The sequence below is a fragment of the Pristis pectinata genome, chromosome 18 (genome assembly GCF_009764475.1).
Source record: "Pristis pectinata isolate sPriPec2 chromosome 18, sPriPec2.1.pri, whole genome shotgun sequence".
Classification (NCBI taxonomy): domain Eukaryota; kingdom Metazoa; phylum Chordata; class Chondrichthyes; order Rhinopristiformes; family Pristidae; genus Pristis; species Pristis pectinata.
In genome coordinates this window covers 17,657,637-18,716,675 of record NC_067422.1, presented here as the reverse complement: position 1 = coordinate 18,716,675, position 1,059,039 = coordinate 17,657,637, and the positions used below count along the sequence as shown (strand labels likewise).

Genomic DNA, 1,059,039 nt, shown 5'->3' with positions numbered 1-1,059,039 from the left:
TTGCATGCCTGTGAAGCGCTTTGATGAGGTACGATAGAATGAAAATTAGAAACAGCTCACGAACCTGCAGAACAAAACTCCTGGACTGTGCATTTTAGTCTTAGCAGCTCTGGCATCTGACAGTAGCTGGTAAATGAACTCACTAAGTGCACGAACTAAATTCACTAATAACGACATTTAAAAGACATTTGGATAAGTACATGGATAGGAGGTGCTTAGAGGAATATGGACCAAATGGGACAAGCTAAGTGGGCACCATGGTTGGTATGGATGAATTGGGCCAAAGGGCCTGTTTCCATGCTGTATTACTCTATGCTGCTCAACCCACTGAGTTCCTGCAACAGATTGATTGTTGCTCTGTGCAAAGTGAGTCCAATGGTCAACACCATCGTAGAGTCAGAGCCATACAGCATGGAAACAGGCCCTTCAGACCACTGAATCCACGCCGACCACCAAACCTCCATTTCCACGCATCCTGTGCGGAACCCTTTTTTAAATTTCTTCCCACATCCCCACAATCGTCCCAAGAACCTACCACTCACCCAAATACTAGGGGCAATTTACAGTGGCCATCACGTCTTTGGGATGTGGGAGGGAACAGGAGCACTCGCATGAATCCCACACAGTCACAGGGAAAACATGCAAACTCCACACTGACAGGGCTGGAGGTCAGGATCGAACCTGGTCACTGGAGCAGTGAGGCAGCAGCTGTACTAACTGCACTGCTGTGTGGACCTAATCTTCTGACAACTGAACAGTGTATGAGAATGCATGACAGGTAATCAGCTCCTTTTCTCATGAAAATGTTTAATTATCAAGAGGAAATCCAATTCGGCCAATTACTGTACTATGGGCCTACTCTTGATCATCATCACAATGGTGGAAGGGCTTGTTGACAGTGCTTAGGACTATTTGCTCCAGACCTTGTTACAACTGCTGAAAATGTGAATAAAGTCCAGAGGTGCAGTGAGTCACTGCTTTAGCATTAGCCATGGTTCAAGGAGAACAAGGAAAGTTTAAATCTTTAGAATTAGGGGAAATCTCTCTACTGGCTATAATCATAACTAACACAAGGGAAAATATTTTTGGTTACTGAAGGCCAATCCTTTGCATATTGCTTCAGGAGCTCCTCAGGGCAGTGTCCCAGGCCCAGTCACGTTCAACTGCGTCATCAGTGGTACTAACCCCATCTGCTGAGCAGAAGTGAGGATGTTAGCTGATGATTGCACAATATTCAGTTTCATTCACATGATGAGAAAACTTAAATAAAAGATGCAAATACAGGAAATACTCAGAGCTCGATGAGCATCTGTGGAGAGTGAAATAGAATGGACAGTTTGTTTCACTCTCTGCAGATACCAAACCTGCAATAATTATCCATGGGAAGGATAGGGCAGCAGACACGAGAACATGTGTTTGATTATGTGGATCAACAGAAGATTGATCGGATCATGCTGCACCCAGCCCAGACTCACTGTCCATAGTCCTCACCCACTTGGATCTTTTCCTGATGCAGAGGTTCAAGTTAGTTTCACTCTATGTCCAAGAGATGCTGTCAAAGGCCAATGAAATGTTTATAAGTGTTTCTGATAGTTAGATATTCTGTATTAGATTTTGCCAACATCATTACAAAGCACCTAAAATGATCTTTACAGTATCCAATCTAATGTAAACCCTTTGCCCAGAGTAGGGGTGGGCTATTGCACAGATTTAGGTTGGACATTAAGAAATAGATTATTTGCATTTAATTACATTGCTATTCCTTCATCATCACTGGATCTAAGTCCTCAAGCTCCCTCCCCAATAGGATTACCTTCATCAGTTCGGCTACAGCAGGTCAAGGAGGCAGCTCAACCACCTTCTCAAGTACAATACATACAAAAGCTTGCCAATAAAATCCAGACCAAAAACTAAAGTATATAAAAGCAAACGTTAAATAATTAGCATGTTTTATTTCCATAGCCTTGCCCAATTAATGGGTTATGAATGTGTGTGAAAAGTACTTCGCCACAATCTTTTGGATCTCAGCCAGGATCTTATATGCTTTGGAGGGCTTTTTACTTTTTAGTTGGTCGTTTAGATCTTTTCATCCTTTTGCCAGGCTGGTGCAGTGGTGAGGTTGTGGCAGATAGTGTGCTGGGTGTGGGTATTCAGATACTGGGGAGGGAGTTGCCAGATGGAATTTCAACCAACCTATTCTAATAATGTCAATGCTGCACGAAAACTTAAGCATTGATCAGTCATTAGAAAGCTTGACTGACTTGTATGCTGTATCACAAAACAAAGAGAATTCTATGCTATGCAGTATAGAAAGAAAACTGGAATGAACTAGTTCCAGTTTAAACAGAAACTAAGTTTGTATTTGTTTTCAGATTCAACCTGAGTTCTTGAGAATGTCTCCTCCCTCTCTGATGAGTGTGTTATAATTGAAAAGGATTTGGCCACTCCAACTTAGTTCATGGTTGATGGGCCTCTAGAAAACTATGGGTTATGAGGCAATCACATCAGAGATATCAACAACTTAAATTTCCACAATCCCATTAATAAATAACTATCTAAGAGGCTTCACTATAATGGAAAGGGCATGCAAGGCAGTCAGTACGGAGAAAAGAACTTGCATTTATGATTTAAGAATGCTACAAAGTTCTCAATTGCAATATATGGAAAATAACAATTTGTGTTTAGCAAGGTTTCATAAACAGCAATGTTAAATTGACCGGATAATCTTGCTTTTAAGGTTATTGGCTGAGGGATAAATGTAGGAAAGGCCATTAGAAGAACTCAATAGTTTTCATTTGAGTAATTTTTTTATATCTCCCTTTGACAGGTAAGACAGGACTCATCAGAAAATCAGTGCCTTTGAACGTGCAGAACTTGCTCAGCATGTCAACCTGTTTTTTTGAGAAGAATTTGGGGACATGACTGTGACCGTAGTTTTGGAATGGAAGACAAATAATAAGGCAGACAGGTTTCAGAATGCAAGGCCCAGCTAGATGACAAACAGTTCAGCCATGATGGATGAAAAATGCTGACAAAGGATCCCAAAGGTTTGAGAAAAGATAGCAATCTTTGTAAGAAACAAAAATCTCAAATAAAACTTAAGGTATAAAATATTATTTGAACATGCACTTTTAGCAAGGTTTAAATATACACTAACACACCACCAGGTTCATGAACAGCTACTTTCCTACAACCATCAGGTTCTTGAACCTACCTACACAACCCTAACCCTACCTCAGCATCGGAAAACTACAAACCACCTCTTGCACTACGATGGACTTGTCTTCAATTATGTCTTTGTTTTTTGCACTAAGGTCTCGCATTTGCAAAGTCTTTTTTTTACACTGTATGGTATAATTTTATGTATAATTTATATTCTGTGTGTTGTCTGTACCTACGTGCCTGTTATGCTGCTCCAAGTTTTTCATTGTAATGTACCTCACCATAGTTATGCATATGACAATAAACTCAACTTCACTTGATTTGTTGCTGAATATATAATACCACTGATATGGTATAATATGGATTTATATTTAAAACTGCAACCTATTTTGTAAGAAGGAGACAGAGATTATTTCCAACCCACCAATAATGATGAAGAAACAAATTTTAAATCACTTACAGCTATTTTATACAGCTTTAAGTGTCTCAAGACAGTAATCTGGAACTGTTTGTAATTGCAAAGTGATTGGCCTGTTGTAGGAATAATCAACATGGCTTTGTCAAGGGCAGGTCCTGCCTTACGAGCCTGATTGAATTTTTTGAGGATGTGACTAAACACATCGAGGAAGGGAGAGGAGTAGATGTAGTGTATATGGATTTCAGCAAGGCATTTGATAAGGTACCCCATGCAAGGCTTATTGAGGAAGTAAGGAGGCATGGGATCCAAGGGGACATTGCTTTGTGGATCCAGAACTGGCTGGCCCGCAGAAGTCAAAGAGTAGTTGTTGACACGTCATATTCTGCATAGAGGTCGGTGACCAGTGATGTACCTCAGGGATCTGTTCTGGGACCCTTACTCTTTGTGATTTTTATAAACGACCTGGATGAGGAAGTGGAGGGATGGGTTAGTAAGTTTGCAGATGACACAAAGGTTGGAGGTGTTGTGGATAGTATGGAGGGCTGTCAGAGGTTACAGCGGGACATAGATAGGATGCAAAGCTGGGCTGAGAAGTGGCAGATGGAGTTCAACCCAGATAAGTGTGAAGTGGTTCATTTTGGTAGGTCAAATATGATGGCAGAGTATAGTATTAATGGTAGGACTCTTGGCAGTGTGGAGGATCAGAGGGATCTTGGGGTCCGAGTCCATAGGACGGTCAAAGCAGCTGCACAGGTTGACTCTGTAGTTAAGAAGGCATATGGTGTATTGTCCTTCATCAATCGTGGAATTGAATTTAGGAGCCGAGAGGTAATGTTGCATCTATATAGGACCCTGGTCAGACCCCACTTGGAGTACTGTGCTCAGTTCTGGTCGCCTCACTACAGGAAGGATGTGGAAGCCATAGAAGGGGTGCAGAGGAGATTTACAAGGATGCTGCCTGGATTGGGGAGCATGCCTTATGAAAACAGGTTGAGGGAATTCAGCCTTTTCTCTTTGGAGCGACAGAGGATGAGGGGGGACCTGACAGAGGTTTATAAGATGATGAGAGGCATTGATCATGTAGATAGTCAGAGGCTTTTCCCCAGGGCTGAAATGGTTGCCACAAGAGGACACAGGTTTAATGTGCTGGGGAGTAGATAGAGAGGAGATGTCAGGGGTAAGTTTTTTTTACTCAGAGTGGTGAGTGCGTGGAATGGGCTGCTGGCAACGGTGGTGGAGGCGGATACAATAAGGTCTTTTAAGAGACTTTTGGATAGGTACATGGAGCTGAGGGCTATGGGTAAGCCTAGTAATTTCTAGGGTAGGGACATGTTCGGCACAGCTTTCTGGGCTGAAGGGCCTGAATTGTGCTGTAGGTTTTCTATGTTTCTATGTATAGGAGAGAAAACTGAGTAGGAGATAAGTTATTTTTTAAAAAAAAGTTATATTTTAGGAAATTTGGGGACTAAGTCATGACAGAGCTTGAACACCCACAAATGATCTGCAGAATATTAAAAAAAATTCTAATAACATGTCATGATTGTGCTGGGTTCAGATGGTTCAAGTGGCTTATTATCTATTTTGAAATTGGATAGTATTTAAAGTGAGAGCAGGACTTATTAAAATTAAACTAAACAGAACATTGATTCACCCCAATATATGTCCAAATGATTCCCAATGTGGTCTGGTTTCAAATTTTGTTCAGTAAACACTACTATGAAGCACCTTAGGTCACTTCACTATGTTAGAGCTGCAATTTAAATGCAAGTTATGGTTGTAAAGTGTCAATTGACCTGTTAATGGAAGTCTGAAGTTACAGGCAACATCCTGTCTGAAAGCATTACACACTCCTCTGATAAATCTGTGACATCACAGGACAATATTTGGAATAGGCAATTTACTTGTGTTACTGTATATTGTTATAAGTAAGTTTATTGTGGCATTGTATATTGTTATAAAGCATTGCTTTTGTTTGTCATTCCCTTGAAAATATTAAATAATTGCTGGTGATCAAATTACAAATGCTGAGATTATCAACAGAAAAATAAAATGCATACATTGTAATAAGTAAAATAATTTGCAGTAAAACAAGGTTGCCATTTTTCACTTCAGTGATTATGTCTATTATGTCTATGTGTCTCCATTCCCCAGGAAATACATGCTGTATTGAGACACCAAAGAACTAACAGTGCTGCTCTACTGTACCAGGGATATCATCCAATATTCAAAGGAAATCTTTATGGAAAAATAATTCCGTTCATTATGCAAACCATATTCATTGTTTTAATTAAAGGTTTGAATAACACCCTTCAGAGTCCTCAGAATTAACAAGTGGCAGTTTTGAAGGGATCTGGAAATCAGTTCACGTATCCATCTGCAAATGCAAGGACAGATTCTGGTAATAACAAGTCTCAATGTACACGGCCTCTTTTAATGGGTAGCTTGCTGACAAGAATATTGTTCAATAGGGTTAGTTGCCAATTAGAGGTGCATAATATATACCCTGTATCTGCATAAATCGTTTGATATTTTTAGTTCACAGATGTAGCCTCCATAACTTACCTGTATAAATACATTGTATTTATACATTGGCAAAGTGTTCATTCATCAGAAGGATGGTCAGAGAACATACATACAAGCAGTTCTGTGCAAAAACAGCTCAAGTGTGATCATTTTTAACATTAAAATTACCAGTAATTCCATTCTTTTATTACATTTCTGGCTTTTCTCTTTCACATCACTTTCTATAATATATTGGAATAATGCAGTTTAGTCTCTGATTACTACAGCAGGATTCTAGACAAGTCTTCCAACTAAAATAAAACTATTGTTACTTGAATCTCTATGATTCTGTTTGATTTTCAGTGATGCTGTGGGTCAGAAAGATATGCACATTTGTTCAAAGATGAAAAGCTACTTGGAACTCTGCTATTTAGAACTCTGAATCAATTTGCATTCAACCCATTTGATTTACAATGGTTACAGGTGATTCTAATCTGGATGCCACACAGATGAAGTCACAGAGGATTTTAAAGCTATTGCCAGAGTGGGAACAACTATAGGTCATCAAAGTACAAACATAATGGATGAACAAGACTTGGTGAGTTAAATAGGGCATCAAAGTTTCAAGTGAACACAAGTACATGTGGGGGTGGAAATGGAAGGCTGCCCAGGAACTGGAATAATTTGTTACCCCCAAAAGACTTTCAATAGCAGGTGAGCTGAGCAGGGATGGGGACAGGCATCAAAGTGTTGCAACAGACATCTGAATCAGAAGTTAAGATTTTTTTTTAGAAGCAACATATGCTGTGAATAAAGGGTAACCAATAGGTGCACTAAGATTTCCAGAGGGCAATCAATAAGGTGTCACATCAAAGGTTATTGTGGGAAATAAATGTCATGGTCAAGGAGGCAACAGATTGGTGTGGATTAGATGATTGGGAGTCCAACAGCAAACAGTCATAAAATGGGTCTTTTTCTGGTTGGCAAGATGTAACAAATGACTTGTCACAGTGACCTGTGCTGGGGCCTCAACGTTTTACAATTTGTATAAATAACTTGGAGGAAGATATGATTGATGACAAAGATAGGTCAGAAAGCATGTTGTCAATAGGACACAAGGAGGCTATCAAGGGATTAAGAGAGGTTAAGTGAATGGGTGAAGATCTGGCAAATTGTGTATAATGTGAGAAATTCCAATATTGCCCATTTTAGCAGGAAAATTAAAAAAGCATATGGTGTAAATGATGAGCGACTGCAAAGTTCCAAGATGCAGAGAGATCTGCGTGTCCTGCTGCATGATTTGTGAAAGGCTAGTGAGCAAATACAGCAAGTAACTAGGAAAGATAATCAAATTCAATACAAAGGAGGGAGGTTATCCTTCAGTATATAGGGCATTGATGTGACCTCAATTGGACTATTGTACACAAAACTTGTCTCCTTATTTAAGTAAGGATGTTAATGCATTGGAACCAGCTCAGAGAAGGTTGTTTATGATAAGCTGTTCTGAGACTCAAAATGGTGTCCATTTGCTCCGTAGACTAGTACCTGAATTCTAACCATTTTCTTCATTGAGCTGCACAGTTACTCCAACACTGCTGTTAACCTGGGTTGTAAAGTGAAGTTAAAAACCTCAAGGAAATACAATGCCTTTGTGGCTTCTTCAGTTACCAGCCTTGTTTAAATGTAGTCTTAAAGTACAGTTCTCCCAGATGATGTTTCTTCATGACAATGAAAATTTAAAGGAAAAGAATATAAATAGTAGATTCTCCTATCTTAGACAGGAGCTCAGACAACAGAATCTACAGCTTTTAATCAAGAACATTAGGAAACTTACTTGACACAAAGATGACATCGCTGCTTTTCTACAAATGTTTTACAATAATATTGAGAAACAGAGGGAGTTAAATACTGATGAGATCTTTTATTTTAAAAATAACTGCAGAAACAATATTTTGAACACATTCAAATGTAATATGAAAATAGGTATATTTAATGCCCAGGTGGCAAAATTCATTTTCAAGATAGTGAGATTCTGGATATTGGTTGTTCTGTTAATAATGAAAAAGATCTAGATTACTCAGCTAGTACTGCAGGCTGGTTGCACTTTCAGATCAAAAGTCATCCGTCTAAAAAAAAAGATAATGGCTTTTAGAACTTATTAAAAATGTGCAGTAACAAGAAAACAAAATCAATAGTGGCATCTCTGAAATAAAGTTTTGGAACACAGATGAAACAAGCAATTTATAAACTCTCCCCTATTTGAAATTCATTTTTTAATACTATACATTAATCACTTTTTCTTTTAACAGACTCAGAAAAAAATGACAATTGGAAATATAGCCAGAAGGAGGAGGATTTCAAAATTTCGCTTTGGCCTCATAAGTGTTCTGCAAATAAGTAAACATTGTGCTTCATAATGAGATTCTAAACCCTGCCAGAAGGATTTAATTAACCCACAAAACTTGATATTTTTCATTATCTGATTTTTTTTAAAGATTCTATCAAAAGTATAGGAGACCGTTCTCACCTCGTCTTCATCCTCATCCTCTGACATCGATTCCTAGCAGATAAAACAAAATTTAGTTTTGAAATAAGAATAGCAAGCAGCTTTTCCTAAGCACTTTATGTACTTCCAGCATCATTTTCCACTTTTATATTCAATGCCTTATGCCAATAAAGAAAAATATCTTGTTTGATTTCTTAACTACCTTACCTACCTGTCCTGTTACTGTCAGGGATGTGTGGTCCTGCACTCCCTCCATTCTTCTGCAATTTTCCATATCGTACCATTCTTAGAAAATTACCTTACATTCTTTGCTCTCAACAAATGAATGACCCCACACTGGTATGAATTGAATTCTATTTGCAATTGTATCATGTCATCATACAAATTATTATGGCCAAGTTACAAAATTTAACAATCTCTACCTCTTATGTCACCTGCTGCTGGATCCTTTTTCAACACTGTCAGTTCAGTTCCGTTCCGTTCAGGCTACCAGAAATATTGATCCATGATGCCCATCTCCAGAAGCTGGGTTTGGCCATGATATATGCTATAGAGCATGGAAATGGCCCTTTGGACCACTAAGTCCATGTCGACCACTGAGCACCCATTTACAATGGCCAATTCATTTACCAATCTGCATGTCTTTGGGGTGTGGGAGGAAACCAGAGCATGCGAGGGAAGCCTGCACAGTCACAGTGAAGCATGCAAACTCCACACAGACAACACTGGAAGACAGAACTTAACACAGGTTACCGGAGTTTTGATGCAGCTGCTTCTCTAGCAGTGCCACTTTGCCACCCATCTGCTAGTTCGGAGAGCAATAAAAATGAGGCACAGCCTCAAGCTACGTTATCTGTGTGCTTTCTTGTTCCACAGTAAAAATATTGCTGCAAATATGTCTTTTATACAGTTTGAACCCTTAAAATTCGGCAACATTCAAACTTAATAGGAGGTTGGTTTAAGATACACTGGTACAAACAGAATTTAAAATTTGCCAACGAGGTAGGAGGTTTGACTGAAATTTGAAATTTGTGATTGACTTAGCAGATCATCACTCCCAATGTGCCAGGGATAAGCCCATGAATTGTAACTGTTTTGTTTTACATTCAACATATTTTATCTACAGAATTGCAGAAGTAAAGCAGAACAAATGGTAGGAAAGTGTTCTACCTCTTGTAACTGTGACAATTAATTAGAAAAGTCTGCTTTTCAGGTTTGATACCGGTCTAAACATGGCTACACACTTTCACTATCTACAGAAAGTTAATATTCATAACCATATTTGGGCATATATTTAAAATTTTTCACTATTAACAAGGACACTATCATATAGGTTTTAGCTTTAATGGAGAGTTTAAGGTGAAGATGACAGCAATACAAGGGATAAGAACTGGCTGCGTTTTTCCATTAACCAATGAATATTCAAATGTTGAAGCACCAAAACCTGTCAAAACAAATCATGATATCATAAACTTATCACCTAGCTTAACTTTGCCTTTCCACATTAGAATTAAAAGCCTGATCATTACCTGGCAATTAATTGCTGTACAGCCATTTAAAAGATGCAAAAGGATCACTTTTAGGGGTGATCCTGCTTGGTTAGCACTTGAATGTCTATGAAATCATAGTGGAAGTATTCATCAAGCAGAACCATTCAAGATTTTTATGGGTAAGTTTATAGAGATTAGTACTATCATTTTCAAAAGTGAAAACATATCTGTTACAATACACAAGAAGTGTTGGAGGAACTCAGCAGGTCAGGCAGCATCTATGGGGGAAAACAAACAGTCGATGTTTTGGGCCAAGACCCTTCATCAGGACTGGAAAGGAAGAGGGCAGAAGCCAGAATAAGAAGGTGGAGGGAGGGGGAGGAGCACACACAGGCAGGGTATAGGCGAGTGGAGGTGAGAAGGGGATGGTAGGTGGGTGGGGGAGAAGATGTAAAAAGCTGAGAGGTGGTAGGTAGAAGAGGCAAAAGGGATGAAGAATAAGGAATCCAGTAGGAGAGGGCAGTGGACCATGGAATAAAGGATGGAGGAGAGGAGATGGGCAGGTCATCTTACCTTGGTGTCATCCATTTTTTCCAACTCAAATCTGTCTTTTTCTTGTTCAATAGTTTCAAAGAATAGTCTCTCAGCTTTTGCAATTTTGTATTCAATAGTATCCTCCTCATCTTCAACTTGCTGTTCCACCACCTTTTCTTGCTCTGATTTAGCACGTTCTTTTGCCCGCATCTCACGTTGGCGTGCTTCTAGAATCTTCTCCCGTTTTGTCTCCCTTTCAAACATCTAAAAATTCAACAGAATAACTTGTATAAAAATTTCTGGCTGGTACTGCCTTAGGGTAAATTGCAGGACTTGCAAGCAACCTGCAGGAAATCCAAGTCTTTTTGTAACATTTTGATGATTCCGATTGAAAGGTTTAAATTTGTATATTAAACTGCAGTAACACAAGATCATAATTAGATTGAATAAAGTAACACTTCATAAAAACTGCAGTCAATTGGTAACTCACTACCTGAACGGAAATGATATTCCCATTAAGATTACTGTCACAGTAATATTAAAATAACTTGAGCACATCTCAAAGGTGTTTGCACTCCAGGGTTAGAATGAAATTTCATTCAAAATCCCCAAGTCAAATGGCAGGCTCAGAACTTAGACTCAAAAAGTCCCACCAGGGGGTGGGTAGATAGGTAGGTAGGTAGATAAGTAATAACTTTGATTGGAACTATGGTGCCATTTCTTGATAGAATTGAAGGATAGGTCGAGTCCCTACTTCTTGACATTCTGGAGAAGGCAATCCAAAGCAGTGTGAGAGCAAGCTAACCATGCAAATAGAAACATTAGGGAGGAGCTGTTGGGAAATACTTGAAGTTTCACAGAAAAACAGAAGGAGATGTAATTACATTCATAAAGACTTTGGATTTTGAAAATTGCTATGTGCTTTACACTTTAATGGCAAGAGCTAATGACATTGGTGTTATTTTCCTACAAAATCCATTCCAATGTACTTATTAGCAGGATTTGGTAACATTAGGCATGGAAAGGGCAATCCTCATGCAGCACTTACATTGAACACTGCACAAATTTAGTGTTAGTTAAGATCCAAGGCTGAGATGGAGAGGTGGATGAATGGTTGAAGTTTCCACATACCTTGCATTGCTTGAAACTAATAGATACTTCTCAACAATATAATATCTATAAATACTGGAGAAATGGAATTCAAAGTGTTTAGTGGAACACATGAACATTAAGAAACAGTATTTCACACTTTTCCTCTGATGGAATATTCTATTGGATGTAAAAATAAATGATTTTTTTATTCTCCAGATTATCAAATTTTGAAGTGGATTGGGATTAAACCTATACACAGCATTCTAACTGTAGTCAGCTCAGTCATAACAGTATTGGACAATACTAAAATTTATTTGATTATGAACTAATTAACCTTAATTTGGAAATATTATTCAGACATCAAAATGGATAATGAAAAGCTCCAATAATAGGATTAACCCATTACTGGCCAACTCATGCTCCTCCCCCTCCCCCACCCTTTTATTCTGGCTTCTGCCCTCTTTCTTTCCAGTCCTGATGAAGGTCCAAATTGTTCATTTCCCTCCATTGATGCTGCCTGACCTGCTGAGTTCCTCCAGCATTTTGTGTGTGTTGCAATAGAACTGGTAACTGAGAATCTCATATGTATGATATTTTGGCATTTTGACTTGGTATTTCATACATATGCAATAAGCAAAACTTCAAGTAACCACAAATTTTGTTGTACTGATTTGACATAATTATCTACAGTTTCACTTATCTTTAGATCTGAAGCATACTCTTCTGCGTGGCTGTTTTACTTATTTTTTTTATTGCAAGCTGACTGCAGAAGTAGAGGTAATACTGACAAAAATAGAACACTTACTGCATTTGCAATTGCCTTTTCCTGTTTCAGGTAAGCATAGAAACTGGGTGAAAACTCGAGCAAGGTTGTTTCACCCTGGTGAGAACCACATGCAAGGAATTGTCCATTGTCTTGGATACGCAAACTGTATAGAGCGTCATCGCACACCTAATTGGGTTGGGAGAGGTTGGGGTTGGATGAGAGAAATATGGGAAAGAAATGTATGTAGGAAGAATGTCAAAATTTGGCAATTTGACTACAAAACACTTCACAATATAATGGGGAAAACAGATCGTTCCTTTTAACCAGCAACACATTTCAGTTTGAATAAAGCATTCTGGTTTGTATTATAAGAGTGCAGAAGAAAAATTACTCTGTTCACAAATTACAGATTTCAATTAAACTTGTAACCTTGATGGTAAATTTTAATTTACACCTTACTCATCGCAGTACTTTAACAAAAAAAACACCACTTTTTTCCCCACAAGCTGATGCCTTTTCTGTCAAGGCCAGCATGTAATTTGCTCTTCAGGTAGTACTGGGGAGTGGCATTCTTGAATCAGTACAGTCTTTGTAGTTCAGGTTCTCCCCAGCATTGTCAGTAAGGAGTACCAGACATTTCATCCAGTGATGAAGGGTTAGGGTTAGGGCCATGTATTTTCAAGTCAATTTGGTGTGCAATTTGGAAGGGAGTACAGAGCTCCAATTATCCCAACTTTGTTCTCCCAGGTGATTAGAGGTCATGAGTTTGGGAAGTGCTATCGACAATGAAAAATACAAGACAGTGAGCCAAATTGGGGCTCTTTTATTGAATCTCAAACAGTATAACATTAACAGGCATTGACAGAATTGGTGAACAGTTAACCAGCTCATTTTCTGAACCAGAAAATAGTTAAACTGCAGGGTGAACAGATGCAAAAGTAAATATCTTCAAAGTAAGAAGATATTAAACAGTTGTGAAGTCATAGTTGCATGAGGATCCATCATTAAAAGATGTCCTTGGGGCCTGAAGTTGCTGTTTGTATAAACTGCAAAACAAAATAATCCTTTTGAGTTCACTGAAGTTGAAATGAAATTTAACATTATGGTGTTCACCAAAAAGAATCGTTTCCTTGTGGCGGAATGCAATGCAAATTGCTTGGCCAGGAACACAAGAAAAACCCTTGACTTGAATGTCACTAAATCCATTCAGCTCAGATTCGCCACCAGCATGTCTCACCTCCCCAACCAATATGTAGAGCCAATACTACTACTTAAATACGAAGATCTGAATTAGGAGTAGGATCAATAAGATCATGGATGATCTGAATGCAACCTCAACTGTGCATTCCCACCTACTTATCGTAACCTTTCACTCCGCCACTTATCACAAATCTTCCCCAAAGACAATTCTTCTTTCAGCAGCTTTTGAGGAAAAGAGCTCCAAAGACTGAGGAACTCTTTTGCCTCATCTGTCTTAAATGGGCAAAATCCTATTCAGAAACAGTGACTAGTTCTAGATCCTTTCATAAGAGGAAATATTTTCTCCATATCCTTCCTTTAAAGAACTCTGAGGATTTTGCATGTTTCACTTGGTTTGAACCTTGTATATTTTTTCATCTTAATTTAAGTCTCAACTGTGAATAAAATATTTTATTATTTCAGATACTTGTGTGTTTAGGTTTCTTTGACTGAAATTCTTGAGCTCTGGAATTTTTGCATTCCATGGCATTTCCCATTAGTTGCAATTTATGAATTTTTGCTGAACAAAACATTTTCCGGGAATGCAACCCTTCCTTAGATTGAGGAATATGTGTACCTTAACACTGAGTGTTGCTTCACTGTGCTTAAATGACAAATCCCAGGCATCAATAGTACCATCCATTTTGCTTGTGAAGAAGACAGTCGGCCTTACAGGGCTCCAACAACCATCTGTCAGGTTAGACATATGATATCTGAAACAAAATAATAGCGGATGAAGTTTGACCAGTTCTTTTTAAAGAAGCCTGCAACCTTTCTCCTCAATTCCACTGAAGTTCCATCCAACTGGCTGCAATTAGAACAAGACCTGAATTCTGTGCATCTTGGTCCTCTCTGGCTACTTCCAGGGGCTTTGTTTGCATTGGACCTTTTTCTTACCCCAAACAAGACTATGAGAATAGATGTGACTATGGGATAGTATTCTCTTTCTACAGCAAATTTCACATTTCCAACCTGGTGGAAAGGTTGGTTTGCTAAAGGGGAACCTGATGTGGAACTGATCAATGAAAATGGGGCTTGGCTTTGGTTCTAGGGTTGTGTCTTGCTGAACCCTTGTAGATCTGAAAAAAAGTTTTCATGCCATAATAGAAGCATCCGTTGGAATTTTGTCCTCCTGAACTTGTCATCCTCCAGCAATATGACAGACTCGTCAAGCAGATGAGAATGATAGGAGTCATCTTTCATTTTAGATAGGTTTCCAAATTCTGTAATTTCAGCATGGTCAATGTCAGATGTTGCAGACAAGTATATTCTGCAGATTATGCAAAGATCAATAAACCACATATTTACATTCAATTTTTAAATGGATAATCCTTGACAACGAGTCAGTAGCTTCTATCCCACTGTTATAAGACTATTGAATGGTCCCCTTATGTTTCTTAATACAAAAGGTAACTGCCATCCTGCTTAAAAGCACTTCAACAGCAGTTGGGTTTAATTTTTGAACATGTACAAATTCCTGGTTAACATTCATGCAAATTTTCCCCAAGGGAATGGAAATGAATAGCTCACAATCATACTAACACACCCTCTGCATTTAACCTGGAGTCACCTTACAGGACTGAAGTGAAAATATCATAGTTATATTCCAAAATAAAAATTTTATAGTTATAGCCCTTCAATGCTGAAATACGGCATTTTAAATTGAGGCGGTGATAAATAAAACACACTTGGTCAGTACACTAGAGCACTAATACTGCACCTCTAAGATCTAGTTTAAAATGCTGTCCAACAGATAGGTCATTTTATGTTCAACCCTATTGATTATTTCTACCAGTTTCTCACTTAACTGTATTAAAATGGGAAATAAACATCACATCAGGTTGTGCAGAGGAACTTTCTATTGTTGTTGGCTTAGCATTTAAAGGTTTTAAATTTATGTCTAATTTAAAATAATGTCCAATTTCTTGTGAGATTAAGGAGTACAAGGACTGTGAAAAAAATAGTTTCCCTCCCCAATTTAGGCATAAAGGCCTCAACAGGTGGATTTTGTTAGAAAAGGAAATTACCATAGTTAAACAATAAACACTTTACAGTAGCAAGTGTCAATTATCCCCTTGGTATTTTAATTCCACTCACTTCTCAAACAACTCAAAAGTAGTCTCAGATGCAATCAATTGTGTGAAAGCAACATGATATTCCGTGTTGTTGCTGTAACTGAATATCAGTGGGATACAGGTCAAAATGACCAAGAACCATGTAACATTGCCATGTCCTTGTCTTCTTTTTAGTGCAGCTCTCAATTCATGCAAATTTATACCGAATACAATGCTAGTTATACAGAAGTGTAATTTAGACCTCACAGAATCAGGCAATTTTCATTCAAAGTATGAATACATTCACTGTGCCACAAAACAGTTGCAAATATTTGTTTGCAATATGAAAAAAAGTTAAATGTGACTAAGCTGACAGGAAACTTAAATGTCAGTGCACTAATGTTTAATTCAATCTCTTTGCTAACATGGTTAGATTGTTATAAAGCTCTTAAATACAGCATGAATTTTCATGTTTCATGTTTGTCGAGTTATTATTTCACATGCATGTTTTCTTGCAATATAGGTAGTTGGAATATGTACATGGTAACACTACAAAGAACACAGCGCATCACCTGTACATAAGGTTCTGGAATGAAATTTAATGCAGTATTTAATGGCCTTACATGAAATCCTACTCCTGTCTTCTGTGGTTAAACTGGCTCACAGCAAATTTAGCCACAACTCACAAAAAGTGACACATGACAACAATAAAAAGAGAACATGGATTTGTGTTATGCACTGACAACCTGAGGTCATTGCTAAATATTTTACATCCAGTAGAGTCAGGTCTCCTTTGTTAACAGAGATTTCTCCAAATATTATTAATTTTCTCCCTTATTTTGTTTCTAAAAGTTTCTCCACCATTGATGCTAAATTGATTTCTAAGTAGTCTGATGTGTTTATACCCACTTCAATCATATTTGCCATTCACCAGTCCACTGGAAAACCCTCTGTGTCCTCCATCCAGGGAGAATTTCACATTTATGACAAGTCCTTTTGTAATTTACATCTTCGCTTCCCTTAGCTACCAAGGAAGCATCCCATCTGGATCAAGTGACTTACTTTTTTTATGCATAGATAATCTTTCTATTACCTCCTACTTATCAAATTTTCACTTCATTGTTTTTAACTAAGATTTATATATTGATGGCATCCTTTACTTTGCCATGATTCACAAGGCCTTATGTCCAAATAACCTAAGTTCCATGCAGGAATTCGGCAATTCAGACCTGGTATCTGCTTTTCCATGTTTGGAGATAATAGTCAAATTGATATACAAAACTCGAGAACACAAGATAAAATTCGAGCAAGAGTCAGTTACCAGGCCCCTCAATCCTCTCCCACCATTCAATATAATCAGTGGAGAATGAAGAGGTAGAATATACCAAAGCAGCAGCCCCAGAGAATGTCACTCATAAACTTGGTTGGAACTGTTCTGGGTATTGTGCAAAGGATGGAAAACAGTATTGAAGAGTGACATGTAAAACGGTTGATCAGAACGCTAGAAGGTGACAATATATTCAAGGACTTTGGGAAATAAAATGATATTGAAGATAGAATGGCATTTAGTGATAAATATAACCCCTTGTCTAATCCCAGTTAGCACATTTAAATTTGTACATGACAAAGATTTGAGAATGGCTTCTACAAACTACTTAGCGTTTTGCTGCAAACACAAAGGGGTAAGGGGGATGATTTTCAATCACCTGCTTGATTTTTCTTCCACTTACCAAAACTTTGAACTGTCCTTAAGCTTTGCTTTCAATGTGGTTTAATTACGGAATACCTTGGAGCCATTACTGAGATCCACACTCTTTGCGAATTGAGATTTTACACCACAGTGAGCAATTTGAACATGCTGTTGAATACTATGGTAACTTTTATTTGGTGAGATATTGTTCCATAAATGGCAAGGCTTGAAAGCAGTAAACTGACACCATGGGAATGGAGGCAAACAGCCTGGGCGTGGCAATTAACACTCTAATGAGTGCATTCTGCAGCTTTCAAAATATCTACCTTCTCTGTTCTAAGTATGAAATGGTGTTAATTTTTGTAATATGCCAAGATTTATCAGATGTGACATAGTTGCTCCAATTTCACTCCCTTTGTGGGAAGATAAGGCTTTACTGTGAACTCTGTTAAAATTTAAAATTATTTATAATTTATGATTTACCTTGAACTGCCACGAACATACTATTGGATGACCACTATCGTGCATACATGTTAATAGGTCCTACTGAATTCCAGCGAAGTCTAATAACATTTATGCTTGGGCAAAATGTGTTGACAATGGAATTATAAATAAAAACAAATCTTATTATTTGATTTTCCAAATCCAGTAAATATATCAATTGACATTGATGTTAAATCACCAGCTAAAAGTTTTCATTTTATGGAATAGAACAGAAAATACTGGAAGTACTCCAGAGGTCAGGCAGTATCTGTGCATAAAGGAATAAGTTAACTCAGACTTGAAGAGTTATTTCCAGCATTTTCTTCTTTTATTTCAAATTTCCAACAGTTATGTTTGGATTCTCTTTTTCACTTCTTCATTGTTGACTTTCTGATATGCTAAGAGGAAAGGTACTGAATACCTACTGAATGTTACTTTTCAGGCAAGCATAAGTGATAAATTGAAATAGTGGGGTGCTTTTCTTCATTTTTTTTTAATCTTAATACAACCAATCAAATTCTCTGATGAAAGGTCATCAACTTGAAACAGTAATGTTGTTTTTCCTCTATCTCTCTCCATAGATGCTATCTGAGTATTTTCACTATTTTCTGTTTTTTTTTCTGATTTCCAGTATCTGTACGTTTTTTGGTTTACAACCCTTTTTCAAATATTTAAATAAAGGAAAAGAAACTGGGCAGGTGACTTTTGATTTTATTTACTGTGAGGTAATTCATTGAAAGCTAATTACCTTGAGGGCCTCAATGTTGCCTACAGTTCTTCAAATAGTCAACTATCAAAGTATGCAATCATAAGGCAGAGCATTAAATGAAAATCAGACATTTCTCTACAGAAAGGAACATACAGTAATTCCTAGTGTGTAAGCTATTTTACGAGAATGTACATAAAAATCTAAGATATAAAATATAAAAATGGTTAGGCAGAAAATAACATTCATGTGGTTAAGAAAACAAATCAATGTACAGCTGGATGAAATATGAAAATATTCATAATGGACCACTGAATATATTATTGCTGCTTCACAATCTTTCCTTAAAAATTATGTTGCATCATTATTCAGTGTTAGTAACTTCTGGCAGACAAGCAATATTTTACCTGATTATTGGCAGAACTAAAATTAAATTAGATACTATATTTTCTGATTTTTTAAAAAAATTTCATCTCTCCCAGAAAAAGGCTTCTTTTAGCCACAGCAATACACATTGGGCAAGAAATGTAGTTGAGGCCAAAGATTAGATTAGCCAGGATCTTACTGAATGTTTCGTACAGCTGTAGCATGATGTCCTAACTCTTATACTCAGTGCTTCAACTGATGAAGATAAGCATGCCATACGCCTTTCTCACCACCCTGTCTACCTGTGCTGCCAATTTCAGGGAACTATGTACCTGTATCACAGGGTCTTTCTGTTCAACACACTCCCCAGAGCACTGCCATTCACTGTGTATGTCTGGTTTCACTTCCAAAAATATGCACTTCGCATTTGTCCAAGTTAAATTATATCTGCCATTCTCTTGCCCACTTTTCCATCTGATCTAGATCCTGTTATAACCTTAGACAACCTTCTTCACTGTCCACTATACCACCAATTTTGGTGTCATCTACAATCTTCCTAATCATGCCACCTACAGACTTGTCCAAATCATTAACATCTATAACAAACAACCCAGCACCAATCCCTACAGCACACCACCGGTCACAGACCTCCAAATTTGAAAAACAACCCTCCACCACCACCCTCTGTCTCCTTTTGAATCCAATTGGTTAGCTCACCCTGGATTCCATGCGTTGAAACCTTCCGAGCTAGCCTACCATTAGAGACTTTGTCAAACGTCTTGCTAAAGTCCATGTAAATGCAAAGAAATCCTGTCCCTCAGAATCCCTTCCAATAACTACAACCACAGATGTAAGGCTCAACAGTCTGTAGCTGCAAAGCTTATCCCTGCTGCATCTCTTAAATATAGGGACATTAGTTATCCTGCAGTTATCTGATACCTCATGTTGAAAGCAATCTCTGCTCCAAAAGACAGTCAAAGCAGTTCATTAGCACCCTCTGATGGTTAGTTTTTCAACATTATGACCGTACAGCATCAGATTTATGCTTAGTAGGCAGAAGTTAAAATAAAACTCCAAAACTTTCTCGGTCTCAATCACTTCTTTTCATCTCAGTCAGTGAGACACTTGACATAGCCACCTTCAACATCACAGACTGGAAGACTTAATTACTTAAATTTGCTGATATTTAAAAATATGTGTATTTTTCATGACATAGAAAATCTTCCCTTGAAATTCCACAATTAAAAATCCTTACCAAATATTTTGAATTCTAATAATAATAATGAAAAAATGAATAATAATTATATGCCATGTGGGTTATTTGCTCAACTGAAAAAAATCCTAAAATGTTATATTAGATACTTCAAATATAACAGATCAAATCTGGTTATGTAAGATGTTGTGAGTGTAAGGCTCCACTTTAGTATGGAGTGGTGTGGCTGTAATAAACTATTAAAAATAAAAATCCAATTAAAGCTCAAAGATCTCCCATGTAAATTCCCCTTCTCACTGCATAATTATAACAAAAGGTGAAAGCTAATTATTTATTGCCAAGGAAGATTTTGCATTGTAATATATACAATGATATTAGAGTGGTGTAAAGCTATCCATATATCATGATGAAGCTGGAACTTTGTTGGACGATCAGCAGAAACCCCACAAAACAGCTGCATACACCATTAACCAGGGATTCCATCAATTTTCTGCTGAAGTTAGATAGGTGCACAATGTATTTGAGAACAGAAGGATTATATCATGGTATGAACAATGTGTAGCGACTCACCGTCCGGTCAGGCAAACCGGCTCGGCAGTCGGGTCGCGCGGCGTCGGAGCGATGAGGCCCAAGATGGCGGCGGGCCTCATCTTTCCCGAGCGACGGGGAGAACCCGCGCGCGGGAAAGACTTGATGACGTAGTACTTACGTCATTGCCGGTTGCATTGGGCGGGAACAGCCTCCCTTAAAAGGCCCGCGCAAGGTGGGAAAATAAACCAGTTCTTGTTTGACAATCCTTCGACAAGCGTCTTGTTTTACTTCACGGTAGCAACCGCTACATTGGTGACCCCGACGGTCCAAATGGATTTTGGACCCCGCGCAATGAATGACAACGCAGCAGCCAACGCAGTGGCCCTCAAGCTGCCCGCCTTTTGGACACTTCGGCCCAGCGTCTGGTTTGACCAGGCTGAAGCGCAATTCCACCTTTGGCAGATCACCTCCGACTCCACGAAGTACGACCATGTGGTTAGCTCTCTGGACCAAGAGACAGCCGCCCAGGTCGGGGACTTCATCCAGTCGCCTCCGGAGGAAGATAAGTACCCGGCTTTCAAAGACCTTTTGATTCGGACCTTCGGCCTCTCCTGTAGTGAGCGCGCCGCCCGCCTGCTTCATCTGGACGGCCTGGGGGACAGATCTCCATCCGCCCTCATGAATGAGATGCTGGCATTGGCCGAGGGACACAAGCCATGCCTGATGTTCGAACAGGCCTTCCTCGAACAGCTCCCTGATGACATCCACCTGTTGTTAGCTGACGCCGACTTCAGCAACCCCCGCGAGGTAGCCGCCCGGGCAGATGTCCTGTGGAAGGCCAAACGCGAGAGTGGTTTGTCCGTCGGCCAAATCACCAGGCCGCGAGCCCAACGCCCGCCTCGCCCAGTCCCAGCAACCGAGCAGCCACACCCCAGGAACACAGACGACGACACGGGTGACCAGCTGTGTTTCTACCATCAGAGGTGGGGTGCGGAGGCCCATCGATGCCGCCCACCCTGCAGGTTTCAGGGAAACGCCAGGGCCAGCCGCCGCTGATGGCTACGGCGGCTGGCCGTCGACAGAGCCTCCTATTCGTTCAGGACAAGAAATCTGGATGGCGTTTCCTCGTTGATACTGGAGCGGAGGTCAGTATTTTGCCCCCGACCAGCTGCGACACTCGTAACAGGCCACCAGGTCCGGTACTCAATGCCGCCAACGGTACAACGATACGGTCTTTCGGCACCCGTACACTTCAATTACAATTCGGCGGCAGCCGTTTTACCTGGACCTTTACCCTTGCCACCGTCGCCCGACCACTCCTAGGAGCCGATTTCCTCCGGGCCCACAACCTGTTAGTCGACCTGTGAGGGAAGCGGTTAGTCCACTCTAGCACTTTCCAGACCTATCCCCTGGGAGAAATCAGCCTACCAGCCCTGCACCTGGACTCCATTTCCCTTTCTGGCGACGAGTTCACCAAGCTCCTAGCCGAATTCCCATCAATTTTGGCACCTTCGTTTACAAATTTTAGGCCTAAACACAGGGTACGACACCGCATCATTACTACAGGGCCACCCCTTCATGCCCGAGCACGACGATTACCTCCAGACAAGCTCCGCCTGGCAAAGGAAGAGTTCCATCGCATGGAGGAGCTGGGGATTGTTCGCAGGTCAGACAGCCCCTGGGCCTCCCCCCTGCACATGGTCCCCAAAGCCACCGGAGGGTGGAGGCCCTGCGGTGACTACCGCAGGCTGAATGACGCCACCACCCCGGACCGCTATCCCATCCCTCACATCCAGGACTTCGCAGCGAACTTACATGGGGCCCACATCTTTTCCAAAGTGGACCTCGTTTGGGGATACCACCAAATCCCGGTCCATCCGGATGACGTCCCCAAAACTGCGATGATCACCCCATTCGGCCTGTTTGAATTCCTTTGAATGCCGTTCGGCCTTAAGAACGCCGCGCAGACCTTCCAGCGGCTGATGGACGCGGTAGGCCGAGACCTGGACTTCGTGTTCATTTACTTAGATGACATACTGATCGCCAGCCGTAACCGCCAAGAACACCTTTCCCACCTCCGCCAGCTATATTCCCGTCTCCGCGATTTCGGCCTCACGATCAACCCGTCCAAGTGCCAATTCGGACTTGACTCTATCGATTTCCTCGGCCACAAAATCACCAGCGACGGGGCAACACACCTACCCGCCAAGGTAGACGCTATCCGCCATTTTGCCAGCCCCGACACGGTCAAAGACCTACAGGAATTCTTTGGGATGGTCAACTTTTACCATCGGTTCATCCCTGCGGCAGCCCGTATCATGCGCCCTCTGTTCTCACTGATGGCTGGTAAGGGCAAGGACATCACCTGGACTGACGAGGCTGCGGCTGCCTTCATTAGGGCCAAAGACGCCCTGGCAGACGCCACGATGCTTGTACACCCTAGGACAGACGTCCCAACCGCCCTCACGGTGGACGCGTCCAACACCGCGGTGGGTGGGGTACTGGAACAGCTAATCGAAGGCCGTTGGCAACCCTTGGCATTTTTCAGCAAGCACCTTAGACCACTCGAACTGAAATAGAGCGCTTTTGATCTGGAACTTCTAGCGCTGTATCTGGCGGTCCGGTATTTCCGATACTTTCTAGAAGGCAGACCTTTCACCGATCATAAGCCTTTGTCCTTTGCCTTCTCCAAAGTCTCCGATCCCTGGTCAGCTCGTCAGCAGAGGCATTTATCCTACATTTCCGAATTCACAACAGACATCCAACATGTCTCTGGAAAGGATAATGTCGTTGCTGATGCACTTTCCAGACCGACCATCCACAACCTATCCTTGGGTGTCAACTACGCGGCCCTAGCTGACGCACAGCAAGCCGACGACGAGCTGCCCGGCTACAGAACCGCAGTCTCGGGCCTGCAGCTCCGAGATTTCTTGGTTGGTCCAGGTCAGCAGACCCTACTTTGCAACATCGCAACAGGTCAGCCCCGCCCTATAGTCCCTGCAGCCTGGCGGAGACGCGTTTTTGAGTCAGTACATGGGTTGGCGCACCCTTCCATCAGATCAACTGTCCGACTGGTCGCCAGCAAGTTTGTCTGACATGGCCTGCGCAAACAAGTCAGTGAGTGGGCCAGGACTTGTCCGCACTGCCAGACATCGAAAATCCAACGACACACCAAAATCCCGCCGCAGCAGTTCGAGCCTACCCGTAGGAGGTTCGACCATATACACGTCGACCTCGTGGGCCCTCTGCCGGTTTCAAGAGGAGCCCGGTACCTCCTTACCATCGTGGACCGGTTCACGAGGTGGCCAGAGGCAACCCCCTGACTGACATCATGACTGATTCCTGCGCCCGGGCGCTGCTCACAACTTGGGTCTCACATTTTGGTGTTCCGGCCCACATCACTTCAGACAGAGGCACCCAATTCACTTCCAGTCTCTGGGCTGCATTAACGAACCTGCTAGGGACACAGCTGCACACCACCACGGCCTACCATCCTCAATCAAACGGGTTGGTGGAACGTTTTCACCGCCATCTGAAATCAGCCTTGATGGCCCGCCTCAAGGATCCTAACTGGGTTGACGACCTGCCTTGGGTCCTGCTCGGCATACGCACTGCCCCCAAAGAAGACCTCCGCGCTTCATCAGCTGAGCTGGTGTACGGGGTGCCCCTAGTTGTCCCAGGGGATTTCATACCTGCCTTTCGAGACCAAGGGGAACAACCCCCAGCAGTTCTACAAAGACTGCGCGAGAAGCTTGGCAACTTGGCCCCGATTCCCACCTCACGGCACAGTCAAGCCCCATCCTGCCAGCCCAAAAAACTACGAGACTGTAAGTTTGTTTTCGTTCGCAGGGGCATGCCTCGGGCGCCGTTGCAACGACCATATGAGGGACCGTTCCGAGTCATAAGGAATAATGGATCCACCTTTATTTTGGACGTTGGAGGCAGGGAACAGGTTTTCACGACGGACCGCCTCAAACCGGCCCATTTAGATCTGCAACAACCAGTCGAGGTTTCAACGCCGCGACGCAGAGGCCGGCCCCCTAAGCGGCGGCTGGCACAGCCCGCAGACCTTAGGGACTGTATCGCCGGTTCTGGGGGGGGGGGGGGGGGGGTTGTGTAGCGACTCACCGTCCGGTTAGGTGAACCGGCTTGGCAGTCGGGTCGCTCGGCGTCGGAGCGATAAGGCCCAAGATGGCGGCGGGCCTCGTCTTTCCCGAGCGATGGGGAGAACCCGCACACGGGAAAGACTTGATGACGTAGTACTTACGTCATTGCCGGTCGCATTGGGCGGGAACAGCCTCCCTTAAAAGGCCCACGCAAGGTGGGAAAATAAACCAGTTCTTGTTTGACAATCCTTCAACTAGCGTCTTGTTTTACTTCACGGTAGCAACTGCTATAAATGCATAATTTTGATGCTTTGAATCTGAAGATCCTTGCTCCACAGTAGGTTCAGGTAAATAAATTAACACTATTCAAACTAAATGAAGAAAAATGTTCTGAAATTGAAGTAACTAATCAAAAAATGACACAAAAATGTATTAGCATTTTCTAAACAAAAGGAATAATTGTTTAATTATCAAATTATAAATAATTTGAAAGATGTGAAATAGAATATTATGATGTATTGACTGTACTTGCATCATTTATTTAGTGTAAATATTCTTATGTGATGTGCATCAGGATTTTTTTGTATAAAGCACTTATGTAGCTATCTAATAAAAAGATTTCTGTAATATTATGGTTTTTAAATTCTGTTTCTGTGTTGGGCAGAAGTGCGAGCTTATTTTGCCAAGAACGTGAAAGAGGCTACATCATGAAACATATGGTTAGGGCAAAACAGAAGACTGTGCTGTAAAGATGTTAAGTTGAGCTTAAGTTCATTTTAGATGTGTAGAGTTGGTGAAATGATGAATAAAAAAATGTTTTTAAATGTGAGGACAGGAAACAGGAGGAATCAATAGGCCACTAGCAAGGTTGGTGTTGGTGAAGAAGGTAGAAGTTGAAAATCTAAGAGAAGTAAAAGATTCAGGAAGAAAATAGAAGGAACCTTGGGTCACCATTGAGCTTGATGGTGATAGCAATGGTGTTAAGCAGCATAACTGCAGATGTTTGAAATCCGAAATAAAACCAGAAAATACAAGAAACACTCAGCAGGCCAGGCAGCATCTGTGGAGAGAGAAACAATTAAGGTTTCAGATTTGAGCCCCTTTGTCAGAGCTGGGAAAGAGAGAGAATAATTTAGTTTTCAGTGGCAGAGAAGGTAGGGGAGGGGTCAGAATAAAGACAATGGGAAAATTTCTGATTGGATGCAACCAGATGAATCATTGCAGCAGTTAGAAGCATATTATATTTCTTTGTCCATGTAATGTGTCCTTAATAGCAAGGTTACGGAACATGCCCAGCAGGCTAGATTACAGTGCAGAAGAATAAAAACTGAGCCAAACAGATGACAGGCAGAAATGGCCAAATCTGATACAGACTGAAAGAAAGAGCAAGTTATCTGAAGCTGGAGATTTCAATTTTGAGGAATTCCTAGATTCAATGGAGACCCGAAACAACCACATAAGGATATCTGGCAGACTGATGGAATTCTCTATCCCTCTGAGCCATGAATGCTGATTCCTTTAGTACTTTCAAGTATATTCAGACTAGGATTAAGACAGTGAATTGTGAAGTTTGCTTTGTTTCATTTGATAAGGCTTAAATGTGGTGACTAAAGAGAATAAACCTTGAATCCCTGAATGGTTAAATAACTCACAACAAACTACCCAAAAATTTTAAATTCCACATAGCAGTTTCAAAGTTACCGATGTTGAAAGCCTCATTTGTACAGTCGAGGGCTTGAAAGTTCAGTGAGAAATGATCTAATGGGCCACGGCTCCATAATTTCAATCACATTTCACATGCGCTAATTCCCTTGGAATAGCAAGTACATTACCAATATTATTTTAAAATTAGTAACATACATCGTGAAGATATCAATATCTTTGCATTATCTGCTGTGCAAATACCTTTGAGGGAGATACGTTTTCAATTTACCTTTTACTTTTATTCCATAATAAGTGTTTTACTCACTTAGTCCACATGATGGATGATTCCCTGATCTCTTCAGACCAAATTCTGGCTGTCCAGTCCCCAACCGTCAGAAAGTTCTTTGGGTAGAAAGGATTTCTCTGCACAGCATAGACAGGGCCATGATGACCAGCGAATGTGGTCACTATCTTCTCAGCTGGCAATTTTCCCTTTCGATTCCCTAATATTACGGCACCTTGTTCAGTCCCTACCATAAACTTTGTTGGCTACAGAGACAAAACACAATTATAGAACACAATAACACAAACGAGGATTTAGTTCAGAGAACAGAAAGCAAGTGTTTTTAATTAATTTTAAAGATCTCGCTAAGTGATAAAATAACAGTACAATGATCATGCAGCAGGGTGTTGAATTCAAGTCATCTTCAGAATATTCGTGAAATTGAAAAATTTGAATTAAACAACTCAAGCAGAAAGGCAAAATGGAAATTTAGTCCTACTCAATACACAAATTCAATTTCAAATTAAGAGTTGTAAACTTTAGTACTTTTTCTTATTAGCTGAATTTCACTCTATTATAGATTGTAGTGTAACTTTTATTCATTGGAAACATCTAAATGACATTTCAAATGCAAATTGTGCTGTGGGTCAGCAAACAGAATAACTCCCAAAAGTCAAACTAATCCTATTTCAGAACACACAGAAATGTTTTCATTCACAGCACCAGACAGGATGATTAACTATCCTTCCACCAGTCAGATTTGAGGAAACCATACTTGTCATTCATTAATAGAAGTAGAAACCTTATAGTTCTGATATTCCTCCATCACACTGAAGAACCCGCATAAACACTGTGTGAATGAATTGATAACGTTTCCAAAAGCCAAAACAATATGTTCATTTTGCTGCCCATCTCCTGCCTTCCGAATCGGATTTATTGTTTTTTTTTTAAGCGAATTTCTCCCATACAGTCACTACTGTCAACCATTCATCTTCAGCTTGAAAAAGGACAAGTTGGCTCCGAGATCCTACCTAACTTCCACTTGTGGAAAGAAAGAGTTGAACATGCTCATTCAAAATGCACAGGAATAGGGATAATACGACACAAACATTTTATATTTGTTTTCTTTTCTGAGCCCTCCAGTGTTAAACCTCATTCCCCAAGTAGCTTTTGCTAGCCACATGAAGCAACAACATAAAAGTATTTCATGAGGTACATGGAAAAACATGTCTATGGAACCCAGTAGCTTCCTTTCCTTCTCCTATCTTTACAAAGCTCTTACCTTTGTTTCAATATTCCAAATTTTCACTCAAACTGAGTAGCATAATTCCTTCATTGCTAGTAAAATATGTTCCACTGTAACATGCTTCATGTCAAAATACCTATGCAGTAAATAACTAATTACCATTGTGGTTTCAAACTCCAGTGAAACACCTCCGTATGCAATATCCGGGTTATCTTTTTTTTGTTACATCCAAGATGAGTCTTTCCACTGGTTCACTCATCTTCCTGATATCCCACCACAGTACCTGTAGCATAAACCATACTGTTACAATCCTGGTCTTACCATTGGCTGATGTACTTGGCCATGAATAAACCATGTTTTTGATTTGTAGCAAAATTTTGTCACAAAATCTATCTTCCAGTAAGAAAACGTACAGTTAATAATATAGATAGAAAGGCATTGCACTTATAAACCTCTTCTTAAAATCTTAGTAGCTCCCAATTGCTTCACAACCAATAAAGTACTTCTGAAATGTACTTTCTTTTGTAATGGACAAAAAAAGATGTCAGCTAGTTTATGCACATCAATGCTCCAAAAACAATGGGAATCAGAATCAAGTTTATTATTACTGACTTACATGTCGTGAAATGAACTGATAACTGTTTTGGGTGGTGTTGGTTGAGGCATACGTATTGATCAGAAGATTCGTAGAGCTGTGTTGCTCTATTTCAAATTTTACCTAGGATCTTTTACATCCAGTTGAGAGGTTCTGTTATTTCAGCTCATGAAGTGATAACCACAAGACCAAATGGCAATGAAGAGAGGTTTATAACAAATTCCTGTCAGTACTGTGCATTTACAATTAACACATTTCAAAAGAGAAAAATGTACTCAAATCAGTCATGTATTTCAAAGCTCAGTTGATCAAGGATACTCAATGCCAAAACTGGTATACTGTAGAGATGAATCCATGCTACACAACAGTTTGCATTTAATAAAGCAAAATTTGTTAGTAATTGGAAATTATACATTTTCTATTTTGACTAACCAGGTTCTGCATTAATAAATTCCAGCTCATAGGCAGCTTTAGCCAATATGCTGAAGCCATGTGGTTTATGCTGATTAGTTATACCTATTTTAGACTCTGAATTTTGTTCTCATTTTTTCTCTTTCTCCTTTTTACTTATCAGTTTTACTGTCATTTTGAGCTGGCTTCTCTCTTGTTTCCTCCTTCCAAATACACCTTACTCTCTTGAAGTATATTGCCCATTTTATTAGTTTGAAGTACTTCTTGTCTATCCTTTCAGCTAAGATCTTGGTCTCAGGCTGGTTCAGGCGCAGTCCTTCCCACAAGTAAAGGTCCTTCCTCTCCCAGTGTTGGTGTCAATGCGCCATGCTCTGGAAGCTATTCTTCCCACCTTGATCTTTTAGTTACACATGCAATTTGCTGATCTCCTTCCTTATGGTAATTCTTAGGACAAATCCTGCTGCCTCCTGGTTTGTAATTTAGCCCTAATGTCTTGATATTAGGCTCCCCTCCCTTTCCTTTTCTAGGTCATTGGTTCTCGCTTTCCAGAATTAACTGCAGGACCAGTCCTTCTGCAATCTGAATTGAACATTGCTAAAAATAATTAATTACTTAATGTACAATTTTATTTTTATTTTCACCTCGTTGTGCAATTACCTGTCCATCAGTAGAAGTAGAAAAACAATCCGTTCCTGTTTTAGACTGTAACCAAATGATTTTGTACACTGGATCTCGATGTCCAAGTTCAACTGCAGGCATTTCAACTGCCTGACCTCCTTTCCGTGTATCCCAGTACCCTACATAGTGGGAGTAAAATGTGGATCTTTGCAATAGTGCTGACACTTTCATGTTGAAGTATTCTCTGATATTTTTATGATAGCTTTGTGAAGATATCTTGTGTTTGGTCAATTATTTTCCTTTTTAAAAATGTTACAGTTATTACACAGTTCTTTACCCTGGCCTGCTCAGTCTTCAGTGAAAATGATTTGTCATCTGTGAAAACAATGTGCACATAGTATTCTGAAACAAAAAAAATTAACTTAGAATTGACAGGTCATTTTATTCAATTCCATGTGACATTTCCAAATAACTGGTAATTCCACATTTCTGCTCTCTAGCTGTTTTAATAGAAATACAAACATTTTAAAAGAAAACTTCTCATATCAGACTGCTTTTTTTCCCCTGAAGTTACCACCCAGAGTTATAATTTTGTTTTACAATGGCCTTGCCCAAACAATTCTGTGAAAAAGCTCTTGTGTGATCTCTACATTGTTAAATGGAGTGATCTTAAGCTACTTATGTATAGGGAACATTATAGTAAATGCCTATTAGGAATAATCTATAGCTCACACTTCCCAATTCAGTAAATGCATGCTATTAAGAGAATGACTGTGGTCAATTGAGGGAACCTACTGAGAGGATTCCTGTCTTATATAAGGAATGGAGCAGAGATAGCCCATACATTCCTCAAACCTGTTCTAATGTTCAATATGATCACGGCTAAGCTTCTCTGTTGAGTCCACTAACCTACTTTGATCAAATCCAGCCCTCTGGATTCCAAAGGATTTCAAAGATTCATGAAATGAAGTAATTTCTTCTCACCTCATTCATTAATGATCAACCTCTTACCCTGAGATTATCATTACTAGTTTTAGTTCTTGGCTCCCATGGCAGGAAAAACAGTAATTCAGCAACTACTCTGTCAATCCCTCTCAGTACTTTTTTGTTTTTAATGAGGTCATCTCTCATTCTTCTAAACCCCAGATTGGTTTCCTCCATATCTTGGTTTAGATTTATCATTCAGTTTTTAGCAATTATGTCTGTATATTTCTGGTCACTTTTGACTAATCCTTTACTGTTTGATTGCAGATTATTATTGCTAATTTGATAACAACTCCTCATGGCTCCTATTCCATGTTTTTATTACTCTAATGTAATTAAGAAGAGAATATTTGTTTTTAAGAACACAAGCTCTTGTCAGTTCATGAAATGCCACAAATATTAAAACACAAGGGATCACTCAGTGATACCTGGCCTGGCTTTTCCATTATGTCACACCGTTTCCAAACATAATTAATGCAAATTTGCTTTAAAAATTTTGATTTTCTAGATGGGAACAGAAAGTTTCATTTTACTATTTGTAAATTACTTAATTTCTATTAATTGTTGAAATTTCAATATTAGAGCTTTGGCAACAGAACTCATTCACTGACCAATCTGTCCACTGTAACAACCTCCAGCCAGAATGTGTGAATCTTTGGGGTTATATTCCAGACAAACAAGAGGAGATACTGGTTTTATTGCCAGTTCATGCTTATTTGGATTTTCTGTGGAAGGAAAAAAAGTATTAACATTAGAATTGGTACTAATAATGTGTCATCACCTGTGTTTAACAGGAGCATAAGGCAGCATATATCACACATTTCTCAAGTAAACTACAGAATTCTACACAAGTATATTTTTCATTCAGGATTATTTGTGGACACAGCTTAGCACATCATGGAAACCAGCCTCCACTCCATGGACTCTGTCTACACTTCTTGCTGCCTCGGTAAAGCAGCCAGCATAATCAACGACCCACCCACCCCAGACGTTCTCTCTTCTCCTGAAAGCACGTACCACCAGGCTCAAGGACAGCTTCTATCCCGCTGTTATAAGACTATTGAACAGTTCCCTAGTACAATAAAATGGACTCTTGACTTCAAAATCTACCTCGTTATGACCTTGCACCTTGTTCTCTACCTACACTGCACTCTCTCTTTAACTGTAACACCTTATTGTGCACTCTGTTATTGTTTTACCTTGTACCACCTCAATGCACTGTTGTAATGAATCGATCTGTATGAATGGTATGCAAGACTGGTTTTTCACTGTACCCCGGTATATGTGACAATAATAAACCAATTTATCTGGATATTTGCACAAAGGGTAAAACAAAAAACAATAGTTGCATCATTATAAGCCACATTTACTTACTTATGAGATAAATTACAGAACAGCAAAGATGAACCCTTAGGAGAAAGTTCCCTACACACCAGGAGTGCCATAGTATTCAGAAACTAAAATAGGCAAAGGGATAGAAAAGCAAACTTGGCATAATTTGAAACCTGAGACAGGTATATCACCTTCACATAAATGTTGTATTTCTTTTGCCCGAGGTGACAAGTTATGGACCACGTTTTTAATAACTTGCTGTTCATTCTCAATACGACTTCTATTCTGGCAATTTCACACTGCAAAATTAATAACTTTCTAGGCACCAAAGGCATCAAGAAGTGTAGGAGAGTAAGAGAGAGAGTATTGAGATATAGGTCAGCCTTGATCAAATTGAATTTTGGAGCAGGTTCATAGGGCCGAATGACCTTCTCTTATTCCTATTTTTTCCATGTCTATGTTTCTATACTGTAATTTTATACACGGTTAATCAATAAAACAGACTGCTCAGCAATAAGTCAATGAAAAGACAACATATATTAAATGTCAAGTTGCTATTACCATTTGACTTTACAGACAGCAGCAATGTGATCATTCAAAACATGGAGTTTTTTGTATTGTGAATGAGTAGAAAATGTTTTTTTATTGCATCAGTGCTTCAGTTATTTAGCACTAAGCATTTCTGATAGAAGAAGAACTACCAAGCATATGGATAAATGGAATTTGGTTAGGGGAGCAACTTATTTCTGATTAGCAGACCTAAAGGCAGTATAGCTGTTCCTACTCATTCAAGCCTCATTTGATATGATCCACCGATACCATCTTCTTAGATGTCCTTTGCATTCAATTTTTCTGCCTCGGTGCTTTATCCATTTTAGACTGAAATTACCTCCTTAAAATTTGCAAGCTCCATCAGGGGTGTGTTTTTCCCCCTCAGATGACCAGAGGTATTTTCCTTTCAAACAGGAGACTGGATAGACAGGAGATAGGTTATTAACATGCAAAGTTGGACTGTCGCTGAATTAGATAGAACAGATTTTTCTTTTCATAATTTCAGAAGTTTGTAGCTTTGGGCCATTTGTAGCTTTTTGATTCAAGAAATACAAAAAACACAATATGGCGAGTTTGCTCATGTTGCAAGGTAGGTGTTTAAGGTAACTCTAACTCTCTGTTATACATGCTCCCTCATTTTTTGTGTGTGAAGTGGATAATATTGCTATAAAGTTCCAAATGCTCTTCATTGAGATTGTATTCCATAAAAAAAATTACAACAATGACTGTTCTACTGCATATGAATGTCAATTGAGTTACCCATGTCCCAGATGTACGAGTCAGGATTCATATTATCACCAGCTTTTTGAAACTCCAGACAACAGTAAGAAATTGCCAGTTTCTTCCCTTGATCTGGATGCCATGAGAGATGGGATACTGTCCGTTTAATTTCATTAGGGTCACTAACAAATGAAACAACAAAGGAATGTTTTCTTCATTACACAAATTTCTGAACAAAATCAATCTATTTCTAAAGCAGTTTGCTCTCAAGACAATTAACCTGAAAAAGTATAATAATAATAAAATAAACACAATTGGTCTGAAACTTAGTTATTTGACGAATTTGCAAATTTTTAGACATATTGATATACACAACTCATTTATACGTTTCACTGGAAATACTTTCAACGCCAATTTATGTCCATCAGCACCTTTTGTCCTCAGAGTTATAAAATTGTCATCTACAAAATGGATATACCTGTGGGGCAAGAATTACGCTGATGGCATTTGGTGAAAATATGTGTGCACTGAACATCTGGCAGAAATATGCAGAGGAGGCAGTTTATGCGTTGAATCTGCATCCCCGAGGGATCTGATAACTGTGCTCCTATTCCAGAGCTCTAAATTCCAGCTAACAATGTGTTTTAACTTCACACAGCTGAACATGTTCAGCATTGTGAAATAATGACTCACCATTGCTACTTTAAGAATGATCAACTGCTTATAGATTGGTTGCAAGCTGATCTCTTCTAGCTGTTGGTGTGAATCTACAAATGTCTGGCACTTTCCACCGTTGCTTCAAGTTCAAGAGGAACTGGTGTGAAGAACACTTTGCTGACTTCAATGTTCTACAGAAACCAATCGTTTCCAGCCACAGGTGCATTATTAATCATTCCCCTTAGGGCAGTATAATTGGGGAAATGAATATGCTTAAGATGCAGAGTGGGAGAAGGGTACTCAATGAGGGGCCACATCTGCCCAGAGTGTTTTGGGAGAATTTTCCTGTGCGAACCTCAGTAAGAAACAATGAGTGAGACATTTGCACTTCAATAAGGATGTCCCTGCTGAAAACATCCATTATGGCCTCAAAAGATAATTTCAGACAAGCGCAAGAACCTTGTTGCCAAAAATTGTCATACTAACCATGGTAATGACCTTACTTTCCAGGCTGGAGCTGGAGATAATTAAGACATCTTGCAGTATATTACATTAAAGTATTATATTATAGTATTACAGCAAAGTGGTGACATGAATAATTGACTTGTTACTTTTAATTTTTATATGCGTCAGGGAGAGGGAAGATATTCCTGTTAAATCTAGAACCAGTCACATAATTGCTAATAAGTCACACTAGTTACTTCCAAAAACAAACTTTCAGTAAAGAGTAGATGATTAGATGGAGGGTGAATACAAATTGTATTGGTTAAAAATGTTATTTTCATTTTTTCTTTACATTCAGAACAACAAAGAGCTATGGGTAAGCTTAGTAAATCCTTCCTGAAATTTTACTTTCTCAGTATACTTACACATATTTAGAAATTGCAAAGAATAATCATGTTCCTTTTTATCAAAATCATCTAATGAGAGATGCGTAGAATTCCTAAAATGAAGGCATTACCTGAAAACATTTATGGTTTTTGCAGAAGGTGGTTCATCAGTTCTTCCCACAGATTCCTCATTATCTTCAAAGTACTCCTCATAAATATTGATAGCATTATTCTGTTTAATGCAGTGCTCCATTAACTGTAAAAAACAAAAGAATACAGAGCTAAGCAATATTTGATGCATGTAACATTTAATTCTTGGAGGACAAGCACAGTGACAGGTACTCAAATCCCCCCTTGCTTTTTGTTAGCTTTTCAAAAGCTAGGGGACAGGGCAGGCTGCTATCAGTTTATAACCGATCAATTCTATTGGATATATTAATATTGCATGATGAAAGCTTCAAAAACAATCCCTACAGAACTAACTTAAGCTTTCAAAAAATTGCATTGGGCAACTGAATAACTTAATGGCCTAGACTGTACTTGATCTGTGTCAACCTTTGTGCTTGCTCCCAAGCTAGTCATGCAGTGAAATATCCTCCAGGCCTCTATGCCACGTCTGTCCCATGAGGTGGAGCACTCAGTGAGTGGCAGTGATACCCAAAGCTCCACCCAAGGACCAGCTCGCTACAATCATAGGCCTTTTTAACTATCTTAAATGACTCTGATGATCAGAGGCACTTGAAGGTAATTTAAATATATTTAATTATTAAAACAATTAAAATCATTGAAAAAATAAACTTAAAATATTACATTTACATAGAAACAATACTATGTTATAGAAATGAATTAAGATCATTAAGGTTAAGTAATAAAATATAAAAAAAAACACAAACATTTATCACTTCAATTCAGGTCAGTAGTCCAATTTAAATGGAACCACACTCCATGCACCACCCATGACTGTTGTATTGGCTGATGTAAAGCTAAAGGACTGCTCCAACCCTATGAAATGAATGGAGCCAGAGTCCACACACCAGCCATGACAGGTTACTCTGCCCCTGGATTCAAATCTGAGTCCAGCAGTAGAGTGGATAGTCAGATGGGCTGGCTTCAGACCTCCAGCTCATTCCCGACTTCTGTGTTGCAATGTGCAAGAGTGGAAGTCTGGAACGAGCTGGCTTACTACTTCAACTAGTTATCCTGCAGTGGCTGGCAAGCAGCACAATACAGACCAATTATATCAAGCCTTTTCATTTGTTTGTTTAATGGTTTTCTTGGCCTCCCTGAAGCCTCTCTGTATCCTTCTCACATTGCCACTCAGCTTTGTATCATCACCAATCTTGGATATATTGAAACAGATCACTTATTAATCATGCTAAGATAGTTTCATTTTTGAATATTTTATTGTACTGAATTAGATTCCAAATAAAAAGCAAATTAGGGAAGAAAGTAATTCCTGCAGTTGGGCTGGGGTGGGGGAGGGGAGGTGATCCAGTGCAGAATTGGAGTGCATAGACATTTTCCAACCCCTAAAAGCATTCATTTCCACAGTACAGTTTGAAGCAACTCCATTTTGACTGATATCCTGAACCTGCACCTACTACCAGCTGTAACTATCCACACGATTTTTTGTTACTCTGCTCAGCTAGTAATCCTTTTTGCAAATCTCCACCATACAAAGGATGGATTTTTACATTCCAAATGACTGCTGCCTCTGAGTGAGTCTGAATTTTCTGTTTCCCTCTAGATGTCATGAAAGAATTATAGCAGGAGATCCCATCACTACTAACCAAATACCTGTGCTTTCAACTTGCCAAATTCCAATCTGCATTGGCTGAAAATTGGATCTTATATTACCACAAAAGACAAAAAGTCTTTTAAGGGTCTGTATCTTTACACTTGGATTTATTGAAGAAAAGTTAAGAACTAGATTCTGTGGTTGAAGCATCTGAAGAGAAATTAAAAATTTACAATAGAATATAGTTTATAGCATATGGATGTGCGAGGAAGATTTTGCTCATCACATTTTTTCAAAGGTACCCAAGATAGTCTCTAATGGATGCCCAGAGAACATTACACCTCAGTTTGTCAACAGTGCTTTAGTAATAAAGCAAAGATCAAAATTTATTTATAGATACTAAAGGCTCATCCATATTCCATTGGTTTAAGGCTCAACACATTGGATATGAATTTTCTGGGGGTGGGGGGAGAAGAATGAATGAAATTGCATATGTGCAAATTGAACAGCAACTTTAAGGAAGGAACAGATAACCTATGAATTACAAAGCATTGCAAGTTGCTACCAGATCTTGCTGTGCCATTGGCTTGATAAAAGTCACATCCTGTGCTTAAGTGATCAACGATTTTCATAAAGGGTACGTATTTAACATAAGCTTGTCACACAGCTAAATCTAATAATTAACAGTACAAGTAACTGTCATAATTGCTAATGATTCTCTTCCAATAACGCAAGAAAGAATTTAAAAGCTAAAAGTACATGAACAATCTAAATCATGAGCCACATTGTGTCAGGAAACATCTAACACGTAAAGTGGCTATTGGATCTGATTACTGTGATCTGTGCTGGTTCTATTGTAAGAATATTATATGTTGAAATATTTGGAGTGCCTAGAAAGCACTATTTTGTACTGACATCTCCTTTTAATATTACTTACACCACCCAGCTGCATTAGTGTGTAGACATAATTTTCATCCTTTTCCACTTTCTTGCGGTAACGCATGGTATGTTCCAGATCATTTGGGTTTATATCTTTAGGCCAGCCACCCTCCACGTGGTTAATCCCTCGAACCTCTGTTGCAATATGTTCTGTGTTTACCTTAAAATGGATAGAAAGAAAGACTAAGAATACTGGTCAAAAGCATCAAATTAGTTAATTTGAAAAAGCATAACTGAGGGAACTGGATAGTCATCTGGTACCATCACAAAGACCTCACCCATATGTTGGACACAAGAGTTATTTTGTGGAGGAGAACACAATCTCACAAAGCACTAAGCCATTCTTTGGCTTCTTTGTTTTCCCAACATTTCAAAAATAAAATTTAATGTAAGCTACTACTGAAGCAATTAGAGAGGTAATATTAGAGTAATCAATAAATGTTGCCATCAAATTAGATATTGAAGGTTTGCTTCCAATTAAAACAGTAAAAATTCAGGAATTTGGATATAAAGTAAATTATTGAAGATATATCTGTGAACAATAAGTGAGATAAAACAATTACTGAGGCAAGATAACAGGTTTATAATAAGAGAAATTTAAGTGTAGATACAATACTTTAAAACTATTATGTTTTTGAAAAAAATCATTTGCTATCGTCGATGAATCAGTGACAAGAGGCCATATATTTCAAATTGTCATTTAGATAGTAAGTGGAGAGGTTGAGAAATTTATGTAAAGAGCTAATAAAGCACATACATTTTTTTTTGCAAAGGGAGTACTCTACAAGAAGACTACAACTTCTTGTCTTCCAAATTCAGCTCATCCAAAGAAATGCTATTTATATCTCATCGCAAACAAAGGAACATTCTTCTAACAAAATCATCTTACTTCAATCCTGGTTCACCTGTTTGTTACATTATAACTTATTACCCTTTAATTTAAAACTCTTCATAGCTTTGCCCTCTTCTGTAATTTCTTCCCACCATCTAACCATCACTTTCTACTGAATACTCCATTCTTTACACTCAGCCTTTTGTACACCTAGTGCTCTCTTTGCCTCAGCAATGGCAGACATGTTGTTAATGCATTTGTGGAGCTCTCTGCAATTCTCCCTTGTTCTTTCTGATTCTTCTTAAACACATTTCCCAAAAAGCCTTTAGTTACCCTATCTTAATTTCTTTGTTCTTAGTTCAGCATTTACTTTCTTTCCTCATGTGTCTTCAAAACACTTTGAGAATGTTTTCCTGTTGAGGGTATAAATTACAAACTGTTGTATTTATATTATATCCTCAACAAGAAAATGGTTGCAACTCTGAAAGAATTTAAAGAAAGCTGGTAATCATGCATTTGACATAAAGGTAGAAGTTGTCTTCATAACAATGCTTTTATTTAACATTCCCAAAAAAGCCGAAATTGTTCAACTAAGTCTAAGACAGATGTTTAAATTAAAGACTAATACTGAAGGTTTTTCTTATGAAATAGAATGCAAAGATACTGACTGGTATTAATCTTCATCAAAAGAAAAGTTATGCAATCTGCTTACTCAGCAATCAGCATATTTGGCTAGCTAGTGACACTTCTATGGGGGTGGGGAAGGGCCTAACTTTGTGAAATGTTTTCTAATAATGCCAACATTTTATAGCTTATCTTCTGTTCCACATAAAGTACACTGATTAGCTCACTATATAGATGTGTGTGCAATATGCAATCATTGGTTGGATGCAACCCTTAAACACAAGTAGCAGCTAATAGATGAAAATACTGAGAAATTTTGTGATTTGCCTCTTCCCACACATTAGGTGAAGAGTGCAGAAAGCAGTTTCCCTTGTAAAATATCGGGGACGTTATATCGACTTAAAAATTAAAGATGCTGCAACATTCAATTCTACCTCGTGTTCCGACATGTCTTTTGAAACCTGTACAAACACATCAACTGGATTTTTCTCAATGAAATTTTCAGCTAATGTTGGATCTGGAACAATATCAACATGTAGCTCTGTAGGGCGATCGGAAAAGTTGCATTGTCGGCCAAATTCACTTCGTATTTTGGTATAAACGTATACAATCTCCATGATGGCTGAAAGAAATCAAGGTAACATGTTACTCTAATGATTTATTAATTTAACTGTTTGTACTGTGATCACTTAGTAAAACAAACATCAGGAGTGAAAAGTAGAATGCCTTGAAGGTTTATTTTTAAAAAGAATTTCAACTTTAATCATTTTTGTAAAATTAAAACCGATTCCTTCAGCTCTAAGTATTTCTATTTCTTGTTATTCACTGGTGAAAAAAAGCATTGCAAATTAAATTTGAATCATTATTCCAAATGCTCTTATTGTTCATTTTTATTGTGATCAACTACATCTCTCACTGTGTGGGTTTCCTCCGGGTGCTCCGGTTTCCTCCCATATTCCAAAAACATACAGGTTAGGAAGTTGTGGGCATGCAGTGTGATGGATGTGGTTTACATGGATTTTAGTAAGGCGTTTGATAAGGTTCCTCATGGTAGGCTTCTTCAGAAGGTCAGAGGCCGAGGGATCCAAGGAAGCTTGGCTGTGTGGATTAGGAATTGGCTTGCATGTAGAAAGCAGAGGGTTGTGGTGGAGGGAGTGCCCTCGGATTGGAAGGCAGTGACTAGTGGTGTCCCGCAGGAATCGGTTCTGGGACCTCTACTTTTTGTGATATTTATAGATGACTTAGATGAGGGGGTGGAGGGCTGGGTTAGTAAGTTTGCGGACGACACTAAGATAGGCGGTGTTGTGGATAGTGTGGAGGGCTGTCGGAGCTTACAGAGGGATATTGATAGGATGCAGAGCTGGGCTGACAAGTGGCAGATGGAGTTCAATCCGGAGAAGTGTGAGGTGGTACACTTTGGAAGGACAAACTCCAGGGCAGAGTACAGGGTAAACGGCAAGGTTCTTGGCAGTGTGGAGGAGCAGAGGGATCTGGGGGTTCATATTCACAGTTCGTTGAAAGTTGCCTCACAGGTGGAAAGAGCAGTTAAGAAGGCCAATGGGATGTTGGCTTTCATAAGTCGCGGGATTGAGTTTAAGAGCCGCGAGGTTATGATGCAGCTTTACAAAACTCTAGTTAGGCCACACTTAGAGTACTGTGTTCAGTTCTGGTCGCCTCATTATAGGAAGGATGTGGAGGCGTTGGAGAGGGTGCAGAGGAGATTTACCAGGATGCTGCCTGGATTGGAGAGTATTGAATATGAGGAGAGGCTTAAGGTGCTAGGGCTTTATTCACTGGAAAGGAGGAGGATGAGAGGAGACATGATAGAGGTATATAAAATATTGAGAGGAATAGATAGAGTAGACAGTCAGCGCCTCCTTCCCAGGGCACCAATGCTCAAGAGGAGAGGTCATAGCTTTAAGGTTATGGGTGGGAGGTTCAGGGGAGATGTCAGGGGGAGGTTTTTCACCCAGAGTGGTTGGTGCATGGAATGCACTGCCTGGGGTGGTGGTGGAGGCAGATACATTGAACAGGTTCAAGATCTTGTTGGATAGGCATATGGAGGAACGTGAGATAGAGGGATATGCGGGAGGAAGGGGTTAGGTAGTATGAGGGTGGTCTGATGGACGGCACGACACGGTGGGCCGAAGGGCCTGTTTTGTGCTGTATGGTTCTATGGTTCTATGTTGGCACCAGAAGCGTGGCGACACTTGTGGGCTGCCCCCTCTTATTATTTATATTATTCATTATCTGCTGTCAGGACCACTATTCACTCATATAAGATTTCACATCATCTATAACCTGGTGTGCACCCTTTTCTATTCAACAGTCAGGAGGGATAGAAATAGAGCTTCCTTCTCCGACTTTCTGAAAACAGTCACTTCTCATAGGATCTTTACCTACCAAATGTAGACCCTATTCTTTTAAAAAGGAGTTTTGTATTCTTTGATATTTACTTGGATGTGAATAGATTGGAACATCAGAATAGTCCATTGGGTATCACAGGAAATCATCATCTCACAAGAGGATTAAATATTAACAGTTGCTCATTAGTGCTCTTCCTAAGACTGACTATCACAACTGTAATGAAGTTTAGGATGTTGATTTACAGCTTTAAAGGATACAATTTAGAGTTAACTCATTATATGTTGAATGCAATAGTAGAAAAACACATTAAAAATGTCTCACAGAAAGGCCAAAATCCATTTTAATACTTATCACAATGAAGTAAAATGCTTTTGTTTGTCCAATGAAGAAATTGAGACTGTTTCTAGACATTGGAATTGAAAGACTGATCTTTCACACCTGCAAACATTTCACAATTTATTTTCTACAGAATTGGATGAAGAAAAAGGCTTAAGGCGTATTCTGAGTTGTACTCTCAGTCACAATCTATGACTGATAACAAATATATTCAGCCTTTATTTTTCAGAGTATGCCTGGGTTAAACATACACGTGAAACACAACAGATCATTGCATGTGCTCCATTTACCTTGAGACAGACAAGAGTCCATGGTATCAAAGGGATTTGTTGAAAAGGTAGTGGCTGATCACTACGAGAAAGTTAAATCAATTATCCCTCATTTCCTCAATAATACGTGTGTCACAAAATTATATCTGCATTTCTTGCAGCTTTCCTGCCCTCATTGATTAGATGGTTCACCAATGAATTACCAAATTATCATCAGCTTAAAATTAAAAGCCCCCTTTACAAATATGATTTTCAATTTTGATGCCTCAACAGTTTGGTTGAAACAAATTCAAAATAAACATTCTGAAAATTTTATATCAAATTCGTTTTAAAAAATCAGTTAAAAATAACACTTGGCATATTTTAAAATATAAGAAATAGAGTGGGGTTTCCATTTGGGGTACGAGATGTGAAATAGGTTAGGATTCTTGAAGTGTAGTTATTGCTGGAATTTCTGCTCAACTCATTTGCATAATTAAATGAAAAAACTGACATGATTCAGCACATTCAGGTAATGCTTTTGACCACAATATTTTTTTGCTCACGTTAAAAATTATCTTAAAGAGTGGTAACCTAAACAATTTCATTCAGCTTCTATCCACCATCTGTAATCTGATCAAATTCAAAAGCATAACTCTACTAAGGTTATTTCACTAGTTTAACCCACCTTGGTATCAAAATTCAAAATATTCAATGGTCTGAAAGATCTTAAAAAACTAAACTGAACAAATACAGACTTGCCTTCACATCCGGCAATTTCGGCACCTGACCTAAGGCCATTACTGGCTAGATCAAAAATGGCAAAATGTTTCCAATAAAACTTGATTATGGGATTTTTGCACAAGCCCCAAAATATTTGTTTTGTTTGATGTAAAGAAAGTGATAAACAAATCTAACAACAAACTGGAAGAACTCAGCAGGTTGAGCAGCATCTGTGGCAGGGAAAGAAACTGTCGATGTTTCAGGTCGAGACCGTGCATCAGGACCAAGAGTGGAGAAGGGAGATAGCCAGTATCAAGAAGGGAGGGGGAGTGGTGGTACAGGGGCTAAGGGTGGTAGGTGGACCGGGGGAGGGAGGTGGTGGACGGGGGGGGGGGGGGGGGGGGGGGGGGGGGGGGAAAATGGAGGACGGGACGGGGTGAAGGACGGGGGGGGGGGGACGGGACGGGGTGAAGGACGGGGGGGGGGGGGGCAGGTGGGGTGAAGGACGGGGGGGGGGCAGGTGGGGTGGAGTTGGGAGACGCAGGCAGGTGGGTGACAAGTGGAGGCAGACAAAAGCAAAGGCAGATGGAACAGCAGGGGGATGGAGGGAAGAGGGTGAAGGTGGAGACAACTGCTGGAGGGTGATGAGCAGCAACACCAAGGCGACCAGCACTTGGGGAAGTAAGGCCGGTGAGGAACAAACGTAGAAGGACAGAACGACCTCGGACGGAATTTAACGTTCCTCTCCCCGGGGAGGTGATGAATCCCGACAGGACCACTCCAGGTGACTATCAGCAAGGCCCGAAGCCGCGGGCTGTCCACTGAAGCTCCCCCCGTTCCCGGGGAAGGGGAGGGGGTGGGGTTGTAGGACCCAGAGTCCCATTGGACCCAGCCTGATGCAGCAGAAACCACCGCCTCCGGGCCCGATTCTGCCCGCCTGCTGAGCCGCGACCTCCCCGGTCTCCCTGGCTCCCTACCTGGGGGTGGGCAGCCCTTCTCGGCGGTGACAGGCAACTCCGGCTCCGGTAGTTTACCGTTTCCTAGCAACGAGCTCCTACGCGCAGGCGTCTAGACTCCAGGAACCACGTGTTGCCAGAGGCCGTCCTGGATAGGAGCGGCCGGGGTCCGGGACAGCCCGGGACCTGGGTCAGGAGCGGCCCGGGGCCCGGGACAGCCTGCCAGGATCCCCACTGTCGTGTCCCCCCTAGTTCCCCCCAGCTCGGGCCGACTGTTGGCAGTAGCAGTGCGAGGATAATCCACCGTGGCCAAAATAACAAGGGGCTTTTTCTTTTCTGGAACTTGCAGATCAAGGAGGTAAGAGATGGAGAAGATATTCCAAAAATGGGACCTAGGCATTGAAAAGATTAGCCACCAATGGCAATAGAATTAAATTTGCGGATTAAGTTAAATCTCCTGGAAGTTAGGAGTGCAGTTATCAGACACCAGGATAGGGGGCGAAATTGGGAACAGTAATTTGGAGTGCTGAGCCTTCTGGAATTTATCATTCTCTGGGCCAATGATGTGAAACAATCCGTAAGTGCTTGTAATGACCCCTTACTTCTAGAGAGTCTAAACAATGACGTTTAAGCAGCACCACTGCTGGGTTCCCCATCATTAACTTCCAGGTGAGCAGGAGGATTTTGGCGGCAAGTTTACCAATATGTGAGAAATGGCCCTGGACCAGTACACACATACTGTGGAGGCTTGCTTCTTGCACTGGAGCTCACCTCCTGGGTTCACAAAACAATTTCAACATCAGGAATGTAATAGAATTCTCTCCACTTGCCTGTTCGGTTCCAACAACTGTCAAGGATCTCAACATCTTGAGGTCAAATCTGCTATATGATTGGTACTTCATTTACCATCGACTTCCTCCATCACTGGTATATTCTGGATACAGCAGGCACCATCTACAAAATTTACTGCAGTTTCTCATTTTAGATCTTCTATGTTCAATTCTCTCTCAGGTGTTCAAATACACTTTCGTCTCTCCCCATCAGCTCTGAATGCCACACCAAATCATGCACTATTCTGATCATCTTTTATTTCACCTGAAAACTCAGCCATGGCCTCGGTTTAAATAACATCACACTACCAAAGCAGCCCAGAAGGTGGAGAGTTCCTTCCAAGATGACACTTTATGCCACCTTGAGTATTAACTCAAATCTCTGGATGAGAACTTAAACCCACAATCTTCTGACTCAGGGCTGACATCAACAATTATCAACTGCACCTGTGAATTATTTCTCTAAGTTAGAACACTAGAAGGAGGAAAAAAAGAGAATGATTGCATTGTCTAATTAGTTCTATTTATAAACCCTGTGCAAGTGGTAGATGAAACAAAGTGAAGTGTTAAGCCTATCTTAAAGTGTTTCTTGTGTATCTTGGTGTTTTAATATTGTTGCTGCAATGGAATATAGTTTGAAATATTGTCAAAAGAAATACAACATTTTAACATGGCATGAGGTCAAGGATGATGATGATCATTTAAGTGAAAAAATGGTGTTAATTGCAAATATGCTGAAATGTTTAAACCTGCAGACTGAAGGTCAGGGCACAAATTTTGACTGTGGCATTATATCAACAGTAGATAGTCTAGGACAGGCAAGTATATTAAATGTAACAGGAACATGATAGCAAAGTAAATTAAAGGGATAATACTGATTGAGGGGGATTGGAAGGGTTGAAATGTTCAAAGGATCATGTCAGTGGAACAAATGACATGTGGTGCAATGCTGGACAATTCATGTGAGGGTCCCATTCAAGTAACAGCTCAGTCTGCAAGAAGATAAACACGGATGATAAGGAATAGTTCAATGTACAAAAGAAACAGGGATAGTAACACAACTGTAAAATGTATTGCTAAAAATTACAAGGTGGAAGGTAGCTGAAGAGACAGTTATTACCATTCAAGGTCAAAACAAAAAAGCATTATAAGTATGGGGCCAGAGAGAAAGCAGGATGACTAAAAGAGAATCTGTAGTCAGCAAACCATAGCAAGAGGAAAAGAGACTCTGCCACAGTCATTCAGAGGGCAGGTCTCCATAGTTTTGCAGAGTAGACTGTAACAATAGACTTTATGTATTGCATTTTTTTTAACCGAATGCAACCATCAGTTATGCTTTAAACCAATATAGCTGTAGTTGACATGAAATAGGTGCGAGGAACTTGTATTAAGTAATTCACAGTTTTGAATTATGTTTACTTTAGATTTGTCTTTAAATGTTTTAATTTTATTTTTAATAATCTAAACTTTTTAATTGGTTGATTTTTTAAAGAAAGATTTTTAAATATCAAAGACATTCAACAAATATTTATTGGTCTCGACTGAATTGACAGACTACCAAGCAGATGCATAGCTTGCAGTCATGCTTTTTAACTATCTCATAGACATTGCTTATTCTGCCATCCCTTTTACCTTTGGCTAGCAATGTGGTGGTATTACATTGAACAAGGCTCTCCCCTCACTCGAGATCAACCTGGCACTTACTACCAAAGTTGACACTGATGGACTTGCTAATGATGTGTGTCTATTTTGTATGCAGCAAGTGTGGTTGTTGCATTGTTAATATTTATTAAAAAAAAGTTCTAGCCCAAGGTAATGTAAAGTAGTAGGTACTTTATCACATTTTATTAATGTACCAATCAAATGACTCAAATACTTCATGAAGAAAGTAATTGGCAATTTTCCCTTTAAGTAACCTGGTAACTTTCCAATGATCCAAATTATGTTTTCAGCAAACTTCAAATATAATTTTAAAATGAGAATATTCATGTCTTCTTTAAAAAGTATCTTTGAGCCAATGAGGTCTTGATTTTAACAGAACATATTTCCATATTTAACAAATGCATTGAAATTCTGAAGGTAAGGAAGGGTGGTGCGTGATGATGCAAGAACAAATTTCTCCAGTTCTGAGCCTCCTTTCATCACATATGTGCAAAAACTGTGCTAAAGAGCTTCAAGACTGTGTCAGAATATCAACAGACCTTCCACTCCAGTTTCTGGGAAGAAACATAATGAGAAAAATAATTCTTTTTACATCAATCTATATTATTAGGTAGAAATTCTTAATTTGCTCCATCATTGCTGCCAGTGGATAAAAAAATAATTACATGAGAGATAACAACTAGATCCTTTCTGAAGATTTAGTACAACTTAAAGTGAATCTACACACACTATGCTTGATCTTCGCCAAAAGGCTGAGAAGCAAATCTATATTGAGAAACTATTTCAATGGTGCAAATTTCAATTGAAACTTGTCCATTAACAATTTGAAACCTAAAATAATGAAGGTATCGTTATTGAAAATTAATGATTTATTGTGTATATTTGTTCTTATTCAGAAACAGTGGTATTTTGCAGGGAAATGAAAAAAAATCCTAATGCAATACCTTAACAACAATGGTGACCCAGTTAAATAGATTTACAAAAGGTTGCCATTTTAAAAAGATCCTGAAATGAAGTTGATTACACAATGTAAATGAGAATATCACATCATAGTTAAATATTGCTCAGTGCCAATAGCCATTGAAACTCATTAAAAACATTTGCAATTTTCATAAGAACTTTGCTTCTACCCAAAAGCTGAATGGAGTGAATACATATTTAATACTCAATAGCAAACTGATTCCTGAAGCCAGATTTAATCCACAAATGAATAGTAGTCTTGTCAAATGAATATTAATGAAATCTGACAAGTTGAATAATTTTGTTTTGGTATCATTTTAAAGTTTCTTTGACAATGAGGTTGTCTGTGTTTTGCACTTTTTTAATCTTCAATTTCACTGGAAATAACAGCAGAACAAATGTGTTATTTCATAACAAAAACTTCTTAGTTTTAGCTTGTTTTTCCAATCTAAGTGGTAGAACTGATGCCTCAAAGTGTTAGTCTGTAAGAATTAATTTCATACTGAAACAGTTTATGAAATACATTAACTTGCATCATATAGTCAAACAGTACAAAATTCAACTGAAGCAACAAATTGCAAATGCTGGAAATCTGAAACAAAAACAGAAAATACCAGAAATGTTCAGCATCCTGCCCCTAACCTGCTGAGTTTTTTTTTCCGGCATTTTCTGCTCTTATTTCAGAATACAACATTTAAAATGTATTGTATTTTGTGCTCATAGCAAGTGATATGGCTTCACGTGACGAAAAATCATACAGCAGTCTGGTTTTGCATGATGATTTTATCAGTTAAACAGTGGTTCACAAGAAAAACATGCTTTGTCTATTCCAAATGCACAGTACAAAATTCCTTGATAGCATTTGAAAAAAATTCCATTAATTTGTGCTTAGTAGATAATGCTGAAAATCTCACTGTATCTCAGTATTATGGAATACAGAGACAAAACCAAATGGGAGCAAAGAAGAAAGTTTGAGGAATTGTGCTTAAAGGCAGAATAAAAAGATAAAATTAATTCCACTCCACAATGAGATAAGTCAGATTTTTAGCTCTTGATATTATACAATATTCATCAGTGCAAATAAAGAAGCTGATGATATCCATTAGCCATTTAACTATCTAAATTAATGTTAGCTTCAAGGTTCTTCATTTTAACCAGTCTTCCATTATTTTTAATTCAGTGAAACAATTATTCAAACGCATTCAACCAAGACTGTTTTTACACTGCAGTTGTGTATTTGGCACAATACAGAATTTCATGCATCAGAATTAATTGCTTCTAACATTAAAATTATATAACAAAAAAAATTAATAAGGCATTCAATTCAAATGTGACAAATTTATAGTTTATGGCCAAGCACTATCCAGTCTGAACCTATCAATACAGATAACCACAACTGTAGTTTGAGTCTGGGGAGCTTTGTTGGGAAATATCATATTAGATGTCTTCATTTTAACCTTTTGACTGACCTCACCATGTTTTACTCTTGGTTTTATTTGGGAATTCCTTTTATGAAGAATCAATGACGATTAGAAAAGGTTACAACTATTTCTGACACAAGTTAAAAAAAGACATGAAATGAACTGCTGCTTAAAACAATCACTTAATTCCAACTGACAATCTTAAATTCACTAACTATTGCAGGGTATAAAATAACATGATTAAAGAGTGCTGTAAAATATTTCTGAACTCAGTAATTCAAAGCAAGATTTATCATACTTAATTCCACAATTGTTATTTGTTGGCTCAACTCAAAGCAGTTTGGATTACAAGTGTGACGACATAACATTTGCTCTGGAACATATGTGCAAGAGTCATGTTAATCAGACACACAACTATTGTAAAGAACTGCTTGTAAAATAATCCCTTAGCAATGTTGATAAGGATTTAATAAGGGTGGATTTTGAGTAAACAAATTACATCCAATATAGTTTGGGTCAAGTATATAAAGCATTTTAATCTTCAGCTCTTCTTTTAATTGAAACCAATGCATGCAACGTGGTAACTTAAGAAAATGTCTGCTCCAATTATTATACAATTCAGCAGACCACTTTGTTTTGCTGAGTAACGATAAAGGCCCAGATCTGCAGTCAGCAGAAGCTAAAAGCAGCCATTGGTGGCCTTGAAAAAACTGCCCAATTTGGGCAATCCTCCATGCAAAAATATTGAGGGAAAAAAAGCTACATGCTCTGTGGCATACACTCCAGTATTCTCAAATGCAATCGCTTGGAGCAAACAAAATAGACTGAACTGACAAAAGTAGATACAGTAAGTGATTAGCAAGGCAAATGGTTTACTGACATTTATTGTAAAGGGGTTGGAGTACAGAAGAAAAGGTTTCATAGATTGTACAGGGCTTTGTTGAGACAGAACTAGAATAGTGTTGTTTTATTCTCTCTACCCAAGGAAGGACATATTTGCCTTGGAGTTAGTACGGCAGAGAATCACTGGACTGATTGCTGGAATGAGGATATCATCCCATGAATACAGACTGAGCATGAACAGCTCATTCTTCTACACGGCAATCAATATGACAGCTAAGCTTATCACAGCATTCAAAATTCAGAGAAGGATTACCAGGGTGGATGTTGAAAAGCTGTTTTGTCTAGCTAGAGAGTTTAAAACCATGTGGAATATTCCCAGGATAAGATGTCAACCACTTAAACCGAGATTTGAAATTTCCTTACCAGAAGTTTGTAAATCTTTCAAATTCTTTCATTGAATACATTCCAAGGCCGAGACGGATAAATATTTGAATACTCTTTAATGAGGTGAAGCCAAAGAGCAAGGAGAATATGAAGCATTGGGCACAATATGAGCTCTTTGTTGGTATGCAAAGTGGTGACAGAGGCAATGAGCGTCAACTCCATCTTATCAAGGAGCGCAGACCAACAGTGAAAGAATTAAATGATTTAACATAAGTTGCTTGGGTTTAACAGTTAAGTGAAATTTACAAGTTATGTTACTTTATGTTACCTTAATGTTACTGATGCAATGACCTGCAAAAAACTAAATTCAACTGGTTATACAATTCAGCTGTTATTGGTGATGGACCTAAGGGGTTCTAAAAATCTTTTAATGTTACTGTGTAGGTATTAAGTATAAAAGTTAGTTAGAACACCCAAACAGCGTTTTTCCCCTTAACAACAAAGGACAAACTTAAATATGTATTTGCCATGCATGTGTAGAGCAAGTCATTTCCTTTAGAAAAGTCATATGTGCTCACAAGGATTACTAACCAAGTATAAAGTATCAGTCAGCTGATGAAAGTCAGTGTCCAATGAGTCATTGGAATGAAGAAAGGCAGGTGTTGCCTTGGCCACCAGCATGTTTGAAAGATGTATGGGACAGCTGCTGTGCCTCTGACAGGCACCTTTGAACAGTTGAGTGTTTCCAGCTGATGGTCACAAAAGCCATCCACTTGGGTCAAGATCATAGGATGTAATGTTCCACCTCTCACTCAGGGCACTTTGATTGACTAATACTTAATTGCAGCAACAAATGGGCACACAGATGGGGGAGAATGAACGTTATTTTTTCTGATGTTTAGATTCCACACAAACTATTATTTTGAGACCTGATTATTGACTTAATGTTGTTCTTTACTCAGTCTAATGCCATTTAAATGTTACAAATATTTACAAAATAGTGAAAATCCAATTAATTCAATTTTCACTTAGAATTTTGCAATCAGTGTATCAAGTCTTGCATTGAATATTTTCTATATCAAACTTCACTGCCATGGGAAAGAGGAGATGGGGGATGGGGAGAAGGAGCTAGAGACTGGGAAGAAAGGGATGGCGGTTGGGAGAAGTGGAGACAGAAGGAAGGTGGCATCTTGCCACCCACTGTCCAAATATAGGAGCCACTGGCTGTTCTCCAGCAGCCCTGTCCATAACAGCCTTTGCTTCCTCAGACTGTCCATGAACCAAAGGCTATCATGTTAGATTCATCTATGTTTGCTGGATCAAGGGTCAGTCATGCCAGCAAGGGAAGGCTGTAACAAGTGCAACACACTGGTGCAATATTTGACACATATACAGATGAAGACTGTATTGTCTCACTTAGAACTGTGACTTCAACTCCCCAATTCTTCTTTACTTTTTAGGTGCAGACATCACAACTGTATCTTTCCTTTTGGTTACTTCAGTGGGCAATCTTTGTTCCCTAACATTCACCCTGATGGAAGCTGCATCCAGTTTGACGTGTCATATAAAATCCAAGCATTGTGAATATTTCTCCACTAATCTGCACTGAATTTAGAAAATGCATTTGAACAGATCATCACATTTAATCAAAGAAGTTTCTTCCTGATGTGATATGTGACAGGTTCATGTTTTAATGCCTTCAAATGGGTTCCATAAATGATTCCAAGCATTTTAGGGAATCAGCGATACTATTAAATGTGATGGATCTCTATTTGCTGTGCCGGAGACTGTCAAAACTGGTGAACTCAGAAACTATTAGGAATATGATTTCCATGAGCTGCTAAATGCTGTCTTCCAGACACATTTGATAATGTGGCACATGCATGGCTGCTTGACTGAAGTGATCCACATTCATCAAATCTGTGTTTCATGGTTAGTTTCACATCAAGACAGTGTGGGACTTGTATCATGATTGAAAGTCCTCCCTTACATATCATAGAGGTGGCCAACTGAATCATTACCGACATTCACATGACCTCCTCTCATGTCAAAAGAAAGCCACTGCTCATGCCCTCTCTTGGATGGGTTAAAGCACCTCTTGGTCAGTTCTACGGCCACGATGCCTGATATTTTTCCATAGTTCTATGCACTAGGTTTATAAAGTCTATGAAACATATACAATTCTGGCTCATAAAACAAAAAGGCATTAAGTAGTTCCAGGATATGTGGCAGGGTGCTGAAAAAAATCAAGAAAATAACATTTATGTGAACATAGAACAGTACAGCACAGAATAGGCCCTTTGGCCCACAATGTTGTGCCGACATAGCTAATCCCTCCTACCTACAGAATGCCCATATCCCTCTACTTTCCTCTCATTCATGTGCCCATCCAAACCTTGAATAAAATGCGTAATTCATTTAAATCTGTAAAATATAAACCTGGCACATATATGTAAAAAGCTTAAATATAGTTTTAAACTAACAAACCATTTAAGACCCGAATCCTGAGCCATTACGAGATCGTCTTTTTAAATTAGTAATCATTTAAAAATCTGTTACCCCGAGCCTCTCTTTGTTATTTTCTGAGACTTTCTTCCATAAAAAACTTCTTCCAGAATCTTCATTAATTATACATGATTGGAACACAGGATGTTTGCATTTCCTCAGACCTGTTGTAAAATCTAAAGTTATCTGAACTTTGCAAGTGGTAGGCAATCAGCCCAAGTTCATGCAGCCTTTGTGAAGCTCCTGTTAGTTTCAGTGGCAGCCACTTTAGCAGTGAAGTTAATGATGGGGCTTTGATCAATTACAACTACTTTGAAATTTCTGCATTGCATTTACAAAAATTCTGAAGTTGCTGTCATTTTCACGGTATAATGACAGTGAATGCATCTAGCATCACTGTTGCTTTTGCTGCCAAATCCATTCTGCTTCTCTAAAATGGAGATAAAACTTGAAAGGGATCTAAAGCCAGTTACTATTCCACAATAAGCATATTAGTTAATACATTTTGGTGAAACATTGTCAAATTATTTTATAGAAAGAAACTAATACAAATTATTTTTTTTTATAAATTTTAAATCTGGAATCTGAATTTAGCTCCTTTATTAGAAAGAAATCATTCTATTGCTGTTCCAGCAAATTCACAATATGATTATATAATTAGAAAATATACATTACAAACAGTGCCAGTGTCAATTATATCCCTCAGAACTGACTAGTGTGGGAATTTGGTAGTAACATTTCAAGTATAAAATGGCATTAACTAATTAAATTTACTGAAGAAAATCTGTGGCAGAGTCAGCCCTAAAAGAAACCACTTGTTGAGAGTTTTTATTTGTTTAAAAGAAGTTCTATTTTTCTTATTCCTCTTGCTCCGTATGATTTCATTCAAGACTCATTTGCCAATCGCACCTCCTTTGACTGGAAAGATGCGAGATTCCTTGCCACTGTCTATTCCATGATCAGCCAATCTTATGCTGCAAGTGGCCAAAAAAAGCCAAACCCACAATTGATGGTGATCAGGTTAGATTAGTTTTGTTTTCTTGGAAATGCAGTGTTTGATTGCATCTTCTTAATTCTACTCTGCACCCTGGTCAAGAATAAAATAAATCACAGTCTCAACAGTGTTCTGCAGTCAATCATGTGATTGAAACCCTAGAATTAAACTATGATGTAGACAACTTTGATATTCAGTTCAAACTGACATTTTAAAAAAAAAGTATGTCTACAAGGCACTCCTTATATCAGAAGCTAATTGAAACTCAATTCAAATTTATCATCCAAGCACATATCTGCTGTGCACGTGTCTCCAATAATGGAATGTAAAAAAATCATGCAATATTTTCAGAAGTAAAATCACAAATATTCAGAGTAGCAGTCATTTTGAACACCATTTCTGAAAAATGTTAATAGATCGCCAGCATCAATCTTCAACAGTTCTTTACCGCTCTCATCAAACTTCATTGAATTGGAAAGTTTTGGCCAGAGCACTTTTTTTTAGTACAGTAAGGCTTTGGACTATTGTTAAGAAATCTTGAACTCTGCTATGAAGGCCAGCAGAAATGTTAAACAGGAAATATATTTCCGTAAATTCTGGTAGGTTCTTCGCTCACTGCAAGGTAGGTTGCTCTCATACTGGGGGTGTACTGGAAGGGAGACAAAAATAATCTGTAAGGAAACCTTTCATTTCAATATTTTGATAAACATTCCAGCTTTAAAAATATGCAAAGTAATGTGATCTTTGATGAACAAGTTTTGGCATGAGTCTACAGAGGTACAGAGACACAAGCAATATAAGGTAATAACAAGTATGTTTTGAATTCAGGGATCACAGAATACAGTTAAAAGACTGCTTAGCAGTCAGATTATAGAACATTCTGGGTTATTGGGTAGAATCGTTTACAACAACAAAGAATTTCACTAATACAGGTTGAATGAAAAATCATGTTTTGCAACAATTTGATTGTGGTTTGCTGTATATGGAATGGCATTAAAAGTTGGCTGCAGAAATGCTGAAAAGAAAATGGGATAGGAGTGATGAATAAATATCAGCAGGGTTTGCTCCAGTAATGACAATATGATTTTCTCCAGGGTAAATATTCAACAGTTCTTTCTGATACCACATCTAGGCCACTATGTAGGTATAACTGATGCAACCCACAGCATGCAATTTTGAGATAGGAGCTGTACTTCTGAAAGTATTGCAATACACAGTTGTCCAATGTATTTAATCGTTTCATATAACAAATGATCTAAAAAAGTGAGCTGCCTGAAAAAGTCTGTTCAAAATATAAAATGGACAAGTAATTAGGCAATTATCTGTAAAGAAAAGCAACCTGTTACTACTTGATGTGCAGTCTTATTTTAAGTGGTGACATTGGGTTCTAAAAACACGATGAGCATAAATGGGTAATTGATGGTCAACATAGGCTCTGTGGGCCACAGGGCCTTTTCCTGTGCTGTATCTCTCCATGATTCTGCATCACTTTTCAATTCCATTATTTTTGTGCTCATTACTACATGCCATTCTTTATCTTCCTTAAATTTTATGGGTTGTTTAATATGAAATAATCTGTGATATATACTGCCACTTTTATTAATGGTTGGACTGAAGGCACCTTTAGAACACGTCAACAAGTCTTGAACTCATTTCCCTCCGTATCCAAAAGAGAGGCAGGATCTAACAAAGCTTTCTATAAAGTTTTCAACCTAGTTGAAACAAAATTCTAATGGGAAGCTCTCAGAAATGCTGAATTCTTCAGAATGTGTATTTGAATCAGTTCTAGTTTAAGTTGCAAGTTGTTTATAAACTGTGAAAATAATTGAAGATTTCTTCAAATATGTGAAAAGGAATATAATCTGGCATGGCTCAAAGATAATCCTTATTACAGGTCTTGGAATGAAATGACTCAGGTAGTCAGAAGGAAGGCTGAGGGTTTGGGTGTAAAAACAGGAAGGTAGAAAATAGGCCTGAATTAAAACAATGAAGGAACACATTCAGTGTCTTGTAACCATATGTCTGGACACACATTCCAGGGCCGAAAACAGGTAAAGTTCAGGGCCAAGTGATGGTTTTCTTTGAGTTGCGTGAGATGGGGTTTGGATGACTTCTGACATGTTTACACATGATTGTTTAAGTGTACTACAAACAGACTTTTCCCATTCCTATTTCCTGTCTTTATTTTAGCCTTTCATCACCTGCAGTTTTATTTTAAAACCTCTTGTCTACAGTTATTTTCTGTCAATCCCCCGAGGATTTATTTCAAAATTTCTAATGATGCCGTCATTGCTTACTTTGGTTAAAAAAAAGTAGATTAATTATTTAAAAACTTCCTCTGTACCATTTAAACTTCATCCTAAGTAACCAATAAAAAATTCTACAAGCAGCTGTGGAATGTGAAATACAAATTATTACTCAGGATGCTAAAATGAAGCGTTAGTGCTCCTGCAACTGAAACTGCATATCTGCCAATAAAATCCTATTAGGATGTTGTAGTCCTGTCTCTTAAGAGAATTGCTCGAGTAATAACTGAACACTTATGGTTTTGAGAACAATTGACCAAAAGATGTTAAAATTATGTATTTGTGCTGCATCTGAAGTAGAGCAGTGTTCATATTTACCCTTCTAAAGCTACGGCTGGCCGGATAGGAATATTGTCAGTTTAAATAACTTTTTGAAAACCTAGAAAGACAATTAATTGCTGTGAAATGTCAACAGATAAGATGGACTATAGCAACAATATATCATTATGCCAAAACAAAACTGAATAAGTTTCTCTTGTAAATGAGGCTTGTCTGAACAAGGAATGAAAATAAAACTTCTGGTGATCCCAAGCCAAATACAAGTTAGCATGCTGAATCCAAACCTCTTGCTTTTCCTTACTTAATGGTTTAGATAATAAGTTTATCTTTAAATTATCAATGGAGAAAAACATGACATGAGATTAATTTTAAAGATATCTAATGACCACTGGATGGATGTGAAACAAAATATGATAAAACACAAATGCTGAAAACTTACTGTTTTACATCATTCATAATTCAGCTCCAAAATTCAGTCAAAGAAAATGAAATATTGGTATTACATCCAGTATTAGTATAACAGAACTAGTAAGAGAATGCAACTTTAATTTGATCGCATGGAATATTTCTCAATCATAAGTTAGCGGTGGCAAAAAAACATCAAAGCAGTAATTTACCATCGAGAAAATTCTGTTGTTGAATTCAAAATTATACTATAAATAAAAAAACTTTCAAATAGGCAAATGGAAACTTGGAATAGAGAACAATGACTGGGAAATGGTGTAGGTGAATAAGTAAATAAGTAATCACCAGCAAGTTCAATAAATGATATCACAAATAAAGATATTTCTCAAATTCAGAGGCACAATGAGGAAATGGATTCATAGCCACACATTAATATTTTCCCCTCCTCAAAGGGTTCAGAAAGATATTTAATGAACTCAGGGCTGATGTGACTTTACCACATGCTCAACCAGGTGAACACTCAGTCTATAAATCCCACCAATCTAATTGTGCCCTGTAATCCCATTTATATCCCTGATATTGGTATCCAGAGAGTATTCCAATGGCTTTAACAAAGTATTTCTCACTTACAAATAAAAGTAGTTCAACAACAAACATCTTGGTTAATCTTTGCTCATTGAAACTAACATGAAATTCTGCAAAGTACTTGACTCCATAATTGGGAGAAGCACCAATGGCAATTTTTGACAATACATCACAATGCATCAACACAATTCTGCTGTTCACTGGCAGAAGAACTGCTCATCAAAGGTTCCTTTGATGGTATGTGTTGAACTTTTCACAACAATTTTTTTTGTCATGGGCTGTGTTTATCAGACACAAACAAACATTTAAATAAAGCATCTAACATTTTCAATATGAGGGATAACTCAAAGTTAAATGTAAAAAGAGCCAATGACAAACACTAATTTCATTGGCATTAATTATGATCCTGAACTTTTAAACTAAAATCTCTTCAAAATTTGTAAATCTGTTTTACCATAAAATATACTTAATCATGTAATCTTCTTTATCATGTCTGTCTGTGTGTGCTGCTCTTCTCCCCTTTTCCAATGAGAGTCAAATAAGTTAAATAAAGTAAAAGAAAAATGTTGTCATTATCTTTGCTGAAAATACCTAAAAGTTTACTAAACCTTGCCATTAGAAACACTGTCCTAATTGTTCTGTGATAAAGTTACAAGTTACCAAATAAAAGGAATGCAAACATATCTTAGAAAGAAAATGAGAGCGATTTCCCTCTCTACTTTTTACTCTGGGATTGGGACTGGTCCCAATAGATCCCCAGAACATTTCATCTGAGTATTCTCCTTTTATGTTTGATCATGTGGCATCTGAAGGTTTGCAACCAGGTCCAATTTCTACAAATGGATACCAATAAGAAGGAAAACTAGGAAACTTGGTGTTCTGCAGTTAAAGGTAAAGACTTCAAGTTATCGTGCTCCTCCAACATCACCTCTTACCCCCCCCCCCCCACCCCTTCCCATCACCTCACAAATATCCTGCTTGAATGATGATCAAACCTGAGAATTCTGAAATCAGTATTCTTTGAAATATTTTATCTAGTGTATTGACACTACTTGAGTTAGAAAGCCTGAAAGATGGAGTTACTTTAGCTCACTATATTTCACTTTCCCACTGCCCCTTGCACCCCCACTTCTATCAGAGATGGAGAGAAGGATATCCTGAATGAAGGGGCATTACGTTCAGCCACACTGTCAACCAATGCTCATATCATATTCAGCTCCACACACCTGAAGTAAATCCACTTTGAGATGTGCTATTTTCACTACTATTACTTTTCAGATAAGCTCACAGAATGTCTTCAGTATTTTTGTTGCCAAATAGATCATAATTATTTGAAATTATGGACAACAAAGACAAAATTGCATAATACTATTTGCTCAAACTTATACCAGAGAATGGAAACAATTCAAAAAGAAAGTGAGAAAGAGAAGTGGAATCACAACAAGCATCATCAAAATGAGTTTGTCTCAGATGCCCGACATACCGAAGGTGGAGGTGAATTTCTTCCTATCAGTGGAACATTTTCAAATCGAGGATTTCCACCAAATAACACAGTGTTATTCCTATGTAGGAGAAAAGAAATTAATTGTGGTTCTAACCAATCTGCATGACAAATAGCATCACATTTTGAGAGGGGTTTGGTTTCACTGAACTGTTAATAAACTTCGAATCATATGATAAGCCCCACAATCCTCACTACACTAGTCACATAGAAAATGTAATAGGATAAACTTTAGTGATTATACTTTTCATGAAGCTACTTAATTCTTTTTTAGACATTTAATTTCTGGCATTATTCAAAGACACAGACAGTGCTGTATTTAGTTACATGAGATGTCTTACTTTGATGGAGCATAATCTACCCTGTTCTGACCTTGCACCTTATCGTCTACCTGCACTGCACCTTCTCTGTAGCTATTACACTTTATTCTGCATTCTGTTATTTTATCTTGTACTACCTCGATGCACTGTGTAATGAATTGATCTGAATGAACAGTATGCAATAAAAGATTTTCACTGCACCTCAGTACATGTGACAATAATAAACCAATTCTAATTCCAGGATGCATATAGTTCAACAATACATTTCATTGCAAAAGCTCATCTATCACCACCTTTTTGTCTAACTCAATCTTCTTTGGAAATTATATTGAACAGTAGTCCAGAAATAAAATATATGTTAGGTAATCTGCTCGTTGATGGCACAACACTGCAACTTGCAGTAAAGGTATAAAATCTGAAGCATATAAACCAGGTAATATAACTATAGTTTACAATAATTGATGTACACTGATTACTTACATGTACTCAGGTGCAGGTGCTGTAGTGGGTGGTTGAGTGGCAGTTGTGTTTGCGGGTGGTTGGAGGCTGGTCTGACTCCCCATACTACTGTTGAAACTACAGAAACTGTGTATCTGTCTTCGGGTTGGGTTATGGGTTGCTATGCGACGAGCTTGTGGATTAAAAGGGTCTGCTTCATCCATGTCATCATAATCTCGATCTCTGGACAACAAAGCAGCTAATGTTAGGACAGCAGTCAAACAAAACAAAAAATGCTGTGCTCTCCTTATTATCTCAAAATACAGATTTTTACAGGCAACTACAATATCTACACAAATTCATATGTACTATATATGGACTGATGAAAATAATTTTCCAACAGCAGCACATTTAGGATCCTAATTGTCATTCTTCATGTGAAATGAATTGGAATTCAGACATCTGTTAGCTGCTCCTTAACACATTAATCTAATTCCACATTAATCAAATTTCAATGGATTTTCTAATATGAAGCAACTGCATATTACATATTCCAAGCTTTTCTTAAATGCTGGTATGGTCTTTATCCTATTTATTAACTCCATTGATTCCTCAGCCTCAGAACCTTCTGTGTCAAGCAAGGTTTTCACCTGCTGTCATAAATCTTACATTCAATCTTATATCTATGTTCCTTGGCTCTAGCACTCTCAGTCACTGGAAACAGTATGCCCCTATTGCCTCATTCAGTTCCTTGTAATTTCAAATAGCTTCAGGAAATCACCCCCTAATTGCCCCTCTAAAGAAGATTTGCACTGTGACAATAATCCCTGGGTCAATTTTAAATTTTCGCCACTTGCCTGATTGCAATGTGATTACAGCCACGGGATATGGCACAGATCAAGGCACAGAATCCAGCTGCAGCAAGGAGAGAAAACAATAAAAGGTAGAGTAACCCTTCAACACCATCGTAGCATACACCATTCAGGGCATCCAGATAGTCCTTTATAAAAACAAACAGAAAAATAAATTAGATCCAACAATTTGCGATTATTTAGGACAGCTACATAACTGAACAGTTGATTTACTCCCATGGTCCGCTCTTCCATACCCACCCACCACTCCCCGTCCTACGGTACCATTCCCTGCTACACCTGTCTGTTCACCTCTTCCCACCATCCAGGGACCCAAACTATCATTCCAGGTAAGGCAGCAATTCACCCGCACTTCTTTCAATCTAGTTCACTGTTTTTGGTGTTCATAATATGGCCTCTTCTATATTTGAGAAAGCAAATGCAAATTGGATGATCGCTTTGCAGAGCACCTGTACTCAGTCTACAGGAGTGACCCTGAACTTCTGCTCACCAGCCATTTTAATTACGATCCCAATCCCACTCTGACCTCTCTCTCTGTGACCTCCTGCACTGTTACAATGAGGCCCAGGGTAAACTCGAGGAACAACACTGTATCTTTCATATTACAGCTTGCAGAACTCGATACTGAATTATCTGACTTTGGATAACTTGCTTTTTCTTTCTATTTGTATTGGGAGGGGCCATGTGTGCTTGTCATTCCTATCTCTTTTTTTCTTTCATTTGCATATTCTAGTCTGCTCAGCACATCCCAGTAGTCGAGACTATACAACATCACCCAGACTTTACAACATTAGCAACACATTACACAAAGGAGTTCAACTGTCCATTTTATGGCAACATCATTTCACCCTATACAGACCTTCCCTTTGTTCCAACCACTGCCTTCCCCAACCTTCGCTGCTACTTAAACTAACCTGCTTTCTCCTTTCTCAGTTCTGATAAAGGGTCTTCGACCTGAAATGCTAACCATTTCTACAGACTCTGCTCGACTGGCTGAGTTCATCCATGTATAAATTAGCTTTCATTGTAATGTTACCCGGACAGTAAAACATAAAGGGCTGATATAAACTGAAGTCAATAGAAAGGAAACAAATCAGGCTATGTATAATAGAAAACCTAACCATTGCTCTCCATTACCTACAGCTGGAACATTTAAAATCAGATGGCCTGTCTATAATTTTACTGTTGAAGTGTCATCCTGTATATTACGTACATTGCTGCCATGGGTTTGGTCAATAAATGCTTTCATTAACAAAATGGCAAAAGTGACAATTTTTGCGTCTGGCAACCTATCAAGGCATTCTTGCCCATAGTAAAAGACAGTAAATAGTGTAAATAAAAGCACACATCATATTAAACAAGGAAAGGTATTACTTTCCTTCATTAACGTTTACCTTGTGCAGTCCTCGGCAGTCGAGCATTGCTGTGAGTTGATGCAAATTGGATTCAGATGTATTTAGTAGCTGCTGTATGCCAATAATGTCCTTCTGTCAAAAAAGGATGAAATAGTTTATCTTTTAAAAAAACAAAGCAGTTTCCGTCATAAAAATGTTGGTGCGAAATTGCTTGTTGGAGTCAGTGGTTCCATCAGATGGCATTATATCAGTTACCACACTCAGTCACAGGACTCCACAGGTCAGTTCTGCCATTAGAGAACCTATGACTTTTATGGTCATTTTAGGCCTGTGGTAATGAAAGAGAAAGGTGGGTTTTCAAATGATTTTATTGGTTTTAATTATTTAGGGAATTTTTATTGTTTTTTATTAACCTTATTTTTCTTTTAAATGCTCCTGGATGTCAAAGGTAACTTAAAATTGTTAAAATTAGTGACAGCTATGCCAGAAGACAAATCTGCACCCCAATTTTCAGCTGGCATGCTGGTTAGGAGCTTTCAGGGATGCTCATGGCCCAGTCACTGCTAATACCTCTTCTCCCAATTCAAAAGTGTGGAGGACCAGTGAGATTGGCTCTTCACATCCAGCCCACATGAGCACAGGGGACTGCAGGCATGGGCCAAGTCCAGCAAGATCTGGTCCTATCTCTTAGGTCAGGAACAACGTAGTATAACCTTTTGTTTAATGGCAATCTCTGATTTAAGAGGGATGGTAAGAGGGCAAACTCAAACAATGGAGCTCAGGCAAATGAGTGAAGGGAAAGATATGATTTGGATGAAAATAGAAAATGCTGGAAATACTCAGCAGGTCAGACACTGTATATGGAGAGAAAAACACAGTTGACATTTCAGGTGCATGAAACTAGAGAGGTCAAGGAGGATTAATGTTATAGAAGATGTCATTTTTGACTTTGTTTTAGGCTGTTATATCACAGCAGAAGGGTTAAAATTCTATTTAAATGACTTGAACCACGAGCTGCTGTGAAGTTGGATATTGATATTGGAGGTGACAAAACACTTTAGGACACATTAACAACAATCAGACTGTTAAAGACATTGCAAAGAAAAGATATAGCTCCCACCTCTGCCATAGGGAATAGTGGTATTGCAACATGCATCAATCCTTGGATTTGCAGCTGCATGTTTGTTAGGGAGCGCTGGAAACTTGACAGAGTCTACAAAAAGGGAAAGAAAGAATGTACTCTGACTCAAATATTACATTCTAATGAAAATTCATAACTCAGTGATTTCATTTTTCATGTGAACTTTACCACATGGAAGAGAGACTCTTAGCCCATTGCACATGTACCAGCTTCCAGAAAGAACTAACTACTCAGCCCCATTCCTCATTTTTCCAAATAAAAGGAAGTATTATATTAAGAACTCAATTTGCATTAGTTTAGTAGGAAGTCAGAACTCAATTAAATCGCACCATATCTGAAACCCATTTTAAAAAAATTGTACAATTTACATCACCTTCTCAGCCTACATCGACATAACAGAATATATACCTTTCGGAATGGGTTACGCGTGCTGCGGCCACAATACAGATAATAATGCACAATGTCTGTAACAGAAGCAAACAAACATAAATTAGAAGGGTTTCTAGCTATCAATGTGAAGAACCAGTACGTGCACAACTATTTTGAAATCAATTTCCTGAAAGGAGGTAGACAAAAATATGAAAACGTGAGTATCCACTTGACTGTGAATCTTCTGGATCCCATTTTTTTAAGCAAAGAGAAGTGAATTGCTCTGTGTCAACTATATTGCTCTTCAATTGGAATTTTGTTTCTTCCATAATACACAGGTAGGTGGGGTGATCAGACACTAGGTTAGCACAAGTTTGTCATGTGATTCATGTGAATTGTGACAGGTACAGGGTGGACATGTTTATTACAAACAATTATTTGTTTGCACAAATTACAACGCCTTGCTACAGCTGTTGTTTCCTGACATGGGAAGTATATATTGTGCGATGATGAAAGCTCCACAAGTGTGTGAGAAAGGCAAATGCACTTTACCTGTCAATAACTGTAGGAAATCAAAATGAAATTTCATTTTTTTCAGAAAAGGAGGGAATTTTTATTAGCTAGGTCATTCACATGAAAGTTCATTGACCATAAAACTCTGTTTTTCTCTCCACAGATACTGAGTATTTACAGAATTTTGGACTAAGTGAAAGCATTTTGTTAAAGGATACAAAACAGAGAGAAGGGGTAAATGGATTTTCTTTGAATGGGCTGGAGAAATGTGTACACTCATATTTCTAATGATTAGCCTATTACTCTTCAACTATTTTATTGATCAGCTGGACTTGGAGACAAGGACACATTATCAATATGAATTTGGAAAAGGACTATGTGCAACCTGAGGGAGTACTCAGTACACCAGCTGATGAACAATAGATGAATTTTGATTTGGGGAGGGAATAAGGAGGCACATATATACTGCAGAGATTTTAAAAAATGTTTACAAGTAGAAGGATAAGCTGATAAGGTTATCGAAAATGTGTAATCCTGGCTTTTGCACAATATTTTTGAGGAACAGTAAAAGCAGTTACTAAATTCATACAAATCATTGAGATGGTCATTGCTAAAATCTATTGCCTTTCTGGGCACCTTACATTGGGGAAATGCCATGATCAAGATATATTGGGATGATTCCAGGATGAGGTGGCCATAGTTTCAAAGAGAAACTGGAAGTCATTTCAATGGAACAGGACCCACCAAGATCCTCCAGCAGTTTGTTTTTTGCTTGAGAAAGAGCAAACACCAAATTATTAAAATTGCAAAGCTTAGAAAAAAGTGAATTGTTGACAAAAAGGCATAAATTTAAGGCTGCTCCCCAAAAGGAGGAATAATTATATACAGAACACAGGTTGTCCATACATGACTGAAGAAACGGGACTTGGAAAAAATATTTGAAAAAGAAAAACACAAGAAACTGGGAATGAATACAGAAATTGGAACTTCTATCCATTAAATCCAAAGATCTGGCAAAGTTGGGCCAAATGAACCTCCTGTGCTATTTTTTGTTATTATTCTCTGCACATGTATTATGAAATCCTCAGCTCGGACATTAACCAGTGATGAAAAATTATTATTTACTATTCAAGATCACATAAAAGTGACTTGCCATTAAAGTAAAGGGATAGCAAGGCCATTAGCCCATCGAACAGTATTATTAATATCACTTGCCAGTTTTGGGGAAAAGGAGGAAGAATCATTTTTATATAATACAATTACCAAAGTTTTAAAAAGTGCTGATTTACCTGAGCTAATTTTATTCTGGGTCATATTCATGATGAATTTATCTGGAGCCACGCAGAAATCGCTGATCCCCTGAAACATAAGGAAGTGAAACAATCTGCAATTTAAAATAAAATTCTATAAATGTGTCAGAAAAAAAAGCAAGGAAGAAAGAAATAAATCAAGGAACTACGGTGGAGCCTTCATTTTCTTTTGTTTGCCTGATGGAATATTTATATGTTGAGCTTGAAGTATATAAGCCATTGTGTGTCTTTTTTTTGGAATGGGACCTTACCTCAAAGATATTGCCATCAAATTTGTACAGGATGTGATAATGTGTTTAATTGAATTCCCCTTTTCCATTAATTGGTCAAATTACCGTTTCCTGTTTGAATCCTATTTAGAACTGCTCATGTCCTTGAAGGCAGATGAAATCCAGGGAACTGTGCTATAGGTCTAAAATTAATTCTTTGTTTCAGATGTTTTTGTTGCTGGCTTTATTCCATTTGTCATTGTTGCTGAAATTGACATCATGATGGTACTGGACCTAAAAAGATTCCTTGAAATCAAGTTGGAAACCAGAGCTTAAAATGTCTCAATGAATAGGTGGGTGTGGGTTGCTGATGATTTGCACAATCCTTCAATGTGTTTCAAGGTCACAACAGATGCAAGGAGAGTTGGTGTTCAACACCATTGGGAGCCACTGATTTAGGATTGACTTTAAGGTTCCAGTGAGCGCCTACACAGCCAAGTTCAGCTATGCATCAATAAATTTTGTATGGCGGATGCTTTTATCACATCCAGTAAATCTGCCTCCACACTCTACCATTTAATACGACATATCAAAAATGCCAAGATTTGGTGCATTTCACGTACAATTTACAGGAGACCAAACAGGAATCAGGATGAAAATGAATGTTCTTTTTATGCTCTTTGAATTTACTCTGATCTTTTTCTGCCAACAACCCTTATCCAACAAAACTGCTATTTTTTTAGTGAACTCTTCAACATTATAACTAGATTGATCTGTTATCAGCCAAAAAAGGAATGAGTTGAACATTCCATTTCAGCCAAAAGAAGTGTGTTCAGACTAAAATTAAATTCATATTCATCAGTGTCTTATATTTATTTGTATTTTGGTTTCACGGAAGTCACAGGTGATCAGGGCAAATGAATAGTATCTGGTTTGCAGCGACTGTAAGATTTTGATGGTCAAATTCTTTCGGGAATGAAATCAAAGTCTAGCAATCATTCTTCCATCATTTACTTAACAATCCACCTGGGAAAGTGAATGGAAAAGTTTTATTCATGAATTATTATACTGGAAATTCAAAAGAACATTAAAAAATTTATTAATTGGTACTCATGGTCCAATTTAAGTAATCATTATTAATATACATTGTGCTTCAAAATCAGTATCTGAAAGAAACTATTCTCAGGACAACACACTTTTGGGATTGCTATCGATGTTGGGACCATTTCCTATGATGCTTGTGTGGATAAGGCAGAACTGGCAAGATGACCCATAAACATGTATGAGTGGAAAGTGGATCAAGATGATTGAAGCTTCAAAATCAGCAAATCTATGCCCAATATGTGTACTCTGAGCAAGATGCCAAAGAGAATGCGGATGCAGAACACACAAGTCACATTTGTCCACTATTAGAAAATATTTCAGCAACACACAGAATGAAGATCTCTTTGGCATCAAACAATGTCAAAGAAAATTTATGCAATACATTACACAATGGAAGGACATAATGCTCAATTCAGAAAGAACAGCCAGGTGTATACAAGATGGCACTTTTAAAAATAACATCCCACTACATTCCACAGTATTCAAAGATTAAGTTAAAGAAAGATGCATTAGGACAAGTGCCCAAATGCTTTTTCCAAAGATGAAGCATTTAAATGGTGAAATAAATGAAGGGGGATGGAGTGGTTACCCAGTTTGGGGACGCAATTCCAGAGTTTTGGCCCAAAATGACAGAAGGGGCAGTCCCTAACAGTGGTGCAGAAAAAGTGATGGATTCACAAGAAACCATTGTTAAGAAGCATCATACGAGCCACTTATTTCCATGAGGAAGTTGTTCAAGTTCCACTTGTAATGTTCTTAGAGGTGGTCAATATTCAAAAAATTTAGAAAGAGGACCAGCTGATTAAAAAGCAGTTAATAAAGACAGGGCAAAAGCTAATATCATGCAGAAAAATAACCTATGAAAAGATTTTGACAGGCAAATAAAGTGAATAGTGCAGTGATAAAGTGGATGAACATGTTGAATTTGGCACATTCCTTCAAGTGCATACATGGAACTTATTCTCTGGGGATCAAATGTTTTTACTGACTTCAGAAATCTTGGACTTCACTTATTCAACTTGAATCTGTCAAAAATCAAGTGTAGACCAAATTTTTTACAACAAATTACTGACAGCAGCATTACCAGATCTTCCAGAAACCAACCAGTTCATATTTTGTTTAATTTGACCCCCCTCCAAGAAGTAAACCTCAGGTAATATATTCATGAATTAAATTAACATTTGAAATTATTTAATATTTCATTCTCCTGTGGTTTAGTCTAAGCATACAGGAAATAACCACATTTTTAAATATCCTGTGCATGGTATACTTTATTTGAATTACATATCCAAAATTGAAATTGCTTGTGTAAACATTTATCCAGGGAATCCTTCTTCAACAGGAGTGGGAAAGAGCAGATGAAGAAGAGAAAAGGGAAGGAAAGGAGGGAAAGAATGAATAGGAGTGAAGGAGAAGTAACATTTAAAGATCCTATGTTTTGGAATCCTGCCACAAGCAATACCAGTCCACACAAATCTTATATGCCATGTCAAAAAAAGTTCCATTGTAACATAATTATGGCAGAAAAATATGGCCATTTCTAAAAAGTTGCAAAGGATCAATCAGATAGAGGTTGGTCTAAATCAATTTTCATTTCAATCAGAATAAACAGAGCTCACGTCAACAGACCACTCAAGGCAACAGAAGTTTAGAAAGAAAATGGATTGTTTAATAAAAACAAGCTTAAGGAAGCAATGAAATGAAGTGATTCATCCACCGTTTAATGTGCAAGCCAGTAGGGCCTGCGCACTTTAAAACAATACTATCGCACAATTGTCCAGTTAGGAGAAATTGAGGGCCCCCCAGATCAAGAGGGGACAGCTGAAACATCAGTCAAGTCATAAGACCTAGATGAAACACAAGGTGGATTCAATCTGTTGACTTTAGCCACAGGCAGTAATCTGTTTATCAGGTTTAGCAGGGCCATACAAGCTGACAGGGCTGGAGACAGGAAATGGAATAAATTAAGGAAATCATTTCATTGTTTACACTAGAAGATGTACAAAATAGATGTGAAAATCTAATAGATCTCTGAGCAAACTAACCATATAATCACTCCTATTACTACTCAAACACATTTATTTCACTTTTTTTTAAACGTTACATGTACTTACCTCGCAACAGAAACATTCTGCATTTGGCATTAATGAAGTGCACAAATATTGCACCATATTCAGCTTTAAGTAGAATTTAGATGGAAGAAACACTATAATTTGTACAAATTGAAAAATATTGTTGTACAATGTATAACCACCTCTAAATTACCTCTTTAATCTACACATTTCGAATCTTAAGTACCTGACCTCAGAAGGCGTTTGCAACTACATAATAAAATGTTCTAGGCACAAGCTGAAAACAAAATCTTGAAAATTATTGCGAACGTCAAAGCTTCATTTACTGTCAAATGACTAATTGTTGGTGAGTTACAACAAATAAGACTGAGAACATCTGAAGGAAATATCATGCAGTCCGTTACTCATACTTTGCCTTTGCTTTACAATGGAAATTGCTTAAGTTAATTTTTTTCTGGGGTTGGGGATACAAATGTTTTCCAAACATCACTGGTATTTCTATCCCACTAAAATTCACCTTACTTCAATGGAAATAGACTGAATACAAATAAATTTGAATTATCCAGCACTCTTGGGATTTTGGTGATGCTGGACTAGTAGATTTTCCAGACTATTACATTTCACTCCTATTAATACTCAAACACACTTATTTCACATTTTTACATGTTACACTGCAACTATAATATATTTTCCAATGACCCAGTATGGTTAAAGGGAGCATGAAATATACATGCACTCCCACACCTTGGCTCTGGCCACAAACCTACCATGTTCCGGATCCCAACACCGGCCCTGCCTCCCACTCTACACACCTGGCTCCACCTGCGTACCCAGCTTGCACTCTGGACCCCTGGCTCATATTCTGGACAAATGAATGCAGCTGATACCAGACCATCAAGATTTCCAAACAATCAGATGCCAGATTATTGGAGTTTTATTGGCTACATATATTAAAATTGATAGTTCCAAACAACTTTTTAACTGCACCTACACAGTTTATCAATTTGTTTCTGTTAAGTTCTCAGACTCTTGACATTCAATTCAATCTCCCTACTCCTCCCACCTGTTCAATCCTTCTTCCCTGTTCTTAGGGTCACCTTTATCTCTTTGAAAATGAATGCACTGCCAGGGGTAGTAGTGGATGCAAATACAACAGAGGAGTTTAAGAAGCTCTTAGACAGGCACATGAATGTGCAGAGAATGGAAGGATATGGATATTGAGTAAACAGAAGGGATTACTTTAGTTTTGCATTTAATTACTAGTTTAATTAATTCAGCACAACACCTTGGGCCGAAGGGCCTTTTCCTGTGCTGTACTGTTTTGTGTTCTAATCCACTTTCAGTATTATTGTGTGACTTCTTTGTAGAGACCTATGCTGATTCCTTCCCTTTCCACAGGATCTTCAAGCTTAACAAAACTGATGAAGGACAAGCTCAGAAACCTTGACAAAGTAAACAATGCATGAATGCTTAAGCTCTTAATTTCTAAACATTATTTAGTCATACTTCGCGAGTATAAATTGTTGATAGATAAATTGCAAAAGGAATTGTATTCCACACAGAAAACAAGATCATTCTCTCACTTACCACAGCTGCAGCAGTATCCAGACCAGCGATCCCCAGCTGAGGATTAGAATCAAGACACCAAGGACAATCATTCTGGAAATATAAAATGTAAATGTTATGAATAACATATAGAACAATGTCATTGCTACAGATTTAGCTTTTTGATGTTACTGGACAAATTAACAATTGAAGTGAGTTTACTTGTAATAAATATGTAATATAATTGGTATTCAGCTAGCTTATTTACTGAAAATGTAGCTTGAGTGGGTACCATGGGAATTAAGTCATTTTATGTTCATTAATCTGGATTTATTGTAATTCAATTATTATCCACATAGGCCTCCAAACCCTTTTCAAAATGAAAAATAACAAAGCCCAGAGATTTTTAGAATGACAAAACAAAAACAGAAAATGCTGGAAATACAGATGTGGTCTGACCTGCATTTTCTGTTTTTGTTTTAGATTTCCAGCACCTGCAGATTTTTTGATTTTCACTTTTTTTTAAAAAGAATGCCTTTATTTACAGTTCAAGTATACAAAGTCTAAATTCATTCCCTTAATAAAAAATAGCCTGAGCAGAAGATTCTTAATTTAATGTCCAAAGCATCTTTACTTAATAGAAAATTTAAACATCCTCATCCCTTCCAATTTAAGTCTTAAATAGGGGCTGTTTAGAAAAGTTTTGTATAACTTAAACACCTGAAGTACAATATCTTTTAAACTATTATACTGGGAATAGTTTTAATGTTGATCCAACTGGTTGGTCCCAGAATAAAAACATCTTCATGTCACATTTTCCACTAAAGATTAAACACCAGAATACCACAAGCAAGGTATGAGAAAGGCAACCATATTACTCATGATCCAAGCACACATTTCTTCTTTTTGTATTCACAATTAAATCTCACCTATCAGAAATTCAGTAAATAACACTTTGTTACCGGTATATAAAAAAGTATTTTTCTGAGATATAGAAAGGAAGCATTTTAGAAAGCCAGATATCAGAAAGCAATTTCTCTAGGTGGTTAATCATCAGCTTTAATTGTGCTAATAGACATGAATCACTTAACTAGAGAACTTGTTTGAGAAAAACCTCATATTTTGTACCTAATTTTGACTGAAAGCCTCAAATGAACTCTTGTTAATTTATTAAATCAGTATTGGAATATCAAATGACTGAAGTTTAGGATGCTGCATTGAAATTTCTGCTCACACCCTAGTGCCAGCATGTAAGACAGCATCTTCACTGGCAAGTGTGATCAACTTCACTTATGTACATAAGAGTAATCCTACCTTTGAAATATTTGCTTAGTGTTGGTGAATGAAACTGTATTCCAGGCATTGGCAAGGGTGAGAGGCAGAGTTCACTGCCCTGTAAAGAAACTCAACTGTTCAATGGACAAATATCAAAGGCAAAGAAAACAGGGGTGCACTGTTGCATTTATATTGCTTTCAGCAGAACTGTAATGAACTGTGGAAGAGGCCAGTGCAATAGAAGCCTCCTTGTGATGTTGTCCTTGATCTGTTTATTTTTTTCACCAAAAATTATGCATCATTAAAAATTGATTGGCAGCAGTAAGATTAATGTTCTAAGAACACTCATGGCATAATTACCTGATAGATCCCATCATGGAGTCTGCATTTAGCAAATTTTAAGCTAAAATAAAAATGTGACGTAATTGAACCAGTCCCATGTATTAAATAGCCTAGGAGAAAGGGGCAGGTCCAATAACAGTTCACAAGATTCTTCTAAAAGGGATCAGGAGAAGGTCAAGCTCTTTACGTTTACAAGCATTGATGGTGAAAGAACTGTGCATTTGCCATGGTAATTTGAAAGCATCTTTAGTGGCCTGTCAGAAGCAGCAATAAGTTATGAGCCTGGGTTTCTCATTTGCCCCTAAGAGCTGTAGAACGTACAGAACAGGAGATTGACAAGATTGACATTTTCTTTAAAAACATGAAAGAGTAATAAACTTGAGGTCTAAAAGCTTTACACAAAAATGGTAATGTTTTAAATGTGTTTGACGAGCATTAGCCTGCTGTCACAATAGAGTGCTCCTTCCCAGGTGGCACTAAATTAGCCAGCTGAAGCTTTTCACACATAATTCTCCCCCAGCCACATGGCTCTGCTATGTAACATCAGAGGGACTTTTCCAGCAGCTGAAATTTATTAAAAAGCTATTTGATGTTAGTTTTCCTGTACACACAACTACCCTAAATTTCTTTTCCCAACAATTTCTTTAATTTTAAATCGTGGTTCACAATATTTGCAATTTGTCAATACTGTTCATTCCCTTCAGCCTGCAAAATATATTGTCAAATTCAAATCTTTGTCAAATTCAAATTTTTACGCTATGTTCAAATTAATAATTCTTGACGTCAAATTATCTTAAAAAAGGTTCGACTTTTAAATTCTGAAAATGTTGATCAGATAGATCTTGTGGTAAAGGAAGACTTTAAAAATTGCTTTTAAGTTATTACAACTGCCCTGGTCACCTCGAATTGGAAGTCTTATGTTAAAGATTGGGATGTGAGAGGAGAGAGGGGAAAGAAAGAGAAAGGGAAGAAATTTAATTTTGCCCAACAATCAGAATCAAATTTAATGAGTAATTATTTCAAAGCTAATTTAAATTAATAATTTTATGCTATACTTTTTATTTGTTTCAAGAGGCTGGAGCTTGAGATCTAAAGTCTGCCAGGTAAGCAGATCACAGAGGAACACACAATTCTTGCCAAGAAATGTTTTTAGCACAACGTGCAACTTTTAACTAATTTTGTGCTTCCATTATTTTCAAATGAGAAAATTTATTACAAATATAATTTAAACTGACTACAAATACATTTTAAATTGATTGTAAACTTAAACTGTAATACAATACTTCCTGTTACATTAATTTACTAAAATATTGCTAATTACATTATATAATAGCAGCAATGGGACAGAAAATCAATAACCATTACTGAATGGAATCTGGGTGAGAATATATCCTGAAGTGCAACCCATCTTTAACAATTGCCATTATGTTGGAAATGGGAATGAAGAGCAGAGGGTGCTTTTTATAACAACTCCTTTGCTCCACAACTTAACTTCTCAACTGGACAAACATGAGGTAATTTGCTAGCAAATATTTCAGTTTCATTGTCACGTGGATTGTAGAGAGAGATGGCCAACTCCATTAGTTCCAGAATCTGCACCAAAATGAACTCTAAAATATTTTGGCAGGCAAACAAGGGTTACCTGTGCTGCAATTACCAAAACCCATTTTAATGATGGCAAGGAAATAAGGTCAATTTTAAGCTTCCAAAATCTTCAAGCAAATTAACAATTATAAAGTAACTTATCTTGATTAGGTCATAACCAAAACATTACATGTTTTATTCCTACCTATTATGCCGATTGAACAGCTTTACACTTTCCATCATGTCCTGTTTTTCAGATTTCCAGCAACCCTTCTCATTCTATTTATTCAAAGCTGGTTCTGGCTAGGGACAATGTCCCAGATTCTCCATTTTAATAAAGATGCTAAATGGAGTTACATTTACAGAACATAGAACATACGGTTTCCAAAAAAAATAAAAAGACAGACTTGTTTCAACATTCCTTTCAGGTTGTCCCAAAAACACTTTGCAGTCAGTGAACTACTTTGAAGTCAGTCATTTGTAATGCCAGAAATGGAGATAATTTGCACACTGCAAGGTCCCCAAAACAGCACACTAATAATGCCCAGATAATCACTGCAAATATAAAAAGTAAAAGGACACTTCATACTAGACTTTAGTGTCCTATTTTTGGTTTTACATATAATGCTGATATGAAAACCGGCAAAGCTTATAAAGGAGTCTGAAAGGGTAATTTGTGAAAAATGATGCTCCAATCACATAACCTGCTTCACTGGATGAATGGAAATACATTTCCCTGGGTTTTACCCCCATCAATTGTCCCCTTGATTTCCAGTATTTCTATATTTCTCTTTTCGTTTCTTATTGTAATAAGCTTTAGGTGGAAGCAAAACTATCTTACCATAAATACACCATAGCACTTCATGACATAATTAAATAAAAAATTCCATTACAAACTACTTTCTGCAACATTTTGCTCTGACAACAGAGATGCTTTTTAAAGTATTAATATCGAAGATTGTCTAACCTTTTAAACTAGCTTTCAGTGATAGAATAATTTGATATACCTGACGTAAATCTGTGTAGGAATTGCACCCATGAAGACTGCATTGCAGTCAATTGTAATGCCTCACTGCCCAGAAACATTGGTTAACTGATTAAGATTGCACTAGGACTCAAACTCCAACACTTGCTCGAGCATGTGGCTCAAAGATTTATTTTTGAGGATCAAAGAAAACAGATGCTTTAACATACATTTTTTGGCTCATTCCAACTCCAAGAGATTACCATCTCTGTACCATAGGCACCCTCTAAATCTGGGTGAGATTACAGTTGAGAAACAAAACAGAAGCTTCTCCATTTTTGAAATGGAGGTCTTGACAAGAAAGTATCAATATTATCCTGCTTCAAAACTGAAGTGCACTTTTTGAATAAAAGAAACCCTTCCACAAAAACTGGAAAGTTCCTTCATCTGCATCATTCATTTCCAATACAAATTACATGATGTAACATTTTGCCCTGATGAGATAGATTCTAAAATATGATACTCACAGTGTGAGAAGCCACCTGGATCGTTGGCCAGACCCAGAAATGCTGCCAGCAAATAACCAAGTCAACAATTAGGAGCAGAAGATATGACAGCCACCTGTAATGATAGTTAAGGATAAACACATCAAATACATAAAAGGTAAAAATGCTGCAAGTAAAAATCCTAAAAAGCCTCTGACAGTCTTTCAAATTCTTAAAAATTATTTAGGGAATGTGCAAGATACCAGTCCCTGTGCTGCTTAAGGACTTAATTTGCCAATCTGAAGAGACTGAGACATGGAGCACCAACTTTATGTCCATTCCAAACTCAAGTATCTCCAACAAATCGGAGCTACTTCACAGAGTAAATTTAGCAAAGCTCTAACTTTAATCATACTGCATGGATAACAATGGACTAGATGACCATGGGGACACTATATATCTTTAGATGCAACCTCCAGGAGAAATTGTCCACATTGTTTTGCAAGATAATGCATCCCCAAATATTTCAACAAGTCAATTCTAAATTAGAGATAACTTTCACTAATAATCTGTCTCACAATATGGATTTTTGTGAATTTAACATTTGTTCCATCCACTTCAACCAGACTCCTGCCATATCAATTATTCAACCAGGCTATAAGCACCGCCAGAATTCAGCAACTAGGCAACGTCACTCAACATACAAACTTGGAATCTTGATCCTCAACCAAGTCACCTTGTGTACCATACCATGTGAATTGACCACCACCAGTTCCTCCCCAAAATACTTAAACAATACCACCAAACTTCCCCTCTGCTCACTGAAATTACATTACACAATTAGCTATGGCAGCTTTCCACATCAGTAACATATACCAAAGTCTGGAAGGAGAAATTTAGTAAGAGGAAATGACTAAAATGGATTTCACAACCACCATAAGCAAAGACACCTGGGTGGGTCTCCGATTTCCACCAAAGTGATAATGAACCCATGCTGCTTTTTCTCCCCCAAGCAAAATGTCACAAGAATACTGGATTTTTAAAAATAGTTTCAATAAAGAGTTACTCCAAAATTTTAAGATTGCTCTAAAACTTCTGCAGGTTCACTAGTGTCCTGCAGGGAGAAAAGTGTTCTCCTTCCTCCTACCCTAATATTCTGTCATGTGGCTCTGTATCAAATTTTTATTGATGAGACTCCTGTTACTGCCTTGAAATGTTTTGCTACATTAGAAGTTGTTATATAAACCAAGGCATTCCAGTTCCAAACCAACCTGCTTGACTCTTAAATGAAGTGGCCTAGCAATTACCTTGCATTACAGCAAGTGCATGATTGGATGCATGCTTGAAAAAGAAAAAAATGCAAGGTCAAGTGAAAAGAATAGTGACTGGGGTGAACTGTATGGCTCGTTCAAAGCTAACATATGCATGATAGACTAAATGTCCTCTTATTCTATATTGTAGTCATTGAGTTTATTGTCATGTGCACAAGTACAGTACAATGAAAAACTTGCTTACATCCGCATCATAGAAACGTCAGTACAAACAACACACAGAATGTAAACTGCACATAATTCTTTGTGTTGTCTGCACCCATGTGCCTATGATACTGCTGCAAGCAAGAATTGTAAAATTCTATGTTGAAAGATTCCACGAAATGCCTTCTAAAGATGGTTCACCATCCTCACCATCTCTGGCCCATACAGCATCATATGAGGAAAGGAACAGAAAAAGAATCTTATTACTCACTCTTTCTGCAGGGAAGTTAGAGAAGTGCAACAACTACAGAACTGTGACATTGACAGTAATCAATGACCTAAATATCAATTAGGGTAATGTTTGAGTAAAGGGAAAGGAGAAAGAGACATTTCTGAAATGTGTTCAGGATAACTTCTTTGGCTATTATGTCCTCAATCCTTCTCGAAAGGAGGCATTGCTAGCTCTGGTGTTAGTGAACCGAGGTGAGCCAAGTTGACCAAATGTCTGTGGAGAACACTTGAGCAAAAGTGACTATATCATGAAGCGGAGATCAAATTGTTCCTTGCTCTGCTCCATTACTGAAGCTAAAAGGGGGCTCGTTTCAATTGGATGAGAGGGAATCTAGATAGTGTTTTTAGGGATCCCAAGGTTGACTGGAAAGTAGTGTGAAACCACAGGCAATCTTTAAGGAGACAACATTTTATGTATAGGCTGGGTACAGGGAAGGAGAACCAAAGCCAGGGAGACAGAGAAAATGAACAAAACAAAAAAAATTAGGGCATATGATGCACATCAGATGAATTCAACAGCAAAGTACAATAAGTAGAGAGGGGGAGTGAAGAGGAAAATAAGACTGGCAAAAAAAGACTATGATAATAGAACTGAAAATAAGATAAAACTGATGTAGGGCCTTTAATCTGATACATTAACTCTGTATCTCTTTCCACAGATGCTGCCCTGCTTGCTGAGCCTTTTCTGCTTGTGTACAAAAATAGAATGGTAGTTGACTCAAATGGGAACACTAAAATCTGTTACCCAGGCATGTAAATAGTTAAGCCAGTGGTAAGACATGGAGGTGGAGCTATTAGGTAAAGGCCAGAATATTTATTTAGTACTTTATATTGGTGCTTACAAATGGGATATTGACAAAAACATCAGAAGAGATGGAGATTGAGGAATGAGCGGATAAAGTAAAAATATTTACAGTATGTACTAGAAAATGTCAAGTTTAGAATGGATAAGCCACATGGTCCGAATGATTTGAATCTCAGGTTGCAAAGGAAAGTTGGGCTGGAGATAGTGGAGTCTTCCCTTGATTGGGGTGGGGAGGGGGGTGGAGCCACAGGATTAGGAAATGGTAAAAGTGACATGCTTGTTTAAGAAATGGAGTAAGAACATTCGTTGTACAGGCAGTCCCCAGGTTACCACAAGGTCCGTTCCCGAGAACAGTTCACAAGTCAGAAATGACAAAAACAGTGTGTGGGAGAGGATCACAGAAACAGCTGTGACGGGAGAGCAAACAGACACAGGAAGGGCAGCCATCAGTTGGCCTCATTGACACAGAGGATGAGCAAGTGAGTCTGCTCAGCGCTCCAGCCCCCAATTGTTGCGGCTTGAGATGGCAAGAGGCAATCGTGCAATTCTAAAGGATCTGCAGGAAGACATGGACCTAGATTTGCACAGATCTTTGAAAGGGGTAGGACATATTGAGAAAGTAGTAGAAAATTACATTATATTTTGGATTTCATAAATCGAGGTGTTGATTACAAAAAACAACCAAGTTAGGCCAAACCTTTATAAAGCTCTAGTTATGTCACATCTAGAATTCTACATCCAGTTAGGAAAGATGTGGAAGGCCCTTGAGAGGGTGCAGAGAAATTTACCAGAATGGTTCCAGGGATGAGTGATTTAATTACAAAGTTGGTGTGGAGAAGGTGGTACTATCCTCCTTAGAGGAGGAGATTTGATAAAGGTATGCAAGATTATGGCAGGTTTTAGGCAAGACAAATATTAAAATCACATTAGTTGATGGTACAAGGACTAGGGGATACAGATTTAAGGAAGGTGAATGTAGAAATGATCAAAGATTCCAAAAGGATCTTGGATAGGCACTTACGAGAAATAAACTTGGATAGCTATGGGAATAGTATGAGACCAACAAGAATCCTCCTGGGAGTGCCAGCATGAGACTGAGGGGCTGAACAGCCTCCTCTCGAGCTGTGATGACCCTATGACTATACTAGCTCATGCGAGGGCAAAGTAGACAGATATACTTCATAACTGATTGAAGTGGTCAATAAAAGTATGTTGCTTTACCACAAAATGAAGGAATTGGTTGTTCAAATTGCACTGTTGAAGTTTTGAGGTAAAACTGTCTGGTAGAAAAAGAATGTGAACAACAGGCTATTTGTTTTACATGCTTTACCTCATTTCTAGATTAGCTGATGCAGACAATTGTCTTTATCATCTTTACAGTGAGAAAGTTTCTGTTGTACACTTAGCCCAGAAAATCAATGAGAAACCCAGTCACAGTACTTAAAACCTCATAGATCCAGACATTCCCATATGGTAAGATTAGAAACTATATGTGAAATCTAATAAAACAAATTATTAAATGTAAGATGATATCAACTATTGAACAAGAAGCAACATGATTATTTTTGCTTTAAAGCCATCAGAACCATACCAATAAATCATGTTTCAAGATTCAGAACAAAGCACATTTGTACTTTTAAAGAAATTAAGAAGTGAAATGGTCAGAAAACCAAGACCTATGAATCAACCATGAAATTTTATTCTGCAGCTGGTTGAAAATCTATTATTCTAATTTGCCTTTGCAGCTGCTTGTTAATATGCTTTTCAAACTGTGGTGCTGGACAAAACAGAATAAGGAAGTGATTGTTTAAAAAAATTATGGCTCTTCTCAGCTGTGCCTTTCTATAAAAGCACTAACAAATTTGTGACAAGTGGGTAAGTAAATACTAAAATATAATCTACCATAGAAACCTATTAATGTTAAGACGGTTGAAATAGCAAGGAAAGAAATAACTCCCAATAGACAATGGTATTGGATGCATGGAACACAAAGACACAATCTCAGACAAGTTTCCCTTCAAATTCTATTTGTTTCCCTGCAGGAATCATCATCCACGTAGTTCAAGTCCTTTATTGGATAGTGCGACTCAAATCTGCCACAATATGCTCTGATTACCTAGAAATTAGCTTCTTGTGCTCTGTTATTTTCTCCAATACTTTTTCTTGCAAACACCACCATCTAACTACCCCCCCCCCCCCCCCCCCACCGACCCCAACCTCCTGTCCACCCATCATCTGACTCTCCCATACCAGCCTGCCCTAGTTCTGTGGATCATTCTACTCCTTGGGGTACTGGCTAATTGCTGTGACTGAACACAGCTGACAAGCAGCCATAGAAAAATCAGACTAAAGCCTGAATAGGAGTCAGATTCTCACCACTAATATCACTTATTCATGTTATTGCTCAGGCAAACAGAAAAAACAAATCAAGTGGGAGAAAGAGCAGCTGAATGACACGTAACCATTTTCATTTATATTCTACTCTATTGGCAATTTAACCTTCCCTCACTGCTCCCCCCAGCATGACCTCAATGCATACTTCCACTTCAATAATTCTATTGAGATCTGAATAAAGTTAAGGGTCATCCGAAACGAAAACACTTGGAACTGTTGAGCTAGCATGACATGACTGCTCACGCTATTCGTTTGGCTTCAGTGTGGAATCCAGTTCATTAAATTCTACCCAAACACATTTAGTGTCATAAATCCATTATGTTTAGAGAAGGGTAGCAGAACTTCAAGTTTTTTTTTAAATATATAAATATTTAATTCACAGCTTGTTGAATTAATATCCCAATAATACATGTTCACATATATAATTAAAACAGAAAATGGTGGAAACACTCAGCAGATCAATTTGCATCAGTGGAAGGAGAGAGAGTTATACTTCAGGTCGAAGACCCTTCATCAGTTTGACCCAATCATCAACTCTGTTACTCTTTCCACAGATGCTGCCTGACTTGCCAAGCATTTCCAGTTCTTATTTCATGAACTTCCAGTTCCTCAGTGGATTCAAATCTAGATATCGGACTGGAATCCGCAAATTGGTCAGATTGCTTCTTAAATCATGAACAAATTAACAAGTTCCGCAAACACGAAAATGATTATTCCACACATTCAGAGCCATGCTATATTTAATCTGTTGTAAATTACTACCGCTGAAGGTATACTCTGCAGCTCAGTTTGGTACAAAAGAGATTTCCATTCTATTCCTTGCAGATTTCCTTAATAGCACAAATGGCAGTTATCCATATGGCATTCTATTCGACTGTATTTCATGTCCATATTTAATTCAAGAACAACTTGTATATGGGAGGCATCAGTGTGGTGAAATAAGCATGCAATTGGATCTTATGAATTGACGTCGACTATCAGTGGAGATTATTTAAAAGATCAGAGAGTTGCATGGATACGATGTAGATGGCCAGCTTAAATAGAAAGTATCAATGCGGCATAGTCACCACTGTTTAAACTACAAAAAAAAATGTCCTTGTCTCCAGGGAACGAGAACAATACCAATACCCAAAGCACTGAACCATGAGCTTTCATTTGAAAGATCAAGCACCTAATACTGTCACTTAACCTGAAATAACAGAGATTCATAAAAGATAATTTCAGTAAGTTTTCTTGTTAATTCCTACCTGTAATATTCAAAGTAGCCAATTTTCATCGGCCGTTTCTGCCACATTCAAATTGATGTCATTCATGTTGGGAGGCCAGAGAGCTGTGAGATAATTGCATCTGCCAAATGCTGCAAGAGCGTCAGTGAATAAATAAACTCCATCTTTTGTGTGAAGATCTCATCAAGCCTTGCTATATGGTTGCTTCAGATCAACTTTCATATTCTTAATTGTCCCAGATACCTAAAGAGAAAATCAGTTGTAGTTATAAGAAATTTTTAAAAAACATTCTCCAGCAAATTATTCTAATAAATCCCTGCAATTGCATTTTCAACCTAATTTGTTTCATTGAATGTGGAAACATGGTGTGGACTTAAACATGGTGGAGAGGGCAGCTTTTGGGTTAAATTCATTCACCAATAGATGGGATAAGGGTATTCTCGTTGATGGACTTTTAATGCCAATCAAAATTGGAACACTTTCATCTCGGGTCACAATGAATATGGGTCACATAGATCTGCCTCACAAAGAAATTAATCAAGCAGCAAATGGATAGAGAAGGCTGATATTTGCAGCCAAGATGCATTCCCTTACACTTTTGCATTGGAAATTTAAAATGGCTATCAAAAGCAACCTAAATGAAATTTCTTGAACAAACTACTGTCACAAACCAGCAACAAAAGAAACACACTGAGCATGATTCAGTGTTAAAAACTATTTTATTAATCACTACTTATGATAATACGTAAAATAAAAGTAAAAATGTTAGTATGTTAGAATTCAAAAATGTTAAACCTTGAACGTTAACCCCAAAACTAAACTCTTCGTGTGTGTGTGTGTGTGGCAAAGTCCAAAACTCCCAGTTCTGGAATGGTTCTTAAAGTTCAGTTCCGCAAGCCATAAGGTGAAACATGAGCAAGGGCTTCTTCAACAACCACCGTTGTCTGAAGATAAGACGTAGATGTAGAAAAACATAGAGAGAGTAAATACGAAATCCAAATGTTCCACGATGGAACCCCAGCGACACTTCAGTGTTTACTCGGTAGTGACTTCCTCACCCCGAAAAGCGTCCGAATCGTGGTCGTCCACACACAAATACCTGTTTCCTTCTCCAGGTCAGCAACAAAGTGAACTCCACTGGATTACTTCCAACTTTTCCATACATGGATTTCAGTGGCAGATGCAGTTATTGTTTCTCATCCATCGATAGAGAAAACTAGCAGGCTGGTGTCTCTCTCCCTTCTCTCTCTCTCTCTCCTTCTTCTTCTGCTAACTTCTTTAACAACTTCATTACGTCCTTTATCTTCTATTGACGTAAGCACGCCCCACACACACATACACACACACTCTCTATCTTAAAGGGACTTTCACTGAGTCCGTAACACTACATAACTTAGATCTCTGGAGCAGAAACTGTTAGCATGTCAGCCAGAAACAGATATTATGAAAGATGACCAAAAGTTTGAAGAAATAGGTGGATTTTCTCAAAAAAGCCAAAAAAGGAGCAAAATGGAGAGTCAGTGTGATTGAAGAAGGGTATTCCAGACTGTGATGCCTCGGGATACATATACAACATGAGCAATACATATAGCTGCCGAAGAATGCTGCTGCTTCAAAAATGGATGCTGCATTAATAGGAGAGAAGGGGAGCAGTGCTACAAGGGTCTCAGTGGAACCTGAACCTTAACAGGCTGGTGGAGAACATTATTGCAAAAGCATGTACTTTGTCTACGGTGACCCTCCAGGGCTAGAGTCAGGGACATCTGGCAGGAGGCCAGCAAATGGAGTTAGCAAAAGCTGCTCATTCTCTAAGTAAAAAAGTAATTTTTCAGATCAGTGAGAATTAAGAATTATAGTGAAGATTAAAACTGGAGAGTGCACTATTATTACTGTCATTTAGAGAGTTTTACACTGGAACCACGTTTCTAATGCTGGTGAAAATCCCACCAAAAAGTTAAGGGTCAGTATTTCACTGAGAAACATGAAATGACAATTTTATCTACTCCTATTTTCAACGGCTGTTTTTTTTTCCAGCATTGCAAGAATGGATTTCTCAGCCATCGAGTTGGATCCACCTCTTATTGTAAGGTTAACTACAGAGTGGGACTCCTGCCAACTTACACTCCACTGCTAATCTCCCAGGAACTTCATTATTTAAAAGAGATGTAGGGATGTATTTGGAGCAATAATACTGCTTCTGATCATTTTAATGTTTTTGCATTGGTTGGAAAACATTTAAAACTCAAAACTATTACACCTCAACATTTTGTAAACAATTAAACATCACAAAATTTTATACAGCTGTGGTTGACAGTGGCTAAAATGTCTTGACAGTGCAGTGACCTCAGGATGCCAACAAACAGAAGGGCTGCCAGATTCTCTAATGCACTAGTGCAGGACCCCTTGGCAGGAACAAATATGAGCTGGTTTAGGACATAAAGCTCTCTAATATGGTCGTTCATGCCCTATGTGGCCAAGTGAGAGAACCAGAAACTACTAAATTCCACCATTCTTAAAACTACATTAGGAACCATTTGGGAGAAGTTTCTCTGACATGCATCATTTATCATACCTGTAAGTAACAGTCCACATAAAATAATCATCCTGGCTCATAGGCATGATGACTGGCATGGTGTCACCTAGTGACAGTGCCATGGCAAGTTCTCAATATACAGCATTCATACATTGAATAAAGTGACTGGCATGCATAACATTAACAGAATGAAAGTATGTTCTGTTGGATGCTTTAAGCAAATGGTCAATGGATTCATGACAAATGCTTGCTTGAGGAAGCTAGTATGTGGAATAGATCTCCTCCTGTCCTCCCTGGAAGGATATGAGTTATACAGACTTCCCGACAACAGCTTCCGAGGGTAGGGGAGCTTTCCAAGTAACTGTTGTATGAGAAAAATCAAAGGAAATCCTTCTGGCACTATCTACCCAAGGAGCAAATGCATGGAGCTACAATCTGACTTAGCCATTTCCCAGGTCCTCATCCTTTTCTTCACAGCACAAGTTATTTCCATCCCAATAACAAGTGGCATTCCAGAGAAGAATTCAACACATTATTATAAAGTCCTTTCCAATGAAAATGAATTATTTTCCCAAAACGTCTTATATGGTAATGTTTTAAAAATAAGTCTATAATAGTTGGATTCCATCAGGTTAGCAAATCACATTTCAAGTAACTTTAAAAAAATTTTAAAGTATGAAAACTGCCTGAAAAATATCTGTGAATGGGGTACAATTATCTAATAAAAAAAACAATTTATCACTTGAACCTTCATTTTCCACTAAGACAGTTTGCAGAATTACAAAATGTTTCATTTTCACAAATAACATTTTTTTTTAGCAAAGCAGGGATCATATCAATTTTTAAGGAATTTAAACTGGAACCAATTCACCTTGGTCACAAAGTTCCCTAAACATCCACATTTCAGTTTTATACAGAGATTTAAAAATAAGCCTTTAATTCTAGCATACTTAGGTAAAATGCCTTTCACATGAACAAGGACTTGTCTCAGATTTGATCTTTCTGAAATGCTAACTTTCAATGAATTTGTTTAATCATTTTTGAATTTAATAATTGAGATTTTTTTCCCGCAGATTGCTGTGAATTTCCTTATTCATATTTTTTAGAGAAAACATATTTAATTAGCTTCAAATATTTCAACCAAAAATTCTGAGAAGCTCTCATTACTTCACTTTAAAATATATTTTATTATTTACATTTGAATAGTTCCATACATCCAGATGTCCTTATGACACAGCAGGCCATTCAGCCCATCGCATCTATGCTGGCTCACAAAGCAATCCCATTCCCCCACTAGTTTTTCCCGTAACCTATCTTCCCCACATTCCCATCAACTCCTATCAGATTCTATCAATCCCCTACACACTACTAGCCAACTAGCCTACCAACCCAAACCTCTTTAGAAACCCATGCAGTCATAGAGAACTCCCATGCACACAGGATTGAACCCGGATCACTGGACCTGTGTGCCATTTAAAAACTTAATATTTGATCTATTCTGAAATGTGTCTCTCTTGGTACAGTTTTAATTCTATAATGTACCCAATAAAGCCCAAGGGGTCAGTGGATTTGCACATTAAACCCTTTTTGCACAATGAAGAATATTTGGAGTGATTTTCATGGGTCAACTGGAACAGCAAAGGCCAACATAGAATCACAAAAAAAGACATTATGGTACATATAATACACATTGCATTTCACATAACCACTTCTGCTAGTTTGACACATCAGGCTAAGAGATTTAACTAGATTACAAATTTGTGACTTAATGAAGTGCATTCCACAAACAACATTTTTAATTCAAGCAACTGTGACTGAGTGAAGGACATTGCACAAACGAGATACTAAGTTTTTTTTTGTAAGGGAACAACAGAACAAAGGCAAAGAGAGGAAGTTGACCAATGCTGTAGAATCATGAGGTTTGGGGTGACAATGCTCTGGCGAGGTTTTAAACTCCAGTTTGACTAGTTGAGTGGCAGCAGTTCATAGCCAGCACAATCTGGCCCAAGGTGATTTACTGCTTCTATTGCAGCAATCTTCTCATGGGCATTGTAATTAGATAATCCTACAGGCAAAGTGACTTGGTTAATACAGGTTTCACATAGGTTTTTTAAAAAAATATCTTAGTTGATACAAAACCTGGTAAGCACAAGCCCATTCAAAGGATGCAGGTTTGTCATGATATGATGTTACCAGTCGGACTCCAAATTAGTCTTTTCTACAAGTGAGAGTGTTCAAAAGCCACAGAACAACTGTGTTATTGGTCACAATGAGGTCAGAGAGAAGGGGTGTGTGACTTGGGGCAGGGATGTTGAGAATGAATACAGAGACCACATCACCCTAACTACCTGTCTAAACATATGTTTAATAGCACCCTTAAAATGCACAGCAACAAGTCAATGGAATCCACTTATACATATTTACTGATAATTATTGAACCAAATTCTTTTTCTTGTTCAAAAATTGCAAAGAACTTATTTTTACTTTCAATCTATCCACTTTGCACAAGTGTTATCAAGAGCCTTTATGGAAATGTCAGGGATTATCCATTTAATCAATTTATTACAAGGACTGGGAATGGGCTATTGGACAGTAAAGATTAGTGCAAAAATAACATTGGGATACTTTACACTAAAATTCAAAATTGAATCTTAGCTAGGTCACTGACCTAAAGGGTTAGTGTTGCTTCACCCTCCACAGATATTGCTTGAGCTTCTGAGTATTTCCAGCATTATCTGTTTTCATAACATTCTGACTGTATTCCTGAATACTTGTGTTCCACAACTCACTACATCTCCAGTCAAGCTAATAATACTCAGGTATGCAAAATCCAGTCTGGCTAATCAATACCCAATCATCAATCTCAATCAGCAAAATGATGGAAGGTGCCATCAACTGTACTTTCAAGTTGCACCAATCAAAACCATGCTTATTGATGCTTTGATTAGGACTTGCTAGGCTCCTCTCAGATCCAGATTTTGTTAAAACATTCCTCCTAATGTCGACAAAAGAACTGAATTCCAAAGGTGAGGCGAGAAAGAAAGACGGAAGTAGCATTTGACAGACTATGACATCGAGGAGTTCTGAGAAAATTGAAGTCAACGAGAGTCAAGGGAAAGGTTTTGAGCAGCTGGAGTCATATTATACACAATGGATGCTGTTAATGGTTGTTGGAGGTCAATCATTTCAGTCCAAGGTCATCGTTGCAGAGGTTCCCCAGGGCATTTCTCCGGAACAAGCCAGCTTCAGCTCCTTCATCAATCAATGGTCCTGCTCCTTTTATAAGATCAAAAGTGGGGATGTTCATTGATGATTGCACATTGCTATTTTATGGAAAAGCAATAGATGGTGACCTTGTCAGGGAAGCCCACATCCTTCGGGGAATTAAGAGAACAGGATCACATGTGTAAAGAATTTTGCATGCACACAAAAACACAAAAAGTAGAGTTGTGTTGTGTAAAAGTGAGACGTTAGTGGGAGAAAAGAAAGAGCACAGAAGCAAGTTGAATGAATGGTTCCATTCTCCCCCTCCATGGTAGATGAGTACAGAAGGAGAAAGGAACCATTATTCAATAATTAGCTGGTGCCATTTTCCAGATGACAAACCAATTCAAAAATAGCTTCAAGATAAATTGGGAGTCTGTTTATAATTATTGTGGCTCACATTTTACTTTACATTTGAAAGCTTAAAAGTAGTTCTCCATGAAATATTATTGATCCGGATTTTTATGACATTGCGTCCAATCACCTCTTGCCCGAAGTTAAATGACACAAATTCTGAATGCTGGGGAATCTTGGAAAGGTGGGGCTTCACGTCTAGACTCAATAGGGATCCAAGGACAGAGCTTATTGTAGCAAATGGCACCAAATAATGGAAGGTTTAGGATTTCAGTGCTCGACTCTGTACATGTAAAAGTACTCTGGTCTTGCTACTATCCAAACAGAAATTGGAACTGTTAACGTTTACGAAGGGAACTGCTGGAATTTACCAGCAAAGTACAGGTCATTATACTTAGAAGTCTTATTTTGATAAAGTCACATTATTATACAGATACATAAAAACAATTAAAATACTGCAATGCACATTGTCTAGAAAAACAGCAATCTTCAAAAAGAACAAAATACACTTTATTTGGCTATATTCTGGTTACTATTAAAGACAGGTCTAAAAACCCGTATTTGTTCATCTTGGGGTTGGGAAATTAAAATCTGCAAGTATAGATAAAGTCCATGCTATAAGCAAAATAATAATAGCAATAATAATAGCAGTCAAAAGTATTAGTAAATCCATTACAATACTTAGACGAAAGAAAATTGGCACTAGATAATTCCAGTATGTGTAAAACTAGTCATCTTACCAGGCCATCTATTCCAGCAAGTGTATGGTTTGCATTGTAGATGGAGGTTGTCAGCTGGTATACACCATCACTGGTTTCACTGTTTCCATAGAAGCCAATCCCAATGGCAGCACTGAAAAGAAAAGTACTCTTGAAACAAAAGAAATACTAACAATCTGAAATTGACAATATTCTGTGTTAAGATAGAATGTTGTTATTCAAGAAATACATTTAAAGAGCAATCACTTTCTGTTGATCAAGAATTATTCGAGAAATTTGGCAAAACCTATTATTAAAATGGGTTAGAATGTTGTTAATGCCATCCTTACTATTTCCCAGTTTTTCAGCCCACAATGAAACTTGGAAAGGAGGGTATTGCTTCAGACCTCACTATTAAAATTTGCTGGATTTAAGAACTTTGATTATTTTGGCTGTGCCTAATTTTGAAACACATGAAACATTTTTCTAGAAATGGAGAGCATTCACTTTGTTTCAACTAAGGTAACGGTACATCTCTTGTTTCCAGGTACAGTCTCTCAGTGAAGTCCTGAACCTTGAGCAACATTCACAGATGAGCTCCTGCTTCATGAAACTCACACTCAATGACTGAGTGAATTCACCAGTATGCTGGCGACATCAGAACAGAATGCCAGCATGAGTAAATCCTGTGCAGGTGCATTGGAACACATTGACAACTGCTCACTCACTCACCCACCCAATATCACTTGTCAGTGTGTAGTGGCCTGTGACAGGAATGCTAGCAAGCATCATCAGTGTTACTATATTACTACTTAAACAAGTGAATACTCTTCAACGATGCAATGCTGTATCTTTTGTAAATACATGTGCATGTGTTGCTGCAAAAAAATTGTTTTGCTACTCTATAAAACCCACACTTTCCATCCTTGCTGTGCACCCACTCTGTGCTGGCAACAATTTAGAAAGTATTCAAAAAGATAGTCACTCTAGAACAAATCTGAAAATTCTTCTTGTTGGATCTCATGAAGGGAGAACCTCTAGTTTACACCTAATTGAATATTTACGTGCTTTCACCAGGCTGAACTATAAACTCAGTTTCTTTCTTTACATGTCCTGCCCTAAATATTTTCAGTCCTTTATGTTTCAGAAATTCAGAACCTCAGTATTTTACTTTTGCATGTGAAAATATTGGCACATGTACAACAACATACTGGAAGTCAATTGAAACACGAATATGAAGGACTAGAGACCATTTTGATCCAGCTGGGTGACCCACAGTTCAAGAACGCTGCTCAAGCCTCTGAGTATATTCTCCAAATTTGTATTTCAATTTGCTTAAGCAACACATAACAATGCAACCAACCTCTGAAGCTTCTACCATAATGTCATGACATCTTTCTTGTAACAGGGGAACCAAACAGGAAACATTTATTGCTGTGACAATGTGTAAAAGCATAAACTTTCCTCATTTCAAAGTAACGGCACACAGTTGCAGTCTTATTGGAACCATATCAAAGTAGTTTCTGTTGCAGTACAGAAGGCAAGGGTGCATATGATCCAGAATACAAGTTCAGGGAAGTTTGCATAAGCTGATGGTCCAAGGCTTGAAGGAATTTGAAGCAGGTCAACTTGAAATTCATTGCAAGAGGGACTATGGATGTCAATAATAACCAGAATTATAGAACACAACACTATAGTCTTCAACTTTCTACTGTTGCTGAAAGCCTTCAACATTCCTCCCATCCCTTTGTTGCCAATGTCTGCAGCTCTGCCCACGCCAATCAACTGGCCAATACCACAACCATCTGTCCAGATTTACTTGTCATGTCCTCCGTGCAATCCTTTTCCAAAATCATCTCTCCAACCACCTGCTTTCCACCCTGGCAATTCTCAACTTACTTCCACAGCAATCTCCACTCTGTACAATGATAGTGGTTAATGAGGAGAAACTGCTTTTCCCAGAGGGTAGTGAATCTGTGGAACTCTCTGCCCAGGGAAGCAGTAGAGGCTACCTCATTAAATATATTTAAGATACAGTTAGATAGATTTTTGCACAGTAGGGGAATTAAGGGTCATGGGGAAAAGGCAGGTAGGTGGATCTGAGTCCACGGCCGGATCAGCCATGATCTTATTGAATGACGGAGCAGGCTCGATGGGCCAGATGGTCTACTCCTGCTCCTATTTCTTACTGACGGTCTCACAGATTTAAGTAGGCATTTTTGTGGTTGGTTATGCAATTTGTGGAAATGAACTGATTGCACTTTACTCTGAAAGGATACTGTTAGGCTTCCAAAATGCCAAAAAAGGGGAACTTGGTGAATAAGAGTGATATATCCGTTCTTTCAAGCACTCATTTTCAAATCCCTCACTAGCCTCATTGCTCACGATCTCTGTAATGCCCTCCAGCTCTACAACTTCTGACTCCTTCTACATTCCCTTATTGAATTGACTCATCATTGGTAAACATGCCAATTGCCAAATTTCCTTCAATGTTTATACCTCTCTACATTCTTTTAGATGCTCCACATATACAGTCTCTTTAACCAAATTTTTGCTCATCTGTCCTAATATCTCACTGTGGGTTCCTGCCAAATGTTGTTCTATAACAAATTTGTGGAAAAACCTTACACTACATAGATTATTAAGATACTTCTGCTTGCTTTATCACCCAAGCATAAATGAGCCTGAGCTCGAGGACCTCGAAAGGAGGCCTCTGTCTATTGGTGAACAGATCAGTCATACTGTTTTCCCCACTCACTGCTTTGTTCTTGCATACTTTATTCTACCAAATGGGATAGAGAAAATGGGGCTGGAGATTGCAAAGTACACAGCTTAAAAAATACGAGCCTGTAATTGATTTTACTTCCAAAAGATAAATAAAAGAAAATACAAACAAGGCAATTCCATTTCACCAATAGTCTGAGGAAGGGTTGCAAAAACAGCTTCTAGAACTAGTCCTGTAGTATAAGTAATACATAATTACAACACACAAAATACATCATATAGCACTTTCAGGCTAATTAGATATTAATGCAAGCTATCTTTAAACAGAAAACTAAGAAAGAAAGCAAAAGAAAATTTCAGTTCTCAAATTTATTCCAACTTGCATTGCTTTAGTCATTCAACGTATCCAAATGAAGGATGAGCAAACAGTCTGAAATCCGACAGTTTTCAGATCCACCAGATTCGGTTACAAGTTCTAGTCATCAGTTCAGGATACTACAAATGTTCTATATTGATTTCACTGCACATCAGCCATTTAAATAGCACATCAGTGCAATTAATACAATCTATGTTTTTTTTGTAACTAATACATGGATGGGCCATGGCCAATATTTATGGTCCAGGCCTTAGCAGTCTTTGAGAAAGTGATGAGCAACTTTTCTTGAACTGTTGCAATTTTACTGTGAAGGTACTCCATAGAAACTGTTGGTAGGGAGTTCTGAGATTTTGGCCCAGACACCACAAAGAATGCATTTTATGTTCAAGTCAGAACAGTGGGCAACTTGAAGGTGGTTGTGCTCCCACATCTCTGCTGTCCTTACCCACCACCATTCTGTTCTTACCTTATGGATTGTACTTCTGCTAATCAATATCATACCACCAAGAAAGTGCATAAAAAACTTTCCTTGGTATCTGACATTATTCTCTTCACTAAACACAAATGGCCCCCTTAAAAAAATGTTTATTTCAGTGTGCTCATTCCTTATCCACAACTGAACAAAAAGCGCACGGTATCAAAGGTGAAAAATAAAGAAAATGCTGGATATCTGAAATAAAAACAGAAAAAGTTGGAAAGACTGCTAACATTTCAAATTGAAGATGTGACAAAGGGTCTTTGACTTGAAACACTGACTGTTTCACACTCTGCAGATGCTGCCTGACCTGGTTCAGTGTTTTCACCATTTTCTGTTTTTACTTCAGCACCAAATTGGCCACCTCATAACAAGAATAACAGTAGCTGTTGTTAGTCCAACAATGTGAAACACTGGTAGGAAACATATTTTATCCACAACCTTGTTTTGTCTCATTGCACAAGAGTTCTCTTTTCAGTAACAGTTTTGTCTCAAAAGATCAAACCCAATAGCCTCAAAAATAAGAGCAAAGATCACAAAGCCCAATTGTCTTGCATTCTTTGATTGCAAAGCAGATAAGATGCCTACTTCATGCTGCCTGCTGATTTAAATTATTTGGTGATGAGTCAGCGCCAGGGTGAGGGACTAGACTGAGCCTGGCCCTAGGATCCAAACCCCTAATCAAGCCTGGCCTTATTTAGACCCGAGTCCAGATCCAGTTGCGATCCAGGGGATTTGTACTGGTGGGTCAGGTGTCATAAAGTGGATAAGGCACTGGCACATACAGGTCTGATATTGTTTAATACTGGAATATTGAATTCGTGAGTACAGGTCCCTGTGCCCTATCATAACACAAATACATTTCTGATGAGTACAGGTCACAGTTGCTACAATTATGACGGGTGACAAGATTGAGTTACCATCCCTGCCCTGGCATCCCACTCATTTTTTACTTTTGTTAAAGACAGTCACATGTACATAACCTTGAGCAATTCCCAGTTAAAGATGATGGTGTGAAGGAGTGTTTTTTTTGAGGGTGGACTGATTTCTTGTGGGCAGGAAGGGGTGGCTGACTTAGCTGTCATGGGGAAGTGATAAATGTTTGTCTTCTGACTGGGTAAACAGCTATCTTTCTGAGAAAGCCTAACTGTTACACATCTTGTTTTAAATGATCTGTAGTATACCTTTAGCATTTACCTCTGAATGCAATGTCCTGTGAGGATTGCGATGCTTTTTAAAAAATGGTTTTGCATTCTATTGTCTTTTCTCCCCCCCCCCCACTTATTTAATATCATTTCATATTAGCCTTACATCTGTGGTAGGAAAGTTACTAGAGGGGGTTCTGAAGGATAAGATATGCAAGCATTTGGAAAGACAGGCATTGATTAGGGATAGTCAGCACAGCTTTATGCGTGGGAGATCATGCTTCACAAATTTGATTATATTTTTTGAAGAAGTAACCAAGAAGGTCAATAAGGGCAGGGAGGTAGACACAGTCTATATAGACAATAAGGCCTTTGATAAGGTTTCACATGGTAGGTTGCTATGGCAAGTTAGATCGCACGGGATCCAGGGAGAGGTAGCTAATTGTATACACAATTGGCTTGATAGTAGAAGGTAGAGGGTGATGGTGGAAGGTTGTTTTTCAGACTGGAGGCCCGTGACTAGTGGTGTTCCCCTGGGGCCAGTGCTTGGCCCATTGCTATTTGTCATCTACATCAATGATTTGGATGAGAATGTACAAGGCACGATTAGTAAGTTTGCAGATGACACTAAAATAGGTGGTGTCGTTGACAGTGAAGATGGTTATCAGGGTTTATAGAGGGATCTTGATCAGCTGGGTAAGTGGGCCGAGGAACGGCAAATGGATTTTCATTCAAATAAGTGTCAGGTGTTGCATTTTGGGAAAACAAATCAGGGTTGGACATTCACGCTCAACAGTAACGCCCTGGGCAGTGTTGTGGAACAGAGGGATCTAGGAGTACAAGTACATGGTTCCCTGAAAGTGGCATCGCAGGTTTAACAGGGTGGTGAAGAAAGCTTTTAGCACGCTGGCCTTCCTCAGTCAGGGCACTGAGTATAGAAGCTGGGATGTTATGTTGCAGCTGTATAAGAGACGCTGGTGAGGCTGCATTTGGTATCATGTGTTCCATTTTGGTCATCGTGCTATAGGAAAGGTGTCATTAAGTTGGGAAGAGTGCAGAGAAGATTTACAAGAACGTGGTCAAGACTCAAGGGACTGAGTTATGGAGACAGGTTGAGCAGACTGGGACAGTTTTCATTGGAGTGTAGGAGAATGAGGGGTGATCTTACAGAGGTGTATAAGATCATGAGGGGGATAGATAGGGCAATGTGTACAGTTGTTTTCCCCAGGGTTGGGGAATCAAGAACTAGAGGTCATAGGTTTAAGGTGAGAGGGGAGAGGTTTAACAGGAACCTGAAGAGCAACTTTTTCCACCCAGAGGGTTGTATGGAATGAGCTGCCAGAGGAAGTGGTTGAAGCAGGTATATTAACAATATTTAAGAGATACTTAGCCAGGTAGATGGATGGGAAAGATTTAGAGGGATATGGGCCAAACATGGGCAAAGGGATTACCTTAGATGGGAATATTGGTTAGCATGGACCAGTTGGGCCAAAGGGCCCATTTCCGTGCTCTATGACTCCATGACTCCATGCATGTCCTACTGAGTTCCTCCAGCTTTTTGTGTGTTGCTGCAGGAAACAGCTTGGCCCATTGAGGCTGTGCTGCTCCTGGGTCTTCTGTTATACAATGGGGCTTGTTGTGTCTCTGCCCAATATAAGTAATATGCACATTTCATAAGTTGCATTCTTAAAGCAAAATACATAGTTGATATTATGAAATATATTGCTAATGTAAAAAGTTAATGTAAAAAATCCTCATTTTCCAGTTACATCTTCGGGGCTTAGTTTTAGTTTAATGGTTAATACTAAACCAAAAGTTATGCCGAACCAGTATGATATCTGGCGCAATTCATCACATAAATGCCCACTAGGTTATTTTGGAAACTTAAGGGAATGTTCCACCCAAAGACTAGTTCTACTGGACCCAATTATTCTTGCCCTGTGCTGCTCTATTCTGCAATTGTTATTTGTAAAAGGGATGTAAACTTCTAGAACTAATCGATTTCACGTACAACAGAATTATTTCTAATCGTTGGCTATCCACTTAAAGGCAATATACTTGTAGCCGCAGATAATCCTGCAGGTTGACCTGAAGTGTCAATTACAGAATGCACAGAGATTGTTCCAATTAACTATGTGATAGTAACTCCTCGAGTCAATGCAGGTAAAGTTGCTAGACAATCACAACAACTTCTGTGACGGCAACTGATACAGAAAATACTGCTCCAGTTAACCTTCAACAGGAAATGTTTGGTGTTTTGATCCAGAAGGAAGAGAACACAATCAAACTGAATAAATTATGGGGTGATGCATAGGGCTTCTGCTCTTTAGTTATAAGAGATGGATGTGTCTGGTTGGAAAATAATAGAACAAGCATGACAAGTCACTGAATTCCAGCAGTTAGTCAATGGTGGAAGAGTTCAAGTCTAAATTTTATTTTATCTGCCATTAACAAAAATTTATTAAAGAAAAAGAAACATTTGTAAATAGCACCTTCAATTTAGCAAAAACAGCCAAAAGTACAGTGTCAAAGAAAATAAACTCTAGCAGAGTTATAGCAGATAACCGAAAACCTACCTCATTGGTCAAATGTTAAGGAGAATCTTAAAGTGGCTGAGGGGTGGTATGCTTGGTGGGGAATTCCAAAGCTGAGAGCCATGGCAGATGAAGACATGGCCAGCACTGGCTAAGCAATTAACCTCAGGGATGCTAAACCAGAAGAATGAAGGAGTACAGACATTATAAAGGGTTAACAACTGGAGAAGTGTTCTATGGAAGGGCGAGTTCATGGAAGGGCTCATAAACAAGATCGAGAGTTTTAAAATAGTGGCATTGCTTAAACAGAAACTGGTGCTGGTCACCAAGGACCTTGCGCCAATAAGACTTGGAGTGAGTTGGAGCACAGTATGGTTCCGGATGGAGAGTAGCAAGAGGGAAACCAGCTAGGAATACATTAGAATTGTCAAGCTTAGAGATTACAAAGTCATGGGTGAGGGTTTCAGCAGCAAAAGAACTGAAGCGGGGTTGGGGGGGGGGGAAGGGTTGGGCCATGTTATGGAGGTGGAACTAGGCAATATTAATGATGGCATGGACATGAGATTTCAAATCTAAAGGCCGCAGATATGACATCAGGATTGCAAATAATCTGGTTCCATTTCAAAGAGCTGCAGCTGGAAAGATGGAGCAAGCAGTATAGGGATGGGGTTTATGGACAGGTAATGGGGTTTATGACAGTAATCACCTTTATCTTCCTATAATTCAATTGGAGGAATTTGCTTCTCACTCAACATTAGGTGAGCAGTCTGAGGATTTAGAGATACCATACCCACAGAATGAGGCAACTTCATCTATATGAAGATATCCTATTTCGTCAGAGATTTTTGCAAATAATTAGCATATTCAAATACAGCTGCTTAATGTATATTCTAGGGTGCAATATACATTAAAACTCCAATAATCCAGCAAGCCTGAGACTTGGGTGGATTTTCCAGACAATTGGATGTTCCACCTACTATCCAAACACAGTCTTAATTCACTTATTTTTCACTGCTACGTTGTAGTATAAGAAACTTTTCAATGAACCCAATAAGTTGAATGGAAGGATTGGTAACGAGGCCCCAGTGAGTTCAGAAGGAGCATGGGAAACTGGCCCCAGTGAGTTTAAAGAAGCACAGGAAAACAAGCTTTAGAATGGCAAACAGGACCTGGTGAGCCAGATGCTGAACCATCAAGATTTGCAAGGAATGGAATAACAAATTGTCACAGATTACTGTTTAAAGATCTGATGGGAAAATAATCAAATAGGCCATCTTTTCCTCATAGCCAGTGATTACAGTGCTGCGAAAACTACCACAGAAAAATCTGCCAAGAGATAAGTTCTGCCGTAGTCCAGAAATGGCTTCCAACAACATTTTCAGGGTAGAGATGGGTGTAAATAAAACAATATAAATGATACAGCATTGCACTCTGAGCATTTGGCAGGAAGAATTAGCTGTATTTTGCCAGACTGGTGAAAATTAAAGATCGTTTTAACACAAAAGGGGAAATGCAACTGAATATTACAGCACTGAACTCTCTTTACAAAATACTATTTTATATGGTTTGTTCCTCTCAAGAACTGAAATTCCTCAGTTATTTTGAACATTAAATATGATTTCTAAATGTTACATCAAGATGGGCTTCTGAATGAATCCTTCAGAGAAGTTTGGAACAGATCTTCTCAATGCTGCTAAAGAGAATGTTGCATGAACATATTATTAAACTGCCATGGAGTTTGATGGACAGGATAGTAATTGCAACTCCATTACTTCTTGAAAGCTGGCAAAATGTGTCCCGCATTCATGTGAGCACTCACGAAAGGGATTATAGTGTCAAAATAAATGGCATCAATAGGGTGCTTTCAACATTTTGCAGTTAGGTAATCAAGATAACGCTACGGCCTTTAGTTCTCCATGTAATTTAGTTACTGCGCAGGATGCAGAATAAAAAATACATCTTTAGAATCAAGCAACATTGTATTCTTTCATTTCCAAGTGCAGTTACCCCAGAATATTACAATCTGTCAGTGGAATGTAGTGAAGCTGAGTACCACAGCAGGAAATACTTAAAATTCACTCCAAATCCCTGCTGCATCCACATCTGTGCTAATTATGTTTGGTGTCTCACAACAACCAGATTTCATTCAGGGTTGCTCTTTGAAAATCAGAAGTAGCATCATTTTTATGACAAAGGCAGTTTCGGATTACTGATTACACCACTCTTTGCTATCAATGTCTTCAGCAACTTCTACTCATCCAACCTTCCAATCCCACTAATGACCTGCCCAACACCCATCATCCTCACCCCACCTTACCCTGACCACCACACCGAATGCCTAAACAAACCCCCCTTTCCCCATCAACTGCCTTATCATCTGATCAACACTCACTCCTCATCACCTTCACCCATTCCCTAACCTGCCCTCATTCCTGTCATCCTCTCCCTGATGCAATAATCTCTACCCACCGGACAACCATTGCTGATCATCTACTCCAGTCTGTGAACCACCACATGCATATGGCTACACCTGACCTCGCCCCTCCCCGAGCAATCCTCGCCACAACCTCCACTGACTGCATTTGTGCAGATCACAATACCTTGGGGCTTCATGTGCAGTAGAATATTCCACTTGCAAGAGGTGGTAGTACAGTGGTCAACTGACTGGACTCACAATGGAGGGGTCTGGATCCATTAGTTTAGAAGGCTCTATAAAAAGCGATAAAGACTAGCAAATCCAATACCTTCCCTCTTTTGTTTTAGAAAGTAAAAGTTAATCTTAACAATGGAAGAAAAATTCAAGAGATTTCAGTACCAATTCTGCTAGGGATGATCAGAACTTAATTATTAGCAGCAAAAACCTATTAATTATTTTTATATTGGAGCTAAAATCTGACCTGTGCAGTATAGAAATGAATTACCTGTACTCCAAAAGGATAAATAGATTAGGAAAGGATGGAAAAAACTGGTTCATGAACAAAATTTTGTTACTGCCACACCATCGAGTCAAAAAAAAGGAAAACTACTGATTATGCATAAGTCACAAGATAAAGTTAGGTTTGGCTGTACACTGAGGCAGTATAATCATGAGAATTCCAAATTCCATGAAAATTCAATTTATTAATACAGTATTATTAACCCTGAAATTTTTCCAATAAGGATTTGGAGATGATGCGCTCTTTGTTCATGAGCACAAAGTATTTTACAACCATTTAATTAAATTTAAAGCAAAATGACTAGGCGCTAAACAAAATCTTGTGCCCATTAAATACTTACTGCTGACCTGACTAATCTACTGACTAAAATAAAAATACTTTCAGGCAATAGAACCATGTTGGACAGTGTTTAACCTTAAAGTTCAGTGTCTAAAATGCATCATGAAGTGCCAGAATATGGAAAAAAAAAGCAGCCATCAGATGCCATCCAACTTTTAATGAGTTCTCAGGCAGGGCTGGCGATGAAGATACTGCAGTTTCATCTATGCATCCCAGGTTAGGGGAGAACAAAGGTCAGAAAGCCCACCCCTAATTAATTATCCTTGCTTGGAAGTGAACATCTGGCATGGTCAAATGATATTTTGGTACAATGCCCCACAAATTATCTTGCCTGTCAGTACAAAGTAAAATAATGTGATAGAATGGTCATTCAGGGAACTGACATGATCCAGTGAATTGTACCTCCATCAAACATTGCCTTGAAGACAGGAGAGAAGCAATTAACAATCATCTCTCAAGTCACTTTAACTACATTCCGTAGAAGTCTTTTCCAATGCAGACCAAACAACCGACCTTCCATGAGACACTGTGTAACCCCCATCACAAAGCAACTCTAATATTTGGCTCCAAATCATACAAATTAAGAGAAAAAGAAAATGGGCCCACACACATAAAGTGCTCAGAAATAAACAGAAAGCTACATGATCTAAAACTGAAATAGTTACTTTACTGAAGTATTTAAGATTTGATAGAATTTAAATTTGTGAAGGGATTTAATTGAAAAAGGAAAAAAAACTTTGGTCCCCTTAAATTCCAGGAATCTTCTAATCTCTGTTTTGAATGAACTCCACAGCCCTCTGGGGTAAAGAATTCCAAAGCTCCATCTTCCTCTGAGTTTAGAAGAATGAGACCTCCTCTGATTCTTCTAAACTCTCGAGAACACAGTTCCACTAACTCAGTCTCTCCTCACGTAACAAACCCACCATCCCTGGAACTAGTCCAGTAAATCTTTGCTGCATTCTTGCTATGGCAAGTATATCCTTTCTTAGGTAAGGAAACCAAAATTATTCACAGTACTCAAGGTGCAGTGTCACCAAAGCACTGTACATTTGCAGCAAAACTTCCTTAATCCTGTTCTAAAACCCTCTTGTCATAAAGACTAAGATACAAGAGAGTTAAGAGGGACATCAGGCACAGCTTCTTCATGCAAAGGGTGTTTAGAATGAGCTGCCAGAAATAGTGGTTGAGGCTGGCACATCAGCAATATTTAGAAGCCATTGAGATAAATACATGGATAGGAGAGGTTTAGAGGGCTATGGACCAAATCCAGGCAGATGGGACTAGCTCGTTGGGCAACACAGTCAGCATGGATGAGTTGGGCTGAAAGGGTCTGTTTCTATACTGCATGACTCCATACCATCTGCCCTCCCAATCACCACTGAATCTGTACGCTGGCCTTCACTGACTTGTGTACAAGCACACTCTAGTCCCTTTGAACATTAACACCAGCCAATCTCTCACCATTTAATAACACTATGCTTTTCTTTTGTAATCACTAAAGTAAATGGCCTCACATTTTTCCACATTATATTCTGCCATGTTCTCGCCCACTCACCCAGCTTGATCACGTCCCCTTGAGCCTCTTTACATCCTCCTCCGGACTCACAATTGTCAGCAAATATGCAAATATGACATTTGGCCAAATTGTTGATATAGACCATGTGTAGATGAGAGATTGGCTAGCGTTAATGTTCAAAGTGACTCAAGTGTTTCAGTAAAGGCCAGCGTACAGATTCAGTGGTGATTGGATTGAAGAAGGTAAAACTCTGGCTCCCTTAAATTCCAGGAATCTACTAATCTCTTTTTTGAATGAACTCCACAGCCCTCTTGGGTAAAGAATTCCAAACCTTCATCTCCCTCTGAATCTGTGTTTACAAGAGCAGGTCACAGGTTGGACATGTTGTAATGAGCGATTCAGCTCGTAACACCCAAAGCCCTTCCACCATCTAAAAGGTACCAGCCAAGAGCTTGATGGAATACTCTCCAAATGTTAGGATGAATGTAGCTCCAGCAACTCCCAAGCTTAATACCATCCCAGACAAAGGAGCCCACTTGATTAGCATCACGTCAACCACCCTAAACATTTACGTCCTCCACCACCATGAACTGTGGCTGCACTGTCTACCATCTATAAAATGCACTGCAGTTACACACCTTGAGCTACTTCAACAGTACCTCCCAAATTCACAACCTCTACTATCAAGGACAAGGACAGCGGTTCTCGGAACACCACCACTTGCAGATTCCCCTTTAAAATATATCACCGCTCCCAAATCCCATGACTCACTACTCAACAGCACTGATGCAGTACCTTCAACAAAAGCACTGGAGCAATTCAAGGAGGCAGTTCACCACCATCTTCTCTAGAACAATTAGAGAAGAGCAATATATGCTGGCCTTCCTAGCAATACACAGATCCCAAAAAGTGAATAAATAATACAAGCAAAATAATGACAAACAGTGCACAATTGTGAGAAAGAAAACCTATAACTAAACATTTAACAAGTACCATTCACTAGAAGCACATGAAAACTGACAAGTTACTCTGAACCTGAAAACTTTCAAGACAAATAGAATGTGTCATCCTCTATAATGGGCTACTGATTACGGTGATCAATGTCAACATGCTGGAAAAAACTGGCTTCAAAGATTTGAGAAGCATTGAAAAGTGTATTACAAACACAGGAATGTATGAAATAGGCAGAGCTGATCTTCTGGACCCTCGAGCCTGTTCTGTTGTTGAATAAGATCAAGGCTGAGCTTTTATTGGCCTCAAGTCCATTTTTCTGCCTCTTTCCCAAAACCTTCTACTCCCCCATTGACCAAAATTGTCTTCCTTAGTCCTGAATATATCCAGCAAATAAGCCCCTACAGCTCTGGGGCAGAGAATTCCAAAGATTCAGAAAAAAATTCCTTCCCGGCATCTGGCATGTGCAGATAATTGATCTCAGCTAAACGGTAAAGGGTGCTACACATTGCCTCAACTTTCTTGGGACAGACGAAAGGACTTCAGCCTGGGTCCTCATTTCTGATCAATATCTAATGACTTCTGCTGGACACTATGCATGTGTGATCGTTGATATCAAAAAAATGAATTGAATTATCATTATGTTATTCACCACAGAAAAACCTACTCTGCTTCAGAAATTCACATGCACATTCTAATGGCCGTCACTGGATTACAATTAAGAATAGCAATTTACTTGCCCTACTGACCAGGAGATTGTTTATCAATATGCCAACTGCAGAGATTAGATTGATCAATACCAAAATTAAAACCTGGAATCCAGAGTACATTTATCCACAGACAGTCTAACAAACTAGTTTAAATAGACATAGACAAACTTGAACCACTAGTTTCAACATAACCGAGTTTGGCTTTACTCACATACATTCAAAAACCAATGCCAAATGCTAAGTTCGATATCATTTTACATCTTGCTGAATAAATTTAATCACTGCAAAATTTGTAGATGGAGCTCAACAGATGGCAAAAAGAGGAAATTGCACATGATACAATAGCCCACAGGACAACATCCACAAATATTTTCAACTTCCAAATCTCCACTTACCAGCAGATAAGACCAGCAGTCACAGCTGTCCACGTGACACAGCAGGAATGTGGCTTCTTGGTTTCTTCATCATTGGTTGGCTTGCAGCAGCAGATGCATAACAAGTAAATCAAAATGAAAATCAAATTGAGGCCCAAGCAGACAGCAGCAACCACAGCCAAAAAGATCAGTACCTGAGGGAACAACAAAAAGATAAAACAAAAAAAAGGCTCAAGATTTGCACACAACTTGAATCACAGCCACCAATATTACTTGTGTATTTAATTGATAAATGCAGAAATTCAGACTGTAAGACATATTAACAGGACACATTACTGTAGATCATTTAGCCCATTGACATTGCGCCAATAAGCTTACCTATTCTACTCATGGTGGATGCTGTAAACAACTTGGAAGTCCTACTGCATATTCTGATTAAGTGTCTTAACTTTCCAAAGTAGTAGTCTGCCATAAAGTGATTATTAGATTACAAGGAATCTGGGAATACTGTACCATCGAGGACATCTTCAAGAGGCGGCGCCTCAAGGCGGCGCCATCCATCATTAAGGACCCTCACCATCCACCACTTAGTGTTGCTACCATTGGGGAGGAGGTACAGGAGCCTGAAGACCCACAGTCAATGTTTTAGGAACAGTTTCTTCCCCTCCACCATCAGATTTCTGAGTGGTCTATGAACACTACCTCATTATCCCTCTTTTTGCATTATTTATTTATTTTTGTGACTTATAGTAATTTTTATGTCTTGCACTGTGCTGCTGCTACAAAACAACAAATTTCGTGACAAATGTCAGTGATAATAAACCTGATTCTGAAATTCAGAAGATTCAATGAAGCAAAAGTTTTAGAAACTGAGAGAACGTCAAGGCCAATCATTAAGAACGTGCCTTTTGCTTGGAGACATTGGAATTTCATCCCAAATAATTCAGGTTTAAAATCACAACCAATTTCACCTACCAATTTGTTCTGCCTCAAAGTTATTTGTTTCTTATGTCCTTTGCACCTGTATGGTTATTTAAATCTCAAAATTGCTTAACATTTTGAAAACAAGTATCATTTAATATACACCCTTTTTAAACTGTTGAAACAGTAACAATTGAAATGAAAGACTAATTCATTAGTGAATTAGTCATGCCATTTTTAAATTTCTACCAATGTTTCTACAAATAAAATATTCCATCTAAACTATACCATTGCCCACCGCATGTGGCGAAAGGTTTCTCAGAACCTTTCTCTCTGTAATCTTTTCACTTTTCCACTGTCTTCATGCCCATTTAATACTTTTATTCAGAAGCGGAAGTATTTACAGATGGAAGAAGCTCAGTTCAAAGAAAAGGCAGCACTATACAGAGGACAATATTTTGGTGAAAAACATCTTAATAGGAAACGGAAGGGCTATCTTGGCCAAACTGATAACTTTCCAGCTGATACCAAAAATAACCTTAGATAATGCTTGGCAGTTGGCCTGGTATCCAATCTGTCCTGTCTACAAAATTTGTAACACTCACTCCATTGATTGCCTCCACTAATTTGGTTGTTGAGTTGCTCTCCCTATCGCCCAATTCACTAACTTTTGCCATATCCTTTATTAAATCTATTCAATACCAAATTAACGTTGCAACTTGGTTATCTGGTGGAACAAATAAATATAGCAGGCAACTTCCAGTTTAAACAGATATTGCTCATTCTTACAACTATTTGAACCAATGCCCAAAATGACGATTGAATTTGAAAATTATATCCTGTTTTTACCTGGCCCAGAGGGGATAAAGGAAATTCATGGCAACACTCTCATTTCCTTTCAACAATGCAAGCACATCATATCACACGATAACCTTTTAACTTCCAGGAATATCACCCAAGTTGTTCTGTCGTCTTATCAACAATAGCTTTTCCATCTCCATGTCAGTGCTAGACTTCAATTGACAATATATACAATTGAAAGATGGAGGGGGAGGGGAGAGACGGTGATGAGGAAAAGTAAAAACAGAGCCACTAAGACGAACTCTGAACAGTAAGCCCTATAAATGCTGCAATATTTAGTGAATTTTTAGAATCTAAGCCTATTCTAGCTCAATTTTTCATGATTTGCATCCTTGTTACTCATTAATCATCAAAACAAGGCCAAAAAAATGCAGGAGGCAACACAAACCACTGTTGCCTTCCTCAACTTTACCAAAGCCTTTGACTGTCGCAATTTGGAAACACTGTGGAACAATTTGTTCACTTGTCTCAATTTTACATGTGCAAGCCATGATATTACCCAATGGGTCTATAACAGAATTATTCTCCGTGAAGACTGGTGTCAAATAAGATGTCGTTGCTTAACAATTTCAGTAGTCGAACAGCAGTGTGCAGATGATCCTAACCCTAACCTCCTGCCCCATCTATGGTAAAGTCTGTAGTTCCCACATTAGCCTTAATAGTCACCTGAAAACCCACAAAACAGCAATGTAAGCAAGTCATCCTCAGTCTCAAGGAAATGCCCAAGAAGAAGAACTGGCAACTTTACACGTTTCAAGCAAGGTAACAGAGAGCAGTCTGAAGACATATTTGGTGCTTCAAACAAAAATGTCAAAAGTCTGACCTTGCAAATCAGACTTCCGTCCCAATTAGGGTGATGCTCATGGGTGATAAACCTTACGTTTCAGAACAGGCTTAGATTGACCAGATTTACTGCACAAATAATATATTTTTATAAATAATTGTTCTAGACATATGTTCGTACATAGAGTACAGAAGCGCTGTATGGTCACTCAAATATTACTATATGCCAAGATTAGGAAGAGTCTGTATGGACAAACCAGGAGACTATGACACTTTACTACACTGATTCACAGTACCATTTTCAGATCACTGTTGTGTCAGCATATTATGGAATGGCATTTCATAGAAGTTGCATGCAACCAAATGGAAAATTCATTGCACAAAATCAATGTGTAGTAAAGAACTTGAGAAATGCCTTTGGCCTTTGTAAAATATTAATTGTGACCTTGTTTCCATTTTTCAAATTGCTAGTTTGTTTACTACCTCAACTAGGCCTTTTACTTTCTCTTTTCACTTTCCATATCACTAGTAAGCAATACCATAAACAATTTTCATTAACAATCTAAAATCCAGAATACATTTAGATGCTGAACAGCTTCAGAAAATCTAAAGTTTTAGTGATCTAACATTTAATTTTATTTAAAAAATGCCTTGTACATTATTTTTCACAATTTATAAAGCATTATGGAACTGCTTTGTTTGTTCTACTTCTTATCTATAATAATGGACTTGGTGCAATGAATAATACATTTCCATTCCATCACACTTTTCTTTTGTGAAGCTCCATTCTAGCATGTTGAAGCAATGTGATTTGGAGACAGTGCTACAAACCAGCGTAATAAAATCCCACAATCTTTTGATTAAGATTGATGCTGCATACAACTTACTTGTGCCATAGTAAAAGGATATTGATCCATCACAACAGAAAGAGTTTTCACCTAATTTTGTGTTAATTATGACTTTCAGCCAAGGTATTGAGTGCTTTATGAACATAAGATTGAGGTGATTTTTAAAGCAGTTCAAATAAAACTTAAACATAATTTTAGCCAAGGACAACAAAAAGAGCAGTCCCAGAGCAAAAATAACAAAAAAAAATATGTTTGTGCACCATCAGCAATATTAGCACTCAGATAGAAAACAGCCACCTGTCACATCTAACCATTGGTTATCTATCACAGAAGACTATGGGAGAACTGAGGGGTGGCCTTATTGAGGTGTATCAATTCATGAGGGATGAATGTACACAGGCTTTTTTCCCCAGGGAAAGGGAATCAAAAACTTGAGGGCATAGGTTTAAGGTGAGAGAGGAAATATTTAAAAAGGACCTGGGGTAGCTTCCTCACGCAAAGGGTGGTGTGTACATGGAACGAGCTGCCAGGGAGGCAGCTACAATATTGGTATTGGTTTATTATTGTCATTTGTACCCAGGTACAGTGAAAAACTTGTCTTGCATACTGTTCGTACAGATTAATTCATCACACAATACAGGGTAGAAACAATAACAGAATACAGAGTAAAGTCTCACAGCTACAGAGGAAGTGCAGTGCAGGTAGACAATAAGGTACAAGGTCATAACAAGGTAGATTGTGAGGTCAAGAGTCCATCTCATCGTGTAAGGGAACGATTAAATAGTCTTTTAACAGCAGGATAGAAGCTGTCCTTGAGCCTGGTGGTATGTGCCCTCAGGCTCCTGTATCTTCTGCCTGATGGGAGAGGGGAGAAGTGAGAAAGTCCCAGGTGGGTGTGGTCTTTGATTATGCTGGCTGCTTCACCAAGACAGTGAGAGGTATAGACTGAGTTCATGGAGGGAAGGCTGGTTTCTGTGATGTGCTGGGCTGTGTCCACAACTCTCTGCAGTTTCTTGCAGTCCCAGGCAGAGCAGTTGCTATACCAAGCCATGATGCATCCACATTTAAAAGACACTTGGACAGGTACATGGATGGAAAGGTTTAGAGGGATATGGGCCACACACAGGCAAATGGGACTAGCTCAGATGGGCACTTTGATTGGCATGGACATTGGGCTGAAGGATCGGATTCTGTGCTCTGTTACTCTATGACCCTCTGACTCCAAACACAAACCCAGAACTCAAAAACAAGTCTCAAAACTGAACAGTGACATCACTGCACCACTGTATCCCTGACCTGCTCATGGTAGCTAGTGGTGGATAAATATTCCATACCTCTGCTTTTATAAACCCAAAGCTTAGCAAATTATTTAGAAAAATACAAATCTGAACGTGCACACTATACAGAATAGTATGTGCTGCTTCTAAATACAATGTTTAATGTACCCAAAATAAATGGACTGGAAATCACTGTAATACTAAGCAGATTTCTTAGCAATTTTAAAATATTCAAAACTATTCAACTAATAATCCTTACCTGACCTGACATTCTGATTGCTCTCTACAAGTTGAAAGCTTTGAATTGCACTGAATGAAAATTTAATTTTTTTTTTACGTGCTCCTAAAATACTGAGAAACTTAAAAATAGATCACTTCCTTTCAGTTGCTGCCTGCAACACCTGGAACCAGAATTCTCTCCCTTCCTCTTCATGTGGCTGCAGATAAGTCCCTGGATCCTGCTTTGTTTTATTGGAAGGAAGTCGGGGAGGGGGTTGTAGGGGAGGGTAGACGGTGAAGTGGCTGGGAAAGAGAGAGAGAGGAAACGATGAGATGTTTTATATCCTTTTAAATTTGAGGAAACGAAACAAAATAGTTTCAAATTAACTCACTCTATTTTAACCATTTGAAAATAAAGGAGCCTCCCATAATGTCTTTGGGTACAATTCCATTATTTCCTAGAATGTCCTGATAATCTCTGTGTGAGGTGACACAGAGTGCATTTATCAAGAAAAAACATTGTTGTCACACAGAGCTTCACTCATGCCTTTGCCTCATCCAATGATCATGATATTCCCAATATTCTTGTACATGTTTACTTGCTACTATATTTAGGCATGGAATGCTTCTTGATTCAGAACTGGTCTGTTTTGATGAAAGGTATTCAACCTGTTACATTAACTCAGGTATTTCTTTCTTCATATTCCAGCATTCATTTTTGGTTCAGATTTCCAGCAAATGCACTTTTATTTCATATTTATAGCATTACATTTTGTTTCGTCTTTCCTGTTCTCATTTATCTCCTCCTACTTATGTCCCCTCCAGACAGATAGAAGAAATCTTCTCCACGCTCCCTCAGTCAATACCACTACCATGTGTGACATTCAGTTTCTCTTGGTCTCCATCCTAAACCAAGCATTCTTGTTGTCCTCTCCACTCATCCCTGCAACTCAAAACATATTTGATTTCTAACAAGAAATCATCAACTTTAACACAGTTGCTTCCCAGCCTGTTGAGCATTTCCAGGATCTTCTGATTTAATCTACAGGACAATCACAATTTGTATAAACAATTGTAATGCATTAAATCCAACTGTAACTGACAACCCAAGGTCAAAGAGCAGTGAAAGCCTTTTTTTAAATAATTGAAGAGTCTAATCAGTTGTAATGAAAAAACAATAATTTAGGTTGTCATTATACAAGCAGTCCAAGACTACCAAAATATCCTTCAGCTGTGTCCAGGATAAATCAGATGTTTAGATCACCTTTCTCTTAATAAAGCCACAGATGAGCAGGAGGATGGATTTACACCAAAGGAAAACTTTGTTTTCCAAGGTATTTAAGCAAATAATCAAACAATACATAGAATTTTGCATGCTGTTCTATCCAAATTAAGTTACTTTAACATCTGGGGTTAGAGAAAAGGCCCATTGAAGAAACAAATGGTTCTTCATCAGGACTCAGTATTTGTGCTAATTTAATCTGTCCACACACATAGCCTGCAGCTACCTCTCCTTGATTTTTCCCATCCTCACCCACACACTGTTCTATTGCCTTCCTCTGCGACACAGTGAGTTACAATTGTTTAATATTTCATCTTCCAGGGTTGGCCAGCTTCTCCACAGGACAGTATTAACACAAAGAATTAAACAAAGGTTCCTGCACAGCAATGTTAATAAATTATTTTTTCATATGTGCAACTCCTCCCTGGTATAGTCAAAAATATATTCATAAAGCACCTTCATGAGCTCATTATAGCCAATACAGCACTTTTGAAGTATAATCACTCTTACAATTTAGAAAAAAACAATATCTAACTTGTCTGAGCAAACTTCGATAAATATCATGATCATTATGAGTAGAAAATCTGGTTTTATTTGATATTTGAGAAATTAATATTGGCCTGGATATCAGAGATAATGTCTCTGTAATTTCTCAAAAGGTATTGTGGACTCTATTGTGTCCGACTGATTCAGCCTCTGTTTAACAACTCATCTGAGAGATGGCATTTCTGACAGTCCAACACAGTCTCCATATTACATTATAGTTTCAGCCCTAGGCATTTATGCAGAAGTCTATGTAATGGGACTTGAAGCCTCAACCTTTTTTATCAAAAGGCAGAAATGCTATCTATAATCATATCGAAATTGACATCAGGTTGCACTTTACAAGTCAACAGAGACAGAATATACTTCTGCAATAATAGTGATCATTCCACTTCAACAATAAATGATTCAGGCCTTGTGCTGTTATGTTATATTAAATTCAATGTTCAAAACCCTAAATATCCTTAACAAGAGGCAAGTCTCAAAAGGAATGTATGCCTGCGCGGATGCATGGAATGCAAGAAGATTTTATCAAGGATTACATATTGTTAAGCCTGATCAGCAGTATTCACAAACATATCCTGGATGTGCATTGCTTCAACTAAGGCCAACTGCAAGCATGTTTTAAGGTTTACTAAAACTGCACAGGAATTCCAGTCAAAAAATTAGTATAGTACCTCATTCCTATCCAGTCAGTCTATCTTAATCTTTTCACTGTGTTCTGTTTGGGTTCAACTAGAACCACTCAGCCCCATATTAAAACCTCCAAATATGGACAAAAAAAATTATGAATTCCAAAAAATGACTTGTGACAGTCCTTTGCATTGCAGCAGAACTGACCAAGTGAGATATTGAGGAGCCTTCATAAAGTTGAAGTCAATGGTTATCAGTAGGAACACTCTCCAATGGCTGAAGTCACAACTTGTATAAAGGATCATGGCTGTACTTATTAGAAGACAAGCATCTCAGACCCGAAGTATAATTGCAGGGGTATCTCAGGTCAGTGTCCTTGTCAATCCCTCTTCAATGACCTTTCCTGCATCATATGATCCCTTCCATATCCAGGGATTCTACTGCTATCACCTGCCAAGTTCCTCTCCACATCTGACTTAAAAATATCAGCAATATACCACCATGACAGAGTCAAAATCCTGGAACTTGTTACCCATTGGCACTGAGAGATTATTGTTTTTAAATATTTACTTCTCGATTTTTAAATTTAGCCTTTTAAATTTAATTAAATCATAAACCATTCGTAAGTGTCCCCAATCAGCAAAAAAAAGTCAAATGGGCCTTTGACAGTTCATGCTGGTCCTTGGGAACACATTAACCACTAAAAGTTAGTGCGGCTAAGTGGCAAGCACAGTTGGTGATTTATATCAAAATTCATCCCAATAATGCTTCCTCTTTTCCCCAAAACATTTCTAAAATACTAGTGTTTAATAAATAATGCATAATATTAATGGAAAAGCATTGTCACAAAGATGACAGAACAGCTGTTTCTTTGGCAGTATTACAACTCATTTTATAATCTTGAATCCTGAAGAACTTCTTAAAAACCACCAACTTTAGAGCCATTCTAAGCTATACGAAAATATGTAACACTGACTAATAGAAAAAGTTTTAAGTAAAACAGCATTTGGCAATAATTTGCAGCATCACAGATGAGGGATGACCTAAAATGCAGATAAATCTGAACTACTTCCATCCCCCAACTTGACAGGAAGTCAAAATCTATTGTTAGCTTTTTTCAATACCTCTTAAAATTGATTGAAGATTCTTGTTTAAGAGATAGAAAAAGAATCTTCTCCATCCACACCTCTCCAACAACCCCCAAATCCATTTGTCAAATTGAAATGCAGCCAACCATTTATACCACAACACATTTGTAACTAGTTAAGATATGCAGTTTTTCAACTACACTGCCAAATACCCCATTGAAAACATGTGCACAGGAGAAAGTTAGATTACTTGAGTCAGAGCATTTCACTAAAGAAACTTTGCAGCTGAGCAATGAAATCTAACAACACAAGGAATGACCAGAACTCTGAGCTATCTTTCAGTTAAGTATCAAAAATTCAGTTATTTAATTACTCTGTCAATTCACATCAATCACAGCTGAGATTCCAGGTTACTCAGATAAAAGGAGAAATTTTGAAAAGGACTGGCGAAGCTACCAGTGGAAATGAGGAGTTCTCATGATATAAAATGCAATGCCCAAAAGAATAATTTATCAAAAATTAAACAGTCCTTTCAAAGAGCTAGCCCATATAGATGGATTAAGTGGTCTCTTTAATGTTACACTATTGCACGATTTTAACCATATTCTGATCCTCAAGGGAAACTTGTTATATCAAAATCTTATTTCCTTTCATTTGCAAACTGCAGGCATCACACACATTCCTATTTCAAAAGTTTAAATTGTGCAGGTATAAGAAAGAAAAGTACTGAAACAAGAGCTTCCAACCTCATTTAAAACTCCTTTTACACTATATTGTGAAGCCTGTTACTGACATTAACATTCTTCATTCCCTTGCTGGGCACAAGAAAATTTTTTCCAGAATGCCGAAACTAAACAAAGCCAAAAAACTATTAGCAACCATCTGCACAGAAATGACACATTGAAACAAAACTATAATAGATTGACTCTTTTTATAACCTGTGTCCTGTGGATCCCCTGCACTGGATCCCAGAAAGCCAACTATGAATATAAAGCTTATGGACTACTACCAAATCTTTGAATCAAGATAAATGACAGAATGACAAAGTGAAAGTGAATGCCTCACATTCCAAAGCAATTCCAATGATTTGATCAGCTTCATACCATCTCAGCATCCTCTTCAAGCAAACAATAAACCCAGAGTTGGTGGTCCGAATGCAACTATTGTGTCAACAGTGAAAGAAGGCCTTGCCATTCACTGGAATGAGAAAAGATGTTGGTGGACAGTGTCTGGAAACTGGGCTGAGGCAAACTACACTCTCCTAAAACTGTTCTTCCTGCTTCTGGTCACTTTTCCATGAACATTTATGGTATCAGTCATCAGGCCAAAGGTTTTGTATGAAAATATATAATCAAGGTACAAAGACATCAAAAATAAATTTCAAGTCTGGGAACTTGAAAACTCATTGGCAGGGAAGAGGGAGGAAAGGGAGGGAAGAGAGTTGTGGACAAAGGTAGTGTGAGGCACAGAGAAGATTCAATCTCATTTCATTAAAGAAGGATTCTGCGCAGCCCCAAGATCCAGAGTGCGTCATCTCAATTTACAGCAGCAGGAAGTGCATTATTTAGATAAGATATCTTTGTTAGTCACATGTACATCGAACACACAGTGAAATACATCTTTTGCGTAGAATGTGCTGGGGGCAACCCGCAAGTGTCGCCACGCTTCCGGCGCCAACATCGCATGCCCACAACCTCCTAACCCATATGTCTTTGGAACGTGGGAGGAAACCAGAGCACCCGGAGGAATCCCACGTAGACACGGGGACAACATACAAAGTCCTTACAGACAGTGGCCAGAATTGAACCCGGGTCAGTGGCACTGTAATAGCGTTACACTAACTGCGACACTACCATGCCTGCCATCAAAATGGTGTGCTCTTTCATCCACTGAATGGTATTCCCTGCCAAGGTTTATGGCAAGGAAAATCTTCAGAATCCTGTCATAATTATATTCAAAAGATAAAACAACTATTGTACATTAATCTCAAGGCCTCATTCTCAAATTGCATTCCCAAAAGACAAGCATGTCTTCCCCTGTGTCCCTTACAGTGTTGCACTAATTATCAGTGGGGTTGCAGCTCCATGGTAGGGCATGCGCCATTCCTGGCATCTCCAATCACACTGCTAAATATTAATACAATTGTTAAAACGACCTCTTCGGTACACAAATACACAGAAGTGGACAGCAAAACCCTGCTTATGTCAACAGCAATCTAATGTTCACAATATATTTCCAGAAGTGCTTTGCTCCTCCATTCTAATGAAAAATGGCTGCAGACCATGAATCTAAGCAACATTGCTTCAAATGAATTCAATTCAGCTATCATACTGGAACACTGTACTTACGCTTCCACTTTTCAGCATAGCTCGCATGTGGAAACTTCCTTGAACTCTTTGAAAATTCACCAAAGAATATGAAATCCAGCTCAGTGAAATGAGAAAGCTCCTAGCATGACCACTGACCTGTACCTTCTGACCACAATTGTTCTGAATTTCTATTCTTATTCGATCTAACCCAGCACTTAAATTCCTCTGCTTCTACACTTCACGATCCCCTTAGGGTCTCAACCTGAAACATCAACTGTCTATTTCCCTCCACAGATGCTGCCTTACCCACTGAGTTCCTCCAGCAGTTTGTTTTTTGCTCTTATCATCACTTGCTTTGTTTTTGCCTGAGGGCTCCATCACAAAGACACATTCTGATCGCTTCTTCATATCCTTTATTATCTGTTGGAGTTTATTCTAGAGTTATGGAATTATATGGATATAGAAAGCATTAATTAAAATGAAAACTGATCTTCAGAAATAAATCCTGTTTGCAATTCAACTTCCACTGATAATCAAAACCAGGCCATCAAAACCAATGTCAGGAGTGAGACATTCTGGGACTGTACCATTGTAATGGCACAGGGGAAGACAATAGATGTACGTTCAGGTTAAATGGTGCTCACTGAAATCTCCACGATGAGGCCAGGGAAGCTATTAAGTGGTCATCTCCTATAATACATTGTTAAACACATTGTTGAAGGCATATCCATGCCACTTAATGCATTGTTCAGGATATGTCTGTTTTGTTACTTAATATTTTGGCTGTTTGTATATTCAGGGAGCCATCCCCCAACAGTAACAAAGAGGTTTATTTTGGGTGTCTGTAGTTTGTGGTCAGAAGTTCTCAGACTAGCCCCAGTATTTGAATATTCAAAGAAATTCTGCCGGTTGAGACGTGCTCCCATTGTAAATGTGTTATTCTGCAAAAGTTACCTGTCTACATTCAAAATGTTAAAGTTAAGTAGGTAATTATAGCCATTGAAACTGTAGTTAATTGTTTATTGATGTCTTCACCTTTAAAAAGTATAAAACATCACTGTGGTGTTGACTGTGGGCAGAAGAGAAATAATTCCTCCAGATCTGCTGTGTTGAATTAAGACTTTTTACATCTCTCAGCTAGAGCCTCCATGTAACTCAGGTCAGCACTCATTACAGCATCCATAATACCACTACAATCCCCCCAAACTTTTCATAAAGTCTCTATCTCATAAAGTCGCCACTCATGGAGAATCTCCCTATTCCCAACTCCCTCACAAATTCTCTATTACCCTCCCCTTTTCATCAGACACCCATTGTGGACCTTCCAAAACAGTTTCTCGCAGGTTTACAATATCAATTATTCCACTTGCTCCACTGTTTGGGCACATGCTACTATTGTCTGTGTTGTGACTGACTAAACTGAGCCACACAGAAGCTGTAACTGGAAGATATACAATCCTCTATTCAACACAGCAGATCTTCTGGAGAGAATCTAGTTCTCCTCTCTTCACACATTGTTTTATACTTTTTGAACACAAAGACAATAATAAATGATTAACTGCAGTTTCAATGGTTATAATCACCTACTTAACTTTAACATTTTGAAATATAGACAGGTAACTTTGCAGAATTACATATTTACAAATGGTAGCACATCCCAACAAGCAGAATGTCTGAATATTCAGATAGTGGTGGCTGGTCCAAAAGATTCTGAGCACAAATTCCAGACACCTAGAATATACCTCTTTTGTTTCAGTGTTAGGGGATGGCTCCCTGAATATACAAGCCAGAATATTAAGTGACAGAATAGACCTGTCCTGGACTGCACATCAAGCGGCAGGGATATGCCTTTACCAATGTATTAATACAGGAGATGGCCACTTAATGCCTTCCCTGATCTCATTCTGAAGTTTTCAACGAACACCAATTAACATGAACATGTCTATTGTCTTCCCCTGCATAGTTTCAATGGTACAGAATCAGAATGTCCCACACCCAATGATTGATTTCAACAGCCTTCAGCTATCAGTTGAAGTTAAATTGTGAACTGGTTTTATTTCCTGAAGACTGGTTCTTATTTTAATTAATATACACTATCCATAATTTCACAACTCCAGAATAATCCCTAACAGCCTGGATTCACGCCTACCTATTCGAACACAAAGTAACAAATTCTTCTCTTCCCATCCCAACAGGTCACCTCTCAACTCCTTAAGGATCTTTGTATGATTCCCTTCTTCTCATTTATGTAACACCAAAAGGAAATATTTCAGATTTCAAAATGTTCACTATAATCTTCCCACCAGCAATCACCTAACTGTTCTTTTGCCAGTCAAATAGATATCAATAGTAGTAGCACAACTGCAGTATGATTAATTTAAGTAAAAGCACCCCAAAACATTCACCTGAAAAGAAAAATGATTGCTATTGATACTCTTGGTCACTGATATCATGACAATGAAAAAAGGGAGTGGCAGCATATGATAAATACTGCGCTTAGCAACTTCTCCAGCCCCAAATCATTTTATTTGTCAATGAAAGTACCGTGGATGGCTTTGATAGCAGGATACCCCCAAAAATGTTAACATGTTACGAGCACTCAAAATGTTGATTTTTCAATGCCTAGATTGCTCCATAACATTCATCAGATTGAAATTATTTGATGTGGGCAAGAATGCAACAGTAATTTGCCCGCTCTGTCTGAACTCATTCAGTTGTACAAGCATTCATCCTTGAAAAGGACAGCAAATCGGTGCAGCAGGTAGAGCTGCTGCCCCATGACTCCAATGACCCAGGACTCTGTGTGGAGTTTTCACATTCTCCTGTGACCTCGAGTTTCCTTCAGGTGCTGCAGTTTCCTGCACATCCAAAAATGTGGAAGTTGGTAGGTTAATTGGCCACTGTAAATCGCCGTGTGTGTGTGTGTGTGTGTGTACACAAATGGTAGAATCTGGAGGAAGTTGACGGCAACGTGGGAGAATAAAGGGTAAAGTAGGATGAGTGTAAAAATGGGTGTTTGATGGTCAGCACAGACTTGGTAGGCTGAAGGGTCTGTTTCCATGCTGTATCCCCGTGAAAATGGAGACAACTGTAGTGTGTAGATTTCAAGATTATTTTTAAAAAAACAGATATCTTGGTAATTTGAACTATTCCACACACACTAATAACACATTTCCCATTCAAAACAAAGACATTCGCAGACATACAATTACTCTGCAAGGTTACTTCCTCACAACTTCCCAAGGGGCCCTTTTAACTGCAATAAGTGGTTCTGCAACTACAGCAATACAAGTATTTATGAGCATATTTGAATCCAATTATTTTAATGATAATACACTGGACTGAATTGTGTTCACTGATGACACATCTAATCAGATATTGTCTAGCAATATCGAATCTTAATGTGGAATGGCATAAATGTGGAATGACATTCAAGAAAAATTTCTGGGACACATTATCATCAAAGAAGCATACAAAACCAGAGGCCTACTTGCGTTCAGTATTCATTCTACCTACTGGATGCTTTGAGTGCAGAGGATTTACTCATTGTCCTCAACAGCTAAAAAATTAAATCCACATGGGTTGGGATTGCAGGCAGAAGTCTGGGCAATGTGCCAAGCCCAGCCTCAGGAAAATAAAGTCCCTTGAAGATCTTGCAATATTAACTTTTGTACCACCCAAAACACTTGCTAAACCTGAAAGTGTAAAAACTGCAGATGCTGAAAATCAGAAATAAACACCATATGTGGAAAGAAAAAGAGTTAATGTTTCAGATTGAAGATCCTTCATTAGAATTTGTCCAGCACTGTTCCAAGAAAAAAAATGGAATTTGCTCCATGGGAATTCCTAGTAACAAAAAAACCTGCTAAAAATGTTCACCCACCTAAAATAGAAACTAATTACCTGAAGCAATAGGTCAGACTAGCAGTGAGAGAGATAAAGGGAAAATGACTAAGACAATTTCAGTTCAGGGAAGTACATATTTGATTTTCATATGGATATACAAATTAGCAGGAGACCACACAAGCCCTCAACTCTGCACTGCCATTAACTAAGATCTTGGCTCATCTACCTGCAAGTTCAACTCTGGACTCCCTTCAACCTGCAGTAACCTGTCTTTGTGTTATTGGCAAACCTTTGGGGCTTTCATCCGAGTCAATATGCTACTCCTACAACATGAGGTTTCATTTTCTGCAATAAGGTTTGACGTGGCACCCTGTCAAATGCTTTCTGGAAATCTTAGCACACCTCTTTTATCCAAAGCACACATCACTTCTTCAAAAAAATTCCAATAAATTAGCCAAACATGACTTCCCTTTAGTAAGGCCTCCTCTTGATTTTAGATCCCCTCTTGATTTTAGGCATTTACTGCAAGGTAGGATGTGCATTGAACCAGTAATTTTGCATTATGGAGAGTTGCGCATAATATGCTCAATAGTTAAAGCTCCCGTTTCAAATAATCTTGCTTCAATTGCCCTCGTTTCCTCCCCATTTTTGATCTGCTGTTATTCAATTGCAGATCAGTTGGAATCACAAATGATTTTATCTACCCTTTGCATCAAGAACAGTTGTCTAGATGTCACCATTTCAGACATAGCTTTTTAAGCCTTGTGAATCAGTTGTCCTTTTTAGAGTCCCTGATCTAAAGAAGACAACAAAATATTATAGTTATTTTAATCAGTTCATCATATAAACTTATTGTTTACTCACCTGGGAGTTCCCTAGGCCAAGCACACATCTAGCCCCCTTACCACCATGAATGTTCCTGATGCAGACAACGAGAAACCACATTCAGACCAATTGACAAATATTTCCTTCCACAAAGCAATAAGTAACCTTTGCATATTCTATCCTCCCCTCCACACTCCCAAAGCTGAAGGGAATAAAAAGCACTGACCTTGATTCAGCTGTCAGCAATGCATTGACAATGATCACTGCTAATCTGGAAAAAAATTATCCACAAAGTATTTTTTTTTAAAAAGACTTTCCCCTTTACCAACATTGATAGTCAGTTCAATTGCCCTCTGGCAGCCAACAATGCTGATTACATCAAGTTGGCTGAGCTTCCAATTGCATTGAAGAATTCTTAAAAATAGAAGTAAAAAATAGTTTTCTAACTAAACATTTCAGTACTTCTTGGAGAAACAAAGAAAACAACAACTACAAGATTAAGTAGAAACTGAAATATATTTTAAAAGTTTTTAATGACATTTTAAAAATTGTTGTAATTTGAATATTTATCTGAAGGAACTACAATGCATACATAGAAGAAAAGCTTTTTAGGGCCAGAGAGATTGCTAAGCAGTACTTTTATTTTTTTATCCATTTTTCAGAATCAGGGTATCCTTGTTTGTTAAAAATTATTCCCCATCCCTAATTACCTCCAAGAGAGTGGTGAGCCACTACCTTGAACTGCTCTACTCCTCCTGGTTAAAGTATTTCCACAGTGTTGTTGGGTATGCAGTTCCAGGACTTAGAGCCAGTAACAAACAAAAGTGGGTGATATATTTCCAATTCAGGAACTTGAACAACTTGGTAGGGAACAGATAGATGTTGGTGTTCCCATATCTTGCTGTCATCCGACGATAGAGGTGATGGATTTGTGGGCTACTGCCTGAGTAACCTTTACAAGTGACTGCAAGCCATTTTACAGCTGCGACACACTGCAGCCTCAAAAAATTCACTTACTCCTCTTGCAACAAGATGAAACACTTTGAGCATATTTTACAACATTAATATTTTATAATGCATAACAGTCCTATCAATTCTCTTGCTTCTGGAAATAATATAGCAAAAGGCAAAAGAAAAGCACAACATATGTAGCAGCAAGGAATCACCAATAACAACAGAGAACTGGTTCTATACTCTCTGAAATTTAGAAGAATCTGATTGAAACAAGATCCAAAATGGACAGGTTAGATGTTGAGAGAATGTTTCCCCACAGTGAATGAATCTAGAACCAATCAAGCGCTGTCATGGGATAAAAGGACATCCACATTAGATTGAGACTAAAAGAAATTTGTTCTCTCAAATCTTGTTATTGGGCATTGAACCATTTGGCGTATTCCAGAATGAGAAAGACAGAGTTTCAGACAGCAGGGAAATCAAGTTCTATTCATTAGGTTGTATATTTCTGGATTATGATATCTTACACCACAATGAATATTGCTGTCAGTTTCATGCTCCATTGACAGCAAACACTGGGAGTTTCATCATTACAAGTGCAAAATCCATACCATTAGTCCATCAATATGTTACAGAAGTGGTGGACTTAATTTACATTCCAATATTCTGTACTGCAATACTCAATTGCTGTGACATACTGAGGATTTGTGCTTTGTAGCATTGCTGAGGGAGAGTGCTGATTACTTGGTAAAACTCAGGCAAATGAAATCTAGTTAATTATTTCTTCTGTAGGATCAAGAGTTGATTTGAAATGATTAAATAGGCAGGATTATTTTTGCCTCCAATTTCTGAGCAGTTTTAATTTTAACATTTTTGATAAGGTTACACTAAAATTTATTCACAATGTGCCACTGAAATAAGTTTCTGTGGGATCAATGTACAATAACTTTGTCTACTTAAAGCAAAAAATATCATTAAATATTAATCCTTATTAAACAATTTTCTCTTTATTTTTGTGAAGAAGTATTCTGTTCTTTTCCTGCCAGTTAAGTTCTGTCTCAAATTACTTCGTATCATTGTGAAAGTCATCTCCTTGGTTGAAAGGTACACCTCAAGGATGCATGCTTAGCCCAATGACCTGCTCTACTCTACATTCATGACTGTGTGGCTAAGATCAGCTCAAATGCCATCTATAAATTCACAGATGACACCACTGTTGTTGGTAAAATCTCAAATGGCGATGAGGAGGCATACAGGAGTGAGATTGATCAGCTGGTTGAGTGGTGTCGCAACAACAACCACGCACTCAACATCAGCAAAACCAAGGAATTGATTGTGGACTTCAAGAAGGGGAAGTCAAGAGAACACACACCAGTCCTCATTGAGGGGTCAGTAGTGAAAAGGATGAGCAGCTTCAAGGTCCTAGGCATCAACATCTTGGAGGATCTACCCTGGGCCCAACACATTCATGCAATCACAAAGAAGGCACACCAGTGGCTCTACTTTGTTGAGAGTTTGAGGAGATTTGGTATGTCACCAAAGTCTCTTGCAAATTTCTATAGCTGTACGGTGGAGAGCATTCTGACTGGTTGCATCACCCCCTGGTATGGAGGCTCCAATCTGCAGGATCACAAGAGACTGCAAAGGTTGTAGACTCAGCCAGCGCCATCACGGGCACAACCCTCTCCACCATGAAGGACATCTTCAAGAGGCCATGCCTCAAGAGGGGGCATCCATCACTAAGGAACCTCACACCCGGGACATGCCCTCTTCTCGTTACTACCATCAGGGAGGAGGTACAGGAGCCTGAAGACCCATACTCAATGATTTAGGAACAGCTTCTTCCCCTCTGTCAGATTTCTGAACGGTCCATGAACACTACCTCATTGTATATTTTGTTTTGCACTATTTATTTTGTAATTTATAGTCATTTTTAATGTCTTTACACTGTACTGCCGACACAAAACAACCAATTTCACGTCATAAGTCAGAGATAATAAACCCTATTCTGAGAAATCGAGTGAATTTAGCATTACAAGATGTGCAAGAGAGTACATTTAAATCACTCATGATATAGCTGGAGGTCACATCAGTAATTATGATAAAGTTCCCCTCAAAAGCTTAGTAAAACCATAATGACCAGTGTGTGAAACCTCCACAGCTGGAGCTGATCTTGAGGAGTGAACACACGACTTTTATTTAACTTTATGCTGAACAGAATGGTGCAAAGTAAAGCATTCTGATCCACTTTCCTCCCTTCCTATGATGAACCAATCAGAAACCATCTGCTATGAAGACCACATCTGGCAATGTAGTTCAGGCTCAAGCACTAACTCGAGCATATACCTCTCATGGCACAGGTTAGTTACACCCCAGATCCATTAGTTATCTTCTACTGCAGCTATTTCAATTGGCATTTTCCATGGTTGTCAGCAATGCGATAGTTCATTTTCGGAAGTCTATACACATGATCATATGATCTATGATCACATGACAAAGTGCACAAAATGAACTGCCTTGCTTAGCTGGAAAAGGTTGTATTGTGAACTCCAAAAATGCCTTTTGTCAATCATACTCTGAGCCTTTATTTGGTAGCAACTCCCTCACCTCATAATGAAGAGTCCACTCTCAAGAAACTTTAGCACACAATCTCAGCAGACTTCGAGTGCAATACTGAGGAATGCGCTGTTGGAAGTGCTGCCTTTTCAATGAGCTTCTACCCTGACTTCCCTTAAACACGACTGTGAATGACTCAACAATACAATATGATAAAAGGAAACCACAGGACATTTATTTCATTGCTGTATGTGGAGACAAACTGCGAGATTCACTGCGATATTTTCTGTGTAAAACAACAGTGACAGCACTTCAAAAGTACTTAATTAACTGTGACATTCTTTGTGACATCCCAGAATAATGAAAGTCCTTGCATAAATACAATTTATGTTAGGACTTTCATAATTCTGGGATGCCACAAAACTTCACAGTTAATTAAGTACTTTTGAAATGCTATCACTGTTGTTTTAAGGACTAACAATAACGATATTTAAAAGACACTTGGACAGGTACATGGATAGGAAAGGTTTAGAGGGATATGTGCAAATGTAGGCAAATGGGACTAGCTCAGATAGACATCTTGTTCAGCATGGACGAGTTGGTCCAAAGGGCCTGTTTCTATGCTGTATTACTCTATTACTCTTTGACTTGAATTCATTTCTTACTGGTCATCAGAGGCAATTTTCTCAGCCTGCCAACTGATGTTGACCCAGGTTGTGATCCCTGTTCCTCTGAACAAACACTTGCTGAATTCTGAAGGCCATTCTCATTCTTCTAGACAATCCTGGAGTCACATGGTGGGATTTCAAGTGGCGGCAAAGCTTCAAATGTTGTGACTGAGTGACATGAGTGGATTGGAGTATGCTGTCCTGACAAAACACCTCTAAAAGTCTTTGGCAGCTGGCAAAGCCCCACCCCAGCTTTGCTGGTGGTTAAAACTATCAGCATTTTCAATGCTTCTGAAATAGCTTCAAACTGATATCCATAAGTAATGTTTAAATGTTTATCTCATTTGATTAAAAAAATATTAATTAAGTACGACTTAAAAAACACATAATTGGAAAATAAACAGTTAATTGAAAAAAAATCCAAGCTAACATATTTTTCCCTTTCATTTACCTCAGCCTTCAACCCCAATTCAGATGAATGGCTTGCTGGTCTTATGCCAGGTCTGGACTGGCACAGAATCCAGGAACATGTCCCTCAGCTTAATTGCTGAGAAATCTGAGCAAGATCCTACCTGAGCATAGACAGCCAGTTAAGTTTGAGATCTCTTCATTTACATGGGAGCCCTGAAACCTACACTGAGGGATGTTGGTACTCTTGTCCTGTCAAAATATGAGCCAGTATCAGGATGTTTCCCCAAAACAGGAGCAATCGCAGCTGCTTTTCCCCTTACTCCTATTTACACTGTGATATATTGTATAACAAGAGTATTCTTTTTAAAGAAAATCCATTGTTGTTATTCTCAATAAAACTATATTGGGAAGTAGTGCAATCAGAATAAATCATTTATTAAAGATTTGGTTTTAAATCTATTTAACTTTCTGCAGGTTTTACAACAAAGGGAACTCTCAGGAATTGTGAAAAAAAACAAGAATATGTTTTGTGTTTTGAACCAAAAGGAATTCAGAGCAGAAGTTTCTTCCAGCCACTTTTAAAATGTACAAAGTTCATTTCAAGCCACATGAACACCACTTACAAAAGATTAAGCCATCAACTAGCAGAGACAAAAATATCACAAGACTTCCAGTCATGCAGTGGATAATAACTCAACCTCAAATATAAAAGCCCATTTTAAGGCTTCTAACTCAATGAAGGATACAACTGTAATCAGAGCCTAAATGCAAATTTCCAGTATTGAACGAAAGAAGTGTGCACAGAAAATCGTGCCCCAACCTTGCATCTTCTGTCTCAAAGCACTTCATGAACTATTTCGAAATGCAGTCATGCCTTTAAAAGCAAACATCAGGGTACCACCATAATCTTATATAGGAATGTAAGAAACAGGAGGCAGTCCCTCATGCCTCTTGTATCATTCAAAAAGATCGTGGCTGATCCTGTGCCTCAAATCCATATTGCCACTTGATTACCATATTCTCCGATTCATTTAGTGCCTAAAATTATCTCACTTTCGTCCTTGCACATATTCCATGACTCAGCAGTAACACTCCTCTGAGGTACAGAATTCAAAAAAGATTATTACTAAGTCATCTCATTACTAAATGGTCGAAACTCTAGATTGATAACGTGCCCTTGATCCTCTGAACCTACTAGCCTGCAATGATGCTGCAAGTTTTTCACTGTACCTGTAACCTCACTGTACTTGTTGACATGACAATAAACTTGACTTGACTCTCCAGTTGGAGTAAATAGCTTCGCAGAATCTTGTATAGCTTGATGAGATCATCACTCATTCTTCTAAACTCTCGTGAATTTATCCAAAACTTCCTCAATCCCTCTTCATAGGATAATCCCTTCTTTGCAAGAATCAATCAGATAAAACCTATGCTGCATTGAAGTATATCCTTCACTAGATACGGTGAACAAAAGTGAGAGTTCTTACTGAAGACTTGCATCATTTGAGCAAGGATTTCTTTTTTCCCCCTGTACATCAACTTGCCTTCTTAAATATTTGATGTACCACATGCTTTCAGTCATGGAATCATTCATGGAGTCTCATACTCATGAGTCCCCTGATCCCTTTATATTGTGACATTTTTTTAATCCACTTAAATAATAATTTTTCTTCCAAAGTGGAAACCTCACATTTTCACCACATTATACAACATAAGATAAGATAAGCTATCTTTATTAGTCACATGTAAATCGAAACACACAGAGAAATGCACCCTTTTGCATAGAGTGTCCTGGGAGCAGCCCACAAGTGTCGCCACGCTTCTGGCACCAACATAGCATGCCCACAACTTCCCACCCTGTACGTCTTTGGAATGTGGGAGGAAACTGGAGCACCTGGAGGAAACCCATGCAGACATGAGGAGAACGTACGAACTCCGAACTCCTTACAGACAGTGGCCGGAATTGAACCTGGGTCGCAGGTGCTATAATAGCGTTACACTAACTGCTACACTACCGTGCCTGCCCTACACTACTGTGCCTGCCAAAAAGACTATGCAAATTCCACACATTCCAGCATAGGTCAGGATTGAACCCAGGTCACCACAGCTTTGAGACAGCAGCTCTACTAGCTGCACCACTGTGCTACATCTACCAACTTCTTGCTCATTCACCTACCCTATCCAAATCCCATTGCGGGTTTTATGCGTCTTCTTCACAACTTGATAACCCACCTATCGTAAGCAAATTTGGTGACAGTACTCTCATTTGGACTGAATATAACTTGTGAATAGTTGAGGCGCCAGCAGTGATCCCTCTGATATCCCACCAGCTGCTAAGTGCCAATCTGAATATGAACCATTTATCCCAAGTCTGTTTTTGGTTGGTTAGCCAATCCCCTAGCTGTGCCTCATTTGCTCCAAGTATCCTGTTATCACATTATTAATGATGGATACCAGCATTTTGTCAACAGTAGATGTCAGGCTAGCTGGCCTGGAGACCAAATATATCAGTGAACCAGATTACTGTAAAAATCCATCTGGTCTTTCCCTAATCTGGTCTTTACTCCAGATCCACCAATGTGTTTAACTGCCCTCCGAAATAACCATCAAAAGCAAATCATAGGACAATTATGCATTAAGTGGCAGTGTTATCATTGCTACCTTCCAGTACATTAGTACTGTTACAGATACTTGTGAAATTATAACATTATCTCTGCAATTATCTCTCTTCCAAACCTGGATTGCAAGCTAATGGACCCAGGGATTCAATTAGTTTTAGCCCTCTTAATTTCTCAACTCATTTCTCTCCAATGACATCAATCATATTAAATTCCTCAATATCATTAGATCCTTACTTCCAAAATGTTATATTTACTGCATCCTTTGCAGAAACGTACAATTTTTTTGTTTTATGCTTCATCCAATTCTTTGTTCCTGATAGTTTTCTGCCATTGTCTTTCTAGATCCAGATATCTTTACTACTCTTAAGTAGTTGCATAAACCTCAATTTTATTTTACACTTACAATTTAAATTATTCATCTATCTGCTTTTTTCTGTAATTTCTTGTTAATTTATTGCTTTTTCTAAAACTCTTGTGACTTAAAAATCTTCTTGGCAATATTATAAGCCTCTTATTCTAATACCACCCTTGTAACATTCTTATTTAGCCAAGGATGGATCATTTTTCTTGTGGAGATTTTATATCTCAATGGAATGTACACTTATTGAGAATTTTGAAACATTTGAATACTTGCCATCGTTCACCTCAAAATTAATGACAGGTTATTTTGTTTCCATTGACATTGCTGCAACAGAAAACTCAATTTCCTTGAAATAGCATGGAGCATTTCAGGTAAATGTGACACTTACTCAATATTGCCCAAAATGACACCTTTATTTATTTTGTACTGTTAAAAATACCCAAAAGATTTAGAGAAAAATGGAATGCACATAGGGAATGTTCGCAAAGTTGTAATGTGACTGAACAAGTATCCAAAGTCCAGGAATATTGATCCAGAGGTTCGATTTCAAAAACCATGACAGCAGCAGGATCAAAAGCTGGTATATATGGAGAACTTAAAACCACCAGATTAGTGCAAAACCCCATCTGACTCACTGATGTGTCATCTTTACCTAGTCTGACCTTTCCTCCAGATTCACCAATGTATTTAACTACTCTCTGAAATAGCTTATGAAGCAAATCAAAGGACAATTAGGCAGACAATAAATGCCCACATCTGGCAATCATTTTAAACAATAAAATAGTAGCTTTGGAAAGACTATGCCCTTAAGCCTGTTTCTCCATTCAAGAAGGTCACTGCCAAATTGATCTGTCACCTTAACTCCACTTTCCTGCTCAATCCCTATCGCCCTTGATTTACCTTGAATATATTCAGCCTCAACAGCTTTGTAAAAATTTCCAAAGATTCACAATCCTCTGAGAGAAGGTGGTGGCTCCTCATTTCTAAATGGGCATCTGCTTACTCTGAAACTCTGCCTCCCCCGTTCTGAATTCTCCCACATGGTAAACAGCATCTCCTCTGTCAAGTCTCCTCAAAATCTTATATTTTCAATTAATAATCTATCATCCTTCTCAACAATAATTAAAATCCAGCCTGTTCATCCTTTCACTTTAAGACATCCCCTTTATCCCAAGAATCAACTTAGTGAACCTTCCCTGACCAGCCTCCAATGCAATTATATCCTTCCTTAAATAAGGAGACTAGATCTGTAATCAGTATTCCAGTTGTGGACGCACAAGACCTACCCACTCTTATTCTCCACTCTCTTTGCAGTAAAGACCAACATTCAATTTGTCTTCCTAATTACTTGCTCTATATGCTTGGAAACTTTCTGTTCTTTAAGTATGAGGACACATGGGCCCCTCTATACAGCAGCATTCTGTGCTCTCTCTCCATTTAAACAATATTCTGCTTCTCCATTCTTCCTACCAAACACTTCACATTTCCACGCGTTACACTTCATCTGTTAATTCCCTTCCCATTACTTAGTTAACCTGTCTGTATACTCTTTGTGTCCTCCTCACAACTTGCTTTCCCACCTATCTTTGTATCAGCAGCAAGTATGGCTACAGTGCATTAGGTGCCTTCATCTAAGTAATTAATTACCAACTTCAAAAAGAAACATTTATCCCAGCTCTGTTTTTTGTTGGTTAACCAATCCTCTCTATTCTACTTGTATGTTAACCCGTTGCTGTGAGTTCTTAAATTTGATATCTTTTATGCAGCATCTTACTGAATGCCTTTTGTAAGTCTAAATACATTACATCTACTCATTCCCCTTTATCCATCATGCACATTATGTTCTCAAAAATAGAATAAATTTGTCAAATGATTCCCCTTTCATAAAAATCACTTCAACTCTCCTTAAATACTACTTTCTAAATGTCCTCCTTCTAATTCCAAAATAATGGATTCACCATTTTCATAATGAACATCTCAGACTAACCGGGCTATAATTTCTTGCTCTTCATTTCTCTCCTTTCTTATATGAAGCTCTTGCTCCTATATTCTTGTGTTCACAGTCTTGGGAACTTTCAAAAATCATGACCAATGCTTCTACTAATTGTACAGCCATTTCTTTTAAGATCCTAGGACGAGGGGCATCAGTTCCTTGACAGTCTTTGGTCCCTTTATTTTGCTTAATAACTTTTCTGTAGTAATAGTATTGATTTAATCCCTCCCTTTTGCCTCCAGATTTTCTATTATTTAAATGGCTTTTAGTGCAACACACAAAATGCAGGAGGAACTCAGTAGGTCAGGCAGCATCTATGGAGGGAAACGGACAGTCAAAGTTTCAGGTCAAGACCCTTCTTGTGTTTTTCATCTAGATTACAACATCTGCAGTCTTTTGTTTCTCTACCCTTCTTTTAGTGCCTTCTACCGTGAAAAATATCTCTAGAATTTTCTCATTTCTCATCATTAGTTCCCACCTCTTGTCCTACAGTGAATCTTAGCTACTATACCTTTTTATACATTTGTAGAAGCTCTGTATTGCTTGTTTACTCTCAATTTTCTCTAACTTAAGCCATTCTTTATTTCTAAAAAAATTCCAATCTTCTGGTCTACCACTAATCTCTGCAACATTCTTTGTCTTCTTATTCAATTTAACATCATTCTTAACTTCCTTTTAAGCCAAGAGTGAATCTCTATAGTAAAATCTTTATTTCTCAATGCAGTACATCTTAGAGAATTCTAAATTATTACACATGACCAAATCTAAAATAGCTTGTTCCCTTGTTGCAAGGGAAATTGCTTACCAGTGCAGTATAATCACAAATTGGTCACGTTATTACCAGTGCACTGCACCAGACCACATCCACCTCTGCCTGATTGATCAAACAGCATATTATCTGAAGCAATGATAGAGTCCAGGAAACTTGGTCTTGATTACAGTTAATGACTCAGCATGAACAGCACTCTGAGATAGAGAATTCCAAAGTTTCACAAACATGATAAATTTCTGACTCGCCTAAAAGAGAAACAAAGTCATAGCAGCTACCCTCTGAAGTCTCCACAGCAATCAACAGAAAAATCAATTAAATCTACTCTTATTCTACTGAACTCCTGAGAGGATAGACACATTCTGTGCAATCATTCCTCACGTCAACTTTTTCATAATAGTGTACAATCTTGCAAACGTTCACTTCACCAATTCTAAAGTAAATAGATTTTTAAAATATCACATTATATAAGGATGAACATCTTATAGCTTATTCTATTTATTTTCTTCTCCATGCCACCTTTCCACAAGCTGAAGAATTTCTTAAGACGTCACCCTGTCAGCTACTACCTCAATGGATTGAATGTACTACTGTCAGCATCACTTGGCCCTTTAATCTCGTTAATAAAAATTGTAAAGCTTCTATTAATCACTGGATTATTTCCTTCAACACTGGAATATTTTCCTCAACACTGAACAAGCTCTATCACATCTCATATCACAGCACAACAACTGGCACATCACATAATATTCAAAATAAAATTCTTTTGCAGAAACCTTAGCCTCCATGCCAATCATATCACAATAGATACATTCTTGTCAAAATTGACATACATAATTACTCTAACTGCTGTGAAGCTATTTAAAAACCTCAGCAAACAAACCACCCATCACTTTATCAAACAAAACCCAGCAATGAATTAACTCAGGCCATGCGCAAGTCCAGGAAAATTCTTGTCTCTTTGGGATCAACCTTGTAAAGGGGTCTTTGAAGTTGAATATGAATTTTACAGCCAAAGTCAGATGATGCCAAAGATGATCGTTGCTGTTCTTTTTCAAAAGCAGTCTCTCAGGATCAAGGATGATTTGCTTCCACTTGGGTTTTGACAGTTCTGGAATGGCTAATGAGGTCATTGTAGGAGCTATATTCTCTTCCACACATGGGGCAGGTGGGTGGGTAGTTTCTGAGGTGTTGCGTTACGTCCATTGCCTATGCAAGACTTCTGTCTACTCCTGATACATGGCCTTGAGGGTCTCAATACCGTCCTGAATAGCCCTTCTCCACATTGAATGGACATGGACCAGATTCCCAGGAGTCAGTAGGAATGTTGCATTTCATCACGGAAGCTTTGAGCACACCCTTGAATCTTTTCCTCTGAACACCAGGTACACTCTTCCCACAGAAGACTGCCTAATTTGGGAGTCTGGTTCTTCCCTTGACAAATTACATAGAGAACAGCCTTGTCATAACAAATCAGAGGGACCAACACAAGCCCGGTAGTGCAGGCACGGTAGTGTAGCGGTTAGCATAATGCTTTACAGCACCAGCGGTTCGGGTTCAAATCTGGCCACTGTCTGTAAGGAGTTTGTACGTTCTCCCCATGTCTGCGTGGGTTTCCTCCGGGTGTTCCGGTTTCCTCCCACATTCCAAAGATGTACAGGTTCGGAAGTTGCGGGCATGCTACGTTGGTGCCGGAAGTGTGGCGACACTTGCAGGCTGCTCCCAGAACATTCTATGCAAAAAAGATGCATTTCACTGTGTGTTTCGATGTACATGTGACAAATAAAGAAATCTTATCTTATTTTACAAGGCATCAAGACAACATCCCCAGTACAAGCAAATGCACCTGTTAGATTTCATCATCATTCGAGTGAGGAACCACAAAGACGTTCACAAGACTCATGCCACAATAGGCACCAGTGATTGCTGGAATGACTACTGCCTAATCCCCTCTATTATCCCTATCAATCTGGCCCTAAAACATGAGCAACAGAAGACCTGCCACAGTAAGATCAATGTCAAAGCTCTCAAGGACCTCACAACAGTAGCTCTTCTCAGACAACCAGTTAACTTCCAGCCTACGAGAGCCACAAAGTGTCCATACATTATGGCCTGGCATGAGGTCTACTGTAATTGGAACTACAAAGATACTCTTGGCTTCTCCATCAAAAAATCCAGGACTGGTTCGATAAGAATGACCAAGATTTTAAGAAGTTAGTTAACTGCAAACCTAGGCTATTCTGGGATTGGAAGCTTCACCTTTATTCAAGGGAAAAGACACAGCTTCAGTGGCACCTGGAGGCAGAAATCCATAGAAAACCCATGACCCAAAGAACAGATAGTGAATGGAGAAAGCGCAGGATGACATGCTGACGGCCGTGAGATGCCTGTTTTCTTCAGCACTGTTAAAGTCATCTTAAAACCAGTCACCCAAGTCCACCACAATGAAAGCTTTTTCTTCATACTACACCTCACTGGCAATTCTCTGTGCTGGATTTCTCCAACACTGAAAACATCAGCAACTACTATAAATCAGCAATGGGCATTTTCCAAAAGCATAACAAATGTTAGGGTGTCAGGAAGAGAGTGCCAGGGACCCGGGTTCAATTCCCGCCACTGTCTGTAGCGAGTTTAAACGTTCTCCCCGTGTCTGTGTTGGTTTCCTCCGGGTGTTCTGGTTTCTTCCCACATTCCAAAGACATACGGGTTAGGAAGTTGTGGGCATGCTATGTTGTCGCTGGAAGCGTGACGACACTTGCGGTCTGCCCCCAGAACACTCTATGCAAAAGATGCATTTCACTGTGTGTTTCGATGTACATGTGACTAATCTTATCTTAGAACACCTACTATAAGCAGATATGACTGACCTGTGGTAAAAATGCAAATACTAAATTGATGTTGGGGAGTATTGGGAAGTATTAGGGATTATTCTGGAGTTAAGAAATTATGGATAACAGATATTAATTAAAATGAGAACCAGTCTTCAGGAAATACAACCAGTTCACAACTTAACTTCAACTGATATCTGAAGGCCATTGAAACCAATCATTGGGTGTGGGACATTCTGATTCTGTACCCTTGAAACTATGCAGGGAAAGACAATAGACATGTTCATGTTAATTGGTGTTCATTGAAAACTTCAGAATGAGATCAGGGAAGGTATTAAGTGGCCATCGGCTGTATTAACACATCATTAACAGAGTATCTGGCCACTTAATGTGCAGGACAGGTCTGGTTTATCACTTAATATTCTGGCTAATTATATATTCAGGGAGCCATCACTCAACATCGTAACAAAAGAGGTATACTTTGGGTGTCTGGAGTTTGTGCTCAAAAGCTTTCAGACCAGCCACCAGTATAAGAATATACAAAGAGGTTCTGCTCGAGGGATGTGCTACCATTGTAAATATGTAATTCTGTAAAGTTACCTGTCTATATTCAAAATGTTAAAGTGGGTGATTATAGCCATTGAAACTGTAGTTAAGGGTTATTGGTGTCCTTGTGTTCAAAAAGTATAAAACATTGTGTGAGGAGAGGAGAACGAGATTCTCTCCAGAAGATCTGCTGTGTTAAATGAAGACTTTGATATCACCAGCTTCAGTGTCTCTCCAGTGACTTAGTCAGTCATAAAAGGAAGCTTAAAATTATTCATGGTATTGACATCATGAAGCCCTCTTTGGGCATGGCAGTGGGTTCAATGTCAATGTGTGTCACATTTTAAACATATTACCTTTTGCTTCAATAATTTAGTGTGCTACAGCAATAAGCAAATCCTTCAGCCTGGATTTTCATGAGCCACCCAGTCTCGTTGTTTTTATTCACCAACATCCAAAACTGATCAGCTCTTTACCCAGAAGGTTGGTCCTGGTGGATGAGACCATCCTGGGGCCAAGCAGCAAAGCCTTGAACATCAGCAGGGCCTTAAATGATGTTATCAGGCGACGTGGGTGGGCCAGAACAAGCCTTTAACCCATGAAACTTTTTAGTAAACAAAATCCCACCCCAGCTTCACCATCTGTAATCAACCAATCTGCTGGAGGAACTCAGCAGGTCGAGCAGTATGTGGGGGAGGAAAGGAAGATTTGATGTTTTTGGTCAAAACACTGCATCATGCCACGTCCTGCTGAACCAACACACACAAAATGCTGCAGGAAGTCAGCAGTTCAGGCAGTATCTATGGAGGGAAATAAACAGTCGACATTTCAGGTTGAGACCCTTCATCAGGTGCTGGGTCCTGGTCCTGATGAAGGATCTTGACTCAAAACATCGACGGTTTATTTCCCTCCATAGATGCTTCTGACCTGCTGAGTTCCTCCAACATTTTGTGTGCATTGCTCCAGATTCCAGCATCTGCAGAATCTCTTGTGTCTCCATGTCCTGCTGAGTTCCTCCAGCAGATTGTTTGTTGTTCCAGATTTCAGCATCTGCAGTCTCTTGTGTTACCATCTGTCAAACCTGATAAGGTTCTTTCAATCCTTCTGAATGGGACATTCAGAAACACATAACCAGTAAAATGAAGTAAACAATTAAAATGTAAACGCATAAAATAAAACCATTTAAACAATGAAACATTAAAGTTAAAAAAGATATATAACTTAGCCTTCTCTTTATCTTGATCCTTAGCAGCCCTACAATTCCTATTCAAGTGAATGAGCTGTCAGATACTGCGCCAGGTTTATCCTGGCACACGATCTGAGAGTCAATTCCCCTGTGCAAGTGCTGGGAAATTCCATCAAGTTCCTGCTCCACTATTGGACTCCATGTGGGCTGCAACTATGAAATGGCCAGCAGAGATCGACCAGCAAGATTGAAATTTCTTCATTTGCAAGGAAGTCCCAAACCTGTCAGCACGCAGAGGGGTAAATGCCACCAATGCAGTTGCTACTCGTTTATTTATTTTAAAAAAAACAGTATTGCAATATATTTCAAGTTTTTACATTAGTGCTCCTTGTAAAACAACATTTTAAGTATCTATCATAATAGTTTTGGTTACAAATATCACAAGACACTTTGTTGTATTAATCTTTATGAAAACAACTTGATAGTTTAGGCAGATACAGTCTTACAGTTTAAAGTCACGACACTGGGAACAAGACTGACCACTTGAGACACAAGAGGTTCTGCGGACGCTGGAATCTGGAGCTACACACACACAAACTGCTGGAGGAACTCAGCAAGTCAGGCAGCATCTATGGAGGGAAATAAACCGATGTTTCGAGTCGAGGCCGACTGTTTATTTCCCTCCATAGATGCTGCCTGACCTGCTGAGTTCCTCCAGCAGTTTGTGTGTACTGACCCCTCCAATCTGTGTCCGAAGCAGAGGCCAAATGGTCAATTTCCACGACACATATGTTAGCTCCGTACTGTGTGTTGAGTCTGGGATTTTCTTAGCTTCCTGGCTTTATATCAACTATTCATCACACATTTGCTTGAGTAAGATGACATGGAACTAAGATCTAAAGAAAGAGGCTCTCATTGTCACCACTGTAAGGCATCAAATTCCTCCATATGTTTTTATTCTTTCAATTCAGCTGACACTTTTAAATTTTTACTTGCACTACATTTAAACAGCTGCTTAGAAACCTTGCAGCAAAATGAAAGTTCACTGTGGCTCTTCTGGACAAAGACTTGTGCTTTACAGACAGGACAGAGATGGACAGGTCCGTAGCAGGAAAGAGAACTATAGTCTGCAAGTGACTGAAGGGGAAACAAACAATACCAAAGTGGGGTTGAGAGGAGTGAGTCAGTTGGTGACAGGACAAGGGGAGGTGGGGTCAGGGTACCAGGATAGAGAGGAGCTGGGGGAGGAACTGGTAGAAAGACGAAAGGAGGGTCAGGGATTGAGCCAAATCGGGAAGAGTGCTCAGGGGAAGGGACTCATTTGAGGAAGAGGGGATGTTGGCAGTTCAAGGATTCAGGAAAAGTAAGGTTTGGAGAAAGAGGGTTTAAGCAATGTGCGGGGCTGGGGAAGGCTGCCTAGGAAGGGAAAAGAGCAGGTGGGGTGGGTGGGGAGGACGAGGTTGGGGTGGGGTGGGGGAGACGAGGTTGGGGTGGGGTGGGGGAGACGGGGTTGGGGTGGGGTGGGGGAGACGGGGTTGGGGTGGGGTGGGGGGGACAAGGTTGGGGTGGGGTGGATCGGGGTGACGTTGGGGTGGGGTGGATCGGGGTGACGTTGGGGTGGGGTGGGTCGGGGGTGACGTTGGGGTGGGGTGGGTCGGGGGGGACGTTGGGGTGGGGTGGGTCGGGGGGGACGTTGGGGTGGGGTGGGTCGGGGGGGACGTTGGGGTGGGGTGGGTCGGGGGGAACGTTGGGGTGGGGTGGGGTGGGATGAGGTTCGGGTAGGGTGGGAGTGAAGAGGTTGGGGTGGGTCGGAGAGATGAGGTTGTGGTGGGGTGGGATGGGGACGAGGTTGAGGGTCGGGATGTTGGGGGTAGGGGATGAGGCTGAGGGTGAGGGGACAAGGTTGGGTGCAGGCGACGAGGGTTGGGTGCTGTGGTGGCACACGTGAGGAGTGTGGTATGGGGAGGAGGAGGATGAGGGGGCACGGGGGAGGAAGAGGAAGAGGAGGAGGAGGGGGCAGGGGGGAGGAGGAGGAAGAGGAGGAGGAGGGAAGAAGGGGGGCACGGGGGGAGGAGGAGGGAGGGAAGGGGGGCACGGGGGGAGGAGGAGGGAGGGAAGGGGGGCACGGGGGGAGGAGGAGGGGGAGGAGGGGGCACGGGGGGAGGAGGAGGGGGAGGAGGGGACACGGGGGGAGGAGGAGGGGGAGGAGGGGACACGGGGGGAGGAGGAGGGGGAGGAGGGGACGGGCACGGGGGGAGGAGGAGGAGGCACGGGGGGAGGAGGAGGAGGAGGAGGAGGGGGAGGAGGAGGGGGGCACGGGGGGAGGAGGAGGAGGAGGGAGGAGGAGGACGGGCACGGGGGGAGGAGGAGGGCAGGAGGAGGAGGAGGTGGCGTGGGGGGTGTAGAAAGCGGCTGGGATGGGTGTAGGGAGTGGAGAGCGAGCTCGGGTAAGGGGGTGAGTGGAGGGGTCCCGGAAGGGCCAGGGGTGAGTGTGGAGCTGCCGGGCGCCCTGCTGACCTGCTGATAGTTTTCATCCTGCGGACTGAAGGTGTTGTCCACCGGCTGGAAGCGGAGGTTAACGTGCGGGAAATTGTGCAACCAGTAAGTCCACCAAGGAGCGATGTAGTCGAACCGGGAAGCCATGCCTGCGAGCGGCGAGAGCGGATGGTCTTGGAGCGGACGGCCAGCAGACACCCGCCCTGCGAGCGGAGGCACAGCCCCGGAGCAGCCACCAGCCCCCAGCCCCGAGCGGCGGCTCTCAACCAGCGCCAGCGAACGCGTGACGCGCGTCCCCGGCGGCGGCAGCTACAGCTGCTCCCGCGCGCCCCCGGCAGAGCCCGCCGCTCCAGCGCGTCCCCGCCGTTCCTCTGCTCCTCCCGCGCGTCCCCGACAGCGCCCGCTGCTCCCGCGCGCCCCCGCGTCCAAAGCGCAAGAAGCACTGGGGAGCATCGCCCAACCCCGAGGCTACGCTTTGATTTAAGTTTATTTTCAAATAAGCCTTTGTACAAGTAATGTCCCTGTATAAATCAAAGAGGAGTTTGTCAAATCAAACGAAAAGCTACTTTAAAAAGCAGGCAACAAAAAGAATAAATTGGCTAACGCATTCATTCTCATAGAAAACATCGAAAATAGGGTCCAGAGTGGAACGCTTAGCCCTACTCCACCATTACCCTGTCTTTTCATTCAGTACCCTGTCTTGCACTGAGGAATATATCCATCTCCTCCTTGAAGATGTTTAATGACTTGGTCTCCCAGTTGGTTTCTGTGGCAAAGAATTCCACCGGTGAAGAAAAATCTCCTCAATTCTAAGTGGCAGTGTCTGTTTCCTGAGGCTGTAACTCTGGATCTGCACTCTCCAGCTGTCAGGGACATCCTCCTAGCATCCAGTTTGTAAAGTCCTTTTAGAATTTTATGGGTTTCTGTGAGATCCCCCCTCGTTCTTCTAAACTCTAGTGAATATGTGCCCAATTGACCCCATTGCTCTTCATATGTCAGTGCTGACATAACAGGAATCATTCTGGTAAATCTTCGTTGCAAGAGCATCCTTCCTCAGATAAGGAGATCAAAACTCCAGATGGGGTCTCACCAAGGCCTTGAACAGCTGCAATAAGATATCCTCCTGTACTCAAATCATCTTGCAATGAAGGCTAACATACCATTTCTTACCTATATGCTGCACTTGAACGTTTTTCACGTTGGTGCACAAGGACACCAGGTCTCATTGGACCTCCCCTTTTCCAAAGCAATCAGCATTCAGCAACCTTAATGCTGATTGCTTTGGAAAAGTGGAGGTCCAGTGAATAAAGTGAATAACCTTGGATTTATCCATATTAAACTCTACCTGCTGTGCATTTGCCCACTCACCCATCTTGTCTAAACCACATCCAAGCTTCCTTGCATCCTCCACACAGTTCACAGCTTTGTATCATTTGTAGACTTAGAAATGAAAGGTTTAGTTTCCTCATCCTCATTGATAGGTATTGGGAACAGTGTACGCACAAGCACTGATTCCTGCAGCACCCCACCAGTTACTGCCACAGAGAAAAAGACGCTTTTATTCCTACTTTCTGTTTCCTGTCCATCAACCACTGAATCCATAGCCCTGATCCCAGGTGATTTAATTTTGCATGCTAAACACTTAAGTGTGATCTTATCAAAGGCCTTTTAAAAATCTAAATACATTACACACACAGGTTCTCCCTTATCTATTCTACCAGTAGCACCATCAAACAACTGTAGTATATTTGTTGAGCTTGATTTCTCTTTTGTATACCCATGCTGATTTTGTCCAATCCCATTAACGTTTTCCAAGTGCTTCTTTTATAGTAGATTCGAGCATTATCCCCACCACTGGTGTTGGGCTTACTGGTCAGTAATTCCCCATGTTTTTTCTCTTCCTCCTTTTTAAATAATGAGGGTGCATTTGCCACCTTCCCATCTATAGGAACAGCTCCAGAGACTGAAGAATATTGGAAAATGACCATCAATTCATCTGCTATTTCTAGGGCATTTCCCTTGGTATTCTAGGACATAATCAAACTCTGGGGATTGTCAAACTTAAGCCCCATCAATTTCCCTGGAAATATTTTTTTTACTACTAATCTCCATCAGTTCCTCCTCTTCACTGGACCCTTACATATCTGTGTAGTTATTTGTGTCCACTTTTGTGAAGATAGAAGAAAAGTGTGTGTTTAATCATTCTGATATTTATTTGTTCCCAATTATAATTTCCCCTATTTCTTTTTCCCTCTTTGCTCCCATTCCTTCTAAATATTTTAACTAATAAATGAGAGTTTAAAGAAAGTCAATGCAAAACAATCCCACATGGGATGTAGGAGAAGGAGTAGGCATCTGGCCCTTCAAACTTGCTCCACATTTTGTTTTTGGTAAGACCAAGCCTGCACACAATACTTCAGGTGCGATCTCCTGGTCCAAAGCAACGACAACAAGATATCTTTAGTTGTGTGCTCATATTCTCTCATAATAAAGGCAACATACCATTTAGCAACATATTAGCTTTCTGTGACTTGCAAACACCTAGATTCCTTTGAATGTCAACATTTCTAAATCTATTACCATTTAATGCCCTGTATGATTTCTCACCCTTGGTGGCTTCAGGAGAACCTCAGAACCAGTTAATGTCGAGTAGAATCTTGACTCAGAAAACTCAAAGAGTTTGCAGTACCAGCCTGATACACGTCCTCATGAAGGGTCTTGACCTGAAATGTCGACTGTTTATTTCCCTCCATAGATGCTGCCTGACCTGCTGAGTTCCTCCAGCATTTTGTGCGTGTTGACACGTGTCTGATATCTTGAAGAGGATTTCAATCATCAGGCTGGGAAAAAATAGTCCTCGCTTGCAGCTGACCTGTCCCAGTGTGAGGGTGGTCTAATTTTAACAGCCAGGCCACACAGGCATGTCCAAAATCTGGAAGTAAGTTAGCAAAATAAGTATCTAAAGGTAGATCTGATACCCACTCAGATAAATGTGGGAATGAATTTCCAGAGGAGTCAACAGCATGCTTCACTTGTATATTGATTCAAGGGATGTGTAGCTGTTACAATAGAAGCTCAAAATTAACAATATCTGGATGATTGTGTCATACATTACAGCAAATAGGAACAAATTTCATTCCTAACAATACTTAATAGTGATGGGTACAAAAAGCCCCTGGATAATGTTTCCTTGAAACAATTTGTCAATGACAGGAGGCCCGATGAGATGGGTGAATCATATGCACAAACTAACATGTAAGCACGTCATCCCAAGATTTTGAGACTTATTGATGCACAGTGTCTGTTTGAAAGAATTACAAAAACGAACATGCTTGCCCTCATTGGTCGCAGCATTGAGTATAAGAGTCAGGAAATCATGGAGCTATATGGAACTTTGGTTCGGCCGCACTTGGAGTATTATGTGTAATTCGTGTTGCCCCATAACAGGAAGGATGTGGAGGCTTCAGAGAGGATACGGAAGAAGTTTATCAGGGTGCCACCTGGATGAGAGGATATGAGCTAATAAGGAGAGGTTGGATAAATTTGGGTTGTATTCTCTGGAGCATCGGAGGCTGAGGGGAGACCTGCTAGAAGTTTATAAGATTATGAGAGGCATACATAGGGTAGACAATCATCCAGATATTGTTAATTTTCCCAGGGTAGAAATATCAAATACCAGAGGAAATGTATTTAAGGTGAGAGGGGGAAAGTTTAAAGGCAACATGCAGGGCAAGTTTTGTTTTACACAGAGAGCGATAGGTGCCTAGAACGGGCTGCCAGGGGTAGTGGTGGAAGCAAATATGATAGTGGCACTTAAGAGGCTGTGAGATAGACACATGAATATGCAGGGAATAGAGGGTATGGATCATGCACAGGCAGAAGAGAATTAGTTTAATTTGGCATTGTGTTCAGCCCAAACATAGTGGGCCGAAGGGGCTGTTCCTGTGCTATACTGTTCTATTTTCTATGAATAGAGATATAATACCTTTGCCGCCACCTACCAGTGACAATCTGAACTGCAGGACAAAGGATAACAAATACTCTAAACGAAGTATGACTATTTTGTACAAGAAAAATCACAAAGCATATTTATTTATTTTATATTTACTTTGATAAGAGGATTTTAGAAATTCAGCAGCAATTTCTAAATAGCCTGAAGAACACAATTTATTCCCTGTACTTGTCCACATCAATCTATTCCCCAGAAAAATCACAGGTAAAATAATAAATAATTATAGATTATTAGCCTCAAACAAAAACATCCAATGCTGCTGGATTAGGTTTTAATATCAAGAATCTTATTTTTCTTCCCCCTTTTCAAAACTATCATTTTGAAGGATTTCAAACAGGCATAGGTAGTTCAAAGTTTTCTGGATTAAATTTGATAACATTGAAGTGCTGCTTTTAAGGACATCAGTCTTTTAATTGAATCAAAGAACTGTAAAGTGATCTCCAACAACAACTCAGTTGCATAAAACAATTCAACCAGCCAAAGCTTTACAAAAGTCAGACACCAGCACTCTTGATAACAAGAAATTGTTATCGAGGAAGAAGTTGTCATTTACAATCAATCCTTTCTGCATGGTTGAGCCTGAATTCCTAGCATTTTTAAAATCCCCCATTGACAACTACTTGATTCTAATTTTCATTTCTGGACCATTGAATTGTTGAAATTTACAGGACAGAAAGGACAATCCAGCCTGTTAGACCCAGTCTAACTCCTTAAAAGAGCAACCACGCCTGGTTTTTATAAAGCCACACCTTTTGTCTGTATCTCTATTCATGTACTTGTCCAAATTCCTCTGAAAGCTGATGGTACCAACTTCCACCACCTTTCCAAACAATATTGATTCCAAACAACACTGAACCAATAAATTTCTGAACTCCCCTTAAGCTTCTGAATAATTAACTTAATGCACATTTCTTGCTACTGTGCTGTTATGTTAGAGAGTGGAATACTTTGTCAGAAAGAATGGTCAAGGCAGCCTCTGGTTTTTTTCAAGGGAAACATAAGTACTTGAAGTAGCTGTGTGCATGCGTGTGTGTGTGTGCACGCGCACGTGTGGTGGGGGAGGGTGAGGAGCAGATGGTACTTGGCTACAGCACCAAGTCCTAGAAAATGCTGTACCATGGTTGCCAAACCAAAGATAAAATGCAGGTTTGCAAAGATGCTTGGTAATGTGGTTTTAATTTGATTTCTTTTTTGCTATCTGGCAGGATAACTGATTTATTCTCAGCATAATTTTGGGGTGGCAACTATGATCCTTGCCCTCCGATACATTTCAGACCACAATCAACATCCTCTGACTTCCATGGGAAATAAGATCCACAAGAGTTAGCTGTTTGTAAAGCAAGTTTAAAATAAGGCTACGTAAAATTTCAACCAATTAAAATTAGACATGGTTTTACCACCACCCTAAGAGAGACTATGAACAAATTATACCTCAAAAACTTAACAGAATAGTTTCAAATTGCTAGTCTGTAACTATTTCAACGGTTCATGCTGGCTATTTCTAATTGAACACCTGTACCTGGATTTTCCAGGTGTCAAAAGATGCTTGCTGTTGAAAGATGTTCATGAACATTTCAAAGACCCAAATACAACTGGCCTCATCTCTGGCATAACTTTGCATTTGCTGCCATCTACTGGGTACCAAAGGCAACCAGCAAAAAGGTTGGCCAAAAGGCCTCACACCCATTAGATTGAAGAATTCAGCAAAGCAGGGAGCTCGATGTAGTCTGTTTGGCTTTTAGCAAGACTTTTGACAAAGTCCTCTTAAGATAAATTAATCATAAAAAAACGAAGGTAGTCGGAGTCCAAGTGAAAACGATAAATTGAACCAAAACCATGTTCTCAGGAGGTAGTAAGCAAAGTGACTGGTTTTATAATTGGGAGGCTAATTACAGGGAATTCCACAGGATTCAGTGCTTTGGTCTTGCACTTTTTATGACATAAGACTTAAATGTTGGGGTATACTTATAAAACTTGTAGACAAAAAAAAATTCCTCAAGTGGTCAATGTTTGAGTATTGATTGCCAACTGTGAATGATATGACAGAGTGCTCTCTGCTAAAAGAGGTTAGTATTATTAAAGCAGTAGTTAAGCCACAGCTGGAGTGTTATATAGAGTTCTGCACACATTACAGTTAGTGACTAGAAGGGGTAGAAATCTACAAGCACATTGTCATCAGAATTTTAGCAACGAGGAAAGACTGGCTGGATTGGGTTTATTATCAATGGAAAAGCTATGTGGACTCTTAATGTGCACAATATTGAGGGATCTGGTTAAAAGTAGGAGACCCATTTTTCTTCAGCAAACAGAAGTGAAAAATTTGATGCAAGTCGAGGATATTTTGTCCATGCACATTCACTGAAAGAATGACACAAGTAGACATTAGAATTAATAGTTATTACTAGACTGACTGATACTTTCTACATCCTGGGCCACAGATGGACATAGGTTTACACATACACTCAGTCCAAGTTATCCACTGATTTGCTATCTGTGGATTCACGTATTTGCAAGGTCAGCCTAAGGACCAGTCTTGAAATTGCTTTTAATCAAATACCTGTGTAGATGTACACATTGAGGAACCAATCATTGTCTGCAAAAGTATGGTGATCATTTTCCTGATCACTTATGTCAAATGGCTTCTTACTGTGCAAAGCTGTCTTTTGTTTGCAGAGCTTGTACCTTGCCATTTCAAAACCCATCATTTTGTTAGTTTTGTTAATTAAAATATTTAAATACCCCAAATTAAATGTTATTAACACTTACAGGTTTTAGAACGTACTTCTCTACAACTATAATGCTATTTTGCATTGTTATTATTTATACCTTGTACTAATTCAATGTGATGTGATGAAGTGATTTGTATGGACAGCATGCAAAACAGTTTTTCCACTGTACCTCAGTACATGTCACAATAATAAATCAATTTCCATTCTAATACACATCTATTTGGGCATGTATATAGGGAACAAAGAAGAGAGCCTTGGTAGCTACGGGTTTGTTATCTGCAGGAAGTCCATGCCGCCTCTTCACATATTACAAGGACTTCATGTAAAAGGTCACTGAGGGTAACTCACCGACTTTTGTTCAAAATAATGCCACAGTGTCTACCTTCACTCAAGAATGGGAGAGGCTGATTTAATGCCTCAGCCCAAAGCAGTTGCTCAGTACTACACTGGATGTTGGCATAAATTACCACAATCAAGAATTTGGAGTGGGTCTTAAACATCAACATAGTGCAAGTGTTCCATGGCACATCTAAAACCCATTTAAATTCATACTGAACATGAGCAATTAACAAAATACAAAACACCACAGGAGCATTTCACTTTTTTTATTTCAATAAAATCTGAACATTGAAATTACAGCTCTTCACTTGAGTTCTTTGACAGCCAAACCTGGTTTAAAACAAAAACAAGATTAGAAGAATGCAGATATAATAAAAAAAAGTCTTAATACTTCAGAAACATGAAACCATTAATGATTCCTTTGAACAGAAATACATCTGTTTACATTTCCTACTTCAATAGGGAGATTTAAAATTTAGCTAAGTTTCAACTCCAAAGGGACAGTTTCATCCTGGCATGTTTGAATACACCAGGTATTTTTAAAATTGAAAATACCTGACACCGAAATCTATAAAGAAGCAATCACCCTAAATTCCCCTCCAAGCACAAGTAAATTGATCTTTGCACATATACCTCCCAGTCATTCAATGCTATCCAATTAAATAACAAAATCTGAGATAAATTTCATATTCCAAAAGGGTATTGCCATTCTTGCACAGACCAACTTAAACAGCCCCTTTAACTGTGGTGCAGTACAAAATGCATGCAAAGGTACAACTCTTAACTCGATGTACTGCCGTTTATACGACACAATTTTGCTCCAGCACATTATTGTTTCCAAATGTGACAACCAGCTAACCCACCCTTCCAGTTGCCTAATCCACATAGTTTGCAAATTGCTTACCTGGGGGCAGGGACTGTTTGAGTTTTTCAGCCTTTTCTTTATCTGTGATGACTAGTGTGTACAGATATCTACTACACCGTACTTTAAATTTTACATTATCTTTGTTCTTCTTGATTTTCACAGCTACATAAAACAAAATAGGCAAATTATTTAAATAGTTGACAAAATAATCTTCATAGAAACATTACAAATCTGGTGAGAGAGACAAGCATGCATGTACAGACACACAAACGTTTGGCTAGAGAGAAAGGAGAAACCTGCTCAACTGGCAGTTCACATCCATAGTTAAGAAGCAAAACCTGCAGATGCTGGAAATGTGAAATAACAACAAAATTCTAGAGACACTCAGCAGGCCAGGCAGCACCTGTGGAAAGAGAAAGTTTAATGTTTCAGGTCAATAAAACTTCATCAGAATTGAAGAAAACTCACTGACCAAAACATTCACTGTTTCTCTCTTCACAAATGCTGCACGACCTGCTATGGCTCTCCATAATTGTGTTTATATTACAAGAACTGGACAGAAATAACTATTTTAATAGAGAAGAACTTTTCTGTGTAACCAGTTGATAAAATGCCCCCATGAATTATAGGACAAATGAATGGCTTACAAGCCTCAATTTTACTTTCCTGCTCGATACCATAACTCTCAACTCCCCAGTAGTCCAAAAATTGATCTCAACCTTGGTTACATTCAAGTGACTCAACATCAAGAGGCCCCTGTGAAACTGTGGCATTACCTACATTAATCTCACCTCAGTATGAAAACATATCCAGTAATCAATCTGCTGAATCTTTACTGCACTCCCTCAGCTGCAAGTGCGTCATTCCTCAATCATATCTGTATAAAATATTCCAGGAGGAGTCTCACCAGGACCTTTGTGGTAAGACACCTTTACGATTGGACTCAAATCCTCTTGCAAAAAAGGCCAATGTACAAAGGACAACATACCATTCACTTATTCACTTTCCCCAATTCCTTCATTAATGTTCAGATATTACACACGTCCCTTTGAACACCAACACTTTTTGTTGCTTTTCTTTTGTTTTTGGTCACGGTCATAAACCACAAGGAATTAAAACATCTGTATTAAAAACCAACACAATGGTTGTTCACAATTTGCCTCCCAGAACTCCAATTTATTCCAATCTTATGGCACATAAGATTGATACTTTAGATATTTTAGTTGCTACAAAATTCTGATAAAAAAAATTGCATCCAACCTAAAAAGGACTGCCAGTTAATTTCCAACTAATCTTTATATTATGAAATTGCAGCCTACAGAAAAAAAAACAAGCCAAAACATTTCCATTTCTTTCAACCTTAGACAACAATTACAAAAGGATGAATATATCCCACTCAAACTCAGCTGATAGAACATCATTGTATTGATGTGTATAAATTTTACTGATTACAAGAACAGGTTTTTCACCAAGATGTATCTATATGCAAAAATCTGCATGATTTTCACATGTTAAATAAACTCCCGAGTAATATTAAATTCTATAAGCAAAGTTAGTTCCAGGTAGAGTTCTTTGTCCTACTTTATTCCTGGTAGAAGGATATTTCATTCACAACACTCAAGATCTCTCTCATAAGTATCAAATTTATTGACAGAAAGAACATTACTTTAATGTAACTGCCCCAAGTGCAGTTTAACCACATTGGAGATTTCCAGAAATCATATCCAGAGTCCACAATGTTGTAACAAAGGTGGGAAAGCAGGGAGATTTTAAAAATCAAATGCAAATGTAGAGTTTCAACACTGAAATTCCAGTCACTTTTTTTTTCCTTTTACTACCCAAGTAAACTAGCATATCATAGCATTATAGAGGATAGTCAAAAGCAAATCTCAATCCAAGGATAATTACTAAAAGGGGAACAATTGCATTTAATACAAATTGGCTCTACACATTAAACAGGCCATCTACAACAGGAATATTCCAAGAGGCAGTGTGGTCCATGAGACAAGCCACAGTAAAGGAAAAAAATACAATAAACTCTCCAAACACTCAAAGACGAGATACATGATGCAAAAGTATTCCTCCGTTTGCTCAGATAAACCAGTATCAACACTAGTCAGGCTAATAAGGCTACACCAAGTAGGACTAAAATGATTTCCAAAAGTCAGTGCAGTGCTCCAAGACACACAAATGATAATAAAAATAACACACAAATAAGAACAGAAAATGCTGGAAAGCATATCTAGAGAAAAACACTTAATATCACATAGTAACAGGAAAGCCACTTAGTTCACAATTTATAAGACCATAGCTGATTTGTGACCCAACTCCATAGACCTGCCTTCTCTCTACCCCATCAAAATTAAGTTTAAAAGAAAAGCATTCATTTAAAATTGCACCAACTGCCATTTGCAAAGAGAAGAATTCCAAATTTTTACGACACTGTGCGTATAGATTTTTTCATTTCAATCCTAAAAAGATTTAGTTCTAACTTTTCAAAAACTTCACCCCCTTGTTTCACTCCCTAAACAGCAGAATCTCCCCTTATCTTGAAAATTGCTAACTCACTAAATTCCAGGAAATTCAACTCCAGTTTGTGCAATCTTTCCTTGGTATTAAAATTTGAGAATTCAGTTATAGCTCTAACAAATCCAAGTTACATTTTCTCAAAATACTTCTATCCGGCTAGGGTTGTGGTCGCACCCAAGATCCTTCCTGTATTCCACTTGTCACATCCTATTCATCAACCCCATCTTCTGCTGCTTAGCCAATTTCCAAGCCAGGTCAATCTTATGAGGAATGATCTATTCTGGAGGAATTCATAAAGTCTTCATAAGTAACACCTAGACATTCCCCTCAAAAATTCTAAGGACAATGCCCTATTAGAATTAGGAAAGAATCTGAGAACTAGCAGGGGGCACAGTGGTGCAGATAGTAGAGCTGCTGCCTCAGTTCCACCGACCCAGGTTCAATTCATCCGTGCATTTTGTTCTCTCTCATCTGAGAGTTTCCTCTGCATGCTCCGATTTCCTCCCACATCCCAAAAATGTGTGGTAGGTTAACTGGCCACTGTAAATTACTCCAAGTGTGTAGGTGAATGGTAGAATCTGGGGAGAGCTGACGGGAATGTGGGGAGAATAAAATGGCTTCAGGTAGGTGTGTAATAATGGGTGCCTGCTGGTTGGCATGGACTCAGGAATGCTTGAGTGACAAAGAGGAATAATAGTTAAGCAGAGAAACTAATAGCCAAATCTAGACTAGTAAAGGTAATAGCAAAATGTTTATTAGCATCAGATAGCATAAGGGGAGTGAAAAAGGACATTGTGATTAAAATCTTTCCAGAATGGATTGAATCTGTAATATCTTCCAGCTCTGAGGATGGGTCATTAGCCTAAAACGTTAACTCTTCTTTCACAGATACAGCCTTCTCTGCATTCTGTGGTTTTATTTCAGTTTTCTAGCACCTGGAGTACTTTCCTTGTATCCAAATTACGGTATAATGGACAACAACATGTTGGTGTCTAGTATAATATCCAAAACAAAAGCTAATATGCTGATTTGCAAAAATTGTTCCTTCATCCTTGTATCACATTCGTTTCCTAGAATTTAGTTTTGAATCCTACAAATTAATAAATGGTGTTAAATTCACTTACATTTTGCATCCTTTCTTCTTGCTGTTAGCAAGAAATCTTTGATTTCAGCAATCATTTGAGGCTGTTGGAATACAAACAGTAAAATTATTATTGAAGATTTCATAGCAAATGTAAAAAAACACTAGTTACAAAAAAGTACTAAAGATTCAAAGAATTCCAGGAGTCACACTCCTCGTGTGACCCCACATTCCAAATTTTAAAGTCAATCTTATATTTTGATTTCAGACACTAAACAATGAATGAATCAGTGATCTGATACACAAAGCCTGAAAAGTGTAACAATATTGGTCATTCATAAAGATGCATGGTACTATCAAATCAATCAAGAATGGTCCAAAACAATATAGTAAGTTTTGCAGATCTGTGAGAAGCATTGATGTCATTAACATTTTACACATCTTAAACACAAATCACAGAAAAATAATCAATCCAAAAATCAACATCAAACCTTAATGTACAATTAGTACAGATGACTAAAAACTCCATGAAAGAATCTCTCAGATTAGGAGAGACACGAGCTTACATATGATATTGCAGGTCCTTGGTTCAAGGTTGCTGCAAGTATGACTGCCAGTGATGGGATGAGTGCTTCAGAAGAGGTCAATGTTGGTGGAATTTGGAGGGGGAAGGGGAAAGGAAGCTAAGAGGGTGATTACAAGGAAAAACATATGGATGAGAACAGGTGTCAATTTAGGCCACAGAAGGAAGTGGGAAGGGTAATAAGATATCTTAATTAGTCACATGTACATCGAAACACACAGTGAAATGATCTTTTGCGTAGTGTTCTGGGGGCAGCCCACAAGTGTCGCCACGCTTCCGACGCCAACATAGCATGCCCACAACTTCCTAACCCGTACATCTTTGGAATGTGGGAGGAAACCGGAGTACCCAGAGGAAACCCACACAGACATGGAGGATGTAAAAACTCCTTACAGACAGCAGAAGGAATCCAACCCAGGTCTTGGCGCTGTAATAGCATTACGCTAACCACTACACTACCATGCCATGGTTTTGATTGAGTTCAATTTTATGGAGTGTAGATTATGAAAGACCAGTTAGCACTGAATTGAAAATTAGCCCTAGAGCCAACAAAAGCATGAACGAAGATGACAGAGGACTTGTGGCTGGAGCTGAAATAAGTATTGTTATGGAGGTGGGTCTCTGCAAGTAAAGGAATTGGTACACTTTGACCAAATAGCAAAAGTTGGCTATAAGATAAAAACAGTAAATGCTTGAGAACTCATTCAGTTAATTAGAATCTGTGGAAAAAGAAACCAGTTAATGTTTTAGGTCAAGGACCCTTCCTTAGAAGGTTACAAGTCTTCTAGTTCAAGGCTGACCATGGCTCGGAAGGTGGATGGAATTTGTGGCAAATGTTTGCTCTGAATTTACCAAGACTGCAGCTCTGGGATGCATTGCCAGGGAACGTGGTGGAAGTTTAAGAGGCATTTGGATAGGCACATGAACAGTCGGGGAACAGATGGATACAGACCTTGTGCAGGCAGATGAGATTATTGAGATTGACATGATCGGCATAGACATCATGTGCTGAAGGGCCTGTTCCTGTGCTATATTGTTCTGTGTTAATATAAAATGATGTTGGGAAACTGAACCTATTTGCACACGATGTGCACATCACACATTGGCTGGCGAGATTAAGGAAAACCCCAAGGCATTCTACAAGTATGTGAAGAGCAAGAGGATAAGATGCGAAAGAATAGGGCCTATCAAGTGCAGCAGTGGGAAAGTGTGTATGGATCCGGAAGAAATGGCGGAGGTACTTAATAAATAGTTTATGTCAGTATTCACTATGGAAAAAGATCTGGGGGATTGTAGTGGGGACTTGCAGCGGGCTGAAAAGCTTGAGCATGTAGATATTAGGAAAGAGGTGCTGAAACTTTTGGAAAGCATCAAGTTGGATAAGTCACCGGGACCGAATGAAATGTACCCCAGGCTGCTGTGGGAGGCAAGGGAAGAGATTGCGGAGCCTCTGACGATGATCTTTGCATCGTCAATGGAGCTGGGAGAGGTTCTGGAAGATTGGAGGGTTGTGGATGTTGTTCCCTTATTCAAGAAAGGGAGTTGAGATAGCCCAGGGAATTACAGACCACTGAGTCTTACCTCAGTGGTTGGTAAGCTAATGGAGAAGATCCTGAGAGGCAGGATTTATGAACATTTGGAGAGGAATAATATGATTAGGAATAGTCAGCATGGCTTTGTCAAAGGCAGGTCCTGCCTTACAAGCCTGATTGAATTTTTTGAGGATGTGACTAAACACATCAATGAAGGGAGAGCAATAGATGTAGTGTATATGGATTTCAGCAAAGCGTTTGATAAGGTACCCCATGCAAGGCTTATTGAGAAATAAGGAGGCATGGGATCCAAGGGGACATTGCAATGTGGATCCAGAACTGGCTGGCCCACAGAAGGCTGAGTAGTTGTTGACATGTCATATTCTGCGTGGAGGTCGGTGACCAGTGGTGTACGTCAGGGATCTGTACTGAGACCCTTGATCTTTGCGATTTTTATAAACGACCTGGATGAGGAAGTGGAGGGGTAGGTTAGTGAATTTGCAGATGACACGAAGGTTGGGGGTGTTGTGGATATTTTGGAGGGCTGTCAGAGGTTACAGAGGGATATAGATATGATGCAAAGTTGGGCTGAGAAGTGGCAGATGCAGTTCAACCCAGATAAGTGTGAAGTGGTTCATTTTGGTAGGTTAAATATGATGGCAGAATATAGTCTTAATGGTAGGACTCTTTGCAGTGTGGAGGATCAGAGGGATCTTGGGGTCCAAGTCCATAGGACGCTCAAAGCGGCTGCATAGGTTGACTCTGTGGTTAAGGCGGCATATGGTGTATTGGCCTTCATCAATCGGGGAATTGAATTTAGGAGCTGAGAGGTATTGTTGCAGCTATATAGGTCCCTGCCCTGGTCAGACTCCACTTGGAGTACTGTGCTCAGTTCTGGTCGCCTCACTACAGGAAGGATGTGGAAGCCATAGGAAGGGTACAGAGGAGATTTACAAGGATGCTGCCTGGAATGCGGAGCATGCCTTATGAAAGCAGGTTGAAGGAACTCGGCCTTTTCTCCTTGAAGCGACGGAGGATGAGGGGGGACCTGATAGAGGTTTATAAGATGATGCGAGGTATTCATTGGGTAGATAGTCAAAGGCTTTTCCCCAGGGCTGAAATGGTGGCCACAAGAGGACATAGGTTTAAGGTGCTGGGGAGTAGGTATAGAGGAGATGTCAGGGGTAAGTTTTTTTTTACTCAGAGAGTGGTGAGTGTGTGGAATGGGCTGCCGGCAACGGTGGTGGAGGCGGATATGACAGAGTCTTTTAAGAGACTGTTGGATAGGAACATGAAGCTGAGAAAAATAGAGGGCTATGGGTTAGCCTAGTAATTTCTATGGTATGAAAGTTATTTTATGCTTCGTCAAATCGCATCGCTAATCATTTCTGATTTGCTTAGCAAATTTGGCTTGGGCACTCCGTGGCCAAAAGTTCTGCAAAACACATTTACTCAAATGCCAGCAGAAAGCCAAGCCACCAACATTAGCTCACAAAAAAACTGAAAGCACATCACATAAATTTTGGGAATGAGATGACAAATGAAGAGTGCACTTTCACATCAATGCCCTGCACGCCACATCTTCCAGCCTCACTTTTCCATGGCCAGTCGTACATTAGAATTTGCTGAAGTTCCCTTCAATGATCACAGCCTTTTAAGTTATAAAAAAAATAAACACTGAGCTGCAATCATTAGCTCTTGACCAGCTGGATGGGGCCACTGGCGTAGACAGAAGTTAATCAAGGCAGCTCATTCCACAGGCAGGGGTGTGCCCAGCCACACAGTCTGTGCCACCCCCAGCCCACTTTCTGTCACTGTAGTGTGGCTGTTTAGGGAAGAGTTCTTCAGATGTTCAATCACTTCCCAGCAGCCAGCAAGGTAAATACAATGTGGATTCCATCCATCAAGAGGCACACTGGGATAGGGTCTTCACAGGGCAACAACTCAAAAATGCAAGGAGCAGCACCAGTCATTATTTATGGCCTTTGACCTCACTAAAGCCTTTGACTCCATCAATTGGGAGGAACAGCCTCCTCAAATTAAACTGACCACAGAAATACATTTCCATCTTGCGTCTGCTCCACAATGGCATTAAGCCAGGATACCAACTAATGTTGGTGAAGACTGGTGTCAACAAAGCTACATCATTGCCCCAACACTTTTCTCAATCTTTACCTGCAATAAATTTCCTGTGGAAGTGGAGCTAATCTTCCGATCTAATGGGGAAAATGCTTGAACCAACAATGACTGCACACAAGAACCAAGGTCATCCAATCCTCAGTCAAGCTAGAATAAGCAAATGCTTGTATTTACGCACACTCATAGGCCAAGCTCCAAAATATAATTCCCCAAAGCATATGAAAACATAGGCTTTCTCCTCAACATCCACAAGACTAACGTCCTCTGCCAACATGCTCCCACTCCACCAGTCTGCCCAAGTTCTCTGCAAGACTCTGGAAAGCAAACCTCGAGCCACCCCTTGGTGAAGGCAGATGTCAATGAAATACACCACTGCCTTCAATACGGAGTCTACTGGGCAGCAGTAATCCCTACCCTCCTATATGCATCTGAGACCTGGACTACCCACAACAGGCATCATTAAACATCAGAAAAGTACCCTCCAAGCTGCGTCCATAAAATCTTCAAGTTACCAGAAGAATAAGCAAATTTAACATCAATGTCTTGTCCATGCCCAGCAGAGAACCCAGTCACACACAGTCACCTACCTTGGGCAGGTCACATCACCAGACTCTTGAAACAAAGAATACCAGGCAGACAGAGAAACAAGATTCAAAAATACACTTAAAGATTCCTTGAAATACAACAGTTCCAATGACTCCTGGGAATCTCTGCCACAACCACTCTAAGTGGAAAAGAAATATTCAGGCTAGTTTGAACACCACGAGACAAGGAGCACACAAAAGCAGTTATTATAGTAACTGCAATGATAAAAGTAGTAATCGTGGTCAGAGTCATACAGCACAGAAACACAACTTTTGGCCCAACTTGTCCACACTGACCGAGGTGCCTACCTGAGCTGGTCCCATCTGCCTGCATTTGGCCCATAACCCTACCTTTCCTATCCATGTACCTGTCGAAATGTCTTTTAAACATTGTAATTGTACCTGCCTCTACTACTTCTTCTGCCAGCTCACTCCATATACAAAACTGTGTGTAAAAGCTTGCCCCTCAGGTCCCCTATAACTCTTTCCCTTCTCACCTTAAACCTACACCCTTCTAATTTTAATCTCCGCTACTCCGAGAAAAAGACTGCAATCATTCACTTGCCTGCATGCCTCATGATTTCATAAACCTCCATAATGCCACCCCTCGGCTTCCTTCGCTCCAGGGATCAAGATCACTACCTTGTACCCACCCCCGCCTTTCCTCTTTGATGAAAGAAACACTAGGATGCTGGAGGAACTCAGCACAGGGTGGTGGTAGGATGATGCAGGTAAGAGATAGCGATAGGCAGGTGTGGGGGAGGAGGGGAGAGCAGATCCACCGGGGAATGGGTCAAAGGTTGAGAGAGAAAGGAAAAAAGGTAGAGGAAAAAAAGGCCAGGAAAAGGAAGAAGAGAAGCAGCATGGTGGGGGAGGAGGTGTGGGGATTACTTAAAGCAGGATTTCAGGACTAAAGATAGGAAAAGGGGAAGCTTCCCTCTTTTATCCACGTCTCATTGCCCTGCTTTTCCCTCCTACATATCGGGCTTCCCCTCTTCTTATGTTCAGTCCTGAAGAAGGGTCCTGACCCGAAACACTGACCGCCTGCTTTTCTCCAGGATGCTGTCTGGCCTGCTGAGTTCCTCCAGCATCATAGTGCTTTTCATCTAGAATCCAGCATATGCAGTCCTTCGTTTCTCCCTTTAACGTGCGCTCACAGAGCACATCAGGCCATCCTTCACTGACTACAGCCTTGTCATAGCTCAAGTTATATGCAACACATGTAGAACGCATCCAGAGAGAGTGGACTTCACTTTCTGGGCACGTAATCCATGAAACTGTCAGATGCAAATGGGCAATCTAATGATTAAAAGTACGTCCTTTGTAAGAACTTTACTCGACACTCTTAACAACGAGGCGGCGGCCTGAGACGATCTGTTCCACCTGCAGAAGGAAGGCCATGATAGCTGGGGAGGAGTCGCCACTGGGAGACCCAAATGGCGAATTATTTATTTCTTGCGAGGAGAAAAGCGACGCGCTCGGGCCGGGCACTTACCATGGTGGCGGTGGATCCAGCGGCGGGGGGACGGGCCGGGCACTGCGTCTGAAAAATGAGAACAAGCCGGTCACTGAGTTTAAATTACAAACCTCCCGCGGCTGCATCGGCGCCAATACACGGAGCGGCGGGCGGCGGGGGCCGTTGTGCCCTGGCCCAGGCGGCCGATGCCCCGACCCCGCGCCCTGGGAGGGAGGATGGCGACGGATGGAGCTCGCCCTCCGGCCGCCCTACCTGAGGCTCAGCCGCTGCCGACGGAGAGAGAGGGCAGGCCTGCCCTACATCCGGGAATTAACCCAGCGCCCCGACGGGCTCCGCGCGGGGACAAAGCGCGCAACGGCTCGCACAAAACGCGAAACTCGATACGAGGGGAGCAGTGCCTTGCCTGACATTCCAGAGGGAGACACGCAAGAGACACAAAACAAAATTCTGCAGATGGTGGAATCTGGAGCAATACACAAAAAGTGCTGGAGGGACTCAGCAGGTCAGGCAGCATCCATGGAAAGAAATAAACAGTCGACGTTTCGGGCCGAGAGCCTTCATCGGGACTGGGAAGGAAGAGGGCAGAAGAACACAATAAGAAAGTGGGGGAAGAGGGAGGAGCACACGCAGGCAGGTGATAGGCGAGTACAGGTGAGAGGGGGAAGGTAGGTTGGTCAGTGGGGGGGTGGGGGAGAAGGTGTAATAAGCTGAGAGAGACTGCAGGTGCTGGAATCTGGAGCAACAAACAATCTGCCGGAGGAACTCAGCGGGTCCATCAGCATCTGTGGGAGGAAAGGAATCGTCGACATTTTGGGTCGAGACCCTGCATCAGGATCCTGATGGAGACACAAGAGACTGCAGATGCTGGAAATCTGGATCAACGCACAAAAGTGCTGTGTTGCATCAGGATTCTGATGCAGGGTTTCAACCTGAAATGTTGACAGTTCCTTTCCTCCTGCAGATGCTGCTCGACCCGCTGAGTTCATCCAGCAGATTGTTTCTTGCATGTGAACATTCTACATTTCTACATAATTTATATTTTAGAAAACAAACAAGAGTAACAAAAACCTGTATTTATATACTGCAACAAAATAAAACTTGGGAGACGTTATCAAGCTGAATTTGACAACAAGCTCATAGGGCAGACTCTTTGTCAGCTATTAATACCATCAATGGTGGTGCCATTAAAATTGGGACAGAGCATCCCTATTTCTTCCCCTATAATGGAGCATACATCACAGATGAAGAAACCGCTTAGAACACTGCCCTGAATAACTTCTGTACCAGTGTGGGAGGGGTAAGATGATTGGGATCTAACCATCACCTACCATCTTTTTGTGCTAGAATACAAAAGCTGAATACTGCATATTAACAGAAAAAGCTAGAAATGATCAGCAGTGATCATTACTGGAAATACACATGAACTTGACTGCTCAGAAGAATCTTCTTCAAGCCAATGTTTGAGGAATAGACCAGATAGTATCATTAGATCAAATCCCTTGTTTGTGCAGGCTGGAAGGGGGATGAGGAAACACTTCAGATAAGTCAGAATACTTCTCATTGCCAAGATCCACCAGACCTCCCACCCCTCCACTCACAAAAGTCAGCTTGACCGGCTTGGTTTTCAATCAGATGTGCTGAGCTCACAGCTGGTCAACCATCCTCTTTCTCCCAGCTTGGTAAGGAGCCTACTGCTACCACTGGGATTGAGGGTGGTGTCCATTTCCTAGAGCATATTGAGCACTAATCCACAACCCTGGGAATCTTTGCTGGTGGGGGCATGGGTGGCAGTGATTGAGACCAAAAAGTGTAAATTTTGGTAGGATTAGGGGACTCTACTTCTGTGGCTTCTAGCCTGAAAGCACTACTGCAAAGACACTTATCTTCTTGTTACGTACCAGCAACAATAGAAACACACCGAGTCATGTATAAGTGTTAGAAACTATTTTATTAATAACTACTTATGATAAGTAAAAATGTTAGATATTAAACATTAACCCCAAAACTAAATTCAAAGTGTGTGTGTGGCAAATTCCCAAACTCGGAATTTCAGTTCAGCAAGTCATAAAGTGAAACGTGAGCAAAGGCTTTTGCAAAACCACCATCGACTGAAGAGAAAATGTAGAGAGAATATAGAGAGAAATTACAAAATCCACATGTTCCACGATGGAACCCATATGACACCTCAATCACTGATGATCTCCATTGCTTTGTTCCGAAGTATCTGCCACCCCGAAGGCATTCAATACGTGGCCGCCCACAGAAATACCTGTTTCCCTCTACAGGTCAACAACAAAGTGGACTCCAGTTGTTTGCTCCAAAAATCCATACATGGATTGTAGAGACAGACACAGCTATTGTTCTTCATCCATTGTTACGGAGACCAGCAGTCAGTGTCTGTCTCTCTCTCTCTCTCTTCTCCGACTCACTGAGCAAAAGCATCAGCACATTGTAATCTTGCTGTCGTGATGACACCACACACACACACACTCTACTACTCTACTGTCCAGGTGTCTTAAAGGGACGTGCACCAAATAGCAACCTGGCTCGTAACATTCTGCTCAAATCTATTATCTCCTCCCTTCAGCTCGAGAAACCTGGCCAGACAGGATTGATTCAGCCCAGTGGGTTACATGTGAAACTGTCAGAAAGACATGCATTTAAATAGAATAGAATAAAGAATAGTTTTGATGGAAGATCATCAACTCAAATCATTAGCTCTGTTTCTGTCTCCACAGATGCTGCCTGATCTGCTGAATATTTCCAGCATTTCCTGTTTTTATTTCAAATTCTCAGCATTGGCTGAATTGCATTGGGATTAATCATTTTTGTGGCACCTTTCACAACCTTAGAAAGCCACAACATGCTTTGATTGAAAGGGTGTTGTAATATTGTTGAAATGTTTGAAGCTTAGCAGCCACTTTGGGCACAGCAAAATACCACAAATAGTCAAATGATAATGACTAGATAAAGTGTTTTAGTGATGTCGACTAAGGAATAACTATTAGCCAGAAATGTTGGGATAACTCCTTTTTCTAATTTTAAAATAGTTCTTAGAAAGGGACAGATGACGGTCAGTTTAATGACTCGCCCCAATGACTACTCATCCAGTAATACAGCACTCCCTCAGTAATGTAATGGAGATTCAGTCTCAGTTTTGTGCCCATTTCTGTAGTGGATCTTGAACCCCTTGCTTTCTGACTCAGAAACAAGAGTCACATTCAAAATCAAGCAATCTTCTGGGAGTGAATTGGGTGCATTCCCTTGTCTAACCTCTAATAGACTTGGCAGTGAGCAAAATGGGTTTAGGATTTTTAAAGTCTACAACTTGTCCAGCCCCAATCCACATTTTCTTGGGCAAGAACTGCCAGTTTACCCCATTTTAACAGCCTAAGAGGCTGTAGGTTTCATTGATTTTATTGCTTTCCACATTTGTTTTTTTTTAGAAAAGGACTGAGTATACATATGCTTTTCTTTTACTTAAATTGTATAATAACTCAGTGCTCTCAACACTTTCATTCAACATTGTCTTTTATTCCTTGTTTTGCTTTTTACAACATTGATTAAATCATCTAAAAAATTTTACATTAAACTGTTCCTGGGATTAATTTGCACACCATGATTGGCATTCAGTATTTGAAGACATCTTTTTAAAATATAAATAATCTTAAATATTTTGTTGGCAGCATATGTAACAGCACCATAAACACCTCTATATTGGCCACCGTTCTCTGCTACTTAACACTATTAACCATTTGCAGGGATATTGTTTTCACAAGCACAGATACGCAAATTGACCAAGTAGCTATTATTTATGTGGAGCCTGGTCAGTAAAAGCAGGAGGATTCACAAGAGAAGCTGTTATTGTCCTTATTCAGATGCACATGCACAATTGCTACAAAAATAATAAAACTAGCCAATTTTCTCCTCTCCAATCAGCACTGAGACTAACCAGCACTTTAAAAAATATACCTGCTGAGATGAGTTGGTTCAGCAAAATATAAGAAGAATCAGAGAAGCGAAAAATATTTGTTTTAAGGGGTCACAAATCCTAAATAGGGTGTGCTGTATTATATTCTACAGGCATACACCACACAACACAATTATTGTTTTAGATTCAGACATGGAAGACTAGTTTTTATAGAGGAGATAGAGTTTTACTTGCTGTAAATTACACCTTCATTGCAGCATCCTTCCAGCAGAAAACTCAACTGGACACATAAAATTTATAATCCAACACATCAGAAAATATCCTGTTTGTACGTACCATAAAGCACCCACAATTATGTAATTCACTGGGCGATAGTGTCTCTTTTCTGTGGGTTTAATTGTATCACACTATAACCTTTTAAATGTTCAGAATGGAAATACAAAATTAAGGCTCAATTGCTCCTGTGGAGAGGTTAGGGGTGAACGTTTTAGTTGCTGACCTTCTGTCAAAATTAGAATATAATGCTTAAAGCAAAGAACGGTACAGTGGGAAAACATAATTGCACAGGAGAGATAAACAATGACCTGTACAGTGCTAGGTGGAAAGCATGACAGAAATTATATTAGTAGGAACCAATAGGGGGCATGAGGGAAATCAAATAAATACCTTTTAGAGATGAAGAGAAACCATACACTGCCCCTTAGTGACAACATCTTAAAATACACCATTAGCTTCTACACATTCACTGACAACACTCAGCATTTCTCTCTGTCCTGTATCTAATTTGTCAGACTGGTTTTCTGATATTCATCACTGCATGAGCAGAAATTTCCTTGAACTACAAGGCCATTAGCTTCAGTTCCACCACATCCCCCATTTCAGAGTCCATACCTCTTTTGTCTGAACTAAATCATTCACAAACTGACTCCAAGATAAACTTTGAACAACCTATGCACAACATTGGTAAGGCCTGCTTACTAATATAACTGATGCTATATTGTCTGACTCACTTTACTTGAAAAAGCTCGTCACTGCTTAAATAACCTCAGTATTTGACTGCACACAGTTCTCGTTATCCGATGATTTGCTATCTGCACATGCACATATTCTCAAGGTCAGTCCCTCGCAAAGCATTCTGATTTATCTGAAATGTCTCCCTCTTCCAGCCTGCACAAACAAGGGATTTGATCTAATGATACTATGTGGTATATTCCTCAAACATTGGCTTGAAGAAGATTCTTCTGAGCTGTCAAGTTCATGTGTATTTCCAGTAATGATCACTGCTGATCATTTCTAGCTTTTTCTGTTAATATGCAGTATTCAGCTTTTGTATTCTAGCACAAAAAGATGGTAGGTGATGGTTGGATCCCAATCATCTTACCCCTCCCACACCGGTACAGAAGTTATGCAGGGCAGTATTCCAAGCACATCCTTTGGTTTCTTCATCTGTGATGTGCCCACCATTAGATGGGAGAAATAGGGATGCTCAGTGATGACTGCAGAGCGTTTAGCTTCATTTACAACTGCTCAGATAATGCCGCAGTCCATAACCACATTGAGGCATGGGTTGATTTAAGATAAATCATAGTTGTGCCATACAGGTACTAAGCAATGGCCTGTCAATGGCAGTACCATCATCAAAACTTGTGGCTTGCAGAGAAAAGAACTGAATTTGGGGTAATGAATTTTTCACTGGATAAAATTATTGAATGATGACAAAAATTTGAAAATCTGAAAGTCTGAAATACTTGGCTTTTTATTGTTTCGATAAATGGGCTTGGTACTTTGAGGCTTTAAGTTAACATGGGAACAATTGATACAAGAAACTTTAATGGAATAATATTGATACTTACAAGCAGTTGTCAGTTTTGAAATCACAAATCATAGGTGTAGCTATGTAAATAAAGACCATTTTCTATCAGAAAAGCAGCTGTGATGTTGTTGCAGGCAGTCATTTGGCACAAGTGGCCTGAAAAACTGATAAATGTATTTTTTTTAAAAACAAAATATGTACTATAGAGAGGCACAAAAATGTACCTGGTGGCTGATAACAACCATTGATAAGAGGGAAACAATAGATGAATGGACCAGGCTTTTAAACTGCTAGACATTTTAGAGTAAAGACCTTTGAGACCAGAATGATTAAGTAAAAACTCATTAGATCTACAGCTCCAAATTCAGAATGGCTCTTAAATACTGTTGTGATTGAAGTGTTTCGGTGTGTTTATTAATGCATGTTAATATTTTTAGAACATTATAGGGCAGGTGTATCATTATGTTGTGGGTATACTGGATACAGAACAGAGAGCTTTGGTGATATTTATTTTTTTTGTTATCCATGGTAAGTCCATGCCGATATATTTCGCAGACGATGAGCACTGACAGTACTCAAATTCTCTGCTGGTTGTCTGACATTTTCCACTTTCCATAAACTTTTCATCCAAAACTCCACTGCCCAAATCCAAATTTCCACCAGGTTCTGATTATCCTTCATTTAATGTTCCCTCAACTACATTAGCTCTCAGTCCAACCAAGTGTTGATCTAAAATTCTCATCCTGGTTTTCAAATCCCTCCGTCATCATGGTCCTTCCCACAACCTTCCAAGACCTCTGATGCCCTTGAATTCTGCTGTCTTGTCCATCCCCTATTTTGATCGCTCCAGCACTGACAACCACATCTTTTCCCTTTGGATTTTCAATCATAAAACTCTCTATTTCTATATCCTTTAGAGCAGTCCATAAAACCTCTCTCTTTGACAGAAGCTTGGTCAGAGATGTAGATTTTCAGGAGCACACGAAAGGAGGAGAAATACAGTTTAGGACACACCATTTAGGCCTATTATCTCATGGGGCTAAGGTCTCAAAATTTCTTTAGGAACATTCTCATAGTGTCTGAGAACATGTTATAAAGTCATAGGGTCATACAAGCACAGAAACAGGTCTTTTGGCGCCAACTGGTCCGTGCCACCAAAATGCCTAAGCGATAAAACTTACACTATTCAAAACTCAAGTTATTACTGAATAGGTGGAAAGATGGTATTTGTCACAGGTTGGAAAAAAAAACAAAATTACAGGCAACATTGGACATGCAAGACAATTAATGATAGAATAAAAGGTAGACTGGTGTGGACATGTGAACCAATGGTATCAAACAAGCATTAATATCAATGATTTTAAGAGAAATAATGGTTTTGTTTTTCAAGCCAGCAGTGAATTTCATTACAACCATGAAAAAGGTTGGAGAATTGAGGGAAAACAAATATTGTACAATGTGACTCAACATAAGTTGAGGAATAGCACCTCATCTTCCATCTGGGCACGTTGCAGCCTTCCAGATGCATCGCTGAATTCGACAATTCGCATTTGTATCAGAATTGGCCAGTTCTGCTGCACATTATCCATCTGCAACACCAACTCAGTTTTTCTTTGTTAATACTGCCTGATCTGCCAAGCATTTCCAACAGTTCTGACCAGCATATCTGAGCTTTCACACATCATCTTGTTTATATTCTACCCCCCTTCCCTCATTAACCAGATGGCTTCATCAACAGATTATCCCCATGGCAACCCTGATCTCATATTATCAGAGATATTCCCTTTGTCCTCTCCGTCCCGCCACACTTCTCGCTGATTTAAGACTAACTTGTTTTTTTGCTCTTTTCCAGTTCTGATGAAGTGTCTGTGACTTGAAAAATGAACTCTTTCCACAGATGCTGACTGACCCACTGAGTGTTTCCAGCACTTTCTGTTACTGTCATATCAGGTGTTGATTTAGTATTGGTACTACTTATCTTCAAATTGGTGCCATATGAACTTTTCTGTTCACGCGAGATGTTAAACAGTGTCTTGGTTTAATGTCTCCTTCAAAAGATGGCTATAAATTGCTCCATTCCAGTTTTTTTTTGGCATTACAACAGTATTATGAATTGGAAAATGTCACATATTATTGTTGTCCAGTTTCTGTGTGTAAAGCTATGCTAAAACATACATTGTTGGTTAGAGCACAGTATTCCCTAATGACATCTTGCAAGTTTTCAGGCTGTACTACAAGAGGTACACTCTTAAAGGAACATGCCATGATCCAAACAATGCACGGCTTGGTATGGCAACTGCTCTGCCCAGGACCACAAGAAACTGCAGAGAATCGTGGACAGCCCAGCACGTCACGGAAACCAGCCTCCCCTCCATGGACTGCCTATACCTCTCGCTTCCTTGGTGAATCAGCCAGCATAATCAAAGACCCCACCCACCCAGGTCATTCTCTCTTCTCTCCTCTCTCATCAGGCAGAAGATATAGGAGCCCAAGGGCACATACCACCAGGCTCAAGGACAGGTTCTATCCCACTGTGATAAGACTATTGAACAGTTCCCTTAGATGTTGAGATGGACTCTTGACCTCACAAACTACCTTGTTGTGACCTTGCACCTTATTGTCTACCTGCAATGCACTTCCCTGTAGCTGTGACACTTCACTCTGTACTGTTATTTTTTTCAACCTGTACTACCTCAATGCACTCTGTTCTAACTCAAGGTATCTGCACTGTGCAATGAATTGATCTGTACAAACGGTATGCAAGACAAGTTTTTCACTGTACCTCAGTACAAGTGACAATAATAAACCAATTCATTGCCAGCTGCATGAGAGTGTTGCTCCTGAATTAATTAATAGGTGCTACACTGACTGACTGTTCTCACAAGGAACCAGGAGTGGCTGGTGAAGAACAGGGCTTGAAGGAAGAATATTCTTTATGCATGAGGATCCTGGAGATATTCCTGGCAGGTAAACATGAATGCCAACTATAAATGATGGTGATAAGTATAGAAAAGGTAGCATCTGTAAAGAGAAAAATAGAGTTAATGTTTTGAAGATAATGATTATTTGTGGGCACTGATTGCAATAAGTTAAGTTGGAAGAAACAAGTGGATGATACTTCACTTGGGAAGCACTATTTGGGTCCTCAAATGATGGGAAGAGGTAAAAGAGCAGGTGTTGCATGTCCTACAATTCCATGGAAGTGTGCCATGAGAAAGTGATTGCTGAAGGAAGAGCGAAACAAGAGGTTACAAAGGGAATAGTCCCTTCAGAAAGTTGAAAGGGGAGGGAAGAGGAAGATATGTCTGGTGGAAAAAAAATATGGAGAATGATGTATCAAAATGTAGAGGCTGACAGGATGGAAAGTGAGGACAAGCAGAACACTATTCTTGTTCTGGCTGGGAGGAAAACTAGTGAGGCCAGAAGTTCAGGAAATGGAGGAGACATGGCTGAGAGCCTGCAAACTATGGTTGAGGAAAAAGGCAGATATTTCAGAGCACTGGTGTGGAAAGTCTCATCAACAGGACAGATATAATAGAGACAGAAATTGGGAGAATGGAATAAAGTCCTTACAAGAAGCAAGATGGGAGGGGCTGTCAAGGGTGACAGCACAATGATTGTGACTCTGACCTACATGTGCAAGCACTTGAAGCACAAGGTTGTTTTTAAGTTCATAAGACAAAGACAACAAATATAGTTTGATAGGTGGTCCTTTACACAGCACTATTTCTGAGGAAAACAGGGATACTAAAACCTGATTGTTCTATTAGTAAATAAGAAATGTCCTTTTTCAGATCACAAAGTGCAGACCAATTTTGCACCAATAAACACAAGCTGACTAATTGGGAAACCAATGCCAAGGACAGGAAACTCTGGCAAACCATCCGAGAAGGAACAGCAACCCTTGAAGTCAACATGTGCAGAATTAGACGAAAAGGAGAAGAAAACGGAAAGAGAGGCAACAACAACCAAAGCCTGATCTGCCATCTGGAACTACCTGTCCTGAGTGCAGAAGAACTTTCAGAGCCAAGATTGGACTCATAAGCCACTTGAGAGCCCATAAATAGATCAACGGAAGGAAGACCATCATCCTCAACCTCGAGGGATCGCCACGACGATGAAGATTTTCCTCATGGATACTAAAACCCAGAAACTTGTGCAAAATTGTTCTCTTGGTTAATGTAGTTTTAAGCAAAACATCATCATTAGTTTTGGAATCTTGTGTACAGATTTTAGTCCAACATTTCTAATTGTGCATTTTAAAATCTGTACTTGAGTGTCAGGCTGGAATTTGGGCTTTAGTATTGAAGGGTCTTTGACCTGAAAATGTTATTTTCGTTTCTCTTCTCACATGCTGCCTGACCTGCTGAATATTTCTGCTTTTGTTTTGGGCTTCACAGTTTGGCTCTTGTAGTAGCAGGTGTGCTTCTACTATGTATAGCTTAAAGCCACATCAAATTATATATTTACTCACTGAGCTAACAGGACCATCTAATATTCAAGTTTCAAATGTAACCTCAGGTTTTCCCTCATGAAGTGAGGTAACATAAAAGGTAGAAAGTTAGGATATTTTGCTCCCTAGGTAACAGAAACAATTTAAAAATGTTACCCACATGATTATGAACCACCATAGTGGAGCATAATATTTTAAAGCAAAAAACAAACTGCTGGAGGAACTCAGCAGGTCAAGCAGCATCCAAGATGGGGAAAGGAAATGTCGACATTCTGGGTCGAGACCCTGCATTAGGACTTAGAACTTTTAATTTTACATGAAATAGAAACATGATTCTGCAAATGTGATTGTGTCCCGATTAACTCAAATCATAGACAGAGCATCAACCTTTTAAAATCAAAGTGAATTTTGCCTCCAGGCCATTTCAATTTAATTCAAATATTGTTTTCTGTATTTTCTTTTCAAAGTTACAACAATGAAATTATGCAATTGATTTCTCCATTCTTTGCTACACACTTACACATAGGGAAACATTCCATAATGCTCATGTACAATTCATAGTGTACAAAACGACTTGGTTAAACCTCAAGCATTTAAAATTTTGGTCATGAACCATACACCTTTTTAGACAAATCTTTCTAAACTGCCATGGAACCCCCACAAGTTCTAGTCATATTGTTAGAAGTTATGAAACAAATTATGGAGCTCTTGGGCTGGAATTCTTTCAAAAACAGACAACCAATTGTACAGTAGCATCTTAAATTTTCGTGCATGTACAAATAGATGTGCAAGTCCCATGCAACTGAGGTCAGTTGCACTTTGTCCAGTGGCAGAACACTGACATGCTGAAAACAGAAGTGGAATACACTTCATATCAGTCCTCTTTACTTTATACAAAGGCTGGAGAGCCATTCATTTATTTGTTGTCAAATAGGGTTTACTTAATTGTTTGCATTCAAAAGGCACTTTAAATATATAATTTGTTTAATTATTCAGAAATTATTCAAATAGAATAAAATGCCTCAATCCTGGGGCCTGCTCATTGTAGGCCTCAGGTACGGAAGGTCAGCTTGGTTAGCCTTCATTTAATACAGGCAAGTGGGCACCATGGATGGCAAGCTGGAGCAGCAGGCTGGATACAGAATGATCTAGTCCAACAACGTAGCTTGTTTTCTATCAGAATTGTATGAAGGGTTTGAAAATGCAAATTCCATTCCAATATTTTGATGAATGTGTACAGTTATTTCAGATTTATTAATCTCTCAAATTTCACACACCATACTTCAGTATTGCAATAGGCTTCGTACCTCTAAAGGGCTTGAACATAATTCGTCATGATGCCAAGTGTAAGTGCTGGCAAGCAAACTGTTTTTTGTACTTGATTTGCTTCAAAGCTCAGTTTCAATAAGCATTTTCCCCACAACCTTACCACACTACAGAAACCTTGTTTGCACAAATCTTTTAAAACACTCGAAAGGAACACATCATAGCCCTTCAATTTGAACTGAGACTTAACTAGTTATTTCTACATCTGAATACATGAACGTGTGTTCTCCAAATGCCTTTAATGTGGTAGAATGTCCCAAAATGTATTAGTTAATTCAAGCTGGAGTCTGGTCAGTGTTCTAAGCAAACAGCAGCCAGCCTCTATGCAGCTTGGTCCTGCATACAGCAGCATTACAAATGACCAATTTTTTTTTGTAGTGGTGATCATAGAAGCATAAATTTTGACTACAAGGACTATCTCTTGGATTGGAGATTGTAAATGTGATACTGCTATTAAAGAGATCAAAATGATCTCATTGTAATATTGAATCTGGTCTTATGAAAGTTGAAAAGGTATTTCATAACAGGGTTTGTTTTAAATAAAGGAATGCAAGCAAGGTTGTTAAATAGAGTGAGGTGGGGGGGGGTAGTGGTAATGAGAAATAAAGCATTTCGATGCAGTATATCTGGATGGATAGGAGTTAGCTGAAAGAGCAGAAAATATAAGCAAACCATTTTTTAAAATTCAGGTTGGCTTCTATAATCATGGCTTCTGTAGTGGGCACTCAATAGCTGGCAATCTTTGATAATAACAACTAAAAATCCAAATTTGCTGACCTCACTAAAGGAGAAAGCAAATTGCAAGGATGATTCAGAGTCTGCAGAGGGATGTTGTCAGGTTTCTTGAATGGGCAAGCTAATAGATGTGGGGAAATGCAGACCTATTCACTTCCTGAAGAATAATGGAAATTTAAAGTGATGAGAAATTAGTAAATGTTGCTGTGCAGAGGAATCTGGGCATGCAAAGAAACAAAATGAGAAGTACCCCCCCCCCCCCCCCCCACCTCACTCTGCAAGTACTGCAGACAGTTGGGAAGGCAAATGGTATACAATAGAATTGAAATACAAGAGGAAGGAAAGAAGACTGGAGTTACCTTATTGACCTTTGATCTGATTGCAGCTGGAATACTGTGCACTACTTTGGTCTTGGCAAATCAGAGTATTGTGAACCTGGAAGAAAAAAATTACAGATTCTGCAAACTTGATACATTACCCTGGCAAGTGGGAGCTGTACTATTAGGATTGTTGAAATCCAAATCATGCTGGGAATAATGTTCTCAGGAGCTGTCTGACAAAGGAACATAGCAAGAATTTTAAACTAAATAGGATCAAAAATGCAGTGATGCAGCAAATCAAGAGTAAAGACTTAGAGAAAGTATTTGTGGGAATTGATAAACAGACCAAAGGATAACAAGTACACATGTAAGAATAAATAAGTAATTAATTACAAAAATAATACAAATCTAAAACCCAAGGCTTTTTATCTGAACGCACATGGTATTCAAACTAACTGAAAATGGAAATAGACACAAGGTCTGATAAACTTAGAGAAATGGCTGCAGGATGACAGAGATTGGACCAGTATATTGAAGAATAAATGACATTAAGAACAGGAGTCTAAAATATAACAGAGGAGAGATTTTGTTCATGATGCACTTGGCCAAAGGAAAAATGAGCTAGGTTTAAGAAACTAGAATGTAGAATGGTTTGGGTGGAAATAGGCATCCAAGTCAAATTATGGAAGTGGTCTACAGGACCCCTAATAATAATCACATGACCAGACATACTATAAAAAGTGACAGGAGTTTCAGAAAGGTGCAGTCATCATGGGAGAATTAAACAACCAAAAAAAAAATCAAAAGGGAAAAGGCAGCCTATGTGAGTTATTCAAGGATAGTTTTTTAGAACAGCTTTTCCCTGGAGCAACCAGAAAACAGGCTATACTTGACCTTATGCTGGATCATAGAATGGAATTAATGACTTTATCAAAAAGGCATCTGTGTGTAGCATCAATTATAGTGCAATTGAATGTTTCATTCAATTAGAGAGATAATGGATCCAAGATTAACATCTTAAATTTAAACAAGGGCCAATTAGGGAGGGTGTGAAAGCAGAGCTTGCTACAGTGAACTGGCACAATAGGTTCAAGGGGTCAGGTGAATTGAAATGTGGTGGCAGATTGTTACGAACCAGCAACAAAAGAAACACACAGAGTCATGTATGTGTTTAAAACTACTTTATTAATAGCTACTTATGATAGAAAAAAAGTAAAGTTAGAATGTTAGAAGTAAAGTGTTAAATCTTAAACATTGACCCCAAAACTAAATTTGTAGTGTGTGTGGGGCAAACTCCCAAACTCCAAGTCCAGGAATGATCCAAGTTCAGTTCAACAAGCCATAAGGTGAAACATGAGCAAAGGCTTCTTCCACAACCACCATTGACTGAAAGACAAAACGTAGATGTGGAGAGAAAATAGAGAGTAATTACGAAATCCAAATGTTCCATTCTGGAACCCACACGACACCTCAGTGTCTATTCAGCAGCGACTACTCCACCGCATCTGCCTCACCCCAAAAGGCATCCGAATCATGGCCGTCCACACAAATACCCGTTTCCCTCTACATGTTAACGACAAAGTGGACTCCACCAGATTACTCCAAATCCATATGTGGATTGTAGTGACAGGCACAGTTATTGTTTTCTCATCCATCGATAGAGACTAGCAGGCTGGTGTCTCTCTCTTCTGACTGACTGCTCCAAAACGTCATTACGTCCTTTAGCTTCTGTTGTCGTAACCACGCCAACACACACACACACACACCACTATGCTCTACTCTTGAAGGACATTTCACCAATAGTAACCTAGTTTGAAACAAGATATTTAAACAGATCTTTCAAAATACCCAGAATAGAAACATTTCAACAAGAAAGAAACACTTCCAGGTGAGGAAGCACCATCCATGTTTAACAGTTTCAAACTCAGAAAAATAGCATTTAATCAGACAGGTGCAAGTTAGAGGATTTGAGAGAATATTAAAAACAGAAAACACTGACTCGAAGTTTAATGAGGAAGGAAAAAATTGGTATACAAGATAAAGCCAGCCAGAAAAACAAAGCAACAGTTTCTATTGATATTTAGAAAAGCTTTAAACAAGACCCTGACACCCTTGGTTTTCACTCCATCACAATATTCCCTCTCCATATCTTAAAATATGCTTGTTTTCTTACTTTTAGTGTTGATAAAGGGTCCAATGACCTGACACATTGACTCTGTACCTCTTTCCACTTATGCAACTTGATTATCTAAGAGTTTCTGGCATTTTAAGTCTAGAATTCTCTACCCAAGAGAATCATACTAGGTCAGCCAAAAGGCAAGATTGTCCAATCTGCTACTCATACTTGCAATACTACTGCTGCAACTCATTGTTCTTTGCCCCTTGCTATCAATGCCAAATTCTGAATGAAGTTGGCAATCAACTTGTCTGGCAAATCCTGCAGTGCATACATCTACATGTGCTATGGTTCACTAAGCCAATATTCTCGGTGGCACCACACATTTCAGTGGTTAATTGCACAAGATCTGAAGAGAGGAGATTGGGGTTTGGGAATGGTTTGCTTTAATTTTTGTACCAGTAAGCTAAAGCTGTTTTTTTTTGGCAATTAGTTGATTAAGTGAATGTAGTAGGCAAGCAAAGTATGTTTAAATTAAAACAAACAAAATAGTGACAGAAATAAATACCTGCAGGGACCATAACAGTTGACAGGAGTAATTTCACTTGCCACTTTACCAGAGAACACCAGTGAATATGCCAGGTAAACAAGGACAAAGATCAGCCAACCAATGGAGGCACTGGGTCCTTGCAGCAAGAACTTTGAATAGATGTGGTAGTTTCTTATATTACGCCTAAAGGGTGGAGATTATCAACTAAAATCTCCTCTTCCTTTCACACATCACTGCAGGCCATGACACTCTTGCTGAGATGTGTTGACACATCTGCAAGCAAACATGCAAGTTGCTAGCAACAATAGTTGCACCAAACAGCAAGTACAGTAATTAGATTTGAAAGCATTAGCTTCCCCCCCCCCCCCCCCCCCACTTCTGCTCAGAGCACAATACCAATGGTCTGTTGTAGTTTAAAAGCAATAAATATCCCCCACAGGAGATGCTAGATCCTACCACTTTGCTAACCTAAATTGTGCCAGAAACACTTTGCCTTCCAGGGCCTCACTCAGGCATCCTATTATTCATTAGAAGATTTGATTCAAAAGGATGCCATTGTCTGTACCATTGATGCATAGGCCATTGGCATAAAGGCTAGATGACTGACTTCACAAAAGCTAACGTAGATAGGGATTGGCTCAGGAGAAATTCAAAAGATTGATGGTTGACATGCACCTCTACCGAGTCACCCACCTTCCAATCCAGAACACTTAAATGCCAGCATCTTCAGTTATAACTGCTAGGTTTCTTTTATTTCTTATAATCTCAAGGTGAGCTCTCCTGCTCTTCTAGTGCTTGCAAATTTGATGGAAAATAGTGCTTCAGTTGAATCAATATCACAATGCATGAACTACTACCCCACAGCACAAGCTCAATCATGGAGTTGGACTTGAAATGAGAGTACTATGGAAATGAGAACTCTGGCCCATCTCCCACATTGGCCTGTGGATTCAAAATTTGGATCACATCTAAAATAATTGAAAACTACACAAGCTAGCAAACTCTACAGTTCAATATTTAGCCAATTGCTGCCAAATTAACCCTGCTGGAAAGTGCATTTCTAGACATCAGCCAAACTCATCCTGCTCAAATGATGGATGTTTTGTGATGGTTTTTCTCTATCCCTGACATGACTTTTGTTCCAGTAATAGGTAGATAACTGAACTTCAGTTAAGAGTAAAACAATTCACAACACACAAGATAAAGAAACCAATTTGCTGGCAGTTTATTAACTAAAAATATCAGATGAATCAAACTATTGAATGAATCAAACTACACTGATGTTAAGACATGTTAAAATATCAGGTTACGTTTTGTGAAGTCAGTGATAGTACTGTTTGGGTTTTAGTACCAACACATTTCAAAAATAAAACCTTTAAAATAAGATGTCAGTTTATTTACATTCATTTTTACATAGAAAATCATACACAGTGAGCAGTCAATACGTAGACACATACTATGTAATACCTCTGTATTTAAGTATGATTGACAGCATATAGAAGAGAGCACTTCATAACTGCAGTTTTGTTTAACAATTAAGTTTTCTTTAAATATTTGGCACACAATTGGATTAAAATATTACTAGCAAAATAGGTCATGTGCAATTTTTACAAAAAATCACTTTAGTGGTAAATTTCAAATCATTTGTGCATTACATTCTAGGCCCCATTTGTTAACAATGCAAAAACCTTTATTGTATTGTCTATTTGTTTTTCTTCTCAATTTTCCCAAATCAACTAAGTTATTGACAATAAAAGTGTTCTAACAATGTCTCTTCTATCCAACCCCATTGTGTTTATCTGCATCATCAGCAACCGCACCTGGGAGGCCAGCCTGCATATCTACAGTAAAAGAACAGTCCTTTATCCATGCATTAGTATGCTCTGAACAGTACATACTCAAAATATCAAAACCCACAGATAAGTATTTGTTGAATACAGCCAGCATTTGACGTTTCAGATCACCAGCATTTTCTTTTGACTTTACAATTAAAGATTTATGAAAAATGAAATTTAAAAATCAGAAGCCAGCAAAGAAAAACACACAAACACTATTACAACTTTTTTGCTGGGATCCTTTTGATCACAATTTCTTTATCCACAACAAACCACAATATGTACAAGTCACATGTGAAGTTGATAAACCTTTTAAACATTAAATGAAAATTTGTTTCATGTCTGCAGCTGGGATCATGGAACAGAAATTTGCAACTTATGCATAAGATTTTTCTAAAACAATGAAATGCATTTAAGAGGAGGCTAAATTTACACAAAGTATCACAATTAGCACTGCATCAAATAATCTGATCTCAACTCTTGTTAAGAAACAAATTAGTGTTAATATTTGGGAGTTGCCCAACAGAAGAAACAGTTAACCTTCACATTTCCTATTAAGCATGCAGTTAATGCAACTCACCAGCTGTTAGCACAGCTGCCATCTTGAAACTGAGCATTGTCTAACATGCTGATTGAACAAAAAGCATTTATCAAAATTTTACATTGTACCATTCAAAAAACAGGCAAATGACTAGAAAACACACTTGTTTACAAACATTAAAGCAACTACACTGCTGCACAGCTTTCTAGCAACCTGCCTCTTTTATATTCCAACATTCAGAGGACCTCATCCATCACTGTATAAATATTCAATAAAAAGACTATAAAGCAGCATGTTGTGTGCCACCATATCTGACCATTTAATGAAACAAAGAACCTATTCTCAACCAGGATTGCATTCAACTGTAAATAATGAAAGCAGCTGAAAAAACGTACAAGGCATTCTTCAGACTGCTGCTTTTGGAAAACTCAGATTTTGTAGCATGTTATATAGGGCAACAGTTAAATTTCATTGGAGAGCTTTTTGGGATGCAGGTTCCTAAAAAGATTAATTTAACAGATATAAGATTCCACTACATTAAAGTAAGGCAAAACTACTTTTTCATTTATTGCACTACAAGAAGGTTTAGATACTGAAGGTATTAGTGTTATCCAAGACAAATGGTGTTAATTCTCCACCTCAATTTAAATAAGGCATAAGAATACCAAGAAAGGTGGGATTCTCAACTCAAAGCAATGCCAAATTAATAACACTGCAATATATCACAGTGCTTGTCACTAATTAATTGTACGACCAATTTGCATTGTAGATGGGACTTATGATATTGTAATAGGATGATGCTTGCCCTCAGTTACCAGAAATCAGCCAAAACACATGAAAAAGCTGGTCAAAAAGGGCTCCAATTAGAAGGGATACATCATAGGACAGCACTAAGCTTGCAAAAGGATCAGACCTTTGTGACCCTGCATGCTTTCCACCCCCCCCCCCTCCCCCCCCCCCCCCAAGTTAAAACAATGTACCCAAAAGCATTTTTTAAGATCTGCTTCCAACAGTCTATATAAGCAGCCATTGTACCACACCAAACTCAGAAGGTATCATTGGAGCCCAATTTACATATATTAAGTAGAACCCTGCAATCTTCTGGCAGAAGCACTCGCTATGTTTTGTTCCACTTCATAATTACACATCTGGGCCCTGGTGGAACTAGAACAGCTAGTGATGTACCCAAATTTTCAAATGCTACCACTCCTGCATGGGTTCTCAATTGACCCCAATGTTATAAAAGTGCAAAATAAAACTAACACGATTTATTGATATTAGTAATAAACTACTGGTTAGTGGTTCTCTTTTCAGTATGAAATAGTTTGCTTTGATTACAAAGCTTTGATGTCAGCAAATGCTCTTTGGCAATGGAAAATAAAGTGTCTGCATTTTCATTGTTGGGTTATCTGCATTTAAAACTTTGTTTCAAGATAGATGGCTAAATTTAATGCAATGCCTGCAATAATATTTTATAGGTTCCAGATTTGCCATTTAAACGAGACTATATACTGATACTAAAAGTTGCATCTACAATACACTAGACTTTCTACTTGCAAATTCATCAGCAAAATGTATCAGAGGCATAATTTAGATACACATCTTGAAGGTTGCCCACGGTCAGTTTTATTCTACACAAACACAAGAATACTTCACCTTTCATCTCAAAGATTTTGTTTAAAGTATAGTAAAGCGATCAATTGAAACACCCAAAGTCCTAAATGGCAAACATTTTGAAAAACAAATTAAATCTTTAGCCAAATTAGTGTTCTGGCAAAAGGAAGATTTAAAAAATCCTTCAACTTAATTCCATAAAACTGGTGCAGTTGATCTGTTCCTTTGATGCAAAATTTCCTAAATCCCAATGGAATGTGCCAAAACGTGGCTTTAAGAATTACTTAGTGAAAGGTGATGCTTAGAGAGGTGTGAATAATTTTAATGAATTGTGTACAGCCAAACAATGATAGGAAACCCAATTAGTCTCAAAAAGATCAAAAAAAGTTTCAGAACTTATGAATAATACAAACTTTTCATGCAACATCATTGACCTCAGGATGCCACAAAATGTTTCACAAGTTAATGAAGCACTTGGAAAATCTACTCATTGGTGGAATGGATGTTGGACCTATAAGAATGCTTAATAATGGAACACTACAGCAGGTATTATATTGGGATGTTTTAAAAAGAGTTAATCCCTTTTAATGGTAATTGACCCACTTTCATTTAACTAATTTGGCAAAGTAGTCATAAGCCATTATGTTTCTGGATGACAGGTTTCAAAGACAGATTTAATCCAAACACCTCTTGGTTGTGTATCACACAAGTGAATACAGTGAATCTGCTTTGCAAGCAAACAGATATAATTGAACATACAATACAAAGATAAACAAATCCATAGTGAACAAATGTAATGTGGCATGTTTAATGCTCCGATGTTTATTATGGAAAAATTAGGATAATCTTTGATTTGGTAGGAGCTAACAGCTGAAATGTTATTACTGAAGTGTTGAGAGTAGAAAAATAATTACATTATCTTAAAATGTGTAAAACCTGGCATCAAAGATATTGGTGACATGTATCCATCTCTATGCAGGAGCTTGTGTGCACAGACCACAAAAAATCTGTCCAGGAACAACCAAATGAGAGGAAGAAAGAAGGAGCTAACTGAAAATTTGAGAGCACCTTAAACTAAAGACAAGGAGAACTACTGAAACAAAGTACACAAACTCCATCTTTTGGGGCAAGTCATTTTTGATCTCAACATTTACAGTCAACAACTACAATGCGAGATCAATAATGGTATGCAATATCTACAAAAGGTACCACATTACTTGCACCATTTGGGATATGTATTTTACATATTTATTTCTAGTCAACCAAAGCAAGCAATTAGTCATGATGAGTATCTGCACATACTGCTAGTCTATATGGACTGGAGATTTTGGTTACAGCTTCTATTACAGAATGAATTTTGAGTCTGTGGTGTTAAAGTCTAGTGCAATCCTGCCATGCTTCATTAATTCAGCAAATGCTGGGGTCAGGCAAATTCATCTTGCTCTTTAAGTCAATAACACACGGATTTGAAGGCCAATTTTTACACACGGATTTAATCCTCTTCATCCATGAAGGTAATTCCTCACCTTCATTTCCTTCCTCTCTGAAGGCATCTGTGGATTCACCTGTATTTTTCACGCTGTCTGTATTTCCATGACTAAACTCCTTCATAAACTGACTGCATCTCTTCTGTTGTTCCCAGATGCCAAACTTGACACAGAGCCACTACCTTGTGATAAGCAACTCCCAGAACCTGGGCTATATGCAACACCTTTAACAGTACTTGGTAAAACTGTTGTTGATTTTGAGGGATCTTCCACAAACTCTGTCATCACCTTCTGTGAATTTGAACAGTCACCTTCCTTGGCTTCTCCCAAACCAAGATCAGTATTATTTTCCCAGGTATCTTTTTCCATAACACTTAAAATGTCACCAAGCATTGAAGGACCAAGATCAACATGGAAGGACATGATGGATTCAGCATGTTTTAATGGAAACCCACCACTGGAGAGAGATGTGGGAAGGTCTGTGATACTCTCCAAAATCTCTCTCATCTTGATTATTCTATAGATTTTACTTTCAACTACACTAGCAGCCCCATTGACAGGTTTATTTCGATGTCTTCATTTCCAAGCTTTTTTAGGGGGCTTGATGAAAGACTTTTTTGCCAATTGATTAGTAGGCTCACAGTCTTATCATTTAGCTGAGGGAAGAGAGACTGCATTTTTTCACAAAAATAGCGGAATCACTTTGTGTCAGTACATCTTGCTTATCAACACGCGTTACAGACTGAGACCGCTTGCTGCTGCTTCTGAATTTCCGAGAGAGCAAACCTGGTTTAGGGGTTGCTTCGCAGGAGCAGCAGCTGTAGCTCCAACCTTTGCTAGAAAGAAATGATGTGTCTCAAAGACATCACCTCCACGACCCACGTGCATTGTGTGGCGGAAATCACCAAGAGGTGCACTGATCATATCTGCAGTCAAGTCTACACGGGAGCGACGTTTTAGACTGGCTGGAGCTGGCCACTAGCTGTTTCAGGATTGGCATTTTCCAAAATCAAATGATGACAATACAAGTATACCGGAATTCTGGGAGATACCCCCTGGATAAGCAAAAGATTCTGATCTTCAGCTCTCTGCCATAAAAGCCAAATTAGTTCTTCATACAGCCAGAGCCCCACGTTCTTCAGCACAAGAGACTATGTTGAGCCACTAATGTAAAATTTCTGTAACAAAATTACAGCTCATGAAGCATTATTATCCATTGTAGCCATTTCTTCATCAATCTCTGCTTCAGTGTTCCAATGCACCTAAAAAAGAATAAAAATTACTTTTAAAGTCACAATATCTATGGACAGTGTCTTAAACCAGACCATTAAGCTCATTAAGAAACCTTCAAATTGAAAGTAAAAATTGAACTCTCTCATATTTGCTATGCAGTTAAGAAAATGACAAGCAATTTATATACTTGTATAAACAAAATTAACAATCGTTAAAGCCAATGGAAGAGACAGTTCCAACAAAATCTTCTATGAAGCAGAATCATAAATGAGGTTTTGCTAAAATGGTTTTAATTACTGATTAATCCTCAGTTGAATACTATGCCTAATTCTGTTATATTTCAAGAAACACACCAATGTCTTGGAGAGAACAGCTTCACAAATATAGTTACAATGAATGAATTTAGTATTGCAGGGACCAGGAAAGTTCTGATTGTTTGCCATGAAGATGATTAAGGCAAGATTTAAATGAATATTCAAAATGAGAGGTATATTAAGAGGAGAAACTATTCAATCACAAGGTGTTAGTAATCAGAAGACAAATTTATGACAAGAACAGAAACAAGAGATTTCGTTTATGTTGATATCTGGGGCCAAAACAAACAAGCTGCGGAGGAACTCAATGGGTTAGGTGGTATCTGCAGAGGCAAAGGGATAACGCCTGATGCAGGGTCTCGACTCGAAATGTCAACTATCCTTTTTGGTTCTACAGATGCTGCCTGACCCATTGAGTTCCTCCTGCAGCTTGTTTTTGCTCTACAAGAAGAGTAGTGGAGATTAGATACATTTAAAAATATACAGGTTTCATTAGTTTCTCATTTTAAACAAATTAGCAGAACCAAATGTAGGTCCCACAGAACCAAAGCAGAGAAATAGGGAACTGCAAGAGACATTCAAGTAGATGGAACTGTAAGAGTAGGTGGTTTGCATTCAATGAAACTACATTAGGATCTGACAGATCATGGTTTGCAAGCGAGGCCAATTCTCTTTTACATGTTTTCAACATACACTGGGTTAGTACTCTCAGAGCTGACAGGCTAAGTTAGCAATGTCAGTAAGGCCCTGAAAGGCCACAGTTTGAAATGTTTTTTTTAAGTTATAAACAGCAACAGAGACAGAATCAGAAAATAGGCTTGGTATAGCAGAGCAGAACTGACAAAAGGTTTGGGATAGTGCCATTAGACTGATTAGCAAATGTTTGGAGGTTGTTAGTAGATACCCAAACAAGGACGAGTCTAAGAACCTAACCCAGGTTAAAGTCCATCTGGCTACCTGCCAACACCTCAATTCACATATTTCAAACTTCATCTGAAATCACTGATTGATCTGAAGTATTCCTGCCTTGAAATTGACCATAAATGCAGGTAGCCCAGAGCAGATTGAGAAGATGCAGCCAGACCTTTGGAGGTGCAATCTTTTACAAGCCTTAATCAGTTCAACATTCACCATGAGATAATGTAAGCTACTCCAATGCTTATTACACCACATGTTAGAAATCATGTTTCTGTAACAGTTTTGATTTAACAGCAAGCCATCATCAACTGCAAACCAACAAAGTCCTACTATTCTAGTCATGTTATCTACATTGAAATAAACTCAACTCTTCTGTACATTATATATAACATACTTCATGGAAGAACATTACTGTGACTTTGAGATTGTAGCTACCATTCTGCAGCACAACAGTCACCTTCATACTTAATACGATCTTGTACAAGACAGAAAAGCTCATCAAGAATGTGATGGAATATTCTCTGCTTGACGGGGTGTTGGCCCACTCCAGCAACACTCAGGTGGCTTCAATACTAAAAATAAAACAAATAATCTAAAATATTTACTCCCTTCACCACCGGTGGTACTGTTTTACCAAATCCATTACAATAAATGCAAGGTATTAATTGTAGTGCATATAACAGACAGGTATGTCTGGCTCGCATTATGGCGTTTTTGAGTGATACTCTCAAATCAGTAAAGCCCATGGTTATCAAGAGGAAAGCAATCTTAATGGTTTAGGAGCCATACTTTGCATAATACAAGGTGGTTGTGGAAATCAAGCATCCCAGCTCTGGGATATCAGGATAGTATCCTAGGTCCAATCATCTTCTGTTGCTTAATAACCTTCCTTGACATAGGATTAGAATAGTCGATGTATGCAAAATGTTCAATTCCATTCACAACTCAGACAAAGCAGGTTCATGCCTACATGCTGCAAGACCTGGGCAACATTGACATGCACTGATAAGTGGCAAGAACCATTCACTCAACAAAAGGCCAAGCAGTGACCATCTCCCAAAAGGGAGTCTAAACACCTACCCTTGTAATTACAGGTCCCAGGCCATCAATATCCTGGATTGTCACCACTGATATCAAAACTCAAGGATCAGCCACATAAATACAGCAAGTACAAAAGCAGGACAGAGGCCAAGTATCATGTAGTGAACGATGCATCTCCCATGCAAAGCCTTTCCACCACTTAGAGTACAGTTAGGAACATGACAGAGTACTCTCCAATGCCTGGATAAGTGCAGCTCCAACAATACAAGCTTATCATCCAGGGGCAAAAGAAATTAGCCTGCTCAACTTCTGTAAACCCTGAACAATCACAAATGGAAGCTACCGTAAAATATTTGCAAATAATTTGAAGAAAACATCTCTGTGAAGGCAAATTCTGCATGATGAGAGAGGCCACAGTTCTTCAAAGAATACATCTGCCCTCATAGGTGCCAATTTCAGCTTGTTACAAGTTGAATTATTATAATTTAACTGTAGACCATCTAGAGGTACAAGGGCCAAGATGACGATTTTCACTGTCATTTAAATGAATAAGAAACTTTAATTTGGAAGGATAACTTGTTTGAAAGTCAGCTTCTGTAGTTAGGCTTGGATTCTCAACGCCAGATATTAAAACCACTGAATTAGTTCCTGATATTCATTTTGTTTCCTCAATGTTTCAATGCATCTTCTGTTTCATTAATAGGAACCAATGTCCACCATGTTTTCTTTTATCAATCAATGATGCTACACCCCTCTATCCTAAATGTGCAATAGATAATGGACTAGTTTCAGTAATTTACAGCATTTCTTATATTAGTCCAAAAGCTAATTTTACTGCAAAGATTACTGAGTGTTTTTGCACTTTTAATTTGTATTTATAGAAATTACTTGCACAAAATACAGAGAGCACACACTTCATACTTCAAATGAGCCATTTACCCATGAAAACATGCTCAACGTTGAGATGAGAGATTTTACCAAGTTCTTTTTGAAGGAAGGAATTATATATTGCTAGCTTAAAAAATTTGAAAAACCATCAAAAACTCATGACAATGTTATGCAAGAGCTCTTGATAAATGTTTAGCACCATATGCCTCAAGTTTCACAAGAAGTAGATGAACCAAACCTAGGCCCACTCCAACACACATCTTTGTTAGATGATGAAAAACCAAAAGCCATTTTACTGCCTCAAGTAAACTGCTACAGAACAGTTCGTTAGGGCACACACATGCTTTTCACACTGATGATTCCTCTTGTCCCATTATTACCCTGAGGTGCGCCATCATTCAGACTGAGTTCAACCCAAGTCCTCGCTCACTGGTCAGGAGGCCATGAAACAAAAACCCTATGGCTCCTGTTTCTGTACAATGCCATACCAATGAACTTACCAGTATTTGTTGCTCAACTAAACACGATAACAAAAACACTTATCCATTATACTGATGTGTGCAAATTGGCTACTTCAGTTAGCTTGGATTCAAGTTGCATTCCAGAGATGTGGACACCAAAATCTGGAATGACTGAATAGGACTAATGCATTCTCAGTTTATCATTAAGGTGAGATGTTAAATAAAGATTGAGTCACAAAAGATCCTATGACATAATTTTAAAACAGCCATCCCAGCTGTTATTTATTTCCCAATCATCCACTAAAACTACGCTAAATGATTTTAAACAAAATCCTAGCATCTGTGGAAAGAGAAAAAGTTAATGTTTCAGGTCTGGGATTCTTCATCAGAACTAGAGCAGAGAAGAACTTCAAGGTCAGCATTCCTGGATGGGAAGTGGCAGTGAATTCAACATGAATGAAAATATGCAGATACATTTACTGTGTGAGATCTTTGCTCTGCATACTTTAGATGTTACATTTTCAAAAACAGTGATGACTTCTCAAAAGCAGTTTATCAGTTGACTGTAAAGCACTTTAGAATGTCCCAAAGTAATTATTGACTATTTAAATCAGAATCAAAAAGTTTAGAACACAGAAGGCTGCAATTTGGCTGATCTCATCCGTTACCAGCTCCATGCAAGAATAATACAAGTTGCACTGCTCTTTCCCTATAGCCTTGCATTTGCTCCCCCTCTCAAGTTGTTATCTACAATTTGGATGTCACAAGTGAATCTGCCTCTACTACCCTGCCCCCATCCAATTTAGATCCTAAACTCCCACTCAAAAAATTTCCTCATTTCATTTTTGCCAATCATCACCAATCTATGCTCTCCAGTTCCATTGGTTGAAGAGCCAGCAACTTGCTGTTTTTTTTTAAACTTTGGATTGATTTTAAATACCACTCTCAGATCTCTTAACTTATCAAATTCAAGGAGAGCAACACAACTCATCCAGTCTATTTATATAACTAAATCCCTGGAATCTTCTAAGTAAACCTCAATTGAGGAAAAAAAGCAAAAATTTATCAAAGCAGCCTGGTACATCCCAAGGATGACAGGTTCTACGTGAATTTTGTTAAAAACAGAAAATGCTGGAAACTAAGAAGACTGCTGGAACTCTGAAACTTTATCATTTTTGTTTCAGATTGTGCACATGCAGTTTTTATTTTTGTGAATTTTAATTTCCTATTTTCTGGTTTACTAATGAACACATTTCTACAGTTTATAAAGCATTCTTATTTTTGCTGATCAACTTGCACCCAGCTGAACAGTAACCAAATAGTTCCTTTGAACTACTGGTGGCAATTATTTTTATTTTGCAGGATCGTGCATCTGTATATTGCCTTTCCAAATTACATATTCAAAATGTCAATACTGCAATGCAAGTAGGATGATTGTTACAAACTGATAGAATTGTCACCAAATTTCATCTTGTTTCTATAAAAGAATCCTGTAACAATAATGGATAACAATGTGTTAACTGCAGGGTTTACAAGTGAGCCAGTTCTGCCAAAGCAGCAATGAATATATTGTCTCACAACTCAGTGTTCATGAGTAAATGGCTTTATTGAAGTGAGGAATGCACTCAATTTCCAGTCAAATTCAAAGCAAAACTTCGAACCACAAGTTTCCCAAAACCTATATAGAACAGAACGCAGGTTCTCTTGACCCCCACATCTGCGCCAGCCAGGATGTCAATCTAACATCTTGTCCACCCTCACATGGTCCATCTCGCTATTCCCTGCCTATTCATGTGCCCAAATGTTTCCTAAATTTTGCTATCAGATCTGCTTCTACCACTTTCCACATTGCAGACACCAACCACTAATAAAAACTTGCCTCACATCTCCTTTAAACTTTTTCCCTTTCAACTTCAACATATGCCCTCTAGTATTTGACATTTCCACCCTGGGAAAATAAATCTGACCGACAACCAAATCCATGCCTTTCATAAATTTTATATACTTCTATCAGGTCATCCCTCAGCCTCTGATGCTCAAGAGAAAATAATCCAAGTTTGTTCAACCTCTCCTTATAGTTAATACACCCCAATCCAGGCAACATCCTGGCAAACTTCTTCTGCAGCTTCTCCAAAGCCTCCACATCCTTGCTGTAGTGTGGCAACAAGAACTGCACACAATACTCCAAGTGTGGCCTAACCAAAGATTTATACAGCTGCAACATCACTTGCCAACTTTTATATTCAATTCATCAACCAATGAAGGCAAACATGCCTTATGCCTACTTTACCACCCTATCTACTTTTGTTACTGTCACTTTTAGGGACCTATGGAGTTGCACCAAGATCCCTCCACGTATTAATACTCCCAAGGTCCTGCCATTTACTGTATACGTTCCTCTTGCACTTAACCTTCCAATATGCATCTCACACTTGTCCAGATTAAACTTCATCTGCTATTTCTCCACCTGAATTTCTAACTAATCTTTGACAACCTCCTTCACGATTCATAACTCCATCAATTTTCGTATTGTCTGCAAAACTTACTAATCAGACCACCCTACATTTACATCCAAATCATCAATATATTACAAAAGCAGATTACAGCACTGCCACAGTCCTCCAGTCAGAATAACACACCCCTCCACTGCCAATCTCAGTTTATGACAAAGTTAATTCTGGATCCCATTTACTAACTCACCTTGGATCCCATGTGACTTTAACTTCTCCGGACCAGCCTACGGGGGGGGGGGGGGGGAGAGAGAGAAGAGATATCGGCAAATACTTTAGTGAAGTCCATGTAAACAACATCCAATGCCCTACAATCATCTTGTCATCTCCTCAAAAGAGGATCAATTTGAATGACAAGCCCTCCCCGCACAACGCCATGCTGACTATCCCTTACATATCCATGCTTTTCCAATCCTGTCGCGAAGAACGTTCTCCAAAAAAAATTCTCAATCACTTGATGCAAGGATTAAGGACACACGTTAGACACTAGGATGAAATATACTGGAAAATTCTTATTTTCTCTCTACAACACGATGGTATTTTATTCAAATACGGTTATAACTTGCTCCCAAAGCGTTTTCGTATTTACCTTCTGTCATGGCGGCAACTGAATAAGTGATTCAGCGTTAGCAACTTCCAAGCAACTATAACTGAAGGAAACAACTACAAGCTACACTTTCAACTTCCCTAATTATAACACGATAATATTGTGTTTTTTGCTTGCCAACTTCGGATTCATTCTCTTTTGATCCCTTCAGTTTCAACTCCGATTGCAAAACTGCGCCAGACTCAATTTTCCATGGCGAGGTCAGAACTCAACAGCCAAATGAACACACACTGCCGCAATTCTTACCTGCGCGATGGTGGGCGATGATTTCAGTAGACAGATACAAAGACGTATTTGGAAAACTAAAGGAATAAAATAAAGCCGAGTATTGCGGAGAATCGGTTCTAAACTCACCTCTATAATCTAGACAGGGGGCGACAAACTACTGAAATTGTTCTGAAATCGTCCAGCATACGCCTTAACTAATATGAGCCGTGACATCATGCTCGAAGTGCACAGTGCTCGGACTAAACTAAGTTACAAGTACTGCACAACAATCCGAAGTTTTCAAAGACGATCAAACTTTATTAAGTAGTAACCTTCAAAATCCAAGTCAACGGCAATAACATCCCTAAAGATTGTAATTCAGATAATGGTTTTTGCAATAATACCTCGATCCGCCTCGTTTCGTTCCTTCCTCAGGGTTATTTTCGACGAGTAAGAAGCTAACACCAAGCTTCTAGAAAAATGGAATCTTGATTCTAGAAATCGTATTAAATTTCGGCGCTTATAGGGGCTGATTCCCAGGATTTCTTGGCGGGCGACTTCGAGCAGACTTCGTCTGGCAGAATACACAACGATCTGGATAGATGGCGTAGTGCGAGCCAGTTAGAACCTCATCTCCGCCCCTTAACTCTCACATCGAGATCCACGTGGAAAATTACATTCTCAATCAACGTAATGACGAAGTCGTGCAACTAGAACCTATTTCAAAGAATGCAATAAATGTGTTATAGTGTTTCTATGTGTACTTGCAGAGAATGAAACGATTGCAAATCGGAAAGGACCCTAAACCTGTTATTACTCAAGATAGATGTAGAAGGCCCTTTTTTCCTACAGCAACACTTTGGCTCGAAATATGGTGCCCCGAGTACATCTTCTTTAAATCATTTTACGACGAATACTCAAGCCAGATAAAGTCCCCAAAGCCCTCAACTCATTCCTTAACATTTAAGGACTGAAGTTTACTTATACACATCCAGTACTGAAAAGGTGAGGCCAACTCAATCCTATTTGGTGTCCGGCTGTCGATGTCGAACTGTGCGCGCTTGAAAAAATGAAAAGGACTTGTTTAGAACTGTCAATCCTAAATTATAGGAACTATGTTTGGGATCAGGAAAGTTGGAATACTCACAAACTTGCATGTAAATCGACATATTTTGGAGATGGCTTCAAAACCTTCACAGTGTACACTTAAACTGCTCTTCCCTGGCTTTCTGTATGAATACAACGCAACATTATCTCCCTTCAATCTTTTTTCACAGGCAAAAGACCAGTTATGTCGAATGCTCCTTGGAAACGTCTTTTAATGCTAAAATCAGATTTAGAGCTTGCTAACCCCTCCCTCTCTCTAAACCTCGGGATCTAATGTTTATTCTAAGTCTCTGCGTTCCAGCTCTGGTAAACTCAGGTCAGACAGCATCTATTGAAACAAACTGAGTTCACATTTCAGGCGCAAGACCCTGTGAGAAAGTGAATTAGTTTCAGTTGCAGGGGAGGTGGTGGAGGGATGGGTGGATCAAACATTTGGTCTCTAAAAAAAAGAACAAACTGCTGGAGGAACGCAGTAGGTCTGAGTATTCTGGATGAAGGGTCTCGACCCAAAACATAGACCATCCATTTACTTCTACAGATGCTGCTTCACCCACTGAGTTCCTCCAGTAGTTTGCTTTTTGGTCCAGATTCCAGCATCTATAGACTCATGTCCCCATCAAACGTCTGGTCTCCCTCCATAAGAGGGTTTCCCCTTTATTTTACCCATTGCTTCCCCACCTTCTCTGCAACTGAAACTTACTCATGACAAATAATCTCATAGGTGAAACATGAACTATTCCTTTACAGAGGCTGCCAGCCCTGCTGAATGTTTCTAACATTTCCTGTTTTTGTTTCAGATTTCTACAACCTGAGTCAAAATAATACAGCCCAGAAACAGGTCCTTTGGCCCAACTTGTCCATGCCTAACAAGTAGCCCATCTAAGCTAGTCCCATTTGCCCGATTTGGCTGGTAACCACCTAAACCTTTCCTATCCACGTACCCTTCCAAGTGTCTTTTAAATGTTATTGTACCTGCCTCAACCACTTCCTCAGGCAGCTCATCCATATTCGCACCACCCTGAGTGAATTTCTTTACATTTTTGTAATTTTTGCTCAACCATACATGATGCCTAAAACACAATTTAATGAATTACAGAAATGAAGACTATTCTCAAAATATTTCCCAACAGCAAATCACAAAATCGCAAATCAATAAAAACAATAGCTGCTTACCCCATCATTCAGGGCAGAAAAAGCAATTAAAATACAACTAAGTTAATTTGACAAACAAGTTTGCCTAATTGTTTGGTGTAATCATTTCATGAAATTATTCTTCTGAACAACTTAAAGCGATGGACATTCTTGCCTTCTTCAACACACAAGAATTCTGGCCAAAATGCAGACCCAACAGAACATTTAATTTTGTATTCAGTGGAGAATGTTAAATTAACATTCCCCCCCCCCCAAACCCCTTAAAAGTTGATGCAAAATCTGAAATGGAATTTTGTTTTTTTAAAAACATCAAATGGTTATTTCTGCAAGTAAACCAAAATATTTTCCCATACATGATAAAACATAATGGTATTTATTGCCAACATTGTCAGCCAATGAGTTGACTCTCAACACAGTGAACTTAAGTAGATAGTATACTCAGTGACAAGCAGAGGAAACATACAACAGCAATTTCTTCCATTAATAGCAGGGTAACTTCTCCAGCAAATGCAGTGAGTAAGGTAGCCATCTCATATATATCAATCTCAAAAAACCTACAACAGCATCTGGAGAATTCCCAGTCACCTCCACACTGCCTGGCTACAGCATTTTGATCCTTTGCAGCCTTTACAAAAAAATACATTTTAAAATGTTAACTGGACAATACAAAATGGAAATAATACGAGTCTAACCTTAATATTGTTTGAGCCATCATATGAAAATACAAATCAGGAACAGGTGTTGCCCACTTGGCCCTTCATGCCTGCTCTGCCACTTAACAAGATCATGGCTAATCTGAATTTAATCTCAACTCTATATTCCTGTCTACTTATGGTAACCTTTTACCTCTTACTTATCAAGAATCTATCCCTCCCCTGCCCTAAGAATACTCAAAAACTGCTTTCACCACTCAGAGGGAGTTCCAAAGAATTTATGGCCCTCAAAGACAAAAAAAATACCTCAGCTCTGTCTTAAGTGAGTGATCTTTTTATTTAAAAAAGTGACCCTAGTTCAAGATTCCCCTCAAAAGCAGAAACATCTTGGTCAAAATCCTACTGAACATACTTTCAGAATTTTTCTACTTATTGCAGGTAGCAAGGTACAGCTTCGATGAATAATACAAAATATCAAATTCAGACACTGTAGTGATGCAACATATCTGCAAAATTCCACTGACAAAAGTACTAGAATTGCAACAGGCAGTTAAACAAATATGATGAAATTAAAAGCCTTTCACATATCTGAATAGAGTGGCTTTATACACAATTTTGGCTATTTCATCTCATTGCAAAGTCAACTATATATATGAATGTGATGGCAAAAAGGTATACGTGATCTGTAATTAGATATAAAGAAAAGTTTATTCCATACTTGCAGCAACATGCAGGTGAAAAATACAAGTATAAAATGTCAAATACAGGTTGAAACTCTCTGGTCTGGTTTTCTGTGATCTGGCAGCTCCTGTAGTCCAGCACATTTTTATCTGGCACCATTAATTTGCAGAGCAGTCACCAGGGCAAAAAATAGAAGCAGCAGGAAGCCACTTAGTAACTTCATTTTTTGTTTTTTTTCTGATTTTTTTTTGCTTTTTTCAGTTTTTTTTGCTGATTGGGGTGTTGTGCGGTAGATGGGCCAGGCCCATCTTCTGCAGCACCAGGGATAGGTAGAAACACTTGGTGCCCACATACTTGGAGTCCACACACCAACTGATACAGGCCACACACAAAAGGTGGTCATCAGGATGAGGGCTACATTGGATACACTTTTGCCCCCATTCTCAGGGACTTGTGCAGCATGGACCATCAGACTCACTCCATCTTGGACCCCCAGATAAACTGGAGGACATCTCGGGTGATTGCCAAGGCAGAGGAATGAGGAACAGGACCACACCTGCTCCGAGTACAGCAGCCCTGAGAGCATATCACACCTGATGACCAAATTCTTCCCAGTTATTGACAGAGACTGCAATTTCCACAAACCCAATTTGTTTTACCTTCCCAATCCGCTCCCGCCAATTCTTGTTACATGCCTCATTCCCTCCGAACCAGACCCCCAGCACCTTCAGGTAGTCAGACCTGACGGTGAAGGGGGGACGTTGGGTCGGTCAGGCCAGTTTCCAAAGAGCATGGCCTCACTCTTCCTGTAGTTGACTCCAGCCCCCAATGCCAACTCCAGCTGGTTGCAGATGCTGATTAATCTGCAAACTGATCGTGGATCTGAGCAGAAGACAATGACATTGTCCATGTACAGGGAGGTTTTAAACTTGTGTGCCTCCACTATCTGGCAGTATCACCCCTCTTACGCTCTTGACCTTCCTGATGGATTCGGCAAAGGGTTGCATGCAGCACACAAACAAGACGGGAGAGTGGACAACCCTGCCTGACTCCAGACTTGATGGGGAAACTATCTCTCCCACCCATTGATTTAGACTGCCACTACGGATATCTGTGTAGGGCACTGCGGGACAGGGACACTATGGATTCTGTGGGTTTGTTCCCAGAACAAAGTCTAGACCATATGGCAGAACGCCTCATCGCCAGATCTGACCAAACAAGCACAAAGACCTCACTTGGCTGGCAGTGAGAGGTGCCCTCCCAGTCAGAGCCTTCCTCTACAGACGACACATTACCCCCAACGTACGCTGTCCTCAGGCAGCTGCGGTGGGGAAGAAACGGTCACCCACTTCTTTGCAGACTGTAGATTGCTAAGAGGGTATGGAGAAGGATGCAGGGGTCCATGTCTCACCTCGTCCCCAGCAGCTGTGTGACAGAGGACTCTCCGATCCACGGGCTGTTCCTGGGGGACACACACTGAGACAGACATCAAGTGCTGCTGGAAAGTCATCAACTCTGAAGGATGCCCTTTGGTCTGCCTGAAACTTGTTGGTCTTCCAGCACGGTGAGATGTCTGTAGGGGAATGCTGCAGGACTGGCATAGTCCAGGCTGCAGGAGGGACATGCTGAGGGATGCACTGAAGCTCAGTGCAGCCAATGCGAAGGCTCTGTGGGAGAAGGACCACAGTCTGGGCTCCTTCCATTACCACACGTGGAAGGGCTGAGTAGGGTGGGGAAGCCCATCGAACAATGAAAGGGGTATCACCTCAGGGAGCCACATCAGTGGCAATGGTGCGCTGTTTGTATGTTTTTTTTCCCCTCTCCTTACATTTTACACTACTGCTTGTAGCAACCATGAATGTTTTTTGCACCGTGTTCTTCCTTTGTATATAACTTTATTATGAATAAAGTTTATTTTTTAAATAAAAAAAATACTGTGTCTCCCCCCACCCCCATTACAGCAGTTTGGGTAGCAGAAACTCGTGTTTGTGGAATTCACAAGTTTCTACCAAAACAGCTGAGAAATGAATAAAAATTTAGAGAATTTATGTGGAAAAAATAAACAAAATGTATACAGAGGACTGAACTAGTTGACCAAGGATAGGCTGCTAGTTCACAGCAGGAGACCCACTTAAGAGATTTACTTTGGAAACTGACAAGCGTGTTCTCAGGGCAATTTCTGTGGTCCGGCACCAGTGAGGTCCCAAAAGTGCCAGACTAGAGTGTTTCAAACTGTAATTTGTAATCTGCTGGTGGTTTCAAGTGCCACTGCAGATATTACATGGAGACAGCAGAGGTGTATAGAGGATGGAATGGTTAACATATGAAAACCCACAAATTATGCAAAAAACTAAGGATAATGGACTGGGGTAAAGGTCTCAAAAGCATGTTTTTTGACAATTTAGACCAGAACAGTCTCAATACTATGAGCATAATATAACAAAATAGGAGGAGGCCACTTAACCCCAAGTCTGCCCTGCTGTTCAATTATGATCATGGCTGACCTGCCCTAGGCCTCATCTCCTCTTTTGATTAGTTCCCCATAGCCCCTAAATTCCCTTATCTTTCAATAATTTATCTACTTCCACTTCAAATAAGTGGTGCATTAATTAAATAGGATGCTGATGTGAAATAAATTGTGATAATTGATGGAAGGCAAAACTCCCTTCCTATCAAATCTACCCTATTGTTCTTGACACCTCCATTTTCTTTAAATTTGAGAGACTACGCGGCTGTTATTCATTAATGCAACAGCAGAAATTTCTTCTAACTCAATCTTAAATGGTCCAAAGCTGTTGCTTTGGTAAAAGAAACATTCACTAGCCACCTACTTCATTATTGTTCCTGGCAATTAATACAGACTGTATGCCACCTTAAACCCTGACACAAACACACTTTCTTTGGCATCATTGAAACTGCCAAAAGTCACCCTTGCCTGCCTTTAAATTTTAATTTTTGATTATTCTGATTTCCTTCCTGGCATTCTACTGTCTGAATGGAAGTTCATCCAAAATTTTGCTGTCCAAATTCTTACTGGGGACATGTCCCATTCACCCATCATCCTTGTAATTGCTATCCACACTGGCTCCCATTAAACACCTACCTCGCTCTAAAATTTGCATCTTTTTTTCAAATTTCCTCCATGGTCTTGTCCCTAACTCTTCAATCCAATTTATGTGGACAGAAGAGTTATCTGCTCCTCGTTATAACTTTAAACACCACTCGACAATTGACAGCTGACCCTAACCACCAGAATTCCTTCCCTTCAAGATGCTCCTTAATGCCCCCTTTTTGGATTTTTGTCACCTGCCCCAATATCATGCTGAGAACAATGTTTGAGCATGCCGTGAAGCACCTTTGTGTGTTTATGCTACATTAAACATAAATAAATAAATGCAAATTACCCTTGTGTATGGCGGAGAATGAGGAGGTCATAAGTGGAGGGAGTTGTTAGCATATAAACTGGTGATTTGGGGAAGATGAGGTGCTAATGAAAGATATCTTTAAATTTACAGGGACACAAGTGCACAGCAAGTTTGAATGCTACGAGAGATGGGAAAAGATAGCAACCAAGACCAGGGATACAAATGCCAAACAGAATGTTCAAAATGAAGGCAAAAGGATTTATGTGGAATGGAGAAGTGAGAGGGAATTTGTGTAATGGTTATTGAAAGCTTACTTCAATGCCTGATACCATGGTCAGAGAAACCTGCCACAATTTCTCAACCGCATAAACCTTGGAAGAGCAAGAAGAAGAAAAGACAGTAACAATGTCCCCACCTTTATTCTTCACCGATTATGACATTTTTCAGATCTCAAAAGGAACAAATATTTGGGACAATGGAGTTTAAGCCTTTTAGTTGGCTTAGATACTTAATTCTTTCAGTGATCAGGAAATTGTCCATTTAACAGCAATTGTAGATGAAGCACCAAATCATGCAAAGGCAGTTTCATATAATCCTGGAGAACACTAAATTGAAAATCTACTTGAAGTTCATAATTGAAAACAAAATACACTGACCAAAATACCAGGAGACTGAGAAAATTTGAAGTAATACCTGATATCTAATGGCAGAGCTTAAAAAATTTACTTCACTCAACAGACAATATCATGTACAGTTTTTTTTAAGAATCAGCTCTTGATTTCCTTCTCCAGGACTGAAACACTGCCAGATTCTGCACTCTCAGTCATTCCATCTAAAATCTTGATTTGATTCATGGCTTGTGCTGTCCTATTCACTTCAGTTTAGATCACATAATACTAACAAGCCTTGGTCCTTTATCACAGAAAAGACAATGTTGTTGGGAGTATTTATGCATCCACAATTTGATCCCTTAATGCTAAAGGAAGGAAAGACCCAATATCCAGGGATCTGCAAATGGAAAAATTGAAACACACAACAGATTGAGCCCATTTCAGCTGTCATTGAAACAGGAAGAGAATTTATATTTTTTCATCTGCCAATTGAGACTCAATGGAGCTTTTTTTTTAAAAAAAGTAAACATATTCTCAGACAAGTGTTTAAAATCCTTTGTTATTGATGTTACATAATTGTCATTCCAGATCATTAATAACATCATTAAAAATTCTGGTTGCATGTTATCAGAAGAAACAAGTCTGAAGGTTAAAATAACATTTTTGTTCTAAATGATCCCTAAATATAATGTAAAATATTACTATTCCTTTATAGCTCTCAGACTTATCACTTTTAATTCCAAGTGGACTGGTCCACTCTATTCTGTGCTCAAAAACCATAATTGCTCCTGGTTCAATGGCTGATTATCAGCCTTTGCTACTAAAATGGATAACAGTATCAAAAAGGTGACAAGGGCAGAAAAGCCATACATGACATGCTTGATTTCAATCCTTTAATCCTTCTATTGCACACATATTTGGAAAGACAAAAGAAGCAGACTTCCCTATAATACCCTACTATCAGACAAATTGAGTCTCTAAACCTTGCAGGAAGATGATACTTAAGTCTGCACTGATGAGTTGCTATTATCCAAGGAATGACATTGAGGTTAGTTTACATTGAAATATATGGAAATTAGTTTTATTGATCAAACAGCTGCACATGATTTTACCTTTTGCAGAAATAAATCTAATTCAGCACAGTCCATAACACTGAAGCACTCCAAGTGGAGTTACTGTTGCAAAGTAGCAAACAATTCAACAACCCTGATACGAACAAGGAAGTCATGAGGAATACTCTGTCCAGTTCCTTAAGATGAGAAGAATTTGGACTGGGTGCAGAAAAGATTGATCATAATGATTTCAGGGATGAAGGATGTGGATAAGCTGGGGGTCTTTTTCCTAAATCAGGTAGGGGTGTGTGTGTGTGTGTGTGTGTGTGTGTATAACGAGGAGATGTAGGATTAATGTGAAAGGCAAAAGAATCAAAGTAACGTGAGAAATGAGAAAAGCCAGAAAGTGAAGGTAGATTCAATTGCTGCATTCAGAAGGGAGCTAGAAACCTATCAGTAAAAGAGGAATTTGCAGGGTCACGGGAAGAGGGCATGGACTGAGAGCCAGACGAACTCGAGGCCAAATGGCCTTCTTCCCTACTGTAATCGCCTCTACAATTGGCGGTAAGCCTTCAACTACTCAAATCTTAAACTCTAGAATTTCTTTCCCATGCCCTTCTTTCCTTACAAGCTCGCCTTAAAATTAAAATTTATGACCAAGCTTTTGGGCATTCACCTCACTATGTGGCTCAGCATTAATTTATTGTAACAACAATCTTGTGAAGAACAAGACACTTCAAACACGTTAAAAAGGGACAATATAAAATGGAAGTGCTGGTTGTTGTAATCCTGTGCCAGCCTTATTTCCATATTCCTTTGTCCCCTTCTTTCCATCACCTATCTGCTTTTTTCTTTAAAACTACCCACAACATTACAGTCGCTGTAAATTAAACCACCATACAATTTATTTTTAAGTGCTTCATTCGTTTTACTCTCAGCACCAAATAACTATTTAAATAGTTTAAAACATTTATCGCAACGAATTGGACTATTGGCAGTCATAGAAAGAAGTTCAGAATTACATATGTTCATGCAAATAAACAGAAAATTCACATCACATACTGCGATAACAATAGAGAACAGAGGGAGGAAATAACCGATTAGAGGCTATCTTTATTATTCTATTGTAGCTATTCCCATGTAATACATCTTCGAGATGCCCCAATACATTGATGGAAACAAGAAATAGGGGAGCCCCGATGTTAAACCGTTGGGAACAAGCCTATAAAGGTTGCTTCAGGACGTGCCAGTCTCGCTGACACTCGTTGTCCGAAGTGTCCCAAATGGGCAAGGCGTGTCTGAAAGATGAAGATGAGTGAGAGACTCGGGGCTCCGGCTGGAAGCCCGTCGACCTGCACGGGTGCGACTGGCGGTTCGCGCCCCGGGGGGTGGGGACGGGGGCGACCGTTGGCGCTCGAGCTCCGGGGGCCAAGTGACCGTTGGCGCTCGCCGCGCGCGTCCCGGGAGGTAGTGACCGTTGGCGCTCGCCGCGCGCGTCCCGGGAGGGAGTGACCGTTGGCGCTCGCCGCGCGCGTCCCGGGAGGGAGTGACCGTTGGCGCTCGCCGTTCAAGCCCTCGGGGTCGAGCTACCGTGACCGTTGACGCTCGCCGCTCCCAACCGCCTGCCCAGCCCGCCTACACAGTGCTGATCCCCTTCACGAAAGCGGCGAGGATTAAAACTCACTGGGAACCAAGAGAGACACCATCGGAGCAGACAACGCCCGCCGGTTTGAAGCCGCAGAAAGGGTGAACGCCCCAGTAGAACCGGAATAATCGATACAACAATAACCACACGTTATATCTACGTCAACCTGAACGAACCTCTCCACCGATCCTTCAACTCCTTTGTTCAGCCAGTTATTATTATTACTTTCCTCCTCCACTCCTGGTCCTTTTTTCTCTGTTTCTTGCACGTTGACTGAGGGATTGGAATCAGTCCGGGAGTTCACACGTTGTCCAATCGCCGCCCGCGGCGTCATCGCGATTTGCGTCACTCCGAGCCAAGGGCCAATCGCCTGGCGGTAAGTGACAGCCCGCCCACCGCAGCCTGAAGTTTGCAGCACGACCTTTGTGCCTGAGGTGAACGGGGAGAGTGGTCTGTGTTCACGGGGGAAACCGGACCTTTGCTCAGAAACAGATACCGAGCGGGTCAGAACACGAAAGTACAAAGATCTTTGATCTGGCATCTCTTCCCACAGGCACTGCCCGTCCTGCTGAGCGTTCCTAGTATTCTCTGTTGTAGCAGTCAGAGAGTCACACAACACGGAAAACAGGAACCCGAAACGTTCGACTGGCATTTCCCTCCACAGCTGCTGCCTGACCCGCTGAGTTCCTCCAGTATTCTTGTGTGCTGCTACGGAAACAAGCCCTTGGACTTGAATTATTACCATCGATGGTAATCCTTACCCATTACCGTTGACTTTTGTCTTTGATATTCCCACATTTCCGTCAACTCCACCCGTCTACATATCAGGGGCAATTTACAGCGTCCAGTTATCAACCCCAGTGTCTTTGGGATGTGAGGGGAGGACGGAGCACAGGAGGAAACCCACATGGTCACATGGAGATTGTGCAAACTTTGCAAAGACAACATCGGAGATCTAGGTTGAACCAGGTCACTGGAGCTGTGACGGCAGCAGCTCTGTACCTCACGAGACATGCAAATTAATCGGACGTTCAAACACCACTACACCGCCATTCCCTAACATAACACTTACGGGCCTTTTTCTTGAATGAAAGCCAAACCAGACACCATCCACCATCATCTTCCTTTGACTAAAATAGCTTCAGTATTGAAAAAGTTCTCCTTTGACTTTATTCACTTTATCTAAATGAAAGGTGTTTGAAATGAGGACACATCTTTGTCCTTTGCCTATCTCTTTGTGGATATATGGTATATTTTTTGTTCTTGTCCTCTCAGACGATCTCCCTCACCTCTTAATTAACATAGTGCTACCTGACTTGATGCTATTTTTCAGCTCTCGTCTTGAACAGCAACATTTCATCAAGCTTGATGCCTTTTTTTTATCCTTTCCTCTCCCTTCAGTCCATATCAAGTCCTTCCCTTCTTTGACTTCTCCATCTTCTTTTATGAGAGTAATCGAGTGATTGATATCTACTAATAAATCCAGTTAACAATTTCCTTGCTGGGTTATGTACCATAAGACCATTCTTTTTTCTGAAAGGATCATTCCACTTCCTTTCATTCTGTTTCCCACAAAGGACATAGCATTGTCCCAGTTTCTCTGTCACTGACATTGTGGCAATCCATACTATTGTTTTGATCAGTCAAAAGCAAAAAACTGCAGCTGAAATCTGTTTAAAATAGAGCAGAAAAATGCTAGCAATACACAGTAGGTCAGTCAATTGTAACATTAACTTTGTTTTTCTCTCTTTTCATCTCAAAAATGTTGGGAAGAGTAAGGTAGCATGTAATCTTTTATTGTGTCAACGTGGTGAAAAGGAACAATTAGACCTCCAATAGAAAAGCAAAACAAATTGTTGATGCTGGATATTTGAAATAACAAAAGTAATCTCTGATGAGAGAAATAGAGTTAGTGTTTCAGGTTGATGACCTTTGAGTAGAACTAGTAAAGTTAGAAATCAAAAATGTTTTAAATTACGGAGAAGGGGGAAATATGCAGAGAAAGGAATATCCATGATAGGGTGGGGATGAAGAGAGGCTGAATGATGCAAGTGTTGATAGCACTGGTTGAGAGAGGGTGGTGAAGGTTTGTTAATTGCAGCGCATTCGTACAATGAAAATAATGTGTTCTGTATATTACTAATGGATTACCTTTCATACCACATTCTGAGATATTCCATTTGAAGCAGAAGATGAACTAAGTGAAAGAAGGATGTTTTATTTCGATGAATGACAGAAATTTGTATGTTACTCATGGCTATTTTGTTCAATGACAGGCAGGAATACTTTTAAACAAATGTAATTGCGAAAGGGTATGTGCATAGATCCATGGCAGGTTGAGCGGAGAAGCATAAATAATGAAGAGGAAAGAGAAACTTCAATAGTTCTACGAATTTATTAAGCTAAGCCATTGATTTGATCACCTTTAATCAGGATAGTGGTAAATCATAGCGGCTTGACAATTGGGATCAACCTTGTAGGTTAGAAAGCAGAAATTAGTGATACTTCCATGTCCTTATTGAGTGAGGCTAAGGAAGGGTAGAATGAGTTCAGCTTTGATGTCCACTCCATGACTGAATAGTTTGCTCCTTCTCACTGTCAAAGCTCAGACATGAATAATAATCATGTGATCAAGTTACCAATTTCCGTATAACTGCACACAGCAAGGAGTCTAAGCTGAGGTGAAAAAAAAAGTATTGCTGTTGTTGAAAGGATGAGGAAAGAAGATTTGCAAAAAGAAAATTAAACTGTAGCGAGACAGGTAAATAGCAAATCCTTATTCATCGGCAACGTCCTTCATCATTGGTTTAATCTCAATTGAAATCAGTGTGTGAGGAGTTCCCTGGAATGCATTATGCACATTATATTTTAAGGGAGCTGTAGTTCTTGGACAGAAACTGACATGATGATTTTCATTGTGCTCACAAGAACCAATACCAATTGTGTCGATTCAATTTAACACAATTAGCAGATAATTGCATAGCTCAGAGATCTCGGAATCCGGATGTTGTTTCTTGTGTAGGATTTGTTAAGTAGAAATGAAAATAATTAAACTGAGGTTCAATATCATGAATTAGGTAGATATTTAGGTAATATTATGTGCAACTTTTCCAATTACACTCTTAAATTCCAGTTGGTGATACCCTCAGCACAATAGGCATTGAGGTTATGTTGTGTCTAGTTATGATAAACCAATCATTTTAAACTCTATTGCTGATATCACTATCATAGAATAGAGAGGAAGAATCAAAAATATTCACTACAGTTCCCCACATCTTTTTTTTTAGCACATTCCATTTCCAATGATCGATGTGGCATAGTGGTGGATTTGAGATTCAGTTTGAGTTTAAATATTTTATGAAGTTAGACCTTGGAGGAATGTGTAACAGTTTTTACTTATGTGAAACATCAGTGTTTTCAATGTAACATGTAAATGTCAGTTACAGGAAGCACATCCACGTGTGAAAAACATCAACAGGTAGGTTAGAGTACGTTATTAAGTAATTTTTGTTGCTGATGTTTTTCTACAACTCCAATGCACACTTCAAATAATTATCAGGATAGAAGATGACTGTACTATCATCCCAGTATTCCTATTTCTCAGTTATAAGAAACCAGGTCAGATACTCATTTCACATTTTATCTGAAAAATGAGCATTTTGTCTCAGATGGAATGTTTCAATAAATATAATTGAATAAGTGTATGAAATCAACTGAAGTAAAAGAAACAATAAAATTAAGTATATATGCTGCAGTCTATGCCTGAAACCTCTCCTCAATGTTATACTTCATCATTTATGGATAAATGGTGTACAACAATACAGGAGTGGAGTTTAGAAGAAAGGGGAGCTGTTGGGGAAGGGGAAATAATGGAATGTGGAGCATAACAGGCCTGAAATGCAGTTGAGATTATCTTATCTTTGAGATTTCTTTTACCTTTGGAGAATCCCTTTGGTTGAGGTGAGAAAAGGAGGTTTCCCTTCAACCTTAACAATTTTGGCATGGTGTACTATCTGTTTATTTGCACCTTTTTATTGGTATTGAAAAGTTAACTTAATCTTATTCACAGTACAATGTGGAAAGGACAATAAATTAGCAATGAACCAACAATGAACAAATGGTCAAATGTAATCTTAAAAATGTAATTGTGAGAGTTCCATCTAATGTAAACAGTCATTTCTCACTGTTTTGGTTCTCTTACTTGGAAACCTTTTCTTTTGTGGAAATGACATTTTTTATACAGGAAACCAGAAGGTATGTTCTTGGCTTGGCTTTCAATTTTTATTTCATTTTTTTTTCAAGGGTAAGTGAGCATTAAAGACCAGGATGATTCTACATTCAATCCCTGTCTAATAAAGGGAACATTATAGCTGTTGCTACTAGTCTTGAGGCTTGAAAACATCCCTGATTGCTATTGACCACTGCTGGAAAAATGCAAATATAAGGCACTGCATGAATATTAGCTCGTGTCTAATTCACACAAGAGTAGCTCATTAGTAAGACACTGGAGAACTGCCATCACTCATGAGGTTATACCTTGACTTCGGTTAGTGCATTCATTAAAGAAAGAGAAGATATTGATTAGGAAAAATGGATGCTACTCAAACAAGGCTATCTTCATAAATGGTCTTCAGTAAAAGCATTTACTACTTAACCCTTAAAAATAATAATGCTGAAAAATCTGCTGCCATTCTGGATATTACTGAAAAGACTGGATATTACTGAAAATGCTTTAGGCTCTTCTAGCCTGTACAATAAACACTGAATTCATTATCCTACACAGTTGCGCACTTATTCAAATTATTCAATTTTGCACAATCAATGGTCTTGCAATAAGTATTTGGGACTACCTTATCACTCTCTTCTTGATAACAGAATTTCACTGTCGCCCTTAAATGTGCAAAATGCACAATTTTTAACTGCATCCGAAGAAGCGATTAATTCAAATTTTAGATGTAGTCTTTTAGTACCTGCAAGACAAGACTATTAGAGTCAAAATCATACAGCACAGAAACAGGTGCTTTGGCTGATCAAGTTCGCACCAACCATTGGGCACCCGTTTACACTAATCTCATTTTATTTTTCCCATGTTCCCCTTAACTCACCTCAAGATTCTACCACTCAACTCCACACTAGAGCAAATTGGTTGCCAATTAGCCTACCATGTCTTTTGGATGTGGGAGGAAATTGAAGTACCCGAAGGAAACATGTGCAGTCACAGCAAGAATGTGCTAGCTCCATACAGAATGCACCAGAGATCAAGACTGAACCCAGATGTACTAGATGTGCTATTTGTTGCTAGCTCTCCACAATGCAGAATTTGTATGGCATACCACTAATATTTCAGAACTCTTTTAATTTAAATTTGGGGCAAGAATTAACAAACAACTGTAAACCTTGTAAACTTTGTGCATCTTAAGAATAGTTTATGCCATAGGCTTTCCAATTAAAATAGAACAACATCCAATAAGTGACAAGTTGGACTACACCTAGATTCTAGTGGAGTATGACACCAGGCTATAAAGTCTAAGGCATAGCGCATCATTCTTTTGCATTTTAAAATATTTTTTTTAAACCATAAAATCAATCACTAAAAATGATTGGGAACTCCATGCTCATTATGCACTTGCACAGGCCTCCATTTTTATATATTTGCATAAATTAAGCATGGTGGCTGGCTGCTTGCATCAATGACAATGATCAGCATGCTCAGCACGATTGATGACACTGTTGTTAAACTGTAGTATGAATATGTGCTTTGCGGACTGTGTGGTCTTTAAATGGAGGAGCATGCCTTAACCCCTGCTCCATGTTAATTAAAGTACCTGTCCTTGCATGAGCTGCAATCAGGGAGTCCAGCATTGTAGTGAAGGATGGTCCTGAAGTTGTCCATCTCTCAGTTAAGTTGTCCTCCTTTCCTATAGGGGCAAGGATTACAGGAATACCAAACTCTGACTGCCAAACAGCAAGATGCATCACAATCAGCTGATAACCTCCCTGACACGAGGGCAAACTGCCTCAGAGCGTCTCACTGAGATCTGTGTTTTCAAGAACTTCCTCCATGCCAGGATATCACAGAGCTAAGTTTGTATTTCTTGTAACTAATGCATTTTTCCCACATTCACACACAAAGCCTCAGATTCACAATTATTGTGCACATGTTGCATTGTGTGGGCTTTGGAGTATTGATTCCCGACGAAACTGGTCAAGTCCCCTAGGGACATGCTGCACCTCTTTAATGCACAGTTTTGGATGCTGAGTAATTTCAAGGCCACCCACTCTTACCTTAGATATACATTTAGATGTTTTCCCTTCCCTGAATTCCTGCTGCATGACGTATTGTTCTTGTATATTATGTTCACTCAATGACATCATTTTCCCAATCTCTACTACATGTATTTTCTATTTGTGACACAAAAGCCATCTTAACCTGTTCTTTGCTTATGCCTAATACAAATAGTATTCTTTCCAGTTGCAAGTGAAACTTAAAATATATTTGTCGGTAACCCTTTGTCTGTTTGTCAGCTGGTTTTGTATTCATCCAAAATTACAAAGAATATCAACATATCAATGATGGATTCCATCTGAGCCTCACTGAAAATGCAGACATTAGTTTGATACTTTCCACCATCTTATGATATACAGTATTTCTATCCCCTATCCTTTCTCAAAAGTATGATAATACAAGAAAAACTAGACTCAACTATCAATGCATGTCATTTCTCAAAGCAACATTTGAAACTTCAGGCCTAAAATACATCATAATTACCTATTACTATATATTTGATGAATGTAAAATGCACTGAGTGTATTGGGCAAATGTTTCTGTTGACATGAAATTCACAATAAAGTCAGGAAGAGGGGAAACAATGATAAAACTAATGTATTCAAACATCATGAACAAAAGCATAACAGGGAAAAAAAGATCACATAGCATTGAAGTACTGTGTACAGTGAAACACACTTATAAAACCATTATATTGCTGCAGACAGAATAAATTCGGCAAAATGTTAACTATAAGTAGCTTAAACTACTCAAAGAATAGTACAAACATACTGATTCACAAAAGCAAATATAACAGAAAATTCACAAATTTAACTGATAATTAAAAAAAAATAGAGATTTTAAATTCTCATTGTAAAGCAGGTTTTCCATCAACCACCAGAAAATATCACAGTTTGTGAATGATAATAACACTGATCATAAACCAGTTCAGAGATTTGGACTCACTGGCAAAATAGAAAGTTGGACATATGCAAAACATTGAAGCATTTTTTTTTCATACAGCCTTTCTACAGGATGATAGAAGTCAGATTTCCAGCAAGAAGCTGAAATACTATCTGGAAGCACATCCCTTCAGCTTGAACTTACCATAAAGACATATCTGTCATTCATTGCACAAACATAAGGTTGAAGTATGAAGACTCTTGCTACCTCACAATGTTGATTTCTACAGTAAATGTATTTTACTTCATGATTTTAAATCGCATAGGATTAAAAACAATATCATTTCAGAAAATTTAAGAAAATATATAGAAACACTTTTTTTGTACAAAGCTCACAAATATTGTCAAAAAAAGGGACTGACTAATGTTTGCAATTGGCATTTCCCTTTGGCCATCATTTGCATCCAGGGATTTTTTAAAAATTCTGGTTGGTTGCATCATATTTTTAAAACGGATAGCCAGAGAAAAATAAGATTTCATATTATTCTTCAGGTTAGACTGAAATCAAAAGAATAAAAGTAAGAGAGAAAATAGTTTTATTGTTTTTTGTGACAAATGTAGCTGCAAGATGAAAGAATAAATATGAATTTTTATGCACGCCAAGGGCTGAAGAATGAATACTTTCCAATTTGTATACTCAGGGGATGATTTTTAAATGGGATGGCCAATGTAATGTAGCAGTAGCGACTTGAAAATTGCTTTGGGTGACATCCTTTATTCCAGTGTTTCAGTCAGTGTCATCTTGGCAGCAGATTTTATATAATGGACAAAGTATCTACCTGCTTCATGCAGGGAGGCCTAATGTTCCACAAGCTACATAGGGATATGATAGGTATTATAATATACAAATGTAGAGAACAAAGCAACTGGTGGCTGAATTGTTACTGATGGAGGGCATTTTATGAGATCAGTTGAAACTTGTCATGCTTGTTGGAAGGAGAAGAAATTGTTTCGGTCGATGTCAGCAGATGCAAATGAGACCCAGCCTTCAAAATGGCTTGAGACTCAGCAGCAGCAATAATAGGCAGAAGGCAGATATGCCTGCCATTCGGCTCAGTATCCCTTCAGTATTACTTTATCACATCAGCAATTCATGTAACAAAGGCAAAGCAAGGATCTCTTCCACAATAGCATGTAATGCTTTCAGAAGAGAAATACTTTTGCAAGGATTGAGTACTCCCTTTTTAACAGCCAAAGTACAGAATTGTCAGCATTAACTTCTACATAGTCTTTGGAAGAAGGGACAAATTTGTCTTATTGATATTGTATGGAATTAAATTCTCATCTCAGAGGGTAAAAATAAATTTGCCAGCTCACCTTGCCATCTGCTGCCTTTTGTCCTATGAGTTTAACAAATACTCTAACAGATCCCAATATCATCATAATATCTAAAAATAAAAACAGAAGATGCTGGAAATTGTCAGCAGATTGGGCTGCATCTATGGAAAGGGAAACAGAGCTAAAGTTTCAATTCAAAGACCCTTCGAGTATTTCCAGCAATTTCTGTTTTTATTTTAGATTTCCAGCATCTGCATATTTTTTTATTTTCATCATCATAATATCTACTGGATGTTCCAGATTAGCTAAACAATTACAATCTTTTTACCAAATAGTAACTACAAGCCCATTCTTAGTTTGGAATATGTTTTGAAGCACCTGTTTTGAAAGTAATATAGCTAAATGATCAATACAGACAGTCCCCAGGTTACAACAGGATTCTGTTCCTGAGAACTGTTTGTAACCCGAACTGTTTATAAGCTGGAAATGAAGAAAAACAGTATGTGGGAGAGGATCACAGAAACAGCTATGACAGGAGAGCGAACAGACGCGGAAAGTGCGGCTGCTAGCTGGCCTCACTGACTCAGCGAGTGAGCGGGTGGGTCTGCTGAGCGCTTTCAGCTCTGCTCAGCTTGACCCAGCCCCCGATTGTTGTGGCTCAGGGGAGGGAGAGAAGGCACATGAAGATGGCCTGTTCCCACCCAGCAGAAGCTGCCTGCAGCCCTGTAGCAGTCAGCAAATCCATCCCCCTCTCTGCCAAATGCTTATTCATATGTATGGGGGTGTCTGGGTGTCCATTAATTGTGTGTTCGTAACGTGGGGAAAACCTGTGTATCATTTATTATTTATTTGACAAAGGGAAAAGAAAGACAACACACACATTAAAAGGCAACATTTGGTGATTTGACTCTCTGGGAGTCACATGCAAAGTAAATTTTTGATTTGTAAAATCAAACCAGCCTATGTACAATTGTATTCTTCAAATGGTTACCAATGTACTTTCTGTGAGCCTACAGATACAATAATATACTATTGAAAATATTTTATTTACAAAAACACCTTGTTAAATTAGTTGGTTTTGCTGAAATGACATTCGGTGTCACTTCCAGTCTTCCACCATCTCCAGAAAGTACTATTACTGGAATGGTGATGATGTAAATAGATTGATTCAATTCTATACTAATCTTGTACCCCATGATATTCACCAGTGCATATGTTTAGATTTGAACATTCAAGTTGAGGCCTATTCTATGGCAAGATAATATGCAGATTATGAGAAAGGATGTAAGACAAGACACTAGACTAATGCCCTTCCTTCTTTGCAACAGGCATATTTGTATTTATCTAAAATAGCAAATCAAATAAATCAAAGCAAATCAAAGTCATACAACCCAATATCAATCTGAGCTGTTAGCAACTATTATCTGAACTCTGATACTATTGCCTTGAAGTTTCTCCAAGAGTGACATTGTTTTTTCTATGAATACTGCTTTACTTTGTGTGTGTGGATAATATGGGTCAAAGTGCGGGGATGGGGCTGGGGCTGGGGTAAGGTTGGAGGTGGAGGGAGAAAGAGGGAAGCAGGGGACATGTGATTCATGGGCTGCCAATTGTCATTGTGGTTCATCCTCTTGATTTATGACAATATTTACTCTAAAGTAGACAGTTATTTTAATGATTGATGGTGTCTCTTTTAATAAGGTGCTGTAAGAGGAGTACATTAAATATAGAGTTTTTAACTCATGATGTACTTCTAAAACTATTGTAACATGTATTCTTTAGGAGTGTGTCAGCAACTATTCAACCATACCTCTTTTATCTCTCTCTTCGTTCCATTTGTCTTTTCCTGACAATTCCATCTTTCTTTACTTTTAGTTCATTTTACGTACATGAATTTACGTTGAGTTAATTGTTCTAATTTATACTTACCTGGTTTTGGACTCCGTGAATCTCAATGAGGATTCTTCAGTCAGATTAATTGAAATTACTTGCTGTCACAAATTTCCTGAAGTGGATGCTGCGCTGAGAGGGATCTCCAATAACCAAAAGCGGGTGTCAAAAACAGTGGGTGACAGTTAATGTAATGAAGCTTTGCTGCTGATTGCAAAATCTGGGTTTCTTATTGAGGACTCATTTCACAGTTTCCTGCTCTACACAGTTTTTCTGGCCTCTCAAACCTGCAGATGTTTTATGTCTCTCACTTTATCTTTCCTGTGCAAATCTATTGGGTTTTTAAAATCTAAACTCAGCAATACCTAACCTCAACCTCTTAATTTATCTTTTTCTGTTTCTTTGAATCCTTTTCAATTGTGCACTCTAGTCCTTGGCCCTCGAGCAAGACTTCTTGTAACTAAAAATGCAATCATCATTGAAAATAATTTTTTTGATTAATAGTGAAATAAAAATGGTAACAAATGTGTGCGTGTTTAAAAGACTAAGCATGTCTTTCTGTACTTAAATGCTTTGTGGCATCCTCACAAAATCATGACAATTGCAGCATCATAATAACTTAAAAAAATTAACAACATACTCCCTTATAATCTTTAATTATCTTGAAAGAAACATACTGAAGTTAAAATACAATGATAGAGTCTGTGCCAATTATCAAGCACCCATTTACACTAATACTACTTTTCCTCACATCCCCATCAACTACACTGCCTCCCTCCCCAATTCTCCTGCTGCCCAACAACAAAAGTGGCAACTTACACTATCCAATTAATCTACCAACAAACATGTCTTTGGCAAGTGAGGGAAAGCCAGAGCACCCAGGAGAAATCCACATGGTCACAGGGAGAATGTGCATAATCCACAGAGACAGGATCAAAGGTCAAGATCACACATGGGTCTCTGAAGCTATGAGGCAGCAGCACTAATTTAATTTATCCTGAGGCTACATAAATTTTTGTGTTGTAAAGTCTTGTTAAATATCTAGGCTATCGGTCTCACCAGTTATTCACAGATTTATTATTGCATAATCTCCATTAAAAGACAATTATTTTTCAAATATTTGCAGCCTTGAGTCATTTAGTAGCTTTAAGTTTGAAAGATATGAGTTCAAGTCCCACTCCACATACGAACTAATGCAAAGGGTCCAGTGCACTATTGAGGAAGTGCTGAATTGTTGAAGTTACCATTCCTTGGATGAGACATTAAACTGACGCTGGTAAAAGAATCCATGACGTTATTGTGTTGAGAAGCAAGGGAATTCCCGATGGACTGGTCAATAATTATCTTTCAGTCAACATTACTAAAACAGATTATCTGTCATTATCACATTAGATTTTTTGGGGGGGAAATTTCCATGTGTAAATTGACTGATAAATTTTCTACATAACTACTACACTTTGAAAGTATTTTATTGACTGTAAAGAAACTTGGGATGTTTAAAAATGCAATTTTTTTCTCTCTCTCTTTTGTTGATAGAGTTTCAGTCTGGCACCCCCACTATGACTACCTCTTAAATACATTTCAGACACTTCTGTAAAATGACCAGCTTTGGCATTGACTTTGAATGATGTATGGTTCCAAAAATATTTTTAATTCAATTTGTGGACTAATGGTAGCTTTTCTCAATCTGTGCCTTGTATCTTTATTCCACAATGCAGTATTGCAAACAGGAACAGAAAATATCTTTGAATTTTGCAGTAAGGTGATTTGCTATCCAGTTGTACAAAGTACGTATGTTCCATTTCTATTTTATCGATTTGTCTTCAGAAGGAAGGAAAGATCATTTTGCACCAGGATCACATCAAAATGTTTTCCATATATTAAAACCATCAATCTGTTATCCTATATTTTCTTTTAATAATAAACATCAATTTGATACAAATGACTATGTTCTGACCTGAGGACTGCAATTCACCCTCAGGTCACAAAATACCATGCAAGAGAATATTCTCTTGGTAGTTAATGATAATATATATTCCTCTGATATTACAAATCAACTTCAATTTGGATTTGGAAGTGAATAGTTGCTTCTGTGACATCAATCTTGCTTACAAAATAACTACTATGCAAGCTAGCCAATATGGTCATTCTAAGTTGCTGTATAGTGTTTTCCACAAAAGTTTGTGAAGTGGAAAATGAGAAAATAAAATAGGTTTTTAAAAAAATTGATGAGTGAAAGGTCAGAAATATCACTTGGCCACATTACGTCCAATTTTTAAAAGTTCAATGTGTGGCCAATTTAAATTTTTTTGTACCCCAGGGATTCAAGTGTCTTTCCTTTGCTGAATGAATTGCTTTGAATTGAAATTGCTAAGAGCTGCTGAGGTAAAGCAGAATGGTCACTGCCAGTGGCTTCTACAATTACAGGTACTATGGTTACAAGAATGACCCATATCATTCCTATTTTGGTGCTTATAGCTAGAACAATATCCTCATGTGAATAAGTGTTGTTCTTAACGGCAATGCAATGCCCCTATGTTTTATGACTCTACCTTTCTTTACAGTTTGTACAGTGGCCCTACATGGCATTGTCGTTCTTTACATCTAGAGCAAAATAACTATGCAGAAGAAATCAAGAGGAATGGAAAAATTATTATGACTCCTTACAAATAAGTGGGCTTTTCATGAGACTGATTACAGGATTTAACAAACATGTGCCTAAACTATTTTTGATTAACATAATAAGAGAGATTTGTCATTAATTAGTTTGAATTTAATAGTATTTGCAACCATTTCCCAATACTTAAGTTGACTAGCAAACAGCAAATGTCTGTGACTTATGCTATTGGAATGAACCTCATCCTGGTAGCAGTTATTATTGTGGAAGAAAATCTACTGACAACCTTCACCCATTAGCTTCTACAGATAGGATATTTCATAGATATCTCACCTTTAAACCTAAAGACAGATGTCTTGCCTTATTTTTGAGGGAAAACTTTCTGCATTTTGTAAATCTATTTAAAAAAAACACAGACTAACTTTACAAACGCATGGCCAATAATGTCTTGTGATTCATGCAAACATTTTTTTGTCTTCGTGAATTACAACCACAAGTTAACAGACAAAGAAAATGCAGACTTACTTCCATATCTTCAGATTTCATATGAATCTGAAGATTTGTTCAAAAAAATGTTTTAAAAGCAATGATAAAATTATTGACACTATAGTATTAGAAAGCGCAGATAACTAGTTAATTGGGGACTCACATCGTAGCAGTCATGCAGCAGTAATGAAGTAAAAACTCGCCAATCAGAATAGTTGCAAATAGCCAAGAAAGCAACTAAATCCAACCTGTCAGTTTTATATAAAATGGGCACACTGAAATTAACAATAGCCACTAAATTTTTTGACTTGGCAATTGGCTACTATAACATCAGGTTATATTTATCTCTCACATGTATAATCATACATGAGATTTGTACACTTTTCAACCAAACAGAATCTAAGCCCATTGGGGTAGCATGAGTAGTTCTGTGGGTAGCTGTTTGACCCTCCACTTCATTTGCAATTTCTTGAGAGCTCTTTCTCCTTGGGCCATGGCAGGACGTCGCCCTGGATGCTCTTGTAAAGGTTCTTTTCCATTCAACTGTGTTGTATTTCTCTGAATAAAATCTGTGCAAGGCTGCAAACAGCATATTACTGATTGTCTTCCACACAATAACTCTTCAAAACTAACAAACAACATCTTCTTGCATTGTTTAGACAAAAGAAGAAAATCCTGCTAGTGGTGTTCTAGATCCTGGTGCAAGGCTGCTGGCAGGTCGATACAGGGTACCTGGTTGGCTGCTACTGTTGGAGGGATGCTGGGGAGTGGGTGTAAGACTTCTCTTAACTCGGTAGAGGCTGCCTTGTTGAGGAACATGGATGTTGTTGGTTGAATTAGTAGCAGATTGGTGGCTGTGAGCTGGATCACCTGATTCGCTCTCTGTGTAACTGTAGGCTTGAATTCTTGAGATGCCTTTCTGCTGCCGTCTCCATGAGTTGTAATATGTAGGATCACTTATGTAGTGATTAACAAAAGAATGTGTCTTAGTTCTGTTCTGATCGACTTCACAATCACTATCACTGCCCTGTTGAGGAAAAAAGGGTCAAAAAGTTAATGCTTGTTTAAAAAAAAGTTTATCAGATATACAGTACCACTTTTGAAACTCGTTTTGTTTCAGAGGCCACTGCATTTAAGGTATGTAAGAGCAAAAAATATAATGAAGAGTTATAATAATTAGCAATAATTGGTAGCAATAATAAATTTCATGATGTGTTTCTGATGGCAGTAAGTTTTTGACTGTGCTCTGGTGCACTACAGACAAATAGTAAAACTAGGTGTCTGTTGCTTCCATTTGTCTAAAATGTGCCTATGGTGGGTAAAGTTCATGCCTTCACCAACTATATGAAAAATGTCATTCTCCAAATTCTGGTTTTCCTGGTGATATCAAACTGACAAATATTGTGACTTAAAACTAATCTAATCTTATCTATCATTTAGCATAATTTGCAACTCCACTTTTGGAGCAAAATCAGATTCTTCATTTGACTTAATAAAGGAAAATAAGGTATTCTGAAGAAGTCATTACTTTGCTCAGTGCAGAAATGGAAAAAGAAAACAATGGAGGATATCTCTGAGAAACTTGTGGTGAAAACTGTTAGAAACAGTAGAAAACATGTATATGAAAGCAAAGGCAAGATTTTGAAACAATTTGAGGAACCTAAACAACTCTTTCAGGTGAGGCAGAGGTTCACCTGCACCTCAACCAATCTGGTCTACTACATTCATGCTCGCTTTGTGGTCTCCTCTGCATGGGTGAAATCAAGTGTAGACTGAGTGACTATTTTGTGGAGCAACTGTGCTCTGTTCACAACAGTTATCTTAAGCTTCTGGTTGCATATCATTTAACTCTCCATCCCATTCTCACACTCACCTGTCTGTCCTCAGCCTTCTTCATTGCTATGAAGAGGCCAAATGTAAATTAGAAGAACAATATCATATATTCTGCTTGCGTAGTTTACAACCCAATGAATATTGAATTTTGCAATTTCAGGTAATCCACATCCGCGGTGCTCTCCTCCCACACACATCTAGTTTTCTTCTCCCTTTGTTCATCCCTACCGTCTCCTCCCCCCACCTGGTTCTTTCTTCCCATCATCCCTTCCCCAACTGGCTCCACCTATCACCTACCAGCCTCTGTCCCAACCCCTACGTACTCCTACATACCTTCCTATTTCCTCTCAGTTCTCACGCGGGGTCTCAATCAAAACACCTGACTTTCACTTTTTGCCTCCACAGATGCAGCTTGACCCGCTGAGTTCTTCCAGCATTCTGTTTTTGCTTTTAATAGCAACAATGAGTGAGGGATAAATAATGGCCAGGACACTAAACTCTCCTGTTCTTCTTTGAAATAATGCCATGTAACCTTTTGTCATGATGTGAGGGAAATCCTAACTGAGTTTGTGTAAATTTTAACTTCTCAGATTTTTAATTTTAACCAAAGGTTTGTTTGTGAATGTCACCAAATGACTTCAATTAATTATTGCATCACTTTGGTGTCTTGTTTCCAAAGACCAAAAAATGCAGTTCCACAACATTTAAATCAACAGTGTAACATGCACAAAGAGCTGGAGGAACTCAGCAGGTCAGGCAGCATCTATGGAGGGAAATAAACAGTCGACATTTCAGGTTGAGATCCTTCATCAGGATTGGAAAGGAAGAGGGCAGAAACCAGATTAAGAAGGTCGGGGGAGGTGGAGGAGCACACGATGGCAGGTGATAGGCAAGTCCAGTTGAGAGGGGAAAAGTAGGTGGGTGGTGGAGGGGGGAGATGTAAGAAGCTGAGAGGTGATAGGTAGAAGAGGCAAAGGGCTGAGGAAGGAAGAATCCGGTCAGAGAGGGTAGTGGGCCATGGAATAAAGGGAAGGAGGTGGGGAATAGATGGGCATGTTATGAGGGCGGGGGGAGGGGAAAGAGAAGGGGTGAGGGGGCCACAGGCATGAGGGAAGACAAAGGAGGGTTGCCCATCTATTCCCCACCTCCTTCCCTTTATTCCATACTCCACTGCCCTTTCTTACTGGATTCCTCCTTCTTCAGCCCTTTGCCTCTTCTACCTATCACCTCTCAGCTTCTTACATCTTCCCCCCCTCCCCCACCCACCTACCTTCCCCCTCTCACCTGGACTCACCTATGACCTGCCATCGTGTGGTCCTCCACCTCTCCAGACCTTCTTAATCTGGCTTCTGCCCTCTTCCTTTCCAGTCCTGATGAAGGGTCTCAACCTGAAACGTTGACTGTTTATTTCCCTCTATAGATGCTGCCTGATCTACTGAGTTCCTCCAGCACTTTGTGTGTGTTGCTCCAGATTCAAGTATCTTCAGAAGCTCTTGTGTCTTCATAAATCAACAGTGTGATTCTTTGTACAAAATAGATTGCCATCTTATTTTTTATTAAATTCTCAATTCCCCTGGTTTACCTAAATTTCCTCAATGTGAAAACACTGAGAGTAAGATTCTGCAAATGTTTGAAAATTAACAGATGATATTCAGAATGTGAAATGTACAGACTGAACACGTCACTACTGCAGACCTTCCCTGCAACAAAATTAATGCTGGCCAACAAAATAGCTACTGGTGAACAAGAAATCATGGGAGTTTTGCTCATGTCCTAATGCTGTTCATAATTTTACTTTTTTATATAATCGCATCTGCTTTTGTTTACAGTTTTGTAGCAATATTAGGCACCGATGAAATTGCAGTCACGATGTCATTCAACCAATTCGCAAAGCCTGAACTGCAACAGGATATCTAACGTACTCCAATTATTTAATGAATAAGAAGAAAACCAACACATTCCTTTTATACTGTACTATGCTTAACCAAACTGTGTGGTTGGGAATGAAACATTTGGTAACCATTAAATTGTACACATTATCACAGGATACAATAACTGTTTGCATTTTAAATAAAGGAAATGACTGTTGCCTTTTCATAAATCGTAATATAACTTACTTAATAACTCCATTCAAAGACGTTGGCCTGGATCGTGCTCTATTTGACTTGCCACTTGCATGTGCCCCCCATGTTTTTCCTGTGGCAGCACTTACCTTTTGCAGCTCTGTGGAATCAATGGATCTGGAGGCCTGGATGTCACTGCCAAACCAGAAAATGGAGTGGGCAGGGAGAAGGGACAAGGCAACCAGGGCTGTGAAGGCCTCATCCTCAGAATGCTCATACCTGTTAAAGTACTTTTTACTGCATATAACTGTTTCTGATAATCAGGGATATTTTAAACAGTCAAAATAAATTTAAAACCCCAAAAAACTTTAAAATATCCTAAAAACTAGAAATTAATTAAAGATAAAATAAAATAAATAAAATATAGATTACCTAACTATCTTGGCTTTTTCATCAAGGTCAGTGACCCCATTTAAATAGGGCCATGGTGATTAGACAGCAATAGAAATGCTGGCCAGATGCAAGTATGATTCAGCTCAAGTAAACCTACTGGATACTGAAAAGCCTGGATAGAGTGAACGTGGAGAGGATGTTTCCATTAGTAGGAGAGTCTAGGATCCGAGGGCATAGCCTCAGAATAAAGGGATGTCCCTTTAATACTGAGATGAGGCAATATTTCTTCAGCCAAAGGGTGGTGAATTTGTTGACACAGAGGGCTGTGCAGGCCAAGTCATTGGGTGTATTTATGGCAGAGATTGATGGGTTCTTGATTGGTAAAGTGGTTAAAAGTTATGGGGAGAATGGGTTTGAAAAAAAAAATCAGCCATGATTGAATGGCCTAATTCTGCTCCTATATCTTATGGTCTTATGGTCTAATGTCAGTTTGAGGTGAACACATCTTTTACCTAGTGCAAATAACATGTTAACCAGATTGAATGCAATTTTTTTATCAATCACAGAATTTTAGACTTGAAGCCTGTGTATACACTTTTATTGGAACAAATGGACCTGATCTTGCTAACCCTATGCTCTGCACAGAATTGCTACCTGCAGTCCCCACACACTCACACTTACCTTGTCTTGTTTGCATCTGAGAGACCAGCACCAGTGCTCTGCCCCCTAACATCCCAACAGCCTTTAAACATCAGTAAAGCTTGGGGTAGTGCTTTTCTGCTGGAGAAGTAGTATATTACTTAAGTCATTTTTATATATTTCTGATTTAAAAATATTAAAACAGAGTAAATTAATTTATGAAGTATCTTACCTTCCCTTTTATCAAATAAATCTTTGCACTACTTTCACCATTGAAATAAATGGTGTCTCAACAGAACAAGACCAGGCTACCTCACTGTAGTGGAGTCCAGTGGCCAATCAATTTTACAGATTTATTTTTCCAAATCCGTCAGCAATTCCTGGAATCTCACATTTCACAGCATATATGCAGTAGTCCTGGAATTACTTAAGTTCCAACAGCTAAGTGCTGTTATTCCAATGGGAACCACTGGCATTAGCCAAGAAGCTCTGGCCCAAACAATTACTCCTTTGCTCTGTACAATGTTAGCCCATTTACTTCACTTTGCTGTGAACGTCCCAATTCATTGTGGACTTAATGACCTATATATTCAGTAATGTAATGCAATTTTTATGCAGTATATAACTTATTTGTGGTGTAAAATTTATTGCTAAATGAAATTCCAAATTTCTAATGTGCACAGCGCATAGCAAAACGTTAAATTACATATCGGTGTATGCTTGATGTACTCTTGTACTTAAGAATCTGGGTGTGCAGCACTGATGTCAGTCTTTAAACAACACATGTTTGATATGGTTCTTGCCATATTGGACCCTGGCTACATGATGCAGTAATAGTGTGTATTTGGAAATCAGGCTATAACAAAAGGAATAAATTCTGAAAAACTTAAATATAAACAGCAGTTCAGGCAGGCTCCAGGTTGAAAGAAAAAACTAGGCAGTATCTCAGGTTGATGACCTTGACTCTGGAGGTTGTCTGATGCTGCCTGATTTGCTGAGTATTTCCAGCATTTTCTGTTTATATTTGCAACAGAAGGAAAGCAGGCTACATGAGGATCCTTGAATGAACAGGACTTATCTGCAACTTTTCTGGGAATCTGGTGTGGAAGGCTTCTATAACAATGGAACCGATTTCCAGGCATCCTGTATGATAGGTCGACTTTTTTTTAGCATAACCCTGCAGCTGCTCTGATCTTCTCCTCAGGTCTCCAGCTCTGAGCCATAACATTTAATCTGGCAATGGAAAAATGCCTGGTATTTTGCCTTTTTTTTACTCTAAGTAAAAGTTCATAATTTGTACGTTCTCAACAAGACATTTCAGCCCAGAAACTGAATCATGTAGCATAATCCAATTTTAACTTAACTCAGAGTAGATTGTGCTAGAAATAATTTCCTGAAAAAATTGAGCCAGACACTCCTTTGTTCACTATTCACATCAGTGCAGTGATTCCTGTCCTTTTATATGTTTCTCAGACTTGGATCAACCTAAGGCACTCGAGATATTATCAGTGCAGTCTCTGCAAAATCCTCCAAGTTCATTGGAAGGAGAAGCAAATCAATAATAGTGTACTCTCCTAGGCCAAATTCTCCAGCACCAAAGCTCAAATTACACTTATTTGGTTACACTGGGCAGTCCACATCATTTGCACGTTTGAGATCTGATTCTTGAAACAGATATTCTATACCAAGCTTTGCCATAGGAAGAGATTACTATATCATCAGAGGAAAAGATTCAAGGAGGTCCTCAAAATCTCTCAGAAAAAATGCAGCATCCTCTCTGACTCTTGGGAATCCATGGTCCGTGACCACTTAGAATGGAGGAGGATCATTTGGGATGGCACTGAGAGCCTTTAGTCCATGCTTTGGGAGCACCCAGAAGCCCAAAGTAAACAACAGAGGGAACACACCACCGTTCAAACCACCCACCCATTTCAAGCACTCCCTGCTCCATCTGTGGTGAAGTTTACAGATCCCGCAGTACCTCACTAGCCACCTCACACACCACAGAACTGGAGTTAAAGCAAATCATCTCGGTCCCAAGGGAGTGCTAAAGAAAATTCACATTATTGTGCCTAATGTTTCCTTGGTATGAGTCCTCTACCAAATGACAGAATTATTCATATGTTTCCACTTGTCCAGCCACAAATAGGAGTAGAATAGGACTGTTGAAAATACTCTCACTTGCATTGGAGTGGATCATGCTAATTTGTTGCTTGTTATGCTATTTAAAAGGACAGTGACATCAGGAGTCCAGGCTAAATACCATTAGAAATGAATACAGGCTGCTCAAACATAGAAAGTAACAGGGATTTTTTTTTGCAAAACTTGGGTGCTGAGATACTCATTCAATGGGTACCTCAGTAGTTACACCATTGGCAATGCTCTACTACTGGAGGTGTCTTTATGGCAATGGCTGTCCAGTTGGGATGCATCATGGACCTTGGGCAGGAGGCAAAGACTTCATCAATGAACAGCCTTATCCCACAAAAGACCTCAGAGATTCCATATCCTATCTAGACCTCTTTGATGAATAATTCATTTGCAGGCTCAGGTTTTCCAAAGCTGTCATCATTGAGATATATGACATTCTGCAGGAAGACTTCTTCTGTCTGGATGGCCTCTCCGTGGAGGGAAAGGATCCCAGCCAGAGGATCTTTTTAAACAGCCACAATAGATCAATGCAACATTGAAATCACCCAGCCAGCATATTTGTGAAAAATCATTGTGGATCACAAGAAGAATTTCCTCATGGTGAATGCCATGTTTCCAGGAATCACACATGATTCATTCATCCTGAAGGAGTCTATGCCGCCAAACATTTTCAGCAGCTGGCACTGTCTGGCATTTTAAGTTAACATAAAGGTTTGGCAAACAATTTGGAAGGCAAACCAAAATTAAGCTCTATTGCAAGAGGATTTGAATACATGAGTAGAGACGCTTTGCTTTAATAACATAGAGCCCTGGTAAGATGACATTTGAAAAATTGTTTATATGTTTGCTCTCCTTATCTATGGAAGGATATGTGTGCATTGATGGAATGAAACAAAGGTTAACTAGATTCCTGGGATGGCAGGTTCATCATATGAGAGATTAAGCAGACTGGGCCAATAGTTTCTCCAGCTGAAAGGGATCAGAGGTGATTTCAATGAAATGAACAAAATTCTTAATTGTTTGACAGAGTAGATGCATTGATTTCCCTGTGGGGAGTATTGTAGTCTCAATATAATGGGCTGACTTGTCAGGACAAAGGTGAGGAGACAATTTTTCACTCAGAAGGTAATGAACCTTTGGAATTTCCTACCCAAGAGAGTTGTGGAGACTCAATCACTGACAGGTCTTTTAGATATTAAAGGAATAAAGAGATATGGGATTGCTTATGTTTGTGTAATCAACAAACATGGATATGTGGCTCTTTGTTCCATCATCTGCTATTAACAAATCCTATCAATAATTGAGGACCAATAGAGATCTCAGAAGGTCATCACTTACTATATTCTGCCATTTGAAGTACATCCCCATTCTCTGTCTCCTGTCAGCGAATCTCCTTAAATCAATAATTTGCCAAAATTCCATGACCTTCAACTTTAAATAATATTCTCTTACAACAAGTGTTATCGTGTGATTTTTGGAACTCCATAAAGGTATCGTCAGTGGACATTACTCTGGTTATATCCAAATAAAAATCAGTTAGGTTAGTTATGACAAAGCTTACCATTTCCAAATCTATGTTGTGTATTCTGATTGGGTGAAAATTTCAGCCTGTTTAATCACTCCATTCCCAACCATAGACAAGTAAGTTCCCAACTTGTTTTATACTAATTGATCCACAATTCCATGGTTTCCCTCTCTTAACTTTCATGAATAGTGGGGGTAACATCTTCAATTTTCCAACCTGAAGGATCAATTCCTGAACTGAAGAGACCACTGAAAAGGACATAATTAAAGCATTGATACTATTTTTCTTTGAAACATTGAGATGTAAGTTATCTAGTCCTGGGGTTGTGTGTCATATTTTTTTCTTTATTTCATTTGCTAATGTTAATTTTAGTTAGTCCTTGACCCTGATTTAGTTCTGAGATAATATAGTATTGTCTTTATGGTAATTATTTCAGTGAAATATGCTTCTGCTGCCTTTCTTTACTGTGTAAACAAATTTCTACCAATTAAGAGTTACTTTTCTGTTCTGTGGATAATTAACACAAAGTCTAATTACTTCTTATTTCCTGACTCTTTGGGCATGTAACCAGTGTCCTTTGGTGAAGGATTGCATTACCACAAGGACATAGTGCACAGCTATCATTTTACAAAAGCTTTCTACTGAAATCAGATCTCTCTGAACTCTGATGGGTACTTTTGCAAGTCAGCATGTTTGGTTTAAACCAGCAGGTCTTTTCAAAGTGAATAATTGAAGTGATTGTAGTTCTTTTTTTTCACTCTGAACAATATTGCAGTCACAGAAAAACAACGTGATTGCTACATACAGTACATCTACATTTCCTCCTGTTAAGGCCTACTCTCATTTCACCTTAATCTTGTTTACCGATATTCCCTCCCAATCCTGCCATATCCTGACTTTAAAATTCTCCTCCTTGTTTGCAAATGTCTCCATTGTCTCACCCCTCTGTACTTCTATAATGTTCCCTACAATCTACAATCAACTGGAATTTCTGTGCTCTTCCATTTCTTGCCTGTTACTCATTTGCTATTCCTTATTTCATAGGCTTCACCATTGGTGTGCATGCTTTTGGCTGCCCAGACCTTGAAGTCTGGAATTGCCCCCTGAATCTCTCTTTCTCTTTACTGTTCATTCACCCTTTAAGATGCCTTTCAAAATTTGCACTCTGACATATTGTCATTTGTTTGATAATGTTACTATATTGCACCTCAGGGCAATTTATTACATTAATAGTGCTGTGTAAGTGTAATTCTTACTGTTAGTAGTATTTTGCTTCTGCAGTAATGTAATGGATTGAAGCACTTTTTAGTCACCTCATTGAGAACCGATCTGCTGTAAATTTTTCTGTGCAATGATGGTTTTATAATACCATTTATAAAAGTGGTGTTCACCGATTGTTTTGGCCAATATTTGCAGAAGATCTTACTACACTGACTTGGAGTTTTCTCTTGTCAATGTTTTTTTTGGCACAATGCTGAAGATCTACATAGTACATAAATTGTAAATAGTACAGAAAACGAGGAACCTCAACAGTACTTTAAAGATTGTGTGGAAGCAAGTCCAACAAAACTGATTACATCTCTATGCAGAATTAATCACTATTGGAATACAAGTTATATTTATTTACAAGCACTATGGAGGCTTTAAAAATTAGCTGGTTCTTTTGGGGATAAAAGCAATGAAAGGTACATGTTAAAAGCTTAAAATATGGTTTTGTCTCATTTTACTAAAAAATATACACCAGTATATGCAAAAAATAAGCTTTATGAATACCTTAAGTGAAGTTCAGTAATTTAAAATTATTTGTTAATATAGATGGTGAATAGATACAGAGATTAAAAATACTTCTTTGTGATAAACATAGGGACAGGTATCTCTTGCTGCTCTAAAATTGCTGGCTGGCTGTCCCTGGGCCAGGTTACATGACTACATCTCTGTCCCAGACGCAAAGGCTCAAAGCTGTCAGTGTGCTCGGAGTCATCGATGTTTGTGAGCAAAAATGCTTGGGACGAGTCAAAAATTAAAAATGTTGTTAAACTAATAAAATATTAAGCATTTTATATTTAAAACAGTAAAGTGTATTCACACAATAAAAAGCAAATAAAAGCATTTAAAATAATTTAACTAAATAGTAAGAAATTAACATTTAAAAAAAGTACGGGTCAGGTAGCATTTGTGGAAAGAGAAACAGACTTCATTTTTCAAGTCAAAGGCTTTGTCGGAACTGTGAAAGAAAAAAAATCAATTAGTTTTAAGGCACAGAGAAGGTAGAGGAAGTATAGAATGGAATATTCTGATATCGTGAGGCCATGGGGATAAATGAGGACCCAAATAATCTTACCAAGTGAAGCCGTGATTCACCTGCACTTTTTCCAATCTAGTGTACTGTATTCAGTCACAATGTGCCTTCTCAGTGGAGAAACCAGATGCAGAATGAGTGACCACCTTATTGGGCATCTACATTCAGTGTGCGTGGGCAGTCCTGAGCTTCCTGTTGCCTGCCACTTTAATTCTCTGCCCCACTCCCATTCTGATCTGTCTGTAGCCTCCTGCACTTTTATAACAATACTCAATGTAAGCTTGAAGAACAGCACCTCATCTTCTGTCTAGGACCTCCTTTCTTGTGAACCTCCTTTAGACCCTCTCCAATGCTACCACATCCTTTGATATGGGGCCCAAAACTGCTCACAAAACTCCAAATGTGGTCTGACCAATGCCTCATAAAGCCTCAGCGTTACATCCTTGCTTTTATATTCTAGTCCTCTCGAAATGAATGCTAACGGTGCATTTGCCTTCCTAACTACCGACTCAACCAGCAACTCCCTTTGTACCTCTGATTTCTGAAATTGCTCCCCATTTGAAAAATGGTCTATGCCTTTATTTTTTCTACCAAAGTGTATGACCATACACTTCCCTACGCTGTATTCCATCTGCCACTTTTTTGCCCATTCTCCCAACCTGTCCAAGTCCTTCTGCAGACTCCCTGCTTCCTCAACACTACCTGCCCCTCCACCTATCTTTGTATCATCTGCAAACTTGGTCACAAAGCTATCAATTCCGTCATCCAGATCATTAACATATAACGTGAAAAGTAGCAGACCCAACAACGACCCCTGCGGAACACCACTAGTCACTGGCAGGCGACCAGAAAAGGCCCCCTTTATTCCCACTCTTTGCCTTCTGCCAGTCAGCCAATCTTCTATCCATATATCCTATAGACCTATATATTGCACCATTTCACATTCCTTTGTCTGTGTTCTTACTCTCCAACTGCCCTCATTTCATTGCTTTTGTTTAATTTCTCTCTCTCCCACTTCCCATTAACATTGGATGACCTCCGTAACATCACCCCACGGTAACCCTGACCTCACCCTATCAGAGATATTCCCTTTGTTTTATCCATCCCTCCCCCACCTACTCTGTTCCTTGAAACTATGTTGTTTTCTCCTTCCCAGTTCTGCTGAAAGGTCTTTGAACTGAAACATTAACTCTGTTTCTCTTTCCACAGTTGCTGCCAGAACTGCTGAGTGATTCCAGCATTTTCTGTAATAATAACAAAAACTGCTTAACTTTCTATGAGCAGCCAGTTTCTCAAATTCATTTGAATGGGGATTCTTGTGCTTGTGCTGGGCTTAATCTGCCACAAGGTCAGCAGACAGTTGTCTCAGCCTGAGAGCTGTGAAACCTGTGGATGTCTGCACTGTCCCCTTGGACTCCATGATGAGTCTCCTGGAGCATCACGGGGGCAGCAAGGCAGAAAATGCCATCGCTGGTGCAGCTGTTACCAAAGCTAGAAACCTGAACTTCTGGTGGGATACCTGGGTTAGTTCTGGTATAAGTGCTGGCATCTGGCCAGGAGACCTGCTCCAATATTTCAAACAAAATTGAAGAAGAGAATACTGATTAAAACACTTTTCATGGAACTCAGGGAAAAGGAAAAAACTTTTCAAAATATCAGAAATTCTGAGGCAATTGTGTTGGAATCAAAGATTGTGCCAAAAATGGAAAGTCTATGCCCTTGTCTCAAATATACAATATAAATGAAAAAAAATTACCAGACCACTCCTGGTTAACTATTTGCTATAATGACGTACTGATTGAAAAAAAAACATGCATGGTATCAACATGCATCTGCATTGTGCATATTTTTTGCACTTGCAGGCTGCCCCCAGCACATTCTACACAAAAGATCCATTTCACTGTGTGTTTCGATGTACATGTGACCAATAAAGATATCTTATATTGTTGGCCACAGTATGGCAATGGAGCAGAAACGTAAACAGTTATCAAATAGCTAAAAGTTTGAATTAGTGCTTGAACTTAGTTTAAAGGATGTGATAGTACAAGAGAAATGAAATGAGTCCAAGATAGGGTGAATATCAAGGAGTATACAAATAGAATGGCATAATATGAACGGGAACCATAATGTCTTTTGTTGGCATGTAAATAGTAGAAAAGGGAACAGGAAGAAAAAGGGTTAAATGTCTATGGAGGTTAGTTTCTGCTGATAGTAGAATAGGTCATGGTAATGCCACTGAATATCAAAGAGAAGTGATTAGACTCTCCCTTATTGGAAATTGTAATTGTCTGGCACTTTTGTGATGCTAGCATAATTGGCCACATATCAGGCCAAGTCTCAGTGATCTCAAGGTCTTGCTGCATAAAGGTAAAGACTGTTGGAGCTTCTATTCAAAGAAATAGGATTCTCAGCTTTACTCTGACTCCATAACCAGATTAGTCAGGCATGAGAAGCACTACTTGAGGACCTTGGTAGTTGTCTCCACTATGTTGCCAGTAGTACTGTGCCTCTCATTGTAGATCTATTCTGAAGCATTTCCATGAAGAGTCATAGGTTCAGAGGATAACTCAGTCTCCAAGGGATAACCAATTGTGGTGACTAAAATACTGTGAGCATTGTGGACTGTGGCTGTGTGTTGTTCTCTCTGCTTCAGTGCAAGCCATTGAAACTATGGAAACAGATTATGACGTGCAGATGTTACTAAATGTGTACATTTGGCACAATGACAGTTTTTTTACTTCTAGCTGGGGCTTGAAACAACTTTTGACCCACAGCTAATAGTGCTGCCAGCTGAGCTACAATTGGGTGGTGTACCATCTATTAAACCAGCAATGCTTCAAGACTGATATGTCAGAGACGAATAAATAGAATGAACTTGGGATGGCAGTGGGTTGTTACATCAGCATTGGTATCCTAGTTTCCAACATAGCATATGACCTTCGGAAAATTTGGGACAGGATGTTATCTACATGAAAGGCTGTAAGCCCAATTTTCTAAATCATGCAGCTGGTAAAGCATTGGTGAGCTCTTCAAAACTTTTATGTTAAAAGAAACATGAAGAAAATGTTCCTTCTCTTAACAATTAAAGAACAGTGTGTGTATACATGGTGCTTGTCAGATGAGTACAAGACGAGGTTTGACAAGTTTTTGAATGGTCAAATTGCCAAGCAACCTTTTTCTGTTTCTAGCAAACCTGGGGTAAGGTTGGCACGGCTATAATGCCATGAAATGCATTTTTTGCATAGAGTGTTCTGGGGGCAGCCTGCAAGTACAATAAGTATGCAAAATGCAGATGCATGTTGATACCATGTATGTTTTTTTTCAGTCAGTATATCATTTATAGCCATGGGTTTGGACTGAACAGACATACCCAAAATGGTTTTGTCTTTTTTCAAATCTAATCCAAGATACTGATGTATTATAGACTTTAAAAAATCAGTTACTGCAGAACAGGTTAAATTACCTACACCACATATTGTCTCTTAGTTATGCTAGAAGGCGAAATATGCAGTATTCTTGGCACATTTATATAGTTCAATGCGAGCTTGAAAAGTGTGTGTGTATACATAGTTCTTGTCAGATGAGTACAAGACGAGGTTTGTCTGTTTCTCTCCAAACCACTGACTCAAGCCTACTCAGCATTTTACAAACTGCTTTAAATCTATTGCTGTGAAATTGAATGAAAGCTCTGAGTACTGATTCCAAATATACAGAAACCTTTAAAACACATACTTTTCATTAATATTTAAACAGTTGAGAATGATGATGTTTGAGATTGTTCAATAAAGAAAAAAATTGTTTTTTACTTAGACCACACTGATCAAACCACTTCATGTCAGGTTATCATCAGTGCAGTATTATTGGTGTTGGTTTATTATTGTCACTTGTACCGAGGTACAGTGAAAACTTGTCTTACAAACCGATCTTACAGGTCAATTCATTACATAGTGCAGTTACATTAAGTTAGTACAGAGTGCATTGATGTAGTACAGGTAAAAAAAACATTAACAGTACAGAGTGAAGTGTCACAGCTACAGAGAAAGTGCAGTGCAATAAGGTGCAAGGTCACAACAAGGTAGATCGTGAGGTCATGAGGTCATAGTCCATCTCATTGTATAAGGGAACTGTTCAATAGTCTTATCACTGTGGGGTAGAAGCTGTCCTTAAGTCTGGTGGTACCTGCCCTCAGGCTCCTGTATCTTCTAACTGATGGAAGAGGAGAGAAGAGAGAATGTCCCGTGGGTGGGGTCTTTGATTATGCTGGCTGCTACACCAAGACAACAAGAGGTAAAGACAGAGTCCAAGGAGGGGAGACTGGTGTCCATGATGCGCTGGGCTGTGTCCACAACTCTCTGCAGCTTCTTGTGGTCTTGGGCAGAGCAGTTGCCATACCAAGCTGTGATACATCCTGATAGGATGCTTTCTATGGTGCATTGGTAAAAGTTGGTGAGAGTCAAAGGGGACAAACCAAATTTCTTTAGCCTCCTGAGGAAGTAGAGGCGCTGGTGAGCCTTCTTGGCCATGGCATCCACGTGGTTTGTCCAGGACAGGTTGTTGGTGATGTTCACTCCCAGAAACTTGAAGCTGTCAACCCTCTCGACCTCAGCACCATTGATGTAGACAGGTGCATGTACACCGCCCCCTTTCCTGAAGTCAATGACCAGCTCTTTAGTTTTGTTGACATTGAGGGAAAGGTTGTTGTCATGACACCATTCCACTAAGCTCTCTATGTCCTTCCTGTACTCTGACTCAACGCTGTTTGAGATACGGCCTACAACGGTGGTATCATCTGCAAACTTGTAGATGTGCAGAATCTCGCCACACAGTCATGAGTGTATAGGGAGTAGAGTAGAGGGCTGAGGACGCAGCCTTGTGGGGCACCAGTGTTGAGAATAATCGTGCCGGAGGAATTGCTGCCTATCCTCACTGATTGCGGTCTGTTTGTTAGAAAGTCAAGGATCCAGTTACACAGGGAGATGTTGAGTACAATATCAACTATTTTGCCAAAATGTTATTCTATAAAATAATTGACATAACATCACCTTAAAGAGATGAGGACAGAGCTAATTGATTAACTCTACTAGAATACAAAGTTGAGGCTTCAGTTGATTTACAAAAGCCTGTTGTGGCAACCATCCAAGAAGGGACTTCTTCCATAGAAACAAAAGGTAATGTGCCAAAACTTTTTAGGAAATGACATGTAAATGTGACCAAATTTGAGACTTCAGAGTGAACACAGATGTCCCAAGTCTCCTGGCATCTTTACAATTTGGTTTTGCTCACTGTGCTGTGATGTCAGATCCCCCTCATCCTCAGCACCCCCTCACCCCTCCCCTCCCCATTGGAGTTCAGCAGTGAAAAGTGAAATCATTGCATTTCTCCAGCTTTTATGTTGGAGTATCTTCCCGCTAAATCAGAGCCAGAATAGATGGAAGGAAAACAAGTCTATTTATTTCAGTGTAGAGGCAAGGTTGCAAAAGTGTAAGTATATTTATGTTTTTAATTAATGGAGCTTTGTTAAATATTTGCAATTTTTTACTTGTTTAAATTAAATTAATTGATAATTTTTAACTTGATTCATTGATTTCTCATAGTTTTTGAACACCCAGGGACATTCATAGTCCCTGGCATTCCCTGGAGGTGTGACTTGGATAGTTCTCAAAAATTTTTTAAGCTGTTTCATTGGGTTGAGGGCTTGTTCTGGCCCACCATCTGGTGGTATTAGGCAGTATCAAGATAGTTTGGGGCATGAAGTTGAGATAGGTGGATCTGGAATATTTAGCACATATGCACTGACAAGCGGGATGAATATAGACAATTTCCAGCACCAAAAGAAATGCAATGGAAATAATGAGGAGCAAAAAGATCATTTTGATCAACGTTCTTCTTTTGTTTGTTTGTCAAATCAATAAACAAGTTTAAAACTGTCTGTAATGTTCCTCCCCATTCACTGCAACACGTTCACAAAACAAAAAACATAATTTAACAAGAACATCAATGTGATTCACATAAATAGTTCCGTCTCTCATGCACAGTAAAAATGACAAACCTTGCAAGAACAGCTCCCATGACAACAGCACAATATCTTGACATGCTGCAGTCTGCACTGAAGTTAAGCAACTGTGACCAGACAACCTTTCAACATAGCTGATAATGGAATGAGGTAATGAAATAAGTTAAAATGCTTGAGTTCGATTGAGTAATCAGGCTCCCTAAATGAGGTAAGCCAGATTTACGTCATATTTCATAGAACTCATAGCACAGAAATCGGCCATATGATTCAAGACGTTCACAGTTTTAGAATTGAGCTCCAGTGCCTTATACTTTGTGATGTATTCGTATGTGGTTTCCAGATCTCTCTGCTTCCCTAATTAATTTAGACATCCATGCCAGCACTAAATTGAGTCCCTCTGAAAGTCACAAAACTGCTCAAAAGCTAATTGTACAGTTGTGTCAGGGTGGCTTACATTAAGAAAGAAGTGTTAAAATGTGACCTGTGGAGCATGGAATAGATCCCATTGCAGTTGCTGAAAGATTGCTGTACCTTTAGTCATGGAAGAGGTGTCACCCCTTAAAGGCACACTCCTTATGACAGCCAGATAACAGCAACACATAGTATGCCTGTCAAGGAGCAGAGACGGGCTACAGGGGAAGAAGGAGGGAGCGTCAATATTCAGTAAAAGAGACACAGATATTCTTATGTGAGATACATGCTGTGAAGGAGGCTCTATGCACCAGGGAGAAAGAGACCTACCAAATCCACCATCAGAAGAGGCTGGTGACTTGACCTTACAAACTGTCAAAAATATTCCTCTCTCATACAGACAGACCTTGCCGATATACACACCCCAATGCTTGCACATGAATGCTAAATCACAAGAAAATCACAAAATCTGCCTTCTCTTACATCAGCACCACCCTTATCCCACCATTGATATTTTATCTCCTAAATAGAGGAAAAGCTCCAAAGGCAGGATAAGGTAAAGGAAAATTGACATCTTTACCTTTTCCATTCCGGCCAAAACAGAGAGAAAAGATGAGGAATGCCAAGATGGGCAAGAGCTCATTGCTCTTCTGAGGAGTAGTGAAATGACTCCTGACTCACATTTTACACATCTCTCCATCATGAGCAGAGTCCAAAAAGGGGGAGGAGAGGAGAGAACAAATGGGAAGGTCTGTGAAAGGGTGGAAATGAAGAATAATTGTGCAGAAACATGACACTATATTCCTTTGGTTCTGTTGTTCTGATGAGGGTGAAACATGGTGCTTCCACCACTGAGACTTCATTACTTTTTCTCCATTGTGTGGCTTGACATGTTCAATTCATACGATGGTTTGAAATGAACCTCACTTGGAGTTCCAGGAGGGATTTCTCATTGCCAAATGAATATGGACATTACCTTCAAATGCTAGCTCCTTAAATGCATCTGACTATCTATTGTATGCCATTCGTAAGAGTATCATAAGAGCAGTAATAGGCTGGTTGGTCCCTTGAGCCTGCTTTGTCATTCAATAAGATCATGGATGATCCAATCTTGGCCTCAACAACACTTTTCCATTCTCTTCCTATGGTCCCTTGCAGTTCAAATGCCTGTCAATCTCTGCCTTGAATATATTTATTGACTTGTCCATGGCTCTTTGGGGTAGAAAATTCCAGATACACAACCACCATGGGAGAAGAATTTCCTCCTCATCTCCGTCATAAGTGGGTGAACCCTATTTCTGAAAAAATGTCCCTATATGAGAAATCACCTCTCATTTTTATATATTCCAATGAACACCATAAGACCATAAAACCATAAACCATAGGAGCAGAATGAGGACATTTGGCCCAATAAGTCTGCTCTGCCATACAATCGTGGCTGATTTATTTTTCCCTCTCAACCCCATTCTCCTGCCTTCTCCCTGTAACCTTTGATGCCCTTCCGAATCAACCTCTGCTTTAAATATACCCAATGATTTGGCCTCCACAGCCGTCTGTGGTAATGAATTCCACAGATTCACCACCCTCTAGCTGAAGAAATTCCTCCTCATCTCCGTTCTAAAGGGACATCCTTCTATTCTGAGGCTGTGCCCGCTGGTCCTAGATGCTCCCACTACTGCAAACATCCTCTCCACGTCCACTCTATCCAGGCCTTTCAATATTTGGTAGGTTTTAATGAGGTCCCCCCTCATCCTTCTAAACTCCAGCGAGTACAGGCCCAGAGCCATCAAATGCTCCTCATACATTAACCCTTTCATTCCCTGGATCATTCTTGTAAACCTCCTCTGGAACCTCTCCAATGCCAGCACATCCTTCATTAGATATAGGACCCAAAACTGCTAACAATACTCCAAGTGTGATCTGACCAACCCCTCATGAAGCCTCAGTATTACATCTTTGCTTTTATATTCTAGGCCTCTTGAAATGAATGCCAACATTGCATTTGTCTTCCTTACTCTTGACTCAACCTGCAAGTTAACCTTCAGGGAATCCTGCACAAGGACTCCCAAGTCCCTTTGCACCTCCGATTTCTGAATTCACTTCCCGTTTGGAAAATAGTCTATGCCTTTATTTCTTCTACCAAAGTGCATGATTGTACACTTCCCTACGCTGTATTCCATCTGCCATAGTGAAGACTGATGCAAAATAAGTTTGTCCACCATTTCTTTGTTCCCCATTACTACCTCTCCAGCAGCATTTTCCAGCGGTCGGATGTCTAATCTTGGCTCTCTTTTACTCTTTATGTATCTGAAAAAATTTTTGGTATCCCCTTTTATATTACTGGCTAGCTTACATTCATATTTCATCTTTTCTCCCCTTATTTTTTTCGTTGCCTTCTTTTGGTTTTTAAAAGCTTCCCAATCCTCTAGTTTCCCACTAATTTTTTTGCAATATTGTCTGCCCTCTCTTTTGCTTCTTATGTCGTCTTTGACTTCCCTTGTCAGCCACAGTTGCCTCATCCTCCCTTTAGAATGCTTCTTCTTCTCTGGGATGAACTGATCCTGCGTCTTCCGAATTACTCTCAGAAACTCCTGCCATTGCTGCTCTACCACCATCCCTGCTAGGGTCCCCTTCCAATTAACTTTGGCTAGCTCCTCTCTCTTGCCTCTGCAGTTACCTTTACTCAACTTTAATACCAATACATCCAATCTCGGCTTCTCCCTCTCAAACTGCAGGGTGAATTCTATCATATTATGATCAATGCTGCCTAAGGGTTCCTTTACCTCAAGCTCCCAAATCAAATCTTGTTCATTGTACAACACCAAATCTAGAATTGCCGTTTCTACAGTGGGCTCGACCACAAGCTGCTCTAAAAAGCCATCCTGTAGGCATTCTACAAATTCCTTCTCGGGGGATCCAGTACCAAGCTGATTTTCCCAATCTACCTGCATATTGAAATCCCCCATAACCACCGTAACATTGCCCTTTTTACATGCCTTTTCTATCTCCTGTTATAATTTGTACCCCACATCCCGACAACTATTCGGAGGCCTGTATGTAACTCCCATCAGGGTATTTTTACCCTTGCAGTTTCTTAACTCTACCCACAAGGATTCTACATCTTCTGACCCTTCTTAATTTTTACCAACAGAGCCACCTCAGAGCCAAAGCCTGCACAAGTCAAACCTGCTCAAGCTTCTTTTACACATCAACCCCTTATCCCCAGGAATCAACATCATTATCCTGCTCTACATCGTCTCCAATGCAAGCATATCCATCTTTAAATATGGAGATCAAAACTGTACATGGCATTCCAGGTGCAATCATATCAGTGCCCAGTAAAGTTGGATAAGAACTTCTCCACTTTTAAATTCTATTCCCCTTGCAATAAAGCCAACATTTAATTGGCCTTCCTAATTATTTACCTTACCTGCACAGTAATCTTTGTGTTACATGCCTTTGTATCACAATATTTTGTAGTCTTGCCCCATTTAAATAATATTTGGCTGTTTCATTCTTCCTTTCAAAGCAGGGAACCTCACATTTTACTTCATTATACTCCATCTGCCAAATTTTCCCCACCTCACTTCACTCATCCATAATCTCTCTGCAAGCTCTTGTGTCCTTCTCACAACTTGCTAATTCATCTATCATTTATATCTTCAGAAAATTTGTCCGATGTACACTTGATCCCTTCAGCGAAGTCGTTAAACAGATTGTAAGTAGTTGAAGCCACAGCATTGACCTCCTCCTTTCGGTGGGGAGAAGCAATTGGAAAGTGGAAACGCTTTCTGTTGATGAAAATGTCCATGTTATTAATTGTGTCCTAAATGGCACAAGTGCAATCAGTGACTGTCTGCACTCTTGGGAAACCAACAATATTGGCAAATCGCACAGCCCAAGATGCCATCTTTTCTAAATTGAAACCACAAAAATGAAGTCATTCCTTTTTACAAATGAGGGCATTCGGTAACATCCCTCAGTGAGCAGCAAATTGAGAAATATGGTATGGAAGTGGCCAGGAAGTTGGGAGCTATTTTGCTTTCTATGCAGTGAGCAGTGCAAGCATGAGAGCATGTCTGAAATTCTCCCACCAGACGTCACATATCCCAGTGGTGACAACTTTGAAAACCTGGAGCCTCTGAATACACTGGCACAAGATAGGTGTGGATAGAATGTAGTGCTTTGAGAACTGTCTGGGAATAAGTTCTTTACAGATGGAAATTTCTTTGCTTCCTTTCCTGTGATTTCTTATCTTTTTGGAGTGACTGAAACCTTATATAATGAAATGGCTCAGGAGTAGCTCAGTAGCTAAATGTTAGAAATGGATCAGGAGTAGCTCAGTAGCTAAATGTTAGTTGTAGTACAATCCATGGACTTTAGAGAGTATTTGAATATGTCAGTTCTGAGGCTGTCCAATAAAATCTATTGAGGTTTGCAAATTGTCCTTTTAAGTAGTTAAATAACATTATTAAGAGTATTCCTGATTCTACAAATATGTTCTGCGATGGTCATTTTGTCGAGCTTTGAGCTCTGATCTATGTAACTGAGAAATGTCACACACAAATAACATGAACTGCATCTGGAAGCACTGACTCCAACTTTGTGATTGGCTTGATTTCACATGGAAATCATCACTGGTGCAGTCTTCTCCAGGTAAATCAATTTTGGATTGCATAGTGTTTAGTAAGATCACCACTCAATCCAAATTCAAGACTCTATTTTCAGGGACTGTATGGCTTAATTATTCTTCCTATAAAAACTCACACTTATCTACATTTAAGTTCATTTGCCAGTTGCACACCCATTTTGAATGTTTGAACGTAGAACATTACAGCACGGTACAGACCCTTCGGCCCACAATGTTGTGCCGACATTTTATCCTGCTCGAAGATCCATCTAACCCTTCCCTCCCACTTAGCCCTCCATTTCTCTATCATTCATGAGGCTATCAAAGAGCCTCTTAAATGTCTTTGGTGTATCTGCCCCCACAACCTCTGCCGGCAGTGCGTTCCATGCACCCACCACTCTCTGTGTAAAAAACGTACTCCTGACATCCCCCTTATATCTTCCTCCAATTATGCCCCCTCGTGTTAGCCATTGTCACCCTGGAAAAAAGTCTCTGACTGTCACTCGACCTATGCCTCTAATCATCTTGTACACGTCTATCAAGTCACCTCTCATTGTCCTTCTCTCCAAAGAGAAAAGCCCTAGCTCACTCAACCTATCCTCATAAGACATGCTGTCCAATCCAGGCAGCATCCTGGTAAATCTCCTTTGCACCCTCCCTAAAGCTTCTACATCCTTCCTATAATGAGGCGACCAGAACTGAACACAATACTCCAAGTGTGGTCTAACCAGAGTTCTACAGAGTTGCAACATCACCTCGCGGCTATTCAACTCAATACCCCGGCTAATGAAGGCCAACATACCATAGGCCTTCTTAACAACCCCATCGACCTGCACGGCAACCTTCAGGGATCTATGGACGTGGACCCAAAGATCTTTCTGCATTTTGGCGCAGTTCTCTGTATTCACTCCACTCCAAAATTTAATGGTGTGTGCTCAGGCTAATGCTTATTGTTTATGGATTCAGCCTAATATTGATCCTGTAGATGAACTGCTGGCACAAATCAAGTTTAGGTCCAGCAGCTCAATTATTAGTCAGTGGGTAATCATGTAATGCTACAGGTTTTAATAGTGTGGAATAATCGATGGGCCACTTTTGCTTGACTTGGAGGAGTTTGAGAATCACAAGTAATTTGGCAGCAGTTAAGTTAGTGGGTGTGAACTCACTACACAAACCAATCTAAATTGGAAGTTACACTCAAACAGATTACAACGATGTCTAATGTGCAAAGTGAAAATGTAAATGCTTCTGCAGTTGAAAGTACTTTTCTAAGGCTGGAAATTAGCAATCTTTTGAGAGAGATCAATTTATGGCATTGACCTCAGACAATCTGGTGTTATTTCTGATTGCAATCAACAAAATAAATGTGAACGATCTTAAACCAGGAACTGTTTAAGAGAAAACAACAATATTATTCTTGCTGCCTACACAAAATTATATGTGTCACTGTACAATTCTTAGAATTCATCGCCAGAATTTTTTCATTTCAGTGATGAATGCTTTAGATGCTTTTCTTTATTCATTGCTCAGTATGTTTCTCGTTAAGAAAAAAGTTTTCATAGAAGTGGGATGTAATGAATGCTTGTCAGTGTTAGACAACTTTGGCACAAGGCCACTTTCCTGGCAGCATGAAAAATGAAGTTGGTCTATCTTGTAAGACTCATTCAACCATAAAGGTTGACAAAGAAAATCATGGGGAATTTGTATACTTTTTACTGTAGCTACATTACACAAAAGCAGAATTGTGCCTACAATGACAAAAAGATTTAAAATGTAATTTGTAAAACGGTTTAATTATATGTCAATATATCTTAATAATTGTCCAACAGAGAGGTAATGGAGCTCACTGCTGACTTTGAAGAAATCTCCCCAAGATGATCCAGCAACATCTTTGACAAGAACTTTGCTTATTTTGATGCCTACTGCTATCAGGTACCCATTCAAAGGAATTGCAATCATTCAGAAGCTGCAATGCCACACTGCCAGCTGGGAAGTCATTCAAACTAAGAAATTATCAGACTCTGCATACCAGGAAGAAAGGCCGATATATTTAAATTTAATTTTAAAAAAACAAACACAATTCTAGATAAAAACTTAAAAAATACATATGATTAAAGTAGAAGGTGAAATTTCAGCAATAAGCTTTTGAAAAAATGTTGGCCTATGTTTTGCCAAGAGCAGCTTGTAGCCAGCATTTGCTGCTGATGTGCTTATTAGTTTTGTGATTACCTGACTTATATCTGGAAGGCTGAACTTGTGAAGGTCATTTCAAATCTTAAATGGGAACATCCCACATGAACAACCAGTGCCCACAAAATGACTGACAAACCTTTGAGTAACAGCCAAACCACATCCACAGGGTTTTGGAAGATGCCAGATAAAGCTGCTATATCTGACATTGGTCAAAGCTATAGCAACAAATAAGATGCTCTAGGAACACAGCAAGTCAGGCAGCTTCTATGGAGGGAAATGGACAGTATATGTTTTGGGTCGAGACCCTTCATCTGGACGAAGATAAATCCTGATGAAGGGTCTCGACCCAGAATGTTGACTGTCCATTTCCTTCCACAGATGCTCCCTGACCCGCTGAATTCCTCCAGCATCTTGTTCATTGTTATGAATTCCAGCATCTGCAACCTCTTGTGTCTTCATTGGTCTAAGTGTCTAATTTTCATTGCTTTACAATGATAAATCAAATAAACAATAAAAAATTATTAAAAATTTAAAAGGACTTTCAAACAATTGAAAACATTACAGCAAACATAAATAACAAAACCAATGTAATTCAACTAATTTTTACCTTTCATCCTCGCAGGTGTAAAGTCTGCATTCAAATGAATGGGATCATGGGTTATGTGCCTGGTCTAACCAGGCACAGAATCTGACAGCAGACTCCCCAGTGTAAATGCTGGAAAATTCCAGTGAGTTCCTGCCTCTCTGCAGTACAGTGTAGTGACAGATTAATCAGCATAAGTCTGTCATTATGTTTTTCTGTATTTGGATATGCATACACCAAAGTCCCAAGGCTGCTGGTATTTATGCAGGTAAGTGCCAGTATTTTCACGCACTGTTAAGTGCCTTTACCTGCAAGTTCTGGGCCAATACTTAATTACAATACACATATATAAAATTCAAGATTTCCACATTATAATAAAGCTTAGTACACAAATAAGAAATTACTTAGACCTCTTGCACCAAAGCATATTTTCAGGTATTAGTTCATATAGTAGAGAACTAGTTCATATAAAGTAGATAAAAAAGGCCGTAAACATCAATTTCTTTGAAGGAAGCCTGAAACAAGGAAAGCAGCTTTGGGATTATCACACGAAACTATATACACACAAAATCCCTTGCTTAACATTTTGCAGTATAATGATGTGAAGGCCAATCATTTTGCCAGCATTATAACCGCAAACTCTGGGCCTCGATCTGACTGACAATATTTTTCTACCTTTTCTTGATAAAAGCTATGGGTGTGTAGATTAATAGCACTCCAATTCTAATGCATTCCCTCATTGATTTAATGATATAACTGGAAATTCTCATTCTGACATTATTTCTCAAAATATGAATTTAATGAAATGTAAGTTTAATTATCAATTCAGCTTGCTCTTTCAAAATGTTCACTATTTGTATAGTTGATGCATTCACATGTCTTCAAAATTCAGAGCTGCCTCCACGATTGATGGTCATAATTTCTATCTGGTCCTTCAGATGTTTTCTTCTAAAAAAAACTGGCCAGGTTTAAATCTCACTGGAGAATCAACTGTCTGAAACAAAAGTTCAGATTAGCAATGCCCTAAGTTATTTGTATTCACTCAAGTTCTTCCAGCATCTACTCCACAATAAAAAATAATTGGTTTCACAAATTAATGCAAAAACAAGTTCAAGAAATAAACAGCATATCTGTTTTGAGGCCACAAAACATTTCGTTGAAAGGTGTCCATTACTCATGCATAGTAATGGATCTTTCAGATGATAAGAAAGATTGCTAGGTTGAAGGTCACAACCCTTGTCGGTTGTGATCCTATCTGTTATGTATAATGAACTTAAAATTACTGAATATGCACAGGAATTGATAAGTAATTTAGCTCTTGAAAAGTCTACGGCAATAACCTCAAAGGGACAAATAACATCTCTCCCTTAATAGGACAGTAATCCCATTGAAATGTGCCCCAAAGTCTAATAGCTGGTGGAAACTCACCATCAAAGCATACATGTTAAGGATGACTACTCGGATATAGTGTCAATAGTGTCTGGTAGCTCAGAAAAATCAGAAGGAAAATGGGAACATTAAAATAAGCTATACATTTAAGAACAACAAACTCAAGGCCAACTTGAAGGCTGTTATGTTATTCTGCTCTTCAGCCAATGACTTGAAACCAATTAAATTTCTGAACATTTTTGGCATGATATAAATCTATCTAGAGCTAAATTATATTTACATTAGCACTCCAAGATATTCACTGGTCTATTTTAATATGGCTATTGGAACAAACATAGATCCCAGCTGACAAGTGGGAACCTGCAATTAAAGACCAGAACAAATTAATTGAATATACATTATACTACAGCCATTTCTCACCTACCATCTATACTTCAGCTGCGAGACTACAGTTTCCACTGAATAATCCTTTTTCAGCAAATTTTTGCATAGTTATTAACTTGAATACAAACATACCTACATATTTATCTCTGGTCAGTAGCTGCAAACATGCTATATATTCTCACCTGATGTTCATTATTGGGTGATCATTTAGAAGTAATTGAAAATATTGCACCACGCCTTTAAGGTTCAAAAGAAGAAAAATGTCTGGACTTTCAACCCATAAACTGGTTTGTCTGAATTCCATCCTTACAGATACTTAACTTCATTTACCCTTTTGAAAAAAATTGTTAAAATGCATCTGTCCTGCTGAAGGACAGGATCTATTTGCTCTTCTTCATTCTTTAAATATTTTTATCTTCCAGTTATCAATGGAGAGTTCATTATCAATGGGGCTTAGGGTTTTTTTGGACTTTTTTTTACTGAAATGCAAATGCTACATATAATTCCTTTTACACAATGAACAAGTCAATAGCCAAATAACAATCTTAAACTACTTATGGTGCCTAGATTTGATGATTGCTCCTCGTAGACAATGGGTTGACAAAGTAAAATAAATAGGATTAGATTTAGATTGGTTCTTTGTACTGAAACTAAAAATAATGGTAATTTTCAATGTAAGAGATTTCAATGCATATTTTGATGGGTCATATGTTGTTATGTGAGGTCAAGATCTTAATTATCGTGAATCATAAATATCGTATCCTAGAAATTGCACAGCACAATGAAATGCATGTCAAAGTGGCACTACATGGCAACCGCAGAGTGCAATTTAATTTCCTATTATGTTCTCTGGATGCTAGAAAGTGTTGAATGCAGCTGGTGATCACTTCACATTTCAATTCAGTTGCGTGGTGCATTAAAACACAAGTTATGTGATCAAATTTCTAAACCAAGATTTTTTTTCTTTTTTCATACAAACTGATTTGAAAGGGTGCTGTGTGTTTGAAATGACAGTGGAAACATCAAAAGCAGTAGTGAATATTTGATGAATTCTAATAGAGCTGGATTCATTTTTCACAAATTAGACATTACTAAAGGACTCAGATATATGTCTTTGTTGGAATACAATTTAAACTTTTCCTTTGTATCACAGGAGTAGATTTTTTTTTCATTGACAATAAGTCAGCTAAAGATCTACAAATGTCATCTAAATGGAAGGTTATGCCAGATGTACAACATGATCTATTACTTTTATCTATTCACTTTCAGTATACATAATCAAATACAGAGGTTCATTAGAAGGCTTTGGAAAGTTTGCCTTTTTATTTTTTCTCGCTGATTTTCTGCCCGTCTTCCATTTTGAGTATGTCCATGACTTTCTAAGATATGAATTCAAAGGCTCCTTCTGGTACATCATCTTAAGCATATATTATTCACAAGTGAACCTTGAGTACTGCAAAGCTATTTAAATTCCAATGCTGAACAGTAATCAGGAATAGGAACACTGATCAATGTAATAATTCTGCCCTGGGGCATTTAGCTCCATTACACTGTCCTTAGCATTGCTGAGCTGAGATCAACCAACTCAATGCAGAGTGGAGATCAAACCTAATGCTTTCCTAGTTTAACTCACTGTTGTCAAATATGTTGAACCAAAACAGAGTGCAAGAGTCAGGAATTAACTAGCATGGGAATTCAGTGCAGATGATGAAGAAGGTGTCTTCAACATTTGTGGTGCTTCATTTTAGCTTCAGGCAATTATGTTTTTTGTACCATAGTGCCATTTCCCCAGCATTTCTTTTTCACTTCTACACAGGCAGCAAGTGCCTTGTACCTGTTGGACAAGGTTAAAGATTGAGGCTTCTGCATCCTGGGTCCAGATATTTGTCTGATTCAAAGTCATGTCCTTCCATTCCTTCATAAAAGGAGGCCATTTGGCCCTTTGGGTCCAGGCCAATTCTTGAGCAATTTAATCAGCTCTATCCCCCAATTCTTGCCCTGCATCCTGTAAATTATTTTCTTTAATGTTCAAAGGGCTAACTCACTGAATAAATTTATTCAATGAGGTAACGTGAGCATCCTAAGTGTAAGCTGATCAGAACTGTAACACTGAAACTAAACAAAACAGAATTTATAACTTACAAGTACTTATAGATATAGAATGAAGAATAAAGAATGGAAAATAGTGCAAGATGAAAAATGCAAATCAAAATCTAGTTGTTTCTCATCTTAACTTTTTCTCCTTTGCCCTCTTTTTCTTCAGTAAAAAATCAGTAGCTCATGATGAAGATCTGAGACCAAACTCTGATTGCCATTATTTTCAGTGTGGCTGCTAATAGATACAAATCAGCTAGAGGGTCAGTTTAGCAGAACCTCATTCTTCTTCTTACTCAATAGTCTTATTCAGCTGGGTTCAGAAGAAGGTAATTTGATAGATTTTGCCTCTTACTGTCTTGTCACTGCCTCCATTTTCAACTCATCCAAAACCTCCTATCCTAACTCTCTGTGCACTGCTCAGCAAGCCCTGACAACCTACATTGACTCCTGGTTTAGCAATATTTCAGTTTTAACCTTTTCCTTATTTTGGTATTCCACATCGCCACACTCCCCGGCTCCCTTCATTCTCTGTAACTCCTTCAGCTGAACAGCAATCTGAAATCTCTGCACTGTTCTAAGTCCAGATGATACTTGCATAATTATTGATGCAGAGCGCTAGTGTGTTTTAAAAGCTGGCTGTTCCCAGCAACAACATAAGAAGAGGAATCTTCTATTTTGCAGGTCATCATAGGTAGGTTGACATCATAGACACAAGAGACTGCAGATAGGTAGGTTGTCGGGATCAAAGCCCCAGCTGCATTTGAATTCAAATTAATCCGTTGGCAGAAAGTGTTAACTCCAAATCATGATAGTCATGAATTAATAGTTTTATTTAAAGCCAACTACAAAAAATAAACAGACAATTGAGTAGCCAAGAGAAAACAGTACAAACTTTATCTATCTGTGGAGTGAAAAGAGTTCTATTTTAAAATATTACCATTAAAAAGAAAATAGTTGACCACAAATTAAACACATAGCAACATCAAATTAAAGAAAATAACATAACTGAACTATTTAATTCCTAGTTACATGTTGCATACTGCCTCAAACAGGTAATGATGTCAGCTCTAAAGTAATGCCTATCGAAGACAACTAGAATTATGAAATGGTTTCATATAATGTATTCTATATGACTATGGTACCTGACTAGATTTCCAGATGGTATATTCTAAACTACTACGGTGAGTCTTAGGGCTTCTTAAAAGCAAACTCATATTTACTTTTGGTCTATTCAGCCAACAGCAACTGCTTCTGAGTACACAGCAGAATACCTTGAGCATCTAATTTGACCTCTGAAATTTGACAGTGAAGGGGTATAGTGTGCTTTGTAATTCAGCACATGTAAATTTTAATACATTGAGCACATGAATCATTGTTGCATACTTCCAAGAATACTTCAGCAATCTTGGCTAATCTTGGATATCTCAAAGAATCTCAGCATAAAACTGGTGCTTACCTGAGAGTCTGATATTTCAGAGGGTTTCTCAGTTAGGCTGCTGCTCTCTGCTGGGATTAGATCATTGTATTTTGTGCTGATGTCTTCGTCTGAGTAATGGAGGCTACCAGGACTTGGCCGTGGTGGTGATCTGTGGAAATGAGATACCTATGAAAGCCTGTAATAACCCTTGATAATTAAGTGCATGACATTTTTAATCAGTATCAGTTACCCTGTTATGAACATAGAAATGAAAGGAAATACTCTGAAAGCAGGACACACCTCATGTAACACAACTTTGAAAGCACTGAGTTTTGGAATATCACCAAACAAGTTTCAGAAGTCCAGAATCTCTTAATTTCTGTGTGCTTGATTAAAATTTCAATAGAATTAGGACCCTTGAGCCATTCAGATATCACTTGCCACACAAACACAAAACACTTTTTGCAACTCTGCTATGCTGCCGACTATATTGTGATCGACTACATTACATCATCTGCTGTAAAAGACTTTGAGAAAACCCAAGTCTGTGAAGCTGCAACATTAATATATGCATTTCTTTCATCACACTTTCAAAGTGTTCCATTGACACTTATTTATAGTTTACTTCATTCTTAGACAAGCAGAGTGAGAGCTTCCTCAGAGGTAAAGCCAGTGAAGCATTCAGAAGAGGAAGACCCCAAGTTAAATCTGAGGTCTGTCCTGAGTTTATGAACGTCAATTAAAGCAGCAGTATAGGTTTTATAATTGGCCTCTGGACCTCTTATTAGTTCACATAAGCAGTTTGTAATCTTAACTGCTATTCAATGATTCCTGCTGTAATATGTCCTCCCACCATGCTAGGTATGCTGGTATAACATGCTTATAATCACTACTCCAAAGCCTTCCTGAAAAAATGAAACATTTCCACAGACTCCCAGGAATCCCTGGGCCCATGACTGCAAAAAGTGGAGGAGCTTTCAGGACGGCACTGTCAGCATTGAATCCATGTGTCAGGCGCACATGGTGTCCAGTGTAAACAACAGAAGGAGTGCACCACCTCACAGACTATCCATATGCTTGTCCCAGCAGGCACCTCCTGCCCCATCTGTAGTACACATTATGGATCCTACATTGACCTCTTCGGCCACCACAGAACTAGAGTGGAAGCAAGTTATCCTCAATCCTGAGGCACTGCCTATAATGGCATCAAAAATAACCATCTGTGTGAAAAGAAATGATTAAGGCACTCCACAATGAACATTATAAAATAGAAATAAAGTCTAATATAATAATTGCATTGCCTGGTGTGATACTAAATGATAAAGGCTTGGAAGTTCTCATGATTGGTCTCAAATTAGCAGATTTAGTGGTTGCATAGTGCTACGCTACCAATACAGTGCCAATATATTGACAATACAGACAAAAAAAGAGCAGGATTGTCACTCCTTACAACTACCTACTGACCCAGCCAGTTGTACTTTTGCGCAGACATCATGTGAAACAGGCTGTCTGATACCCAGCATGAAGTTGCTACCCAGATACAAGGGTGAAGAATGGTTATATGGGTAAGTTGCCATGGCGATAAGGAGGCTTCTAATTACACTTGAGAGAACTATCAGTACCTGAAGGGAGTAGATAATTTACCAGAAGAGAGAAAAAGGAATGTGAAAAATGGGGAATAGCAAATGTTGAGCCCATCTAATTACTGCACAGAAACAGGCCCTTTGGCCCACCATGACCATGCTAACCATCGAGTACCCATCTATACTAAAAATATTGATTTAAGGCTTTCTCCATCCCTGTGTCCTCACTGCCGGTTGGTTAAATGGTCTTATTTATTCATAAAACAAATACAGCCTCTTGCTTTGATCTTTATCACTGGAAGGGTTATCTAACAACCTGGAGATTTTTATCCCAATCTTGCAGTGAAATTTTTTTTACATCAGAGATAATGCATTTACTGCTATCACGTTTTATTCATAGTATAAAACTCAAAACTCTGATATTCTTCAATGTGTGATCCGAAAAAGCAGATTAGTTATGAAAGATCTCCCTATAAAAGTATTAGACTGTTCCATTCACTCTGTACAATGCTGTATGCAATGTATTTAAGCAACCTCTGCAGCACATGATATAGCCACAAAAGAATGCTGGCTGTGTGGATGGTTATTTGCACTTCCAACAAAATCCTGAGTTCTTGGTAATGCTGTCAATACTAACACAGTGACAACTAATATTTATATCATCAAGTTCGAACCTTCATGTTAGCAAACACGATTGCAACCCAAAGCATTTGAATATTCAGGTGTGGCGTAACAGGCTCTTGGATCAGCACCAACACCAATTGTTTGAAAATGTGTTTTGGTGTTTCATAACAAACTTCCTCTGAATGATTAAACATCTTACTTGAGCAAGATTTTAGTTTTGCTATTCTTGTGGACCCAGTGTGTGCCTAGTGTCAACAGGAGTTCAGCAGGCAGTTGTGGGTTTAAGTCTCTCCCTAAAAATCTATTCTAACATTCCAGTACTGCTGTACGAGGAATCGCTGCACTGGTGGAGTTGTTGTCTTTCATATCAGATATTAAATCAATGCACCACTTGCTTCCAAGGTGGGTGGAAGTGAACTCATGGCACTATTTAGAAGTACTGGGGAAAGCTGCTTTATCAGAATTGTCACATCAATCGTTAAGCTGAAGCCTTTCGGCTCTCTCAGGTGGATGTAGCAAATCCTATGCATTTAATTTGAAAATACAAGGAGAGTTTTCCTCATTATTATCCATTATTTAATTCTTTACCAAGATCATGAAAATATGTTCTTTGATTTATTGTATTGTTGTTTTTTAGAACTATGTAAAAAGTAGTTGCCATGTATCCTTTATGCAGGTGATCAGCATTGAAAATACTTCATTGGCTGTAAAACTCTTGGGGGTGCCTAATGCTGTGAAAGTAACTATGTAAATGCAAGTTTTTCTTCCTTTTTCTCACTAAATCTGCAGTAAGATTTGGAAGCATAAGGCCATTAAATTAGCATGTCATTTCCATTCAACTCCTTCTGTGCACTGGGCTGGAGATAGGAAAATAAATTTGACACATGCCAGATTGTTAACACAAGAGAGAGCCAGGCTGCTATAGAAAGTTCAGAGGGGAAATAAAAAGGAAATAAGAGAAGCAAAAAAACAAATGAAAGAAAGGACTGGTATCATACATAAAAGTGAGTCTAAAAATATTCTGCAGTCATGTGAATGGGGAACAGGCTGTAAGAGGGTATGTGAGATGATGGGCACCAAAAAGAAAACCTCCTCATGGAGGCAGAGAGCAAGGCTGAAGTACTAAATGTGTACCTTACATCAGTCTTCACCAAGGAAAAAGATGCTGTTGAAGTTGCTGCAAAGAAAGATGCAATTGAGATTGTAGACAGGCTCAAAATTGATAAAGAGGTGGTACAAGAAAGGCCATTTGCAATGGCACAGATGGGATGCATTCTAGGTTGCTGAGGGAAGTAAAGGAGGAAATTGCAGAGACCAAGCCAGAATCTTCCAAACGACTGTGGATTCAGGGTGGTGTTTGAGGACTGGGAAATGACCTTGTTCATAAAAGATGCAGGGCTAAATTCAGTATATACAGGCTAGTCAATTTAACCTCAGAGGTGGGGAAAATTCTAGAAACCATAGCTAGGGACAGAATTAGCAATGACTTGGATAGGGCTGGATTGATTAAAGAAAGTCACCATGGAAAATATTACACGTAAAGCTTGATCAACAAACTTGGTAGAGACTTTGATGAAACAATAAAGATGGTTGATGAAGTAAGTGTAGTTGATATATATGGACACCTTATAAAAAAGGTACCACATAATCAGCTTAACATTAAGACTGAAGGCCATGCAATAAAAGTGGCTACAACAGCATGGAAAGAAAATTGACTAAGTAACAGGAAACAAAAAGCAGGGGAGAGTTGATTTTCAGACTAGAGGGAAGAGATAGTGGAGTTCTGCAGGAGTCAGTGCAAGGACCACTGCTCTTCTTAATGTATATTAATGACTTGGACTTGAGTATACAGGACACAATTTCCAAATTTGTAGACACAAAACTTGGAGATGTAGTGTAGTGTTAGGAGAACAATAAACCAAGAAGGTATAAATAGGCTGTTGGAATGGGAAGAAAGGTGGCAGATGAAATTTACTACTGAGAAATGTGAAGAGTTACATATTGGGTGGAAGAGTGAGAAGAGGCAAGATAAACTACAGGGCACAATTTTAGAAGGGGTAAAGAACAAAGAGATTTGTGGTATGCGTGCATAGTTTGTAGAAAGTTGACAGAACAGGTTGAGAGAGTGGTTGAAAAAACATAAGGGAAATTGGCTTTAGGAGTAGAGGTTCAGGGAACAAGAGTAAGGAAGTCACGAGGAACCTTTACAAATCACAGATTCAACAACGAACGCCGAATCCATCTCTGGGCACTGCACTTAGAGAAAGATGCACAGGCTCTAGAGAAGGTGCAGAAGAGACATATTCAAATGATTCCAGGGATGATGCACTTTGGTTGTGTAAATGGATTGGAGAGACTGGGGTTATTCTCTACAGAACAGAAGAGATTTTGAGGGGATTTAATTAGGGTATTTAAAATCATGAATTATAGGCAGAGCAGACAAAAATAAACTGTTTCCATTGGCAGAAGGATCAGAACTAAGGAACAGTGAATGACAGTGATGGGCAAAAGAACCAAAAGTGGCATGAAGAAAAATGCTTTTATGCAGAGAGCGGTTCAGATGTCAATGTCCCTGCCTGGAGGCAGATTCGATTGTTGAATTCAAAAAGGAGCTCAATATAGATCTGAAAGGAATTAATTTGCAGGGCTATGCAGGGAGGGCAGGGGAGTGGGGGTAGCTGGATTGTTCTTACATGGAGTATAGAAGAGAACCAGGAGATCTTAGTCAGAGTTGGGTTTTATGGATAGTCCTAAGGAGGGGAGGGATTTAGAAAGTCAGTGGGGTTAGGGAGGGTAAGTCCCAAGTATGTTCCCAGCAGCTGAAAAGAAAGCATTATTTGGGTACAGGGAACTACTTATATCAGCTAGCTTGGGAATCAAGAAGGGATGCTGGGTGTCTTTAGATTAAATGCAGTGATAAGATAAAATAACATATCTTTATTAGCCACATGTACATCAAAACACACAGTGAAATGCATCTTTTACGTAGTGTTCTGGGGGCAGCCCGCAGGTGTCACCATGCTTCTGGTGCCAACACAGCATGCCCACAACTTCCTAACCCGTACATCTTTGGAATGTGGGAGGAAACCGGAGCACCCGGAGGAAACCCACGCAGACATGGGGAGGACGTACAAACTCCTTACAGACAGCGGCGGGATTGAACCCGAGCCGCTGGTGCTGTACACTAACCACGGACACTACCGTGCCTGCCCTACAAATGAAAGCAAGATATTGGCCAAGATGATCTCAGAAAGGTGTGAAGTGGACTTGGACCGAAAGGCATAGATTGACCAGATTCATGGTGAAAATTGGGAGAGGCTGGGCTTGGTGATAGGGAGGGACATGGATGCAGGAGATGAATGATCTCTATATTTGTGAAAAAAGTTTATGAGATCTTAGCAGGTGGTTGAAGGAGTGGTGAGATATTTAGCAAGTTGGTTGGTAATGTAGTAAAGGAGCCGAGGCTTATTTGCTGATATAATCCAGGGAAGAGGGCCCAAGGATATAGGGTAAATAAACTACATTATTTGCAGGCCTCCCAGTTCAACTGTTCAGTTTGAGTTCATGTTGTCGCAGGAGTGCCCAAGGATAGGCATCCCAGATAACATAATTCATATTCACCAGCAATGCTCTAAAAGTCATCCTGCAGGGTCTCATGCAGAAACTGCTTTGGGATAACAGGGGTGACTGACGACAAGACACGTCCAGTCAAGGATTCTGAGTTACATGAAGCATCCTGGAAAGTGTTATTATCACTCTTGAGAAAATTATTTTCAACAGCAAAACAATGAAAAGAATAATGTTGTGCAATTGAATTTCCAGCTGATAGTGCACTTCTATTATGTGAATTTAATCCCTCAGGTAATAGCTACAGTCGTCAAGTAGAATTTATGAATTTACAAATGACTTTCATGTAGCCTTTTCTTTACACCTCTTGGCATCATTCTGATGAATCATGATAAAACAGAATTAAAACCTACAACATGAATATATTTCTACAGCTTTGGCAAGCTATTTGTTTTTATTTATGTTATGTGGCTGCCAGTCTCATGAACTGCAACAAAATATGTATCATATGCTCTTCCTTTTATTAAAAAAAAGGCTTCAGTTCATATGTTTAAATGCTGGTATGAGCAACTTTTTTCCAGCCACTGGCAGTCCAAGGTAAACTACTCAGATACTATATCTTCTGAAACTGAATTATATTAATAAATACCTCAATTAAAAGCTATATCTGTACCAGACATTTTGGAAAATTTATCATTATATTTTTAGTGGCGCCCTGAAGGTTTGAAAATTTACAGCATTATAGAATTTCAATTTCTCTAACTTTAATCTGCAAATATTCATACCAGTTTTTGATTCGTGTAGGTATTGATTACAGTATTTTCATCAGTGCATACTTATTGTTTTTAACACATTATATATGCTGTCCACTTTATAAGTACTGCACACCATAAATTCATGATGATAATCAATTACAGGATGGTAAAAATGCTGAAATAAACTAGTAAGTGTTGCCTTTGAACATAAGTTGTTATGTTAAACCGAAATTTCTCGCTACTGTTATTGATAAGATCACAATGAGTTAGAAATTTTAAGAACTTAGGAATTTTAGGAAGTTAGGACTTCAGGAATTTTATTTCTGAATGAGAATGAGTTGTGTGTGAATTTGCATGTGTCATCTTAGCTCATTCAGTAGCTGTCTTGTCTCAGAAAGAAAAATAGAAGTGCAGTTTGAACCCACCAACCTAGGATTTAAGCACATAGGAATTGGGTTAACTCTTCAATGCAAGCCTGAGGAAGTGTTATGTTGTCAAGTGCACTGCCCATTAGATGGGACATCAAACTTAAGGTCTATAGCCTGTTTTGTTGGTTCAGGTGGATGTTAAACAATCCTGTTGCACTACTTGCAGAGTTAGGAGTTTTTTTAAAAGCTTCCTGACAATTTTCTTTCCTTCACTACACAGGCCATTTCTAGAACCTTAGTTATCTACATCAATATCTGCATTATTTGCTAATGAAATAGTCTTCCACTAACTCATTCATGGTTCAGGAAATCACATTAAATATTTCTGAGTTATGTAATTGAATGTTACATGAATGTAATTAATTTTCTTTCGTTCATCTGGTGCAATGAATGATCACTGTTCTCTAATAAACTGTGTCAACCTTGGCTCAGTTTCTGGCCAGATCTGAAACTATTCATTTCACTGCAAATTGAGTTTGGGATTGTCTAATGTTCTTCCTCATTATTGCTCATTTTTCCCTACTTATCTGGAAAGTGATATCAATATAAGTATATGAGTCTCCACAATGGGTAATGCAGGGCTTTGAAAAATGAAAATTAATATTTGTTCTGTCCTTCATAACTGTTCAGAATGAAAGAAAGCAGCTGATGATAATTTCCCAAAAGGAGTAAATATCATTCTGTAACAAACTTTACTTCAGTAAGTACTTAACAAATTATTCATCCGAGTCATTTTCCTGGAGAAAATGAAGTAGTTACGATGATCCAAAGGGATACCCACTGCACCTCTCTGATGTGCAGCATGAAGCACTAGTAAAGCAACAAGTTTAGTGATGTTGAAGGAAATGACCTACTATTAAATAATTATTTTAAACTATTTCCTTTCATGGTCTTTGTTAGTGTTTGAGTGATTAGCAGACAGTTCTTTCAATATAAAGGAAACCAAGTACATCACATCCACTGGCAAATGTTGCATGTACTTCAAACACTTTGTCATGTAATCAGCTGTTAGTGAGAGTTGCATTATACTTATTCCTCAATATAGGTTATTGGGACTTTATGTCACTGCTGCTTGGGGTCCTTTGAACAATCTGGCTGCTACATATGTCTACTTTGAAACGACAGATGTGGTTCAGAGAGCAGTATTCTCAGGTTTGAACCGGGGAATTGTGGGTGAAAGACCCATAAAATGCTTTGGGATGTTATGAAGTTGTGAAAGGCACTACGTAAATCAGTCTGTCTCTCTTGGGTGATTTTGAGAAATAAATAGTAAGCTGCGATCCAAAAGTGAAAGAACTGCAGACTGTTGGAAGTCACAGACAGAAAATGAGGTGCTGTTCCTCAAGCTTGCATTGGGACTTGCTATATCAGTGCAGGAAGCCACAGACAGATGGGTCAGTTCAGTCAGAGTGGGAGTGGAGAATTAAAGTAAAAGATCAGGATTGCCCAAGCAGAATGAGCGCATCTGCTCCACATAGCAGTCTCCTAATCGACATTTGGTTCCTTCAATGTAAAGGAGGCCACATTGTTAAAATTGAATGCAGTACACAAGATCGAAAGAAGTGCTCCACTTGGAAAGACTGCTTGGGTCCCTGAAGGCTTCTTTGTTTGTAATTTTAGCCTCTAATTTCTGCCACTAATTCATTTGACTGGACCATAAACTATCCTCATAGTTACACCCTAAGAGAGATAATTCCTTTGTCATATCCATCCCTACTTCCCACCATCTCTGTTTTTCTCTCTTGTGCAGTTCTGAATTAGGGTCTTTAACCTGAAGTGCTAACTCTCTTTCCCCTTCCACAGATGATGCCTGACCTGCTTGAGTGTTTCCAGCATTTTCTGTTTTTATTAACTAAAAATTCATCCACTTGTTAAGAATTTATATTACTTGTAGAACACTGGGAGCCACATTAATAAAGATCGAACAATTTCCATGCTACAAGATCTTTTTAATTTTACAAATGGGGTCTTGAATAGATTTCGTAGAAGGGTTTGGCAATGAGATACAGTGGCTGAAGTGATGCAGGGTTTCAGTGTTGCTCTTGACATGTGGAATCAAAGTCCTCAATACCATCCTGAGAGCTTCTTCTCCACTTGAGTTATCACAGGCTAGGGATTCTCAACAGTCAGTGGGAATGTTGCAGTTTTTCAAGCAGGCATGGAGAACATGCTTGAATTATTTCCTCTTTCTGCCTGGTTATCTCTTCCAGGAAAAGAATCTGGAATAGAACATTTGCTTTGGTAGTCCGATGTCGGGCACATGAACAACATGGCTTGCCCAATGGAACTGACTGAGTGTAACGAGGGCCTCAATGCTGGGCAGGGTGGCCTGATGGAAGACACTGACATTGCTTCACTTATCCATCCAGTGGATCTGGAGGATTTTACAGAAGGTTTGGTGGTGTCTTTCCAGTGCATTGAAATCCCTGGCACAGGCAGTCCCCATGTTGCGTAAGAGGCCCGTTCCTGAGAACTGTCCATAAGCCAATTTCTGCATAAGTAAGAAACGTCCGTTGTCTATAGCTCTCCATGTCATATCGCTCTACGTACACTTGCTATAATTCTCTCATTTCATTGAATAATCACTCAAATACTACCCATACTTGAACTAATGGAATAGATACTGTATCCAGTCACAATTAAATACTTTGAACCATTTTATTATTATTATTACTAGCTTGAACAATGCTTTAAAAATGCATGGGAAAATTTGCATAAAATCATATTTCTCTGAGGTAGGTTAGCCATAACCTGGAGAACCCTTGTAGTCCAAGTTTCAGACACACATAATACAACAATCACTGCTGTTCAGTAGACCATAAGTTAGTGCCAGGTTTGCGGTCTTTATCTTCAAATATTGTTTATCTCAGTTGGCCAAAGGCTGCCACATTGATGGTGAATTTCATCATTAATATCATCCTTCACCAAGATATACGTGAAATATTTTTCAGAGTCTCTCCAGAACTTTTATTGTTAGAGGTCAGTGTATTGTATAGCAGGTTAGGTTGGTAGAGGACATTTTAATCTCATGGATGTTGAGTGCAAAGCCCATCTCCTCATATGCTTCAATGAATGTGTCAACAATGTCTTGGAGCATAGCTTCTGAATGTGTGCAAATGGAATCGTGCCTGCATACTGCAGCTTGATCACTGAAATGGGATGACTTCAGTGTTGGAGTACAGGTTGAACATTTTCAAATAGTCCTGTAGATTAGCTGCACTACAGCAGGAAGCTTGTTGTAGTTGAGTTGTAGCATCATAGCAAGAAATATTGGAAAAAGTGTTGGGGTAATGATATAACCCTGCTTGACAGCAGTCTGCATTGAGATTGGCTCTGTTGTGGCTTGCATTTCTTCATGAGGCAAACTGATAATACTGGCTTCCATACAAGCAAAACCTTCCAATCAGAAGCATTGTTTACATTTTGTTCTTTTTGAAGTCTAACAATCTGTTAGATTATGACAGTCACTTACAAATTTATCCAAGATTGGGTGAAGTAACAATTTACTCAGACTGTGATTGTATTTGGCAGACATCATGTCTATAAGCAAGTTATCTGAAATACGTTCATAATTAAAAAATTTGGATTGATAGCTGTTGATTTTGTTCTTTCAAAAACTAATTAAGTCAATTGTTTAAAATTGAAGCCAAGTTTGAATTCATCTGAAACATTAGAAATAGTTGATAGTGACCCTGGGAAGGAGCTAAGGAGTTCTGAAACTGGCCAGCAAGTAACCTCCGTGTTTTACTTCTGCAGACATAACACAGCCTGATGCAGTTATACAATTTCAACATTCCCAATTTACCAATTCTAATCTGAGCCTTTGAAATTATGACCACACATGTCCATTGAAACCCTAAGTATGAGCTCAACCAATTATCTAGAAATAGTGTGAATAGAGTTAGCAAAGTTGCTGGTCATTTTTATCCAAATACACTTCTAAAATTCCATAACAATTGTTTGGTGATTTGTATGTGAGGAGTTAAATGAACTGAAATATTTTGTTAAAATAGTGGGCTAGAAATTTGTTTACTCAGTTCAAAAAAACAAGTTTTGAGCTGCTGAAAAACAGTGTAAGAAAGCAGGAAAAAACATCTTGTGGTATCTTAATGCCCATCAGGAAATTTATCTCATCATTTTTTTTGGTGGGATTTTCATTCTCCCTGGCACTTATGTCCACCATAGAACTCCTCCAAATGAAATCAACAGGAGCACATCATGCAAAATTAACTTGTAATGAGATTATCAATATTACTGGTCTGAAAAACAACTGTTCTTATTCATTCACACAACACAGGCTTTTTTTGGAAGTGTTCTAGTTAGAGGGCCAAAATAGTTACACTCAGTCTATTAAACTGTGCAGGCCATGTTGTTTACATCCTGACACCAGACTCCCGAAACAGACTCTATTTTGATTTCCATCATGGGAAATGATTATCAGGCAAACAAGGGAAAAGATTCAAGGACATGCTCAAATCTGCCTTGAAAAAATGCAACATCCCCAAGAACCTCGAGGCCATGCACCAGGAGTACACAGAGGCCCTGTGAAAGCAGCAGAAGGTGTCGTCCACTTCACCCGCCTCATCTGTGGAAGATTTTGACATTTCCATAATGGCAGAACCCACTATTCTGGAGTGAAACTAAACCATCCTCAGTCCTGAGGGACTGCTTAAGAAGATTCAAATTGCTTTCTTTCTCCTTTCTGAAATCTGTGACTCCTGTGACTTCAAATAGATGTGCCAGGAACATGATGCTGAAATTGACAATGATGTTCTGTGATTTCTAGATAAATAAGGCAAGTTCAGTTAATTACCTTTTACTTTACCTTTATTTTAATTATTTTAAAATTATTTTCTAATTAATTTTAAAACCATTATTGAGATGATTTTTTAAACAATCTGAATAGCTCATGCCTCTGAATATCAGAGACATTTAAAAGCTGTTCAAGAAGAGGGTGTGAGGTTTCTCCTCCTTTAAAATGCTGTCAGGGTATTCTGGAGGCAGGGTCTGAGCACTACACTGCTTGAGGAGCTTCTCAACAGGAGCTTTACCACACCTCTTGGGTTTAGGGGACGGTTGGGGGCCAGGGCTGGTGGTGGAGGTCAATTTGTTAAACTCTCTGTTTCTGGACCTGACAACTGCAGGCAGGAGGCACAGTGGGCAGGAAGTGAACTTGAACATCTTGCCTTCAATAAATGTCCACAGTTCATAATTCAATTTAAGATCTCACAGACTGATAGATCTAAAGTCTAGATGATCATGTGAGGGTTTGTGACATATCCAGTACATTAAACCAATGTCAATTGTTTCTATGTGAACATTATTGGATACTGAATATATAAAGGTACTCGAGAATTTACAGGGACTGAGGGTTCACGTTTTCTGGCATGCAGCAGCTCACTACACCCCCAAGCACTTGATCCACATTTAAGTGCAGCAGATTTTCTGGTGCCAGCTACCTGAATGAAGCTAACTTCAATGTGGTTGGTGAGGTCCTGCATAGCTTGGGGCTTTCTGATCATAGGTAGCACTTCAAGCCAGGACTTGAACAAGCCCTGCCCAAGCAATGCTTTAACTGCAGATCAAGCCTCACCCCACAAGCCATTGCCAGCTGTTAAACTGTAACACAATTGAATGTTTCTGAATATCTCTAAGTCACAAATATTGAAAAACATTTCAAAACTATTTGAATGGCATGATTAATTTTGAAAAGTTAATATAAATAATCTTAAAACAAATAAAGTCATAAAATGCAAAGATTAATGAATATAAATTGCAATGAATAAGTGTTAAATATCTGTTATTTACCTCTTTACTTCACCTCTGATGAATCTACACCTGCTGTGGGTTCAGTGGACAGACTTTCCAGTATGACTGCCAAGAAATTGCAGGAATCTGGTGTTCTGCCGTTAGATTCACAGGTGGGAAACACCGAAGAGTACCTCTTGGGAAGTTTGGGACTTTTTGAGTAGGAATTCCAAGTCTCCTGACAGTAATGAAGAGAAATGGCTGTAGTTCCATGCAGAACTGCTGGCATTTCTCAGGAAATTCTGGACCACAAAGTCTGTATTGCAAAAGAAGTAAAAGATCTGCAAAAAAAGCTGCAGTTCATCTGGGAATTAATAGCCTGGGTTTTAGACCAAAGTGGAGCTTAGCATTACTAAAAATTGAGATCTGCTTGAAATCTTAAAGGCATGGAAATGTTTTCAATTTTCTATGGTTTCATATAGTGGATGCTTTGTATAAATGAAATTAGCTGTAAGTCTGGATATGTAGGATTTACACCGTAATAATTAACCAGAGGTAATATGCAATCTTTTTGTATACATTTTTATTAAAAGTGTTGGTTTGCATATTTTAAATGCTTAATATCTCTGCTACAACAGTGAATAGAAGTAAATGTGTTTACTTGTACCATACATTGAGATTTAACTACTTATACTCCTAAATAAAATCTAATAAACAAAATCTTAACAAAGCATTAAGAGAAGCCTAATTTTAGTGCAAATATTTTTCCCATCAAATTCTTTGAATGCTGACAAAAAGGCTGTAGTTATAGTAAGACAGTCTTGTTTTCAAGTACTGTGGCATGTTAAAATGCCATGATAGCCAAAAAAGAAAATGTGCCTGTGGTTTGGAGAAAAAAACTCCAAGAGAAAGCTCCTCATTTTAAACACAAAGGTCCTTTCAGATGGAAAGAGTTAGTTGTGAAAGCTTTCAAAAGAGGCTCCAGTTTCACTGCTCTCTAACCAATCATGTAGGTCCCCACCCCTCCCCCATTTTGGCTGCTGTCCAATATCATTTGGCTGGTCTTCTCTGTTAACCACAAATCCTTTTCCCCTCGTTTGTGACACGGCAGAGCTCCATCTTATTTAGTCATCATGCACAAAAAAAAGCAGGCTTTGTCACACACAGTCACAGAGAGGATGAATATGCTTCAGCCCGGGGGCACTCTAATTTTGCTTTGTACAGTCCATTGAATTCTTTGCTTTAATATCTCACTTGATCTACTAACAGCATTGGTATGAGCTAAATTAAAACAGCATCTGAATTTTGACAACAGTAGCACTGGCATCAGACAATAGTCAAATTGCAAATCTTTGATTGTGCAAGTCCTGACAAGGGTAAAGAAACAAAGATTAGTTCAGTTTGTGTTGTTTACCAGCCTGTTTGAAACCATTCAGTTCTGAAGGTCCAGGAAATGGAGGTTTTTATTCCAACCGATATTGTATGTATTATTTCCCACTGAAATATTTTAGACCCACAGTGGTTCAGAGCCCAAGCTCAGTTTGTTGAACTAGATTAAGCAAGGTTCAAAAACACAAAACTAAATTTCCTTTGTTAAAAAAAAGTGTTAGGACAATGAGTTTATACTCAGGCACCCGTCTGTAAATGGAACTAATGACCACTATTCCATGACCTGGGTTAGTCTGGAGCATGTCCACTACATTCATGATTTTATCACATGATTTTATTACATTTCTTCTGTGAGGGGAAAGCACTTTTGCTTGGATGGTCTTGGAACCAGTAACATTGATTAGTCTCAGCAAATTACATTTATACTTTTGGCCTCTGCTGACTTAACTGGGTCCTAGCTGTGAGGTTAAGGTGTTACAACTTTCTGGGCAAGGCAAGGGGCATGTGGTGAAATTAAATCTCATTTTCCTATTATATGCCTGGTAAACCTCAAATCTATCAACCACCTGGAAGATCATCATCTCTGTGAAAAACACACTTTGGTCTGTCCAAAGCTTGTTGGTCTTCCAGTACAACATGATGTCCATAAGGGAATGCTGCCACCTGGCACACTGCAAGCTGCAGGAGTACGTGCTAAGGGTGGACTGAAGCTTGGTGCAGCCAGTGCAAAGGCTTTGTGGGTAGTGACTGCAGTCTAAGGTCCTGCTGTCACTGGAAACTGAGGGGTCAGATCCAGTGCATCAACCCCCTCAAATACTTGAAGGAATAATTGTTCAAAGATGCCACAGGAGTACACAGAATATTTCAATTAGATGACACTACGAATATATTGACTTTACAATACTATGAATGTAAAGATTGGACAACACTATGAATGTAAAGAAAGCCCTGTACTGTTTTGTAATTCTTGTACACATTTTTAAAAAAATAAAGTTTATTTTTGAAATAAAAATATCTATCAACCATCTAGGTACCATCAAGGTGAATGTGAATAAGAATGATATGATGTCTGCTACAATAACCACAAGGTACTACAAACTAGTTTCTTATCTGTTTTTTCTCACAGTTTTCTACACAATTTTCTGCCCTTAAAGCTTGCCCACCTGTGGGACATGCAAAGATATTCTCTCGCTGAAACTCTGGGGATCATTATGGTCGTCCTTTAAGAAGTCATATTCAGAAATAGGATGTGTTGATAGTGGCAGGGAAAGTTTAATCTCATTTATAGCACTCCCTCTAAATGCAGAGATCCCAGAAGAACTTATGAGTCTTGCTAAAATATTTGTGCAAGGATATAATTAGGCTTAGAATTGAAGTCCCTCCTGGTTAACTTGCCTGCCAACATTGACATTCTTTCTCAATCATTAGGAATTGCCTATTAGTGAGCTACAAGCCTGAGGCACTGTACCTCAGCACAGATGGATGCTTCAGGAGAAAACATTTACAATAACAAAATAATACCTTTTGGTGAACTTAGACAGTGAGCTGACTTATCCACTTTCGGTTTCTACTCCTTTGCAACCCTCTTCTGATTATCTCACAAAATTGTATTCTTTTGCCCCACTTCACACTTGCCACTTTGTACTTCCTTTCACCAATCAGGCTTTCTCAGCCTGAGATGAATTGCCACAGTTCACTGTCTTTCCCCATCCTCTGGTTCCTAATATCTTTGAATGTTTAGTGAGAAAAAGCATTTTGCTTTCAAGCCTGCTGACAATGAAAAGAGATGAAAGAAAAAACCTTCTATCATGGTCCAGGAGAAGAATAAACTTTATAACATTAACAGCTCAATGGCGACACAAAAAAAGTAAACAAGCTCAACTATGAATATGTGTAATGGCTGCACTCCAAGGAGCAGTGTGTGATTGTATGTAGATTGTTCATGTAGCAGTCACTGTGACGGACATGCTCAAGGCATTGCAGGCAGCGAGCACATCAGCATCTTGGATCACAAGGTCCCAGAGCCTTCCTCCCAACAATTACGTCAGGCAGGCAGAAAACATGCTTAGTTCAAACATCTTGAATGCAGACAATTGAAGGTAACGTTTCTATTCTAAATTTGTAATTGCAAGACAGTTGGTGGTCTATTTGCAATTCATGAACTCTTGTCCGGATATAATCAGTTAGTCTACAATTCTACAGGAAGTAATACTACAGTTGGAATAATGAACTGGATGCATGCAAATTCAAAACGTGGAAACTGAGGCATGTAGTCAAACATGCATCATAGCCTCAAGATTAAATAACGTCTAGAAGCTTAGATAACAAATTAGGGCTAGAGTACAAACCTCACTAGATGTATATTAAATGCTGGAAACTCTGAGCAGATCAGTCAGCATCTTTAGCAAGAAAGCACAGGAACATTCCAGGTGTGGGTCTTTTGTCAGAGTGCTGACTAATGATCTGGTTAAACAGATTTTGCTACAGTTTCCAGTATTACATGTTTAGTTTCAGATATCCAGCAAGTGTAATAGTTTGTCTTTTGAAAATAAATGTTGGACAAGATTTTGTGAAAAATGTCAACTATTCTAAGTCCAGGATTCCCCTATGACTCCCAAAGTCCCATACATGCTCGCATTGGTATTGGTTTATTATTGTCACTTGTACCGAGGTACAGTGAAAAACTTGTCTTCCATACCGATCGTACAGGTCAATTCATTACACAGTGCAGTTACATTCGGTTAGTACAGAGTGCATTGATGTAGTACAGGTAAAAACAATAACAGTACAGAGTAAAGTGTCACAGCTACAGAGAAAGTGCAGTGCAATAAGGTGCAAGGTCACAACAAGGTAGATCGTGAGGTCAGAGTCCATCTCATCGTACTCATCATTGGTCTTTGCTGGCAATTTCCCGATTGCATTCTATGTAAAACTCCTCATGGAGTCCACAGGGAGTGTAAACTGTGTTACTTTCCAGCTTTATGCTGGAGAAGCTGCTCATTAAATCTGCATCAATAGCCCTGATGAAGAAGCAATTACTCTATTGGAATGAAAGAAAAATAGCTTTCAGAGAGCATTGCAGTATTCCATTGTTTACATTTCAGAATTCAGAGCATTTAGTTAAATGTTTTTAATTGTTCTTAATTGTTTTTAAGTATATGGATATTTTGATATTTAGTAGTTTTTAAGTGCTTGTTCATGTCAGAGGCATTTGACAGCTAGCTCACAAACTGTCAAGATTTTCTTCAGCTGCCTTGTGGGCAGGACTTGTTCTGGCCCCTACATGGGGCAAAGTTTATATATATAGTATTGAATGATTGGGGATAGGCCATTTTGCAGCAAGTTGACACCAGGGGATCCATAAAAGATTTGAACATTCTTTTAGGCCAGTGGCAACCATGGCTCACCACTGGTTGGAAATTTTATCCCATTAAATGCTGGGAAACTGCAAAAATAACTCCAGTGTTTTAAAAAGCTGGCCTTTATTGCAAGGTATGAATGAACAAAAGTAAGGAAATAGTTCTTAGATTGTGCAAGTTTTAATGAGATCCCATTTAGAGAACTGTGTGGCGTTTTGGTTTCTGTGTCAAGGATAGGCTTCATTTGAAATCAGAGCCATGTAGATTAATTAAATCAACTTCAAATTTAGAAGTACGAGAGGTAACCTTTTAGGGCATACAAGATTTTGAGAGGTATTGACAATAAATGCCCAGAGGTAATTTACTTTGGTTTGAGAACAAGGGACATAGTTTCAGCATAAAAGTTCAGGCATTTAACACAAATTGCTGTTTCATGCTAATGGTTAGCTGGTGGTGCTATAGAAGGCTGCTGGCTACCTGCAGTGTGCATGTCAAGACATTCTGGATTTCCTGGCCTGTGCAGCATAATGCATACATACAGAATACATCTGACCTCCCACTCTGCCCCTGGATTTAACACTGAATTCAGATGCATTCTGTAATTTACTGAGCTGAGGAGATGAATACACTCACCCCTGGTCCCTTATGTTAGAATATATACAGCCTGACCCCATTCAAATGGATAGAGTCATCAACCTTCATTAAAAAGTTCAGTGAAAGTCAGTGGCTTTTGATTGCTTGTGAATGTCAGAAATTTGACAGTCAGTTTATATAGGACATGCAACTTAACTAGCTGCCAAAGTTTTCTACATCTGACTCATGGTAGGACATCTTTTTTAACTTCAATTAGTATTAATGTTTCAAATTAACTTGAGGCTGTTAAATGTGTCTTACATACGTCTGCTATTTTTAACAATGTTTTATTGATTATTTATGATTGTTGTATCTTTTTTTCAACTATTTTTAAATGTCTCTGATCATCAGAGGCATTTGGAAATGTGAAAAGGCTCTTACAGCATGAACCATAAAGAAAATGAGTCTTTAACTTCCATCACCTGTGGCCCAGACATCACTTGCAGCACACTCTGTGAATTACTCATAACACTGACTGCAGCACAGTGTTGGAAGTAGCTTGGCTGCAAAAGGTGACTGTGGTCATGGCGTTAATGCTGGGGGAGAGGTGGTTAGTGCAAAGTCCAGATCGGGAGAGGGGAACAGAGGATCTGGTAGTCGATAAGTAAAATGGATTTGGGGGACAGAATCAGCTGTGATCTTATTGAATTGCATTGCAAGCTTGAAGCACCAGACTGCCTACTTCTGCTTCAATTTCATTTGTTCTTATATTCTCAGTAATTGCAGAGGAAGGTACGCCTGCAATACAATAAATGTAGAAGTGGTGAAGAAATAAATTCGAAATAGTGAAATAAAAATTTACCAGCTGAAGAAGTTGTTCATTTAATCTAGCTGTATGAAGGCTAAGGCTCCATGTAGGCAGCTACATGCATAGATGAGCCACCTATCAAAGAACCTGGTTCAATCCTGACTGCGGGTGCTCTCTGTGAGGTGATTGCACGTTCCCCTGTGGATTTCCCACAAAAACGTGCAAGTTGGTTGGTTTATGGGCCATTGTAAATTGCCACTAGTGTGTAAAGAGTGGGATTGTGGAGAGAATAAAAATGGGATTAATGTAGGATTAATCTAAATGGGTGGTTGTTGGTTGGCACAAACTTGGTGGGCCAAAGGGCCTGTTTCCATGCTGTATGACTCTATGACTCTACATGATGAAGTACATATTTAAAGATTGTTTTTAACCAAATCCATTTGAAGGAATTGCCTTTCAATTACTGTATAAACAAATATTAACTGATCAAATAACGGTGTGAAACAGCAGTAAGCTCAAGTATAGACGCTGAAAAGTACAAGGTCTACATTAAATGATTCACAGCACCTTAAGATGTGCAATCTACTGGGGAAACAGATTTTAGGTCAATGGGAATAAAAAAAACTGCATATGATGAAAATCTGAAATAAAGACAGAAAATGCTGGAAACAATCAGGTACATCTGTGGAAAGAGAAAGAGTTAAATGTCAAAGATGGGAAAGAGAGAAAACAAGCCAGTTTATATTAGCAGAGAAGGTGAGGATGGGGGGAGGGATGGATGTGGTTGGGCATTGTAATATGAAGCAATGTGAGTGCAACATTAAGAACTATGTATAAGATGCACTATGACTTTTGATACATGGTCATCCCAGCCACTTCTGTCAGATGAGTTATGACTACCTTCAATAAATAATGTTTTGTTAAAGCTAAGAAGTTCCAATTTCACAATTTTTTTGTGATCTAACTTGGCATTCATGCTATATGTTGCAACAATCTTGTGTACCAAAAATGCCTGGTCCAATTTCCAAAGATCTCTATTGCTTCCCTTGCCAACTTCCAAAACTGTACCAACATACATTCTAACTTCTGCAGAATTTGCAGCCTGCATTGAATCTCTGTAATTGCCAACTTCACAGCCTCAACCCAAGCTCCTGCTACAGACTTCAAAATCCTCATTCTGTCATTTCATCTCCCATGACTTGCACCCAAGTAGATTTTTTACTTTTTACCTTTCCCTCCCCCCATTCTCTGAGCCTTGAAACTTATTTTGATGAAAAGGTCATCAGCTTGAAATATTAAACTCTGTTTCTCACTTCACAGATCCTCCTGACCTGCTGAGCATTTTCAGCTGATTCTGTTTTTGTTTCAAAATCCTCATTCTAATCTTAAAACCAATCCATGGCCTTGCTGCACCCTACCATTGCCGATCTTGGATGCTCAGTGCATTTCTTTTCCCCTCTCTCTGCATCACAATTATTAACAAATTTTTCAGCTTCTATGTTCCTGATTCTGATATTCCCAACTTAAGTATCTTCAACCTGGTTTTCCATCTCAAAAAATTCTCTTCAAAACTCATTCCTTTGACCAAGTCTTTATGAATCCCCAATCTGTGTCCTACTCCCTGTTCAGTGTGCACCAATCCGTCAAATGTTTTCTTACTCAGCAAGATGAACCATGAAGGCCTTTGGTTATGTGAAACCAGCTGGTTCGTGTTTGATGCTTTTGATGATTCAGATTTTTATGCACATAAATTAGAGCTTAAACTAAATGGAAGGAACTGTTTAAATTCCATTTTCTTTTTTCACCAATTAGCCAAATTATAAAACAAAGATTCGAGTGGAAAACATACACTACCACAGATCTATTCAGTTGAATGGCATTCTTGGTAACTCTTAACTCTCCTTATCCAACTCCTGCATCATTGTACAAGACCACCTATCCCACCCTTCTCCACACCGTCCCTCTGTGGTCTACTTCAAGACTGCTGCTGTGATTTTGTTTGTATCCCAGTTGATTGATGCATTCTAAGATGTCATCTCTGGTTCCCTCATTTGCATGCAGAACTCAGAGAACCTATCCACAGAGAGGGCCTAATTTCCATACAACCTCTAAAAATGCCAGATTTACCTCCATAGCACTGTGATTGTTTCTATATTCCCCTCTCAACAGTTCACTTAGACCGAACCAGCCAGTACATAATCAGAGAGTAAAATTCTACAGTTGGTGGAATCATGAAATAAAACAGAAAATGTTGGTAATACTAAACAGGTCAGGAATTTGATTGTTTGCATCTGCTCTCCTCCATGGAAAGTTTTATGCTTCTAAAATTACCAATGTAATTTTTTGGTTTTTTTTAAGATTGAATTCAGCAACTGAGAGACATATAAAGTCAACTTAATCCAATTTGTTAGATATGTAATGATTGTCAGTGATTACCAAATGAACAGTTGCTTTGTCTGAAGCATTTTTTACTTCAATAAACTTGCTTTGACAGTCTCTTGTGGTTCCTAACTGGGGTATAGTTTCATGGGCACTCTTGCTCTTCAATATCTTTCCCAATGCTAAAGCAAGTGTTCACGAGAAGGACCAAAGTTGAACCTGAGGGGGTCACACTTTCACCCCGTTACAGGGCACTGGTTAGTAGAGCCTGGCTACCTGATTTGAACCCAAGGGGGCCTGAGTACTTGTTGGGTTACGGTCGGGTTGAATGCACGTTCTGATAAGATATTTGCCTTCAGAAACAGTTAGCTTTGCTTAGGTACTTTATCCAGGTCAGGATGAGTTAATTAATATTACCATATGTCTGCTCTGTTTCTTAATTGTCCTTGAACAGGTTAATAGTATGTTTGAGATTGCTACATATACAATGGTTGGGTGGGTGTGGAAAGGCATTATGAATTGACCATTAGGTGACTTCCTGCTGGGGTGTAGGCTTGGACCGGTCATGGTTGGGCCACGTTTAGGTTCAACTTTTAATTTTGTACTTGAGCAGACTTCTGCTGGATCATAATTAGGACTGGGTATTTTGATTGACTGATTTGTCCTAATTTTCAATCTCTTAATCCAGAGACTGGAGATGACATGAGGGCAGAGGAACAGGAAGGTATGATGCTCCCCCTTGCTGCTTCAGCTCAGATATGCAGACTGGGATTGAATTTGATATTTTTTCTTGTCTCTGTGGTTCAGTTGCTCTTGGAGAAACTTAATGTATTTCAAGAGCCAAGAATATTCAAGCATGCAACCAGCAGACTTGTCCCATCTTATTTTCAATCATAAAAAATACTGGGCAACCAGCCCTGAAACCAGACTATCCGGTTCAAGATCTGACAGATGGCTATCCCACTGTGGAAGGAAGTTGATAAGGGAAAAATAATCAAGGAAACATTAAACCAAACAATAAATATAACACAAATAGTTTCTGTCAATTCCCTGTGAGAAATTCCATTTTGAAACTAAACCAAACAGTGAAGAGAAACAACTGTTGGACTTGGGCACTGATTACCCAATGCAGTTTTTGTTTAATTGATTCTATGTAGCAACTTTGAACAATATTATTATTTCTCCTCCCAAAATATTACTACGTATTCTGATAGTAACTGGGATTAAAGCGTTTAAGCACCCTTACATTTGTCAAAATATAAAGCCCCCCAACAGCTTTAAGACTGATCGTTGTATCTCTACAATAATATACAGCTCATTACTCAGATGATGATGGCATTGCACATTTATAGTTTTGTTTTTATCATTCTGCTTCTCACCTTTCATAATATGGCCTAAAAGCTCAGTAGAAGGTTCCACACTGTACTAGTTTGTGCTGATGTAAGCTGAGACAGCAATTCGAACCATAGTTACCCTAAGCACCCATTTACTTACAAGGCAAAAAGACATGAGTATGAGCATTGGGACGACAATAACTGACTTGGTTGTTTTTCTCTGATACCTGAATAGCTGGATAAACTATCTTGGCTACTTGGCTAGATTTAGAAGAATTAATGTTATAAGTTTAATGCTTAAATCTTCTTGCTAATTCTAGTGTTTTTAAACACAGTTGAGTGAAAACACATGAAGCATTCCAGGTCTGTGCTATCAGCTGACCTTCATTGGGTTGGCTTTGAAGGCATCACTGAGAAAATCCTCCTGACCCTCTTCTCCGAAGAAAACAGTCCCAGCCTCTCAAATATATTGCAAACATAATCCCTGATCGCAGGAGCCATTCTCATAAATCTTTTCTGGATTGTCTCTCATACCTTCTTAGTATGAGGTGACCAGAATTGAACACAGTACTCCAAATGAGGACAGATCAGTGTGTATTAAGGTTCAGCAGAACTCCCTTACTTATATACTCTATGCCTCTATTGATCATGCCCTGAATTGTGTAATCCTTATTACCTGCACTCTCTACTGCCCTGCCACTTTCAATGACTTGTGTGTCCATCTACCAGATGCCTCTGCTGCTGCATCCCTTTTAGAACAGTATCTTTTATTCTATATTGCATCCTTACCCTTCTACAAAATGGACGACCTCACATTTCTCTGCATTAAACTGCATCAAACTTCACCAGCTGCTTTACAACTTGTTGCAATTTACCACTGTCCTCTTCTCAGTTCATAATACTGCCAAGTTTTGTATTATTTGCAAATTTAGAAACTGTGCTTGTGCCCCCAAGTCTAAGTCATTAATTTAGATGCAAAAAAAACTATGATCCTTGGGTAGTGCCACTATTCACCTTCCTCCTGTTTGAAAAACAACTGTTCACTATGACCCTCTCTTCTCTGCTACTTCACGAACTTTGTATCCGTGCTGTTGATGTTCCATGCATGTCATATGCTTCAACTTTGCTGATAAGCCTGTTATGTGGCACCTAATCAAAAGCTTTCTGGAAGTCAATGCACAAGACATCAACTGCACTACCCTTGTCAACTCTATCTGTTACCACATCAAAAATTCTATCAAATTGGTTAATTAATGCCTCAGTTAATCCATTTTCCTCTATGTGACTGTTAATCCTGTCCTGACTCAATATTTCTGTAAGTTATCCCATCACTCAGGTTAAACTGATTAGCCTAAAGTTACTGAGCTATCCTTCTTCTCTCTTTGAGCAAAGGAATAATAATTGTCATTCTCCAGTTTTCCAGCATCACCCCTGTATTCAAAGAAAACGGAAAGATTATGGTTAGTGGCCCTGCACTTTCCTTGTTCTCCTTTATTCTTTTTGGGAATGTCCCTCAACTATACCTGAATTATCTCTTCCTTAAAGTCAGCTCATTATTCTTCTACAGTTTTGCCTGTCAACTTTTGGTTCCAATTTACCTGGGCCACTCTCACCCCAGTGAAATTGGCCTTCCTCCAATAATTATTTTTACTTTGAATTGTTCCTCCTCCTTTTCAACAGTGGACCTCAAACATATGATGTTATGAGCATTCTTCTAAATGTTCCCCGACTGAAACTTGGTAATCTTGACCAAATCATTCCCGAGCACCAGATCTAGCGATGCCTCCTTTTTTGTTGGACTAGAAACATACTGATCTAGACTACTGTCCTGGACATGTTTTAGAATTCTTCACTCCTTCTGCCCTTAACTATATTACTATTCCTGGATAATTAAAGTTATATTTTTTCCATTTTCACTGACCCCAGTAAAATCCTAATGCTGACCCAATCTAGTATGAACTGTCTTCCTCTTTTCATTTACTTGTTTTGCCTTTAACGTTATTTGTCGGTACACTCTCATGCTTGCCATATAATTGCAATTTTGTAAGACATTTCCCGATGACTGTGGAACATTACTTCAGTATAGTTGTTAGTAATTATACAAGCAGCTAGAAAAGTGATGGAGGCAGTTGGAAGATCCATTATCATCCATTTTGTCTTGCGCCATCATCCCTTTTGTCATTTAGTCTTTCCTGCCTTCCATCCTGACAAAGACCCTCACTTCTGTTCCTTCCTTTACTCTCCCCATTCCAATTAGGCCAAGGATATTAACTCTGTTTCTCTCTCTGCTGACGATGCCTATCCTAAAGGTTTATATCTTTCTCTTTTTTTTTCAAATTTCCACCAGCATCATGCTTGACACCAGAATTTTCATTTGCTGTCATCTGAGACCTCCACAAAACATTTCCCCAAAATATATCTTCATTACAGCATTAGGACATTCCTTAACTGAACATTTTCTAAATCAATAGAATTGTGTGAAATAATGTGCTAGAAACTCCTTCAGTCCCGATTCACACTAGGCTTCCTGCTAATTAAAAATAAATTCAAAATACTGCAGATGCTGTAAATCTAAAATAAACATTTGTGAAGGGAACACCAGAGGTAACATATCAAGCTGATAACCTGAAATGAACCAGTATTTCTATATTACAACTGTCACTATATGTCATGAGTCTGCAATTTACTGCAAAGAGGTTTAAGACATATGAGAGTAATTTTATTTCCTTTTATCTTTTCTCTATGGCTGCTGCCTGACATCGTGAATGTTTTCAGCATTAACTGGTTTTACTCCCTGCTTCTCCATGTGATCTCATTGTTACTTCATATTTGAATGTTAAAGCAATCCAAGGTAGTAAAATCAATCCTTAACATGCTGTCCAAAGTTTAATTTCACAACACGCATCCCTTTGCTTGAAATCAAATATTGTTTTATGGTCAAGTTGTTTCATATGATTTTGGAAATGCTAATCTATTCCAGATTTAGAATCCAAATGCGTGAAAGGCAAAAGGTGTTACTGTTGTAGAATAACTTGTCACACAGAAGAATTTTTTATATAAACTATTTCTCACTGCTCCAACAAAGGCAATACAAGCAAAGCTCTGGTTCCTTGGATATTAGCCAAATTCCAGAAACCTTGCTCAGGTCATGAGGGAGTCAGTCCAAGTTTTTCTGAATGTGCAAGAAGAGGGATTGAGGATAAAGGAAATGATTGATCTGAAGCGTTAACTCAGTTTCTCTCCCCACAGATCATGCCTGAGTATTTCCAACATTTTTTTGGTTTATTTCAGACATCTATCTTCCAAGTACTTTGCATTTATTTTAAAGCAGCAGGGAGCTTTATGTGGACTGAGGACAACTGCAGCTACACTGGGCCAGATCATGCTGATGGCCAGCTGGCAGTTCCACAGGGAACAACCGGCCAGTTGCAGCACATGTCACCGTGTCAGGACGTTCGTGCCTGTGTATTGAAGTGTGGAAGTTCAGAATACACTGGAGGTTAGATTTAATCTCCAGACTCACCATTAAATCCAGGGGCCAGATACACTTCATATCTGTCTACCAAAGTTTATCTTGTGTAGCCTCAAACATTTCAATGAGATTGTCAATTTTTATTGAAAAAGTAAGTTTAGTTAAGCTTTTTGTTTATTTTTCTTTACATTTTTGTAATGTGTGTTTTAATTAATTGACAAGTTTAATGGCTTAATTTAAATTATTGTTAATATTTTAATTATTTTAAGTCAATATCAATGATCAGAAGCCATTTAAAAAACAGTGAAACTGGCCTTTGGCAAAATCAGCTGTCAAAGGCCATCAGGGCAGTGCTGGGGTCAGACTCTCCAGATGTGACACCTAGAGAAGTAGTCACCACTTGCAGCCCACCCTGCTACTGGGAGGACTGTGGAGCTGAGCATCAAAATTGCTGGGAGACACATGATCAGAAAATATTAATGCAGGGGTGAATATAGGTGCCAGGACAGTTTGTGGATGATCTAGCCCATTCTGTCCAGATCCCTTACTGGTGGTCACTTCATAGCAACCAAGAGGACGAACATTGGCTGATTTTCCTCTCCTGCCCAGAGAATTCAAGTCCCTAGCAATACATGATCGACTAACTCAGCACATATCAAGGATCAAATCTGTGACCTTGCTTTGTATGACACTGTTCCACACTGTTCCAACTCCTTTCATTTACAGTTAACCCTCTGGTTGGACCATGACACACAATATTGATAATTGTGTTGAAGAGTCAAGGCAACGGAAAAAAGAAGACGATTTCATAGAAAGCCTTTCACAACTTCAGAATCCAATGAAAGACTTTACATCCTGTGAAGTGTTTTTGAGGTACAGCACAACATAGGAGCTGCACAAGTCTACTTACACTCAGCAGTCTCCTACAAACAGGATTATGAAAGTTACCAGATAATTAGATTTTGGCAATATTGACTGAAGGATAAATATTGTTCAGGTCACGCTCTTCTACATGGGAGCTTTTACATCTACCTGAGTGTGCAAATGGAGCCTGGGTTTAATATCTAATTCAAAATAAGGAAATTCCACCAGTGTAACACTCCCTCAGTGTAGCCTCTGGACCTTTGTTCTCAAGTCTCTGGACTGAGAGTTGAAGCCACCATTTTTCTGACTCAGAAGCGATGAGAGTGCTAACAATTGACCCCAACTGATGTCAGTCGTTCTAACCCTTCCAGCTTTTCCAGGAGCTTCTTGATACTGAAATATCAAGAAGCCTGAAGGAACTGAATGAAATTAAGAAGAAGAGTTCATGGGGAGCATTGTAAGATGATGGCTTGCTGATATTGCCTTCAATTCCATTTTCCTGCCAATTCCCATAACCCTCGATTTACCCAAAAAAATCTCTCAAACACTGTGAAAGAATTCCTCTTTATCTGCACTAAATGTTGACTCCTTATCATTCAAAGCTGCCCCTGAGTTCTGAAACGCCCCCTCCCATCCTCCAACCGGGTGAAATATCCTTGCAGTGACTATCTATTGAGCTTTATCAGAATCTAATCTATTTCAATTAGATCATATCTCATTCTTCCACATTCCAGAGTTTGAAGCTAAACTACTCCATCTTTCTTCATAAATGACCCACTCATCTCAGAAATCAATTCAGTTAACATTCATTGCAATTCCTTTAAGGCATAACCTTCTTTTAATAAGGAGATCAAAACTGAACATTGTTCACTAAAGCCCTGTGCAGATGTATCTAGAGTTCCTTGCTCTCTTCTCCTATCCCCCTTTAATAAATGACAACATTCCATGTGCCTTTTTAATTACTTGCTGCATTTGAATGCTAACTTTCTTGTACTAGTGCACCCAGATCTCTCAGAACAACATTTAATAGTCTTATAAAATTTGATGTAATATCCTGCTCTTCTATTCTTCTTACCAAAGTGGGTAACTTCACATCCCTGCTCATTAAACTCCAACTGCCACCTTTTGTCCACTCTCCTAATCTATCCCTATCTCTTTGCAGACATTTTGCATTCTGCTATTGCTTTTCCCTTTGTACCACCTCAATGTACTTATGTTTGGAGTGATCTGTCTGGATGGCATGCAAAACAAAGCTTTTCACTGTATCTCAGTACATGTGACAATAATAAACCAATTATCAATAAACAAGTTGCAGTTTATTTCCCACCTATTTTTGTTTCATCAGTAAACTTGGCTACATCACACTACATCTCTTCATCTGAGTTATTCACATAGTTTCAAAAACTGAGGCCACAGCATTGATCCCTGAGGCACCGCCGAGACATAGTTTTGCTAACTTGAAGATGAGCCATTTATCCTAATCCTGTTTTGTGTCTGTTAACCCATTGTCTATCTTTACGAAAACATTATCCTGAATTCCATGAGCTTTTATCTTGTGCAGTAACCTTTTAAGTGGCACCTATCAAATGCCTTTTGGAAATCCAAATACATTACACCCACAGGCAATTCATCCTCAAAAGAACAGAAATAAATTTGGTGAACAATTTCCCTTTCATAGAAGTATGTTGCATGTCAATTTATGAACTAGGTGCAGGAGTAGGCTACTTAGACCCTTAAACTTGCTCTGCCATTCGATAAGATTATGGCTGATCTGATTGTATTCTCAACACCACATTTACTCTTACCCAAAACAACCATTCACCCTTTGCTAACGGTTAACTCTGCCTCATTGTGTTCTGCTTTGTGTTCCATTACCAGCTTACTATTGCATTTCAACATTTTCCCAGCTAAGTGATCTACATCTCCTGTTTTTTCTCCACCTTCCTTTCTTGCAGCATCCTGATCCACTGGAATCTTTCCAGAATCAAGGGAATTTTCACAACAACCAGTGCATCCACTATCTTGCAGCCAGTTCTTTTGGAATCCTAGGATGTAGGACAAAAAGGTCCGCTCATCCTCCCGGGGCAGTTGTCAGTCCCTTTTCCCATTAGATTATGTTTTTTTTGTAGAGATTTTAATTGTTTTTAAATTCCTCATTTAGTTTTGCTTCCTAATTACCAACTGTTTTTGAAATGCTTTTAGTACTTTCTACTGTGAAGATAGATATAAAAAACAGAAAAACCAATAATTTGGCACCCACAGGATTTTGGTGGTGTTGGACTAGCAGATATTGGACTATTGGATATTAGTCCTTGTAATTCCTCAACACAACTTAATTCACAATTTAAAAGAAAATTACACAGTGACATAATAAGTTTCCAGTGAACAGGGAGAGTTTGAAGGGAGACGCAAGAGAATGCAGATGCGAGAATCTGGAGCAAAAACCAAACTGCTGGAGGAACTCAGCTGGTTGAGCAGCATCAGTTGGGGGGGCCGGGGGGGGGGGGGAAGGAAATGAGTTGAAAGGGAGCACAGAAAGCATTTCCCTGGTGAATTTAAAGGGGAAACAGGGCTTTGGTGAGTTTAAAGGGAATGTGGGAAATAGGGCTTTGCTGAGTTTGAAGAGATCACGGGAAACTGGACCCTGGTGAGCTTAAAGGGAGTGTAGGAAACAAGACCCTGGTGAGCCAGATGTCAGACCATTGGGATTTCTATCAGTTGGATACTGGATTATCGGAGTTTTACTATAACACCCTTATTCCTCATTATTAATTCTCCTGTCTCAGCTCCAAGGGTCCATGGTTTACTTTTGTATATATTTTCCTCAATCCAATTTTATATTTCTTGCTGGTTTATACTCATATTACAGTTTATTCCTCTTTACCAACTTCATGGTCATCTTATAATGTTTTTTTTTAATTCTCACAATCTACAAGCAAACTATTATGTTTTGCTGCTTTATAACTCTGATCTTTCAGTCCAACACCATCATGAACTTCCTCAGTTTGTCACAGATGGATCATTTTTCCCATGGAGTCTATAATTCACAATGAAATGCATAGTTGTAGAGAATTAAGAAATATTTCTCTTAATATTTGTCACTTGTCATCTGTTGCCATACCTATTAATCTAATTTCCCTATCTAATTTAGCTTACATGCCCCTCATAGCAATGTGTTTGCCTTTATTTAAGTTTAAGACCCTAGGACAAATTTGTCACTCACAAATTGAATGCAGAATTCTGTCAAATTACAAATATTATTCCCCACAGGATCACTTTCTGTGAGATTAGTACATTAATCCTCCCTCATTACACCTGACCAGATCCCAGTTTCCTAGTTAGGCTAACAATATTTTGTTCTTGAAAACTGTCTTGAACACATTCCATGAATTTGCCCTCAAGAATGCAATTGCCAATTTGATTTGTCCAGTGTGGATGAAGATAAGATCCTATTAAGCCACTAGTTTTCTTACAAGCTCCCAATATTTCTCAATTGAAAATCTATCCCACAGTACAGACACTATTATGAGTCTTTTTGACTACCCCAAACGGTGATATCTGCCCCTTATTTCTCTTTTTCTTCACCCAAACTGATTCAACATCCTGATCTCCTGAGCCAATAATACAAATGTCATTCTCTATTGTAAGATGTAGCCACACACCATACCTCACTGCCAACCTCATTTTCATTCTGCCTATCTTTCCAAACTGTCTAGTATGCTGACATATTCTATCGCCACCCTTTGCCACTTGCAACCCTGCATGAAGCAAAACAGTTATTTCTACTTGCATTATTAATTTATCTACCTTGTTGCAATTCTAAAATTGCTTTGTGTAATCAGATATGTCAACCTTAATTCTGTCTTGACATCATTTTCACCTACATTAATACTATTTGCTGCTGTATGCCTACATCTGTATGGTCTTTCTCCTCCTGTCACACTGCTTACTGTTGCTCATAATGTCACTGCACAATTAGTTCATCTTTTCTCTTCTAATTTTCCTGAACTCCCACCCCTTCCACATCCCATCCACTTGCACCTCCAATCATGCACACGCGCGCACACGCATGTACACACAATTTAAATCCTTTTCTAACATCAGATTTGTCATAATAGTAGTTCCAGTCAAATTCAAGTGAAGCCCATCCTATACAACAACACCTTCTTTCCTTGTACTGTTCTGCGTGCCTTTTGAATTGTAACTTCTATTTCTCACATAGATCTTTCAGCCGCACATTTAGCTCTGTAGACCAGATACCAATCTGCATATGGCTTGATTAGTAATTGTGGTTCTGCTTGTTAATGTGTGCCTTAGTTCCTCTATTTCTTCTGCATAACCTGGATCACAACAAATGGATCCCTCCCTACCCACTGCAAGTTCTGCTCCACCCTTAAAGAGCTATCCTTAACCCCAGTACTGGGTAGGCAAAGCAGCTTTCAGAACTCACACCAATAGAGTGATCAGTCCCCTTGACAATCCCACTGCCACATTCCTTTCCTCTCTCTCCTGAATGCTCACGTGCTGTAGTCAGATTGCCCATCCTTCCTACTTCCTTTGTTCTCATCCATTCAGGCAGCAACTTCCTTGTGATTGTTGGCAGGATCAAAGATTGAGGCTCCTGTGTCACTGTATCCTGAGACCCACATCTGCCCGGTTTGTAATCACATTCCATAAGCTTTCTTCTTGGCAAAATTCCCATTTCCATTATGCTTCACCTCACATACTGCTGAATTGCTCATAGTTGCTTTGTCACATCCTAGTGCAACTAGTCTGGTGTTGTGTTAGATAGCCTCTACTCCGCGTAAATGCTATAACATCTGAAAGGTTCTGCCTTTGTCCTAACACAGGCCAAGCCCTGCTCATCCATCACTCCTATTCTCAGTGGCCCATTAAGAAACAAACACATGCCTAGTGATAGCAAATGTGATACCTTTATTCAAGAAGAACCACAAAGATAAATCAGGTAATTACAGGCCTATAACTATTACAAACTGCTAGAGGAACTCAGCAGGTCATGCAGCATCTGTGGAGGTAAAGGGATGACTTGACCTGCTGAGTTCCTTCAGCAGTTTGTTTCTTGCTTCAGATTCCAGCATCTGCAGTCTCCCGTGTCTCCTGCAAGTACAACATTATTGGAAAAAAATTCTGAGGAACAGGATTAATATAGATTTGGAAAGGCAGGGATGGATCAAAGGTAGTCAGCATCTCTTTGTTTGGGGGAGATCCAGTCTGATTACTTTTTGAAGACGTAGCGAAGTCTAAAGATGAGGGCAGTGCAATTCATGCAGTATACATGGACTTCAGTAAGGCCTTTGACCAGGTTCCACATAGGGGGTAGGTTTAAAAGGTTAAAGCCCATGGGTCCAGGGCAAGCTGCCAAAATTGGTTTGGTGATCGGAGGCAGAGAGTGATGGTGGAGGTTTGTTTTTGTGACTGGAAGACGTTAACAAGTATTGGTGCTGAGACCCTTACTGTTTATTATATACATTCATGATTTGGAATGGAATGTAGGAGCTATGATTAGCAAATTCACAGATGACCTGGAAATTGCTGGTGTTGCTGACAGTGATGAGGATAGTTTTAGGCTATACAATAATACTGATGAGTTGGTAAGAGCAATGGTAGATTGAATATAATCCTGATAAGTGTGAGGTTATGTATTTCAGGATAACTAGTAAGGTTGAGATGTACACAATGAATAGTAGGGCCCTAGGGAGTAATGAGAAACAGAGGGACTTTGGTGTACAAATCCAAGGGTCCTTGAAGGTGGCATCACAGGTAGATAAGGTGAAGGCATACAAGATACTTGCTTTCATTAGTTGGTATGTAGAAAAAAAAGAGCAGGGAGGTTATGGTACAACTTTATAAAACATTAGTTAAGCTACAGCTGGAATACTGTATGCAGTTCTGACCATTACACTACTAGAAGGATGAGATTACACTGGAGAGGGTGCAGAGGAGATTCACCAGATGTTGCCTGGGATGAAGAATGACTGGGTTTCTTTTCCTTGGAACAGAGGAGGCTGAGAAGGGAACTAATTGAGGTTTACAAAATTATGAGAGGCACAGATAGAATAATATACTTTCTTCCCATACCAGAAGTATATAAAATCAGAGGGGTTAGGGTAAGGGGTGGGAAGTTCAGAAGGAATCTGAGGAAGAATATTTTAAGCCAGAGTATGATTGGAATCAGGAACATACTGCCTGAGGCGGCACTGGAGGCAGAGACTCTTACAATATTTAACAAGTATTTGGAGGAGCACTTGAAACACTGAAACTTAGAAGGCTACAGCCAGATGCTAGATTAGTACAGATGGGTACTCAATAATTGGTAATGGTTAGGGTGAGCTGAAAGGCCTGTTTCTGTGCTGTATGACTTTATACTGGCTCCTGGTCCACCAAGTAAGAGATGAAGGATAGGTTTTTTTTATATATGTTGAAATCTACTTGTACTCTTGCACTTTCCTGTCTCTATTTCTCCTGGACCTCTGCAATCTACCCAACAGCACCACAAGCTCTATCACTGACAGTTTGTGTATTCTCCTTTTGCCCTACCATTGGCAGATTCCCTACAAACACCAGGAATGTCCTCCATTAAGCTCTCAAAATTTCTACCCCCTCTATCCCCATATAATACTCTTTAAAACCCATCCCTTCAACTAAGCTTTTGATCAGTCTTCCAAATATTATTTTCTGTGGCTTCATTGAGATCTCTATTCCATATTAACTGCACTAAAAATCTGCAATCTATTGTGGTGCTACTTAATTTAGGTAATATTTGGAAACGAACTTGAGAAACATGAATAAAATATTATCAATTTTATTTAGTCGGCTCATGAGCAGGGAAAATAATGAGGGAGAAAGTTGTCTTTAGCTGTGAATGTTGGTTGCAATTGAGTATTGGCTTCTGGAGGTATTCACCTTCGAGCTTTCAGTTTCATCGAAGTTAGTGAAACCAAGGTGAGTACAAGCAGCAGCTAATATTCTCACACACATTTTATGCTCATGACCAAAGGCAAATTTTTCCTCCATATACAAGCAAATTCCCCTAGACTGGATTTGCACACAGTTACGAGATGTAACAAGATTGTTTCCTGCATCACTTGATATGTATATATTTCCTCCATCAATAAAATGAATCACAGTCTCCCATTTTGTTTATTCTGGACCTTTTATTCACCAAGTAAGTATGAGTAGTGTACAGTCTTTCATTATTAAAAGTGATTTTTACCAGATTTATGCCACACAAGTGCATTCAAAAACAGCATCAGGATTTGAGATATCTCCTACCATCTATTTCAATCACCCTTTTTCTTCAACAAGCTGCTTTTACCAACAGAGCAAAGAAAATAAATAGTATCAGCATCATGCCCTTTGCTCCTGCTTTTGCACCAAGTGCCTTTCAAGATGTTTTCATGAGGAACATTTGAGATTTTGACCTCTGTCATAAACTTAAAATGGAACAAGGTAAAAGTTATTTCGACCAGTGTTCTCTCCATCTCCTGAAAGTGCAAACTCTTATTAAGAAGCAATTCCACTCCAGCCTACTTGTGAGTTCCAAAGTTGTCATTCTTGTAGGAACCTGAACAGTTGTTCCAACTGACAATAATCCTTTCTCACGCAGTAGGAGTTAAAGGGTAGCAAACAATCCAATTGATTTTTCTCTCCTTAATCCTTAGGGAGTAAAAGTCAATTGTAGCATTCCCATATTGCTGAAATTTGCTGACTGGAATGGAAATTGAACTGGGGACTTACCTGTCCTGTGTGATAAATACTACTATGGATAAAACCCCCAGTGAAGATGCATATTGCAAAAAAAAATTAAAGTTCATTTAACCACTGGCTGTGTACACTTACTGTATATAACAGTTTAAGAATATCATCTGAAGATTCAATTTTGGAGCCAGAGTAAAAGAGCTAAGCCTGAAGTGGCTGTCACGAAAATCAGTTGAAGGTGGGATGAAAAATAGGAGCAGGTGCCAGGTGGGACACATTGATCGCTCACAGCAAAGTCACCAAGAGCCTCGTACAAGACCAAGTGGAAAGTCTAACCAACTGGAATATTTTGCACAATATATTACACCAGCAAGGAGATTTTATTTCAACCTCCTGTAGCACTTTTTCCTGTTGATTCAGATCCCAGCATGCTACTATAAACAAGATATGTTTTGTAGGTAGAACCACCATCAAAAGGAACTGGAAAGCAAATGTATAGGGTTGCCACCTATCTTTTATTGATCCAATAGAAAGTTTTATTTTACTGAATATTTCATGTAATGTATAGACAACAACTGAAATTTAAGACTTTTTCTTTTGTTTGCATTCCAGTTTTTAAGAGAAAAAATATTTTGATCCATTGCCCTGTTTTAAGAATGTCCAGGTGCTTGAAATTAAATAGGGTTTTTGAAGAGAATTGTGAAATTTGGGGATTGTACAGCCAGTGACTTTGATGAAATTGACTGTGTCCCTTTGCCAATGGTTATGCAGCTCCCACAGCACCTCACACAGAAAAGTAATGTAAGGCACAAGCCGATAGCAACTGAGAGTAAGTCAGTTTACAATTACATCAGGTATAGAACATATAGCTAGTGTGGCTGGCTCTAAGGTTAATGTTGGGATCTAGACTTAGAAGCAGATGGAGTCTGTCTAACAGTCTTGGATCTGAGACAGGACACAATAAATATAAAAGGCAACATGTATAATCTTCAAATAAATAGAAGAACTAATTCAAAACTAATACACACACAATATATAATGCAGTATAACTATTAATCATTCAGAAAGAGCAAGGGAGTCCAGCAAATTAATATAACAGAATCAAAAAAACAACTTTACACTCTAACTAGGAGGCAATGTAACTTGCCAAATAAACTAATACAAAAATCGGATACAAGTTGTAATACAAAAGAAAAGCTATAATGAGAAGGCATAGGCATGACATATGATTCAATAACAGGCAAACATGCAGGAGAGTTGGAAATCTTATAACACAGAGATGGAGAGAAGCGAAAAGAAAGAGGTGTACCCATTGCTGTTGAGATGTGAGCCCAGATAGAGACCGATGTAATGTGCCTTAACACATGCAATTCTCAAGAAAACCTTGAAGCAATCTTTGCTCCCTCATCTTTCCACCAGCCTCATTCTCTGTGCAGTTAGGCCTTGACAGATGTTGCTAATGCAAGTTTTAAACCCATCCCTGAATCTTACTTCTGACAACCATCAAGAAGTTATATTCAGCAGGATATAATACCAATTTTTTTAAATATGATTGTGGCTACCTGTTGTAGATACCATTCTTTCTACAGAAGGAATTCTTCACTGAAAGGCGTCTGTTGTTAAGTTCCAGCGCAGGGAACCGTCCGTTGTCTAAGCTCAAGATTTCTTCATGAGCCAATGTGCCAGCTTTTGTGTTATTTCCTGCAAAATGAAAATAATGACAAAATAAATTTCACTAAACACTGAAGCAAATGCTTGTATCCTGCTTGTGCAGTTAACACAAGCTAGTGTGCTGACAATTAGAACAGATCTTCTGAAGAAAATTTCAGAATATCAATTGCAAGTTCAATTTAAGTTTAATAGCTCCCCACATTTTTGCAAAATTAAGAAAAATATTAATTTCACAAGCATGTTGTTAGGGAATAAAGCTGATTAGTATATTATGTTTTGTGAAACATTTTAAAGGTATGACGAAAACAGTTTTTACAACTTATGGTTTCTTAATGATGGATCAGTACTTTCAGAAATGCCAACGCAGCACACCATGAGAGTATTTGTTCTGGATGGAGGGAAAATATTAAGAAAGATCCCTTTACACAACTGTGCACAAATTCTTTTGAGAGAGTGTCCGAGTGATCATTCAAATCAATTCTGTGGGCCACTCAGATGGTGCATATTTTAACCACTGTAAAAATCTGATAATCTGCTATGTCACTATTTGGAAATCTCGATGGTTCAGCATTTGGCTCACTGAGTGCTGATTCTTGTGCTCCCTTTAACTCATTGGGGCCCTGGATTCCTGCCCATTCGCTGGCGCTCTGCCTGGTGTACTGCCTTCTACTGACCAGGGCCCTGGTTCCTGTGCTCCCCTTCACTCACCGGGGCCTCAGTACCCACTCTCCCTTCAACTCACTGAGGCCCTGGGAGTTTTCCACACTGGGGCCCCAGTTCCTGCACTCTCCTCCACTCACTGGGGCTCTGATTCCCACGCTTTCTTCTGGTTCACCAGGGCCTCGGTTCCTGTGTGTGCTCCCTTTCACTCAGAGGGGCCCCAGTTCCCATCATCCCTTTTCCACTTAGTGCTCTTTGCTGTAGTCCCTTGCCTGGTTGGTTTTCCCATGTTCCCTTTAAACTTAATGGGTTCACTGTAAAATGTATGATTCAACCATATAACATCTTCCTTAAAAAGTGTATTGAAAATGTATTGGAGCATTAATGCAATAACATTTGACAGTCTGGAAAATCTGCTCATCCAGCACTACCAAAGTCCTGAGACAGCTGAGTTAATGGAGTTTCACTGTGTTGAAATTTTTAGTCATGAAAATTTGAAGGTTGTTATTTATAAACAGTCTAATTTTGTTCCTATTGCCACCAAAGAACAACAAGTCAATTCTGACTTCTTTATTTAAAATGCATACAATTACAACTTTTTGTCCTGTGTTCATTAGCACAATTTTCTTGAAATCTTTTTTATCCTTTGTAGGCCCGAGAGACTCAATAGCTCGAAGTACTTGCAGAAATTACTTCAAACATGCATTGTTATAAAATTAAACTTTAATTATTGAAAAAATGCAAATATGCTCCCAACTGTTCCCTACTTGACATTATTTCAATTTACTTCATTTGGCACTTGAAGTGTGCAATGTCCGGGAACCACCAGCGAAGAGCAGCCAGCAAGTTTGGGATTTCTGTCTGTGTGCAGTAGTCTCAAAGCTGGTAGCACAGACGCTGAGAGAAATTGGCAGTTCAGTGCAGAACTGCCTACACTTTCCAGCAAGTTCCAGACATTTCCGAGATATTTCCCCCTTAGAACTATCTGAATAATTTAAGACTTGGGCTTTTTATTATTTTAAAGGAGGGTCTTAAGATAGTAAATAGGTTGAAAAATATAAATCCATAAAGGACTTTAATTTAAATCATGGAAAAGAGAAAGGGGGCACAGATCCAATGACTAAAATATACCTTTTGGATTGACATGAGGTGGCTTTAATACAGAAAGGGACCAACGCTTGGAACTGGCTTCTTGGCAGAGCATTTGATTGAGGTAAAAATCCTGGAATAATTGAGGAAATAACCAGATACAGCAGCTTCAGAATCTTAAGACTGGAAAATCTTTCTTTTGTAAGTTGGGTAAACCCAGAGTGGAGCAATTTTGTGCGTGTTTCTGCATGTACCCGCATCTGTTGGAGAATTCCCCTCATTGTTTGACTCCCCAGCACCTATTTTCCGATGTAAAACTCTCTTAAGTGATGTCAATAGGAGCACAATATGCAAAATTTGTCTGCAGTGTGAGTTTCAACCTCAGTGGTCTGAAAAACAGCAGTCCTTGTTTACTCACAGAAAACTAGGTTTTACTAACGCTGTTTTCATTGAAGCTACATTACTTAAAGAGCCAACACTAATTGCATTCTTTGACCTCACTGAGATCGGGCTTCCTACAATCTCAAATACAATCCTAAATATGTGCTTAAAATACTTTGCCCACTGAAGGTCAAGGTCAGGGTCACAGTCACTCTCAGCTTCCTAGCCACATAATTATTCCAAGTTGCTGTTGCGAAATATCTGCCACATCTCTGTTTACTGTTGGTATTTGGAAGGCCAAGCAACCTCCAGAACAAAGGAGAGAAACTTTCACCTATTTTTCCCTCAGCCCACAGACACAGGAAGAGTAGACATGGCTTCCCCCAGTGCAGATATTCGCAGACTCCGCTCACGTCCTGACGGAAACATCTCTGGCATTCTCCTGCTAGGAGTGATTGGCTGTAACCCTGGAAAACCTCCATGACTTCCTTGCCCTTAGAACATGGCTTCTTATGGGCATTGTTCTTTGTCAACCTATCCAGGTTGCTATGATCCCAGGGAACACTTTCCATCTCCAACCATTGGAGCATCCATTCATTCAGCAGTAACACTTCCCTATGGAGTATTGTAGCACTGTGCTATGCTCTTTAACAGTTGTTTGCAAAAATTGAACCTGCTAAGCAAAATATCGAGAACTTCTACATATCAAATGCATGCAATCTCAGTTCTATGGAGACACAAGAGATTGCAGACACTGGAAGCTGGACCAATAAAGAATCTGCTGGAGGAACTCAATGGGTTTAGCAGCATCTGTGGGGTAAAGAAGTTGTTGAGGTTTCAGGTTGAAAGCCCGCATCAGGGCTGCAAGTTCTACCTCTTTTTGCAATTCTCATAAGTAGTGTTAGAATGACCATCCATGCTAATTTAATACCAAAAATGCATGTGAAGCAATTTCTTGCCTTTTTTTTGGTTAGTTGAATGAAGATGGACCGTATGACATCCCTCATCAACAAGTAGTCTCTGATCTTACTAAGCTCCAGGTTTCAATCCAAAAGTAAAACCCACTTTGCATCGCTGTCATAGTTTACTATGAAGAAGGGATTTCCTGCACTTATTGGTATCACACCAATGTAAGAGCACACCATGAATGTTGCTGCTTCAATAAGTATATTACAGCCAATAAAAATTCAATTGTCCTAAAATACAAGCAAAGCAACATTTTGTCATTGTTCAGTGTGATCTGTTAAACTGATCTGAAGCCATGAGATTCAGATTCATACAAAGGTACAAAAACTGTAAAGCAAAGATACTCAAATGATTGAGATTTTTGTTATTAATGGTCTGATCTTAATTAGATCTCACAATACAATGAAGAGCATTAATTGAATCATTAAAAATACATATGTAATTTTTATGGGTTTTGGAAAATGACCCAGCAGAGAACCAATTAGCTCAAATTATGTAAATCTTAATTCAATTAACTATTTCAGTTCAAAATGACGTCAATAAATGACACTACTTTTGCTTGATTTGACCGGTTAACAAGCTGAGATCCTAGCTTGGCAGAGGAACTGTTATCAGTTTGGCAACAAAAGACATTGAAACTAATAGATGCAAATTCAAGAGTTTCCTTGCTATAATGGGGGTATTAAGGATAAATGTCAACAAGGTTGCTTGAAAGCAAGAGCATGGCAAATTCAAGCAATCACACAGCACAAAGCCTCTTGGGAAGAATAATAAAGGGTATTTTATGAAGAAGATCATGAGCTAAAGGGATCACATAGATTGCCTACACTAAGTTGGAATTCTATCAAACCTTTCTGTATGTCAGTATGCATTGAAGGAAAGAAAGTGTAAATGAAAATCGTCAGTGGTGCTGTGGTATCATTGACGTGCCAGCAACAAGTTAAGTGACATGGGACAGATAGTAAGTGAGTCATCAGGCTGTCCTTCTTACTGACACCGGGGAAGGGATGAAGGTCAGTGATGTGGATTATGTGAAGGTAGAACAAGGAGCAGTGAAAGTAACGCAAAATTCCTACTTCGGCTTTTTCCAGCCCAAACTTGATTGATTGGATCCTGCTAGCAAAGATGCAGGCAGACTGGGAAGAGGTCAAGAGCATGAAGAAACATGTATCATTTTTTGCTTGACAATACTCCTGGTGTTTGGTAATGACCCTGGAAGCCAGCTTCAACTGAAGGTGAATACTACATCTTGGTTCTTCAAAGCACAACCTGCATCTGACAAAGGGTGGGAAGAGTTGAAGAGAGTACAGGAAACAGGTATTGCTGAAGAGGTTGAGTTTTATGATTGGGCTGCTTCATTCATTTGTGAAAGGCAGATAGCATCAAAAAGGATCTGTGGAAATTATAAGATAACAATAAAAAAAGAAGCAAAAAGTAGACATGATCTCTGATTGGTTTGTTTGCTCAGCCAGGAGGAGGACAGATCTTCATATGTCATATACACATCAGTAGACTGAGCTAGACAAAGATCTGGAGGAACACTTAACTACAAATATTCACCTTGCACTGTTTCACTGAAACAAACTTTCATTTGGGACAGTAACAGCTCTGGGCATTTTCCAGAGGACAATAGATAGCTTGATCAAGAGTCTGTCAGGTGTTGCAGGTCACTTAAATGATATTATGGTGTCTGGAAAGACAGAGAAATAACACAAGGAAGGTTTTGAAGGTTCGTTTGATGAGTCCAAGAAGTAGGAATAAGGTTGAGGAAAGATAAGTGCATCTTTGCTGCATCAAATGTAGTATGCCTTAGTTATAAGATTGATAATGAAGGACTTCACCCAGTTGAGGATAAGGTTAAAGCATTGCTGGATACACAAGCTGTGCAAAACAATATTGAAGTGAGCAAGGAAACCTAAAGCTGTATTCCAGCAGTTGAAGTAGATGTTGCTGAATTTAATGGTTCTTGTTCATGATGATGCAGCGTAGCCATTGTGCTACCTTATAATATCACTGATGTAGTTTTGTCACACCATATGGAGAAAGGATATATGTGACTAATTGGTTTTGCATCAGAGTCTTTTTCCAAAACAGAGCAATGTTATTTACAACTGGATATAGAAGGTTAAGTTAGTATCCACACAGCAACAAAATTCTGCATGTACTTTGAAGGCCAGAATTTTATATTTTTCAAATCTCTGCATAGCATTTTTGGTGACTGCAAGGGGATACCTCAGATGGTCTCAGCCAGAGTGCAGAAATGGGGACTCGCATCATTTGCATTTTGTTACATTCTGGAGTACAAGAGAGAATAATATAATCAAAGTGTGGATGTATTGAGTTCGGCTGCTAGTTACCTCCATGTGAGACACCAATATTGGTCTAGATTGTGTTATGGCTGGCATACATGAGCAATACCCCAGTCACAATCCAACAGTTTGTTATTATGATATGATGTGACTCTCTAGTCACTGTATGAGCAAATGCACAGATGGGAAGGTATGAGCTTTGCACTCAGAATCATACTGTTCTTTGGGGAATGCAGAATTGTTGTTCCATTACAAGTTGAGCAGATATTCATGAAGGAACCTGGGTATATCTTGTATCAAACAAGATATTTGTGTCTGACAATGGAAGCCCCTACTTCACTAGTTCTCAATGTGGTGAATTCCTCAGAAGGAATGGAGTTGAGCACATGCACATTTTTCCATACCATCCAAACTTTACTTAGTTTGGTGAAAGGGCTGATCACACATGAATGGTGGACTGAAGGAGATGACAGAAAGGAGAATTGAGACAGAATACACACCATCCAACTACAGGTCAGACATCTTCTGAGTTATTGAGGGACAGGTGTGTCAGAACACTTTCGGGTTTGATGAAGGCAGAGCTCTGAGCTTAACTCTATCCAAAGAAATGATACAGAAGCAACAACATGATATCAGAGTTCATGATTGCCATTTTGAACCAGAAGAGTGATTACTGGAATGACAACTCCTTTTGGGTACAATTACTATATTTAAAAGATATCTATACAGGTACATGGATAGAAAAGGTTTAGTGGGTTATGGGCCAAATGCAGTCAAATGGGACTAGCTTCGGTAGGTAACTTGGTCGGCATGGATGTGTTGTGCCGAAGGGCCTGCTTCTGTGCTGTACTACTCTGTAAACTCTGCAACCAACATAATGGAAGTGGACGCAATTCAAATTGAGATACTCCCATCTACTAGTAACGTTCCAGTACAAATTGAATTGTATGCTTTGCAAGGAGCAAGAAAACCACCAGAGAGATTAAATTGGTAAAGTCAGGACTGTTTTATTGTTAACATAAGATTTTTTTGTCAGTTTTTAATGTGTGCCTTCATCTAGATTTAGGATAAGTGATAAGGGCATGGGGCCCAATGAGTATAACCTATTGTTATCCTGTTCTAAGTAGATGAGAAACACAAATAAAGAGCTTCTAACGTAGAGTATCACATCTTTCATCTGCTGAATCTTGAGTGTTTTTACTTGATGTTTGAATGCATTGAATAGCGCTGTTATTAGAGAAATTAAGGGCATCCAGCATGGAGTGAAGGTTGGAGGAGTTTAATTTTAACATGCACCAGGGAGTGGTGAATAGACAATACAGAGAAGCCACAAGAGACTGCAAATGCTGGAGCTGGTAAACAAACTGCTGGAGGAGCTCAGCAGGTCAGGCAGCGTCTGCGGAGGGCCCAGATGAAGGATCTTGACCTAAAACATCGATTGTTCATTTCCTTCCACAGATGCTGCCTGATCCGCTGAGTTCCTCCAGCAGTTTGTTTTTTACCTCAGTTTAAAGACCACCATAACTAAATGCATGGGCATCACCTAAACATTATTAGACTGAGCACATCAACTGAAACAAAAGCACAGCTGGCCAGCAAAAAGGAATGGCATTTTAAGAGCTCGAAGGTTGCTGTTCAGAATCAAAGGGGAAGCAGACAAATCATGGGGAATGGGGAAATTTCATATAAAAGAAATTGCAATTTGTTTAATATTAATTTTCATGATGTGGGCAAAGCTTGCATTTCTTGCATATCCTTAAATGCCCTTGAGAAAGTTGTGATGAGCCACTTCTTGAGGTACTGCAGACCTTCTCCACTTCCTGTGTCCACAAAAGGAAAACGTTTCACTTCTGTAGGAGCTGCTGACTTGCCTCCACTTACCTTGGTGGCTTCCCCAATCCAGGTGCAAATCCAGGGATTCAAATTACAGAAAGAGATCCCCACCTGTTCCTACCTGCCTTCAATGGACACCTCTGCCACCTAATTACAAAGAACAATGAGGATGGTGGCTAGCCAGAAGATGACAGGATGCTCCACTTTAAGGAGTCCCGAACTAATTCCTGCTTCCTGAGAAAGGATGAAATGTTTTCTTCTCCCAATCAACGTCTACTGATTTCTGCTACAAAGTGTATAAACACAAGAAATGAATATGGTCAGTTGTCATGCTCACTGTTCAATCCCTTGTAAGCACTCCCTTTCTAGCTGTATGTAGGAAAATTAATGCTCATGGAATCATACACTGGGAGCAGAGGAAAGACAACTAAAATTTGGAAGAGGAAAATTAAATCGTGAGGATAGATAACGTCTGTTAGATATCCTTTGAAAGAGAAACACAAAGGAAGCTTGGAAAGATTTAAAGCCTCTGTTAGCTGCCAGCAGAATGGGAAGACTGGTGTATGACATGCTGCTGAGGGATGAAGAAAACTGCGACTTCCCTCCTGACCAAAAATAATCACATGCACTTTCAGCAGTGCACTAATATTTATCTTGAACACGGTTTTTAAATTGCACCTGGAGTTTTATACTGTATCTACTAAAAAGATTTAACCCTTAAAGCTAAAAGAGATTACTATTCAAAATGAACCAGAGTTTTGTGATGCTGCAACTTTTCCTTTCAGAACTGTATTATTTAATTCATCAAAGATAAATACAGATTAATGAAGATATTCCAAGATAACTCCAATTAGATACAACTAGTTCTGTAGTAAAATATGCCCATATTGCACTGCCACAGCTGAGACCATTATTACAAACAGACTTCAGGTGCAGGGCTCTATTGAAAGGATTCTGATAAAGGGTCACTGACCTGAACATTGTCTCAGTTTCTCTCTCCACAGATGCTGCTAGACTGCAGAATGACACTGACATCTCCATTTTGGTTTTCCAGCATCCGCAGTTTTTGCTTTTATTAAAAGAGTCCCCAATTTGAATACATGGAGTCTCCTCAACTTTTTGTTCAAATATACTATGACTTCTATGCTATTCAGCATCTATTCTTGCAACTTTCCATCAATCAATCAATATATAAATGTTTGAGGTAACAATTTCAATGAAATTTACAAATCCTGTGTGGGTGTTTCACATTGAAAAGGAAAGAGCATATATGATCTGCTAATGTTGGCAGTAACTCATCTATCAGACCAAAGTCAATGAACTGAGGCTCATGAGAATATAACCTCAACATCTTGTGTGGCCGTTTCATTGCCAAGTTAGTAACTGATACTTTCAACAGATTTACCTTTTCTTGGGTTTGGATTTTAATTTCATAAAATAATAATTTCTCACTCAATTTACATGCTAAATATTTATTTCATTGGGTTATTCACTAAATTGAAATGGAATCCTCTATACTGAATAGTATTTAAAGTAATGTGAAAATATACAGACTATTTCAGCAAGAAATGCCATGCTTAAAACCTGCAGATTACACATATGATTTTGTTCAATCAGACTAGCATGAAACATATTCCAGATATTACTGTAAAAGCTCACATTGATCCATCAACAAACCATTGTGCTACTCTTATAATTTGAAATAGGAGATAGAAGATAAGGCATAGAACATAAAAGCAAATGGTTAGGTTGGACTGTTTTGTAACACTGATTAGGGTATTGTTTCCAATTCTGGTCAGTAATTTTTTGGAAGGATGTGAAGATCATAGAGTTGGTGCCAGGAAAGACTTACTAGAATAGTTCCAGGGTAGGAGGGTTCACCTGCAAGGTTAGACTGAAGGAGTTCTGGTTGTTCTCTGTCGAGCAAAGAAGGTTTAGAGAAGTGAAAATCAAACAACTGCAAATGTTTACCAACCTGCACATCTTTAACATGTGGGAGGAACTGAAGCACCTAAGGGAACCTTGCACACTCACAGGGAGAATACGTCCTCTTCACAGGAACTCAACCCAGGTATCTGGAGCTGTGACGTAGCAGTGCTAACTGCTGCGCCACTGTGCTATCCTATATTATTGTAATCAACATTCCATGTAGTTATACAGATATACATGTCAAGATGGATTCCATTAGGTAGGGCTGAATGAAATGCTTAGTTGGTGCTGGAACCACAATTGTTAGTTGTAGCATGCAGGTCAATTCATTCTTGGCTTCTGTGCTTGTGTATCGCAATATATCTGAGCTGTGAGTCCACCATTGGACTCAGCATTGAAATCTGAAGTGCAACACAAGTCCAAACTTCATGAGGTGAATGACTGGATGCACTTTATACCCAAACCCTCAGGTTTATGTCAGGATGGTTGGTAGATGTAGTGCAACTTCATTCAAATGAATGAGTTTCACCACCTTTATAAAGACAAGTGCAGGCAAGTGGTTTAGTTTATTTTTAATTAGTTTTCAATTAACTTTAGGTACTTAAATGCACTTTGAAGCCAATGAATTATATTTTCACTCTTTTACATAATTTAAATTCATTTGAACAGTTTTTACATGTCGCTGATCATGAGAGACATCTAAAGTTGTTCAAAGACTTTTGATAGCAGTCAGCTGTTGAAAGACCTTTGTGCACAGGCACAGCCTCAGGGTCTCTTGCCTGAGGCTTAGTTGCTTCCTGCAGACTGCTCCACCTCACGGGGCAGCCACAGCAGCCAGACTTTGAAGATGATTCAACCCGTGGGCCCATACAACATAAGCCAATTTAGAAAGTATTTTATCTGCTATTTAAAATGCAAAGTGTTAAATGGGCAAATGTGACAGTTGCTTTATACAAAGTGAGATTCCACAAACAGCACTATTATTTAGAATAGCACAGGCTCAATTAAAATAACAAAGCTATGAGAAGTTAGAGTTATTTTTAATGTTCAGTGGGGCAAAACATCTTTGCTTATTGTTAATGTATTCATATCAATCAAAATCTGGCAGGCTGATTTTCTTCACTTGAAGTGAAGGGGGCTTTGACAGAGTAAAAAGTGTGAGGATGCTTCAGCTGGTGGGGCGAACAGAACCAGAGGGCAGAGTCTCAGGACCAAGGGACATTTAATAGGACTGAGATGAGAAAGTACCCTTCTCTCAGCTGGTTGTGAACCTTGGAATTCTTGACCCCAGAGAACTGAGGTGTGCAAAGTCATTAAATATATTCAAGGCTGAGGTAAATTGATTTTTGGACTTCAGGGGAATCAAGAGTTATGGGAATTGGGTATAAAACTGGAGCTGAGGACAAAGATCTTATTGAATAGCGGAATGGGCTCCAGAGGCCTTATGGCCTACTGCTGTTCCTATTTCTTGTGTTCTTTGGGAGGTGAATCATCTGGTGTAATATTCAGCTAAAGGTGTCAGAAAGCTTCCAAAATTGATTCCAATTCTGGGCTGATCTCAGAGAATGGCACTACATTTGGTGCTAGAATGGGCAAGAAAATACTCGGATCTACTCCTGTTCACTTCCCAGTGATTCTTGTCAGGCTGTGCAAAGAGACAAAACTAGTATCATGAACGTGAGGGAAATGGTAGGATATGGATATTGTGTAGGCAGAAGTGATTAGTTTAGTTGGGCATTTTATTACTAATGTAATTGGTTCGGCATAACATTGTGGGCTGAAGGGCCTATTCCCGTGCTGTACTGTTCTATGTTCTGTATGTACTAGTATCTCTAACACAGTCAGTGGCCAAACAGCCCACTAACTCTCACTGTTGAGCCTCTCACAAGAAGACGGGCTACTTGGAAGAGGCAGCAGAATGTTGCCAGTTCCCAGAGAATTGCAATCAGAGCCATTATTTATTTTTAAATGGATTATCTAAAGGATTATTTTCCAAATTAAAATATAGTAAAAGCAAAACCACAGTAAATTTTACTTAATCAGACTGCAAACAGATATCTATCAATGGAAGTGGAATTAGCAACAACATAGAAAAGAACACAAATAGAGCTGTGTCACAGAGGTTGGAGAGCTGCTTTTCACCACTAAGTTCAGCTGTACTGTGAGCAGAATCTAAGCATCTGTTTTCAAGAAGTGAAATCAGAGAATTCACTGCTTTCAGTTTTGAAATGAAATCTTCTTGTAAACAAATCCATTGATATTGACTTTTCTTTCAAATGACACAATAAAAAATGATTTGCAAATACAGTGCCAGGAAAATATTTCTCAATTTGAAATCTTAGAGTAAACAATTAGAATATTGTTAGCAAAAGCTGGGCAGAAATAATGTTCTTAACAGCTATCACACATCTGTGGCTTGCTTCCTTGCCTGCTGTTACTTCTTTAATACGAACACTACATCAGGCCCAGATCCTGAACCTCAGCTCCAGCCACAAACCAACCCATGTTCTGGACCCTGGCTCCAGCCACACACCCAGTCCACATTCCAACCCTTGATTCTGACCACACAGCGATGGTCCATCACCTGACATCAGCATCAACAGAACTGTTGTCACAGGAAGATCAATGTCAAAGTTCTCACATTCCCCACAAAGGCAGCTCCTCTCGGAAAGTGCTTCACGGTCAAGATTATTAGAGCCACATAGTATCCATAGTTCGTGGCTGCCCTGAAATCCACCATAGCTGGCACCTGAAAGACACTCTTGGCTTCTCTGCTAAGAAGAACCAGTACTGGTTCAATAAGAATGACAAAAAGCTCATCAACCACAAACATAAGGCTTTGCTAGACTGGAACTTCCACCTTTATTCAAAGAAAAAGAAACAACTCCACAGCACCTGAAGACAGAGGCCAGCAGAAAGTGCTCGACTTAAGGAACAGGTGCTGGAGGGAGAGAGCACAGGAGACCCAGCAACTTACAGGTGGGAGTGCAGAGGAGATTCACCAGGATGTTGCCCGAATTGGAGGACTGTAGTTATGGGGAGAGATTAGAAAGGCCAGTCTTATGTGAAGGAAGCTGAGGGGTGACCTGATAGAAGTATGTAATATTATGAGAGGGTATTTGAGGGGCAAATGTTTTACACAGTGAGTGGCTGATGTCTGGAATGTGCTGCTAGAGGAAGTGGTGAACTCAGATATAATTATAGTGTTAAAGAGTCACTTAGACAGACAAAGAAAAGAAGGATACAGTCCTGATGGAGGCAAATGTGATTAGATTAGATGGGCAAAAAGGTTGGCATGGATGTATAGGGCCAAAGGGTCCATTTCTGTGTTGTACAACTCTATGACTATGACATGTGTAGGTTCTTCTACTCTGTAAAAAAACAACTATAGTCTAAACACCCCCTTGAGAGTCAAGAACTGAGGTGAACTCATCAGGGACGGAGTAGTAGTCATGACCCACTGGACCCACTTTGAAGACCTTCCCCACCATAACTCTGTTCTTGAAATGAGTGTCCTGGACTCTGTCCCACAGCAACTCTGGGAAAAGCAGACCACATCCCATGTCTTGGAGGGCCACATCTTGGCAAAGGCAGATATCAATGAAATTTACCCCCACCTTCAATGCACCAGCACAGCCTTTGTTGAATGGGAAAAAGGATATTTGACAATCAAGACCTCAGACCAGGCACAAAAGTCCTGGGCCAGTGGGTATAGCCCTTCTCTATGTTTCTGAGACCCGGACTATTTACAGGCATCTCAAGACACTGGAAAAATACCACCAACACTGTCTCTGCAAGATCCTCCAAATTCACTGGAAAGAAAACTGAACCAATGTCAGCTTCCTTTCCCAGGCTAACGTCCCCAGCACTGAGGCCCTACTTACTCCCACTTGGCTACAATTGGCTGGTCATGTCATTCACATGCCCAACACCTGACTCATGTAACAGACACTCTATTCCCAGCTCTATCATGGGAAGAGATCACCAGGCAGACAGAGAAAAAGAATCAAAATATGTTCATAGCTTTCTTGAAGAAGTGCAACATTTCCACTGAAACCTGAGATTCTCTCCCCCATGACTGCTCAGTGGGGAGGGGGATTTGTGGATGGTAATGACAACCTTGAGGCAATGCATCAAGAGCACACAGAAGCCCTCACATGCTGCTCCCCTGCTCCATCAGTCATCACCCCCTTCACTGGTGGGAGAATCTGAGATTCCCACATTGACCTCATAAGCTACCTCAGGACGCACAAAACTGGAGTCGAAGTAGTTCTTGATCCCTGACATACTATCTAAGAAGAAGATGATAAACATGAGCCTGTGCCTGAAGACCCATTTTTCCCCACAGCTGGCAATGGGTGACATGATTAAACCTTTGTTGCAGGTGACACAAGCAACAATTCAACGTGAAGTTAATGCTCAGTCTTTTGCTGTGAATGACAAGGGATTCCTCAGCCATAATCTATGCAATGGTCACCTTGTATGTCCCTCAACTTACCTGTGATGGACCATCTCATACCACAGAAATAGAATCACCTGGTTTATAGCTTCCAAACAATTTTTAGTAAAACATCACCATTGTTTAATATAGAGGGGATGCAAAATTACAATAAATTAGAATTAAGCTGGAGGTAAACTGAACTGCAAATTTGATAGACATGTAAGATAATTCACTTTTGGGAACTTAAAGAAACCAGTACAGAGCAGTTTGGGCTGTACCTTACTGATGGCTGATGACAAAATACCTTTGGAAACTGTATGCTAGGTGCCCCAGCAAAGCTATCAGATTCTAGGGAGTTGGACAGATCCCCTGGAAAACTTGTTGGGAAGCTAAATTTATAACCACACAACACTATCAGATGCACATCTTAACAAGGGATCTGCACTTACAGAGAATTACAAACTCACCAGACTAAAAGGAAACAGAAATATAATCAGGCCTATAAACCATTAAAGAATCAGAACTGTTCTTTGCCAAGACCACAGATGTATTATATGTGTACCATGGCAGAGTAACAGGGTGCTGTAAGCACGCACATTCCAGAGTGACAGGTATTCAAGAGCAGCCAAATCACCATAGGTATGGCAATGTAAACTTGCTTCTCTAAAGATTCAATGAATTTTTCTGGTAATTTACCTGAGCCATGGTGATTTTGCCAGTGCTGTATTGATAGTATGAACACAAAGTATTGCTGATGTTAGAGACCTGAAATAAAAGTAGAAAATGCTGGAAATGCTCAGCAGATCTGGCAACATTTGTGGCAATAAAAAGAGCTAATATTGTATGATTTCTCTCACCACAAAGAAAGTTTCACCTGTTGAGTATTCCCAGCACTTACTGTTTTCTTTGGACCATTGGGTTTGGTTGAAGGAATCAAACAAGCATCCTGCTCCTGATAACTTTCCAGGGTTTTGTTTAATGTGTTTCCATAGCAATCAATTAACAGTAGCATGAGAGTCAGATGTGATGACTGCCTGCAGTTGAATAGTCTGTCTATGCTCACTGCAGAGTTTATGCATAAATAATGATTATTTGTGCAAGCTATTAGTTTTTACATAATCAATTGCACAAAGGAAATTGCAGGAAGTGACAAGGAAAAAAATAATGAAAGTAAGAGCAGTCATCTATCCCAATATGCTGATTATTTTACCTGATAGAATTCTCTCAGTGCTGGATTTGCTCTTGAAAATTAATTGAAAAATTCTGAAGCAAAGGTTTTATGCCTTGCCTTTAACACTCAGCATAAGACTAGGGCTGCTCAATATTTTACTTGTAGCCCTGTAATCATAGATCCACATCCCACTTGTCTTCTACTTTATTTTTAAAAAATTCAATCATGTGATATTTTCGAGATGTGACTGACAAATCACATTTCAGAGGTGCCAGGATATGTCTCAAGTTCACACCATGTATTGAGCAGCTGGCTGAAAATAACATTCATGAATACGATTATTTTGTTGACTATTCTACAGGGAAAACAAATATAATTACAGTGCTATTGCTGTTTGACAATGTATTTTTGTCAATACAAAGACTCATTTCCTTCAACCTTAAATAATTTCCTTTAAAATGGATTTCTGTAATCTATCAACCGTCTATTGCCTAAGGTTAAGGCTCATCCCCACGATTATAACATGGAAACTCTCAATTGTTGTGCACAATATGTTATAACTTAGTAGTGGAATGGATGGTGAGATCCCAAACGTAAATCACTCTGTTCTTGAGAATTTGACTGTCTGTCATGGTTAATGGTGTGTATAGATGGTATTGCTGCAAAATGTGTGTTCTTCCTTTCTCGGGGTAAAGGTCTTTTGCTCAAAGTGTTTTAGTCATGCATTAGCCTCAACAGTGCATGTCAGAATCCACAGTGTGTGGGACCCCAGTTAACCTTAATCTAAAGCTCACCCACTTTCAAGAGTGAGAATCCTGACTAATTTTCCTAACCTTAACAGCGAGGTACTAGGGTCACTCGTGGTACCCCTCTTGCCTTGGTTTAAGACCACAGAATGATTTAATCCTTGCTGATTTATGTGCTAAACTCATTCCAATGGTTTAGTGAGTTTACATTTATTGTGTAAACTCACTAAACCATAGGAAAGCCACAATGTAAATGTTAATTGTTGGATACTGATAGATTTCTAATGTCCCATCATCCTTGGCATATTGATACCAGAACAATATTGAAGCCCAATAGCGTTTGATAATTATATATGTAAAGGCTTTACATTCCAAAATTGCACTGTTGTTGTAGGATTCTGTCAGCATTCTGCATTGTTTCAGGTTGGCTCAGTGCCTGGCACAGCTGCAGTACAGAACCCAGCCAAATTGCATCATCCTGGCCACGAGTGTTTAACAAGGCACTTTGGTTGTCATTGAGCAGTGCACTGTAGATTTCCAATCAATGCCTCTTCAATTTTTCAGCCTTAGTAATGACTGTTGATTTACAATTTGACCACAGGGACAAAGGCAGCTAAATGTGATCCTGTATATCCACTATCCAATGTCCAAGTGTCAATGGATAATAACCAGGAATGAAGGTAAAACTTCTGGTTTAACTTGTACTGTCAAACTTTGCATACTAGGGCTAATTGCATTATTGTCCTGGTTTAAATCCATTATCTCAGCTCGAGTGAAGTAAAGCAGCTGGAGATTTTTGGTCCACACAATTTAAGTAATTAATGGAATAAGCTGCTGAGATATCAGGCAAACTTATTTCCACTTGTAATTTCACATTAACATTGACGGTTTATCCAGAGCTACGTATGAGACACAAGGGCTGCCTGACCTGCTGAGTTCCTCCAGCTTTTTGTGTGTGTTGCTCCAGATTTCCAGCATCTGCAGTCTCTCTTGTGTCTCCATTTTACCAGACAAATTCTGTATTCTTAATACTTGAAATTACCAGTAATGACCATTTAAATGAGAGAAATCTGAAGAAATTTATCGTTTCTTTCATGCAAATATTTTGGACAATGGATTTGCTGTTGGATGTGGTGTCACTTTACATGTTTATTGGGAAAAGGATTCCCAGTAATCTTACTGGACAATATCACCTCTTTAATTTACTGGTGTGGATGCCACTTACAATTCGTTTGTGCCTAAACACATTGCAACCAAAATATCAATTCAGTTGCAACCTGAAAAATACCTTTCTGAAGATTTAGCACTTATGTTTTTAAACAGTGGGTTAATTGTAAGTTTATCATCTAAATTAACAAAATCCATGGTAAAATCATGTTATTATTAGGATACTTGGTGTGTGCTGCAGTGATAGGATCCAACAGAATTGTTTTATTGCTCAGGGTTGGAAAGATCAATTTAATCTTAATCCTAATTTTACAAGGATTAAGATTACCATAGAATTCTTGTGTACTTACCAGAATCTGTTTTTTTGGTGTATTTTTTGCTCTGTCCACGAATTATCAGTACAAACACCAGCAGAAGGATAAAGATGAGTCCAACTAAAGCAATAACCACCAGGAACCACCACTCCTCATAAAACGGGGTTGCATTCTGGGCTGAAAAATTTAAAAGAAAGTTCAAGATCATAGTAAATAGCATGCAACAAACAGAAGCATATAAGAGGGTAGGGAGCAAGTTTAAGTAATTTGACTTTGTGAAGTTGCAGAGGTAAAATGCCACCTCTTGTTTTGGGGGCAGTTTTGATAATAGTTGTGCCATTATACTCTGGTTCCCATATTTGAGTTGTATCTCTTATCACCATCTCTGGGATTTCAGAATGAATATAAACAGTTCAGGTAGATTTAGAGATAAAATATGCATGGCTGTCTGTCCAATCGCCTATTGTGTGCATTTTTGTAATTCAAATTACTTTGTTTGCATGATGACAAATTTGCTGCTGATTTGTTTTAAACAGAGGAATAGATTACAGCGTGTGGTCTGTTTGGAAAGATTTTGAATCTTTTACCCCCTATGAGAACCAAATATTTGCTAGTTCTAATGTAATGGCAGGAAAACACACAGAAATAGCCCAACAATCTGCTAATTAGTTCCGATAAAGGATCCCGGACCTGATACATTAACTCTTTTTCTTTCCAGAGATGCTCCCTGACCTGCTGAGTTTATCCAGCATTTTCTGATTTTATTTCAAAATTCCGGTATCTGCAGTTTTAAAAAATTTTCAACATACTGATTAGGGTTTTGGTGGCAGATGAGAGCAAATTTAGTTGTCAGGATAGACAGGAACACAGTAAAAGGAGGGGAAAGACCATTGGTTTAAACTGCATTTACTTCAATGCAAGAGGCTTGACAGGTAAGGCAGATGAACTCAGGGCGTGGATTGGCTCTGGGGACTGGGATATCACAGCCATGACAGAAACATGGCTGAGGGAAGGGCAGGAGTGGCAGCTCAACGCTCCAGGATGCAGATGCAACCATGATAGAGATGCAGGTAAGAGAGGAGGGACAGTTGTCTTCTTGATGAAAGAGGACATATCAACAGTCCTTAGAGAAGGTTTTCTTGGGGGAATCATCCAGTGAGACCATATGGGATTGTATTAAAGGCCCCCTCAATAGTCAGCGGGAATTGGAGGAGCAGATATGTAGAGAGACTGCAGCTAATTGTAAACATAATAGGGTAGTATTAGTGGGAGATGGGCCAACCATAGTTTGAAAGGCTTGGATGGAGTGGAATTTGTGAATTGTGTCCAAGAAAGCTTCCTTGATCTATATACAGAGGAACCAACTGAAGAGGGTATAATACTGGACCTCGTCCTGGGAATGAGGTAGGGCAAGTGGCGGAAGTGTCTGTTGGTGAGCACTTTGGGTCCAGTGTCCATAATTCTATTAGTTTTAAAATAATTATGGAGAAGGATACAGCCAGTTCACAGGTTAAGGTCCTGAACTGGAGCAGAGCAAATTTTGGAGCCATTAGACTGGATCTTGCAGTGGTTGTTTGCAGGGAAAGGAGTGTTTGCCAAGCAGAAGGCCATTAAAAGTGTGATGTCAAGAGTTCAGGGCCTGCATGTTCCCATTAGGGTGAAGGGCAAGGCTGGCAGGTTGAGGGAACACTGGATGATGAAAGATATTGTGGCTCTGGTTAAGAAAAAGAGGGAGGCATACACTGCACAAAAACAATTGGGAACTAGTGAATCTCTTGACGACTACAAGAAGTGTAGGAATACACTTAAGAGAGAAGTTAGGAGGGCAAAAAGAGGAGATGAGAAGGATCTGGCAGGCAAGGTGAAGCAAAATCCCAAGAGATTCTTTAGATATATAAAGGGTAAAAGGGTGGCTAGAGAGAATAGGTCCCCTTAAAGATCATCATCAGTGTGGAACCAAGGGAAATGGGTGAGAGTTTTAATGAATATTTCCTCTTCAGTTTTTACTGTGGAGAAAACCATGGAAGCTAAGGAAATGGGGGAAGTGAGTGGTATTGTCTTGGACCGCATACGAATTAGCAGCGAGGAAGCACTGGAGGCATTAAAGTACATTAAGGTGGATAAATCCCCAGGGCCTGACCTGGTGCATTCTTGGACCTTGCGGGAAGCTGGAGAAGAAATTGCGGCAGCAGTACAGTGCAAGACATAAAGACATAAAAATTACTGTAAGTTACAAACATAAATAAATAGTGCAAAAGAGGAATGATGAGATAGTGTTCATGGGTTCATGGACTGTTCAGGAATCTGATGGTGGAAGGGAAGGAGCTGTTTCTGAAATGTTGAGTGTGGGTACTGGACTACCGGTATTGAATGCCACAGATATAGCTCTCAGCAGACCGTGAATCTCCTGGTTCATCCAGGGCTTCTGGTTTGGGAAAACTTGGTATGTTCTTGATGGCACACATTCATCCATGCATGTCTTGATGAAGTCAGTGACAGCCGTGGCATATTCATTCAGATCCGAAGATGAATTGCTGAATCTGGTCCAGTCCACTGATTCAAAGCAGTCCTGTAAACACACCTCCACCTCCCCTAACCAAACCTTCACAGTCTTCACCACTGGCGCTGCGGTCCTCAGTCTCTGTCTATATGTCAGGAGTAGAAGTACAGCCAGGTGATCGGATTTGCCAAAGTGCGGGCGCGGGATGGTAGTGTAAGCATTCTTAATGGTGGTGTGGCAGTGATTGAGTGTGTTGGCTCCTCTTGTTCCGCAGGTGACATGTTGGTGGTAGTTTGTCAGAGACTTCTTCAAGCTGGCCTGGTTGAAGTCCCCCACAATGATCAGGAATGCATCAGGGTGCGCTGTCTCGTGACTGTTGATCACGGTGCTCAGCTCCTCCAGTGCCAGCTTGACATTTGCCGGGGTGGAATGTACACTGCTACCAGGACGACAGCGGAGAACTCCCTCAGCAGATAAAATGGATGACACTTGACTGCCAGATGTTCCAGGTTGGGATGTTCTAGATCACATGGGATCCAGGGGAAAATAGCGGACTGAATTCATAATTGGCTCAGTGGTAGGAAGCAGAGGGTGATGGTTGAGGGTTGTTTCTCAGACTGGAGGCCTGTGTCTAGTGGTATGGGTCGGTGCTGGGCACTTTGTTGTTTGTAATTTAAATAAATGATTGGATATGAATATATGAGGCATGGTTATTAAGTTTGTGGATGATATTAAAACAGGTAGTGTTGTAGATAGTGTAGAAGGTTATGAATAATTACAGGGGGATCTTGATCTGCTTGGTATGTGGGCTGAGGATTGGCAAATGGCCTTCAATACAGATAAATGCAAGTCATAGAGAAATACAGCATGGATACAGGCCATTCAGCCCAACGAGTCCATGCTGACCATGGTGCCCACCCAGCTAGTCCCAATTTCCTGCATTCAACCCATATCCCTCTAAGTCCCACCCCTCCATGTACTTATCCAAGTGCTTCTTAAATGATATTATTGTACCTGTCTCAACCACTTCCTCTGGCAGCTCGTTCCATGTACTGACCACCCTCTGTGTGAAAAAGTTGCCCCTCAGTTCCCTTTGAAATCTTAAACCTCTCACCCTAAATCTATGCCCCGTAGTTTTGGACTCCCCTATCCTGGGGAAAAGACTGTTACCGTCCACCTTATCTATGCCTCTCACAATTGTAAACATTTCTATAAGGTTGCCCCTCATTCTCCTACGTTCCAAGGAATAAAGACCTAGCCTGGCCAACCTCTCTCTATAACCCAGGCCCTCTAGTCCTGGCAACAAGGGACATCAGGGGCAGCTTCTTCACACAAAGGGCGATGCGTATTTGGAATGAGCTGCCAGAGGTAGTGGTTGTGGCAGGCACATTAACACCGTTTGAAAGCCATCTAGATAAGTACATGGATAGAGGGGGTTTAGAGTGCTGTGGGCCAAATGCAGACAGATGGGACTAGTTCGCTGGGCAACACAGTCGGCATGGACGAGTTGGGCCAAAGGGCTTGTTTCCATGCTGTATGACTCTCTGAGGTGTGGTCTGGGTACAAAGATAAAAAGCATGCAGTGTTAATGAGTGTTGAATAGAAGACAAAAAAGATTGCAGGTGCTGGAATCTGGAACAAAAAACAGGGTGCTGGGAGACCCTAGTGGGTCAAGCAGCATCTGTGGGACAGCTCATGGTTGCACAGTATGAACCTCAGCTGAAGCAAAGGAAAAATTATATCTTAGTGCTAAATACATAATATTTCAGAAAAACTAACTACCAAAGAAATCACGTTGCATTCAAACTCCTTTCCAAAGCCACTTTGCCTTCTAACCTTTCACTTGTCATTCAAAAATCTCCTTAAATATATCAATTTCACTCCACTTAATAGTTTACTGCTCCCTAAATTCTTCTTGCCCCTTCTGCATTATCATTTCTTTCCTGCAAAGTGCTCTATGAAGTAATTGTGTGTCGTTGTTTAAACACAGCTGTGGATACAGCTCAGCACATCACGGAAACTAGTCTCCTCTCTCTACACTTCTTGCTGCCACGATAAAGCAGCCTGCATAATCAAAGACCCCACCGTCCCTGGACATTCCCTCTTCTCCCCCCTCCCATCGGCCAGAACATACAAAAGCCCGAAAGCATGTAACACCAGACTCAAGGATAGCTTCTATCCCTCAGTTAAAAGACTATTGAACGATCCCCTAGAATGATAAGGTGGACTCTAGACCTCACAATCTACCTTGTTATGGCCTTATTACCTGCTTGCACTGCACTTTTTCTGCAACTGTAACACTCTATTTTGGATTCTGTTGTTGTTTTCCCTTGTACCACCTCAATGCAGTGTTGTAATGAAGTGATCTGTATGGACTGCATGAAAAACAAAGTCTTTCGCTGTACCTTGGGACATGTGACAATAATTTTCCAACTTACCAGATGACTTGTTACATATGCTTGGAAAAGTGTTGAGGCAATGATGCAGCCTATTTCACTGAAGTTGGTTCTGTTATAAGCCTGCTGGTTGGTATCATGGCTTGCAAACTGTACTAACTCAATGTAACTGCACTGTGTAATGAATTGACCTGTACGATCGGTATGCAAGACAAGTTTTTCACTGTACCTTGGTACAAATGACAATAATAAACCAATACCAATAACATCCCAGCACCTTTATCAATCTTTCTCGCTACAGTGTTGTACTTCACCTCCAATAAACTTCCAGCAGGAGTGGAACTAATCTTCAGAACTAATGGGAAACTGTTCAATCTAATAATACTAAGGAACAAAGATCATGCAAATCCTTGTAAACAGGTGGAGACACAAGAGAATGCAGTTGCTGGAATCTGGAGCAACAAATCAGGATTGCAGTATGAAGATGATTCTTGTGTGTGTGAGAAACAAAGGACTGTAGATGCTGAAATCAAGATGAATCGTGTGTGTGTGTATGCCTGGAGGCCAAGCTTCAAAGCATCTTCAACTTTCTCACCAAAGCACACAAGAAGATCCACTCAATATCTGCAAGACCAGGAACTTCAATCAGTCTGCCCCGGCTGCACCATCTTGCCCTCCAACAATTAACATTCATGATGAGATCCTGGAAAATGGGTGATGTTGGAGACATTTATTTGGTTCAAATAAAAATAGAAAGGCATCAAAAGGTATGGGTAGAAAGTGGAATTATGGCATTGAGATAGATGATCAGCCATGCACACAATGCATGGCAGATCAGGCTAAAAGAACCAAATGACCTACTTCTGCTCCTATTTTTCTATGTCTCTCACATTTTCATTATGACAGATATTAAGATAACTGGCTTGTAGTTTCCTGCTTTCTGTCTCCCTCCCATTTTTCCATGAGAGACAGAGTAATGAAATTGTGAATAGCTGATTTGAGAAATGCAGATATTTTGCAAGGCTGCAGGAGGTTACAGAGGCAGCCCACCAAAAAACACAGATTAGAGTTTTTTGTGATAATGATCTGAAATCCAAATGTGAATACAAAATGATATATTATCCATCATGAATTAATAACACACTGAGAATCAAAACCTGAGGGTTATAAATGTTATGGCTTCCAGCGATATCCACATTAACAATGAGGTTCCACATTTTAGCCTCTGTTAAAAAGTTTCTCCTTCATTCCTAATTTAATTTATTAGGGATCTGTGGTGATTTATTCAAATAAGTTCATTCAAAATTATAAGTATTATCCAAGTATTACCTGTGCATCTGGAGATGGGAAGTGGGGCAAAAGAACTATAGCATCACTAAGTAAAAAAAGTAATCCCCTTGTTTCCTGGGGTTCAGCTGGATACCAGAATGAATTAGACTATTGTAAAATATGTTAAGTGCGAAGAGAGAAATTTAAGAATCTGAGAAAGGACTTGGATGATACTTCTGAAGCAGGTTCAAGAACAGCTACTTCCCTTCAACCATTCGGCTCTTGAACCAACCTGCACAACCCTAATCACTACCTCAGTACAGCAACACTATGATCTACAATGCACTACACTTTGCACTTTGTTTTTTTTGTTCTAATTGTGTTCTTCCTGGTATAATTTTGTATAATTTATGTTTAATTTACATTTTTCTTGTGAATGTTGTGTCAGACGCAATGTGCCTGTGATGCTGCTGCAAGTAAGTTTTTCATTGCACTAATGCATACATGTACTTGTGCATATGACAATAAACTTGACTTTGACAGCTTGAAGACATGATCAGTAAGGCAAATAAGCAGAGGTAATTGTTATTTAATGCTATTGACAGATTTCCGAAAATAGTTCAGACACTTTACAAATCTGGTTATTTGATCGTGGTGTAAATCTCTCAAGTGGTTAGGGTATACACTGATTACTTTCTAGCCTTGTGAGCAGAGGCCAGCTGTTGCACAGAAGGGAGACCTAGTGCCTCATGCTGCTACGCAGACCAAATGCTCAGTGACGCTATTGCTCAGCCTGCCCCAAGGGAGCAGGGGCAGGAGGGGAGCAGCCAAGCAGAAGTTAAAGATGGGAAGATAATATGATTCGAATATGACAAAGCAAGTCATAAGACAAGCATAGAACGCAGGTCAATGACATTTACAAAACAGAAGGAATCTTTCAGTCCCTAAATGTCTGCGCTGGCTCTTTGTCAGAGCAATCCAATATGAATCCACAGTTTCGAAGTCCCATTATTCACACTTGACAAGCACTTGAGTAATCTGAGTAATATGGTGACCATGTCCCTGTGCACCCTACCCCATAGCCTCTATCCCCACCATTGATATATTGATGTAAGGAGGTTAAATTAAGTCCTTGGCTTTATCTTGTCACAGTTACAGGGGTTGTAATACAACAGCTGCACGTTCATAATAGCAGATGATAAGTTGCCTGGTGAAAGACTACCATTGTTGTAAAACTGAAGCAGTGCACAGGCAGAAGTTCAGAGTGTTGTCTGTCTTACTTGCTCAAAGGGGAGATGCAGGAAGCTTTGTGGTGCAAGGTTTGGGAGTAGCAAGTAGCGCTCACGCATGTTGGGGGTGGAGGGGTTGGTGGCCCGAATCAGCCGAATGACCATGTAAGTGGTTGGAGGGGAGAATTATGGTGGATGCAGTGACCATCTAAGTAGCTGGGCAAGTGGGGGCTTGGAGATCTGCACCACCTGTCTCACAGAATGTAGCAGTTGCTGGGCTGACTGAAGGGCTGTAGAGAAATCAGAGGGTGGGAAGACCGGATTACAGATCAAAGGGAGGTCAATGGTTGGGGTGAAGGAAGATGGGCACAAAGGATAAAAGGTAAGCATGCCCAATGATGGTCACTCCCGTTGTGGGAAGTGCCTCATCATTTTTCTGGAGTGATGCAAAACAATCTGTAAATTATAATCAAAAAACTGCAGATGCTGGAAACCTGAAATTAAAACAGAAAATGGTGGAAACACTCAGTAGGTCAAGCACCATCTGTGGAAAGAGAAGCAGGGCTTCAGGTTGAAGACCTGACAGAAGGATGGTCTTCAATCTGAAATGTTAACTTTGCTTCTTTTTCCACAGGTGCTGCTTGACCTGCAGAGTGTTTCCACATTTTCTGTTTTTACTTTAACCTGTAAATGGCCATTATCGTGGTCGACTCCATGTTGCGTCCACTTTCAGTCCTGCAGTGTTGGAACAAACAGCACTGCAAGACCTAATTTACTGGTCAAGGATCTTAACCTGACAGGAAAGGTGGTGTTCATTTTGTGACTTGGACACAGGCCTATTGGTAGATTTATTGTTTCACCCTCTTGGCTATGCTGTTTTAGATAGACACTGGCAGAAATGTTCTGACAATGGGTCGATCAAGATAATACAGTAACTAAGAAATCCAATGGGGAATTCAGAAAAAAAGCCTCTTTACTCAGAGTGGTGAGAATGTGGAACTTGTTACCACAGGAAGTGGTTGAAGAGATTAGTGTAGAAGTACTTAAGGAGTGGCTGAACAAATATTTGAGTGGGAAGGGAATAGAGGGTGACAGCACTCGACTGAGATGAGGAAAACTGGGAGGTGGCTCGAGTGGAGCATAAACACAGGCGTGGATTTGTTCATCAATGGCCTGTCTCTGCGTTGTACAACATACATATATTAATGGCTGAATAAACAGAACCTCCACTGAGGGGATGATTAACATTTGAGGGCTCGGGTAAGTTCTACACAAAAAATATTAACAATTTCAGAGGTAAGTTCTGTACCTGAAACAGATGGAGAAGGGGAACTTGGTGTTCCATATCCATAATCATTTACCGCTATTACTCGGAAATCATAGCTCACACCTTGTTTCAGGATGTCCATGCTGAAGGTGTATGATGTCACTTCTTTAGGAACATCCTTAATTAGAATATCCCACAGACCTTCATCTGGAAAACATAAAATTAATACTGTTAAAATATTACCTATCTATTTATTTAACCGTGTCCCTGGCCATACTTTAGAGAGAAGATCAATTTTGTAACTTAGGCAATGTATAGGCAAACTTTTCTCTGTTTAGTAGATTTTTGCAATACAATTATCCTTTTTATATTCACCATTAGTTGCAAAAGAAATATATTCTTATATATTCCAAATTCTTCATGGCATGAACACATTTTTACGGTTGAGATTACAGTTGTCACTTGGAATAAGTACTCTTTACACATTTTTTGGAAAGATTGTGGCCAAAAAATTGTTTCTCATCAGCTTCTTTTTCCCCCTTCTTATTTCCCTGTATGCCTTAACTTTATTCTCTTTTGTGCACAACCACTAACTCCTTACAATGAGGACTGACTTACAGTAGCCATTTAACCTGTCAGAATGTCTTAGGGGTGTGAGAGATAACTAAAGCATCTGGAGGAAACCCACACAATCACAGAGAGAATGCACAAACTCTGCACAAAGGAACCTGAGGTCAGGATTGAACCTGGGTCCCAAAAGCTGTGAGGCAGTCGCACTTGTTGCTGCACCTGAGTGTTATAATAGTATCTGAGTTCAAACTACAAAGGTGTGCACTTTGAGGAAGCCTGCAAGATGGCAAATGCTCTTGTCCACACTGTCTGCTCCTCCAATTTAAGGAAGAGCTAGATGAAATCTTTGATCCTGGAGAATGGAGCTTGGGTGAACTCCTTAAAGCAATAGAGAGTCTGCAGAGATCAACAGCAGCGGATCCTGAGGCTGGGAAGCTGAGTGACTGTGCCTTGACCTCCATGGGCAAAGGAGCTCAGGCACACGTGAGCTATTTTTAAGGAGACAGGAAGTCACAGATCTCAGGAAACAAGACCTGTATGTAAATAAGAATGGTTATTTTTCAGACAAGTGAGGATGGAAATCATGTATCAGATAGATTTTGGGATTGCACTATTGCTGATGTCATTTGGGAGAGCTCTATGCTGAAAGCATAATAGAAAACCCTGCTAAAAAATCAATGGTCAAGTTTCCCCGTGGGCTCTAAATACTACTGTAGTCTGGATTCAATCAATTTTCAGCACCACGTCACCCTTTGTTTTGGAGTTGTGCAAAGGATTTTCTAGGTGTATGTGTCAGGTGTAGCTCTTGGCTCTGAGTCAGAACATCAGGGTACAAGTCCCACAGTAAGGAACTAAGCCAAAAATATAGAGTGGCAATCCAGTGCAGCACTGAAGAAAATCAAAACTGCTGGAGACATGACAGTAAACCAAGGTCCTCTCTAACCCCTTGCGAAAATAAAAGATACCATTGTACTATTTTGTAAAAAAAAGCAAGTATGCCATCCTTATGTCCTGGCCAATATCTATTCCTTACGAAACATCAATTAATCAGATTATTACTGCATTGCTGTATGTGGGTGCTTCCTGTGTGTAAACTGATGAATCCTACACAGTGGTGACAACACTTCAGAAGTATTTAATTGTGTGTAAAATGCATTGGGACATCCTGGAAGATGTATATACGTCATTAAAATAATGGAGGGAGGAATCTGGTGTGGATGCATTAGACATTCATATTTTGCCAATAGTAGTTCCTGCCCTTTTGTTTCATCAACTAGCTGTGAAATGGAAAAAAAATGAATGATTGCCATATGCCTTTAAGATCAATCTACACTCTCGCTGGGCAGTTGAAAGCACTAAACGGCAGTCAATTGATGCATTAGAAAACTAATCAACAGAAACAGTTCTTGGTAAAAGACTCCAGAAAATTGTGAAAAAACAAAATTTATGAATCACAAGTCACATAAAAACAAATGGCCCTAACTTTTGAAGAAAGACAGAACAAAAGTTTGTTATTTTCTCATGACCTTTACCACACGTTCACTTGGATAGGAAAACGATGCAAAATCAATACTTTAAGAACTGTTGATTAGTTTCTGTAAGTGTTATGCATCAACCAATAGCCAGAATTGATCCCTGATGTGTGTTGAGGTCTCCAATCTCAGATCTGGCATAGGCAACATGGCTACAGTTGATCTCACTGGATCTTGCCTGGGAAGGAAAAGATACTCCTGGAATCACAGTCCAGAAATCTATCTGGAGGCCCAATGATGCTGTGCTTCTGCTTTGTTCTGTTCTGTAATCCTCTTGTCTTTCTAAGGGCTTGGGGTTGTTCTCTTGCAGCAGAAGAAAATCAGACATTCTGTTTTCTGAGAAGGAGGCCAATTTATTACCATTATTCGGCTGTTTTATGGTCAAGAAGCCACTCAATATTATCATCAGCTCATGTGATGGTGGTGTAGTTGCTCACTAAAATGGGCTAACTATCTGACTCCAAATCTGAAATTCCAAATTTTAACCATGGCTGAAGCATTAATGCTGCTACTTCACTGGCAGAGATGGCAATTGCTGTCTCCAGACTTGTAAGTGAAGAAAGGCCATTTGCGTTCGGTTTAGCCCCTTGCAGCTCCAGATGTGGATACAAAAAACAGACTAACTTATATGCATTTAAACCATCCATATTCTTATCATGCAAACTGATATGAAAGGAAGCACCAAGAAGAAGAGCAGTCTACCTCTTGGCAACGTTTGTCCAAAGTCATAAGAAGCAGCAGACATATTTCTGTGAAAAAAATTATGAACCCAAGGGCTGACGTATTTTTTGAATGTTCAAAACAAAATTAGTCCTGACATTTCCAGAACATTTTAACTTAATATATTTGTAGGGCATGGAAGAAACATTTTGCACAATGTTGATGCCTTAGGCACCCAGATCACATAGTCAAAGGCATTTTTTTGGGAGGGAGCAGAATAAGTGATTCAATCCATCCCAATGAAATGCTTCTTTGCAGTACCAGAGGGTGAAAAGTACAGGGGAGAACTGTGGACTTCAAAATCTCATGGTCTCGATCTTGATGGATTTAATTTCAATAGTTATTGTACAAAATTGTTCTTCATCCTGGGATAATTTTAATTTGTTGGGCAAAAAACTGACAGGACTGGTTTCAGCATGAATTTCACAATTTGCGTGATTTATTTTCCACTGCTATATATAGGTGTGCAATCAGACCCTTGTAACTTCCCAGCTGTTTAAAATTAGCCACATTATTTCTTTGCGATTGAATGTAATCTTGGATGACCAACTAACTTTATTTGGTTGGGACAGTATTGACCTACAAATATAATGAGTCTTCCTTTCCCCTGAGCCCCAACTGACACTTCTCTTGAGTGGCTCACTGGAGGAAATGGTAACATTGGATGAGATATGGGCCAATGGTGATAGCAGGAGTAGAAGAGAACGCTTCAGTGTTGGAGACACAGGAGACTGCAGATACTGGAAATCTGGAGCAACACACAAAGGCACTGGAGGAACTCAGTGGGTCAGGCAGCATCTATGGAGGGAAATGGACAGCTGATGTTTCGGGTTGAGACCCTTCATCTGAACCCTAGTCTCGACCTGAAACACTGGCTGTCCATTTCCCTCCATAAATGCAGTCTGACCCGCTGAGTTCTTCCAGCACGTTTGGGTGTAACTTGGTTGGGTCCTCCACATCCTAACTCAAAGTATAATCATAGCATTCTATAAGGGAGGGCATGTCATGGCGGGGAACAGTGAGTAAACCTGGAATCTCATTGTGTTATGACATGATGTACTTACTGAACTAATAGGGAAGCTTACACCTGCCCAGTCAGGCAGCTCAGGCAATAACATGTAATTACATTATTATTATTTTAAAAACAAAATTAAACAGCTTCGATAAAAATGCCATTCTGCTGGTTTTCTGCTGCTGCAAAAGTACATTTCAACAGGAATCAGCTTTTTTTCTACACATACTTCTACTTGGGTTGACCTGTGATCATTTCCTGTGATAAGTCACTCAACTCTGTGGTGTAGCCCCTCTGTATTCCGTATTGACATAAAGCACTGAATGAACAGAGCTAACAGTGGATACCAAGCAGGAAGGGCTACCTACTTCCCCAAATTATAAAGATCCAGTTCCCACCCTCATGCTGAATGACTGTGGGACAGCATTTTCCCTGCAATGCCAAGGAGCCTTGGTGGTCAACTCAAACGTCCTTTCAAGGCTTGCCAGCAGATGTAGCACTAAAGGATGGTGGATGGGTGGGGAGGTGGTGAGCAGAGACAGCAGCAGCATCGATGGAGCCACAGGGTTCATCTTTTCTTGAGAGTCAATGCCCCCTTGCTTTAATTGTATGCTGCCATCCCAAGTCAGCCACTCAATGTAAACAGCATGCTGCCCAACCTGTAGGAAAGCAATTTCTCACCATCAGCATCAGGAACCTGGCCATGGCACAACATGAGAACCCATTTCATCCTGCTGGCTTTAAACAGCTTCACCAGTACTTAGTAGAACTTATGGTCAGGAACTGGCTTGATCCCAGCATGATGACAGTGCTCTGGTGCATTAAAACCATCATATTGGCAAGGCCAAAGCAAACCTCATCAGTAACAGTGACTAGCCCAATATTCCCAATTTTGTAATTGTATGTGTCCATTTATTATTTTGAAAAGTTAGTCAGCTAAAGAAACAACATCCCAGGATACACAGAATAATGCTCTAATGGTAAATACTTTTTCATATGTTCCTTACACTGCTGGGGCCAGAATAAAAAGATTGTTTAATCCGTCTTGCTTTTAGCCAAATGGTGACTGCTCTGCCCCATGTTGTACTGTGCAAACTTTGGAGGTTTCCAGTATTCAATGTTTTGTTCATCCTGATATAGCTGATTCAAACAGCAGTGAAGTGTATGTATCTCCCTCTGTAACTGGATCCTCAACTTTCACAGTCAGTGCGTATCGGCAGTAACATCTCCTCCTCACTGACAATCAACACAGGCGCACAGCAAGGATGCATGCTTAGCCCACTGCTCTACTCTCTACACTTATGACTGTGTGGCTAGGTACAGCTCAATCGCCATCCATAAATTCGCCAATGACACCACTGTTGTTGGCAGAATCTCAGATGACGATGAAGAGGCGTACAGGAGTGAGGTCGATCGGCTGGATGAGTGGTGTCACAAAAACAACCTCGCACTCAACGTCAGCAAGACCAAGGAATTGATTGTGGACTTCAGGAAGGGAAAGTTGGGAGAACACACACCAGTCCTCATTGAGGGGTTAGTGGTGGAAAGGGTGAGCAGCTTCAAGCTCCTGGGTGTCAACATCTCAGAGGCCCAACACATTGATGCTATTACAAAGAAGGCACACCTGCAGCTCTACTTTGTTAGGAGATTGAGGAGATTTGGTATGTCACCAAAGACTTTTGTAACGGTAGCATAGCGGTTAGTGTAACGTTATTATAGTGCCAGCAATCCGGGTTCAATTCCGGCTGCTGTCTCTAAGGAGTTTGTATGTTCTCCCTGTGTCTGCGTGGCTTTCCTCTGGGTGCTCCGGTTTCCTCCCACATTCCAAAGATGTACGGGTTAGGAGCTTGGGCATGCTATATTGGTGCCGGAAGCATGGTGACACTTGCGGGCTGCCCCCAGAACATTCTACGCAAAAAAGATGCATTTCACTGTGTGTTTCAATGTACCTATGACTAATAAAGAAATCTTATCTTAAATTTCTACAGATGTTTGGATGAGAGCATTCTGACTGGTTATTTCACCGCCTGGTATGGAGGCTCCAATGCACAGGATCAAGAGGCTGCAGAGGTTGTAGGCTCAGCCAGCTCCATCATGGGCACAACCCTCTCCCACTAACGAGAACATCTTTAAGAGGCGGTGCCTCAAGAAGACGGCATCCATCATTAAAGACCCTCACCATCCAGGACATGCCCTCTTCACGTTACTACCATCAGGGAGGAGGTACAGGAGCTTGAAGACCCACACTCAATATTTTAGAAACAGCTTTTTCTCCTCCACCATCAGATTTCTGAACGGTCCATGAACCCATGGATACTACCTCGTTATTCCTCTCTTGCACTATTTATTTATTTTTGTAATTTATAGTCATTTTTATGTCTTTGTGTCTTGCACTGTACTGCAGACATAAAACAACAAATTTCACAACATATGCCAGTGATAATAAATCTGATTCTGCAATGCCTCACTGACCCGAATTTAACTAAAATTTCTTTCTGTATGGCTTGTTGCAGATTAACCTCCATGTATCTTCTCAAAACACATAAATCAAGCAAAGGATAGATACCTCCAGAACAATGAAGTTCAATGGTTTTATTGTGCAAAGAATGCAAAAAATGCTTTCTTTCACAACTGCATCTCCTCCTAGCTCCTGTCACCATTTACTTGTAAGTCAGGTTGTTTGTAACCTGGGGAGTCCCTGTACAGTATTAATTCATCAGAAGCAGGGCAGTGATAAATATATTTGAATATATTTCACAACAAGCATATCATTCAAGTAGCAGCATTTGTAATTTTAAAATGAAACCAGAAATTACAACAGGAGGGTCAGGATCAGCAAGAGGCACTTGCATTGACACAATGGCACACTGGTAAGGACACACAGAAGTCAGAATTGGCAGAGAGATACTTTGGGATGAAGAAGCACAGTTGGCACTAGAACAGCCTTGGGATGGTGTATCAATGAAACAAAATGTCAGTCACCAAGAAAGGGCAACTTCAGAAGGCAGTTTTGCTGGAACATACCACAGTAATCAAAAAATTCACTAAACTATTATTTCTAATTTCATTGCAATAGTTAATACATCAAGTTCACTGGCTAGTGGGTTATCTGTCAAATGCCAAATCCAAGTTCCACTAATAAACTGCTGGAAAAATAATGGGGTGTAAGGTTATTAATTGGGGAGCATGTTCAGGGGATTAATGTGAGCTGCTGATCTCCAGAATTTTTGGGTGAATGACAATGCACTGGGGTTTTCTTCAAATAAACTGCATCTTAACCATTGTTTTAAGTATCTGCTGCATTTGTACATTAATTGCTTATTAAACACATCAAGAGAGGTAATAATTCAGTGATAATATTTTAAATATAATTGAAAAGCAATGACAACCTCTCTCCCCATAATGACAATTTACATGGCTCCTCTAATTCGTGTATGTAGTCATTTTGTTTAGAAAAGATCAGATTTATCATTTTTATGCCTTATATTCCATCTCTTTTTTTTATATTGCTCTTAATTCACTCTTTCAATCTTTGCTTCCCTCTGCTGACTTATTTTCTTTGATAGTAAGTTAGATTTAACCATAAATTATACTCCTTCCCTGTTGTTTCATGTGCTTACCTGTCATTAATTTTCATTATTTAGGGAGACTGATTGTCAGAGGGACATTAACTAATCTACTGTTGCCCATGTTTCTCTGTTATCTGCTAATGTTTCTATTAGGTTATGGCACAAATGTTTATGAGTCAAAGGATGCAGAAAGAAATCTAACTAATGGGGCTTTTCATGAGTTGCCCTCTGCCAACAATGTCTGACAATGAGTCCCATACAGTTGCTTACAGGAAGAGTAAAACTAATTCCACATGCTGCAAAGAAGGCTGAAGCTGTTTCTTCAAAACTGGTATTTCCACATCATGTCCTACTTTCTGAACGCATCACAATGTGCCTTTATCTTTGTTTACAGCAGCTGTGATCTTTGGGCCATATGGCAAGCAGCAAATCAGTTGTACAACAGGAATTTGACAGTTTAATGCTGCTGATGCAACTCCCAACATTTTGACCTTGGTGTCAAAGATATGACCTTCACAGCATTATCAGCTGGACTTCATGATCATGGGAGATCAGAGCACAATTCTTAATGTCCTAAAAGGCAACCTAGAACGTCCCACAATGGATTAAATCTGGAAGGTGTGGCTAATTTTCTTAATTGAGTGATTTGCAGACTCCAGATAGCCCAAAGGCGACAGTGTTGTCCCCACGTGACACACATCCACACAATAAGGATGATCTCAGTCTTTTAAAAGCTTTTTTAAAAAGTGTTTTGTTTCTCTACTTTTTTTTCATCAACCTTCCTAAAGCCATTGATCATTATTGGAAACTTAAGAGCATCGGACCCAAGTAATAATTATGTGATAGCTGATGGTATGTGCAGAAAGCATAATTAGCAAGGCACAGTGGAAAGATATTAATTGGGAACAGCCATTTCAGGAGTGGTGGCAACTGAAACCAAGCCATGAACAAGTGAATAAAAAGGAACACAGAAACAAAATGCAAATTCCTGCAACAAATAGAAATAAAATAATGCAAATGCTGGAAATCTGAAATAAAAACAGTTAATGTTTCAGAACCGACAAACGTTTTTTGATCTGAAGCATTAGCTCTGTTTCTTTTTTCACAGATGCTGTCTAACCTGCTGAGTGTTTTCAGGATTTACCCATTTTACTATAACAATTCTAGCTTACCATGTCCGTCCAAAAGCCACAGAGTTCCAGGTGATAAGACTTGGTGACAGCATAATGCTGCTTTTTTTCAGTGTTGCACAATTGAGGAACAATTTTTTTCACAGTGGAAAAACAGTAACAACCACTTTTGGATCATTTAAATTGACTTGGGAAATTTGACAGGGGACTTTCCAATCTGAATCAATGTTGTGTACCTCAAGTGATATAGCAATGGAATGGCATAGTTCCCCATATGACATTCCTTTCTTTGCATTTTGTGAGAAACTAGACTAAGTTTTCCTGTCAGCAATCTTCATTGGACATTCCTGGGACAACGATGCTTTACTACAACAATGCTGAATGAGGATTCTGCAAAGTGTCACCTTGTTTTGATCCTTTTGGCCCTCATCCAACATATGGCATTGACCCATCCCATCCCATCCATCAAACTTACTGCTGACCCCATGAGGTCCGACTTCAACCAGGATCCTGGTCCTGATCAATGGTAAACATTTCCTTTCTGATTTCTAACCCTTGGGCCCAAGTGTTCCCACACCACCAACCTACCTCTGACTCAGTTACATACCTTCCCCAGATACCTAACCTCAGGCCCAGATCCCGATCATCTGGCTCTCTCCCCAATGACTTCCCTCTCCACCAGACCTAACCTCAGCCTCAGGTGGCACATTTTCCTTTGGCATCAGCCGCTGGTGAAATTTACACTGAATTGGTCATTAGCATTCCACTTAATGCATGTCTAACACATCCATGTTGGAGCATTAGAATTTCTAGACTCGTATCAACGGCTTGAAAGGTGATGTAGGAAGAGTTCCTACTATTCCAAAAAAAGCATGAGATGCAGTGTTCCAGATTCCAAGGGGAACAGCAGTGAGCTGAATGTTTTTAGTGCCACGTTTCTGCATGGATGTATCTTATCCACAACTTGGAAGGTCATCAATTTCCTTTTGACAAACAGCTGCCACTTACATTGGGAACGTCCAAGGAATCGGAGAATGGATCTGTGTAATGTTGATCATTAGTAACAAATCAACAGGAAGATATCAAATTCTGTCACTCTGCATTTTGTTTGCAAACTGCAGCAGACCATCAAGCAAATAAATGCTTTCTTCCTCCTACCAGCTGCCATGATGTCTTCAGTTCGAGGAACTCAATCATGCCAGTCCTCTTTACAACAGAAAAACAAGACTATGTATAATCTTGGAGATGAAAGCATCTTTTACAATCTTGGCTTCTGACATCTGTATGTTTTCCCAGTATAACAGCTGAATTCCATCGCAATGATAAATGTACAACCCCAAGCAATAGAGCATATTATTTGGATTTTGATGACATGTTTTATGTTCCTGCCTCAATCTGTGGGCTTTCAACCACCATGAGCGCAGTCTTATACATTGCACAACTTTAGTCGAGAGGGAGGCTTTTGCAGGGAAGCCTCAGAGACAAACAGGTTTCTATTCTGAGCAAATGCATTATCAAACAAAGCAACTTTCAGCAGATAATGCAGAAGATAACACAGTTAACATTGCTAATCATACCGATGAGACCACACCCAACCCAAGCCTCAGTAAACAGGCTAGAATGGTGTTGACGATGTCCACACACAGTGAAGTTGTATTTCATGGGGAATGTGCATATATAGTGAAAGAATGCCTCCAAGTGGAATAGGAAATGGCATAACCTGCAAACTTAAAGCACTTTCACACAAATAGGAAAAGACTGAATGTGTCTGTCACATACGCTACAGTGACTTGTTAAGATATGGCTAGATGCCCAAAATAAAGGCAGACTACAAAGGCACTGTACCAAACATGCCAGGCTCTTTGGCTCTTTTTCCCCAGATGATTTACCTGATGATTACACTTTTTTGTTTGATTGAATTGGCCTGTATAAGCTGGCTGTGACTGCGTTGGCTGGCACCAGCAACTGGAGTCATGTTGTTCTCCATTTCAGTCTGTAGTGTTACGTTTTAAACTCACTGGGTGATATAGTCGTATTGCACAGAAACAGGCTCTTCTCTCACAATGGCTATGCAGACCATTGAGTAATGATCCCATTTTACAGTACTTGGCTGGTTGCCTTCTATCTCTTGGCAATTCAAGTGCTCGTCTAGATGTGAAAGTGAGGAAACCTGTTTTCATCTCTCCCTCAGACAGAGCATTTCAGATTCCAGTCACCCTCTAAGTGAAAAATTTCCTCCTCAGAACCTCTCAAAACCTCCAATCGCTTATTTTAAATCTTTGCCCTTTGTGTTACACACCTCTGCTATGAGGAAAAGTTTCTTACAATCTACCTGATCCATGCCCCTCATAGCTTTGAATAACTCAGTTAGGTCCCCCAATGAACTATCTCCAAAGGAAACAAACCCAACATATCCAGTCTCTTTTCATAACTGAAACACTGCATGCCAGGCAACATTCTAGTGAATCTCCTTTGCATCCTCTCCAGTGCAATCATGTCCTTCCTATTTTGTGGCAACCAGAACTGCACAAAGTATATCACCTGTGGTCTAACCACAGTTTTATTAAGTTGTACCGTAACCTCCCTGCACTTTTGTGCTATACCCTGGCTAATGATGGCAAGTATCTCACATGCCTTCTTCATCACCTTATCTACCTGTGCTGCCAACTGCAGCAATCCTTGGACTTGTACACCTCTGTTCCTTAATACTCCCTAGGGCTCTACTAATCATTGTTTATGTCCTAGCTTAATTAATTGTCCCAAAATACACCACCTCACATTTACCAGGATTAAATTCCACCTGCCATTGCTCTGTCCATTTTATATTCAACAATATAAGGGCAACGGAGGACATAGCTTTAAGGCGAGAGGTAGGAGATTAAAAGGGGATCTAAGGGGTAAGTTTTTTTTTACATGGAGGGTGGCTGGAACCTGGAACACACTGCCAGAGGAGGTGCTTACATCAGATAAAATTACAATGTTTAAGAGGCATTTAGACAGACACTTAAATATGCAAGGCATAGAAGGAAATGGTGCTAATGCTGGCAAATGGGATTACTGTAGATGGGCAAGAAGATAGGCAAGGATATAGTGGGCCGAAGGGCCCGTTTCTGTTCTGCACAACTCTATGACTCTATATCATCCTGTAGCCCATGCATACCCTTCTCACTATCAACTGTATCACCTTACTCTACTTGACTCATGCAAAAACTGTCCAGATACTCTTAGTTTAAGACCAAAGCCACCCTTTTAGCTGCTGGAGTCCTTTAAATCCTGCAGGAACAAACTTGTTTTTGACCTTCATTTGGTAATCTCTCAATGACTAGCCTATCTATGCCTGTCTTTTTGTGGGCTATGTGGAACAGTCCTTGTTCCAAACATTCTCTGGTACCACTCCCCAGCTCTTTCTCCATTACATCAACAATGTGCGGAACTTGTCAATTTTAACACCTTTGCTATCAACTTTCACTCTGCTTTCAAATACACTTCGACCATTTCTGACACCCCTTTCCCTTTTCTGGATCTCTCTGTCTCTATCTCAGGAGACAATCTATGAACTGGCACTTACTATAAACCCACTGACTCCCACAGCTTACCAGATGACACCTCTTTCCACCCCGCCTCTTGTAAGGATGCCATCCCTTTCTTCCAGTTTGTCCATCTCTGCTACACACGCTCTCAAGATAAGGATTTCTATTCCAAGCCATCTGAAACGTCCTCCTGTTTCATGAAGTATGGGTTCCCCTCTATTGTGGTTGATGGAGCCCTCTCCTCGCATCTAGTCCATTTCCCAGTATTCTGCTCTCACCCACCATCCCTCCAAAAAGAGCAAAGATAGAGTTCCCCAGTCCTCACCTTTCACCCTACTAGCCTCTGCATCCAGCACATCATCCTTTGTCATTTCCGCCAGCTCCAACAGGGTCCCACCACCAGCTGCATCTTCTCCTCCCCATCCTTTTCCACCTTCCAGAGGGACCACCTCTCTGTGGCTCCCTGGTCCGCTCATCCCTTCCCACCAATCCCACCTTGACCCCTGGCACTTTCCTCTGCAACTGCAGGAGATGCAACACTTGTTCTTACACCTAAACAGCCCTTCCAGGTGAGGCAAAGATTCAAATGCACCTCCTCCAACCTCATCCACTGCATTTGGTGCTCCTGATGTGGCCTCCTCTACATCCGTGAGACCAAGTGCAGACTAGGCGACTGGTTTTCAGAGTACCCGTGCTCTGTCTGCAATGGGCACTGTCTCACCCATCCCCCTCTCCTCTTTATACAGACTGTCTTCCTTCTCTACTCTCAGTCCTGATGCAGGGTCTCGATCCAAAAAGTAAATAATTCCCTACTCCCCACAGATGCTGCTTGACCCTCCGAGTTCCTCCAGCAGTTTGTTTTTGCTCCAGATTCCATCATCCTGCAGTCTCACGTGTCTCCACTTGCAATCAATGCCAGAAACACAGAAGTTTAAAAGCTGAGCCCAAAAATTTCATAAAAAATTGAGCCATGGAGTATTGGCAAACTATTCAACTGTGGGAAATGTTGTAGCCAAACCTAATCTTGTTTCACCCTATGTTATCATGGACACACTTAATGACAATGAGTAATCAGAACCATGTTTGATCATTTTCTTTCCAGTTCAAGAACAGTGGGGTTAAAAGTGGGATCTTTACAGTTGCTCTGGTTTAGATCAGCTAACTCGGAACAGAGCAACATTGAACCTAAGTCCTTTCCATTCTTCAAGCCTCTGAGCAGAACATTTATTGACTGAGTCATCAGCTACAGCATCTGGATACATTTCAATTTAATGGAATAGTATTTTCAGATGCATTGAAGTAAAATGTTAACACATGACACAAAATTCCAGAAAAAAAAATGGTCATGTAAAAAGCTGCAAGATTAACTACTTTACTTAACAAGCCCAGCAATGGTCACACCTTGCTACAGCCTGAGGACTGAACACAGTTCTGGTCACCACATTGCACTGGTGAGGACACAGGGGAGAGTTACAAATACATTGCTGGGGTGGAAAACCTTAGCCATCAGCAATGACTGGATAAGTTCAGGGAGTTTCCTTTGGAACTGAGGACCCTGAGAGGAAATCTAATGGAGATGCATAAAATTATGAGGGCACAATATAGAGTAAATGAGGAGCTATTCCCTTTAGCAAACATCATAAATATCAAGGGCATAGATTTAAAATGATTGGTAGAAGGATTAGAAGGGAGATGAGGGAAGAAAGATTTGTTCATCCAGTGAGTGGTGGGTGTCTGGACTCACTGCTTGAAAGGGTAGTAAAGGCAGAAACCCTCATCACCTTAAAACTGTACTTGGATTTGTATTTGAAGAGTTATGACCTTTAGGGCAATGGACCAAGTGCTGGAAGGTGGGATTAAGCGAGACAGCTCATTTTGACCGGGATGGACACGAAGGGCTGATTGGTGCCTTTCTGTGTTGTAAATCTTCAATGATTCAGATCCAGAGGAATGATATCCCTCACTGGAATGTGAAACTATGACTCACGTTTCCCTCTGAACCCAAAACAATCAGGTCAAACAAATACTCCAACTATTGCAGAGCCTGAGGTCAGTCAGCCAGCCGGGATTCAACTCCTGCAACTTCAGATTCATTTACTTTAGTATTGTGCCAAGGGATGCAATAACTCATTCGTTTTCCAAGAAGCAGGGAGTAAGGAAAGCTATTGTGTCATAACATCTACCAACCGTGGAACGCTTTATAATATCAATCAATTTAAGTTTTCACAAACAATAAAGCTCAAAGTTTCATCAACTTTGAATGACCAATTAAAAAAAATAGAACATGTCTCAATAGCAGTTATGGTCAATAAGTCACACCTCAGTGTTCTCTCGACAAGTTAACACATCATTATATTTCTAGAAAGCTTTTCCAGTCTCATTATTCATAGGTAATATAACGAAACAAAAGAAAATTGTTTGCAGTTCAATGTTCACATTCACCTTTTTTCTGGATAGGAGTATCCAAAGAATTCCTCCCTCACCCCCAATACCCTGCCACCAGTACTGTTCCAGTCAGGAGACCACAGTCAGGAGAAATTTCCCTTTGGTTATTTGAAGTAAGTGCACAACATTTTGTGCAAAAAAAAACCCAAACTGCTGGAGGAACTCAGCAGGTCAGGCAGCATCTGTGGAGGCAAAAGGACAGTCGATGTTTTGGGTCAATACCCTTCACCTGGACTGGACCCGCTGGCTTTCTCCAGCAGTTTGCTTTTCGCTCCAGATTCCAGCATCTGTAGTCTCTTGTGTTTGCACAACATTTAGTGTCTGCACAACATTTTTTGTCTGCTATCAACCAATAATGACTTCAATGAAGTGAATCTCAAAGTGAAGGGCAATGTGCAGCTGATTCCAGCTGCTGAAAATGAACCGTACTTGTAAATCAGGTGTGATTAGCCATTACCAGGAAAATGCATGGCAGGATTGGTCAGAGGTTTGGGTTGGAAAAAAACTACTGAAATAGGAATACCGAGACAGACCATCCAGATATTCAACGAAAAGCGACGCCTTTGTCAATTTCTTCAAAGAAAATGACATAGAAGGCAGTTACAATGATTCAATCAACTCTCATCCAGAAAAATCTTTTTGCCCATTTGACAAATTCACTTTCATTTGTTTTTCTTGCTCAAACCCCATATAAATGCTTGGCAATAGTCCACATACAGCTTACATAATTGATAAATAGCAAACATCAGCCACCCTTCCATTCAAGTCCCTTTGAAGACCGAAAACGGTCATGTGGTTAATAATGGGAAGGAAAGTTATATGGCTCCAAGAACTTAACATTGCATTGCAACAAACAATCTGCTGGAGGAACTCAGCAGTTCCAGCAGCATCTGTGGGAGGAAAGGAATTGCTGATGTTTTGAGTTGAAACCCTGCATCAGGACTGATGCAGGTATTTGACCCAAAACATCGATGATTCCTTTCCTCCCACAGATGCTGCTCAACCCATTAAGTTCCCCCAGCAGATTGTTTGTTGCTTCACATTTCAGCATCTGCAGTCTCGTGTCTCTGTATCATTACATTACTAAAGCAGGCAAAAAAGTAGCAAATAGAATTCTATCCAGAGGAGTATAAGACAATACATTTGGGAATAAGAAACAAGGCATCCAGGGATATCTTGCAACAAATGTCCACAGATGCCTGAAGATAATAGGGCAGACAGGCAAAATGATTCACAAGTTGTACAGGATTCTTACCTTCACTAGCCAAGCTGTAGAATATAAGAACACAAAAGTTAAAGTAAAATGGTGTAAAAACTTGACTGGAATATTGTGCACAGTTCTGGTCACCAATTTCTACAAGGATGTGACAGCACTAGAGGGGGTGGAGTAAAGATTCACAAGCTTGTTTCTGTGAGTGAGGAATTTTTAGTTCGGCTGGGGGTTGTTTTCATTGAAGTAACAAAAGCCAAGAAAAGAATTAAAGTGTAAAAAATTATAAGGAGTCCAGAGGGTTTGATGGAAATATTTTGCATTGCAGAAAGCTCAAAAACAGTCACATTGACTTAAGGTAGAAGGTTTAGAAGGGAATTGAGGGAAATGATTTTGTGCCACATTATGTGTACATATTTGGTTATGCTTCATGCATTTAATGTTTGTAGGCATCACTATGAAGAAGGTGTGTTACGTGGCTAACATAGCAGCAATGTATATAGCATGCTTCAGTTTGGAATTAGGGAAGCACAGACAGTTCAGGGGTTATGGAACTGAAGGAGATTACAGAGATAGGGAAGTGTGAAACCATGGTGAAACCACGAAGGGATGTGAAAAAAATCGATGAGAACTTTAAAATTGAGGTTTTGATATACTAGGACTCAAGTACAAGGGTGATCCCAGCAAGCTCTTTTGCACTCCTCATTGAACCCTTGCCCTCTTATTGTGTTGTGTGGCACTGCAAGGTGCTAAATGGGATAGGCTCAGAACAGATCTGGCATCTTAAAACAGGGCATCCATGTGTGGACCATCATCAGTAGCAGAAATGTATGAGACCACACTTTGCAACCTCCTGCTTGGTAGATCCCTCACTCTATCAATAGTATCAACCCTGGTTTCATGAGACCTTGCTGGGAACAGCACACATTGACAGAGCTATGTGATCTCACTACCAAGTGATCAGATCAAGAATCTACAGTCCTGCCATATCTGGTCATGAATGGTGGTGGACACCTAACAGGAGGAGGAGGCTCCAAGAACATCCCCATCCTCAACAACAGTGGGGTCCAGCATGTGAGTGCCGAAGACAAGACTGACATTCAGCCAGAAATGCCATATCCATGATCCAATTAACTTCCTCCTAAGATTCCCACTATTATAGAACCCAATCTCTAGCCTCCACCTAATATCAAAAATGGTTAAGAGCAGCAGATACAGCAGAGACAATGGGACTAGACAATATCCTGGATGTAGTGCTGAAGACCTGTACTCCAGGACTAGCTGAGCCTCAAGCTGAGTTGTTCCAGTGGAACACTGGCATCTATCAGACAATATGGAAAATGGCCAAAGTATGTTCTATTCACAAAAAAAACAGGTCAAATGCAATCTGGCTAATAACCACCCAATCAATTTACTTTCAATCATCAGCAAAGTGATGTCAAGTAGTCATTGACTGTGCTATCAAGAGGCATTTACTCAGCAACAGCCTGCTCACTGATGCCCAGTTTGGGTTTCACCAGGTCCATTTGACTCATTAGAGTTTTTGGTCACTCATGGACTAAAGGGCTAGATGAGAGGTGAGTTTGTCTGCTCTTGACATCAAGGCACTGAGTGTGGCATCAAAGCACTTTGGTAAAACTAAAGTCAATGGGCATCAATGGGAAAACACTCTGAAGGCTAGCATCATAACTCAGACAAGGAAAATGGCCATGCTTGTCAGAGCACAATCATTCCAGCCCAGAATTTAACTACTGGGGTTCTGGATATCCAGCAGTAAATGACTCACCTTCTGACACCACAAAGCCTTTCTGGCATCTTCAAGGCACAAATCATGAGCACGATGGTATGCTCTTCATGTGCCCAGTTAAGTACAGAGCCAATAATTCTCCAATTTTCAAGAAACTCAATACCATCCACATTACTTTACATCAGAGAAGGACAAAGCAGCCCTCTTGATTGGTAGCCCATCAATCTCTATAAATATTTGTTCCATCCACTACCAGTGCAGGAGGCTACAGTGTTAACCATCTGCAAAATGGTTACTCGCTCAGATTACTCAGCAGTACCTCCCAAACCCATGACCTCCAGCAACAAGGAGAACAAGGGCAGCAAATGCATGGGAACACCATCACCTGCAGGTTCCCTTCCAATCACACACTATCCTGAAGTTGACCACCAGTGCATGCACCATATCACAACCATCTTCTTCAAAATCCTATGATGCAAGTTATCAGTGTTAAGTTTTCCAATGCTTGTTTGTTTTTACTAATGCTAATTTCTTTGAGCTACTCAATCATTCTAGACCTGTAGTTCTCCATTATTTCTGTGAGGTTTTCTGTGTCTTCATCTATAAAAACTGATAGGAAGTAATTGTTTAATTTCTTGCACCTTTCCTTATTTCCCAATATAATTTCTGTCTCAGTCAGTCAGGGACTTGTACTAATTTTAGCTTTTTACATGTTTATAGTAGCTTTTATGGCCAATCTTTCTCCTTTTTTTCGCAAGACTACTCTTGTTTTTCATTTTCCTTATCGATGGCTAGGTTCTCCTTTGCTGAATTCTGAATTTTTTTCCATTTGTCTGAGTTATTGATTTTTTGGACATATTATAAACCTTTTTCTTTGATTTGTCTTTAACTCTTACTGATAGCCCTGGCTGGATAATCTCTATTTTTGTCTTAAAATTATATATATTACATGTAAACTATACATTAATTGTTTATATTTTAGACACTGCTTGTTCACTGCCATGCCTTTTCCCAGTTTACTATTGTCAACTCACACCTCATGCCTTCATAACTTGCTTTATTCAGATTTAAGATCCTGATTTCAGATCAAACTAAATGACTTACAACTTTTACATAAAATTCTATCATATTATGATCACTATTCCTTAAAGGCCTCTTAATTACCGGATCATCAATTAACTCTTTCACATCACTGGATCTAAAATAGCCCGTTCCTTCATTAGTTCCACAACATATTAATCTGGAAAGCCATCTGTTTTATACCCCATGAATTCATTCTAATTTGGCTAAACACAGGTTAAAGTCCCCTATGATTTCTGTATCACCTTTGTTACATTCACATCTAATTTCCTGATTAATTCTATGCCTACCATCTGGTGCCTATGTACAACTCCCTCCAATGTTTCCTGTTCCTTGCTGTTTCTTAGCTTCATTCTTAGCTTTATTTGATTTCCTGTACTATGATCCTTCCTCTCTACTGCCTTTAACCCAGTCCTGAACATCAGGGCTACTTCACCCTTTTTTTTGTTTTGCTTATCTCTTCTAAAAAAAATAAGTATTCTGAAAGATTTAGTTCCCATTCCTGTTCACTTCACAACCTTGCCTCTGTTTGTATGCATTTATTTCTAATTATGTTTTTGCTTTACATATTTTTGTGAATGCTACATTCATTCAGATATAGAGCCTTCAATTTTGTCTTTTTACCATTTTTCCTTGCTCTGACTTGAATTAAAGGTAGAATTATACTTGGATTGCACTTTCATTTTCAGACAGACTCCACTCGTCATTATTCATTTTGTACCTTCTATCATTGTTTTGTCCGTTTTCTTTAATTTTCTAAATTTACCTTTACCAGAACCCACCCTTTTCCCCATTCCCTGCAACATTTTAGTTTGAAGTCTTATCTCTGGTTAATCAACTTGCATTATCACTAATCCCAGCCTGATTCAAGTGATGCTTGTCCTAACAGAACATCTCTCTCTTTGCCCTTGCTGGTGCCTGTAACCATAAATTGACATCTATTTCTGCTTTACCATTCTCTGAGCTATGCATTCAACTCTTATTAATCCCATGCCAATTTATACATAGCTCAAGGCATAATCCAGGCATTTTCATCTTTGTGGCTTTGGCTTTTAACTTGGAGCCTTGCTGCTCACATTCTTTCAGCAGGACTTCCTTCTTTGTGTTGTCTCTGTCACTGATTGCTCCATGAACCAAACAACTGGATCTTTCCCCTCCCACTGCAATTTCCTCTCCAGCCCCAAGGAAATGTCCTTAACCCCGGCACTTGGCAGGCAACACAGCTTTCAGGATTACGTCTGCAGCTACAGAGAATAGTATTTATCCTGTTAACTATACTGACGCCTGCTACCACCTCAATCCTTCACTTTGAATAGCTCCCCACACCAGTGGTGTGGCCAATTTGCTCATCCACTCTGCAGTCTCGGTCTCATCCTCACAGAACCTGACAGGGGGTCCACCAGTGTTACCCTCTGGACCTTGACTGCTGCCTCATTTGTTGCCCTTCATCCCAATTGTTTCCATCAATTCCTGCATATGACACAACACCTCACTTGCCTTGTCATGTCTAACTTAAAATCATCTCTTTATTTAATTTAGTAAGTTGAAGTGGAATCAAGAAGTGGATATGACACTGACAAAGTCACTTTGATAAAATCAGAACACACAAAGGGAGGTAAACAGTGAGAGTGTGTAAATCATTCTTTCATTTTAAAGATAAAAAAAACTGTGAGGTGTATGAAAATATGTGAGGCATGCAGTGTGGATGGAGAGAGTGGAATAAACAAGATGCATGTGACTTAGCAGTTCTCCATGCCTCCTAGTGTTTCAATATAATACCAGCACTTCATGCAGTTAAAATAAGAACCCACACATACATTATAATTATACCTACAGCTACACAGGAGGAGGCCATTTGGCTCATTGGTTTCATGCCAGTTCCCAGTGAAGCAATCCCATTGGTCCCATTCCGCCTCTCCTTATTTCCACTTACCCCCTGCAACTTATTCTCTCTCACAGCTGTCCATTAACTCACCTTTGTCATTAACCTACGCTAAGGACAATGTACAGTGGCCGATTAACTGAGCAGCATGTTGTGGGAGGGAACCGGAGCACCCAGAAGAAACCCGCACAGTGACAGGGTGAAAGTGCAAACACCTCATGGACAGCACCCAAGGTTAGGATGAATCCAGGTCCCTGATGCTGTAATGACCTGCTCTGATTAAAGGTCCTCGGACATGAAACATTTACTCAGTTTTTCTTTCCACAGACGATGCCTAAGAAGCTAATTATTTCTTGCATTTTCTGTATTTATTTCATATGTATCAGCAATTACAGAGTGTGTCCTCTTCTGAAATTTGGTTCTATTGAGTATAACTTATGGCCCCAGCCACAGTTCTATGTTTAGTGCGTGACATGGAGGATAAATTTCTATGCACCTTTTAAGGATTTTGTTAAGCAGCACTCAAGGCAATTCTTCCCTATGATGTAAACATACTTGGTCCCAGTCCTAATCTGTGAAGGATTTAAATGGTGAAAAGGTTTTGAAAACTATTTAGGGTGAGTTTTCTCAGCTTGTTTACCATATCTAAAGCAAGAAAAATTATTTAAGTTAATTTATGGGATTTCTGACAAAGTTTAGATTAATGTTGCTCATGGTAAGATTAGATTCAAGATATAAACTCTTTCCATGTCCAGTTATTTTATCAGCATTACGGATCTGTACTTTATTTGTAATATGTTTTTTAAAAATCTTTTTAACATTTGTTTTTGATTGCTCTGTTTAATACTGCCCCAGTGTAATAACAATATTGAAAAATTAAGTGGTAGGGGTAATTTATGTAACTGAAAGATTGAAAAAAAACAACATAGAAACAAGATGGAAACATTCCTGGAAAATTTAATTAAACAAGTACTTAAAAACAGATGTTGGCTTAGTTAGTGCAACACTGTTAACCCTTTAAAAACTTTAATACTCTTTCTATAAAATAAAGAATCTTGCATCCATAAATGTACTTAATATTGAGATTTGTATGTCATTGATAACCTTTTGTTTGATTTTTCTGGATTTATTTAAAACCATTTGCTGTAACACTTTGCCTGGATGCTAAATTGGTCACAAGGAATTAAAATATGGAACTCTGGAAATGTAGAGTAATAAATCTTATACATGTACCTCAATGCTAACTCTTTTAGACATGAAATCAGAAACATTATTTCCGAAATATTTAGTTGCAGATCTCAATCATGTCATTGAGGTGAATGGCTGTAAATGTTTTGATCAGTCATACTTCTCACCTGATGGTCTGGCCTCAATGACATATCGACTGATGGGTGCCTTTCCAGAGTCTCCACTGGACCAATGAATAGTAATGACGGATCCATACCTGTAGATCAATGGCTCACCTGGGGGGCCTGGAGAACCTGAGAGAAAGGAAACACTTGCATGAAGAAACACATTGCATGTAATAATGCCTCTCCCAAACTCCAGACACCCCAAAGAAGTCAAGCATTTTTTTTAAAGTGTGGCCACTGTTACAATGTGGGAAAAAATGTGGCAACCAAGTTATATTTGGTAAGGTCGCATATGTGGCACTGAGCTTGACATTTGTTTTTGAAGGATGTCAGTTGAGTGATAAATGTTGGCTATTCAATTGTACAATTCAACTTATGTTGTGGGTTTTCATATGTCAACTCACTTTCTTTGGGAAAAGGCGACAATAGGACAAAATGAGCAACTTAGGAAGAAAAGCATGTCCTCCTCGAAGCCCACAAAGTTCTCCATCTCTCTTTATATGAAGCTTTGTGATCCAGTTCAGCTTAATCAATTGCGGCAAGATTATTTCAAATATCCTCACAACAGGAAGGATGTGGAAGCCATAGGAAGGGTGCAGAGGAGATTTACAAGGATGTTGCCTGGATTAGGGAGCATGCCTTATGAAAACAGGTTGAGTGAACTTGGCCTTTTCTCCTTGGAACAATGGAGGATGAGGGATGACCTGACAGAGGTGTAGAAGATGATGAGAGGTATTGATCATGTGGATAGTCAGAGGCTTTTTCCCAGGGCTGAAATGGTTGCCACAAGAGGACACAGGTTTAAGGTACTGGGGAGTAGGTATAGACGAGATGTCAGGGGTAAGTTTTTTACTCAGAGAGTGGTGACTGCGTGGAATGGTCTGCTGGCAACGATGGTGGAGGTGGCTACGATAGGGTCTTTTAAGAGACTTTTGGATAGGTACATGGAGCTTAGAAAAATAGAGGGCTATGGGTAAGCTTAGTAATTTCTAAGGTCAGGACATATTTGGCACAGCTTTTTGGGCTGAAGGGCCTGAATTGTGCTGTAGGTTTTCTATGTTTCTAAACAGGTACACTGCAAATCTTGAAGGCAGTGCATTGTTCCTCCTTATTCAGTAAGGCCTCTGCATAAAAGTGAACCGCTCCATTCTACCTCTGCCCTCTGGTCCACTTCCTATCCCTTGTTCCAATTTAGCTAATTTCAATGCAATTGACACATATCCATTAAAGATCCACCTCCACTCATACTTCATCTTAGATGTTCCTCAAAGTTGCAATATTAGATCTATTCCCACTAAATATTATCAATTGGTGGCATTATTTACATGCATGCTGACAACACCAAGATGAACATTTCTGTAGCCAGGCTTATCTGTTCATCAGCTATATATTTATTCAAGTCTTATCATCAAGTTTTGATAAGTTGCTTCTTTCAAATTTGCATTGCAAATAGATTTCCAATAAAATTCTAGACTTTAATCTCTGATTGTATCCACCTCTCTAGCTGCGCTTTTATACTCAGCATCTTTATGTGTTGAGATTCACATTCACAGTTCTTGGAAACTGCTAATTTTCACCTCTCCAACAAATTTAATTCAATACCATCTCACTCCTACAGGTGTTGACACTTCTATGATTTTTCCATTGCCACTTGGACATGATAAATCCAAATTGTTTTCAGAAGCTTCCAAGACTCTAGAAACTTTTAGAAACGTCCGAAACTCCATTGCCAAAATCCTCTCCTTCAGTGTCCTATGCCCTTTCATTAAAGAAAAACCTGAGCTAATTGACCCTCTGAAGGCCATATTTAATGTTTTTGTCCTTCTCAGGAATTCTTTTGATACATGGCAACCATTGTTGCTGTAAACATTGCAAACTCAGGGGATAAACAGCAAATTGCTTTTCACGCTGCTATTTTTCCAGACACAGGGCATCAATTTATAGCTGTTTTTAACAAGGCACTAAAGAAATATATATTATGTTAAGTCACAGGAGTCCCCTTTGAGCAGACTTGCCTGAGGAACTATAAGCTCCAAAAGAAGAATTCAGTTGAGTTTGCTTTATCATTTGGTGTTGAGGTGTCATGGAAAACTGGGCTCATGACAGAAACTGAGCAAGAAATGCTTCATACGTAATGTAACAGATGCAACTGAAAACATTTTAAATGGTAAAAACAAAGGTGAGAAATTTGTTTTTGATCACCAGCATTAAACAGATGTGAGAAGCTGCTGCTTGTATCCACTTCCTGATACTTGGTTCCACCATAATCGATGGAAGGGAATGTCAAGAGGTGAGAATCACTGACAACCAATACCCTCACATCTGTTTATCATTTGCAACCAAGGAGGAATTTCTCCCCCTCAGATTTAGAAAGAAACAGATCTAATTACCTTCCCCTGGTCCAGTGGTGATATTTGCCTCAATTTCTGGTCCATATGTGAAAGTTTTAGCTTTGATTCGGTAAGCATAAGTCACACCGTCTGACAGGTCTTTTATTTTCATCCATCGGGGACTGTTTCCCTTCACATCCACAGTCACAATCTTACTCACACCTGTATAGTGAGAGAATTACTGAAACTGACTCAGCCAGCCAACAACACAGTGAGGACAGCGAACACAGATTTCAGATTAATTATAATAAAAGATGAACAATTAAATTAGGCAAAATCACTTTGAAATAAAAATCAATAAATCTGAAAACAGTGGCATGCAGCATTTTGTGTCATTCTTGTTGATTCTTTTCCCTCTTCTTTTGAAGATGGACTTTTTGATTGGGAGTACCAATGGATAAGGGCGCCCTGTGGAATCCTTGTTAAATGACCATTCATCACAATTAACTCCGCGTTAATATAGAGGTGCAAATCACCCCACTGGATTCCTAAGTCTATCTGTTTACCTCTTTCAATTTTCTCTTTCTTTGTAATTACTGTTTTTATCAGTTTTGTTTACTTCTGCATCTTTTTCTTCTTTCCTTGTTTTTCATACTTAAATGTCTTTAATACCAAGGATTCTGTTTTTCCTATAATATTTCTATTGTTCATTGTTGATGAATTTGCTGCTCTAATTCCCCACAGCAAGACTAAATAGATGTAAAAGACAGCTTGGTAGCGTCTTCAGATATTCATTGATTTTGTTTTCCACAAGGTAGGTTTGTTTTACAGTAACTTAGCTTTCTACATAATTCTGTAGGAGTAAAATAATTCAGTTCAGAATACCTCAAAGCTCCATTAACCTTGGTTCAATTCTAAACTCCAGTCCTGTCTGTCTAGATTTTGCACATTCTCCCTGTGACCACATGGGTTTCCTCTGGGTGCTCTGGGTTCCTCCCGTATCCCAGAACCAGATTGGTAGGTTAATTGGCCACTGTAAATTTCCTCTAGTGTGCAGATGAGTGGTAGAATCTGTGGGGAAATGATGGGAGTGTGGGGAATGTAAAATAGGTTCAGATAGCATTAGTGTAAAAATAGATGTTTGATGGTTGGTACAGACTTGGTGGGCTGAAGGGCCTGTTTCCCCGTTGTATCGATGATTCCATGGGAAGTGAAAACTTTAAATGCTTACCATCAACAGGTGTGCAGGGCTCATAAACTAGTTGATATCCTTCAATTATTCCATTTGGAAATTTTGGTGCTCCCCAGGACACATTCACAGAGGTTGTTGTCAGTTCACTGAATCGGATGTAGCTTGGAGCACTTGGAGCTGTTTGTGGAAAAATGAAACTGCTGATCAGTTATGATCTGTATTCACAATGAGATGCTGGGTAAATGAGACCTTTTAAGATTACACTGTTAGTGTTTAATTTTTAATACTTTCTATTCTTATTTGTGACCCTTCAAGGCACTGCCACATCCCAACAGAAAGTCAAGAATAAGTGCAGCAATCAGGTGAAACACAAGAGAAGCTGGAATGACATTGAGGAGAGGAGGGAAAGGGAAAACACTGAGAATATATGTGCAAATCTTACTTCCTGTTGTTTTGTTTTTGTCCTACATTTGTGCAAATGCAAACTCCATATTTATCACAGAAACTGGCCATGTAAACTTGGCATGCTGCAATTACATTTGCCAGCCAGTATGCAGAGAAACACTTCAGCTTTAATTAACTTATCTTCCCTTCTGTCACTGCAGCAGCTTGGGCACATAATCCAGTCTTACATTGAGGAATTACTGTATATCAAATGGGAGCAAGGAACTGCTTGCTTGGTCAAATATACATATTGAATCCCTTGTACCATAGACATCATTTACCCTCGACCGATGACATAAAACATAGATTATTTTCTCATTGTTATTTTTGAGATCTTGCGATACATAAATTAACTGCTAAACTTCCAACATTACAACAGTTCCTAAAGCATCTCCGTGATATCCCATGATGTGAAAGTTGCAAAGTAAGTGAATTTCTGATTACTTTTAATTTTGTAATTTCTAAAATCTCATTTCTCTGCTTTTCTGGCAAATATTTTCCATAACTACAAAGGATCCTTTAGCCAGCTGGTCTGTATGAACTCTTGCAGTTTGTAGAGAAGAGCAGACACTTCAGAGCACCAGAAGACAAAGAAGATTTGTCTTGAAAAATTATCATTCTGAAACTTTTGCCAGCACTTTATATTATTAAATACCAAGTGAATTTTATTATGTGCCAAATAATATCTGAGACACAGCTAGCTTTTTTCTTGAAAGGGTTGTAGACTCTAAACCACACAACACATGCTCTATCTGCAGAGCAATATCTAAGTAATGATGTACAGATTTTGCCAGTAAAATTCTGAATGCTTTCACTCTGTGGTTTCTTTTGAGCACACCATTATATTTAATAAAAGTGAAAATATAGTGTTGCTGTAGTTTCAATATAATTCAAGCTTCCAATTTCACCTTGACACCAATTATTCAATTAAATAAATATTTGACAGGAAATAAGCACTGCAATAAAGGAGCCCTGAGTTCTCCTCCGTATTCTTTCTCTTGAGTTGGAGAAAGACTTGATATCGACCTATCCACCTCTTTTGCTCACACAACAATGTTGCAGTACATTTCAAAAAAATCTATACTGTAATGGCATGTAGTTTGCAGGACAAACTTCACATACTCTACAAATACATGTTGTCTCACTGTTTTGTGATGAGATTGTGCTGGTTGGCAGTTTGTAGAGAATCACAGGTCTAGATGCACTATGTTTGTGTCAACTCATTGCAGACTTCTTGTCTACTCACTGCAATGTAGAAGTATGGAGAGCACTAATGGTCAGATGTGAGAACATCTGGCCACTCCTTGTGCCCCTAAGCTCTGTAGTAGAGTCATGGGTGGTTCCATAGGGTACTGAATCAAGAGCCGCATACATTTGTACACAGCTCCTTTAACTTTATGCCAGCTGTAGCTGGCACTTCAAGCATGGTCCCATTCATTTTAGTGAGGCCACTGACCTTCATTAAAGAAAAGCAGATGAAGAAAAGTGATAGTTTTTTTTCTTTATCTTGATTAATATCAATGTTTTCAAATAATTTACCTATCAAATATGCCTAAACAAACGTATTATTTATTAAGTCTTATAATTTCTTAAACATTTTTCAACTGTTCTAAATGTCTCTGATTATCATAGGACAAAAGGCAAAAGTGAGGGGTGAATCAGGTTGAGCACGATGTGGCTCACTGTTTACATGGGGCACCAAAGAGGGTGCAACATTCATCATCAAAGGACTAAGAAAGAATGCCATTCACTATGAAGTCTACTTGGTTATTGAAGTTGAACCTATCATTTTTTTCCCCACACAAAGGCCCTTTTTATGAGGTTCACTTCTGCGCCAGGCCTCTGATAAAACCTGTTTTTTATGGTTTGCTTGCTAATAGCAAGCTCATAAAGATACTTTTACAATCGTATTATTATATGGATCTTCAAAGTACCTTCATATAAGACAGAGGTTGACAGTAATATTATACATTATTAATATAACAACCAGAATACCCTGAAAGCTCAGGTTGTGTTTTTCCTGTTGCTGAACAACAAAGATGAGAAATGTCCAAACATTGATCCCTGTTCTGTGTTTACTTAACAGAAACGAAGATGATTTCTAACTTTGGATTCCATTGAGGAGACTGGAATTTCACAGGCTGTGAAAAATGATAGCATGTTGGATGCTACACAACCGTCCAGCGGAGCTCAACATTCTTAGATTCCCTGCATTGACAAAAATGATTTTAGGAAAAACAATTGAGATGCAACAGAAACCATGACAGAGTTGAAGTTGATGAAGGGATTTCTGGCAGTCTGAGTGAAGAGTTCGATTGTTTGTTTTGGCGGATGATGATACTGACATCTGCTCAGAGGTCAATGCAGAAACTTTTCTTAACCTTAAGGACTTGACAACATAAGCTGCAGTGGGTGTAGATGAAAACGTGCCAGAACAGGAAAGTCAGAGAAGACGATTCTGCACTCTGCATTGTGTGTGAATTTGTTGAGTCAAAGTAGAACAAAAATGTGAAAATTTTCTGTGTAGAAATAATGGAGGCTGAATCCTTCTGATATCCACCAAAAAGGCTCACACTTCTTCACAGAAATTACAAAGTTCTGGACATGTGAACGTTTCCTTTAATTGTTATTATAGTCCATCCACTTTTATTAGAAGACACTGCATAACATTCAGGCAAAGAATGGCTGTTACAATGCAGATCAGCCTTCATTATGTTGCTTTTGATACTTCCTGCTTGGAAGAAATTTTCCCCATGTCTAAGTTTGAGAGTTTGTCTCCAGCAGTAAAAAAAAGCTGGTTTATTTCCAGCAAAGAAACTAGATTCTAAATGCTAGGAAATATCTGCTAATATTCACTGGGCACAAGAAAAGAAAAAGTAGACAGGAGCACAAATTTATCTGGCGACTTCAGGAAGACTTCCATTGTTCAATAAATGATAGGCGGAACTACCATGAAGATAAACCTAAAGCTGAATATTGGCTCCTGAGCGATGCTGATTTAAAAACAGAAACTGCTGGAATTACTTACTAGGTCAGGCAGCATCAGCAGAGAAATTTCATCAGTCAGAAGCATTAACTCTTTCTTTCTCCATGGATGCTGCCTAACCTCTAGAGTATTCATGTCCTTCCATTTCACCTCTCCTGCATCTGCAGTATTTTGCTCTCGGTCTATGCTGGAATTTTCTTGATGTTCTTGTAAGGAGTAGCACAAGAGATGGACTCCAATCCTACAACCTTGGATTCAGCATAGGCATAAACTAGTTTATCCAATGAGATGGGAATGCTCGTCTGTATTCAATTGTGGGCCAAAGGGTTAATGCAGGACTACCTCCACCATTTTGATGGGGTCATGGAAATGGGTGATGCTGCACCTGCTGATAATGAGTGGGAGATTCATTACCCAAACAAACTGGGATCTAAAAACATTAGACTTTGATATTTTTTTAAAGTACAAAAGTGGCTGAGAAGGCTGAACAAAATAAGTTTGAAAGAAAATTTTAAAATATTTCTTGTGGTGTGAGGAAATTTACAGCTGCTCCTGGTCTGACAAAAATCACCTCCCCATCCTAATGCTTAAATTTCCAGGGCCCTTCTTCAGCACCATTTCTCTCCTTCTGTGCATCTGCTCCACTGGCATCTTTTATGGAGCTGCTGGATTTCCTGCCTCTTTTAATTGGCAGGATGCTCCAGTGCTGTGGATAAATGCATTCAAAAAATATATGTAATTTACTTGTTAATTAACTCAGGTCCTGGCTGTTTCTGAGCAAGCCATATTCGCTGCTAATAAGATTAGCAAACAGCCATTCCTCCCCTGCTGGATGAGTTGATGACTTCACTGCTTAACACTAATATAATCTTAACTTGTATGTCGATGCTGTTTAATCCTCTGTTAGTGCTTTGTTAGTTCATTACTGTTGCTGTTGTTGTTCACAGCCCAAATGTGTCTGAACCAGTTCTTAAATTTTGCAGTGCTGTACTTGGCTTACTTGTCCTGGGAGCGGTCCAGGGCTTGAATCTGTCACTCAGCAGATTGTGCAATATCAACCAAGAAGCCAACTCCTGGAGTCCAAATTGAAGCACTACCAGATTAATCCTACTTAGTATGTTGCAAATTTTAGTTCCATTTCCAAAAGCTCTGAAATTTTTGGGTGATTTTCACAAAAATATTGCACTTTCAAGTGAGTAAACTTTGTGATTTAAAAGCTTCAGTTTTTGCAGGAACCCTGTACTGTTAGTTTGGCAACAGTCTCAATTGATTGTACAGAGAGATTGCTGTCCTGTGAAGCTGAAGTTTTTGAAGACTGCATGAAAAGGCTAAGGCAGTGTCCTTAGATACAACTCTTCCTTTGCTAAATGAGTTGACTTGGGTACCGGTCCAAGATGCAGGCATACAAACCTCTTTGTTTCCTGTCTATCCTGAGGAATGACTAGATGGTTATTTATCTGGGAGAGTAAGAGGATGATGTTAAGGCCATTCCTGAACAAACCCTTGCCAGGTGAACTTGGCAAGGATCATTGATCAGGAACCACTGCTTATATTTGCACTTTCCCCAATTAGTTAAGATCAGTTAATGTAAGGATTTCAGGTGTGTAGCACTCAGCTCTACTTAAGGAAGGAAGGCAGAGTTTTTATTTCTTTTTCCATGCATGTGTACAGGATTGAATGGTTCCCAGAAAATCCCTGTTCATTGTTTTGGTGAAAAGCAGTCAAATCAAATAAATATAAACAGGATACCTGCAATTTTATACCATTTACTTCAGTAAATTGAATAGGAGCTGCAACTCATTTCAGTGAGAATAATAAGTAACTTTTGCATGAGGACATTTGTTCCGTTATGAACCAGTATTAAGATGCATAAATCATCTTTGTTTAAAAATCAGATTTATAAGGGGTAATTACATTTCCAACTTTCTTCTTCAACTAACTTCCTTCTGTTGTTTGATAATGAGTGCATTTATTTTGTGCAGAGATGCCCTTGAAGTGAACTTAAATGTTGGTCCAGAGTATATTTACCATTTATACTTAAATCTGGTTTGTTTTAACCCAATTTTCCACAGTCCTGGCAATGAGTAAAATTTTCAGTAGTTTTTCACCCAGATTAAGCAAAAATCAACAATGTACTCATGCAATAAATTCTGCCGAAGTTTACCAGGATAATTCCAGGGACAGAGACCACATTTGTGAGGGGGGACTTGAGATACTAAGATTGAGTGCAGAATCTAAAAGATCAAATGGCCATTTTTAAATGGTGACAACTTTTCACAAAATTGATGTGGAATTACTCTTTCTTCCAAAATGTGAGTTGGTGTTGAAGAGTTATTAATTTAAAATTATTACTGTGAGAAAGAAACAAAGTAAGAATAACTTTCTTTGCAGGGTGCATGAAATGTTTTGTCACTTAGGTAGAGATTGCTGCATATTTGAAATGAAAAGGAAGGGTAACACTTAAGCAGCAAATGATGCAAGGATCGCAAGAGAACAGAATGATGGGATTGTTCTCACAAAGAGGTAGTACAGATAGGATGGACTAACCCCTTCCTTTGTGCAGGGAATAATTTTGTTACTGAAAAATGACTTCAGAGACAGGTACAAATAGAAGAAAATAAATCAATGATGACTCGTAAAATTTGTAACTACAAATCCACATTTAAACCTTACAAATAAAAGAAAGATTTGCTTTTACATACTCACTTTCATTACCTCAATATTTTCCAAAAGACCTTTTGGTCAACAAAGTATGTTTGAAGTATAATCACTGCCATAATATAGGAAATTCAGTGGACAATCTGTGGGCAGAAAACTCCTACAAACACGAATGTATTAATTCCTGAGTAATTTGTTCAAGTAATACTGCTTGTGGCATAGATCTTGGTATAACAACCAAACTCTTCTTCAGAAATTGCTATGGGATCTTTACATCCAGCTGAGAGATGTCACCTTGATTCCCTCAGCCCTGTCCTAATGTGTCCACTAAGACATGTGCTCAAGTGTCTGGAATGGGACTTGAATGTACAACCTTTTGGCACAGAAGCAAGAACTTTGCCTGTGAATCTGAAAACCAATTACTTTGGATTGCGGACATAATCTGAACAGTTTAGGTTCTCCGTCAATTAACCAGTGCCTGTGGATCAGTGACCATTAGTAGACCTTTGTACGAGACTTTCAAACTATATTAATTTAAACATAATGTATACTTTAAAACAAAAACATAACATATCCTTTTATCTCCCAGACTATCCTATGAGTATTTCTTCAGCCATTGTACTACTCTCACCTGCCTGTTGTGTCCGACTCCTGATTGGTGTACTTCTAGGACCATCACCAGCAGCATTAAAGGCACTCACACTGATCAGGTAGGTGGTGTACCCGGTAAGGTTCTTCAGTTTAACATTGGTTTCAGGGAGGAAAAGTGTCTTCAATTTTTCTGTCTCATTCTGTCGCTGGAACTCCCAGTAATAAATCTGAAAGAAAACCCATAACTTTCAACTCTTTCAAATAGCTGTCTCCAAAATCATTATCCATGTGGAATTTAAACATTAAATTCAGATGTGTAATATAATAAACTAAACTGAAGATTGCTAAGCTTCCAGCCTGCATTAATATATTCTTGCCACGTGTTGCCTGGTAATCCTTTGAAAGCCGGTTCATATGACCAGTGGCCAGAGGTCAAGTGGACACTACTGTGGCACCCGAGCCTGGTATTTTGGATGGTTGGGAGGGAAGGTAGGGGTAGGGGTCAGTGGAATAACCAGGACTGGCAGTTTGGATGTTGGGGTGAGGGGAAATGAATTGGGACATTTCAATTTGGATGCACTTGAAATGAATACTGAATACTGTAATCCTCTAATCAAGAAAATGTGTGTGTAAGCCAGGGACAAGAGAATGAATGGAAACAACATCTCTGAGTACTTCTGTACTCCGACAGACATGAAACTCCAGATCAAAAAGTCTGAATATTTCACATGAATCACTCACCAAATGGAACACTGAAAACATCTTGTTAAAGAACCCGAGGCAAAATACACCAATGCTCGACTTTCATGAACACATCTTTCAGACATAATTAAATAAGTTCTGGTCATGAGACTTTAATACTTGTAAAAGAGCCAGTGTTTTTCAGCCATCTCACGAGTTATCATTGGATCCTGCACTGACCCTACAATTTAAAATTCTTTGTATTTCTCTTCCAGTGATTGTGAAGGCTGAGGACTGTGATGAACTTTGTAATTTGATTAAATGAGTTTCGAAAGGTGAAGGAATTGTTAGTATTTTGCTTTTTAAATATTCATTACACTATTTTAATGACTTAACCAAAATTCAGACATTTTGAATGTGCATTTACTTCTGGTTTACCTTTGCTGCTTCAGGAAATCTATCCACTGAGTTACTGAGGGATTAAGATCCATGATTTGATTTTCAGACTGTGAGTAACTTGACCTCATTCTCATGAGTGACAGAAGCACTACAATTTTCCTCAGTGGTTTCAGATTAAGGGAAGGAAAAATCACCTCTCATTATTTGTTAAGCACTGTGAAAATAAATTGACAGCATCAATGTGAAGCCTTTGCAACAAAATGACTCAGTGACACTTCCAATGCCTCCAGTAGTGCAATAATGAGGAACTGCTGCACTTCTGGTAAAGTGATGTTTTGGTTTGGGCTATAAGTTGTCTCCGAGTGTTAACTCTGAGGAGAGTGTCCTGATCAGCACAGATCCTGCATTCAACATCACTGAAACAGAATAACTGATCATTTATCTTAATTCTATCTGTGAAAATATTTTCTATGTTACAATATAAGAACATAAGAAATAGGAACAGGTGCAGGCCATTTGGCTCTTCAAACTTGCTCCACATTCAACAAGACTATGGCTGATCTTTTATCTCAAGCACCACATGCCTGCCCTTTGATTTCTCTAATACCCGGAAACCCACCAATCTGTTTTTACTGAGCCTCCACACGCCTCTAGGCTAGAGAATTTCAAAGATTTATTACTCTGAGTGAAGAAACTTTTTATTTCAGACTTAAATGATCTATCTGCTGGTTGGAATTACACCTAGCATATAGGAAGATGGTTGTAGTGGCTGGAGGTTCTTTATGTCAACCACAGGACATCTCTGCAGGAGTTCCTCAGGGTAGTATCCAAGGCTCAACCACCTTCAGCATTTAAAAAGGAACAGAACTAAGGGATGAGAGGAGAAAACATAAAAGATGCCAGAAAAAAGACAATTATTTGGGTGCTTCAGTGGAACAGAGGAGATGGTTAAATGGCAAATGGCAAAGTAAATTCTGCTTGAGATTCTTGGGATCATAATGAGAGAATTCAATGGAATTAAATACTTTGTGAGAGAGAACATGTCAACAACTTGGGCAGTGGAAGATACGGATTTAGAACTAAAAGAATCAAAAATTGGAGAAATGCCCTCATTAATATTATCTGGTTCAGCATGGACATGAGGATTGAAACTATAAACTTCCCATTAGTTTCCTGCTGATTAAGATCACTGAGCTATCAGAACACTATTTGTTCAAACCAATAATCACACCGAACACAACACAAAAAATAAAACTTTCTTTAATCATTCAATTGCTCAAGTTTAAATATTCAACCACTGGAGTCTTTGCTGACCAAAAATTAACCCACTTTATAACATACTCAAAAAGTGAATAAAATTCTGGAGATGCTGAAATCTGTGATATAAACAGAAAGTGCTGGAGATATACCCAGGAGGTTAGGCAGCATCTACGGAAAGAGAGAAGAGTTAATGTTTCAAATCAATGACCTGCCATCAGAACTGAAAGCGTGCAGAGCAGTTTTAACTTGCAAAGAGAGGGAGGAGTGAACAAAAGAAAGGGAATGTCCTGGATAAGGTGGAGACCATGGTTGTCAAGTTGACAATTATTTTCAGTGAAGAGTGAGGGCAGTTAGAGAAAACACAACAACAACAATGCTGACACTGTGAGGAGAACCCAACAGTTACTGGAAATTTGAAATAAAAGAGAATGCTGGAACTACTCAGCAGATCAGGTAGCACCTGTGGAGAGATAAAAATTGAGTTGTATTAAATGACATACTGCACAGTTTGAGTACTTTAAATGTCCTTTGATCAGCTGATGACACCATAATAAGGCAATTTAATAATAACATGGAGACATTTTAAACATATTATTCAATTTATCTAGCAATCCAGTACAATGGCAATTAATTGATTAGTCTGGATGGCCCTCTGTGCAAGATCAATGGATTCCTCAGCCCATGTGGTTCTATATGCATGGTGTTTATAAGATTTTTTTTAATGTATTGCCATTGCCTGAGTATCTTTTCCTCTCTCAGATATGACAGAAGTCAACTGTACCTTATAGCCTTGCATGTCACCATTCTGCGTTTCTGGTGGGGGTGGATCCCAGGTCACATCCAGCTGCGTTGCTGTTGAGCCCTGCACCTGCACGTTTTGGGCTGGTGCAGTGGGAACTAAATGAAAGAAGTAGCATGTTAATAAAAGTACAATATTGTGGTAGAAATTAAAACAAACGGTTATGGGATGGGTTGTAAATATAGTTTAAAGTGTTGCAACCTTCCAAATGATTGAGATAGAAAAACAAAATATGAAATAATCCAAATCAATTTGACACCCTGTTCATGTTATCTCTGTGAAATTAATTGCCCAATTGCTTCTGTCCCAGCCGTGCTCAGTTCTACTTCGGCAACTCCACCCTTGATTCTATGAACAAAACAAAATACCTTCTTCAAAGTCAAGCTGTGATTGAGTAAATCATTTTGTAGATGAACACTAGCAAGGCTGAAGCTATCTTGCTCAATGCCCTTCAGAAGCTTCAGATCCAAGCTGTCTTATGGATGTCAACTTAAATTCAACCTAACAGTGTGCACTTTGGTGCTCTTACCATCAGCCCATCACTAAGTAACCTATTTTCACCTCAAAATATTACCCAAGACTCTGCTCATTCCTGGTGAGGACCTCAGTTTTGGATTTTCCAATGACTTTTTTGGCAGCCTTCTAAAGCCCACACAATCTAACTTCCAAGTAAGTTCAAACTTTTATTCTGCATGTACTATCCTGTACCAAGACCATCCACCTATCAATTGCAAAATTCATTGACTTGTCCCCTGATTTTAAAACTATCATCTGCAATTCTTTCAATGACCTGGCTCCTCCTGCTTGTATGCTCCGACCTGTTGAGCTCTGATGCAGTGTATGTTCCTTCCTGCTTGGTGTGTTCCTCCAAAAGCCATCTTGATACTTTTTTCTAACTCCTTCTCCCCCATATTTGTCCACGTATTCAAATATCTCCTCACCCTGCTTGGGTCCAGCTCCAAATTTGACACGAGTGCTAATGTAGAGGTGCTGCAGAAATTCAAACTATTGTTTTATCCTAAACATTAACAAACTATTGTTAATGTTACTATATTAATCTCAGATAAAATATTTTATTCTAATTCTTGTCCAATAGATGGCCATGTGTCTTACAAGATTTGAGATCATAATCTCACACAAACTCTAGGGGACTATGTTGAATGATGAAAAGATTCTCCATCACGAGGGAGACAAAATAGGAGACAAATTTAACAAATTAACAAGCAACTTAACAAATCTTCCTTGATCTTCAAATATTCAATTAAAAGCACAAGTATTTCCTGAACTATTTTTGCACTATCATAATGCTAACAAAGAGTTTTGTTATTGTGTTTAATGTTCTCTGCCAGATTTTTCTCTAGTGAACTTCCTATTTTGATGTCTTATGTCCTTTCCAAGGTTCATCCTGTTTTTCTCTGAAATCTTACATGCTTTTCTTTGTTATCTATGTTGATTCTTCTATTTTACAGATGCTCATTTGCTTTACACTGATTTCTCTGTTTTCTATTTGTCCTGTACATTTAATACTAGTTTAATATGTTTCTTTCTTTAACAAATGCCTGAATTTAATTTTTTTTTAACCCACTTCTCATTCTGGTAAAGTCTGTTGTCTTAGAATTGCATACTTAGTTCTAAGTCCTTGTTGGCAAATGATCTCAGCTTTCATTATGTACTTGCTTATCTTCCCACAGTTCCATTCCTCCTAAATTACTGATGTCACCCCAAGTACTTTGAAGAATTGCACCAAAGTGATAGGTCTCTCCAGTGGGACCAAGGCACATTAATAAAGTGCCCCCTGGTATCACAGTTACCTGTACAGATTCTATTCCATTTGCACATTCCTGATAATATTGCTTAGTTGAATTCACCTTTTATAAACAGTTTATCCTTCTAATCCAGTCAGATATGTTGCTATCATTTTCCTTAACATTGACAGAGTGGTGACAGTGGATCTATTAGTCAATGATCAGCTGCACCATTCACTCAAAGACGATTCAGGAAATCTAAAACAGATTTGGGTTCAAATCTCATTTGAAAATGTAGAGTGGGCACCAAGAAATAGCTCTCTGTTCATGCAGAGCAGCCAGGTCACAGCTGTACTTTTGGAGGTAGGAGGAGGAAAATGAAGTAACCCAATGAGGTTCCAAATAGAGCCAGTAGCAGTCAAAATGTTTTCTGTAGGTTCTGGTGGAGCATTCCTCTTGCAATTATTAATTGGTTGTAGGCCATTTCAGAAGAAGCTCCAAAGAGACTTGATTATGGATCAACTCTGAACTAAAGGATGGTGTAGGTCATAAACAAGAGATAAAAATACAAAATGGGGCAATGTTGTATTATTCCTCCATAATTATCCATTTCTCAGAAGAATCCAGGAGGGCAGGGATCACTGCTTCTCGGTAGGCTATGAGCCTTGTGCCAGTTTTGAGGTGATCACATTCTCTTTTCCTCAGGCGGCTAAAGGCCATGCTACTGCACTGAAGGCAATGACAAGTTTCAACATCCATCTTCATTGACAGCTTATATGGGAAGCAGTTCAAGTTTTCCATGATCTTCTTGTGGATTTTTATTGTCGGACGACAATGTTGTACAGTGGAGGACTTTAGTGGATGTTAAGCGAGAGGCTCATTCTCTCTTATGTTTCAGCGAAAGAATGCCAGCAAGCTGACAGGATAAGCAAACCGTTATTAGAGTTTTCTCCCAGGCCAATATCCCATCATTAAGGCCCTGATTACACTCATTTGGTTCCGATAAGCAGGCTAAATCTTCCTGTGCCTGATGCCAAATTCTTGAAGCAGACATTCCATCATGACAAGAGATTACCAGGTAGACAGAAGAAATAATTTAAGAACATTTTCAAAATATCCTTGAAAAACTGTAACATTCCAAATGGCTTCTAATAATTTCTGGTCCATGACTGCTTAAGATGGAGAAGGAGTGTTTGGAATTGCATTGAGAACCTCAAGTCCAGATGGTGGAGCTCAGCATAAGCAGCAGAAGGATTGCACCATCTCCCAAACTATCCACCCACCTGCCCCATCAAGCATTTCCTGCCCCACCATGGCAGGGTCTGCAGGTCCCACATTGACCACAGAACCCACAGAACTTGAGTGGGAGCAAGTCTTCCTTGACCTAGAAAGACTCCCTAAGATTATATTGAGGAAACTCTACCTGGATGTTCCTTATCCTGCCGCTTGGCAGCATATATCACAGCAACAGATATTTTGACCCGCGTTTCACTCTCACTGTTGATTTGGTAAAGGTCATCTTGATAATTCAGTAATTTACAATCTGTTTTGGCAATGCATCTTTCAGAGAGGATCTGTGTATTTCATGTAAACAAGACAAGCCATAGCATGCCTCTTCAAGTAAAAACTGTAATGCGATATGCAGAGTCTAAACCAGGAAGCAGAAGTTAGCATATTTAAATCAAATCAATGTAAAATCATGTATAGAAATTGAAAGAGCAAAAAGGCAGAAATAAAGTTGCAAGTAAAAAAGCAAGCAGGAAAGAGAAATAAAAAGAGTCAGAAGGTTAAAGAAAATTCTCCATCAACAATTAACATTTGCAGGAATGTGCACACTAGGACCAGAGGAATTATTTGTTCATCATTAATTCTTAATATGGCAACAAATATTTGCCTACGGTTGAGAAGCAGGAAAAATCGATGATTTCCTGATTTCCATTTTTAAATGGTCATGTGTAAATGAAGAAAATTACTTTTTGATTTATTTTGTAAAAGTGGATGTTGAGAGCCTTGGAATTATTCCTGCCCTCACAATGCAGGCCATGAGTGTTTGTATGAAATCTGTTGCATTTCAATTATAATCAGGATTGAGGAAAGTGGTACAAAATTGATTGGGTGCATGCTCATAGTTATTAAAATATAATAGTTTATGTTATATTGTATCAGTGCATACTAAGTAACCACAGGGATTATTACAATTAAATTTCAAAAGCATCTTAGCCAGTTTGTTCAGGCACAGGCCCACTGCCTGTAATCGGCATTGCAGTCAGCCCATGTTCATTTGCTCCCCCTCCAGATGCAGAGGGCCTAGCTTGCTGATGTGAACCATCCTGGACTCAAGTGGCAAGGCCTGAGCAGCAGTAGGGCCTCAGGTGGCAGGCTATTGGCTTTGACAAACGGCAAACTTCTGTTTCCAGCTTTGTCAGCTGTTGAAAATTTAAGGGTTACAAATATTTTTGAATGTTTATTTTCAAAGAAAATAATTGAAAGCACTTAAACAGTTAAAATGTAAAGCAAAACACAACTTAAAAAAATGAACTTACCTATTTACCTCTTTTCCCCAAAGCCTTACAACTCCCATTTAAATCAATGGAGCCACAGAACTTGCACCAGATCTAACCTGGTCTAGGATAAGGGAGTGAATGTTTCAGTTTAGGGACTGGGGAATCTCAGCAAGACTGAACGTTGCCACTGGTGGCAGGCATCAAGGTATGCCAAGTAAGTCTGTTTGACCATGTGAGTGTGGAAGTCCTTGACTTGCTGACATTTCAACAGGTGAGGGCCTATAGTTGCGTTTAACAGCAAAATCTTGGCTATCAATACGTTAATGTGAAAATTATGTATTAAACATGATTTAACAAATCAAGGCCTTTTACTCTAAATAATGTTGTCACTTGAAGTTATATTTCAAACTGCAATCTACCAGGTAGTCGAACTGGATTGGTTGTGAGAAAACACAGAGTCTGAATTGTGTTTTCAACTGCTTTAAATTTACATAAAGTAAGGTTTTACCCCTAAATGAAACTTGGAATCTGGAGATTATTTTGTCTATTTATCAGGCATCAAAGTATTAAAACAATGGCAGTGTTCTGCCAAATGTTTAGGCTAAATGAGATCTGTAATAACAAGTAGAAATAGGAGAGTTCCCTGGAGCAAACTATTGTACTTCTAATGGAGACTTTTCTGGTTTTTAAGGTCTGTCTATGGCATTGTGCTTACCTGCCTCACCCACAAATACTTCTTGAGGAGGGCTGGTTGGCCCTTCCCCAACTGCATTGTACACGCTCATTCTGATTTCGTAGCGCTTGTGCTTGCTCAGTTCTGTGTGGATTAAGAAAGAAAGTTGTTACAATTAACATAACTATCGAGATATTATGTACAATCAGATATCCTAATTAGTTATTAAGTAAAATGAGAAGATTAGCCTGACTAACTGCTGGTGATATTGTGTGGCTGACGCTTGGTTTCTGGATCGTAGTCTAGGCAGTGACCTGTTGTGGACTCTATTCAGCAGCCACCCACCTCCCCACCACCACCCCACCCCCAGCTCTCCCTCATTCCCAACAGTCTGGACTCATGCATTTCAGAAGTACTCCTTGTCTCCTTTTTCAAAAGCTAATTCTAATCCAGCCCCACTTTCTACCAAGGATTTTCATGAGTTGAGCTCAATTACTGGTATTTCCTGTGGGATTTTGTAAGAGGCCCTCTGGAAAACCAAATGAACTGTATCACAGCAAGCTGAAGTCAGAGATGCTTGATTTGTTCCAAAATCTGTGATGATTGTTACTTTTGAAACTATCCAGATGCTGCCCCAATCTAATTCCTGGTATAGCTTTCCTTTTATTAAGAACATTACTGTAATCTGTGTCAAAGCTCAAAATCAGAAAGCTTAACACATAACCAGATCACATACCATGGCCCCACTTTTTGGGTGGGATGAGAAACTGAGATGGAGTCACAGGTTTACAGAAAATTTTTGTCACCAAAGGAGACTATTCAGCCCATCATATCTGTGTGGGTTGTAAAAGAACTATCCAGCCTATTTGCATCTTGCTGCAATTGGAATGTAGCCCTGCAAGTCGATGATCTTCAAGAGCACATCGAAGTACTTGTTTTTAATGTGATGAGTGTCTCTAAGGCAGTGAGTTCCAGATCCCTGCCAACCTCTGAGTGAAGATTCTTCCTCGTCTTCTCTTTAACTCTTCTCCCAATTATTTCTTAATCTATGGTCCCTAACTTTTGACCCTTCTGCTCAGGGAGAAAGGTCCTTCCTATTTACTTGAATTTAGAATCTCATAATTTTATGCATCTTAATTAAATTTACCCCCAGATTCCACTTTCATCAAAGAAAATAATCCTGGTTCAACTGATTTTACCTCATGGAAAAAAGCTTCTAGTCATGCAACAGCTTTGAAACTTTCCTCTGCACCTTGTCTAGAGCTATGTGGTGACTGGAACTGTAAGTGCCATTCAAGCTGTGGCCTACCGAGTGTGTCCAATTATAGCATAATGCTTTGTTCTTGTATTCTGTTTTGACTGATAAAGGAAAGCATTCCACATGCACTTTAATCATTTTACTGACATGTCCTGCTATCTTTAAGAATCTGTAGACATAACTCCATGGCCCCCCTGTTTCTCCACAGAACTTAACATCTTCCCAGTTAGTGTGTAGCCTCTTGTCTTGTTGCACCTCCTTAAATGCATTACCTCATACTTCTCTGGCTTAAGTTCCATTTGCCATTTTTCTGCCACACTGACCAAACCACCTCTGTTCTCCTGAAGTCAAAATCTTTCCTCTTCACCATCAACACCCTACCTATTTTGCATCATCTGCAAACTTCTTCTTGAGCATGCCTTCTACATTTAGGTGTAGGTCATGAACATTTATTACAAAAAGCCAAGGATTAATTATTGAGCCCTGTGGAACACGACTGGTAATAACCGCCCACTCACACATATGGTCCATAAGCCAAGAGCATTTGCTTCCTGACGCTCAACCAATTTTGGGTCTAGTTTGGCACTCACTTGAATCCTGCAGGCTTTTATTTTTTTGACCAGCTTGCCATGTGAGATATTGCTAAACACTTGCTAAATTCATGTAGACAACATCAAATGCATTGGCCTTATCATCCCTACACATTACATCCTCAAAAATGCAATCAAATTAGGCAGAAGCTGACTACTCTTGCGGTTTAAGTGGATGTTATGTTTTCCAGAAAGGAACAGGAGTTAGGTTCAATTTCTAACAAATGCTGTTTCATAAAAAGAAAATAACTAACTAGTCATCTGTCCTACTGTTAGTAGGACCCTGCTAGGAGCAAACTGGCTGTTGTAGTTATTGGCAACATGGTGGTGCAGAGTAATTGATGCTGGCTCACAGCTCCAAGGATACAGGTTTGATCCTGCCTTCAGGTGCTGTCTGTGTGGAGTTTGTATGTTCTCCCTGTGATTGAATGAGTTTCTGCCAGGCGCTCTGATTTCCTTTCACAACTGCAAGTTGTGCTGGTAGGTTTAATTGTGTATTATAATTTTGTGTAGGTAATGGCAAAATGATCAAGGGGAAGTTGACAGGGCAGAAAAGAGAAAATGAATTTGAGGGAAATGAGATTGCTCTTCTGGGAGCCAGCATGGACCCAATTGTCCAAACAGCCTGCTTGTGTTTCATAATAATTAAGTAATGATAATTTACCCACAAAACAAGTCATGCCAAAAAGGAAGTAATTGTGTCTTTAAGGTACTTTTGCCCACAATGAGACACAGACATAGGATAATCTTTTTATCATGGCCACATCTTGGCACATTTAAAAATATTCCATTCCAAGTTACAGAATCAAAGTAGAAAAAGCAAGCCAATACCTTTATCCTTAATGAATTTCCACAAACTAACCAGCAAGTAATTTAACCACTTTCCCTTTTTCTTCAGTCATTCCATGTTGTGATTTTTTTTAAAGAAACATAGCTTGCCTGGTTATTACACTCATTTCACCCTTATAATGCTGAATAGAAGTTATTATTGTGATTAATATCCTTTGCTATATTTCTCTCCAGTGGCCTTTGTCCAACCTACTTTGATATGTGCCTTCCAAGGTTATTCTGTCTTCTTTCTAAAGGTTTCACATAGCATGTTTTCTATGTCCTATCTGTATTGAATTTCCTAATATTGCATCTTATTTTATTCACCTTTCGTTGATGGAAGCCAGAACTTAATTTTTTTTAAAATCACTCCCCAATCTATTAACATCTTGAAATCTCACACTTAGTTCCTGGTCTTTGCTGGCACAACCTGGCAGATGATCTCAATTTGATCACAGTTCCATTATTCCTAAATTGTTGATGCCACCCTAAGTGTTTTAAGAAGCACATTTAACATCTCGATGTGAGTTCCCCCTAGAGGGGCCATGACATATTGCATCAATCTGTATTCTGGATTTAGCTTTAGGTAGAGATTTTGTCATTGCTCTTCTGCTAACATATTCCTGGTAAAAATGGTTGGTTGAAAAAGGGACTCTTGTCCTGCCAGACTGATCAGAGCATCTATATTCTCCTGCAGTCAAAATCTTCCCTGCTCGTTGTCACCACACTGCCAATTTTTCATAGATTTAGATGAGAAAAGACAGGAGAAGGCCTGAGTGAAGATTAAACACTTGGGGAAGTTAGTTTGTTTCTTTGGTGTTTATCCCATGTAATTAACTATTAATTCATTGTTCACCTATTTAATCCAGTCATACTTAATGCTGTCATTTTCTTTCATTTGAAATTGCTGGTGTGGGGGAAGGAAAAGGTATGTAATTTTATGATGGGCTGTCCGACTCACTCAAAGCCAGTTTCGTGAAACCCAAAACAGATTTAGGCAATAAAAGGCAGTGAATTTAGGGCACTGATGAGCTCTCTGCTACAGTGGAGCAGGAAAGGCCTGTGCTGTGGTTGTAGGGTCGGTGGGGACAAATTGGGATGATCATGTGATAGGGCTGGCAATGGACTCAAATTCATTTGAGGGTCCTGGTACACTAATTCTGTTTCTCCCATTTGTCGCTGAATTTTGCATTGGTGATTGGTTGTAGGAACATGATTTGAACACTTAAGCAGCCTTGCACTTATTTTAGGCTGACAGAATCCCTGATTCATTTAAAAGTCCAACTAAAATATGCTTCTAGTGAGTGTTGGGCATCAATGAGGTGATTTAGGTTCTCCCCAAATCAGCACATTAATATCCAAAACTTACCCTCCACCTTGTGTTCTGAAGAAGGGTCCTGGATGTAAAATGTTAACCGTTTCTCTTTTCACAGATGCTGCCTGACCTGAATTTTCTGTTTTTATTTTACCCATCGCCTAACTTTAGCACCTAATTTTTGACTAGTGGTTGCTCTCTTTGCACACAATGAACAAACAACTGGCTGTTGAAAAGCTAGCCCAGAATATGTAGCAGGTAAACTTGCTTCACTCTTTTCCCCTCCCCAGAGAGCAGCTTTAAATTCCTCTACCTTCAGATTATTCTGGACATATAAGAACTCCACCCTCCACTTTTTTTTTGCCTTAGAATCCACCATTCTGCAGGTTGAAATTATTTCCAGCTTTCATTGCTGGACTAAATTTCCACAATTCCTATATTTTTCATCACACATGCTTCCAATTCTAGCATTTTATTCAAAAGGTTCAAATATTGAAATGGAAGCTTCTTAATTGTGTTCCCTTTTTCAGTTTTATATTGCATTTCATATTTCCCAAATTTATTTTCAGTACTGTTTTAAAATTTTTCAATTTGGTTAGTTGCAGAGTGCACACTGGTCAATCTGGAAACCACAATGATTTAAACCCCATATCTGCTAAGCCATTCAAACAGGACCACCTTGGTGACCCTCAGTGCATGCTGAGTGATGCAAAGTAATCAAGTCAATGGCTGACAAAATTGACACCTTTAGCTACTGTCACTGCCAACTACTGTCAAGCTAATACTAATACTTGACATTTGTTCCAAACAAATTTGTTTATATGGTGTCATTTACAGCGAGAATGGAATGGATTTATTGTATTGAGCTTTGTTTCTTCAGTGTGTACATTTCTACAATCTTGGGTTAGATACTAGTTATTAGATATTGGTAAATAATAAAAAAGTGTTTCCCAGCATACAGCTAGCCACAAAACAGGTAAGAGTCAGTATAACATAGTTCTCCATGTCTGAGGTCAAAAGATTGTGTAAGGTAAAGATTAAGATGGATTAAAATTTGTCAAGTACTGCTTAAAATAGATTAAAAGTTGTCAAGTGCCACTCTAATCCCCTATTAAAATATCTTCCTGCTTGTGCAAGGCAAAATCTCACTTCATCCAGATATCAATGCACATGTGATTGACATTTACCTAATTTTAGCATTATTTCTGCATGCTTGGGGAGAAATAACATGTATCCAAATAACTTAAACCAGGAATGGTCTGGGGCTAACATTTGATGTGTACAGGGTTAGCTGCTGCAGGCAGCAGTGCTGGATTGAAAGAAAAGGACAAATGGGCAAGGCTTCCACTTCAGAATATTAACTTGTGATCTCCACTGGAAGTGCAGATTTTTGAACAAAGGTGAGTCCAGAATCAAACTCAGCCATGACAACCTCACTTTTACATGACATGCTGATAGTCATTGTTAAGTCTCACATATAAATAGTGACCATTTGAGCAAGGTATGGTACCTGTGGAAATGCATTATCAACAAAGAGCAATTGGTTTCAGGCAGGAAGGCAGAAGGATCTGGATGAAGTTTCTCAGATGTTCAGGTTTAATGCTCAGCAATTAATCGTGATCTTTGCAGGATTTAATTGACGCCCTCTAAAGAAATACAAATGTTCATGTCTGGTGATGGATAAACAGATCAGATCAGCAGGGGATTAAGATCTAGTTTGGATTTGTCCTGCAAACTACTAAAAGTTCTTCTGATCTTTTGAGCAACTTGAATTTTTCAAATGAGGCCAAGTTTTTTTAATGGTCCTTTTAATATTTTTTATTCTAATGCACTTCAGTGACAGCATCCTTGTGTTCTCAATTGTGCTTTATGTCCAGAGTCCTCTGAAGTGATACAAGGCAGAAAAGAAGCCAATTTTAAATAGGAATCAAGGCTAATTTTCCTCCTATTCCTGTCCAGGTACAATATGCCTAAGAACCTGTTTAAAAATGAAGATCAAGGATGATAATTAGCCAGAGGTCAGAGTCAATCCTGGTATTCTTACACTCAGTATTGATAACCTAAACCTATTAAAAATATGTTGTTGTTAGGTGAACGACTGCTTACAAATGGTTTCACTCCTTCACATGAGGACACAATATCCTCACAAATACTTTTTGTATAAGGAATCATGCACTACTTTGTTAAAGTAATTTCTTGCTCACGAGAAGTAGAAACTCACTCTGTTTCTTGGTCATCATCCATAACTGACAAGGTATGAAGACAATCTATCCTTTGGCTTGCTTTTGTTCAATTTCATCCATTCCACTGTGAGGTGTGAGAGAATGACATGACAGCTCTATCTGCTGACCAAAAATGAACATGTGCGTAGTCCAGCAACTGCAACATGTGGGTGACTTATGGCCAGTTGATCTAACAACCGCAAGGAATTAAGCCAGTTCTCAGCTAGAAATTTGCACGTGGGGGTGGGGGGGGTGGTGAGTGAAGAAGCACACAAATTATATTCAAGCTTTGTTCAGTGGCCAGTGGTGAGGGTGAATGACTCTTCGCTGATGTCAATTTCTGTGCCATTGACTTAACTGTTCTCACTACAGATGCCAACTGATCTGCTGTTTTGCTTTCAGCATTCCCTTTAATTGTATTTAATATAACTTAGCATTCGGTATGGTAGCATAGCGGTTAGTGCGATGCTATTACAGCGCCAGCGATCGGGGTTCGATTCCCGTCGCTGTCTGTAAGGAGTTTGTGCGTTCTCCTGTGTCTGCGTGGGTTTCCTCCGGGTGCTCCGGTTTCCTCCCACATTCTAAAGATGTACGGGTAGGTTAATTTGGGTTTAAAATGGGCGGCGCGGACTCGTTGGGCCGGAAGGGCCTCTTACCACGCTGTAAATAAAAAAAATATAAAAAAAATTTAAACTATCCCATTGTGACTTAAAAGTTGTGTTGAATTCATTTGTGTGAAGGACCCCAAACCAAAACCCAAATCCAATCATTTTAACTTGTGCAACAGAACCTCAAAATGCACCTTACATCTCCTGCCTATAAAATGCAAAATGGAATTTATAGGCCTTGAAAAAGGCTGGTAATATGATACCAAAGAATGATATTCAAGCATTTGCTGGCCAATTAAACAGGCAAATCTCAACCTGCTCCTTCACAAAACAAGTCCCCGATGACTTTGTAGATAAATGTACCACACAGTGTGAAGCTGAGCCATGAAGATCAGGAGGGTGCGGAGATGCAGTTAGCTAATTTAAGTTGGTTGCATCCCTCACAGTTAGGGAGAGATGATATTTGCCAAGGTTTGTAACCCTCCTCACTATCCATTGTGCTTGTATGCCAGAGTGGAGCATAAGCAAATCATGTGCTGTTTAACTTCAAGCTTCAGGAATATTTATTTGCAGGAGATATTAAATGGTTGCAAGCACTCATGGAACTCTATTCCTGCTTATAGATTCATTGAGTGATACAGCTCCGAAACTAATCCATGCCAACAAGATGCCTATCTACACTAATCCCATTTGCTGTGTATGGCCCATTTCCCTCTGAACCTTCCCTATCTTGGGCCACTGGCATCTGGAAATGAGGAAGGAGAGATAACACAGTGAAACAGTACACATTATAAAAAGAGTAATAAAGTTGACTTACTGTCCAGCTCATATTGTGCTAGTGAAGAATCACTCAGGTTCCGAACATGATACACTGCTACAGGAGATGTGATGCATGAAGATATAGGTTACAACGAACAGTGAATATTAGTAAACACAAACATCACTCATGTAACGTTCATTTAAGTAGCTGCAGGTGTAATTGAATAACACATTAAAAGCACTGTGCTGGTTATTGCCAATTACTCCAGTTATTATTGGAATAATGGCCAGATGTGGTTAAAAGCAAAAAGAAGCAACAGATTAATAGCTACAAAATAATGAGCAACATGATAAACTGGTGTCGATGCTCTAAGCAATGAATCTTTTCAGTAAAAATAATATGCAAAACCAATACAAATTTCTGTTTTTTTGCAGCCATGACTGTCGACTATAAGGTCTACATTAGGTGGTATCTGTAGTAGGGTTTGCAAAATTATAGAATTCAGTTTTATATCAGGGTGTTCAATAAGACTTATTAAGCTGCTCCAGTTCCTCTGTGTATTTCTCAAATCATTTATATATCGTGTTAAAGAAGGTAATATTCAGGTGCAACCATCTCAATTAATACAAAAAACTTACAGTGCAGTTAACTGTACTGAGACACTGACGATCTGAAGAATTTATAAGTTACTAAAGATTTGCTACACAGCACACACGGTTAGGGCAAAAATATTGGACAATTCCAGATTTGAAAAAGCAACAAGAACGTTAGCAGAAGCAAGGCATTGTTATATTCATCATTTTCTCATTTTGGATTAAAGTGGATTGATTTGATTATTTATTCCAACAGTGCAGATTCCATAAATGGGATTATAACATGGATGTCAGAAAGCATTTTTGTGTATTTACCTAAATTGTGGTGTGTAGTCACATTCGTGAGTGCCTTTGAGCACAAATATTGACAAATAACATACTGAAGTATGACTGTAGCAAAACAAGATTTACAATTTTACTTTGAATTCATCAAAGTAAGAATGTTCACTCCTGGGAAATAACTTTTCATGTTGATTTCAATCATGTTGTTAACATCCACTGCATGGATCAGATGAAACAATGCTTCCTTCAATGTTTCTTGTCGTGGTTATATTCCTCTGTACAAGAATGCCAACTTAGTCCTAATTTATGTACACTATTGCACATTTTAACATTGCTTCCCCTTCTTGCTTGTCTTAAACTTTAAGCACACTGGGATGCATTCTCAGTTGTCTCCCCTTATCATTATGGCATTGAAATTAATGTTTAAATTACATTTCTCCATGAGCTAATTCTTTCCTAGAATCTCAAAACTGGCTTCCTTCATTTGTCCTTCTTTCCACACTCTTCATCATTTGAAATCCCAACTTGGGTATCGTCAACTCATTATTTTTTTTGGACTTGTTTATTTTTTCATCCTTCATGATTTCCTATATTAAGAATCTTTTGTTTTCATCAATGCTTCATCAATTTAAAAATACTCGGGCAGCTCTTTTCTTGTCAATACATTCTTACTCAAAACCAGTTGTGTATTTTTTCATTCGCAGAATGTGGATGTCACTGGCAAGACTGCTGAAGCTCACTTCATATTTCAGCCAATAGAATCATGATGGAGGAGGAACCTGTCATCTCTCTGATCTATTTAAAAATCTAATAAACTGCACCTGCTTCTGTAGAATTAGAATGAAAGTGCCAAGCTAAACCTGTGCAAAATCCTGAGTTTTGCTGAACTGTACTCATCCAGGTTAGTGGAGATCTTTCCATCACACTTGAGGAGTCAAGGGATGAGTCTCATTGCAAGATACATGCCCTCCTCTGACCTTCTTTCATGGCCACATTATTAAGTGACTGGTCCATTCAGTTTCTGATCTATAATAACTATCAGGATGTCGATGGTGAAGAGCTCAATGGTCATAATGCCACTGACTGTCAAGAGTAGGTGGTTAGGCTCGCTCTTGTTGCTGGTGATCATAGCATGGCACTAAGTGTCTTAAATATTGCTCACCAAAAACAGCTGATGCCTGAATGTTATCCAGATCTTTCTGTTTTCAGGTACGGGTGGCTTTATTTGCCAAGGAGGAGCTGTTCATGCAACAAGTATTCCTTTGGGAATTCCTTTGATGGTGATGGCTAAGCCTAGGATATTGCCCTGAGGAACTTATTCCATTAGGAAATGGGAAGACATTTCAGTTGAGTTGAGTTGCTGGTAATTAGCAAATCAAGGAAGCTGATAGTTAGGGACTGGATGATGGTATGGAGGCTGTAGATCACAGGGAGGTGGTCAGACTCTTCCTTGTTGGAGCAAAAAAATCACAGCCTAGTTGTTAAGTGGAGTAAATATTATTTTATTGTTCAAAAAAAATAAGAATGGATCAGTACATTGTACACTCAATGAGCAGCCCCAGTTCTGACCATGAAATGGACAGGAAATCATTGATGTAACAGCTAAGGTATTGGGTCTAGAATTATCCTGATGAACATCTAAAGTTGAGATGATGGAGCTCAAACAACCATGATTATTTTCCTTTGTGTTAGGTATGACTCCAAACAATGTTGAGATCCCCCCGACCCCCGCCAATTCCCAATTATATTAGTTTTCCTGATAGTTTACGAATCTTTGTTTCATTTTCAGAATTCATCCAATTTTAATAATATGATTTCATAGGTCAATTTATTCTAAATGTAAACTCAAATCTTAATTACTTCTTTTGAATTTTCAGAACAACTAAAATGCCAATAATCTGAACAGAATTAGAACTGCATCCATGTCTGATGTTCATCACAATGTTCTCTCTTTCATGTTCTATTCTAAATTAACTCTGTGGCTCAAACGACTGGTTTCCAAAAAAACAGAAGCATGATAAAAATCAATTTGAATATTTTGGGATGGCAAGTAATGAACACAAGAGCTGTGTTTCCTGTACAATATAGGTCATCCAACAAGATAATTTTCATTGATTGAAAGATTGCTTAAACTCAGTTAATTTACCAGCCATTACTATCATGATGGAAGAGGAGGAGGAGGAGGTTAATCATCTTGGTTCCACTTAAAATCGGATGTATGCTCCAGGACTGAATGGAATTGTATTTATTGCAAGATGCCATGGTGCTAATTACCCTGGAATGAGCTAGCGAACTGTAACAAACTATATTTGCTTCTGTAGAATTAGAAATGAAAATCCATGCAAACTAATAAAGTAACACCACATTGTATGGAGACAGACAAGTAATCTACATGCCCATATTATTACACTATAAAAACAAAACAGACTTACGTGTAAGTTCAGACCATTTAGCACTGGGACTACCCACATTGCGAAGGGTAAAGCTTCTGTAGTTGTCGTAAACTAGTTCTCGGTATCGAATCCGGTATCCTAAAAGTATTCCATTGATCTTCTCTTCTGCTGGTGGCTTTGCAGAAAGGAAATAGAGTCAGTGATCAATTTCTTTGGCAAGAAGAGGGGACAAGCCACCAAAAGCTCTTGTACTTTGGTGCAGTGCAGCAGCACAAGATAGCCCAGTTTAAATATTATGCTTCATTAATTTCATAAAATATCCTGTGGCTTCGCTTCACAATAAGTCACAGGAATTAACACTCAACTGGCCATGTACTATTGATGGAATCAAACTATATTGTGGAATGGGGGCAGTTTTCCTGAAGTTTCTTTAACTTACCTGCCAACGAATCATTACGGAGGTTGTAGTGTGTGGCGTCACAGACAGAATTTCAGGTGCCTCATCTGGAGCTGCAATATGAGACTTATATCAGCATTACTGTGATAATAATCCCAGATCTATGCAGAAACATTGCCAGTAACACTTCAGATTTTTTTGTAATACACATCTCTTCTGCAGAAAGATTTGAGGTCCATAAAATTACACTGCCCTAGGTCACCATAACATTACCACTATTCCTGTGTGCACCTTTTCTCCTGAAGGCAATGTCTATCACTGCAGCCTCATTTTTTTCAGTGCTGGTCACTTTGTCTAAGCACCCACTCTCTGGATGTGAGGAGAAATAGGGGATGTTGACAGGTGTTACAGATGACCACAATTTTGCCCTATCGCAGCAAATGAGACTAGCTTTGATAGGCATCTTGGTTGGCATGGATGAGTTGGGCCAAAGGGCCTGTTTCTGTGCTGTTTTACTCTATGCCTCTCTCTCTGATGTCTGCATACATGTACCACCAAGCATGCATCACTGGAAGGTGAATCAGAGCTACGTTTGGCTTAATTTCCCATTTTTAATCTCAGGATCGCCAGGACGAACTAACTGCTACTCTAGCTAAGGTAAGCCATCTCAGATGCTGAATGAAACATAGGATCTTCTTGTCCATGTGGTTCAGGTTTTATCAAAAGAGTTACAGGTGGTTTTTATTTTCACCTAAACAAGCCTCACACCAGTCACAACAGTACATCCTGAACTGTGCAAGGGAAGTCCTGACAGCCCCCAATACCACTGAACCCATGGTCACTGTCGAGGACGTAAGATCAGTCTTGCGGAGAGTGAATCCAGGGAAAGCATCTGGCCCAGATGGTGTCCCTGGCCATGTGCTCAGATCTTGTGCTAATCAGCTGGCAGGAGTATTTGCAGACATATTTAACCTCTCCCTGCTTCAATCTCAGGTTCCCACCTGTTTTAAGAAGACCACTATCATCCCGGTACTGAAGAAAGGCAAGGTAAGATGCCTTAATGACTACCGACCAGTGGCTTTGACATCCACCATCATGAAGTGCTTTGAGACACTGGTCATGGCACGCATCAGCACCAGCCTCCCAGACAACCTCGACCCACTGCAATTCACCTACTGCCGTAACAGGTCTACAGCGGACACCATCTCCCTGGCCCTACATTCAGCTCTGGAGCATCTGGACAGTAAAGACACCTACGTTAGACTATTGTTTAATGACTACAGCTCTGCCTTCAATACTATAAATCCAAGCAAAGTCATCACCAAACTCTGAGACCTAGGAGTCAACACCTCCCTTGTAACTGGATCCTTGACTTTCTGACCAACAGACCATAATCAGTGAGGATAGGCAGCAATACCTCCAGCACGATTATTCTCAACACTGGTGCCCCACAGGGCTGCGTCCTCAGCCCCCTACTCTACTCCCTATACACTCATGACTGTGTGGCCAGATTCTGCTCTAACTCCATCTACAAGTTTGCAGATGATACCACCATAGTAGGCCATATCTCAACTAACAATGAGTCGGAGTACAGGAAGGAGATAGAGAGCTTAGTGATATGGTGTCATGACAACAACCTTTCCCTCAATTTCAGCAAAACAAAAGAGCTGGTCATTGACTTCAGGAAAGGGGGCGATGTACGTGTGCCTGTCTACATCAATGGTGCTGAGGTTGAGAGGGTTGAGAGCTTCAAGTTTCTGGGAGACGCCACAGCCAAGAAAGCTCACCAGTGCCTCTACTTCCTCAGGAGGCTAAAGAAATTTGGCATGTCCCCTTTGACACTCATCAACTTTTTATTGATGCACCATAGAAAGCATCCTATCTGGATGCATCATGGCTTGGTATGGCAACTGCTCTGCCCAGGACCACAAGAAACTGCAGAGAGTTGTGGACACAGTCCAGTGCATCACGGAAACCAGCCTCCCCTCCATGGACTCTTGTCTATACCTCTCATTGCCTTGGTGAAGCAGCCAGCATAATCAAAGATCCCACCCACCCAGGTCATTCTCTCTTCTCTCCTCTCCCATCAGGCAGAAGATACAGGAGCCTGAGGGCACATACCACCAGGCTCAAGGACAGGTTCTATCCCACTGTGATAAGACTATTGAACGGTTCCCTTATACATTGAGATAGACTCTTGACCTCACAATCTACTCTGTTGTGACCTTGCACCTTATTGTCTGCTTGCACTGCACTTTCCTGTAGCTGTGACACTTTACTCTATACTCTGTTATTGTTTTTTTTACCTGTACTACCTCAACGCACTCTGTACTAACTCAATGTATCTGCACTGTGTAATGAATTGACCTGTACGAGCGGTATGCAAGACAAGTTGTTCACTGTACCTCGGTACAAGTGACAATAATAAACCAATACCAATACCAATATATATGACCTATTTAACAGAGCTTACTTCATTCATGTTTTGCTGGGTCTTAAATTTAGTAACCTCCAGTGTGGAGATAAAACATTGTTCCTCCTTTCCCTTTTTCTAGTATAGTAACAAAATACCAAACACAGCTAAATTAAACAGAATTTGCACAATGCTTGAGTGAACAATTCCTGTTTCCTATTTCTTTTTTTCTCTTCCTCTTTAGGTTCTTTTGCATGTTACACTGTTCTTTGATTGACAGGATAAGCAGCCAAACTGCTCTCCAGTTTCTGCCAGAAGAGCTGCAAGAATCTGTGCAAGGAGAACAGGATACTGCCTCACCTCTGCTCCCCTGAAAATGGAACTCACACCTCTGATCAGGGACAGTTATCAACATTACCGAAGAAAGAAACTTTGCTTTATCAAATACATTGGGCAATACTAGAACTCCTTTTACAAATGCCTTGATGAAAAAAGTTCACCCCAAATAAATGAAAGAGACTGTCACTTGTCAAATAAATAATAGTAACTGAATATTTGAAATGTGTAGGAAGTTTTAAAAATATTTCATGGTAACACTTATTTGAATCTTGCATCTGATCTTAAATCTTTGAATTCCTCTGCAATTCATTTTTTGGGCCAGATTATGCATTTTTATCACAGTTTACGCAGTCATGGCCTGAAACATTTCCTGCATGAATGCCAAAACACATTTGTATTTCAGTCCAAAGTACTACTAACTTTTCACCCTTTTTCACCCATATTCAAACTGCAGCAGTAAATTCCATTATCTTCTAAAACTGTATCCTACAACTCCACAAGAATTCATATTTTGAAAAAGCATTCTGACTGCATTTTCTAAATAAAGGCTTATGCAGATAACTGCACAGTTAAATACAGCAACAAAGGCTGCTTTTCAATATCTGATTTTGCTCAGCTTGTGCTGGAATGTTAACTATTCAATAACCATGAAAATAAAGTGTTTGAATTATGCCCTTTCACCATTATTGTTGAATACTTCCTCCAGGGAGCAAAATAAAAATGAAATTCAACAAACTGGTCCTAGGAATACTGCAGCACAAGTTTAAATAATGTACTTTGAGCCACAGCTAATGATTCCACTTTGTCAACTGGCTGCACGTTTGCAAATTCTAATCTGGTTAAAAAACAACAAAAGTGGTAAAAAGACCAACTGTGCTTCAACTGAATGTGCTGTGAGAAGTAACAGGAGCAGTAAACAGAGAATGTGGAATCTTACTGATGACCAATTAAACCAAGGTCTTATCCCTATCCAGGGTTGGCAAAGAAGAAAAATAGGATCAAATTTGACTTTTTCATCCAGTGTAATCTAATTTAAATTTAATAAATATGCTTGCTGAGAGTTCGCTCCCTGATCTATCTGTGACTCGTGGAAACAGACCCACCACAAACAAGAGTGCACCAACAAAGATTCCTCCCTATGATGCTAATGATGAGTCATTTGAAACTATTTTCAAATGCATTTCGCTCACTACTATGGGTACCTTATTCCAATGTAACACCGTGTCATTTGCACAATACTTGGAAAAGTAACAGCTTGCCCAATCAAAAAAAACTCTTTATCTTCTTCTTTGTCTGAGATCAGAATAAATTCATCCGTCCCCTGCAGAGGCACTGTGCCAAGAGCATTGAAGTACTTTCATTGTGCTTCCTTCAATGCAGATGTGCATAATTCATGAGCACTGTCTTTCTCATGAGTAAGTCCCCTTCAACCAGAAGGGCTACGGAATATTGTAAAATGATCAACATCAGTAACTGGGGATGCAAATATAATTGTACCAATTGTATAAAAGCTATTTATCACCTTTTTTAAAATCTCTGATCACAGAACACCCTGAAAGAAGGAATACAAGGCACAGATATTATTGCTTGCATTGATCAGTTATGTGGTCAACCTCGTTGCTGCCAGAGGATATAGCTGGCAGTATGGCTGATAACAGGTTTATAGGTTTACCAACAGTTTACAGCTACCTTTTTGCAAGACATGCTACGTAACTACAATAACTTGCATTCATTCTGAACAGGATGACATCTCAAACAGACTTCACGTCAACACAATCAGGTGCAAATCAACATCAATTCTGAGGTGCACTCAGAAAGATTTTTCAAATGTGGGAGGTTGATGTGAGTAGTGGGCCTTTTCAAGGTCAAAACTTATTTCATGACATGAATTTAAATACCTCTGTTGTCCTGGCTAGATTTAAATTTGTACCTTGGATTATTGGCCAAGGTCTCTACAGACTAGTAATTTATCATTACGCCATTGTACCTACACATTTGTGAATGAGACAGTGGGAATAGAGAAGTCCTGCGTGGTTGCAAGATTGAGGGAGTAGCCATGAATACACATGAGATGTTTACAGAGAGGAACAGGTCAAGGGAGGCCAGTTGAATAAGAAAGTGGGAAGGAAGGCAAAATAAATTGAGATGGCAAGTGGTAGCTGAAGTCGTTAAACAGATTTAATGCCAAGTTTAAGGAAGTCCCTGGCTGCAGAGCTCTAATGTAAAGACAGCTAGGAAGTTCAAAAAGTAAAGCTAGATTTTGCAGCTGGGGCTAGGAGGTGTGAGTAAACATTATTTTGGAAACGTGATTGCATTTTCAAGTGAAATGTAGTAACATAGTGTTGCAATGGAGTAGGTAGCAGCACTGTTAAATGAAATACATTTGAAAGTAGCTTCCGATGACTCATCATGGGGGGGGGAGGTGGTGGTGTGGTGTGGGGGGATTTTTGCTGGTGGATTCTTTGTGGATCTGCTGCTCAGACTCACAAGCATGTAAATCAGTGAACTCTGAGCAGGCATACTCATTAAACGTTAAATAGATTACAATAATGGAAGAAATTAAATTTGTTTCCACCTTTCCCACGGACAAACCCAAAAGCTACATTAGACCTTGGATTAATAGATAATTGGTAAAATGCAACATTCTCTGTTCTCTACTGGAATACCATCTTAGATTAAGCATGAGGTGGTATTCAAACAATGTCTGATTCAGAGATTGAGGGAATCTTCTTCAGCACCAGTTGTTGGTGCAGAGGAAACAGAAATTTCAGAGCGCATTCCAGTAAAGGACCTATTTGAAAACATTAAGAATCAGTTGCAATCTGGGGACACTCGATTACTATCCAATACTAACTCAGGAATTACATTCATTTGGCATTTCACTGAAAACATTTCCTTGAATAACCCCCCTTTGAAATAGTTGGACAAAAAAAAATCACCAGAAACATAAAACTCTTTGTATTTCCTGCCCTGACCTTTTGGTTTAACCCGAAACTCACCTGCCTGCAGCGTTGTGACAGAATCAGACTCCTCACTATATTCACTGTCACCAATGTCATTAGTTGCTTTCACACGGAACTTGTAAGAAGTGAAAGGTTTTAGTCTGCAAAACATGACCAGATGTGATGTCACTAGGGTTCGATTAGTTAAATTAAAATTCTTTTGGAGTGACAACAGTAACTATACTTGAAAAATATTGTATTGGTTGTAATATGCTTTGGGAAGTCCTGAAAGGTTTGTGACAAAATGCTATATAAAGCTTTTTTCCCTTCAATAATGAAAACTTCACCCAAAATTTCTTGTCCATAGAAATTGTTAATTATGTATCTTCCCCTTTCAAAAATAATATAAATATAAATTTTGGCTGTCTTACTTGTCAACAGATGTTGATACTCTTTTAGACCTTTTACTTACTTTGTTGCTTTTTTTTGTACATTCTCTGAACAGCATACTTTAATGAAGATCCACGACGTAGATCTTGGTGAGTACTGAACCCACATTGTTTTCTGTGCAAGGATATTCCCAGCTTCTCATTGGCTGAACATTATTTGAAATTCATGGAGTTTGCTGCATGTTAATCTGCTCAGAGCATGATCTACCTTTACACAAACTTGCTTGATTTTTTTTCCAGTTTTGGTCTTAGAAAACTAGTTCTCCCATATTGATAATACTCAACAGCTCAGACTCAATGGGCCAAATGGCCCCTGTCCATGTCATAAGGAAATATGGAAATACATGTATTGTGTCCTGTGCTGACAGTATGAATGTGATTGGCTTACATCTGATTTTGGAATGCAAGAGTTATGAAGGATTTATCACTCATCTCTTTTTTCCCCCACACGTGCCTGATCCTTTTAGTTCTGTTTATATAACTGATGTGGCAATTCAAGTGCTTCTGTTTGTTTTAGTTACAACCAGAAGGGCTTAGTTTCCATTACATATTATTAACCGGCTGACTTCTGCAGGACTGCCACCACCAGCCTCTGTGCATCTAGCTTGGGAACACATTAATCAGGCTTTCCACTCCTAATTCTATTAACTATTATCCACTGAAAGTGTATCCATGTCAACTGGAATGAAAAGATTGTGCTTGGCTCTGCTGCCCCAGATACTTGAATAGACTCCAACTGACTTCTCACTATTCAGAGCCACGAATAACGAGTGGTCACTGCTGAGGTACCAGGTGGTAGCCAGGGGTTGTGGAAGCTGATCAAAATGACTTCTGGGGGAAGGGAGCAGAGAAAGTTGAAAAAAAGAAAAATAGCAACTCAGCCCTTTTATTTATCTTTAGCAACCATTCTGATTATTTTTTAAAATTATCATTTCATATCATGGGTACTTAAAGAAAGTAGCTTTCATGTACTCAAATGTCATATCTACCTTTCAGCTACTCAGTCTGAATCAGACATATTTTTGACTTCTAAGTAATGCTTAATTTAATGCAGTACTGATTAAATCATGATTTGAATGCAAACATAAACATTAAAATAAACAGATTTACACATCAACAATGCATCTTCTTTTCTGTAGTCTGCAAATTTGCTTTTATTTTCAGTCCTGCTATTTGATTTATTTCAAATGTGTCACATATGTCCAGATATATTAAATGCAAACAGCTGGGCAAGGTGCTGATGATTTTGAATCTTTTAAATCTTAACATTTCTTTCTAGTTAAAACCTGTTTAATTTGTATTTTTCTTGTGAATGCTGCTTACGTGATGCTTTGTTCCTGTGATGCTGCTCCAAGTAAGTTTTTCATTGCACTTGTGCATACATGTATTTGTACCTATGACAATAAACTCGACTTTGACTTTAGCTGCTATTGATTCTAATTGTTTTAATCTTTTTCTATCCTTTTCTGTTCCTTATAATAGTAACTGTTCTTCTTATCCTTTCCTTATCCTTATTTTAAAAGTTTATGTAGAAGGAATTTGCTTTGGGTGTTTGTGCTAAGGGAACAATATAATAGCATGTAAGTGTTGAACTCTGCTCCTGATAGCCAGTTCCATTGAACCACTACATGCTTATGCACTTCACTGCATGCTTAGAACATCCAACTAAAGACAAATATTTACTTCTACATAGTTTAGATGTACAAAGTGTTAAGTTGTCTTGGGGAAAGTTACAATGGTAGGGAAATCAACAAGATTGCCAAACAATGACATTTTAAACAAGTTGATTATCCGGTACATTATTTGGTCTCAGATCATGGTTAGAGATAAGGGTGCAATTTGTGTAATGGATTTGGAATGAACCAGCTGCTCTGAAGCAATCTTGCAGCCATGCTTGAAGCCTAACAATTCCTTACATGTCATTGCAGAACCAGGCTGAAAGCTACCATTAATAAGGAAAAGGATTATTCCTTTCAAACCAGAATTTAGAACGGCATTAGGATGCAATAGTAATGAGCAGAATGGAAGGAGAAGTTGAATGTGTGCATCTGTGACTAGAAATATTTAGAGGAGCAGGTCACATTTGTTAATAAGTGTCAGTAATTACAACAAAATAACCCCTGACTGCAGCTTTCCTGATTTAGTCACTTAGGGCAAACCTAGGTTTACATCCATGTCAGGAAGGTGCAACATTAAAAACATTAGTATAATTAACACAACGGGTGATATTTTATGGCTCTCTTCGCGGGTGGTCTGAGGTTAGCACAATAAGTAATGCTGTGCTTAATGTGGTCTGTCCCTAAGATCACGTCTTCCGGGTCTGGTTGTGAGAGAGTGTCTTAAATTGTCCTCATGTAAGGCCAATTAGTCACTAATTGCTGAGGAAGGTCTTGGTAGTTAAAAGTCTGCTGTTTTAAATAGGACGGGTTCTCTTCTCTGTTGCTTGTATTTCTATGCTTGGGAGTTCAAGATAATTTAGGCCTGGAAATTTTCCTGTCGGGAGTGTTTTGGTCAGTTGCTTTCTTACTTTTTCAAGTGGGGCAGATCTTCCAGACGTTTATCCCTGCTGGTAGGATGGTACGATTACTCCCACACAGTTCACTATCTGCTCATGAACTCGGAAGGGGGTTGGGAATAGGTCTGGGGAGGTTATGAGTGCTGATGCAGTAGGGTGGAGGGGGGGAATAGAGTGGAAGAGAATAAAGGAAGGCGAGTGTGGGGTTTGGGAGTTCATGGGAGAGAGGGTGAGGGTGGAGATGGGTGGGTTGAAGAATTGAGGACAACTGGGGGGGTCGTGGGAAAATGTAGGGAGGAAATCGGTGCAATGTAAGGCCAATTAGAAGCTAATTGCTGAGGAAGGTTTCAGTAAGTGTAAAGTTTTTATGAAAAGGGCAGGTTATCAAGATGAGAGAAACCAGCAGATAAAGGAATGACGATGTGTGAGATCTAAAGTTTGGTAGATACATGCAGAATACAGGTACTTCTTTTTATCTGCAGATATGTTTTCCAACAGAAGAAAATTTAACTCCAGCTTCATAAACAAAAACCAAATGATCACTTACCTGTCCACAAGATACGTGATAGACTCATGGCTCACAGAAGCTGAGTGAAGTGACCAGTTTCCATTGGGTAACTCCAGAGTTTGGATGGTGTAGTATCGAACTGGAGACAGCCCATCACTGCCTGGTTCCCAAGACAACAGCACGCTGCGCGACTGTACATCCTGCTGTTGTATGGCAGGTTTGCTGGGAGGTTGTGGGTGAGCTGAGGATGAAATTAAATTGTTGATCAAAAAATATTGTAGCATGGAGGAGCCCCTTCAGCCCATTTTATCTGTGCTGGCTCCTTGAAAGGGATCCCTATCCTCTGCTCTTTTTCCACAGCCTTTCAAATCTCTCCATCGTAGGTTTCTATCAAATTCCCTTTTTAAAGTTATGTTTGTATGTGCTTTCACCACAATTTTAGATGGTGCATTTCAAACCCAAAGAATCCCTCCAAACTTTCATAAATTTGCAGAAATTTTAGGAAATTAAATCAATGAAAAATTCCCTGGGGCATTGGCAGAAGTAAAATCTAATATAATTTTCTTTCAAAGAGTTGGAGACTGAAATATATTTTATCTACTCTGTTGTTTGTACTTTCATGTTCCCATTTGTTTTGAGCTCAGAATAGTTTAGGGCATTGTGTTTTTCTCCATGGAGTGTGCCACTCAGTTGCTGTCTCGTTTTTTGTTAGTTGCTACTTGTTTACCATTAGGGCAGATCTTCAAGATAATAATCCCTGCTGGTAGAATTAATCCTGCATGTTCTACCATCCAGGCAAGAACTTCCCTCGGAAGAGCAATATGCAAATTGAGTTCACATGGAGATGCAAGAGACGGCAGATGCTAGAGTCTGGAGCAACAAACAATTGTTATCCCATTATCAGCTTCCTTACTTATCAGATTACAACCCTGATAGTCTTTGTGTTCCTGCTTGTCACCCTCCAGCAGCTGTCTCCACCTTCTCCCTCCCCATCCTGGCTCCATCTTCCTCTTTCTTTGTCTGCCTCCATCTATCACTCCTCGCAATTCCACCCCTCCCCTGCCTGACTCGATCTGCCCATTATCCTTCAGCACCATGACTCCCCCTAAGTCTGCTAATCACTTCTGGCCTCTGTCTCATCACTCCCCCTCTCCTCTTCATACTGGCTATTTCCCCTCTCCACTCTCAGTCCTGATGCAGGGTTTCGACCTGAAATGTCAACAGTTCCTTTATCCCTCACAGATACTGCTTGACCTGCTGAGTTCCTCCAATGTGACTTCAACTGGAACTTTGAGAACAAAAGATGCTGTCCAACCCATTAGTCTACGACGAATTGAAATTCAATTTAAAGAGTTAGAGTATCAATGTTTTACTTGGGAATCAATAAACCAGCATTAATATTTGTGATATTGTGACCACAAATTAACACATCATCATTTCAATATGTTAGTTCTGCATTAATATAATTAAATAAAGATCTTAACTTTGGTTTGTGAGGCACTTTTGGCTCAACACAATATCTTGCAGCATGGTCATCCCCAACGCTGTCTCCCTGATATCAGAAAGATTGTGGGGAGAGAGTAGGGGGAGATTGGAGGACAGAGTGAAGAAGAGTTGAGAGGAAAATAGAGGGGTATAGGGGAGAGAGTGTCAGGAGAGAGGGTGTCAGGGGAAGGGGTTTGTGCTGAGGAAGTGGGGAGAGAGCTGGGGGATTGGTGAGAGAGTGAAAGAGCTGGCAGAGGTGGCAGGAGAGCCAGGGTGAGAGAATCAGAGGAGAGCATTGGGGTGAGTGTGGGAGAAAGGGGTGTGAACAGGAGACTGGAGAGGGGGAGACAGAAGAAGTGGAGGGGAGTGAGAGAGGATAAAAGATTGGGGGAGCAGCAGAGGGTGCAAGAAAGAAAAAGCCTGGAAAAGTTGGTGGGTGGGTGGGTGGGAGAGAGGAAGGGAGAGGGAGAAAGATATTATGGGAGAGAGAGTGCAATGAACTCCAGCAACTCTTTTGCCCCTTTGTTCCCCTCTCCCCTTGCTCTCTAACATTTCTGTCTCCTTCCCTGTCCATCCCTCACCTGCCCCTCTCTCCCCAACTCCGTCTCTCTCACCTTTCTCCATCTCTTGTTCTCTCCAACTAAAGCGCAACCTGTTTACCCGGCTCTTTGCTCCCTTCCTAATCGATATCCAAACTGATAAAAGGACATATTCTTACTGTGCAATTATAAATGTATTTGACAAGTAGTTATCATTAGCACAGTAAAAAGAATCAGTGCTACCAACAGAACAGAATTAGATTCATCCAGGGGTGTGAGGGTTATGGGACAGCTGGAAGTTAGTGGTAGAGAAAAACTCTTATTTTAAATTATACTGTTGGAAGTTGTTCAGGCAAAACAACTTCCAAAAGTTATTCCAAAAGTTCCACTATTGTATGATTAAAACCTTGATTACCTCATGATTAATTACCTGCATTTTTCTTAAATAGGACAACACCTCTGATTTTAACCAATCATTATGTCATATAAAGGCTACACGTTGTAGATTATAAAGCATAAGTGTTTCTTTCGTGCATTTTGATCTTTGAGGTCTCCAAATTTGTCCTTTTTAAGTTTATATCCAAATTCATATTGTTTAATATGAAATTTATTACAAAATGATAAGAAGGCACATGTTTTGAACCGCAGTAGATTCCAGAGATTGATACTGACAAAGGATTCCACATTTCTTTTCATCACTTGTACAATATAAACCCTTCATTGTATGGCTGGTTCAGAATAGACTTTAAGGACGTGAACCCATTGTAGAAAATATATTCTTTAGAGGCTAGAACTTGGATTTCCTTCTTATTCAGTGCACTAAATCGTTACTGCATTTAGTACAAACACTCAGTCAGGGGATTACTAATAGGATTGTGAAAATGGGAAGACTTACCTTTAAAAATAAATGGTCAGAGTGGTTTATACCTGGACTGCTGCATTAAAATGCAACCGGTGCAGTTCCAGATGGCAGCTGCCTGCTGAGATTACAGCTGAGAATTATGGGAAGAGGGTCACAGCCTTAAAGAACTCTCCACAGCGGCATTAAAGGGTTGCCACCGAGGTGAACATAAATTCACAGGAGGGGAGTAAATCTTTTTTATTTTCAAAAATAAACTTTATTCATAATAAAAAATATACACAAAGGAAGAACACAGTGCAAAATACAAAAGCTTAACATTCATGGTTGTTACATTCAGTAGTGTAAAGTGTAAGGAGAGAAAAAAAAACACACAAACATCGCACTACTGCCACTTATGTGGCTCCTTGGGGTGATACCTCTTTCATTGTTCGAGGGGCTTCCCCACCCTACTCAGCCCCTCCATGTGCGGTAACGGAAGGAGCCTGGACTGTGGTCCTTCCCCACAGAGCCTTAGCATTGGCTGCACCAAGCTTCAGTGCATCCCTCAGCACGTACTCCTGCAGCCTGGACTGTGCCAGTCTGCAGCATTCCCTTACAGACATCTCACCGTGCTGCAAGACCAACAAGTTTCGGGCAGACCAAAGGGCGTCCTTCACCGAGTTGATGACCTTCCAGCAGCACTTGATGTCTGTCTCAGTGTGTGTCCCCGGGAACAGCCCGTAGATCAGAGAGTCCTCCATCACACAGCTGCTGGGGACGAAGCGAGACACGGACCCTTGCATCCTTCTCCACCACCTCTTAGCAAATCTGCAGTCTGCAAAGAGGTGGGTGACTGTTTCTTCCCCACTGCAGGCATCCCGCGGACAGCGTACATTGGGGGTGATATGTCATCTGTAGAGGAAGGCTCTGACTGGGAGGGCACCTCTCACCGCCAGCCAAGTGAGGTCTTTGTGCTTGTTGGTCAGATCTGGCAATGAGGCGTTCTGCCATACGGTTTGGACTGTTTGTTCCGGGAACAAACCCACAGAATCCATAGTGTCCCTGTCCCGCATTCCACGCTGACCACTGCCTGATGGACTTGTGGTCAAAGATGTTTACCTGGAAGAACTCTTCCACAAAGGACAGGTGGTGTGGCAACGTCCAGCTGATTGGGGCGTTGCGTGGTAGAGGGGCCAGGCCTGTCTTCTGCAGCACCAGGGATACATAGAATCTCAGCACGTAGTGACACTTGGTGCTCACGTACTTGGGGTCCACACACCAACTGATACAACCATACACGAAGGTGGTCATCAGGATGAGGGCAACATTGTGTAAACTTTTGCCCCCATTCTCAGGGGATTTGTGCAGCGCGCAGCCACACCATCCCACCCCGAATCCTCCTCACAGATCAAGTCCTGTATTGTGAATGGCCCTGCACCACTTCAAGGTCTTGGTTCACTACTCATGCAGGGATTACAGTTGAACTGCCCTGTGCATGAACTAGAAAACCTGCAATATGCACCGTGAGATCCAGCAATAATATAATATGCACAGCACTGAAAACTCAGGCAGACTCTCGCTGATAATGGCATATTGGGATCATTAATTCACATATCTTTGTCGAGTTGTATGGAGTTTGCTCCTTATCTTACTGAGAGTTAATAACAGTTTGCAGGTTGCACATTTTTGTTTCAATTTCAGCAAAGTAGAAATGCATGCCACACATATTGATGACATCATCATGTGTGCAAATGGCACTCGTAAAACATTCATAAAAACTGCTGTAGTGCAGTTATAGTTTTCCTACTTACCTCTCTTTTCTGTTGTTACCACCAAGGCTTCTGCTGCTTCACCCCACCCTTTACGAGTCTGAGCTGTAATGCGGAAAACGTAACTGCATTCTGGCTTTAGTCCAGTAGCTGTATACTGCCGAGCACTTGGATTCAACACATCCACTGTGGCGGTGTTTGTGCTGCTTGTGTTTAACCGATAAGTCACTTGGTAAGCTGAGAAAAAAGTTGATTAAGTATCAGTTAATGCTAAAACAAACAGTTCCTGTGCTCTGCAACAATCTTCCTAAAATGATACTTACAATCTATAGTTTTCCAACTAGGTCTAAAAGTGAACCCATGGATGATGAAAAGGCAATAATTTTTCCTTCTCTGGATTCAATTTATAATGACGATAATACGGTGGAAATTTGTCTTGTGTTCGAGTATAGAGCAGGCATTTTCATATTGGCCGCTAGCGTATTGCCCCATTCGTTTCATTGACTGCTGCACAAGGCCTATGGGGGGGGGTTACTGAACTAATATTTGTTTTATGTTCGCAATCCTGAGAAATTTCTCTCCAATGTCTCTGCATTCATTTGTATTTGTTGAATTTATAGCATTTTAGTTCTTGCACTCAGTAAAATAATTATGCAATTATAACATTATTTTCATGTGGGCAGCTGAGACTTTGAGAAAATTATTATTTCATATAGATTCATATCAATACTTTCTTGCAGTTTTCTGGAATTGCAAAAGCATTTCATTTGGTCTGTGATACATTTAAAACATGAAAACTAATGTCATACATGTTTATTTGTCCACAGTGTGAGTTAATACAATATGGTTTTATGAATGTTAGTCTTATAGCTGTCATGGTTAGAGGGTTACAATTGTTATATTCAACATAGATATAACTCATGCTGCCCAGCAGTCTTTTAAATAGAATGTATTTTCTTGCAACACACATTCAGATATAGCATACTGCAGCACTTTATGAAGAGAGAAATAAGAGAAAAACATGCCGCTATTATCACATTTCTTTGTTTGGCTTAATGCTATATTTTCTCCACATGTTTTGCACATTGTGAGATAACTAAAGATTTTTGTAATTTTATGTTCTGTCATCACTTTCCCCACCCTACTCTCTTCCTATCATATCTATTAAAAAGGTTATTGCAAGTGTATGCATTACATTTACTCCAAGTTTCAGGAGTTCCATTGTACTTACCTAGGATGATGCCATTAGGTTCTGCTGGAGGCTGCCAAACTAGACGCACAGATGTTGTTCGAACCTCTGGAAACAGAATCCCTACAGGAGGTCCAGGCACTGAGAAATTAAAATGATTACAAAATTATTTTTGAATCTTAATTTTTTCACACGATAGTTGTATTGATTCAGGAGCTCTGATTGTGAATAAGGCTCTGCTTGGGCTATACATTGCCCTTAAAAACCACCTTACAGTCATTTCTTCAATCAGCTCTTTGCCTTGTTGCTAATTTTCTCTGATTTGCTTTCTGCAACCAACAGGAAATAATTAGCTGTCATATTCTTGCACCAGAATAAAATGTCAGGTAACAGGATAAGACTGGTCAATGGATCAATGAACCTGTGCTTTATCCTGTCAGATCAGGGCTTACAAGTAAAATCATGTTGTCTTTTAAGGAGTCACTCCTAACACGAGAAGAGAGAGTAAAATACTTACAATGTGAAATTAATACTTGTTTGAAAAAAGTGTGTAACTAAAATGATACAACTGAATGTAGCAGGCATCAAAAAAAGAGTACTATAAGGCAGTAAAGGATTAAACTACATCTATTAAATTTTCTTCAAAACAACAAATTTCACGTCATATAAGTCAGTGACAACAAACCTGAGGAACAAAGGATGCAGATGCTGGAATTGAGATGAAAAACATTATGATGCTGGAGGAACTCAGCAGGCCAGGCAGCATCCGTGGAGAAAAGCAGGTGGTCCACGATTTGGGTTAGGACCCTTCTTTAGGACTGAAGATTGGAAAAGGGGTAGCCCAATATATAGGAGGGAAAAGCAGAGCAGTATGGGTAGGGTACGGGTTAGGAAGTTGTGGGCTGCCCCCAGAACACTCTACGCAAAAATGCATTTCACTGTGTGTTTCAATGTACACATGACTAATAAAGATATCTTACCTGATTCTGATTCATATCTCTACAACCTAAGTCATATGGTTTTTGATCTAAATGTCACCATGACACCATCCAATAACAGTTAGATCCAGCTACTAGCAACAAAACGCAAATTTAATTACTCCACCGATTCACTTCACACCATTTCTCTGTTAGATCAGTGCTGGCTCTGTCCACATTGCTTTTACAAATCAGATAATGCCCTATATTGATAAACGCATGGACATGAGTCCAATTGTAAAGTGATGGCAATTATAATTTTGTTGACAGCATTAGAAATAAAGGTTCATGTTGTCCCTTGACTTGCATTGCATAAGTTTAAACCTCAGGGGATGGATGTTAAGACAGTAACAGTAATCAAGAAAATTCCATCATCCCTGCCTAGAAATTGCTCCATTTTTGGGTGGCACAACAGCGCTGTGGGTAAGCTGAACATTGTTATTGAAGGTTGCAGGAAGAGCGAGATCTTCATCTTTGGTATTCACAGGAACAGCATTGTTGGGTTTCTTTAACACTACGTTGAAACTGATATTGCTGTATTGCAAATTCTCATAATCTTCAGCATGTGGCACAGGCAGAGTGATCCCTGAAGCCAGATCTCATGAATGTACCACAATGAAAGCAACATTTTCCTAGTCACTGGGGTGAGTTATTACTGAACAAATGGAGGCAACAATGATCGTTGGGGCTGGGAGAGCCCTCTTAGGGAGTCAAAAGGATCTGGATAGGTGTCCACTGGAGGCATGAACTCCATGCAAGGAGACCACAGAGACTTCCCTGGGCTACAGCCAGGCACTTGTGGCAGGAGGTTGCCAGGCAGGTCCCTGTAGGGGGACGAGTGCAGTCTTTGAATGCCCGCACTTTGGAGAAGTCACAACGCAAGCAAATAGGAATTGCCACTGTCCCTGCTCCTGTGGGTTGATATCTCTTTTCCTTGGAGCATGGAACTCAGGTTACTTCACAAATGCAGCAGTAGAGATCTGCAGCCAGGAAGGGTTCTGAGGCTAGGATACTGAAAATGGCCATGTTCCTGACCTCCATGGGTAAAGAAGTCTAGGCACATATGAGGTGGTACAAGATCATAGAGAGGGCAAAGTGTGCAGGTTGGATTTTGGCCCTTTAAATAGCATGGTTTCAGGGGAACTAGGTTAATGAATCCTGGTTATTCTGTGACTAAATAAAAACTTGTTTTCTTCAACCAGTGAGGTTGAAAGTTTTACTGTTAACAAACTTTGAGCATTACACTACTGTTGGCTGTTTACTTCTCTTTTTCGCATGGCAGAAAAAAAGAGAAAATGAAAATTCCACTGACAAGTGAGGAGATGAGTTTCCCAATATCTTTTCTGCAGGTAAATGCAATTTTCATTGGAAGAATTCTGCATTTGTGGAGTTGTGTGAATGAGATCATAGCCCGTGTTTGTCATCAGCAGCCCAGCTGACTGAAAATTTAAAATGGAGTTTATGATCATTTATCTACTTTATTTATCACTGCAAAAATACCAACCATCATCCAGGGTTCTCTCAAGAATAGGTGGGAAGCTTGGCATTCCATCTCCAATTCTGGTAAAAGCAAGGACTTGGATTTCATACAGCACATACTTCCCTAAGTCAACAAGTTGAACAGCATGTGTAGAGTTGCCTTCAATGGTCTTGAACTTCATAGGAGCTTCTAAGTCCTTCTCCTTGTAAAGGACCTACATTCAAACATAGTAAAGTGCACACACAGTATGAGAAGAATTCCAAAAAGAAATATTCCTGTTCATTTTTCATAAAGTGAATGACAGCGTCTTCCATTTTATCGTTTATAAAGCAAACCCAGCATTTTTATCTCTCCCGTGAGAAGGCTATGATAGTATATGAAGGTGTTTGCAGATTTTAAGTTGACTTCATTGTGAAAACAATATTAGTATCATTGTGCCTCGATGGATGAAAATTTCTGTGGTCATCAAGATAAAGTCATGTAGAACAGATAAAAGGATACAACGGTGCAGATTTGAACTCAGCATCAGTAAAATGCAACATGATTGGGTACATGTAAACTCAGACAGTTTCTAAAAAAAAATGTGACTTTGTTCAGACTTCTGTACAGGATATTCCTTTGTTTCTGTCAAAAATGCTCGCAATGTTTGTGGTCTCTCCATTTAATATTGCTGGTTTCTTTCTATGGAATCATGCCCACATGGTTGAGACAATTTACTTTGTTTCACAAGATTCTTGGAGGCAGAATCTAATCATGTCTGCACACCTTTTCTTAATGGAAGGCAAGAGGTTAAAAACAATTTTGCAAGGCTGTCCACATCATTCTAAGGTAACTTGAGAAACATGGAGACATAGAGAGATACAGCACTGAAACAGGCCCTTCAGGACCATCAGCCACCCATTTACACCAATCCTACATTAATCCCACTCTTTTCTTCCCCCACATGCTCATCAGCTCCCCCCAGATTTCATCGCTCACCTACATATTGAGGGCAATTTACAGTGACCAATTAACCTACCAACTCACACATCTTTGGGATGTGGGTGCAAACCACAATACCTGGAGGAAACCCACACAGTCACAGGGAGAATATGCAAACTCCAAACACACAGGTCAGGATTGAATCTGGTCTCTGGTACTGCGAGGAAGTGGCTCTACCAGCTGTGCCATTGATCTCCCAGGAACATTTGATACCATCCAGGGCTCAAAGGATTACCCAGCATCTGGGTTGGAGCCTAAAGCAAGCTGCATGTGCCTCTGAGGAGCTTAACACCTGGTATAGGTCCCTTCCAGGAGACTGGCTGCCCAGCATGGAACAACCATTGGGTGCATTATCAGATCTAATAAGATCTTATTTTATGGTTTGCTCTGGAGCCAGGAGGAGCAAGTGTACTTTGTACTACTCATGAAGGCCACTACCAATTGGGAAACCATGTCCTCTTTCTTCCCTTTCAAACTGGACTATCCCAAAATCCAACTGCCAATAAGCAGAACAGCCTGAAATTGGATGCAGTTCACAAGATGAAGGAGCAGAAGTAGGCCATTCGGCCCATCGAGTCTGCTCCGCCACTTCACCATGAGCTAAACTATTCTCCCATCTAGCCCCAATTCCAGGCCTTTTCCCCATATCCCTTGATACCCTGACTAATTAGATACCTATCAATCTCCACATTAAACACCCCCAATGATCAGGCCTCCACAGCTGTATGTGGCAACAAATTCCATAAATCCATGAGCCTCTGGCTAAAGAAATTTCTCCACATCTCTGTTCTAAATGGGTACCCTCTAATTCTAAGACTGTGCCCTCTTGTCCTGGACTCACCCACCATGGGAAACAACTTAGCCACATCTACTCTGTCCAGTCCTTTCAACATTCGAGATGTTTCTATGAGGTCCCCTCTCATTCTTCTGTACTCCAATGAATACAGCCCAAGGACTGACAAACACTCCTCGTATGTCAGTTGTCATATCAGCTGCTTCAAGAGGCAAATTCAGCAATGGCAGCTTGCCAACATTGAACAAATGGGAATGAAGAAGATTAGAGCTTCCTATAAGTACATCACCTTCAGGAACCTGTAAACAGGCTGCAAACAGTTTTCAGCCCATTTAATCCACAGAGATGGCCTGGTTTGCGGCCAGGGATTTTCTGTCATGGAATGTGGCCATAGCTGGCACTTAAAGTCCATTCATAATTAGTGGTTATCCACTTTGTTGAGCTGCCAAATTATTTATGATGAAGACACCCTCATAATGCTGTTAGATAATTCCAGGATTTAGGCCAGTGATGGAAAAGAGAAGACAAGACAGAAATGTATCCCAGTGAAGCATCTGGCCCCAAAACATCTCAGACCTCTGCCTCACTGAAACTTTCTCTTAGTGATTTGTGTTTATTCCAGAAAAAGATCAAAGAATCAAATCCTTAAATATATTATTACATTTATGCTCTTGTTTGTAAGCCAATTTAAAATGCTTCACTTGTATAAAGCTTTAACAATCAGGATTAATATCAGCTTGCCTTATAGCCAAGGACAAGTCCATTACGGTTCTGTTGCGGAACCTCATTCCACTTGACCAGGATGCTGTTTGAGTTGAGAGCAAGGGAAGAAACGTTTGTTGGTCCTGAGGAAGGCACTAAAAATATAAAGAAAATAATTATACATGGAACAAATATCATTATACAGCCCCAATGCCATCTCAACAATTCTAAAAGCACTGACAGAAGCTACGAAAATATCATTAGCTAAAATCACAATAATGTACTAAACCCAGGCAAGAACAAAAGAAATGCCATAAACGAAGGTTGTTCCCTGAGTTTTCCCATTCCTGCACCCAAATACATTTTGAAGCCTCCTCACTGTCTCTGTTTAATTCCCTCTCCAGTTATCAATTGGGCTTTTTGGAGCCTTTGATTTCATCTTTCCTTCTGAAGAATTCAGCTATCAACAATGCTATATAATATTGTTAAGGGAGAAAGATTGTAATTTCTGAATATATAGTTTGCTGATTTTTGCTTGTTTTCACTTGTTATGCTTGTTATAATCTAGAAGTAACATTCTGGTTCATCTCCTTTCTACTTCATATACTGTATATCAATCATTTCAACCCAACCACCTCCATACTATAAGCCAAAGTCAAAAATATTTACAAGGTCCTGCACTAATTACTAAAAATGTCTGGATATAATGGTGAACTCTGCCCATATTCCTGGAGCCATGACTGGCCTTTGCTTTGCAATCCTCTCCAATTATCAGTTGGGTTTCCTGGAAAATTAATTTCTTTAGAGATTAAATATTTAAAAGGAAAAAATAATATGCAATGCCACAAGTCAATAATAATTTTCCAGTTTTTGCTGAGCCATTGAAACTCATGCTGGTTTGCATCCTGACTCACTTCCACAGCTTTCACCATCCATCTCCATGCTTGCTGTAGACAGGAATTCCAGTCCTGATAGATTTGTAAGACCTGAAAAGCCAGCCCATGGTGTGAGGCAGGTTTGATTATCTGGAGCTGCTACAGTAACACCGATTAAATGACGGGACAGCAGTGTAAGGCAACTTAGAGAAGAAAGAGGGTACAGAGGTCAGAGAACTTTGTATAAGACAAGATCAATTGGGGTTATTTTCTTTAGCATAGAGAAAGCTGAGGGGAGACTTAACAGGGTGAGCGAAAATAATGAAGGGCCTGTACAGAGTGAATAGAAGGCATATATTTCCCAGAGCAGAGATATTAATAACCAGGGATAAAAAATTAGGGAAATATGTAGAAAGGTTCGAGGTAAGCCAAAGAAAATCACACTCACACAAGGGGCGATGAAGGTGAGAAATTCATTCTCTTAAAAGTATGGTGGAAGCAGAAACTCTCATCAGATTTAAAAGGTGCCTTTTAGTGCCAAGAAGTTCATGTGAACATTTTTGGAATCAGGGCAGTGGCAATATTGGGATGATGGTGAATTGGAATCAGGAGACCAGGAATACTCTGTTGATAATGGTGGGTGGGTGGGGTGGGAAGGTGGAGAGTACATTAGAAACTGGGAATGTTTGGGTTGATTATTGGGACACCAGCAATTTTGGATGGGAGGATTGTGGGGAACCAAATTAGGGTGTGGGGGGGGGAAGAGGTGGAGTCCAGGACTCAAGCAATGTGTGGGGTTGGGCTGAAGGGGTGAAAATTAGTGCAGAGTGGGCCAGTGGTTGATGGGATAAGAATGAAGGGAAGTCATTGATTTGCTATAAGGTGTCCCAGACCAACACTGAGCTGGAATAACCTGGTTGTACAGGGATTACCCAGTGAAAGGCCCCCTGGGACAATGTGGTCTAATTTCTTCAGCAGTGCTCCAGAAGTACATTTAAATCACATTAGAGTACAAGGGGGACTTATACCAAGGAGGTTCAGATCCAATTTCTGGAGGGACTTAAAGCAACCTGGAAATTGTTGTCATCATGTTTTACTCAAAGTAAATATTGATTTTCAATTATGCTAAAGATAGTGAGGTGGTGCTGAGCATTGAGCAATTAAATTTTTAGGCACTAAAATACCATAAAGTCAAGGCAATGGACAGAGAGGTTGGGAAGCAAGATCAGCCTAAATATCTCTTTGTCAGCTGAGATGAATAATCTTTTTCTTTGCCATAAGTTTTTATGATTCTATAAAGAACAGAAATGTTGGCTCATTCTCTTCGAGCACTGAGACCACTGTAATATCCATGCTGCTCAAGCCAGAGATCTAACCTGGGGCCTCTTTACTGCACATAGCTCAGCTAATTGCTGGTTTAAACAACCCAACTTTCAGCAAAACTTTGAGTATTTTGAAAGTGAATTTTACTAACACAGATAAGTTTCAGAGAAATTGGGTTGCAGGAAACCTGATAAAACAGGATTCCACTTGCAGAAGAGGACAAAGAGAGAATATTGTCCCTTGACGACCTCTGGTATGTGAGGTGCCCTTTCAAAGTGATAGCTGTTTCTTCCTCCACAAATGATAGACTTCCTCTATTGACAGCTTTCTTTTAAGAAATTTAGGAATTGCAGTTTTTTTTTTGTTTTTGTCTTACAAGATGTGGTCTGGGGAGCAGATTCATAATAGGTGTTACTTAAATAGCAACCATTTGCTTCATCTATTCAATATATTGCAGGCTACATGTGATTTGAGCTGCTCATAGTAAATAACTATTACAGATAAACCTAAAAAAAGGCAAATGGATAATATATTCAGCAGATTCCATGTTTTATTCTTCACAACAAATCATATCTTTCATACATACTTCAAAAATGCTGCCCAGAGAACTTGTATACCTGCTGATAGCGAAGATATAGCACCAATGAAGCAAACATATTTATGAGTAACTGCACACTAATATGTAATTTATATTATCTGAAGCTCTGAAACAGGAGCAGACTTAGTGCCTGCAACAAAATACTGTAAAGATGTCATTAGTGTCCCAGTGAAGGATATTCTACATGGCAGTAATCATTAAAAATGTAACACCATGTATCAACTGTCAACCTTTTAGCACATCAATAATACTGCTTGTTTTATTACTTTGTTGAAATAAAAAAGGCCTCCCTATTGTCCTCAGCTTTATTTGCATCTATAATGAGGTTCATATAAAGGAAAAAGTTGCCATCAGTTCAGCTTTAGATGGAAGAGAACAGGTAGATTTGCAATTGCAGTCAATATTCAACAATGAAGGAATGATTTGATCTTGCCGCATTGCTTATATTAGAAATAAGGAACTGCTTTTAGAATCCATACAATCAATGCTATTGATTTGCTTGGTTCTTGAAATTCATTTAACCATTTGCTGCAAAGGTATCAAAACTGCCGGTAAATGACTAAGAAATTCAATCTGTACAAAAACAAAACAGCGGGGGTGGGGGGGGGGGGGAAAGAGAGGTGAGTGGGGGTAAATATACTTGGGAGGGAGAGAAAGGTTTAGATCAAGAGGGACACCAAGGAAGATTTATAATGACAAGTAACTGCATTGTAAACTTCCCTTGTTTATCAATTATTCATTATATCTTAGGTTGAGGTAATCAGTTAAAAAAACAGTCATATGTATTTGGACATGTTTTCTTAAAAGTCCTTTTGGGACAATTTAAATTTTTCTCATGATTATTTTTTGGAATATTATAAGAACAGCATATGGTGATTTTCAGTTGTGGGGCCAAAGTTAAAGAACCTTTATGAAGGTTTTGGAGAAGGGGTGCTTAAGCTTTAGATTTTAGCAACTTGAATCCTGTTGTTGGCTGAATTGCCTCCAGTGACCAGCTGTGTCTTCTTGTGTCCCCCTCCTCCTGCGGCAGGGGCATTTAAGTGGGTGGTGGCTGGGCACTGAGTCATAAATCATGGAATCATAGAGAGAAACAGCATGGAAAGAGGCCCTTTGGCCCACTGAGTCCATGCCAGCCATCAACCACCCATTTACACTAACCCCTTCTTTTTCTTGTCACCACATTCTTATCACCTGTCCAGATTCTATCACTCACCTACACAATGGGGACAATTTACAGTGGCCAATTAACCTACCAACCCACACTTCTTTGGGATGTGGGAGGAAACCGGAGCACCTGGAGAACTCACAGAGTCACAGGAAGAACGTGCAAACTCCACACAGACAGCACCTGAGGTCAGGATTGAACCTAAGTCTCTGGTGCTGTGAGGCAGTGGCTCTTCCAGCAGTGCCATCTTGAAGGAATGGCAGGGAAAGCTGCAGGGAAGAGAATGAACTGGGAATTTGAGAAAGTCAACTGTTCCAGACCAAAGGCCGAGTGGTCAGATCTATAGGCTCAAGATGGGGCAGTTTTGATACCTTTGCTGCTAATGGTGGGATGATTTTTAAGAAACAAGCAAATTAACAGCATTAATTTTATGGATTCTGAAAAATTTTCCACAGTTCTAACTCTGGCAATACCATTAGTATTAAGAATGAAATTCTGATAGTAAGAATGAAACCCAACAGCTGAATTAGCTGATTTAAAACAATAATTATCTGGGCAACAGGATTGAATGACCTCCAGCACACCCCTGCTCCATTCTGCTTAGCTGCTGGTGAATGTTTCTAGAATGGAGATAGTACTTCCTTCCACCTTTCTGCAACCTAAAATGACCTTTATTATCTCTCTTTTCCAGTTCTGATGAATGGTCTCTGACCTGAAATATTAACTCTGTTCCTCTTTCCACAGATTCTACCTGACCTACTGAGTGTTTCCATCATTTTATGTTTTTATCCAAGATTTCCAGCACATGCAGTTATTTTGATTTTCATTTACTGGAGATGGTGATGGTTACATAGAAGAGTATAGCACAACAACAGGTCCTTCAGCCCACGACATCTGTGCTGACCAGAATGCCAATTCAAATTGCACATCTACCTACACATAGTTTATATCCCTCTATTCCCACGTGTCTGTCTAAATGCCTCTTAAATGTTGCTATTGTATCTGTTTCTTGATACTTCCCTGACAGCACATTCAAGGCACCTACCACTCTCTGTGTAAAAAACTTGCCTCATAAATCTCCTTTAAACTTTCCCCCTCTCACCTTAAATCTATGCCCTCTTGTATTTGACATTTCCACCCAGGGAAAAAGACACTGACCATCAACCCTATCTCTCTGCCTCTCATCATCTTCTATACTTCTATCAGATCGCCCCTCAGCTTTTGACGCACCAGAGAAAACAATCCAAGTTTGTCCAACACCTCCTTATAGTTCATATCCTCTAATCCAGGCAATATCCTAGTGAACCTTTCCTGCACCCTCTCCAAAGCCTTCACATCCTTTCTGTAATGCAGCGACCATAACTGCACACAATACTCAAAAAAATGTAGCCTAACCAAAGTTTTATACAGCTGCAACATGACTATCTACTTGTTTGCTGCTTTCAAGGAGCTATGGGCTTTCACCCCAAGATCTCTCTGTAGATCAATGCTCATAAGGATCCTGCCATTTACTGCATACTTCCCCCTTACATTTGACCTCCCAAAGTGCAGCTCTTCACACTTGTCTGGATTAAACACCATCTGATATTTCTCTGCCCTTATTTCCAGCTGGTCTATATTCTGCTGAATCCTTTGACAAACTTCATCACTATCCTCAACTCCACCAATTTTTGTGTTGTCTGCAAACTTACTAATCAGTCTACCTATACTTTCATCCAAATCATTCATATTATAAATAAGTAAATAAACAACCAATTGAACTATTTATTTATTTATTTGGTTGTTTATACACATTAAAAAACAGAAGTCCCAACACTGATCCTTGCAGAACACCAATGGTCACAGAGCTCCAGTCAGAATAATACCCCTCCACCACCACCCTCTGACTTCCAGGGCTCAGCTAATTTTGAATCCAACCTACCAAGTCATCATGTGCCTAAATCTTCTGGATCAGCATACCACGAGGGACCTTGTTCAAAGCTTTATTAATGTCAATGTACACAAATCCACTGCCCTATGCTCGTCAATCACCTTCGTCACCTCCTCAAAAATCTCAATCAAGTTTGTAAGACACAACCTCCCCCACACAAAGCCATACTGACTATCCATAATAAATCTATGCTTTTCCAGATGTAAGTACATCCTATCCCTCAGAATCTTCTCCAATAATTTCCCTTCCACTGATGTAAAGCTCACCACCCTACAACTTCCCAGTTTGTCTCAGTTGCCCTTCTTAAACAGAAGAATAACACTGGCTATTCTCCAGTCTACTGGGACCTCGCTTGTGGCTAAGGAAGATACAAAGGTCTCTGTCAGGGCCCCAACAATTTCCTCTCTTGCCTCTATCAATAACCTAGGATAGATCCCATCAGGTCCTGGGACTTATCTACCTTAATGCTCTTCAGGAGGCCAAACACCTCTTGATATCAACATGCCCTTGAATATCTGCAAACCCCCTCCCTGATCTCGCTATCCTGCAAGTCCTTCTCCTTTGCGAATACTGATGCGAAGTACTTGTTTAGTACCTTGCCCACTCCCCCCGTTCCAGACATAAATTCCCTCCTTTATCATTGAGTGATCCTACCCTTTCCCTGGTCACCCTCTCATTTTTAATGTAAGTGTACAATATGCGTAGATATAGATAAAGCAGCAGGATTCTCCAGTAAAACTGAAATTAATGAATTGAATGAAGATTGGTTGAATAAACCTCATCAAACACCTTACTGGATCTACATGGAACTTGGGACTCCCAGTTTGTAGACAGAGTACTCAAGAGCAGCAGTTCTAAAGGTTGGGATCAAAGTCTGTGCCAGTACTCCTTAAACTCTGTTCCAAGTTCTGGACTGCAACTTATAAAGGAATGCAAATGCCTCAAGCTGCATATTTGGGATCTAGTCTTGGACAAAGATGGACCTCTTGGCACATATCTGTAATAAATTTAAATTTTACGAGAAGGCAGGGTATCTAAGAACGTTCTGTCAAAACTGTAGTTTCTTGCTACTTGTGCAACTTTCAGCAATCTTGCCATAATGGGAAACGCTGCAGAATTTTCCTGGCTGTAACCTTCACAAACAGTGGCACATATGGCCACTGGAATTGTCAAGCTCCCATAGTTGAGACTTGGAATCAAGTGGATAATTACCTCATTTTGATGTAAGTATTTTGCAGTGGGAGCAAAGTCCTTTTGGCTGATGTTTACCAGTGACCACATAATGATTTCAATTTTGGCTACCAACCATACTGCTGAAAAATTTAATTAACTCTTCATCATTGTCCTGATTAGCAGTTGGCTTCCATGTAAAACGAGTCAGCAACAGTACTACTTTACAACTCCTCATGACTTCATCCAACTGATTTATTACCCAAACTGAGGATTGTCTGTTCAGAGTGGCATTAATTGGCTCTTCTGAATCGCCAGTACCCTGGACAGGCCAGTGTTTAGCAATGCTTGTCCTCTTCTTGATTGCACTTATGCTGCTTTCAACTACTTCTTTAAAATAACATGAAATACAAAGTTATGTTACCTAAAGTGTATAAAGCACTAAATTGCACTTGTAAACTATCACTTCTACCCCTGAAAGATCTTGACTTTATCTGGGCTCAAAGCAAATGGAGTTCCAAGAAAAATGGTTAAATATTAACACTTGCATCTGCTAAGAGGAAAGTAGAAAGATCATAAAGCTACCCTTTGAACTGTTCCTTTATGCCAAAAATCAAACAGAGTTACAGTCAACATAGAAAGTGGGAACTTGCTCACATACCATGATTTTTTTTACCATATACTCTGCATGAATTATGTGGCAATGATTAAAAAGTGGATAAAACTAACTTGTAATTTAAAGTATATTGATTTAAGTACTTCAGTAGTTTTTTTTATATTTTGCTTTTGTCCATATTTGTATCATCTCCATGGATATTAAAATGTTTTGCAGTGACACTGTGAAAAGTAAGGTGGATGATGAGTTGATTTCAGATTTATTTCCTCTATAATTACAGCTTGGTTTTATAGAAGGCAGATGCCTCCTAGTACCTTGTTCAATTGGCTTTCATTCAACTGAGAATCTGCTCAGTGAGTCCCAGAAAGACATCTCACCATGGAGGATGTTAAAGTTCTTATTATTCAAACAACAAAAATACATGCGTACTTCAAGAAAGAGACATGGTATACCTACCAGTACAGGAAACCAATGTCAATATTTCCTTCTTGAATGCAGGGGCAGACCAGAGATCAAGGCTTGGATTTTCCCTATCCATGAGACTCAAAGGCAGAAGCTTCACTTTTAATTTATCATGTTCAAGGCCCAATATTTTGAGACAATAACTAGTTTATACCTGACTCCATCTTAGCTTGACCAAAAGAATTAAACACACTGGTAATAGGACCAGTCCTAAAGAAACTAAGGACCATCTAACTGCTTAATGAGAATTATATTTAATTTAAATATTACTTCCTGCTATAAATCAATGAAATTCAATGATTCCTGCACTGTAAATCTAGATGTAATTCAACACTTAATAACACCACATTATAAGCCTTTTCTTCATGTCTTTTCTTAGAATATGCAATCACTGCTAATGGCTGCAAGCATTAGAAGATCAGCCATTAGGAAATTAAATTTCCAATATCTCTGGCACCATGATAATTCTATATATAGGCTTTAAAGACATAGCTCCAGGTTAAGATTAGCTTTTGATTATATTTTCAGCACTTTCCATGGTTTTTTTTGTATCTTCAATTGAAAATATATGTCATTACAGCATCATAATCAAATAATTAGCAAACTGATGTAGCATCATGTAGGCAACAATAAAATTATAACAGGATTTAAATGTGCTGGTCTTTTGCCAAATTGTAATGCGATTGGTCGCTAAGCTGATGGTGAGCTCCTCTCAAGCTAAACTACCCAAATCCTTACTCTTGCCGTCTCATTCACCCATGACCTCTGTGCTTGAAGATTTTAAAATTCACAGCCTTGTTCTCAAACTGGTCACCATGTCTGTAATCTCCTCCAACTGTCAGATCCTCTTCCGATTTTGGCTAACGGGGGGACTTGCCTTCAGGTACCAAGGTCCTAAGCTCTTGAGATTCCTTCCTTAGACTCCCTTCCTTCAAAGGTGATCCTAGGCCTTTGACCAAACTTTTTATCTTTTGCCCAAATATTTCCTTCTGAGGCTGTGTCAATATTTTATTCAATAATGCTCCAATGAAGCACCTTGGGATGTTTTACAGTGTTAAAGTCCTTATATGAGTTGTTATTGCTACTGCCGTTTTGAGAACAATTTCACCAGGCTCTATGTTTCAGGGCAATTCCTTGTTATTTTGTGGTGCAATCAATGGGTTCAAAATCAGTCTTTGTTTTCCATTGTCCTTAGTCTCGATTTTCCAGACTGGGATTGATCCTTTGGAACATGTAAAAGAAGTACCCCTATTCATATTAATTTCATATATCTCTTGACATAAAAAGACCAATCAGTCCATTAAGTCTGTGCCAGTTCTCAGAGCAAAGTCAACAATCCCATTCCCCCACCCATTTCCCAGTAACTTCTCTCATATGCCCTTCAACTGCACCCTGATTCTCCTACCACATACCCACACTGGGGACAATTAACACTCGCCCAGTTAGCCTGCAAACTGGCAGGGATTTGGGAGGAAACCCACAGGTTCATGGGGAGAAGGTGCACAGATAGCACCAGTGGTCAGAACTGAACCCAGGTCCCTGCAGTGTGAGGCTGCAGCACTGACTGTTGAACCACCTTTTTCTGCAAGTGAGATAATGTTCCTCACCCATGCTCCAACATGGTCAACAGCACCAAGTTTTTCACTATTTTATTTCATAACCCAACTCCGTGGAACTACACTCAGCGAGTTCCACTCTCACCTTACTAGACTTTGCCAAAGTAATTACTTCTCTTGTTGACCAGTCATCATTGCACTGAATCCATTAGAATCCATTCTTGCCCTCTTGGCTTCCATTTCCTGCCATTGGTTCCATCAATCTCCATAAAAATGGAATCAGCATCCACATTTATGTGGATGCATCCATCACTATAGTTTCATCACTTTTATTGGGCCCTTCACTGCCTCTTTGTTGTTAGTTCCCTTGTCCAATATCCAGCTACAGTGTCCTCCAGTTTAACAATGGACAAACCAAAGCTTCAGCATCCGCCAAAATATGTGCCCTCACCCTCTCCTAAAACTACAGACAGTTGCAACAAGAAGTTCTGACTTTACATGCTGAGATGACAGACCAGCTGTTTCCTCTTCTGTGATAAATCAGATAGTGGAACAGGAGATACGGTCCAGTTCACATCTTGTCCCCAACCCTCTCAGCTTCAGTTATTCTGTCTCTCTTCTCTGAAATCCCTCCAAAGATGCAATATTTTACTTCTCTCTCTCCCCTCAAAAAATCCTAATTAACTTTGTATTTAATTTCTTTAATTTCCCCCTCAATCCTTTACTTACTTTTGTGTGCCCCAGTCCTTACCGTTGAAATAATTAGCTGCAGTTCACCACTATTCCAGTGTATCAGTTTCCGACTTCTAGGCTTCACTTATGTCATTCATGGTCCCTTTATCTTCTCTGGCAATGGGGATGAAAAAGAAATCTACAAAAAGCAGCGATGTTGCTACCCAGGATTCATGAAGTGTTCCTGACCTTTCTCCTCCTATGCGTAGCACACTGACATCTTATATTCCTTTCTTTTTCTGCCCTCAGTCCACCTAATGAGCTTCTCAAGGGTCTGCCATTTATTTCAACAGAAATATGAAATGAGAAAAGGCGGTGGTGTCAAAAGACTCATAAATTACACCGAATTCTAGATGTGCAGTGCATGATACAGAAACCAAGCAAAGGTAAAGGAACACAATATTTTAGTTTTGTGTCCAGTCCTTCATTAAGACATAATCATTAAAAATCTGTAAAATAATCAAAGGGCTAGACAGAGCACCCATTGTGGCATTATTGCAATTTAACAAATTGGAAGAAGCATAGGAAATAAGATTAAAATAGGACTAATTATCTGGACTAAATTGCCAGCTGATGTGGTGGATGTTAAATCTCTGTACACTTTCAAGAAGGAACTGAACTGGTTCTTGCCTGGAGCAGAGGTTGCATCATATAGAAAGCAAATGCCTTCATGTAATCTCCTGAATCACCAGAGAAGGTCCAGAAAGAATTGTCTGAACCAGTGACCGCTTTATGGCTCCAAGATTTTTTCTCAGTTTGACTCTCAAGGAGATTACACAGTCAATGGGCTGTGGAGTGGTGAAGTTTGTGGTGGCGGGTGAGGTTGGAGAGGCAGTGGTGAGTGTGGGTTAGACCAGATTGTATTTTCCTTGCATTTGTCAATTGATCATTCATCAATGATCAACAACCTCTGAAACCTATTGTCTCTCTTCTGATGAACCTGTTTTGAACTTTTGATTTTCATTTACCTCTATTTTCATTTACCTAATGAGGAGGAATTTCTTTAGCCAAAGGGTGGTGAATCTGTGGAATTCATTGCCACAGACGGCTGTGGAGGTCAAGTCATTGGGTATATTTAAAGCGGAGTTTGATAGGTTCTTGATTAGTAAGGGCGTCAAAAGTTACGGGGAGAAGGCAGGACAATGAGGTTCAGAGGGAAAAATAAATCAGCAGTGATCGAATGGCAGTGCAGATTCAATGGGCTGAATGGCCTCATTCTGCTCCTGTGTCTTATGGTCTTTTCTCCCCCCAGTTTTGTTTGTTTATTGAATTTGGTTTCATTATTTTAAAATGTTTTTGCCACTAAAAAAAGAATCAAATCATTTCACGTGTGACAGACAGCTCAGGGTGAACAAAATGAGACATTGGGGAAAAGGAAAAGATAATTAACCATGTTACCTCATTAATCAATGGAGGGGTCATTTCCATTATGTTCCCTGCTCTGATCCATCCCAGTTCAGTCAAATTACTGCTCTGAAGGGAAATATTCAGTAAGAGTATTCTGCAATGATCTGATATTGCTAGTTCCATGCTTAAGTTCTTGATAACTGATTTGATGGTTTCAGATAAGAATGAAAGTTGCATGCCCAGTCTCTTTCTCAGTGTAATTCCAAAACAAAACATTAATTTACATTTCAGTATAGTGAGATTGCTATATTTAGAAACAAAACATTTGGCAAATTGGAGTCAATGAAATAAACTTTCAGTAAACTGAACTGGATTGCAAGACCAGCTTGTTTCCCAGCAAAGGCTCGGTTAGTCACCACCCATTGCAGTTACATGCCTTGGCTGCTCTGACAGCATCTCCTGAACCCGTGACCTCTAGTACGAAGAACAAGGGCTTCAGGCGTAAGAGTACAAACCCCACCTCCGTCAGGATCCCTTCCAAGTCAAACATCAACTCGACTTCAAAATAAATTGCCATTCCTTCATCATCATTGGCTGCAAACCCTGGAATTCCCTGGTAACAGCACTGTGGGAAAACCTTCATCAGAAAGACAACAATGGTTCGAGAAGGCAACTCACCACCACTTTCTCAAGAGCAATTAGGGGTGTGTAATGAATACCTGCTTTGCAAGCAACAATGAATCCCAAACAATGAACAAAGAAAAACAACTCTCTTCCTGGTTCTTTGCCATTTATTTCCAACGTATTCTCCTTCTGAATAACTCCCTGCAATTTAAGAACATGCTTACCTTAAATGCTTCAAGTAAGATCAGGCTCAATCCAACCTGCCAGACACACTCACCTCCAACAATCACCTTTACTATTTGCAGCTCTGCATTTCTAATCGATCCCAAGGCCTGGTTGCCACGGTCATCCTGCAAAGCAGAGTGGGTAACGGGTGGCACCACAGCCTCAGACAGCGGATCCTGTGGCCCCACCCTTGAATACCGGATGGTGTTTTGACAGCTTGCTGCGGCCAAATGCCTTTGAACTATATTTAATTATCTCTAATAATCAGAGATATTTAAAAATGGTTCAAATGATTTTGACAATTGTAAAATTTAACAAATATATTAAACTATCAGAAATGAGTTAAAACCAAAGAGTAAACAAAAACAGATGACTCTCCTGCCCTTGGCTTTTTAATTAAGCTTGCCAGCCCCATTCAAATGAATCGAGTCATGCCACATACGTCAGTCATCTGCAGTGTAAAGCTGAGGGGGTAAATGTGAAGTGCATTCAGCCTCAGCACAGGATGTTTGTGCTCTGTCTCTGCACACAGTGGCGAGTTCAATGGTGGAGCAGGAGGTCAATGAGCCGGCACCTGACCTTCGGCTTCTCTCTGACAGTCATGATGCAATACACAGCTGAAATCCCACAGGATTATTACTTCAGATTTTTTGCTCATTTCCCTAATTAGTTTGTACATTTCTCCCACCTTCCTTCCACTGTACAATGGTCTATAGATAACTCCATTAGTGGCATTGATCCTGTATTTCTTTTATCCACATGCCGTGCTCTTTGCTGCAGTATTAATTTTAACTGCTAGCACTAAGTTATCTTTGATAAGTACGGCTTCTCCATCCTCCTTATCTCTTTCCTTCCTGCAGACTATGAAATATTTAGAAAATAATGTTTAATCTGCAGTCCTGACTTTTTTGCAGCCATTTTAGAGCTCTATCATTATATTATGTATTATATAGTAATCCCTATAGTTTATCCTTCCTTTCATAAAATTATTTCCAGTTACCTTGTTTTATTCTGGACAGTGTGTTTCCATTGCCTGAGAACTAATTGTGTTTAAACTGTTCCACAATTAACCCATTGAAAGAACTACAGCTTTGTATTTAAGTGAAAAGACATACAAACTTGACTGAGGTCACTGGTTCATAATGTTCAAGACAACAGGGATAGGACTGCAGTTCCCATTCCCATATCATAACTGAAGAAGCTGACCTTTAGACACGGTTAAATGGTGGCCTCTTTCCTGCAACTCGAGCCATGTTGGGAAGCTGGCCGGGAGGAGTTATAAACTGAGCTGCATTAAGGATTTAAAATGACTGACATGAGTCCCTAATAGAATTAGTGTAGATGAGACTGTGTAGAGTGCGCAAGACCAAAATGCAAAGACTTCAATTATAACCTTTCGTAACCTCAAAAAGCAAGGCTTTTTGGATTAACTGTAGTAACAGACCACAGCAAATGCAGCAACTCTTACCCCATGATGAAATGTAGGATTTCAGAAATCACTTAAAAGGACAAAACAGATCTTCCTTTCCAAACTATTAAATCACCAATGAAGTTTCAATTACTACATTGATGATGCTAACTTTAAAGATTATTACTGAAAATATTATTAAACTACACAAACCTCCACATCTTGAATTAATATTTACAAAGCCGATGTTAAACAAGTTAAATTTCCTACTTTAAATGTTATTGTGAAGCTACCAAGCAAACATTTCCACTTCTCTGCAGAGCTATTTAATGCCACCTTGTGGGACAATTGAATACTGCAAGTTCACAGCGCTATCCAATGAGGATCCTCAACCACTTCAATACATGTTAGAAATCTGGCCATATTGAAACACCCTTCCAATCACTGAAAACATGCAGATTCTGGAAGTCTGAAATGAAAACTGGGGATACTAGAAACATTCAGCAAGTCAGACAGTGGGAAAAAAAACAGGGTTCATCTCAATGGCTTTTCATCAGAACTGTGTTTCATCTAATTCTGGTTAGACCACACTTGGAGTATTGTGTTCAGTTCTGGTCACCTCATTATAAGGATGTGGAAGGTTTAGAGAAGGTGCAGAGGAGATTTACCAGGATGTTGCCTGGATTGGAGAGCATGTCTTATGAAGATAGGTTGAGTGAGTTAGGGCTTTTCTCCTTGGAGAGGAGGAGGATAAGAGATGACTTGATAGAGGTTTACAGGATGATAAGAGGCATAGATCGAGTGGACAGTCAGAGACCTTTTCCCAGGGCGACAATGGCTAACACAATGGGACATAATTTTAAGATGACGGGAGAAAGGTATAAGGAGGATGTCAGGGGTAAGTTTTTTTACACAGAGAGTGGTGGGTGCATGGAATGCACTGCCAGCAGAGGTTGTGGGGGCAGATGAATTAGGGACATTTGAGAGACTCTTAGATAGACACATGAATGATAGAGAAATGGAGGGCTATGTGGGAGGGAAGGGTTAGATAGATCTTAGAGCAGGATAAAATGTCGGCACAGCATTGTGGGCCGAAGGGCCTGTACTGTGCTGTAATGTTCAATGTTCTATGTTAGAGATAAAACAAAGTTTAAGAGGTAGGAAAAAGGGAGGAGAAGGAAAGGTCAGAAGGGTAGAAAGTCAGAGAAGTTAAATGGTATGAGGGTTGATAAAAATGTTTGGAAATTGTACATACATTGTCCTTAAAATTCTACACAGTGAGCAAGGAATTGGAATGTTACCCATTTTATTTCTGACGATGGGATTTTGCAGCTTCTCTGGAGAGAATCAGATATAATATTTCAGGTCCATGGACTATCACCAGTACACGTCCTGATTCACTTTTGATGAAAGCCCAGTCCATTGAAACCTTGGGCCAGATTGTGCTTGCCATCTGCATTATTCCCATGACCCTACTTTTTGCGGCCCTTCAGATCTGATTCTTCTGGAGGCCTGGCTGCTGTTGTTGTACCATGAAGCGCAGTGGGCTGCAGTTGATGGATCCTGAAGACCACCCCATGATTGCCCTGATGGCTCTTTCACAGCTCACAAAACAACAAAAAAAAAGCATAAGTAGACTAGTTGGGGCCTTGTGCCTGTTCCATCATTCAATAAGATCTTGTCTGATCTTTTACCTCAGAGACAGCTTCTGCATTAATCCATCTCCTTTGATTCCCTTCACATGTAAACATCTATCGATCTCTGTTGTAAATATATTCAGCAACTGTGCTTTCACAAGCCTCTGGGGCACAGAGTTCCAAAAATTTACTACCTTCTTGGTGAAGAAATTCCTTCACATCTCTGTCCTGGATGACAGACTCCTTTATTTTGATGCTGTGACCTCTGGTTCTGTACACTCCAGCCAGTGGAAACATCATCTCTGCATCTATACACAAAAAGTGCTGGAGGAACTCAGCAGGTCAGGCAGCATCCGTGGAGGGAAATAAACAGTCGACGTTTCGGGCTGAGACCCTTCGTCAGGACTGGAAAGGAAGAGGGCAGAAGCCAGAATAAGAAGGCGGGGGGGGGGGGATGGGGGGGTGGGGGGGGGGGGGAGAAGCACACGATGGCAGGGGATAGGTGAGTTCAGGTGACAGTCGAGTCCAGGTGAGGGGTGAAGGTAGGTGGGTGGGGGAGGGGGAGAAGAAGGAATCCGGTAGGAGAGGGCAGTGGACCATGGAATAAAGGATGGGGGAGGGGAGGAGAGGAGATGGGCAGGTCATCAGGGTGGGGGAAGGGAGCCATAGAAATAAGGGAAGACAAAGGAATGGGGGGGGGCGGGAAGAAGGGGTGGAGTTACTGGAAGTTAGAGAAATCGATGTTGAGGCCATTAGGTTGGAGACTCCCAAGGTGGAATATGAGGTGTTGTCCTCCAACCTGCACCTGGCCTCAATGTGGCAGTAGAGGAGGCCATGGATGGACATGTCAGTATGGGAATGGGATGTGGAATTGAAGTGGGTCATCTCTGCATCTGCTCTGTTGAGCCCCATAAGAATTTTGTTTATTTCATTGAGATCACCTCTCATTCCTCCAAACACAACATGGAACAGATTGCTTAATCTCTCCTCATACAATAAGCCTGCTATCCAAGCAATCAATCTAATGAATTTTTTCTGCTTTCCCTCACAAAGATATTCTTTCTTAGGGAGGGAGATCAGGCTTACATACAATGTTCCAGATGTAGACCCATCACATTTCAGTATATTTGAAGCAAGGTGTTTCTATTCTTGTGTTCAACTCCTCTTGCAATAAAGACTATTTGCCTTTTTAATTGCTTACTGAATGTGCACTTTAATTTTCAGTGACTTGTGTACAAGGACTCTCTTGGTCCCTCTGGATATCAACACTTCTCAAATCCTCACCATTTAAAAAATACTCCACCTTTGTATTTTTTCCACTGAGGTAGCTGCCCTCACATTTTTCTACATTATTTTTCATCTGCCATGTCTTTGCCCCAATCAGTTAGCAGTTTATATCCTTTCAAAGCCTCTCAACAACCTTCTTACAGCTTTGTATCATCAACTGCTTTGGTATTATACTACACTTAATGCCCTTATCTGTATCGCTGAGCACTGGTGAGACCTGGAGTGCTGTGTTTTGATACCCTTTATCTAAGAAAAGCTGTACTTGCTATAGATGGAGTGCAGCAAAGATTCACTAGACTGGTGGTCCCAGGCCTGTATTCTCTGAAGTTCTGTAGAATGAGAGATCTTATAGAAACTTCCAAAATTCTTCCAGGGTTCAATAGGCTGGATGCAGAGATGATGTTTTCCCTGACTGAGGAGTCTAGAAGCAGGAATCACAATCTCTGAATGAAGGGGAGGCTGTTTAGGACAAAGATGAGGAGACATTTATTCACACATAGGGTGGTGAATGTTTGGAATTCTCCATTCTGGAGGGCCATGGAGACTCAGTTGTTGAGTTCATTCAAGACAGAAATCAATAAAATTCTCCAGGGACTCAGGGGAGATGGGGATATTGCAGGCACTGACATAAAAGATCAGTCATGATCTTGATGAATGGCATAGCAGAGCTGGTTGGCTTACTCCTGCTCCTATACATATGTTCTTATAGAGATTGTGAACAGCTGGAGCCCCAGTACTGAGTGTACAGGGCACTCCACTGGTCACAGAGTCCCTCCCTGGCCCTCACTGCTATCAAACACTTTGGGAATTCTTTTAAACATCTCCATTCTGAGGTGATGGTGCAAATGTTCACTTTTACTCCCTGGCCATCAGCTTTCACTCCAAATATGGATGACGGAGATATAACTTGTTTGTAGACATCACAGTGACTCCCAAAACCCTCTGAATGAGAGGCTTGGTAAAGTCTGCACCCCACCCCCTTGGCCATTCCTTTGAAGGAGCTGGGGATATGCTGAGGATCCCTGGAGACTGCTTGCGGAACCGTGGCCAAGGCAGCTAGTTTGCCAAACACATCGTTATTTATTTTTGTTCTCTTGTGAACTTTCCAACTAAATTTCTTATTATTAAAGCACAGTAAACTTTGACAACCCCTCAAATGGGTCATGCATCCCAGGTTGGAATGACTGAGGTAAACAGACTAGCAGCATGGTCAAAATATCTGGAACTGGAATCTGAAGATTTTGAGCCTGACAGTAGTGATTTTTTCCACTCCCCATGGCACAACATATGTCCATTTTAGAAACAGTCTCCTTTGTAGTGAGTTGCTCAATGCCAAGTTTTGACTATTTGTGGAGAAGCAGATAATTTTCTTCATGCTGTGTTATTTTCTGCCAAGGTGTTTGTAGAATTATCCCTGGCAATCCCTTGACATCAAGGAAGATTTACTTCCACTTTAGATTTGTGACTTCTGAAATGGTTAAAGAAGCCAATGCAGGAACCAGAGACTCTTCCACAGATGGGGAAGATGGAGGGTAGGTGGGTATTTTGTCATGTGATCTGCTCCTTCCATCACTCTGTCCACCTGTCAATCTCTTCCCCTGACAGACTTCAGAATAATGTCTGTTTTGGAAGTCTCGTGCAAACAATGTGGCCTGTCCAATGTAGCCAACTTGGTGTAATCTAGGGCTCAACACTGGGGATATTGACCTGGGAGAGGACACTAACATTGGTTAGTATGTCCTTCCAGTGAATTTATGAAGTCAGCATTGTTGTCACCAGTGCCTTGAGATGCCTGCTGTAAATAATCTAGCTATCAGAAGCGTAGAGGAGGGCAAGGATCACAACTGCCCAGTAGATTATGAATCTGTGCCAGACCTTAAGTTTTGATCTTTAAATATATTTCCCTCAATCAGCCAAAGGCTGCACTGTGCTGGCGTACTCGGGTGGTGGTGAATTTCATCATCGATCTCTGTCTCCTCTCACAACATCTACTTGACATGGACTAGTTCCTTGAATCACATCAGATGACTTAACCTTCAGATTGTTTTAAAATCTATTGACAAATCTGAAGTTCCAGTACTTGAGAAAAAATACTCATTATAATTAAACATTTAGTGTCAACTCAGGTTAACTTAATGAAAATAAATTAACTGAGAAAGTTTTTCTGCAAAGGACTATGTACTTTTTCATGTGACTTTTGTAAAACAAAGGTCTTGTTTAAAATTTAGTGACAGATAAAATTTTCTGCAATGCACACAGTTATTTCATGTAAATGTCACCTAACTTCAAAAATATGTCAGTACATTGTATGTTAAAATTATGACCACTTTTTGAGTGTCAGGTGATATGCTGAGAGGGACCAGTATCCACTGAAAATATTGTCAGTTCCTCATCATGACAGAACTAGGATGTTCCGACTTTAGGAGAGATAAACATAGATCAGACCATAAAAGAAGGTCACTTGGCCCCTTGAGCTTGCTGTGCCTTTTATGGCTGATCTGATTCTAACCTCATTCTGCATTCCTGTCCACCCATTGTAAGCATTCACCCTTTGATCATCAAGAATCTACCTTTGCCTTAAAAATATTCAAAGACGCTGTTTCCACTGTCCTTTGAGGAAAAAAATTCTAAAGGGTCATGACCTTCTGACACAAAAAAATCCTTATTTCTCTCTTATCTGCGTAACCACTTATTTTTAAACAGTGACCTCTTGTTCTAGGTAATCCCACAAGAGGGAAATACCCTCTCCACATCTAGCCTGTTAATACCCTTCAGAATCTTATGTTTCAGTCAAGTCACCTCTCATTTGTCTAAACACTAGTGGATACAAGCCCAACTCATTCCAGGTATGAGTCAAGTATCGAGCAACTGCACCAGTGAATTTATAATTGAAGTTATAATCACAGCATAGGTATCCACATGACAATATAACAAAGCACAAAAATGAAATCTGAAGCAATTAATGTATTAAAAGAAAGTTGGAATCTAGGTCCTTTATCTGCGTTTATTAACTAAAAATTAATTAAATTCAATTTAATTACTTCTTTTTACATTCACTTAATATATTGCTTGTTTTTTTTAAGGTATTTAGTTGTACTTAACGTTGACTCATTTATTTTGGAATCTGATTATTTTAGTTTGGTGTGAATGTAATACGAGCAATAACATACAAAAGCCAACAAACTGCAGATGCTGGAAATCCTCAACCATTTTCTTCTGCTACCAGAACTGTTCGTGGCACCCTTTTTGGTGTTTCAGAATTGGCCTGAACTAATTAATGAGCCAGTCTCATCTTTCTTAAGAACATGAGAAATAGGAGCAAGAATTGGCTATTCGGACCCTTTGACCTGCTCCACTATGGCTGATCTTTTACTTCAGTGGCATTTTCCTGCACTGACCAGATATCCCTCAATTCCCTTATTATCTAAAAAATTACTGATCAATATACAGAGTGACTAAGCCTCTGTAACACTTCTGAGTAGAGAATTTCAATGATTCACAGTCTTCTGAGTGAAGAACTCATCTCTGCCCTGGAAGGTCAACTCTGTAGTTCCAGATACTCCAGCCAGGGTAAACATCAATTCTGTGGCTCTCCTGTAAGCCCCTTATGAATTTTGTACTCTTCTAAACTCTCAAGTGTACAGGCTTAATCGTTCCTCGAAGGACAAACCTTCCTCCCCGGGAATCAATCCTACCATTTAGTGAATGATATGGAAGACAGCCGAGTGTCGGGTTCTGCAGATGATGGGACTGAACACCAGGCCTGCAGCCAGAATAGGGTGAAGAGATGTACCTGGCAGCTTGCTGTTGGCTGGGTTCTGCTACAGATGGCAGATGAAGACCTAGATGCACAAGACCACAAAAATATTCTGAAGGAACTCAGCGGGTCAGGCAGCATCTATGGAGAGAAATAGACAGTTGACATTTTGGGTCGAGACCAGAGTCTGGAAATGTCGACTGTCCATTTCTCTCCATAGATGCTACCTTGACCCACTGAGTTCCTCCAGCTTTTTGGTTATGCTTCCAGGTTCTAACATCTGCAGTCTCTTGTGTCTCCACAGAAATAGTCTGATGGCTATGCTCAGTGAGGTGCTGAGAATATTGGGAAGCCTGTCTTCACTGTACACATATGAGTGTTATTATCAATGTGGCAGCTGGCACACATCACTCCAAAAATGTGTGTGCATGTTATGGTCACTATTGTGGAGCTCTGGGAACATTCTCAGTGCCCAAAATACAGATATTAACAATCTCTATTTCCTCAGGAACATACCTACCACAACACTATTGGTACAACAGCATCACCTGCAGTTACTTAGGTTTTAATTCAGTATTTAATTTTTATGCAATCAGGCAATGATATGACTAATCTATTTGCACGAGTTGCTTACTTATTACTTGCTACATGTATTCAATAACACTGGATCATGTTTGCTTTCTTCGGAATATCTTTATTTTCTTGAAGATTTCTATTTGTTCTACTTGCCTCTGTAGTCCCCTTTCCCTTACTCAGAGTTACACAGCATGGAAACAGGCCCTATGTTTCACCAAGTCCACACTGACCATCATGCAGTCATTTATATCAACCCTATACCAATCCCATTTTATTCTCTCCACATTCCCATTGACTCCCCCCAGATTCGACCACTCATCTACACACTGGCAACAATTGATGGTGGCCAATTAACCTACCAAGCTGCATGTTGTGGGGATGTGGGATGAAACTGGAGTATTCCAAGGAAACTCAAGTGGTCACGGGGAAAATGTACAAACTCCACACATAGAGCAGCAGAGGTCAGGACTAAACCTGGGTCACTGGAACCATTAGGCAATGCTACTAGCTGTGCCACTGTGCCACCATGACATCAATATTATGTATGTAAGAACATATGAAAATAGGAGCAGGAGTAGGCCACTTGGCCCCTCAAGTCCATCTCACCATTCAATATGGCCATTGCCCATTTGTACCAGGCCCAATCTCCTCTTCTGTGCCAGTTCCCCATCGCTCTCAGTTCCTTGATCTTCCAAAAATGTACTTGCTTCCACTTTAAATACTCCCAATGATCTGGCCTTTGTCACCTCAGTGTACAGAATTCAATAAAACAGTGAACACTGGAATTAGACCTCAGAGAGATTTGAATTAACAATCTCTAGTTTATAAGATCAGTGTTTTAAACCACTGTGCTATGTGACCACAAGCTGCCCAGATTCACTCGTACCTGACAAGATTCTTACCTTGAAAGCTTCTCGTCTACATAGCTAAGCTCACAAGTACATACTGCATTACCTCAATGGGGCATTGGAGAGATGGCCATGGGAATTGATACAATGCTCCTTGTTATGCACAAGCTTACCAGATTCTCTCGTACGACCCTTGACCTCTTGACTCCATGGTCCAGAGCCTATGGCATTGAATGCTTGCACTTGCACTCTGTATTCAGTCCACTCCTCTAGATCCTCGATTGTGAATTCCCGCTCGATTCGGTCATGGATAATGTGTGTGAGTGTGGATCCATTTCCATCCGATTTCCCATATTTTATTTTGTATCCAACTGATTCCTGATTACCATTATACTCGGATTCAGGCAATGGCTGGGAAAAAAATAGCAAAGCACTCTGACTGCATCTTCTTTACCCTTTCATTTTAATTGGTCATTTTGCATACGCTTAACTTAACCAAACTAAACTAATTGAGCTTTTTCACAGACCTTTAACCAAATGAACTGCAGCCTTTGTTTTGATGCCCTTAGTATTAATTATAGTAAAAGTTCAGACTCATATTTCCCAATTTTTTCCCCACTATGTTAAAAAAATCTGCCATAGAGATTGGAAATTGAGCAAATTTAAAGACATCAGGTGTAAATTATCACATTAGTTTAATTGACACTGTCAGCATTATTTTTCAACTAATTATACCTGGATTTGTACACAACCACATTCAGCATACAATAAATGGTAAGAATCCTTGGCATTTTCCAGATTGGTGACATACCTTATCCATTTGTTTTTTCTTGTTGATTAAATTAACATTTTGTGGAATGCTATAATCTTACTTCCAGTTTACAAATGTAGTGTTCAGAAAATTAAAGCTGCAGAAAGCTCAGTATGTTAAAAGTTTCAAAATGAAGGTTTAAAACCTTCTAAACCAGTAGTGAATGGAAGGGCATGACAGATTTCCATTAATCCACACAAGAAGTAACTTTGATCTTGATTACAACAGAGTCAGAAAACTGGTGACATGGTCACAGTTATTTTAGTTCCACTACTAAAACCATTTATTTTTTTGTGTGGTGAAACCACTCTGTGGCACAAATAGTGCCATTTGACCAATAGTCAGAAGAAGCCCCAAATGTTCACAGCCAGCTTATTGTAATACCTATCCTTGCTGGTGATGCCAAATAGATACCCAGGTACACAACCTAGCATGATCACACAGAGTGCAGATCTGTATAGCTCTCTTAACCAGGGGTGGGAGAAAATGTTAACTGAAAAAAATAATTGGCCAATGAGAGCACATATATCATTGGCACTCAGCCAATGAGAGTACAGTACATAATTTGATCCTTGGCCAATGACAGCACAATGATCTGTTGGCCAAGGATCAAATTATACAAAATGCAATGATCTGTTTTGTGAAAGGATATTACAATCTAGGCTATTTTAATTAGAGGGTGTACAGGAGGAAGAAGTTTTACCCTTCAATCAGCACTTCACAACACTTCTCATTAGTTTTGGTCTGCACAATAAATCTGTGTCAAGAACAATAAAAAATTACAACAGAAGCCAATGCTGCTTGCCCTGCTGAGTTCCTCCAGCATTTTGTGTGTGTTGCTCCAGATTCCAGCATCTGTAGAATCTCTTGTGTCTTACAAAATTTTCAGTACTGATCGAAGTGCCTCCCATTAACCTAAGTGATGTTATCAGTGCTTAGAGAAAGGGGGACAGGTTGCAAGATAGTGATTTCTATGAAGAACTTATTAAGCATAAAGGGTGACAACCAGGAAAATGTGGGGTGAAAAGAAAGGGCTGAAGATAATCAAAACACTCAAAGATACAAGCTATTTGTATTGAACTGGTAATTGTTGCTCAACCAATGAGAATGCAGTAAGAAATGTTTTTGTTTTACTCGTGCTTCACTTGTTGCAGTTTTGTGAAAGGACTCCTCTTGTGACATTTGAACCCATAATATTTGTGAAAAAGTCAGAAAATTATTATGTGGGTAATGTGTTAGAAGTGTTGAAAAAGAGCATTACTTTGTGTGTCCAGAGTTGGAACAACAACATGTTCATATGCAGACTGACAAAACTGAAATAATAGACTCCCGTTGAAGGAGATCTGGAATTTTGATAAAAGGCGTCACAAAGACTGAAGAGGTGTGGAGCTACTTTCTGAGAATGACCCGGAGCGGTAGTGGAGGTCCCAAGTGAAAAAATTGGTGTTTAACACCATCTCTTGCTGCAAAGAAATGTTCCATGAGAGGAAGAGGCAAGCAAGACTGTTAAAGCCTGGATCTCTTCTTCAAAAAGGAAGAGTCACAATAAGGCCCATCTTCCCAGTAGGATGAGCCACAGCTTGACTTATCCCCAAGCTGTAGCCTCTTCTGCTTTATTTCCTACTGCTGCTCTGTTGTGTTCACGAGGTCATTTTTGTCAGCCTAGTTTGTATTCCTGATTGTCTCATTGCATGTTCACTGCTTAATAAATAATGCTGTAATATCTTATGTTTATCCTGAATGAAGCTCTCATTTATCACTTATAGGTAGAAAATAATGCTGCCAGTAATGCATCTCCATGGCATAATGACCCATTAAGAGCTGCATCAATCAGCACTCTTGTTCCCTGAAATGCTTTCTGAATGCTAAGTGAGGTACCAGTGTACTTGCACCAAAGGTAGACAGGCTTGTGCAAGTTTCTCCCTCTCCATCAAAGGAAAAAGGAGGTTGAGGCAGATGGTGGGGCGTGGGGGTACAATCACTGAAATAAGTTTCATGTAATTCTGCAATATACAAATTCATAGATTTTACAAACACTTAAACATGATAAAGGTAAAAGTTATATCGATGGTTAATCCTGAAATGATTGCCCTCATCTGTTACATACCACCCAACGGAGCCAGAGACTTGTCTCACTTGCTGTGCGCAGGGTCACATTGGCAGGAGCCATGTCAGGCGGTGCCTGGAGGGTTTGAATTTTGCGTGATAACTGACTTGGCGGACTTGTTCCAACAATGTTGACCTGGCGCATGCGAAATCTGTAGAAACACAAAGCTGAAACTGAATGGAAGGCCCCTCTGAATTATTTCAGATATTCAGAGACCTTAATGACAAATTCCATGTGAAATAATTTCAGTGAAGATTAAAATCAGTTTATTTTTATAATAGATGCCCATTTTAAAGTGCCAGCTTTATGTCTAGATGGCATTTTGGTAATTTTCTACAGTGTACTATCTTTGTCCTGGGCACTCTGTGGCTTCAGCAGCTCTGAAATCAGGTTTCTGCCACATTTTTCTGACATTTTCTTCAATTCCATTTTAGTTAATTTGATTTTTAGCCTTTTGTTATTTATCTTTCCCATCTATTCATTGTTTTCTTAAACCATTTGTACACTTTCTGTTCTTTAACTGCCTTTTTATCATCTGACTCAAACATTTGAGAAAAACTTGCAAGGCCAAGGACCCAGTAATGAGTGAAGATCAACACTCCAGGTATCTTAGAGAACCAAAGGACTGCAGATGCTGGAATCTGGATGAAAAACACTATCATGCTGGAGGAACTCAGCAGGCCAGGCAGCATTCACAGCATTTTTCTGTCCACCTATCACTGCTCTGCTTTTCCTTCCTATATACCGGGCTTCCCCTTTTCCTATCTTCAGTCCTGAAGAAGGGTCCTGACCCAAAATGTTGACCGCCTGCTTTTCTCCACAGATGCTGCCTGGCCTGCTGAGTTCCTCCAGCATCATAGTCTTTTTCATTCTAGGTATTTTAGCTTCTACTGCTTGTTTTCTTCATTTAACTTAGTCCAATAATGGAAATTGATCACCAGTTTCCACTTGTGACATATCATCCAGACCCAAAAGGTTATTCGTCCCTTTTAGTGAGATGTTCAGTTTTTATATTTTCAGTTTTTAAGGTAATTAGTTCTTTGACCCTGGTCGTAATTATAGGTTAAATTAGCTGAGGGGTGCATGTACCCTGAACCATATGGAACAGTTTAGAATGCCCAATTTTAGAAGACTAAAGTACTGTTTTAATGGTTGCAAATACATTTTTATTGGTACTTAAGAATCTGAACATATGTATTAAGGTTCCTCTAACCTTAGGCAGATTGGCTGCAGAACCTGGTTAGACATGGTGCATAAAATCACAGTGAAAAAGAGCCAATCTCACTGCAGGAAAATCAAGAAGAACTCATGACTTTTTTGTCCAACTAATAAGTAAATGAATAGATCAACATAAACAGACCTTGCACTTATTTTTACTCAGTTTATTCGTGCATTTATCGTGGGTGCATTATCAACACAAGGGTTGTAGCAGTTCATGGAGAAAGCCCTCAGAAGATCCTTTGGGTAACCACAGATGAGCAATAAATGCAACATCAACAACATTCCCCATGCTGAGAGAAAATGACAAAATTAGTTCCTAAATAGTGAGTCATTTTACTGTAATCTAGGTTTCAGTAAAATCCAGAAATTGATCCACTGATGAAGGAACAGAACACAGACGATACAAAGATTGGTGGCGTAGTGGGTAGTGTAGATTGCCAAAGGATACAGCAGGATATAGATTAGTTGCAGATATGAGCGGAGAAGTGGCAGATAGAGTTTAATCCAGCCAAATGTGAGGTGTTGCTCTTCAGAAGATCAAATGGCAAGACCTTTAACAGTGTTGATGTACAGAGGGATCTTTGGGTCCAAGTCCATAGCTCCCTAAAAGTGGCTGCACAGGTTGACAGGGTGGTTAAAAAAAGCATATGGCATGCTTGCTTTTATTAGTCGAGGCAGTGAGTTCAAGAGTCAAGAAGTTATGTTGCAGCTTCTTAAACTCTGGTTCAGCCGCATCTGGAGTATTGCATTCAGTTCTAGTCGCCCCATTACAGGAAGGATGTGAAGGCTTTGGAGAGGGTGCACAAGAGGTTTACCAGGATGCTGCCTGGATTAGAGGGCATGTGCTATAAGGAGTGGTTGGACAAACTTGGGTTATTTTCTCTGGAGCAGCAGAGGCTGAGGGGATACCTGATAGAAGTTTACAAGATTATCAGAGGTATACACAGAGTAGACAGCCAGTATCTTTTTCCTAAGGTCGAAATGTCTAATACTGGAGGTCATGCATTTAAGGTGAGGGTGGGGACGGGGGGGTGTAAGTTCAAAGGGGATGTGTGTGGAGCAAGTATTGTTTTTAACACAGAGAGTGGTGGGTGGCCTGGAATGTGGTGCCAGGGGTGGTAGTGGAGGCAAATATGACAGAAGCATTTAAAAAGCTCTTACATAGGCACATGAATGCGCAGAGAACAGAGAGTGGAGGGATATGGACATTGTGTAGGCAGAAGGAGCAGTAACCATTGACCACCTGCTTTTCTCCATGGATGCTGCCTGGCCTGCTGAGTTCCTCCAGCATCATCGTGTTTTTCATGCAGGCAGAAGGGACTAGTTTAGTTAGGCATTTAATTAGTGGTTTAATCAGTTTGGCGCAACATGCTGGGCTGATGGGCTTATACCTGTGCTGTACTGTTTTATATTCTATGTTCTTTGAAAAGGAATAAATATTCAAGGCAGGATCATAAGTGAAATGAAGGGAACTTGAAAGAAATGTTGCTGTTCCCATTTTCTCGACGTTAAGGGATGCCTGCTTAGGTGGTGTTGAATTAAATTTAATTTCCCAGAAATTCATCCTTGATTGACAATTCAAAATGTACAATGTATTGTGCTGTGCCTCCAAAATTATCTCCATTGATAATGGAGTTTCTGCAGTGCATTCTGCAGATCCTCCCTATTGCAGTCACAGTGTGTCAGCAGTTGATCAAGTCGCTACTAAGTTTAATGGTAGAGTGCCAATCAAATGGATTGTTTTGCCCTTAGTGGGGTCTAGTTTCACAAATGTTGTTATGAATGCATCTTGTTGCAGGTATAAAGTGGTTGAAGGTTCAGGAGATGAGCTACTTACTGCAAATTACTGGCATCTATTCTGCTTTTGCTGTTATTGCATTGAAATGGTTAACCTAGTAAAGTTTTTAGTCAATGTGAACACAATGATGTTGATGATGGAGAATAAGTATGCTGATGAAGGTCATTCGAAGATGACTTGTTCTCTTCTTGCTGTAAATTGTTTTTGCCTTGGGCTTGGACATCATGAATGTCACATCCTCCCAAGCCTGGATGAATTCCAAATGCTGCTGTGGACTGTCACAGGCTGCTTCATTAATGGAGCTTCTGCAGATGAACATTACGAAACCACCTGGCTAGGGTACTGATGAGGGAAAGTGGCAGTGACACCATGGAGGATGAATCAACTGCTTTTGCTTTAAGTTTACATTGCTTTCATAAAGCTGCTGTAATAAAGGCAGTGAATGGTACCTGTAATGTGTGAATGGATTGAGGTTGGGAACTTCCAGTGAGCGAGCATCAGGTTCATTAACCAGCTGATGAACAAGGTGCCACTCTTCATGCTCCCCTATTACACCAATCTAAGGAAGGAAATCAAAGGTCATATCAGTGGACGCTGCCAAACTGTCAAATATTCTGCTGAATTTCACGCTGTTGAAGAAATATGGAACTGATGCTGCTCACAGTAAATGAGATTAAAAAATCTAAAACACATCAAGGAGGTAGAAAATACTGCTAAAAATATTATTAATCAGTTAATCTCTTCTGCAAATCCCTTTTCCTCTAATGGAAGCATTAACCAAATTATAGTTAAGCATAAACTGACAACTGGATTAAAACAGCAGAGAAATCTTGTTGCATTATGTTCTGCAATATCCTTTCCAGTTCTTTTCACCAGAGTATAGAGCAAACCAGAAGCAATAACTGAACCACATCAAACTCTGTGCTGCCTCTGCTCTCCTTTATATAATATTCTTTGTTGGAATAACGACTTCATTACAACTTACATTTCAGTAACGTTCTCACATAGAAAGATTACACTGCATGGAGGGGAAATCAGCTTAATATCAAAAACAAGCTAAAGAAATTTATTATAATGAGGGATTACCAAAAGTTTGCTTGAAGAGGCAGCTGTTGGTTGGAGAGGCAACAAGATTCAAGGAGTGAATTCCAGAATGTGGAAAGCTAAAGACAGTGTCAGTGTTGGTTACAATGCAGACAAAAGACCACAAGCAAAAAAATGGAGCATCTTGGGAAGATTGTGGGTAGAGGGTGAAAGGTAGTCACAGAGAGCAGCAAGGATATGAAAAAGTTTGGTCCAGAAATTTAATGCAAGACACCAAGAATTGAGGCAGTGCACAAAAGGGATGGTGTGAAATAGAATATGGGAAGCAGAGTTTTTGAAGAACAAAAAGTGACAAAGACATGAAAGTGAAATTCTGCAGGCCTAAAATGAGGGAAAAGGCAGGGGATGTTATGGAGTTTAAAACAAGCAGTTATGGCAATTAAGAAGATAGAATGTCACAGTTCAGCTGGGCATTGTTCAACTAGTTTGATGGAGTCCCTGAAAATGACGGTGTCATTCCTAGGCTGTGATAATGGTTCTAAATAAGAAGTCATCTTGGCCACTTCCTTTCCTCCTAGCAAGGTAAATTCAGTTTATCAATAAAGATGTAAAATGCAATGAATCAGTATCTTAAAATAATTATTCATTGGATTATTCCAGGGATCAGTGACATCATAGTGTACTGCGGTTTACCAACTCTAAAATCTACATGGAAAAATCAAATGCAATTACTTACTGAATTGATTCCTAGAAGGCATTCAAACTGAGTGCAGCAAAGATTACAAATAATTACCCCAGAATTACTTTTGCAAGCTTGAGCTACATTCAGTTTATTAATTAGGTAAATGGATTTTAATATTAGGCAACTAGTCTAATTAAGTTGACACTTTGTCCAACAGGTATGTGTCCAACTTCCTGTAAATGCTCCATTGGATACTACACGAAGTGTCCAATGGAGCATTTATTCTTTTGCATTTTAGTTCCCTTCCTGTTAATTAAACTGTCCACAGACTAGGTCTTTTAACTGGGAATTTCAATGAAAACATAAGGCAAAATTGTAGGTCAAGAGACAAAACACAAACACTGCTGGCTCTGCAAATGAATCAAGGCCCACAAAATCGCTTTGGAATAAACAATATTTCTGGATTTATTTAGTGGTTGCAAAGTCAGAAGCATCTTGGGGTGGATCTAGCTGGGAAATGCTGACATTTACCCCACATATTTGGGGCTTTGGCACAGGCAGGAAAGTCATGGAATTTCCTGTCCAGAACCTGCTGATGGTTCCCTGGCTGTGATCTGACATTGGACTCCACAGCAGGACACAAACTTGCTGACTTCTTCAGCACTTAACACTGAGGAATCTACCTGCTGATCCTGTGCCAGGTGAGCTCAGGCCCTGGAACAGCATGCTTACTGGTTTCAACGTACCATGAATTTCTGCAAGGGAGAAGCAAAAACATTTTTTTCAGTTTTTAAACCGATTCTGTTTGCATTGATGATTTTCGTTATTTAAAAAGTGTTTTTCAGATGTTTTTAAGTAGTTGAATTGTTTCTTTTCTGAATTTTTAAAAAGATTCTTTAATTATGTTTGAATGGTTTTCAAACACTTCTGAATTTCAGGGACATTCAGAAGCATTTGAAGTCCTTGACAACCAACAAAGCCTGAGGGTGTGTCTTTACAGGTGCCAAAGTTTTTTTCAGCCATTTTATGCCTGAGGTTTGTTCTGGCCCACCCATGTGATAGCAATATCCTGCTGCCATCCAAGACCTTGCATTGGAGCCAGACCTTACTTAACAGCAAGTCACCACTGAGAGATCACTAAAAGGTAACTACAAAGCTTTCCCCCATGTTAGCAGTGGTTGAGGTCAAAACCAAAGTCTATCTAGTTGGAAAAAAATGACTATTCTTATTGTCTCAAACTGATAGACAGCAACAGTTTCTTAGTGACCCATTGTAGGTATGACAAAACAGGTAATATATTTTCAGCCTTGACTGAACAATTAACCTTTCTCAGTGTTCACCACCCACGACTGTAATTGCTTATGTGCACTCTACCTGAGCTTCCACCAACCATCGTGAAATGGAGGTTTTACCATCATAGCCAGGTCTAAACTGAAGAGTTACTGAACGAGGGCCAATGTTTGAGATGGCTATGTTTGTAGGGGAGCCAGGTAATTCTGTTGGAAGAAGCACAGAAAATGTGGAAATATTTTAACAGGAACTTTATAAAAAGGAATCATAACATAGCAATGCCATTGCATTATAGATTGACTATCATATGCAGAGATTGAACAATATTGTATACTGCCCTCACAGGCTTTCAGATAGTGATCCTCAAATTTGCTTTTATATTTGGAGGAAAATGATTAAAAATGATCAAAGTTCTAGTCTTATTATGCTTCCTGACAGTTATTTAAATAAATGGTGTGAACCGTGGGAGCTACCACTAACTGACTGTGTTAGCTAACACAGAATGGCTGGCTGGTGCTGGAAGTGGGGGAATATTTCAATCAATTGCTTGACACACTAATAATAACCACAAAAAAGAGCAAAACAACATCTTCTAGGTATACGGACAAATGCAGCAAGGGCACCTCATTATTTTATTCCTATCCCCTTGTTGTAAAGGTTAACATTCGTCATCTTAAATACATGCTCCACCCTGAACCTAACTTTCAGTGATTCACATACAACAAACCCAAATCACTTGGCAGATCCACACTTAAGAAACACCCTGTTTTTCTTATCTTTCTAACAATATGAATAATCTCACTTCTCCCTACAGTCTCTGCCAATTTGTCCACCAACTTAACCTGTTCGTATCCCTTTGCAAATTTTGTGCTGCCTTGTGGCTTCAATTGCCACCAACCTTTGTACCACCAGCAAACTCGGTCCCTTCATCTGAACCGTTAATACAAAGAGCTGAAGGCCGAGGATTGACCTTTGCACACCCCAAAGTATCAACATGCCAACTAAGATTGATTTACTTATCTCTACTTTCTGCTTTCTATCCTTTAAAACATCCTCACTTCATTCTAATTCATTATGCCAACACCATGGCCTCTGACTTTTCATTACAATCTTTTATCTGGCTCCTAATCATGTAGCTTTTGAAAGTACACTCCTTCAATTTTTTTTCCTTCAATTAAGGTTCGATATCAATGATTTATCTTCAGAACTGGATTAAATTCATACCTGGAGGAACCCCTGAGGAAATGGTGGATGAGGAGGTCTGGCCCTGACCCTTAGATGTCATGGCTGCTACCTCAATGGTATATGTAGTAAGAGCAGTCAGTCCAGTGACACGGTAGTCCAGCGTCACGTTTGGCAGGTAGTGTGTGACACGCGTGTTTGTGCGATTGTACTCCTCCCAGGATATGCGGTAGCCTAGGCAGAAATAACAGCACAGATACTTATGTTGCTTATTAAAAATGCTTTGTGATGAACTACTAAAAAAGAGATTTGTTCAACTGTCCTGAGGACAGGAATTAAATATACACTGTTTAGTACGGAGGGATTTTGCATAACATTTCCTCTTGTAAGAATAGGAAAAAACGTAGGACACAACATGTCTGTCACAGTGAAGTAATCTCCCTTTACCAAAATAAAAGAATTTCAGCTTCAGCTTTATTCACAAAACATTTTGAAAGAATTGTTTCTCAAGGGCTTTTAGACTTAATCAGATCAGTCTCAATTTGTTTGGAAGAGCAAACTGATATCAAACTTGTTAAAATGAAAACAAGCAGCTTCCAGCAGAATGGCAAAAAAAATCACACAGAGGATTTTACATGTGTGAAAGAGATTGTGAATGCTAAAAAGGATGAAGCATTTGTAGCTACGTCAACCAGAAATGCCAAATAGACCTCCTCCTGAGATCCTCACTATTACAGAAGCTGGTCTCCAGCCCATTTGATTCACTCCAGGTGATGTAAAGAAATGGTCGAGAGCACTGGATACAGCAAAGGTGAAGGGGCCAGACAACATCCCAACTGTAGTGTTGAAGGCCTGCACTCCAGAAGTGCCTGTACCCCTAGCCAAGCGTTCTAGTGCAGTTACAGTGCTGGCACCTACCAGACAATGTGGAAAATTGCCCAGGTATTCCTGTTCATAAAAAGCCAAACAAATCTAAACTGGCTAATGACTGCCCAAGCACTCTACCCTCAATCATCAGCAAAGTGACAGAAGCTACTGTCGACAGGGCTATCAAGCGACACTTACTCCCTCATAACCCACTCACTGATGCCGAGCTTGGACTTCACCAGGATCACTCAGCTTCAGATCTCATGGATCAAACAGCTGGATTCCAGAGATGAGGTGGGAGTGACTGCCTTAACGTCAAAGTGTGGCATCAAAGAGCCCTGGTAAAATTAAAGTTAATGGACATCAAAGGGGAAACTGTTCAATGGTTGGGTTCATACCTCACTCAAAGAAGTATTATCACTCAATTATCACAGCCCTAGGACATCACCACAGGAGTTCCTCAGGGTAGTGTCCTGGGCCCTATCATTTTCAGTTGCTTCATCAATGACCTTCTTTCCATCATAAGTTCTGAAATGCTGATAGTTGTATAATGCTCAATTCCACTTGCCAGTCCTCAGCAAATGAAGCAGCTCATGCCTGCATACAGTAAGAGCTGGACAACATTTTGATAAGTTTTCATCACCATTGACAGGAAGCTCAATTGGACCAGCAATTTAAATACCATGACAAGAGCAGGTCAGTGGCTGGGTACCCTGTGGTCAGTGACACATCTCCTGTCACCCTAAAGCCTTCCCATTGTCTACAAGGCACATGTCTGGAGCATGGTGGACTTCTAGAAAAGCAAGCTCATCTTGAGATAACTCCTGACCACTTATGGTCAGGTATCTGCTTCAAAAACGACGTCAGGTTAGACCTGCTTTCAATTAATATGTCAGGATTTATTTTTAATTATTTCACTTTTTATAAATGTTCGTGTGTTCTTCACCATTTCAAATGTTTCTTATATTTTATAAAAAATACAAGTTTGAAATATTTATCAGTTTTTGACAAAACATTTGACAGCTTTGACAGCTGGCTAAGCCAAGGGTCTGGCTAGCCTGCAATCAGAGCTTTGTCAGTTATTTTGCAGCAGGCTTGTTCTCCTTTCCCCACATGATATGCTGCAGAAGGCTTTGCTATAGCACCCAATCTTGCTGAGATGGACAGGATGGGCCTCCCTCTACAAGTTCCCACCAGATGGACATTAGCTATGATTCAAATTTCTTTATAGAGGTCAACAGTGAATGTGGATGGCTCATCATTAGCCGCAAACTCTAGGCCATGATGCACTATAATAACAAAACGCACAGATCTCATAACTACGATGACTGAAATGACTATTGTACGCAAGTCGAAATACAAATTCAGTGGCTTGTTAGTCTCCTCAAAAAGCAATTATCACAAGGTAGGTTCTTAATTCTTTTTCCACTATTTAATCCAGTTCTTTGTCTAATGCACCACAGAACTATCCCAAAATCCAATTTTCCGCACATACAACAGTGGGAGCAAAAATATCCATTTATATAATAAAAAATAATCCTAGAATATGATTTTACATTATTGATATGAACACACAATATTACCAATCTTCAAAAGGTCTGACCTGTGAGAATTCCATTCTTCTCATGTGGCTCTCTCCAGCTTACTTTCAAAGAAGTGTCCAGGATCTCCGTGAAACTGAGATGTCCGATTGGACCAGGGTCTGAAGAATGAGCAAATTTAGAGGCTGTTAAAGCTGATCCAGCAGGCACCACATGGTGTAACTGCTTTTTACTGCTGGGACCGTTGAAAAATCATGAGGTAGCATTAGCAGACGAAGAGCTACGCATTAACACAGGGGAGGACTGGTGTTGTATCAATTTCTTCTGGCTTGTATTCTACTGCTTTGGCAATGAAGTTTAACTTTCTATTGCTTTTATTTCTACAGGTTAAACTCTGTCTCTATTTGTTGATTGCATGCTCTACTTTTGTTGGCCAGAAATTCATTCAATGGCATTTGGATGGAAAGTACAATACTGAGCTGCTATTCTGTTACATTTAATTTTAGATTATTTGGCGCAAATTTGTTAACCTTGTTCTGTAGTTTCATGGCTATCTCTTCTAATTTTACTGTCTCCTAATTTTGTTTAGCCAACTTGTGTTGCATTTCAGAGTGCAATTGAATGGTAAACATTCAGAAAAGTAGTGATCCAAATATTAAATTTTGGGGTTTTCCCTTTGTTAGTTTTGTGATCTGTGCCTTCAGGTAATTTCTTATCCACACCCAAGGTTTAACCATGAATCACAAAGTTTTGATCTTAATCAATAACCCATGTGAAGTCATGAATGCATTAGGGTTGATCTGAGCCCTCAATTTTACAAATAAGCCAAAGACTCATCAAGAAAAATATCCCCCATTCAAAGCAGTACTGTTTGCTGTTCATTAAATTGCTGTACAGATTATCCTAAAATTTATTGCTGCTAATTGATTTCATTATTTAGATGGAATAGAGGTACATCTAAAGGGTTTGGAATTGGCTCAGTTTGATATGCCACCTTTTTATATGTTGGCATCATATTTACAAAATAGGGTTACTTTTCCTGTTCTCAGTATCTCTCAGAGTGATTATCAGTGTCTCACAAGTATCCTTACTAATGTGAATATTCTGAGATAAGTACCACTTAACTTGGGGATTTATTTGCCTTAAGCTCTTTCACCTTGTCTGTGCCCTCCAGTTAATTGCTAAAGTGGAACTTTTCCACTGGCAATTGTCAATGGGTTACTCTAAACTGGGAATAAACAAAATAACTCAATTTTCAGTCAGCATAGATGTGATGGACTGAATGGCTTTATTCTTTGCCTTAAATTTCTATAATGTTATAATTTAATTGTCAGTGACATTGCACCTGAATCCAATCCTGTCCACATATAAGAATAGGTTTTCTACTGGTGATCTTTTATCACAATTAGGAACAGGAAATCCTATTATTATGGCTGAGTTTGTTTAATCAGCAGTGTGTAAAATCATAGACACAGCACCTGGTGCAGATTCAATTTCTCATTCAGGAAATTCCTAATCTTACTTGCACAACATCACCAGGCAGAGACCAGAAGAACCCAGGAGCCTCTTATGCATAAAACACCAATACATCTTTAACATTTAAGAGTTTAGAACCTCTCTTGCTCAGTTACAAAGTCATCCATTTTCTGTGACCAACAGCCAAAGTAATCATCTGGTATATATTTACACATGAAGGACTCATGATGCTGACAAGATACTTACAATCTTCATGAGTGCGCACAAGTTTGGGTGGACTCCTGGGGCCATCACCTGGAGTAGTGAAGCACAGCACTGAGGTGTAATATTCTGCAAACTTCTTCAAGCCTCGGATGTAACCAACATGGACCATATCCTGGAAATTTGGCCGAACTGTTACCATGGTAAAGTCTTCAATCTGACCAGGTTCCCAAGCCAACAGCTGAAATGATAATAAAGATATCTGAGGAGAGGTAATGGGAAAGGGGACAAGTTTTATAAGGCACTGCAGCAAACCAACTTATTTTCAGCAACCGCAAGCTACTTTCTTGTTGATTTCTTGTTAACAGCAAGGCAAGCGCAATCAATTTCAGTCTTTAACACCCTCCCGCCGCCCCCCCCCCCCCCCGACAGAGGAAGCTACCTGCTTGTGAATTTTACATAAGGGACTTATTTCAATGCTATTATTGCAGAAATAGACATTTTAATGGGAAGCCAATCTTTGTCTTTTTAAGAAGTATCTTTCCTTATTATCAAGCTCTCAAAGGTACACTCATTTATATATTTATGAAATTACTGTACATTTTCAGCACATCAAAGTTTCATGGCAAAACTACTTGGGCTGCAAGCAATGTAGGTCAAATCATTTAGTCTTGGCTTCTAGGGATTAATTACAGCTTGGGAACCTTTTATATAATTGAGATTATAGTGACCTGACATCAAAATCTGCAATAATTTAAGTTTCCTACAGTCATTTTATAAAGCTCTTTGGAACAAAGAATGAACAGATTTTACTGGTTAAAAAAAATCTCTCATGTATTTTGCGGCAATCCTTGGTCAAGACTTCTCCAGAAAAGGTTGCAAGATGACTCTAGCATTTACAGTAAGATGAAACCACAGGGCTGACTGTCCTTGTGGTTTAGACAGTAATTTCAATGTCCAGTACATTTTAACGCAGGGGCTATTTAAGTTACATGGCTTTAGCGTTAATAGTTTGACCCAGATGTAGCAAGAATTTGGGTTTCTGATTTTGTTATAATTGCCCCAGAGTGTTTTCACTTGGCTTTTCCCCAGGACAACTTTATCACAGCAGGGTGCAATTTTTATTTTATCCTCTCATGAGATGTGGGTGTCAACATTTGACATGCATCTCTAATGGTCCTCAAGAAAACTGTGGTGAGTGCCTCTCTTTAGAAAACGGGACTGGAGAAATGGGCTGGGTGTACATTATAGGGGTAAAGGACTATTTTACCTATTTTTCTCTCACCAGTAATGGAATTTCTCATTACATATGGCCTACTGACTGGTGGGTAGCCTAAAGCCTTACTAGAAACAGTTTCATGTAGTTGAGAACAATGACCTAGGAAGCATCCCTCATTCAGTGACAATATCTGCTTAGCAGGAACAGTGGAAAAGTTAACATTTTTCTTCTGATCAGTTTCAGTTCAGAAGCAGTGTGGGATTGTAATACTTGTAAGCTTTTGGTTACCTGAAAATGACAGAATGCAGAGTTTTAAACAGTCACAGTCAATAGTGGTGGTAAGTGATCAATTTACAGGATTCAAAGACATGCATTTATATAGTTAATGCCCTTGAAAGTTCTCTGACATATTTACTTGCAACTGTGGTGAAAGAATTGATGAGCGTAATTAGTATTTGAATAATTTCTTAAACTAGAAGTTAATCAAATGTTCATCTCTGCAACTGGAAAGAAATGCAGCTCATCAGCTCAACACATGTTTCGTTTTGCCTTTAATCAGTGGGGAGTCAGGTCACACTGATGGCCAAGACATTCCAAGGAGAATTTCCACTTTTACCCTATTACTCTTTTGCCATTAGGAAGCGTTTGCTGTGGTTGTTTACAGTCGTCCTCCTCGTTCATTGTAGAGGTTTACAACAGAGAAGGTGGCTTTTGCAGGGCAGAGTGTCTGCATTGACTCTAACCTAGAAAAGATCCAAAACTAATTCTGTTACCCAAGCCTCTTCTCCAAATCCTTGCTTTAAATATCCATGCAATTTTCCTTGAAAAGAGGTAATGATCTTTCTCTGAAACTTTCCTTTTCCAAAAACACTCCATGCTTCAAAACCCAACCATGTAAAAATCATCTTAAGACCACAAGATATAAGAGCAGAATTAGGCCATTCTGCCCATCAAGTCTGCTCCGCCATTCAATCCTGGCTGATTTATTTTCAACCCCATCCTCCTGCCTTCTCCCCATAATCCTCAACCCCCTTAGCAGTCAAGAACCTATTGATCTCTACCTTAAATCCACCTAATCACTTGGCCTCCACAGCCCTCTGTGGCAATGCATTCCACAGATTAACCACCCACTGGCTGAAGAAAGGACATCCCTTTATTCTGAGGCTGTGCCCTTGGCTCCTAGATTCTCCCATAGGAAACATCCTCTCCAAGTCTACTCTATCCAGGCCTTTCAGTATCCAACCTGTCTTCCAACCAGTCTTCCAACCTGTCCCCCATTAATGAATTTAAATTGAGTACTCCTCAACAGCTATTCCCCAATTTGAGAAAGATCTTTCCCTCTTCATTCAATTAAAACTCTTCATAATTTTCAAAGCCACCATAAAATTTCAATTTTGCCCTATGAAAATAATTTCAATATATGACATATCTCCTTGTAACTATAATTACTCATCTCATTCTATCCTAGTGAATCAGTTTTATGTTGCCTTCATTGACTTTATTCTCCTATCCATAATCTGATGCAAAAAAAAATCAAGGGTTTGCCCTCTAACCAATGTTCAATTGACAGACACCATTACTTTTACAGTGTTCTGCTCTGGTATTTACAGAAACTAAAGTTCTTCTGGTGTTTTTACAAATCTGTCGACTTACATCTTCATAGATTGTGGTCCTCAACCAAGGTATGAACCTTGAGCATCCCTGTTCATACACAATCCCTCAGTACCTTTCCATCAAGTATATATTCCCACGAGACCTCATTTTCCTCGCAAAATACATAAACACATTTAGACTTTTCATCCTTGTATTTGTTACACTTGCTTTTTAAATTTTACTAGGTCACTTCCATTATTTTTAAATAGCACACAACTTGCCTTCAATAAATCTTTGCTGGTTGACCTTGATTAACCATTGTGTTTAAAAGCTTACTAATTTTAACTGAAATAATGGAGTTGAAGAATATCTTTGCTGTTGACATTGGACTATTTAGATAAGCTTATCCTATCTGTTCTTGAACAAGGTTACTGCATTGGCTGGTCTGGTACAAGTAACATACTTAAAATGGATTGGAAAAAACTCCCTCTATGACCTTTATTCTGACTCTATCAGCTGCTGAAGGCACATTCCAATAGGGTCTGCTGACTTATCTGCCTTGACTATTCAACACGTTTGTTTATGTTTACAGAGTTTTAGTAAGAACTTAGGCCTAACACCAAGCTTCCATTTGCCACTGATCCCTATGAGGAAAAATATTTAGTTCAGACACTGGTTCTGAGGTTGAATCTCTGGAATTAAACCAAAACAAACAATGCGACTCCTACAGGAATAAAGATGGCAACAGAATCTTAATAAATGTTACACTGCTCCTTACCAAATTTGCTTTGTACTTTGCTTGACAATTGCTTGTAGTCACCGGCTGTACTGCAGGTTGAGATTGGCTACCATGAAATAAACTATTTATTTTCTTCACAACTAATAATGAGCAAATATTCTTGATACTCTGACATCTTCAATAATTCTATTTGGTGGTTTTGTGAGTCAAGTATTGTGGTGAGACAGTTCCGCATCCTTGATTTTTAAGAATGATATCAGGGAGACTAATTGTTTTGCTAGTTCCAAAGGCATTGGATTGAATTCAGAATTTTACAACAGATCCCAGAATTATTAGCAAACAGAAACTGTAGATTTGTCACCCCAAGTCAATGGTAAAATTTGATGTGGGGAGAAAACTAAAAATGCAAAAGTAATTGTTGGACACAGTGAGAGGATGTGCATTGACATGCAGTAGCGCAGGACCCACCTGGAGCATGCAGTGGATATTAGTCGTAGCTGGAGGAAAAGCTACTCTCAACAAGCCATAAGATCAAATGGATAAATTGGACCATGTTTGGAAATGGGTTTGGGGAGACCACAATGCAATGTTAACTCAGTCCTGTTCACACTTACTATAATGACTTCAGCATTCAGCCAGTGCTAACTGAATTGCCTTGTTAATTTGCCAAAAATCAGATGGAACAAAAGAGAGAAAAGGATCCATAGTTTTTGAAAGCTGCTCTGGAGGTCTTAGTGCAGTGGGTGGAGAAGAGGATCTATGCTCTGCCACCTGTTGGAGGGGGAGAAGAATGCTTAGATGCCCTTCAGCTGTGGAGATCAAACCCCAACAACCTTGATGCAGGGCTACTGAAGTTCAAAGATTGCAGATACAGAACTAAATCAGTGAATGCACCTTCAATGCCAAAACCCACCAGATGGACCACTTATCTCACACACAAAACAATGCACTGTATCCTAGCAAACACTCACATACCAATAATCTCTATCAACCAGAATTCATAAGATCCACGGGGCAGCAAACAATCTGCTGGAGGAAGTCAGAGGGTCAAGCAGCGTCTGTGGGGGGGTGGGGGGGGGGTGGGGGGGGGTAGTGGAAAGTAAGTGTCGATGTTTTGGGTTGAAACCTTGCATCAAGACTCAACAGAATTCCTTTCCCCCCACAGATGTTGCTTAACTCACTGAGTCACTCCAGCAGATTGTTTGTTGCTCCAGATTCTAGTACCTGCAGTCTCTTGTGTCTTCATAAGATCTATTGTATCACAATAGAAATCGCACTAGTCTATCTCATAGTTTGCACTCACTGTTTAACCATGACACAGATTTGATGCTCACCAACATACATTCTTCTCTGACAACAAGATGGTGTGCAACTGAAAGCAGCGTTAGTTAACCAGAGGGGACATGAGCAAGTTTCTCTCCAACATGGAGATGACAGTGCTTGCCATCAATGGAACAAGTGTAAGGGAATCTATGTCCAGCAGCAGAGCTCAGACCAAACCTCATCGTCCTTCTTATGTTCCTCTTCACTCTCATCCCAAATTCATCCTCAGGTGGTGTCAGTATTTACCTCTTACTTCCTTACTCAAATTTAGTGAAACACTCTCCTTTCTACCTTCAGAAAGCCTGAGATTGCAAGTGCCCCAAGTTGGTAGAAGTACAAGAAATGAATGAAGATAAAGACACTCCAATGACTTGGAATCATAGAGTTGTACAGCACAGAAACAGGCCCTTTGGCCCATCACGTCCATGCCAACGCTTTTGCCCATCTACATTAATCCACATTAGGACCCTATCCTTCTATGCCCTGTCCATTTAAATGTCTGTCTAAATGCCTCTTAAACATAGTAAATGTATCTGATTCCACCACCTCCCTCTGGCAGCACATTCTAGATATCAATCACTGGAATTCACATTCCTTCCCTCCAGCTCAGAGAATGCCACTAGCTACCGGACAGACAGAAAGGATAATGCACGCAGCGCTGTGTGGAGGCCAGGATTTTGCATGCATCCTGCTGCAGAGGTTTCAGTGGAGGACATTGAGAGAAAGTCTACCAATGCAGGTTGATAAGTGTGTACAGGTGGAAGTGATGGGCAACTCTCTTAGCATACTTGTATCTTTTTTATCTAATGGCTGCTGTTCCAGCTTCCAGGGCAGTACTGCAGTAGCCACCCTCCTCTGCTTGTTGCTGGGGAAGCTTCGACTTTTGCTTACATCATAGCTCTTGATGCTGATGATCAGGGAGACTCGCAGGGTGTTACAGCATCCCAGCAATCAGTGCTCCAGCAGAATACTGGGATTGATGATGAGCCACCCCAGGGGAGTGTCAGAGGCACCACAGAGCATAGATCTCCAGGCCTCTCTCAAGATGAAGCACTGCCAATCCACCTGAGACCTTGACGTTGCCTGACAGCTAGTCAACTCAGACTGCTGCCTTGCAAATGAGAAAATGGGGCTGAAGCGAGGCCTTCTTGTCATTAACTACTCAAGGACATTTTTCAAGGCTAATCTGCAACATCAGCACCTTCCACCAGCTATATTGTAGCTGCCTGGGAAGTACTGCATGAGAAACAAGGAAATATGTGGGAATGAACAGGAATGATTAGTTGGTGCTTGTGTGATTCTTGGCATGTTTTGATTTATTAATTTGGTTTGGAATGGTTATTTGTTTTTACATTTGCTCTTCAACTGATGGTGGCTGGGAAATTGTGGTTGCATTTACTGGTAGTGCAGCTTCTCAAGTTACACATTGCCTTGCTGGAAAGGGACTATTTCAGATTGCCTCCCACTCTGCCCCCTCCACAGCTGTTTGCCACTTGGCTGTCGACAAAGACTGAACCTTCATCATGGTGTTGTTGTGCCGCTTTCAGGACTCAACACAAGTGCTGCAGAGCTCCAAAGGAGAGGCCAAGGAAGCAGAATTGTCAACGCTCTGCTCCTTGTGTTATACTTTATGGGGGACACCACGCTTGTAATTTTAGTTTTTAATCTATTTATTTTTTCAGGATCTGGCCACCAATAGTGAGGGCAGAGTTGATCTCTCATTCCTAATTACCCTGGAGACTGTGGTGGCGAGCCTGGTCCTCAAACTGCTGCACTGCTTTTGGTGAAGACACTCCATAGTACTGCTGGGGAGGGAGTTCCAGGATTTTGAACCAGTGATGATGAAGGTACGCTTGTATATTTAGTCAAGATGGTATGCAGGCAGCACTGTGTGGAGGGCAAGAATTTACATGCATTCTGCTGCAGAGGTTTCAAAGGAAGACTTCGAGAGGGAGTCTACCAATGCAGTGTGATGGCATTCCTATGCACTTGCTGCCTTTGTCTTTCTTGGCGGTTGAGATTGTAGGCTCAAGAGGTACTGTTGGAGCAGCCTTGGCAAATAACTACAGCGTGTTTTGCTGTTGGTACACACTGCAGCCAATGTGACATCAGGCTGATGTTTCACTGGTCCATGGGTCAGCTTTCCCAATTTATACACCAACCGCCAGATATTTTCTGGGAGAACTTCACAAGGCCAACTGGGCTGCATGTTACTTTGCTCTGTCTGAATTCTGTGCCAGTGTTATTGTTGAGTGTTCCACATAGCTTTATTCTTTTTCTGCTAAGCCATTTCAGAGAGAAATTAAGAATCAATTACATTCCTGGAGTCACATAAAGTCTAGACTGGGTAAGGATGGCAGATTTTCTCCCTTGAAGGGCATTAGTGAGCCAGATGGCTTTTAACAAAAATATAGTAGCTCTGAGATCATCATTGCAAAGACGAGTTTTTTTTTCTAAATTCCATATCGTGAATTGAATTTAAACTTTTCAGCTATTATAGTGGGATCTTAACTCACATTTCTGAATTGCTTGGTCAGGCCTCTGGGTTACTAATCCAGTGAGTTAAGCACTGAACTCCCACCGTACCCCTTGTGTTCCTTGATATGCCTGTTGCGCTTGTGCGTAGATTGTAGAAATTATATTATATTAGATATTATAGATTGTAGGTCACAAATCTGATAGGGCTTTTTGAGGAGGTAGTTAAGAAACTTGATGAAAGCACAGCAGTAGACATGGTTTACATGGACCTTAGCCAACACACCTTGGATCCCTTGTGCCCTAACCTTCTGGACCAGCCTTCCATGCAAGACTTTGACAAAGCCTTGCTAAAGTGCTATACAACTCTATGACTCTGTTATGCAGATGGTACAACAGACTGCTGCAGTATGAAGCCATTATGACTGTTGACAGGATAATAGGCATTTAGTAACACACTATCCTCACACATCAACTGGACAGTGAGGGATTGTAATCCCCTCCAGTAGTGGCATTTCTCCAGCCTGACATGTTGCCCCTGCAAGGCTATATTTATGCAGCCAAAAGTACTCTACATCATTGGGAAGCCTGCAATTTTGCAATCACACAAGATCATTCTGCCTACTGCTTGGCAAGATATATCAAAATACACTGAGCTGTCTTGGAATACAGAGCATCCATGCCCTCCCTTATGCAACGGAGTGTGAGAAACTGAAACGTATTCCAAATATCTCCAGCTGAAATCTCAACAGCCACTAACAAGGCATTTGTCACCCTGTTTTGTAGTTATCGTTGAATCAGAAGCATATTTTCAATGAGGACATTCCTTTGGAAATCCTGGCACCTTTATGCCTTGCTCCTCATTGAGGAAAATCGCTCCCTGACACTTTGGTTCTGTTGAGGGACCCTTACCACCTCCCCTCCTTTGGCAACTTGTCCCACCCTCTGCTCATTCTCACAATCATGTAGCACTGCAACAGGAATGCATTACCAATGTGCACTTGCATGAGGATAATTGGCATGTGCAGAAGTTTGAAGTTGAGGCAAAATCTTTGACCACCTAGCATACCGTTCCCTGTGGATGCTGACAGTCTTGCAGAACTTTGGAAAGTACCAACTCCCCCTTATAGAATTGTCACAACAACCAATTGAAAGCAACCAGCAAGTACATTGTAAATTGTCACTGATCCCTTTAAATTGAGCTGGCAGAGTCCATCCCACTGCTCTGTGCATGGTCAGATGTGCAAAATAAAGAGCGGCATTATCTGGAAGACTGATCTCCAGTTTAGCATTGCTTGTATCAAATCACCATAGCTTCCTCTGCATTCTGCAGTTTGTATTGGCAATGCATACACTAATACTTTTCCCATATGTTGACCAATACAATTCCACTGCAAAGTTAATCCACAGGACTCAAACAACAGCTGATAGATATTGAGATGAATTTTCCAGTTAAAGTGTTTGCCTCCTTTCTTTTGTTTAAAAATTCTTGTCTATGGAATGGAGTTCTTTATATCTCAAATAACCAGTGTCAGAATCAATGCTCTCAGGTGAGGTCAAACTCAGCTTGATATTATTTTTGTATTTGCCACCCTAACTGTCCAAAATCCCCTCTTACTACTGTTCCTTCAAGCTGAACTGGGTCAACTTTCTGCTGGAAATGATGCTCAACAGGAATTGGTCTGAGAATGATTCATAAATAACAGAGAATATGAAAAGTTTACAGACAGCGACGAGTTGCTTCCATCAATCATGGCAAGGTCTTCTGTATATAAGTTGTATCAAATGGGGAACCTGAACAAGACCCACAAACAAAAATGAGTAAAGAAAAATCTTTGATGGCTTGGGTAAGCTTAGATAGCTGTCAAAGTTCTCAAATACATTGCATGAATCTCACATAATTGAAAAATTCACAAGCTATTAAAAATGCTCAAGCTTTTAAAAGTTATTAAGATAAGTTAAAGAACCAATTGTTAAAAGTAACTTTTCCTCTCTATTCTAATGAATGGAGATGCATATTACTTGAGGAACTATGGCAGAATCATGGTCAGTCCCTCAGCTCTCCAACGGTTCAGTTTTGAAAGGCATTTGGAGATTCCCTGGTAAACAGCCATCAGGAAGCTCAAGATTTCCATGCTCACTGTGCATGCATGGGAATCTGGACTTACCACGCTAACTTGGGGAAAGACAGTAGTCATGTGCAGACTTTCCAGCATTTCCCTGAAAAATTTGGGCCACAGGAATAATTTCTTGTTAAAGGAAGAATAATTTAGAGTGAGAAGCTTGGATAAATTTATTGCTCTGAGAGTTCGTGTAATGAGCCCCTTTCCACGTCAACTGAGGATCATCCTGCCTGTCATGATCCAGTAGCATTAAACAAAATGGACCTAGCCAAAGGGAACAGCAAAATAATATGTCATCTGCAGAAATATAATTTACAGAGAATATTCTTGCCTGATGCGCAAGCAATCACTTTTGAAGAATTCAGAAGTCGTTAGAAGTTAGGGAGTAAATGTGGTTTTTGGTCTGAGATTATGATTAATATTACTGAATAAGATGATGAACCATCATATCAACTGGTTCGGTTTTAATTTGCTTCACACAATAGTCACTTTTCTTTACTTAGTGACTATTGTGTGAAGCAAATGAAAATTGAACCAGTTAATATGATGACTCATAATTTTAATCAGTAATATTAATCATAATCTTAGACCAAAAACTACATCTTTCAAAGTTACACTACATTTGTTTTATCCAAGAAAAAAGTGTTTCTCCAAGAGCTTCAGTGAAGCAGCCAGCATGATCGAAGGCTCCACCCACCCAGATCATTCTCTCTTCTCTCCTCTTCCACCATGTCGAAGATACAAGAGCCTGAGGGCACGTACCACCAGACTTGAGGACAGCTTCTATCCCCACTGTGATAAGACTGTTGAACCGTTCCCTTATACGATGAGATGGACTATGACTTCACGATCTACCTTGTTGTGACCTTGCACCTTATTGCACTGCACTTTCTCTGTAGCTGTGACACTTTACACTGTACTGTTATTGTTTTTGCCTGTACTACATCAATGAGCTGTGTACTAACCCAATGTAACTGCACTGTGTAATGAATTGACCTGTACGATCGGTATGCAAGACAAGTTTTTCACTGTATCTCGGTACAAGTGACAATAATAAACCAGTACCAATGCTTTGGATTGAAGCAGCAATACAGAATGCCAAAAATTGTTGTGATGATGGAGCTTGTACCTTGGTTCTCCATACAATAAAATCCAAATCTCAGAAAGGAAGAAGCCAAATGAATAGGAAAGAATTGCACATCTGTCACTGGTAAAGGGTGAGACAGGCTACCTGTTCCATATATGGAGGAGGTGCATGGTGCACCAAGAAATCCAAAGGAGATAAAATACATTAGAGAGAAAATCTCAACCGCAGAAAAGTTGGTGCTTAGATTAATTAGAAACATAGAAAAACTACAGCACAATTCAGGCCCTTCGGCCCACAAAGCTATGCCGAACATGTCCTACCCTAGAAATTACTAGGCTATAGAAACATAGAAAAACTACAGCACAATTGAACTCCCAATCCATTGTAAAATCCACATTGCATCAAATAGGGATTAGAGCACATGTTACAATTCAACTAGTTTTAATTGATTCTACTAATTCTAATTGATTCTAACTAGTTCTATCTTACTTTACATGCTATGCTTTGACTTTATATCAGTATTTACAGCAACAGTGGCAACATTTGCAGCAGCCTAGCTGAAAAGTACAACTGGAACAGGGGAATTGCTCTGAATTGTACACGGAGGAGCTGGACAGACAAAGTTGAAGCATTACAACACCTACACTGGCAGGAGACTGTAACTGTAGGACAAAAAATTTAGTATAGCTGTTTCTGTTACAAATGTGGACAAAAGATGGAAGTTCATGCATGAAAGACTGACAATATATTATTACTTCATCTTCCGTTCAGTGTTCAGGAAGAAAGAGTCTAGAGGCTGAGCAATATTTGGATTGTGACTGTATGTTTATCATTTATTCAGATACAAATCCAGCTAAAAAGCCAGCTGCTTGCCTGACCTGTCAAATGAAAAATGTGCAAAATGATTTTCACGCAAGTAGATTTTCCTCCAGTATTGCATTTCTTCATGATAAAGTAATCTGTAAGTAGGACAGCAATATCACTTCACAAGAAAGGTTAAGTGAATTCAAACAAATGCAGGACATGAGTTAGAACATAAAATAATGATTAAAACCATTGGCTGGGCAGTCACTGTCATAGCAGTTAATGTTTCTGTTTCATTGCGTTCCCAGGCAAGGAGCTAGAGTGGAGATAGTCAGATAAGACAGGATCAACAACAATTGAATCAGCTGAAACATTTGGCAAAGAGAGAAGATAACTTTGGTCATTTATCGTACGGTACGTGTGAACATGTCTCTAGGTTTCACAACTACTAATGTTGCTAGATGGATCAAGAAGCACTGCCTCTTTAGGACAGGATTTCTGCACTGGTTTCTATTTTTAGGTGCAACTGCCAGTATTTTCCCATAAGTGCAGGACACTGTATTAGTCATAGCAAGTTGGAGTACCACACTTTTACCATCCTTCATGTGAAGAAGTGTGTACAACCTTCTCTCCTGAATATCTTGGCTCTGATTTTTTTTAAGGTTATATGCCCTGGACTGGGCAAACAATTATTTAACAGTGAAGATATTTCATTGGATTTATTACAGAGATCTACTCTAAAGATCTATATAGAAAAGAAAGATGGGCATGGAATGGCCTTACAAGTTTATCCAATCTCAGCTCACTCCCATTACAGTGATAACACTGGCAGTGGCCCCAGTGATGTTAACACAACTGTATTATAATTGACATGGCAATGCTACCACTGGAGGTAGACAATCAACAGAAATGTGATTGGTCAAAAATCTAAATCTTGATATCACCACTCAAAAAATATATAATAGAGTTCTCTGTAGCTCTTTTACATCCAATAGGAAATGCAAATCATTAATTCCTAAAGTGCTGGAAAGTCAGTGTACAATCTTACAGTTAGCAAAACAAACAATGTTGTTCACATTTGAACAGTTCTTGAGGCTGTGAGTATTACCTTGTAACCTTGGTTAATTCCATTAATAAATTGAGGACTGGGTGGTGTCCATGTGAATCGAATGGTTGTGGAATTAATGGCTTCAGCATGCACATTTCCTGGAGGCACTGTAGGAACTGGAAAGAACCACAGATAAGTTCAAATTGGTTGCATGAGAAAAGAGAGCAATGGAAAGTAAATGTTGCTTGAAGACTATTCATTTTATCATATGTAAGAACAACTCCTTTATTAGTCACTTCTGATTTGTGTGTAATCCTGTCACAATCAGTGTGCTTCAAATGACATGTTCCTGTACTATATTTGTAAGTTAGAAGTGTTAATAGCTTCTACTGCTATCAAATTTTGCTGAAAGGACAAATTGAGTGGTTTCAATATCAGATAATTGGAATATAAATATTTTATATTTGCTCTTGGATATTGGAGTTGAGAGTGTGGATTGGCATTGCCTTACGTACGCATGTAATGACTTTTCTTCTATAGTGGTGCAAGCAGTCCATGCAATTATCAAGCTGAGCAGATGGAACGTGTTTTTCCTGAAGTCATCGGGGGACAGTATCTCCATCAGGCTATTTTCACATCACAATTCTTTTTCTCCTTGGTGTAAATTATCCACAGAGGACTTCCTTGAGACAATATTCATTAGACTGGGGAAGATTGAACCTGTATCCCGCTATTTTGCATTGCTTTGGCAAGAAATCATGAATCCACTGGCATTGGGAATATAAGATTTAGTTTCGGTTTCCCTGGATTTGTTAGATTTGTTCCTATTCCATACTCTAAGATTTTTTGCCATTGCATGATGTTCTCCATCAAGAAGAGTAAGAAAACATACATTTCTATCCCACCATACTCAGCATTAATCTATGATTACCAGCATTATATGAGAGGTTGATTCTGCCACTTCTCCTGATACCTGACCAATTAACTTACCCTCCCATGAGAAGTGAGTACCCACCCCCTTGCAGGGTCCACTCGGTGACTGTTGGGCTGTAGATTCCCAAACCAGCCCCATTATAGGATGCCACAGCAATCTCATAATTAGTCCAGATGATGAGGTCTTCCAGGAGGAAATTATTAACATCAGAACTGGTGATATTCTTGTACTGGTGCTCTACAGGTAAACCTGCTAAGCAGTACCTATAAAAAGAAGAAAGTTCATCATATATTTTACTAAATATTTGCCTTGGGTACTTTTGAACAGTACATTCATAAGGGAATGCACAGAGAACACCGAATGTCACTGGGAAAAGCCACCCAAATGTAGTTTAAAGATATTTTGGAATAGCAAATGTCAAAACATCCGCAAGAGTTTGGTATTAGCCACATTCTGCTAACTCTTGAAGAAGATTTTTAAGAGAATTAAGACTCAAGACAACATTTGCAAATATGTGAAAGTTTAACTTACAAGCCATTTGAGAATCCAAAGGTAGTAAAGAGAGCTTATGTTGAACACCAGATTAAAGGAACCATCGGGTAATAATACATTTGTAATTCATTTCTACAATATTTTAAAAAGGATAGCATCATTTCCTGTAGTTTTCTGTTTGCTGCAAGTTGCTTTTTACAATGGTAATAAAAAAGCAAACATATATACAAAAACAGAACACCATTATTATCTGATTTAGTTTTCATCCATGAAGGCAGAAGTGCAAAGATTCTGCTTAGAGGTACCTGATAATGTAACCCTTCAGAGCTCCATTCTGTTGGTTTTCTGGGGGTGGCTGCCATTGAATCATGATGGATTGATTTGTTCTTCCACTTGCAATGACATTTTGTGGGGATGCACTTGGCGGTTCTTCAGGTAGTGATAACCTGCAAGAATTTGTTACCATTTACTTATGAATAATGTGAAGATTGAGACAAAATTAATTATTAGAAAACAAAGTTAACACATCTCAAAAAAAGTCATACATCTGACATGATGTGCTGACTCCTCATGACTTCATTATAGTTTAAGAGTATGGTGATTGTAAAATGGTAGCTGATCAATCATAATGTACATGGAATCTTTGAGATTTCCTTTAAACAATTATAATTGTGAAATTTACAGTATAACCACAATTTAACTTTTAAATTAACAGTACAAAGTTGGAGACTATCCTTACCTCTCAGTCTCTCTACTGTACTGACCCTTTCCAACATCATTCACGGCACATATACGGAATTGATAGGACCTGGCTGGAATAAGTCCCCTGACAGTCAGTCCTACAGATTCAGGGTTTACACTCATCAGGTGAACAGTCCAAGGAGAATCTGTAGCAAAAAAGGTAAGCTTCTTTTGAAATGCTTATTTCACTTTAAGGCAACAGGCAAAAACATGATTAACTGAATGCTATAAAATTTTGAAAAATCTGAGAAAATGAGGAGCAAAAATTGGACAAGGGAAAAAAGGACTTGTAAATTTGCTGAGTCAACTAGTTTTCATTATTCTTTTAAAAGTTCCCCTCAACATCAAAGAAGAAGAAGATACTTCAACAGTATCTTCAATATCATAAATATCTCAGTAGACAGTATCTGCAGTAAATTATCAGAAAAGGTGATGAAAGCCTTGGTTGAAAGAATGAGGTTAGAAGACATATTGGTTGCAAAAGGGGTTCTAGCTCATCTTGTTCCATTTGGAATTGCTGATTAGTGTTTGTCAGTACACCAACACTGCTTCAATCACTTTGCCAATTCTCAAACAATACAGATAAAAGTATTTCATGTGCTTTTATTTACCACCTTTTTGTAATCAAGAATGCAACCCCCCTAAAAAATTCTTACTGCAATAATAACAATGCACAAAAGGATAAAGTCCACTTTGCATCTTGTGAATGAGTAATGAGATTACATTTCCAACAACTCCATTTTATTTGCTAATTGGAACTGCAATTAGTCACATCTCAATTCTTAATTGGGCACATGAGGCTGAAGCCTAATTTATTAGGCAATCCTGTTCTGGGAAGGAGAGCCCAAAGTTGAAGGTGACACCACCTAAGATAGAGGGGAAACTGCACAAGAGACTACAGTGAGAGGAACAAAGCGGATAGGATATAAACTGAGAGGAACTGGGAGTGGCAACAACATAAAAGGATGTAGAAGCAAGCAGGAATTTAATTCTGCTCCTTCTGTATTGAGGCTTAGATGAAGCATCAACCCCTAAGTGCAAGATTAGCCCCTGCAGAAGTGTAAATTCCCTTTACCCTGATAGAAATTAGATATGAAAAAAAATCTCACTAATTTGTGCTCTGAGCTGGAGCTCTGTCTACAGTTTGCTTACTTACAGATAAAAGGTTTGAGGAACAAATACAAAGCCTAGAAACATATTGATTACTGGCAGATACAACAATTTAGAGAAACTAAAATATGATGAAGCTAAATAAAAAAATGAATTATAATTTCCTGAAAAATATAACTCTCAAAATTACAAAACTCAATTGTCAAATTACTTGTGCAGGTTATCCCCTCATGCCATTCCAATTTATAGACTTTTTGACAACACTACATCTACAGTTTGGAACCATATTGACTTTAGCAACAACTGAATAGCATTCCAGGAAATAAATGCTGGGTTACTGCACTGAGTCTCCTGGCCTTGCTGCATCAGTACTGATTTCAGTAATCGTTACTAAATTGGCATCAACTCTGGCATCCACAAGTAAAGCATTACAGACCAGTAACCATGAGCACACCAGTATTCACTTCTAGACATAACAGATACATCAGAAATCGGAAAGTTAAATACAAATGGAATTTAAGGATCCTGATGACATAACTAAATCAGTTAAAAAATAGAAAAGAAAGGAAATGCAAAACAAGTCCATAAACATACTCTATAAATAATATTTCAGATGTATATCTTTTGCCAGAACAATTTTAATTTCAGATGTCTACCACCTGCATTTCTGAAGTTTTTATAACCAAGTTTTTATTACGTTATTCCATAATAACCAAGCAATTTACGGACATGTTTTAAAAATCCCACTGTCATTGTGACAGCTGGTTAGACCACCCTTGGAGAGTATGTGCTGTTCTGGTCACCACACTATAAGAAAGATGTGATGGTGCTGGAGAGAGTGTGGAGGAGAAGCCAGGACGTTGCCTGGATTGGAAGACTTTAGCTATGTGGAGAGATTGGCTAGGCTGGGCTTTTCCCTGGAGTGAAGGAAGCTGAGGGGTTACCTGACAGAGGTATATATAATTATAAGAGGCATTGAGAGGGTAGATAGTCAGAATCTTTTTTCCATGGTAGAAGTATGGAAAAACAAGAGGTCATAGGTTTAAGGTGAGAGGAAGAAGTTGTAATGGGGATTTGAGGGGGAAGTCTTTTTACACAGAGAGTGGTTGATATCTGGAACTTGCTGCCAGAGGAGGTGGTGGAGCCAGATACAATCACTACATATAACAGACATTTAGACATGTGCTTAAATAGCCAAGGTCCTTTTTGTGTCTGTTACTATACAGTAGTTCTCACTGCATCTCCCAATTACTCTGAGGCTGAATGTTGGCAGGCTGTTAACTTTTTCTGCTGATGATCACTCCACATTATATTCACCCATTCCCATAACCAAACATCTGCACTTCAGTGCTTATTTACTAGCTATGAAAACTCAAAAAATAAAAATGGGGTACACCCAACATGCTTTATCCACTGCTCATTACATTATTATAGCTCATGGCAGTGACAAAAGCTCTTCCACCCCATCTGATTTGATAGCTGAGATCTGTTAGGGTTTTTGTATTGATATCAAAATCTTGTCCTCCTCCTGGGCATTTATTTCTTCTCTAGCTGGCTTCCTCTTCTGCAACTCTTTGTGCTCTGCTGAGCATATTTCTTGTTCTTCTACTGTGGCCTTGTTTGTCTCCTATGGGTACATTTGTTGATGTCTGTCATTCAGCACTGATGAGATACATCATTTTATAGATGAGTCTTTTGCCAATCTGCTTATGGTGCTGGGTTATCACAGTATATTTGTTTGTCTGAATGTCCAAATGACCACGTGTGAACCTGATGATATGCTCTACCAGCAACCATCAGTGCTTCCAGCACGGAGATGAACAAAACCTGAAAAGCAATGATTGGAAATTCTGTCTAATAGTTCTCTTTCTAATCCAAGCTAAATATCACATTCTCACCACAGGCCCCGACTATATGAGCTGTTAGGCAGCATTCAAACATTGATTTTCTTTCTTTATTCACAACATTATCAAGGGATGGAAAGTCATTAACTGTTTCTCTCTGTACCGGTTCAATCCGACCACCTCCTGCACTCCTGTTTTCAATTTAAGGTATCGGGGAGCATTTTCCAGAAATGAACAGAAAGACTTTTGATCTGCCACAATACAGAATCCACAGCAAATATTTAAAGTGATGATTTTGAAGTAGTTCCATAACAGTATGCCAAAAAATTTTTTTTATCGTATTATCTTGTAATTTGTATTGAATCGCAGTATCTGAACTATAGCTCAGGTGCTCACAGGTGGTATAACTTATCTTCTAACAGAAGTCCCAATTTGACATTAACTTATTGTAAGAATGACATTTTAAGAGTACTAAATAATATTGCATTTATATTGCTCTTTTGATGCAGAAATGTTGGGGAAATATTTCATAAAGCAAAAGAGCAGAATGATCCAAATGAAAGGCAGAGGAGGTTTGGAGCTGTATGACCTGATCCACTTTTGGATAAATGTATGCAAGCAAACCCAGGGTTTTTGATTTAGCACAGTTGCTGAATTCTTTATTTTTTCAAGTCAATTTTTGGGATGTAAGCGATATTGCCTATTCCTAATTGCCCTTGAGTTGATGATTGTGAGCTGCAGTCCTGTACCACTGGCGTCCTTTGGGATGAAGGTGCTTTCAAATGTTGTTGGATAAAGAGTTCCAGGATTTTGACCCAATAATGAAGAAGCAGCTGTATAATTCCAAGTTAGGAGATGGAGGGGAACCTGCAGGCAGTGGTATTTCCGTGCTCCTGCTGTTCTTGCCTTTCTTGGCAGTAAAGATCACAGGTTTGGGAGGTACTGTTGGAGTAAATAAATGAAATACATTTTGGAGATGGCGCACTCTGCAGCCACACTGCAGGTGATGGAGGTATTGAATGTTTAGGATGGTGGATAGAGAACCAATCAAGTGGCTGCTTTCTCCTGGTTGGTATGGAACACCTTGAATGTTCTTGGAATTGTACTCATTCAGGCAGGTAGTGAGCATTCGATCATGCTCCTGATTTGTACTATTTAGATGGTGGAAAGGCTTTGGGCTGCAGAGGACACTTTGCCATAGGACACCCAGCCTCTGACCTGCTTTCATAGCTAGGTCATTTATGTTAATTAACTATTTCATGGTATCACATGGAGAAAATTGAATGAATCAAAGTCTTCACTAATGATGGGGATGTCAAGAGAAAGCCAAGTTCAGTCATCCACTCGGCACTACTGGTTACCAGAATTGTTCACTCCTTACATGCTGAACCCCACCATCATTGAGGATGGGGATGTTTGTGAAGCATCCTCCTCCCATTGGCTGTTTAATTGTCCACCACATCCATGACTGGAGGTGGCAGCATTCTAGATCTTTGATCGGATCTGTTGGTTGTGGGAGTGCTTAGCTCTATCTATTGCATGTTTCTTTTGCTGCTGGGCACACATGCTGTCCTGTGTTCAACTTCACCAGCCGGGCACCCCCTTTTCAGCCAGGCCTGGTGCTGCTCCTGATGTTCCCTTCTACATTTCTCATTAACCGAGGGCTGATCTCCTAGCTTGTTGTAATGGTAGAATGAGGGACATCCCAGGCCATGTAGTTACAGATCGTGGAGTGGAACATTTCTACTGCCTGTTGATAGCCCACATTTATGCATACTTGCCCAGTTGTGAGCTGCCAGATCTGTTCAGCACTATTACAACACAGCATCATACAATGGAAGGGGTCCTTGATGAAATGATGAAATTTTGTCTCCTCAAGGACTACGTGAAATTCACTTGAATACATTCCTTCATGGTCAGGTACACCTGAGAATGAAGTAAAGTAGGTTTATCCTTTATGTTGGTTCATTCACTACTTGCAACAGACCTAGTGTATCAGCTAAGTCCTCCAGGACTATGCCAGCTCAGTCAGTGGTGCTGCTCTTGGTGATGCATTTTGAACATGGACAGCCAGAGGATGTGCTGTCACCCTGCTACTTTCAGTGGTTCTTCAACATGAGGAGCATTGATTCATCAGCAGAGGGAGGACGGTGGGTAGTAATCACCATGTTTCATTGCCTATGTTTAATCTGATGTTGTGAGACTTCATGGGGACTGGGGTCAATGCTGAAGACTGGTTGCACTGAATACTGCTGTATGCCAACCTTGGGTAGGTTTACCCACTGGTAGGACATGGTGTACCCAGGGATTACAATGGAGGAGTACACCGTGTTGTCCATAATGATTCTCTGAGAACAACTATGTCAGGTGCTCCTTAAATGCTCTGTGAGGCATCTCTCCCAATTTATACGCCATTCCCCAGATGTTCCGAAGCAGCACTTTACAAGACTGACTGGACTGACAGCAATTTTACTGTGTCTGAATCTGATTCTAGTTTGATGTTGGATTGAGACTGTCTTCTGTCTTGATGTAGCAGTTATGATAAAAGCTACTCTTTTACAATTCCACTGTTTCTACAGCAGGATTTAATCTAGCATCTCTGGATTGTTAGTACAGGCCTCTCTCTGGGCTTCTAGTCCAGTAACTTAAACATTGTACACAGTACGCTGAATGAAATTCTGAGATACTTTTGTGAATCTCTTCATGTTTCTATGGAAATTGTAAATGAAAGGCTTTAATTAAAACAAATTTTTGACCAGACAATTGCAAATTACTTTGCAAAAGAATCAGTTTACTTGTCTGCATTATACTTCAAAAAGTTTGAATTTAATAACATCTATTTAGCCTCAAGAGATTGACAAAAGGCAAACTCAATGACACAACAAAAATAATTTAGATGAGTATTTTATGTTTACACTGGTATAACCATTTATGGCTTTCCCAAGGCAAAATTTATATCAGCAAAAGTCAACAGATATCTCTTCAAAGGCACTCCCTCAGGAACAAGAATGACTTGCTTTCACTCTGATTTTGTGGGTTACGGGGGTGGCTAGTGAAGCCAATGTGGAAACCACAGTATCCCCCACAGATGAGGAAGGAGGTGGTGGATAGAGTGGATGGGCAGGCAGTTTGTTAGGTGATGCGCTCCATCCACCACTTGTGTGGAGCATCTGAATGCTCCTGTTGCATGGTCTCATGGTTTTTAATACCATCCAAAATGCTCCTCATCTACTTTGAGCGATCATGGGCTGGAGGTTCCTCGGAGTCAGTGGGCGTGTTGCATTTCTTTGATTCTTTGAACACAATTTTGAATCTTCTTCTGCAGAGGCAGACACTGACAATGAAATTCACTACTGCCTTCAATGCACCAGCACAGCCTTTGGTCAAATGAGGAAACGGGTATTTGAAGATCAAGACAGACCTGGCACAAAACTCATGGTCTACTGGGCAGCAGTGATCCCTGCCATTCTATATGCTCCTGAGATCTGAAGTAGCTACAACAGGCATCTAAGCAAGGCACTAGAAAAATACCAACAATGCTGTTTCTGCAAAATCCTCCAAGTGAACCAATGTCAGCTTCCTCTTCGGAGGCTTCGTGGGTTTCACTTCGGAAGACGTCGGGACTTCGGAGCAGATAAGTTTTTTCTTTTTTTTTAATAGGGTTTTCATTATAAGGGTTAAATTTTATAAGCTTCTTTTTTAAGTTGTTTTATAAGTTTTTAATTGGGAATAGTGAGGGCTGGACTGCGCAGGCGCGTGACGTCGGCAGGTAAGGCGCGGGCAGTTTAAAAAGCGGGTAGAAAAAATCTTCGGAGGCTTCGTGGGTTTCACTTCGGAAGACGTCGGAACTTCGGAGCAGGTAAGGTTTTTCTTTTTTTTTTAATAGGGTTTTTATTATACGGGTTAAATTTTATGAGGTTCTTTTTAAAGTTGCTTTATAAGTTTTTAGTCGGGAATAGTGACGGCTGGACTGCGCAGGCGCGTGACGTCGGCAGGTAAGGCACAGGCAGTTTAGAAAGCAAACTGCCATATCCAGCGGGCAGCGTTGAAGCGGGCAGCTGAGTGAGAGGGAGCAGAGTGGTTGGGCTTTGGCTTCAGGGGCTTAGGCGTAAAGGGGCGAGGCAGGTGAGTAGCTAGTAGGTAGGTTATCTGTTATAAATTTTTAAGTAGAAAAACTAGGGGGAGAAAAGAATTAGTTCAGATGGAGGAATGGTGGTGTGCTGCAGCTGCTTGATGTGGGAGCTCGTGGACCATGCTAAGGTCCACGATGGCCATGTCTGCAGTAAGTGCTTGAAGCTGGAGGAACTTCGGCTCACAATCGATGAGCTGGAGTTGCAGCTTCAAACACTGTGCAGCATCAGGGAGGGGGAGAGTTTTGTAGATACTGTACATAACGAGACGGTCACCACCCTTACAGCAGGTACTACTGGAGACCAGGAAGTCAATAGAATGGTGACTGTCGGGGAGGGAAAAGGAAAAAGAAAACTAACAGGCAGATAGAGCAGAGGACCCCGGAGGCTGTTCCCCTCAATAATAGGTTTTCCGCTTTGGAAGCTGTTGAAGGAGATGACCTGTCGGGGCCTAGCAGCAGTAGCCAGGTCTATGGCACTGGGACCAGTCCTGCTGCTCAGAAGGGAAAGGAGGAGAAGAGGAAGGCAGTAGTGATAGGGGACTCAATAGTCAGGGAAACAGATAGGAGGTTCTGTGGCAGTGAGCATGAATCCCGGATTGTATGTTGCCTCCCAGGTGCTAGGGTCTGGGATGTCACTGATCGGGTCCACAAGATTCTAGAGCGGGAGGGAGAACAGCCAGAAGTCGTGGTTCATGTCGGTACCAACGACATAGGTGGGAAGAGGCATGAGGTCCTGAAAAGTGAGTTTAGTGAGCTAGGCAGAAGGCTGAAGAACAGGATCTCGAGGGTAGCGATCTCGGGATTGCTGCCAGTGCCACACGATAGTGAAGGTAGGAATAGGAGGAGATGGCAAATAAATGCATGGCTGAGAAGTTGGTGCAGGAGGGAAGGTTTTAGATTTTTGGATCATTGGGATCTCTTCTGGGGAAGGTGGGACCTGTACAGAGAGGACGGGTTACACCCGAACCTGAGGGGGGCCAATATCCTTGCGGCCAGGTTTGCTAGGGTGGTTCAGGAGGGTTTAAATTAGATTGCGATGGGGAAGGGAACCAGAGGATTAGGTCACAGGAAGAAGGGGATGGGGAAAAGTCAGATCTGACAGGTAGAGAGGCTTTGAGGAAGGAGAAGCAGGGTACAGGCTATAAAAGTAGTAAGGTGGATGGGCTAAAGTGCATTTACTTAAATGCGAGAAGCATCAGGAATAAGGGAGATGAACTGAGAACTTGGATAAGTACATGGGACTATGATATTGTGGCTATTACAGAGACATGGCTGACATTAGGGCAGGAATGGATATTGAATATTCCTGGTTTTCAGTGTTTTAAAAGGGATGGGGGGGAGAAGAGGAGGAGGGGTGGCAATACCGGTCAGGGACACTGTTACAGCTGCAGAAAGGGTAGATAATGTAGAAGGATCCTCTCTAGAGTCAATGTGGGTGGAAGTTAGGAACAAGAAAGGGGCAGTTATTCTATAGGCCCCCTGGTAGTAGTAGGGATACTGAGGAGCAGATTGGGAGACAGTTTTTGGAAAGATGTGAAAATAACAGGGTTATTATAATGGGAGACTTCAACTTTCCAAATATTGATCGGCACCTACTCAGTGCCAAGGGTTTAGAAGGGACGCAGTTTGTTAAGTGTGTCCAGGACGGATTCCTGACACAGTATGTTGACAGGCCAACTAGAGGGAATGCCATATTAGATCTAGTTTTAGGTAATGAACCGGGACAGATGACAGATCTATCGGTGGGTGAGCATTTGGGGGACAGTGACCATTGCTCCATAACCTTTAGAATTGTCATGGACAGGGATAGGAGCAAAGAGGACGGGAAGATATTTAATTGGGGAAAGGCGAATTATGAGGCTATAAGGCGAGAACTTGGGAGTGTTAATTGGGATGACTTTTTTGAAGGGAAATGTACTATGGAGATGTGGTCGATGTTCAGGGATCTCTTGCAGGATGTTAGGGATAAATTTGTCCCAGTGAGGCAGAGAAGGAATGGTAGGGTGAAGGAACCGTGGGTGGCAAGAGAGGTGGAACAACTAGTTAGGAAGAAGAAGGCAGCATACATAAGGTGTAAGCAGCAAGGACCGGACAGGGCTCATGAGGAACATGGAGTAGCAAGGAAGGAACTTAAGAAAGGGCTGAGGAAAGCGAGAAGTGGACATGAAAAGGCTTTGGCGAGGAGGGTTAAGGAGAATCCCAAGGCTTTTTTCTCATACATAAAGAGCAGAAGGATGGCTAGGGTAAAGGTAGGTCCAATTAAAGATAAAGGTGGGAGGATGTGCCTGGAAGCTGTGGAAGTGAGTGAGGTTCTCAATGAATACTTTTCAGTATTCACCAAGGAGAGGGGTCTTGATGATGCTGAGGACGGTGTTGGTGAGGGTAATGTTCTAGAGTATGTAGATATTAAGAGAGAGGATGTGTTGGAGCTGTTAGGAAATATTAGGACAGATAAGTCCCCGGGGCCTGACGGGATATTCCCCAGGCTGCTTCATGAGGCGAGGGAGGAGATTGCTGAGCCGTTGGTTAGGATCTTTGAGTCCTTGTTGTCCACGGGGATGGTACGGGAGGATTGGAGGGTGGTGAATGTTGTCCCCTTATTCAAAAAGGGTAGTAGGGATAGTCCAGGGAATTACAGGCCGGTGAGCCTTACATCTGTGGTGGCTAAGCTGTTAGAAAGGATTATAAGGGATAGGATCTATGAGCATTTAGAGAATCATGGACTGATTAGGGACAGCCAGCATTGTTTTGTGAAGGGAAGATCTTGCCTCACAAGTCTGATAGGGTTCTTTGAGGAAGTGACCAGGAAGGTTGATGAGGGTAGTACAGTGGATGTGGTCTACCTGGATTTTGGTAAGGCGTTTGACAAGGTTCCGCATGGTAGGCTTCTTCAGAAGGTCAAAGGCCAAGGGATCCAGGGAGGCTTGGCTGTGTGGATTCAGAATTGGCTTGCCTGTAGAAAGCAGAGGGTTGTGGTGGAGGGAGTGCATTCGGATTGAGGGCTGTGACTAGTGGTGTCCCGCAGGGATCGGTTCTGGGACCTCTACTTTTTGTGATATTTATTAACGACTTAGGTGAGGGGGTGGAAGGCTGGGTTAGCAAGTTTGCAGATGACACAAAGATTGGTGGTGTTGTGGATAGTGTGGAGGACTGTCGAAGCTTACAGAGGGATATTGATAGGATGCAGAGCTGGGCTGACTGATGGCAGATGCAGTTCAATCCAGAGAAGTGTGAGGTAGTACACTTTGGAAGGACAAACTCCAAGGCGGAGCACAAGGTAAATGGCAGGATTCTGGGCAGTGTGGAGGAGTAGAGGGATCTGGGGGTTCATATCCACAGGTCACTGAAAGTCGCCCCACAGGTAGGTAGGGTAGTTAAGAAAGCTTATGGGATGTTAGCTTTCACAAGTCAGGGGATCGAGTTTAAGAGCCATGAAGTGATGATACAGCTTTACAAAACTTTGGTTAGGCCACACTTAGAGTACTGTGTCCAGTTCTGGTTGCCTCATTATAGGAAGGATGTGGAGGCGTTGGAAAGGGTGCAGAGGAGATTTACCAGGATGCTGCCTGGAGTAGAGAGTATGGATTATGAGGAGAGACTAAAGGAGCTAGGGCTGTTCTCATTGGAGAGGAGGATGAGGGGAGACATGATAGAGGTATACAAGATATTGAGAGGAATAGATAGAGTGGACAGCCAGTGCCTCTTTCCTAGGGCACCAATGCTCAAAACAAGAGGACATAGCTTTAAGGTAATGGGTGGGAAGTTCAAGGGAGATGTCAGAGGGAGGTTTTTCACCCAGAGAGTGGTTGGTGCATGGAATGCGCTGCCTGGGGTGGTGGTGGAGGCTGATACATTGGACAAGTTCAAGAGATTGTTAGATAAGCATATGGAGGAATTTAAGTTAGAGGGATATGAGGGAGGAAGGGGTTAGATAGTCTTAGGTGTGGTTTGAAGCGCGGCACAACATGGTGGGCCAAAGGGCCTCTATTGTGCTGTATTGTTCTATGGTTCTATGGACATCAACACCCCCAGCTTTGATGACCTGATTACTCCCAGTCGGTTAAGTCGGGCAGGTCATGGCGGGCAGGTCATGTTGCTCACACGTCTAACACGCTATTTCAAGCTATGTTGTGGGAAAAGATTACCAAGTGGACAGTGAAAACAGATAACTTGCAATCAGATGTTACACTGAGTGAGGTAGAACCATAATTAACCAGGTTAACAGTCGTAATGGTGAGAATGGCATAATTAATCCACTGCTTAAATATGCTTTGTGACTAAGAATTGTCACTCACATTGGAACTTTTCACATTATGAATTTAATAAAACTAGTTCCTATAGAAATTAATGAAGAGACTGAAAATTAACATTAATTCTCATTTTTCAAAAAGAGAAATGCTTAATGATTACACGTTTTTTTGATAACAAATTTCAACACAGTATCCCTTTGGTATTACATATTCAATGTGCTAAGACTGTTACAGGAATTTAATCAGATTGCTGTAGAATTTACTTATTTCAAATTAGCTTCAGGTGACAAGAGACAATTAAGTTTATTATTGCCCTCTGATAAAGACTGACACTTTAGTTTGCAATATGTGGCACGAATGGCTGATCATTGATTTCTTTCTCCTATTATTCATAGGGTGTTCCCTCTCACTCATTATAATTACAACTTTGCAGCTACAATTATCTTCAATAACATGTGGCATTGGTCACATGAGGCTGACGTTCCAATAGTTCTGTATTGAGTTTGTAGTGAAAACTACAAACACCACCAATGTCCAGTCTGTGTGCATCCTGTGGTACAGATAGTCTGTCATCTGTTTCAACAGTCCAAATCTGATCAATGGGCAGTAGTTGAGAACACCCTGGCTGTTTCCCCATTTTTCATCAAGGCCCAACTGAACTGCCATTATTTCACTGGTTGGAGTTTATACTGCATTTCCCCACAGTAGGTATCTAAAAATGAGAAGACCGTGACAAAACTTAGAATGTATTTATATCCAAACTGAGTCAAGAGAACTTACTCATTTTTTCAACTGTGTGGCTTCCAGGAATTTTACTCTTAAAAATTTTGCCATTTTTGGCAAAGGCACCATGGGCTGAAGAGCCTGTTGCTGTGCTGCACTGTTCTAATTCACTACCAATGGTAAAATTGAGTTTTCATAGAATCATAGAGCACAGAAACCAGTCCACGCTGACCAAGATTTCCATCTAAGCTAGTCCCATTTGCCGTGTCTGGCCCATATCCTACTAAAACTTTCCTATCCATGGACCTGTCCAAGTACCTTTTATTTTTATTTTCATTTTATCCAGAAGGTCTGCAATGCATTACAATGAAAATGGTGTGTATTCTTAAGAATGTGTTGCTGTTAAGAACTCACTGTTTTCAGACACTTCCAAAATGTAGTGAAGCAGGGGGCTATTCCCATCAAAAGCTTTTGCCCACGTCAACGAAATGGCTCTCTTTTCACTCGTGCTCAACTGAGCAGCCAGGTTTTCTGGGGCATGTGGGAGCTGCCTGCAGCAAGAAAGTAAAGCAAGAAAAACTTAAATAAATCAAAGTACAACTTGGCCACCAGTTTTTCCCTCCAGATTTACTCTGATTGTCTCTGAATCTTACCATGCACTAGACCAATAAAATCCAAGTGAAACATATTATGAAACATTTATCCTAATGACAGCAATTAATAATTCTGATTGCTGCTGACTCTTGTGCACTGATACTTAATATAAATCTGTGTTCATGATTAATCATTAAGCTGCATGAAAGCATCCTTACAGCATGAGGTCTTTGCATGATAATTGGTGGTAGTTCCAGCCCATACTGTTACTCCATCTAGCCCAATGTAATCAATACATTAACATTTTCCTCAAGTCCTGAAATGTAATGGTACCTAATATCACCTTGCCATATATCTGCTGTAGAGTTACCACAGGTTATTTTTGTTTCAAAGGGAATATTGTTGCCTAAGAGCAGGATTCATGCATTTTAAGACTGCTTTAATACATCCTCATTTACCTGACTCTGACGTGAGCACTGCGAGAGTCATTCCCTCCTACTGACAGCACTTTACAGGTGTATAAGCCAATGTCGCCTGACCAGGTCTGAGAGATGTACAATGTTCCTACTTCATCAATTCGCATACGTGGAATGGCATCCACATCAATCGGAGACCCATCCTTCTGCCACACATGTCTGCACAAAAAAGCAGAGGATGCCACAGCAGTGAACATCATTGGATTAGTATTGGTATATCATAACTTGTCTTGCATACAATTCGTACAGATCAGTTCATTACACAGTGCATTGAGGTAGCACAGGGTAAAAATAATAATAGAATACAGAGTAAAGTGTCACAGCTACAGAGGAAGTGCAGTTCAGGTGGGCAATAAGGTGTAAGGTCATAACAAGGTAGATTGTGAGGTCAAGAGTCCAGCTCATCGTATAAGGGAACTGTTCAATAGTCTTATCACAGTGGGATAGAAGCTGTCCTTGTGCCTGGTGGTATGTGCCCTCAGGCTCCTGTATCTTCTGCCTGATGGGAGAGGAGAGAAGAGTGAATGACCCGGGTGGGTGGGTCTTTGATTATGTTGGCTGCTTCACTAAGGCAGCAAGAGGTATAGACAGAGTCCATGGAGGGGACGCTGGTTACCATGATGCACTGGGCTGTGTCCATGACTCTCTGCAATTTCTTGTGGTCATGTGCAGAGCAGTTGCCATACCAAGCCGTGATGCATCCAGATAGGATGCTTTCTATGGTGCATCGACAAAAGTTGGTGAGTGTCAAAGGGGACATGCCAAATTCTTTAGCCTCCTGAGGAAGTAGAGGCACTGGTGAGCTTTCTTGGATTGACACAGTGAAGGGGTTGTAGTGAAGAAAAAAAAATACAGTTTTCTATATTTTTCCCTATTAAAGATTTTGTTTCCAATAGCAGTCATCAGGAGGTGAACAGGCTGGTCTTGGCTATCCTACTTGAAGTATTTCTATACTCAGGTCCTGATAACTCGGAAAGTCAATGCTCTAATGGACTGTGTGCCTCCAGTCGTACCACCAATTGTAAGAAAATACAGCCTGGTTCAAATTCTGACAAAGAACGAACTGTTGGAGGAACTCAGCGGGTCAGACAGCATCCGTGGAGGCAGTCGACATTTTGGGTCGAGACCCTGCATCAGGACTCCAGATGTTTGCTCCAAGTTGCACCGTCCACAGTCTCTTATGTCTCAAACTCTGGGACAAACTTTTTTGACATCCTGAGGACAACTTTGCAGATTTGTTTGAGAATAGTGGACTTAGCAGTCATTAGCACCAGTGAAGTCAAATTAATTGAACAACAGAAAATGTTAGTCAACCAAAGAACAAATGAAGATTTTGTGATTTTGTTTTGTATTATACTTTTGCTGCAAATACAGTATGATCCATGCCTTTAATGGACCTCCTGGTCTTGCAACCTGTAGTGTTACCTGGGAATTCACAATCACTTCATGAAGGTTTTGAATACCTCTCTTTTTAAGACCCATTTAAACCCAAAGCCGCAACTATTCTTGTTATTTAGTGAATGAGCATCTGGCAAGCTTGAGTGATTTATTTATGACTTTAGTGGCAGAGGCAGGAAAACCTTTGTCACTATCATCTACCACTTTGTCGTCTCTACTGGCAGCCACACTGATCATACCCCAAGTCACGAATATTCTTCTTTTGGCCTTACCTAATCACTCAGAACACAGGTACTACAGGCACTCTGACTTAGTTGAACCTCCTCTCTAGCATCAGCCTAGAATTTAAATTTCCTGGCTCTACCCCTGCACTAAGGGTGATAGTAACCCCCTTCAGAAACACTTGGTATTAACCTCCGTCCCAATACAATAGAGAAGGGTCGTGCTCTGAAGTTTCCAACAACATTGGGCACCTTAATTGGAAAGTAAACCACATTCTTAACTCCACAATCAATTGCTACATCCTTCATGCCCCGACTGTGTCATTTATCAATGGCATTAAGAAGGCAGTGTCGCTCCAGGAGATTTTACATTGTTATGGTTTGAAACTGTCAGCTTTACAATAAGGGTTAATGGATAGGTAGATAACATTTCCACAAGCCTATCCCAAGTTGTATTTGAAACCTTAGAAAACGGACAGTGTCCAAGGGCGGCACAGTGGCACAGTTAGTACAGCTGCAGCCTCACGGTTCCAGCAACCCGGATTTAATCCTGACCTCTGGTGCCATCTGCGTGAGGTTTGTGCAGTCTGCCCGTGACCACGTGGCTCTCCTCTGGGTGCTGCGATTTCCTCCCACATCCCAAAAGATGTGCAGGTTAGTAGGTTAAGAGGTCATTGTAAATTGCCCTTGGTATGGGTGGTTACTTGAATTGCTGAGAATGTGGGGAGAATGGGATTGCTCTGTGAGTCAGCATAGATTTGATGGGCTGAATGGCCTCTTTCTACATCATGAGAAAATATGGAATATGCAGTTCCTGACAATAGTAGGTCCCACAATTTCATTACCAACTACTTATAGGGGTGAGGAGAGCACCAGACTCTCACCAAGTGGTCATACCTGATTGCAACATTAGGGTCATGGGTCACGCCACAGGTCAGTACTGCCATGGTCCCTTTGATTACACTCTGTTCCTGCGGGGGATTCGTGATACGAGTCCGAGCTGTAAAACAGTATAAAAAGTATGTCACGCTATTAAATATTAGTTTCCATTGGCAACAAGATGATCCACATTTGGATCAGGTGACAGGCTGGTACCAGAGCAGCAGAATCCTGGTGTAACTTTGACACTGGCAGTTCAAAGCAGTTATTATTAATGACTGTGATTAGGGATGCAGTCTTCAGCTCTGCTCAGGGAAGTAAGGGCAACTGTTCCACAGGATCTGTGCCAGTGGAGATGCTCAGCAGGATGGATATTAAATTGAGCATTTTTATCCCACTGTCCCCAGAAACAACTGAACTTCAGGCACAGAGATCCTGGTCTTGGTATTTTGTGTCTTGATTGACAGAAAGCACTGAATCCGAAAGGCCTGTAGGAGTGGTGCACAATACCTGGTGCATGGGATGATTCTGTCCAGCCTACAACACAACTCCCCTATCGGCACTCACTTGTTGCAAGTCCCCCGAACCAGCTCCTGGTTGATGTGGGGCCACCCCACTCTGGCCCTCGAGCTGCTCTGACAGCCATTTAAACCACACCTCAGGATCACAGGCTATCAAAACTACTACAGCAAGTGAACGTTTGAGAAATGCTCGAAGAGCAGTAAACATAAGTATACATGAAAAATGTATTAATATTATTAGCAATTTTTAAATGATCAAAACAAAAGCACAAGAAAACACAATTACCTGATATTTACCTTTGGCAATTGAACTAGTTCACTATAGAAAAGAATGGAAACATTGAACCAACACCAAGTATAACATGCTGCAGGTTCAGTGCCCAGATTCCCAGTGTTAAATGGTCCTCCATTTCTGGATACCATGAGGATACCACTGACAGAACACAAATGGAGCAGTATGGACTTCTGTGTAAGTTTATGACTTCCAAGAAATTTAAGTGTTGAGTCTGCGTATTACAGTACTCACACAGAAACAGCAGAGGGCACTCTTACATTACCTGTCAATTAACCTTCAACCAAAGTCACTTCTGCTGCTTTATAATGACATACAATATAATTAAATAGTTTGGAATTATATAGAAAATATCATATGGAATTGTGACTGCTTCTTCAAATTTACTGAAACCATAGGTATCACTGCTGTTATCATTAGCCTTTCTTTTCATGGATATTGTTGATATGGGATTCCATTATTAGCAAAGGCAAGAGACTACAAAGTTGAGGACAACTTTGTTACTACAGATTTGGAGGTAGGTGGCAGAGAGTAGTAATAAAGGGAGAATTTTTTGATAGGTATCCTTTGAAAAGAAGACCTATACTGGGAGCTCAGCTTTTTGTAATACATACAAATCATGTAGAATAAGAACAGAAAGCATCCACAGAGAGTGAAAGAAAGTTGATATTTCAGGTTGATGAATTTTCATCAGAATCAGGAAAAACAATCCAAAAGGTGGTGATGCCAGCTGAGAGAGGATGGTGAAGGCTTGTTTATTACAGCTGATTTTCTGGAGGAGATGTGAAAAGAGGGAGATGATTAAGGCAGAGGAGACAGAAAACACAGTGCTGGAGCTGAGAGATACAAATTATCTGAAGAATGCTGGAAATACCCAGCAGGTCAGGCAGCACCTGTGCAGAGAAAAGAACTGAATTAATGTTACAGGCTGATGACTTTTCATCAGGACTTGCTTGATCTCACACAAACCGGAAAGGCTGGTTATCTGAACATTCTGAACTATGTGTTAAGTTCTCAGGGCTATAATATGCCTCGTCAGAAGATGAGACGCTGTTTCTCATCCTGCGTAGGCCTTTGTTGGAACAGTAGGAGCGGAATTGAGAATTAATGTGACAGGCAACTGGAAGCTCAGGTCATCCATGGGGTCTAAACTGAGATGTTCTGCAAAGTGGTCATCCAACCTGTGTTTGGTATCTCCAATGTAGAGGAGATAACACTGCGAGCACTAAATGCAGTTCACTAATTTGGAAATACAAGGGAACTGCTACTTGGAAGGATTGTTTGGATCCCAGTGTGGTGAGAAGAAACAAGGAAAAAGGGCAGTGTTGCATCTCCTGATGTTGCATGGGAAGGTACTCTCAGTAGGGGAGTGGCATTAGTGGAGATGTTGGAGTGCCCCATAGATTTGTGGAAGGGATGGTCTCTTTGGAATGCTGAAGGGGGAGGAAAGGGGAAGATTTGTCTGGATGGAATCACGTTGAAGGTGGTAGTAACTTTTGATAAAAATACATATAATGTGCAGTGGTCATGCAAAGATACTAAGATACTAAGTTCAATGGCATAGTTGTATGGATGGAAGAAGAAAGCTACCAAAGGACAGAGACAGATTGAATGGGAGAGCTGTGCTATGGCTGATGACAAATGTGAGGAAGTGTGAGATCTGTCACTTTAATCTGAGTAAGAGAAGATAGAATCTTTTCCTAATAAATGCAGACTAGGAATTGTGGAAGAGCTAAGGGATTTAGATGTCCACACCAAAAAGCAAGCATAAGAACATTATAAATAGAAACACAAGTAGGTCACATGGACTCTTAAGCCAACTCTGCCACCCAGCAATTGATCTTAAAGCACCGGTACAAGATAATTAAAAACAGAAATGGATCTGGCAGGGAATTCAACAACAGCTGCACTAAACTTTGCTCAGATCCTGTGTTGAGAACAACAGTTAGTTTTGGGCCCAGGACCTTAGTACACTGGTCTTAGAGGGTACAATGTGGATTTTCTAGAACAGTCCAGAGAAGGAAACGCTACCTTATGAATTCAGGTTGCACAAATCTGGTTGCATTCCCTTTCAAAGGCAGTTAAGTGGATTTGGGGTACAAAACAGCTGTGATGTAATTGAATGGTAGAATGGACTCCCATTCATATATTTTAAGGTGTGCACTTCTCTGTGTCAAAACCATCCTTTACAATGGAGCACTGGGAAAAATCATTGTTGGTTCAAAACACGGTATGCTAAATAGAATACAACCCTTCTGTTTATACCATACCAGTTCATGTACTAAATCGTCCTAATCAGTTCATGTACTGAGTAGTCTTAATATGCAAGTCTGTCTAAACAGATTATTTATAAATGTGTCTGTTGTGTGAGCCTAAAACAGGAGAAGTGGAGAGATAAAAGAAATACACAAAACTCATTTTAACAGATCAATCCAGAATAAACCATGGCTTCTGAATTTAATTCCAAGGTTTCTGCCTTTCTGTTGGAAAACGATTCTACTTATTGGTCATTTGTTCCATGAATAAGTTCCCCAAATCTTGTCCTAAATCTTGCCATTCACCAGTTCAAAACCCTATTTCTGATCTTGCCATCTCAGTATAATTTGTAGCATTGTTTATTTATTCAATACATCTTATGAAGTGCTTCCTTAACTTTCTCATTTCAAGGCTGAATAATCCGAGTTGCCAAGTTTTCCCTTTAAACACCAGTGTGTAGAACGAGTCTTACAACCCTTTTCAATTACCCCCTCTGGCTTTGAATGTTTGTCTTATCTTGCAGTAGCCAAAAGCAGACACACTTTGTTCTAATACAGGTATCATGTCTTTCAAAGTCAGCTCTGGGCCCTGAGAGATGCCAAGTAATTCAATAATTTTGTGTGCCAAGCTGCAGGCTTTAGGCTAAGCGTTGGCATTGCAACACACCTGAATCTGTTTAGCGATGAGACAAAGCCAAGTGGTAAAACTTCAATCAGAAATGCAAAGTAAAACCCACAATGAATTAAATACCTCCCGAGTTCATTATTGGCATGAATATTTATTATTCAGTTTGGCTCATGAGGCTATGCTAACTGCATCTACTTTGCATATACAGAATAGACTGATTATAAAATAGACTTTCCCCTTGCTTAAATTCCACAGGTGGCCTGCACGGCAAAGTAAAATGAGATTGCTTTGTTCAAAATAATCTTCTTTTGGTCTCCATTGTGTTCCTATCACAGCTGCTGCTCTGGTACTAATGGACTAAACAGGGAGGTGGAAGAAATCTATGTTTTGAAGATGGGCTTAACAATTGCTTTGTTCCAGTTTCCAAGTTTCTGTCCGTTTTTAATTTAATATGGACCATCAGTAGTGGGAAAGAATTCAGATTTGCTAGCAACATCATCTCTTACCCCACACTATGAGATCTCCAGAAGCCTCGTCCACTCCTCGAGAATTTGTGGCCAGGCACGTGTAACTCCCAGCATCTGAGATGTGAGATGGGCTTATGAGGAGGCTGCCAGATTCCAGCAATGTGAAACGAGGGAACTGGACAGACCCACTTGCGAGCACCTTCTCTCCTGTTTGGAAAAGGGAACAGAGGCAAAGAGATCATTGGATTCTGGACCTCCAGATACCTAAGGATTTGAAATGTGAAAAAAAGACCTGACAATTTGCTCATGATGCTGAAACAACAGACCATGAAAAAAATAATTTGTCCAAACAAGGTAAATTTTTTTTCTCCAGTCAGTAAATAACGCTGTAAAAAAAAATCAGCTGCTGTGGGGAGGTAAGAAAGGGGTAAATGGAGTAGGTCTGTGTATAAGACACAGAAGGAACATTGGGTTAGCACATTGTCCAAGTTCAAAAGAAAGGGAGATCAAAAAATTAACAGTTATCAGACCACCTGGAGAGATCGAGCTCTGAATGAGAGGTGACCCAAGAGAAGTGGATGCTGGAAGTCCAGACTGAGTCGCGCGTGCTAATTCAAGAATCTGGACTGATGTATTTTAAACTTGAAGCAAAAGACAGCAACTTCTTTGAAAAGCAAGAAGAAATGCTCATGACCAGCATGTAAAACTGGTTGTTGCCAGAACTGGGGATAGGAACTGAAAAATACATCCTAAAATTTAGTCAGACAGTGAAAATGCAGCAATTTAAAAACGCATTTCAAAGGCATTGAATTTGTTATTGGATTTTAAAGAGTATCATGATGGAAAATCTCAAGATTTTCAGTGGATGGCTGGTGATTGAGGAAACATTCAACACACACTGAACTGAAATGAAGCTGCCGGCTGGAAATTGTAACTTTGAAGGTCTGATGGCCTCCTTGATTTGTAACAAGATTGAATGTGGAATTTGAGATGCAGAATTGAGGGAGAGTCTGCTGAGAGAAACTTAGATGTGGAAAATAGTGTCTCATCCTAGAAAACATTGCTAACAAATATAAAAATGACATAAGAGATGTATGCCATTTAGGACTATCTGACGACAAATGTGAGCACCAAGCATTTCCAGGTCAGAGGGTTATTCAGATGGAAGATGGCCACATGCAGGCTCGCAAATAGCTTTGAAACAAATTCATAACATGACTCACCATTAACTCACAGAATGTGAATTGTACATTATTTAAAGCATGATCAGCTACTGGGGGTAGCATGGTGCAGCAATGCTCTTTAAAGGAACATGCAACTCATTAGATCTTCTATATGATACACAGCCAGTCGACAGGTTTACACAATGGTTACATTCCTGAGAAACTGTCCGTAAGCTGAAGTGAGAAAATCTGTTTCCTTTAGCTACCCATATCGTATCATTCTACGTACACTTGCTAGAATTCTTTCATTTCATTGAATAATCACTCTAACAATACCCCTAATTAAACTAATGGAAAAATACTGTATCCAGACATTACTGAATACCATGAAACATATTATTATTACTAGTGTAGCGACTCACTGTCCGAGCAAGCGAACCGGCTCGGCGGTCGGGTCGTGCGTCGTCGGAGCAGCGAGGCCCAAGGTGGCGCTGGGCCTTCATCTTCCCCGAGCGACGGGGAGAACCCGCGTGTGGGAAAAGTTTGATGATGTAGTGCATATGTCATTTTCCGTTTTCGGTGGGCGGGAACCATTCTCTTAAAGAGGCCCGTGCAAGGTGGGAAAATAAATCAGTTCTTATTCTGCAGCCCATCGACTAGTGTCTTGCTTTCACATCGTGGTAGCAGCCGCTACACTAGCTTGAGAAATGCTTTAAAAAAATGTATAGGAGAAGATGCAATAAAGTCAGATTTCCATAAGTCAGGACATTCATAACTCGGGAAGTCCCTGTATCATGACAACAATTAAATACTGATTTTGAAATGCATCAGTGATGATTCACTTTGGAATGGAAATAAGCTATTTATTTTCGTCCAGTACTTTCATCACAGATCTAGTCGGAATCATCTAATTACTGCTGGCACTGTGTGTTAGATGTATCAGGCAAACAGGGCTACAGATGGTCTTTCATGTGACACCCACTTTACAAGCCAGAGTCAAACTCAAATGCTCAGTCTCATATTGATTGAAGCTGGAGTCAGCCACAGCTAATCACTTGAATGGACTGTGATTTTGTCACTTTAGCAGAATCTTCCTCACTGTTGCTCAAACCAAAAATGTCACCCATCCTTGAAAGGGAAATTAAGTGCTGAGGGCTGTTGGAACTGGGGTCCTTGGAGGCCTCAACACCCTATTTGAGAGGGGATTTCCTGGCTGCTTTCACTTCCAGGGTGCTACCATTTGTGGTTCTTGGGCTTGGAAAAGACAACTGTCAGAGTCTATCTACAGTGGCCAGGGCAAGTTTTTGCTCTGAACAAGGTAGATCCTCCTAAACTGCCTAATTCACGAACTAAATACATACATGTTCTTAAGTCCTGGGTAACTGGAAATTGCTAATGCGGCATCAATCATTATGAGGCCAAGCATGGACTACAGAAGTCAGCAGCAAAGAAAAATTGGAGTTCACCGACCCTCAAAGCTGGAAAGGGTGCAGAAAAGATTCGCAAGGGTGTTGCTGGAACTAGATGGCTTGAGTTATGAGGAGGCGCTGGATGGGATGGGACTGTTTTCCCTGGAGCAAAGGAGGTGGAGATGTTTATAAAATTATGAGGGGCATCGATAAGGTGGATGGTCACAGTCTTTTTCCCAGGGTTGGGGAGTCTAAAACTTGAGGGCCTAGGTTAAAGGTAAGAGAGGAAAGGTTTAAAGTGATCTGAGAGGCAAGTTTTTCACATGGAATGGGGAGGGTAGATGGAATGAGCTGCCCGAGGAAGTGGTAGAGGCGGGTAAAATAAGATATCTTTATTAGTCACATGTACATCGGAACACACAGTGAAATGCATCTTTGCATAGAGTGTTCTGGGGGCAGCCCGCAAGTGTCGCCACACTTCCAGCGCTAACATAGCATACCCACAACTTCCTAACCTGTATGTCTTTGGAATGTGGGAGGAAACCGGAGGAAACCCACACAGACACGAGGAGCACATACAAACTCCTTACAGACAGCGGCGGGAATTGAACCCGGGTCGCTGGCGCTATAATAGTGTTATGCTAACCGCTACACTACCGCTTAAAGGACATTGGACAGGTGCGCAATTAGGAAAGTTTAGAGGGATATGGGCCAAATGCTGGCAAATGGGACCAGCTTAGGTAGGCAACATGGACAGCATGGATGAGTTGGACTGAAGGGCCCGTCTCCATGCTGTATAACTGTGACTCATGAAAAATGTCACAAGCAATAGCAGTAATTTTTAATACTTACCCCTCTGCCAGGTGATAGCTGGCCGTGGTGCCCCCGACGTTTCACATGAGAGAATGACTGAGAGCCCATCAATCACCGTGCTGTCTGTTGGCCCCCTGGTAATATTGGGAGGAATACCTGTAACAACCAAACCCAATATTTTTCTCATGTTACTTAACTGAAATGTCACACAGTAATTTAGTTTCTGAGCATTAATTTTATTCATGGTAAATTTATCAAATGTATTCTGTTATTCTTTACAGAAGGGCCAATAATGGGAAAAATTAGATTCCTTTCACAAGACACTGGATTGGATTTCTATAAACTCATGCCACTGTTTTAAATGAAAATCTATAAACTGCATATGCTGAAAATCGGAAACATTACCTCTGTTCCTCTTTCCACAGGTTACTGACTGACCTACTGAGTGCCTCCAAATGTTATCATTTTAATCCACTGTTCTAAGTGTTAAGTATGGGATTGCTAGCTGGGGCATTGGAATGAGTCGTACACTAAAATGCAGCAGCAAGCGTAACATTGTGGCTCATGAAATATTGGGTGTGTGCCCTTTAAGAATGTAACATGAGACTAATATTCTTTGTACAGATTGCAACAAAGTTTAGGGAGAGGTTTCCTGAAATTCTGCCTCTCCGTTAACATAACATCGATTTTTACAAATAGACTATTAGTGGGTTATGAGGCAAATCAGAATATTCCACTTTTACAAGGACATTGTGCAATTTCTATTGACTGCTGGAATTAAGGTTGCTTCCTCCTCTGGATTCCCTTCTGACATCCTCCCCACTAATATTTGTTTCTCTGCTGCCCTCAGTTTGTCTTATTGCTTGCTCAGAGCTGGTCTCCTAGTTCATGAAGGCCAATTGTATATTGGGTAAGGCTTTATACAGCTGTTGGTGCAAGAGATAGTGAATGTAGATGGAAAAAGGCAATGAAAATCATCTTGTTTCTAAATGGGCAACCAATTTGTAAATGTCAGTTTTATTTACAAACTACAAATGAAAAACTTAAGCCATTAGGTTGTTTTCCACTGGTAGGATAGTTAGTAGTCTTTATATAGTTAGTTTGAAATCATTTAAAACCTCACATCAAAGACACATTCTGATATTTTCAACCAGGTGCTAACCTGTAAGATTGGCATTGGGAAATGGCAGTTCATTTCAGAAACCAATTGGTTTGCTTTACCTTTGAAATTCTATTCCTAATTGTGTAAGTTGTCGCAGAAATCTCTGAAATAAGGATAAGATCATAAAATTTTAATAAAACTCCCCCTGCCCTGTTATCTCATGCAAATAAAAAACACCTTGTAAGGAGTTAACCCTTGTTTTGCTTCAAAAAACAATGGAGAACACACTGCTTTTATTGTAATAGGATAAAATATTGCAAATCTTGTGATATAGGAAAAGAAATGAAATACATTGGAATTCATTGGAGTTATGGGAGGAGCACTAAAGAATCATTGTGCCCTGTGGTAATGCACGTGTTAGTTGTGTGGTTACTGCAGCAAAACAGAGAAGCACTTGAGGCCCAAATTATTGATGCAACTGAATGTTGCTTGCAAACTTTCCTTTGGAAAGTCTCAAATTATCTACAATCAGAATAGGGTCTGGGGTGGGTTGTGGATGGCAGGCAAGAGTACTTTGGTCGCAGGTCAGGTCAGCACCTTGGTCAAGGGTCGGGCTTGATCATGGCCTTGGCTAGGAGAACATTCAGGACTCAACTGGGGTAGTTTGACCAAAATTGGGCCAGTGTGTGGAGCTGGTATGTTTGCTGGGGACAACTGGGGAGTTGGAGATGATCAAGGTATGGGAGGGTAAGATTAATGGGTGGGAGGGAGATTTGGTACTGAAGGAGGTAATTAAAGGAATCTACCTGAATGGAATTCTGAGCACCAGGCTGTGACCAGCTCCAGTGGCAGCTATTAAAATATGGCTGTTCTGAGAGTACCCATCAAGTGCATCTCTAAACTATGTGACCTGATTTCCCAGTCAAGGCTCCAAAGGAATTTCCCTGTGTATATGATACAGTTGTAGTATCACCAATGCAAGCACAATTCATGATCATTGAATTTCTCAAGTGGAGTGATTCGATTGGAAATCAGAATCAGATTTATTATCACTGACATATGTCGTGAAATGTGTTGTTTTGCGACAGCAGTACAGTGCAATACATAAAATTACTATAAGTTACCAACAAAAATAAATAAGCAAAATAGTGCAAAAGAGGAATAACGAGGCAGTGTTCATGGTTCATGGACCGTTCAGAAATCTGATAGCGGAGAGGAAGAAGCTGTTCTTAAAATGCTGAGTATGGGTCTTCAGGCTTCTGTACCTCCTCCCTGATGGTAGTAACGAGAAGATGACATGTTCTGGATGATGAGGGTCCTTAATGATGGATGCCGCCTTCTTGAGGCACCACCTCTTCATGATGTTCTTGATGGTGGAGAGGGTGGTACCCATGATGGAGCTGGCTGAGTCTACAACCCTCTGCAGCCTCTTTCGATCCTGTGCATTGGAGCCTCCATACCAGGCGGTGATGCAACTAGTCAGAATGCTCTCCACTATACATCTATAGAAATTTGCAAGAGTTTTTGGTGACATACCAAATCTCCTCAAACTCCTAATGAAGTAGAGCCACTGGCGTGCCTTCTTCGTGATTGCATCAATGTGCTGGGCCCAGGATAGATCTACTGAGGTGTTGATGCTCAGGAACTTGAAGCTGCTCACCCTTTCCATTGCTGGCCCCTCAATGAGGACTGGTGTGTGTTCTCCTGACTTCCCCTTACTGAAGTCCACAATCAATTCCTTGGTCTTGCTGACGAGTCCAAGGTTGTTGTTGCGACACCACGCGACCAGCCAATCTATCTTACTCCTGTACATTTCCTCATCACCATCTGAGATTCTGACAACAGTGGTATCATCAGCGAATTTACAGATGGCGTTTGAGCTGTGCCTAGCCACACAGTCATGAGTGTAGAGACAGTAGAGCAGTGGGCTAAGCACGCATCCTTGGGGTGTGCCTGTGTTGATTGTCAGTGAGTAGGAGATGTTATTACTGATCCGCACTGACTGTTGCCTCCTGCTAAGGAAGTTGAGGATGCAGCTGCAGAGGGAGGTACAGAGCCCCAGGTTTTGAAGCTTGTTGATTAGTACTGAGGGGATGATGGTGTTGAACGCTGAGCAGTAATCAATAAACAGCAGCCTGACGTATGCATTGCTGTTGTCTAGGTGCTCCAAAGTTGAGTGAAGAGCCAGTGAGATTGCATCCGCTGTAGACCTGTTTTGGCAGTGGGCAAATTGCAGCAGGTATGGGTCCTTGCTCAGGCAGGAGTTAATTCTAGCCATGACCAACCTCTCAAAACACTTCATCACAGTTAATGTGAGTGCTATCAGGCAATAGTTGTTGAGGCAGTTCACCCGGCTCTTCTTGAGCACCAACATGATTTATGCTCCTTTGAAGCAGATGGGAAATCAATGTATCAGTGAGAGGTTGAAGATGTCCTTGAACACTCCAGCTAGTTGGTTGGCACAAATTTTCAGTACCCTGCCAGGTACATCGTTGGGGCCTGATGCCTTGCGAGGGTTCACCATCTTGAAGGATGTTCTGATGCTGGCCTCCGAGACAGAGGTCACAGGGTCGCCAGATGCCGTGGGGATTCGCACAGGTGTAGTGTTATTCTCCCTTTCAATGCGTGCATAAAAGGTGTTGAGCTCATCCGGGAGTGAAGCATCACTACCATTTATGAAATTATCATAATTGTGATACTTTTCAGAAATAATTAATTCTCATGTGCCTCTCCTGAAAAGGCTGTGCTGCAAATATGAAGTTTCAGGCTTTTGTATTTATACAATACCTTTCATGCAATTCAGATGCCCCAGAGCACTTCAATGATCAATGCAGTAGCGTATTCACTTTAGTTATGACTATAAACCCGGTGGTCCCACTAAAAGCAAATACTGATTGACTCTGCTTTGGTGGTGAGTGGTTGAGGAACAAGTGTTGAGGGATGCTGGAAGGACTCTCTGCTCTTTACCAAATAGAGCAATAGTGCCATTTACATCTGCTTAGATTAAAGGTTTCACTCTAAACAAGCAATTCCTTTCATCCCTTCAGAAAATAAATGCTCCACATTTACCGATGCATAAAAAATTATAATATTTCCATATCAAGCATTTCTCTTGTCTTGTGTGAGCACCCCGCTCTGTTTTATGATATTTGTAATTCCTAAAACTACAGCAAGTCTTTTGCCCTAAAAAGCTCCCTGAAAAGTTAAAGAAAAATTATGATTAGAAGATTAGGCTGGCCCAATTGAAACACAGCTCCTCAATTCACAAGTCTCACACACAATAGGACATGGAAGTGTAAATGAATGGAAATGGCAGATTAACCTGGAAGATACTTTACTTACTGGTAACAGCAAGATACGTGAATGTTTGCACCTCGCCAGCATCATTTCTAGCAAAGCATTGGAACATGCCAGTATCATCAGGGATCAGTCCATTGATCTGCAGGCTGCCATTGGACAGCACCTTGTATCTGGGGATGGTTAACCTTGTAATCAGTGTTGCATCTTTATACCAATACACCACTGGTGCTGGAACACCTGCAATGACATACATAAAACCATGAAACCTTCAATACATGCATGTTGAATAAAGTACTTCCAGAAGAGGTGGTTAGTATGCAAGAGGTGTTCAGAAGCCTTTATATTCACTGTGGCCTCTTTTCTATAAAATATCATTAAAGTAAAAATATAGAAACATTAAATCCATCAAGAATTTGAATTAATTCAAATCAAAATACTGACAATATTCAAAGCTGTAAAGTTGAACAAGTAATATTCAGAGGCTCGAATCATATTGCTGTCTTTTTTCAGTCTATTTTCTGTCTCACAAAATATCACTTTGACTGCTTTAGGAAAATTCCAGGTCTTAATCATTCAATGCAAATCTGAATCGGCCATATTTTATTCCTCCAAAGACATACCACTTTGCATTCCCTGCTCCTCCCAGATACAAATGTTGTGGAAGTCTCAGTGCATGCTTCACGGCAATAACACTTTGCAACAGAATACATTAAGGTGCAGCAGGTGGTGATTCGTCCTTGGGGACTGAAAATGGATTAGAAGGAAAGTAATAAATTGACCCTGCAGGCACTGACTCTAACTGGGAAATGGCTGCAGGAGTGCTGAAAGTTATCCACAGCTTTCATAAAGATACCATTCTTCATGAGTGTCAATGGGATGTTTAATCATGATAGATATCACACTGTAACCCATCTCAGCTCACATCCAATGACTTCACTGTGGGTAGCAATTGAAAATGATAACATTTGTGGATCATTTCCCTACTATCTCGAAGGGGTTGAGCTAATTCAATCATCCTAACTAGTTGGTGGAAACAAATCAAACCTGGTCTATATGGATCATTCCTATGTCACATTGGACATCTATATTTCAACCAACTGGGAAGCTCTACATGTATTACAAACTGCATTTGCTAATCTTGCTAATCTCAAATGCATTTGTTCACAACTTTACTGTAAATTGATACAGAAACCAACACTGAAATTTCTGTGATTCTAATTAATGACTCTAAGTCATGACTCTCAATCTTTGAATGAAAAATGTTGCCCAGTAACAGCTTTTTGGTTTTCAACAAGGCAAGGCATCTCACAAAACAGCTCAATAAAGTCACATAAACCTAGAAATCTGTGAAGTAAATCTAGAAAAAACACTGGAAATGCACAGCCAGGGAGAGAAACACAACAGGCCAGATTATGCAGGACCAGGCTTGCCACCCAGAACTGGGTTACAGACTCAGCCAGCTCCATCACGGACACAACCGTCCCCACCATCGAGGACATCTTCAGGAAGTGGTGCCTCAAGAAGGTGGCATCTTTCATTAAGGACCTTCACCATCCAGGACATGCCCTCTTCTCATTACTACCATCAGGGAGAAGGTACAGGAGCCTGAAGACCCACACCCAACATTTCAAGAACAGCTTCTTCCCCTCTGCCATCAGACTTCTGAATGGTCCATGAACCCATGAACACTAACTTGCTATTCCTCTTTTGCACTATTTATTTATTTTTGTAACATCGTAATTTTTACTTCTTTATGTCTTGCACTGGACTGCTGCCGCAAAACAACAAATTTCACAGCATGTGTTACTGATAATAAACAAGATTCTGATTCTGAGTGGAGCAATCAGTCAACATCATGGACTGTCGGCAGTCACCAGGACAAAGACCATTGGTCATATATAATGTTACTATACATCCAACCTCTCCTACATATAATCTTCCTCCTAAATCTAATAAAAGTAAATTGGCTGCTGACTTTACCTTGAGCCTGACAAGGAATTTCCACCACTTTCTCTATCTCAGCTGTGATGTGACGCTCAGGTTCCAGAACCAGCTGTGGGTGCTCTGAAGGAAGAGAAGAACTGAATAATAATCAGCCAAAGTACTCTCTGCCCAATGAAAACGATCGAAGATGAACTGTATAACACAATTGGAAGAGTGATCATTGGTAATTTGCTTTCAATTATTCTGAAGATTTATTTCTCTCCACTATTCTCCATTATGATACGACTTGTGTTGGGGAAGGGTAGAAAGACAATTTTCCAGCCTCCAAGGTAAAATGTCTTCTGTTGTTAGACCATTTACTAAAAAAAATACGAAGTGAATGTGGAGGTTTAAAGCATCTCTGAACACAAATATATATATTTCACATTGAGAAGTCAGTTTTCAAGCTACCTAATTAATCAGGCTATTGCCACTATAAACTCACACAGTTATGACCCCACTTGTCAAAATGTAATCTCCGCATCCTATCAGTCTAAAACATTTGTTTCCTACCAGCAGTATTTTGGGTTTAACAAGCCATTGGATAAAATTAACTGCATTCTAAATTTAATTTACACAAGTGATCAGTGCCACTGATGTATAGTTTCCAAAAAAATATGAATCGAAACAAAAATATGCATGAATTTATTTCCAGCTGTGATACAGCAGTAAAATTCAACTAACAACAGATCAGAAACCTTGATAACACATTGTGTTTTCACGTTATAATAGTGTACATCCTTTAATAGGTAATTAAATAAATGAGTTTGGTTCAGATTTGAGACACAAATGTTCCGCATCAGGGCCTGCAAAATGTTTCGTAGCCATATGTAAGTGCTCTTTACAGAACCAGACACTCACCCAACACAAACAAATAGGCCCCTGCGCTGACTGATGGAACACTGCTGCTTCGGAGAACAGCTTCGCATTCATAGTACCCAGCATCACGCGCTTTCAGGTTTAGAATCGTCAGTTTCCGGTGGTGGTCACTAAATCCACTTCTCAGTGGTACTCCATCCTTCTTCCAGCTAATATTTAGCTTAATTAGTGGCCTGAAAAAAAACCCACAAGACACAGGTGTTCCACACACTATTGATCTGCAGACATTATCAGTGTTCTCTTGTAGAAAGTTCATTGCAATTAAGCATAAATGATTAAAATTTCCAGTCAATATCGTTCATTAGATATCATTCTCAAATTCTGATATTGTGATCAATGTGCATCTCCAGCATGCTCCCATTTAAGGCATCTAGGTCTCTACACTGGATGAGTGATTTTTTTTCAATTGTTTATAAGAATTATTTGAGAGAAGAACTAATGACTTTACAAGACTTACTGTATTATTTTTATCTTTGCATATGTGCTTGGCAGGAGCTCTGTTTTTATTTTTGCACTTATTAAGATAGTAAATTTTTAAGTAGCAGGTAATGAAATGAGTAAGAAAATGTTCTGGTGTTATACTTGGTGCCAATTCAAGATCAACACTGGCTGAACTCTGGAAATGATGAATAACATAGAGACAACAAGGAAACAGAAGGAACACTTGACTGGAGGGGGTGGCAGTTGAGCTGAGAGAAAATTACTTTTAAACTAATTAATTAAAAATCTCATTAGCACTTCATCTGTATTACATGGATGCTCCAATGACACAAAAACTATTGAAGGCAATACCATACTAAAAGTAGTCTTGTACCGAAGGCATCAGAATTCATTTGGGAAGGGGTAGGACAAAATTAATGCAATGTGCATCAGAATGTTACAGCCTCAAGAGGTAGCAATATGCTTTGCCACTTTGATCCCAAGTAGAAGCCATTTTGTAACAGAAAAAATATGTGAGAATGTAAATTTTAATCTGAGCATCCCTTGAAGGCACCAGTTTACAACATATTGCACAAAGTATTAAATACAAATAGTGGAATATTTCTGAACATCCACTCTTTTAATGTTATATCTATTTTCTAATGAGGAAGGTGTATTATTAAAAGAGGAATTTGAATTTTGCATTTTCCTTTAATTGAAAAACTAATAACATTGTTTTGGGGTGGTGAAATTTATGTTGATGTTCACTGTTCCTGCCACTCTTTAATATGTGAACTTAGTGGACTCATAAAATGCAGAAATGACAGGACATGGCAATTAATAATTTTGCTCTTTATCCAAAGTGACAGCATAAAACAATATTATGTCAGGTTTATCAAAGTTTACTTGTGTTTAATGCTTTCCCTTTACCACCATGTTCTCAGGAGAACATTGTCTAACTGCACCAGTATGACCTTTCCATTTAATATTCTTACTAGTCTCTGATCAGCACTGTCTAGTACAACATCATCTGAAACCCTTGCGCTGTGAACTTCTGTTGTCTGTGAACTGAACACAGAATGTGTAAAGTGATTTTTTTCATGCTTCATTTAAATGACTTGTTTGATGCCTGTGTAGGACAATCTCTTGCATGGCACCCATACAAAGTTTTCAGTCCAAAATAACCAGTTGCTGGAAAATTAGTAATTTTAGATTGGTAGCAAGATTATTCAGAAGATCTGATCTCCTGTCTCTAATGCTGGGTACTGGCTGCATGGCAACAATACATTCTTCAGGAAGACTATTGAAAATGGGCTTCACCTGCCTGTTATATTAACTTTATATTTTCCTTTATGTCAAGAGACAAACAAAAAACCTGCATGAACATTTTAAACCTGGTGCAGATAACAATGTGTAGAGGTCAAATGTTTTGTTTGTGTGTACACTGTGTGCAAACAAATGAGACAGAATTAATATGAATAGAACAGAATCTCAGAGGATGAAAATAAATCTTTTTTAAGTACTTTGATAACGAGAGAAGTAACTTTAAAAGGGAATAGAAATATCACAAAAAACAGATCAATACTTGTCTATAGTTGTTATAGTGAGGTTTTATAATACAGGTCCTCCCCGGGTCATGAACGGCTGACTTATGGGCACTGCGTACATACGACTGAGCGTTTGGGAGACTAGTGGGATGGGTGGGGATGGATTTGCAGGCTGCTGTGGGGCTGCAGGCATCTTCTGCTGGGTGGGAACGGGGCTTATCCACTTGCTTTCTCTCTCCATCCCTGAGCTGCAACAATCGGGGGCTGGGTTGAGCCGAAGAGCTGGGAGCGCTGAACAGGTTCACTTTCTCACTCATTGAGTCAGTGAGGCTGGCTGGCGGCCAATCTTCCTGCGCTTGGTCGCTCTCTCATCACTGATGTGTCTGTAATCCCCTCCCACATACTGCTTTTGTTCATTTCAGACATACAAATAATTCAGGTTATGAACAGGAACAGAACCCTGTTGCACCCTGGGGACTGCCTGTACATGGCCAGGCTGTTTAGTATTGATTGTAACTTGCTGGGGAACTCTGGCAGTTTGGGTTGAACTGCCTACATTTACCTCCATTATGGTGTCTATAACTAGAGACTGAAAACATTCAATGGATTGCGAACAGTACATTAACACAGACAAGACTAAACAGCTCTGTGAAACATGGGAAGTTTAAGATTACAAGTTAGAGAAAGGTAAAATGTTGGGGTGGAGATAAAGATTCATAGAGTCAGGTAAAATGTCAAGTGTAAACCTCTTCTTATCTGCCAGCTGGTTCATACAGAGTCAGGAGGCTCTTATATAACCAAGAACTTCACTCTCTTATGTTGCCTTCAAATTGTTCCATCAGTTTTCTGCAGGGGAGGCACATGTGTGGGGAAGCTATGAAAACTAACATACTCTGCCTGTGTATCATATGCTGAGTCATATTTTTACTAGCTTCTGTAATCATAAATCACCACACTCTTATTAGGGTAAAGTACCCCTGTGATGTTATTGTGGCATCATTATCCCCAAATCATGCTTCTGTTGTGCAGCCTGAAGAACATTTGGACTGCTGGAAAACTGAGAATCTACGAAAAGAAAGCTTTTCTGAGGACCAACTGAACAAAACCCAGCAGTTTTAACTTCATCTGTCCATCAGCCGCAGGAAAACCAGGCTAATAGAGCAATATACAAGGGGCTTAAATATGCATGGAGTTCAATGCAAGATCAGTATTCACATGTAGTAGAACCACTTTGCTGAGCTGCATCTTTCCCTACATGTCCTAATACCCAACTACTTCCTACAGATCTCTTCATGAGATGAACCAGAGAAAGAAAACAGACAGACAGGCAGATGCATTCACACTGAAAGGAAAGAGCACCTTTATTATATATGGGCAGGAGTCAAGAACTGACACAAGTCAAAAGAAAGTGCACCACAAAATCTCCTTTGCCCTGTTGTTTTCCATATGAAGGTCTGACTGAGTTACCAATAGCATTATGAAACTAATAGCATCTAAAGTAAAACTGACCTTCATGTTTACAAGAGCTTTCAGAGTAAATTATCAACTATGCCTCACAACAAGCTGTAAAATGTAATCAGAACTCTCAATAAAATTATGTTACAAATTTCAAGGGATCTTTTCCTGATGTTTTTTAAACATTAGCTTATTCGTGTTTATCAGATTCTCAGTGCTTAGGGGACTGGATTAAAATACCAACAAGCTTCTTATGCAAACAGTGTAAGTCTATCACAGCAGTCATGAGTATTGTGAGATTGATATAACTCCACAGTGCTCAGTCTCTCAGGTTCCTCAGCTAATAATATTCATCACTTGTAATAAATAACTGCTATTCCTTTAATGCTAATTGGAAAACTTTATATCAACAGACTATTCTTGAAAGAACATCAATCATTGACTCTACACAGAATCAACAGAATAGGAGAAACATTAAAAAAAAGTACTTTTTGTCAATGTTACCTTCCTCTATGCTAACGATTTTTATCTTTTCTCAGTTTTTGCTATGATCTTTGAAGATTTTTAAATCAGTTCTTCTTCAAATAAAGGAACAGGCAGGTAGAATCCCACAGTCTTCAGACTATTTTTCATGAAGTACTTACAACTGGAAGAGGTTGAAATTCTATTATGCAATATATTATTGTAAGGCAAATGGATATGAATAATGGAGGTGAACATGATTTGAAATTTCCATTGATAATTGCCTCTGTAAGAGCTCCTGTCAGATTAGGAGAAGTAGTTGCTAGATTTGCTTTTTGCATGAGTCTTGACTTTTACTAAGTGTGACTCCACTGAAGATTTCATAGTGTTTAGAGCAACTATCCCTTCCACATCATGCACAGAAGGAAATCATTCTCCCTTGACCCTGTATGAGATTGGTGTTGGACCCCAGCAAAATGTTATTTTGGTACTGTTTTCAATGGACATTTGCATTTCCAGGTCTTAGTCCCATTACTTGATGAGACAACACAGCAATTTAGTGCAAATTAATGAGCTAATGTATTAATAATACAGCAGAGCAGAATTTCTCACCTATAAGGTGAAGTAATTTGTGCTCAGTAGATTAAGTAAGTCAAATCTCATGAGTATTAAATTAAACTTTCTTCATCATAAGACAGCCATCGCAGCAATTTTTTAATACACCATAAAGATGAATATTGTCATGAATTAACTATTGCCAGAAAATGTAATTAAAATTAAATTTAGCATTTTATTTTTGCTCATTGATTTTTCCCCTGAGGAAACCCCCTGCTGACTTCATTAGTTTAAAGATAGTGATGGAAAAGGATAGGACAGGTCTACAGGTTAGGATCCTAAACTGGAGCAGGGCTAATTTTGGGGGAGTTAGGCAGGATCTAGCAGAGATTGATTGGGTGAGCCTGTTTGAAGGAAAAGGAACGAATAGCAAGTGGGAGGCTTTTAAGACTGTGATATCAAGAGTCCAGGAGCAGCATGTTCCTGTTAGGGTGAAGGGTAAACCTGGCAAGTTTAGGGAACCTTGTTTACTGAGGAGAATTTCATGGTTGGAGATGTTTTGGAGGAAATTCATTTTACCAGGGAGGAGGTATTTACAGCCTTACAGCGCATTAAGGGTGGATAAATCCCCAGGGCCTGACTGAATGCATCCTCAGACTTTGTGGGAGGCTAGAGAAGAAATTGCAGAGGCCCTTGCGGAGATATTTGCTTTGTCGTTAGCCGCTGGTGAAGTTCCCAGAGACTGGAAGCTGGCTAATGTTGTTCCATTGTTTAAGAAGGGTAGCAAGGACAAGCCAGGGAACTACAGGCCAGTCAGCCTGACATCAGTAGTGGGAAAGTTAATGGAGGGAATTCTGAGGGAGCATTTGGATAGACAGAGTCTGATTAGGAGGAGTCAGCATGGTTTTGTGTGTGTGTGGAAAGTTATGCTTGACGAACTGTTTGGAGTTTTTTTGAAGAGGTAACCAAAAAGGTAGATGAGGGCAGGGTAGTGGATGTTGTCTATTTGGACTTTAGCAAGGCCTTCGACAAGGTCCTACATGGTAGGCTGGACTGGAAGGTTAGGTCCCACAGAATCCAGGAACAGCTAGTTAGGTGGATTCAAAATTGGCTCGGAGGTAGGAAGAAGGTGGTGGTGGCTGAAGGTTGTTTCTTGGAATGGAGGCCGGTTACTAGTGGTGTGCCGCAGGGGTCGGTGTTGGGACGTTTGTCATTCATTACTTATATAAACGATTTGAATGCGAAGGCACAAGGCTTGATCAGTAATTTTGTAGATGACACAAAATTAGGAGGTGTTGTTGATAGTGAAGAAGATTATTGTAGATTACAGGGGGATCTTGATCAGTTAGGGAAGTGGGCTGACAAGTGGCAAATGGATTTTAATACAGATGTAGGACTTATACAATGAAGGGTAGGGCACTAGGGAGTGTAATGGAACAGAGGAACCTAGGAGTACATGCATAGTTCATTGAAAGTGGTGTCACAGGTAGACAGGGTGCTGAAAAAGGTACTTAGCACACTGGCCTTCATCAGTCAGGGCACTGAGTGTAGGAGTTTGGACTTTATGTTGCAGTTGTATAAGTCATTGGTGAGGCTGAACTTGGAGTACAGTGTACAGTTTTGGTCACCCTGTTATAGGGAAGATGTGGTTAAACTGGAAAGAGTGCAGAAAAGATTTACAAGGATGTTGATCAGGACTAGAGGGCCTGAGTTATAGTGAGAAGTTGGCCAGGCTAGGTCTTTTATTCTTTGGAACGTAGGAGAATGAGGGGCGACCTTATAGAAACGTTTATAATTATGAGAGGCATAAATAAGGTGGATGGTAACAGTCTTTTCCCTAGGGTAGGGGAGTTCAAAACTAGGGGGCATAGATTTAGGATGAGAGAGGAAAGATTTAAAAGGGGCCCGACGGGCAACTTTTTCACGCAGAGGATGTTGAGTATATGGAATGAGCTGCCAGAGGAAGTAGTTGAGACAGGTACAACAGTACAATTTAAGTGGCACTTGGATAGGTACATGGAGGGGTGGGGCTTAGAGGGACATAGGCAGAATGCAGGAAATTGGGACTAGCTGGGTGGGAACTGTGGTTGGCATGGACTCGTTGGATCGAAGGGCCTGTATCCATGCTGTATTACTCTATGACTCCAATTGCAACACTTAATCCTCCAGTCAGGAGGTTCAGGTGCCATCTCTGCTCCTACCAAAGGCAGACACATTGGTGTCAGATCTACTGTGTCTGTACTGCAGTACTGGTTTTCCAGTGCATCCAGTTACAGCGATGGTTTTGACTGGTAAACCAAGTAGCTATCACAGTTGGTCGATCAGATTCGGGAATTACTTGCAGATTTTACAGCACCTTTTGTTTTAAAATGTATTGAAATTCATGTTCTCTCTCTGTCCTTCATTCGCACACCCTCTCATATACAATAAGATTAAATTTAAAACCAAAGAACATTTGAAATGTGCTAACAATGTTGAATATGGCTGCCACCAGCCCCCATCCATGCTCACACTGAAAGAATGGCCATTTGTGCTACTCATGGAGCAAAGGTGGGGGCTGAAGGAACTGTCCACTCCTCTCCTCCTGCTTTATGGAGGCACTTTCTTTAGAGACAGGGAAAAAACAGTCACAGGAAGAGCTTTCCTCAGGGGCTACTGGAAATGTCATTTGAGGAATATTTATCTTCTTGTAATAGCTCAATTTTTGCTTCCATTCAGTCATCGATTCTAAGAAAATCATAGATTATAAACAAATAGGTGAATTGTTTAAATTTTCATGTCATGATGTAATTTGTGGCACAAATGATTGATGATTGTGTACAGGCATACAGGTACTTGCACACAGATGTCTAGGTTGACTTGGTCAGCAGTCTGTGTCAATATTGCCTTCTGTTATAAATGCTATTCACATAGAGTCCTCTGAAAAGGTTAACAAAACTCTTGTAATTGTTTTTAAAACCCATGTGTGACTTTCACCTATCTGTTCAAACAAGGAGATATTAAAGCAGGAATTCTCGGTGGAATACATTTTTTGTCAGCCCATTCTAGCCAGAATTAACCTTCAATTGTTTGAAGATTCCAGATTAATAAAGTGTAGCACCAAAGAGAAAAGGCTTTTCTTCTGGGACCAAGAAGATTGCTTTGGTTCATCCTGGCTCCACAAAGAAAACAAGAAAGTTCATCATTCTTTGCCTCTTGTTTCTGGCAGGTTTGGACTGGTTTTTACTTGTAAGGAAATCCAGTCTGACCTCTTTAGATGGGTATTGGGTAAAATAACAGTGGGTCCCTGATCGTCTCATTGAGACTGAGAGAACCATGAGAAAAGGAGCCTTAAGAAAGCACACTTTCTGCATGCTTATTAGAATTAAAACTAATGGAAGATTTCAGACATTAAATACCCAGTCAAACAGCTTCCTCTGGGCAAATGGGGTTAAAATCAGCCAAGTATTCAGACAAGTCACAAAGAGATCACAGAAGCTGAGCAGTAAAATGTAAGGTATAGTGCAATCACACATGATCAGCGATTTTCCTTCAGGATCCGATGGATGCTATAGAGCCATCAAAGACGCCTTCCGAGCCACCCCTCATCCTCACTTTGGGAAATCAGACCACCAGACCATGCTCCTTCTCCCTGCATACAAACAGAAACTGAAACAGGAGAATCCGGTACGGAAAGTCGTGCAGTGCTGGTCTGAGGAAGCAGATGAGCTCCTACGTGACTGCATTGAGACAGTGGACTGGTCCATGTTCAAAGACTCAGCTGCCAGCCTAGATGAGTATGCCACCACCATCACAGACTTTATCAGCAAGTGTGTTGAGGACTGTGTACCAAAGAAGACAATCCGGGTGTTCCCAAACAGGAAACCATGGATGAACCGGGAGATCCACTCCCTACTGAAGTCGAGGATTGCTGCACACAAATCTGGTGATCCTGATCTGTACAAGAAATCGAGGTATGACCTTCAGAAAGATATCAGGGATGTCAAGAGGCAATACCGACTCAAAATAGATTCCCATCATAGACTCAAAATACATGCCATAACAGGCTACAAGACGAAGACGGGCTGTATAGTTAACAACAGCGCATCCCTTCCTGATGAGCTTATCGCATTCTATGTGCGTTTTGAACAGAAGGGAAGTGGATTGTCACCACCCACCCTGATAGCCTCCAATGCAACAGGACAGAAATCTAAAACATTCTGAGAGGGTTCCATTGTATAGGTAAAGAGAAATTATTTCCATTTGTGTATGGGGGGAAGTAAACCCATGGTCATAAATACAAGTATAATATTAAATATGCTGTAAATACCACAGGAGATTCTTCACTTAGATCAGTTGTCTTCATAGCAGTGTCCAGCGCCTGTGGCAGTTCCCACTGATCCCAAGTGTAGCTCCTGTGGGAAGTGAGGGTCACAGCATGGCTGGGAGTACGGGCAGGAGCGCAGGCGGAACGTGGCCGAGAACCGGACCAAGTGTGCAGATGGAGCACAGCCAGGAACAAGGCCAGGTGTGCGGATGGAGCAGAGGTAGCTACAGGGGCAACGTGCAGATGGAATGTCATGGGGAACATGGTCAGGTGTATGGCCAGGACTGAGACTGGCTTTGTGGACTGATGTGTGGCCAGGAGCTGGTGTGGTTGGGATTGGGAGCTGGAGACTGGAATTTGGCTGGGAATGTGGGCAGATGTGGAGCATACGAGCCAAAGGGAGGGAATCTGTGAGACGGAGGAGGAGGACAGAGAGAGGAGTGGGGAGGAAGGGAATGAAACTTTGTGAAAATTGAGACAAAAAGGACAGGTGCATTTCACAATCTGGCAAAACACATGGGGGAGATAGGATTAGAAGGCCACACAAGTCCCTTTGGAGAACTTCCAGAAGAGAGTCAGATGCAGCATGAACTCTGACGTAAACGAGGTGGGTAGAATGGCTAATTTTGTGTTTGACACTCCTGGTACATTGTTTTCAAAAGATTTTTATCTATGTTCTTTCATCTTCCTGAGAATTGTGACACTTTATTGCAGATGTCTGGATATGAAGTAAACAGTACAAATCCACCTGGTGTGATTTCTGTGGTTCATTTTTGGGAGGACCTCTCAGCAGCCAGCAGAGACGTTGGCTCATCATGTGATGGACCATATGAGATACACAATCACTCTGAATCAAGGACAGAAAATGCTGGAAATATTCAGCAGATCATAATTTGGTCGTGGAAATTCAGCCTTTCTATACTTCTCTGGCAGAAACAATGTGAAATCAAAAGAAAATCTCCAATCTCTGTAGGTACTAAAGCTGTGAAATGTTCAGTATTGCTGATTATTTTAAACTGCGTGATTAGATTTGCTGCCACTTCAGAAACACCCAAAATTGCAAATTTGTTTGTGTCAAGTTGGCAGTTTGTATTCTTTGGGAATAAAAAAAGATAGGAGCATACTAATTCTGTCGACCTGCCCGAAACTGATGTAAACAAAATATACTGGTGTCCCATCTGGGCTTAATCATGAGTGGAAGTGGGATTTGTAAAGCTTGGTCAAGCAGAACCAAATATTCCATTTTGGATGTTGTAGACTATAAAAATAATGAAGTCATTGATGTCCAAAATAATTCCAATAACAGCCCAAGGGCTTGGAAACCATGGTTTTGTGCCTAACAATCTTGGTGAGCATTAGTCCGCATTGATTCTCAACATAAAAACTTCCAATCATTGAGAGATATTTAATGTAGAACAGAACACAATTCAAGCAGCCACATCTCCTCCCTTGTCCTTTTTCCAACAGGAATGTGCTTCAGAACAAAATCAATTAACTGACCTTTCATCACCTGTGGACATGCGGACTTGGCTTTCCATTTTTCAGTCTGCTCCCAAAATTAATGGTTTTATTTTGTAAAGCAGCAAGAAACCAATCAAGCTGAGAGAGCAATTTTGATTTGTATAAAAGTACTGAGCTCCTGTTCTCATGCACTACAGAGACTTACAGTGCTTTCCAGTTCAGCTTTGACACTTGAAGCTCAAAGTGACACAGTAACAGTACACATGAAAGAGAGGTAATAAGAAAGATAGTGTTACTTTTCTATTAGTTATTCTAGAATTCAACCAATTGTGTCTGCTATGAAATTGCACCCACATGCCTTCCAAATAGAATCTATGTTTTGTTTCTTGAAGCTAGTTATTTATCAACCATTCAAAAAACAGTTCATATGATTTATGAAAACTATTTCAAAAGTTGATTGCATTAGTATTAAACCAATGAAATTTGTGACACTGTTGTCCAGGACTGATTATTTGAAACTCAACAAAAGCAATGTCTTCAGAATAAAAGATTTACTGCCATTCTGCTCATTAACCAAATCTATAAATCTTCCTTTTCATGATAAAGCAGCAGGTCCTGTTCTTTTGAAAGAAATTGATGGAAACACATTTTTACCAATTATTTTCATATGAAACAAAGAAAGGTGGAAATATGAAGTACTAACCTGGCATTGGCCACACATTCCATTGTAACCTCAGGAGATCCCAAGACTACACTTGTGTTCTTTGGTGAGATAATTATAACTGGAGCGATGGGGTCTGCTGGAGCACCTGTATCTTTAAAGACACAAAACGACAAAAATAACTTTTGAACGGAACCATTTTTAAAGGCTGTGTGCAATTGAGAATTTGTATTTTATAAACCACAGGTTTGTCTTGTAAACTAATAGATGTCTGGAGCAAAGGTTTTCAAGGAAGTAACATAACATGTACAACGATTCAACATTAAGCTTTAAACAGGAAGTCTTCAATTTTTATTAGATGTTTTCTTCTATTGCTAATGAAAACCAAGTGGGGCCAAGAAATCTGTCTGCATAATCCCAGCACTACACAGGCAAAAATTGCATTAATGTGGCATGAAGAAATTTAGTGTACGTTTCTGCAAGACAACACCATTCATTAATGCAATAGTTTTTCTGATGTGAGATTTTCCTGTGCTCTCCTTTTGGCATTCGACTCACCCAAATGACAACAGAGAAGTCCAATGCATGTGGGTCAAATAATGAATGGTGTTATTCACTCACAGAAGGGACAGCATTCACTAAAACTGAAAGCTCCGCAGCTGCATTATTTAAGATGGCAGACTCATTTCCCCTGCAGTTATAACCAATGCTATACTACAAAACAGAGTCAGTCCACCAAATAGTTACAGCAGGTTCCCTCAAAACATTTGGCCAGTAATGCCAGAAGAAATCCTGCAAAAACAGAAGGTGAACAATGAATTAAAAAAAAACATGAGAAAGATTGCTGACAAAAGAGATGGCACCAACACCTTCTCCACCCAACTTCACAGGGAGTCACCATCGAATTGACACTTCCCATGGCAGCGACATCTAGGCAGGCTGCTCTTCCACAAGTCAACCTCAATCACATCTGTGACCTCTGAAAACCTGCAATCCAAGCTTAAACAAGTGTCTCAGAATCAAAGTCAAGGTCATCCTCTCTTCGACTCCTTGCCTCAGGACCCTTCCAAGCTGTTTCTATGCTGCTTGCTGCTGTGTTGCTTTAATGCAACTTCAGGATTTAGAGCTGGCAGGGGCATTTGGCTGCACTGGAGAGGTCCCAAAAGTGCAGGCATTCAGAGAAGGAACTCCTACCCTTGAACACACTTCCCTGGCAATTTCCTGCCAAAAGTGCATGTGGAGAAGGAGGCTTCCTCCTCTGTTCACTGTTCTTCAGCAGCCTGTACCATCTCCTCTGGGGGCAATTTTGGAGATCTGCTATCTCCTTTGGGGACCACCTGCACTGGGGACAGTTTGCATCCAGCCAATTAATGTATCAGCATGTCTTTCTGAGTGGGAGGAAACTAGAGCACGTGACAAAAAGCCTTGCAGTGACAGGGAGAATATGCAAATCCACACAGACAGCACCAGTGTTCAAGATTGAACCTGGATCGCTGCGCCACTGTGCCACCTGGTGCCAGTAGCTGGTAGGGTGTTGCCTACATTGTGATATGACCTTTTAAGGACTGTGGGGATAAGTGCCGGCAGCCTAAGAAATTGAACTGGTAATACTTGCTCATCCTGAAACAGAGTAGAGTTATAGTGGAAGTCTGATAACACTATTCTGAATCAGGGCAAACCAACTGTGCCATCCTTGCAGAACTTTTTCAAACCATGTTACGGTGGTTCAAATACCTCTATAACACTGGCAAACTGGCACAAATAAATTCCTAAGCTGTGAATCCAGCAAACCTCCATGTCAATTTCAATCCTCATCATTAATTCATTTGACCCTCGTCGGCGACCCAGAACCATTATTGTAATTTTACCCACCAGGTTAAAATGGAGAAGTTGGGTTTGTTCTCCTTGGAGCAAAGGTGGCTGAAGGAAGATTTAATGGAGGTGTACAAGATCATGACTGTTCAGATTATATAAAGAAAGAAAAGCTGTTAGCTGATGGTAGAAGGAGTTGGGGACACAGGTTTAAGGTTCAAGAGATGTGAGGAAGAACTTTCTAATGCAGCAAGTGGTAATGACTTGGAACGTGCTGCCATTGAGAGAGGTAGAAGCAGAGATGTGATCTCACAAATGGCCTGTATAACTGAAGCATAGACTCCCTATCTTTGTATTCAATTTCCCTTACAATTAACAATAACATTTTATTAGCTTTCCAAATTATTTGCCATATCTACACACAGGCCTTTTGTGAATCATGCACTATGTCACCCAAACCCCTCTGCATCCCAGAGCTCTGACATGTGCTCATCGTGTGGTGCACATTAAGTCGGTGACTGTAATCTAGGAAGCTGACATGATTCTTCCAAGTGTAGCATTATTAAAAACAAAACTATTCAGTAAATGGCTTCTTGAAAGCCAAGCTGTCTTTTCTCCATTCCTGCTAACATTTCTGAAAAACCATCTCATAACAGTGGTACATTTGGGCTGGACATTTCCACATTTGTTTAGAGCACTAGAAAGTTGACCAGTGTCCTTTCATTCACTACACTAACACTTGCGCTTTGAAAGAACTATCTAATTTTCTCTACTTCTTATACTTAAATTGAGAACGGCAGTATTCTTAACAAAATACATTTTTAAGCAGGAGACAAAATCAAGGGCTGTTTTGCTTTCCAACATTATGCCAAAACAACACTGTATACTTTTATTGTTGGTAAAGATGGCATCTGGGAAAGAACATAAGAGGGTGTGAGGTAGATAGTTTTCTTCTACATAATGTTGAACAGTGAAAGTAAATACAGCTGCTTTTTGGATCATCACCACTGAATTACACAATTATACTTCTGCTGTGACTTCAAAAGGTTTTGTGCTGTTTGTAGATGTTAACTACAACACATGTATAAAAGCAGTGAATTGAATCGAAGAACCCTATCAACTTACACAACTACGCTGGTCCATAATTTGTAGTCAGCAGTGAGGCATCCACATTTTTGCTGATTAGTAACTAGTAGTAAATACTGAAACGTTTCAGCAGCATCCTTCGAGAGCACTAAATTGTTATGATCGTTACATGAGTTCCAAGCTTCTACCCGTTGAGACTTTAGTCACAAAATGCGAGCTATGATTTTCTTCCAGGTTTCAGCAGGTTGGCAACGCTGTAAATTTTTGGTGGTATCACTTAACATTTGATATAGTTCTCTGGAACCTGAATGCTAACTTGCTGGTTAATTTGCAAGACTGCAATCAGCACTAAAATTTGTAGTTTGTGCATTTAAGTAACTATTAAAATCATTTAATGTCACTGACACTATTGTTGCATTAATTTTACAACAATAAAATGAAGCAAATTTCACTACATTGGCAATGAAGGCCAATATTAAAGTGACATGTTAGTTTCATCCATGTGATATTTTACAGACAAAATGGAGAAAAACTTACATCATCATATCTCAACAAACTTGGGTCAATTTGAGCTGTACTTCAGATAAAGACAAATGATTATGTAAACACAGGCCCTCCCCGGACACCCATACATACGAACAAGCTGACTCACTAAAATTTTTCGATCAATTTTTAAACAATATTTGAAACAAGTTAAGCTTCCCTAACTTTACAGCAGAGCTTCACAGGTGAGTGTGAGGTGAATCGAGTGATTTGGAGTTAGGCAGTGTGGTCGGAGCCTGACCACGCAGCAGGTTGCTGTTGAGGTGGAGGCAAGATTTTTAGCGGGAAATAGTGGTTTGAGCTGCTGTGCCGGCTGTTTGCATTTGGATTTGCCTGCTGCTGCAGGGCTGCAGGCATCTTCTGCTGGGTGGGAATGAAGTATTTCCACGTGTCTTCTCTCCCCACCCCCCTCCAAGCCACAACAATGGGGGCTGGGTTGAACTGAGCAGAGCTGGGAGCGCTGAGCAGACTCAACTCACTCACTGAGTCAGTGAGGCCAGCTGGAGGCCGCTCTTCCCACGCCTGCTTGCTCTCCCATCACAGCTGTTTCTGTGATCTTCTGCCACGCAATGTTTTTGTTCATTTCTCACTTACGAAAAATTCAGATGACAAACAGCTTCCGGGAACAGAACCCTGTTGTAACCTAGGGACTGCCTGTAGCTTTAATTAGCAGCTCTGCATTTCCAATTTAAAATTAACTGTTGATTGCTCTGGTCCTGATACAAACAACTGCATATTTCTAACTTTAAAAAAAGGTGTTGGTGCCTATATGCATGTGGCTCATACAATGCTATTTAAACCTGTCATAACCATAAGTTAGAGTTTCCTTTTAATTATACCAGAGAAAAAAATTGTAAAATATAGATCTGCGTCAAGATAAGGATGGATTACAACCAAGACATGAAGTTCAATGGACTTGTTGACAGTGTGGAGGGTTGTCTGAGGTTACAGGGTGAATTGACGTGTTGGTGAAATGAGCTGAGAAATGGCAGATGGAGTTTAATCCTGATTAGTACAAGGTGATACATTTTGGGAGTACCATTGAGGCTCAGACATGCACAATGAACGGTAAGGTCCAAGGGGAAATTGACAAACAGAGGGACCTTGGCGTGCAAGTCCAAGGATCCTTGAAGGTGGCAGCGCAGGAACATGACGTGGTTACGACAGCCACTGGGATACTGGCTTTCATGAGTTGGGGTGTTGAATTAGGTTATGCTCTAACTTTATGAAACATTGGTCAGATCTCAGCTGGGGTACTGCGTGCAGTTCTGGTCACCACATGACAGGAAAGATGTGGTAGTAATGGAGATGGTGCAGAGGAGATTCACCAGGATGTTGCCAAGGATGGAGTATTTCAGTTATGAGGAGAAACTGGAATGGCTGGGTCTACTTTCCCTAGAGAGAAACTAGTTAAGCGGGGACATGATTGTGGTATATAAAATTGTGAGAGGTATAGATGGGGTTGACAGCAGGAAACTTTTCCCCTTATCAGAAATGAATAAAAGTAGAGGACATAGATCTAGATTTAGAAGGAATCTGAGGAGGATCTTTTTCACCCAGAGAGTGGTGAGTACCTCGAATACACTGGCTGAGAGAAAGGTGGAAGAAGAGTTGCTGACAGCAGTTAAGATATATCTCGGCGAGCACTTAAATTGCCTTGGCATAGAGACTACAGGCCAAGTACTGGAAGATGGGATTAACTGGGATGGTTTGCCACTGGTTGGCACGGATATGGTAGGCCGAATGGCCTGATTCCATGCTGCATGACTCAATGACCCTGCTATATTTGGGGAATGTAGCAACAACATTCAACATTTTGGCTGGATTCAGTATATCTTGTGCATTGTGATAAACTGTCTATTTTTCAATGCAATTACTACTATGACCTCACAGTGCAACGAGTGAATAAAATATTTGAAAAGATTTGCAGTAAATTTAGTACAATTAAACATCACCCTTTTCAATAACGGGACAACCCAACAACGTTTTAAAGGAATAACTCATTATTTCCCCCATATTTTCCCTATTACTGAAGCCTTTTATTTCATATTTTCCTTCAGAAAATGATTAAAAAGTTTATGCTGGGACTTTCCATTGCAATCCATAAGGATCATTATTAAACAACTGATCCCCAGTCCCTACTGGCTCTCAGCTGAAGATCTAACCAAAATAGCCAGTGGTAGGGGCAATTCTAGGAGGATTCAACTTAGCTCGTATCAACTGCCAACCAATGAAAGTATTGAAAATTGCAGGAATATTGTGGGCTAACTTAGAATTGAAAAAATAGCTTAACAAACCCAGTAATTCAGCACAATCCTGCATCGCAGAAGTGTTTGTCAATGTGGTTTGTTGTCATTATCTGAGATGCAAGATGTAAGCAAAACCAAAAAGAAAATTGGGGATAAGGGAGAATACATCCTAGCTTACTCCCAAACTAAATATTCCAATGATCTAGTCTCTCAGCTACAATCTGAGGTACCTAGCCTTGGAGGAAATTACAGAAAGAAAATGAATGTAATAAATTATATAACCTTCATCATGTAAACACCATGCAGTTAAAAGCTGCAGCCCTGAACAAATAGGAAGGTGCATTTTTACAGTCCTCTAACTGGCACATCAAGGACAGTGTTCGTAAATTAAAGCAAAACTGAAATTCCAACTATAATACAGTATCAAAAATAGAAATGAATTTAAGTTATAAGTAATAAATAAAAATGGACAAAAACTTGAACAGATATTTGAATATGAGATTGTACAAAGGGAAGATAGAACATTCATACAGCTGTTAAGAAATTAATGTAAGATTTTTTTTCCCAATCTGTTTTGCTTTAATGGTGCAACTTAACATTGATACATACTTCAGAGTTTTATAGAGCGGCAACATTACCTGACTGCTCTTGAACTCAATACCTCAACTAATGAAGGCCAACACACCATAAGCCTTCTTAACAAACCTGTCGACCTGCGTGGCAACCTTGAGGGATCTATGGACATGGACCCCAAGATCCCTCTGTTCCTCCACACTGCTGAGAGTCCTGCCATTAATCTTGTATTCTGCCTTCAAATCTGATCTTCCAAAGTGTATCACTTTACACTTACCCGGGTTGAACTCTATCTGCCACTTCTCAGCCCAGCTCTGCATCCTATCAATGTCCTGTTATAACCTACAGCAACCTTCTACACTATCCACAACACCACCAACCTTCATGTCATCTGCAAATTTACTAACCTACCCTTCCACATTCTCATCCACGTCATTTATAAAAATCACAAAGAGCAGGGGTCCCAGAACAGATTCCTGCGGAACACCAATGGTCACCGATCTCCAGTCAGAATACACTCCATCTACCACCACCCTCTGACTTCTATGGGTGAGCCAATTCTGAATCCACACAACCAAGTTTCCCTGGAACCCATGCCTCCTGACTTCCTGAATGAGCCTTCCATGAGGAACCTTATCAAACGCCTTAATGAAATCCATGTACACCACATCCACAGCTCGACCTGCTTTGTCACATCCTCAAAGAATTCAGTCAGGCTTGTGAGGCACGACCTGCCCCTCACAAAATCATGCACCTTAGCTGCTTTCTCAATCTCTTTCTGTAAGATTACCAAAATCAAATATCCTTCCTTTGCCCTTTGTAATTTCCTTCTCAAAGGCAATGGCTTGTATTTGGGGAAATTAGTCCATTATCTGAACAGTCCTTTATCCATCTGAACCACACCTTCAAGCTTCCAACAAGAACCACACCAAAATTCTAACTGTCGTGTGAATGTATGGCAATGATGGAAGAGGACATGGGGGGAACCTGAATTCACCCTGATCCTCTGCTTGCCATTTATTCCCTTCAACATGATCCCAGAATGTATCACTCAACAGTATATACTGTACACAGGGGGAAGCATGGCTAATGGTCCCTGAAGGTGTGGTATTTTGCTGGCTATAAGCTAACAAAATATGAATCGATAATAATTAAAGAAAATAATTTCATGTACATTATCAGACTAATTACAGAAATTAATTTATCATGTTCTTGATACAAATCTCCAGAACATGAGCATACAAAGCCATGTTGCTGCCCAAGGAAAGAAGTCCCAGGACAGGACAATTTGTTTTGTAAGAGTTCAAATAGCTGACTAAACTAGCTTCTCTTCAAGATGAGTGTTGAAGCAGTTTGTCTGTGTGTAGGAAAAATATTAGAATGGGGAAGATGGGAATGTTTTAAATAACAGAAACAATCTTACTGAATGAAGAAAACATGCCTTGACACAGCTCCTTTATAACTAATAAATGTCCAAGTTGTTTGAAAAAAGCATTGTAAGACTAAAATGGGCCTTCGCCAAAAGGAGATATGTGTGATAATGGAGAAATGATGAGATAGAATAGTTCACAGAATGAATTCTAAAATATGAGTCCTGCACAATGTGATGCACACTTGTCACATGTGGGGTAGAGTGGAAGGGCTTTGTACAAGAGGTGAGATTCAGAGCAATATGGTGTTCTGGTTGGAGATATGGGGAATTAATTGTAGATCTGGAGCAGGCTGCAGGCAAGGGGAAAATGAGAAAACATCAAGAATTTAAACACAATATTGAGAATCTTAAATTGATTTGTTGGAGTAACAGGAATCAATGTGATTAGTGAGTGGAACAAAGTATGGGAAATGGGTGGCAGTGTTTTGGATGAGCTGGGAGATGGGAAGCAGCCAGGAGACCATTGGGATAATCTAGTCTAAGGGTGATTTAAAAGAAAGAGAGTTTGAGTCACAGATGGGCAAAGGCACTAGGAGTAGCAGCAAGGTCAATTTAAAGGAGATGGCTTTCGTCATGGAGAATATTTGGGGCTAAGCTCACCTCAGAGTCATATACGCACTGAGATTTGAAGCAGTCTAGTTCAACCTATTTTATAGCAGAGCAAATAAGGGAAGCATGTATTGACACAATCTTTTCAGTAGGGGTTACCAGGCAACAAGACTAACCAAAATCCACAATGATTGTTTCCCCTTTCCTTGTCCAGGAATTCTGAAGCCAATTCAGGATGTACCTTGACTGTTTTGGTTGAACAATTCAGTTTGTCGCATGCCAGGGTTTAAAACTAGAATTTTCTCGTCTAAACTGGCTGTTGTATTTCCTACATTTTAATAGCAGTTTTACAACAAAAGAACACCACTGGTGGTGAAGCACTTTGGGATGGCTTGAAGTGCTGAAAGGTGCTATATAAAGGCAAGGGTTTGTTGCTCTGCATTTGCTCCAGCAAGATCATACATTCTGCACTAAACTAAAAAAAATTGTGTATTTTTCCTGCAAGAAATGCAAAAGAAAAAGGATATTGCATGCTTTTAAGGTGAGAGGGGGGAATTTTAAAGGCGACACGAGGGCCAGGTTTTTATGCAGAGAGTGGTAGGTGCCTGGAATGGGTTACCAGGGGTAATAGTGGAATTAGGCAGTTTGGTAGAGTTTAAGAGGCTTTTAGATAGACACATGAATATGAAATGAATGGATATTGATGATAAACAAGAGGAGGACATTTAGTATAAATCTACATCAAGATCGACACAAGATCGTGGGCCGAATGGCCTGTCCAATGCCATTCTATGTTTTAAGTGTTGTATAAAAATTGCTAGATCCTCATTTTTATTTGTCAAACCTTTATTTTAAATATATGTCAGGACTTTCTTAAGGACATTATAGAAAATTGTCTCAATTCAAATATAAAAATGATGTATGTATCTGGAACATAGAAACATGCAGCACTGGACAGGACATTCAGCCCACAATGTGGAGGGCTACGTTGTACAAACTACTTTAATGACAAAGCACTTTAACTACTTTGTAATTAAACTTCCAAAGGTAATGGACTGAACTGCTGATGGATTATGTTCAGAATTTTACTTTTTGTCTGGAGATGCAATTAGGAAAATAAGAAAAAGGAAACAGTCAAGGGAAGAATCAGAAAAGACAAGGAATGGACACATGCAGATAATGATAGTAAGAATGAAAAAACATTGCTGCAAGAAATTCTCAGGCCACAGACAGTGATCCTACTCAGCAGGATCTTACATCAGCCTGCGGGGAAATGTGTGAGAGAGAGAGAGAAGAGTGAGAGAGAGAGAGCGAGCGAGAGAGAGAGAGAGAGAGAGAAGAGGAGCCTGCAGCATCAATAACTTGATAAGTTAAACTTCCATCAATGCTACACATGGTATAAAGAAACCCCTAGGCTACTACTTTAACCAGTTTATTAAACCCATTGATTAAATTCCTCACCTAATTTCCATATATATGTTTTCAAGGATATAAATGTGCTTCTACTGAGGAAATCATTAAACTCATGTACACTGAGATCTAACTATAAATGAACAATATTAATTTGAGTTGTTGTTGTCTTTTTTGTCCGATGGTCAGTAACTAAGGTGCTACATATCAATCTTTCCTCATTATTGCCAAGGGCTGTAATTGAAATATGTTTTTCCAAAGTCATGGATGTCTTTGTCAGGCAAAGCATGATGAAAATACCTAACATGGCAATATTTTGAACATTTCTCAATTTACAGACAGTACAAAAATAAGTTAATTAAAACATCTAAAGCAGATCTGATAACAACAGATTGGAGACTTTAATTCATCCATGTCAAGATATTTTAATAGCTTTTATCAATAAAGCAAGCTGGAACATAATAAGAATTTTTTCAGCTCATCTACAATGAGTTTGCTCCATAAAACACAGGAAAATCTATTTGAGAGAGGAAATGATATATGCTTGAGCCTGTAAAGTGAGCTTATCTGGTATGTATCACCTAAAGGCAGTGCCACTGCTGGATAACAGCAGCTTTCACGCTCTTCCAAATCCATTCTGATATCTGGGTTACTAATCTCAGTTTACCCATGTTTTACTATACTGCTTGGCTTTCCCAGCTCTGCAGGATATCACCAATATCAATGGGTACAGAAACAACAGTTCATTTTGTAAAAATAAATCCCTTTTATGAAAGAGTTTGGAAGTTTTCTGAAGGCATTAATAAGTAACAGGCTAGCAGGCTGTACAGAAATTGATTGGTCAGAACCTGCGGAGAAGGTAGTGCAGAGTGAAAAGCAAAGTCAGCAGAACCCATCGTGCCTTTTCCCAATGTCCCAGTGCAAGTGTAGGGATAGGGGCTCTTGAGATGGAAGCTCCTTCATGTCTTTGTTTTGGAAGTATATTAAGGGACTATGTATTGAAAAAGAAATTGTTGCTTTGAGAAGTGATTTTCCACAAACTACATTGGGAAGTTCATAATTGGGAGAGAAACAGGCAAGGCAAAACCTGACCAATTCACAAAGGATTTGCATTAAGTTTTGTAGTAGTAAAAAAGATGACTCCAAAGCTTGTATTTTTTTTGGAAATAAGCAAACAGTATTTTGAAACAACTCCAATCCACACAATGAATGGTGGAACAAAATAACAAAAATATGCTCAAAAATGTTGAATGTTGGAGATTCTTCTAATTCTTCAGATGCTCCCTTGAGTAGCTCAACCATACACAACAGGAAAGGCACATGTTCACTGCTGGTCCATTTTGCACAAGATTAATTCAATGAATCCAGCAAAAGGCCCATTGCAATTGGCCTCAACATCACTGAATCAGCTGAAGGAAAAGTTAATCAGGGTTCCTTCAGGCTTTGCGAGAACAGGGTTGTGTTCAGCCCTCCTTCTCCACAATGTTCATTCTGAAGGCTTGTAACAATTTGTGACCATTTCGGTGAGGCACAGGAATATGAATTGCACTCAAGGAAGTTCACCGCAGTATCTTATGAGTGGCCTCAAGACCAATCCAAGGACTCAAGTCAAAAATTTCATTTATTAATTAGGTTAATGTAGTCTCAAATCTGCAGCCATTGAGTTTTGGTAATCAAATTCCAAAAGAACAGGCTGCTCCATCTTATTGGACAATTGTTACTTTGCTGACCTAGGGATTTAAAATGACCAGCTTAAAGCACAGTTCATATCAAGGGATATATCTGAAATCACAATACCAAGAACTGAAAGAATCAACAACTCAAGATATTTGCAAATTTCTGGGATCATGGATTAAGAATTTGATATAGAGCCCGAAATTCCATGGAATGCATCTGGTGTTTCAGACCCACAAAGTTAAAAACTAAATTTAAAACTAGCTGTCTCGGGGTTGAATTATATTCTGAGTCTACATTTATTGCACCAGAGAAATGGATTTCTTGATAAAGTACAAATTGCACATTAAAAATGAATTGCCTTTGCATGAATAAAAGGCATAAGTGCCAATTAATGGTAGAAAATAATATTTGAAATTTAGGTTTACTAAACACAATATTTGAAATTTAGGTTTACTAAACACATATCACTTAGATGGCTAACAACACTATTGTTGCATAAATAATTTTAAGCAAGCAGTAGTAAGCATCTGGTTGTCCATGCACTGTTTGTTGATTCAAGTTAACATGCCATAATTTTGCTTTACACATTTCTGCTGTGAATTATCTTGCCGAGTACGAATTGTTCAAATGAACACCATCAGAAATTGACATTAAGCTTTTCTGCCTTTAGCGGGGCCTTATTAAGTATTAATTGATTGCCTTTTGTGGCTTTTAAAAGCAAAATTTGCATAAAGTAAAATAATTCATTGGATGTGAAACATATTTAGGCATTCTAAGCACATATTAGCTCCTATATAGTTCTAAGATCCCTACATTTTATGAAGAGCACAGAAACACATTTTGAGAGGGGAGATAGATTGACACTTATTACATTTTATTTTGCTGCCCTGTCTCCAATCAACAGTTTGACAAACATTCTCTGGAAATTGAAGCGCATCTACTTTTGGTGCATTGGTTTCCCGAGTGTTAGTCCTGAATTGGGCTCCCATCAAAATATTGAGAAAGGAATTAAAAGCAAGTGTGCATCAGCATTAGGGTGCTGCACAGCCCAACATGAAACCTAACCCTAACCCCACACAAAATTCAGGGTCGCTGCCAATATTTACTGCACAATCAGAGAGGGGTACCAGCTGTAGAGAGTAAACTGGCTGCAAATTAATAGCAGCAAATGCAGACACTTCACGTGATTGGAAAACAGCAGCGTTGTGGAGGAGGCAGATGCTGCCAGGGAGTGGCAGAGAGCTCCCAGCTTCATAGAGAGTGATAATGAAATCTTGGTGAATTAGATACGTGCCAGGGGAAGGCTATGAGAATCAAGGGGCCAGGAGATATACCAGAGCCCCATAGGAGAAGCTAGACAAGAAATGGCTCAAATGATCTCCTCCAGGAGTGAGAATCTCTGGCTGACAAAGTAACATCATAAGATGTTTCATGATCTCAGAGGCTATCCAAAGGTGATCTGCACATCACTAAAAGTACCGCTCTCCCATCCAGAAGCACTTGTACTGCACATACATGCTTGTGCTAACTGTCTCTCCATTCACTTCCACCACCACCCCCACTGACCTTCTACCCCCTCTACTCCCCACACGTAGGTCAAGCCTCCAAAGTAGTATGATGAAAAGATGACTCAATATCATTCATCTTCTGAAACACTCAGGAATGAGGCCACCTGCAAGGAAATGGAGCCTCATCAAACTGGAGGAGACATGCAGAGGGAAAACAGAGCTCCAACCATCACTTTATTACATCTGCCAGGAATGCCTGTTAACAATGTTTCATGATGAGTACTACATCTCCTTTGAACTTTCCCACATATCTTTATGACCACGTGTTGCTTCATCACTATAAAGATACTGAGGGAACAGTTTATAAGTACAGCTATCTTCTGCCCTATCTTGTCATGGTTTGGGTGAAGCCCCCTGATTCCCTCTCACCAGAACACCAGGACACGGAGCTGGAGGAGCATGGCGATGGGCATGTCGCTGATCAAAGTGTGTCATTATGCTGATACTTGTGTTTCCCGTGGTAGGGGTATCTAAAACTAGAGGGCAAGGGTTTATGATGAAAGTGAGGAGGTTTAAAGGGGATCTGAGGGGTAAATTGTTCATGCAGAGTAGTTGGTGTTTGGAATGAGCTGCCAGACAAGGTGCTGGAGGCAGTATCAGTAACAACATTTAAGAGCCATTTGGACTTGAATGAGCAAGGTATAGAGGGATCCGGAATTAATGCAGCCAAGTGGGATTAGTGTAGATTGCCATGATAGTTGGCATAGACAAGGTGGGCCGAAGGGCCTGTTCCTATGCTGTACCACTCTACCATTTCATGGCACCGTCTCAGAGACTGGCAATATTGTCAAAATGGGGTGGATGGGAATGTGGAGGAAATATATTCGGCACAAGCAAGCTGCAGTCTGGTATCAGGTGAAGTGAACCTGGAGCCAGACTGCAGGGGTCCATGCTTTGGTACTGGCCCCGAGGACTCAAATCAAAACCAGGACTGGATTCCCTGATGACAAGGCTGATGTGGGATGCACACTTAGATGGTTCGTGCTTTGTCAGTCCTGCCTCATCAAATGCAGAGGATGACAAGGAGAGTGGTGAAGTCCATTGCCATGTTCTCCCATAGCCAGAGACTCCAGTCAAGAGGTGATTCACGCTTCTTTGCAGGCACTTGGTGACAGTCCCCTTATGTAGTCTTGAGCTGATCCAGCTTGTGATGTCCTCTTGCCACCCAGAGGTGGATGAAGCTCTATGGCACCAGGGAGCAGCTTGATGTCCTCACTGAGGATAAGCACCCAACCCTGTGCAGACTGCTGCCCCTATTGTGCAGCATGATGTCATTCCTGAGCAGATTAGTGTTCTCAGTGGACACTGGCATGGTACCTGGGAGCAGTCTGTGGTTGTCTTGGAGCAAAGCGAAGCAGCATGTGAGCAGACTGCTCTCCTGCACTAACAGAGTGATGCCACACATAAGCAGGCCTCCTTCCTACTTGAGCAGAAGTACGGTGTGCAAGAATTCCTCTTCTGCAGGAAGAGTTAAATCCCCTCACTCACACATCTCTTCATAATGAGTAGAGTCCAGCTAAGACTGTATAAACAGCTGACTCCAAGGAAAAGAATAAGGAGAGCGGAGACATGACGCCTATCAGCTGGGTCAGCTTTGGGACTGATGCTTGAAACAATGGGAGTTTGGTCTGAGTGCCAGCAGACTGCAGCACTATTGTCGATGCTACAAAGGTCATCTTGTGTGCAGGATCAGATCTTCTCTCTCCTTGCTCTCAAGGCCACCTATTCATCTCCCACCAGGTATCTCAGGCAGCACACTCAACTGTTCCCCACTGCTAACCAGCTCTGACTGCTCCTGGCGGTGGTCTCATGGGTCATTAAGGACATCTGTGCAAACCCAGTGAAAAGGAGCAGCCTCCCAGTAGCCAGAGAGCAGCCACAGAAGGAAATCTGCTTGGACAATGAAACCAATTAAAAGGTTGTAAAATAGGAATGACTAGGCTAGGGTGTTTACTGAAAAATATCATGATTTTCCACTTGTGCATTGTTTGATTTTAGTTTGTTTTAAATGATTCACAAGATATTAGCAAATATTCAAATGCATTAACACATAACAGCCTTCAGTGTGCAGAGATAAATCTTACTGGTGCAGCAGATGTTGACTTCGCTGCAGAATTAGCCTACAATCTCTTTGAAACATATACGACTCTGTGAAGCTTCAAAAGAAATTTCCCTGAGGACAGGTCCCTAGATCTTGGGTGCACATCTCAGTATTCAGAGACTGACCACAAGACTGGTAACCCTCCCCCTCTGGGATCTGAGAATCTTCAAACTGTTTACCTCAGTGAACTGTGGTGGATGTTAAATCATTAAGTATATAAAATTGGGGCAAATGCAAGGGTTTTAGAGATCAGGCAATCATTATCTTACTGAATGGTGGTACAGGCTCAAGGAACTGTATGACCTACTCATGTTTCTCATGTCCTTATACCTGTGAAGCTTCATTTAGCAGGGTTGCTAATGTTGTGCACTTCATGCTCAAGCCAAACCATTTTACTGCCATTAGACAGTAAGAGATGCTTTTTTCCTTTAGAAATGATTTCCTCACATCAGCAGAGCACACGATTGTGAAATGATTTGACTGTTGCCATAGCTGCCAAGTTATTCTACCAAAGATTGAGGATGGCCTTCAAAGTAAATTTGATTCCGTTCTCAGGATCCATCTTTCTTTCTTGGTCTGCTCTTATAATACATGTAATTATAATGACCACCTCTGTGGAAGGACGCTAATGAGAGATTAAGAAACATGACCAAAGTTGCATGGTGAAATGAAGCAGCTGCCCTATACTGCCTGTTCTCCAAGAACTTCTCTTTATTCATTGGTTTGATACCAGCAGCAGTTGCACTGGTGAAACACATTTCCTTGTGTTGGAAAATGAGCCGTCACATTTAAGTGAAACGTGGTGCTTGTGCAGCTTAGATTTCACCCCAGAGAAATGAAAATCCCAGTGCTCAACATGCCACTTTCTCCTCACCAAAATAAAAAAAATGAAGTCCTTCTCATGTGATTGGAGAGCTTGAGTGACCTCCCTGATACTGCAGTGAGCAGCAAGTTGAGAAATACATCACTGAACTATTGCGGCTGCTTAAAAAGATCGAGGAACTCTAGACTGGACTGCCACAGTGATATGGCTAAAGGTCATCCCAAAGATTTTCACACACCTCTGTGATGACCAGTTTTGAAAGCCGGGCACTGTGATGACATTACTCATCAGACAGCTTCAGGAAAGATGTCATGGATGAAGACTTTCTGGAATATGCCCTTGTAAGATGAACCTGTCTTTGTCACCTGCCCCAACCCTCTCCCAAGCAGCCTGCCATATGTATTTTGATGTCTCCAGTACTAAATTGACACCAGCGGTATCAACACTGAGGCATCCATTGAATGAGTGGCTCAATAGCCAAATTCTGAAAGAGGTATTTGCTAGTAATTTTAGCAGAGTCTGTGGACTTTAGGCATTGTTTCATTAAAACTTTACGTTTTGCTCAACTGGCATCCTTTCTCCAATTTTATTTAAGACGATTATTCAGAGAAGCAGTGAAACTGGCAAAGTGCCTGTTATCAGTGATTGGTAGTTCACTCTCATATACCAAGTTCAAACCTTGATGAGACAGCTTCAGAAGTAAATTTGTTAGAAATGTATTCAGAGAACATGGAACAAAGGAGAGTACTGCACAGAAACAGGCCCTTTGGCCCACAATGTTGTGCCGAGCTAAATAAATTAGTAATAAAATGCCCAACTAAACTAATCCCTTCTGCCTACACAATATACATATCCCTCCATTTCCTACACATCTTGAGCCTATCTAAGAGCCTCTTGAATGCCTCTGTTGTATTTGCCTCAACCACCACCTTGGCAGTGCATTCCAGGCACCCACCGCTCACTGTGTACAAAAACTTGTTCCCTCTCAGCTTAAATGCATGCCTTTTGGTATTAGACATTTCAATCCTGGGAAAAAGATACCAGTTGCCCACTCCATCTATGCCTCTCATAACCTTATAAACCTCTATCAGACCTCCCCTCAGCCTCCACCACTCCAGAGAAACCAACCCAAGTTTGTCCAACCTCTCCTTATAGTGCATGCCCTCTAATCCAGGTAGCATCCTGGTAAACCTCTTCTGCACTCTCTCCAAAGCCTCCACATCCTTCCTGTAATGGGGCGAGCAGATTTGAAGGCAATACTCCAGATGCGGCCTAACTTGAGTTTGGTAAAGCTGCAACATTACTTCCCAACTCTTGAACTCAACTCCTCGACTAATAAAGGCAAGCAAGCCATATGCCTTCTTTACCACCCTGTCAACCGGTGTAGCCACTTTCAGAGAGCAATGGACTTGGACCCCAAGATCCCTCTGCACATCAACACTGTTAAGGGTCTTACCATTAACAGTGTACTGTCTCTTTATATTTGATCTCCCAAAGTGCAACAGTTCACATTTTGCCAGGCTAAAATCCATTTGCCATTTCTCCACCCGCATCTGCAACTGATCTATATCCCGCCGTATCCTTTGCCAGTCTTCTATGCTATTCACGACACAACCAATCATCATATCATCTGCAAAATGCCTAACCACCTATCTAAGTTTTCATTCAGGTCACTTACATACATCACAAACAGCAGAGGTCCCAGTACGGATCCCTGAGGAACACCACTAGTCATAGACCTCCAGCTGGAATAAGTCCCATCAACCACAACCCTCTGTCTTCTATAAGCAAGCCAATTCTGAATCCAAACAGCCAATTCACCCTGGGCCCCATGCATCTTAATCTTCTGGATGAGCCTCCCATGAGAGACCTTGTCAAACACCTTACTACAATCCATGTAGACAACATCCACAGCTCTACCTTCATCAATCACTTTCGTCACCTCCTCAAAAAACTCAATCAATTTAGTAAGACATGACTTGTCCTGCGCAAAGCCATGCTGACTGTCCCTAATTAGGCCATGGTTTTCCAAATGCTCAGAAATCCTATTCCTAAGTATGCTCTCCAATAACTTCCCTACCACTGATGTGAGACTCACCAGTCTATAGTTTCCACGATTTTCTCTATTTGCTTTCTTGAATAATGGAACAACATTAGCTACTTGCCAGTCCTCTAGGACCTCACCCATGGCTAGAGAGGACGTAAAGATCTTGGTCATGGCCCCAGCAACCTCATCTCTTGCCTCTCTCAATAACCTGGGTTATATCCCATCAGGCCCTGGGGACTTACCACCCTAATGTTCTTTAAGAGACCCAACACTACGTCCTCCTTTATCTCAAAATGCTCTAGCATATCAGCACACTCCACACTGATCTCCCGATCCTCCACATCCTTCTCCTTGGCAAATACTGATGCAAAGTACTCATTTAGGACCTCTCCCACACCTTGCGCCTCCAAGCACATGTTCCCTCCTTTATCCTTAAGTAGTCTACCCGCTCTCTGGTTATCCTCTTGTTCTTGATGTAATGTATAGAATGCCTCGGGATTCGCTTTAATCTTACTTGCCAAGAACATTTCATGGCCCCTCCTGGCTTTCCTGATTCCCTTCTTGAATTCTTTTCTGGCTTCTTTATAATCCAAGGGCTCTGTTTGATTTTAGCTTCCTAAACCCTACATATGCTTCCTTTTTCTTCTTGACTAAATTTACCACCCCAAGCCATCATTGTCCTTTCTTCTCACTGTACTCTGTGCAGTAAATATCAGGACAGGATGATCTGACTAGTTCTCTTCTCTTGAAAAAGGAAGACTGAGGGATAACATAATTTCTTTAAAATTACAAAGGGTTTTGATGGAATGGATGCAGAGAGAATGTTTTAACTTATGGGAAAGAGCGTTACTAGTGGCCATCGACATTACATAGTCACTAATCTTGAGACACATAGTCTCGAAATGCCCCAGTATATTAAACACTCCACACTGATCTTCCTCTTCCACGTCATTCTCTTATTCCGTACTCATTCGGTTAAATGTTCTGTAAGGTTGTATCTGAGAATAAACTGTGCACATGACACAAGGGTTATTACTGCAGTTCAGGATTTTTTGTCCAATGTCATGGTTGTACCACACAGATTTAACTCTTTCTTATTTTCCAAAATATCTACCATGGTTCAGATTGTGCAATACACTTGGTTTTGCTACAAAAATTAAAAGGAGATACAAATGATTCTGAAATTGTGCAGGGAATGAAAGGTTACACAGGATTTAGTCAACAAATATTTGTGTTAATCTATAGTATCGGTGTGTGTGAAATGCAAAAAATATAATAGTGATGCAATTCCTGGTAGTCTTAAAAGGTATTGTAATAGATTTAACTGGTAAAAGACAAATGAAAATACAAAGCTGAACTGGTGGGAAAACAGTGTGCAGGAAGAATGGAAAAAAATTGCCAGGCAGAAAACTCTGGCAATGGACAGGAGATAGCCAATTCAATGAATCAGCCATCTGGATGTCTAAATCAGGATTGGATGTTTTCATGCCCGCTTGCTCCTTCTTATTTGGATATTGAACCTCGATGAAATATAATTTTAAAAGGACATATTGCACGGAGTTCTATATTTAGTACATTGCTCTCATTGAAAGCCTTTGTAAACATTAATTTAAGGGTGTTAAATTTCCACACCATGTGGCACCAAAGTCCTTGAAGCCCAATCCCATTCACACTTCAATTCACTGCACCCTTATCTGTCTTGTTGATATGTTGCCACCTTAAAGGATGGGAATGTCTTTTTTAAAATAAGCTCTGTTGCCTCACTGATAGTCAGATCCTAAAGCAAAATCTGTTATTACCAGCAACTTAAAAATGCATAAATTGATGGAGACAATTTATGTGCATTATGAAGCATCAATGCAGTCTGTAGAAACTTGGACGTCCAGCATGAAAAAAATGGAAATTGGACTTAAAATTACTCCAGTGCACTTGCTCACTGAAAGATGAAGCAGGGAGTTGTATCACAAAATTAGTTATCCACATTTGTAACAATTCCTTATTATGTAACTGACCAGGGGTTCTGCGAAAGCTGTCATCTGAGAACAGCTGATCAGTGAGGAAAGAGTTTATTTATGAGTTATCCAACTGTGACCCACAAAAATTATGCATAAACTTTCATAGATCTGGCAGAATTTAACCTTCAACCATCTTTAGTGCAGCACTAAAGTTAAGTCTTGGTGCAAACCAACACAAATTCAAATTTAAATGAATTTGAAATTGAACAAAATTTAATTTTCTCTAATTCTTTTATGCTTTCAATAAGGCAAATCTAAATTGACAGGCATTTAATAAAAAAATTAAGGATTTATTACATGTAATATGACAGTCACTTCATTTGTTATTTATGAAAGCCAGACGCAATGAAATTAAACTTTAATAATGGTTTTATAGATGAAAGGAGGCAGAGAATGTGAAGGACAAGAATACTGAGTCACACCACAACTGGAAGTCAAAATATGAATACCTTTCAATGGTCAAGGACAAAGAGTTGTTACAGATGAAGGACACGTGCTTTGTGCACTGGCTATCGATGTTTTCTTGTTATTCTGCAGCCAAGCAGCAGCTGGCATCCTTATTTCAACTCTGAATCAGTCAAGGTGAAGGCGGAGGGATGAACAACTGAAACTAATGAGGTTATGTCAAAGGTTCTCAGAGTTCTCTTAGTGAATAATATTTGGTCAGCATTTAAGTCTGAGAAAGAGATAAATTTTAACTCTACTTTTCACTAAATTGTGTGATCTCAGAAAATGAATTTTGCAAAATGGGAATATATTGCAGACTTAAACTTATTATTCCTCTGACTTACAGTGATACACTTGTGTCTGTTTGCTGAGCTTTCAGATATCTAAAAATTCCCTCCTTAAACCCTCAAGGCATTTATCTCCTCATTAAAGACTCTGGTTAAAACCCAACACATGATCAAGCACTGGAGTCTCTCTCTGTCTCTCTCTCTCTCTCTCTCTCAGAATCCCTCCATCTTTGGCTCATTGGCTGTTGTTTTTTTAAATAACTGTTTGCAATTCTGTTTCTATGTTAATGCATTTTGTAAATGCAAGTTGCTGAGTAAATTGGAAAAAAACTTGTATGAATAAAGATAGCTGTGATTAAAAAAAAACAGAAAATGGTAGAGAGGTCATTGGCCTGAAATGTTAATTTTGTTTCTCTCTCCATGGATGTTGACTGACCTGCTGAGTATTTCCAGCATCTTTGTTTTTTATTTCAGACTTCCAGCATCGGTAGTTCTTTTGCTATGATAATTTTGGTTGGGCCTTACTTTTTCTGCAGTCCTGAGTCTTCTATTAGCCATAGAACCATTAGTGTTTACAGCCAGCTAGTGTCTTTTCTATTACTATTTTTAAACTGCTCCCTTAATATTTCAATAGTTGATCTAATTTTCCCTTAAAAGTTGCAATGATGCTAACTTCAACCACGCCCTGTATTTCAATAAATCTAAGTTAAAGCTATCAAAATCTTTAATAACATTAAGGTACAACTATTTCATCCCATGTTGCCTTCTGTGCATAGTCTGAATATGTTAACTAATATTAAGTTATTCTCAAAACTTAAGAAAATTAAAGGAGGACATTTTGAACATCTTTTAAGAATAATAAGTGAGAGAAAATGGGAAAATAAAGAAGGCTTTAAAAACTAATCTCAAAAAAATAACGGAGTGAAATTTGTGATAGAAATGATGACTAAACTGTTAATATTCACCGACTTTGCTCTTTTACACTGACGGCAACTTCTGGCATCAGGACGTGTTGTTAAACATGAAAATACAGAGGTTGCTGCCAATGATACTCTATTCCTCTCCAAGATGCAATCTTTGCCAAGACAACCAGCAAAAAAAAACACTGATTTGTCACAAGCTTCAATTTTTCATGTACTATTGTTTCAATAAAAAAACTGAAATCGTTACGCCTTGTTGAATGATATATTCTTAATTGGTTAGTAAGCCATAATGACTAATGAACAACTTCTCTGGCTGAAAAACCAAATTTCTATGCGTGGCATATAATTTCCTCTTAATAATTATTCCATCGATTTTAAAATAATAACTTAATTTTGATTTTTCTCACTTGTTTATGATATTTAAACTTCTACATCAATTCATATGTAAGTGATTTTTAATGGTTCTACTTTTGAATTACTGCCAAACAATCTAATTGGCACTGAAAATTACTTTTTTCAAATGTGGTCTCACTCCTTCGGTGTTTAATTATTGTTAGAATTTTTTAAAACTGCTGCATATAGTAACAATTTCAGATATTAAATAATAAGAGGCATAACTAGGGTAGATAGTCAGAATCCTTTTCCCATCTGTCAAAAATATAGGTTTAAGGTGAAGGAGATTTAAGGGGGATTTGAGGCAAACTTTACACAGAGAGTGGTTGATATCTGGAACTTGCTGTCAGAGAAGTTGGTGGAATCAGTACAATCACTATGTTTCAGAGACATTCAGGCAAAAAGGTCGGCATGGACGTGATGGACTGAAGGACCCTTTTCTGTGCTGTACGACTCTATGACTCTAAGCCAGCCAGAGTGAAGGTGAATGGATACTCCTCTACAATCAAGACTGGTAATAACACAGTTAAAACTGAAATTGAGTTTTATGTAACTCTTCTCCACTGACTCCACTTTTCTGGAGAAATTGCCTTTTCCTGGCAGAAGCTACTGCTGTTTCTGTAAGAAGTTCTATTTCCTCCACTCTTCAAATTGCATTTTCTGACTAAATTGACTTTCTTTAGCACATAACAGACTATTTTCCCACTCATATGCTCATGGAAAAAAGATGTGTTTCACTGTGTGTTTCGATGTACATGTGACTAATAAAGATATCTTATCTTATGCCATCTCTAAGACATCAGCAATGTCAACAGGTATTATCATAACATTGTAAGAAATAGATATGAATAGTACAACTTCTTCATCTCTTGTGTCCTTCTTCCTAATCCTATTTTTCTATCCAACTCCATATGCACTTTGATATCAGAGCCACCAATCATTCATGGCTCAGAATCAGTGTTCCATATTGCCAATATTCCAGTCTGATAAAGAGACATAGAGTTCATACAGATCCTATGTCTTTGACACCAAAATGGCTTTCCATTTACAGTAAATTCCAGTGGAAGATCTCAGAGGAAATCTGTGGGCAAATGCTTGTCATGAATGGCAGCTACTGCTTTATTGCTATAGAGCAAACCCATCCATATGATCCCATCAAATTAAAAAAAAATCTAATCCAGTAGCTCCAAATACAGTTGCACAACATTTCTGAAATTAAATGCTAAGTAATAAACAATCATGAAAATAACACTTGGCATACCGCTCGGCATGACACAGATCCATCTGTATGTTTGTTTTCTAAAACTATACCGATGTAAGCTTCTGCCCATTATTGAATGTATTGTGTCTACTATGATCTTGTGCATTTTCATCTGAAAAAACTTTATACAGATTTGCCTCCGAAAAAATCTACATTTGCCTTGTACAATCAGAATAAGTAAATTTCTGGCAAATTACAGTGGCAAAATCTGAATTTGTCAATTGGTTTCTGTTAAAATCATTTCTGAAAGGAACTTATGCTGAAATACCACCAATACTTTCACCACAAGATTTATAACGTACTAGGGCTGTTTAAAAAAATGTGATTTCTGCTTCCTCATGTAATTTGAATGTTTCTGATATATTACATTAATACACGTAATGAACACATTACATGCATGTTAACTGAGTAATTTGATTTTTTAGGTAAGGTCAGATCACTTAAAAGTGGTAACCCAAAATGTTACAATTATTAAATTAGGAGTACTGATCCCACATGGGACGGTGTTGGGACCCTAACTGGTTGTAACATATGTGATGGACTTGGATGTGGATGTGGGAGGCATAATCGCTAATAACACAAGGATTGGCAGAGTTGTTGGAAATGTGGAAGATAGTCTTAGGCTGCAGAGAGATATCATTGTGTCAATGAGGTGGGTTAAAAAATAGTTGATGGAGTTTAATCAAGACAAATGTGAGGTGATGCATTTTGGGAGTACTAAATGAGGCTCAGACATACACCATGAATGGTAGTGTTTCAGGGAGTATTGAGGAACAGAGGGACCTTGGAGTACAAATCCACAGATCCTTGAAGGTGGAAACATAAGTTGATAATATGGTTAGGAAGGCATGTGGGATACTGCCCTTCATTGGTTGGGGCATTAAATACAGAAGTAGGGAGGTTATGTTCCAAATTTATAAAACATTGGTCAGACCTCAGCTGGAGTACTGCCTGCAGTTCTGGTTATCACACTGTAGGAAGGATGTGAAGGATGTGATCACACTGGAGAGGGTGCAGAGGAGATTCACCAGCATTTTGCTTGGAATGGAGTAATTCAGTTATGAGGAGAAAATGGAGAAGCTAGGTCTGTTTTTCCTGGAGTGGAGGAGATTAAGAGAGGATAGGATTGAGGTCTATAAAGCTATAAGGGTTAAAGTGCTGGAAACTTTTCCCATTATCAGAAGTAGATAAAACTAGAGGACATAGATTTAGGGTAAGGGTGAAGAGATTTGGAGGGGATCTGAGAGTACCTTCTTCACCTTGAGAATGGCAAGTTCCTAGAGTGCACTGTCTGAGAGAAAGGTTGAGGCTGGGCCACTGACAGTATTTAAAAAATATTTCTATGAGCAATTGAATTGCTGAGGCATGGAAGGCCATGGACAAAGTGCTGGGAGATGGCATCAATATGAAGGATGCCCATTGGGCGGCATGGATGAGTTGGGCCAAATAGCCTGTTTCTATGCTGTACGATTCTCTGACTATGAAGATAATCATTTATGCAACTGACAGTATCTTATATTGGTGACAATTTTCTCATAAATCTGACTAGATTTATACCTTGCTCAATTAAACCACACAGGAAAAAAATAAAAACAGCAGCAGATATTCTCCAATAGTGGAAGAGCTGGAGGTATCTATACCAGGCATAAAATAAGCAATTAAAGATATCTCCACTGACTCCAGGAGCTGATGAGTTAATTGCATATAAAATGCTCTGGATTAATTAAAATAAAAATATAATATGTATTTCTATTAAAAATAAACTGCAAAAGTAATTTGGCACTTTTGAAGTTCCAGTTTTTTGAATCTCACTCAAAGCACTTACACACCAATGCCGATAATCTCTATACGAAATTGGGTGTATATTTTAGGAATCTGAGTTTGGATATGAGCTTTTCTGAAAAAAAAATCTCTTCCCCGTGTTTTAGAATTTAGAAATAAAAGCAGAAAAATATTGCATAATTAGTGATTCTGATGCAAATTATGCCCAGAATTGTACTCAGTCCAAAAGAACAGTGTTTATTCCACCTGAGTTTCCACTGAAATTTATTTCCACATCATTGAACATGGTCTGCCATGAACCAGCACTTCTGGATTCATTTCCAAAATGTCACTTTTTTCCTAAAAAATGTTTCAGAAGATATTTGATAACTTTAACTATGGTAGTTTAATTAATAACTGAAAATGCTTTTATCACAAAAATGAACAGTGACTACAACCTCCATTAATCTACTGCATTAAGTATAGCAAAAAAAAACCCAAGGCGGTTCACAGGAGTTTTATCAAACTCACATTAATGCCAAGTAAAATATTAATGTAAATGAGCAAAAGCTTGGTCAAAGAGGTAGGTTTAAAAAAAACTGAAAGAAAGAGAGATGAACTTGTGAAGATGTTTTGTAGAAGAATTCTGGAGCATGGGACCTTGATAGTTGAAGGTAAGGGTGCCAAAACTGTAGCAATTAAATTCAGTGATGCTCAAGAGAGCAGAGCTGAAGTCACAGAGGTATTTTGGAATAGCGCTGGAGGACACTACAGAGAAAGCAAAATCAAATATCCCATCCACCTGGGACATTCTCTCTTCTTCCCTCTCCCATCAGGCAGAAGATACAAAAGCCTGAAAGCATGTACCACCAGGCTCAAGGACAGCTATCCCGCTGTTATAAGACTATTGAACGGTTCCCCAGTACAATAAAATGGACTCTTGTCCTTACAATCTACCTCGTTATGACTTTGCACCTTATTGTCTGCCTGCACTGCACCTTCTCTGTAGCTGTGACACTTTACTCTGCATTCTGTGTTGTTTTACCTTGTACGACCTCAATGCACTGTGTAATGAATTCATCTGTATGAATGGTATATAAGACAAGTTTTTTACAGTACCTCGGTACGGGTGACAATAATAAACTAATTCCAATTCCAAGAATGGCAACATTAAAATGAGGCATTGCTTTAAAGCAATTGGTTGGTATGTATGGGGAAAATGGGTGAACAGAAACCGAGCAGAGAGTTTTGGATGACCTCAGGTTTATGGAAAGTAGGACAGCCAGGAATAATTTGGAATAGTCAAGTCCAGAGGTAGCAAAGGTGCAGATGGGACATGAACAGAGAAGACGTTGTGGAAATGGAAATAGAATTAGGTGGTCTTGAGGAAATCAACTGTTTTTTAATCAATCCAACCCTGCAAGTAATGGTATTTTAAATGACTGAAAATGATTAAATATGTGCAAAAGCATTTTCTATTTAAACTGGAGTATGATAGCTATTACTGTCCTTGCACTCAAAAGACCCAATGAAAATTCTGGAGCATTCTTGAAGACCTGTAAAGTGCAACCAGTGCAAACTTCCAATGGTGAGTATTTCTCCATCAAGATGTGGCCAGTTTTGGAGATGCAGCCTGCTTTTAGTCTTTAAAACTGTCACAAAAGATTGTGGAATACAGGGTTGCAGTGTAATCTGAAGTTAAAGTTCTTCAGGTTTTTTGGCCAAATAGTCTGACATTGCATAAATGTTGTCAAAAATCTTCCTCCTGCTCCAGTTTATTCATTTATATTGTTATTGCTGATATGAAATCAATATGAATTATCTTTGACAAATAGAAAGAACTTACTTTCCTCCTTGTATCTTGTCTGCTACGTTCTCCATGTTGTCATTTCTTATTCTGTAACTGCCTGATTTAGTTGTATAAGACATCCTGTTTAATTACCCATCCCCTCATGTCTCCTCCCAAGGAACTGCTCTAGAGAAAGGCCATTGAGCTGAAACCTTAGAGATACCAAACAAAGAGTTTTTCTCTTCACAGATGCTGCCTGACCTGCTGAATGCTTTCCAATATTTTCTAATTTCAGGTTTCAGCATCCACTGTTTTTTCTTTCCCCTGAGGGTCCAGTTGCTAAGTAGGTCTCCGTAAGAATATACTTTGTTTCTGGGCTGAAGCAGGTCAGATGAAATCTGAACTGCATATGGAAGTTTGCTGGTGGTCTAATGCAGAACTGCCAGTTAAAGGTTGGTATTAATAGTCAGGTTATGTTTCATACTTTGAAATCTGTCCAAGCATACAGGAAGACCGTTACTGATGACACTCACAATCTCTGCAGCCACCTCTTCTGGACACAGGCTGTCAGTAATTAGGATTTTTCTGTTTTCAGTTCCCATTATTTTACTATTATTTTCTCTGTACTAAAGTTAATTAAATTTCTCATTGGTTCCCCGCTATTTCTATTGTATTCTACAGTGAAGATACAAAACATTTATTTAATGTCTCAGACATTCTTTTAATCCCCATTATAATATCTTCTGCCTCTGCCCCCAAAAGTCCAACATTTAATTTTCCCACTTCCTTTTTACATGTAAGCATTTTTAATAAGTTTCTGCTTGGTACTCGATAACAAATGAGAAAGATTATACCAGTTTCTGGTTCCTAAAGTGTGATCCTCAGGGTAAATACTTTTCTTGATAACAATACAATACAAGCTTTTTTTTTAATCTGCTGCTCTCCATAACTTTTTCAGTAAACTTTAGATTGAGCACCTGGCAGTGGAATTTCTCTTTCCCAATGGAATGTACATTTGTTCAGAATAATTAAATATTTCTTTAAATATTTACCTTTGTTTGTCTCCAGGCAAGCCTAAAAGTTTAATTCCCAATCCATTTTGGCTGACTCACACCTCCTACATAATGATTGATTTTATTTCAATTCAAGACCATATTCCTGATTAAACTGTGTCCCTCTAAAAAAACATAATGCCATTATAATGTGCTTATTTTTCCCACAAGGACCCCTTGTCATGGGGTTACTCATTACCATTACAAAAGGCTAGACCTAAACTAAAATGTACTCTGGTTCCCACAATGTAATGTCCATAGAATGACATCCTATAAACATGGCTTAGAAACTACTTACAACTCTTTATAATTATCATCAATAAATTATTGTTACTTGTTCATTGTTGGAAATGGTGCATTATAAAATAACAACACAAGAAACAGGGGAATTGGGGAAAGTGAAATATGGTCTTGATGCCAAAATTGGATCAGTCATGCCTTCAAGCCTGCACCATCATTTAATAAGGTCATGAATGATCCAATTTTGGCATCAAGACCACATTTCTTTTTCCCCAAACCCCCTGAATGCCTTCTTGATTAAAAGTCTGTCATTCTCTTCCTTGAATATACCCAATGACTCCATCTCTGGGACAGAGAATTCCAGAGGTTAATGATGCTCTGAGAGAATTAATTCCTTCTCATCTTCATCTGAAATGGGTGACCCCTTATTCTGAAACACACTTGACTGATGTACAGGTATAACACAGCTGAAGCATTAATTGGACAGTGACATGGAATTTTCAGGATTACAAGAACTAGGATAAAATGAACCAGGATTAAGGCCAATCTCCTCTCTTTTGCTTTATTTATTTGTTCATGGGATATGGGCATCACTGGCAAAACCAATATCTGTTACCCATCCATAATTGCCCTGAACCCAAAGTGCCATTGGGACATGGAAGAGTGGAGTTAAGAGCCGACATTATTGGGATGGATCAGAAGACCCATAAAAGCCAGACCAAGGAAGGGTGACAGATCTCCTCACTTAAAGGGAATCAGTGAACCAGATGAGTGTTTGCAACAATCCAGCAGAATTAACAATACCAGTTTTAATTCATTAATTGAATTTAAATGCTGGTCTCCAGATCAATACTCTAGACCTTTGGATACCTGTCCAGTAACTTAATCACTGCACGACTGCACCTAAACTGCACTTTCCAGTCAGATCCCCAGATCAATTGATTCTCCTGAATTCCAATGATTCGTCAGTCTCAGCCTTGAATACACATGACAGTGGAGCAGCCATGACCTCTGGGCTGTGGAACAAATATTGGACAGGGCACAGGAGAGCTAATCTTCATGGAGAAGAGCCACAGAGATATTTTAATCAACCCAAGAGATCAGAAGGGGTCTCATGTCTTTTCTCAAATATGGCACCTGAAATGGCAGCACTCATTGATTCACAGTAGAATTGGCGAAAGAATCTTGGGAGTGTGGCTTGAACCCAGAACCTTCTGATTCAGAGGAAACAATGAACCTAAATGATCTGCAGGTGAGATTTGAAGCAACATCACTTGAAGTTCTCTACTTCAGATAGTTCAAGATGGGGAGTGTATTCAAAGCTATGGTCAGTAGATTTTTCAACTCGAATGGAATCAAAGAATAAATGGGTTGGGTTGGGGGAGAAAGGTAGGAATTAAATCAAGCATATTTTGAATGGCACAGCAGCACTGAGTATCCATTAGATCTACTCTTGTTTCTTTTGTTGTGGGAGAAAGATGCCAGATATGGTTGCTGCAGAAGAAAGAGCAAAAGGCCAGGAGAATTTAGGGAGGAAAGCAGAAGTCAGCATCAACAACAATGAAGATGGACAAGCCAACCGCACTGCTGGGAAGAGTTGTGGAGTGGAAGGAGCAGCACTTTAAAGTGCTGCACTTTCAAGATAACTACCTGCTTCCAAATTATTTACTCAAGGCTGCTTCTAAGTTACTTGCATTTTGAGAGCTCTGACAATGTGGGCTGATTTTCTAGACCGACTTACTCAAGGCTTCATAAAAACTTTGCTCGGTTTGCAAGGAACACCCATGGCTGGCACTTCTGTGCATTATACTTAACAACAAGGAGCAAATGATTGTCTTTGGATGGGATAAACTTTGGCTGTTGGAAATTTGTCTGAACAACTCTTTAATACCATATTGTTATGTCAGTCTGCGGAGATTTACTGCAAATTAAATTCTGCAGGAAACTGACAGGATCATCTGAAACCTGGAGACTTGCTCAGAGCTCTTTAAAATTCATAACTTAGCGACGAGTATGAGGTCCAAAGAAAAGACATGAATTCTCCACTTCCTTTTGTGCTAAGAGATTAGTCAGCCAAGGGCTAAAGTGAATGTCACAGCTACTGAACTACAGCCAGCCTAGCTGGTTAAGAAGCCAAAATAAAACTGCATATCTTCAATCAACTTGAAATTCAATAGTAATAGGAACACTACACTAATAACATGTTAGTATTGATTACTACCTAGATCACTATTATTTTCATTTCCAAAGGATTTATTTCAAAAGGAAAATCATTAATTCTGAAGACAATTTCATTATAGATGTCAAGAAAAAAAACAAATATGTAAAAGAATCAACTGTGGAATATATTTATCTTTTTTTAACCACTCCATTTTCAAGAATATGACTCTATCCTCCATTAACGGGCAATTGCAAGTTGGTATTTACTCACCTTGAGAGAATGTCATTATGACATCTTGAGCCTCCAGAATAAATAAGGTGTTTCAGCTGACAACTGCAGAACAAGCTATAATCACATCTGTCCCAGTGTGAGAGAGGGGTTGGAGTGATGACTTTTCCATCCTCTACAGTTTTCCCTACCTTCTTGGTTTCCCACTCGCACAAGAACCTCACGGTTTTGTAATGAAAAGCATTTAAAAGAAAATGAGGACTAGATAACATTGGAATTGAGTCCAAGTAAATATGAAATGAAATAATCAAAGAATAAAGAATGTGTGAATGTGGCAAACTAAGTAATGCCTGTTCAGAATGTACTCCTTCACACTAATTTTCAGTTGGCTCAAGTATTACACTAACACCTCTCCTGCTGGAATTCCTAATAGGGATGGACCTTAATTCTGGATTATAAATCTGGAAAACACAGTTTCAGCCTGGTCATAGGAAGAATAAAACAGAACTTGTGGTCAATGAAAGAAGTTAAATCTGCAACACTCATATCTCCTGATTTCTTAATTTTAGAGCAGTTTTATGATACAAATTTAACCAATAAATATAATAGGTAGATAAGAAGAATTCTGGCATAAAAAATGATCTGAATATTATAACCCTAAATACCAAAAGTTCCATCTGTACTAATTTGTAAAAAGATTTAAGTTTGAAGACAAGAATAAGTTGAACTGTTGCATAGAAGATGATAGTTTTGGAGTATATATCTCAATTACAGCCTCTAATAATTACTTAGTATCCTATCTATGGAGTTCAGCTCTTGGCAAAGGATGAAATGATTACTTGTCATCAATGATTGTTGGGCCATTGCTAACCTCCTGCTTCTCACCTGTAACTTACTGATGAGAGCTGAGCACTTTGATTAACATACCTTGGGATTCTGAAGTGACTCAGTACACTAGTTATTGATTTATAGTAGAACCACCATTAGTAGGAGGACTCTGTTAAATTGGAGGCTATATGATACATTTGTTGAAGCAGAGGAGGAAAAAAAATAAAGTGTTTGGGGCAAACAGAAATTTCACTTAAATTATCAATTCTCTGACCCAGCCAGCATGAGGCTAAAAAGAAACTGGTTATTGAATGCAAATATGATTTATACAAAATAATTAAGAGATCAAGGAGGAAATCTAGTTGACTTATTGTACATCTAGATTGCTAAAATACAAACCATCAAGTTATTAAATAGTTATATATTAATCCATGAGTGGAATTCATTATTTAATTCACTACTTGAGAATTGCTATCTTGCTTATGTAGTGCAGGTAAACACATCCATTTGGCAATAACCATGGACATCTCCTGATAATAACAGTTTGATTCCATACTCTTGGTATAGTTGTAATATATTGCATTTAGCATTCTTTTTTGAAAACACAGCAAATAATCTTAAGATTTTATTGATTAAATGGTAAATGATTAGAACAGATGGGATAATGTACGATTTCATAATTCTTGATCTAGCTTCTGCATAGCATAATATGATTTTAGAATTTATTTAGTTCAGGTGTCTGCCTGTCTTTCAATTACTTGTCATTCATTGTTTACCTTATTAATGAAAGCTTACCATACATAATTTAATCTCAGTCTGGAGCACTTACTTTCTACAGTCAAGGTAATGGGCTGGCTGGTTTTGTTTTCTCCATTTCTGTCATTTACTGCTTGTACGTAGTACCTTCCTGCGTCAGGAGCGACTGTCGACAGGATGACAAGCGTGTTCTCCATTGTAATAGCTCTGTTGGGACAAAGTGGGGGGAAATGAGAAGTGGGAAGGGTTGAAAATTATGGAATCTGCCTGTGTTGTCTTTCAAGACAACAATATTCTCTATGTACATAATTACTTGGAGTCAAAAAGGCATTAACCCTATGGAAAGCACAAGTTTTACAACTGATGTCTATGATTCACAACCTCCAACAAGGTTTCTGGTAACTGCAAGTGAAACAGAATGAGAAGTAATGATGAAGATAAAAATATTTTCAACAACTTTACTATTTAACTTCATTTTTTAAAATCTGTTACGGAGTTGAATCTTAAGTACCAAACTACCACACCAGTATTTTCAGGGTTATCAGAATTTCTCCAAATGCAAAGAAAATTGTCAAATTTGCAAAATGTCTTACCATGACTTGTTTAATTATCCATTTGATATCTAAGCAGATTTGAATATATTTGAAATAAAATACTAAATAAAAACATTTGATTTCTAATGTAATTAGTTTTCTAATAATGCCACTGTGTCCAATTCACTTGAAAACAGATTCCCTACATGACATGCTCAGCATTGAAAGCTAGATTATTAGAGAAGCATTTCATCTTGCACCAGGACATATTATTTTAGTGGTACATTTATCATGCAGATCTTGTCACTGCAGTCAGGCTGACCATTGGCTGGACACAGCTTCTGTATACAAGATAAATGAAGTGATACTACAAAACCATCTTTATCTACATGAAGAAGTGATTTTCCCAGTTGCCTCCAGTGTTGGCGGTACTGGAATGGAGATACATCAGCTGCATAGATGGCTTAGTTTTATGTTTCTCATTTTTTTTTCTTTCATGTGATTTCCACTGAAGTGGACCTTCTTCAATCAGCAGAGATGGCCTGGTGTCCAGCAGAATAAAGTTTGTATTAAATTAAGCATTATATCCAGTTGAGCAATTCTCTATACTTGGTTTATATGTTGGTTTATAGTCTGAAACCAGACCATAGGGAGGTCTAATTGAGAAACTAATTTTGAAACACTGGGTCTATTATTTTGCTAATCTAATAAGATTTTGATCTAATTCTGCATTTGAGATATACATCTTGGAATACTTAAAAATTGATTTTGTTTTACTGAAACAAAAAACAAAATTGAATTATATGTGGATTCACATTCAATTGATCACTTTTCTAAATTGCACTCACATTACCAAGACATTGAATCAGATAAATTCTCTATATCTGGCAATATACCTGGCAACATTAGAATGCAGTGCTTCCCTCCACAGCTCACCTCATTCCTATAGTTGCAGTAATATATTGAGCTATGCTGTCCATTTTGTATGGTGATGTATACATCTTTTGAATTATACTGTAAATGAAATTGAAGTCCATTAACAACAAAGCAGTTGGGGTCAATCTTTAACAGTGGTTAAATAGGTCCTCTAAGTGTTTATAAAAAATGTAGTATGATTTGGATACAAAAAGGGTTTCACATTTGAAAAGCATGATGCGAAATTGTTAGATTGGAGTGGATGGTGGGCAGGAACATAGGCAATTATATGAGGACTAATTACCATTAAAAACATCAATTTAATAATCTTTAATTGCCCATTTAAGATCAGTAGAGAACCAGGCTCCTCAGAGAATTGCAGTGATGTGCTGTGATTATAATAAACAAGTGGTATGATGGAGTTTAAAATCAGACTATCAGGCACAGACTACACAAATTTAGCACGAAATATTATCTGCGTTTTTCATAAATGATCTAAACAAGAGGCACTTTCATGTTTGGAATGTGCAACTAATGCAACCTTTTTTTCCAGTATCAATGGGAGACTCATTTTTCAACAACCTGTAAATTATTTCTCAATTTACTGGATCCACTACTGCTCTGCATGAAACGAGGCTTGTATTGTGACAGCAGTAGCCTAATGTAATGCAGTTACTAAGGCCCATGGTCCAATTTAATTCTATGCATGGAAATGTGGTTCCCCATGTTTTCAATGCTGTGGGTTTACGGAAAGCAGAGCCAAGTGAATTAAGCGAAACAAGAAGAACAGATCAATGCAAAGTAAATAAATGTGGACTAATGCACTATGAAATCCTTCATGACACATCAGTACAGAGTATTGCAGGTTTCTCTGTACTGGTCTCTGGAGTGGAGTATCATTGTCACTCTTTTACTCACTAAGACATGGAGCTTCAAGTAAACACAATGAATCTGAGAGAGAGTCTATGTAATGTGGCAATGGTTAGCTACTCAAAATGTTTCTTAAGGTAACAGTAACACAATCAAACACTAATAAATAGTATACCACAAAATTCCCCACAGAGCATGTCAATGTACACACTCAACATATTTACATTCACAGATATTTCATGCATGAAAATATATTCATTGAACTGAAGGCTTGCAAACGACTCTATTCAACTCATACATATTGTATTGAACACATTTCCAAACATCAGCACCAAACAGTTAACATTTAACTTCTGTGCAGCCTAGATTAAACAGAACCCAATGGGCACAAACTGCTGAGTCCACGTGAACACTTGGACCATTTTTTGAAGAAACAAGGACTTCTTTCCTCTCCAGCCATGTCTTTACGTTTTTAACACTGCAGACCTTCTGTGCCTGTCTTGTGCGATGCACGCTGACTCTCCAGATGCTATGCCTTTCTCCTCCAGCTTCACTTCCTGGACCCTCGCTGTGCACTCACCCTCTTCTACTTTCTCTTTTTGGATTCCTGCTACGACCCACACAGTAATTAGAATGTTCCATATTCCGTCTCATCTTGCTCCAGCCACATTATACTGAGAAGATATTGTCAAATCTATTACCAATACTAAATATTCAAAGGGAGCTGACTCTAGCCTGCCATTTCAAAGTAAGTTTTGTGAAATTATATATTCTTCTCATCTTTCATCCAAAACTGGCTACTCCATTCTAGAGCTCCTTAAGCACCAAGAATCTTGTGGACAACAGGCCCTTTTTTAGATGTTGGTGTGGAGTCATTGGCTCTGTACTGACACCACCAAATTTCCCTAATTGATCTGCTGGACCTCTGTGTTCGACACGACTGCTGGGTTTCTGTTGTCTAACACATTTGTCAAGAACGCCACAGATTCCTAAGGATGATGGTCCTAATATCCTATAGTATTCCACCATACTGGAAAATGGTGGGATTAATATCAATAAGTGCTTGACAGCCAGTATGGACACAATTCTGATAGCTAGAACTGTGTCCTTTGCTTTAAAGGAATGCTCTCAACACTTCCTTTAGATCTCTGAATCTGCATGACTTTTTCTGGTTACCAATTCTCATGACAAAGCATATCCTGATTCTTCATAACAATAGAGCACGGAAACAGGCCCTTTGGCCCAACTGGTCCATGCCAACCACAGCATCCTCCTTAATGGTCCCAGTTGCCCGCATTTGGCCCACAACCCTCCAAGCCCCTCCCCTGCATGTACCTATCCAACTGCCTCTTAAATGTTGCAATTGTATCTGCCTCGACCACTTCCTCTAGCAGCTGATTCAGGTACTCACTACATAAAGAAGTTACCTCTCAGGTTTTTTTTAAATCTATCCCCTCTTGTCTTTTATCTGTGCCCTCTGGTTTTGTACTCCCCAACCCTGGGGAAAAGACTATGACTGTCCTCCTTATCCATACCCCTCATGATTTTATAAACTTCTCTGAGGTCACCCCTCATTCTCCTACACTCTAAGGAATGAAGATCCAGTGTGGCCAACCTCTCCCTGTACCTCAGGCCCTCTACTCTAGGTAGCATCCTCGTTAGTCTCTTCTGCACCCTCTCCAACTTGACAATGTCTTTCCTCTAACAGGGTGACCAAAATTGTACACAATACTCCAAGTTCGGCCTGACCAACGACCTATATAACTGCAACATAATGTCCCTACTCCTAAGCTCAATGCCCTGACTGAAGGCCAGCATGCTAAATGCCTTCTTCACCGTCCTGTCTTCTTGCCCAGCCACTTTCATCAACCTGTGCACTTGTACTCCCAGGTCCCTCTGTTCCACAACATTCGTCAGGGAAAAGAAAAGGAAAAATGGGTGAATGTTATTGGTTTATATCCAAATGCTTAGAAAGCAATGAATTCACAACTTCACTGAATTTCTCTAATCAATGTAATTGGTCTTGGTTTTCTATTACTGCCAGTACGTTATCAACTGCTCCACGTTCACCCATTGCCTTGGTGATTCAAGTGCTCATTCAGATAATTTTTTAAAATGTTATTACAGTACCTGCCTCCACCACCCTCAGGTAGTGTGTTCCACATAGCAGCCACCCACTGGATGAAAAAAAATCCTTAGGTCCCCTCTAATCTCCTTGCTTCTAACTTTAAAGTTATACTCTCTGGTTTTGGATGTATTCATTATGGAGAAAAGTTTCTCACTATCGACCCTATTATTGCCCCTCATAATTTAGTATGGCTCCATCAGGTCTTCCTTCAGTCTTCTCTTCTCCAAGGAAAACACACCCAACCTATTCAGTCTCTCCTCATAACTGAAACATTCCATTTCAGACAACATACTGGTAAATCTAGTCTGCACCCTCTCCAGTGCATTCACATCCTTCCTATAGTGTGATGACCAGAACTGTACCTGCGGCCTCACCAAAAATTTTTTTAAGAGTTGTTCCATGACGTCTATGCTCTTATATCCTGTGGCCTGGCTAACGAAGGCCACCATCCCATATCTCACCACTGTATCTACCTGTGCTGTCACCTTCAGAGATCTATGAACTTCTATATCAAGGTCCCTCTGCTCCTCAGTGTTCCCATTGGCCCTACCATTCAGGATGTGTGTCCTACCCTACTTCCCAGAATGCATCATCTCTCACTTAACATAATTAAATTTCATCTGCCATTGCTCTGCCCAATTTACCAGCTGATCAATATCATTCTGTAATGTAAGACCATTCTCTTCACTATCAACAACACCCCCTATTTGCAATTAGTTTTTTTTGTTAAACAGCTACTCTCTTTCTTTCCTTTGGCCAACAAATTGGGACAATTTTTGATTGTAATCCAGGATATCAAAATGCAAAAAAAAAATAGAACTTTTGAATAGAGAGAGGAAGAGAAAGCAAAATGTGCTTTTTGGAGATATGCCAGATCTGTACATTAACTGGTCAGTTTTGGCAGCTGATATAATCTTGGTCAATATTTGTATACTGCATTCTAAAACACACACAAATTAGTACAATGCTATAATTCTAAACAATGTACAGAATATTAGTTAATTTAGCCTGAATGCAACTGCTGACAGTGGCAAAAGCAATGTTCATCTCACTCTTTTCACAGAGTTCCACAAAGACAGATGGCTGCAACAACCTGATAATTTTAATATAAATCATTTTTGTGATGTTGTACCTTTTTTCTCTCTGTACAGAGTGCACTTCTGATAAGACTTAACAATCTCTGTTCAACTCAGCAAAAATTCAATTTGTCCAAAATCTGCCTGCCTTTATTAAAATTCTGTTTGTTGGGTATCATCAGAGTTTGACATCACATGTCAAAGGACAAACTGAATCTAGGTTATATTATGTCTTGATTCATTAAATAATTGTGAAAATTAACAAAATTCAATGTAATATTAAAGTATAAATGCATTAATTGCATTTGCGAGATATCTTCTCATAACATCAGGCACATTTTTCTTTGAATTAACTGTATGTACTTCAGATATAAGGGTAACACTTTATTACTATTAAGTTACTGTATTAAAATGATGGTGGTGGGATGATGGGTGCTGTATGGTCTTAAATTATCAGGAAAGATTTTTCAAGCTACAATGGACAAGATACAACAATATATGGATCATTAGCTAGGCAATTAATATAACAGCGAAAAGCACCAAAGAAGAAAATCTTTGAATATCAGAAATATTCAGGTGGCTACGTGAACATATTGTGAAGCTAACGACATAAGTATGTATTCCTACAGAAAGTAGTAGTTTATCTTAGGTTAAACAGAACTAGAAATAGATTGCAACTAGTCAAAGGAACAGTAGAAACAACAGTGAAAACAAGGAAACCTTACAAAATCTGCAGAATTTAAGTTAATCTTAGGATTAATACAGTAGATGTTTGCCAGATCTTGCAACACTATGGAGAGAATGTGTATGGTAGTTACTGAAGAAAGATGAAAAAATGCAATTGGGACAAAAAGCAGCAAATAACATACAAGTTATTTAATAGAAGTTAAGTGAAGTGAGTCTTTGTTACTTCACTGCGATACAACACATACGTTGAAACTTATGACTTCAAATTATGGATTGGGAGCTGAATTCACTCATGAACTGGATGATGGTCAAGAGAAACCAATTAGGTTTGCATCATATACACTGACAGAGAAAGAGAGAAATGATGCTCAAATTATGAAGGAATAATTAGGATTGAATTTAGGAGTGAAAAAGTCTCATCAATTCCTACGAGGCAGATCTTTTACCTTGGTCACAGATGACGTTGATGGTTGTAGGAAGGACATTGAATTCTTCTTAACATTGGAAATAGATTGAGGTAAAACATTCTGGATCCAGTACTACATTAGAACATACTATCAAAGAACAGGGCTCCATTTTTTCATGATATGGCTTTCCAGAAGAACTAGTCTGAGGTGTCATATTCAGTTTGATTTGTTTCTGTTTGAGTGCTTTATAAAACAAAATGCTATTAAGCACAAACTTCTTTTGCCACACCATCCAGCATCAAATGGTACAGCTGAAAAAACAGTGAGAGCTGTCAAAGAAGCATTGAAGTAACAAGTATTATGAGGATGATCACGTTAAACCTTTTAGCTAAACCAACAGAATGGCAGCACATTCCAGAGCAGGTCATACCCTTGCTGAATTACTAATGTGTAGAAGGCTCAGAACACAACCAAGCTCAATTCAGCCAAATCACAGGGAGACAGTGGAAGAGAGGTAGACTGTGGAAAAAAATTAATTCAACTCTAGTAGTGACACCTTCTTCATGTCCGCAAGGGAAGATCAAAATAACCTACAAAACATGTGAATGAGTTAATTTTGTAAATAATACAATATATAATTCACTCTTTCTTTTTAGAAAAGGAAATGTAATGTATATAAATGAATTACATAAATGTAAGGCACAATGTATGTGTGCACAGTTTAAGTAGGGTTGTGTGATAAACCAGTTGCACATATATTAGCAGTTTTTTATTTCCCTTTGTTCTTCTCCATTTATTCCACATTGTTTGGGTTCAAAGTAAGGAATGTGTTCGTGTACACATACATTATAATTCCAAGTACATCTTTGTTTCTATATCTAAATTTGGGAGCACCTCCACCCTGCCAAGAGACTTCCAGTACTGGGACAGAGGTAGCTGGTATTGTATCAAGGAATTCCAAGCATTAAGTTTTATTCAATCCCATCACCATTTGCTCTGGTTATGATGGTTCTCTGGTTGTGGATTTAACTCAATTTAGTATCATATCCAGCAAGCAGAATGTACCAACCATGTCATTTTAGTACATGGAAATGCATTCATACTTCCCTGCATGATATACAGATAAAATTACTGAAGCAGTTACCAAAAAGATCGATTAAAAAGTAGTTGTGATTACTGGAAAAATTTGTATAATTACCACAGAAGTGGAGCATTAGTTCTCCTTTCAGATATGATGAAAGAATCTAGATAATAAGGTATATGCAGAGTGCTATATTGTACCCAAGTTTATGCCTGTCATATAAACACATATTCCATGCACACAGTTTAGGATTTAAATGTACAGCTATTTTAAGATGATAAGTTTATACATATTCAAAAGCTAGTGGTGTTAAAATACATAATTCCCCATGATTAAAATCTGTTAATTTCTTACAATCCTAAATGTAAGGAACACAAAAAAGTCATACTATGAAAATAACTCATTAAACTGAGATATTGACAGAAAATACAGCAACCATCTGAGTGAAGATCAATAAAAATCGACATAATTCAAACACACAAGTGGGAAGGAATATATCAGATCAAATATTCAACACACATAGGAAACAAATAAAGCAGACCAGTCTTGGATAGTTATCAAACACTGCATTTGGAACTCTGCAAGTGATTTTCCTCCAAGTATTCAGCTCAGGTAATGATGATAACGAAAGAGCAAAAGACAGATGTAGCTCTTTCGTAGAAAAACAATTTTTGTATGCAATGAATTAGGGAGTAAGTGATAGTGCTTGTACTTAACACCACTCATTCTACCAAGTACTTTTACAGACTCAAAACCATCTCATCTCATCCACTGCACATATCAGTAACCATAATGTTGTTATATAATTGTTTTCTAAATAAAATCAACACAAATGCTTTGAGCTTGAATTGCCTTAATCAAAAATAACTTTATATTTAGTGATACACTGGCACTTTCTTCTCTTCTGAGTCTTTGGAGTGTGAGAAAGAGCAGCTGTTTTTAAGTAATTAAGTTGCAGTAATTAAGTAAAAAGTGTTCCACCATTAGTACTAATTTTAAAAACTAAACAAATACAAATTATCATTAACAAGCTTTCATGATTTGTCATGAGAGGGTGAGAGAGTTAAATTAACATAAACAATGGAAGATGAAGCATAGCCTGGTTAATAATTGCATCTTGCTGGTTATTACCCACCTACTGGCTTAACCACTTAGCTTAAAAATGCCCCCAGCATTTCAAACACAAGAAAACATGAATTTAAAGAACAAAAGACTGAAAATTAAGTGAAAACTTCCCCCTCCTTCTTAAAAAAAATTAATGACATTATTTAGTATAAACATTAATGTATATTTAATTTAAAAATGCAAGATAAAGACATCTTTTAAAAACTTACATTCGACTGCTGGGTGATATTTTCCGTCCATCTCTGAACCATGTAACTTGGGGCTGGGGGAAGCTGGAAAATTCTCGGTGCCTTGATAACTGCAGCATTTCCTTGGGAGACACTTAGATGTTTCTCACCACTCTCAAAGTTTGCCATATCTAAGAAACAACATTTATAACCAGTCAGATTGAGATGTGCTACTTTTATTCAAGAAGAGCAGCAGGGATAAGTCAAGTAATTACAGGTCAGTGAGTCCAATGTCAGTGTTAGGCAAGTTAATGAAAAAAAATTCTGAGGGACCGGATTAACCTAAAATTGTAAAGGCAGGGATTAATCAAAGAGAGTGTTGTTTTGTTAGGTGGAGATCCTGTCTGACCAATCTGATTAAATTTTTTAAAGGGTAACCAAGTGTGTTGAAGAGGGCAATGCGGTGATGTAGACTGCATGGAACAAAAAACAGAAGGCTAGAAGAACTCAGTAGGTGAAACCAGCATCTGTGGAGGCAAAAAATGTAAGCTGATATTTTGGGTTGAGACTCTGTATCAGGATCTCAACCTGAAACATCGACTTGCACTTTTTGCCTCCACAGAAACGGCTTGACTTACTGAGCTCTTCCAGTGTCCTGTTTCTTTGTTCCAGACTCAAGCATCTGCAGTCTCCTTTGTCCTCTCTAGTCTTCATGGACCTTAAGTGAGGCCTTTGACAAGATGCCACATGGGAGATTGGTCCAAAAAATTACAGCCGATGGGATCCAGGGCAAGTTGGCAAATTGGATCCAAAACTGGCTTGATAATAGGAGACAGAGAAGGTGGCAGAGGGTTGCTCTTGCTTTTAGATGCTTGTGACCAGTGGCGTACCACAGGGATTGTATGGTGCTGGAAAGCTGTTTGTTATATATATTAATGTGGATGTGAATGTAGAAGGAAGGATTAATAAATTTACGGATGACATAAAAATTGATGGTGTTATTGACAGTGAGAAGGGTAGCCTCAGGCTACAGGACATAAATTAATGAGTTGGTTAAATGGGCAGAGCAATGGAAAGTGGAATTTAATCCTGAGAAATGCATTTTAGAAGAACTGGTAAGATTAGAACATACACAAAGAATGGTAGGGCCTGGGGCATATTGGGGACGAGTAGGTCCTTGGTGTACCTGTCCAAAGATTCCTGAAGGTGGCAACATGGGTAAATAAGGTCATTAAGAAAACAAATTGGATTCTTATGGTATAACTTTATAAAATAATAGTTAGACCACAGTTAGAATACTGCACGCATTTCTGGTCACCAGACAATAGCAGTGATGCACAATGGAGAAGATGCAGAGGAAGGAGTGTTTCAGTTATGATGAGAAACTGGAGCAACAAACAAGCTGCTGGAGTAACTCAGCGGGTCGAGCAGCATCTGTGGGAGAAAAGGAATTGTCAACATTTCGTGTCAGGTTGCAGGGTTTCTACCTGTAACATCAACAATTCCTTTCCTCCACAGATGCTACTTGACCTGCTGAGTTTGTTGCTCCAGATTCCGGCACCTCAGTCTCTTGTGTCTCCAGAGGAGAGGCTGAATAAGCTGGATTTGTTTTCCTTGGAGCAGACAAGGCCGAGGGCAAGACCTGATTGAGGTAAAGCAAAATACTCCAGGGCATAGACAGGGTAAGTAGCAGGAAACTTTTCCCCAAAGCAGAGGTGTCTAAAACTGGACATCATAGGTGTAGGGTAAGAGGTTTAGAGGAAATTTATCGAAGAATTTTGTTCACCGAGAGAATGATTGAAGCCTGGAACACAATACCTGAGGAGGTGGTGGAGACAGACTGTCTTACATTTACCTTGTGTTCAGAGGAGCATTCTAAGGCAGAGAAAGCTACAGACAAAAGGGATTAGTGGAGGTGGTCACTTGATGGTTACTGTGGACATGGTGGGCTGAAGGTCTTATTTCTGTGCTGCATGACTCTCTGACTATAAAACTGAATGTCTCTTAACATGGAGGGTTTATTCACAAATGTAATTCACAACTGATTGGCAGAGTGGATTTCCAACTGCCCTTACCACTTTGGTGTTTGAACCCAAAGACTCTACAGAATAACAAGATGAAAGCAAACTGTCTTTGCTGCTTATGGGAGACAGCTGTGAGATGATTAAAGGTAATCACAAAATAATTTCAGATGCTTAGAGTATAAAACTGTCACTAATAAGCTACTAAATTGTTTGATGATTTGTAGCAAGGTGGAAGGAACAAAGACACTGGTGAGCTGAGTGAGCTGTTTCTGCACTGTAAATGCTTTGTTGATTGCAAATTGTTGATTTCACTTGTGGGCCACAAGAATCCCTTGAAAGGAACAAGAAGTCAGTGATTTTGGGCCATTGCTGGTTCACAATAGGGGAAAGTTACTCTGCATCTAATCTGTTGTCAGCCTGACCAGAGGGTGCACTCTAGTATTATAGATACTCAAACCAAGGGAATGCTCCATCCTCCTTTACATGTATCTCTTCTCTCTCAGGAACTTAAAAGGAAAGAAACTAAAACTATTTGCTCCTCAGAGTAGTAAAACTACTCGTTCCTAAAAGGATAGAAATTGATACAACTTTTGTCAGTTTCTAATTAATCTTATTGATTTTGGAGGGAATCATCCCTTTGTGATGTTGTACCTCGCTTAATTGTGTGAGGATATCTGCAACTGTCAACACCTGCCCTACAGAGCACATTCACTGTCACCTCCAATGCCAGATAAGGAGAGCCTGCATTATGTTTAATCTATTAATTCCAAATGTTTCCTGTTGCAAACAGTCAATTTTGGGTCAATTTCACATTATACATTCAGAATCAACTACTCACTAATCACATGGCATTCAAGGTCCTTCAGAAATGGCATCCTCAATGAGATTACGGTAGTAATTAGGGTGACAAAACTCGCATAGAGAATGAAGAGTAGATGTTAAAGATATTTATTTTCTTACTGTTTTGGAATGTCAGGTAACACTGTTTTTAAATTAGGTCTGTCTGTTCATCTTTTTGTGTACTACTATCTGTAGTGATTTTCCACAAACTGTGAATTAACTAAAGAATTCACTGAAAATTAGTCTTCTTCACTGTTAATAATAAGAAACAACATTATGGGATCAATTTTGATACCCGATAATCATTTTGAACATAAAGCCTATGGTTTAAATTCTATCTAAAATGGCAGCACCAATAGCTGCAGAAATTAAATTTTTCGTGTTAAGGTAAAGGTTGGGTGGGGTGAATAAAAGAAAATCAAATCAGCAACATTAATTAAACTGAATGGACATCAGGAAGGTGTATGGAAATACAGGGGTTAGCTATCCCAAGGAAAAGAAAGAAGAATCTAAAATATGTTGTGTGTAAAATTTCATGAAATAAAATGCAACAGCAAAAAAAAGGGGGTATTTCTCACACAAGGCCTTTGTGTTTGACATTTGCTGTTTTTACTTTAATTCATCTTCAGGACAAATGTGGGTAATTCCAGGGGTCAAAAAGCATAATACTGTACCAAATCACTCTTACTGAATTATTACTATTCTAACTACTATTCTAAGTTGCTCAATGATGTGAGATAAGCTTTCTGAAACCTTCTTCCCACCTGAACTTTTCTACAGAAGATAAATTAATGGTAAATGCATTTTAAAAGAGCCATTTATGTATATGGTTGTAATTTTAATTTGGCCACATAAAATATCCTGAGGGCGATGTGCCCACCAAACATGTGGAAAAATAGCTGATGATCAGAAAAGGGCATGACAGAAAAACTCACTAGAAGCGATTAACTATAGAACTTCCTTCAGAGTGTTGAGGTCATATATTCAAATGATTGGTCTGATGCAAAGGTGGCCCTGGAAAGGTGACCTGACTGGCTTGGAGAAGGGATGAATCGAAGAATATTTTCTCAGAAAACCAAAGTGCCTCCCAGCAGGAGTTTTAAAACATTAATGATAGTTAAAATATCCTCAGTTTAAAATGGGAAAGAATAAAGGCACTTGATCAAGATGAGTTGCAGAAACAATTTCATGTCTGAAAGAGGCATTTAGTTTTCATTCTTGCAATTAATATTGCAGGAAATTCACAGCAATAGTCACTAACCATCACCAAGATAGAAATGTGCATGCAGTGAATGCTTAACAGATAACAAATTAATTTTGCAAGTACAGTAATTTTACAATAATACAGAAATATTATTTACCAAATCAAAGTCATCCAAACATCAGCACTACATTTAAAAAACTGTGAGGTTGGGGGAGCAGTCACTATCAAAACGGGAGGCAAGAGAGTGGGTGGCATTTACCATTAAAGAAGACACCTACCTGGAAGAAGATGGCTATCTTGGACTCTCTGATAGCAGCTCAGATAAGGTTGGGTTCTATAAATAACACTGAAGGAGGTCTCATTAGACATTGAGGATGGTTATCAAGAATTACAGTGGGATCTTGATCAGCTGGGTAAATGGGGCCGAGTAATGGCAAATGGAATTTAATTCAGATAAGTACATGTGTTACATTTGGGGAAGTCAAATCAGGGTAGGACTTGCAAAGTGAATGGCAGGGCTCTGAGTAGTGCTGTAGAACAGAGGGATCTAGAATATAAGTATATAATTCCCTGAAAGTGGTGTCTCAGGTGAAGGAGGCTTTTGGCACGCTGTCCTTCATCAGGGCATTGAGTATAGAAGTTGGAATGTTACGTTGCAGTTGTACAAGAAATTGGTGAGGCTGCATTGGGAACATTGTGTTCAGTTTTGGTCACCCTGCTATAGGAAGGATGTCATTAACTGGAAAGAATGGAGAAAAGATTTACGAGGACATTTCTAGGACTCAATGGACTGAGTTATATAAAGAGTTTGAGCAGGCTAGGACTTTATTATTGGAGCGTAGGAGAATGAGGGTGACCTATAGAGGTGTATAAAAGCATGAGGGGCAAAATAGGGTGATGGAACACAGTCTTTTTCTTGGGGTTGGGGAATCAAGAACTAGAGGGCATAGGTTTTAAGGTGAGAGGGAGAGATTTAATAGGAACCCGAGGAGCAACTTTTCACCCAGAGAGTGGTCAGTATGTGGAATGAGCTGCCAGAGAAAGTGGTTGAGGCTGATACATTAACAACATTTAAGAGGTACTTGGAAAGGTACATGGATGGGAAAGGTTCAGAGGGATATGGGCCAACTCGGGCCAATGGGATGAGCTTAGATGGACATCTTGGTTGACTGGCTGAAGGGCCTGTTTCCATGCTGTATGGACTCTATGACCCTGTTGGAGACGCATGCCATTTGACAGATGGACAGAGGACCCATGATAAATTTCAGAAGGTGTGATACCAGCACATAATTTATATGAGCGGACCTTTCTGGGAAAAAAATCCACAGTGTAAAACACAGAAACAATGTGCTAAATAATATGTCGACAATGGTCTTCCTACAATTCTGCAGCTTGATGTAAATGTGCACAATTCTGCTTTAGCCAAATAGACTGTGGTTAATTAAGCTAATTAAAACAATGTACAAAATCTTCTGTGATTTTCACATTATCGTTATTCATTAATGCTGCTGCCTGATTAGGTTCTCATTACTTGGGTAATTAAGCAGCAGTGTAACATCCCTGATTTCCCTTCTCCCCACTCCAACATGCAGACTGTAAACATCTGTACTTTCTCTTGGTACTCAAGAACTCAGGGTTGTACCATACAATGTGGCTATAAATTTAAACTTATTTTTACTGCTCACAGTGGACTATTATTCTGATTCACTTTGATCTTCTTGCAATAAAAATATGACATAGTATTGCAGCACATTTAGATATACAAAGGAAGCAGTAGATAGAACTGAGGTGGAAATGGGAACTCTACACTCCAAAGGAAAGCATGGAGGCAGAGCTAGTGGAGTCACTGCTTAACAGCACCAAAGATCCAGGTTGAATCCTGACCTCAGGTGCTGTCTGTGTGGACGTTGCACATTCTCGCTGTGACTGCATGGATTTCCTCCCACATCCCAAAGACATGCAGATTGGTGGGTTAATTGTGCACAATCATTGTCCCCAGTGTGTAGGTGAGTGGTAGAGTCCTGGGGGCAGTTGATGAGAATGTGTGGAGAATAAAACATTGGATTAATATCGGCTGAGTGTAAATGGATGGTTAACTCAGTCGGGCCAAGGCCTTTTTCGCACGCTGTATCTCTCTGGAGCTCTGTGATTTAGATGGTTAAACATGCTGAAGTGTGACACATTTATTCTGCCTGTGGAAACTTTAGAGGAATAAAGTTTCACTCCCAGAAACATGCACCACAGTGCAACATGTGAGGTTTCTGGTGAATCCACCTCACCTTACAACAGCTACTAACAAGAGTATCAATAGAAGGGCACCAGCCCTTAGAGATGTATTCCCCCATGGAGAGAGAAGCAGCAACACACACTACAGCTCATTTGCGGGAGGGAGGGAGAAAGCACTTATTCATGAAAATGAAGCACTGGTACAGGAGACAGAGGTCAGGAAGGATGTACTCTGTGCCAGGGGTCCCTGGTGAGGGATTTGTGCATCTCTACTGCCCCAGAGGCCCCAGGTGAGGACCATGATTGGCACGCCAACATGACAAAGCTGACACGGTTGCATAGCAATGTGGTTAGTGGGCTAAGTGCAAGAGGTGACAAGGAGCGTGGAGGAGTCCTTCTCCCAGTTCTCATGGGAGGTTATGCAGAGCTAGAAGACATGGCCTCATCTCTAGAGGTAACATGTAGCTCTTTGCTGGGAATTAAAAACAATCCCATCAGACAGCAGCCACAGTTTCAGATGTCACAGACAGACCATGTCTTTCTGTTTCTATGTTGCCTGATCCTGATCTGGAGCAACAAACAATCTGCTGGAAGAACTCAACGGGTCAAGCAGCATCTGTGGTGGGCAGAAGAATTGTCCGATGTTTCGGGTCAAGACCCTGCATCAGGGATAGGGGTGGAGAGGGAAGACAGACAGGATAAAGAAGAGAGGGAGAGTAGGGAGACAGGGGCCTGTGTGTGATGCTGGACAAAGGGAGGGTGAAGGATGACGGGCAGATCGGGCCAAGTAGGGGAGTTGAGGAGTTGTGACGCAGGGGCACGTGGATGATAGATGGAGGGAGACAAAAGAAAAGCAGATAGAGCCAGGTGTGGGGAGGGAAAGGTGAAGGTGGAGAGAGTTAAGAGGGTGATAAGCAGATGATAAGAGGGTGATAAGCAGTTCCTCCAGCAGATTGTTTGTTGCTCCAGGTTCCAGCATCTGCAGTCTCTTGTATCCTCATCCAGATCTACCTTGAAGCCATGTTTCTGCTACACCAGAACAGGCTGATGTTCTCCAGGGTGGGGGATACGCCACCAGGGAGCCGCTTGATGAGCCGACCACAGTTCTCACTGAGCAGTATGCTTCTGTTTGTGAGCAGATTGTTGCTCTCAATGAACATGGGGATTGAATCCATGAGCAGTTTGCATTCATCCACAAGTAAGGAGATGCTGCAAGTGAGCAGATTGTTTTCCTTTATAAAGAGAGAGATGCCACATGTGAACAGATCACAATGCCATAGGAACAGAAATATTGCACATGTCATTTGCCTTTCTTCTGCAAGAGTAGAGATATTCACTCCACACTGACACTCCTCTTTATCATGAGCAGAACCTTGCTCAGGTTGTGAAGAGGGCTGATTCTGAGGAGGGTGAGGACAGCAAAGAGTAGATTGTGTTGGTTGGGTCAACTCAGAATTTGGAGACTGAAACCATGGCGGAGCAGTCTGAGTGCATTTGGTACCTTGCACTGTGATCTATCCAGTTCCTTGAGTTGTCGTCTGTTTTGCAGGTTAGGAATTGGCATTCCCCCTCATTAGGGCACAAAGGCACCTTCCACTGCAGCTCCTTGGGCAGTGCACTCACTAAAGTCCCACAGCTGGCTATCCAGACTGCTCCCTCAGTTGGTCTTTGGGTAGTAGTCTGAAGTTGGCCCATTTAAGGCAAATGCTTCTCATGTGTTATCAAGAATGTCCAAGTGGACTCACAGCAAAATGGAGTTGCCAGACATATAGCCAAAGTGGGAACATATAAATGCAAAATCGAATCCACATACAAGGTTGTGAAACAGGAATGGCATGAGCGCATTAAAGCTTAGCCTCAACTATCATGATTTTCAGTGTTTGGACTTGATTTTTTCATTGTTATTATAAATGCTTTGGACAAATTAGCACCGTTGAAGCATGCCCTCATTTATTGCAAGTCATATCCTTCATTGTGCAGAGAAAAGTGACACCTGTGTGGCAGCTGCTGTCAATTGCTGCAGATCCTGCTATTCCTTAGAAAGGCAGCTAAAGGTATGCACCAGTAGTGTCAACATGGAGGCAGACATCGAAAGAGTACACCACCCGCTAAATGTTGGGGAAGTGCTCGTTGTTAGCTTTAGCACATGCTATGGATTTTGCAAGGTGCCCTAGTTTCAAAGTTGCAGTTATGAATTGAATTATCACATGTACAGAGGGACAGTGAAAAACTTGTCTTGCGTACTGTTATACAGATCAATTCATTACACAGTGCATCGAGGTAGTACAAGGTAAAACAATAACAGAATGCAGAATAAAGTGTAACAGTTACAGAGAAAGTGCAGTGTAGGCAGACAATAAGGTGCAAGGTCATAATGAGGTAGATTGTGAGGTCAAGAGTCCATTTTATTGTATTAGGAAACCATTCAGTAGTCTTATAACAGTGGGATAGAAGCTGTCCTTGAACCTGCTGGTATGTGCTTTCAGGCTTTTGTATCTTCTGCCCGGTCAGGAGAGAGGGGAGAAGTGAGAATGTCCCAGGTTTGTGGGGTCTTTCTGGTCTTTAGGTCTCTTGATACCAATAAAATTCTCTTTAAAGAAGAATATAATCATCAATGTAGTGCAGTGTAATAGTAGTACCGAGACTGTTTCATGACAATCATAAGTTACATCTTTAACCTCCAACTTATGTTAGTAAGGGAGGAAATGGGCATTTTGTGAATGGTGATCTCATTAAGTGCACATCCGATACCAGGAAAACTTCAGGTATGCTAACCTAAACAACAGACACAGGGGTCTATTCCAATTTCATGATGGGCGTGATTTCACCAGGAGATGATTGTTAGGGTGACCTACACCAGGTTATATAGATTTTTGTCTGATTTGCTTAGAAAGTTGAGCACTAATTGATTCAATTTTTAGGATTTTATGTTCTATCATAGCATATAAATGTACAGAATCCATCTCAGATCAACCTGCTGTGTTCCATTAACTTTGGACATGAATAAAAATCTGCTGACTAAATAGAGGTGTGGGAAAAGAAGCACAGCAGTGTAAAAGGATATCCTGTGGCAACTGTCGCTCTCTTCACAAGTCTGCTGCTTTCTCATGTCTGCTAAATTCATGAAATTGTCTCCATGCCATCATTTCACAGTTCATGCTGTAAAGACATATTGACTTAGAATAATGAAGACTTTAAAATATATTAGTATGTTGATTTTAGGGCTGTAAAGCTATACTTAATATAATGCTACACCTCTTGTGGGGACCTGGTGTTGCAGATTTCTGGAGTATACATATATGGAAAGTCCACATACTATATTATTAAATGATTAGCATTAAAAGCAAACCAGAAGAATGAGAAGCTTCCAATTATAATAAGTCCTGGGTTACAGATAATTGGTTTGAAGAAAGGTACATCTGTCCATTTGAAGAAAGCATGTTACGTATTAATTGCACAGGTCATCTGTATCTCAGTTGGAAGTAGTCTCGTCTCTAAGTGAGAAGGCTGTGGGAACTTGCTGTGCGCAAATTGGCTGCTGCACATCTTAAATGAGAAGTATGAGGTCACTTCAAAAGTATGCCATTAGCTGTGGATTCCTTAGGAAAATGAAAACCATTACAAAAAGGCAAGGAATTATTTCACCTACTTTTTCTCTTTGCACATTTGCATTGATTTTCAACCCATTTTACCAGTCACATTGTTCATTTTTCATGCTACTGAATACTGAAGCAATAGAAAATAGTTTAGGTAAATCTATAAATGAAGCCCCACCATTAGGTTTATTTGAATGTGAAGGAGGTCTAAAGCAACCAGGTGTGTTATGTGGAAAAGTATGAGAAAAGAAGTAGCATGAAGAACAAAAACTTAGTAGGAAGGAATGGGCTGGAGAGATTTCTTTACATGAATGTACCTTTAAAAATAATGATTTGAATGAAAGATAGTGACATGTGTATGTTGAAAACTATTTCAAACCATTTTAAGTTGCTGTTTCCCTTGAGGTGGCTGAGATGACAAAAAGCCAAAGGAAAGACTATCCTATTCCAGAGGCGTTTCATTTAATCTGATAAATGGCAACATCCTGGAAGTCAGTTTGGAGATTACCCCACCAGAAACCTCTACCCCTTGACTTTCTTTTCCAGGTTCAAGCAGCTCTAGATTGAATAAAAGTGGAATGTGATATCTGCATAAATTTGGAACTAAACGGGCTTGTACTACAAAGTGACACTGCAAAACACTCAGATTAGATGACACTGATATATTAAAAACTGAGATTGAGAATATTAAATACATGCAGTGTTTATGAATTGTGCTGACATTTCCAATGCATTGCTAAATCTTGCTTCTGTGAGTGGCAGGATTCACAATGAGAAGTAGATGTCAATACAATTTGTAACATGACTCAACTGAATTCCATAAATGCTCTGGAAATTTTCAAATGCTTTGCATATATATTAACTGTGCTTCCAACATGACCCTGATTTGTTATTTAACCCAATTTTAATTTTGGGTTACTGTAGAATGAAGGGTTTTGGTACCAGGAAATTCCCTCACGGTTTCTCCAGTATAAGAAGGAAGCCACATGTGTAGAAAATGAAATTCAGGGCAGTAGTGTTCTAAATATAACTATTTGATGAGCAGTAGAAAAAGACTTGATATGTTGTAGCCTTAGCTGAGAAGACAAAAGAATTCCCCAAAGAGTCATTACATCTTTATTCTCTGCTTAATTATTTTTTAGATTTATATCTCCGCTAACATCAGCAAAATGGCTGTTTGCAAAGTTTTCTTCAAGCATTTACAGTTTCCCTCAGGTTCTCACAATCAAGCTGTCACTCTTCTCATTCCCAAAACTCACTCCACTGGCAGTAGCTAGCAGGGTGAACTTGGAGCAAATGTTTTTATATATGCTAATTTGGACACTTCATCTGTTGATATCAACGTCATCTACCAAGGACAATACAGCAGATGCCCCACTGCAACATTAGTCTCATCCATCCTGCTGGGCCAACTTACATGCCACCCTGCACTTCTGTTTTCCTTTGCATCAGTGCTCCAACACGATTCCTCACGATACAGCGGTAAAATCCAGCATGGGACCGATCCAGTGATGGGATCAGGTATCTAAAAGGAAGCACAAAATGACTCGGTTGGAGATCATGTAGAAGTTGGTTTTTTTTTTGCAAAGATGCTCTTTTTAAATTTCTAGTACTGTAATCTGCATATGCACAGCTGCTGAATCGTTGCCAACATGCAGCATTCTCTTCCTCCGAACGATCTGATCAAACCATGGCAAGCTGCCCAGTTTTATACTTTTGTGTCCTCTATCCGACTCACTCTGTTTGCCAGCTGCACTCTAAACCAGCAACAAGTGAAGAATCTCACAATGAATAAATTGATATTCTTCAAGGCTCCTTGTACAGCCATCCTTTAAAAATAAAACCTCATTGTAACAGATCTTTGATCTACTGCATTGTTTAAATAGCTCAGAATGGCCCAAGAAAGACAGCCAGATGCTCCAATGATAGATTGTTTTCAGAAGGTCTCAGTTCAAATCACCAATCTGCGGTGTTACGAGAACTCAATTCATCTCAAATGTGATCAATATTTTGTTCATTTTCAATGTACAAGGTAAGTTGTTCCGAGAGGATTAGATTTACTGCCATCAGTCAACAATAGCTCAGTTAGAAGCACTGGTTGAGGCAGGTTGTGGGCTCCAAAACCAGAACACAAAAATCTTAGCTAGCATTCCAGTGCAGTACTGAAGGAGTCCTGCATTTTTTGCCAGTGCCACCTTTAAGGTGAGCTGTTCCAACACCTGCTCTCTCTGTGGATGCGAAACATTAAATGACATTATTTGGATGAGAACTAGAAGAGTAACCCCTGGTGTCCTGGGTCAATATGTGTTCCTCACTCAGCATTACTAACAAACAACTTCTTTGGTCATTACCTTATTGCTGGTAGGGGTTTATTCTGCACAAACTGGCTGTCATTTTCTAACATAATAGAAGTGACTATGCCTCAAATGTTATTTATTGGCTGCCAAGTGCTTTGGGATGTCCTGAAAGGAATGTAAAGGGCAATATTTAAATGTAGGTTTTTATTACATTGCATCTCTGATTCTCAAGAAAGAAAACTTCATAGTTATTAAATTAAACTGCGAACAATAAAAAAGATCATGTCACTTTGTCGGTGTTGAGAACTGCAGTCAATAAGATGCCAGGTTTTAGAAGAATTAAGATGATTTGATCAACCACCATTACAGTCCTCATTTTAAATAAAAATGAACTTGTTGTAAGCTCTTGAGCAACATTAGAAGTTTTACCAGGAGTTGGACAAACCTCGATTATTTCTAACTGCAGAGTAGCAATGGGTGGGTAGGTGAACTCAAGATTCCCAAACTGTTATGGCTGCAACAATGGAAATGGTATCAAGATATACCACTGGTTTATTGGCAGTTTAAAGTATACCTTTATATATGAGTACTTCATGACATGGTAATTTGAATTACTTGTTCAACAGCTACTGGCAGGGCAATGCAGGGATGAATGTGCCCTCTAGCTTGGATAGCTGGAACCAGGATAAAGGGCTGGCGTTCAAGACAGGGATGCAAAATAAACTCTTCACCAAAAGGGGAGTAAATATTTGGAATTCTGTACCCAGTTTGCCTGTGGATCAAAGTTGCTGAGTACATTCAAGAAAATGATCCATGGATTTTTAGGTTTTAATCATTATGGGGTAAGCAGAGGAATGTGGCACTGAGGTAGAAGATCAGACATTGTCTCATTATTTGGAGGAGTAAGTATGAGGGGCCAACTGACCAAACCCCTGCTTCCATTTCTAATGTTAAGTTCTAATGGTCACTATCACCACTAAATAGAACATACTGCAACCTCTATACTGGAGTCACATATTCATTCACTTCCCAATTCCAAGTCATCACATTATGGCTTCCCTCACATCCCTGAAATCCAGCAGCCTTTTGAATGACCTAGAACATCACAATGGCCAAACTGTCAGCGTTTTAGTGTTTTAACTGACAGCACTTCAGTGAAAGGCATACTTTCATCACAATATTGGATGTTGTCAATAATAACTAACTAGTTTAGTTAGTGGCACTAAACATGTTCAAATCAATCTGATTACCTGGAGGATAGAACTGGAGTTGTTCAGAATGGATTAAATGCCACCCTATTGTTTCTTTACTGAAAGCAGAAAAAAAAAGGATTTGATAGATTCTAGGAGTTACATTATATTTATTTGATTTTTTTGCAAAGAAATTATTAATAAAAATAACTGGTCAAATGCTGATTTCTATTTTATTTGCACAACAGTGTCCTGAGAGATGTTCAGCTTTAATTCTGTGTGAAGACACATTTTCTTTCAGCATTAGCAACAATTCATTTACTGAGGTGAATGAATAACTGAACATTATCTAACCAATATGCAAATGAATCTATCAGAGGTGTGGAAATGCAGAATGATGCTGGACTATTATTTCATTAAAAAAAAATCCACTGATATTCCCACAGGTTTAGGATTTCACTAAAAATTCCTTAGGTCTGACCTTCCAACCCCCTTTGCAGCACTAAAGGCAGCTGTCACTTGTGTTTCTCCCAGGAGTATTGGCTTCCAGTGCTGGTAGTGGTGTCACGCTCTGCCCTGTTGTCTGTGGGGCTGCTGGCTGCCCAGTGCTGTGCTGGTGGACCCTTCTGGAGTCAAACAGGGAAGCAGGAACTTCCACTGGCCAGGCAGCCTACTCACTGATTCTGTACCTGCTAGCTTGCAGGAAGTTCAGTGATCTGGAATGAAAGGGTGGAATCAGCTACCAGAGAAAGGTAAATGGAGCTTATTTTATCATTGAATTAAATGAGTTTCAATGTTTATAATTATCTTGTGTGTATGTGCACACATGCGTGCCTTGCGTGTTTTTAGCTTTTAGAAGTAAAATAAAAAAAAATGTTGTTAAAATAATTTTAACACCACTCAAATAAGAGTGACAGGTTTGAGAGCTGGTGGGCCTGAGAACAAGACCTCACTGGCAGTCACAGCTCTTCTGTGAGCACAGTTGGCTGAGCCAGTCGCTTCACTACATTCTCGCTATGCTAAAATTGCTGTGCGTCTCCCAGTAGAAAACTGTAACTCGGGCACGCTAGAAAAAAACAGTGGTCCAGAAGAAGGTGGACAGGACCTTAGGACATTAGAAGGTCTTCCCTGTTACAATGCCTGTTACAGATAGCTGGCATGTTTGCAAGAGAGTAATTTTCATCAATAATATGAGATGCAAACTCCTGAATAGAGATGGTCATAATGACTAGCAAATTATAGAATGTACCTTCCACCAATCAGATTCTTTTGCCTTTCCCTAATCATCACCCCCATCCTTTCCCTCCTAAATGCCACAGGGTATGCTTACTTTCATTTTTCAACACAGGGCAATAAATCTGTTTAGTAGGGTCAAAAGATTAACTTGGGTTTGAAATTACTATAAGTGGTAATTGATTAAGTGGGACACCTGATGACATATCGGTTAAACAATCTATTAGTGTCAGCTCAAATATTTCTGTGCTAAAACTTACTGGAAGAACATGATTTGACCCTGATCTAAACTATTCCCTTTTCCATCATTCCTGTTCTTTCATCAAAACTTAAATCTCTTGGTTGTGGAAGTGAAGTGTTGGGCCCATCATTCACTGGGGTCTCAGGTGTTCTCTCTTGTCCTCAGTGCTCCAGGAGCAGTTTGCATCTTTAGAAAACTCGAGCTTGTGAGGAACGAAAGCTTTAAATGAAAACAGCAATATGCCTATAATGGCACATATAGGCTAGTAAAAAGTTTCAAGGCAGCATGCAGGTGAATCCTCTAAACAAAATTTGATGTCAAGTCACATGTGGGTGGTGCAGTGGTGCAGCTCACAGAGCTGCAGCCTCACAGTCCGGTGACTTATGCCAATCCTCTCCACTGGCCAAGTGCTGGAAGAGGGGATTAAAACAAATGGGTGCCTACTGGTCGGCCATTTTCACACTGTATGACTTAACGGCCCAAGTTTAATCCTGATCTCCGGTGAGTTTGCGTGTTCTCATCTGTGATTGTGTGGGTTTCCTCCAGGTGCTCCAGTTTCCTCCCACATCCCAGAGACAAGAGGGTTGGTAGGTTAATTGCCACTGTAAATTGCCCCAAGTGTGCAGGTGAGTGTAGAATCTGGGGGAGGAGTTGATGGGAACGTGGGGGAAATAAAATGGGATTAGTGCAAATAGATGCCTTATAGTTGGTGCTTGGAATCAGTATGTCGAAGGTCCTGTTTCCGTGCTGTATGACACTATGGCAGGAAGAGAGAAGAGGACTGGTAAACCATAAGCTTGGTTGAAGAGGTGGGTTTAAGGAGTGTTTTATAAGAGGGAAGATGGTAAAACATGGGGATGTTTGGACAGAATTCCAGAGCTAGCATAACTAAAGGAATGGTTGCCAATGTTGGAATGCCAAAAATAAAGGATGGAAGAACACAGAACTGGAGGATCACAGAGATCTTAGAGGGTTGGGATGCTATGGGTGGATACAGGGATAAGATAGAGCAAGACTATGGAGAAGGCCAAAACGGGAATAACTGAACAACTGAGGCATTGCTGAAGAGGGAACTAATGCAGGTCAGCAAGGATAGGGTGATGGCTGAAAACAACTTGGTATGAGTTACAAAATGGAGAGAAGAGTTTTGGAGAAGCTTAAGTTTATGGGAGGTGGAAGAGAGGAAGCTTGAGCTGGAATGGTCAAGAATGGAGGTGGCAGTGGCATGGCTGAAAGCTTCAGGAACAGATGAGCTGAGGCTGGGATGGTTTGGGGCAATACTCTGGATATTGGTGATAGAGTGGATATGTGGTCAAATACAACATCAAGGTTGCAAGTATATTGGTTTAGCTTCAGGAGATGAATGAAGTCAAAAGATTATAGAACTAATAGCATACCTTCCCAATATTTAACTGTAAGAAATTTTAACTCAGCCAATAGTGGATATTTAAAGATTGGAGTAGGATCAAATTTTCAGGTGAATAGAGCTGTGTTTCAATCATTAGCCTACACGTTGCTAGTGTACATCGCACCAGTACATGGCTGCACTAAGTGGGCGTATAGTCCTATGACTGGTGCTCAAAATCAGAAAATATTTTAAATGTACAGAACACTAATCGGCATCTTAAAGAAGCCAGAAGTTAAACGTTTCAGCTTTATACAGCTGCAGATTTCAGTCCTAAGGTTTGGTTCTGACAATTTTAGCTTTATGGAAATACAGCTTTACGGAAATAAAAGTACTTAAAGCTTTATGGAAATAAAAGTAGTTTTTTCTGAATTTATTGAAGCAGAATACCCTCAATTCACTGCATTCCCCTGACTGCCTCCGTGTGTTCCTGAGTGACAATTCAGATTATGGGATGTGCTTGTTGTAAAAGGCATCCATTCGTGAATTAAAATGATAAATTTTATTCTCAGAGAAAGGAATTAGACCATGTAAAATTAGTGTTCCCGATTTTTTTTTCATATTTGGAATACTTTTAATCCTTTCAGGACAAATTATTTTTCGCCTTGACAGGTAGAATTACAATAGGTTCCAAAATAACAGAAACTGTGCCAAGCAAAATGCAAAATGAGGATCATATCCCCATCCAGCCATTCCTAAATCTAACATTTCTACAGAATGCATTTTTGCATAATTTGGGATTTTTCCATGCAATGGAATGGCAGTATACAGGCAGTTATTCAGGAACTGATCTGCAATGTAACTCTTTGCTGAATAGATGACTGACATGTAAGCTTTTTTGAATGGTCAGCAATTTTACAGACATTGATTAAATTTTGCCACATTCCCTGCACTAGAATTTATGGAAAAGACCTTAAGGACCAAACAATCCCAGTGACTAAATCGATGAGGACATGATAGTGAAATATTAACAGCCTCCAGCCCGGTAGATTTGGAGAATTGTGACCAGTGTCTCCCATTGCCTAAATGCAAAGCAGCAAGTCCTACAGAACATCACATTGCATCAGTCACAGTCCATGCAAGTAACTGCAGGCACATGCTACCATTAGGAAAGAAGAATGCACTGCTTTGATGAGATAGCAAATTAAAGGGGCAAATATTTACCAGTTATTTACATAACATTATCATGTTTTGGCTTGTTTAAGAGTACCACTGTTTACATGCACAGTAGTACAATCTCTCAGACCTTTACTGTTCAGTGCTGCAACATGCAATGCTAGTTTACAGTAACACTCCAATGGAATAGCTGACAGACAGCTTGTTTTGCATTTGTGATATACAGGAGCTCCTCAGGTTATGAATGACCTGACTTAGGGAAATCCGACTTTACGCAAATTCTTCCACATATTTGCAAAGCATTTTTCAAACTAGTAATAATAAAAGAATGACTGAATACAGTATATATAACATTATTTTAATTATGCATAGTGTTAGGGTGATTATTCAATGAAATGAAAAAATTACGGCACGTATATGTAGAGTGATAAGATATGTGTAGCTATGGACAACGAATGCTTCTGACACGGAGAAATCGGTTACAGACAGTTCTCAGGAGAAGAACCCATATGTAACCCAGGGACTGCCTGTACTCTGATTTCATGATCCTTCCCAGAGACTTACCCTTACAAAAAGCTGCACAGAATAACTTAAAATCCAACTTAGCTCATGTTATTCTTAAAAGAAATGTCTTGAAAACTTGCACTTTCAGAATCATTCTTATTGCCACAGTAGAGTGCTGATCTGTATTTATGTTTTTTCAGCAATACCATATTATTAACTTAAGATCCCAGATTCCTTTCTGTATTAAATGGAGCGGAGCCAGGCCTTATTCTGAATGTTGATGGCTCTTATTAATAAAACAGGTGAGAAAGAACTGCATGATTTCCAGAGAGGTCTGTGCTAGGAAGCAGTCTCTGTATCATATGACTTAATTGCACAACTTCTTTAATTATATTAAAATCTTGCTGATACCAAGATAATTCAATTATGCACAAGCAGCAGGCATTAGTTCCATCGCAATACATTTATAACCATTAAATTATTAATTATTTCTCTTCCAAGGATCTCATTGGCTCCATAATATAGTATTTTAGTTGCATGAGAATTAGGCCCCAGCAACATAAATAATCATTTTTCATTAAAAATAAACACATTCCTTTGAAATTTTAAAATTGTTTCTCTGCATCAATCTACCTTTGCTATGACAGTGGATTTAATGACCATCTGAGTGATACAAAGATAATTGAGTTGGACGTCAGAATTTCCATTCATTCACCACAGAATTGCAACCCCCTTTTGACATACAGAGCTTCATCCCCATTCATCGGTGGCTACCCCCTGGCCAAGATGCTAATGAACCGCCCATCAAAGCAAGTTAAAGTGTGATGAGCCAAACACAGAGGGGAGAGTAGAGGAGAGAAAGTAGAGCCAAAGAAGACATTTCTAGCCAAGACAAAATGAGTGGATGCCAAGGTTCAAGTACTTACTACTGGCCAGGCACAGACATCAGGTGGAATCCAGAAGAAGTCATTGAGGTGTACAGGGCCAGTGTTAATGTCAACAGAAAGGTTCAAATTGATCACAAAAGAATGTCATAGTGGAATATGAGGAAGCTACAGTCAGATTGGTGACAGAGAGATCATAGTGAACCATGAAGTTGATGGTCAATCCACATCTTCAGTGGACACTAGAAAAAGATCAGTCACACCAACGCTGCTGAGAGAAACCTGGAGAGCCTTACAATTAACCTGCAAATCTATAAATGTACCAAGAAAAAATGTGTAGCCATTCCTCCTTTTAATATTGAAGTGAAGCAGTGAATTATATGCAGTGTTGATAATTCTTTGGATATTGAGGTATTCAAGGGAGATGGGATTAATGCAGGCAAGTAGGACCGAGGTAGAAGATCAGCCATGACTTATTGAATGTGGATCAGGTACAAAGAGCTGAATGGCCTTCCTAGGCTTATATTTCTAATGCTCTTATGTTCTTATTAGTTGTAAAAGGGTATCTGTTACTTTAAAGCTGCAAACTCTTTAAATAGAGGGTCAGGTGGTTGACTGAACTGGATTGCAATCATGTTTGTTGAAGCTTCCAGAGTTATTCTGGAGGAGTCACTGAAATAAAGAGTCCTGTTTGTTGGTGCTCTTGAATCTCAGTAACTTTGTTCAACAGAGAATATAGATATTTTGTAAAGATCAATGTGGTTGAAAGAAATTGTTATGCATATTTGAAGGTCAAAATTCTATGCAGAAGGATGTGCTTAACACGATGAAATCCATTTAAGTATTTCACCAGGAGTGAAGCATTACTGCTGCCAATACACATTTAGGAGAAATCAATCTTCACTCAGTTTTCAGCATAAGCTTCCTGCAGTGGTGGATCTACTTACCTTGTTGCGTGGACTAACTCTCCTATAAGAAAGTTGCAGGAAGACAAAAAGTACAGAATTTCTGAACTTGTTCCCCAGATACCTATTCTGCCTAAAAATGTTATAACTTCTGAGAAAATTATTCTATGCATCGACATAAACAGGAATTTGCAGCTGGTGGAACACCAGTTGTGTGATGTAGATCAAGAGGTCAAAATATAATGCAAATGAAACTTAAGTGTACCCACTCTCCTTAATGATGGCTGAATTGACTGAGATGAACTAAAATTATGCATTTCATGGTTTCTATTTAATACAACGACTGGATAATGATGTTAACATGGAATTAGGAATTATGAGGTCAGATAAAATATCTTTATAAGTCACATGTACATTGAAACACATAGTGAAATGCATCTTTTGCGTAGAGTGTTCTGGGGGCAGCCCACAAGTGTCGCCAAGCTTCCGGCACTAACATAGCATGCCTACAATGTTCTAACCAGGACATCTTTGGAATGTGGGAGAAAACCAGAGCACCCGGAGGAAACCCATGCAGTCATGGGGAGAACGTACAAACTCCTTACAGATAGCAGCCAGAATTGAACCCGAGTTGCGTAATAGCATTACGCTAACTGCTACACTAAATCAAGCATATCTTTCTATTAGACATTAGCTTGAACAGAACTGCAGCAACGACTATTTCTTGGGAGGTACTTTGTGCAGTTGTGATGCCAAAATTCAGATTGACGTCCCTCTGTTATGCAGATCCAGAAGCAGACACATGATGGTGCTAAAACACTAAGTCAGCACATGTGGTTGCCAGTCTGCACTTGGAGTGAGGACGAGGAGATGACCTTTACTGCCTGACTGAGTTGTTAGCTGCTTCAAAATGAGTGATTTCATTGAAACCTGCTGCCATCCTCCCACTTGCAACAAGAAATTAGCTCTATAATTGATTCTTTAGATCACAATAAGGGAAGATTTTTTTTGTGGGTGCCAGGATGACAGAACTGCTGGTTGTAACCATCTCTGTACATTTGGTTCCTTTGACATCGATAGAATCAAAACTTGGGAGACAGGGACAGCAGACAGCAATACTATCACATACTTGAAGTGCCAATGACCAAGGATCAATTCCTCCACATTATAATTTCACAGAATTTTGTTTGTTTGGATTTGTTTTGCTCTCAACTTCAGAATTATTAAAAAGAAAATCACCAAGACAGAATGCAAGCTCTCTTCTTGGCAAGAAAATCATGATAAGCAGAGTAAGTGCCCTTGGCTCAGACCATCAAAGAACCTTGACATCATTAGTCGAGCAGAGAGCATGGGTAGAACTCAACAAAGAGCAAACACATTGGATACTGACAGACCCAATTAGAATTTTAAGGAATATGAACATAAAATAAGCATTCACTCTTAACAGCTTTTTGTTAAACCAGATAGATTTTATACATATATTTGAGATGTTAATTAAACTACCAAAAATGTAAAATTACAGGCAAGATAATAGCCTGATTATCCAAATAAGATTTTAAAAAAAGGCCTCTATTTCTGGATCTATTCTGAACTTTCAAATATTATGGGGACCTTTTTTGAACTACTTTCAAAACCACTGATTTGGTGCTAAATGTACAGATATTGGCCAATACTACTATGTCTCTAGGATGTTACTAAACAGCTTTGGTTTTGGTAGTGGGGTTAGATTTTTTTATAATAAAATTATTCCAACTTATCAATATCAATTGATTTTTTTGTTTATCAATATGAAGCATTGTGATTTCTTGTGTGATTCAATACAATCCATTTTGTAACATTTTCTTTTTTTCCTTTGTTTCATGCATTTTGTACTTCTTAGACCAATTGGGCTTCAACAATGAGAATCACATTCAGATGGTTGATATGATTACTGTTAAGAGCCTTTCACATTGAACAGAGTATTTAATATAAGTGACAAGATTTATTCAAATCTGCTGTGATTTTTAGATTAAACATTATTTGTTCCAACTTTAAAGTTGAGTCTCACAGAAACATATTTATGTTTTCTGGTCTGTCAGCAGTTGTGTTGGTAAAAACACAGTTTTCCCCTCTGGGAACAAAATCAGGAACTCACTACAACTGAGAAACTAATGCTGTAAACTATCCAGGGTGGTATAGTACTCCCATCTGGTGCATAATTGTAACTGCATTTTTATATCACCTCAACCTCTCAATACACCTAATCAAAGAAAAACATTTACAGCAGATGAATTCTTTTTTTCCAAAATATAGCGCACAGAGTGATGGGCTGAACAACTGTAACCAAAGCCCAAAACCCTTTATTTTTATTTATAACTAAATCACGTTGAATACATGTAACTGGAATATTTTGTAAGTTAATGGAGGACATATGCTTGAATCTAACATCAATCAAACTGTGTTTCAATATAATGCCCTGAACGATTGAGGCAAAAGTTGATGAAATAGGCATGACCTTAATCACTACAAAATCAGAACCTAATCAATATTCACCCAAGCTCATCAAAGGAAATAAAACGGTGAGTGAATAAAGAGATAAAACATTGCTCTCTTCAGGTCATTGGTTTCCCTTGCAGTGTAGTCAAATCACTGAGAGGTATTTCACAATGTTTATCTTAGTACTTTATTGGTGATTGCACTATTTGTTATGCAGCTAAATAGGGCATCTAATTAGTATTTTGTTTAAAACCCCCCTTGCAAAGAAACGCAATTGCACAAGTCATTGTTGAACAATTGAACATTGATTTTCTTCCAGAGTGAGACATGATAATCATCATTTCCGGGTGGATTTGCATCACTCAGCAAATTCAACCTGGCAATTCTGGATCTCAATCTTCCTGTCACCCTCAATGTGATTTCCATGTCAGGGATGCACACAACGATAGTCCTTTTGGAGCACTGCAGGCTAGCTGGAACCAGGCTGGGATGGGGTCATTCTTGGATATTCTCAGAAGAACATGGTGTTCACACCAGAGTACTGAACTGGGAGACCTATATCCTTGGGTCCCCCTCTCACCACCATTCCCTGATCTCACCCCACCTCCCCCACCCCCCCCAACCCCCCCAACCACATAGCTCCCATGAATCTGCACTCCTGCTCCTCCTAATCTCTGGATTCCCCAACAGCCTCCCTGTCCTCTAAATTGCCACATTTCCCAAATGTCTCCTGATTCCTTCCTTATCTCTGGATTCTCCAACTGTTTCCTGTGTCCTCCTAGTCCCCAGATTTACCCAACAGTCTCCTGCTCCTAATCCCCTGAACTCCCAAAGTTTTGCCTGTAGCTTTTACTTCCAAAGCTTGCAAACTGAAACTACTAGCACAAATGCTCCCTCACATTCCACCAACAACCCCCACCCCACCACTGCTAGGCTCCAATGTTCAGTCCTTACTGAGCCCAACCTCAGAAAAGGAGGACTAGGGTTGTGTAATGCCTGGTTTGTTGTGCTCAAATCCACAGAATTTCTCACCTGACATCTCTATTTTTCCCAAGACACTATTGGTTCCCAAAAATGTATTGGTGGAGCTGGGCATGTCTAGCAAATAGAATTAGCTGGAATTTTTCTGCACCCTTCAGTTCATCACTTTATTGCTGGAAGTTAATTCCAAATTTAACTTTCAATGGGAAGTTTAATGGTCAATAAATGTCCAAGCATATCTTAGAATTAAGAACAGGGAGGCTAACGGGAAGTTGTGTCTGCAAGAGCTAGACAGATAAGTGACATAAAATGATGAGCAATCTTTAGGTATTTGTAACTCACAACAAATCCCTAATCTCCTGAACCTGCAGGCTAATTTGCATAATAATTCACAATTACCAAACCATACTTTTTCAGCAATACCACACCAATGTGTTATTGTGGAGGTTTCAGGTTCAGTAAATCTGTTGGGAGTGTTGAACAGCCAGCCAATTGAAGTCAAAGTAATGCAATTGGTTAACCTCAAAGAGAGCTCAGAAAAGACTGGCTAACATTCAAAGGTTTATATATTGAAATGTCATTTTATCTTTGTATCCATGCCAGCATTTATCTATCACTGACATAACTCAAACATTGTCAGGTTTTTTAATTCATTGCTGTTTGTTTGATCTTGCTCTGTGCAAACTGGCTGCTATATTTCCATATATTTCAGTAACTGTGGTTCATAAAGTGCTTTATTGGATGATGAATTGCTTAAGGATGACTTGAGGTTGTGAAAAGCATCATGCACATACAAGTTCATTCTCTCTTGGTTACAGTTGTTTTATTCTTTCGATACTTGAGAAATTAAATATTCATGGAAGATCATTTCAGGGCTGCAGGGAAATGAGACTGATGGAATGCTCTACAATGGGCATCGTGGACTTGATGGCCTCGACGAGCTGAATGGCTTCCTTTTAAGTGGTAATGATCCATCCTGGGCCCATTCACTGTAACACGTACCAAAACATTACTACATAATCATCTGCTTGTTATTTATTTGTGATGAGTTTACTTCATATTATTATCTATAAGAATGAGGTTTGCTCTGATATTCTAAAGTACAGTAAAACTCTAATAATCTGGCACACTCAGGACTTTGGTGGTACTGGACTATCAGATATTCTGTACCATTGGATCTTATTTCTATTAATACCTCAACACCCTTCTGATTCTCTTGAACACCTTTCCACACTCCTTTAAGGTGAGAGGGGAAAGATTTAAAAGAGACCTGGGGGGCAACTTCCGCACTCAGATAGTGGTGCATATATGGAAAAAGCTGCCAGAGGAAGTGGTTGAGGTACAATAACAACATTTTAAAGACATTTGGACAAGTAAATGGACAGGAAGGGTTTAGAGAGAAATGGGCCAAATGCGGGCAAATGGGACTAGCTTAGATGGGCATCTTAGTCGGCATGGATGAGTTGGGCTGAAGGGCCTGTTTCATTTTAATACCACTTCCACTGAACCAAAAAGTTTAAAGGGAGCGTGGGAACCAGGTTCTGTTTGGTGGGCAGGGAGTGTGGGAGTTGAGACCCACTGCCTCCTTCCCCAGTGAATGGACAGAGGGTGCAGGAACCACAGCTCCACTGCGTGGGAAGGCAGTACCAAATGTTCAGGCAAGTCAGGAGTCATCATCTTGGGCTGGTTATTTAAATCTGAGGTATGCAGAAATTTCTGCATGCAGAGAGTAGCGAATCTGTGTAATTCTCTACCTCAGATAATTGTGGAAGCTTGCTCATTATAAGTGTTTAAAGTGGAAGAAGATAAAGGTTTAAACGATTGGGGAAATGAAGGCTCTGGGGATCTGGCACAATGGAGAGGTTGAGGCCTGGGGTATATCACCCATGATCATATTGAATGGTGGGGTTGGCTTGTATAATTTTGTATAGTTTATGCTTTTCTTGTGAACATTTTGTCTCTAATGCTAAGTGCCTGTGATGCTGCTGCAAGTAACTTTTCACTTCACCTGTGCATACATGTACTTGTGCATAAGACAATAAACTTGACTTTGACTTTGGCTTGAGGGGTGAGGTGGCCTAGTGCTGCTCCTGAGTTGGAGACACAAGAGACTGCAAATCCTGGAATTTGGAACAAAACAAGCAAACTGCTGGAGGAACTCAGTAGGTCGAGCAGTATCTGTGGGGGGAAAAGGAATTCTGGGGGGAAAAGGAATTCTGGGTGGAGTGCTGATGCAGGGTCTTGACCCAAAACGTTGACAATTCCCTTCCCCTCCACAGATGCTTCTTGACCCACTGGCTTCCTCCAGCAGTTTGTTTTTTGTTCCTGCTCCATAGTTCTTGTGGGAGTTGACTTTCTTTTCTGGCAAACAGCAATGAACTGTGATTAGAAAAAGTCCCAAATACAAATCTTCAGATGTAAGTGTTGATGAACTGTGCAGTTGGCAATGTGTGGAAAAAGTCATAGTTTCCTCAACTGTAAGAACTTTACAACCAATATTCAAATGAACCTACTCCAAATGAGACCAAATGAATGCCAGATGACTTTTGTCATATTTTCTGCAAATATAATTAATTGAGAATATAACTTATTCATAAACAAATCATATTTTTTCTGTTAAAATTTCTTATTGTAGTTTCTTCCTGAGAATTAGCATGGTATTCTCTATAATTCAATTGCAAAACATGATTACAAACCAGCTTCATTCATTGAAAATGTTCCATTACCTTCTGTTAAAATAATTAAAAGATTTGTCTAAAATCAAGTGTTAAGGGAGATGCTCAGGCATCATCTTGTCTGTTTGACTGGAAGTGCATTATGAAATGAATAGGTAGTTGTTGGAGACTGCTGGTTGGAAGCTATCGATTCAAAGCCTATCTGGAGTTTTCAAAGGGAATTAATCAAGGAGGGACTCCAAAAGAACATGGCAGAACGAGCTACCGCCAGCACACTGACAAAGGCATATTGATCATTAGCTCATCACATTATGAACTTTTCTCAGGATGGCAAGACAGGTGAGGGCTTGGGTTCACTGAATAAAGTAGCCTGAAGCATGGAGGACAAAAAGAGTGGAGAAATAATAAAAATAAAATAACCCTGAAAATGTAACAATGTTTTTTGTCATATTGATCACCAGAAGACATAATCACAATATCCTGACATGGGCCAGCAAGCTGATAGATGGGGATTTCTGGAAGCTCTGTGCTATGAACAAAGCACAGTACATCAGGGAAGTGAGGTTCTGTCACATAAGTCATTAATAGCCAAGTGGACAAGGAGTTTAGTCACTAAAGGTTTAAACTAAATACAGATGTTACATTACTGGTGAGTTTAGTCCATGGATAATTTGCAGAGGTATTCTCCAGTGATACAAGGCTGTGATTGGGTTCAAGTTCTACTTTAGCTTTAGTTGAAGCAGAATACAAAATCCACAATTTCCTTTGGTGATTTAGAGTAAATTCATCATGTGATACGGTATTAAGCCACACAAAAACAGCTGGTAAAAAGTTTGATTCCTCGTCTGTGCTAAATTAGTGATCTTACCCAGGACATCAGCTGGTAGTTCAGGTTGGAATAAATTAGTTACTACGTTCTTACAAGGGAAGTACACTGCTCACCTTCAGTGTCAACTATCAAAGAACAAAGCTTAACATATTGGTCTTGAAACACAAATCTGCCATTGCTCCTAGGTTCAGCAAGAGTCTGTTTTCTTCCCAGGCGAAGAGGGAGCAGGAAATTCACAACACCTTTTGCATCTTTGCAATTGACAGCATCAATCATGCTTAAATTAAGTTCTCCAAAAGACTTGCATATTAGAATTAAATGTCCTGAAAAGTGAACAAAATAAAATGGTAAAGGAATATAAATTATGGGAAATTGAACATACCAGACAAAAATAAATGAGAGTGCAGGTGGAAAACAAAGCTTTTCATGGAGCTGCTTTAAAATAGTCTCCATTAGCTTCCACTTCAGGAGTTGTTGAGGACAGCTTTTACTATTACATAAGATGTTTTAGCAGATCTTACAAATTGAGTTCTTTCTAATTTCAACAATAATTAATTATGCTAAAAATGGGGCAGTGAGGTGAACCTCTTTGCAATGTGCAAATAATTGTTTTTTTTAATCATGAATCCTATTTCCAGTAATGGTAGAGCTGTCCCTTGCTAATACCAGAAGACACTTTCTTCTAGTATGTACTAGTTAGATTTATAGATATTTTGAGCACATCTTATCAGTCTGAGTTGCCTTATGTTAGATACAAACACTTTGAATCTGTTGTGAATCCAACTCTAAGCATCCAATTAGGCTGTGTTGTGAGAAATCCACATGGCTGTCATGTGACAGTAACGACAATGACCCCCGCTGACCGGAGGACAGCATTGGTCCTCTGATCGGAAGTGATACTACTGTCAATCAAGGTCCGGCTCCACCCACCCCTCAGGTGTAAGAGTACCTTTGCATCTGAACCTGCCTGACCAGTATCCTTTGTCTCTGAACCTGCTTGACCATTGGCTGTGGCAGGAACCTTTGTCTCTGACTTCCACACCATTGGCTCGTTCAAATCATAACAGTGAGGCTCCACCTAGCCTCCTAGCACCATAAAAAGGGCTGCCTCCCCTAGCCCTGCCACTTTCAATGACTCCAGGAGTAGTGAGACAATGCTGCAAAGATCATTGGTAAGAGTGCATCACCACATGGTCAGGGAGCATTTCACTCAGACTCGGGTAGCGTTGAGGGTCAATGCTAGTGTGGGACGGGCATTGAAGTGTTAAATCCTGAAGTTGTACATTGTTATTGTGTGCTTGTTTGTATCAGTGTGTGTGTGTGTGTGTGTGTGTGAGTGTATTTTACCCCAGTTGCGATTTCCCTCTCGTGTTCATGGTATCCTGTGCGTGAGTGTGTGTCTGTTCCCATCTATTCTGTCCCACGTTTGCCTTTGTGATTAAACTAGTTTTGGTCTACAAAGCTCGAGTCCAGAGTCCTTGATCCTTAAGATAGTTAAAAGAATGATTTCACACAACAGGCTGCAGATGCAATAAAAATCCTTCCATCATTTCAGCAAACAAGTGGCTTAACCAGTTTAAATATTGTGGAGACCTTTAAAAGGGCTATACTGGTGTGAATGAAGGAAATCTTGAACAAAATAATAACACTGCAGGCAGAAGATGCATTTTGCTGATGGAAATTTTGAAGATTTACTAGCTGCAAAGGGTTAGAGGAGGCAGATACACTGCCATATGGACAACGGTAATGGACAATACTACAATAAGTGCCTGGAACACAATACAGAAAGAGTTATAATTCTTCAGAGTCACTGAATATTAAAAATGAGTGTTCACGGACTGAGGAGCGACAGATATACACATTCACAGTAAAGAAGTACACATGGAAATTAAAGCAAGACGTCCAGCAATATTGAAATTTAAAGACAAGTATTCATTAAATCATAGAAAATCTCTCACACAGGTGACCTTTTGCCCCTGTCCCTGAGCTAGTCCTATATAAATCCAAGCAATAAATCATGGAGCAAGCGAAGACTATACTCATGTTCATTGCATATACATGGTATGATAGTATATCAGTGAAGGTTAGCAGTAATGTGGCTGAACTGAATTTACCCAGCAAGCAATTAATTTCTAATGGAGGTCCACAATTATTAGTTTCTTACAAGGACAAGTGCTGGCATCCACAACATGCAGAAGATTAACAGAAAGGGGCAGCTGAGTTCACAAGTCCACAGGAGTATGAAGATGTGCACGGGAAAGGACATACAAGAACATGTCAAAATGCCTTTGGAATTATTAGATTACAATGAAATGCTGATAAAGTCTACTGCACAGGTAAAAGGCACGAAGAAGTGTTCCATTCATCTTCATTTGTAGGAAAATGCTGATGAGATTAAAAGTTCAACAGACTGATACTTGGTGTGAACAAAACACATAATGGTTTCCTTTAAGATGAGAGGGTCATGGTATAACCAGGTGTTTGGTGGACAGTATGCTAGCTCTGAACAGGAAGAGGCAGCACTGCATCCTGAGGTAGCAGCCAGGTGGAAGGGTGGCTCGGTGAATGTTCATTTGACAATTAAGGCAGCTTTCCAAATCACAATGGCACAGGACTTGGAGCATATGGAAAAATTCAACCATAGTGCTTCAAATGGAGTCTGTCACACATGAAGGAGCAGATGGTTTGGCAACTGCAGTCCACAGTTTCTTTGGGGAGCATCAGGAAACAGCTAATTGAAAAGAATTCAGTGATTTCGTGCTCACATGAACCCAAGGACATGGAGAGAGAAAGAAACGTTGTGAGTGCAGAGGTGTGAGCATGTAGTAAACACCACACACAAATGCTTCTAGAATTCACTTATGACTTTAGCATTAACTTGTAAAATAAAGAAACATGCTGCATTTATGCAGCAACCTCAGTGTGCATGAAAATGCCTTAAAAACAATTGCCAGGGGTTATCACCCTTGGTGAAATTTCAGGAACTTCAGGATTTTTGAGTATACAAGGTTTGACAAAGTTATACAAAGCTGAAATCCCAAACTGACTCAGCACATCTCCATGGGTTTGTGCTGTTTACAAGAGGCTTTTCCATGATCATGGCATGCCATCAGAAATACCGTGAGTTTATGAACTAGTCCATCCATAAAATTCCCTGGGAATCTCATTACATGAGGTGCAAATGAACTTTTCATTGGAATATTGCTTAGCATCTTAACTGACCCTATCAACTAATTTTATGGGTAATTTCCTTACATGAATATTTCAAAGAGAAGAGATTTTAAAATTAAACTTTTTTGATGTCTTGGCTTCTACTTCAATCATGTGGGTATTCCAATCTTACTTAGCACCATATAATATTGACAAAAACTTCATTAAAATTGCCTCTGGGTGTGCTGCCTAGGAAGATTTTTTAATGTGATTGGCTGATTGGCAAGTTTGATGATGTTCCAGCTGCTTTATACCTGAAATATTTTTAAATTAATTTATGTGAGCAGCAGGCGTCTGCTTGGGGCAGGTTTTCACCTCGTAGGTCACTGGATCTTTACAGGGAGTTTTTGTCAAGGTAGGCAATGATTCCACTGACCTGTGAGGTAAGTACAAATGTACCTTTTCTGAATCTGTTTACATCAACTCACAGACTAAAGGTGTTCCAATCCTAATTAGTGAGCATCAGTGTGTGTAATGTAATATAATTACATGGACAGACCAGCTCTGCCCACAAACAGCTCAAAAAGACTTCGGCAGCCGACTAAAAAATATCCTCAAGCTGTCAGACCTGTCAAAGATATTGAATATTTCTGAATGTCCCTGAGATTCAAGATCTATTCAAACAGAATGATTAAATTAAGATATTTTAAAATTATTGAAGATTTAAAAAGAACAAAAATATTTAAAACTCTTGGAAACAGTAATGAAACTCAATTAATTAAAAATACCTAATTTATATGTTTCTTATATCATAAGTTGGTAAGACCACACTTGGAGTATTGTGTGTAGTTCTGATCATCCAGCTATAGGAAGGATGTCATTAAATTAGAAAGGGTGCAGAAAAAAGGATGTTACCAGGACTGGAGGGCTTGAGTCATAAGGAAAGGCTTGATGGCTGCGACTTTTCCCCTGGAGCTTAGGAGGCTGACGGGTCATCTTACAGTGGTGTATAAAATCACGAGGGGCATAGATGAGGTGAATAGCCATACTCTTTTTCCCAGGATGGGGGAGTCTAAGACTAGAGGGCATAGGTTTAAGGTGAGAGAGGAAAGATGTAAAAGGGACCTGAGGGAGAACTTTTCACACAGAGGGTGGTGGATATGTGGAATGAGCAGCCAGTGGAAGCAGTAGAGGCAGGTACAATTACAATGTTTCAAAAGACATTTGGATAGGTACATGGGTAGAAAAGGCTTAGAGGGGTGTGGGCCAAAGGCAGGCAAATGGGACGAGCTCAGAAAGATATCTTGGTCAGCATGGACGAGTTGGGCTGAAGGGCCTATTTCCGTGCTGTATAACTCTATGACTGTAAGAAAATTAAATAACTTCATTTTCATCCACCTTCACAGATATTTCTCTCCAATGAAATGATTGGGCTCATTGTTCCCCGCACCAGTTCTTATCTACTACAGGCTTAGTAGGCAGATTCCCCAATATAAATGCTGGAGAATTGCAACAAATTCTCACTGCATCTCTGAGATCAACTGTTCTCACATGTAACTTGCATCTCACTCAGTTAATGGAGGACAGGTGAAAGTGCTCAATAACATTTCACACAAGCAATTTTTACAATATTTCTGAGGGAATAATTTGAACAAAGACAACCTTAAGATAACAAAGCCAATAACACAAATTTGATTCAATGGTTGCACACGTCTCTCCAACAATCCACTGGAACTGGTGTCCTCTTTTTAGTTTATCAGTAAAACTCAAGTTGCTTTGGATGAAATTCATATTTGCTCATTCTTAATATTACTTCTAAGAATGTAATGCTACCCAGTTTTTTACCTTCTTTAAAATATAAATTTACATGGAGATAACTGGGAATGAGAACAAGAGTGTCACTATCTATCCAGTTGTAATATTAAGGGGTAACATTGCCAAGAATTTTAAGACAGAATTTTACATGCTATCTGCACACAACAATCATTCAATACAGGATTGCTAGAGATGATATTTGAAGTAATCAAATTTTGCAATTCTGATGTCTATGGATAAGTTAAAAGATACAGCTATAAAAAAAAAGCTAGTACAGACTTGAGCTATCAAAAGATGCATTTTAAAGCCACCGCTGCCATTAACGATGACATATTTGCTGCTCATAAACTATTCACCATCTGTGCATAATATTAGCATCTTGAACATTTGAGAGAGCAGGATACATGAAAAAATAAGTAGATGGCGACATATACAAAGAGACAGACTGGGATAAAGAGGCAGATGTCAGAAGAGAGATTTTTTTTAACTTCAAAGCAAAATTGATCTTGCACTGACAATTTTGCTTTCTACCAATTCCTGTCTCTCTCTGAGGAGAGCCAAGGACATTTCAGGAAACAGAAACATCAATGAAGTCAACTTGATAGAAATCACATTCCACATTCATGTCTAAGTGTTTGAAAATTCACACAGAGAAAGTGAAATTATATTTCTATTATTCTATATTTGATAGAAAATTTAATCCCTTTCAAGAATGCTTCAAGAAATCCTTCAATGATCCAAAAAATTATCCAGGAATCAACTAAGCCATGCAATCCATAGTCTGAACCCTGTTTTGTGCTGAGTTAGCCAAACCTAGCTAGGGTGTCTCAGTGCCTGGTTACAAGAAATGAAACAATATTCTTCATTTGAATGAGTGCTTCCTGTCAGAAGATTATGCGTAGATTGAATGAAGACAAATTCAAGCCTTATGGAAATGTCTCCAGCGGTTGAACAGTTTACCAACATGGCATGTAAATGAATGAAGAGTATTTGCTTGAAGTACAGGATTGGCTGTGGAATCATGGCTCTGGAAGGAATTGATGCCTTGGACAGAGAAGGGAGAAAGTGATGTGAAAAGAGAAAAAACATAGTGTGTTCAAAAGGTCAGGCGAGGAAAAAGGCAGAAATTCTGTATCTTTGCCTGGCTCAATAACATTAAAAATGGATTCAGTTATTTGTAACTTGTTATAGCTGTCAGTTATCAAAGTAGATGCTCATTAGTGGAGATTATGCTCTTTTCATCAAATGCCATTAAAAGTATTCTCACGTCCATGCTCAGACACACAAAAAATAATAGACCCCAGCATATCGTTGCATTGTCCTACCTAATAAATCACCTCTACTCTAGGTTAAACAAGTCTGCCAAGTGGGTAATTAACACATCATTTAGGTAGTCATTTAAAATGTAGAATTACTAATCCACTCGTTCATCAAAGTTGTGTCCTGATCATTTTCCTTTCCCACTTCCAAACCAATGACTAATTTGAAAAGCTCGTGTTTGACTTTTCATTAGAAATGTTCAGGTATACGTGATGAACTTTTCATTTTTAAATTAACAGATTTCTTTTGCATTTAAAGTAATTTAGTCATGACTTATGAACAAAGAAGGATTGCAGCAGCATCATTAAAATGATGTGTTTTGTCAAAGCTTAAAAACATACTAAAACCATTGATAACTGATGAAAGCCTACCATTTGTTGATGTGATCAAACTTTCCAGTTCAATATATATCAAGCTCTGAAAACAGCCACAGCTGGGCAGCAATTTCAAAGAAAATGATCGTGTCAAAAGACCAGCAATTCAGAAAAGACCTCAAAATAAACCTGCGACATGCAGTGGCTTGAAGTGCTTTGGGGTACAGATTCATCATTACTTAAGTGGCAGATGTAATACCCAACAAATATATGGCTCACAATTGCAACAGAGCTTACAGAAAATTTCTGAATGTGCATTGGTTTGATCTTAGGTTGTTTCGGCAGGGTATTGTGAAACTCATTGAAGGTTGATGGGATCTCATCAGAATCTTGGTGATGAATGGCAAAGGCCGTTGCATGCCATAAATGAGCATGGCAGCTGTACTGGTGGAATGGCCAGGACGAGAAGTAATGAAGGTTTTGTTTGGAAAATGTGAATCAAAAGAAATTTGCCAAACAAATTGACAACTGCAGATTATCAAGATAGTTTGTGCGAATCTCAGTCATCCTCTCATGACCACAAGCAAGAAGATCTGTTGACAAAACTAGCTAGAGAGATTGCTTTAAACAAATCATTTATTGAGCTTAGGAGCTCAAAAATAAATTGTGCTTGGGGAGAATATTTCTCTGGGATGGGCTGGGGAAAGGGGAAATGGAGTAAAGAATGGACATATTGACATTAGTGATGGAGAACTGGAGGAAATGGTCAAAAACGGGCCTGTTATTGATCAAGACTACGGGTATAGAGGGACTGATTTTGAGAATGTGGTCATGCAAATGACCGGGAGGTCTATTTTGGAAAGAAGACTTCAGAAAGGTTCATGAATTCAATGAAGCACAAGGAAGGGACTTTGAGTTGGAAATTGAAATCAGTGCAAACACCAAAGAAAAGGGTAAGTGCATTGGAGAGAAAATTGGTAGATTCAGCAGAAATTTCAGACGGTGGCATAGGATGTGTTGAGAGGAGTGAGGGCTGAGGCTAACATGACATGGTACCATTAGCACCATGGTAGTTTTGATTAGTTGGAAGTTATCACTGAGCTTTAGTGAGTGGCAAGACATCGTCAGGTGACGAATACTGACGAAACCAAAGAGGGACAGCAGTGTATGAGGTGAGGAGTTTGGTGGATAAGTAGAAGTTTAGTAAGGTAGCAAACACTCTGATTAAAGAAGCCAGTAGCCAGACTTCTTGTTTGCATTGTGGTTTGATTGGCAATTCACAAAACTTTAAGAGAGAAGCAATGGGAGGTCAAAAACATTTCAAGGTAGGATGGCAACATATGTGTCGGAAGCCAGAGGGCATAGGCAGGTGTAATAAAAGTTATGGAAGCAAATACATGAGAGGACTGAAGTGGAAAGTGATATATCTGGGTGACAAGATGAGGAGGAAATAGGAGAGTAATACTAATAATAGACAACAAAAAAAGAAATAGTGTTAGAATTAATTGCTTTGTTCAAATATGCTTTTTTTTTATCCCATCAACTGGAATTGTGTAACACCTTTTAGATCTCCTTCAACGTTTCAAATCTTTTTCACACTGCTTTAATATCTGACCAAGCAATCTTTGAGAATCCTTGATCTTGAAACTTCTTACTTTGCTCACCATTCCTTGATTGTTTACTCTCCTTATTTCTGACGCTGTAGCCCTAGTGTTAGGATTAATTGAGACACCTATTTTCTTGTTCCCTCTCTATCACATTCAAAAGCTCTTGACTCTTTTTACTATCTCATCAGCAAACCTTCATTTATATGTGGGTAGATCAACTCACCCATTGCTGTGACGTTTTTTTAATGAACCTTTTCCTTAATTTGCTGTGAAATAACTGGGTGACCTCCGTTGTTTATTCTGACAATCTATAGCAAGTCCCTACTAATGGCTTTTTCTCAATTTTATCTGATAGCTCAAGCTCAGATGATTTAATTCCCCAACTCCTCTGAGGACTACTTTCCTGTAACCTTGTTTTCCTTCATAAATAATTCACCACCTCTCCGACTTGCCTATACCAATCTTTCCCAAACAATTTATACCCTTCAACCTTTGTCTCATTTGCATTTCCTTGTTAACCTGGTTTCTTACCTGAATCACATGCAGTATTAAACAAATGGAACAAAAGCGGCTGGACCGAATGGATTAGTATATGATGACAGCAAGATAGTTTGTGCAGATCTCACAGTCATCCTCTCATGACCACAAGCAAGAGGATCTGTTGGCAAATCTAGCTGGAGAGATTGCTTTAAACAAATCATTTTCTGTTCAGTTCTCCAATTTGAGGAAAGACAACTTCTTCAGAAATTTGATGAAAAGGGAAATATCTACAAACTGTCAAAAAGACATTGCAAATCTTCAAAGGGACCTCACAGTGCTGGCACTCACTGTTGTCACACAAGCAAAGTTTCCTTTCTTTAGTGCTGATCTGACCTTCTAGTAACTAAATCTATCAATTTCACAAATATATATTTATCTTTCTTCTATATGTAATAAGACTAGACAGCTTGTTATTTCTCTGCACCCACTGCGGAACTTACCCGCACACTTTGGGATGCTGAGCAGGTATAGTTTGGCAAATACCCAAGCATAAAGCTGAGCAAGAGGCATGATTTTTAGCTTATATATGGCAAACTCAATTTGCACAGAAGAAAGACATGAGGACAATACGTTGGTGCTGCCTCGTTAAGTGAGCAATGAATACTAGACAATAATATGAAAGTGGGTAGACCTGGGGTTGATCACCTGCAAAAATTCTAAGAGCAGGTCTCCCACAGCATTTGCATCATCATTAGTATCTTCTAAGAGTATACTGTTTTCGAGAGTATAATGTATGTGATTGATTTTATATTTAAGAGTTTTCATACCTCACTAAGAGGAAACAGACAGAAGTTCGATCCTGTGGTGCACAACACAAAGACTTTTATCTTAGATGCAATTGCTAAATATGCTTGGGTCTGATTGCATAGGACATGAAGTCTGGTGAGTTGCTTCCTCTTCCTCTGTGCACACATCATGCTTACTGTATGTGTGATGAAAATGGCGGAAGTGGTGGAGAATGATGTGTTGGATACATAGGCTGGTAGGATGAAATGTGAGGACAAGGGGGACCCTATGCCTGTTGGGTCTGGGAGGGGTGGGGGTGGGAGCGAGAGCAGAGGTGTGGGAAATGGCAGAGATGTGGGTGCAAGATCTCTCGACCACAGTAAGGGGGAAGCCACGATTAGTAAAGAAGTTGGGAAGTTGGACATCTTGGATGTCCTGGAGTGGAAAGCCTCATCATGGGAGCAGATGCAGCAGAGGCGGAGAAATTGAGAAAAAGAGATAGCGTCCTTGGAAGAGACAGAGTGGGAGGAGTTGTAATCAAGGTAGTTGTGGGCATCAATGGGTTTGCAGAAGATGTTGGTGGATAAGCAATCTCCTGAGATGGAGATGGAAAGATCGAGGAAGGGGAGAGGTGTCAGAGATAGTCCGAGTGAATTGGAGAGCAGGATGAAAATTTGTGGTGAAATTTATGAAATTGTCGAGTTCCAGACGGGTGCAAGAGGTGGTACCAAAGCAGTCATCGATATAGCGGAGAAAGAGTTGAAGAATGGAGCTGGCGTAGGCTTGGAACAGAGACTGTTCAACATTGCCAACGAAGAGGCAGGCATAGCTGGGGCCCATGGGAGTGCCCATGGCTATGTCCTTGGTCTGTAGTAAGTGAGAGGAATTGAAAGTGAAGTTGTTTAGGCCGAGGACAAGTTCAGCCAGGTGAAGGAAACAGTTAGTGGAAGGGGACTGGTTCTGTCTCTGGTCAAGAAAGGAGGGCAGTGAGGCCGTCATGATGAAGAATGGAGGTATATAGGGACTGGACGCCCATGGTGAAGATGAGGTTGTGCATGCCAGAGAACTTAAAGCTATGGAAGAGTTGGAGAGCATGTGATATGTCATGGATGTAGGTGGGAAGGGAATGAACCAGAGGGGTACGAGGACATGAGCTCAGTGGGGCAAGAGCATGCGGAGACAATAGGTCTGCTGGGACAGTCCATCTTGTGTATTTTGGGAAGGAGATAGAAGTGGGCAGTGCCGAGTTGCGGGACTATCATGTTGGTAGCTGTGGGGGGGGGGGGGGGGGGGGGGGGGGGGGGGGGGGGGGGGGGGGGGGGGGGGGGGGGGGGGGGGGGGGGGCTCTCCCGAGGTGATGAGGTCAGTGATGGTGCGGGATATAATGCCCTGGTGGTCCGTGGTGGGGTCATGGTTCTTGGGTAGGTACAAGGAAGTGTCTGAGAGTTGGTGTCTGGCCTCAGCAAGGTGGAGGTTAATACGCCAGACTACCAAGGCACCACTGTTGTCACTGGTTTGATGACAATGTCAGGGTTGGTGTGGAGGGAGTGGAGAGCAGAGCGTTCAGAAGGGTTGAGATTGGAGTGGGTGAGGGGAGCAGAAAAATCAAGACGGCTGATGTTGCGGTGACAGTTGGCTATGAATTGGTCCAGGGAAGGTAACAGGCCTGGTGGCCGAGTCCGGGTGGAAGAAGAGGGCTGGAGGCAGGAGAATGGGTCATAAGAAGGGGGAGAGGACTTCTTACCGAAGAAGAACTTGGAATCGTGCTGGGCTCGAAATTCGTTGAGGTGGGGACGTAGAGGTATGAAGATGAGGCCTTTGCTGAGAACAGACCGCTCAGCCTCGGGGTGGGGGGGGAGTCAGGGGGATGCTATGGGGTGATATCCAACAGTGTACATCATACCTTAGCAGTTCTTCTGACCATGCAAATGACACAGAAATGAAGCAGAGCCAGGGGTGGGGAAAAAGCTGGCATGAGAGACCAGTTTCATTGAAGCTGAGAGGGACCAGCCTGGTCAGTTGTTTGGATCCAGTTACAGGTGGGACCCCTTTAGGTTATCTACTTACCTCTCTGTCCCACTCCTATACTATTCTCAACAACCCTGCTTTACATGGGCTCTCCTTCGGGACCCTCGCTACCCTGAACCTGGCCCAATCACACATCTGACTGCACCCCTGACAGCCAATTACAAATATGATCCTTTGACACTGAAGGTCCATCTTCAAGGTTTTAATCCCCTAGCCGATCCTGAGTGAAGTGTTGATTCTCACTAACAATCTCACTGCCACCACTCCAGGTTGAGAGGTTTGGGATGTTACAGAGACAAGCAGAGGCAAAGATCTGAAAACAAAAAAATTAAAATTGAAGCATTGCTGATCTTTTGAGTGACCCTGCACAAGTTAACATTTAAAGTTTTCAAGTTTCAGTATTTTAATGCAGTATATAGTTGACTGGTGCAATACAACTTAATGTAAGTAGGGGTGTTATTAAAAATAATGGGATTAGGACTTGTAAAAATCATTTTCATGATAAAAACTTCAAATCATCCTGAGGTTCAAAACTGCAGTGCTTTTAAATTCAAGATGGTATTTTTAATTTAGTAACAGAATTATAATATGCTAAACATTTATCCATGCAGATGTCCAATTGGACAATTGCAACTGTTCAGAAAATAATGTAATCTATACCTGACTGCAACAACAGCAAGACAGCATTCAGGCATAGGCTGATAAGTGGCAAGTAACATTCGGGCCACATATATTTCAGGCAATGATAGTTTCCGACATGAGAGGATCAAACTCAGCAATGGTGATGCCATTGGATGGTCCCCCACCAGCGATGCCTTGTGGGTCACCACTTGCGACAAACTTCAGTTCCTAAGAATTGTAGGTTGGGCATTCCATGGTGAGTGACTTCCCTCCTGACTCTCCAAAGCCTTCCCACCTATAATAAAGCACTAGTCAGAAGTGTGATGGTCAAGTCTCCACTTGTGTTGATGAGTCACTTCCAACAACTAGCTTGTCAGCATCCAGGACAAAGCAGCCCACTTGACTAGTTCCCCACCAGCCTACCTAATTTCTGCATTCCCCATTGCTGCACTATGTACAAAAGACTTTGGACTGACTCAACTGGTTTACACCAATGACATCTCCAAACTTGCAAACTCTACCACCACTGAGAACGACAGGTGCATGGGGACACCACCAACTGCAGATTCCCCTCCAGGTCACACACCATCCTAAATTAGAAATTTATTGCTATTCCTTCATTGTCACTGCATCTAAATCTTGGAATTCTCTACCCTATAGCCTTGTGCAACCATTTCCACCAGAATAAATGTATTTTCACCACTTTCTCAAGCACATCAGGAATGGGCAATAAATGCTGGCCATGTCAGCAAAGCCCTCACCCCATAAATGAATAATTTAAAAAAAAATGAAAACAGAACACCATATTACTTTAACAGATACAATTTAAGGAAAATGATTCAACTTGACAATTGCCACTACCTTTCTCATTCCTTTTATCTAGGATGAAGTCAAACTTGCCAGTTTTAAACAATTCTGTTTTACAGGGAATAATTGCCAATTTATATCAGATGGGGTACAATTTACAGAAAGGACTTTCCCTGGCTTTTATACTCCCTCAGCTGGGCAAGATATCAGTATGATTTATTTGACAGGCATCTTTTCAGAATGTATTTCCTTCTGTTCAATGAGGCAACGTTGAGCCCATCATTTCTGTAGTATGAATGTGTTAGTTGCCTCATGACTTTGTCCATTACTGAATTGCAGGTGTTGCAGAACGATGAAATACTATGTTCAAATTGGATTGGAACAAAATAATGTCACTGATTGCAACAGAGAATTTTGTCTGTAAATACCCTAACTTACATTTTCTTTTTACATTAAACCTCAGATATGTTCATTGCTTCCAATTGAAAAGTACATTCAACTAAATATGATGAAATTTAAAAATCCTCAACTGCACAATCATTTTATGCTTTCCAAAGGCAAGAGAAAGTAACAGCAAATGTGTTTCCACTGATGATAAAGCTGAAATTTGTAAAAACTTTGATGGTTTAAAACTGATCAAATTCATTGTGCTTTGCCTATTTGAGCTGTGCAATCATAAAAATAAATTTTCATCATCTCATACAGACACTGTACAAAATTCTTCAGAGTAGTATGGTCTGATGCAGCATTGTGTAGCACACTATGCACCAATGGTATCATGTTAAACTATGACATGAACCATTGGAGAACATGAGAGTCAATTGGAGATTTACAAACTTTTTCTTGTAACAATGTAGTTTTGACTGAATAAGTATCTTTTGAAAACAAACACAACAGACAACAATGATGGCTGAACGTTCAATAAATTTCAAAAAATATCCAAGTGGCTTAAAGTATTCAATAAAAGGAAATTGAAAAATCGTGTTGGAGGTCTGCGCCGAATACCAGAAGCCACCATCCTTAACGTTTGGTTAGATGCACTTGACAGTTTGATTACTCAACAGTTAACATAGTTGACAGATTTTCTCAAGTGCAAGAAAGCCTTCATTGGGAGGCTTTAAGCCCAAATTAGTTTTTAGTCACAGTCATGCTGAACTGATGGTCTTCACAAGAAGAATTGTTCTTCTCCAGTTTAAACCTTATTGTTGGGACTATAGACAGGTGCTCTCTTCATACAGTTAAGTTTCAGTGAACTTTGAAATGCTTCCAAATTCCGGCCTTCGCCTGAAAGACTTGAAATTATTGATTAAAGCCTCTGGGTTTTATGTTGGTCTGAATTTCAATGTATCCCATGCTAATGTTGGTAGGATTTAACCTCAAAGGCAAGAGTACATTTAGATTCAGAAGCTTTTGATCCAAGCTGCAAGTGTCATTCTCTGCACTAACCCACAACCCACTCACCCCTATATTTTACACAGGTTTGAGTTCCTGGTGAACATGTTTTATTTTTTATGATATCATATTTAATTGTCTAAATCCCTTGGAAAACAAATCAAATATTTATTTGTGCAAAAAAAAAATATTAATTATTTTATTGAAGCAAATTGCTTTGCATCCATTGCACGATAATTCTTTTTCACATCAGTTAGCAATATTCAAAATTATATTTGCAATAGATGTTTACTAACAACTACAAGGAACAAGAGAATTTTAAGAGATTGCATCACATAGTCTCCAATATTAATCATTAATGAAAAGAATAGAAGAGTCGAATGCCAATCATTAGTAGGCCTGTGCACTTTGAGTGACACTTGGCTTTAGGCTCATGGTCCTTGGTGTAGGAAAAGGCATGAAATCCACAAACAATGCACAGATTTGAAGAAACATGCAGTTGTTCAAACCTCTGGATGCACTTTTTTTTTCAATAGCAGCATGGCTCATTTGGTAATAATCAGAAGGTTAGAGCACCTGCAGCACAGGAATACCTGGCCAGAACAGTAATGAATAGCAGAGGAGGTGTATTTTGGATAAGATATTCAATCAATAGAATTGTCTATTCATTCAAATGAACTCGCATGGATTAACTACACAACTTGACTAAAAGTAGGAAATCTTCTCTGTTCTCACTAACCAACATTGTCCAGTACAGATTAAAAGCCTTTTTAGTCATATTGTTTTATGTGAAAGAAAATTGACTGAGAGTTTAATAACATATTTTAGAAATTCATTTTTGTGATGCTTTCATTGGGACAGTTTGTCCCATTGTGTGATGATCCAGTTGACTATACATGCTTGGTTTCTGAACCCTTCTGAGTTTTGTCCTGCTGTGGAAAGTAGCCCAGTGCAAGATTTTGCAGTGTATATCTGGGTCCTGATTCCAACAGCACTGTAAAGGGTTAGTTTGGATTTCAACAAATCACTTTTTTTTTGGAAGAATTTCCCAACACAGTATTTGATCCATATTGTTCCTCTAAATTTGGTCATGAGTTTTCTGCAATCTTTTCTTTGGCATATTGATTTTACATGAACTTCCAGGCTCCACAGGATTGATGTAGCCCACACAACAAAGACAAATTACAGCCCTAATTATTGCAAATACACTAAAGTAACATGTCAATTAAATGATTTGCTCATTAACAGATATATAATGAATCATTCTATTGAAATTAGTGCTGGCAATTTGTGACATGGAACCCACTGCAAGCAGGCAAAATTTCCCCTGTTCTGAGAAGCAAGCAAATTATCTGTTTTTCTAAAAATTAATGATTTAATTAATTAAATCTGATTTAATCTGATTTCTGAGAATACAAAATTGGGAAAGAAGAATATAATCACTTCAATAATGATCCTTAACAATCATCCATCAGTTTTCAGGACATTTTACTGAAATACATGCTTTAAGACTCTCTGATTCAATTCTGAAAGGAAAGAGAACCCGCGGTTTAGGAAACAATTTTAACAGTCTCCTGGATACTGAGAAGGCTGGGTTATGTCAGCAGGGAATGGGTAAGGTAGAGGGAGGCAAACATAGTGAAATGTGAGCTTTCCTAAATGCTGTGGAACTCTTCTCCTTATCCTCCATCTGCACCCCACACTTTTGGAAGACAACTTCATTGAAAGGGTTGGAGTCCAGAAGAGCACTTCTGAACACTGTGTATGACCAGGTATATTATGTTCACTTTCCTCAGGGTTAGGAGGTTTGACGTTCAATTTTGGAGGTAAGGGAAGGGTCTTTTTATGGGGATGGTCAGATCGAAACTGAGAGAGGTGCTCATGCTGCTCCTACACTTCAAGCAGTCTTGTGAAGGTACTTGGTTAAGAAATTGCTTTACTACTTTTTAATGAACTTAATAAAGCATCGTTAAAATAAAGCATTGTGGATCATCCACACATTGTCTGTGGAAATCTCAAAGATAGAGATCATCAAGTGTGAGGCTCATAGCTCATTGTTGTCAGGTTTCCCCACACAACACCACGCTGAAACTAACCATGCCATTATCAGCACAGTGTTCTCCATTCATCTGTTGTATATCCTCACAGCTGGCAGCATTTAGATGTGACCTCTGTAGCCAGCTCTTAAAAGGGATATACTGCAATACGTGCAACATTCTTCCAGCTACAAGGGAGTAAGTGGGTGCGACAGTGATTGGAAGAGGCAGAATGAGTGCTTCCAGTGGCCAGGTAGGCTCAGACAGCTTGGTGAAGAACAGTGCCTTCAAGGGAAATGTTTTTCGTGCTAAGAGGCTATGGAACCCCTCTAAGGCCACAGTTTGGCATTTCTTGCAGGAGGCTGCTAGGGAGTAGATCTCTATAAGAATATGAATGTCACCTATGAATGCCTGGAACATAGTGAAATGTCCGCGGCCATTCTCTCTGCACTTGTGAGCTGAAGGAGGTGAAGTCTTCAGTCCTTGAGCATGGAGTTTGGGCGATCTCACTAATGCAGCAGTGAGGAGCAAACTCCAAGATGTGACAGAGATTAGCAGTAGCCGAGAAAGATTCCAAGTCTACAAAGCTGAAAGTGACCATGATCTTGACCTCCACAGGCAGTGTTCTGCATGCACATGTGAAGACATTTTTGAGGTCCAGGAGCAGAAAGAATGCAAATTGAATATTTTTTAAATAGCATGGTTTCATGGTAAAAAGGGTTACTAAAACTTGCTTGTTCTGTAAGTCAATGCCATTTTTTTCATACCAGTGGAGCCAGAATTCAGATTGGAGATGAATTTTGGATGTTGTGCTACTGTTAATGTTATTTCAGGGTGTTTTATATCACAAAACAGCTGCAATTATAAACAAAAATTCTGCAGAAAAGTTAAGAGGCAAATGTCCTGATAGGAACAAAGACACCCAGAATTGTGCACAATATTGCTCTACTCCCAGTTAAGAATTGAGTCTTTGTGGAATTTTACAAAGGAAATTCTAGATTTTACCTTCCCCCAAATATGCCCTCATCTTGCGACAGATGTTGGGTTTTCCGAATCTTAGATAACCTACTACTCATACTAAATATTAAAAAGTAGTTTAAATTCACACATTTATGGCCTCATTCACATATTTGAAATGCCAACCAAACTCCAAGTGCTGTCTGGCAGCCTGCTTCAATAAAACCCAGAAGTGTTCATGTTGAAAGCAATTTCTCAATGGACATGCAGTTTTCCCTGATTTCATTCCCAGCTGGTCACAAACCCACTTGCTCATCCCTGTTAAAATTCCCATTATGTTCCAATGCCTGCTGTTCTGACATTTAAAGATGAATTTGACAAATGGGGGAAAGGGGAAATAGGTGTTTAACTTTCAGATTTTGATCCTGTGATCTAATACGAAGTGAATGCAAATCTATTCAGGAGAGGAAGTGTGGAAGATTTAGAAGTTACAGAAGATGGAGGACAGCAATGAACTGATGCCACTTATTATATTCTCTCGTCTGCAGAGAATGATTCAAGAATACAGCCTACAAGCCTCATCGTCTCTCAGATTATTAGATGGTGTTTAGGTGTAAGCATGGAATGGGAGCTGAGCATTGGTGATTCATTGACGGTCCGGTGCCTAGAAGGATCAGTTCAACTATAACAGAGGCTTAGCATTTGATGTGCCTTTATAAAGATATAACCCTTTGAAGACTTGCTTTGAAATGTCAATGTTATTTCAGAAAGACTGTATTGAGGAACTGTTCATCTCCTCGTAGATGATAGTGGAAGGTGCTCTGGATGCTGTGGAGAAGTCCAATCTACATATTTGCATTTCCACATCGGATAAATGAAATGAACGAAGGACAGCGATGTGCACTTCAGTCTATCACTTTACTGAGTTCCACAGTTGCACGACCTATCACCACAATGGCACCATCACCTGTCAGTGTTCCTTCTGTAATAATACTGCAAATAGCAGTGATTAAAATTCACTTTCCCCACGGTTCTAGCTGACGTGTAAGCTTGTGGATATTGAATATTCTGCACTCAAATGTATCAGCAGGCCCAGTTTTGACAAAACACCAGCAGTAGCATGTGTGGCTGGCACTGTGGCAGGAGTCATCACTCATCTCAGTGGGAGCTGAATGGCATTCGCTGACTTTGCTCAAGTGGCACCCTGCTCTCTGAAAATAATGAACTGGCAACATCACAGATTTCTCACTAACAGAAGTTCATCAGGGTTCACCACAAATGTAAGTGGCGGCCTCTTGTTAATCCTGCAAATCAAAGAAGCACGCCAGATGTGAACTCATTTTAAAAAGCAACCCACAAGGTGTGAATGCATCAGCAAAGCATGTGTCACAATCAGAATCAGAATCAGGTTTATTATCACTGACTGAAATGTTGTGAAAGTTGTTGTTTTGTGGCAGCAGTACAGTGCAAAGACATGAAATTACTATAAATTACAAAATAAATAAATAGTGCAAAAAAAAACAAAGTAGTGTTCCTGGACCATTCGGAAATCTGATGGTGGAGGGGAAGAAGCTGTTGAGCAGTATGTAATAAAGTTAATTCAGTTTATGTGATTCTTTATTTCTGTGGAAAAGAAGGTTCAGAATGAAAAGTGGTTAACTCCTAAGATATCCCATGTGGGTCCCTTTGAAGAACCTGCAGCATGTAAGACAGGATTGAAAAGCAGAACATTAACTATCCCTCAGTCCTTCAAGAATCGGATGCCACACTTGAGTTACGGTTTCATGGTATGCCGCTGCTTCCATTAATGTTCTCTGCTACACCTGACTGACTTTGTTTCAATGTACCTGCTTATTGAGTAATAAAGTATGCTTCAGACCAGGAAGGCACTATATTCAATCCCTCGCTTATTCAAAATTGGCAACATCAGAGGCACTGCGAATGACCTCGGAACACTGGCAGGAAGGGAAAAAAATTGCTTGCCTCTCACACACCAGCCGGTGCTTGTTATTGATTCCCGTCTCAAAGATAAATAGGCTGTTGACAGCTACTGTCAAGCTTCAAATATAAATAATGCTTATTTGGGTTGAGTTGTTGATGGAACTGCAGGAAGTGAATATCAACGGGAATAAAAGTGAGAGATGAGAGAAATGATGAAAGAGGGAAAATAGGTCTGGAAAATTCTTTGCTTTAAATTGGTCATGAGAAAGTGACAGAATTTCAGGGAAGGGGTTGAACATTCGTAAACAGTCAAAATAAAATGTCATATTTGATAGCTGGTGCACCTTGGGAAGATGTGTGCAGGGTACTTTCTGGATACCCAGGCCATTCTGGGAGTGCACCTGATCACCTGTGCTGGGAGAGGTCCCACGTCACTCTTGTCAGTGTGGCCTCGTCTCCCACGTGCACCCAGGATGTTGCCAAAAGTAATGGCACAGTCCGGGGCACAGGTGACCATCCAGCTTTGGACAGCAAAAGGTCTATCACACTGCAATTCACATTTTTCCTCAGGTGGTAAAAATATAAGTGAAGAACACTTCTAAGCATAGCAGCTATCCAAACGATGATTATGAAAGGAAGGTTATGGGAATAAATACATATCCAAACTGGAAAACTCATTAAAGCTGCCTAATAGCTTCAAAAAACTGATACATCATCTCCACCCCATCCCTCTGCAAAATAAAAAAGTGCCAGTTTAAAAAGTTACTGAGTAATAATTGGTATTTGATTTTTAATAGGGGTGTACATGGTAAGTTTGCCTTTAAAATATGAACAGAGCTATAAAACCTCAAATACTCAAGTTGAGTTTTTTTTACTAACAGCAGAGGTATTATTATAAATGTTTGGCACATTTTAAAACTCTAAAACATTATTTCAGTTAAGCTTTAAAATACAAAATGATAACCAAATATTTAATTGCATTCTCTGGCTGTATCGTCTTTATTGACTCCAGCTAATTAGTTTAAATGATGGTATGCTACTTTACTATTAATAGTCTGGAAGGCTCCAACTTATCATAATATAACAAGGTTGAGAACTAGTTGATTTACAAGCTTTCAAATGATTCAAACATAATGTTAACAGAATCAACTGACAACTGCAACTGTAAGGTGAACAAAATCACAATTATATACAGATCTAACTTTCAGCCATGGCTAAGGTAGACAAAGGTGGATGTTTACAAGAAGAACATGATAAACAAAATCCAAGGTCTGAACTTTAAAGACATTTATGGTTACAATCAGCAGAAATTAGAATAAATTTAAGTTTTCTGCTATGTACCACAATACTGTGCACATGGGAAGGGAAGACTCATTGAGACAACATCCAGGATATTGGAAGGTCGCATGAGATCCAGGGGGGGGATAGCAGATTGGATTTATAATTGGCTAGGTGATAGGAAGCAGAGGGTAATGGTTGAAAGTTGCTTCTTGGACTGAAGGCCTGTGTCTGGTGGTGTGCCACAAGGGTCTGTGCTGGGACCTTTGTTGTTTGTAATTTATATAAGTGATTTGGATGTGAATGTACAAGGCATGGTTAGAAATTTTGCGGATAATAGCGTAGAAGGTTATGAAAAATTACAGGGGGATCTTGATCAGCTAGGTATCTGGTTGGAGGATTGGCAAATGGCTTTCAATCCAGATAAATGTGAGGTATTGCATTTTTGGAGATCAAACCAGGGTAGGACTTATACAGTGAATGGTAGGGCCCTGGGGAGTGTTATGGAGTGTGGAGTTGCACCCTGGGGAGTGACCTTGGAGTGCAAGTGCATAGTTCGCTGAAAGCAGCATCACAGGTAGGTAAAGTGGTGAAGAAGACGTAATCACACCAGTCTTCATCAGTCAGGACACTGAGACTAGGAGTCGGGAAGTTATGCTGCAGTTATATAAGATGCTGGTGAGGCTGCCCTTGCAGTATTATGTACAGTTTTGGTCACCCTGTTACAGGAAACATGTTATTAAACAAGAAAGAGTACAGAAAAGATTTACCAGGATGTTGCCTGGACTTGGGGGCCTGAGTTACAAGGAGGGGTTGCGTAGACAAGGACTTTATTCCCTGGAACATAGGAGTTTGAGGGGTGACCTGATGAAGGTGTATAAGATCACGAGGTCATAGAAAGGGTGAAAGAACATGGTCTTATTCTCAGGTAGGGGCTGCTAAAAACGAGAAGCATAGGTTTAAGATCAGAGGCAAGAGACTTAAAAGGGACATCAGGGGCAGCTTCTTCATGCAAAGGGTGGCCCACGTTTGGAATGAACTGCCAGGAATCGTGGTTGAGGCGGGAACATTAGCAACATTTAAAAGCCACCCAGATAAGTACATGGATAGGAGAGGTTTAGAGGGCTTTGGGCCAAATGCGGGCAGATGGGACTAGCTCGCTGGGCAACACAGTCGGCATGGATCGAGTTGGGCCGAAGGGCCTGTTTCCATGCTGTATGACTCTTTCACTCCAAGGTGGGGGAATAACAAAGTTGCTATCTATTTTGTACATTTAAACAGTATAGTCTACAGCAAAGCAGAAAATGAAAAACACTCAGAGGAATATGAATGCAAGATAAATTCATTTCTTGCCTTCAGATTTCTATTTCATTCTTAGTACGACATCCTGTTTATTTTCTACCACTGTGTGACTTTACCCTCCCAATAGGTTGAATTGACATGGAAAGTTCAAAATAAGCTTGTTTCGGCAGAAAAAGCTGAGATTCCTACTGTCTGAGACTGAAGATTTGATCAATTCATTAGTTTATTCAATATTGTTAAGTTTCATAACAGTGGAACCAGGGATTTTGACATATTTTTCTCATTCTTGTATCCAATCCTGACCTTTGTATTACCCGTGTATTATTCCAGGTAACAATGCCATTAGAACAACTACTGCATTCTTTTGCAAGAGACAAATACTCATAAGTGTTTCCTTTTATCTATACCTCTTTGAGATCACATATCAAATATAAATCCAGATGTAAATTCATTCACTTATGTTGCCAGGCTCCAGTGTATGCTACTCTAAGTCTGGAAGGTTGTACATTTCAAGGTTCAATGTTGGATTGATTTCCTTTGGAGAAAACTTCATTGGCATAAATGCCAGACAAACAGGCCATCTTAATACAAGTTTCTGGTGGCGCAAGCTATGTAGAAGTAAACATATGAAGAAAATCTTGGTTTAAGAACTGTTTTGTATCAGAGAATTGGTGAAGCTTTCTGATAACTTTGACCGAACTAATGATGATCCATTTATTTTTGTTCACAAACTTTCATCCACTGGAATTAACAGAATATAACTTCAAATTTGTCAGATACAGAAAGAAAAATAGCCCAGATTGTCCCAAAATAAAGCCAGTGTTATTATCAAATCTTTGGGGTTGTACTCTATCTGCATTCTCCAGTTCAGCATCAGTGATCACAGACCTATGTGAACCACACATTCTCTTCGACCTTGAGTAGACCTTTCATATTCAGACCAGATTAGTAAAATTATAAAGTAAGGGAATAGTGACAATAACATAATATGCTTTAGGAAATTACAAAAGGCACTAAATATGATGAAAACCAGTTTAATTGATTAAAGGAAAAGCTGACTTTTGAGGGCTGAGTTGATGTAGATAAAATGGGTAACAATATTGACATGTGCCCACATAGAATGGCAATAGGAAACATTTCAAGTATGTCACAGTGCACAGGAAAAATATTGTGCTGAAAAGAAAGAACAGAAGATAATCATTCCTGAGACTCTATGGATGAATGCAGACATAAAGGGGCAACTGATATTTTGGAAAAAGACATACACAGACAGCTGAAGAGTGCATGATAAGGGAGATTATGAAAGGATTAGGAAAGAAGATAATAAAAACAATTCAGAAGACAAAGAAGAACAATGATATCTTTTAAATGAATATCATAAAATATTTTACTGACATGCCAATGAAAAGGATGTTTGAGATGGGAATTATACCTTTAAGGGACAGAAGGCCAATATCACAGGTAGGTGGCATGTCTCAGAACTTCTATTAAAGGTTTGACTATGGAATCAAAACCATAATTTCCAGATTTGTGGCTGATACTAAATTGGGGATTGGTCATTCTTGGGAAGAACTGTGACAAATGACAAGAGGGCATTAATAAACTTGCAGAATGGGCCAATAAATGGCAAGTGAAGCTTAACATAGATAAATCCAGGCTTTGTATCCTGGTCAGCCTTAACACTGAAAACAGGCCAAAATATCTGAGAAACAGCAGAGGTAGAAGCATAGTGGGAGGAAAGCATTGAGGTTCAGACTACATCAATATTTTTTACCAGAATAGAGGAAATGAAACACTGATGGATTGAGAACCAAATAGGGGAGAAATTGGAACTCAATCAACCCTGATGAAGTTGTGTCTGTATTGGCTGCAGGTGGTATGCACTTATGTACATTTGGCAATTTTTTGGTAGGATTGGAGGGAGGTCACCAATTAATTGGAAGGTGCAAGTCCAAGTGATTTACAAAGTGATCTTGGAGTATAAATACACCAATCACTAAAAATTGTGATTGGTGTAGCAAGGTCATGCAAAAAAGCAAATAAGCACTTAGGTTTATTCCTAGAAGGATAGAATTGAAAAATAGGGAAGTTATGCCAAACCACCATCAAAACTTGGTTAGAACACACAGAGCAATGCATATTGTTCATGTTACCTTATTATAGAAAGAATGTTGAGGCACTAAAAAAGGTGCAGAACTGATTTACAAGGAAGACATGAGAAATGCAAGGGAATTTATATCATGGAACATAGAACAGTACAGTACAGGAACAGGCCCTTCAGCCTATGATGTTGTGCCGAACTAATTAAATTAATAATCAAATGCCCGACTCAACTAATCCCTTCTGCCTACACAATGTCTATATCCCTCCATTTCCTAAATATTCATGTGCTTATCTCAGAGCCTCTTGAACACCTCTATTGCATTTGCCTCCACCACCACCCCTAGCAATGCATTCCAGGCACCCATCACTCTCTGTGTTAAAAAAAACTTGCCCAGCACATCTCTTCTGAAATTACCCATCTGGTATTAGACATTTCAACCCTGGGAAAAAGATAATGGCTGTCTACTCTATTTATGCCTCTCATAATCTTATAAAGCACTATCAGATCTCCCCTCAGCCTCCAGCGCTCCAGAGAAGGCAACCCAAATTTGTCCAACCTCTCCCTATAGCGCATTCTCTCTAATCCAGGCAGCATCCTAGTAAACATCTGCACCCTCTGCAAAGCTTCCACATCCTTCCTGTAATGGGGCGACCAGAAATGAATGCAATATTCCAGATGCAGCCTAACTAGAGCTTCATAAAGCAGCAACATAACTTCCTGACTCTTGAACTCTGTTCCTCGACTAATAAAGGCAAGCATGCTATATGCCTTCTTTACCACCCTATCAACCTGCATAGTCACTTTCAGGGAGCTGTGGACTTGGACCCCAAGATCCCTCTGCACATCAACACTGTTAATAGTCTTGTCATTAACAGTGCACTGTCCCTTTATATTTGATCTCCCAAAGTGCAACACTTCACATTTGGCCAGGTTAAACTCCATCTGCCATTCCTCCGCTCACATCTGCAACTGATCTATATCTCGCTGTTTCCTTTGCCAGTCTTCTATGCTATCCACAACACTACCAAACTTCCAATCATCTGCAAACTCACTAACCCACCTATCTACATTTTCATCAAGGTCATTTATATACATCACAAACAGCAGAGGTCCCAGTACAGATCCCTGCAAAACACCACTGGTCACAGACCTCCAGCCAGAATAAGTCCCATTGACCACTACCCTCTGTCTTCAATGGGCAAGCCAATTCTGAATCCAAATGGCCAATTCAACATGAATCCCATGCATCTTAATCTTCTGGATGAGCCTCCCATGAGGGATCTTGTCAAATGCCAGACTACAATCCATGTAGGCAACATCCACAGCTCTACCTTCATCAATCACTTTCATCGCCTCCTCAAAATACTCAGTCAAGTTAGTAAGACATGACTTGTCCTGCACAAAGCGATGCTGACTGTCCCTAATTAGGCCATGGTTTTCCAGATGCTCATAAATCCTATCCCTAAGAATCCTCTCCAGTGACTTCCCTAACCACTGACGTGAGACTCACCAGTCTATAATTTCCAGGATTATCCCTATTCCCCTTCTTGAATAATGGAATAACATTAGCTCCTCGCCAGTCCTCTGGAGCCTCGCCTGTGGCTAGAGAGGACATGAAGATCTTGGTCAAGGCCCCAGCAATCTCATCCCTTGCCTCTCTCAATAACCTGGGGTATATCCCATCAGGCCCTGGGGACATCCACCTTTTATGTTCTTTAAGAGACCCTCCACTACCTCCTTTGTTATCTCAAAACATCCTAGTATATTAGCACGCTCCACACTGATCTCCCCATCCTCAACGTCCTTCTCCTCGGTAAATACTGATGCAAAGTACTCACTTAGGACCTCACCCACATCTTCTGCCTCCAAGCACATGTTCCATCCTTTATCCTTAAGTAGTCCTACCCACTCTCTCGTTATCCTTTTGCTCTTGAAGTAATGTATAGAATGCCTTGGGATTCTCTTTAATCCTACTTGCCAAGGACTTTTCATGGCCCATCCTGGCTCTCTTAATCCCCTTCTTGAGTTCTTTTCTGGCTTCTTTATAATCCTCAAGGGCTCTGTTTGATTTTAGCTATCTAAACCTTACATACGCTTCCTTTTTCTTCTTGATTAAATTCACCACCTCTCTCGTCATCTAAGGTTCTGTTACCAAGCCATCCTTGTTCTTCCTTCTTACTGGAACATACCTGTCCTGTACTCTGTGCAGTAAATATCAGGACAGTATGATCTAACTAGTTCTCTTCTCTTGAAAAAGGAAGACTGAGGGATAACATAATATCTTTAAAATTACAAAGGGTTTTGATGGAATGGATACAGAGAGAATATAACCATAGAACAATACAGCACAATACAGGCCCTTTGGCCCACAATGTTGTGCCGCCCTTCAAACCACACCTAAGACTATCTAACCCCTTCCTCTCATGTATCCCTCTATCTTAAATTCCTCCATATGCTTATCTAAACAATCTCTTGAACTTGACCAACGTATCAGCCTCCACCACCACCCCAGGCAGCACATTCTGTGCACCAACCACTCTCTGGGTGAAAAACCTCCCTCTGACATCTCCCTTGAACTTCCCACCCATTACCTTAAAGTCATGTCCTCTTGCACTGAGCATTGGTGCCCTGGGAAAGAGGCGCTGGCTGTCCACTCTATCTACTCCTCTTAATACCTTGTATACATCTATCATGTCTCTCTTCACCCTCCTTCTCTCCAATGAGAACAGCCCTAGCTCCTTCAGTCTCTCCTCATAATCCATACTCTCTAATCCAGGCAGCATCCTGGTAAATCTCCTCTGCATCCTTTCCAATGCCTCCACATCCTTCCTATAATGAGGCGACCAGAACTGGACACAGTACTCTAAGTATGGCCTAACCAGAGTTTTGTAAAGCTGCATCATTACTTCGCGGCTCTTAAACTTGATCCCACAACTTATGAAAGCTAACATCCCATAAACTTACTTAACTACCCTATCTACCTGTGAGGCGACTTTCAGTGATCTGTGGATATGAACCCCCAGATCCCTCTGCTCCTCTACACTGCCCAGAATCCTGCCATTTACCTTGTACTCTGCCTTGGAGTTTGTCCTTCCAAAGTGTACTACCTCACACTTCTCTGGATTGAACTCCATCTGCCACTTGTCAGCTCAGCTCTGCATCCTATCAATATCTCTCTGTAAGCTTCGACAGCCCTCCACACTATCCACAACACCACCGATCTTTGTGTCATCTGCAAACCTGCTAACCCAGCCTTCCACCCCCTCATCTAAGTCATTAATAAATATCACAAAAAGTAGAGGTCTCAGAACCGATCCCTGTGGGACACCACTAGTCACAGCCCTCCAATCCAAATGCACTCCCTCCACCACAACCCTCTGCTTTCTACAGGCAAGCCAATTCTGAATCCACACGGCCAAGCCTCCCTGGGTCCCTTGGCCTCTGACCTTCTGAAGAAGCGGAACCTTATCAAACATCTTACTAAAATCCATGTAGACCACACCCACTGCACTACCCTCATCAATCTTCCTGGTCACCTCTTCAAAGAACCCTATCAGGCTTGTGAGGCAAGATCTTCCCTTCACAAAGCCATGCTCGCTGTCCCTAATCAGTCCATGATTCTCTAAATGCTCATAGATCCTATCTCTTAGAATCCTTTCTAACAGCTTACCCACCACAGATGTAAGGCTCACTGGTCTGTAATTCCCTGGACTATCCCTTTTTTGAATAAGGGGACAACATTCGCTACCCTCCAATCCTCCAGTATCATCCCCGTGGACAATGAGGACTCAAAGATCCTAACCGACGGTTCAGCAATCTCCTCCCTCACCTCATGAAGCAGCCTGGGGAATATTCCAACAGGCCCCTTGGACTTATCTGTTCTAATATTTTCTAACAACTCTAACACATCCTCTCTCTTGATATCTACATACTCTAGAACATTACCCTTACCAACGCTGTCCTCAGCATCATCAAGACCTTTCTCCTTGGTGAATACTGAAGAGAAGTATTCATTGAGAACCTCACCCACTTCCACAGCTTCCAGGCACATCCTCCCACCTTTGTCTTTAATTGGACCTACCTTTACTCTAGCCATCCTTCTGCTCTTCACGTACGAATGTTTTAACTTATGGGAAAGAGCATTACTAGTGGCCATCAGCATTACCTAGTCACTAATTAATCCAATGGGAAATTCAAAAGAAACTTATTTACCCAAGGGTTGGTGAGAATATAGAACTCGCCACCATAAGGAGTGGATGAAGTGAATAGTACAAATATTTCAAAGAAGGCTGAGCAGACATGTGAGAACCATCACAGAATAGAAGAATGGACAACGTGCTCAGTTTTAACTAACATCTAGAGATGATGACACACAGGGGTAGTTAATGGTCTGTGAAGTTCTCTGAGAATGTTAAGTACAAGCAAGGAGATTGGTAATGACTTAATCGTAGGAGTGAATCTTCAGGATTGATTGATCACTGTATTCTGAATAGGAATTGATTTGAGAAGCCATTGGTGGTAATTTAGACCCAATGACCCAAGGGGATGTACATAACTCTAGGCTAGAACAAGACCAGTTTGAGTTAAGAGACAAAACCCAATGTAATATTCTTTCAGCTTTATGAAGCAACATCCATAAATTGGGGAATTAGCCTGATAAAATGGTCCGTGCCCAGTGGGTGCACTCTACACCATCTCTGACAGCATCTCGGGCTTCAAAGCAAGCAGAAGAGCCAGCCATTACTGTGGTAAATGGGATAATTAGAGGCCTAGATTACAACAGGGAAGTATCTAAGTAACCTTGTCATCAGATCCACATGGAAAGTGAAATCCATAAGTGAACTGTCAGGAACAATTATCTCCATGTTCCTCTCAGCTGATTAACTCAATACCAGTAACAAGGATGCTACATAATTGATGAAGTGGAAAATGGAGGTTATATGTAGCAACCAATAGTCCAATGCAAGGGGTGAAGATGGATGATATGGGTTGGACGTGGAGAGGACTATCGACATGGTACCTTCTCATTAAAGGAGAGCAAAAGGAATAGGAGGAAGGAAGGTGTTGGAAACAGAATTTAATTCCTTACCAAACCCTGGAACAGCTTGAAAACCTGGCATTGCAGAGAGGCCCTACCACCAATACTTGCAAGGAGAGGCTCTGAGTCTAGAACTCAGAACAAAGGGAAGTCACAAGTGTGACCAAGACTGATCACCTTGTGTCTTGATGGTGGTACATTGTGTAAGATGTGAATGCTTGTATGTTGTATTTGCAATCAAGTGTTTCAATAAAGCCAACAATAACCTCCACCAGTTGTCAGTGCTAAAATAAATTCAAATTCAGTACAACAAGAGTTATACGGACAGATTTAGGTGAGGATAGGTGGGAAGAAGCTTGGGTGGAACATAAACCCCAACAAGGATTGTATGGGCTAAATGCTGTGTTTTTATGCTATATGTTTTGCATAAACCCAAATAATACTTAGGTAAACAACCCTGAAAAGGATTGGTTATAACAAAGAATCTGCAGCTTATTCTGTCAGTTACAATTCATCATTGTTCCTGTGTGACTTGCCACTCATACTTAAATGGACTGAATGTACAGACCCATCAAATCAAGACACAGACTTTCAACAATGAGTTTAGAAGAGATGAAGAATAAGTTGTACGTGCCTCAGTGAAATATATATGTGTATACTTATGTTCAATATATGGAACAAGATGAAATACATTTTCTCTCCAAACATGAAACTTTAAACTGAATTTCATTGATCACTCACTCAAAATTCTATTTCCGCTGCTAGTTTAACCAATGATATAAAAAGCTCTGCTTTACAAAGTGGTGGCTGTGAGATTCATTCTAAACTGCCACCTGCCTGACGAGTGATGATCTGTTTAATTCTTTAAGGGCCATGAGCTGCTAACTGATAAGGAAGCACCACCCCCCCCCCCCCCCACCCCCACCAATGACGCTGCCAACCCCTTAAAGGTTGAAGAAAAGGTGTCAATCAGTCTCACTGGGGACTCAGGAACCAAAGTCAAACATGGCTGTCAATCTTTTAACTGCCTGAAATCACAGCTGATCAGGTTGTTTGATATGTTTCTGTGCAGAGTTTTACCGTGACTGTTTATAGACTGGCATTAAATGATGTTCGCCATTTGAAATTCGGCTTCCTGCTGTTGCAATAAGCTCACTGTGGTTAGTGTTGATACACACACTAATCACGTAACTAAGCATGCAATTGCCTGCATTGGAAGCAACAGGTGTAAATTAATTGAACATCGTGCTTCCCAGGAATATTTTTGAATTTAGCCCTGGAGACTTTCCAATATTGTGCAACACTGTAAGCTTGGATATAGGTCTGTACGTCTCCTCCATGAGTCCTCTCACAGTTTAGCACACCAGATTAGGATGAATCCATCACAAAGACCAGGAAGCTAATGAATGCCACCTCTTTTAGGATAACTCATATTGCAATCTTCTGTTGAGGCAATTACCTCGAGAATCTCAAAAATGCTTTGCAGACTTGAATAATAACCAACTCCTGGGAAATTTCCTTCACTCCCGACAGTCTGTGGCAGGCATATTTTTATGCTTTGTATTTTAATCAGCCTCAATACCAAAAACAGGCCAAAGTAGGTGTGAAGTAGCAGAGATGGAAGCATAGAGACAATTCCAACAGTGTCTTTAACAGAATGGAGGAAACTAAATATCGAAGGATGGAGACATACAAGGGGAGAAACTGGAATTCAATCAGCACTGTTGAACACGTGTGTATATTGGCTGCAGGTAGTATGCACTTCCACACACTTGGTCCTAATGTGCCAAGGTGAATGTAACTGGTGGTTGATACTCCACTGTGTGTTTAGCCCTGGTGACCAAAGATCCATTACTCCCCACTGCCCTTTAATGGTAATGCAGGAAAAAAAAGCCACATTAAAGGTAAATGTCATTCTGGCTGAGATGAATGAGAATGTTCAGTACAAAAGTAGGAAAGTGACATTGATTTTATTTTACAAAACACGGTTGATGCCACAGCTGGAGTAATGTGTGCAGTTCTGGGCACATTACATTTGAGCCATGAAATGGGCAGAGTGAAAATTCGGTTGTGATAAAGGATGTAAACAGGACTCATTTCATTAGGGAAAAGAAATCAAAGGAGAATGCTATAGAGATGTGTAAAATGATAAAAAGCTTGGAATGAAGTCATGCACCTTGGCAGGAAGAGTGAGAGACAATATAAACAAAATATCACAGCTTTAAATGCTGGGTAGGAACAGGGGGATTTGGGTGGACATGTCTATAAATCAGCTTGCTTGGAATGCGGCAAGACATGTCGAGAGAGTGATAAAGAGGAAAATGCGATCCAGTGATTTATAAACAGACAGAGAACAGAAATACACAAGTTCAACTGTTATCAAACACTAGTTAGACTCAGCTGGAGCCTTGTGTCTGATTCTGGTTACTGAATATAGGAAAGGTTTGAAGGTCCTGGAAGGGGAAAGAATAGATTCTGTAGGAGTACTGTGTTCAGTTCTGGTCGCCTCATTGTGGGAAGGATGTGAAAGTGTTGGAAAGGGTGCAGAGGAGATTTACCAGGATGCTGCCTGGATTGGAGAGAATGGATTATGAGAGACTAAGGGAGCTGGGGCTTTACTCTTTGGAGAGAAGGAGGATGAGGGGAGACATGATAGAGGTATACAAAATATTAAGAGGAATAGATAGAGTAGACAGCCAGCGCCTCTTTCCCAGGGCACCAATGCTCAATACAAGAGGGCGTGGCTTTAAAGTAATGGGTGGGAAGTTCAAGGGAGATATCAGAGGGAGATTTTTCACCCAGAGAGTGGTTGGTGCATGGAATGCGCTGCCTGGGGTGGTGGTGGAGGCAGATATGTTGGTCAAGTTCAAGAGATTGTTAGATAAGCATATGGAGGAATTTAAAATAGGGGGATATGTGGGAGGAAGGGGTTAGATAGTCTTAGGCATGGTTTAAAGTTCAGCATAACATGGTGGGCTGAAGGGCCTGTATTGTGCTGTATTGTTCTATGGTTCTAGAATGGTTCCTGGAATGAGGGATTTCAGCTATTAGGTTAGACTGCTGCACTGGTGGGTTTTCCTTGGAGCAAAGAAGGTTGAGAAGAGATATGATAATACTGCAAAAGGTCTTGTTTGGTTTACAGAGAAGATGCTCCCATTGCTGGACAGTTCAAGGGCACATAAATTAAGATTTCAGCAAAAGGATACAAGGGATGTGAGATGTGGCTGAGATCTGGAACTCACAGCCTGAAGGGTGATGGAAATAGGATCAATCTAGGGCTTTCAAAAGTGTTTTGGATGGGTTCTTAAGGGAGAGTAATTTTCAGGGCCACAGGGATAGGATGGGGCTGTTGGGATTGCTCTACTTGGAGCCAGTATGGACGATGGGCTGAATGGCCTCCGTTAGTGCCATAACAATTCAATGCTTCTATGAAAAATAGTTTTACTGATTGCTATAATATTAAATCCATTAATTCAGGAATATCATCAGTATAAGCAAGAAGGGAATTAAATAGATATTTATCAGTAAATGAAGCAAGACTGTTAGATGTAAATGGAACTGGTTAAATATTTAAAATAGAAATAATACTTAACAATGTAGGGAGAAAGCAGAAAAATTAAATCAGACTCAATAGGTCCATATTGAGTGCTGTGGCCTCTAGTGCTGTACTTTTTCTGACTTTATGATTCAAAGGTCAAATAAAAACCAGATAATTGCATAAAGATGTAATTAAGAGAGAGCAAACAACTAGATGTCACATTCTGTTTTTTCCTGGAAAGTTCCCTTGTTCCTTTATAACTTTCTTTCCAATGAGATGCTTGTGAGAGACAAGAATGTACGTTAGAAAAAAGGCGTTATCCTTATATAATATTCAGGCTCTACATGAATCTCATGAACACAATGTTCCCTCTATGATTTTTCTTCAAATCAGTCTTACACAGAAATTCACCAATTTTAATTCCGATATTGTTTGTTAATGATGTAGGAACTTCTAACCTAATTCTAACATGCAATACAACAAAATGTTTTCTAAATTATTTCAGTTTGTATGTCAGTGTGGTGGTAATGTTAGCCTTGGTAATTCTGAAACAAGGAAGGGAAAAGTGGCCATTTCTATGTCCTAATGACCACCTGGTGAACTCTGCCAGAAAAAGCTGCTCAAAAATTCAAATGTATCATGCTTTTTGATTCAGTTTTATGAGCCTAAAAATTGCATTCCTGGAATGGAATGTGGATGTGACCACTTCCAGGTTGAAATGTGCCACTCTGGCAATTCAACCAGGTTCTACTGGCCTTAAGTCACCCTTAGGCAGCCAATAAGATTTCTGCGTCAGTCGCCCAAGAGATGATGTCATTCCTTGTGGAACACTCCTCGGAGCATTGCCTGGAAAGTTAGGTCTTCTTGTTCCAAAGAGTGTATACCAAGAACAATAAGGTTTTCACCACCACCAATTAAAGGGGGGCAGGCCTTCTGAGCTGTGCAAACCTGTTCTAGATAGATTCTAACCAGGTAGGTCATCATGGTATAGAGAATGGCCATTGCAAACTCCCTATAAATGCAGTCAGTTCCACTTCTTCTCTCTGTTCCAGTAGCATTGAAAGTTTATTTTCCTTTCATGCCTTCCACTTTCCATGGAACATTACTGATCGTCTCTACTTTCTTTACCCTCACAGGCAGCAAGTTCCAGTTTGTTACCAGTTGCTGCATAGAGACATTTTTTCCTCAAATTCCCCCATATCTCTCTTCCTGGGACCCTGCTTCTTTTATCAGAAAGTAGGAACTGCTTTTCTTTGTCTATCTCATCGAAACAAGACATAATCCTGTATGTCTCTATCAAATGTCCTCTCATCCTCCTTTGCTCCAAAAAGAATACTCAACTTCTCCAGCCAATCCTAAATTCTCTTTACAATAGGAACCATTCTAGTAAATCTCCTCTGCATCTGCTCGAGGAGCTTCATATTCTGCCTAAAGTTTTGTGGCCAGAGTTCAATGCAATACTCAAACAACACTCAAAAAAAACATGTTGGAAATCTGAAACGAAAGAAGAAAAGGCTGGAAACACTTAGCAAACCTTTCTGAAGAAGGGTCTTCGAAATGAAATGTTAACTCTGTTTCTCTTTCCACAGATGCTGCCTGATCAGCTGAGTATCACCAGAATTTTCGGCATTACTGCAACTGGAGCTATGAATAGGTTCAGTACAACCTACCTTTTTTTGTACTTAATACCTCTGTTTATGAAGGCAGGTTCCTATTTGCTTTTGCTGACAACTCTCAGTTTGTCTTGTCACCTTCACAGTTCCCCTCTGTCCACACAAACTCTTTCAACTGTGTCATTGTTCAGATTGCCTCTCTCCAACACCATATGCCAAAATGCATCACCTCACATCCCTCTGCATTAAATTCCCATCTGCCACTTGTTTGCACATTCTGCAAGCCTATCCATGCCCTGTGGAAGTCAACTGGTATTATTCTCACTGTTTGCCACACCTCCAACCTGGGAATCATTGATAAATTGAGAAACTTTATTCTGTATTCCAATATCCAAATCAAAGAAAACATTGGTACTTGGACTGATTTTCAGGGAACACCACTGTCCACCGTCCCCCGGTAAGATAAACAACCATACATATGATTCACTGTTCACATCAATTATTTACCCAAGCTGACATTGACACCATCCACCCCCACCCCCCAAACCAGCATTCCTCAAGTTTGTTAAATGGTTTTTTTCTAATCAGCATTTTGAAAATGCTTTCTTAAAATTCATAATTTGGAGCTGGGCTGTTCATTTCACTTCAGCGGAATCTCCTTCCTAGTCTTAGAACACAGAACAGTACAGCATAGTACGGGCCCTTTGGCCCACGATGTTGTGCCGACCTATGTAAACACCAACTCCCTGATCAACCTAACCCTTCCCTCCTACACAGCCCATAACCCTCCATTTTACTTACATTCATGTGCCTACCTAAGAGTCTCTTAAATGTCCCTATTGTATCAATCTCTACCACCACCCCTGGCAGTGCGTTCCAGGCACCTACCACTCCCTGTGTAAAAACAAACTATCTCTGACATCTCCCCTAAACTTTCCTCCTCTGACCTTAAACTGATGTCCTCTGCTATTGGCCATTGCCACCCTGGGTAAAATATGCTGACTGGCCACTCTATCTATGACCCTCATAATCTTATACACCTCTATCAAGTCACCTCTCTCCTGTGTCACTCCAAAAAGGAAAGCCCTAACTCGCTCAACCTTTCCTTATAAGACATGTTCTCTAATCCAGGCAGCATCCTTGTAAACCTCCTCTGCACCTTCTCTAAAGTTTCCACATCCTTCTTATAATGAGGTGACCAGAACTGAACACAACACTCTAAGTGTAGTCTAACCAAAGGTTTATAGAGCTGCAACATTACCTCGCAGCTCTTGAACTCAATCCCCTGACTAATGAAGACCAGCACACCATACGCCTTCTTAATCACCCTATCAACTTGCGCAGCAACTTTGAGGGATCTATGGACTTGGACTGCAAGATTCCTCTGTTCCTCCACACTGCTAGGAATCCAGCCATTAACCTTGTACTCTGCCTTCCGGATCACACTTTTCTGGATCGAATTCCATCTGCCACTTCGCTGCCCAACTTTGCATGCTGTCTATATCCTGTTGTAACCTACGACAACCTTCTACACTATCCACAACACCTCCAACCTTCGTATCATCCACAAACTTACTAACCCATCCCTCCACTTTCTCATCCAAGTCATTTATAAAAATCACAAAGAGCAGGGGTCCCAGAGCAGATCCCTGCAGAACACAGCTAGTCACTGAACTCCAGGCAGAATAGTCTCCATCTACTACCACCCTCTGCCTTCTGTGGGCAAGCCAATTCCAAATCCATGCAGCCAAGTCTCTATTGATCCCATGCCTCATGACTTTCTGGATGAGCCTACCATGGGGAATCTTGTCAAATGCCTTACTAAAGTCAATATACACCACACCCACTGCTCTCCCTTCATCAATTTGTTTTGTCATTGGTTCCCATAAGGATCATGACATATGGATCGTTCCTCTCCTAGTTCCTTTCCAGCCTCGAGGAGATGTTCTTAACCCTGGCACTGGGCAGGTAACACAGTCTTCAGGACTGGCACATATTATATAATCTGCCAACAAGTTCTACTTCAGCTAAGAGAACTTCAGCTTTGACAGGTGAATACCTAAGGAAGATATCTCAACATGATGTACTCCTTTGACAGAAAGAACATAAGAAACAGGCTCAGGGGTAGGACCACTTAAGTCTTCTCCGCCATTCAACAAGAATATGCCTGATATGCTCTAGTCCTCAGGATCCCGGGAGGATATTTCTACAATTAACCAGGATCTAATTTATTGTTTATTGCTTCAATAATTGATGAAAATTGGATTAGTAAGAAAAAGACTCATTCAGTTGTTTTTCAGAAAATCTAAAAAAGTTAAATTTTCAGTGTTAACTGGCCATGATCGATCTAAGTCTTTTCATTTCAGATGGTAAGACACAGGGCGTAATCCATCACCTTAAAGTGAGTTACTTTCTTTGCACTGAAAATTTTCAGAGCTATTAAAATCCTTTAGTGGTAAACTAAACATAACCATGCTTGACATTTGATAAGAAGTGAAAGACATTCACAATTCACTGGCTTTTCTAGTTATGATATTTTCACAGAAGCCAGTAATGTATATAACTTCAACATTTTCCTTTTGATCAAATTTTCGTTTTTACTCTTTGTTTTCTAATTATTACCTCTGCTTTTTCTTTAAAATAAAACCAATTTCCTGGTCAAGATGGCAGACATACATTCTCTAACTGTTCTGTTAGTTGTTCAAATGCATTAATCTGAGGTTACTGACTCTCTTTCCTAACATAATTCTGTTGTAACTCTGCACTTCCTCTAATCTCTCAGTAAAATTGAGAACTGCCAGTTGAGTAGAATTTCTGACTGATTTCTGTCAAATTTCCTCTTAACCTCCATTGCTTCAAGGAAAACAACCCCAACTTTTCAGAGCTAACTTTGTAGTGAAAATCCCTCATCCCTGGAACCATTCTGTTAAGTATCCTTTCCACCTACTCAGGGACTTCTGTATCCTCTCTAAAGTTTGGGGACCAGAACTGGATACAATATGAATAGTCTAACCAGTTTATAAAGGTTTAGCATAACTTTCCAACGTTTATGAATTCCAAGTAATCTCCCTAGTAACCAGAATTCCTCTGTGGCAGGCAGCCAATTTCTCTATTTAAAGAGAAAAGAATTATAATCAAAACTGTCACAACTTAAACACCAAGCCAGGTTCATCAACAGTATGTTTTATTTCAACAGTAAGTTTTAGGTATTTTGTCAAAGACTATTAGTGAATATATAATAAAGCAATATTTTAAAATATTTTAGAATTTCTAATTAAGCTGTTGAGGAACTAGGTAAGTACTGAGATTCCAACTGATAGATGAGCAAATTCAAAACTCTCAATGGTCTTTATTATGGAGGATAAGTAAATAGATAGAATCGACATTTTCATAAAGTGAATAAAATGAATTTATTGGCAGACAGTTCCTATAGAAAATAGAAAACACTGGAAATACTCAGCAGGTCAGGTAGCATCTTGAAAAGAGAAACAGGGATAATGTTTCACGTTGAAGACCCTATGTTGGATCTTCATCTCAACCCTTCATTGTATCTGTTTCTTTCACATCTGACCCACAAGTGGTGTAAAGCTATGAATGAACTATTTTCTGATAAAGGGTCTTCAAACTGCAATGTTAATTCTGTTTATGTTTTCACAGATATTGCTTGACCTGCTGAATGTTTCCAACATTTCTTGAGTTCATTTCAGATTTCCAGCATGTGCAGTTCTTTGATTTTCAATTTCTGTTCCTGGTGAAGATGGAAGTGGATGGGGGTGGCCTTCTGACCCATTTAATGCCATCCTTTCAGAATTTCAACTGTATCATTACCCTATGATAAATGAGTGCTATTAATTTATTCCCCTTAACTCTGTTTACATTTCAGCTATGGATTACCACCTCTGATAATACAATATCCTTTTGCTACCGCACTGAGGTAAAATATAAAATTTGCCATCAAATCATGGCATGGTGCCTGAAGCAAAAGTGAAGCAGTCTGCAAATTGTTTAATCAAGAGTGGGGTAAATTAATGTCAATTTGCAACTAAAAAAAACAAAATGGCAGAAACCTTAAAATAAAACTATTTACAGTCATTGCAAACAATCTGCTTTCTTTCACCTGTGACTCACAAAGGGTGTAGCAGTTCAATAGAACTATTTTAAAGTGCACTGAACTGGGACAATTCAGATCAATCCAAACTGCAGGTGTCTTGTAGGTCTGTCAGACTCCAGCAGCAAAGCTTATGGGAAGCAAAGTTTTACCAGTAACGACTGCTGACAGAAAGTCACTAGAATCCTCTGCAGGAAATCCCTGGAAATCGAAGGCAGCTGCTTAGCCCCAGAAGGATACTTGCCATTGTTAGGGGAAAAAAACTGTAGTGTGATGTACCTGGTGTGATTTCCAGAATATTTCTTCTCAGAAGACAAATATTTCAAAAAATGAAACATTACTTTGTATTTTACAGCAGGTTACCAACTAAAACTAAAAGGTTTGGAAATATAATCTCTGAAAAAATGATTAGTCACAGTTAAACCCCATGTACACTCTCAGTTTGCTCAATTGAGACATAGAGCATGTCAGATTGAAATTACATTCCAGAGGAACTGTTTTTCTAAATATCATAGATAGATATGGTTCCAGCATACTTACGGCATGTAGGTTATGTTTAAACCTGTGAACAACAACTCTTTCAACACCACTCAGATTTACCTTCACCAAACTAAGTGTGCTCAGATACTTAATGAATTTGCACCACAATGTTTTCTTTCAATTATTATATTTTACAGATTATCATCTACAGTCAATTGAGTTAACCAGTTCCTATCAGGTAAAAAAAAAGGAATGCTACTGTTGGCCTTTAACTTGCTGAGCAAGAAAGGATCACATTGAATGTTATTTCCTTCTAATAGCAGTCCGGGAAGAGCTTTCAACTTTAACAGGCATGAACTTAAAGCTAAGTCTAAAGTATCATCAGTTATCTCCAGCTTTCAGCCATCAGTCTTCATATCTGTAATTCAAAACCCAGATGTCTATCAATCTACTTTGCTAAGTGTCTGGCCAGCTTGAAGGACTATGCTCCATTAAATTTCTTGCTTAAATTACTTCCTCTGCCAATGTTTCCGCAGAAGTCCATTAAAGACCCTGCTGTACATCATCTAGCTGGGCTCTGGGATGTCTACGTTAAGTATTCACCAACTTGGAGCTGCTCAGCAGCTTCCAATGGCAACAGATGCTTTTAGATGTAACAAATTGTCCTATAAAGTAAGTGATGCACAACAATATGTCATTTATTCAGATTAATAGGCCCAAAAATTTATCATTTCAATCCTTATCTATCTGGATCAACGTGGATAAAATGAAAATAGCTTTTATGCAGCATAGAAACTCTCAGAATGAGGGGATGGCAGCTTATCTCCCCTACATTTGTTATTTGGGGCAGAATTTGAAATTAGACAACTGCATTGATAAATATGGCAATTTAAGACCAAAACAAAAAAAAGCAAAAATAATGCTCTTATCATAAACGTTACGATTAAAAAGTACTCATATTTTACAACAGCGAAGTTGAAGGGAAAGGTGCATCATTCAGTGCTTTGTGAAGCTGGCCCCATCAAAATTATGGTAAATAATCTCAAGCACTGGGCAGCTCAGGGGACTTGACCACTGGCAATTTTGTAGGTTAGCAAACAAAAAAATACTGTTGTGCTTTGGACATCAGTGAAAGCATCACAGTCACTCCTTAGCCACTTTCTCAAAACACATGGAAAGTAAATGGAAGGGAAAGTGAGGTGTGATGGGGACCACCCACATTTGCAAAACTGAATAACCCAGCAATTTGTGCATTTTATAAATTACTTGGTTTTTTGTTGCCTTATTAAGGGCATTAAACTTGCCATCAGTCCCCCTGTAATTTGCAGGGCAATACTAACAGCATTGTCAAAACCAGCTATTGTGTCCCTTTCATAAAGCTGACTAGTGTTTGAACTGAAAACTGAAAGTTGAGTGATTGTATACCCTGTGGTGCAATTTCCTGCATATTAATTAAATATTACATTACATTAGGAAGTTGTTATGGTAATTTTTCTCAGTTATGTCCACAAAATCACTTCCCAGACAAACCACTTTAATCCCAATAGCATAATTAACAAAATAAATTATATAAAGAAACAATGGATTGCTGTGCTTCATATTACACAGGTGCTCTTTAAAGAAATGACATGCCTTCTAACAAATGCCTAGTTATATCTCAATGAATAAACTTGTCTACCTTTTAGGTTTCTTTACACTATCAATGACATTGATAAAATGATTCCTTCCATGTGGCTCACACAATGTAATCCTATCCTTTGCTAGTTAAATATTTTTTTTCCAGGGATGTCGCCAACTGAAACTATCAACAATCATGATATTAGTATACCAGGCCTCCTGCCACAGCAGATGAGTTTGGCAACAGGATTTAATTAACTGCAAGTGGCCACTCACAATGATAAGCTGGCACTTTCAAAGTGTTTGGCATTTTTCTCCTCAGAAGTCATTCAAGACCCAACGGTTTCACCAGCCTCAACTGACAAAGACAGTTCTAAACAAGATCTGAACAGGACACAGGTGATGTGAATACTTCATGGATAAAAATCAATTCAAACCCTCCTCGTTCTGTAAAATGTAGTAACCCAGATCAAACAAATGGACCTATTATCGCAACTTGCCTCCATACAAATTCAGTGGAGATAAACTTCCTCTCTGAAAAGGTCACAAAGTAGTTTGTGACCCACAAACTTTATTTATAAATGTTGCTTAGTTATAAGTGGTGAGTCCTGATGCAGGTTTTCAACCTGAAACGTCGCCAATTCATTTCTTCCACATACAGTAGATGCTGCTCGACCTGCTGAGTTCCTCCAGCAGATTGTTTGTTGCTTATGAACTGCAAACTTTATTTATAAATGTTGTTCCAGGCATAAGCAAGAAGAAGCTGAAATTCTGACTTGCTTGAAATTCTTGGGCAAGTGAATCTGCTTGGTTGGCCTAATTTACCTGTGAAATATGTCCAAATTTGTCCAAATCAGTGCAAAAGTCTTTGAAATTTCAAGCACAGATTATTTCCAGAGCAAATCAAATTTCCATAAAATGTGCTTTACATTGGGGATTGCGTCACATCAGATACATCCACTAAACAGGCCATGCAGCCAGATCACATTAGTCACCAGTGCGACTACATTATCAATTACACTTACTTGTAGCCCCTTGGGAGGGGTTTTAAGATTTTTTTAGGTGCTTATCTATAAATACTTGAATATTAAACATTACTTAACTTACAAAGGAACTGACTACTAAAACAACCTGGGGCAACTAGTAGAGCAGCTGCTCACAGTCTCAGCGATCCGTGACCTCAGTGCTGTCTTTGTGGAGTTTGCCAGTTCTCCCTGGAACCACATGGGATTCCCCTGGATGCTCTGTGTTTGTAAGTGGCAGAATCTGGGGAGAGTTGATGGGAATGTGGAGAGAATAAAATGGGATTAGTGCAGGATTAGTGTAAATGAGTGTTTGATGGTGGCATGGACTTGCTGGGTCAATGGCCGGTTTCTGTCCTCTATGATCACTATGACACCAGCAATAGGTTTGGTATAGTTTCTGATATCATTCCTAACTATTTAAAATCAGTTTACACACACAGAGTCTACTACAAACAAGAAATATATTCACAATAAACCTGCTTGAATGGGCTTACTCACAGAAGGCTTTGCGTTTGGCAGTATGGAAAAAAGCTAGACTGGACACTTGCAAAATAATTCAATTCAGAACTATAAATGCAAATTAACTCTTGACAATTATGTCCAAAATGAAAATGTAAGGGTTTTGTTTAAATATATTCAAAATGTATTTCACTTTTACACAAATTTTCCTCCCCACATTGTTGTAGTCATTTTTCTTGTTTAATGTGCTAAGCTGTACTCAAGTATTGTTCCAGAGACTTGCACTGCCCAAAATGCCATTGAGCTTAAGAACTGAGTGATATCCTTCAACTACAGATGAGGATATCCCATCCAGCTTCGGAGTTTCAGCTGGTCAGTGAACAGAACTCCCAGGCTGCAGCAACCTTAGAAACAGTAAAAGAAATCTTTTCACTCACATTCTAAAAGTGGGACTTCATCTTAAGCTGCTATGGCTTTTGGCCACCAATACTCAGGCAAGATGTTTGTTATAAACAGTCGAGACAAGTAACCAAGCGTTTCTATTCAAGGATCCTGCTGGAGGGCAGGAAAGAAATTCCCATGAAAGAAAGGCCAGTGCTGATTGAGAGAAATGCGCAAAACCCTTTCAAAATATCTTGCCCTTTGTCTCCTTAACTTCAGAAGGAATTGAATTTACTGACTCAGAATTAACAATTTCTTGAGTCTCCAAAGGGGAAAAGCTAGGTATTTTCACAGGAAAACACTGGATATGTCCTTTCATTCCTACCTGGTCTAAAATCCCAGTACCCACACTATGTTTAAGTCATGTTTGAACAATTCTCTTGAGATCATCTGCAGTGCTTTGACAAAAAGTGATTCTAAATGTCTGCTTCCCTCTCAAAACAATGTTATTTCAAATCAATCACATCTCTGTTCATTGGGAAGCTGTAAAACACTTCAAAATATCTTTAAAGTGTGATTTTTGCCAAAGTTACGAGAAGTTCCAAACAATGCAGAAGAATCTAATTCAGTTGAAGAGGACACCATTTTCAGAATCAAAATGAATCATAAAGCTACAACAAAAAATAGTTGCAGTTAAAAATGAGTCCAAAAGTGTACTAATCACAAGTTTAAAGAAGAATAAACTATTTCCCCGGGTGTTAGGGAGAATTAGATGAACTATTAAATTGTCATCATATTATGTTTCTTTGAGAAGGTTCAGGTAGAATAATCTTGATCCACATAATTAATGTTATTGCATCAGGATAACACTGTCACTAGATTTCAACCTTCTAAACAGTAAGCAAAAGATCATCAGATTTTGCTATAAAGTAACAACCTTCAGTAATATAAAGAATTAAATTAAGTACTTGATCAGAAAGAAACCACTTTTAAATGTCCAACTTTCAGAATAACTGTGTTTTGAATTTTAAAAAATAGGCTTTCATTGAAAGTAATGAAGCTTTGAACAATCTGGAATTTTAAATTTGTTCAAATGCAATTTTAATTTTGCAAAGTCAGTTGGAACTTATCCAGTCAAAATTAATTGGCTGAACTTGAGCAAAAGATCAGGCAATTTTCAGCAGGTTATGTCCAAAACTACTTACATTCTTGTTTCTATGATCTTTTATGCGGATTTCAGATTCAATTTGCCCATTCAGGGATACTGCAAGATTAGGGAAGGCTCTTCAGATGAGTCTCATTTTCTTAAACACACATTGACCAGTAGGCACATTTATGAGATTTTCATGTGAGTAAAGTATTTAATTTTCCAGGAAACTGACTTGTGCACACTAAACAGTTCAATATCGGTTTTTAAAGCAATTTCCAGTGATTTTTAATCAGGTTACTCACCAGTAGAGAACTGAACACCATTCTGTTGGTTAATTAAAAATCATTAATTAAAATCATGAATAACTAAAAATTGTAAACCCATTTTCAGCTCTGCTAATAAAACTGCACTAGGTTATTTCTATTAAATTTATCAAGGATTAAACGAACTTTTTCTTCTATTATTCCACCCAAATTTGCTTATTCACTGAAGATTTTACATTTGTAATTATAAATGTTTTCTTTTTAGTAATTGAACTGTATCTTAACAGTATAGTTTTTAATTGCAATTACATGATTGCCCCCAAAACAATAATCAGGTACGGAGGCATAATAAGTAAGCTACAGGACTGACATCCATAGGCTTACAGTACTGCATTCCACCACAGCAGTTGGAGAATATAAATTCAGAATAAATAAATCTGGAAAAAAAGTCAAGTGCCAGTAATAGGGACTGTGAGAGAACTGAATAGTTGTAAAATCTCAACTTGTTTTGTTCAGTAAAGGAAATCTGCCATCCTTACCCAGTTAGGCTAATATGTAATGCCAGGCACACAGCAATGTGGACCAATACATGTTGGCCACATTCTGTGAATGTCTTCCTCCTGAGGACGATCCGAGAACAGAAGCCAGAATTCAGCCAATTTGATTCACTCCTCATGATAAGTGGCTGAGAGCAGTGGATGGAGCAAAGTTTATGAGGCCAGACAACACAGCAGAACCAGCTAAGCTAATCCAGTACAGTTGCAACAAATAATTATGAGACAGATTCAATCTAACCAGATGCAGTGCTATCAGTCTACTCTCCTTCATTAGTGAAGTGAGGAAAGTTATAATCAACAGTGCTATCAAGTGGCATAACACACATAATGTGCTTACCGATAGCAATTTGGATTACACCAGAACCACTCTGCTCCAGATCGTATTACATCCTTGGTCCAAATATTGGCAAAAGAGCTGAAGTCCAGAAGTTAGGAGTCCCAAGGTATCATTTGATCAGCCACGTACACATGTGCAAATAAGGACAGGTCAGAGGTTGGGTATCTTGCAGCAAGCTGCTCACCTCCTGATGATCCTCAGTCCTACAAGGCACAAGGCAGCAGTGTGATGGAGTACTCTCTACCTGCCTGAATGAGTGCAGCTCCAACAACACTTAAGAAGCTTGTCACCATCTTGGACAAAGCAGCCCTCTAGACATTCATTCCCTCCACCACTAGAGCAATGGCTGCTGTGTATATCATCTATAACCTGCCTAGCTCCCCTGACAGCACCTCTATAATCTGCAACCTCCACCACCAAGAACGTGGGTGTCAGTCACATGGGAACATCATTACTGCAGGTTCCCCTTCAAGCTGCATTACATTCTGACTTGGAAATATATTCCTTCATCCTTGCTGGATCTAAATCCGGGAACTCCCTAACCAACAGCACAATAGGAGTACTTCCAGCAGTAGTTTCAGGTAGGCAGCTCACCGCCATCTTCTCACTGCCAATAGGGAATGGGAAATTAATGCTGGTCTTGGAGGCAAAACTAAGGTCCCAAAAAAATGAATCAATAACAAAAACTTTAACATAGCTATTTATTATTAAAAAGTTTTGTTTGTGATATTTCAGCTTCTTCGATAATCTTACATAAATATTCTTCAATTTTTATCTTTCTTACTGTAAAATGTTTTAAGCATTAACTAAAAATTGTGCTTTCCATTCCTAGTTTGCTGTCTGCAAGAAATCTCGAATTCAAGCTGTTCAATCTGCATGATGTCACCATTGTTGTTGGATGTCAGGAATCCTTTTGAACAAATGTTGACAGGAACCAATGTCAGAAAAAAGGCAGCTGCACAGAAATCTTTCTGAGCAGCTTTCCACACAGTCAGTGGCAAGCAGAGTGGGCTTCCACACTGACCACAACAAAAGGTCATAATCTAAAGTTATCTGATCCAAGAGACCAACAGGCACTGGTTTATGGTGACTGAATAACTTCACCAGAATTTTAGGGATGCTTTGCTTCTGACAGTCTGTCATTCTATTTTATTATGAAAACCACTTTCTTATTACATAGAAAGATTGCAAGTCCTATGATTTACTATGGCTACAGATTTACAAGGGTTTAATTTAATTGGGTCTGGAATCCTTACCGGGTGTTCGGAATTGTAAGCAGTCTTACCAGTAGATTGTGAAGTGCAGCTGACAATATTCAAGCTGCAGGAGTCCTCTGCCTGGTGTGAATTACACTGTTATCAATAAGACACAGGAGTGAGCACAAGTATGTGCAGAGGTCTGTTTACCAGCAGTTTTTTTTATATATTCATTAGCATTAGGTGAATGTGGTGGGAGAGGTTGTTTTCTTATAACGTTAAAATATCATCTTAATGTTTTGAAGATACAACAGCCTGGTTAGGCTGCTTTTTGAACCATACTTCACACTATACTGGAGTTTTCCTCAACATGCTGCCAAACTAAGTGATGTAAGAAACCTGTTATATTTTAGGTTTTCCATCAAATAACAATTTCCAATTTCAAACCAAATCTTTATTTCCTGCCATGTCTGGGTTATCACACTTCAGATCACAACATTGAACCCCACCACCGCACCCCCCCCCCCCATTGTATACACTGCTTATGAGAGAATGAGCCCATCACAATCTTCCTGTCACCTCAGATGATCGAAAGAACCAATCATCTTGCCATAGTTGATATGCTGAAGCCAAAGCAAAACTGAAATGTCTTCTGTTCTTTTTGGTAATCACATAAGACAAAATGGAAATGCAGCTATCAAGTGCTCGAATCCAGTGAACCTCAAATGAGATTGTTACAAATAACTTCCTCTGTGACCACATCGGTTTCTCCCAACGTCCTGGCTACTGTAAATTATCCCTTCGTACCAGATAACAGCTAAGATAACAGAAAGAGGAGTTGATGGGTATGTGTGAGAGAGAATAAGATGCAGAGGTTCATGGAGGTAAGTATGGGAATGAGACAAATGAGATTGTTCCCCTGGGAGCCAGCATGGGCCTGATAGGCCAAATAGCCTCCTTCTATGTCATCATAACCAATATTTTGATTCAGCATATGGTGGCATTCCCTTTGTCCTATCCATCCCTCCCCCACTTCTCTGCAGCTTAATACACACATTGTTTTCTCTCCTTCCCAGTTCTGAGAGTCTCTCTCTTACACAGATGCTGCCAGCCTTGCTGAGTGTTCCGGAATCTTCTGGTTTTTTTTATTTCAGATGTTCAGCATCTGCAGTTTTTTAAAAATTTTCAGGTGCACAGTCTGGTCCCCAAGTCAGCACCTTGCTTATGTAGTTGGATCATGTGACTCACTGGTTCTGATATTCACTGATGTTTGCTTTCAGGGTTACAGAGGTATTATGGTCAGGAGAGGCACAAGTGCAGGTTCTGAAATGTCTTGCAGGAGCATTTCACTGTGGAAGGAAAAGGACTGGGAATCTGGAGGGCAGGAGAGTGAAGGAGAAGAGCAGGGCTGTGGAGTGAAAATCAGAATCAGATTTATTATCACTGACATATGGCGTGAAATTTGTCATTTTGTGGCAGTAGTACAGTGCAAGACATAAAAATCTATAAATTACAAAAATAAATATAGTGCAAAAAAAAAGGAATAATGAAGTCATGTTCATGGATCATTCAGAAATCTGATGACAGAGGGGAAGAAGCTATTCCTGAATTGTTGAGTGTGGGTCTTCAGGCTCCTGTACCTCCTCCCTGATGATAGCAATGAGAAGAGGACATGTCTCAGATGGTGAGGGTCTTTAATAATGGATGTCACCTTCTGGAGTCCCCACCTCTTGAAGATGTCCTTGATGGCGGGGAGGGTTGTACCCATGATGGAGCCGGATGAGTCTACAAGCCTCTGCAGCCTTTTGCGATCCTGTGCATTGGTGGTTCCATATCAGGCTGTGATGCAACCAGTCAGAATGCTCTCCACCGTACATCTACAGAAATTTTCAAGAGTCTTTGGTGGCATACCAAATCTCCTCAAACTCCTAACCAAGTAGAGCCCCTGGTGTGCCTTCTTCATGATTGCATCATTGTGTTGGGCTCAGGATAGATCGTCTGAGATGTTGACGCCCAGGAACTTGAAGCTGCTCACCTTTTCCACCGTTGACCCGTCAATGAGGACTAGTGTGTGTTCTCCCGACTTCCCCTCCCTGAAGTTTCTTGGTCTTGCTGATGTTGAGTGTGAGGTTGTTGTTGTGACACCACTCAACCAACCGATCTATCTCACTCCTGTATGCCTCCACATCACCGTCTGGGATTCTACCAACAACAATAGTGTCATCAGCAAACTTATAGATGGTGTTTGAGCTGTGCTTAGCCACACAGTCGTGAGTGTAGAGAGAGTAGAGCAGTGGGGTGAGCACTCATTGTTGAGGTGTGCCTGTGTTGATTGTCAGTGAGGAGGAGAGGTCATTGCTGATCCGCACTGACTGTGGGCTCCCGATAAGGAAGCCAAGGATCGATTTGCAGAGTGAGAGACACAGGCCCAGATTTTGAAGTACAAAGGGTTGATCTTAAGGCAGAGGATGCAAGCTGTGGAGACATGGCCTCAGTAAATCACAGGAAAGAAGCTATTGGTGCTGGACATCTACAGGCTACCTTCTTGGGCCTAGTGGAAATACTCCTGCTCTTCTAATTTTTCAAGCAATTCTGCAAATCTCCTATCTAATGAACCTGGTCCTTCTCGTCAATGTACATCAGACAGGTCACCAAAGCCAATGTGAAAATAAAAATGGAACGTTTGTTAAAATGGAGACGTGCAACCTCTTTAGGTGCTTGAATGGCTTGTACACCTCCTAAGTGGGTACCAGTCAGCCACGGCCATCCACCCTATTCTGCCTCTGTTAAAATAAGTAGAAGCTGGACTGAAGGCAAGTTTGAAATTATTCATATTAACCTCATAAAGCACTCATTTTTGAGGACTAAGACGATCTGCATTATATTTTTCTGAGTTGTGATTAAGCCATTAAAAGAAGCAGGCCATTGTTGAATTTGAAGCAAAAGATAATGTCATTGGCTCAGAATTTGTCATGCTAATGGAAAACCTAATGGTGCTTTGCATTATTGTTGATTGAATTGTACAGCAGGGAAGAGATGCCACTCTGAAATGTACATTGACACAAGTTGTTGGACACTTTGCAATTATTAGTCATTAGCCTTGTGAAATTGTAGCTCTCCTTCTGTGTACTTCAATCACAAGGCGTTCCTGGGTGATGAACAGATTCCATTTTTACAGATGTCCATAAGTTGATTTTGTCTGTAAGTTGGAAAATGCACAATAATCACTTGATCTGGTACCCACACCTCCACAGTTTTGTAATGAATGGCATCAAAAGCACATAAAATTGATAAGAAAGAACAATTACTAAATGTGGAAAGAGGAAACTAGTTCTGCTGTTTGTAGGAATGAATGTACATACACAAGGTGGACTTTTGAATTTATGAAGGGGTGTCCATAGTCGGATATTCGTAACCCAGGGACAGACTGTAATTGTAATTACACATTGATTGTAACTGAACTTGTAACTTAAGGTTGGTTCTTAAAAGTGTTAAAAACTTGTTAAATCTAGTTTAATTCTAAATCACTTTGCTTCCTTCTCCATCAGATATTGGCAGTGTGGCAGTTAGCATAACGCTATTACAGCACCAGCGACCTGGGTTCAATTACAGCCACCGTCTGTAAGGAGTTTGTACGTTCCCCCCTTGTCTGTGTGGGTTTCCTCTGGGTGCTCTGGTTTCCTCCCACATTCCAAAGATGTATGGGTTAACAAGTTGTGGGCATGCTATGTTGGCACCGGAAGCGTGGCGACACTTGTGGGCTGCCCCCCGAACACTCTATGCAAAAGATGCATTTCACTGTGTGTTTCGATGTACATGTGACTAATAAAGAAATCACAGTCCTTAAATATGTATAGTTAAGGAGAGTGACCTTTGGTTCTATTGTTCACTAAAGCTCCAAATTCACCGGAAAATGGCAAACTTCTCACCAAGCTATTGAGAACTCAGGCTTCATATCTAACCACATAAGAAAGGATTCAAATGGAATTATTGCTGTTGGCATCTCTCTGATGAAAAGAGACTTTAAAACAGAGAAAAAGGGATAAAACTTAGGTGAAATGAGAAGTCAGGAAGCCGCTGAAGTGGAATAGAAGCTAAAAAGGCACTGGGGTGAGAACAAAATAAATAGTGCAGCAAGCTGGGATCAAATTAAATAAGCCTGTTAAAATGCAACTGAAAGTGAAGCATGAAATTAGGATGAGGAAGGAAAGCACAAAACTGGAACACGATCCTTCTCTTCTCCATTCTTTTGGATTCATTCTTTATGTTATGTACATATCTTGCAAGTTAGGGTCAAAATATCTTAGGCATATTGTGTCTTTATATTTTGTGAATGTGAAATAAAGCAAAATCAGTTATGCAGTAGCAATCTGTTGTCAGTAAAGGGTCTACAGTGAGATACATTGTTTTAACATGTGGATCTGTTTGAATACACTTACATACTGTATTAACGTAACTTCAAAATAACACATTGGTCTTCACCACTCCAACATGAACATCTTTTACCTTCTTAAAATCAAAAGACCAATTTCACTGAAGTTGGTTGATGATGTAATGCTTGATATTTTTAAGGTTATTAAGTTGCTACAGGTGAAAGCTTTATTTTAATAGTTCATTTCCCCATTTATGAAAGTTATTAAATAAATGCAAAATGAATAATTGATACACTCTGCAGAACAGCAATTTAGAGTGGCTTTATTCCCACACTTGGCAATCAACATTTGCGCATCCAGTGAAATAATTTGATGTTGTCACCTACTTTTTTCTAGACTTCATTTAACGCTAACTCTGAAGGTTAATGGTCTTTCTGGCTAGCCCTTACTTGAAGGAGTTTTGAATCTAGGGCAAGTTATGAATTGCAAAGCTTTTTTTCTATTTAATAAAAACAGTTGCTTATTCCTTCTTTTCCGGTGAGAACTGGAAGTTTCTTTGGGTGCTAGAATAATGACCCAATGTTGAGAACCACTAAATGATACGATTTATCAAATCCTTCCATTTGGTTTGTGCACAGGTTTTTGTTGCTCACCATATTTCCATTAAAAGCTTTGTGATATGGTACAGAAACTAAAGTATTCTTGCATTCATGCTTTGTGAATATTTTTTACCTGCATTGTTCTTTGTTTCATGCTTTTTTCATATAAATATACAATCATCGTGTCCAATAACACAAATTGTTTTGGAGGAATGATCAAGCACTAAGAAGAAAGCAACTAATCAAAGCAGACAACATTAATGTCAGAATCAATTCTGGACTTGTTGCATGATTTTACTTGGGGTGACAGGTAAAGACTGAATTGCTTTCCAAAGGAAATTAAAGGATGGTGTAGACTACATGATGGAGCAAGTTATGCAGAAATGAAAGGAGTGAATATGATAACCAAATCCACTTTCTTTTCCCCTCTTTATGGAAACCTGAAGTTCTTAGCATTTGAGAGGTCAGAGTTTATTGGAAGTTGTAGATATTCATCACCGCTATTCAAATATCTGTGATGAACAGACTTTCGCAGTTCCCACTTGTATCTTGTTCTATCCAAATGATACCTATCTGTCCCACAGATTATTAAAATAAAAGATATGTTATATATCTGCACCAATAACAAGTTATTAACTGGAAGAAAGAGGCAAACGATATAAATGATAATCAGAAAGTGAAACCAATTCACGAAGCTTCACCAAACTAAAAGCAAAGCAGCTTCTGGTAAGGTCAGACAGCCATGGAACACCGGACATAATTCTAATTTTTATCCAGTTTGTTATATTCTGAATCTGCACATGATTAAGACAATCAATATCTACAGGTTTAAAGCAACTTGGTGTTACCAATGGATTCAGATGATGGTTGTTGACACTCTGAATTGGTTCAAGTCAGACAAGGACAGGTATTGCAAAAATAAAAAGCAACACACAAAGTGTTGGAGAAAATCAGCGAGTCAGGCAGCGTCAATGGAGGGAAATGGACAGTCGACCTTTCGGGTCAAGACCCTTCATCAGGAATAGGAAGAAAAAGAGGAGATAGCCAGTATAAAAAGGTGGGGAGAAGGGGTAGAGCAAGAGCTGGCGGGTGATAGATGGATCCAGGTGGGGGGCAGGCAAGTGTGATAGGCAGGTAAGGGAGGGAGGAGTGTGGGAATGATGTAAGAAGCTGGGAGGTGACAGGTGGAAGTGACAAAGGCCTGAGGAAGATGGAATATGAAAGGAGAGGACAGTGGACCATGGAATAAAGGGAAGGAGCTGGAGAGGGGAACCAGTGGGAGGAAATTTGTGGGTGATGGGCAGATGGAGAGGGTGATGGGGGCCAGTGGGTTCAGGAGAAAAAAAAACTTCTGCAAACTTTGCAAAAATACAACGTGTTCTGAATTTCTGTTATAGCCAAGGTCACATTAGACACATATTCACGGTAATTCTCTCTAGAATCCTGTAACTGAAATATCAACACCATTATTTCATTTTTTAAACTTTGCAAGAAAGAATGTGGATACTTTGGAGAATAGGTGGTGTCATTAAAGTTTTTAATCTGTAGTGGTCACATTACATTTACCCCTAGATTTGTTTCAAGAGAAGAGCTCAGAACTGAATTTAAATTGATTGATTCTGATGGAAAACCTAATTATAACAATTCCAACATGACTGTTCACTTTTGAAACTGGAGCTGGATTCCGGCAGCACGCTGCATTAACAGTAATCTGCCAAAAGTTTGGAAACCTTCATTATATACTGGGAATGCTTTGCTCGGTTGTTTGAAGGCCAAAAGGAAACCTTTTTTTAAATACATTTTGTACTCTACACATTCAAGCAAGCTCATTTAACATGCACGATTTACAATGAATTTTGCTTCAGAGAAACAGCCATTCAATCAAATAGATCTGTGCCAAAGTTTCAGTCTCCAGAAGTCTCCTACTTCATTTCTAAGAACTCCTGGATCTCGAGCTCGATTTACTATTCTGAATTCATTCCCCTTCCATTGCTAATGTTTGATGAAGATATATTGGACAGGACGGCAATTTCACTTTTAAGCTAATCATCATTATCTTGAATTTGTTCAAGCTTCACATTTAATTCATCCTTAAAGTCACTCAAATGCTTGTTGCCAATTTAGGAAACAAATAATTTTTCAGAATAGCAAACTTTACAAACCATTTTATGGGTTGTTTACATTGTCTTGTTCTACCACTGCAGATGACAGCACCAGATTCTACAAATAGTGCATAAACAGAGCAAAATGTGAATGCTATTGTATGCATTAAAGTTGACACCTGTGTCATTGCATCCAGGTTGTCAGATTGAGCAGACTGTGGGCAAAGTCTGACCAGACATGTCTTGATTAAAAGTAGTGAGTGCATAATAGAAGAAAAATGAATGATTATCTTAAGTGGATCATTGGATGTTTCTTAAGAATGTAATCAATTTAAAATCTGTCAAGGCTGGAAAAGTACATAATCATTCAACCTTGAAACATAACCAAAATCATTCTTTTATTATAAAGATAGTTGATTATTTAAACAAGCTGTATCGTTTATAGGTTTCAAATCTGAATAGCTGTCTTTGAACTTTCAGTATAACAAATGTACCCTGCCTCTAGATGTCAGCAGTGTTGTGTGAAAATCTAATCTATTTTAATGACATCTAGTAGCAGAAAGCTGCGATATTGGAATATTTAGAAACCAGTCATTGTGATTTACACAAGTAGATCTTAAAAGTTGCATTCACAGCACATTCATTTTTGAACAACCTTTACAGTCTAGGTATTTACGTAGGTCAGTTAAGTATCTTTTTACTTCAAGAATAAACTTTATTCATAAAAAATATAAAATAGTGTATGGTTTTCACTATATTCATCGTGTCATCTAGTCTATGTACTCACTGTGTTGTCAAGTCAAAACATTGTAGTGTTTTCAAGTTAATAAATTCTATCCACAAAGAACCCTTGCCACTCAATAGAGGCTGATATACAGGGCCCTGCCACTCAATAGAGGCTGATATACAGGGCCCACCCCCTCAGTGTCCACTGGCGACAGGACATTAGGATGCAGTCCTTTTCTACAAAGCCTTTGTGCTGGTTGCACCAAGCCTCAGTGTGTCCCTTAGTACATAATCCTGCAGCCTGGAATGTGCCAGGAAGCAGCATTCCCTTACAGACATCTCATTGTACTGGAAGACCAACAAGTTTCAGCAGACCAGAAGTGCATCATTCACAGAGTTAATGATCTTTCAGCAGCATGTGATGTTTGTTGCAGTATCTGTCCCTGAGAACAACTTGTCATTTAAAAAAAATTATTCATAAAAAATATGTACAAGAAATACAAAAAACAGTACATGATTTTCTTTACATTCAGTGCTGTTCAGTCAAACATTCTTGGTATTTCCAGATCTATACAGTTATAGTGTTAGCACATTCTATGTACGAGGCAACATTTCCACTTGTGTGGACTCCTTGGATGATACAAACTTCAAATGTTTGAGAGGCTTTTACAAGGACCCAGCCCCTCAATGTCGACTGGCAGCAGGACCTTAGACTGTGGTTCTTCCCTTCAAAGTGTTTGCACAGGCTTGCACCTCGCACCTGATAACCAGGTTATTGCTCAGGGGCATAATTCCCACAGCCCCAATTATCTTTTAACCTTGGCGATCAGCCAGTTTTTGTCACACGCCTTGACCCCTCCGAACCAGATCCCCAGCACCTTCAGGTAATCAGACTTGATGGTGAAGGGGACGGTGGACCGGACAGGCCAGTTGCCAAAGAGCACGGCCTCGCTCTTCCTACGGCTAACTCTGGCCTCCCAAGACCAGCTCAAACTGGTCTCAGATGCTGATCAATCTGTGGACTGATCTTGGATCCGAGCAGAGACAGTGACGTCATCCATGTGCAGGGAGGCTTTGATCCGAGCGCTCCCATTACCTGGCATTGTCACTCCACATGCCTGTGTCCTTCCTGATGGATCAGGCAAAGGGTTCTATGCAGCAAGGGAGAGGTCTGCCTTCCTCCAGGCTTATATACAGGGCAGAGTTACCCTAAACTGCCCTCTGTATATCCCAATAACTGGTAAGATTTTGAAAGCATTGTTTGAATAGGACCCTTGCAGAGTCTGGGTTGATTAAGTGTGCTATTAAATGGAGGATATGTTAAAACTTTTGACGTTTGAGATGGTGCCTTTTGTTAGGAAGCTTCAGAACATTATCAATGCCTTTTTTTAACAAATTCAATTTCTGCCAGCTTGTCAGTTTAGTGTTCACTAAATTTGCATTTCATTGGGTCAGTCAAAAAAGGTGAAGGGCAAGCAATAGAATTATCATTTTCATTTAACTAGAGAAAAAAAATTAACTCAAGTAAATCATTTTTCAAAAGCTCACATTTCCCATTCATTCCAATGAAATCAGTTCTGAGAAGGAAAGTGAATTGGCAATTTTCATTCAAGTGCATCATTTTACCATCCAAACACACAATGCCTTGCAGCTGACTAATAGCCCCATTCATGCAGTACTGAATGGATTCATCTTGTTTCTCATTATTCATTGGTGATGATTAACCAAATACAAGCTCTTTGAGCCATCCTAGATGTGCTACAGAGTGCTTTATTTCTACTCCTTGTAAACACACCAGCTGTTTTTTTTACCAATTCTATATTATACAGTAGGCATTATCTCATTTTATATCAACAAAATGTTTTTTTTTAAAAACGTGAGATGGATGTTTCCAATATAATAGTTCATAGGAAAAATATTTCACATGCTTTATGTCATAACACTAGTTTGCTCTTTATATGCAGTCACATGACTAAGAATCACGCAAGATTTGCATTAGTATTCCTTCTCAAATTGCTAAATTCCATTAGAAAATGCAAATGAACCCTTTTCATTCTGTTTGCAGATGTAACAAGATAAGCTTTTCATATTGGTGGGCTCTAGTAAATCCCCTCTGGCCTTGTTCATGGTCACTGCTCTCACCTTCTGATGCTTTCTCTCCATCATGAAGTTGTGTTCCTTTGGTCTGTGTGTTCTTATCTCATCTGTCTCTCTCATGTGATGTCTTTATCTTTTAGTCTTTCACTTTTCTCCTATTTCAGAGCTCTTACTATCACTCTGCTGCGACTTTTCTCTGTCTATTTGCTTGCCTTTTGCCCACTGAACCTATATCCATACCTTGCTGGTGTACATTTTTACCTTAATCTGAATTCTTCATTTTAGTCTTTTTATAGACCTGATTACAAAACTCCCGATGATCCCACCCCACCCCCAATGATCAGTGCTGCAGCCTTGTCAGAATCTGTTGTTCCTGCATTAATCCTCTCTTTTATTTGGCTGTTATCGAGTTCTCTTTCAGATACAAGTGTTTTCAAAACAAATAAAGCAACTTTAATCATCTCTATTCAATTATAAAATATGTAAATACAATAACATAACTAGACTTTCCTGTGTCACATAGGTGTAGAGGCCTGAAAATCGTTGGAAAGAAAAGCAAACCAATGAAAGTAAACCAGAGAAAACAATGACACTCTATTCAAAGGCTTTAAGAAAAAAAGAACCTTTGCACAGATACCTGCAGGCAGAAATCCAGAGACCAAATTTCATTCCCATCCCCAACATGGCTAAAGTTTCCAGTTTGTTTATATCTACATGATAAGATGCTACACAACTCAATCATCTGTTCTATGAAAGAGGATCTGCTAATACTCAAAAAAGATGAATGCCACATGCACGAAATCTACCAACTAATTCCTGTAATAACAGATAGCAATGACCTTTAAATAAGTATTGGAAGGAGATGATTATACTAAATTTTGAGCACAGTAAGTTACGTGGAGTCTAGAAGTCTGCAGGCATTTTATCAAAACAACACATGATCTCTTTTGGTGTTGCTGAGGATTGGTCTACGGTCTTCCATTTGTCCATATCATTAAGCTGCTCAGATGCAACTATGTTCAGCCTAGCTCATCATTTCAATGCCACTGTTCATCTTCTTCCAATGGCATTATGACAAATCTTATGGTTAATAAGAAGCCAAATGTGAAGGATTGTTCATGTTGCATCGCATCCTCTTCAAAAAATATTCATATTTAAATTGACTAAAACATCCACTTGGTTAAAAATCACTTTCAAATTTGCACTTACTGCATCTTAAATGTTGTGTTTATTTTAGACCAAAACAGTTATCCTTACTTGCAGCTTGTTAAGATGCACTACTTCGTTTGAATGGTTCAGGCAAGCAAAGAAGAAAAGGGGCAGATTAATTAAAACTGAGTGACTGGCTAATGGGTTTGAACATAGAACATTGCAGCAGAGGCACAGGCCCTTCGGCCCATGATGCCTGAGCTGACCATGACGCCAATTCAAACTGCACAGCTGCCTACTCATGGTCTGCATCCCTCCATTCCCTCACTGTTCATGTGTCTATTGAAGTGCCTCTAAAACGTTGCTATTGTATTTGCTTCCACCACTTCCCCTGGCAGAGTGTTCCAGGCACCTACTGTGTAAAAAGCTTGCCTTGTAAATTTCCCTTAAATGCTTCCCCCCACCTCACCTTGGAGGTATTCCCTCTAGTATTTGGCATTTCCACGCTGGGAAAATGACTCTGACTATCTATCTATGCCTCCCGTAATTTTATATACTTCTATCAGGTCACCCCTCAACCTCCAATGCTCCAGAGAAAACAATCCAAGTTTGTCCAACCTCAATTTACAGCTAATAGTCTCTAATCCAGACAACATCCTGGTAAACCTCTCCTGCACGCTCTTCAAAGCCTCATTATCCTTCCTGTAATGTGACTATCAGAACTGAACACAATACTCAATCGTCTTCTAACCAAAGTTTTATACAACTGCAACATGACTTCCCAACTTTTATGCTCAGTGCTCCAACTGATGAAGGCAAGTATGCCCCGTGCCTTATTAACCATTCTACTTACTTCTGTTGCCACTTTCATGGAGCTGTAGACATCAATTCTCCTTTGGGGCCTGCCATTTACTTTATACTTTCCTGCTACATTTGACCTCCCAAGTGCAATGCCCACACTTGTTTGGATTGAACTCCATCTGCCATTTCTCTGTCCACACTTCCAACTGGTCTATTTCCTGCTGAATTCTTTGACAACTTTCCTCACTATCCACAACTCCACCAACTTTTGTGTTACCTGCAATCTTACTAATCAGCCCACCCACATTTTCATCCAAATTATTCATATAGATCACAAATAATAGAGGTAAGCACTGATCCCTGTGGAACACCACTGGCCACAGACCTCCAATCAGGTAACACCCTCCACCGCTACCCACTGACTTCTGTGGCCAAGCCAATTTTGAATCCAATCTAGCAAGTCAATTAATGAATACTTTGCTTCAGTATCCACCAGTGAGAGAGACCTTGACGTTTGTGAGGATGGCATACAACAGGCTGAAACGCTAGGGCATGTCGACGTCAGGAAAGAGAATGTGCTGGAGCTTTTGAAAAACAATGGGAAATATAAGTCACCGGGGCCGGATGGGATATATCCAAGGTTATTAAGGGAAGCGAGGGAAGAGATTGCTGCACCTTTGGCGATGATCTTTGCATCCTCGCTGGCCACAGAAGATGATTGGAGGGTGGCAAATATTGTTCCTTTGTTCAAGAAAGGGAGTAGGGGCAACCCTTGGAATTATAAGCCTGTGAGTCTTACTTCAATGGTGGGCAAATTACTGGAGAAGATTCTAAGAGTCAGGATTTATGAGCATTTGGAGAAGCACAGGCTGATTAGGGACAGTCAGCATGGCTTTGTGAGAGGCAGGTTGTGCCCCATGAGCCCGACTGAATTCTTTGAGGATGTGACAAAGCACAATGATGAAGGTCGAGCAGTGGATGTGGTGTACATGGATCTTAGTAAGGCATTTGATAAGGTTCCTCGTGAAAGGCTCATTCAGAAGGTCAGGAGACCTGGGATCCAGGGAAACTTGGCTGTGTGGATTCAGAATTTTGGTTAATGGCAGGACTCTTAGCAGTGTGGAGGAACAGAGGGATATTGAGGTTGCCGCACAGGTTGATAGGAATGTTAAGAAGGCGTCTTGTGCGTTGGCCTTCATTAGTCGGGGTGTTGAGTTCAAGAGCCGTGAAGTAATGCTGTAGCTCTATAAAACTCTGGTTGGAGTATTGTGTTCAGTTCTGGTCGCCTCATTATAGGAAGGATGTGGAAGCTATAGAGAGGGTGCAGAGCAGATTTACCAGGATGCTTTGTGGTTTGGAGAGCATGTCTTATGAGGATAGGTTGAGCGAGCTAGGGCTTTTCTCTTTGGAGCGAAGGAGGATGAGAGGTGACTTGACAGAGGTGAACAAGATGATAAGAGGCAGAGATCGAGTGGACAGTCAGTGACATTTTCCCAGGGTGAAAACGGCTAACACGAGGGGGCATAATTTTAAGGTGATTGGAGGAAGGTACAGGGGGTTGTCAGAGGTAAATTTTTTTACACAGAGAGTGATGGGTGTGTGGAACGCACTGCCGGCAGGGATGGTGGAGGAAGATACATTAGGGACATTTAAGAGACTCTTAGATAGCCACATGAAATATAGAAAAATGGAGGGCTAAATGGGAAGGAAGAGTTAGATAGATCTTAGATAAGGATAAAATGTCAGCACAACATCCTGGGCAGAAAGGCCTGTACTGTGCTGTAACGTTCTATGTTCTAAGTCTCCATGGGTCCCATCTGCCTTAATCTTCTGGATCAGCCTGGCATGAGGGTCCTTGTTGAAGGCTTTACTAAATTCCATGTATACAACATCCGCTGCCCTACTTTCATCAATGATCTTCATCACCTCCTCAAAAACCTCATTCAAGTTTGTAATACATGATCTTCCCTGCACAAAGCCATGCTGACTATCCCTAATAAGGGTTTGCTTTTCCAGATGTTAGTGGATCCTATCTCTCAGAATCTTCTCCAATAATTTCCCTACCATTGATGTAAAGCTTACTGGCCTGTAATTTCCTGGTTTGTCCCTATTGCCCTTCAGGTGAACAACAATGGCTGCCACAACAGAGACACAAGAGGTTCTGCAGATGCTGGAATCTGGAGCAATACACTCACAGTGATGGAGATGCTGCCTGACCTGCTGAATTCCTCCAGCATTTTGTGTGCATTGAACAACAATGGATATTCTCTAGTCCTCTGGGACCTCGTCTGTGGCTAAAGAGGACGCAGAGATCTTTGTCAAGGCCACAGAAATCTCCTCTCTTGCCTCTTTCCATAACCTGCGATAGATCCCATCAGAACCTTAATGTTCTTCTAGTGTCCTTTCACCTCCTCCTTCTTGATATCAACATGTCTCAGACTATCAGCATATCCTTCCCTGATCTCACTCTCCTCCATGTCTTTCTCCTTAGTTAATACCAATACTAATACGAAGTACTCATTTAGTATCTCGTCCACTTTCTCTGACTCCAGGCATAAATCCCCTCCTTTGTCTTTGAGTGGTCCTACCTTCTTACTCGTTACCCTCTTGTTTTTAATGTAGGTCTAAAAAGCATTGGGTTCTCTTAATCCTACTCTCCAAGGACATTTCATGGTCCCTTTCAGCCCTCCTGATTCCCTGTTTAAGTTCTTTCCTGCTTCATTTATATTCCTCAAAGACACTGTCCAATTTCATCTTCCTAAACCTTACATATGCTTTCTTTTTCTTTTGGCAATATCTTTCTTCATCCAAGTTTCCTGAACCTTGCCTTCCTTCCTCATGGGAACATCTTGGTCCTGAATTCTGATCAGCTGGCCTTTAAACAATTCCCACATCAAATGTAGACTTACCCAATAACCGCCGCTCCCTATCTACTCTCCCCAGCTTTTGTCTAATACAGTACTATTGTCATCAGCTTTTCCCATTGTGTTCCCATGTGCCTGCTGCCATCATCTATCCGGACCTTGGATTTGGGAGGTTCTGTCAAAGAAATCTTGGCAAATTTTTACAGGATATTTTGCTGAGGAGCTAATATTTTACTAAGGGAATCCTTACCAAAAACCTGCATGGATGAGAGATTTCCAATGTAATTAATTGACCAAAGCAAAGAAAGGACACTAGTTTTCCAAAGAATTTGTTTCTATAGTCTATCAGCTGTAATAAATGGCCTAAATTTGAAATCTGGTAAATATAGTTACGTTTCAATGTGAATTTTAATTGTCCTCTCATGTTTTCTCTTCATTAAATCTTCATTAGTTCTGATTCCCAATTCTACTTCACAGCCCTAAAGGTTTTATACTCCAGTCACTGGTACTGAAAAGGCCACTTTTTTTGTGCAAGTCTTTCCAGTCTCTTTCTTTTATTTGTTTTCCAAACCTGCTCCAGTGTGTTCTTTCAAAGTTGACATTTCCACATAGTCACTGTCACAGACATAATTTTTTTTTAAACAAACATATTTTCCACTTCATTGAAGAGGCTGGAAATCACGCAGCTCCTTGGAGAGAGTGGGGATGGTGGGGGGCATGCAAACATGAACCAATACATACCAGCCATCACTTATCCTGAACAAATTATCCTTGTAGGAATGAATCAGCTATAAATGATGGGGATTGCACCTGTAAATCTCCAGTTCTTGCCTTGAGGGAAAGGCCACGTTATTAAGATCACAAAAGCCAGCATGAAAATAGTGATTTTCAGAAAGCTTTTTCGACACACTGAAGGATGACAGGCATATACAAAACAACAATATCAATATATATGCAAGTAATTTCAAAGCAACAAAAGACAATTTGGCTCATCAAGCTGGATCCATCCAAACTCTGTGTTTGATTTTTCTTGAACAGAGTTCCCTCCTATCACCATATGTTGATTCAACTTAAAGGACAAAAAAGCCCTGAAATAACACAACTTTTAAAAGCTCATATGTGTGAAAAGACTTTACAGCAAATTGAGCAGTTTCTGAAGTGTAGTTACTGATGTAATGAAGAAAGCATAGTGGCCGAGTTGCACACAGCATGCATCTACAAACAGCTATGTAATGATAACAACATATTCTGTTTTAGTGATCTTGATTAAGAGATAAATGTTGCTAGGAAACTACAGATAACTGCCTGCCCTTAACTGAAATAGTGCCATGAGATTTTCTGCATTTACTGTAACTGAGAGAGCAGACAAGACCTTGGTTTCATATTTTATCCAAAAGAAGCAGTTCCGACAGAGCTCCCTCAATTCTGCTCTAGAATCTCTGCATGGATTTTTGGCTTAAATTTCTAGTTTGGGATTTGAAGCCAACAAAATCTGACTCAGAAATCAAAATGCTTCTCACTCATGACTGACTGCCTTGCACTGAAGACAGCTAAGTTGCTTATTACACCTTCTTCCAGCCTCCAAAGTTCAATGACATTACCAATATTTCCTGTCTATAGAAATTTATCCAGGTACACTTTAAAGGTGTTGATTCATTTTACATAAACAATTTGCTCTGAAAGATTGTTCCACTATATTATTAACAGAAATGATAAGGGACAGGTAGCAGTGTCAGTGGCAACATTCACCATTGTTGGGAGCAATGATGGAAGAAACCCCTATATTTGCAAACATTTTATATGTGAATCCCTGTGGCCTACTAAAATGGAGTAAATAGACTTCATACAGTCACTGGCAATTGCAAACTGATCACTCATCCTTGCCCAAGTCCATCTTTAATAGAGAATTTATAAAATATAATGGACTGGAGTTCTGACTTTTTTTTGTTATATTCATTCAAAGGATGTGGGCTTCGCAGGATGAGCCAGCATTTAATTGTCCATCCTTAATTGCCCATGAGAAGGTGACAGTGAATTTCCTTCTTGAACTGCTGCAGTCCTTGAGGTGTGGGTATACCCACAATGCTGTTAGAGAGAGAATTCCAGGATTTTGACCCAGCACCAATGAAGGAACAGTGATACATTTCCAAGTCAGGATGGTGCATGGCTTAGAGGGCAACATCCGGGTGGTGGTGCCCCCATGCTTTTGGTGCCCTTGTCCATCTAGCTGGTAAAGCTCATGGGTTTGGAAATTGTTAATTCAAGCCATGACTGAGTAATGCAGAAGCAGAGCTATGTTGAACAACTGGAAATGTGCAAATGATTAGATTAAATATATCAGTTATTAGAAACAATAATACCTGGCAAAACCTGATTCTAAAATGTCATTTTTATTTGGCAAAATAAAAATGACATTTTAGAATCAGGCTTTGGAATCTGGTTAGCTGCTTTGATCAGATGATGATAGAACCCTCAAAATATTGCAAGTGGATAAGAAATGAGTTGAAGAAAAGTACGAAAATAATCACAAAATTAGAGTGTTCTTATTTCCCATGTTGCCCTCTAAAAGATAAAGAGGATCCATGGGTTTGTGTTGCTTCTACACAAAAATGATTCTATACAAAAATGACCTGAACTTCCATTCAAGTGAAGAATATTGAGATGTGCCAATGACAGTAAACGGTTTGGGAGGACAGGCTGGGTTTCAGGAAAGGCAGAGAGGTGAAAGACACAGTTTCATAAAGATCAATGTCAGGCAATATGTTTTGGAACTGTAATAAGATTGTGTCTTGTTGGGAAATTGTCTTCTGGATTTGGCAGTGCTCACCACTCCCATTGCAGTCTGAGCATATTACATCCAGCAATATGTCTGTACAGTCTAATAAATAAAAGCACGACTGTACAACCAATGTGTAATGATATTACAGTATCACAGTGGTTAAATTACTGGATTAGCAATCCAGAGGCCTTGACTAATGATCTGTAATTGAGTTCAAATCCCACTGTGCTTTTTATTTAATTATTTAAATAATCTGGAACAGAAATAATACATAGAAGTCATGTTCACCATGAAAACATCAGTAGTTTGCAAAAACCCTTCAGCTTCACTAGTATCAATGAAGGTTGTCTATCACCCTTATCCACTCTGGCTTATGTGCAACTCCACATCTAAAGCAATTTGACTGACTCTTTACCTTTCTGTGAAATTGTAAAATAAAAAGTATAAGAAAGGGATATTCATGTCTTTTGTGTATTGTGGGCCTTGCTCACTTTTCCAGGGGCAAACTTACAAGACATTTAGTGAAAGATGCCAGTTTATTTTGTATCAATAGATACAAGCAAACACAATTAGTTTAACCAATGTCACTTGCTGTTGTCTAACAAAATAAGGAATACATTGCATTGTTTTATAACTTTCCTGAAACAGCACACTGAATACAATTTGTTAATTAACTCCAAAATAAAGTCTGTGTAAGATCATGGTTCTTCTTGCTTTTATATTATGTACCTCATGGTGGAAAAAAACACTATTTTCATGCTGATTCTGATGAAAAGTCATTGACCTGAAACAATAACTCTGTTTCTCTTTCCATTTATGCTACATTTTCTGCTGAATGTTTTCTGCATTTTAATTTTTTGTTTGATTCTATCATATTTTCTGAAATGAACTAATTCACCTTGCAAATCCGTCAGTTAAAAATTTTCATGGAACATAAAACTAAAATTTCAAGTGCAACTTCTGACCTGTACTCCAGAGAGAAATGCGTCAACTCCGTGTTGTTGTACAACCATTTGAACTCTAAAGGCCAGCTCCCTTCAGCCATGCATGTCAGGACCAACCGATTTCCCTCCAAGTGGATCTGTGAGCGAATGGGCTCCGTTTTGAAATAAGGTGGCACATCATCTGAAATACAGGCAGAAAATGTTTAAGGACAATGCATTTTTATGCTGATTTTATTAACAAAGGAATGTAATGATACCAGCTGTTTATTATATTCTAACTAGTCTCAGAAGCAATGTGCCCGACCTGCCATCGAGTTAATTTTGTGGTTCTTCTGAAATGTTATTTTACATCAATTAGCACAAAAATAATGAATGAGTTGTATAACATGAATTACATTAAAACTGATCCTTCTTCATCCGACACGGTGAAACACACTCAACAGATTTGTTCTTAGTTATTTAGCACTGATTTGCTTTGCTATAAGCCACATAAACAATGATGGCAGTTTTGCAATTGGTAATATAAAAAAAAACAAGTGTATTGTAAGGATCTTGAAATTAAACATATGTAACTAATTTGGAAATAATATTTTAATGGAAGTGTTTACCAATTTATGGATAAATTCAGCAACTCCACATTCCCAACAACAGGCTAAGTTCAACAAGAATGCAGAAGAGCAAGCAGCAAATTGTGATGTTCATGTTTTAGCCCCATCCGTGATCCATCCATGGCTTACCTGCTCAGAATGCAGGATTGTTAATTAACTTGTATAATTTTACTTCAAAAAGAATTGACACCACTTCTGTGAGAACCATTTCAATAAAGTCCTTTGAACAATTTTACTGCTATGTAGTTTCAAAGCCATGAGTTTTTTTTCCTATTGACCAAGGTGATCAATGATCTGAAAAGACCTGCCAAATGCATAATTCCTGAGGTGTTTCTCATGCCTTTGATTGATCTTATTCTTTCTACAAGATGCTGCTACAATGGGAATAATACCAATTTATTTTACCAATTTGGTGCAGGGAATCATACGCAGCCATGACATCTGCACCTCAGCTGCTATTAGGCTGCCATTTCTGGAAGTGCACATGTGGATGTCAAGTGAATAGATCCATTGCTACTGAATACAGTGGTGTCACAATCATAGTCCTAGAAGTTATAGAACTCAAGATTTTTCCTTGATTCTATTTTAATACTTTCTAATTGTAAGCAAACTGCAGCCATTTCAGAGAAGGTAATATAGAAACAATATGTAAACTATGAAATTAATGACTGACTAGAAGGGTGGCAATTACATGCTCTGGCCAGGTATAGCTCATTGATTCTTTATAAAGTCTAGCCTTGATTTGTCCTTCGATATGATGAAAAAAGGGAAGGCAAGTGGACCTCGGTTCCACTACTTTATTTTAAGAAGGACAATTTCTGAATAGCTTCTAATATGAAGACTGTTCTCCCATTAACTTCGCAAATTCTGCCTCTGGACTGGACTAAATGTTTACTATGAGAACACAAAAAAAAAGAAAATTCCCAAAGTCCTGTGTCTGTTTATATCACATTTAAGATTAAATATATACTTTTGCCATCATGTTTTATATATATAAGAAACAACTAATATTTCCCAGGTAAAAATGTTGCCTCACCAATAATTATGTGAAGCTTGACCAATAATGAAATGATGTGACGGCAGATTGTCAGTAATGATGAGCTGGATTAGCAAATTTGCATATTTCACTTGTGATTAAAATTACCATTGCATATAGTTCTATTTGCTGCTACAATGTTGGCAACATGAGTAAATATATAACTGCCCTTGCCTTAATAAGCCACAGTAACAGTGCAATTGACAAAGGTTGGTGTTGATGGGTTTTAAAGCCTGCAGCAATTCTCCTTACTTCCAAGACCCTATCAATCATTACAAATTGCTCTTCTCCCCTTATGGTTTATCTATTTTTTTTTCTGTGAATGCTGAAGCCATGCAGACCAGGAAAATTCCAGATTCAATCTCCTCATGCTAAGTTTATTGATCTTCTCTTAGGCTACTACAATGGGTAAAGTACAAATTTCTTGAGCTGATTTGACACGGGGAATCATGTGCAGTAATGATATCTGCTCCTAAGCTGCTATAAGGTTGCCATTTTCTGGAAGTGCATTAGTGGATGTCCAGTTAAGAGATCCACTGCTGTTGGACACAGTGGAGCCACAGTGGTGCAGCAAGAAGAGCTGTTGCCTAATGACTCCAGCAAGCCACATCTTGATCTCGAGTGCTATCTGTATGGAGTTTCCACATTCTCCCTGTCACTACATGGGTTTCCTCTGGCTGCTGAGGGGAGTTGATAGGAATGTGGAGAGAATAAAAATGGGATTTTTATTCTCTCCACATTCATGCATTTTCTCTCCACAAAAATGCAAATGGGTGCTTGATGGCCAGTGAGAACTCAGTGGGCCGAAGGGCCTGTTTCCATGCATATGACTCTTTAACTCTACCAATTCTTCACAAAATGACTGATGTCTATAGAGCTGTGGTTTATCAAGGAGTCCCTGCCTTGAACAAAATATTGATAGACAAAAACTATTGAGAAGAAGTGCTGTTCATGACATCAACATGACATGGCTACTCTTCTTTGAGCATTTTTTGATACTGCACAGAATAACATGCATCTTACACCAGTCAACAAATTTACAAGATATTGTCGCAAATGATGTGCAATTGTAGAATATTTCAGTATTATCCATCCTAACCCTTCCTTTGCTTTCACCTGTCAAGATATTTTAATTGTCACATAGCAGCCTTTTCAAACATCCCACAAACTTGCTGACCTGAGCTGATCAGGCGAAGAATGGAAATGCATAGAAATAAAAGCTTTCACTCTGCTGATTGAACTGTTTACAACTAAACCCCTCAGAAATAAAGCAATATTCCACTGGCTCCATGTAAAACAAACCAATGTTTGATTTCCATCAGTACATTTTCCAAGTATTGGAGTGTGGAATTAGTTCTTAATTTAAATACAGTATAGTCATTCTATTAGCCAATTATTTCCCCTTTCCCCCAAATGCTTTTTCGGAAAATGTCGGTAAATTCAGAAGATTGATAAAAACAGATTGAATGAAACTTCAAACATTCCTAAAAATGATACAGCACGCACCAGAGTGTCATCACTCTATTCCAAAATAGATCCAAGCTTGTTTCAAAATGGATTTGGTAGTGATCAATATGTTGAACTGAAGGATATTGTCGACATTTTTCAAGCACAGAAGTCAACAGCATTATAAGAGCTTATTATTTCTGAAGAGTTAGTCGGTGAAGGTGAAGTGTCCTGTACGGCACGTCGTATACAAGTAAAAAGAAGACATTATGACACCATTGATGTTTGTTTACTCACAGCAATTCAAGAGAAGGAAGACATTGAAACAAACTCATGCTTTTGTACATTCAATCATATGGAGATAATAATGACTTTTAAAATTAATTTCCAACAGTTATGAAACAAAGATCAGAACTAAAGTGGGTGTCTCTTTCTTACAATCCCAACTATTAGTCCTTCTATCTAAGCTATTGATATGGATTGTAAACAGCTGTGACACAGGGACTGATCCTTGCAGCATATCACTGGTATCATCCTGTCAACCAACAAATAACCATTTATTTCAACTCTCTGTTTTTCCATCTGCTAACCAATCCTCAGTCCTCGCTAATATATTATTGGCAATCTTTTGAGACCCAATTTCAGGTAATAACCTTTAGTGTGGCACCATATCATCTTGAAAATCCAAATATATCATATTCACTTTTTTCTCCTTTATTAACCTTGGTAACTACAACCTCAAAGATCTGAAAAACTGATTTGCCAAATAATTTGGTCCTTTAACCACACTGTGTTGACTCTGTTGAACCATTCTGGCCCAGAATCTCTGCCCTGATACCGGAGATAATTCTGGGATATAGCTGGGTTTTTCTGCAGAAATTCCATCCGCAGCATCATCTGACCTGCTGCTCATGCTGCTGGTGCTGTAGCCATGGGTCTTTCATGGAGTCCAACAGGGCATCCCAGTTCTCACCTGCTGAGCCTGCACTGGGTTATATCTCATGTAAACACTTACAACAGGCCCCATTGAAATGTATGGGAGAAATTGGCTGCTAAGAGAACAGGTAAGTAAGGTTTTTTAAAATTATTTAACTTAAGTTAGTTTCAATAATTTTAGTTAATTTTTTATGGGTATGCAAGTAGTTATTTAAGTGTAAAACATTTTTATTCAATAATATTATTTCTAACAGCTCTTATGTGTTACTCCTGAATGGCCTCCAATACCAGGCTACCGTGGTAAAGTTGCTCATTCAGCTTGCAGGATTTCTTCTCATCTGCACAAGTCACTAGAACCTTGGCACTGTTGGATAAGGGCAAAGGCTGAGGTTCCCACAGCACTGCATGCAGGGCCCGAACTTGCCCAACCAAGAGGGAATGACTGCCTCCTGGATCCATGTTTCCAGGTGGCCCTGCATCGCTCTGATCCTCTATGATTCAACTGGATTCCAGTTCAACATCTTGGAACTGAAGCTTCTTGAGATGAAGACATTCACTGCAGAGATGTCTTTTCCAGGATTGTGATGCTAATGCACACCAGCTGCATTACAGTTCGTAACCAACCATAATGAATGAATCCAAACTTTAATTAATTAATTAAGGTTTATGTATTTAATCAACTAAGCTTTTTCATTTTTTAAGCTAAATACTTAATTAAGTCTACCCCTAATTTAAAACCAAATTAAGTATTTACCTAGTGGTAAGTTATCACTGCCAACTCTCCTTGTGCTTCTTTTCCTCTGTGGCTCATGGATTGCCGTTATGTTTACTGCTCTGCCTTGCACTTTTCTGTCATTCTGCATTCATTCCCTTCTTCCACACTGCATCTATTCCTTTTATACCACTCCACTCTTAGTGTTGCTCCCTGGAATTGAAACTAAACTTCCTTTTCTGTTTATCACCAACCTTTGAACAAGTTTTTGATCTATTCTCTTTAAGTCTTTGAATTTGATGGGCAGCTTTTTTTAGCATCTTTAGAGCACTTTAGGATGGTTTTTGTGCTACATAAATACAAATTAACAATGTTGTTATTTAAAATCAAGTGGAAAAGCATCAGCAGGATGGCAGTGAAGTCAGATTGAATCCAAAAACTGAGGGAGTTCTCCCTTTATTCTCTCAAATGTTGAAGATAGTGCTCGAGAACAAAAGGTTGCATCAACAAAAGGCTGATGCTTTAAGCTAGTCAGGGTTATCTGCCACAGCTTTTAAAAGATGAACATCTGTGGGCACACAATTATTTTGCACCCATTTAAGAACATTTACAACACTTGCAAGGTCACTAGTAAACCCATCAATAGGTTCTCTCTGTGGGGGAAAAAAGACAATGCAACTTTTTTCTGCATCCTCCTCACTTCAAGCAAAGCCCTTCTGGAATAAAGTTGTTGCATTGCAGATATAAAGCACAGTGCTGAAACATTTACCAGAAGCCTCCAAGCTCCCAAGAGTCAAATTGGGCAGATTTGCTCACAGCTATGGATTCATATTTTATCATTCTCAATGCCCTGTGGGGGAACTCGCAGCTGAACACCATCAAAGTTGTAAAATAAAATGCTTGAAGGCTATGAAATACTCTGGGGCCAATTCCCTAATCTTTCTTCTTTTGCAGCATGCAAGAACTGGTTTTCTTGTGTCAGTGGTCAGTGGTTTAGGACTGAATGATTTTTTTAAACCCAGTTCTTCCATCACTTGAAACACCCACTAACTATTCCAGGACATTTAAAGCATTTTTAATGGAAATGAGCCCACAAAGTTAAACAAGTAGTACACTTCAATACTGTGGATCTACCAGCAATGATCCCCCTCTCCCCACCCAATCAACTGAAAATATTTATTGACCAAAAGAAGAAAGAATTAATTATAATTAGTCTTCCATAGCACCGATGCTGTGGATGAACGGAGCAAGCAGCCATTAAAGATTCTAAGGTTAAGTGAAACATGAGCCTACTTCCACAGTGTGGACTTGACGAGTCCATGGTCATCGCTATATCTGACCTGGCATCTGAGGGTGTTGGGAATAGAACTAATTGGGCAAGAGAGAAATTAGGAAGCACACCTCAGACTGAATGGACACACAAAAAAACTCCCAGATGATTTTATTTGAATTTTTTTTCTACTTCTGTTTTCTGGTTCCGACCAATACAAACTCAGTTCCCCAAATAACTGCACCACCACCGCTGATTAAAGAGAACAGCTTTAGTCCTTTTATTTAAGGAAAGATATATTATTGGAGGCAGTTCACAGGATGATCTTAGGCATAAAGACGTAGGAGGAAAGGCTGAACAGGCTGGGTCCATGCTAATTGAGAGGTGATCTTATTGAAAGATCATTCAGGGGCTGAACATTTGCTGGGATGGATGTTTCCCCTCATGAAAGAGTCAAGGACCAAAGGGCACAGTCTGAGAATAAGCAGGTGCTCATTTAAGACTAAGATGCAGAAGGATTTCTTCGTTTAAAAGGTTTTGAATGTTTGACATTCCTTGCTGTGGGGATGAATCCTGGAACATTTTAAGGGAATCAAGGGTTATGGGGAGAGTGCAATCATGTGGGTTTGATGAAAGTTGGATCAATCATGATCTTATGAAGGGTGGAGGAGGTTTGAGGGGCTGAATGGCCTACTCCTATTTCTTGTGGTCTTACAATTTTTCTCTTTGTCCAAGTATGTACAAAGATTATTATTTATATATTTAGCCTCAACCTCTCAGTAATTCAGAATCTGATCTACGAATTCATTTTGACAATCCACTCAGTTTGCAACATATCTCCCAAAATAAATACCAGATTTTCAGGTAGTGAAGCAAGTTGTAAGTGTTAACATTCCTATCTCCATTAACATTTTTTAATGGAGAGAAATTAAATACCTGGAAGTGCTAAAAGAAGTTTTATCTTTTCATTAACCATACAAGATTGCAAGATAAAAGGAAGGATTTGGATAAAGGGAAGTCTTCAGCTCATTTGATCTTGTTTCCCTGAATATCAATATTGTCAGCTACTCACTGCTTCATCCAGTTGATTCTTTAAGCACTTTCAACTCTCCATGCTTTGCCTGAATCAAGCCAAATTCTGGCAAGAAAATAATGGATCCAGAGTACAAGAGTTGGGACTTCACGTTACAGCTGTACTAGACGTTGATGAGACAGCATTTGGAGTATTATGTGCAGTTCTGATCGCCTAGTTAGAGGATGGATGTCATTCAGCTGACAAGGGTACAGAAAAAATTCACAATGATATTACTGGGACTGGAAGATTTGAGTTATAAGATAGGCTGGGACTTTTTTCTCTGGAGCGTAAGAGGCTGAGGGATACACTTATAAAGATATATAAAATCATGAGCACCATAGATTAAGGTGAATAGACAAAGCCTGTTTCCCACGGTAGGGGAGTCTAAAACTAGAGGGCATAGATTTAAGGTGAGAGAGGAAATATGTAAAGGGGACCCACGAGGCAACTTTTTCACACAGGTGTTGGCTATATGGAATAAGCTGCCAGAGGAAGTGGTAGAGGTGGGTGCAATAACAACATTTAAAAGACATTAGGACAGGTACATGTATAGGAAAGATTTAGAAGGATATGGACCAAATGCAGGCAAGTGGGACTAGCTTGGGTATGCAACCTGGTCAGCATGTATGAGTTGGGCTGAAAGACCTGTTTTCATGATGCTGTTATGTGAGTGGGACATCATTGTTTTCACAGTAAATACAAAGAGACGACATATGTTTATAGGCCAGTCTAAATGACAATGCAAAAGTACTTTCTTGGAGCAAATATTGTGGTCTGAACTGTGTTACAGAAGAGGTTACCAGCTTGATAAGAAAGAAGATGTTTAGTTATGTGGAGAGATCAGAGATTGTGATTGTTTTCCCAACAACAGGATGGCAACCAAAGATTATTCATTTGAATTAATTGGCAGAAGAACTGGAGGATTGTGGGGAAATTTCAGAAAGCATGATGGAACCAGATTCCGTCAGAACTTTTAAAAGGGAACTGGATATATTTGTCGAGGGCTAATTTGCTGGGTTGCAGAAGTGTAAAGTGGCTTGCCATCTATTGACCATAGTTTTTTTAAAAACCCTTAAGCACAAAATATTCAGTCTTCCATTGATCTAGATTGAAATTCATTTGCCACTGACCTGATACAAACCATGCAAGACTCTCATTTTCAAATATAAGAACAGAAAATGCTGGAAATGCTTAGCAAATCAGGCAGCATTCATAAGTAGAGAAACAGAATTCATGTCTCAGGTTGATGACCTTTTGTCAGAATTGTTCTAATGAAAGATCATTAGTCTGCAATGTTAATTCTATTTCTCTCAACATGGATGCTGTCCTATCTGCTGAATATCCTCAGCAATTTGATTTTATTTCCCACCTAGTTCTTTCTTTCCAATTTTTGGATTGTGGTTTGCAATCTTAAGTAGCTGCCTTCTCACTTGATAACTTGTCATCTTCAGTAGCATAAGAGGTATTCAAGAGTAATTCTGTGGCTCCATGGGCAGGTATTCAGGACTAAGGGTGAGTGAATTTTAGGAGTTCTTGACTGAATTGTGACTTTCTCCATCACCTCCCAAAAATGACATGTGATTGGCAGGGGACAGATAACTCCCTAATTACTTTACAGGAAATGCAAGTTGACCATTAATGTTAGAATCATACCACGGAATACTAAACCTGATGCCAAGTCTCAGAAGTGGAAGCAATGGAACTGCTCAGAGGAACAGAGCTGATGCTGAAGTTCAGAATGAGATAGTCCAGAAATAAGATCCAAAACATCCAGCACTGATGTCTCAGGATGTAAACTGTGATATGGTCAAGGAAGAGAGGGTTGAATTGCAGCAGTCTGATAAGATTTTAGGTGGATTACGAACAAACAGTCAGGAGAGGGGAAGTGATTAGCTGTATAGTTCTCGAAGGTGCATACCCTGAAGACAACAACATTCTGAACAACCAGACATATAGCTGCGAAGATGATACATTAAGGTGTACAGCAAGGCCTTTCACAATGTCAATACATCATAAGGTGCTTCACAATCAATGACATTGGATTATGTTCAGGTGGGGAACCAGTGAATGTGGAGAAGAAGGAATGCAATGAAATATGCAGTTATGGAGCAACAGGCAAGAGTAATCAAATTTAAACTAATTTTGTGATTTTATGTTCAGAATTGTTGCACATTTGACTGTTTATCATGGGATACATTACATTTTCAGGAGTAGATGGATGAGTGCGTGCTTGTTGTAAGTCTGGGACATTTTTGCTGACTGTATAATTCGTGCCTGTCTTAAGGAATGGTAAAACTTGAGCAGTTGTGAAATATAGCAGTTGTCTTGTCAAGGATGGAATCTGAGATAAGCAGCTTGCTTTTAAACTGTATCATTCTGTATTGCAGCCAATCAAATGCATTGTTCTGTAATACAGATGGATTCCTTCCTCAGGTCACTGCACAGATACATGCAAAACTCACGATCAACAAAGTATATAATAATGTGTAAGGCACACTATTGCGTGTGGTTTGATCAGCTGATTGATTTAGACGAAAAGAAAAAAATGGAGAAAATAATTGAAAAATGGAAGGGAAGAATATAATTCTTCATGAACAGTATGGACCATTTCTCATGCTGAGTATCCACTGCTAAACCTAGCTAATAAACTAACCATAAGTGAAAACTTGGCAGAGAGCCAAACAGAGAGCAAACACTTCAAGTGCTCTGATGTGGGCACCTCTGAGCAGTAAAATGAGCACTGAGTCTGAGCTCTAGCAAGAAGGCAGTAGCCCGGTCAAGCTCTGATGCACAAGTCTTATCTTAGATTTCAGAGTGATGAGCTCCGCTCTAGTGTGAAACAAGAAGACTGACTGCGACTCTGATCTCAAACTTGTTGGAAAAATCAAATAGCCCCTCTGCATGCACATTTCTTTTCCTGTTGAATTCCCTGCTTGCTGTGGAAAAGATGTTGCCTCCAGCAGTCAGTTAACTTCGGAGACCTCAAAAGTCATATTCCTGACAAAACCACTGCTGTAAGACAGAAAGGAAACTTGTAGCACTGCATCTATAGTGATGTATAAACTGTATTATTTTGAGACTGCAATAACTTCTATTGATGTCACACTTTTACCATGGCAAAATATGTTGCTATGCATTTTGCGGCAGGGGTTGCAAACAAAAACTGACACGTAAGAACAAAAGAACATTAAAAAAACAGGAGCAGGAGTTGACCGATCAGCCATTCACCAAGATCATAACTGATCCAAACTTAACCAAAACACCACATTCCTGATCCCTCCCAATACCCCTCATCTCTGCTGTAGTTCAAATGCCTGTCAATCCTCGCCTTGAATATATTCAATGAACATAGCTCTCAATGGTAGAGAAATTATATCTCAACTATGTCTTAAATGGGTGTCCCCTTATTCTGAAACTACACCCCCCTAGTTCTAGATTCCTCAGCGAGAAAATATTTCTTTTCAGCATCCATCCCATCAATCCTTCTCAGGATTTGCTTCACCAGGATCACCTCTAGTCTTCTAATCTCTAATATATAGAACCAACCTGCTAAATCTCTCTTCCTAAGTCAACCCTTCATCCCAAGAATCATCCTAATGAGCCTTCTCTGCCTCTGATGAAAATATATCCTTCCTTAAATATGAAGATCAAAACTGTATGCAACATGCTTGGTGTGATCCCTCCAGCACATTGTAAAGTTGTATCAAATCTTTGGACACTTATACTCAGCACCCCTTGCAACAAAGCCTTCCTAATTATTTGCTGTACCTGCATGCCAACCCTTTGTGTTTCATGCATTGGGACACCCTACCCCCTTAGGTCCACAACATTTGCAGCTCTCACACTATTTAAATAATAATTTGCTTTTTCATTCTCCTTCCAAGATCGATAATCCCACACTATACTCAAACTGCCAACCCCTTGCCCACTTGTGGCACAGTGGTTAAAATCGGGGATGAGTAAGAGGCCACTATAAGAAGAGTACTTTAAGCCAGAGACTTGTAGATCCAGAAATTACACTGATTGGGAAGAGCCTGCTATAACAGCTTCCAAGAGTGATTACTAGCCTAGCTGAGGAATCTATAACTAGGGGGGCATAGTTTCAGAATAAGGGGATACCCATTTAAGACATAGTTGAGATATAATTTCCCTTCATGAAGTCCACTCAATGGACGAGGAATTGGATTGTGCTTGGAATTCTGATATGTGATTGGCAGAAAACAAATAGGACATGTCATTAACTTCAATAATTAATTCCTCCAGCTCATGATATCGGGAAAATATAAATGAAAACCAAAAGGTAGTTGGACTATTTGGAATAGGTTTGCAATGGAAATTCTAACCCAATGAAGACTTTATGCATAGGTTCAACCATTCATCACCCTAAGAGTCACTAGGCTCTGCCTTTGACTCATGTTAACAGAATAACCTGGACTTGATCAACATGAATAGTCTTTTCTAATTATTGCAATGCCCCAATTAATTCACAAAAGCTACTAAATTAATCATATTTCATCAAGATTCTAAAGTTACATCCTTTATGATACACATAAACTTCATTCTAGTGCTTTGGATATAGGTTGGCTGCTCATTCTTTTGTTTGGGAAATGGCATTTATTGTGGTGGGGGTGGAGTGAGAACTCAAAAGCAACAAAGACAAGTAAAATATACGGATGGATTGGGAAGTTTAAAGAAAATACCTAATGCAAATTCCTAATGCAAAATACCTAATGTGTCAATTTTCCATTGTTGCACTGAACCATCCCTCTCCTTAGTCAATATTGGAAGTGCTTACCAGGTTAATTATCTTCAGAGAATCTCGAATTTCTTTTTGTAGCAGAACTCCATTAAAATCACAGGAATAACCTTCCTTTTTAGACTCAAATTCCATTAAACAAGTTATATTTCAGCCTCTTTTACCATATTACAAATTGACTCACCCAGGGTCCAATGCTCTTGGTCCAAATACTGATGTTTAGTGATACAAATAGAATACTGAATGTTGCAATTTTTTATTATTGTCTTAACAGTTCAAATGGGTTACTTACTTCAAGAGGACAAAGGAAGAGCATGGGTTACGTTAATGAACAAAGGCAAAATGCTGCAGATTCTGGAAATAAGTACTCATATGCCCACCATTCCAATGACATATTTGGGAATAGAATCTTTATGCATTTCCTATACATCTGATTTACCTAAATGGTCTTGACAATTCTTCCCATGGATGCTGTTTGAATTGCTGAAGTTAATAGAAAATTGGCTTAAAAGGAGAATGTAAACTGATGACAGAGCAGTTCAGTTAATTTATCCCTCATTCTACTTTAACTACCGAACAAAAAGATATTGGAAAAGTAACCACAAAATTGGTTTCCTTTGAAATCCATAGTATTTTATGTGTTACTTTTTAAAAACAACATGCTACCTCAATCACTTTTGTTACATTCTTACACTTTATGTTTGTTCTTAAACTGGTTCATACTCAATTTAAACACTCTTATGTCAAAACAACATAACATTATCACTTTGAGTGTTTCAATTGGCTCAGTTAATGAAAGGAAAATCAGCCATTTCTTATCTGGTGCACTGGAATTCTGATCTGAGTAGCTGTCTGAGATTGGGCAGTAATTTTGCAGAAAATAAATTATTTTGGAGGTAAAATAATCGCTGAAAATAAAACTATTTAAATTTGCACAAAATGTAGAAAAGCAGAGAAGTAAACAAGATGAGTAAAATTGTTTAAAAATTCATTGATAAGTGGATAATAGATCTCTGAAGAGCAAATGGACAGCACGAGGTCACTTTTCAGATGGTTGGCTGGAAGAATGGATCAATATTGATGAATTGACAGAAAAGGGAAAATAGATGGCGAAAGTCACCTTGAAGGTTTCAGATACTTCTCGGATTACAATTTAAGGGTTCAATGAATATGCACTTGGCAGGCAAAATTTACACTTAATTTCAACCGCAGAAAGAAGTTGCCCTACAAACATTAAAAAACAAGGTATTTTTATAATACTGAGCGGAGATTTGCACTCACTAGACAAACAGGATCAGAACTTTGTTTTCAATTTGAAACAAAACCAGAAAATGCCAAATATACTCAACAGGCCAGCCCGCATCTGTGGAAAGAGAAAAGGAGTTATTGTTTCAGGTCCGAGACCCTTCATCAGTTCCACATTGGAAAGTAATTTCTGACAAAGGATCTTCCACCTGAAACATTAACTGTTTCTTTTGACTGTGAGGTCTTCTGTTTTTGTTTCAGATTTCCAGTTTCTGCAGGCTTTTTTTTTACTTTTCTTTTTCTTAATGGGAGAAATATTCAGCACTACCTGTTATATATTTGATAATTTTTATGTCTGACAGAAAGAAAGGCTAGGATGAAAAGGAAAGTGAATAATTGGCAAAAGGATGGAGGGAAATAAGGTGAGAGGTAAGGAGAGACACTGAAGATGAAGGGAGGGGGAGAGGAATGGAAAGAGAAAGGGAATAGGGTGGAAAATAAAGGAACAGCAATAGAGATTTATGAAATTAAGAAAAACCACATGCAGAATCATAGAAATCTAAGCACAAGGAGGGAAGAGATATGCATGAAGGGAGTTAAGACAGCTCAGCATATAAACAAATAAACAATAAATAAATTGTAATCAAACAGCACAAATAATAGAATATAGGCAGTGGAGTTTGTTGGTCAACAATAAAGTGGTGATATGATCTGTTATGTACTTTGTAACTAATTTTTTTATGTTCATTGGTTGGGACTAGTACACACAGTGTTACAATTATGTTACCAAATGTAAAACAACTCGTCAGACTCGGTATTATTCCTCTTTGAGGAAAGGAAGTCATGTTTAAGTCTATACTGTCTTCACATCCACAGGACAACAAAATGCTGCATCAGCAATTGTCAAAGCATTTTAAGTTGTCCATTTTAACTCTTGTCATGAATTGTGAATAATCTCTGCAGTGTTATTTTGTGGATGAACAGGTCCTGCTTCATGTGCTAACTTCTAAGACAAGAAGTTAGAGACAACGTACGTAGTTGCATAGTTGCAGGAGTAAGCTATCAAACTTGCCCCTTGAATTTGATCTACCTTTCAATGAACTATTGGAGCTGGACATACTTGACAGTAGCTGCTGCCCAGATTTTCAGTCCATTGAGCCCACCCTCTTGGACTTGCCATTTCTAGATGCAGAGGGCTAAATGTGCTGATCCTCAACACCTGAAAGGTGTCCAATTAGGAGGAGGTGGTCTTCAAGAAGGGAGCACTCCTGTGGAGACTACAGCTGAGTCCCTGGAATGGCCTGACAGCCTTGGACAGTGTGTCTCTATGAAAGGCTTTTGAACAGTTTTTAAATGTCTGTAATTAACAGTTGTATCAGTTTGATCTCCAAGCACTAAGTCACACTGGGTGGACTGTTGTGTCCCAGTGTCTCCATTATGGGCAATGAGTTAGTATTTAAATCACTGACACTATATCACTACTACTGACTGGTAAACCTTTAAGCTAGTAAGTTATAGCTGTAACAGTTCAGAAAAGTAAGTTCCAGAGCCATAAAGTGTGAATAAAATTCTAAAATGGAATAACTTCCAGACACTCCACTACCCATTGCTAATTCAGGAAATGCCTGTCAGCAGAATGCAGATTGCATGCTTGATTAATGTCTGAAACATGCTCAGTTCCAATGTTTGCTGAGGTGATGAAGAGTTACTGAAAACCTATACAAGGGGTGCCTCCATGCCAAGAACAATGGCTTGTACAGAAAAGTCTCCCAAGGCATCTCACAGAAACATGAGGAGGAAGTAGGTAGAAAATCAAATTAAGAAAGATTAGGATGCACAATCAAAATGTGAGACAATTAGTGTGTTTTAGGTAAGTTGTTATATGAGATAAGGGTGGCTACACAGTGGAGTTTTATTTCAGAATTCCATTATCTGCAGTCCCCTCATATCTGCACTGCACCATATCACACTGTCAGTAACCATAAGACATAGGGGCAGAATTCAGCCACTCGGCCCTTCGAGTCTGCTCCACCATTCAATCATGGCTGATTCATTGGTGTTGCCTCACAGTTCGAGGGATTCAGGTTCGATCCTGACTTCCTGTGCTGTTTGTGTAGAGTTTGCACATTCTTTCCATGACTGTATGGGTTTCCTCTGAGTGCTCCGGTTTCCTCCCATATCCCAAGGATGTGCTGCCAGGTTAATTGACTATATGAACTACCTCGTGTTGTGGTATTAAAGTTTTAGACTAGGAAAGAACTCATGTCAACATTACACTAGCAGCCAATACACCCAAAATAATTGTTGTTTATTCAAATGGCATTCATTCATGAAACACTACATGCAGTTCAATATTATATTTGGAATTCATGATTCCTATTTAGTGTGAACCTTACACAAAAAAATGAAGAGTCACTATTTTTGATCAATCTTCAGAATGTATTCAATTGGGCAAACTATTGCAGGCAAACCTTGCCTGCATTCATTTGAATTTAATTACATATAGATAGATCAAAGAGGATCAGAGTGATTGTTTTTCTCCCCCCCCCCCCCCCACCCCCCGAGTTACATTGGTGGCTTCACTTCCAAACTGCTCAGAGAAAAGTGACAGCTAAAGACCAGCTGATTTATCAGGCAACAAGGAAGGCTGAAACATCATGACTCAATACTTACCATCATGTTCCCCCTCCCCTACCTATCACCTATGGACTTCCCTAGGAGAGGGGAAGAGTTGGATCAATAAGGGAAATGTACCTGTTCACATAATTAAAACCAGTCTGGGAGGGTACAGGAGCTTTGTGTTATTTATTTTAGTTATTCATTGGCTGTAAGGTACTTTGAAATGTTGAATTTATGAAAGGTACCACATAAATGCATTCTTGCCTTTCTTTCTTTATCTTGTGAAGACAATAATCTTCAGGCCATTTGCTGCCATATATCATCTAACAAAATGACCTCTCCTCTCAAAGTGCTGATGATGAGATTACCACTTCCAACTTCCAAGGTCGTTTTGCTTGTTACTTTTCAACAGCTTCCTTTTCAAGTGTTAATTACATACTTTATGAGCTCAGAAGTCCATTTAACTGGACTCCTCTTCACAAGCCTCAAATGGCTCTTCAGTGATCAGTCAAATCAGCACACTCTCAGCCTATAATCTAAATACACATCTTACTTGAAGCTACAGATCACCCTTCACAGATCAAAAATTTTCTACATTCTGTCAGAAATGCCAGATTACATTGCCATTGCTTCCATCACAATTACAGTTTACATCTTCAACGTTGCTGTCATACACATTTTAATTGCCGTGGGTGTATGACAGCAACTTTGCCTCAGCACAGGAGGCCATTGGTCCTACCAAATCCAGTTAGTTCCATTTTCCAACTCTTTCCCCACATCCCAGAAAATGCTGTTTCTTCAAGTGCACATCTAATTCCTTCTGAAAGCCTGGATAGAATCTTCCTTTACAATCACTTCACAATACATCTTCCAGGTTTCAGCAGATGTCCTCTTGCAGCACATCTTTTGAAGTCATTAAACCTCCTTCTGAACTGGATTGGACCCCTGTGGCATGACTCTTTGCACTTACTTCCACTGCAGTCACTGTTTAATAGTATGCTTTGATGGTGTACCTTTTTTTCCTGAGTGCAGAGAGCATCCTCTCTCTTAAACCACCGGTACAAGTAAAAGGGTTTAAATTTATTGTCATTAGCATATATAACCAGGGTATAAATGGCATAAAAGTGAGCTTTTTGCAGCATCAGCACAGTACATTATGAACATGACAAGCATAAATCAACATAAATTAACATAAATTATACATAACCTAAACAACAAAATAAACAAATAAAGTCAAGCTTATTGTCAAATGCACAAGAATTGGTATTGGTTTATTACTGTCACTTGTACTGAGGTACAGTGAAAAACTTGTCTTGCATACCGATCGTACAGGTCAATTCATTACACAGTGCAGTTACATTGAGATAGTACAGAGTACATTGAAGTAGTACAGGTAAAAACAATAACAGTACAAAGTGTCACAGCTACAGAGAAAGTGCAGTGCAATAAGGTACAAGGTCACAACAAGGTAGATTGTGAGGTCATAGTCCATCTCATTGTATAAGGGAACCGTTCAATAGTCTTATCACAGTGGGGTAGAAGCTGTCCTTAAGTCTGGTGGTACGTGTCCTCAGGCTCCTGTATCTTCTATCAGATAGGAGAGAAAAGAGAATGTCCTGGGTGGCGGGGTCTTTGATTATGCTGGCTGCTTCACCAAGACAACGAGAGGTAAAGACAAGAGTCCAAGGAGGGGAGGCTGGTGTCTGTGATGCGCTGGGCTATGTCCACAACTCTCTGCAGTTTCTTGTGGTCCTGGGCAGAGCAATTGCCGTATCAAGCCGTGATACATCCAGATAGGATGCTTTCTATGGTGCATCAGTAAAAGTTGGTGAGAGTCAAAGGGGACAAACCAATTTTCTTTAGCCTCCTGAGGAAGTAGAGGTGCTGGTGAGCTTTCTTGGCTATGGCATCTACGTGATTTGACCAGGACAGGCTGTTGGTGATGTTCACTCCCAGGAACCTGAAGCTCTCAATCTCAGCACCATTGATGTAGACAGGTGCATGTACACCGCCCCCTTTCCTGAAGTCAATGACCAGGTCTTTTGTTTTGTCGACATTGAGGGAAAGGTTGTTGAACATGTATGCAAAGGTGCAATGAAAAACATACTTGCAGCAGCATCAGAGGCACATAACATTACACAGAAGTATTCACAAGAAAAACATAAATTAAACATAAATTATACACTATTTTTGCAAGAAAGAACACAATTAGAAAAAAAAAGTCCAAAAACAAACATAATGACAGTAATTCAAGCAGAACGAAGAAAGAAATATAAAGTCCAAGTAATGTAGGGATTTTCAGATCGGTTCAAGATCCTGAAGACAGTGGGGAAGTAGTTGTTGTTGAACCGAGGTGTGGGTCTTCAGGCTTCTGTACCTCCTGACTGGTGGCAGCATTCAGAAGAGGGCTAGCCCAGATAGTGGGGGTTCCCGATGATGAATGTCGGCCTTCCTGGGATATCGCCTCTTGTAGATGTCCTTGATGGTGGGGAGAGCTGTACCCTTGATGGAACAGGCCAAGTCCACTACTCTCCGTAGCCTCTTGTATTCCTGTGCACTGGAGTTTCCATACCAGTCCACAGTGCAACCAGTCAGAATGCTTTCCACCATACATCTGTAGAAGTTTGTCAGAGTTTTTGATGACATGCCTAATCTCCTTAAACTTCTAAGCAGAGGTGCTAGCACACCTTCGTTATGGTTACGTCAATGTGCTGGGCCCAGGATAGATCCTCTGAGATGTTGACACCCAGGAACTTGAAGCTGCTCACCCTTTCCACTGCCGACTCTTTGATGCGGACTGGTGTTACTTCACCTGACTTCCCCTTCCTGAAGCCCACAATCAGTTCCTTAGTTTTGCAGACATTGAGCGCAAGCTTGTTATTATGGCACTACTCAACCAGCTGACCTACCTCACTCCTGTCTGCCTCCTCCTCACCATGTGTCAAGGTCCATATTGTGATTGAATATCATCAACTACAATCCTGTCTGACCAGTGGAATGAATTCCATCACCCTTTGAGGCAACTTCCTCAAGCTGGGGTTCAATTATTGTTGGCTAGCTCCAACTGGTGTTAGCTGTTCGTAACATTTATGTGCATATTAGTAGTGCAGATAACAACAGTGCTAATAAAATGCTGGCTGTTCGCTCTAATGATCTTTGTAAGGTCTATGCATGGACGTCTCCTGCAACCTCCATCAGTGAAATTGGTGCAGGTTAATTGCATAGTGCGAGCCCTGCACCATTTTTCAGCATCATCCAATTCCACCCCGCCGCCCCCAAGAATCAACAAATGCAGCAGAAGGCCACTTGTGCCTTTGCTGACTCTTTGAAAGAATATCCAATTACTCCCACTTCCTCCATCTTTTCTCAGCGTCTGCAATTTTTTTCCTTTCTCATGTATTCAGCGCCTTTCCCCAAGCTACTAATGAATCTGCTTCCACCAGCCTCACAGATGGTGTATTCCAGACCAAAACAACTCTCTGCACAAAACAATTTCTGCTCATCCTCCCACTCTGCTTATTTGGTTAATTATCTAAAATTCTGTGTCCTCTGATTACTAACCCATCCACCATTATAAACCATTCTCTTTTTTCAGTTTATCAACACTTTTCACAATTCTGAACACTTCTGTTTAATTTCACTATAATCCTTCTTGCTCTGGGAGAACAATCTCAGTTTGTCCAGTCGCTACATGAAGTAAATAAAAGAAAAAAGAACAGGCACCTGGTTGAAATAGCAGCATAATTGTTCCTGCACAAGCCACAGAAAGGAATCCTGTTGTGTTTTAACTAACCATAATTCATAATGAATGATGGTCTTTAACTCCTTGTCAGTGCTCTGCTAACATATCTGCAGTGGTTTAATTAATCCAGCTGGCCCATGGTTGCAAAAGTGAGGAAGTCAGCCATGCTTCCAAATCCTCACAGCCATACACTGGATGGTCTCCCACTTCGAAAGCCAACCATCAGTGCATTGGCATCAACCCTGTGGAAATAGCCACGTGCACCTGCCAAATGAGAATCTGAATAACTGTGATGCCCTCCATCGTAAACATGCTGTCAATGTTCACCATCTTGGCCTATTCATTAAGAGTAACCACTTGAATGAAGTATAGGAAGGTGCCTAGTATCCATGTAACAGCAGCAAAGAAAGAGAACTGCAGTAAGAAACTGATAAAAATGATATGATTGTTCATCACAGTTCATAATGAAACATTTCACTTGCATTATTCTTAAAAAATAAACATAGCTCCAAGCTTAAATGGTTTACATTCTGTTATATCACAAATCCCACTCCAAACAAATTGTTGTTCATGACAGCTCCAGTGAAAATAACCTTCTTCTTTCGTGGAAATGTGTAGCTTCAATTTTTACTGGTTGGTGCCATAGTTCTATGTATACATAGTTGGCTACCTGCTGTGCCTTAGCTCTCATCTGTACCTCGTTTGTCACAGCCACTCTCTGGAACAAAAATAATCACTGATCTGAGGGAAAACAGTCTTCTGGGAATGTGATAACTGTGAACAATGGCTTGATCATTGTAGAAAAAAATTCCCTAACCGAGGAATTAACTTTAGTATATTCAAAAATTGGTTGATGACATTTATGTTTCTGATGCAATTTATGTTCATAAAATCTATAATAACCATTTCCTTTCATGGAAATCTTTTACAATCATCCAAACAAGGGTTGCCAGTGCTGAGGAATGGTTCACCATTAGAACTGAGTAATCACACAGTAAGAACAGATGCAGAACATATCTCCTTTTACTCTGGCACAATAATGAAGCTACCTCAGAAAGGCAATCTCCACTACAGGTGTCCGATTTTTCCCACTTGCAAACCAGTTAATTAAGTGCTGCCTGAATGAAATTGTCAATTTATGCCTGATTGTATCCAGCTTTATGCTGGGATCTTGTAATCAATCAGAACTAGGTTTGAGTCTAGCTGTAGTCAGAGAATGTGCTCAGTTCTGCTCGCCTCACTACAGGAAAGATGTGGAAGCCATAGAGAGGGTGCAGAGGAGACTTACAAGGATGCTGCCTGGAATGCAGAGCATGCCTTATGAAAGCAGGTTGAGGGAACTCGGCCTTTTCTCCTTGGAGAGACGGAGGATGAGGGGGGACCTGATCGAGGTGTATAAGATGATGAGAGGTATTGATAGGGTAGATAGTAAGAGGCTTTTCCCCAGGGCTGAATTGGTGGCCACAAGAGGACATAGGTTTAAGGTGCTGGGGAGTAGATATAGAGGAAATGTCAGGGGTAAGTTTTTTACTCAGAGAGTGGTGAGTGCGTGGAATGGGCTGCCAGAGATGGTGGTGGAGGCTGATATGATAGAGTCTTTCAAGAGACTGTTAGATAGGTACATGGAGCTGAGTAAAATAGAGGGCTATGGGTAAGCCTAGTAATTTTCTAGGGTAGGGACATGTTCGGCACAGCTTTGTGGGCCAAAGGGCCTGAATTGTGCTGTAATTGTTCTATGTTCTATTATTTCCAGCTCTCTGAGGGAAGATATGCTTGTGTCATTGCTCCTGAATGGCTTTGAAGCTAAGCCCTCCACATTTATTGGACCAACCAATAAACGTCTTCAATCTGCGTCAAAGAAAAAGCTCATGTAGCCCCTAAAAAAGGCAACTCAAAAAAAAAACAAATCTCCAAAAAAGTTGTACAATCAAGACCATTGGCTGAAGATGACTGAATATGTTAAACACTAATTTGTCATCACATTAGATTTCAGGATTTATCATAGTGATAGTTTTGTATGAAAAGTGAAATTCAATGTTTTATATTGTACCTCTTACAAAAATCAGTTTGCTGGCAGTGAATTTTTGATACCTCACTATTTAGTATGACTTGCAACGTTAGTATTTCTCAACCAATACAGTTGAAAATAGTGTTCAGGTTAAACATCTGATTTGTTTTTAGAATCACTGCGTCATTCAGCACAGAAACAAGGCCACCGTGTCCATGCTGAAGATCACCTACCTATCCTGATCCTATTTTCCAGCACTTGGCCAGTAGCTTTCCATGGCATGGCATTTCGAGTACTCATCTAAAGACTTCTTAAATGTAGTGAGTACATGCTTCCACCACTCCCTTAGAGATGATGGAAACAGGTACTCAAAGGAGAATCACATTATTAGAAATAAGTACAAAATATATCATAAAGTTATATTTGCCAATCACCCTAGAAGTCTAGAAGAAACCAACAAAAATTATGGACCAGTTCAGTAGTTTGTGCAGCCACTCAAGAATGGTGCTGTTAAACAGCAATGAGCCAGTTAGCAACATCAGAAGGAAAAAGGACAATATTGCAAGTTATGCTTTGCTTTGCTCAGTTCAGCCCCTCTTATAATTTTCTTAAAGTCAGTGAATGCGTGGATCTGTACAACAGCAAACTGGTGAAAAAGTCAGAAAACTATTGCAAGGGGATAATTATAAAATCACCGATTTTGCCTCACAATCAAAAGCGCCGACAGACATCTGATTTGCAGTGAGCTTGCAGAAATCTTGCAGAATTACACGTATTACCTGTTTTCTGACTTTTGAAAGAACTTGCTTTTGATGGCCTCAGAATATCCAAAAGCTCTTCATGGTCATTAAAATACTTATCAAGTATGTTCACTGTTGTAATGTATAAAGACCACTTTGCATTCATCAAGGGTCTATTAAAAACAGAGTGATAAATGATAAAATATTCTCTTTTGGTGGTCTTGACTGAGGGATAAATGCTGGCTAGGACACCAGAAGAGCTCACCAAATAGTGTTGGGATCTTAAGGTACACTTGATGTAAGCAGGGCTTTGGTTAAGCTCCTATCTGAAAGACAATTTTTTCAACAATACAGCTTTCCTCAAAACTGCACAGCAAAGCCGCGTAAAACACTTGCTTTAATTGCTTGTACAATCACCCAAGTCAGTTGTGAGAGCATGCCTGCTGAGGCAAAATGGCCATCTGAATATAATTGTTGCTTGGAGTAGGCTCAAGCTGGATTGAAAAAGCCAATATATTGTTGCACATCTTGGGAAGGTGTTTGATTAGGAGACTGGTGCACAAATCAGTTGAAAAACTGGAATCCTGCACTGACAGCATATTCCAGTTCTAGGGCTGAGGTTTACTAAGGATTTCATTGCTTTCAAATTTGGTTGTTCACATGACTACCAGACACCTACCAAGTGCCTCCAGCAACTGATCCATATCCATGGCAACCACCTGCACGAAACCTGCAATCAGACATGGAATCACGTGCAGTTCACTCCTTGAGGTTTTTGTGATTTTTTTTACACATACATTAAATGATCTCTGGAATGTTCAGTTACTTTAGTAAGGAATATGCAAGCCTAGAAAAAAGAAAATATCTGCAGAGTAGATTGTTGTGCAGCATGTGTGTCTGTTTATTTCCTTTGGGACAATGCAACTTCAGCTGGAAAAGAGCAGGGAAATTCTCCCAGTGCTCTAGACAATATTTCCTTTGAGCTTGGAGTGGATATTTCACTTTCTTTGTTGTAGGTTGTGCTGGAGGTCGGAGACTCGTGTTGGACATTACCAGATACAGCTCATTAAAAAATAATTTATCTTATTGCTGTTGGAGAATTTGCCTGCATTATAACAGAGCTACAGAAGTATTCATCAGCTGTGAAATATCTTTGGACCTCCCATTGGGTATGAAAGCTGCTTTATAAATCTGTTTTTTTCTATCTTTTCCACTGGGACATGCCAAATAACCTTAAAATTGACAAGTCTTTCATTTTCCAATGTGTCCTGTTAGCAAAAAGATAGGAAAAAATATATTTATGCTAAAAGTATAAGGCTTTCCAGTAAGGTTTTACACAAGCAAAAAGAAGTCAAATAACTGAGCTTGATGAACTTCTGCACAACATAAAAATGTATATGGAATGTACAGTGATATCTAGTTCAAATGGAAACATCAACCTTATCAAAATGTCCACAATTGTGCACTTCAAATCAACACTAAATAAAATCAACATCAGCTTAAAAAACTCCCTTGGCTACCACACTGAATCCCCATAGTGGTGAAAAATCTTGAATCCCCATAGTTGTGCATCTCACCTAGTACAGACCACTCATTATCCATTACAGCACTGGCATTCCAAACAAAATGGCCCTCAGAAAAATACCGATATTGGAGAAAATACTAGAATTCAAGAAATTATATTTAAAAATCAGTAAATGTGTGATTAATATGATGATTGTTATGCATTCTCTGCAATTAAACTGTGTTTTGCAGATAAATTAGGAGGGGTGTCAATAGGGTGAATGGTATTAAGGAAAATAGTTTGTCTAATGATAAAACAAAGCATTTCACAAGTTACTGATGTAATTACATTACCATTGCCCTCTGCTCTGCTTTTACCATTACATTTTTATAAACTATTTTTAAAGGAAAATTTAGTTGATTTTACAATATAAATAAAACTGACATTTTAATCAGCATTCAATACCTGGTCACATCTCATTTGTTATGTGTTTCAGTATGAGAAAGTAAGAGGTCCAGAGTGCCCACTAAATTTCTCCATAGTATGTGGGGCACCAGCTCTCGAACTGTTGCTGACTTTCCCATCAACGTCTCCAAGCTACTGCCATTCTCCTTCTTGGCAAATTACTACTGCTTTGTGTATTTAAATCATAGTTGCTGAAACACTCACCCTTTACACAAATTGCTCATTTCTCCATAAACAGAATTGCTGTTGTTCTATCCAGCACAGGTTGCAGCCTTGGACCGAGAGGGTGACAGCATATTCACCAGGTATCCAGTTGTCAGGATCAGTCTACATACTACCCAGTTCATGCTATCACCCTGCACTCAAAATTGCTGCTAAATTTTCTTGCTCAGCTCCTTCAATGTGTTGCCTTTTCTTACCAGGCTGTTACTTATTGGCTCAGATTTGCAATCAGTGGCAAAGGGAAAGCAGTGCAGTGGCACAGCTAGTACAGCCACTGGCTCACAACGTCAAAGACCTGGGTTCAATCCTGACTTCGGGGGCTCTCTGTGTGGGGCATGAACTTTCTTCCTGTGTCTGCGTGTGTTTCTTCTGGATACTCCAGTTTCTTCTAACATCACAAAGAAGTGTGGGTTGGTAGGTTAATTGGCCACTGTAAATTGTTCCGAGTATGTAGGTGAGGGGTAGAATCTAGGTGATGTAGATTAGTGTAAATGGGTGTTTGATGGATGGTGTGAGCTCGGTCGGCTGAAAGGCCCATTTCCATCTCTACATGACTCCATACTCCAAGGTGCTCACTGCTAACTTTGAAGAAAGCAGCATGAAGTTTATGGAGCTCAACAGCGTTGATTTAATTTCTGCTGTTGTACCTTTTAATTCTGACATCATCTAGATATGATCTGCAGCATCCATGAACAATAAGGTCAAAAGGCTGAGCAGCCAATCAGAATGATGAACTTTCAGACATCATATCAGCAAGTAAAAAGTCCAATCTACAATGTTTTACTCATTTTACAAAGAGGATAATGAATATTAAGACAGACATTATTTGGGAAAAGGTACAAAATAAAAATACTCAATAGGTCAGGTAGCATCTATGTAAAGAGAAACAGGGTTAATGTTTCAGGTTGAAGGTTCTTTGTCAGAATTTCCATTGCAGAATAGACCAAGGGTCTTTGACTTAAAATGTTAACTCTGTTTCTCTTTCCACTGATGTTGCTTAACTTGCTGAGTGTTTTCAGCATTTCCCATTTTTACTTCAGATTTCCAGCATAGTTTTTTTGATTTCCATTTGAATAAACCATGTGGATTTTTATCTTGGAAGGGAGACATTGACCCTTCATCTCATAAAATTTGTTTCACAGAATCAAAGAGGTTGTTCAGTCAGAATTATGACTCAGAACGCCACTGAAGACAAATGTTTTCAATGGTTTTAAAGTGAAAATGGAGATCAAGAAGTTTAAGTTTACATTCAATTGCTTAATCTGCACTGATATTGTCTACTAAGACTCCAACAGTGTACCTTCTGAATGTCGAGGGTATAACTGACAGCAACTTCCAGAAGTCCTTTTTTTTTACTGTGTTTGGGTGGATGGGAGAAGTTGCTGTCAGCTTTATTCAGTAATGGCAGTGAATACTAATTGTTTTACCATAATTACAATTGGAAACTTTGAGCCAATGCATCCCTACATAGTAAACCAATGCTCAATGTTTTATTTACCCTTGGGTATTCTTTTGGTCTACTTTGTTGAAGAAAATTCTTTTTATATAAGTTCCCCCTCAGGCTGCTTCTGGGAACTAAAGTTTCAGGTTGAGACTGTGTTCAGCCCAGAACCTTGACCATCCCTCTGCCTCCACAAATGCTGCCTGACATGCTGAGTTCCTCCAGCATTTGTTTGTTGCTCCAGATTACAGCAAGTGGTCTCTTTGTCTCTATCTAAAGCTGTATGCTGTCTGAAGCTAAAGAACCATTCTGAACCATCAGCAATAGCAATCTTTGGACCAGAGAAATTGCTATTTACCTTGAGGGGAATTTCTTTTAAAAAGTGTTAAACTGCAATACAAATTTTAAATTTGGCCCACATCCTGTGATTTATACATGGGTTAAAATCAGCAAATGTCACTTTTCAGATAATAATGCAGGACCTCGAAAGCCCAGATGACCAGCCTCAAGAACAGCTTCTTTCCCACTGCTATCAGACTTCGGAACCAATCACCTCTTTCACATCCCCTTCCCAGTGGTGCTGTCACATTCTTGAACCCCTATTTCTACCTCTTCAGTTATTATCACTTTAGCATGTCTTTTTGCACTACTTCAATTTGCACCATTCTGTTGTTTTGCACTCTTCACTGTATTTATTACTAACATGTATACTATTTACTCTGTGAGCTTCATGCGAGCAAGGAATTTCATTGCACCCTGTTGTATATGACAATGAACTAATCTGAATCAGAACATAAAAACAAACCTGCAACAGCTTTTTAGGTTACACCGCTGAGGCACATCCATTTCTCATGCTGTGTCCCTCAATCCATGATCCAGCCTCTGAAGGACAGAGGCTCATTACACAAAATTTTGGGTTAAAAATCCATGCACAATAGAATTTGAGTTGTCAATGACATTCATGTGGTACTCTTAATCTGGGTTAAATTTGAAACTGTGGTCCTGAAATAAAAGCATGATTGACAGCAATAAAGCTTCAGGTAATCTCATCTTCCAATAAATATTATTGACATTTAAAGCCATAAGATTTTGGAATTAACATCCTCTTAACTTTTGATCTGATGAACACCAACGTTAAACGTTTAATGATGGACCTTGAATATTCTAAGCACTGCTTGTTATTTCAGATTTATATTCTGTGGTGGCAAGGCAAACAATTGAAATAAATGTGCATTGCTCACTCTTTAAGACATGCTCTAGCGATGAAGGAAATATGAAAAAGATAAATAAAATTTAGCAAGTTCTACCAGCACATTCTTTAAAAATGATGAACAGTGTAACCTTGGAGGGCCTGAATTACTGTTTATTATCCTCAAAAACGTAATTTCTGAGACAATCTATTTAATGATATGTACCATGTGATACAGTGCATTCTCTGTGCTGTTTTACTCTCTCTGCTCCTTAAAATGAACCTACTCAATTAAACTTTTAATTATCTGACCTAAGTATTTGTATAGAGCTTGATGTTAAATTTGTCTGGAAACACTCCTGAGAAATGCATTAGGATGTTTTACTATGTAGAAGATGTTGTATAAATACAAGTAGTCAAGAATGTATTGTACCAGAGCTTCCAATCCACCGCTCACTGGCTTCTTACCTGGCAGTTATCACTGTAATTCATGCTGTGCCCACCTTGTTGAGTTCCTACAGTTTGGCCAACTCTCCCTTTCACGGGGGTGTGTGAGAGGTCATGTGACCTGCCCGCAGGTGCACTTATGATGTTAGTGTTAAAAGCACCCCAAAACTTGTTTTTCAACTTGATATTTGGATTTCCTTTATTATTAAGAAACATTAAGGAACATGGAAATTAAAATTCCCTCAGTGAGTTCTACCATTGAACATCTCATGAACATTGCTAAATGTTTCATAATCTACACTGTCAATCTTAAAACATAGAATGCTGCTTAACATCACTAAACTAAATACATTCTTTTAATATATATTGTATCAACAAATCCCGTTTAATAAGTTTTGAATAGTTTTGCTTCAATGTTTTCAATTGCAGCTCCTGGTTTGTTGATGTTATTAATCCGTTCAATCTTACATTGGAGTTGATGGTTGTTTTTTTGTCAAGAACATGGCAACTATACACTTCAGTTGATGCTGCTGCTAGATCTGCAGATTTAAGATCCTTAAAGGCTTTCACTGCACAAACAAAAGGCCACCTCAGTGGAAATGCTGGGCAGAGGACGAACAAATCCTATTGACAATTAGGTACCTTCAGCATTGGTTGGTGGTAAGGTAGACTTTGATGCGTTGTGTCTCTGTGTAGGAGGTGATGTGCTTAGAGTTGTATTGACAGTAGAAATGGATAATACCCACACATTCAGAATCATTGGCCCTCCTGTTTGGACATCTCAGATCAGTAATTAAACTGAAAATTAGTCTCTGTTGTCCTCTCTTGATAAATAAGCAAGCAGACTTATTGCAGATTTCAAAAAGCTTTTTCGATCCATCACTAACTTATATATCAATAATAGGTTTCTGGACTGGCAGCTGTTTCTGCACACTGACCATCTGCACCCAATCACCACCAGAGGCCCAGATTGAGCCAAAGATCCTGTTCATTCTCATGGTATCACAGAGCCAGATCCATCACAAAACTCTGCCCAGCCTGGATGGCAGACAGGAGCAGACTCCACTGGTTTTGCCAACTGCCAATGGGAAAATAAGGGAAAAGTTGGCAGTTTTCAGATCATAAGATCTGCGGCTCAAACACTGTTTTTTTTAGAGATCACTGCATTGTCAGAGTTTCCTTCAGAAACATTAAACTGGGTTTCATCTACCATCTCATATGACGAAACTCTTCAGGGAGGACCAATGGATCTATTCTGACTGAATGATTAACATTTATTACTTGATCACTAATATCACTTAATTGGTTATTTATCCCAGTGAGGTTTGTGGAACTTTGCTATGTGTACATTCCCAACTTTACAAAGGAGAATACACTTCAAAAGTCCAGTATGAACAGTGAAATGTTTTGAGACATCTTGAAATGAGGAAAGGCAACACAAGTTCTTTGAGGTCCTCCTATTTCTACATTCCTATCTTTCTCAGTACATGGAGCAAGTCAGTAATTTACCTGTTTCACATTACCTGAGGAGATGAAGGGGTTACTGGAACAAGGAACCAAACTGAATCCAGAGAGATTAAAGTTTCCTGTCTTTCTCTCTCAATAATCACCTTAATTTCTCAAGGCGATTGTCCACAACAGAAAAAAATTGAACTCACTCTCTGGTCACAAGGATCATTGGAGAATATTAATGTGGCAGCTGATGATACTAAGGCTGTTCCTAAACCACAGCAGATGGAGTTTTAATCTGTGATCTACTGTGTCTAACCCAAGGGTATTTGATGAAGCTGGATACCAATGAGCATGTGTTCCATTCTCAAGCACCAACATCCATCATCTTGATCACCACAGAATTTTTAAAAAGTATATATTTGAAAGGGTGAATAACAAAAAATCTGTTCTTTTCCATCTGATGTGAAACTTAAACCTTCTTCCCCTTCCCCCACCCCTCATATATACCTCATAACAAATCAAGTTGGCAGGAACATCTGTTCCCTGATGTTCTAAATCATCTAATCAGAGTTTACAAAAAAACCTTGCAAGAGATTGTTAAAAATTTAAATGGGAAATTTCCTATGCAAACTTTGTTGCTAAACAGTTTAATGTGACAAAGGCACAAAACATTAATAATATTAAAATTCTGTTTTTAAGCGAAGGTGTTAAGTGAATGCTCTGTCACATCCCTGCTGAAGCATATTAACATATCTGATTATTTTGTTTGGGTTGGGTAAGTATACTATTCTTGAATAATGGAGCTGCCACAAACTTCTAATTCAGCCTTTAATTGTGCATTTGTAAATGGGTAATGCATTTATAATATATGAAACAAACTGAACCCCGAAGGATTGTTTAATTTTTTTTATTCAAAAGCAAATAAATGTGGGGACTTGCAGAATGCTGCTTTATGGGTAATCACTTCTTTTTGTTGTTAGCTTGTGACAGATCATGGAATTGTAGAAATTTGTGATCCATCTTATCCGTGTTGGCCAAGAAGAGCTACTTAAGCCAGTATTGACCCAGAGCTTTGTAAGTTATGGCACTTCAAATGCTTATCAGAGAATCCAGATACTTTTAAAATGTACTAAAGGTTTAGAACACAGAAGATAGAAGAGTACAGCACAGGAATAGGCCCTTCAGCCCACCATGTTGTGCCAAACTAATTAAGCTAACAATGCCTAATTAAATTAATCCCTTCTTCCTGCACATTGTCTGCATCCCTCCATTCTCTGCATATTCATGTGCCTATCTAAGAGCTCTTAAATGCCTCTATCATATCTGCCTCCACCACAGCAGCACATTCCAGGCACCCAGCATTCTCTATATAAAAAACTTGCTCTGCACATCTCCTTTGAATTTTCCCCCTCTCACTTTAAATGCACAACCTCTGGTATTAGACATTCTGACCCTGGGAAAGAGATACTGGCTGATTATCTATGTCTCTCATAACTTTATCAACTTCTATCAGGTCTCCCTTCAGCCTCTGCTGCTCCAGAGAAAACAATCCTAGTTTGTCCAACCTCTTTTCCAATCTGTTAAAATTACTTTTTCTACCTACTGTGGAGGGGAGGAGAGGTAAAATAAAACCAGTTGCAGATCCTCTTAGTTGCTATAACAAGTATTAAGGCAACAGCAATATTGCAGTAATTTGGGAAAATGATGTATTAAGCTGGTGGGGTTCATAATCCATGTGCACAGTCCACTGAAGGAGGATGGCAAGATTTACAGTAGGTTTAATAATATTGAGGTGATTTAGTTAAAGCCCATACAATAAAATGAAATAAGAATATACTCAGCAAACTGCCTAACTCAGCCACATGATTGCTGGCTGTCCCAGGAATCCCCAGAAAAGCCCCAAGCCCTTAAAATGAAAGGCTCAAAATGTTATCAAGTGCTTAAGGTGGTGGGAGGTAGTGCATATTTCACCAAGTGTGAACAGATGAGGCTTTAACTCAAGAAGGTGGTGAGCTCCTGCTCCAAGCCTCTAGGCTGCAGGATGTGGACAATGATACCACAATCAACTTCACCATGGTTATGCCTTAGAAATCCAGAATTAAAAAGCTAGAATTGCACATATAGGGAAAAGGTAACAACAAGTGGTAAAAGTACACATCAAATGCTTTCGCACACTTCACACGTTGACTAGTCAGAGCCATACTGGTGGAGATGAATAGGTTATACTCTCTCAGCTAAATAGAGGAGAGAATTAGAGGAAAATAGGAACAGATGTGGACTATTCAGCCTTCAGGCTTAATGTAGACCATTCAATGAGATCATAGCTGATCTATACGGTAGTTCTGGTTACCTGCTTAGATTTCATAGTCCTCACCACCATGGCCATTTATAATATGTCAATCACAGTTCTGAAATTTTTATTTGATCTAATCTAATATTTTGTTAGCTGAGAGTTCCTGATTTCTATTATGTTGTGAAAAGATTGAAGAAAAGAGAGAGCATTTGTATTTGGAGGTGTGTGCTTACATCACATATACGATCACATTATGTACTTGGATTTTATTTACATATTTGTATACAATGACACAGTGAAAATGAATAATGCAAGTGACAGCACTTGTGTTTTCCAGTAATTTTAGTTGTTAGATCACTTTGTACAAAAGATTGAGAAAGAAAAAAAATTGTAATAGATTGCAGGGGAAATAAAAAAGCAGCGCTAAGCTGGTTATCATTTAATGTCCTTAACATTCCAGAACGCATTCGCAAAGATACCTCTCCAATAATGTTATTACTCTGACATCGCATTAGAGAGACACTCCTGCATGTGAAAGATGAGTAACTTATCTGAGACGTCCTTGACTTATGGTTGCTTCAAATTTGCTCAACACATGGCCACCAGTGCAACAGAAAATCAAATCAAGCTGTTTACAGTACCATAAAAACGAGCTTGCATCATAAATCACTTGGAGGTCCTTAACTCACCAAAAGTAGAATAAATAACTTTGCATTGTTTATGCTGACAATTTAACTGCTAATGAATAACAAGTATGGATTTACAGCTAAAACAATTCAGAGGTGCAAGCTGTTTATTTCCAATAATTTCTTACTCCATCTCTTTCTCCTTTTGTGCACTGCCATCTCTCAATAGTTTGTTTGTCCTGCAAATTGAATTCCTCTGCTGTCACCACATGAATTTCTGTTGGTGGTGATGGTTACACTAATTTCACACTTCATTCATTTTCCATCTGAAGTCCACAGCTCTGGCCCCCCTGAAGACATGGGTTCATTCACCACTTTCGTAGTTTTAGAAACCTAACCTCATTTCTCACATTTAAACTTGTCCATGACCTTGTTTCAAATGCTCTCATAAAAACAAAGGATAAGATTGGAAAGTACAATCCCACAACAGTCACCTGTAAAATCTATCCATGATTTTGGAAACAACATATTCTACTGTAATCTGCATGTGAAGTGTAATATATTTATACATAGAACCTAACTGAGGCATCTCCAATTCTTTGCAATTTTGCAGTTCCTACTTCTCTTTTGGGAAAAATTTTACCTTTTCCTTTGCATTTTGATAAGGTGCAGGCCATCTCGATTAAATGCAAGAGTTAAATCAGAAGTAAATACAGCTGTTTGGAACTCAGTAAAGGTATTTGATTTCAACCAGTGTAAGGTTCAGTTTAAAATACCTTCTGTATTTTTTTGCCTCATCTATGAGCAACCTTTGCAGAATGATCTTTAATAGCTCTTTTAGTCATATAAAAGCAGAGCGTGTAATTATTATGTAATACCGTATTTTAACAACTCTGAACTTACAATGATAAATGAACTGAACTGCAGGGGATTAACCTGTTACATTAGCTTACCATGAAAAATAGTCATTAGCTTAAACAGTTACATAGTTATTTTACACCCTGTTCAAGATTTAACTCTTCTGGTTATTTTCTCAATGACTATTAACCTGCCAATAAAGTTATACAATCAACCACTCAGTTGTGTACTATGTACACTGCTGATTGCTGGCTGCATTTACTGTTTTTGATTCAGATTTCCAGCATTATTTCCTTCAGTTCATTCAAGTGCAAAAGGAGGCATGAAATAAGTCACTCAAAACAGAATGCTCAACCAAAGCCTGCCCATGACCCAGAGTATTAATGTAGCTGCTCCACCAGTGGTGATGCCAAAATGTTGGTCGGGGTCGGGGAGTAATTTGACACTGGTAATCGCCTGTGATGCTGCTGCAAGTAAGTTTTTCATTGCACCTGTGCATACATGTACTTGTGCATATGACAATAAACTCGACTTTGACTTTGTTATTGGATGTCAGCAGGTGGTGTTTAGACTCCCTCTTGTTGAAGACAATAATTGCCTGGCACCCATATGGTTTGAATGTTGCTTTTGATTTATCAATCCAAGCCTGAATATTGTCCAGATTTTGTGCCTTGCTGCATGTGGGTATGAGTATCATTATCTGTAAAGTTGTGAATGGAAACAAACAACGCAGTCAGTATTTGCATCCTTGAGATAGAGGAACTCACATAGATGAAACAGATGAAAAGATTTGAAACAGGCCCCACAGGAATTCCTGCAGCATTGTCCGAGGGCTTATATGGATGGTTTCCAACAACAACAATCATCTTTGTGTGAGGCATGAGGACAGACGGTGGAGAATTTCCCCCTGATCCCAAAGATACCAGTCCTTGGTTCAATGCTGCCTTGATGTCAAAGGCATTATTCTTGCCTGGCTGCAAAATTCATATCTGGACCTCGGCACAGATGCAGCTAGCTTTGTTTACTAGAACCAGGATATTACTGGTGGCTACAGCCTTTCCTGTATTCAGTGTTCTCTGCCTGGTATCAATAAGTGAATTAAATTGGCTGAAGGCCAGTATTTTAATGATGAGGATATCAGTTTAAAGCAGGGAAAGATTTGAAAACAGTTGGAAACGATCAGTAGGTATGATGTCCAAAGCTATGTGGTGGGTTGGATGTGATCCTGACTGATGCCCTAACGTACGGTTTGGGAACACTTACGTATATATACACCGAGTTGTACAAATCATTCAGCTCCAATATGATCTCTTCAAAAAATTCCTAAAAGATCAACACCCCCATTTACCCATAAAATTTGGTGCATTTCTGTGCTTTGAGCTGGAATATGTTTTCTCTCTTGTGTATTCTGAGTTCCAGAGATCCCTTCTGTAGTTCTAATGTCAGACCTCAGCTTGTGATTAGCAGTCAATGTACTTGCAATCAAAAACATTTGTTTTATCAAACAATTTAATTAATTAGGTTTCAGGTGTGTGGGGAACATTCAGTGTGTTGCCTGATAGATGACCACTTGGACTTTCATTCCAGCAGAGAGAGAAAACACTTAATATGCTAATAACATTTCATGTATGATCAGAGATGGAAATATAAACTAGCAACACATTCATGTCAGATACCATAATATCATATACAAAAACAAAAGCAAAACACTTATTTCTTATGCTTAGGACTGACGTGGATTTGAAATACAACTGCTTGTTTCAGCTATATGTTGTTTCTAAAAATAATAATAATAATGAATTATAGGCAAACAGAACAAAGGTTCGGTAACAATGTTAATTATCAGGAAAATAAAAAAAACTGCAAATGCTGGAAATCAGAAATTAAAATAGAAAATGCTGGAAAACTCAGCAGGTCAGACAGCATCTGTGGAAACAGATAACTTTTCAGAGACACAAGAGAATGCGGATGCTGGAACCCGGAGCAACAAACAATCTGCTGGACGAACTCAGCGGGTTGAGCAGCATCTGTGGGAGGAAAAGAATTGTCAACATTTTGGGTCCGAAATGTTGACAGCTCCTTTCCTCCCGCAGATGCTGCTCGACCCGCTGAGTTCCTCCAGTAGATTGTTTGATAATGTTTCGGAACTGGGACCTTCGATCAGACCTGAAATGTTAACCGTTTTTCCTTCCACAGATACTGCCCAACCTGCTGGGATTTTCCAGTATTTTCTGTGTTAATTATTTCATTTGATTAATTCTTATGTTGATTGTCTCTTGTTACTTTTGATCTAATAACACCTTTCAAGGACAGGGTACACATTTAGTTGCCTCAACACATTTATCAGAAGTTAATTAGTTATTTCTTTCATTGCTTATCATTCATTATCTCTGCCAGTGAAGCCAGGATATCACAGAGGCGGAGAAGTGAGAGAGGGACTCATGAAGCTCCCATCGAAGAGAGGAAGAAAACTTCTTCAAAGACAGAGGGACTCTCTTTGCCAGATATATTTTGATTTGCAGATCAAATTTCTGAATTGGAGATTGTAATGAAGTCTTCAGAGCACAAACATCTGTGGTTGCCTCCCCAAAATAAAATGCAACTCTACGCAACTGACAACAGTTCAGACTCATCAAAGGGCTCACTGTTCAAATGCTACACTAACTACCAAGAGGGTATTTCCAGTGAGGTGACCAGAAATGTGTGATCTAGTTCTCATCCATAACTTGCTGCTGTTAATTAATTTAAAACAATTGCCTGGATACAGATGCCCCATCAGTGGCACTAAATGCATTATACAGGAGAGGCAGTGCATTGTACTCTGCCTCCAAAATGCATTCCATTGAAGTCACTCTGAAGGCAGACAATTATCTGAATAAAGAAAGATTGCTCATGAGCAAAGCACAGATGGATTGAGGTGCCCTCAGAGCAAATCACGAAATGTTAGCAGGCAGGTGCATTGAGTGGTTAGGAAGATTGGTCTTTATTGGAAAGGGGTTGAGGATTAGAAATAGGAAGATATTGTTGCAAGTGTACAATAGACAATAGACAATAGGAGCAGAAGTAGACCATTCGGCCCTTCGAGTCTGCACCGCCATTTTGAGATCATGGCTGATCCTCAACAATCAATATCCTGTTCCTGCCTTGTCCCCATATCCCTTGATTCCCCTATCTATAAGAAACCTATCCAGCTCCTTCTTGAAAGTGCCCAGAGAATTGGCCTCCACTGCCCTCTGAGGCAGTGCATTCCACAAATTCACAACCCTCTGGGAGAAGAGGTTTTTCCTCACCTCTGTCCTAAATGGCCTAGCCCTTATTCTTAAATCATGCCCCCTGGTCCTGGACTTCCCCAACATCTGGAACATATTTCCTGTCTCTATCTTGTCCAATCCCTTAATAATCCTGTATGTTTCAATCAGATCCCCTCTCAATCTTCTCAATTCCAGCGTGTACAATCCCAGTCTCTCCAACCTCTCAGCATAAGACAGTCCCGACATCCCCGGAATTAACCTCGTAAACCTACGCTGCACGCCCTCTATAGCCAGGAGATCCTTCCTTAACCCTGGAGACCAAAACTGTACACAATACTCCAGGAGTGGTCTCACCAGGGCCCTGTACAAATGCAAAAGTATCTCTTTGCTTTTGTACTCAACTCCCCTTGTAATACAGGCCAACATTCCATTAGCCTTCATCACTGCCTGCTGCACTTGCTCATTCAAGGTAATGGTGAAGCCACAGCCAAGTACTATGCATTGTTTGGTCCCCTAAGTACTGCCCTCGAAGATAGACCAAAAGAGATTCACTAGGTTAATTCCTGGATGAAAGTGTTGTCCTATCATGAATGGCTAAAGAAATTAGATCTATATTCCTTGGTGTTCAGAAGAGTAAGGTGTGATCTTATTGAAATATATAAGATCCTCAGGGGGCATGACAGGGTTGACGGTTTGATGTTTCCAATGATGGAAAAATCTCCAACAAGGGAACATAGATAAAAGGGTGCGGTCATTTAAATGTGAGGTGCATATGAACTTCTCCTCACAGAGGGTGGAATTTACTGTACTGAGGATTGTGGAGGCTAAATTACTGAAGATACTTAAAGGAGAGAGAGATGAATTTTTGAAAGACAGATCAATGGAGGGCTTTGGGGAATCAGCATAGAAGGGGAGAAGAGGCTTGGGGCAGATCAGCCACAATCATATTGAATGGTGGGCAGACCTGAGGGGCTGAGTGGCCTATTCCTGCACTATTTAATTGCATTCTTAAAAGCAAAGCACGACTCTTGGAGTATGTTCAGCACTACTGCCAAGGGATGAATTTCTAGGCAATTGTCCACCCACACATTCTTAAAATTCCACCCAATACAAATGCTAATTCCACATTTATATTCAATGTGCCTCAATAGTGCCAAGTTCAGAACAGTTAATCTTTCTGATGGTTAGTACTTTGATGTTGCAGGTTGCATGTTTGGCTATCTGTCTTGCTTGTATTGACAGTAGACATGCATTAATTCATCCTTAAAGAACTTGTTAAAAAGGTTCACAGGTAACAGACGTGCCTAAAATAATAAAAACATCACATTATCAATTGCTTTGCGACCAACTGAATCAGCTTTGAACATTTTTCAACGAAGTAACTCAGATGCTTAAGGCATTAAGCCCTTAAACTCCATCTCAATCGCACAGTTTAACAGTTACTAGCAATCAGAAATGGTGTGGCAGCTTTCTGCTAAACAAATTAAAGACTAATTTATCTTCAACTCTTGCTTCATCATTAGGGTTTGTCAAGACTTCCCTGAGCCTAAGCATGCATAGAGGACCTGAAATGAATATAATGAGCACACATTAAGTATTAGATCAGGTTTTCAGTTAAACTCCTTTGTCCGGTGCACAAAATCATTGTTCTGCATAGATGAATTTCTTGCCCACTGAGTGTTGCCTATCCTTCCATTCTCAAAACAATCAGTTTCTACATGAATCTTTCTTCATCGTTTGCTTATACTGTGCGATGATAAAATCCTTCTTCCAACACTGAAGTGGTTCATTCCAATTCAGTGTAAAAAGGCACATTTATTTTAATAGCTAGTTGCTTCAGTCATACTCCAAAAATTCCACATGGGCTGAATAAAGAGGATGCCTTATACAGATGCTCTTGCTTAACAATCTGGGTCCTACAAAGAAACTTAACACTAATTAGCAGATCTACTGTAAAGTAGATGTTAGTTACATTACTGCTTGCCATGCAGTTTTTCTCCCATCTGTTCAAATTGTTTCCACATATCAGAAGTCTTGCAGCTTTCCTAACACTCAATACCTTGAGACATGAAAATTGTAACAGACAAATTTGGTGAAAGAACTTGGGCACATAGGAAGCAATGTGAAGTAGAAGTCAAATATTTTGCAAATAATACTCTTCCCTGAGGGGTGTCAAGTCTTTCAACCTTAGAATTGGAAGTTTAGGCTCTTTAACCTCAACCTATAGAGCATATAATTTCATCTTCCTGAATCATTCTTTCAAAGGAAGAATTCTTTTAAACAATAATTTAACTCCACCTTAATTTAAAATTAAACACAGATGAAACTGTTTTTTTTATTTCCTCACAAGCCACCATCGAATTTAATGTTCCAGGACGCTGAGAGTGCCATCAAGTCTCCATTAAGCAGCACTTACAGTTTGACTGCTCTGTCAATTGTGCTGGAAAATTGTGTCTAATCCCTAAACAGACAATAAAAATGGTACATTTACTCTGCTGTTAGTTTAGGTTAAAACCTTATTTGAATCATATGTTATCCGAATAGAGCTGTTCAGCAGGGAGATCGCATCAGTCGTTAAAATGACAAACATTAAGGCACCAAAGTTTCTGTAACAAACAATAAATAGTATATGTGTTGAATGGTGAGTGAAGTCTATAAAATGGAGAGCATTTAACTGGAGATGAGAATTATAAGTTGCTCCAATTTATGTTTCACATATTAGCTGCAGCGATCTCTGGTGCAAAAATGACCCATGGAGTCATAGTGTCATCCTGCACAGAACTAGGTCCTTCAGTCCATGCCAACTATCAAGCATGCATTTATACCCCTCCCATTTTATTATCCCCAAATTCCTATCAATTCCTCCCAGTTTCTGCCACTGACAGATACACTATGGGAAATTTACTGTGGCGAATTAACCATCAATTAACAATCTATCCAATATTTATTAAACCAAGCAAAAAGTAAACCTTGCAAGCTGAAGGAGGTCACTCAGGAAACACTCTTATTCACATTCACAACAGAAGCCATAGTCAAAGCTCCTTTGATCTGAAGCTTTCAAACTTACATGGGATGAATGGGATCGTAAACCACAGCGTTAATAATTAACATTTTTTAATATTACATCATAAGGGCTGTACCCACTGGATTCACCTATCCATTTCAAAATTTTATTACAATGGCAAATTATATTGTTTGAGCTGAAAAACAACAGATCAATTTATTTGACAGAGAGAATTTTTACCAATTGCCATATATCCATTCAAGTGCAAACTTTAAATAGCACAATACATAAAAAAAAACAAAAACCTAAGTTATTCCCAGAACTTCTAAAATGAAGGCTAGATTTTTCAAGATTTGTCCCGTATGTTGGGAAAGTAATAAATTATTCATGAAACAAGTTCATTTCTATTTATTCAATGTGAAACTGACAGCATAAACATGGAATTCCATTTCTCAGGAAAACTGTTTTCCCAGTATTCTTACCACTTTTTGAGGTGACCAAATCCCAAGACACAAACATAAAAACATTAGACAAGAGAAACTTGACAAAACAACTCAATGTTGACCCATGCATGTGAGGGTGTAGACAAGCTAACTGAAAATTTTGCAAGCATGGTGTTCAACCACTGGGCTAAATCATTTTTAACTTCTCTTGTTGCTCATAAACTTACATTGAGATACATTCATTGAAACTTATAAGCAGAAATATTATAATAGGAAAGGGACCAGTGTAAGCATGGATATCTTTTTTTTAAATCATGTGTTGTTTTACTTTCCAACATCAGGAAAACAAAACCTCCTGGATCGACAACAGACTGGGACATATGTGATTAATTATGTTGTTTCCTGTCCTGTTCTTCACATTGCAAAATTTGCTGGAAATATAAGAATTTGAAAATGAGCAACAAACATAATTACAAGACTTGGAGGGTTATACATCATGGAAGCAGATCTTCCAGCCCAACTCATCCATGCTGACCAAGGTGTCTATCTGAGCTAGTGTTTGGCCCATTTCCCTCGAAATCTTTTCCATCCACTACCTGTCTAAATGTCTTTTAAATATTATAATTGCACCCGCCTCTACAGCTTCCTCTGGTAGTTCGTTCCATATACCCACCACTCACTGTGGGAAAAAGATCCCCCTCAGGTCCCCTTTAAATCTTTCCTGTCTCACTTTAAATTGATGTGTTACAGTTTTAGACTCCCTTACCCTGAGAAAAAAAACCTGTGACTTATCTGTGCTCCCCATGATTTTATATAATTCTATAAGGTCACCTCTCAGCCTCCTATGCTCCAAGGAAAAAAGTCCCAGCTGATCCAGCCTCTCCTTATAACTCAAGCCCTCCAATCCCTGTAACATACTCATGAATCTTTTCTGCACTTTTTCCAGCTAACGACATCCTACCAGTAACAGGATGACCAGAACTGCGCACAATATTCCGTGTAGTCTCAGAAACGCCTTGTACAGTTGCAACCTGGGACATCAGGAATGCCACTGCCAATGGCCTACCAGAAAAAACTTCACAAAGTTCAACAAAAATTTCAAACAGATGTCATGCCTCACAGGAAGGCTTGCGAGGGAGGCAACACAGTTTCAATAAGCCTCTGAGCTCTTTTCTACTTAATCTTTAACTCGTGTAAAGCACCATTATGATCTTGACCTTGTTCTTTCCAACCCCATCACACTGAATTCAAAATACTAGTCTTCCTTGAAAACAATTTTTGAGATCCTGCCCTCACTAACTCTGGAAAGCCATTCAGCTTTATGTGCCAGTAGGTTTTCCATTCTTTCCCATTAGGTCTCCTATTAGAGTCCCACCTCACTGATTCACTGGGCTGAGCAACCTTTTATGTCTTAGTTCTAAAATCTCTCCTTTATTCAGTTGTCTCTCTGTCAAGGACCTTAGCAAGACCAATTCCAATTGTCAAAATCAATAAACGTGTGAATAACTGTTGGGTTTTCAGAATTGTTGAAATTAATTTTTATTGTCTTTAACATCACTGAGCAGCCGATTCTCCTAACAGTATTTGCTAAAATAAAGGTTAAACATCATTCATGAACTAGTAAGCGAAATATGTTTCATGCTTCAAGCACGAGCATGCATAATTCCATTATTACTAAACAGTTACCTGGAGTTTATCCCACTCATAATATGTAAGCTTGCCCTCTCTCAGTTGATAAAGGTTACCACAATATAACCTACCATTCCTAATACAAAATTATTTTTCTGCAGAATCAGAACAAATGAGATTATTTCATTCATAAAAAATGTTTTTAAATATTCTCATTAAGATACTCTGTCATAAATTCCTCCTGCACAGATGGCTTGAGGGAAGATATTAGGGCTTCATATGGTCTTCAAAGAAGTGCTTTTACTGCTTGCAAGCCATATTGAGATTGCTTAATTTTGCTTTTTATGGACTACTTTTGGCTAATGTGGTTTTGCTAGTAATTGAATACTTGGATTCTGCCAAAAGTTGCATTTTGCCAGTTGAAAGCTGAGACACATCTACAGTAATCCTGAAATGTTTGCATATTGGCTACACAGGAGATTAGGGAAAGGTTACAGGAGATGATGCGTCAATTTTTTTTCACTGAATCATGCTTTTCTCATTTCTTTATCAGGGAAATTATGAAAATTAAACTTTCCTTTGGTATGACCTGAAGTCTATTTTCTTTTAAAGTCTGACTTCGTTTTGATTCTGATAATTGTGATTATCACAAAATTCTTATCACTGTGCAACCACACCAATCCAGGAAGTGTATTCAGGCTATTTCATGACCACTATTAGTCCCACATTCCATCTTCTTCTAAGTCACAGCAGTTGGACTGTATAATTCCAATTTGACTCATTGTGGGACTTTGGACCCAATAGAAAAGTAATCAATTTCCATTCAGACATCAGTCTCTGCAGCTGAGCAGCACTGACAAGGTTCCAGCGACAGCTTGCCACCTGTCTCTTTGACTGAACAGTGAAAATGTGTGAGCAACCAGAAAACAACTATAATCATAAATGATTGCTTTAATTAGATTTTTCAATAACATCTATGCTTAGTAATATGTTTGAATACGTAATATGACTGGGTCACTTTTCTGAAGAGAAGGCCAAATGGGTGATCAAATAGAGGTCCTTAAAAGGAAGAAAGGTTTCAGAGTCATGGAGTCATAAAGACATACATGGTGACTGAGTGAATTTTCCATCTGTGGGGCAGAGCATAACAAGAGCCCAATCAATGCAAGATAGTCACGAAGTGATTCAGTAAGAAATTCAAAGAAAACTTTGAGTCAAACAGGCTCTTTGGCCCATTGAGTCCATGCCAACCATCAGGGATCCATTTACACTTATTCCATTTTTCTTCTACTTATATTCCCATCAAATCCCTCAATATTCTACCACTCACCTACACAGAAGAGGCAATTTACATGACCAATTAACTACCAACTCACACATCTTTGGGATGTGGAAGGAGACCGGAGGACCCAGAGGAAACCCAAAGCGAACATGGAGACTCCACACAGACAGCAGAGGGCAGGGTTGAACCCAATTCACTGGACCTATTAGCTCGACTCGTAGTGCCACAGTGCTGTCCCCTTCTTTACCCAAGGAATGAAGAATGTAACTCACTACCATAGGACGTAGTTGAAGGAAATAGTATACGAGCATTTCAGAGGAGGATGAATAATTGTAAGAGGGAGGGAAGAATAAAAGGTTATGCTTATAGATTCAGATGAGGAAATGTGGGAGGAGGATCAAGTTCTTGAGCGTGATTGCTGGCATGGATTGGTTGGTCAAAGTCTGCTTCTGTGCTGCGCAACCTGTGTAATCCACAGAATCTTGTGTTTATTGCCTTGTGGATGATGATCTGCACAGTCAAATCCAATTATTGTTTCATGGGATCCTCTTTTCAGTACTCTTAAATCAATAAATTGTGCTGTTGCTTCATTTGTACAAATGTGCACAAGGGACGTGCATGTACTCAGAAACACAATTATAAAACACATTTGGGCACTTAAGATTCTGAAAATCTTCCAGCGGTCATTCTCACATTGTGGAAAAGGGATAATACACAATTTACTTTGTTCATAGCTCACTTTTCTATTCACACAAATGATTATTCTGGAGGTAGTTCAGCTTCACAGCTGACTGATGCTGTGCAAGCCACGATCACAATTGTAGAAAGACTCACATACATAGTGACAATGGCTTTCTAAATAAGTTTAAATTTTCACCAGTGTTTGAGGTCCAGATACAGATACTGACAAAAAGCTCCAGTCCAAGCATTCAACCTCGAGAAACATTGTGTACAAAAAAGTCAGGTTGGTCCCTAGGAAGGAGAATTTCAGTCTGTCGAAAGGCCTGAAAAGGGCCTGAACCTCCATTTCCACACTACCATTCGTTGCAAAGCTATGTGCTATCTTGACTCCTAATTTTCCAATTCTCACTCTAATGTTCTGCTCTTTCTCTCCTTCCTGGAAAAACCTTATATTGGCAGTTTTGGGTTTCTCCACTTTGTCCTTTCATCTGTTCACATCTGGTGCCAGTTAAGTGATTAGAAACACATAAATGTATGGCAAGGTATCAAGTAGATCCAGAGATGTTAAATTAAACCATGATAATCCCAGGCCAGGAGAAATACATAGAAAGTGACAAAAAGTGAGTTGAGGAACAAAAAGATGAAGCACATTCATACAAGGAATAACCAATAAATGGAATGATTTTCAAGCTAGATTATTGGAACTGTAAAATTTTTAGGATCATTCAAGGGACAGATGAGGTACAATTGTCTTTTTTTTGTGGAGAAAAGGATGAACAGACTCCTTCATTTGTATTTATATTTCTGATCCTTCTAACACTCTCACACAAACCCTCAACTTTATTTGGAAGTAAAGCGATAGAGCCAATTTTTTTTTCTTACCAATGTCCCTTTTTTAAAATCAAGACTGAAATGCAATTAAACATTCTCAGTTTCTGCAGTATCTTTAACTCGATAAAGGCAACCCAAAGCTCCAAGAAAGAGAGAATGAGAAATGGAAGATACTTGTTGCTGTGTTCTATACTCTGGAAGAGTCATTTAGAACCAAACTAAATTCATTTCAGCCTATTTATCAGGATGGATATTGACCAGAAATGTGAAAAAGTAGATCTTATTGTGGCAATTTAGGCATTACTGACGGAACAATGGGAGTAATTAGCTCAAGTTTTGGTGACTGGTTCAGATAAACCAGATTAGAAGGGAGAAAAATAGTTGGGCAAGTGATGGTGGGGAGGGAGAAAGAGGGGTTTGTGGTCCTATCAAGCTAATTAAAACTGTTTTGCTCTATCCAATTCTAACCAAGTTAGACAGCTAGAGATTTGAGAATAGGAAAAAAGAATATGGCTGGAACAGAGTAAGTAGTTTCCAGAATCATTAGTAGATGATGATGTCATTGAAACTGTAAGGTTATTGCTGGCACATATAAAAGTTACCAAAATATTTATTTTTCAGAATGAAGCCAGATGTTAAGTTTGCAGGAAAATAAAGCATTCTTAAATTATGGAATGTTTCAAGAAATAAGGGCCCTAAAGTTGGCCAAGTAAAGCTAAAACAAAAATACTGCATTTGCTGGAAATCTGAAATAAAAACAGGAAATGGATATTTGGTCACTCAACAGAAAGGTTAACCCTGTTTTGCTGTCTACATATGCTGCCTGACCTGCTGAGTATTTCCCACAATTTTTGCTTTAATCATTTTTGTTTGGTTTGTGCTCAACCCTATTTTAAGTGGTGAAGTCTGAACTCAAGATGCCATGCAAGCTCTTTTTTGAGGAAGTGGAGCTAGGTGATAAAGTGTCAGAATTAAAATTGTATAATTGTAAACCTGAAATCAATGCAGGTTACAGAGAGAAAATGACTGTTAATATATCAACCTGTCAATATAATTAACAGTAACTTGTGAAATTTCACAAAAGAGAGAAGATATAGCCAGATAAATTGTAGAAAAGCAAAATCATGAAACTTATAAAACATTTTAAAAATTGCACATGCAAGAAATAAAAACAAAAAAATATTGTAAGCACTTTGAAAGTTAGGCAGCATCTGAGGAAAGAGCAATATATTTAAAATTTCTGGTCACAATGAAAAAGATTAGCTTGTAAGTTGCAGAGTGGGGGAAGGAAGGATAGGACAAAGGGAATCTCCCTGATTGGGCAAAGCCAGGGATATCATGGTGGTAAGTCTTTTGGATGATATTTAATGAGGGGGTTTGAGTGTGAGTGTGTATGTGAGTGTGAGTGTGTGTGTGAGTGTGAGAGTGTGTGTGTGTGTGTGAGGGTGTGTGAGTGTGTGAGGGTGTGTGAGTGTGTGAGAGAGAGAGAGAGTGTGTGTGTGTGTGTGAGAGAGAGAGCGAGTGAGAGCAAGAACACGAACAAAGGAACATGTAAAAGTTGTGAAATGTAGAGCAGTGGGAAATGCTGAGCAGCCAGGCCTTGCAAAACATAAAACTTATTTTCTATACTTATATACTTAGAAAAAACAGCCATTGGCACTCATGAAGTAGAACAAAGTATTTACAGAGGTTACTTGTGAAAATAATTATTCTATTTCTTTCAGCATTTCCTTAATATTTATTGACCACATGTTGGGTTCCATCATCCTGGACCCGACTGTGCTTTGAGATTGCTGCTGAAGTTAACCCCTGAGCTGCACTAACTTTATAGACTGGAGCTATTCCCTATGCACTACTGCTCATAGCCAGAGTCACCTTTGTGCTACTTTAAAATTAACCCTAAAACATTTAAATACTTAAAAGATTCAAAATAATCAGTTCATGGATTTGATTTGACATTTAACTGGTGTACGTTAATTAAACAACTTTATTACTTATATTAAAGTTAAAAAATACTTTCACGTAGATTCTTCATTAAAGTTGACAACCCCACGCGGCTGTGCTAGATTCACTAGATATGGCTGGTTTAAGACTGCTGTGCAGAAGTAAAGGGTATCTGGTCTTTTGGCACAAAACAAACCTGGATGTCCCTGGGCTTGGTGACAAGTCCAGGATAGGGTGAAGGGTCAGAGGTACCCACACCTGACCTCAAGCGTATTCCTTATCTCCAGATGTGAAAGCCAGGAATATGCTGTCACACACATTGCAGCAGTGGTTCTCCACGAACTTCCACCCAGCCATTAATGCAATCTGGCTCAATGTTTCCAAAAATTGATATTCTGATCCAGCCGTACTGCCAGCATAAAGATTTCCTCATGATACAAGTGAAGGTTTTCAAAAGAACTTCTTACACCACTGCCATTCTAAAAGGACATGTGCATCTCTGAAAAACATATTAGATGTCTTTGTGATGTGAAGTTAGTTGAATGAAGGGTTAAAATCTGTTTCTTTCCAAAAAATTCAAACGTAATATTTCATATTTTCTGTGCGAAGTTTAAAACAATAGCACCATAAGTCCGGTTGGTACTGATTTCCAGTAATTTGTTGCAAAATCATTCCAATCATAGTATATTAAAAAGTTTCTCTTTTAAAGTTTTGTGAATCTTACCTTTATACTCAGCTTCTCAAACTATCTGACTTGTCACACAGATGCTTTATGGAAACCAATTTGAGAAGCCTTTCTTTCTAAAAGCTTCATCTAGGGAAAGACTGATTCAATCTTCACACATACCGGGCTAAAAGTGGAGCCCTCGATTGAAACCATCCATTTGCCTGACAGCAATAACTGAAGAGAGTTTGGGGTCATTGACCTGTTTCTTACCAAATATCAAAACCTGTCTCCAATACTGATAGAAGTTTTCTATTTTCTATGCCATACAAAAAAAAACTGAATGTACTCTACTGTTAGCCTTTGCATTCTGCTCTTTTTTGTGTTAACAATTACCATCCAAGCCATTCAGTCCATATTCTTAATATACTTATTTGGATCACCGTGTGCATTTGCTTTCAATAAAGTACTCAAAATGTAATGCTTGTAACATGCATTGCATTCAGAAAGGCGTGTCTGTCTTAGGAATGTTTCAAAGCAGAAAGTGGGAAAAATTAGTTTATAAACGATGAAAAACACTATGATGCTGGAGGAACTCAGCAGGCCAGGCAGCATCTGTGGAGAAAAGCAGATGGTCAACGTTTTGAGTCAGGACCCTTCTTCAGGACTGAAGATAGGAAAAGGGGAAACCCAATATATAGGAGGGAAAAGCAGAGCAGTGATAGGTGGACAAAAGAGGGGAGGCAGGGTGGGCACAAGGTGGTGATAGGTAGTTTCATAAATTTCACCACAAATTTTCACCCTGCTCTCCAATACACTGGGACTATCTCTGACACCTCTCTCTCTTTCCTTGATCTTTCCGTCTCTATCTCAGGAGATTTCTTATTCACTGTCATCTTCTGCAAACCCATTGACACCCACAGGTACCTCGATTACAGCTCCTCCCATCTTATCTCTTGCAAGGACATGATCCGCTTTCCTCAATTTCTCCACCACATTGACCTGGCCTGCTGAGTTCCTCCAGCATCATTGTGTTTTTCATCTAGATTCCAGCATCTGCATAACTTTGGTTCTCTAAGGTTACAAACAATTTAACAATAAGAAGTAGAACTGCTTTTCTATCATGGGCATGCACGTCAAAAGAAATTTACTGAAAAGAAAGAAAGTTAAACCGGTAATCTGTCATCATCCATTGATCTACTTAATGACATCCAGGAACGAGAATACAAGCTATTTGTAGCTCACTGCCAGTGTAATGTCACTTGCTGCTATCTCCATCCAATCTACACAGCTGCAGTAAGTAGACCATCTGGCACCTTGCTACCATAAGGGACAGCCATAGCAAACATGCCAAATGGCAGTTTGAATTGCGAAATTTAGCTTGAGATAAAATGAGACATTGATGTTCAGCAGGTTCTCACTTCATACAGAAAGACAAAAGTTAAACAGACATATTTGCAAACAAATTTTTGAAAATACTCAAATTGGCATCTTCTTTGGAAGGCTTTTGACCTCTGTGAACTGCTCAACACCGCTTTGTGAATAATGTGAGCTTTGCAGTGTTCCTGTCAACATGACAAGTCCCTCCATCAGTTAATTCTGTCCCTCAGCAAATCCAGCCAGCCATCCACACAGAACTATCCAGAACAAATGGGGTGACAAGTTCAGCAAATGTAGTTTGTAAAGTCAACACACGATTATAAACACAGGCATCTTGTGAGTGATGGAAATCCATTAGTTGCCTGCGGAACAGTGTTCCTTTTAGCTCAGTAACGTTGTGTGAAGATGGAGCACATTTAATCATTCCCCAACAATTTTTGCATGAATTTGTCAGATGGTATTTTAGGCTACGTAAGAAAAACAGCAGTGCCTGCACCTTGCAATCCATTTTCCAGACAATTTTTGAAATATCTACATATTCTAAGTTATTTATATAAACTGGCTGGTCTTCTATGGGTTTTCACATGTCCCATGTTTAATGTCTGAGCTCCATTAACAAAAACTTCAAAGGTTCAGTAAGCAATTTGCAAAAAAAAAGCTACCGTTTCAGCTTCTGACTTTACTCTTTGGTCATATTTAACTGATACCTTTTAAGTATGATTAAATTAAAATCAACATTTTATGCACTGAACACAGAATCTTCAGAAGTTTATTTTTTTAAAGAAAAAAGCACCATTCTATTTTAGCCCAGTGCCTGTGAACTGCCTGTATTCAGTCCATAATCTTCGAATGCGAGAGACTGTAGTTTCAATAATGTGCATAATTTCCACCACAGCGCAGGAATGAACATGGAAGCTAGCTGTGCAAATGTTATAACAAACTTAGATTGTTCAAAGCAAGGTTCTTTGTTTTGAAGATTTTAATTGACGAACTTGGCTCTCTTTTAAAAGATCTTGACGGTTGAATTGGTCTGCCTGTGAATATGGACACAGGGATGTAACATCTATTAGCCCAAGGCGACAGGTGCCAATTCAGTAATGACTGTTTATTCCAATGATTTCTGTACACATACAGCACTCCTAGTGCTGCTCACTGAGTGCATTATTGAGTAAGAATCTAAAGTATCATTTCTAACTAATTACAGGGAGCCTGTATCTCTCAATCTGAGCTCTGAAAGAGGCCAGTCACCCAGTGAGTTGGCAGAAGAACTGATAGCATGAGGTCAACACCAGGTATGTATCACAAAGACATTGACACAGCACTGAAAGAAAAGGAATGGTCTCAGGCTCATGGTCGATGTCAGTCCTCCCATCTTCATGTCATCTATGACTTGTAATACATCAACAGCCTTTCTCCCTTTCTTTTTAGGCAGTCCCTTGGAATGGAAGAATACTTTCTTCCACACGTTCTGTGGGTTCTGAGGCTTGAATTTTGAAGTAGCAATTATTGTGAAACTACTGGTGTTCACTGTTGTTATTCTGTGAAAATGTCAGCAAGTTTAGGCTATTTCTGGTTGTGTGGCTTAATGTGGAAATCCCAAAGTTGCTGTCAGTGTCTCAAAGCTCCTCCATGGCTGGGTTGCTTGCAGCTTTCTCTGTTTCAACCAAGCTGAAATAACTTTCGTTGATATGAACTTAAGCTATTTAATAACTAGTCCTATTGTAAAACTAAGTAAAAATTTCCTGTTAATGAGGCCCAAATGAGTTTTTTTTTAATGATGTACTAAAGCCACAATTTCTTTTCAGCAAACTCCTTATCCTTGGGCAACATTTTGAGTTATAATTGTCTTGAATGAACATTTCAAAACAAAAGATTTATTGTGGATATTACTGCTTCTATTTTAATCATAAAAATATACTCCAATTTTTGCTTTGTAATTTGTATATTCTTATAAAATTATGAAAAATTGTTATTGGTTTCATCCTTGCAAAAATTCTTCGCAATCTGATTGGCTCATCAGGTAGTCTGATAATCTCCTTGAAATGACCCCCGACACAGCAGCTGTTGTGGGAGGAAGAAGAATGCAAGATGATAATGGGAAATATTTGAGGTCAGCAGGAAGTGCCATCACTTTGATGTAGTCTGCAAGTTCTGGACTATAATGGCCTTGCTGTGGCTTCACAGCATGCCCACATTGATGATAATTCAACCTCAGCATTCACTTCATCTAACCAGACTGCAAAAACCTCACAGACGAACCTCCCTCTCTCTTGCAGGAGAAGGTGGGTCACAACCAGAGACAACAGGGTTTACCAGAGGAAGAGTGCTTATAGAAAAAGGAAAATAGACAGATAAATGCGGGGCTGCTGAGATTGTGGAGGATTCCTGGGGCTTTGGGACCAGTACATGAGAAGGTCTGCAGCTCAACAGAGCAGGGACCAATGTCCTTGGAGGCTCACTCATGTTGTGGGGCAAAGCTGACAGTAATCTGGCAGGGGATGAGCACAGCAAGGTAACACTGAAAAGAAGAAAATGAGTGCAAGAATGATTGGGGGAAATAAATAGCATCAGAAAAAGAAATAAAAAAGTTTTTAGACAGGACTAGACGAAGAGAAGTTTGCTTTATACTGTATTTACATAGAGGCAAGAAGCATATTTGGCAGCAACCATTAAGTGAAAAGGGTTTGAAGAGAAATTGATTACAGACTGCGAAGGAAATTTCCTCACGGAGGCAGAAGGCAAGGCTGTCACATTGAAGAAAGAATTTACCAAGGAAGAAGATGCGGCTGGAACTCAGCAAAGGAAGACGTGGTTGAGATTCTGGATGAGCTGAGAATTGCTGAAGAACTAGAAAGGCTGGTTCTACTTAAAGCTGATAAATCATCTTGTCCAGATGGGATGCTGAGCGAAGTAAGGGAGGAAATTGCAGAGACCTAGTGGTAGGGTCTCTGGATTGAAAAATTTCAAATGCACAACACGGAGAGAAAGTTGGCATGGAAAGTTGTTTCTCGGGACTTGAAGGAAATGTGCAGTGGAGTTCCACTGCTTTTCCTTACATATATTAATGATTTGGATTTCAAGGAGAGATATGGACAGGCTAGTGAAATGGTCAGATAGGTAATAGATGAAATTTATTGCAGAGAAATATGAAGTGATAAACATTGGTACGAAGATATTGACGAGAGGGACCAATTTCATGCTGAACATAACATCTGGAAGTATATGTGCATAGTTTGTTGTAAGTGCCAGGGAAGGCTGAAAACTTTAGAAAGACTGAAAACTGAAGGCTTTAGAAAGGGTGTGGAAGAGACTTAATAAAATGATTCCGGGATGAGGGATTTTAGCTCTGTGGATGGAATGGAGAAGCTACCTCCTTCTCCCTCTACCAACAACCTATGGTAATCTGCATGGCCTAACTGCTTTCTCCCAGTTACACACAATTTAAAGAGAAAGAGCTACAAGGCCACCATTCTCTGTCTGTAATGGGTTTCAGCCCAGCCTCTAAGTCAACTAAATGGTTCTTAAAGGTCTGCCAGACCAACATTTTGTAGCTTGGATAAGTATGGAAAAGTTCCAATCTGCTTAAAATCACATCAATAGCCAGACAAAATAATCCAGTAACTAACCTGTAAGTAGTTCATGATCCCTTTAAATAACATTGGTAGGACTTCCTATATAACTTCACGTTTAACTGTGCAAAGTCAAGAGAGTATGGAGCTCTAAAGTATTGGTATCAAATTAATATTTCACACTTTTGCTCATTATACTCTGCCTGTTCTACTGCGCTGCAGAGCACGTTAGGTCCTACATGTAAGTCAGCTACAAATCAATTACGTAGCTTAAACATCACAGGATATTGGGTGCAAATTTATAGCTTCCACAGCTACAATACACCCAAACCCCTCATTCCAAATGAATTCCCAACCAAGAACACATCCCAACTCTCGAATACAAGTATTCTCTAATTATGCTTGGTCATCAATAGGAAAATTAATTACAATATTTTGAGTGTTTTAAATACTCTCACTGCAACCTGCTCCATAGCTTCTGTATACTTAATTGGATTTTTATGCCATAAGTACAAGTTCCATTAAAAATTGAAAAGCTTTCCTGAGCCCCTAAACATGCTGCTCCCAATGTGTGTGAATGATAGTTAAATGAGCTGAAACTTACATTTTCACAATCAAAATAAAATATATGTTGTAGCATTGATGCTCTCCTAAGGTTCCAGTTGACTATACTGCTCTGTGATTTTTAAGATTTGGCTGTGGCAAGATGAGCACATGTTCAGGTATAACAAGTGAGTTTTGCACAAAGGCTAGATTAGGGACATGCTGGTCTGATCACAAAGGTATTTCCCTATTCAGAGGCACTATCCAAGTTCTGTCGAGAAAAATAACCTCTGACATTGCAGTGCAGACCATGATTACTTTGAGAAAGAATCCCAGATCTCTTATGATCTAATTATGCTCTGCAAGATCGTTAATCAAGTGAAGAGTTTGCAATCGATCATTTTAAAAACAATTGCAAATAGGTAGTGATTTTGTTTTACATTGAACACGAAACTACAAGCACCTGTAAGGTCTTGGCTAGTAAATGTTCATCTCAATGTGGGACTGAGTAATCCAGACAAAGGTTTAGGGTTTGATATGGACTCTGCTGAAGAAACCAGTGTTACCTGAGACAACAAAGGCAATCAGCTTCCATTTTAAAACAAGACATCAAAGAAACAAAGGAAGTGGCAGAAACTATTTCTTAAAGTTAGCTCACTGGTTGAACAAGGAAAGTAATCATTGGTTAACATTATGAAGGAAAGCCAGTTTCTTTGATTTTCATGCATGGTGTAGCAATTCTATTTTAGATATAGACCAAAGTACTTTGTTGCCAAATACTTCATTTATACCTCACAGAAGAAGAGGATGTTGCCACTAACATTGTAATTTGGCTAATATCTCCCAAATGGAACCTCATAAATGCTACTACAAATACAACAATCAAGGAAGACTGTGTCTCCTTAATGCAACATTAACCAGGCAAATAAATTAGATGAATGTATTATGTGACTGCAGCAGTTCCAAACAATCTGGAATTAGTGTTGCAAGTAGCTGTTGTTCTGTAAGGCGGAAATAGGCTAAATCAACTCAGAGTGTTTAAAGTAGTCATAGGGGAAAACATAACTCAAAAATTGGCTTACTTTAAAGTGAACAAAGGCATTTCAATTCGCATTTTGAGATAGATATCTTTTTATAAAAGCCTAATTTCTTTTCTTCTTAATGAGGCTACATTCTTTGGAAAGCTCCAAGCATGTGAACGCAGGGTTGAGACCATTGCAGTAAACTGCCACAAAGCTGCAGTATAAAAAAAGGGAACTAAGGACCAGATTCTCTATTCAGCAGTAAAGCTGCTCTCAAAGGAAGTTCCACTGATCTCAGAGAGAGCTCGAGATCCCCATGGTACAGACTAACCCCTTTCTGACATCGATCACTGTCAGGCAACAGTTCAAAGAGATCCCTAACATACAGCAGCTTGTGTCATCAAACTGGCTAAGTCTGAAGAAATCTCACAGACAGCAAGCTGGGAAGGAAAAATACAACAGTAAGTAAATATTTTTCTGTTGAAACAAAACAATTGGAATATACATTGGAATATTAAGATATAAACTGGAATATCATTAAATAACCTTCAAATTTAACAACTATTTTGAAATCCAGTACATTTTGAGGGAATAACAAACCACATACACAAAATTAGATGCAGTGCTGGAGAGTCTGCTGGGCAAAAAATATGGTTACACCTTTAAAAACTCACTTAGATTAAACAGCAAAGCAGAACATTTATAGGGCATTTTGCAACTAGACCAGTTTGTCAGTAACACACTAAAAGCTGGAGGAACTCAGCGGGTCAAACAGCATCCATGGAGGGAAATAGATCGGCGACGTCAGTTTGTCAGTAATTTTATTTCTCGTCAATTCACTCGTGTCCCTTGAAAATGGTGGAAAAGGCTGTAGAACAACACAAGCTGTGAAGAAGGGCTGAATTACTGATGGCACCCTTGGAATTTCATGGTAAACTACACAGGCATGGAAATTCCAAAGTTGCTTTTGGCTTCACAATGGATGATTTCACTGTCATTACAACTGCAAAATCCAGGCCAAAGTCTCTGAGGTACTACTCTCTAACATCAGTTGCTCCAGTAAACAGCACAATTAGTCTCACATATTTGAGCTTACAACTGGATTCTGCTCCTCTTTTAAGGTGGTCAATTGAGATTCAAACAACAAGGCCGGTGTAAGGTTGGTTGGTTGTGTGTGTGTGTGTGTGTGTGTGTGTGTGTGTGTGTGTGTGTGTGTGTGTGTGTGTGTGTGTAAGGTTGGTTGTGTGTGTAAGGCTGAGAGAATGTGTGAGAGAGGATGTGTGGGGGTGGGGTTTGAAAGGCAGAAAGAGGAAGAGACTGCACAAGACAATGACCGATCCTGTGTGAAAGCAAATGATCATGAGGGAGAAAAAATTTGTCGATAATGACATATTTGAGTTAGAGGTATATGGGTTTGGGAGACATAAAGGCCTCGAAATAAAGTTTGAAACTGGTAGAATATCATACAGTAAAATACAATGAAAAAGATTGAAGTCATGATCATCACACTATAGGGAAGATGTTTGGAGAGTATAGAGGAAATTCATCAGGATGTTGCCAGAGATGGAGCATTTTAGTTAAGAGGAGAGACTGGAAAGGCTCTCCCTGAACCACAGGAGATCAAGGGGGGGGGGGGGGGACACGATTGAGGTATAAAAAATTATGAGGGGTATAGATTGGTAGATTGCAGGAAATTTTTCCTCATATCAGAGGTGATTTAAACTCAAGGACATAGATTTAGGGTAAAGGATAAGAGAGGGGATCTGAGAAGAACCTTTTTCACCCAGAGTGTAATGAGTACCTGGAATACACTGCCTGAGAGTGTAGTGGAAGCAGTCACTGACAACATTTAAAAAGTGTCTAGATGAGCACTTGAATTGCCTAGGCAGAGAAGGCTACAGGCCAAGTGCTGGAAGATGGGAATAATACAGATGGGCGCCCACTGGGTTGGATTGGATGTGGTGGACTGAATTGCCTGTTTCCATGCTGTACAATTTAGCAAAAGGTTTTGAAATGCAAAGACAGGATGAATTGGTAATTGGTTTATATTGTCATATGTATTGAGCTGCAGTGAAAAGCTTTGTTTTGCATGCCATCCAGACAGATCATTCCAAAGGTGGTACAAAAGGACAAAACAATTACAGAATACAGTGTTACAGCTGCAGAGAAAGTGCAGTGCAGGTAGAAAAATAAGGTGCAAAAGCCATGACAAGGTAGATTGAGTGATCAAGAGTTCATTCTTTATTGTAGAAGAGGTCCATTCAAGAGTCTTATAACAGCAGGATAGAATCTGTCTTTGAACCTGATGCTACGTGTTCTCAAGCTTTTGTATCTTTGGCCCAATGGAAAGGGGGAGTAGAGAGAATGACCGGGCTGGGAGGGGTCTTTGATTATGTTGGCAGCTTTCCTGAGGTAACGAGTAGTCTAGACAGAGTCAATGGAGGGAAGGCTAGTTTTTGTGATAGACTGGGCTGCATTCACAACTCTCTGTAATTTCTTGCAGTCTTGGGCAGAGCGGTTGCCATACCAAGCTGTGATGCTGCCGGATAGGATGCTTTCTATAGTGCATCTGTAAAAACTGGTGAAGGTCAATGGGGACATGCCAAATTTCCTTAACCTTCTGTGGAAGTAGAAGCACTGGTGTGCTTTCTTGGCCATAGCTTCTACGTGGTTGGACCAGGACAAGTTATTGGTGATATTTATACAAGAGGAAGAAATAAACAAAGCAAAGTTCCTTAACTCTCGGGAGCATTGAAAAACAGAACATGAAACCATAAAATCAATTGTTATTAAAATTCAGCTTTCTTGCTATAGCTCCTATAATTTCTAAACTGACTTATTATAACCCATGCTAACATTCACAAGCACACAAAAATTGTTTCATGCAGCACAAATGTTTCTGACTTCCACATCATGCCAATGTTTGTGGGAACTTCTAGATACATTTATATCAGATTGGTTGACATCATATTTTAATAAAAGCTTGTTAAATTACAGCTTTAGTGACTGTGTATGAAGCTGCTGTGAAGAGCATGGCTTGAAAAACAACAGTTGCTTCCCAGGACCTATCACCCAAAAGCAGACAGCAATTTACAATTAAAGGAAAGGAGAAGCTGAACCAATAAAGTGTTTCAGATATTTTCAAAGACTCCTTTCAAAATATGGTAAACATCCTCCACATATTAAAAAAATGATCAAACCTACAGGAAAATAACAGTAAACTCCACTTTACTGGCAAGCCAAATGCTTTTTTTTAAATAAGCAAAGCCACAGTTAGTGTTGGAGGTCAAAAAATCATGAACCTTGACTACAGGTAGGGTCTTATTGATTCAGATTTAGCAGGCACTTAAAAGTTTAAATGAATCTTCGCCCATGAGAGGTTTGAAGAGCATTACACCAGACTGACAGAAGTTACTCAATTGCACAAAATGTAGTTTATAAACATGATGAGTACCAGTAGATTTCTTCAAATGGTCAAAGTGGAAGGAAATTCATTATAATAGTTAATGCTCCTGGGCTTATCCTCAACCAGAAATATGGTAGGCTTGTCATTTTAATAGATCTGGCTACGCAGCAGTCTCTAAGGATCAGTTGAACTACGAGAGAATAAAAAATAAAACTTCCAAGCTTCTCCATACTAGTAAAGTGCAAAAGCTTGTAGGGAATCATATATTCCATTGACAGATGTGGGTAAAAGATATAATTAATTGAGCTTGGATAATAAATGACATGGTCAAGAATTACCAGTGATTCAATATGACAGTCTTCTCTTACAGTGGCCAAATGAAATATGAATTAGTATAGGGCCCCTCACTTAATGCAAACATCAATCCACAAACAAAAATGCTTGCTCATCAGCAGCAATAAACCAAGGACCATTAAAATCAATCTTAATTTGTTGATTTTTGGTAATTCCTGCCATTCATTTGGTAACCTCACTTAAAATTATCCATCGTCTTTTTCTGCTTGGGGTATTCACAAAGAAATGCAAGTCCTTTTCATCATCAACTGATCAAAACACTGAGTACTTTAATCAATGAGCTCTAGCACTCTGGAGGCAGCCTCAGGCAACTGACGTGACTATGCTCCAGCCAAGACCCCTTTACCTGAAATGCAATTGTCAGATACGTACAGAACAAAGACATGAGATGGGAAAAATTAGCAACCACACAGCACAGAACATAGGTCTGCAGAGAATTATGAAGCTTTTAGGACAATGTATTTCAAAGAGATAATGGATTTCTTGGTCTCTTTTTGTATTTATAGAGAGACATATACATCCTTCTTATAAGTGATATACTTTACAAAGAGACATCATCAGTCATTTCAGAGTTGCTCCGTAACAACCAAAAGTCTGGTTGAGCCAAAATGTTTGGCTGCATGACAATTATTATGAGTTCCTGTCCATGTGCCTTTACAAGTTCTCACAGCAATCTTCATGTTCCAAAACTGTACTTGACTTAACAGATTTTTCTTAAACTAAACAGTTGAATTTTTGCTTGTAAACTTAATTACTTAATATCTCAATAATTCAAAATATAACCCTGAAATTTTTTGCATACTAAATTATATGGTCATTTCCTGAGCAGCTGGAGTCACTGTTCTTAGCCCTCAAAGTAGCCACTACAGGAGCAGGAACTGTTAACGTTTCATCTTATGATGGTTAATTGCATTAGTGAACTCAAACATACTTAAATGGTTTGTCAAAATTCTGAATTGTTGCTCATGGAAAGCAATCTTTTCCTCTCAGGCACCTTGGAAAGAAATAAGCATCTTCCTGCCCCAGCCAATCTGATGCAGATTTTCCAATTAATCAAGCAGGAAGCATCAACATTTCCTCATTCTCTGCCAAAACATACAGGAACAGAAAAGAACCACTATGTTCTTCTTCTTTCATTTATTTTGCACACAAGTCTTGATTCTTAAAGTTTGCCCACTTTGTACAAAAACAGCCACTGTGAAGTCAGGTAATAGCAAGGTTTACATTCAAGGCATACACATATTAATAACAAAGCTTACTCAATGTCAATTCTAGTTTACCAAACACCCTCCTAGAATTTGGTTTTGATGAACACGAATTTCATAGTAAAAACAGGCAATAGCAATGCATTAATTTCAGCCACTGACAAAATTTCTATCCCCTCATCTCAGCTAAGACATGCAGTTTTACCTCCTCCTCAACCTTGGATTTCGAAGGTGCATTTTGAGATCTACAATCTACCCAGACTTAAGCTCCAAGGTTTGCTTCCCCTCAATAACCTAACTTAACCACTGCATGTAACTCTACTGCAACTCAGACTGAGATGAGACAGGTCATTTATTGCTGCCTTGTGTATGATCATGATGAAAATTACAGCAGCTCCCAACATCCCAGATTGCATGGGTCAAAATTGCATACAGTCCCTACTGGCCTGCACTCTAAATTTAGTGCACAGCAATCTTTTAAAAACTATGTTGTGTGTATTTGCATATTGGTTATGTAAAAAAAGTCATGTGCTCAGAGGACACCAGTGACATTTTCAAGCATGATGTCAGCATGACATGTAGGGAGTTCCCTGCTGTGGACTCAGAACAAGCAGCCTTGTTTGAATGCTCTTTGTTCTGTAACCCTTATTGTAAGGAGCTCCAGCAGTGCATGGGACCAACATTAGGATACATCACAGGAGCATGTGTATTCTTCATATCTATTGCTATTGTATCTGCAAAAGCACCTGGCAGGAAGATCTTTGACAGCCTCATGCTGCTCAGGGATACCATCGCCTACGTACAGGACAGAGGGGTAGACACCTGCCTGGTCAGCTTGGACCAGGAGAAGGACTTTGACAGGATATTCACACATGTACATGTTGGACGTGCTTTCCAAAATGGGCTTTGGGGAGGAAATCAGGAATTGGATCCGACTGCTGTACACAGACATCTGTAGCACAGTCCAAATCAATGGGTGGGAAACAGACAGCTTCCCCATCAAGTCTGGAGTCAGGCAGGGCTGTCCTCTCTCCCATCTCATTTGTGTGCTGTATAGAACCCTTTGCTGAATCCATCAGGAAGGACGAGAGCATCAGAGGGGTGACGTTGCCAGGCAGTGAGGTCACCAAGGTGAAAACCTCCCTGTACGTGGACGACGTTACCGTCTTCTGCTCGGACCCAAGGTCAGTTCGCAGATTGATCAGCATCTGCGACCAGTTTGAGTTGGCATCATGGGCCAGAGTTAACTGCATGAAGAGCGAGGCTATGCTCTTTGGCAACTGGCCCAACCGATCGAACGTCCCCTTCATTCGTCAGGCCTGACTACCCGAGATGCCAGGGATCTGGTTCAGAGGAGCTGGGATGTGCAACAAAAATTGGCGGAAGTGGATTGGGAAGGCAAAGCAGAAAATGGGACTGTGGGAACGGCGCTCCCTATCGATAACTGGGAAGAACTTGGTCATCAGGTGTGAGGTGCTCTCAGGGCTGCTGTATATGGCGCAGGTATGGCCTGTTCCTCGCTCCTCCGGCTTGGTAATCACCCGTGCCATCTTGCGGTTCATCTGGGGATCCAAGATGGAGCGGGTCCGATGGGTCACCATGCACAAATCCCTGGATAATGGGGTAAAGGTGTCCCCAATGTCGACCTTCATCCTGATGACCACCTTCGTCTGTGGCTGCATCAGGCTGTGCGTGGAACCCAAGTACATGGGCACCAAGTGTCACTACTTACCGAGGTTCTACCTGACCCGATGTTGCAAAGGATAAGCCTGGCCCCGTGCCCACACAACGTCCCAGTCAGCTGTACGTTGCCACACTACCTGTCCTTCATGGACAAGTTCTTCCAGACCAACACCTTTGACCACAAGTCCATCAGGCAGTGGTCAGCACGGAACATCCTGCAGACACTGCAGGGGAAGGGCTCGATGGATACTGTGGGGTGGTTCCCTGAGCAGACTGTCCAGATCATCTGGCGGAATGCCTCATCGCCAGAACTCACCAACAAGCACCAAGACCTCACTTGGCTGGTGGTGAGAGGGGCCCTCCCAGTCAGATCCTTCCTGCATGGTCGGAACATCAGTCCCAGCACGCGCTGCCCCTGGGAGGACTGCGCTGGGGATGAGACGGTCGCCCACCTCTTTGAGGGCTGTGGGTTTGCGAGGAGAGTGTGGCAAAAGATGCAAGGGTCCTTGTCACGGTTCATCCCCCGCAGCTGCGTAACAGAAGATTCTCTGATCTACGGGCTGTTCCCGGGGACACACACAGAGACGGACATCAACTGCTGCTGGAAGGTCATCAACTCGGTGAAAGATGCCTTTTGGGCTGCCCGAAACTTGTTGGTCTCCCAGCACTGTGAGACGTTTGTAGGGGAATGCTGCCAACTAGCACATTCCAGGCTGCAGGAGTACGTGCTGAGAGACGCACTGAAGCTGGGTGCAGCCAATGCAAGGGCTCGGTGGGGAAGGACAACAGTTTAGGGTTCTTCTGTCACTGGAGGAGGGGTGGGGTCAGGTGAGGAAGCCCCTTAAGTGGTGTGAATGTGGGACTGGGGTATCACCCCTGGGAGTCACACGAGTGGCATCAGTGTTGTGGTTTTTTATAAAAAGTTAACACTAATGATAGAGCTGTACACAAATGTAAAGGTTTGCACTATTTTACTATTGTATATAGTTTGTTTTTTATGATGAATAAAGTTTATTTTGGAATAAAAAAAAGCAACATCAGGAGTACGTGCTGAGGGACGCACTGAAGCTGGGTGCAGCCACCGCAAGGGCTCGGTGGGGAAGGACTACAGTTTAGGGTTCTTTGGCCACTGGAGAGGGAGGGGCGGGGTCAGGTGAGGAAGCCCCTTAAATATTGTAAATATGGGATTGGGGTATCACCCCAGGGAGCCACACAAGTGGCATTGGTGCTGTGTTTTTTTTTATAAAAAGGTAACACTAAGGATCAATCCGTACACGAATGTAAAGATTTGTACTGTTTTATTGTTGTATATAGTTTATTTTTTACGATGAATAAAGTTTATTTTGGAATAATAGTAAAAAAAAAGCAACATCAATCCAGAAAAGTAATCTAGCATTATTCACACAATGTTAACAACATGGGCCATGAGTAACCATGGAAGGGCAGAGTAATCTTGTGTACAACTGTAGCACTTAACAGGTGCAACTTTCTTGGGCTGCTCATAGGTAGTCAACTATTGCTGCAGCTGGTCTACTAACATGAGCTTGAATAAATGACAGAAATAAATATTGATTATCCACATATGCATTTGGAAAAAAAATCTGATGTTCTCTAAACTAAAAATCCTCTTCAGATTTAAAAAAGGAGATGGATGAAGATATTAATAGGATAAAATGGGTCAGGGGAAGCAAAGAATGAACAGTTGATTAAACAAAGTGACAGTACTGACTTGCAAGAACAAACTAGTGGAGGATCCCTTTATATAGGACAGGTAGAGCTGGTCTTCGGGTTAAGAAACACAGAAGCTGAAGCACTAAGGTCCAAAATACCATGCTACTTAGTGCAGTAATCTGTTTACTCTGAGTACTTTAGCTCCATGTGCTAACGCCCTAAATGATATGGCATAGTGTGATTTGCAAAACAAATATACACTTACAGATGGTCACTACATTTAGGAGATATGGAGGCATAGTGGTGAAGTTCCTAAACCAGCATCCTGTAGCCTGAAATATTGATCTTATTAAATTGACATCACAAAAATTCAAGTAATTAAGTAAATCTGGAATAAAGAAAACGAGTATCATTAAAGCAAGCCATGAAACTGCAAGCTTGTCATAAAAACTCATCTGGTCTACAAATATCCTTTGGGAGAGACAATCTGCCATCCTTATGTGGCTAGTTCTCTAATCACCAAAGTCGACTCTTAACTGTCCTCTGAAGTAGCCAAGCAAGATCCAAGTTCAGAAAATATGTAGGATTGAACAATAAATATTAGCCACACCACCAATATTCACATTTGTGAATGAATAAATTAAAAAATTGAAAGCAATATGCTAACAGTAGCAATCAATACTGAATTTTGTGACCAGAGGGTGAAACATGTGGAGTTTACCATCATGTCTTGTGTTTGAGGTGAACAGCAAATGTGTCTTTGAGGCGAAACTCGGTAAACAGGTAAACGAGAAAGGAGTGGAAGAATACGCAAATAAGGGAAGATTAAGGAGGAAGAAAGGAGCCTCTATGGAGCATTAACAAAAGTGCAGACTAATTGGGCTGATTAGCCTATTTCTGTGCTGTAACAACCAATAATTTGCTAAAACTGACTAACTCACAGCAAGTCGTGCTGGACTTCCTCATAGCATTAATGCATGGTGGTATTGGTGCAGATGAAGTGAGCTAAAGGGCGTATTCCGGTACTGCATTGCTCTATGTTCCATGTTATTGGAATTGCCGGTTTTATTGGCATATTTAGGTGAATGGGGTCTCTGGCACATTGATGAACATCTAAGAGTCTATCTCCTTGACCAATGGATCTTAGGTTTGGGAGAGTAATAGGGGACAGATGGAGAAGGAGCTCAGGTGTATGAAAATTCAATCAGGCATTCAGTGGGAAACAAAAGTGGGGAGATGAATGGAGACAAGGAAAAGGACTTAAAAACTTCTTTAAAAATCATAATTTAAAATATTGGTAGTTATATAAGAAAAATTTACTACCTGCAGAATGAGTCAGTCATCACATCTTAATGGTTCCCTTTCTGGGCAGAAGAGCTTCAATAACATTCCAAGGCATCACTTTTAAATGGCACTGATGCTGTTACGTACCAGCCCATTCTTAATATAACAAGTTTAATTGACAAGGACAGAAATTTCTTGAAGCTTCCAATCAGATGATACCACCGTTGTGGGCCGTATCTCAAACAGCGATGAGTCGGAGTACAGGAAGGAGATAGAGAGCTTAGTGGAATGGTGTCATGACAACAACATTGCCCTCAATGTCAACAAAACTAAAGAGCTGGTCATTGACTTCAGGAAAGGGGGTGGTGTACATGCACCTGTCTACATCAATGGTGCTGAGGTCGAGAGGGTTGAGAGCTTCAAGTTCCTGGGCGTGAACATCACCAACAGCCTGCCCTGGTCAAATCACATAGATGCCACGGCCAAGAAAGCTCACCTGTGCCTCTACTTCCTCAGGAGGCTAAAGAAATTTGGTTTGTCCCCTTTGACTCTCACCAACTTTTAACAATGCACCATAGAAACCATCCTATCTGGATGTATCACGGCTTGGTACGGCAACTGCTCTGCCCAAGACCACAAGAAGCTGCAGAGAGATGTGGACACAGCCCAGTGCATCACAGACACCAGCCTGCCCTCCTTGGACTCTGTCTTTACCTCTCGTTGTCTTGGTGTAGCAGCCAGCATAATCAAAGACCCCACCCACCTGGGACATTCTCTCTTCTCTCCTCTTCCATCGGGTAGAAGATACAGGAGCCTGAGGGCACATACCATCAGACTTAAGGACAGCTCCTACCCCACTGTGATAAGACTATTGAACGGTTCCCTTATACAATGAGTTGGTCTATGACCTCACGATCTACCTTGTTGTGACCTTGCACCTTATTGCACTGCACTTTCTCTGTAGCTGTGACACTTTACACTGTACTGTTATTGTTTTTACCTGTACTACATCAACGTACTCTGTATTAACTCAATGTAACTGCACTGTGTAGTGAATTGACCTGTATGATCGGTTTGTAAGACCAGCTTTTCACTGTACCTCAGTACGTGACAAAAATAAACCAATACCAATACAGAGCAACAGAGCAAATTGTCTGAAACTCTGCCTGTATACTGCTACCCTGCCAGGTTGCTGGGTGATTCATGCATTAACAATGCCAGAGCTCACAGTTACATTTCCAACATATTCAGAACCTTTATCTCAGCCTGCTAATGGAAAGACTAGAGATGATCTGAAGATTATGCAGAAATAATTCAACCATTACTTCTTCTCTAAGCTTGCTTGTCTATTTCCTTTTTCTTTTTCCTTTGCCACTCTGCCCTAGCTTCAACTAATTTGCCTTAATTGGTTCTTTTCAGTTGTGAAGAGGATATAAATGTGAAATGTAGACAGTCTGTCCTTGCACTGATGATGTGAAATCTGCTGAGTTTTCCAATAGCTTTCCACGACCATTTCAGTATTAAACAGTTCCTCCCACACATTTCAAGGATCTTATAGAATCACTCAGCGACACCATTTGAAGAACAGAAAAATTGGACACTGCTTGCTGTTAAACTTGGGACTGATTATATGAATACCAAAATAAGTTCAACAGTGAAATCCTGGGATAATAACATTAATGATCAGAAGGGATTGCACAGAATTTTAAACAAAAATTCCCTTTAATTCTTCAGTCAAGGTCTATAAAAAAAATGAGTTGTAGACAGTGATCAACTATCTCAATTGGCAGAGGATCATGATACAACAATGTATCATTTCCTTTGCTCTGTCCGTTTATTCCTTTAAGGCAGTGCTTAAAACCTACTGCTTTTTGACTTTTCTTTTGACTACCAATGTTAATAGACAGCTTGGTATCAAATACTGTTTGATAATACTGTATCAAATACTGTTTTCGTGAGTCCCTCTCTCACTGCTCCACCTCTGTGATCTCCCCTGCTCTCCAGCTCCTCGACCATGTGCTCACTCAGACCAGTCCTGAAGAAGGGTCCTGACCCGAAACGTTGACTGCCTAATTTCTCCATGGATGCTGCCTGGCCTGTTGAGTTCCTCCAGCATTATCGTGTTTTTCATCACTGTTTGATAATGTTCTGTGATGCATTTTGCATCATTTTACTACATATTTTCCAAAACAAAAACAGTACATGTTGTAAACACTCAGCAGGTCAAACAGCATCAGTGGGCAAAGAAACAGACTCAATGTTTCTTGTCAAGGACCTTCCAGCCACAAGTGTGGAGAGTGGGAGAAAGAGGGATGCTTACCTGAGATTGTTAAATTCAATGTTGAATCCTGAGGGCTGCAACATGCCCAGACAGTAGATGAGGTTCCTCAAGGTTATGTTGGGCATTATTGAAAAAATGTTAGAGGTTTGAGACAAAGAAGTCAGAGTGGGAGTTAGTTGGAGAATTAAAGTGGCAGGTAACTGGAAGCTCAGGGTCACTCCTACAAACTGAACAGAGGTGTTCTGAATTTGGTTTCTTCAACGTGCAGCAGACCATGTTGTGAGCACCAAAATGCTGTATACAAAACTGGATGAAGTGCAAGTGAAATGCTGCTTCATTTGGAAGGATTGTTTGGGTCCCTGGATGGTGGGAAGGGAAGAGGTAAGAGAAAAATAAAAGGCAGGTGTTGCATCTATTGCAGTTGCATGAAAACGTGTTGTAACAAGGGAAACAGTTGGTGGAGGTGGAAAAATGAACCACCCTTTTGGAATGGTAGAAGTGGAGGGGAGGAGATGTGTCTGGGGGTGGAATCCCACTGAAGGTGACTGAAGTTAGGGAGGATGATCTGCTGAATGCGCAGAGAGGTGGGGTGGAATTTGTTTCTTTTTTCTCTTCTGTCTCTAACAGCCAGTTTCTAAAGTAATTGTTACCTTGACAACTATGGTCTCCATCTTATCACAGGCATTCCCTGTTCTCTACATTCCTCCACCTTTCTGCAACTTCAAATGCATTGGTTTTCTCACTTTTCCATTTGATGAAGGGCCCTTGACCTGAAACATCAACTTTGTTTCTCTCCCCACTGATGCTGCTTGACTTGCCGAGAGCTTCCAACATCTGTTTACATTTATGATCTGCAGCATTTTTTTGCTCCAGTTATGGTATGGATACATTTACTAATGCATTCACTGCTGGGAATTTTAATACACATACATGCAGACTGAAAATTTGGTAATTATTTGTAAATTTACAACAACTAGGAAACACATCATTGCTACATAGACTCCAGAATCCAGAGAGTAAAATGCTCTATTTAGTTTAAAGTTTATTATTTGGTTGGTTCCAGCACAAAAACTTCCTTTAAATGAAACAGTCATTCTTAGCAACATTGAAGATTCTACTCCAGCCCTGGTACAAATCATATAGTAAATTCCTCGTCTGACCCCATGCCCCTTGCTAAGCGTGGTGATGTGATCTCTGTTTCACATGATGCAAAACCAATTTTCAGCTCTGTATACAAGGCTGTAAATCTCCAGCAAACTTTGACCTTGGTCTTGAGTTTGCACAAGAATACATTCCAATGGTTCAAATCTTCTTACAAATAAATTCATTCCAAACAGACCCTTGGAGATGAGTAGTGGAAGATGGTGCAAAATTGAGTTTTACCCTTACCATGAATTTATTTTTATATTCTAACAGATTAAAGACACAAAAAGAAAAAAATATATTTCTCTGAAGTCTATTTGCTTTGTCCCTACTCACTGGTCTAATACCATAGTTGTTTGGTAAACTGCCTCAGGAACACTTTATGGGGAATGAAAAATGTCTTATCCTATGAACATTGACATATTTGGCAATTCAAATTTGCAGTTAATGCTCCTTCAGCATTATACTTGTCATGAATCAGCCTCCATGAGTACAACTGCCAATCTTTCCCATGACCACTCTCAATCCCACAAGTCCACACCACTGGCATTAGTCAAGTTCTTTCCAGGAGATTCTTTCCCAATCAAAAGGTCATGCCATGCTTGCAATGCTGTTTCACGCTTATCTTAAACCAAACAGAATTTGTCTTGGGAGGTTCAGAGTGACAACTACAAAAATAACATAAGTTTGACAAAAGAAAGAACAGCATACATGTGAAGTGTCAGTGTTGTACATTAACTACTGGCAGTCTGGGGCTGATTTACTGAGGCAGACAAATGCAACCTCTCGTTGGGTCCAGCGAGGAGGCAACATGATGGTCATCAGGGTGAATCAGGAGGAAAGCACAGATGAATGCACAGGGAAAGGAATGGATGGCAATGAAGGAGATTGGGTTGGGAATGGCTGAGTGTGGAATATAGGAGGGAATGGTTGAAAATATATAAGATAAAGATCAGAGTGAAAGTTAATATTTCAGGTCAATGATGAAAGGTCATCTGTTTCCCTCTCCACTGATGCCGCTTGATCTGCTGAGAATTTCTGCTATTTCAGATTTTTAGTTTCTGCAGTATTTTGTTTTTGGTGGAATGGATGTAGATTCAGGGGTTAGGGTCTGAATGGCAGCAGTTTGAAAGGGGTGTGGTGGATTACCCTCAGTTTAATCAGGTTGCACCATTGAAAAATATTTATGTCGCATTGGCAAGGGAGAATAACAAAACCCACACTTGCTGAATAAGAGAGTCTCTGTGAAAGGGAGGATGTTGGATAGGTGTATTTAACTGTAACATTGGAATAGCAGGAATTGAAGGTTCACACGTTAAGTTGATGTACAAAAGAGGCAGAGATGCTTGGATTTTGGAGAGTGGCTCGAGGTAACGTGAGTAATCAATAGTTGAAAATTTAAAAATTGCTTTGTTTCATTTTTGAAAACGTAATCAATTAACTGTAAAATATGAATAATAACCAAAATCCATCTCCCTAGAATTAAAGTACTCTCCAATAAATTTCAGAGATATATCTCCATTCTTTGAGCCTCAGATGTTATAAAAGCCTGAAGTGTCTTCAGAAATAAGAAAATGCTGGAGATACTTGCTAGCTCAGGCAGCATTTATGGGGAAAGAAACAGAACTGCCAGATTCCAACAAGAACTTCATTACTTCTTCAGGACCTTACAGTATCACAAGGGCATGTTCTGTCACTAGATAAATACACGTTTTTTTCAGTGTGTAACTTTGTGAAGCAAAATAAAGAGGAAATCATATCCCTTTCACAGCAATTGTCATGTTACAGCCACGAGGAAGTTTCCTGAGAAGAACTTGTTCCTACTGAGAAACCACCATTACAGGCCATATAGCCATCTACCTGTGCGCATACTTGCACTTCAGTGGGTCCATCTAGACAGGGCTAGTCAGACACACCTCAGAAATGAGCATGAACAAACACTCATGGCAGGAACAACTGTGGAGGGTCCACACTGTGGCTGCAATCCTCCCCAAGCTTGCTCAGCTGAACACAGATCTTAAACTCAGGCTATACCAATGAGGAGATGCTAGAACTCTACAAGCTGTACAACTTAAACATTGTTGATAGATACTGGACCCATACCCTACATGGTAGCAGGGAAGATAGAGGAATCCAAAGTGACCTGAAGTGGATTGGTGCCACACCAACAATGCACCATAGAGAGAGCATCCAAATGAATCAAGGCAGACCATGATCAAGCCATGGATATTGATGGAAACCTGTCACCTCTTTCAAGCTTTACAAGGTGTCACTGATTTAGCAAACTGAGCTGCAGTAGGAATGTGACAATGGTCCAGTGGAGCGATGATGGCAAAGAATCACATTCAAGCAAAAATGGTCATAGCACGTCCACCTAACATTCATTCACCTCTTCCCTTCCTGTAATTCAGCCAGCACCTCTTCTGATGGTCTTGATAGGTGCAGGCTGATCAATCCTTGGTGGGCCCTTAGGTGCTCCAAAGCCTAAGAATGTGGACTAATAATATCCCAGCAGCTGAAGGTTGTAATTTGTATATAATGCCACATAAAACTTATTGGTTAGCATCATTTCCATGTCTTCATCATTACTGTGCTTTGAAGGCGAACTTACCTTTTCACTATGTTGATAGATGTTGTAAACCATTGAGTGGATGGGTGATGCATGGATCGGTGCCTGAAGGACCATGAAGTGCAAAGGACCATGAGTCGAACTTTTAGTTTACTGTTTTTACAACCAGGTCAAAATACTATTGACTTGATAATTGTTTCACAATTATTGGACATATGCAGCAAGGAGTCAACTACAACTCTCTGGTGTCAGTCAGCTTGATCTCTGTTTACTACATTAATTAGCACTGTAAATGCTGTAATTGGATTGCACAGTGTTCGTGGACCAAATCTATTTGACTTCAGAAGGTGTCATAAAGGACACAAAACTATGCATCACAGAAAGAGCTTAATTCAGATTTAGGGTGGTGTTAGCCTCTGTGCCGCATTTTAAATAAAAGCTATAGCCAATTATCATCTATTGATTGCAAATTATACACTTTGTTTCTTTGTACAATGTTGTTGCTGAGTATAATTGCAGAACGTTAGAATCTCTCTCAAAATTGCAGAACCTTTCTAAGAAGGTGCTTGGGAAGTATTTTTAGAAAAAGGATAACACAATGAACAAACACTTGTGTCATATATATGCGAGACTTTGACTCATAAAGAAGTAATATGCATGAGACTGGATAGAATGTAAAATATGATTTCCAAATGTATTCATCGTTCAAAGGGCTAAATTATTTTTAAGAGGTTATAGGCAAGACATGTAAAGTAAAATCTGCCTATACAAAGCACCCTGGGGTTTGAACAACCTCTTTATGAAAGATAATATTTAAGATTATTTTAATCATTCAATGAATTACATTAAAATCAGGAGTCATTTCCAAAGAAGAGGGTATGTAGCCTATTATTTTTCCCCTTAATGAACAAGTAAAAAGTGAATCATTTAGCATTTCACATATACCCATAATTTAGGAAATCACCACAAAGGCAGGTACAACGTTTAAGGATTATCTTCGATGATAACAGCGTGAAACTAATCTCCCTCCTAACATTAATCTCATGTTGGAAGCTGCTAACTGTGAGATAAGCCACAGAAGAACATTGGGAAAGAATTTAACTCCTTAGATCTGCCTCAGTTCCATAACCTTTAACTGCCTGCTCCATCAATCTAATTTTTGAAAGTTTCAGCCAAATTAACTTCCACACCTTTGACCACAAGTCAGTCAGGCAGTGATCTGCACAGAACATCTTCAAGGTCCTGCAAGAAAAGATTGTGGTGGATCATAACTGATGGTTCCCCAAACAGAAAGGCTCATGTCATTTGGCATTGCCAGAACTCTCAGACAATGCATGCTGCCCTCAAGGTAGCTGTGGTGTGAATGAGACTGTCATCCATTTCCTTCAGAAGTATGTGTTAGTCAAGGTTTATCCTAAGCAGCTGCATAAAACAGAACTCTTTGCTCCATGGACTGTTCCCAGGGATGCACACTGAGACTGATGTTGGAAAATCATCAACTTGGTTGGACCAAAACCAGCTGGTTGCCAAACTGCAAGGAGCTGCCCACAACTGAATGCAGCAGACTGGTGCACTCCAAGGTTCAGAACTGTGCGCTGAGGGATGGACTGAAGGTGAGTGCAGCCACAGGAATGGGTCAATAGGGAAAGGCCACAGCACAGAGCCCTCCTGCCACTGGACACTGAGGACTGTGTGATAATGTCTCAAACCAATTGCTAATGGAATGTTGGGGAAACAAATGTTGTCCCTTGTTGACATAAATGAATGTAGTGATATACTAGGTATAGCGAATGTTGACAAAGCAATACCCTGTATTACATAACTACATTTAATGAAAAAAAAACTTCTGGAAAATGAAAAAAAATGAACAGAAACAATCCTAGGTCTTTCAATCTGTGGTCATAATGACCTCTTTTAGCTCTGTGTTATGAGAAAGGTTCTTTTGGATCTTAAAGATAGAGGTATCTGGACACACAGTCTTTGTACTTTAAAAAGGAGGATTTTATTTACAAAGACTGACGCGGGAACAGAATGTGAAGGAACAAATGCACACTCGCACTCGGGTGATCGCGAAACGTGGGGGAAGTCGCAACGGGGTGAAGTGCACACACGCATGCACACACATCACGTACTATCTTTTATAGGGCTGGAACTGGGTGGAGCCCGTTCAGGTAATTCAAGCAAGCCAATGATTCAGGGTCAAGAACAAAGGTGTGTTACTAAGCCAATCCTTAGGTGTGCTCTCAATGGGTGGGGTGGAACCGAACCCTTAATTGACAGTGGTGTAGCTTCCGACCCAATGGGCAATGCTATCATCCGACCATGGGGGTCAGTAGTGTTGTCACTGTCATCTGACCCCTGGCCTTTCATACTACACTCTGGCACTGTTCTGGTGAATTTTAGGGTGCATCCATACCAAGGCCGATCTGTCCTCTCAGAGGGCCAGTGCTTAGAACTTGAAGCAGTACTGCAAACTGGGTTTTAGCAGAACTCTGTACTGCCCCAATTATGGTTATACACACTCAATAACTTCTATTGAATTTTATAGGTAGGCCCCTCAATCTCTCTGCTCATTCTGTTCCTTGATTCTCACATGGTCCTTTGATCTCTGAGGTTGAAAGCGAATGACCACATAATCTTTCCATATGGAAATCTACGAGATAATAGCAAGGCTTTATGAGCAATTTCTTTACTTGGCAGATAGGGAGAAGGGCCCTCCCTATCAGATCCTTCATGCCCAGTCACTTACCCTTATCAATGTCTCATTTCATTTTCTGCTTCTAGCTGCACAATTATTGTGCCATTAACAAATGCAGATGACGACTCTCTATTCTTTTATCTAACAATAATGACTGTCACTTGCATTCATGTATGATGATCACTGATACTGGAAAGCAGTTTCCACATGTAGAGTTCTGGAAATGTGCCATGGCAAGCTGGTGTGTCTTTATTCCCTTCTGCTGTTGGCCTAGGTGGGTGTGAAACTATCTGTTGCTTGCTCTGCTTCCTCAGTTGCAGATGCCAAGTTTGCCTTTCTGTTGCAAATTTGCAGGTTATTTGTGCTGCTTGATGCAGTCCTTTAAAGTCGATTTAGAACGGCCAAGTTTCTTGCTGCTTTCTGCAAATTCACTGCACAGGCCTTCCCGAGGCAATTAGTTGTTTATCCACACACATGAAAGACTGACCCGGTTCATTTGCTCCAACTTAGCATGGGTTCCATGCTTGACATGGCCTCTAATCACAGTACTTTGATGGCGGTGCTTTTGTCAAACCATTTAATTCTCATCATGCTGTGTTGGAGATAGTGTTGCAGGCACTTACTTTCTTATATGACAATGATAAAGGTGACAAGTCTCTTTCAGGTCTTTTTTTTTGTAGGTGACCAAAAGCTGAGACATTAAAGCTGCTGAAAGTTGTGCTCAAAGTTCCCTGCCAACATTGGCATTACTGGTCACAGTGTAACCGAGGTAGCAGAAAGATTTCTTGTCGTTTTATTTCTGCTGGTGATGAAGGTGCTGGATTTCAGCCAGGATGTGGTTGGGACTGGAACTTGGTTTTCTTTACATTAATACAGAGGCCGAAAGGGGATACAGCAGGCAAAGGAATTCAGTCAACATTATAGGTCATTCTCAGAATGAGTGACAGCATGGAAAGAGTATTTTGTAATCCTCTTCAATTGTGAATCAAGGACAAATGATCAAATAATCAACTGAGCAGAGACCAATTTGACAGGAACCATAATTTGAGCCATTATACCCACCAACTCTTGAGAAGATTGAGAAAACACTTATGGAATGACAAAGTAAAAGGCAGCTGGAGCTGTCAAAATCCCAGATGAAGACCTTAAACATAATGATCTCCTATTCACATAGGTTTACTAGCCCTATTTACTCTGCGAGGAAAACAAGACTATCCTAGGATTCAAAGATGCCAAACTCACAACGGCCTCTGAGTGCAAAGGAGGTGATTATCATGGCATTTCACTGCTTTCCACTGCTGATAAGACCCTCCATAAGACGTTGTTGAGAAGTCTCCAGGCTATTGTAGATGATGTACTCTATGAATGCCAGTGGGGTTTTCATGTATCACACAGCAGGAATATTTACCCTCCAGAGAAGTTCCAAATAACAAATGCACCTGTATGGTGCCTTTGTTGGCTTAAGGATGCTGTTCAACTCTGCTAAATAATCTGCTCTCTTCTACTGTCCTGCATATTTCAGCTGCCCAGGCAAAACAATCTGAAAAGCCATTTTTCATTGCAAGACTGTGTCATTACATCTCTTCCCTCTTTAGGGTCTGCACAGAATTTGTATGCCATCAAATGTTTCTTTGAACCTTTCTTCTGTTTGTCCATATGAATAGTTTTGTCCAGTCTTTGGTGGTCAATTCATCTCTCATCCCTCCAGTCAGTGTGACCTAAATTTATACCTTGCATTGTGACACATCCATCTTCCTCCTAATAGTAAATTCCATCCTATTTTAGTTACTGGTATCCAGGTATGCCCGAAAGGTTAGATTATTGACCCAATGTAAAACTCAGATTTTACTCTGTCAGAAATACATACCCCCAAAACTGAATGGATAATATACTCCTGACAGTAAACTTACTAAGAGTGAAAATCACAGTCCAACTTTGGCCAAATGTAACAAAGACGTGAATATTTTGAAAATATCGATTACTCTGGTCTGTAATAATCTCTGTGGTCTGATGATAGTAAATTAGATATAAATTTAAAATGTATTCATGCATTTGTTTCATGCATGTACATTTATGATAGTATCCAGGGGATTTTATATTAAAGTACTGTGAAGAACTTTAAAATTCTTGAATTCAGATTCATAGTTATACAGCACAGAAACAAACCCTTCAGCCCAACTCGTCCATGCCAACTAAGATGCCCATCTAAGTTAATCCCATTTGCCTCTGTTTGGCCCATATCCCTCTAAAATGTTCCTATACACATAGCTGTCCAAATGTCTATTAAACATTGTAACTGCACCTACTTCTACAATTTCCTCTGGCAGCATATCCTACAGGGCTGCCTCAAAGGGAAGGTAGGAGAAGGATGGACAGGTTAAGAGGAATATCTCTGATAGACTGAGGCTAATACTACTCAGGTGATCCCAACGTTTACAGCCGCTAGTTTACAGATTAATGAAGGCAGTTAGAGAGGCAAAAAAAAAATTCCTCTGCTCCCACTGTTGACAGAGCATTTGTCTCAGCTCTGCTCTCACCCATTCTCCTCCTGGTCCTTACTTTCCACTCCACCAGCCTCTATTCCCTTTGCAACTCCTTGGTCCACCCACCTATCTCCTCTTACAGCACCTTCCCATCCAATTCCAGAAGAAGCAACACCTGCACTTTTTCTCCTCCCTTCCCACCATCCAGGGACCTAACCAGCCTTTCTAGATAATGCAGCCACTTACTTGCTCTTTTTCCAATCTAGTGCATTGAATTGGGGTTCCTGATGTGGTCCACTCTGCTTTGGAGAAGCTGAACACAGACTGGTTGATAGCTTGTCCAAGAACCTCCGTCTAGTCAACAAGGGGTAACCTTGATCATCCAGTTAAGTCTCCCACTCCTTCTCTTACCTATTTATTTCTGGCCTCCTGCAATACTTAAACAAGGTCCAAATTTGAAGACCAGCAGTTTGTCTTCCATTGTGGCACGTTGCACCTTTTGGGACTCAATATCGAATTCAGTGATTTTGGGTAACTCACTTCTTCTGTTTGTATCAGAGCTAGCTAGTTCTACTGCAAGGTTATCCATCTGCAATATTAATCAGAGTTTCTTTCTCAAAGACACAATCCAATCTGCAAGGCATTTCAAGAATTTTCCTTTTGGTTTCACATTTAATAACTGCTCTGATCTGGACTTCATGGCTTTAACATGCCCTTTTGTCTGTTTCCCCTCTCTCTAACTGCCCTCATTAATCTCTGAACTGGATGGCTCTGAAAAGATTGTAATCACCTGGGCAACACCAGCCTCATTCTATCAGAGCTATTCTCCTCCTTGCACTTCCCCCAACCATTCTGCAACTTAAGCTAACTCCAAATTTTGGTGAAGGGACTTTGACCTAAAACTTTCACTCTGTTTCTCTTTCCACTGATGCTGATCTGCTAGTGTTTCCAGAATTTTCTATTTTTATTTCATATTTCCTGCATCTTCATTTTTTTGGTTTTCAATTACGTCAGAATAATTACATTGTAACTCTCCTTCACACACTGGCCTGGTTGACAGTTATGTTGAAAGTTGTGTAGGCTGATGGCTTCAGAACTGAAACAGAGAAGCCGTTAGTATCACTGAGTCTGCTCCATCAGGATAAGAGGTAATAGTTATAAAGAAAAGATTATATTGTGCCTTCCATACCGTCAGATTATGACAAAGCACTTTCCGGCCAATACTTCTGCAATTCCTATAGTATTGTAGGAAATATGGTGGCCAATATCTGCACAGCAAGCTCTCATAAACAGCAAAGTGGAGACACAAGAGACTGCAGATACTGGAATCTGGAGCAAAAAACAAACTGCTGGAGGAGCTTGGTGGGTCAGGCAGCATCTCTGAAGGCAGAGAGATGGTTGATGTTTCGGGTTGTAACGTCGACTATCCTTCATCCTCCACAGATGCTGCCTGACCTGCTGAGTTTGTTTTTTTGCTCTCATAAACAACATGTGTAATTGCCTAGATAATTTATTTCTGTGATGTTGATTGAAAGATATTGTTGGGGGCAGTAGAGGTAATTTCTCTGCTCCTCTGAACTCGTACCAGGGATCAGCTAAGTACATAAAAAGGCAAGGAGAGTAGTGTCATTTAAACGTGCAAACAGATCGAGACACGAGGAAAAATGCCAGCTGTCAACATGGAAAAGTTAAACATGATGAATAAAAACGGTGCAACTAAGCAAAGGAAAAATTTGTTTATTGATGTGAAACTGATAAGATTATTAAATATTTTTACTCAGTCTATATAACATTAGTTTTAAAAGCTTACGTCAATGCCATTGAAAGATGGTAAGACAAAGCTGATGTTTACTTCCACTGTTTCGGAGATGAAACACAGGAACAAAGTATTAATTAAACAGCAAAATCTGTGGGTAAAATGAAGCTGACAAATTTTTGTCAATCCATATCCTCATCTGAACTTACACCTGACCTATCCCCACCTACAAAATCCAGATCCAGAGTTATATTTCAGCTCTGGATCTTTACCTATTATATTTGGAACAAAGAACATAAAGGCATCCAGGATTGTATTGCATCCTCTGTAAAAATCTGCCATAAGTTCACTCAACCACAAACTGGCTGATTATACAATTGGTTTCATGCATATATTGTGGTAATTCCACAGGACAGCAATCTCTTTTCAATGACATGGTGTAATCAGTCAGAACATTACAGTTAATATCTGTTACTTAGCTTCAGGTTTTCTTGAAAAATGAAACAAAGTGTTGCTTCCCATTAAAATCGATATTCATCAGCTGCTCTTTATGTGCAAAGCCACACATCTCTGTAACATTGCTATTTTCATGCATGCTTTACCTTTTAAACATTTTTTAAACTGCTCGTTTACATTCTAGATTGGATGTACCAAATTTCTTCAGAATTTTTTGAGTTTAGACAGCCGATACTGGCTCTGAGGTCACATGTAAAGTTAAATTAATACCTTCAATAACTTAATCTATGAGCATATATTAATTTTGGCATTCTGAATTGGGATTTGGGATTCAGAAATACAATATACCAATAGTGTGGAGAGAAGTTTTTTCGAAACCTCAGACCAATGATATTCAAGGAGGTACCAAATTTAGCTCAGGAGCTGCGGGATGAACATTGCAGCCAAGGTTATTTTCTGATGCATCTTTCTGAAGGAGTGTAAACTTTTCTGAGGGAATTTCACAATCCATACTCAGAATATTTCCAATCATATGTTTTAAATAATGCAAGCACTAAATCAAATAAACCAAGATTTAAAAATATATATAATAATCAGTAAAAACTGGAGATGTTGGAAATATGAAGTTAAAAAAGAAATCAGGTCAGGTGCCACCTGCAACTCTGATGAAGAGTCTCAGACCTGAAACCTTAACTGTTTCTCTTTCCTCAGAAGCTGCATTATCTGCTGAATGTTTCCAGTATTTTCTGGTTTTAAACCTAATTAAACCTTTTGTCCAGATTTCAAAACAGTGATCTTGTCAATGTTAAAGAATCAGCATTTTATTGTTGATTAAAATATTCCACTGTAAATCCAAAACAAGTTGATCATGAAAGGTGTGCATGTGAATGTGTGAAGAAAATCCTTGGATGCCATTGGGAGTGAGCTAGTTAATACAAAGGCACACTGGCCTTTTTTTGCTTTAACTCAGTGTTTCAATCCGATTAACAAAAAACAAAATGCTATTCAAGTTTCTGTGCATTGATTTATGATCTATAATTCTGTCAAATAACAACTAAAATTGTAATTACTGATTAAATTAAATAGATCCAAAATAAAAAAGGTCCTTTGACAGGGTTTCCATCCACAATGAGGTCAAACCTGCTCACTGTGGTTACCTTGCAACAAATGCAGTTGCTTCTGAGAGGATTTGGCGAAAGAGAAAAAGGTCAGAAGAAAGATTCAAATCTGCAGGCCTTCAGAATATAATTCTGGGAAAAGAAAATTGTCTACATTGCCCATTAAAATTAAATAATCATCATTCAGTATATTCGACAATAATACTGATATCTGAGAAACAATGTCAAGCACAATGATTACTTAAAAGAGAGTTAAATATAGCTAGACCTGGATTCAAAGATTATTGACCTCCACTAGATTACCAAATTAGCACATTCTTCCTCCCAGAAGCGTAATAGATCCTCACTTGTGATACAGCTTTATGTCATCAGTCAGGTGTTTGTATACTCTTGTTCTGGAGGTGGAGGTGGCAGTCTCACACAGTTTGTGACAACCCAAGTGGATTTGCCAGCAGCAAGATCCAGTTTACAAGAAAATTAATGAAACACTGGTCAAGTGTCACATGTGAGGACTATTTCCTTTGAATGTACTGTATAGGACACAAGCATATTTAGACATTTGTAAAGGAAATTCTCTCCAAAGCTAAAATAGTATTTGGAAAGGAAGTGGACAGTATCACTTTCTTAATTCTCAGGTGCGTTGGCTGACATCTCTGTGTATACACTCAGTACTGTCAGAATTGAGCTATTTATCATATAACGCAAAGCAACACAGCAGTGGAGAGCTGGAGTGAAAACAAACCACTAAGACTGCCCTGATGAGATGAAAGGGTATTCTTTGAACGATACAGGATCAAAAGAACACATTTTGCAGTTAGTCCAAATTCATTTACTCCACAGAATCTATGTGAAATAAAATGAGCTTGAAAAAGAGCTTGTGATTAGAAACACCACAGAACAAACTTTTACATATCAGTAAAGGTCAGCACAGCAAAAGCTAATTCTGCGTCCATCAAATATAGAACTGTACCTTGAAAAAGGTTCTTAAGATTACTTTTGTTGGAAAGAGAATAATGCAGAGGTAGTGAATGGCTTGGAATGGTTCAGAAATGTTACAGTGGACTGCTGATGCAATGAATCAATTGTGTGATACATCAGGGACCAGATTTTACCTAAGACCTAATATAGAGAATTTTTGATCTTCGTGAGATACTTGCAAGTGAAAAGATTCCTCAGACAGGTTCCAGTGGCCAATTATAACATGGCATTGGCAGAATTCAGTGAACTGAGTCATTGCCACATTTATCAGTCGAAAGATGCTGGATTGAAAACCCATTGCAGAACTTAGGCACATAAACTAATTTCAGTACTTAAGTATTATATCGAGCTTTGCTAGAATTATCATTTTTGAATTAAATATTAAACTGACGTCATGTCAATCTGAAATAAAAAGAGAAAATACTGGCAATATTCAGTAGGTAAGGCAGCTTCTGGGGAGAGGGAAACAAAGTTAACATTCACAGCTGGGAGTGAATTCACAGTTTATTATTCTATTCTACCAAATTATCAGATTCTCAGTAATTAAATTAGCTTCTGCAGATGCTGTCTGACCTGCTGAATACTTCCAGTTTTTTTTTCTTTTTTTTTCAGATTTGTAGCACATTCAGTTTTTGCTTTTCACCTTGTCAATCTGTTAAATTTTACACAAAAAACTCATGACACTGAATAGTTCATCTCTTGGCATTCTGGTTAATATCCTTCTCTTCAATCCCGTCACCAAAATGGTATTACCTGATCATTAATCTCACTTGTTCTTTTCAGGTCCTATTTAAGACATATCTGAATGCAATGAAATGGATGTTAAACATCTTGAAACTCTAAAGTCTAAACAGCAAAATTTAAACCCAGGCCCATCATTATTCTTAATACAGGCAAGATCACTGGAGTTAAATAAATGTCACTGTCATCATGACCAACAAAATAGCAACAACATAATTGCTCCCAAGGCCATATTAAACTCAACTGTCTTGCTCTGGCTTGCAAACATTTGCTGTAGTTTTCTTCATTTTTTTCTGCTTGACCTTACAATAATATTGTCAGTGACTGGTGGCTCAATAAACTAGACAAGATAATAAGTGAAGATGGATCAAATCTGAAACTGTTGAAATATGTTCTCATTATGTAAATGTAACTGCTGCTGGAATTGTATGGCCCAAATGGCATTAGTCAGAAGCAAATCTAATCATTAACAATATGATTAAAGGTCATTTGTAACAACAAAACATTCTTAATAATTAGCAAATTATCCCTTTCCCAACTAGATGTCCACCACAGCAACATCTATAAAACATACAGAGCAAAGCAAAAATTGGGTATTCTGGCCAATGTGCATCTTTTTTTGTTCGCTGTTCTAATCAACTGGCAGTCATGGATTAATGAATGAGGAAGTTAAATCAACAGAATATTAATACACCAGTTGCCATATTATCAAGCCAATTGCTTAAGATTGGATAAATAATATTTCCATTACCCATATATGTGCCACTGTGTATACTTCATGCACCTACAAGACTGCACCTATCACAAGGTTAAGAAAAGAAATATGGAGGTGTGCTTATAGAGCTCAAACTTCACAAGGTGTGGAGGCAACCATTACTTAGAATGCAATTTTAACACAGTTCGGACTTGGTGGAGAAAGAAAACATATCTTTGTAGGTCACTCCAATGCTGTCTGTGAAACTTTCATGAAGATGGAGAACAGTGCAGTCTAATTTCTCTGTGTAACACTACTCTCAAAATGAAGTTGTTGGCCTCAGAACTGGTACCTTAAACAGTTCTTGGACAAGTACGTAGATAGGAAAGGTTTAGAGGGATATGGGCCAAATGGGACTAGGTTAGATGGGAATCTTAGTTGACATGGACCAGTTGGGCTGAAGGGCCCGCTTCCATGCTGTATAACTCTATGACTCTACTGCTTTCCCTATTATTTGTTGCAATTCCTTGCAGTTTTCAAGTTGTAACCTAGCAGGTATGATCTCTAGCCAGTTCTTAAAGGGGCATACACAACGAAAGCAAGCTCCAGGAGAGTTTTGCCACTGGAAGGATGAATGCTGCGATGAAGGAAAAGAGTGCTCTCAGGGAGCCCATGGCCACAACCAGAAGCTGCTACCAGGAGTTGCTGGCGTGATCTGTGTAAAAATATATAGTCTCTAAATGCCTGCAATTCGGGGAAATCTGCAATGCAGGCAATTGGCCAGACTCCCTCTGCCTGCTCCTATGGGCTGAAAGAGTAGACAAAGTCTCCCATCCTTGAGCATGGAGCTTGCACAACCTCTCTATGCAGCAGTGAGCAGCAAATTGTGAGGCATGGCAGAGATCAGCAGCAGCAGCCATCTTGAATTATGTAGAGTCGAGGAAGCCGAGAGCGCCCATGACCCTGACCTCCACGTACCCATGTATGAAGCTGCACTTCAGGTCATAGGAGGTCAGAGATCTCAGTGAGGACAAAGAATTGTGTTTGAATGCTGGATCTTTAAATAGAATGTTTTCAAGGGAAATGGGCTGTTAGTAAAAATCTGTATTTACTGAGAGAAAATAAAAGCTGCAATTTTTCAGACCAGGAAGATTGAATACCACAAGGCCGATCACCACAAGGCCGATCAATTGTGAGTGTTGCACAAGAATATGAGCTAAAGAAAATGGAAATACTGCCAGAAAATGAGGAGATGAGGCCACTAAGACCCAGATACCCAGAAAGGTACAGAAACTGCAATGTCTGAGATTAAACTGATTTCCAACATTGAAGTACCGGGTCTTTTTTTGTTGGAGTGATTGCATTTCTAGCCCATAAGCCTATGAATATTTTAGTTATCAACAATGGCAAGCCTACATACTATGGAATAATGCAGGTGGATCAAGGAAAACTAAAAGCAGTTAAAAATCACATCACCATAAACTTCTGCCCTGCAAGCCAAACAATTCGATTTATGAACGTCGCCAATTTGAAGAATCAAAGCAAATTTTCAATATTGCGTTTGTGTTAAAACAAAATGTTATTTTAACAGCAGCAATGATAGTTCTAAAGCTGCTACATTCATGCTGCTTCCCTCCATTATTCTGGATTATTATCTGCTATCTGATCTAATGCTTGTGTATTGATGCTACCCACCGTGTAAATTGTAATGTACTGGTAATGGTTATTGTGTATAAAGTAAAATAGCTTCCTGTAAACATACCACTATCTGCATGGTAATACTTTCTACAGAACTCTCTGGGACTAGCTGCTGTCTGGGTTTATCTCATGTTCTGGTGGGGGATCATTTAGGTTGATTAATTGAAATGGATGTGTCAGTGGGATCTGCCCCTTGTGATTTTCATCCTCTTATTTTACACCGCATTTATTTAATGAGAACAGGAATCACATTCTAAAAATTCCTCCATCAAGATTTACAGAAACAACTAATTCTTTGGGAATATATGATAATGATAAATGTTTTCTTCCATGTTGAAGACTGATAACTCATAGTTGCATCAACGAATAGTCCTGCACATTTATTGAGATTTTGCATTTTTAACAATCATGTTGGAATTTCACTTTCACAGAACAAAAGAAATCCCAAGTGAAATACTATTTTAATATCAAAATGCTGACAATTATTTTCTTCTAAATTATGTTCATAAAAATGTACAATTTCAACAAGCATAGTATTTGCTTATTCTTGGCACCAAATTGCATATGCACTGAAGTAGAACGCATGCTGAATTTCATGCCAACTTCAGGAAGTTAAATGTGCTTTCCAAGCGACTGATTTGCTCTACAACCCAGTTATTTGCTAAAATTGATCAGCATGCCTCCCCTTCCACATACCCATAAAGAATGACAATAACATGCTGTCCATACTAACTACAATGTAAAAGAAAGATAGGTGTGCATTTTGTAAAATAGTAACAAAAAAAAACAACCAATAGAACACATTCATTGTGCATCTTTGATTACTGCCACTTTGATTACCAATGTCTATCGTAAACATTCAGAATAGCTGTGCAGTTCAGTTCCTTCCTTCCATGGTGAAATCTGAGCACATGAGGCAAATCCAAAAGACACCGTGGAGGCAGTGAGGGAAGATATGTAGGTGAGCAAAGAAACTGAAGAATAGGGTGAGAATGTTTATGGAAGAGACGGAAAGGGAAGGGGGTACAGGGTGAGAGAGATAGAAAGAAGAGCTATTGCATTTTATATCATTATTCTAAGTTATTACTGGAAAAAAAATGGAGCCAGCATTTATCCAATGCCTGCTTAGGTCTTTATCTTAATGGATCTGGTGATTAGTGTATTCAGAAGGGCTGATTTGTAAAAGTGCTCCAAAGTGAATGGATGGATAGCACTGGATAGTTTCTCCACAGTTTCCAATGTGCACGGTTGTCAGAAGAAGTTAATCAACAGCAACACACATTCAATTGGATGCTAAACTATTTCACACTGATGCTGCAGATGCAATGTAAATGAAGTCTAAATGTTCTGGATGAAATGTGAGACCTTTCACATGTGGTTCTTAAATCCATTTAAAATGCCTTCTGATATTCTCTGCATCATTCAGAGTATTACCAAGTTGCCATAAAACAAGCAGTTTCTAAACACACCAAGTGGATTTTTTCCCCCAATCAGCAACTCATATGCTGCTTTAAAATTTGATTCAAGTCAGATATTGGTTTACTCCTTCCTCATTCAGTATCCTGAATGAGCTCTTATGAAATCAATACTCTTTTAAACTAGGTAATTCATATAAAAGTAAAACATCACTGAGTCTACACTTATTCCAAGTTCATGTAAATCAGTACGTTAGATGCCAATTGAGATGCTCTTCCAAATCAATAGTCTAGTTATTAGGGTTATTTCTGGCTGAAGCAAATAACAGAGCATTAATGTAAAGACGTCACTGAGTCTGCCACTGACAATTTTATTATTGATCAGGTTTATAGTAGTAAGGTCAACAATAGATGTCAATTACCGGTTGCAGAGGAGTATAGTCAACTTTTTTTCATTTTATAGAAATGGCTGGAAATTGGAACTTTTGGTGTATTAAGACAGTGCTAGTGTCAAATCACATTCCCCCTAAAAAAAACTGGTGAGGAAGTTAATGTCCTTTATTGCCTCCATTAGGCTAAAACTACAAGGAACAGAAGGGTTATCTCAAGTGCAATGCCACAGCAGGTTAAAGAAGAAGGGCCCCTCTCCATGTGCAGGTGGGCAGCAAGAGGCATCAAATTCCTCATGAGCAGAGTCTATGAAATTCACCAAGTATTCTCATTTCACTATGACTGGCCATCAAACTGTGCTGTCAAGCAGCATCTGTCCCACCTTCAGCAGCATTTGTAGACCCTGCAGAGGGCTCACCAGCCACATTGGCTGGACATCCTCCACCCTGGGGCACTGCCCTGGGAAGAAGAGAGTGAAACAAGTACATCCCCTTGTGTCCAAAAGCATGTCAGAATCAGATTTATTATCTCTGATTTAGATGAAGGGAAATTTGTTTTGCCGCAGCAGTACAGTGCAAAACTGTACCTCTATCATCATATGAGCTAGTGCATCACCATAAATATGGCTTGGGTGCAGCTTGCCTTTGCAAATTTCTTCCATTTTGTCTTTACAGGGAAAAAGAGAGAACCCCTTTTTCCTTCTCACCAAACACCATGAGGGGATGGAGGAACAAGAACCAAGAGGGGAGGCACAGGATGAGGCTGGTGATGCTGTTGATGCTAACATAGCATGTCAGAGATAGGCACTGCAAGGGATGAGCAAATTCGGTTAGATGGACACACATCACTATGGATTAGGAGGCCGCAGTCTGGCACAGTGGCAGGGAACCTGCACTTCTGCAATTAGCCATGACTGCAAAACATGAGAGTTCAGAAAGCTTTAACTTTCAGTGAAGTTCATTGAAGAATGTCGAGGTATATGCACTTAAAGAAAGCAAAGTTTCCCAGTCTCACATCATTCAAAAAATATTCTACTCTTGCTTTTTTTCCCCATGAAGCAGATAATGTCACATTTTTTCACATTGTATTCCAACTGGTATGATGTTGCTCACGCATTTAACTTGTTTATATGTGTTTGCAGACTCTTGCACCACTTCTCACATTTCCATTTCGTTTTGTGTCATCAGCAAACTTAAAATGTACCATTTGTCCCTCCTGGGTAAATGTCTCATCTCTCAATGATGACAGCCTTTGAAAATCTGTCCACATACTTGCTCCTTGGAGAATCTGGGGTTGGATCTTGTGTCTCTGAAAACTTGCTGTGGATAGACTTTTTGCAGGCGTCCATTTGTGTGCCTTCAGCCCCAAGGTTCCCAGGGGGCACAGTCTGAGAATAAGGGCCAGCTGCTCAGTACTGGAGGAGAAATTCCTTCATTCAGAGGAGAGTGAATCTTTGGAATTCTCTATCCTGGAGTGCTGTAAAGACTTTATTGTTGAGTTCATTCAAAATAGAGATTGATATTTTCCTGGATATTAAGGGAATCAATGGATATAGGAATAATGCCGGAAAATGGCACTGAGGTTGAAAATCAGTCATGATCTTGATAAATTGTGTAACAGTTGTGAAGGTCAGGGTCACCTAATCCTGCTCCTGTTTCTTAATGTTCTTATTTTGTGTTTCTCGTTGTATCCATGTTACTTGTTTAAGTAAACAGCACCAAAACATTTGTCAAAGCTTACGCGTGGCTGCCGTGCCTTGCAGTGATAACATTAACTTTTCACCTATACTTTTTCAAGTTGGCCGTCAAATATATTTCACTGAGAAATTTGAAGCAAACTGCTTAAAAATAATTTAAAAGAATGTTCACTGAAGACACACAACTTTATATCACTATTGCTTTTCTAGATCTCTTCCTTGTCTCTGATTTGTCAGAGAGCTTGGATGTCATCCAGTGCTGCAGGAGCAGAAATTTTCTCCAACTGAATACTTCAAAGACCAATACGTCACATTTTTTCACATTGTATTCCAACTGGTATGATGTTGCCCATGCATTTAACTTGTTTATATGAGTCTGAACGCTCTCGCACCACTTCTCACATTTCTACTTAGCTTTGTGTCATCAGCAAACTTAGAAATGTACCATTTGTTCCCCCCCGCCCCCCGGCCAAATGTCTCATCTCTCAATGATGCCAGCCTTTGAAAATCTGTCTACTTAGACCTGCTATTTGACAGGAAGCAAACACCAAAGTGTTTGCTTCCTGGCACTAACTTCATTCCCCAGTCTCTGACCCCATCTATCCCATACAATTGTAAGAATGAGCTAGTCTACTTTTAACCTTGTGACCCAGTGATGAGCCTCCAATGACATAATCACTTCAACAGAAAAACTATTTTCAACAGTGCAATACTGCCCATTTCCATTTGAGCCTCAGCTCATCAGTTGTGGGAACCCTCATTCTCTTATACACTTCTGGCTGTAGCTTCAGCTTCCACCTACCCTAAACTAAAATTCATTCAAAACTCTGCTGCATGGCATGCTAACTTGCACCGAGTGTGATCACCCATCACCTTCTTGCTGATTTATCAACACTGGCTCTTGCTTAAAACGATGCCTCAACTTTTAACTTTTTCATTGTTTTTGTAAATCCTTCATAACCATTCACCTTCCTTTCTTTCTGAATTTCCTGCAGTACAAAAAATCTTGGTGATATCTGTGTACCTCTAGTTAAGAACTCTTGTACCTTTCCAACCTTAATCATGACACCACAAACAGTGGTGCCTTTAACGCAGGTTACATAAATTCTGTTTGTTAACTGCCCAGGACATGCATCGACATTACAGCTATAATATAAATGCAAGTTGATAAAAATAAGTTAAAGATTTTTTTCAGTATTTGCTGTGGTGGATTATACACTTCTGGTTAGGAAGTGGAAACTTGACAAAAAATGCTCAAGTTAAAAGGGATTTACTTTTTAGGTGTTTTGTTTGTTGTATGTTGACTGGAGCTGAGCATGTGGCGGATGGTGCAGTGAGTGTTAACAGATTATAAAACTCACTTCACCAGTCACTTAACTTGGAAGGTAAAGCAAAAGATCAGGATGAGCTTGCTGAGCAACTTCAAGGAGCTTAGCTCCATGGATTATACTTTATTGATTTGGGGCCAGTTCACCACTCTTCCATATGGCTTTCTAAATCAACAAAAAATGAATAAAGGATAATTCTGTTTACTTGTCCAGACTCCATTTTTAGAAAATATTGAACTAAAGTAAAGAAAAAAAACAGCATTTTGTTCCTTTCACTCTTCAAAGAAGCCATTCAAATCAACATTTTGATACAGATTTAAATAAAACAATTCAAGTACAACAGTCAGGAACTAGATGAAGCATCTCGACCTGAAATGTCGACTGCCCATTTCCATCCATAGATGCTGCCTGACCCGCTGAGTTCCTCCAGCACCTTATGTTGCAATCAATTGGACTGCTTTGTTCCAGGTAGTATCAAACTTTCTGAGAGCTGTGGGGACTGCAGTCTTCCAGGCAAGAGTAGAATATTCCATCAGGTTTCCTGACGAACCATGTAGATGGTGAAAAGGCTTTGGGGTGTGATGGGGTGAGTTATGTCACAGAATAACCAGCCTCTAACCTGTGCTTTTAATCACTGTACTTAAGTGGTTGGTTTAAGCCCAATTTATTGCAGAAGGAATCACACCACCAATAATTTTAGGAAGTTCAATTTAAGTTAAAATTTATCAGTCTTCTAGCACTGGGCCACATCGTGTTTGCAAGAAGCTAATAAACAAATACATCAATTCTAACTCCATAAAGAGAATTGGGTACTGTTGGGACATATAAATCAATGACAAAAGGCCAGGTTTTATTTGCCCGTATGACAAATTGTAGGCAAACAGTTCCATCTGACTCTCAGGGGTTATGGTTGCTTTTACAGATCTCAGAGACACCTTTCAATCAGAAGTAGCACTAACTTCATCACAAATTTCAATCTTCATAATTATTTCCAAATCCCTCTCTCTATGCCTCAATACGCAACATCTCAACTACAACTTCATCAGAATCTAACTTGGTCCATGGTATACGTAAGAGAAAATCACCATTCCACATTCTTAATGCAGGTATAAAGCTGAAAATGAACATGAAAGGAAGTTCACAATTTATTTCATAGATAAATCACAATGTTGTTGGGTTAAAGTGCAAATTTCACACGAAATGTACCAGATAAAATTATTTACAGAGAACAACGATGATCTTTCCATTAGCATCATAGAAAGTGAACTCTCCGTGTGCTGTTTGTACCTACTCTTTCACTGGCTGTATTGAATGGTTCATATTAGGAGACAAGAATATCCTTTATTTTCTTACTAAGGAATGAAACACTACACTTGTCAAATTAATTTTTCAGTGCAGTGCCAAAGAGGTTGTTCAGCAGTAATTATACTTAACACACAATTAGAAACTCATGCCTTGAAATCCATCCTTCATTGGTCATGCTGGTGACAGCATTTTATATTCTGCCTTCAAAATGCATTCTGTTAAAATCTGTGGAATTAATTTTAGAGGCTGAGAACAATGTGCTGACATTATAGTGCATTTAGCACAGTAAGTGAGTGATGAATTTCTAGCATTTTACTCCTGACTGAACAAGCTCCAACTTTTTCAGCCATTTTTAAAGTAGATGGAGTTGGCATAAGTTCATGTGATTGCAATAAACTCTGTTCACATCAAGAGAAGCTTTGCAGCTATTGGTGGGTGGTTTCACTGTCAGTAAGTTCTGATTTCCTTGTTCAATTGTGCATTAAACCCAAAAATTGGTCTCGGTCTTACACAGAATAAAATGGCAAACACTGGCATATTCAGAATTAGCAGTCCAAAAAAATCCGAGCTAATTGACAGAAGTAACAAGAAGTGCAGGATCACAGTTTTTGAATACTTCAGAGCTCAGGAAAACCAACAGTGTTAATCTCTTCGAATCCATGGAATCCAGCAATATTCTAAGATTAAAACACAATTAAATTATGCTGTTTTGAAGTGCAATCTCCATTCAGGTAAAAACATCCAACAGGGATAACATTATCTGCAGCTAAGAATTAATATTCTATTGAAATATTTCTTGCAGTATGTGTGGGAAATGATCTGTGCTCATTTCATTTCACAGTAAATGGATCATTCATTTCTGAAGATTGCTCTCAGCATCACATTAATAATCTACTAAATACTTTTGTGTCTCGAGTACATTCAGAATTACTCCTCTGAAATGTGAAAAGCATTTTGAACTTATTCAAAATATCCATAATTCCTCTTTAAAATAAGTGTTCCTACATTTTATGTTATCTCATCACATCACCACAATCTTCAGGCAAGAACACTTCTGACTGTTGATCTTCTCCAAGAACTCCAAATTTCTCAAAAAATTGGATGTTTGAACTTCTGAATTCCTTTTAGTATTCCTTAACAATCCAACGTTGTTTCAGGATTATACAGAAAGTTTAAGTTGCCCCACAGTCACCATATCTAACAAGGACATAGGATGGCTGAACATGAGGCAATTTTTGTGGAATATTTATGTCAAGTAAATCATCTCTCACAACAACACGTCTCTCACAACAAACCAAGTGCAACGAAGACGCTATTCCTGATTTCTACAGTACGGTCTGCAATCTTCAGCTAAATTATTGATCATTTCAAAAAAGTGCAAATAAGCCAAAGCCTATATTTAATCACAACTTTTACGAGATGTTTCCCCTCAGGGGGTTCCTGGAACTAGTTTGTAAATAGAGGGGAGTAAGAGAGAGAAGGAGAATTTTTTTTTCTCTCCAAGGTTCATGAATCCTTGAAGTTCTCCACTCCACCTGTTGAATTATTGAAAATATTCAAGGCCGAGTCAAACAGAGTATCATATTGTTACGAAATGGCAGGAAACTGGAGGCCAAGATCAGAGCAGGTATGATTATCAGAGCAGGCTAAAGGGGCTTTGCGGCCTACTGCTCCTTATTGCTTACATTTCTTAACAGTTAATGTGGAAGATCTTTTACACCTACGAACTTTATTCCATAACGATGTAGAGAATAGACAGCAGTATAATGGGCTGGATTTTGTAAGATAATAGCAAAACGGTCATCGATTGGTGTCATTTCCCTGTGTAACTGGCAGTAACTTTGTGATTTCCGTGCTTGTGCATCCAAATCCAGAAATCACAAAGTTACTGTTATCGATTCATCACTGGCAGCAGATGGTCTGCTAAAGTTGGAGTTCAGAAAGTGAACAAGCTGCTGCAATTCCCCACCACAAATGGTGCAGAACTTGCTCAAAAGGTCCAGTGGCAGGTTGGACAGGTGCTAGGAGCATTCCCTCTTTTGATTGGGAGCCCACCACTGCAAGGTTCCGTATTGCCTGAGGCCTGCTCTTAAATGGGCAAGGGAATGATTGGCGGGTCCAGGTCAGGGTCAATCAAAGAGTCACGGGAGTGGTTGGCCAGTTGATATGGAGAACAAAAACCTTGGGGGGGTGGGGGGGCTGGGAGGTCACTCAGAGGGGAAAAGGTACATGTGGGGCAGTGGGCTTTCAGTCTGGTGGTGCTCCATTGAAGACCCAGTCATCTTCAGAGTGCTCAATGATGATTGTTCTCAGGACAACTTGGTTTAATTTCCTTGGCAATGCTCTTGGTGAGCAATATAATAAGGTGCATCTGACACTATTTAAATGCTCAGTTTTACAGTGGCACAAAATCATGATTAACTCTGATTGAAGCAGAGGTTGTTATGACATATTACTCCAGAGTTAAACATATTTTTGCTTACAATTTCTTGGCAGCTTTATTTTAAATAGATTATGATGTGACATAATAATATTAACACAGTTCCTGTTTACTAACTCTTTACTAAAACTAGATCATATTTATTCCAAATTATACTTCCTACAATTTATTTTATCTGAATATAGTACTGCAAACTTTCTCTCCACTTCTAAATGTACATTGAGTTAACTTTCAATGTACCTACCTAATCCAATATTAACTTTACACACAGCAATGGCTTTTTGTGGCAGAAGACTTCCATGGTAGGCATTTGATCAGGGTAAAGGATGTGTGACCAGATCATTTTTGAATTGACAATTACCATCTTGGACCATATAGTGGCACAACTACTGGAGCTACTAGTATGGTGTTTGTACATTCTCCTTGTGACGATGAGGGTTTTGTTCAGGACCACTGGTTGGCTACAGTAAATTGCTCCTAGCAGAGGTGAGTGGCAGAATCTGGGAAGGTTTTGATGGGAATGTGAGAAGACTAGGTTACAAGGAAAAAATAATGGGGTAATTAAACATTACCCAAGATGTTCAAAATTATTTGGTCATTAATGGAATTGTTTCAGTTACTACTCCTAAATGAGAAATAATTTTGATTGATTTATGACAAAAAGAATTAAGCATGAGATTTCCAAATAGAATTCTTATTGACAATTATTTCCAAAATATAACAAAATTCAAAATGGTTTCTTTAAGAAACTCTACAGTTATGTGTAAATTAAAATAAAATGTGGAGAACACCTTCAAAGCACTCCTGCAAATCCTTTTCTGCTGACTACTTTGAAAAGAAAACTAAGAAAAATCATTGAGCTCGGCATTTGAGAGCACACAGAAGTTCATTTCAAATTGACCAGTGGATTAAGATGACTTCTTTTATAATCACACCAACTTCAAACATCTAAGTTATAGAGTGTAACTCTTCAACTCAATTTTTCCACTGTAGAATATAGTTAATTATTGGACTTTCAGCAAGAGGGGAGAAGCTGGAAAAGACCAAGGAGGTTTCATTAATTACATGCCACTGCAGCACAGTAATTAACAAAGCAAACAACATTTTCAGCTTCCATACTAAATTCGCAGGGTATTAAGTCCAAGTCCACCATTCTGAAGCTGTATTACATGGTAGATAAAACTATGCTCTGGCGTTGTTACTTCATGGTCTGTATGCTGTCAAATAGGGCCCACTACCCTCACTCATTGCTCTGATTTCCCACCGCCTCACACCTACCTGGTTCAGATCAAGACCTTCAAACTTGCTACTTGAGAATCCCCTTGATCCAATCAGTAATAACTCCAGACAAAATAATCTGGTCATATTGATGGACCAGAACAAGCCGTGTCCAAAAAGCACCTTTGGAAAAAAAAATGCAAGGTCCCTTGGCCCAGACCATTCAAAGCAGAGAAGCAGCATTCAGGATGGTGTTGAGAACTTTGAATCCATACATTGGGAGCACATAGAACCCCTGTGTAACCAGCAGAAGGAATGCTCCTTCTCACAACCTACCCACCCACCTGTTTGTCAGACATCACTTACCCTATCTGCAGTTCCCACACCATTCACCTCAGAACTCACAAAACTGGTGTGGAAGCAAGTCACCTTGACCAAGGGACTGCCTAAGAACTAAATTCTATACTTGGTAAAAGAAAATGGAAAATAATGTATTTAAAACTCCACTAAAATTAATACCTTTTTACTCTTACAAGGTTGTTCCTTGGGTTGGAAAAGCCCCTATATTCCCATGATTCTCCATGGTGCCAAAACTGAAAAAGACAAATAAATCTTTAAGTATTGAATAATGTAAACAGAGTATCCTTTGACATGTACACTGACGATTTCAAAGTAGTTCATCAGTTGTTGTTTTGTTGGTCATCACTCCACAATGAAAGATGTGTTATTGACCAATTCGGCTTCCACTATTTTCAGACGGCCTTTGACAAGGTGCCGCACATGAGGCTGCTAAATAAGATAGGAGCCCATGGTATTACAGGAAAGGTACTAGCATGGATAGAAGATTAGCTGACTGGCAGAAGGTAAAGAGTGGGAATAAAGGGGGTCTTTTCTGGTTGGCTGCCGATGACTAGTGGTGTTCCGCAGGATTCAGTGTTGGGTCCGCTACTTTTCACGTTATACGTTAATGATCTGGATGATGGAATTGATGGCTTTGTAACCAAGTTTGCAGATGATACAAAGATAGGTGGAGGGGCAGGTAGTGTTGAGGAAACAGGGAGTCTGCAGAGGACTTGGACAGGTTGGGAGAATCGGCAAAGAAGTGGCAGCTGGAACACAGTGTAGGGATGTTTTCTAAGACTATTTTCTAAGTGGGTAGAAAATTCAGAGATCGGAGGTGCAAAGGTAGTTGGGAGCCCTAGTGCAGGATTCCCTAAAGGTTAACTTGCAGGTTGAGTTGGTAGCAAGGAAGGCAAGTGCAATGTTAGCATTCATTTCGAAAGGACTAGAATATAAAAGCTTGGATGTAATGCTAAGGCTTTATAAGGCATTGGTCAGACCACATTTGGAGTATTGTGAGCAGTTTTAGGCCCCATATCGAAGGAAGGATGTGCTGGCATTGGAGAGGGTCCAGAGGAGGTTTACAAGAATGATCCCAGGAATGAAAGGGTTAACAAATGAGGAGTGTTTGATGGCTCTGGGCCTGTACTCGCTGGAGTTTAGAAGGATGAGGGGGGATCTCATTGAAACCTACCGAATATTGAAAGGCCTGGATAGAGTGGATGTGGAGAGGATGTTTCCAGTAGTGGGACAGTCTAGGACCAGAGGGCACAGCCTCAGAATAGAAGGATGTCCCTTTAGAACTGAGATGAGGAGGTATTTCTTTAGTCAGAGGGTGGGGAATTTGTGGAATTCATTGCCACAGACGGCTGTGGAGGCCAAGTCATTGGGTATATTTAAAGCAGAGATTGATCAGTTCTTGATTAGTGAGGGCATCAAAAGTTACGGTGAGAAGGCAGGAGAATGGGGTTGAGAGGGAAAAATAAATCAGACATGATCGACTGGTGGAGCAGACTTGATGGGCCGAATGGCCTGATTCTGCTCCTATGTTTTATGGTCTTACTGAAATCTTAAGATCTCTTTCAACTTCATTTTAACCTTGTTAAACATCACTCTTCTGATGTTCATTACTTACACTACTAGCTGAAATAAAGTAGTGCTTGAAAACACAACATTTGTATTTTTGTTTCTGAATTGAGGTTAATTCTATAAAATAGAATTATTATCAAACCCAATCTCCAAGTAGCAGCAGTTGCTTACCTCTGCAGCTCTCTCTTTTCAAGATATCTCTTAATACTTACCCCTTTGATATGCTTTAATATCTCTACCATGCTTAGATTCAAAAATTTTCAAGGATGTAACTGTCAAGTGGCTGTTTCTCTAAGTTAAAGTTGCCGTAGAATTGCATTTTTTATTATATGCTTTGCTGTTACTCCTGTAACAAGCTTAATGACCATTCTTTAATGGTTGGGCTAAAAAAACATTGAACAAATGTAATTTGTTTGGGAAAATCTGGTTAACAGGCTTCCAGGGGAACATCTGAAAGTTTGCCACTGACGGAAAATTTAAAAAAGTTTTCTGTTCATTTTGACACCATCACAATGCGTAGATGATGAAGGCTCAGGTGCTCTGAATTAATCAACAGTCTGTTTACTTGCAAGTCAGAAAGTCATTGGTCAAAAGCCCAATCCAGAACACAAGTATGTAACCAGACTGCTACTTCAGTGCTGCAGTGATCATCACAGTATGGATATTTATGCTGCCTTTCAGATGAAATATTAAATCAATATGAGCATGAACAAAACATTAAGTAAAAGATTCAGCCTCAATTTATAAAATATGCCGGAGACCTGTGCAAGTCATAGAGCCAAGTTTAACTTCACATCTTCCACATGCTGTCCAAGTGGTATTCTATTTCTGACAAGATCTCATACTGTTGCATTCCAGAGTAAGACCTGAAATTGACTAGTGTTATTGTTGCCCTTTAGACAAGTTTAATCAAACTTTTTTGTTCTCAGGAAAGCTCACATTTTTCTTGGTATATAGTAGTAGTAATAATTGGGGAATTACTGTCAGCAGAGGGTGGATATATTGTGATGTAGAATGCACACCATTTGTGGGGCACAATGAAAAAAAGACCACATTTTAAATCATTCATGGCGAGTCTCACAAGAAAAGCCTCAAACATGGCTATTCAAAAATCACGGAGACACAAGAAACTGCCGATACTGGAAATCTGCAGCAATGCACAAAGGCGCTGGAGGAACTCAGCAGGTGGGGCAGCATCTATGGAGGGAAACGCACAGCCGGCATTTTGGTTTGAGACACTTCATCAGTCCAGATGAAGAGTTTTGACCCAAGTCAACTGTCCATTTCCCCCCACAGATGCTGCCCAACCTGCTGAGTTCCTCCAGCGCCTTTGTGTGTTATTCAAAAATCATTTTGACACTGCCTTCTACTTGCTGATAGAAACTGGTTGTTTGAGAAGCTGGGACAGTCAGACATTGTTTCTCAATATTAACTGATTAACATCCAAATGACCCCATAATGGAGAACATGCTGATCAACCTACAGTTGGTTCCCCAATTTTAAAACTTGACACTCTCATTAATATCAGTTCTATCTCTAATAATGAATATATGATTCATTTATATGTAATGACCTCACTGGACATGGTCCTGTTGTAGATTATACTGAAGAAAATAAGCAGCTCCATTTACACTGCAATCAATAAGTTACTCATTGTAATCAATAATGTTGGTCATGAACTATAACATGTAATAGCAAAGGTCTTGCTTTCAATATTATTATTGCACTGCTATTTATTAAGGACATTATATAAAATACTCTGAACAATTTTTGAATAATTCATGAACTCTAATTAAATGCACATCTCAACATTTCATTAGCATCCTAAATTACCAAAACATTTGACAGACTAACATTTTTATGGGAGTCTATGATGTCTGACAGATGATGCCAGAGGAAAGACAAAAGGTTTCGGTTTCAGCACCAATCCATTGCCCTTTGTGAATAAATCATTGGTTTACTTTCTGAAGTTCCAAACCTTTAGACTAGGCTTTGGTCAAATTGACTCTGTTTTTTCACTAAATAAAGAAGTGATGGCAGTTGAGGGAATGCTAGATCATGGCACTATCAGGCTAGCAGCCAGGTGGGCTCATATCATGACTCAGTTTCCAGCACAGATGGAGTTTTTAATCAGATAAGTATAAAAGGCTCTTGCATTCAAGAGCATCTTTAATTGAATCTCAAAACAGGCCAAATATGTTGAAATTATCGCAGCTGAATGAAAATGCAAACAGCTGACCGCTGTGCAGTGCTTCAAAACTACATACGAGATTTAGTGAAGGAAAATGGAAAAGAAATCTGGCTGTATGCATCTGTTCTGATTTACCTGGTATCCTCTGTGCATTCACAAAAGTGTTGCTCCAAACAGAAACTCAACCCTCTTTATCCAAACATTGCAGCTTGGATTGGATTTGGCTGAAACAAGCTTCAAGGCAGAAATCAGAGAGCACTGATAAATGGTTCTTTTTCAGACTGAAGGATGATAGATAGTAGTGTTCCCCAGGGACCTGTGCTGGGACCACTGCTTTTTTTTGATCAATGATTTGGACATGGATGTGCAGGATAAAATTTCCAAATCTGAAGATGAAATAAAGCCTGCGAGTATGGTTAAGAGTGAGAAAGACAGTAATATACTATAAAAAGACATAGATAGGCTGCCAGAATGAGCAGACAAGTGGCAGATGAAATTTAATACAGTCTGGCAGAAATAACATGGAGAGTCAATGTAGGCTAAGTGACACATTTTTAAAGGGTCTGCCAGAACAGAGGGATCTGGCTGTAGATGCGTGTAAATCTTCAAAAGTGGCAGTGCGTATTGAGATAGTTGTTAGAAAAGCATATGGGATTCTCAATTCATTAACAGAGGCAGAGAGTACAACAGCAGGGAAGGTGTGATAAACCTGGACAAAGCACTGGTTAGGTTGCAACTGGAACATGAATCCGTCACACAAACCAGCCTCCCCATCATTGACTCTGTCTACATTTCCTGCTGCCTTGGGAAAGTAGCCAGCATAATGAATGACCCCTCTCACACCAGCCATTCTCTCTTTTCCCCTCTCCCATTGGACAGAAGATGCAAAAGCTTGAAAGCACATACCACCAGACTCAAGAATGGACCTCTCTAACACTAAAGATGAATTCTTGATCTCTCAATCTACCTCGCCGTGGCCCTTGCACTTTATTTGTTTACCTGCACTGAACTTTCTCAGCAGCTGCTACGCTGTATTCTGCATTCTGCATTGTATTTTCTTTTTTATTACCTCAATATACTTATGGCATGATCTGCCTGGATGGACACAATTGCCAATTATCGCATCCAATTCCAGTCGGCTGATTTTAAGAAGGATGTGAAGATCTTAGACAGGATGCAGAAAAGATTTACTAGAATGGTTCCAGGGATGATGGGTTCCAGTTAGAAGGTTCAGCTGAAGAAGCTGACTTAGGTTTCCTTGGAGCAAAGAACATTGAGAGGACATTTGGTAAGGATCTACTAAATCATGACCAGTTTAGACAAGGTAAGTAGAGGGAAGATGTTCCCATTCGCAAATGGTTTACGAAAAGGGAACAGAGTTTTCAAGTGAAGTGTGAGGCAAAACTTTACTGACACACAGCTAAGTTATCATCTGGAACGCATTGCTTGCAAGGTTGGTGGAAGGAATCTTGACTACATGGCGGAAAGAACATTGACTGCAGCTCCGCCTTCAATACTATAATTCCAAGCAAACTCATCACCAAACTCTGAGACCTGGGTCTCAACACCTCCCTTTGCAACTGGGTCCTTGACTTCCTGACCAACAGACCACAATCAGTGAGGATAGGCAGCAACATCTCCAGCATGATTATTCTCAAAACTGGTGTCCCACAAGGCTGCATCCTCAGCCCTCTACTCTGCTCCCTATACACTCATGACTGTGTGGCCAGATTCTGCTCTAACTCCATCTACAAGTTTGCAGATGATACCACTATAGTGGGCCCTATCTCAAATAATGATGAGTCAGTGTACAGGAAGGAGATAGAGAGCTTAGTGACATGGTGTCATGACAACAAGCTTTCCCTCAATGTCAGCAAAACAAAACAGCTGGTCATTGACTTCAGGAAGAGGTGCGGTACACATGCTCCTGTCTACATCAATGGTGCTGAGGTCGAGAGGGCGAAAGCTTCAAGTTCCTTGGAGTGAACATCACCAATAGCCTGTCCTGGTCTAGCCACATAGACACCACAGCCAAGAAAGCTCACCAGTGCCTCTACTTCCTCAGGAGGCTAAAGAAGTTTGGCATGTCCCCTTTGACACTCACCAATTTTTACCGATGCACCACAGAAAGCATCATATCTGGATGCATCACGACTTGGTATGGCAACTGGTCTGCCCAGGACTGCAAGAAACTGCAGAGAGTTGTGGACACAGCTCAGCACATCACAGAAACCAGCCTCCCCTCCATGGACTCTGACTACACTTCTCGCTGCCTCTGTAAAGCAACCAGCATAATCAAAGACCCCACCCACCCAAGTCATTCTCTCTTCTCTCCTCTTCCATCGGGCAGAAGATACAAAGCCTGAAAGCACATACCATCAAGCTCAAGGTCAGTTTCTATCCCACTGTTATAAAAGTATTGAACGGTTCCCTTGTACGTTAAGATGGACTCTTGACCTCACAATATACCTCGTTATGACCTTGCACTTTATTGTCTACCTCACTGCACTTTCTCTGTAGCTGTGACACTTTACCCTGCATTCTGTATTGTTTTAGCTTGTACTACCTCAATGCATTATGTAATGAATTGATCTGTATGAACAGTATGCAAGACAAGTTTTTCACTGTACCTCAGTACAAGTGACAATAATAAACCAATTCCAAGGCTACAGGGAAAGAGCAGGTGAATGGGACTAATAGGATTTTCTGTGCAGAAATAATTCTGACTCTATGGGTGGTTGATCTTTAATTCTGAGAGACATAGCTGGGTTAGACAGTCAGAATCTTTAAACCAGGGTAGAAATGTCAAATACTAGAGGACATGCATTTAAGGTGAGAGGGGGAAGGTTTAAATGAGATGTGCACGTCTTTATTTTAAACCCAGTGAGTGGTAGATGCCTGGAACTGGCTGTCAGGGGTACTGGATGAAGCAGATACAATTGTGGTGTTTAAGAGGCTGTTAGACACACAAATATGCAGGGAATTGAGACATGTGGATCATGCATAGGCAGGAGAGATTTAGTTTAATTTGGCATTGTGTTTGGCACAAACATCGTGGGTTGAAGGGCTGTTCCTGTGCTGCACTGTTCTATGTTCTAAGACTGCATTGTGGCTCTGAATGAGAATTGGAACTGAAGCGCACATATTAAATGGTTTCCTATTGATGTTCTGTTGCCTCTTTTCCCAAAAACACTGAAGCCAGTAACTCTTAATACAAAAATATCAACTGTGGCTGAAAACATCAAACTCCAGTGTTACAAACACAAATTATTTATTCAACAAAAAACAAGAAATGAGGAGTGTGCTAATGTAATTCTGTATTCACAGAGAACAAGGTTCAGCAGTACTAATGGGTAAGATCAAGTGGCTTCATGAACTGTGATCTAACAACCCAAGCCTTTTGGGAAAATTAGAACAATAGGATGTTGAAATTATGAGTAGGTAATTAGTTGCTCAGGGGAGATTGAATCATCTGTCCTAAAGCAGAGACACCAACAGCACAGAACCAGTCTATTTGGTCCATCACACCTGTGCTTATTTTTTTTCAGAAGGGTATTCAATTAGTTCCACTCCTGCTTTTACCACAGAACCCTGCATATTTTTCTTTAGAACCGTTTATTTTTTTATTTTAATTAACTTTTTATCTCTTTCCATAATTACATTTCACTTTAAGTTCTTCTATGCTGTATGCCTGTTCCTAACTAAAACAATGGGCTTGTGACCCACTTCCTGCAATGGACCACTCAGAGGCACAAAAGAGTTTTTCAGATCTCTGACAGGCTCAGAGAAATTGCTGTCCTTTGCCATTTTCCCAACAAGAACATGGGGGTCCTCTGAGTATATTAAAGGTAGGGAGTCTGTATGAAAGTCAACTGATTTTATCCTGAAGAAATGGATGCATCTGAGAGGTTTATTCTTGGAAGGGGCAAGGCTACCAGGGGTACAAATGTTAATGACTGTTGAATGATTCCTGACTTCCTGTAAATTTGCTCCATTTTAAAATTCTGGCCATTTTACTTTAAGATAAGCTGCTGAGAGAAGGCTTTCATTAGTTCCCATATCAATTCAATGGGGGAAATGCAAATAAATTGTCTCAAATGTTTGACTTAACTCTGAATTTAATGTAAAGAAGCAATGCTGCTGGCAGCAACTTTCTTCAGATGTAACAACTTGCTTCATATGTTTTCCTATTTTACAAATTATCATCAACTGTATCCCTGAGATGAATGTTCTCTGCCTATAACCTTTTGCCAATTACCTTGAATATGTGTCCTTAGACAACCAACCACTCTGCCCCTTTTCCATATTTACTGCATCAAAAGCTTTCAAATACCTCTATTAATTCTTCCAAAACAGTCCATACACCAAGGAGAACAACCTCAGCTTCTCATGTCTCTCTATTTAATTTAGATCCTGCATCCCTGGTACCACTCTTGTAAATCTCTTCCACATTATCTCTAAGGCCTTGAAATCCTTCTGGCCCAAACTGAACACAATAGTCCAGCTGGAGCTTTGCCAGTGATTTATAAAAAGGTTTAGTGTAAAAGAGAGCTGAATCATGTCAACCTTGGCCCCTTGACTTTGATGTTGTTCAATTCCCAAGCAAATAAGTCCTGGACATTTTTTTGGCCTGCAGTAGGGACTTAGCGATTCCCTGAATCAGTCACTCTACTTCTTTAGTGGACACAACATGGACTTCAACAGCATCAGGTTATACCTGAATTCTTCAGCATTAGTCAGACTTGGCTTACAGTTGGAGACCCCATTCACTACAATGGGGATTCTCACCAAGAGAATGGAGGCCAGTAATTTTTTTAAACATTATTTCACTTCAACTTAATGTTTTTATGAATTAATGCTTTAAAATTAATTACTTATATTTTATTTTAAAAGATATTTACATTAGTCATGTCAATATTCAGTTTTGTAGCTTAATAGCAGAGATATTTAAAAACAGTGAAGGTAAAACCTCAAAAACTTTGATAGGAGGGGTAGTTCCACCCTCAGGTTTGTCTGCCATTAACAACTGTCAGTGTTGTCTGGGGGCAGAGTTTTAGGACTGTGCCACGAATCATCTCTCCAGAACTGGCCTTGATTAGGCAGGGAAGGTGGGGCAGGTTAAGTCTGATCTGGACCAATAACTGCTCCTTCTGGTCGACATAATTTGGGATATTTGCAGATAACTCTTCCATGATCAGTCCTCAGCAAACGAACCTGTCCATGTCTGTGTATTGCAAAACTTACAAAACATTCAGGCAAGGGCTGATATGTGGCAAGTAACATTCATGCTGCAAAGTCCCAGGCAATGACCTTCTCCAACAAGAGAGAGCCTCACCACCTACCCTTGATATTCAATGGTATTAACATTGAATCTCACTATTAATATCCTGGAGGTCACTATTGATCAGAGAAACTCATCTGGACCAGCCACATAAATACTATGGCTATGAACATGGGTCAAAAGATGGATATCCTTTGGTGAGAGACTCACCTCCTGACACCCCCAAAGTCTTTCCACCATCCACAAGACATGAGTAAGCAGTGCAATGCAATACTCTCCAATTGACTGGATGGGTGCAAGTACAGCTCCTCTCAAGAAGTTTGATACTATCCAGGAATAAACAGTCCACTTGAATGATACCTCCTCCACCATTAAACATTCATCCCATATACCAGTGGTACACAGTGCTGCATTTGCAACATTGACAAAATTCATTGCATTTACTTCCCTCTTCTCCTCCGACAGCACTTCCCAAAATTGTAAGCTTTACCAGCAATGGTAATGTTAGCAGTGCATGAGAACACCATCATCTGCAGGTTAACCTCCAATTTGTGCACCATCCTGACCTGGAAATATGTCAGTGGTTTCAACTCCTGGAACTCCCTACCTAACAGCACCATGGGAGTACCTTCCCCAGAAGGACAGTAGTTGTTCAAGGCAGCAACGCACTACTACCTTCTCAAGAGCATTTAGTTGTGGGCAATATATGCTGGCCATGACAGTGATGACCAGATCCTGAAAGGTGAATAAGCAAAACAAATTCATAAAATTTAAATAAACCCATTCTGGGTCAGTGAATAACTAATAGTTCTACAGATTCCATTTTCTTTATATTGACCCTGTGCTCCTGTAATACGTCATCATAACTCATGGGGCTCTCAGCCCTTGATGATTCGAATGAAACATGAATTCTGAACTGTAATTACACAAAACCAATGGCAACAAGAAAACAACAAAACAGAGCAGCAGCTATTTTTCCTAATTAGCTGTCTGAACTGGTTGGAATTAAAAGCAGGGCTTATTGATCTGCTCGGACAGGCACAAAGAGGGCACCCCTTCATACAGAATTGATTTCTGAAACCTGCACATTAGTTTGTCACTTTTGGTGGAGCTATTGGTGATGGTTTGCAGGACTGGTGAACATGGTTGGACTTGTCAAAGAATTTTAGTGAATGTTATATCAGTTAAGTGACACTTTGTATGCTTAAATTAGGAAAAATACTCAGCTTATAAAATCAAACAAACTAAATGTTCATGAATTGGTTCCGAAAACTTATTTTGGTTAATGTATTTTTGGATGTTAGCATTAAACGCCAGAGATTAGATTTCTTTGCTCACATAAATAAGTTTGGCAATAAACAGTAAGCAATGGCAATTTTAAAACTGACTGTTGTCAATTACTTCAAATTTCCTGAACTGGATATTAGTTCACAGGATCTTTTCTATTGATTGTTGGATGAGTGTTTTGCAAATGGATTTTGAAGTTTCCATGACTATGTCACAAACTCATTTATGCCAAATTCTTTTTAATCATGTTTTAAATTTCATTCTCAGTTCCTACAAATTTGCGATTTCAACACTTTCAGAGAAAATGCTAGGTGAAGCAAAATGCAATTCAGTCCCCTCAAATTTACATACCACTAAAACATTGATACAATTGTATTGCATTGAGCAGAAATTTACTTTTGATCTTATTCTCACAGCTTCCTGAAGACCAACTGTTTCAGACCTTGAATTCATGAGAAAGCCATTCAATTGATAATCAGCTGTAGACTCCATCAGTAAGCAGCTTTCTCCATTTTTCTATGATATGTATCCAGCAGCAAAAGGATGCCAAGCAAGAGGTGCTATCTACAAAAGACTAAGTGCTGACACAGAATCAGTAGCCTTGCTAATTACCAATGTCAAATTTTACTAACTGAAAAATATGTATTTTATACACCCAAACACAATAAATCTTTAATCTGTAGCTCCTCAATTTTTCTCCTACTCACTAATTTTGAAACGTAGTTTGGGAAATAATCCTTGTTCCCCAAGAATAGTGTTACAAATGGACGGATATAAAACCCATCTGCATTTTTAAAAAATTCTTTTGAAAGCAGATTCTATTACACAGAAGTGATTTGATATGATCCGAAGGAAATGATCAACTCTCTCATGTTGCACTGAATGGCTAACTCTTGAAATGAGATCTTTAGATTCATAGATATTTATTGTTGCTGTGTCTAATAGGGTAAAGTATTCTTTTCAGCAAATCATACTTCATAAAAACAATGAAATTTATAAATGAATTGTTTTTATAAAAAGTATTTTTTACAATCTATAAAATATTTTAAATAATTACCTTTACATTCAGACACTTGTCAGAAAGATGAATAGGTGGACATTTTGTCTGCCGCTGTATATTTTTCATCATAATCTTGCATTTGCTCTGGGACAACATGCAAGTCATGATACAAACCAATGGGACTAAAACAGAACCAATCTCAATGAAGACCAAGGTCAAACAAGGCTGTGTCATCACTCCAACACCTACTGCAATCCCTTTTGCCACAATGCTGCACTTCACCTCCAACAAACTACCGACGGGAGTGGAGCTAGATCTAATGGGAAATTGTTCAACCTATGGCAACTATACTCCAGAGCCCTATTAGCTGTTGTTGCAGTATGAAGAAAATGCTTGCATTTTCACACACTCAGAGACCAAGCTCCAAGACACTATCAGCACTGTCAGTGAAACATGCAAGAGGGTGGGTCTTATACTCAACATCCACAGGACCAAGGTTCTGTATCAACTCTTATTCTACTGCATCATAGTGCTTTCTGATAATAAAGGTACTCGAAAAGATCCTGGAAAACAAAAGACCACTTCCCATTTCTTGAGATTTACTTTTCCATGAAGCTAGACATCGAAGATGAAATCCACACTGCCTTTGGTTGACTGAGGAAAAGGGTACTTGAAGATCAGACCTGGATAAAACAGTAATCACTGCCCTCCAATATGCTTCCAAGACCTGGACTACATACAACAAGCATCTCAAGGCACTGAAAAAAATACCAGTGTCTCCACAGAAACCTCCAAAATCACTGGAAGATTAAGCAAACTAATGTCAGCTTCCTCTCCCAGGCAAAAATCCACAACACTGAGGCCCTAGTTTACCTAGTTGACTACATTGGGCTGGCTACATCATTCACATGCCCAACACCAGAACCCCTAAACATTCTATTTCAAGCTGTCATGGGAGAAGATTACCAGATGCACAGAGCAAAAGATTCAACGATATGCTTGAAGCTTCCATGAAGAACTGCAACTGACCTGGGAAACTCTATCAAAGTAGCAAAGGCAGATTCAGGGTGGTATTGGGAGGATTAGGGTCATGCATCAGGCGCACCCAGAAGCTGTGGCAGCAGCAAGAGGAGTGCAGTACCACACAAACTACTCATATGCAAACCTCATGCCGATCTGTGGAAGAACCTTGTGGTTCCCACATTAGCCACCTCAAAACCCACAGAACCAGAGTAGAAATAAGTCATCCATGATCATGAGGGGCTGCCTAAGAAGAAGTAGATGACTTTGTAAAGTTTAAAGCACTTTAGAATAACCAACAGGAATGTTCAATGAGATCTGAGGACAATCTTTTGTATCTCAGAGGATGCTCTCATCAATAAAACAGATGTACAATGCCCTGCTGATAATAATATTCAGCATAGCAATGAGCCACATGGAATTCAACAGCAGAGCCCAGTCTTTCTTGAATTCCCCAGCGTTATATTGGGGAGTTCACCTCAGTTAGAACTGGCACAGAATCCAAGAGCCTGTTAATTCCAATAGGGATTCCCACGTGGAAACTGGGGAGTCTTAGTGTTTCATGAACATCATTTTACTTTAGTTTGAAGTTTTTATTGATTTGTGCTTTATTAACTTTATTCTTAATGTATTTAAAAAATAAAAGAATACATAATACATAATTGTCACAGTAAGCAACCAGGAGACAGTTTAGCCATTGGTTTTGCAAGCAAACAAGAAAGGTTCATCAAGAAGACAAGCTATTCAAGCATTGATTTGTTCAAGTTAATTTAGAGTTGCATCCAGATATGCTGAAAACTTTTAACAATAATGCCAAGTAATGAGGTTCTGTTTATATCCACATCACCATGAACAAAATGCTATTATTTGGCAATATTGTTAAAAGCTGATCCATCAAAGGATTGCTTCAACTCGATACAAACTATAAAACAGATACGACCCATGACAAGCATGGTGTTACTTCTGCTTAATCATAATGGGCCTTCATTAGCCAAAACCTTTATTCTTTGTTTACCTTCCGACCTTTTCTTAGCTAATCTAGTTATGATCACGACCCCCAATTTGCTCTCCTACTGCTACCCATTCCATCTATTGTGGTGCAATTGAAACTGGATTTCTAATCCATCATTTTTTAATACATCTCACAATTGAATTTTCTGAACAAATAACACCTAGAGAAGTCCTCTGCCTGAATATGATGAGAGAAGACAGACAACATGACTTGGATACTTATTTCATATTTTGTTACAACATTGGAGGCAATTCAGCCCACTGAGTCTTTATCAGCTCTCAGAACAATCCCATCCCCCAAATACTTTATTTCCATGTAACCTATTCTCTCATACCTGCCCATCTTTGAGATGTGGGAGTAAAACCAGAGCAACTGGTGAAAACACAAGCAATTGCAGGGAAACATGAAAACTCCATGCTGACAGCACCAGGATTGAACCAGAGTTGCTGGAGTTGAGCAGCATCAGCACTACCTCCAGCACCACTGCGCTGCCCTCTCACTTTGTTGCACCGCACACGAATCATTTTGCAACAATTATTCAAACCACGTCATCGTTCCAATAAATTCTGTGTAAAAACGCCCCCAGACAACATCAAACATAGGGGAACACACTAAGTTAATTTGCAGTGGGATTATTAACATTACTGGTTTGAAAGAAGACAGTTGTTCTTAACTAACAGATTAATCAGGTTTTACATTAAACTAGATCCTTTATTCCCACTGTGACCTCCTGAAACCTCAAATACATTCTCATGTGTGCTTCACGTTATGTTCAGTCTCAGCTTCATAGCCCCAGGATAAATCCAGAGTACTGCTGCTGTTCTCTGCCACATCTCCCAAGTGAGGTTACCCAAGGTTCATACTCAACCAAGGAAGGCTTCATCTCTTGTTCCTTCAGCCTGCGGCAGTTGACAGATTGGGGATTTGCCTGCATTTCACACTTCCCCAAAAGTGCAGACGTTGATACAGGGCACTAACGTACTGACTGAGACCTCCCTGGTAACAACCTGCCAGGAATACCTGGTTGTACCCTTGGAGGTTCTCTGTGGCTCTCTTGCACAACAAATGTGCCTCACGTGAGTACTGTTCCACAGATCCCAAGAAGCACTCTCCCATCAACCTCCATCACCCCACTTCACTATCACCCTCATCCTCTCACTGCAATATCCATTTATTCACCAACGACACTCCCCCATACCTGGCAATGCGGCACACCCCTTTAAGGGCTGGCTGCAAAGATGGTGCAGGAGTGGGTGCTTCTCTCAGGTTGAGGCACAAAGTCAGGGTAAAGCAGTGGGAGCTTTGGCCTGCACACCGTTTGGCTACAACTACCTCAGATGACTCAGGGCCATAAACATCTATGTCCCAGCTCAAGCATCCCACCAACATTTAGAAAAATAATCCGGATAAAACACAAACCTTGTCTCCAAAGTCTTTGAATATGTCTACTCAATCGACTGCATTCAGACCAAGGCGATGAACGGTTAAAAACAAATATCGGATATGACAAACATATCATGAGAGCTTTTTTACTGATTATATAAAGAAACAATTATTTAAATTCCTTTATTTTCCTACTATTTTGCTTGGTACACAAAAACAATCCCTCTGAAGTCAGTGCCATCAAATAAAGGAATAAAGCTAAGTTCCAGTCTTACTGGAAAGCTATTTTTCATTTAATTGTATCTGAACGTCTATACTAGATTTGTTATTGACTAAAACAGGATTAGGTTTTATTCCCTCGCTCAATACAGTATTAGAATCATTTGAACAGATGTTGGAACGAAGAAGCAGGCTCAACTACTGGCATTTAATGCAATGATATCAATGTTGCACAGACCCCGTGAACAAAGACTGAAATTTAAGCTGAATCCTACAACTGTGTGGCACCAGTATCCTTGAATTTTAACTCTTGCAATAATTTAATGTCCTGAGAAACAAACTGAGATCTCTCTCTCTCATAGCCCAAACCTGTTCTAAACTGCCAACCTGATATAACACTAGCTGTTCAGAAAGAATACAACTTTTCTATTTCTAATATCATGAAACTTCCATTAGATTTATTTTTCCAGATTCTTCACTAAGTCAACAAAGTTTGTAAACATAGCAGTCAAAAGGCATGAGTCTGCAGTTTTGCACATAAAGAAACCTCATTAGGACAGGAGATCATTAGTTGTTTTTGTTTTTGAGGCACTTGAATTTGAATTTTCAAATATAATTAGAGCTGACATAATTAAAGGTAGTCCTGTCTCTGCAACCATGTCTACGTTCAAGCCTAACAGAGAAACAACTTTGCCCTCATACCCCAAATGTATGATCCCTTGGGCTGCTGAATTAGATACAATGGTGAATAAATGGTTGGTACTACATTACTGATCCCAACTGGGTGCACAGTTGTCTCTCTTCCAAGTGCAAAGGGGTTTTGAGTATGCAAATCATTTAAAACTCACAGGTGTCTGTAAAAGGTCATCAGATCAAGTTAGTGGGTTAAATCACATGAGAGAAGAAATATGCTCTGGAACCATAGTCAGAGTTCCATCTGGAATACTGGATTCAGGTTTAATTATTCATGGTTGTGATGGGCACAGCAACTTGCAATTCAGAATTGAGAGGACTATATTATGGCAACAGATTCATAATTGGCCTATCTTTCCTTGAATAAAGGAAACTCAGAGATGAACTGATCAATGTACTTAAAATGCTGAAGGTAATATATGGTGATAAGTAGATGCTTGGTTAATTCACCTGTCAATTAAGGTTGGTGCCCAGACTGCTGAAAGTGACTGAGGATAATTTACACTCAGAATTCTCTCCTACTTGCCACTCTTCTCTATTCACTGCACTTTTTGCTGGAGAAATTGCAACAACCTCTCTCCCAATAAAACCACAGTTTTTTTTCTGTTTCCTCCATTCTCGAGAAATTTTTTTCTGGGTAAATTGACTGTTTACTGAACAAAAGACAGTCTGCTACGGGTCATAGACCCACCCCACCTTCAACTCAATACTGTCAATAACCAAGCAAAAAAACAAGTTGCTGGAAGTGGAACTAGCTAAGGGAGGGATGCTCATCACCTTCCTTTCTTATCAGATTCCATAATCTGCAGCCCTTCGTCATCTCCACTAATGAGCTCCCAGCCTCCCTTCACTACCTGGCTCCATCTGCCCATCAACTACTCACCCCTCCCCCTCACCTCTTCATACTGCTGTCTCCCCTTTACACTTTCAGCCCTGGTGCAAGGTCTCGATCCAAAACATCAACTATCCCTTTGCCTCCACAGATGCTGCCTGACTCACTGAATTCTGCGAGCAGCTTGTTTTTTTTTGTTCTAGATCCCAGCATCTGCAGTCTCTTGTGTCTTCACATTATCAATAACGTCTGAATACTGAAAGGATTCAATATCATATTGTGAGGAAATCAAGAATTAGAAGCCAACCTGCAAACAGTTTATACATACATTAAGGGAAGTAAAAATCTGATATTCTCCCCCCTCTAAAAAAAAACACTGTGGATGCTGACAAAATCAAAGCTTTATAAATAATTACAGATTACCATGATCTACCTGAATGGCAGAGCAGGCTCACAGGTCTGAAAGGTGTACACTTTGTCTACCATTAAAATGTCCCCGGTCTAGGAAAGGGAAAGAAAAATCAAACGCGGCTCCTGATTTTGATTCCTATCAATTGATTCCTGACGGCAAGTGTGCAGGTATGGCATTAGAATTGATTGTTGTGTTGTCCACTGGGAAATAGCCTGCCAACAGTCACTGGACTTGTTCATTAAAAATGGTTCCCTATGTTGAGATACGAGACAGCAGGCAACATCTGTGGAATTGAACTCAGTCCAAGACCAATTTAAGCTCTGCAGTCAATATGAACAAATATATAAATCAGGAGTTATGGTATTATGATTGATTATAGTTGGGTGCAACCTTACCCGTAACTGAATAACCAAGAGAAGAAGGCAGCTAATGAAAATAAATGTGTTGAAATGTGATTTTACTGTACAAACTATTTTTTTGTTTGTTTATAATGCATATTTTACAGGGATATAATTCTAAATTGTTTAATACTAAATTGTCATGATTTAAATATTATTAGAAAATGAATACAAAACAGCAATAAAATTGAGTGATAAAACAAGTGTGTGAATCCACGGTAAATACTAGTGTTCCATGGCATTGTAATATAAAGGGGTTTCTTGTTCAATAATGCTATTCATGATCCTTTTGATCCCATATTAGATACAGTATGGAAAGGAAAAATAAAGGGTATGCATTTTATGGAAAAATGGAGAATGGAGGTACTTGCTGGACATTGATCTTGCAGCGTGAACCAGTGGCAAGTTTTACTAACATGTAGCATTTTATCACAATAGATGTGATAAAAACAGAGAAAAATGTCACATGCACAAAGAACATTGGAGCCTGAAAGTGAGTAGAATATTATTCATCACTAAACTAATTAGATGAACAAATGACAAAATTCTATAATTATTGCTTATTATTCAATATTAGTTGTATTAACATGAGGACTTTTAAAGATATTCGTTCAGGCTATATTTGTGCACCTGACACAAATTACCCATCCCTAATTGGCCGAGGGAACATAGTTGTGAGCCACCTTCTTAAATGCTGTCATTTTGGAGATGGTAGACAATATACTCAGTTCATTGGTGGTGGAAGATAGCGATGGGGTACCAGTAAAGCAAAATGCTTTGTCCTGGATAATACTGAGCTTCTTCAGTGCTATTGGAGCTCTATCATAGCAAGTGATTACTAGGTGAACAGAAAAAGACACTTCACTTCAGGAAACACCAGGCTCTGCTATGGGAAAATGTGAAGGCCAAGTGCAAGCAGATGAAGAAGTGCACAAAATCCCAAGCAACTCGACCAGTCAGTCAGGCACCTCCTGGCCCATCTGTGGTAGTGTCCACTAGTCCCAAATTGGCCTCAAACCCACAAAATCTCCAGGGACTAGCTAAAAATAAAGTATTAAATCAATCAAATTTGCTAAAGTACAGGTTATATAATTGGGGTTCTCAAGAGATGGTTGTGATAGATAATCCATTTGACGTCTCAAGCTGAAGATGATTACGAACTATTCAGCTTTGTCTGCTTCAGTTATATGATGATCTCCTGCATTTGATTCTCCTCTCTGCTTTTTGCTTAATTGTCCACCACCATTTATGACTGAATCTGGCAGGATCTGGTTGTTGCTTTCACTGTTTAGAGTGCATGCATTACAGCTTCACCAGGTTGGCACCTCAGTTTTAGTCATGCTGAGCATTGCTCAGGTCCAGGCCTGTATATTTTCATAGATCCAGGGTTGGTCCCCAATTGATGATGAAAGTAAAATCCAAGATATGCCAGGTATTAAAGTTGCAGATTACATTGGAATCAAATTTTGCCTGTGCCAGGGCCCTAACCCCCTACCCCACCCCAGACTGATCAGCTCTATCTGTCCTACATCCATCCCATTAAGCATGGTAAAGCTGTACAATGTATCTGAGTCTGCAGATGGGACCCTTGTTCCTGCAAGGTCTGTGAGGTGGTCACTTTTACCAGTGGACACATTCATCTGTGAAAGATTGATAAGAAAGAGGTTAAGAAGTTCTTTCAATCATTGTTCTTCCAGTAGTCTGGCAGCTATATGTTTTAGGGCTCTATCAGTAGTGGGACAATTATTAGCAAATTATTAGCTATTTTTGGCAAAGAACAATGAAATCTCCAAAGAAAATACCAATTTGTGCTCTTCCTTCACTCTGTGCTTCTTCTAAATAATGCTTAACATGGAGAAGCAATGATTCATCAGCTGAGTGTGGACGGCAGGTCACAATCTGTGGTATGCTTCCTTGGCCGTTTCTAACACAATGCCATATGACATTGCGTGATCAATTTTGAGGACTCCTTCAGGACTGAAAATCATCTCACTGTGCCCCCACATCTGGTGGGCCAGCACATCCTCAGCACTGGTGATGGACTCTTGGAGGTTGACTGACAGTCTTATTCTGTGGATACAACCATGTCAGGCTGCCTTCTTGACTAGACAAAGGAAGAGTTATCTCTCCCAATGTTGACACAAATTCCTGGAAATTACAGGGAGGATTTTGCTGGATTGACTGTGTTGGTTATGCCTTTCACATACTTAATGTCTGGGGCAACAGCTGGTGCCCTTCCAGTTCTCTTATTATTCCTCATAACGGCCTGATAAAATGTGGCTCGCTACACTATTTCAAAGGTGATTAAGATTCCCTCACATTGCTTTGAGTCTAGTGTCACATTTAGTGTCACATGAACAATACATTTCTTTTCCAAAGGACTTTAGAGAACTTGATCGGTTTTTATGGCACATTGGTAGTTTCATAACCAATACTAGCTATTTGTTTCACATTCACTCAATCCAATTTATTTCTCCAGATCATTAGTCCAATGATCTGGATTAGTTGTCCAATAGCATAATCACTCTGATTCTGTACCTGCGAGAGGTGAAGTGTAATGAAATTTACATCACTATCAAAAGAAGTCACATTGGAGTTGACAACAAAAATGCATGAGGGTCAGGCTAAGATCACAGGAAAGCTTCTTAGCAGAGAAAAGTCATAAGCCATTTTTATCTTGTGGCTGGAACAGAATTTAAAACAAAATCCACCAATATATCCTCTCCCAGAGTGTTCTTCATTACATCACTCCTACTTGCATTCTGATTAATGGTGTACATTCTCAATACTGAGAGAGAGTAGGAGGTGATTCATTACCACATTGATTCTAAGTTATTCATCAAAATATGTTAGACTGATTTATTGCAAATACTTTCAGAGGAGGCAAACATTAAAAAGAGAATTCCAGCACATTTCCTTCAGGTTGCCTTTCATGTCAAATATATCACAGAGCACTACAGTGAAGGGACTGGCCTACATTACACAACGTTGATCTGCTAGTTCACAGAATCATTATCTAACTGTGACAATGACCATTTGGACATTATTGCTAGATCTTTGAAACTGCTATCCAATTTATAGGAAAAATTAAAAATTGCAGATGTTAGACACATGAAATAAAAACAGAAAATGTTGCATGTGTCAGACAGCATTAGTGGAAAGAGAAAGAGTGAACATTGCAGGTCAATAACCTTTTATTTGAATTAGGAAAAGTTAGAAATTCAACAGGTTTTAAATTGCAGAGAATGGGAGAGGTGCAGAAAACACATGGAATGCCTGCAAAAGAGTGGAGATGTGGAGAGACTGAAAAACCCATGATGCTATTGAATGCTGAGAGAAGGTGGTGAGGGCTTGTTAATCAATGGCGAGAAATTAAGACATATGTAAATTCCTCTAGCTTCAAGAGTATTGAAGTCCAGATAATTTTGGGTTTCACTGTGAAGAGAACTTCAGCAATAAATTCAAAACCTGCATCTTTATGCAGGTAACTAATTTTACAGCCCTATTTTTCAGTGATTTCAGTTGTGTTAACATATATATACATCACACTGGAAGTAATACTAATTAGTAGCGACTATCTTACAGTGTTATTGAGGCAGGTGGTGGAAATAGCACCATATGCATAACATTTCCATTTTCTGGAAACAATGATGTTGAAGTAAATGGAGGCAAGGAGCAAAGATACAAAATTTTTTTTAAAAATTAGGAAATTATTCAACAGGTCATTAAACATGAAAAGGCACATTAGAGCCTGTTAGAATTGCATAGCACATATTCAACAATATCTAATATACTATTTTTTATTTATATATATATCTAATACAATATCTAATAACTGAGGATAGTGACACAAGGTCATGGAAGACATCTATATAGTTATGGAAAAAGCATTAAAAAGAAGCCAAATTTATTGGACTATTCTGCCTGCTTGTTCCAGTAGTCAATAAAGAATAAAGACCTGTACAAGAGGAATATGTAAACTCTGGGGAAACATGCAATCATCTGTTAATGCCAATATAGCTTCAATGATTGATGTTATAATTGCCTCTAGCTCTGTGGCTGAATTAAGTGCAAAGCTACCCAACTTCATGTAAACAGCAGATGCCAAGAAAATCATGACAATTTTCATCATTTGATAAACAACTGGGTTGGTCAAATGAATTGTACATTTTTTAACCAATCCTATTCATTCAATATGTACACAAACCAAATGAGTGCTTTATAAATACATGGTTCTAAACCAATATAAATAACTGTCAGAAGGCAGATTCAAATACAGGTCTGAAAATAACATACTCATAATATGGAAATACTGTTTGCACCTTTACATAAAATATGTTTCGGCTTTAACATCAATCATAATTGTCATAACTGTTCTAAGAAAACTATTTTGCTCTAATCTGTTATGGTTAAATCACATGACTTGTAAAGAAATTTGAGAAATTTTTATCAGAATAAACTATTGTAGTCTTGGCCTAATACACATTTTTCACCACATATCCTTCCCAAACCTTCAATATTACTGAAGAAGTATCTTAATAGATAAAAATCCTCCAAGTGGTATGTGAGATGTACACCCAGAGCAGCAGAATATAAGTCTTTCATGGTTGTATTACAATTTTACAATGCAAGATTCACTTACCCTATTAGTTTTGTATTGGTCTGAAATAGTTTTAAACACATTCAAAGCAAAATATTTGCAGTAAATTACTGACCAAATTCAAGATAACTCTGAACCAAAATTGAGAGTGAACACCTTCTCACAGGAAGTTCAGTCTTAAATCAGGTTGTACCGTTAACATAAATAGAGTGTCAATGCAAAGTGGAATTACCCAATATAAACAGCTTATTGTAGTGTGAAGTTGTTTTGTATTTTTGCAAAAGAAATTCATAAATTGATAAGAATATGAAGAAAATAAGTACTGATTTCAAGGTAAAAGACAATAAATTTCCAAGGCACAGCTCTATATTCTTAAAAGAATGTAGCGAAAGGGTCAGGATACACAGCATGCTTCAGAAAATTAATATCAAATGGTGTTTATAAAGAGAGAATTACTCCAAAGAAAAAGAAAAGATCAGATGAGAAAAATGTAAATAAGTGAAAAATATATATTTACCAATGCAGAAGAATAATTTAATCCAAAGAATTATAAAGACACGAGTTCAGGCACTGAATGGGTAGTTACATTGGTGATTGACAATTACTATCAACAAAGTGGTTTTAACTGGTTAATGTCATCTCATTCTACTTGATCCTTGTCAACAGTGACTGCAATCTCATCTCTAAATATGAAGTCCGTGGGTTCAAGTCCAAAGCAAGAGACTTGAGCATACTACTGGAAGTATCACTTTTTGAGTAAGATGCTAAACTGAAGCCCTGTCTGCCCTCTCAGAAAAATACCATGGCATCATTTTGAAGCCGAATAAGATTGCCATCCGTGTCCTGGCCAATATTTATCCTTCAGTCATTGTCACTTAAATAAATAATCTGGTCTTTATCACATTGCTATTCCTTGGACTTTGTTGTGCAGAAATTTTCTACCACTTCATTTACTGTGAAGCATGCTGGAGTGCCCCAAGAGCATGAAAGCCATCAGATAAATTGAAACACTTTTTTTTTGCACTGTGTCAGTTTGTACCAAGCTTCTTTACTGTTGTCTCAGCTGTACCTAGGCAGGTGATAAATATTTCATCATGACTGACTTGAGTCATGAAAATGGTTCAGAGAATTTGAAGGGTCAGGTGATCCATTTACCACAGAACACCCAGCCTCTAAGCTGCTTTTGGTATTGGTATTGGTTTATTATTGTCACTTGTACCGAGGTACAATGAAAAGCTTGTCTTACAAACCGATCGTACATGTCAATTCATTACACAGTGCAGTTACACTGAGTTAGTACAAAGTGCATTGATGTAGTACAGGTAAAACAATAACAGTACAAAGTAAAGTGTCACAGCTACAGAGAAAATGCAGTGTAATAAGGTGCAAGGTCACAACAAGGTAGATCGTGAGGTCATAGTCCATCTCATTGTATTAGGGAACTGTTCAATAGTCTTATCACAGTGGGGTAGAAGCTGTCCTTAAGTCTGGTGGTACGTGCCCTCAGGCACCTGTATCTCCTACCCGATGGAAGAGGAGAGAAGAGAGAATGTCCTGGGTGGGTTGGGTCTTTGATCATGCTGGCTGCTACACCAAGACAACGAGAGGTAAAAACAGAGTCCAAGGAGGGTAGGCTGGTGTCCGTGATGTGCTGGGCTGTGTCCACAACTCTCTGCAGCTTCTTGCGGTCCTGGGCAGAGCACTTGCCGTACCAAGCTGTGATACATCCAGATAGGATGCTTTCTATGGTGCATCGGTAAAAGTTGGTGAGAGTCAAAGGGGACAAACCAAATTTCTTTACCCTCCTGAGGAAGTAGAGGCGCTAGTGAGCTTTCTTGGCCATGGCATCTACGTGATTTGACCCGGACAGGCTGTTGGTGATGTTCACACCCGGGAACTTGAAGCTCTCAACCTTCTTGACCTCAGCACCATTGATGTAGACAGATGCATGTACACCACCCCCTTTTCTGAAGTCAATGACCAGCTCTTTAGTTTTGTTGACATTGAGGGAAAGGTTGTTGTCATGACACCATTCCACTAATCTCTCTATCTCCTTCCTGTACTCCAACTCATCGCTGTTTGAGATACGGCCTACAATGGTGGTATCATCTGCAAACTTGTAGATGGAGTTAGAGAAGAATCTGGCCACACAGTCATGAGTGTATAGGGAGTAGAGTAGAGGGCTGAGGACACAGCCTTGTGGGGCACCAGTGTTGAGAATAATTGTGCCAGAGGTATTGTTGCCTATCCTCACTGGTTGCAGTCTGTTTGTTAGAAAGTCAAGGATCCAGTTACAGAGGGAGGTGTTGAGTCCTTGGTCTCGGAGTTTGGTGACAAGCTTGCTTGGAATTATTGTATTGAAGGCAGAGCTGTAGTCAATAAACAATAGTCTAACGTATGTATCTTTACTGTCCAGATGTTCCAGAGCTGAGTGTAGGGCCAGGGAGATGGAATCCGCTGTAGACCTGTTTCGCTGATAGGCGAAATGCAATGGGTCCAGGTTGTCTGGTAGGCTGGAGTTGATGCGTGCCATGACCAACCTCTCAAAGCACTTCATGATGGTGGATGTCAGAGCCACTGGTCAGTAGTCATTGAGGCATATTACCTTGCTTTTCTTTGGTACCAGGATGATAGTGGTCTTCTTAAAACAGGAGGGAACCTGAGATTGAAGCAGGGAGAGGTTGAATATGTCCACAAATACTTCTGCCAGCTGATCAGCACAAGATCTGAGCACGCGGCCCGGGACACCATCTGGGCCAGGTGCTTTCCTCGTGTTCACTCTCCGGAAGACTGATCTTATGTCCTCCACTGTGATCACAGGTTCAGCTGCGTTGGTGGCTGTCTGGGTGGATGGTGACAATCTATTTCCCTTTTGTTCAAAGTGCGCATAGAATGCGTTAAGTTCATCAGGAAGGGATGTGCTGTTGTTAGCTATGCAGCCCGACTTCGTCTTGTAGCCTGTTATGGCATGTAAGCCCTGCCATAACTGGCGGCTGGTCAGAGACTCTATTTTGAGTTGGTATTGCCTCTTTGTAGTCAAGCAATGGATATGGATGGTCAACCATCTTAAAATAGCCAAACTGCTGATGGTCAGAATCTCTACAATTGTGCACTTATTGGAGTTAAAGGAATGTAATTTATCTTTTGTTATTGGACATGATCATTGCCTCACACTTTAGTGACATAAAAAAATGCCACCCACCACCTTCCCAATTAGTCATTATCCAGATCCCACTGTAGGTTGAACTGGATTACTTGATTATTAAATGAGCTATGAATAGAACTCAACACTGCTGAATGAGCAGTGAACAGACACTTCCTGATATTTTGGGCAGAGATGGTGATCAATGAAGCAAAGCCTGAGGATAATATTCTGCATAACTACTGCACTAATATTCTGGGATAACAATGAAAGACTTCCAACATTAAATACCATCTTCATTTCAGATACAGACACAGACTCTGGATGGTTTCTCTATGATCCTCAATGTGTTCAATTTTCCTTGGCCTTACCATGCTGAGATCAATGAAAAGCTTTCTTGTCATATGGGGCTTTAAACATTACCACACAACCAGAATACAAGTTGTGTCCATCCAATATGAAAGCCTGCAATCAAGTGTATTTGTCTGACAAGTGGCATCAATTAATATTTTAATCCTGTTCCCCATTAAGTGGAATTCTTTAATAGTTAACTCAGGTGCATAAAATGCAACTGGATTATGTCTTTAAACCATAATGTTGTATCCAGGTAAAAGGAACTATAACTACGATCTACTAAACTATAAGATAACCAAGATCAACTTCATATAAAACATAATCAGCTAAATGGAACATGGCATGACAGGAGTGGTGAAAAACACAGTTTTCATTGGAATTTGACATGCTTCCAAAAAGTTGGGCAAATATTTTTTTTGCAAGCATAGTATGCAAACATACAATCTTAAACAGGATTTCCATTTACAGGTCAGCAGTTTTCTGTCTAATTCCCAATAGGTTAGGGCCTCAGGTTCACACAATAGATGCTCCTGCCAATTTATTTAATAATGTGCAGCATGCTTTAAGCCACTGGGAAGATTTTTATTCTTGTATTTATCCATTCCAGAACAGCTAGTGGGTTTATGAAGGTTTTTACATCCAGACATCCTTGACCCTAGGCATGGTGTTACATCCCAAAACACTGGCATTCGTCCAGGAAACTATACTGACTGCAGGGTGAAAAAGAATCTGGATAACACTTAAAAAGCTCATAGTTTCAACAAGGTTTCCCCAGATTGCTCTTCATCCATTGCACATGCATGTTCCTCTGTCTTGTATGATTTTTCATGCAATGCTGAATTTAAAGGAGCAGTATAATAAAATTTGTCCTGACACTGCTCAATTTAACATTTCCTTTCTCTGTGATATTAAAGTACTGATTTGAGACCAGAATTACTGAGCCAGTGCTGAGCACAGGAGACAACCACTCTTCCCACCATCACAAGGGAAGTGGTATCAAACTACAGCAACTGCAGCAGATCAGTTCCCTCCCATGATAATATGTTGAATCGATCAAAACTTATGAAAACCAGAATCAGCAGGACTTGATCCATTGCCAATAGTTCCCATCTGCCCTCAATTTGGCTGGATGTGGAGGACCATGCATCCAGTAGCATGGCCTACATCTTGGCTGGGCTGCAATTAGTGCAAAGTGGGGACCCTGCCCCTGAAATACTCTGGACAGCCTTTCACAGTGGATAAAACTGGAGGTGGTGCAACTGTGAAAGCTGGAAATAATAGTTGTAGGTTTTAAATGTCCTACAATCAGGGACAATTAAAAATCATTACAATTGAAATAAAGAATTAAAAATATTGCAGCGAATAATTGAAAACTCACAAAGTACATCAATAATACTACATGGTAATGAGAAAAACCTCTTCCCCTTTGTCTCCATTCTGCAGGCCCATGATAACCATAGGAATCTGTGGGCTGTCCAAGGCCTGACCAAATGCTGGATCAGAGATGTGATTTGTCAGCGTAATACAAGACTGGGCTCCATCACTGGACTCTGTATGGACTTGATCAAATATGGCCTAAAGATCTGAATTCTAGAGGTGTGGTGAGAATAACTGCCCTTGAACAGTGTCCTGAAGTCAATAGGCATCAAAGAGATAACACTCCAGTGGCTGGGTTCACACCTCTACAAAGGAAGATGGTTGTGGTTATTAGAGGTTAATCAGTCCAACCCCCGAAACATTACCTCTTGAGTTCCTCAAGGCAGTATCCTGACCTTTCTACCATCTTCTGTTTCATGAATTACCTTTCTTCTCTCATAAGGTCAGAAGTAGGAATGCGTGCATTGATGATTGCACAATATTGAGTTCCATTTGCAACTCCTCAACAAATGAATCAGCCTATATCTATATGCAGCAAAATCTGGGTAAAATTCAGGCATCGACTGAGAAATGGTAAATAACATACCCGCTACAAAAGAGCCAACAATAATCACCTCCAACAAGAACGAGTCCAATTATCTGTCCCTGATATTTTCATACTTTCTTACAACATAGAAGGCAGCCAATTGACCCATCATGATTATGCCAGTGCTCAGAGAATTCCCATCAGCCCCATTCCCTCAATCATAATCCCCGGACTGTTCTTTCTTACACACCCACCCCCTGATGGTATAACAATTGCCAAGACCCCGCCATCAATATCCAGGGGGTCATCACTGACCAGAAATTCAACCAGACAAACCATAGTGGCGACTGGAGCAGGGCAGAGGCATAGTATTCTGCATTGAGTGACTCGTCTCCTGACACCCCAATGTATTGTCACTTTTTATAAGGCACAAGTCAGGAGTGTAATGGAATACTCTCTACTTTCCTGCAACGTCATCAACTTTCAGAGACCCAGTACGCTTTTGACTGGCACCCCATCAACCATCCAAACATTCATCCACTCTACCATCAGCACACAGTAGCTGTGATGTGTACCATCTATGAAACACATTGCATTGACTTGCTCAGGCTACTCTACCAGTACCACCCAAACCCACGACCTCCACCACCAAGGACAAAGGCAGCAGGCACATGGGATTACACCATCACCTGCAGGTTCCCCTTGAAGATGCACATCATCCTGACTTAGAAATAATTTACCATTCTTTCAATGCCAATGGGCCAAAATCCTGGAACTCCCTGCCCAATGGCATTGAGAACCCAACCTTCACCTGAATGGCTGCAGCAGTCCAAGGCAGTGATGCCTTACCAGTGATCTGGACATCACTGCTAACAATAAAGGCTGGTCTAACCAGAGATGTCCAGATCCTGTAAATAAATAGAGGACAACTATAGCAATGGAGCTGCATCAGTTAATCACAAAGTTCCAGTGTCTGTGCTTGTGGAAAAGTCCAGGTCTCTGGGCCATTCAGCCAATGGACTGAGATTCAGTAAAGCCCGCATATGTGAAATTCATGGCACAGCAACAAGCTATTCAGCCCATTCTGCCTGCACCAGACTTTTAAAAGAACTTCCCCATAGCTTTCACCATCCCAATCATTCTCCAAGGCATTACCAGTTTATCAAATATATATTCAATTGCCCTTTGAATGTCACCACTGAACCTGCTTCCATCATCCTTTTCAGCAGAGCGTTCCTGATCCCACATTAAAATGTTGTGCCACCTCCCCGTTCACTTCACTGTCAATTATCCACTACAGGTGACATTGCTCAATCATTTCTGCTGGCAACAACTCACTTGAATAGTTACTGCTTTTATTGATTTGACCATTCCACTTCTATTTATTTGCCTTCCAAATTACTTTTGTTGAATTATAAAGGGTTGCATAATTAATTGTTCTCTGTAAGATATAGAGCAAAGTGAGGCTGTGCTCCTGAAACATATCAGAACCCCCAATTACAGAACAGCACACTCAATTATATTTCACATTTGCATTTTCCACATGAGCTATCTTTGTGTTTGCTTCAATATGCTAAGTTTTCTGAATGCAGGATTCAGAACAATTTTATGTTAAATTATGGACTACTACCCAGTAGCATCTGCATTGAGATACTACACATTGCCCTTCCCCACCTTCTCTTCTACCAAAACTAACTCATTTTCTCAGTCCTGAGAGAAGGTCTTTGACCTTAAAACGTTAACTTTCTCTTTCCACAGATGCTGGCTGACCTGCAGGGTTTTTCCAGCATTTCCTGTTCTTATTTGATTTCCAGCACCTGCAGAATTTATGATTTTCATCTCTTTTTTATTCATTTACAGCACAAGGGCATTGCTGGCAGAGCCATGTTAATTTCTCAACTTCTACTGAACTCAAAAAGGTGGTGAGGAACTTGTTCTCCTTGTGGTCAAGTTGGTCTCACATTGCTGTTGGGGAGACTTCCAGGATCTAGACCCAATGATATAGATCCATGTCAGCCTGGTGTACCCTTTGTAGGGGAGCATGCAGCCGGTGGTGCTCCCCTACCCTTTGTGGCAAGGATCTTAGGCTGCGGAGCTGTTGTTACAGTAGCTTTGGAGAATAACCGCAGTGTATTGTCTAGATGATACACACTGCAGCCACTGTCCACTGGCAGTGGAGGGACTGTCAGAAATGTGACAGAGAATAAGTGGGGGAATGGGGATGACGGGAATGTTCTGGAGGTGGCATCAACCCAATGGGATGAATGGCCTCCTCTTATGTCATTTTAAAAAGTCTCAATGTTTTGGATTGGTGGATGGAAGATTAATCAAGCGATCTCACTTATACTGGATGACATCAACTTCCTTAAAGTTGCTGAAGCCGCACTGACTCACCCAGTATTGTGTCACACTCTTGACTTGTAATTAACAGATTGTAGATAGGCTTTGGAATATTAGGAAGTAAGTCACCAGCCACAGGATACCTAGCCTCTGACGTAGTCTTTCATCCACATTCTTTATGTGTCTGGTCTAGTTCAACTTCTGGTCAATGGAACAGTCCGGGAGGTTGATGATGGATAGATCAGTGAACGTAATGCTGTTGAACTTGCATTAGATGGTCATTGCCTTGCACTGTAAATTGTGAATGTTACTTCCTATGTATCAGGCTTGAATGTTGTCCAGACACTGCTGTAGGCAGGTATATGCAGCTGAAGAGTTGCAAATTGAACTGAACATGTTGAAATTAACAGTGAACAGTCCCCCTTCTGACCTTATGATGGAGAGGAAATCGTTGATGAAGCAGTTGAAGGTGATTAGGAGGAGTACACTGCCTTAAGGAGATCCTGCAGTGATATCCTGGGGTTGAGATAATTTATCTCCAGCAACCAGAATCATCCTGCCTTGAGCGAGCAATGACTCCAGACAGTAGAGATTTTTCTCCTTAATTCCCACCAGTGCTCAGAAGTCGATGAACAATGATTTAGACCATGCTAAATTTGATCTTCAATAATTGAATGTGAATCAATTTTATGCATTTTGTATTTTGATACATCTGCATCTTTGAATTAATTAAAAAATACATTCATAGGCTAATATTGAGTTCATTCGTATTCATGCAAATACATATAATTATGAATTAAGCTAAGTTTTTGGCATAGCTTTAAAAAGTTAGAGGACAGCTAAATCAACAGTGGAAGGGGACTGTGGTCATGGAGATTAGGATGTATCAGGAGTGACACCATTATTCATGTTACAGTCTCATAGCGTATTATGCTTCTTTCTTCACTCTGGAGAGCAGGACAGTCTGGTGTCCAGATGTCTCCAAGGTCATTCTACATTGCAATCTATAAATGGCTAACAGTAATTGAACTTCAGCAGCATGTAACTGGTCCTATTCATTTTTCTTTCAATGTTGGAGCATTCTAAATGCTGTGCAGAACATCATTAGGTGACTTGGTGAAGAACTGCCAGAACTTCCCAACTGGATATAAGAATATACATATGGCCCTGATAGAAATACATAGCTTTAAAACATTTTGAAAAATTCTTCCTTTACAAAGTAATCAAGTTTATTTGGGGAAAATCCAGGTCCAGATGTTGAATAATGGCAGAAAAGGCCTATTAATAGACAGACCGGTTAGCATATTGTTCAATGGTCTACAACTGCGCACCGTGCCAGTGATCTGTACATTTCCAACAGGTATCACACAAGGATTGGCCGTACCTTCATCGACTTTGCTACTGCTGAGTGCACCATTGAAATCAAATTAAGTTCGGGGCATACATTGGGGAGCTGAAAGGTGGGGGAAGAGAGGACCAGATTAGGATGGTCGGTCAGGAATCAGCAATGCGAGTTATTGGCAGCTGAGAAGGCCCACATTAATGACAATCCCTAATTGCCCTGAGGGTTAAAGAATACAATTCCACAAGAATGTGACAACTGTGGCACTGACACTTCTTTTGCCAGTTTAGTTGAATGGAGGCTGCCATTTGACACAATGATACCATACGAGCTCCACTCAAGCAACCAACCCGTACATAGAAGGAAACTGGAGCACCCAGAGGAAACCCATGCTGTCACAGGGAGAATGTGCAAACTCCACACATACAGCAACAGAACTCAATACTGGATCCAGATCGCTACAGCTGTGAGACACTCTATATTGTGCCTGACTGAAATGGTAAATATGGGGACATGGCCAACTTACAGGGAGTTCAGAAAGGAAAGCAAGTCCAGAAATTGGGGTCCAAGTGTGTTAGATGGAGAGCAGGAAACAGAGCCCCCACATGCTGAAGTGGGTGTAGCAGCTGGTGAGGCAGGTGCCAAATCATCAGGATTTCCAAACAATCAGATGTGGATTTTTGAAGTTTTATCCTAAGTTCTTTACCAACAGTGCAAAATTGCCTCTGCACCCTGCAAGTGCTTTGATTCATGACAAAGTCTTGGTAGCTGCCAATCAATCATTTAAATGATTTTTACTAAAGTGAAGAAGCTGGTCATGCATTCCCAAAACAAGTTCCACGCAGATGTTGCTAACTGAAGTAAAAAATACAAGCATTGAAGTTGCTTTTTAATCCACCTGATCTTTATAGTGAGCTGATGGTGAAATGTAATACCCACAGCTTTACATTTTTTTATTATTAAAAGTTGAGTTTAAAAATCAAATCATTGAACATTATGAGCAGTACAACAGGATTGAATAGCATGACAGGAGACCAGTAATTGCTTGATAAAGCATGGATGTGATTTCGGGCATCAACATTAAATACTCGCTATTACATTTCTGGGTCTGTTCATCTTTCTTGTAGCTTTTTATTACATATCTATGTCAAGTTCATTGGTGAGTCTTAGGCTTCTGTCAACTTCACTATCCCCACATCTAGAATCAGAATCAGATTTATTATCACTGACTTATATGTCGTGAAATTTGTTGTTTTCATGAAATTTGTTGTTATCTAAGCTTTCAGTTAGATGCCCACAAAAAGAAACAGAAAATTACACCTCTCAGTTACTTCAGCAAATGGAATATCCTGTCCTTCCACAGAATCCTTCTTTCATCTATGAAAAGTGCAGAGCATCATAACATCAAACATGTTCTGGATTTTAATTGTTGAAGATTCGTCGAATAAAAGCAAATATATAACATTAAGGTAAAATATATTTGCAACTGAGATTCTACAATCAAGCTTCTCAGAAGAAAAATTGTAATTTGCTACCTCTGAAGGTACCTTTCTGAAGGTTCCAAACTGGATATCAGCTTATTTAAAATTCTTGAAGCACTTGCTGAAACACCTTAGATTTACTTAACTGTCATCTAAAAGCAGCCAGTGAATCAAATATATAACTGAACCTATTATAGAATTGCCTAATGATCGTGACATAACCTTTTAGCATGCTTCATGATGGAATTTCTGAAAAAAATTATTGTGATAGTAGCTCATTACCATAAGCAACATGTAGCACCAGCCTGCTTGTTCATTATTCAGGTTTTTTTTAATGTAGTACTTAAATTGTTTAAAATAGGTTGAATAATTTAAATGTATTATTGATATTTCAAAATATCAGAAACATTCACAGGTTTTGATGGGGACATGGCTTAGTCAGCTGAGGAAGATTTTTACTCCCCCCAGCTGTTCTGTGGATGGAGCTTGCTCATGCCAATGTGAAGGCATTACGTTACAGAAGGCCATGTTGTTCAATGGGTGTAGCTAGATTCTCACCATAAGTTGTGACTCAGGAGGTCAGCAGTGAATGTAAATTTTTCACATGTGAATCAACATTTCAAGTGAAGGCATCCTATCTGGATGCATCACAGTATGGTGTGGCAACTGGTCTGCATAAGACTGCAAGAAATTGCAGAGTTGTGAGCACAGCCCAGTCTATCACAGAAATGACCCTCCCCTCCATTGACTCTGTTTACACCTCTCGCTGCCTCGGGAAAGCAGCCAACATAATCAACGACCCCTGCCACCCCACTCATTCTCCCTTCTTCCCCTTTCCATTGGGCAGAAGATATAAAAAGCTTGAGAACACTTACCACCAGGCTCAAGAACTGTTTCTACCTTGTTGTCACAAAACACTTGATTGGACCTCTGATACGATAAAGATGAACTCTTGATCTTTCAATCTACCTCATCATGGCCCTGGCACTTTATTTGTCTACCTGCACTGCACTTCCTCTGTAACTGTAACACTATATTCTGCATTCTATTTTTCTCCCCCCCCTTTTGTACTACCTGGAATGATCTGTCCGGATGGCATGCAAACAAAAGCTTTTCACTGTATCTCAGTATATTTGACAATATTAAACCAATTACCGATTGTATATTTCAGCATTTTGTACAAATACTATTTTACTTTATGAGAAAGCACAAATTCCAGCAACTTTGTACTCAAAATTCATTACTGCAGTTGAGTATGTATATTGGAAATAGAAACGGTTATTTACTGAGAATAAAATATAAATCCATTTATATTCAGCATTCTATCCAATATTTCTTTGGGTAGAACTGAGAACAAACAATTAGGTTAAATTGTCACATGCTTTCTCAATAATTGATGGGAGATTACTATACAAAAATAGGTTATGCTTATTTCAAAGCTACGAATCTGTAATTATGAATGCCACCTTGGATTAACAATAAGGAATGTCCTTTAACCCATCACAAACTGCCAGCGAAGAAAAAAAATTGAAACCAATGAAACTACACCCAAAATCTTCTTAAAAAACAAATGATTGAAAAGTATCTCAAGACAGACAAGATAAGATACAATGTAAAAGGAGCTCAAGTGTTCCGTCAAGTATTAAGAAGACTAAATCTAAAGCCTTGCAGGTTCAGCAGCAGAGCAGTGGGTGCCAATTTCACAATGTATGATTCAAATTCTCATCTCATCCAAACTGGAAGCTTTTTATGGAGACTAGATGTAACTCATCTCACCTTGTCTGGTACACATCCCTTCAGTTTCAATACACTGCATGTTAAGGAATTAATGTCAAAGCTAATTACAGTAAAGATATAATGCATAACACAAAACAATTGTCTAATTCAGTGCTCAATCATTTTTAATACATTTAAAAATGAGATTGTTTCAATGTCATCATAATGTGAGACAATCCAGAAGGCAGCAAATAATGAACTATACTCATTTAAATTTCAAGATTCTCAATAACACATCTGTGACTGAATGCCCTGAGACTGATTAAAGTGAGTTTTATGTATTCCAGATAACAACTTCCCATTATTTAGAAATATGTGAAAATGTGACTTTCTCACAGGTTGAACCCAAGCAACATTTAATTGTGGCACGGATTAGCAAATTCCAAGATCAAAATTACGTCCATTCCATCACTAAAAAGCCTGGTTAAAATTCAAAAGCTGTAATTATTCTCCTCCGTGGTGTCAAATAGCACAAGGTCATCAAATAATCGTGTTTTAACCCTAGTGCAGTTGCTGTAACATGGGAGTAGCAGTTGTTAAACATACGTTTGCAGAGGCATTGAGCTAACAATATGCAAGTTAGATATTTCATTTTGGTACAGTTTTTTTTATAATTGTTGCACATCTATTTTGATGTAACTTTGTACCTTATGTTTCTTTTAGTAAGAAACTTAAAGTGGAAACTGAAGCAGAATATTTGTATAAGACACAAAAACAGGTCAAAATATGAACTGCTCAGCTATTGATCAATATTGTGCCCCTTTATTTCGTTTCTTGCTTGCTTGGCTTTATTATTTTGGCACTTCAGGCTTTTTCTGAATTTTTTCCACTTTTCTATTGTTTGCATCCTATTGGTTTTTTTTTGCTTTTCTTTCAATGCTTTAAATGTTCACTTCCAAGTAAACATGGTATTTGATCTATTTTTAAAATATTAATTAAATCAATAACCTTTATATTTTTTCCTGATAATTACCAATAAGCTAAGGCAAAAATAAACTTAATTTTCAAAAAGGTTAAAGGGAACTTAATGTAGCATAAATTTTTACTTCTAAATGCAAGGATTTAAGCAGTAACAGGCTGAACCAGGATTAGTCATACCAAACCCCATTAATAATCAGACTGGAAAATATTTTTTCTTCAAAGTTAGCCAATCTAGAGCCTTGCAAATTCACAGTACATTTCTCTTGCTGTTTACTTAAGTTGCATTAAATCGAGCAGATTCAATTTAATCTTGCCAGAGTTTAGAAATGACTGAATGAAATGATGATACTGGAACGAAAGGAAACTGAATGAATAAATCTCAGAATTCACAGCAATAGCCCAGGGAAATAACAATCGAGTTATGTGGACGATGCACTAAATATTTTTTTTGTAAAAAGCATGGAGGTGAATGTCAACCTAAGTTGAAACTGCTGCAAAACCTAGCTCATCTGCTCACAAGACAGGTGCTTTAACTGGGGTGGCACAGAGGCACAAAAAGCTGCCTCCTCACAGTTCCACCAACTCAGGTTCATCTCTGGTCTTACAGTCATAGAGTTGGAAAGAGGCCCTTTTGCCCAGCTGGCCCATGCCGACCAAGATGCCCATACAAGCAAGTCCCATTTGCCAGTGTTTGGTCATTAACTTTCTAAACCATTCCTATCCATGTACCTGTGGAACTGTCTTTTAAATGTTGTTATTGAACTTGCCTCAACCACCTCCATTCCACATGCATACCACCCTTTGTGTAAAAAAAAGTTGCCCTTCAAGCTCCTATTAAATTTTTCCCCTCTCACTTTAAACCCATGCTCTTAGTTCTTGATTCTACAACCCTGGGGAAAAGACTCAGTGCATTCACCCTATTTATGCCCCTCGTGATTTGAAACACCTCTGGTGTTGTCTGCGTATTTTCTCCATCAACGTTTAGGTTCCTTCCGGGTGCTCCAGTTTGGGACCCAACATTGATTCGATGGGCTGAATGGAAAAAATGACAAAAGCTCAAACTATTTAGCCAAGGACAAAATTCAAAAAATGCTTCAGTCCAATGGTGTTGCCACAGGGCTATGACTGCCACGCATTATTGAAGGGGAATGGAACCATGGTTGGAAGGGAGGAAGGGGTTGAGAAGAAGAGAAGGAACAGTGAAAGCTGATATAAGAGAACCTGGAAGGAGGACAGGGAAAGAAGAGGATATGATGAGGCAGAGTGGAGGGAAAGAGGAAGAGGGAGGGGAGGAGGAAGTAGAGAGGAATGGATATTGAAGAAGGGAAGGGTTGGAGAGGAAGAAAGGAAGGGAAGGGCAATGGGAAGTGGGGGGGGGTGACAATTCAACAAGATTGCTGTAACTAGTGGTTGTAATAAAATATAGCCTTGAAATGTGAATATTATGCAAGTGTGTATGCGTGTGTGTGTGTGAGAGAGAGACAGAGAGAGAGAGAGAGAGAGAGAGAAGGAAAGAGAGAAATTAAATAACTGCAGTATTAAAAATAATGCCAATGAAAAGATATGTCCTAACATGTTACACAATGAAGAATTGATGGATACAGTCATGGTTGTAATGAGGGGAACGTGGCAACTGGTTTGTGCACAGCAAGCTCTCATGAACAGCGATGCAGTCAATTTTTTTAGTAATGTTGATTGAGGGATAAATATTTACTAAAATAGTGCTAAGGGATCTTTACAGTGACCTGGGGGTACAGATGGGGCCGTAGTTGAACATTTTATTAAAACTACTGCTTCTACTCCAAGCCTGCACTAGAGTTTCAGCCTGGATCATGCTCAAGTCTGGAGGGCACAATCATCTATCACAGCTGATGCTCAATTGGACATTATCCACAAACCTGATATATTTGCTTCCCATCAAGCAGAATCTCCAATATATTACATGGCACAATAGTTGAATAACATTTTTGACAGATGTAACTTAACTGGTCACAAATTTTCTTTCTTGACAAAAGTGTAACAGCACTTCTGATGCAGCAACGAAACACAAGTTGGATTTTAATTCAGGTCAACAATCAAGTGAGAGGTGAATACTGGATAGCAGGGATCTGGAGCACGTGTTGGAGAACTGCAAGGTGAAAGGTTCTGGAGGGATTCATAATTATACTGAGGACAAGACTAAATTTGTGAGTGTTTACACATTACTTGTGTGTGCCACAAATAAGAAAAGTGAAAAAATATGTTTTACCTTGTAATATTTAGGCTACTCCAAGCCCCAATTCATCTTCCCATTAGGTTGGCCTGTTGAGAAAACCACAATGGCTTCCCAGCTTTGGCCACTGAATAAGATAACAGTAAGATCCACCTGACAACATCAAAGACTACTCAGTATATGTAAAAATAAACCTCATTTGTTTCACTTGAACCTATTCAGAAAGGTAGATTAAAATGGCGAGAAAATTGGAAAAATATGGTTCCCAATTGTCATCTCAGAAACACAACTGAAAAAGGTGTGTTTGTGTGCACGTGCCTCTACTCATGTGTGAATATGTGCATGTGCCAGACTAGATTCAGCTATGATTGACTGCTCAGTTAAATAAGCAGCTGACAAGTAAGGACTTGAGTGAGTTGAAGTGCTGCTGAATCTTAGGAACTGAAACTAGAAGAGGATGGCAAGAGAAAGGAATGAAGAAAAATTTCCAACAAATGCAACTGAAAAAAGTTAAAATCAGATAACTAATCTGGGCCTTGTAAGCCACAACAATTGTTTCATTTTGCACTGAGGAACCTACAATGCTTAAGTGAAGCTTGAAATCACATTCAGCATCACTTTTCCAACAATGTTACGGGTTAAAAGTTTTAGCAATAGCCTGAATTAAATGCTTAACAAAACACTCCCTAAAGATGGACTTAGTGCTGCAGCATAAAACAATACCAGAATGAAATGTGTAACTTTATAAAGAATTCTAAGAAACTGATTTTTTACAGATATGCATTTTTATTCCTATCGTTTTCTGTAAATAATCCTCTAGTTTTTAATTCATTTAACAGCTTGAGATGGAAATGTATGCATAATTGAAGTGCAATTTCATTTTATCAATTTATCATTCTACCGTACAAAAAGTGAAGTACTGGGAATGGCTATCAAGCAAAAATGTTTTTCATGGTATTCCAGTCTCCTCTGTTCAGCAACCAGTTCAACTTCCAAGCCCATTTCATAAACACAAAGTCACTCCGACTTATCCAAATGCAGCAGCAGAACGGTCAGCAAAGTTGCAGCATTATATTTATCCACAACATTAATCCTTCCGCTATTATTATTGGAATCTAGAATCACCGTTTTATTGCCCAAGACTAGATGTCCTTGAAAGAGTTGGCTGACTTCTTGTTTGAATGAAGCTCAACCAGTGAAGCTCATACCACAATGCTTCAAAATGGGAATTCAAGATTGGGCAATGGATACGCGTATTTATATGTGTCAGGGTGGTGTGTGACTTGGAGGCAAGTTGCTGAGATGAGTTCATTCAGATTATTCTCTTATGTCAGATTTCTCATCTGGTCCCAGTTTGGTATCTATATTCTTCAGAACTTGACAAGCTCAGTCAGTTGCATTATGCTTGCTTTTGATCATTGAATTGGAATGGAATGAAATGCAGGTTGGTACACAGAAAATTGTCAAGTTTAGTTCCTCAAGATATTTATGAATATTTGAGATATTATGACAAATAGACAGCTTTATTGCAACTTTTACTTACAGCAGTGGAATTACTTTCAATTTTTTTTAATCCAAATTCAGCTTCAAGTTGTCATTAGAGAATGCAGAATTACATCCTCTTGACTGTTAGATGAGGGAGGTGGATTACCAGTTTACATCTTAAAGTACTGTGCTGCTCCATCCTAATATTGTTGTTGTCAGAACCGGAGTTATTATCACTGACATATGTCATGAAATTTGTTGTTTTGAGGCAGCAGTACAGTGCAAGACATAAAGACATAAAAATTACTACAAGTTACAAGAATCAGTAAATAGTGCAAAAGAGGAATAATGAGGTAGTGTTCATGGGTTCATGGACTGTTCAGAAACCTGATAGCGGAGGGGAAGAAGCTGTTCCTGAAATGTTGAGTGTGGGTCTTCAGGCTCCTGTACCTCCTCCCCGATGGTAGTAACGTGAAGAGGGCATGTCCCGGGTGGTGAGGGTCCTTAATGTTGGATGCCGCCTTCTTGAGGCACTGCCTCTTGAAGATATCCTTGATGGTGGGAAGGGTTGTGTCCGTGATGAAGCTGACTGCGTCTCCAACCTTCTGCAGCCTCTTTCGATCCTGCACATTGGAGCCTCCATTCCAGACGGTGATGCAACCAGTCAGAATGCTCTCCACTGTACATCTGTAGAAATTTGCAAAAGTCTTTGGTGACATACCAAATCTCCTCAAGTAGAGCCACTGGCATGCCTTCTTCAAGATTGCATCAATGTTTTGGGCCCAAGATGGATCCTCTGAGATGTTGACACCAAGGAACTTGCTGCTCACCCTTTCCACCGTTGACCCCTCAATGAAGACTGGTGTGTGTTCTCCCGATTTCCCCTTCCTGAAGTCCACAATCAATTCCTTGGTCTTGATGACATTGAGTGCGAGGTTGTTGCTGTGACACCACTCAATTGGTTGATCTATCTCACTCCTGTACGTCTCCACATTGCCATCTGAGTGTTACAAACTGTAACCTTTTTGGTTTCAGGCAACGTGAGTCATAGAAACATCCCCTTAATCCCATCAAATGTCAACTCTGGTTTGGTTGGGAGTATTTTTGTCTCCAAGTCCAAAGGTTATGTGTTCAAATCCCACTCCTGAAATGACTGATCGTCCAGGATAGATTTGCTTATGATAGGGAACAAGAATACGCTGGAATTCTGAGATATGTCTATTGATAAAAAAGACTGACAACTATGGAGTACTGTAATGAGATAACCGGTCAGACAGAGAAACACATTCATGAATGTACTCAAAGTTTCCTCGAAGAAACACAACATCTCCGCTGACCCCTGGGAATCTCTGGCCCATGATCACTCAACATGGAAAAGGAGCATTTGGAATGCTTTTGAGAACCTCAAGGCCATGTATCAGGAAGACACCCGTCTGCCCGCTCCATCAGCCACCTCCCGCCCCATCTGTGGAAGAGCCTGTGATTCCCACATTGTCCTTGTCAATCACCACAGAACATGGAAAACCAGACTGGAAGCAAGTCATCCTCAATCCAGAGGAAATGCCTAAGAAGAAGATTATTGCAACTCAGGGAACATAAAACAAAACAGCAAACTTTTCCCAATAATGTATCGACCATATTTTAATCAAACAATAGCATTATTAGATTTGGAAATTTACATGAACTGCTTCAACCTTCTTTACCTTCCAGCATGAATCAAAGAATTTGTTATAGTGAAATTAACTTTTACTTCATATTGATTATTAAACCCAACCTTTTTGAGTGGTGGAAATAGACAAATGATAGACACTAAAATGATAATTAAATGAATAGTTATATCCTTGTGAATATAGATGACCTTGCTGTGACTGTTACAATTTTTGAGGTAACTGGACTACTGTTATTGGACTGTGGATGGCAATATCTATGGAATATGTTATTTCTGTCTGACTAATCGATTATAGTATTAGGCAGGCTCTGCTTTAAAAATAATTTAACTACAATGGATTAGTAAACAATAAGTATAAATCCTCATTTATTATAACTTGGCAACCAGCAATGAGAATTATTTCAATTTTAATTTGAGACTTGTGTTGTGCTGTTCAAGTTAATCGAATAATCCATAAAAAATGTAATCAACAGAACAATAAATTAATTCTCTTGTCATGGAGCCAATTTTCAGAAGTTCTCAAAAAATAATGCTTCAGCCAACATTGGACATTTTACAACATTCTTGAGTTTTGCTTTGTCAAATGCACCCAGTCCATGAGATACTGTTAGATACATTTGAGCTCTTTTAAGTTTTAAACTCATTTGATCTCAGCATATTTCTAAATATTTGCTGTAATGACCAATAATAGTATGCACAATTCACAACTGTGCAATATTTGCAAATGAATATCAAACTATGCAAATATTTTAAGTTCATATACAAACAAAGCATTAATTGCATTGGTTTTGCCTGAATCAGATACTCAAAATATAATTCTTCCCAAATTACCTGCAAAGCACTGATAAAAGGGTCTACCATCACTACGAATTTTGGTACAAAACCCCAATCTGGACCAAGCATTGCCACACAGTGCCTAACTCCACTGCCTGTGCCGCCCTCTGCTGGCTTTTATCATCTACAGTGAGGATGCAGGATGGCAATTGCACATTAAACAATCATCCTCCAGAGCAAATTAGACCATCCCTCATATTGCAAAGGAATGCTGATTTCTCCTCGTCTTCCTTCAACAAAATGAGTTCCACTACTTCACTCTTTTGCTTCTGAGAATAACTTCTGGTTTCTTAAATCTTGCTGTAGACAGCACAATGTCTGAAATTATACATTTAATAACACTTCTCAATTCTGCAGGCAACAAATACCAGTTCTTGGCAATATTTGTGCTGTCTAAAGATTGACTGGCAGCAAGAGATCATGGTAAGGTAAGACCTTTAACAAGTGTTACTGCTCAGGAGTTAGTAACCTGTTCAGATTCCTACTTTTTAATCTAACTAAAGATTGGTGGCTTTTCCTCACAGATGTAATTTACTAACGAAATATTCTTTCACATTCTTTTGTAGCTGTTTTGTTTGCTGAGGAAAATTCTCAGCTATTTCATTTAATTGGGTATTGACAATTTTCTATGAACTAGTATAGTGGGATAGGAATGTTCATCTTCCATTCAAGAATGGATAACTGCAAGTTGGAGAAAGCAGGCTGGTTATTTCACTGGTTGTGATTAAGTTCATGCAACAGATTTTTTTGATTCTGTGTCTTAATTTAAATTAAAATGTCAATGTTAAATCATAAATGGCAAGCATTCAAATCACAGAAATATTTATTCTTAATCCATTTTATCTTACCAACATATAGTTATGAGCTTGGACAATTTTTCATCACAATTCTGCAGTTGTCATGGCAGCAGTGAGACAGATGCAATGAGAGTGGCAGCATCCATAAGATCCAGATCTTTTGTTGGGGTACTGCCTTCAGAGCCTCTGATTCCCTGTCCCTGCACATTAAATGGCTCAATACCAAATGAAAGGAATTTTACTTTGGACCATTGTACAAATTCTCCTTCGTATTCACACTCAGCTGTGTTGCCTTTGGCAAACTGGTGCTATTTCTATCCATAATGCAAGGAGTTCCAACACCTTCCATTTATAATCTCTCTACACTGAACTGCACATTGTATGAGTGCCTATGGAACATAATCTCAGATTTTTCCAATATACCTTACACCTTCATTCATCTGTCCGGCTGCGTGCGACTAACTTGCATCTGTTACCGATGCCATTGACCACATTGTACATAAAAGTGGCATGCAGATGTGATTTGAAATTCAATTCGAAACTTACAAGTTTAAGGAAGGAAAGGGAGCAGCACTTTGAAACAGAAAACATAGCTTAAATGATCATTCCAGTTTAGTGAATCTCATCATCTAAGATATTGTCTGAAACTCACGAACTTCAGGTTCTTTCACAGACACATCTGCCCTTGGCCATTGTCCAGGCTCTTCTTGGGAGCTTGCTGTCAGCTTTTAATGATGTATCACTGAAACATGACTCTAGCCCCACAGGATTGCAAAGTATTCCTCCACATGCACATTGTTTAATCAGTAGGATTACTTTACCTACTGACATAAAAAATTAATGGATTCCAACCACACACTGACATTTAACAAGTTAAAAAAACAAGTAACAAATAGAACTCTGCTCCAACAGATGCACCATTACAAAGGATGGACAACATGCAACAAGCCAGCTCTGATGTGTATACAAACTCTCATCCATCACTGTTTGCAGATAAAAGAGATACTCTTAATTCACCTTTTATCCTTTACAGGCACATGCTAATTACATTGAATCCATGGCAGAGAAGCAAGTCATTTGGTTCAACTGTTCTATGACAGTATTTACACTCCACAAAGTCTCCTCCCACTGTAATTATCTCCACACCCTGTCTTCATTACTTTTTTCCTCAAGTATGCATTAAGCTCCTATTAAATGCATCAAAGTAATATGCTTCAATTTTTTTTAATAGGGCTGTCACTTTGCAGTAATTATTTCTGCCAAAATGAGCACAAGTTCATATAAAATTTCCTTGCAAAATGAACAGTTCATATTGCAAGAGGCAACAAGATGATGATTTGCAGCACAATCTTCAGCTGTACAACAACTGCATTCTTGAGAAACATTGGGCTTAAAGAACAGCACCATCAACGTGCAGAGGATTCACATTAACTGTCAACTCTGATGTTTCCATTGCACTTCTGATACCCCATTCCTAGCCTTGACTGCAGAAAGCCATGGGCTCATCCAAAATCTAAACAGCACTAATAAACTACTTAAATATTATCCTAATTGACAGTACCACCAAATCTCAGTTGGTCACAGCTTTATAACTATAATCAGATTTCTATGATCATTCTTGCAGCCAGTGGGCTAAGTGTCTCCACTGTTGTCAAAGTTAATAATGCAATGCTCACTTCATCGAGTAGAATTTTCCAGTAAGTTTAAACAATGCTCAAGCACCTTCCTGTGGAAAAGATTAATACTTGATTAATGCTCGAGTGCAAACACACTACTGGAATCCATCAGATCACTTCTACATTGTGAAGTTTCAGAGAAACCACATAGCCTGTTAGTTGAGGTGATCGATAAGCCACTTTCACATTTCAATGCAATCCCATTCTCAACCCACTGAAGGCAAATGTGCTTCATGTACAGGACATGAACAATTTTCCTCTTGCTCCTCATATTCCTATATGCTTCACAGGAACATCGCTGAACAAAATGTAACATCAAGCCACATAAAGAAATATTAGGACAGCTGATTAAAAGCTTGAATAAAGTTAGGTTTGAGAATCATCTTAAAGAAAGTGATAAGAGAGAGATTTAGGGAGCTCTCAATTGTGGACCATTGAAAATTAAGGATATGTAAAAAGCTAAAACTGCAAGTGCATAGAGATCTAAGGGCCATAGGTCTGAAAAGGGTGACATGATATGGAGAGATGAGGCTGTGGAGAGAGCAGAAGACAAAGATAGCAATTTTGAAATTGAGGATAGATCAATCGGCATAGAGGTGAGGGGTGAATGCACGGCAATGTTTCGGACTGATTTATTTACAGAGGGTGCATTGAAGGAAGCGGGCTGGGAGTGTGTGTACGTTGTTGTCTAGTTGTAAAAAGAGCATGAATGAGGGTTTCAGCAGTAAATGACCCAAGGCAGGACAGAGATGGGTGATGTTATCAAGACGGAAGAAAGCAATCATGGCGGTGGACAGGATTCTTGGTTCAGGTTGATGAATATCACAGCTGTGAATAGTCTTGTTCAGCCTCAAGCAGCAACAAGGGAGAAAGAAAGAATTAGGAGCTTGGGAACAGAGTGTGTGGAAGGGTCAAAACACAATGGCACAGAATTTATAACCATCAGTAAACAACTGCACTCACTGATGACCTCAAAAATACTCCTTAAAAATCTAGTTGCCTTTGTGACAACAATAATTAATATGGGGTGCCAGTTCATCAGGATCTCTGGCACCCAGCAGCCTACTCATTATCAAGATGACTAAGCAGCCAACTGTATTAAATAATTTTGATATTCACCATATACTGAAACTTTAACAATTATTATTTTCATACCTGTTGCTAGATAACATAAGAACATATAGATGTGATTAAGATAGAAGCTGAAATTCCGTAAATAAACTTCTTCAAAAGCAGAACAACTGTTGTAAAAATATTTTAAGAAATGTGTGTGTGCGTGCGTGCGTGCGCGCGGTGGGGGGGGCGTTGGATGGGTGGGCATGTTAAACACTTCATGCATAAAATATTTTATAAAGGCCAGGCAGTTTACTGAACAGTAATTGTTATGTTATTAAAAACTCATTTGAACTTCATGGAACAAAGTGTAAGATTTTCCAGAGTATTTGCAGCTGGACCAGTTTGTAAATAGCTTAAGCTTATGTCAATTCCAGTGATTTTGCTTTATTATAGTGGAGAACACAGCAAACAATGCTAACCATGGAGCAGGGCTGAATCACTGGAAGTGGTTATGGGATCTCTGTGTTGAACATGCATGAAAATTTATCATCAATTTAACAAAGGAGTGACAGCAAACATCAAAATGTGGCTATTGGGGCCATTTACATCTTCACAGTAGTTAATCAAAGGAAAATTTGCTGGACGTTGGAGAAGCAGCATGACAAATATAGACAGTGAGAAAATGAGTGAAGGTGAGATAGGTGAGGCAGTGGAATATGGTACTTTGTTCTTGGCCCATGTTGTCAACCCTGAGCCTGCAGGTGAGAAATCCTTAGTCTGTCATTTCTTGATCCTAAATATTTACTTCTAATAATGACTGATTTTAGAGCAGAAGTAAGCAAGTCTCTTTGGGAATGCAATGCAACTGAGATGAAGAATGAAATGAACAGTTGGTATCGAAGTCTGCCAGTACCACACCAGTTCGAGAGTATTCTCCTTCATAGGAACCCCTCAGGATTAAGGACGACTTGCTTCATTCAAGGTCCAGAGCGTCTTGGGTGACTGATTAGGCCCTTGTAGCATCTGCAGACTCTTCCACAGATAAGACGGGAATGCTTGAAAGGGTTGGCTGCTGGCTAGTTTGTGAATTAATGTACTCCTTCTAGTATTTTAGCTCGGCTTCTGTGTTCTCAGTACCACCATGAATGCTCCTTCTTCACTTTGAGCAGTCATGGGCCCAGGATTCCCAGAGTCAAAACACATCTTGAATCTTTTCATTTGTCTGCCTCGAGATCTTTCCCTGTGACAGAGCTTGGAATAGAGTGTCTATTTTCGAAGTCTGCTGTGGATCCAACAGAACTAACGAAGTGTATTAAGGCTGGGGCGTTGGCTTGGGAAGGGATGCTGACATCCTGTCTAAAATTGCAGTAGACTTCTTTTTCCAAAAGGATCACAAGAAAGGTAAACCAATACGTCAAAATTCCATTTTACATTACATGGGAGGCCATTCAGCCCATCAAGTCTATGCCAGTTCTCAGAGTAATCCCATTCCCAAGTAATTTTCCCTTTAACTTATTCTCCCAATACCATGAATTTCCCTCAGATTCTACCACTCACCTACACACAATTTACGATGGCTAATTAACTTACCAAACCACGTATCTTGGGAGGAAATTGGAGTAGCTGGGACGCTTGCAATGGTCACAGGAAGAACATGCAAACTCCACACAAACCAAAAGTCAGCCACTAGGAACATTCCGCTCAGGAACGTTCCTTCTCAACTTTAACCTTACCTGAAATTGTGCCCAATTTTGGAAACTCAGCAAGACATAATTATAGTTAATTTCCTACCCATAATAATATTGGATCCAGGTAGCAGATTACATGATTAATTACATTACTAAAAATGATTTTCTCTTTGAAGTTCAGACCCTTTTGGATGAGGGTTCATATTTGTGGTTTAAACAACAAAAAGTGCGAACATTTCCTAAATTTAAGAGCGGCTGAAGCAGAGGAAAGAGAATTGGGAAATTCCTTCTCTCCATTTGTATCCCACCCCAATCCCCAGATGCCATTCCTGTCTCCCTCTCCCACATATCTCATGTTCATTCATTGATCCCAAACATTGCTCACTAACCCCACCACTCCAACTCCTCCCTGCAAGTTTAGATCACCTCCTGTGACTTTGGATTCTGATTTCTCTCAGGGTTAAGCACAAGCTGCTGTGCCCACCCACCTCCATCCCATATCCTCATCCCTGTCAAAAGACTTTTCTCCTACCAAAAGATGCACTTAACCAGGGGCTCAGAGTTTGATGGTGTAAACAGACTTGCCGCATTGAAGGCTGTCTATATTTTACAACGTGAATTTTTGTGGTTTCAAGGGGCAGTTTATATCTAATATAATGGAAGATATTTGGGCCTGTCAGTAAACAACTGTATCTTGCAGGCCTGTTTGTAAAGGTCTTACTTGTTTATAAAGGCTTGCTTGGATAACCTACGGTTACAAAATGCCTGCTGGCACGACCCTTTAAAAGGTAACTATTATTAAAATACGATCTACAGTGGGCTGTCTCCAGAGACATTGCATCCTTAAATAAAGCACTTTTTTTTTATTATCTGCATTGGGGCTTTGACAATACTGATTTAAAGTAAAGCAAATTTTATTCCCATCTATCAGAACTGCATTATTAATAGACACTAAGTGACCTTTATGATGTTTAGAATGATATGTGATACAGGATCTCCAAGAAGCAATTTGCTACTTTTTAATATGAAGAAAATTACTTTTATTTCTCTTTCCTATTTAATGACAGAATTTAGTGCTCTTCCATTGAACTCACTCTAACCACAGGCAGGCAAACGTCAATGGCACACAACATCATATTGAATCTCAGGGTTTTCTCCTATTCAACAACGAAACCCCTATTGCTAACACAAAACAAACCCATGTTTGAAATTCAGAACAGTAACTACACACAGTCGAATCCCTTGGTGAATGGGAACCACAGACTCTTTCACAGATTGGACAGGAGGTATCTAATGGGGTTGGTTGTCTGTGAGGTAGTATGGTCCTTTTGTTATTTATACATGGCTTCTGTGTGCTCCTGATTTACAAACTTGAGGTTCTCAACACCATCCCAAATGTTCTTTCTTCTCTGAATGGTCATGGGCCAAGGATTCCCAAGGATCAACGGAAGCATTTCATTTCTTCAGGAAAGTTTTGAGCACATCTTTGAAGTTTTTCCTCTTTCTGCCTGATAATCTCTGTTCTGAGCTCTGCCATTAAATGAGTGTTTGTTGTCAAGAGCCTGGTGTTGGCCCAACAGAGCTGACTGAGTGTAATTTGGACTGAAGATGTTGGCTAGGAGAGAACACTGACATTGAGTCCGCTCATCTTGTCAGTGCATTTGGCAGATTTTGTGGAGACAGACAGTGTTAGTACTATTTCCCCAGTACCTTGAGGTGCCTGCTGTACGGAGTCCAGATCTCAGAGGCATATAGGAGAGCAAGAAACATTGCTGTCCAGCAAACCATGAGTTTTGTGCCGTCAAAGATCTTGATCTTCCAACACCCTTTTGCTCATATTGTGCTAATGTTTTGAAGGATGTGGTGAATTTCATCATTGATATCTGCCTTTGCTGAAGGTGACCATTGAGACATGGGGAGTGATTCAACTTTTCTACAATATCATCACAAACCTTTATTGTCAGAGGCCAGTGCAGTGCAGTGGGGGCAGGTTGTTAGAGGACCTTTACCTTGCAGATGTGTGGAAGGCTGGAGACACAACAGACTACCGACGCTGGAATCTGGAGCAAAAGACAAATGGCTGGAAATGGGTCAAGCCGCATCTGTGGAGGTGAAGGGATGGTCAATGCTTTGGGTCAAAACCCTGCATCAGGGCTGAGTGTAGAGGGAAGGTAGCCAGTCTATAGAAGAGGGAGAGGTGAGACAGAGGCTGATCGTGACAGGTGGGCAGATGAGGGAGGGTGATGGGCAGATGGAGCCAGGTAGGGGAGGAGGAGGGAGGAGTGTAGAGGCAGAGGCTGGTGGGTGATAGGTGGAAACAGATGAGGGGGGAAAATGGTTAAATGGAGCCAGGTTGGGGTGGGGGGGCAGAAAGGGGGAAGGTAGAGAAAGAGACTGGAAGGTGCTAAGTAGAACCAGATAAGGAAAGGATGATGGGTAGATGTATTCTGCAATGTGGTCAGCCCAGCTGTAGTTGATCTATGGAATAACAGAGGAAGCCTTCACCCTCTGATATTACAGGTTGGAACTCTCTAGCCTGGCACCCTTGGCATGTGAAAATCCAAACTACAGAAATTGCTGTAGTCTGAACAGGAGAACTGTTCTTTTTACACATAGGCACTCCCTAGTCATATAAGGGTTCCAAGAAATGTCGGTAACCCAAAGTTTCCATAAGTTGGAAATATTGTCGGTTAAGATCGCAAAAGTTGCACTACAAGGTTAATTAGCTACGATTAGTACAGATCTTCGTTCATTTTAGAGCTTGGTTAGATCTTTGTTGGAATTAGTCAATTAGTACAAATCTTTACTATAGATTCAAAACATGCTTGACCACAAAATGCCAGACGAGAGATTTTCAATCTGTATTTCCTCTGCAACAAACTCCTTCAGAGCTTGGCCCAAAACATCACTGGGATTTTGACATCACAGATATTATAGTTCACATAATAAGTACTGTGCCAAGTATTTTTCTGCTGCAGATTAACAATATTTATAAGATCAGCACAAACCCTCAGAAGGCTGAAAACTATTCATCGAAAATCATCAGCAATTATTTTTGCTGCCTACAAACTTGTCTGGCCATGACAAAGGTGAAGTAGTAGCAGATTACAAATTTAAACTCTTTGTTGCTCTTCATATGGAAACACTGTTGATGCCTTCATGCAAAGAAACTCCCAACTTTACAAATCACAGGTGACTGTTACTGTTGCATTTGCCAGCTGACTTTCCGTAATGCCAGAGGTTGGGAGAGTTGTCGCTACAGCTACCCACAGCGATTACTCAAAATTATCCAGAATGGACAATTTTCCCTTCTGCTTCCCTGCCGAAACAAAATCCATCATGGTAAAATCTTTGCCATCTTATACTAAAAATGAAGTTTAAATTGCAAGTATTACCAAATACTTCCAGTCTGAAGAACAAGTTACAGTGGAAAAGAAAACATGAACTGTTGGGTAATTTTTGTGAATGGAATCTATTTAGAGATCATGAAGCCGGGACTGCAGCCTGCCAGAACCCCTGGATCTGGATAAGATCCAGGACATTACAGTATTTTTAAACCACCAACAACACATTCAACTAAATTAACAAACATATACGCATTTACTAAAAGAACAGCATAATTACATTACATTTCTGATATGGTGATGCTTTTGCAGGCTTTTTATTGCGATACGAAAATCATTAGTAACTGTCACTATAACTGTTGCTTTTGAATTTCTGAAATATAAGGCATCAATCAAAATATAGATAAAACAGTATGAAATGGGAATTGTAAACCTTATAATCTGCAGTTTTTCTGATGAAGCCTCTTTAAAAATGAAAGAATAACTTATTTTATAGACTGCGTTTGAGTAGCTATCATTATTAATTACATGCTTTTAGTGGATAGTTCAAAAGATTTATTCATTGACAAATGGCTATAATGTTTTTAAATATAACAAGACACCACTGATGTGTTTCAGCAAATTTAGTCAATGTTAAATAGTGTTCTGCCAGTTTAATTTTCCTTTTTCTGTTGATACAACATGTCAAGTGGAGACTGATGTGCAATGTCATGAGGTGATGAAATACTATTTCAGGCTACGATTTCCTTGCACTAAAGGATTCATTTTCATTTCTTTTGCTTGTGTTATTAGACAGTAAAAGCCATGAAATGGCATGTTTCAAGGCTGGCCATGTGATGAACATGTAGCAAGCAACATTTTGACACTGGTCCACTTCTGTACACAAAGAGGAAACCAGGAATTCCAAATAATATTTTAAATCAATTAGTCAGATTGGGCATTTGTTAAGGGGTGTCATGGATGACGGACTAGATGAGGCCCAGCTAACACAAGTCTGACATTATTTTTGTTGCTGCCACAGGATCATACCTCTGCTTTGGTACACCCCGTACTGACCTTGCCTGTGGGCGGGGTCTCACATTACACTTAAAGAACATGCATCAGATCATGCCTTTGTTGCACTACAATTCACCAGCTGGATACTTCAAAATTGCAGGCAGTGCTTCATCAGAAGTGCAGATGATTGGCTGGTGTCTGCCACTGGACAGTTGTCCAAGAGTAGAACTCAACTCCATCGAGTGTCTGATCTTGAACATTGTTGGGACCAGATGAGGAAAGGAGCAATATAGAAGTACACTTCCAAACTTTTGACCAGCTCCATGGCAGAAGTTATTTGCAGACCCTCTCACTTGTTGATGAGGCTATTTAAAATAAAAGATGCTCAAGGAACATAGTCTTTCAACATCTATGATATTTAGGTGTTAACAAATGATTATTTCCCAATGTATTGAAATAAACACAAATCTACGGAAGTTTCAAATTGTGCTATTCATGGTTCTATCAATTAGTGACTAGAGGGAGTAAATTTCCAGTTGCCACTTCTCCAAATATATACCTCTCAAACATTTGCTCCATGATTGCATGCTGACCATGACCCTGAACCAATGGGTCTAATTCAGAGCTAATCTGAGTGAAGACTGGTGCCAAACAAGCCTATGGCATTGCTTTTTGATCTCTCTTGCGACAGTGCTGCAACTCACCACCAACAAATGTCCAACAAGCGTGGAGCTAATCTTCAGAATTAATGGAAACAGTTCAAAGTATGGTAACCTTGCCTCAGAACCTCTCAGCCTCAGTTATCAAGCTTGTGGTTTGCAGATGCTTCTTTTGCATATGCTTGGAAGATAAGCTCCAAACCATCATGGACTCATTGACTTAAGCATGTGAAAAGATCAGCCATCCACACAAAAAGCGAATGGATGGAGAACTCAGTGGGTCAAGCAGCATCTGTGGAGGCAAAGGGTTGGTCGAGATTTTGGGTTGAGACCCTGCATCAGGATTGTCTGTATAGACTGGAGATGGCCAGTATATAGAAGTGAGACAGAGACTGGTAGGTTATAATTGCAACCAGATGAGGGCAGGGGATGACGGGCAGATGGAGCCAGGTTGGGGAAGGGGAGGGGGCAGCGCTGACATAGAGGCTGGTAGATGAAATGTGGAAACTTTCTGGGAGGCTTCAGAAGGCTGAAGACAACAAAGCTCAACATAAGCTCATGGAACATTATCTCATCTCTTGTTCAGGCCTTTGAGCTCAACACCTGAGTTCAACAATTTCAAGCAAAGATTCTAAAGTTACTGTTTTTACCCCTATTAGATTAATCCAGTTTCTTGTTGCATATTCAACTTGGATTGTTATTCTTTTCTGCATACCACATTATAACTTCCCTTTGTATTTGTTCACTCTTTCTCACTAACTTTTCCCAATTCTGATGGAAGCCACTGACCTGAAACTTTGTCTCCCAACTGATATGCTGAACACTTCTCACACTTACTGTTTAAACGAGTTTGCAGAAGTGCACATGAAGACTTGTTCAAAAGCATGCACAGTGTTTTGATTTTGTATTGTTTAGAGTTCCAAACAACAATCAGCCAGCTTTCTGGCATCCTTTAAATGTGGACATAGATTTAGCTGCTAGCATCACAAGGCTAATGTCTGTAGTGTTTTTATGTTTTATTATTGTTACACTGTTTTTTCAACCACTTTAAGGATATCACACATTTTCCTTTAAATACATAGCATGCTTTTCCTTTCTAAGACATGGGTACAACCCGCGCAGCAACATGCAGACGACTGCAAGGCAATCAGCAGAGGGTGGACTCTACTTTGTAGAGCAGTAATGTGTATTTATAATCGTAAATACAAGAATAAGCTGTCAGCACTTATATTATCCAGCAGTAAACCTGAACTCCCAGCACATCTATTTGCTTGCCTACATCACAGTTGTCCTGTGTAGGTTCACCCACTGAGAAGAAAGCAGAATTTCATTGCGTACTGGACTTGACAAAGTAATTCTGAGGCTCAGTGTGTGGAGAAACACAAAATCAGAAAAATCTAAGCCTATAATTATTCAGAACAGAGAACGGCACAGCACAAAAACAGGCCCTTCGCCCCATGATGTCAATGCCAACCAAGATGCTAAATTGAACTAAACCTATCTGCCTGCACATGATTCATGCACCTGTCTAAATGCCTCTGAAATGCCACTGTTCTGTCTGCTCCCACCACCACCCCTGGCATTGTGTTACAGACACCTACCACTCTGTGTGTAAAAAAACTTGCCTAGCATCTCCTTTAACCTTTCCCCCTTTCACCTTAAAGCTATGTCCTCTAGTATTTGACATTTCTACCCTGGGAGAAAGACTCTGACTATCTATCTGAGAAAGAAGTACTATTCTGTTCTAAAGGAATCCAGATTTATAAAATTAATATGTTATAAACTGATGCATCAGCTTTATAAAATTATTTCAGATCTTCATTAACTTTTTTGCTAAAAATACAGCATTTCTGATGGTATCATCTATAATTCTTCCCATTATTTGGCCTCAGTTTTAAATGCTGCTTGGGCAGATTTTACTTATTTAAGAGATGAATTGGATGAGAATTAGATGAGGGAAGCATCATAAGTAGAAAAGTAAAGTTGGAGTCATTGGTCAACAGCTTGCATGGAGTCACTGAGGAAAAAAAAGCATGGTTGAGCAACTTCCAACATTACTCTGACTCATCCACTGAGTACTTTCAAACAGAAAGGCTTTCCACCTACACGTGTCATTTGCAATATTTAGTGCTTCATTGTTGGATGTGTCTGGAAAATTACATCAAAACGTAACCTTTCAACAGTTAAATTGGTTGTTAGCTTCCACGAGGCCAAGGGTTTTGAGAGCCCCATAATTAGTGTCATCTTACTTATGTTCTGAAGCAAGCCCCTACTACCCAATACTTAGGAATCTTAAGCTTGGTGTTGCAACAACAACTTTGCACTCAACATCAGCAAGACCAAGGAATTGATTGTGGACTTTGGGAAGGGGAAACTGGGAGAACACACACTAGTCCTCATAAGATATCTTTATTAGTCACATGTACATCAAAACAGACAGTGAAATACATCGTTTTGCATAGAGTGTTCTGAGGGCAGCCCACAAGTGTCGCCACTCTTCCAGCGCCAACATAGCATACCCACAACTTCCTAACCCGTACGTCTTTGGAACGTGGGAGGAAACTGGAGCATCCAGTGGAAACCCACACAGACACAGGGAGAATGTACAAACTCCTTACAGACAGTGACGGGAATCGAACCCGGGTCGCTGGTGCTGTAATAGTGTTACGCTAACCACTACACTACCATATTGTGAAGGGTCAGCGGTGGAAGGGGTGAGCAGCTTCAAGTTCCTGGGCGTCAACATCCCAAAGGATCTATCCTGGGCCCAACACATTCATGCAATCACGTAGTAGGCATACCAGCAGCTCTACTTCGTTAGGAGTTTGAGGAGATTTGGTATGTCTCCAAAGACGCTTGCAAATTTCTATAGATGTACGGTGGAGAGCATTCTGACTGGTTGCATCACAGCCTGGTATGGAGCCTCCAATGCAAAGAGGTGGTGCCTCATGAATGCGTCATCTGTCATCAAGAATCCTTACCATCTGGGACATGCCCTCTTCTCATTACTACCATCAGGGAGAAGGTACAGGAGCCTGAAGACCCTAACTCAATGATTCAGGAACAGCTTCTTCCCCTCCGCCATCAGATTTCTGAACAGTCCATGAACACTACTTCATTATTCCTTTTATCTGCACTGTTTATTTATTTTGTAATTTATAGATTTTTATGCCCTTGCACTACACTGCTGCCACAAAACAACAAATTTCACGTCATATTCAGTGATAATAAATCTGATTCTGGAAATATTTAAAAGATATCTTTGTGATTTGAAATGAATATCGCATATTTTCTATATTTCATGTGCACTTCTGCAGGCTTTTTGAAGGTAGACTAAAATAAGTCAACACGATGAATCAAGATGACGATTGTTCAGCTGCTTTACTTGCAACAGCAAGAGAATATACCGAGAAATTGACATCATCAAACCTCAACAAACCATAGGATATCCTTGTGACAACAAAAGTAATGGAAATGCACCACTCTATCATTACTTAGCAAGTTGATTTTTCATTTGTCAAATATGGTTTCCTTTTGATAAATCCATTGAGTTTGCCCAGGTCTGTTAATATTTTTGAAGCTTCCTTTTACCTCTTACTTAGTAATAGATTCTAGCATTTTCCCAACTGGTCTACAGTTCCCAGTTTTCTCTCTCCCTCCTTTCTAAAGGAACCAGCTACTCCTAATCTCAAAATCCACAGAAGCCACCTTGGGTTAACAGGGCAGAGTTGAACCATGAACTCTCATTGTCTCAGTTTGAAGAAGATTGTGCTGAACGGACTTCAATTAACTGACGCAACTAGCATTAACATAAAACTACGTTGCCCGGCTTATTAACCAGTAAATCTTTGGATTTGGTTCTACAGTCTTGGCAAAATCATGTGAAAGCACCACTTAAAAACACAACATTTAACACAAGGCTCATTTCCAAACCTTCTTATGAAAAAATACAAATGATCTCTTATCTCAAAATGTGACAAATGTACTTAAAGAAAAAAGGCTGATGCTCACTGCAAAACAGTAATGATGATTGTAACCAATGAAGTAGTAAATAACAAAGGTGGCTGGATAACTAGCCAGTCATTTATATTGATCAATGGAAGTATTACAGCACTGGACAGCAACAATGTAGTTGAATAGTCCTGGAGAAATTCAAATTGAGCATAGTGACCAGATTATTGGTGAGTAAGTACATGTTGATGACACCATCCGTCGCTTTGCTGATGCTTAAGAGTAGACCAAACTGATCATAGTTAGCCTTATTGAATTTGTCCTGCTCCTGTGGACAGAACATACTTGGATGATCATTGGCAGATGATCAGGCAGGGTTGTGGATGTTGTTCCCTAATTCAAGAAGGGGAGTAGGGGTAGCCCAGGGAATTATAGACCAGTGAGTCTTACCTCAGTGGTTGGTAAGCTGATGGAGAAGATCCTGAGAGGCAGGATTTATGAACATTTGGAGAGGTATAATATGATTAGGAATAGTCAGCATGGCTTTGTCAAGGGCAGGGCCTGCCTTACGAGCCTAATTGAATTTTTTGAGGATGTGACTAAGCACATCGATGAAGGGAGAGTAGTAGATGTAGTGTATATGGATTTCAGCAAGGTGTTTGATAAGGTACCCCATGCAAGGCTTATGGAGAAGGTGAGGAGACATGGGATCCAAGGGGACATTGCAGTGTGGATCCAGAACTGGCTGGCCCACAGGAGGCAAGAAGTGGCTGTTGAAGGGTCGTACTCTGAGTGGAGGTCGGTGACCAGTGGTGTACCTCAGGGATCTGTACTGGGACCCTTACTCTTTGTGATTTTTATAAACAACCTGGATGAGGAAGTGGAGGGGTGGGTTAGCAAGTTTGCGGATGACACGAAGGTTGGGGGTGTTGTGGATAGTTTCGAGGGCTGTCAGAGGTTACAGAGGGACATAGATAGGATGCAAAGTTGGGCTGAGAAGTGGCAGATGCAGTTCAACCCAGATAAGTGTGAAGTGGTTCATTTTGGTAGGTCAAATATGTTGGCGGAATATAGTCTTAATGGTAGGACTCTTGGCAGTGTGGAGGATCAGAGGGATCTTGGGGTCCAAGTCCATAGTACGCTCAAAGCGGCTGCGCAGGTTGACTCTGTGGTTAAGAAGGCATATGGTGTATTGCCCTTCATTAATCGGGGAATTGAATTTAGGAGCCGAGAGGTATTGTTGCAGCTATATAGGTCCCTGGTCAGACCTCACTTGGAGTATTGTGCTCAGTTCTGGTTGCCTCACTACAGGAAAGATGTGGAAGCCATAGAGAGGGTGCAGAGGAGATTTACAAAGATGCTGCCTGGAATGCTGAGCATGCCTTATGAAAGCAGGCTGAGGGAACTTTTCTCCTTGGAGAGACGGAGGATGAGGGGGGACCTGATAGAGGTGTTTAAGATGATGAGAGGTATTGATCGGGTAGATAGTCAGAGGCTTTTCCCAGGGCTGAAATGGTGGCCACAAGAGGACATAGGTTTAAGGTGCTGGGGAGTAGATATAGAGGAGATGTCAGGGGTAAGTTTTTTTACTCAGAAAGTGGTGAGTGCGTGGAATGGGCTGCCGGAAACGGTGGTGGAGGCAGATACGATAGGGTCTTTCAAGAGACTGTTAGATAGGTACATGGAGCTGAGTAAAATAGAGGGCTATGGGTAAGCCTAGTAATTTCTAGGGTAGGGACATGTTCGGCACAGCTTTGTGGGCCGAAGGGCCTGAATTGTGCTGTAGTTTTTCTATGTTTCTATGTCTAGATGCCAGTATAGTATTTGTACTGAAACAGCTTGATTTGGGTCCAGGGAAGGTTCCCAATTTTACTGAGTTGCGGGGGCGGGGTGGGGGGGGGGGGTGCTGTTCAGATACACCTTGTATCTAGCTCCTTAGCTTTACACCAGCAACAGATGGCACATCCAGTATGGCCCCATTCATTACAAGACTGGATTAAAAAAGTTTGTTTTGTCCTTCATTTTAGCTGATTTTTATGGTTTTAATTTACGTAATTTAAGTGTTTTAAATAAATTCATTTTTTAATCTTAAAATATATTTCAACTTTTTAATTGTCCCTGATGATCAGTGATTCTCAGAGACAGAGGAAAAGACCTCCTGACATCACAAGTCCTCAGAAGGCCATCATTCCAATGACAGGGCCTCATGTTCCACTGCCTGAGGTTTCATTGCCGCTGGCAAACTGCTCCATAGGAATGTCCTGGAAGCAGTGATGCCTCCAGCCGAGCACTGGGGCATGGGCTGCCTCGAATATGATTTGGGCCAATCTTCAATAAAAGTGCAGAATTAGCGAAGGTCACTATGGGAAATCCAAGAGTCGATTAAGTAAAGATGCATTCAAACTAATGCTGACTCCTTTTATATTTCTTACAATGGCAGGGGAAGGACCCAAGATCTCAGTCAAGGTTCCCCATGTGAATTCTGGTTTACTTAATTAATGTACCTAATCCTTGTAAATGTGTCTCATTATAACTTAAATAGAAATCATTTAATTCAGAGACCTCAGTAAGTTTAAGTAGAACCAAACTTTGGCATTGAGTTAAAATATCAATGATTGGAGGTTTACAAATTGAGAATCTCATCAAATTGTCTAATACTTTTCACTTATAGTTGAGAAAGGCAGTTTTTGAATAACACTTCTAATCTAATGGGAATATTAGTATATAATTTATTTTAATTGCAGACACTGGTTTAAGGTGTTATAAATAAAACATCGTGGTGCTCTCAAAACACTGCATGAGACATCAATGGACTGCCATGATAATCTGTGAACATAACCGACCCAAGCTAGTTTGCACTCATCATAACTTAATCACTGCAATTGTGTGAATCACATCTGGTAGAATCAGGACACCAGAGTCATCCTTGATGTTCTGCTCCAAATAGAGCAGTAATGAAAAAGATGACAGAAATATCTTTGGAATTCCTTCCTCAGATGCAAATCAGATCTAAACTGCTGTTTCTTGTCATACTTAGTGTGATAGAATCAAAGAACTTGGACATGAAATAAAACAAACGTCAACACTTTGGAACAACTTCTTCTCATTACCATAGGACTGCATTATGGTGTTAGTTTTGCAGCAATGAAAAGAGGATAGTTCACTGAAGGGGTCTTTCATACTTTGCCTCTTCACAATTTTCTAGGTTACATGATCATCTGCAATGACTGTAGAAACCAGTGCAGCTTCAAGCATAGTAGGTTTCTGCCAAGAATGTCAGTAATGAAGAGAAAACATTGGGGAAAAAAGATCAACAGGAAAAAAAACAAAGACAATGAAAACATTCATTTACAGAACCAAATGTTGAATTTTCTTCAAATCATGAGATCAGATCATACTTATTAACAAGCATTTGCATAAGAACAGAGCAACAGCTGCACACAAGCAGCTAATTCAGACAGCATTGTATCACATTGACACTATAACTGTATCCTTGGCAGCTTCTGATGATGCTGTTCTTGTTTAGTTTATACAAGTGTGCAGCTAGGTCTGCCCTTCCTCACACAGAGTTGTTAGCATTCCCAATGCTGAAATTCATTGAAGTTTCACACAGACATTCTGGAGTTTACTGCAAACTTTGAAATGAATATTTCTCTTTCTATGCTTTATTCTGTTCATAATTAGAAGTTTTCTTTTTTCCTGAACACTGACAAACACAACAGTAGAACAAATATTTTGGAAGGTAATAAGAATGCACAATGCCCATCTTGTCTTTGAACTACTGTAGGACATGTTTCTACAATATACAGTTAGTGATGAGATCAGGGACTTGGAAGTTACTGCAGATTTTAGAAGCTTGGCTGCAGTAACACTTCAAATTCAGGAGATAAATATACTTCACCCCTCAATACATTATTATTAATAGAAGCAACAGTTGCATTTGGGTAAAACAGAACCAGCTCTTTTTAATCATTTACTCTTTCATGGAAGGAGACATCATTGGCGATGCTGGTATTTATTGCCCATCCTTAATTGCTCCTGAACCAAGAGGGCGGTTAAGAGCCAACTTCATTGGGGTTCTGAAGTCACATATAAACCAGACTGGGTAAGGACTGCAAACTTCCTGAATGGCATCAATGAACCAGATGAACTTCTACGATAGTCCAGTCATTTCGTGGTCACCAAACTCACACAGCTCTTTTTTTTAGCATTTCCAGGTGTTATTTAGTTACTTGAACTCAAATTCAGACTGTCACCTCAGGCAAGCACCTTCACTTATTTTAGTTGGTTGCAATATTTATGGCCTATTACTCAATCTCTTGTGACATAGCACATTGTCAAGACCATGTGGGCTTCAAGTAAACCAAGGCTAAAAGGTAGTGATGAATTGGACTGTGTGTTCTGTGCATGTTTTAATATTCCATTATAATTCCTGTGTCCACATTCAGAAATAATATTGCTCACATTGCCTCACTGTAAATGGAGCTTGGTATTCTCACCTCCCCTTTACACTGTCTCACCACATCAATATCCTTTCTTGCTCAGGCATTTGTTTTGCTTCTTTAAGTGCATCAGTAAAGAAGAACTGGTTGTCAGTAGCTTGCACAGATTCAGCTCCCTCATACAAGACAGACCCCCAGATATCCTCACACTCTCTTATCTATTTCTCTAATCTTTATCTAATATCCAACATCAGATGCCACTCTAACTTCCATCCAAGGCAAGTTGAGGAAGACAGAGAATACTGCCTATGGATTCTGGTGACAGTCCTTACCACAGACTCCATCACCCTCCTCTATCACTGATTCACACTGTACTAGACTGCTCACAATTGTTTCAGAGTCCCTATTTTGTCTTCCTGAATGGAAACCACCTCTGTCATATGGTCCATATTCACCAATTATGAAAGGTTAAGCCATGCTAAATTAACCTAATGGAGTTCCAAGAAGAGGTAACGTAAACAGTAGAAAAGGCTAGTATAGTATCCAATGCTTGGATTTTCAAAGGCCTTTGTAAAGCTATTATATCCTGCAAAGCTCAAGACAAAGAATAGGACACTTGCGAATGAGATGGCCCATAGATGAATAAATGGAAAAACAGTTTAAAAGAAAAGCAAAGAGTAAGCATAAAAGACAGAACTGCAAACTGTAGGTAGACAGAACATTGTACTCCACAAGAATCAATGCTTACAATAATCATTTTCATAATTCATATGAATGATCTGATATCTGGAACATGGAATTCAATGTCAAAAATTGTTGCTTGTGACAAACTAGGGGTATAGTTGACACTGAAGAGGAATGCAACATAATACAAAACAACAATAGAAAATTTGCAAATTGGGCAGGTAACTGACACATGAACTCTAACACAGATAAATGACAAGTACTTGATAAGAAAATAGAAGCATCAAGAACTCCTTAGAAAATAAATAACAGAATGGCATAGAAGAGCAAAGAGATCTTAAGATACTTAAGATCTTAAGAATGTTATTTTTTGAGGTACAAAACTAAATTTGCATCACATCCTGGGCCAGGCCATATATGACAGTTCTGCTTTTGTGCAATAAAAAGGATATAGAACATAGAACAGCATAGTTCAGGAACAGGCGCCTTCTGCCCACCATGTCTGCACCAACCATGACGCCAATCTAAACTAATCCTATTTGCCTGCACTGAAAGGATGGTACCAGACTATGCAATTACAGTTAAGGAGAAAGCAAACAGATTAGTATTTTTCATTCAGAAAAGGGAAGAGTTAAAGCTGATCTTTAAAAATGTGAATGAATTGCACAAGGTAGATGTAGAGATAATATTACCATAGAAGGTGAATCCAAAACTTTAAGCCAGCCATAAATTCAAGGTTGTTGCTCATTAATCCAATAAGGAGATGAGAAGAAAATGATTTACTCAAGAGTGTTCAGAATGTGGAATTTATTACCACAGGTAATGGATGAAGCACATAGCCTAAACTTTTTCAAAGGTACATTAGAGGAGTACATAGATGCTTTTGTAACAAGAATGGGAGAAGACAGATAGATAGAATGGTGAAAACAATGGGAAAAGCTCATCTGAAATATAAAAATGCCCACACCTCCATTCTGTTGTAAATATTCAATGTAACCCTTGTTAACTCTGACTCGTGTTGCTCCAAACATGTCCATACTCAGATAGGTACATGGATGGAAACAACATGGAAAACAGTTAGTCTCAGAGCATACATTAAAAAAAAGTACTTCCTGTGTAAATTTTGTAAAAATCCATACAGAACAATGAGGTAAATCCTGATGACATTCAACTCTCCAAACTCATCCATTGGATTCAAAGGGTCATCACCATTAATGGTCAACTGCTTCTTCTTTCATTCACTCAATGCACTTCAATGGAAGTAGGGATTTCCATTAGAAAGGGAAGTTGAAGAAAGAAATCATTAGACGTTTGAAGAGGAAGCTCTGCATGTGAAGAAGAGTGAGCTTTTATCCTTTCAAATATCATTCTTTTTACCTCAATAAGTGTAAACCAAACATCAACACTCAGTCTTGGGTGAATTTAGCACTAATTATTTTAAGCAGCCATGATTGCATGGAATACAATCTGTATTATGGCTAATATAGGAATCTATGAAATTTTCACAGTGCATCATTCCATGTCACTGCTATCTAGTCTATTTAGATCAGCCACAGGGAAAATATTTCAAACACTACAAATAAAAATATTGACTTTTTTTTCCTCTTTCTAAAGTAAAAACTGTCTTCTGTATAATAATGTCACTGGAAGTATGATCTGTCTAGGATAAAAAAGGGATTAAAAAGAGCCCAAAACTTAAAACCTGTTTCCCTGGGGGAGAAATGTCATGCAATGCAAAGCTGGCTGTGGTCTCTGCTCTGAATGCACAAAACTGAGACTCATAATTAATTCACATTATTCATTCCAACGTTAATCAAAGGAGAATGCATTTCTTTTCTTATCTATTACTTGATGCACAAATAATTACAGCTCTGATCTTCTCTCCTGAGTAGGATTTAATGATTATTGAAGTAAAATGGGTGTGTTGGGCATAATTAGTATCACACACAGCTGCTGAGTGAATAAATGCACACAATGTGCTCCTCTTCAGGCTCATTTAAAAGCAAACATGACTTGACCCATACGGAGGGGCATTTACACAAAGAAGTAGGATTCCAAGAGTAGACAGAGATAGAGAAATTAAAAAGCTTTAGACATTGATAATCATCCACTCCTCCAAACTGTCAAAGGCCATTTTGTGCTTAAGGCTTCATCTGAACCTACTGTTGGTAAATATGCAAAGCTTTAGTAGCAAAATTGGTAATCAATGTTTCCAGTGTTACAACATCAAGGAGTTTTCCTCCATGGAGAATTGCTCTTAGTAACGGACCTAATTTGCTTTTGCTTTAATTCCCAAATACTGAATGTTCAATGATACATAAATCAGTTGTGAAAAAAATTGCAGCATACAAAATCTGAAATATAAACAAAAATGTTGAAAAACACTCCAGTCCCTCTAAACTTAATCCGTAACATCTGCTACTTATTTTTTGAAAGTTCAGTGGAACCATTCATTCTGTGGATAGATTTGTGACTCAACCCACAACTGACCTGATGAGTGTTCTCGAGCATTTTCTGTTCTGTTTCTCAATGTAAGGACAGTTGCTCTATGCAATAGGTAAACATTGCCACGTTAGTAAGTAAATGGATTTTTCAAGTGATAGCATTCACTGTAACTTGCAGACCTGGGCTCACACAGAGTTTTAATTTTATAGAACTAGAAATTCTGAAGTTTTAACAAAATAAAGAATGTATTTCAGTATGAATTGAGACTTGAAAAAAATCTGAAATCCAAGCCAACTTTTCAGTCAGTTTACATATTCGTCAGGATGAATGAGTGGTCAAAACCATCTCAGCTGGTGATTCAGCCCAGATTCTCCACAGATAGCTTCCTCTCACCTATACTCAACTGGTCCAGATGAGTCATAAAGTAGGACCTTTTAAGTGGCAGACAACATATGAACACTTAATATAAGAAACAAGAACAGTAGTAAGGCCAGTTGGCTCCCTGACCCCTGTTCTGCCATTCAATACGATGATGGCTAATCCAATTTGATCCACACAGCACTTTCCTACTCTCACTCCATTCCCCTTGACTCCCCTGATTTTCAAATGTCTGTCACTCTCCATTTTGAATATACTCAATGACTACACCTCCACAGCTCTGTAACCAACAGAATTCCATAGATTTACAACCCTCTGAGGAGAGGAAATTCCTCCATTCACCATCTTACATGACAATCCCTTATCTAATACCATGCTCCCTAGATCTAGATAACCCCACAAGGAGAAATATCTTCTCAGCATCCACACTGTAACCCCTTCCTCAAAACCTTATACGTTTCAATAAGATCACCTCCCATTTCTCTAAACACTAATGAGTATAGGCCCAATCAGTTCAATTTCCATACATCAATCACTTCATCCCAGGAGTCATCCCACTGGACTTCATCCCAGGAGTCATCCCACTGGATCTTCTCTGCAATGCCTACAGTGAAAATGTATCCTCCCTTAAATATAGAGATCAAAACTGTCTGAGGTACTTAAGTTGAGGTCTGACCAGCACCCTACTGTATTACAGCTTCCCTATTTTCCATTAACCTTCCTGATTATTTGTAGTCTCACTCTATTTAAGTAAATTTAAATGATATTTTGCTTTTTCAATTTTCCTTCCAAGGTAGACAATCTCAGATTTTCCTGCATTATACTCTGTCTGTTAACTGCTTGCCCACACACATAATCCATTTACATCCCTTTGTAGGCTCTCTGGGTCCTCCCGACAACTTGTTACCATCCTATTTTCATATCAGCAGTGAAGCTGGTTACACTACATTTTGTCACTTCAATTACTAAGTACATTAATGCAGATTGTGCATAAATGAGGCCTTGCTACTGATCCCTAGTTACTGATTGCCAATCCAAAAACGAACCATTGATCCTCTGTTTTCTGATAGTCAATTCCTTATCCGTACCAATGTATCACCCTCAGACATGTGCTCTCTTGTGCAGTAACCTATTGTGGTACCTTACCAAATACATTCTGGAAATCCATATACACTGCATCATCCTCTCCTCATGACACGTGTTAAAACTTCAAAGAGCTCTTGCTAATAGTTAAGCATGACTTCAGTGTCATAAAACTTTGTTAACTGCTTAATTGACTTATGGTATTCTAAATGTCTTTCTATCAGTATATTATGAATGAATTCCAGCATTTTCCCCAATTATAGATGTTGGGCTAACTGGCCTAGCATTTTCTGCTTTCAGTCCCCACTTTTCTTGTACAATGGTGTTACATTCGTAATTTTTCATTTGTCTGGGACAGCTCCAGAATGCAGGGAACTTGGTGGATTAGAACCAATACATCCACTACAACCACTTCCTTTAAGACCCAAGGACACAGGCCATCAGGTCCAGGGCAATTGTTGGTCTTCAGCTCCACTGATTTGCCTCATGTTTTTCCCTAGTGATGGAAATTGTTTTAAGTTTCTCCCTCCTACATCACCTTGATTATCTTTTATTATTGGAAGGTTTTTAGTGATTATTTTCACGATGAAATAATTAATTAGAATCTCTGCTATTTTCCCTTTTTCCATTATTAATTCTCCAGTATCACCTCTCCTGGTCTAATCTTTACCTTTGCTTTTTTTAAATATATACCTTTTAAAGCTCTTACTGGCTGTTCTAATATTATTTGTTAGTTTACTTTTGTACTCTTATCTTCCCTGTTTATAATTTTTGTAGGCATCCTTCACTGGTTTCTTAATTTTCCATTCCTCTGGCTTACCACTAATCTTCACAGATTGCATGCCCTTTCTTTCAATTTAATATCATGCTTAGCTTCTATACTTAGCCATGGATGGTGCATCTTCTTCTAGAGACTATTTTTCCAATAAGGAATATACCTTTGTTGAGATTTGTGAAATATCTCCATAAATGTCAGATCTACCATTTTGCCCGTTAATCAATCTTCCCAGTTCACTTTTGCCAAATATGTCTATAAGGGAGCAGAAAGCTAAACTATATATTTCCACCATTCTTAAGGACTGGGCAAGTTTACAATAACAACGAGATTATTATTACTGAAAAGAATCAAGATGTACACACAAAGATAAAACTCACTTATATGACACCTTTCAGGGCCTCAGGATGTGTTTATGAACTCCACAGTCAACTGTGTACAATTAAACTTGGCCTACTTTTGTAATATTGGGAAATACTACCATTACTTTGTTAATATATGCATCTGCACTTGCACTAAGTGTGTGACAGCATATACGACTTAGAAAATATTAACAAAAACCATGTGCAGACATTCAGATTAAATTAGTCAACCATATTTCTTTATATTGTTATCTAATAATGTGGCTTGTTTGGAACATAAATATTCATGCATAACTTGAAGTACTTCGTGAAATATTGCTAGAAATTATGCTGGTCAGCATCCTGATTAACTGACAAAACCACATGGAGTCAAAATCACATCAATGTATCAAGTTAAGAATGTTACGAGAAATTATATCAACAATGTATGAGAAATATTGAGGAAAATTAATGAAACATTCTGCAAGGCTGATGATATTACGTTGAACTAAAAAGGTGGAATAAATAGGCAACTGTTGAAGTACCGTTTAAAGTCTAAATGATATCTTTTGATAGCATTTTCACTTGGATGCAGCAAATTTTATCAGGAGGATTTGAATATGCTGGTACACAGTATGTGTTTGTTACTTGCACTGGAATAATGATATTTCAGTCACGTCTGACAGGTTTCCATGGGGATCAGGGCTTGTGGCATGGAATCTTGTGTCGGTCAAGCCTTTGCTGACATGCAGCCAAACTGCTTAATATAATGACTGACATGACCCAAGAATGGCATTCAAGTACTAATTTGGCAATGAGTATTTACTGACACGACTGTTTGTTTGTTTTTCCTATTGCTTGTCCAGACAACTGTGGTTTTGTCCACTCTAAGAGTTTTAACAGAATTAGCTGGAGTTGCAGAAAAATATAACAATGAATTTTGCAGTCTGGTCCTGAAACACTTTACAAGTGTTGGTGTGAATAAGAAGTTTGTGCTCACAACTGTCCGAAGTTCTACCTTAAGTGATTTATTTCCATGAAAAAGATAACCAAGTAGTAAGATATGGAAGTTAATTCTTAGGATGCAATAATGAAAGAGAGAGAAAAGATGCACTTTTTCTTTAGCTTATTCTATAAACTCAGGGCATTCCAATGTAATTCCCCTCCAAGAAATTCTTGACTGAATTATGGTCACTGTTGAACAGAGCCAGTAATGTGCATACAGAAGGATCTCATACACAAACCTGAGAACTTCTGCTGATTGACTTGTCAGGTTGCAAGATACAAGCTGGGCACAACATTCGGTGTGCACGTCCAGCTATAGTGAAGGATGGGTGAAGTGAAATTCCGACTAGTTTTCATGAATTAATAGAAAGTCCAAGTAAAATCAAGCAAAGTTCCAAGTATGCCAATAAACAATAATGAGATAAATATCCACCCTAATATGTTCTGATGAAAGGTTAGTGACCTGAAACACCAACACTGTTTCTCTCCCTACAATGCCATAAATCTTTTGCTTACACTATTGAATATTTCTAGCATTTACTGCTTTTACTTCAGTTTTCCAGTACTTGCAGCACTGTTTTGTGGCTTCAGTTCCTAGTTTGTGAAGGGTACAACATAAGGCAGGTCTTTCTTAAAACAAGACAAATTTGTAGTCACAGACTGGGTGTAATGTTTCAAAATGTACCGAACAATACCGTCATTGATTAAGGCCAGATTAAAATTTTAAAGTACTATGATGTATTTTTCCAAATCCTTAGCTCATGTTAAAATATACTTAAGCCGGGCCAGTTTTGAGACACAGCATAACATCATTCTGGCACAAGGTCACATTATAAAAATATCTGTGGAGCACAAAGGACTGCATAAAAGTTTTATAAATGAATGGGGAACATCTGTTAAGACAGCACAGATGTTCCAAGAAACACTTTTGTGACATTAGAAACTAAAAGACCAGTAATTATGGAGGTTCTAGGTCTGGAGTGGGTTCACCTGTGATCCTCCTGCTGCAACCTGACACCTGCAGAGCCATCAGCTCAACTCTGACACAAATCGGCTTCAGACCACTCTGTGCATTACAGTCAAGTCGAGTTTATTGTTTATCAAGTGTGGTGAGGTGCAGTACAATGAAAAACTTGCTTGCAGCAGTATCACAGGCAACAGAATATAAATTATACAGAAATCATACATAAAATTATACCATACAGTTAAAAAAAGACTACAAAAGTAAGACCTCAGTGCAAAAAAAACAAAGACGCAATTGAAGACAGTGTTATACGGATTAGCCTCAGTGGTAGGATCCTGTTGAATCAATCAGGCCTGCCATTTATTCAAAATTCCCATGGGTCTGATTAGTGATATTGATAGTTAGTTATTCCTACCAAATAGTCTGAACTATTTCTACATGTTACAATGAAATGGGTATATTAGAAACTGCTAGCAATGAAATACCTTGGATGAAAGTGTTAGTTTAATATTTTCTTCTAGATTGGAATCGACAATGACTTTAGTTGCCACTCTAGTTCTGTGGGTTCTGAAGCTGTTCTTACTGCACATGGTGCATGTGGTGTCTGTTGGGTGGGTGGGTTGGTTGTTGGATAACTTAGAAGTTTAGAACATGCAGTTAAGAATTCAGATTTCAAATGTCCCAAAACTCCTAGAATCACAAAAATTAATACATTTTCAGTGGTCACAATACCCACTTTCCTGTCTGTCGTGCATTCTCCTCAATTGGAAAATTAATCCCCAGCATTCAGCCACAGCACCCTTGGAGAAGATGTGCACGCTTGCTGGTTGCAAAAGTTGACTGTACCAGTGGTACTATGAGAGTATAAAAAAAATAAATTTTCACAGACAAGCTCACAACAAAGCTGCACAGGCAGCAGGGCTGCAATATACCCTAAGATGCATTATTGGTTTGGTGCACATGTGGTCTGTGTCAGTTGAGTAATTTCTGTAGCAAATGTTTGTGGTTATTCTCCCCATCATGATTGATTTAAGCTTACAAAGATAGACCATTAATGCCAGGATGTCAGAGGTGGAAAATTGTGTGCCAATACCTCCTGGAATAAATCCAATCAAACTTGGCAATCCTGGACAGAATCAAGAAGTGGGCTATTTGCTTGGGATGGTTGCACTTACTTTACTTTGAATATCATGGACTGTCTGGTATGTGATTTCTTTCTTACATTCTTCTCTTTATACCTCTTGTTGCCTTTAGCTAATATCAGCTTTGATATCTTCTGTTCTGCTATTATCTTCCCTTGATAAGCATTTTACAGGCCAGTTGACTCTGTGCCACGTGTGTTGTTGCTTCCCTTGTCATGTTAAGGGTGCTCAATATTTTCAAATGTTCCAGTTCAGATGAAGGATCCACACATAAAATATTTAACATGTCTGAAATGGTCTTTCTTGATCTTCTGTTCTGTTAAATCTAAAATGCACAGTATTTCTCACTGAGATGTTAAACTGTTTTTCATGCCACTATTATGTATTAATATAAACACTTATGCATAATTTCAGAAATCAGCATCAATGAAAGCACCACTTTTTCCAAAACAAAACAGTACGATGGCAGCATTAATGTAAATTTAACTCAGAAGCAGAGTTGCTGTATATGTAATGTGATTACCCTTCTACTGTATCCATCAACCAGACTCTATGGACTTAACATACAAAACAGACTTGTAATAATCAGATTGCATATCATTCCAAACTTCACACTGGTTTTCTGGGGTTAAAATGCACAGGGTCCATTAGAGCAGGGGTCCCCAAACGTTTTTACCAGTGGACCGTTAACAAACAATTACTTTCCTTCTTAGACTTGATGGAAGATTTGTTCTCTGAAACACTCAGTGTGATTTATGCACTTGCTTCTTATCAATTAAGTGGCTAATATCTGAGGTCATATTTGAGGCAACAATACACACTCCAATGAGCAGACAATCATCAAATAGCCATGATCTGAACATACTCACTGTTTCTCATTCACAAAAACATAAGTTTACAAATGTATGTGATAATGATAATAATGAAGATCTGCACTATTTTTTTCAGGCATGAAAATTTGTCACTTGGGATGTGCTTGCAGAATTCAATCACTTATATTGTACTTGTCCTGGAAAGTACTGTTTGCCTGGAAATCAACAAGTTCCATTTGTAGAGATTCTTATGCTGAATCAACATAGGCAACAAATGGATTTTCAAAGTCAGCATCACATCACCGAAAATCTTGGAATCTCTTGGAAAACTGCTCTTGGAGCAATGCAACTCTTTGTACTGACAAGTTCCTTGGAAATTCCATTCCCAGAGTTTGGCTCTGGTTGACAATTGCACGAGCTGAAAAATGATCAAGTTCGTCCTAACTACCTACTAAGTAGCTTCATCTCTATCTCGAACTCTTACACACAGATAGACAAATTGTAGATTTGCTTCCTTTTGTCCTGCAATTTAATGTTGAGATCATTGAAGTCACATCAGTTAGAAAAAATGAGTTTCCATAGCTCCTGGTTACCAAAAAGTTCTTTCGCAGGCCTGCTTTTTACCAGACATACAAGCGTCGATTTTGGTGCACATCTCCAAAAAGATTTTGAGCACTATCCCGTGATTGAGCCACCGAATCAGTTTCTTCTAAATTACTGTCTGTGGTTAATTGTATGAGAAGAGATGAAATTTAATGTTTTTTCAACAGCTCAAATTTTTCCTTCCAGCATTCACCCATGAATTCAATGAACAACTCCTCGAGTTATGGCTCATAATGCCTTGCAATGTTATATTCCTCATAAAAGGCAATGATTCTTTGGCTGTCAAGCAAATAATTTTACCAATGTGAGGGAGAGAAAAATATTCTTCAGATCACTTTTCACTAAATTTGTGAAATTCTGCATCAATCTTTTGTTTCTTTGACATGATGGTTTAATGATGTGGTACTTGAAAAGGGTGACAGCAAAACTATTGAAGTCTGATGTAGAGTTGGAACCATTACAACATATTCTATCCAACAGATCTATTTGCTACTTACCTTTGACTAAAATATTGCATGGCGTTAATAGTTGAACAACTTACAACTGAAGCAATGAGCTTAGAATGGCATCAATGTGTCATGTGCCTGTATTTTCCGACTGTGCATGGTTAGATTTAAACTCAATTCCATAAGTAGGACCTTAACTTTTATTAAGTTAATCTGTGCAGTTGAATTTTTCAAAGCATTTTTCAGGAGTTTGGGGAGTGGGTGGTCAGAAAAATTAACTGAGCCACAGTTGGCCCATGGAACCCTGCATTAGAGAAACATCGTAGTTCCTTAATAGTTCTGTAAAATAACACACATCTAATAGCCAGCAAGTATATGAGTTTGCATCCAGTATACCAACTCTATATTCAGCTCTTTCATTTTGCAATCAAACCTACCCAGTTACTGGAACCACTCTGGTCTGTTCATATAATCTTTGATCAGCAATACACTGGCAGGGACCAATCAGAAAGCAGTCCAACCATGTAGGTCAGTAATGAGATACAGCAACTAACTTCCTTTTATCACGATCAGAGCTAACGTTAACACAAACATTTATCACCATATTCCAAAGTACTTAAACTCCATTTGACTTAATAAAGCTTTCCGTCTTTAATAATGTGGGAGAGCCTTAGGATATCCACAATGGGTTTGTGAGGGGGTTGAGAAAAGGGAGAGCAGGATAGTGGGGTTGCTGGAATCAGATTCATGCACCACTAACCCAGCCATGCCAAGATCCAGGGACACTAATGTACTGGAACATCATCTCGTACATCTAGGATTTACAATGTAATTCAATGAGGCATATGATGATTGGCAGTTACCTGGTACAAAAACACTCAATTTTGATGGAATTAAGCTCTCTCTTATACAGGCGACCCCCTTGTTACAGGAGGTAAGGTTGCATTCCTAGAAAACAATCCCAAACGCAGAGCCATGTCATCTGCACGCATCACGAAATGAGAGTTGAAAAAATAATTTTGACTTTTTTTCCCCACACGAATTCCATGAGAGCAAATTTTATTCCATATCTCAAATTTTTGGGTAATGATTTGTGAATTCTATAAGGGCAAATTTCCATTATATTTGCAGATTTCATCTTATACAAGAAAAACTACTTAAAAATAAAAATAGACGACTAGCCTTTATTAAAAGTAAATATTTGATTGCTTAGAAGCAAGTTTTTTAGTTTTAGTGTTGCATTGATACCTTTTGCAGACCTTGAATGACAGGCATAAATTCAGTTAATTATTGTCAGACTCTCGACATGAAAACCTACCAATTATCTGTTGATATGCCATCAAACACATGACAAATTGCTTCCATAAATCCCCAAATAGCCTTTGCCTCACTAAACATGTTAAGTGTCTTTTTAAAATACTGTATATATACTGTCACTCATACCTCTATTCACTTTCCACTTGCCTGAGAATAACATGTCACTGTAAGGGTCAACCTTTCTGACATAAGGATAAGGCACAACATCTTCAAGCTCATACCTCAATTTCTGCAGAAAATTCAAGACCACAATGTTTCCCAATGGGGCAGATGTATGTGTAGTTTAATACACTGACAATGTAGATACATCAAATTTTTGACCTGAAAAAAATTGCACATTAACTTTCCTGATTTTTACACTAGACCAGAAAACATTTTATGACAATGTTGCTTGAAAAGCCTCTCCTGTTAACTGAAATCATCAACCTTAGATACACATTATCATCCTCGTCAGTCCAGTTTGGTAATAACACTATTTATTGCTATAAACATTAATCTACATCAAAATCTATATTGTTTTTTGATAAAACTCTCCCTGACCAAAAACTTGTATAAATGCTTTTTTCTTTACTCCACACATGCAAACAGCCTGGTCCATCCTTAATGACCAATGCTTGAGATAAGAGGCAAACCTAATGTAAATATAATGAGGATGTGTTGCTTGCTGAATTCTGGTAAGCAATACCCTCAAAGATCAGGGAAAAAATTGAATACAGAAATCCCCCAAAAAATCTGTGCTGTGGCCAGAGAAGTAGTAATACGTGTCTAATTTCCCTGTGCAGACATAAGAGAACAAGATTTTGTACACAGCACAAAGAAAGAAAAGCCTGTGTGCAAAGCTAGAGAACATTCTTTCATGTAATCAAGTGCAAGATCCCACACAATGGATGTGGTTAAAAGGCCTGTTTGGAAAGCAACAAAGCAGTCCGGAGAAACCAAAACAACAAGGTCAGACTGACGTGGATGCATATAAGTTATATTTTACAAGCAGCTGGTGCAGATTTTAAAAATATTTTAAATGATAAAGATGTGAAGTATACCTTTATTTTTGGATTATAAATCTCGTAAAAAAAATCAATTGAAACTTAAGCTATCTAAATACTTTCTGAGATCAAAGAAACCATGATACAGTGGTTGGTGCTACTCTTCACATTTTTCTTGATATTGTCTTGTGGTGTAGTTTATGTCCATTATTCCCCTTAATGGGCACAAACTACAGTGCAGCTTTGGGAGGAAGTAGCTGAAGATGATTCTCATTAAGATTTCCCCATGCATGACATCAGGGAGGTCCCTCTGCAAATTATCACAGTCAGACTTGTTTCCTTTCTTGAAATTGGTTGCAATTGTGGCATCTCAGATACTCTGACATGCTCTCCTTTTCCTAGACAAATGAAACATGATCACGATTTCAAGCCAGAAGTACTTCCCTACCATGATTTAGTACTTTAGTTGTTGCTAAAGTTGTATTGTTTCAATCAGATTTCATGTGTTTCACTAGGGGGAGGGGTGTAGGAAAAGAGAAAGATGTGTTTCCTTCATCTTTCAAACTTTGGGACTTACATGCAATAAACAAATTGTGCACATCAATAAATTGTGAACTAAGCAAATGCCAGCCTAACAGTAGAACTCCAAAGGAGGCCTTGAATGGAGATAAAATACAGAATTGTTGCCAGTTGTGCTGAATTCAGTCTGTACTTGCTGAATCTCACGGATTATTTACTATTACTTCACTGAAATATAATAGGCTTTTGTTGGGTTTCTGGATTCATAATCACATCTATTGGGACTTAACATGAAAAGGGAAATTCCTGTTCCAAGAATGGCTGAAACTTTAGTTGGCAGCATAACCCAGCTTTTTAAACAAAAGAGACTAATGGCAAGGGAGAAGTCAAGAGGGTCAATGGAGTATGGAATGGAGAAGAGGGCAGTGACATGTTTAAACAGAAGAACATAAACAAAAGACAAAATTAAATTGAACAGAACAACCTTAGAAAGCAGAAGGACAAGATGAACAGAGCAACAGCAAAATCATATTCTGGCACTTGGAAGAAAATCAAATGCCAAAACCTTTTTACCAATGACTTGCTTTGCTTTGAATTGGAAACAAATATCACTCTACAAGTGTACATCTTCAAACATAATGGACAACTGGCTCTTTATTCATATGTTGAAGGTCGCATATACAAAATACAAAGAATAAGACTGATACACAACATAGACAGGCCAAAAGCACAGTCAATACCAAAGGATCTCATCCAGTTACAGAAGCTGTAAACCTCCAAGAGTACTACTGCTCAAGAAACATAAGGGCTTACATCCTCTTTCAGTCCTGTCGAGCAGGAATTAGCGCTCAGGAGTTAAATATCAGAAATGGCTCCCTAGCTAAATCAAATATTTTTTCTTTTGCCACATCCATTGATAGCAGAGGAATTTCTAATTAAATTACAGATCTTGAATACACTCTGAGCAAATGGGGTCAGCAAAGTTGAGGTCTTCTGGACATACCAGAAATTACTTTTTTTTGCAAGCAATGGCACAAGATGATTATTTAGATATCTACTGGTAAAAATACTGAGAGCCTGAAATTCTATTGCATCCTAATAGATCGCTGGGCGATTGTGGTTGCACTGAGCTAGTGACTATTCCAGTCATAAGACTTGTGCTGCAGACTTCAATATCTCCCAGGACCCAGAGCTGGGAAGGTTGGTGCTGAGCAGATAAGTGTCCAGCAGATGGGGATCAACTAATTGGCCAGGCTTTTGGAGAGGACATGGAGATCAGGACCTCCAACAATTGGGGACCATGGGCTTCAGCTGATTCATATTTCTCGGGAAGGGGGGAGGAAGAGACGAGAGGGCTGATTTAAGGGTGTGGGGTGGAATCATTCAGGGGTTAGGAAGATCAGAGGATAGTGGGGGTATTGGGATTGGGGGATTTGGACAATTCGGTTGACTGGCTGGTGGCAAAGGATAAAGGGTAAGCAAACAACTCACCACAGTTAGGTCCTAATTCAGCAGTGCTGTGCAGATCCACATGTTTCTGTGTGCCTTAAAGCTCCAGAAGGAGCATTGGCATGGAAAACGATGCAATTCCAAATGTGACTGGCATGAAAATGACAATCGGAACCAGAATTTGCCTGGTCAAATTTCCAGGAATGGTTCAATTACACAGAAAATTGCAGTCAGGTACTATTCTGAAAGTAATCAATTTTCAGATTTGATTTAGGAGTGAAAAAAGCATGTTTCATGTCCTGATTTTCAGAACAGAATGTTTTAAAATCAATAAATGCAGGCTTAAAGCTATACATTGCAAGATAGTGATCATTATAAAGTATCCGCAAGTTTTATCCCAGTGAATGAATACATGTCCCTATCCCATGACTGCAGCAACAGCAATATCCCAACCAGCAGTCAGAATGGACATGCAAACTGCTGTTTCAAAGCTTACAAAAGGATTCCAGTAGAAGTGGAAATGAAATGTTTCCAGAAACGATGAAAATGCAACAATAAGAGAGTGGTGGACTGACACCCAAACTAATAATTCTATTCCAGGTATCATCAAGCAGTTCCCCTTGGCTGGAAAGGAGGAGGATCCTAATGCTGAGGAAATCAGATTCATGAGTGTTCCGCAACAAGGACAGGAGGCATCAGGTTACTTTTAAACTGCAAAGGACAAAGCCAAAGGCCATAGATGGCAATGCCAGCTTGTCCACCATACAGTTCTGGGATCAGCCTCTTCAAGCACAGAGCAGTCACTAAGAAAGCCACAGAAGTTGTTCATGTGCATTCACAAAGACAAGGAATGAGCACCAATTCTTCTGCTGCCATTTCTGGCCGTTATTTGGAAGCACTGCAGAGGAAAGACCTCTTTCTGCAATCTCACTACAAAACTTTATAGTTATTTCATAATCAGCATATTTCATTGCAAGAAGGGAGGCAACTGATTGCTTACTTGTCTTTCTGTCACTGTATATTACTGATCTTTGTGCCTTAACCTGCTGGGCATCAGTGGTTCAATGCAATTCTTGGCATATCAGCGTGTTGTAGAAACTGAGAAGTTCACAAATTCACTCTTAACCCCATGCTGAATTAACTATAACCAGCTGTCCTGGCAGTGTGATTTAACACTGAAGTAAAATGTAGTCAGAGGTTAGAAAAGAAATTTGTTGACATTTCTGCCAATCATTATTCTTCAATTATAACTGGAAATCAGAATGCCTGTGAAGGTCAGATGAGGACAGTATTGGGTTAAAATATAATGTGGTAAAAGAGCTCACTAAAACTCACCATCTAGATGAAATAAAGAAAGATCAGACTGGGAATGATTTGGCATTGTTTGGAAAGGACAGGTTAAATGTCAAAAATATATAAATAACTGCTAACTGGAGATAGTTTGAGAGTAAACTTGTTGAATGGAGCAACATCTGCAGACATCATGAAACAGAAAGGGGATTGTGTGCAGGAATTATTCATGTCCTCAGTGGAGCTGAACGTGATCAGCTCACTATAGAAGGACTGCTGCACAAAATGCTTATTTCAAGGCTGTCTCTTCCCAATCATTCAAGAATATGGAGTAATGAAAGGCAATTGTCGCACTGAATGGTATGTAAGCTCCATTTATCAAGCAATCCAATGGATTACATTTTCACAAGCAGAAAAATAGTTTCTGATTTAAATTTAATTCTGCTTTAATGTAAAAAGAAATCAAATTCTAGTGAGGATTCCTGCTTCTGCCTTTCTCTTTTTCTCTCTGCAATCTCACAGATGTTAACAATGTTATCTCACAGGTGTAAGTGATTAGCATTTATTTATTGTAACTGTCAAGACATCACAATTGAGAGAATTAGTCAACAGCAAAACTCAGTCGATGATTTTTTGTTTTAAATTTTATTAAATAAAACAGCTTAAATTAGTGTTTCTCTCACCCCATCACTCAGCTTAATGCACTGCCTGTCTTTCACATGTTGTGTGTCCAATCAGGGAACCATTATTCATCTTTTTGATTCTCTATTGTATGAAAAATAAATTCTCTTTTACATCTTCAATTCAGTGCAAAAAGAATGTTGTTTGAGTTGAGAATCTTAAACAGATCAGAGCATTACAACATCAAAAACAAACTGCAATTATGTGGCAGATTTCGTGCATCAAAACTTACCGAAGCAAAAAACAAACTGTTGGAGGAATTTCGCAGGTTAACCCTATCACAGTGATACACCACTGGCCATAGATTTCCAATCGCCAAAGCAAGCTCCAATCACCATCCTCACTAATTTTTAATCCAGTTTACCAGAATTACCCTGGAACCCATGACTCTTACCTCTTGGACCAGTCTCTCACGTGGGACCTTATCAAAAGCCTTGCTGAAGTTCACGTAGACCTCATCAACCACGCTACCCTCACCGACACTTAGTCCTGATACAGGGTCTCCACCCAAAACATCGACCATCTCTATGCCTTCACAGATGCTGCCTGACCTGCTGAGTTCCTTCAGCAGTTTGTTTTTTCCTCCAGATCCCACATGTGCAGTCTGTTGTGTCTCCCCAAACTTACCAAAGTGCTTATCAGATATGTTAAAAAAAATATTCTGACCCAGAGCCAATAGGAGATCTTGGTTGATGGGACAAGTTTTACGAAATGGGTTTAAGGAGAAAAGAGAGGTAAAAAGGACACAGACACAGACCCATTGGGGCGGTCCATGGGCAGTATTTTATGGTGGCTGTTCACGATAAGCTGGCTGATAAGTATCCTTAATATTCCCGGGAAAAATGCATCCATCCCTGGGAACTTAGAGTTTTCCTCATCATGCAAAAGTAATAGAGTCATGCAGTTGTCCAGCATGGAAACAGGCCCTTTGGCCCACCATGTCCATGCTGACCCTTTTACGCATCCTATTTGCCTGCATAAGGACCATAACCTTCTATGCCTTGCCTCTTTAAGTGCCTGTCTAAATGTCTCTTAAATGTAGCAATTGTATCTGATTCTATTGCCTCCTCTGACAGTGCATGCCAGATATCAAACATTGTGTTTAAAACAAAACTTACCCCTCAGATCCCCTTTAAAACTCCTACCTCTTACCTTAAAACTATGTCCTCTTGTTTTTGATATCCCAGCCATGGCAAAAAGATTTGGACTATCTACACTTTTCACAACCTTCTACACGTCTATCAGGTCACCCTTTAGCCCCTTTCACTCCATGAAGAACAAGCCCAGCCTATCCAATCTCTCCTGATAACTAAATTCCTCAATCCAGGCAACATCCTGGTGAAACTCCTCTGCACTCTCTCCTTCCTATGGTGTGGTGACCAGAACTGTACACACTTTAAGTGTGGTCCAACCTGTGTTTTGCGAAGATGTTTTGCAACATAACATCCCAACTCTTATATTCTATGTCCTGACCTATGAAGGCAAGCATGCTATATGTCTCCTTCGCCACACTATGCACTTTCAGGGGGCTATGGACTTGGATCCCAAGCTCTCTCTGCTCATTAACATTCCTTACTGCCCTACCATTTACTGTATTTGTCTGACCCAAGATCCCCAAGCACCTGTTGGGATTAAATTCCATCTGCCAATGCTCCACTCAACTTTCCAGCTGGTCTAGAACCTGCTGTAGCCTTAAACAACCTTCCTCACTGTCCACAACACCACCAATTTTCATGTCATCCACTAACTTACTAATGGCACTTACTACATTCACATCTAATTCATAAAATACATTATCAGCATAGGTCCTAGCACCACAGCCTGTAGTAGACCACTAATCACAGACCACTAATTAGAAAAACATCTTTCTACCAGTAACCTCTGCCTCCTATCATCAAGCCAATTTTGGATCCAATTAGTCAGCTTGCCTTGGATTCCATGTGCCTTAACTTTCTGGACCAGTCCAACATGTGGGACCTTTTCAAGTGCCTTACTCGAGTCCATATAGACATCTGCTTTCATTAATCTCTTTTGTTACCTCCTCAAAAACTCAATCAAGTTAGTAAATCAGGATTTCTCCCCTCACAGAGCCATGCTGGCTACCCCTGATCAGTCCCTGCCTTTCCAAATGTACAGAAATCTGGTCCCTTAGAATTTTCTCCAATGATTTTCCTATCACTGACGTAAGGCTCACTAGCTTGTAGATATCTGGCCTGTAATCCTGCAAATAACAGTCCTGATGACTGTGGTGTCCCATTTTATAATGCACTCCTCCAATTAAATAGATTATTTGAGATCTTAGATCAGGATTCCACTACTGTTATTCACTAATTGACCAAAAAAGTTAAACATAATAATTGGAGATGCTTAGTTCCAAAGTCAGATAACAGCTTTTGTGCCCCTTCACCAACAACCATTTCCATAAACACAATGTTTAAAAATAAGATCATATCCATGACGTGAAATGACTAATTTAAAAAGGAATACAAATTTCCCATCATTGTAACTTGTTAAATGCTTTAGATCTTTCCTTATCCCCTAGCTGTGATCTTAATCCTTAAGTTTCACTGAGGCTTGTAAAGAAATTAAAAAATCTTATCAGACAAATCTCTATCTTTTGGTCTTATCAGTAATGGATCAGTTATCTAATTTATTCTCTTTATATCACAACATATTTTAGGAGAGTTAATTACATTAGTTGCAGTTACACAGATACTTCAAAATATTCTCTAATGCAAGGAAAGATATTTTGCATTTTTGTGAATTAGCTACCACTAATTATTCTTTTGCTGACACCCTCTCTGGTATCAAATTCTGAAAGATTCCAATCAAATCAGTGAAAGTATTTTTTCTCATCTTTGTTCAATACACAAAAGTATATTGCTAATTTCGATACCCTGGGAAAACATCCTATCAACATTCACCTTATCAATCCTCTCAGGATCTAAAGTATTTCAATTGGGACACCACTCATTTTTCTTATCTCCACAGAATAGATGCTGATTCTTCACAACCTTTACCTATTGGCCAGCCCCTCACCCAAAAAAATCAACCTCATAAAACCTTTGTTGTGTTGCTCTACAGCAAATAACTCCTTACAGATCTGTGGACAGAAAGGTCAATACAGATTGCAGTAATTTTGCTGCCAATGGCATGTTTATAAATGAAAATGATGGTACTCGTGCAGTAAATTAAAATAAAAGTTGGATATCTGCAGGATGTGTCTTGGGGTGTGCTCGATCACTGGTATCAAAATGGACTGCTAACCATTTCAGTTCCAACTCAAGATTATATTTTTAAAGTGAGTGTCAAAAAAGAAAGGTCCCTTTATTGTTTTGCTAAGGTTGCCACATCCTATCAAACATTCTAGCTCACTTACCATCAACCCTGATCTCACTGATTTCCACTGACTTGCTTTCCCTATCACTCCAAAATAAAATTCGTCATCCTTATTTCTAAGTAATACCTTAACCTGACTCTGCAATCCTCTCCTATCCGATTTCCCAGAGCTTCAGTGCACTTCCACCCACCTTCCTCTTTGGTGCATCTTAATCGGAGGCAGTTTTTTTAGTCATGTGAGTCAAATACTCTGGAATTAAGCCCCCACCCCCAGCCTCCCTGGATTATTACTTATTCCCTTCCTTTACAAGCTTCTTCAAAGCCATTTAATTTGCAATTTTGGTTGACTGTCCGAATGCTTCCATAGCTTTGTATCTGGATCCGAGTCAGTAAAACATTTTGGCATGTTGGAAAGGCAATCCAAGAATTTGACCATTTATTGCTTATCACCAGACTGATTTCTGGGATGGTGGGACTGATGTACAAAGAGAAATTTTGCCAACTAAGATTATAATCACTCAAGTTCAGAAGAATGAGAGAGGATTTAATTGAAAGTTATAAAATCCTGACAAGACTGGAGAGATTAATGCAATACAGATGTTCCAAATGGTGGACAAGTGTCAACCTAGCGTGGGATACAGGGAATGACATTTAGGATTGAGATGAGGGGAAATCCCTTTACCCAAAGATTAGTTAATCTGTAGAATTCTCCACCACAGAAGGTAGTTGAAGCCAAATCATTGAATATATCCTCGAAATAGTTCTAATGCTAAAGATATAAAAGGAGAACACAGGAAAATGGTACTGAATTTACATGATCATATTGATTGGAGAAGCAGCTTGTTTTCTATGTTTCTATGTTTAAGTCCACAAATCGCAGGATAGTACGCATGTGGAGCAGAAAGTCTGCTCATTTTTCTGCTTAAGTGTCACTTGATAGAGGCAGGTAAGTATACAAAAACAAGGGCATTCCCTTTTTCTGACAGGGTTACTGCCTACAGGTTATAACTGTTAGTTGAGACATTAGGTTACTCTTGATTCATCTGGTAGAGGTAAATAATTGACAGATAATTCATATTGTAGGAAAATGTCAAATAAATGCATGCATCACAAGATGTAAACAGAATGCACCAAAATAATGCTTTTCATATTCAATGCATTACAACTTAATACAATGCATTAAACATTTCTCAAATATATTAATATAAGTAGGGGCTAAAACGATCTTATGGATGACTGCACATCATGATATTGATGTTTCTAATAATGTGGGCAGCAGAGAAAGGTTCAAAAACCAAATTTTTACTTACAAAGAGGGATTCGGGTGGAGCCCAGTTGATAATCTAATACGATTTTATTCGCAATACTAAGACAGCTTTTCCTAACAAGTCCAGCTGCAAAGTCCACCTTTTTCTTCTTTTGAGTAGACTGTCACATAAATGAAATGTGCACACAGCTGTGCATTATTTCAAAACTAACTTCTACAAACAACGTAAAAATCTACCTTCCAGTTATTAACTTATAACATCTACGCATCCACAGTCTATAGTTGCTGTTCACTACATTTGCCTGAATGACTGGACATTAAGACTGAAGGATCACTGTTCCACAATGAACAGAAGGCCATTAACTTGCAAACCTTGCAGTTCATGCACTCTGAAAGTGACACATGCACTCAGGACTGAATGGATCAAATTTTTCTGTTCAAATTGTCCAACACGAACAAAAGCTGCAACAAAATAAAAGCATTTGTTTAGCACAAATTCATTTGACTCCTAAACACTCGCCTTGAAATTCTAAATTGTACTGCAACTTTTTTGTGTGCAGTGTGATCAGAGGAATCTAAATCTAATCAAGCTTACCCAAGTCGATGATCACTTTAGTGGACAGATTGGTTTTTGGAATTCCATACCTGTAACATGCAGCAACATCTAGGCCACTGGACTTGGGCAAGAGCAACAAACAGTTGCAATGAGCATGCTGAAACCACTTCTACAAATTCAGTTCCATACTGCAGGCACGCGAGACCAGCTTCAATGCTAAAAAGGTATAGCCTCAGCTGGTCATTCCCATAGTGGCCAAGGTGCAGATCCTCTTATAGGTCCTCTCACTCCTGAAGTCATAGACTGCCCACACAAGCTTAACAATCTCCAATCCACCCTGAACTTCCAGGTCTCCCTCAACACCACCACTAGCAACCCAGTCCAACTGTCTTTAAACACTGGATCAAAATGGCAGAGCTAGAAGAGGAAAGAGGTTTGTGTACATTTGTGTGTCAATGACCTTACTATTATGCATGATGTCTTGAACTTCATGCATCACAGATACTGCAAGGGGTCATTGATCACAAAAGATGCACTGGGTCTCCTTACACATCTCCTGCAGTACTGGTTTAAAATCAGATCTTGTGAAGGAATATACAATTATGTCACTTTTTTTCTATCATCTGTTAATATACTAAAGGTTTGGCACAGTTTTGATCAAGAAAAATATTTTTAATATATTCACTTAAACCAAAATAAAGGTAATTTCTCTTGGACACTGGAGCAGAAGTGGTTACATTTCATACACAGGTTGTGAATGAAGATAAAAGGTCCCTTTAATCTCTTGGGGAAAGATGATTTGATTAAACTTCACTCCTTTTAAATTATTACAAATACATCACTAATACCTTATGAAATAGTTATTCATTAATTGTTAGAAAAATTAAGTTTTCTTTGAAAATGCAGCAAAAATGAATGAATGTATGATCTTGTTAGATGAGAAGATATCAATACAAAGGTAACATACTAACATTAAATGTTGTTGGAAGCAAAGGAACAGTGGCAACGAAGAGAAGCATTTGAAATAAAATTCTATATATTTCCTCATTTCCACTCTGAGCATTTCAGTTCAATCTCCAGCGAGTGTCATGTTGGAAGTACTTACAGAAGTGACAAAGTTTGAAAACAATGCTGACATGTTTGGAGTTTTATGGGAAAGGAATATTACAAATTATTACGCAGGATTTCAGTTTGATGTTTGACAACATTCAGACAATCAGTCATTTAAATGCGTTGATATGAATTGACTGTGATGTTGTCGAATTCATTATTTTGAGCAATGGTATTCAAGTAGAAAGGCTTCATCAAGGCCACCAAGCAACATTTTTTGTTAACCAATCACAATTATCATGATTTCCAATAATTATAATGTGTAAGATAAACAGATGGTAGAAAATTGGGACTTCCATATTTTATATCCCAATCTTAATTGTTCATGCCATCTGTACTAAATTATGAAAAAAATGCAGGAACTATTTTGGTTTTATTAAATCAGGGAGAATGCTTTATTGTTAAAACTTCAAGCCTTGTTTATTAAAAAGGCATTAACCCTTGAAACTTGAAGAAAACTCATTTTGTAAGAAACTAAATATAAACAATTGGCAGATTCTGAACAAAGAGTGTGCACAGGATGCAATGCCCTATTTGTAATCATTTCCAAACTGCATACATGCTGACAATTGAATCACATCTTTCATACCATGAAAGGAAATGCCATCAAGTTAGGCATTTTTGAATTAATGTGCATCAGAATGTAAGAAAGTATTGCAGAGACTGTATGTTTGAGTGCTCAACGTATCTGCACTAATTAAGTTGCTTTTAAATTGACCTTAAAGTGGTACAGCACCATTGGTAGAGCCTGTCTACCTGGCCTGAGGTCAACAGAACCTGAACAGGTTCATTGGATGTATATTCTGTTGAACCATTTGATTGTGTCAGGTCAGGTAGTGGTGTGTTGGCCCATCCTGGAACATCATCCAGGACAGCACAACTTGGTGTCAGTGGGAGGCAGCTGTGCAAGACACTCAGCCAGGCATCAGCTGGTGTAACTCTGGGACCCTGGCAGACATCCGTTCACAGTCAAATTCCCCTGCCTCTACTGAAGCTCATTCAGATGTTTGTCCCAAGGGGAGCAGGATTTCTGGACTCATATCTCCAACAGAATAAATGCTACAACTTGTGTTTTATAATATTGTTGGTCAATTTCCTTGAGAGAGCCAGATAATTATCACAAGTATTCTGGTGTACCAAACCAGAATGAACTTGAGGTACCTCAGCATCCTCTCAGGTTCTGAATGTTCAACAGATGGCACATAGGATGGGTAATTCCATTCTGAAAGGTGACTCAGTGGTTTTTCACACCTGACAACAGTAGAGTCACTCTGATGAAATGCAAGAAATCACAAGATAATTGCTAAAACCATCTTTACCTCCAATGGTTTCACAATGTCCTAATGAGGGAATTATTTCTTCAGTTTTCTTGTGCACAGTCATGACTCAAAAGGCAGGTTCAGATTTTAAGAAGCAGTACCAATGCAACTCCCAGCAACTATACACATGTTAACAATGCAAATGCCATCTGCATGCCTGAGACCACACTGCCAATCCTATTTTGAGCTCTATCACAGGAAGAGATTTCCAGGCCAGCAAAGGAAAAGATTCAATAAGTGCTCAAAATCTCATTGAAGAAATGTAACTTGCTCTTAGGAATCTCTGGCCCACGTCTACACAAAGTGGCAAACGTACATTTGAGATGGTACAGAGAAACTTCCATCCATGTATTTGGATAGAAGGTCATCATAAAAGGTGGAGGCAGCACATCTCACAAACAGCCCAATCACCCACTGTGTCAGGCACATCCTGCTCCATCGTTCATAGGTTCTAGGGTATCTGATGATGGTAATGTATGAACCACAATAGTCTGTGGTTCATACATTACCATCATCAGTCACCTTAGAACCTACAAAACCGGAGTGGAAGCAAGTCATCCTTGATCCCAAGGGACTGGCTCAGAAGAAGCTATGTTAATAGCAACTGCCTGATTAATTGTTAAACATTAACCTTGAAATGTACAATCTACCTCTTGTTGTACACTAGGTATTACTAAATATTCTAGGTCATTTGTGAAACTCTGAAGATCAGATTTTACAGTTGGTAAAAATCATCACTTGCATCAACTTTACTTCACAGAAACAGAAAAAGATTAACATTTCCTTAACTTCATGACCATGTTGTAGACCAACTTATCAACACAAAAATGTCAATAGATGGATCAATCAAACACTTAAAGTCAAATAAACAGCTGCAAACAACACAGATGTTTAGCTATGCATTTCCTGGAACATTAAACTATATCCACTGTTCTGATATCTTGCATGTTAAAGGAATTAAGTATTTTCTGGATACAGTTCTCATCAGTCAAGAAGGTGACCCATGCTATCAACTGTTTCAAGACATAAAGTACAAATGTCTGAACTCACAGTCATTCCATCAGTTTCAGGCTATTGCACAATTTAATGTGTGTGCATTGGACTTCAGACAACAGCTGCAAGGTGTCTGGTTATGCCCTTACTATGTCTGGGGAGTCTATGACTCCTTTGACCACTCATCAGTTTACCAGATACTAAAATTAGCTAGTATGTAATGCAACCGATTTTGATTTGAGTCAATTGTCTAGCAAGTACATCAAAGGCTTCAGATTGTTAAAAGCGTGGAGTCACAGATCTAATCTGTAAATTACCTGGCTAACAAATACCAATGAAAATAATCAGCTTCAAATCCAGTATAATAAAAATCAGAGACAACATCAACACAGGTAGCTGATGTGAACTGAATATGTTAGCTACTCATTTACTTTTTAAAAGACAGTAACACTGTTCCTGACTTGATGCCACACTAAATTGAGAGCTCATTAATCCACTTTTCAAAGACATATCTAATATGACTTCTGATCCCAATTTACAAATATAAAATGCGCACAAACTAAGGAAAGTTTTACAGATAATACTTTTCCATTGTACAACAAATTCACCTATTTTTAATTGGGGTGCCACATTACTCAAGTGTGGTTCAGAACTCTACTAGCAGGCTCATGTTATGTGAAGGGGCATTTTAGGCATCCTCAATAAGAATTTTAGTCATCATTGCATCCTTGGAATTTCCAGCTGCTGTTGAAACATTGCTAATTTTCATCCAGTTTGCAATACTGGAGTGCACCACATGATGACAAATTTAAAAATATTAATCAATCTGATCCTGCAATGACAAAAAATGCAAAAGAGCTCATTTTCCCCACTGAGGTTAAAATGCAAGGTGCCACACCCTACAAAATCTAGTCCTAATGTAAGATAAAATTGAAGATTTTTGTTTAATTGAGATAAATGGACAGACTCAGCATTCTAAAGGGGTATAAAGCAATAAACATTCAGTGACAGTAAAAAATTATATTAACAGGTTAGAGGGGCTTGGGAGATGATTTGTGATGAATTGGTAATCATTACAAGGAATCAGAACACACACAGTTTCCAGCAGATTGAAGAAAATCAATACAGCACCTTTTTTCAAAATAAAGGTGTGATAAATCAGACACAGACACCTGCATGCCTATTCAAATAAAAGCAGAAACGTTCAGCAGGTCAGGCAGCAGCTGTGGAAAGAGAAACTGTTAACGTTTCAGGTTGAAGACCCTTGTTCAGAACTGGGAAAGTGAAAAAAGCAGATTGTTTTAAGTTCCATGGAAGGTTAAGCAATGGTTGCCATGGGGATAAGTTGTCAGATATCACTTAGTCGATAGGTTAATGGGGGCAGTTAGTGAGAGAAAAATATGGAACAAAATCTATTGAAATGAGGGCAACTAGATAGTGAGAATACAAACAAAAGAATGTGGAAAGATGCAAAATGCAGGGCTGTAGAAAGTGCCCAGGTCAAACTGTGTTAACGGAGAGAGGAAAAACTGAGCCAACATCACAGATGAATGACAGACAGTGGAAATGGCCAATTCTGATACAAACAGAGAAAATGAGTTACCTGAAGTTGTAAAATACAATAGTGAGTCCAGAAAGTTACATTCAGAAGATGAGATGCCCAAATGAAAAATGAGGTGCTGTTCCACACGCTTACATTATGCGTTACTATAACAGTGCAGAACTGAACAGAGAGATCAAGGTGGAGTAGGATGGACAATTAAAGTGGGAGGCAAAAGGGAGCTCTGATTTACCAGTGGATGAACACAGGTACTCTATAAAACAGTGAGCCAACTGCCCTTGGGTTCTCCAATGTAGAAGGGACCACATTGTGAACAATGCATGCAGTACATTTGATTGGAAGAAGTGAAAACGAATCATTGTTTCATTTGGAAGGACTGTTTGGGTCCCTAGATAGTGGGAAGGGAAGAGGTAAAAGGGCAGGTGTAGCATCCTCTGCAGTTGCGTGGGAAAGTACTGAAAGAAAGGGAATGTTTGGTGGAAGAGTGGACCAGACAGTCATGAAAGGAATAGTCCTGTGAAAATGCTGAAGGTGGAAAGGAGGGGAAGATGCATTTAATGGTGGAATTCTGTTGATGCTGGTAGATATCACAAAGTATAATCAATTGAATGCGGAGGCTAGTGGGTTGGAAGGAGAGGACCAGGGGAACTGAATCCTTGCTCTGTCCAGGAAAAGGAGTGAGAGGAGAGGTCTGGAAAATAGATGAGTTGCATCAAAGGATAGTTGACAAAACTGATTCACTGAGCATTTCCAGCACTCTCATTTTTGTTTTAAATCTCAGCAACATCTCTGACCTGCATTTCACAGCTTTTACATGTCACTCGTTTCCTCTCTGTCTCTAAGTGCCTTCCCTAATCTAGTAAACAATCAGCTTCATAAATGGTGGAATCACCTCAGCAACCCTGGCCTCACTTCCTATGAGTTATTCCCTTTGTCCCTCCATTCCTTCTCCACCCTTTCTGCAACATAAAATTATCTTGTTTTCTCACCTTCCTTAATCTAACAAAGAGTCTTCTACCCAAAACATTAACTCTGTTTTACTTTGCACAAATGCTGCCTGACTTTCTTCCAGCAGTTTCTGTTTGTGTGTCAAATTCACACAATGAACTTGTGTTGAATTCTGTTCACTGAGTTTTTATTACAGAGATTATACAAGTTTATATCTGCTAATCAATTCTATTATTTTACTTGGGGTTGCAGTAGGTCCAACAGACCCGTGGTAAATGAAAATTAAAAATCTGCAGTTGCTGGAAATCTGAAATAAAAACAGAAAATGCTAGAAACATTCAGCAGTTCACTCAGCACCTGGACCTTGACTGGCCAGATCTAATACAAACATTGTTATGTTTAATTCAGTGTTGAGTTCTAATGACTGCATCATGTCCAGATGGAAGATGCAGAGCACCTCTGCTCAGTCTGCAGGGGCAACCCTGAACTTTGAGCTGCCTGTTATTTTAATTCTCTGACTTCTCCATGGCCTCCTACACTATTCCAGTGAGACCCAACACAAGCATGACCAGCACCTCATCTTCTATCAAGGCACATTCCAGTCTTTGAGAAGCAAATACAATAATTTCAGATAATCTACTTTTGCTGCCTGGATCAGAACTGGCTAATTCTGCTATAGGGTTACATTCTGTAACATTAGCTCAGTTTTTCCCCTCTCAGACACAACCTAATGTTGGAAATTTCCAGCATTCTCCTTTTGATTTCAAGTTCAGCTTTAGCTCTGATCTGCATTTCATAGGTTTTGCATGTCTTTCATTTGTCTTTTCTCTAACTCCCCACATTAATCTATCAACCAGATGGTCCACAGATAGTGAAGTCAACGGGGCAACCCTGGCCTCATCCCACCACAGTTACTCCTTTTGTCCAATCCATACTTGCCTTAGCTTCTCTGCAACTCAACATTTAATTGTTTTGTCTCTTTCCCAGTTCTGATGAAGGGTGCCAGACCAGAAATGTTATCTCTATTTCTCTTCCCAGATATGCTGTCTGCCTCGCTGAGCTTTTCCAGCATTTTGTTTCTTTTATTTCAGATTTCCAGGCTCCACAGTTCTTTGATTTTCAATTGTGTAAATTTGCTTTTGTTGCATTACCACTCAATTTAGGCACCAGAGATAAACATATTCTCAATGCAACCCATTTCTCTGTCACATCTTCCAAGAGTAATTTTTAAGCTTGGTATCAATATGAATATATTGAAGCTGTTATTTGATATAAAACTCTTGCACTTTCCAGTTCTCCCTTGCAACTTGAAAAATTTGTACAAAAAAACCCTAAAAACTCTGATGTATATTGTTCATTAGGGCAACTTTAACAGAGTAATTTCTCACAGTTATTGCTCCTATACATTTGTTCAGCTTTGGGCTTTCTTGGTAAATGACAGTATGTTTGCAAGTTGAGATGCTATGTATGGTTTTATCTCAGCAGAATGCTTCACTACTACAATTTTTAAGGACTGTTCCACCCCTCTGCTCAGTCTCCTCCCACCATCCCTACCTTCACAACAAAAATAATACTGGACTAAGGAGTTATTCCTGCAATACCAAAAAACAACTGTGCAGCTTGAAATAGGTTTAATCTGGTCTGAAGCTAAATTGTCCCCAATTCTTAGTGCCCATTATTGACTTCCCATTTGGGATTTTCACCAGCTCTAGAAACATGGTTCCAGTATTAAACTCACCCAAAACTGTCAGCAAAAGTGCCCAGTATTTGGCTCCAGCATAATTTTCAGCCTCACTCTTTGATAAATGAGGACTTTTGTTTACTCGTAGGACCAACTGCTTTTATTAACACAGGTTTTGCCCAAATTGTGCGGTTTAAAGGGCCAACACTCAGATTACATTTTTTGTCAGGCTGCTCCACAGCACAGTGCAGTCTCACTCTATACATTGCTGATTCTTACAGGTGAGACTTTCTTACATATTCAATCATTTTTCTTCACATAAATGGGGACCCAACACCTCTCTTGTTGGATGGTGTGGAGATAGACCATGAGCATTGGAGATATCACAGGCAACTTTGAGGACCATGGGGTGTCAGAAAAGGGCTCACTGCAAGTCTTTTATCTACACAAAGCTAAAGGGACCTTAATCTGATCTTGACTTCTCTGACACAGAGAACACAAGTACTGGCTCATGTGTGCTTCGATTGCCGTTACAGTTAAAGTCAAAATCATCATCACGCTCATCTTTCTCGCTTCAGGGTTATTTCAAGCTGCTATTACTGAGTTTTGCAACCTCTCACAGCTTGCTGCTCAATGAATTGGGAAGGTCACCCAAACTTCATACTCAAGGAGAGAAGACTTCATCTACCTTTCCTTCGGCTCACAAGAATAGACAGAGCGGGCACGTGCACTGCCGCCACTGCAAGCTTCTCCAAAGTGTATGTAATTGTGAACTGCACTCATGTCAAACCAGGCAACTTCTGCCAAGAGCACCTGGCTGTGGTCACTGTGGGTCTCTGTGGCTCCCTAGCACAGATTACATCCCTCCTGATTCGCAGAAAGCACCCAACCCCCTCTGTCAACCTGTTCAGTTCAATAAGATCCTGAGAACACTCTCCCTTTACTCTTTCATCACCACAGCACCTTCTTAAAGAAGCAACAATCTCCAGCAGATGGAAGAGTGTACCTTGTATGATGTGTGTATCTCTTTGAAGGTGGGTCACAAAGTGCAGCTGCAAGCTTCATGTTGGCAGCTGCGTAATATTACAGTAGATCAGTAGAAAAGCAAACAATGAAGCTGATGCAGCTCCAGTACTGCTTTGTTAACCTTGGAATGCAAGATTGCAATCTTAATTGCACTTTTTATTATAACTGTGGCATGCTACACGCACAATGCTACTTTAGTGCAAGTAAAAAAATAATTTCCAGGCTTGAATCTTTGGTGATTAAGGTTTTTCAAGAGAATCAAAGAACTAAAACAAAATACATGAATTTCAGACAGCAAATGAGATCCCAGGACACCATAAATTAAATAGCATTTTTAATAAGCTAGTTTAGTATGCTAAGGAATTTAAAGCACATAAATACTCTGTAAATGCCTGATTACTCTGGTCGCACATATAACCTTTTTGCTGCTCCTCTTTATCAAGTAAAAATATATTCACCTGAAAACAAAGAATTTTATAAGCTTCAATTTATGATCCTCTTCATCCCTGTCACTTTCTTCAATTAAACTTAAGTTCCCAGGGTAATCATTCAAAGCAGCTTGGTTACTGCAGTTCATGTAATTGTTTTAGTAGTCTTTCCCCCTGGAATCAATGGGACAGAATTTTTGGGAAGTACATGCAGTTCCATGTGAATCTGACAGCATTGGCCTGTGAATGTACCACCAAAATTGGGATCATCCCTAAGTGCACAGAAGCCACAAACTTGCTGGTTGAGCTCTACTGGCAATTCCCCCACCTTCACTGTGACATTGAACTCCACACACAGTCCAGCGGCAGAGTACAAATTGCAGCAATTCTCCAGCAGCAGAAGCTCATTCAATTGAAAGGAGAGGGACGGCTGTGAAGAAGAAAAAAATCTTTTTTATATACTTCTTGAACTAATTTAATTTGTTTGGATGTATTCAACTGTTTATCAGTATTTTGATGGTTCTAAAATTATCTAGTTTCTAAAATTGTCTAAGAATTCTTCAAATTTAATTGATTTTAATGGTTTTGAGTGTTTTTATCTGTCAAGGATTTAAGGCCCCTGAATGGCCTGCACATTCAGAAATATTCAGCATGCTTGAAAGCTTTGATAGCTTCCTAAGGGAATGACTTTGCCAAACATCAAGGAGATGCAAGAAACTGCAGATGCTAGAATCTGCAGTCAAGAGGAAGGGTCTCAACCTGAAACGTTGACTGCCCATTTCCCTCCATAAGTGCTGCCTGGCCCACTGAGTTCCTCCAGCACTCATGTGTTGCCAAACATCAAATTGTTTTGGAAGGTGTTTATTCTGTCTCCTCATCACTGTCCCACTAGGCACTCACTGCCATAGTCTTCAGACCCAAAACAATATTACATTGCACAAAAGCCTTATCGTTTTTCACCGGGACAGTTTTGGACAATGGCAGATTCAGAAGAGGCACATCCATAGCTTGTACACGTATGAGTGGCAAACACCGACTACCTGCCACTGGCAGTGAGTTCTGGGTTAATAGTACTGTTCAGCAACTTTGGTTGCCTCTAAACAATGTGGTTTCTATGTTTACAAGTTAAAATGCGTGAGACCACTTCATTATATTAAAGAAAGATTTTTTAAATGTGAATTTATGAACTCTGTGATCATGGTGAAGGACCTTGTTGCAATTTGAAAACCACACTGTTTTTACACTTCCATGGATAAGTGCAGAATAAACCACTCTCTACTCTGTACCAATTGCGTGGATAGGACTTAAATACAGAGGATCAATTTGTACTGCATCTGTGGGGGAGCTCTCCATTCATCACCTTAACCACTTTGTGATTCTTCTAACAGAGAGAATTACACACCACACATCAGGGTGCATTTGTATCAAACTCCCAAACACTGCCCTGTTTTAAGCACCAGCCAAATTAATTTTAATGCGCTTGCAAATACTCCATTGATCATTTTCAGCTAGTTTTATTCCAAACTTCCCAAGCAAACCAGAACAAGCAGCAACATATGAGCAAAATTCCCCAGTCAAACCTCCTCCCATACTTTATCTTCCACATCTGTCAATAGGGCTGTCTGTTTCCTTCTCTCTTATTTGCTTGTCCAACCTGCCAATAAAATATGCTACTATCTATACTTCTCACGCAGTCCCTCCCTATGGCATCAATGGTTATCACAGGTTTTGCTAAAGTACTTTCAATTATGGAGATGAAGACAACTGCTTTGCCACAGGTCAGCTGGGGTTTCTGACAGAATTTACCAGATGATAGTTTGCATTTGTACTGCAGACAAGTAAATGGATTCTCATTTTCCAGGAAGCTATTTCATTAGCCATGACTCTTGGGAAAAAGGAGAATTTTGATCTGATGAATTAACAGGCCAACCTTAAGTCAGCAATTCCTGGTGATCTTCACACTTTGAGCACTGTGGTTCCAAAAACAAAAAAGATAGTTCTGTGCTGCTGGCCCCTTAGTTGCAGAGGCTAAAAATGCTAAATATGATATTTGGACTGAATATTTTATTATACAAGGCCATTACCTCAGTAATGGCATTAAAAATGATTTTATTATCAAGAGAGCAATCCAACTGAATTAGCTCATGCATAAAGGGGTGATTGTTATACTGCCAAGATAATAATTCTGTTACCGCATGTGACACAGAAAGAATAGTATGTGAATTCATATTTACTTTCTATCATCTTAAGCAATTCAGCTTGCAAGTTTTTTTAAAATCAAAATTTACATTTCTTTTACTTTTCTGAAGTTATGCCCTAACCATCACAGTGCATGGCAGCATAACCTCAGAATGTGCAGTTTTTACGCACATAAAATGATGCTTGTTAATTTTGTAACACCATTATGTGGGCACTAATGTAACATGGATGCTGGCAAAAACAGCAACACATCAGGACCTGCATCCAAACGGTATGATGGTGATGATAAACTTGGCTAGCTTCAATCATGCTTTTCAATGTTTCATTAATAGAGCTGGCGTCCAGCCACATGACATCAATTTATCTATTTGTGCATCATCATGCTACACAAATAAGTGAACATACTGTTCACAATTAATGCAGTATCGTAACGATGATGGTTTGGGTAATGTACTCCAAGGGTGAGGTAATATATGACTAGCTTTCTTTTCACATATAAGAAAACAATTGTTTGCTGCTGTGGTAAATCACCAAAACCAAGCTGTGGACCATGTGTAAAAACTCTACTGCATAAGCCATTAGCAAGCCAAAGTTCATGGATGATAATCTCCAAGAAATCTGCTGAGGCTTACAGTGGAAGTGTATCCATAGAAGCCAGTTGTAACACTCACTTATTTAACTCCATCAGTGAAAGCAAGAGGCAGAACTATCTTTATTATTCCACAACAGACATAATCCATAATATGTGCTTTATTTGGGCACAGAAACAGCAGATTCCTCAGGCTTGGTCAGTTGGGCATGCCCAACGGTTCAGTCAGATCACTGACAGCCACCTAGAGATTCCCGTGTCGGTCCACATTTCTCCTGAATGTGTCAGCAAAGTAAACATGGCTGTGGTTTTCACTGAGCCCATGTCATATCTCCAGAAGGACTGAGCCAATAATATTTCCAGATATGGTGACATATGCAGACTTCATTTGCCATATAAAAACAACAAAATTCTATAAAAGCTGTTGCACTTACCATCAAAAAGAAATTTAAGTACTTATTAAGCCAAGATTATAATAACAGTTTCAACAAAAGGTGTCAGCTCAACAACCAAGAAACATGTTCTTTACTCACTGAAGGAAGATACGCTTTTCATGTCGGACAGGCAATTTTGGCTGTAATGACACAAGTTTTGTGTCGTTGATTTTCTTTTGGCTCAGCTTTTAATTTTGTTCTACAAATCTTGAATTTGAAAATTAGCTGTTGCAGCATTAAATTCAGCATGTAAATGCATGATCTTTTGCAGTGTTTTTCATTACTCTGTAATGAAGGGGGAGGATGCTGAGAGGAAGGGGTCGATTGAATGGAAACTGAAAGGAAGAGAAGGGAAGAGAGCTGAGAGACAGAGTGATTGAAGGGGAAATGAGGAGGAGGAATGAGGATGGGGAATGAGGTAGGGAAGCAGTTAGGAGAGGAGGACAAAGTGCGGGATTAGCTGAGGGCACAATGAAGGCAGCAAAGGATGAGTGTATGCACTGGAGTATGTGTATTGGCATTCATGTGTGGGGTCAGAGTGTTGCTGTGTGCACTTAGAACGTGTGTGTGTGTGTCCATATATGTGTTAACTCTGTGTAGCAGAGCCTAGTCTCTAATCCTCTTGGACCTCCTTGCCATTGGACCAAGCATTCACTCTGTGAAGACTATGTGGTAGCTGGATTGCAACAGCCATATGTGTTAAAAGTATTTATACTTGAGCATCTTCCACCCCACAGAAACAGTGTGGAAAGCAAACCATGCTGGTCAGGGTCTGCCAAAGAAGAACATTGTGTTTGTAGCCTTGTCCTTTATCACCTGGAATTACATCTCCAGTAAACAAGTGTGGAAGGTAGAATCAGAGCTTCTCTTATTGCCAATTCATCATTGATAATGCGCCGTCAACCATTACAGTAATAACATTCACAATTTGGACACAAGCCATACTTTTTACAATGAGATTTCTTGGTTCTTTAGAGCTACTGGTGTAGAAAGCTCAAACAAAAAGTGCCAAATCAGTGAACTAAAAGATAGCAGTATGCTGCATTACTTGATTCATTACATAGAGCTACATCTTCTGGTTATTTATATTATGCATATCCAATCATAATTGTAGGGAACAATTTCTTTATGACTCCTTGACTCATTCTTCTATTGCCACCAACACCCACACCCTTCTCAAAACATCTTCCCTCAGAACCACGAAAGGTACAACATCCTTCCCACTGCCTGAGGACCCAAATACTCTTTGCTGATGAAGCAGCAACTTACTTATACATCTTCCAATTCAATGCACTGTATTTAGTGATCAAAATGTGATCTCCTCAAGAATGGGTAAACCAATGTTAGGATGACCCTGAGCTTCCAGTTGGCTGTCACTTTAATTCTCTATCCCACTCTGAAAACACCCAACATAAACTCAAGGAGCAGCATCTCATCTTCCCACTAAGATCCCTTTGGATTCAGCACTGAATAAACAGCTATTTCAGCCTTGTATCTGACAGTTCCAGCATTGTTTTTTCTCCCTTCTTTTTCAGGTACTTTCAGATTTTGCAACCCCTCCTATTTAGACCTCCACAGACACATCTTTTCTTATTAACTAGCCTTTTCCACCCTCTCTTAGCTGGCATCACCATACACCTTGACATTCAATCTCCCCTGGTCTCCACCATGTCGTAAACCTTTCCTTTTGTTGTCTCCACCTCTGCAATTCAAACTAATTTTATTTCTAACTTTACCCAGATTGACACACTCATTCCAGGAATTAACCTGGCGAATCTCCTTTGTACTGCCTCCCATGTTAGTATTTTTTTAGATAAAGGAGATCAAAACTGTGTACAGTATTCCTGGTGAGACCTCACCAACACCTTGCACAATTGCAACAAAATGTCCCTTTTTTTTTAAAAAGCGTCCAGCCCCTAAGCAATGAAGGCCAAAATGCTGTTGCTTTCTTAACTACTTGTTGAACCCATCTGATTGCTTCTTGTGATTCATGCACGAGAACATCTAGATTCCTCTGAACTTCACACACTTTCTGTCTCTCTTCATTCAGATACAAATCTGTCTTTTGATTTCTCTTACCCAAGTCCATGACCTCTCAATTCCCAACATTAAACTCCATTTGCCAGTCTTTTACCCACTCACTCAATCTATCGATATCCTGTTGCAGAATCATAGTATAATAGTACAATATGCCCTCTAACCTATCTTCATATCATTGGTAAATTTGGAAACATTACATACTGTTCCTTTTTGTCCAGGTCATTAATGTAAATAGGGGCCAAGAACTGATCCATGCAGTGCTCCACTAGTTACCTCCTTCCAATCGAAAAATGACCGATTTATTCATCCTGTCTTCTGTGAGGAGCCAGCTTACGATCCACTCCAACACACTTCCTCCAATAATATGGGCTTATAAAATTTATGTACCAGGCTCTTTTGTGGCATCTCGTGAAATGCCTTTTGGAAATTTAAATACACTATGTCTACAGCTTCCCCACTAGCAACACACCTTGTTACATTCTCAAAGAATTCAAGCAACTTTATCACACGAAACAGGAAAATGAAAATGTTGAGTAGGTTTAATTATTGTCAGCTTTCCAAAATGATTAGTTATTTCCTCCTTGATTACTGACTCTAGCATCTTGCCAATAACAACTGGACTGTATATCTGCCTCCTGCCTTTCTCCTTTTTTTTGAACAAAGGAGTCACTTTGGCTATTTTCCAATTCTCTGGAGTTTAATCAGTTATGAACATTTTCAACCAATGGATCCCTCTTCCTTTAAAGCCCTTGCTTGCAGTCCATCAAGTCCTGATTATTTGTTCACCTTTAACCCCCTGAGTTTCGACAATACCTTATCCCTTGTTTTTGGGATCTTTGTAAATTCTACCATGTTACTTGAAATTAGTCTGTCTAATACCTTAGGGACACTAGCAATGTCTTCTACAGTGAAGACTGAGGCAAAAATTGTATTCAACATATCTGCCACATCTTTGTTTGCTGTTATGAATTCACCAGCCTCATTCTCTAGAGGCCCCACATGTATTTTATTCACCCTCTTCTAATTCTTGTATCCATAAAAGCTTTTATACATGCAAATTTTCTCTCAAAATTCATTTTCTCACTTCTGAGCACTTTAGCCTTCTGCCGCTGGATCCTAAAATCTTCCCAGTCTTCTGGTCTACTACTAGCTCTTACCACTTTGTGTACACTAATTTTCAATTTAACATTATCCTTTACCTTCTTTGTTAATCACAGATTGTTCCTCTTTTTCATGGAATCCCTATTTTTCATTGGGATAAACTAGTTAATGTGAGATTATAGACCAGCTGTTTGAATATCTGCCACTGTTCATTTTAGCTTGTTTACCCAGTCCACTTCAGACAACTCCTCCCTCATACCATTAGACTTGCCCTCATTCAGGGTCACTTACACTGGTTATGGACCTATGGTGTTCATCCTCAAACTGCTTTTGGAATTCTATGATATTGTAGTCCATACACCCAAGGGGATCTTTAATCACAAGAATGCTTATTAATCCTTCCTCATTACATAACATCAAATCTAAAATAGTCCATTCCCCAGTATTCTCTACAGTGTACTGCTCTAAAAAGCAATCCCTGACACTCAGTCATGATCCCACAGATAGTAGCTTTGCACCATTGGCTCCTTGGCCAATCCCTGATGCATTCGACAACTTCTTCTTCTACGATATCTTTGCCACTTTTTTATGTCCAATCAATATGTAGATTAAAATCTCCCATGATAATAGCAGTACCCTTCAAACATACCCTTGATATTTCCCCACTTATGGTCTGACCTACTGAGAAGTAATATTTTGGGGATCTATAGACGACTCCCACTTGAGTCTCCCTTCCCCTGCTGTTCATGATTTCAAACCAAAACGATTCCATATCACTATCCACTCACTTCATATCACAACTCAGCACTGCTCTGTTACATTCCTTGATATACACCACCATCCAACCTCCTTTCACCTTTGGCCTGTTCCTTTGGAAAGGTGTATAACCTGGAATACAGAGCACCCAGTCCTGGTCACCTTGCAACCACATTTCTGGAATAGATATTTCATCACAGTTATATGTTACTACTGTATCTGTGCTATGAACTCATCCATCATTTTGCAAATGCTATGTGCATTTAAATAAAGAACATTAAGCCTTGCTTTTTGTTACAACTCTGGATTTACTCAGCTTTGCATATTTTCTTTTACATCTTCTCCCCTGGCCTATCACACGATGATTGTAGGTTTCCCCTCACTATCCTATTCTAATCAACTTGCCCAGATAATGAAATAACTTCAAATAATTCTCAAAAATACAAATTACACAGCCTATGGGAAGGAGCAGACTCAGTTCAGCAGGTCTTCTTTTATATATATTAAATCTTCATAAAATATAAAACTGGAAGGAGAAAATCACCTAAACTGTAAACATTTGACAACATAACATTGTAAGGTAACAATCTTACACATTTCACAAAACAAAGATGTTTTGGCTGCATTATCTCATTCACAGATCACATTAAAGTGTTTTATTCACACTGCAAACACCATCTGTTCAAATAGATCTTATTTCACACTTCCTGCTGTGCAGCTATGACACCTAATACAAAGAATAAAACAATACACATTTTTTTAAGTGAACAAATTGGCTGAATGATGAAGGCTGTGGTTACCTATTCAGGAATATTTGTCAGAGTGAAAGGGAAGTAATAAGTGGAAAGCCCTGGGGTTTATCATTGAAATCCAAACCTTGGCTTAATTTACATGAGCAAATAAGATTCAAAAGCTCAATGTTAAAACTCAAAAAACAGTCACAATTTGAGTAACTATAAACTTCTAATTAAGTTAGTTTGAATATGTAGTTGGGTTGCTTAGTCATAATTCAAACTTAGTGTGGATATAGGGAATGCACAAAGGCAATAAATTTGATATTTGTACTCCAAAAATAGTGTTGAAATAACTATCATTGAATTAGAAAAAAATTGTGGTTATCAAATGGTTCCATTTTTATAGATTCAGAGTTATAAAGCCTGCAAATGGGCCCTTCGGCCCAACTTGTCCATGCTGACCGATGCTTATCTACACTAATCCTATTTGCCTATGGTCCAAATCCCTCTAAACCTTTTCTATCTATACCTGCCTTTTAAAAGTTGTAATTGTACTGGCAGCTTGTTCCATATACCCACCACCCTCTCTGTGGAAAAAACTTGCCCTTCAGATCCCCTTTAAATCTCCCCCCTCTCATCTTCAATCTATGCCCTCCAGCTTTAACTCCTCTACCATGGGAAAAAGATCATGACTAACTATCCCATCTATGCACCTCATAATGTTATAAACCTCTGTAGGTCAACCTTCAGCCTCCTTTGCTCCAGGGAAAACAGTCCCAGCCTCTCCAATCACTCCTTGCAACTCAAGTCCTCCAATCTAGGCAATATTCCTTAGAATCTTTTCTGCACCCCCTCTACCAGCTTAATCACATCCTTCCCACAGCTTGGCAACCAGAACTGTACACAATACTTCAAGTGCTACCTGGAGAAATAAGAGACTGCAGATGCAGGAATCCGGAGCAAAAAACCAGATGGAGGAATTCAGCAGGTCAGGTAGTATCCATAAAGGGAAATGGACAGTCAATGTTTCAGGCCCAGACCCTTCATCTGGATTGAAAGATAGATATGGTGATGGGAAGGATGGAGCAAGAGCTCACGGGCAATAGGTGGATCCAGGTGAGGCTCTGTCCCAGCTTCTATCGCTATTTCCACTCTCCCCTCCTCCATCTGCCCACCACTCCTCCTCACCCGGTTTCACATATTGCCTGTAGGTGAGGAGGGGTGATGGGTTCCATCCCTTCCCTTCACCTTTTTAAACTGGCTTTTATTACTCTATTAAAGGTGTATAAAATCATTAAGGGCATAGATAGGGCACAAATTAACTCAGTCTCTACCCCCCCCCCCCCCCCACCAACCCCCCAGTATTGCATGATGGGGAATCAGGAACTAGAGGACATAGGTTCAAGGTGAGAGGGGAAAGATTTAAGAGGGGCACCTTTTTTTTAAACACAAAGGATGGTATCCATGTGGAATCAGCTGCCAGAGGAAGTGGTTGAGGCAGATACAATAACAACTTTTAAAAGTGGTTGGACAGGTACATGGATTGGAAAGGTTTAGAAGGCTGTGGGCCAAAAGCTGGCAAGTGGGACTAGCTTGGATGGGGCACCTTGATCAGCATGGACCAGTTAGGCCAAAGGGCCTGTTTCCATGCTGTACAACTCTCTGACTCGGTCTATGCTGCCTGACCCACTGAGTTCCTCCAGCATCTTGTTTTTCACTCCAAGTGCCACTTAACCAAAGATTTTTACAGCTATAACGTGACATCTCAACTCCTATACTCAATGTCTCAGCCAATGAAGGCAAGCATTACATACGCCTTTACCACTCTGTCTACCTCTGTTGCCACTTGCAGGGAACTATGTACTTGAACCCCAAGGTCTCACTGTTCAGTAATACTCCTCAGGGCTCTGCCATTTGCCATGCATGTCTTGACTCGGCTTAACTTCCCAAAATGCATCACGTTGCACTTGTCTGAGTTAATCCATTCGCCATTCCCTTGCCCACTTTCCTGTTTGATCAAGATCCTGTTCTAACCTTAGACAACAATCTTGACTGTCTACGATACACCAATTGTGGTGTCACCTACATTCTCTTCCAAATAATTATTATAAATGACAAACAATAACGGACCAAGCACCAATCCCTGTGGCACAGGAATGGTTACACATCTCCAATCTGAAAAGCAACTCTCCACCACCACCCTCTACATCTTTACACCAAGCCAATTTTTTTAAATTGACTTTAGCATCTCACCAATAGTACTTGTTAACTAACTGGAATGCAGTTCCCTGCCCTCTGCCTTCCCCCTTTTTTGAACAAGGGAGTCACATTGGCTGTTTACACTGGTAGGGACCTGGTTGTTTACAGGGTAACTTACTCTGGTTATGGACCTATGGAGTTCATCTCAAACTGTGTTTAGAATTCTACCATATTGCAGTCACCACCCCCTAGCAGACCTTTAAGCACAAGATCCCTTATTAATCCTCTCTCCATAACACCAAATCTAAAATAGTCCATAAGCCAATTTTTTAATCCAATTTTCTAACTCACCCTGCATCTCACGTACTCTAATCTTCTGGACCAGCCTACCACGTCCCATCACTACAAAGTAGCAAACAAAAAAGTAAATGACCTGCTGACCTATATATCCAAAATGATGGTGCCATACAAAGCAAATTCCACTTTAAAAATCGCATTCACTTTTTGTGAACAAAGTACAAGGGAAGACATTCATGCTCTGTTGCTGATGCAGAGAAGAGCCAAGCCGCTGATCCCACCATTCGGGTAATATTCAGTAGAAGAGGAATTTGGGCTTGATTTCAGGGGTGGTGAAGATGGGATATCTTGAAGATATTTAAGAAACTAGAAAAAATACAGAAAGTTCAGGACATTGGTTCAATCAACTTTAAAATTAATACCAGGAAAAACTACTTCATTTAAATGAAGGTCAACATGCTCTCTTCAGCATAAAATATGGAGGCAAAAACCTGACGTTACTCAAGAAAGAGAAAACATTGGTAGACCTTTCTTCTTTCTCCATGGACAAGTTAAGATCGGCCTAATGCTCTGAGTTATTCAAATCCACTTTGCAATCTTTTGAGCCGATGTTTCATGTTGAATGGAACATTGATGTAGTGTACTGATGCAAAGAAATGTTTTTGATGTTATAATGGAAAACACACAGTTGTACAAGGCTTTCTGGAGAACTTGCTCTTGGGACATAGACAAAGCCAGCAGGATTGCATTTGTTGCTAGTCCTAAGTTATCCCAAGGGCAACAAATAAAACGGTCAGAAATTTATGACTCAGTTGTAGGTTTTCATTCTTGAAGAAAATCGTTCATCCAGACTGTTCTCTGACAATTATTTAGCAACTTTAATGAACATTTTTTTCTGATGGTATTTGTTAGATTTACCAAATTCATTTTTGCAAATGGCCATGGTGCCATTTGAAATATTGACCTCTGGGTCGCTGGTTCCTACACCAGTTTATGACAAAAGGCATATAATCAGAGCACTCAGCTGTGAAAGCTGAGAGATAATGGACAGATCAAACAAGTTATATTGCTGTACTATAAAGGTATTAGATCATCCTGAACCACCATGCACGGTTCTGGACATAAAATCAAGATTAAGGAAGATCTTATTTGTCTTTGAAAGTTATTAAAGTTTAAGTTTGGAGAAATAGGTGAAAATGATATTTTTCTTAGTGGGTGAATAAGAATTTAATGGTCATCAACATTTTCAAAATTGCAATTAAAACAAAAATGTTCAAAGTCCAAATGCTAGGCACACCAGTAATGAGTGAGAAGCAAAGCCATTGGGTGATTTCTCACCCAAAGAGCAACTATTTTGAGGGCTTGCTTACCAGGGACAGTTCTATGAAAGTAAGTTTGGCAGAATTTCTGATGAAAACTGTTGGGGATTTGTGGCAGTACAGGGGAAGACATCAACCCAATGGACTTCTGAGGTTGGAAAAACCTTAACACTTTCTTCTCTCTCAATCTTGCACTCATGTCATGATGTCTATTTTGTTGTTTATTTTGAACGTGTAAGTTACGTATAATGTTAATTTGTTTATGTTGACTTATGTTTGTCCTCATCTTGTAATGTGCTACTGCTTCAAAAAGCTAATTTTCATGGTACTTATACCTTGTGTAGGAATGCCTATGACAACAATAAACTTGAACTTATTGGTCTTTCTTGTTTAATTCATGACAATGACTTAACTTGTTTTCCAACATGGTCTCAATTGATTTCCTCCTAAATTTTGACTTTTACCATTTTTGTTGTTTCAAACTTCACTAAAAGCTAACTTTTGCCATTTGTGCTTTTTTTTAAAACAAAAAACTTATTCCTGAAAAGCTAATGTCATGTTAAATTTTCGTTGGTCTATTTATTGAAATGCTTGGGTCAAAGTGATAAAATATATTTTTTTACCGTTTATAATTTACCAGTTAACTTCAGAAGGAACGACCTGTTATAGAAATCACACTTCTCCGAGGTGGCTGAATGAGGATAAACTAGAGCTCCTTACTAGAACCAACGCCCTTGGGATGAAGCATGTATCTTAATCCATGCTGCTGCAAATCTCCTGCTTAACATAAAACTATAAAATTCATTTTGGATATTTTCACTGAGTTAGTGTCATCAGCCTTTTTGAAGTTCCAGGTTTCTACTTTCCTTTGTGTGAAGAGATGGTTTCCATCAACACTCCTGAATGACCAGTTCTAATTTTAAGGTTGTGGGCCTTTGATCTGGGTTCCCATTCTATCCAGCTCACCAAATCTTTTGATCATATAAAATATCTCAATTAGATCAACTCTTAGTCTTTTACACTCAATGCAATTTACCCCATAATTTTACCATTTTAGCTGCAATATTAATCTGGTGAATCAGTGCTGTAATTCTATCAAGGCTAATATATCTTTTCCAAGGTGTACTGTCCTAACTGAATACAGTATTCCAGAAACAGACTCGCCAGAGCACTATGCAGAATATCATAAATTCCATCTTTTTATATGCCAGCCCTCATGAGGATAAGGCCAACACAGAATTTGCCTTCTCAATTACTTTTTCTTCCGAGCCACTAACTTTTAGAAATTCTGCATTAGGATTCCTAAATCTCTCTGCACTTTCATTATGTGTAGCTCCTTGTCATTTAGAAAATACTTTGATCAATCTTTCTTCAATCTGAACTGCTGAAGCTCACATTTTCCCGCACTGGAACTCCATCTGCCAGTTTTGCCCAGTTATTTAATCTATCAATGTCTTCATGCAACTTTCTGCTCCCATCCACAAAATTTACTGAACCATTAAACTTGGTATAATCAGCGAACTAGGATATACAGCTCTATGAAATAAAAAAAAAGATGCTGAGGATATTTGGCAGGTCAGCTAGCATCTGTGGTGAGTGAAAATTGAATTAATGTTTCAGGTAAAAACAAGGTTATCAACTGAAAAGGTTAACTCTGTTTCTCTTTCATTCATTGAGTATTTGCAGAATTTATGACAGATTTCCAATATCTGCCTTTCAATTAAGATTGTTAGTTTATGTAAACATATGGGTCAATTGATCGAAAAGAACAGCCCTTTGAGGAAAAAGTGTAATTTTCTAAAATTAGTATTTTTGTACCTGTCAAAGTACACAGTAGATAGGTGAAACAAAGTAAAACACAAAATATTTGCTGTGAAAGAATTTCTTCAACCTAATAATAGATAAACTGTTTTGAGTGGGATAAAAGAAAGGGGAGTTAGGCGAATACCCCTTGTAGGACATCCCTGAGGTCGATACAAATTTTTGGATTTGCAGGTTATTTCTTATTTTGAACAACTTCAGTTGCCTCCCTTTTTTCCCCTTAAAGAATCATACACCTGGCCCAACTAGAGAGGTCTCATGCCCTCATTCATGGCCTCTCGTGTGATGCCAATTTTCAACTGCCCATTATGAAAGCACTGTTAATCAGCTCTTTAGCTCATCACCTGCACCCGTTATCCTGTGGAGTCACCTGTTCTTTACTTGGATTCCTCGCCACAACAATGTTACCTTTTTATTTCCTCAATGTAATGTGCCATATGACCTAAATATTCAATGTGCCTATAATCATTGGCTTCTTTTTGATGGAGTTGATTGTCAAAATAGAATTGTACAATCATTTGGACACATAATTAACTTTATAACACTGACAAAAGCAGTGTTTAGAAAAAGGCGAGTGTCATGAATTAAACAAGCAGCAAAAGACATATTTATTCTGTTTGGTATTGCTTGCATTCAGAACCTGAAGTACAAATGGAATGCTTTGTTTCAGAAATGGTTTCCCTCAATGGCCATTTGTTGTTAAATCGATTATGAAGGCAGGTTTATAAGACCTGAAAGAAACTGTATGCTTGTTCATCAGATAATAGAAATGACTACGATAAGTTGTTATTTCCTTCAATCAAATTTTGTGCAAAATCTTCTGAATGAATGGAAGTGTTCAAAGATCCTTTTCCTTATCAAGGTTATTACTTCCTTTTATCAAAACTTCAACAGGCATTTGTTTTGGCAGTCTATATCAAAATCCATTTCTGTGGAACTCCACCTGATAAATTGTAACTAGACTGCTTGAAAGAGAGACACACACTTTGTTCTTGTTCTATATCTCCTGCAATATTATGTGCACCAAATAGGATTATAAATTTCTGGTGCTACCAGTGAAGAACGTGTTTAGTGTTCAGGCAATTAAATAAGGTGTATATTGTATCTAACTTCACATATGCCAGTTGCATATACGCAGTTAAACCCCAAGTCTTATTGATTATCTCCAAATTAGCTTCCTGAACAAGTTGCACATAAACACTATTCGAAGCATAGATTGTTATGTATGCAGGTAGTGAATATTTTGGCACAATCCTTGAGCCAATGCTGTTTGAAGGTGGATGCTCCAAATGATGAACCGAGCCACAAAACCTCTGGTTGTATTTAGTTGAGCAGGTTTATTGTTTCATCATTTGTGTTTGAGGTAATGGCTACTGCGTGGGCAGAAGAGTGCAAAATCATTGTCTAAATGTGGTTAATGATAGCAACTCTAAAACTGTACATCTGGTTGCACAAAAAATCTTTTGCAAAAGAGTGAGCTAAGCAAATATTTGAGAATTATTAATATAAAATCAAGAACTAAACTTGCATATTGGAAATAGAGCCTGCTATTCATCTGAGTCTGACAGGATGCAACTATGTGTGTCGACCTGCATCTACACTCTGATAAAACATTCAGGATCAGGTTGGATCAGGCACAGCCATGCCAGGTCAGAACTTAACTCTGATGAGGATGATTTGCTCAATATTACTGCATGCATCCTCTCTTTTTAATTAATATTTGATCATTTTTCTATATCTATAACATGTGTGAGATGTTATATTTGTGATATTCAGGTCAGCTATGAAAAATTCAAATCTTACTTTTCTATTCCAGATCTTGAATCAACAGATCATTGTTGGTATCCCATGAAGCTCCAAGTGTAAACAATACTGAGTTGATAGGAAACAGCAAATATTGAAGTTACGTGGAAATATTCAAGAAAAGCTGTTACATTTAAAATAAGGTTGCTTGCTACTTCTTGCACTTTACAATTTAAATAGGTACACGATCAGCTCAAACCCATAATCTCTCTTTTTGTGAAAACAGTCCAGTGGATATTATATGGTTTGGACACTTTTGTAACAATATCAGTACCTTAAATGTTCACTTTTTGGATGACTATTTATTTATGATGGTTGAACCTATTCGAGATAAATGTTTAATCGGTCAGCATTTTGAACCATTTAATCTGTTCAAAGTCATGCTTCAGAGAAAAATTTATGTTGTTGTCCATTGATACCATGCCAATTCTACAATGACATCTAATACTTTCTCACTGTATCACTTATTTTCTCATTTTCTATGGAATACTCAGCCCTTTCACGGCTCAATTCAGTGCCAATTTTTTGCTGTTTTAAAATCAATTGAAGTGCAGATAGTTTGCAAAATCTCAATTGATAAATTTGAAAGACTGAGCTATTTGCATTTTAGCTGCCTTCCAAACAAGAAGGTGTGATCAAAACTGTTAATCATTTGTAATTATTAGTTGATCTCCAAACAGCTTGAACGGAGACATGTAATGTTTCATAAATGTGGAATAAATAGCATCACATAAAATGTATGCTTAGGGAAAGGTTGATAATGAGTGCATTGACCTAATAGTTATTTCTTATCCCGAATTTCAGTAACAATTTAATGAAGGCTGTAATTAATATTCTTTAAGCATGTCATGGTGTGGTTCCTTTCATATCAGTGAAATTACCAACATTTTCTCTGGGAAAGAGAACTTCAGAATTTCTGTGACACCTCAGATTCTGCATATGCTGGGATCTGGAGCAACAGACACACAAAGTACTGGAGGAACTCACGTCAGGCAGCATCCATGGAGGGAAATAAACAGTCGACGTTTCGGATCAAGACCCTGCATCAGGATCTTGACCCGAAACATTGACTGTTTATTTCCCTCCATAGATGCTGCCTGACCTGCTGAGTTCCTCCAGCACTGCAGAATTTCTGTGTATGGATTGTTCAACTTGGCATTCTCAAAGACAAAACTACTTGTTTGAAGCTTTATTCCAAATAAATCCCAGAAAATTATTTGAGCTGACCTAAATTTCAGATATTTATAAATTCTACCTGCTGGAAGGAAAATTGGAAATCTTACATTACACAAATCTGAGAGAGTTTCTAAATCTGAGTAACTTCTTAGTAAGTATTCCAGCCCTAAACAAAATCTAATTTTATGTCACTTGTTTGTAATTTCTTCACTTGACTATTATATTTAAAAAAAGGATTTTAAAATAATAATTATTTTTAAAATGTGAGTTGTTTTATGACATTCTACTTCAGTCCTGTATGTTCCGATCTTTATCTGGCACAGCCAAATTTTTTATAATTAAGTTAAAAATTGTTTTTCTGCTTTCCTGATAGTTGGTCATTCAATAATTCTAAATGTGTCAGGTTGCTCAGCAAGCCTGGTGATTTGATGCCAGGAGCCAAGAGAACAGCAACATGGAGCAGAAAAGGAGATGATCCTACCACAGTGATCAATAGATCTATGTGGGTAGCTTTCTTCCAGGTTGTTAACAAGTGCTGTTGCTCTGCCATTGGCAGATGCTGGCAATTATCCTTACAGTTAAATTATCATCCAAACTTAATCCAGTTAATATTGTGATAAATACAGTAACATTACACTAAAATATTTCCAGGCAAAACTATCTGATGCCACACTCAACACTGTTGCTTTGCTTTATATTTAAAAATTTAAATGTGTGGGTTTATGCTCATTTATCCCAAATACAAATGGAATAGCTGGCAATTGATTATAAAAATGGAAAATCTGCCAATGATTACCTTTGCATGAATATAAAAGGAACATAGATTGTGGATTTTTTTTTCATTCAACAGGTGTGAATGGAATTAATCAGCTGTGTAAATTCATGTCACATCACGAGGCTACAGAATGAGGTAGATTATCTGTTTATGTAATTAACTGCTGGAGGAGGCCTACAACAAGGACTTCTGCATACCTGCATAACATGGCCAAAGTTAATTAAAAATAAAACCCTTGTCAACACAGATCTAAACTTCAACACTTGCATGGTCAAAACCAGTTGAGTACATATCGATAGGAACAGTATACGACTTGTATTTTGCTTCAAATTAAGTTTTGATGCTAAATTCAGTCCTTGTGATGAACATTACTTGGTGCCACCATGACTTAATATCATCAAACCAATTACTTTTCCATCACCTGGAATCAGAATTTGAATTCAAGAATGTCTAGTTAATGACTTGAGACTTCAGCAATGTTTACTAAAAAGTGAATCTCAGGTTTAGAAATTAATACATGGGATTGATATTTCTTCCAATATTACTGTATTGATCTAATTGTTTGCATTTTTAACTAACAATCTGTCAATAAGCAATCTATTTTTGATTAAGATTGCAGTAAACCACAGTTCTCTGAAATACAGAAAAAAGTCTTAGCTGATGCCAATTAGCATATTTTCACTTACTGCAATAAAAGTCAGTATCAGATGCATGCAGATTGCTTAATTACACCTGTAATTTCCTGACAAGAGATACAAATGAGAGGAGAGAACATAGGTCATTGCGATGGTGTGTGTAGACAAACTGCAGATTTCCAAAGTGGCACTCTAAAACAATAAACACTAAAAAAAACATGGCAGTTTAAGAAAAAGCAATCTTGTAACTGTATAAAAGGAAGGAACTGATAGGTGTCTGGGATATGAGATCATATCTTCAAATTTGTAATGAGCTTTTAAGCAGAAAACAACTCATTAAAATCAAATAAGAACAGAAAATGCTAGAAACACTCAGCAGGTCAGGCAGCATCTGTGGAAAGAGAAAGAATTAATGTTTCAGATCCAAGACCCTTTCGCTTCAATCTGAAATGTTAGCTCTTTTTCTCTTTTCATGGATGCTGCCGAGTTGATGAATGTTTCCAGCATTTTGCTTTAATTTCAGGTTTCCAGCATCTGCAGTTTTTAAATTTTTTTACTTCAATTGAAAGGAAAATCTGAATGTGTGAAATTACTTGCTTGGGTTAGTCCTGCTACTAAATTCTGAATAGATTGCATAAAATATGTTCTGGAAGTGCTATCCAGGCTGATCAATGGCACAGACTGAAAACTTTTCTCACCTCTAACTATAATTTGCATTTCTGCAGTTTGCCTTGACTATTTAAATTCAATTAATTATTTCATCTAACAGTTAATCTCTTTCTAAGACTGCTGCTTTCTCACTGTTGGTTTGTGTTCTAATCAAGATGTGGACAAAATATTGTTTTTATATCCATTAAACTGCAATGCAAATCTAAGCATATTTCATGCCACGTTTTGAATTTTGAGAGGAAACGGTTTATTTGCAAATTAGCCACTCACATCTCAGAAGTGAAAAAGTATTACCAGTTGAACTAATTTTCTACTTGTGGATAAAACAGATTTACAGTGGCATGCAAAAGTTTGGGCACCCCGATGAAAATTTCTGTTACTGTGAATAGCTAAGCGAGTAAAAGACGACCTGATTTCCAAAAGGCATAAAGTTAAAGATGACACATTTCTTTAATATTTTAAGCAAGATCACTTTTTTATTTCCATCTTTTGAAGTTTCAAAATAACAAAAAAGGAAAAGGGCCCGAAGCAAAAGTTTGGGCACCCTGCATGGTCGGTACTTAGTAACACCCCCTTTGGCAAGTATCACAGCTTGTAAACACTTTCTGTAGCCAGCTAAGAGTCTTTCAATTCTCGTTTGGGGGATTTTCACCCATTCTTCCTTGCAAAAGGCTTCTAGTTCTATGAGATTCTTGGGCAGTCTTGCATGCACTGCTCTTTTGAGGTCTATCCACAGATTTTCGATAATGTTTAGGTCAGGGGACTGTGAGGGCCATGGCAAAACCTTCAGCTTGTGCCTCGAGGTAGTCCATTGTGGATTTTGAGGTGTGTTTAGGATCACTATCCTGTTGTAGAAGCCATCCTCTTTATCTTCAGCTTTTTTACAGATGGTGTGATGTTTGCTTCCAGAATTTGCTGATATTTAATTGAATTCATTCTTCCCTCTATCAGTGAAATGTTCCCCGTGCCACTGGCTGCGACACAAGCCCAAAGCATGATCGATCCACCCCCATGCTTAACAGTTGGAAGAGGTGTTCTTTTCATGAAATTCTGCACCCTTTTTTCCTCCAAACGTACCTTTGCTCATTGAGGCCAAAAAGTTCTATTTTAACTTCATCAGTCCACAGGACTTGTTTCCAAAATGCATCAGGCTCGTTTAGGTGTTCCTTTGCAAACTTCTGACGCTGAATTTTGTGGTGAGGACGCAGGAAGGAAAGGTTTTCTTCTGATGACTCTTCCATGAAAGTCATATTTGTGCAGGTGTCGCTGCACAGTAGAACAGTGCACCACCACTCCAGAGTCTGCTAAATCTTCCTGAAGGTCTTTTGCAGTCAAACAGGGGTTTTGATTTGCCTTTCTAGCAATCCTATGAGCAGTTCTCTCGGAAAGTTTTCTTGGTCTTCCAGACCTCAACTTGACCTCCACCATTCCTGTTAACTGCCATTTCTTAATTACATTATGAACTGAGGAAATGGCTATCTGAAAACGCTTTGCTATCTTCTTATAGCCTTCTCCTGCTTTGTGGGCATCATTTATTTTAATTTTCAGAGTGCTAGGCAGCTGCTTAGAGGAGCCCATGGCTGCTGATTGTTGGGACAAGGTTTGAGGAGTCAGGATATTTATAAAGCTTTGAAATTTGCATCACCTGGCCTTTCCTAATGATGACTGTGAACAAGCCATAGCCCTAACATGCTAATGAAGGTCTGAGACCTTGGTAAAAGTTATCTGAGAGCTCAAGTCTCTTGGGGTGCCCAAACTTTTGCATGGTGCTCCTTTCCTTTTTTCACTCTAAAATTGTACAAAACAAAAATAACACACCAATCTTGCTTAAAATGTTGAAAAGAATGTTTCATCTTTAACTTTATGACTTTTGGAGATCAGTTCATCTTCTACTCACTTTAACTATTCACAGTAACAGATATTTTGACCAGGGGTGCCCAAACTTCTGCATGCCACTGGAAATCAATTAGAACATTCAAATAAATCTCAGTCAAATGTAATAGCCAATAATTTCAATTTCTGAATTATCTCCTACCAGAACAGATCACATATGGCATAACTTCACCCTTCATGAAGGGCAAGCCATCTGACAGTCAGAAATGAACTTTTATATAGCGTTATTGAAGTAGAGATCTCTTTGTTAGGTTCATATGAGTGTTTTCCAGTATGTAAATGAAACCAATTTAACTACTGAAGTTGTAACTTTTATGAGTTATTCACAACTTGTAACGTAATCCTATTTAATTCTTTATATAGGGCAATCCCTGTGTTCCAGGGGCATTTCATTCCAAGGAAACAGTCCGTATCGCAATTTTCCAAAATGCAGTCACGTCATCTGAGTCAAGAAATATGAGTTGAAAAAATAAATTTTGTGTTAATTTACTTTATCCCCACATAAATTCCATTAGAGCGAATTTTATTCAGTATCTCAAATTTTTGGGTTGTGATTTATGAATTCTGTGAGGGCAACTTCGCATAACCTGCATGGCTGTAACTCAGGGGCAACCTGTACCAATTTGTTCAAAACAGTTAATCACGGACTTGCACAAGGAAAATCATTGTGAAGATTTTTGTGAGCAAGTCCAAAATTGGAAGCATGAACAGGCTGTAGCAACACAAAGTCATTCAAAGTAATTCAGACGTGTTCATATGTTAGTGAAATTCAGCAAGCAAAGGAACCTGCAATGTTCCTGACAATCTTTGGTCATCAACTGCACAACTGCTAAACCTGAAGCAGGACAAATAAGCAAGAAACTGATGATTATTGTCAAGATGCAACACAGGCAACAATGGGTTCAATGTTCACTACTTACTGAGATGGATGTCTGAACCAACTGAGAAACCCAAACTAAGTGGCAAGTCCCAAACTATCCCTTTGTCATATGACTTACAATTTTGTTAATTCTTTATAATTTCAGGGTCCACCAACGAAAACATAAATCCAACAGAGCATGAAAAAAGCATAAAATATCTCCCATTCATGCAGAGCTTACATAATCTTCACCCCATTTCACACTGCTATGCAGCGAACAGAAGACAATGCTTCCAATTAGACTCATAATAAGAAAGCTTCATATTGAGTTATTGATTTTTGTTACTACTTAATAATCTGCAGGGGGTTAATTTATCTGATTTAGGCCAATATTAAGAATTAACTTTCCATTTTCCAGTTAACTGTTTGGCAAGGATGCATATTGTTGACTTAAAAACTTCCCCTTTATGGTATTGACAGGTTTATAACGCCAAAGAAATCATGTTTATATTTGATTCCTTTTAAAGGCAAATTCAGTGTACATTTCTCACTGCTCAGAGCAGAATGACAGGACCAACATCAGGATTAGGCTTTCATTACAAGACCTGAAATTTGGTCTTGCAAAATTGAACTTAAAACAGATATACTTCTGAATGTCTCCTGAAAATACTCAATACAAAAGTCTTAACACTTAATATGAACTATGAAGTCAATTTTCCACATTTAATCTATTTGATTCAATCAGAAACAATATATTTTATGGGCAAGGCAGGTGGATTTGAATATGCATAGTGTCATCTGACTAAATATTAGCAGTGACTGAACTCATCATGACTTGCAGTGCAACTGCCACAGTTTTGCAGAAAAAAAGTGTCTGAGTGTACCTAAGAAGTGAAGCACTTACCACTGCATTTCACCAATTATTAACGGGTAATGAATAGCACTTTTCCCAAGATTATCTGGTATACAAGACACATTTCAAACAGTTTGAAGTTTTACCTGAATTGACCTCCAAAAGTGTGAAGCAATAGCAATTTCACAGGCTGCAAACTATGCAGTTGATGACAGTCTAGGCAGAGCAAGAACAGGGTGGAAACAGGCAGGAGCTTTTTGTTATATGAAAAAACATGCTTAGACAAATTGATCCAAGTCTGGTGTTCAGAAACAGATGCGCTGCTGAAAACTTCCTGCTAAGGATGTAGCCTGAGGGCACTTCCTCCAACTTTGCACTTCAGTCTTGCCAGCCAGAAAGAGCATTAGCATCATCACCAGTGAGAACAGGATGCATTTTCAGAGTAACACCAAACTGATGCCTTGAGGTTAAGTCAATTCTTTAGATTACAAACAGTAATAACCAGTTCACCTTAATGGCTCACTTTCAGTTTCTCTTTTTTTTGAAAGTTTCAATTCTATTTCTTTGGTGTTATCATATCCTTTACACATTCAAGGTGAAGCAATATTGGAGACTCGAGAGACTGCTGGAATCTGGAGCAAAAAAAACAAACTGCTGTTGGAACTCAGTGGGTTGGACCTCAGTGGGTTGGACAAGTTCAGCAAACCTGTTGGAGCCAACCCAATCGATTGCAGTTTTGCACAGCCACGAATCCAGCATTGCTACAACTCTGGTTGATATAGGGTCTTGACCCGATACGTCAACAATTCTTATCCCTCCACAGTTGCTGCTTGACCCGCTGATTTCCTCCAGCAATTTGACCCTCTGAAGCAACGTTAGGCTTTCTTGAACTTATAAAAATGAAAATTGAATAACTGAGAACTGATGCACCATCAATCCGTTAACTGATTCCTTAAATGAACTATTATCGTAGCAATGCTGGATTCATGGCTACGCAAAACTGCAGTCAACTGGGTTGGCTGTAACAGCTTTGCTGATCTTGTTCAACTCCTTTTCTCTACCATATCTCAAACATTCATTAGACCATCATCTGGTCTTGAATGAGCCACACTTTCTTCCAGTGAAACACAGTTGTTTCTCTCCTCCATCATAAATTTCAACTACTCCCTCGAGATAGTTTCAGGAGGAACTAAACTCTTGGCATTTGATTATACCGGTGTTGCACAGCCGACCACGCAGCTATCTCCAAAGCTGCCTAATTTTAATCACACCATTTGCTACTGAAACTTCTGTCAGTTCCTAACATTACCATTCCAATGCATTCCCACCTACTCTTCATATCCTTTGAAATACATCCCTCAAAATCAAATCATACAATCCTTTTTACAACAGAGTTTTTTTTATTTGGAGTGAAACATGTTGACAATCATTTTAAAGTACTTTGTGCCAGGCACTTCTTGGAACATCACTCTAGCAAGCTTGACCCAATTGCTCCTTCAGGCCTGCATGTGATGACATTATTCCCTGTACAACAGTGTTGGACTGGGACACATGCCAGGAAAGTAAGCTATTAACCTTCACCCCTGCAGGTCCCCTTCAGCTCCTGGAAGAGCACTTGCCCTCTCATCTACCCCATCAATTTTCAGCTCACCTCACTCTTCCCCTTCCTATAACCCCTGTGGTCCTCGCCAACTCCTAAATCTCCAGTTTGGTTTCTCCCTGATCTGCTGCCAGTCTCACTGAAGATATGCTGCTGGTTCCAAACTATCACACTCCCAACCCTACCTGCTCCTAATTACTACCTGCCACCACAAACACCTGTGTCCCCGACCTCAGAAGCAAGATCCCGGTAGTACATTTTTGAGGCCTTGGGCAGGCCAACTGTCATTGATCTCCTGTTACTCTGTCCTACACTGCATCAGAATTTCTCGGGAATATCTCGAAAGTCATAAGTTCAGTTTGGGGATGACAAGGTTGGGAATGGACTAATTAGGAATACTGGTGAAATAAGGGTATATAATATGGCATATGAGTGTGACCAAAAAAAAACTTAGGCTTTCAAACTGCATCATCCAATCCTAGTAAAGTAACCTCCACCTGCTCTACATCTTCCTTCCCATTCTGGCACTTCATGTACCCCCCAGAGGCAGAAATACCATCAGCCAACTCTGTACTACGTTCTGTGTTTTCTCCCTTAATAAGCTCTTAGGCGACACCTTATTGATCAGAGTTTTGATCATTGATCTTTATCAGCTCCTTCATTATTGTGCGATTATGTTTCTTGGAAGCAACTTAAGACAGTTTACTACATTAAACATACTATTTAAATGCATTGCATCAGCTCAGTGCGATGTTCATTGATTAACAATGGGATAAGTCCAATACCAAAGGTACACAGGAAGACAGACATGCTAAAAAGCTTAAACTACTGAACACTACAAAGCATTCACTTCCAATGCCTTATTTCTAGTGTCAACATCACCTTGCCTTCATTGGTATTTAGATAAACACAAAGCAAGCCTGCATCACTTTAATTACAATATAATAACCAATCAGTAAATGGAGAAAATTACTGGCAGAAGAAATCAATCGACTAAAGAGGACATTGTTTTTCCACAGAATCAGGATCTGAAATATTGCTCAGTCAGGTAACATACTGGGAAGAGCCATTTGCAAAAATATGACACTGTACCACATACAAACCATCTAATACAACATCAACACTGCATTGTTTGACTTATTTCTGTCCCCAGCCCATAAAAAATTATATGTTTAAAGTTATTCGCATAAAATAAGTTAAAAAATTTAATGGGCCATCAGCAATTTGCAAAGTACATGATGATGCATTGGTTGAATGCTATGATGTGGGTTATCATTATTACAGATTGTAACAACCTGGAATGGACAAAAGGGTGGCGCGAGCAGATTCAATTGTAACATTCAAAAGGGAATTGAATAAATAGTTGAAAAGGAATAAAACAGTGTGGCTGTGGGGAAGTGTAGGGGGTAGGACTGACTAGATAGCTCTTCTTAAGAGCTGGCACAAGCTTGATGGGCCACATGACCTCACACTATTGCATCATTATTTGATTAAGTCCTGCGAATGAGCTTGGGATGCTACAATAAGTGAACTGGTCACGAGTCAAGTTTCATTTAATCTGTACTGAAGAAGTTATTGTGATGAGTTTAGGTGGGATTTGGTTCACTGGTAAAGGAGAGGGTACTGTACTAAGTCTAAAGCCAAAGGACCTCAAGCTCCACTGAGCTCAATATGAAAGAATATCTTGTCGACAATGCTGGAAAGTGTTCTCATCTCCATCCTCCCATTCAGAAATACCCATTCACAAAAATGCATCGAGACCTGCAGCAAGATTTATACACTAGATTGAACACCATTTTCAAATCCTAATTGTAACTACTTGTCCTAGATATCATTTTCTATGGCACAATATTTGTGCATGTCCTGCAATACAATCTTGTCAGAAAGTTGTTTATAATTCAGAGTCCATGAAGCCTACAATCCCCTTTTCAGACCTTCACGGCACTTGAAGCCCGCTTTGTCATATAAAGGACCTGCCTGTGGTCCCAGACTATGGAATTCAGCATAGGAAAACTTTTACAGGCAAGTCCACTTAAAGTTTAGAATTAATCTTTCACCATGACTCTCCTTTGTTCTCCTAAACCAAATAACTCCATCCCCCATCACTTTGGAAGTAACCTTCCCCTCCAAACTGATTAAGATCCTCCCATAAGCCAATCACCTGTGCAGCCCTCACCACCCAAAAAGCCAGACACCACCTTCCTCTCAAAGACATTCTAACCTAACCTAATCATTGCCCAACTGACAACCCCACCCTCCCGCCACCTCCCTTCCCATAATCTTACTGTTGTTGTCCATGCAACAGGACACAGGAGGAGAGACTTTTGGTGCCCTGAGTCTTGGGTTAAAACAACATAAGCTGGCTGCTGTATAACACCGATTTAACATGACACTGCAAGTGCCTAACAGTTTCTGGGCTAGTCTTTTTGAGACCATCTCATAGAAAATTCATTGCATGTTCATTGGAGTCAAGAACAAAGCCTTGCCTAGGGATTGATTCCTACATGTCAATGAATGTTTGTGTTTTGTTTGAATTCATTGAGCAATAATTGTGCGTTACTTTGGCTTTATTCACAATCTACAGACAGGCATTGTTAAGAAGCCAAACTGGACAATAAAAGTATTAATGTTCAATTCATATGGTGGGTGTTTTTCATTCTTTTATGCTCAAAGTTCATTTGAAAAGAAATAGTCCTGCTTAACTCGATCTTTCAAGATTCTAATCTGCCCATAACACATGGGTAGTATGATGATCAGGGCCATTATGGAGGAGCTACAAATACTTCTGCTCTCTCTCATCATCATAGTCAAACTTTCATTCTGAAATCAAAAAATCTAAGATTTGAGGAGAGTTGCAATCAAAACAGATTTAATTCAAGAGCCTTCTTTGAACAAAATATTTTACTGTGTTAAACTGTTGCAAAACAAAGATATTTTGTTTAAGCATGACATTGGAATTTCATATTCAACAATTGTGAGTAAAGTGAATCCGCAAATGTGTTCAAGTCTGAACTGCTTATAACAGGCATTACATTTTTTTATTTGATCTTCTATAATGCAGGATGAACTAGACACCTTATTTCACAGACCAGGTTTAAAAAAAGGAAACAATGCATAAAGAACATGTGTTTTAAATCACCAATAATAACTGAACCAACATATACCAGTGAGGAGTCAAACTAAGTCAGTATCAGCCATTATCCTCATCGTGCCAAAGAGGAGGACATGATATTCCAGTGAACAAATGACGATAACAAAACTATAAAATATTTTCCAAGATCTGTCCCAGAAGCAGAATCTTTTTAAAAATGCTTGAAACTACTCTTCAGACACCCAAATAATATTTCCTCTATAATTCTTACTCTATCATTCCACCTTTGCTGTTATGAAACAGGTCAGTTCCACCGATGTTCTTATGGGTGCAACATTTTTAATCAATTGCAATTTTGTTTTCCAAGAAAGAAATTCCAAATGATACAACAGTCCATATATTTCTTCAGTAATAGTTCACACATCTGTGCTCAATATCCTTGACAAAAGTATTCCTACCCTCAGTGGAAATATGTGCTTTAATTGGAGCCTACTTGATAGAGGTCAAAGCAGTGAACTGCTCCCCAGCATTGTTGCGTGACTTCATACTTCAGAGGCCAAAGGAGGCATTTGTCAGTTGCTATGCATTCCGCCTACACACAGGATAAGAGGCACTGTATTTCAGAACAGTGGCAGGCACAAGGGAGTTTAGCCCAGCCCACTCTGATAGTCTCTGCCACTGGTCTTCAGAGTTCTCAAACAGCTGTGCAGCCGCCCATTGTGCCAGAGAGAAAGCAAAAGACAAAAACAGCTTAAGTCGAGAGTTTAAACCCAGTTTCTCTGCACAGGTCTTATTGAATCATCACACAAGAATAAAGCATTATACCCACTGAATTTCACAGGCTTTGAATCATCATTAATTTTTGGATGAAAGCAGCCAATTCCTCTTAGATGGCACAGTATTTCATCTTTCACTTGAATATATTGCATTACCAAAAACAAAGAATCACAAAGAAACCAATGGTATGATCAGCTACACACCAAATTAGAACAACACCATATACTGACTTTGGTGAAGACACATACTGTACAGCATTGACAGCCCTTGGATATCCAGATGTCTACCCTTTTTTCTTGGCTACTGTATAGGATTGAAGGTACATTGTATTTCTGAAGCTGAATTCAACTACATCACATGGTTTTCAAAAAACATTTGCACTCAGTTCTAATTTATTTAATTAAAATATTTCAAGAAATTAGACACCGATGTTGTGTAATGCAGTGGCAAAGAATCTGGGTTCAAATAGATAATGACCAGAATATGCTAGTTTATTCAGAGAACATAGTTAAATAAGAGCCATTCAGGGCCTTTGTACATTTATTTACCAAACTCAATATGGCAAAAATGGCTGATGTGGCAGAGTATTAAACTGTCAGTGTCTTCAACCTTGAAAGAAGATATCTTCATCTGTATTCTATATGGTCATGAATGCATGATTTGTGGACTTAAAGCTAAAATAGTTTTCAAATGACTTATACAAAAAAGACAATGGAAATAAAGGATTGTGGTATATAGCATTTTAAGAAAAGTTGATAAAACATGCATCTGAACAGAAAACATGTGAAAGCCATGCAGCTGGGTTTCAGCATTATCTAAAGTAATATCTATTACTCATTAATACAGCACACTCAGGATATGGGTGCTGCCAGACTGGCAGAATATTCCAACTCACATTTCCGCATGCTTTTGTTTCATTTGAAAGATGTTACACCGCAGAATATGGAATTTTCCCTTGAACATGGTGAGTTGCAATGGAGCACAGGAACTGGGTGGGCCCCAGCATGTGAAATGGCGCATGGGAACCAGCAACCCAGAGTTAGAAAGAACAAGGGAGCCAGGGCCCTAGTGTGTGAAAGGGAGCCCAGGAGTTGGAGCCCATTGAACAAGACGCTGAACCATTGGGATTTCTGAATGATCAGATAGCAGATTATCAGAGTATCACTACGTTGGCAAGTGGCAGACCAAAAAGGAGTAAGTTCAAGCTTAAATATTCACAATTATACATTTGGTAGATTGATATGAAGTTGTACAAGAATCATTTGAGGTCACCAGAATGAAGTAACAAACAAATCAGCATATTCATCCCGAAGAGCAAAAGTTTCATTTTTCACAGGGATCTTGTGTACTTGATTATTTTTATAGATAATTTGCCTGTATTTTCATACAAGATGCCACACTGTTAAATAAGAAAAAAACTTTCTGAAAAGCATAATTAAAATAGACAAGCCTTTCTTTGAAGAAATTATGTGGTCTAAGTATAGGAAACCCCATTGTGCTAATGATATCAGATTACATGCGTAGCTATTTCTAGGAAATTATCCACACAGCAGGAGATCTGTACCTTTATTTAAACCTTACAGAGCAGGAAAATAGGTTCAAAGGATCATCAATTTATCAAAATTTATGACTCAAAAGTCATCTGGTCCATCACACTCATGCTTGGCCTTTTCCACTCGCACTATTTATATACCTTCACTCCTACTACATTCCACTCAATGCTCTTTTCCCAAATCTTCCACAGTACAGTTGGAAAACCCCAAGTTGACAATGGAATTCAGGATTTTATATACAAGGTATTGCACATAAAAATAGGAAATGAAGGTCTATTAAAAGCAAAATACTTGAATAAAATTTGCTTTAAAGTTTATATGACTACAAAGATATACCCTGTAGTTGGCTCGACAAAGGTTTTGTGTTCTAACCTCAACTTGTTTTGAACTACTAGTGATCAACTGAGACAGCAGCAGGGCTGTTTTTACGGATCTCTGTCAATGCTGAACTTTGGAGTTGAGAGATTAATATAATAAAATATTCAGATATGTTAAAAAAAAACTTCAGAATTACACCAGCTCCTGCTGAAACATGTTCAGCGCAATGCAGCACAATTTGTCAATGTCACAGTAAATTAACTTTTCTCTTTCCATATTTATATAAAATGTGTCCATCAGCTATTAAATCAACTAAAGTGAAACACTTTCTGTTATTGCAATGCCAGCAAAACAACTTACCGACCAGTGTGATATGTCTACATAACTGGACAACACTAATAATTCACTGGTAAGTTCTGCATCGTGCAGATTCATTGAAGGTCCATGAGAAGTTGGTGAACAGATAGGGAAAGTGGGAACAATTTCTTCTCTCACGTCATTCTATGCTGTTTGTGAAGGAGTTGACAGCTTGATCAATTCATTACCCTTAAGGAAACAGTCCTGTTGCTATAATTTAATTCTGGCTTTCTCAAATAAGCACAGAATAATTTAGTTACACACTAGTGTGATGTTTTAAACCTTCCATAAGATTCATAATAGACAGAGCAGATTTGAAGAGGATGTAAAAATGCTAGTGCAGCCCTCATAAGGTTATGTAAAATACCATACTCGTCAACGAAACAGTTGTCACAAAACACTCAAAACCTTACTCCTGGGGAGTCTGTCGCTCTACTAGATCTACAGAAAATGCATTTCTTGCCATAACCCTGATTAGGCCATTAGGAATTGACAGCTATTGCACCACAATTCTATTTTCTTTCTTAAATTAAATATTTAAGCCTGTCAAAATGGTGAACCTCACAAGCCTTCAAAAAAACAATGGCCTGACACATTGTGAAATTGGGTGAACACAACTTTAAAGTGAATATAGATTCGATGAACTCAGTATTTGAAGATTCCATACCATATTTAGGATTTATAATAACCTCATTATATATCATGACAAAGAAATAGTGCTTGTGTGGAAATAGAGAAAAGATGCAGGCTCAAGAAAGGTAAGGGTCAATACATGCAGCTTTTGAATTCAATAATCCGACAAGGGAAAATTATTATGGTTCTCTGAGTGTAATATGCTAAGTTGAAGAACTATAGCACAACCTATGGTAACTGATAAGGTGACAGGTTGGACAGTGAACCAACTAATTTAAGCAATCACCAATATCCCTAGCGCTATTTCAAGATCGAGCATATGGACAATCAAACCTGTGTCAAAATTGAGAGCAAAATTTATGCATTTACAACTGATCCATTAAATTTGATTAATTGAACTGATCAATTAACCATGATGTAACTGGTTAATTTCACCTTGGTTGCTCAAAGCAATTTGTCACAGTTTAAAACTGAAATGACACATTATGAAAATAAAAGTTAAATTACAGTTTTATGTACATAGTGCTCCAACTCAGGAAAGGGGACAATTTGAACTTCTCTGGTATGAATTCAAACCTACAGAAAAAAAATGTGCAAACTGCAAATGCTCTGCCCAGAGACACAAAACAATCCACCAAATTCTAAAGTAACTGGCACATTTTAATCACTGATTTTCAACACAGGATTTTAGGCGTCCAAATCCATAGCAGATCAAATTTTACTGCACTTCTGATAATAGGTCATTATCCTGAAATATCAACTCTCTTTCCATAGATGCTGTCGAGAATTTCATTCATTTTTTGTTCTATCTGAATTGCCCATTCTATATGGTTGCCCATCATTTGTACCACTACCAACCAGGTGTCAAACAACAAACATTCCTTAAATTCTGTCTCTTCACCTTAGGCTTTTAACCAAGTGTTTGATCAGATCTTCTAATACCTCTACTCTCTCTCAGCTTCCAAACACCTTGGGATGTTTCTCAAAGGTAGAAATTCATCACATATGTGAGCAATGGTTATAGTGGTTTTATCTATGTTTTATCTTTCCTCACTTGAATGCCTGGCAGTTTTGATATATCACATTTCAACCCATTCCCCCCTCCCCAAGATGTTTCTCTAACAATGGAATATTTCAAAAAAGTAAATGCTCACCCCCTAAAACCAAAATTGTGCTGATGAGTGCTTCCTTTGGTTTTAGATTACTCAACCTTCTTTGTGCTCAGTTCTGAGTTCAGATTTTTATCATAGTTGGAAATGATCAATACTAATGCACCAGCTCTGAAGCAACATGCAACTAAATGAGTAAATTACACTCATCCAATTATCCGTGTACTTAAATGCAGTACATCTGTGCCTGAAAATAGTCAATAAACCTGATCCCCATCTTTACTGAAATGCAAGATGCTCTTTCATCCTGCCAGTTTTTCACTATTTTGGAATTTTTTTAAAAAATGAAGCTCTTTGCGTGTACTAAATAGTGAGTTAAATTGTACTTAAAGTAAATGGCCTTAACTTTGTTAACTATGTCAACAGCATCAAGCTATTGATTTTGTGCACATGATGCTCTACTCTGGTACCGTTCTTGGACAAAAGATTCTGTAAATAAGTTTGTTAACATGCCAGTGAAGGCACGTCATCTTAAAATAACATAGAAAGAAGCCAGTCAGCCCATCAGGTTCATGCTGGCTCCCAGGGGAGCAATCCCATTAGTTCCATTCCTTCTCTCCTTATTTTCCTGTATCTGTTCAACCTATTCTCTCTCTCCCCCTTCACATACTCTTCAATACTTTCTGCAATTAACTTGCATTCAGGGGTAATTTACAATAGCCAATAAATTGTTGCAGTATGTCTCTGGGATGTGGGGGGGGGGGGGGGGGGGGGGGAGGATACAAAGCACTCAGAAAGAGAGAACATGCAAAGTCTGCAAAGACAGCACCCGGATCAGGATTAACCCTCCCTTGAACTGAGGCAGCAGCAGTCGTAACTGCTGCACCCCTGGTCAGTCCCAACATTTTTTCCAGTCACATCACATGATACAGGTTCCGTTTTTACAGTCATCCAGAAATCAATTTTGCCCACAAGTTGAAAAATACACAAAAATCACTTGATATGATAACCACACCCCCACAGTATTGTTATGAATGACATCAGAAGCATACAAGACTGATAAGAAAGAACAATTACTTTAAAGTGGAGAGAGGAAATTAGTTCTGCTGTTTAGAGGAACAAACATATGTCAAACTTTTGAATTTAATATTATGGGAGTTCGATCATACGAAGGGGTATCTATAAATCAGGCATTTGTAACCCAGGAATGCCTCTATTAATGATTGACTAAATCACGTAGAAGCAGGCGTCACAGGTGCAGCGACAACCTGCATCTCTATGAATGATGTGAGCCACATACGGACTGTTAAAAATCACAGAATTTTATCTAAGGATGCGTCCTGCATTGTTTGATGACAGCATATATGCGAGTGCAACAGGGGCATTGAAGATGGAAAGTAAAAAAAACATAGGTTTCGTGCAACACTCATGAAGTGCCTGATTTTCAAATATGCTTGCTGCAGTGGTTCCATAGGAGAGTCTGTCAGCTCAATTTGTACAAGTCTAGAGCTGGTGCAGGAACAGTCCCATTCATTTGAATGAAGAGAAAAGGCTGCAAGGAAAAAATAAAGGTAAAAATACACATGAAAATAAAATTTTAAAATAGATTACAACAGGATATTGATAGAATGCAGAGCTGGGCTAAGAAGTAACAGATGGCGTTCAACCCGGATAAGTGTGAAGAGGTACACTTTGGGAGATCGAATTTGAAGGCAGAATACAAGGTTAATGGCAGGACTCTTAGCAGTGTGGAGGAATAGAGGAATCTTGGGGTCCACATCCATAGATCTCTCAAGGTTGCCGCACAGGTCGATAGGGTTGTTAAGAAGGCGTATGGAGCATTCGCCTTCATTAGTCGGGGTATTGAGTTCAAGAGCCATGAGGTGATGTTGCAGCTCTATAAAACTCTGGTCAGTGCTGGTCGCCTCATTGTAGAAAGGATGTGGAAGCTTTAGAGAGGGTGCAGAGGAGATTTACCAGGATGTTGCCTGGATTGGAGAACATGTCTTATGAGGATAGGCTGAGCAAGCTAGGGCTTTTCTCTTTGGAGGAGGAGGAGGAGGAGGATGAGAGGTGACTTGATAGAAGTGTACATGATGATAAGAGGCATAGATCGAGTGGACAGTCAGAGACTTTGTCCCAGTGCGACAACGGCTAACACAAGGGGACATAATTTTAATGTGACTGGAGGAAGGTATAAGGGGGATGTCAGGGGTAAGCTTTTTTTTACACATAGAGTGGTGGGTGCGTGGAACGCACTGCTGGCAGAGGTTGTGGAGGCAGATACATTAGGGACATTTAAGAGACTCTCAGAAAGACACATGAATGATAGAAAAATAGTGGGCTATGTGGGAGAGAAGGGTTAGATAGATCTTAGAGCAGGATAAAAAGTCGGCACAACATTGTGGGCCGAAGGGCCCGTACTGTGCTATAGTGTTCTATGTTAAAATAAAATAGTTGTTTATTTTAGTATTTACAATTATTTACAAGTGCCAAGTGCTTTAAGCGTTTTATTTTTGAAGTTTTAACAATTTACTAAAGTGTGATGCTGCACAGTCCAATTTCTAAGCAGAACACCAGAAAACCCAAAGCGGCAAGTGTTTGTCCAAAGAGATGACAAATAATTTTAATAATTCCAGACATAAATCTCTCACCAATCTACACCTGAAATGTTGTTTATGTACAAAGATGCTGAAAAATGGCTATTTTATGACAATATCATAATTGACTTGTCCATAAAATGTTGAGACAGATCCACTGAAATTAATTTTTGTTAGAACCATATCCATACTATCTTTAATCCAAAACACGTATGGGGGAAAAAGCTAATGTGAATCCAGTGTGAATAATTAATTTGCATTATATTATGAATTAATAATTTTCTTTGCTCCTTTGAAGACCGACAACTATGACAAAACACCAACATGTCCATTAGGTTACAAGTTGTGCACACTTACAATCGCACTTTCAGTTACTCAGTTCACTCCCCAATCCAACCTGTGATGATATCGCATCTGCAGGGCCCTGCCACAAAGTGAAGTCTCAACATTTTGGATTAGGACTGTTTTCAGGCAATAACTTGGCACCAGTGGATTGTAAAATAAAAATTCATCATTGATTCAAGACTGCATCAACTCCTGGTCCATTAATAGCTCAATTATGGAGCTCACAGTTGACTTCTCCTCGAATATAAAGACAAAAGGACCAATAATCTTGCAGTAAACAAAGGTTGTATCACAGCCAAGTGCTGAGATGTGCTCACTTTGGTACTCTGCTATTGACTTTGTAGAGTAATTGAAGAATTGTTATTTGAATACAGATCATATCTATTCCAATAAGGGCATATCTGTAGTACTTCTGGAAAACTGGCCATAAACTCTGTGGAATAAATGGTAGGCAGGTAGTGGAGGGTGAGGTGAGGGGAGTACCATCCAAACCTCCTTTTCCCAAGAGATATTTACATATGACATCTAGGCTTTTTGCAAGAGGCTCCCTTTAGTGACAATACAGTTTTTATTTTTTTCTTCTGCAGGCTACAATCTTGGATGGAGCCCACACTGAATATTTGGCAGCCTAATCAGATGTGCCACCAACAACAATACACCAGGATTAGAGGTATCACAGGCATTGACAATCCCTGCACTCCTTCCAAAGGCTTTCTTTGGGTTGGGATAATTTGTGCAGCAATGATCAGAGAAACTCTGGAGGAGTGCAGTCCAATGTATTCAGTTATCATTCGATCTTTACCCGAGAATTTGTATAGACACAGCAGTGAAAGTTACTCCAATGGGGTCTTAACTTTAGACAAATAAATATGATACTTAATGTCTAACAACAGATCAAGGGTGAAATTAGTCTCCTCAAATGAGCAACAAAGAATTGGCCATGGATTTGTAATCTCATCTCTGTTAATGTTATTTCAGGGTATGGATGGAAACAATTATTTGTCCATTTGCTATTCATATTTAAGAACAAACATTCAAAAATAATTAATGCTTTGTCAAGATATACTAAGTGCTTTTCAGTACAAGGCAATTACATGCACCAAAAAAATTTCTAAATAAAAGATTTGAGTTGGGCTAACAGGAAATTTTATTTGTTCCTTGTTTGGATAGACCTAAACATTTATCACAGGCATGCCCAGTTGAGGTCCTGGATAATCTCAATAAATATTTTACAAATAAACTCACAAATAGATCAAAAATATTCTTGTACAACTGTGGAAAATTAATGACCGAGTTGAATGTAAGGCTGAACTGAAATATCCCATTAGAATGTGGCCGATTTGTGAAGTCATTCATTTACTCCACAAACCTGTTGTAACTAAACAAAAGTTGCCATAGAGTTTTCACCAGCCAGAAAATTGACATTACCTAGTTGAAATTGGTAATTCTAGTGAGATGGCTGCTGCATAAATTTTTTTTAGTTATATTCCACAAGTCCAGAGGAAGTTTTATAACAAATTGATGAAATCATTAAAAATCAGTCTGTTGTAAATTTTCACTGCTGCCAGATGGATTATTTTAATATAAAATGGAAAAATGTTTACAGTTACCCAGGTCGTTGGCAGAAGGAGCTCTGAGATTAAAGTCACACCTATGGATATCAGGAAGCAATGTCTCATCACCAAGGTGAAATGATCATCCATTTGGAAAATATGCACACATTTGTAACTCAGAATGTGAAATAAAAGATCTAAAACATATATAAAAGGAGAGTAGCTTTCTCATTCACCCTACTCAAGTTATATTGACACACACTTTCAGCTCTAACATAATTTCTGGGGAGGGTACAAAAACAACTATAATAGTACTCCCTGTGCACTGAAGGAATCTGAGTTTGATAATGGTGCACTGATAATACAAAATGACACTTGACATAAATACAGGTAATGTCCAAGAATCTGCTCCATTCTTCTTGCATAGGATTGGTCAATCAAGCAACTGAGCACATGGTCAAAATAGCAAAGGAGCATAATTCTTCTTCAATTTAAGGCATCTCACTCGAAATGGAATATCCACATGTTTGGCTGGGCAGACGTTCAGGGTTCTACAATTTTCAAAAATTAAGTGGATTCTTACTTTTAAGAGTTGACTACTGTTTCCTTTAACACTTGCAGAGGCTATTTCCCATCAATGTGGTGAACTAATGCCATGATTTTCCTGGAACCCAAAGTACTTAAGCTGGGTTGAAATCTCAACAACTCCATTTCCTTCAAAAATGTTTCAAAGATATTTATAGCTTTGAAAGTAGTACTGGATAACAGCAAAGGAGGCTTGACTGGCAAGTGAAATTATCATTTCACTGAAGTTCCAACAACGTTCAGCTGAGTCTACAATTTTACTTCATAATGCAAGGAGGTACTTTGAATGCATATCACATTCAGTAAAATAAACTAAATAACAGTCAAGTACAGATCAATGAATAAATGAAAAGAGTCTCTTTATCCAGAGATCATGTTAAAAATCAAGAATGCTTTCGATGTTGAAAATATTGTATGTAGTGATTACTTGTTTATAGAACTTCACTTTGGCCAGTATTACATATTGACTGCCAAGTTTGCTCTTTGGAGAATCTGCATTGATTTTTACCAAACAGCATCTACATTCTTTTTGTCATGTGGGTGCAGAAAGAAAAGTAGTATGATCATAACTGGCAGATCTGTTACTTTCTAAAGTCACATTTGCCTTCATGTTCTTTTGATGCAAATTATAATGAATAATATAAATTTACGATAGTTATACAAGAACATTTTTGAATACTAGAAACATTTTTATGAAATACTTTGTTTTTGTAGTAGTCTTTTTTAAATGAAGAGATGAGTATCCTGCTACAAAAAAGGCAACACAATCTCACAACAGTTTGTATGAATGGTTTGCCAGTATTGGAATTGTACTTCCACCCTGCAGATAGAGCTATGACTGAAGCCAAACAGGTCCCAGCTGTGCAGAAGGAATAGTGCTGTGGCTGAAGCCAAGCCTGAGCAGGCCCTACATTTGTCCAAATTTAATTAACCAATTTAGAACTAATCACATTTGTCATATGGCTGCAATTTTTTTTCCCAGAAAGTTAGCTTTCAATCACCATGCAGCTCACGGATTAATGGTACAGAACACTTTTTTCATGTCAATTATTATGCTCGCCACTGTTTGGTAAACTTAAAAACTTGAGAAAAGCCAAGAAGATAACTGCATACATATTGATTAACTTCAGTTCCAAATTGAAAAAAATTGCTCCAGAGGCAAGATTAGATCTCAAATTTATGTACTAAAAGAAATACAACAGTTCCTAATTGGCTAACTTATTCTGATGGATTTTGTCCCAAAGATATGTTGGTAGAAAGTAATTTTTTTCTATTTTACCGGTATGATTGCTTTGATTGCTTCCGTCAGGAGTTATTTCAACCAGCTGTTACATTACAATTTAGTGTTGATAGTAAGGAGCTCACAAGGACTTGAAGAAGCCAAACTGTTTTTAAAAGGAAAACATGATAGATTTAGAAGAAAGATGATTTGAAGAAAATATATTTTCCAATAGAATGCAGACTGCAAATGTTCTGGAGTTGACACTCAGCTTGTCAATGAAAAAGTTGCAGAAATACAAAGGATAGAGATATCACACTGACACAAATGACTTCTCTCTAAAGACAAGCTGTGACCAAGTAACAGACTGAAGATCCACATTAAAATAGATAACCAAGAGGTACCAGATGCTTCGAGTACCAGATTCTAGTGAACAAAAACAGCAAAATAATTGAATTTTGGAAACTATACGAGGATTCAAAAGGTAAATTTATGAAGCATTTGCATTTAACAGTGCAGAAATATCCATTTTTATTTTAAGTCGTAGAGTCCTATAGCATGGAAGCAGGCCCTTTGGTCCATTGAGTCCTTATCTACACCAATCCCAATTTCCAGCACTTGGCCCTTAGCCTTTTATGCCACCATGTTTCAACTGCTCATCCAAACATGAATTAAATGTTGCAAGAGTACCAACTTTCCATCACCTCCTCAATAGTGTATTTCAGATTTCAACCACGTGCTAGCTGATTTTTTTCCTCAAATCTCTTCTTTATCTCTCATTCCTTATCTTAAACCAATGCTCTCTGGTTCATTTCACCATTAAGTTTTCATCTTCTTAAAATTTGGACTAAAACAACAAAATAAAAGAAAGCTTCCTCCTCCTTGACTTAAGCAATGTCTTTTTTGCAAAGTCTCTTTTCAGCTGGGACATCTAACTGGTCTCCTGTGCTATATTATAAACTTCACATCTCACAAAAACATTCTGATTAAACCAAATGCAGGCTCTGAGCTGAAGTGTTTCACCTGATCCAACTCAGAGCAGAAGCCATCAACTTTATGTCAAAACAAGTGCTTATTAATTAATGACTTGTAATTGATTAATACATAAAATTAACTATTTTTATAATTGGTGAAATGCTGTAAAACTGATTATCAGAAGCACCGATGCTTTCGATTAAAGATGCAGGACCACTTTTAGGGATAAAGAATACAAATACGTAAATCAACATTTCTCCTTTATCTTTCCTCCATCTAATGAGGGCATAAAAGACACACAACCATTACATTTTAGTTCAACATTGACACTGGGTAATGTATAGCTCTTATGCAATAAGATAGTCTTTGTCCATAAATTGTGAAATTTAATGCATCAACAGGAATTTTCACTGCTAGACAATATTCTCCATGCATTACATATTAAATCATCTTCCTCTGGCAGATGAATCAGCACTCCTCTGTGTTGAACACTACCTTGATGAGGTACTGAAAGTAGCAACACACAAATGTACTCTGATTAGAATCTTCAATTTCCACCACAAGATTAGTCAACCTTTCTCAACTCACCACCGCTGACCAAATTGGGCACAGAAGATTGAAATGAACATGAGGAGATGAGATAGAAGATGAATCAGATGTAAACAGACGGGAAGGAAAACCATTGACCTTGTCCTCAAGGGGCTTGGATGGAGTGGAATTTGTAATTTGTAATTTGTAAAATTCCACTCCATCTGAGATAAGGTGGAATTATGAGTAGAACAAAATAGGGTGGAGAGTCAGAGTCTTTTTCCTAGGGTGGGAAGTCAAAAACTAGGCATAGGTTTATGGTGGGAAGGGGGAAATTTAAAAGCTATCTCAGGGACAAGTTTTTTCACATAGAGGCTGATAGTTATGTGGAATGACAGCCAAAGGAAGTGGCAGAGGCAGATACAATTACAGCATTTGAACAGTAACTTGGATAGGAAAGGTGCAGAGAGATATGGGCCTATTGCAGGCAAAGGAGATTAGCGTAGATAGGCATCACGGTTGCCATGGATGAGTTGGGCTGAACATCCCATTTTTGTGCTGTACATATTTTTGACTCACCAATGTATCTGTTAAAATATATTATGGCCAAATGCATCCTTAAGTGACCACTAGGGGAAGCAAAATCCCATGTTCTTGCTGAGGACATTATATCCTATGGCACTTCCATTGTGTTGAACAGGATAGATTTAAAAAAGTAAGTTCAAACTAGGGCAATGCATGAGATACTGTGGGGGATTCTAGACAAACGTTTTCAACCATGATTTTAATGCCCTTCTTGGCATAACCTTCAATCTATCACCCCTGGTCCAAAAAGAAATGCAGAAGAGCAGGACCAGGATTTGGCACATCCAGGAAATTAGGTGCAAACCCGTTTTTGCTGCATCACTACATCATTTGCATGTTGAACAGCAGAAGGAAAAGCAAAAGACTGAGGCAAATGACCACACAGCCACCATATCAGGTTTACAGCCAAACATGCTGAATTCACCTCAGCCCCTTCTTGAGATATCTGTCATCACAATTTGATTTATCAGCTGAATGCATGGCATACATCCTGACAGTAATGTTGAAAAACTGTGCTCCAGAATAAACCAAGCAATGGAAGGTTCATGGACGGTGGAATTGAGGTATTTACTTCCCACAATCTGCTCACTAATGCTCAATCAAGGCTACTTTGGTCTTAGCCTCACTGCAGCCTTGTTCAAATTATAGACAAAAGAGATGAAGCCAATTGGCACAGCATCAGCAATTGACCTTGATATCAAGCCAATGATTAACCAAGACCGGCATCCGTGATCCTCTGCCCCTGCTTCCCAAGGAGTTTATAGACCTGGATTTTTCATTCAGTTGCAAATAAACAATAATCATTACACTTACAGTTGCTTAAAGACATGCTGGGGGCTTCTGCAATGGGCCTTGCATTTGTCAGGCAGTCAAGAAAAGGAGCAAACAAAAAAAATTTAAACTGCAGATGCCTGAAAGGACAGCAGATTCTGATGAAGGATCTTTGACCTGAAACACTAACTCATGTTTCTATTTCCACAGATGCTGCCTGACCTGCCAAGTGTTTCCAGCATTTCCAACTCAAAAGAAGGAATCCTTAACAGGAAATGGGTAATCGGTGTGTACAGTGTGCCCTATTAACCAATCAGAATGAACAGGTATGGTCTAAATCAGCAAATAGAAATTTGAACAAATATTTTGATCCCAACTCATTTACAGATAACTCAATTACAAGAGGGAAAGAATTCTAAACTAGCTATCAAATAATAAAACTTTACTTTGAAACTTTATTTATACAGCACGGTAACAGGCCCTTCTGCCCCAACGAGCCCGCAGAGCCCAATTACACCCATGTTAACCTACTAACCTGTACGTCTTTGGAATGTGGGAAGAAACCGGAGAACCCGGAGGAAACCCACACAGTCATGGGGAGAAAGTACAAACTACTTACAGACAGCAGCGTGAATTGAACCCCGATTGCTGGCACTGTAATAGAGTTATGCTACCATGCCACTAATAAAGACTGTTTTGCATGGGTTCTGGATAGGTTTGTCCCACTGAGACAGGGAAAGGATAGTTGGGTAAAGGAACAATGGTTGACAAGAGAGATGAAACATTTAGTCAAGAGGAAGAAGGAAGCACATTTAAGGTTCAGGAAGCAAAAATCAGGCAGGGCTTGAGAATAATACGGTAGCCAGGAAGGCGCTTAAGAAGGAACAGGAGAGCTAGAAAGGGACAGGAGAAGGCCTTGGCGAGTAGGATTAAGGAAAACCCCAAGGCGTTCTACACGTTTGTGAAGAACAGGAGGACAACTAGGGTGAGGGTAGGACCGCTCAGGGATAAACGGGGGAATATGTGCCTGGAGGCAGACGATTTAGGTAAGGTCCTTAATGAATACTTTGCTTTAATGTTCACTAGGGAGGGAGACTTTGATGAACGCGAGGTCAGTGTAGAACAGGCTGATGTGCTGGAGCATGTTGAGGTTAAGAAAGAGGCAGTGTTGGAGCTTCTAAAAATAAAAATTAGGATAGATAAATCCCCAGAGCTGGACAGGATATATCCCAGGTTACTACACGAAGCGAGGGAAGAGATTTCTGAGGCATTGATGATATTTATGTCCTCCCTGGCCATAGGAGTGGTACCAGAGGATGGGAGTATGGCTAATGTCGTTCTCTTGTTCAAGAAAGGTAATAGGAATAACCCTGGGAATCATGGAGCAGTGACTCTTAAGTAAATTTTTCGAGGAGGTGACAAAACAAATTGATGAAAGTAGAGTGGTAGATGTGGTGTATGTGGACTTTAGTAAGGTGTCTGACAAGGTTCCCTGTGGTCGGCTCATCGAGAAAGTCATGAGGCATGGAATCCATGGATTCAGAATTGGCTTGCCCACAGAAGGCAGAGGGTGGTAGTAGATGGAGAGTATTCTGCCTGGAGTTCAGTGACTAGTGGTGTTCCGCAGGGTTCTGTTCTGGGACCCCTACTCTTTGAGATTTGTATAAATGATTTGGAAGAGGAAGTGGAGGGATGGATTGGTAGGTTTGCAGATGACACGAAGGTGAGGGGTGTCATGGATAGTGTAGAAGGTTGTCGTAGGTTATAACAGGACATAAACAGGATGCAGAGTTGGGCTGAGAAATGGCAGATGGAGTTCAATCCGGATAATGTGAAGTGATGCACTTTGGACGATCAAACTTGAAGGCAGAATACAAGGTTAATGGCAGGATTCTTAACAGTGTGGAGGAACAGAGGGATCTTGGGTCCAAGTCCATAGATTCCTAAGTTGCCACGCAAGTTGATAGGGTGATTAAGAAGGCATACGGTGTGCTGGCCTTCATTAGTCGGGGGATTGAGTTCAAGAGCTGCGAGGTAATGTTGCAGCTCTATAAAACTCTGGTTAGACCACACTTGGAATATTCTGTTCAGTCTGGTCACCTCAGTATAGGATGGATGTAGAGAAGGTGCAGAGGAGATTTACCAGGATGCTGCCTGGATTAGAGAACATGTCTGTTGAGGAAAGGTTAAGCAAGCTAGGACTTTTCTCTTTGAAGCAACACAGGATGAGCGGCGACTTGATAGTGAGGGGCATAAATAATGTGGACAGCCAGCACATTTTCCCCAGAGCAGCGATGGCCAATACCAGAGGACATCAGTTGAAGGTCAGAGGAGGAAAGTTTAGGGGAAATTTCAAAGGTAGTTTTTTATTATTTTACACAGAGAGTGGTGGATGCCTGGAACACACTGCTGAGGGTGGTGATAGAGGCTGATGCAATAGGACATTTTAAAAGACTCTTAGATGGGCATGTGGATGTAAGAAAATTGGAGCGTAATAGGCTGTGTAGGAGGGAAGGGTTAGATTGATCATAGAGTAGGTTTATATAGGTCGGCACAACACCGTGGGCTGAAGGGGCCCTACTGTGCTGTACTATTTTATGTTCTAAAGATCCAGCAACAATTTGCTGTATGTGAAACAAATTACATTCGAGTCACTGATCTATCCAGGCATTGTCAGAGAACCATATACATAGCATTCCTTCCTACACTTACCAGTGCCTCAGTTACTCACTTAGACTAATCCAGCAGCACCTCCCAGACATGCGACTTCTTCACCAAGAAGGACAATAGCAGCAGATAACACCACGACCAGAATGTTCCCCTCCAAGTCACATAACATCCTGACTTGGAAACATACTGTTGGTCATTCACCATTGCTCAGTCGAAAGCCTGGCATTTCTTGTCCAACAGCATCATGGGAACATCTTTGGCACAAGGGTTGCAATGGCCCAAAAATCCCAAATATTAATATTAAGAGTAAACAGCAAAAGGCACGGCCTTAGTTTCCATGTGGTATTGATGGGGGTCATCACCAACATCTCTTTCAACTGTTCCAGTCACTAAACTGTCAGACTGTTCTGTCCAGCACACATCAATGGATGAGCAGAAATTTCCTCCAACTAGTTGATAAAACAAATCCACTAACTTCTGGCTCCATCTCAAACTCCTATCCCTGGCCACCAATTCTATCCAGTGGTGTCATATTTAGGCCTCATTTACATGCCAGTACTTTGGCTTCCTATTTTCCTCTTCAAGCCATCTGTCTCCATCTCTACTTCAGCTCATTTCCATGCCTTTGTTACCTCTAAACTTGACTACCAAAATGAACCAGTGGGCCACTTTCCTCGACCTACTCTCTGTAAACCTGAAGTCATCCAAAACATTGCTACCCTTCTCCATTCACAGCAAGTCTCACTGAACCATGACACCATGCTCATGAAATGGCTCCAGTTACACAATAGCCCAATTTTAAAATTCTCACCCTCCACAGCCATGCTCCACCCTATCACTTTAACCTTCACTTGCCCTAAAACTTTGACACATCTGCACTCCTTCAATTTCAGCACAGTGATCATTTGTGAATTTGATTATTCTATCATTGTCAGACATGCTTTAAAAACTGTCAAGGCCCTAAGCTCTGGAATTCCACCCCTAAGTTTCTCCACCTTTCTACTTTGGTTTCCACAAAAATTCTCTCTTTAGCTAAGTTATTGCTTATTTGTCCTAAAATTTCCTTACATAGATTAATGCCAAATTTTGTTTGATGTTGCTTTTATGAAACACCTTAGGATGCTTTGCACTGTCAATGGTGTCAGAAGAATACCAGTTGCTCTTCTTTTTACTGCAATGAGCCCTGTGTAGAGTTCTTGGCTATGAACAATGGACATATTTATCAAGTATTTATCAACATATAAAGTACCAATGAGTTATTTTCTGGTAGAGATCACTTCACTGAATTTTTAAAACCAGTAATTCACTTGTTGTTCTGGCATACACAAAACCAAATGATTCACCACTTGTCATAAGGCTGCAAAAGCAATTTGTGATTAAAATTGCAAATAAATGGGAACCTACGAATTTTATCATGGTGGAAACCCTGCCATTGAATTCATGCATAAGGGACCCATGCCAGTTTATCCTGATGCTACTCACACTTGAAATTTGTCTGCAAATCTTGTGAAATGATTAAGTGTTTTAAACAGTGCCTGTCCTGCTGTCTTTCATTTTAGCACACAATAATGAAGAATCATTTCAGGACTTCCTAGCATCAGTAGAATGTAACTTGTGCCAATTAAAGTCACCCCTACATTCTTATGGCAAATTGCCTCAGAATTAATGATTATGAGCTCCCTGAGTGCATACAAATAGACATTGGTCACACATATTTGTCTTTTCCATTTCAAAACAGGTTGGGAATTACATGTTCACAATGCATTGTTCCCCAAACTTCAAAAATTCTGCTATCCAGGTAAATCTGTGTGCAGACATCTTGCTTCACACAGTATTGAACTCCCTTCTTGATGAGTAGAAATTCTCCATTGCCAAGCAAATGCAGCTGTTCCTGCAAACTACAGAACATGGCAGATACCATCCACCCTTGCCTGAAATGATTGGGAGGCTAAGAGATACATGGGGAGCATGGTATGGGTGCATGTCAGTGACAGATCTCAGGAACCATCTGTTTTGAAAATCTTAGCCGATGGATAAATTGCCCATTGAACATACTGAAATAGAAACAATGATCCCCAGAAAATCTGTGGGAAGTCAGCATTGTAGGCATGAACCTTTACAATGTTCTTCTTTGGCCTCCACAAGGCAGCCTTGCTTGCTAGATTTCTCCTCGTGCTCTTGGTTGTACCCTCAGAACTATTACTAAAGAACCAATTAATGACAATAAAGCACATGAAAAGCACTCAACCCTCTCCATAAGACCATAAGACAAAGAAGAAGAATTAGGCCACGGCTGATTTATTTTTCCCTTTCAACCCCATTCTCCTGCCTTCTCCCCATAACCTTTAACACCCTTGATAATCAAGAACCTATCAACCTCTGCTTTAAATATACCCAATGACTTGGCCTCCACAGCTGTCTGTGGCAACGAATTCCACAGATTCACCACCATCTGGCTAAAGAAATTCCTCCTCATCACAGTTCTAAAGGGACATCCTTTTATTCTGAGGCTCTGCCCTCTGGTTCTAGAATCTCCCATAATGTAGCGGTCAGCATAATGCTTTACAGTGCCAGCGACCCAGGTTCAAATCCGGCTGCTGTCTGTAAGGAGTTTGTATGTTCTCCCCATGTCTGTGTGGGTTTCCTCTGGGTACTCCGGTTTCCTCCCACATTCCAAAGATGTACAGGTTAGGAAGTTGAGGGCACACTATGTCAGCGCCGGAAACGTGGCGACTCTTGTGGGCTGCCCCCTGAACACTGTATGCAAAAAGATGCATCTCACTGTGTGTTTCGATGTACTTGTAACTAATGAAGATATCTTATCTTACTGTATCTTCTTATCTTACTGGAAACATCCTCTCCATGTCCATTCCATCCAGGCCTTTCAATATTCGGTAGGTTTCAATGAGATCCCCCTTCATCCTTCTAAACTCCAGCGAGTAGTACAGGCCCGGAGCCATCAAACGGGCCTCATACATTAACCCTTTCATCCCGAGATCATTCTCGTAAACCTCCTCTTGACCCTCCCCAGTGCCAGCACATCCTTCCTTAGATATGGGGCCCAAAACTGCTCACAATACTCCAAACGTGGTCCAACCAATGCCTCAAAGCCTCAGCATTATATCCTTGCTTTTATATTCTAGTCCTCTTGAAATGAATGCTAACATTGAATTTGCCTTCCTTACTGCCGACTCAACCTGCAAGTTAACCTTTACAGAATCCTGCATTAGGACTCCCAAGTCCCTTTGCACCTCCGATTTCTGAATTCACTCCCCATTTAGAAAACAGTCATGCACTTTTGCCAAAGTGCATGACCATACACTTTCCTGCACTGTATTCCATCTGCCACTTCTTTGCCCATTCTCTCAACCTGTCCAAATGCTTCCGCAGACTCCCTGCTTCCTCAACACTACCTGCCCCTCCACCAATCTTTGTATCATCTGCAAACTTGGCCACAAAGCCATCAATTCCGTCATCCAGATCATTAACGTATAACGTGAAAAGTAGTGGACCCAACATCGACCCCTGCAGAACACCACTGGTTGCCAGCAGCCAACCAGAAAAGGCCCCCTTTATTCCCACTCTCTGCCTTCTGCCTGTCAGCCAATCTTCTGTCCATGCTCATACCTTTCCTGTGATACCATGGGCTCCTATCTTGTTTAGCAGTCTCATGTGCAGCACCTTGTCAAAGGCCCTCTGACAATCTGACTCTCTTTTGTCTATCCTGCCTGTTACTTCCTCAAAGAATTCAGAGAAAGACTCTGAGTAGAATCTCTTCAATCCTTGCAGCTCCATTCTCCAGTTCCTTACAACATAACTAGCTCTTATCCAACTCAATCCCTTACAAATCTACAGGTAATTAAGGATCCCTCTTGTCAGTAGAGACGTAAAGATGGCAATGCAGCTTCATACTGTATTGCTGCAAATTGTTCCAATGAAAATTTACTGAAATTTACTTTAATCAAAACAACTCCTTTTGCTTACTGAGAGACTATGATTCATTGCAGTTCAATGGTACAATTATTTCAACCAGATGATGTAAAATTTCTTTATGAAATATGGGCCCACTGTAAACTGAAATTAGATCTTAAAAAAATACAGGTTATTAAAAGAGAGGCAACAAAAACATTAATTATTGAGAGACAAAGAATTTGTACACACAATTAACATAGTGGCAATATTTCTGAAGAACAGTGCTCAGGATACAGAATTCATTCCAGTATTTGATAAAACAAGTCTGACTATTACCATAGCTCATTCTATTACAAAATTAACATTTTTTCTACTAAGTATCCCGCTTTGAATTTTATTTTTACAATTTAATTGCTCAGTTTTTATACCAAAACTATTCTGTTTACTTTTCCTTCAAGTCACAGAGTCTAATGTGTGGTGTGGAATGTGTTCCAAACTGAATGAAGTCAGTGTTACATACACAGTAACCTCAATTCATGATGCTGTCAGGGTGGCAGTTGCAGCTGGTTAGGTTAATCAACAAGAAAGAGGAACCATGGACCTCAGAAAAACACTTCATCAACCAATCACTGAATGTCAGACGCAGGGCACTTTCATTTTAGCACCAAGGTCATCCTCAATGGAGGTGCAAACATTACAAAGGAGTTTTTTTTACCCTGTAAGTTATGACACATTGTAAACTCACCCAAAGTAGTTCCATGGAAAAAATTCAAACTTCATACTAGTCCATTCTAACTAATCAGATTCTTACAGCACTGCATAAAAGATATTGGTTGCTCCCAACATTTGGTCACTACATATGACAATCTGATTCCAATGTGCCATCTTATGTTTACGACTAATTGTCATTTTGGACCTGCCACCGGTGTACGTGATAATCTTGTCCAGCAGAAATAATTTGCATAGCCTGTTTCACCAAATAATGCACCTAAGAGTTGCTGGTTCACTTCCAAGGAGCATGAAAGGCCCTTTCATGGACATGGCACACGTAAACAAATGTCAGTCAACTTATCCAACAGTATTAAAGTATTCATTCTCTCAATTAATCGTGATTTAATGTCTTTTACAAATCTGTTACTCTACATGAAAGAGTATCATTTGACAAAGGAATTGCTGCTTACTTTCTTGACAGCTGTATCACCCAAGGCTGAATGACAGGCATCTATTATTGAAGTCTTCACCCATTGTAAATGGTGATTTGCATTTTGTAATATGATGGGCCAGAAGCAATGCCACTTTTAACATATCTTCATTTGTTGTTATGTCATTACTCATTATTTCAGTGTGCAGTAGTTTATGTTGAAGCATCAATTTACTTTGCCACCACTAGAAGCATATTGGACTGATCCAATGCAAGGTCCTCGATAAATATTTCTCCTCTGTTGTTACCGTGGAAAAAGATATGAAGACCTCAGAACTTGAGATAGTTAATGGGCACATCTTGGGGAGATGCTGGATATGTTAAAATGTATGAAGATAGATAAATCTCCAGGGCCTGATCAGGTATATCCAAGAACACTGTGGGACGCTAGAGAAGAAATTGCAGGAGCCCTGACTGAGATATATGCATCACATGAGTGATGGGTGAAGTGCAGGAAGGGTGGCTAATGTTGTGCCTTTATTTAAGAAGGGTGCAAATGAAAAGCCTGGGAACTATAGACCAGTAAGATGAACATCTATGGTAAGTAAGTTACTAGAGGGGATTCTGAGGGATAAGATAAATATGCATTTGGAAAGATACAGGTTGATTAGGGAGAGTCAGCATGGCTTTGTGTGTGGGAGATCACGTGTCACAAATTTGATAGAGTTTTTTTTTGAAGAACCAACCAAGAAGGTTGATGAGGGTGGGACGGTAGATGTAGTCTACACGGACATCAGTAAGGACTTTGATAAGGTTCCGCATGGTAGGGTGACATGAAAGTTAGATCGCTAGCCTTCATCAGTCAGGGCATTGAGTATAGATGTTGGGACATTGTGTTGCAGTTGTACAAGATGTTGGTGAGGCTGCATTTGGAATATTGTGTTCAGTTTTGGTCACCCTGCTAATAGGAAAGATGCCATTAAGCTGGAACAAGTGCAGAGGAAATTTATGAGAATGTTGCTGGGACTCAGGGGACTGAGTTATGGAGAGAGCTTGAGCACGTTGGGACATTTCATTGGAGCATAGGAGAATGAGGGCGATCTTATATAATATCATGAGGGGCATATGTGCATAATGTGCATAGGTAAATGTGCATAGTCTTTTTCCCAAGGTTGGGGAATCAACATTGAGAGGGCATAGGTTTAAGGTGAGAGGGGAGAGACTGAATAGGAACCTGAGGGGCAACTTTTTGACCCAGAGGGTGCTCAGTATATGACATCAGCTGCCTGAGGAAGTGGTTGACACAGGTACATTGACAACATTTTTAAGGTACTTGGGCAGGTACATGGACAGGAAAGGTTTATATTGACAACATTTTTAAGGTACTTGGGCAGGTACATGGACAGGAAAGGTTTATATAAGGATATGGATCAAACACAGGCAAATGGGACTAGCTCAAATGGGAATCTTGGTCGGCATGGATCAGTTGCGCCAAAGGGCCTGTTTCCAAGCTGTATGACTCTGACTCTATGGCATACATACTTGCAATCCAAAGCTTTCCTCTTCACTGTTACCACACAGTTAATTTTTGTATCTTCTACACTTTTTTTCATGCCCATACTAATCATGCATATTACTTATCTGATAAAACAAGATTCTGAGTACTGTGGGACCTCAGTGTAATAGCCTTCCAGTTAGAAAAAACATCCATCAATCTTGGCCGATTGTTTCCTGCTACAGAGCTAAATTTAGATCCAATTTGTCTGTTTGATCCTGTCTCCCATTTGGTACCTCGTGAAAATCCACTTCAATTGTATCAAATGTACTGCTGTCATGAACATTCCTTAATACTTACTCAAAAAGTTATTTAATTTACTTGGATATGACCTTCCCTTACTGAACGTCTTGCATTAATCAGTGCAGGATTGACTTTATTAATTTCCCCACTTATTAGTTAAGCTAACCGACCTTTTTATCCTTTCCTCCCTTTTAAAGCATAATACAATGTTGGCAATCCTCCAATATTCTGGTGCCCCTCTGATAGCAAGTGAAAATTTGTAGTCAGAACTATTTCTATCTATCTTTTACTGGCCTGGGTTGTATTTCATCTGGGCCTGGCAACTTATCCATTTGCAAAGATGCTAAACCACTTAACACTTCCTCTCTTGTGGCGGTCATCTCATTAAATATTGCACCCATCTCCTCCTTAACCAGAACATGGGTAGTGTCTCCCTCTTCTGTGAGGCAGCTGCAAAATATTCATCAGGGACAGAACAGTGACTGCCTTGCACTTCAAGCGACCCAGGTTTGATCTTCAACTTTGGTGCATTCTATGTGGTGGAGTTTGCACATTTTGTTCCAAATGCTCCAGTTTTCTCCCACGTCTGAAGGACACGCTGGTAGGTTAACTGGCTAAGTGTAGGTAAGTGGCAAAAGAAACCAAGGGTTGATGGACACGAGAGGCAGTAGGTTCAGGGGAATGAGACTGATGGGCTGAATGGCCTCCTCTCGTAATAAGTAAGTCTAAAATCTTACCTCCACCCTTCACATCTGCGCACCTCTTTGGTCTTAATATGTCCTACTTAGTTATTCTTTTGCTAATTATGTAGGTAAAACTCTCAATCTTCTTTGAACTTACACATACTTTCCCATGTCCTCATTTTGCTTTCCTCATTTCCCTTTTCATTTCTCTCCTCTGTTTTCTGAACTCAAAGTTCTCTGCCACATTCAGCTCCCATTGTTTGACATAAGCTTCGTTTTTTTTAAAAACTTTATCCTATCCTCTCTGCAGGGGGCCTTAGATTTGGCATGGTCATTCTTGGTTTAGTGGGAACGTGTTTACTTTGAACCCCTTGAATTTCATTCTTGAATGTCTTCCATTGCTCTGAGACTGATTTGCCTTTGAAATGCTTCCAGTGCACTTTTGCTAAAATCACTTCTCAGTCTAGGAAAGTCGGCCATACCCCAAGTTAGAACCTACTTGACCTCTGTCCTTTTGCATAATAATGCCATAACTAACTCAATTATAGTAAATCCCACAAAATGCTCTCACAATAATGCTCCATCCATCGGCCCATAATTGTTCCCTAAAACTAAATCCAGAATTACTCCCCCGCCATCCCCTACCTCTCTCTGGGCCTGCCTCAAAGAGCCCTTCTGATTTCACTTTTAAGAATTCTTTGCCCTCTGTACTTAATACACTGAGTGTATCCCAGTTCATTTTAGGATAATTGATATACCCCACTGTTACTGCCCTTTTGCTTCTCCATGACATGAAATTTGCTTACAATTTGCTCTTTTATCTCTTATGAAATTTTATGGACTATATATGGTATGCTTGCTTCCCTCATGTCTTTTGAATAATTTATTGCTGGTTTAAAACTGGCCCAGTCACTGATATAAACTGCAAACGCTTTCCTCATATTGCTTCTTTTCAAATCCATGTTCCAATGGTGCTCCGTAGAATCACCAACCAGTAACTTTCTGTTATATTCTACAGCAGCACTTTGGATTTTAACAAAAAAGGACATAAAACAAAACATAATACTAACTGCTTCAGGATATGGAGGCTTTGGAAGAGGGTGCAGAGGAGATTTACCGGGATGCTGCCTGCATTGGAGGACATGTGCTATGAGGAGGTTGGACGAACTGGGGCTGTTCTCTCCAGAGTGGCGGAGGCTGGGGGGAGATATAATAGAAGTTTATAAAATTCTGCAAGGCATAGATAGAGTAGACAGCCGGTATCTTTTTCTCAGGATTGAAATGTCTAGTACTAGAGGACTTGTATTTAAGGTGGGAGGGAGAAAGTACAAAGGAGATGTGCAAAAGGGGAAGTCATTTTATGAAGAGTGCGGTGGGTGCCTGGAATGCACTGCCGGGGTGATGGTAGAGGCAGATAGCATAGGATTGTTTAAGAGACTCTTAGATAGACACATGAAAATACAGGGAAGGGAAGGATATGGTCAATGTGCGTGGAAGAGGGATTAGATTAATTAGGAGTCATTGGTTTAATTAGTTTGGCACAACATTGTGGGCCGAAGGGCCTGTCCTGTGCTATACTGTTCTATGTTCTACGAATGTATGTAGAAAGAAGGAACCTAAAGCATTTTCTAAGAGATGGATTCTTTTGGGTGATGGGGTCATGGGGAAAGGGGAGTGGTGGTGGTGAGGGGGGGGGCGGTTTAATAAGTGAATTCCATAACAGAGTAGTTGAAGAGGTTGAACAGAATACATAAGGGTTCAAGGAGGAGAGATCTTAGGGTGGGTTGCAGAGCTGGATGAGTTTGGAAGCCAATGTCAGCATCAAGGGCGTGGATCAATACCAAGATTAGTTGACGGTTTTATTTGATTGGAAGAATGTCAAGGATAGATCAGCCAAGAAATATGACATAAAGATAGAGATGAAAGTTACAGTAGCGGGAGATCTAGGTGAAAAAATTTACAAAGATGGATGTACGCACAGGAAAATAGGAGCAGTCGGCTATCGGGCTCTTCAAGCCTGCCCCACCATTTACTATGAATATGGCTAATCTATGTTGGTCTCAACTCCTGTGCCATTTCTCCATACCCTTCTATTCCTCGGTTATCAAATATTTACCCACCTCCACTTTAAATGTGTCTAACAATCCAGCCTCCACTACTCGCCAAGGCAGAGCATTCCAGAGGTTCACCACAATTTCTATGTACCTCAGGTTTAAGCGACCACCCCCTTATCTTGTAGTTATGTTCCCTTGTTCGAGACTCTCCTACCAGTGAAAACATCTCAACATCGACCCTGTCAATCCCCTGTGGGATTTTATATGTTTAAATATGTTCACCCCTCATTCTTTTAAACTCCAAGGAACGTAGGCCTAAACTATTTAGTCTCTCTTGGCAGGACAACCCTCTCGTTGTGGTGAATCTCCTTTGTATTGCTTCCAATGTTACTTTATCCTATTTTTAAGGTAAGGGGACCACAACTGTATGCAGTATTCCAGGCAAGGCCTATTCAATAGATAATCTTCCTGATAGATGGGAAGGTCAAGTAGGACCCTGAGGATGTTAACAGCTGTACATGATATAAGGGGGCAGATGGCACAGACTGAATAGTCTTTTATGGAGGAAACAGAAGCTCATTTAAGGCAATAAATTTGATGGCACAGTGAATATTTGCCTGGATAAAATCTCTCATCAGGTACTCATTCAGTCTGCAAGGGTTAACCCTGCACTTCCAGTTGCCTATCATTTTAATTCTCCCTTCCATCCTGACTCCCACCTGTCTTTTTAGCCTCCTGCGACGTTCCAGTGAAGCCCAGTAAAAGCTCGTAGAACAGAACCTCATTTTCCATCTAAGCATGTTGCAGCTCTCATTGATTTTAATAATTTCAGCAAACCAGTCATTCTTCGTTATGTCAGAAATTGGGCAGTTTTGATGTAAAATTATCCTGTCACTTATAATGTTAACCCAGATTTTCTCTCTCCAAAGCTATTGCCCGATATGCTGTGTGCTTCCAGTATTCTCCTTCATCAGATTTTCAACAGCTAAGAATTCCATATTTCAAAGTTCCAGCATTGTTTGTTTTTTCTCTCTCTCTCTTCTGTCCTCATTTCCCTCCCTCTGTTTACACAGATCAGCTCTGATCAATAAGCTTTCACACCTTTTCTTAGATGGCACCAACTGCTTTCATCTGGATTCCCTTGGTCCCGACCTTTTCACTGACATTCCCTTTGTTCTCTACGCCCCTCATCCTCGTTTGCAACTTAAAACACTTTTTTCACCTCTTCTAACTGACCTGAAACATTAATGCTGCTTCTCTCTCCACCGGTGCTGCCTGATTTGCTGTGTATTTTTAACATTTTCTGTGCTTATTTTAGATTTCCTGCATTTGCAGTTTTTTGCTTTTTGTCCTCAGTCCTTGCTTCTGGAACTGCTCACTATTCCATGATCACCTCAGGGATGACTTGTTCTCCACAAGCTACCATCTCGCTAAACCTCTTTCCCATGCTCCTTCTAACGGTAAACTCGAGAATACAGTGCACAGGTCAAGCAAGAGGCTAAGGGAGTGAAATTGGGTGACACCAATGTACATTTATAAGGTGCTTCATGTCTGTAGCCTGCCGCTGTCTGTAAGGAGTTTGTACGTTCTCCCTATGCTTGCGTGGGTTTCCTCCGGGTGCTCCGGTTTCCTCCCACATTCCAAAAGATGTAGGGGTTAGGAAGTTGTGGGCATGCTACATTGGCGCCGGAAGCGTGGCGACACTTGCGGACTGCCCCCAGAATACTCTACGCAAAAGATGTATTTCACTGTGTGTTTCGATGTACATGTGACTAATAAAGATATCTTATCGGCTTTGCCACAAGAGTTACAATTTGGTTATTTCCAGAAGGGAAATACATCTGTATATTGTTGGCGCATCCAACAATATCACATTAAGAGTTAAAGCTCAAAACCTCGCCTTATATTCAGGTTTTTTTGGCACTACAAGACTGATGTGCATTAAAGTAATTTGCAGGTTTTTATTGATAATCATCAATTTCTATGCCTTAACTTGCAGTATTGCCTCTGGTCATAATTCTTTAAATCAGATTAGCTATGTTAATGAGATCACTCCAGTTTGTTTATATGATGAGTGTATATCTTTGAGTTGAGGTTTTCTTGTCTCAGGGAGATTAACTGGAATTTTCCAGGAGCAATCCCTCACAGTACGCAATTTAACTTAATTTGGTCACACTAAAGCGCACAAGATAGACACAAAGATTGGTGGTGTTGTAGGTTGGATAGAAGATTGCCAAAGGATACAGTGGGATGTAGATCAGTTGCAAAATGGGTAGAGAAGTGGTAGATGGAGTTTAATCCAGGCAAGTGTGAGGTGCTGCACTTTGGGAGATCCAACATAAAGGGAGAGTACAGAGTTAATGGCAGGGTCCTTAACAGCATTGATGAACAGAGAGAACCTGGGGTCTAGGTACTTGGCTCCCTAAAAGTGGCTGCACAGGTTGATAGGGTGGTAAAGGTGGCATATGGCATGCTTGCCTTTATTAGTCGAGGTATTGAGTTCAAGAGCCAGGAAGTTATGTTACAGCTTTGTAAAACTCTGGTTAGGCCACATTATAGGAAGGATGTGGAGGTGTGGAGTGGTGGTAGAGGCAGATAGCATAGGAACATTTAAAAAAAACCCTTCAATAGGCACATGAATATGCAGAGAAGGGAGGGATATGGTCAATGTGCGGGGAAGAGGGATTAGATCAACTGGGAGTCATTGGTTTAATTAGTTTGGCACAACATTGTGGGCCAAAGGGCCTGTCCTGTGCTGTATTGTTCTAAGTACTTAGTCATTTGGGCAGGCACGGTAATGTAGCGATTAGCGTAACGCTATTACAGCGCCAGCGACCCGGGTTCAATTCCAGCCGCTGTCTGTAAGGAGTTTGTACGTTCTCCCTGTGACTGCATGGGTTTCCTCCAGGTGCTCCGGTTTCCTCCCACATTCCAAAGACGTACAGGTTAGGAAGTTGTGGGCGTGCTATGTTGGTGCCGGAAGCGTGGCAACACCTGCGTGCTGCCCCCCAGAACACACTGCGCAAAAAGATGTATTTCACTGTGTTTCAATGTACATGTGACTAATAAAGATATCTTATCTTAGTTATATATCTGCTTCAAATGACCCACAGAGATGTCACCAGGGAAAGATCTTTAAACTTAACACCAATAGAAGTTGGAAGAGAAATGTTCCTTCTATATTGTAGCGATCCCAAATACCATAAATCATCAAACCTTTCGCAGGGTCATTTCCTTGGTTGAATCAGCCCTGGTTGGTGGGTAGAAGTCCAACAAGGTCTTTTTGGAAGGATTAATAAAAGTGCAGAGAGAATACTTCAAAGCAACTCTCTTTAGAGTATAACCTAAAAATATTCAGGAGCTGAGTTAAATTTAATGCTGGTGTTAATTACTAATCTTTCCTCAAAGCTCATTCATGTTAAGGGATGCTAAAGGATAAGATACACATTTTTCCCACTGGAGCTCCTGATTACAGTGCATACCGATGTAGGTAGTCACCAGCTAGATGATACGCACAGAAAGTGGATGAAGTAGAATTTGGAGCAGAGTGCATGGAGATAGGTTCAAGGACCTCAAGGATATCCCTGAACCAGAGCATTCCTTTCCCATCTGCTTCTTGAGGACATGAGTGTGAAAAAGGGCAGCATCGTTTCTCAGTTGGGCATGGTTACTTGCAGTTTAGTTTCACTGTGTGTTTCGATGTACATGTGACTAATAAAGAAATCTTATCTCATCACAATAGCAAAATCCAATCCAACGTTTAGCTCTGATTTTCCTTCACAATTCTTCAATGTGTAAAATATACGAATACTGAGAATATGAAAGTCTTCATTTCATAAACAATCTCAATCCAAACTAAAAATTGACTTTTTCACCATTTCTGATTTACCATGAAAATCTTCAAACTGACTCTGGATTTGTCTGAACATGAAAACTATGCTAATAGAACAGTTTCCACAAAACTGCCTTCTAAAATCTTAAACTAGTTTGAAATTTACGATTTATCTTGAACACTATCTCATTAGAGACTGCTAAATTAGTGGCATGCACTTTGTCTTATCATTTGGAATTGGTTTATTACTATTGTCACATGTACCGAGGTATAGTGAAAAATTTGTCTTGCATTCCATTAATACAGATCAATTCATTACACGGTGCATTGAGACAGTACAAGATAAAACAATAACAGAGTGCAGAGTAAAGTGCAACAGTGACAGAGAAAGTGCAGTGCAGGTAGACAACAAGGTGCAATATACGGTATTTCAACCGCACTCAAGGGTGAACACATGCAGATACAGTTTCTTGTTGCTGATATTACAAACCCATTAATTTCATTGCTACCTAAACGTGCAAATTATTTTGCAGTTTTGTTTGGAGACCCCCAAAATAGTGCCAGAGTACCACGTGCAAGAAATCTGGCTAACCTTGGTACCAACAAAATGGACTAGTGTGGCCAAGATAGATTTTTACATTCAAGGAATTAGGCATGGGGTAAGGTAAAACACTCATTTCCACTCTGCTGTCTGTAGGTATGAAAACTCTGCGAAAAGAATACAAGTAGTAAATTATCAAATCTGAGGAAAAGGCATACTTTTGCCATCTTCCACAGATAATGTACTTCAATTATTTCATGGTAAAGTGATGTAACATGGTTGTGATGGCAAGAGATATTATTTTAAAATTAAATATCAAGTTGCCACATAATATAATCACTGGATAGTAAAATGCAAAACCTAAAGAGCTGACTTTCTGTTTACTGCCCATAACTTATCCAATTTCAAAACTTAAGATTAGTTTATCCTCTGTCTATAGTGCAAAGCTTTATCCTTTCAAAGTAGTATGGAAAATGAAAAAAAGGTGGCAAGTTATCCTGGAATGCTAAACAGTCTCAGAATTTCCAATGAACAGTTGGCATAAAAAAAATGATACACAACAGCCGCTGTAAAAGCTGGAAAGAATTACCTGAAAGAATAAATTATTTGCACATTTAACACAACTGTACTTTCTTAAAAGGTTTAGTTCAATGTTATTATTTCATTAAATGGCATGAGTCAATATAAAACAGATTACTAAAATTCACTGAATTGAAGGTTGCATAAATGTAACTTAGAGAAACAATTTTTTTGGATGTGCAATCAGGCATGAAGGAACAGCTCGGATCTTTCACACTCGATTAATTATTCTCTCTAAATCCTGAGGCTGGTACTTTTCCAGATGGCGTACCATCCTCTCAATCGTCATTTAGTTGTTGGCAGGCAGTTTTTCTGTGCATTCAAATTGCCCCTGCTGCCCTTGATACCCCAGTGCATCCTGGTGAAGTGTCATTGACATTTCAATCAGCATTTTTGCCAAATTCATGTGTCGGTATTTATTCTCACTCAGCGCTGATGTTGCCTCAGTGATGACCGTCCTCCTTGGCCATCTGTCCTCCTCCATCAATCAGCCGTGACAATAAATATGTAATTTTCTTTAAAAAAATACACAAGAGATACTGAATTGGAATGCCTATTAAATATTATGCAATTGATGGCAAGTACAATTGCTGGGAGGAGCCTCAACACATATGTTTGGCAATGTAGAAAGTCAGCCACTGGCAACACAAAACTGCCATTATGTTGAATTTACTCTGATGAAATGAACTTGGTTTGAAGTGTACCTCACCTTTGTTTCGACATGCAATAGAAGTCTTTTGTCACTGTTTCAAATGAATTGAATCCCAGAAATTCAAGCCAGTAGATCAGGTCTGAATGTTGGCAGGCATCAATCAGCCCATTATCCTGAAGTGATAAAGTATGTGCCATGTTTTATGCAATGGGAGACGAAGCAGACTTATGTGAAAACATGTGACAGCTATTTGCAGATGCTCTGACTGCATTCAAATCAGTTAAGTCTACTAGAGGCCAACTACATATCAGTAGTTGCGTACCATAGGGATTAGTGCTGGGGTCTTAACTATTCATAATCTATATGGATAACTTGGATGAAAGGACTGTGTGTACGGTAGCCACATTTTTGGAATGTACAAGAATAGGTGAGTTAGCAAGTTGTGAGAAGGATACAAACAGCCTGCAAAGTAATATTGATTGGTTAAGTAAGCAGGCAAAAAGTTGACAGATGGATTATAAAATGGTCAAATGTCAGTTTATCCACTTTGGAAGGAAGAATGAAAAATCAAAATCTTATTCATACAGACTGAAATTACAAAATGTTGCAGTACAAAAAGAGACAAAAAAATAATCTGCTGGAGGGATTCAATGGGTCAAGCAGCATCTGTGGGGAGTGGGGGAAGGAACTGTCGACATTTTGAGTCAAGATCCTGCATCTGGACTGAATGTTTAGGGTCCCAGTTAAAGAAAATACAATGTTAGTGTTAGCATGAAGATACAGCAAGTAATTAGGAAGCTAATGGAATGTTGACCTTTATTGCAAGGGGCATGGAGTATAAAAGTAGGGAAGGTATATTGCAAACTAACAGAGTATTGGTGAGATGGCATCTGGAGTAGTGAATGAAGCTTTATTTTTTCCAAGGATATATTTACATTGGCTGCCCTTACATAACCCTTACAGGGGTTATGTATGAACAAAGATTGAACAGGTCAGGCTTATGTTCATTGGAGTTTTGAAGAGTGTGAGATAACTTTCGTGAAACATATTCGATTCTGAGGACGATTGACAAGATGGATGCCGAGAGGAGGTTTTTCCTGGTGGGGTTACCGAGAACTGGGGGCATAGTTTCTGAACATGGGATTGTCCATTTAAGCCAGATGAGAAGGAATTTCTTCTCCCAAAGGTTCATGAATCTTTGTAATTCCTTACACTGGAGAAGAATGGAGATGGATTCTTTGAAATTATTCAAGGCAGATAATGATAGATGCTTTAAATGCAAGGGAGTCAAGGGATATGGGGAGCAAAATGATGAACATGTTTGAGGGGCCAAATGACCTACTTCTGCCTCTTTTGTCCTTATGAACAAAGTTAATGAGAATGAACGCAAGGTGATAATTACTGCATTGTAAACTGCAAAAGATGACCCTAAATTTCTGTGTGCAATGACTTTGATTACATTTGAGCCATCTTGGGGAGACATTGACCATCAGGCAAAACTTCCATTAAGATAGGAAGGTAAAGCTCACAAATTATCAACAAGTCTTCAAAATATCATGGTGATAACAACAATCCTTTTGCTGCTGAATACCAGCAGCTACTATATAGGAAAATATATTTCCTTGCAAAATTTCAATGTTTCTCCACATAAATATACTATAAATTCAATATGGGGGGTATTCTTTTATTTATCACCAATATATGCAAGCAAAATTAATCTGTGCACCATGTGGAACAAAATAATCTCTGTGCTAATGTTTCCGAAATTATAGCAATTCTAAATCAGATCTCTGCCAATTACCTCTTCGAGTATGATAGTCGATAATAACTGCTTAGAATACTACTGGTTATGTTCATCTTGTCATCACCCAGAAATACGAGGCTGGTTCTCCATGGTATCCTATGCCCATTCCGTCTCAGACAGACAAAAGCAAATAGAATTGAGACAAGAAATAATCTGGAGAAAAAGGGAAAAAACTGAGTGGTGGATTCAAAAGATAATGAGGGTTTTTTTTTGAGAAAATAAGGTTATTCCATGTGAATAACACACTTTACACTATTAGCATAAAACTTCCTGACTTTGAAGATCATAATTAACATTTTCAAGTAAATTTAATTATGCCTACCTTCCCAATGTGATCTTTTCTTTTTGTCAGGAGTGGTTCACGTTCTGATACGGGAAATCGCAAGGTATTGTCCCTTCAGAAATTTATTAGTTGCAATTTCATGGAAGTTGAGTGATTTTCCTATAATTTTGGACTCCATAAAAATACAGACAGCAGCTGCAGTTCTTTTGAATTCAGGTGGCCAAAGAACAGATTGCATTACAAGATTAGGAGACGACTTGCAAAAGTTGTGGAACAAAATACAAAGGCAAATGCATTTTTTCTGATTCTATCTCTTTTCAGTTACTTCTGAATTATGCTATTATGCAAAGAAAAAGATCACACAACTGCAATCTGTATTTACTGAGCAACTTATTTTTCCCTTGGGGTGACAATTCACCTCTTACATTACGTGCCCCACTTTGCTCTGGCTAAGTTGCAACTCCATAGACGTAGGTGAGCTCCAAGCTGTTACTCGCTTCCTAACTCACAATCACTTACAAATTACTTTCAGATTTCCTGATAGGTTTTCTTCAGAGAAGGATATTCCACCTGCAGTACACAGCTGATAATTTAATCACAGAACATTAGGTTTGAGCTGGAGCCAGGATTGGCAGTGAGATGTAAATCAGGGTCTGGTGAGTGTCTCTGTGAACACATTGGTGACTTCTGGATTTCAGTCAGTTGTTACAGTTCAAGATCCAAGATTCACGAGTAAGTGAGAGATTCGCAGAATCTCTCTCTCTCTCTCTCAGAAAGGGGGGGAAAGTCGCCTGCAGTGATAAATATTGTGAATACACTGTCGCACTCCCAGATCCAACCAACTGGTATTCATCTGCCTTCCTGCTCTCTATCACAGGTTTGAACAATCCCTGAATAATGCAATACCTCCCTGGCCATTTTTCGAAGCAAGGCATCACTGTTTCAGCACAAGCTGAAATACCCCATTTCCCTCCAACACTCAAGAACAAAGCTTGTGGCACTGTTTAATTATTGATGATTTTATTGATACCTTTTGACCAAAATATAATTCACTTATGACTTATCTTTCAGAAGCATCTCACCTGAATTCACTTTATCCTGTCTGCACTCATACCCCACCTTTGTTATATTTTCCTCCTCTGTGGAGCATAAATTGAGTCAATCTCCTCGCTTTCTTCATTATCTACTAAGTCTCCCCAGAGATTCATATTAAGATATCCACGCTTAGAAATTGAATTAGGAAAACATTTACATGGCTTGTCTATCCTCAGCCCCAAGTGGTAGGAGTTCAGAGATTAATTGTTACCAAGGTTCAATTTAGTAGCATTTTCTGCTTCCCTCTAATTAAACTCTTCCACAGGTTCTCTCATTTCCTAGCCCCAAACCTGCATCCTGTGTGTTCTGGTCCAACTGAAACAATGGAGGTGTCCTCATGAAAGTTGCACAAGGCATGTTTTGTGACTGACCATTGTGCATAACCTCCCCTCTACCTTTCTACGGCTTTTAAAATTGCTTACGGCACAATTCTCCTCCCATGTTTCTTCTCAGTCTGCCAGCTCAGTGAGTTTACCTACACTTGTATATATCCTTCTCTACTGATTAAAACCAGAGCATTGCCAGTAAAGACTTATGACCATCTTCAGAGTAAAACTCTCAGGTTCCTTTGCAAATTGATTTTTCACCCCCCCCCCCCCCCGACCAACCCCGACTCCTGTAATTCCTCAATTTTCATTGCCCTTTTGGTAAGACCATCCACGAGTTCAACTTCCATTCCTTTTTTCTGCCACTGCCTGCATTCTTCAACACCCAGTTTTATATGGGTCCCAATTCTTCTCAATTGAATTCTTTTCATTAAAAGAGCAGAGGAGGCCATGATCAGAATAGGAGTAGGTACAAAACTTAGGTTTCAATTGAGCAAATATTGACAAAAGTGGGTGGTCACACTTGCCAGCTTAATATACTGTAGGTGCTCTGCAAAGTGTCAAACAATCATAGAGTCTTACTATCCAGAAACAGGCCCTTTCACTCAGAATCCATGCTGACCATTACTATCAACTCCCCTCCGCAGATTTTACCACTCATCTACATAATAGGGACAATGTACAGTGGCCAAGTAATCTACCAAACTACATGTCTTTTGGATGTGGAAGGAAACCAGAGCACACAGAGCATGCAAACTCCACACAGATACACCAGAGGTCAGGACCGAACCTGGGTTCCTGAAGCTATGAGGCAGCAGCTCTGCTAGCTGTGCCATCATGAACAGTAAATGCAGTTTACTGAAATTGAAATAAGTTCAAATAAATCACAATTCACCTGGAAGGAGTGTCTGATGCAGTAGAAAAAGGTGGTAAGGAGCAGATGCAACATTTGCTCTGTCAAAAGGAAAGCTACTTCTAGGACATTTTATCATTAGGCATCGTGGCTCATTACATAATTGATTTTGCCACAACTTGCCCAGTTCTTGTCACTGCATTTAAGGAAGGATGTGAAAGGGAGCAACAAAGGTTTACTTGAATGGCTCCAGGGCAGAGGGATTTCAGCTTCAAAGTTAATCTGAAGAGGCTGGGATCATTCTCTTTTGAAGCAAGGTAGGTTGAAAGGAAATTTGTTGGTGTTGTAGAAAATCATGATAGGTTTTCCCTAAAACTGGAGAGAAGCTGCTCCAATTAGCGGATGATTGTAGAATCAGGGGCCGTAAATGCCATTGGATAGACTACTGAAGAAAAATAATTTGCAGAGCAATGGTGAGGAGGGGGACAAGTATAACTAACTGGATTGTCTGAGAGAGATAACATGGATGCAGTTGGCTGAAAAGCCTCCTTCTATGCCAGAACAATTCTGTGTTTCTATCCCTTGAATTTATCTTGTATACATTACATATTTTTGATGTCTGCAACTCTCCAGAGTTAATGAATTGTTGTTTAAATGTCATTATTGTCATTATGTTTGTAAACTTGACAATTTGCAAAGAAAGCAATTCCACAAGCTGGAAATGAGATTAACAACATTCATCTGTTTCAGTCATGTTGGTTGAGGGAATATTTTTTTGTTGTTGTTTTGGAAATACAGGAGAGTTAATATACTAATGGACTCCAATATTTGAAGTTTCATTGTTTGCTAACAATGCCTTTACTGTTAAATTTAGAATGACGGCAAGTTGAAAACAGTCTGCAAGGCAGTTGCAATCATTAAAAAAAACAATTATCTATTGTGATTGGCCTGCAATTACATGCTTGATTTCCTTCCAACACTATATATCTTTATGAAAGTAAATGACAGAAAGCTGCTTTAATTTGCATGAATACATCACTGGTGCCTATCATTTCAATATCCAAGACTCAGTACTGTCATACTGCATGATAAATAATCATTTTCACACTTATTTGATGATTGTTAAACATGTTCCTACTACATCCTAGCAGCTTTCAGATATTTCAATCAATATGAGATTTTGAATGCATTCATGAAGTTTGAAAAACACCAAGAACTTAGCTTGTTATTACTACACAACCTAACCCCTTTAGTTAGATTTTTACAACAGTAACTCCATTTTATGTCAAATATAATATAGATCATTTATGTAATGTAATATTTTTAAAGAAGCAGTGAGAAGAAAAATAAAATTATAAATCAACCAAAATGTTTGTCATAATATGGAAATTTGATTGCTATACATTACAATCATTCTTTAACGGCAGGCTTCTTTATTTTTATCCATGAATGGGCATGTAAATAATGCACAATTAATGAAGGACTGCCCATCTGTAGTCATTTGATATTTAGTCTATTTATCTTCATTTGAAATAATTAAGTCTTTTTGAGAACTAGATTTCTACTCTGTCATGTTATTTACAAAGCTCAATAAGAATTATTGAAAATTCACTACCTTCAAAACATAATTAAACCTTTCAATTTCCAAGAGCAGACTTTATTACCAAACTGATAAGAAAGTCAAAGAGAGATTTGGGGAAGAGCAGAGGCAATGGGCATAGGTCATGTAAATGTAAAGCAGAGTTCAACAGATGTAGTAAATACCAACCCTCAGACTGCATTGGAGAAAACCCTGACTCAAAAGGACATCACTTTTTACAAAAGCTAAATGTAATGCCAGGTACATGGTCTATGTGATCTCATTGACCATTTTCAATCACTTGAGAATGATGGGGAGGAATTTCCCTGGGGATTTAAAGATTGATGATGGGGAGGTGGGTACATGTGCTTGTAGACATTAGACTTCATATTAGTTTCAAGGTTATGTAGGGCAAGGTAAATGGGCCAGCTGGCCTACACAAGCATTTCAATTTTATTTGTTTATAAAATATACATCATGCTTTAAATCTAAACCCATCCAAATACCTGATAAAGCAATAGTTAGAATTTGCAATTTAGTTTTTAAATTAAGTATATTATGAATTTAATAAAAATGTATGTGGCTTAGGATCACTACATTTTTTTTATTAACAGGATGCGAACATCATTGGCAAGACCGGAATTTATTACCTATCCCTAATGTTCATACACTGAGGCAATTTTCTTTCTTCAAGCACATGGAATGTAGATCATATTCAACATGGGCATTACTATGGTCAAGCAACTTTTCTGAATATCTAACAGCTTCAAAATGAAACAAAGAGCTTTATGGATGTTCCAACTCACTCAGCAACTGAATGCTAAAGCCAACAGTTGTCGACTGCCAGTGAATGTTGTGAAATTTCAACAACACTAAAAGTTAACAAAAATCCTGCTACTCATTCCATGACAAAATAGTGAAAATACACAAATAAGTCATCTTAAAAAAAAGAAATTCTTGGCTACAGCTTTTTCCATAACATCACCTAAAGTCTGCTTTCAAGTGTACCATCACACTGACAAATATAACAAAAACACCAAATCAGAAATACAAAAGTCATGAATTTTCTAATAATGTCAAACAAAAGTCACAAATACAGAAATTAATAGCTGCTTTTGAAGTTATCATGAATTCTGCTCATTTAGGAAACCTAGTTAGCATGGTCTTTTTCTATTACTTCACTGAAGTCAGCAGCTTCCTACAGGTTTTCATTGTTTATTCATATGTTCTGTGTGGACGACCTGCATGACATTAGTCAACATAAACTTTAATCTGATTCTTAATTTTTGAATTACAAATTAAAAGCAGAGGTTTGCACACACAGCATTATACAAATACGAGAGTTGTAGAAGTATACGTGACTTTTTTTCCAGACAGGAAATTAATTTTCTACTTTGATGTCATTGTTACACTGAAGCCTCAGTATTATTCCTCTGTGATCAGTTATCTTTTGCTTTTTCAATATTTGCCAGTCATTGTAAACACAATTCATTACAATTCTTTTCTAAGCAATAGGTAAAGTCCCACATAATAACCATTGGAGAATTTTAAAGCTAATTACCAAACTAAAATAATCTTGCCTTTTAAACTCAAGTATAGATGTGAGCTTTGGGGGGGGGGGGGGGGGGGGTGTAGGGAGACTTCCCCACATTAGCATTTCGGAGAACAGCTGTTGTAGTGGCGTGATATGGAAAAAATTAGCAGTTGAAGCTGCATGATAAGCAGTGGGGCTGCAACATTACGAGAGGATTAGGTGAAAATATTTTCTTTAAAAACCAAACCTTCCAAGACAATATAAAGATCATCATCATAGTTTTGATGACAATATTCATCAATCAAGATTTGATTGCTGGTTGACAGAAAAGTAGGAGAACATTTGAATTAGTCAAAAATTAAAAGGGGTGTATTTTTCATTATGGTCCTCCAATACAGGTGACCCCTGCATTAGAACCATTTGGGTTATGGAAATTCACCCTTACAAAATTCACAAATCATTACCCAAAAGTCTAAGATATGTAATAAAATCCACTCTTTTTACAGAAGTTGTGGAGAAAGAATTAAACATATAAACACAAAAAGCAAAAGAAACAAAACATTTTATCTATTTTTATTTTTTTCAACTAACACGTGCAGATGTGTTTTTTTTAAGCACGGTAGGTTCATTTTGCTATACAGCAGTTTCCCCTCTTCCCAGCCCCCCAAGGGTTTTCCCATACCATATCATATCATTTAGCCTCAAGATGTCTCAAACAGGGATAGAAAGTTTAAGTGCAAGTTGTAAACCTAAATGACCACTGTTATTGGTGGTCGGAGGTGCAAAGGACTTTTGAGTCCTAGTTCAGGATTCCCTTAAAGGTTAACTTGCTGGTTGACTCAACAATAAAGGCAAATGCAATGTTGGCATTCATTTCGAGAGGACTAGAATATAAAAAGGATGTACGGCTGAGGCTTTCTAAGGTGCTGGTCAGACCGCATTTGGAACATTGTGAGCAATTTTGGGCGAAGGAAGTATGTGCCGGCTGTGGAGGGTCCAGAGAAGGTTCACAAGAATGATCCCAGGAATGAAAGGCTTAACGTACGAAGAGCATTTGATGGCTCTGGGCCTGTATTCAATGGAGTTCAGAATGATTGGAGGGGGTCTCACAGAAACCTACCAAAGAGTCGAGGACCCGAGGGCACAACCTCAGAATAAAGGGACATTCCTTTAAAACTGGGATGAGGAGGAATTCTTCAGCCAGAGGGTGGTTAACCTGTGGAATTCATTGCCACGGAGGGTGGTGGAGGCCAAGTCATTGGGTGTATTTAAGGCAGAGATTGATAGGCTCTTGAATGATAATGCGGCTAAGGGTTATAGAGAGAAGGTGGGTGAATAGGGGTTGAAACAAAAAAAAAATCAGCCATGATTGAATAGCAAAGCAGACTCGATGCATCGAATGCTATGTCTTATGGTCTTATTTGTTGTGAGTTATATCATTAAACTATCTTAATATTATTTGATATGCATTAAAAGTTCATGTCTCCATTCAAACTGAAGGCTGAAAGGTAATAATTCAATGGGAAATAGGGTTTCACGTTACAGAAAATTCTGATTTTCACAGGACGCAACTCTGCCGAAACATGGGGCTTTGCAAGTAAACGTGGTCTGGAGTTTGGCATAAGGAAAGCAATTCATGAATTTGTTGGAAAGAACAAAAGGTGGCTAATCATGAGAATAGATGGAAATACAGGTAGCAGAGTGGCTGGCTGCTACTATGCATGTGCTGACGAAACAGAATTTCTGAGAAAACAAAACTGGGAAAAATTATGTTTACAATGGTAAGATACTGAAGGATATGGACAGACATTTTGGGTTAAAATACATAACTGTTTAAATGTAGATATGGTCATTAAAAGGCAACATAATTCTGAGATCTATCATTGCATCCAAGATGAAAAGAACCAATGATTAAATAATACTAAGTATTGATGAGGGCTCCACATACCATTTTGATGGGTCTATAAATAAGTTCATAAGGGCTATAGACTTACTCAAATGCTAAAAACCAGTTACGTGAAAAGGCTTGATAGAGTGGAGGAAGGTACACCAAGAGGAAATTTAAAGGAGGAATTTAAAATTATGTAAAGTACAAAGATGGTAAGTCAGGATAAGATAATTACCAGGTGACAGGTTGGGAGAAATTCTCCTCAGAGTTGCTGAATTATAGCTTGCTCAGTGACAAAGAATGGTTGAAGTTCGGATCAATGGAGCTTTAATTTGAACAAATATTTGAAACAGTGAGATGCAATGCTATGGGGAGTCAACAGCTCTTGATAACAGCTTTGGATTGTCCAAGAAAACAAGTGGGAAAGACAACCAGCTTAATTCTATAAACTTCAACAGTTATGCAGTGATGGGAAAGGATATAAAATACACCTGTGCACAAAACTGCACCCAGGACATATTTCACGGGAAACAATGGATCAAACCTCTTGTAAAGAAACACAATTCTTCTGGTAAAACAGATAAATCAATGATTTCATTAATTTGTTCCTAGTGTTGGCTTTAATATTCCTAAAGGTTAGCAACATAAATGTGAAGATCTAATTTAGGCACAATTTTTGGACAGCCGCAATGGAAATAATCTTGCACGACGCCTGCTAACCTAGCTGTATATCAACATTTGTAAAGGAAGCATTCTGGCATGGTGTCTCCTCATTCAATTAATTGACCTCCAAAGCTTATTGCTGCATCAACTGATAGCTTTCTCACCAGGCTGCCAAACAGAGCTGCAGAATTCCATCTGCACGAGAATCTAAGACATACAGAACTTAGAAAATGCTTAGTTTAACGATGGAGCCACAAGAGACTGCAGATGTAGGAATGTGGAGCAAAAAACAAACTGCTGGAGGAACTCAGCAGGTTATTTTAACAAGTTGGTTAAAGTTTTGAGAATGCTAGCTCTTTCACCAACTTCTTACATAGAACAATATTTAAATGCAATTCCCTAACGTTTTTGAAACTTTATATCATTTGATAACCATATAAAAGATGGAGCAGTAATATGACAGTAACATTCATTTTGACAGAGTTGTACTGTTGAAGATGCAGATTACTTTTTCTTTTCTTCATTTCTGGTTAGATCAATATATAATGATTTTGCTTCTGCTTGACTATCTGAAAGAAAAAGTTACTTTGGCAAAGCTGATTGTTTCCTTGATTAAGACCTGTTCAGGGTTGTGTGAAAACAGATGGGTTTTATTTACTTACTTAGTCATTTTCAGACTGTAAGCATCACTGGCAAGGCCCATTTCTACTTGTCCTTGAGGAGGTGGTGAGCCACATTCCTGAATCACTGCAGTTCTTCAGGTGAAGGTACTCCCACAATGGTGGATAGGTTGTTCAGAGTGAATGATGAAGAAGTGTGACATTTTTCCAAGTCCAAGTTTTTCCAATTTTTTGCATGCAACTTGGGTGTGTACCAGCATAATTGCTGTGCTTGTTCTTGACAGTAGAGATCAAGATGTTTAGTGCTGTTGAAGTAGCCTCAATAAACAGATGTAGTGCATTTTGTAGGTGGCACAGACTGTAGAAGAAGAGGAAATGAACATTTAGAGTGGATGGGGTGCCAATCCAATGAGCTGTTTTGCCCGAGACGGTGTTGAGATTCTTGAATATTGTTTGCAATGCACTCATTCAGGCAAGTGGGAAGTATTTCATCATGCTCTTGTTTTGTGCCTTGTGGATGGTGGAAAGGCTTTGGGCGATCAGGAATAGAGTAACCTACTACACGATACTTCGCATTGCTGTGTGGGTGAATTTCTGGTTAATGCTGATCCCCAATATGTTGTTGGTGAGGCATTTGGCTATGGGAATGCCAATAAACATCAAAGGCAGGTAAATCAGCTTCTCTTTTTTTGGAGATGGATGTTGCTTGGCAGTTCCATTACACAAATATTACTTGATACTTATCAGTCTAAGTGACCTTGGCCTTGCTCCATATAGACAGAAGCTGTTTCATTTACTGAGGAGCTGTATATTGAACTGAGCATTGCACAATGAGCAGCGAAGATCTACGCTTCTAACCTTACGATGGAAGGAAGGTCAATGAAGAGGCATCTGGAAATGGTTGGGCCTAAGACACTATTCTCAGGAAAACTTGAGTGATGACTTGACGCTCAGACAACTGACCTCCTTCAACCATAACCACCATCTTTCATGTAATGCACACTGTCAACTACTGGTGTGTTTTGTCATTGATGTCAATTAAATAGTTTTATCCTTTAGCACACTAAGTCAAATGCTGCCTAGATGTCTAGGACAGTCATTTTCACCTCACTTGCAGAAATCAGTTCATTGGTCCACATTTGATCCAAGGATGTGATGAGATCTGAAGCCAAGTGTTCATGGCAGATCCCAACTGCACATTGGTAACACATTGTTGGTGCTCGATCACACTTCAAAGAGGAAGCTTTATATTCAAGCTCAACAAATATTCTGGAGGTGACTTGTACTTTTATTTTGAAGTCATATCATCACAATAAATGTATTTACTGGGATCAAACTTCTGAGGGCAAGCATTAATCAGAGACTCAGTATTGCTACAGCATGTATCTGGTCCATGCTGGCACCTAGTAGAGCAAATCCATCAGTTCTATTCTCCTGCGCTACTCCCACGAGCATGAAAACTATTTCTCTCTCATATATCTATGCAACACCATTTGAGGACACTGGTTGATTCTTCCACCATCCTTGCATACAGTGAGCCCCACATCAGAATTCCTCTGCATAAAAACACTTTTCCTCATAACCCCTTTGTATCCTGTGCCCAAAGAGTTAACCCTGTGCTCCTAGTTGTTGAACTATTCTGCTAAAAGAAGCAAGCCCTCTATCAACACCTTACTCACTGCTTTCAAATTTCCTCTTAACCTTTTTTGCTCCATGGAGGACACCCACAGCTTCTCCAGCCTAAGATTGGTTGCTATCCCTCATACCTGGAATCATTCCAGGAAATCTTTTCTCTATCCTGTCTCAGACCTTCACATCCTTCCAAACATTGAGAGACGAGATACAATACTCCAGATGTGGTCCAACCAGTATTTTAGGTAGGTTCAACATAACTTCCCAATGCCTCCATTTATGAATCCCAGGATCCCTTCTGATTTACTAACCACTCTCTCAACATGCACTGCCACTTTCAAAGATTTATGTGCATATTTCCTCAAGTCTTTCTGATGCTGCATATCCTGGATAAGTTAATGCAGTCAATCTTATGACAATTCTGTGGGGAAAATAATACATTTCTTTCCCATTTCTGTGATGTGAACATCTTTAAAACATCTGATTTTTCTTGAAATCTTAGTTTTTCTTTTCCCAGCTGTTATCACAATCTAGTCTGTACACCCAATGAGACAACATGTTGCCTCTATTAGTTCTTAGGTAGATTATATACTGGCTGATTTGTGAATCCTATTGATGGAAACCCTAATTTAAAGGTCTGAGCTCAAATCTCATTATTTTAGTTTATCCTTATGATGGAGAAAATCAGAACAGGGTTCTTTCTTGCTTATGTCCTTTCCAGAAACATTTTTGTTGCTGGCATAAATAAATAATAACAGCTCAACTAAACTTAGATTAAATTTATTCTGGAAGAATTTTGCTCAAATGCCTGTGCAGCTTTAAAGTAATGAAAAATGCTAATTATTTGCTCCAGGTTTAATGCAAGAAGTGTTCACATCACAATAAGTTTGATAACTCCGTAAATCAACATGGAAGCATTATGTTAGAATGGCAAGAACATTATACTGAGCAAAATGGAACTGCTGCATCTCCTTAAGGCTAGATACCATCGCTCTGCAGTTTTGAAATTAATAGTGAATTTGCTCACTATTCAGGTTGCAAATCAGCACTGAGTTTTTCACTTTGCAGGTCAATTAAGTATTTGCTGAATATGTGGAGCCATATGTTTTTGAAGAACAAAAGATATTCTTCAAATGTTATATTTCTTTAGCAGCAGCAACTCACATTTATATGGCAGGGTGAATACAGAACACTTTCTAACTGTGAATCACAGAAGTGGCTTCGGCAGTATCATTGCTGAGTCAAAGTGAAAGTTATCAGGACAGGTGGTTCCATAGTCAAGTTTTAAAAGAGGTTAGAGAAATGGAGAGGCTTTAGAAAGAAGTTCTCAAGCTGAGAGCCCACATGGTTGAAGGTAAAGTGCAGCAAAAACAAAAGTGCCAGGTCACCAAAATGAGAGAAACAGTGCACTAACAATGATCTGTAGGTCCATGAAATAGATTGGGCACAAATTTTAGAAATTAAAATCAAAACCATTGGAAAAGCAGAAATCAATGCAAATCAGTAATATAGATATTCTACTAAAGTGGGACATAGTGCAAGACAAGATACAGCAGCAAAGCTTTTCCAGCATGAGCTACTGGAAGTTTCTGGAACCTGGAGGATGGCAAGTCCTCCAAGAGAGTACTGGATAGTTGAATCTTGAGATGAGAAAGGCAAGGATGAAGATAGCAAATTTATGGAGGTGGAACCAAATTGAATTTGGAAGGGGTGGTAATTTTGCCTTCAAGTGACAGCATTAAATGGATAACAACTAATTGGCCACCTGTTTATATTTCTCCTGATTTCATTTTCACTGACAGGACACTTAGCAGCACTAAATCCTGGTATTCAGCAGGAATAAAACAGAAAATGCTGGAAGCACTCAGCTGGTCAGGCAGCATCTGTGGAAAGAAAGACAGAGTTAAAGTTTCAGGTTGAAGACGATTCATCAGGACTGGGAAAGAGAAAACAATTGAATTTTAAACTGCAGAGAGGGTTAGGGAGGGATAGATAAAACAGAGGGAGTATCCCTAAAAGGTCAAGGCCAGTATTGCCATGGGGATAAGCTACTGTTACTACTATGAGTAATTTGGTTGAAAGACTAATGTGTGGTTAGAAAAAGAGGGAGAGAAACATGAACAAAGAAATGTGAATGCAGCAAGTCGGAGAGTTGCAGAAAATGTTGAGCAGGTCACGCCATGCTGGTGGCGAAAGAAAAACTGAGCCTATGTTGCAGATGGATATCTTAGAGCAGAACTAGCCAGCTCCAATACAAAGAAAGCAAGCAAGGTATCTCAAGCTGTTGGATTCATTAGAGTCCAAATGAATTGTGCTCAGACAGAAAATGGACTGTTCCTCAAGATTACATTAGGCCTCTTTATAATGGCACAGGAGTCCATCAGCATGTCAGAATAGGATCGGTAAGGATCTTTGAGTCCTCGTTGTCCACTGGGATGGTGCCAGAGGATTGGAGGGTGGCGAATGTTGTCCCCTTGTTCAAAAAAGGTAGTAGGGATAGTCCAGGGAATTACAGACCGGTGAGCCTTACATCTGTGGTGGGTAAGCTGTTAGAAAGGATTCTAAGGGATAGGATCTATGAACACCTGGAGAATCATGGACTGATTAGGGACAGCCAGCATGGCTTTGTGAAGGGAAGATCTTGCCTCACAAGCCTGATAGAGTTCTTTGAGGAGGTGACAAGGAAGATTGATGAGGGTAGTGCAGTGGATGTGGTCTACATGGATTTTAGTAAGGCGTTTGATAAGGTTCCTCATGGTAGGCTTCTTCAGAAGGTCAGAGGCCAAGGGATCCAGGGAAGCTTGGCTGTGTGGATTAGGAATTGGCTTGTCTGTAGAAAGCAGAGGGTTGTGGTGGAAGGAGTGCCCTCGGATTGGAGGGCAGTGACTAGTGGTGTCCAGCAGGGATCGGTTCTGGGACCTCTACTTTTTGTGATATTTATAGATGACTTAGATGAGGGGGTGGAAGGCTGGGTTAGTAAGTTTGCAGACAACACTAAGATCGGCGGTGTTGTGGATAGTGTGGAGGGATATTGATAGGATGCAGAGCTGGGCTGACAAGTGGCAGATGGAGTTCAATCCGGAGAAGTGTGAGGTGGTACACTTTGGAAGGACAAACTCCAGGGCAGAGTACAAGGTAAATGGCGAGGAACTTGGCAATGTAGAGGAGCAGAGGGATCTGGGGGGGTTCATATTCACAGTTCACTGAAAGTTGCCTCACAGGTGGATAGAGCAGTTAAGAAGGCCTATGGGATGTTAGCTTTCATAAGTCGTGGGATTGAGTTTAAGAGCCACAAAGTGATGATGCAGCTTTACAAAACTCTAGTTAGACCACACTTACAGTACTGTGTTCAGTTTTGGTCGCCGCATTATAGAAAGGATGTGGAGGCGTTGGAGAGGGTGCAGAGGAGATTTACCAGGATGCTGCCTGGATTAGAGCGTATGGAATATGAGGAAAGGTTTAAGGTACTAGGGCTTTATTCACTGGAAAGGAGGAGGATGAGAGGAGACATGATAGAGGTATATAAAATATTGAGACGAATAGATAGAGTAGACAGCCAGCGCCTCCTTCCCAGGGCACCAATGCTCAAGACAAGAGGGCATGGCTTTAAGGTTATGGGTGGGAGGTTCAGGGGAGATGTCAGGGGGAGGTTTTTCACCCAGAGAGTGGTTGGTGCATGGAATGCACTGCCTGGGGTGGTGGTGGAGGCAGATACATTGGACAGGTTCAAGAGTTTGTTGGATAGGCACATGGAGGAATGTGAGATAGAGGGATATGCGGAAGGAAAGGGTTAGATAGTGTGAGAGTGGTTTGATGGACAGCACAACATGGTGGGCCGAAGGGCCTGTTTTGTGCTGTATGGTTCAATGGTCCTAATAGGATTGAGAATTAAAGTAGCATTTGGTTTCTGTGATGTAGAGACTACATTACACCGGTTTGCAGGAAGTGTAAGTGAATTCTTTAAGTGAAAGGATTATTTTGGTCCCTGGATGGTGGGAAGGCAATAAGTAAAAGCACAGGTCTTGCATTTTTGACTGTTGCGTGAGTAAGTGCTGTGAAGAGGGGAGTGGTAGGAGGACAAAAAATAGCAGACCAGGGACTCGCAAATGGAACAGTCCCTTCAGAATGATGGAAGAGGAGATGTTAATAAAAACGGTAACTGGTGGTGGAACCTCACTGAAGGTGAAAGAAGTGTTTGAGAGGCTTTGGCACACTGATATGAAGTGTTATGGTGATGATTTAGGGTTTATAGAACTGCAGAGGAGCTGTGCTGTCAAAAGGACAGAATGAAATGGAGAATATGAAATCTGCCTGTATTGCTGAGGTCCTGAACCACTGAAGTTTCCCCCAAAGGGTATGGAAGAGGATTCTTGCAAATTAGAAGCAAGAAAAGTGGACATAAGTTGGAAACCACTGTTCACAAGTTCTTCTTGTCCTTTTAATTTGGAACACCAAGTGAAATACTTGCACTTGGAGCAAAACACAACAGTTGCATCAACATTTCTTCTGCAAACAATAATCCAGGATTCTCTATTTGTGGGCTTGCAGCCTGCAATTAAACCCCTGCCTCTCATTTTAGTGAGTGGTATGCTCTAAAAAGCTCCTTTGTCATTTTGAATTCTCCCTGGGATTCCCAAATTTACACTGGTGCTCTCATCAGGGTCTTGTAGAAACAAACTCCAAATTTCTTTACATTCTTCCACTTTAGCTAAAAGAGATGGAGTATCCATAGAGTGGGACGAACAGAATAGCACTGAAGTGAAAATGAATGCAAAATACTACCTAGAGTAAACAGATCATTCTCCCTGAATTTTTCAAATTTGGAAAAATAACCCAGAAATCCTTTTGGTGAAAGAGAAGAGAGTTTTCAAATTATTTTGACAAATTCTTCATTCTGCACACACACAAACTGCATCATCCAGGGAAATGAATGCAGGGAACGATAGGTGTGGGAAAAATAATCAACTGTAAAACTTAAGAATACCATAAATCAGTTCTTCTACTTACTTGACAAATGGGTTTCTCTTTTAAACAGGGAGCAGGAAACAATCAAACTGCAGATTAGTTTTTTTTATTGGGGTCCTCACATATAGTAAAATGTGTTAAAGCACCATGCACATTGGGAGAGGATGGTGAACATCAGTCAGAAACAGAAAACTCAAAGGACTCAAGGCAGGAAGAGGAGGACATTTTTGACAAACTCTTCAGAGAGTAGGATGATCCATGGCAAGGTCTAACATCGAAAAGAATGTAGAGTGAAGAAGGGCAACAAATGGCAAACAATGTGCTGAAGCATGGGAGTTATGAAAAAAAGTGAGCAGGCTGTGGTACTTGATGAGAAAGATGTAGACAAATGCTTTGCCAATTTTGTATCCTCCAGATTTGATCTTAAGTAGCAGCCACGAAGCTGGATCGAGCTAAGATCAGAGGCACATAGTAGCTGCTTGGAACCAAAAAGAATGACTTCAATTTGTACTGATATTAAGGTGGAGAAAGTTCCACAAAGAAATGGAGCTGCATTACCATCACTGAGCTCAAGAGACAAATGGAATTCAATAAACCTCAGGTTATGGAGTGAGGTGTATATTTCTATCTGGGAAACACTTTAAGTCAGTCAACCAAATCATACAAACAATGGTCCGGAACTTGGAAAATGATTGGGATACAATTCAACGTGAATACCCACATGACAGTTCTTAAAGGATTTCAATGAAATTACATTCTTATTTAAACTTAATCCTCAGTTGATGATTCAAGACTTTGTAGAACATCTTGACAAAGTTCTAAGGATGTTTCTGAAATGCCAACACTAATCTTATTTGTAGCTGAAGACAATCAGAATATACACAAGTTCCTTTAAGTGAGGAGCTATCACAGCCTGTATCCAAAATATAGTGCAAAGATACAGTATACAGAAACAGAGTTTAATAACAAGATTGAAAAAGAAACAAGGTCAAATATTATTGCTCTTCAAGGTGCTATACTTAAAATGATGAAAGCTGAATGTTGAAAGGTCCAGCAATGCATTTTGTAAATGTTTATGCACTTAATTAAATGTAATCAGAATTATCAATAATCATGAGAATTCCTTATTAGGACCTTACACAAATCCCAAAAGATCTCAAAATATATTGTACACAATTAGTGAGGGAAAAAGCGCCTTTAAGTCAGACTCTACATTTTATATGGAGATGCAAGAGACTGCAGATGCTGGAATCTGGAGCACCAAACAATCTGCTGGAGGAACTCAGCGGGTCAAGCTGCATCTGTGGAAGGAAAGGAATTGTTGATGTTTTGGATCCAAACCCTGATGCGGGATTTCAACCCAAAATATCGACCATTTCTTTCCTCCCATAGATGCTGCTCAACAGATTGTTTGTTGCTCAACGTGTTTAGGTTCTGATAACATGGAATCACAAGAGAAATTCTTGCCACGCCATTGGCCGGAATTTGCAGTCAGCAAATATTGTTTATTGCTCCAGATTCCAGCATCTGCAGTCTCTTGTGTCTCTAGTTTTTATTAGGAATCGGTGTGATAGAATTTGTGTTGTACCAGTGTACAAACATGTGCAGCTTATAGATGGTGAGAGTATGATGGGAAGCACTGGGTTTTCACCAAGAACTTGAGTCCTTAACGCAAGTCACCTGGATCAATTGGAGTATTAATAGATCCATGTTAGCATACAGTATGCTTCAATACATATGGAAATATTCGTGCATTGATTCCAAAATTCTCTACTTCCAAAATTCAAATTTCATTGACTTCAATGAAATTAAATTTTCAAATCAGTATTCAACAAGAGTACATTATTGTATCTCCCAGTTGGTGCATGTGATAAAGTCTGTATTTTTACACCGTAGTACTTGAAAACACAAAACCTTTGATGCAGTTTCAAGATTGAGATCGACTTCGTTTGGCATGAATATTGAGAGACAGAAAAACAAGATGAGCAATTGGAATTGTGGTACAGATAAGCCTTGATATGAATAAATAGTGAAACAGGCTTTTAAGACTGAAGACTCAGAACTAAAAATTCAGAGGAAATCCCTTTACTCAAAGTACAGTGAGAATGTGGAACTCATTCCCACAAGGTGCGGTTGGAGTGAATAGCATAGAGAATTAGTATCAGAGACTTTTAGCATCAGAGACTTTTTCCCAGGGTGACAATGGCTAACACGAGGGGACATAATTTTAAGATGATTGGAGGAAGTTAGAAGGGGAATGCCAGGGGTAAGTTTTTTTTTAAACATAGAGAGTGGTGGGTGCGCAGAATGCACTGCCAGCAGAGGTTGTGGGGACAGATACATTAGGGACATTTAAGATACTCTTAGATAGACACATAAATGATAGAGAAATGGGGAGCTATGTGGGAGGGAAGGGTTAGATAGATCTTACAGCAGGATAAAATGTTGGCACAACATTGTGGGCCGAAGGGCCTGTACTGTGCTGTAGTGTTCTATGTACTTAATACAGAACTTGTTTCCCAAAAAGACCAGGAAATATTCATGATATGTACATTTAAAAGAGTCTTTAAAAGGGACATTTAAAAGACTCTTGGGCACATGGATGTAAGAAAAATGGAGGGTTATGGGCTGTGTAGGAGGGAAGGGTTAGATTGATCATAGAGTAGGTTTATATAGGTTGGCACAACACAGTGGACTGAAGAGCCTGTACTGTTCTAATGTTCTACATGTACTTGTCTTTTTCCAGCCAGAAAGTCAATGCAATCACTGGTATTCAGCTGAGGGGCCAATCACATGGAAGAATTTCTAGGCAGCATGCAAGGAAAGTAAAAGCATAATTTTTAATTAAAATTTATATAAGGTGTATATATATATATATATATATATATATATATATATATATATATATATGGAGAGGGAGAGGGAGAGGGAGAGGGAGAGGGAGAGGGAGAGGGAGAGGGAGAGGGAGAGGGAGAGGGAGAGGGAGAGGGAGAGGGAGAGGGAGAGGGAGAGGGAGAGGGAGAGGGAGAGGGAGAGGGAGAGGGAGAGGGAGAGGGAGAGGGAGAGATATAAAACATGCTTCATTTCAGGGCCAGATAGTTTGCTGAGGGTTGGCATTTCGTCAAGTACTCATCTAGACTTGACTCAACACAGAGTACAAATTTCCTGACTATTTTACAACAGGAATGGCTTGGAAGTAAATTAAATTCATTTTAATTCAAATGACTTTCTTTGTTTCCACCAGAGAAAACTACCAGCAGCACATCCTAAAGATAAAGGCTGAATTACTGACAGAATCTTTGGGATTCCCATGTTACATCACACATGCGTAAAAATCCTGGCTACATTTTGTTCACAGTAAAATGATAGTTCAGACGGAATGTTGACAAATCTCCATAAACTGATGATTTCCAGCCCAAGACTTTAAAAGAAAAATGTGAAAAATCTGCAAAGATAATCATCTTGTCCTTCCAAAGTTCTGCTGACTTTTGAATTGTCTCCTTGGAGTGGAAAATACTTAAGTCAATCCATTACTCAATAGATATAAACTCGGGAATGATTGGGCTGTGAATACAACATGTGGAAGTTACTAGATATTTGTTAAGGGCAAAATGACTGAGCATTATGGTGATAACAGTATTCACAGACAGAGAAGGAATCATTGTGAAATTCCCATCAATCAAGGTTGATGACGGCCAAGCTGCAGATGACGGAGACAGATTTTATGTAGATTGTTTGTATGCAACTGTTCTCTCATTGCATTTTTCTACAGTAATTACCAAACTCTTATTCAGAAAAAACTTACTGAAAAAGTTATTTTCCTTTTGTTCTTTTCAACAGACTGTTCTGTGAGTAAACTGACATTATTACTAAACAATTGATTCGTGTGAATGCTGATGCTCGCCTCCAATTCATTGGCTGACAATTTTCAATAGCCACTCTGGTTGGCCAAAAACAACCAGAGAGTTATTGCATATTTTTAAAATGCATTATTTTTAATGAACTTAGTTGAACTTCGAGAAAGTAACAAGTGACAAGGGATTGCCTATGTTTGTCATTAATATTGACTTCCAGAAGGCAATCAACAAATTTTCATGTAAAAGACTTATTTTTGTCGATCAGTGGCCATCGGAAATGGATCAACTCAGTATTGAGTCCAGAAGGCAGTGCAGTGCTTAATCAGTGGATGAGGCACTGCTCCTGAACTTCATTAGATGTATGTGGAAGGCTGGGCTCAAAGAGGTCATAGTAGGATTGGTCGGACAATCACTTAATTGGTACAGTTAGTTGTGTTGGTAGAAGTACACCATTGCAAAAGAACATTGACAAATTAGCAGGAGATGGCAATCAATGCAGCTACTGTGGGTGTCATTATTTTTAGACTGAAGGAAGTAGACAGTAATGGCGAGAAGCTAAGAATTGCAAATAAACAAAGATTTCATTGGTTCCTGTACAAGGATAATGAAACCAACGTACGGGTACAAAAATAACTTAAAAGACTAATAAAATGATGTCCTTTACCTCAAGAGGGCTGAAATCATTTAATTAAGAGTTTTGCAGAGATCTGGTATGAATCCATCAGGAGTACTGCTTTCAGTTCTGGGAACTGTACTGAAAGAAGGATATACAGTACAAGTACTGGAGATGCAACACAGATTTACTATAATTAAAATGAAGCTAAAGAGGAAATGGCTGCACAGACCACACATGCATTGGCTTGAATTATAGTGCCAAAAGGGTAATCCAAGTGATGAAAGGAACAATTGGGTAGCTAGAGTGCAGAGACTATTTCCTCTTGTAGAGAACTCCAGGCCAAGGGAGCAGAATCTTAAAATCAGTACAAAGTAATTCACAAGTGCTTTCAGGAAGAAATGTTTCAAACAAGGTGTACTGCAAACTCAGAACTCTTCCTTAAGAACCTGGTGAGGATCAATTATTTAAATATTTTTAAACTGCAATAGATAACTTTGTTTGAATGATCAAATTTGATTTAGTTAATTTTATATTCCTCTCAATATCATTTTGCTCATTATTTATGTAATTATAAAATTGTTTTTTTTCCTTTATTTCCCTTGATTTGTGGTTCCTAAAGGCTTTTTTTTAAAAACTGCTTCAGGGAGATATTTTCCACTGTTGAGTTTCCAAAGATCAACATCTGGGACTAACTGAATAACAGCCAATGTCTTGAAGTGTCTCTGCCAAACCCTATGGACCACCAACCACAACGACCACCACACCAACCCCCCCGCCCCCCCATGAAATAACCTCATCTTAAAACAGCTCAGCATTTTTATGTCATGATTTAAGTTCACTTCTCCTATTTACATCTTGTTCTGTAGAACTTTTATGCCTGCCTGTAACACACAGTGAATAGTTCAATAGAATCATGCTTACAAACTACAACTGCCAAGGCACATTTTTCAACCATACACATTTTTCATCCATAAGGGCCTTGATGCTTTTTTGTAACCAACTATTATGCAACTGTGGGCATTACTCTTAGAAGCAGAATGAAGATAATTTCTAAGGTCTATCTCTTAAAGCAGACACCACTTCCTCACCAACAAACAATTATTTGTCCAGAATCACTGAAAAGGCATGTAGAATTTGAAATGAGCCTCAGGTACCAGACTGAAGGGCAGGCTTAGCTTGGTGAGTGTTCTTGTAGCCAAGTCTAGCAGCAAGTATTTTATCTAGAATGATGAAAGCAACAGTGGCTTCAGGTGCAATCAGATGACATTCAGAATCAAAAACACCACTGAATCTTCCAGTATTTTTCAGGATGGGGGTATCAATGGCAAGGCCAACATTTATTGCTCATCCATAATTGCCTCTGAACCCTGCAGCTCTTCTAAAGAATGCACACCCACTGGTCACAAGGGATCTGCAGGATTTAGTCCTAGTGATGGTGATATACCTCTCAGTTAGGATGGGGGGCAACGAAAGGGAAAGCGGCAGCTGATGGTGCCCCACATGTTTACAGCCCTTGTTCTCTTTGGCAGCTGGCAGATATCATATCTAACCAATGAACTTCAACAGAGCTTCAAAGCTGCTCTGTGGCCTATTGCAAGATCACAGGTAGGCATTTTGGTCTTCTAAACATGACCAAAATCTGGTTATAGGCAATAGTGATTACAAAGCTACTGGATTATTCACAGGAATTCTGCTGTCCTTAATGGCCCAATCGATATGTGATGACAAGCTCACCAATGTGGTCGACTCTCAATGACTCTTAACTGTCTCCTCAATTAAGAAATGGAGAACAGGTAACTGTTCTATCAGCAACTTCATTTGTGCACAAATATATCTTTAAAAAATACGTGCATTGCTAAGGATTTTTTCTTTGAGTTCTCCTCGTACAACCTGCAGTAAAATTGATCATTCCTACCTTCCCCAAATCACCTCTGCCCACTGCAAGACGCTATTTGGTTCATTCCTTTTTCTTTTAAGACCCTTTCACATGTCTATTTTTCTATATGGTCATCTTCCATGCTGATTATCTGTATTCCTAATGAAGGCAACTCCAGCCACATAGATTGTGACTTACGGTCAACTGACTTATGTTCCAGTATGAAGATCTATAGTGGCACAACTGAGATTAATAAATTCTTTGTTTTGGATGTTGATTCAAAGTGGCCAAATCAATCGTGAAATAACAGGCAACAATTTCACAAGACAATTTTATCTGAGTGCCAGACATTAGCAATCCTCTTAACTCAATTCATTTTCTAACTAGAAAAAGCCGTATGTTGTGTGCCACACCAGATGACCTGCACATTCTAGGTACCATTGGTTGCTGCTCACAGTGCTGAAGTTGACATGATATCAATAGCTTCCTTTCCTACACTGAACAATAAATGCAATCTTAAACCATGATATAGGTGAAGAAACTGATAACCGAATTGAAGTGCTTAACAGTATGCACGTAATCGGAGTTGAAAGTCTGTTTCAGCACACATGATACATAGGAACAACAATTATCTGCAAATGTATAGTATTTTTATGTAGGAAATGCTCATCTGTGCATCAATATCAGGTAGCTGAACTGTAAGTAACTCACAAATGAGTAGGAGAATTGAGGAATTTTCACCATCAAGAAATAGTACTGTGAACACAATCATCCACTATAGCTTTCGCAGAAAAGATTATTTTCCAATCCCAAGAGACAAGAAAGGGTTTGTGCATGACCGAGCTAATATTAATGATCTGAAGTGGATGCTGCATTACAATGGGCAGTGGTGTCAGTTCTCAGCTTGCTCATTTTGAGTTGTCAGGAAGTCAACCGGCCATACAGATATGCAGTGTGGTATAGTATATAATGCATCAGTGCTACCATGACTTCAAAATCACTGTTAATTGCCTTGCTCATGTGGACTATTTGCATTAAATTTTTATACAGCAAAGACAGACTCAATTCATATTACTTACTTCTTTCCAAAATCTATCATGACCAGAAGTGTTATGCTGGCAGAATAGTTACAAGATGAAAACTGTTTGGAAGGTGCACAAAATTACATGGAAAAGCACCCCCACCCAAGGTAAATTATGCTGCATTTGGAAGTAACACACAAAAAAATCCACAATGTACATATTGATCATTAGATCAGATCATTTTGTAATTAATTCCCATATCCCATTTCCTGGGAGAGATAACAATACTTTTTTTTAAAACAGAGTTTTTGTTCTAAAATGTCAGCTTTAAAAAGGAGGCAATGGGTTACTGAAATCTTAAAAGCAAAACACTGTTGTTGGAAATCTGAAATAGGAACATGAAATACCTAGCAAGCCAGTCAGCATCTACAGAAAGAAATGAGGAGAATGTTGAAGTTTCAGGTTGATGAATTTTCATTAAGCTATTAAGATTAACTTTTTTTTAAATGAACTTTCAATCACAGGAAAGTAATTTCAATCAAGCACATTATTCAGGTTGGTACTTGAATGGAACACTGCTACATTGTCAAAATGAAACCAAATACACAGAAACTGCTTTAGGTGATATCCTGCTCCTCCAATGACTGCACTGTTGCAGTTTTTGCCAAAGCAATTAACACAGAATCACTGATTTGACTTTAACTCTTACCGTCCCCATTTACACAATATTCTCCCTTCAAAAACCATGCAAATTTAATGCTTGTTATATATGTGCAAATAGTATTTTTAAAAAAAAAGATCCAGGCTGAACAACATTACAGATCTTGAAAACAAGTATTCTGAGGAAATTGTACTTAAATTACATTAATTATTTCATCTTCTACTCAAAGCTACGTATGTCCCAGTATTTATTTGCTTTTTGCGAAGTGCTTATCATAGTATAAAAATTGGAGCTACCTACTTACTGGTTTGTTGCCTCCAACCTGAATGTTTAATCAGTCAGCTTGGTGACATTACTGTTGCTTGAGTCATTATAGGTCTACAATCAAAGTCACCAGATGGCAAGTGAAGTCAAGAAACAGGAAATCTTTGCCGAGAAAAGCCTGCTGAGTATCAGTGAGCGAGTTTCATTGAAGTCAATACAAGGATCATTACTTCACTTCTGACTGGAAAATCTCAACAAGACCAGATGGGCAAGGACTGGTGTACATAGCTTCAAAAATGAACAAGGGAATTAGGGAACTACAGGTCAAACAACACAGCATTTGGACATACCAAAATACTCTTCTGACAATATATTTGTTTTGAAGTGCAGGATGGAAAACCAATGGGAACAACCCAGAGTCGTATTTTAGGAATATTTACTGAGTTTGCTAAAGGTCCCAATGTGACTGTTTGCAAACCATTTGCATGGTTTCATTTCTGCAGTGTACAATGAAAAAGCATATTTAATGTATTTCTACAAAAAGAGCTTCAACGATAAAAGCAAATCAAATATTATAACTATCCCCGCAAGGTTACACACTTGCTGTTGATGGAAGGCACTTCGAGATCACACCTAGCGGGCTTTTTTTAATACAGAGCTCTAAGTTTAAATGCGAGGGTATTGCTTAAAACATTGATAGTCTCAAGCTCTGTTAGTTGAAAGGTTTTCACCTCAAAGAGTTAAATCTAAATTTTGTTTAACACAGAAGGCTTCTTCAGTAGATGTTATTGAAAAAAATGCTGGGGAAACTGTACCAAAGCAGATATAACAGCTGGACACTGACAAACATTAGGATAAAAAGGAACCATTAAAACTTTTAGGAATTTAATGCTGCTTCACCAGCAACTGAAAACCATACCTTAGAAATTTCTGATGTGTCAATCTGCTGTGCACTGAATATATTTGCAGGGTAATCAGAAGATTCTTCAAGAATGAATCTGAATTTTTATGGGGCTTTGCCCTCAGAATATCCCAAAATAGCTTTCAGCCAATAAATTTCTTTTGAAATGAGCCATTTTATATATAAGCAAATGCAGAAATCAATATCCAAACAGCCAGGTCTCAAGAATCTTTGACAAAATTCCACCTCCGTTTTGAAATTGTCAATTTCACAAGCAAGTGCTGGCTTTTGCCAACTTCCAGACCTTGCCCTTCCAAGACATTTTAATCATTTTGTAATTTATGAAGTGTTGAAATTTCTCCCCATTGAGAAAGTCACTGCAAAGATGGCAAGGCCATAGGAGGCCCAACAATTTGTTGATAGCCAAGGCATGTGTGGGTTCTTCAATGCCTTGATGGTCACCTGTGGCCCAAACACTTAAGGTTCCATTCCACTTCGAGCCAAGCCAAGAATGGAAATGAACTTATTACGAATGCTCACTACAAGGAACACTTCAGAAGACCTCCTCAACTGCAACTTTGTCTATGAAGTGAGCGCCCATGACTCCATCCTACAGCAACCCATTCAGTCCAGCCTTGCTGCCATTCCTTACTGACAAGGCAAAAAGATCACATTTCAATGAAAAAAAACAGTTTCAGGAGCAAATAATATCTCTATTGAAGTTTTAAAACTCAGCAGTTAAGAGTTCAGTCACAGATCCACAATGTCACCATCCACATCTGGAAAAAAGATTATATATATATATATATATATATATATCAAGGGATTTCAGCAATACTGTAATTATGATCATCTTCAAGAAAGGAGACAAGTCTGACTATGGTCATTAGAGTGGGATTTCCCTGCTACTGCCATAGGACAAGTCATCATCAGGGTCATCCTCCAATGACTGAAGAATTGTTCCCCAAATTGCGGCGCGAATTCCATCCAACTAGAGGCACCATGGGTGTGATCTTAACCACTCAACAACTCCAAGAATAATGCAGGGGGCAGAACCAATCATTATGCGTGGCCTTCTTCAGCCTCACAAGAGCCTCCAGAACCAAAGTCACCCAACCTCTTAGGCACATTTGGAGGTCAAGCTTGAAGTCATCATTGATTCATTGACAAGCATAAGAGAAGATGGTCATTCCACTCAAGGTTCTCTACCAACCTGTCCCCTGGAAAACATGGACTTCCAATAATAAAGGATCATGGTGAGACCATAGAAAACAGGGATAACCTCCCATATCTCGGGACCCACTTCCTGTCTCATCTGTGGATGTGCCTGTGGTACCCACATTGGACTTTTCTATCACCTCAGAGCCCAACAGTATTCGGAAATGAAAAAGTACAGACGGTGGAGGTAAAAACACTCGACAGATTAGGCAGCATCTGTGGAAAGAGAAACTGAGTTCACATATTAGGTCAAAGACTCTTCACCAGAACTGGGAAAGTGAGATAACACACTGCAGTTTTGTCCCCCCCCCCCCCCCATTTCCAATTAACCTAAACTGGAACAGAGACTTTCCAAAGAGTGCAAAACTCTTAATGCATTCCAGAATATTTCTGATCAGCACACTGCAAGCTTAGTCAGAGAAAGATTGACTCTTTACAGTTTTGAGTGATGAACATGGACAGGTGGAAGATATGATAGTGAAAGAGAATATTAGTAGGAATAATAATTCAGATAGATTAAGTGTACTTACAGAAAAGCTTTAAATTGGGGTAAGAGCAGTTTTAATTGCTGGATATAGGACAAGGTAAAGGGGACTGGAACCAGCTACTTAAAGGAAATATGTCATAGTTTTTGGAGAGATTCAATGAAAAGAATGAGGATTTCAACTCAAAAAGCTACCGATAAGAAAAAAAGAGGGGGTGGGTGGGCTCCCAAATCTATGCACCAGTTCAGGGAACAGAAAATACTACACTTAAAAAAAATCTACAGAGCCAGGTTCTCAATGTCTAAAATCACAACCGTGACCTTAATTACTGTCAATTTTCCAATATGCTTATTGCTACCATATAATTATCCTGGATAAAGATATTCATTTCAAATGCTACATAGTGTTGAAAAAGCACGAAGCCTCATGGGATGCCAAAATCCCTGGCTGGTAACCCAAAGCCCAGCCGTTTCAGCACTCAGAAATATAGCAGCTGGACTAAAAATGGAATATGATACCCTACCCACATGCCCAGCAAACAAAAGAGGACCAGAACGAAAAAGGATGTGCAATGAATATATATATATATATATAATCAAAGGATTCAACATCACCCCAAGAAAACTCACTCATTGTGGCCGTTATAATGCTCATTTGTGCAAAGCTAATAGGCAACTTTGTTATGAATGCACCCTTTTGTGAATACTGTTAAAAAGGTATAATCACATGAGAATGAAAACAAGTTTAAATCTACTTAAACTATGTATTTTACTGACTATTTTTTCAACTGGCAGTAGTTCATTGTACTGAGCATTATAAATACAATCCTCTGTCCTTTCTGACTCTTCCTTTCTTAAGTCCTTGAACACATTGTTCTCTCCAAAATCCATGACTATCTTTTGAGGGAATCCCTTTTGAATCTTTTCGACCTAGTGTGATCTTCTCACAGCACTGAGGTGGTCTTATGGGAAACCATAAATTAATTCCTGTGACTTGACCATGGTGTATTTTCCCTTTACAACCACAATGTTTGGTTGCATCTGAAGTATGTGGAGGCTTTGGAGAGGGTACAGAAGGGGTTTACTCGGATACTGCCTGGATTAGAGGGCATGTGCTATCAGGAGGGGTTGGACAAACTTGGGTTGTTTTCTCTGGAGCAGCAGAAGCTGAGGGGAGATCTGAGAGAGGTTTATCAGATTATGAGAGGAATAGATAGACAGCCAGTATCTTTTTCCCAGGGTTGAAATGTCTAATACTAGAGGGCATGCATCTGAAGTGTGAGTGGGTAAGTTCAAAGGAGATGTACAGGGCAAGTTTTTTTTATATACCCAGAGTAGTGGTGTCTGAAATGCACTGCCAGGGGTGGTGTTGGAGGCAAATATGATAGAGTCGTTCAAGAGGGTCTTAGGCGCATGAATGTGCAGGAAATGGAGGGATATGGACATTGTGTAGGCAGAAGGGATTAGTTCAGTTGGGCATTTGATTACTAATTTAATTAGTTCAGCACAACATAGTGGGCTGAAGGTATTGGTATATTATTGTCACTTGTACCAAGGTACAGTGAAAAGGTTGTCTTACAAACCGATGGAACAGGTCAATTCATTACACAGTGCAGATACATTGAGTTAGTACAGAGTGCAATAATGTAGTACAGGTAAAAACAGTAACAGTAAAGTGTCACAGCGACAGAGAAAGTGCAGTGCAATAAGGTGCAAGGTCACAACAAGGTCATAGTCCATCTCATTGTATTAGGGAACTGTTCAATAGTCTTATCACAGTGGGGTAAAAGCTGTCCTTAAGTCTGGTAGTACGTGTCCTCAGGCTCCTGTATCTTCTATCTGATGGAAGAGGAGAGAAGAGAGAATGTCCTGGGTGGGTGGGGCCTCTTCCTGTGCTGTACTGTTCTATGCTCTGTTCCAAAATCTGTTCTCCACTGTTACATTCAGAGAGATTGCCTGCACTCTTTTTTGACTCTTGCGCTTTCATGTATATGCTGCAGTCCATAACATCATTGGCAAAATGGTGTCAGTTTCTGCAATATAATTTTATGACACCCAGCTCCACTTCTGCATCCCTATTTGTGCTGTATGTATGTTAGCTGTGAGGATAAATACAACCTTAAGGCTAGTGGGTTGCGACTACACAATGTTGGTGGGTTGCTACTACCTTAAAGGACTACATCGCATGGTTGTATCTTGTAATACCACTGTACCATGCTTGCACTTCCGTTAAAGTCTGATCACAAAGTTTTATGTACTTAACGCTACATCTTACCGAGTAACTGAGCAACAACGATGCTCAGCTCTCAACACAACCACTGCTTGTTTCATCACACTGCCTCTCTGACATTTATTCTTACAAGTTACAATTTCTTCCAAATTTTTAAAAAAGCAGAAACCATGACCTTTGGGTCCTTGCCACAAAATCCTCCAATTTCCCTCCAACTATGCATTCCATCCCAACCTCATTTTTAATTGCTTCCCTGCAAAACAGTTTTAAGACATTGTTCTGCGTGAAGAGCTTTTTTTTAAATATACAAGTTGTCATCATTCAAAATGACAGATATATTTTCTTTGAGATGCAATTATTTCAAATAGTTTGAAGGATGAGGAAATGTAAACAGTTTAACAGGGTGATTCTTACTTACACGAACCCAATCTAATCATTATGTCAATGTGAAATAGTTTTCCCAACATGGCATTGGTCTGTACGATCAGAAGTTCTGCTTGATAAAACTATATTCTTAACATTTTCCCTTTAAATTGTGCAAATGTGGCACTACATCAGGGAAACTTGACTATTTTAAACTTAGAAAACAAACTAATTATATTTTTGCCTTGTGTAAGCACTGATAAACCTGATTCAGCTTTGTGAGAATTAGTTTAATGATGCAAAAGCAAAAAGAATAGAGCAGATATTGTAAACCTCGGTGGGTTAATCTTCACTCTATCAGGCAGTAAGGGGGCACTAATCCCTTTCCATCCCTCTTTAACAGCTGTCAGCTATTTGCAAGCATTCAGATTTACATTACGCTATTGTTCACCTCAGCTGTACTGAAAGTAGTCCATCGGATGAGGCAATTTTTTGTGATTTGATATGCTCATTGTGGATCTGCAACCAGACATATGTGGAAACTTGCTGGGGGCCAGTATGATAGGCTGGTTCCAAAATTACCCACAGTACTAGCAATGACTTCACTCTCAATGCACTCCAAACCCCAAATTCTTTCCAGTTTTGCCCTTTACCCCGAATTCTTTCCAGTTTTTCATCGTAGGACTCTCAAATCCTTGATTAATGGAGTGGACAAATTGCTTCCTTTCTGAAATGTGTAACCAGCTGTGGTAAGATGACAGCTGTGCAGCTAGATTTGCTTTTCAGTTTTCCTTCCTTTGCTCTGCAGTGCTACCTGGCCTTTGCCTGTTCTTTTCAGATATCTGAGTAAAATCACAAGATTTGGCACGTCCAAACCGTCTTAGAACCACGTTACAAACCATTAGTAATATCAATCATTGCACCATTCTGCCAGCAAGCTTTCCTGCTCATTAGCAAATTTATGACCTACAGATTTCCAAAGTTAATCCAATATAAATTAATCTGTGGATGCCTAAAGGCAAATTACAGGTGCTATTTTTACATTAGCCTCAAAACAATGGCTCAGATCACATGCAATACTGCCACAACTAATCGCATATCTCCAATTATATTCTAATGTAATAGATGGACATTATTTCAGGCATTCATAATCTTTCAGGGTCGTGGGACATTTTAGTTTTGCTTTTACATAAAGATGGAAAATACAGGACACATTTTGCAGATTGTTAGGATTGTGAGGGAAAATGGATTTGCGGCACAGGTTCGGCAAAGATCTTATTGATTGTTGAGTAGCCACATGGTTTACTCCTGCTTCTCTTTTTGAGGAAAACTCTTATGTCATTATCTACGTGCCTCAACCTTGAGTATGCATTGAAAAAAACTGGGTTAACGGATCAGATCTGTCAGTTACTGTAGCCTCTCCCTTTGTCATTTTGATCTTTGATACTCGCCCGCAATGATCTTTTCATCTGTCCCTTGAAAAGTTCTTTGTATCAGCTGACCCCCTGCCGTCACAATAGCAAACATCCCTACGCTCCCTCCCAGCAGGTCGCAACGGTCAAAGGAAGCACAGGTTAGAAGAAATGCACCAGATATGTTTAAGCCTGGTCTTTGACACATGCTCAATTAAAGCAAGATTCTTCTTGCAGTACAGTTTCCATGAATTCACCAGGATCTTTTGCTTGCTTATTTAATATTCTAGTTCTTTTCTCCGAGGAGGAGATGGGATATAATAAAAATGGGTATGGTAAAAAATAATCCATTCTTTATGAAAATAATTATATTGCTTGTTCTTCTTTTACTGTGGCACATGGGAAAAACAGAGTCACAGAATTAATACAGTATTTAAGCAATATTTCTTTTAAAAAATTTATAACACAGTGTCAAAAACATACTCAGCAAATAGGTTACCCTCAGCTCCATGTTGAGGCTTCTAAGGTACTGCCTCGTCAAATGCCTTTTGGAAATCCACAAGACACACATGTATTGACATCAATTCTTGGTTGATATATTGCATGGAGAAATTGGGTTGCATTGATGTAAATCAGACCAATCATTGGTCAGGCAGATTTTAAATGTGTTTGCTCTGCAACAGTGAGATTTCTAAGGGCCATTGCTCAAACTTATGACTGCTGCAGAAATTGGGAAACTGACTGTTGCTTATTATTGACCTCAAGAGACCTTGAGTGAGGTCCATTACCACTTCTGCACCTGAAATTTCCTTACAATGATTTTTTTCTGCAGTAGTTCTGCTGGATATGTTCCAGGCCAGGCATCAAGAGACAGAGAGCCACAAAGGAGATGGGCAAAGAAGGGCTCACATCCACAGATCCTAATCCCCACCAGCAGCCAAATATCCTTCTCAACCTCTCTGGGGAACAATACATTTAGAGTCTAAAGTTTTCCAAGTCATTCACAACAGACACATGCAATTTTTTTTTTGTAATTCATTTACAGATTGAAGAGGGTTTGAGATATTTTCATGCCAGGGAGATTGAAAACTTCCTTCACTGGGCTTTCACCTTGGGTCTGGGCTGCCCCACGCCCATCAGAAGGAGAATACTGTCTGCCAGCCATGTTATGTCTGAACCTTAGAACTTCGTGCACCAATGATGATTCCTTCCTACTTCAGCCCAAAGGAAACTCCCCCCATCCCCCCACAAAGAACACCAAAGATGTAGTTGTCTTTCTTGATTGACGTATGACTGCCTGCCTCAGCGTGCGTGTTTTACTATCTTCTCAGTCTGGATGCCTGCCCCTGAGGTTGGGGTGCACAAGCTGTGAACAGAGTGCTGGTGCTGGGCAAAATACATTGAGATGCAGTTCAAAGGGTTAAAACTGCACCTGCCTATCACCATCTCTTCTCTGCATCTACCTATCACCACCCTGTGCCCACCCCACCTCCCCTCTTTTGTCCACCTATCACTTCTCTGCTTTTCCCTCCTATATATTGGGTTTCCCCTTTTCCTATCTTCAGTCCTGAAGAAGGGTCCTGACTCAAAACATTGACCACCTGCTTTTCTCCATGGATGCTGCCTGGCCTGCTGAGTTCCTCCAGCATATTGTGTTTTTCATCTAGATTCCAGCATCTGCAGTCGTTTGCTTCTCTTGATACATCTTGTCAGGTTACAGGACTTAGATTGACATTATTCTACTTTAGGAAGGATTATCACTCCTTGCACCTGGTATGGAAGCCAAGAGAGGCAGGGGCTAAGTTATTGGGGACTGGGGAGTGAAAGGGGGTAAGAGGTAGGGAAGCTAAAGAGTGTGCAACTGTGTGTGTGGCAGTGCAACACTTATCTCATGTTATAACAAAATCATGCACAGGCACCTCCCTCTCCTCAGTGTAAGCAAGCCATCCTAAAGCAACAAACAAGATGCTGGAGGAACTCAGCGGGTCAGACAGCATCTGAGGAAGGAACTGGACAGTCGATGTTTTAGGCTGAGACCCTTCCAGATGAAGTTCCTCTAGATTCCAGTACCTGCAGACTCATGTCTACAAGTCATCCTCAATCCTGAGGAACTGCCTAAGAAGATGATGTAAATGCATCCATCCCAATATTTAAAAACATTTCTACAATTCTCAACCTTCATTCCTCACCTGTTCCTTTCATTGTTTTTCTTTTGGCCAGATTTGTATTACCCAAGCTTCCTGCTCTATTCCAAATCAGTGATCTCTTTATCTTGAACTTTTGCATTAGATTAGGCAGATATCTTAGATGCCAATGTATTCTTGCACTTGTTGATGACTGGGTCTCATCCTTAGATGCCATGTTCCTTAGTAAGCCTACTTTTGAGTCCCACTTTAATGATTTTTTTCTCTTAGTTTTGTACATTGATATCAAACCTGCATATAATATCAATGCTCTATTTTTCACTGGCTGAGCAGAACATTGTGGAAAGTATGATTATCCAAGTTTTAACTGTGATATGTAATTGATGAGTGGTCATTGCAGTAAATAAACCAACATCACATCACAGGCAGCCCAGATTCACTCCGAAATAGCTTAACATTCCTGATTTTTGCTTTGAAAGCAGGAATAAGGTGCAGAGCAGGATTAATGGCAGGCAGAGAAAATGGAGCAGAAAGAAGCTGAGTGTGACTGGGTGAGAAAGAGACAAGCAAGGGAGCTAGATGGGAAAAATATGTCCAGTAAAACAATACGACATGGGGCTCCAATTATAAATCTGGCATCTAATATCAATGATTTATTTTCTAAATGCTATGCATAACATAATCAATGTGTTGATATCATGTTGCTATGATAATCAGGACCAGGAAAGCAGAAAAGTGAACCAGACATCAAGGCTCTGAAAAGAATGGGAAATTTCAACACAAATAGTTATTGTAGCAAGTTCTAAAACTTGAGCGAGGATATGCAGCCCTCTTTCTGACCCACCTACCATCCTCAGCAATAAAGTAGATATAATTTTGTGTGCACATACAAGATTGACCCTGCAGTATAATTCCACCACATAAATGCACAAGTAGCAAATCATATCCATTAGAATGAACAATCCAACGAGTTGCAAGAATCCTTCAAAGATATTTGCAGCATCTAATGCTTCGGAACCAGATTACAGGCAAATTAGTTCCAGACTTTCAACAGCTGTGCTGAGCAGAATGTTTCACCACAAATGCTTACCTCAACACATGGATCAAATTTCTGAATCCACAAGGCTCAACCGTGACTCCGAAGCTCACCATGAAAGAAAAAAAATCTTCCCATTCTGATATGGCTGGGATAACAGGTGGCTCATGTCTATAAACATACCACAAATCCATCTGAAGTTACTCATGTTAATAGACAAGGTAAAATAATGTGAAAAAGGGGAAAAGGCCATAACACAATATCTCAAAGCAAGCCATGTCAAATTGCATCTAAAAATCAGACTTAAACACATCAGATTCATAATAAAAAAAACAAGAGAACGATTTGCAAACAGGGTCATTTACTTTACACACATACAAAAGATTAAATAGAACAAAGACAATATGTTAACATAAAATAATCCCAACACATACTGCTGGTGGAACATTTTTTTTTAGAACTTTAGCAATAACCTTGACAGAGCAAACTGAAGCTGCTCTGCACATTGTAACATGCTTCTTCTCTGGTATAATGTTTCCATAAACATTACTTGTATAATAAAACTTGCAGATGGAAAACTGACATCATCAGCAGTAACAATGATTGACGGACACACCAGAGAAATCATGGACGCATTCTGGATTGTTTACATAAATGAATAAAACAAGTGACAAATGCAGTTTATATTATACCTGTAAAGCAATAGTGTTCAGGTATAATATTGCTCAACTTTTTGTAATGATGGCACCTCAAATTGATGGCATTAAGAATATTATATTATTACGCAGTAGTATGGCAGTCACTGAATTAATACTGAAAAGAAAAGGCATCAATATTGGTTATGATGAAATGACCAGATGGTCATTAAAAAAAACCCATCCAGTTCATTGTTGTCCTTTCTGAGAAGGAAAGATGCCACCTTTAACTGGTCTAGCTAAAATGTGTCTCAAGACCACAGTAATATGATTGAATCTTAACAGCTCTCTGAAATAGACTCAGCTGAATAAAATTGCCATGAAGAGTAAAAATTGGAGGAGCACCTGGTATCAAACTTGGCTCTTGATTCAGACAATAGCACTCGCAAGCCAGTCAATCCTGCAAAGTCCTGCTCAATAACATCTAGGGACTTGTGGCAAAGCTAAGAGAGCTATTTTACCAACTGGTCAAACAATAGGCTGTTGTTGTCATACTCGTGTATCATACCATTCAATAAATATTCCCAACTCCTGCACCACTTGCCCTCAGTGTGTCCTGACTTACTAGGAAAGGCCCATCTATTCTGATGGATCAGTGGTAGACAGCTCAGAGAGAGTGATATCATGTCACACATGGGAAAGAAGCATTCTACTTAGGACCATCTATTTCTTTTACTTTCCTCTCTCTACTGAATCTTACAAGAGGAGAGTAAGGTCACAAAGAACATTCTGGATGGGAGTCTGCAACATCCATCAGCAAGTTGGCTGGGTAACGTCATTAATGAGTAAGATGGCAGAGTCTTGAAGCTCAAAACAGTCAGATTATGCATCCTGCAGATAGAGCTGAAAATTTTTTTGAAATAATGCTCTCTGCACAAGAAATAATGGAACCGTCTCTTTATCTCACATTTCAGTATTACAATGAAGACTGGGCTGATACTGGTGACACTTACGGGAAAGCAGCAACATCAGTTTCATGTTTCCAATGAATTTCACAAGATACAGAAAATTCTTATGGGACTCAACCAAGAGATAATGTTTTTCTTGACTGTGGTGTCAAGAACCAGGGGTCATAATTTCAAAATATGGCGCCACTCATTCAGGTCCAAGGTGAGAAATTGATTCACCCAGGAATAATGATTCTTGGAATTCTCTACCAAGAGTGCTGTGCAGACTCAACCACAGGGCATATATATAAGACAGATCAATAGATTTTTGGAAATTAAGGAAACCAATGGATATAGTGCTAAGGCAAAAGATCAATGTGATTTGATTAAATGGCAAAGCAGGCAGAAGGGGCAAATGACTGACTACTGTCTTGGCATTGTACTGCTGCCACAAAACAACAGATTTCACAGCATACAAGTCAGTGATAATAAACCTGATTCTGCTGCTGCTTTTTTAAATAAAAGACGACAATGCTGGCAACACTCAACAGGACAGGCAGCTTCTGTAGAAAGAGAAACAGAGTTGATGGTTCAGGCCCAAAACCCTTTGTCACACTTAGACTGGAGATAAAACAAGATAGTATCAAGCCATTTATAACAGTTTGTTTTCATAACTTCAAAAGAGCAGGAAATCGCTTTGTGATTAAATGACGTTACTGAATCACACCATGGGTTGACACAAGAACAAATGAATAGGTCAATTGTTATGTGAAGTTTATTTTATAAAGCCTGAAAGATAATTCAGAAGTCTAGACTTGGATGCAAATGGTGACGTCTCATTTTATTGTCTCGAAAATGGTAAACTATTCAAAAAAAAGTTAACACTGCTAAAATTGCTTTGTGTGTGATTCAAGCTGATGTTGCTGTTTCTGTGTGAACAACGATGTGTGTGGACTTGCCTAGTTTGTGAAACTCCCAGCAGGACTGTAAATGGTAGGCTAATCATCAACCTAACTCATTGCTCACCAGGCTGCAACTTGCATCGTGCAGTTACTAACTAAACAACCACCTCATGTCACCAGCTCATGGGAAACATTTGGTTGGGCTATAATAGAGCTGCTGAGCCTAACAAAAAGTTCAATGCTGTGCATCCATATGTGAAGCTTTGTTTGTTTCATAATGCCTTCTCTTTTAAATAATGTAACAGACTCCACACACATACACACACACACCACTTCAGGTCAGTAGGTCATTAAAATCACCACAGTGAAATAACTGTTCTCGAGTTTCCTTGGCATTCATTTTTAAACACAAGATGATGCTTTAACTTTTATAAAAACGGATTTGTGAGTGCATATTTGCACCCCTGGATTATATCAATGGGTGCTGAAGCTCTGAACACCTGCAATAAAACTCATTCAATCTCCAGGTACAGGAATTATAAGCTTGAATTGTTTCCATGTTGGACAGACTTACCAGATAGCACAATACAGACCAAAGATTCAAAATTGACCACTTTGGTGTGGACAAGGCAGAAAAGCAGAGATCGTGTCAGCTCATTTGTCCAGGACACTTGTTGTAAAGCTTGTACTTATGGACAAAACAATGTCTGCTTGTGATGCCTAGTAACTTGCTCTGCAGACAGTCAGTCTGGGCTCATACACAAAGAAATTGGCACAGGTTAACTGTGAGCTCTGAAACATGAATGAAAATCAAAAGAAAAACTGCAGATACTGGAAATCTAAAATCAAAACAAAATTGGCCGGAAATACTCAGCAGGTCTGGCAGCATCTGTGCAAAGTGCAGAATCAATGTTTCAGGTCCGAGATCCTTCATTAGAGCAGCATTTTCTGTTTTTAATTTAACCTCAATTTTAGTCCATGCCTTCAGAACAGAAGGGAGAAACTGGAAGGTGAAACCCTGTGGAGCAACCGTTTCTTCAGTCAATAATGCTGTCAGAATCATGTAATGTTTTAGAGCTTCATTCTTGAGCAGGATTTTCACAATATTGGAGTGTGATTTTAAAATCATCCTAACAGTCATAACCATTCGGTAATGCATTTTACTATTTTGACAGCTGTCATAAGGTATACTCTCAAACTCATGGAGCTCTATCTCCATGGCAACTCTTGGTTTTCATTTTTAAATTCTGCAGAGCCCTGTTCTGATGAAGGCCCTGTGACCCAGAACATCAATGCTGTCTAACCTGCTGAGTGTTTCTAGCATTGTCTGTTTTTTTGTCAGATTTCCAGCATCTGCAGTTTTCTGATTTTCCAAAATATTTGGTACTTCAAAAGAAAACTCATCTGCTTTCAGGATGAGAGGATACTGTTATGAAGTCCCAGGAAATGCAAGGAATGGGAAAGGCAAGTCAGCATATCTTGATCATTTGGAACTACATGATACTTGTGATGGTCAAAAAATCATTAATGGGCCAAATATGACATCAAATTTATGATAGTCTGGTCCAACTTCAGATATTTGTCATATTCAACAGCAATGATATGTACATAATTTGGGAATTAATCTTCAGTTTTTTCAACAATGGTCTGAAAGCAAATTTCATCTAATTCTGCTAGTGGAATTAAAACACACTTTTACTCATGATATAAGAATTAAATACAATTTCTCCTTCCTTTCCAAGCTTGCTATTAGTCTTCGCGTAAACCAATATTCGGGTATCTTACTTCATATGGAGAAGAGAACAATGTGATTGTAGCAGCCATTAACAGTTACACCAAGATTAACAAAATACCTCGAAGTATACCTAGTGTGAAGAGAGAATATTCTATCAAATCCACCAGAGTTTCAAGTCTAGCAAATGAAGATTATTATATTGATGGGGGTACAATGTTCCCCCCCTAGGAGTTACGTCTAACCTGTAGAGCTCCACATAAACCTCATCTTTCAAACTTCCTTATTTACATAAGCACTCTAATAGGCAATATTGTGTATCACTAACTGAGTACATTGACACTGAACTTCACTCTTCTTGGATTCAAGTTTATGCCCGTTCATTATCACCCAGCTTCCAACCACCAATTCCACCCTACACCCAAAAATGGATTGTGATCTAATTTCAAGATTGCATTTGTATTCACTTTATAGAGAAACACAGATCAGGATTTTATAATCAATGACAAAACCCTTGGTGCCAACCTCAATAAAAGTTGCCCACAAAGATCTGGTGAACTCGGTGGCATGGATTTTGCTCCTCTTGTTGTTGGCCATTGTCAGGCAACAGATCAAAGAATCACCAGCATCCGTCAAAAATGACATACACCATCAAGCATGCTGAGAAAACAAACACACTATAGAATCCACAGAGAAAAATACATTTTAGAGAAGGGTAATATTTTAAAAGATACAGATAATTTTGAGGTAACATTCAAAACATTTTGGAATTTTTGGTTTGAAATAAAAGAATAGATTACACAGATGAGATTAAAAAAAGATTTTTAAACATAGAATAAAAAATTAAAAAGAGCAGGAATTTGAAGTAATTAGAGGTTGGAACAAAATCCCAAAGTAAAATCAATTTGTTTTAGTATTGGAGACATTGCTGGATAATAACTATATTCTAGCATAATATTAAAAATTCAGTTACACTTCATGCAAGGTGTAATGTATTCACAATTTTCTTTACAAAAAAGGAGGGATCGTTCACAATTGCCTGAAGTTTGCATCAATTTCACTGATTGTCACTTATTGTGCCAAAGGAGATTGAAGAACAGTGTCATCTTATAGGAGGGAGCTTCTTACTGCAATTTCTGGAATATTTTACTGCTCTCTTTAAAAAAAACAACTATGCTGCCAGACTTCCTCCATCGTTATTTCACCAATATTCCTCACTTCAAATTTTGAACTATTAAAGCTTATCTCTCTCTGTCCACCAAATTGCCATTCCACACTCCTCTGGATTCTCTCTCAGAATCAGAGTCTTTTAAGATCCACAGGCAACTCACAACACTGCATTATTTTTACTGCATTAACATTCTCTTTCATAATTCCATTTTCAATTATATTGAAGATATATCAAAATGTGAAATATTTCAATATAGGAACTAAGTTGCAGAATTATAGCTGTTTCCACCTACAACCAAGCAATCAGATATCAACCCTCATTGTATGCACGCGTAAGTCACTCAAATTTCTAACCTATGTCTGACCAGACTGTAAGAAAAATTTATAGGCAGATATTAGACTTCCTTAGGTTAGCTCTTCTAACCATTACAAATGCAAGCAATTTGTGTTGACTACATTTAAAATATGACATCAGCTTTTAAGTTAACAAAATATTTTGTGGCAAATACAACAGAATAGTGGCAGATCAATTTGGATAATAGAAAAAACTGCGCAAATTTTCATGATTGAATTTATTGTAAGTGACATTGAGATGCTGTATAACTGTACTAAACACAACATACTTATATTTGACATATCTTGAAATTATTTTGGCACAAGATGATCTTTTTACAATCTTACTATATCAACACATTTATATCACTGGGGCTTACTAGACAGCAATTGCATAATGGACTAGCAGTCAGACATATAAATAGCATCTGCTACCCCAAGATACCACAAATAAATCTATATGAAAAAAGTCAAGAGAATGTTCAGAAGGCAACAGCTGGCAAAGACTTAAAAGGATATGACTTGCAAGTATATTCTGTCTTTCAGGATACCAAGAATTTTACGGGCAATGATGCAATTTTGGGGTATTATCAGTGTTATAATACAGGGAAGAGAAGAAAGATGAGCTATGAAATACAAAGTCCCAAGAGAGCAATGAGCAAACAAACTACATAATCTGCTTTAACGACATTTTTTAAGGAATAAACATTGGCAAGGACATCTCATCTGCTGCTGTTCACATATTGCCACAGGCTCTTTCATACCCACCTGAAAGGATAGAAAGGGCCTCAGATCAATACTTCATCTGAAAAACAGCACATCCAGAGCACAATTCCCTCAGTGCCAAAGAATATATCAACCCACACCAAACTACCTGAATCCACAAACAGCTGTGTCAGAGAAGGTAGAACCTTCGCTAACAAAGATCACAGGAAAAGGAGCAGCTCACTTGGCCTCTTGTGCCTGATCCACCATTCATTTAAGTTATGGCTGATCCACACCTCAACTCCATTCCTTAATACACATCCCGGACACAAGTTATATTTCATTAATTTGACCCTTCCAGGTTCATCAATTCAAAAAGAAATCCACTGCCTCTGGAAGTCCAGTTTTTTTTTGAAAACTTTTTACCTGTACTCTCTCACCAAGATTCTGTTCCATAAAGTTATCACTTTCCATGTGCCAGTAAGTATCCTGATTTTAGTTGTAAATTGCTTTAACATATTTGAATGCTTGCCAATGTGCCCATGGTCTTCCTTTTAGTTAATCTTCACAACATTGTAAAAAATCCAAGATTCCCCAGTGTTTCCATATGATTCAATCTCTCTCATGGGCAGTGCTGCATTTTAGTGATCAACACTGTGCACCATGCAGAGTAACTGCCCAGAACATAAAACCTACCAGCACTTCTCCAATCTATAGTCCATTGATCTGGCCATGTAGGTTAGCATTCGACTAGCTTTGTTGATTGCTTCATCATCACAACTTAAAATTTTGTGAATTCTCTGCCTAAAGAGCTACTAATGCTGCTGTTATATTCAAGGTAACGAGTGATAGGTTTCTGTCCACTACGGCATTCAAGGGATAAAGGAAAGGTGCAGATAATGATCAGCCATGATCTCAATGAACAGTAGTATAGGATTGAAAGGTCAAATGGTCTAATATAGCTTCAGTTTCTATTAATTCTAAATTATTGGGTAATTGGGTGTAGTAAAATGAAGGACATTTCCATTACAAACAACATTTCTCAGTTTTACTTGAAGGTTACTGAATAATAAAGGAAAAACAGCAAACAGGATTTGCAGCAACAGCAAGAGATATATAAAAAAACAAATTACAGTTTCATGATTATCCAATGTATGACTAGCAAAGATCAGCAGGAACAATATTGCAGAGGAAATAATAAAATGGTAAGTCAAACAAGTAGAAACAACATTGTAATACATTGTGTACTCTATTTTTGCTCTCTTATCATGTCTAATTTTGTTCCATTCTTTCCTTTTATAAAGGAACAATTTTCCAATATATTTATTTACACCATTTTCATTACAGTGTCCTTGAGAATCAAATTCTGTGTGTTTTGGAACATGCACCTTTCTATAATAAATGTAATACAGCATAGCCAGAGGCCACGGGAAAATAATATTCAATGGAAAAATCTGTGGCAGTAATTTTATTATCAGTAGTTTACCTAAGTGCATATACACAGATTACATTGCAGGGGCACTTGTCCTAATAAAGAATGCAAGTATACTGATGTACCCGAGGTACATTTCTCGGTGGAACAAGTTTATTGTGATTAAACTTCAAAAGGAGGTATGATATTAATTCATCAAAATACTTTGTTTCACTGAGTAATGTACAGAAGTAAATACAGAATGTAAGATGCAAATACAATCTTGTACATACTGATTTATTAAAAAATATACAAGTTAATGGCTTTTCAATAGAAGATCTTAACATACAACCTCAGATGGAGGGCAAATTATGTCAGCTTTTATAGGCAAGTTCTATCCAAAGCCAATTTTCAACACATTGATGCATACACATTGCAGTATTTACTCTTCCACTGCAAATGCAAGACAAGAGGAAAACACAACGTACAAGTGTCCTACTTTGCTGAGATTGTCATTGCAGATTACTTTTTGTTTTGAAGTTGTAATATTTTCTTAAGAAAAATTTGGAATGAATAAATATTACTGGATCACGCTGTTGAATGTAAAAACATGGAAAAAATCCATTGTAGCTTCTATAAAGCAAATTAATCTTGTGTCATCGCAAATGACAATTAACTTTTTAGCACAACTGGCACTTGGGCACAGTGAAGTGAAGATATGGCGACAGATCATTTGCAATACCACAAATCTAATATCTTCTCTAAACCAATATCAGTGTAACAGAATGTAATAGTCTATTATTTTTCATCCAAAGCGATCATTAAATAGTAATAACCGATTCTTGATTTGATAATAGCACTACATGCATATCACAATGGAATCATTTCTAATTACTTCATCAACGACCAGGTTTCACTACCACAGACCTACCACCTACCCATGTGGTCTTGGAGTCAAACAAAGAAGCCCCGAGTAATGGAAGTGCCTCCAACATAGTAATGGAGAGACTTGGGCAAGCTGGAACAAGCTCATCCCATGATATTCTCCTGGCAGACTTTGACAGCTGATCATAAAAGCTCAGTGTTCAAAATATTTCTAATATTCAGAAATATTTTAAAAATCATAAAAAATAACAGGCTCTGAAAGAATCTTTAAAAGTCAATTAAAATGCTTAAAAACATAAAAATAAAATCGATCACAAATAATTAAAAAGAGGAATTAACTTGAGCTTCTTCCCTGCAGCCCTACAATCCCCACTGAAATCAATGGGCACAAGGATCATGCACCTTCAGCTATCCTGTCACAGGTTCCATGAGCAGATTTTCTCATGTAAGTGCTGGGGAATCTCAAAAACGTTCAGCTCCACACATACATATCAACATCCACCTCAATCTGTTTTTTTTTTAAATTCAAAACATTAATGCCATTGATATTCACAAAAATGTCTTCTTGCTTGAATCACAGCTCAAACATATTCAGCAATCTGAGTGTTAACTGAAGCTGTGATGGACTGGTTAGTTTAGCACTCTACGCATTCATAGCTAGCTCTATAGGCAAATGACTGCCTGTAAAAATATTTCTTCCAATTTCTGTTTTATTCATTATAGCAATCACATCAGTTTTGATGGCAATATCTTCATTATTGTCTTGCAGCTGACCATCATTTGCTCAATGATGCACAAGATGATAATGAGCATGTTATACTGATCATGACTATCTTCTTGAAATAAATTCACATTATCCATGTTCAATTATTTTATGCTCCATGAATTTTCTGTTTGTGTGAAATCCTTCCTGTAATGTAAATTCCATCTTAATTGGAACGTGATTTTCATATTGACAATTTATAGCAAAGTTGGTGCAGCCACCCCAAAGTTTGTGTACTGTAAAGGAATAGCAGCTGCAAGAAAGCAAAATATGCCACCATATGGCTTTTTTCCCATGGCTGCATACCCTAAAACCAGAGGAAAGGCAGAATTCAAATCCAAAAATTGCAAACTGAAGTCAAGCACGGATTTATTTATATGGGATACGATATAACAGTTGCGCCGATTACACTACTGTTGTTGGTAGAATCTCAGATGGCAACGAGGTGGTGTACAGGAGTGAGACAGATCAGCTGGTTGAATGGTGTCGCAACAACCCCACACTCAATGTCAGCAAGAACAAGGAGTTAATTGTGGAATTCAGGAAGGGGAAGTCAGGAGAACACACACCAGTCCTCATCGATGGGTCAACAGTGGAAAAGGTGAGCAGCTTCAAGTTCCTGGGCGTCAACATCTCAGAGGATTCTACGTCACTAAAGACTCTTGCAAATAGATGTACGGTGGAGTGCATTCTGACTGGTTGCATCACAGCCTGGTATGGAGGCTCCAATGCACAGAATCGCAAGAGACTGCACAGGGTTTAGACTCAGCCAGCTCTATCATGGGCACAACTCTCCCCACTATCAAGGACATCTTCAAGAGGCAGTGCCTCAAGAAGGCATCCATCACTAAGAACCCTCGCCATCAAGGACATGCCCTCTTCTCGTTACTACCATCGGAGAGCAGGTACTGGAGCCTGAAGACCCACACTTAACGATTTAGGAACAGTTTCTTCCCCTCCGCCATCAGATTTCTGAACAGTTCATGTATCCATGAACAGTTTTGTTATTTTTTTTGCACTATTAATTGCAAAATAAATAAATAGTAAATTTATGTCTTTGCACTGTATTGCTGCCGCAAAACAACAAATTTCATGACACACGAGTCAGTGATAATAAACCTGATTCTGATTTGATTCAGCAGGTTATAGAAAGTGTCTAATGGAATTGACAATAAAAAAAACAAAAAGCTTTTGGAGTGCCTGATCAACTTATTTTAATAACTGCTTGAATAGTGTAGAAATGCATGGAAAACAAGTCAAACTCTCAAAACTCATTCCAGCAACACTTGTTACTTGCTTGTAGAAATCACTTTCACCCCAGAATAAGTTTTCTCCTCCATGTTACAGGTAAACTCGACTTTGGTTGCATTGTGTGTGATATACAGGATGGAGCACAGGAACATATCAATGCTTCTTCCACGTGTTCTTAAAGCTCCACCATCTACAAGCACAGGGGCATAATATTAATTACCTATTATATTCTGGAATGGAGGAAAATGCTGATCAAAAAAATCATTTTTTCCAAGTGCATATCACCAGGAGGCTATAATCGCTCTCCATGTTTCCTTTAAGATGTTCAGATAAGCATGAACTGAAAAATCTCTGTGGAGCAAGTACAGGCAGTCCCCGAGTTATGCAAGCATTCAGCTCCTGAGAGCTATCCATAAGCTGACCTCGACAAGTCAGAAACCTTCACTGAGTATAGCTATCCAAATCATATCACTCTACATACATTTGTATAATTTCATTTCATTGAATAATCACCCTAAAACTACCCATAATTAAACTAATGGAATATATACTGTATCCAATCATTAATGAATAATATGAAACATTTTGTTGTATTAGTAGCTTGAAAAATGTATGGGAATATTTGCATTAAGGCAGATTTCCATAATTCAGGTCATTCATAAACCAGGAAGCCCCCGTACTCCAATTTTACCATTGTGGAGGGATTGCAAAATCCATGTCTTAGTCTTTACAGGTAGTACAGGTTACAGATTTGGGAGACGTTATTTAAGAACTTGACCAGATATGGTAATGGTGATTTTCTTTTCCTGACTGATGTTAGTGAAATAGTGAGAAATTAAAGACAATGTGGAGTACATTTTAAATGCTTATGCAAGTATTTATTATGTATTTTTTTAAAAATGAAAATAACAAGTCACCTGCCAATGGGATACTTGAACTGTATTATTATACAATCCCTGTATAAAATATTTTACGAGACAATTTGGTGCATAATAGAGACAGCAACAACTAATCAGAGGCTTCATGAAGAGATTGTGCTGGCCATTATTGGGACAGCATTTGTAGAGAGTGTGGGCAATGGAAGAGGTGAAGACCATATCCTATCCTCCTTATTGCATCTCATCTCCTCTTCAAGCCACAAATGTTGTAAGCATTCAGTTCTTATTCCATCCAATTCCCCAGCACACTATAATCTTCACTTTATATCTTTCTTAAAGTACTCAACACCACAACCTTGCCAGGCAGTTCAAGAATAGCAAGACGACGATGAAGAAACATCATCATACAACTTTATATATGGTGATGTCTGCATGTGCAATGATACCACAGATAATTTAAAGTAACACAAGAACTCCATGAGGTGAGCTCCCAGACAACAGCCCACAGACAGTACAGGAGCAAGGACAGTGCAAGTGTGAGCCCACTCAAGTCTGCATACAAGGCTCTGCTGTAGAGGATTCAGAGGAAGATGAAGATGGTGCAGTTATAAAAGGAAGTCAATGGATAAAAGTAATGAAATGTTTCTTTTATCGAGAAGCTTGCCAAAAAGCTAGTATGCAGTGTCAAGGAGTGCCAAAGACTGCAGTGGCAGTCTGGAACAGAACAGTGTGCAGAGATTCAAGTTCATCTTTTCAACTCTGTTCACACATTTGTGAACTCAATCATGATGCAGCATCCAAAGCTAACATCACACTTCAACTACAGCGCAAGGAGAATCACCCAATATCCAAATGTTGCATGGAACTCAAACTGATGTCACTATGACCAGAGGTTCTCACACCAATCCAACAATCTGTCTTCTAACTGACTACCAGGATTGCTGAGAATCTTGGGAACATATCTGACAATTGCAGCAAGACTCCTTCACTGCAGTCCAAACAAAAGTGCTGCTTAGACTGCTCTCAAATTTCATATGGCAATATGATTTTTACTTTATACACCTTGCACAAATGCATGGGTTGCACATTACAGTCATTATTATCTGATCAACAGACCATCCCCATCACGCAGCACACAGCCCCCATCACCCAGTAGATTCTCTGTTTTGCTGTGGTAGATTAAATATAACTGGTAGAGCACAGTGCCCCAAAATGAAGGCACCATGCCAGGCCTGTATTATTCATTCCATATAACCGCACACTGGCTGCTTCTGAGGGAGTGAAATCCCTTCTAGTGTATATGAAAGGCCACAAAAACATGCAACAGTCAGAAAGTGACATACCTGTAATTGTTGGTTCCCCATACACAGGGAAACCTACAATCTTTGCAAAGCCATGGGCTTGCTCCAACTCTGACGAGAGAACATGAAATGCAGATAGATTTCTGTAAATCCATATTCTGTGTGGTCTCTGTTCATTCTCTCCATCCTGTTTTATTGAAAGGAAAATTTCTACAAATACACCTGTGTTTTGGAGCAGCTAAAAGCCCTTAAGAAAAGTCCTTCAGTCTTTACTACACCACTCACAAATCCTATTGAATGCATCAAACATCTGTATAACTGTTGTAATAAGCAGAAGAAATCAACTAAGAATTCAGCTGCAGGTAGCTGATGATCCTTTTAAAATCTGCAAGTAGAAAGTCCCTTCTGCTGTTGAATCCAGGTTCTGCCTAGCTTTAGCTGGATAGCATCAAGCTCCAAAACTACGGAGCTGACATTAAATCAGCACTTGAATGCTGACTGAGCTTATGCTGCGCCGCTTCCACTGACTGCCGCTTCACATACATCCGATGGACTATCACTGCAAGTGTACTGACAACCTCGCCACACTTCACACCACAATTGTGTATTTCAACTGTCCTGTTTTGGAGTTAAGGCCTTTATACACGTCACATTCACTTCTAAACTCAGGTCAACATTTGAGAACTATGTAGTTATTAAATAAAAATATTTCCCAAATGCTTTAAAATCAGTATAACTTATGTATCACAAAACTAAAGTTGATGAAAACTAAAGTTTTGCCATACATACTCCAAACAACATGTCTATGTTAAACAATAACTTCTTAAAAATACGAGCTTATACTGTGCAGTTTATTTTTTCGCCTGAAAGTTAGTGTGGAAAGAGACCAGCTAAACTCACTCCAACACTTTAATTAGTAGAATCTGACCAATTGTCCTTATTTTCACAAATGACTGAAGGGTGTGGAGAAATTGTCCTGTGGTATCAGTTGCCACTTGCAATCTCTATCAACTAAATGAAAATTTCACCAAACTGAACAAAGCTTTAATTAAGAATAGCTGTGATTATACAAGGACATATGTTGGCTGTTGTCCAAATAATGTATGTCATTTAGAATATACCAGAGCTCAAATCTGAGACTGCATAGTAGTAGCTACAAAAAAATTGCTGTGTCAACATAAAAGTCTTGAAGTAACTACCAGACATACATGAATGTCTATCAAGTGTTCAATGGAGGCAGCTTGCTTATTCACAAATTTCATTAAAGTGATATTGGAATGTGTTTTTTCTGTCCACTGCACTAGTCACACCCGCAGGACGACAAGTTTGCTATTACATGTACTTATTTGGGTCTAAAAAGGCAGTATGAACTCAGTTCCTTAGACAAACTATGGAAAATGTTTTGCATAAAACAACATTCAATTAATCATGCTTTGTGAATGGAGGTAAGTGCACAGATAATCTGTGCACCATATTATTCTGATGTGATTAATGTACGTTACAACTAAAAAAAGAACTTGATTCCTATCAAAACCAGATTGGTTGCGGAGGGGAATGAGGCTGTACAAATTGGATGTTATTTTAAGAAGGGTCCTGACCCTGCTTTTCTCCACGGATGTTGCCTGGCCTGCTGAGTTCCTCCAGCATCATTGCACTTTTCATCTAGATTCCAGCATCTGCAATCCTTTATTTCTCTGGATGTTATTTCCTCCCTCTGCTGACTACACACGTGCTTTTGGGAAGTCTCTCACAATCAACATCTTACATATGAACATTGAATAGATGTTGAATCACACCAGTCATGCCCACAGCGTGGATATATAAGCCTGGCAGAAACCAACTGCCCAATGATCTCAGCTCCTTAACATGCTTCACCATCTCACTTGGACTGGGATGGTATGTAACTGTAACAATGTCATCCAGATAAACTGGTTATTTAACTGGTATGGTTACCAGACTCAATTACCAACCACATCCACCAGGAAAACATGAGGCTAGAGAAGTTAAATTACAACAACTAGTATCAGTTATTTGAACTCCAGCTCCTCCACAGCAACCTTCACCATAGAAAATGACATAGCAGAAAATCTGTAAAAATACCACTGTTCTCCGACCCTTTCATACCACACGTCATTACGACTTGGATGTATAAATGCTGCATTGTCATTGTCAATGGGTCATTGTTATGAAATCTCCTACCTTGCATTACATGGGAGCACCATTATCAATTGGAATGTAGCAGTTCAAGGTGGCCCATTACTGGCAGAATCTCATGGCAGTACAAGTTAGCAGAGAAGTGTTGTTGAACCATCAGTCCCCATTTCAGAAAATATTGATGGAAAAGAATTAAATTGATCTGCTTGCTTCTGGGAGTTGCAGTTACAAGCTACTTCAGAAATGTTATATATGGCAAATCACAAGATTCAATATATGCTTTGAAACTTTATTTTCAGCACATTAACTTTTTGTGGCTTTCCTGTCTGCTGTATTTTATTTATTTCTATTTAAAGTTTTCATTTACAGGATAGAGGCATTACTGGCAAGAAAGAATTGCCCATCTCCAATTGTCCTTGAACCGTCACTGTTGAGACATCTCCTTGATCCCACTGAAGTCCTTAGAATCATAAGAACATAGAGCATAGAAACAGGACCTTTCAACCCACCTCCTCCAGACCATCCGTGATACCAATCTGTATTAACCTCATTTGCCCACTTTAGACCCATATCCGTCTATACCTTTCCTTTTAAGTACCTGTCCAAAAGCCTTTAAAACATTGCAATTGTATCTGCCTCCACCACCACCTCTGGTAGCTCATTTCAAATATTCACCACCCTGCATGTGAAAAACTTACCCCTCAGATCTCCTTTAAATTTCTCCCCTCTTACCTTAAACCTATCCCTGTATTTCGAGACTCCCCTGCCTCAGTAAAATGCTTTACAATCATTGGTGTCAAGCTGTGTTCTTAAAATAGTGCTCATACAGGCAAATGGACATCATTTACTTACACTCTCAACTTGTGCCTTACAGACAGTGAAAGACTTTGAGGAGTCAGAAAGTGAGTCACCTACCACAGGATACGTGGTCTCTGGGACACAACAGACTGCAGATGCTGGAATCTGAAGCAACAAACAACCTGCTGGAGGAACTAAGCGGATTGAGCAGCATCCTTGGGGGGAAAGGAATTGTCAAATTTTCAGGGTGAAACTCTGCTGAGGACTTGTATGGAGAGGAAAGATAACCAGTATAAATGGGAGAGGGGGAGTGACGAGACAGGGGCCAGTAGGTGACTGGTGGACTGAGGACGGGTGAAGGATGACGGGCACATGGAGACAGGTGGGGGGGGGGGGGTTGCGGGATGTGGAGGAGGGAAGGGTGGAGGTGAAGACAGCTGCTGGAGAGTAATAAGCAGGAACACAAAGGTAGACAGATGGAACTGGATGGGAGGAATCCTGCTCGTAAAATGTCGAGGGTGGATGGAACCAGGAGGGGAATGAAAATAGGTGAGGGGAGCTGTGGGGGGGGGGGTGTGGGTGTGGGAAAGGTGAGAGAAATGGGAGGACTGAAGGTGGAGCAGAAGCCAGGGGAGAGGGACCGGACACAGCACGGAAGGGTTACCTGAAATTGGAAAATTCAATGATTGTACTATTGAAATATAGACCACCCAGGATTATTTGTGTACCTAGACTTGCTCTTTTAGTATTTATGTGACTTGTTCAATTGACTTTCTTGTCATGTTGACGGTGGGGAACTCAGCAATAAGGGAGCCATTAAACATCAAGGGTAAATGGTAAGATTCACTCTTGTTGGTGATGTTCTCTTCTTCAGACTTATGTGAATGTTATTTACCACTTAGCAGCCAACGTGTGAATGTTACTTAGGTCTTACTGTCTGTTGGAATGGACTGCTTTATTTTTTGAGCAGTAAACAGAATGAAACTATTTGCTATTGCCTTAAAAGAACAGGAAGATGTTATTTGTGGTAAGAATGCATTAATGGGTTTATTTCAGAATTTCCACGTGAAATTCACAAGATTTGGAAATTGAACAGTTGATTTGGTGTGATAGACTTCACATAATTTGTAAAATGATACGGCAAATTTCAATTGTTGAAATATATTCATTTAAAACTCCTAATATGTGCTGAGCACTGCTACTGCATTTTTTAAAAACAGTTTTCAGTTTTCGTCAGCAACCCTGAAAATTAATTTCATTTGTACATGTCCATGATCCAATAGTTGGAAGAAAAGTCCAGACCATCCATATTGCAGTTGTCATCTGAGTTCAAAGGATTTGTTTTGATGATACTGGTCCAACTCTTATCCCTCTTTAAGCATGTAAATTTTTAATTAAATCAGTATGTCCTTAATCCAGATAATCTTTAACCGCCTCTGGACTGCCGAGAGACCCGAGAGTGGGACAGATGTCAGTGAACTGTATTTTCTTATCAATTTAAAGCACCCTGGAATAAAAGCAGAAAACGTTGGGGAATTTCAACTGGTCAGGCACCATCTATGGAGACAATAAGTAAGATTTTGTGCACATTAATTCTGTCAGAAACGAAGAAAAGGTGTCGCTGTAATTAGAAAGTTAACTTGTTTGTCTGTCCACAAATATAGCTTTTATTCCCCACCCCAGAATTTTCAGTTTTTTGTTCCAGACTGCCAGCATCTGGAACATTACATGTTTTGACCTGAAGGTACTTGGATGTTAGCATGTTACGGATGGCTGCTGCAGGAGACACAAGGAATTCAAAGATAAATCTCTTCCACGTTAGACTTCCAGTGAAAACTTGTAAATTATGTCATGAAATTCTGACTTCTGAAAATTTAAGTATTTACTTTCAAAAAATAAAAGCCTTAAATAGGTAGAATTTAAGGTCCAATGCTTAAAAGATTATCATATAAAAAGTTCTAAGGCACATAACCTGGCTTCTCTTCCCACTGCGGCATTGTAACTTCTGGAATATACACAGATCTACTGTAACCTTGGCTCCCACCCAACACTTCAACAACCCTCCTCGCCACTCACCACGTGCCCCCCTTCTCTCCGGCAATCTGCTCGTTTATGGCAGTACGGTAGCGTAGCGGTTAGCGCTACACTATTACAGCACCAGTGATCGGGGTTCGATTCCATTGCTGCCTGTAAGGAGTTTGTATGTTCTCCCGTGTCTGCGTGGGTTTCCTCCGGGTGCTCCGGTTTCCTCCCACATTGCAAAGACGTATGGGTAGGTTAATTTGGGTTTAAAATGGGCGGCGCTGACTCGTTGGGCCGGAAGGGCCTGTTACCACGCTGTAAATAAAAAAAAATACACACTTGCATCAATTGCACAGCAAGAAAACAACGTACCCTGACGAAAACCAACATGCTCAACTCATCCACCATCTTTGCTTTGTCACCCTGCTTTCCAACAATACTAGATAAGAGATAATCTCCTGCAGTTAAGTTCAGTACTGGAGAGTAAAACACTACATTATTTTCCTTCAATACCAATTTCACCCTCACCCTGGCAAATGGCTGGGGTTGAACACAACTGTTTACAACTTGAGCGTTATATTCATCTTGGAGATGGGCTTCTTACTCCATATGCTCTCCATCATCAATCCCGCTCATATCTACGTCCATAATGTAACTAATTTCCATCTTCGTCTTAGCTCATCTGTTGCCGAAATCCTCAGCTATAGAAACAGCAAAACGAAGAGCAGGATTAGTCTATTTGACCCTCCTCCACCATCTAATATGATCATGGCTAAATTCACTATCCTATCCTGCTTTCTCCTCATATCCCTTGATATACTTAGCCATTAGTACTATATCCAAGTCTTTCTTGAAAATATTTAACGATTTGGCCTCAACTATCTTTATGGTAGAGAATTCCATAGATTCACCATTCTTTGGGTGAATAAGTTTCTCATCTCAGTCCGATAAGATCTACCTTAGGCTGTGACCCTGGTTCAGAACTTCCTCACCACTTGGAACCTCTTTCCTGGATCTGCTCTGTTCAGTCCAGTCAGAATTTTATTAATTTCAACAAGGTCCTTTCTCATCCTTCTAAACTCTAGGATAGAATATACAACTGCAAGTGCTTTCCTCATTTGACTTCCTTTGCCCAACTCTGCATAAACTTGAGCTCATACAAGACTCTGCTGCCCGTTATTTAACTTGCACTAAATCTTGCTCACCGCTTTCATCTTGCTTTGAAGCCTCTCATTCACAGTTTTCAAATACCACTCCCTCGTGACCTCACCCCTTTCTATCTCAATAACATCCCCCAGTTTACAACCTTCTGAAATTTCCTAAATTCTAGCTTCAGTTTACATTTTAAAAAAATGCAAGTTGCATTAACAAAGCCACAGTTCCTTGAATGGAAAATGAACGTAGAGCAGGTCAGGTTGGAAAAATCAATGGCATATTGGAAAATATTTGCCTTCTTAGGTTACCCTGCATAGACCTTTCTTAAATAAAAATTTTGGGGAAATTTGTTTGTAACAACACAATATAATTTTTTATCCCCAAAACAAGATATTTTAAAGATGTGGACTTTGCTGACAAGGCTGGTTACCCTTAAGGTAGTGGCGAGCCACCTTCCTGAACCATTGCAGTCCATCTGGCAAAAGTGCTCCCATGCTGTTCAGGCAGACTACCAGGATTTAGATCAAGCATTGATTAATCGTTTTCAAGCCAGGAAGATGTGAGACTTGGAGGGGAAACTGCAGGTGGCAGTATTCCCATGCACCTGCTTCCCTCCTCCTCCTTTGAGGGCATGAGTGAGAGATGCTGTCAGACTAGCCCAGATGAGTGACTGCAGTGCATTTTAAAAATGATGCTAATTTTATTCTTACCTCTATTCCCAATCAAAGCAAAAAATATGTCCACTTTATATGAAATTGGCAATACCCTGACTATCAGAATTGCAATTCTTAAAATAAATAGTGAGGAGAACAGAGACAGTTGCATAGGGAGTGTGATACAAATAGCTATCATACTGCATAATTTTATGCTGGCAAACTGACTTCTACAAGTTTAATGAGACCTTGAACATGACCCCATAATTTGGTAAACATCAATCCAGCTGACAGGAGTTTTGATGGTCATACTGATTAAAATTTTTTTTAAACTGGACTGGCAAGTCTTTGATGAAACTTTCTGATCCACTAAAATACCATGGAAACAAAATCTTTGCACAGCTCATGACTCAATTAGGTGCAACACATAATACAACAGTTAGCCTTTAAAATTAATCAAAATCCAATCAAATGGACTGGCTGATAGCATAGAAACAAAAGAATTTTGCAATATAAAATTAAACACTTGCAACTAATCAAATAAAGAAAACGTCCTCAGCCGTCTTCACTCCAATATTTCTTGTCTCAACGTTTGAACAGTTATTATGATGAACAATTCAACTTATAGCATAAGAAATACATGGTTTATGTAAGTAATTAAAATTTGGTATACAAGCAATTTATTATATTACTGAAGGTCACATCATAGTCAGAGTTGCACAATTAAAACTGATTGCTGCCTGTTGTATTTTAGTATTGAAGCATAAAATGCTACTTGCAGTTAAAGGAAAAAATTGGAGCCCTCATCTTATCCTCAGGGTAAAGATTAGCAAGGTGCTTTATAGCAGCACAAGTGACCAGTCTGAGTAAAATCACAATATCACAATGCATATTTACCTTGATTTTGACTTAAAATATTGTATTGTTCTACAGATGAGTTAAATTGTACTGAAACTTGATCATGAGAGCAAACAATGGCTTACCTCCTGACTGCTAAAACTCCAGACAGATTAAAAAGACGTAAAGATGGTTTATCTACCAAAAAGCAACTTAAATTTCCTGTTCACAAAACAGAAAATTCTGTGAAAGGTAACACCATATTACTAAACTGAGCAATTAAGCAGTACTATTAAATGCTAAAGTACAACATACTGCTCTTTAAGATAGCTGTTAACTTAGCTTGAAGTGCTACAGAAACTGCAGTAATTTGTCCACCCCATGGTTCTAGCTTCTTCTGACAGTGATGAATAAAAAAATCTTCTATGCTGGCATGAAATTTTTATAAGCTAAATGAAGATATTCAACCTAACAGTGAAGGTCATCTCATACACAGTGCTAAAATTTACTCTTCTGCTCAGGATTCTTCCTTACAAAAACATTTGGGACAAAAAGCTCTGTTCAACACTGCATGATCAAAAACTATGTATTCTTAAGTCTATCATGAACACTTGAAATCATTCATTAGAGACAAAGAAGAGAGAATATTTTTCATTAAAAATGTACACAGGTATTTTGGAAGTATCTAATTACTGAACAAAATATTGCAAATCAAATAGTGCCAATTTCATTGGAACATAAATTAACCATGCTTCCTTCCAACCAGAGAAAAATAGCATGAAAACCACAACATTAGAAATGAAAGAGGTAAAAATACAAAAATTTGCAAAATACAGATGAAGCAATCACTATAAACTTACTTTCTATTGCAAGAGCAGAAAACTATTTGTCATCTAGTGCTGTGACCCACAGCCAAAAAAGAAGTGTTGTCATGGATCTCGAGTATTCCCACGCCCAATGGTGCAACAGGCAAAATGTATTACAATAGCAAATACCTCAGAATCAGGTTTATCATCACGGATATGACGTGAAATTTATTGGTTTGCAGCAGCAGTACAGTGCAGAGACATAAAATTACTATAAATTACAAAATAAATAATTAGCGCAAAAAAAAGGAATAATCAGGTAGTGTTCATGGACCATTCAGAAATCTGATGGCGGAGCAGAGGAAGCTGATCCTGAATCATTGAGTGTGGGCCTTCAGGGCTCCTGTACCTCCTCCCTGATGGTAGTAACGAGAAGAGGGCATGTCCCGGATGGAGAGGGTCCTTAATGATGGATGACGCCTTCTTGAGGCACCACCTCTTGAAGATGTCCTCGATAGTGGGGAGGGTTGCGCCCCTGATGGAACTGGATAAGTCTAAACCCTCTGAAGTCTCTTGTGATCCTGTGCGTAGGGACCTCCATACTAGGCTGTGATGCAACCAGTCAGAATGCTCTCCACCATACATCCATAGAAATTTGCAAGTGTCTTTGGTGACATACCAAATCTCTTCCAACTCCTAACGAAGTAGAGTTGCTGGCATACCTTCTTCATGACTGCATGAATGTGTTGGGCCCAGGACAGATCGTCAGAGATATTGACACCCAAGAACTTAAAGCTATTCACCCTTTCCAGTGACCCCTCAATGAGGACTGGTATGTATTCTCCTGACTTCCCCTTCCTGCCCTGCAGAAACATTAAGTTTGTGCTTTCTAAATAAATGACTGAGTTTCCTGTTGTTTAATTTTAATCACTGAGTTGCTATAATTATGCACATCAGACTGCAGTGGATGTGAGAATTAATGTTTTCAGCCTTAATAATTAAATAATTTGATTGGGTTTCAACACCAAGTTTCCAGTGAAGCTTCTTTTTAAATTCTACTAACAGAATTGGGTCAGAAACAAAGATAATTTTTGCAAGGTTTATTCTGTTAATAAAAGCACAATAATTGAAAACTCCACTGGTGGTTTGAGGGTTCTCTGCTTTAGGAAACTGTCTTGGAACTTAGGTTTAACTGGAGCTGATCGAATTAAGATATCATCCCTCCAGTGACAACATCCAAATTTGTTCATACTGGCTTGACCCAGATTCCCCGAGAACACCAGATCGCTGCATAAGACTTGCTTGTAAGCCAACCTTTACTGGGCAATCTCACTAAATGAGAATGCAAGGGCAGTGGTATGTTTACATGGAAGGCGATTTAAAGTGCAATGTTATGCACATGGAGCTTTGCACTGCATGTAGCAATGCTACACTAAACTTGGGATAGTTTGACATTCACAATAGTTACAAAAATATATAACTTTCCAAGATTTACTTATTCCAAAAAAAAACTTTGTTTTTATTTTCTCATAGAATCAGTTTCATTCACCATGGAAACAAGCACTTCAGCCCACTGAGTCCATGCTGACCATCAAGTCAAGCACCCACCCACACCAATCCCACCTTAATCCCATTTTATTCTCCCCACATTCCCATCAACTCTTCCCTCATTCTACCAACCACCCACATACCCAGGGCAATTTACAGTGGCCAGTTAACTTACCAACTCACACATCTTTGAGATGTGGGAGGAAATCGGAGCACCAGGAGGAAATCACAGTGTCACAGGGAGAACATGCTAACTCCACACAAACAGCACCAGAAATTAGGATTGAACCAACGTCACCAGACCAGTGAAGCAGCAGCTCTATGAACTACGCCACTGTGGCACTCATCCTAGGTTTTCTACCATTTTTCATTTCACCGGTAGTGTGGCAGTTAGTGTAATGCTATTACAGTGCCAGCAACCTGGGGTCAATTCCACTGCTGTCCGCAAGGAGTTTGTACGTTCTCCCCGTGTCTGCGTGGATTTCCTCCAGGTGCTCCAATTTCCTCCCACGTTCCAAAGACGTACAGGTTAGGAGCTGTGGGAATGCTAATATTGGTGCCAGAAGAGTGGCGACACTTGCAGGCTGCCCCCAGCACATTCTCAGTAATGCAAAAAGATGCATTTCACTGTGTGTTTCAATGTACATGTCACTAATAAATAAATATCTTTTTTATCTTTGCTTGTGAGAAGTTTTAACATTAGAACATAAGACATAGGAGCAGGAGTAGGCCATCTGGCCCATCAAGCTTGCACTGCCATTCAATGAGATCATGGCTCATCTGGCCGTGGACTCAGATCCACTTACCTGCCTTTTCCCCATAACCCTTAATTTCCCTACTATGCAAAAATCTATCTAACCATGTCTTAAATATATTTAATGAGGTAGCCTCCACTGCTTCCCTGGGCAGAGAATTCCACAGATTCACTATTCTCTGGGAAAAACAGTTCTTCCTCATCTCTGACCTAAATCTACTCCCCTGAATCTTGAGGCTATGTCCCCTCGTTCTAGTCTCACATACCACTGGAAACAATCTTCCTGCCTCTATCTTATCTGTCTGTTTCATAATTCTATATGTTTCTATAAGATCCCCTCTCATTCTTCTAAATTCCAGCAAGTATAGTCCCAGGTGACTTAAATCTCTCCTCATAGGCTAACCTCCTCACCTCTGGAATCAACCTGGTGAACCTCCTCTGCACTGCCTCCAAAGCCAATATATCCTTCCTCGAGTAAGAAGACCAGAACTTCCTGCAGTTTGCAGGTGCGGCCTCACTAGTAGCCTGAACATATGTAGCATAACCATCCTGCTCTTCAATTGCTCTCGCAATGAAGGCCAACATTCCATTTGCCTTCTTGATAACCTGTTGCACCTGCAAACCAACTTTTTGTGATTAATGCACAAGCACTCCCAAGTCCCTCTGCACAACAGCATGCTGCAATCTTTCACCATTTAAATAATAATCTGATCTATTTTCCTTCCAAAGTGGATGACTTCGCATTTACCAACATTGTACTCCATCTTCCCACTCATTTAACCTATTTGTATCTCTCTGCAGATTCTCTGCATCCTCTGTACAATTTGCTTTTCCACTCAATTTAGTGTCATCAGCAAACTCAGATATGCTACACTTAGTCCAGTCTTCCAAATTGTTCATGTATATCGTGAATATTTGCAGGCCCAGCACTGACCCCTGCAGCACCCCGCTCACCACTGATTGCCGACCAGAGAAACACCCATTTATCCCAACTCTGTGCCTTCTATTGGTTAACCAATCCTCAGTTTGTGCTAATACATTACCCCCAACTCCATGCATTCTTATCTTATGGATAAGTCTTTTATGCTGCACCTCATCAAACGCCATCTAGAAATCCAAGTATACAACATCCACCTGTTCCCCTCTATCCACTACGTTCATTACATCCTCAAAGAACTCCAGTAAGTTTGTCAAGCAGGACCTGCCCTTCCTGAATCCATGCTCTGTTTGCCCGATGGAACCATTTCCATTCAGATGTCTCGCTATTTCTTCCTTAATGATAGCTTCAAGCATTTTCCTGACTACAGACGTTTTGTATTGTCTGAGCTTAGAATACTGCTAATATCATCAAAGACTGACCAGATTTCTGGATATTTTCCCCTCACCCTTCAGAGAAATGCAATACTCTGTTTAGCAGCTTCACTCCATGGCTAAAACCAGGAACTGAACCATGTAATCACACATATGTTCATCCCATCCTCTGACATGAAGTAATGACATACCAATTCCATTGCATGGTTTCAATTCTTCCCACATCCCCCCCCCAACCCCAATAATTACAAGAAATGGTTTGAAAGAAAGATACTTTCTGGAGAAATCATGCATGTAGTGTTGGGTACATGCATAAATTAGAGCATTAACCACAGCCACTAAGTTATTTTCCAGTTCTGAAAAAAAAAACAACAAAAAACAGGACAAGCTTGCAGACAACAGTACCATGTGGAGCAAAGAGCCTTAGAATAAGATGAGCAAATTAAAATCTACAAAATGAGCAAAATAGACTCTAAAATTAATTTAATATATTCTGAGTGCAAGACAACTTGCTGGGAAATGCTGACAATTCTGCATCAAACTGCCATCACATCTCCAAGTCGCTGGTGAGGCCACATGTGGTGTACTGTGTACAGTTTTGGTCACCCTGTTATAGAAAAGACGTGCTTGACAAAGAAAATCACTTTCACCTTCAGTGTGCCAGCAGTTTTTGGTCACCTGAGTAAAAGAGTTTAAAGATCTAGACCTTACATCCAGCATAAAGCTTATGCTCCATAAGGCAGTAGTGATCCCATGGAAATGGAGTAGAAGTGAGTCACCTTCAACCTCAAGGGACTGCTTGAGAGGTGACAACGATTGCATGCTCCTTAACATTACCTTTCATATAATAAAATTGCCCAAAGTTCTTTAGAGGGAAAATGTGTCACCATACAGTGATGGAAGTAGAACTGAGATGAAAGATGGGATTTCAGGAGGTTATTGAGAAGCAAAGACTGACAAGATGAAGAGAACAGAATATGGTTGTCAGGACTCAAAAGAGACTGCAGATGCTGTAATTTGGAGCAAAAAAAAACTTCTGGAGGATCTAAGTGGGTCAGGTAGCATCTGTGGAGGCAGAAGGATGGTTGATGCTACAAGTCGAGACTTCTGCCTCTACAGATGCTGCCTAACCCACTAAGTTCCTCCAGCAGCTTGTTTTTTTGCTCCAGATTACAGCATCTGCAGTCGCTTGCATCTCTAGAATATAGCTGTCATTTATGCCTTCCCCAGGGCTGATCCATCCCTGCACTCTCTTTGCCCAAATACCATCCCTTTTCAGCCTCCTCCTCCGTGTACTCTTCACGCAAGTTTCCAATAACAACATACAATCAGCCTCTTGTTTCTGGGTTCCAGATCTATCTACTCTCCAGCCACCTCAAAATGTTCTAACTATGCTGTTCTTTCTTTTTCCTGTGACATCTAATTCACTTCTGCTTCCTTCCAGTTGCCTCACACCTCCCTCTCTTTCATCTCCAGTGTTGCAGATTTCCCAGAGTCCAAGTCTACTCACATTCCCACCTGGGAAATGCACTACCCCTGGACAATGCCCACTTAGTATGAAATTTTGGAAGGCAAAATAATAAACTGCCAAATTGCCATTATACTACCATAGGTATAAAACTGTCAAATATAAAGATCTGCTCGATACTGTTTAACTTAGTACAGATTGTGAAAACAAGTCATACAAGTTTGTAATAACATTCATTTTCTTTCTTTCACTGTTCTAAGTTCTAAAAGATAGTATTTATTTTGGGACAACTTCTCTGAATGGCTCATAAATAATAAACCTCACTGACTAAAAATTACATTGCCAGGTTTCTATTTATTTAGCTGCTCAATAACTGTCTTCAAGCATCTTAATACATTTACATTTGGGGGGAATTCCCCACATCCATCCTCCGAAAGTAGTAATATCAATTAATACAGAAACAGCAGCCGACTTCCCTTTATCATCAAGTTTATTTTAAATCTGAGATATTTCTTCATAATTAATTTGAAATACATTAGCTACATCTGTTATGTTTTCCAAAGCGCACTAGTGAAAATCTCTCCTAGTTACCTCAAACCCTCAGACCTTTTAGTGTTTATTTTACACTTCTACATTTTCTTCAGAAACATCACTCAGGTGAAAACAAGCACGCTAATAGTTCCAAAGCAGAGCTACAGATTCCCCTGGAGATCTATCAAAACAAACAAGATCACACAAAATGAATGCACTACAGGTACAACAGGGAGGTAAACTGTGGAGCTTACTGCAGACTTGCACAGAAAATGGAAGACTGCATAAAACAGAAGAGACAGCAAATGCTAATTTTACTTTTTACATTGGTGTTGTTGATGTTGTGCCAGCCAGTTGCTTTTGAAGTTGAATATACTATTAATTATTGAATTGATTATGAACGGTTCTGGTTACATGAAGTCAAGAGACTTGCATCCCAAACTGCATATTGTATCACCCGTTACCAACTGGGATTTTAAATTATTTGCTTGATTAACTTAAAGTTTTAAAGCTCATGCTTCATTTTATATTCAATGTCTTCCCCCAAGTCCAATAGTTATGGCAATGAAATTGTTACCGGAAGGATATTAGTTTAAATCTCATTACAGCAAATAGTGAACCTGTAATTCAACTGGTTTCCTGATGTCCTTCAGGGAAAGAAAGTTGCTACCTCGACTCAACATGACTCTAGATTCAAATTACATGAATGACTTTTCATGTCCTTAAGGCAACAACAAAGGTTATGTAACATATTCCATCTCACCACTTGCTCCTTGATCCCAAGAACATTTATAGAAAATTGCAGTTCACTTCCATAAATGGGATACTTACATGTCAGACATTTATATGCATCAACAAGTTGTTCTTATAACTAGACCTAAAGAAAGCTCACCAACACCTCCACTTCCTCAGGAGGCTAAAGAAATTTGGCATGTCCCTGTTGACCCTCACCAATTGTTACTGATACACCATTGAAAGCATCCTATCCAGATGCATCATGGCTTGGTATGGCAACTGCTCTGCCCACAACTGCAAGAAACTGCCGAGAGTTGTGACACAGCTCAGCATGTCACGGAAACAAGCCTCCTCTCCCGATGAAGGGTCTTGGCTTGAAATGTCGACTGTTTATTTCCTTCCATGGATGCTCCCTGACCTGCCGAGTTCCTCCAACACTTTTTGTGTATTGCTCCAGATCCATCCAGCATCTGCAGGATTTCTTGTGTCTCCCCTCCATGGATTCTGTCTACACTTCTTGCTGCCTCGGTAAAGTAGCCAGCATAATCAAAGATCCCATCCACCCCAGACATTCTCTCTTCTCCCCTCTCCCATCAGGCAGAAGATACAAAAGCCAGAAAGTGTGTACTACCAGGCTCAAGGACGGCTCCTATCCCACTGATACAAGACTATTGAATGCTTCTCTAGTTCGATCAGATTGACTCTTGACCTCACAATCTACCTCGTTGTGACCTTGCACCTTATTGTCTACCTGCACTGCACTTTCTCTGTACTGTTACACTTTGTTCTACACTCTGTTATTGTTTTACCTTGTACTACCTCAATGCACTGTGTAATCAATTGATCTGTATGGACGGTATGCAAGACAAGTTTTTCCACTGTACTCCGTACATGTGACAATAATAAACCAATTTACCAGTAACAGAAGCTATCAACTTTGCAGGATTACTTTTCTGTTGGCATCAAAAATGTTAACTTTGTTTAATAATTCCAAAAGAATTTTCTTGGAACCTATTATACAAATGTCTTTTTAAATGCTCTCAAAAGTGTTCAATCAGTACTTGATGGAGAAAAAAATATAACATTATGTTGAAAGAGTTTGATGAGAAGGATTGGGAGGAGGCTTACACAGTGCAAAAAATGATGCATTGATATATTGATTCAAATTGGCTAATTTCTGCGTGGTATTATTTATTTCTGCAAAAATCATCAACAGATTTTCCTCTTCCATTTCCTGCTGGCTGGACAGACAACAATATGACCAGGAAGCTGCACAACTCTATTGTTTCCTGGTATTAACCCAAGGATCCAGGATAGTGTCAGGTAGGGAGCACCGAGAGGGATAATCATTCCCACATGAATGTTCTTCCTCATTTTCCTCTTCCCAAAACCACCACCCCTTTCACACCAATAGATGGAACTGAGAATCTGAAGTTTCCTCACCTGGCTTTCGACCTTCAAACACCCCATCACCATGCCAGATAAACTGTCAGGCCTGCCTGCCACTCTGTTGTGAGTATAAAAACCCGAGTCTGATCCTGACCTACAGTGCAGTCTGTGTGCACATTTTCCCTGCAACAAGGTGTGTTTGCCCCAGCAACTCTGGTTTCCTCCCACATATCAAAAACATAGAGGTCGGTAGGTTAATTAGCCACTTCAAAGTGTCCCTTGGAAGCTCTGTCAATGACTTTTGCAGAGAATAAAATAACCTGTGCAGAGACAAGTCAATTTAAACCACACATCGGCACAGACACAAGAGACTGCAGCTGCTGCAATCTGGGGTAAAAAGACAAACTGCTGGAGGAATTCAGTGGATCAAACAGGATATATGGGAGGGGAGGAAGGGCAAAGAAGGAATTAGTCATGATACAGAGTCTCGAGCTGAAATGTTCACCTTCCTCTGGCCCCCCCCCCCCCAACAGATGCTGCTCAACATGGCGAGTTCCTCCAGCAGTTTGTTTCTTGCAACACATCACTGCCAATGCTTTGCACTGTTTAAGCTTCCTCCCAAACCTTTTCACCATACTCTTTCAATCTAACATTACATTCTTTTCTCTATCAAGTATTGATCCAGTGGTAAAATCCAAGGAATGGGAATGTGGGGTGAATAGATCACAGAGAAAATTCGTGGGGAATGCGATGAGCAAAAGTGGCCTCCTTCTACAGTATAAGGAAATATGGAAAACATTCCAGCAACTGTTCTGTTCAGTGCCTGATCATTAATTAGAGTTGTAATGCTTCCTGGGCAGCTATGTTTATCAAACCCAGACATCTCTCCGTCCCCCAATACATTTACTCTCTTAGATTCTAGGGAATAGCTTCCTCGTTATTCTTAGAAAAGTATTCCACCATGAAATTAGTTTTCTAATTGTACAGCTGAACTTTTCTTCTTCATTGATGCTGGAACATAAGGGAGGTTAATCTTCAATTCCAAAATACTCAGGGAATTTCCAGCAAGATTATCAACCATACAGGCACGTGATTTCAAAATACTGCAGAAACCTGGGAGTGGGTTACCTGTCCATTTGCCCTCAAGAGACAAGGGCATTGAGGGAAAGAGAACCAAACAAAGAAATAGAAAAACGATGAGCAGTTGTCTCCCACATAAATTCTGTGCCTTGGAAGACAAATTTGCAGAGGAAAAAAAGTTACCAGAAATTCACCCTCACTAATTTTATTTACTTAAAAGATCTCAGGGGAATAAGCTAGACTACATTCCTTTTTCTGATCATTACTTTATGACAAACTTTGTTTTAAATCCTGATGTCTTCAAAGACAGACACCATAAATACTGCCAGATTCCAGAGGCTGGAGGTTCCATCTGATTTTCTGATTTGTAAAGCAATGCTCCACCAGCAAAGCTATACAACACTCATAGGGCATTCATTTTGACATACATTCTTTCCTAAATTGTGGCTGTCATCACATCATAGCTATTCACGTCCTCAGGCACATTGTAATTGGAAGGTCAGAGATGAAAAATTGAGATAGACGTCAATGCTAAAATGTGGAAAAGTACGGTAAGATAAGAAATATAAGATGAAGGGCATTCTCTCAGCAAAAAGGATATCTTGTGGTCTGTGAAAATTTACAGATAGTCAAATTAGGTTCTTTTGCAACAAATATAAGGAAAGACCTCTCCAATCCTCAAAACGCACACAATTCAACCGTATAATTGTGTTATGTGATATGCTCAGCATACCATTTTCTCCTGTGTAAAACAAAATTGCCACTCTCTTTTGAAGGAAAGGTCTCAGACCTGAAATCTCCATTTCTCTTTCCACAGATGCTGCCTGACCAGATGAGTGTTTCCAACATTTTATTGTTTCTGATTTCTAACATCTGCAGTTTTTTAAAAAAAGTTCTTGCTGGTCTGAAGTTATTTTGGCCACTGCAGATGATAAATACACTGTTCACATGACAGCTCACTAAATGGTCTGGTCTAAACAAAAATCAAGCAGGAATTTTGCAGTGTGCAGAGATATCAACTGGAAGTGTACATTTCTCGACATCATCTGAAAATATGGTTGCCCTTGGATTATCAAACTTCTCATTTAAATTCACCATCAGTTCATAACCGTGCAAAACTATGATTCAGTTTAACAATGGAAAATCTGAAGACTTTGCATCTCAACACGAATCAGTGCTTTCAGAAGTAGGGAAAATAAAAATAATGTAATGCAACATAGGATGGAAAAAGTATAATCCTAATCTTAAGAGTACAAAAGTACCGATTAATCTTTTCCACATTCGGATACAAGCAGGCTACAGGGATGTTATTTTCACAACAAAGATTTTCACTTCATGTGGCCATCTTTCCTTGATAAATGCCTTTAAAAAAAAATGAAATAGCCCAGTTGCTTCTCTGCAACTTCTACCCTAGCTATCAGTTAATTAACCAGAATCATCTCTGGAGGTAAATAGCCATCGTTTATGTTCTTCATTGGAAAAACTCTCTTCACTGGTGGACTCTTCCAAAACATAAAAATCTTAATGCCAAAAAAACTAAACAGACAATACACTATTCTACATCCCCAAAAGCATTAGAATTGAACAAATTATTTAAATGTATTGACAAACTAGTTACGATTTAAACAAACTTAGTAGAATGATAGGTTACTTTCAAATAGTCTTCATCTTCGTTCATTTGACAGGAAGATGAGACATTTTGTTGCAATTAGCATATATCTTACTTGAAGAGCAATGAATATCATATGCAGACGTGTTTCAAAATAGCAAACATAAACTCTTAGTGGAAATGTCTTGCTTTTTATACTCAAAACAAATGTTAAGACAACTGAAGAATGTACATTACTTAATTTTTGAAGTGTTTTATGGGATACTTACTAGCAATGTTGATGTATTCTTAGTCATAGAACATGGAAACAGGCCCTTTGTCTCTACTGGTCCACACTGACCACGTTGCCCACAAAGTTCATCCCATTTCTCCGTGTTTGGCCCATATCCCTCTAAACTTTTCCTATCCATGTACTTATCCAAATACCTTTTAAATGCTATTATTGTACCTGCTTCAACCACTTTCACTGGCAGCTCAATAGATGAGATGGAGACATGATAGAGGTGTACAAAATATTAAGAGGAATAGATAGAATGGACAGCCAGTACCTCTTTCCCAGGGCACCCATGCTCAATACAAGAGGGCATGGCTTTAAAGTAATGGGTGAGAAGTTCAAGGGAGATATCAGAGGAAGGTTTTTTTTAACCAGGAGAGTGGTTGGGGCATGGAATGCACTGCCTGGAGCGGTGGTGGAGGCAGGTACATTGGTCAAATTCAAGGGATTGCTAGATAAGCATATGGAGGAATTTAAAATAGAGGGATATATGGGAGGAAGGGGTTAGGTAGTCTTAGGCGAGGTTTAAAGGTCGGCACAACATTGTGGGCCGAAGGGCCTGTATTGTGCTGTACTGTTCTATTCCATATGTGCATGAACCTGTGTGAAGGAGTTGCCCCTCAGGTCCCTTTTAAATCTTCCACCTCTCACCTTAAACCTATTCCATCTGGTTTTTAGTTCCTCTTCCCTAGGAAAAAGCCTATGTGCGTTCACCCTATCTATAATCCTCACGATATTAGACATATCTTTAAGGTCACCCCTCAATCCCCTCCGCTCCAAGAATAGTCCTGGCCTGCCCAACCTCTCCCTGTAACTCAGACCTTCGAGTCCTGGCAGCATCTACATAAATCTTTCCAGTTTAATGAGGTCTTTCTTATAAGAGGGCGCTCGCAACTGTACACAGCTATTTCCTTAAGTCTTACCAAATGACGACATTAAATGTCATGCAATTGGATGGTTATTTACCTGAAAGTTTTCATAATTGACATTTTGTCAGTGACTGATTGTAAATTTTATCAGGATTATTCACTGGAAGGAAGCTGAACTGGAATTTACAGATAGCCAAAAACAAAGTGGACAAAAGACCAATAACTCCCACAACTGCTTTTAAAACTTTCTAGAGCAGTCACACTTAATTTAGGTATGAAGGTAACAGATTGTGTCAACCAAGGGAATTGCTAAAGAATGTGCTGCTGTGCAACTGTAGAAGCCTGTCCCAAGAGACCCATGACTACGATGCTGAATTCCCTGGACCATGCTGTCTGCGACTATGGTGATCTGAAACAAGACTTTAAAGAACATTTATGAGCTTCGCGCCATTTCCTCCGTTAGTTGCTGGACCCTCATCCTCGGCGCAATGTTCAATGTTGTACAATGCACTTGAGAGGCTGTTCTCGCACTTGCTTCGTTTCACATTCACACCTTAGTTTACTCCTGCACACCTGTTAGTCCAAAGCTCTCAGCATGAGAAACCGATTCAATGCAACCTCAAAGCCTTAAACATTATGTTGCAATCTTAAAAGACATTTATCGGGTTCTTTTGCAAAAAAATCTTTGTTGCCACATTGTGGAGTCTTTGAGTAGCTGCGGTTCTTGGGCTTGCCTGTTTGGGAAACATTCAAAACGAGCTTACTTGCCAGCAAGGAAAAGTTTGCAATGCAGCACATTATGTCAATAGCTGTGGCGCTTTAATGTGGCTTTTCAGCACCTGATAGCTTTAAAATAAGATTTTGTCCGACAATTATGTCATGGCATCCAAATTACATCACTGCATAGTCTTCAGCAGCGAAAGCGTTTGTGTCTCCTCCCAGTCCCTGAACTGAATGTCAAGTCTCATACAAGCTATTTCATATCTGACTAATTGAGTGTGCGCGGTTATTTATTTGACCAGTAATCACATTCAGTGGACGCCCGTCGCAAAACACTGATTATCAATTCATACCCACCACCATTTGAAAACAAACAATTCAAATCGTGATTGGCATCAACGGAAAGATTGACGCAGCCTGAATCCACTAACAACGGCACATGCAAGCTCTCCACCGAAACCATTGGTAGTCAAAGTGGCTCCCAACAACATGTCCACCCTCTAAAGGAATAATGAGGAAATCTCCCGATTCCAAATTGCGTTGTTTTAACAAGTCCTATTCAATTTCCGAAAACGCTACACGTCAGTTTTGTAAAGAAAGATTACAACCATTTCAGTCTACGGGATCAATTACTTTGTTGATGAAAATCGCTTGCAGTAAACTGCAAAGAGTCAGTTGGGCGCATTCTCACCAAAGCACACGAAAGACGAGGGATGTTAAGTTCGAATCGCGGGAGAAGCGAGCAGGAAAGTGCCCATTATGTGCTGAGCAAATAAAAATCCGTCACATTCTGCTTTTACTGGTTCACGCACAGGACAATTAATTGATCTGTTTTAGTAGCGGTCATTGTGCTTAAAAGATGCGAAAGATCGATACAGAAACCTAGAGAAACTGTCACCTCCACGCACTGAACACACAATTGACTGCAATCCAGTTACTTTCATCTCGTTCGTTCAGTCCGAAAACCACTCTCCGTGGGTTGTCAACCCGATTTCTCATTTCACACCTACTGCTGGTGTCATTCCTCACCTCAAACCACCCCATTTTCCTATCCCCTCTCTCTCCTTCTCGGCGTACCTTTAATTTTTGCCTGCTAAGTTTCTGTTCTTAGTTTCTACTACCTGACATCAGGGTTAGCAATATTCTCTAAGATAAGTTCAGAGCATATATTTCACCCCGACATTGCTCATTCTACCTTATCACTTCCCTTCACCGCCCGGTTTTGACAACACGCGTCCACATTGGCAGCGTGTACAGATGTAGCTCCTTTTCATAAGTATCCCCACGTTACGTCCTCTTACTGTTTCCCACTAATTACAGTATCTGTTCTCTCTCTCTCTCTATAAAATCGACAAAAACTCTGCCCTGTGGGTTCAGAGGTGAATATACCCCTGTGCTATATTGGAATGTAGGAAAAAAACACATCAAAAATCAACCAAACAAGCTTTATTTTTCCCCCCGACACGGCAAGCTGTGAAACGGGCTCCCAAGCTCGGCCCTGCCCGCATCTTCGGGCGATGATGTCGCCCTCCCGGGCTCTCTCCTACCTTGTGCCCGCGTTGCAGCGCTGTTCAGAAGTAGAAGAGCCAGCAAGAGGCATCCCTCCAGCCCGGGCTTCCTCGCCATGGTCACTCCGCAGCTTAGAATCCTTCTCGCCCCCCAGCTAGATTCCCCTGCACGTTCCTGCGGAAGCGGAGAGTCCCTGTTCAGACCAGAATCTGGCGAAGGTTGGACGAGGAGGTCTGAGAGCTGCCGGTATGTTAACGGACTCTCGCTGCCGAGCGCCAGAGAGGGAGAGAGACGCAAGTTAGGGGGAGGAAACCCCCCCCCCCCCCTTCTCTCAGCAGAGAGCAGAACTCGAGTCTCCGACTGCCCTCGAATAAAACAGTTACAATCCACATCAAACTTGCTCAAACTTCCAGCCGTCTCCACTCTCCGGGTTTCAGTTCCCAAACTCCCATCCCCTTCCATTCATTGCTTCGGGGGGGGGGGGGGGGGGGGGACAGATTGCTGTTGCCTCGGACTCTGGGCTTTCTTTTAACGTTTGCCGTTTACTTTTTTGTTTGGCAAAAAGAGAACGAAGAAGGACTGAGCCCGGGGTCAGTACAGCAATGAACTAATCTGTCCCGCTGCAAAATAATTGGCGATAAAACACAGTCCGCAATGATTTCCCTGGGACTCCGGCGGGGGGGGGGGGGGGAATAAAAAAGTTTCTGCGGGCTGAGTAGCTGACTTCCCCGGCGGGGAGGGGTGGGGGAAGCGGCTTCCCCCCGCCTGCTCAGGGTTGGGGGTGGTCTTGCTGCCACTGTGCGAGGGGGCGCAATGATCCGCCGCCGCCGCCTTCTACCTCGCACGATCCCGCTCCGCTTTCGCCGGCTCCCCGTCACTCGCTCACGGGGGGAGGCTGCAGCCCAACCCGGCGCGCGATCCCGACAGCTGCGCGGGCGCGCGGATTCTGGAGCGAGCACAAACCCCCGGGAGGCATGTGTTACGTGCACGCGGGGCCACAGGTGGTGGGGGTGGGGGGAGGTGGGCTGGATGCGAGAGCGCGCGCTCTCTCTCACGTGGGCGCGGGAGGTCGGGAGCGCGCGGGCGGCTGCGGGGAGCGCGCACGACGGACCGTCCGCTTCATTTGTGCTGTGATCAGCGCCACCTGGGAGCAGCGCGGGGAGTTGCCGAGGAGCAAACAGAGCCCGGAGCGCGTGCGGGGAGGCGCCTCGCTGCAGAAACGGCAGTGCCATCACCTGCAGCGAGAAGCGAGTGCGAACTGCGCAGCTTCCCGCTCCCGAGAGAGTTTTGGGGCCACAGTTAACTACCATGTTTGGAGTTGGGTTAATCCATGCACCAATATTCCCTGCAAAATGGAAACACAAGAAGGTTCTTTCCCACTTCCCCGCTCCCCCAACTAGCTACCTTCCCCTTTTCACCCGGATTCACCTGTCACCCGTCAGCTAATGTTCCTCCCCCGCCCTCTCACCCTTTTATTTCTGGTTTCTGCCCTCATGAAGGGTGTCAGCCCAAAATATCGACTCTTCATCTCCCTTCATAGATGCTGCCTGGCTCACTGAGTTGCTCCAGCATTTTGTGTGTATTTTAAGTACGAACGCCGAAGAATTTCTACCTAGCAAAATAAATCCTTCTACGTTTTATGTAAATTTGAACATAATATGCATCTTGAAATAACATTATGAAAGGGGAGGTGTTGGCAGTTTTGAGGCGCATAAAAGTGGATAAATCCTTGGGGCCTGATCAAGTGTAATCTTGGATGGTGTGGGAATCAAAGGAAGAAATTGCTGGCTCCTGGCAGAGATTTTGGTATCTTCCTTGGCTACGAACTGGAAGACTGGAAGATGGCTAATGTTGTATCTTTATTTAAGAAGGGCCTTAAACACAAGCCAGGGAACCACAGGCCAGGGAGACTAACGTCAGTGATGGGAAAGTTACTGGAGGGGATTCTGAGAGACAGGATCTACCTGCATCTGAAAAGGCAAGGATTGATTAGGAATGGTCAGCAAGGCTTTGTGCATGGGAAATCTTGGTCATTCTTCAAAAGTACTCAATGAGACAAGAGGATTGATGAGGGCAGGGCAGTAGGCATTGCCTATATTGACAAGGTCCTGCAAGGTGGGCTGGTTTGGAAGATGAGATCACATGGGATCCAGGATGAGCTTGCCAGTTGGATACAAAATTGGCTTGGGAGAAAGAGTCAGAGAGTAGTAGTGGAAGGTTGTTTTTCATATTGGAGGCCTGTGACCAGTAGTGTGCTGCAGGGTTCAGTGTTGGGTCCTCTGCTGTTTGTCATGTATATTAATTTGGACAAGAATATAGATGGTATGATTAGTATGTTTGCAGATGACACCATAATTGGTGGTGCGCTGGAAAGTGAAGGAAGTTGTCTAAGGTTACCAGGATCTAGGTCAACCGGAATAATGGGCCAAGGAATGGCAAATGAAATTTAACTTGGACGAGTGCAAAGTGATGCATTTTGGGAAGTTAAACCAGGACAGGACATACACAATAAATTCTAGGGTCCTGGGGAGTGTTGTAGAACAGAGATACCAAAGGGTACAAGTACATAGTTCCCTGAAAGTGGTGATACAGGTAGACAAAGTGGTGAAGAAGGCACAAGGCATGCTTGCCTTCATCTGATGGGGCATTGAGTGCAAGAGTTGGGACATCATGTTACAGACATTGGTGAGACCGCACCTGAAATATTGCATGCATTTCTGGCCACTATGCTATAGGAAGGATGTGATTAAGCTAGAGTTGGTGCAGAAAGGATGCACAAGGATATTGCCAGGACTTGAGAGGCTGGGACTTTTTTTCCCTGGAGCAAAGAATGCTGAGGGGTGACCTTACAGAGGCTTATAAAATTGTGAGGGGCATAGATAAGGTGGATAGTCGCAGTCATTTTCCCAGGGTAGGAGAATCCAAAACTAGAGGGCGTAGGTTAAAGGTGAGAGGAGAAAATTTAAAGAGGGCCTGAGGAGCAGGTCTTTTGTACAAAAGGTCGTGGGTTATATGGAACGAGCTGCCAGAGGAACTAGTAGAGGTGGGTACAATTACAACTTTCAAAAGATATTTGGACAGATTCATGGATCAGAAAAGGTTAGCGAGATATGGACCAAGTACAGGCAAATGGGACAAGCTCAAGAAGACACCTTAGTTGGCATGACAATTGGGGTGATGGGCCTGTTTCCATGCTGTATAAATGTATGCTTATATCCTGATCAGAAACCATCCTGTGAACATGTTTTTCAAATGACAATACAATAATTCTGTTTGCTGATGTAGATTTTTGCAAGGCATATTTAACTAACATGATAACAGGAGAGAAACACATTTTGAGTGTTCAGCAGGCAGAATGATTGACACTTCTGGTCAATGACCAGAATCTTTCATAGAGTCATAAGTTTTTACAGTGCAGAAGAAGGCTATTCTGCCCATCTTATTCATGCTGGCCTTTTTAAAGTTCGTCCCATCTTTCAAATCTCCATCTGAAGCCTTGCAGATTAGGACTGTTCAACTGTTATTTTAAGAACTTTTTTTTAATGTGATGATGTCTATGCCATCCACTCTGTGTCCCAACAATGGCATGAATACTCTTGACTATCTCCACATCTTTTCTCAATTAAATTAAATCCATATACTCTAATGATTTTTCTTTTTCAAGAGATTCAGCTCTTTCCTGTTACTTTCCCTAGGCCTCTCATAATTTTGTGCACACACTTGAATCTACCTTTAAGAGAACAGTCTAAGCCTTCATATTCTCTCCCCTTAACTATAATATCCTAGCAAATCTTCTCTGCACACTCTCTGGCATTGAAACCTTCCTGTAGTGCGGTAACCAGAAGTGTACACAGTACTTCAGCTGTGGGCTAATCAATGTTTTCTAAATTTCCAGTGTGACCTTGATGTTTTTATTGCTTGCCCATAAAAAGGCAAACATCCCAAATGCCTTCTTAACCACCTCAAAGGATCTGGTCCACTAACTTCAGCAATATGTGGACGTGAATTCCAAAATTCCTGTCCGTCTTCACTTATTAGTATTTCATAATTTTTCATGAATCTCTTTTTTTTGCATTTCCCAAATGCATTACTTCATACTTCCCCAGCTGCAATTCCGTTTGCCAGTTTTATGCCCACCAAACCAGTGCATTGATATCTTCCTGGCATAAGGATCTTCCTTTGTCATTCCCATTCACCCTGCCAATGTTGGTATTCTCAGCTAACCTCTTAGTCATGCCCCAACATTTAAAACCAAATGATTGGTATATACTAGGAAAAGCATATAGCTTTCAGCTTAATGAAATTCCCATTGAACTTCTGTTTTCTCCCTCTAGGCCATTTTCTAATCTAATCTGCCACTTCCTTTTGGATCCCATGGGTTAATCTGCCAGGTAGGACTTGAGCCAAACCCCTTTTTATTATCCATGTAAACTACTTCAAATGCATTACCATCATCAAACCTCCTTCTAACTTCTTCAAAAAATGATTCACCACACTACAACCTTCCCATACCAGATCCTTGCTGACTGTCCTTGGCTAACCTACACCTCTCTAAATGCAAATTGATGCACTCCATTGGAATGCTTCCAATTATTAGACTCCCATGCATGCTAGGCTGATTTGCCTGTAGTAACTAGTCTACTCCTTTCTCCTTTTGTAGACCACATTGCCATAGGAGCCATCTTCCAGTCCTCCAACATCATACCTACAGACAAATGGATTGGAATATGAGAATCAAAGCCTTCCCTATTTTTGCCTTTTGTGCACCTCAAAGCTCATTGATTTAATAGATGGCTTAACCCTTCTCTCACCACAGTGCTGCCTTTTTTTTAATGAGTGTTCCAGGCACTCTGTCTTCAATTCACATTGCCAGCAGCTGCAATGTTTCACTTCCTATGGACCTATACTTGCTCACGTTCCAAAAGTCAAGCTTCTCTGAAAGGAGCTCCATAACTAAACTTTTAATATTATGGGAGATACATTTTCTACATTTAAGTTGTTTGGTTTTATTTAATTTGAGATACAACTTCGGCACAATATCATGGGAATAATAAAAAGAAATAATAATGATATATTGAACCTTATATTAAATATATTTTGCCATCCTTACTAAGCAGGTGTGCTGGAAATGACGGCGGTTGCATGACAAAGAAATGATAATGACTTAAGTTGCAATGTTTCAGACGTGACATAACAGCTGCTTTCCATTAAAATAATTATTTTGGCAGTGAATTACAAGGGAATACACTATTCACTACATATGCAGAGGCAAGATTCAATATCTTTTTGATCAATACCTTTGGGTAAACACTTAACAAATCTTATGTGACAGAATTAATATTAATAAATTGACACCACACGATGAATTTTCATTTTCTAATTAAAATGATGGAAATGAATGCTATTTTTACAAGATAGGAGGTAGATCTCTCTTCAACATTATCCCCCAAATTTTTCATGGAGCCAAAGCATTCTGTTTCCATTGGTATTGCATTGGTCAGTTTCACTATTATAACTATCAAAATGACACAGAAGTATTTTTACACATTTCAATTCATTAGGAAAAATTGGGATTGCTGATAAAATATATCTGCATGATTAGTGAACTTTCCTTTTGCTAATTACAAATATTTTGATTATATATCAGACATAAAAAAACAATGTGCATGGAAATTGAAGGTCCTCTTCAATGTTGTTGCAGAGGTCCAGTGAGGACCTCTGCAACAACATTAATGCTAAACTTCACAGGATTTTTTTTGACATGAGGCTTTGTTTGAACCAAGTCATGGGTGAATGTGTGCAATGAGGAAAAGCTTAAGCCAAAGCTGACTAGTGATGCCTTTTACTATTTAGTATTTTACTGATGAAGAGTAGCTATTTGCAGGGGGAGTAGGCCATGTCACCTACCCAAGAATTGTGTTACCAATGATCTGTTAATTGCATAGTCAGTGATGAAAGTAGTGCACATGAAAGTGATATTTATATCACAGGTGTCACAATAATAAAATAAATACGTTATTAATAAGTTATTTAAAAAAGTGCAGACGGTGGGGGTCTTTCATGATTATGAGAAATATTGACCAGTTGCTCAGAAGTTAACTTTTGATCATCAACCAAAGACAAAATCTCAATTATTAATCAACATCGTTGTTGTAATCCATGTATTAGTCTGCGTGAATAGAGCAAACAAGAATGCTTCTTGAATTACTCTCTGGTTCAAGATCAGAACAAGACTGCCATGTGGGAAGCTGGCAGTTGGGAGAAATAGCCAGCATATCTGGTGAAGCAAAATAAATCTTAGAAGATTCACAAATAACTTAATAAAACACCTAAACTGACTGACTTCAATGTAATGGATGAAATCCTTGGAGACACTAAATATTTGGCAACCACCAAAGGGTATTTGTAAAAATATTTATGGTACCATTTAATTGTTTTATATCATGTTTGATTTTCAGACTAAAATATTAACCAGGTGACCTGCCAGCTTAGCACTGGACTATTACATTTCACCTCCTGCAGTCTGACAAAGAGCCAGCCTCCTGTAATGGCGAGTTGTAAATAGGTGGCTCACCGTCCCTTGTAAGACAGTTAATCTCCACTGACATTGCTTACAGACAAAAATGTTAGAATTATCTTCCTCTAACAGACTTTCTGCTTCTTTCTCACATTCCTTTTGGTGTCAGCTACTCTTTGTCTTCCATGCCCTGTGCACCATTCTCATTCTTATGTCTGCGACACTCCATTTAATACCATCATTTTTATCTCTTTTATGGATGTCTGCTTTGCTCTGACAACTCTGTCTTGTATGTCTCCATTGTTTCTGTGTGTTCTCTCACATGTCCTTGACTGATGTAATCAATATGCATCTCGCCTTTCAAAGGTCCACTTTACACATCTAGGCAGGAGGCAATGTACACTTCAGAACAGGAATTGTACACCATTCAGCCCTTCATTCTCACTTTGAAATTCAATTTGGTCATCGATTCTCTCTCTCTATCTCTCAAGTCCACTAGCCTGTCTGTGTTCCGTAGCCCTTAATATTGCCTTATACAAATCTATCTGTCTTAGTTTTGAAATGTTTAATTGACCTTGCCTCAGCAGGTTTTTTGAGAAAGATGTTCATTACCCTTTGTGTGAAAAAAAATGTTTCTTGTCACCACATCTTCAAGTTCTAGCTCTAATGTGTTCTTGTTTCACCTAACAGAGAAAATAGTTTTTCTACTCCATTAATTCCTGAATTGCAGTTTGATCATTCCTTAAACTTTTATACCCAAGGGGAAATGAGCCTAGTCTATGCAAACTTTCTTCATAATTTAGGCATATTAGCCCATTATAATTCAGTTGAAATTTTACTGTAACAGCTCCAAGGCCAATACAACCTTCCTGAGGTGCAATACCCAGAACTGGCTGCAATATTCCTGATGGGGAGTAACTGGAGCTCTCTCTGACTGTAAAATAATTTTAATTCCTTTGTATTTCAGCTCCCATGAAATGAAAGCTAACATTCCATTATACTTTTAATTTATTTTTGTTCTTGTACTCCAGTTTTTAATGATTTCAGTACCCAACTCCCTAAACTTCGCTCAATTCCTGGCTTCTCACCACTTGGAAAATATTTTCATCTGTATTTCTTAAGTCCACGATGGGCTTCCAGTTATTGAATTCTGGCCACGAGTTTTGCTCACTAATTTAATCTCCCAGTTTCCTATGAAATATTTTCTTCCATTCACACTGATTATTATCTCACCTATTTTCTTGGTATCAACCAAGATGGGTATGCAGCTCCCCACTTCTTTATCTTAATTTTCACATGATAGAGCAATTATAGCAAAATACCCTTTCAAAGGGTTACTAAGTTCAGGGGAAAATCCTTTTAGGGCTATGCTACAATAAGGTAGCAGAGATTGAAGATGAGGGGGAGGCAGAGATTAAAAAGGTTTATGACCTGTTTCACAGTAATTCTTCCAGTGTAGGAATAATTTTATGGAAAACTTTGCTTCAATATAAAGTGTGATCTCTGGTGAACAAGATATCCTTCACAAAACCATCAGATATAATTTATTTGAACTGCATAGCACAGGAGTTGCGTTTTGTCTACAACATTCCATCTCTGACAGGATACAGGTTCTTAGAACGCTCGAGTTGGGAACACCAATAAGTAAAGGTACAGTGGTTAAGCCAATTATTACAAAGATTTCAATATAATGGGAACAGGAGGCATTTAGAAGTATACTTACCTCGTCAATCAACCATATTGTTGACCTTAGAATACCAAAGTGAATTTAATCATCAAATAACAGTCTATGTAAGATAACCTCTTTTATGGAAAACTTTGCCACAATGCATTCGATATTAGTCTAGTTGTACATGATAATAGTGAGCATAGAAAGCATAAATATAGTTGAATTAATGTTAGATAATCCACTCCTTACATAAGACATTGATCCTTTATTTAAAATAATCAGATCCACAGAATCTCATGCAATTAAACCTACTTGGCCTGTTACTGTATACGTTTAAAATGCTTCTTTCAATATGCAGTTTAAACTTTTTCCATTGCCCTCTTTTTACGTGCTGCAGAGTTTTGCAGTCTCAGCTAGGATGTCCCATTGCTCTCCAAATCAACACACTATTAGTGTTTTCTACTGCTGTGACCTGATTGTGTCTAGTTTTCACAAGAGTTTTCTTTTTGTTTTAAACTTAAGGTCTGTTCATGAATTTTAATGATCATCACCTACATGCACCAAAGGTATGTTAGTAAGTATGCATTTGGTTGCTTTTCTCATATCAGAATACTCATTAAATGGATGTAAAACTGTGCTAAAGTAGAGAAAGATTTTCTGCCTTTGCTTTCAGTGATAGTATAAATAAGGAAAAATTTGCTTAAGTTGTGTTTGCAAAACACCATTTAACCAAATTGATTTTCAGCTTTTTCAATTCCAAAGTTAAAATGTGTGTAAACAGGATAATGGATGATGGGAAGAAGTTGATTTCTTTTAATAAAAACATTCAGTCCAATGTCTTTTCATCAGAATTGGGGATAATTAGAGATAAAACAAGTTTTAAGGTGCAGAGGAAGGAAGAAGGGGAGGAGAGAATGAAGTGAAGGTCTGCAGTTAATGTTTTGGGTCAGGGATCTTTCCTCAGAACTGGGGGAAGAATGGCGGAATTACAGTTTTCAAAGGAGGGTTGGGAGGAGCTCTGCTTTGGAAACTAATCCCTCCAATCTTCCCCAAGTTCTGAAGAAGGGTGCCTGACCTGAAATGTTAACTGGTTTCTCTTTCCACAGATACTCAACTGGATGAGTTCTTCCAGCATTTTCTGTTTTTATTTCATTTTCCAACAAGTTTCATTTACCTTCCAAACAAGGTCTGCATTTGCACGTTCTTTATAAATGGGCATAGCGCCAACCTAAAAATTAATTTTGTTTTTCTCTCCACAGATGCTCCTAAACCTACTTAATATTTTCAACATTTGCTGATATTTCAAATTTCCAGCATCTGCAGTATTTCTTTCAGCTATTTGCTCGAGTCTAGGTGGTCCAGGTAAAAAGTTGCCCAGCAGTCAATAAGAGTGCTGATTTGGCAGCTCATAGATATCAAGGGTTTGGGCTTAAAATGGAAGCCTAATCTGCAGAGGAGGTGAATGCCAGTACAGCTTTAAGGATGCATGTCAGATGTTGAATGTGGATGAAATGTTGTTAGTGCTCAGATGGGGTTGGGGGAGGAGAGTATGTGCTTAAATACAAGCTGGAGTACCATTTATAAGAAGGTCTTGTAGATTTTGAAAATTACAAGTGTATCAAGAATAATCATAAGGTTTTTGAGAAACCAGGGCTTAATATTGTACAATGCACTATCTAGATTGTGACACATTAGCACATAGTTTCAAGAGAGTTGTAAAAGAAAGAAATTACAGCAATTGTTTCAAAAGCTTAATTGTGTATTAATAATGAGATAGAGCATGCTGGCAGAATGTTAGGCTGCCATAACATTTTCACTGATGTATACGTGGTGTTGAAATATAATTCATGTGACCAATGTCTTCAAAACAAAAACTAGCATGAATTTTATACCCTTGGCATTAGATACTACCAGAGAAGAAATCATTACCCAATTCTGGCAATAAAATTATACTTTTAGAAAAGAAAACAAAATTGTTGGAAATTAACACATAGCTTGCTTGTATGATTAATGTGCAGAAAGAAATCATTTTTAATGTTTATAGCCAAGAGGTTATTGTTGGTGTTAACAGTGGATAGATGATGAATGTGCTTGTCAATTATTTTGAGGGAGTGTCAATTTAAAATTAAGGAATAATTCATGCATTAAAACTGTGAGGAGGCATATTAAATGGGGTTTAAGCAGTTCTCTATTTTTTTCCAGTTCATTCAGTGGATGTGGGTGCCATTGGCAAGACCAACATTATTGCTTGTCCCTGAATGACTTTGAGAAGAGAGTGATGAACCACCTTCTGGAACCACCACAGATTTTCCACCACGCAGCGAGATAGACAATTTCAACATTTTGACCCAGTGATGGTGAAGGAATTGTAATATTTTCCATGTCACAATGGAGTATGGCTTGGAAGTGAACTTACAGGTGATGCTGATCTCATGTACCTGCCGTCTTTGTCCTACAAGATGGCGAGGCCATGTGTTTAAGATGTGTTGTTGAAGAAACCTCAATATAAGTTGTTTGTAGATAACATCAAATTTAGTCACAGTGCACTGAGATGAAGAGAGTGAATGTTTAGGTTGGCTGATTGGATGCCAAATCAGCTGGGCTGTCTTGGTCTGGAAGGTGTCAATCTTGCTGGAGCTATGCTCATCCATATAACATTTCTCAACTCATGTGAAATCTATGTTCTTTATTCTATGTTCTTTTTATGCAGTTCCATTAATGTGATTTAATGCAGAAACCAAATGTACTTTGAAATAATGAAGTAAAAACTTTAATTTGTGTGTGTATTAGTTTCATGAAATTTAGAGATCTACTCTAAAATGACCTTAAGAAAAATCAAACAAATACAAGTATCATTCAACTGCCAAATCTAAACTCTTTTACACATAAATTTAATTTACTGATTGGTGGGTTAAGGTTGTCCTATAAATATCATTCTTAGTGTCAGGAGCCATCAGAGGGCACTAATCAACCACTCACTTTTTTTTCATATGCATCTTCCAATTTTCAGCCTCCCTATTAAAAGCAGATATGATTAGCGTTTAATGAAGTGTAAAAATTATGACTTTTTTTCTTGGTAATGAATATGTTCATGTACAGTTCTGACATTCAACTGATTTAGCTCAATTGAGCAGTTAATGGACATATCTATGCCCTAACTATTATGGCTGATGACAGAAGTAATATTAAACCATTTTAATCCCGTTTTTGAAAAATATTCTAATATTATCAGCTAAAGCTAGTTATCGCTTTGTAATTTCATTTGTCAATGAAGGCTAATAAAAAAAATGAGTATCCGTATGTGGATTATTTACAGGGGCACAAACAGCCTGTGCCTAATTTGTTTTTATGGAAAGCCATTTTGTGCCAGTGTGATTCATGCTCCACTGTAATTCAGAAAGGAATTGTTACTGCCAACCCATTTTCTAATCATTAGAAACAAACAAATGGAGCCAAGGATGTTCAAAAGCATCATCCTTCTAACAAAGGATTAATTATGGTCCTTCACTGATGACAGACAATCCTGCTAATCGTTGTAAAAATAGTGAGCACGATCACTAAAATGACATTTTCAAAATGACAACAGCAAAAGGACTGGTGACTAATGTGAAGTTGATGTCTTTCGATGATGGTTCCAGGTCTGGCATAGTGAAGTAAATGGAGTTCTTCCAAAAACCATATTGTTACAGCAGAGTGTGAAGGGAAGGAAACACAAAATGGCAGCACTCCTAATATTCTGAACCATATTTTCTTTCAGACAAAGAAGAGAAAATACAAGTAAATGAACAAATAAATGTGGAATTCTTTTTCCCCTCCATAGAATTACAATCCAGTTATCCATTTCCTTTCAAGTCTGTGCAGAAAAAAAATTCCCATTGTTTTAGAGTCATAGAATCACAGAACAAAACAGCACAGATACAGGCCCTTTGGCCCAACAAGTCCATGCCAATCACAGTGCCCACCCAGCTAGTCCCAGTTTCCTGCATTTGGGCCATATCCCACTATTTTGTTTATTTAAGCACAAAATTTGACATGGCGAGTTGCACCAAATTTGTGCCAACCCGTCAAGATTTATATCTGCCCACGCTTTATTAGAACAGAGTCCTTCCAAAATGTCACTGGTCACTAATGTCCATGTATGTTGGTACATCTGCAGTGGAACTGCCATTTAAAATGGAATTAATAAACTGAGAGTGGTTGGAAATTAGAGTTCGACCTTTAAAAGCCAAGTCTGGAGAAGGAATAGACAAACTAACCAGGGAAGCAACAGTTCAATAGAGATCTGAGAATATGGTACAAACAGCAGCACATGGAGGAGCAGAAGACAAACTCACAATTACAGTGCAATGTAATGAAACAGGGAGTGCAAGTTCCAATGGAAGGTCATCAACCTGAAATGTTAACTTTGTATGTCTCCCCACAACACTGCCTGACTTGCTGAGCATTTCCAGCATTTCTGTTAAATTTCAGATCTCCAATCCACGAACATTGTGCTTTTGGATTTCAATGAGCTGGATCTCTAAAAATCTCAAGAAAGCCAAAAGGAAAGTAAGTCTGTTTGGTTTTCATTGGAGAAAATCTCAAAATTAATCTTTCTGCAGTCATGTGGACAGAAGTGGTCTGGTACTGAATTAGATATCCTCATATCAAAAACAATGTATAACAACGAGTGCTCTTTAAGACAGAGCACGAATCAAGGATAGAAGAGAATTGTGCACAATAAAAAGATTTGAGCTCTGGTTATAATTGGCTCGATATTTAGAGAAAGATGCATTCTTTTCAGTGATATGAACTGGAAAAAATTAGGTCATTTTCAAACAAAATTTGTCATATTGCTCAGAAATGTTTTAAAATCCATTTTGTAGTACTGTTAAAAAAAGTGAGAACTTCCTGAAAACTGGAGCCAGGGGTCTCAGCAGCTTTGTTCATAGTGTTCATGAGAAGTCGTCTTCTGGACTATGGACTGCTGACTTCAGAAAATCCTTTAAAGCACACTCGTAATTGTCCACTTGCTCAATTTTCCTCGTGTGGCAACAGCATTCACATATCGTTTCCAATATGCAACGCAATGATGGAGAGAGGAGCTCTGACAGTTCTCAAAATTATGAAATAAAACACATCCTATTTGTGGTAATATGTTTCGGAGAGCACCATGGTTAAGAATCCATGGCCCCTATGAAAATAAAGATCAGAGCTTGGTATTCTGTCTGGAATGTCGTTGCTTCACTGCAGCTCCTCCATGATAAAAATCTGCTTCATCAGGTAATCCCCATTCCCTGGTAATTTCCTCCGATCCCACAATTCATTATACAGGGAAGCATCTGAACATGCATGCATTCAGATGCCCATGTTCATGAGATTGCACAGCTCTTTGCTCATCACTGCAGGCAGCAGTTATCAAACTAAAGCATACAAAGAGATATAATTTTTAATATCTTGCCTGAGAATTAAGGAACATACAGTTAACAAACCATTACAATAAAAGAGATCTTTATAGGCACATTGGATGTAACAATTTTTGAGTGGTCATGATACATACAATTCAACACATGAAGTATTGCATGAAATTTTGGGATCTTAACCCAAAAGAGAATTTACTTGCTAGAAAGGGAGTGCAGCAAAGATCTACCAGATTGATTTCCTGGATGGCAGATCTGTAACATGAGAAGAGATTGAGCAGGATTATCCTCTTCTTTAAAGTTTAGAAGAATGAAAGAAATTATTGAAATGTACACATATATAGCTCAACTGGGTAGAAATGGGGAGTCTTGAACTAGAGAGTCAAGGTCCTAAAATGGGGTGGGCCCTTTAGGATTGAAATCAGGAGAAATCTCTTAACTTGGAGCATGGTAAATCCTTGGAATTCTCTATCTCAGAGAGCTGTGAAGGGTCCATCATTTATTGCTTTTAAAACAGAGATTGATACATCTCTGGATACGAGTAATCAAAGGATATGGGGAAGGGTAGGGAAATTGTGTTCAGCTAGATTAACCATGAACTTCATGAATGATGGAATTGGATTAAGGGCTAAAACTGGCCACTCCTACTCTTGTTTCTCATTTTCTTATGTGACTCTACCAAACCATCAAGGTCGCTCTATCCCATACTCTGCATCTCCACTGATGAAATGTGTTTGCTTTTCAGGATAAGCTCAGAATTCAGTACTCAGCAGAACTTTCACTTGTCCACTTTCTTTCCATGTAACTGAGTACAGTCTTCCCTTTAAACAAAGATGAAACCTATGATTCCCACTCTAGACTGATTGTTTTTCAGGCATTCATGGGAAAAGCATAGGGAGGAATTCAAAATTATAAGATGACCCAAGATAAATTAACAGGGTCAGTTGTCATCTACTAGTGCTAATATGCAGCTCATGGTGTGCACAAGTTGAATTGTGTTGCAGTTCTTTTCAACTACCACAAAGTAAGGGAAAATGGTAGAGTATGGTAAGATCACGTATCTAAATAGGAATGCAGTGGATGTAATTTTCCACCTTGTACTCCTGGTGAATAGCCTTTCCCACTTGAGGAGGTTACTAGTAAAACAAGGTCAGCACACAGTTTAAGTGCATGGGAGAACATCCAAAGAATGCAATCAAGTTTCTATATTCTTCCAAGAAAAAGGCAAGGATGTATTCAATGAATAACAAATAGGAGACAAAACTGAAAGTTTGAATTAGCTAATCTGATATATAAACATAGTTAAAGGAATTAAAGACTTAATGAAGTCAAGAAAGGCCATTACTCCCTTCTTGGCCTTATGCTAATTGCTCTAACAAAACAGGGCATTCATGTTCCAAGCATTTTGTCAGGATGAGGACTATGCAAGTATAGATGCAACTATACCCCAACCCCATCCCTCCCTAGAGTCAGAACATTACCTCCAATATTTTCGTGATATCTTAACAACCGAAGAATAAAGGTCCATGCATGCTGTATGAATCTACAGTGGGCGGCATGTGTCAACCATTAGGTGTACAATTTGGACAGAAAAAGAAATAAAAGACTATTTCTCCTCCGTTAGAGTTGAGATCATGTCTGTAGCCAATTCTTTGATATTTTAATTATTATTGTTCAATGATCAAAGAAAGGATTTTATTTTTAAGATAGTGATAAATGCATAATAACTGGATCAGCAAGTACCTCTACAGAAAGCCATCCCAAGCACCACTAATATTATTTCAATCTGAGATTAGAGAAAGCAGTCACACCGTATGTAATATGCAATCTCAGAACAACAGGACAAATTAGCTCTTGCAATCTTTCATCTTCCACCCCCCCCCCATTGTTATTCATTGAACTATACCCTTGTGGTCCATTATCATTTAGAATCTTTTCCTGGAAACCTGTAGGAACAATTTTTAGATATGACAGTTACATGGAATTGTGAAACCATGTTATTTCAGCTGAAGGAAAACACATGAAGAAATAAAGATTACAAACACAACTACTGAAATTCAAGCTTTGCCCAATGAGCTTGGAGGGAGATTAACAGAATGCCTTGGGAAATGCCAGATAGCTAATTGCACTCTGTCACTGCCATTTCTACGAGTTTGTTAGCCAACAAAGTCAGTTCTTGTTGTAGAAGGAGCATGGTTATTCTATTCAGAGACAGGATTCCTGGCTCTGTGGTAGGTGACTACTGTGACAATCCCACTTTTTCTATTCAAAAAAAAGTCAGTGGAATTCTAGTGTTAATCCTCTGAGATTTTCAAAAAGGCAACTTTTCAGAATATCAATGTAGACATCCATTCTGCTTTAAGGGTACATGGTGATGGGGAGGGATTTGAAGTGACTTTGCAGATATACTATACCCATCTTGAGCATCCTAGTGGCCTACCCCAGCAATGTGAGACAGAGTTTTTGCCATCAGTAAGGACAGATTGTGACTGCAGCCTGGTTACTTTTACCTTTGTATCAGGACCTGAGCTATTACATGACTTCTATTATTTACAGTGTCACAGGATGCTAAATACTGTACAGGCCCCAGAAGAATGATTCATAGAAAGCTCTTCCTGCTGCACCATTCACATGACTCTCCCTTCTGCTAAATGCCAGTGCCTTCCATCTCCTGACAAAAGCCCTGGATCCTGTATTTTGCTTACAGGTAACCTTGAATCCTTTTCATATCCCTCAAGATTATTCTATTTCATCTTACATCTAATAAAACTATCTCCTCATTGTGCCATTTTAGTGCTTCAGTAATACAAAAACACCCTTCCATTGCATTTTACTTTAAAACTTAAAGCTCTGTTATGCTGCAAGATGATGCATTTCCTATACTATTCCCTCTCACTCCGCCAATACTCTTCTTTTCAGTAGTTTCACAAATGCCAAGCCCTCATGACATCACCATCGTGCTCTTGCACAGTCACCTTGACATTGGATTCCATAGCACTTAGTTTTTTTGGCACTACATGACCCAATTTCCGTTTTGCCCAAATTAAATTGCACTGGGGATGTTTACTGGGTAAAACTGTGCCCGTCACAAAATTGGACCAGGTAGTTCTGGCATGATTTGCATTGGTACGCACAATCTTTTCCCAGGGTCAAAGGGCATCTCATGATGTCATCAGTCATGCACTACATATTTCTGCCTATACTGAAGTCAGTCAGGGTAGAGAGGTCATTGAGCAGTCTCGGTAGAGTTCAATAGTTGACATGGACATGGTGAGCAGTCGGGCCTGTTTCTGTCCTATATGACTCTCTAACTATATTGTGCAAGTTTGTTGTTTTTCTCCTTACTTAAAAGAGACACTCCCAAAGCATCTAACATTGGGAGATCTGACAGGGCATCTTCAGAACTGACTGCATGTTGCTCTGATACCTTCCAAGGTTCACAGAGTCTGCTACAACCACCAAGGACTTGGCTTTTGCAGTATAAAGCTGCTGAGACACTCATTCAATGGATGCCTCAGTGGCAAGATGCCAGCAGCTCTCCACTACCAGAGGTGTTGTCATGGCCACAGCTGGCCACTCACGATGGGCCAGGCCATCATCACAGGAACAAACACATGCCTATCAGCAATGAGCATACACCCAGATGAATCTTCAGAGACACTGCTTCTTACTTGTACCTCTCTAATGAACAATGTATTTGCAGACTTAGGTTCTCTGAGGCTGTCATCACAAAGTTAAGTGAGGTCCTGTAGAATGCATTCCCCCTACATTCTCACGCCTAGTCTGCTCCATGGAGGTCAAGGCCACATTGACATTCATCTTGTGTGCCACAGGACTTTTCAGAGTGACTGCAGCAGCTCTCTGTATTTCTTAATTTGCTGCTCACTGCTGCATCAGGGAGATCACTCAGGCACTGAACTCACAAAGAAACGATTTCATCTACTTTGACTCAACTGGAATTTGGCAACATTAGCAGATTCCCATGAGTGCGGGCAGCCACTAATTGCATCCATGTGCCTAGAAGGACTACACATAATAAACTGTACATTTTTATGAACAGGAAAGGTTTCCATTCCCTCAATGTACAGCTGGTCATCAATCATGAGAAGGATTCCTCCATGGTGAATGCCATGTTCCTGAGTAGCACGCATGTCCTCTGCCCTCAGCACTGCTGGAAATTTTCTGCAGCCAGCACTTCCTAGAAGGATGATCTTGGACAATGAGTGTTACCCTCTACTTTCCTGGCTCCTCACACCCACACCCTCCAACTATAGCAGCAGGGTGTACATGCAAGAACCACACAAGTTACAGAACATAGCAGGGGAAGCTACAGGTTTCTTAAAGGTGAGATCTTGCTGCCTGCATTGGTCCAGGAGTGCCTTGCAGTGCACGCCAACCAGATGTGGAGACTTTATCATCATGTGCTGCATGACCCTGCCAATGGAAGTCAGCAGTTGCTGTCAGCTGAGAAGAGCAAACAGACCCAGAGTTGAAGGTCTATGAAGCAGAGACTGGAGAGCAGCAGGAGCAAGAAGGGGGAGGCAACCGCCAGGGAAACATCTCCACTTAGGATCAGTGCTCTCATCTGTCAGGCAGTGGAGGAGGCAATGGCAGCATAGGGTATAAAGGATTCCCTAATAAATCAATGATTTCACAAAGAGTCTTGATAAGAAGTTCACCAAACCAACCCAAGTGATCCTCTCCACATCTTTAACACACCAATAAACAGCTGGGAGAGGCCTGATGATAAAGAGCATTCCCTCTCATCCACCTGTGTTTTAGCACACCAAAATTATGTGTAATCCAATTTCTGGGTGAGTATTCTGCTCCCTGTTTACCCATACCTGACTCTTGCCAACTCAACTCTCCAAGATCATCCCTCCATTCCTGCTTCACACCCAGAGCCTTCATTCATTTGTTCCCACAAACCAATGCCATTCCCCCATTGTGTTTCCACAACCCAAAGGTCAAAGAGGTTTGTGGAGTGAATTAATGAAAGTAAAATTATTCGTGGTTAGTAGTTTCAAGAATTTTTTACATTTGCTTTCCCAAACTAGCAAATAGAATTTTCTCACCTGGCCAAAGGGAGATCAAGCCTCCAGCAGAGATAATTGTCGCAAGACCATTCTGGACCAAGGGGCAATACAAAATTATTTTGGGGGTCAATTAGGAGGAGAAATGAACACTTCTTCAAATATTGATTGAGCACAAAATGGAAAAAAGTAACTAGTAGTCCGATGTTCATCAACAATACTATGAAAAGTGAATTTCAACAACTTGATTTCATAATCTGTTTCTCAACCAGTTAAAAATAGCTTTGGTGAAGTAATTGAACAGTCAAATCAACCCACCTGCCTTGAACAATGGTACCAAGCTAGTAAGTGGGAAATTATAAAGTGGGAAATGGCCTTGATATGCCTCAAGTACTACTTGGTATTAAAACTGGCTCGATATGCACAAGTCTTCACTAGCTGCCATCTTATTTGGTAGGGATTCTCTTGATTTGAAGAGGATAATGGAGCACCGACAGACTTGCAGAAGATAAAAGACCCATGGTAAATTTGAAGCCACCTTGCTCTGCCCTGGTAAAAACTTTACACTTCCATTTTCTTCCACTTCCATCTCTCCTTGATAACTTTGAGTTGCTCCCTATATATCTTCAGAGGGTCCAGAACACTTATCTATATTCAGTCACATACTCTCATTGATGCTACATCACCATGTGTGGATTCCAACACACATATTTCCATTACAGATCCTGTCATGGCTTGTTACATTCTATTCTGCAACTGTCTTTAATTCTAAATCCCATTTTGAAGCCTCTGCCTTTTCATACTATTTGATGGTGAGCAGTATGTGGATAGGTTGCCTCTCTTCCAGTATTAGGCAACGAACCTGGTCAGGTGACAGACCTCTCGTTGGGTGAGCATTTCGGGGATAGTGACCACAACTCCCTGACCTTTCATATAGCCATGGACAGGGATAGGAGCAGACGATAAGGGAAACTTTGTAATTGGGGGAGGGCCAATTCCTATGGTATCAGGCAGGATCTTGGGAGTGTAAATTGGGAACAGATGTTCTCAGGGAAATGCACAGAGAAATGTTGAGGTTCTTTAGGGCACAGTTGCATGGGATTCTCGATAGGTTTGTCCCACTGAGACTGGGAAAGGAACCATGGTTGACAAGAGAGGTGAAATATTTAGTCAAGAGGAAGAAGGAAGCATACTTAAGCTTTATGAAGCAAAAAAAAATCAGGCAGGGCTCTTGAGAATTATAAGGTAGTCAGGAAGGAGCTTAAGAAGGGACTTCAGAGAGCTAGAAGGGGACATGAGAAAGCCTTGGCGAGTAGAATTAAGGAAAACCCCAAGGCATTCTACATGTACATGAGGAACAGGAGGATAACAAGAGAGGGGGTCGAACCGCTCAGGGATAAAGGGGGAAACGTGTCTGGAGGTGGAGGAGGTAGGGGAGGTACTTAATGAATAATTTGCTTCAGTTTTCACCAGGGAGAGGGACTTTGATGAATGTGAGGTCAGTGCAGAACAGGCCAATGTGCTGGAGCATGTTGAGGTTAAGAAAGAGTAGTGTTGGAGCTTCTAAAAAACATTAGGATGGATAAGTCACTGGGGCTGGACGGGATATACCCCAGGTTACTACGGGAGGCGAGGGAAGAGATTTCTGGGGCATTGACAATGATATTTGCATCCTCTCTGGCCACAGGAATGGTACCACTGGAGGATGGCAAATGTTGTTCCCTTGTTCAAGAAAAGTAAAAGGGATAATCCTGGGAATTATAGCCCAGAGAGTCTTACATCAGTGGTGGACAAGCTATTGGAGAGGATTTATGGAGACAGGATTTACAAGCATTTGGAGAAGCGTAGTCTTATTAGGGGCAGTCAGCATGCCTTTGTGAGGGGCAGGTTGTGCTTCATGAGCCAAATGAGTTTTTTGAGGAGGTGACAAAGCAAATAGATGAAGGTAGAGAGGTGGATGTGGTCTATATGGACCTCAGTAAAGCGTTTGACAAGGTTCCCCATGGTAGGCTCATCCAGAAAGTCATGAGGCATGGGATCCATGGAGACTTGGCTGCATGGATTCGGAATTGGCTTGCCTAGAGAAGGCAGAGGGTGGTAGGAGATGGAGAGTATCCTGCCTGGAGATTGGTGATGAGTGGTGTTCTGCAGGGATCTGCTCTAGGACCCCTACTCTTTGTGATTTTTATAAATGACTTGGATGAGGAAGTGGAGGGACAGATTGGTAAGTTTGCAGATGACACAAAGGTTGGAGGTGTTGTGGATAGTGAAGAAGGTTGTCATAGGTTACAACGGGATATCGACAGGATGCAGAGTTGGGCAGAAAAATGGCAGATGGAGTTCAATCCGGAAAAGTGTGAAGTGATACACTTCAGAAGATCAAACTTGAAGGCAGAATACAAGGTTAATTCTCAGCAGTGTGGAGGAACAGAGGGATCTCAGGGTCCAAGTCCATATATCCCTCAAAGTTGCCATGCAAGTTGATAGGGTGGTTAAGAAGGTGTACGGTGTGCCGATCTTCATTAGTCAGGGATTGAGTTCAAGAGCCATGAGGTAATGTTGCAGCTCTACAAAACTCTGGTTAGGCTACACTTGGAGTATTGTGTTCAGTTCTGGTCACCTCATTAGAAGAAGGATGTGGAAGCTTTAGAAAGGTTGCAGAGGAAATTTACCAGGATGCTGTCTGGATTAGAGAACATGTCTTATGAGGATAGGTTGAGTGAGCTAGGGCTTTTCTCTTTGGAGCGATGCAGGATGAGAGGCAACTTGATAGAGGTGTATAAGATTATGAAGGGCATAAATAGAGTGGACAGCCAGCACCTTTTCCCCAGGGCAGCAATAGCCAATACCAGAGGACATCCGTTTAAGGTCAGAGGAGGAATGTTCAGGGGAGGTGTCAGAAGTAGGTTCTTTACACAGAGAGTGGTGGGTGCCTGGAACACACCACCGAGGGTGGTGGTAGAGGCTGATACAATAGGGACCTTTAAAAGGCTCTTAGACAGGCACATGGAAGTAAGAAAAATGGAGGGTTATGGGCTGTGCAGGAGGAAAGGGTTAGATTGATCATGGAGGAGGTGTTCATATAGCTCGGCACAACATCGCGGGCTGAAGGGCCCGTACTGTGCTGTACTGTTCTGTGTTCTATGTTCTGAAATTCCCACTGAAGCAACCCATGTGAAGAAGAACTGAAACATGATCAATGAAATATAGATCTATTTTAGAGCGTGACAACAAAGAAATAACAATTGAACAAAGAGAATAGCTCAGAAATTGAGAGTCCATGCACTTCACAAAGTAGAAAATGCCAACATTTATGCGAGGCATTAGAAAAGGGAATGATTCAATATCTGTAATCCCTTCTGAAAATCGATGAAAAGCCAGCAAATTTATGAAACACAGTATACCTCAGAAATTGAACTATTGGGAGGTGACCTTCAGTCCTCCTTTGATGCAATCACTCTTGCATTATTATCCCCAAGTCTACTTTATGTTTCCAGCAGCATCATCATTAAACCTTCAGTTTTTCCACATCAGTCGGTTCTGCATTCGTTGTACTCTACTCTGTCACAAGTTAAATTTTGAAAATGCATATATGCAAGAAGCTATCATACTGAATTGATCTGGTAACACCACCTTAGCTTTTGCTTAACTGGAAAACATTGATGAGTAAGTTTATGTTTTGTTGCTGGGCACAAGCATTGGCTCCATACATTTGTCTGTGTAGAAGTCAATGGAAATGAATGTCAAACAATAAACACAATTGTTGAATCATATCTTACACACATTTCATGCTGATGCATCTCCCCCTTAACTTGAAGTGTTTTGGAGTCTTGAACTGGATACATGTGGTGGATATTTTGCATACATTCCTTCACAGCATTCTCCAAGTTCTTATATATTCCTGACCGCCGGATAAAACTTCTGGCGTTGTTAACTGCTTCAGAATGACTGCTCCTTATGCTAGAACAATAACTTTGTGTCCCTAAAGAACCAACCTTACCTATGCTCGAGTCATGTCTCAACATGTTAGAAGCTGTTGGGTTGTGACTACAGGATTGACCATATATTCCAGCAATGAAACAACCTTATCTGGTGATGATGTCTTGCAAGGAAATGCAGCAACAGGCAACCAATTTAGCACACCTGCAATCTGATTGCACTGTCCATTCTTATACATAAAATGGAGTCATATGCATTCAATGTAAATGTTTATCTGTCCACTCTAGTTAAGGGCAGTGGAAATATCCCCCAGCATTCACCAAATACACCCTGCAGACACTTGTCTGTAAAAGCTCTGGCCATATGATTAATTGTGAATCTTTTCCACTCTATAGACAGTCATTAAACTTTATCTCATTGTAAGTGTTACATCTCTATTTTGGTAAAGATTTGTAAATCTTCACTACAGTAATGAATGGAGTCGTCTGATCAGAATACTCAACTGGTTCAATGATATTTGCCTCCTGTAGTCTCTTAAACTCATTCCCATCTTTTGTTTTACACAGTCAGATGCAGGTGTGGCTTTTCCTGAAGGAGAACGCTTGGCCTCCAACCTTACATGCTTCCAAGTTCATCACAAAATACACCGAATGCTTGCAAAGCACAATTTCTTCATGCTCTTGATCTTTTCTCAACTTCTCTTTATTTTTGCTAGTCAGTTCCAGTCTATCAAATTTGAACCTTGTCCTGGAACATTTAGAAGAGGGAGATTTGTTTCACTTTCACTGCTCCTTACTCTAACTTCACATATCTGTGTCACCCATTCTAGTGCAGGTATAAAGGATGGTGGATGATGCCTTGAGCTTCATGTATCATCTGGCCAATGTCATTTAAATTCCGACTCACAGATCACTGATTCTGTAGCACCAGTGCCAATTGCTTTTTATATCATCTTTCCTTCAATCTAGTCAAGCATGTGGGAAGGTTCAGAAGAATTCCAATTTGATGTAAATCGTGGCAAAGATGAATTATATGAACTATCTTCTTTATCAAATTTTTGTGTTCATGCTCTTTACTATTCTCCTCATTAAGCTTTGTACTATATGGTTGCTCATAATTGCCACAGCTCAGCTTTGGTTTTGAACAAACTGTTGACAGATATTCTTTTATATCTCAATTGTGGTGCACAGACTCTACGTGCCTGCACTCATTGGCTGTCAGTCGCATGCTGCCATATTGATTGTACTTCACTTTTCCAGAAAATTGACACTGTGTCTTTGCTGAGCGATGTTGCAAATACCGTACATTCTTGACGATTGTCTTTGTTGCTTGGACACTACCAAAAAACTGCTTGTAATTCTGTATTTTTTCCTTATTGAGCAGTTTCTTTGGAGTATGCACATCCACAAGCTATACAGTCCCTCACAGCTCCAAGTTTGTACTATGCTCAGCAATCCATCTCAAATTCACCATAGTGTCTGCAACAGTTTCACCTGGATGTTAATCCAGGTTTTTAAATTCATATTTCTGCACTGAAGACCAGGGAGTGAGGTATTCTTGCTATTTATTTAAGTCTCCAAATGTCTTATTTCATAGCTTGGCTGGAGCCAGCAAAGCTTTTAATCAACTTGTATATCCTAGCACCCAAGGATGTGAGCAAATGGGTGACCCCTTCTCTTCTACAATGTCACTTACAATAAGTTTCATCCTTTTCACAAACAATCTGTGCTTTAATTGAACTATTGAAAACATCTTAAGTACCATCTGTAGTCATTTTGACATATGCCAGGTCTTAAACCCAACCCAGGCTCAATAAACCATACTGCAATATCTCATGAAAGGCAAGCATCACTTATTTCTTTAACCATCCTAGATCTTCTTTCATTCTGTCACTGGTTATCTAAATGGTATCATTCAGCATGTACAACCATCAAACAGAAGACACTGACAGTCCAGCAGCTTCCACTTCATGCTTCTGTGTGGGTGTCATTATCTCACACCATTTTCATCCACTAGAGGGAGTTGAACAGTGGAATCACTATTATTTCGTAAAGTCATCTTCAGTAATATCATAGGAACACCACATGGAGGGTGTTTAATTAGTGAGGCTGTACTCTGTGTTCTTTCCACATTCAGGTCACAGATGAGGTAAAACTGAGATCTCTGCAATTTTTTTGTAACCATGAGCCATTCAGCCCCCATTCTGTCATTCAATAGGGTCACGCCTGATCAGACATTCTTCAAGTCTACTTTCCTGCTTTGAATTATATCTGTAATACAAGTTATAAAAATAAAAAAAGTTTATCTTGTCGTGGAAGCAGTGAAGTTTAAACTTTCTCCAGTAGCTGTAAAAGTTCTGTGAGATATCCTGTGGTCGTAAAGAGCACAAGAGGATCCTGTGTGCAAAAACTTTACAGTCCAATGGCATTTTTAAACACAACACATGGCAATTTTATAAGTGCAAAATATTAAGATCACATTCTCAACCCATGATGACATCTTAACAAAACAATGTATTTTCTTTAGAATATCTTCCGTTTTTACCCTAAGGCATGGACAAGAACAGAGTTATCAATCTATTTCTAATGATTGTGAGAATATAGAAGTGGGTCTTGCTTGACCAACCTCATTGAATTTCCTGAGGAGGCATATAAGAGATTGGACAAGGGTAACATAGTAGATGTCATGTATCTAGCCTTCCAAAAACCTTTTTTTAAGGCACCTCATGATGGAGTAATGAAATACAGTGGGAGCATGTGGAGTCAGAGTACAAGCAGCAGACTGGATAGCTAGCTTGCTGCAAAAGAGGAAGCAGAGACTTAAGGTAGAAGAGGGTATCTATTCCAGAGTGGCAGAAGGTGAGAAGTGTTTCCAGTTCCTTGTCACTTTAGTTTTCCACCACACTCCCACTCTGCTCTATCCATCTGTTGCCTCCTGCACTATTCCAACAAGGTCCAAAGGAAGCTTAAGGAACAGCACCTTAACTTCTGATTGGGCACAATGCAATCTTCCAGATTTAGTATCAAATTCAACAATTTCTGGTAACTCATGTTCTGTTTGTATCAGAATTGGATGGTTCTATTGCAAGACTATCCATATGTAATATTAGTTCAGTTTTTCTCTCTCCAAAGGCATTCTCTGATCTGCTGGGCCTTCCCGGTATTCCCCCTTTGGTTTCTGATTCAACAATAGCTCTGATCTGCCTTTCACAGTTTTATGTCCCTTTATTTATTCTCTTCATCTCTCCCTCTGTCATCAATCTATTAACCATTGAAATTACCTGGGTAACCCTATCAGAGATATCCCTTTGACCTATCCATCCCTTCTCACTCTTCCTACAACTTAATACCAACCTCTTTACTCACTTACCCAATTATGATGGCAGGTCTTGATCTGAAACGTTAGCTCTGTTTCTCTTTCCCCAGATGCTGCCTGACCTGTTAAGTGTTTTGAGCATTTTCTTCAATCTTCAGTGTTGCATTTTATGACAGAAATTTTTACTCCCAGATTAGTGGTTCCCATCCAGTCAAAGTGATGCCATTTTATCAGTAATTTGATGACAGCTATTTTAAATCAGCTGAGTCCAATTTTCAAAACTCTAAAAAAACTTATGAGTATGATAATGGTTAAATTAAACCAAGCTCGAACAGGAATTCTAGTTCAGGTGCCAACAGCAATAAGGACTGGAGCAGGCTGAAGGAAAAAGGAAGTCATGCAAAATACAACATATGCCGAGAGAAGGAGGGCTGATAATTAGAAATGGAGTGGTTCTGGCTTTCATAGAAGAAGTTTTTTTTTCACAGAGTGAGCTGCATCTCTTGTGAACAGAAGCCTGCTACCTTTATTTTCTGAACCGTGTGTTTGAATAACCCAGTACTGACAATGGAACTCAATCATGATAAATTGCTAACTTGGTAGCACTGAGGATGCTCTCTACATTGCCTGTCAACTGAAGATACACGGAAAGCAAAACCACTTTGCACTGACCAAACTCCTTTCCATATTGTTTGTAAATGGCATGATTCACAAAGCCAAATGCCTGGATCAAATTCTGTCAAACTAGTTTCTAAGTTCCATCATTTTCTATTTTTATTTCAGATTTCCACAGCATCAAAAGATAATCCAAAGATGCAATTGTGGAAATGGATGGAAACTGTTCAACTCCAGAGATGTTTTCTGCTTTCACATTCATACAAACAAAATGTTAAGAGATTTAATGCCTAACTAAACACTTGGATAAGAGTTTATAACAGACATGGCTTTATTCTTTCCTTTGATTTTCTTACATTTCAAAACAATAATGCTGATACACATGAGGTAGGAACACATTAGTCTGTGAAATGCTGCATATGTTAGCATTTCAATCATTCTATCCCTCATTAAGGAGATAAGGAAGCAGTATTATTAAAACATTGATATGCACAATATTATTAGCTCTGCTTGTTTGTTACTGTCATTGTTATTGTCTCCCATTTTGCTTATATTGATCCAACATTCATCATCTTAAACCTGATGTTACAGCAGCTTTTAATATAAAATTTAAAGGCAAGGGTGTCTGTCCTTGTCAAAAGAGTAGCACTTGGCTGGAAAACCCAAGAGAGTTATGAGCACCAGCAGTCGAAAACAGGGACCACCAATGGTGGAGAGTAGGGAGCAGACAGTGAAGGAGAGTGGTAATGACGGAGAGCTTGGAACTGAGAGCAGCAGGCAGACAGCAACGTCTTTGCCATATTTGCTGCTCAGTGGATTCCAGCTTTGCTGCTGATTTTGATATATGGTTTTGATATTTACTAGATCTGTTTTTTTTTGAGGTACCTTGTAAGAAACATTCATTTTAAGAGAAACTGGTAATTGGTTTATTATTGTCACATGTACTGAGATAGAGTGAAAAGCTTTGTTTTGCATGCCATCCAGACAGATCATCCCATATACATCGAGGAAGTACAAAAGGAAAAGCAATAAAATAATGCAGAATATAGTATTAAATAAGATAATTTTACAATTAATTGTGAATATTTTCATATCTGCAAATAATATACTTCTGAGTTGATAAAAAAACAACTTTTGTGTAACATTCTCTTCCAGATGCTTTCATTTCAGTGACAAAAGGGTGGCACACTGGCACAGATGGTAAAGCTACTGCTTCACAGTGCTAGAGAGCCAGGTTCAATTCCGACCTTGGGTACTGTCTGTGTGGAGTCTGCACGTTCTCCCTGTAGCTGTGTGGGTTTCCTCTGGGTGCTCTGGTTTCCTTCCATACCACAAAGAAGTGCAGATTGGTAGGTTAATTGGCCACTGTAAATTGCCCTGAGTGTGCAGGTGAGTGGGACAATCTGGATGGAGTTGATGAGAAATGTGATCAATGTGGGATTAGTGTAAATGGGTGCTTGATGGTTGGTGTGGACTCAATGGTTTAAAGGGCCTGTTTCCATGCTGTATCTTTTTCTGATTCTAAGGATCTAAAAGTACTGTGTTCAATTAACCATTCCTTGAATTTGGCAGTAATATTTAATACCTTATATTAAACCCATGAGTCTCTTATAGCAAGCCACATGAAGAGAAAATATTTGGAATCCTTGAGATTAGTTGCTGTGAAGTTGGTTGGGGGCAGGCAGAGGTGGGGGGAGGTCGAATATCACATGCTTCATTAACAATATATTCAACTGATAATCTTACAGAAATGCACAGTGTGCATCACTGTGTGCTCTATACTTCCTTTATCCTTCTCGCTCTATACTTCGAAATTGCCCTTAAACTGAGTGGCCATTTTTGAGTGCATTTAAAAGTCAACCACATGGGTTGGGTCTGGAGCCTCATGCAGAGGCCAAAGGATGGTAAAATTCCTCACTTAAAGAACATTAATAAATCAGATGGATTTTTACAACAATCCAGTAGATTTTGTGGTAATCATTCCAAAGGCTAGTTGTAATTGTCCAAATTCCAGATTATTAACTGAATTTAAATTCCATAGCTGCTTTGGTTGGACTTGAACTCAGGTCTCTGGATTGCTAATCCAGTCCTCTGTCTCACAGTTCTGGTACTTCAACCACTGTGCCACCTCCATGCTCTGAAGTAGAAAATTGTGTTCATACAATGAGGTACAAATGCACCTGCCAGTCTGCTGAGAGATTTCATTGACTTGCAAAGGTTATGAGGTGTAACACCTACTTTTACAGAACTTGGTGGTTTCGCAGGTGCTGTCACTCAGCTTGGCCCTTTGTGGATATCCTCCAGGTGGCTCTCCTCCATGGAATTAAAACCAATTTAAATCTGGAGTGGCTCTGGGTACAGAGATTAAACAGTTGCACCTGTCTTTCAGGAATGGAATTGCAACTTATACAATTTCAAAACCATTTGGGAAATGACTTACTCAATTACAAGACCAAATTTGTTTACAGTAATGGGTATGGGGGTCAGGTGTTCCCACATAACACTTAATCATCAATCAAATTTTCTCCGAGGTTAGAATTAACTACTAGCATCACAATATTATTTGGCTTGTTCCAATCTGTGCCATACAGGTAGCAAATTTAGTTGATAGCTCAGGAGTGAGCTTAACTTGCAGGTTGAGTCAGTAGTACAGAAGGCAAATGCAATGTTAGCATTCATTTCGAGAGGACTAGAATATAAAAGCAAGGATGTAAGGGTGAGGCTTTATAAGGCATTGGTCAGACCACATTTGGAGTATTGTGAGCAGTTTTGGGCCCCATACCTAAGGAAGGGTGTGCTAGCTTTGGAGATGGTCCAAAGGAGGTTTACAAGAATGATCCTGGGAATGAAAGGGTTAATATCTGAGGCCCTGGGCTTGTACTTGCTGGAGTTTAGAAGGAGGGGGGATCTCATTGAAATCTACTGAATATTGAAAGGCCTGGATAGAGACAATGTGGAGAGGATGTTTCCAGTAGTGGGAGAGTCTAGGACCAGAATGGAAGGACATCGTTTAGAACAGAGGTGAGCAGGAATTTCTTTAGCCAGAGGGTGGTGAATCTGTGGAATTACAGATACTTCTGTGGAGTCCAAGTCATTGAGTATATTTAAAGAGGAGGTTGATAGGTTTTTGATTTGTAAGGGCGTCAAAGATTACGGGGAGAAGGCAGGAGAATGGGGTTGAAAGGGAAAAATAAATCAGCCATGATCGAATGACGGAGCAGACTCGATGGGCTGAATGGCCTAATTCTGCTCCTATGTCTTATGGAGTGGCAGCTAGTAACAGAGAGCTCCATAAACCGCTTCCAGCTCTTTCTCATGCACCCAATTACATTATGTACTGAATGGTTCTGCATTTTCTGTGCAAGTTGTTACTACAGAAACTGCTCTATAGAAGGGAAAGTGAGACCAACTGTTGCTCATGGAGAGCCTGGACTCCTCATTACAGGCTTCCTGTGTATGATGCTTTCTTTACTTGCTTTCAAGGCATCAAGCAAAAACAAAATAGCTGCTTCATATTTGTTCTTATGAACTAACTCTAATAAAATAATCGAAAGTGGACATAACAAAGGCACTATCAATAATCTGCTAATTGAGAGATCCTTTCTAAATAAGAAGTTTTTTGTGGGATGCTCTTTGATAAGGTAAAAGAACCAACGCAGGCTTATAAGAAGAAGAGCCTGTGTCCGTGAACTGAAATAACCTGAGCCCAGTGTCTGACTTGAAATGGCCTGATTCAGGGAAAAGCAAAGGATTGACATCAGAAGCATATCCTTATTTGGGAGAAGAGCAATGAGATAATGCCACATGTAGCCTTGGGCCAGATCCAATGAAAAGTGGACATGGGCTAACTCAATAAGACAGAACCAATAGAATCAAAGTATAACAGTTCAGAACTGATAAGAATAGAGAAGAATAATGAAGGATTTTGGACGTGTAGCAAGTGAGAACTCTGGAGACTAACTATTGTAAGGGCAGGGAGGAGGAGGATCAATCATTTGGGCAACAGGAGATCCCCTATTTCGGTGTCACAAGGTGGAGAAGTTGGAACGAGGGTCTGGGTGAATATTGGTACAGAAGGAACAACAGCATTCAGGAACCCAAGTCATTGGCCCTGGGTCAAATAACTTAGTGGATATTTGCATTGTTACCGTAAAGTTGATACAATAAGGTTGCGAGTTTGAATTAGTTAGGATTTGTGTGGTCATTTGCCTAACCTAATTTAGTTGACTGAGGTAAGGGTCAACAGATGCAGGATCAATACAAGGCTTGTTGTAACAGAGTTATGCTTTGGATATATTTAGAGAAATATCTGCCACTTCGTCCATTATGCCTAGTTCCTAACATTATGCTCATTAACTACAAATCAGGTAGCTAAGCTGTAATAAAAAGAACATTTTCTTTTCCCACAATTTCCTCAGTAAATTATGCAAGTTGTCTTCAGTGCATTATTTTAACAGGTTTTCATTGCCTTCATGATCATTAATCAAATTTTACAAATCCTCTCCTTATCTACAGTTAGTACAATTTGCATTTCATTCAAGCATCTTGCTAACTTCATAAATAAATCTTATTGCATTTTCTTTATTATGTGCCAGACTGATATGAACTCCAGGTTGCCTCCTTCTATGAACAGTATTGCTCGGTAAGTGGAATGTGGATCTGGCAGTGCTGTGATTATGTTGCTGGATTAGTAATTCAGAGTTCCAGACGTAAAATGGAGAGAATTACGTTAAAATCTCACCACAGCAGTTTGAGAATTTTAATTCAGTTTTTTGAAAAAAAATCTGAAGTCAACTGTTGCTAAGAATATTGCCTTATAAAGGTCAAGTGGCTCCTTCAATTCAGGTCGGAAACTTGCTGTTATGACTCAAAAGACATTTGGATAAGTACATGGATAGGAGAGGTTTAGAGGGATGTGAGCCAAATGCAGGCAAATGGGACCAGCTTAGGTGGGCACCATGTGTGCATGGACGAGTTGGGCTGAAGGGCCTATTTCCATGCTGTATTACTCTATGATTCTATGTCCTTAGAATTAACTTGGAGTATCTTTGTTAACTTTGTTGTTTTTCATCTGTATCAACAATTTCGATAATAATGTACAAGGCGTAGTTAGTAAGTTTGCAGATGACACTAAACTAAGTAGTATAGTAGACAATGAAGAAGGTTATCAAAAATTACAGGAGGATCTTGATCAGCTGAGTAAGTGGGCCAAGGAATGGCAAATGGAGTTTAATTCGGATAAGTGCGAGATGTTGCCTTTTGGAATGTCAAATCCAGGTAGGAACTTCACAGTGAATGGCAGGGCCCTGGGGAGTGTTGCAGAACACAGGGACCTTGGAGTACATGGTTCCCTAAAACTGGAGTCACAGGTAGACAGGGTGGTGAAGAAGGGTCTTGGCATGCTGGCCTTCATCAATCAGGGCATTGAGTATAAAAGTTGAAAGGTCATGGTGTGCTTGTACAGAATGCTGTTGAGGCTGCACTTGGAGTATTGTGCTCAGTTTTGGTCATCCTGCTATAGGAAAGACATTATTAAACTGGAAAGAATGCAGAAAAGATTTACAAAAATGTTGCCAGGACTTGAGGTACTGAATTATGGGGAGAGGTTGGACAGGCTAGGACCTTATTCCTTGGAGCATAGGAGACTGAGAGGTGATCTTATAGAGGTGTATAAAATCATGAGGGGCATAGGTAGGGTGAATGTACTCAGTCTTTTTCTGAGGGTTGGGGAATCAAGAACTAGAGGGCATAGGTTTAAGGTGAGAGGAGAAAGGTTTAACAGGAACTTTCCTTTTTACACAAAAGGTGATGTGTATGTGGAACGAGCTGCCACAGGAACTGGTTGAGGAAGGTACAATAACAAGTTTTAAGAGACAGTTGGACAGGTACATGGATTGGAAAGGTTTAGAAGGTTATAGAAGATTATGGGCCAAACGTTGGCGCATGAGACTAGCTTGGATGGGGCCTATTGGTCAGCATGGACCTGTTGGGCCGAAGGGCCTGTTTTCATGCTGTATAACTCTAACTATGTCATCACTTGGAACCAGGGTGTCAACAACACATACATCTAAGAAATAAATTAAAAACTAAATTACCTGCTAGATCAATTAAAAAGTTGGCATTTGATCCAGTAAAGGATTTGCCAGCTCATGAGGCACTAAAACATAAGAGGTGGAAAAGGCCATTTGGCCCATCAAGCTTGTTCTGCCATTCAACAAGATCATGGCTGTTCTTCTACCAGCACATTTCCCTGCCCTATCCCACATCCCTCAGTTTCTTTAATATTCAGAAGTCTATCAATCTCTGTTGTGAACACAATCTGTGGCCAAGCCTCCACAATCATCCAGGATAGAGGATCCCAAAGATTCATTTCTCTTGGAGTTCAGAAATTTGTGTTCATTTTGGTTCTAAATCTATCTGGCCAAGCCCTCTCAGATTTTTTTATATTTAAATGATGTGAGCTTTCAGTCTTCCAGAGTCTAGAAAATACAGGCAAAGCTTACTCCATCTTTCCTCATATGACAGACCCATCATCTCAGAAACCAGTCTGATGGATCTTTGCTGCACTCCCTCTCAAGCAAGTATGGATTTTTTAAGGTGGGGAGAGAAAAAAATTGTCCACGAAATGCGAGGTGCCCAAAAAATTTGTAAGACATCTTTATTCTTGTACTCAAATCTTCTAGCATTAAAAGCAATATTGTGTTTGCCTTCCTGACTGCCTGTTGCACTTGCATATTAGCTTTCAGTAACATATGTACAAGCCACCCACATCCTTTTGAATGCCAACATTTCCTAATATCTCATCATTTACTAAACACTTTGCATTTCTCCTTTTCCTGCTGAAGTGGACAGTCCCACACTTCCTACATTGTGCTCCATCTGCTGTGTTGTTGCATATTCACTTTGCTTGTCTGTACCCACCAGAAGCCTGTGTGTCCTCCTCACCACTCACATTCGCTCTTAGTTTCAAATCATCAGCAAACTTGAAATTCCCCACTTCCTACAGTTCCTTGAGTAGTTGCAGCCACCTTTAATTGTATTCTGTATGACTTAAAGTCATTTAAAAAGGTACCAAACAACAGAGCCATTACTTTTTGCTGACACCAGCAGTGAATGGAGAATTTTCAGTGTTGTCAGGCAGCATGGTTCAGCACCGGTCCAGCAGTGTGTCACAAATTTTACAAACACTGAAACCTTGTGCAGCCATTGACTCCTCAGCCACAGAACTGGGTTCATTACAGCCCTGGTGCTTTATATACGATAGCCAAGGACACTGAAAAATCACATGATAAGACCAATCCTCGTATTAAATAACTGCAGCAATCCAAACTTCATTCACCTGCTGCTGGAAACACATTATTTTAAAATACTTGACTTTAGATTCTGTGGGACTATTAAAATGACTGGAGTTGAGGGCCTCCGGGTGCTGTTAGAAGACGACTGGTAAAGATAAACAGATGGAAAGGCACACTCATCTTTACAAATAAGCAACAAATTTTGATTCAGTAAAATTATCATGTCAAGATATTTTCTAATCATGTTTCACATCAGGATTACTGCAACATCTTGTTGCTTTTCTGACTGTTAAATTGACTGCCATACAATTCTGCACTACATTTTACAGCCTACGATTTAGCAGCTTGAAATGTAATCACACTTTCATGAGTATTATTTTGATTTATGTTTCATGTGAGTTTAATGTAATGGTTCATTGTATCCGAGTGAGTGACATTACTGCATGTGAAGGGTACTTAAAAATGAACCCTGAGATTTATTAAAAGTTGAACAGTACACTTCCAAATTGTATTCAGATTCAGAAGCACAAAACACAACTACATTCTATTGTGTCTTTTTTGTGCAATCTGGTTTCTGCATTTTATCTGGATTTCAAAGAACTTAAAGCAAGACTTTGCTTTTTTTTACTTATACATTGTCTGGTACCTTGTATAGATATCTAGTTTCATTGCGCTTCTAGTTGAAAGCATTTTATCCATAACCATTCAAAATATAACAATGCCCTTGCAAGATCCAGAAATACACCTTTATCCAAACAAAGTTTGTACTTACGACACAGAGTGCATTTTAAATCATGCCCTCATCTCAATTTAGTTAAAGTTCAGACTACAAAATAGATCTTATATTTCACATCCAGCAAAATATGTGCTGGGAATGCTAACTGGGTAGACTGAGGTAACTTACGAATAGCTGATAAGAAAGCACAAAAGAGAGCTATAAACATTAGACTAGAGAAACACCGGCTTCCTATATGATGACAGGGAAAATGGCTGAACCCTTGCACGAGGTGAGAGAGTTGGCCATTTCATGCTTTGCAGCAGCCAACCACTCCTCCCAGAAAGGACTTTCTTCAATGTGCTGGATATCATGCAGCCTCAAATACTGCCTCCAAAAAAGAAGTAGAATAGATTATAAATTACTTATATTTATTTTGGTACCTTGCTGTGTACAACATTGCCTATATGAAAACAGATGACTTTGGATTTCCTGAAGATGCCGTATAAAAATAAATGGTGTCCACAGAGACAAATTACTGGCTTTACACTTTACTTCACATTTTTATCTAAAGCCCAGTGAAAAAGGTTTTTATTAAAAAGATGGAACAAACTGTAGAAGACAGTGATATACAAGGTTTATGCATACAAGAAAGACAAAAGAGGTAGAAGGGGCTCTCACAGTGAAAAATCTCCTGTAATAATGACAACCTACTTCAGATTTAGAAATAGTGCTTATTGATTAAAAAAAAGATTCCAATTTCCATTCCACCTGGCAAGCATGATGCAGACTTTTAGATACCTGAAAGGCTTTAGAGATGTTTGCAATGATTTTTGATTGCACAATGAAAACTCTTAAATTGTTATATAAACAAGAATCTCAAATGTCAGAACAAATAAAAAAACATGTTAAAAAAAACTTAAACTTTCATGCAAAGACTGTTTTCTGAAACAAAACAGCTTTTCTTTTCACTTGGCTAAAGTCATCATTTCTTCATAGTAATCCTCTCATCTCGTAAAATGTAACTTACAGACAGAAACTCCACAGGGAATCAAAAAGCTTTGTTTCGTGGTCAAGGTCACTAACAATACACAGCATGTCAGCATCGGAGTGAAGCAAATCCAATGTTTTGATGCTCACCATAACTTTTCTAAAATCATTTTCTTTTTAAAAAAATAACTGCAATTTATCAACTGCAGAAAATATTCCAAAGTAATTATTTTGAAAATCACAATGCACTTCATGAGTATTTTTTGATGAACCCAACATACTTTCACAAGTTAGTGCAATGGCCAAAATGAACAAACATGAATGTATACTATTAACATAACATTGAGTAGTTTTACTGTGAAATGTTCTTGTCCAAATGTAAAATAATGTTTCAGGTTAATTCTTATTTGTTTTAATTGATTACAGTATTATGCAATGTTCTTTTCAACTGAAACACAACTAACCTGGTACAATGTGATATCAGTGATAAATGAACCCTTAACATTCACAAAGCTGTATTCAGGATAAGGTTTTTTGTATTTTCTAGAATTATTTTCATCCCAACCCTAAAGCACACTTACATTAATAAAATTATATAGCAACATTTTAAGATTTCAAATAGAAGTTAACAAAATTGTTCAAGGCAGAATAAACCATTTCAGAAAATGATGGTGATGAACCATTTCACTGCAAGTATTATTCTTTAAAATGAAAGAATCAGCAATTGATTTAAAAACAAAGCAAATGGTAATTATCCACAATTAACATGCAATGGTAGATATGTTAAAAATGGCTGCATCCGAGAAAGATCAACAGTTTTGAAATACATGCTGAAGTGGAGTGCAAAGTCAAGAAATTTTAAGCACAAGTTCCATCCTTCTTGACCTCAGCTCAACAGTGCTGAGGTCGGGAGAGTTGAGAGCTGCAAGTTTCTTGGAGTGAACATCACCAATAGCCTGTCCTGGTCCAATCACGTAGATGCCATGGCCAAGAAAGCTCACCAGCACCTTTACTTCCTAAGGAGGCTAAAGAAATTTGGCATGTCCCCGTTGACCCTCACCAATTTTTATTGACGCACCATAGAAAGCATCCTATCCGGATGCATCGTGGCTTGGTATGGCAACTGCTCTGCCTGTGACTGCAAGAAACTGCAGAGAGTCGTAGACATAGCTGAGCACATCACAGAAACCAGCCTCCATGGGCTCTGTTTATACTTCTTGCTGCCTCAGTAAAGCAGCCAGCATAATCAAAGATCCCAACCACCCCAGATATTCTTTCTTCTCCCCTCTTCCATCAGGCAGAGGTACAAAAGCTTAAAAGCACATACCACTGGGCTCAAGGACAGCTTCTATCTGGCTGTTATAAAACTATTGAATGGTCCCTTAGTATGATGAGATGGACTCTTGACCTCACAATCTACCTCATTATGACCTTGCACCTTATTGTCTTTCTGCACTGTACTTTCTCTGTAGCTGTTACACTTTATTCTGCATCCTGTTGTTTTACCTTGTACTGCCTCAATGCACTGTGTAATGAATTGATCTGTATGAACGGTATGCAAGACAAGTTTTTCACTGTACCTCAGTTCATGTGACAATATCAAACCAATTCCAATCCAACTCATGTGTTTGTGATATTTTGTACTAACTTTGAAAACACACTGTCGAGACCTGGCCTTGCTTACATCAGTTGCAATGCCCAGGGTTAATTAATCACTGTTTCCATTAATGGTATTCATTTAATTGCATTAATTGTTGTTAATCAGGGTCTAAAAATTAAGCTGGATAACATGGGTGCAAAGAGGGTAATTGGAAAGATTGATTTTTTTTTAAATTGTCAGCAAAACTTGTGTTTGTACCTCAACCTAACTTTTGAAAAATATGTATTTTTAAATGTGTGCAGAGTTCTTTTAGTAATTCAGCCTTCACTTTTTAAAAAAGTTTTATTAAAAATAATTTTTATGGTTTTAATAACACCTGAGTGTTTTTGAATCTTTGTGAAAATCAGATAATTGTAAACCTTCAATCTCAGTGACAGCTTTGACAGTCAGTGAGGTCAGGGGCAAGGTGTCATCAGCTGTTTTGGGGTCAGAACAGTCCATTTAAGCTGGGTGAGTCTGTGTGATGTACTGTCCTTGCTGATCAGTTTGGGTCCAGACCCCCAATGGAAGATTCTGCCTGGGATCACACTGGAAGCAACAGGGTGCTGCAAGGGTGGGCAACTGCCAAGCTCAGGTGGCTTGTGCATCATCAGAAGTTCTAGCCCAAGAAATAAACTGACCTGCAACTGGATTTGAGATTCACAAATATTAAAATATCTACGCTGGTTCTTGTCCATTCAGCACTCAAGCCAAGTCGAACTGGACCCAACAACAATGATCAGTGTGTTGTGTGTGTATGTGTGCACCATGTGCTGGGACAGGAGCCTGCCACCTGGCCGTTCCCCCTTCTACTTCCAGGAGAAGATACAGTAGCTTGAAAGCTCAGATGATCAGACCCAAGATTAGCTTTTCCCCATTGCTATCAGGCTTCTGAACTAATCAGCTCCTTCATATCCCCTTCCCGGTGGTGGTGCCACATCTCAAGCCTTTCATCCTACCTCTTCTGTTATTGTCACTTTTGTATCTCTTCTTGCATTACCTCAGTTGCACTGTTTTACTTTGCACCATTCTGTTGTTCTTGCACTCGGTCTATTTATTGTATTTATTATTACTATGCATACTGTTTACTCTGTGAGCTTCACATGAGCAAGGAATGTCATTGCACCCTCATGTACATGACAATAAACAAATCTGAATGGAGCAATTCAGGCCAGGATAGGAATCAAAACAATTGCAAATTCAGGTCAACCTCATTCTGGCCATGGTTAGGATGGGTTTTAATTTAACACTGAAGCAAATGTCTTGCACTTCACATCAACCAGGACCTCTCTGTAGTAAAGTCAGCTAAACACTACAATGTGGACAGTCTCAGGTGCGTTTCAATCAACATTTCCACCTCAGCTGCTGGCATTTCCAAAAAATGAGGGGAAATCCGATTCTCATGGAATAGGACAAACCATTCCCAACCCATGTTAAGATAACATTCCCAAGCACTTCAGGTCTTGCTGGCCCTTTGGAAAATGGATGAACATCATAGCCTAGCAGAAGAATGGAATTAGCAATGATCTTGGCTTCCTTCTCTAATAAAAGTGTACAATCATTATAGCACAATATGTGGCCTTTCTAGCTCCTCTTAAAGCAATCCTATCAATCCCATTCCCCTGATAGCTCCCTGATAAGTCCCCAACTTCTGTAGTGGGATTTGAACTCATGTTTCCATATTGTTAGTCAAAGCCTCCGGACTACTAGTCCAGTAACAATCGGTGCACCTCAAGCCCCTCAAGGGTTACCATCAACCATATTCGGCCAACATACTGTAGATCATGGAACATTACAGCACAGTACAGGGCCTTCAGCCCATAATGTTGTGCCGACATTTTATCCTGCTCTAAGATCTATCTAACCCTTCCCTCCCACATAGCCCTCCATTTTTCTATCGTTCATGTGGCTATCCAAGAGTCTCTTAGATGTCCCTAATGCATCTGCCTCCACCACCTCTGCCAGCAGTGCGTTCCACACACCCGCCACTCTATGTAAAAAAACTTGCCTCTGACATCTCCCCGAAACCTTACTCCAATCACCTTAAAATGTGCCCCCTCATGTGAGCCATTTTCACCCTGGGAAAAAGTCTCTGCTGTTCACTTGATCTATGCCTCTTATCATCTTGTACACCTCTATCAAGTCACCACTCATCCTCCATCGGTCCAAACAGAAAAGCTCCAGCTCTTTCAACCTATCCTCATAAGACATGCTCTCCAATCCAGGCAGCATCCTGGTAAATCTCCTCTGCACCTTCCCTAAAGCTTCCACATCCTTCCTATAATTAGGTAATCAGAACTGAATGCAATACTCCAAATGTGGTCTAACCAGAGTTGCATAGAGCTGAAACATTACCTGGCAGCTTTTGAACTCAATACCCCGACTAATGAAGGCCAACACACCATACACCATCTTAACAACCCTGTCGACCTGCACAGTAACCTTGAGGGATCGATGGACATGGACCCCAAGATCCCTCTGTTCCTCCACACTGTTAAGAGTCCTGCCATTAACCTTATATTCTGCCTTCAAATTTGATCTTCCAAAGTGTATCACTTCACACTTTTCTAGGTTGAACTCCGTCTGCCTCTGTAGATAAAGAGATATTTTGTGGATTGATGAAAGATGTGGATAGTCCAAAATATGAATACAGAGAAGTATTTCAGACAATCCCCTACATTGTGGAGAAATACCTCATCCACTTGGGCCTCTGCAGCAGTGCACAAAATGTCATAAGGTGCCTTGATGCAGCAGAAGTCAGCATCAGATGTTAGATTGCTACATTAACGTAAAACTACATTTCCAATTTAAATGCTCTCTTTTGTAATAAACCTACTTTCAGTTCTATAAATCAAACTTTACCAAGTTATTATTATTAAAAATCAATAATTTAACAGATTGCATTTTAAAATGCTGTCCAATTACTCTCGTTCAACACATATTCTGGATTCATCAATATTCAAATGAATTTGAACAGAAACTCAGGGTTGGAGAGGAATTGAAACACTGGAGCTGCCCATTGCATGGAAATGAGAAACTATTCTTCATTTGCTTGTATATTACCAGTATTTTCTGTTGGTATTTGACAATTTCAATTACTGTTATCTTCAAAAAAATTTCCAATTTGCTTCAGCAATATTTTGGTTCAAAAAAAATGAGGGGGCCAGGAAATAGGATCAAATACCTAAATTAAATGAAATTCAGACTGTTTCCCAACTGTCAAGTGTGCATGTGTGAGTGATAGTTTCCATGTGTGGTTCCGATACAACATTAAGATGAAGCATAACCAAAATTCCTGAAGATTGTTGGAGAGATAACACATCTGAGAGAGGTTAAAATGATTTTGTAGTTCCAAGAAAGACTGAATCCAAGCAGTAGGTTGTACAACACATTGTTTTTAGAGATTGTGCTTGAAGGAGGAAGAGATTAAATAATACAAAGAGGTTCAGAAGGTACAGAAAGTTCAATGCATATTCTGCAGGGCATTAATAGTGAGGTTATCAAATAAAAATTCCCCTATTTCTGTGTAAGATTTGATTCTTATTTGTCATCTTAAAATAGCACAGAAGTGGTGAAATAATACCTCAGACTGCATATTATTTTTGGGGTAAGAAGGATTTAAATGTTCCAGAGTCACATTCATCCATCCGCTTTTCTGTGCTGTTAGCTTAAAGCAACTACTAGCACCTTGATGCAAGGCGATACCATTTAAACACAAATTCATGAAGTTGTGCCTTCTTTATATCTTACTAAGAGCTGGAATATGCTATCTGAGAAGGTGGTTGAAATAAATGCAGACCTAACTTTCAAAGAGGAATTGTCTATCTGCCAGAAAAAAGATAAATCTGAAAAGCCATGGGAAAGACCAAGGGAATTGGACAGCATTTTCACAGATTCTGTACAAACACAATGTGCTAAATGACCACCTTCTGTGCAGTATAATTCAATGTCTATGATTCTTTTCTAATTGAATTGGGACTTAAAACCAAGAGGAAGTGTTGAATAGTGATTAGGTTTGAAAAGGAGAGTCCCCTCTGGCCTTTCTTAATGGTTTCATTAGATTTCTAAAATAAACTCCACAATTTCTAATATGCCATGGATTATCTGTAAAGCTCGATTCCCTGTTTTAGTCTCAAAGTACAAGCAATTATTACAGTATTGAATGATGGCATATACAAAGAAATTCATTACAGCTGGTCAATAGACAGTTGTTTGAACTGTTGATGATTTATCATACAATAACAAAAATACAATGGTTGGTTTCCTTTCACCAGCTAAAATATTGCTTTGAAAGCTAAACGTTAGGGAGAAGATTGTACTGCATTTGTGTTTCAAGACATGAGGGCAAGGGATTCAAATGGAATGGAGGCCTGAATAGCATGTGCCAACCTCACATGATGAATTATTCTGAATTTATGACCAACTTGTTCAGTAGACTATCATGAATCTAGCATCCAGCAAAAAAGATACTGCTTAAACCATTTTATGATGATCACATGATAGTAGCATTCAAGAGGCTTTAAGAAAGACACATGAATATGCAGGGAAAGGGGTGGGGGAGTAATATGGATCATGTGCAGGCAGAAGGGGTTAGTTTAATTTAGCATCATGCTCGGCACAGACATTGTGGTCTGAAGGCCTTGTACTATATTGTCCTATTTCTGTAACCTCTCTGTAGAAGCAAGATTCTCGTGAGCAAAATGCCCAGTGGAAATGTTGCATCATTGTTCAGGTCTCTACGAATTAATTTGCGTTCCTGTGTGAAGTTGCAAAGCAAAATTTACTGGATAACTACCAAATAGTCAATTTTGTTACATGAGTTATCCACATCTATGATGGTGAACTGACTGTAGTCTTAAAAAAGTCGGCCAAATTAGAGGCTAGAAAGAGCTCTCCTACTTTCCTGTGGCTTAGTTGGTTACAGTAGTGAATAGCTTTCTTCTATGAACAATAATTTCTCAAGCTTAATTAAAATGGACTGCTGATTCATGCATTCTAAGCTACCATGAATTCCCTATTATCTAGAAAATTGGCAGAGAAAGGAGAGGGCAAGGTGGAAGGAAACTTGAAATTTAGGGTCTGGATTCAAAATGCTTTTGTTCTCCTGAATATAAAGGGTCTTCAGCAGATTGAATTTTGACAGGGTTACAGTGACATAATGGTTGTGATATTGAATGAGTAATCTGGGGTTTGGACTAATAATTTAAGAGATGCAAATTGAAATCCAACCATGGCAGCTGTGGCATCTAAATTCAGTTCATTAAGTATTCTGGAATAGAAACTGGCATCAATAGTGGTGATCATGAAATTTCTGGATTGTTATAAAGTTCCATCTGATCCACTAGTACCCGTTGGGAAAGGAAACCTGTTGTATGCAATTCTAGATCACAGCATTGTGGCTGACTTTTAAGTGCACTCTAAATTTGCCCAACCAGCTACACAAGTTGTAATAAAGTTGCCATGCACTGTGATAGCACCTCAGGCCTGTGGACCATTGTAGTTTAAAGTGTAAGTTCATCACCACCTCATCAAGGGCAATGAAAATCTGGCCTCATCAGCTATATCCAATTGTTGTGAATGAGTCATGGGAGGATTGGATCAATAAATAGCAAATTGGGAAAACCAAAAAAGGAAATCTATCAACATCAATAGTCCTTCATGGATTACACATCAGCTTCAGCTGAATTACTGATACACTTTTGGAGTTTCCCTTTGATTGTTTTTAATAATCACCAGCTGTGACCATTGCTGTCAGTCATGTCCATATACAAAGTCTAAAAATAATGTAAATTCCTTTCACTTTATGGACTCACAGTTATCCTTGTAGTTTCTGCCAAAAGAGTGCCACCAACCTTGAAGAAAGCTCCACACAAAGACACCATGATTTCTTTGGTGGGAACTTCCTCTTTTCTAATATCCACCATTGTCAGGTCTCAGTTGAAGAGGATTTCTGGTGTCCAGCAGCTGTGATATCATCATTCTGGCTGAGTTACCAATCACATCAAAGAATTCTCACAGACAGCACACAGGGAGATAATTTTTTTAAGTTTCTAAGAGGACTACTAGATGAAGATGGGAACATTTGCACAAGTTTTTGGTAGAAGCTGACATGTCATAAATAATAAAAAAAACAAAGAAAAGTAAACTCATCTATATTTGGAAATATTTATGAGAGCGCTACAATATAAGAGTATAAAGTTTGTTTTTAGGGTCGGGGAATCTACTTGGCATAATTATGGCTTGGTATGTCATTTGAAACTTGTGGAAAATTTTAGTACACATTTTTAAGAATAGTTTGAAAATTGTTTTAATTGAGATCAGTTCAATTGGATTCCCTTAATTTTACAGGAGAAGGCTGCCAACAATTTCACAACATTTCCAGTTAAAGGACAATGCATGGCAGTACTCCCTGAACACTGGTATTTTCACCATCATTACTATGGCAAAATCCAGCCCATTATCCAAGGCATAGAAAATTGCCATTATGCCTTTTCAAATGAATTTCAGCAGCACCTGATGGTAGTGGCTGAGGTACTCACTGTACTAATATAACATCCTGCACAAAGAAAAGATATTCATGGTGTTAATTACTTCAGTGATTTATTTAAATTCAGGAGATTAACCACATTGTTAAAACTTGGATGGCTGATAAAAGGTTGACCTACTAAAAATATTAACAAAAATAATGCTAAATATTTTAAAATTTTTAATAAGGCTACATATTAGTAGCTGTTTGTATAAATTCTAGTTTATTAGAGGTCTGAAATCTTGAGCATATTTCAGCAGTGTAGATTTATGGATAATGCTTGGCACATACATTCAACTTTAAAATATTTGCTGATCATTGGTCTAAAATTCTTGTTACATTCCACTTCTGAAGTTGGTGCTACAATGAGATTGCAAGCCCTAAAAATGCATGATAATTTTTTCAGTCAGGTATGGGATGTTACAGTAACTTACACATTTAAAGCACAGAACTACCGTGTCTTTATTTGTACTTAAGGGGAACCTTCTAACTTTTGATATTTTTGTTCTCTTGCAGATGAACAGTCTCACGGATGAATCAGTGCTTTGAGAATACTTTTCCTGACTATGATATTTGCATGTTTGATGTCATGAACAGGATAATTAATAAAGATAGATGTACTTTAAAATATGTTAGCTATTGTATATATCCACAGCCCCATCATGTTTCATACACCTACAAAAAATGTTGAAATATTGTACAATATTAGCCCTTGTTTAGACTGTGATGTTCAACTGAGCAAAATGAATAATTGATGAATAAGTGAATAAATAATAGCAATTGTAAGGGGGGAATTCCAGTCTCAAATCATGATCCTCTTCATTACAGACCAATATACCCTTCACAGTAACATTTATAAAAGCAAATGTATAGTTCAGTCTGTGAGGGAGGGTTAAAAAACCTGGCTTTCCCACACCACTCTGATCTCAGATTACCAAAAAATTATAAAATAGCACGTACTAACTCCTCAAAATATTAGGTGATTAGCAAGCTTGAACATTCAATTAACTCTCTTTCTGTATATAGTTATTCTTCTTATATTCATACCAACAGTAGGAACTAACAGGTCTGATTAGTCTCTTTGAAAGCTTCAGATACACTCTCCCAGATTTGCTCAAGCTAATTAAGTACTTCTGAGGTTCAGCAGGGCTCCTTGGATTTCATTTAGCATATCTAAATTCATCAGGAAGAGCCCTCCTTGGATATAAATGAACACATTACACAGCTTATTTCTGTGTCAGTTGTACAGAATGGCATAGCTTAATTCCAAGATATGTGCAGGAAAACTAAACTAATAGTTATTGCAATGTTGTGCAAATCTATACATGGAACATGATTTTGAATGCCACTATTACTTTAAATGTATTATATATCAGAACTAAATTAAAAGAAGTCATTGCTAAATGTAAAATTTTGCAAGACTGCTTTATTTTTCATGTTAAATAAAAGTTTCTCAGCACTTGGCCTTTGTAATTTATCTGCCTGAAAGGTTTCAGTTGCCAGGTCACCTATTTCAACCACAGACAAACTACAGTCCAGCTGACAATAGGCACTTTCTGTTTCCCGAACTAATTTCCATTGCTGGCACTGGAACATTAGCTTGCTCAGGTAGCTCCAGCAGTTACCAAATTGCTGCAGTCTGCACAAAGCTCCTCCAGGCCCGAGTTTCTTTGTTGGTCAGCTCTAAGAATCTCAAGAGTCCTTGGCTGAACTGCAGCAGCTTTCCATCTTGTTCACTGCAGTTACTGGGAAGCAGAAGGCAGACAAGAGAACAGAACACACACACACAGGTATGAGATGAGCAAACCAGAATGGTAATCAGTATTAGGCAGTAAAATTATCAACGTTTTTCATGTTTTGGCTGTTCAGAATTTTCCTCTAGCAAGGTACATTAACAACAATATCAATTTTAATCTTTAGGCATGTGCAGTTTGAGGGTAGAAAGGCTTGGGAGATGTTTGACATTATTTAGTATGGCTTCAAGAACAGACCCCGGTGAAACACTGCTATTCATCAAGTGAAACAACCATAAGTTTTGTTTTGTCCCTTCTAAACAGTTTTTAAATCCAATTTGCTAACATTCCTCTAATTCCTTGGCCATTAATCTTCTCCAATAGTCTCTTGTTAGTACTACATCAAAGCCTGTCTGAAAGTCCATACTCACTCATCCATCGTGTTTGTCACCTCCTTAAAGAACTCTATCAGGTTTGTCAAGCACAATCTTCCTTTCTAAAATCCAAGTTGGCTGCATCTAATTCTTTTCTGTTCAGCACATTTAAGTTTGAAATGCGAATTTTTGCTAGGATCCTACTAATAGTAGAACAAAAAATTGTAGTTGTCAGGTGAAGACAGAATTGAGCATGGTTCTGATAGTTTATGCATAATCATTGTTCAGACTTATACAGCAAGAGCAATTCTTAGGTCAGTAGAGTAAATTGGTGAATTTCCAATTGTGGAGCATGGAATTTTCAGTACAATATCAGATCCAGAGTTATTTGTAGGAGACAAACAGCAGGTTGCTGTGACTCATATCAGATGAGCAAAATCAGTAATGCTCCATCAAAAGTGTACATGCTCTCTTTATAAAAGGTTCAATCCTATTAAGGTATTAAGGATTAAAGCACATTCTTGAATGCATCCAACAGACTGAACCATTAAGTGACAATCTAATACATTAAATTATAACCCTGCACAGTGTATTTATCCTTCACACTTGAGAGATAAAGAATCATTTTACTCATTGTTTCTTAGAAGAACGTATATTTCTTAAGTGGAGTTCACAAAACTTAACCTAACATGTATAGAGAAAATGTTTTAAATAGGAAACTATTCTGATGTTGACTTGCTGTCAAATAGACGGACCTAAATAATTCAGTCTAACAGAGGTATGGTGATGACCGATAGGGAATGTTGTGTTTGTCCTCATCATGTAAGCAGAGCTTAAATGGGTAGTGAGAATATTTATAGGCACAAACAGATTTTAAATTCCAGTTTCAGAAATGAAACAAGGGCCATTTTTAGCTTAGTATGACTGGACACATTCCTGGTAAATTTGTATCACATTATGCAAATAATTGAACTTGTTTTACGCAATTTAGTTATCTGTCAAACTAAATTAATTTAAAATGGATTATTCCAGGTGATTGTAAATGATTTTTTCCCCCAGTCTGCCATTACAGATATTTGGAACTTGAAGACCTAGACTTGCTTCAGGATGCATCTTTGTTCAGAATTCATTTGTCATTATTATGGCTTACCTTTTACAAATTAAAACAGCCTCACATCTTTAGGCATGTAATTTCCATGAGGACTTGGCTCATTTCTCTGGTTAATGCAATTCATAAATTGCTCTTGTAACTTATAAGCAACCATGCTATTGTTTTACACAAGGTTACAGCAATTCATTATCTTAGTTATAACTTGGAAGCTCATTGTGAAGAGTGATCACAATGTCATAAACTATACAAGAACTGATAAATGAGAAGGTCTAATCAGAAGATAATTAAATCTCAACATTCAGAAACTATTGATAACATTTTGAGTCAAGTATAAAGATGCAATAATTTTAAAAAGGACAAAAAAAACAGATTGGTAGGGGCTATTTTACAGATGATGCAAATACTCTTAAACCTCGAAATTGGTAACAAGCAAGGCCAGGAGTGCATTTATAAGATGAATCACACTGGATGCAATATTACTGAATGTGTTTGTCCATCAGAAGAATGCAGAGCAAACAGATCATGATGTCGATCACGTGATGCTGACTTCATCCTGATGCTCAATGTCCTTGTTAGTGCCGTTTCAGTCTTGAACAGAAGGAACATATTTAGCATGGATAACACTGTCCAATCTTACATAAGTGAAACATTGTAGGAGTGTTTCAAGAGAGCTATTTAATTTATAATCAATAAATTGTTCAATTACTATTTTGAATAATGGTAATGGAAGCATATTGTTTAAAAAAAGTAGATAAGGAGAAACAGGTTTACAAGTAATATTTCCATTAAGTGGCAGAATTTATTTATCTGCACAGACAATACACCTCAATGTACAGAACTGGTAAATGCAGTCATTCTCTCACAATTGTAAATTCTTCACCAAGCCTGAAGAAAATGTAGTTAAATCCAAAATCTATAAATGATTCCTGACTTAGCACCTCTGGTCTAAGTATTTACTTTACTAGTTCATCAGTGCAACAAGTAAGATTAATCAATATACGTCATAATGATTGCTCCAATTAAGTTTACATTTAAGCACAGAATCTGTAAAAGTGTCATTCACTTAAACCATTACAATTTCTTTGTTTTTGCCCAACAGTGTTTTAAGTTATGGAGTGTTTGATGTTTAACTGATTGATGGACTGTCCGAAGCAGTTTAGTTTGTGATATATCATCAGCCACAGGAACACATTTTGTTATATTACTGGCTTCAACAGGTGACACTGCATCAGGATTAATAACAGGGATGGGTCCATAACCCATCCACATAATCTCCTTGATAACTTCTCTTCCAATCTCCCATAATGCTCTGCTCTGTCCTGGTAATACGCATTCCACATTTGACCACTCTGTCTGTGGTCAAAGTAACTGAAGATTTAAAGTCTCTAGAACCAATAATTGTCCTTTCTCTGCCAACAGCTCCCTCTCAAAAAATAAGTGGACAAATTTTTAAAAAGTATAGTAACCAGACTATTATTTTTCAAAAAGCAATAGAAAACACGTTTGTCTAGAAATTCAATTGCATAGCATTTTCTTTCAGCGTTACGTGATTGAAAATTGATCTGTCCAGGATTGAAACTTGATGACAACTATTTCTGGGTTATTTCATGTCATTTTGGAGATGCAGGCAATGTTTTGGAGGGAGTCAGCCTTGTGGTCCTGACGTGATTTGCACATCAGTCAAGCAAAGGATGACATCATTCCCATGCAACACTTGCTTTGGAATGTGGTGGAAGAAATTAGCCCAATTTGTTTCAGAAGTGACCACTGCATGGTGCTCCAGGAACAATCACGTTTCAGCAAAGCAACACTGGATTAGGATCCCTTTAACATAAGTTCTGTTCTTACTTTGATCCTTCTGCCTTGCCCTCCCACAAAACACAGCACCAATCACCACCTGACCCATTGATCTTACTCCTTACTAGAGGTTCCTCTGCTCCTCTTGAGCCTACCCAAAAGCCTCTCTGATTCTCTCTGCCCCTCTCTCCCCAACCCCACCTCCCAACCACTGGCCTTGATCCTTTCAGATTCCACCTTCCCCCAACAACCACACCTCCTGAATGTTCCAGACCCCACCCACAACTATCCCATACCCAAGGCTGTGTTCCCAATAGACTTCCAGTGAAGTTTTGGGGCAATTAGTCCTTTCAAATATCTGTTCAATTTTCTTGGAGCAATTTCATAAACACCATCATGAACTTATACAGGCTAAAGCTAATTTATTCTTTGATTTCCTATGCTTTCTCATCTTTTTAAAGTATCAAGCTGAAACATTGGTACAAATGGTCCAATTAATATGCAGTTGTTATGAATTGATGCAGCGAATAGGAAATCCGACACATGATTCAGCAACATTTGAATCTGCTCTCCACACCTTGTCCAAAAGCAGTAGCACAGTGAATACTGCAGGGAGTGAGGTCAGCAACTCATTAAAGGCTGCTGCTTTATTTTGACATAGCTGTTTGCTTTAGCAGCAGTAAAGTTCAGAAATAGAAATACGGAAGGGTGGGTGGACAGAGTCTCTTTTTTTGATGATGGGAATCTGGAAGACCTGAAGCAGAAAACTTGCAGTTGTGGTGACCTAATCAAGGGATGGTTATCTTCCATTTCACGGATCATAGGAAGCTGCGTGGAAAAAAAATCTCAGGCTGGAAAGAGAATGATGGTGCGCCATGAGCAAGTCCATTCCTGTAGCCATGGAAGGACAGCACAGTGGCACAGTAGGTACTTTTGCTGTCTCACTGCTCCAGGAACTTGGGTTCAATCCTGATCTCCGCTGATGTCTGAGTGGGTTTCCTTCAGGTGCTCTGGTTTCCTCCTACCTCCTAAAGATAACTGTTTGATTGGTTAATTGGCTGTGAATTATTGCTGGTGTCAGTGGTCAGTGGTCAGTGGTCAGTGAATCAGGCTGGAGTTGAAGGGCAACTGAACAAGCTAGAGGGAACTAAGTGGGGGAATGGGACTGATGGGATTGCTCTGAGAGACAGCATAGATCCAAGGGCCAAATGGCCTCCTTGTATGTGATATGAAAATATAATAATACAGGCCATTCTTGGGTAATGAGCAGGTTCTCTTTATACAGAGATCTGTAAATCAATTTTGTCCATAAGTCAGAAAGGACACACAAAAAAAAATCACATGATAAGGTGACCACACCTCCACAGTATTGTAATGAATGGCATCAAAAGGACATAAGACTGATAAGAAAGAACAGTTACTGGAAGTGGAGAGAGAAAGGAAACTAGTTTTGCTTTAAGAATGAACATATGTATGTATGTCAGACTTTTGAATTTAATAATCTTATAGGAGCTCGTTCATGTGTGGGTGTGTCCATAAGTTGGGCGTTTGCAACCCAGGATGACCTGTCATACTCAAATATCAAACCAGATATCATGCAGCTATTGTGCATTCTTAAAATCAATCACGTCAATCAATAATAATAAAGTTTAATTTGAAGAGCAGATTCTTTGGATCAATGAAGAGAATACAGCCTGTCTGGTATGTGGATTTTCAGAAGGAATCTGATGTAGGGGAGAATTGATTCATCAATTTGAGGGAAGAAGAAATGTAAAACCACTGAAGAGGAGACAGAGGATTTTGGGTAAGAAGGGCCATTGAGTGTGTGGAAGATCAGCAGTGGCCAGAGTTGGATCTTGGGACTTCTGTTCTCAGCTTACAGACACAATCAAAATTGCTTAAATTGGAGGAAGTGGAAAGTTGGCATCAGTGAGAAAGACCGAATCTGCAGATAAGTGGTAATATATGATTATATGGGGGAACATGAAGTGATGCATTTTGGGAGGAAAAATAAGGAACAGAAGGGCCAACTTCTAGAAAAGATGAAGCAAAGAGTGGAAGAGAGCCAGGGCTCAAATATCTAAATCCTTGAAAGAATGAGCACAGTTAGCTCAGGTTATACATATGACATTGAATAAAAAGAAGATTATGGAGTTCCATGTAAAAATATTATGAAGAGTTTTGTTGGGTCTGATCTGCAGTTACTGGAGAGATGAATGGTTCTTATTTTGGTTTCCAGTTTGAAGGTGGCCAGCCCATCAGACTGGTTTACCGATTGTTGATCAGGCTACTTTTTCACTGCCTGCTCCATCTCTGTGCTGATGGGTGGTTGAATCCCCTGGCCTTTACATTGGGCAGACTGTCCCTGATATTCAACATTCCAGCTGCATTGAGATTTCTCAGCACAACAGGATGTTTGAATGAGGGGAGACCTCAAGCTGAGCAGGACCCTGGCTGGTCATTCCCCAGAGTCTCTGGATCAGGCTGAAAATCCAAGGGTGGAGCTGGTCTCAGTAAATGAATTGTGTTATTATTGTAGGCTAACAAAGTATCTGGGACAAATAATTGCATGAAACAGAAGTTGGCCCTATATTTAAGAGAAAGTCAAAATATTTTTTTCCCCAATGCTACCTTCCTCCTGAATGAGCAATGTGCAAATCCTGGTGGCATTTCTCAGCTGTATTCTCCTTTGAAGTGTGCTGTGGGTATGAAGCTGTACCCCAACCCAAAAGAGAAGGATAGCACAGTGGCATAGCCAGCAGAGCTACTGCTTCACAGCTCCAGTGACCTGGGTCCAATGCTGACCTTCAGTGCTGTTTGTGTGGAGTCTGCTAGTTTTCCCTGTGACAACGTGGGTTTGTCCTGGGTGCTCCAGTTCCCTCCTACACATGGGTTGGTAAGTTAATTGACCACTCAGTTGCCCTTGGTGTGTGGTGAAATTTGGGGGGGAGGGAGTTGAAGGCAATGTGTAGGAAATAGGTTAGAGGAAAATTAGTGGCAGCGAGGGGGGATGGAAGTAGAATTTCTCTGTGAGCCAGCATAGACTTGATCGGCTGAAATGACTTGTGTTGTGAGGGAATATTAAACAAAAAATAGCCACAAAGGGTTTCCATACCAATCACCCGTGAAACAAAGCATATTCATCAGCATCCGCACATGCTGATCACCTACCCTCCTTCTGTGCACCAATGAACAGAGTGGAACAGAGTGCACGATGGAGTTGGCCTATTGGGGAATTCAGCAGGCTCGTCGTTTGACTGTAAACAGTGCACATTGCAACCATAGCTACTGGGCCGTTATGAGTGGACATCCAGTCGGAAGATCTGGTCCAATAATGTTCTCTCTCTGGGAAGATCATCAATTTAAAATTACCATCAAGAGTATGCAGAAAGGATTGAAAAGTTTCTTTATGCAATGTGCTTTGAGCATCGAATGCTTTATTGCACAGATTGCTTGACAGGGGACTATTAAACCATCCAAAGAATGAGTAGGTGAACATTTGAAACAAATTAAGATCAAGCAGTAGGGAGAAAGCAGAGCAATTATAGTAGTTTCAGATTGCTCCAGCAAAGAACTGGAATAGACACAATGGACCAGATATCATCCTTTGCAGTTATAAAGTACTGCAGCTTGGTATTATTTGTCCCACAAGCACACTGTCCAGACATTATGCTGTAATTTTGACAGAACACAGGAGTAATTAACACGACCTCTCACATCCTTCACACTACTACTTTCACATCCATAGAACTCACATTTGGTGTTTTTGGATAGCATGTGAAAATACTTTTAATGTTATACAGAACTGCTCCACATTCTGCCACAAAGTCAAAATATTCCCTGAAGGTACTTACACATTATATAGTTATTTTTTGCATTAATCTGTCATGGGCAGGGCACTGAAATTTCATATTCTTTTAGAAATTGGAAGGAGAATTTTGCACACAACCACAGAGAAATAACTTGAGGCATTTACCAGCTTCTAGAAGCTGAATTAGCACAAGGCAATAACTCTTCAAATCACAGGTGTCAAAGCAATAGTTAAAAAGAGCACAGTGGCATAGACCATCTGAAAAAAAACAGGGCTGTCTTGATGAAGGTTCATTGACCTGAAACTTTATTTTTCTCTCTCCACAGATACTGCCTGACCTGTAAAACAGTGATTTTGTTTATGGTTCAGATTTTCAGCATCTGCATTATTTTTGCTTTTCATTGGCAAGATTGGTTTCTTCCTATAGTCCCACATACTCCCAGTTATATTTTACCCAGCATCAGCATGACACTCACTTCAATTAACTTGAACTACATGGAAACTGTTGGAGAGGACGGAGGTCCAAAGTTCAGGCAGCAAACTGTCAACCCACAAGAATTAAATTTGTAAAATCTCCAGTGATACACTCCAGTCAGATATGAAACATAAGATGTTGGATCTCTAAACCCCTCAGCAGCAAGTATGCAGCAGCAGACAAAATATTTTTGTTTCCTTTATTTTAACAAAATCAAGACTCATGATACTGATGGGGTCCACACAATATATTTTACAGTAAACTGTTCATTACCATTGTTTTGTTCATGATATTTTTTCTCTCTATCTGTCCAAAAACAAATTCATCTCAAACACCTGAAATAGAATGCATTTTAAGCTTCAAGGGAATTCAGATCTTTTCTGGTCACTCTATCCTTTCTAGCCACTACACTATTCGGGTGAACCTGTACTGGATTCTACCCAAGTCCAACTTAATATTGTGGGCTGAAATGCTGGGAAATGTTAGTGATTCTGCAGTAAACTGCAGACATTTACCTCCCTGCCCAACAACCCTCCCCCCTCTTGTTCAATATCTCCAGAAATGTTAGGACTTCCCATGTGACCATGAGCCATGCTGGCCAAGGGCCACTGGTAATTTGCTGGCTGCATTCTAGAAATGGACAGGATTCCATTGGCAGTGCGCAGAGTTGTTCCAATCCCCAGAACACAGCATTTCCTAAAGTTTTGAGTTCGTCCAACTGTTGACATTTAACCTCAGCAGTTGCAGAGATTGTACCAGTGCTTAAATGGACTCAACACAACACACATCTAGCTGCAGGGAAGTTGCTACTGAATGAATGGATGTGCAATGATGGGATTGGGGTGTGATGTCCCTTCAGAGGGGTTAGAGGGATCTGGGCAGGCTGGTAAAGATCACTGCCTGCTGGAAGCATGCTCACTGTTTAAGAACACAGACATGAGGTCATCAGGAAGGTCTGAGTCTGGGGGAAATTTATGAATGCCTCCTCTTTAGAGAAGCCTGCAATGGAGGCAAATGCCTATGTCTGCTCCACCAGTTTCTTGGGCTGAAGGAAAAACATATGAAGTCTTCTCTACTTGTGTATGATGTTTGGTGATCTTCCTAATGTGGCAGTGAGCAGAAACCTGTCAACACGGGAGAGATCAGCAGCAGCCTGCAATGATCTTAAGGCTATGAAGCCGAGAGTGACCAAAACTCTGATCTCCGTAGGTAAAGCAGTCAAAACACAGACATGCAAGATTTTATTGAGGCTGTAGAAGTTCACAGACCTCAGCAAGGAAAAAAATGCAGAGTAAGTGTTGCCCCTTTAAATAACAGTTGAGGTGAACACCAGGTTAGTGAAATCTGGCTGTTCTGTGTGTAAATAAGATTTAAATGTGATTTTAAAGCACTGTGAGACTGAGATCTCAATGCAGGTGGATTTGCTTGTTGCACAACTGTTGATATATTATCTAGGAGAGAGTTGTATGCTGTACAGATGAAAACATCACCAAAAAGTCAGGAATTCAATTTCTTCCCAGACACTCGGGCATCCAGAAGTGAGTGAGATATTTCTCCACTCTTAGTTAAGCATCATCTGTTTTGGCTGTTGTGTGAAGGAGTTTTGAGGGCCTTGCATTCATAGAGCATCTTTCATGGCCTCAAGATATCTTTAAGTTCTTTAGTGTCAATAAAGTACTTCTGCAATTTTTCACTGTTATAACATGAGAAACCTGGCAATCAATTAGGACGCACTAATGTCCTACTGAACACAACCAACATAGTGTCAACATAATCTGTATTTAGTTATATGTAGAATACTAACCAGGTTTAAACATTTTCCATTTGAGATTATATCATGTTTGTTACTATCCATATTTTGCTATGTTAACAGTATTAATTCTGGAATACCAGAACAGCAGCTAACTGGAATGAGAGAGGTGAAGACCTCTTTGAATATTAACTCACATGCTTCTGTTTCCCTTCTCAATACCTCTCATAGTCAGAGTCATTCAGCCCACTATGTCCATACAGACCAGTGGGAACCTATCCATGTTAATCTCGTCTCCCTGAATCTGGCCTGTAGTTTTGTGCCTAGGTGATTCAAGTGCTCATCTAGACACTTCTTAAATGTTGTCAGACACTCTGCTTCCACCATTCTTTCAGGCAATGTATTCCAGGTACTCACCATTCTTTGGGTGAAAAAGATCCCCCTCAGATCCCTTCTAAATCTCTAACCCCTTGCCCTAAATCTTGTTTTATTACTCTCTGATCAGGGGAAAAGTTTCCTGCAGTCTACCCTATCTATATCCCTCAAATTTTATCTTCAATCATATCCCCTCTTAACAGACCTGGCCTTTCCAGCCTCTTCTCATAACTGACCCATCCTGGTGAACCTATTCTGTACCCTCTCCAGCACAATCACACCCTTCCGATAGTCTGGTGACCAGAAATGCACGCGGTACTCTAGTTGAGGTCTGACCAATGTTTTGTAAAGTTGGAGCATAATCTCATTGCTTTTGTATTTAGTGCCCTGAATAATATAGGCCAGCATCCCAAATACTTTCTCAACAACATTATCTACCAATGCTGCCACCATCAAGGATATTTTGACTTGCACATTTAAGGTCCTTCTGTTCCTCAGTACTCCCAAGGACTTTTCCATTCATGGTGCATCTCCTAACCTCGTTAGTTCTCCCAAAATTGGAAATGGGTCCGTGGTGAGTCAGAACAGGGCATGGTGAGTGAAAGGGAGCACAGGAAGCAGAACCTTAGAGAGTCAGAGGAGTTCATGACAACCATTAGCTGGTGATCCAGATGCCAAACAATTGGAATTTCCAAATGGTCAGATAGCAGATTATCAGGCTTACTTCACTCTGAATCATTCTGCCTTTTTTTAAAATGGGAAAATGACAAATGGGAAAAGTACATCAAATAAGAAAAAATCTGAACATCTTGCAAAGATTTTTAATGTCTGGCATTTGATAGTTCTGCAAGTTTCTTGCTCTTCACTTATTTAGCATTTCACAGCATGTCACTGAACAGCTTGCATATACTTGCTGGCATTCTTACTGAACTATCTTAAAGGATAAAGAGGCTGGACTAGTTAATACTGGCTGATTCCACCATTCCAGTAAAATACAAGCAGAAAAAAATTAGTTCCAAATAACAAACTATTAAATTTTGAGGATAAGTAATAAATAAGATTAGTTCAAAGTAAGCTTTTGGTCATGTATCATTGAATTAAATTGATGATTCAAAACTGTGGCTTCAGTCCAATTGAAAAAGTCTGGATAATTTTTTAAAAAGAATGTTGGAAATAGTCAACAGGTGAGGCAGCACCTGTGGACCAAGAAACAAAGATAATATTTCAGGTCAATGACCTTTCATCAGAAATGGGTTAGGCCATTGATTCAGTTCATATCCCGTTCACTTCCTTTGCCTATGCAAAAGTGGGCTTGTTTTACAACAAAAAATGTGAATGTGTGTGCAGTGTACACATTAATTCATGCCTGAACTTCAAAGGATTTAATTTGGTTGACTTGAATGTAATAGCATGTCATATCATTCTGGACCTGACATCCTGTCTGCACATGCCGTCCATGGTGCCAGCCTGCCCGATCTTACTTTCTCTGGATGTGGATGTTCTGACGAACTGACCCATAGCACCTACCAGTGAGGTGGAGTGTACTCTGTACTGTGATTAGGCCTCCGACAACATATCCCGAGGTCCCATCCCTGGAACCTGCAGACAGCCTTTCACAGCTTGCTCGCCGTCACATGATGCAAAACTGTTTATATTTACTTAAATAATTAAACAAATGATTAAGACATTAAATAAATGCAACTAAAAACACATTAAAGTATTAACAAATAATTAACTCAAAAGAGGAAAGCAATTCCCTTTTTGCACAATATGAGGCATTCTAATACCAGTCCAAGAGGGCTGAATACAAACACTATTCCACAAGTCTCAGGGTTCACTGACCAATAACAGAGCAGAGCCAGATACACCAGCATCTGACCTATAAGACATCTCAGACTTCTATATTTGACCTTGTAGGGGTGGAAGACAGAAACCATGTGAAGGGAGCTTCCAGACATCAACATTCACAGTCCGTATGATTTGACCCATCAAATTCTCCAAGAAGATGACTTTGCATTCAATCCGTCTTGATTTTATAATCAAACTAGTTGTTTAATACCTGGTTGATATCAAAAAGTCTGGGACAATCTCATGCATCTTAAGTTCATGTCATTCACAAAGACAGAACTAACAACGCCACAATGTCCCAGCAGATTGAACGTATTTTTAAGTACCAGCTAAATCTGGTACATTTGTGGAATGTGGATTCAACCAAACAGAATTCTATAATGGTACAAAATACTGTTGAAGACATCTCAAGATGAGCTAGATATAAATATGCAACATTATACAATGGAATTCACCTCCATCCACAAATTGATGTATATTCTGTTGCATTTACAAGATTTGTTAACAAACTGAATTAGAAAAAGCATCTGTTACAAAAATTTGTTCTAATCATCTCCTGTAATAAGCACTAAAAAAGTTTCAATCACAATTAAATTTGAGGTTGTATCTGATGATTTTTTTATTTTATCATTTATATTTCTAATTGGAAGATGATAACTAAAATGTTGAGTTCCCCTGGAAAATGGTAGGCAATGGAATCAGAACCAAGACTTCAAGCTGAACTACAGGAACATCATGTGATGCTTTCATTGCTTTTCTTCAAACCCAATGTTGTCGATTTAAAATAAATCCTCCAGAATAACAGCAAAATTCTGATTCTATAAAAAGTCTCCTTTATTAAAGTTACCATAATCCTCTGCATTTCAAAATCATTCATAGGCTGACTTTAATGAATAATCAAGCAATTAAATTCAACATGGCAACACAGAAATTTATATCTCTAGATACAGAGGCAAATTCAATAACAATAACTAGTAGGATGTTTCTTAAATTTTTATTCCACTCATCTTTTTCACTTTACCATTATTACTAAATAGAAGTAGTTAAATAGCAAAATATTTAGTAATATTTACTGCACTCCCCATAGGCTGAGATCTCATTATTGTTCTTGGGCTGCTCCCTGTTTTATCACAGCACAGATTATTCTAATTCATGAACAGTCTGGATGAAGCTTCCATGCAACTCCCCGTACTTAACCATCAACTTGTGTTGAACACATTCACTTCTAACATTGTTATGCCATTCATGAGAGGTGGTAATAAGTCATTTTGGGGGCAAATTGTAAAGCCCCGAAGTGTGTGGGTTTTGATTAGGTGGGAAATAAAACTGATGTTGCATGCTCAAATAAAATACACCTTTGACAAGTCCGAAGGTGTGTCATCTGCTCCAGAAAGACAAGTTGGTCATTTTGTTTTATTGTTCCACTTACAACATAAATGCTGGTTATGGCTGTGAAATGGGTTCCAAACATACTAATCATCACGTGCACAGAAACTCAGCAGGACTCAAGGGAAACTCATCTTCCTCATTTCCAACAGCAACATTTTCTTCTCCCTTGCATCTTTTGCTCTCTCACATTGAGTTAATATAGGGATCTTTGCCTCATGGTGTCAGACATCTGGTATCATTTATATTCAAGATCACAAGGATGGATGAGGAATATTCTCTTGTACACTTTAATTCATTTCTCCAGAACAACACTTGACCTGCATTGAGTTACATCTTAAAAATTCCTGGGTTTTTACCTTCACCAGATATGTTGCAGAATATCCATATATCAATGCTAAAGTTCCCATTTACCACTTTGAACCTATGTACCTTATTCTTCACCCAACTATAATTTTTCCATACAAGTTTCTGTAAGATATTTCCGTCAGATTATCTTTCACGTGCCTCTTCCCCTGGGTAAAAACATTTCAGGCTTTTGCACATTTGAGTAATGGCCCAGCAGCTCAAAGAATATAACAAAGGTTTTAAACTTTGTTTGAATATGCCTTCTTTTCCCTCAGGTTATCGGTAACATTAATGTCAGAATACCTTGCCTTTAAATTAAAAATTGATGTATCCTTAACGTCAACAATGGCATTCCGCAATCTCACTCTCTCTCCACATCACTCTTGCTCTCCCTTCCCTTCCTTGATTCCATTCATGGAGCGAAATATTTCACTGTTGAAGCTGCAATAGAACTTGAAAATAAACTCACCGGAGGTCATGTTCAAATGACTGCTATTTGAATATGGATAAAACACTGGAGTCATTTAGTTTTTATTGTAAAATGAGTGTTGATTTCATGTTCTCAAAGGAATGATCTAGAACGTTGTGTGATTACAACACATACTACTTGTTACATTCATTGTATCCTCAAATGAAATGCATTATTCTTAGTGAAATTAAAAAAAATTAAAAACAATAAGCTCAAACACTACACTTTCAAAAAGATCCATTTCCAAAATGCTTCAAATACATTTACTGTTGTTTTTCCTGAAAGAATTGTATAGGTACGAATGATCCTAAGAATGTCCTCTTGGCAATCTACAATGGATGTTTTGGCTCTAATATTCTATTGTTAGCATGAAAGATCCGACAAAACCATTTTGAAGTTGAACAGAAGGTACATTCAGGAAAGGAAGTACTGTAAAAAAAGAAAAAAATGCCAGATGTTTCGTCTGATAGATGCTTCTTCAGATTACTCAAATGGGGAGAGTGCAGCAAATATTACTAAAAATTGTGCATTTAGCCTCTATTTTGTAATGGCAAAAATGTACGTGTTTAAAAAGTTGTATTTATCATTTTCTAAAACACTGGTAACTGTATTTTAATCAGACATGTTAGCCTGTTAACATTTGGAGAAGTGACGTTTGATTCATGGACTGTAATACTTGGCATTATTATTAAAACCATAGCAGAAAGTTAACCAAGTACAGCTATAAAATGCGATTGAATTAAAGTGGTACATTTGGATTTGGAATTTTGGTGCTTTAAAAATAATTTCATTTTTCATTTGGATGGATGCAATTTTAAATCCCCAGGATAGCTAAATATTAGGTTCTGCAGTATGCTGCTGTTTGGTTATCTGGGTTTTGATTGGTATCAATTGCAACAGTTTATATTGAAATGAATTAATACGATTTCTAGTTTACTTTTGCTTCACCAATTCAACTCACAGTAATTAGATAAACAGCAATGAGACAAAAAGCATACGACTTTATACCAAAATGCATAAGTGTGGTTCATATTTGTGCTACATTTCCTATCCTGTGCAGTTGTTTGATGCTCAGAAGGCAGAATTTGTGCAATATTGTGCATAATATAAGCAACTGATTTTGTTGGAGAATTTTTTTTAAGTGGAATTAAGAACAATCAAAATGAAGTTGCTGATTTTTGTTCTTTAATTCCAACCTGAGTTGTGCAGAATGAAAATGCGAGTTGCTATTTCTTAATTTGTTTTGCAGTTTAAGGATTAATCTGACAAGCATTTTCAGGTATACTACATATACTACACCAGCATGAGGTCCTGTGCCCCCGAGGCACCAGTTCAGTTCCATTTTGAGTGCATTTCTAAAGAAAATTGCTGTGAAATTGCATAATGTAGCATGACGCAAATCCTGTCGTCCATTTTTGTTGATTGATATTATTAAAATCCTGGTAAGTATTATAATATTGTATATACTTTAGAAAAGACATTACAATGGACTTCAAGATGCAACAACACACTACAAATGATTGGCTAAGACCAGGGCATGCTGCTTTCGTGTACAGTAAAATCAGTGCCAGCAAGCAGTCCTAAATTACATCGCCATTGAATTTAAAAAGAGACAATGGATAAGTGAATAGCAGACAATTAATAGACTAACATTCTTTGATGAAATCTACATACATCACAAAATAGGTCACACTTTCAAGGTAAACTAAACTAGATTTAATATACTGACATACCAAAAACAACAATCTTTTGACTTAAGTGATCAGACTGAAGGCTTGGGGCTATCAATTCCCCAAACGTTTTCTGGAACCATGATACTGCTTTATTGGTTGGATGGAAAAAGAAAAAATTATTATTTCATTGCTCCAGTTATATTTACATTCACAAGGTCTGACACTCCTTGTCTTTCATTGCAGGTCATTGAGAATTTTTACATTTTGTTACTGCTCCCTCCCCCCCTCACCAAGTTTTTTGCCTTATGCATTAAATACTGTGGCCATCTTTTTCCATGAACATTAATGTTGATCATGAGGTAAGCGTCCCCTTTTTGGGGATGTGTAAGTAAATAATAGCTTATAGCTGAAACATTCGTCTCCTTGTTTTCATTTCATTTGTTAAATATTCAGTTACTTTGTAAGCATAGCAATGCTTTTTCTGTACAGTTATATGGGCATGTCAATCATGAGCATATGGAAACTGTTGCTCCTGATCGATATGCCAATGAAACTGTTTGAAGAGGTTGATTATGATGGGTGGACAGGCAAACAAAGAATGTGTCTTCATGACTTGTCGAAATGGTGGGTGCTATATCAAAACCAAACAAATAGGAGCATGTGGACACAGAAGACCATGGGGCCTTCCAAGCCTACTCTACCATTTAATAAGGTAGTGGCTGATTTTTTTTTGTCCTCAGCCCCATTTTCTTTCTCAATTTCCATAACCTTCAATTCCCCTGCAATCCAGGAATAAATCCAAGTCTGGAAAGTGCTTAATGATTCAGCATCCACAACTCTGGTATTAAAGATTCACAGCTGACAAAGAAAATATTTCTCCTCACCTCTTACAACTGGACAGCCCTTAATCCAAACCCACCCACCAGGGAACATAATATCACAGAATCTACCCTACCATGTCTTTTTTGGGACTGATGTGGCCTACTTATAGAAACTTCAAGGTGAATCAACCCTTTTTGTCAGCAATTTACACACCACAGAATTTAAGGAAAATCTTGTCAAAAAAACTAGAACAATCCAAACACTGAATTGAAAACTATTTATTACATGTGGAGCAATCATAGCAGGCGGTGTCTGTAATGCATTTTTATACCTGGACATACTGCTTTCTGTGTCCACATGTGTTTGTATTGTAATTGTATTGGCAACATTGGCATGCCTTGTCCTTTTCCTCAAACACTGGTGCAGCTAGTGAAGTCGCTACCTCAGAGCACCAGAGAACTGGGTTCAATCCAGACCTGGGTGCTGTCTGTGTGGATTTTACACAATCTCTGTGACCGCTACGTACCGAAGATGTGGGGGGGGGGGGGGGTTGGTAGGTTAATTGGACACTCCAAATTGCTGAGTATGTAGGCAAGTAGTAGAATCTGGGAGGGGGCAGGGGAAGGGGAGTGACTGGGAATGTGGGATTAATGTAAATGGGTGCTTGATGGTCAGCATAGACTCAGTGGGTTACAGGGCTGGTTTCTGTGTTGTATCTCCAGGAATTTAAGTTTCACAAACATCCAGTTTTGCACAGAAAGTTAAGACTTAACATGTGAATAGTTGAGGGCTGCCTCTTTCAGATATATATGCATTCTGTTAACATTTATTACACTTTCCCCCTGATCAGCTTCGATTTTGATGAATTCTGTGGTCTGGAGTACCCCATAGTGTGAACAGAATAAAGAGCCAGTGTGAAAAATAAAAAGAAACAAAAAAAATCTTCAAAAACTTATTATAGACTTTGTATGACCAGATGGAATTGTGATGTGAAGTGTGTAGGTTATGCAAGTCACATGGTATAACAAAACAGAAAGAACTCATTGTGGTACCAGATGGTGTACACTTTTGTCTGAATTTCTCAGTATCCTTCACTCTCTGCTTGGCTTGTGGTGCTGAAAATAATTCATTCATTTCTTCAAGAAATCTGACAGCAACATAGGTTTCCATCATCATTTGGTCAGAAGTTGAAGTTTCAGTTTAATTTAACCCTGTAGTCCCATGAAGTCTAAGACTTTGGGAAAGCAGTTCTAAACAAACAGTCCCCTACCTTTCAGATCACCTTTATAATACAAGAAAGAGCTTTAGCATTTTGTCACTGACAATGTTGTGTCAGTTATTCAGTTTTCATACTTAATCACACTCCTGTAGGCTTTGGAGACATGGACAATTTACAACAAACACCTCAAAGCATTGAAAATTACCCTGCATTGACAGAAAAATCCTCCAAATCCATTGGCAGGACAAAGGAAACAACGTTAGCTTTCTTTCCCAGGCCAGCATTCCCAGCATCAGGGCTGAGATCACATTCAGCAACCACATCATTTACATGCCTGACACCAGATCCCCTAAATAGATATCTCACTCTGAATTCCATCACAGCAAGAAAACAAAGTCTCTTTTGAGGAAGAAAAAGTCATACTCATTTAATCACACCTACTTAAAATGGAGAAAGAACATCTAGGTAGGCAATGAGCACCTAGAGTCTCTTCAAAAGGCAGAACAATGAGGCCAAGTGATAATGGCAGATGGAACATATCACCTCCCAAATATTCCTTCAATTCAGCCCATCAAGCACTCCTTACTGCATCTGTGGTGGCGCCTGCAGGTCTCCTCAGCAACCTCAGAACCTCAAAAACTGAAAAGGAAGATATCCTCAATCTGGGAGGATTGTGCAAGAAGTCTCAATTATTCATCTGACTTTACAGGACATAAAGTAGTTAAATATGAAAAAAACAAACTGGCTTTTATATACAAATCCATGAGCAAAATAATAATTCAGGAATGATTTCCTCTTAATACAACTGTTGAGTTATGCTTCCCTTAATTCACATTCTTTCTAATCCATACAAAACTAAAGCTCAAAAGCTAAACCAAAAATTCTGTTATGTTCAATATATGCTATAGAGGCTTGAGGATAAGAATAGCTGTATTTGATAGCTAGTTTAAAAACAATTAGTATAATATGCAATAAAATTGAAATCTGACTTAATGGAGTATTCCCCCCCCCCCCATTGTGTTATGTTGTGAAATAGTTGATGGTGAATTGGCAGTTAGCCATACATCTCTACTAATTTTAATTTCCATTGACTTCAAAACTACTTCAACACTACTTTGTTCAAAGGTAAAAACCTTCAGCACATTTTGGATAGGAAAGAGTCAAACATTGATTTGCTTGAAATAATATTGATGAAATTTAAAACCTTGAATATTGCAACATATTATGCATATTGATGTGCTAAAATTGTGTCAGTCATGCTCCACAAACAGATTGTGAGCAATTAAGGCTAATTCCCAGCTCTTCACCAAGGTGGACAAAGGATGTTGGATTTTTCACATTGTCCAAAACTAATAACAGATGGTTCTCTGCTCATCACAAGAAATACTTGGTGCATGTGATACATTAGCACATCTGGTTTAAGTGTGTCGACTTCCAAATTCAAATCTGATGTATTTGGCCGAGTGTGCACAAACTCCTTGGGAGAGATGAGTTTTTGATTTTGATGTTTCAAAAAAGTCAGTAAATTTAAATACTTCAAGCAGAATTTAAATTCAACTGTCTGTGTGTGGGTTCCCTGGGCTTCCCAAAACTTACCATTGAAATGAAAACAATAAAATAACATTTCAGGAGTATTGTTAGAAGTCAAGCAAATACACCAATAAAACGTGAACACCATGTTCATTGTCTGTTGCATTTGAGTATTACCAGATGAAAACCCAGCTCTCTCTGCAACAGGACACATGCAGGAATCTCCATATTTCAGATGGGAGTCCTGCATTGGTGCTTCCTTGGCAGGATTCAGTTCTTCTGGCAGTGAGAAAAATGCAGAAAGGCAAGAATGTTGCAACATGGTTTTATGCTGCAATTAAGTCAACAGAACCAAGTCCAGTGTAACATGCGCCTTGCTGATATTTAATTCTGTTACTGCCTAGTGTTCTGGGTATTACTGATCATAACTATTTTCTCCACAGCAGTAGTTAATTGAAAGAACTGTGGATGACCAGCTCTAGTCCTGAAAGACTTCTGATGTTCTGTGCTGTCTTCTCCCCAATAAGGAAAAGAACAGATCAATGATTTTAATGAAAAATGTTTCATCTATTTGAAGAGGATGAAAGAGGGGAGGAATTAAATTGCTTAAGGAGCAGAGTGAGTTGGAGTGGTTGCTGGATAAATAAGAATATGAAGAAGAGAAAGTACATAAAAAAGTCTGGGTGGACATTAGTCAAGTGCTCATGTACTGGAATAATGCTGAGGATGTTGGGGAGATGGCACGCTTTGAAAGGGAACTGCCAACATTCAGTCGTGGAAGTGAAGTACATCCTCTTCATTGTGGCCATTATGAATGCACTGATGTATGCCTCTCAAATGAGTGAGAAGCACATGTCAGTGCATTTGTCACTCTGCTCAGCCACTGGACTCCATGTAGAGTTCAGCAGCTGGACCTGCCATAGGATTGGAATCTCCATTTGTTTGGAGTCTCACAACTTGGAGATTAAGAAGGAACATCAAGAAAAGCTTAATTACTCTTACAAATTCCCATACTTTGGCAGGAAACAGGTTAAAGGGTAGGTCATCCATTTCAGGACAATAGAAGATCTGCTCCAGTTATTTATTTTGGATATTGGGGCAAATCATCCAGCAATATGTGATGCAACAGAAGTCAAAGCTCATCTATTCTTTGCCACAATTTGAATTTTTAAACTCACAATTAAGCAATTTCAGGATCATTAAACTAAAGCCCTATCCCAATGCAGTATACAAGAATGGTGTCTCTTACCACAGAATCAGTCAGTACTTTCCACACCCTCAACACCCCAAGTATTTCACAACTATCGAAATAAAAATGCATTCTTTTTTATCATCAAATAATCAGGCTAAAGAAAATGAAGTAAATCATTAAATATTAATTACCTTTGCAACAAAGTTTTAAGATACATTTACAGAAAATCATGAAATCATCATCATTTTAATTTTAACTAATGACAGCTTCAGATTCAACAGTAAAATGGAGGAAGATGGGTTTGTTATTTCATTTGAAGGACAAAAAAGTCATTAAATGTCCTGAAAATTGATTGTTCAATTGCTTATTTGCTTTTAAGTAATATTTTATTTTTTTTCACCAACTTGTTATATTGTCATTGACTTTAATTGATGACTGGGGAGGGTGCATTATGATGTACATTTGTGTGCACAACATTGGCTACATTCCCTTGTCTTGGTTTCATTCATATCCTGATCTAGCAAAAAAAATACCTAACTTAATTTCGAAAAATCAAATGGGTCAATTTCCAAACACTTCTGGAGTGAGAGTTGCAATTATGCTTTTGATGGAAATATTGTTTTATGGTTTCACAACTAATGCCTCAGGTCCTGATTTAAAGTTTTATTCTGGAACCTTGCAGAGATTCTGCCCTGATAAATCCTCCTCCTTGGCACCTCAAATATGCAGATTGCACTTGCCGACAGTTCAGAGGAGAACTGCCGTTTCCCCCTTCACAGATAAGATCATTTCCAAATACCATGCCTGGGTGTTGAACGGTGGAAATCCCATCTCTCACAGCAATGAAACATTTAAAAACAGTTCAAATTCCTGTGACAACATGCAAGTGTGGCCACAGGAAGTGTAGGGAATTAGCCCAATCAAGGGTGATCTGGCCCAATTAAATCCAACCTCAAACTTCTAGAGGTGAATGGAATATAAGATACACAATCCATCCTCAGATTTGGTATTATTCTGCTGATTTTACTCCATACCCTCTCTGAATGAAATGCCTCTTTCCCCAAGGTTCAGTACCTAAAACTAAAAGCATTTATCCAGAAGTACTCACTGAACAACTGGAGCATTCCTTAGTCATTTTTGACTTGTTTCTCGAGATAAAAGGTTAATATGTTTGTACAAAAAAAAACCATGCCAGCATTGAGAGATTCTAAACACCTTTGTTGTTCCACAGATCCCATTCTCTCACCATCAAGTAAATACTTCATTTTTCTTTTCTTGTATTCAAAATGGACAACTTTTCTTTTGAAAATGGGAATTCCATCTTCAAAAGTATTTTCCATTCTTTTAATCTGTCCATGCTCCTTTGCAATTTCCTGCTCCCAATTACGCAACTTGCTTTGTCTCCTAACACGTGACAGCATGAGAAAGTGTGGATATACAACTATTTATCCCTTCTTTAAGCCAATACCATGTGTGGTTAAGTAGCCAAGGATGCCTAGGGCCTCTTTCAGTCAGTAAACCTGTCAATCAGAAAACAAATCACTTCATTCCTCCTCTGCCTCAGAAGCTGATCTCAATTCTCCACACTCTTATATTTGCTAATATTGTGTGCAACCTTCCAGTCCTCTGGAAGTTCACATTGACATCAATAGATATTCCCCCGTCCACCTTGCTAGTGACCAACTCAAAAAATTCAATTAATTAAAAGAACAACTTTCCTTGAACAATGACTACTTATCTATATAATCAGTCATTTGATTTATGATGCGTTTCATTGCTCCCTTAGATGTTATACTGACAGATCTATCAGAAGCTGATCTGTTTTTCATCTTCAATAATAGAGCAACTATTCAATTTAAAAATCACAAAACGTGAATTCAAAGAGTTTTGAAAATATGACTAACACAACTCCAATTTCTTCCCTTGCTTCTTTTAATACCAAACACCAGCTATTTCATCAGATTCCATTACATCAGTTCCAAATTCTCTTGTATTATCTTATTAAGTTCTTGCATTTGACAATCTAAATGTCCTTGCATAGATAAAAAAAATAACCTATTTCTATGAAAATAGCCACAATCTGCAAATTTCCTGATGAGCTGGCAAGTCCAGAACCAGGGGGTCACAGCCCAGGGATGTGTGGCATGTCATTTAGAACCAAATTCAGGAGAAATGGGTGATGAACCTGTGGAATTCTCTACCCTGGGAGGCTGTGGAAGCAGAGTCATTACATATATTTAAGGATCAAGAAAAATTGGAAGCACAGTGAATGATCAGCCATGATTACATTGGATGGTGGAGCAAGTCCAAATGGCTTGGTCTGGCTCCTATTATTAGAAATAACAGCAAATGTGTATTAGGTTTTTAAGTCTCACTTCTTGACCATTGATGTTAACCCCAACATAAATGGCCTTGATAGTCAAGAAGTGAAACTTGAGAGCAAAGACTGGTCAGCACCAGATTTTAATAAAAGGTGGTGACGGACAAACATTCACTTGGAACTATAATCAGCAATCTGAGCAGAGTAGCTGGCTAAGGGGAGAATGCAGATAACCGTGGCTGAAAAGATAGTCATGAAAACAGTTGTCATATAATCATCCTCTTAATGGTGCTCATAGTATGTTACTATGAGCAACAAAGAAAAAGTCTGTAAAAAGCATGAATTCTGTTGCTTGTTTAGTATGTGTTGCTCCAGTTCATTGCAGAAAGATTTCTCAATCAATATTATTTATGTTCAGCTCTAATTACATTGAACCACCAGTGCTCTGCATTAGAGGGTGATCTTCTAATAACAAGACTCTCTTCATTGATAATTTGAGAGGTGAACAACATCAACCTCAACCAGAAAACATCCCATCTATTAAGATGGATGAATAAGATGGTCATGACAAGGAATAAAAAGGGACTTCATTTGTGATTTCAGTGATAGTAGCAGTAACTCATCCATCTCTGGCAAGTGGCTAATTGTTGCATTAAATGGATACACATCAGTGTAAAAATACCACTCTTAATTCACTGTGTGCTTAAAAAGGGTATAATTTGAATTTAATTGCCAATACTTCGTTTAGCACAGCAAATCAGTACTATGTGTACAATGAACTTCCTCCCAATTGGAAACATAAATAGAAAATGCTGGAAGCATTCAGCAGGTCAGTTTGCATCTGTGAAAGAAACCCTGTGTCAAATTGGGTTTAATAGTTTCTGAAATTTGGCTTCATTGATTTAGGTGAGTGTTATTACACTGTATATTTAGTGTCTACGGAAAGACGATACACTGATACCATTTTTTGACCAGCAATTAATTGGATGGACATTTTAGCCACTAGTCTTTTACCTTAGTTGATTACGTCAATGTTCTTGCCCAATAATTTTTTCTTTTGCGGGGCGACAAATGGGTGACACTGGTATTCTTGGTCAAAAATATTTTGTTCTTTATACGTGGTGAAAATATACACAAGTGGCAGAACAGCTGTTCAAATATTCCAGCAACATTTCAAGACAACATTGCTTAACTAGAAACATTCTAGCATGGACATTTAAAAATAGAATACGTTGGTCTGGCATGTGACAATTCCAAATGGTTTGGGCTTGAGATACACAGTTCTGCTGCAGTGTTTAATTTCTTCTTGTGGGTATTTGCAAGTGACCTGTGTAAATAATACCACTGACAACCATCAGTAAACTCAAACTACAAAGATTCCTTTCCATTGTTCACTTGCACTTAGAATAATAAATCTTAAGATCCAAATAAACCATGATGTTAACCCATTGTATTAACAATGCCATCCACAAACCAGTTCAGATTGTGAGAGAGTCATGTAGGGAAACAGATGAAGGAGAAAATAAATACAAGTTTTAACAAAGAATGTTTAATATTAGGTCATATGAAATAGGAAAATGGAATAAAATGTTTTTATACATTCTTTTTAAATTGTGTTTAAGTAGTTATACATTCCTGCTGATTTTGTGAAGCCGTTGTACAGCAACCGAACAATGTACATTTGGGATCTTGCAAAATATGCACACTCCAGGTACGAGGCATAGAAGTAGTTTGATTGATTTTAGATCTGGGATCAATTAGAAAAGAGTCAGTTTACACATAGTATTTAGTTGCCCATTTGGTATTACACAGGTTGCTGTTCACCATTTGGTCATCTGCATTCACCCATTCTCTTCTGCCAGAAATTGATTTGATTGCTGAGTGGGACCACTGGTTAAATGAGCCTAGGTGGTATGTCAGGCTTGCAGTCTGCAAACTTGGCCAGGCTTCCAGTCACCTGCCACTTTAACCTTGCATCACACTCCCATTTTGACCCATTTTCATCCTTTTACACTTATCCAGCAAAGATCAATGCAAGCTTGAGCACATGACCTTACAGCTAGGTATGTCGGACTTAACACATAGTTCAAACCTTTCCAATAATGAGCACTGACAAGTTCAGTTTTCCTTTCAGATTTCCAGCATTTTCCTTTGATTTCAAATAAATCCTCTGTTTCTCCATATCTATGGGCTGCGAGAAGTGGTAGAGGCAAGTACAATTATGACATTTGAAAGATATTTGGACAGGTACATGGATACGAAAGCTTTAGAGGGATATTGGCCAAAACACAGGCAAATGGGACTAGCTCATTTAAACAACTTAGTCAGTGGACAAATCGGGCTGAGGCTCCCATTTCCGTGCCATATAGCTCTATGACTTTCCGTACTGATCATTCTTTACTTGTCCCACAACTTCCTTTGCACCTTCATCCATTTTTGCCAATTAATTCCACCCCATCACACATCTTCCATATTGTTCTCCCTTTCCCTTCTGCTTTCTCTGCACCTTAAAACATGATTATTCTTTCATAGGTCTGGGGAAATATCAGCAACTTTAAATGTCAACTGTGTTTTCCTTTCCAGAGGCTGACTGACCTACTGAACATGTCTAACATTTCCTTATGTTGAACCACCTTCATTTTACAAAATGAGAAATGATTTAGCTGTTGGAAATGTGAAATGAAAACAGAAAATGTTCAACAGGTCACCCGGCATCTGGTTTTATTTCAGATAATCAGCATCTGAAGCAGTTTGCTATATTAACATTTGCCCTGGAGATGTTCAATTGACTTTCTCTGCTAATTTAGAAGTCAGTTTACATCTGACTTGGAGGCAGCTTGTGATGTACATTTTGCTTCTTGACCATGTCCAATGGATTAATATAAAATGAAATTATGGGACAGCTGGGAAAATTTACCATACAATGAATCAGCCATTACAATTCCATAATTTTGGTTCTGTGATCAGCATTTAACATTATACAGGTGGATATGTAAAGTTACTTCAGACAGATCCTAACATACAACCTCAAAACTCTTGGTTGTTCTTTTCCTGCTGCCAGCTGGCATGAATCAATCTCACAATGACCAAGTTATTTTCACCACCAGAATGATTCATGCCATTGATTCAATTCTTCTCCTCCCCCACTCCCCCCACAACTTGTAATCTCCAGTTCACTTTAAGTCAGTTGTGGGATGTTGAAAAGTACAATTCCAGTTTTATTTGGACCAAATTGTTGCCAACATTTCTTCCCAATGCTGGTTTATCAACTTGTTGGAATCAAATGAAAATGTAAAGTGCAAAAATTCAGAGAAAAAGTGTATGGGAAACAACTTTGTATGGAAAGTCATATCTTAATGATCAAGCCAAGAATAATAAAAAGATGTCACAGAAATATTTATTTAACCAGATTGAGAGATCGAATGGGTATCAGAATTTTATTTTGCCACAGATATTGAAAATATGAAATGTACCATCTGTGATTGGCAGATACCAAGTTTGAGTGGGATTGAAAGGTTCAGTGGGATTGAAAGACAAGGATAGCAAGGTTCAGAAACCTTGGATGATGATCCAAGGTTCATCATCAAAAGATGAAAGGAAACATGTAAAATTTAGGAAGCTGAAATCAGACAGGGTTCTCAAGGAATGTAAAGGAAACAGGAGAGAAATATGGTAGCGTAGCGGTTAGCGCAACGCTCTTACAGCGCCAGCGATCGGGGTTCGATTCCCGTCGCTGTCTGTAAGGAGTTTGTACGTTCTCCCATCTCTGCGTGGGTTTCCTCCGGGTGCTCCGGTTTCCTCCCACATTCGAAAGACGTACGGGGAGGTTAATTTGGGGGTTTAAAAAATGGGCAGCGCAGACTCGTTGGGCCGAAGGGGCCTGTTACCATGCTGTAAATAAAAAATTTAAAAAGAATCAAGAGGGCTGAAAGGGGTCAGAGAAACGTCCTTGGTATGTAGGAGTAAGGTGAAGTCCTAAGGTACTTTATACATACATTAAAAATGAGAGGGTAGCTAGGGAAAGGGTAGGACCACTGAGGGACAAAAGGAAGTTATGCCTGGAGCCAGAGAAAGTGGGTATTTTGCATTATATTTACCAAGGACATGGAGGGATATTGAGATCATGCAGGGTATGCTGGTATTCTACTGTACATTGCTTTCAAGTAGTAAGTGGTGTTTTTTGAAGAATATTAAGGTGGATAAGTCCCAGAGGCTGATAGGATCTAGCCCAGGATATTGAGAGACAAGAGAAGATTGTTAGATCCTGAACAGAAATCTTTGTTGTCTCTTTAGCCAGAGGCAAGGTCCCAGAGGACTGGAGAATTGCCAATGTCATTCTTTTAAGGGCAGAAGGGACAAACCAGGAAATTACAAGCCAGTGAGCCTTACATCGATGATTGGAAAATTATTGGAGAAGATTCTTAAGGATAGGATCCACTCACATCTGGAAAAGCATAGACTTATAGGGATAGTCAGCATAGTATTGTTCAGGGGAAGTAATATCTTACAAAATTGATTGAGTTTGAGGTGACAACAAAGATTATTGATGAGGGTAGGGCAGTGGACATTGCCTACATAGACTTCAGTAAAACATTTGACAAGGTCCTCATGGCTTGGCTGATCAAGAAGATGAAGGCATCTGGGATCCACAGAGACTTGGGAAGTTGAATTCAAAATTGGCTTGGCCATAGAAGACAGAGGGTAGTAGTGGAGGAGTGTTATTCTCAATAGAGGTCTGGGACCATTGTTGTTTGTGATAATATACAACTGACGATGAAAATGCAAGTGGGCTGATTAGTTAGTTTCCAGACAACACAAAAATTGGTGAAGTTTTGGATAGTGAGGAGTATTGTCAAAGGACACAGCAGGATTTTGATCAGTTGGAAATATGGGTGGAGAAATGGCAGATTGAGTTTAATCTGGACAAATGTAAAATGTTGCACTTTGGGAGGTCAAACACAAGAGGAAAGTATAGTAAGTGGCAGGACCCTTGGGAGTATTGATGCACGGAGGAATCTTGCTGTGCAAGTCCATAGCTCCCTGAAAGTGGCAACACATGTGGATCGAGTGGTAAAGGCATACGGCCTACTTGCCTTCATTAGTTGGAGCATTGAGTTTAAAAGTTGAGAAGTTGTTTAATTTATTGTTATTACATAATCTTTACACTAACCTTTGATATTTTATAATGGAACTTAGCTCCTCTTTTCCTCACTGCATGAAATGCCTTTCATTTTGGGTTCCATTAAGCAAAAAAAACCTACAAAAATTCATCAACTGAACCCAACAATTTTTATTGATACTCAATCCTGGACTTAAAGGCAGTTGGAATTGTTAATCAGTCAAGAACTTCCTCTTATAAAAAGAGTACATTTCTGCACACGATCCTTTAATTCATTCAGGACGTTGGCATCACTGGCAGGGCCAGAATGTGTTGCTCCTCGTTTATTCACCTTAAGAAAGTGACCTCTGACTAGTGAAGCAAACAAAAGAATTGCATCCCTCATTTGCACAATGGAGCCAAACTCAGTTACGTAGCAAGCCATAATTGCAATTCCACCATTTCCCACCCAAACTATGGTAGTGGAGTTATTCATGAGCTCCATGAAATGAAGATGGAGGACTGATGAATTTGATTATAGTTCACTCTCAAACAGTCCTTGTTAATTCAGGAAAACAAATTAGATCTGAATTCACCACTCTTCAAAATCTGGTGAAGTGGCCACTTGCAGAACAATCCTGATGCAAATTATGCAGGAGTACATCCTATTGGTTGATACAAAGATTCAAACATTCAGTGGAATTTCACAGTAAATTCATACATTTGTGTGCTCCTCAATAACATTTCCATTTTGAAAATTAATATTCAACAGGAAATAATGTATTAAAAAATCTACCACAAGTTAAAGAAAGATCTGAAGTTAAAATTTTATAGATGTCATTGGTAGTAAGTTTCTGAATCTTGTACAACACAACCTTAGAAGCAATTTGTTTCAAATCTGCAGGATATGATGTGTAAATTGAGAAATCTATGCTTAAATGAATTCTTCAGATTTAAAATTTGCACCAGATTAATCAGGGTGGACTTTATACTAAAAAGATGCAAATAAAAAAGGAAATCAAATGAGAACAGCTCTTCAAAAGATACCCTTCAATATCTCATTCACCCAGAAATGCAGTGTTTCCAGAATTGTATGAAACATGCTCAGTTCATTTATTTTGTTTTAAAGATAGAGTTTTAAGGTCCCAAGTTTGTAAATGAAGGAAAACTATGCCATGACTCAGTTAAATTACAACCAAGCCTCCTGCTGAACTTCATTTCAATTTTTAAGCTAAACCTTTCCTGAAGGATGCAGATCACCTAACTTTCACTACCTTCATCATTAATAAAAAACGCAACAGTCTACTTATTGTCCTTTAGTAAAATTTAAAATGAATGTTTGTTATTTCAAGTATGGTTGGGATCAGTTTCATCTAAATATTCATAAAATTTAAATATACTGGGATTTTTAAAGGCTACTTGTCAATGACATACATTGAGATAAGTTTCTGAAAAGGACTCTTATCCATAGATGCATTCAAACACCAAAGACTCTTCTTGCCCACCCCCGCCCAATATTTTGGATTGTTTTATGATTAGTAAGGAATTCATAAAACTCATTTATTATAAGACTGAGCTCTATTGGAATATAGTCAGGCATAATGATTTGGTTCAGGGATATCATTGAAAGATTATGTTTTGGATTAGAGTGTTTAATAAATGAAGCAGAAGTATTTCTTATCTGCACACTGTTCTTGGGTTATGCAAAATACATTTGTTGTGTAAAATATTGTTCATTGTCTATCAATGTTTCTTCTCAAAACAACTTAAGTTGGTGGTAAACTAATACACCTCATTCATAATAAAATATTAATTCTGGCAGTCCTTTTGTGAAAAGATACAGAAGTCACTGTTTAGAAATGGAACATTATTGGACTTAAAAACTAAAGAGTGGAATATTGTTTCTCAGTCAGAAATTTTGGGCTGGTTTATGCCAAACCCAGCCCACTGCCCAGAGTCTCCAGGTGATTCACTTCCCTTGGCCAGATGTGGTTGGGGGTGGGGGCTTTACTTGATGACCTTCCACAAGTGAGTGAATGAGTATCAGGGAGTGAGTGGGAGCCCAGCAGAGTACTGATGAGGTTCTGCCAGTGAAACACCCAGGCAGCTATCAAGCAAAGGCAGGGATGGGTGTGGAGCCCTTAGCAAAACTAGATTTAAAAAAAAGTACCTCTGATATTCAGAGTCAAAATTTAACTTAATGGCAATGCAAATAATTCAAAAATAGTTACAGAAAGGAAAACCAATCACATTCATAAAAATACTAGTGTTAAATAGGAACATTACAGTCACCATCCCCATTTTCCATGCCGAGAACTTGAATGGAAACAAATGGGTATCTGAACCCACTGCAGCTTCAACCCCCACAGGGAATAAGCAACCGAATGGAATGGTAGATGTCATTCATTAAGACCAGGACTTACAGCAACCAGACAAAGTCTGAGACAAGGATTGGAAAGGCTGAACACCAGAAATGCCTGTTTAATTTCAACTTGGCTTTTAGTGGAAACCTTGAAGTACTGTGAGGCAGATGAATTACATCAGGTGAAAATATTAAATGCATTTATAACAGTATCACAAGCTGATAGTGTGGTTAATGTTTTGGATTTTACTCCATTAGTAAAAAGAGTTATTGATTAAGCTAATGAACTTAAAGTCAGGCTGCATAAATACTCTTTGTTATAAACTTTGCCATTTTGATTCTGATGCAGTATACTTCAAAAAATCTTGTTTATGATAGGCAAGAAGAAAATTCCCTGAAGTATTCAAACGTTTATTTGATGACATTTCAATTTGAACAGGTGGTTCCCGAGAACTGTTAAACTTGTTAAAAATACATTTGATCTGATCAAAAACATTAATGTGCTTTTCATTAATTGATTAGAGTTATGGGAGAAAGCATTTTCTGTACCTGTAAGCTATTGCAGAAACAAATTGTACTTAAACATATTTGGACTCAAGACTCCTTAATTTAATAGAGATCACAAACATTTGAAAAGTCAATACAGAAAACATTAAAATACAAAATGCAATAGGACACATTTTTTCTATGTTCATTTGATAAGGTTTAAATCATTCTTGTGGAGAAAAGGAGCGGCCAAATTAGAATGGTTTATATTAACACATTTCATGCATTATTTAATCACTTTGCAGATTACTCTGCATGCATACTGACTATAATCAAATCTATCACAAATTACTAGTTTGCTTCCACATAGGTACAAGCTTGTTTTAATGCTGTGAAAAGCCAGTAGGTTTACAATTCTCATGTATTCACAGAAGTCCAGAACTTCTTACAGCTCTTCCCCAGAGATTCTCCAGCTGTGCTCCAACACTGGATCCCTCGATTCCTGTGGTGGAGTGCAAACATTCTGCAATTAGCTGCAGGTATTCTGGGGAATCTGCTTATTGAGGCAAAAAAAAAGGACTGGCGAGGGAAATTAGAGCAGGTTATTTACATTAGTTTTCTTTCATTTTTGTAAAGTTTGCTGAAATGTTCGATTGTTTAAGTTTTATTTGAAAAGACTTAAGCAGCTTAGCTGGCCATTGATATGCCTGTTCTTCATCAAGAGACAAACTTGGTGTGGGTTCCACATCTGAACATTTATTAAAACAGACTGGCTGCAACAGACAGGCTGGCTTGCTTTCCCACTATTTCACAGCCACTTCCTGTTCCCCCATGTGACCCCTGCATTGCCTACTGGGAACTGTAGTTCTTTATTATAACTACATAACAACACATAATAACACCACCAAAGTCTTGTCTGTTGTTTTGTGGGTGGGGCTTGTGGTACATCCTGCTGACAGCATTGCGTTGCACTGGGTCTTGCCATTTTGGATTAGTCCAGGCATCAAGTTGAAACTGGCAGTTCTGCAAGTTTGGGTACTGGGGCAGCAAGACAGGTGACTTTAAGTCATGGCCCAATAAATCATCCAATATATGCTTAAAAACCTCAGTGCACTTTTGTAGAATCCAAAAAAGTTTATGTACTTTTTTCACTTCAGAACATTGGTTATGAAGTACCAATGAAGCTCGGCTGCCACCAGTTTTTTTTTTAAAATCTGAATGCCTCAGCCCAAATTTCTTCTGTCTTCTAACTTCTGTCTAGGCCTCACTTTTTTGTTTAAGAAAAGTAAAACTGGAAAGGTTCTGCTACATCCATTCTTAACTTATTGAAATCTGAAAAGCATATTTTGCTAAGCAGAAAACAAAGTCCAGATTTCACAGTCAGTGGTGAATGAAGTGTGCCTACCATTCATCACAAATATTTGTCCATCAAAACTCTATGGGTCTTGAAATGCAACTTGTGACATTTCAAAATTCATTTGGAAGTATGGCTCTCTGCAGAGAATCTGAGGTCTGAGAAGGCAATTGTATCTCCTTAAACAGTTTGGAGCATTTTTCAGTAAGCAGTATGGAACTGGAACAAGGAAGTACAAGTTAGAATATTTAACCCAATGTCAAATCATGTACAGGAGCAAAAATGGAAGAGAATGATGGGATTGAGATATCAAAGAAAAATTGTAAGTACTTCCTCAATTTACAAAAGTGTTAGCACAAATTCTGAAGGAATTAAACTGCAATACAAATTTGTTAATTTTCTAATTCCATACATTTATCTGGCAGTAATTAAAGCACCATCTTATTAAATACTGTATACACTAAATTGGAATGCAGTGGGTGGACATTATCTTTGTCTCATGACTTCAAATCATCAGATTAGGTAATCTTTCCCTCCTGTCGTGTTACTTTGTCAGAAGTTTGTGGTTCAAGTCTCACTCAAAGTCTGAAGCTCAAAACTAAATGTAGTACTCAAGAATTGCTGTGGAATCAGAGGTACTACCTTTTGGATGCAATGTTAAATTGAAGCCCCTGTTTAAGATTTGATGATGTGATTTTGAAGGAGGGCAGAGGAGTTATCTTCACGAAAATGTTTATTCCTTGATCAGGATTAGTGAAAGCAAATTGTGTTCATTAATCATGATGAAGTTCATGCAAGCTTGTTCCACACAAATTGGCTGCCAGGTTTCCTCATTACAACTGATGACAATGTAACAAGTGTCCCATTGTTCCAAAAGGCTTTGGGACATGTTGATATCTGAGGTCTATAAATTCAGGCTTCTTTCCTGCAACACACCCCTCCCCCACCCAAACCACTCGTTAGGAATTGGCTGTTCATAATGGTCAACACTGTTAAATCTCCAGAAGCAGTCAGAAGTCACCAAATCACAAATGGAGCCAAAGCAAGAGATCAGGTACAGCAACAATTTCAATTGTGACATGAATAAAAGGACAAGTAGAGATAGCTGAGCATTCTTTGACATTTGTCAGAAGATGATGGACTTGATTGTGTTGGTGCAGATCCTCCACCTCCTAGAAGTGGCATCCACAATTTGCCTATGCTTACCAAGGCTGGTTGTGCATGCCCCCCACCTACCCATGTCCACACCTGCTAGAGTCAATCTTTAAAATGTGCCACTTATAACTGGTCATCTATCATCCTCTACCATGGATGAGATGCATCATGTATTCATCCAAGTCCAAGGTCAGAAAATTGACAGCAAACCTCAAAGTAGCAGGGCAAGAGGACACATTCAAAAGTGTTAGACCAAAGTTAGGCCAGGTGATAGCACAGGGTATTCAATAACCAGCTTAGGTTGCTGGTTTAGTTTGAAGGTAATCAATAAAAGCTACAGGTTACCACTTGAGTTAGAGAACAGGAAGCTGTTCTAATTTAACAAAAACAGGCCCATAGAGTGGAGTTCCCCTTTGTCGGTGCACTATACAGGTGTTGCCTGTGGTACAGGTGCCCATGAAGGGACCCTGCAGGAAAACAAAACTGAGGAAATGGTGAAAATCCAGGAAGAAAAATCTACCCCAATCAGGATGCCTGTTACATCTTTGATATGCTCTCTCCATGACAGCTACAGTGCCATAGATTGCAGAGGAAAAAGGGTGAAGGAGTCAAAAGACAAGACATCTTTATTAGTCACATGTACATTGAAACACAGTGAAATGCATCTTTTGTGTAGAGTGTTATGGGGGCAACCCATAAGTGCCACCATGCTTCCAGTGCCAACATAGTATGCCCACCGCTTCCTAACCTGTATGTCTTTGGAATACGAGAGGAAACTCGAGCACCAGGAGGAAACCCCACACAGACATGGGGAGAACATACAAACTCCTCACAGACAGTGGCCAGAATTGAACCCAGGTTGCTGGCACTGTAAAGCATTACACTAACCATGCCTGCCCCACCATATGCATCAGCAACCCTGAACCCTTGACCTCCAATGCCAAATGTGCCACAAGAAGTTTACTTTGTTCACTGGTACTAAATAGCTTGACTTGACCATGTTTCCTCTTTTCCTGTGCTTCTGTTCTCATCCCCTTCTTCCCAGCAAAGATGGGGTTCCCCTTATCCCAACCTTCCACCTTATTTCCCTCCACATTCCATTAAACATTCCCTGATTTCTGCCACCTTCAATGAAATTCCACTTTCCCCTCCCAATCAGCAGTCCAAAAGGACCATTCTCTTTGTAACTCAAAATACAGAAAGCTTCCAATCATGTCATATGGGCAACCTCAAGCTTCCAGTCACTTTTAATTTTGATCTGGCTCCCTCTGGAAAAGAGGAAAAGCTTTTCAACTTCAACCTTTGGGAATTTATACAAATTACAGGTAGCTTTAAATTATTTCTCCTGGATATTTCAGTTTTAATTGTTCCTTTATCAAAGAAAGGAGAGAAAAAAAAAGAATCAGCCCCAAAGCTCTGCAATTGATCACTCTGTAGTTAAATGCCAGTAAATGGACCACTTACTGGTAAGGATAAGCAGGATCCTTTCTCCTACAATTTGTGGAAATTAGTATTTCCACAGCATGTCAGTATAGCATCCAGTAGGATACTCCTGAAGTGGCTGAGTGTGGGGGCATTAGATCATTTTTGGATGCCTTGTCTGCTGCATCCGAGCAGAGGTACAATTGTTCCCTAGATTCATGCCACCAGAAACCTCAAGATAACACAAATGAAAGGAATCCTGTTTTCTGGGCTTTGTAAAGCAGCTGGGCCCATCACACCTTGAAGTCCATTCTAAATAGGAGGCTCTTCATTACCTGTTTAAAGTGAATTTTAAAATGGATCCATGACCAATCGTCACCATTATACTCATTTTCCCAGGATCCTATTTTAATCTGTGGAGGGAAAAAAGGCAAAGTCAATCCAAAGAGATAAAGTATTCATATTTGAATTATTTTTAAAAGTGAACTTCTGACAAAGGGTCTTTGACCTGGAACACGAGTTGTTTCACTTCCCACGAATGCTGCCACACCAACTGAGTATTTCCAGGATCTTTTTAGGAAAAGAAAAAGTCATACTGCACAGACACAGGCCATTCAGCTCACCACTCCAACACTGGCCAATGGGCACCCAGCTGTATTAATCAGATATTTCAGCACTTGGCCCATATTCTTCTGTACACAAGTGAGTTAAGAGCTCATCTACACAACTCAAATGCTGTTAGTGAATCTGCTTCCCCTACTCTCTGGCAGTGCTTTCCAAGTACCCACCACTCTTTGGATGACAATGTCCTCTCGAAATCTTTCCCTTTATCCTAAATCTGTTCTCTAGTTTTAGTTACCTCTGATAAAGGAAAGATTCCTGCAGTCTACCCAATCTGTACCCCTCAATCATGTCCCCCTTAACCTCCTCTCAATGTTCATCTTTAACTGAAAAGCTCCATCCCAGGCAACATCTGGGTAATCACCTCTGCATCCTCTCCAGCACCATCACATTGTGGTGACCAGAACTGCATACACTACTCCACCCAAGGCCTGACCAGTGTCTTATAGAGTTGGAGCGTAAACTTCCTACTGTTGTATTCAGCATGACTAATGAAGGCTAGTATCCTATATGCCTTCTTAGCCACATTATTTACCTGCACAGCCACCTTCAAAGATCTTTGATCTTGCACATCAAGGTCTCTCTGTTCCTCAAAACTTCCAAGGACCTCACCATTCATGGTGAACACCCTTGCCTCATTAGTACTCCCAAAATGCATTCTCACTTTTCTAGACTCCATCTGCCATTTCACCACCATATTGATATCACACTGTAGCTCGACTATTGTCCATACTCAATAACTCCACCAATTTTGTATTGTTACAATTCAGTTAATTTATTCTCACCTGACACTACTGACTTTTAGCAACAGAGAGCTAAAACTCTCAAATTACTGACTTACACCCATGCAGTTACTCAGTAACTTGAGATATCAAATTAACCCAATTCAGAAACAAAGTAAAATTTTGTTGTAAGAGTGCACTCTAGACTTATTCCATTGAGAAATACTTCATAGTTTCCTTGAAACACTGCTCACTATGTCAAGCTGTAAACCAGTATATTGTTCAGAAATATTTCCTCCACAACCTAAACATTCAGAATTTCAAATTCACTCTGTTCCAGCCTGGTTTTCCCAGTTATTTCTGTGGAGAAAAGTTTGCACTAAGAACTGGTGGAGTAGAGATAAGATATCCAGCTTTTTCATATTCCAGCAAACAATATATATCCAAAGGATTTGCTTCATCACATTCCTCAGCTGTGAGGATCAAGGTGACTGGTTTGTTGCTTTTTGGAAAGAACAGATTTAACAAAATTGGATGCTATGAAGTTACATAGTCATTATCAAATTTTTAGTTATTCCCCTTGTTCAAGATTTTTGAATCAGCAAAGTTATTTTTGGAATTAAATTTGGCTATTACAAGTGGATCCCATAGTATTGCCTGGAAAATTGAATTAAGAGGAATCGAGCATGCAATAAAACTGGAGAATATCAGCAGTCTGCAAATCTCAAACCACAAAGCTCTCTGAACCTTTGGCATTGTCAAGTTGAACAGTGTTTCAGACAGGAGAATCTGTTAAACTGTCTGAGTAAGAGATAGACAGTCACCACAAATAATCTCCAGCCTGGACTGTAGCCTCATTAAAACCCTAGTGTAAAGTTTTAGACAGTGCCTCCATAGTTACAACATGCCAGGGAAGCCTTTGATCACTGTCAATTGTAAAAGAAAGGATCTGGCATTCATGACTACTCTTAAGAGCTTTTAAAAAAAGCTCCTGCAAGCAGAAAAATCCATGTGCTTTTTAAAAAAGATACACATATTAAAGTGCTTATTATTCTGCAATGCACCTATTTATCCATTGTCTTGGTGATTATTTTGCCTTAAATCTATAATCATAGAAGTTAAAAAATTGCAGTGCACAAAGAGCTGGTCCAGAGCACATAAGCTGACTCCTCAAATGGCACCATCCACTGTTATTTACTTGTCCCCTACAATCATCCCTTTGTACTCTTCCCCAGCAACTTCACATCCACTTTTCTTTAAAATGATGCCATCTCTGCTTCAACAGATGCTGCAAAGCATGTTCCAATCAGTCTGGGTGAATAAAAACACCTTGCATGCTCCCTGGTAATGCATCACATTTTTCTTTTTGGATTATTGATTTCAACAAGGTATTTGTAGTGTTTGTTTAGAAGCATAGATAGTTTGCATATTCTTTCCTATTACTCATTTCTCTATCCAAAAATATAGTTTATGTTTACCAAATGCATCAGCACTACTCTCAGTTTAATATGTGCTTCTGAAAATCCCCAACTGAAGTACAAGTAAAGATGTTTAAAGCATTCCAAAAAGTCCTACTATGAACTGTAGGCAGGTAAACAACATCTTATTTGTTTTAAGGAATAAGGCTGTAAGGCATAGAAAACATTGTGAAAACACTGCTGCAGGCTCCCTTGATCATGAACGCAATGATTTGGGTATAGTTGCTTTTTGTTTATTAAAAAAAAATGCACAGAAGAGGTATAGAATGCTTGCTTTCCAAGTGAGTACTTATTATACAGCTTTGAAATATTAATCAGAGTAAATCACTTCACCTGCATTAACTACATTGAAGTACATCAAAGGATCAGACAACTACTTAAAGAACTCCCATTCTAACCATAGCCTTATTCAGAGACAATAATCTCTGTTCAGTGTGATTAATCTTTGTCACTTGTTTCCTTCAGGAAACAAAATAGTATTTTGAGAATGTTGCCTGAAAGCTGCAATTTCCTTATATCACCAGTCAATGTCAAACAAATTTCACAAAAATTGTTTTTCCCCCCCCCATCAGTTTTCTGGTGGGATATTCAAGAAACCATGCTGCCACAAATATTTTTTAATTTCCTCTCCCATTCTGGGAGCCTCTCATCTTGTGTAGAAAGGAAGTGAGAGAAATACTAATATGGGAGGGGACTTTCTCATAAATCACTCTGAAGATCTCATAAGATCTTTTTTGCCTGCTGGTACTGATACCTCACTCTGCAGATTTTTCAATAAAAAGCACTACTGATCAGAGACACAAGGAGGTCATTGGGAAGTACAAGCAGTGGGACAGGGATCCAGTGGCTCATTTCCCCCAACTATAAATTTTATCTATTGCCATTTAAAATGGACATTATGTGCCAAATGACCACCTCCTGTTCCATAACAATTCCACAGAGATTACCCCAATTGTTCACTTGCAGATAGATGAATATGGCTGCAGTCACATATCAGAGCAGTATATCTCTTCATAAAAGATTTTGTACTTACAAAAAAAAACAAAAATTGCTCTGCTTCCATCTCGCACAGAAAGTTCAATTCCTCATTCACTATTTTCATCAAAGGCCACAGCTGAATTAACTGAGATGATCCAACAAATCACTTATAACTTCAGGCAAAAAAACCCAGGAATAAGGCATACAACAAAAGAATAAACATTAGGTTACTGAGAATTTCTGTAAGAATTTATTCTGCTGATGTAACCACAACAATCTGTGGGGCCATCCAATGAAAATGGGGGTTTAATTAAACTTTGACACCTGTTGCAATTTTAATTAGTAGGTAGTTAAGCACCTGAAGTTGCATTGGGGTCAAAGCTGGCTGATTGCTCGGTAAACTGCAGCAGTTTGGGGTATTAGTGAGCAATAAAAACAGTTCGATGACCAAAACACTTTCTGCAAAGGCTTAGGGATTTGAAGTATACAATCATGGAGCCTGGTAGACAGTTCTGTCTGAAAGCATCTGTGGTCCAATCTGTCAGGTGGGGCCCAGTCTAGTGACATCTGCCATCTCCAACATCCCTCAGTAAATGGCTGCAACAACCCAACACATTCCTTGCTTGAAGGAATAATCCAGGTGCAGCAGGTTAGGGATTAGCTATCTGAAACAAAGCATCCAGAGTCATTTCCATATCAACTTAAAAGTATCACCATCCATGAACACCTGACTTAAATATTATACTGAAAATGTATTTGTTATTGATGGCAAAAAACAAGAATCATGCACAGGATGAACAATTATCTTCCTTGTAGGACAAAGTGAGGTATAGGTTGCTTGTAATGTAATTGTGAGACTGGAAGATGTGAGGAAGGAACAGTTGGTGAACTGGTGCTCTTTGCTGTATTGCTGGTTTTACTGCAAATTGTTGCAGCCAGGTAGCATGGTGCTAATTAAAATGTTACAGTCACAATCACCCTCAGCTGGGTACTGCCTCTGGGTATCGATGAATTTTTAGTATTAATTTTGAACATGGGCCTTGTTACAAAAGGAAATTTTATCCAATTCCACTCTTCCAATATATGGCGTTAAATGACAACTTCTGGGAAGCAAGAATTTACAAACAAAATTCAATGTGGTGATCATGTACAATCTGAGTTGAACAATTATCATTTAAACTATATTGAGGATGGCACGTGTAAATGATTTCTAGCTGCACCCTGGGCCAGTCAGTGCCCCACGTCATGCTGGGAAAGCTATTAGTTGTGCTGTATTGTATTAATCTTTTAGGTTAACAACATTGATTAGAGGCAAGAGTGATGAAGTCATCTCCTCAATGCATTTGTGGTTAGTCAAGTGCTGACATTGCTAATGTTAACAATGCTCAACTGGATTGTTACATAAAAAAGTGAAATGCATTGTGCCTTTGATGGCCATTATCAGAAACATATTGATATTATATGTGGTGTGGAAATTCTTGTAAAAATACAGCCCTGTCACACATACCCTATACCTAAAAAAATTCAACTTTTTAAGATAACCATTTGATGAAGACCATAGCTTTATATCTGAAATTATATTCCTCAGGTACACAACTCATCTCTGGAAAGAAACCAAAGCACAATCCTGTTCAAATTCAGCACTATCTTTTTTATTTTCTGTGATTTTTCTATCTGTCTGGATTAAATCTTTGAAGAACTGTCACAATACATAACTCATCTTTTATTGTGTCGACTAATATATGGGTTTGACCCTTCATTTGGAGACTGTGCTTTATTCCACTTGTTGAACTTCAGTTCATTTAGAGGATGCATTGCTATGGACCAGAAAGTTTTCTGAAAAAATTTTGCATGAACACTCTGGAATGGTCATATAAGCCACCTCCATGCTTGCAGAGGTGTTATGGTTGGCCAAGTTCTGAACTTTTGACAGATTATCTTGGGGAATATCCTCTAACACTAGACGTCAAATATTATAAAATCAACATCTATCAGACCTGGTACAGAAGATAGGCATGTGGCCCATCAAAACCATGCTGGCTGTTTGTAGAACACCATTAGTCCTCATCCCCTGCTGTTTGCCTGTGGCCCCTCCCAATTATTTTCCCTCAACTGCCCATCTATGGTGTATTGAGAAATGAGGAAAAACATACACTGTTGTAGATCAGGTGAGTACCAGACCAAATAAAATACTGGGAGATAAGGCTCTGAATATTAACTACACCATGTGTGACTATTTCATAATGCAATGACTTCATTATGTTACACACTCACACGGTTTATTTACATATTACTTACGAATATAAAACATTGCTTTCCCTCTTTGAAAGAAAGTTTCCCCATTTGTAGAATGATTATAATCTGTTTTCTTAGCTTTCTCAGATGCTTGGACCTTCTTAACAGTTTTTGGGTGTGTGCTGTAGTTATTTCCTGAAGAATGTGAGGTGCCACGACTCAACGTACTGTTGATGTGTGTTTCATCTTCGGTGGTTGCCTCTGAATTCATCTCTGGTATAAATCTGTCTTAACATATTTCTTCAATATGTTCTTTGACGCCTCTTGTTGCAATCATCAGGTAATGTGGACTCTTCTGATCTGTTGTCCAATTTCCAAAAGATATTGTTCAGTATTACAGGCTTGTACTGCCTCACCAACATCCCACTTCTGCGTAATGAACATTGCAACAAACAAGATGCTGGAGGAACTCAAGAGGTCAGGCAGCATCTGTGGAGGGAGATGGACAGTTGCTGTTTTGGGTCAAGACCCTTCATCCATCCAGATGAACAGTCTCAACCCGAAATGTTGACTGTCCATCTCACTCCACAGATTCTGCCTGACCTGCTGAGTTCCTCCAGCATCTTGTTTGTTACTCCAGATTCCAGCATCTGCAATCTCTTGTGTCTCTATTGAACTTGTTGGGTGGATTTAGTTTTCTCTCTTCCTCATCTTGCTGAATCAGCTTCACTCTGCCTCTTCTCAGTGAGTTGTGAATCACGATGCAGCTTTGCTTCAACTGCTGCCTCTCTCTCCCTCCTCCAAACTGGCACATCGTAACCGCAAATGCACTCAGTTTCCAGAATGCATCAGGCAGACTGCTGCTACCTGGGTGCTCAGTACAAGTTTATAGCCTCACTGTGATATCCCAGTTGTGTTATTTTTCCCAACACAATTTGGAGGTGCTGGTACTTTTATCGTCTATTGACGTTTGAGGTTCCAGATCCCCAGAGTTTCTCCAGACCCTGCCACTTTTCTGTTCCAACCATCCTCATTGCCATCTGTGGTATACTGAGGTAGACCTAGTGAGTATTGTACTAAATAAACTCTCGTAGACATTGAGACCTTCAGAACATGTACTAATTAATTTATTGAAAATTAACAACAATGTCACATTTTTCCTTATTTCCTTATAACATAGGAGGCCATTCAGTCTATCAAGTTTATGCTGGCTCTCAGACTAACCTCATCAATCCTATTCCCCCATTTATTTCCCTGTAGATGAACTCTTATGCATTAACTAACCCGCCCCTACCCCCAATTCTCCCGCCACGCATTTACACTAGAAGTAATTTACACGAGCCAATGAAGCTTCCAACCAGCACATCTTTGGGATGTGGGGGCCAAAATGAAACACCTAGGGGAAACCCACACAGTTACAGGGAGAAGGTGAAACATCCATGGTCAGCACCAGAGGTCAGGGGTTGCTGCAGCTGTGTGACACATCTGAATACATCAAAATGATGTCATTGTGTTGTTAAAAAACAAACTGCTGGAGGAACTCAGCAGGTTGAGCAGCATCTGTGGAGGAAAGGAATTGTCGAGTGTTTCAGGTCGAGACCCTGCATCAGACCTTGCAAATTCTGTTTTTTGCTCCAGATTCCAGCATCTGCAATCTCATGTATCACCGTGCTCCATGGCTCATTTGCATATTTACATACAAATGTAAGCTCTGAATTTTTCTATCACTCTTACAGTCAGTGAACTGAAGATCATAGCTGTTCTCATTAATGATCATAGTGGAGTATATAATTATAACATGGTAAGATGATTTATTTCCTCTGAACACTAAGGTAGACCAGCTCTGATTCATCTCTGCCTGGAATAATTAAGGACGCTTAAGGCACCAATGATTGAGAAAATCGAATTTTAGCAGTTTCAAGTAAAGCATTACTGTAACCAGAGAGATGGCTGCAGGTATTCTGTATGAATGGAAATCAAACTAAAGACATCTGGTCATCATCTGTCTCTCTTCTTCACAAAAAAACCTTCAAAGCAGATGCTATAAAAATGCTACAACTATAAAGAGTTTGAATTAGCCGGATACATTTTTGGAGATAAATTAGCTAGATACACTTTTGACCATAAAGAAGTGATATCATTACTGCTATTTCTACTAATTGACAGGATGAATAGGGTTATGAAAATTACAATACCAAAAGCTGGGATGTGTACTTAATAAAAACTATCAATTCTTCATCTGACCCAAATTAATATGATTGAATAAACATCTTTCTGACAGTGCCATGCCAATTTAATGTCAGGAACAGTGAATTGGGATGACATTTTTGAAGGGAAATGTACTATACAGATGTGGTCGTTGTTCAGGGACCTCTTGCAGGATGTTAGGGATAAATTTGTCCCAGTGAGGCAGAGAACGAATGGCAGGGTGAAGGAACCATGGGTGACAAGAGAGGTGGAACATCTAGTTAGGAGGAAGAAGGCAGCATACATAAGGTGTAGGCAGCAAGGATCAGATAGGGCTCGTGAGGAATATAGGCTAGCAAGGAAGGAACTTAAGAAGGGGCTGAGGGGAGCAAGAAGAGGACATGAAAAGGCCTTGGCGAGCAGGGTTAAGGAAAATCCCAAGGCATTTTTCACTTATGTGAAAAGCAGAAGGATGACGGGAGTAAAGGTAGGACCAATTAGGGATAAAGGAGGGAAGATGTGCCTGGAAGCTGTGGAAGTGGGTGAGGTTCTCAATGAATACTTCTCTTCAGTATTCACCAAGGAGAGGGGCCTTGATGACGCTGAGGACAGTGTTGGTAAGGTTAATGTTCTAGAGCATGTTGATATCAAGAGAGAGGATGTGTTGGAGCTGTTAGAAAATATTAGGACAGATACGTCCCCGGGGCCTGACGGAATATTCCCCAGGCTGCTCCGTGAGGTGAAGGATGAGATTGCTGAGCCTTTGGCTAGGATCTTTGAGTCCTCGTTGTCCACGGGAATGGTACCGGAGGACTGGAGGGCGGCAAATGTTGTCCCCTTATTGAGAAAAGGTAGCAGGGATAGTCCAGGGAATTATAGACCAATGAGCCTTACATCTGTGGTGGGCAAGCTGTTGGAAAGGATTCTTAGAGATAAGATCTATGGGCGTTTAGAGAATCATGATCTGATAAGGGACAGCCAGCATGGCTTTGTGAAGGGCAGATCATGTCTCACAAGCCTGATAGGGTTCTTTGAGGAGTTGATCAGACAGATTGATGAGGGTAGTGCAGTGGATGTGGTCTACTTGGATTTTAGTAAGGCATTTGACAAGGTTCTGCATGGTAGGCTTCTTCAGAAGGTCAAAGAGCATGGGATCCAGGGAAGCTTGGCTGTGTGGATTCAGAATTGGCTTGCCTGTAGAAAGCAGAGGGTTGTGGTGGAGGGAGTGCATTCAGATTGGAGGGTTGTGACTAGCGGTGTCCCACAAGGATCGGTTCTAGGACCTCTGCTTTTCGTGATTTTTATTAATGACTTGGATGAGGGGGTAGAAAGGTGGGTTGGCAAGTTTGCAGACAACACAAAGGTTGGTGGTGTAGTGGATAGTGTGGAGGATTGTCGTAGATTGCAGAGGGACATTGATAGGATGCAGAGCTGGGCTGAGAAGTGGCAGATGGAGTTCAATCCGGAGAAGTGTGAGGTGGTACACTTTGGAAGGACAAACTCCAAGGCAGAGTACAAAGTTAATGGCAGGATTCTTGGTAGTGTGGAGGAGCAGAGGGATCTGGGGGTCCATACCCACAGATCCCTGAAAGTTGCCTCACAGGTGGATAGGGTAGTTAAGAAAGCTTATGGGGTGTTAGCTTTCATAAGTCGAGGGATCGAGTTTAAGGGCCGCGAGGTAATGATGCAACTCTATAAAACTCTGGTTAGACCACACTTAGAGAACTGTGTCCAGTTCTGGTCGCCGCATTATAGGAAGGATGTGGAAGCGTTGGAAAGGGTACAGAGGAGATTTACCAGGATGCTGCCTGGATTAGAGAGTATGGATTATGAGGAGAGACTAAGGGAGCTGGGGCTTTACTCTTTGGAGAGAAGGAAGATGAGAGGAGACATGATAGAGGTGTACAAAATATTGAGAGGAATGGACAGCCAGTGCCTCTTTCCCAGGTCACTAATGCTCAATACAAGAGGGCATGGTTTTAAAGTAATGGGTGGGAAGTTCAAGGGAGATATCAGAGGAAGGTTTTTTACCCAGAGAGTGGTTGGGTCATGGAATGCGCTGCTTGGGGCGGTGGTCGAGGCAGGTACCTTGGTCAAATTCAAGGGATCACTGGATAAGCATATAGAGGAATTTAAAATAGAGGGATATGTGGGAGGAAGGAGTTAGATAGTCTTAGGAGAGGTTTAAAGGTCAGCACAACATTGTGGGCCAAAGGGCCTGTATTGTGCTGTATTGTTCTATATTCCACGTTCTTGCGGGAATGTGTAAAACTAAGGATCTCTGCTTAAAAATAAGGGGTCACCAATTTAGCACAGAGATGAAACATTTTCTTTCCTCTCAGAGGGTCTTGAGTCTTTGGAACTCTCTCGTTCAAAGGGGAGGAAGGGGATCTGGGGAGAGGGTGGAAGCACAGTCTTTGACTATTTTTAAGGCAGAGAGAGATGAATTCTTGATAAGTAAGGGGGTAAAAAGTTACCATGGATAGGCAAGAATGCAGAAATGGGGATACAATCCAGTCAGCCACAATCTTACTAAATGGGAAACTGACTTGAGGGTCTGAGCAGCCAACACCTGCTCCCAATTTATAGGTTGTAGGTAGGGGTGTTAAGAGAGAAAGAAAATCAGATCTTTCAAGAAGTTTAATCAGAATGATAACAATTGCAGAGGATAGAGAAGAGAATGCAGTCATTTTCTTTGGGGGTATTTAAAGATGTATTTTGTTATTGCATAGATAAAAAGAAAGCAATCTGACCCATTTCTGAATGTGAAAGGAAAAATTTTCATTTGTATAATTTCAATAGTGCTCCACAGGCAATAAATCACTATTGAAGTATAATCGCTGTGTGAATGCAGGTAAACATGGCAATAAACGTATGCAGCAATAATTCTATCTGCAGGAGAAATTATGACAAAGACACAGAGAAAATTGTCCTTTTCTTTCATAAGTATCATTTGGATATTTTATCCCCATATGAGAGAGGAGACAAGGACTTACATTTAATGTTTTATCCAAGAAGCAATATCTCAGCCACTGAATCACTTCCTCAGAACAACAATGAAGTATCAGCTTAGATTAGGTACTGAAGACTCTACAGTTCCAGGAGAATAAGGGAATCAAGGGCATGGGGTAGTGCAGGAAAGTGGCACTAAAGCAAGAGATCACTGATATTTTCAGAGCAGGCATGAGGGGCCAAATAGCCACTCCCATTTCTATTTCCCATGTAACCCTGTGAGTTTGAACATGGTATTCATGAGAACCTCTGAAAGTGCAAAGGTCTTGGGGAATCCGATGGGTTTTATAATCCATGCAGTGATAGGGGTTCTGTTGAAGATGCAACATTATTGCCTGTCCCTAGTTACTCTTGCTTGACACACCATTTCACAGAGCATTTCAGACACACATTCCTGTGGGGTTGAAGTCACACACAGCTAAAATGAGTAAGGGTGGCGGGTTTCCTTTGCTCAAAAACCTTAATAAATCCTGTTGTAATATGAGCATTTAAATTCCATATTAAAAAGCAAATGTCATGACAGGATTTGTTTAATGGTAATTAACTGAATTTAAATTCCCCAGTTGCCATGGTAAGCTTTGAACTTGGGTATCCAGATCATTAGTTCAGGCCTTTGGATTACCAGACCAGAACCAGACTGTAACAAAATAACAATGCTTTGTATCCTACTGTGACAGTACCTGCAAACAAAATGGCACAGATACTTTTTATGTTTGATAAAGGAATTTCTATATCAATCTGCAGTTGGAAAAAATCATTAGAGGAGTTACTTTTGATGTTTAAAAGAATTTTTATCACTGCAAACCTTGTCCTTTGGGATATTCTTCCATATTTCCTCACAGTATAGGAGGACGCCATTTCAAGTCTATGTTGGCTCACAGAGCAATCCCATTTCTCACTAATTTTCCTTGGAGCCTATTCCCCCTTTATTCCCGTCAACTCCGTCCCTCAGATTCTTCCACCCACCTCCAACAAGGGGCAACTTATAATTGCCAATTCACCTGACAATCTGCAGGCCTTTGGGAGGCAACATGTATACTTACACTTGGCTTGAGATCAGTAGTTCAGGTCTAAAATCATCAAGTCTGGACAGTTAAACATGGAATCCCTTTGCCCTGCCATTAAACATTCCTGACAAGCAAGAGTATCTTTGCAGTGAAGGCCCTATGAAATGCAGCTAGTATCCCCAAACTAGTAGTTGCATTTCAGATTTCAGCCAGATAATTTCTTGTTTATATCATATGCCAGAAATTTCAATTCTACTGCTCAAAAAAGGGATACACGCTCGCTGAAATCTCTCCCCTAGGATGTGAAATTTTGAGATTCAGGGCAGTGAAGAGAGAGAGTGTCATCATATAAAAGTATTTCAATGAATTATGAAGAGGTTGTTTCTCACATTAGTTCTGCTGTAAGTGGTTCTGGATCACTATCATTATATTTGTTCATTCTTCTGTTTTTGCTGGATTGGAAGTACTGAACAGATGAAAGAAGAAGGAGGGATCTGAAAACATTATCATTCAGAACTGATGTAAGATTAATTCCCCCAAATTACTACATTCTGGATTCAGAACACACCATTAGTCCAAGTTAATACAATGTTGGCATCCTTTCACTCATCATTCTTGGTTCAATGATCTCCTGCCCTCCAAGCTGGGATGCTCATGAAAGCGTGTCTGGAAGAGTGCAGTGATCCAGGAGGGTTAAAGGCCTGGAGGTGATAACAGAGATGAAGGAAATATGAACCAGGAAGGAAAACTTGATATTTTTAACGTTGCTTAACCAAGAGCTGTGCAATATAACAGGCCTTAATGTGAGTTAGGGCACAAGAAGTAGATTTTAGGATCAGAACAATTTTACAGTGAGTAGTATGAGAGAGGCCAGCCAGAAATGCAGTGGAATGGTGACATCCAGAGGTAGTAAAAGCATGGTTAAGTGTTTCAGTTTCAGATAATATGGTGAGAAGAATAGGTGGTCTGACTGATGGCATGGATAAAGAGTTTGAAACTCAACATAACATCAACTAGTTTCAGAAATTTGCCAGGGAGAGGGATGGAGTTGGTGGCTACAGAAAAGAGTTGTGACAAGGACACAAGAAGATAACTTTGGTATCCCCAGCAATCAGTTTGGTGGAAATTTCTGTTGCTGGGTATTGGAACAGTCTGACAATTAAGAAATGATGAAGGGTCAATATTGGTGTGTCATTAGAGTACACGAGGCATCTGATGATGTATTTTCAGATGATAACACTGAAGCACCAGGATCAGAAGTAGAAAGTGGCCAGAATCTTTCAGGGGTACCAGAGGTATTGGTAAAGGCTCTGGAAGCGATGCCATCGCTGGATATTCTCCAGTTCTAAGATAAGGATGGAACTTGATGAGTACTGCCTCAAAGAGTTGGACAGGATAGGAGTGAATAACTTACCTTTAGATCTCTTATTAAATGAAAGATCAATTTCCTTTCAGAGCTTCCCAACTCTTTAATGCATTTACTTAATTCCTCTACCATTAAGAGGTTAGTTAAGTGGTTCATCTGTTCATCTTTCAATTTGGGTACATTAAAGTTATCCAGGAAACTATTAATAGAGACGGGTCTGGGTAGATATTTTGTTCATAGCGGGAGGATTCAATATTTAAAAAGGTAACAACAATTTTATAATTAATATTGGCAGTGTTACTTGTCTGGGCTTATTATGCATTGGAGGTCATCTCATCACCAAAATCAATCTTTGTTCTTTAATATAATTAACATGAATTGCAGGGGCCAAATTGGAATCAAAGCAAACCAATCTGAGTGATTGGTTCCATGCCAGTTTCAATTTGAGTTGGTTCCAGCATCACCAGTTAGTGGCTTACCCCCAATTAGCTTGATTAGTTCAGCCAAACAGATAATCTCTGAAATATTTGTTTGGGATCCAATGCAATGAATGAAGCCAAGAAGTGACCAGAAAACAAATGAAACCAGCATCATTTCTTACAATATGTACAATAATAAGCTGTAAAAAGAAACTTGCCTCCTAACTCATCTCCCGTCAGTCACACCACAAATGCAAAATATCATGCCAGCCCCCTGTACTCTGCTTCCAAAATTAGTTCTGCCAACTGGAGATCAATTTCCAGGGATGTAAGGGCTAAACTTTAAATGTAGATAAGCACTCTTCACTTGGAGAATAGAACCATGAAACTTGAAGATTAACAATGAGGCTTATATAGACTCCAGGTTAAGACCCAGGGTTCATTACAATCAAGGTTGTAAGGAGTGATGTGACTGAACAAGTTATAACTCCCAACCTATTTTTACAATAGGTTTTCAGACACAGTAAAACCTATTCAAATGTTGGTCTGATGCTTTCTCAGAGATGTCTGTTAGCTGCTCTGTCTAAAATCCCAGTTATTAGAGCATGCCGGTTTCTAAAGTACTGGATAACCTTGGCGAGAGACCTGAACTTGAACAAACAGGTTATACTACCAGCTCATTATATGACAAATTATTGCCAGAAATAGGTTTGAGCCAGTAAAAATCTGTTTCCATTGAAAATGAAGTTTATAAGTCATTTCATTCTGATTTATAGCATCATCTTACACTCTCATTAATGTGAACATGGGATCGAAATAAATAGAGAATCGTTGGGCCGATATGACCGACTTCCTCATATGTGCTCCCGTCATGTGAAACTCTGCATTGGGAATCTTAAAGAAACAAAAATTATCACATCATTTAACTCACTTGCTGAAATCTATTCCCTGCAGGCAAAGCCTCTTCTTAACACTGCAGCCCTCTCTATGCCATCCAAGTATGAATTAAAAAGTGGAAGGTGAATTTGATTGTGGCAAAAGTAACTGTGAATATAAAATAGTAATTAAATACTTGCAGTCTTGTAATTTTCTGGTAAATGTGTGGGAACAGTGGCTGGAAGAGAAAATTGGGTCCACTTATTTTGAATTTATGTATATATTGGATACAAAGTTGCAGTTAGCAATCCTATTAGCAGTTTTTTGAAGATTTGTCAGTAATTTAAAGTCCAAAATATTGAAGTGTTAAGTGCTGCTAGATATTTTGTATTGATGATGTTAGGCTTATGCCTATTATTTAATGCTACACTGGAACAAGGTGCTAATGTGTCTCTGAGGTATCTTCTTCCAATTCTTTGTTCAAAATTACATTAGATATCGGTTGTACTAAGGAGATAATGTATAAGCTTATAATGTATAATTTGCTCAATTTCAGATAATTTAATCAAACGAGATCAATGTATACAATGAGGGCTTTCCATTCATTTCTATGGAATGTTATTTTGATGTGTTTTACCTCCAGAATACTTCCATCTTTTAAGTCTTTGTTATTAATACTGAACTATTTCAGCCTTTGATCTCTAACTATGTGATAAACAAAGAGTACAGTCAAAGCTTGGTTATCTGGTGCATGCCTGACTTGACAGGTGTTGGTGAATCAAGAGTCGCCAGGCTGCTCTCTCCATCAGTCAGGCTGGTCCCTCTGAAATACCAGTATCAGGGGCATGCCAGTTCGTAAAGTGTTGGATAATGAAGCCTCTATTCACTGTATATATTCCATATAACCCAACAAGGCTCTATCCCTTTACATTTATTCTTTTTGTCCACCCCAAAGATGAGAACACTTACTCATTTACCTACAGCTAATTCCCATGTAACTCCCTTGAATATTTTCAAATAATAGTTTGACAAGAATAGATTGTAGTCTTAAAAATAAGAGTTCATATCATTTGTAATTACTGTGAGAGGTCTGGAACATAAAGAATGGCTAATCTTTTCAAACATGTTTCAAATCTATGGGACTTTGTTGTCGGCCATTTATCAGAAATAAAACTGATCAGAGCAATGGTGGAAATTCTCCTCATAGATACTGCAAATTTACCCATTGTAAACAGTGCGGCAACAACAAGGAAAGGAGCAGCTGGCTTCAGTTATAGAGATATTCTGAAAAAATCAACAGAAGGGAGAAGTACGCAGAAAAAAAACACACTGTAACTGGAAGCCACAGGAATGGCTAGAAAACGTAAATGGAATCAGATAAAATAGAAAGAAAAAGTGGTTACGAATTTATTAATTATAACAGAAGTACTGATTGTCAGTGGGAAGCCAAAGGCAAAGGATTAACTTCACAGAAAAATATCAAAAAGTCCTGAAACATGTCCTTTATTCTACTGCTAAATGTGCAAGGAAGTAATGTACATGCTTTCAACTCTGCATCTCAAGTTTGAAGCTACAGGCAACAACAGAACTGGATTTCAGAAGCAGAATTCATCACAAGTATGTTATCACATTACATTTAGCACAGACAAGAGGGGATGAATTTTCAGCCATTTAACTTTAACTGTTCTGTAGCTTGAATGCAGAAAATACCACCCCGCCCCCCCCACCCCACACACACACACACACACACACACACACACACACAGAGCTTGGATACATGTTTGAAACACATCTGACTGCAGATGAATAAGGAAGATATATTCTGCTCTGATTGTTATGTACATTTTAATTTCTTTTTCAGTTCTGATTCACAAATTCTTTCTACCAATTTAGTCCTGCAACACTACTTACTTCATTACAAGTGAGACTATTTTTGCTTCATGTACTTCATTGGATGACGAAGCAATTTTTATCAGCACTTTTCACTGTGAAAAAGTACTTATAATTAAATAATTAATCTCTGGATAATATGAAAACATTTCAATTGTAGCACAACTCAGTTTCCCACAGTTATTTTATTTGTCTGATTTCCCCTGAATGGGAATAGTTTGAAATATCACAGCGTAAGAACAGAGATGTTGGAAATACACAGCAGATCAGACAGTATCCGTGGAGCCTGGTCCTCATGAATGGTCATTTACCTGAACAATAACTCTGTTCTCTCTCCACAAACGGTGCCTGACCTGCTGAGTGTTTCCAGCATTTTCTATACTTACTTCAGATTTCCAGCATCTGCTTGTTTCATTAAACTTTTTGGAGTTGGGGAAACTATATTAACAAATAATCCACAAAGGCACATTGTGAGGGAGTGGACTGGAAATGGCAGCATGATTAGTACGGGCATGTCAGCTGACATTGATGATATTGAGATATATGTTCAGTGGTTTTTTGTGAAAATCTCTCTGGAGGCAGCACAGGATTTGCAAAAGAGAAACAGCACTGGGAACTGGGTCTTAAATTAATGATGAGTGTGAGTCATTTGCACCCTGCAACACAATTAAAATGTAAACTATTCTGTCCTTCTGGGGTTTGGTGCCCATGGAATAAAAGTGTCAGCTACAGCAGGAATAGAAAATTGGCTAGGTCATAGGAAACAGACAGTAGAAGTGAAAGATTGTTTGGGCTAGAGGGAAGTACACAGTGGAGTACCCCAAAGACTGATACCAGGAGCAATATTTTTCTTAGTTTATATAAATGACTTGGGCTTGGATGTATTTGGCACAATTCCAAATCTGCAGATGACTCAAAACTTGGAGGCATAGTGAACTGTGAGGTGAAAAGGAATATACCAAGGAGATATAGATGGGTTGGTGGAATGAATGGATAGGTAACAAATGAAATTTAGTGCTGAGAAATTGAAATGTCACATTTTGGTAGGAAGAATGTGAAGAGGCAACATAAGCGGCCATGCACAATTCTATTTGGGGTAGAGGAACAGAGAGATCCTGGAACTTGTGTGCAGTTTATTGGAAGTTCCAGTGAAAGTTGAGACACAATTAAAAAACCGGTGGGATCCTGGGCTTTACCATCAGATATACAAGAGCAAGGAGGGCACAATGAACCTTTGGTCACGACTGAGGTATTCTGTCCAGTTTTAGGCAATGCTTTTTAAAAAAAGATATTAAAAGCTTTAGTGAGGGTGCAGAAGAGATTTATCCAAAGGATTCCAGGAATGAGTCACTTCAGTTATGCAGATGAACTGAAGATGCTGGGATTGGTCTCCTTGGAACAGAGGAGGTTGTGAAGTGATCCGACAGAGGGACTTAAGAGTATGCTGTGTTTGGACAAAATAGAGAAAGATAAATTGGTCCCACTGGTGGAAGGGTCAAGAATCAGGGGAGATAGAATGAAAGCAATTAGCAAGGAACCAAAAGCGGCTTGAGGAAAATCTCTTCTATGCTGTGATTGGAATGCATTGCCAGGTATGAATGGATGCATATTCAACGGTAGCATTCAAAAGAGAACTGAATGTGTATCTGAAGGGAAAGAATTTGCAGGGCTCTGGGAAGAGGTGGTGGGAATGGGACTAATTGGATTGATGTACTTTAAACCAATACAGTCTTGATAAATCAAATAACCTCCTTCCATGCAGTAATCATTCTGTAATTCTTTGGTAGATTTCTGTTTGAATGCTAAACAGATCATTGGCTGTTTTCCCTCCCCGAACTCTTCAGGATCATGTCCAAAGTGTTGCTAAATATTTGTGTGAAGACTCTTACTTCAAGGAGTACTGCATAATTCCATGAAGCTAAGATATACTCTTAATATAATTGAACCACAGAAATAGATGTTTAACTCCTAAATCTTGAACAAAGGATTTAACAATTCAATTGCAGGAGTTTCAAAAAGAAAGACCACATTTTAATAAAACACAAAATCCTTGCCTGCATGCTCATAAAGCTATGTGACAATGATAATAGAAAAACAAATTGGTGAAATTTGCACTGCATGATGTGCACAGTTCCCATAATACGGAACTTATAAAGAAACATTTATTTCAAGTCCTTCTATTCAAACTGCTTCCAATGATATTGGGTAAAATCACAATGAAATTGATTTGTCTGTTACCATCATTACTCTTACTGAACAGGCTATTCTGTAAACAACCATTACTTCATGTTCTCCATGGCTGGCAGTGGAAATTTCCTGCTTGATTAGCCAGGGCCTTTAACAGCTTACTGTTTATGTATGTTCTGTTCTAAATAAATCAGCTTTCTAAATAACATTCTCTGATTAAAATAACCTTGTCTAACTCTTTGTTAAAGTCACACTTGGATTATTCTGGAGAATTGTTGGTATTCTGTCTTCAAAATAGCACTGATTGGAAAGGATTCGGAGAAGCCTGCTGAGAATAATTTCTGGGCTGTGGGTTCTGAGCTGTGAGGAGAACCATAAAACGTTCAGGAGACTCGTGTGGAACTGATATCGCTGCAAGGCATTGATAAGTAACCGAGGCACTAATTTGGTAGTAAAGAATAAGGCAGCTTCCAAAATTCCCTCTTGAAAAGATAATGGCAAGCATGAGTGAAAAGCATTCTGTTGTTACTTTGATGGAAATGAAGGCGTGGCCTCTGACGTACTGGTTTATATCATGCTCACAGATTTTTCTCTATTCAATATTCTTGAATTTTCTGAATTGGCAAATTCCTGCTTTACATTGGGCCTAATGCTGGTAGCTCATCAAAGCACAGGAGAGGAGTGCATCTAAGGGATATAGCCTTTAGTTGTAAAGTTATGGCATCACACAGCAGTGAAACAGGACCCATCCAGGCTATGCTGACCATCAAGTATTTATCTACACCAATCCCATGTACCAGCGCTTGGCCCTGAACATTCTATGGCTTGGGAAATCAGGTGCTCTTCTAGTTACTTCTAAAATATTGTGAGAATACCTGCCTTCATCACCCATTCAGGCAGTGTGTTCCAGATTCTAACCACCCTCTAGGTGAAAAAGATCTTCCTCCATTGCTCCGTAAACACCTTACCCCAAGCTGCTAATTTTAGATATTGCTGCTGTGGGGGAAAAGCTTTTGACTGCACCCCTTATTATATTTTATACCTCTGTGAGGACCTCTCTCAGCCTCCTCTGCTCCAGGGAAAACAAGCTCAAACTTTCCAGTTTTTCTTCATAATAGAAACCCTCCATGCCAGGCAACATCCTGGTGAATTTCCTTGCACCCTCTCATGCAATCACATCCCAAAATGTGATCACATAATGCTGGTGAGGTGTTACTTCATGAGGTGGATGCGAGAATATCCAAGAAATTATCTGCAGAGGATAGTTGGGATCAAATCTTTTTGAGGGTGATAATCAAGAACAACAAGTACAAGACTCAGCAGCAGCAGCTATGGAAGAATATCATACGTCAAAGGAAAATGCCAAGTAAAGGCAAATCAATGGTATAATATACAAGCAGTATGAGGTTTAAAGAGTTCCACGTAAATTTGATCCATTTTGAACCTTTTGGTTTGGGGTCTATTCTTATTGTCAAGCTACGTTGCAAACTGATAGCTGCTTTGTTGTTTATTGTTTATGGCCATGGTGTAGCAGTTCACCCAGAAGGTCCAACTTACAATTGATTTAATTCTTATGCTCCCCTCTTCAAAGAACTTCAACCATAAAATCATTGCAACCAGATCTACCTTTGACAGTTGTGTACACAGCGGATGTCCATAATGCTGCCATTAATAACTTGTTTCCATTCTGGAAAGAACAATATTCACGGGCTGTGCCTACTGTTGCCTCCAAAAGAAAGTTCAGCTGGATTCTGGCCTCAGTAATCTTTGCATAGGTCACCCACTTGTGGCAACAACTTGGCTGACAATGGATATGATCCCTATTCAAGGCTGAAGGGAAAGAGAAAGAGAAAGAGAAAAAAAATTGGGAGAGAATGTGTGCAGGACTGCCGCTAGTAGTAACATTCAAAAGGGGCAGTCAGTTGTGGGAGTGATTATAGTCAATTAAACAGACTGTAGGGCAGCATCGTTGTGCCGCTAGTATCTCACTGTGTGCTATCTTACAGCTCACAGCCTACCACCACAACAGCTCGTAGCAGATACAGCACCGACCACGCAAAATTCTTTATCTTGCTTCAAATAAGTTGCAGCTGTGTTTTTTTTAAATAGTTTTTATATGACCCTGAGGTGAGTGACTTGGTTTAATCCTGACCTTGGGTGCTACCTCTGTGCAGTTTTCATATTCTCCTTCAGGTACTCCGGTTCCTTCCCACAACCCAAAGACATGTGGGCTGGTCGACTAATTAGCCCCTTGTGTGTATGCTTGTGGTAGGATCTGGGAGGTGTCCATGGGAGTGTGGGGAGAATAAAAATCATCTAGTATTATTGTAAATGGGCGCTTGAGGATCAGTGCAGCTCCAGTTGGCCACAGGGCCCTTGCTTCCGTAATGTATGACTCTAGCACTCAATGGAGGAAGTTTATATGGTGTACCTGGAGATATGACCAGCGGCAAAATGGGCAGAATATTCTCTCTTTTTATCCACCCCGACTGCATTTTCATGAAGAAAATTTCATTACTATTCTACCACTTTTCTGTTAACTATGAAGCCTGCAGGAGGAGAATTACTCAGAACATCATCTTTGATCCCACACCACTTCAACCAAGATATTTTCTTTCCATTTCACAATAAATCTACAAAATTAACTTTACTTTCCAGCTGCTTTGTCCATCACTGAACACCTGTGATATTTTAAGAATGCAATTTACACATCAGCATTTTTTTCAACTCATCCATCTGTGCTGAAGTCAAAACAGTTTCAAGTGCAGAAGGCTTTCCAAATAAAGATAAGCAGTTTCAGGTTCTGGAAAAGTACGACTTTTGCAGAAAGAGACTTGCCTTGAAATTCATGTCCTGTCAGTAGCAGTAAAGGTACAATAAAGTTGGAGGAGTGTGTCATGTTCTGCTACTGAAATTCAGTTTGCCAGTGGATGAATTTCTGGACAAATAAATCTCCTCAAAATATAAAAATCAGATTTTCCATCAAATAACTGAGAGTAGAAGTGAACTGGAAATTGTAAGTCCTGAAACATCTTGAACTCAGTTGCTCAAGAAGCCAACTACAAATAGGAAAAGGACTCCTTTGGAGCAGTGATGAATGAATGCTTCCTGAAAGATAGCTACCATCTCAAACAATCAAAATATAGACTTCAGTCAAGTAGATTCCTGTTTTTACTGTAGGTCAGAAATTTCAGTTCTACTTCCCTGACTTGGTACTTTTAGAAAGCTCCTTCCCTGGCAGTTTAAAGGCTTGAGTTCTGAAGGCAGCATTTCACACATAGAATTATTAAAATTCTTTATCTTGCTTCAAATAAGTTGCAGCTGTGTTTTTTTAAATAGTTTTTATATGACCCTGAGGTTACTCTCCAAATGTTGTCAAACTCACTGATATAATTTTCATTTCTACTTCTTCATGGATTTAAATCAGACTTTTAATCCAACTTTATACTATGTTAGCATATTCTAAACTATCTGTCTTAATTTACCTCCTTAATTTCCAACCTGAAAACCCATTCTTTTGAGTCTTCGTATGCAACCTCAGAGAGATGAACTGCTATTACAAATAATGTCAAATACCAGGGGTTAAGTTTATGGTTATCATCTCATCCAAGGGCATATAGCTAATAGTTGGAAGTTGTATTCACTTCCTTACTTTATAAAGCTTGCAACATTCCTCAATTAGCTTAATGCCCCATCACTTAAATTAACCACATATTTTAAACATAATCCTATTTATGTTGACCATCAGAGAAATTATGCTAAATCATTTTAATACAGATTGAAATCAGAATATTATAAATGGAACAATATATTGCAGTTGCTCAGTAAATGAAGCAGTCCATGCCAGCATGCAGCAAAATATGGACAACGTTCGGGCATAGACTGATATGTGGCAGGTAACATTCACACCACAAAGATGTCAGGAAATGACAATATAAAACCATAGAGCATCTGGCTGTTTACAACGGATATTCATTATCTTTGCTGAGTTTATCTGCCATCAATATCCCAGAGGTCACCATTGATCAGAAACTCAATTGGACTGAGCAGATAAATACTGTGGCTACAACGGGGAAAAGGCTAGTTATTACATGGCAAGCGACTTGCCTCCTGACACCACAAAGCCCTCTCACCATAAATAAGACACAAGTAAGCAGCAATATGGAATCATTTCCATTTGCCTTTCGGGTTATGGATGGAATGCCAATCAGCTGTTATGATAATAGTTGAACACTCACTCCCTCCACTGCAGGCACACAGTGACTGCACTGCGTACCATCTCCAAAATGTACTGAAGATATCACCTAGACTACCAGCACCTCCCAAATCTGCAGTCTCTACCACCAAGAAAGATAAGTACACGGGAACACCAGCCTGTACAGGTTACCCTTGAGATTGCACACCATCCTGATTTGGAAATATACTGTAAAGCTTTATCTTCCTCACCTCTGGGATCCTGGAAAGCCTTCACTGTAACACTGTAAGAGTGCCTTCAGCAGAAGGACTGCAGTGGTCAAGAAGATGTCTTACCTTCAACTTCCCAAGGGCAGTTAGAGATGGAGAATAAATGCTGACATAACCAGTGACACCCACATCCTGAAAAATGAGTAAATTAAAGAAAAATTAGGTTTATCTTTGCAGGTGAAGATTTTTGAATCATATTAAATTGGTTCATATTAAACTACAAGCACTGTATAATCACCAATAGGTTTCCTCTTTCTGAAACAATCTTCCAGCTTGCCTTAAACTATCATTAGTACAGCACCTTTAGTCCCTTCAGTACCTTGGTGATTATTTTTTTCGATGTTTAATGATGACAAATGGGAGGCACATTTTTGTACTCTCAGAGGAGCTGATTCAGATCCAATTCACCATGACAAACATTGTTGGTTTATGATGCTAAAAATACAGGTAGACAAAATTTTGTTTTGTTGAAATAGAGAGTTCCAGTCAGTGCAGATAAACCAGAGTCTGCAGTTATGTTTCATAGTGAATAAGAAGAACCAATATAACAATATTTGCTTCCTGTCCTCAACTTACTGACCCATTCTCCCTCTCATAATGAGAAATGTTATACACACAAATGTTGCCACACTAGCAAGTTTCTAATGGCAGCTTGTGCAAAGGTATCAACCTATGTTTTAAGAGTAGTGTTTATGTATCAGCTCCTTTTGCATCTCAACCATCTATGCCAAAATATTGGAAATCTTTCAATCACTGTTGACGGTTCTGACAATTCAGCTGGAAAAGTATTATTTATCATTACTGAAAGAGATCACACTCTCTCCAAAATAAAAATAATCTTTTTCTTCTTCCAGTAAAATTTAAAAACTGCAGTTGATTATAAAAATGTACAGAAGAACCAAAGCTTGAATTTCCTTGATCACTCAAAATATTTAACAGGCCCACAGCTGATAGGAAAAGGGAATCCCTAACCATCCCCCTGCTTTAAGCAGGTGCAACAGGCTTTACTTAGTTGAATTATAATACCTAGAATATTTTAAATAATGATTCCTCTTTAGCTAAACTGATTGAAATGGTAGAACACTTGATACTAAAGTCATGTTCTTTAATGACTTTCTCATGTGAGAGGATGGTGGAATTTACTCTGGAGACACAAAGAACTGCAGGTAGTGGAACATGGAGCAAGAAACGATCTGCTGGAGGAACTCAGCATGTCGAGCTGCATCTGTGGGGTTCCATCTGTACTTCACCTCTCCCCTAATGGTTCCCTTAAGCACTTTCCTTAGCTATCAGATTCCAGCATTGGTAACTTCTGTGTTCCTGCTTATGACCCTCCTATCTGTCACCACCCCCTCTCTCCCCTCCCACCACCTGACTCCATCTGCCCTTCCTTTTGCCTGCCCCGTCTCTGAACTTCGCCCTCCCCCTCCCTTACCTGGCTCGATTTGCCTGTCATCCTTCACCCTTCCTTGGTTCACCAATCGCCCCATCTCACCCCTCTCCTCTGTATCCCAGCCAGCTTCCTTCTCCGCCCTTAGTCCTGATGCAGGGTTTTCATCAAAAATATCAACAATTCCTCTCCCCCCACATACGCTGCTCGTCCCGCTGAGCTCCTCCAGCAGATTATTTGCTGTTGAAAACAGACCTGAGGTGAGTAAAATGGACCCGATCCAATTTCTGCTGCCTCATAGGACTGACTGAAATTGTAAATTACAGCTGATAGAGAGACCTGCCACAAACCGATGAGGTGCTCTTCAGATTAACAGCTCAGGATCTGCTGATGTCACTGTGGCTGCAGGTGCTGTATTAAGCTAAGGTCTAAAGAAGAAATAGTGGTGATTTTCCTGTTCGGTCAAACTGAGAAAGAACAAGGAAATTTAGGAGAGGCTCAATAAGTTTTTTTTTGTATTCTTTCCTTTAGACAAAAAGTAGCAGCAATACTCTTCTGGCTCTCACAAGGAATCCTCTGCTTTCCTCTCTCCTGACAGGAGGTCTTATATCAGAGCACTTGGTTTGTGCATCATTCACTGAATGCCAGCTGATGACCGTTTACTGTCCATTTTAAGATGACTGGCAATCTTTTCTGCTGGATGCCAACTGTCTAGTTGGGAAGCCCACAATCTGCATGTAAATCAGGTTCAGTTGTTAAAAGCAGCAAAACATTCCTGCTAGCATACACACTGGGTCATATCATGCTTTGCATTGTTCTTGCCTTGTAGCCAAAATCGATCCCAATGAATCTGCAATGGATTTCTCAGACCTCAAGAACTTGTGCTATTCTTCCTTCACCAACTTTTGCGGCCTGAGTATATACTCTATTAATGAAACATTCTTCAGACTTCAGCAATAATAACCTCATGGCTTTTATGTAAATAAATGCAATTAAATTATTTTAGACTCGGTGAAAATTACAAACACGAAAAATCCATTTTAATAAGAAATTATGAAATCCTTGTCATTTGACCTTTAAGTATTCTCAGAAAAGTGAAATGAGTTGATAAGAAAAAGTACCAGGGTAATTCTGAGCTAAAAGTAAAGTTAAAATCCTTGACTAATCTTGAAATATGCTTAAAAAACAATTCACACTTATAAATTCATTGCGAGCAGAGAATAATTAAGTTTTCCCGATGTAATGCTATAGGGTAAAGCAATTACTTATTCAGGTTTTGAAAATATTTTTTCAGCAGTGATAATTTTCTTTTTACATCAAAGAAGGCACAATGTCATAGCATTCAATGTAAAATATAGACAATTAATGACTGCTTTATATTACAAACTTCTTCCAATCGTTTAAGGGCCCTAAAATTCTCATGATTTACATTAAGGATTATGTTCTAGAGCATCAACAGAAACATCCAAATACACTTGAAATGGCTTCCCAGTAATGAAATTAATATCAACAATAACTTCCATCTGCTGATAAAGAATAAAATGCACCCTTATGAGAACACTGAATAAAACAAGTGGGAGCTAGTATTATACATCTACCTGCAAATAAAACTGAGGACTTATAGTTATTAGTGAACATGTCGTCAAAACCCTCAAAGTGTTTTGATGCTTTTTATTAAGTTTCACCTGAAGTTCTTGGTTGTCGCATAACATTACTAACAACAAAGACTTGTTTTTGTGTAGTACTTTAACATAAGAGGACATTCCAAGGAACTTCACAAGAGCGTTGTAGATGGAGCTTAAATAGTTTTATCTTTTGCTAATGCTCTGCACTGGAAGTTGATCAGATCAGCAGCTCTTGCTTCAAGCAGCAAAAGGATATCGATTGCTCCTCTACAGGTATTCTACAAGTTAAACGTCAGATGTGGCACAATCCATAAACTCTAGGGTAAACACGTAACCAAAGTAGCCTGTCATATTGGAGATCAGAGCAATTTTTACAAAAGTTACTCTTAGTTTTGTCTATGATTTCACTCATGTATGGTGAAGCACTTTATCATCTATACTATGACTGGAAAATTTTCTAAGAAGTATATTTTGTTTGTCCAGGAGCAACTACATAACATGCAGATTATTTTTTTCTAAATTGGTTCATGCTAATCCTGTCATTTAGTAGAACTACTCGAGTGTATAAGACCAAAATAGTGAGTGGAGTGAACAATATTTTACATTTTAAAATACTGTTCAATTCTATTGGCTTTATTTATTGAGCTGATGAATGTTAGAGATCTGTGAATAGAATTGCAGAAACGTATTGAAAGAAATGGGGAAGCTGGAGGAGGAAGAGACCAATGAGATCGATTTATAGAGTGGTGCAAGGAAACCTCAGTAGAAGTTTACAGGATTTCAGTGGGTTGGGGAAAGGTTCAGTAGTGTTCTCATATCAGTAACAGTCACAGTTGTGTGTTATCAGTAGCAATTATAGTGTCTTCAAACCACGTTATATTAAATATATAACCACTACCAAATGAGTCTAAAGCAGGGCATAGATTAGATTTGCTCCGATGAAACTGTTTGTCCTTTTGCAATTTAGCATAAGCTACCCCAGGAAAACCTCAGACAACCATGAGGGGTGGTCAAAGGGATTGATTGCAACAGGGTGATAATTAGTAAAAGACAGTGTAAACAAATTTCAGTTGTGTTGTTTCCTGTGCATGGGTAGGAGCAAATGGTGTAATTTGACTGTGCATAAGAGTGTAATTAAAACTTTTTTTAAAACTTTATTTATACAGCAAGGTAACAGGCCCTTCCAGCCCAATGAGTCCGCGCCGCCCATTTAATCCCATGTTAACCTACCTGTACATCTTTGGAATGTGGGAGGAAACTGGAGCACCCGGAGGAAACCCACGCAGACATGGGGAGAACGTACAAACTCCTTACAGACAGCGACGGGAATTGAAGTCCGATTGCTGGCGCTGTAATAGTGTCCTGCTAACCGCTACACTACCGTGCTGCCCAGTATAATGAACGAAAATGAATCTTTCTGGATTTTTATTCCAGTTGATTACAATGTAAATAAAAATCAGGGCAGATATGAAGCTGTTTTTTGCATTATTATACAAAGTCAATACTCCCCTTGATTGTTTTGTCTGAAACTCTTCTGCTTCTCTGAGTTTGAGTGCAGTTAAATTGATGGCTGAAGGAGCGCTACTGGGGGCACAACTGGCACAAGAGAATAGTAATTATTCAAAGAGACTCTCTATGAATTGTTGTCACTGAGCTCTTGCAGCTAACAGCCTCAGGCCTTACTCTTCCTCATCATTCTCAGTGACTTCCTGTCATGCATTGGTGTCCATTATCCTCTGCAGCATGTTCTCCCTGGAGCCTGACTGGAGACTGAACTGCGACACACTTCCAGAACTGTTTCAACACTGAAGCGTTGCTTCAGCGGGCCTCTGGTCTGCTCCATCAGGGCTCAAATGAAGGTTCAGCAAAGTCTGTATCACAGCTCGGGGACAAGAGCAAAGAAAGTGTCGTAGGACCTGATGAAATAGAGGGGGGGTGGGGGGGGGGGGCGGGCGGAAGACCATAGGATGAAAGCATCATGGCAGCTCAGCGCAGACTCACTTGAGTGGTGAACATTGTGACGTGTCAGCTGAGTGCTCACTGAGTGAAATCCCCGCCAATGCACACAGAATTCAGGTTCTTCGTTTGTCCTTGACTTTATGTGTGAACATTTGATGATCCTCAGCACCCATAGAAGCCTCCAATTCAGATCAAAGCCCAGATCCTTTTTCCTTGCCTCACACTGCTGAGAAGGAGCAATGTGAAATTACTGGCTTTGGTAAGGTCCTATCCATCATCCAGGGTGAATGCAGATCTGAGCAGCTGATTTGCTAATGGTGAAGGTGCACCTGCTGCAGACTGGTGTAGCTCCAAGGTATAATGGAAAATTAAATCCATTTGTACATTTTGTTCCACAAAAGTCATGCACAGAGGTTTTTTCCCCAGATTTAGATAGTGCAAGCAATCACCCCCAGGTGCTGAGTCCCTGCAGGGAAACTGGCCCAAATACTTACATACATGATTTCTCTTAGCTTCACTAACATTTGCCCAATGCCAGTTGTGCAGACAATGACAGCTTCACGTGTGAGTAATAAACTAAAGAAATGACTTAAGACTTTTCTTTAATAAGGATGAGAAACAGGGAGCAAGTCCCACAGCAGATTGGCAAAAAAGAGTGAACTAAAGACTTTGTTGTTTCCCTTCTAGTCTCTGTGAAGCGTCACTGTGTGTACCTTTGATGTTTGCAATATTTCCAATTTTATGCTCCTAAGTGCATGACGCAGCATTGTCTGTCAAATAGGTCCTTACGATGGGATGGGGCCAGGTGGCACAGGACTCTATCGGGGCATTGGATTGCATTGTGGGGTGGTGCCACTTGCTGGAGTTTGCTGCTTCTCCCCATCCCACATCATTTTCCTCACCTCCAAGGCAGCCTTTCTCACAGCTGGTTTGTGGCCTCAACAAAGAGAAGCTCTTCCCAGCCATCAATATATTGATAGTATGGCAGCTGCCAGCTCTGTATACAGTTCTGAGGGGAACTGCACACGTCCCATTTTAGTATACGAATCAGTGTGAAAAATAGCACCTTGCTGCTTTTCACATAAGTTTGTCCAATCTCAGAATTACTTTCAAGAAATCTGAAAAGATGCTAGCACTATACACAGTGCACATTTAGCACACTAAAAGATCATGATCTCCAATTTCTTGGCAAATAAGTTCAAAGCCATCGTTTCTTTCACACACATGGGTAAGGATTTGTATGACCTGTGCTGGTGGTGTTGTGAGAGCCCCCAACCCCCCACAAACGTCCTCACCCACTGCTTTTGGATGAAGTGCAGATAAAAAGTTCTGAACCAAAATACTTCAGTGATTTTGGCCATGTGCTCAATACACTCCCCCTCCCCTCCATTGTCTCTGCTTATCCTTCGCCTTTTGACCCTCTTGGTGCAACAATGCACCAAGCTCATTGAACCCAAGCACAAACATTCAACGAACAGCAATTATCCTCAGTTGAAGCTCTGAAACTTCTTTCATTCTGATAAACCAACCAGTAATTTACACAAAGTCCCCTTGGAAATGCTGCCACAAATGATCAGAGCCAATGAAGAACAAATTTAGATCCTAGAATAGCTTCAGGATTCTAATTTCTATTCTCCAAGAAGTACCTGTTGACTTCAGGCAGGGATATTAAATACTTATAGGGAAGTGCCAATAGAAAGCAGCAGCGTGAAATGTGTTCACGTGAAATGGGCATGAGAGATAATAACTTCCATTGTCTTAGCACTGACTTTTTGGGGATACAAAGGGCATTCCCAAATCGAAAGTCCCTTTCATTATCTTCCAAGAATGTCAAATTATAGCCATTACCAAAGTGGTAAGGTGCAAACATTAGCAAATATTTGCCATTTGAAGTTTGACATTTTGCTAATCTGGCCACAGATGCAGATAGTGTGTGCTTATAAACACAGCTGTGAACATTGACATTTGCAAAACTAATAGGCTTTGCAAGCAACTTCAGTAATATCAATCTTATTCAACGGGTGTAAACCAATGTTTGTGTTTGAACTTTCTGAATATTAACTTAGATGTCAGTTTGCATTGCCATCAACCTATATAAGAGCACACAGTTGTAAAATGTGACGCATAAGTCATAAATAAGAGATATAATGCAGCATGACCTAAAGCACAATTCTCAATGATGTATAGAAAGGCATTCCCAATTCGAAAGTCCCTTCATTATCTTCCAAGAATGTCAAATTATAGCCGTTACCACGATGGTCAGGTGCAATCGTAAGGTGAAAGGCGGAAAGTGTAAAGATAACTTGTAACTAGCAGAGCACAAACACTTCTGAAAGCTTCTGTAAAATGACAGTTGCCTGGTTAAATGGTAAATCACTGGAATTAGGTTAAATTGAAACTGTTGATCCACTTGCAATGCAAAAATATTTTAAAGACAGGCATTCCTGCAAAAATAACAATTAGTGGTTCTTGCTCCTCCTAAACCTGAAATTTAGAATTCTCAGCCTCTTTCTCAGTCCCCTTCCCACCATGCTTGGCTTTTATGCCACAATCCCCTTAGTACTCTACTTCCCATTGCCTCTGGCTACTCTCTCTCTCTCTCTCTCTCTTCACCCATTAAATGGTTGTCACAACTTCAACCCACATGCCCTGTAATTCTCCAAACTTTTCCATCGCTCCAGTGTACATTTCTTCTTTAAGGACCTCATTAAAGTCCACCTCTCAAGTATCTTGGGATATCATTCCATGCTAAAGACATGATAAAAATGAAAGCTGTTAAAATTACATTTTTGAATGGCAGAATCTTTCATGCAGTGTACTTAATAGTTAATTTCCAGTTGGAAAATTTACTTTGATCACAGTTGTGGTGAGTTCACTTGGACTTCAGTATGCCATATCTTGGAAATAATATTAGAGATATACGTTTTTTCTTTTCAAAAATAAACTTTATTTATAATAAAAAATATATACAAAAAAAGAAAGTGCAAAAAAATTTTACATTCATGGTCAATACGTTTAGTAGTGTAAACTTTTTTTAAAAAGAAAAACAAACAAATATTGCACCATGCCACTCGTGTGGCCCCCTGGGGTGATACGCCCTTTTCATTGCTCGAGGGGCTTCCCCACTCAATGCTGCCCCTCCATGTGCAGTAGCTGAAGGAGCCTTTACTGTGGTCCTTCCCCACAGAGCCTTAGCATTGGCTGCACCGAGCTTCAGAGCATCCCTCAGCATGTCCTCCTGCAGCCTGGACTGTGCCAGTCTGCAGCATTCCCTTACAGACATCTCAGCATGCTGGAAGACCAAGTTTCAGGCAGACCAAAGGGCATCCTTCACCGAGTTGATGACCTTCCAGCAGCACCTGGTGTCTGTCTCGGTGTGTCCCTGGGAACAGTCCATAGATCAGAGAGTCCTGTGTTATGCAGCTGCTGGGGATGAACAGGGACACTGACCCTTGCATCTGTCTCCACACCTTCTTTGCAAATCCACATTCTGCAAAGAGGTGGGTGACCAACTCTCCCCCACCAGTCATCCTGAGGGCAGCGTGCACTTGGGATGATATGTCATCTGTACAGGAAGGATCTGACTGCAAGGGCCCCTTTCATCACCAGCCAAGTGAGGTCTTGGTGCATGTTGGTGAGGTCTGGTGATGTAGCGTTCTGTCAGATGGTTTGCACAGTCTGCACAGGGAACCACCCCACCTGTCCCGGTCCCGCAGTACCTTCAGGATATTCCACGCGGACTTGTGGTCAAAGGTGTTTACTTGGAAGAACTCTTCCACAGAGGGCAGGTAGTGCGGCAATGTCCAGCTGACTGGGACATTGTGTGGTAACAGGGCCAGGCCTACCTTCCACAACACCGGAGACGGGTGACACTTAGTGCCCACATACTTTGCTCACACACCGCCTGATACAGCCACACACGAAGGGGGTCATCAGGATGAGGGCAACGTTAGGTACACTTTTGCCCCCATTCTCTGGGGACTTGTGCATCATAACCCATTGGACTCGTTCTATCTTGGACCCCCAGATAAACTGGAAGATGTCCTGGGTGATTACAGAGGCAGAGGAGTGAGGAACAGGACACACCTGCACCAGATAGGGCAGGCCTGGGAGGATATCACATCTGATGACCAAGTTCTTCCCAGTTATTGACAGAGAACGCCATTTCCACAAACCCAATTTTTGTTTTACCTTTCCAATCCGCTCCAGCCAATTCTTGTTACATGCCTCATCCCCTCCGAACCAGACCCCCAGCACCCTCAGGTAGTCAGACCTGATGGTGAAGGGGGACGTTGGGTCGGTCAGGCCAGTTTCTGAAGTGCATGACCTCACCCTTCCTGCAGTTGACTCCAGCCCCCAATGCCAACTCCAACTGGTTGCAGATGCTGATTAATCTGCAAACTGATCGTGGATCTGAGCAGAAGACAATGACATTGTCCATGTACAGGGAGGTTTTAAACTTGTGCCTTCACTGTCTGGTAATGTCACCCCTCTGATGCTCTCGACCTTCCTGATGGATTCGGCAAAGGGTTGCATGCAGCACACAAGCAAGACAGGGGAGAGTGGACAACCCTGCCTGACTCCAGACTTGATGGGGAAACTCTCTCTCCCACCCATTGATTTGGACTGCACTACGGATATCTGTGTAGAGCAGTTGGATCCAATTTCTGTTCTGATTCCCTCCCTGAACCCATTTTGGAGAACACGTCCAACATATACGTGTGTGATATCCTGTCGAAGGCCTTTTCCTGGTCCAAGCTGACCAGGCAGGCACCCACCCCACTGTCCTGCATGTAAGTGTTGGAGCAGCACAAGGCTGCCAGAGATTTTCTTGCCTGGTACAGCACAGGTTTGGTCCTGGTGGATCACCTGTCCCAGAGCAGACTTGACCCAGTTGGCGATGGCCTTGGACAGGATCTTATAGTCCACATTCAACAGTGAAGTGGATCTCCAGTTCCTGATGTCCTCCCTATCCCCCTTTTGCTTATTAATGAGGGTAATGATGCCCTTCCTTATGGAGTCTGACATGCTGCCTGCCAAAAGCATAACATTGTACATTTCCAGCAGGTCCGGGCCCATCCAATCCCACAGAGCCAAGTGCAACTCTGTCAGTAAGCTGTCGCTTCCGGGAGTTTTATTTGTGCCAAGGAAACGGCTGGAGCCAGTCAACTCCTCCAGGGGCAGTGGCTGATCCAGACTCTCCTGGTTGCTGTCATCTAACACCTCTGGGATAAAGGAAAGGAAGTTCTGGGAGGCTGTGCTGTCTGTAGTCTTTCTGTCATACAGACCGGAATAGAAGGATCTGCAGGTCCTCAGTATGTCTGTCTGTGAGGATGTTACTGAGCCACCCTCTTCCTTAAGGCTGTGGATCACAGAGCTCCCCCTGTGAGCCTCAGGGAAGAAGAAGCGTGAGCACGTCGCATCCCGCTCCATGAAGCAGACCCTGGATCGGAAGATGATCTTGGAGGATTCCAAGGCAAAGACCGCAGCTTGCCAGCTCTTCACCTCTCGGAGTTCCTCTCTCACATCCATCCCCCTCGACTGCAGGAGAAGTTTCTGCATCTGTCTGAAGTTGGCGCAGTTTCCTCTGACTCTGTCTTGCTTTCTGAACACCTTTGAGGATGAAGAATCTCTTGATGCTCTCCTTGGTTGCTTCCCACCAGTGAATCAGGGAGTCAAAGAGGGGCTTCACGGTTCTGCAACCTGTGCAATCCCTCTTTAGTTCCTTGATGTTCTCTGGGGACAGCAGCTTGACATTCAACTTCCACGTCCCCCTGCCTGCCCTTTGATCCTCTTGTAGGTGACGGGAGGCTCGAAGGAGGCAGTGGTCAGAGAAGAACACTGGTGTGATGTCGGTGGATCTGACCATGACTGCCTTTAATGTGAAGAGGAAGTCAATCTGGGATCGTACTGAGCTGTCCATTCTGGTCCAAGTGTATTGTGGCTGTGCTCCACCTGCAGGGGTGCTGAAACCGTCGTAAAACTTTGCATCTTTAACCATTCCCATCAGGAGTCTGGAGCTGCTGTCCAGTCTCCTGTCGGCACTGCCGGATCGTCCAGCCGCATCAATGATGCAGTTGAAGTCACTGACCAGAATGACTGGTAAGGACTTCGCCAGCGGTGGTGGGAGCTGCTGGAGGATAGCCAGCCGCTTGCTCAGCACGGCCGAGGCAATAATTAGGGGGAGCAGACTGTTAAGGTACTTTACGTCTACCACAAGGATCCTCCCACCCACCGCCTCTTTGACTTCAGTGATTGAGAAGTTGCCTCCCTGCAGCAGAGTACCTAGGTCAGATGCCCGACTATCATTCCCCCCCCACCGACCATAGAGGCAATCCCTGGGACCACCATCACGACCAGCTCAGATAGTTGCGGAGGTGTGGCAGCCCACACTCCTGTAGAAAAGCCACATCTGCCCTGACCTTGGCAAGGTATTGCAAGGTGTTAACACATTGTACGGTGCTCTTCATGCTGTGCATGCTTTGAGATGCCAGTTTTATCTCTATAATTTAGGAGTTCAGGGTTCGTAAATACAGTCCATTGTCAATCAGTCTGAGCTCCCATACCCAAATCCTTGGTGAACTGCCTCACTGTTCTTGGGCTCAGGTACTGGGAATGGTCTCCCTCAGGGTGTGGCGATGCTGGTGGAAGATCAGTCTGTGTTCCTGTTCTGATCTCTAGCTCTGATTGTTCTGCACCTTCCATCTCTCGGAGCTGGGGTGTGTTGGACACGGTGCTGCTCCCAGTCTCCCAGGGCTGGGGGCTGATGGTCTCTGTGCTGCTCCCAGTCTCCCGGAGCAGTGACCCGATGGCCTTTGTGCTGCTCCTGGTCTCCCGGAGCTGGGGTGGGGGGTGGCAGGCTGAATTTTTCCTTTGACCCTTTGTCTCCAGGCTCCCCTCCTCTTTGTCCCCTCCATTTTGATGCTTTCCTCTGCCTGCATCATCAGTTTTCCATATTTACTTCATCCTCTGGCAAGGAGAGGTTGCTGGCGTCTGTCTGTTGCATGGCCCTTTCCTTCCCATTACCTTTACTCTCAGAAGCCCGTTGACTCTTGGATGGTGTCCCCTGAGAATTATTCCTTTTCACCACCTGCTATTCTCCTTCTTGTCCCTCTGCCCTCCCCTCTTCCATAGACTCCTCCTCTTGGGGAGGCACCTGGGGGCTTGTGGCTGGGTTTTGGGAGCTCGAGGCAGTTGGCTTTTCCTCAGCCCTGGTCTCAGTCTCTCTGGGGCCTCTGCACTGGTAGGGGGTGTGCCAGCATTCCTCTGGGGGGTGTCAGTGCCAGCTCCCCCTCTTATTGCCTGTGCGTAAGTACATGCACGTTTGGGGCAGGCCTTGTAGAGATGGCCTGCCTCCCCACACAGGTTGCAACATTTGCTTTCCCTGCAGTCCTTGGTCTGGTGGCCTTCCTGCCTGCACTTGCAGATGACTGCACTGCATTGGGCCGCCACATGTCCGGACTTGTTGCAGATACGGCACAGTCTGGGCTGTCCTGCATATACCATGTACCCACTGATAGCAAACACTGAGGGAGGGTGGAAGGTGGCTCCATTTGTGTCCACCCCTAGCTTGACCTTCCCAGACACTTACTGGTCCAGGTTCCAAACAGGTCTTCGATGTTCACACAGCTTCCTGCTCCCTCGATGTAACGAGCCAGGAAGGTGTGGACATCCACAACGGGCATGTGTGGGCTGAACATGTGCACTGTATTCTCACGATCCTTCTGGGTGATGAGGGTGAAGAGTGTCTGTGCCTTCAGCAGTGACCGCGGAGCCTCACTCCCCCTCTCCCAAAAGTCCTGCAGCATCTTCCGCCATCCTGTCGGGTACTTGAAGGTAACATCAAAGTACCCGTTACCTGGGAAGTCCTGGAGGCAGTAGATGTCCTTCACCTTGAACTTGCAGCACTCCAGCAGGGCCTTCTTGATGAAGAGGTCCCTGGTGAAGGGGTTCCCATCCCTGAGATCCTTCACTGTCACCCTGACAGTGTTTTGAATCCCGTGTCCTCCTCCCAGGGCGCTCATTGCTGCAGCCATTCTGATGGAGCTGGTTGGTTATAGCAGGTTTAGTTGTTGAAAAGAGGTGTTATATTGGTTTCCCAGTCAACATTAGGATCCACCCCTACGTCAGCAGGTTAAGCTCTCATCAGGCAGCCATTTGATCGTGAAGAGTCACCGCTGTCTTCCTTCTACATCCGTGTTCAGCCATGAACTCGTTTCATAGATCAGCCTCTTGTGATTGCTGTCCTGGGAGACTGGCAGCATTGATTACCAATGGGTAAACCTCATTGGTTACGATACTGTCACTGCGCTATACAGCATAGAAACAGGCCCTTTAGCCCAATTAGTCCACACTAGCCATCGTGCACATGTTAACACTAATACTACACTAATCCCATTTTTGTTTCCACATGCACCTCCACATGAGGGGAAATTACAGTGGCCAATTACCCTAACAACCAAGTTATAGTGATTGAAGTACTGCCACAGATGTTGCAGAGATTCATGAAAGTGGGAGAAAATATGCAAAAGGGAGTCCAGCAATCTTCCTAGTTAGAGAGCAGTCACGGTGGTTGAATGTGGATTAATTTGCATGATTCTCTGTGAACTATGACCACAGTGTGAGGTAATAGGTGACCCACAGGGTATTGAGAACATGTGATCCATAAGGGTAGAAACTTAAAAGTAGGTGGATACATATGAAGCGATACATATGTTTTTAAAGGCTGAATAAGCACTTTGAAAAGTACCTTGCTTTAGCAAAGCAATTGATCTCCACTATTTGGTGATGCTTAAATAGATCAGATGCAAATATAAGAAACTAAATTAATTTATACGGCAAAGATATATTCAGAGAAGTAGAATGATGTGAATTTTAATAACAAACTTTTTACAAGCAGTACTGGTTTTGCACTCATCCAGACAAATGACTTTGGGAATTAAACTGATTTTGAAAATCAGAAAGTGGCAACTGTAAAATTTATGAATATTAATGAACAATTAATTTGTGACATGTGTCTGGAACAGTACAAGACTTGTTTTCAGATGTTCAGCATTGCCAATTGCTTAAATAAGTTCAAACAACTTTGCATGTCAGGCTAGCTCAGGCTAACGATAACCTGAGCCTTGTTTACTGGTTTTTTGATCATACAGTGTGACATTACAACGACGAACAATTCTCTGAAAAAGTCTGAATAGTGCATTTTTAATCAAATCTCTAAGGTTTCTGGTGCAGTTAGATTTTTATTCCTTTTTGTTCTGCCTGTCTCGCATTCAACACATTGCCAATGCCAGCATCAATTTACTGTCAAAGTGTGTGTATGTAAATTTGCATGTGATGTGTCTATATAAATCATCATACTCCGGAAAGAAGGCAGTTTCCTTTTTGTATAACACTATTGCCTTTGAACATTACTGTTGGTAATTTTGCAAAATTCATGATGAGATATTGTCATTGCTGATTAAGAGAACATTTACTGCACATCCCTAATAACTACTGAGCAGCAAGTTTCAGGATTTAGACCTGTCAATGCATTTCCAAGTCAGGATAATGTGTCAACAAGCAGGGAAAGAAAAACTTGCATGTGATGTCCTGCTACCCTTGTCTTTTTAAGTGGTAGAGATTATGGATTTGGGAAGTGCTGTCAGAGAAGACTTGGCAAGTTAGTACATTCTGTACATGCTTCACACTGTGCCATGGTGCATTGCATTCGTACATGGTACATAATGAATATGATGTGGGGAATGTACCAAGTATGACTGCTGAATGTACAAAATAGGATCACAGAAATGAACAGAGTCGCAACACATTGTTCTGTCCAATCTTAGAATAAACAAAATAAAACAGAAAAAGTTGTTTTGTAATCATCCATGAAAAATAATTAGAAACAGGGTGCTATAGCAACATTGATACATGTTGAATTTCCTCTTAACAAAATTATAAACAAAACACAATGCCAAGAAGGAATTTTCATGTAAATGGTGCTTTATGACCTTGTGTCATTCATTGTTTGTGTATTTTGAAAAGTGATCACTGTTGGAGAGAGCAGCCACAAATTGTACACAGCTAGATCACACAAATGGCAATGAGATATTAAACAGTAGATTTGTCTCTGGTGAGAGATAAATACTGGCCAATGTATTGGGGAGGTCTCCTCCTCCCTTCTAGAAATAGTGTTCTCCCTCCAACAGAGAGCTGAAGAGCCTCAGTGTAATGCTTCTTCTGATGGTGAAGTACTCTCCTGGCCTGCTCTTTGAAAATTTGTATTCCAAAATTTGGAATGGGATCTGATCTACCTCAGATGCACGAGTCCTACCTCTGAGCCATGGCTGGCATTAATTTATTGCAGGTAAATTTCTTTAGTTCACTGAGTGGCTTACATTTAATTTATGGAAAATCAAGCTTTCAATTATACCTTCATTTTGTTTCCCTTGTCAATATAAAGAGTATTCAAGGGAAGCTCTTCATGGTATTGCAAGGAACTCAGCATACTATAAATATATCCCAACTGAGGGTAAGTAAGTAAACTTGCCCACAATGGAATCTATGCTCAAAATGCAATTATGATAAGACAAAAACTGAAATAATTAAAATTTACTGAACAAGATTGCTTCTTCTAAGCTTTGACTCAATAGCAACTAAGATTCACCTAAAAGACAAACCAATTTCTGTCCTTAAATAAAAATTACTCAGAGAGGTCACACACAAACATGAACAAGTAGTATTGCTGGCATGTTGGAGAGGAAATGTTAACTCTAACCATCTGACAGGACACTAATACGACCTGATGTCCTCATTCTACGTCAGGCAGGAAGGAAATAAACCACACTTTCTCACTGGAAACCCACCGGAAATAAAAATCAACCCCATGATCCTCAATGAAAGAATGGTATTGCATCATCAAAGGTACAATGACCCCTATAAGGCCCATCTTTAGCGGGCAGTTCTGGAGAGAATTGCTGGCTTACAGCTTTGCAAGAGTCAGCACATTCCTTCAAGATGACAGGTACAAGGATGGACTAGAGACACCAGAACTGTTTTCTTTGGGGAAGAGAAGACTAAAGGGAGATTTGATCGAAGTACATAAATTATGAGGGGTCCAGATATAGAGGATAAGAGGAGACTGTTCCTATTGGTGCAAGGGTCCAGGTTTTGAGGTCAGAGATATAAACTAAAGGGGGAGAGAATGAAGAGCAATAGGAAGAAAATCTTCTGTCTTTTGCAGTGCATGAGTGAAGTCTGGACTTCACTGCCTGCAATGTGGTGGAGGCAGATTCCATTGGACCTGCAAGACGGATGGCTATACAGTGAGAAAAAATTGAAAGAACATGGAGAAAGGGCGAGTGGTTGGAACTGGAGGGCTACTCTCCCTGTGAGCTGGCATGGACATGATGGGCTAAATGACCTCCTTCTGTGCTGTAACCATCCAATGATTTTATATTCCATGTTCCTGACTTCTCTGCCTGTGTATTGCAGTGTAGATATCAGGTACATATTTTGACTCGTCACTGATTCCAGAGGTGAAGGGAGCACAGAGCTATAAGGCTGGATATGCTTTGTATTAGACCCTCCAGCTTTAAACCAACCACACACATGGCTTGACCCCATTCACATGAATGTGACTGCCAACCTGAGAAGTGCCTTTTTATTTTCATTAATATTAATGGTTTTCATTAATTCAGAATATGTTTTAAATAAATATATATTCTTTTATTTTTAAAACATTTCAATTGTTTTTTAATGTTTTTGATTATCGGTGATACGTAGAAATATTTGATCAATCCTTTAACAATATGACCTGTCAAAGGGCCATCGGGATGGTCTGGTGCAGAATCTTCGGATCCACCAGCTGAGGCCAAGTTGCTGCTTGTGGACTGGTCTGGCTTGGAGGTCAGCCCCCTGCAGCAAGGTGTGGAGTTCAGTTTGTCCCAGGGAGCCACAAAAGGTTATTGTGGCAAAGTCTAATCCAATATTTTATTTCATAGATAAACAGAATATCAAATACATTTTTAAATTTCCCTTTTAATTGCAATTAAGTGGTCAATTGCAAAGTAGTAGAAACAGAATCAGAATCAGATTTATTATCATTGAGTTATATGACATGAAATTTGTTGTTTTGCGGCAGCAGTAGAGTGCAAAGAAATAAAATTACTATAACTTACAAAAATAAATAAATAACACAAAAGGAAGGAATAATGAGGTAGTGTTCATGGGTTCACGGACCATTCAGAAAACTGATGGCGGAGGGGAAGAAGCTGTTCCTGAATCATTGAGTGTGGGTCTTCAGGCTCCTGTACCTCCTCCCCAATGGTGGTAATGAGAAGTAGTAACGATGGTAGTAACCCTTTCCACCGCTGACCCCTCAATGACGACTGGTGTGTGTTCTCCTGACTTCCCCTTCCTGAAGTCCACAATCAATTCCTTGGTTTTGCTGATGTTGAGTGCGAGGTTGTTGTTGCAACACCACTCAACCAGCCGATCTATCTCACTCCTGTATGCCTCCTCATCGCCACCTGAGATTCTACCAACAACAGTAGTGTTATCGGTGAATTTATAGATGGCGTTTGAGCTGTGCTTAGCCACACTGTCGTGAGTGTAGAGAGAGTAGATGAATGGGCTAAGCATGTATCCTTGAGTTGTGCCTGTGTTGATTGTCAGCGAGGAGGAGATGTTATTGCCAATCCGCACTGACTGTGGTCTCCTGAGAAGTCTAGGATCCAGTTGCTGAGGGAAGTACAGAGGCCCAGGCTTTGAAGCCTGGTACCGACGAGATGATGGTGTTGATGGTGTTGAAGACTGAGCTGTAATTGATAAACAGCAGCCTCGATCAACAGTAATTGATAAACCTTGGCCAATTTTTATTGCTTAATATAATTTGGTAGTCTATCAGGAATTTTGCTCAAAGGTACAGCAGGAATGCCCTGGGGAAATTTGGTCCAATAGGGTGCTTGTTAAGGTTGGAGCTGACGACTGTTAATGAAATTTTTTTCAAAAGCTTACCCCATTTGTAACCAGTGTTATGCTGAAGACTGGGAATAAATGAAGTGTTCAGCTAGAAAAGTTGTCAATTCCTGACTTGAAAATTATTCCATTTCTCACTTCAATTTCACCTACACAGAAGACACAGCACTCAAACTGAGACATGATGTATCAAGAAACCAAGCAATAAAGCACGGCTGATGAGATGTTAAACCGAGTCCCTGTCTCCTCTTTTAGGCAGACCCATTCCAATATTAGAAGAATAACATGGGAATCTCACCCTTTTTTGCTAATATTCTTCAATCAACAATTAGATCAGATTACATAGTCATATCCTGAGCTTGCTTTGTGCAAGTAGTCTGTTGTGATTCCCACTTTACAATAGCAGTTTAGAGAGTAATAAATTGACTCTAAAGTGCTTTGAGATATCCTGAGGCAGTGAAAGGTGCTATACAAATGGGATCTCTTCTTCAGTATCGAATCTAACAGATACAACAGCACAGCAGCCAAGAAATTGTAGAGCTCCTGAAAAGAGGCCTTAAATGGGCATTGGGCCAATTAATTATTTGTTTGAAGATCTACCCCAAAGGTGCATGACCCTAAGGCAGTTTCATGGGCCACTCATGAAAAAAAAGCTGATGACTGGTGTGAGGGGCATACCAAAGGGAAAGTCACTGCAGTCAATAACTATGTATTTAAAAAGGATGCCTGTGAAGTGTGTTCCCAGTTTCAGAGTCCATGGGCTGGGCAAATTCAGGCAGGTCCCCTTAAATAACAACAAAGCAGATCTCACCGTGCTGTGAGGACCTGTTTCTGTGGCAATGGCCAATGCAGGTATGAGCCATGTTTACATGAATCAAAACCATGGAAGTGGCATCCAAGCATCTGTTGCGTGTCATTTAACACTAATGTATATGTCTGGGATCCTCCAATCCCAGGTTTCATGAAACTTACAATGTCTCTAATTTTCCTCTCTTGCAGTGTGCATAAACTTTGCACCACACTGCACAATTTCTGCATCATTATCCATGCATGAACGCAGACACTCAAGCAAATTAACAAAGACTTTATAAAAGATTATTACTCATACAAGTTAATTTACATGCAACTGAAACTTATGAGAAAACCCAAACTCATCTGAGCTTGGAGTCATAAATCTATAGTGATTAATGGCAGAGGTTTGTAGGTGGAGACAAGCACAGAGGCTGGAAAGATGTATATGTAGGAATGTAATGTTATTAAGGACTTTAATTTGTATAAAAATGTGATTACTCACTGGTATATTTTTGAAGAATTTTATCTTGGTGTCTATTAAATGTCACATCTTATCTTCCCTGATTCAATCTTCTCATCTGATAAGCATCACAATTCATTCCAAGAAGGAGCTGAGGTAAGTCTGGGATGTCTCTCTTATCATCACTAATCTCCAGCCCCACTGCCTCCACCAATCTTCCAAAGAGCCGAGCCTGGAATGGGAAGACTGGGATGAGAAAAAGGAGATGGTGATTAATGAGGGAAAAAGACACAAATCAGGAGGAGAAGTATGAAGCCTCTCTGCCACTGGAGATTTCAACCACTGTTAGTGAGCACAGGTGGGCATTGGAACCAATATGAGTGGCATGCCATGAAGCTGAAGGTAGGAATGTTAATGTTGGAGATGAAATAAAAGCCTGCTTATATATAACTTTGAGAACGTTTGCCTCAAACATTCTGCTTTTGTCAGCAAGCATGCAGGGAGCAGGTGTCCATTACATGTCTCCATTCAAAGGGTTGCTGGGGTCGTGGGAAACTGTTGCTTCAAGTTCTCCATAGCAAGTGAAGCTCAGGCCCAGCAGAAAATCGGGCTTGAGCAGTGCCGCTTAAAAACAACCAGTGCACTTCAAAGGAGAAGTTCAGTCTTGTTGTAGGGAAACATCGTGAAATGACAGAAGTGGTGGAAGGAACACAGGAAGGGGACCAAGGTTTTCAGATCTATATTGGAAGCACAGTTCCTGGCTCTTGATAGGAGGAAAGAGATTCTGAACCCCTTCGAAGGAGTTCTCCAGGCAACAGTTCTGTGTATTAGAGTTGCTGACAGTATCAACGGCAGGAATTCAATTTCTAGGCACGGTTGTGAATCAAATAAAAGATGAATGACCTCATCAGATAATAACCTTACATTCATATTTTTTGCTCTCTCCTTGTACCTATCCCAACCGCAGTCTCACAATTCAGAATAAACCCTTCCCCCCTCCTCCTCTTTCTGAAATCACTGCGCTTCACAACACTGCAACTCATTTTCTTGCAGCTCACGAGGTGTATGCCACCTGCTCTCAATGCGACTGCAGGTTTCATTCCTTAACAAACTGCATCATTCTGATTGCTGCATTCACAACATGCTCCAGGAGCCTTTCATCAACAGTGGGTTTAGGTTCTGCAAAGCTGTTGGAGAGGCCACAACTGGAGGAGGCTAAACTCACCTGCCCACACTCCCCCTCCCCCTCTGGAAAAAAAAACCTCAGGAGAATCACAGCCTTGACAAGTAGCATGTGGAGAAGAGCTTGTGCAGAGTTGTTTATACACCATCTCTATAAAGGCACTTTGCTGACAGTTTTGGCGGATGTTTGTAGACATCTCAGAAGAGGCCTCCCATTCTCCACACTGGAGTGATCAACTTGCCAATATTACACATACATAGAAGGAAGGGAGAAATCGAAAAGAAGCCTTCAAGAGCAGCCATCGGCCATTTTATGCATGAATAATTACATGTTTACATCAATGATTCCATAGATAAGTACTCAACAAAATGCAATAAGAAAATCTGGGTCTGAGCATATTTTAATATGCTCAGACCGTGTACCATGGGCGGCATGATAGTGTAGCGGTTAGCGCAACGTTATTACAGTGCCAGCGATCGGGGTTCGATTCCCATCGCTGTCTGTAAGGAGTTTGTACATTTTCCCGTGTTTGCGTGGGTTTCCTCCAGGTGATCCGGTTTCCTCCCACATTGCGAAGATGTACGGGTAGGTTAATTGGGTTTAAAATGGGCGGCGCGGACTCATTGGGCCGGAAGGGCCTGTTACCACGCTGTAAATAAAAAAAAAATTAACAAATCACTGGAATATGTGACACTTCACCACAGCTGTAAGGTGGTAATGGAATACGACCTGACACACATGCAAATTCATCATCTCATTTACAGTCTTGAAAAGATGAATTTTCCATCATAAAATTTGAAAAAATATACAAAGACACAGAAAATTTCTTGAACAGTTATCCTATCAGATCAGTTCTGCAAAAAATATTGAGGAGCTCACTTCTGCAATTTGGATCACATTAATTATTTATTTGTCTGTGTGTGTGCATATGTTATTACATGAGAATAGATGGGATTCATTTTCACTTTTAAATTCTGATTCTTTTCAATGCTCTGAGCAAAATGTGTTAAATTATGACAAGAATTATTATGTTGTCACAGGCATAAGTATTCTACTTGTACTAACTAAACCCCCTCACTCAGTAGTGTTCGATATTCTGTGCAGAAAATGCATTTTAAATCTCTCAGCAGCTCATGGCCTGATGTCTGAAAATAAACATAAAGATTTGAATCTTGAGGAGTAGTTAAGAAACTGAACTCTGTGAATAAAAGGATGTTACAAGGTGGAAGCCATCTAATGAGTAAAATTCATATGTCATGATTGAATGATGAACTTGACTCCTAAATAAAACTCAGCACTAGCCTGTGGTGATTGCATGCACCAAGTGTGCGAAAGAAACCTTTGATGACTGAACACTTTTGGCTGTTACTGAGCCTGAAGTCTAATGATGTGAGGGAGGTGTTTGGAAATTTTAAACAAAGATATGAATTGACACTCAACAATTTTCTGAAGAGAAGGTCTGCCGTATTCTTTTGTGGATGGAGAAGAAAAAATTGGATCTTTTTAACAACTGGGAAATAAGTGAGTCAGAGGATAAAAGTCCTGACCTCTGAAAATCTCAGCACATAATTTGAGCTAAAATTGAATCACCAGATCCAAAGTCTGAGCCAAAGACCACCTGAGCCTATTAGTAAGGCTTAGAAATACACCCAGCAAAAACCTATGCAAAGTAGCGGATGAAAGTCTAATGGTTCAACTCATCTGGGACTCAGTGTGTCCAGAATCACACAAATCGTTGATCAGGAAGGAGGAATTCACTGTCGCGCAAGCTTTACATACAAGCAGAACACAGGGAGCTACAAGTAGACAGATGATGACTCAAACAACTAAGTTCAAGCTCAGTCTTAGGAACTGAAAGGACCTGATGTATTGAGACAATCAAAAGTGAGGCAGGAAGATCTCAGTAAACTATGAGATGGGGGAGACGACACTGAGAACTGAAAGCAACATGTTGATCAAAAAGCACTTTTCCAAAGAGAAGTAAAGCATTCTAATTCAAAGCGAGCCAAAATCTTCAATGAAACCGCTGGAAACTTCGAGGATTTTGAATCTCACATCACCATTGATGCCAATCCCCAAATAAAGTCCCAATCAAGGTGAAGAGAAAGCTGAAAAAAGAACTCTAAGAGATGAAGCAGAATTGGGAACAACAGACATTGGGGTGAACTCGATTGCTACATTTCTTATATTTTCTTACGACATTAAAGGAGGCGGTTTGGCCTGTCTGGTCTATGCCTGCACTCAGAGGATTCCTTTCAGTTCCATTCCTTGACTAATGTTCCTGCACCCACCTCTCTCACATGCCATACTAGTCCCCCCCACACCTACTGATTTTCCTGTCACCTACCTACACTTGGGGTAACTTACACTAACCAATTAACTTACACTACAGTGTTGAGATGTGAAAGGAAACTGAAATAGCCAGGGGAAATCCTGGCAGTCACAGAGAGAATATGCAAGATCCACACAAACAGCACTCGAGGTCAGGGTTGAACCCAGGTTGCTGTCAGCCTGCAGCAGCAACACTGACTGCTGTACCATTGTACCACCAATGCTGTGCCATTGTGGGATAAGCAACACCCAATGAATGGTTGAGGAAATGCCTTGACTCAAAAGACTTGAATCAGGCAATCAAGGGACCACTCCAACCCTGGAAGAAATTATGCCAGCATTGGCCAACGTTTGCATCAAACCTTATGCCAGAAATGGGTACTGGAATGTGAAACGTGTGCAACAATCTTCATTGTTGATAACATTCAACACCACCTTGACAATACAATTCCAATAAGCCAGGGAGTGTTTCAGCAGGAAGTAGACAAGATCCACAGAGGATGCAAAGGAGCAGGAGGAAGACCAGATGACATATAAATGAATGGAGTGAATAGCAAAGCTCATTTTAGTCATCTCTGCACTCTGCTGAAATATAAGGCTTGGGCCGAATCCTGACAAATGCATTCCAGTTCTGAGGAAGACTATACACATCAAAGGTCACCTTCATCGCAGAAATGGCAGACAGAGTACAAACAATCAGGAGCACCCTTATCAAACAGAGAAGTAAAAGGATCCCCAAACCTTACCTTATTCTCACTCCAGGCTACACCTCTCTGGACAGAAATGAAATTGCCAGCTGAGCTACTGCATGGAAGAAAGTACAAAACAAGACAAGTTTCCCAAGTAAAATATAACTTCCACAGAGAGAGGTCTCTTGCGCATTGAATGATGCACAAATAAAAGGAGGCCAATACCACAACAGCCATGCTAAATCATTCTCTGAATTGTTGAGAGGGCAGACAGAACTAAAGGTAAAGGAACCATTGGGAACTAGTGATCACAATATGATTGAGCTCAGTTTCAAATTTGAGAAGGAGAAGCTGATAACTGGTGTATCGATATTTCAGTGGAATAAAGGAAATTACAGTGGTATGAGAGAGGAGTTGGCCCAAATTGATTGGAAGAGTAAACTCGCTGGAGGGACGGCGGAGCAGAAATGGAAGGAATTTCTGCAAGTAATAAGGAAAATGTAGGATAGATATATTCCAAGAAAAAAGGTTTTGAATGGAAAAAAGGCACAAATGTGGATAACGAGAGAGGTGAAGGCTAAAATAAAAGCAAAAGAGAGGGCGTACAAGGAAGCAAAAATTAGTGGGAAAACAGAAGACTGGGAAACTTTTAAAAACCTGCAGAAAGAAACTAAGAAGGTCGTTAGGAAAGAAAAGATGAATTATGAAAGGAAGTTGGCAGATAACATTCGAAAGGATACTAAGAGTTTTTTAAAATATATAAGGAGTAAAAGAGAGACACGGGTTGATATAGGACCAATTGATAACGGTGCAGGAGAGATTATAATGGATGATAAAGAGATGGCAGAAGAACTAAATGAGTATTTTGCATTGGTCTTCACTATGGAGGACATCAGCAATGTACCAGTTAGTCAGGGGTCTCACGGAATGGAACTGAGTTCATTTAAGATTACTAGAGAGAAAGTGCTAGGAAAACTAAATGGGCTAAAGATTGATAAGTCTCCCAGACCGGATGAGGTGCATCCCTGGGTTCTGAAGAAGGTGGCTTTAGAGATAGCGGAGGCACTGGTGATAATTTTCCAGGAATCGATAGACTCCGGCATGGTTCCGGAGGACTGGAGGGTCGCAAATGTAGTTCCATTGTATAAGAAAGGTGGGAGGCAGCATAAAGGTGATTACAGACCCATTAGTCTGACGTCAGTAGTGGGAAAGTTATTGGAATCGATCCTCAAGCATGGGGTTATGGAATATCCAGAGGTGCAAGGCAAGATAGGTCCTAGCCAACATGGTTTTGTGAAGGGAAGATCCTGCCTGACCAACCTATTGGAGTTTTTTGAAGAAATCACAGGTAGGGTGGATAAGGGAGAGGTGGTAGATGTTGTGTATTTAGACTTTCAAAAGGCCTTCGACAAGGTGCCGCATAAGAGACTGATTAATAAGATGAGAGGTCATGGAATTACAGGTAGGATAACAGAATGGGTGGAGCATTGGCTGGTTGGCAGGAAGCAAAGGGTGGGAATAAAAAGGTCTTGTTCTGGTTGGCTACCGGTTACTAGTGGTGTTCCGCAGGGGTCGGTGTTGGGGCAACTTCTTTTTACCTTGTACATTAACGATTTGGATGATGGAGTAAATGGTTTTGTGGCTAAGTTTGTGGATGACACCAAGATAGGTGGAGGAGTAGGGAGTATTGAGGAGACAGGAAGGTTGCAGAGAGACCTAGATAGTTTAGGAGAATGGGCAAGGAAACGGCAGATGAGATTCAATGTTGAGAAATGTGCAGTTGTACACTTTGGAAACAGAAATAAATGGGCAGGTTATTATCTAGAAGGAGAGAAAATTCAAAATACAGAAGTATAAAGGGACTTGGGGGTACTCGTGCAGGATACCTTAAAGGTTAACCACCAGGTCGGATCGGTGGTAAAGAAAGTGAATGCTATGTTGGCATTCATTTCTAGAGGTATAGTGTATAAAAGTAGGGAAGTGTTGATGAGGTTCTATGGAGCACTGGTGAGGCCTCATTTGGAATACTGTGTGCAGTTTTGGGCCTCATATCTTAGGAAGGATGTACTGATGTTGGAGAGGGTTCAGAAGAGATTTACGAGGATGATTCCCGGAATGAAAGGGCTTACGTATGATGAGTGTTTGTCAGCTCTTGGACTGTACTTACTGGAGTACAGAAGAATGAGAGGGGACCTCATAGAGACATTTAAAATGTTGAAAGGACTGGACAGAGTAGATGTGGTCAAGCTGTTTCCCTTGGTGGGTGAGTCCAGGACCAGAGGGCACAACCTTAGAATTAGAGGGTACAGGTTTAAAACAGAGATGAGGAGAAATTTCTTTAGCCAGAGGGTAGTGAATTTGTGGAATTCCTTGCCACGTATAGCAGTGGAGGCCAGATCATTGGAGGCATTTAAGGAAGAGATAGATAGATATCTAAATAGTCAGGCTATCAAGGGATAATGGGGATAAGGCCGGAAATTGGGGTTAGGTTTTTTTTGATTCCCCCCCCTCCAATTTCTCATTTCTTTTTCTTTTTTCCTTTTCTTTGGAGCAGACTCGATGGGCCGAATGGCCTACTTCTGCTCCCTTGTCTTGTGATCTTGTGATCTTGTACAGGATCCAGATATGAAAACTCGGAATTCAGCTAAAGTTATCGATATGTTTCCCTAAGGTCATACATCATAAAGGCTGAGATGGGCCAGCAGTTGAGCTGGAACCGAATCAATTTCTGGCTTACACCTGAACTGATAAAAAAGAGAATATCGGCACCAATGCTAGTGACATTGAGTGTAACATCTGAAACAACAGGAGCAGCAGGAAGCACTGCATCACCAACACAATGCATCACCTCATGGCAGAGAAGGATGACTACATCCAAGACCATGAAATGGAGATGCAACATCAAACCACCAAGGCAATACTTCAGTGAAATCATGACTAATGTATAAAGTCCACTACAAGTAGCAAAGAGTCTAAAAGTAGATTGTCCAAGTTAAAAGTTTTAAGAAAACAGACACAGAAATTTTGCAAGAATGAATAGGGATCTATATTGTTAAAGACATATACATATTCTTTGTACTTAATGAACCACAGAATTCACTAGTATTTAATATTCTGTGTAGAAAACACATTGGCGAGGTTTTGCTTCTCTTCAGTAGGTGATTGTGGAGGGAACTTATTGTAGAGGGGCTACTTGTTTTCAGTAGCAAAGTTAATAAATTGCTATTTATCTGTTAATTGCTAATTGACTATCATGTATTGATTACATTCACCAGGCTTCAGAGCATCATGCAAGTCTTTACTGCACTGCCATCTCAGATGGATGAAAATTGTTTCCAACTGCAAAGTTGGACATCTTTGAATGTACAAGGGCAACTACACACTTTGCTCTTTTAATGCTAAGCTTCTTGTGGAGACTCTCTGCCTGACTCTCGGATAATACCAGTTAGAGAACGAATTCAAAAAAATAGTATGCTAACAAGATGCCTGTCCAGTGAAGTCATTTATGCTGAGGTACATTTCCCCTCCAACCTACGTTTAATCTTTGCTTTATAGTAGATCAATAGAATATTAATAAATTATGCATATTAAAAAATTAAAGCAGTAGAATAGCTCTTCATGTCTAATCGAAACAGATGATTTTGATTGCAATCTGTTCTAAGCAACTGTTTAAGAAAACTTTTGCCTGAAGCTGAAGCATAATTACTGCAGGCAGGGTGGTTGCTGCTATTAAATCCCTGAATATCTTAAGGGGAAAACTTCAGTCCAGCCAGATTGGTGCCCGTGGTTACTTACAAATCAATAATTTATTTTCTGGGTTGGTTAACTCTGGGAATGGCCATCTTGGAAATTAATGTAGGAAAATAATTCTGTGATATTCTCTTATCATTGAAGATGGCTGCATGAGGGATTGATATCATCTTTCTCAGTCTTCAGATTATGTCTCAAGATTTAGTTCTTTTGGCTAAAAAAGCAAAATGAAAATGAAATAAAATTATCAAAATGCATAATTAAGGCACTGGTGCTGCCGCCCCCACCAACCACCACCCCTCTCCCACCCTGTGCAAATGCAGGTTTCATACCAGATACTATAACCAGCACCCTGGGGCATTTGTAAGCCAGCGTGCAACTTGCACCTGGTTCCCTGAGACATGTATATTGTAAAGCGGAGCAAGAATTTGTGAATGGGCATTTTTACAGAGCATTTTCAATGCTGGGAGGCAGGGAGGGAGGAAGTGTTGTACCTGATCACCAATAGCAAATTTTTCTTCTTTTGCTTCACACTTTGTATAGGAAGCCAATGCTTCACTAACATATGAAATAGACAAAATGAACAATTGCCTGGTTCATTGACTCTATCGTATTTGATTTTATTACAACAAAGCAACATGATCCTCAATGCTTCCCACCAATCAGTATCCATGTCACCTTCTTGGGGAAGTTAAAGTAAAATCCTCAATCAATTCAATGGTGAAAAACTACTGTGAGCTCCCTCCCTCACACTGAAATGCTATCAAAGGGACTTGTAGCGTTTCCTTTTAGCTTTTGTTTCTAGCATTAGGGTTATCAGCTTCTTCTAAGGATTTATCCCCTTGAATTTTGAACGCTGGCAGAAATTCCGCATTGGCTGTTTGAACTAATTAAACTCCTCACGTACTTTGACCCCTTGTTGAAAAGGATGCATTGCTGATTTCCAAAATAGCTATATTCATGCTCCAAGTCATTTCAAATAATCTGCATAACTCATCAAATGTAGTAGTGGCTGCTGGAATTTGTCTTGCAGGAAAGGAAAAGATTGCTGAGAGCACACTGCATTTTATTTACATCTTCGGCTCTTCCCTTCCTACATCTCCCTCTTCCTATATCTCCCTCTCCCTATGCACAAGCAATTTGGTAAGCAACCTTATTCATATCAGTCAGTTGCTTGTAAGTGAACACTGTGGTTCAACAAGAGTGGATTAGTTGAAAATATTCGTTCTCTCCTGAAAAATACCATCCGTGCCCTAATTCTGTTATTTTTTAAAACTGATTATTTCTCTCTTTGTGACACAGCTGATATCCACAACTTAACATGTTGAGGCATGCATAAAATTTGTGCTGCCTGCTCATTTTTATGACTTAAGCTGGAAAGGATCCAGAAATTATTCACAAGGATGTTACCGGAACTGGAGGACTTGATTAATAGGGAGAGACTGGATCGGCTGTGGGGGAACTTATAAAGGTATATAACATCATGAGGGGTATTGATAAGGTGGATAGTTACAGTGTTTTTTCCATGGTAGGGGAGTCTCAAATTCGAGGGCATAGGTTTAAGATGAGAGTGGAAGATTTAAAGGCGACCTGATGGGCAGGTTTTTCACACAGAGGGTGGTAGGTCTATGGAACAAGCTGCCAGAGGAAGTGGTAGAGGTGTGTACAATTACAATGTTTAAAAGACAGTTTGACAGGTACATGGATAGGAAAGGTTTAGAGGAATGTGGGCCGAATGCAGGCAAATAGGACCGGCTCAGGTAGGCAACTTGGTCAGGATAGATGAGTTGGGCTGAAGGGCCTGTTTCCATGCTGTATAACTCTATGACTCTACAAGTTAAATGAAATGAAGGAAAATAAACCAACACTTATCTCGACCTACCTTTTTAAAGATGAGCAACCTTATCAAATGAAATGGGCTGCATTGGACACATCAGCAACAATAGTGTAAAGCTGAGGGAAAATTATGAATGCATCCATTCCCTCAACTCAATACAATCAGGAACCACTCCTGAACTTGGTGCTGAGTCCATGGGTGCAGTGGAAGGGCGGATATGCGGATGTCAAAGTCAAAATCAAAAGTCAATGGGAAAACTGAGTTACTTGAGTTGTCTTTCAGTCATTCTCAAGACACAGGAAATCAAAACTGGGGTGTTCTTAAATGAATACAAGTCAAGGTCAAAGTTGAATTTGTTGTCATATGCACAAGTACATTTATGCACAGGTGCAGTGAAAAACTTACTTGCAGCAGCATTACAGGCATGTAGAATTAGAAACAACTTTCACAAAACAAATATAAAATAAACATAAATTATGCAAAATTGTACAAGAAAGAACACAATTAGAACAAAGAAAAATGAAGTCCATTGCAGTGCAAAGTGGTTAAAGTAGTCATGGTGTTGCTATAGTCAGGTAGTGATTAGGGTTGTGCAGGTTGGTTCAAGAACTGAATGATTGAAGGGAAGTATCTGTTCTTGAACTTGGTGGTGTGGGACTTCTGGCTTCTTGATGGTAGCTGTGAGAAGATGGCATGGCCCAGATGGTGGGGATCTTTTATAATAGCTTTTGCCTTCTTGAGGTAGTACCTCATGTAGGTACTACTGATGGTGGGGAGGGATGTGCCTGTGATGTATTGGGCAGAGTCCACTATGCTCTGCAGCTTCTTACGTTCCTGGGCATTGAATTTGCCGTACCAGACCATGATGCAACCAGTCAGGATACTTTCAACAGTACATCTGCAGAAGTTTGTTAGAGTGTTCGGTGACATACTGAACCTCCTTATTCTTCTAAGAATGTCAGGGACACGCTGACATGCAGAGCTAACCAGAGGTTCCCTGCAGTATCTCTGGCTGGGCTTCAACACAATCCAGCCCAATTAATCATTAAATGCTCTTTCCGCTGTACTGAACATCTGACATCGAGACATGCAGGCAAATATGGACCCTCCAAGTGGAAGCAATTTTCTCAAGAGAAAGCCTGCGCGTGGAACAAGTAGAATCCATTTAGCTGGGGAATTTCTCTGACTATTTTGATAAAGCTATTGTTCAAGGCCACCTCCCATGTAGGCTGTGCAATTGTGTTCCATGTAGAGTTTTAAAATTATTTAAAATGAGCCTGTTTTATGCTGTATGGTTCTATGGTTTTAATCATCATTGTGGTACCAGGTGGGCTTGTGCACAGATTAATCATTGGCATAAACATCAGATTCAACACTGGTTCCTAGAAATTCGATTTCACTCCTTATTGTTGCACTAAATCATTTGGCACAAGTGTGGAATTTGATCTCATACAAAACACTGTGGTCGGCTCATAAGATCTTTGAAACTGCATTAAAATGGCTTACAACTATGAAAGGTGCATTATAAGCAGACTTGCCCAGTTCCCAATGTGAGCACAATCAATTTAAGATAGCTGCCAATACTTTGCTGAGTATCTTTGACAGCAAAGCCCTTAAAAGTTATCCCCCCTCCCACCTCATGGCAGACAGATAGCAGCAATAACAAGCAAAATGAGAAAGGCTACAGCAGTGAAGGAGGGAGAGGAGGGATCATAGTTGCTCAATCATGGGGCCACAGGAGAAAACTTGTATCAAATCATTCACATGATAGGGCTAGAGAATGATTCATTGATGAACTATGTTCAGTGCAAGTGACCTGCACAGCAACATGTGAGGGGCTATTGGGGATCATCTGGCCTCTCCTGGCTGATTATTGATGCACCATTTTGGTGTTTAGGATTGGAGTCTGGAGATGAGTTGGCTTGCATTTGGGAATTTTATTAGAAGGTTCCAAAGAAAATTGTCTCTGTGTTAGGCATCCATATACACTGGATGGCTAATGTCTACTCCTCCTGTCAGCTGGTTGGTGGGGCTATGAATGCTGACCATGGTAGCCTTTCCTTTTCTCCTACTCCCCTTGCTCCTCTCCAGACTCCACCTCAGTGCCCCCAGGCTCCAAGTTTCCTTGTTCTTCTGCCCCCAGCAGTGACTGCTGTTGTCGTTGGCAAGGTTGTGCAGGACGTAGCACAAGTTGACGAAGTCTCACCATCTATTTGGCATATACTGCAAGTCCCATCATGATGCAGGCAACAAAATGCTATCTTCAGGAGATCCATGACATTTTTCACCATAATTCTTGTACTTGTGTACGTCTTGTTGTATGTACCAACATTCAGCTGATATTCATGGAGACCACCAAAGAAGTAAAGGCTCACCTTAGTTTTCCAGGAATTGTCTTCCTCTGCACTGCCAACTGCTGAAAATGCTGTGCAACGTGCGTCGGGATGAAGGAGCCATGTGTCCTTCCTGGAAACATCACATTCAATATCAAGAAATGCTTCTCATGATTGATGACCAGGAGTGGAAACCTTTCCTATTCATGGAGAGGTCTGGCTTATTAAGTGAATCCCTTCTGGACTCCTGAGTGCAATCAATGGTCACCTTCACTCATGGAAGCCCAGAGGTGCTGGCAGATCCCAATGTCCACAGCGCCTCCTGTTCCTCAGTGAAATTGAAGAAGATGATCTCATTCCTTTGTGAGCTGAGAGTGAGTGACCCAACTTATGCAGCAGTGAGTTTGGAAACATGCAGACACAGCTTGGAAAGACCTGTGCCAAGGAAGTTGAGAGTCAACATGATCTTAACAACTGCAGAGAGAGCAGTCCAGACAAGAGGATATAGACTAAGGTCTTCTAACTCATTGATGACAATCTTGGAATAACTTAAGCCTTGTGAACGTTTTGTTCATTGGAATAGTGCTAGGATGTCTTATCTCGGAAGACTTTGAGGGAGTAGGCCCTTCACTGATGGGCTTGTCTTTTCCTTCTTCTCCAGAAGTCCCTGGCTTATACCAGTGGTTAGTTATGGCTATCATAACTCCTCCAGTAATGGCACGCCACCAGCCATTTCACCATTGAGGCACCCAAGGAAAGTGTTTCCAGCAGCTACTGCTCGAAAAAACATGTATCTGGTAGTATTAGCACACTCTGTGGACCTTGGAAGATGTCTGTTCAGTCAGTTCTGAAGCTGCCTAGTCAGGTTCCTGACATTAGCATAGTGCTCTTCTTGCTAATCAAAGGAACAGCATGATGTGCATCTAGTTGTACTGAGTCTTCCATGATGGCCATACGATTTCTGTCAAGATGCACTGAAGTGAATGTTGCGTGAATGACAGCGGAAAAAGCTCAGATGTGCTTATATGGACAGTGACCAGAAGCTTGCATTTGGTGTCCCTGCACTTGGAAAAGTTTACTTGCGTGATCTGCTTTGGGTTAAACTAATTTGTGCATGAACGGCAATATTTTATAATATTTATATGGAACAATGCAAAATTTTGTACTCACTGTTTTTCTCTCAGGATTTACAAGTGGTGAAGTGTTGAAGAGGGTAAAAAGTTAGCAGTTCTTCAACGTGATTAGACACTTGTTATTTAAGAGTTTTGCCATTGAGCTTGTGATTATTTTAACACATTTGGGAAAAATGAAAGTCTGGAGTTTGGAGAAATGATATTCCCTGGTGACCTGGAAAAAAGAGATCTTATGATTTTACTGGTATGGATTTCCTTTTTGCTTATGGGAGTTGTCGGGGGATCTCTGGTGCTCAGCAAAAGTGATGTCCTCAACAGGAAGAGTTCTCATGGACAGCAAACCAGGAAGGAAAAAAAAAAACTAATTCTTCAAACATCTTACTGAGCACAAAATAGATAATGGAATCTACACAAAATGAAAGTAAAAGCTGATATATTAAGAGAGTCTTTAAAAAACAATGGCTTTAATCTTCGACTGATTGGCAAGCTGCTTGAGCTCTTGGACCACTTTTCCTTCCAGTGAGATCTAGGGTGCAATATTCTTCTGTGTGGCCAGTGCCCTGCTCTTTGGGGGCATCAATGTAGCCCACTGCAGTACAGGTGTCTGGCCCCTCAGGCTCATTGGCTGACAAAGCTGACATGTAAATTAAAAGTCTGTAAATTGTGCTTGACATTTACAATCTTTCAAAAATACCTGGAATTATTACAAAATAAAAAATATTGTTCAAAGATGCATCATAGTAAAATGTGTTTCAAAAGTTTAAATAATGCAGAAAAACTCTTACATTTAACCCAGGTGAATTGAATCAAATACATAAGTTTATTACCATCCTCTCAGCAGCCTTTCCCTTCATTTCAGATATTCTGCAATCGAGCCTGACTCCCTGACCTGACACAACGGGACCTGACTATATGTGTCATCTTCAGGTGGGGTTGTGTGTCAATTCAGATAAAGCATTTAAGTTCAGTTTTGGGTTGGACTGGACTGTTTCTCAATACCTTATTCAAGTCCAGACAATTTAGTCAGTGTTTGCACATGTATTCTCATTCATGATTAATATTGTCTGCTTCATCCTCAAACAGATTAGTAGCATGTTTGAGGTTGTTATATTTATAGCAACCTCTCACTTGGGATAGGTTTGGTGAGTGGATTCCCCAGCCAAACAGAAGGTAAGTCATTTGGCCCAAGATAACTGAGGAAGACACATTTCTCACTTGGACTCTAGGAGCTGTTCATGCAGCGCAGATGTCGTGGACTACCAGTGATTCAGAGTGGAGGTCTGCACTACAGCCCGTGCTCAGGATCCTGGGCTTCTGCTCACTTGCATTATTAAAAAATGAGATGCAAACAGATCTGCTGACCTTAAAGCAGAAAATCTGCCCCCAATTTTATCATTTCAAAAAAGCATTGAATTTTGGAATATTTATCTGAGGGAATGATAATTCACATATGTAGAAGTATTTTTTAAGTAGATCGAAGCTGTTAAGCCGTAATTAAGACTTAATTATGGCTATTAAAAACTCTGTTCAATGAGGCATAACTATTGAAGCTTGTGTTTGAACACTGATTTCTGAAGGTCATGTCGGAGAAGGCCGCAAAATTGTGCACTTTGTTAGGAACAGGATGTCATTGACAGTAACTTCTGAATTTTTGTGTCTATCTGCATCCTTCAGAATCTCGTACTTAAGAAGCTGAGTTCAGTTTCACATTGTTAGTGAGGGAAAATGCCAACAACTCTATTGCCATTACAACTAGAAAATCTAGGCCAGAAATGAGTCCAGGTGACGTTACGGAAAGGTTGCTGAAAGTTTCTGTCAATTTTGGAACAGAAGGATGAACCCATATGTCTTAAATGCTAAGATTTCTATTAAGTAGTGAGGAGAGGAAATTAATGTGAATCCACCAAATACCTGAACATTAATTCTACACAAGATTTTCAACCTAGTACATTAACAAACAATCGACAAGGCAGACAACCCCATCAATGTCATTTGTCAAAGTACAATTGGAAAGCTGGACCAATCATATTTCAGCACAGTGATGACCATTTACTCATTCCCTCAGGATCAAATCTTCACCGGGTCCAATAACGAGACCGAAAGCCTTACATGCCCTATTCTACCTCACACTGAAGCCGCGTATACGTTTTAGCACTGGATTGACTGCAGGAGTCCCATTAACTGGCTGAATAGTTACATTTGAGATTTACGTTGACAGATAAAATGGGGAACTGATTCTAAACATCTGAAATAAACAAATCTTCTTCGATTCATGAAACCAAAAGATAGAGTATCTCGATGTGACTGAACTTTATCTTTATGTTTTAATTAAGGAATGCTGAAGATTAAAATACCACAGGTCATCCTAACTTTGGACCTCATGCTGTCACTTCAATGTAACATAATTAATAATGTTAGATGATTCTCTGAACTTAATCTGGATTTTCCAATGAACACTAGGCACTTGAAGGCTGGACAGTTCTCCACCATCACTTCCACTTTTTACAATTTACTTATGGGATTTGGGCAACGCTGGCAAGGCCAGCATTTATTGCCCCTCCCTAATTACACTTGAAAAGGTGGTGACCAGCTGCCTTCTTGAACGACTGCAGTCCTTCTGGTGAAGGTACACCCACAATGCTGTGGGGTAGGAAGTTTCAGGATTTTAGACTCATCAACAATGAAGGACCAGCAATACCCTTCCAGATCAGGATGGCACACCACTTGGAGGGGGATCTGCAGGTGGTGGACATGCATTTGCTGTCCTTGTCCTTCCTGGTGGTAGCCGCTGCAAGTTTAGGTGGGTGCCATTAGAGCAGATTGGGAAACTAAGTTTTATAGATGGCACACACTGCAGACACCGTGCAGTGGTGATAGAGAGAATGAATGTGGTGAATAGGGTGCCAGTCAGGGGGGCTGCTTTGTTCTGTGCGGTGTGGATGGTGACTTGTTGGTGCAGCACTCACCCAGACAAGTGGATAATATTTCAACACACTCATGATCTGTACCTTACAGATGTTGGAAAGGCTTTGAAGTGTCAGGATGTGTGTCAGAAAGGAAGTCATTTGGCCCAGGATAACCAGCCTCTGACCCAAACTTGTAGGTATGGTATTCATGTGACTGACCTAATTGAGTTTTTGGTCAGTGATGACCCCCAGAGATATTGATAGTGGGGGATATGCGAATGGGAATGCCATTAAATGTCAAAGTTATATGGCTAGAACTCTCTTGAAGGAGATGTTTATTGTCTGGCACCTTTATGGTGCGAATTTTGCATGCAGGTATGAGCTGCTTCATCTGCTGGGCAGCTGCAAATGGAATTGAACAATTGAACAGAAGTGATGTTTAAGGATGTGTGGGGTTAATTGCATGAGGTTTTTGTAACATGATATTATTGTTCCCATTTTGCATTATTATCACCTCATTTAAAATATAGCAATCATGTCATTGGCAAGTAATCCAAGGATTTGATTTGTCAGGTGACTTACTTTTTTATCACTGACAACTGCCTCATGGCTTTGCACTGGTGGGCTTCTTCCCCCATTTCCAATTCTGTCAAGAGCTCTGTGGATTTCCTATTTTATTATGCATTTATGGGATGCATATTGTTATATTACCCATCACTAATTGGCCCCGAAGTGACTTACTGGACCATTTCAGAGGGCAGTTAGGAGTCAATCACATTGGTTGACCTGGAGTCATATAGGGGCTACACTAGTTTTCTTTTCCTGAAGAATGTTAGTAAACCAGATGGATTTTTCCACAGTCCAGAGGTTTTATGGTTGTCATTACTGATATCAGTATTTTATTCCAAATTCAATAATTGCTAGAATTTATATTCATCAGTACTGTGATAGGATTTGAAATTAAAGTAATCATAGGTTCAAATCACTACCACATTGTTCACACTGGTTAGCTCATTGTTCTTTGTAGGAATACAAATAGGGTTGGAGTCATAAATTCATCACCAATCAGCAGAAGGTATAAAAACTGAAGCCTCCATTAAAAACCATCTTGTGGTGCTCAGGAAGGGTCTGCAGCACAAGCAAAGCCACTACAAGTGACGTACTCACTGCAATATGACCTATGTACTGCCCACCTTTGAACAAACACAGAACTACAGTCTACCATGAACAATGTCACTGATCTAAAGTCCAGAAGGTTTCACCAGACAAGCAGAGGAAAGGGTTCAAGGATCTACTCAAATCCTCCCTGAAGAAGTCTGTGTCTTTCAGAATTACTTCCCTACTGACTTCTGGGAATCTCTGGCTCATTACCACTCAAAGTGAAGAAGGAGCTTTTGGGATGGTATTCAGAGTTGAGGCCACATATCGCAATCAAGCAGCGGCTCCCTGTAAGTGGTGGAAGGAGTGCACCACTTCACAAACCTGCCTTCATCCTCGTGTACCTCCTGCCCCATCAGTGGCAGAGTATATGGTTTCCACATTGACTTCATCAGCCACTTCAGAACCCAGAAAACCAGAGTAGAAGTGAGTCATCCTCAATCGTGATAGACTACCCAAGAAGAGAAAGAAAAAGAATCTACAATGGATCCCCAACCTACAACCCTCCTCAAAAGCAAAAAAATCCAAAGACAACCTCTAACAGAGGTTCCAATCTGCAGTTCATCTCTAAAAGGACCCTCAACTGCAGTCTACCTCTCTTTCAGATTCCGGTCCACAGATCACCACTAATACCAGCATCACCCTACAGGTTCCCATTAAACAGGGATTAATTGAGAGCCTTCCTCAAACACAGGTACTAATCCATCATCCATTTCTAGAGCAGGCACAAATCAACAATCCACTTGTAACAGAAACATTAATCTGCCTGTAACTCAAACACTACTCCACAGTCAGCTGTTACACAGACATGACTCCAGGGTGGACATATAACACATACTCTACAAGGCACATGTAACACATACACTCCTCCACTGTCCACCTGTAGTAATGACACCATTCCAGAGTTCACCTTTAACACAGACATTACTCCAGAGTTCACCTCGATCTCTCACTAATCCACAGTCACGTCTCAGACAGACACTAATCCATAGTTCTTTATAAAAAACCTTAATGTCTGAGTTAGAAGTAGACAGCAGATTAATCTACTGTTCATTTTTACAGAGACATTACTCCACAGTCCACCTCTAGCACTGGACCTAATCCATTGTCCACCTGTAATACAGACACTAATCTACATTCCATTTGTAATACCACCACTGATACACAATCCACCTCTAACACGGGCACTAATCTCTCTTCTACTTATAACGTTGACATTAAGCTATAGTCCACCTCTAACACAGGTATGAATCTATAAACCACCTCTAACACAGGCACTAACAAAGAACCCAGTCCACCTTTATCACAGACTGTATTCCAAAAGAAATAGCTGTAAGCAAACTAATCTACACCTCTAATGCAGACAGTAATCCACAGTCAAATTCTAACATAGACCTCAATGCATAGCGTACCTCAAATGCAAACACTATTCTTTAGTCCATCTCAAATGAAGGTCACCTCCATCACAGACACCAATCTACAAACAACTTGCAACACAGACACTAATCCATAATCCATCACAAACACAAACTGTAATCTGCAACTGTAATTGAAAATCAAAACAAAAACTGCAGATGCAGGGAATCTGAAATAAAACCAAAAATGATGGAAACACTCAGCAGGTTGGGAGACATTTGTGGAAAGATTGTTCAGGTCAAAGACTGTTTGTCGGAATTGAGAAAGAGAAAAAACAAATTAATTAAGTTGTAGTGAAGGTGGAGGAGGGATGGATGGATAGGATAAAGGGAATGTCTCCAGTAGGGTGAGGCCAGGATTGCTATGGGGATAAATTGAAGACATCAGCCAATTGATGGGTTAATAGGAGCAGTTAGAAAGAGGAAAACATACGTCAGACAAAAGCAATGAGATGAGGACAGTTAGAGAGTGAGAGTACAAAGGAATATGAAAAGTTGAAACATACAGAGCTGTAGGACCTCCCCTAAAACATTAACTCTGTTTCTCTTTCCACAGATGCTGCCCGACTTGCTGAGTGTTTCCGAGTGCTTTCTGGTTTTATTTGTGATTTAGAGCTCACTGCTCACACAGACAAAAATTCAGAGTCCACCTCTGACGGAGATACTAATCCACAGTCCATTTCTAACATAGGCACCATCCTAAAGTCCACCTCTAACTGAGATACTGGTCCACCGTCCACCTTGAACAGCTGCAGTTCGACACTCCCTCCCAACAGAGATGTCAGTCCACTGTCCACCTTTAATGGAGGAAAAAAATTTGCATCCCATCTCTAAACCATCCACATTCACTGCTACTCTGGCACCAATCTACAACCCATCTCCAACACTCCCACAAATGTACAATTCATCTGAAAACCAACATTAATCTTCAACATACATATAACAGAGACACAATTCCATGATTCACATCTAACATCCACCCTCTTTTTAACACATTAGATATTTAGACTGAACTCTCTAATATAATCCCAGTTTGGGGAGGATAAAGACAGGTGGAATTTAACTAAAGGAATGAAAACACAGGCCAGGTCATAATAACAGTTATCAGCAATGCTAATAATCTCAGGTGATGAGAATAGTAAACTCAAGGTGAGAATTTTCCCTGCTGACACTCCAACACAGCCAGTAATTTACAGAACATTTCTACTTTAGCACCAGTCTGAAACTCACCTCTAGTCCTGCCACTCATAGACAATCCATCTCTTTCCTGGTATTAACCTATAACTTACTTCTAACTCTTGCACTATTCCAGGTCCAATCTCCAACACTGACACAACACCACAGCCTACCTCCAACATAGTCACTACTCTACAGCTCACCTGTAATATAAGCACCAGTCTCCAGTTCACCTTTGGTACAGAACATAAGGAGAATAAAATGGGCCAGCATAGGATTAGTGAAAAATGGGTGGTTGACGGTCAGTGCAGATTCAATGGGCTGCAGGGCCTTCTTCTGTGCTGTAGCTCTTTGTGAGGGCTATAATAATCACTAACTTAAAACCCACCTCTTGTACCCTGCAATCCATCTCTAACACAGGTACAAATCTGCGCAAATCCATACCATTTCATTTCTTAAATGCCCACTTCATTTGTGGCTGGAAAACAAATACTGAAAATGAACTTGATGGCTTCATTTGAATTAACTGACATCTGAAGATCTGGCAGTATCCAGAGCATCGTCTGTTGATGATTCCTGTGGACTTTCCCTGGTCTCTGCAAAATGACTTGATGAATCTCACTCATGTTCCAGGGTCATCACAGAGCACACAACTAGAATGTTGAAGGTGTTGATCAGGGATGCTCTGCAATGTGACTCAGTCTCAAGGATTGCAATTATCTGCTGCCTGCTGTACACTTTGCATTTGAAAGAGGCCACATCATGAAGCACCATAAGAGGAAGGTGTCTGAGGGCATCAGGAAGATCAACAGCAGTTGCAGTCTGAAGAGTTTATCAGGAGCTTGTTAGAAGGCATTTTGCATTGAAGTCAAATTTCATCCAACCCACAATAAAGAGGTCAGTGTTGAATAAAATATAGAAAGCAGTTGGGATTAGCTGCACCACAAATAAATATATCATTCAATGCGAGAGGAAATTAAGTAGTCTGAGTATTGTAAAATTGATTTCCTAGCTAGTTTTTAAACAATTTTCCTCAGTTCTGTAAATTTGACACTCGGGACTTGAAATTGATTCACATAACTCTGAAAAAGACAGCACTGTGCTGTTGAAAATCACCTTAACACTGAAATGTTGGTGCATTTTTCTGGATGCTGTACCCTGTTTGGACATTTGTCTCCTTAATTTTAATGGGATTTTCATTCACCTAGCACTGTTCTTCCAGTATAAAAGTCTCCCATCTGATGTCAAGAATTCTGCAAAGCACAACATCCATCTACAGTGAGATCTTTGACCTCACTGCGCTGAAAAATAACAGTTCTTCTTTACTCTCAGAACAACCAAATTTCACAAAATACCATTTGCCTGAAACGTTGTTTTTTAAAGGGAAAACACTTAAAGTGAGTGCTTTGCCCTCACTGTGCTCTGTGACCTCCTGTAACTTTAAATACAGTCTCACATGTGCCCCATGGAGGTTGGGAACATAGGGAATCTTACCTTCCTAACCTCAGCATCATTGCAGATTTTTGCCTTATCTACAGTTTGTTGCTAACTGCTGCATCCATAATGAAGGAAAGGAAATATCACTTTGCTTTTTCTTCAGACGACCAGTGCAGGGAGAAGCAGGCACGAGGATTTACCTGCTTTGCAGGCTTCCCCAAGCTGCAGTATTTATGGGCAATGAATTCTGGCCTTTGTAGTGTTGCTCAAGTCCTGAGATGGTCAATATAAATTGGGAACAAATGACTCAATTATGCTTCCCTAACTTGAAGGACCTCTTTCTTCATTAGTATTGTTCTTTGAACAAGAGTTTCAACTGAGCTGGGCAAGTTTTGGACCAGATTTCAAGTCCAGTCACATACTACATTAGAAAATTGACAAAGGTAGGAGATTATCGTTGGAATTTCCAAATGTGAACACAAGATCTTATATTTTGGAGTTTGAAATTTGTGTTCAATGTTTTATTTTAAATAACAACTGTCTTCCAGCGTATTGGGTTCACTTGGAACAGAGCTGTCAAGCATGAAAAGAAAGGGTGCCTGCAAAACCTGCCAAGTGTATGAATATTAAAAAATACAAAATAGTTCCCATATTTCAAACTGCACTGTTGTATATGTCTATTTATATGCAAGTAAAGTGTTCAGAAACCACATTATTCAATTTGAAGGATAAAAATGAAATTTTATGCAAATTGTCTCTTCTTAATGCTCCTGTGAAGGTGTGAACAACATACCAACAGGATAATTCCCCAATCCATGCTTGTGGAAAGTCTATTTATCCACTAGGTGGCTGAGTATGCTGTTAATCACAAACTAATAAGGGAACCAGGAGAGACACATCTGATCGCCTGAAAACACCTTAATGTTAATAACACAATAATTTTGTCCACCCACTTTTTTGAATAAACATATCATAGTCTTACATACAAGATGGATGATTTGATCTCTCAGTTGTCACGGGCTTTTTGTTATCCCATACAATTGTGTTGTTCTTTGGAAAACATGGTGCAGGATTGAAGATGTAGCATAATCTCACAAAAGAACCCACTTTAGCCTACCCTGCTGAAATATTTATTAATCAGATCTCTCCCAGAGAAGGTTCAGAACAAGGAGTGTTCCACCTAGCTGGAAACCAATGGGTTCTGTTGCGAAGAAGTTACCAGGAGAATAAGTAGGCTGCTTAGTAACTCGCTCACATACATGTTATGTTAAAGTGAAGAATTAGCACACAGATAATTGTCACTGCAGATCTTGCATACTTCCTGACATTCTTCTGTATCACATTATTAAGCTGAGGATGTATCCTCACATATTTGAGTCAAATTTTAGCTGCTGGTTGCTTAATCCTCAATGGGTAGCCAAATACCTCAGCGGTACCCAAACCCCTGTCCCTGCATCCCTAATCCTCCAGATTTCTAACCCCACACTGTTGCTCGAGGCAGGAAGGCCTGTCAATGGGTGAAGACTTCACCTGCCTGAAACAAGCAAGAGGCAATTTAAATATTCAAATAGTGCCCAGCACTGGTGCCTGCTCTGGGAGCAATTTCAAAGGTTTGCAACAAACAGATGGAAGGGTGCATTCTGCCCGGTTGCTGAGCTATTTTAGGCTAAGGAGGAGCAAAACGGTTTTGTTCCACTATACCCTGAGATCACTTGGATCCAACCCACTGAAGAGGCACTGGACTGCAGTGGATGCTCATTGTATATTGGCTGGAACCAATGAGTCTCATCAAATGAAATAAATAAAAATGCAACACAACAGACCTAGGAGCCGTAGTAGAAAAGAAGTAGCATCTTATAAGACCTAATTTAAAAATCTAACTCAAAGAAAACCTGAAGGTGCAGACCTGAGAACTAAAGCCTGCAGTTTCACTGATAACTGGTAAATAGAAATTTACAGAAGATATTAAGCATACATTCGACTAATCAGCCACGGTCAATCCTTAACACAGGATATAACTGAGCAAAAGACACTAGGTTAAATGGATTAAATAATCTTTAGGCTACAGTATGAAAGGGGAAGTGCGAAGGGAGTTAGTGGGAAGGGGGTGAGGGTGGGTGGGTAGGGCTGTGAGGGTACATACACAGTTTTGTGGCCCAAATCCTGGAAGAACTGGTTTCTCTCAGGTCCTGTTGAATTTCACAGCATGAGCTGATCACTATTTTTGGACTCCAATTCTTGGCTCTCTATACTTTTAACCATTTAGGAGTGTGATGATGAGAAATTTATTTACATACAAAGATAAGAGTATCGGTGTTAAATGGACAAGCTTTGTAATTATGCAGGCAATTAGCAGCTAATTTTAAGCAATTATTTTAATACATTTCCTTGACACACTAGTGTGAAATTATGACATTCCTTGACTGAAAATCAGGACTGTAATGACAACATGGCAATAAAAATAAAGAAGGAAATAAAAGGAATTAGGAGAACAAGGGAACATTGATGGTCTTTTCAGACCAATACAAGGACAACAATAACTTCAATTTATATTGAGTCATTCATGTAGTAAATTATGTCAAGGTGCTTTACAGGAACAAAATTTGACTCCAAGCCATGTAAAGGTCAAAGAAGCAATATTGTAAAGGGGAAAGAGAGATGGCAAAATGGGCAGGTGAAGAAGGGAAGTTTCTGACCAGGGGTTAATCAAGTGAAGGCAGATCTGCAAGAGATTAGAATTGAGGGAGTGCAGAGATTGTGGGTGGCTGCAGTGCTGGAGAAGGTTGTAGAGGTAGGGAGAGGCAAGCTAATGGAGGAACCTCGAAAACAAAAATGAGAATTTCAAAATTGAGGCACTGTTGACCTGGAAAGATAAGTGAGGTCAGTGAGCAGTGAGGTGTGGATGAACGTGACTTGGTCTGAATTAGAACATGGGCAATAGAATTTTGGAAAGCATGTTTACGGATAATGGAGGATTGGCAGTGTGCTTGTAGAGCAAGCTGCACAGTTGGGCGATGATATAGAGGTGGAAATAGTGGGACTAAGTAATGATACATCAAAGTGGTAGGAAACTCATTTTGAGATCAAACATGACACCACAGCTGTGATCCATTGGGTTCAGCCTCAATCCCCTTGGAGAAAATGGAGTCAATAATTAGAGAGCAGAATTTATGCTGGGCTTAAAAGACAGTGGGTTGGCTCTTCCCTATATTTAGTTGGTGGATACCTTGTTCATCTCCGACATAAACAGCCTGATGATTTAGAGACAATGGAGGATGTTGTGCCAAAGGATTTGTTGGTTAAGCTGGGAACATGATGCAGCATTTTTGAATAATAACACCAAGGGCATAGCTATACAAGAAGTGAGGAGGGGCCATGGATAATTTCTTAGGGGACATTAGCTGTCATGGTATGGGAGCTGGGATGGGCAGTCATGATACGTGATCCTCTGGCCATGACTGATGAATAATGAATGATGGAGGTGAAGTTGTAGGAGTACAAAAGATTTAAGTACAATTAGAGAGGAAAGGTCATGAGCACTAGTAGGGCTCCTCAAGCTTCCTCTGCCATTCAATAAGATTATGTCTGATCTTCTACCCTAATGCTATTTTCCTGCCCAATCCCTAAATCCCTTGATTCCTCTAATAACGAAAGACCTATCAATGTCTGTTACAAATGAACTCAGTGGCAAAGCCGCCACCTCCTTCCAGGTTATTGGATTTCAAAGGATCCCCCCCGTGAGTCCAGAAATTTCTCCTCAGTTCAGTCCTAATGGGCTGACCCCTTATTTTGTGACTGTGACTTAAAGTTCTTGATTCTTCAGCCTCGCATGTACCCTGTCGAGCCGTCTATGAAATTTCTGTTTCAGTAAGATTATCTCTCATTCTAAACTCTAATGAATAGAGGCCAAGCTTACTCAACCTCTCCTGTGACAGACCCAGCACCCAGAAGCCCAATTGTGCACCAGATCAAACAAGCTGTGTAATACCTGACCTAAGAGTACTTCTGTTGTATTATTAGATTAAGAAAGCTGAAAAGAATTACATTTTTCTGCAAAGTCATTCTCTTCCTTCTTCCTTTCATTTATATTTTGGTTTGCTGGGCATGTCCCAGTAGACCAGACGAACAACATTACCTAGGCTTCACAACATTAGTGACGCAGGAAAACAAAGGTGCTTAGGTGCCAATTTAATGGCTACATTATTTTCACCCTACCATGGAAATTCACTTTCTTCCATCCCATTACCCTCCCTCACCTTCTCTGGTACCTAGACTAACTTGTTTTCTCTCTTTCTCAGTTTTGATGAAGGTTCTTCAACCTGAAATATAAACTGTTTCTCTTTCTGTAGGATCAGGTATGTCTTACTCCAGTTATACAGGGCCTTGATGAGACCACACCTTGGGTATTGTATGCATTTTCGGTCTCCTTGTATTGGGAAGAAAGTCCATGTTATGGAGGGTGTGCAGCAAAGATTCACCAGACTGATTCCTAAGATGGCAGGATTGACATATGAAGAGAGATGGAGACAATTGGGCTAATATTTGCTGGAGGTTGGAAGAATGAGACAGGACATCATTGGAACTTATAAAATCCTAACAAGACTGGACAGACCAGGTGAAGGAAGGATAGGAGTAGGGAAATGCAGAACCAGGGGCTACAACGTAATGATACGGGGTAAACATTTAGGACTGAGGTGGAAAGCAATTCCTTCATCCAAAGAATAGGGAAGCTGTGGAATTCTCTACCACCACAAAGCAACTGAGTATCAAATATTAAATATATTCAAGGAGTTATATGTAGTTCTTATGGGTAAAGAGATTAAGAGATATGGGGAGAAGGCAGAAACAGATACTGAATTTTGATGATCAGCCATGATCTATTCATTGGCAGAGCAGAATCAAAGTCACAAATGACCTATGCTTACTCCTATTTTTATGTTCTATTCCTGTGTTATGCTGATGTTGCTCTTCTGTTAATATCAGGTGGGTAAGTCCAAGATTTTGACTCACCAGTAATTAAGCATTGGAATTTTGGGTTCATACCTGGATGGAGTGTGACTTGAAAATGAAGATATTTCCATGATATGTTGTTGGAATCCAATAATCCCAATTGCACAGACAGGAAAATGATCTATTTTTATAAGCTATCTGAAGAATTATGATGCAAGGATTACTTATGTGCAAGGCCACCTTGCAGACTTTTCACTTATTCTATGATATGCTGTGAAAACGAAACTGATGAACCTACAGCAACTACATAATTAATATCTCAAATGAAATTAGAGGTCAAAAGAATTTATCTCTCTTCAGAGCAGCAGCTCCATGAAATAAAGTCCCATCAAAAGCAATTAATAAAAGCTTAATTTATGTTTTAAAAAAGGAGGCCTATCTTTTTAAAAATGCAGCAGAAGATTTCAAAGACCAGGAAGGAAACATGATACCCAAGTTACTGGAGTTGTGGAAAAGGTCATTGAGATGTCAGTTCTAAAGTACAAGAGGCTGGGATTGCTTTTCACAGATTAGTTCTTTCAGAAATTGAACTTTGAATTCTTTAACTTGGAATTTCTGCTTAACCCACTTTCATCTCTTGTTGACATGATGATTGAGATTGGGAACTTCTCTCCTACTGCAAGTACAGATCAATTCTTTTGTTTATCCCAAATAAGTGTTGGATTCCTGATGAGTAAAGACCATTGGAATTAAAGGTCATCAGTAAATTGCACACTACCTACAGGTGTGAATTAAACACAAACTGGAAATGATATTTGGTCCAATTAGTGTTTATTCAGACTCATTTGGGAGGATCTGATGCAGATGGTTTTGAAACAGTTGAGGCTCAGACATGAATACTCATTTAATAAATAAATAGATTGCAGCCACCTAGAATAACACAAAGAAAAATATAGCTGAGCATTAATGTAATTCATGACAGCGAGAGTTGGTACTTACATGCTTGGTTCTTAGTAATGTGGCTGGAGGAGAAAACATGGATGTAATTTGAGCTGGAACATTGTTTTACTTCAAACAATCTAAAGACGACAGATTTCCCAGTTCACTGAAACTGCTTTAATAATCAAATTTCAATTTTGGATAATCGGACTACCATGCTTGAATACATTGAGAATCTTTTTCCAGCTCTGCTGTCGACTGGCAATTTCTTCCTTCATTTCCCCAGACAACGTACAACCTTTACAACTTTGAGCCTTTTGCAAATTTCATCTCCTTTTTCCTTGGTTTCTTGTCATATTAGCCCTATGTTTAACATTTAGGAAATGAAAACACTACTAAAGTTGTATAACACAATATGGTTCAATGTTCTTAAACTCTGCTGATCCCAGATTTTGTGCCTTCATTATGAATTCTTGTTTGCTACTGTCACACACCCCGACTGATTAAAAAAAGTGTTAAAGGCAATTAATTAGAATATTGTTGCATAATTATTGAAATTAGAAGCATAACAATCACCCTGCAGTACTCTTATGTCTTCATTTAAAATAAGTTATGAAATAATTAGGTTGATTTTACACCCTCTGGATGTTGATTGTTTCCAATAGCAGTTACAGTACAGAAGTTTCATTGCATTTTTCACACAAGAAGACTCAAGAAGAGCCCAAAGCCAATGTCCCTAATAAGTGAGACTTGGCATACAGTGTCTAATGTAATAATAGAAATTCTAATTGGCTCTTTCACAGTCAGGAAAGTAGACAGATTCTTTTCAGTTCTCTGTGTAGTTGTTGGTCTGTCAGTGCGTGTGAGTTTTAATCCACCGAGCAAACATCTTGCAGATATAATTATCATTCCCCAGAAATACCAGATTTTCTAATGAAGCTATTCCCAGAGACCAACTGCCATTATTCCATACCTTCTACATTCTCAAGAGAACTAAGCAGAAAAAGGATTTGCAAATATGTTCTACTAATTAAAGCAAATACTGGTTGTCAGACAAAGGGAAAGAACATCAGCTCCAAATAAAAGTGCAAATAGCAAATGTATTTCCAAAAATCTTTCTTCAAATACTTGCTGACTCTCGAAAATATTTTACCCATGGGAACTTAGTTTCTGTCATAAGGGTGCTGAACACAAACTTAGGTGTAGTTGGGAATACCATTGAGCATGTTTAGGTCAACTGAAATGATTGCAGAGACAGAAACAGAGGCGGCAGCACCATTCTGACTGCTCCCAATCACTCCAGTTGTCTAGTAAGCTGTGAATCAGAACGCCATCCTGACCTTACTTGTTGAACTCCTGAGACACTGTTAGCTGTACAGCAGGAAGTACTAGGTTTGCTGCATTGCACCACAAGTAGATATTTATTCAAAGAAAAAATCCAAGAAGAAATTACTGTTTCTCTTCACATAGAATGTAACATGTTTGGATGAGATATATGGATATAAATTCTTTTGTCCTAATGTGTATTAGTTTATATGTAGAGCATAAGCCAATGTCAATGTCAAAGCTCTACTTTAGAAATGGAATTATGGAAACAAAAGATATTTGATTTGCAAAATGTAAGAACATACTCACTCATTCCCTAACAACAAAATTCTACCTCCTTCTGATTTATTGCTGTACTCTTTCCCACCTCCTTTTCGTTCCTTTATGAGTGGTTAAGAGGGGAGCAGATCAGGATCAAAGGGAAAAGATCCTTCTTATAACCTTCCCATCACACCTTCCTCAACAGAAGCTTGAAAATATAATTCCTTCTGAATCTCTACTAAGGACAGCCCTGGCAGTGAAGATGGAAATATCAATATTGTTGATTTCATAATTGGTTTAGTTTTGTGTGGCAGAGTTTCCAGCAAGTCAGATTTAACATCGAAGCCTCAGAATCAACCCAACTCATGTCCAATGAAGCTGTTCTCTGAGACCAAGTAACCTATTTCTTTGTATAGAGGGAGCTTGGGTCAGATGTCCATTTTATACACTGCGTGTCTTGCCCTCCACTTCAGTCAGAAGGAAACAGAAGAGTAGCTGCATTTTACATAACAACTTTGTGTCACCTCCAGCAGTTAGACCTGTAGGCCATTGCGACAGCTAATGTTGCATTGTCCATCATGATCAAGGGTGCTGCAGTTCTGTGCTTCCTTGTTTCCACTTCATTCCTGTCTGTCACATGGGCTGTCATTCAGTTTCAGTTCATGCTTACATTCAGCAGGAGATTGTCACCATGCTCCCTGCGGCAAATGCTTTTATCACAAATCCCCAACAATCTCCCCCAAAAAGTAGCAGGGCAGGACTTACTGCATTAGTTTATTCAGTGCTCCTGAATTTAAAGCAGCCTTGTCTGCACTGAGAGTAACACATGAGCTCCTTCAGATCTTCTCCTCCTTGCTTCTATCCACCAAAGTTATGGATCTTTCCATTGGCAGGTACAATGGCATTGGCATTGCTGGTGATTGATGATAACAATGGTAAGTTACAGTTCACAAAGTATGACCCACATAATGTTTGGTTAATGCTTCAGAACTTGCTCAGTACTGTAGATGGCACACGGACCTGTGGACGAAGGACCTTTCTTCAGCATAGTGGGGAAAAGACACTGATGAATAGAGCATGTTGAAGATCAGCAAGGCCCACAACACTTAGCTGAACTCAGAACTTTCCAGCAGCAGTTCAATGGAGAACTCCTTGGCTGAGTAATCATGACTCCTGTGTATTAACGTTAACGGTCAATGCCTTCTATTCTCAATTATATTATCCCAAAGACTTACATTGATATTCATGTCAACTATCATTGCTGGGTAATTACCTATTAGAATCTCTTCACACAACAATTTCAAAAAGCTTTATCATTTTACTGCCCTCCACTAAAGCTTAAAAACCAATTATTATCCAGGTGTAATCCCATCATGCTTATTGATCCTACCGGAAAGATTGGATTGCCATGCTAACACCAGATCACAAGGAATTTCTATTAGGCTGACCATTGCAACATTATTGTGTCCTGAGGTAAACTAATTTAAATTTCTTACTCTGAAAGTATGTACTTTTTGAGCCCTTGGGTAACTTGTGACATTACTTGCTGTTTGATTCTCCATACATGAATAGCCAATTCAATTTGGCCAAATACATACATCAAATGGAAATTCAACCCATATATCCTTCTACACCATTAAATGCACATTTTATTTCATTCTTCATTGGATACCTGAGAGTATTAGGACAATCAGAATCTGATGTATGATCACTGGCATATGACGTGAAATTCGTTGTTTTGCAGCAGCACTGCAGTCCAAAGGCATAAAATCCATAAATTACAAAAATAAATAAAGAGTACAAAAAAAGGAATAATGATGTAGTGTTCATGGACCATTCAGAAATCTGATGGTGGAGGGGAAAAAGCTGTTCCTGAATCATTGAGTTTGGGTCTTCAGGCTCCTGTACCTCCTCCCTGATGGTAGTAATGAGAAGAGGGCATGTTCCGGATGGTGAGGGTTCTTGATGATAGATGCCACCTTCTTGAGGCACCGCCTCTTGAAGATGTCTTCGATGGTGGGGAGTGTTGTGTCTGTGACAACTATATATTATGAGAATGGAGTTCAGACCTGTAAGGGGTAACAGCTTTCCTGAAGGGCAGTTGTGAAGCAATGAGGCTGTTATAATGATGCAACAATCTTTTATAGTCTATTTTCTGGTCCTAGACCACAAATTAGTGGTTTATATTGAATTTAGTTTCTTACTTTCTCATTGTGACTATGAACTGAAGATGTAGAAACACATAAAAATAGGAACATGAGTAGGCTGTTTGGCTCTTTAAGCCTGTTCAGTTATTCAGTGGTTAATCCTCTAATTCGATACCATATACTTCTTCCAGATACCACTTGATGTATTTTGTGTCTTGAAATCTGTGTTTCCTCCTTAAATGTATTTAGCAAATTGGCCTCTGCAACCTTCTGAGTGAAGAAATGGCTCCTCTTCCTCTCATCTCACTCTTTAATGTCTTAAAATCTGTATCCTGAGGTTGTGACTCTTGGTTCTGAACACCCCAACCCCACCAGATGGGGATACATCTTCCTTGCAGCCAGCCTGTCCAGCTCTGTCAGAATTTTATATGTTTCAGTGAGACCTCTCATTGTTCTGAACTCTAGTGTAGAATTTGTTACATGTTAGTTTAAAAAAGACTCATGATCTTAAGTATGAATACCAAACAATACTTTTTAAGAGAACACTGTGGAAGATCAAGGGTTATTTACCTTAACTGCACTGCTTTTCTTCACAAAATATTATGTGGAATAATTTAAATCTTATTCTCAGAGCCTTTTTATGCCCTTTTAGTAACCCAACATAGTCCCACTTTTGTAGAAAGAAGAGATGCTTTGGCTAAGCTCTTCTATAAGACGAGATATGAAATGTGACAAGGCTTTGGTGAACAGATGCAGGAGTTTTCAGGTACTGCCATCCCTTGGGGATATCCACTCTCTGTGTATTTTGTTTGAACCATACAAACCTCTACTATTATTTTTCAAAACTTCTATTCATTTCACATAACAAATTTCTATTTTTTATTGTTGGGAGTGACTTCTTTTTTGCCCTTATGCTGTATTTTTTCATTTCATTTGTGGGAAAACATTTCTGGAAACAGCTACAAAAAATAAACATATGGGGAAAAAACAGGAACAGAAACAGGTATTAAAAGTAGAAAATGATGGAAGTGCTCAGGTAGTCAGGCAGCATCTGTGGAGGGGGAAATACAGTAAATGGTTTGTCAAAGACTTGTTTAATTCACAGCCATTTCTTTTCCAATTATTCTTTAATTCACTGCCATTTCATTTCCAGATCTACCTTAGAGTTGAATACAAAAATGAATTGCTGGAAGTGCTGGCATTTACCCTTGCAAATTCCAATGGATGGGAGAATCCTGCCCAAATACAGAATTCCCAAACTTGCGGACTGAGCTCCACTTCTGGATTCTCCAGCTGCCTTCACCATTCAGAAGTCTAAATAACAGAATAGCACCTTAGCTCAGGATCTATTCACTGGAATGGGCAGTAAAAGAAAATTAAAAAATTCCAGATGCCAGAAATATAAAAGGAAAACAGAAAATGCAGGAAACACTCAACAAGCCAGGCAGCCTCCGTGGAAAGAGAAACAGAGTTAATGTCTTAGGTTGAGATAAACACTGAAATGTCTTCAACTTGAAACTTGCTTTTCTTTCCACAGATGCTACCTGACTTGCTGAGTGTTTCCACTAGTTCCTGTTTTTACTTCAATGGACAGAAATGGCTACAGAGAAGAATGGTTTGAAAAGACAGCTTGTATCCTTCCAATTAATTGGGCTTGCTGAAATGTTTTCAATTATTTAAAACTGTTTTTAAGTAGCTTATTTATTTTTATTGTAAATTTTAATAATTTTATGTTTTTTATTGTTTGATAGTTTTGCCACTGACGAACAAGATACCACATAATTCACAAGTTTGCCCCAGTGTGAACCAGCAAGGTGCCAAGGTTCACTTCTAGAAAATTGCATCATCCTGGTGTGTGGGGTGGCGCAGGGAGTTATTGGTGCTGGGAGAGAGTAAAACTCACTTCGCAAACAGCTGAGAAATCACAAATGGCAACTGGGGAATTTAAAATTTAAGAATTGGATAAAATTGGAATAAAAGTCCAGTATGACTAATGATGATTGTGAACAACTGGAGTGCCGTAAAAAGTAATAATCTTCAGGGAAGGAAAGCTGCCCCTTTACCTGCTGTAGCCTACATATGATCTCACACCACCCACTCTACTTGACTCTTACCTGCCTTCTGAAATAGTCAAACAAAACATTTAGTACAATCTTCATTTGGGATGGATAATGAATGCTAGCCTTCTCAGCAAAGCCCACATCCTGTGAACAAATAAAGAAGGGGGAATGAGTTTCAAAACTCAACATTTGTTAATTAAAATACATTAAAGTAATAAACCTTCTGCTGTCGCTTTATATTTGTGGTTAGCTTTTTGTATTGGAACAATTATGTGAGTGTAGAATTGACTGTAGGTGGAAGTGAAGCTTGGCAGCTAATCTGTCACCGATAGACCATGTAGCTTGAATTTAATGGAGTTGAATGTTGTAAAACTGCCAGTTGAAAGAAAGGACAGAACACTAAACAGAGGCCCTTTAAA

The 1,059,039-nt window shown here is 39.5% G+C and overlaps 5 protein-coding genes and 1 long non-coding RNA gene across 6 annotated transcripts; all 6 read right to left on the bottom strand.

Annotated features, from left to right (window-relative positions):
• Window positions 1-8,085: 8,085 nt before the first annotated feature.
• Window positions 8,086-43,558, bottom strand: dnai2b (dynein, axonemal, intermediate chain 2b). Its single transcript, XM_052033012.1, is given in 15 exon segments — window positions 8,086-8,208; window positions 8,610-8,642; window positions 10,652-10,876; window positions 12,510-12,656; window positions 14,287-14,422; window positions 26,828-27,051; window positions 28,191-28,250; window positions 28,252-28,314; window positions 29,695-29,834; window positions 31,251-31,364; window positions 33,283-33,425; window positions 34,862-34,986; window positions 37,406-37,567; window positions 39,298-39,485; window positions 43,515-43,558. Coding segments are annotated over 14 exon segments (1,770 nt in total). The 5' UTR covers window positions 39,481-39,485; window positions 43,515-43,558; the 3' UTR covers window positions 8,086-8,193.
• Window positions 43,559-49,578: 6,020 nt separating this feature from the next.
• On the bottom strand, window positions 49,579-134,364 carry ttyh2 (tweety family member 2). The gene is given in 17 exon segments (XM_052033094.1): window positions 49,579-53,741; window positions 58,151-58,229; window positions 58,969-59,169; window positions 59,784-59,926; window positions 61,193-61,285; window positions 62,274-62,366; window positions 62,703-62,758; window positions 64,466-64,535; window positions 69,459-69,484; window positions 69,487-69,530; window positions 74,109-74,156; window positions 74,158-74,202; window positions 80,279-80,457; window positions 80,459-80,500; window positions 87,149-87,260; window positions 101,208-101,380; window positions 134,032-134,364. Coding segments are annotated over 17 exon segments (1,611 nt in total). The 5' UTR covers window positions 134,158-134,364; the 3' UTR covers window positions 49,579-53,660.
• A 6,977-nt stretch (window positions 134,365-141,341) lies between these two features.
• On the bottom strand, window positions 141,342-152,239 carry rpl38 (ribosomal protein L38). Its single transcript, XM_052032942.1, has 5 exons — window positions 152,133-152,239; window positions 151,899-151,946; window positions 145,609-145,669; window positions 141,995-142,117; window positions 141,342-141,420 (listed from the first exon to the last, which is right to left on the bottom strand). Exons 2-5 carry the CDS (start codon window positions 151,899-151,901, stop codon window positions 141,395-141,397), a joined length of 213 nt encoding a protein of 70 aa, XP_051888902.1. The 5' UTR covers window positions 151,902-151,946; window positions 152,133-152,239; the 3' UTR covers window positions 141,342-141,394.
• A 19,676-nt stretch (window positions 152,240-171,915) lies between these two features.
• Window positions 171,916-191,499, bottom strand: cdc42ep4b (CDC42 effector protein (Rho GTPase binding) 4b). Its single transcript, XM_052033110.1, is given in 7 exon segments — window positions 171,916-173,171; window positions 173,174-173,266; window positions 173,269-173,459; window positions 173,462-173,558; window positions 173,560-173,863; window positions 181,185-181,497; window positions 191,223-191,499. Coding segments are annotated over 5 exon segments (873 nt in total). The 5' UTR covers window positions 173,602-173,863; window positions 181,185-181,497; window positions 191,223-191,499; the 3' UTR covers window positions 171,916-172,721.
• Window positions 191,500-203,472: 11,973 nt separating this feature from the next.
• On the bottom strand, window positions 203,473-903,459 carry sdk2b (sidekick cell adhesion molecule 2b). The gene is given in 47 exon segments (XM_052032768.1): window positions 203,473-205,571; window positions 234,604-234,733; window positions 270,729-270,867; window positions 287,880-288,020; window positions 296,547-296,711; window positions 318,287-318,412; window positions 320,674-320,835; window positions 321,845-321,982; window positions 328,525-328,711; window positions 331,606-331,721; window positions 336,588-336,689; window positions 344,184-344,240; window positions 347,434-347,569; window positions 347,834-347,904; window positions 353,543-353,646; window positions 356,997-357,198; window positions 361,634-361,828; window positions 362,823-362,921; window positions 365,262-365,451; window positions 367,753-367,868; window positions 390,023-390,260; window positions 392,768-392,918; window positions 396,236-396,345; window positions 398,887-399,008; window positions 400,027-400,218; window positions 402,455-402,553; window positions 404,115-404,310; window positions 416,541-416,656; window positions 417,496-417,677; window positions 418,212-418,352; window positions 418,646-418,793; window positions 431,121-431,257; window positions 431,759-431,935; window positions 434,293-434,395; window positions 438,477-438,644; window positions 441,862-441,978; window positions 446,267-446,461; window positions 448,205-448,288; window positions 449,069-449,259; window positions 459,996-460,107; window positions 492,038-492,171; window positions 500,996-501,063; window positions 501,065-501,144; window positions 502,353-502,358; window positions 512,268-512,368; window positions 591,734-591,893; window positions 903,238-903,459. Coding segments are annotated over 47 exon segments (6,555 nt in total). The 5' UTR covers window positions 903,317-903,459; the 3' UTR covers window positions 203,473-205,199.
• Window positions 903,460-978,693: 75,234 nt separating this feature from the next.
• On the bottom strand, window positions 978,694-986,953 carry LOC127579996 (uncharacterized). Its single transcript, XR_007957760.1, has 3 exons — window positions 986,816-986,953; window positions 983,297-983,374; window positions 978,694-979,532 (listed from the first exon to the last, which is right to left on the bottom strand). It is a non-coding gene; the product is annotated as an uncharacterized LOC127579996 (long non-coding RNA).
• Between the last annotated feature and the right edge of the window lie 72,086 nt (window positions 986,954-1,059,039).

Coding starts and splice junctions, on each gene's coding strand:
- rpl38 (XM_052032942.1), bottom strand. Junction 142,118..145,608: donor AAGAAGAAAGGATGCAAAAT/GTAAGTGAATTT, acceptor TGTTTTATGTAG/CTGTGAAAATCAAGAAGAAC. Junction 141,421..141,994: donor CAAACAGTCCCTGCCCCCAG/GTAAGCAATTTG, acceptor GTTTTAAACCAG/GTTTGGCTGTCAAAGAACTC.